The following is a 1153433-nucleotide window of genomic DNA, read 5'->3' as shown; positions in this document are numbered from 1 at the left end:
CGGCCTGGATAAAAGGAAAGGGGTGTACCCACCCCCTTCCTGGGTCCCACCCATAGGAGGGGACCTAGCAGGTAATCCAGCCCCCTAGATTGGTATAAGAATGGGAGCAGTGCCAATGCACTTCAGATTATCCTGATGAAACATAAGAAATGAAACTCTGGACCCTTCGACACCCTACTCAACGTAGAAGACTGAAGAATCTCCCTTGTGGTCAAGGAGTGACCACCCTGTGCAAACAGGCACCATCCAGCACCATGACGTCTGCTTTGTTGCAGTTCCCGCCGGAACTCGAGCAACAGAGATCGACGAGATCAAGCTTGCCTGCCTTCTTACAGCCCGATCCACAGTCCCTGCAGAGCTGAGACCCGTGGAGGCGACCGGAAGCGTGGGGCACGCCATCTTGAAAAGACCACGAGACGCTGACCGTGCAGCCCACGAGTGACCCTTGAAGCTGTACACCGGGGTGTGAGAAGCCCCAACCCTGAGCCACTCTTGCACCGAAGCTCACCCCTCTACACTCGACGAGTGCTGCGTGTGGCCCTTCTGCTTTCTTTGGCTCAACGCGTTGGCCCGGTCACTTGCCAGCTGGCTTGTGGCCCCTGTGCCGGCGAAAACCTAAATACAACTCATGATTCTGGTTGCTCCAGACTTACACCAGCTCCTCTGAAAAGGAGCACCCACTCTGACCCTCCTGGTCCGAATGAGAAGCAATCTTCCAGTTCCGCGTGGATTGCTCTTGCTAAGTGTTCTTTGCTCCAATCTTGAAGCCGACAGTGCCGACGGTGAGAGCCTACGTGGGACAGCTCGTGACCCGCTCCTGGACGTCGCAGATGCCCCAGAGCCCACGTGGCAGTGGAGAGAAGCTCCTCGACAACCACCTGATTGCGCCCGACATTGCCTGGTTCCGTCCTGGTTCCACCCTGGTCACTGCTGAGTGACCCAGACTCTGTCCACTCTGCTTTCAGGTACTTTTCGACTCTGATCCACCCTTGGATCACACCGGACACTTCTCCTTCACATCGCCTGCAGCATCTTCAGCTTCAAGCACCCAGAACCTGCGTGACGAAACCCGACGCCACTACGACCCTATGCACCCGCTTCCTGTGGGTGAGGTAACATTGCAACACCGGTGTTCCCACACTGGTACACACCTCTAGGGTCTGTGTCTAAAGTTTTGTCCTTCTAGGTTCATCGGAAGTATCCTAAAACTCTGTTTGTGTAACTTTTACGCACCATTGACTTACATTGGTGCATGCGTGTGCTTTAAGCACTGCACCCGAATCCCGCGGGCTTTTCCCGACTTCAGCATTGCTTGTCCCGACTGCTCCCAGCGATTCCCTAGGCCCTAGGCCTAACCACTATTCGATTGGTATCTCTTATACCGCTTTCTTAGTATATGGTCTGAGCGGCCCCCGCCCTCTTCCATAATTGTGCAACTTTGTATGTTATACTGTGCTTTTGATTTAACGCTTGTGCCCCTTTGTTCATAAAGAGTACTGGGGATTATTTTAAGAATAAACACATATATTTTTATAATATATACTTGTGTGGTGTCCTTTCATTTGATATTACAGGACTGTGATTGGTAAAACAGTTCGCTTAACACGACCTCTTGAGTTAAGCCTTCAAGGCTGCTTAGTCTATGCTACCATTAAGATAGCTTGTCTACAAGGTTGACTGACAACCAGACACCATAAGGGATAGTTTGGACTGATACAAGGTGGTTCCAGAATTGGAAACATCATATATCAGGCCAACTTCTCACATTGGTGCGCCGCGGTGTGGATTTGAGCTTGCTGTTGTTTTACCATTGCAATCTTTTTATCAAATTGAAAGATCACATCAAGTACCTTAGGTACATATAAATCAAAAGCTTAGCATATTTAAGTTCTACTGAACTTAGTAGTTGTAGATTAAAGGGAGTAGCACACCCTGACTACAACTCACTAGCAAGGTACAGTATGAAAACACTTAGTGTAGGTAAGTGCACCACTTACACCTCACTAGAGTCATGTCTGGCACAGGTGAAGCTCCAAGCTCTCTGCCTGTGACAGTTGACCTTACCAAGGCAACTTCCAGCTATGACAAACTTAGCCACAAAGACTTGTGTGCCTTGTGCATTGCAAGGGGGCTAAAAAGGGGCAGAAGTCCCACCAGTCCTACACTGATAGCCATTCTGGAAAAGGATGACTTAGATAAGGCGAGTGCAGCTCCCTTAGACTTAGGGGATGGAGTGAAACCCCTTGAAAATGAGACCCCCCCAGAGGAGGAAGAAGAAGAGGAGGAAGAAGAGGAGGAGGGCTCATACATAGAGGATCCTGAAGATCAGGATCAGAGGGGTAACCAGGTTGTAGTTGCCAGGCTTAACCAGGCCAACTTAGACCTACATGGGAATGGAGAGGGCCAGCACCTCCCCAGATCCCATAACATCATTCTCTCAGGCAACAGAAGAGTGAGATCCCATAACATCATTCTCTCAGGCAACAGAAGAGTGAGATCTCCATCAGGGGACTCTCATATTTCTAGTGCCTCAAGAGAATCTCATAGCGGAATGACTCCCTCTCAGAGGAAAGAGCATAAGGCAAGGATGAGGGCTGTCTAACTCCAGATAGAGAGGGCGGAGGTAGCCCTGTCTCAAGCTAGACTTTCTTTAGCAAGAGAACAGCAGTTGTGTGGCAGCATAATTCCTAGAGAGAAAGACAGGAGCTATGATAATAGAAACCTGACAAAAATTGTGCCCCCTACAAGGAAGGGGATGACATCCACAAATGGATGACTGCTCTTGAGAGAGCCTGCATGGTACAGCAGGTTCCTCAAGATCAGTGGGCTGCAATTTTATGGTACTCCTTTTCTGAGAAAGGGAGGGATAGGCTCCTCACAGTTAGACCTGAGGATGCCGAAAACTACTCTGTCCTGAAGAGTGCTCTTATTGAAGGGTTTGGCCTAACCACTGAGCAATACAGGTTTTTGTTCAGAGACACCCAAAAAGCACAGACTCAGGACTGGACTGATTTTGTTGATTGTGCCACTAAGGCTCTGGAGGGTTGGCTGCAGGGAAGGAAAGTCTCAGACTATACAGGATTGTACAATCTTATAATGAGAATGCAGATCCTTAATAACTGTCAGAACCAGCTGTTCCAGCTTATTGACTCTGATCTGACCTCTCCCCAAGAATTGGGAAAGAAGGCAGACAAATGGGTCAGAACAAGGATTAAGCAGAAACCCCAGAACCAAGGTGGTGACCAGAAGAAAACAGACCAGAAGGGTGGGAATCAGAAAGATAAAGAAAAGGACCAAAAGTCTTCAGGCCCCCAAACTAGTAATAAGGAGGGTGGTTCCCAAAATGGAAACAAGAAAAAGAAGAATGATGGCCCATAGAAACCTTGGTGTAATACCTGCAAATCAGTTTCACACTGGGGCAGTGAATGCACCAAGAAAAATCCAGTCCCCACCACTGCAGCTCCTAAAGCACCTGCACCCCCTAGTACAGTTAACAGTGGTGGTACACAACCAAAGGGTATAGTAGGGTTAACCTTGGGTACTAGATGGAATCTGGCCTAGTCAGAGTCCCTACTCAGGCAGTTCTCCTATATGATGTGGACTTATCTTTGTCCACTACAGTGAGTCCCAGTAACCTGGGCAAATATAGGCAGACGCCTTTGATAAATGAGAAACTGGCTCAGGCCTACAGGGACACATGTGCCAGTGTCACTATGGTGACACCTGACTTTGTGGACCCTGGACAGATTGTACTAGGTGAAAGTTACCTAGTGACCAATGCAAGCAACTCCACTACTACACATAGTGTGGCTGTTGTGAACTTCTCCTGGGGAGGGGTAGATGGCCTAAAGAAAGTTGTTGTGAGTGCAGACCTCCCAGTAGACTGTCTGTTAGGCAATGATCTTGAAAGCTCAGTTTAGTCAGAAGTGGAGTACAGGACTCATGCAGAAATGCTAGGGATTTCAGCACATGTCCTTGCAGTGACAAGGACTCAGGCTAAGAAGTGCCTTCCTGAACCAGTGGTGGATCTTGGAACAATAGACCAACCACAACCCAAGAGAAGGAGCAAGAGGGTAAAGGCTGTGCCTTCCCCATTGCCCCAGGTTGAGGATCAGATTTCACAGCAAACTGATTCTGCAGTCCAAGAGGAGACTGTCTCTGAGGAACTTGAGCCTGACCAGGTTGAGTTTCTGGGGACAGGGGGATCCTCAAGGGCAGACCTGGGGCAGGCCAATTAGATTGCCCTTCACTTGAACCCCTCAGACAGCAAGCTGCTGTTGAGGCTACAGGGAATGCTCAAGGTGCCCATAAAGTATATTGGGATGATGGACTCCTTTACTCAGAGGCTAGAGACCCCAAGCCTGGCATCACCAGGAGGTTGGTTATACCTTTGAAGTTTAGGGGTTTCATTCTCACCTTGGCCCATGATATTCCCCTTGCATGACACTTAGGCCAGAACAAGACTTGGGACAGGCTTATTCCTCACTTTCACTGGCCTCATATGTCAGAAAATGTTAAGGAGTTATGTTGCTCCTCTGTCACTTGCCAAGCCAGTGGTAAGTCAGGTGGCAAAACAAAGGCCCCCCTCATACCACTACCTGTGGTGGGGGTACCCTTTGAAAGAGTTGGAATAGATATTGTGGGTCCCATGGATCCTCAAACAGCATCTGGGCACAGATTTATACTGGTGGTAGTGGATCATGCCACCAGGTACCCAGAGGCAATTCCCCTGAGGACCACCACAGCCCCTGTGGTGGCAAAAGCCCTCATTGCAGTTTTCTCAAGAGTGGGCTTTCCAAAGGAGGTTCTTTCAGATAGAGGCACCAACTTCATGTCTGGATACCTAAAAGCAATGTGGAAGGAGTGTGGAGTAAACTACAAGTTTACCACACCCTATCACCCACAGTGCAATGGGCTTGTGGAGAGATTCAACAAGACCCTCAAGGGAATGATAAAAGGATTACCAGAGAAGCTTAGGTGGAAATGGGACATCCTTTTACCCTGCTTGCTCTTTGCTTACAGAGAGGTCCCACAGAAGGGGGTTGGCTACAGCCCTTTTGAACTTTTGTTTAGCCACCCTGTGAGGGGTCCACTATGTTTGGTGAAGGAAGGATGGGAGTTACCTCTCAAAAAGCCTAAGCTAGATGTTGTGGACTATGTACTTGGTCTCCGCTCCAGGATGGCTGAGTATATGGAGAGAGCATCCAAAAACCTGGAGGCCAGTCAAGAATTACAGAAAGCTTGGCATGACCAAAAGGCTGTTCTGGTTGAGTTCCAGCCAGGGCAGAAGGTGTGGGTGTTGGAGCCAGTGGCCCCAGCAGCACTCCAGGACAAATGGACTGGACCCTACCCTATTATTGAGAAAAAGGGAGAAGTCACCTACCTGGTTGACTTTGGAACCCCTAGGAGCCCCCACAGGGTGCTCCATGTAAATAGTTTGAAAGCATTTGTGGACAGGGAGGACATGAGCTTGCTCATGGCCACAGATGGGGAACAGGAGGAAGAGAGTGACCCTCTCCCAGACCTGCTTTCCCAGAACCTGATGATGGATCAGTTGATGGAGTAGCCTTGGCAGGCAGCCTCACTGACCAGCAACAGATGGACTGCAGACAGGTTTTGCAAGCCCACAGACACTTGTTTGCACTCACACCCAGTCAAACTACCTGGTGCACCCATGAGGTGGACACTGGTGACAGTCTGCCTGTGAAGAATAAGATCTACAGGCAACCTGACCATGTCAGGGATTGTATAAAGGCTGAGGTGCAAAAGATGTTGGAGCTTGGAGTGATTGAGCCATCAGAGAGCCCCTGAGCTAGCCCAGTGGTCCTTGTGCCAAAACCTCATACCAAAGATGGAAAGAGAGAAATGAGATTTTGTGTGGACTACAGAGGTCTCAATGCTGTCACTAGGACAGATGCACATCCCATTCCAAGAGCAGATGAGCTCATTGATAAATTGGCTTCTGCCAAGTTTCTGAGCACATTTGATTTGACAGCTGGCTACTGGCAGATCACACTAGCTGAAGAGTCAAAAGCCAAGACAGCATTCTCTACCCCTAGTGGACATTATCAGTTTGTGGTAATGCCCTTTGGTTTGAAGAATGCACCTGCCACCTACCAAAGGTTGGTGAATCAAGTCCTTGCTGGGCTGGATGACTTCTGTGCAGCATATCTAGATGATATTGCTGTCTTTAGCTCCACCTAGGAGGATCACCTGATCCACCTGAAGAAGGTTCTGGAGGCCCTGCAAAAGGCAGGCCTGACTATCAAGGCTACCAAGTGCCAGATAGGGCAGAGCAAGGTTGTGTACCTGGGCCACCTAGTAGGTGGGGGTCAGGTACAGCCACTGGAGAGCAAGATCCAGACCATACAGGACTGGGCTCCTCCAACTACCCAGACACAAGTCAGAGCCTTCTTGGGCCTGACTGGGTATTACAGAAAATTTGTAAAGAACTATGGGTCCATTGTGACACCATTGAATGACTTGACATCCAAGAAGATGCCCAAAAAGGTTCAGTGGACAGTTAGCTGTCAAAAGGCATTTGATGACCTGAAGAAGGCCATGTGCTCTGCACCTATCCTGAAGAGTCCTGACTACTCCAAACAGTTAATTGTACAGACAGATGCTTCTGAGTTGGGGGTGGGAGCTGTGCTTTCACAACTTAATCATGATGGTCAAGACCAGCCCATTGCTTTTATTAGCAGAAGGCTGACCCCCAGGGAGAAACGTTGGTGAGCTATTGAGAGGGAGGCCTTTGCTGTGGTTTGGGCCCTGAAGAAGTTGAGGCCATACTTGTTTGGAACTCACTTCCTAATTCAGACAGACCATAAGCCCTTCTTGTGGCTAAATCAGATGAAGGGTGAAAATCCCAAACTGCTCAGGTGGTCCATTTCCCTACAGGGGATGGACTTTACAGTGGAGCACCGCCCAGGGACTGACCATGGTAATGCAGATGGTCTCTCCAGGTACTTCCACTTAGAACATGAAGACTTATCTGGTCAAGGTTAAGTTTAATGTCCCTGCGTTTGGGGGGGGGGGGTTGTGTAGGAGAGTAGGGTCTGCTATCCTATGGTCACCCCAAATTTTTGCTTTTTGCTTCACTGGTTTTCGACTTACTGAGGCTGTGGGCCTGCTAATCAGACCCCCAGCCTGCTGTTCTCTCTCTAAATTAGTAATACATGTGCAATAGGTACATACCACTGTTGGAAATGGACTCCTTGTCAGCCCCTGTACCATGCACTATAGGTGCTCAGGGCATAGGTGCCACCAAGGCCTACCAGGAGCTGCAGCATATTTTTTGCCACCCCTGGCTGGTTCTTAAATTGACACAACTGGCTGATCACTCAGCTGGGGCAAGATGGTGTAATCACCTCTTGCTTAGATATAGTATACCTATATCTAAACCTATATCTGTACACATATAAACCTGTGAGCCACTCCTATGGAAGGCCTTATCAATCCTGGAGGCAGAGTGCATGGTTTAATGTGAGATGGAGCTCTAGCATGAGCTGAGCCTGTCTGCAGCTGTCGGGAACAACTCCCTAAGCTGCTCCGGGATAATGCCATACCATATACTATTAAGTGCATTATAATCCTCGTGGTTATATAGCAACTTTGGTTTGGCTTTATCAAAACATGTCGTGTAAGGTGTCATACGATTTGGAATACTATCCCCTCGCCAGTCCTGGCGACGGGGATAGCATTCCACCCCTCTAGAGGGAGAAGACATGTTACTTTGCTAAAATGCGGTTGATTTTTAAAAGGGCCTCAGATCCACAAAATGGATGCTTCTGACCCCCTGCAGCTGACCGAAACTCAGCCAAGGAGGCCTGGACAAAGGGTTTCCTGTCGCAGGGAGGTGTCACACCCCCCCAGACAGGAGATAGTGGATTGTAGCAGCGAGGTTTGAAAGAAACCAGACACTGCTTGGGGAGCACAAGGCTGCCCCTTGCATAATCCGGCCAAACCGGTTCTGGGGCATACCAGCCCCCGTCCCAGCGCGGCCTGGATCAAAGGAAAGGGGTGTACCCACCCCCTTCCTGGGTCCCACCCATAGGAGGGGACCTAGCAGGTAATCCAGCCCCCTATATTGGTATAAGAATGGGAGCAGTGCCAATGCACTACAGATTATCCTGATGAAACATAAGAAACGAAACTCTGGACCCTTCGACATCCTACTCAACGTAGAAGACTGAAGAATCTCCCTTGTGGTCAAGGAGTGACCACCCTGTGCAAACAGGCACCATCCAGCACCTTGACGTCTGCTATGTTGCAGTTCCCGCCGGAACTCGAGCGACAGAGATCGACGAGATCAAGCTTGCCTGCCTTCTTACAGCCCGATCCACAGTCCCTGCAGAGCTGAGACCCGTGGAGGCGACCGGAAGCGTGGGGCACGCCATCTTGAAAAGACCACGAGACGCTGACCGTGCAGCCCACGATTGACCCTCGAAGCTGTACACCTTGAGAAGCCCTAACCCTGAGCCACTCTTGCACCGAAGCTCACCCCCCTACACTCGACGAGTGCTGCGTGGGGCCCTTCTGCTTTCTTTGGCTCAACGCGTTGGCCCGGTCACTTGCCAGCTGGCTTGTGGCCCCTGTGCCGGCGAAAACCTAAATACGACTTGTGATTCTGGTTGCTCCAGACTTACACCAGCTCCTCTGAAAAGGAGCACCCACTCTGACCCTCTGGTCCGAGTGAGAAGCATTCTTCCAGTTCCGTGTGGATTGCTCTTTCCAAGTGTTGTTTGCTCCAATCTTGAAGCCGACAGCGCCGACGGTGAGAGCCTACGTAGGACAGCTCGTGACCCGCTCCTGGACGTCGCAGATGCCCCAGAGCCCACGTGGCAGCGGAGAGAAGCTCCTCGACAACCACCTGATTGCGCCCGACATTGCCTGGTTCCGTCCTGGTTCCACCCTGGTCACTGCTGAGTGACCCAGACTCTGTACCCTCTGCTCTCAGGTACTTTTCTACTCTGATCCACCCTTGGATCACACCGGACACTTCTCCTTCACATCGCCTGCAGCATCTTCAGCTTCAAGCACCCAGAACCTGCGTGACGAAACCCGACGCCACTTAGACCCTATGCACCCGCTTCCTGTGGGTGAGGTAACATTGCAACACCGGTGTTCCCACACTGGTACACACCTCTAGGGTCTGTGTCTAAAGTTTTGTCCTTCTAGGTTCATCGGAAGTATCCTAAAACTCTGTTTGTGTAACTTTTACGCACCATTGACTTACATTGGTGCATGCGTGTGCTTTAAGCACTGCACCCGAATCCCACGGGCTTTTCCCGACTTCAGCATTGCTTGTCCCGACTGCTCCCAGCGATTCCCTAGGCCCTAGGCCTAACCACTATTCGATTGGTATCTCTTATACCACTTTCTTAGTATATGGTCTGAGTAGCCCCCCGCCCTCTTCCATAATTGTGCAACTTTGTATGTTATACTGTGCTTTTGATTTAACGCTTGTGCCCCTTTGTTCATAAAGAGTACTGGGGATTATTTTAAGAATAAACACATATATTTTTATAATATATACTTGTGTGGTGTCCTTTCATTTGATATTACAGGACTGTGATTGGTAAAACAGTTCGCTTAACACGACCTCTTGAGTTAAGCCTTCAAGGCTGCTTAGTCTATGCTACCATTAAGATAGCTTGTCTACAAGGTTGACTTACAACCAGACACCATAAGGGATAGTTTGGACTGATACAAGGTGGTTCCAGAATTGGAAACATCATATATCAGGCCAACTTCTCACATTTATTAAACAGTATTTCCACATCATGTTTATGTAGCAAGGGAAAGGATAAAGGTCACCCACCCACTTTTTTTTGTTAGCTTGATGTAGCAAGGGAAAGGATAAATTTCACCCACCCATTTTTTTTGTAAGCTTGGTAATATCTGCATCAGTACCGTGTGTTTCCTGCAGTAATGCAAATTCGCATTTTATTCTAGAAAGGCGGGAATAGAACTTTTTAGGCATTTAATGGTATTTTTCAAAACTTTAACATGCCATGTTGGTACTCCGATTGGCATTTGGGAAGTAAGAGATCAATAAACATCAAATGAATAAATAGGAATCATAGTTTTGAACAAACGAAGTATCCAGTTGGCAGAGTGTGGAAGGGAAAACAGAACAGAGGAGAACGTGATGATGAAGAAGAAAGAGTAAAAAACCCTGAAAAGTCAAAAAAACACATAAGCAACACAGGAAGAAAGTTCCATGGCTGCAGTAATATTGTGACTAATAAAAGAGAACATACCGAAGTATAAATAGGGTACGGAGCAATTAAGGTAGGTAGAACCGAACTTGGTCCTGGGAACAGGGAACGAAATGTTCTAGTCTACTCTACAGTTTTTGTATAGTTCATTGCTACCAAGAGGCCTCCTAGCACTGCAACAGATACCGTAGTGCATCAGGGACTGAGGGAGTTATTCTCTGAACAGCCATGTCTTTAACACCTTGAACGCTATGGGGATTTTTCTCCTGTGCTGGGATTCTACAGATACCACTTTACATGACGAGCTGGGCTCGTCATCAGCGTAGCAGGAGGCTACTGCATGACGAGCCCAGCTCGTCATGAGCGTCGAAGGGGTTAAGGCTTTGTGAAAAAGGAGTACTTGCTCCGTAAGGAGCAGTTTGAGAGGCAGAGAATTCCAGAGTTTAGACACCAAAAAATATGTCATAGGGATCTCCAGTAATTGGGAGGAGGCTCATCTAAGAGGTCTCCTAGGCAAGTAAAGGGAGGCTAATGATCATAGCAAGGAGGGGCTTTTATTGTTGATCGACATATGCATGATGCAGAAAGATTTGAACTGGACCAAGCGTTGCACTGGGAGCCACTGAAGGTCTCTAAGAGCCCTAGTGACTGACTATTGTTTGGGTGTGTTTGTAACAAGTCGAGCAGATGCGTTCTGCACCGGTTGCAACCTTTTAACCACATAACATGGTTGGCTAAGGTATAGGGCATTCCCATAGTCCAGGCATGCCAACACCAAAGCCTGCGTAATCACCCTTCCAGCTGTAAGAGGAAGGAGCTAGCTCAAGACTCTTTCTCAATAGTCAAAGATGGATGTATGACATTACAACGCACACCTTTACAACGCATACCTTTACAAAACATTTTTTACAATGCAACATCCATTACAGCGCATTCCATTACAACGCATGCCATTACAACGAAATTTTAAAAACTGCATTTACAACGCATTCCATTACAACGCATAATACCTTTACAACGCATACCATTACAACGCATAACATTACATTGCATGTTTTGGTAAGTATTGGATAGCGTAGGGGTAAAATTACTATTCTAACTCCAGGGGGTGCAACAGTAGGGTAAGTGTTGGATAGTGTAGGGGTAAAAATGACTATTCTAACTCCAGGGGGTGCAACAGTAGGGTAAGTGTTAGATAGTGTAGGGGTAAAATGACTATTCTAACTCCAGGGGGTGCAACAGTAGGGTAAGTGTTGGATTGTAATGTTATGCGTTGTAATGGTATGCGTTGTAATGACTGAGTTGTAATGACATGCGTTGTAGTGGTGTGCGTTGTAGTGTTATGCGTTGTAATGGTTGCGTTGTAATTGCATGCGTTGTAATGGATGTTGCGTTGTAAAAGATTTGTTGTAATGGTAGTGAGTTGTAAAAGTTGCGTTGTAAAGGTTGTTCCGTCAAAGATAAGTGATGGGAGGTATGGTCAGGGGAGATTAACATAACCAACAGGGTATCATCGGCGTAGTAGGTCAATTAAAACTCGAATGATCACACAATATCGGCAAGGGGCGGCATGTTGAAATAAAAAATGGGGAGGGAGCCCTGAGGCACCTCACAACTAAGGTGGAGACTGGTTAAATAATAGGCCTGATTCAGAACCTGAAAGATTCGATTCTCCATAAAAGAGGAGAGCCACTCTAGTGCTCTGCCCCCGACACCGGCCTGAGAAATCCTGTGGATGAGAGTTTGATGGCCCACAGTGTCAAAGGGAGCACTCAGATAAAAAAGGATAATGGCTGCAAATCCTCCCTGGTCCAGGAGTCTCCTTACAAATAATTTGCTATGGACAACAGGGGATAGGAGCCAGTGGGAATGATACCCAACAAAAATAGGGAAGAGAGGACTAAGACAAATAAAATACTCCATATAACAGTCTTTGCTGAAATACAAAGGCAGAGAAACACGAAAGTGAAATGGCGAAGTGATCCGGAGAGAAAGACGATACCTAAATAACAAAGAGGAAAAGGTTAGTCATTGTGACCAGTTGACTTGACAATAACAAATATAATAATATTAAATAATAATAATAAATAACAATCATATTTTGGCAGAGGCTCAAATATCCATATCCTCGTGCCAACGTTGACGAACTAAGTCCTGCAGTTGAGTTGGGCCTTAAAAATGTGAGAATTCGCTTTGTAAGTTTAGTTGAAAAAACAACTATGGACTAAATGGTATTCAATGTTAATGGACTTTAGTTGGGGATGAAATTCAAGGAAGCATTTCCTTCCAGCAGATGTTGCATTATAGACAACCTATGAGAAATATACCTTATGTCAAGATAGAGAGAATATGCATCCAGTCGGTAAATGCAAAAAAATAATAATTATGCCTCTTGGTAAAGTATGTAGAACTGATGAAGAAGGTTTTTGGCCCAGGTAATGATCTCTTTGGACTAAGTGGGATGTCATTGTGGGAAGTTGACCTGGCATATGCTGTCCACTAGTTATAGTGGGCACCTTGCACCAGTCCAAACAACCCTTATTGATGATTAGGTTTAAGACAGCCTTTATTGAAAGCTATCCTAGTGGTAGCTATAGAGAGCAGCCTTCAGGCTAAGTCTTGAAGGAGTGTAAAGCAGCTTGGTTTACCAGATTATAACCTTTTGAATGACCAAATGAAAGGAGACCCACACCAAGTATATATAAAATATATGTATCTATTACTTAACACTCTCTACTAACCTCTTTATGAGGTTAGAGAGCAACACAATATCAGCATACTAGAACGTAAATAGCACAATATACAATGGGCCCCAGGGGGAGACCAAACCATATCTTTAGAAAGTGGTATAAGAACCACAACTTGACTACACACAGTGCCTAGAGCATGTAGAATGGCTGGTACTCCAATGAACCACCCAAGGTAGTGACAAAAGGGACCCACGGGGGATGTGTGCAGTGTGAGAACACAGCCGTGAGCTCCGTACACTCCTATGGGAAAGTCGCTGTTGGTATTTTAAAGATTAGGGACACTTCAGAGAGAACTTGGATCAAACCCTTTTAGAATTAAGGCTAGCACCCACGTGAGCATCGGAGTACTTGTGTTACCTCACCCTAGGAAGCAGGGTGCATAGGTGCCTAATGGTGTCGGGAATCATCACTTTTTTTCAATGGCGAGTTTCTGCAAAGTGCTGCTGCCGTGGAAAGGAAAGGTGCCCGGGGTGATCCAAGTCTGGATCGGAGATGTGAAGAACCTGAAAGCAGAGGGGACAGAGTCTGGCTCACTTAAGGGTGACCAGGGGCACGGCAGTCCAATGTCCACCAATGTTGGGTGTTTCAGGTGCGATGAGGTGAAGCTTGACTCCGCTGCCACGGGGACCAGGAGATGTCGATGTTGACTAGAGTTTGAAGGCAAGCTGTCCCACAAAGGATGTCGAGTGCTGGGGGGTTGGTGTCCGTATCAGAGACCAATAAGCCTTGGCAACAGCAAATCATGCGTTGAGAGTAAAAGGCTTCGGACTGGACCAGCAAGATCCTGGTGACTCCCCAAGCGAGGGAGAGTCAGGGCACATCTGGAGCAACCAGGTAAGCCCACTAAAAGTTACAGTATCCTTCTTAGGGACCCAAAAGTTGATGGACAAGGGATCGCAAAGGGACCTCGAGCGGAAACACTAAATACCAGCACACTGGTCACTCGAGGAGTGTAGACCAGTAATCTTCAGTGGAATTGCTGCTTGGGTCTGGACTACAATTAGCTCAAAGCACAGCCTCAGGGATCACCAAGAAGCATATGCTGCTGCAAATGTGCACGGTATCCAGGGTTTCGGGTTACACGGTCCCCACAAGGGCTTTGGATTTCAGGTTTGCTGAGAGCATGGATCGGCCTTGTGGAAGCTTCGAAACCCACCTCCTGTGTTGCAAAGTCTTCAGAGTCCTTCAGGAGCTGCGGAGTTGCAAACCGGACGGATGCATCTTTTGTGCCTGCCTTGCAGGGGAGTAACTCCTTTACTCCAAGGGAGATTCTTCGGTCATCCAACGAAGTGTAGATAGTTGAAGTTCTGGAATTCTGTAGCAGAGTTTCGTCCAGGTAAATCTAAAGTCCTGTAGTCAGGGGTTCCTACTTTATACCCAAGGAAGGGGTGGGACAAACTCTGGGGACCCACCTATGGGAGGGTCAGGACAGAGGGGTGGCTACACCCATGTCCTTTGTCCAGTTTCATGCCAGAGCAGGGGCTGGAAGCCCCTGCAACCGGTTTGAGCTGGACTCTGCACTGGGACACCAAATGCGCCCCCAGTGCAGACATCAAAGCACTCTTGGAGTGCACCAACCCAGCCCCAATACACTAAAGTCTGTCTGAGATGTGGTTACACCTCCCTGTGACAGGAAACTTATTGTCCAGCCTCCCCTGCCGGAGTTTCATCCAGCAGCAGGAGGGCAGACCATGTCTGTGGCTGGCAGCATCAATTCTGTTAAGCTGGTACCGGGTGTACCGGTGTAGTCATATTTCTCCCTCTAGGAGGGTGGAATCATACCTCCCCTGCCAGGACTGGCGGGGAGGTTCAAGTTCAAGTTCAAGGAAAGCTTTATTCGGCTGCTAATTAAAAACAGTCATAAAAGCACAAAATACAATGTAGAAAATTATATTTCATATTATTTACAGCACAATAGAAAATACAATTAATTTACTGATAAAAACATAGTGCAAATATTACTGTTCCAATAAAATTATTTTCCTTATATGAAGCGCCGCTTTTAAAAACTGAGCTAACTCCCATGTTATATGCTTGTTCTCTAATAGTTGGAGTAAGAGCATGGCTTGACGGCAATGCCTAAGCCCTACATTTTTTAAACATGGAACAATCCAAACTTCCTTTGCTCTAGATAAAATTTGCAAAACAGGACTAGGTGCATGGTAGACTGGTCGTAGATGTTATCACATGAACACAGTATTAGGGTGCGAGACCAGTCATTCAGTTTCAGGAATGACAATAGTCTATGAATGTTACCCAGTCTCAGCCTAGTTAAAAGGAATCTTTCAAAAATTCCTGGTACAAATGATAGATAAGGATCCATTCCCAGGGTGGTGCATATCAGCTAGTGGCGCCTCTCTGTGATTTTTGCGGAGATGTCCCCAACCATTCTATTTTCTTCCAAAAACTGGAGGCCCTCTTTCTTTAAGGCCTTACTAGAGATCTCCATCATTGATGTTGGGTTTAAAAAATATTCTGGGTGACCCAGGTAATTCGTATAATCATGTACGAGCTTAATCCAAGGGATTGCTAAAGCCTGTCTAATTTCAAGGTCTCTTTTAGAATCACCCTGTTTAGCCTTGTCTGGTCCTTGCACCAGACTCTGTGCCACAGAGGTATGGGCTCAAGTTTTACCAGATCTGCTATGTGATGGAGAGCTAACTCCTCGTGGCAGATAAATGTCGAAGTGCAGGGGGGTACAGAGAGAATATGCCTTGTAAACACATTTTCAACTGTTTGTAGCTGGCTGGTATCTACAAAACCCCACACTCCAGCCCCATACATTGCCATGGTGACACATTTTGCTCTGTATATTTGTTACAGTTCTGTGGGGGTTCCTACCTAGTTTATTAGCAAAAGGTACTAGTGTCGCTGTAGATCTAGTAAATGCCATTTTTTTAGCAGATATTGTAGCGGCCAAAGAGTCAAGCTGTTTAAAAAGTACGTCTAGATAGGAGACTTTTTTTTATAGATAATAACTCCTTCCCGTATATAAACATTTCACGGGTCTTATGAGTCCCTTGCTTACACCTCATAACATACGTATAGGTTATGTTAGTTTTAAGACTGAGGTCCCTCATGAATGTACTAAAACTATCCAGGGTACGCTGTAAGGCCATTGTGGATGCGGGCCATCAGAACGGCGTCATCCGCATAAAGAAGTGCGGGAATAGGGCGGCCGCCTGCTTGAGGGAAGTCTTTACCCTGGAGAAACAATGCATCTTCAAGGCCATTTATATAAAGGTTAAAAAGGAAAGGGGCCAGAACACAACCTATTCTGACCCCTCTCCTGATTGGGTAGGCTTCAGTACGTTCACCCTTCTGGCCAAACCGAAAGCTTGCGGACGCACCGCTTTACTGCCGGCGTAAGAGCATAATAATTTGTAGGTCAACCCCTACCCTTTCAAGGACCTCCCACAGCCTATTATGATTAACTGAATCAAAGGCCGCAGTGATGTCACCAAAGGCCAGGTGTAAACTGCCTTTTTTTTGCTCTAATATACTTGCTTATCAATATTGAAAGATTTAAGGACTGTTCAATAGTTCCAAGACCACTGAAACCGTACTGCAGGTCAGATATTATCTGGCTATCCTCTGCCCAGTCTGAAAGGCGCTCCAGAACGACCCTCCCGAGCACTTTAACCATAGAGTCCAGGAGGGAGATAGGTCTGTAACACCCCAGATCTTCACGATTGCCCTTTTTAAAAACTGGAATTATTATTGATTGCATCCAGGTCTGAGGCAGTGTGGACCTTTTGCTAGCATTAAAGACCTGTGTCAATATAGGCCCCCACAGGGAGACATGGTGTTTGAACATATCAACCGGTACCCCATCGAGCACAGGGGTTTTGCACCCAAACTTTGTGCCAAGGCCCTATTCACCGCCTCCAGGGTAAATTCTAGGTCAATTTGTTCTCTAGTGTTTGTATCGCAATCATCCGTCTGCCACCCTAGATTCCCCGGCTCATTATATGGCTTAGAGAAATGGCTAATCAATGTTTCTTCCGTAATTGCTATTTCCACGGAGGGACCATTGTTCGGAGCTAAGAATGGGGTTCTCAGGGCCTTCCAGAACGCTGTACTATCTCTCTGCTGGGCCGCGCTATGTAAAGAATCTCAGGCGTCATTTCGGAGAGTATGTTTTCTTTATTTTAGCGCCCTTCTGTAATCTAATCTGGCTTGACAGATATTAAGTGGTGATCTAGGGTATGTGTGCAGGACCTTTTTTAGGTTAGCATATGCCCTAGTGTATTTTTCAATAAACCAGCCAGGAGATTTGAATTTATCGCTAAATTGTACAGTTAGTAAGTTACTAACCTCCCTGGTAATATCTAAGAAACAGTTGGGTGCCCCCCTCATGAAACAGAGTCTTACTTGGGGACAGTTTATTTGAGATGTAAGTAGAGATGCCATCTTTTGGCCTCTCTCCCAGACCTATCACTGCCGGATTATGAATTGTCTTATAACCATTTATATGTATAGGTTCAATTACCCACGTCTCCTGTAGACAAAAAATATCCGTGCTCTCAATGAGAGCATCCAAGACTAGATTCTGTATCTGAGTATGTAAACCTGAGATATTCCAAAACAACACAGTGCTCAGGTCGGATGTACACAGGGGTTTAATTCTAGTCATCCCAACTTCATTAGGGGTGATCGAATTTGGTATCGTAGAAATCCCTGACATATCCACATATTGCTCCAGAGGGAGCACTGAGGCCCCATGACTTACTTTCCCACTTATATATCCCTCCATACGTTCAGGGGTTAAAGCCCCGATTGGTTCCTCACTCCAATGTGGACCCATTAGCGGGGTGGAGTGCGGAATACTAGTATCTCGATGCTCTCCCCTGCCTCCAAAGGTAACCACAGGTAACGCCAGTCAATCTACCCCGTCCAGGCTATAGAGGGGTTAAAAAAAATTAGATGTTGGAATGCCGTATCTATATTGTGCAGTGCCACTGGTGTTGTCAAATGTGGGGGCCTGCTGGGGAGCTGAGATGGGTTGATAGAAGAGACCTAGAGGGACCACGCCCACCCCCCATTTGCTGACTGGGTAATGCCCGGATGCGTCTAGCATGCTTCCGACCAATTTCAGGGATCTAAATGTAATCACTACACAATCCCCTGCCAATGTTTTGGGTTATGCAGCCTACCCAGGGGATTCGGCGAGCCATATTACATTCTGTGAACAGAACATTTGTGTGACCTGTCTTAAGAGACAATGTATGTAGTGCCTTATTTTTTAGGTAGGACCAGTGCTCGAAATCTCCGTATCGGAGAGTAGATACATTGGTTAAGACAACAGTGTAAGGTGTGGCCTCTGGTGGAAGATGTAAAGACCTCGGCTCTGGTAGAATACTATCATTCTGTCTCCCACTAATACCCCTAGTTGACTCCCTGGCCTGGTTTACCTGTTTTGCCTGTGTTGGGGCACACACAGGGCAAGTCTCACCTCTACTGCCAGTACAACCTTAATCTGAGGGAAGTTGATAAGTCTGTCAGGGGGACCGGGTGCGGGGAACCAATGTCTCTGCATCGCGCTCAGAATTAACTATAGAGTTTGCAGGGGGCCTGATGTTGACTGCGTGCGTGTTATACAAAGGGCCCGGTCCATGTGTGCCCTGGCAGTTGTTAGCCATAGGCCTCCAGGGCCTATCTTTTCCGCCTCTTGACTTTTATGTACAGCGAGAAGCAGGGGAGCTAGGGAGCGTTTTACAGCCGCTTCCAGACCCAGTAGCCTTTCTTTAATGGAGGAGAGCTTGGTTATCATGTGTCTGATTAATGCTAAAAAGGAACCCTCTAGTTTTTCCCAGAAATCCACCTGGTTCATTTTGTTAATCCCCCCCGGTTGCAAGATTATCCACTGTGGACAAAGGGGCCTCCAGTGGTGATGCTATGACTACAATTTCTGCCTCTGTCCCTATTGTGTTATGCCTGTGATGTGATGTTTTGTGGATATTTGCACCGCTTCTTTTTTTATGTGGCGGCGCTGTTCCTTTGTCCTGACTGATCTTCATTTTTTGGCCTCTCGTCTGGACGTTTGGTTTAGTTCTTATTTCTGGATTTAGTGATACCCATGAGTCTGGTGGTAGAACTGATGGCGTCAACCGGGTTTCTCCCCCGTGGGTAATTTGGGCAAAGGGACCTCATCAAGTATGGCAGTATTAGATGTTCCTGCTAAAGTGGTGTTTAATAAATCTGGTGCATGGTTTTGTAACAGCGGTGAGCCGACTTGCAGCTCGAGTGACAATCTACGCTATGTTAGGGCAATTTCATGCATTAGTGCTGACTCTGCCCTCAGTAAGAAGGCGTCCAGAGTCCCGACCACCCCCTGCCCTGTTAGGAATTTTCGCTTATTCATCCAGCCCCCCTTCTGTGATGTATACCAAAAGTCAATAGGATAATTGCCAAGTCTCTGCTAGTCTGTTTACCTAGATGGAAGAAAGGTAGAGGGGACTGACAATTAAATAACAAACCGGGAATTAATATAAAAGGTAGCCGAATATCAGAAGTGTCAATACCGTGGCCCTGCCCAGCCTCCTCCAGTCTCTGATGGGCCCAGACGGGCCCGCCCTTGGTCCGGGCTTCGTCTGGGCATCGTCCCGTGCATCCCGCGCCACGGGGGGAGAGGCAGCGCTATAAGTGTAATGGCCGCCCCTCCCCTCACTCGCGGCAGCTGCGGTAGGAAGTGATGCACTCTGGGGGTTGCAGTCCTCCCAAGAGTCAAGATGGCAGTGCGTGCAAAGCAGCGTGGCCCTGGGACCCTCGTGCCACCAGGGGTTCCTCCGGATTTTAATTAATGGCGACCCGTACAGCCGGCGAGCAACAGGCAGCTAAAGTCTCTCGCGCCGCTGGGGGAGAGGCAGCGCTATAAGTGCGATGGCCATGCCTCCCCCTCAATTGCGGCAGCTGCGGTGGGAAGTGGTGCACTCTGGGGGTTGCAGTCCTCCCCAGAGTGAAGATGACAGTGCAGGCATAGCAACGTAGCCCTGGGAAACTCGTCTTACCAGGAGTACCTCCGGATTTCAATTAATGGTGTCTCGTACAACCAGTGAGCAACAGGCAGCTAAAGCACCTGGACTGGCAAGGAGGTATGATTCCAAGGTGTTTGACACCAATCGCAACATGTTTCCTTGCAGCCATTTCAAAATTAGCATTTACCGCGAGGTTATAATGCACCTAAGAGTATATGGTATGGCTGCATCACAGAACAACTCCGGAGGATAGATTCTGAAGGCTGCAGAGGGGCCCTGCTCATACATGGGCACCCTCTCACACAAAATCCAGCACCCTGCCTTCAGGATTGATAAGGCCTGCCATAGGGGTGACTGATAGGTTTATATGTGCAGTATTATAATGTAGATATTGTGAAACTATATCTAAGTAATGGGTGGATGCAGTAGCAGACCTGTGGTGTCAGTTTGAGTAGCCTCAATACAGGCTGCAGTCCCTGGGAGGCCCCTGTAGTACCTATGCTCTGTGTATATAGGATACCATATACTAGGGAATTATAAGGGTACCCCAGAATCCAATCTGGAGTGTACTTAAAGTACATGCAATCATTTTAGAGAGGAAGCAGCTAGGCTGGGGTCCTGCATAACAGGCCCCCAGCCAGACTAAAGTCGTAAAACAGTGAAACATCAGCAAAAAGTGGGGGTAAATATAAGAAGCAAATCCTACTATCTTACAGTCATCTTGTAGATGTACAACAGAAGTGATGATATTTTGGAGAAAGGAAATTATGTTGAGGCCTACTGAAGTTTCCGGAATACCATAAAGCTCCAAACTATTTTTCTGGTTCCTGTTTTTCAGATCTTCGGTAGTTTGAGTTGCTCGATATACTTTGTCAGCTGTGTTTCATCTCTGATAGAGTACTTCATATCATTGATCCTCTGTTCGATCAATAGCTGAAATACGTTGCTCATGAGTGGACCATTTCTCTCAATGCACTGAAGAGAAACATTAGTTTCCTCAACAAAAGGTTTTAAGGCACTTATTTCTTCCATTATATCCTGTAAGTTAAGAGGAGGCGGTGATTTGGAAGGAGAATTCAAGTGTTTTTTTAAGTCTTCTGATTGAAATAGAGGTGTCTTTTGACCGAGATCCTGAAGCTGATGGAGATCCTCATATCCCAAAATCACTGGTGCCCTCCATAAGGAATGAGATGTTCTCAGGGATGAGGTCTCATTGATGACTTTTATGGCTTATGATGAGCTCAGTAGAGGATGGGAGTGGTGTGGCCTTTTTCATTCTACTTCAGAGACCTACCCATAAAGGAAGATGGATTTGCCAAACAAGGTAAATGTAAGAAACAAATAAGCAAAAAAATGAACTAAGAGCAAGGGAACTGCCACCAAATACGATTAAAGTGTTTTATTGAGGCCATTGAAGAGACCAAGTGTGAGGCTAAAATCAATTATACAACATGACCATCTAGATTAAGAGACAAACCCAGAGCCTGCCTTGAGCCTTAGTAACCAATAGGGCAAAATCACGATTTACTAGCAAGTGGCTGGGAGTGACTGCTAGACACTCCATAACCAATGAGAAAAAGGTTCCCGTGGGCAACCCTTCCTACTTTTGTACCACCTCTTTTTTGTCTTACTGCCAACTATCTCACTGTGCTCTAAGATGAGGTAAATCCGAGATGACAGCATCTTTATGCCATTGGAGGCGGTTGCTGTGATAGTGCTGCTGTGCTAGCCAGGGGTATATTTTTGGATATAGTCAATTCACTCCTCTTCAGCTACAACACACTGGTTCTGTGACCACCTGTTCATTCTACGGTGCCCATTCCAAGACGGCAAGGAGAACCTAGGCTTCTCTTGCCCAAGTACCCCTATACACTTAACTAAGAATAGAAAGGCCTCAATGTGAAAGGGGCCAGGTTGAAGTACCTGAACCTTTTCCAATTACCCTTCCTGAGCTGATAGAAGTCACATACCTCACACGTGGTCCTCCTGACAAAATGCCTAATCCACTATTTTTGCCCTAAGAGCATTTCTCATGCCTAATTAAAGGGTAGCGCTGGCAGGGCCAGCTGTTGGTAAGCAAGCGCTAATTGTAGGGTTAGGCAGACAAAATCTCACTTTTTAAAAGTGACTTTTCCTAAATATGTATAAAAAATATGATTGCACCTCTAAATTGGATTTTTCATAAGCATTAGAAAAAGTGTTGGAATTATTCTGGTAGCTTACCTAAACTAGCTAGCCTGGGAGGAGCCAGTTGTGCTCCCTGGCTATTTTATGCACTCTGCAGCGTGGACATGTGCAGCGGTCACACCACAGGCGCGCCCTTCTGCACCCATCCGCACCTGGACATCACCAGGCACCAGGTACTCTGCTCATTTTCATAGCCAGAGTATAAATTATTCCCGGGAGAAGCCCCTATCAGTTAGGACTTAGTCCAACCCATGTACCAAACGCGCTTGGGTTCCTGCGGAGGGCTTTATTCATTGCAAACAATGAGAGTTTACGATGAGATTGGGCGGTTTGACTTCAGCACCGCCCCCTTACATTTCAGGGTTTAAATTCTTCAGTTTAGACTGCCGGTCTCTGGTCAAGCATCACGCAGAAGTGTACGACATGCTGCAAGAAGAGTACCCGGTAATTCTGTTTTTAACAGAGACCTGGCTGATGCCGGACGATGTAGCCAAGCCAAAGTTGGCGCTGCCTCAAGGCTACACTATGAAGCAATTAAACAGAGTTAGTAACAGTAGGGGGGGCTTTGCACCAATTTTTAAGGAGTACTATTTTCAAAGTTTCACCAGGGAGAAAATTCCTGACTGTGAAAATGCTCTCTTTAAAATTACCCTCAACTGTAATCTCACAGTTTCTGGACTACTAATTTATGGCCCTTCAAGCCTATCCAAAGCATTCAGGGAAACTTTGGGTAACCATGTCGCCATACTGGCTAGTAAATATGCCCATTTTAACATGCGTGGGGATCTTAACCTCCATTTAGAAGACTATCACAACTAGGAGGTTGCTAATCTTTTAGCGGACCTGGCAGCTTGCCATATGTTGCAATGCGCTCCTAGTTCCACGCATTTAGCAGGGCACCTTTTAGACCCAGTAATTTCTAACTTACCCTCAATGAAGGTTCATCCCCCCTTCCCTGTGACCTGGTCTGACCACTACCTTATTTCTTTGTCTCTATGCTGTCAAGAATAAACACAGTGGTTTTGCCCTCATCCTACTGATAATTGCCCGTGGCATAAACTGGACGCGGACTATTTTATCAACCTTTTGTTAGCACAAAAGTCCCAGCTGCCCCCAATGTAAAGGCAGGGAATGATCTCTTCAAGCTTGGCTTATACACGCCCTTGATAGCTGCATCCCCGTTAAGCTTACCCACACGAAAAGAACTGAGACCAAGCCCTGATTTAATGAGTCCCTCACCCTAGCAAGAAATAAAACTGCAATGTGTTAGAACGCGTTTGGTGATGCTCATAAGATCCAGTATTAAGCATCCATCAAAGCTTATCACAAGCTAATAAAGGAGTTCAGGGCTGATTATTTTGCATCTCAAATCAAAGATAGCAGAAACCTCAAGAAGACCATCATCTCCCATCTTAATGACCTGAAGAATCCCAACTCTGTAGCCGAACCTTCCATCATTTAGAATACTCAGTGTGACGAGTCGGCTATCTATTTCATTAATAAGGTAGAGAACATTTATAAAAACTTCTCAACCATGAGGGGCAGCGTGAGTTGTAAGGAAGGGACGAGCACCACGGTTCGCTGATTACTCTCCTTCCCTCATTGTCTTTGGCAGTGGAAAGGAACCCACTGCAATAAAATTAAATCTGGCTTCCCAGCTGACTCTATGAAACCTGAATATTTTTGAAAATTCCAGGAACACCTACTGCTGGTGTGTTGTGAGCTGATTAACCTATCTCTGGCTTCGGCTACAGTTCCTGTCGCAGGGAAGCATGCCAAAGTCACCCGCTGTTGAAGAAACCTTCTCTGGACGTATCTAAACCTAAAAATTATCGCCCCATCTCTCGGCTCCTGTTTCTGGCTAAGGCTACCGAATCCTTTGTGAATTCCATCCTAACAAAATACGTAGAGTTCAATGAGAGGCTTTATAATATCTGTGTACAACCCCTTGCAGTGGTGGCAAAAAACAGTGGCTGATGACACCCAGCTGGTAATCTCCTTCTCCAACAACTCTAACCAGAAATTAATCAATCTTCATGAGGATATATTGGGTGTAGCAGACTGGATATTGGCAAATTGCCTGCAGCTTAACACCAGCAAATCAGAGATTTTGTTGTTAAGAAAAGAAACACATTTAAGGGCCAACCAGTGGTGGCCCCACATGCTTGGATCCGCCCCTTCGCCCAAGGAGGCTGTGAAAAACCAGGGCGTATGGGTTGACAGCGCCTTGTCCTTTGAAGCTCAAACAAAAGCGGTGGCAAGGGTTTGTTTTGGGCTGCTGCGCGGACTTAAGCCTCTGTTAGGTTTCTCTGACCCACATACACACCAGATCATTATCCAATCTACGATTCTGTCTAGATTGGATTTTTGCAATTCCCTGTATCTGGCTGGTAACAGCATTTGTAACTTTTGTTCAGTGTCGAAACTCATTCCCAAATTAAATTGGCTGCCGGTGGACAAGAGAATCCAATTCAAGACCATGTGCATCATCCACACAGACTACACCTACCAAGCACCTCCTATCTAGTCTGATATTCTCTCGCAGTATATACCACGCCCTATGCTGCGCTGCACCTAGCATGTGTCCCCAGAGTCGCAAGAGCTGGGAGGGAGCTCGTTAGGGTGATGGCGTCAGCCCTTTTGAGCAGCCTCCCTGTGACCATCAGGAGCAGTCAGAATCACGAGGCTTTTAGAAAGGCCATAAAAACATGGCTCTTTCTGGTTTAGCCGCTAACCCCGTCTCCACCCTGCAATTTTGTTTTTGGGCCTAGCGCTTGGACATCCCATTGCTGGGGCAGTCATGCGCTTTACAAATCTATTAACATAACATAACATGGAAGCCCCAAAATACTCAGCTAGGAAAGATTGTTTTGATAAAGATGTTGAATGAATGTTTTTAAGGCAACGTTTTAAAGAATGTCTTAAAATTGATAAGTTTTACACACCTGCTGCAGAAAATAGCCCCACCCCCCCAACCCTCCCCTGTGTCATCCTAGTACCAGCCAATAGGAAAGAGTCTGCAGACAGGCATTGACTGTAGGAGGTGCATGTGATCACCAGAGCCTGTTTTAGAAAAACTTTTAATTTATGCACAGTGTGGGAATCCTTGTAGGTAGCTACTGGCTTCGCAGGAAGTGGAAAATTATCCCTGCCTCCTACTAATACGAGGAAGAGGGCACAGAGTACAGGATCTACTTGTAAGTGCCAAAGTACATTCAGTTCCATTGTTTTACCTATGGGATCAGGGCGGCATTAACAAAGGCTGTGTAGGTTTGAACTATGAGCCTGGGCACCTAAGGGCATTAAAAAGATGTTGACAACAGAGCGGCCTTAAGGTGTCGAGTAAATGTTGTAATCTGCGAAAAACAACAGAGTCACTTTCCTTAGAGGTACGACATTGGAACTGAAACCTAAATTTCACAAACCAGTGGCCTTCACAAATACAGACGTCCTTGCAGTGACCATCAGCCCTTTGCTTGTTTCCCAGAAAAAGACATCGGTGACATTGTTCGCGCATTCACAGGGGATCACACCGGCGGGCAGTCCCCCCGCACCTTTGCTGCAGTTCTCTCAGCTTCACAATCTCGCCCTCTCAGAGTTGGCCGATGGTGCGGGCGCTGAGACCCTGGCACGGCGAGCTGGGCACGCACCAAGTGTAAATGAAGCCTCACAAAAGGCTCCCAAGACAGCGGTTTCTGGGAATCCTTGCTGCCTGTGTTTCCAGGCACTATTAGTAGGACGAGCGGTGGGTCTCAGTTCAGCCTCTGTCATCACGTACATGTCGCAGTACCTCCAGGGTGGTCCCGGCACTGTTTACAGCGAGAAGACACGACTGCGAGCTGGAGTAATGTCCATAGAAGCACAACCGGAAGTGCGTCCTGCTTTCAAAGGCATGCGCCTCCTGAGTACCTGTTCAGCATACAATCCCATTGGTAGATTAAGCTAGTCTTGTAATTACTGACTTTCCTCACTGTAACCAGGGATGGTCACATTACACACATGAGCAACACAACAGAATAAATACTCTGCAGGAGTTCATTTTGTGGTGCTACTCCTAGGTCAGAGTATCTGTGAATCTCTGTGTTCTGGTCAAATTGTAAACTTGAATGGAGAGCGACCAAATTTTACTGCGTGCTGGGATCCGCCAAGCACATCTGTGTATTTCAGAAGAAAATCAACCTAAGTCCTGTGTGCTTGTGTGACAACAGGCCGCCCGCAGAGGAAGGCTGGCATCATGGGTACACACCTTTCCCGGTGCATTGCACAGGCTGCCATGCTGCTGAGAGAATTCCATGAGCTTCAACATTTAGGGCCAGATTCACAAACTGCTTTTGTTTGTTTGTAATATTTTGTTAAAGCTTCTCATGGCTACAGTATCACTACTCAAGCACAACAATGCAAGTCACAAAAGGGAAGGTAGGAGCATCAACCTTCTCTGATGGAGATTAAAGAACAGAGGAGAAGTTCCATTGAGAACCATTTAATTGCTACACAGAGACTTGGATACAGCGCTTAATTTTTAAAAGATGAAGTGCAGGTGCTCAAATGTTTGTCGGAGACCACACCTACTATTTCCAGCTCCACCCACTCCCCCTGGCTCCACCCATTTACTCTATTAGCTCCACCCACATCCTCAACTAGGCACTGCTAAAAGTCAGATGTAATACCCGATCTGAATTTCAGCAAGGGAGCTTTCCTCATAGTTAGGTTTTGATAGGAGGTACCCCTGCTCTGTGATAATTTTTAAAAAGATTAAATCAAAAGTGCATTGAAAGCACACTTTTGGAAAAAAATATCTAAAATCACTAATGCATTGAAAAGGGACAATTTCAGTGCCCTATGTGCCCATTTGGCGAAAGGACAATTCTGGGGTATGCCATTTTTAATAAGGTCTACAAGTTCAAAGATACAAATTTGACAAAGCGTATGTGACAAAATAAACCAAAATGTTCTGAAAACACTCTAAACAGATCAACTGATTAAAATCATGCAATACACTCGAATGAGTCAGTCACTGTTGCTTCTAGTGGCCGAAGGGGTATTATTGGGTTAATAAATAGTAGAGTATTCTGTTAAAGAGATTACTTTTAGAGAAACAATACAAAAAGATGATTATCAATTGGGCTAAGGAACCAGTGGCTTCACTTGTTGTGACTTTTTGTCCTCTTATTGAACATTGTTTTTATAAATCATTTTGTTACAATCCTACTTCAAATGGTGTTCTTATCACTCATCAGTCTAAACTTTACTCTCTGTAGGCAGTACCGCTATAGACTCATGTGCAACAGTAATGGCAGTTAATAACTCTCATAAATGAAGTCTTCCACTTACAAAAACAGTTTCTAGGTGTTTTATATAACACAATAGCTTAGAATAAGGTTTAAATGCGTGTTATATAACAGATGCAAAGAGAATTAGCAGTCTTCTTTCCACAATAGAATTTAGGAAAACAACTGTTACCAAAATAACATCTCTATTTGAGTTTAAAGACATTTAAAGATTTTAATAAGCATTTTGTAAACTTTGTTTTTATTCACACCTTAGAGAGTACCTTTAACATGGGAAGGTGACCAAAGCAGATAGCTTGCCAATTACCAGACGGGGTTTCGAACACCAAAAAGCTGTACTTTTTAAACACAATATTTTTCATACGTACAGCCACCAACACATCCCTGGGGCACCACAGTCTTATCACCACCATTGCTTCTCTTGCAAGCTTTCATACTCTATAAGTACTTAGGTGTAGCTTCAGTTTGTGAGAACAAAATGGTATTTCCCTTATAGGTCACTGTCAGTGCTAACCCATATCCTTTCTTTCACTGACTACTAGGGCCCATGACACACTCCCTACATCACTATTGTTTAAACATGCTAGTTTGTGTGTCTTGCCTGTCTATGTTGTGCACAGGTCTCATGCAACATTTTGCTATTTTTTAATCAGTTTTTAAATGCAACTTTATGAATTTCTTAAGCACATCATTCTAGTTTGCATGATTTGGGCCACACCACTCTGGGTACAGGAGCACAGAGTGGATGTGGACCTAAGGGCTAGAGAACTCGACCTCGAAGCTGGGGAACCAGGTTTGTGTCTCAGCAACGACGCTCAACAGCCTGTGATTCTGGGCAGATCACTTAATCTCCCTCGTGCCTAACAAAATGAATGTGTCTGTTTGTAATGCAACTAGTGCTCATGTAAGGTGCTCTGATACCTTGAGGTCAAGAATGCACTATATAAAACAAATAAACAAGATTCTCCAATGCTTTCCTGCGCACACTTTCCACTAGCCGGAAGCAGATGGAAATAAGCTTTACTCGACCTACAGTTATTGGCGGCGGCGCTACACCATCCAGTTCAGCACAAACGCAACTCTGCCACAAATCTTGCCCTTTGGAAAGAAGCAATTAGTTCTAAGTGCTTTTTATATGCCTGCTTGCAGAGGGGCTGCACAATGTGTCTCACGCCCCACGGGGAGGCTGTGACCCTGCCCAATGGTTCTACCCTGATGCTTACATTACAGGTGAATGTGCCCTATGCTAATAGGAATATGCCCTAGGCACTACCTGATGTGACAATGCCTAATGCCAGGCACGCTGTGGCTGATGCCCGTAATGTGATGTGGCCTAATGGTATCACCATGTTGTTTGAGGGTTATGCCCACTGTTCATGTTGGCTATGTCTATTGCAGATGTTCCTGCCGGATGCCATGTTAGGATGCTTCAGGTACCTATCTTATGCCAAATGATAATGCTTTATGTCTATGGCGATGTTGTTAAGGCTAGGCATGATGGACAGTACATTTATTCTCATTTGACTCATTATGTTTTTATTGCAGATGTACCGGCCTAAAACCCTATGTTAATGATAGGGTTTCTTTTCCCCTAGGACTAAAGCTGTTGGACTTTGCATTTATTCTTTACCCTATTCTTGGTATCTAGTGATGGTCTGGGCAGCAGCCTGATTGGCCCTGCCCTGTATATAATCCCCTGTAAATACCGACATGGCGCCAGTTGGCGCAGTGTAGAGAATTCTATGATTATCCTGTGTTCACCTAATACACTAGTTATTTTTCACCCAAACTGGTGTGGTCTCTTTTTGTAGTGTGCCTTGTGTGTCGCCTGTGTGTGCTGCTTGGATGCTTTACACAATGCCTTGGAGCTTGGCCCACCCGCTCTGCACCACGCTACCCCATTTCTAACAACTTATACATGGCTTTTTGTGTGGTGACACCTAATCTACATACATTATACCTGGCACAGGTATAATATGACACAGGGCCCTCCAAACTGATGCAATGGAACTAATGCATCAGTTTGTAGATAAGAGGCAGTGTGGCACACTGATTGTTTCACTGCTGTGTAAAATAAGAGTGACTCGGCAGCAGTGCAAGGGGCTTGTAAATGATGCCCTTTGAATTCTATGTTTCCAAAGTAAAACTCCAGAAGAAATCAATTGAGAGGTAAACAATTTGTAGTGTTGAGGTATTACCATACACTTTTGTTCACTTGGGGTATCTTTCACGATACTCTCCATAGGCTCCTCTGGCTAACTCTCTGGTTCCTATCCAATACTCAGTAAGATGGTATTAGAGATAGTCTAGCTTTTGATCTATCAAAACAGGAGTGATGTGGCTGGTGATCACCTTCACAAACCATTTGAACGACTTCACAATGTGCTTTATGAGCTCGCTTCAGTTAGTATATTAGGCCAATTGGAGAACTTTAAGTTTATGTTCTGTTTGTGGTTTCATTATGAGGCTCTTTTATTCTGTTACAGCTTACCAGTGTGTGGTTATAATTGTGCAGCTTCATGAGAGGTTTGAGTGATGGTAAAGTAACATAACTTGTGAGGAGGAGAACTAGAGATGCCATCAGCAAGATCACACTGGTCCCTCCGATGCTATGTCCATTGGCTTGCTTTCCTCTCCACGTACATTAATTAAACCTTGACAGCCCAGGAGAGGAACATGTCACATTGCATGTGAGATATTAGTTTTGTTTTTGTCAAGCCAAGTATTGTCCATGTGCCAGGAGCTGCTTTAAGATGATCTATTCCATGACCTTAAAAGGGGCTTCAGAGATAAATTCCAATAAGCTCAACACCAGGGGCTATTGTTGCTTGTTGAGCTCTTTGTCCTCTGAGGCTCCCAGCAGCATCTGATAGAATCCCCAGCCTCTCACATTCCAACTTATCCAACTTATTACACACCCTGTTGTGAAACCTCACAATATAACTACTAGACAAACAACAGGACTTAAACATTTTTTGTAAGACAGACTTCTACTTTAACGGTCTGTCTTTGGAAACACCAAAATTGCCAACAGGTCTCTCCCACCAGATACGGTGGACCTGCTGCTGCTGTTTTCCTTCACAGAATTGTCTTCTAATATGTAGTAGGCCTGGGTGAAAGTTGTATAATTTTTCTTGTGGAAATTATGAGAAATGCCCCAAAATTATGCAAATGATATGTTTGTATGAAAGTGGGTTATCCTTGCCAGCTTAGCAAAAGAGCAGTCAGGCTTAACTTAGGAGACAGGTATATGTAAAGCATTTAATACCACTAAAACAGTACTTTTTTAATTTATTTTTTATTTTTGGAGTTTTATATAACTCTGGCCAGACCCGTGGGTATCGGAGCGCTTTACAACATATTTTCAGGATATATAAACATCATTAGAATAGTCCTCAGCAAAGAAGTTAGGTGGTCCAAAGACAGTTGAGGTTTTTAGAGGATGGGTAGAGTCCAGAAGTAGCCTTCATTGAGTGCTAATTGAGGTGGACCGTAGAAGTTCAGCCGTCCCAGCGTGTTGAGTCTACTAGAGGTAGTAGTAGAGTCCTGAGGTAGCCTAGTTGAATGTTGAAATTGAGGTAGACCGAAAGGCGTCATTAATAAAGTGCACAATTAGTCCTGAGGTGGGTTGAGGGGGAAGTGAGCAGTGTATAGTCGGAGAGCACCGGCGACAGGGAAAGTGTGACTATCCATTCGGGACGGCACGGTTCATCAGGAGGGTTTAAAGGTGTTTTTTTAATTTAGTGAAGGAAGGGATAGTTCTGATGTCTGCTAGGATAGAGTTCAAAATTTTGGGGCTGTTCCGGCAAATGATCTTGCAGCTGTTTTGTATTTGCATGTTCTCAAGAGGATGAGAAGGAGGGAGTTTGAGCTCCTGTGGTTTCTCGTCTGACCCCCCCCTTTTAAGTTTGGCAGCTAGATAGTCCGGTTTTCCAGTGTGGAGGGCTTTGTGTGTTAGGCATGCCGTTCTGAAATTGGCTCGTTGTTCAACTGGGAGCCATTTAAGGTCTCTAAGAGCTGGTGAGATGTGGTCATACTTCCTGATTCCAGTGACCATTCTGGCTGCGGCGTTGACGGTTGTTTTGAGGGGAGCCAGGTTGCATTTTGTGGCGCCGGTTAGGGTTGCATTGTCATAGTCAAGCTTGGATAGCACCAGCGATTGTGTGGCTTGTTTGAGGTCTTTAGCAGGCATGAATGGTTTAATTTTGTATAGAAGCTTCAGGTTGAGGAAGGCAGTCTTTGCAGAGTTCTTGATGTGGTTGGTCATGTTCAGTTTGGGGTCTAGGGTGATTCCTAAGGATTTGATTGATTTGGCCAGGGTGAGATTACCGTTTAGTGTCCAAAGCTTTAAGTCATTCTGCATTTTGTGGGTTCACTTCTTTGTTGGAGATGAGGAGGATCTCCGTTTTGTCTTGATTGAGTTTAAGGTGATTTTCGGATAGCCAGCGTTCAATTTCTTTTAGAGTGTTGTTAAGTCTGAGGATGTTGTTTGTGGAGGAGGTTTCAAGATAGATTTGGGTGTCATCTGCGTATAGGGGAAGGGGATCTTTGCCTTTTTAAGAATGGTGGTGAGAGGTTCCATGTATATGTTGAACAGTTGTGGTGAGAACACTGAGCCTTGGGGAACACCCTACTGACAGGGTGGAGGTCAGAGGTAAAGTTTTTGAGTTTTATCCTTTGCGAGCAGTCCTGGTGAACCATCGGAGGACCTTTTCGTCGGCACCAGCCCTTTCATGTAAGGTCTTGATGAGAAGTTGGTGGTCTACCGTGTCAAATGCTGCCGATAGGTTGAGGAGAATGAGAAGGCAGCATTGCCGGAGTCTAGTGACTGGTGGATATCGTCTGTGATGTTGAGGATTGCCGTCTCAGTGCTGTAGCCTTTTCTGAACCCCGATTGGTGTGGGCCAAGAAGGTTGATGTTGTCCATGTGTTGAGTCAGCTGAGAGAGGATGCAATTCTCCAGGATTTTGGATAGAAGAGGGAGATTGGAGACAGGTCTGAAGTTGTAAGTAAAATAAGTTGAAATAAGTAAAATACACAACACAATAAAAATCCAACACTTATTTATAAAAATAGAGAATCATTTTATCTTTAAAACAATACCAAAACTACAAACATCCAATGCAGTGAACCGGTGATATGATTGTAGATTCTAGTGTCAAAAGACATACTGTTCCAGTCGCGGCTATCTGGTTATGCTGGACTGGGACAAAGTAAAACTTTTAGGGCAATAGAGTGCGAGTCAGATAGGTTTAGGTATAGGTATGTATCCCAGTCAAAAGTTTATCTTTAGACAGAGTCTTTTCCTTGGAGCTTTTAACTGTATGATGGGCTCGGCGGCAGGTCCTCAGGTTTCCCATATCCGAAGTCGACAATGGTGGCCTGCTGCAGCTCGGTAAAGAGACATGCGTTGAATCCTCAGCTTCGATGGCAAGAGGGTCTCGTAACGGTCATTGATGACTTTGTTCTTTATGTCGAGTTGAGCTACACCTGGAGCTTTTCAGCAGGACGAACCAGCAAAGTCGATCCTGTCGGATAGTTGATGTTGGCAGCTAGACTCTCAATGTAGAGCCGTTCTCTTCTTGGAGCTTTTCAGCAAAACTCTGCAGAAAGTTTCCAAACTTTTAATTTTTTCAGTTGCTTGGTTTCTTTGGGGAAAACTAGGGTTTGGTAGCATCAACTAAGGGCTCAGAGACCCTGGATTTCCACTTGGCGGCTAGGACTCAATTTTCCACAATGCACCGGCACAATCCAGGAACAATCCAGTTGAAACTGGTCAGTTTGGGTTATCCCCTCTTTGGCTTGGGAGGTGACTTCTCCCAGCTCTATTGTACCCATTACTGAGCAGAAAGTCCACCCCTTTTCCTTTGAGTCAAGCACAGTCCTTTCTTTGTGAAGCCTTGTGAGTGCAGCAGGTACAGTCCTACTGATTGCAAGACCTCGGGGTTCCCGTCTTAGGGTCCAGCAGGACACTCCTTATATTTCTGATGTTCCAGGCAGTGATCTGAGGGGATTCTACAGCTCTGCCATATTTATCCTCCATTCTGGGCTTGCAGGAGGGGAAGGCACCCCAACCAATAGGAATTAAGCTGCCTACCCGTGCTATGACCACTTCCTGGTAAGTGTGGCATATTTGTGACCCAGAATGCATTGTTCTCCCGAAAGTAAAAATTAAGGAATTCTCTCCTTGGTGTGTGTGTCTGTATAACCCAGCCAAGAGTTGTGGCAATCAGCTGACTACACTCCCCTACAGGTCCTCTCCAAATCGAACTAGGGGGGCTCCCATCTGGCTGGTTATCAAGGAAATGGGGGCTGGCTGGGTCTTGTGACATCTGTTCTGCTGCCTTTGAAGTCCATTTTATCACACAACCCCTTCCTCTCCCTGGTTTCTCTAGGAAGCAAATCTCCTCCCATCAATTGATGTATTGTTGGTCTCTCCACACCTACTCAGATAGCAGCTTGGCTCAGGCTATACATGGATGACCTATCAGAAAGGGGGGCTACAGGGCTGACTTAGCTAATGTCTAGATCTGAAGTTCTAAAAATTAGTTTCCTGTACTTGTTATAATAAATCTGACCTTTGTAAGTTGTGTTTTATTTAGACACTATGAATGATATGTATAGCTATCTCCAATCAAATGTTAGACTTTATGAAGTTCAATAAAGTCTTTCAATGTTAGCCTAGGAGACCAACAGCACTGCAATAGGGGAACACAACTTTGGCTGTTTTTCCCTACCAAGTCAGATAAAACATATTTTATATTACCCATGCATTTTATAACGATGCATCCTATCCATGAAGCACCTAGGGCAGATCTTAGTGGTGACTTAAATGTAATAACAAAGTAGTTTTGTGCTTTGGAATTACTTTTAATTCCCAAGTCAAATTTGAACATAGTTTTATTTGAAACCCAACTTTCAAAACAGGCCTGGTTTTAAAATGACACCAGACACCACAGCAGCCACAGCTGTGCACACTCAAGTACATTAGGTTCACTGGGGTTTCTAAGCCTACATGCCCTACCATATACTAGGGTCTATCAGGTAGGTTGACTTTGCGATTTAGAATTATACCAATTACCATAAACCTTCATAGGACCGAGCACTGGTCCTGAGCCTGGTTAATAGAGCCCAGGGCACTTCAGAGTCAGTAAATACCAGCATCAGTCAAACAATGGGGGTGATCAGGGCAAAAGGATAACTTTCCTACAATGTTGACATGCACAATTATGTGTTATCCATGAGAAATGCTGAGCTCGGCCTACTCTCGGCCTACTCTCTTTATGAAGTCTATCTCTGAAAACGCAAAGTACCAACAGGAGGTCTGCCTACCATGCCTTTGTCACTCTTTGCTCTTCATCAAATCTGCTCCTGTTACTGCGCAGAAGTTGATATGAAGTAAAAAAAAATCCACTTACGACCTAGGAAAATTTTGTCAGTATGGTCCAAAAGTGGCTGTGCCAGTGGTGGTGGTTCTTCTGCTCCATTGCATAAGGGCCGTCCTGCCAACACGTGAATGACCACATTAGACCTTTCAACTCTTTGGTCTGTGAATCTCAGGATTGAGTGGGATAAGGTTAATGTAGTTGTTATCACACTATTGGAGGGTCCTCTCTGGTATGATGGTGAGAACCTTAGTCTTAGGTATTTAGCCATAGCAAGGTGTCATTTATCCTGAAAGCAATGTTTAGGTATAACACAGTCACGCATATGAGTAAGGTAAGTCCATTCAAATATATCTGTTATCAGTTGTGCTAACACACATTTCTGTAATCCATCATAGATTAAATGTCCTTTAGAGCGCTCGCGTTAGGGTTGAGTAATATAGGCCTGTATTATGAGTACATTAAAGACTTCAGGGATAGACAGTCATTCAAGAAATTGAAGGGGTTTTGATGTGTTTCTTTGAGCAAATGTGATTTCTGGGTCAAAGAAGAAACTTCCTCTTAATATCGACTCAAGAATATTGTGACCGAAATATCTACAAGGTAAGTATATACAGGTAAGTAGAGGTTTTACTTTACTTAAGTAAAGTAAAACCACATATCTTTAAGGCAGGTAATATGGAGTTCAGAATAGTAGAATTGTTGGCCTTGGCATTTTGATCATACTATATTGGTCCATCCAAATTCGTATTTTTGTAAAGCGCGTACATATTACCCACTTAAGGGTTTCAAGGTGCTGGGGGCCATTGAGGAGGCTAAGTGAGCTATTGCCCAGAGTCACATGATGCTGAGCTGAACTGCCTCTGGCACAATAGTCAGCCGCTCTGCTTGCTGCGCCACACCTCTGGATATTGGTAGCACTATGTTTCTCTAGTCGATAAAATGACATACAACCGTCAAAGAAGGCGCAGACGGCATGATGTCGAGCCCACCCTAAGCTTACTGAAGTAAGATGTTTTCTGAAAACTGATTTTGTGTGCGAAATCTGCTGCCAATCAAACTGACAAAACACATTCATTGAATGCATCAATTGTGCATGTTTCTATTTATGTAAAACTTCGACATCTGCCATTACACCCACCAATTGAATTTGCTGCCAAAAATGGTTCCAAAAGTGGACTATGCATGTATTTATTTGTGTACTATAATTTCAGCAGGCTTTTAATCCCTCTCATCAAATTTTCATGCAGTCATCTCACAAAAAAATTATGCATGAAACACTGCCTTTAAACTTAACTGAGTGAAAAGAACTAGATACCACATAATGGGTGACTTCAGGACACAGCAAGTCACTGAGAACAAGAAAAGAGGATCTGTGTCTTAACACAGAATTTTTAAAGAAACAAGAAGTGTGCCGTCTCTGTACCCCACAGCTCCTGACACTTTAAGGAAAATACATGGAGGCTGAATACAACTATTGCGGTGTGGGAGTGGGGCGACATTCCTCCGCCCTGCTCCGGCACTACCAAAGTCGACCACCGCCTGCCAGATTAGGAGTTTTTTCCTGGTCTGGCAGGCAGTCTTTTGACGTTCCCACCGTGGTGCCTATGAAAAAGGCACCGCAACGGGCAAGCCACGGGTAAGCCAAAGCAAGTTCCTGCATGGAATGAACTGTTTAGTCCATGCTGTGCAGGAACTGGGCATGCATGCACATGTTGTGCCACCCTGTATACACCCCTAAGTATGGGGCATGAGGTTGTGCCCTGTAGGGTCTTCTTTATTTCATGACCGCCAGCAGTTTCATGGATGAAGAACTTCCATGACACTGTTGGTGGTCCTGAAACGCGTACTATGCATGACGGTGCCGATGTGGCACCAACAGCATATTGTAGCATTGCAGCATATTGTGTAAGCCCTTGACCGTCATTGGACCGCCAAGGAAGGTGGTTCTCTGGCGGTAGCAGTGGTGTGATTGTGGTCCGAACACTAAAGTTGTAATAGGTCAGTCAGACCACCAGGGCAGCAGTGGCTGGACCCCCATCGCCGCGCCAGCGTGAGTGTGGCTGTCCTTGGACTGCCAGACTCGTAATCAGGCCCATAATAGGGAAACCCTGGGTCTGATTTTGAGTTTGGCTGACGGAGCTGCCCACCACAAACATGGAACTCCCTGCCAACCAAACTGTTGGTTCACCCATTCTTTTTAGAGTCAGGTGGACTTCAATTAAATTCTCCCCGTGTAGTATCTAGAAACACCACAAAGCGCTTACGTGATGCACACCCCCTCCCCTCCCCGATTTGCTACAGAAGGCATGAACTAAAACAGCAAAATCCACTCTACATTCAGCAGTTCAGCTTAAAACAGTGGCGGCTGCCTGTGAACGGGGTGGTAGGGCGGGGGAGGGATGAACATTTTTTTACTTACCTTCTTTGCCACCGCTGCCTCTGCCACACGCCTCACTCTTGCTTCTCCTTCGTCTTCCTCTCTGCTGGAAGAAGCACCGGAAGCACCCAGCCTTCTGGACTCTGTTGGCCAATCACAAAGGGGCAGCGTCGTGATTGGTCTGAGTGTCCTGTTTGGCTGCTCAGGCTGTGCCTGGGGAGGCAGGGCTTGTTCTCCACAGGGTTGTGCAACACAGCCCAATAGAGAACATTGCAAGTGTGCATGACAGTTTCGCCGTCCTTAGAGGGCCGGTCAAAGAGTCATGCGCACATAGGGGGCGGGGGCGTGCAAACCACTCCTGCTCCCTCTTAGGTGAGCCAGCCCCTTCCTGTTAAGTTCGACCGGGCCGAAGTCACAAAGAAAACCAAAATGATAATACCTCCTTGTTATTATCATTTTATTTTTATTTTTCGCTGCAGAGGGGCATTGCTCCTCCGCCTTAGTGGAGGAACCGCCACTGGCTTGAAAACCCCAGGATGTGAATTGAATAGGCGAACGATAAGTGTTGTCTTTTTACTACATATTAGTAATCTATATGGAAGTTCCTGGTGAGAAAGAGACGTCTGAAGCTCATAGAGGTACCTCTAGACTGCACACTCACTTCATCTGACGTCACTCAGTACTGCCATTCGTCTAAGAAGGCAGAAACATTGGTCTCACGTAGTCTGATGTGTCTGTGAGATGCTCAGCAAGTGGCGCTTGCAAATCGAGGGTCTCACATACAACAGTTCAGAGCTGTGATATAAAAACTAAAAAGCCAAGTCGCCCGCTCCTCTCAGACCTGTGAAGGAATCGCTCCACAGCTCTCCGCATCACAATGACGGCTTTGAATTCAGCAGTGTGCTGCTACAACGCTCCAGCCAGGCCTGGCATCCTACCAGTTTCAGTATTGTGTGTTTATTTATTTAACAGTTTTATATAGTGCAGGGGCAGAAAGTCGCCTAGGTGCACTTTACAAAACAATACCAACAGAATCACGAAGGCCTTACACTGAACTACAAACAAGCAGCAGAGAAGTCAATGTGAAGACTGTACTGGTGGGGAGAGGACTCGTGGGGTGGAGAGCTTACAGAGGGGTGAACAAGAGAGGGGGGAAGAAGGAGCAGGGGGGTCGAAGAGAAGGGCAAGGGAGATGTAGGGGAAAGAGGGAATGAGTGGTAGAGGGAGAAGGAGACAGGAAGCAAGAGGAGAGGCGTCTGGAAGGGAGAGGATGAAGAGATTGGAGAAAAGGAAAAGAAAGAAAAGGAAAGTGCTTAATTTGAGGAGATGGTTTCCGGTGCCCTGCACCAGCACTTAATTGTCAACACCAGCGCTTATGACATTTTTCCTGCAAGATGGTGCTGTCACGATTGCCACAACAACAGTCAAATATTAATTCAATATACATTAAAAATGACTATCACCTGTCGCAAAGCCAGTCTTGTAGATTGTGAGGTCTGAAATAGTCCGAACTGTCACACCTGTCATGGTTGGTAGTTGTGTTGTTACAATCTTTGGCAGCGTGGCAGGGGCAATGTGTGTTGCAAGCTGCAGTGTCCTCCTCATGAGAACCCTGGTACTTATTATTTTTCGAATTAAGCGCTGGGATTCTGCATGCAACGCAGCGGTTTTGATGCAGCATGGGCCCCAAAGTGACTCAGGGAAATCTTGTAGTTTTCACTCAGCCACTTTTAGGAGGCGTTCCTGCACCGGAATGCCCCCCGCCCCCCAGCGCAGGAACGCCTCCTTCTGGCGCAGGGCTTTACAAAGTGACTTATCTCCCAGATGCGCCACGTTGTAAATACCCCGCACCATGGCGCATCTTTTGCGCCACCGCTGTGTCACTAAAGTGATGCAACGGTAGTGTAAAAGAGGCGCAAGGGACTTGTAAATCTGCCCCCAAATGTGTGAGCATGTGTGCGCACTGTCGAAGAGCTGAAGAGGTGGCAAACCAGCAGGCTGCAGGTAAGTTTTGATTTTTTAAAAAAGTTTTTATGTTTTTTGTCCCCCTCGTTGCCCCATCCCTATTCCCTGCTAGCGGACACCACTGGTGGAGAAAGAGAGCGTTCTACAATGTTAATTGCTTCAGCAGGACAAGGTTGAAGGACTTTTGTGTTGAGTATAGATAGTGTAGGATGATTTCGGTCTTTTTCGAATTGGCAGCAGAAATTCTCTTTCATCCAACTGTGAATGTTCAGAAGGACATTCAAAGAGCGAGGCTGTTCGAGGGAGCTGTGGTTTTCGAATAGATTTGTGCGTCTCCTGCATATTAATGAACAGGCACCCATTGCAAGGCAGATGCATGAGAGACATAGCCTTCCATGCTTACAATTTGAGAATGACTGGAGAGAAAAGAGGCAAACAAAATGAGAACAGAGGGGCATATTATCAAGACAGGGGATAAAATTATCGCCGCTTTATCGGCAGAAAACTGCCGATAAAGCGGCGATAATGGGCTTGATAATATGCTCTATGGAATTCCAATCGAAGCCCATGTTAGATGTCTTCACATCTAACATGGGCTACGATTGGAATTCCATAGACCATATTATCAAGCCCTTATGGGAATATGTGATAAAGCGGTGATAATTGTATCGCCTGTTTTGATAATATGCCCCAAAGTCCTAATTCGAAAGCATCATTGAAAGATGAAGGCATTCGAAGGTGGTCAGTTTTTTCATATGCTGCAGTAACACTGAGCAGAGCTAGGAGGCAAGAGTCTCGGCCATGTAGTATTTGGTGGTTTTTGATTCAATGACCCACCCTGAACCCTCATTGGTGAGCTGGGAGTGACTGTTTGTGATTGATATACTCAGTAAGCTGTAGAGAGACACATTTTTCTATGTTCTTGCTTAGCTAGGGACACTACCGTGCTCGCAGGTTTGAATCCAAGATTTTTTTTTTATTTGTCTTTATTGGCATGTCTATTCACATACCTTTATGCATTTCCAAGTTCAATAGTCAAATCAGTAAATGAATAGCTTCTCGCATTTCATTGTTTGTACGCAGTTATGCAACATATATTTATATTATGTTTCCATTGTCGCTCTTCATGTATTTTTGTATTGATGCACTTCGTAACCCCTGAATGTTATACTACAATGTAATATAATATAATATAATATTATATTATACTATAATATTATACCCCACCCAATATGCCACACATAGTCCATGCAGTTTATCTCATTTCTACTTTCCCAGGCTCTCAGCACTTCTGTACACAGTCCCTCCAACGGGCAGCTATGAACCCCTCAAGCATCCTGTCTTAGAAATTCTCTCTCCCCTGCTTTTCCCCATATGACTTCCGTAGCCGCCACTGTAGGGCCATCGCCACCATCCATGTCAGTGATATCTGTCTTTGCGCTGTGACAAGGGCCAGTCCACAAATCTGGATCCCATCTTTCTTGCCTTGGATCTGAGGAAAGGCCCAACAGGCAGACCTCCCCCCAGCAGGGGATTGTGCAAGCCAGTGCCCTGTTGATGGAGGCCATTACCGACTCCCAAAAGTCCCGTAAATCTTGTACATCCCCATATCATGTGGGGAACAGTTGAACATACAAGCACCTCAAGACGAGGATGTAGAAATACATTGGAACTAATACAAAGCCAAATCTACGAGTGAGATTGAGACAGTGCAGTATGCACAAAATAATCAGTTCCAGTACCAGGATACAGAAAAGAAAGGCTCCGCCATCCAAATTTTCCTTCATTGGGGGTTTGTGAGTAAAAAGCATAAGTCTATTCCTACACTACCGCTAACGTGACATCGCTACTTAGCATTCCCCGGCAAGTTCCATAAAAATGTCAGTCCATGAAGGCTTCCTAAGAAGAACTTCCATGTAGAATGGATCAAGAAGCATTGTACATACAGTGCACATTTTTAAATGCTCTCTTTCTTAAGGCAAGGCAGAAGCCCCTATACTTTGTCCCTAACTTCAATACAAGAGCTTCAGGTAGCATCTGAGAATACATTGCGGCATCACCCCATCCAAGGTAGGCACCTCCTTGTAGATATCTTTCCATACAGCAGTGAGGCTACCAGGCCTTGGCTCAGTGACCTTTAGTCCCAGGCTATCTGCAAAAAGAAAAAGAATACTGTCCCTCATTATCAGAACCACTGTTAAATGTATCTTCTCCTCCCTAAGCCTAACTCCTAAAACAAATCCATTATTCTAACTAACAAGGATGGATTTCTCCACCTGCAACAAAAACCTGAGAAAGAACACATTCCAAATGTACATGAAATTCAATAGCGAGAGCTTCCAGGGAGAAACACAATTCAGGCCTGCAGAAATCGCCCAACATACAAAATAGCAAATTATTTTATAAGGCACACGTATAAATGAACGTTACTACTTAACACATTTAAATCAACGCATTACAGAAGTACACTTATGAAAATATTCTTTAGCCATATGAACAATTCTACACATTAAGGTTTTCATCTAGCCAGAAGTAATTGTAATGCTGATTTTTTCAAGTTTAGACTGCAATACCCATAACACTTCACTTTTCAAACCATTACAGTGATCGATATAATGGCCCAATGTTAGCAACGTAAAGGATTATATGTGGGTGCGAACTACCCATGATTATAGTTAACCCCTAAAAAATAAGAGCAAAGTCACGCACAAACAACCCCAGAATCCCCAGGTTCCTCTTGTCCTACCATTAGGCAAGCCACTGTAGTTGGGCGGCCAGATAGAATGCAAAGTCTGGTGAAAAGAGTCCTTCCTCCGGGGACCCCCACAGCACTGCCAAAGAGACCTTGTTCTATCCTCCATCTCAAATCAACTCCGGAACAATGTGTCTAGACTTGTGAATCAAGGGGGTGGAAAGACTGCAGGTAGGTTCACAAAAAAGTACAAAAGTCCAGGGTGCTTAATCATTTTAGACACGCTATGCGGGCCATAACGAGCAATTTCAGTGAGTGCCAGAAGAGGACACTTGTCCTAAGGGAGCCTACCACTAGTTTCAGATTGCCATGTCCTTCAAGGTGTGACATACCTGTACATCCAGAGATTTAATGGATTGGGGAGACCTGGTAAGACCGCCAGATAGGGGATCTGGGCACTGGTGCCCGTTTAGTAATAGGTAGATATGAGTTTTTATTTTGTTTTAGCTTGAGGCCCACCAAGACGGAATAGTTCTCCAGGTGGGCCAAGGCCTGAGTCGCCCTTTAGGCAAACAACATCCAAATGCAGCAGTAAGTCATCGGCATAGAAGGATATGATTTGTTCTTTCCCCTCTATGCACAAGCCATGGCATTGTCCCAGTTGTCTAAAAGATTCTGCCTGAGGCTCAATAGCCAAAGTAAAAAAAAAGTGGAAACAACAGGCACCTCTGTCTAGTACCCCTGTGGATGATATAGGAGTCTGATATCCCTTCACCTGTCCTAACCTGTGCCATTGGATGTGAGTACAAGTCAAGTCAAGTCAAGTCATAAATTTGTATAGCGCGCTATTCACCCAGAGGGTCTCAAGGCGCTTAAGGGAAGAGGGGTTCGCTACTGCTCGAACAGCCAGGTCTTGAGTTGTTTTCTGAAGGAGAGGTGGTTCTGTGTAAGACGGAGGTGGGTGGGGAGGGAGTTCCAGGTCTTGGCCGCCTAGTAGGAGAAGGATCTTCCTCCCATGGTGGCTCTTCGGATGCGTGGAATCGTGGCGAGGGCTTGGTTGGACTATCGTAGTTGGCGGGTGGGGGGGGTAAAAGGTCAGGCGAGTGTTGAGGTATCTGGGTCCTAGGTCGTGAAGGGCCTTGTGTGCGTGGGTGAGGAGTCGGAACGTGATTCTCTTGTTGACGGGGAGCCAGTGCAGGTCTCTCAGATGACCAGATTTGTGGTTGTGCGAGGTATGTCTAGGAGGAGTCTGGCGGAAGCGTTCTGAATTCATTGAAGTCTATTCTGTAATTTGGCTGTGGTTCCGGCGTAGAGGGTGTTTCCGTAGTCCAGACGGCTTGTGACAAGTGCTTGGGTGACCGTCTTCCTTGTTTCGGTGGGGATCCAACGGAAGATCTTTCGGAGCATGCGTAGGATGTTGAAACATGATGATGAGGCGGCGTTGACTTGTCTGGTCATCGAGAGGGAGGAGTCTAGGATGAATCCCAAGTTGCGAGCATGGTCCGTTGGTTTGGGTGTGCTGCCTAGGGCTGAGGGCCACCAAGAGTCATCCCAGGCAGAGGGGGATGATCTAGGATAAGCACTTCCGTCTTGTCTGAGTTCAGTTTTAGGCGGCTGTTCTTCATCCACTCGGCTATGTCTTTCATCCCTTCGTGTAGGTTGTTTTTGGCAGTGGTTGGGTCGTTGGTGAAGGAGAGGATCAGCTGGGTGTCGTCTGCATAGGAGATGGGTTTGAGATTGTGTTGGCGTGCGATAGATGCGAGGGGACTCATGTAGACGTTGAAGAGGGTGGGGCTGAGTGAAGATCCTTGTGGTACACCGCATATGACTTCGGTGTCGTCTGATCTGAAAGGGGGGAGGCAGACTCTCTGGGTTCTTCCAGCTAGGAATGAGATGATTCATTCCAAGGCCTTATCTTGTATTCCGACGTTCCTGAGGCGTTGTACAAGGGTGCGGTGGCAGACTGTGTCGAACGCTGCGGAGAGGTGCAGGAGGATGAGGGCCACTGTTTCCCCGTTGTCGAGCAGTGTCCGGATGTTGTCTGTGGCTGCAATGAGGGCGGTCTCGGTACTGTGGTTGGCTCGGAAACCGGATTGTGAGGGGTCTAGGGCATTGTTAGATTCAAGGAAGGCGGCGAGCTGACTGTTGACGGTCTTCTCTATGACTTTGGCGGGGAATGGGAGGGGCGAGATGGGACGGTAGTTCTCAAGCTTGGTGGGGTCCGCTGTAGGTTTCTTCAGGAGGGCACTAAGTTCGGCATGTTTCCAGCTTTCCAGGAAGGTGGCAGTGTTGAAGGAGCAGTTGATGATGTCCCGGAGTTGGGGGGCGATGATGGAGTCGGCCTTGTTGAAGATGTTATGGGGTGCATGGGACGGTTGGCGATCCGGAGTGGATGGAGTTCATCGTGCGGATGGTATCTTCGGTGCTGATCGGGGTCCAGGCGCGGAGGGTGGTGGTGGGGGGCTTCTGTTCTGTGGTTGGGGGAGTGGTCAGGTCGCCGAAGCTGTTATGTATATCAGCGATCTTGCTGTGGAAGAATGAGGCAAGAGAGTCGCAGAGGTCTTGAGAGGGAGTGATGTCGTTGTTGCCGGCGTTGGGGTTGATGAGCTCTTTGACAAAGCTGAAGAGTTCTTTGCTGTTGTGGGCGTTGTTGTCTAGTCGCTCCTTGAATGCTGATTTTTTGGTGGTGCGGATCAGCTGGTGGTGTTTGCGGGTGGCGATCTTGAGGGCGGTCATGTTGTTTGGGGTTGGGTTTCTCGCCATGCTTTCTCGAGGGTGTGGGAGTTCTTTTTGGAGTTCTTGAGGTCGTTGTTGAACCAAGGGGCTTTTTTGCTTCCTGGCTTGTTGGTAGGGTGCTAGTTCGTCAGCGCAGTGGGTGATCCATTGTGTGAGATTGATGGCTGCTTGGTTTGGGTCCGATGATCTGGCGGGAGGGTTTTGGTTTAGAGATGTGGTGAGCTGGTCGGTGCTAATTTTGTTCCAGTATCTTCGGGGAACTTGTTGCGGGTGGTGGTGGGTCGTGGTCTTTCTGAAGCTGAAGTGGACGCAGCTGTGGTCAGTCCAGTGGAGTCCCGTGGCGTGATTGAAGGAGATGTGCTTGCTGGAGGTGAAGATTGGGTCGAGTGTGTGTCCGGCGTAGTGGGTGGGGGTGTTCACCAATTGATTGAGTCCGAGATTGGTGAGGTTGTCCAGCAGGGTGGTGGTGTTGCTGTCGTTGTTATTCTCCAGATGGAAGTTGAGGTCACCTAGAACAATATAGTCCTCGGAGGGGAGGGTGTGCGGGCTGACGAAGTCAGCGATGTCTTCGCTGAATTGTGTGCGGGGTCCTGGGGGTCTGAAAATGAGGGTGCCTCTGAGTGTGGTCTTGGGGTTGGTTTGTATTTGGAAGTGGAGGTGTTCAGTGGCTAAGAAGGTGTTGGATGGTGTTTTTGTGAACGATGGCGATACCTCCTCCAGTTTTGTTGATGCGGTCTTTTCGGATGATCTTGTATCCGTCCGGGATGGCTATGGCGATGTCGGGCGCTGATCAATCAATCAATCAATCATGCCATTTGTATAGCGCACTACTCACCCGGGAGGGTCTCAAGGCGCTTGGGGGGAGGGGTATGCTACTGCTCGAACAGCCAGGTCTTGAGTTGTTTCCTGAAGGCGAGATGGTCCTGGGTCAGCCGAAGGTGGATGGGGAGGGAGTTCCAAGTCTTGGCAGCCAGGTAAGAGAAGGATCTTCCTCCGGCGGTGGCTCTTCGGATGCGTGGTACGGCTGCGAGGGCGAGGCTGGTGGACCGTAGCTGGCGGGTGGGCGTGTAGAAGGTCAGGCGGTCGCTGAGGTACTTGGGGCCCAGGTCATGGAGAGACTTGTGTGCGTGGGTGAGGAGCCGGAACGTGATCCTCTTGTCGACGGGGAGCCAGTGCAGGTTCCTCAGGTGGCTGGAGATGTGGCTGCATCGGGGGACATCCAGGATGAGTCGGGCGGAGGCGTTCTGATTAAGCGTTCATCCATGTTTCCGTGAGAAAGGCGACGTCCGGAGTTGTGGTATCGAGTAGGTTCCATAGTTCAGTGGTGTGTCTGTGGACCGAGCAGGTGTTGAGCAGGATGCACTTCAGGTGGTTGTTGTTGGAGCTCTGCTTGCCGTTTGTGGATGCAGTGTGGGTTCTGATGCAGCAGAACTTGCAGGTTAGGCAGGTGAAGAGTCCGTGGGTGCGTCCTGGGGCGGCTTGGTGGCAGTCGGAGAGTCGGCCGGTGTTGAGTGCAGTGAGGGACGCGGTGTCGTACGTAAGGCGGGTGGAGTGGTTTCTGCGGGGGCTAGGTGGTATGGCTCTGGGCGCGGTCCAGGCGCGGACGGGCGTAGACGAGCTTACCTTTGGCGCACCTTCGGCGAGCATGGGGTGTGTCCGCTGCGAGTGAACGCTGCGCGTAAGTGCAGTTGTCATAAGTGGAGAGTGGAGGGGGCGGAGCGAGGGAGGAGCAGCTGGGAGGCGGGAGCGGGGTGGCGATGTCCAGGGAAGCTCGAGGGAACTTCGGTGGGGCCGCGGGGGAGCAGCGGCAGGGAGCTAGGACCAAATGGCACAGTACAAAATGCAGTGGGGGGGGGGATCAGGGGCACAACCAGGCGCAAGCAAGGCACAACAGTTGAAAAGCAACAATAATACGATACCAGATACAGCAATACAATCTCAGGCGAGATCCGCGGCACAATCAGAGATCAAGTAGCAGAGCTGAGGGCAATATCAGTCTCCAGATGATACCAGGCGAGATCGGGGGGCACAATCAGGCGCAAGTAGGTCCAGGGAGCGAGTGGAATGACCGTAGCTGACTGTGTCAGGATTATACCCATCACAGGCGAGATCGGGGGCACAATGAGAGATCAAGCAGCAGAGCTGAGGGCAATATCAGTCTCCAGATGATACCAGGCGAGATCGGGGGCACAATCAGGCGCAAGTAGGTCCAGAGAGCGAGTGGAGCGACCGTAGCTGACTGGGTCAGGATGGTCACAGCGCTTCCGCTCGCGGGACTACCTATTTGTTTGTTAGTGGGAGGGAGGAGCAGCTGGGAGGCGGGATCGGGGTGGCGATGTCCCGGGAAGCTCGAGGGAACGGGGGTGGGGCCGCCGGGGAGCAGCGGCAGGGAGCTAGGACCAAATGGCACAGTACAAAATGCAGTGGGGGGATCGGGGGCACAACCAGGCGCAAGCAAGGCACAACAGTTGAAAAGCAACAATAATACGATACCAGATACAGCAATACGATCTCAGGCGAGATCCGGGGCACAATCAGAGATCAAGCAGCAGAGCTGAGGGCAATATCAGTCTCCAGATGATACCAGGCGAGATCGGGGCACAATCAGGCGCAAGTAGGGCCAGGGAGCGAGTGGAGGGACCGTAGCTGACTGTGTCAGGATTATACCCATCTAATACATCCGTCTCCTAATACCTTCCTCTCCCTTACTATGAATAAAAAGTCTCACCTCACAGAGTCGAATGCTTTCTCTAGGTCGACTGACATCATTAGGGCCTCTGGATAGAGGCCATCATCGAGGTGATATATGACATGGAAAAACCTACCTAGGTTGCCGGAGGTGGACCTTGTCAGTATAAATCCATTTTGGCCATGGTGAATGAGGTGTGACATATGAGGTAAGAGTCTCATAGCCAGTATTTTGCTGAGAACCTAAAGAACATGTTTGACACGGAGACTCTGATGTGCGCACCACCGGGGATTTAGTTTACAGGAGAGGGATAACCAGTGCGTCTCTAGTAGAATCCAGCAGCCTTCCCCTGCTCAGCGCCTCCGAATATAGCGCCTCAGATTTAGGGGCTATGGTCTGCATGGAGGCAGAGTAAAACTCTGCTGGTAGACCATCTGGTTCTGGGGTTTCAAAGTTGTCATCTCTTTATTGGCGTCTCTCATCTCCTGTACCATTAACAGCTCCCTGAGTCCCTCCCGCAAATGTGAGGTCTAGTTTCCTCAGTGTTGGGTACCAGGTACTTCTTTATGCCCTCCAGTAATTGCAGCTGTGTTTCATCATATAACATCTCATAATATGTACTAAATGCCGTAATTATGGCCTGAGGTGAGTGAGTCACTGTTCCCTTTACGGTCGTTATCTGAGTGATGGGTGAGCCCCTAGTTTCAGGGTACACCAACCATGACTACCCTATCTGCCCCCTTCTTCATGCACTCTCTCCTGGTATTCACGCAGGTCTAGGCATCTTAGTTGTTCTAGGGCACTATTATATTTACCCCTCATATCTCTGGGTTGTGTTGGACCTGGCCCTCTTGGCAGGGTCATCCCTAAACTTTTTGCCTTCCTCCAATACTCTCTCTGACCTGTTTTTGTTGGTTTAATGACTCTGGGCACATTACCACTGCTGACCAGTGCTAAAGTGCATATGCTCTCCCTGTGCAAAATGTATATGTGATTGATATACCTGATTGGTTCATTGGATTTACTGTCAGTCCCCAGTAAAGTGCACCAAGAGTGCCAGCAGGGCTTGTGAATGCCAACACTGCTAGTGGGCCTGCGGCGCTGGTTGCGCCACCCACATAAGCAGCCTTTTAAAATGTGTCTAGGGTCTGCCATTGCAGAACCTGCGTGCAGTCTGGTACTGTCATGCTGGCTGGGCAAGTGCACACACTTGCCAGCCCCTAAACCTTCCCTTAACTTCATATTAGTCACCCCATGGTAGGTCCAAGGGCAGGGTGCATTGTAAGTGTAAGGTAGGACATGCTCTGATGTGTGTGGCATGTCCTAATAGTGAATTACTGCCAAATTCGTTTTTCACTATTGTAAGGCTATCTGTTCCCTTTAGGCCAGATGGGCTGCTGGAATTATTACCCTCTATAATCCCAGCAGGCTCAGGGAACATGGTAGAAATTAATGTTTGGTATGCCTGAACTCAGAATAATAAAATACTTCTTTTAGTAAAGTTTATTTTAATATCCTGTGTTTGCAAATGCTACTTTTAGAAAGCTAGCATTTGCTTGCCTAACCATTTCAGCCCGCCTCTGCTTGGATGTGGATCTGACTGTCTGGTGTGTGTGAGTGACAGGGCTGGGGAATGACAGGTGGTGAATGGCAGGATTACACCTTAGTGGGAGGTGGGAGTTTCCCTGAACTATGCATCAGGCTGTGCTCTGCCACCACAATGCTGGCTCCGCCCCCCTGGGGAGCGACTGATGACTCAGCCTGCACCTGGCCCAGGAAGGACTGAAGCTTGTCAACAAAGTGCTCCTGGCAGCCCCTGTCCCCACAATGCTGGCTCCGCCCCCCTGGGGAGCGGCTGATGTGCCTGCCCTCACACTGAATGAAGAAACCAGAAGTACCCACAACAATTGCTCAGGGGCTGAGAGCAGTTATACAAAGGCCCCCCTGGCCTGTGAGAACAAAAGAAACTGTGTATAAAAGTAGGAGCCCTACTCCTTGTAAATTAGATCCTGTTTGCGCTAAGAAGAAGCTCTGCCTGAAGAGAAGGACCCTGGAAGCTGCATGGAGAAGTACTGCCTCTGACCCCAAGAGACTGGCCTGTGGTGGGTGCCTTGCTGCTGAAGGAGAGCAGGAGAAGAAAGACTGAAAGACTTTGCTTTTATTCAACTTGTGCCAAACTTTTACCAAGATCTCCAAGGGCTTGCTGTGGAACTTGCCCCCTGAACTGCGCCCCAGGAACAGTGGGCGCTACCCCCCCCCCTGGAAAGAGAAGCTACCGTGAGATCTGCATCTGCCTGGTAAACTCTCCTGTGGAAAAGCGGATTGTGCTGTGAAAGAGTCACTGTGCCCTCTGAGAGGCCCTTGGCACCCCCGTCACGCCGAGCAACGCATCTGCTTCCTGGCAGGCCCCAGCTGACATCGCCAGGACCAGCCTCGCTGGCCCCAGCACCGTGCCTGTCGCGTGCCTAACTGCGGACTGCACCGCAAGACCGTACTCTGCCTTTTGCCCGCCTGTTCCTGAAGGAGAGAGTGCCTTGAAGCCCCAGCCGCCGCCGTTCGTGTGCAGCAGCGGCGTGGGGAGAGAAGGAGCACTCCATGTGCTTTGCCAAGGCTTGTTTTGTGCCTCACTTTGCTGCCCGGGGCGCCGCCCCCTCTTTCCAGGACTCGAGACGCTTTGTCTCTTTGGCCCGGCCCACGCCGCAACGCCAACCTTCAAGCCCGAGCCGAGCCGCCGCTCTGACTGGCACAGGAAGGAAGACACCGCGACGCAGGACACCGAGCCGACCTTGACCTTGCCGCCTCGAACCTCTTCTCATCAATCAAGGTACTGTGTGCCCCAGCGGTGCGAGCATCCTGCCTGCCAAGCTCGCACCGCCCTCTGTGACCTTCTGTGCCCCGGGAGCCCGGCAGCTGCAGTCTGCACCTTGGCACGAGCCTCCCCTCTTCAGAGAGGCTCGCACCGCTCCTGGCCCCCGAGGCCCCCCCTGACATTCCCTGTGGCAGGCGCCCCCTCTACAGCGAGTCCCACACAGCCTGTGACTCATCCTGAGAGCAGACCCGGCCGTGCCCTTCGCCGCTCACGCGAGAAGCGTGAGCTTTGGCAGGCCGGGCCCGATTTTCAAGCAGGAGGTGCACAGAGGCGCTGGGAAGCACACAGAAGCGCACTATACTTGGCAGGAACTGGGCAAAAGGCCCCAAAGAACACCTTTGAAAGACTAGAAGAAGCAGAATAAGAACTGTGGCCTATTAACAAGTAACTGGAACCATTTTTTTGTACCAAGACCGTATTTACAAGCCTGCGTTAAAATATATATAAAGAAGATATTTTTACAAAAATACAGTCTAGTGTCATTGTGTGGTGGGTTGATGATTGTTGTGTGTGATACTGCAAATGTTTAACCCTATGTACTCCAGAGTTTAGCCTAGACTGCTTGCGCCACACTACCTAGAGGGTGAGCAGGGGTTATTTCTGGGAGTAATCCTTTGCCCTGACTTGGAAGAGAGGGTCCCTGCTTGTCGCCAGTGCTGCACTGCGCCAACCAGAGACCCCCAATTCCAACAGGTTGTATAAGTGTAAATGTAGCGGTCCATAATTTGGTACTCTGATCATGTAGGCTGTTCTCCAGTGTGTTGAGTTCCCCAATTAGTTCTCTTCTCACCCCTAAAGTCTGTCCCAAGCAGTGAAAGGCTTTTTCGGTGTCATTGGAAAGCTGGCTGTGCCCTGATTGAGCTGAAAATATTCTGAGTTGGTCAGAATAGTGAGTCCCTAAAGCACACACCTTCAAGGAAGGTAGGGTTAATCGTCATGTGGGGGTCACCGTGGGTTCAACAAGCAGGCAGAGGCGCAACAGAAGTGGTTTGTGGTTAGATAAAGTGCATCCTAGATAGTTAGTGTGCATCACAGGGGGACTCAGGCAGGTAGTACAAACGAACATATCCAGTCTATTGTGCAGACTATGAAGATATGAGTAATAGGAAGAGTTGCTCGATAGACCATGTTGCACTCTCCAAATATCTACTAGTTCTGTCCGTTCCAACCACTCCCAGAACCCCTTTACTGTCTTAGAAGCCAATGTGCCATGGAGCGGGGCATTGACCTATCCAAGTCTATAACAGCAGCAGGTCATATGTACCCATAGACGAGAGGGGTATGGACAGATTCCGAAGATACTTTAGTTGATCCTGGTTCAGGGCACAATGTAATCTCCCTACAGAGTAGCTTACCTTTTACTATCACATTGTGACCCTCTGGGTCAATAATTGAATGCTCCACCTAAAAGGCTGTTCACGATCTGATCCAAAACAGTGCGCCTCTCAAGAATGCATAATTAGAGGTGGCATATAATTGTCCTCACCATCGTCCCCCCAAATGGGCACCTCAAATAGGCTATGAGATGGGTCTCTATTAAAATCACTATATGGGCCCCCCTAATATAGCTATGTATTTTATGGCATTCCCCATCTCTCTCACATTCAAGAACAATAATTTGGGTTTGGGGTTGGGGATTTATAAAGTGCAGGGCTACCCACGGGCATCCTAGAGTTGAAAAGAAACAGGTAAGGAAACTATCTTGTAAAAAGTTAGGGGAACAGCCATGTTTTAAGTTTCCTTTAAAAGGACTGTTCGTCTCCAATTATTCGGGGCTCTGGGTCCATACTGTTCCAGAGTTTGGGCACCAGGTGTGTGAACGACCTTCCACCCCGCCTAGATCTCTTGATTCTACTAGTGTTCATCGGAAAATTAGACCCTGATTTGAGATGGTGACGTGGTGAATAGTGGGAGATCAGAGTTCGTAACAAGGCAGGGCCTCTCCCATACATGGTTCTGTGGGCCAAGCAGAGGGACTTGAATTTAATCCTGGCCTGAACTGGTAGCCCTTGTAGCTCGCTCAAGGAGGCTCTCACTGACTGGTGCCTGGGTATCTTGAGAAGCAGTCTAGCTGCTGCATTCTGTACCACTTGTAACCTGTCTGTGATGTATAGGGGGGAGCCAAGTTATAACAGGTTGCCATAGTCAAGTCTCGAAACTACCAAGGCTTGCACCACCATCCTTCTTGAGTTCTCTGGGAGTACGCTCATAAATTTCCTAATCATCCGAAGTATCCCAAAACAGGTACTTTAAAGTTTTTGTTCTTGCTTCGCCATGGTTAAATTCGGGTCGAGCCGCATCCCAAATTTTTATGGAAGTTTTAGTGATAGAGGGAGAGCCCCAATTTACTGGCTAAGGGATCTCTGAGCGTGGGCTAAAACGGCTTCCCAAGATCATAAACTCAGTTTCATCCCCATTCAACCCTAAGGCTACAGTCTGACATCCATGTTCCTATTTTTCCCAGGCACGGGGTTAGTTGCTTATGGTCGGAATTAAGGATGTCTGCTATAGACACCACTAGTTGTGTGTCATCGGCATATGACACAATGGAGAGTCCGTACTCCTGTACTATGTGAGCCAATGAGCTCAGATAAATGTTAAAAAGGGTCGGACTCAGGGAAGATCCCTGAGGCACTCTCCAAGTGGGGAGAAGGTGTCTGACAGTATGCCAGCCTCCATGCACTGAAAGGATCAATTCCTCAGAAACGAAGCCACCCATTGATTGGCAGTACCTCTAATCCCAATATCTTTGAGACTGTTGACAAGGATTTCATGGTCTACCGCATCGAAGGCCGCACTTAGATCTAGTAACACAATAGCGTCTTCCCTGATATAGTATGCTTTTAAATTTTTCGGTGTCAACAAGTAGTACTGACTCTGTACTATGTACCGTTTAGAATTCAATCTGGATCTGATGTAGGATGCCATTATCTTTCACAAAGCGTGAGATGATACTGTTCACTTGTTTCTCCACAATCTTTTCCAGAAAGGACAGCAGTGAGATCGGATGATAGTTTGCCATGGAGGCGGGATCAAGTTTGTTTTTCTTTTAGCAGCGGTTTTACAATGTCATGCTTCCACTCTTTGGCCACTATACCTTTTTTGAGAGACAGGTAATTGAGGTTAGAGAGTTGGGTTAAGATGCATTTCCCACTTGAGTGTGGATGTGACAGGGAGCCTGGTGTATAGGGGACCCTGTTTAATGTTCTGTAAAAGGTGAGGTTCCGTAAAAATTATTACAACGTGCTGGGCATTACCGAATATGGACGAGTTTAGTATCTATGAACCGTAAATAGCGAGTTCGATAAGTGTATGCATTTTCGCTACACTACCTGTAAGGGTTCGCCTAATATTACGGGTTCTTCATCTAAACCCTCGGGTTCCATTTTAGATACGGCATCCATTTTGTTTCTTGCCCTCACGTAGTCAGCGAGCAGGTAACTGTTCGCTCCCTGACCCTCTAGTTCCCAAGCCTTGCGGAAGACGCATATTCCTTTCATGCGTCTTTATGGCCGGAGGAATGACACAGCAGAGGCAGATGGCTCAGCTTGAGGATAATCTGGCCGTGCCGGCCTATTGTGACAGCCGTGCAGGGGATAGGATCCAACTCTTTGATCCTACGATCATGCTTCCGATATTACCCCCACACTCTTTTCTCTACACGTGTCTGACTTCCTTGCAGCTGCCCTTGTCTCTTCTTCTTTGTCATTTACAACTCTAATGGGTATGCCTAATGGTGGGAAGATGTACTTTTACAGTTGGGAACCGGCATTGCTACTGTAATTATGTTCCGGGATTCTGAACACATGAAAGCGACCCTTTTGAAGTTTACTGTGAGAACTGAATTGTAATCTTTTTTTCGCACGTTGTGCAATGGCAACATTTTTGTATAAAAGAGGGCGACCTACATATGCAATTCGAAGCAGACTCGCAGAACCTACATGCCTATGTACTTCTAATGACTCTTGTTTCCCTGCAGTAATAAATGCTGGTCTTTGACGCCGAAGGAAGTGTCCCGTGTCTCTGTAGTTGTGCGCCGAAACAGGTATCCCATGAAGGTTATAGGTGTTGTTCCCTGGCACCGCTGGTTCTGTTAAAAGTCCAGTCCTTCAGTTGGCGCCCAACGTTGGGCGACTTCAGCGGTACCGGTCCAAAGCCTGATGATCGTGAGGAACTTCGTGTGAAATCTCCGAGGGAAGGTGCACCCCGCTTCATCGATCCTGTTGTCAAAATAAGTGGCCCGAAGATTTTCCCTGCGAAGATTCCCGCCTCCTGACGGCTGCGACGGACCGATGCCCTGACTGTCGACCTGTCTTCGACGCCCGGCGCAGACCTTACGTACAAGCGAGACGATAGACGGGCCTTCCTGGTGACGCCATTGTAGTTCTAAGTTAAGTATTTGTGGGTCGCTCCCAGTCCTTAGTGGTTGTTCTAGCTTCTCGAAAGCTTTGTTGTAGCCTTTTAAGGTTTCGTTGTAATAGCTCACTGAGCTTTGTTGTAGCCTCCTCAGGCTTTGTTGTTAGCTCTCCGAGCTTTGTGGTAGCCTTAAGGCTCTGTTGTATTGCATGGTTCCATTGCATTTGTGGTTCTTAGTATTGGTTCTTAGTATTATTTGACAGTTGCAATTGCCAAAAACCGAGGGTTTTGACTTACACGAGGTTTAACTACTTCGGTAATCCTTGAAGTTTGATACTTGGTTAGTGTGCACGATGCCTAGCCATAGTAGTTTGTTTCGTATTTTCAAATGTTGCGCAATGGATTCCCGGTTGGAGGACTCGTGTCCGATACCTCCAGTTGGAACTCCGATACATGATCTTTATAGTCGACATGGGGTGGGTCCTATAATATATAATGATTACTGGGTCCGCTATACAAAGAAAGACGGTGACCTTAGATGGCCACCACATGGAACTTTTGAACTTTCGATTTTAGACAATCTTGAGGCTAAATTATTTTTAAAGAAAGCTAGGCCAGCTATGTTTGATTCCTTTCGGATATGGCGTAAAGAGGCCAAGCAGAAAGAAATCAAACAACTTAAAAAGGATCAAAAACAAGGGTTCGTTCCGATAATGCAAACTATACGAGAATGTAAACAGGAAAAAGAAGAAAAGGAAATGGAAATTTCTACTAGATTGCATCACATGAAAATAGATAAATGTTATCCGGTTTTACCGACTAGTCTGGATAAGAAAGGAGAAGATTCGAAGGAGGATTCCTTGTTATCGTATTTAATGAAATCACCACCTCCTTATGTACAGGGTGCTACTGCTCCTGTAGCTCCTCCTGTAGCTCCTCTTGTTGCTCCAGCGGCTGCGGGTCAGCCCGTTGTTAACCCTACGTTTGTTCCACCACCTGTCCTTGTTCCTACTGCCCCTGTACCTGTGCCTTCGCAGACTGTTGTTTCTGCTACTCCGACTACCTTGTCCGTTCCTACTATGCCTTCCTTCACCTCCAGTGTTGTTGCCCCTGTTTTTCTTTCTCCTTCTGTTCGTAAGCGTGTTCCTAACTCTGTTGCTACCCTTTATTCACCACTTTCTGGTCCGTTATTCCCGTCTGATTTATCTGAAACTCCTCAGAGGCGGAGTCAGATCCCTAGTGGTAGGGAGAAAGAGACGTTAGTAACCATGGCACATAGGTGGATAAGACATCCTGCTAACTACACTCCTCGTGTGGTCTTTGACACGTTTTCTCAGTTTAATGAGCCTACGCAGAGATTCGTGTTTGAAGAGATGTGTAACTTTTTGAGGGAAGAATGGTATAACGATGATGTAGATAATGTACCGCCCGATATAATTGAACTCCAGAGTCACTTTTCGAATGGTATGATTGTAGGTGGAGATGTACGACGTGCCTTGGAACGTTTGTTAGCAGTCAGATCCACAGCGCATTCTCGGGTGTCATTAGATGATACCACTGAGAATTGGAAAGCGGCTCCTGGTCAGTATCCCATGAGAGAGGTTCCGCCACTTTGGGTGCCTGGTGATCCTAATGCAAACCCTGTGGTTCTACCGCATTTTCAAAGGGTGTGGATACACCTACCATGGAAACGATCGGAAGTTTTGCAAGTGAAGCAATCCTTGCCTGATCCGCGTAAGAATCCGGCTGGTTATTATAAGGAACTGTCCCAATTGGTGGAAGCTTCCGTTATGAACATGGCCGATATCGACATGTTGTTCGGTAATGTTGTACCGCAACCAGTTTGGGCGAAAATTCGTCAAGCCAACCACGCAAATGAGTTAGGTGGTGATTGGGCTGCACTGATAGCGGCTGATGCATTACAAGTTGGAGGGGCTAAGCCTGAACAGCTGATCTTGGATTTGCCTCAGAAAATCATTACGCTCATGAAAACTCTCATGCCAGCGATGAAGGTGTACTGGGATAAGTTATCAGCTTGTAAGCAAAAGAAAGACGAGAGTGTCTCGGATTTCTTCACAAGGTTTGAGGAAGCGTTTGTCGACCACAGCGGCCAGGACATGGGCGCTGAGGGAGGCCAGCGGTTATTTGTTGACAAGTTCGTGTCGAATTTGTTGCCTGAGCTAAGCAACAAATTGAAGAATTCAGAAAGTGCGTGGGCGGTTTCAACCACTGCACAGATATTAGCAACGGCCCAATACTATGAGAATAGGGAAAAGGAAGAAAGTGATTGTGTAGAAAAGAAAACGAAGGAACTCAAAACGAAGGTTTTGTTGCAGCAAGCATATCCTCCACGATCAAACCAAAATGATTCACAACAGCAGTATCGACCACGAGCACAGCCCGATAGGATGCAGCCGCGCTCTGATAACTTTGATTATAGACCTTCACTTGGGTATAATCAGTGCGCATATTGTAGGAGAGAAGGACACATAAAATATGATTGTCCTGCCTTACGGGACCGTTTGAATGGTGTGTCAACACGAGGAAACCGTGGTGGTGGTCCTCAACAGGCATCACGAGGTAGAGGTCGTGGTGCATCCCAAAATCAGATTGATCGCCATCAAAATCAATCGGATGCGAATAATTGCTTTGACCAGCGAAATACGGGGTCAGTTCGATCTGCACAATATAATGTGGACGATTATTACATAGAACATGAGACTGTTGCAAACGACCATTACTAGGACAGCCAACGGCAAAGAGAGGGAGTAGTATCAGTTCCGGTCGATCAGAGTGGGCCTTACGTTGCAGTGGCTACATCGGGTGTAGTTGAGCCTTTTCTGTTAGACACTGGTGCGACGAAAAGTTCCATCATGCATTCGAAACTCCCTGGCGCACCTTTGTCTGGCTTAACAAACGTTTCCGTTGGATTCTCCGGCGCCCCTGTTAGCAACCCAGTCTCTAGTCCTTTGCCCCTTATAATTGGACCTCGTGAGCTAACGGCTCCACTGATTCTATCTACAGGTTGTGGTGAGAATCTTTTGGGCCTGGATTTGTTGAAACGACTGTATGCAACTTTGTATTGTTCCCCCGAAGGAGTAGAGCTTACCTTAGGGCGGAGAGTGATCTCTCCCATGTATTTATCGGTCGATAAATTCCCACCGGAATTAAGTTCCCTCCCTGCGTCCCTATGGGCCACAGGTCCCAATGATGTGGGCCTGTTAGACATTCCACCTTATGTGATTCAATTGAAACCGAACGTGCGATTACCACGTTTACCTCAATATCGTATCTCTCTTGATGGCGAACGAGCGCTGTTAGCGATTGTTCATGATCTAATTGGAAAGGGTGTTGTTGAAGAAACTCGTGGAAACGTGTGTAATAGCCCTGTATTGCCTATTCTGAAACGAACTGACCCAACTAAACCTCCTGTGTATCGTTTCGTAATAGATTTGAGAGAGGTAAATAAAATAGTGGTTCCACAATTTCCTGTGGTTCCCGATATCACGGCCTTACTAACAATGATTCCGGCATCTGCCTCCTGGTTCACGGTGATCGATCTAAAGAATGCTTTCTTTAGCATCCCGATTGCAGAGGAAAGCAGAGACCTATTCGGATTCTCATTAGGTGGTCGCAGTTTTAGGCTACAACGCGCTCCACAGGGCTACTGTGAGAGTCCGTCAATCTACAGCCAAGCACTTAAAGGTCAGCTTGATGCCTTTGTTTTACCGACGAGGGCGGCTTTGATTCAATACGTTGACGATCTTTTAGTGGCAGCTGATACAGAAGCTATTTGCAAAACGGCTACGGTATCATTATTGCACTATCTACATGACTTACACCACAAGGTATCGCCTTCCAAGCTACAGTATTGTTGTCAAGAAGTTACCTATCTAGGTCACTTATTGTCAAAAGAAGGGAGAAGGTTGACCCCAGAGAGAATCGCAGCGATTTCCCGAATGACTGTGCCAAAAACCCAAAGAGATGTTCGCGTCTTTTTAGGTATTACGTCCTATTGCAGACAATGGATTCCAAATTTTTCATTGTTGGCGAAACCATTGATAGCCCTTACGCGCAAGGATGTTTCATCCCCATTGCCTTGGACTGAAGAGTGTCAGAAAGGTTTTTCTGAATTGCGTGATGCGTTGTGTTCGGCTCCTGTGTTGGGTACTCCTGACTACAGTAAGCCGTTTACACTATACGTTCACGAGAGGGATGGTTGTGCGTTGAGTGTGCTGGCACAACCTTTTAGAGGCAAGCAACGCCCATGCGCCTATTTTTCTTCGACTTTAGACCCAGTAGCTAGAGCCTTGCCGAGTTGTTTGAGGGCAACAGCGGCAGCTGCGGCGTCCATTCGACAGTCCGCAGGTCTAGTCATGGATAATATGCTTACGGTAATGGTTCCGCATGCAGTTGACACTCTATTGAATCGAACGAAAACTCAACATTTGACGAGCGCAAGATTGTCTGGATATGAGTTGACGTTACTGGCCAGTCATATACGGATAAAACGGTGTAATGTGTTGAATCCAGCAACATTGCTGCCGATCGCCACGGAGTCAAGTGGTGAAGCACTACATGATTGTTATCTCAGAACTGAAGAGGAAACTAAGGGTCGTATTGACCTAAAAGATACTCCATTGGCAGATCCCGATGGTACTTTATATGTGGATGGTTCCTGTTTTAAGTTACCGAATGGTGATGTGACGACTGCGTATGCTGTAGTAACATTGAGTACGATTGTGGAAAGCGCAAGATTGAGTCAGAATTCGGCTCAGGCTGCTGAGCTGATCGCATTGACGAGAGCGTGTGTATTGTCCAAAGATAAACGGGTGAATGTGTTTACAGATAGCCAGTATGCTTTTGGTGTGGCACATAGTTTTGGGCGACTGTGGAGAGAGAGAGGATTCCTCACGTCGCATGGCACGAAGATTCAGCATGGTCAGCTTGTAAATGACCTTTTGGATGCACTCACATTGCCTAAAAAGGTGGCTGTAGTTAAATGTAGTGCACATCAGAAAGTAACGGATGATGTGGGTCGTGGTAATGCGTTTGCGGATGAGACGGCTAAAGAGACAGCTAAAGATTTGACGAACAGGATGTATGTTACGAGTTCAGTGAGATGGCCAACAGAGACTGGTATGTGTGAAGACACGATTGAGAGTGTGAAGGGAATACAGAATGAAGCCACAGAGACGGAAAGGACTAAATGGAAAGAGAGCACGGGAAGATTGGATGAGAATGGATGTTGGGTTGATTTGTCAGAAAAGCAGAGATGGATGTTACCGGATGCGTATGTGCTCGCTGTCGTTACAATGGCTCATGGTACGGCGCACATCAACACGAAAGGTATATGCAAGTTGTTGTCTCATGTATGGAAGAATGATGGGATCACTAAGTGTGCAGAGAGAGCGGTTAAGAATTGTATGGTGTGTTTAATGCACAATCCTGGTAAGGGCACCGCCACTCCACCTGGCCATTTTGCCCCTCCTACGTACCCTTTCGAAGTTATTCAGTTGGACTTTATCCACATGGAGAGATGTAATAATTTGAAGTTCGTTTTGGTGGTGGTGTGTGCATTCTCTAGATGGATTGAGGCCTACCCCCTTAAGGATAATCCGGCCTTATCCACGGCAAAAATTTTGCTCAAAGAGTATTTTCCCCGCTACGGAATGCCTCGGGTCGTATGGTCGGACAACGGAAGTGAGTTTGTTGGGAGTGTGATGAAGAGTGTGTGTCGTGGCTTAGGGATAATACAAAAATTCCATAGTGCAAACCATCCACAATCAGCAGGCTTGGTGGAAGGATATAATGGCACCCTAAAACTAAAATTGGCCAAAATTCAGGCGACAACTGGTCTATCATGGCCCGACGCTCTGCCTCTAGCTCTCCTGTCGACCAGAGCAACTGTACACTCTCGAGTAGGGCTCAGCCCATACGAGATTGTGTTCGGCCGTCCTGCCAATGTATGGGGAGTCCCAAGGCCTAAGGAGTTTGATAGAGTCGAATATCCTATGTTGGTTGATTATCTCTATGATCTGACTGCTAAATTGAGTTTGATTCATCAACAGGTCTTTGAGGCTTTGCCATCACAAACAGAGGGTCCTGGTCATCGGCTCCAACCCGGAGATTGGCTTCTCGTCCGAAACTTCGGACGAAAACGGAATCTTGAACCGAGATTCGTGGGACCGTTCCAAGTACAGCTAGCTACGAGGACGGCGGTTCGACTGCAGGGACGCAAAAATTGGGTACACGCTACCCACACCAAAAAAGTCCCGCTTCCTTTGCCGTCGGACACCTGGATAAGAATAGGTTTTTCCTCATGTGAAACAGACACTCCACAACACTTTGTTCCATTCAGCGAAGCTCAGTCCATAACTGACACCCCTCGAACAATTTCTTTGTCATCGCCATTGGAGAACTCTGAAAAATTGCCTGAACAATTGAACACTCATTTGCCGCCCAATCCACTGTTTGAAGATCAGACTCGCCTTGGAAGTAGCCGGTACTTTCTTCGTCCACGAACAAGCCACAAATAAAAAGATTTTTTTGTTTTTAGGTTCTACATTTGCCCTGAACGTAGTGGACATTGTATATTGTGTATTTTTTTCCCTTTTTCGTACAGCCAAGAACATTATTTAGCTAGAACCTACCATCCAGGTGGGCCGTAGGGCCGTGCGGGTACTTCCTTCTGTTTAGCAGCTATCGACACAAGGTCGGTTTCTTTTATCGATTTCTGGGAACTCCTGGGAATTGGTAATCGCTACTCAGAACGAAGTGCGTCAAGAACGTCGCGGACGGTCGTTAGGGGATGGAATCATCATTATCTGAACTGTCGAAAAGAGAGGAAATGTTGGCGCAAAGATCTGCATTGCATAAAATGTTTCATACGAAATGGTTTTTCTTACAGGTGGTCATACTGTTCCTGACTATATCTATGTTACTGGTGGGGGGAGTATATTATGGGTCCCAATTCTTATTGTCTTCTGTTACGCCTACTCTCCCATCTCGTGATCTGTATTTCGTTTCAACTGTCTCTCCACATTCCTTTTATCTTCTGCCACAACACGAACAAGTCAGACGTGCGGAATTCAGAAACAACTCTTTTATTCAACTCTTGCATCAGCATCAGTTAGTGGTAAACACTACCAATTGTTGGGTGTGTGGGTTAATGCCACATACCATGGATAAGGGTATTCCGTACTTAGTTCTGCCTTATAGTGCCCAAGGGTCAGCTCGAGCATTGCAAATCATGTTCCGTAGCGCACTAGATTCCTACCCCCATCGAGAACCACGCTCAGCAAACTTTGGTCCTGGCCCGGAGCACAAGACTCTGGCGAGAGCTATTGCAGACTTAGATAGAGATATTTTTGACGCATCGCTCATCCCAGAGGAAGAGGTGCGAGCATATAAAGAACTAAGTGAGGCTGAGTACAGCTTATCAGTGGGTGAGAGGCAGCTTAAAAGCTCGTCACCGATATGGATTGTACCTCACCTAGGTAATTTCTGCTTGAAAGGTCTTGGTCGAAATCCGAGAGCTCAGTTTGGGGAGAGCGCGTGTACTGAGACATATGTCTTACCAACACTCTCCTGCCCTGTCTTCCTGCCTGCCAAGGGTACTTACTTTGTATGTTATGATCGAGCCTATACATGGTTACCTCATGATTTCTCGGGTACCTGCTATATTGCAAATCTTTTGCCCCCGACTTTCACTGTGGCCTCTGATTATCACAAAACTAGAATTGTGAGAGGTTTGGTTAGCAAAGAAGATACTGCCGGACAAGAAGCGGGAGACTTCTTTAAGGGTTTCCTACCGTTCTGGGGACCGATGGTTAATAGCAGGAACCTGAGGCAGTTAACTCGTGTAGTAGAATCAACTGCCAACATAACTGCAAGTGCCCTTGGTAATTTGACAGCCGAACTTCAGGCGGATAGACTAATGACGTTGCAGAACCGTATGGTTCTAGATATCGTTCTAGCAGATAGAGGTGGGGTTTGTAAAGTCATCCATTCGAGCTGCTGCGTATTCATACCTGATAACGCCCCAACGGTTTATCAAGCCATCTCTAAGTTGCACAAAATTTCGGAGTCCATACACGTGGACGAAGGGAATTGGACGCTTCTGGGATGGTTTTGGGGTCTGATATCGACTTGGGGTTGGAAGTTTCTGATGATCATGGGGGTTGTTGTGACGTTTCTTTTCACATGTTGTCTTTGTGTGCAATGTGGTCCTGCCTTATGTAGCCTTTGTGCTACGACGTGTATAAGACAGCCCGTTGTCACCAAAGAGGCATTGAAGGATAGAATAATGTATCAGCAACATCTCAATGATCTGATGAGTATCGAAATCGATTATGATTCCGACTAGTGCTTGCCTACATGAGGGCAAAAGGACCGTCTGAGGTTCCGTAAAAATTATTACAACGTGCTGGGCATTACCGAATATGGACGAGTTTAGTATCTATGAACCGTAAATAGCGAGTTCGATAAGTGTATGCATTTTCGCTACACTACCTGTAAGGGTTCGCCTAATATTACGTGTTCTTCATCTAAACCCTCGGGTTCCATTTTAGATACGGCATCCATTTTGTTTCTTGCCCTCACGTAGTCAGCGAGCAGGTAACTGTTCGCTCCCTGACCCTCTAGTTCCCAAGCCTTGCGGAAGACGCATATTCCTTTCATGCGTCTTTATGGCCGGAGGAATGACACAGCAGAGGCAGATGGCTCAGCTTGAGGATAATCTGGCCGTGCCGGCCTATTGTGACAGCCGTGCAGGGGATAGGATCCAACTCTTTGATCCTACGATCATGCTTCCGATATTACCCCCACACTCTTTTCTCTACACGTGTCTGACTTCCTTGCAGCTGCCCTTGTCTCTTCTTCTTTGTCATTTACAACTCTAATGGGTATGCCTAATGGTGGGAAGATGTACTTTTACAGTTGGGAACCGGCATTGCTACTGTAATTATGTTCCGGGATTCTGAACACATGAAAGCGACCCTTTTGAAGTTTACTGTGAGAACTGAATTGTAATCTTTTTTTCGCACGTTGTGCAATGGCAACATTTTTGTATAAAAGAGGGCGACCTACATATGCAATTCGAAGCAGACTCGCAGAACCTACATGCCTATGTACTTCTAATGACTCTTGTTTCCCTGCAGTAATAAATGCTGGTCTTTGACGCCGAAGGAAGTGTCCCGTGTCTCTGTAGTTGTGCGCCGAAACAGGTATCCCATGAAGGTTATAGGTGTTGTTCTCTGGCACCGCTGGTTCTGTTAAAAGTCCAGTCCTTCAAAGGGAACCAGCCTGTTCTACATTTAATTTGGGAAAAGTGAACAGAGCAGGGGAAAAGGAGGTTACTGACTGCTCTGTGCTGATAGGGAGTTCCAGAGTGCTCATGGAGACTGCAGTTGCTACTGATATCTGGCTAATGTTTGAATGAAGGGAGTTGTAGATGTTTTCCACCTTACTCTTGAAGAATATAGCTAACTAACCCTTTACATCTCTCTTTTGAGCATTGAGAAAGGTTTGTGCCTGATTCAATTGTTGTAAGAGCTTTACAATCATAAACAGCTCCTTTGAAGAGTTAGAGGACGTCTCTATTTTTTCTTCAAAAAAGGCTGCTTGCGCATTCCTAATGTTCTTGTGGTATTGCTGAATAGCAACTTTATATACTATTTTAAGCTCAGGGGCATACGTTTTCCTCCAATTTCTTTCTATCTTTTTACAGCTTTTCTTCTGAGTGTCAAATTGAGGAATGAACCAGGAAGACCTGTTGGAATTTTTGGCTTTATTGGACCTGATTTCCTGAAGTTCCGCTCCACGGATCTATTCATCCATGTTAGCCACTTTTTTTGGGCTTCCTCTAGATCTTTTGTGATTTTGTGGAAAGGTCGCCTCAAGGTCTATGAGCCAGGCTTCAGGGGCCATCTTAGGCCATTTGCGTCCTAGCACTGAGCATCCACCTTTGGGGTTTGCTATGGGGAGGTTCTTGATACCAAATTGGGATAAAGAAATAATCTGTCCAGGGCATCCAGATGGGGGCAAGCAGATCCAATCTGGAATCATTGGAAACAATATGGTCCAATGTGTGGTCCTTTTCATGGGTGGCTTGATCCACCAATTGTATTAGTTGTAAGGCTTAAAGGTCAGCTATACATCTCTTTGTCGATGGATTGGTACAATCGTCCAGATGAATATTAAAGTCGCTAAATACCGTGAAGGTGATTTTCCCTGTTATCATGCTGGCATGGGTGTCCGGGATAGCCTCTAAGAAAGGCGTACAGGTCCCTGGGTGCCTATAAATAAGACTGCTCAAAAAGAAGCATGTCAGGGTAAGGGACAGTCTAAAGGTAAAGGCCTCATAGTTGACAATATTAAGGGGGGTGATGGCACAGGCCAGATGTGATTTGCAAATAATAGCAATACCACCTCCTGTTGTGCCCACTCTATCGAGTCAGAATATTTCAAAGTCCTGAGGAAGGGTGCTTACAATCTCTGGGATGAATCTTTCTCAGAGCCAAGTCTCCAAGACGAATAGTACCTCAAGGTCTTCCTCCTCAATTAGTAACCTGATTTTACCTCATGATGTATTTATCTTGCATGTGTCATCGGTGCGAATAATGTTCACTTCAGCCCCCATCCACCCCTCTCCCATCACAACTTCCCTTATTCATAACAAGACTTTTAGTGACCTCCCAGACAACCACTAGATACTCTGAACAAGTAAATCCCCATCCCAAGGGCAGATTCACAGCTGCTGACTGCCAAAACCTGTAAAAGAAAAACATTAAGAGTGTTGTAGTAGGGACAATCTGGTCAGGGGTAGGCTAAGGGGTGTTGTGCATGTATCCTCCTTCCAGCCCATTACTCAGAAGTGATGCCAGAGTTCCAATGTTCGCCAATGTGTCCTCAGTATCACCACCCTTGTGCACACGAGTCTCTCACTCTAGGAGCAAGCAAAGCCTTGCAGTTCCCACCATACCTGAAGGTGGACCCAAGCCACCAGTACGAGAGATAAATCAGTTTATCCACCATTTCCTGGTCACCACAGGTAGCACCGCATTACTCAAGACTGAACCTCAGAGTCTGAGATTCCTTTTTTATGGACAGAAGACCCGTCCTTGCCCCCCTGCACTGTCTGTGATGAAATAATTTCCGCCACTGGCTGTAGTGCTGCATTTTCTCCCTTTCTGTCTGAGATGAGGTGGTATTTTTTAGCAAAACCTTCCTAGTCGATTGCCTGAACCTATTCTGAGCTGGTCTATTTGTTGCCCTAGGACCTGTACGATTCCACTTCCGCTGAAGCGGTGCTCCAACCCATACTGCCTCTGTGGTGTTGCAGGAATGGGTCTTACCATCCAGGATTGAAGGAAGCTTGGCTGGGAACATTAAGGAGTACTGGATGCCTTTCTCTCACAGGGCTTTTTTGCTTCCAGGATTGATGCCCTTTGGGCAGGAACCTTAGCTGTAAAGTCTGGGACTATTGATACTTTACTGTTCTTGATCGCATATGGGCTGTTAGCTTGGGCATTTCTTAGTAATACATTGGTCCCTGTTCTGTAGGAGCCTCACTACCACTAGGTTGGGGCTTCCCCGGTGTTAGGGGGAGATGTTGTACTCGGTGTGCCTTCTCCAGGGTAAAGAACTGTGTGGGCAGCCCCAGAGCCACCATGGCACAGAGCCAACCCTCAAGGTAACCAAGTTTGTACCTTCCACACCTTCTGTGATTCCCACCACCATGATATTGTTCCGGCCCTCCGCGTCTTCAGCTCTCCATTCAATTGTTCCCACCCTGGTAGTTATTTCATCAATTTTACAGGAAGTGGCTGCCTCTTCCAGTTGCAAATCCTCAATAGCAAGTTCTACATACACAACTCTATCCACCAGTTTTGGTGTTCCACCTGTAGCAGGCACTACCCGATAGACACCACACTGATATCCTGTTGCAGTGTGGCATTTGTGTCTGCAATGGTGCCCAGCATCTTGTCTAGGTGTGTATGTATCAAGAGGTCATCAGTACCCTGCTCTGTTGCCTTGACCTCGTGGAGGCCAGTGAGGGCTCTCCCACTTCTGTCTGCATGGTCCCCTGTTTTGCTTTCAGATTGCACATGGAGACCACTGTCGTCATGCTGACCCCTTGCACTAGGTAGGCCAAGCACAATCCATTTCCACTGGATACCAGCCTCCTCCCTGCTGAGTCAACAGTGTGTTCCTACTTCATCCGAGCACATGCACCCACTGCTCTCCAGCTGGTGTTTACTACTCCATTGAGGACCACAACACCAGAGGCCCCACTCCCAGGCCGCACTCACTTCTACCTCTTCGCATCGGACACTGCTGGCCTAATAGAGGCTCAGCCATGGAGATCTGTGCCAGGGGCCCCCAAATGATATTTACTCACTCAGACACCTCCTGGTAAATGAAATATCCTTCGGGGTCACTCAGTTCAACATGTTCCACTGAGACCCCTCAATTTCTGGCGATCTGTCCCTGTGCAAGGGATCCTTTACAGACTCAATCCCTTCATTACACCTGATACTCCACAGTGTTGCCACTCCATCAGTTCCAGAGCATTCAGTCTCTGGCATACCAGCATGAGGATCTCATTAGTAGTCTGCCATCCAGATTCATGGCTGAATTCCACACCTGCTCGGGGGCGCCGGTGACCGGGTAAAGAATCCCTGTCTCACCGTCCTTCTCTGAGAGCCCCACAACCTAAATATTGTTTCTAGACCTACACTGAAGGCTTGGCTGTCAGACTTAGTTTATTGTAGGGACGCTCTTAATACTTATGCGGAGGAGCTGCGGTAACATCACGACCGAGAGACATCTGGGAATCCCTAAGAGTATATTTGCTCAGTAGAACGGTGTGATGACCTCCATGTATCACTGCTGGGGGGGGCATACACGGCTACAGAGAGATCGAGGAGACGTGCATTTGCACACATTTGGATTGTCTGGAGGGTCAGCCCGTAGTGGAAACTATGCTGTGGTGTTTTTTGAGAACTGCCTATTGTTGATTATGCAATTTTCTTTGTAGTTTTAATTGTTTCATTTTTTTCCCATTTATTTTTCTTTATTTAGACTGTTATCAACCTACAATTTCATTGTGTGGGGCAATGGTTCTTAATGTTGTTATTATTGGCTGAAAGGTTGCAGGCCCGGGTTACAATTTGGTGTCCATGACAAGTGGTTGGGACGTGGCAGAAATATGCGTGATCTCACTCATCCTCTGCTCCTTTCCTTATTTTGATTATTGTTTCATGCGATTTCATTTTGTATGTGATGTCAAGATGGAATGTCATTTTTTCATTTGTTTCTTCTGTGCAAAGACAATAAAAATAATAAAAAATAAAATAAACTAAATATTGTTATGTTCCCCCCATTGGATGTGATGGGCACTAAGCATGAGCGCAAAATCCGCTCCGATCGCGGATTTTGCGGATTTTCGGTAAATTCGCGGTCCGCGAACTCTCGCGAATTTACCGAAAATCCGCAATCCGCGATCGGAGCGGATTTTGCGGTCAAAAGTTCAAGCGAGCCTAATTTACGATGGCGCCGGCAAGCTGCCAGCGCCATCCTCAAATAGTTACTTAATTAGCTTCAACAGGAAGCTCTAATAGATAAGATACAGCAGGGGCTCGAGCGCCTGCTTTATTTTATCAGTTGGAGCTTCCTGTTGAAGCTAATTAAGTAACTTTTGCAGGATGGCGCTGGCAGCTTGCCGGCGCCATCGTAAATTATTTATGGTGGTGAAAAACGGTGGTGTCTTCTTGAATAAATATGAAGGGCAGGGTTCATTCGGGCACGACGGTCCTGGCACAAAAAATAAACCTCAACAGGAAACACTTGCAGATATCAATAAAGCATGTGCCCTAGTTGAAGCTTAAATTCAGTGACTCATTCATCAGCCCAAAAACAATCGTGAGCGTTGTGGGGGCTGGGCAGGTGTGCCTTCTTCCCAAATATACCATCGAAAATGTGATGCTGGCCAGAGGCATTTGCATCTTTGACTTTCACGAGCGCAATCCCCGTGCTGTTCCTGTGACCAGGAGCTTCTGTCTCTTAATCTGCTGCTCTGATCGGTCTCTGACCTTTTATACACACAAGAGGCATGTGCGCTCGCATGGAAGCCCCGTCCGTTTGGCCCCGCCCACACACTCGAGGAAGCCCCGCCCCCAAATCCGCCGATCCGCATAATCCGCGGATTTTGCGGATCCACGATCCGTGAATCCGCAAATTCGTGAATCGTGGATCCGCAAAATCCGCCCATGCTTAATGGGCACCCTCTGCTCCTCCCTCCAGTGGCACCAGGCTCGGTGTGTCCTGTCCTTGTGGTGTGACGCTAGCCCAGTGTCGGCTCTGGAAGGTAACCTCAGCCTTCATTGTTTTTAAAAATCTTTTCATTGCATGTAGCCCGACACAAAATTGATGTCCTTTTTATGCAGGAGAGCCACCTGTTTGGCTCTGATGGCGCCTCTATGGCATCGGGCTGGGGCCCACATAGATTCTATTCTAATTACAGTAGATATGCACGCGGGGTCTCCATATTTATTCACAAAAGAATTCAGTTTGCACATTGCACCACATACCAGGACCCTGATGGATGCTTTTTAATCATCACTGGACTGCTGCTGGGACACAAGCTCACTTTGGTAGGAGTGTACGGTCCGAACACTGACTCCCCTTCCTTTTTCCATTCCTTACAGACTCGCCTACTTTCCATTGACACTGGCCTTCTGATCATGGGCGGAGACTTTAACCTCCTGATGGATCATGGTAGGGACAGCACATCCACCTCCCCTGACACCAAACACCGTACCCGTTCTGCCCTGAGGGAGCTCTGTGCGCAGTATTCTTTAGTTGATGTGGAATCCCATCTGCACCCACAACATCCTGCTTTCACCCATTATTCTGGGTTCCACAATACTTGGACGAGGATTGACTACTGGCTAGTTTCCCCTGGGGTTCTGGGCTGGATTGGGACTATCATAACTCTCCCCTGCACTCTATCGGATCACTCCCCGGTGGTCCTGCAACTGCGCATACCCCGTGCAGGAGGTTTTGAAAGGCAGTGGCGATTCTCTGGCTCGATGGACCCCGTTTTTAACGAAGAAGTCCGTCGGTCAATTGAAGAATATTTCGAATTGAATACTGGTATGGTCGACACTTGGGCGGTCCTGTGGGAGGGCTTTAAGGCATATATCCGCGGGGTTTGCAACTCGTAGCACGCAGGTGTCCTGCGCGATCTGCGCTCTACTTTGGATCGTCTTGAAAGGGATATCGCGGCTGTAGATTGCGAACTGCTCGACGAGCCCAGTGACTCCCTTCAAACGCGCCGCCTTGAGCTGTGCCTGGAGGTCAGAGACGCGGCCGATAGGGAACTATCTTTTCTCAACAAGCACAGCGTGGCGCGTCGATACGGTGAAGGTGAATGCCCGGGTAAACTCCTAGCTAATACTCTGCGCCCCACCCGAGGTCCCACGTACATCACCTCAATGACTGGCCCAGATGGCTCCACGTTGCACTCCACCCCGGATGTGTGCGAGTTGTTCCTCTCCTATTACAGATCCCTTTATACTTCCCGTCTGTCCGGAGATACCAGAAACCAGCAAGCTTATTTATCCGAGGTGGCCTTGGTCTACCTGGAACGATATATGCAGGACTTCCTTATGACTCCCATCACCCCTGAGAGCGTTGTTGAGGCTATTGACTCTCTACGCGCTTCCTCGGCACCCGGTCTTGACAGCTTTTCAGCGGACTTTTATAAGGCTTATAAGGATATATTGGTACCACGTCTAGTTGAGGTTTACGCCGAAGCTCTCGAAACAGGTATCCTCCCCCCGACGTTCCGTGAGGCGGTGATCATCCTCTTGCCTAAACCCGGGAAAGATCCCATGCTCTGTGGCTCTTACAGGCCGCTGTCCCTGTTAAATTTGGATTATAAAATCCTGGCCAAGGTCATAGCCATCAGGCTGTCATTATTAATGGAATTCATTATCTCCCCTGTGCAATCTGGCTTCGTCCCACATCGTTCCACTTCTCTCAATCTTCGGACATTGTTCACAGTTTTACACAGAATCGAGCCATCTACCCCAGCCGCTGCTATTCTGCTAGACACAGAAAAAGCGTTCGATTCTCTTGAATGTCCTTTTTTTCTTTCTGTCATGCGCCGTATGGGCATGCCAGATTGTTTTGTTGCAACGGTGGCACTCTTATATACTAAACCCTTGGCTCGCCTGCGCCTCAACGGCACTTTGTCCGAGTCCTTTCCTTTGTCACGCGGCACTAGACAAGGATGCCCCCATCTCCTCTTCTCTTTATTTTGGCCATGGACCCTTTAGCTAGACAATTCCAGGAAAATCATCTACAGCGCGGGCTACAGTTCCGCACTGGTCCCCTGTTGTTATCTATGTATGCAGACGACACCGTTCTCTATGTTCGAATGCCCCAGGACAATCTGACCCCCTTAATTCGGGAAATCATCCGGTTTGGTGAGTTTTCAGGGCTCCATAATAATTGGCACAAATCAGTTAATTTTCCCCTTACGGCTGGCACTAAGCCCTGGCAATGTGAATTTCCGTTGGAATGGTGCGATGATTCGGTCAGATATTTGGGGGTCCAAATTCACCTGGACACCGCCTCAATGATCCGCCTGAACTACGGCAAAGCAATTAGTGCATTGGAATCGCAGGTCACGAGGTGGCTACGATTGCCCCTGTCCATGGCGGGCAGAGTCGCTATCATTAAAATGGTGGTTCTGCCCCGATTTCTGTATTATTTTAACAATATTCCCATTCCCCTCACCAAAGCCTTTTTTTCGCAACTTCGCTATATTTTGTTACGCCTGGTCTGGGGAGATGGGACGCCTCGGGTCAGCTGGAAGATTCTGACCCTTCCAATGGACAGGGGCGGTCTCGGGGTCCCAGATTTCTACCTGTATTATCTGGTGGCACAGTGCTGTTATGCATACGCCTGGTTCCACCCGGATGCACGCATTCCATATTTGAAATCAGAGGCGGATCTGGTACTCCCGCGGCAACTTATCACACTTCTCCCCACTTGACCCCCAGGATGTTCAGACGGTTTCCACCACGTGTTGGGCCTGGTGCAGGTTACGCAGACTCTTGGGGTTGGACCTATTATATTCCCCCGCATTACCCTTACCCAATTCCTCCCTTCTTTCGCTCACCGGGGAAACGTTGGTACAGCGCGCCCTGGAGAAATTCCATGTGTACACTCTCGGAGACTTGTTTCCAGACGGACATGCATTCACAATCTAAGAGAATGCCCGTTTCAGTGAACGTTCCTTCATGGACACGTTCATTCTGACCCGAGTGCGCTCCGCTCTGAGGGCCAGGTTCCCATCATTTCCTGTGACCCCGGTTGAGGCCTCCCCCCTTACTGTATTCATACAGAGCCCTGATGGTGCACACCTAATTTCCAAAATCTACCGACAGTGTGGCGCTCTTAGGTCAATAGACGACTCCAGGGTCCGGGCTGCTTGGGAGGTTGACTTGGGTGGACCGATTTCAGACGACCAGTGGGAGTATTGTTGTAGAGCCACCAGTGACATCTCCTTGAATAGTCATCACAAATTACTTCATTTCAAATTCCTCCGTCGGATGCACTTTACACCCGCCCATTCTCATAGAATTGACAACTCCAGACCACATCATTGTCAGAAATGTTTGACTCCCCTTGCTGACTTTGCTCATCTCGCATGGACCTGTCCTAAGATACGCCGTTTCTGGTTGAGCATACACTCCACATTAAGGGACATTCTATCTATACAACTTCAACCCACCCCCGAGATTGCTCTTCTCGGTTATGTGGCCAACTTTCCCAGGAAGGTCCGGAGGCTTGCTGCACTGGGATTCCTGCTGGCCAAGCGGGAAATTGCACTGTTGTAGGGTGGCAGGCGTGCCCCCACGATACATTCCTGGTTGAGCAGCATGGCGTTCTGCAACACTAACTGCGAGGAGTTCAGTACCCTGCTTCCCAGCTCGTCCAGACCAATTGATATTTGGGGCCCGTATATAGACTATATTTCCCAGTGTAGGGCAGCACACGCACCTCAAACGCAAGCTGGTTTCACCCCTGAAGGTATAGGCTAGATTTTTGTTACCCTTGACATTTGATGACGAAAGCATTGTGTGCTTTACCCGTGTGGACTATGTTACTTTTATTCATTGATGTATACGGTGTCTTACCCACGCCACGCCATTAGTTAGTGAAACGTCTTGCATCTTTTTGCTTTTTCAGATATGTATTATCTTTTGATGTTCTCTGATCGCTGAAGCATTCCACTGGATTGTATCTATTAAGGGATGTCTTTTTCTCTGCAAAACTGGAAAAATAAAGGTTTAAAAAAATATATATATATTTTCATTGCACTCAAAAACATATGACATAATCACCATCACGTCGTAAAGTACATGAAATTACAAGTGTCAAGACAATCAGGTTACAGTTTGGGGCCAATTACGTTGTTGGATGGAAAGGCTCTGAACGGCATTCGGTATCTCCAAATCCAATTAAAAACCCGCGTTTCCGACTGGCTCAAAAACAAACCCGAATGACCGATTATGATAGTCAGAAACCGTACGATCGTTTTAACTCGCTTCTGATTGGCTTTCGGAGAAAACCGAGTCGGTCTGAGCTGAATTAGAGAGGTCTATGGACCTCGATTCCAACCAACGCATTATGATGTTGCATTCGGACAGCTTTTCCTTAATCGGTTTGTTTGACACGGATCGACTATCAGAATCCAACTTTTGCGGCCCGTAGCAGGCCCCCTTTCACCTGGATACCTCCAGTTGGGGACCATGCATAGTGTGGCAGTCTCCAAGGGGTGCCGGCCACAGTGTGCAATGTTTTCAGTGACCACCCAATTTTTCAATTTAATTGGAGCATGTGTTGTCGGTTGGAACACAGGAAGTCAATGGGAGTCTGACCGAACGGTGTTCGAAAACATCATAATCAGTCTTTCGGACTCCCCGAATCTAATTCTGTCGGAAAGCATTCCAACACAGTCAGTTAGAATGCTTTCCGGCCTACATCGTTATGAGGCCCTATGGAGTGTCTACAATTGTATCTACCTGTCTTCCGAGTACAATGTCATACATATATCACAACATCCATAATCCTCTATCACTCAGGTGCTTCACTAACAGGCTCCCTTCTTACTCGTTGGCCTCCAGGGTGCCGGGCTCAGGCTTCCCCGTGTCATCCATTGGCTGACATCGCCCCAATGCAGGGTCCAGGACCTCGCCTAATCAGCACTCTTTGTTTAACCCATGAGGTCAGGTATTATTGGTCCAGCCTGTGGGGTGTGCTCTCTCCTCCCCTCCGATACTCCACACTCTGGGCCCCGATTTAGGCCCTGAATACTTTTCCTGCCATTGCCCTCTCTTCACAGGAGCTTGCTCGGGTCTGTCCTGGGTGCTGGTGTCTCCATGAGTCCCCTGTCTCCTTGCGTTTGACACCTTTGTCTCCCTGCGCTTCTCTCGCCTCTCTGAGGCTCTCACTATCAAGGTTTGGGGGCACATTCCACCCACTCCCCTAACACTTCACTCACCAGGCCTCGAAGTCGGCTTTGAATATCTTTACCACCATGACCCTCTTACTACCGGAGTCTGCGCAGGGACCACCCTAAGTGCCAGTTGATCTCTCAAGAGGCCCCCGCCTCCTCGCTGGTGGTGCCTTGGCACCTCTTCTCTTCTCCGCGACCCTCCACTAGACCTCAGCATCGCTGGCTCTCCCTTCTCAGTGCGGGACCTCCCACTCAGAGCTGGACCTCCGGGTCTTCAATGTGTGGGCAGCAACTTACCATCACCTCTGGGGGGAGGGCGGGGAAAGCAGGTGGAGCAACTCTAGGCACTCGCTTCCCAGCCAGGCCATCTTCTCTGGGTGAGCCAAGGTGCATCGACAGCCTGCGGCATGGCCCACTAGGCTTCCTCCCAGGCTGTCCGCTATTTTCTTCTAGGGAGGGCCTTTCATCTCTCTACCTCAGCACAGGGGCTCCTAGCTGGCAGTTGTGTGTTCTGGGGTCGTTGAGCGCCCCTTCAGCAAGTAAGATTAGTGTTGAGCCTGAGAGGAGCCGATAGCTCACGCTCCGTCTTCTGTACCATATCCACACCCAGTTTGGATTCAGGTTTGTTGTTTTGAGCAGGATGGGGTATTCTGCTACATTTTAGAGTGTGGGAAACGCTTCTTTTAATGTCAGAAGCCTTTATGTTTTTGCACCAAGCCTTTACAACTGGAAAAAAGATGCCTTTCATGAACGATGCAGCTATGTGGGCATTGTAGTAGGATGTTAGTTTAAGGTTCACCTATACGAGTCCACAATAAATAATGTTGTTGATAGAAAAGGCTGGACATAAAGAAGATGTCACACAGTATGTGCTTACCTCTCAATCTCTCAACCTGTTAGCCTTTACAGTAGGCCTAGGTCCGCTGCCCTTGCAATATAAATGATGGTCACTTCTCAGTGGGACAAACCAGCAAAGTTGACCCTGTCAGAGAGTCGATGTCGGCGGTTTGACTTTCGATGTAGAGGCGTTCTTCTCCTAGAGCTTTTCTGACAAACTCTACAGAAAGTTTCCAAACTTTTAATTTTTGCAGTTTCTTGGTTAGTTTGGGGAAAACTAGGGTATAGTATCGTCAGCTAAGGGCTCAGGGACTCTGAATTTCCTCTTGACAACTAGGACTCAGTTTTATACAATGCAACTGTCCAGTAACAATCCAGTTAGAACTGGTCTGATCAGGTGATCCTTTCCTTGGATTGGGAGGTGATTTCTTCCAGCTCTGTTGTACCCATTGCTGAGAAGAAAGTCCACACCTTTTCCTTTGAGTCATGCACAGTCCTTTCTTTGTGTAACCTTGTGAGTGCAGCAGGTACAGTCCTACGGAATGCCAGCCCTCTGTGGGTATGAGTAAGATTCACGATTCAGTTGGCTGTATCGCCTCGGTCTCAGTGAGATTAAATGGCTGTCGGAAACGGACTTCAGGGGACCTTTGCAGGCCACCTTCACCCAGAGCCCTTCGAATTGATGACGGGGGTGCCCACGGGTCTCCCGATCCATGCATGCACTGTGTGGCGGGTAACATGGGGTGCCCCCCACAGGGTGTACACTTTTTCACACCCACCTTTTTTTGTTGCTATGGAAGCCTTTGTACGCATCGGTACACGGGCTCCCATAGAGTTCAATGGGAGTACAAGCGAACTGAGTCTGTCAGCATACAGTTGCATCGTACGTATTTGGTCGGAGTTGCACAGCCCAAAATTGCTTGGAAAGCCCTCTGGATCAGAGTAGTACCAAGGGCTTTCCAAGTGAGATTGCAATCTGGCCCTTAATAGTTTGGTGATATTTTTTCACCAGATTCCAGAGTTAAGATGGGACGAAAAACCACCACTGGGTCTGGGCTCCCAACAGCAAAGCCAAGCCACTGACAAATATTTAACAAAAGAATGCCAATACTTGTTCAAAGTTGTATATGTTGTGTACAGATGTTTTTTGAAATATAAAATTGGTGAAATTATAACCAAATTAATGAAGTAAACAAAATAAAAATAAGAAAGATTTATTCAGAGAAAAATTCCAACCTAACATATTGTTTAATTCGTATGTGTTGTGCAATTCAAACAAAAATAATGAAAACAGTATTGGCATTCTTTTGTTAAATATAGAGTTAAGATGGGGGCATGAGCATCGATTGTTCCATCATAATCAGATCATCCCATTTGCATTAGCCGCCACTTCTTTTAATTTACCTCCTTATTTCGAGTCAAATACCCGTTATTGACACTGCAACATGCTTACGATGCTTCTCTTGCTTCTCATCCTCCATCAAGTCACGTACCCACCGATACAACCTCATTGAGTTCTTTACTTCTTAAACATTCTAAAGCTTCAAAAATGTGCGCTTTTCTTCAAACTCTGTCTTCACCTCGCACGAAAACCATGACAGAAGAAACCTGGGGAAAGGACCTGGAAGTTTCTTGGCCTATTGAGTTATGGGACAAATTGTGGTTGAAGATTCGTAGATCTTCTAGAGCTGCTAATACAACTCAGACACTATTTTTTATTTATAATTGTTTTTATTTTCACCACTAGTACTTAGTAAACAATACCCAAACACCTCTGACAAGTGTTGGTCCTGCTCCTTACCATGTGCAGATCTATTTCATATGCTTTTCAATTGTCCCCTTGTTCATAGGTTCTGGGTTCAAGTTTGATCTCTCAAATTAACAAGATTTTTTCCTCCACTCACTCCTTTTCTTTATCTCACATTTTCTTAGGTAGCATTTCTCCCATTTGGGATCATTGCACTTTCAGGGTTACAATAATTGACTTACTGTTGGCAGTAGCATTTCAACAAATTACTAAAAATTGGAAGGATTTTACCAAAATATCTTATCAGGCTTGGTGGTATGCTGTTTGCTACAACCACAGGTTAGACACAACTTTTGTTTACCCCTTGACTTTGGCTGCTAGGCGAGGAGAATTGTGGAGTCCAGTTACCTTATTTTTTTATTTGAGTGCTCAAAGTTCTCTGTCTTCATCCCCGTTACAACAAGAAGTTCCTAAACCTCCATGACTTCCTATAATTTATTAACACATTACTTTTATTTTAACTTTTCTTATTGACTACAATGTATATTTAGTATGTCTTTCATTGCCCTATATCATACCAGTTGCCAGTTTTGCCTATAATTATTCTCAATTTTTGGTGTTTCTTTTTATATTTCATATTATTACCATTATTTATCTTGATGTATAATTTTGCTTGTTATTTTCTTTGTCTTATTTTGTAAACTTTGGTTATATTCCTTCACTAAAATGTTTCCGAACTCAAAGATGTTCTCATTAAGCAAAGCAAAACCAAAGGGTATGATGGACGGAGTGTTGAACATTGCAAGCCAGGCTAGCTTGAATCCAGTGGCAAAGTCAGCAAGGGACCAACGTCTGGGCATACCCTGCTAACTTAGGGAGAACAAAGGAAAACCAAAGAGATGATGGGCGGAGTGTTGAACATTGCAAGCACTCACCCCCAGTCAACTGATCTGGGTTTAATCCATCATCATTCTTTAGCTCACTCCGCCACCCCAGTTCAGACATGGCCACATGCAAATTTGTCTGACCCTGTGCCTCAACGGAACAGTCCAGCTCGTACTGCCAAGCCATGCCTTCCCTGGACCGGAAACAAGCATCCTGGGACCGGTTTCTGGCTAATCAGCCGTCATCTTCCAGGCTAGCTTGAATCCAGTGGCAAAGTGAGCAAGGGACCCACGTGTGGGCATACGCTGCCAACTTAGGGCGAGCAAAGCAAAACCAAAGCGGATGATGGACGGAGTGTTGCAGTCCTGCACTGAGAGATTCTGAAATGATTACCTGTCTATGGCCCCCTGTTCAATATCTACCTAGGAACTCTCTGTAACTCAGTAGAAAGGTATTACATGGTTGTGCTGTCAAATGCTGGTGAGATTCAGTTGTTTGACATAATGACTGCAGACTGACTTTCTTTTGGTCTTTCCCATTAGCCCGTCTTCTTTATCTAAGAAGCGGTGTTAGATAACCTTCTAGAATTACATCCCAGCAATATTGAGCTATATATATCTCTTTGCAGCAATGAAATAGTACACAATGGAACTTCTCCTCAGTTCTATAACCTCCATCACAGAAGGTGTACAATCTTGGCCTGGTAGTTGGCGCTCCTGCCTACCCTTTTGTGAATTACAGTGTTGTGCATAAGTAGTGATACTGTAGCCATGAGTAGTACTTACAAAATATTACAAATAAAAAAATCAGTTTTGGAATCTGACCCAAAATATTTAAGCTTATGGAATTCTCTCTGCAGCACTGCAGCCTGTGCAATGCACCGGAAAATGTGTGCACCCATGATGGCAGCAGACACACAGACACACTAAATTAGTAATAGCATGACAAAATGAACTCCTGCAGGGTTTTGGTTTTGTTGTGCTGCTCATGTGAGTAATGTTACCATCCCTGGTTACAGTGAGGAAAGTCAGTAATTACAAGACTAGTTTAATCCACCAATGGGAATGTATGCTGAACATGAACTCAGGAAGCGCATGCCTTTGAAAGCAGGACGCACTTCCGGTTGTGCCTCTATGAACAATACTCCAGCTCGCAGACATTTCTTCCTGCTGTAAACAGTGCCAGGGCCACCCTGGAGGTTCTGCGACATGTACGTGATGTCAGAGGCTAAACTGAGATCCGCCGCTCGTCCTACTAATAGTGCCTGGAAACACAGGCAGCGAGGATTCCCAGAAACCGCTGTCTTGGGACCCTTTTGTGAGGCTTCATTTACACTTGGTGCGTGCCCAGCTCGCCTTGCCAGGGTCTCAGCGCCCGCACCATCGGCCAACTCTGAGAGGGCGAGAATGTGAAGCTGAGAGAGCCGAAGCAAAGGTGCGGGGGGACTGCCCTTGTGAACGCGCTAACAATGTCACTGATTTCTTTTTCTGGGAAACAAGCAAAGGGCTGAATTGCAAGGACGTCTGTATTTGTGAAGGCCACTGGTTTGTGAAAGTTAGGTTTCAGGGCCAAAATCGTACCTTTAAGGAAAGTGGCTCTGTTGTTTTTTGAAGATTACAACATTTACTCGACACCATAAGGCCTCTCTCTTGTCAACATCTTTTTAATGCTCTTAGGGGCAGAACAATGGAACTGAATGACGTCTGGACTGGCACTTACAAGTAGATATTGAAATCTGTGCTCTCTTCCTAGTGGTTAGTAGGAAGCAGGGATAATTTTCTACTTCCTGCAGAGCCAGTAGCTACCTACAAGGATTCCCACACTGTGCATAAAAACAAACAATTGCTTTTCTACAACAGGCTCTGGTTATCACATGCACCTCCCACAGGCGGCCATGCATGTCTGCAGACTCTTGCCTATTGGCTGATACTAGGATGACACAGGGGAGGGGTGCCGGGGTGATATTTTCTGCAGCAAATGCGTAAAACCTACCAATCTCAAGACATTCCTTAAATCGTTGCCTTTAAATGATTCATTCAATATCTTTAGCAAAAAAATCTTTCTTATCTAAGTATTTTGGGGCTTTTGGGCTTTCGTGTTATGTTATGGTAAGTCTTATACAGTGCATGACTGCCCCAGCAATGGGCGTCCCAGCGTTAGGCCCAGAAGCAACATTGCAGGGTGGAGACTGGGGACAGCAGCTAAAGCGGAAAGAGCCAGGTTTTTATGGCCTTTATAAAAGCCACGTGATTCTGAATGCTCCTGATGGTCACAGGGAGGGTGTTCCAAAGGGCTGACCCCATCTCCCTAAAAGAGACCCCCCCCAGCTCTTGCTCTTTTGGCTTGGGGGGACACATGATAGGTGCAGGTCCGCGGAGTGCAGCATATGGCGTGGTATATACGGTGAGAGAAGATCAGACAAAATAGGAGGCGCTTGGCGGGTGAAGTCATTGTGGGCGATGCACAAGGTCTTGATATTGATTCTCTGGTCCACTGGCAGCCAATGTAATTTGGGAATGAGTTTAGAAACTGAACACAATTAAGCGAGAACGAAGGGAGTAAGCGCTGCCACATTTTGAACCCCCTGCAAATGCTGTGTCCCATATTTGTTAGCACCCAGATACAGGGAATACCAATAATCCAAATTTGACAGAATCTTATATTGGATAATAATCTGGCGTGTTTGTGGGTCAAAGAACCCTAACAGAGGCTTTAGTCTGCGCAGAAACCCACAACAAGCCCTGCCACTGCTTTTTTTTAGCTTCAAAGGACAAGGCTCTGTCAAACCATACGCCCAGGTTTTTCATAGTCTCCGAGGGCGAGGGGGCAGAGCCAAGCATGTCGGGCCGCCACTGGTTGGCCCATAAATGATTGTCTTTTTCTAACAACAGCATTTCGAATTTGCTGGCGTTAAGCTGCAGGCAATTAGCTGAAATCCAGTCCGCTACACCTAACATATCCTCATGAAATTTGATTAAGTACTGGTTAGAGTTGTTGGAGAAGGAGATTACCAGCTGATTGTCAGCCTAAGATACTAATGACAGTCCACTTTTTTTGCCACCTTCGCAAGGAGTTGTATATAGATATTAAAAAGCGTCAAGTTCAGTATCGATCCCTATGGTACTCCATTATGTATGGCATATTCCTGAGAGCAGTAAGGGGGTGAAGAAACCTGAAATTAACTGCCATCCCAAAATGATGTGATCCCGGCTAGAACAGCGCCTCCGATACCTACCTCTTGCAAGTGCCGCAGTAGGACCTTGGGAGACACCATGTCAAACTCGGTGCTGAGGTCGAGTAGGATCAGGGCTGAGGTGTTTCCCTCATCTAAAGAGCTCCGTAGGTGTTCCGTAACTGCCAACAGGGTGCATTCAGTGCTATGGTGCAATCTAAAACCATTCTGTGAGGAGTCCACTATCTCATTGGACTCTGTGTATTTTGTTAGGATGGAATTAACATAGGATTCGGTGGCCTTAGCCAGGAATAGGAGCCGAGAGATGGGGCGAAAATTTTCTGGTTTAGATACGTCCAGCGAAGGTTTCTTCAACAGCGGGTGACTTTGGCATGCTTTCATTCAACAGGAACTGTAGCTGAAGCCAGGGATAAGTTATTCGGCACTCAACACACCAGCAGAAAGTGTTCATGGAATTTTCAAAACTGGTTTTGTGTCATAGGTGCAGCTTGGGAGACATATTTAATTTTTTTGCAGAGGGTACGTACCACTGCCAAAGATAATGAAGGGATGGAAAGTAATGAGCGAAGCGTGGTGCTCGTTCCTTCCTTACAACTCACGCAGCCCCTCATGGTTGAGAAGTTTTTATAAATGTTCTCTACCTTGTTAATGAAATAGAAAGCCAACTCATCACACAGAGGGGCAGGATCCGCCAAAGGTCAGGAGGGGTTGACCTCGGGTGTTTCCAGTCGTCAGGGAGTGGTTGATGGTGTGGAGGAACATGGGTGCGATGGTGAAGATGTGGTGGGGGCTTGGGTCCGTGGGAGACCTGGAGTGGGTTGACTTTATTGTCTTCAGTGTGTCTTCGGTGATGAGGGCTGTCCAGTTGTAAATCGCTGGCTACAGGGTGTCGGGTGGTTGGTGAGGGTTCAATGTGTTGGTTGTCTTTGTCGAAGTTGTCGTAGAAGCTCTTGATTTTGTGGTGGAAAAAGGTGTTGAGTTTGTCGCAGAGGTCTTGTGAGGGGGGATGTCAGTAGATTCGCTGGTGGGCTGGGCGAGCTCCTTGATGATGTTGAAGAGTTCTTTGCTGTTGTGTGTGTGTGTGTGTGGAGATTCTGTCTTTGATCGCTTTTTTCCTTGTTTCTCTGATGAGTTGGTGGTGGGCGTTGATGGCAGCTCTGAACCTGTTGTGGGCTTCTGTGGATTTGGTGTTCTTCCATGCCTTTTCGAGGCGGCAGTAAGTGCGTCTGGACTCTCGTAAGTTCAGTGGTAAACCATATGGCTTTCTTGACGTGGGTGTTGTTGTTTTTCTTGCTATGGTGTTGGCGCTGTCGGGGATCGATCTGTGCAGGGTTCGGGCAGCGGTGTTGGGGTCGTCGTTTTCCGCAATGGTTGGAGTGGAGTTGCTGAGTGAGGTGGTCGTCGGTTATTTTGGTCCAGTTTCTTTGTGGGAGCAGGTGCTGGTGTTTGTGGATGGTAGGTGTTCTGAAGGTGAAGTGGACGCATCAATGGTCAGTCCATGGCAGTTCAGGAGTGTGGCTGAAGGTGATGGAGTTGCCTGTAGTGAAGAGGGGGTCGAGCGTGTGTCCTGCTGAGTGCTTGGACTCAGTCACGATCTGGCGGAGTCCAATGTTGTGGAGGTTGTCCAGGAGGGGTATGGTGTTGGGGTCCAGTTGGTTGTCGAGGTGGAAGTTTAGGTCTCCAAGCAGGGTATAGTTGGTGGACAGGTAATTTGTTGGCTAAAGATTGGCAAAATAGACAGTCAAAAGAAGAACAAAGAAATGTCTAATATTTGATTTGTTTCACTGTTGGAACATCGGTAGTGAAAGCACATAATATATCATAAAATGGTGAAAATGAGCAGGGGAAGCGTTAGTTTGTAGTAAACTATGCCATAAAGACACAAAATAGATACCTAACAGTAAACAGTCATAGTATATTAGTAATACATGGCTGTTTTGTTCGTCATGTAACAAAAACTAGAGCTGTCCACTAAACGAAACAGGAGCCAAATGCCCTAAGAATGAGACAATACTAGAGGCTTACAGTAATATTGTTAAAAAAAAATCAACCAAACATAAGAGGTTTTTTCTTAACTCAAGAGAGATTTACTCTGAAAAAAACTAGCATTCCACTGCCTTATCTTAAAGAAAGTTGATTTAATATGTGCATTACTACAAATGATAATGGTAGACAATATTGTACAATATAAATGTAGTCAAGGTGCTCAGTTCTCAAGTGATCATACTGTAATATGAAATGTAATATAAAGTGTTTATATACAAATGGATTAACGGACTAATGTGAGCAGCAAGCAAGAATGACGTAACTCAGTCCTAAAGCATAAATCGTTTGTGACAGTGTATAATCCTATCAACCCTATGTGACAATGATGTTTCAACTTTTAGGGTCATCAACAGGACAGACACACTTATAGAGTCCTAGCAATGAAGCTAAGCCACTGAAAGGGAGTAAATCAACGAATGAGTAAAAAGGAGTTTGCCAACCGGTCGCAATGATACATGCGAAGAAAAATTGCTCAGTTGAGTATATGCTGAAAGGAAGGGTACCAGCTGGTGAGAAAGTAAAACTCTGTCATGGATATGTGGAAAGAGAATGTGTCAGCCAGTCTCCATGTAACATGTGTAGAGTGGTAGTTCTAAATTGCATAAGGGTTCGCTTGCACTTGGCAATTTAAGCAAAGGCTCTATCTAGTCGCTCGTACATAGTATCATAACTGGAAAGAAGTCTTGTCCCCGGACAGAGGAAATCAATTACTCAGGAACATGATTAGATTAAGGAGACACATCAGGGAGGACTGGTAGATGGTCCTCTGCAAGCTTCCTGACAGCACAAGGCAAGCCGTACCATTTGAGCTAGTGTTGTTGCCATAAATGATTCATACTTGAAATATGTCTACTTAGCTCGACCAACACCATCTGTGTACCGTTGAAGATGTTAGTGGTAGTGGTAATAGTTGTGATGGTTGTTAGAAATGTGGTGCCTAGCTGGCAGAGGCATGCACCCTGTCTAAATAGGGACCACAATCCTAGTCAGATACACAACCTCAATTAACCTATGCTTACCCTCTGGTAGCTTGGCACAGAGCAGTCAGGCTTAATTTAAGAGGCAATATGTAATAGTATTTGTGCAATGTGTAAAATACAGTAAGACAGTGAAACCACCCCAAAAAGACTCCATAACAGTTTAGAAAAATAAATACAATTTCTATAGGTTAAACAAGACCAAAATGACAATAATGAAATAAGTAGAACATGAGATATTATTTTTTAAAGATTAAACTGCAATACAGTGCTCAAAAGCATAAAGTGCCAGGGGTGATAGCTGGTTGTACTTGATTGGGGTAAATCTAAAGTTTCAGGCCAACTCTGATAGAGCACATGTTGGATACAGGAGCCATGAGAGTCTGCTGATAACAGTACCTTTTCATGGGATTCTACGACGATAAACACAAGATACATCAATTCCGAGTCTAGCAGTCAGGAGATCCGCTGGCACCAAACTCTTTGGGCCTGATTCACAGAACTAATTTACGACAAAATCCTAAACTTACTACTTTTGGTGTTCACAGAAGGTATTTAGTAGTCCTAAATTATTTTTTTATTTTAAGTTAGGATTTTGCCTTAAGTTAGGATTTTGTCCTAAATTTGGACTTTGTCTCAAGTTAGGATTTTGTCCTAAATTAGGATTTTGTCTCAAATTAGGATTTTGTCTTAAATTAGGATTTTGTCTTAAGGTAGGATTTTGTACTAAATTAGAATTTTATCTTAAGTAAGGATTTCATCCTAAATAAGGATTTTGTCTTAAATTAGGATTTTGTCCTAAATTACGATTTTGTCTTAAATTACGATTTTGTCTTAAATTAAACTTAAGTTTAACTTAAGTTGGCTTAAGTTTTACTTAAGACAAAATCCTTATTTAAGAAAAAATACTAATTTAAGACAAAATCCTAATTTAGGACAAAATCATAATTTAAACAAAACCCTACCTTAGGACAAAATCATAATTTAAAACAAAATCTTAATTTAGGTCAAAAGTCTAACCTAAGACAAAATCCTAATTTAGGAAAAAATCCTAATTTAGGACAAAATGCTAATTTAAGACACAATCCTAATTTAGGACAACATCCTAATTTAAGACAAAATCCTAATTTAGGACGAAATCCTAATTTAAGACAAAATCGTAATTTAAGACTACTAGATGCCTTCTGTGAATACCAAAAGTAGTAAGTTTAGGATGTTGTCATAAGATAGTACTGTAAATCGGCCCCCTTGTGATGAAGGTGATGTGTTCTGGTTGAGCCTTGTAGTCGGATGTGTCGTTGACGTCGAACCTCTCTGCATGAAGGTGAGGCGTTGTCGAGTTGTGTGGTCAGGGGCTCCATCGCCGTCAAGTCACTATGTGGTCTCCTCATACCGGCGTTGGACTGAAGTGGAAGGAGAAGCATGGGATTTTGAAGTAAACAGCTGTAAACTCAATTCCAAGGGCCAGATGTGGGAGAGAACCTATTGGCATAGCAGGACACACAGTTGGCAGAGTCCACTGGCGATAGAAAGGTTCTAGTAAGTCCTTGATGTACCTTAGACTTCAGAACAGGAGGCAAGCGAGCAAAACCTTGGAATCACTTCAGTTCCGGTAGATGTAGAGATGCAGGTACAGTCCTTCTAGCTCCCAGGCAAAAAGCAGCAGCAAGCAGACCAACACAGCAAAGCAGTTCAGGAGAGTGGCAGTCCCTCCTGGCAGCACAGCAGTGCTTCTTCCTGGCAGAATGTCCTCAGGTTTAGAAGTGTATTGAAGTCATGGTGTCAGAGGTCCAGTACCTATATCCATTTTAGCATTTGAAGTGGGGGAGCCTTCAAAGAGAGAGGCCTTTAAAGTGCACAAAATCACTTTCTCTCTTGTACTGCCAATAGAGTATCTACAGGGGGACATGCATCTCTTTGTGTGGGTACAGGCACAGCCCTATGTAGGTGCAACTGTCAGCACTTCCCTCCCATCCTGTCCTGGATGAACTATCAGGATGTTAATAGCCCATCACGTTGTGAATGGTACCTTTTTGGGTGACTGTCTAGAGGGAATTCAGAATGCCTAGTTGCCACCCACTCCAGACGTGTATTCAGAGACAAGCAGAGGCACAGAATGGTTTAAGTTAGAAAATGCCAACTTTTTACAAGTGGCATACGGGATGCAGCGAAATTACACTCCTTTACCAGGCGCACAGCGAGTAATAGAATTATCATTCAAATATATCTTCAGTTTTTCCAATTTCAAAAATAATTGTACCAACTCTTCAAATACATTTCAAGCTTTTGTTCTTATTGTTAAACACGTAGGTTGCTGATATTTTCATTGTTTCTTATGCAACAGATATGCCCATATGGGCCTTTTTCTGGGCACAATAGAATTCACCACACATCCTTAATCATGATAAAATATGTACCCAATACATTTAAAGCCTTTGACGGCTCTTCATCAGGGGTTTACTACGAATAAAAGAACAGTCTATTAGATTAATAATTCAAGCTTTCCTTGCCCTTACAAACAGTGACAAACGCGATACAACACACCATATCGTTCTTTTGCGACTGACCTCGCATGGCGTTTTTACCTCTACAAACGTAACTATACGCTTAAACAATTACTCTGTAGGAGCCTCTACCCCACTCTCTCTCCCTTTCCATAGTTAACTATTCTGCAGTATACCCGACTAAATAACTTTTTATATGTGGCATTTTCAGACTTGTAACTTAAAATTAAAATTTACCAGAGATACCAACCTTCAAGTGTTTACCTTTTCCCAATTGGAAAAGATACATATAAAATGTAATAAGGTAAATCCAATGCTAACCTATGACAGAGATAGGTATTTCAGGTGTGAAAATTGAATTTGAGAGCATTTCACTACAAGGACTTGTAGAACTTAAAAGTACAAATCCAACTTTTTAAACACATTGCACCCTTCCTATAGGGCTGCCTAGACCTACTTTAGGAGTTACTTACATATAATAAAAAGGAAGGTTTGGGCCTATAGTACTGTAACTTGCCAGGTCGAAATGGCAGTTTAAACTTTCACACACAGGCTATGCAGTCGCAGCTTCAGACGTTTAAAGGTATGCTGAAGTGGGCAGTACAATCAGTATTGTAGGCTGCCTAACCATCAAACACTCCCTGGCGACCGCCTCGTTCCCCGACGACTGGAAACATGCCAAAGTCAAACCCCCTCCTGAAGAAATCCTTGGCGGACCCCACCAACCTTAAAAACTACAGACCCATCTCCCTGCTCCCGTTCCCAGTGAAAGTAAATGAGATAGCCATCAACAGCCAACTCGCCACATTCTTCGAAGAGCACAACATCCTTGACTTCTCCCTATCCGGCTTAAAAAAAAAACAAAGTACGGAAACCGCCCTCCTCACCGCTACAGATGAGCTCCACACCCTACTGGACAAAGGAGAAACAGAAGCCCTCATCCTCCTCAACCTGTCAGCGGCATTCAACACAGTCTCTGGCCGCACCCTTTTAAGCAGACTCCACGATGCAGGTATCCAGGACAAGGCCCTTGACTGGATCCGCTCCTTCCTCTCTGACAGAACATAGTGGGTCAGACTCCCCCCTTTCCTCTCGGACCCTACAACTACAACCTGCAGAGTCCCCCAGGGTTCCTCCCTCAGCCCGATGCTCTTCAACGTCCACATGGCTCCGCTCATCCCATCGTTAGAACCTACGGACTCAACATTGTGTTGTACGCAGAAGACAATCAACTCATCCTCTCCCTATCCAATGAACCCAACACCGCCAGACACAACTTTCGAGAAGGCATGGAAGCAGTCGCCAAATAGATGAAAAACAGCTGCCGACAACTAAACACCAACAAAACAGAAGTACTCATCATGGACCCAAACACCGATGCCTGGAATGAGACCTCATGGCCCACTGCCCTCAGAAGCCCGTCCACACCCACGGACCACACACTTACGTGTGCGGTCCGTGGGTGTGGACGGGCTTATTAGGGCATGGTAATCATCCTGGACTTCGAGCTCAAAATGACTGCCAGATCAACTCTGTCTCGTCCTCCTGCTTTGACACCCTCAGCCTCCTACGTAAGACCTTCAAATGGATAGCCCTCAAACACCGAAAGATCATCACGCACAGTCATGCACGCATTGGTGACCAGCACAATTGACTACGGCAACGCACTCTACACCAGAATAAATGAAAAACTTCACCAGCAAGCTGCAGAACATCCAGAATGCCACCGCAAGACTGGTCCTCAACCTGCCAAGACAATGGCACATCTCCCAGCACCTGTGCACACTCCACTGGACCCCATCGAGGCTAGAGTCACCTTCAAGATGCTCTCCCATGCACACAAGGGCCTCCACAACACCAGACCAGCATACCTGAACAGCTGACTCAAATTTCACGTACCCCAAAGGACCCTACGATCAGCCCAGCTCTCCTACGCCATGGTCCACCGCCCTAGAAAGACCAGATTGGGGGGCCACTTCTTCTCCTTCCTCACGGCCAGAGTCTGGAACGCCCTTCCGCTCCACCTCAGACAGACAACATCGCTAACCATCTTCGCAAGAAACCTCAAAACCTTACTCTTCGACAGACCCCCTCCTTGATGTACTGGAGCCAGCATCCTACCCACCCCTGCAGCATGACAACTCACCCTAAAGGGTGAGTAGTCATGCTTAACAAACGCCTGATTGATTGATCGATTCATTGTATATCATAGCATTCTAAACATGGTTTCTAGAAATAAAGCAAAGGCAAGGTGAATTGGCAACATCATAAAAAAACAAAAATATGAAAACCTTTTGTATCCACCTACCCCTTCAACTTAATTTCATCCATCTATACCTGTATCCATAGATGCATGCCCAAATAGGCATCTATGCATGTATGCACCAACACTAATCCATTTACTACTTGTCTACACACATGCAAACACATGCATGTACCTATTAATACACCTCCCCCCATACTCATGCATCCATACATCTGCTTGTGTCTGATTTTATCTATGTCTATTGCCTCTAAATGTGTTTTCTGCTTGTTGCCTTGGAGTATACATTTGTATGTGTGTTATTTGTGTACATGGATGAATGCTTTCAGTCTGCATGTGTTTTATAAGCAAATGTGTAGGCATGAATTGCCAGTCCTTGTGCACAAGCTTGTTTATTTGTGTTGCTTAGTATCCATATGCATCTTTATCAGTGTTGGTTTGTGTATTTATGTGTATCTATAGGTATAATTACCTAATTGCATGTGTACATTAGTGTGTGTCCATGTGCACCTGTAAGCAGATGTTGTGTGCATGCACGAAAATCAAACCTGCTCCCTTTGCCAATGCTTATTGTTTTTAATACTCAGAGGTATACTATTTAAGATCTTATATATTAAAGTCACATGTATTAGTGACTGTGTGCAGGCAGATTTGTTTTGAATCATACATTTTTTTTCTTCTGGTTAGCCCCATAAAAATTCACCATATGTTTATGGTCTGACTTGACAGCACGGGTGTTGCCTGACAATTATGTGAGCATCCCTAGAGAGTGGCTTTGGCTCCATTCACATGTTGGGACCCTAGCGTACATGTTTTGATTGGGTAGAAGTTTTGTAGAGCCACAAAAATGTGCTTGCCCTCCACACAGCTAAGATCATTTTGTTTAGTAAGCCAGCTGCCTGAGCTTGAACTTTTAGGGGCACCAGTATGACTTTGTAATGCTATTAAAGTGTCTTAGATAATATAGTTTATGGTGTTTTTCTCTGGCAGCAGGGCACATGGGAGGAGGTCAGTCATGAACCTACATGGATGTTTAGGCCTGGTTTGACAGAGCAACTATTATCTGAACTTTTAACCTACTCCCATATTATTCTCCAATGTTTTGCTACCAGACAAATACATATCCATTCCCATGCCATTTACATGAAAAGCTTCACATAACCATTCAGAGTTCCTTGAAAGCCAGACCTATTGGCATTGCCAGTGCTTGTTTTTGATGCATGTAAGACAAGCACACATCTTGCTGAAAAAGCCCTGCACTTCTTTTTAAAGTTTAAAAGGTGTTAAGTATATCCTAGGTGATTCTCATCTCTTCTTGTTCTCCTGGCACAGGTCCAATCACAGTATGATCAGTCAGGTGAAGGATGTGGAAGGAATTTAGTTTTGAAATTCAGATGTTTACAGTCTGGTGCTAATGACCCAGACGTCAACACTTATCAGGCTGTCAGACGTTACTGAGGAGGCGTCTGCCCTCGCATGAACTTGCAGTAAATCTTCCAAGAATGGCTTTCAGAACATTAAAGACACATTGACAAAACCAATAACTTTGGCAAGCACGTGGATCCTGAGGACATGTGTTTTTCTGATTGCATGAGGTAGTCACTGTTTAAAGACAACAATGTTAGAGGTGAAGGTGAGGTGGATGACACACTGATGGAAGAGGAGGATGCATTGGTAATCGATTTGGTTGTGATTAATGTATATACGTATTTAGGTGACTTTAGAGTGCAAAATTAACCCTGCATCATCTAGCTCCTAATAGGAATATCCAGAGCTGTGTAGTGTACATGATAGTGTGAATACAGCCATTTTTCAATGTTTCAGCCGACTCCCAATCTCCAGAGTAGGTGTTTTCCACAGCATTGCCTCTGCCATTGAGAGGACTCTGCTCAACCAGGTGTGATAATTTAAAGAACTATGGGTCTGATTTAGATTTTTGCACAAAAAGTACCTATGGCGGGTGGGGGTCATTGTTTTATTTTTACTTTCAAGAAGACAATCCAGCTTTTAGGAATTTGTTTTTGAAAAAAAATATTGAAAGTTTGCTGTACAGCTCCATCATGTTGACAGAGCCATCCATCACATTTTCAATAGAGTGACTTGATGTGCCATAATGGGGGTTCCTGCTAATGCAAGAGATGTTTTCTGGGCCAGTAGACATCTCTAAATTCAGCATGCAGGGTACCCTCGGCATGGCAGAGGTAAATATTTTACCATGTTGATGATACATACTCTGTGTGCCGAACTCTAATGGAGACTCAATATCTTCAGTGTGGGTAAAGTACTAGATCGCAGCTGACGTTAGTGCTCGAATTAATCGTGATGATGACGGCATTGGTGTCTTTTAAAGATAGCAAAAGTTTATAACATTTAAGAGTAAAGATAGAGCTGCGTTGATCCTCAGAAAAGGGATGGGTATATATCAATATAAGAGCAAACGTTCCCTTTTCCCAAATTTGAAGAGAAGACCCTAAAACTAGTGTATAGAAAGTGTATTCTAGCTAATCAATTACAGTGAATTTTGTGGTTTCATTGTATAATCCTTTTAATAAACTCATTTTTATCAGCATTCCTTTTTAATATTGTTTGATATATATTTACATTTGTTTCTCTTCACATATGATTTTGTACTTTAGCAACTTGGAAATTTCTTGTTTTCCTTTCACATTTGGATAAAAAATTTATTTTAACTGATTCACTAGTCTTAGGGTCTTCTCTTCAAACTTGGGAAAGGGAACGTTTGCTCTTATGATGTAAGCTAAACTATGCCATACTGCCTCAGAGTACCATACATATTTGTGACCCTGTTCTCCATGTCTAGCTAGTAGCACCCATCATATCAATAAATACAGACTGATAAGGCCACCTTCAACCTCATAAGGATAATTCATGCCTTTGAATGCCTAGTGCAACTGCACAGGGGAACATCCTTTACCACGAAACTTTTAGAACGTGGTACCATTACCACACAACTTTTACAACGCAATTCGTTACAACGAATTGCGCTGGGGGGCGCTCTAGGATAGGGAATAATTTTATTTACTATCCAACACCTTCCCTACTATCCACGGGGACTGGAGTTGGAATAGTATATTAAACTATTCACTATCCAGCGCCCCCCAACGCAAGTCGTTGTAACGACTTGCGTTGTAAAACCTGCGTTGTAACGGTACGCGTGGTAATACCACGCGTTGTACCGTCATACATCCACTTCACATGTTCAGTGCAGTATTGGATATTGTCCTAGGGTAACCTTTATAATGTTAGTGTACACACATAGGGAAAGCTAATGTGAGTTACCGTTTGGTTTGTAGTGACACTTTCTTATACACTTAGGGCTCAATTATAATGTTGGTCACAGTTGCCTCTGACTGACATCATCGTGGATTTGGGACCAACCAACCTCCGGTCGGTGGTCTGACCGTATAATTAGGATGAGACCGCACATAGTGCGGTAGCATTCTTCGATTTCCCTATTGGAGATTGTGCTGTAGCCGTAAACCGGCCACAGTACAAGCTCCCAAAAGGAATTGGGAGATTCTGATAATCCCTGCACCGCGTGGCAGGCAGCTCAAGGTGCCTGCCATGCGGTGCAGGGATTAAAAGGGGGCACCATAGGTGACTCCTCAACCCCTAATTGGAGGCTGTAAGGTGAAGGGGGCCCTGCTAGAGCCCCCCAAACTCACTTTCTGACAAGCTTTCCATGTTGGAAATCCCGGCATGGAAGGTCTTTCGGAAACCGAGCCCATGGCCCATAATCACATTGGGATTATGGGCCAGTTTCTAACTGGCCGACGAACTACTTGAGGCCATTGGAATCCAGCCTGAATAATCGCTCGGTTTCAATTCCAATGACCTAGATTGTAATTAGGCAGTTGGAATTTAAACCATCCATAATGGTCGGTAAAGCCTCCGACCTGTGGTTAGAGGCTTTCTGGCTGACATCGAAATAGGCCCCTTAGAGGGAAAACTGCCTTAGTGTGCAGTTTCGCTTTCCTTTAGCCTACAAATTCAATGACCTATCAAAATGGGGTGGAACATGTGTGAGAAAACCAAATGTGAGAGTTCCTAATGTGTATCTGTACAATGTTTGGGTCATCCTGGATTGCCATATTTCTCTGGCTTATCTCAGGCTCAGAGCCCAGGCCTTTTGGCAACCTGCAAAGCCAAGTTAATAAAAATGATTTCCAGCTGCAGGAACATAGGCGATCCCACACATAAGCAGCTATTAACAGTGCTTACCAGAGCTCCCTCTCAAGAAAGGGTGGGGATAAAGATCTGCATTTGTTAATTACTTGCCACAAAGCACCAGGGCTAGGAACAGCCTAAGCCCACTGAACAAAGGACATAACCCAGACAACATTTGTTGGAGAAGTGCCTGGCAGTGATGTCAGTGAGGAGCGGAGCTGAGACACCAGGAGCAGATTTGACTAGGGACTCCCAGATGACAACATCTTGAACTGCACCAGCATGTTGTGCAGAAGGGTTGGGACAGGGGTGGAGAGGGGATGAGCCAAGGGTGACTGTCTTCTAGATGCATCCACCCCTTTAAAAACACTTTCACAGGGGTAGAGAGGGCTGCTTTGCTGCTGTACCCTGGGACTGCAATAGCCATTGACAACTGGAAGGCGACACCCTCCAATTCAAAAAGAAGTAAGGATTCTGCCCCCCAGTTGACCCCAAAAAATGTGGGTTTATGCAAGGGCCAGAGAGACTGGCCCACTTACACCCCTGAGGATCAGTTGTGGAAACAATCTGCACTTCTGCATCCAAGAACAAAGACCAGAAGTAGACCTGTGACAGGGAGCCAGTGGAACCAACTCCCTGTAGATTACACCAATCTGGAGCTGAGGAGTTGTGCTAAAACGTCTTCCGGTGGCTAGACCTCAACACCAGGAGTAAAATGAATTCTACATAATGTAAATCGGCTCAACAAGGACTGAGCTATAGCCTTGTTCAGGTCAGCAAATTTTTACCCCTTTCCGAACAGGAGCACATGGGTCTCCACTGCCCGGTTAGAAATTATCCCAAGAGTGGGACAGGGCCAGTGCAAGGATTACTTCTTTATTTTGACTCTGGGGGCACAGGGGGGGGGGTGTAGGCTCTATCCCCAGAGTTGCAAGGGCCTGGAAATTCCAATCTCCATCAACAGGAGCAGGGAAGGCCATTGCGACGCCTCCCCCGAAGATCAGGTGTGGACCCGGGATCCCCAAGTCCAGCCGCAATCAAGAGAAGACTGACGGGGAAGTGCTGCCACACTCTCCCCATTGGTGGCAGGCATGCCCCGCTCCTCATGCTTGTGTCCGGTGGGGTTGGGCAGCTACCCCCTGAGTCACCACCCTGCCCACAGAAGCATGCTTGGAAGCAAGAGCTGCTGACTTCTGCGGGAGAGTAGCTGCCAGGCAGAACTGGTGGGACAGGTAGAAGTGGTCTCCCTGGGCTGCCCTGAATGTTGGGACCACCTGCAGTGCCCAGGTGGGACAGGGCACTCCAAGACTACAAAAAGAAAAAAGACGGCAAATGAGGCACACAACTCCAAGAAGGAGAAGCGACTCTCACTGCAGCAGCAGGAGATTGGTTCATTTGATATTCACTGCTTCGTGGCAGGAATGCCCCATAAGTCCATGCGGGGCATATTTGCATTTGTTTTCTCTTCTTGTGGTGGCACCAGGAGGATGGGGCACCACCATTGAATCCGGATCATGTTTCCAGGGCTGTAGGAATTACAGCAGCCCCCCAGGAGTAATGCTTTATAAAACTAACCATATATTTGGGGGTCAAGCAATCCATGACCCTCAAAGATTTTCTCTGTTTTATATATTTTTTTTATTTAAAGCACTGCCAATACTGGAGCTGGGAGTGCACCACCCTTCAGGGGCTGGGTCTATTGCTGCATTGTATGTGGTCTGAAGGTGTCTAGAGATGGTATATGTAGTGCAGCATTCTCTAGGGGCTGAATCTATAATTGCAATTTATGTTCCACCTTCCAGGGATTGTTTTAATGATTGCATCCTTATGGCTTGAAATGATATAAAAAGCATGTACACATTCGTTTTAAAAAGCTTAATGACAATAATTCAGACATTGATTACTGATCAATTTGAATATGCTTTTTTAATATTAATAAGTCCATTTGCACACACTTATTATTGATTGTTGCAGTTACAACTAATGATGGTGTTTTGAGCATGCGGTTGGTTGATCTTGAGCCTTTAACCAAGCCAATAGACCTACCTTAAATGTTTGTATGACCCTTTAGGAGGTCAATGTTGATTACACAATGCCATCTATTGTATTTTCAACCTGTCTAAAATATATAGTTGTAAAATAATGCGTAGTATTTAGTAGTGTGTGTCTGCAATTAATGTACTTTTCCTTTTTCTAATGAAAAAGCACTCGCGGAACAATCCTTTATTGAGCGCTTTTATAGCGTGCCAGTAACTGGTGATTACTAACTCACACCACCTCCCCTGAGTAGGCCTTGCACTAATCTGCTTCGCTGCACTGAGATAGTCAAGAGTTCCAATGGAGTTCTTGGTTACCCAGAAAGGGGCATTTGTGGACCTATTACTTGTGCGGGCCTCACATCCTCCACAACTAATATCCCAATTTCCTACAGATTTCCTGTGAAGTGCATACACAATTTATTGCCCAAGAGCTGCATGATGGGGTTCATACAGACCATTTCCTGTAGTTTTCCCGTGATCTTAGGTGGTACAGGAAAAACACATCTCCAGTCAGCACCAGGAAAGCAGACATGGTCTGTTCTACAAAACCCTATTGATTTTACCTAGAGGGAATTCAATTTGGGAACCCAAGCTTTCCTGTCTGAGGCAAAGACATTTAGGGGCATATTACCAACAAGTAGCGATAATTATCGCTAAATGGGCTTAGCGACGATTTTTTTTATCGCTGCCTATCGCTGGATATGTTAGGAGAGAAAACATGCTATTAGCAACGTTTTTCTCCATTGTGCTAAAATATCCAGCGATAGCGGCAAAATGCGTGAATATCGTTGAGAATACAGCGATATTCACGCATTAGCGATGAAATGCTCTTAGCCATGTTTTCCACCTCCCATTGGATAACATGGCTAAGAACTGGTCTAAGCAGGCGTTAGTTTTTGGCGATAGCGGGAATATTTCCATCGCTACGCCTGCCTTGCTAATAGGCGATAGCGACGTTAGCGACTGCTTTCAGTCGCTAACAGGTTGGGTACGCCCACTTTGCATGTCATTAGCGATAAATATCGCTGACATGCAAAGCGGGCCCCAAACCGCTCTGTATCGCCTAAAAGCTGTCGCTAGCAACAGTTAGCGACAGCTTGCTAATAGAGCAATAGAATTAACGACGCTTAGCGGCCGAAAACGGCTGCTAAACCAGCGATAATTGCCTAGCGCCACCCTTGGTAATAAGCCCCATTTAATTTCTTTTCGTTTACTCCAAAAAGGAACACCCACGAAAGGTGAGCTAGCATTTTATGTAGTTTAATTAGAAACTCTTCTAGAGTGTAAGCACACATTTTCTTATAGATATTGCAGGAATCACTGCAAATAACATTTTGATAATTACGCTCAAAGCACGCTATCACAACTCTGGAGACAACATATACTGTTGCACAGTAAAAAAGCATAAATGCCGAAAATAACAGATGCAAACTAGCTGAATAAAGTGCACAATAACAAAAACTCGCTACATTGCACCGGGCCTACTTGATAAGGAGCTAACACGAATGCTAACAAATCAAATGACTTTAAAGAAGAAGGTTGACCTAGGGTCGAAACCAGAGCCCTACTCTCTATACTTCTTTTAATATTTAATTTTGTGTTTACATGAGGTCGTGTGTCTATAGTAAAGGTGTTCCTAGCTAGACCTAAAACAGGAGTAATGGAGAACGGAAGAACCAAGCTCTGATTTGGAATTCTAGAGCTCTGTTGCTAATCTGGTCTCGTTTCTTCAGTCCAGGCTGTGTCAGATGATTAAGAGCACACATCGGGTGCTTAATTAAAACTGATCCGAACTGCTTAGCAAGTCACAAAGCACGGCCGATCAGAGTCATTTTCAAATGCCAGAGCCAGGGCGGCGTGTGAAAGTGACGCGGCTGAACCAGTGCTGCGTGCCCGGCTCGCTCCCGCCTCCGCCCGGCCGCGGAAGGATGGATGGCACGCTCGAGCTGTTGTTGCCGCTGCACGCCGCCAGCCGTCCTCCCACACCCGGACGAGACGACTCAGCCCTGCCGCTTGCTCATTTGAACAATAACAACTGATGCGGCAGCGCCAGCAGAGCTTGGCAGAGACGCGTGCATCAGCCCAACATGTTTGTAAACAAAATGAGGGGACACCGCCGGTGCCCCAGGCCAAGACGTGCATCGTTTCCAGCAGAAAATCTGCCGAGTGCCCTATTTACTAGGACGTGCATTGTGTTTAAGGTTGTTGTAAAGGTTGGAAGTGGGGAAGAGACTAGTGCATTCACTGCAGGAATCTGTGTTTCATTGCATGGCTGTGGGTTTAAATCGAGGCCGACTCTGCCTTTCATCCTTCTGAAGTCAACAAAAGAAGTACCTTACAGTCGGTTAACATTATAAATGTGTTATTTACTGGTAAGATGCACTAAGGGATGTATGACCATTTTACAAAATATACATAAGCCTGGATTTACTCAGCTTTCACGCAAAAAAGTGCAGGATCAACATTTGCTGTGCTAGATGCAAGAAGGGGAATACACAGAGGCATATTTACTAGGAAACTGTCAGAGCACGGTGTCAAGAAGGCCAACGCCGCGCTCTGACAGCTTCCAAACGCAGAGGTACGCTGTATTCACAAGAATAAGGGACATCCCTGCCTTTCCCTTAGCGCTGACGCTAAATGTAACTGCCTTGCGCCAACTGTAGGCGCTCTTGCATCATTGTACAAGGGTGCTGGCGTTGCAGGGAAAGATTGTGTATGTGCAGGTAGGTGTTGCTTCCTGCTCATAAACAATCAGTAATGGTGATTTATAACTTCTATGTGTGCTGCAAAATGCAGCACAAATAGAAGTTGCAACTCGTCATTTTTTTTAATGATTGTTTATGTACAGGAAGGGATATTTTCCTGCTCTTAACCCCCCGACGGCACCACTACCTCGCTGGTGCTGCCTTCACCCAATGGCCGATGCGGCCCCGCCCCTTTTGCGGAAGTGCCGCACTTCCGCAAAGTCGCGGCCGCAAGGAAGGTGTTAAACAATCATTCATGGCAGAATGCAGCACACACAGAAACAGCAAAAACAAGGAGAAAGAAATAATTTATAAGTCACGCCCCTCAGACACGCCCCCTGCTTCGCCGGGTCTATGTCTCCGACGGCTAGTGGATGCCGGCGGTAACTCTGGAAACGATAGCCATCATTGACACAGGTACGACGGTGTGAGAGGCTGCACTCGGCATGTCATCGCAGTTTGTGTAAGCGCGAGTGATGCCACGCACACGGGCTATTTTTTCACTTTTGTTAGAAGGGCTCGTTTAAACGTAATAGTGCGCTTTATGCCACACTTCCCATTTGTTAATGGGATTTCATTATTCTAAGCGCGAGTGATGCCACGCACACGGGCTATTTTTTCACTTTTGTTAGAAGGGCTCGTTTAAACGTAATAGTGCGCTTTATGCCACACTTCCCGTTTGTTAATGGGATTTCATTATTCTAAATCACCCCTCCCTCTATTAATAATGACTTATCTGTGGACCGGATGGTTGCTTCAATACCACTGAATGGGTTTGTTTCACACCAAGCCCAGCCCACATAGATCCCTGTATGTCACGGCCCCATAAGCGCCATAGATGCCACACATACGGGCTGTTCCTGCTACATTCCCCCTTACTCCTCTTATCTACTATTAGTCATCTCCCTTTATTGTATAAGCAGACTGGCACAAATCATTGATCGCACTAAATTATATTATTGATCATTACGACGCTGAGTTTGGAGAGTGTCTAGAACACAGAATCTCTCTGTATTTTCAGATGGTGTAAGAAACCTACACCCTACTCTTGATTAACCCTTCCAGTGGATGTAGGACTTTTGCCACACCCACGCACCGACTCATCCGGAAGGCTTGAAAAGTAAGTCTTGTGCATCCCTAGGTGACTTCCCGCCGTGTCGAGTCGCATGAGCTGCAGAATCTTTACAACTGAATACAGAGACATGGTTATTTTTCTATCCACAGATTTTACATACCCCGTCATCTGGGATTCCACTTATTGACTTATGGATCCTTTTGTTTGAAGAACCCAGTAAGTTGGTCCTCTCCCATTTTGGGTTACTCTATCCATACCTGCCACACGCAATCCTTCCTAATTCTAATTTACTTTCCCACAGAATACCCCAAAGGCGCCAGTCTCAACTAAGGTGGGACCTCCGCAAAACGCCTGTATATATATGTAGGTACACCGTGTTTGTGGGACATTAAGTGTTGCCCTCCTGTGATCAATTTATAATTCATCTTACTGAGTGATACACATCTCTGTTTCCTTATGTGCTCACTGTCACTGTTTTTATTGTCCTGATGAAGACCCTAAACTGAGGAATCACCCGCCCTTGCCATAGGGGTCGAAACGTCGACAACACTACCTACACATACACGCCACAGCGAAATTTGCCATATATGTGTATAGTGTGTACAGGGAACCATGTTGATCTATTATGGACTAGAAATGTTCTCAAATTGAGATAGAATTGTTTACAGGACACAATTCCTTTTCTTTGTCCCTCAATCTTTTCCAACCACACCCCAACCTACCTAAAACCCCCCCCTTTTTTTCCTCCTGACAATCACCGAGCACTGTCTTGATTGAAGATTTGAAATTGCATTGTATTGTATGAAATGAAATATAATACTGGTGAAACTACTGAAAATCACTACTCACAGCTGAATTAAATTCAGTTTCAATGCTACTTATTTGGTGTGTGTACCTTTATAATTTTATGATGAAACTTACTTTAGAATATGTTTTGTAATCGACCACCTTTTTGTAACTAAACAATCATTCATGGCAGAATGCAGCACACACAGAAACAGCAAAAACAAGGAGAAAGAAATAATTTTTCCTCATTTCACCATGTTTTACCTGGTCTTAATATTGGTTCTGCCCCATATTTACACCACCCTTGTAAATATGGAGCAGTGTCAAAATCAATGGGACAGAATGCCCCGGCAACACCCATTGCCCATCCCTTTCATGTTAAGTGTAGCGTGAAAGGGTCCTTATTCACAAGGCAAAGCCTCTATCGCCACAGGAACATCGAAAAAAGTAACGTTGATGTGGCAATAAGGGGCTTGTAAATATTCCCCACAATGTGTAAAGATCGACTCCACACACACAGCGTAATTGCATCTCTGTTTTTTTGTAGTCGTATTCACCAACACACTTAAGTGTAGGACAGGGAAGAAACCACAACGAGTCTGCTCCAGGCAGTTGATCTCAGCATCTGGCATTTTAGAATGCCAGCTGATTACATCACAATAACAGAGTTCTACTCTTGGTACGGTGTCCTACGCGGAACACTATAAGGGAAAGTATACCTACCTTCCTAACCCATCTCCTCCCTTTATAAATACAGAAGAAAATATATATACATACTGCCTATGGAGACATGTTGTTAAGCTATATAATTAATTAAAGGTTGCACCTTCATAAGGAAGGATACATCACTTAATATCCCACAAATCATATACAATTGCTATTAAAACAATTTTCCCAACACAAAGATAAAGGGTGCATCTTGCATTAACCAATTAAACACATTCCCAATAGCGGGCTGGAACATTCGGGAATATGAACATTCATATTGAAAACTGTTGGAGATCACCTCTCTGTACAGTGTTAAAAAATAAAGTACACTATGCAGAGAATGTGAGAGGTCCCCAAACGGCTGGTAGAGGTAAAAGTAGATAATACTAACTCTCTTATTATGGCTGTGTGGGCTAGCGGTGAGGCTTAACAGAGGATGGTGTTAAGCATTTGTTGTACTCACAGATGCCATAAATTAGACACATACTCAAGAATAAAACCAATACCAATTTTTAAAAATAATATCAATTTTAAGTACTTTTTAAGACCATAAACACAGTTCTAAGGTTAGGGTTATGATTTTTCAAATTTCACAAAATAAATCACTTCTATGCACAATTAGGCACCAAAGGAAACAATAGGGAAAAGGCTGAAAAATGAATAGAACTTCAGGCAATGCTTTCACAAAGTTCCCTTCTCATTTTAGGTTGATGTTGGACCCTGGTCCAAAGTTTGAGCAGTAGAAATTTGGGAGCGTCCCGGATCGGCCAGGAGGAGTGGTTTTGAGGTCTTGCAAGCTAGTGCATAAATACGATGGGGGCCACTTGAAAAAGCACTGAACAGTGGGACTTACAGGTAAGTCCTGTGGTTCTCTTTAGAGAAAGGAGGTCGTAAGGGGCTGGTACCACAGGAGCAGGGCTTGTTGATTGGTGTTGGGGCTGGTGGGGCCAGGTGCAAAGCGAACAGGTCAGCAGGGCAACGTGCATCTTGAGGTCTTCGTGGTCCGTAGCAGGCAACTTTGAGAGGTGATCTCAGGACTGCTGGACCACTCAGGATGTGGGTTTCCAGTTTCTCAATGTCCCTCGATATCCATTGACGGGTGTGCTTCTGGTGTTACAGGCGTTTGGTGTGGACTCTTCTTGGTCTTTACCGTTGGGCGTCTGTACCCTGGATATTGGTACACCACGGCTCCGGTAGGCCCTGGTGCCTATAAAACTTGGTGGGAAGGCAGCTCTGACCCTCTGGAGCTGTTGTACTTCTTACTTTGGTACTGCGTCTAGGGCGTAAGGAAGCAGCAAGACGACAAACCTGCGGTGCCTACGGTGTGTAGAGGCTGGATACCTTCACTCTGAGGGAGCTTCACAGAAATGTCTTGAAGGCTGGAGGTACTTTGGGGTTCTTGGAGTCATTTCACGTTTCAGGACGACAAAGCATCAGTGATTGTTGAGTCTTAGGAGCAGCAGGGAGGCTTGACACCTTTTTCTTCAGCAGCAGGGCTTCAGTTTGCGAACAGGGGCTCTTATTTGTTCAGCTCTTCTCTTGTCCATCAAATCTGATTTTCAGGTCTTGGGGTTCCACCTGAATACTGAATTCAGGGGTGCTACAAGAGGAGACAGGTAGTAGCGAATGTGCTGCTTACCTTTAGGTTGCCTTCAGCCTCACTTCTTGTAGGAAGGGATACTACCCTCTCCCTGATTGGAGGTTTCGCTACCATTTGAAGATGGTGGAATATCAGGAAAGGGGTTCACATCGCCTGCCCCACCTAAGTGGTGGTGTTGGGTAAGTGGGGACACTCTTCCTCATGTAAGTAATTTTCCTCCCTTTCCTCCCGTCAACAGTGGAGCAGTAAAGGAGGCTTGGCCTCCCCTACTATCTGGAGGTTCCTGGGTTGGATTTCAAAGATGGCATTGCCTTTAAAGTTTCTCACCCAGGAAGGCCTTCCTATCCTGGACGAGGTGTGAAGCACCTCTGACCAGAGTAGGGTTTGTTTCTGTCCTCTGAGAGTGCGGTCTCTCACCCCATGAGGTCAGAAACATGTCTGTTGGTGGCATGTTAGCAAATAACGAGCCAGAAACTTGTGCTTGGTTGGTTTTCAGGGGACCCTCTAAAAGGGTCTTGTGTTTAATTTAGTAATAAATTGTTCACGGACATCAGTGAAGATGTTATGAAGAAATTACGTTGACACGAAGGATGAAGAGAAGAAGTGGCTTTATGGCTTTAATACAAAACAAAGGTAAGAGCGAACTTTCCTGCCTGAGTCACTAACTGCTCCAACCACTCTAGAACCCCGCAATCACAGGGTACTTCTCATACCACAATAATGGACATAGCAAGTTGTGCACTAGACACAAAGAGCGCAAGATCGACATAACACATCGCCTTCCATTCCAGAAAAATACAAGCTTTGAACATAAACAAGAACACTATTTATGATTCGAAATATAGAAAAACCTGAAGAACACGAAAAAGAAAGGAAAAACAAAAAAGAAAACATTTAGAAAGAAAACAAGTAAAGTAATAACAAGCAAGAGATGGATACATTTAGCAAAATACAATGCTGGAAGAAATAAACAATAGCTAAATGAGAATGCTATTCACTCCCAGATGATGAACAAATGACTGACAAAAAAAAATCTATTAAATGTACAGGTGGTTTGCGTTCTCTTACACTCTTCGCACCTTTAGACTAAAAGTGGTGCCTTCCATGGAAACCGAGAATGTTTAAACTTCTCTAACCTTACCTTCTAAAGATCGCAAGTCAGACACATTATCTTTTATCATTATGCAACTTTTACACTTCCCCTCTCTCTTCACTACACACTCTCCACCTTCTATACGTAGCAATTCTACATTAATTCCATTGTTCACCATTCTCTAAAACTACATAAAAAGTACACATGCTTACCCCCTTATACTTTACACTTTGACAGACCTCTCATCACTCGTCCAGTGCAAATCTTCACCAAATCACCTTCATTGAATGCACCATTGGGATTAAAATCCTTACTCAAATCAGTTACCTGTGCACCACCTCTAGCTACCCACTCATTCATTAATAGGGTACCATTTTGGTTCCTGTAACCCTACCACTCATCAGCTTGTTCCGTAGTGCGATAAGCCCAGACCAAATCTTCCACTGCTCTTTTGATATCCTAATGTGCCACATCACCCATTTGAATCACACCTTTCACCATTCTGTTGTCCCTTTTCACCAGACCCGGACTGGCCGGTACGGGCACCGGGCAATTCCCCGGTGGGCCGCATGGATGGGGGCCGGAATGCGCTTTCCCTGCGGATTGTAAAATGCAGTGCAATAAGGTGTAATACTGTTTAGATTGAGTAAAATTCCATGTCCTGAGTAGCCAATTATGTACCATTCCCTGTGATAAATATAGATAGGGTCCTTTCTTCTAAGACCTTTTTTTTGTAGCGCTGCAAATTGCCTTCTGTGGTGATTTCTCTCATGAACACTACACACAACCACCTGATATACACATCTGCATCCACAGAAGCAGACTTGCAATCACTATTTAACTCAGACATGGGTTTGATAAAGTCGATACAAACATTGTGCCAATGCTTGCCTGGATTGGTGATACGTCTCTTGCACACTGCTTATTCAGCCTGAGTCTCTTCTCTCCTTCTTTGCAAACACTACACTTCACCACCCACTCAGTGACCTGATAATCTATTGAACCACAAAAGAGCTGCTCCTAGTGGAAAAAAGGAGGGGGGGATAAGTGTAAATGTTTCTAGTTTAAGAGTGTTGGCATCTCACAAAAAGTGTAAGACTGGTCTCACACACCACCTGGTGTCATGCTTCATCATTGACCAAGTCTTCGCCCTCCAAAAACTCGTTTTGTTGGAGGGCGGGCATGCACCTGATGACAGGTGATGCACTTCTAAACTAAGTGGGGGCCCAAAGAAAAAGTGAGTTAAAAATCCATGACAGGCGTCATATTATTTTTAATGTTACTGGCACCTATATGCTATGCTAAAAACGTGGTCGGTGTATTGGGGTATTAATTGTCCCCACACCGATATCAAGAGGTCAACATGTTTCTGCCAAGTGGCCCAGTTTGAGTATGATTTGTGAACTTATTAAGCTAGCATGCCCAGCTTTTCATCAAAACCTGTCTCATAGAATCTGAAATGTCAGAAACTGACTCTTCCTCCGCCACCATTACTTGTGTGGGTGCCCAGGGTTAAGAAATATGTGTACGTTGTATTGATGTACCCATCCTAAAATCTCGGGACCTTGTTTAGATACATAAATGTTTACTAGAATGGCCCTACCCCAAATTCTATGTTTGATTCCATAAACCCCACAGTGTCATTTGTTTTCCCTTGGTAACCATCAGGTGAAATGTCCTTGGGTTTCAACAATGTTCCACCCCACAATTGTTCAAATAAGGCTTTGGGTACAATGGTGTACATTGATCCCGTATCAACCATAAGTTGCACTGCACAACCATTGACTTTAAACATGTTTTTAAGTCTATTCCTCTTTAGACCATCAGCATTCATGTCATCTCTACTCTCTTTGCTTAATATTCTTTCAGAAATCTCAACGGACTCAGTGGACGCTTCAGTGACGCATGCTATCTTCCCACAACATACCATCCTGCACACCTTTGCAAACTGTTCTAAATGACAACACCTCCTACACTCTCTGGTATGTGCAAAGCTAAACTTAGAATCAGAAGAATGGCTCATACTGCCACAATGATAGCAGCTCTTGGGCTGTGTAGAAGAAGCTAACATTTTCCCTTTGGAGGTTGTAGGTATTACAGCAGGAAAAGTATCATGAGCCAACCTACACACAGCTCCAACTTCAGAAACCTCTGCTCTCTGAAACTTTTTCCTTAGCTCTTTCATACACAAATCTGATTGTTCTAAAACGTTGACATCATTCAAAGTAGGTTTCATGGCTGCCCATAATCCCTCTTGAATTGTTTTATTGTGACACTGAAAAATTAGTCGGTACCTAATGAGCTCATCCATCATCACTCCATAAACAACATTTAGTGGATAACTGACATAGCCTAGCAACAAATTCATCTACACTTTCTTCTGCTTTTGGATGTTGGGTATAGAACTTATATTTAGTCATGACTAAGTTCTCTTCTTTAGCATAATGACCCTTTGTATCTGCGTCTAGCTTCTTTAAACACATCCTAGATGGGCTGACATAAAGCCTTAACTGGTGCAGAAAGATATGCCTTTAAGGTGTGCACATCATTGCTGTGAGTGTTTGCACATTGTTGTTACTTCCTCAAGGTGTGCACATCACCACTGCATTTACCGCTTGTGAAAGTGCAGTGAAATGTGTGCCAGTCGTTGTGCTTCGATGCGGTTGCAGGTAACGAGATGTGAGCTGTGGTAGGGATCAGTATAGCCTTACTTCCAGGCATCTAAAGCGCTGTCACTCCAAGATGGCCACCAGTCATGCACGTCACGCGTTGCACGTCATGTTCACGTTGAAACACTAGACCGCATCTAGCTCCGCATCCTAATTTAGTCATTGCTTTGATGTTGTTCTTCTGGCTGACTCAATAGATTGTAACCGGCTCCTCCTCTGACGATGACATCACTCCTTTCAATGTCAGAGTTGAAGAGAATAAGCTCAGTGATCTTCCTCACGCAGACACAGATTAAATGAATTCCACTCTTTGCAGCAACACACAAATATTACCGTTGCAGGGCTTTCCCAAGTACCGCTCAATGTCTCCTATTACTGCTGTGTCATACAACAATCCACACTCACTGAAAGCATTTCTGAACTCTTCACAGCCCGGTTAGCCAATCGTCGCTAACGTTATGAAGAAATGATGCTGACATGAAGGATGAAGAGAAGAAATGGCTTTAATACAAGCCACAGTTAAGAGCAGACTTCCCCGGGGCGGCCAGTCACCAACTGCCAATCCCAAGACCTCCCGTTCCAACCACTCGGGAACTCCGCATTCACAGGGTTCTTCTTAAGCCACAAAAATGGACGTGGCAAGTTGTGCACTAGGCACAAAGAGAGCAAGCTCTACACAACAGAGGATTTATTAAGACAAGATATATGGTCCCAAACATTTCTGCAATCAGTGAAGCCATCAGGGAGCTAGTAAACTAGTGTTGACAAGTATCCATCACATAAACTCTTTATGACTTCCCTATTCCTGTATTCACTTACTACATCCCAGAATAAAGAGGACATTATAGGAGCATATCTGCTCATGCATGTGTGCCCACACATAGGATATTGCCCACTCTGCCTTAAGGCTAAAGGCCTGCAGTAGGGGCGATTAGCCTATATCTTATGCAGTGAATGGAAGGCATAGTACACAGGGCTGTGTGCCATGTCGACTCTTCGTATTTACCCGCACTAAGGCACAAAGCTTACAATGACATAGTGCCTAGCCTTGGTGATGGGTCCCTGGGGTAGCAAATCAGTGCTGCAGCACCACAGGACCCTCTTCAGCACCCATGCCCTGCGTACTGGAGTACCATTTGTTAGGGACTTACAGGGGCCACTGAAGTTGTGCCGATAAAGTTTAGTGAAAGAGAACTGGCACTGGGGAGCTGGTTATCAGGGGGCCCAGTGCACTTACAGTTCGAAATTACATAACACATCAAGCAAACATTGGTGGCTAACCATGTCAAAAGAGACACTTTCTTACCTGAACCCCTTCCAAACGAAAGAGGATGAGACTAACCTTTTCCCAGAGAGTCTTTATCGTCTAAGTGGAAGAACCTGGAATGGCCATCTGCATTGGTATGGGGATTCCCAGGACTGTGTTTCACTTCTAAGTCCATTCCCTGAATGGATATGGATGACCTGAAGAGTTTGGGCTTTTCATCTTCCATCTGCATTAACCATCTGAGAGGCCTGTGGTCTGTTGGAACAAGGAAGTGAGAGCCAAACAGGTATGGCCTCAGCTTTTTTTAGGGACCAGACCACAGCAAAGACTTCCCTCTGTATGGAACATGCTGGTCCCTTGGGAGTAGCCTTCTACTGATGAAAGCCACAAGCTAGTCTTGACCCTGGTCATTTATTTCGGAAAGGAATTTTCCTATCCCATGTTCAGAGGCATCCGTCTGCACAATAAATAGCTTTGCATAATCTGGAGCTTTCAGGACATGTGTGTTCTCGTAGCCTCCTTAAATTGTTGCCTCATAACTCATGGTGTTTTTAGTTTCTGTCGCTTATAACTTGACATGAAGAGTATGTTATCGTAGCCTTCTCAAATTGTTGCCTCAAGGCAACGATTCGAGGAGGCTACGAGAACACACACCTCATGCCAAGTTATTAGTGGCAGAAAAGAAAAATACTGTGAGTTATTGACAGAGAGAAACAAATAACTAAACCTTGAAATAAAAGCAGACATAAATGCCCTGATGAAGTCCCAGTAAGTGATGAAACACGTTGGCTGGGTTTGACAAAATGATGTTAAGGAATTGGATGTTTAATAAAAAGAACATAATATGAATGCCAATGTTTTAGTACTTATTTGAGAAAGAAAAGAAGTTCACATATAAGAATTGAGTTCAGAAAGAATGATTACAGCTACAAGCACTGCCAGTTGAATGTTCATATATGAGCAAGGAGATATTGTTGCCCTCCTACAAATGAAAAAAGATTTTGCTACGGATTGAGTTCTATCAGCAGTCAGAACTCTAGGAGTTGCCACATGATATAATAACTGTGGGATTCTGACCTGTGTTGTCCAAGGAACACTACTGCTGCTTTTGTTGGATCTAGTTCCTTCAAGGCAGATACTGGTCTGAGGACAACAACTACTCAGACACAATGCTGAGCTGTTTCCGGTGTCTCTCAGGGCTTCCACCCTAACCCCAATAATAATAAGATGGTGTCTGTGTTTGTGCATATTAGTGGGCCAGACAGCTAAGGTTGCTGAGTCCACATCCCCTACAAGAGTTACCTCAATGAGTTCTCTGACATGGTCAGGGCTCACCTGAGATCCCATTTGGAGACTGGCCATTTACTGCAGGTGGACTAGAGGCATTTCATTTGTTTTTACAGGTAGGATCTCCAGTTTGGTGTCCAAGGGCCAGATGTAGGTAAATCGTTTTTACCGATTCCAAAATACCGAATTTTACCGATTCGGCATTTAAGAATCGGAAAATGGGATGTAGGTAAAAATTCGGTAAAAAATACCGAATCGGTAAAATTCGGTATCGGACAATCGGAACTTACCGAATCGGTATTTACCGAATCGGTAAATACCGAATCGGTATTCCCCATTCATTCCTATGGGCCAAAATGCCCATAGGGATGAATAGGGAATACCGAATCGGAAAGCTAACAAAAGTGAAACTCAAGTAGGCAGCCAATCAGGTGCCACCACCATCCCCCTCCCTACCAGGAAGTGGCTACACAGGCAGCTGCAACTAATTAGAAGCTTCTGGAAAGGCAGTTGGAGCTGAGCAGAGTGCAGGAGCAACAGAAAGGGTTTGGAGCACTTTTAAAAGTGAAAAATGACTAGCAGCCAAGAAAAAGAGCAGCCTGAGTCCTCTCAGGCTGCTCTTTTTCTTGGCTGCTAGTCAAGGAAGCTGAAATTCAGCAGCATGGAGCTGCAGGTCCTTGTGGAGGAGGTGGTCAAGGTGCACCACAAATTGTTTGGCAGGCAGTCCCTCACTGTGGCTGAATCAGTCAAAAGAAAAATCTGGCTGGACATCATGGACAAAGTGAATGCCGTGGGGGTAACCACCAGGGACATAGATGACCTTAAAAAACGTTTTTATGACCTAAGGTGCCAAACCAAGAAGAAAATGGCAGAACAACACAAGCAGGCATCAAAAACAGGCGGAGGCAAGAACCCAGCACCCCCCCTGGCTGACCTGGAGGAGATGGTGGCCACAACCCTGGCACCAGAGAGCGTCTGCGGACTGGGAGAAGTAGACAGCTTGGCCAGAGCTTCAAGCAATAAAGGTAAGACAAATGCACTGCATTCCCCCCAACAGCAACACCCTTACCTGTAACCTTGGTGGGCAAGTGAACCCAAGTCCAGTACTGCTAGCAATATACAGGGCGAATGCATGATGAGATATGTAGACAGGAAATGTAATGACATGTCATACAGCAAACCAACCAATTAGTACATGTCATTACATGCAGACCACGGCCAATGTGATAATTATTTAATTGTAGTGACTTTGAGACAGTAGCGCTTAGCTAATGTGCGCTCATATGTCCACAGGTGAAACATCTCGCAGGCGCTCGCAGGAGGCTGAAGGGACACCACCTGAGAGGGAGGAGAGTCAGGATGCAGGACAAAGTACCCCCAACGTACCACAGGAGAAAGCTGCATCAAGTAGCCATCCACCTGCCCAAGACACAGAAATGGGCCAAGAGTTGCAGGCGTCCCCTAGCAGATCACAGTCCCCTCTCCTGCTGTCATCACCAGAAATGCCAGCATCACAGCATGATGTAATACCCCCATCACAACCAGGCAGGAGGCATGTCGTGGCTCCACTCCCCGATTTTGAGTCCGTAGCAGCTGACATGGAGGGTGACGGACAACAGAACTTGCCCGTAGCAGTGAGGCCTGGCACAACACACTCCAGTGAAGGGATGGGCCAAAGTACAGCAAGACGCCGCAGAGTGCAAAAAAGTGCTGCAGATGCACCAGTTGAGGGTGGAAGTGTGTTCCTTGGTCTGGAGGGGAGCATGGTGCAAAGGATGCAGGGAAGAGCCATCCAGGCATGCCAAAGACAGCTGGGGTCCCTGAATAGTAACATGGGAGAGATAGGAAAGGGCATCAGTGAGATGGTACAGGTCAACAAGGAGATGGCACAGGTCAACAAGGAGAAGTCAGCAGGGATGCGGGGAATCAACAACTCGGTGCAGCTACTATGCACCAAAATAGACAATGATTTTGCTGCAAGGCACAGGGATAGGCGTCGTGCACATGTCCAAAGTACAGCCATCAACCGCCTAGCCACAGCCAGATCCCTGTTATGCAGGAGAAGCTCCAACATGCAGGAGGCCATGACACGAAACACAAATGAGGTCACCAGGGGCATGGGCAGGATGACCAGTGCCCTTGAGGCGCTGTTGAATGCACAAACTGCACACACAGCTGCTCTGGATGTGCCTATAAGTGAGGAGATCACGAGCAGGAGCAGCATTGGAAGCACCCCTGTAACTGAAACCGGGAGGAGCAGGCGCCATGCTGAGGCCACAGGCCAGCAAGACAGTGAGCAGGTTGAACAATCTACTAGTGTTACTGGGAAGCGAGCAAGGAAATAACTTTCACAGTGCATGTTGAACTGGTCCAGAACTGTGAGCATTGCAGTTAAATGCTTTCTGGTGCACTTTTGTGCTTTAAAATACCAACGTCATTACAAAATTAAAGTAGTGTTCTAGCATTCTACATATGTCTTTGTCTCATTACTTACTCAGAAATAGTTGCGTGTAATCTCCTCACGTCAGTATCTGCCATCACTTGGTGTTGACACTCCAGCAGGTTGTGGTTCAGGCACAGCAACCTCGTTGTCATGATCCTCAAAGTCTGACAACTCCACCTCTGTGCCCTTCTTCACAGCAAGGTTGTGCAACATGGCACAGGCAGCAATGATTTTACAGCAGGTGATGGGGGTATACTGTCGGGCACCTCCACTCTTACGCAGGCACCTGAACCTGCTCTTCCATATACCAATGGTACACTCCACAATATTTCTTGTGCTCTTGTGGGCCCTGTTATATCTCCTTTGGCTGGGTGTTGAGGGGTTGAGGTAGGGGGTGAGGATGAAGGAGCGGAGGGCATATGCACTGTCTCCTAAAAGGAAATGGGAATACATTACTCACATGCATACATGTACTTCTTTCTGCAATAGGTGTCAATGGGGTCGCACACTGTGTCTTACCTAGCAGGTATCCTTCACCAAATTCCCCTGCTGTCAGCCGTGCATAGATACCACTGTTTTGAAATATGAAGGAGTCGTGGGTACTCCCAGGAAATTTTGCCACAAGGTCAGTGATGGCGCACTTGGCATTGCAGATCACCTGCACATTGATGGTGTGGGTGGACTCTCTATTCCTATATATGTATTCGGTGGCAGCAGGGGGACAAATGGGAATGTGGGTGCCATCAATGCAGCCAATGATATTGGGGAAATGCGACAGCAGATAAAAGTCAGATTTTTTTGGGAGCAGTTTAGCATGGGTTGCAGGGAAAGTTATGTAATGGTCCATCCTCTGTTACATGGCGTCAAGGAATTTGGGGAAAAAGCGTGACAGGCTGCTCTGGGTCACCCCACCTACCGCAGCAACCACACTCTGGTAGCTCCCAGACGCAAGCAGGTGTAGGCTGCACAGCAGCTGCACATGGGGTGGAATGGCGTGCGCCCTTGGGGTAGTGTGCTCCAACAGTGGGTGGAGGTCCCTGATGAGGTCCAAGATGGTGTCTGAGTCCAACCTGTATCTATGGAGAATCTCTGGCTCTGTGAGCATGAACAAGGTGATCCTCTGTCTGTAGACCTGCTCCTGTCTCTGCCATTCCCTCTCTCCTTCCTCCTGTAGCCGTAGCCGCCTCGCAATGACACAGAATGCCGCCATTGTGTAAAAAAGTATTGCATTTTGGGTCCATTTTAATAGGCTGCACCTGGTTACCACCTGATTTCAATCCATGGTAAATACAGACTCTTAAATACCGAATTTCAAGCAAATTTGGTATTTAAGAGCTTACCTACATCTCAATATTCAATTTTACCACTTCTTATTTACCGAATCGGTAAAGTTACCGAATCAGTAAACACTCCGAATCAGTAAATTTACAGAATCGGTAAATTTACCGATTCGGTAAATTTACCGATTCACAAACGGTTGCGATTCGGTAAAATTACCGAATCGGTGAATTTACCGATTCGGAGTGTTTACCGATTCGGTAACTTTGCCGAACTGGTAAATTTACCGATTTCGACGATTTTCAGTCCCCTACATGCCGAAAGCACAATACCGGTCGGAAACGGCCGAAAATACCGATTTTCGGCCGTTTCTGACCGGTATTGGGCTACCTACATCTGGCCCCAAGTGCATTACAGTCATGACACCAAGCCTTTTTGGGATCCCAGTTCTTACCCTGTTACTATCCCTTGGACTGGGATGAGTTCTGGTCACCTTCGTTTGACCCAGTGGTCTGACTCTTCCTCAACTCCACAGAAGAATGTGTACCTAGTTTTACCAGAGGCTGATGTAACTTCTCATTGTAACAATTACTCAAAATGATTAAATTGTAAAGCCCATTGTTTTTACTGAAAAGTCTACAAATTCCACCCAGGACTCTGGGGTTTTCAAGTCTCCCTGAATCTCTTCAGTGGTGAGTCCACCACCCTCAATCAGGCCCTTCTATTTCCTTTGCCTTTCTAGATCCAGGAGCCTCTAAATTCAGTCTCCTGGTCAATCTGTTCAGCATGAGGTCCTCATCTGAGGGGGTACCAGCTATGCTTGACTGGACTGACTCGTGCTTCGTCAATACCATCTTCAGTGGTATTATCTTCATTCTCAGACTGGGCTACCAGTTCTGGGTGATCTCTCTCAAACTGAGCTAGCAGTTGTCTGAGATATTCCTTTTTAGGACTTTTGCCTGGTTTGATTCCATAGCTCTTAAAAAGGCCTATCAGGTCCATGCACGGGTTTAGGATGAGCTCTTGAACCTGGCTATCAGAATCAGGTATTAATTTACTAAAAGTTGGGACCTTTTTAAGAAGCTACAAAAAATAACTATCACTGAATACTTTGTGCTAACTAAAACACAGAGGTTTACGTTTCTTACCACTTGGTTTCAAGGACTTAACTAAGGCCCTAGTAGTTAATTTCTTTGAACAAGCAATGATTCTAACAATTCTAAAAATATCCCCGCACACAGCCATACAAGGCTGTTACTATTATTTTAATCAAAGTATATAGTGGCACCTCCAAAAATATACACTTAGATTATCAGTCTCCCGGTCCCAAGACTGCCGTTCCTGCGTTGGTTGTCCGACTACCGCCTCTTTGTCGGTCTGACCGACTGATTATGAGGTAGGCAGTTGGACCAACGCCAGACTGCCACCACTGCCAGGATCCTGAATCCCAACTGGGCAGCTGTGGGGTAGGCGTCAGGGAATGGATGCGGTGCTGATGCCGGCACCACTGTACCTATACCAACCTGCCTTTCCACCAGCCCTTTAGTGGGGCAGACCCCACCATGAAAAGATAATCAGAAAGCCAGGAAAGGGGCCCCAAACAAAGCCCCAGGGTGAATTTGCCCACGGTGGGATATGGCCTCTGCTTGCACTGTCAGGCTCTTTCTATGAGCCAAAGCATGCCACCGCTGTGGTACCGCCAACACAATACCGCTTGCCTGGCGGTGTTCCCAGAAAACGACAGTTGGGAAGCTGCTAGCTTAGTGGCATTTTCTCAGCCGCCGCAATGGCGGTGCGGTGGTCGGACTGCAAAACTCGTAATCGTACCCTTAGCGCAGAATACTCCAAACACTGTCACAGAGGTAGCCAACCACTTCAACTTACTGATAGAAAACACTTTCTACCTACAGAATGAAGACACACTTAGTTCCCTAATGGACTATTTCAAAGACACTTGGGTTGGCAGACTAGATCGATCAGTAAACAGGCAACAAACTGTATCCCAGATATCATGGTCGAATGTCTATGACAGCACCTTGCACAATGCCTTCCAATCCACACTAAACAGAATTCAACCTACGTTATGCACATTTATCACAGTATAAAAAAGAGCAAAGCTTCCAAGAATTAAAACTGTAGCAATGTGTTACCTAATTTGGCCCTAAACTTAGCAAATAAACTAAAACATGCTACAATTTACAGTGAAACCCTTCATAAATAACAAAGGACTACATTACTTAGAAATGATAGCCAAAAGCAAATTGTAAATTAAATATCAAACTACCAAGAACCTGAAAACTATAACAAACTCTGAACCAAGATACCAAATAGTTTTTATAAATGATAATATAAATATTTTATTACCTCAGTGAAATAATTATATAAAATCACAAAGTTAATAAAAACTGGTAATATATATATATATATACATATATATTCAATAGCAAATGGCACTTGTGCTCTCGAGGGGCACACTCGGTCCTCCTGCCATCCGGCTTATTGGCCTCACTTGGTTCGGCACTCCAACGATAATTACAGCCCTGCTACCCCTGACTCCCTCCTACTTAAGGAGAACACAATATGGACATTATTTGTCAAGAAAGCACGCAAAAACCTACTTAAGGAATAATGAACGCTCACAATAAACGGACTACATTTACCATCATGCCCTGATGGAAACCACGAAGAGCCACGCCCACTTAGAGGCGGTGTCAACCAATAAATTAATTGCTGACAGCTGTGAGTTTGTCGTGCTTCCATACACCCCATGAAGAAGAGGCGTCTTGGCCTCGAAACGCGTCGGGAAATGGATTAACTTGCAGGAGAAGGCATGCAGGGCTACGTGAGGCCAATAAGCCGGATGGCAGGAGGACCGAGTGTGCCCCTCGAGAGCACAAGTGCCATTTGCTATTGAATTTTACTACACGGCTGGTCTTGGCCGTGCGGGGGAGCCCCATCTCCAGATGTCTAGGAAGTTCCAGCATCGGGGAAAGGCCATTGCGATGCACTCGGCATTGCGACTTGGTTCGGCACTCCAACGATAATTACAGCCCTGCTACCCCTGACTCCCTCCTACTTAAGGAGAACACAATATGGACATTATTTGTCAAGAAAGCACGCAAAAACCTACTTAAGGAATAATGAACGCTCACAACAAACGGACTACATTTACCATCATGCCCTGATGGAAACCATGAAAAGCCACGCCCACTTAGAGGCGGTGTCAACCAATAAATTAATTGCTGACAGCTGTGAGTTTGTCGTGCTTCCTTACACCCCATGAAGAAGAGGCGTCTTGGCCTCGAAACGCGTCGGGAAATGGATTAACTTGCAGGAGAAGGCATGCAGGGCTACGTGAGGCCAATAAGCCGGATGGCAGGAGGACCGAGTGTGCCCCTCGAGAGCACAAGTGCCATTTGCTATTGAATTTTACTACACGGCTGGTCTTGGCCGTGCGGGGGAGCCCCATCTCCAGATGTCTAGGAAGTTCCAGCATCGGGGAAAGGCCATTGCGATGCACTCGGCATTGCGACTTGGTTCGGCACTCCAACGATAATTACAGCCCTGCTACCCCTGACTCCCTCCTACTTAAGGAGAACACAATATGGACATTATTTGTCAAGAAAGCACGCAAAAACCTACTTAAGGAATAATGAACGCTCACAACAAACGGACTACATTTACCATCATGCCCTGATGGGAACCACGAAGAGCCACGCCCACTTAGAGGCGGTGTCAACCAATAAATCAATTGCTGACAGCTGTGAGTTTGTCGTGCTTCCTTACACCCCATGAAGAAGAGGCGTCTTGGCCTCGAAACACGTCGGGAAATGGATTAACTTGCAGGAGAAGGCATGCAGGGCTACGTGAGGCCAATAAGCCGGATGGCAGGAGGACTGAGTGTGCCCCTCGAGAGCACAAGTGCCATTTGCTATTGAAATATACATATATATATATATATATATATATATTACCTACTGGCGGTCGCCAGTAGGTAGTTATAGTTAGGACCTAGTTTCCATAGGAAATCTGCAACATTCTATTGGGAATAACTTTGGCGCCGGTGGACGAATTTTCGCGAATTTCTCAAATTAGATGGCCCGCTCCGCTCTGCTCCTTCCCTGAAAGTTTTGGGGGGATTCGTCAAGCGGAGGCCACGATAAAAGGGGGGTCCCAAAACGTGTTTTCTCCATGTTAATTTCCATAGGGCGTTTGGATTCACTTTTAGCCCGAACGGCTGAATGGATTCCCACCAAACTTGGCAAACTTGTAGGGACTGGTAGCCCGATGTGCCTTTGCTATGTCTCAAGATATGTGCTCCAGAGGATTTTGAGTAATTTAGGTTTAAAAAAAAATATATATCTATAAGCGCGCCCCGGTACGCGCACCGGGGAGCGCACCCGGCGCGCTACGCGAGTACGCGAGCGGAAAGCTGATTGGCTCTCGGGTGTCTGTCAACATTCCAAACAGTCCGGAGCGGCCGCCATCTTGTGTCTCGGTAGGATCGAGATACAAGAGGTGGCAAAAACAAAGGGTTATATGACCAAAAGGGGGCAGGGTAGACCCCCCCCTGACCCCTAGGTTTGATAAAAGGGCCCCGCGGGGAAACAAAAAAAAAATTTCGATTTTTGCGGGAGGAGCGCCCGGTACGCGCACCGGGGAGCGTACCATGGAGAAAAAAGAATGACAGAGATTTTCAAAAATGTAGCATTTTTTTATAAATTGGAGGTAGTTCTAAAAAGAACATTTTTTTATTCTTTTTGTTGTTTTATATTTTTTTTATTGTTTTTTTTGAACATTTTTTACTTTTTTTGGTTTTTATGAACAATTTATATTTTTTTTGTAATTTTTATGGGGACAAACAAAAAACAGTGAATTGTAAACGGCTCAACTGGAGCAAAAAAAATCAAGAAAACATTAAGGCTTCTTTTTGCAGCTACTGTAGCCATTTCTGAATGAATGGAAACAGGTCTTCCTCGCTCAAAGAACAAAGTGAGAATGAGGAAAAAAGGTGGGGGCTTTCATCATTTGGAAAACAAAACTGTTCTGAACCAATGAAAAGTGTTATTTTCAGGTCACATGACCCGGGTTTTCATCACATGGAAAACAAAACTGTTCTGAACCAATGAAAAGTGTTATTTTCAGGTCACATGACCCGACGCGCTTACGCTACGCGCCCGGGGGCGCGCCCCGGGGCGCGTAGCGTAAGAGCGTCGCGGCGCTTACTTTGCGCGATCATATGCGCTCGGGCGCTTCCGGGTGCGCTTACGCCGTGCGTCATAAGACGCATTTCGCGGCTACGCGATACGTGTCTTATGACGCACGGCGTCGCGGCTACGCGATACGTCACAATGTTATTTTCATTCGCGGCAATAGCGCTAACGGGACGCTCATCGGTACGCGCACCGTGGCGCGCCGCAAGACTGCGCTTAGCGGTGCGCTCACCGGTACGCGCACCAGGAGCGCTCCAGGGCAAAAAAAAAATAACAAAAAAAGGGAAAAATATACATAAAAAAATAGTATTACAAAAATATACAATATAAAATTCATTATAAAAAATATTATATTTCATAGCTATAGAGATTTGCTATTAAAAAACCTTTGAAATTCCATGAAAAAAACATAGGTTTGAGGCCCTATGTATAGTTAGGAATTAGCATTTAAAAAACCTATGAAATTCACTGAAAAAACCATAGGTTTCACACCAGTTATAGTTAGGAATTAGCATTTAAAAAACCTATGAAATTCACTGAAAAAACCATAGGTTTCACACCAGTTATAGTTAGCTGGAAATTTTACTCGCATAAAACCATTGAAATTCCCACGTTATAGTTAGTTGGACTCACTATAACTTGCGCGTGCAATGCACTGCTGATGACGTTACATATTACATCACTCATGACATGGTCAGTGACATCCCTCATGACATCACTGATGACTCCCTCCTTGTGACAGAGTGACAGACCGTTTTTCACTGTAATGTAACCCTTGAAACACATATTCAAAAATAGAAACAAAAATTTTCAGAAAAATTGAGATACCCATACCAGTTACAACAATCAATTCAGTAATTCCACCATCTATATACACATCCACTCATTCACCAACAGTTCTATATAGTCACTCATACATATACTCACTCATCATATGTAGTGATACACCTATACATCCTGTTACACACCGACAGTCATCCGAAAGTAACTCACACACATACTCACACATGCAAATAAACTATTGAACATCCATTTATTTGCATTTACAGCTATACACACACTACCACCTTACCTCTAAGGAAGCTTACACATATTTACTCTCTTAAACAATCACTTATAGAAACACATACTTACAGGAACTCTTACAATCTCTTACTCTCACATATACTCACTTATATACATCAATATTCACATATACTAGATTAAAACATATGTAGTTACTGATAAAGACCCTAGTGAGACAGTCATTCACTCACTAACATACACATATACAAACTCATTCACCCATACAGTCCTGCACATATGCTGTCTTTAAAACACATACAAACAGAGAGTCATTCACTCATGCATCTATTTGCTAAGTAATACCCCCACTAAACCATACAGACACTCATACTGATACTAAAAAAAACATCTAATAACCCATATACATACACATGTAGCTACTCACCAACCCATGCAGCCACTTATACACAAAGTGAAACACTAATACATATATTTAAATATTTAAACAGTACTCACCCAATATGTATTCACTAAGATACCCTTAATAAGCCAGTTAACCAATCAATTTTTTTTTAAAAACATCCATGTAAACACTTATTTAAACATTTATTCTTCCATCAACTTTTACATATACATATATAACACATATTTATTTTTCAGAAAGACACACATCCACTGGATGGTGTCATCAGTGATGTCATGAGTGATGTCACTGACCATGTCATGAGTGATGTAATATGTGACTCATCAGCAGTGCATTGCACGCGCAAGTTATAGTGAGTCCAACTAACTATAACGTGGGAATTTCAATGGTTTTATGCGAGTAAAATTTCCAGCTAACTATAACTGGTGTGAAACCTATGGTTTTTTCAGTGAATATATATATATATATATATTTTTTGCTCGAGCAGTTACTCAAGTGAAAAAAGATGAATCACAAGTGCCACCCCGTTTTGTGACCACATATAGCAAAGAAAGTGGTATCATAAAAAGCAAGATAAAAAAATATTGGCATCTTATATTAGGGGATCCTGATATAGGCAAAATGGTAGGAGAAGTGCCAATGATGAGTTACAAAAAAACCTCTTCCTTAATGGACCAACTAGTCCACAGCCATTTCAAGACCAATAAACCTGGACCACAAAAGCAGTTGGCTCACTGACCAGAAAAACGGTTTCAGAAAATGTAATGTCTGTAAGGCATGTAAGATCGGCCAAAATAAAAACACTTTTCGAAGAACCTGATGGAAAAAATACTGTCATTGCAGGACAAATAACATGCTCTTTCACATATATGGTATATATTGTACAATGCAAGTGTGGGTCAAGATATATCGGAAGCACGACTTGTGCTTTAAAAAACGAATTTTGGAACATATAAGGGCTGTAAAGAACAATGATATGTCCTATGCCACAGCAAAACATATGGCAAATGTGTCAAAAGAGTGATTTGAGAGCCATGTCCTACTATGGAATACACATGGTCAACATGGATGAACGAGGAGGCAACAGACAACGAAAATTGAGACAAATCGAATCCTGGTTTATAATCAGACTTAAAACAAAAATGCCACGGGGAATGAACTTTGACGAAGAACTTAATGTACACTTAGATTAAAATGTCCAATAACAGGTTGAAAACAGAACATTTGCTTGACTGTATACAATGGGGTATTATACACAGGCATTGGAAACAACGAACACATAAGCATATACTCATGAAAGTACACCAGGTACTATACCGAATAACTGACACGAGTAAAATATATCCTTTCGCGTGTAATATGCAGCGCACGAGCATTAATGCATTATATCATGAAAACAAATGATGTATACAAATGCGTTGGTGAATTGTATGTCAATGAATTTGCATATTTGTATGAAAAACTACTAGTCCCACAATGCACCTTAACTTGCCAGGTGGGATAAATAGTAGACATAGAAAAAAGCTCACTTACCGTGAACAAAGCCTGTGCCAGGCTGAAACGCGTTGGTCCGAGCTGGAGAAGTCAATAAACTTGTATTGTTAAAAACTCAAACCCTGAGTGCCGCATCTTTGGTGGAAAATTGCAGTAACTGGGCCTGGATCCGGCCTCTTTGCAGAGCACCCGCAGTTGAGCGCACAGAGTTATAGGATCACTTTAGAGAGACATATATATATATATAGCTGAGGTCCGGGTGCTCCTTTGTACGTTGGGTACTTTGGAGCTGGAATATATATATATATATTCACTGAAAAAACCATAGGTTATAGACCATATATAGTTAGGAATTAGCATTTACAAAACCTTGAAAATTCACTGAAAAAACCATAGGTTATAGACCATATATAGTTAGGAATTAGCATTTAAAAAACCTTATTTTACTCACACAAAACCATTGAAATTCCATATATAGTTAGTTGCACTAACTATATATCGCGCACCCGCAATCCACTGCTGATGATGTCACATATTACATCATTCATGACATGGTCAGTGACATCACTGATGACATCACTGATGACATCACTGATGACATCACTGATGACAACATCCAGTGACTGTATGTTTCTATAAAGTTAAAATTTGTCTTACATATTGAAGAATGAGTAGATGTATAAGTGTCTGGACGAAGGATTTAGTAGGTGCATGACTGAATGTATGAGTGAGTGATTAAATGTGTCTCACTGAGTGCATGGGTTAGTGACTAAACTGTCTTAATTTGTGCATCATTATGTCTTTTGTTCTGTAAACTGCTGCATGTGTTGATCAGTAGCTATATGAGTAACTATATGGGTTATTGATTGATTGTCCAAGTATTTGTATGGGAGACTGAGTGTATGTGTGGCTGGCTGGGAGATGTGTGACTCTGTGCAGATCAATGTGTTCTTGTATCAATGATTGTATAAGAGAGTAAGTATGTGTTAGTATATGTTTGAAAATGTAAGGTACTCTATGTTTAACTGTATAGATTAGAAAATGGAAGTGTGATTGATTCTTTACAGGACTGACTAGGTGTGTGAGTAACTCCATGGATGAGTGGCAGAGTGTGAGTGTCTGTATAGGTGTATGAGTGCATATGATAGTGTTGTAAAGATGAGTGATTGTATGTATAAATGATTGTATGGGTGAATGAGTGAATGTGTGTGTAGACGTAGGAATCAGTGAGGGCGTATGTAGTAACTAGTATTGGTGTGTCAATGGTTTAAAAAATTATATTCTGTATTTAACACTGGGTGTAACAGAGATTATATTAAAGTGTGAGGAGATGCATTGTATTGTCACATGAATGATATCATCAGTGATGTGACCATTGATGTCAAATGAGATGTCATCAGTGATGTCATCAGTGATGTCATTTGAGATGTCATCAGTGATGTCATCAGTGATGTCATTTGAGATGTTATCAGTGGTCATTTGAGATGTCATCAGTGATGTCATCAGTGATGTCATTTGAGATGTCATCAGTGATGTCATCAGTGATGTCACTGACCATGTCATGAATGATGTAATATGTGACATCATCAGCAGTGGATTGCGGGTGCGCGATATATAGTTAGTGCAACTAACTATATATGGAATTTCAATGGTTTTGTGTGAGTAAAATAAGGTTTTTTAAATGCTAATTCCTAACTATATATGGTCTATAACCTATGGTTTTTTCAGTGAATTTTCAAGGTTTTGTAAATGCTAATTCCTAACTATATATGGTCTATAACCTATGGTTTTTTCAGTGAATTTCATTGGTTTTTTAAAAGCTAATATCTGTAGCTGTAAAATGTATTCTTCTTTAAACCCCAAACTATATTTGATATGTTTATTAATAATTTTTTTTTAAAATATTTTTTTTTCTTCCCTCCCGCTTCGCGAATCGGGAAGTTTCCCGTTAGGTGACCTTGATGCCGCGAAATAGTCTGCGAACCGGTAAACGTTCCTTTAGCGCCACTGCGGCGTTAGAAAACAACATCGTGACGCCTTGCGTCCGCATGACGTTTCGCGTTGTCGCGTGATACGTCATATGACGTGCTACGTTAGCGTACCCGAAAGCGAACCAAGGCGCGAAGCGCAGGTTCACGGAAGCAAACCGGGAGGCGTCGCAAAGCACGTAACGTAAACACAGCAGGTCATGTGACTTGGTAATAACACTTTTCATTGGTTCATTTCACTTTTGGTTTCCTAATGATGTAAGACTAGGTCATGTAATCTAAAATTAACACTTTTCATTGGTTGAGAACTATTGTTTTTCCCAAATGATGAAAACCCCTCCTTCTTTTCTCACTCTGACTTTCATCTTTGTGAGAGAAAGACCCTTTGTTAGCAGTGAGCAATGGCTTCTTTAGTAGCTTCAGCTGGTGCTTCCCCACCACCTCCACCACATCCAAGGAAGAGAGGACCACCTGCTGAAGTTATAATTCAGCAAGAAGAGGAAGAAGAGGAAGAGGAGGAAGAGCAGGAAGAGAGGCAGTTTTTGCCTGAAGAGCCCAGGAGGTCTCACCGGAAAGAAAACTTCATTTGGCAATTTTTTTAAATTCCCAAAGGCCAGAAAAAAGTAAATGCAAGATACGTAACTTGCCTTATATGTCAAGATAGACTGTCCAGAGGGACCGAGAAGAAATACAGTTACGGAAACTACACAATGCATCGCCATATGACAAGGTGGCATCCTAACAACTACAGTGCTGCACAGTATCGTAACGATCTAGATAATCCCCCTATTATGGCCAGAAGATCTGTTGTACCGGAAGTGACGGGACCAGAGGGCAGGGAGATGGTGCCAAATATACAAATGAGATTTGGGGAAGTAAAACAAATCTGCGTACATTGCAATGGATTCATTTGCTACAGAGAAAGTAGCATCACTCTGATCAACAGAGCTATTGACAATCATCTTCCAGTTTGTCCGAAACGCCCCAAATAATAAATTCTTTTTTTTTTGTTGCTTCTGTTGAGCCCTTTACAATGAATCGTTTTCGTTTCCCCCCCCCAAAAAAAACCCAAAAAAATATAAAACCGTTCAGAAAAATTCAAAAAAAGTAAAAAAATGTTCAGAAAAATAATAAAAAAAATATAAAACAACAAAAACAATAAAAAAAAGTTCTTTTCAGAACTACCTCCCCGTTATTACAAAATTGGTAGAATATTTGGAACTCTGCCAACCTCTATTTCTCTTGGTTCGCTTCCCAGTTCGCTCGCCGGTACGCGAACCGGGAGCGAACCCAAAAATTTTTTTTAAAAAAAGAACAGTAAGTATAAGAGAAGGAAACAGACAGTTATGTTAAAAGAAAGACAGCTATAGGGGAGTAAACTAGAGATACTATTACCCGTAATCCACTGCTGATGATGTCACATATTACATCATTCATGACATGGTCAGTGACATCATCAGCAGAGGAATACGGGTAACAGTATCCCTAGTTTACTCCCTATAGCTGTCTTTCTCTTAACATAACTGTCTGTTTCCTTCCCTTATACTTACTGTTCTTTTTAAAAAAAAAATTTTAGATCAGTCAGAAACAGTGAAAGTAATAGAGACAGAGTGAGTGACCAAGAGTGAAGAAGTATGAGAAGAGAGGGACTAAGAAAAATAGTGAAGGAGTAGAGTAATTAAGTAATAGAGAAAGGAATGAGGGAAGTAGCAAAGGCAGGAAAGTGATTCTTAAACAAATGAAGCAGTGGAAGTAATAGAAGTTAAATGTGATAGAAATATAACAAAAAGAGTACAAAACATTTACCTTATAATTGTCGTTAACTTAGTCATTTGTTCTTTTTATACTAAAAAATCTGTGAAAGAGAGAACAAACATTTGAAAAATATTAAAACATGTTTTTAATAAATTAGAAAAAACAAGGGAAAAGATTGAAGGACAAATAGTTTTTCAAGAATTTTGATACTTACAGAAGCCTCTGCTTCTCCATGCCCCTACACAGTCCTAAAAATATACATTTTAAACTAATAGTATCTTGATGCAGATGAAGTGAGTCCTATCTTGCAACATTGTGCATCTTTTGCATGACTGCTGCATCGGTTTCGTGTGGCATTGTTTTTTTACAGCATGACACATCTGCCTAGATTCATCATTTTATAATTTTGTCCCCTCATAGCAAATCTTTTCAACCGCGACTGCGTCACAAAAGTGACGCACAGTGGCGCAAAAGAGGCATACACCTATCATAAATCTGTCCCTAACATGTTAAATAATTGATTCAGGATGACAATAAGGTGTGGCCTATCCAGAGGTTTGTTTAAGGTGAGGCCTACTCAGGGTTGCAGATCAAATTTACACTTATTGAAGAATACAGAGGAGATAATACATGTGAACGCCTACTAATGAAGTAAGTCATGTCCACTTTACTCTTGAACAAAGGCCAGACCTCTTCTGTGTCCGTGGACAGACCTAAACTTCATCTGCACAATGTCATTCGTAAACTTAGGAAACACAGGTGATGTAATTGAAAAATGTGGAGTTTTTTTCCTCATTTCACAATCACATTACCTGTGTTGCCTTTGCTTAGGTATCTCATAGTGGAAATGTAGTCTATCATATGAAAGACTACGTAGAATATGAGCACTGTATGCAACAACTTTGACACTTACAGAAGCCTCACCTTCTCCATGCCTCCTACACAGTTCTACATGTACATCATAAATGCAAACAGAACAGAATTAATTATACATGTTAAATAGTTTATTTTTGCTGTTCTCAGAATGTATCAAATTTCACTAAAAACAGTGACTTGAAGGTATTCATCATATAACAGCGGGGAAAAAAAAACACAATCAAAATGATTGTGTTTAAAAAACCCATACAACATAACAAATCAGAATTCAGAACTCCTTAAAGTTAACTTACTTTCCATGACGGCGAAGGATGTCCTATGAACAGCTTACACTCTGTTGTGCTGTTATTACTTTCAACCCGCCACTTTCTGAAAGAAAACCTCCATCGTTTTCAAAAACATGTTACATACAATAAATTACTTCTCGCTCTCTACCACACGTTTCCATAAGGCCAAATCGTGTCAGAGCCATTTATAACTCTTGGAATTCTTGTAAGCCAATCCCGTCATGTTGTATTTCCGCAACTTTCAGAATTAAAATGTTGAAGATCATTTTCACAATCCTGGATTACTAATATCTTACCTTTCTTGCTCACTCATGTTCTACATTTCCTATGACACTGATACTGCTTACTATAAAGCAGACTTACACTATCTCTATGACTACTACAATTATTAAATTCTCTACATCACTTTTAATCACAAAGCAATATAAAACAGTAGACAGCATTGCAGACTTACATTCCCTCTACTCCATGTTTTGATTGGCTGCTTGAATTTGCTTATAAAAAGAAACAGTTTTTCTGAATTCATTCAAAGTGCAGTTATTTCAACATGACGTCCAGTGTTATGGTAAGAAGTTATGTCTCTGTACTACACTTATCCTCAAGGCCAAATCGTGTAGGAGCCATTAGAACTTCTTGAAATTCCTCAGAGCACATCCCGAGATTCTTTCCCTAAAATTTTGGTTTTAAAAACACCAGGTAAGAGTTTTTAAGGTCATACGGCAATTTTTTTTTGAAAATTAAAACAGAATCATTGCAGAATGACCAGCCGTTTCTAGACTTTAAATAAGCTGTATAATGTCCTGATGTTATTGAAGGACCGTCATGATATATAATTGCTGCAGTTACAAAAGTCCTTCCTGATATTGACAACTGTGAAGCCACAAAATTTTTAATTAAAGTTGTCAATTTTGTTCCATTAGGCCTACATCGTTGGAACATTAAAATAACATACTGGCCATATGTTCATATAAATAATGTGGACATCATTTCAGATTTACATTGGCTACACTCCATGTTGTGATCAGCTGCTTTTACTAGTTTATTAAAAGAGACTGATTTACTGTCTGGCAAAGTTAAATATATAAATCTTTCTGAGTCTACACTAGTACTACTTGATACCCTACAGTTCTCGCAGTCATGCTGCCATTGATAAGAAAACCCAAACAGGTGATCTACATCTACACCTTCAGCATGCAATACATCAAGTATATACATTAAAAACTCCTGACAATCTTGCTGAATATTTTGAGAGAATTGTGTTTGGCCTGAACATCTGTCTAACAGATTTCGAATTTCAGACACAGTTTCTATTTTTGTTCTATCTGTGCTACATTTCTCTAACACAGAATTTAACAAACTGCAAAATCTTTGATCAGAATTGACCACAATCTCTTCTTTTACATTTTCTAGAGAAAACAAAACATTAACCACTACATTAGCATAGCAGTTGACACCAGAACTGTTTTCAAATTGAAAACCAACAACATCTTCAACAGAATCCTTTTTGTTTCTGCTTATAATTTCAGGTTCATCGACTTTTCGTCTTTTTGCTGCAACCTCCCTAGTATTTGTCACATTTCTTCGTTTCCGGCCTACCACACGTTTCTCAAACAAAGGATATTGAGGCAAATGTGGCGCATACTCTCTTCTTAACCTATTGTATTCCTTAACACAATCTAGATCCGCACAAATGTTTGTGACATCACACTCAATCAAGTACAATCCCGATAAAGTTCTAACTCGTGACAATGCCACATATGCCATACCCTCCTTGAACACAGAACTGCCAATATTCACCAATGCACTGTCTACACTTAAACCTTGCGATTTATGGATTGTCACCGCATATGCCAAGCAAACAGGAAACTGCTTACGGCGAACATATAAGTCTTTTACAAGCAAAAATCTAGCAGAGCAACGACCAATTAGCTGTACTTCCTCAATGCCATCAAATTTAATTTTTAAAAATTCAATTCCATCTCTATTTCTGTATTTCACAAAATCAACAACATTACCCATTGATCCATTTACCAGACCTCTTTCAACATGTAAATTCCTTCTTAATATTATACGGCAGTTCAAGCACACATTCAGAGTCTTTTCAAAACCTGCAGTTTTAGATATAGTCTTCTCTAATGAATCCAATTTTGATTTCAAATTCTCAGACAAAATAATTGTTGATCCCATATGCTCTACTCTGTCAATAGCTTCTAGTTTCACAATCTCCTGCTTTTCCAAATGCAACATTTTGTTGTTGAATTTGGCACATTCTGCAAGAGTTGGCATCAAACATATTCCAGATTTCTTCTCAGTAATTTTCTGAAAAATATTCTCAGGCACAACATCTTGTTCTGGATATAAATTTGACAGTAATCGTGCATGTAAAGCTTCTTTCCCATGCTCGGTCACTTTTCCAATTCTAACATCTTGTAGAATACTCTTGTAAACTTCATCCTTCGCCTGACGCATATTTTCATGCAGTTCAGCATAATTGAAGTTTAACCATATATTGACGTTGCCAATGCTCCCTAGGCACTTCCTGGTATCTTCATGCGTGAGCATTTTGAACACAGGTTGCCCTTTCACTGGTGTCAGCTGCAGAAGATCTCCGAAAACAATGATGTGTTTGCCACCAAATAACACATCATACTCTGTTTTGAGAACTTTTGCATTCTCAAATGCACAAACGCAAGCATGACATTGGAAACCATGCTTACTTCGTCAATGATAAGAAGTTTCATTTTCCTCAAGATTCTTGAAACTTCAAAACAAGCATCTCCAGATAGCTTGTGATATTGTAATCTGTTGTCATGCTCCACTGGCAGCATCAGTAAATGATGTAAAGTAATCCCTTTAATGTTATGTGCTGCCAGTCCAGTTGGAGCGGTGACAACACAAGACAGCGATGACTGTCCTTTCCTGCAAATAGCATGAAATTGCTTTAATAAGGAAACTTTTTCCAGTTCCCGCTTCTCCACTCACGTACAGTCGGACAGGCTTCAACGACGTACATGAACACTCTTTCTTCTCATGACTTAATCCATGATCAATTTGCATGGTAACTTCGTCATATATTTTCCTCTGCTCAACGTTGAGTTTTCTTTCCAACTCTTCTAAGTTAACCGCATCCTCCTGAGCATGTGCCATGGCTCTTTCCACTTCATTCATAGCAGTGGCAGCTTCATTTTCGATAACAGGTCCTCCTAGTTGATCCTGACTCAATGAAGCAGAACTCTGACTGTCCTGAGAACTGTCTCTGGCAATCTCGGCTGCAATCGTTGCTTCCTGCTCAATTTCCGCATTCAACATTTCTACATATTTGGGAAAAGCAGGACATTGTATGGTCTCCTTGGCAGCATTGAAAGAGTCTTCGTAACAGAGGAAATCTCCAAGCAGTTCCTCTTCTGCACGCCAAGGCTTGAAAAGTTGCAAAAGTGCTAAATAGAAAAACTCCTTTTTTTCAGGAGATTCGCCACTCAATTTTCGATGGTTTACCAAGTGGCATTTTCTTTGCTTGACCAGACATCCCTCACTTCCTATTACAGCATACACTCCTTTCTCAGTATCTTCTTTGATGTTCATCTTGAATATGTAATTTTGAAGAACCTCATACAGACAAACATTGTCGAGGTGTTTGCTTCGATTTGGATAATATGTATCCAACATGTTGGTCTTCAAAATGTCGGTACTGTTTGGCTCCTTTTCCGCCAAATACTCAATTTCCCGCACAGGTTTCAGAACTCGATTACGCGTTGCAGCAAGACCAAGACTCGCCCAAACGATACTCCTGGACTTGGCATAGAGACTTGCTGAAGACAACCGATCAGAGCATTCGTAAGCTCCGATTTCTCGATGCGACAACATCTTCAGACTGAAACTGTACAACTTCTTGCTGAGGCTCTTTTCATGTGAAATGTCCTCCCACATATCCTTCAATTCTGTCTTCTTTTTTTTTGGTGATGTAAGATGTCACATACCGAGCCACAGCCATACAGTTATCAGCCACAAACTGTATATCCATGTTAGCATTCCACATGGACAAAATCACCGGGTTGTAGTCGTTGATGTACTTGGACTCTTCGTTCCTCTTCAAATTGTATGTGTTTTTAGGTGATTTCTTCATCACATAATGTCGCAGCGAAGACATCAAACTGTTTACTCTTCCTTTAGAAATCACCGGTCGTGGAAAGCCGAAACGACATTTGGTGTAGAACTTGTCCTTGTTTCGGAATTTACGACGACAGTACTTTCCACATCGATGGCTTTGGAAACGTAGAACTTTTTCTCTTAGGCTTTTCTTCTCCTTTGCATTTGGAACAGCACACGTAGAATACTGTTGTATGAAACTCATCACTGACTCTTCTGGATCCGTTCCAAATTTAGGTGCATCCTTGATCCACAGCAGCATATGTATATGAGGAGCACCTCTTGCTTGGTACTCCTTTCTCCAGAAGAAATCCAACACCTCTCCAAGAGGTGGATTCTTCTTATTCATGATGAAAGACATCATAGCTTCAAATCTATGATTGAAGTACCTGCATACATTGACTGGATCCAAAGAGCACAGTTCTCCGGGTGTCTTGAATTCGATGTTTTCGATGTTTGCATTTGCCTCTCGTAGAAATTCAAGTAAGTCTTCCCAGCCATACTCGGCACAACTCAGAGTGAGGAACCATGTGGGAGTTCCTAAGTTCCTCAGCATACATTTTAAATCACCATGACGACGGTACCAGTACTCATTAGTACCACGCTGACACGCCATGAGATTAATCAGGTGAGAATCCAAAATACTGTCTTGGACATTGACTATATCCATAAAGTCACTTGCCGACATGTTTTGCATGTGTATACCACTTTTCAAGATGTGGTTCACTGCATATGACAGTCCAGACAGATCGCTTTCAAACAGGAGATGAAACAAATAGGGAATGCATTGTCAAAACCTAGCATCTCCTGCATACAATCGCAAAGTCCGGTATTCAGAAGCAGGAATTTGATGAGGTCGCTCATCATATCTTCCTCCCTGACCTGTTGGAAAAAGCTGTGGGAAACACCGAGCTTCCAAACTTTCCTCCCAAAAAATAATGGGACTCCCTTTATCTTGTTTCATTTGAAACAACTCAATAGCATTCCCCATGACTTCCTTGGAATGCAAAGGATGAACACTATAATGTTCATATATTTCTTCACTAGTACAGGGTTCTACTTTCTCAATTTGACCAGCACACCAATCGCTATCCTCTTCCTCACTTACTTCCTCTTCTGCAACATATACATTTTTATAGTATTTATTATTTTTTTTCAAATACAATGTTGCCTTTTTGACTTTCCTAACATCCACTAAATCTTGCCATATTTTCTTATTCTTTGTCGGAACCCCATTAACTAAGATAACCAGAGGTTCCTCTTCCACTTTTTCTACTCCAATTGTGTTAATGTTTTTCTTCAAATCTAGAGGCAAATAAACAACTCTTCCCTTTAATCCTCTCTGTAAATCTGATGGAGGCAATTTCCCTGTCTTTGGCTCCATTCTTACAATAGCCTGAAAGGGATGGATACTTTGAATCAAAATAGATTCATAAGTATTTTAATCCTTCAATTCAGAAGGAATCTCAACCAATTCCAGATTATTATGAACTGCTCTAGCAGGCATCTGGTTTTGATTTAATTTGTTACAACAATAAGTACACACACGTTGATCCAATCCCAAATAAAAACAATTTTCTACCATCAAGTATGTTGTAAAATCCTTCCATTCACTATTATTTTCCCTTTCACTTTTTGCATATAAATCCACTAACTTAGTCTGATTCTTATAATAAGTGCGTCGACAACACACACAAGTGAAATTTGGCCTCTCACTTGATTTCACCTCAAAGGTTGCAATTTCCCTCTGGAAATTATCTGTACTGGAAACCTGTACACTATGTTCCACATTACTCTCTTCTTCTTGGTCAATTTCAACATTCTCCTCTTTACTTCCAAAGTAACAAAACTCAATTTCTTCACATATATTCTTCACAACTATTTCAGAACCATGCAAAAGAGCAGCGCATAATTGTTTAAGCATAATTGCTGGACTCTTAGCATAATACAACATTCTAAGTAATTTCCTCACTTTATTATGATGCACTGCTAGCATCCTGAAATGATGAAAAACACTCTGGCATACTCTCCTGGAAAGACAAGCCAGTGAATGCCCATGCAAACCTGTCACTTCTCTCACTCTGCAAGGATCTAATTCTTGCAACAACTTCATTTTCTGCTTCAAACTTTTCTTATTAAATGACCGTATAAAATCACAAAGCAAATTGATGGAATCCTGTCGTACACTGCAAATACTACTACACTTCCAGGTGTACACAGGACCCTTAGGACGTCTTCCTAAAACCTCATTACCTAACACCTCTTCTATCTCTGTTGTCACAAGTTTTTCTTTTTCAACTGGACAACCATCTTTCACTTCATAAGCTCGAGCACTGGTGTCAACTGCATGCACCAAATCATTATCCTGGAAATAACTCTCCTCATTAAAAAATGCCTCAGAGCTTGAACTATGCATCCATTCTCCAGAAAAAACTTCACAAAAATTACTACGATTAACTATTCTCTTCCATCTACTATTTCTTTTGAAATCATAAATTGCCTTGTTTACCTTCCTAATTCTATTGATTATCAAAATAAATAACTTACGTTTAATTTCAAATGCCTGATCAATGACTTTCTCAACTATTTTTTTTCTCTTATAAAAAAACCACTTTCTGTTCACCTTTCTTAATATTTTTTAACAAATTGCCAATTATCCTGTTGCGGAACATTCGTTTACGAATGTCCCTAAACTGTTGTTTCCTTCTACTATCATGCACAGAGTTATATCTTGCTCTAGCAGTAACATTTTTCATTGGCCTTTCCTTTCCGTTTGAATTGCTTCTCCTTTTCTGGACTGAAACATTTTCTGTAGTAATATTTTTTTTACTACAGATATTTCTTATGAATGTTTTTGTACTCTTACCCGGTGCTTTCTTGGTGACTTGACAAATATTTTTGTTAGAGGACTGCTGCTTTTTTTCATTAACCTGCTGTCTTTGACGTTTTGCAGCCTTTCTCAGTCTTTCTTTGGTTGGCATGCTGAAATCTTCAAATGATCTGCACTTGAATCTGTGGTAAAATATAATAAAAAATGTTATTAACCACTATTACCCAACAGTAAATCAATAACAGTCATCAAAAACTTAACACACTACTTAACATTTTTACATAGAAGATTTTTTAGTGCTTGGCAAATTTAGATTACAGAAATAGCAGAAAAGAAATGGAATTTATAATCATTTTACCTGTGCTCTTTTATATGTGAATCTGATCTAATTTTATGAGCATATTTTAATATTTTATTGAAGACACTACACATAACCTGTTTTTGAAGGTGTCTTTATTTTTAAATTAAACGGTTTACATTTTTACTTTTTATTTGTTATACATTTTTTAAATAAATGTTTATAGTTCCATAGGCTCAAGCACGTCAGCTTCCCATCCTATGTCATACAATTCTGACAAATCTGCATCCTCATCACGTTCTTCTTCATCCTCAGGATTTAATTCATCCAAGGGATCAACATCCACGGATGTTTCAATTACGAGTTCAATGATGAGGTCGAAATCAACTGATTGCTGATTGTCGCTCATGTTGATGTTGTCTTTATCTTTAAAGAAAAATAACAACAATGAGATGTTGCAGAGTAAGAGACAAATCTCAGAGATTATAATAGTAAAATTGTTTAACAAGAGTAACATTTTGCAGCTATTATTTAGCCATGTCCAGTGATGCTGAGGAGGTGAAGCCTATGTCCAATTTTTCAGTGAACAGGACTCATCTCTTCTTAACCTTGGATAAGCCTCACCGACTCTATGTCCCCTGCACATACTTAAATGTAAAGGGGCAGATTGATGTTAACTAGCACATCCCCAGGAATGCACCAGTTAACGTGCACCGCTGCTCTGCCACCCATGGTGTGCCGCATTTACAATCAGATAGGACAAAGCTGCGTCAAAACCCTGCGCCTGGTTGAAGCAGGCATACGTCTTGACGCACGTAGGCTGAAATCTAAAGCAACAACTAAGTGTCGTGTGCAGAAGTTGCAAAAAAGGAAAAATGGCGTTTAAACCGGTAATGAGCCCATGCTAACTTAACACGGTGTAAAGATATCCAGGATCTACATCAGTTTGGGGTTCACAAACCTGGCAGGTACAAGGCACTGAGGCTTTGCACCGTGCATGTCTCATCCCGAATCATATGTTGTTTCTGAATGAAACAATTTCCCAGACCACATGCTTTGGATTGGCTACTTCTAAAAACCCCTACTATCCCGGAGTTAGAGGAATATGATGGTTGGAGTAATTTTACTCGGTTGTCCATTAGTGATTTACAGGCCCTACTCCGTAATTCTTCCTTTAACATTTCCAGTATAAATCCAAAAGGTTGGCTGCTTTGGCAACGTAGTTCAGATTTTTGCAATTTGCTTGGACCCTTCAAACTCTGAAAAATGGTAAAGTTCCCTGGGGATACATGAACGTTTCTTCTTTATTTGCCCCATTCAATTTGACTAACAAACAACGCTTGCTGTCAATGCGTGATGCTTCCTTTTCAATGTTACATATTGAAAGGTTAGAATCTTTGCCTTTTTCAGTGGCAGAGGCCAATGCTGCAACGTGCCTTATCCACGGTTTAATAACGCTGCGTTTTGCTTTATATAAGTTTTCAAATTGTATGAAATATGTACCAATAGGTCGTTATGAACCTTTAGGTAGTGGTTTTCTTCATGAGGTCTGGTCGCTTCCATACACATACAGATGTTTCAAAGATGACCAAGAAGTTTATCTGAATGGAGAGGAATGCACTGAGACGCCAGATCATTCACTAATGTGTAGGCACATACAGTTACACGGTTCATACAACAAAGACCGACCAAATATGGCTTGCGTGTTGCAAGGCACGCCAGTTCCTGCTATCATCCCCACGTTCAAGTTGTTGGAAAAGGGTAGTTATTTGATGCTCAATAATGAAGATTGTTGTGGGTTAATTACAAGTATTCCTTTTATCGTAACAGTAAGTGAACGGGTTATTTGCTGCAGAAATGTTCTATTTCCTCCCACACATGAACATAGGGAGTTTTCAATCTGGCCACAAATACCAACCTTGGGTGCAGATTTCAACGGCATGGCAAGAATAAGGGCTCTTTTGTCTCAGAGAGAGGTGGCCTTGAGTTCGGCCCGTGAAACTTTCGTGCTTCACATAGCGAACACCCGTACAGAGGTGCAGGCCCTTTTAAATACTGATTCGCCTTTGCATTTCACCGAGATGGTTCAGACTATCTTTAACGCGTCCTCCACAAAGGACCTGGCACATTTTTTTAAAGTTGTTAGCAGTGGTCTCGTGACTTCATTTGAGAAAATCTTTGGAGTCATCCCTGCTTTCTTTCATTCTATTTTTTCCACTTTGTTTGGTGGATTCCCAGTTTTACTTGCATTAGCAGCGGGCGCTCTTGTGGTTTTTTACATTTTTAAATATGGATGTCCTTCCTGTGCAAGGTCCCGCCCTGCAGCTGCTGACGCTGTTCCGCAATCGCATGCTTGAATATTATGGCACAATGCCGTTGGCGATATTAAGCACGGCATATGGATTATCTTTTCGATTCTCCTACTTCACCTGTGTCCAGCCTGTATTTCACTGCCTAACCTGTGATTTCGATTGGGCCATTGATTTGTGTCTCTGCGGACCGGTTTCTCCTGACGTCGACTTTAATCAGCTGATGAGTCCTATCATTACTCACGAGTTGGTTTGTCCTGGCCAAAGGATTATGGCTGTGGCATTGATGCATGGACTAATTGGTCCCTGGAATTTACTGGCGGCAACACAGTCTTTCTTGGAACAGAGCTTTCTTGAAAACCCACCGACCTGTCCTCTGATGGTGATAGAGGATCCGGTGCTGGGAGAGCACGTATGTTCTTTTCCGCTTTTAAGTTGGATGGCTGAACTGTTTTCGGATGAAGACGGTGACTTCCTATTGGAGGCTGTTGCAGCTTATTTTGCATACACAGTTATGTCATAGACCTTTTTCATGTTTGATATGCTGAGTACTAGCATTTCATTGACAATTCATTTACTTATTTGTCAAGTTTTTATTATTTAGCTTGCCTATTGGCTTAAGCCTCGATAAAGTAGTTGGCTGTTTTATTTTTTTTTAGCATTAAATTTTGCTAGTTTTTAATGTTTTACCTTGTGGACCGTGCACATATAAAGTTGCAATCTGCTCTCATGAAATGGCACTTCTATTATCTTATTCAGTTCGTTTCCGGATCATGGGGGGGTGTCATGTAGATCCTGGATATCTTTACACCGTGTTAAGTTAGCATGGGCTCATTACCGGTTTAAACGCCATTTTTCCTTTTTTGCAACTTCTGCACACGACACTTAGTTGTTGCTTTAGCTTTCAACCTAGTAGTTCATCGTGGTTTACATGACAATAATATGTTATTGCTCTACTATCTGCTTTGCTTGTTAAACTATATCTGTACAGCGAGTGCTGAAGTTTCAAGAACAACACGATACAGAATTGTTATGAGGTTTGATCTCCACGACTTCATAGTCATAACATAAGTGCAGCTTCTGCCAATTCTGGGCATGAGGCGCGTTTTATATTGCTTTGCCGAACACACATACACAACACTTGATGCGGTTCACATGAAGAGAGAGCTGGTGTATGCTGATGTGATTCCTTCAAATCTAGGACACTAAGGTATGGGCCCGCCCTAAACCAACCCAAAGAGACCTTCTTAACAAATAATATAATATGTGTATTAGGGAGGGTGAAATATAAGTGTTGCTAACTCTTATTCATTTACAGCATGTTAACATACTGTCACCATTCGCTTTTGATGTACTAGTAACTATGCTGGTAATTTTGCTACTGATAATATGTGTACTTGTATTATCTAAGATACTACGCCTGAGAAGACGGCATTAGTAAATAAACATTTCAAATGCACATGTGTTCTTCTTAACTCCATGTTCTCGTTTGTAATGAATATATAACGACCGAGTGTTCAAGAGTTCCACGTATCCTGAGGTACTGTAAGTTCATGTTCTGAATTGTCTAAAGATTGGGAGTTTGTTATATCCAATGTGACACTATACCTAGCTTGTTAGGGGGTTTTTGGGTACTAAGGTCAGTTTTGGGGCACCCTAATTCGCCGAGGTTCCAATCCTCTGTGCTTAGTTCTGTGTGAGAACAGAAACCCTACGACAGGGGCACCCCTGAGCCTTGCTGGAGCTTCATCACACTTGCGATACAACTCCAGCAATGCGCCACCTTTACGGCACAGATGCGTCACGCATCTGTGGTGTTTTTGCCCCATGGTGCGCCGCATTGTAAATGCAGCACACCATGGGTGTCGGAACAGCGACGCTGGATGACTGGCGCATCCCTGGCGATGCGCCAGTCATCATAAATCTATCCCTAAGCTTCTTATCTTGTTAGAGATGAACCGCCATATGTATCATCAAAGTTTTTTGCATTTCCTAAATAGCGAACTTTAAGGAATAAATAGCGATTCTTTACCATTCCTAATTTGCGATGAGCAAATTGCTAATTGCAAATTACCCATTCATTTCCATGGAGCAGGAGACCCATAGGAATGAAGGTGCAATTTGCGATTAGCAATTAGCTCATCGCAAATTTGGAATTTTTTCGAGGGTGCAGGGGTCTCTCAAGAACACCCTGCTGCACCCCTGAAAAAGAAATTTGGAGGCATATGGCGCACATAAATTTTAAAAACATTCCTTTACCTCAAAAACGATTTTCAACTCATAATTTGAAAACACTGCCCACGGGGAAATGACTTAAAATGTCCTCAAGACACATGAAAGTGTTTTTGAAAAGCCTTTGCAACTTTTTTGGGTCACTTTTAACATGGCTATGTAACTCAAACAGTCAAAATTTAAATTTACCATGCACAGGTGGGAGCATATTTACAAGGAATTTGCTCCACGGGGAAAGGTCTTTTAATTTAATATTGGAAAAATAACTTCAGAGACACTGAAATGCCTTATAAAGAAGCATACACCATTATGTCCTTGTCATAAATTTTAAAAGCATTCCTTTTCCCCAAAAACGATTTTCAAGTCATAATTTAAAAACACTCCACATGGGGAAATGACTTAAAATGTCCTTAAGACACATGAAAGCGTTTTTTGATTGCCTTTGCAGCATGCTTGGGTCACTTTTAACACGGCTATGTAACGCAAACATTCAAAATCTAAATTTGCCATGCACAGGTGGGAGCATATTTACAAGCAATTTGCTCCACAGGGAAAGATCTTACATTAAAATGGAAAAAATAACATCAGAGACACTCAATTGCCTTATAAAGAAGCATACACCATTATGTCCTTGTCATAAATATTAAAACCATTCCTTTTCCTCAAAAACATTTTACAAGTCATAATTTGAAAACACTCCACAGCTCCTATGCACATAAAAACCCTGTCAGTACTAATACTTCACATTTTCTCCAATTACAATTTCTCAAAGAAACAAAATCTATTTGTAAAACACTTGACACAAAGCAACATTTGAAAAACACAACTTTCTTCATAATTTTCTCCTTAAAGCACACTATTCTGTATCTAAATTAAAGAAATCTTTTCTCACCTAAGCAAATACTTTGAGTTTCAAAACAGTCTCAGAAACACACCAATTTGTCTTCAGCAGAGCAAAAGGTATGCACTCCAGAGTCTGCAGCTATCAAAAGCACAGAAATGCTGTAATTCTTCACACATATCTCTCATGTCACCCAATCAAAACTCTTCCCTCACTTTTTTTCAAATTAAAACCCTTCCCCCCCTCTGCCCTCTCTGCTTTTTTTGCATAGCAACCACCTCTTGGAAGACCTCTGGTGTTTGCAAGTTCACACAACAATGTTGCAATTGAACTCTGAACTCTCAGTGCACCTCCATATCCAGTGCATTCTTTCATTTAATGATTTTTTCTTCACCACTCAAAATACATCTTTCAAAGAACTCATCCATGCACCCTAACTTTCTGTTTTCAGTAATCAAAATCCACCAATCACTCTAACTGCTTCATTAACACAGAAACTCCACAGTTTTTTTCATTTTACACTCTTATTTTTTCAACTGCCATTTCATTGCCACACTTCATCTGACTGCAGGAGAACCTTCTCTCACCATGTTTTCTGTCTGGATTGTTGGACATAGTTACATCTATTGGGCTCAGAGGTATGCTGAGAACAGGAATTTACCTAACCTCAATTTACAAGATGTGGAAATTAAGTGGTTTGGCCACAGAGGATTAAAATGTCACCAATTGATACCATTGGTGAAAACCTTTATGCATTTGCCAAAACCTGACCTGTTAATTGTGCACTGTGGAGGTAATGATTTGGGCACTTTGACTGGGGTAGGTCTGGAAATGCTTTTAAAGGACACCTTTGAGCAATTGATGGCACTTTTTCCTCAGACTGCCTTGGTATATTCAAATATATGCCAAAGACAGAAATGGAGGTGGTCGAACCAATTTTGTCCACAAATTGAGAAGTCGAGGAAGCATGTAAACAAATCTGTTTCAGCTTACATGAGAGACCATGGAATGGGCTCCTTGTACAACAATAACTTGCGTTACTACATGCAAGATATCTACAGAGGAGATGGAGTTCACTTCTCAGATGAGGGCAACAGAATTTTCATTCTGAATTTAAGAATGTGCATTGGTACCTACTTATAAGTACCTAAATGTACCATAAACCCAAAAGCTCTTCTCAGAGCTACCCTACATCTGATCACTCACAATTATTATTTTACTCTAACTTTTTTCACTAATTTTCAACAAAGTGCGCTCCCCAGAACGCTTCCCGGTTCGCGAACCGGACGCTCCCCACGCAAAAAAACTAAAACATTTTTTTTTTTGGCCCTGCGGGGCCCTTTTAAAGCCTCCACATCAAACCTAGGGGCTCAGGGAGGATCTACTATGCCCCCTTATGGTCATTTGCCCCTTCGCTTTGGCCTCCTATTGTCTCTCGATCCTACCGAGAGACAAGATGGCGGCCGCTACGGACTGTTTGGAATGTTTACAGACGCCGGAGAACCAATCAGCTTCGCAAAGCTCCGTAACGCGAAAAGTACGCGAAGCGGAGCGCTGTTACAGATATATATCTTTTTTTGAACGTTAATTTCTCAAAATCCACTGGAGCACATATATTGAGACGTAGCAAAGGCACATCGGGCTACCAGTCCTTACAATTTTGCCAAGTTTCGTACAAATCCATTCAGCCGTTCGATTATTATTATTATTTTTTTTTTTTGCCCCGCGGGGCCCTTTTAAAACCTCCACATCAAACCTAGGGGGTCAGGGAGGATCTACTATGCCCCCTTATGGTCATTTGCCCCTTCACTTTGGCCTCCTCTTGTCTCTCGATCCTACCGAGAGACAAGTTGGCGGCCGCTATGGACTGTTTGGAATGTTTACAGACGCCGGAGAACCAATCAGCTTCGCTTCACAAAGCTCCGTAACGCGAAAAGTACGCGAACTGGAGCGCTGCCCGGTCCGCTGTTACAGATATATATCTTTTTTTGAACGTTAATTTCTCAAAATCCACTGGAGCACATATATTGAGACCTAGCAAAGGCACATCGGGCTACCAGTCCCTACAATTTTGCCAAGTTTCGTGCAAATCCATTCAGCCGTTCGGGCTAAAAGTGAGGCCAACCGCCCTATGGAAAACTCAATGTTAAAAACATGTTTTGGGACCCCCCTTTTTTCTCGGCCCCCCCTTGACGAAACCCCCCCAAATTTTCAGGGGCTGCTCAGAAACAAAATGTTCCATTTTCCTGAAAATTTCAGCCAATTCCGTCCACAAACGCCAAAGTTATTAGACATAGAATTTTCAAAAATCCCATAGAGAAAAAATCCTAACTATATATACCTACTGGCGACCGCCAGTAGGTAATATATATATATATATATATATATATATATATATATATATTACCTACATATATATATATATATATATATATATATATATATATATATTACCTACAGGCGATAGCCAGTAGGTATATATAGTTAGGACCTAGCTACCATAGGAAATCCGCAACATTCTATTGGGAATAACTTTGGCGCCGGTTGAGGAATTTGCGTGTAATTTTCTAAAATTTAGGCCAGCTCTGGTACGCTTCTACCCTGGAAGTTTCGGGGGGATTCCTCATGCTGGGGCCGAGAAAAAGGGGGGGTCCCAAAACGTGTTTTCCCCATATTAATTTCCATAGGACGAATAGACAAGGCTACAGCCCATACCGCTGAATGGAATTACACCAAACTTTGCAAAATTGTAGGGACTGGTACGCAGAAGTGCCTTTTCTATATTTGGTGAAAATTGCTCCAGTGGCTTTTATGAAAATTAACTTCAAAAACACATATATATCTGGGCGGAGCCTAACCACACATCTCATCGTGAGATCTGATTGGCTTGTCAGCACTTCATCCAAGAAGTGTTGGCAGCCATCTTGGGACCAATATACATGATAGCACCTCATTAAAAAGCATTGTAGTTAATAGTTACATTATAAATCATTTGTTGATGGTACCATACTCATTTTAGGAATTGTGGTGTGTTCTAGGGTGATTTTACCATGTGAAAAAGCCTTCTGCTGGGATATCATGAATCATGTTTGAAAGAAAACTATTATCTCATGCTTGTCCCACAGTGGTTTGGAAGGGGATCTATAAGCTAAACGGAAAGCATATTTTCTGTAAATTCACATTATCTTTCTCAGTCATGTGAGAATGAAGTCTGACATTCTCAGTAAAACATGTACATACAACAAAGACAGAGACTGTCAGTTGATTCCTTTGTGTTCTACTGCAGCCTCCTAGAGTGTTCTAAAGAACAACTAGAGCGCTAACAGTCCTACTTATTACAAAGGTATGGCACACCTGAAGCCATCTTGATTGGAATAAAGTGGTCACTCTTAAAACATTTAATTTAAAAAGGAACAAAATGAGGGGGTATATTTTGCCATAGAAAGTATGATTAGTGCTGCAGAAAGAAAAATTAGGGCACATTTTGAGTGACTTCTCAAATCCTCTTCTATTTCATTAAAATATTCTGACATGCAGTCTCCCAAGATGGCCACCAGAGACAAAAGAGCCCAAATGCAGCCCAAATATCACCCAGATGTAGTACAAGTATAGCCCAATGACAGAATGTCCCAGAGTGTACTACAGAACAACTAGAACGTTAACAGTCTTACTTATGACAAAAGTATGGCACACCAGAAGCCATCTTGATTGGAATGGAGTGGTAAGTCTGAAAACATTTAATTTAAAAAGGAACAAAATGAGGGGGTTCATTTTGCCATAGAAAGTTTGATTAGTGCTTCAGAAAGAAAAATTAGGGCACATTTTGAGTGACTTCTCAAATCCTCTTCTATTTCATTAAACAAATTCTGACATGCAGACTGAAACATGCACTTTGAACACCAGCAGCAGACTTCCCTGGTGAGCAGTAGATTTACTACAGTGATCTAATGAGCAACTAGAGTGCTGACATTCAGAATTTATGGCAAATGTGTGACACATCTGAATGCCTTCTTGATGGAACCAAAGTAAACAAGCATTGAAAATGCAATAGATCTCAACCTCGTTTAAGTTAAAGCCATTCTGTTTGTAATGAGGTGGCTTTTTTAGCTTTGCTTTTATTAGTGTTTTTAAAACTTTCATGGAAATAACATGCATATGTATGTATATGTTTGCATGCATTTATATTTGTATTTATATAGATATGCAGATTATATATGTTTATATATGTATGTATATATATATACACATACATATATATATATAAATGCATATGCATATATATGCATATATATATATATGTGTGTATATGTGTGCGTGTAGAAAGAGGTAGAGAGGTAGAGGTGTAGAGTTAGAGAGGTAGAGGTAGAGAGGTAAAGACTAGTAGAGAGAGAAGTAGAGAGAGGTAGAGAGTAGAGAGTGAGTAATAGAGAGTAGAGAGTGAGTAGTAGAGAGTAGTAGAGAGCAGTAGAGAGAGTAGCAGAGAGTGAGTAGTAGAGAGTCGTAGAGTGAATAGTAGAGTGAGTAGTAGAGAGTAGAGAGTGAGTAGTAGAGAGTGAGTAGTAGAGAGTAGTAGAGAGTAAGTAGTAGAGTGAGTAGTAGAGAGCAGTAGGGAGTGAGTAGAAGAGAGTAGTAAAGAGTGAGTAGTAGAGAGTAGTAAAGAATGAGTAGTAGAGAGTGAGTAGTAGAGAGTAGTAGAGAGTGAGTAGCAGAGAGAGAGAATAGTAGAGAGTAGTAGAGAGTGAGTAGTAGAGTGAGTAGTAGAGAGTAGTAGAGAGAGAGTAGTAGAGAGTGAGTAGTAGAGAGTGAGTAGTAGAGAGTATTAGAGAGAGAGTAGTAGAGAGTGAGTAGTAGAGAGTAGTAGAGAGTGAGAAGTAGAGTGAGTAGTAGAGAGTAGTAGAGAGTGAGTAGTAAAGAGTGAGTAGTAGAGAGAGAGTAGTAGAGAGTGAGTAGTAGAGAGTAGAGAGTAGTAGAGAGTGAGTAGTAGAGAGTAGTAGATAGTGAGTAGTAGGGAGTGAGTAGTAGAGAGAGAGTAGTAGAGAGTAGTGGAGTAGTAGAGAGTAGTGGAGAATATTCCAAAGTTTGGCACAGCACCACTTGCACAATAAGTCCAATCAAATCATATCACTTAGAGTCCTTATTGAAGCGCTGAATCTTGGTGTATATTCAAATGCTTTTATTTTCCTTAAGTTTATGTACCACAGCCAGCCGACGCGTTTCGTTCTGTACAACAGAACTACTTCAGGGCATTCTTATTTCCTTCAAGTTATGTCGGTATCCTGTTGTCATATAACTAGATATTTCTTCCAAATGTTAGACGAGACGTAAGTACATTCTTATTCAAAGTGACTAGGTATCAATTTTACCCACACAATTCAGGCAGACTTGAGTAATTTATAGCATCCTCAAAGTCAGTCTTTCAAAAATTCCAAAGTATAGGACATGATAATACAAATCCAAATGTTTCTCAAGAAAAGTCATTTTCAATCGTTCGGAATATCGGCGTTTGGGCAGATATGACCCAGGGACCCCCAGTATGCAAGGGGAATTAGTCCCCCCTCTGCAAACGCGCCAGTGGCCTGCGTTGCAGAGAGGTGTAAAAAGGGGCATAGCCTCATTACACCTCTGTGCATAGCAGCCCCCTGGCGCATACTGGAGGTTCCAGGTGGGCTAGTTGGCCCCCAGGGACAACCAGTATGCAAGGGGAATTAGTTCCCCCTCTTCATACATGCACGGGGGTGGCATTGCAGAGAGGTGTAAAAAAGTGTGGCCTCATTACACCTCTCTGCAATGCAGCCCCCTGGCGCATACTGGAGGCTCCTGGTGGGCTAGTTGGCCCCCAGGGACCCCTAGAATGCAAGGGGAATTAGTTCCCCCTCTGCAAACGCGCCAGGGGGCTACATTGCAGAGAGGTGTAACAAGGGGCATAGCCTCATTACACCTCTGCAATGCAGCCTCCTGGCGCATACTGGAGGTTCCAGGTGGGCTAGTTGGCCCCCAGGGGCCCCCAGTATGCAAGGGGAATTAGTTCCCCCTCTTCAAACATGCACGGGGGCTGCGTTGCAGAGAGGTGTAAAAAGGGGCGTGGCTTCATTACACCTCTCTGCAATGCATACTGGAGATTCCTGGTAGGCTTTCAGGTCTTATATAGTTAGGAATTAGCATTAAAAAAACCTTTGAAATTCACTGAAAAAAACATAGGTTTCAGACCTTACATAGTTAGGAATTAGCATTTAAAAACCTTGCAAATTCACTGGAAAAACCATAGGTTTCAGGCCTTATATAGTTAGGAATTAGCATTTAAAAAACCTTTGAAATTCACCGAAAAAACCATAGGTTTCAGGCCTTATATAGTTAGGAATTAGCATTTAAAAAACCTTTAAAATTCACTCAAAAAACTATAAGTTTTAGGGGTGTTATAGTTAGCTGGACATTTCACTCATACAAAACCATTGAAATTGCTCCTATATAGTTAGTTGTCCTAACTATATTTCGCGCACCCGCAATCCACTGCTGATGATGTCACATATTACATCATTCATGACATGGTCAGTGACATCACTGATGACATCTCAAATGACATAACTTGGAGTTTTGCAGGCATATTAAGACTACTATAACCAGCATGCTTGTGACAACGCCCACATACGCGGGACTCGTGATAGAAATAAATCAGTTCAAAATGTATCGGCTCATTTTCATCATGCTTGCCAGTGATCAAGAGCTCTTAAGCTCGAAACGTGTATGACTATGGCAAGGGACTGTAACTTGGTGAACAGCCTACTGCCTGTGGCATCGAGAGCGGTAACCCTTCCTTGTGTGGTGGCTCTACTTAGGGAAACCTGTGGTGTTAATTTTGAGCGGCTCGTCTGGTCGCGGAGCTGCGCCGCCGCTGCTGGCGGATCCTGGGTGTTTGTTACCATGTACACCAGTTGGAAAGGAGGGGGCCTGAGCCACGGTTCATTATTGGGAAGCTGGTTGCCATGCTACAAGGACCTTTGCCCTAACGGGATATTATTGAATATGATGTGATGAGCGACGCACTTGCTTTTACGAACTTGGAATTTTGCAGGCATATTAAGACTACTATAACCAGCCTGCTTGTGACAACGCCCACATGGGCGGGACTCGTGATAGAAATAAATCAGTTCAAAATGTATCGGCTCATTTTCATCATGCTTGCCAGTGATCAAGAGCTCTTAAGCTCGAAACACGTATGGCTATTGCAAGGGACTGTAACTTGGTGAACAGCCTACTGCCTGTGGCATCGAGAGCGGTAACCCTTCCTTGTGTGGCGGCTCTACTTAGGGCAACCTGTGGTGTTAATATATATATATATATGTATATATATATATATATATTATATATATATATTTCCGACTGGCGGTTGACAATAGGTAGTTATAGTTAGGGCCTATTATCCATAGGAAATTCGTCACATTCTTTTCCCAATAACTTTGAGACCGGTTGACGAATCTTCACGAAATTTTCAAAACTTATGGCCCGCGCCGGTGAGCCCCTACTTTAAAAATTTTGGGTTGATTTGGCAAGCGGGGGCTGAGAAAAAAGTGGGATCCCAAAACGTGTTTTCCCCATGTTAATTTCCATAGGAAATTTTAGAGAGGACTACAGCCGAAACTTCTAAACGGAATTACACCAAATTTGGCAAAAAGGAAGCTCTTGGTTCAGAAAGAGACCTTTTTTTAAATGGTATACATCTGTTCAATAGTTCCTGAGAAATTTAAAAAAAAAGAGGTCAAAAATGCATTTCCCATAGCAAACTTTAGACACGGCTACAGCTTGAACTGCTGAACAGAATTACACCAAATTTGGCATGAAGGTAGCCCTTGCCTGAGAAAGAACTCTTTTTCTTAAATGGTGTAAATCTGTGTAGTAGTTGCTGAGAACCCCCCCCAAATATTGATATATAGAGGCACGGTGGATCCGCGCACCGTCCCGATCACGAGCTTCATGCTAATTGATTGTCAACACTCCAAACCAGGAAGTGTTGGGAGCCGTCTTGTGCCTCTCTAGAACTGAGGTACAAGAAAACACAGAAACGAAGGTGCAAAACAAGAAAAGGGGGCAGGGTAGAAACATCCTGACCTCTTAGGCCTGCTAGGCCCACAAGACCCCAGTGCAAAAAAATGCATTTAAAAAAAGAAATCGCGAGATGCGCGCTGGGTGCGTTGACCCGGCCGCGAAAATGAAAAAACCGAAGACTCCCGCCCTTCTTTTAATTGAAGCCCCCGCTCGGGCCAGATCCCCGGGGCAGTAACAAAATGTGGGGGGGCCCCAATCCCCCTGCACACTGCCCCGTGGACCGCCACCCCCTGGGCTTTGCATCAATATTTGCAGGGGGCATACGGCCCCCTGCAGCAGCCCCTGTGCTTTTTTTCTAAATGTGTGGGGTGCCCTTGGAGGCCCCCAAGCCCCGGGGACCACCACCCCCGGGGCTTTTATTCATTAATTAGCGGGGGCACACAGCCCATGCTGCCTCGGGGACAGCCACCCCTGGGGCTTTAAAAAAATTCAAAATACCTGTGTGGGGCTCGCACCCCCCACATGCCCCAGGGACCGCCACCTACCCGGGGCACTAATATTTAAATGTGGTGGTCCGTAATGGACCACTGATCCCCGGGGATCACCATCCCCGGGGCTTTGTCAATGATGGGAAGGGGGCCGCGCGGCCCCCCTCCTGGAGCCTGTGATGGCTCCTGCAATGTCCCAGAGTGCCCACCCCCAGGACTCTTCTGATTGCTATGGCAGGGCGGGAGCCGTGTGGCTCCCGCCCTGTCATAGCAAGCTCTGGTTTGGTGTTTGGTAGAGAGAGCAGGGAAACCTGCTCTCTCTTCCAAAAACAAAAGCAGATTGCTTTTCCACACCGTAGGAAGCGGGCAGCTGGCGGGACCGTGGTGGAATTGGGGAGCCCCCCACGGTCCCCAAGGAAGTGGCCAGGCCCTGGGGATGGGGTCCCCAGGGCCAGTAGTGGCCAGAGAGGGGGGCCATGCAGTCCCCCTACAAATAATTAAAAAAATAGAAAAAATGGCCATGCCCCGGGGGATGGGATCCCTGGGACCAAATATGGCCTCGGGAGGGGGGCCATGTGGCCCCCTTCCATTTAAAAAAAATGTATTAAAAAGAGGTCAGGCCCTGGGGAATAGGGTCCTCAGGGCCCATAAAATAGAAAAGAAAGGTGGGCCACACAGCCCCCCTTCTTAAAAAAGAAAAAATAAATAAATAAATGCGATCGTGGCGGAGGCCCTGCCCCCTCCCAGCAGCAATCTGCAAACGTACCCCCTGGCGCGTTGTAAGATGTGGAAGTAATTCCCCTTGAATACTGGGGTCCCTGGGGAACAACTAGCTCACCAGGTGCCTCCAGTATGCGCCAGGGATTTGCATTGCAGAGAGGTGTTCAGAGGCCACACCCCTTTTTACACCTCTCTTTTCCTTAAGTTTATGTACCACAGCCAGCCGACGCGTTTCGTTCTGTACAACAGAACTACTTCAGGGCATTCTTATTTCCTTCAAGTTATGTCGGTATCCTGTTGTCATATAACTAGATATTTCTTCCAAATGTTAGACGAGACGTAAGTACATTCTTATTCAAAGTGACTAGGTATCAATTTTACCCACACAATTCAGGCAGACTTGAGTAATTTATAGCATCCTCAAAGTCAGTCTTTCAAAAATTCCAAAGTATAGGACATGATAATACAAATCCAAATGTTTCTCAAGAAAAGTCATTTTCAATCGTTCGGAATATCGGCGTTTGGGCAGATATGACCCAGGGACCCCCAGTATGCAAGGGGAATTAGTCCCCCCTCTGCAAACGCGCCAGTGGCCTGCGTTGCAGAGAGGTGTAAAAAGGGGCATAGCCTCATTACACCTCTGTGCATAGCAGCCCCCTGGCGCATACTGGAGGTTCCAGGTGGGCTAGTTGGCCCCCAGGGACAACCAGTATGCAAGGGGAATTAGTTCCCCCTCTTCATACATGCACGGGGGTGGCATTGCAGAGAGGTGTAAAAAAGTGTGGCCTCATTACACCTCTCTGCAATGCAGCCCCCTGGCGCATACTGGAGGCTCCTGGTGGGCTAGTTGGCCCCCAGGGACCCCTAGAATGCAAGGGGAATTAGTTCCCCCTCTGCAAACGCGCCAGGGGGCTACATTGCAGAGAGGTGTAACAAGGGGCATAGCCTCATTACACCTCTGCAATGCAGCCTCCTGGCGCATACTGGAGGTTCCAGGTGGGCTAGTTGGCCCCCAGGGGCCCCCAGTATGCAAGGGGAATTAGTTCCCCCTCTTCAAACATGCACGGGGGCTGCGTTGCAGAGAGGTGTAAAAAGGGGCGTGGCTTCATTACACCTCTCTGCAATGCATACTGGAGATTCCTGGTAGGCTTTCAGGTCTTATATAGTTAGGAATTAGCATTAAAAAAACCTTTGAAATTCACTGAAAAAAACATAGGTTTCAGACCTTACATAGTTAGGAATTAGCATTTAAAAACCTTGCAAATTCACTGGAAAAACCATAGGTTTCAGGCCTTATATAGTTAGGAATTAGCATTTAAAAAACCTTTGAAATTCACCGAAAAAACCATAGGTTTCAGGCCTTATATAGTTAGGAATTAGCATTTAAAAAACCTTTAAAATTCACTCAAAAAACTATAAGTTTTAGGGGTGTTATAGTTAGCTGGACATTTCACTCATACAAAACCATTGAAATTGCTCCTATATAGTTAGTTGTCCTAACTATATTTCGCGCACCCGCAATCCACTGCTGATGATGTCACATATTACATCATTCATGACATGGTCAGTGACATCACTGATGACATCTCAAATGACATAACTTGGAGTTTTGCAGGCATATTAAGACTACTATAACCAGCATGCTTGTGACAACGCCCATATACGCGGGACTCGTGATAGAAATAAATCAGTTCAAAATGTATCGGCTCATTTTCATCATGCTTGCCAGTGATCAAGAGCTCTTAAGCTCGAAACGCGTATGACTATGGCAAGGGACTGTAACTTGGTGAACAGCCTACTGCCTGTGGCATCGAGAGCGGTAACCCTTCCTTGTGTGGTGGCTCTACTTAGGGAAACCTGTGGTGTTAATTTTGAGCGGCTCGTCTGGTCGCGGAGCTGCGCCGCCGCTGCTGGCGGATCCTGGGTGTTTGTTACCATGTACACCAGTTGGAAAGGAGGGGGCCTGAGCCACGGTTCATTATTGGGAAGCTGGTTGCCATGCTACAAGGACCTTTGCCCTAACGGGATATTATTGAATATGATGTGATGAGCGACGCACTTGCTTTTACGAACTTGGAATTTTGCAGGCATATTAAGACTACTATAACCAGCCTGCTTGTGACAACGCCCACATGGGCGGGACTCGTGATAGAAATAAATCAGTTCAAAATGTATCGGCTCATTTTCATCATGCTTGCCAGTGATCAAGAGCTCTTAAGCTCGAAACACGTATGGCTATTGCAAGGGACTGTAACTTGGTGAACAGCCTACTGCCTGTGGCATCGAGAGCGGTAACCCTTCCTTGTGTGGCGGCTCTACTTAGGGCAACCTGTGGTGTTAATATATATATATATATGTATATATATATATATATATTATATATATATATTTCCGACTGGCGGTTGACAATAGGTAGTTATAGTTAGGGCCTATTATCCATAGGAAATTCGTCACATTCTTTTCCCAATAACTTTGAGACCGGTTGACGAATCTTCACGAAATTTTCAAAACTTATGGCCCGCGCCGGTGAGCCCCTACTTTAAAAATTTTGGGTTGATTTGGCAAGCGGGGGCTGAGAAAAAAGTGGGATCCCAAAACGTGTTTTCCCCATGTTAATTTCCATAGGAAATTTTAGAGAGGACTACAGCCGAAACTTCTAAACGGAATTACACCAAATTTGGCAAAAAGGAAGCTCTTGGTTCAGAAAGAGACCTTTTTTTAAATGGTATACATCTGTTCAATAGTTCCTGAGAAATTTAAAACAAAAGAGGTCAAAAATGCATTTCCCATAGCAAACTTTAGACACGGCTACAGCTTGAACTGCTGAACAGAATTACACCAAATTTGGCATGAAGGTAGCCCTTGCCTGAGAAAGAACTCTTTTTCTTAAATGGTGTAAATCTGTGTAGTAGTTGCTGAGAACCCCCCCCAAATATTGATATATAGAGGCACGGTGGATCCGCGCACCGTCCCGATCACGAGCTTCATGCTAATTGATTGTCAACACTCCAAACCAGGAAGTGTTGGGAGCCGTCTTGTGCCTCCCTAGAACTGAGGTACAAGAAAACACAGAAACGAAGGTGCAAAACAAGAAAAGGGGGCAGGGTAGAAACATCCTGACCTCTTAGGCCTGCTAGGCCCACAAGACCCCAGTGCAAAAAAATGCATTTAAAAAAAGAAATCGCGAGATGCGCGCTGGGTGCGTTGACCTGGCCGCGAAAATGAAAAAACCGAAGACTCCCGCCCTTCTTTTAATTGAAGCCCCCGCTCGGGCCAGATCCCCGGGGCAGTAACAAAATGTGGGGGGGCCCCAATCCCCCTGCACACTGCCCCGTGGACCGCCACCCCCTGGGCTTTACATCAATATTTGCAGGGGGCATACGGCCCCCTGCAGCAGCCCCTGTGCTTTTTTTCTAAATGTGTGGGGTGCCCTTGGAGGCCCCCAAGCCCCGGGGACCACCACCCCCGGGGCTTTTATTCATTAATTAGCGGGGGCACACAGCCCATGCTGCCTCGGGGACAGCCACCCCTGGGGCTTTAAAAAAATTCAAAATACCTGTGTGGGGCTCGCACCCCCCACATGCCCCAGGGACCGCCACCTCCCCGGGGCACTAATATTTAAATGTGGTGGTCCGTAATGGACCACTGATCCCCGGGGATCACCATCCCCGGGGCTTTGTCAATGATGGGAAGGGGGCCGCGCGGCCCCCCTCCTGGAGCCTGTGATGGCTCCTGCAATGTCCCAGAGTGCCCACCCCCGGGACTCTTCTGATTGCTATGGCAGGGCGGGAGCCGTGTGGCTCCCGCCCTGTCATAGCAAGCTCTGGTTTGGTGTTTGGTAGAGAGAGCAGGGAAACCTGCTCTCTCTTCCAAAAACAAAAGCAGATTGCTTTTCCACACCGTAGGAAGCGGGCAGCTGGCGGGACCGTGGTGGAATTGGGGAGCCCCCCACGGTCCCCAAGGAAGTGGCCAGGCCCTGGGGATGGGGTCCCCAGGGCCAGTAGTGGCCAGAGAGGGGGGCCATGCAGTCCCCCTACAAATAATTAAAAAAATAGAAAAAATGGCCATGCCCCGGGGGATGGGATCCCTGGGACCAAATATGGCCTCGGGAGGGGGGCCATGTGGCCCCCTTCCATTTAAAAAAAATGTATTAAAAAGAGGTCAGGCCCTGGGGAATAGGGTCCTCAGGGCCCATAAAATAGAAAAGAAAGGTGGGCCACACAGCCCCCCTTCTTAAAAAAGAAAAAATAAATAAATAAATGCAATCGTGGCGGAGGCCCTGCCCCCTCCCAGCAGCAATCTGCAAACGTACCCCCTGGCGCGTTGTAAGATGTGGAAGTAATTCCCCTTGAATACTGGGGTCCCTGGGGAACAACTAGCTCACCAGGTGCCTCCAGTATGCGCCAGGGATTTGCATTGCAGAGAGGTGTTCAGAGGCCTCTCTTCAACGCAGCTCTGTGGCATTTACTGGAGTTATCTAGTGTGCTAGTTGGACCCCAGGGAACCTCAGGATTCAAGGGAACTTAATCCCCCAACTTAAAATGCGCCAAGGGAGCTTTTTCACAGTGGTGAGGGAAGAGGCGGGGCATGAGATGACATGTGTGCAAACAAGCCCTGTGGCGCGTTATAAGTTGGGGAATTAATTCCCCTACAATCCTGTGGGACCCTGGGGGCCAACTAACCCATCAGGTACCTCCAAAAAGAGTCAGAGGCCTGCGTTGCGGAAGCTTGTTTCCTTTCCAGTGAAGAATTGGCTTGGTAGTTTGGTCTGCCCTGTTCCCATGATGCACTGGGCCAGGGACAGACTAATTTGCATATAGCCAGGTTCTGAACTGGGATGGTGCAGTGAGCTAAAAAACGGTGATGGATCAAGCCCTGATCTGTTGACTGGGTAGGAGTGTTCTGATTAACTCAGATACTCTGTCCATCACCACCCCCTTTTTGAAATTATTGCGTTGCAGAGAGGCAGTCTAGGCCATGCCCCTTTTTACACCTCTCTTCAATGCAGCTCTGTGGCACTTACTGGAGGTACCTGGTGGGCTTGTTGGACCCCAAGGACCCTTAGGATTTAATGGGACTTTATCCCCCAACTTAAAATGAGCCACGAGGCGCGTTTGCACAGTGGTAAAGGGAGGGGGCGGGGCCTGAGGTGACATATGTGCATACACGCCCTGTGGTGCGTTTTAAGTTGGGGAACTAATTCCCCTTCAATACTGAGTTCCCCTGGGGGTCAACTAGCCCATCAGGTACCTCCAAAAAGTACCAGAGGCCTGCGTTGCAGAGAGGCGGTCAAGGCCACGCTCCTTTTTACGCCTCTCTGCAATGCAGCTCTGTGGCTCTTACTGGATGTACCTGGTGGTTTAGTTAGACCCCAGGAACCCTCAGGATTCCAGGGGACGTAATCCCCCAACTTAAAACGCACCATGGGGCGCGTTTGCACAGTGATAAAGGGAGGGGGCGGGGCCTTTCTGCACCTGTGACTAGGAGGTAGTTTTAATCCCCCTCCCTAGTATGTACTAGGGCCTTACAGAGGAGGTCATGCTAATCACAGGGGTACCCCAATGCATAGTGTTCCCTAGTGTATGTAGGTGTATTAACTGTATTCTAAGTGTCTTTTAGCATAGCACTGGCTCTAGGCCTGGTTAGTCACAGTCAGTTACAACCAGTACCGATCTGAAAAAGTTGAGGGCACAGGATGATTTTGCAACAAGGCTTCTTTCTGTTCCTCTGTTTATTGTTTCTGCATGTTTTGCTTCTTCTGCACTTTTCTTCGTTTCTGTTGTATCTTTCTGCATTTCTTTTGCTTCTTTCTATGCGTTTTTTCATCTTTCTTCACATGTCCTTCCTCTGTAGGCATAGTTGGAAACTTGCATTTAAAAAACCTTTGAAATTCACTTAAAAAAACATAGGTTTCAGGCACGTTATAGTTACAAATTAGCATTTAAAAAACCTTAGAAATTCGCAGAAAAAACCATAGGTTTCAGGGGCGTTAAAGTCAGTTGGACAATTCACTCGTACAAAACCATAAAAATTCTCCCGTTATATTCAGTTCAGCTAACTATAACTCACGCGCCCGCAATGCACTGCTGATGACGTCACATATTACATCACTCATGACATAGTCAGTGACATCACTCATGACATCACTGTTGACATCTCAAATGACATCCCTGATGACATCATCCATTTCTTGCCATTCTACCACCCTTTTCATTGCGGGCTCACCTCCATGAAAAGGGCAGTAAAATGGCACCTCACATTTTCTTAGCTGTGCCGGCTGCAGCACCGCCAGCATATTACTGCTGGTGAAAGACCGCTGACCCAGCCGGATCCTGGATTGCGGCGATGCCGGCGGTCTCATGGTGGTTCAACCGCCGTAGTTGTAATACTATGGGCAGGTGTAGGGTGGCAGTAGTCGGATTGCCACCACAGGTTTGGTAGTCCTATGGCCGGCCAAGCTCATAAATAGGCCCTAAATTTGGAGAAAATCTTGGACACTAGATGGGTGGCGTCTATAATTCCCACTCTAACCTAAACCAACTTGGGGAAGGTGTTGGACACTGAAGGTGTTGGACACTAAAATTGTGATATTTACTATTCCCACTCCAATCTAAACCAACTTGTTGTAGGTGTTGGACACTAAAGGGGTGACATTTTCCATATTCACTGCAATCTAAACCAACTTTGGGTAGGTGTTGGACACTAAAGAGGTGACATTTGCTATTCCCACTCCATACTAATCTAATTTGGGGAAGGTGTTGGGCACTAAAGAGGTGACATTGACAATTCCCACTCCAATCTAAACAAACTTGGGATAGGTGTTAGGCATTATAGGGGTGACATTGGTATTCCCACTCCAATCTATAGTAATATGAGGGAAGGTGTTAAACACTAAAGCACTGACATTTACTATTCCCACTCCAATCGAAACCAACTTTGGGAAAGTGTTGGACACTAAAGGGGTGACATTTTCCATTCCCACTCCAATCTGAACCAGCTTTGTGAAGGTGTTGCACACTAAAGAGGGGACATTTGCTATTCCAACTCCAATCTAATCTAACTTGGGTAAGGTGTTGGGCACTAAAGAGGTGACATTGACCATTCCCACCCCAACCTAAACCAACTTGGGGAAGGTGTTGGGCATTATTACTATAGATTGGAGTGGTATTTCCCCTCCAATCTATAGTAATTTGAGGGAAAGTGCTGGACACTTAAGCACTAACATTTACTATTCCCACTCCAATCGAAACCAACTTTGGCAACGGGTTGTACACTAAAGTGGTGACATTTTCCATTCCCACTCCAATCTATACCAACTTTGGGAAGGTGTTGGACACTAAAGGGGTGACAATTACTATTCCTACTCCAATATATACTAATTTGAGAGAAGGTGTTGGATACTAAAGGCTTCAAATTTTATAACTCCCCTTACAATAAATGTACCTAAAATATTCTAAAACGTAACTGCAAAATACACATTTAATACTCAATACATATTCTTTTAAATTAGTATTTCCTCCAGGCTGGTTGATCAAATGGTTTTATGCCCATTGTCTTATATTTACCTATGTTATCATGAAGAGTGAATGTACCATTTTTAACCATTTTTCAATTGTGACATTTTAAACATTTCTTTATCTCTATTTATATAGTGCTATTTTTACTTGTTTGCTTTGATGGTTAAGAAATTGACTGACTGACACCCTTATTTAAACTCCTAATCTTTATATAAAAAATGTAAATTAAAAATTAAAAATAAATATTTAATTATTGATAACATTTAAATATTTTTCAAAGTAGGTCATATTATATATCAATTTCACAAAGGGCAATTACATACATTTCAAATTACAAAATCATCAATAAAATGTTTTAAAAATATTTCTTCTCTTTAATGTAATTATTTTTACACAATTATAAATATTTCACAATAATAATGTAATATATTTTTTGAACATTAAAATATATCCAAAGATGCTACTTAAACAAAAACAACATTTTAAAATAATTTGTTTTTATTTTTTTATAATCCATAAAGATAATATTTCTCATGAAATTTCAAAATATTTCTTGTAAAAATTCAATAATTAAATACATTAATACAATTTACGATACAAATGTATAGAATTACAAAAATTGAAGATGATCAAAAAAGGAAACAAAATAAAAAATTATAGAATAAAAAAACAATGTATTCAATACATACTAACTAACTCTAAAAAACAATATTGTATGCAACGATATTTACTATATCGATAGTTTTGATAACATTTTTAAAAACAACACTTAAAATATATTTTTTTACTTCGATATTTTTGTCAATGATATATTTGAAGTCCCAATACTCTTGACACTATATTCCTGTAGCGGAATATTTTTTGCTGATATTTTTTCATACACCATTTTATAACCATATACAAGGCTCTGCATGGGGAGGGGTTGGCTGCAGGACCTAGCTTGTGGCCATGCCCCTGCTGCCAAATCCCTGCACACAACCACCTGGAGACAGTCACCGCACGGTGGCCAACCTCCCCGCAGGCAGCTGGCCATGCATAGCAGAGGTTTGGCCAACCCACATGGAAGCAGCCAACACTCTATGTTGGCTGCCAACCCCGTGCTGCACTCAGCCTTTGGTGTGTGTGGCGTAGGGTAGGCCTTCAGGCCCCGAGGACCTCATCCCTGGGGGCCAAACATATATATTAAGTGGAAGGGACATGCAGTCCTCCCTAACCCTTAATGGTTCCCTTGGACCCCATCCCGAGGCCAACTTCCATTTAAAAGGGAGGGGGAATTTGGCCCCCTCTAATGGGCCACATCCCACATCTGAGCTGACTTTAATATTTTCTTCCATTTGTTTGGAGATTTAAAAATGCACCATTCAGACAAGAGCAAACATTTTATTTACTGCCATAGGTGGTGTGAGCAAGGAAACTACTGTGTCTCGTAAATGGGCTCAAGGATGGGGACCTCATGGCCCTCTCCTGTCTCATTTACATTTTGCTCCTGGGGATAGGTCCCCAGGGCCTAATTAGGCTGAGGGAACAGAGAGGTGCGCCCCCCTGCTGTCATTAATTATTTGGCCTCAGGTCACTGGGGTCTTTTTTTGGCTCCGAGAGTGGGACCACGGGAAGTATGATGGCTGCTACTGATGAAGCAAAGCTTCGCATATTTTGCGGCTTGCCGAAGTCAAGAACCTCGTTTATGTGTAATACGGTAACAAGTGTATGTTCTACTAACATTTATGTTTAGTTTAGATAAGGATCGTGAAGCTTGCACATGTGTTTTACTAAAATAATTTACTCGAGTCATCTAAAAATGGCCGCCGCTTGTATTTAGTTACTGCGCATGCGTCAGCCACACTCACGTGTCCTGACGCGTCTGCAGAAGTGGAGGGAAAGTTATGCGCATGCGTAATCCATAGCTGTGCTTATCATGTGGTACTGCTCGTGCCACTGCTCTTGTGACTGTGTCAGTGTAGCTAACATTTAAATGCAATAGTTTTATTTCTTGATGATGAGTCAAAAGTACAAATCCTGTGATGTATTTTCATAATGACATTATTATGTATTAATTTGTTTTTCGCTTACTTTTTATGTACCGCGGGGAATGGGGTTTGTCTGTGCCGAGAACCATTTTGGAGGTCCTTCTGCGCCTGCGCGACCTGCCAAGGCAGAGCAGACCTTGAATGATGGAACTCGGCCAGTTGGCAGTGATGAGCAAGATGCTCCTGAGAACGACCCGAAAACTCGGCTGAACCAATCATATGTGCTCACAGAGCAACAATGTTAAAGTTGCCATTGTATTTCTGCACCAGTTCTCATGAGAACCCCAATCTAGTTAGGCGGTACCCTATTATGCAAATGTAGGCTTGAAACTCTATGTCGTGATTGGTGTGTTACCCAAATCCTACCTTAGGACCAATCCAAATTGAAGGATTCTGACACTTTGCAACATTGGGGGGTGGTACACTGACCCCAAACTGTATATCTACCCTGGGTGCACCTAGTGAACCCTCCGACTTGTCTGGTTTAGCTGACCTGTCACTGACCCAACGCACTCAATAGGTGACTGAAGATACAGAGCGCTGCGAAGCACTCTGTCCGAATTTGACCATAGACTGAGGTTCTACTGAACCTTAAAGTGCTGGCAAAGCACTTAGCTGGGAGTTCGCTGACCCAATCGGGGTCTTGATCGATAGCTGCAGAGCGGGTGGAGCGCAGGCGTTGCTTCCGAACTGTGGGTTCCGGTCCTGTCCTGAAGAGGGTCCTGTCCTGAGGGTTTGCTGTCCTGTCCTGAGGGTCCTGTCCTGATTCCTATTCCGAGGGTATCCTGTTCTGTCCTGGGTGTCCTTTCTGCACCTGCTGTCCTTTGAGGGGTATCCTTCCTTGAGGGTTTCCTGTCCTTAACTGACCCGTGGCCAGGGTTTGGTTTCCACACCTTTCTAGGTAAATATTGCTCTGAAACTCTTAAATCTTGCACCTTCTGAATTTCTAACTTTTGCCTTAATAAAGTTCATCATTGCATATGTTATATTTCCATGCCTTTCCGCAACTATTGAAAGTCAATTACATATTTTCAAGAGTTTGTTCCTATGTCTTCTCACTGGTTAGAAATTATATTTTGCATTTCGGTTTGTAATTTTCTGATATGGTCTAGAACTTCATTGCCTAGATTGTTCAAAGGCCCATTCACCTTAAGTGAAGCGTGTTACTCTTTATAGGCCCTCCCATAGTTATTCATGCATAAACTGTCCATGCTTAAACATTTCTGAGATTTTATAGTATTTTCCATCTGCATTTCATATTACATTTGAATGATTACCCTGTCATTATTTCTTTATGCCTATATAATTTACGTTATCTTGGTTATTGATTGCCTTATTTTACTGTACCTCATGCAAGAAAATAATGAACTTTAGATAAACATTTTAAAACTTCCAGTTGTCCGTGGTCATTTCAACAGTATTTTGAATGTTATTGTTTGGGTTTGCATTTTGCTGCCTTTCTTTTACAGCTAGCTCCCTGATTCATTGTGGTCATTAGGTACCCGCATCGGTGGATGGTAAGTCGGGTGCACTGAAAATTATTAGCAGGGAACACACACACATCAACTTGGTAGAGCTCGTGAAGTCACCCGATCGATGTATATGGTGATTTGAAAGTATATGGGCCCTGAAGCCGGAAACGGCGAAAACTATTGTTCGGGTGGCCTCGCGCGCTCTATCAGTTTTCTGGTAGCTAGAGGATGGTTAGGGACTAGTTGAGAGTAAGGCAGGGATTAGTTGGACTAGTTGAGTCGGAAGCTGCTAGTATATTGATGCTGCTAGAAGAGCGGCTGTTCTAAGAGACCTGATCATTCTCTTGTGAATACGCTGCTGAAACTCATGAATTTTTGCATTTTTATTATTCTTGTTCTTATATTGTTATATGTACTAATCCATGCATTTGTAAACCGTATCGTTTCATGTTGTCCGAACTCCCCGGGGAATTGAAAGGGCAAGTGGTGAATAGAATCCATTGTCCTGAGGTCACAGGCTCGAGGAAAGTTAGGTGCAGGTTAGGATAACCGGGAAGCACTAACTAGGGTTTTTCTGAATACATGTGTGAATAAATGACAGTAACGGGGTTCATTGGCAAAATTCCCATAGTGGCGTAACCTAGTAAGGGTCACATCGGAAGAGTAGCAGGTTCCTCGGAGCTAACGTGAAAGCAGAGGGGTCCGCTGAGAAACCTTAAACTCGGAATATATCCCGGAAAGAAGTGAATGAGTTTAGGGGAATAACAGGTTCACCGATGCTAGAGTGAAGGGTAGGCGGAAGAGATCTGCCCGCAGCGAGTGAAAAGTAAATGGAAGTAGTTTACTTGCAGTAAAACAATTCTTTCTCTGTCTAGACACTTGAGCACTGTGGCGAATGTGTATTTGTTGTAAAATAACCAAGCACTGAGCACTTTAAAAGAAAGAAAGTTTCCGTTACCTTGTGAAGGGAGGGAGTCAGTCGCGAAGCGCCTCTGACGTCACTCTGTGCCGCGCTGGGATTGGTAGAAGCAGCGGGCGGGTAGCGGAGCTGGAATTGTAAAGGAGGGGTGAGCGCCGGAGCGTGGGAACTGTCTCACGAAGGGGCCGCGCACCCATTGGCGGAGCTTATTTAGTGTCGCGCACCCATTGGTTGCACGAATTTCTGAAGCGCGTTCTGATTGGAGGTAGTTTGTAAACAAAGTTTAGCGCAGAAGTCGTATGTGGCACTCGCAGACTACAGGAACTCGACCTGATCCAAGGCACCTAGGGTTTGAAAGGGATCAGTGGAAGACTAATAGATACGATATTATGTACGGAACAAAGAGAAAAATGTCCCTTATAAGTAAGGTGAAAAATTATTTTAAAACGGACAAACCGATTAAATCTAGGGAAGGTGTTCTTGTCCCACCACCTAATACTCCTGCCTCATTCATGATGTTTGACCGAGGGTACAATACCTGTGTGTGGCTGGAGAATTGGGTGAAATACACAAAAGATGACGGAGTATTGGCTTTTCCGTTAGATGGTACTTTCAATGGTAGGATCCTATTTAATTTAAGGACTCGGATGAACGAATTGCATCCCAGACCGAGACTAACGCAGTATGAGGCATTAGAGGAATGGGAGATTGAGGCTTTTGAAAGAGAAAGACCCCGAATGGACAAGGGTTTGACCAAGTGGTACCCCAGGCAGAAACAGGAGTCCAGGGATAAAAGGATGAAACAGTGGAGGCAGAGCATGATTGTTGAGGGTCTGTTTCCCATGATGCCGGCATGTCATAACATTGGAGCGGGTGAGAAAAGTACTGAAAAATATAAGCATTGGGGGGCCCTGGGGGAATCAGATGATGAACTAATAGATGACATCTGTACCAGAAGTCCGCCACCTTACAATGAGGGAACCCGACCTTCCAGTGTAGGAGATGCTCCCCAACGCCACTTCCTAAAGGAAGAAGACAGGTCCCTGGGACTGGGAGGGGGTGGTCAAGTATTGCCCTATCCTGAAAAACCCGAACCGGCGGAAACAAGGGATATATATCCCAAAGTGCCCGCGAGCCAGGAAGAAAAATATTCACGTACGAAAATCTTTTTTCCCAGACCCTTGTATGAAAGCAAAGAGAAACCATCGAATTCAGGACTGCCTTTTGTTCAACCTCCATATGGGGAAGAGCGCAGGTCCTTTAATGCTGGAACTTTATTCCCGAAACCAAATTATGGGGGAGGACCAAGTGAAACGCATCCTACTGCCCCGAGTTTTACTCCTCCATTGACCCCACAGATATTACATGACACAACTTTAAGAAGGGTACTAGTGGAAAAGGAGCAAGAGGCTCTAGCTAGACAAAGGACAGAAATAATTCAGAAAATCTCCCAGTTAAATACCAGTCCTGAGGCATTGACTATTCCAGTAACTATTGGACCGGTGGTCCCGTTATACGGAAATGGTCAGGGAAATCCGATTACTCCAGTTATGACCCCAGTCATGGCAACCCCGAGACAGGAACCGATCATCATAGATGATCAGTCCAGTGAGTGCGAGTCTGAAGTTGCGTTCTTGGAATTGCCAAACAAACAGACTGGAAAGGGAATACAGCAGAGGCATAACCCTTTTAATACAAAAGAAATTAAATTAGAGTCAGCAACAGGTACTAGGAATGTCTCCCTGGTAACTCCGGATGAAATTGAGAGTTGGAGTCGTGAATTAGAGAAACAGACTCCGCAAACGAAACCTTTAGACCTCTACAAGCTGAGAGTCGAAATAGAAGAATTAATGGCAGGAAATGTGGGGTTGGATCGATTGAATACCTACTCTGAAGAAGAATTGTCGTTCATATGTAAAAGCTTTACAAGGAACACCAGAGTGCTCCACGAAAAACTGACCGAAACAGCAGTTAGTATGGGGGTAGATATCTCAAAATCCAAGCCCTTACAGAAACCGTACAGAGCAGACTTCTCAGACAAGGATATAGAGCACCTGAATGTGGCGGGAAAAAAGCTGCAGATTAAAGAATTAATGGGGGTACTGCAGAAATGGGGAGATGTGGAAAGATGGAGAAGCAGGTGGGCAAAAAAGAGAGAAGAGGTTCGCTCCCGACAAGTGACTCCTGAATTTGCTTTAAGGGAGGTAGAAAAACCTGAGCAGTTATGCCCCATGCGCGAAGTTCCAGGAGGGAAATATGTGCATGTCCCCTGGTCTAGGCAGGATATTGTGTCCTTCACAAACGATTTTCCAAAATTACGAGAGAAACCAGTTGACTGGTACAGGCAGGTGGAGAGGTTCGTGAAGGTACAGAAATGTCTGTGGAAAGACCTGGATGGGTTTTTCGACATTGTGGTTCCGGTAGATTTGTGGACCCAGTGTAAAATAGCCATAGACTGGCCCAGTGAGGAGTACCCAAGAAATAAGGAAACAGGGGAGCCATCAAAGGATGTCATGCGAAAATATGAGCAGGTAATTCAGCATTTGAAAGAAAAGGTGCCCGCAAAGGAAACTGATTGGACAAAAATAGATAGAACAACACAGGAAAGGGACGAGACAGTGCACTCCTTCTATGAGAGGTTATTGCAGGTATTTAAAACATACAGTGGTATTGATAACATCGATTTGAAGGACATGACGCACTTTATTTACAGGTTTGTAAATGGTTTAAGACCTGAAATTTGTCAGTGGATAAAAGATAATAAAATCTGTTGGCATACTAAGAAAATGGATGAGGTCCTGCGGTACGCTAAGTACTGCGAGGACGAGATGGCAGAAAAGAAAAAGGCCCTTAAGGAAAAGGTGATGTGGGCTCAGGTGAAGCTCGCAGAACAGCAGGAAAAACAATTGAGTAACATGGTTAAGAATGCTGAGAACAAAAGTCCTGGGGGAGGGGGTGGAGGAAAGCCCCGGCCCAAATTTAGCAGGGAAGAGGCTATGAAGAAATTTCCCTGCCATCAGTGCGGCGAAATTGGACACTGGCGAAACGAGTGTCCCCAATTAGTAGATGTTAATGAAAAAACTCCTGATTTAACTCCACAGACGCAGAAAGAAAGACCAAGAAAGACTCAACCCCAGGTAAAAACAGTCCAGGTGCCTCGAGCACCCAAGCAGGTATACAGGGGAAGACAGGCAGAAGATGAAGAGATAGAGGTTTGGGAAAGCGGGGAGAACAGAAATACAGCAACTTCGCAGTATCTGCTAAATGATACCTTCCTCTGTAATGATCAGGACTGACGGGGCCTGAGAGGGGAGGACGAGGAGTGCGTACTTGGCGCTTCCTTGCCGGTAGACCAGTCTGGACCATATATTGAAGGAAAGGTTGACGGAAATGATGTCACCTTTCTGTTGGACACTGGCGCTACCCGTTCTACTGTAAGAACAGTGGACGTTCCAAACCTACCCCTCTCGGGAGAAAATATCCAAGTAGTGGGTGTATCTAATCAATTGATTAGTACTCCTGTTACCGAACCAATGGAGATTTCAATTGGAAATTTTAAACAGATGCATAGATTTGTCGTCTGTGACACCAGTCCAGTGAATCTACTGGGTCGTGATTTGCTGTGCAAAATGAACTGTACCATCTTTTGCACACCAAAAGGTGTTGAAATACATACCCCAGATGAAGATGGCATTTATAAATTATTGTTACTTAGACCTGACTCAGAAATTAAAAGATTGACCCTGCAGGACTTGCCCCAAGAACTCCAGGAAGCCGTAAAGCCAGAGGTGTGGGATTTCACTGGAAAAGATGTGGGGTTGATGAAAGATGTGGACCCCATACAGATAGCCATCAAGGACAATGCAGTATATCCTAACACTAGGCCCTACCGAATGAATGCTGAAGTGAAAGCAGGTGTCACTCGTGAAATACAAAAATTATTAGAAGGAGACATCATACAGGAAGTGATGAGCAGCCCATGCAACTCACCGATTATGGGCATCAAAAAGCCTAGTGGCAAGTATAGGGTAGTGCAAGACCTGAGAAAGGTTAACAAAATTGTAGTTCCTTGCTGCCCTATTGTCCCGAACCCTGCAGTGATATTGTACCAGATTCCTTGGGATGCTGAATGGTTCACTGTGATTGATTTATGTCATGCATTCTTTTCGATACCCCTGCACCCCGACAGCAAATTTCTTTTCTCTTTTGCCTTCGAGGGTCACGTGTATTGTTGGAACCGGGTCCCTCAAGGGTATACAGAGAGCCCCTCTATCTTTAATCAGATCTTGAAAAAATGTCTAGAGACTTTGATCTTACCTGGGAACTCTGTGTTAGTGCAGTACATAGACGACCTTCTACTGGCGTCTAAAAGTCATAGGGACTGTGTAGTTGACACCATTGCCCTCCTAAATCATCTGTGTGAGAAAGGGCATAAAGTGGCCCCTGACAAACTAAAGTTCTGTGCGAAATCAGTGAAATATCTGGGACACCAAATAGAAAAGGGTGTCAGAAAAGTCACATCAGAAAGAGTGAGAATAATTCAAAAGATGCAGTTGCCCCGTACTCAAAAAGATGTCAGAATGTTCCTGGGTGTATTAGGGTACTGCAGGCAGTGGATTCTGGGATTTGCAGCCTTAGCCAGGCCCTTGATAAAGATGACCACGAGAGGAATGCCAGATATTGTAGAGTGGGACGATGAAAGCCTAATGGCTTTCACAAGACTGAAAAACTGTCTGTGTACAGCCCCTGCGTTGGGAATGCCAGATTATTCCAAAGAATTTGCCTTATTCTGTGACACTCGCGATAATTGCGCATTGTCAGTCCTGACTCAAGAACATGGCACGACCAGAAGGCCTGTGGCCTATTTCTCTGCCACTTTGGACCCAGTAGCTGCTGGGTTACCAGGCTGTCTGAAAGCAGTAGCTGCTACCTGTGCAAGTTTGGAACAGAGTGAGTCCATTGTCATGGGACATCCTGTGACCGTGTATGTTTCACATGGAGTGGTAATTCTATTGACCAGAACTAAAACACAGTATCTCACCCCTAGTCGGCTGACTAAATACGAGAGGATTCTTGTGGGTGCAGCAAATGTAAGCATTGTTAGGTGCGGTATTCTGAACCCTGCCACTTTACTCCCCGACCCCTTGGAAATAGAAGGTGGGGATGATGATGAACATGATTGTATTGACCTGACAGAGTTCAGTACTAAACCACGCCCAGACATAAAAGAAGTGCCATTGCCTGAACATGATAAAGAACTATTTGTGGATGGTTCCTGTCTAAGACATGAACTAGGAGGCCTGAGTGCTGCTTATGCAGTAGTCTCTTTCACAAAAATTGAAGAAGCAGGTTACCTATATAACATCAAGTCTGCACAAGTAGCCGAATTGATAGCTATGATAAAAGCTTGCAAAATTGGGAAGGACTTACGCATAACAGTGTATACTGACAGTCAGTACTGTTATGGAGTTGTGCATGACTTTGGCCAATTGTGGCTGCAGAGGGAATTCATGACTTCCTCAGGTACTCCCATTCGGAATGCAAAGGTTGTTCATGACCTTTTAGAGGCCATCCAGTTGCCCAAAGAACTGGCAGTGGTAAAATGTGCTGCTCATAAAAAGAGCATGGACAAAGTATCACTGGGAAACGATTATGCTGATCGAGTGGCCCAATGGTGTGCCAAAGATCGGTATATTGTAAATCCAAAACGAGGGGGGCCAGGAACCAGCTGCCAGCTTCAGGTGTTTGAAGAAGTGCCTACATGGGATGAAGTGAGAGAGTGGCAGGAATCGGCTCCTTGGCAAGAAAGAGAGAAATGGAAGGAGGATGGGTGTAGACCGAGACGTGTGGATGGTGTGATTTTGGGCCCAACTGGTATGCCTGTGTTACCCCGACACTTGCTTGGCACAATGGCAAGATTAATACATGAAGGATCACACATTGGTAGGGATGCCATGATTCTGGTATTTCAACAGACTTGGTACAGTAAGAAGTTCAGGAAGGTAGCAGAGTCCCTCTGCCAGAGGTGCCTGTCATGTCAACAGATGAACCCAGGCAAGAGGACAATGGTTGAACTGAGCAAGATTGGGAGATCAGGGGGTCCCTTTGTAAGGATACAGATTGATTTCATCACCATGCCCCGTTGTGAAGGGAAACGATATGTCCTTGTCATTGTTTGCGTATTTTCAAAATGGGTAGAAGCTTACCCTACTCCCCAAAGTGACGCACTGACAGTAGCGAAGTGTTTACTAAAAGAACTGATACCTAGATTCGGAATACCATACATTATTGAATCAGATAAGGGTGGACATTTCCAGAATGAAATACTGGCTGAACTCTGTAAGGCCTTTGGAATAAGGCAGAAACTCCATTGTGCATACCACCCAGAGGCTTCTGGAATAGTGGAACAAGTAAATGGAACTATAAAAAACAGACTAGCAAAGCTGACAGATGCTACTGGCATGACCTGGGTGAAGGCCCTGCCTCTGGTCCTAATGGGACTGAGAAGTGTTCCTGACCGCAAGACAGGCCTAAGTCCCCATGAAATCATTATGGGAAGAGTGATGAGACAAGCATGGGTGCCAGGAAGCAAACTGTTGAGTATTACTGATGATTTGGTGCTTGAATACTGCAGAAGATTGGGTGACCAAGTGCGTTCTATCTCTCGCCAGATTGGAGACGACGGCATCCTCAATCCAACGACTCCTCTCCACAACTTGGTTCCAGGAGACTGGGTCAAAATAAAGAAGCACACTCGATCTAATTGTCTGGCACCAAGGTGGGGAAAGAAACGCCAAGTAATCCTGGTAACAACCACTGCAGTGAAGGTCGCAGGTGTTCCCCAGTGGATCCACGCTGGACACACCCAGAAGGTATTACCAGACAAAGAATTTGCAGAAGAAGGGCAACCAGCAGAGGACCCTGCAGGAGCCAGTCCAGAAGCAGCTGACAACGAGCAGCCCAGCATCAGTCAGGTTGCAGGAACAGCAGACGTTGGCCCAGGAGTAGTTGACTACGAACTGCCAAGAATCCAGCCTGCTGAAGAGGTCCAGGAAACTGAGCCAGGAGTAGCTGAAGACGAGCTGCCAAGCATATGGCCAGAAGAATGGATACCGATGATTGATCTGACCGAAGATCCTATCAGAACAAGAGAGCGACTGTGTGAAGGTAGAGAGTGGATTAGCCAGGAAAAGCAAGGCACAGGCGAAGAACCTCAGCCGCTTGAGATTCACATCAAAACTGAGGAAGGAGAAGGTCAGACAGGGACAGAGCAGGTGTTCGATACACCACCGCTAACACCTGATGCAGATAAAGGAGAGACTAGAAATAGAGTGATAGTTCGAGCAGAAGAAAATCAAGAGATCGAAGTGCTTGAACAGGATCAGAGAGGGTTAGAAGAACGGGTTCAGGAAACAGAAACAGAAACAAAGACAATCGAAAGCCAAAAACAAAATATTCCTGAACAAGGCCAGATTAGCAACCAGGCAGAAGAATTTGATGCTAGCCCTGGAACTAGCCAGATAGGGGAAGTAGAAGAAGAAAGTGGAGAAGAATTACCACAAGATAAAGAGAACAAGAGAATAAGAGAAGAAAGTGAAGTCCAAGTACCGACTAAGAGACTAAAGAAAAGAAACAACCTTGAGCCTAGGTTTTTAAAAAGATTGAGACTAAGGATAAAGACAGTGGAAGAAAAACGTGCAGAAGCAAGAAGAAGTGCTCGGATAGCAGAGAAAGAAGAAGACTCTTCCAAAAGAAGGAGTGAACGAATAAAAAGACAAAACAAAAAGTACAAGTCTCCTGAATGGACACTGGTTTTGGAAGAACTTGAAGATCTTGATATAACTGACGTGAGCGACGGAGAGCCCGTCCCTGAGTACTCAGCTGAAGAAGAAGACGAACCACCGTGAATTTGCACAAAGTAAGCTAGTTGTGTAAAGCCAAAAAGAGGGGTCGAGAAACTCCTTCTGAGCCAAAATGTCTGATTCAACAGTGAATGGTAGACCTAGTTGCAGCCGTTTTAAGACGTGTTGCAAGGTGTGTATATGTAGTGTAGTAGTACTGATAGTTATCTGGATAGGACTAACAATTTTCATTCCCTTTGCTGTAAGTAAAGATACTAACATTGTCCCTACTGAAGTTGTAAATACTGACAGTGAGGAGCTAACAACACAGAGTGTAGCACGACATGAAAGAGCCCTGAGACAAACAAAACAGAACTTAGAAGCATCAGATGAGGGAGGACTACATTATCATGGAGTTAAGAACAAGACACACTTAAATGTTTTCGCAAACTTGATTAATACACTATGTAGAGACTATGGAAATTGAAGATTGCTATGTCTGCATGAAGCTACCTACTTCTGTGGCGGAAGGCGTGACATACCATCACCTGCCATTGACATATGGAATCTCCTGTAGCATTTTAGCTAGTTTATTTTACAAAAGAGGACCGTTACAGTATTATTACTCTAACAATGACGTGATCTTTTCTGAACTTCCTATACGTGGGAACTTGAATCCTGTACATACCAAAAGTGACACCATAAGATATATGGGAGACTACTTTCTGACTATAGGTAACATTGACATAGCAGACGCACACAGAGATAACTTGACTTGTTCTTTGCGTGAGCAGGAAAAAATGTTCCTGAACATGGCAGAGAAAAGAAGAATTAAAATTCAAAAGAAGGCTAATGACGAAAGTCAGAAAAAGCCAAAGTGGGCAGAGAACATGGAAGGCACCTCATCTGGTGGAGCGGGTCCTGCTCTGTTGCTGGATTTTGAAAAGAAAGGCAAGCTATGTCTTCACCGCGAGAAGACTAGCTATTATAATAATGTTTTCATTGGTTCCAGTGAATGCGAACATAATTACAAGGTAATTGGAGGTTGGGGTTTCAAAAATGGGTCAGAGCCTGTGTTTCCTGGAATTTATTATATTTGTGGGGACAAGGCTTATTTCAAATTGCCGGATCACTGGTATGGAAGCTGCTACTTTGGCATTGTCTTCCCGAAAATATACCATGTGAATGGGAAAGCTGGAAGCAATGAAGATACTAATGGCTTAGTGCGTAGTAAAAGAGAAAGTATAGGTGAAATTATGGGTAGTATTTTCAATGCACTGATACCTGGAGTGGGAGTGGTTCTGAACACTCACAGAATTTGCAAATTGTCTACTATAGTGGATGTGCTGTCTACTGAAACAGCTCATGGATTTCTGCTGGTCAATACTGAAATGGTTGCGATCAGATCAATGGTTTTGCAGAATCGACTTGCTCTTGACACCTTATTATTGAAAGAGGGCGGAGTCTGCCGGATGTTGAAGGCGCAACATTGTTGCACTTATATTCCGGATAAAAGTGTACAGATCAAAAGATATGTGAAAAACATTACTAATTTGGCAAAGGAACTCAAACCACTCGAGGTTGATAGTACCTGGAAGAGACTGGTAGATGGTCTCTCAAATGTAGGTCATTGGCTTGCTAGCATCGTTCAAAATTCTGATGCCAATTGGTATTATAGGTCTTATTATACTTTCCATTTTCTTATGCTGTAAATACCGCAAGCGCACCAAAAAGCACGAGGTAAATGCAAGAGGAGTGAAACGAAGTGTGGATGAGATTGAATTAGAGGAAGTGAATGATCAGATATACAAAAAGGTGAAGACTTCTCACCCTACTAAAACTGAGAGAGAAAAGTTAGAACGGTTGCTGGAAGAAATAGAACTTTATAAAGTGTGAAAGAAAGTTGGCATCTGGTTCCATTATAATTTGTGATGATAGTAAATATCATCAAAGAGGGGATTGATGAAGCAAAGCTTCGCATATTTTGCGGCTTGCCGAAGTCAAGAACCTCGTTTATGTGTAATAAAGTAACAAGTGTATGTTCTACTAACATTTTCGTTTAGTTTGGATAAGGATCGTGAAGCTTGCACATGTGTTTTACTAAAATAATTTACTCGAGTCATCTAAAAATGGCCGCCGCTTGTATTTAGTTACTGCGCATGCGTCAGCCACACTCACGTGTCCTGACGCGTCTGCAGAAGTGGAGGGAAAGTTATGCGCATGCGTAATCCATAGCTGTGCTTATCATGTGGTACTGCTCGTGCCACTGCTCTTGTGACTGTGTCAATGTAGCTAACATTTAAATGCAATAGTTTTATTTCTTGATGATGAGTCAAAAGTACAAATCCTGTGATGTATTTTCATAATGACATTATTATGTATTAATTTGTTTTTCGCTTACTTTTTATGTACCGCGGGGAATGGGGTTTGTCTGTGCCGAGAACCATTTTGGAGGTCCTTCTGCGCCTGCGCGACCTGCCAAGGCAGAGCAGACCTTGAATGATGGAACTCGGCCAGTTGGCAGTGATGAGCAAGATGCTCCTGAGAACGACCCGAAAACTCGGCTGAACCAATCATATGTGCTCACAGAGCAACAATGTTAAAGTTGCCATTGTATTTCTGCACCAGTTCTCATGAGAACCCCAATCTAGTTAGGCGGTACCCTATTATGCAAATGTAGGCTTGAAACTCTATGTCGTGATTGGTGTGTTACCCAAATCCTACCTTAGGGCCAATCCAAATTGAAGGATTCTGACACTTTGCAACATTGGGGGGTGGTACACTGACCCCAAACTGTATATCTACCCTCGGTTCACCTAGTGAACCGTCCGACTTGTCTGGTTTAGCTGACCTGTCACTGACCCAACGCACTCAATAGGTGACTGAAGATACAGAGCGCTGCGAAGCACTCTGTCCGAATTTGACCATAGACTGAGGTTCTACTGAACCTTAAAGTGCTGGCAAAGCACTTAGCTGGGAGTTCGCTGACCCAATCGGGGTCTTGATCGATAGCTGCAGAGCGGGTGGAGCGCAGGCGTTGCTTCCGAACTGTGGGTTCCGGTCCTGTCCTGAAGAGGGTCCTGTCCTGAGGGTTTGCTGTCCTGTCCTGAGGGTCCTGTCCTGATTCCTATTCCGAGGGTATCCTGTTCTGTCCTGGGTGTCCATTCTGCACCTGCTGTCCTTTGAGGGGTATCCTTCCTTGAGGGTTTCCTGTCCTTAACTGACCCGTGGCCAGGGTTTGGTTTCCACACCTTTCTAGGTAAATATTGCTCTGAAACTCTTAAATCTTGCACCTTCTGAATTTCTAACTTTTGCCTTAATAAAGTTCATCATTGCATATGTTATATTTCCATGCCTTTCCGCAACTATTGAAAGTCAATTACATATTTTCAAGAGTTTGTTCCTATGTCTTCTCACTGGTTAGAAATTATATTTTGCATTTCGGTTTGTAATTTTCTGATATGGTCTAGAACTTCATTGCCTAGATTGTTCAAAGGCCCATTCACCTTAAGTGAAGCGTGTTACTCTTTATAGGCCCTCCCATAGTTATTCATGCATAAACTGTCCATGCTTAAACATTTCTGAGATTTTATAGTATTTTCCATCTGCATTTCATATTACATTTGAATGATTACCCTGTCATTATTTCTTTATGCCTATATAATTTACGTTATCTTGGTTATTGATTGCCTTATTTTACTGTACCTCATGCAAGAAAATAATGAACTTTAGATAAACATTTTAAAACTTCCAGTTGTCCGTGGTCATTTCAACAGTATTTTGAATGTTATTGTTTGGGTTTGCATTTTGCTGCCTTTCTTTTACAGCTAGCTCCCTGATTCATTGTGGTCATTAGGTACCCGTATCGGTGGATGGTAAGTCGGGTGCACTGAAAATTATTAGCAGGGAACACACACACATCAACTTGGTAGAGCTCGTGAAGTCACCCGATCGATGTATATGGTGATTTGAAAGTATATGGGCCCTGAAGCCGGAAACGGCGAAAACTATTGTTCGGGTGGCCTCGCGCGCTCTATCACTACCACTTCCTGGTTTATGTGGTGGTAACCAATCAGATCGCAGCAGGAGATCTGTCAGCTCTGTGGATCATCCACAGCATGATGGAAACAATTTTCTTTACACCAAAACACAAAAGGTACTCTTTCTGCACCAAGATCCAGCTTACTGACCCATTTGGTGTAAATCCGTGCAGCGGTTTCGGCTGTAGGTCTGTTTAAAGTTCCTATGAAAAAATTAATAGGTAAGATGAGTTTTGGAACCCTAACTTTTTTGGACCTCGCTTGACAGATCACCCCAAAACTTTCAATGAGCAAACTAGTCAAAAAGTAGCCCTTTTTTGTAACATTTTGTGGAGATTCGTCAAACAGCCTCAAAGATATCAGCAACACAATAAAAGCATTTCCTATGGAAACACGATTCTAACTATAACCAGTGGCAAATATATATATATGTATACACAAACACAAATAACATATATGCACACATACACATAAATCAAAAAACGATAATGCCAATAAGCCCCTATGATTTATGTACAGACATACACAAACATATGTCAAAGGAAGCCCTGGAAGCCAAGTAGTTATTTACTTGTTCTCTGGCTCAGCGACAGGCGCAAACCCTCAATGGCCTTGAAAATGTACCTAGCCAGTGAAGGGACAGTCATTAAATGAACATATTTAGCAGAGGGATAAAATGTGATCTTGAAAGCTCACAATGTTGTGCAATGGAAAATAGTATCTCAATCAATTCACCAGAGAATACCATGAGTTAGGTTGAGGTTAGCCTTCTACAGCTTCAGAGGTTTACACAATCTGAAATGTGTTACATATGAGGTGCAAACAGGCAAGATACTGTGGGGAACAAGCAAGGGCACATGCATCTTTTGTTATTCTCTGCTCAGGATCAGGCAAAAAGCAGCATCAAGGACCAGATGTACAATGCATAGCTGTGCAATGGGGGGTAGTTGCTGCTATGATTAATTATATAGAACAAAGGTTTTTGCACAGCAAGGATACACTTTTCCCAGTGCAAAAAACACCTCGCATCGGTTTGCCTCAAGGTGACATTTTAGGGGGCAGGTCAGCTTTAACAGCCATAGATTTTGGGTCAAAGCCAGAATGGGCTTTGCTTCAAAAACACCTACTGGAAGCAAGTGCAAGCCAAGCACAATGTCATGATGTTTGCCAGAAACTGAAACAAACGTGTGAAACTGCAGTGTGAAACACACATCCACTGCTTCAGAACTGTCTGCGTTCATCTGCACCAAGTAGTTTGTACTGGACAGACATATTTCAAGTACAATTCCTACACTAGAGAGCACAGCCTCTTCTCTGGGCCATGATGTAAGGCTGTGTCATACAAAATAGCCTGTTTGTGTGCCGGTGTATGACATAACAAGAGCAGCAGTACAATCTTTCTAGATATAGGGCCATATGTATCAGAGTGTTGTGTGTGCCCTTGCACCACTAAAGGTAACGCAAGTAATACGCAAAACCTAGATGAGATTTACGAAGGCACACAGAGCTGATTGCATAGCCCTGCGTGGCTTCATAAATCTGGTGCACAATTTGCTACTTTGCGTTACTCTGTTCCCATGCATACACCATGTGTTCTGAAGCAGTGCCATATTTACCAGTACTAGTAGACCTGGGAGTGTGTCAAAATGCTATGCCTACCCAGAACACATAGACACGTAGTCACCCCAACCTTAAATGATTGTTTTTGTGCATAAAGGTGTTCCATTCTGAACAGAAACAATCCTGCCTGTAACGCAGGCACCCTTGCACCATGGTGCAAGGGTGCCTGCATTGGCAATAGGCATCAGGTTGTGTGCCAACGCAGATAGTAAGCAGGATTGTTCTATATTTTGATAGATATGGTGCATTCCTGCCCTACCTCTTTCACGCAGCACAGCTAGGTATCTTGCTGCGGAAAACAACCTTTACTACGCAGTCAAAACACCGCAATACATTCACAACGCAGCTTTTACAACGCAAGTCGTTACGACGACTTGCACTGGAGGGCGCTCTAGACTAAGGAATAGTGTGATTTACTATTCCTACACCTTCCCTACCTTACGTACGCTGGAGTTGGAATAGTAAATCATACTGTTCCTAAGTCCGGCACCCTACAGCGCAAGTCGTGGTAACGACTTGCGTTGTAAAAGCTGCGTTGTGATGTACTGTGATCATTTTGATCACGTGGTAACGTCATACATCCCTTGCTGCATTACGTTCAGTGGCGTTTCCTCCACCTTACCACCCTACAGCTCTTTGAGCAGTGATAAAAATAAAGAATAAAATGCTAATAACACAATGTTATTATTTTATTTTTCCGAGGCGGTTTTATGGGGCCAGGGGAAGGGGGGGAGGGGTGGGCTGTCTTCACAGCCAGCAGGGAAAGAGTGCATGGCGGTTTGGCTGGGTGTCTTGGGCGGGCCAACACTGCTGTCCTGCTGGTGACAGCAGCATAGTAATTGGCTTAGGCAAGCCTCTGTGCTTCCTGCAGCAGCCGGCAACCAGGTAAATAGCATTTTATATTTTTTTCTTTCCCCTTCACCACCCCACCCATACTACTCCGTGGCAGCCGCCACTGATCATGTTGCGTGCAATAATGATAAATATGGCCCATAGTGTGGTGCAGTGTGTTCTCTTCCACACAATACAGAAGAGCACATTCTCACCCAGCACAGTGTAACATTAAATCTTAGTAATTCTGGGCCTAGGATTCCTGAAGAGAGTTAAATAACAGAATGAAAATGTGAATTTCCATATGTATTTACAGATAATCCAGTGACTTTCTACCTGGCAGTCGCACAGAATATATGTAGAATCTAGCTATTAAATCCTCCTATCACCTACAAAGATTTACCAAGATGTTCTCTATGAAATATATACAAGATGTTCCTTTTTGAACAAAAATTGACCTATTTGAAAGGATTTCTGTTACAAAATATTTCAAATCAATTTTATGCAGTACCATCTCTTCCATACAATGACACATCCAGAAATGCTTTATTATCCCAAGAAAGGAGGCACAGCAGAAGATTACAATATGCCATATGAAATAGAAGAGGTGACAAGTCAATCTCTTTCATGATTCACTTTCAACCATTGTGCATCATGAAAGGATCCACAGCAATTCGCTCCATAAGACCCGGCTGACATGAAGGTACTGCAGGCAGAGATTCCCGCCTGCACGCCGGCGTCACTGTCGCGGGCGGTATGGCCACCACCGATCCAGGGTATTAAAGGAAGTGGGAGATGAGAGGCTCTGCCATGGCAGGTTCTTTCCACAGCATTGGAATTGGTCCCATCACTTCAGAGAGTCCTTCATCTCCAGCTCTTTGTGTCCTGTTCAAAGGATGGATGGTTTCACTGGGTAATTGCTGCAGAGTATCCTTGGGAATCTAAAAGCACAGTCAATGCTGTAGGTTCTCAGGGCTGGAGGGAAAGAAAAGAGCAGAAGAGCTCTGAAGCAGGCCTTTGTCTCAAGGTTATAATCATGAGAAAAATGCTAATACATTATTGCAAAGTGTATTCTTTTTCCCTTATGCAATGACACTAGGGGGTATATTCACAACGAAAGTGCGCAGCATTGTGGAATATTTTAGAGCGCAGTGCTGCGCCATAAAAAAAAGCAGAGATACGCTTTTTGACAAGAATACAGCGCACCCCTTTGTTTTCCCTTGCACTAAAAATAGCAGTGTAGCGCCAACACAGACAGCCTTTTTTACATAGTTCATTGGTGCTTACATTGCAGGAAATCTTCCCTGAAAATCAGGAACCCTTGCACTGTGGTGCAAGGATGTCTGTGCTGCAGGGCATGATTGTTTATGTGCAGGAATGGAGACCTTCCTGCACATATATAATCTTTAAAAGATGATTTGCTCTTTTTATGAGTGGTGCAAAATGCAACACACATAGAAAGAGCAAAAACAAAGAGAAATAAAAGTATTTGTCCGGCGTGTTCCAATCTAACACTTGCTTTTGCATGGCAGTCGTTTTGGGAGCTGCCTCAAATTTACACATCCTTGTAAATCTGCAAAACCCATTGCATGCCCCATTCACACCGCTAAGACACTGTCATTCCTTAGCAGTGTCCCGACAGTCAGGAGGCAGCAATATGCTTGGAGAGACCATCGGGGTCCTGCCAAACATATCACGAGTTTCCTCATGGAATTTTTTCCTTCACGAAAACCGTGGTGAAGAGGAAACAAAAGGGGCCCTACAGGGCCCCCCTTTGTGTCTGTGCCGTGGGGTGCGTGCAGGGGGGCGCAACATGTGCTGCCCGGAGTGCATGCACCCATTTCCTACACATAATGGACTTTACAGTCCATGCTGTGAAGGAGCTATTGTGTCATTCTAATTGTAGTGGCAACTTTCAGGGCACCATCGTGAAAAAGTAAAACATGGGAAAAGTAAAAAAAAAGAAAACCCCAAGACACATGAAACATTTGTAAACGGGTAGGCAGCCGTAACCACCAAATTTGTAATCAGGCCCTAAGTGTTGCAATTTTTGCAGAATATGGAAGTAGTTTAGTGCTGGGTAGTAGATTAAAATCCTCAGTTACCAGGAGGAAGTGATAACACTAAAGGAGAATCCACCTGTGGAATATACCACTCCAGACTATCTCCTTGCCCTCAGCTTCAGCACTGCCTTATGAACAAATGTACAAAACAATGCTGCACCAGTTATTAACCAGATATCTCATATTTCTCACCTGTATGCTAAGGCTTCAACTGGCTGCAATTGCCCTTGTAGTTTATTGTGACACACACTAACCCCTAAAATGTGCCAGCTCTCATGGGTTATCATGGATAATAAGTCCTTCTAAGCAACGCAGGGAGTCGTTGAAGTGGTATATTAATCACTAAAATGATCATCACCAATTTGTAGATGAATCCTCAACAGCAGTCAACCATCCAATTTCACAATCAGCCACCAAGTCCTCATCACAAGTCAGGCGTAACAGGGTGTGGTGTGTACCACACATGGTAAATAGCATCACCCCTGGATCAGGTATTCACTAGAAATAGTAAATCTCTTCTTTTCCGATTTATTAAATTGCACACTTTATGGATGCACTACCGTAAATTATAACACTTATAAATTAGTTTTGATACATGGACACATCTCTACTAAAAGCCTTAGCATTGTTGCTCATTGGCACATGTATCAAAATATACTGCCATCTAATTTCTTAATGTAGTAGATTGCATATTAGCGCCCTCATGACATGTTAGGCAGAATAGGTGAGGTATTCACCACTTGTGGTAAATACCATCATCATGGAGTGAGGTATTTACCACGTGTGGTGGACACCTCCTATTCAGACTTTTTAACTTGCAAATGAGGCATAACGTGCAGAGAGGCACAACATGCTGAATTCATTCCACAAGTTTTGCCTTTATTACGGGCCATTTTCCCTGATAAATTTCAGCAGGTTTACACCTGCCAGAATTTATGGGGGGTAATTGTGAGGGTGTCCTAAGTAGCACACAGCCCATAATTATGATCTCTGTGCAAGCACATGTTTGCACAGGGGTCAGAATTTTGCCCAGTGCTTGTAATAAGGGCTTTAGCTTGACTGTTTAAGTAATGCTTATCCTCATTCTGAAGTTGGCATAGTCAAGCAAGAACAGCAGATATAGTGAGGTCAGCTTTTACCATAGAGGACTGTCTCTACATATCATGGTCATCTGATATTCGTCCCACGAGAAGAACTAAGGAAATGTGCTTTAGTGTCTATCTGCAGGAGGGCCGGATTGCCTGCAGCCTGCACCGGGCATTTCCCCGGTGAGCCACCAGGGTGGGGGCTGGTTTTGGACCCCTGGAGTGCCGATTTTGTTACCGAGGGCCGGTATTGCAATATCTACCCCCTGTAACAAAAGTGGCTGGGATAGGCTCTGGCAAACAGCTCGGCCACAGACCCGCCCCCCATGTTTGCCAGGGCCGGTTTTAGTTCACAGTCGGGCCCTGATCTGCAGTTTCAGTTTGACCACATTTTCTGAACTTGCTTACTGCATTGGGAAAAGTTGTATAAAAATGTCATGTAAATGAATAGCAGCCAGCATATTTTTGATGCTTTCTCACTTTTTTTGCTGTACACGTGTTAGATATCTATGAGTTTTCCGTAGTACCAGTTTTCTTTCATGCAAATGAGGCATAACATGCAGAATCTCTAAGCCCGCCAAATTTCACGTTTTGCTTTTAGGTGGACCTTTCCCCACAAAAACTTTGGCAGATCTGACCTGCTTTAATCTACCAACTGTGTGGGTGTATTAATTATCACACAATTTGTAATTCCGATTCATGTGGTAATTCTTGAATTTAACAGTGTAATGAGACCCCAGAATGCCATAGGCTTTGTTTGAATGAAAGTTTCTGGCAGAATGTCCATATGATAACTTGCTCCAAATTATAATGATTCTGGTAGACTTAGGGCCTGATTACGAGTTCTGCGGTCCCAAGACCTCCGAACTCACTGTGACGGTCTGACTGCCACAACCCCAGCGTCCGATTACAAGTGTGGCGGTGGAACCGCAACTAGCCTGACACAAGCCTGCCACCTCAGGAAGGATCATGGAAAGATGCATCGGTCGGGACACTGGCTACTGCCCCTCTTTCCTGCACTGCTGTGCACCCACTATGTGCAATGCATGACATGGTGCATAGTAACAGTTCAAGCATGACAGTGCAGGTGCTGCAGTGTGGTGGAATTGCCTTCAGGCCCACTCAGTGAGCCACACCATGCTGCTACAGCAAGACCACTGCTTTCACACCGCAAGGCTGACGGTTGACTTGGAATATGGCAGTCGGGAAGCTACAGACTTGGCGGCATTCTCCCTCCCGCCACAACTGCGGTCCAGCGGTCGGACCTCCAATCTTCTAATCGGCTCCTGAGTGTGTCTTCTGATGAAAGTGCTGCATGCCACAAGACTCTAATACCCTTTTTCCAATGGGCCTAGCTGTGGATTTTAGACCCTAGCTCAGCCGCCAACTAGGGAAACCTAGAAAACCTGTAAAAAATGTTTAACTAGACATCCAGGGGAATCTAAAATGGGTTGGCTTGTGTGGCTCTTACCAGGTTCGGTTACCCAGAATCCCTTGCAAATCTCAAATTTTGGCCCAAAAACATATTTTCCTCACAATCTGCTTGGAGACACAAACTTCCACCTCCCTGCATTCCCGCAAACCTCCTGATAAAAATGGTACATCACTTGTGTGGGTAGGGCTAGTGCCCAGCACAGAAAATGCCCCAAAATGTACTGTGGAGACTAAAAAATTATTGATCACAAAAAGACTTGGCTGGCAACTAGGGAAACATACCAAACTCAGATATTTCTGAAAACTAGGGACCCAGGAGAGTCCAGTGAGGTGTGGATTGTGTGGATCTCCCAACATTTTCCTACCTAGAATACCCTGAAAACCTCAAATTTAGCTAAAAAATCAAGTTTTCTGCACTTTTCAGTGTGGGAAAGTTGTGGTATCACCGGGCCACCACAAATTTCCTGTTAGACCTGGCACCCTTCCATTTTTCGCTTTTGTCTCCTTCGTGCTTGCTGGTATTAGATGCACTGGGCGCTGTTCCACTGCCATTCAGTGCCACAGAGCGAATGATCGCTATTGTAAATTGACTGTATGAATTAGTAATAATCCTAATTGACCCAAGGAACATGATAGAAAAGTCGAATTTAGTATGCCTGGATCCGAATATTTAAGTGCATCTCTTAGTGACAATTATTTTTATATTCTGTGATTGCAAATAGGTATTATCTTGCCTAAACCTTCCAGCGTGCTCTGCTGTTATGTGTATTGGCTGTCTGGTTTTGGAGGGTTAGGGCAGGCTAAGCCCGACCTGGATTGAATAGAGAGATCTGCAGTGGAGTATGGGGAGGGGTGACCATTTGATCTGAGCAGGGCTGTGCCTGGCAAGGTGAATGATGGCTCCACCTCCCACTCTGCATCTGATGGCAGACCCCCTCTTCCTGAAAGGCAGGATGCAGTTTTGTGAACAGAGTGCTCCAGGATTACACCGAACTGGTTTTGGCTGGGCTCAGTGATTTGTGACTTTTTGAACAAAGACTTTTTGGGTTTAAATATCTGTGCTAAAACCCTACACAATGTGTTACTTCCAGATGTCAAGACGAACCTCTGTACGTGTAACAAGAGGGAAAGGACGTTGAAACTATCATCTATCTTGCTGAATCAACTACCCAAGGGCCTGATTGGAGCTTGCCTCTTGCTGAAGTCTCAGGGATATTACACTTCTCCCATCAGCTGTCTGGATTCCAATTTGAGGGGGATTCTACTCGCAGGTGAGGGCTCTGTTGAGAATTCCAGAGCCTCTGGTTCTACTGCGGAGAACACAGGCTGAAAGTCATTGTATCGCTATTGTGGGCCGCCGTAGCTGAGAAGCTGCTGTCTCTGTGAGCCTGCACTTGCTTGTGTTACCAAAGTCATTGTTAACACTATTGTGGGCTACCGTAGCTGAGAAGCTGTTTCCACTGAAAGCCCGCATTTGCCTGTGTTACCAAAGTCATCATTATCGCTATTGTGGGCCGCTGCAGCTGTGGAGCTGTGCCGCTGAGAGCCCGCATTTGCCTGTGTTACCAAAGGCATCGCTATTGTGGGCCGCTGCAGCTGAGGAACTGTGCCACTGAATGTCCGCATTTGCCTGGGTTACCGAAAACATCGTTATTGCTATTGTGGGCCGCTGCAGCTGAGGAGCTGTGCCGCTGAGTGCCCGCATTTGCCTTCCTACGAGAATCATTGCTATCATTATTGTTGGCAACTTCAGCTGAGGAGCTGTGGAACTGAGTGCCCACATTTTCTGCCCTATGAGAATCATCACTATCGCTATTGTGGGCTGCTGCAGATGAGGAGCTGTGCCGCTGAGTGCCCACACTAGTCACCCCTTCGAGGATCTTGTTATCACTTGCATATGCCGCTGGGTGCCCGCCTTTAAGCCCCGTCCCAGGATTATTGTGAGTGCAGGCCGTGGACCACTACAGCTGGGAGCTAGGCCGCTGCGAATCCGCCTCTTCATCACCACAGCTTCCTTGTGAGACTGCGTGCCATGCCCCTTTAAATCTAAGGTACATTGTGCATCACCGGGTCGCGTAGACCCCGGCCACACCCTTTTTAAGTGCATTTATTGCTTTTAGAAGTTACTCTGTAATTATATGCATTGTTGCTCCTTGAGCGCCTTTAGCCTTGCGTTCAGTCTATATAAAGATAACTATTTTTGTATAACTTCTTGTGGTGTCCGTTTGTAGCATCTTCCCTGCGTTATTGAGTATGGTCATCATTGCTTCACTCGCTCCCTCTGAGAGAGGCCTGTTTACTCGTGCTACTCTACCACAGGGTGAGCAGGGGTTATCAAAGGGTGTAGCCTCCTTACTCTGACTTAGGAAGAAGGATCCCTATTTGGACCTCGTAGCCAGCTGCTGCCAACTAGAGATCCCCAATTCTAACATTTCCTAACAGCCAGCATTTCTCCAAGTCTTCCAATAAAAATGGTGCCTCACTTGTGTGGGTCTGCTTAGTGCCCGTGACAGGAAATGGGCCAAAACATACTGTGGAGACTTCAAAATTATCTTTTTCGAGTGAGTCACCTGCTCACCCGGGCTTTGCGGCCATCTAGGGAAAGCTACCAAAGCTAAACAATTCTGAAAACTAAACACCCAAGGGAGTCCAGGAGGGTGTAGTTTGCATGTAAATTCTAGTATTTTCCTTCCCAGACTCTCCCGCAAACCTCAAATTTAGCTAAAAGAAATGACATATACACTGATTGTCATTTAAGTATATGAATCAGAATAGCCTCTGGAGCTGGGGACGCTCTTACCCAGCTCCCGAGGGTGTTTGGGGGAAAAGGAAATCCCTCTGGGGACCACAGCAGAAGGATTTCCTGTGCCATGTGGTCAGACGTGCAGAAGCCGTTAGACACATATGAGCACTTTTGCATCAGACACCTCCTGCGCGCCCCATACGCATGGATGGAGTTTAATATAATAAGTCTAATTTCTTTTTATAAAAAGAATAAGACTACTTCAACATTTATTTCTGCACGAGGTGCACATGCTGGCATCACTAGATATTTCACACCCATACCAACTTCAGAGAGTAAGCCTTAATTATTTGAATTCACCAGTCCCTGAAAGTCAAAACATAACAGGAGACCATTGGAATTTACATCATTATGCAGTAGCATCCAGATCCTTCATTTCTAGGGATAGTGGCAGTACTTGCTGTAAGGGTTGCCTAACAACCTAACTACCCTTGAGTTGTACAGGTCTCAGAGCTTGAACCTGATAGCAAATGGGAAGAAATCTTGACACATTGGGGCCGATTTGGATGTCGGGCGGAAAACCTCTGACCGCAGGTCGTATGTTTTACGACCGACATCTGCGTCTTGAATTCCGACCACCGTATTATGAATACTTTGGTCAGAATTCAAACCGTCTGGTCAATCCAGTTGGATTCTAATGGGTTCAAGGAGCCCCTCGGACAGTCAGAGACCAGCCCATAATCCCGATGAATGGCGTATCCGCCATAGGGATTATGATGTCAGTGAGCGATAAAGTGTTGTCAATAATAGTTTAATTAACATTTGCCCCTGCGGAAAGGCACGCAAAGGTTTGTTGGATTCCAAACCAGGGGCGTAACACAGGCCCCCGCAGCCCACGTGGTGCGGGGGGCGCCTAGCTCCAAGGGGCCCCATCGGCCCTGCACTCTGGCCTGAGAGCTCCTGATTGAGCCCGGAGGGTGCCCCCCTGAGCACCGTGCAGGGAGGCCCCCTCACTTTTCGTTACGCCAGTGTTCCAAATGTTCATAACATGGATGAATCTCACTTGCAAAACTAAAGAGAATGTGCATCGAATAGAGGCCTTTGATGACTATGCTTGCCAAGGTGCCCTCGCTAATAGCCGAACTCAGGCAGAATAGTTCCCTATGGCTGGGTAAGGCTGCCCGGGCAACTCTTCATTGGATGTGGCACCAGATAGGTTTGTACCATTTACAGAACGGCTGTGTAACTGTATGTTGGTGACTTGAGGTTTTGTTCCGTGAGCTGAGCTGCTTCTCTCGGTCCTCCAACTCTACCCCCGCTGTGATTGTAGCTGTTTGTTTACTTGTTAAATACATTTTTTTTGCCCAACAAGAGAGCTGAAGAGACTGACTGTTTAGAAGTGTCATCACGGAGGGTCGGCAAGATCTTATCTGGAGTGACCGAACGGCTGGTAGTAGTAGTAGTCATCTCAGTGGGCTGAGAGCGGGATAGATGCACAGGACATGTAGAGCTGTCTCTTATGAGCTGCCGCATAGCCGACAAAAGGGGTTCGGCTAGGCTTGTTTCCTGGTTTTTAGCTGCGATCGTTTTGATTGCCTTTAAAAGAATTACAATGTTGGAGGAATACAATGCTTTTAAATGATTTCGTGCCACGTCGATTGTATTGAGATCATAGGCAGTGGCGGTTTCTGAATGAGGGCGCTTGGGCTCCGCCCCTTTTACTTTAACCACCCCAGAGTCAGCAATTGTAAACGTGAAAACAAAGTATTTATCTATCTGATTAAACAAAAAATCCTCGCACCTCTTTCTTCGGGCCGGGGCTTGCTTTCCGTTATGATGAGTCATGTGACGCACTGACAGAGGTGCCTCGGTGTCATGCGGATGAATTAGGTTCCCAATGGACTTGCCCTGAGCCAATAGTATTTGCTTGGCCAAAAAGACATGCACACTTGAAATAGTGCCAAAACATCCCACCTGCCTGCCTGCTGCTGGCACTCAGCAGGCCCTGCCCCACCAGGATGCTCTGTTCGGGATGAAAAATAAAATACCCATTGTATCTCTCATCTCTGGGTCTTGTGGGAAATTTAAGTGGGGCAACACTCCTACGCTCCCACTGAAGTTACGGGCCGAACCCTGCCACCTACGCTTCCGGAAACTCTTAAAAACCCACTTATTTCCTTAAATCTGCTGCTTTTGTTTCTCCGGTTCCCCCCCCTGGTCTTTCTGTTTAGGTTTAGCGCTGGGATGCTTCCGGGTAACTACGCGCTCTATAAACCCTCATTCATTCATTCAAACGGAGGAGGAGCCCCTGCTTGTGAAGCCATGTGGCTCCACAATAAGGTCCTGAAACTACTGAATATAGTTTAAGGGTTTTATTTGGCTTACCAATTTGTCTATATGCAAACCAAAAGTACCAAAACCAAAACGAGTATGTTCAATAAATACTGCAATATGCAGATAAGCTGAAATACCTCAGTAGGTTAATGCATAACATAATGAGATACACAATTGAGATAGTCACAACAAGAAAGAAACAGATGAAAGCAAACAGGTCATCCATAAAGAAACCTCACTTATCTTTTCTAAACATAGGTCAGACATCGGGTCATCAACTAAGGGTCTCTATTTGGAGAGCATAGATAGTGTCAGCATAAACAGACTTTAGTAGAGGTCTTAGAAAAAGAAAAAAGTGTTCAGCATAAAGTTTGACACTTTGCAAGAATATGACAAGCAGAGAGGATTGTGCCTCACGAGTTTAAAGGGAATCTCGCATGTGTGAACACCAACTTAAAATAAACAGGGATTCAGAAATGTACTTAAGTCCTTTCAGACCACCAGAACCCAATCAAATCATTATTTGAGTGCATCTGCAGGTGAACAACCTTTACAACGCAACGTTTACCACGCAGTGCCTTTACGACGCAAACCATTACAACGCATTGCGCTGGGGGGCGCTCTAGGATAGGGAATAGATTTAATTTACTATCCAACACCTTCCCTACTATCTACGGGGACTGGGGTTGGAATAGTAAATTAAATAATTCTCTATCCAACACCCAAAAGCACTATGCGTTGTAATGGTATGCGATGTAAAAAACGCGTTGTAAAGGCATGCTTGGTAAAAGCATGCGTTGTAATGTCATACATCCGCATCTGCAAGGCATCAGCTTCCCAATGCATCGAACTGGGACTGCGGTACTGAACCATGAATGTATGGCCATCCTGGTACATGATAAACACAAGGCATCTTTCGAACATTCTTTCTCCACGTTCACTGCTAGGTTTTCCCTCAAGGACTCACTATCCACAATCTAATAGAGACAATAAGCCTTTCTCTAAAGAAAATCATTATAATAAACCTGAAAAGAAAAAGAGAACATGCAGGCAAAGCAAAATGCATTTCAACTGGGGACTGTAGTTAGGGTAATTTAACTGAGCATTTAATGTGCACTTCAAATACGTGTCCATACATGAGGAGCTAGAGAATAAATGTACAATGTGAGTAAAAGAGTACATGATCACATATGCAAATATAACGTGAAGCGTACTTGTAGAAACGTACATAAAGAATACTTTATTTCTTTAACTGAACATTAGTGCACATGTGAATTCATCTCTAGTCTATACACTGAATAAGTTTCATTAAGACGTTTAAATATTTCACACATGGAAATACAATTAAGGCACACAGTGATTATAATGTCAAACAATCAATCAATCAGGGGGTTATAAAGCGCACTACTCACCCGCGAGGGGGTCAAGGCGCTGGGGGGGAGCAGCTCTTGATCAGTCGTAGCTTCGGATCAGTTGAAGAGCCAGGTATTGATGTCCTTCCTGAAGGTTTGCAGGGTTGGGGAGCATCTGATGTTAACCGGGAGCTCGTTCCAGGTTTTGGCTGCGATGTAGGAGAAGGCTCTCCTGCCTGCTCTACTTCTGCAGTTGCGGGGATCTCTGCCAAGGCGAGGTTGGCGGAGCAGAGGTTCCTCTTGGGTACGTGGAAGGATACTCTCTCGTTGAGGTATTTGGGTCCGATGTTGATGAGGGATTTGTAGGCGTGGGTGAGGAGCTTGAAGGTGACCTTCTTCTTGATGGGGAGCCAGTGGAGGTCTCTCAGGTGTTGGGTCATGTGTATGTGACGCGGAGTCCCTAGGACGAGTCTGGCGGCAGCGTTCTGGATGGTCTGGAGACTGCGTAGTCAAGTTCTGTTGATTCCGGCATATCGGCGTATAGGTCGTTGCCGTAGTCCCATGTCACATTCGTGTATAGTATTGAATTTCTGTGACGTGTAAGGGTGGAGCTTAACCTACACGTCTCCTTGATCATTGCCGTGTATCTGCAATCCAACATTTCAGAGATCTGTGATTGCTCTACCACCCGTTATCCTTCAATGTGAACTCTTCACCTCTGGCCACGGTTACTTGTATTGCTCACTGTCCTCATAGTGAGGTGACCAAGCACTAATCAGCACACCGCTATCAGAAACTTTAAGGTACTGAAGAGCGAAACTGGCACATATTGTGTTAGCATCTAGACAGGCATGCTTTAGCAGTGGGAGTTGCTGTGGAGTACTAGAGCGCCACAGCACGTGCCTTGTTAGTGTCAGTTTTATGCCAGTCATTGAGGAGATGAATCAGTAAGCATTGTTCTTGGTAATAACCGACCTCGGGCGGGGGTTGGCGGCATGTGGTTTTCCTCTGCATTCTCTCCGCGCTGTTTAGTACGGTGTCCCTCACGGCCGGACTCGGAACCCAAAGCAGGCCTGGCAATTTTGAAGGCCCTGTCTGAGGGTGTGGGGGTTGTGGGGGGTTTTGGGAGATGAAAGTGTGTAGCACTACTGCTTTTTTTACTGGGGCAGATATTGCAGCACTGCTGCACAATCATCCCCCAATAATAAAAAAAAGGCCCCCCACTGATGTAAAAGCGTCCCTCCACCTTTTCAGCCTCACGGGAAAATGCCCGATGCCAGCTGCGGCCAGTCCGGCACTGGTGTCCCTCCTCAAATGCTCTGTGTTGTCTGATCCCTGTTTGAAGTAGATTGCTCCCTTGAAATAAGTATACATGTTGTCCTGGTCGAATGTGATGTGGTCCCCCCTAAGTGCCCATTTCTCCAGTTGTCCATTGGTCTTCGGCTTATTGAGAGCCTCTTAATCTTGGGGCTCTTATTGCGCTGCAGGGGCTCTCTGGGTCGGGGTTTGCCCCAGTGCACGTGTTAGTTAGAGCCAACAAAAATACACTGGGGTAGATCTACAAGAAAGTGCCGCAGCACGGCACTGCAAACCATTTGGCTTTGCCACGTAGCGGCACTTTCAGAGCACAGGAATGTGACATATCTACAATGATATGTCGCATTCCTGTGCTCTCCCCTACGCTGGCGCAGAAGCAGCTGCCATGCGCCGGCGCAGGCACCCTTGCACCATGGTGTAAGGATGCCTGCACCATTGGGAGATTGCTTTTGTGAAGGAAGGGGCCCCCTCCTGGACAAAAGCAATCACTGCAGGTATTTTCCTCTTTCAATGCGTGCTGTAGACTGCAGCACGCACTGAAAGAGGAAAAAACAAGGAGAAACGAAAACATGTCTTCTTGTTTCGCTTGGCTACGCCACCCCTATGGTGGCGCAGCAAACTGACGCATTTCCAGGTTTACGATTTCTCATAAATCTGGAAATGCATCAGTGGACATGGGTGTTGCGTGGGAACACCCACAGCAACATCCATTTCCTGCCCCTAATACGCAAAGTGCTGCGTGAACAGGGGCGATATTTACAAGCACAGGTAAATTCACGCAGGGTGACTTTACCTGTGCTTGTAATTACCCCTTAGCACGCTGCGCCACCGGTGCGTCACGCAACGTGATGCACCAGCTGCGCATGGGGCTTGTAAATCGGCCCCACTGTTTTTTGCGTGGGTCAGGTGTTTCCAACATTTTAAAAAGGAACAAGATTTCTATTGCAGCAGGAAAGTCTTGGCAAAGAGATTTAAAAAGAAAAAAAACACATGATTGAGACATCGCCCATTCAGAACTGATAATGCTGCGCTATTCTTTCCCAAGGATCCGACGCTTCCTTCATAAATAGACCCAGAGAAGCCAACTTTCACTGGAGTAATATTCCCATGCACCGGGGGTCAGATGCAATTGCAAATGGGGCTCTTAGGAGGCGAGGGTGTGAAATGAATTTCCCTAAACTCCTGTCAGACGGTCTGCAGCAGGCAGGCCCACCACGGCCGCCGGGCTTTGACCTGTCAATCACGCGCGGAGGCTGAGAGCGCCGCGGCCGTGAACCGCAAAGGACAGTGGAGGGCTGTCTTGCGTGCGTCGCGCTGCGCTCTCGGTTACCTGGCAACGGGCAAGAGGCACGGAGGAGAACAAGGGGTCTCGGATGGATGTGTGGACGCGCAGACAGCTGTGACATCAGTGTAGGTACCGAGGCAAAACAGGCAGCTCCTTTCAGAGCACCCTCATTACCGAAAGGCATCGTCAGGACAGTCCGCAAATATGTACCCTGCAAAAACATTACAAGGGCAGCGGGTTTTGTACTAGGAAAAAATGTGACATTCATATTCTGGCCACTGTTTAAAGGTCCGTGGTATTTAAAATAGCACAAAAGAGAATAAACATGTTTTGATGCAATGGGAACGGTAGTAGCCCGCTCTCGGAGGATGCACACACTCAAAAAAAGCGGCCAATGCCTTTTTTTGTAAAGGGCTGCTCCACAGGCCAAGAAGGGGGTTTGGCCCTGCTCTTTGTGTTGGCATGGACAGGCACAAAGACATGGTGATGGACTACGAAGAGGTCGTGCTGCTCCAGACGCCTTCAGAAGTTGTGAAGTTGCAGGCAAACAGGAAGTGTTATTAGAGCCTCATTTTATCCAGAGATCCCAAATTAGAAAGCGCTACCTCACGTACCGTGGGCCTCATTTATGAATAGTGACGCATCGCTGCGTAAAAACAGCGATGCGTCACTTTTCACTGCGCCCTCCTTGCGACATCAATGATGCGTCATATTTACAGTATGACGCATCATTGCGCAAGGAGTTACAGATACGTCAGTATTTCTGACGTATCTGTATGGCGCAAAAGTGGCGCATTGCTGGAGTGTGTCACAAAAGAGACGCAACTCCAGCAATGTATCCTTTCACATGGGGCAAGCCCCATGTGAAAGGGCCTGCGTCAGTCTTATGCCTGCTGTGAGGCAGGCTTAAGAAAATGACGCATTTGTGTCCTAGAAGTGGCGCAGTGAAATCTTATAGATTTCACTGCGTCACTTCTACGACCCTTTCTTGCGTCAATATGCCCCCCTTGCATACATTATACCTGGCGCAGGTATAATGTGGCGCAGGGGTTTACAAAGTGACGCATCTACCTAGATGTAAATATGGCGCAACAAGGTGCATTTTTTACGCCACCGGTGTGTCACAAAAAGTGACGCACCAGCGGCGTAAAAGTGATGCACAGCCTCATAAATGAGGCCCCGTGTCTCTCACCTGAACTGCTACCCACATGTTGAGAGAGAGAATAATACGGTTGTACGGCTTTACAACGCGTGCTTTTACACCGCGTGCTGTTACAACGCGGTTTTTCCAAAGCAAGTCGTTACCACGACTTGCGTTGGAGGGGTGCGGACTTCGGAATTTTTTTATTTACTATTCTAACACCAACCTACGTACAGTAGGGAAGGTGTTGGATAGTTTCCTTGTCCTGCAGCGCCCTCCAGCGCAAGTCGTGGTAACGACTTGCGTTGGAAAAACCGCATTGTAACGGCACGCGGTGTAACAGCCGCGTCGTAAAGGCTGTTCCCCGAATAATACATATCAGTGTGTTAATGTGAATGTCGACGTATGCAATGATACGTGTATGTACTAACACGATATCGAATCACTTGTCAAAACGCCCCAATATGATCTCTTCATCACCCTGAGTCAGAAATGCGTGTTCAGGCACTGAGGCTACTGATTGACAGATCACAGGTGAAGTGGCACGGAACCAGCAGGATAAACAAGTCAACCAGAGAGACCCAGATTAGTTCCACAGATAGGCAGCAACACCACAATGGTCCTGGGAATCTGACTCCAATAAAACACACATGGCCAAGGGGCATGTGTTCCCAAAACACTATAAAGTAAGATTCCACATGTAGTCAGGAACATTGAGCCAATCAGGACACAGCACACACATCACATGTATTGAATACACGCTCCCCATTGGTACACGTTACCCACTGGCTCTCATTGTGTGGACAAGGTCAGGACCCACCTGCATTTGGCATCAGATGAAAGAAATTTATGACAAGGTCCACATTCCACTTCCGAAACAAGATCTATGAACAGTTTTATGATGCTTCAAGAAATGTATAAAAAACATTGAAAACAAATGTACTTCGTATTAGTTCGCAGACTCGCTTTTTTTCCCAGCAGTAATGTTTGATTAAACCAGATGTTCCTGCCTAATGCCTCTTGTCTTTGTTTTTTCAAGGTAGATTCATATTCAAGCAACAAGTGAATCAACAAGTGGAAAATGGGTGAATGATTGGGCAAATGAGTAAAGTGACCAATGACCTAATGGTTCAGTGAAGCTAAAAGTCAATTTGAAAAGATCAATATTTAAAAGCTTGCTACAGATTTTCTGATGTACCTACAGTGTCTATAAACAGATGATGATGTAGTTATACACAGTCAAGCCCTATCTCTGAATTCTAACTTCTTTTGTGAGTACCACATTTCTTGGTCTCACTTTCTGAATCCAAACACTTATGTCCCTCTATTGACTTCTAGGCGATCAACCTCACTGAAAAACATCCCACTCAAATGTTAGATCTCCAGTAATTTCAATGGGTCACTCTCCTTCAGAAGTCAAACTCACCCAACATGGAGACTCAAAAGGTTGAGATGTAATTGTGACTTACAAAATTCCTGCCTGTTATGCCGGCTAGCATCTAGGGGAGCAAAGAATGACCTCCACTTCTTACATCAGGCCATCCTGAGAAGAATACAAGGCTGATATGTTCTTTCATTGTGCTGACGTATGACTTGGAGATTGTAACAAGATGGCATTGTTGGTGTCAACTCACCAAAATAACAGGAGTAGCAGACGTTTGTTTCACTTAAGGGGAATAGTGGAAGTGGGACTTTTGCTTCCGGTCCCATACCATCTCCTGTCGCCCTTAGCTTCTTTTTTTCAAATGCTCTGCACCCAAGTTTCAAATATATGTGCCTGTGGATAGCTGGACAACACTGTGATGGAGTTGGGTGGGTGGTGCTGAAAAGTGTACCACAAGTGAGGTACTAAGTTAGCCAGCTACCTGGACAGCAACAGAGGAATAATAAGAGAAAGGGTGAAAATAGAGCCCATTACTGTGATTGGCTGCAGCAAACCAGAACCCAGTGTAAATTACTCTAGCTGCAGAGAAATGGATTACCACTGTTGAGACCATGAAGCAGAGAAGTACACAGCCAAATCTATTTGCTTACTAATTGCGTGACAACCTCCAACATGAGCTGTAATGCAGAAATTGTACCAAAATATCAAATTCTAACTCCAGATGTATGACACTTGGCAGATTTTTCTGTAGTGTGTCATACTTAGGACCACTAAAATTATGCAGCAGGAGACCAAATTATGTGGAAAGGTTGACTAAAGTTTGTGGTAAGAAAAGGCATAAAATGCAACGTAATGCTGCAGATTTAGAGATGGTACTGCTAATTAATTTTGCAATTTTTACACATTCTAATTCTGGTTGGGCAAATATTTTACCTCATTAGTACCAGTTTACTATATACCATTGGGGAGAGGTTGTAGCCTTACGGCAAGAGCGGTCTACCTCGAAGCTGGGGAACCGGGTTCATGGCTTGGCAATGATGCTGAACATCCTGTGATTCTGGGCAAATCACTTAATCTCCCCGTGCCTAACAACTATGAATGTGTCCAGCTGTAACGATACTGGTGCTCATGTAAAGCGCTCTGAAATCCAATTTCTTGAATCTAGTACACGCTATATAAAACTCTCAAAATAAAAAAATAAAATACGGTAATAAGCAACTGAAAGGTGACCAGTTAACATTGTATAGGGCTTTCCATGGCGTAGAAATAAGTGTCATTGCAATTTTAGTAACTTTTGATCCAGTTCAGTTACAAATTATTTATTTGTAAAAATCTGTAGATAATGCATCTGATGATGTCAGTAATTATGCAGAAAAAGCCCTGGCCGCATTATTGAATAATCCTAGTGGCCCTCCCCATACTTACTACCTAAAATACACACATCAAACTTGCTCTGCAGCCCCCTCTCTAGTCCTGCTGGTCAGTGACACCAGACTTTCTCTCTCACACAAATGAAAACTGAAAGAAAATGACTGAAACGGGCTGTTAAAAATGTAGTGCTGCAGTAAAAGAAACGTGCAGTGGTGTGTATATAAAAGAGTACAACAAAGCACTCATGACTCTCAAAAATGTAAGGCATCTCAGCAGGACCGGACTGGGAACCACAACCCGCCCTGGCAAAGAGCTCGGCCGGTCTCCCCACTCGGGGGGGACGGAGGTGCCCACCGAGCTCTTTGCTGGGCCGGTTTTCGGTCAATTTTGGTACAGGGCCGATTTTGCAGCTACAAAATCTCGAAAAACAGTCCCACAGAGTCTCTAGAGCATTTTCAACATCAAAATGCCCCTGTTCCTCTGTTCCTTGTGCTGTCTTTGCCCCCCTTTTAGACCAGTGGTTGTAAGAGCAGTGTCTGGGATCACAATGGCACTGCCAGGGATCATAGTTGCAACCCCGACGACACCCTGGGGTGGAACCCTACTCAAGCAGAAACCACAATCCCCATCATGGTGAAACATAAGCAAACCCTAAATTAACCTGTGCTGAACGCTCTTGTAGCTCAGCACAGAGCATTCTGGTTTAACTAAGAGGCAATGTGTTAAGTATAAATGCAGCACACAAACAGTAATAAAGTAAAACACAACACAATTAAAACCTTACTTAAATTTAGAAAAATACAGTAACATTTAATAAATTATTTGAGATCTAGTATACCACCAAACAGTACCCAGGGTACAGGGGAGGGGACAAATTCCGAAAGAAGTATCGCCACCCACCCCGGGCCGCAATTAAGCCGGGCCGCCATACCTGCAAAGGGCAAACAGTTAAGTGCATCGACAGGTGAAGGTAGAAGGACTCCCAAGGTAATGATTCACGATAACCTATTAATAGCTACCTGGAACATCGCAGGGCTAGCGACTAAGTTTACATCTCAGGATTGGCTCAGCTACATTAGGAAATTCCATATCCTATGCCTCCAAGAGACCTGGGTCATCGAACCACACGACTATAGCATGGAGGGCTACAAAAGCTTCTTTGTCCCTGCAAAAAAAGCTACCTCAGGGAGAGCGAGTGGGGGGCTCGCGATTTACGTCCACTTAGATATTAATGGCACCTGGTCCAATACCAAATGGGTCACACGTAACCTTCAGGTACTAAGGTTCACCTCATCAAGCTTTTCATTCCTGCTAATGAACTGGTATAACACACCGGCTATTACGGAGAAGGGCGTAGCTATAAAAGAACTTGAAAATTGTCTGAACTTTTTATCTAAGACACCAAAGCCCATGAATTTAATTCTTATGGGAGATTTTAACTGCCACCTCTGCGAAAATCTGTTACCCTCTAATAATGATTGGTCAAAATGTACGATCATGAAAGGCCCACACTTCACCCACTCATCAGAGGGTTGGGACCTAGAAAGACTAATGAAAAGGCACAACCTCACCCAAACCCTGGACCTTGCCATCTTAAACGAGAGAGGAGAACTAACCCCAACATTTAAAGGCAGAGGCTGTCATTCTTATATTGACTTTGCATTAGTTTCTCCTAATTTAAAAAGCCTTATCAGTACAATCCTCATAGAGGCCAGTAGCTTCAGTGATCACAATCCGGTGATCATTAAAATGGAAGGTTTTGTCTTTTCAGCGGAAAAGAGACCGGTCATATTGGAAAGAGCAGTGGACCAGGGTAGAAGAATTAAATGGGCCAAAATTGATGGGAACTGTTTTTATAAAAAACTCCTATGTGAAGCCTCAGCAGCGATCGATAAATGTCTCGACCCCTGCGTAACTGGAGGTGCGGTGGTGAAGGCATTTGAAGAAATCGCGCAGGTTGTAAATAATTCTCTCCAAACCAAAGGAGCGAATATCAATACTTCTACAAGCCCCCGCTGGTTTGACCGTAAATGCACAAAGGCGCTGAAAAACCTGAAGGTCAGTCTACACGCCCAACCAAGGGACAAAATGAAGTTGGCAAAAAACAGAGCCGAATATAAAAAAGCCGTGAAGGTACGAAAGCAGAGTATACAAAACCAGGCTTGGGAAGATTTAAGGGATGCCGCAGAAAGAAAGGACTCTACCGCCTTCTGGAAAGTGATCAATGCCCCCTGCTTCCAGGACCAAGGGGCCCCAAAAATCTTGAACATCATCTTGCCGGAGCAATGGCAGAAACATTTCCAGAGTTTATACAACCATTCAAACCAAACACCCCAAGAGGAGCTATCGAAGGCCCACCAGCCCGTTAAACTCAACTTCACCTTAAAGGAGGTCGAATTAGGAATAACCGGACTGAGCAAAAATAAGGCGCCGGGCCCGGACGGAATACCACCAGACCTATTCCTAAGCAAACCAGATCTATGGGCTCCGTTACTCACGAGGGTGCTAAATGAGGCAACGGAGGTAGGCCTCCCCCAGTCCTGGTCAACAGCGACCATAGTCCCTATCTACAATAAAGGCAATCGGGACGACCCCCAATGTTATCGACCCATCTCGCTCATCGACGTGACAGCTAAGGTCCTGGGTCGAGTCATCCTATCAAGATTGCAAGATTGGGTAGAGGAGCAACAAATTCTCTCCGAAATCCAATACGGCTTCAGGAAAGGCAGATCCACCACCGACCAGTGCCTAAATTTATACCTCCTGATTGCAAAATACACCATCGCCGGGAGGGGGTCAATACATATGGGGTTTATGGATCTCTCAGCGGCCTTCGACCGCGTAAACAGGAGAAAGCTCTGGGCTATGCTAATGGATCTGGGTGTGGATCATTCATTAGCTGACACCTTACAAAACCTACATAGCAATACCTCAGCAAGTGTAAGATACAGCCAGGAAGGAAAAAAGACCGATCCCTTTTTTTGCAATAGTGGAGTAAGGCAGGGATGCATCCTCGCCCCATTCCTTTTCTCCAGTTACATTAATGCACTGGAACAGGACCTCCTTAAACTAAAAGTTGATTCACCCCAAATCGGTCATCGAGCTGTACCCGTACTACTTTATGCCGATGATGCGGTTTTGCTCTCGAGAACTCCCCTGGGCCTACAAAAACTAATTGACGGGTTTGTCAAATTTATGGACAAATTGGACCTGGCAACAAACCTGGAAAAGTCCTTCATTATGACATCAGGGAAACCAACAAAAGGAACTTTTACCTATAACATCGGGTCACACAAAATAGACCAGGTCAAGTCCTTCACATATCTAGGGGTGTTATTCGATCACGACCTATCGTTTAAACCCCTGATTGAAAAACACTCGACCAAATTGGCGGCCGCAGTAGGAGCCATCATGGGGTATGGGCAGAGACTAGGGAAATGGTCCCCGGAACAAATCCTGACCTTGTACAGATCCATCTGTTGCGCGAAAGTAAGTTATGGAGCGGAAGTGTGGGGCTTTCTGGGTAAAAAAGCTCAGCCACTCCAGACGGAAGAAAACAAATTCCTACGAAGAATACTAAAAGTCCCACAGAGTGTTTTGGCCCACATTATACATGAAGAGCTGGGAGAACCTTTCCTGGAGGACAAAATTAAAATTAAACCTCTTCTAGCATGGGTGAAGGTATGGACCAACCCCGAGGCGGCCCTAACCAGACAAATCATTGAGGATTGCCTCAAAAGAGACAAAGGCCATGTAATCCCCTGGCTGAAATTTGTTAAAGAGTCGCTAACAGAGATTGGCTGTTCTAAATACTTCTCAGCCCCCGACTCTTTAACTCCGGAGTGCAAAACATTGGTCAAAAAACTTTTCCTCACGCAGCTGAAGTTAATAAGGGCAGAAAAAGAGGGGCTTAAACCTACCAATCTCTCTTACAATAATCTCACACCGAAGCAAGGCATGGAACCTTACTTAAGGGTCATGTACAATGCGCAGGATCGCTATCTCATAACCCGATTTAGAATCAACATGTTACACCACATCCTTGCAGTGCCATCTGGATTTACCCACACAGTGGAGGAGAAGGGTACCTGCGGCTGCGATCATAGATCTCCGCAGGATACCCTTCACTTTGTCTTACTGTGTCCATTTTATGCGACACCAAGACGCAAGTTCCTGGTGGGCATCCTGAAAGAGCTAAAATTTAAGCACGCGAAACTGGCGTTGAGATTCCTACAGGAAGCCGAGGACGCTTTTACCCTATTTTGCACGATAAATTTTATTCGGATCGCTACAAGACTGAGGACTACCAGAGACATTGTCCCTTAATGGAATTGGACATTTAAAAAAAACTATCCTGGCCCCCACATCAAGTACAAAAATTTTAAACATTCATACTTTTTTAATTGAATATCATTAATATCGCTTTTTAACTTGTGTATGTATATTGTATCAGTGCTTTTATGGTGTCTTTTTAAGAACCGAATAAAGTTTATAAATTGAAAATTGAATAAATTATTTGAGATCAAGCAAAAAATCCAATCAGTAGAATCACCAGTTCTGAACACTGATTATGTGAATGCGGGATTTGTAGGATAGCACACAAACACATAACGGTACTCTGTTTTCTGCTATACTCGTTTTGGACACTATCAATCTTTTGAGACTTTGGAAAAGTTATGAACTTCATTATCATTTTGAGACTTTTTAGTGTAATTATATAATGGATTGTGAGCACATACATTGAGTCCTAATGAAGTCATGGCAAAGGTAGCCTGACAAAACATGTGTTGGCTGGTAGAAATTGATGAAAATAAAAAAAATAATTTTGGATACTACATGCAAGGCATGATGTGTGATCCTTGACTTACTCACCAGGAATCTACAGTGATTTATTTTAGTATTTGAGAAGTGCTGATGGCTACCCTTTTACCCCAGAAGTATTTAGAATTTGTTTCCTCGCTACCCTGGCCCCAGCTTTTCTGCTGACACAAAAGACTAGTATCGAACCCTTTGTGAGTGTGCAATTGTGGTAGGTGACATCTCTCCCCCTATCACGTCAGAGATGTCCCTTCCTGCCAACACCAATGTCTCACTGTCTGGGAGCAATACAGAAAGACAAACTGCCAGCTAAACCTAGTCATGTGATCCATGATGCAGCCTGCAGGCACCAAATGGTTGGAGCAAGAAAATGGCAACTTTCTAAGAGTGGTATTTTCACAATTGTGACTTGAAATATGACTTTTCCATTAAAGAGATTTTTACATTACAATTCAAGAGACACCAAACTCGATATTCTCGCTTGCTCCCATTTGAAAGTTATTTCTTATTAAATGTTACATCATGGGATAGCCAGGCCTTGCAGTAGTGAAAAATACATTTAAAAGATGTTCACTACAGGACTTGTAAATAGATAAAAGTACATGTCCAACTTTTTAAATATACTGCACCCTGCCTTATGGGCTGTTTAGGACCTAAACTAGTGGTGATATATGTATTAAAAAGGAAGGTTTAGGCCTGCCAAAAGCTTTATTTTCAAACAGAAGGCAGGTGGGAGCATACTGCTGCATATCCCAGCACTCAATCTGCCCTAAGGCATCATGGTAATTGCAGTGCATGATAACCCTTAATTCCGTGAAAGTCTTTTATTGTTCACCCTTGTTGGTGCAGTTTGTGCTGTGGATCTCTAGACGCGTGTTTCTGTATTCATTCCTTAACCTGTGGCGTGCAACACGTCATTTTGTGGGTGCTGGGAATGCTGCCCAAGGTCTTCTCAGGTCTCTATACCACTATTTGGTGCAGGTGCATGCACATAAGCTCATCAGCTCAGTAGCTCAAGGGTGCCTTTTCAAACAGAACGAGGGTGGGAGCACACTGTCTCACATCCCAGTACTCAATTTGCTCGAGCTCACCATGGTCAATGCAGTGCATGATAACACATACTCCGTAGTAGGATTACATTTTTTATCCTTGTTGGTGAAGCCTGAGCTGCGTAACTATAGATATGTGTTTTTGTATTAATTCCTTTACCAGTAGAGAGCAACAAGTCATATTGGGAGTGCTGGAAATGGCCACCTTCTTGCTTCATTCAGTTTCAAGCAGCAGGTCTGGAGGGCTCTGCCCCTCTCAGATACTTATTCAAAATTCTCTGGGTCAAGCACCAGGTCACTGCTGACCAATGAGAGCATGGCAACTCCTCATAGTTATGACCACATCCTGTGGAGTGTGGCATTAGTTTGTCCCAGAGTGCATCATTCTTCCAAATCCATAATGGATGATTTTCCAGCAAGGAGGTAAGAGCTGGCTAAACCCCCCCCCAACTTTGGGATATCTTATTTTCATGGACTTTTCCCCCTAACATCTGCACATACCTTTCTTAAGCCTAGCCCTGACTCTGGGTTACGACTGTCTTAGTGGACTGAAACCCAGGCCTCCCTTCTGCCTTTGAAGAGTGTAGTTTACGACGCCACCTCCTGGCCTGGCATTCCTATAGAACGGCACATTGCCCTCCCGGCAGCCTGGCTAATCCACTTAACTCTGACCAATCAGGGCAGACCACTGAAAGGCTGAATTCGGACTTACAAACAAGAAAGTATCATAACTTACTGTATGTACACTTTAGGAGAAATTCAACAATATAATATTGTTGGATTTCCTCCGACCATTCTAGGAAGTCTTTGAAGGGTCCGGCTAGTCCTCTCCTATCAATATTTATTAATCAATCACTTCCTACCATGTTAACCTATGGGCCATGGGGTTTGCAATGGGGAAAATGACTTGCACCACTTTTGTAGCACCAGGGCTTATAAAACCATATTTTATACGTATTTCCCTAATTTCTACCAACCCCCCACCCCCTGCGCAACTAGGGGAGACTTCAGGGGTTCTGAATCTGCAGACATATTGCAGATCATCCTTACCCAATTCTTCCAGCATCAAAGTCGAATTTGAGCACCTCTTTAATACAATGTGGGGAGTGAAATGTAAAATTTCACTTTACCCAGGCCTATAAAAACTCATTTTTAGATAACTGACCCCCAATGCCTGGGATACCTAGGGTTGACCCTGGGGGTCCCTAATATGTAAAAACATGGTAGGTTTTTCATTTTTAAGGGCCCCTACCCCCAACGTCGAGTATGGGCACAATTTAAGGTTTAAAAGCTGCCCTGGCCACCAGTGCAGCTTTTAAACTGACATCAGGCTTCAGCGCTGCACACATGCTGGTGCAGAGAATCTACTGGCCTCTAAACTGCCATGCCCCAGGATACTAGAGACTTCTAGGTAGTTTTAAGCGCCTTCCCTATTACATACTAGGGGCTTAGGTGGTGGGTCAGGCCAACTACAGGGGTACCCCACCATACTATAGTGTACCCTAGTGTATGTTGGGTGTCTTAACTGTGTTCTATTGTGTTACTTTTAGCTTGGCACTGGCCCTGGGCCTGGTTAAACAGAGCCCAGAGTCAGTCAGAGTCAGTTACCACCAGTTCCAGTCAGCAAAAAGTTGGGGGGTACCCAGGGCACAGGATGACTTTGCAACACCTGGTCCTTTGTTTTATCTCAAAACCTTTTGTCTAAAGGATTCTGGAAATCGAACCTGATCAGGGCTAAAGTGCATATGCTCACTGTATAAATTGTGATTTGATTGGTTATCAGTTGTGGAATATTTGAGTTACTGGTATGTCCCTAGTAAAGTGCACTGTGTGTGCCAGGGCCACCAGTTCCAGTCAGCAAAAAGTTAGGGGGTACCCAGGGCACAGGATGACTTTGCAACACCTGGTCCTTTGTTTTATCTCAAAACCTTTTGTCTAAAGGATTCTGGAAATCGAACCTGATCAGGGCTAAAGTGCATATGCTCACTGTTAAATTGTGATATGATTGGTTATCAGTTGTGGAATATTTGAGTTACTGGTATGTCCCTAGTAAAGTGCACTGTGTGTGCCAGGGCCTATAAATCAAATGAAAAGGGGGGCCCTCATCCCCCCCGCCCGCATGGCGGCGCGGCGACCCCCTCTTCCCTTGACTCCCGGTGGTGGGGGGCGTGACCTCCCGGCGTCCAGTGATGACGCGGGGGTGCGCGCCGCACCACCGGCTGGCTGGCGCCCGACCCCTGACCTGGAAGGCGTTGCGCAGACTTCTGGGTCGGGGGGGCGGACGGCTGGGGGGCGGGGGGAGGGGGCGTGCCACCCCCTCCCCGCGACCCTAGGATAAAGGAGGGGGGAGCGTTCAGGTGGCCCCTTGTTGCCTGGACGCTCCCCCACACTGGTCGTGCCCCGCGCTCGGGGCCTCCTAATTTTCCCCACCCACCATCCCTGGAACATTGCGGTGTTTTGTACATAGTGTATACCTGTCTTATTGTGTTTATTGACGTGTATTAATTACTTATTTCCCGCTTAGGAAGTGGTGTTGAAACATAAATGTCGGTTGCAATGGTGTCTCGTGTATATTGTATACCTGTTTATTGTGTGTATTGACGTGTATTAATTATTTATTTCCCATTTAGGAAGTAGTGTTGAAACATAAAATGTCGGTTGCAATTTTGTTTAGGCCTTTTTTCCCTAGTAGCCTGACGATGGTATGTCATGTCGTGTTTATTTAGTTAGTGTAGTTGTCCTTTAGATCTCTTTCCACAGGTCGTCGTATTTATTAGGGTATGGACATGCGGAGAGGTCATGACCGGTGAGCAGCTATTTTAAGGTCTGAGGGGGCGGCATCATCCTTTGGAGGTGTCCGCCCAGGGGGAGGGGTCACTGGCCCCTCCCAGAACTTCAGGGGCAGGTATAACTGGTGCTGCAAAGGGGCGCGGGTAGGGGAGTCACGCTGTCCTTATGGCTGGTAGCCACCCAGCGCGTACTCATGACGTCAGCGAATGGCGCGAGTAAGGGCCCTCCTTCAGTGGGTAAATGGAGTTCACGGAGTGGACCGAGTAATTAACGGGCTCGGCTGCGCATGCGCACCTGCGGTAAGGGCGCAGCTAGTAGGACCTGACACCGGTTAGGATCTCGCCATATGGCCAGTAATGTTAGTATGCAAAAATTTCAGAGGAGGATGTTAGATTCGGTTAGGAAACAAGCTGTATTAGAATCTTGTTAAGGTTAGCATATCATACTTGTTGATATGATTGTATCAAATGTCCTTGAATATTTTGCATAAAACTGTATCTTTTGTTTAATAATTTTATTATTTTGTATCTTAATAAATACGGCCGGGGGGTCTCGCGATCCCCCGCCTTCCAAAGACAATCATGTTTTGTGTCAGTGTGTCAGGTTGATGTGGGTCCACAGGGAGGGGGGCGGTAGCCGTCGCTGACCATGTGCTCTAATGGGATTGCAGCACTGGTTGTGCCACCCACATAAGGAGCCTTATAGAAGTGCCTCAGCTCTGCCACTGCAGTGTCTGCACACTCAGTTGTAAACTGCCATCTTGCCCTGTCAAGTGCACTCACATGAAAGGCCCTAAACTTCCCTTATCCCACATGTAAGCACCCCTATGGTAGGACGTAGGTACCCACATGGACAGGGTGCAGTGCATGTGAAAGGACGTACATGTACTAGTGTGTGTGTGTGTGTGCATGTCCTGATAGTGTAAAACTGTGTATTTCATTTTTCACTAATGAAAGGCTGTCTGTTCTCTAGGCTAATCATTGGGACTGTGCTGTAAAATTGTACATGTGTATCTTTCAAAAGGGACAAAATAGAATAACTGAGTTTTGGCTCTCAGAATTTATTAACTCACCTTTTGGTAAAGGTGGTTATTAAATTGTATGTTTGACAATACCACTTTTAGAAAGAGGACATTTTCTTGCTTTACCATTCTGTGTGCCTCTGACTGTGTGTATTCAGCGTCTGATGTTGGAGTAACAGGAGCTGGGGATTAAGCATGAGCGCTAAATCCGCTCCGATCGCGGATTTTGCGAATTTTCGGTAAATTCGCGATCCGCGAACTCTCGCGAATTTGCCGAAAATTCGCAATCCGCGAGCGGCGGATTCCGGGGGCAAAAGTTCAACCATACCTGCTCTGTTGTAACTAATTTACGATGGCGCCGGCAAGCTGCCAGCGCCATCCTAAGATAGTTGCTAAATTAGCTTCAACAGGAAGCTCTAATAGATAAGATAAAGCAGGTCATCGAACGCCTGCTTTATTTAATCTATTAGAGCTTCCTGTTGAAGCTAATTTTGTAACTATTTTATGATGGCGCTGGCAGCTTGCCGGCGCCATCGTAAATTAGTTACAACAGACCAGGAATGGAATAATACCGTTTTGGAGGCTTGGCAGGTGTGCCTTCTTCCCAAATATACCGTCGAAAATCAGCTGTGACGCTGGACAAAGGCCTTTGCATCTTTGACCTTCACGAGCGCAATCCCTGTGCTGTTATGTGACCAGGAGCTTCTGTCTCTACATCTGCTGCTCTGATCAGTCTCTGACCTTTTATACACACAAGAGCCATGTGCACTCGCTTGGAAGCGCCGTCCGTTTGGCCCCGCCCACACACTCGCGGTGTGCACCGTCTTCCCGCCATTTACCCACTATGATGGGCAGATCACTCAAGGGACCCCTGCGCCCTTCGGCGCGATTGCATAGTAACACACACCTGGTCGCTGTAGACAACTCTCTGGCACTTTAAGCAGCTGTACTGTAGTAAAAGCACTATACATTTACCCAACGAGGTAGCACTTACTGATTATCCAGTAGAAAGTACTCCAGTTGAGTAGAGGTATGGCACAAAACGGTGGCTTCTTCTTGAATAAATATGAAGGGCAGGGTTCATTCTGGCACGATCGTCCTGGCACAAAAATTAAACCTCAGCAGGAAGCACTTACAGATATCAATACAGCACGTGCCCTAGTTGAAGCTTACATTCAGTGACTCATTCATCAGCCCAAAAACAATCGTGAGCGTTGTGGAGGCTGGGCAGGTGTGCCTTCTTCCCAAATATACCGTCGAAAATCAGCTGTGACGCTGGACAAAGGCCTTTGCATCTTTGACCTTCACGAGCGCAATCCCCGTGCTGTTATGTGACCAGGAGCTTCTGTCTCTACATCTACTGCTCTGATCAGTCTCTGACCTTTTATACACACAAGAGGCATGTGCACTCGCATGGAAGCCCCGTCCGTTTGGCCCCGCCCACACACTCGAGGTGTGCACCGTCTTCCCGCCATTTACCCACTATGATGGGCAGATCACTCAAGGGACCCCTGCGCCCTTCGGCGCGATTGCATAGTAACACACACCTGGTCGCTGTAGACAACTCTCTGGAACTTTAAGCAGCTGTACTGTAGTAAAAGCACTATACATTTACCCAACGAGGTAGCACTTACTGATTATCCAGTAGAAAGTACTCCAGTTGAGTAGAGGTATGGCACAAAACGGTGGCGTCTTCTTGAATAAATACGAAGGGAAGGGTTCAATCTGGCACGATGGTCCTGGCATGGAAGCCCCGCCCCCAAATCCGCCGATCCGCTAAATCCGCGGATTTTGCGGATCCACGATCCGTGAATACGCAAATTCGTGAATCGTGGATCCGCAAAATCCGCCCATGCTTACTGGGGATGTGCATTCACTCTAGAGAGTAATAGGGGCGGTTGAGCTGTGCCCTGCCTTACCTGGATGACTCAACGCTGGACTGAATAGAGCTGGTCTGTGTTTAGAATGGTGGGAGGAGTTTCGCTTGCAACTATATAGACTGTGTCTCATTTTCACAATGCTGTCTCTGCCACCTGTGGCCATGCTGTACCAGGGAGCACAGGACTAGTTCGGACTGGGATCAGAGACCCTTGCCACAATGAAAACAATGACAAAATGGGGTGTCAGTATGGGACCTAAAACCCCAGGGCTTTAGATTAATTCACGTAACAGGACGAACCTGCCAAGAAGAAGAGCGGAAGTGTGTGAGGAGCACTGCCTTTTCTGTGTGGGGGGTGGGTTGGCCTGCAGTTTTTGCTTCTGTCTGTGGTGAAGGAAAAGGAACAACTCTTTTTGTCCTACTGTGGCAAGCTACTTGTGGAGAATCTCTAAGGGCTTGTGTGTGCTGGCCTCCTGTTTTGGGAAGACTCAGGAATATCAAAGTCGTTCTCCCTTGTGGTATCAAGTTATTGTGAACCACTTGTGTTCTCACTTTATTGGGAATTCCTTGTACTTTTGGAATCCCTGGTGCCATTTTGAACTTTCCTGCTCTGTGGAAGAGTTATTGCATTCATCTGTGAACTACCGGGTGCTTTATCTGCTCAAGAACCAGTCCCTGGTTTGTTTAGATGGGATGCTTCTCTGCGCTCCCTTGATTGCACCTCACGAATGCCAGGCATTACAGAGCAACTCGGAATTTAGTGCGGCCTGCCTGGTTCCCTAGAGCACGTGGCCGCGCTTTCCAGGCGGCAAGAGGAAGGCGTGGCCACTCGGTAGTGAAGAGAAGTCGCCTGCATTGCGAGGCAACCAATGAGGCTGCCTGGAGTTCCTGCCATCACAGCTGGAAAAACAGACGGGAACATGTTGGTGTCGTTAGCTACCTCAGCCACAAAGAACCGTAGGTGGCTGCGTACTGCCAAGAGCAGCAGCGCCTCCCCCTCAAGATAGATGGGCTAGAGCTTTTACGTGTGGCCTGGTCGGTTCAAGGTCAAGGCTGGGTTGAGCTACCTCATTCTTTATGTCGCAGCAGCACTGCACTTGCGGGCAGCTACAATTAAGGAGCCATTCTGCCTGCGGGGGACCCAACAACCTCCCGCCGGCAGCAGGGCGTTTCTGCCCCCCCTTCTGGACATATACCATTGAGAACACAAAAGAGATTGCATCTGAGAACAAGGTGGGTTGGAAATCCTTGACGGAGAATACGGAGCATAACGATGACCCGATAGAAATTAGATTGGTCTCCGTAGTACGGAGAGAATATTCACAGTCCAACAAGTAGAATATAAAGAATAGCACAATCGATAAGAATGTACTTAAAAAACAATATGGGTAAAACCGAAGTTGCAGACAGTACATCAGGGTGAACAGGACTAGTCGCCTCAAACTAAACGAATGTATTTAGCACCCTAAAACAATGATTGGGTTCAGATGCACCTCCTAACATTTGGAATAGTCGCCTCATACTAAATGAATATATCAAGCCTCCTAAAAGAATGAATTGGGTTTAGATGTACCCTTCAATATCCAGGATATGTTATAAAGATCCCTTTTAATCCATTGTAGAGACGGTAAATTGAGAGAAACCGCCCACAAGAACAGCTGAGGGACACGTCGCTATCATTGATAATCCAGTCACGTGCAGCCCTCCAAGCCGAATCCCTGTTGTTAAGGGTAAGTGTGGTCCAGTGCTAGAGATCTATTTTGTGTCAATTAAAAATATTAAAATAAGAAAACAAACTAAGGATTCCTTTGTTGTGTTTCTTCTTTTTTATATATAAAAAAGTACTAGCTACAGAGAAAATTGAGACAAAATCCATATTGCGGTGGCTCCCTTGCCCTCTACTCTAAAGGATACACCTAATATTGAAGGTAAATTCAGCGGTCCTTAGATAAATCTAAAAAACATTAAAAGTGCCTATAAAGTTGTTGATTAAATAATCAGTAGAATGATCACTGAAATATTCTCAATGGTCCATTTTATAGAAAGGAACCAGTGTCTGAATATGCTCAACTAAATTAAAAAGAATCATCCTGAAAATTTATGAAAAATCTTGTGAATTGAAAACAGAAGACCATAGTTTAAAGCCAAATGATATGCTTTAACTAAAAAGGTATGTACACTGTAGAAGTACATTTATAAATGTGTCCATGGTTTATGTATTTCTCAGTAAAATCACATATGTATTTGTTGTCGGTGACCCCATATAACTCAAGAATCCAGAAACCACCAAAACAATGTGCCCTTATAAATCGAGTAAATTCAGGTGATACTCTCGCCATTAGAAAATGTTGTTTTCCAACTGTATAGAGACATAGAAACAAACATGTTAAAAAGAGCTAAACTATTATGGATTCTAATTTTATGTTTTCTTTATTGAATAGAACCCTGTCCTGATGAAGGTGTCATTATAAAAAACCGAAACGCTGCGTCGACAACTTGTTTTTAACTGTCTCTAGATAGACAATTTGTTTTTAACTGTCTCTTGAAAAAGTTTTTTAACCAACTGTATTATACTATGAATGATGTATATTTATACAAACTTTTAATCTTTTTGTGTGGCACTATGATTGATTAGTATGATTCTATATGACATGGAATAAACTGTAAAAATGTATAAAATTTCTTTTTGTTTTTTTTAATCATGTGGAATATTGACTGTGGTTTATATTTGTAAGGTTCTCTTGAGTTATGGTGGTATACATACAACAAACCATTGTGTGGTACTATTAGGGTTTCATTTTTTCTACTCGTTCCTGTACCTCCTTCCACAATTACCATGCAGCCAATACGAGATGGGCAGAATTACTGTGCTGCAGAATTAAGGTACAAAGGGCTGATTTGGGCACCATGATTATCTGGTGACCAATGGGTAATCCAACTGCAGCAGATTCCTGCCTTGCAATATCAAAATAACAAATCGTCGTTTTTAGAAACTGCATTATATGTACAATGAGTGTGCACTAAATGTGGTGTTGTATGTTTTCAAAATGGTTGTATCACCACATGTGGACCTTATAGTTAATCACTTTGCCTAGTTGATTTATGAATTATTATGACAAATGCCTAGCGGCAAAGTGATGTATGAACTATGTGATATGACAATTGCCTAGTGGCAAAGAGGTGTATGATCTATGTATTGTAATGACAGTTGCCTAGTTGGCAAAGGGATTTATGTATTTGTGATCTATGTGTTTTATATATAATACATGTTATATTTTTTATAGAACTCTGCGTGGAGTATCCTCCTGTGGTGTGCCTAGTGTGTCACTCTTGTGTGTGTTGTGCAAATGCCTTACCCATTTCCTCTGGGATAAGCCTGACTGCTCTGCCAAGCTACCAAGGGGGTGTGCAAGGGTTATCGTGTGTGTGTTACTGACTTACCCTGACTAGAGTGGTGGGTTCTGCCTGGCTTTGGTGCATACCCTAGCCATCCACAAACTCCATTTCCAACATTTTGTCTCCATCGCAAGACCCATTTATTCAATTTTGTACTCATTTTATATTTTAATTGAAGATTTGTCCCTGCAGTTCTGCCTAGAGGCCCCTTCACCCTCCTGTAATATTTGATACGTTGGGGACATGTTCTCAATTCCTGGGGGAACAGCAGGATTCCCTTTAAATGGTTGGCCTGGAATATCAACTGGTGGAGGGGGAGAAGCGGTCTTGTACAACCCTGTAAAACTAGAAATCTGTGTTTTCCAAGGGTGTACCTTCAGAGGGAGGTGTTTGCGTTTGTAATAACAGTTGGGAACACATGTTTTCAGTGAGGTAAGGTGTCTGTCATATTTCTCCAGGTATTTTTTTACATACACGGAAAAAAAGCACACACACTCTCTTACTCTCCCTGTTTGCAAAGATTAAAAAATTGTTGGTTATTTCACAAAATAATGTGCTTTCTCTAACTTAGTATCCCTACCAATTCGCATTCCACTCCATTTCCGCCGCCCCATAAACGCCTCTCGTGCACCCTCCTTGCCATATAATATAATTTAACATTATGTATTAGCATGATTGTTGAGAAATCTGTAGCTCACCCACAATATTACTTACCATGCTACGCCCCTGGTGTTTTCATTTTTTTTGTTTAAATCTATTTTTATTGATTTTTATTTTTGCATTTTCATGAAAGGCAACACACGATTGGATAGCCATCTATACATACGACCATCTACTAATAATTGGAGTACCTTATTTTTGTGTGGATGTTGAGCATACCACGGTTACCTATGACATCTTTCAGGAGCAAGTCTGGTCTTAGCGCTCAATCCATTGCAAAAAGGGCAGAGGTTACAGTTCAATAATAGCGTGTTTTCAGTAGTATTTTGTACAGAGTCCTACCAGTTCATTCATCACGGGCTGCTGAACAGATGTTATGAGTGAGAACAAAGTAAAAACCCAAGAACAACAACATTGACCAATACTTGTGTGATTATCCCTCCCAGTGTCCCCCACACCCATTATCCCAATGCTTACTACCAACTTGGTGGTTGCCCCCACTCACCAGCAGTGACTACTTCCATGCTGTGTGTCAATCGGCGTATATACGTATTTGAAATATTATGGCAGTTCACTGATGGTACGCATGTCCCTCACTACTTGCTCGCATCTCTCTCTCTCGGGCTGACCCCCAGGGCCGTCCTCCTACGTTTGCTGTAAGGCTCAGAGTAGTCCCTCCCATTGGGCAGGTATGGATTACTTCCCCAGCCCCAGTGTTTCCTCCCTCAGGATGGCGATTTCCTCTGCTTTGGCCCATGCTAAAAGCAAATACCGCCATGCCCGCATGTGTGGTGGGTCTTGTGCCTTCCACCGTTTAGTTAAAAGCTACTTGGTGACCACTAGCCCCAAGTCTCACTTTCGTGGCAGGGGTCCTGCTAAAGTGATGCAGTAGGTATGCAGTCCATTCAAAGGCTATATATTGGCCTGTACATGTGTGTAATAGCCTGCAAAGTGTGTGCCAATATGTGCATATTTTGAACAACTCCACAGCATGTGTATCAACCCAGCCCCTGTTTCGGCGCATCTAGGACATGCTGCATCTGTACGATGAAAGTACCTGTTAATCGTCTCAGGCGTAAGATATGCTCTATGGACAATAAATAATTGAATTTGACGGAATCTCATGTTTCTAGGTATACGTACTGGGCTTTTAAGTATCCTTTCCCACTCCTTGTCTGCCAGTTGCCGCCCTAAGTCCAGCTCCCATTTACAGCGTAGCGAATCTAGGCTTATGGCTACATGTGCTATGAAGTGGTGAGCTGCTGTCTGGGGATTCTGCGCTCTTTGAGGAAGATCTTTCCCCTCCTACCGCATCAAGCCCGTGCCCTAATTGCACGCAGTACCATACTCAGTCGAGTAGACCATTGTAATGCTCTACTCCTGGGATCCCCCAAATTCCTGCTAGACAGGCTCCAGCGGGTTCAATCGGCTGCGGCTAAGTTGGTACTGGGCTGGTCAAGGCGGACCTCTGCCTCTGGAGCACTGTCGGAGCTGCATTGGTTGCCAGTGGCACAGAGAGTTAAATTCAAATCTCTGTGCCTAGTCTTTAATGCCCTTCACGGAAAAGGTCCAATCCCTCTTCAGCAAATGTTTGAGTGGTACGTTCCGGGCAGAGAGCTTCGCTCTTCGACAGGAATGTTAGTAAAAGTACCACGTTTCAACAAAGTCAGGGCAGGGGGTGGAAGATTTGGGGTGGCGGCAGCTAGGCTGTAGAACACTCTACCTCTTTCACTGCGGCAACATGGGGAGTTGCTTGCGTTCAGAAAGAACCTTAAAACCTGGCTATTCCCTATGAGCTAGCCTTGCGCTTCAACTCCCTCCTGGGCTGACATGTTCTCAGAATTACTAGCGCCAAGATGCCTGTTAGGTGGTAGTGCGCTTAAGAAATTGGACAAATAAATAAATAAATAATGTGTTCGGTGTGAGGCTGCAGACAAGCGAACCAGGTGTCTGCCTCGCCCCATGACATGGAGGTACTACTGTATGGTAGGGTGTTGGCTCGGTACTGTGGTCATGTTCCCCCATCTGACAGTCAGTGTTGCTATAAATGAGCGATATATTAGGAATTGCCCGGCGGAAGTCCCTCGTCCGCTACCAAGGACTCATATGGTATAAGTGTGCCATCCTGTATATATCTCCCAGGGTCTGTATATTTGCCTCCTGCCATTCGATGAGTAAAAGAGGTCTGAGTATTCTGGGTCCACTAGGGTATTACCGGCGCGTAAGGGACAAGAGCTCTAGTAAGATATAGACACCTGCAATAATATTTGTACGCCACCGCTAATAGAAGCGACGCTGGCGGTTCGGATTTGGTAGTTAGGTGAAAGAGTCTGATTATTTGGTCTAATGATTGTGGTGGCAGCGTGGTTGCCATATCTTCGCGGCCCCTATCCGCAATCCAGCGGGCTATCCACTGCAACTGTGCTGCCAAATAATAGTGTTCGAAAGAAGACGCGGCAAGACCCTCCTGGTGCCCCTGGTTTTTTCATTATATTTTAGACAGTTGCACCCTGTACTCTTCTGCGCTGCTCCTGCAAAGTGAATTAGAAGTAGAGTCCTTGTTTTATTCAATCCATTCTCCTTGACCAAGACACACTTCTCAATTACACCTGTACCAGTCATTCTGCAATACTTAGCCGGGGAAGTGGCGATGGAGGGTAAAATGATGCGTTGAGAAATGGTACACGCTGTTTGACTCCGTGCAGATCAGTTTTGCAGATTGCCTTGGGAAACACTTGTGAATGTTGCCATGTTTTAATAAAAAGTTAATTTCTCCATTTATAATAACTCATCCAGGTGCTGCAGCAACTTTCAGATTGCTGTTCAGAGACTCCAGAAGAGTCTACTGGCTTTCAAGGGAGTAGGAAGCAGAATCAAGAACATAATAAGTTTGAAATTCTCAGCATGTCTCTTGAATATAAAAATGTGTCTAACAAAGGAACAGGAAACAAAACACAAACCAACTAGAAACATTACAAGTTTTAGCACTTTAGGATACAAAGAGCTTATTTATAAGCCCATTTCGCAGCTGTAGCATCACTTTTTGTAACGGTCATACAGGGCAAACAACCATATTTATGAGCCCCAAGATTTGCCGTAGCCTCACTTTTCATGACCAACCCTATTTATAAGGCCACGCAGAGCCACTTTGCGGGGCTTTGGATGGCCTCATTGATATGGAGTAAGTCAAAGCTGTACAAATCACTACATTGCCTTCCCTTGCACTAGAGAGGTGTTCCATGTGTGTTGTAGTGGGTGTTTCCACATAAAACCCATGGATTTTGACACTTCCCCAGATTTACAAGACAATGTAAACCTGGGACTTCCCCAAGACTTTTCGCCTTCCGAGGTGAGGCATAACAATGGCAAATAACTTTATTTTCCCTCATTTATTACTCTCTCCATGTGTGCTGCATTCTGCACCACACATAGAAAGAAGAACACGCCTCAATGGATTGTTTCTGTCTGGGAAAGTGCCTCTTTCTGAACTTAAACAGTCCTGTTGACAACAAAGGCACCTTGCACCATGGTGCTGGGGTGCCTGCATTGTTGCTAGCGGTACAAAAGGGGGTGGTGATGGACGGATTGTTGCTAGGCTGCCTAAACGGTGCCAGTGCAGGCAAACAGGGCAGGAAACTGTGCCTGTGCAGGCAAACAGGGCAGGAATGCAGCATATTGGATAAATACTGAACATTCTTGCCCTTTCACTTTGATGTAGGGCACTACAGCAGGGAGACATGCTCTGCTGCCCTTCGACCAAATCCTCAAAAATGTGCCTCCAAGTGTGTATGCAATAAATACAGCATGTTAGAAGAAACAACCTATATATGTACAACCAACACAGTTCAGACAAGTAGCACATCCGACACCATATTTCACAGACCAACCAATACCAAACCCTACATCTACGTAGCTCAGAAATGACACTAGAGAGGTAACATCAATCAACACTCTCTAAAAAAACATTATCTTCAGTTAATATACTCACAATACAACAAGCCAGACATTGGCCCTGCCGAGGATGCCTGATATAAACCATTATCAAAGTACTACTATTGAGAAAGACAGTCTGAACAACAAATATACAACAGACTTTGCTCATATGTCCAACTACACTTAAGTCCATGTCTGAATCCTCAAGTCTGCTGTTTCTGTTTGGGTGGATAGCAAAGTGGTCCGACAATACATTACTAGACAAATTAATTGATTTATTATTAGCAATTGCTATACAGGTGGCTGCTTCTAATAGGAAATATTTTGTTTTGCTACCCAATATCGTATGCTGGTACTAAGCAAGTGTGAATCTTTCCAAACCTAGGCGCTTGTGGGGCAACTCAAACACCCAGGTCTGCAGGCTCTTGCAGAATTCAAGAAGTGAGTAAGAAACTCTTTATGCGTATCATCAGGTTGTTCCACTCTTTAGGAGAGACATAGGTTAAGGTTCAACCACCAGATCTGGCTTTCTGTATGCACAGGATGTGTGCACGTAGGAGATCGGATGAGTGAATGTATGAATGAAGCAGTTTTATAGAACGCGCAATAGCCGTAGATGTCTTAGCGCTAAGCGAATTAAGGACTGAGGAAGGAGCATCAAACCGAGTTAGGTCTGGGTGACTTTGTTGTTTGCAGGTGGAAATAGCCAGGTCTTTAGCTGCCTTTTGAATAGCTGCTGGCTGTGTTGGGACCGGAGGGCAAGAGGAAGGAAGTTACATAACTTTCCCTCCCGGAAGGTTAGTGTTCTACCGCCCCAGTCTACTCGTTTAATTCTGGGAATCAGGACCATATGCGTCTAACTAGATCTGCGTGTTCTACTGGGCGCATAATAGGTAAATCCCTCCTGGAAATAGAGGGGGCAGTACTGTGAAGAGCCTTCTACATTAAGTACAGAGGGGCATATTATCAAGTGCATTATCTCCACTTTAGCGGGACTTTTTCCCGCCCTATTAGCTAGCTGTCGCTAACAACAGTTAGCAACTGCTTTTTTATGTTTATCGCTAATGACATGCAAACTGGGCATACCTAACCTGTTAGCGACTATCGCCTATTAGCAAGGAGGGCGAAGCGATAAAAAAATTTGCGCTAGGCGCGAATATCGCCAAAACCTAACACCTGCTCATATCACTGCTTAACCTGTATATCCAATGAGAGGTGGATATTCAGGTTAAGACCCCATTAGCGATAATGCCTGAATATCGCTGGATTTCTAGCGATATCCACGCATTGAGCCGCTATCGCCGGATATTTTATCGCTTTTGAAATAAACGTTGCTAATAGCACGTTATCTCAGTGATAATATCCGTCAATGCACAATGATAAAAAAATGCGCTAAGCTCATTTAGCTATAAATATCGCTATTTGTTGCTAATATGCCCCAGAGTTTTAAATGAGATTCTCTTCGCCACCGGTAGCCAATGAAGCTCGTGTAACAGATAAGATACTGGTTTGAACTTAGGGATTTTCAGAAAGTTTCTGGCTACCGCATTCTGTAGGGACTGCTAATTTCTTTACGAGGTATTTCGAGGTGCCAAGATAAAGGGCATTGCAGTAGTCCAGTTTAGAGGTTATGAGGGCCAGCACTTCGGTCTTTTGAAGGTCCTTTGGGATGAAAGGTAGGATTTCTTTGAGGACCCATAACATAAAGTATCCCCCAGAGGTTACAGCATTGATCTGAGCAGCAAACATAAGGGTGCAATAGGATGGCGGACAGATCGCCACCGCCATGCAGGCAGTGGCGATCCGTCCGCCATCCTTGCCCGTCCGCCACCTTTCTTCCCCCTGCCATATTACAATGGCGGGGGGGGGTGGGGTAGGGATAGACCGTCCGGCGCATTTTGACGGCGGCGGAAAAGGCCTGATATGGTGGCGGTGTCTATCAGACACAGCCAGCCATATTAGGATGGCCTGGTAGGAATGCCTTGCCGTGGCACACGGTTCCTGCTTAGGGGGCCCATTGCGGGCCCCCCGGGTGAAGGGGGGGTGGGGGATGCACATGGGGGGTACCTATGGTACCCCCCTGCATTTCACAGCACAACATGGCAGGCACCGCGCGGTGCCTGTCATGTTGTGCTGTGAAACGCAAAACAGGCATTTTTCACATTGCGGCGGCTGGTGCTTCAAGCACCGTCTGCCGCAATGTTAAAAATGTGGGATGCTCCCGCCACGTTGGCAGGTGCATCCTAATTGGGGGCACGGTTCCTCCGCCCTTGTGGCGGACGGTACCTGCCCCCGACAGGATGGCAGACGGACTTTGTCTGTCCTAATGGACCCCTAAGTTTGGTGTAAAAAATGACTCCTACATTTTTAGCCTTCTGCACTAGCTTGGGCAGGTCACCCAGCTACTGGGGCCACCGGGATACGTTCCAGAAGGAAGTCTCATTCCCAAAGAGCAATACCTCCATTTTATCTAAATTCAATTTAAGACAGTTCTCCTTCATCCAGCTTGCCACTGCAGCCATGCAAATGCAGTAATTATTGGTATCATTTTCAAACTGACATGAGATGGACACCACTATCTGTGTGTCATCTGCATAAGATAGTACGGTCAGGCCAAAGCTGAGAATAAGCCACTCCTGTGGGGGGGTGAAGTACTTGTTGAAAAGAGTGGGGCTAAGCGCCGAACCCTGCGGCACCCCACAAGGGAAGGAAAAGGGGCTGGATTTTACCTCTCCAATCTCGACCCACTGTTGTCTATTTTTGAGAAAAGCGCTAGGTAGAGATAGTGCAGTGCTCCTAAAGCCTAAGGAGTGCAGGGTTTTCCTAAGAAGCATGTGGTGAACCCTATCAAAGGTGGCAGAGAGAACAAGTAGAATGAATGCAGCGCTGTCGTCCTTGTCCACCCTCACTCTATCTTCCTCCGATGCTGCCACCAGTGCAGACTCCGTGGAGTGGTACGCTCTAAACCCGTATTGAGTGGGATCCAGCAGCTGATGGGTGTCCAGAAAAGTTAGAATTTCCACATTCATGGCCTTCCATAATCTGTCTATTACTGTCCACCAACTTAGGGGCTAGGGAGGGTTTCTTCACCAAAGGAAGAATAGAGGCCTTTTTCCAGATGTCAGGATAGTGCCCCGAACTCAGTTCTTGGTTCAATAGATCTTTAAGTGGCCCAACCATCTAACAAGCCAGCTTGTTGATGATCCCTGGAGTACAATGGTCACAGAGGGCACCAGACCTTTTGGAACTCGTGAGGCTGATTGTTTTATCCCACATGAGAAGAGAAAACTTCACAACGTTGAGAGATACCTCGCGACCCATTATTGTGCCTGAATTCGAGGACTCTTCCAAATTAAAGATGAGGTCAGGGCTAGGAGACTGCTGAGAGAATACCTGAAAGATGGAGTTGACCTTGCATTGGAAGAAATCTGCCAGCTTGTTGCAGAAAGATTCGTCCAGAACAAAGGAGTTGCTGTTGCTTCAATTTGACAAATCTTTAACCGTTTTAAAAAGTTCCCTGGAGGAATTTGCTGCTAGTCCGATTTTCCCTGTGAAAAATGTAGGGGCATATTACCAACAAATAGCGATATTTATCGCTAAGTAGGGTTAGCAGCAATTTTTTTATCGCCGCGCATCACCGTTTTTTTTCGCTGAGATAACTTGCTATTAGCAAGGTTTATCTAAAAAGCGATAAAAATCAGGTGAAATACGTGAATATCGCTGAGAATACAGCGATATTCACGCATTAGCGACTAAATGCTCTTAGCCATGTTATCCACCTCCCATTCGATGACATGGCTAAGAACTGGTCTGAGCAGGCGTTGGTTTTTGGTGATAGCGGGAATATTTCCAACGCTACGCCTGCCTTGCTAATAGGCGATAGCGCCATTAGCGACTGCTTTCAGTCGCTAACAGGTTGGGTACGCCCACTTTGCATGTCATTAGCGATAAATATCGCTGACATGCAAAGCGGGCCCCAAACCGCTAGCTATCGACTAAAATCTGTCGCTAACATCAGTTAGCGAAAGCTTGCTAATAGAGCGATCGAATTATCGCCGCTTAATGGCCGAAAACGTCCGCTAAACCGGCGATAATTGCCTATCGCCACCCTTGGTATTATGCCCCCTGGTCTTTTCGGCTTTAATGACCTCTTTATACTCCGCAATCTTTTTTTTGTATGGGAAATAATCTACCCTCCTGAAGCGCTCTACCCGACTGCACCTCAGCTGTGCTGCTTTGCAAAGATGGAGAAAACCAAGAAGCAGATGGATTTTTCCTATGGCTCTTCAGTGTTTTCATAGGCACTACTTTGATGCATGCTGTCTCCGGCCAGCACATATAGCTAGTTGCTACATCATCAATGTACTTAACAGAAACAGGAACAGAGTTGGAGTGAGCCTCCTGTAGAGCATTCACCTTAGTATCCTTCCATGGCCGGTACTTAATAACTCTAGCAGTGCCATTTGATTCCGCTCTATTGCACTGGGCATGATTGAAAAGAAAATGGCCATATGGTCCGACCATGGAAGTGGAAGGATCTTGTCTATGCCTAATTTGGCATTATTTATAAAGATACCATCCAATGTATGGTTGGCTATGTGAATACGTACTTCAGTTTGTTGGAGTAAATTGAAACTAATAACTATGAGTGGAGGTGTCTAGAAGGTTTGTGATGCAGATGCTATTGTTCCAGTATGCTGGGTCAGTATTATGTAGTGCCTTGAATTTGGGGGGGAGGAGTCTGAATTGTGCTCATTTGTGTATGGGAAGCTAGAAGGATGCTTTCAGGTGTTGTGCTGTGAGTGTGGCGCGGGAGGTTGACAGTTATTCTGGGGGCCGCGTTTTAAACAGGAATTCAGATTATCAAAATCATAAACTATGTAGATTTAATCTCAATTCAATGCTTTGGCTGTTAACTGTGACAGACTGTGGTTACCATCATTATTTCCTTTATTAAGGTTGCTGTTAATCGCAACACAGATACTTAATAGTTATTTTTTTAATGTTCTTATTTCTTCAAATGTATGCATATAAAATTTTTATTCATATTTTATATCTAGTCCTAACTGCTTTTGAATTTAGTTTTAATATCTCAGATCTCATTCATATGCAAACCATTTCCAGCTTTTTCTCACCTTTTCTATTCCTAATTTGTATCTTTTCTTTTATCTTTTAGATACACTCCTCCTCGTCATACATTCTCGCTTTTTCCTTTCTTTCTCTTTAATAGTGTACATTATTTTTTTCATTTATATGCCTGCATTGATAGAATATTAGTGTTTTCAAAACTATGGTCTGTTAGATTGGATGCTTGAATTCTTATACAATTATACAAGTACTTTCCATTGTTAATTATATTCTGTATGGTGCTTTATCAAAGACGTTTGTGTGATACTATTTTCAATAAAAATGATAACATAGAGCATCCTCAAAATCATGATGAACTGGAGCCCTGATGGTGCAGGCAATGCCAATCCAATGGCAGAATATACCCCATATCAATACATCTACCAGAACAAAATATTTGTATGTGGTTATTTTCTGTGCTTTCACACCATAATTAATGAGAAAGTTAGGCAGAGCATTGGGATATTGAGGGTGATACAGAGGGATAATTGTCTAGAGCTAGAGGAGCATTTAAAAGCAAAATAACCCCCAAAAAGTTACTTCATATAAAGTTAGGAGGGGAATGGGAACGGACAAAAATCAGTCATACACGTCATTTTTGAACAGACAGTAAAGTAGCCATGGTGTATTTGGGAAAAGCAGGGGCATAGATTTGGGGGGAGGGGATGTTTGGGGTGTTACACCCCCTAATGATTATATTTTCTTGTAAATAGTTGGGTAAATGTGCTTTCAGTCAGGTATGGTGATGTGTCTGTCGTATTTCGCCAGGAATGTATACATAAACACAGATAAAAGCACACACACACACACGCTCTCCCTCTCTTATTTGATGGTCTTCAAAAATGTTCATTATTTTATTGATTATTATTTACTGTATTTTCTCTCACTTAGTACCCCTATCGATCTGCATGTGTCTCCCTTTTCACTGCTCCTCTCATGTGGCCTGCTTGTCAGATGATATATTTTAACATGCTATGCCAGTGTGATTGTTGGAAAATCTGAAATGTACACCCCTCCAATCTTACTGACCAAGCTACGCCTATGAGGAAAAGTAACATGAAGTGAAGAGTTACAATTGAAATAATGGTACCATTGTAAAGAAGAAGTTTCAAAGGTTGGAAATAAAATAAAGACTAAGAGCCAGATGTATCATTGGACTACGTTGACCTTGTGTCACACATGTTGACTTCAGGGCAATGCAATACTTATGTCATATTAAATCAGGCCACTCAAAGCTACCTAGTGCACCCTTGGGTAGCTTGATAAATCTGGATTAACGCAAAGCCCTTGAAGTCGCTATCTTGCGTTACTGTGCACCAGGAAGGCATTACATGGATGGAGTTTCGGGTGTTTCAACACACCCACCCATACATTTTGGTACATTTGCAGATTTAATAAGACTGGTAAATGTAGGAATACATCACAATTGCATGCTTTCCTGATAGAGACACAATGAGGAGTATTATCTTTATTTCTATTTGTTGTTTTCTCTTTCTGGATGCGCTGCATTGTACATACTTGGAAAAAGAAAATGGCTCTTAGAATTGTCATGTGCAGGAAGGTGTTCATTTCTACAGAAACCAATCCTGCCTGCCACGCAGGCCCCTTTGCGCCATGGTGCAAAGGTGTCGGTGTTAGCGCTAGGCAGCCACTAGTGCACCAGTGCAAGGACGGAGCAGGAATATGTCATATCATGGTGCTGCATTGTGATGCGTCAACATTTGATAAATCTTGCCCTGGATCTTATCAGTGATGAATAGATGAAAAATACAGACCTCCCTGGGTGAGACAAATAAAAGACTTTTCAGAGTGGTAACCATGGTGGAATTTCCACTGTTTGCATGTTGTGAAAACTTCCTGTTCCTATCACTATTGTTCCTTTGTATTTTCAGTAGCTGACCAACAATCATTTGAGATGGTGCAGTCCATGGAACCCTCAGAGGATGTTGATGGTCTTGTAGTGCTCACTAGAGGTGCCAAAGGTAGCTGCACAGCACCACTACAAAGTCCTCAGTCACTGTTCATCCTGAATACCAACATCCCTGAACAACAACAACTTTTTCAGCACTTGCTGAGTCCATTCAGCTTTATGAGCTTCTACTTTGCCAGAACACTAATGTAGTAACAAATATAAATCAACCTTGACAACATCCATAACTATTATAACAGGGGGCATACCGACTGTAGTGTCCTGTCTATTTTATGATGGGACCCTTTTGGCTCCGAACAGACTCCGTTGAAATGTGACTTAAGTATCAGAGTGGAATGCAATGCAATGATAGCTAGATTTAGAATGTTGAGGTCATACATAAAGGTACTGTGCCACAAAAGATATAGTTGTACATTATATGGCATGTTAACGCTGAAGGTGGATTCAGCCAGGTGTACGAAGCGTAGTTGCCCGATAATCATACCTTGCAAAATAATGCTGCGAATAGAAGCGCTGCGAGGCAGAGATCTAAAAGGTGTCAGAAAATACAAATTTAGATTTAGAAGACAAGAAATATATTACTTACTGAATTAATTAAAGAGAATCATTGTACCAGAACACTCAGGTAAGTGGCTCAGGGCAAAGTTTTAGTGGTTGTGTGTACTGAGCCATCCATACCTGGAATGGCCAGCCACTAAAACCCCAGAGTTGGTCTCTGAACAGCTTTTCAAGTCTTCAAAGAATAAGGAGCTGAATGTGCCTTTCGGAATAGTGACATTTTTCAGATGGCTTTGAGGAAAGTCAAGTTTCCAGCTATCCTTAAGGATGAATCAGTGGCCAGCATGTCGCAAAGTCTCACAGATGAGTTGCTTACATCAAGTCTGAATGATCCCCTAGCGGGGTCATTATGTTCCACACTGGTCTACAACTCTGCCACCACCACCTTTAATAACAGTCCAAAAGCAAAATATTGGTGTTAGATGAACTTGCTGGATAGAAACATTTGAAGATTTCAGTGAAGCACTTAAAGAGACCCATAACAAATATCGAATATCTCAACAAGCTTACTGGTGATGAATAAAAGAATTGATACAGAAAATTCTGTGAACTGACATAAAAATCATATACCGTCAGATTAAAGAAACATTGGATCTAAAGTTCATTCCATGTCAAATGTTGATTACAAAATATACCATTTTAGTCAATAGTTTGTGAAACTATTGATGAATTTCTGAAGAGACTCAATAAACTCATCAAACACTATAAGTTCATTGAATTTAATGATGATAATGATGAAGAAGCTATACCTCTTAGAGTTGTTGATGGGTGCTTGTCAGATTCATTTAGACAGTGAAGCTGAGAGAAACTCTTAGTCTGGATCGAGTGTTGATGGCTGCCACAGCGAGCTGAAAGACAAGTTGCAGACATGGAGACCGCAGGTGTCCAGAGTGAATCAGTCATGAGTATAAAAAGTAAGCCAAAACAAGAGACTAATTAACACAAAGTGATGTATAAACAAATAGAAGTTATATTTTAGATGTGAATTTTTGTTTCCACACAATGGTAAATGTCCCTCCATTGGACAGATATGTAAAGGCTTTGGGAAAGAGGACCATTTTGTGATGGTGTGTAATGCGAACAAAAAAATAAGTCTATAAAGACTTGAAGATAAAATGGCCACCAGAACATTCCAGAAACAATATTTGATGCACACCCACAAGGTCAAGGCGCGACATCAATTGAGGTAAATTGACACTGCACAAAGTCTATCGTCATCTAATTCATCGTCACACAATTCTTCTATCACGTTATCAATTGAAAGTGAGGAAGATGGTTGTATTATGTTGATGTTAACCTCAGAGAAATGGGTGGATGTTGGACTGGCTGCATGTGAGCAAAAATGTCAGTAAAGTAAAAGTTGACATGCCAAAGCACCAAAGTCATACAAACATTGTCAAAAGCTCGCAATGAAAATAAATGGTTGCCTGATACCTTTTATCATTGACAGTGGTGCATCGATAAACTTAATGCCATAATGACATGGGATGCAGCGATGCCCATAAAAAGTCAAGGTTCATTTGTGGGGGCAATGAAACACAAGACAACGTGGGTGCAAGTACCCCTCCATGTGCTTTAAGGTACATCAACAACTGCCTGTCTGCTCAGTTTCAGTACAGCTGCTGATATGGGACTGATATCGGTGAACTACAACTTCAATGCTCATCACGAAATAGTAAGTCAATTCCCCTGGTTGTTTCACAGTTTAGGAAAACTAAAGACAATAAAAGCAAAGTTGCATATTAATGAAGATGTCCATTCTATTGCTCATAGACATATACAAATTTGTTTTCATTTACAAGACACTGTTGAAAAAGAACTTTAATTGTATCTTAAGCATGGCAATATTGAGTGTTCAACTGTCCCAATGTCATGGGTTTCTCCCATAGTGGTAGTGCCCAAAAAGGACAGTGAAGGAGCTGTACAGATATACGTTGACATGATTTAAGCAAACAAGGCAATTGCACAAGAAGGACATCAAGTGCCACTCATTGCTGTCATGATAACACAATGAAATGGTGCAAATATATTTTCTCACCTTGATTTAAATAAAGGTTATCATCAGGTGAAACTTGAAGATTGCAGGCACGTTAAAACCTTTTCTACACCTGTGGGGCTGGTTCGATACAAGAGACTCCATTTTGGTGTGCCATTGGCTGCAAAACATTTCCAAGTTGTCATTCAACGTGTCATACAGACTATTGTGAATAAATACAAATATAGCAATGACATTGATTTTCTGAGCTACACAGAAGGTGCATTATAATGCTCTCACACAATAATGCCATTTACTTACTGATGCAGGTTTGACTTTGAATGGTGACAAGTATGAGTTACACAAGACAAAGTTAAAGGTATTTGGCCTTGTCTTTTCAGATGGCGTATAAAACCTGATCCTGCAAAAGTACAAACACTCTAGAATGCTGATCCACACAAGATGTTTCTTTGATGCATTCATATCTTGGCATGGCCAGTTACTGTTCAAGATACATAAAAGACTTTGCTACTATAACTGCTTCATTTTGAGAGTTAACGAAGAAATATTTTTCAATGAAGGAGTTACAAGAATATGAGAGAAGAGTTAAGAATACCAAACAAGCCATTAAAACTGCAGCTGAAATGGCCTACTTCAATCCAAAGCTTCATACAGAGGTTGTTGTTGACGGTAGCCCAGTCAGGTTAGGCGCTATCCTTGCACAGCACTGTGTGAACCTAAATGCTGAAAGGCATATTGTGGCATATGCCAGTAGAAGTTTGTCCTAGACAGAGCGTGCTTACTCACAACTTGAGAAAGCAAATTTAGCCGTGGTATTGGCTAGTGAACATTTTCCTTTAGTCCTGTAAGGAAAGCCTTTAATGTTGGTACCTGATCATCAAGGTTTAATGACTATCTTTGGCCACCCAAAGCCAAGATGATGCCTACTCACATTAAACAATGATTCCGAGAGTTCAATTAAGCCAGTGTGCCTCATCCAGGGAAAAATCAAATACCTGTTACTAAATTTCCATAGTGCCTACTGAAGGTCCAGGTACTCCATTCAAGACGATTGATGCTTACACTTATTTTATTGCAAGATCAAATATACCAGCTGCCCTATCATTAGTCCAGTTAATCACTGCCATGATCTTAACAAGGTGAAGTTGATAGATATAATTACACATCAGTCATGGAACTGACGCACCTGACCTCTCACCAATGATGGTGAGTATTAGAACTACAAAAATGTTAAACATGAACTGTTGATAACTCAGAAAGTTATGGATAGTTTGCAACAGAAAATGATGGAAGTAGTTCATGAAGGACATTGTGGTATTGTTGCCACTGAAAGAGCTCTCCCAGATCATGTTTGGTTTCTATACTCAGATGAGAGGATTGAAAAGGAATTTAAGGCCTGTCATCTATGCAACTGTCTTTCTACCAATATTGTCCAATGTACTCTTAACATGTCAGAACTCCCTAAGCATGCATGGGAGAGAATAGCCATTGTTTTATTTGGTCCACTTGATAATGGACATCATCTGATGATTATTAAGAAAGAGTACTCACATTTTCCATTAATAGAAGAACTATCAACCACTACTCCTTTTTAAAAAAAAAAAAAAATTATTGAAGGAAGAAAAAAAAAGGACGCATTTGTTGTACATTTACAGTAAAACAAAGTACATGAATAATTACAACATTGTTTAAATAAACAGTTTATAGACAGAGAGACTTTAGAAACAGAGATCTGACAAATAATAAGGCCTAGATGTATCAAGCCTTTTGCGATTCGTTAAGGCCGAAATTCGCAGAATTTCGGCCTTAACGAATCGCAAACGGACATTTTGCATCTTTTGGGATGTATGTGGAATTAGCAAAATAAGGAATCGCAAAAATTTGCGATTCCTTATTTTGCTTAAGCATTTAAGGAATCGCAATTTTGCGATTCCTTAAATGCCATGTATGAAGCTTTTTTCAATTGCGAATTCAGGTTAAGGAATCGCAAATTAACACCAATTTGAGGTTCGTGTTAATTTGCGAAATCCTTTCACAACCCAACATTTTGCAACTTTGAGGGTGGCATGTGACACACATACATGCCCATAGGGCATGTATGTGCGCCATATGCACACACATGTAAGTTTCAGGGGTGCAGCATGGTGTCCATGAGACACCCCTGCACCCTTGAAATAATTCTCAAATTGCGAATAGCAAATTGCGAATTCGCAATTTGAGAATTACTTCACAATCATTCCTATGGGCCTCCTGGCCCATAGGAATGCTTGGGAAATTAATCCTTATTTGCGAATTCACAAAATGCGAATTCGCAATTAAAGAATAATAAGGAATCGCTAAAAAAAAACGATTTTTTTACATACATTCCATTTTGCTAATTCTAAATAGCGATTCGCTAAAAATCGCTATTTAAGATTCGCAAAATGGAATCTTGATACATCTAGGCCTAAGCCTTGTTAGAAATAATTGTATAAAGAAATAAAGATTTACAAATACATTTTGACAAATAATATACGAATATTAAATATTTGAGCTGGCCTCATTTTCTTGTTAATTCATTTAAATCATGATTCAAAAAAAATTTAACCAGATTTTTTCTTTCTTTTGTAGAGCCATGGGGCCCCTGTGCTTTGCTAATGACAGTTCCATGGAATTAATTTCTTTCATCAGAAGCCACCAATCCAAAACGGTTGGGATATCTTTCGATATCCATAATCTAGCGATGATTAACCTGGCACAAGCAAAGATGATAGTTATTAATTCTTTATAGGGAGAATTCGTTTCCTGGATATCTAGTAAAACCAATTGTGCTGAGAGTGGTGGTATGACAATTTGTTCATTATTTATTACTTCAGACAGTTCTTTCCAGAATAACGAGAGCGCTGGGCATGAATAAAGCATATGTTCTATACCTGCCGCTTCATGGTCACATTTAGGGCACTTAGTTTTATTATTGAGTTGATTACCCCGTGTCCAACTAGCTATCCTCTGTGGTGTATAATAAAGTTGAGTGATGGTTCTGTACGTCTGTAATCTCAAGCTTGTGGACTGCACAATCAAGTTTATATGACGTAGAGAGTATGAAATCTGTAGAGGATTAATATTCATACCCAATCGAAGAGACCATTTAGCGGCTATTTTCGTGTAATCTTCGTTTTTCCCTTGTATCAAATATCCATACCCTAGACTTATAAGTGATTTTAATTTGTTAGAATATAGACATTTAAGTATGTCTGATTCAATCGTTTCAGTGATTTTCATTTTAGAAAGTAAATAGTCCCTTATCTGAATATATTTGAAATACATACTATCACTTAAACTATATATAATTTTAAGTGCTTCAAAATCCAGAAAACCATTCTGACCATAAAAATCCCCTAGTTGGTGGATACCTTTTCTCTTCCAAAGAAAGCCTGCTCCATCAGAGAAGATATCGGGAAGCCCTTGGTTGTCCCATATTCTGAACTCTGTGTTGTAATATGTAATTTCCCCAATAGTCATTATTTGATCCCAAATTTTTTTAATATGCTTGGCTGTCTTAAATTTAACTCGCTTGAAGTAGTTTGGATCTTGCAAGCGGTGCAAGAATTGGTTGCTATCCAGTCCCAACATAAACCGGTGGAAAAATAATGGACTGTCATTTTTTAGCAAACTTCTGATACGACAAAAAAAGTGGCTAAAAAGTAGACCCTAAAGTCAGGAAATGTTAATCCACCCTTTTCAGTTGTCTGTGTTAGTAGTTTCAACGTCCTTCACGCTTTTTTGTATGCCCATATGAAGCTACTAAATATACCCTCCAATTTTTTGAAGAAGATGTTATTGGGTTGCAAAGGAATAGATCTAAATAGATATAGCACCTTTGGCAGAATTTTCATTTTTACTAGATTAATACGTCCCAAAAGACTAATCGGGATCTTGTGCCATTTTTGGAGTGTCTTTGCAGTTTCTTTTAGAAGAGAATCATAATTTAGTGTTATAATTTTATTGATATTAGTTGTTAATTTGATGCCTAGATACTTAGCGCTTGGACATAAGCCTGGGATACATGCCAGAGGTTTATAGTTGGCTATTACCTGTGTTTTACCTACATTTAAATTGTAGCCTGAGACATGGCCATAATTAATATCTTCTTTTATTATTTCGGGTGTAGCTTTTACTAGGTCTGTGGTAAACACAGCTATATCGTCTGCAAACGCGGTGATTTTCAAACTCTCTCCACCATGTGCAAATGGTTGAATATTTCCTTGCTTAGTTAGTGCATTTAAGAATGGCTCCAAGGAAAGAGCAAAAAGCAAGGGGGACAGGGGACACCCTTGTCTGGTTCCCCTCCCTATTACAAACCTCTTTGATTCCCCCCTCATAGCTAATTACAGCCTGCGGGCAGTCATATAATGAACAGACCCACTGTAGGTATTGACCCTGTATGCCTATCCTCTTTAATGCCTCCCACAGATACTCCCACCCCACTCGGTCAAATGCTTTTTCGGCATCTAACATTACCATTCCGAGTGGGGTGAGAGTAGTCGAGGCGACATCAAAGGCTGTGATCGCTGTGTTAACATGGGCAGTTGTGTCTCGCCCTATCACAAAACCATGCTGTTGTGGGTTGACCAAATTCGGCATATTGGGTGCTAAGCGATTTGCTAATATCTTACAAAAGATCTTAGCATCTGCGTTAAGCAGTGAAATCGGCCGATAAGAGCCACAGTCTTCCGGTGGCTTATTTTTTTTAAGAAAGAATACAATTTTAGCTATTTTCCATGATAGAGGTACTTTTCCAAAGTTATCTATAGAATCAATGACATTTTCTAGCAAAGGTAATAGTTCTTCTGTGCATACCTTATATAGCTCCATGGGCAAACTATCCTCCCCAGCTGCTTTTCCCGATGGTAAGGCTAAAATCGCTATTTTTATTTCAGATTGTGTTATTTTTGAATTAAGGAGTTGCAATTTTTCCTTGACTGTGTCTTTAGGTATTGGCATATATTTAACCAGATACTGCGTAATTCTGGTTCTAGAAGGGGTATTATCAGGAGTGTATAGGCTCTGGTAATAATTGACAAACTGACCTAGAATTTGTTCTGGTTGATCATATTCTTGTAGATCAGACCCTCTAATTTTAATGATATTAGTTCTCGCTTTTTTATCCGCAACTTTGTATGCGAGTATTTTTCCTATTCTGTCTCCTCCTTCATATTGGTTTAATTTGTATTTATCTAACTATCAACCACTACTCATGAGCGAGTCAAGATACTAGATGACATCTTTGTGAAATGGGGCATTCCAGCCATTTTAAATTCTAATAATGGCCCACTTTTTAACAGTTGAGAATTTAAGGACTTCCTAGAGCTTTTGAACATAAAGTATCAGAAGAAACCTTTATGGCCGCAGGCTAACAGACTAGTTGAGCATGTTATGTGTACATAAAGAAAGCAGTACAGAATTCCAGTCTTCATAGGCTCAGTTTAAAAACTGTATTGAATTCTACCCTACAGGCCTATCGCTCAACACCTCACTCTACCATAGGTAAAGTTCCTACATCTTTGATGTTCGGGGGAGCAACGGCAACCAAGTAACCTCAAAGGACCAACAAAAGAGAAGGAAATGAGGATACAACTCAAACAAAGGATTAGGTTAACAATCATAAAATGAAAGCCTATGGAAACAAGGGGTGACACGCAAAGAACATCGTGTTTAATAGAAGAGATCTAGTGATCACACGATAAACGTGCAGAAGGAAACCTGATGCTCCATATGATGCTGTACCTTTCCACCTAGCGTCCACCAAGGGACACATATTTACTGCCTAACGTCCTAGAAAGTCTGTCTGTTGTAACTCTCCTCACTTTCGGCATTTAATTTATTGATTCTCTATCGAAATAGTGAAAGAAAGACTGAACCTAAAAACTCAGTAACTGTGTTACCTCTTACCCATCAAAAATCTCTGACACTGAACGTGACAGCTTCCTTAAACAGATCAGGTAAAATGATAAAAGTATCAAGAAGGTTGGTTGAAGAGATGTATTTGTAAATATATATATCGCCTGGCTGCTGTGCCGCTTAGTGCTTTCGCCTGCTTTTTCCTAATTTATTACAGCTTTCTCCTTCCTTTCCCCCTTTTTTCGGAGTCCTTCCTCCTACTTTTGCCTTAATTTTTTTGCCACTTTCTCATTCCTTTCCCTCTATTTTTCTGAGTACTTTCTTGTGCTTTTGCCTAGTTTTTCACTGCTTTCGATGCACAGCAGCTAGCAACCTCAGTACCTTACGATCTTCACAGGTAATTTGCCGCACTTTTTAAATCCTAATTGACATATACTGATTTGTCAATAAATTAAAGTTTTATATAACAGAGGGGGGGGAAGTAGTGCCTTGCAGGTTTTATGATGGAACACTTTTGGCTCTTAACAGACTCTATAGAACTGTGATGTAAGTATCAGAGTGGAACGGGAGGAAGGCTTGTTTTAGAATGTTGAGTTCACAGTTACATGCACATGAATAAAGTCGTGTAATACTAAGCTCCATGTGTGGCGTAGTAATTGGTGGGCACCTAGGCTGGGAAAGATGCTGCACAGGCAGTAGTAATTAGGCTCTCTACCTTCCTTCTATCAGGTCAGTCTGGAGACCTATTATATTAACTCCTAAACTCATTAGTAATTTAGTTATTTTTCTCTATTTTGTAAGTATATCAAATATTAAATGATTTACTTTCTGGTGGTATATGTTCTCCTAAATGTCTCTCTAAAGTATCTGTATTTGTGTGCATGATGATATATGTTATGTTATGTTATGTTATCTTAACTTATACCGCGCTCAGCTGCCCCAGCAAAGGGGCGTCCCGGCGCAATGCAAGGCACCAAAAACACAACACTGTTAAAAAAGCTAAAGAAAATGGATCAACGAAAGAATCTGGTAGAAAAGAACTTAGACAAATAAAATAGTCTTGATAGCCCGTCTAAACAGAAAGAGATCTCCAAGGGCCCGGATGTGAGGGAGGTGAGCATTCCAGTACTTCGCCGCTAATTATATTATATTATTATATTATATTGACTATCAATTGAACATACATCTTATCTGTAGCAGCTGGATCTGGACACACTTTGGAAACACCATATACAAGGACGCAGGCACAACAGGATTTTTAAAAAGTAATCTATGTGGCTGGAGCTGCTCAGTTCACATTGTTGAGATATAATAATTTCATCTATTTATCAAGCCTTAATAGCACATGTTGACTTATGCTCACACAGTACTAACCTTATTCATATTTGCAGAACAATGGTTATTAAAGTACAATGTTCACATTGCTACAAAAAGCCGAATTTGATGTGCTTCATGAGTTGAAATCTCCTTCCAGGTACGTGGAACATTGAGAATGGATGATGTTGCTGACCCATTCACAAGCGGATGGTGGTGGGCATTCAATAAAGAGAATCCGTTCTGCCGCCAAGATACAGTTGCGCAGAATGCGGCGGCCAGGGCCATTTTTGGTCTTAACAGACGCGCCAGCGCCTCCGGGCTAATGCTGACTTTGCACTGGTTACCGATCCGTAAACGGATCGCTTTTAAGGCCATGATATTGGCCTACAAGGCACTCCACGCTGTGGGAGCAAAGCATCTCCAAAAGAGATTGGTCTTTTACCAGCCGGGCCGCTCTCTGCGGTCTGAATCTTTGCTTCTGGCGGCTGTCCCTCGTGTTAAGAGAGCTCGCCTGGGCGGCCGCTCTTTCAGTCTGCTGGCCCCACAGATGTGGAATTTGCTTCCACTTCCACTTCGGGGGGCTACTACTCTTCTGGATTTTAGGAGAGGTCTTAAAACTTGGTTGTTTACCCAGTAGGCCTCCCTAGCAGTCCCTCTTCGTCTTTGTGTGTGTTGTGTTCTCTTTTTTAACTGTGTTATGTTATTCCGAATTAGTTCCCCTTACCTAAAGCGCCGGGACACTCTTTTTGAGTAACCGTTGCGCTATACAAAAGAATAAATAACATAACATAACATAACATACAACATCAGCAGGCAAGACCGCGCACCACAAAAGGAGAAGGAGGAGCAGGAGGTGGTAAAGGAAGAGGACAACGTCACATCTACACAGAACATCAAAAAGGCCACTTCATGCTGGGTAGCATGAAGCCTCCTGAATCTCTGTGAAGGGTTATCCATCTCTAGTCATTGGCTACTATTCCTACCATGTTACTGCATCTCTGGTTTTCTCTACACGAAGGGATGAAAGAAGTAGCCGAATGGATGAAGAACAGCCGTCTAAAACTGATCTCGGACAAAACGGAAGTCCTCATCTTAGGATCATCCTCCTCCGCCAGGGACGAATCTTGGTGGCCACCGGCCAAGGGAAACGCACCCACAGACCATGCACGTAACCTAGGCTTCATCCTGGACTCCTCCCTCTCGATGACCAGACAAGTCAACGCCGTCTCATCATCATGCTTCAACATCCTACGTATGCTCCAAAAAAATCTTCCGTTGGATCCCCACCGAAACAAGAAAGACGGTCACCCAAGCACTGGTCACAAGCCGACTGAATTACGGAAACACCCTTTACGCCGGAACCACAGCCAAACTACAGAAAAAACTCCAACGCATCCAAAACGCCTCAGCCAGACTCATACTAGACATCCCCCGCCAAGCTCACATTTCCGGTCACCTGAAAGACCTCCACTGGCTCCCCGTCAACAAGAGACTAACATTCCGTCTCCTCACCCACGCACACAAAGCCCTCTACGACCTAGGACCCGAATGCCACAACACGCGCCTGTACTTCTAAACCCCACCCGCTAACTACGATCGTCCAAACAAGCCCTCGCCGCAATTCCACGCATCCATAGATCCACCATGGGAGGAAGATCCTTCTCCTACTTAGCGGCCAAAACCTGGAACTCTCTCCCCACCCACCTCCGCCTTACACAGAACCACCTCTCCTTCAGAAAACAACTAAAAACTTGGATCTTCGATAAGTAAAGTACCCCCCCCTCAAGCGATTTGAGACCCTCTGGGTGAGTAGTGCGCTTTACAAATGCTAAACTTGAACTTGAACTCTCAATCAGCTGAGGGAGTACACGCCCTGGTGAAAAGCAGTTTTGCCCCATTCATGAATCTTTCACTAACAACCTCCAAGTGCCACCTCTCTGTGTGCTATCAATCTGTTGACCATGTTAGATGGCCACAAATGGAGGGGGGAGTTTGCATGGCCTAATAATGCTATTTGGGAGGATCAGTGTTTCAAACAACAGACCATTGTACAGCAGGATATTCATGTTATGGGTACCACTCTCCATGAGTTAGCTGACTCCCTTAAGGGACTCCCTCTGATGATTTAATTGCATGCCCATGGCATGAATAATGTTCCAAAATGTTAATGAGACGAACATCTTCAAACCTTTATGGAAGAGAGTGTAAGGCACTACGCCCTGGCCATGTAGAAGATAGAGCCAATAGGCAGGAATTTCTAAAGTCAAATTTCACGGCCAACTGATGGAGGAGATTCTATAGGGGCACCTCGACAAACGAGTGATACCACACCTGTCAAGCTCACACTTCTGCCACCTCCACCTGCACCACCTACACCACCTGCACCACGCCTATCTAAAACACCTCCACAACCTCAACCTCCAACACGGTGAACTAAATTCCAGCCAACTCACCAACCACCATTACAAGCATAGTCTCGACCATGCTCACTACTAGCATTACGTAGGTAAAATAGTAAGAGAAGCCACCCAAAATAACTGTGACATGTAACAGATTTCTATTTTGCCACTAACTTACCCTGAACCACACACAAAGAAGGGGGAGGAGGAGACCTCCTACTTCGACCTCCTCTGAATATAACTAGTCACACACTGATAAGTAGGAGAGTGTAAATCACTTTTTTAAGAGAGATAGAACTGGCAAAATACAAATCTTTGAAAAACTGCCCTCACCCACAAAGATTTGTGGCATGCTTTATCATTGGGATGCTACACACACCTCTGCACAGACCAACGCACTGGGTGGAGCAATAGGGTGGGGGAGACAATACAAACATATAGAAAGGTTGGGATCATAAAAGGAGTAAGTGCAGACAAACTAGTTAAAACTGACTCCGAGTAATATCCCAATGTCTATTTCATTAATGGATTCCCTGGACAGGGCTAAACGGTATCTCAATACCAGTGGATGGCGGTGAAGCGGGTAGATTATGTACCATTTACCCCTCCACTCTGCAGACAAGTATACATGTCTCAGCTGGATCCTGTGTCTTCCCCAGCTTTCTTCAGGACTATTATATCCCTGTAATAATACCCTTCTTGTCTAACTTAATACGTAGTTTTATTACTAAACCTGTAACTTAAGGTAGGTCCTGTAATCACACTCCAAATAGGATTTGTAAGTGAGAAAAAATATATTTACAAGTGAAAAGAAAATTGTAAGCCATCATAAATACACACATTATGTGCCTTAAGGTGAAGAAAATGTATTACTTTGCCCCTCTCAACTCGTTTGGTGCGATGCGACTGGTTGGTGATTCTGTTTTAATTGCCGCTTTTAGCGCAGTGCCCTTCACTGAATGTAAAGTCTACGATTCCCTTTTAGGAATAAAAAAAAAATTATATACTAATATATGTCCAGCTAATCATAACTAGGAGAGACTCCACATACTTGTACCCTTCTAGAAAGTTATGGACATTTATTCTTGAACTTAGTTGATCTTACTGAGTTTCACCGAAGTAGCTGCTTGAACTTTGTATTTGTATTTGTATTTGTATTTGATTTTGTATAGCGCATATATCACCGATAGGTCCCATAGCGCTTGCAGAAATTCCGAGATATAGAGGGGATGTAGTTAGAAGGTCTAGAAGAACCATGTTTTCAGGTTCTTACGGAATGATTTGTGGTTAATATCGGCCCTGATAGATAGAGGTAAGGTGTTCCATGTTGCTGGGACGATTTTTGAAAAACATCTGTCGCCGTTTTGGACCGTTCGAACTTTTGGAACTGTTAGCAGATGTTTGTCCGAGGATCAGAGGATTCTGTTTGGGCAATATTTCTTGAGGTTTTTTTTCAAAACATTTGGTCCCTGGCCATTTATAGATTTATGGACCAAGCAGCAGATTTTGAATTTAATACGTTTCCTTATGGGTAGCCAGTGTAGCTGCTTCAGACAGGGGGCCGAGGGAGTGCAGGGCCGAAGTTCCAGAACTAGTCTGGCTGCAGTGTTTTGAAGAGTCTGGAGTTTGGTCAGGGAGCTCTCATTGATGTCAGCTAATAGTGCGTTTCCGTAATCCAGTCGGCTCACAATTAGGCACTGCACTAGAGGTTTGCGGGATGACTGGGGTATCCATTTAAAAACTTTTCTAAGGCTACGCATCATTCCAACACTGGTGTGGACTATCTTATTTATCTGTGGGGCCATGGATAGTTTATCATCCATGGTAACTCCCAGGTTCCTTACTGATTTCTTTGGTGCCGGGCAGGGGCCTAGTTAAGTTGGCCACCATTCATCTGTCCAATGTTTATTCGCATTGCTGAATAACATTATTTCTGTCTTCCCTGCGTTTAGCATTAAGTAGTTGTTTGACATCCAGTTTTTAATGGAAATCATGCATTGTTGGAATCTGAGCTTTGTTTCGCTAGGGTTTGGTCCTAAGGTGATTAAGAGCTGGGTGTCGTCAGCGTACGACACTGTATCGAACCCATGAGCTCTAATCACCTTGGCCAGAGGGGTTAAATACACATTAAACAGAGTGAGGCTTAATATTGACCCCTGGGGGACACCCTTGTCATTATTTACGCAGGTTGAGATAAAAGTTCCTGTTTTGACCTTAGATTTCCTGCCAGTTAGGTAGCTTTGAATCCATAGCAAGGCGGGGCCCTCGATACCAATATCAGCTAGGCGTTCGAAAAGAATGCTGTGTGAGATGGTGTCGAAGGCTGCCGACAGATCGAATAATACCAGGATGACAGATTGGCTAGTATCTGAAGTCATGCAGATGTTATCTGTTACCTCGAGTAAGGCTGTCTCGGTGCTGTGGGATGCTCTAAAGCCCGACTGAGATGTGTCCAGCAGCCCGTTATCTTCCAGATACTTGATTAACTGCTTGTTTATATGTGATTCCATGATTTTCCCAAAGAAGGATAGGAGAGAGATGGGGTGGTAATTTAGGGGGTGTCTATAGTCAGAGTTGCTTTTTTTTATTATTGGCCTGATCATTGCTTCTTTCCAGATTGTTGGAAAAATGGCTTGGGTTAATGAAAGATTTAGTGTAGCCGTTATTCCTGTGATAATGGTCGGGGCTATTTTGGGAAGAATCTGGGCAGATGCTGGGTCGGCAGGCAAACCTGACTTTGTTTTCTTGATGATTTTAATTACCTCTTCCTCAGAGAAAGTCCGGAATTCTTGTAACACATTTTGCGGGACTGTGTGTTGTTTGTGTGATAGGGTGGTTGGAGCATCACTTAAGTCAGGAGTGATCTGTGTGGGGAAGAGTTTGTGAATATCATCTATTTTGTCCTTAAAATAGGAGGAAAGGATATTTGCCCACTCTTGGGAGTCTAAGCTTGGGGGTTGGCATGAGGAAGGTTTGGTGAATTCCTTTACAATTGAGTAAAGTTCTTGTGTGAGTTCCTAGCCTGGCTTATTCTGGTTCCAAGATAGGCTTTTTTTGCAGATGCTATTTGGTCCATGTAGTCTTTATATAGAGCCTTGTATGTTTGTTTGTCCGATAAGTTTTTAGTTTTTCGCCACTGGCGCTCGGCTGTTCTTGATGCCTTTTTGACTATTTTTAAGTTCGGCGTAAACCAAGGGGATAGTTTATTGGGGCTTTTGGTTGCCTTCTTTGGGGCTATGGAATTTAGGGTATCTAAGATAGCCTGATCTAGATCATTGGCCGCATGGTTTGGGTCCGTGAGTGGGGTCACTTTGGGAGGAATGAAGTGACTAAAAAATGCGTCATGGGTGATTTTATTCTAAGAGCGGCTCATTTTAATTTCCTTTTGTTGAGATAATTGCGTGGGGTTAACGGCGATATGAAATTTAATTATATTATGGTCTGACCATATGATTGGGTAGAGCTCAGTAATCTTAATTTCATGGTTGTTTGTAAAAATGAGGTCCAGAGTATGTCTCGCATTGTGTGTTGGACCGGTCTCTAAAAGATTCAGGCCTAATGAATCTATACTAGTGATTAGTTCGATGGTGTGTGGGTCTTGACTCAATTCTGCATGATGGTTAAAATCTCCCAGTAGGAGGAAGTTTTTACAGGCTAGGACGTGCAGGGCCACGGTTTCTAACAGCTGAGCGGCAAAGTTATTTTTGTTTACAGGGGGTCTATAGACTAAAGCTCCTTTCCAAGAGTCTTTATTATTTAGATCTAAGGAAAAGATGAGAATTTCGCCCCAGCTCGCTGCATGTGAGTCGATCATATGGACTTTCATGGATGAATTATGAACTACTGCAGTGCCTCCGCCCTTCTTGCTCGTCCTATCTAGCCTGCAGTTGTTATACCCGATGGAGAGGGCAGCAGCTATGTCCAGAGTGGATGTTTCTTGGAGCCAAGTTTACGTGATGAAAAGGAGATCAGGTTTTTCTAGATCTAGGAGTGCCCATATTTCAAGGGAATGCTTTGGAAGAGAGCGGACATTGCCATAGAGGCAATTGAGCTGTTTTGGAAGGGATAATGGGGCTTTGGGCCGGATTTGACTAGAAATATTCAGAGGGATAGAGTTAAGCGAGAGGAGCTTCGCTCTGGTGTATCTGAGGGCTCACATTCTAACGGGGCTGGTGGCAGACAGGCAGGGGAGGTGGCGAATGGCGATGGTTTGGCGCGGACGGGCGCAGACAGGCTTGCCTTAGGTGCGCCTTTGGCGCGCCGCTGCGCGCGTCCGCTCGGCACACTCTCTTTTATGTCAGAGTGGGCGGGACCGCTGTCTGCAGTGGATCTGGAGCTGGCACAGGATCGTAGGCGACCCCCTGTAGTTACACAGTGGTTTAAAAACGTGGGTATAGATAATTATAGAGAAAAAACACCCCTTAAACAAGGTTTTCACCTGTTAGTTGTTGACATCTCATGCATGTCAATTCATCTCAGGCACCCCTGTTAATGGGCGTGCCCTTAGTTTTTCATGCATGCTCAAGTCCCTGGTGCCAACTCCCTGACATAAACTAAAGAGCAAAACCCTTCCTTTAAATGTATTTATTCTCTGCCCCCTATTGTGTGCCCCCCTTGCTTCATCAAGGTAGGTCTGCCTCTGGCTCAGTGTCTCTCCCAGCATTGTGTAGGTCCCTAGTGGTTGTGCTGGAGGCCTATTCAAAGAAACAGCACATCCTGCCACGTGATCATGGATGTGTGTCACGTGTGTAGCGGTCGTTGCCTGAACGACTAGACCTTTAACCCCTATTTTATCTATAGCTGGTGCATGTTAGCGGATCACCCAACTGCCTCCATCATCTTCTTTCCTCCATCATTGGTTGATGCGTGTTAGCACATCACCGAACAACCCCATCATAGTTTTTCCCGAGTGTTAATAAAAACACCAGCTCTCTGTGGCAGCCATCGGATCAGAGTCTATACCCACACACAGGTATATAAATTCCTGGGAGTGTTTGTGGCGGCATGGGGTGGATTTCCTAAAAATAAATATTTATATTTTATTGAAACTTCAGTACGTGTTCTCCTTCCCATGTATTAGGGACTGATCATGGGCAAAGATGTGACCAGTGCTTACTACTGTATTGAAGATACGTTTTATTAATAGGATGAGTCTATATTGTGTAACCACACATACTCTAATGATCAGTGGTACACATATCACTGGGAGCAGAGGGATATATTACTCTGTATCTATCCATTCAGATGAATAGGTCATACCAGTGGGTGTAGTTTTCTAGAAACTGATCATAATCCATTCAGAGTGTTCCGAGGGATGTCATTGTTCAGGCCAATTTAATGACTTAGCAACAATATCTCCATTTTTGTTCCATCAGGAATAAGATTCTGTTGGGGTCTCTGCTCTTAGTTGAGATATATGGTTTGTCCAGTACTTTCCAGTGAAGGTTGTCTGCTGAGTGCTTTTTCTCAGCGTAGTGCTGTAGTGTAGCTCCTATTTTCCCAATAGGCTCTGCGCATTGGAATAGTACCTACAGCAGTAAAGGCCTAGGCCAGACGTTAACTAGGTCTACTACTGTCGATACTAGACTTAATTTTTGGGTTTGCCAGCTAAGCTCAGAGTTCGCTAGAAACTTTCTCGAATGTTCAAGGAAGGATTAACTTCCCTGATTAGACAAGAAGGGATTTAGTTTCTGACAACCATAGAACATGACAACTTTGCTCTCCCCTAATCAAGAGTCAATCTCAAGAGTCGTGTGAGCACAAGGCAATTATTTTACTCAGTCAGTACGTGCATTCTTAGTCTCATCAGAATGTAGAGAAAAGGAAGAGACGGGCGTGTTCAATAAAAAGGTGTTATTTATTGATCAGTCTCTTTTCTCGTACAAGAGAAATGGATCGATATTATTGCAATACTTATAGTTAAGTAAAGTGCATACATTAAAAGCAATAGTATAAAATAATACTGTAAAAACATTGATATGGTTTCTGAGCCATATGATGTTTAAAATGATTAAATATATTTACATACACATATACATTTGACTAAACGTACTCAACTGGTGTTTCTAAATACGCCTACCCCGTGTACCTGACCTAAGTCTAATGCGTGGGCGGGAATAGAAAGTTACAGTTTAAGTTAAGTTTGTTTTTGCCAAGTGAATAACTAAAGAATTCTCTGTGAGGGGTTATTCAGTTCTGTACCTGGAAGTTAGGATGAATGAGGAATGGTATCTCTTTCTCTGCTCTCGATATTCCAGGCTGCCTGCGAGGGCTACCCGGAAGCGCCGGTGCTGGTTCTCTCGGCTTGAGATAGCAGCGCGTCTCTCAGCGTGTCAGGAAGGTGGGGCTGCTGCCAGCGGGGTCTGCTTCTGCTCTCGGCTTCGGCAAGTGTGGCTGCTCCGTCTTGTCACCACGCGTGTGTTTGCATAGGGCAAGGTCGGCAATATTTATACCTTAAAGGTGCCGAGATTGACGTAAGGATGGACATAGATACGTCAATAAAGATGTCATATGACTTGCTCGTTAGCACATTCTTTACTAAAGTTCTCTGTGAAATCAAAACAATGGCCGCACGGATTATCCAGGTTGTCATAGGTTTGATTTGTTATGAGAACGTCGTATGCCTTATCAGGGGCTGGAGGAATGTCGCTTGTCTAATTAGATCTCAAGCGTTATGACCTAATCAGATAACACGTTCCTGTGCCGTAGTGTGACTGCGTCAGATAACGGTATCTGCATCATGGGGGCTGTTCTTGCCTCATGGGCTGACTGTTAGTTAACTTGATAGTTAGTTTAACCAGAATAGGGTCAGGAATAGGGGGACTGATTCAGAACCTATAGAAATACACGACACCCACTCCACGCTAACTATGGTCATATCTACTAATCTATGCATAGTATAACATAGTACAACATACTATAGAGTATAGTGTATACCTTACCACCCCAAAATACATAAATGCATTTCGAAATTTTCAAATATACTGAAAAATTGCAGTCATATATATTGTATGCACTTAAGCTATGAATTAAATGCAAAAGTAAACACGCATTTTTATGCATTATTGCTTATTGGTATATGAGAAATACACATGAAATGGCTCTTAATATGGCTATACAGAAAGGAAGTTCGAGACCATTTCATCACATAATAAAATATTTGTGAACATACCAGCGGGCAGCTAAAGTCTATAAAGTATCTAAAAATAGAAATTTTAGTTCTCTAGGAATAGTTTCTTACTTTAAGCAGAAGATCAGTGTCCCGGGAAAAAATATGTAGAAAAATATTTTTAAGGGGCTTGCTGAAAAAAATTGCTGTCCGTGAACTGGAGTGAAATTGTTCATGTGACTTTATTTTTAAAGTTGAAGGCCGAATTCAGGGAACGCCGTGTGCGAGTTTACTCAAAAGTCTCTATTTCTGTTCTGGCGAGAACATCATATCATTCAGGCTTTCGAAAAAACTGTCAACAGCTTCATGGGAAAGTTCCACTAAGTCGGAAATAGGGGTAACCATGCATTCGTGCGCATGATTGTCTCCATTGACATTCTGATTCGCATTGCTGACAGAAGGTCGTACCTGTTCGATGCTGCTTTCATCTTGAACTTCACTACTCTTCAATCGTAGTGGTGAAGATTCCAGGAATGCCGTCATCAGGATTGGCAGCCTTTGAGGGCAGCACAAAGCGTGAACCTTGGTAGGAACCAACAGTGTATCTGCATCCACTGGCGCATCCGATTGTAGCGTCAGACAGGTGTCTAACACGCATTCTTCTCCGCATAGCAGACACCTTAGTACAGGTAAAACACACCTTTGCCACATTGGTCGAAATGATAGAAACCAAGTCATGTTTAGGTCTCTAAGCCGGGAGAGTCCCAGGATTTTTGATATCCGGTCCCGGTATCCAATGGCTAGGATCGTATCTTCTATTGTCGCGAGAGTTTGTTCTGTGACATGGGTTGCCATAACGAAAAATAAGGACTAGGAATAGGATTCCTGCAATTAGTCCCAGGATCAGGGGAAGTCTGCCAAAAATCGAATGGACGAAATCTGGAAAAATACCCAGTATGGCTTTGAATGGTGTTACTGCCATCGAAAATACTGTCTTAAATAACCCTGAGATCCCATTGGTATCAGAAATATTTAAGATTTCGCTCAGGATTTCCGCGAAATGTACGGGGGAATTAGTTGATAATAATGTATGTATCTCTGCAGTCGTCCTTGCGACTTGTAGATCACACGTTTCTTTTGATGACGTGAGCCTTGTAGGCGTCTGAAGAAGCACTGTTTTCATTCTGCTTAAAGTGTCTATTCGAATAGAAGTAATTTTCAAACTGGGCCATGCCCTTGCCTCCCTGTCCGGAAAGGAGCTGGGGAACAAAGAACGTCCACAGCACTTGACCTTCGCCGTTGTAGTTACTAGATAAGGAGTCCCGGGCATAAGACTACAACATCTGCGGTCTACAATAAGAATGTAACTCCCATTATAGAGTCTTTGAAAGAATGGTTCTATTTCAGTTGCAGGTGCGCCTTGCTGGTGACATGAAAGGTTGTATGAATTCCCTTCACAGGCTCCATGCAAACTAATACCGTTACACAGAAGCGTGCCGCTTAGTGACATAGCACAATTGTTGCCACTAAGAAACACTTTCTGTCCTTTATTACTGACACATGCATGTGAATAGGGCAGGTTCCAAGTTGTTTTAAGGTACCCCTTTCCCGATTTCTCGTACATGCCAGCCTGTATATATTTTTGGCAGTATTGAAACCTGAAGGTTGAGATTGGAATATTTATTATTCCGTGGATTATCCATTCACTGACAGGTCGTTCTGACATTGTCATTGGTAATCTTTCTAGTTTTTCAATGCTCAAGATTGTATAATCAGCACCCTTTTGCGCCATACCGATTTGTCTATCAGTAAGGTTAAAGATTTGGAATAGTGACGTTGTGTTGATTAAACGCCAAGGCACATAGCCTGAACGCAGATTTTGTAACGTCCAGCCAAGCTGTACAATAGAACGCAATTGTGACTGACCATGTTGTAATAACAGTAAGTCTTGCGATAATATATCGATTGCTGAAGACACAATGCTGTCCAATGAAAAAATTCTGGAGGACAGAGTCATTAACCCATTGTCCACTACAGACAGTGATTTTTCCAAATTAATACGGTCAATTTCCCGTATTCTTTCTGCTGTTTCAATTTGAGTAACCTTCCAGGCCTCATTGTATGCTGCATATACAGAGGCTGCTATGAAACGCTTTTGACGCTGTTTGCGTGGTCCCATTATGAAATCACGCAAGTCAGCACCATCAGTAAGTAAAGTAAGGTGTTGCTTAATTTCAGGCAGTGTGGAAGTCTGTAGCCATTGAAGGCATAATTTGCCCACACTGTAGGTTGTTATTATCCCTGGGTGATGTCTTTGGGGATATCTAGAGTCTGGCCTGGTCATTTTAAAACCCTGTGTTTTATTCAGGAATCTATCTTGACAGTGATTTGTATCTGTGGGCCAGATCAACCATTGTTTCCAATCAGGATGTGTTCTGTTTTGGTTTAAAATATGGTTTACGTCTATTTCTTCATCTGTTTCAGAGTTATTGCTAAACATTGTTGGCTTTGGAATAGACTGGTTATTTAAATCTTTGATTTTGGCTAATCCAAGACAGGTGGTTTGTTGAACAGTGTCATTTAAAAATATCATTTGTTCTGGGATCATGCAGGCTCTAAACAAAGCTTCTAAACCCTGTACTTGCCATTCTTTTGTACCCCAAACACTTTTCAAATCAACATTTTTGTCCCAATAATCAAATCCAAAAGTATTCATTTTTTCAAAGAATGAATCTGAATATATCAATTTTGTGTTGGTTATCATGGTTTTCATCCCTGTCTTGTTTGACAATTTAAAATAAAACGTTTCAGCATTACTTATGTTAAAACCTGAGAAATATGAATATTTGTCATAAACCGTTCTAGAGCTCCCTTTTGGAGGTGTAGCACAATGTTCCCATTGATTATAATTTAAAACATTTCTAGGTTGTGCAGATTTATGCAAGAAATGGTTACCATAATGGTTATAGCAATACATACTATCATAATTTGTAGAACCTTGCAAATAATCATGTTTTGTAAATTTAGCAGACATTACTAAGTCAGACATCATGTTGTTAATACTTTCGAAGTCCCAATCATCAGCAAATGAGTTTGGTTTTGCAAAGTCACTCAAGGAGATCTTGATTTGGTGTGGATATTTCAGGATCTCGACCGGACCATAAATTTCATAGTCAGTGTTGTCCCAGGCTACCCCACCAGGTATAGGATTGGCTGTGAAGTTGGCTGAAGAAAGTTCTCTTTTCTCGACGTGTGAAGATGTGTGTGGTTTGAGGACCAAGTTGATGTTCTGACTTGCTGTGTCCATTTTAGCATATTTTCCCTCAATGAAGCGTCCCAAAGTAAATACCATGATGAGCCAAAGTATGAGGATAAATGCACCAAAACCCACCCAAAATTCAATCCATGGAGAAACCAGATATGTTTCTTTCAGTTGTTTCAAAAGTTCCTTAGCTTTGTCTTTAAAGGATTTTGATGATGGCTGTGTCTTTGATTCACTGAAGCCGTCAGAGGAATCATCGAAGTTGATGAAGTACCCGGATGCAGTTCTGTCAATTGTTCCAATTGCTTCAGGATTTTTGTTTCTTGCATTGTCACTTGGTACTTCATTGTAGATTGGTGTGTCTCTGCTAAATGTTTTTATTTGGGTTTTCAGAGGTCTTAGTTCTATTGCATTGTTGCATAGTCTTTGTTGTTCTTCTGTAGGCGATTCGAAAGTGATGAGCCTCTTTGTTAAGACCTCTGTACTGGTAGCAAACCTTGGTGTTCTGCTACTTATTGGGAGTCCACTTGGTCGACTGTTTGTTATCGGCCACATGTTGTGGTTTTACCAGGTCGATGGATACAACTCTGTTCTCCTTTTTTCCAGCAAGTGGCGGTAGTACAACTGATCTTGTCCCGTTGACAGACAAGACAGGAACTGCTTTTCTGTAAGAAGGCCCAAATTCCTTCTTTACCGCGATCTTCTCCCTGACTAGATCCCCGACTTTTGGAATCCAGACAGGTCTTGCTGGGACAGATGGTGATTCTTCAGTGGTTGTTGGCTGTTGTTTCAACTGTATGTTGCTCAGGTCTTTTCTTGTTTTGTTTAAGTCCTGCAAAATAGCCAAACGGTCTTTGACATCAAAGGTTTTTTCTATTACCACTGAAGTCTGACTATCAAGGTCAGAGATCAACATCCTAGTTCCGAATAATAATTCGTACGGACTGAATCCCTTCAGAGAATTTCTTGGCAAGTTATTTAGACTACGTTGGACACTTATTAGATGTTTGACCCACCCAGCTCCCGAACCTAATATCCTTTCTATTATAGATTGCTTTCTGCCTTGGTTTTTTCTTTACACCATCCCGTACCCTCAGGAAGGAAGTGATAAGATTCCCGCTGGGCTGTGCTCATTTGGCCATGTTTCCCCCCCAGGCTGGATTGCCTGAGTGAAAACAATGGTCGAACGTAGCATGCTCTTAGCGTATATGCCATTTAGACTCGCGAATCTTTGTATAACAGTCCGGACGTCAGCCGAGTGCTGTGGATCTACATTATAAGTGGAAACTAGCCTGTATATGTTAATCGCAAGCCATTCTTTGTACTGGTGATATTATCTGCAGTCAGATTCCACCGTATTTTATTTTTTCTCTCCCCACTGCGATTTCTGTTGCAGTTTGGGCAGTTTTTTACAAACATGGTATGATGTAGGCTCATGCCTGGCCACCAGTACCGTGATTGTAAATCTTCCAGAGAATCTTTTAGTTTGAGGTGTCCAAGACCCTCACCCATATGTGCGTCTGCGATTAACAAGCTTCTCCTGTCCATGTTTGGAATCACTCTATCCCCCACTCCAGGGATTCGAGCAAAAGGGACGGAGTTTGCATCGATTATGTATGTATAATTGAGTGGATAGTTGATCGGTAACGCTGAGCAGTCGCCTTTTGATGACGTTTTCACTGCCAGCATTGTTTCACCGTCAATGTATTTTAATGTACGCTTTTTTCGATCTACGGGAGCCGGTTTAGTGGCTGCCGCTGCGGCTGCTTCAGCCAATGAATTCCCCACAACGTGAACGCCATCACGCTGATGACTCAGTAAGTGAGTCACGTGAGTCTTTGGTAGTTCTTTTTTCAAAAGAGCTACTTGTTCCCAGAGCAGTTTCTGCTTTATTGGTGCATCTGTGTCATCTTTGTAACCGTTCTGAATCCATGTCTGCAAATCCCTGTTATATGCTTTGACGCAGTAATATGAATCTGACACTATAAGTGTCGGGAATTCGCGATCCGCATTATCTAGCGCCATTTTCAATGCGATTATTTCAGTTTGTTGTTCTGAATTAGTTTCTACTGAGTGTGATTTTGTTAATAGAGGTTTTAATATACCTCCGCGCCACACTTCTTTTGTAATCTCACATGTGGGGTTGTATGCTTGTTCTCCCCAAATGGAGGGTTGAGCAGGTCCGTCTGTATAGATTACACAGGCGTAATGTCGTAGAGGCAGAATGTCGATTGGCAGAGGATACGTCTTTTCATATTTTAGATTTTTAAATTCTTCTAGTTCTGGATCAAAGTAGTAGTATACTTTGTCCGTTGTGATTGAATTCACCCATTGTATCCATTCCGGATTCAATGTTGTTGTTGGTAAATTACACGGTGTTGTTAGTGCCTCAAAGGCTGATTCTGCTGTTCTGACTGTGATATGTCTACCGTCAGCTATGTCTTTTTCTCTAGCTATTGCGGTTTGAACTGCACGAATGATTTTTTCTGTATTACTGAATTTCTGTTCAGCTTCTGTGTACATGTGTGATTTGAATGCAATTGGTACCTTTTCTCCCTCATTAGAGGTCAGGTATGTGAATCTGCATCTTCCTGGGATGACTCGGATCACAAGGTTGCGTGTGTTATCACGTGTTTCTAATTTTGTTTTAATTAGCATGTCTGTTTGTAAGGATCTCAAAATTTCTGTGTGTGTTTGAGTCCAATTGGATCTTTTAAAGTCTGGTTTAATTAGATCATAAAGGGGTTTGACCCTTTCTGCGTAATTTGCAATGTATGTTCTTCCGAAATTTAGGAAGCCTAGAATTGACTGTAGGTTTTTTAGTGTTTTAGGAGCTTGGATTACGGCACATTTCTCTAGGAAATTGTCTGCCAGGCTTTTACCTTCACTTGATAACTCATATCCTAAGAATAGGACTGTCAGATGGGCAATTCTGGACTTTTTTAAGTTGAATTTGTAACCCTCTGCAGCGAACCCAAGTATTATGGTGTTCACCCTTTCCAAGTCATCATCTGTTAAGTAAATGTCATCGACATAAGATAATGCTTCATCATCATATAGTTGTAGTAATTCTGTTACTCTCACTGAGAATACCCCCGGGCTGTTCTTGTACCCCTCGGCTAACCGACAGAATTGTTTTTGAGTGCCATTTACTGAGAATGCAGTTAAATATCTGCTCTCTGGTGCTATATTTTGACAAAAGAATCCATTGGAGATGTCCAAGGTTGTTTTGTATTTTTTGCGCACTATGTTATTCATTAGTGCAGCACTGTGTGAGTTTTGCACTGCAAAAGTTTTGCAACATGTGTTAAGGTGTCGGTAATCCAAAACTAGACGATATGAATTGTCTGGTTTGGAGACCGGAAACAAATGTTTTTGTTCATTTGTGAGGTGCAAGTTTCAATCACCCCCTCGTACTCTAGCTGATCTAGTATTTCATTTACTTGTTTTTTAGCTTCTTGCTTAATTGGGTACTGCCTTTGTGCAGTTGGTTGTGATTTTAACTGGATTTTGTGAGGAGGAGAATCCTCATCCCATCCTACATGATTTTTATATAAAGCAGGTGCTAAGGCCACTGCCCACTTTCTAGCAAGTGTGTATTTTTTATGAATCGGGATTTGATTCGAGAAGGCAGGCATAATTACTTCTTCGCCATGAGGGCACTCCCTGACAAACTCTGGTGGCCAGTCTTTTTTAGCTAGAAGGATGTCATAGCCTTTGGACAGGTTATCCCAAAATAGTCCCCTAATTTTCCTAGTCTTATCTCCCTCTATACGTAATGTTATCTCGTATATCTTGTGGGGCTTGCTAACTCTGGTGTCTGCAGTTTCCACTTGAAGGTATTCATTCGTGTCCACTGTCTCCAGATGATTCATAAGGACTTTGCGAGCTATGCTCACCTCTGCTGCGCTGTCTAGCATTGTCTGAGCCCACTCTCCGTTTTTCAGTTGTGTCCTCAGTATTCTCGGCATTGTTAACTACCTTTATACTGGCTACCTTCTTTTTTGGAAATTGTAATTTCTTTTTTTGTTGAGCAGGTTCCGTGTCTTTGGACTTGGCGTGCTCTTCTGATCGTCCTCTTCTTTCCGATTTCTGCGAGGAATTCTGAAAAGATTGAGAGGGACGTGTATCAATGTCTTGATATCTATCAGGTTTTTTAATATTATCCCTATTTCTAAGGTTATATCTATTCCCAGAGGGGTCACTCTGCGGTGACCTCTGTCTTAGGTTTGGAGATTTCTCTCTTCGCCTAGGAGACCTTCCTCGGGACTGGAATTTCTTTTCTTTAGGATTGGATTGTTTGTTTCCATCCCAGTTCTTTTTTGGTGAATTATTATTATTAAAAAATATTTTTTCTGGACTTGTAGTTAGTTGCGGTTTTACTGGTATTCCACCTAGACTATCTCTGCCTAGTTCTTCATATGATTTTTCTATGATTCTGGCGATTTCAGCTGGTTGGTCTGCTATATCTGTCTCTTTTAACCTCTGGCGGATCGCCACGTTTGCTGCTTCACCTTTTATGTTGGCTAGTAATATAGCCGAGACCTGCTTGAAGTCTTTCAATAATTTCATACCAAGAGTTAACGCAGGTTCTGGACCGTATTCATCTTGAATTTGTTTTAGCACATCTGGTATCACCGAAATGGATGGGACACCGTGCGTTTTTGTGTAGATGGAAGCAAAGACTGTACCCCAAGTGTCACAGTCCTCAATGTGTGGTGCGATTCCCATTGGGAGACATATAGTCAGAATCCTGTGTTTTTCTAATGGGGTGGTGTCAGGAAACACCGCCTCTATTTGGGTGATTTTCTGTGCCAACCAGAATGGTATCTGTTCCCGTTTAGCTGGAACTTTACCTAGGCAGGATTGGATGTTCTGTGGTGTAATTTTATTTGTGTTCCCCTGGTGAGGGGTCAGCTGTGGAAGTTTAATCGCTGGCTGAATTGTTGAAGTCCGCATTACATACTGAACTAATTGTCTATGAATTTTTAGTAGTTGTTTTAGCTGTATTAACAGCTCTGCTGCAGGCATTCTATTGATGTCTGGATGTGGTGTGTATCCGGCTAAGACCGGCCACGTTGCTCCTGGTCTTCCTAAAGGACCGAGCCTTGTAATGTGATTGTTATGTTTTAGGGCGCCATCAAATAAGAGCAAATGCTCTTGGAATTTGAGTGGTACTTCCACCTCCTCGAAAGGAGTGTATGTTTCAGGAGGTTCCTCTACTTTGTAATAGTGGAAGTACTTTGTTACAGCATTTGCTGCTGGAAAATGTATCCATGAATTGTATACCTCTGTCTGCCGATATTCGTGTGCCTCAATTACGAATATGACTGTGCCACCTCTAGGTGTCAGTCCATTTTCTATAAGTTTTAAGGTTATAGATCTCCTTTTAATGACCGGAATGAGTGTTATATTCGGGTCTGCTGCTTGCATGGTAGCATCAGCATCTGCGAGTTCAGTAGCTAATCTAACTGCCTCTCTTTCGTCATCACTCTCTGCCATTTTACAGACAGGATGGTATTATGTTTATTTGCAGATCAGGTTTCTTTATGGAAACAGAGATTAGATGCACAATATTTTGGAACAGTGTATCCTTCAACGTTGATTATACCAAGAACCATACATAGGAGTTCCCTCCTGCGAGGTTTTGGAGGATATAACCTTTCACCCACTCCAGACGTCTTTGGAGTATAATGGAAAAAGGGGTCTGAGTGAGAAAGCACGACTGAGTTACTCTAAATGTCTTACGTTAGTTTTATCGCCCTTTCCAAACGCGTTGGGCGCCATGTAGTGTAGCTCCTATTTTCCTAATAGGCTCTGCGCATTGGAATAGTACCTACAGCAGTAAAGGCCTAGGCCAGACGTTAACTAGGTCTACTACTGTCGATACTAGACTTAATTTTTGGGTTTGCCAGCTAAGCTCAGAGTTCGCTAGAAACTTTCTCGAATGTTCAAGGAAGGATTAACTTCCCTGATTAGACAAGAAGGGATTTAGTTTCTGACAACCATAGAACATGACAACTTTGCTCTCCCCTAATCAAGAGTCAATCTCAAGAGTCGTGTGAGCACAAGGCAATTATTTTACTCAGTCAGTACGTGCATTCTTAGTCTCATCAGAATGTAGAGAAAAGGAAGAGACGGGCGTGTTCAATAAAAAGGTGTTATTTATTTGATCAGTCTCTTTTCTCGTACAAGAGAAATGGATCGATATTATTGCAATACTTATAGTTAAGTAAAGTGCATACATTAAAAGCAATAGTATAAAATAATACTGTAAAAACATTGATATGGTTTCTGAGCCATATGATGTTTAAAATGATTAAAATATATTTACATACACATATACATTTGACTAAACGTACTCAACTGGTGTTTCTAAATACGCCTACCCCGTGTACCTGACCTAAGTCTAATGCGTGGGCGGGAATAGAAAGTTACAGTTTAAGTTAAGTTTGTTTTTGCCAAGTGAATAACTAAAGAATTCTCTGTGAGGGGTTATTCAGTTCTGTACCTGGAAGTTAGGATGAATGAGGAATGGTATCTCTTTCTCTGCTCTCGATATTCCAGGCTGCCTGCGAGGGCTACCCGGAAGCGCCGGTGCTGGGTCTCTCGGCTTGAGATAGCAGCGCGTCTCTCAGCGCGTCAGGAAGGCGGGGCTGCTGCCAGCGGGGTCTGCTTCTGCTCTCGGCTTCGGCAAGTGTGGCTGCTCCGTCTTGTCACCACGCGTGTGTTTGCATAGGGCAAGGTCGGCAATATTTATACCTTAAAGGTGCCGAGATTGACGTAAGGATGGACATAGATACGTCAATAAAGATGTCATACGACTTGCTCGTTAGCACATTCTTTACTAAAGTTCTCTGTGAAATCAAAACAATGGCCGCACGGATTATCCAGGTTGTCATAGGTTTGATTTGTTATGAGAACTTCGTATGCCTTATCAGGGGCTGGAGGAATGTCGCTTGTCTAATTAGATCTCAAGCGTTATGACCTAATCAGATAACACGTTCCTGTGCCGTAGTGTGACTGCGTCAGATAACGGTATCTGCATCATGGGGGCTGTTCTTGCCTCATGGGCTGACTGTTAGTTAACTTGATAGTTAGTTTAACCAGAATAGGGTCATGAATAGGGGGACTGATTCAGAACCTATAGAAATACACGACAGTGCGTGGTAAAACGTGTCATGGTCCTCTCACACCTGATGTTACTTCTGTGCTCCATGATCCTGACTTTCAACTTATGTGTTGTCATCCCCACATATACTAAATTACAACGACATCTGATTATGTAAATAACATTGGTTGAGTAATAATTTTTGTGTCACCGTTGTTACCATGGGTAGCTGAGACCTACATCAATACTTTTTGTATTCACAGTTAGCTTGCACACGTCACACGATCCACATCTCATGTGTCCCGTGACTGGGGGAAGATTCCACAGTCTCTGTTAAACCCTCTGTGTATCTGGACGGGGTCTCTTGTGGACAAAATGTTCCCTTATGTTTGGACTTCTCTTGAAAAAGAAAAGAGATTTCTCCAGGTTTAAGCCATTTGAAATTAGAACCCGCCATTTTCTAAGTCAGAAACTTTTGTTGTGATTAGAGGCGGTGTTAAAGGAAGTGACACAGATGGCGTTCTTGTTTTGCGTTTTTTCTACCTTTTCCAGGATGTCTTCTCTATGGCAGTTTAGTGCTCTCTTCTGTGCCTTCTTGATAACTCTGATAGGGTACTTTCTCCTATTGAGTTTCCCTGGTAGTGTTTCCGACTCTCTCTTGAAGTCCCCTGTATCAGAACAATTCCTACCTGGGCAGAAGAACTACCCTACTGGTAGGTTCTCTCTCAACGCCTGTCAGCATTTTGTCATAGAGACTTTGTTGGATCACAAATTTGTGTCACACTTTAATATGTGTTAAATGTTTGTTGTTGCATTAACTACAAATGAAATTGCTATGTGTGTTCTGTTTTAAAAGCTCTCTTCTGTTATACTAGGCATCTTCTCACTAACTCTACATTTCTTTTGGCTATTTAATATATTATACAGTTATTTTGTAAATACAATGTTTATGTTGTACAATGTTTATACATCTTTCTGAAACATTTTTAAAAACACATGTATTAAGAGGTAATGAACATCTGTTCTGGAAAGGACTTGGGGTGGAATGTTCTTGGCCATCCTCCTTTTCATTGTTCACTACAACAACATTAAAGTCATCCCTAGACACTGGTGTCAAATAAACTGCATGTGGCAGGATCTGACACTCTACAGGAAGAAGGAACCACAAGAGTAGCAGGGCATAGAGGGATCACAGACGGGGAGGTGGGGTAGAGAGAGGCAGACACAACATTAGACCTGCTATCAAGTAGGGCATGAGGCCGCATAATGTTTGGAGCTGCTCAGTAACTGTCTCTAGGTGTATTCAGCCATCAGCAACTAAGTCCAAAATATCTACAGACATTGATCCAATACTTTCTGCTATTGACCTTAGAGCCTCCTTGAGAGTAGCCAAGTACACATATTTAAGGGCAAAGGAATGGGCTGCACAGTTTGGGAGCAGGGGAGTCCTCCAACTCTAGTTGTTTGGGTGGGCACTGGGCAGATGGTGAAGTCTGGGGCCTCCAATTGAATAGGGTCATGGGAGCTACAGAGGGGTAGGGTGCAAGCACAGTTGGTGTGGGGGCTGCTCTTGGGACACAACATATTGCTCTTACTCAAGGCCAGGAAGAGATTCAGGGCCTTATTATGAATTTGGGAGACATCCTGTAGGACTGCCACCGAGGCAACCCCAGGATGACCACCAAGCCTGTGGTGTACCTGCCTGCTGGATTCCGAGTAAAATCCAGGAAAGGCAGGGGGTAGTATGGCAGTGTCATGGTGGCGGGTATGTTAAGCTCATAGGAGAGCCTAAGCACCATATCACCACCATGACAACGCCTACAGCACATTTGTGTACAGCATAACATGCAGCATATGCTGTATGACACACAGTGCATGGACAACAGTGCTATTCCAGGGGGGCATAAGATGCGTCCACTCTGCATGCACACCCATGGGCAGTTTTGCTCAGAGGCACAGTTTCGGCCTCCTTCCCTGCCTTTCAGCCGCACTTTACATGGACGGATCCCTAGCATGAAATGGGCAGTGGAAATACGGGTCCTAATCTGCTTGGCTGTGCCAACATTGGCACACCACCATTTACAGCCACTCTTGACACCGCCACGGGATCCTGGAACCTAGCTGTGGCAGCGGTCTTGTGGCTGTCCCACTGCCACCATTGTAATATGGCAGTCGGGCCACCGGGGCAGTGGTGGTCAGACTACTACCACAGGTACGGTTGTTGTCGTATTAAGGCCCTCAGAGGATTATTTATGAGCCCCTGCGTCACTTTTGCACCGCCGTTGCGTCATATTTACAAAGTGACACATCAAGGCAGATGCATCACTTCGTAAACCCCTGAGCTACATTATACATACGACGCAAGAAAGGGTCGTGGAGTGGCGCAGTGAAATCTATGAGATTTTGCTGCGCCACTTCTAGGGCGCCAATGCGTCAAAACCTTATGCTTGCCTCATGGCAGGCATAAGGGTTAAGCAGGCCCTTTTACATGGGGCTTACCCCATGTGAAGGGAACAATGCTGGAGTTGCGTCATGCTGCCGACACAACTCCAGCAATACGCCACTTCTGCGCCAACAGATACGTCAGTAATACTGATGCATTTGTCATTCCTCGAGAGATGATGCGTCATACTGTAAATATGACGCATGATTGGTGTCGTAAGGAGGGTGCAATGAGTAGTGTCGCATCGCTGCTTTCACGTAGCGATGCGCCACTTCTCATAAATGAGGCCCTCAATATCTTCCCCCAGGCTGGTGGTGTCCATATCACTCACACCAATCAGCTCCTTAGCCTCCACCCAGCATCTCTTGCCGTCGGTTCTTATACTCACCAGGCATACCCCAGGTACTACTGAGACAGTCTGTGGCAAGCAAAGTCTACTGAAAAGTAATATGAACAGAGAAGGCCATTTTAAATTCATAGCGCCAATAATGTTTATGTACCTACCTTTTGTGGAAAGGGAATTGTATTTCCCAATATAGAAGAACTACGTATTAAGATCTGATTTCTGTAAAACATCCACTTTATAATTTTGAAAGTATTAGTTTTCAATATATTGAACACATGGCATCAAAGCATTGCAAAGGGTGTTGACCTTGTCCTTGTCCTTGTCCTTGTCAGTGTGTTTTGAAACACATATTTCACCCAATAGTAATTTAAAGTATGAAATCTGAAGTTAAAAAGTAAAATTTATATGTTGGTTAAGGACTGAGGTAACAGTACACAATGCCAGCATCACATGAATATAATTTGGAAACAAGGAAAATTGTACTGAAATGCATTTCATTTATGACAAGATCAGTTGGTCAGTTAATCTAAACTGTACACAAACTAAATATGCATGTTAGCAAAGTTAAAGTGTCAACATTTTTGTACCTAAAAAAAACTAGTTAACTGTAACATTGAAGATTGCAACAAAGCTTACATTTAAAACATGACATGATATCTCTTTTAAATAAATACATGTGCGCTTAATTGATTATTCCTAACAAACAGGTGCTGTTTCGCTTCTGCTCAAACTCTTCTAGCTGAGCGTGGAGAGCTCAGGTCGAGTGGTGTCATGCAGGGTTACTGAGTTTGTGGCCAGGTTTGTTTTGACAAAGTATCAGATCAGAAATATTGAGTTGCACAAATGTAATGAAAAATAATTGTAATACAAAAATATTGTGAAGCAGAACTATTGTTGCCAAGAATATTGAATTTCCAGGTAAGTAATATTGATTATTGGGAACTGAACCCTGGTCCCGGGCCGACTTCTGCTCCCGGGTCTGCTGCCTCTAACCAGTGAGCCACACCACTCCACTCCGCAAGTGCCGAGCAAATGACACAATGCTCCCAGCCCGTCAATTCTTAGTTGTTTTGGTGAAGTGTCTGGGGCTCTCCAGTTCAAAACACTGCAAGCTTAGTTTTTGTGGAATTACAGGGAAATTGTCTAAGCCAGGCACTGTCGATTTATGGTAAGCTAACTGATTGACTCTTGGAGTCCACTACTTTCCCTTGTGTACAATGTGGAGCAGGTCCAGCCTTCAAGTCTCCCTAGAGGTCTCAACAGCAGGTGCAGTCCTTCTTCTGTCTTTCACAGGTCCAGTAGAGTTCAGAAGAGAATGCCCAGCTGAGCCACATTTAAATCTGGCACTGGTCTGTTGGTGGGAGTAACTTCTGTCCCCTCCCTAACAAAAGAGAAAAGTTCCAAGGATAACTCTACCCAATTATGCAGCACTTATTGTGTGACCTATGGCAAACAATCGAACAGTGTCCTTCTCTACCTACATCCAACATGGTAGAACATTTTTCCCCTATGCAGAGCTCCTTATCCACCCTAAACGTGTGGCCAGGGAAATAATCATCCCATCTTCTATGATCATTCAAAGCCAGTTCTGGGGCAGCACCTCTCCCACTGGGAATGATGCCTGACTGACTAGAGGGCCCAGTGGCTAACTATTTCTGCATATGATAGGGTAGGGCTCTTTGAAGTTAGCTTTGTTCCTGGGCACTGCCCAGATGGTCATCCTGTCAGAGGAACAGAACACCTCCACACTCCCAAGGCCTTTGTCTCAGTCCTAGGAGCAAGTTCGCACCTGATCATAGAAGCTATCCAGCTCTTGGGAGACAGATGGAGGCTCATGAAAATGGGCTTTGAAAGGATTCAAGCAAGAACTTGTTGAAGTTTCAAGAGCACCTTTTGTAAAATATTTAGTAAAAATGCTACTCTTCCAATTTATTGGGCTTGTAATAAATATTTAAAAAAGTCAAACAATCATTTTTGTAGCTATCTCATAAGTGGAGATGACATCATTTAATTTTAATATTGCAATCCAGTGCTTCCCTATAAAACACCTAACCCTGCTAATTAAAAATAGCCTTTGGGTCACTGTCACTTTAAGGGCAAGTTTTAGATGAAACTTTTACATGCCCTACATTTAATTGCCATGTACCCTGTCATATTGACCTTTAGGAATTAATTAGGGGTGACCTATTAATATTTAAAGGACGGCTTAGGCCTGTCAAAAGGGGTTACTTTGGCATGTTGAATGTACAGGGTTAATACTTCAGTCAGGCCAAAGTAGTACGCCTGCAGTCCTATTTGTCACGTCACTCTAGTGGTGTCACATGTGTGCTGCAGTCAACTAGTAACATTTAACTTACGTTAAACTTACAGGATCTAGGCACCATTTGTACCACATACTAGGGCCGTACGGGGTAAGCTAAATATGGCTGTTAGGATTACACCCAATTTTGACATGTTTTAGGGGCAGAGTACATGCACTGGGGCCTGCTCAGCAAACTGTCAGTGCATAGAAACAAATAAAACAGCAGCATCTGCCCCAAAAATTGGGGGTGATATTGCAAAAAGATCTATTTTCCTTCATACCCATAAAGTTTTCATGAGGGATTTGTGGGCATGTGTTCATCATCATCGCTGTCATGGCTTAGTCCTTTACCACCAGAAGACCCTAGAGAACAATATTGAAACACAATGATGTAGACTGTCTTTGTAGTATACATCAGTTCTCCACCACTGATTTGGGACAAATATAGCAGGCTAAGTGCATACTTAGGACCCGTTTACAAGTCTGGTGGACCGTTCCAGCTACCGCCGCAGATGGCGATTGCCCTATTGCAACTAGAGCGGTCAGACCGCCATTGTGCCGCTGCCACCACCAGTGATCAGAGATCCCTGGAGGTGGCGTGGTTTTCTTGAGACCACAATATGCTTGGTGGGATCGCCATGTTCCTGCCAAGCATATAACGAGTTTCCTCTCCGCCACGGTTTTCATGGCTGTTCTACTCGATGAAAGCCCTACAGGTTCCCCCTGCTGCCTCAGGGCTATGGGGTCTATGCAGGGGTCATATGTTGTGCCCTCCTTTGTGCATGCGCTCTAGTACTAGCACAGCACAGACTGCACCAGTCCATGCCTGGCAGGCACTGCCTTTGACATTCCCATTGCGGTGCCTATTTCATAGGTTCCACCGTGGGACTGCCAAAGAACCGCCTAACAATAATAAAAAAAGTAATAATCTGGCCGGGGTTGTGCACACAGATTTGGCACACAGGTTTGGCAGTGCGGGAGTGCGGTGCTGGGGCGGTGGTCCTGCTCCCCCAGCGCCAAAATAGTAATCAGGCCCTTAGTGGTGTTTTCTCAGTTATTTAAACTTATCTTTTTTAACATTCCTCTTATGGTGTTGGAGCACCTATGGGTGTCAACAGTGATCGATGTAAAGGATATTCAGAGTTACCTATGAGGGTGCATTATTGACATGTTCTTCTGTCTTTGCAGTGTGTGCAAAGACAACAATGGCTATTTAGAAAGGCAGTTGCTAGTGTAAATGATCAGGGAAGTGCCTTTTTACAATTTGTCGTTTGGCCAAAAAACGTTTAGGATTACCAAATGCATTATGCCATCTATTTCCTAATGTGTCTGTGTAGGTTATTAAATATTTGTTTCTGAGTGTCACCAGGAGCCAGATCCTCTGGGCATGGTGGAATTGTAGATTGTATGGGGTTTTACTGTTGTAGAGAATCATTGAGTTATGTGCAGATTAATTGAATCTGAATTTTAGGTCTACGTCATAAATCGCATAGACATTTATGGAACTATAGAGCATATTTACAAGCCCCTATCGCCATGTGAACAACACTTTTATTGACGTTCCTGTGGCAATAGGGGCTTCACCTTATTTACAATGCAGTGTTATGCCACTTAACATGGCTTGATGCTGACTTGTAAATAGGCCCCCTTTCATGCTATACTTAGCTTAAAAGGGGAAGGCAATGGCTGCTGCTGTGGCTTTCCACTGCAACACCCATTACTTTCGATGCCGCCCCCTATTTACAAGCGTGATATAAATAGGAATAAATAGGAGGCAGCGCCAGAATTAAGACCAGGGAAAACCTGGTCTTACCCTGGTGTAACAAGCAGAAATGTTAAATTTCTCTTTGTTTTTGCTGTTTTCATGTGTGCTGCGTTGTGCAGCACACATGGAAACAGCAAAACGCCAATTAGTGTTTATGTGCAGGAAGGTCCCCCTTCCTGCACATGAACAATCCTTTATGCAGTTTTGCAGCTTCTATTAATGCAGCACACATAGTTACAAAGCGGCATTTAAAGATTGTTTATGTGCAGGAAGGTCCTTGCACAGAAGGAAACCATCCTGCACATGAACAATCTTCCCCTAAATGCAGACACCCTTGGACTATGGTACAAGGGTGCCTGGGTTAACACTTGACTGCTAAGTTTAGCACCAGCAAAGGGAAAACCGCAGGGCTGCAACATATTCTTGTAAATATGGTGCAGGGTTGCGTTTCTGTAGTGGCCGAATAAGGCGTTAAGCCAGGAAGGCTAATGCCTCACTCTGCCACTTCCCTTGTAAATATACCCCCAGATTTTCCAATTTCCGCACCAGCAAGATTTGTCTACAGTCAAAGGACCCTAAAACACTTGGGAAACATCCAATTGTATAAAACAGGTCTGAGGCATTTTCGCTATCTGTGTGTTAAAAAGTGATCTGAAGTCCCACTTTTTGGCAGTATTTTGAAAAGGTCTCATTGTGCCTTCTGCCAGAGACTGATAGCCTCCAGTAATTCTGAAATACATCACTTCTAGCAGGTGGAGTTATGCCTGTCTGAGGGCACAGGTTACATTGTAGTGTCCTTGAAGAAGAGGGGCAGGATGGACATGGTGTCATTCATGTCTTGTGTGGTACAGCCTCACAGCACTCCTTCTGCTGCACCTGCTGGCATGCAGCAGCTGTGTGATGCTTATTCCTGCTGCGTTGTATGTCCCAGCAGTAGGGATATTTGTTGCAGGTCAGTGATGTTTGCTGCAGTAGGGTCCAGTGTGTGGTCTGCTCATTCAGTTTCCTCATCCTGGGAGACTATTAACAGCTGTGCTAGTTGATGTGCCAGCTGCTTTCAGATGGTGCTTATTTTCATTGTAGAAATCAGTGTTGTGCTGTGAACGCCATTTTTGATAATTACAGCGTTTTTGCATGCGTGGTCTAAACAAGCATGTTTACGGCTAAATGTGTCATTCATTTGCATACCAATTGTGTGTTTTGGTGTTAATTGTATAGTGATAACACCTAAGTCTCATAGGTGTATATTTTCGTGTGGCATTTCGGCTACTGTTGGTTATAATTTTCTGGCAATCTTTAAATGAGGGTCCTGAGTAGGTCAGCAAATTATAGGGAATAGGAGGTGTAGATGCTGTTTTCGTCTTTCCTCCCTTTCTATAATTATATGAATGTGTGAAGGTCTGATTGTTCAGCATTATGACAATTAGAAGTCAGGTCATCCACACCAGGCCCTGTGTAAGCAGCATGGCTAGCACTGTAAGCCCAGGAACATAATATTACAGGGTGCTGTGACCAGGCTCTCCAGCCCTGTCCTCGAGCTCTTCAGATGCCACAGACCTCCAGACTCTGTCTAAGCAGCACAGCTATCACTGTAAGCCCAAGAACATAATGTTACAGGGTGCTGTGACCAGGGTCTCCAACTCTGCCCTCAAGCTCTTCGATCCCATAGAACTCCAGGCCCTGTATAAGCAGCATGGTTAGCAATGTAAGCTCAGGAACGGGAAACAACCTATACAACGCAACTTTTACAATGCACTACCATTACAACGAAACTTTTACAACGCAACATCCATTACATCGCATGCCATTACAACGCAACCATTACAACGCATGATACTACAACGCATACCACTACAACGCATGTCATTACAACGCATAACATTACAACGCATAGTACCCTTACACTATCCAACACTTACCCTACTGTTGCACCCCCTGGAGTTAGAATAGTAATTTTTACCCCTACACTATCCTACACTTACCCTACTGTTGCACCCCTCTGGAGTTAGAATAGTAATTTTTACCCCTACACTATCCAACACTTACACTACTGTTGCATCCCCCTGGAGTTAGAATAGTAATTTTTACCCCTACACTATCTAATGTAAAATCCTGGGCACGTCACTCTCACAATATCACCCACATTCACTCTTAACTCCATAGTACCCAGGGTAGAACGCGTTTCATCAGATTTTTTCTGTGCCTCAACTCGCAACATACCAACATTTTTTATTTTCTTCTCTGGTAACATGAATACACCCTCACCCATCCATCTCAACCACTTGGAAGACGGTACATGCCCCGAAGGAACACAAAAGGCTACACATTTGTATCAGAGTTGCCATAGTGCACACTACCCACAATTTCTTCTTGAGTTCCATTTTATAGTCAAGACCATTGGCATTTTCCATTTTCACATTCTCTTTTATCACTCTCTTAAAATGCTCAACAAGAACATTACTTCTTGGGTGATACAAGGATATTTTGATGTGTTTTATGTCCATGAATAGTAAAAATTCCTCAAATTGTGTGGATGTCAACTGTAAACCTTTGTCGCTAAGTAGCTCATTAGGGACGCCCTGTCTTACAAAAATAGATTCTAGAAACCTAATCACAGACTCAGAATTAGATGTCTTCATGAATTTAGCTTCATCCCAGTGACTAAATTAGGCCATGAGAACTTTGCCATACTCTAGTATTCTGTCTGATAAATTCATGGGACCCACAATGTTTATGGACAATTTAACCTAAGGCTTGCTTGGCACTTCAATTGCCTCTACTAGTTTGAGGACTGTCACCTGCTAATTGTCGCTAACAGCACAGCTCATGCAATCCCTTACAACGTGTTCTACGTGCTTGACTAAAGCAGGGCACCTAACATTTTCTCTCAATCTACTTTTCATAGCCCACATACCTAAGTGACCTTCATGTGCTAATGCTAGTACTATGCTTCTCATGGCATCAGTGACCAACAATAACGACGATCGATGCAACAACCCATCCATAACAGACAACAAATCAAATACATGTTTGTACTTGCTGACAGGAGTTTGGTCACTGTTCATTCATGCCCACCCCTTGCTTATGATTTTAAGGATTTCCTTGATTTCTTGGTCCTTTATCTTGAGCCTCTCTCCACTCCTGCTCTGTTATGGCACCATCAGAATGACTTTCTACACTACATACCATTTTCGGCTCTCTATTTCTGTCTTCCTCCTCAGTACTGAAATAACCACCACTGGTTAATCTAGACAAACAATCTGCCAAAAGATTATTTTTGCCAGGTACATAGTCAACGCCGTGACCATAGTCCATAAGTCTATATTGCCATTTGGCAATCCTGTGCATAGCCTTCTCCTCCTCTTTAGTGGTGAATAATATAACAAGTGGTTTATGATCAACATGCTCAACAAACTTTGATCCTCTTAGATAAGGCTTGAAATGAGTGATGCCCCACCAACATGCAAGAGCTTCCCGTTCAATCTTGGAGTAGGTAGATTCAGCTCTGCGCATGCTCCTGGAAACAAAGGCTATCACTTCATCCTTGCCCTCTCTGTGCTGCATGGGCACAGCTCCTAAACCCCTTTGACTAGCATCTGTCATGATTATAGTTTGATTCTTGGTGTCAAACGCCTTAAGTGACATGGCATTTGCTACCTCATGTTTAATTTGCTCAAATTCCTTGGCAGATTCACTGCCTAAGTAGAATTTGACATTCTTTTTAAGTAAACATCTAATGTTATAGTTCTTGGCTGCGCAATTAGAAAGAAATCTGACATAGATTTCCATAAGTTCCATTAAGGACCTCAATTGAGCCTTGTCTCCCGGGGTGCAAACATCTTCAATTGCATTAACAAGGCTAGTTTTGGATTGTACACCTACAAATTTGATTTATATCCTAAATAATCTACAATGGGCACATTCAATCTGCATTTATCTGTACCTAGAGTCAAACTTTTTTGTTTCAGCATATTTAAAACCTAATGTAATCTTTCATTGTGTTGTTCCTGGTTAGCCCATTACAATAACACGCCATCCTGAATAGCCATTACTCTAGGCATCCCTTTGAACATCATGTCCATGATTCTTTGGAAAACTGCTGACGCTGAAGCTAGTCCAAAGGCCATGCGCTTGAATTTAAAAAGTCCCTTCAAAGTAATGCACGCAGTGAAATGCTTGGACTCAGCATGAAGTTAAACTTGATGATATGCAGGTGACATGTCCAGCAAACTAAACCATTTAGCACCTTTAAGCGTGTAGGTTATTTGTGTAATGTCAGGTAATGGATGTTGGTCTATCCATATGTGCACATGAAATCTCATAGATGCACACATATGCATAAGACCCCATTGGCCTTTTGAGCAAGGACCACAGGAGACACCCAGTCAGAAGAATCGATTGGTTCAACGACTTCACATGCACACAACTTGTCCAGTTCTTGCTTTAGCTTTGACCCTTCTGAATTTGTGCACAATGGCTTGGGTGCCCTACACCAGCTTTATCCTATGTTCAAAACCCTTAAACAGGTCAAATTTCTTCTTGAAAACTTCCAGGTACATGCATTTCCATTTTTTTCCCTAACTACTCTCCCTTGGAAAAATTCCTTTTTGGATATTATCTGTTAGGCAATATTGGTATCTAATATGATACCCAGATTACCTTGGACTTTCCAGCCTAACAGGCAAGAGTCATCCTTTGCTACAAACATGACTCCCTTAGACTTACAGCCTCTGAACTCGAAATCAGCTTCAAAATCATCCATAACGTCAATGACTTTTTCCTCCGTAACCCGCCGGGTGAACAGTAGACTCCCTTAAATTACGACTTCGGAATGATTCCTTCCAAACTTTCTCACTAATTAAAGTGAATGGAGACCCTGAATCAGCCAAAACCCTGACACTGGTAATAGAACATAATGGTCTTCTCATCCCTTGTGAACTTACACCACATGCGTCTTCTGTATGTTCCATGTCCTCTATAGTAAAAATGTGGTCTTCCCCACTAGAGGACGATTCCCCTTAAGTGGTTAATTCTACATTGTACACCCTCCTAGATAAATTCTCCCTACCCGACCTGCTCACCCTTGCAAAATGACCTTTCTTTGAACACTTAGCACATATTTTGTCCGCAGTTGGGCATACCCCGGCATTCCCAAAATGATTAGTAATACCACACCTATATCATTCAAGTGGATCACTGAAAGAATATCGACTACCACAATATCGAGTACCCAAAATATCGAGGTGAAAATATCTACTACAAAAATATCGAGTTTGTATGTACAAACAGGTAAGTACAAAAATATCGACTACAAAATATCGTTTACAAAAATATCGTTGTAAAAAATATCGACTTTACTAAAAACAATGTTTAATTACATTAATATAAAAAATTAATTACTAAAATATAATTAACAATACTTAAAATAACTTTTAATAATTAAATATTTAATGAAAGTAAAAAAAAATATATATTTTTAATCATATTTCTTAAAACATATATATATAGTAACAACATTTAATTAAATAATAGGCAATATTGTATATGTACCCCAAAAACCCAAAACTGACCCTGAACCCTAAAAATACCCCTTTACCCAAAAACTAAAAACTGACCCTGAACCCTAAAAATAACCCTTTACCCAAAAACTGAAAACTGACCCTGAACCCTAAAAATACCCCTTTACCCAAAAACTGAAAACTGACCCTGAACCCTAAAAATACCCCTTGACCCAAAAACTGAAAACTGACCCTGAACCCTAAAAATACCCCTTTACCCAAAAACTGAAAACTGACCCTGAACCCTAAAAATACCCCTTTACCCAAAAACTGAAAACTGACCCTGAACCCTAAAAATACCCCTTTACCCAAAAACTAAAAACTGACCCTGAACCCTAAAAATACCCCTTTACCCAAAAACTGAAAACTGACCCTGAACCCTAAAAATACCCCTTTACCCAAAAACTGAAAACTGACCCTGAACCCTAAAAATACCCCTTTACCCAAAAACTAAAAACTGACCCTGAACCCTAAAAATACCCCTTTACCCAAAAACTGAAAACTGACCCTGAACCCTAAAAATACCCCTTGACCCAAAAACTGAAAACTGACCCTGAACCCTAAAAATACCCCTTTACCCAAAAACTGAAAACTGACCCTGAACCCTAAAAATACCCCTTTACCCAAAAACTGAAAACTGACCCTGAACCCTAAAAATACCCCTTTACCCAAAAACTAAAAACTGACCCTGAACCCTAAAAATACCCCTTTCATTTAACATAATTAGCAATTAATCAATTAAATAAAATTAATTACCAATTAAATTTTAAATAATTTACATATATTATTTAATTACCAATTAATTAATTATTACTACCAATTAATAAATTTACATATTTAATTAATTATAATTAAATTACTTCCCACCCTATTCCCCTATAAACCCACAACCCGCTAGAGAAAATAAATTATTTTAATTGACATAATTAGCAATTAATCAATTAAATAAAATTAATTACCAATTACATTTTAAATAATTAACATATATTATTTAATTACCAATTAATTAATTATTACTACCAATTAATAAATTTACATATTTAATTAATTATAATTAAATTACTTCCCACCCTATTCCCCTATAAACCCACAACCCGCTACAGAATTAAATTACACAATAATTAAAAAAATAATTAATTAAAAAAAATAATAAAATAAATTGACACTTTTCACACATATTATAACATAAACACACTATAAATAATTAAATATTATTTAAAAAACTATATTTTTTACTATCTAGATTATATACTTGGATATTTTCACTGTCTATATTATTTACAGTCGATATTACTTCACTTACCTTAAAAACGATATTTTGGCTGTCGATATTCTGTCTAGTCGATATTTTCTCCAAACGATATTTAAAACTCGATATTCTGTCCAGACGATATTTTGGAGTCGATATTATGTCTGTGCACCCATTCAAGTCTCTGCTTAGTTGTATTATTATTACTATTGTCTCTTTCAGTCTTTTCTTGAATCTCTTTTGCTTTCTTGCATTTGCTATCGACTGCCAAAGTGTTCTGTGCTTGAGTGTTCTCGTCGAACAATGTCGTTTGTTCCATGTATGAACTCGTGCTTTCAATTCTCGTGGCAATGTCTACAGCTTTTTGCAATGTTAAATCTGGTTTGAATAACAGGGCTTCTTGTACCTTCCTACTACTCGTCTTTTCATCTAGTTGGTTCTTATCATTTCTTCTACAAATCCTCTATGTGCACAGGAGGCTGCTAAAACTGGTAACGCACCTACATAGCTTGTGGCAGACTTTCCCGGTAATTGAGTCCATTTATAGAATTTGTGTCTCTCTAACATCACATTTTTGCAAACTTTGAAACATGTGTTTAATGCTTTTTGATAGGAAATAGCATACTCATCCTTCACACCTTCACATTCTGCTGTCAGAACAACTTCTTTTGGAATGTGTTTTTTATAATATTTTGGCCCTCTGATTCCAAACAATGCCTGAGAATAGCATAATTCTTGTGTGTAAAGGAGTCCCCTACAAGAGCATCCAAGTAAGCCTCAAACACTTCTTTCTATCTTTTCCAATCCAGTTCTGGAGACGCTGGTTTAAGAACAAAGGGCGGAAGGTAGCTCCATGGTTTGCTGTATGATGAATTGTGATAAGAAATGTAGCAAAAATAAAAGTATAGTACTTAATACAAGTTTGAAATACAGCTTAATATAAATTGCACTTATTTACTTGCAAGAGTAGTGTGCAAATCACCATAACACTAAGAGGTGTTGTAATTACTGTCAATACCAAAACTGTAGGGATAGCTTTAGAGTTTGGTATGCGTGTCACCGAAACAAGTTCACACTTAGGTACGGATAAAAATACTGTGGTGTGCCAATCACCAAAAATTGGAGTTGTTCCTGGTAAAACAAAGTTTGACACAATTGGCTTGTAGCGTCAATGCAATTTACTTTTGAAAGTGTGGTGTGCGTATTGCCGAAAAGATGTGACAAACATTTGAAATGAAAGTGCTGGCGTTGAACTAACTTTGGTGTGCGTATCACCGAAATAGGTGCACGCTTAGGCAAAAAGAGGGAGGAAAGGTGTGTCTAAATTAGTGGAGCTTGGCTTATGGTAAAGTTTGGTGTGCGTGTCACTGAAACTGTAGCACCCATTGACATCAGTGTGCCGATCACCGGACCCAGCACTTTGCCTGACCTCAAAATGGCCACCACGCTGGAAACACTTGGGTGAAGCTGTAGAGTCTACCAGTATGAGGCTTAAGAGGCATAGGAGGATGCAGGCACAGAACTGTCAAAAACATTAGGCAAGCCTCATACATCTTCAACACACTGAAAAACACATTACCTTTGCACAATAGTACTGCACAGTGGACATGGCAGTAGGAAGAACAACAAGCAGACCTCTTATCATGGCAAAAAAGTAGTAATCCTCCCTCATGGAGGACAGGCTTTCCCCGCTCGATCTAATCGTGGGAGTCCTGCCGACTCGCAACTTATCGCCAGTGTAAGCAAGCAGTAGTCAGTTTCAGAGGCAAGTGAGCATGACAGGAAAGAACCTCTTTCTCCACGACAGAAACATGACAGCAAAGCAACTGTGGAGGAGTGTGGCTCAATGGTTAGAGTGGCAGACCCTGATGCAGAGTTCTGGCCAGGGACCAGGGTTCGATTCCGGCCTCGGTGGGGTCTCGGGCTCAATTTCCTCGGACCTGTTAATTCTCGCCTCGGTGCGTATTCTAATCACGGGCCCCACGCTGCAACTCTGGGCAATAGCTAGCTTAGCCTCCACACCGGCCCCAACAGAGCTAAGGATGCCTGGCTTCACCCTGGGGGTGCCCAGGAGTGGACACGTCACAGGGAAGCCAGGAGGGGTTCCACAGCGGTATGAGTATCAGCGCCAGGAAGCCGAATAGGCGACACCGCAAGGTGACCGTCTGGTGACAGTGCGCTCTATAAATACCATGACATTTACATTTACAGTTATAACTGTCCAATTCACCTTCCAGAATCTCTCCACCACCACATTCTATAAACTTTCCTGGTACACATGTAGCAGCTCTCACCAGAAGAAAGTACGGGACAACCCAACAGGTCTCCAGCCCTTTCCTCGACCTGCCCAGCTGCCGTTGAACTCCACGCAATGAGTTAGCAGCACGGCTGGCACAGTCAGCCCAGGAACATAATATTACAGGGTACTGTGACCAGGGTCTCCTACCCTGTCCTCGAGCCCTCCAGCTGTTGTAGAACTCCAGAGAATGTGCAAACAACATGGCTGGCATTTTCAGCCCATGAACATAATATTACAGGGTGCAATGACCAGGGTCTCCAGCCCTGTCCGCGAGCTCCTCCGCTGCCATTGAACTCAATCGCTCAGACCTAAGACCTTGCTCTCAGGCATCTTTTAAAAGTTGCAAGAGTGACAAGCATTGAAGGCACAATCAACTGATTCAATTTCAGAGCACACTACAACGCGCTGCTCTAATTCAGAGAGGCAGCAGGCAGCAAAAGTGGTGGCAGCCCAGCTCTTCTGTTTTAATGAACTTTTGAGCCTTCTTGATTGATTCCTGGAAACCGACTCTCTTCAGACCCGCACAGTTGCTTAAATGGATTCACCACGTCCCTTGAACAGTCACTTGTTTATGCCAAAAGGGCGCTGTCAATTAAGAGGACGACCCTGTGATTCTCTCTCTGCCTTTTGAGCACTGAGAGTTGCTTCCAGTGATGCTTTTGTTGTGGCACTCTGTGGCAAAGGCAATGCTGGAAATAGAAAAATGTGCTTTGAGAATCCATAAATTAACAGCCAAAGGGTAGCCACAGATAGAAGAAGAGAGGGGGATATTTACAAGAAAATGCTGGAGCGTGGCGTTACGCCAAATTTGACCGCAGCCCGTTTCGACATTTCAAAATGCAGGGATGCGCCGGATTTTAATAAATACGTTGCACCCCTATGTTTTCCCTAGCAGAGGAGCAAAAAAGTCTACCTACCACCAGCGCAGGCACCCTGCCGCCATGTTGCAAGGGTGCCTGCGCCGCAAGGGCAATTGTCTAAGTGCAGGACGGGACACCTTTCTACACATAAACAATAAATAATGGTGATTTGCTCTTTCTATGTGTGTTGAAGAAAAAACGAGGAGAAATAATAGTTTCTCCCTGTATCGCCATTCTAAGACCAGGTATTATCTGGCCTTCACTTTTGGGCTTGCCCCAGCTTTGTAAATCTGGGGCAGCCGCAAAAAGCAATTGGTATTGCAGTGGAATGCCCACAGCAACACCTATTACCTGCCCCTTTCCCACTGCAGACTGCAGCAGAAAGGGGCTTAGCGCCACCTTGTAAATATGTAGAATTTCACAACGCCACTGGAGCGTCAGAAAAAGGGATGCTCTGGTGGTGTTAGGGGCTTGAAAATATGCCCCAGAGTCTGATAATCAGCTGAAAGCCAATCTGTACATTTATTTTTTAAAAGCTCTGCCCCAAATGACGTGGCAACAGGGACAAATATGTTTGTAATCGGTTCCCAGTGACTTAATAAGTCACAAACAATGGAAGCATTTGAAACTATTTTATTGGGTTAAGGCATCTGCAGTTGTTGTGTTAGTGTACTCATCAAGTCTCAGGGTGTAATGGATAACTCTGGTGATTATTTGACTTCCTAGAAACATCTGTAAGCAGTCTAGTTATATGTTTGACTCATTATAAAATAGCAGAAAGGTTTATGTGCCTGCTGCAAGGTACAATGTCTAACAAGCAAGGCACAGATTCTTATTTCATGTAATAGATCAGTTGGTACTGCTTTTGTTACAGATAACTTTGGGGCATATTACCAAGCAATAGCGATAATTATCGCTATTGCTTGGTTAGAGACAACATTTTACCGCTGAGCTGCGGCGATTTTTACCGCAGATAAACCTTGGTATTACCAAGGTTTATCGTAAATTCGATTAAAAACGGCCGCAATGCATGAATATCGCTGAAAAGTCAGCGATATTCATGCATTACCGAGCTAATGCTCTTAGCCATGTTATCCACCTCCCAATGGATAACATGGCTAAGAACTGCTCAGGGCAGGTGTTAGCTTTTGGAGATATTCGCGCTTAGCGCGAATATCTCCAAAAGTTGGTAATAGGAGATAGCGATGTTAGCGACTGTTTCCAGTCGCTAACATCTTGGCACGTCCACTTTGCATATCATTAGTGATAAATATCACTGACATGCAAAGTGGGGCCCAAGATGGTCGCTATCTCCTACTAGCTGTCGCTAACTGGTGTTAGCAACAGCTAGGTAATAGGGAGATCATTTTATCTCCGCTTTCTTGGCTTTTAAAGCCAAAATAGCGGAGCTAAACCCCCTTGATAATATGTCCCTTTGTTACCAGCAGATCACAAGTAACATTTTTAGAGTCAAAACTGTGGGTTATGAACTGCCATCAAGGAGCTCCATGCAAACTGCATTGAAGTTTAGAACTATACTGTTTTTTAAGCATTGATTATTCTAATGTTTTTAAAAATAGTTCACTTGAGTATTAGTGAGGATAATATAAATGGGTATTAGTGTAATTACTATTATAGACAGATACATCTGCCATTCTTATAGTGTATGCACATCTCGTGCATATAGTGTGTGGGAATGCTAAGTACTTGCACCAAAATAATTATTTGTCTATTAAGCACTTGCAAAGTCACAAGCTGAGTTTCTTTGCTGAGTTTCTTTGTTTCCCTAGATGGTGTAGGCATGAGAGAGTTGAACTCTGGTTAGCTCCCAGAAAGAATTGGAGGTGAACAATTTGAGTGCTAGTGGACATTTAAGTGAGGCATTTGTGGTGGGCCCATCCAGAAATGATAGTAAGAGACCTCCCTCACAGCCTGCAGGTTGCGGTTCTGAATGTGGAGCAGACAAAGAATAGGTGCTGCTGATTGTACCAGGCTGTTGGCAAACTTCACCAAGAATATCGTGCGTTTAACTGGGGCCAGCCGATATTCTGCAACTGGCTCACTAATAGATGCTGGATATGGTATCTGTGTGTATCACCATCTTTTCCAGCACTGGGCATATGGCTTTGCTCATAAAAGTGCATTCATCAATTTCAGCAGTCTCCACATACTCGCAATTTTTTTTACAGACGTGCAGGAGATCTGAATGAAAGCAACTCACGGTTTAATACAGGGTTTAGATGCTCACATATGCTTGAAGCAGACGTTAGGAGTGATGCAGCATATTAGGTATAGGGCACCCCTGGGCAGTGCTGGAGTTGTGTCGCGCTTGCGGCACAACTCCAGCACTGCGTCACCCTTACGCCAACAGATGTGTCACGCATCAGTCTATTCTTGCACCATGGTGCTACACAGTGTAAATGCAGCGCTTTCATGGTGGTGCAAAGGGGTTTTTTGAGTCGCGCAAAATAACTGGCGCATCCCTGCTAATATGCACCGATGTGCCAGTTATTGTAAATCTGCCCCTAAGAGTATAACATTTAGGCAGGGTTTATCCATTGGAAGATTTTGTTACATACATGAGAGATCTGGTTTTGATGAATAGTGTTTTTTCTATTCTCCTAGACATTAGATAAGATGTAAACTGGAATGACATGGCAGGAACTTCCTTGCTGAGTGCCTCGTACATGCGAATGTTGGTGTCTGGAAGCCATCTAGATGCCAGTACTGTCAAGAGGATCTTGTAATCGCAGTAACTTAGGCATGCTCTTGAAAAGCTAAAATGTTGAACCCAAGCATATTTGTTTCTAGGGATAAAGTGACATGGTGCTGTGTATCTATTTTCCGAATGTAGGGAGGCATTAAGGGAAAAACAGAACGTTACCCACAGTTTATGCACATTGCTGAATTATAGGAAAAATTCTTCACAATGAGGTTTTTACCACGTGGTCCTTTACCATCCATTTTTTACCACATATGTTTTTACCACACATATATGCCTTTACAACGCATGCCTTTACCACGCTTTTAGAGTAAGTTGGGGATAGTGTGGAATCTCATTCCACAAATACATCATTTTCTATAAAAAAAATTAGTAATTGGGTTTCTGGTGTGCTAAGGTATGCACCTAAGCCAAGCAGAACCCACCACTCTAGTCAGGACAAGGGAGGTACACACATCTGCTCATCCCCTTGGTAGCTTGCCAGAGCCGTCAAGCTTATCCCAGAGGCAATGTGTTAAATGTTTGCACAACACACACACACACAACAGTGATGCACTAGGCACACCACAAAAAGAGACTCCACACAAGTTTATATAAAACATCTCACATATTGTATATAAATATATAAGACCACATTCACATGCATCACCATTACTCTGCCAACTAGGCAACTGTCATGATATATGTTGTGCACTGAAGTAAATAACTATAAGTTGCATATATCCTAAAAACATCGTGAAAACATTTAACACCACATTTAGTGCACCCTCACTGTACATTTGGTGCATTTTCTGATAACAGTACTTGTTAGTGCAACCCTACAGGGCCAAAGCGACATGCATAAACACATCAGGGCACCAAAACACTGCAACAGGTATAGAGATCACTCACACAAATCATCACAATTGACCAAAAAAGACTCAATGGGAATCAGGCCCGTAACGTAGGCCGCAGGATTACCGGTGCGCCCGCTACCAGCGGTGGGGTAATTTCAATTAATGGCCCCAAGGTAAAAGGAATGGGGTATTATACTAAAACAATGATGCCCCCATTGATGGAGAGACCTCACTTGGTCTCTCGCATATGTGAATTGAGAGAAGTACAGCTGCCGTGAAGGTGCTTTGCATTTGCTGTCAGCCGGGGATATTCGATGATCCCAAAGAAATGCCCCAAGGTATGGGCCAGGAAGAGGGGGCGGACATGCCCCACTACCTTCAACGGGAGGACCACCCTAGGTCCCCTGCACACGTAATGCACCCACCAGCAGCCCGTGACTGCACAGTGCAGCTGCAAAGTATGTTGTAAAGCTCAGCCCTATTCCTCAAGCATCGAGGTCTGCGCTGGCTGTGCGTGTATCGTCGTACTTTTCTAACATCAAGTTGTGGCCAAAGTCCAATGGCCCAGATGGAGAACTGCGGCAGTGCTTGGAACCTTCACGTGGTCTCCCTCTTCCCCGGTTGGGACCATCTGCTACCTCACGGTACACCTCCACAGCTGCAGCAGGCAAGGGGGTGCGAGGATCCTTTCTCTCTACTGGATATTGGCCTGGGGCAGGTACGAAGCTCTGGCTTCACTCAGAAAGCTACCTCGCTCCACTCCCCACCCAGGCTCCTCTTCACAGGTTGCAGGGTCTTGGCAGCAGTTGTTCACTTGTGGCACTTGCTCAGCTGATGAGCGGCTATCCGGTAATTTCTCTGGTTATTCTGAACATCATGTGGGGGTGAGCCCAGAGCCAGGGTGGATCTTCTTGCTACCACTATGTGGCAGTGTGGGGCGTGGTGATCCTGGAAGCCAGGGAAGTTTCCCAACAAGCCCAGGCCAGTGAGTCTTTTTGGAGCAAACAAAATAGCCCAGTCGTTCTACAGATCAGTGCACAAATCCCCTAGCAGCACTAATGAGTTCAGAGAGGGGCAAGAAATCTCATGGCGCAACAAGACGCATTTTTTACGCTGCTGGTGCGTCACAAAAAGTGACGCACCGGTGGCGTAAAAGTGACGCAAGAGATCATAAATGAGGCCCCTGGGGTTTTAGGTCTCGTACTAATACTCCATTTTGTCATTGTTCTCTTTGCTGTAAGGGTCTCTGAACCCATGCCAACCCAGTTTCCACAATGCTGTCTCTCCCCACAGGGGGAGAGACAGCATTGTGGAAAGCAGTGGCGGCTGGCATGACATGTGGGTGGTGAGGTGGGGGCAGGTGCGGGGAGGGTGTGGGGATGCAGGGGATACAGGGTTGCACAACTGGGAAAAAAATTATGCACTTAACTTGCCGCCAGTTCCCGCGTCTCTGCTCCTTACTTTTGCACTCTTCATGGGACAGGATCAAGGAAGAATAGCCAGGCTGCCCTGACCAATCACAACGCTGCAATGAAGCATTGTTATTTATTTTGCTCATCCTGGTGCGATGCTCAACCAGGGAATAGGGGCCTGGGCTGGTTCTCCACACAGACTCTAATGCAACCTTCATGGAGTACGGGGAACTGTGCATGACTGGTTTGGGCAATAATACATTCTAAGTTCAGAGAACCTAAACTCCAATTCTTTATCTTGCCACTATGGAAAATTATACTTATTAGATATTGCAAAGCAACTCCCATGTTAGCCTATGCAACAGATAGCCTTTCAATAGTGAAAAACGAGATACACAGTATTTTACTATCAGGACAAGCCATACACAGCAGTATATGTCCTACCTTTCACATACACTGCTCTCTGCCCAAGGAGATACCTTGGGCCTACCTAAGGGTTGGCTTACATGTAAGGAAAAGGAAGGCTTTGGCCTGATAATTGGGTGCACTTGCCATTACAATATGGCAGTTTACAACTGAGCATGCAGACACTGCTGTGGCAGGCATAAGATACATTTTCAGGTATACTCCTGTGGGTGGCACAACAAGTGCTGCAAGCCCACTAGTAGCATTTGATTTACAGATTTACAGGCTGTGGCACACTTGTGCACTATACTAGGGGCTTACTAGTAAATCAAATATGCCAATCATAGATAGCCAATCAGATCACAATTCATACATAGAGCATGTGCCCTTCAGCAATGGTAAAGTGCCCAGAATCCTATAGCCAACAAGAACAGGGTCGGTAAAATAGGAGGCAAAACTCACAAAGTTTGGGGATAAACCTGCAAAAATGGCCTGGGTAAAAATTGCATTGTAAAGGCATGCACAGTTTTTCCCAGCATTGTTCCATCATACATCTCTGCATTACCTGCCAAGACTTTATATAAGTTATAGTTGAAAGATTGCACTAGTTAGTATGACCTTGTATCTTTAGAGTTTATGAATACAAAGATTGAGGCCTGACATGCTAAAAAATAAAACAGGATGTTTATTATTTTTTATTTCGCATAGTGCTGCAACCAAATTTTATGTGCTGCATGGCACAAAGGGAAAACACAAAATAGATCCATGGCACGTACGACAGGCTTGCTGGCACTATCATCCCCTGGGGTGACCTTCTAATTAGCTACCTTGCACATTGCACAGACTAGAACCATGTTGTAGAGGCGACTGTGCTCTTTTCACCACGGGATATGTACAGGATGTATATCTTTCCAGCACACATTTCTATGCCTAGACAACCCAAAAGGCTACCACACATTATATGTTTTTTCTGTGCACTACAGCACACATGCAATGTATTGGTTTTGTTTGAACAATAAAAAACAGTGGGACATATTTACAATAACATGGTGGCCCATGGAGCTGTGGCAATATTTTCAGCAATACGGCGCACTCCTCTGGTTTCATTAGCGCTGGCGCTAAATATAGCTGCCTTGCGCTAGGTTGCCAGCTTTGCAGGGAATGATTGTTTATGTGTAGGAAGGTGCCCCTTTCTGCAGCACACATAGATTTAGCAAATTGTCAGATTTAATCATTGTTTATGTGCAGTAAGGGACATCTTCCTGCACTTAAAAAATCATTGAAGGTGTTTGCTCTTTCTCTGTGTGCTGCAGAATGCACCACACATAGAAAAAGAAATCACAAGGAAAAATTAAAGTATTTCTCCTCATTGCACCATTCTAAAGCCTGCTATTAAATGGCGTTAGTTTTTGGCACTGCCTTAGATTTACAGGTACTTATAAATTGGGGCAGCATCAAAAAGCAATGGGTGTTGTGATGGAATGACCACAGCAACACCCATTGCACGCCCCTTTGACGCAGAAAACTGCGTGAAAGGGTACCATATATACAAAGTGGCATCAAGCCACAAAAAGTAGCTTAATGCCGCTTTGTAAATATGGAGCAGGGCATTGCACCACACAAACATAGGTGAAAGTGACGTTCCTGTGGGGCAATCCCCTTGTAAATATGCCCTGTTGTTTCTTGTCAACATCTGCTACAACGAAGCTTTAGCTTTTGAAGTAAAGCACAGTCTAGAATCTCTAGGGCCTTTTTAATGGGCTTTTGCCGTAGGGCAGCTCTGCACGCGTCCCTGCTATGCTGCCCTACAGCAAAAGTAAAGGGCAGGAATGAGCTGTATCTATATCATACGGCACAGTCCGGTCCCATTCTGTGGCTCCAGCGCACAATGGTCTGCCATGCGCCAATGCAGGCACCTTTGCACCATGGTGCAAGGGTGCCTGCATTGCTGGGTTGATTGATTTTGTGCAGGAAGGGACCCTTCCTGCACAAAATCATCCTTTCAGGAACTTTCCATTTTCAGCACACATAGAAAAATGAAAGCATGAGGAGAAATGTTGTCATTTCTCTTCTTTGCACCGCCTAACCGCCACCCTTGAGCTGGCATTAGGTTCTGACACATTCCTAGGTTTACGATGACTTGTTAATATGGGAATGTATCAGGTTACATGAGAGTTGTGTGGGAGCACCCACAGCAGCACCCATGGAACGCCCCTTCAACACAGTTTCCTGCGTAAAATGGGCGCATATATACAAGGCCATGAAAAGCCACATACAGAGGCTTTTCGTGGCCTTATAAATATGCGGTGGCACATTACGCCACTGGACGGTTAAAAATGTGACTTTTCAGGGCCGCAAAAGTGTCGGTATGGCCTCATAAATGAGGCCCTTCGTATTTCGGGCATTATGCATTTAGGTGTTAACACTTAGCCACCTAAGTAAGGAAGTAATACCCAGTAGTGCCCTCTTGTTGTAAAGTGATACACTGTGACAAGACAAAGTGTTCTTGTGTTCAGAAAAGGCCATCTTTCCCATGCAAAATACCCCTTTTACTAGAAACTAAATTCTAGTGTGAATAACTTTGTCTCACTTTGTGCCACAGGGCGATGGTGCAAAGCCTTAATAAATTTGGACTCAAACTTTGTTTTAGTTTGTTGACTATAGAGGTGAATCAAACCACTTTAGGACGAATTAAAAATGAAGGTACCTGCCCCATATGTGTGAGGAGAGTACCAAGAAGATGTTTTCGGAACTGGTAAAGGTTCTACATACAGATAATTACCATACTGTAAAACTTTGTTTATGTAAGTATTCGCTAGCTAATGTATGATAGTATGAGGAACGGTCTTCTCTTTCTTGAATTACAGGCTGAATTTAGAAATGATTTATTGGGTTCATAAAATATTTGATTTAAACTGATTCTTCTGCTAAAAAAATGTTTAGGGTCTTGCACTTATATTTCCCCATCAGACATTATGCAAGAGCTTCGAGCCCCAGCTCTCGTTCATTTACAAATTAAGCACGGTGTCTAATAATAATAGTGTAGACAAAATATTGTGATTAGAACTATCATGGACCAAATTATCAAAGGTAAGTATATTATTGTAGGCACTTTACTATTTGACCCTGCTTGCAGGTCAAGCTGCCCCATACCGCACAGCTCCGACTGTGTGTGCCCTCCTCTGAGCCAGCTGCTTTTGCCTGGCCGCCGACGCTGGTGCTGGAAACCACGGTTCGAGCCCCAAGGTCGAGTCCACATCCTGTGATTCTGAGCAAATCACTTAATCTCCCCGTGCCTGAATTGGTAATGTAAATACGGTGCTCCTGTAAAGCGCAACAATACCTTTGGGTCGAGTTCGCGCTATATAAAATATGCACAAAAAAAACTCTACTGTACCGTTTTTTCTTGTTTCTATTGTACTGTGCCATTTTATTTTTATCACTGTTAACTGGATCTGTTGCCCTGCAATTGTTGATTGTATAGCGCCCCTGCCCCGCCCCCTTTCGCCTTTTGTATCTCTCTGTCCCTTCCCGCCGCTGCCTCCCTGCGACCCACCCCCGCTCTCCCATGCGCCGCCCCACTCCCACCTCACAGCTGCTCCTCCCTCCCACATCCCCTTATATGGTGGCCGCTGCATGGTAGAGGGAGCGACCCTTGACCCTGCTGCAGGTCAGGCCGCCCCCACACCGCACAGCTCCGCCTGTTTGTGCCCGCCTTTGAGCCAGCTGCTGCCGCCTCGTGAATTCGCTGTTCCCCCCACCCGCTGGTAAAAATGTACTGTGCTGTTTTTTCTTGTTTCTATTGTTTTGCTCTAAACTGTACTGTACCATTTTATTTGTATCACTATTAACTGGTTCTGTTGCCCTGCGTTTGTTGACTGTATAGCGCCCCTGCCTCCACCCCCTTTCGCCTTCTGTATCTCTCCGTCCCTCCCCGCCGCTGCCTCCCTGCGGCCCCGCTCTCCCATTCCCCGCCCCGCTCCCACCACCCAGCTGCTCCTCCCTCCCACATCCCCTTATATGGCGGCCGCTGCGCGGCCGCGCGCAGCAGACGCGCACAGTGGCGAGCCCAAGGCAAGCCCGCCTGCGCACGGACCGGACCCTGCGCCAGAACCCCTGGACCCCGAAGACACCACGACACCCGACTACACTACGACGCCAGCACCATCCATGCACTCAACTCCGGACGAGAACACACCTGCTACCGGGCCACCCCGCAGGGCATCCAAGGGCCCTTTACGTCCTGGAACTGCATCTTCATCAGTATCCGACCTGCAAAACCACCAACCAACGAACCTAACCACCTGAGGTGCATCCGCCTCAATACTTGCTCCGCCCGCAAGCACGCTGTCGAATTCTGGGACCTCCTTGACTCCACCGCCCCAGACGTCGCCTTCCTTACGGAGACCTGGTTGACCCCCACCTCAGCACCTGACATCGCCATAGCCATCCCGGAAGGCTACAAGATCTCCCGCAGAAACCGCACCAATGGAACAGGAGGTGGAATTGCCATCGTCCACAAGAACACCCTCAGTGTCTTGGCCAGCACCGACGACACCCTCAGCACCGCCGAACACCTACACTTCCAGGTTCACACCGAACCCAACACCACCCTCAGAGGAACCCTCATCTACAGACCCCTGGACCACAGTTCAGTGACTCCATCACCAATCACTTCAGCATCCACACCCTCGTCTCCACAGACTACATCCTCCTCGGGGACCTGAAATTCCACCTCGAGAACAACAACGACGCCAACTCCACCACCCTGATCAACAACCTCGCCAACCTCGGACTCAGACAGCTTGTGACAACACCCACCCACGCCGCCGATCACATACTAGACCCCATCTTCTCCGCAAGCCCCCACGTCTTCTTCAACCACACCACTGAACCCCACTGGACCGAGCACCGCTGCGTCCACTTCACCTTCAGGAAGCCCACTGCCCATCGCCGCACCCAACAGATGCCCACGTCACTGCTGGGGAAAAGTCACTGAAGAGCAGCTAGCTACCGCCCTCGCCCAGAGCCCACCAGCCAACCCCACCTAACCCGACAACGCCGCCCTCAACCTCCGACAGTGGATCAATGACTGCGCCAACACCCTCCCCCCGCTCAACACTCCCTCCAACAGCTACACCAGCAAGACAGCTACCTGGTTTACTGAAAACCACCAGGCCTCCAATCATACTTGCCGGAAACTGGAGAAGAACTGGCTCCGCGAACGATCAGCAGACAACTACACGGCCCTCAAGAATGCGACCGCAGACACCATCAACTCACCAGAACCGCCAAGAGGACCGCATTCAAGGACCGCCTGGATAACAACGCTCACAACAGCTAAGAGCCCTTCAGCATTGTGAAGGAGCTCTCCACCCCAGCTCTAACACCAACGACATCCCCCCTTCGCAGGACCTGTGCGACTCACTGGCCACCTACTTCCACCGCAAGAACGCAGACATCCACAACAGCTTCAACGCCACAACCGCCCCACCAACCACCGAGATCCCCACCGCCACGACCACCAGCCGCCTGATCACATGGTCCAATGTCAACGACAATGACACCATCAGACTCCGTCCACTCTGGATCCCCGTCTGACCCATGCCCACACCACGTCTTCAACAAAGCCAGCACAATCATTGCACCCCATCTCCAGAAAGTCATCAATACCTCCTTCGAGACAGCATCCTTCCCTGAGAGCTGGAAGCACGCCGAGATCAACGCACTACTCAAGAAACCCAAGGCAGACCCTAAGGGCCTCAAGAACTTCCGTCCCATCTCCCTACTCTCATTCCCGGTGAAGGTTACCGAGAAAACCGTCAACAAACAACTGACCCGCTACCTCGAGGACAACAACATCCTGGACCCATTCCAGTCCGGTTTCCGCAGCAACCACAGCACTGAAACTGCCCTCATCACTGCCACCGACGACATGAGGACCCTGCTCGACAATGCACAAACAGTAGCCCTCAGAGGAACCTTCATTCTGGACCTGTCAGCCGCCTTCGACACATTCTCCCACCACACACTACAAACATGCCTACATGACGCCGGGATCCAAGAGAAGGCCCTGGACTGTACCACATCCTTCCTCTCTGGCAGAACACAGAGCATCCAACTAACCCTTTCAGCTCCACCACCACCGAAATCATCTGTGGTGTACCCCAGGACTCCTCCCTCAGCCCAACGCTGTTCAACATATACATGGCACCCCTCACCTATGTCGCCCGTCAGCATGACCTGAACATCATCTCCTACGCCAACAACAGCAAGCTGATCATCTCCCTCACCAAAGACCCTCACACCGCCAAAACCAACCTCCATGGGGGAATGGGGGCCATTGCCGAATGGATGAGGAACAGCCGACTGATGCTAAACTCGGACAGGTCGGAGGTCCTCATCCATGGCTCCACCCCTTCAGCCTGGTACAACTCCTGGTGGCCGACATCACTTGGAACAGCCCTGACACCCACTGACCACGCACGCAACCTGGGGATCATCCTCGACTCCACCCTCTCCATGACTAAACAGGTCAACGCCGTCTCCTCATCCTGCTTAAACTTCTACGAATGCTCCGCAGGATCTTCAAGTGGATCCCCACCCAGGCCCTCGTCTCCAGTAGGCTGGACTACGGAAATGTCCTCTACGCAGGAACATCAAACAAGCTCCTGAGACGGCTGCAACGCATCCAGGACGCCTCGGCATGACTGATCCTGGACGTCCCCCACCCCAGCCACATCACACCTCACCAGAGAGACCTACACTGTCTCCCTGTTAACAAGAGGATAACCTTCAAGCTCCTCATCCATGCACACAAGGCCCTCCACAACCACGGCCCAGCGTACCTCAACAAACAACTCAGCTTCTACTCCCCTACCCACAAGCTCTGCTCCGCCAGCTTCGCCCTCACCACAGTGCCACGCAGCTGAAGAATAACTGCCAGCGGCAGATCCATCTCCCACCTCGCCGCCAAGACCTGGAACACCCTCCCAACCAACCTACAACAGACCCAAGACCTCCTGGCCTTCAGGAGGCTTCTCAAGACTTTTCGATCAGTAGCAGCACCCCTCCCACCGCCTTGAGATGCCCAAGGGTATGGAGCGTGCTTAACAAATGTCCTGATTGATTGATTGATTGAAAATTGTTAAGTAATTTAACCTTGTTTTTGTATCATAACTTTTTTTGTATAATATTTGTTTTGTTTTACGCATTGTGGGCCAGATGTATGAATTCCAACAGAGAGCAACAGGTCCTGGGGTCCTGGGTCTAGATATTGGTTCCTAGAAAATTGAAGAAACTGTGCTCGAAGCACTAAACTGTGATTGCTTCGCAGAATCAAGTAGGGTTATATATGTGAGAGCTATGTTCCTTCTTTTCAGACAGATAGTTAATGAGCAGGGATGGATCCTTATTGTCCGAATGTTTTTCTGACAAAGACCGTTATTCCATTTCGTGTTCATTCACCGCTTAATTAATCCATTTCACTCTTGATTTGATAGTAAGATTTTATTGAGAAGAGAGAAGACAGCTGACATGTGTTTCGCCCTATGTGGCAGATGGAACCAGTGCTTTCTCAAGGTTAAACAGATTCATTAATCTTACGCTCAAGTCGCGACGATAAATTTCAATGCATTTCAAAAATGAGCTTCCAAGTTTTTCAAAAGAGATCCTCAGTAGTCCTCAGGTAAATCCGTTTTGGCGTTGGTCCCACGATGTGGGCTAGATGTATGACTGTTTTTTGCGATCGCTAAAGGGAAATCAACCCGTTTGTGCCCGCAAAAAATTGTAGTGGTATGTACAATTGCTATTTTGCAAGTCATTACTTCGCAAAATAGCATTTGCGACTCTCTGTTAGGAAGGGGCGTGCCAAGGGCATCCCTTCCTAATAGCGACTCTAACACCAATGTACTATTGTTTTGCGACCACATGTGCGGTTGCAAAACACTCACAGTTAACCACTTACATCAAGTCGACGGTAAACCACTTGCAAAGAGGAAGGAGACCTCTTCCCCTTGGTAGATGGGTGAGAAAATATTTTTTAAGAGCAGGCAGTGGTCCCAGTAAACACTGCCTGCCCTTAAAAAATGAAACTGAAAAGTTTCATTTTTCTTTTTTAAATACATCCCTTTATCCTTTACGGAAAACAGGATGTTATGTTATGTAATACTCTTTTGTATAGCGCTTGAATCACCATGAGGCATCTCGGCACTTACTCAGAAACATACTCAAGGAAAGAAAAAAACAGAGAGGAGGATACCTTTAGAACAGGAAGGCCTATAGCTGCTTCCTAAAAATTTGATAGGATAAAATTTCTCGCAAGGAGAAAGGAAGGTTGTTCCAGTATTTGGGGGCCAGGTAAGAAAAAGCCATACCTCCTACCCTGTGGCGTCGGATTCGGGGTACATGCAATAGAAGCTGTGAGCTCGATCTCAGAGGTCGACTCGGGGCGTGTTTTACCAGTTCATTTTGTAGATATTTTGGGCCCCGACCCTGAAAGGGCATTAAAAGTCAGAAAGCAAACTTTGAAAACGGATCTTTGTTTTATAGGCAGCCAGTTACATGTTCTCAGCAGAGGCAGCGAAGATGATCTTGCGGGCATATTCAAAACCAACCTGGCCGCTGTATTTTGGATCACCTGTAGCTTATTTAGAGAAGTTGTCCCTGCTTCTGCTAAAAGAGTGTTGCCGTAATCCAGACGGCTGACCACCATAGCTTGAGCCAGGGTTCTACGATGCTCTAACGGAATGAAAGGAAAGATCTTCCTCAGCAATCTTAACCTATAATAACAGGATCCAGCAACAGCCGTTACTTGATCCTGCATAGAAAGAGAATGGTTGATCTTGATACCCAGGTTATTGACACACTCTTTGGGTGTAGGAAATTTACCCAGCTGTACAGGCCATCAATCATTGGACCAGATCGCCGCCGCCTTTCCCAGCAGCATGACTTCCGTCTTCCCAGGGTTCAACTGGAGAAAGTTGTTATTCATCCAATTGGAGATCTCCAAAATACCTGCGGAAAAACGTAGTCTATCCGCCTCCTGATTTGGGCCGATGTTAAACAACAGCTGGGTGTCATCGGCGTATGAGATAGTTTCGAACCCCAGAGCTTCCACAACCTTAGCCAATGGTGCCATATAGATATTAAAGAGGGTGGGGCTAAGGCAGGAGCCCTGGGGGACACCCTTGTCCAATGAAATTTTCTCTGCCTGATAGGGACCCATGATGACCGTTTGGGATCTGTCAGTCAGGAAATTCTGTAGCCATTTGAGGGCCAGCCCCTGGATACCGATATCCATTTACCTCTCCGCCAGTCTAACATGAGAGATGGTATCAAAGGCCGCGGAGAGGTCAAGAAGAATCAGAATTGCTGATCCTCCAGCATCCACTGTCCTCCGCAGGGAGTCAGTGACTGCTAAAAGCACTGTTTCCGTACTGAAACCCTTGCGGAAGCCAGACTACGAGGCATCCAAAATACAATTAGATTCAAGGTAGATGTTCAACTGGTAATCATGCCTTCAAGTGTTTTACCCAGTAGGGGTATCAGTGAGATAGGGTTTGCCGCTGGTTTCTTCAATATAGGGTGAACAAAGGCTTCCTTCCAAGGGACCGGAATTTCGCCCTCTGAGATTGATAAATTAAAGAATTTTTGAATCATGGGCGCCAGTGAATGAGACAAGAGTGCCATGACTTTTGGAGGGATGTACGTCGTTACAACGCATACTTTTACAACGCATGTCTTTACGACGCAAGTTTTACAACGCAAGTCGTTACAACGACTTGCGTTGGGGGGCGCTGGATAGTGAATAGTTTAATTTACTATTCCACTCCAGTCCCCGTGGATAGTAGGGAAGGTGTTGGATAGTAAATTAAAACTATTCCCTATCCTAGAGCGCCCCCCAGCGCAAGTTGTTGTAAAAGTTGCGTTGTAATGGTTGCGTCATAAAGGTACTTCGTTGTAAAAGTTGCGTTGTAAACGCTGTTCCCCCTTTTGGAGAACAATTATCCTCCGGGGAGCCCGATTTCGCAGTCTCAAGGGCTTTGTGAATTTCTACTAGATTAATTGGCCTAAAACATTCAAGTGAACAGTCTATCCGAATGGGTGGGCTATCTGAGCTAGGGAAAATAGGAGCAGAATAAGTCAACTTAGAATAGATAGTTTCAATTTTCTCCTGAAAGAACCTGGCCAATGCATCACACAGGTCCTGGGATTCTATGGACGGTTGCTTACCTGCCACTGGAGATACAAAATCATTCACAATGTCAAACAAAGCCTTAGAGGAGTTGGTAGCGTTTTCAATTTGGTTCGCTATGAACACATATCACGCTGTCCTTAAATTAAAGTTTCTTTGACTGGGAGAATTTCTTCGCCGCCAAAGTCTCTCCAATCTTTTACAGGCGGATTTTTCCTGCTTTAATTCGGAGGTGTACCATTGTGCAGAGCGGCGATTCGAGAGGGGCCTGGACTTCAGTTATGCTGGAACAATTTGTCCAGGGCTCTCCCCAGACTGTCTCATAAGTTGCCGGCACCCTGGGTGGACTCATAAATCATCATGAAGTGGTCTGACCACATAAGAGGCCGTGGTGCGTCATACTCAAGTGAGGAAATGTTCGTAAACAGTCGAGAGAATGCCCCCCATTATGGGTAGGTCCCTGAATTTTTGGGGAGAGTCCTAGGTGCTCCATGTCTGTGAAGAGTTTGTTCACTTCAGGGGACGAGAATAACTCGCCATGAAAATTAAAATCACCCAGTAATAAAAATTTGTTGGAAGCCAGGGCATAAGTAGCTATCCAATCTGTAAGCCTGTCTGTAAAGTCCGCTTTTGGGCCAGGGGGTCGATAAACTAGGGCACCTGTCCAACTTTCCGATGGTGAAAAAGTGATTTTAAAGAGGCCTAGTTCCAGATTTTTATCAGAGACGGTTTTGATCCACACAACTTTAAGATACTTTTTAAACGCAATAGCAATATCCCCCCGCCCCCATTTTCCCCACCCGGTCCAGCTGAATAAAACTATAATTGTCAGGGATGGCCAAATTTATCAACGGCAAATTGGCGGGATTCAGCCAGATTTCCGTCAAGAAACAGAATTCCGGGGCAACGAGTGAATCAGGTCCCAGATTTCCATGGGATGTGCGGCTAAAGATCAAATATTACAGAGAATGTATGATAGGCCCTTCGACGGCAGGGTTCGAAAAGAACAAGTAAGAGGGACATGACTAATGAGCTTGTTTCCATGGAAGGAGCATCTCCAACAGGCTACCGGCCCCTCCAGGGAAACGGGGAATTTGTGTGGACAAACTAGCATGTTACCCTGTAAAGTAGATGCTGACTCCATTATGTTGCGTAGCGCCGTGGCCGAGTACACCACTCTAATCGAGTGGTTGGCCTCTGACTGTGTTCGGGCAGGGGTCATGCCCTTAGGGCTCATCTGGTCGCAGACGGGCTTACCTTTTGGCGCACCTTCGGAGCGGAGGATGCATTTAAAAAAAAACTTTATTGAAAAAGCAGTCACAGACATGGTGGTCTGCTGACCCCAGCATACCACCATCCCTGTGAGTGCTAGCCATTCACAGTGGGGTCGCAAATTGCGCTGGCCTCATGAATATTGATGAGGCATGCAATTTGCGACCCCATTGGGAATCATAAACAGTTTTCTGAGACACTGTTGTACATTCAGTTTAGCAAGTCGCAAATTGCAAGTCGCAATTCAGCACAATTTGAGACTTGCTTAACTAAATGATAATACATATGGCCCTAAATCCCCTCCCAATCACAACATTCTTCTGACTGGAACAAAATCTTCCCTGAATCAGTCCCAAACGTAATTATGGCAAGTTGCAGAGATGGCCTTCACCAGGCCATCTACAAAGATAATCTGTAGTATTGGTCAAAACATCTGTGACTGCTTTTCAACCATGCACTTCATCGTTGAGTGATCGCCAACAGCTTTTGGGGTTTGATCATAATCCCAATTTACACGGCTGGGAGGAAATCTTCACCATCTAACTGCAGGCGGATCATCTAGTTGAATGGTGAGGCAAAATATTTAGCAGTGTTGTTATTATCTGAACTTACCAACTTGGCAGAGAAAAACTCACTAGCCCCTGCTAATCAAACCGGCTTTATCAGTGGCTCAGCGACATCAAACACCATCCTAATGTTCTCCCTAATAATTGATAAAATAAGGAACCAACAGAAACATATGTTTTGTGAACGTTCGGTCTGCTTTTGCTACAATCCAGTGAACTTTACTTTGGCGCCAACTCCAACAATGCAGCAATGCACCAGTCCTCATAAACGCAATACAGTTTTATATTACAATACATGGCTAATGATCAGACTCTGGACTGGAACATCACTTTCGTGGAGAGTATTTAGCAGCAATGGACTGAAACAAGGCTGTTTCCTCGCTCTGTTCCTTTTTAATTTATATTTGACAGAGTGAATGTGGACAACAGCACTTAATAAGGTTAACTCCCACTCTCTAAAGATAGCAGGTTTTGATGCTACAAATATGATGTATGCTGCTGATGTGATCTTGATAAGTCACACAAAAATAGGCCTGAAGAAGTTACTAAATATCACAGCAAAGTATTAAGAAACATACGCCCTGGAAGTCAATCTTAAAAAAATTAAAACAATATCTATCAGCAGATGGAGGTCAACCGCACCAGTATTCAACTTGAATAAAAACACGCTGGATTTAGAACTAGATTATAAATACCTAAGTGTGATATTTGAGGCATATTTTTAGCTCACAAATGGTCCATAATATAAAAGTGCAACACCTTGTTAGCCACGTTTGTGCTTTCAGAATCACCCTAAATGCCTTTGGCGCAAGTCATTGCCACAAAACTGGCTTCAACCCTAGCATATATAACCGTAGCCCTTCAGGAGCAGGCAGTTGGAACCATCAAAAACTCAATCGTTGGCATTTACCGGCAGGTGTTCTGGCTGCGACGACATAATCATCAGTGCAACTAAGGCTAGAATGTGGGGCACGATTTAGATGTTGGCAGATCGAGTCCCACCGTCCCTTTTCCAATGGTTTTCCAACCCGCTCCCTTGGCTGTCGGCCCGCTGCATTTAATTGTTGGTAGGTCCTTGGAGTGAAGAATGTCGGGGTCCCGCAGTCTCCACCAGAATCCACCTCCCACATCGACGGCGTCATTGACAGATGCGGCTGTAGGAGGAAACACCACCAAGAATACCACATATGTATTGATACATGAAAAAATAGTTGGTGGTTATGGGTGTTGTGCTTGTGGTGACTGTGGATCTACAGACAACAGTGTGTGTATGAAGTTGGTTTGCAATTCTATATGCAAAATAAATGCCATTGTGCACTACCTACATGTTCATATTGACAGGTTCACAACATATATGTGTAGGGAGATCATGATAACTAGAACTTATTGGCCTCCACACCACAATGGCTTCACTCCTTCAGAACTCCACCACCAGAACACCATCACAGGGACCACCAAATTACCAGGACCAAAACATAAAAATAAATTGGGGAGCCACGCAGACCCCCCTAGCCCAAGGGACCACCACCTCCTGAGGGCGTAAATATAAATTCAATAGGGTGTCACTCAGGATGCCCAGCCTTGAGGAACACCCTCCCTTGGCTTTCTATTGTTGTTAAGGAGAGGCCTCTTAAGGAGGGCGACTGCGCGACTCCCCATTCTGGGCCATTCTCAGCCCTAGGTACTGCCACCTCCCGGGGCAGGCCCTTTTAAATCAAAGGAGGGGGGCCACACGGCCCCCCTCCTAGAGTCAATAATGGCACTGAGGATCGACATCCCCCAAGGCTGGCTCCTGCTGTATCCCGGACACGTATAAATATATAGATATCTATCTCTCTCTCTATGTATAAATTTATATATATATATATCCAAAAACCTCCTCCAAGAAAGAGTATATATATATATATATATATATATATATATATATATTTCGAGCTCCGTAGTTCCAAGGAAACCAAAGGAAACAGCACTCGCAGCAGGTAAGACTTAATTCCAAGTTTATTGCGCAGATATTCTCCAAACAGACGCGTTTCAGCACTTGCCTTCGTCAGTGTCAGCTGGCGACGGCAAGGCGGAAGTGTAATAAAGCAAAACCATTGAAACAAACAATGGACCATTTTTATCAATGTGTGAGCGCCATCTTTGAATGGTGAATTACTCAAATTAATCAAAGTATAACAATCAAGCAATGTTTAGACTGGTCAACAAAAGACAAATAATGAGCAGACCGACTAAAATAGTTGGTCAATTATTTACATGCTATATACACAATATTCACATTATTAAGCCCTGGATGGGCTAATTCATCGTGCTTGCTGGTATAAACAACCCATTCTCTGGAAGTCAACCAGTCCCGCATTGCACTAAATCTCTATATACTCGTTGGGAAAGGGCGTGCATAGGCTAATTCCATTCATATAAACCTATGGCCAATGATATTTATAATTGCGGCCTGGATGGCCCATTCGGTGTACTGTAAATGACATGCCTCCATAATCCATACACTCTAACATAAATAGACCTTATATCTTAGATTAATTCTAGATTCGAATGCCCACCCACCAACAAAATTAATAATAATTCTTAAAAGCAAAATATTCTCATTTTCTTTCAGCCCACGTGTTATCAGTTACTGTTTCTCAAAGGTGTGATAGAAGTTCCTCCCCTGCATTGAGACCTCCAGGTGACTTGGTTTGGAGATCTACAATGTATCTTGACTCCAAGCGCCTAAGCTTCATTTTCAGATCCCCACCCCTTATGTTTTGTGGGACACAGTCTAAGCTAAAGAAGCTAAGAAGGGTCCTATCACTGTTATGATGTGAGGCGAAATGTCGGGCCATCGGATAGCTCTCATCTTTGTTCGCGATGGCCCTTTGGTGCTCTAGGACCCGTAGTTTTACCGCCTTAGTGGTGCTCCCCACGTACCGAAGTCCGCAGGGGCACGTTAGACAGTAAACCACGAATGTGGTTGAGCAAGTGATGAACTTGCCAATCATAATCTTAGAGTCTTTGTGTGGCACATGGTAGGATAATACTCTCTGACTGTTTTTACATGCCTTGCATTTCCCACATGGGTACGACCCATGCATGGTCTGGAGATCCCCTTTAGGTTTTTCTCTTGCAAGGTGACTTGTAACCAGCCTGTCTTTCAGCGATCTTATTCTTCTGAAGGTGATCATGGGGTGTTTTTGTAAATCCTTTCCTATTACGGGATCAGATTTCAGAATTCCCCAATTTTTGGACATAATGGCTCGGACTCTATTCGCTGCCACCGAATAGTTCGTTATCAATCTGAAAATGCCACTCCCACCTTTAGTTGTTACTGTTCTCTTGTCAGTCAGCAGAGTTTTCCTATCAATAGCTTTCACCTTTTGTTCAGCTTGTTGGAGTGTTGTTCCGGAGTAACTGCGTGCTTTAAAGCGTGTTACGCTTCTGCATGCAGCCTCCGTAAAGTCTTTATCCAGAGAACTGTTGCGCTTTATCCTCAACAGTTCCCCGTAGGGGATACTCTTAACCAGGGAGGCTGGATGGCTACTTCGCCCATGGAGGACAGAATTTCCTGCCGTCTCTTTTCTAAAGAGGGCAGTCTGGATTGTGCCAGAATCAACAAAGACCCTTAGGTCTAGAAAACTCACTTCAGTTTTACTCATATAGTATGTGAATTGCAGATTTAGATCATTCTGATTGAGGATCTGTATATACTCTATAGCTGAAGACTCTGACCCTCTCCAAATAAGGAAAAGGTCGTCAATATACCTTCTCCAGCATATTATCTTGTCAACCCAATCAGTTTTATCATCTGCCCAGGCTACCTGCTTCTCCCACCAGCCCACGAATAGATTCGCGTAGCTGGGGGCAAAGCAGGTACCCATAGCAGTCCCCCTGACTTGTCTATATCGTTGATTCTGAAAGACAAAGATGTTATTCATTAAGCAAAAGGACATAAATTCCAAAATCATTCTGCTATGTTCCAGGTGGCGTGCCGGACGTAAGTTCAGGAAAGTCCTAGTAGCTGCAATCCCGTCATGATGACTGATGCTCGTATAGAGACTGGAGATGTCCATTGTTATCATCACAAAATCATCCTCCCACTCCACATCCTGTATCTGTCTGAGGAAATCCTTAGTGTCTTTGGTATATGAGCTCAACTGAGCTACCCATGGGGCCAAGAAAAAGTCAATACATTTCGACATGTTCTCGGTCAGTCCTCCAATGGATGACACAATCGGTCTCCCTGGTGGTTGTGTGGCATCTTTGTGTATTTTCGGGAGGTGTGTATATATATATATGGCGGACTGGTGCTGGGCTAAAACTCAATAAAAAGATTTGCACCTTCTTCGGGTCTCGCTGTTCCTGTTTGCTGCCTGACAGTTTTGCTGTTTGTCTATTGCGTAGCAGGAGCTTCACGTACCTCATATATATATATATATATATATATATATATATATATATATATGGCGGTCGCCAGTAGGTAGTTATAGTTAGGACCTGTTTCCCATAGGAAATCTGCAACATTCTATTTGGGATAACTTTGGCGCTGGTTGATGAATCTTCACGAAATTTTCAAAACTAATGGGCAACTCCGTTCTGCTCATTTCCTCAAAGTCTCGGGTGATTCGTGAAGCGGGTACAGAGAAAAAAGGGGGGTCCCAAAACGTGTTTTCCCAATGCAATTTCCCATAGGACCTTTAGCCACAGCTACAGCCCGTACTGCTGAACGGAATTATGCTCTCTCTTTCAAAATCCAAACCAACAGTGCTATGGGAGGGTGGGAGCCGCAAGACACCCGCCCTCTCATAGAAAACAGCAGTGTCCCGGATGTAGGCACTCCGGGACAGTGCAGGAGCTGGCCCTGGGGGGAGCTGGCACAGGGCCCTCGAGGGCTCTAGGCAGGGGGGCCACGCAGCCCCCATCCCACAATACAGAAAGTGCCGGGGGTGGAGGTCCCCAGGGCTTCGGGGGGTCATTTAGGGCCCCATCTCTAATTTTGAAGGGGCTTGGAGCCCTCCCAACCATTTATTTCATAGCCCCGGGGGGGTGGCTGTCACTCTTGCATAGCAAACAGCAATGTTGAAAAAATCTTCGGATAAGATAACAAAGGATTTTGAAGACCATTTTCGCTGTGTTTGTTGTAGTTTACTTGCATTAAAGCGACGTCAATTTTAACGCCGTCTTTGTAAATATGTACATAAGTTTTGTAATGTCGACAATTCCGTCTCTGATTTAAATAGGCATGAAGTATTTATTGAAGTGCATTGCGAATCGTGAAGCAACACTGTCTAATTGTGATCGATAAAGAATTGAAAGAGTTGTGTACTACTGTTGCTCGTAATGTGCAAAGGGGCAGATTTACAAGTTCATTGCCTTACAATTGCATCACTTTTAATATGGGAATAGTGACGGGAAAGTGACGGGGCTTGTAAATCTGCTACACAGTGTCATCTGTCTTACTTTGCTTTCTTTTCTGTCATGTAGAGGATCCTGGGTAAATATAACGGTTTCTGTACAGCCAGTACCTTTCAAACCTACCCCCAAACTGCTTACTGCCTGTTACCATAGTGTCAGTTCATGGAACACTTAAGTGAGCACGGAGGTTAGAAGTTCACCACACAATGTTGCTAATTGAAACAGTTACTGTGCTGGAGTTTTAAAGGTTTTCCATAGAAACCGTTAGTCGTAGCTATAGACTGTGGTAAAGAGCTGGTAAAGAGTTAGCGTTAGTATTATACTTCTAGTCATAAATATCATTTCTATTTTTAAATGTTTATAACTATATGATTATCACACTAAATAATAGTGAAATGAGGAGGAGCCAAGACGACATCCAAAATGGCGGCGTAGAATCCCGGCTCCGCCGTTCGCCCTCTCCCTCCCTAGCATCCTGCAGCTGATCCTGTGTCCATTCCATACCCTCACGCGTCTAAGGTGGCGCGGAGCCTGATCGTGCTTGCTATCTCCTCGGATGGCCGAGAAATACCGTCGCTCAGATCCGGGCCTGTGAGGGATGTGAGCCGGGACCTCGGGCTGTGACGTGGCCGGGGTCGAGCTGAACAACAGCGGCAGCGGTCGAGTGGTGAGGACCGGTGGCCCCTCCCCCCTCCGGGGATCGCAACTCGAGTAATTTCGCTGGCTGACGATAACGGAGTGCGGTGCAAGTGCTCGACACCTCGCTGCACACATCTGGCCGCTTTTCTCCTCGCCTACGAGTCCGGGCGTTAATCATACTGCCCGCATTAATCTTTGCAGTGGGATCCCCGGAGTAACCTGACATTCGGTGAGAAAGTCCACCGGCAGAGACTGATGTCGAGTTGTGGGTCACCCTGGTATTGCGGGGTTGAGGTTGGTGCTGCTGCATTTTTGGTCGAGTCTCGATAACTTCACCCCGACCCCTACACAGACTACCTGGTGATACTATACTCCGGATGCCTGATACAATGTTTGTTGACTCGCCTGGGGAGTCCCCGGGGGTGAGACACATAGTGGCCGACGAAGTTGCAGACGAGGCGTACACACTGGGAGATGTCCTCTTGGCTCTCCAGGATTTTCATTCCTCCCTGGGTCGTATGCTGTTGCCCCTCCGCGACTCGTCAGTTTCAATTGCTCCCGATATTGGGCTTGGGGGCACGGGCGAGACTGTGGCAGATCGGACGCTTGTCGCGGCTCGGGTGTTTATTACCACGGACTCCCCTGGGCCTACAGGGTTGCTATTCGAGGAAGATGTGCCCGGCAACCGGATTTGCGTTACTGACACTCACTTTGGGTCTCTTATAGATGTGCTCGTAACCGAGGGACATGGCCGCACCCTTTCACTATTGGACTTTGTCGTAGATCGTCTGCCATCGCTGGACTCCTGGGTTGATCCTGAGAAGAGGTTTTGGTCGCTGAAATCGCCTGCCTGTGGACTCGATGGACTAGATTGTTTGCCTCTTTTTACTCGGACTGGCCAGGGATGAATACCGTATGATTGTTCTCTTGGCCTGTTTACTCTGGTGATGACGCAAGACTTTGCTTATTATTATGGTGGTGGGGGTATGTGATGGACATATGATGATAGTTATCTCCTTTTTCGAGGAGTCTCCATTTTCTCCTGGGATGCAGAGGGGTGGGGGGAGGGGCGACTGGGGCCGGGTGCGGGGGTCCTCCTCCTTCCTTCTTTTCGTAACTGGGGTTTCTTGGGTGGGACGACAGGCATGCCTATAGGGGGGGGTTGGCCGTAGCCTTCTGCTGGTATGCGGGGTGGGGGTTGGGGGATGGGGTCTGTTTTCTTTCTCCTTTGTTCTATGGCCCTTATTCTTTCTCGATTTTCGCTTTTTCTTCTTCTTTTTCTCACTTCTACTTGCATGGGGGGATCTGGCCTTGTTCTTCTCTGGGACTGGGATTTTCCTAGCTATGTTACATTCCTTTTACGATGTTTCTTTACCACGTGAATGGTTATCGAGCTGTCGTGTAGTGATTGTAAGCTGACATCTTCTGAGTAACACGTTTTGGTTTCCTGTTAGTATTGACAGCGACTGTCCCAATCCGCGAATGGCATTAACTGTATTCTGTCTAATCGTATGCTCAGATCCTTCTTCCCTATCATAAAATGGAACCTCTTCTATCCAGATATTGAATGAACGCGCTTCTGGGCTATTTCGAATTTATTGCTTTATTGTGGCTCTAGACCGGGAGGTGCGGAATTGTGATATTTTGCTATGTAATGGTTTTGATCTATCTCGGCCGGCCGGAAGGGTTGTAGGCCCACACCTGTATTGTCTGAAGCGATATGTCTGAGGTTTCCAAATAAAAATTATATAAAAAAAAAATAATAATAGTGAAATGTTGTCAGAAAAAGAAGACGTATATACTTTTTTACATTAACTTTTATTAAAACAACAATACATAACTAGAAACGTATCTTTAAGTTAATATAATAAATAACTAGAAACATAACTTTAACCAAACAATATAATAAACAAAATGTGATATAGACTCCAATAGAAGTAGGGTAGGTAATCTGCAAAACAACAATGAAAATAAGTGTATAAAATTAGATCGATGTGACTGAAGGAGGTCAAAGATTACAAGTTAAGGTAATACTTGACAATATTTGTTAATTTGCACATCTGTAGTGTGCCTGATACATTCTACCTCTCTTATAGGCCCGCGTTCAAGAGGTGTCTGTACGGAACTGTCTGCTGCGCCAGATGCACAGTATGGACCAAGAGGTCTTTAAAACGATTCAGAGATGAGATAGACTTAGGTGAGAGATCACGTCCTTATGCAGGACAATATTCTTTGAGGCTTATTTATAAGCTCCTTGCGCCACTTTTGCGTTACTTTTCCCATGTTAAAAGTGACTCAAAAGTGTCGCAAGGGGTTTGTAAATAAGTGACTCATACAAACATGAGTCTTATGTATACTTATTTAAATACAACAACTTTCACATACACTGCCTTTTATATTTCTAGTTTGTTGGACACGTATCATTGAGAAATATATTTACTCATCACCACACCCATAAAGACATTTACTCACCCAACAACTGTTTCCAGATACAGTCTTAACCTCATATACCTACTAAATTAACTATCTTTGGATAGTCACATACCTCCCGCCCTACCACACACACATTCACTATCCCATACAAATACTCACTTAACTAATTATTAAGTAATATAAACTTTCACACAGCTGGTAACCAACTTATGTAGTAGTTTACGCAACAAAAGATAGAGTGATATAGATATTCACACTGTTTAATCACTATACCATATATTTAGAGAAACACTTTAAATTAGTCACTTAGACTGTCAATCACAGTGCTACTAAATACTCCATCCAGACACTTATACATCCACTCAGTCTACAATACAGCTTGCTATATATATATATAATACTTATTAAAATATCAAACCAAACCACATTCACTGGATGATGTCATCAGTGATCACTGACCATGTCATGAATGATGTAATATGTGACATCATCAGCAGTGGATTGCGGGCGAGCGAGTTATAGTGAGTACAAATAACTATAACGGAGGTATTTCAATGGTTTTGTACGAGTGTAATGTCCAGCTAACTATAACACACCTAAAACCTATGTTTTTTTCCACTAAATATATATATATATATAAATATATATATATATTTATCTATTACCTAATAGCGGTCACCAGTAGATAGTAACAGTTAGAACCTAGTATCCATAGGAAAAACATTTTTGGATATGCGAATAACTTTGTCGTCGTTTGACGAATCTTCCTGAAATTCTCCAAAATAAAAGTCTATCCAGGTAAGGTCCTATGCTCAATGTTTGGGGGTGATTCGTCAAATGGGGGCTGAGAAAAAATGGGGTCCCAAAAGTCTTTTTCTCAATGTTAATTTCCATAGGAAATTTTGCAATGAGCTAGAGCCCGAAATGCTGAATGGAATTACCCAAATTTGGCAGAAAGGTAGAGCTTAGTTCAGAAAGCGACAGTTTTTTTAAATGGTGGCTTTAGGCTATAGAAAAGTGAAAATAATCCGTTCAGTAGTTTCTGAGAAATTCAAAAAGTAAGAGTCAAAAAATTATTTTCCCATATGAAACTTTGAGCAAGGCTACAGCCGAAACTACTGAACGGAATCACCCCAAATATGGGACGCAGGTAGTGCGTGGGTCAGAAAGCGACCTTTTTTAAAATGGTGTAAATTCGTTCAGTAGTTGCTGAGAAATTAGAAAAATAAAACTTTTGATCGCGTGCACGAGCTTCACTGAGATTGGCTGCAAGCACTCCAAACCAGGAAGTGTTGGCAGCCATCTTGTGGCTCAGTAGAAGCGAGTCTCCTGAAAATAGAGAAACAAAGGTATTAAACAAGAGAAGGGGGCAGGTTAGAAACCCTCTGACCTCATAGTCCTGCTGAGGGGGTCCCAAAGGAACCCCCAGGGCCAAAAAAAGTATTTCTTTAAAAGAAAAAGGCACCATTCACCCTGGGGTCGCAGGTTCCTGCGTTTTATTTTATTGAGGTTCCTGGGTGTGCTAGGTAACGGGGGCATTTCTTAAAAAAAAAATAGTGTGGGCTTGTAGGAGTTGCAGGGGCCCGCTGTGATCTCCGCAGTCCCTGGGATTTACTCATTTTGGGAAGGGGGTTGCATGGCCCACTTCCTGGAGCTCTCCATCTGCTTATAACTTTGGCGTAGTTTGACGATTCTTTACAAAATATTCCAAAAAGTTTATTTTTTTTATCAGCTTCTATCTTGAAAGTTTAGGGGTGATTGGTCAAGGGGGGCTGAGAAAAAGGGGTGTGAAAACTTGTTTTCTCAATGAATTTTTCATAGGAAACTTTAGACAAGCCTACAGGTCAAACTGCTGAAAGAAATTAAGCCAAATTTGGCAGAGAGAAAGTTCTTGGTCTAGAAAGCGCGGTTTCGTTGAAACGGTGTAAATCCCTACAGTAGTTTTGGAGATATTAAAGGGGAAAATATCTGGTCGGTGCCTTATTCGCAAGCACGAGCGTGCCTCTGCTTGGCTGTTAACTTTTCAAAGCAGGAAGTGTTCTCTGATTGGCAGATAACACTGAAAACAAGGAAGTGTTAGCAGCCATCTTGTCTCTCGCATTCAGTGAAAATATAAAAGAAAGATCTTGGGGGCAATTTAATATAGTGAAGCTCTGCGTAATGATGATTTGGTTGCAGTGAAGGTTTAAGATTTATTAACAATAAAGGAAAAACAGGCGAACGCCAGGCAGCACGACTTCCACTCCCGGACACTACCAGGAAGATAACGATTTTATGTACCCTCTGCTCAATATCCTTTATTCGGAGGTATGTCTTTAGAAGCCAGTCCGTTGACACGGAGCTCTCTACATTTGCGAGCTAGTACGGTGCTGTGCCTGTATCTCTACGAGCTACTACGCTGCTGTTCCTTTGGGAGCGGACATCTCATATTTCTGACTATGTGAGATGAGGGGACGGGCCGCAGTTGTACCTCTGCGAGCCTGGGTACAAACTGTTCAAATGTCTCACTATATGAGTATTGAAAAGCCATTTTATGACTCAGTCTGTCATCTGTTTGGGGTATTTCTGAAACATACCTGATCTCTGTCTGTGAGAGATACCCCTTTCATGCTGCCTCTCCCCACATCAGCAGGTAGTACACCCTCTTCTCACATCACCAGCATATTGTTAACAACCTTCTTGGGCTCTCAAGTCTCCCTCTGCGAACCACTGGTGGGCTCGCAGCTCTTCCGGTGCGACTTCTCGGGCCTGCATTTGTATGAGCAGCTCACCGGCTTGCAGGTCTCTGAGAAGAGATACAATGGAGGCAACGGTGATGTAGGTCGGACACCCAACACTACTCCGACATCCTCCAGCAGCAACTCCTTGTCTGCCATTCCCACTCACCCCACAAAAACACATGTGACAGGAACGTTTTTAAAGTGGATATTCTTGTGAGGTTCGACAAATAAGAATCTTAGTCATGTTTGGGTTTACATATAAAACATTTTATTAAAACAAAACAACAAGAAATAAAACTATGAGTGTAAAACATTTTATTAAAACAAAACTACAACAAATAAAACTATGTATAGCCCTGCAGTGTCATCCCTCAACAATTTGTGAATCAAAGCCAGCAAGAGAAAAAGAAAAATAAGATGGTGTGTTATGCGTCCAGCAAAGGAGAGAAAAAAAGAGGAAGAGTTAGATACAAGGAAGAGAATAAGAGAAACAGTGTGAGAGAGAGGAAGAGAGAGAAAGAGTGACAGAGAGAGGAAGAGAGAGAGCGAAAGAGAAGGAGAGAGAGGAAGACATAAAGAAAGAGTAAGACTGAGAGGAAGACAGAAAAAGAGAGAGAAAGAGAGAGATAAAAGGCAGAGAGAAAGAGAGAACCAAGGTGAGAGAGAAAGTGAGCAAGACAGGGAAAGAGAGGTAGCTAGAGAGAAAGAGTGAAACAGTGTGCGAGAGAGGAAGAGAGAGAGAGAGAGAGGGAGAAAGAGAGAGAGAGGAAGAGAGAGAGACAAAGAGAGAGAGAGAGAGGAAAAGAGTAAGATTAGGAAAGAGAAAGAAAAAAAGAAAAAAGAAAGAAAGAAAGAGATACAAGTAAGAGAGAAAAAATAGTGTAAGAGAGAGGAAAAAAGAGAGAGAGAGGAAGTGAGTGAAAGAAAAAATGAGGGAGTGAGGAAGAGACAGAAAAGAAAGAAAGTGTGAGAGAGAGAAAGGTAGAGATGGAGAGTGTTGACACTGTAGAAAATCTTCGCAGCTCACCTTTGTGTCACCGGTGTGTCTCCAACCACGTACCGGGACATACTGCACCCTCAAGGTTAGTTATCTGAAAGATAGTATAGAATTAGTAATTGCAGACTATATACAACTGCACACGCGTAGTTCACTGTTTCTGCTTTAGACACCCAGGCTGTTGTATCCCATCTATTTCCACTGCACTGAGGTGTCTAACAGTCTCTGAGCTCCCAGGGCCATATTATCAAGAAGGCTGATAACACTATTGCTGGTTTAGCAGCAGGAAACTGCCGCAAAAGTGGCAATAAGGGGCTTGATAATATACCCTTATGAATTCCCATAGAAGCCCAGGTTTGATATCCTGCACACCAGAACCTGGGCTTCTATGAGAATTCTTATGGGCATATTATCAAGCCCCTTATCACCACGTTTTAAAGCAGCGATAGTGTTATTGCCCTTCTTGATAATATGGTCCCCAGTCCGATGTAGCCCATACACTTACACTGCCGAGAGGTGTATAACATTCGCTGCGCACCCAGTCTGCTGCACCCCATGCACTCTCACTATCCTGAGCTGACTGCCTGCCGCTGCGCATTCAGGCTGTTGCACCCCATCCACTCCCACTGGTCAGAGGTGAGTTCCTGCTGATGCACAAACATGCCTCTCTGCTCACCTTCCGCCACCGGCGTGTGTCGAAGAGAGTCAACCACGTGCAGAAGGAGCCTCCTGAGCCTCAGTACACGTGGTGAACAGAGCTCACAATCCCAGTGTAGGTGTTGATTGCCAGGATGGCCACGCATCATCGCAGGTTCTACACATGTTCAGCTCCGGTGGGGGTTGGGGGGCAACAATTTGTGAATCAGAGCCTGTTAGATAAAAAGCAAGATAAGATTGTGCATCCAAGGAGAGAGGAGAGAGAGAGAGAGAGAGAGAGAGAGAGAGAGAGAGAGAGAGAGAGAGAGAGAGAGAGAAAGAGTGAGAGAGAGAGAGAGAGAGAGAGAGAGAGAGAGAGAGAGAAAGAGTGAGAGAGTGACACTGGAGAAAATCTTCGCAGCTCACCTTTGTGTCACCGGTGTGTCTCCAAACACGTGCCGGGACATAGTGCACCCTCTAGTTCCCCCATGTGAAAGATAGTACAGAATTAGTGATCGTAGGAAAGACCAATATGCAAGAATGATAAGACAGAGACGGTAATTCTCTTGATGTGGTTTAATCCTCAGAACATGTTTTATAATCAGCAAGTATAAAGGAAGAATGACAACCCCTGTAAACTTCTACCTTCCAACCTTTTCACATTCAAAACATAACATTTCTAAAGCGACGCGGGGCACGAGCCAGAAGCTGTGAGAGCCCATAGTTGGAAATCAGGACCGGCTCCTCGGGCTTTGCAGCAGTGCTTGCGTTACTAATACGACGTTGTAGCAGAGTATATACGAGTGTGTATGCCTAAATCACTCTGCCGTCTTTCTGCATTCAGGGTGCTGCACCCCATCCACTCCTGCTGCCCAAAGGTGTCTGCCCGACGCTGTGCACCAAGGCCTCACTGCTCCCCTTTTTGCGGTCAGAGCACCTTCCATATCATGCAGCTCCGTTCTGCAAGCTAACAGGTCTCACATTTGCTATAAGTCTTGATATGGCCATGGCAGAGGACACACTAGTGCACCTTTCATCATCGCTGTACACCGCTCAGTGCTAGCGGTGCTACTAACCAGTAAGTAGTGAATCCACGTACTCTAAACTCTACAATGGTGCAGAGCACATGCACACGGTCTTTTATATTGGCAGGCTCACGTGTCCTGTGTAGCCTGTGGTGAATGGGTGTGATGTGGTTGTACACCAGCCGTGAGTGAGTGGCTGTGGCATCAGTGTTGCCAGATTGGGCTAGATCACGCACAATTGGGCTATATTTTTCCAGTTGTGTTGTAAAATTTTGGTTTGTGCTAGTTGCCAGATTATAAATATATATAGAACGCTCCAGCAAAGTAGTATGTTAAAGTGCTTTGTTAGACAAATATTTACTTGGCATACTGCTGCAACATCAATTCCAATGCATTCAGCGCCTGCTTGTTGCTGTCCCTGAACCTCCTTTCCTAAAGTTGCAATATTGGGCTACTTTAGGCTACTTTTTAGTTGGCTTTGGGCTATAGAAAAGTGAAAATATTCTGACAACACTGGATGAGGGTGTCCGTTTTGGAGTGCTACCGTCACCTGGGTTGCAAAAGCCAAAGTGTCACTCTGTGAGCCAAGTCCCACAACATGGCCAACATGGAAGGTATGGGGAATCGCGGACCCTACATTCATCCACAGTTCCAAAAAAGAAAGATGGTGGACATGAGACATCTGTGTGGGTATGAATGTTTATTGCACATTCAGTGGAGTGTTGCAGCTGTAGCAATACAGGGCCATGGAAAGTTGAAGTTTCAGTTTTTGGCACATGTAGGGCAACCAATTAAAGAGAAGGTCGTTGTCGGAGTTAGGCTGCGCCAACATATGTACTTATACAATCACTGTGACAATCCTCACACAATTATAGATTCAGTATACACTCTCCTTGAAGTGCACTAATGATGCAGTCTCTACGTACGTACTTGTACAATGACCGAGACTAAGTAACATAAATATAGTTTTCCCCCAGTGTCAAAGGTAAGATGGTTGCATTCGCTGTCCAGAGCACTATGTAATGTGGTAGGGCCTAGGGGCAGAATGTTGCATACATAATGAACACACAGACACAGATAGATAGTGGAACTGGGTACAGGCATGTGAGCTCTACTCCTTTTTATTAACAGGGTCACATGCCCAGTTACGTCTGTGGTGGGTGCGTGTGGGGTGATGGTAAGCCAACCCTCTGTGAATGGTTGGTGGAGGCAACAAGTACGACAGTAATCATTGAATCAGACACACTGAAAAAAACATGGGTTTCAGGGACGTTATAGTTCGTTGGACATTTCACTCATATAAAACCATTAAAATTCTGCTGTTATAGTTAGTTAGAGCTAACTATAACTTGCGCCCCCGCAATGCACTGCTGATCACGTCACATATTACATCATTCATGACATGGTCAGTGACATTATTTATTTTGTTTTTAAATATTTTTGTTGTTAATATTTTGTTTGTTTTTAATTTTGAACTGACTGTAGTGAGCATATAAAATAACACTTTCCCTACTGTTGCACTCATTGGCATGGTAATAGTACATTTTATCCCATCACTATCCAACACTTTCCCAACTGTTGCTTTCACTGGAGTGGGAATAGTAATGTTTACCCCTCTGCTATCCAACACTTTCCCTACTGTTACACTCATTGGAGTGTGAATAGTAATTTTTTCGCGTCTGATATCCAACACTTTCCCATCTATTACAATTATTGGGGCGGGATTAGTAATTTTTACCCCTCTGCAATTCAACAATTTCCCTACTGTTGCACTGACTGGAGTGAGAATATTAATTTTTACCCTTCCACTATCCAACACTTTCCCTACTGTTGCACTGATTGTAGTAGGAATAGTCAATTTTATCCCACCACTAACCTACACTTGACCCACTGTTGCCCTAAATAGAGAGGGAAATTTAAGTTTAAAGATTTTTGAATAGTTTAATGTTTTAATTTATAATAAAATGTTTTTTATTAGATTTTATGTTTTTGGTATATATAAATATATATATTTTTACATTTTTAAATAATTTTAAAATGATAAAATAGATTTAAAATAATATTAATTGTTTTAATGTACATATATATATATATATATATATATATATATTAATTATTATGTATGTGTTTAACTTTTTTTAATTACATGTATTTTTTATATTTGTTAAAATTGACATTAATCTACTTTTTTCATATTAATTATACTATTTAACATATTTAATATTTTTGTTTTTATATGTATATATAAAAATCGATATTTTGTACAACGATATTTTTGACATCAATATTTTTTCTTTATATTTTTGTACTTACCATTATAAATATAGGATGTCGATATTTTTGCCATCGATATTTAAAACTCAAAATTGTGGTAGGGGATGTTGTAGGTGTCAATATTCTGTCAGTAAACCATCCCCGCTATAACCTTTCTGAAGATCAGGACTCAGGGTGGGGGGAGGGGTCAAAAACACCCCAGCCAGAAATGGAGTTCCTGTAGGAGTGTTCAGGGTACTGGTTGTAAACTTCACTTGTAAGTGGTGTATGCGTTAAAGTCAGTACCTGTTGTATGACAGTTATTTGCAGATCCATTGCATTGTTTGTCCTGACGAACAGTGCAGTTCTCACCAGTTGTTGATATTTGACCGTCTTGGGGGTCTTCGTTATATCCTTCAATGCCTTCGACATCCGTTTAGCCTTATGGTGGACTTTTCCAGTGGTCTTTTGTACCAACTCCATGACTTAAACATAAAAAATATATTAGACAAAAAAAGAGCTTGTACAACTGTTTACACTCCCCCCTCATGCCTAACTTCTTCATCACATTTTATGACCCATAATATATGTTGGAGGAACATGCTGCTTGAGAGAAAAAGACATTAGGGTTCTTTTGACTCTGCCTTTTGTAAAGGAATACACCTAATATGTTGCTTCGCAGCCTCCCTTTCTTCGTAGCAGGACCTTCCTTACACGCTGAAGATTTCCTTTTTTTGGACCACCTTTTTAGAAAGCTGTCTAAATTTTCAGATTGTATGATGTCCTTGTACACCTTCACTGGAACAGTAAAGAAAAAAAATGTCCTATTTACAGATAATACGAGAACTTGGCCCGCTCTCTGAGGACCCCTCCAACAGGACCTTTATGGGGTGTTTGGGCTATCAGGGAACAATGATTACACAGCTTATACACCAGGGTCCTTTATCTTTTACCTTTAAGAGCTGGATTATGTTGTATGCTGATCACAGCATCTGTAGCCTCTAGGATTTTCTGTAGTGTGTCGACAGCCAATTGAACCTCGACATCATAACCTGTACAACCACACGTATATCAGAATATAATAAGATAAACTGAGGTCGTGAGAAACTACTGTTAGCAAGGGGTTCAGAACTGTAAAACTCAAAATACCTATACCTGGCTGAAAGGCCATTGTCTCCTCATGAATCAAAGATATTTCTGTGAGATCCTGTTGTGGGGTTGAACAGACAGGTTTGCTTTAAAACCAGTTCTAATAAGTAATGCATTACCAATTGTTAAATTTTTCATCCGAAAATGGTAATACACGTTTAGCAAAGCTCAGTTTCAATAAACATATTCACAGTTTGCAAATAATTGTGCCCTGGGGTAACACATGAGAGACATGGCTACAACCATCGAAGGTATCAAGACAATATAAGTAATTTGCCACTCCCCTGGACGTATCGTCATTGGCCGTAGGATATAGGTTTGTACCTGGATCGGTTTCTCCAGTTCCTCTTTGCTCGGTGAGTTGTGATGTCAGGGCCGGGACCGTGCATCATCGATTGGTGTGGGACGTGCGACACACTGTCCTTTGGATGAGCCTCTGTGAGTGACTATGACGTAGCCATTTTCACCAAATCTCAGTGTCCCCTTGGGGACCTCGCTTCCAAGATGGCCGGCAAGCCCGAGGTTGAAAAGCGAAAGACCAAGTCTGTTCACCGTGAGGGCTCCGTACAAACTAACGTTATGGATCGATACACCCATCCTAAGGGATCCCCCGGTGGAGCGGGCAAGCATCCGGCTGACAAGGGAGATGATTCTATAGCGGAAGATGACTTGACGCTCCGCGATGTCATGGGCGCCATTGCGAATATGAAGACCTCCATTGGTTAGCAGTATGAAACCCTGGCACAAAAACTGGATACAGTGGCGATTTAGGTCAACTTGATCAGGGCGGATTTAGCTAAAACAAATGAAAAAGTTAATTCCCTGGACTTTAAGACTTCTAGCCTCACGATGGATGTCTCCGACCTACAGACGGAGGTCTGTAATTTACGGACCTCCAATGATTTCTTTTCCCGTCGTCTGGAGGATTTTGAAAGTCGTTCTCGGCGAAACAACGTTCGTATTGTGGGTGTCGCTGAAAATTCTGACACCTCAAACGTCGACCTTCTTGTGGAGGACCTCATCGTCAACTATCTGGCACCCAAAGGCCTCAGTAAATTCTTTGCGGTGGAGCGGGCCCACAGAGTGCCGGGTGGTAAACCCAAGTTGGGTGCTACCCCGCGGCCCATAATCGCAAGGATATTCAATTTCCGTGAACGGGACGCTATCCTGCAGGTGTCGCGTTTGGGTGGCCCCACGAACTTTGAGAACACGACGGTGAGTTTCTACCCAGACTTCACTCAGTTGGTGCAGAAACAGAGGTTGGGGTTTCTGGGAGTGAAGAGGCGATTGAGAGACAGGGACATGAAATATGCAATGCTATTTCCAGCCCGGCTACGTGTGGTACATGCAGATCGAACTTTCTTCTTCGATCACCCTGAGGCTGCAAGTGACTGGCTCGACTCGCTGCCCGGGCGGCAGGAACATTCTGGACACTTTGGTGGAGCCGAAGGTGGTCCGGTGTAGCAGGAATAGTGATGGGCTCTGATCCGATGGACTTCATATAGACCTTTCAGCTGTGGTTTGCGGATCCTTTCCTCCGCTTAAATTGACTGGGTCTCCGGGGGTGGCGGGGGACGTGGGTCTCTTCCTCCTCGGGGGTTCTTTTCGTAGATTAGTTATTTGCTAGGGCGACAGGCACACTGCAAGTTGGGGGGCCCTTGAGTCTAACGCAGGGGTGCAGGGTGTGGGGTTTTGTTTCTGGGGTTGGCTGGTGGGTGGAGGGAGAAGTTGTTTTTTGTTTGGTTCATTTCAAGGCACTGTATTTATGGACTTTTGGAATTGGCTGTCGCGACTAATGTGGGGTGGATGCTGCTATCATGTTTGGGATGGGGGATAGGGGGCTGAAACTGCTGTGTTGGAATGTTAACGGGCTGGGGGACAGGATAAAACGTGGTGTGGTATTACAGCTCCTGAGACATCTCTCCCCTGATATTGTACTGTTGCAAGAGACACACTTGATTGGGAATACATGTCACGCTATGAATCGTAGGGGCTACCGTCTCATTGCACACTCTGGCTTCACCACTGGCTCTAGGGGGGCAGGAATCCTGGTCAGAGCCTCCCTCCCCCTTGAGATCCATGCCATCATGCTTGACGACAGGGGGCGTTACGCCGCCATTATTGGAAGATGGCAGGGGGAAGTCATCTCTTTGCTTTCCGTTTATGTCCCGCCTGGTCTTCAGGCTACAACTTTTGCTGATTTGGGGAGGGTGGTCTTGGGGCTCCCAGAAGGCATTCTTGTTGTAGGAGGACACTTTAACTCGGTGGTCTCCGGTTGTACCGATCGCTACCCACCCAGGGATCTTGGGAGGTCCCAGTCTTGGTTGGGTGGCTTTCTCGACACTCTGGGATTGATAGACTGCTGGAGGCTGCTACACCCTGAACAATTGCAATATACCTTTCACTCCGGTGCACACGGTAGCCTCTCGAGACTAGACTATATCCTGATGCCCGCGACACAGGCCCCGTTGATTAAAGAAATCAGACACTTGGCTAGGGGCATTTCAGATCATTCCCCTTTATGGCTTGTAATGAAAGCTGGGACGGGGACTGAGGGCCGGGTAGCCCCGATCAACACTTGGTATCTCCGTGACCCTAAGATCCGAACGGAACTGGTCAAATCACTGGACCATTATTTTGTGAATAATGTGGGGTCTGTGTCATCATCTGTCTCGCTATGGGAAGCTTATAAGACCGTCATCTGTGGTCATGCTTTATCGTTCATCAATAGCGCTAAGAGGCGTAGGTGCGAGGCAGTGGTCCGGCTTGAAACTGAGATAGCAGATATAGAAAGAGAATTGGAATCTGATGTTACTCAGGACAGGTTGCACCTTCTCAGCCTCAAGCAAACTGACTACAGGGCATTGGTCACTGATGCTGCGAAGGTGCTGAGCAGGGAGCAGCAAGGCCGTTTGTATGATGTGGGTGACAGGCCGGAAAGTTGATTGCCTGGTTGGATAAGAGGGAGAGGGCTTGCCGTGTGGTTCCCTTGATTGAGAAGGCAGACGGTGTGAGAGTGGCTGACCCAGTTGAGATTGTGGAGTGTTTTTCCGAGTATTATCAAACTGTCTACTCCCCAGTGTCGGATAGGCCGGAGCAGGACTCGCACGTGCTCCTCAGGGATATCGCTTTGCCCCGCTTGTCGGATTTGGATAGGGAGCTGATGGACGCGACGCTCTCCGTTGAGGAAGTCGCAGCCGCGGTTCGCTCTGTGAGGTCCGGGAAGGCCACGGGTCCGAACGGACTTCCCATCGAACTTTATAAGCTACGTCCAGATGCAATAGCACCACATCTTCGCTCTATGTTTTTGGAGTCGCTAGAAGCTAGTACCCTCCCTTATGACCAACGACTTGCATCTATTGTTGTGATCCGTAAGGAGGAGAAGCCTCGGGATCGTTGCGCCTGAACGCCGAGCCTAAGATCCTCGCAAAAGTGCTTGCGAATCGCCTGGTAACTGTTGTCTGCGACCTGATCCATCCGGATCAGTCCGGGTTCATTCCGCACCAAAACACGGCACTTAATCTTCGGCGTCTACATGGCGCCCTTGCGAGACATCCTCACTGCGTGAATCGGCCATTTTGGCCTCTTTGGACGCCACCAAGCCGTTTTATACGTTGGAATGGCCGTATCTTTGGGCCGTCCTCGCCAAGTTCGGTTTTGGCCCAGTTTTTATCAGTTGGGTGAAGCTACTATACCAGGATCCATTGGCCCAGGTGGTAGTTAATGGTCGCGTCTCCGGTTCATTTTCGCTCGGGAGGGGTACTCGCCAGTGGTGCTGCTGTCCCCGCTTCTTTTTGCCCTTGCTTTGGAACCCTTGGCGGCTTGGTTGAGGTGGGAGCCATCAATGAGGTGTATACGTTGGTCCCCCGATTTCGAGGATAGAGTGTCGCTATATGCTGATGACATCCTGCTATACCTCACCTCTCTCCGAAAGTCGCTAATAGTGCTATTCGATGTATTGACCTCCTTCGGTAAAAACTCTGGCCTTGTGATCAACTGGTCCAAGTCCTGCGTGTACGTTCTTTCGGGCGATTCTCCTCTCTTGCTGCGTGGGTGCCCGATACAGGTGGTACAGGCGGATTTAAAATATTTGGGGGTATTTATTACCTTGGATCCCGCTGTCCGTTTTGAACGTGACCTGTTGCCGCCGCTTTGGCGCCTGCAGTCCGCTGTTGAGGCATGGCGTAGACTCCCACTGTCCCCGTTAGGACGGGCGGCATTATTTAAGATTATGTCCTTGCCCCGATTTCTCTATGCCCTCCAGAATACTTTTGATACCATCCCGGCTAGTTACTTCCGAGAGTTCGATAGCTTACAGAGACGGCTGATATGGGGTGGGCGGTCCCGCATAGCCCTTGCCAAGTTAACACTTCCTTGGTACGACGGTGGCATAGCTCTCTCGGATATTAAGCGCTATTACTGGGCCTCCCAGCTGGGGGCGATTAACCACGGCATGTATGACCCTGCGTCTAACCCCGCGTTTGAAATGGACAGATGGTTGCTGCCTGGTGGGGACTTCAATAGGGCGCTTTATACGAAATCCGCTGGGAGGACGCTCACTGGCCCCACCAAGATAGGTGTGCAGGTATGGCATCGCGCCAACGATGCAATGGGATGGAAGGACAGACTCACATGTGCAACCCCTCTCTATGCCTCCGAGAGACTAGGCTCCCTGTGGAAGACGAAAGGTTTTGATAGGTGGGATGTTATTGGTATAGGCAGGGTGAATGATGTATGGACTAAGGATCGGGTCAAAACCTTTGAGGAATTGAGACTGGAGTATGACTTGAGTGACAAGGAGTTTTTTAGGTATGCTCAGATCCGTCATGCGTTGCTGGCGGTTTTCCCCTGGGCACTATTGTTCCGGAGGCTTCGCCGCTTGAGGATCGGGTGCTGGACGGACAAGTTCCCGACAGCTCGATTTCACTTATTTACAAGAAGCTAATAAACAATAGGATCGACCTCTTACAGCGACTCAGGGAGGCTTGGACCGGTGATGGCTTGGAGTTGGATGACGAGGATTGGCAGTCAGCCATATCCTCTCCGAAGGAGGTTGCAATTCCGGCCCGCCTCCGGTTTGTACAGCTTAAGATTCTCCAGAGGATCTATGTTACCGGTCCACGACTGGTCAGTGTGGGTTATGCGTCGGATGGGCTGTGCAGGCGTGGTTGTGGCTTATTGGGCACTTTTCTCCATTTACTCTGGGAATGCCCGGTGGTTGTTCGTTTCTGGAATCGAGTGCATGCAGTGATGTAAGAGGTCACAGGTGTTGCGTTGTTGCCTAAGGCTAGACGATGTTTGCTGAATGTTTGGGAACCCAATGATTATGATTTGGCCCAGACTCAGTGGGTGACCCTAGGTAATATGATCGCAAAGAGGGACATCGCCCAGTTGTGGGGTTCCCAGAGGCCGCCCACAGTCTTGGCCTGGAAGGAAAATATGGACTGGTGCATGTTCAGAGAGAAGACGGTTTATGTTGCGCGTGGAAGGCCCCGTAAATGGGGCAAGATTTGGGGTCGATGGAATTCCTATTGGGGAGACATCTGCACCCCTCCCTTCACGCACTTAGTGGCGGACCCTCCTTCCCCTTGACCCGACATTCCTCCTACTGTGTTGCTTGGATTGTCTCTGGACTTGCTATGTTCCTCTTTCCTCCCATCCCGCAGGGTCACTGTTTGTATTATTTTCTCATGCTTTCCCCCCCGCAGGTCGCTTCGCCATTCGATTGTTTGTACTGCCTTGTGGTTTTTTCTTGTTTATGTTGTTAAAAATTTCAATAAAAAGAAATATTTTTAAAAAAAATGAAGTGAAGACATTTGGATATTTTATCCTTAATATAATTTAAGATATAGTCACAATTCAATGATATTGTTGTTTTCATAGATGAAGAAAACTTAATGCCAAGGTATTTAAATGTATCTCTTTGCCAAATTATTTCTTTCATGGGTAACATATCTGGAGTACAGGAAATATTTAAAAGAAAACTTCAGTTTTATTAGTATTTAACTTGTAACTAGAAACTTTGGAATAAGACAAAATAATTTCAAATAAGGGGGGGAATGTGGATAGAGGATTGCTGATAAATAAAAGTACTTCATCTGCATATGCGAGTGTTTTAATAATAATCTCCTTAATATTGATTCCAGTAATTCTATCACATTTGGAAATAAGCAAAGCTTCAATACGCAGAACAAACAAAAGTGGTAAAGAGGGCATCCTCGTCTTGTACCTCTGAAAAGAGAATATTGATGCAAAATGTGGCCATTAATAAATAAACGAGCAGTAGGAGTTGAATATAGAGCAGATATCATATGAATAAAACATCTCCAAAATTAAACTCTATTAAAGTACAAAATACAATTTGCCAATGAACTTTATGAAAACCTTTTTCAGCATGTAAAGCAAGAACTTCTGATGGGAAAGATAGAATGGGACCTTGTACTATAACATGTAGTAATGTAGTAATGTTCTTGTATTATTGGCAGAATGTCTATTCTTCATAAAACCAGATTGATCTGGATGAATCATAGAATCTAAAATAGAAGTTAATCTATTAGTAACAATTTTTGCATAAAGTTTACAACTATGGTTTATTATGGAGATAGGATGGTAATTTGACACAAGCGTAGGGTCTTTGTTAGGTTTGGGCAGTACCACCATCAAAGCCTCAGTAAAAGAACCCATAGTAATCCCCGCAGAACTCAAAAAGAAGAGAATTTGAAATGAATGAGGGATAAATTGTAACGGAAATTCTTTATAAAATTCTACGGGAATACTATCTGGCCCAGGGGATTGTTTTTTTAAGAGACTTTATGGCTTATAAAATCTTATCTTGCTTAATGGGCAAATATATTTCAGTTTTATTTGATTGGGTAAACCACATTTAGATAAAAAAGAAACAATTAAAGAAGAATCATCAAAGTAAGGTTATAATCCACAAATTCATTAATGATATCATTTTGAGATAAATCAATTTTACCATTAGAGTTATGAAATGAGTTTATTTGTGTCTTATTAAATAATTGTCTAAAAGTCTTCCTGATCTATTAGCATTTAAACAAAATTTGGCTTTAGAGTTCGAAAGTTGATTACTAGCTCTTCTGCTAAGAATTTAATTAAACTCATTTTTACGTTTTTGTAATTTCAATCTACATTGAGGATAATTAGATGTAATAAAAAGTCTCTCATATTTTGCAACTTGTTTATCTAAATCTTTAATATTTTCATGTGCCATAAGAGAAATAGAGGCTCCTCTAATACAAGCTTTAAAAGCATAGCATTTATTCATCTTGGAAGTAGAGCCTTCTGGGTTGAGAAGAAAGTATTCTTGAAGAGCATGTAATAGTTGTGGCTTATTTTTCTCATTAAGAACAATACTAGTATTTATTCGCCACCCAGATTGCTTTTTAAAATTGAATTTAATTTCAAAACAATGGAAATTAAGGCATGATCTGAAATATCAATATTACCTATAGTAGGAGTAACCACAGAATTATTCAGTTGTCCAGAAATTAATAAATGATCAAGCCTTCAGTGAGAGTTATGAGGTTTGGAAAAGAATGTAAACATTTTTCTGTAGGAAGGTGTAATCACCAAATATCTACCAACTTTCCAGTTTGAAGAAAAGATTTAAAAGCAAAAAATGCTTTAGGAGGTCGAAATTTAGTGAGATAAGTTCTAGCCAACAAAGAGTCAGATATAATATTGAAATCCAACTATAAGTGGAACATTACCCAACCTAAGTACTTCAGTAGTGACATCAGACCAAATTATGGGATCATTAACAGTCGAACCATATACATTTAGTAAAAACGTAAGTGAATCATAAAATTTTATTTTAGGTATAACATATCTACCTTCTGTATCTGAAGATTTAGTCAGATTCTGGCAATGTATTCTTTTCGCAAAAAGAATAGCAATACAATTTTTTTTGCCTGTTGCAGGAAAAATTATATTGCTATCAACCTACTTTTTTCGTATAATATAAGACTTTGTCATCAATATGAGTTTCCTGTATAAAACAAATATCTGCTTTACAACTTCCTATATAACCTAAAATGTTTGTACGTTTAATAGGATGACGTAACCACTTCACATTTAAAGAGACTAATTTAACATTATAAACGCTAGCCATAATAAAAACGATAGAAGGAAAAATTTAATAAGAGAGAAAAGTAGACAAAGAATATGAAAGATAGTAATAGTAGCTTCAGAAAAGGGGGAGAAGGAGAGATTAGGACAAAGAAACGACAAACAAACAGTTAAAAGAGGACAACAATTAAACATTCATAACAATAGTGAAAAGCACACACGCTCTACAAGCATGACTTAAACCATTGGAGCCCCTTGTGAAAATAAATAGTAAATTTGTCAGAAATATATATAACAATAATATTAAAGTAGGAGAATCATGTGTATCCATTGAATGCTAAGTATGTTGATCCAGGAACAGTCTTAAATCTTCAGGTTCCTGGATGGACTTTCAAAAATGATCTTACCGAATGTGCATTGTTGAAGGATCAAAAAGACCATATTTAAATCTAAGACTTCTTAACTGAGGCCAAAGGTCATGGAATTCCTTGTGAGTCTTAACAGTATCTTTAGCAAAGTCTTGGTGAATAAAGATTGTATTACCATTGACCATTACAGAGGGAATGTTTTGTGCTGCTTTCCTTATCAAAACCAAATAGTTATAACGTAACACTTTAAAAATCATTTGTCATGGTTTTGTATGATGAGGATTACGATGAGATGGAATACTATGTGCTTTATCTATTTCAAGTTTCTCCAGAAATTTGATTTTTAGAAGGCCAGGAATCAGATTCTCCAAATATAGGGGCCTATTACGATGGAGGATTTTCCGCATCCTCCGGGCCGGCGGAAGCCACCGCCGGCCCGGAGAATGCGGAAAATCCTCTGCGGACCCACCAAAGACCCACCACCACATTAGGATGGCTGGTGAGTCCTGGTTTCCGTCCGCCACTTTTCGGCCGCGGTTGGCTTACAACCGCGGCGGAAAAAGCTCTACCCGTCAGCCATATTAGGATGGCCTGTGAAAAATGCTTTTCTGCGGCGGGTTTTTCGCCGTGGAAAAAAATGTGTAACTTCACTGCGGGGCCCGTTGCGGGCCCCCTGGGTGAAGGGGGGTGGGGGTGCACATAGGGGGTACCTATGGTGCCCCCCTACATTTGTATGCAGAAATCAGCAGGCACCGCACGGTGCCTGCCGCTTTCTGCATACAAATGCAATGTATGCATTTTTACCATTGCGGCGGATGCAGCTTGAAGCCGCACCCGCCGCAATGGTAAAAATAGAGGATGTGACCGCCAGGGTGGCGGTCACATCCTAATTGCACAGGAGGGAACTCTGCAGGCCATGCGGAGGTTCCCTCCTACTCTATGGTGGCGGACGGACTCAGGTCCGTCCGCCATCATAATCGGCCCCATAATGTGCAATTGGAACCTTTGACATCCTCCGGTAAATTAAAATTGCGTAAGTTATATTGCCTGTTGTGATTTTCCATATCTAGAAGGAGGGCCGACATAGGAGAAATGTTGGCCACAAGTGGATCAAATACATCAATTTTAACTTTATCATCTTGTTTTTTAATTGAATTATCTGAAATTTTCATTGACATACTAGCCATGTCTTTATGCAAATTTTTAATCTCTGACGCAATTGTATCTGTGTTAGCATGAAGTGCTTGAATTTCATCCAGAATTAATATCAAAAAAGGTTCACTGGACTCCACCACTTTCGATTTACCCGGAGGTGGAAAAACCTGTTGTGTCCTATTATTATGAGGTAATTGCATATTTTTATTTTCCATTTTCCTTTAATAAAAAAATAAAGGATACAGAGAAATGCAGAATTAAAGTAAAGGAGATTATTGCCGACAAAAATGCTTGAAAAAAGATGCAGCAGCTAAAACAGACTGTGGGAGTGGTTAGGCCAAAGCCAGGCCCTCTCTTAAACATTTACCCCACCACCCTAATAGACAACCAGGGCAATACCTCAAGACAAAGCTGGGTGAAGGAGCAGGAGGGATGGAAACACCACTTCCATTGACACAAATTCCTGGAAAAGCCTCACAGCAACAGGTAAGGACTTCGGAGGACAGCTACATCATTCTAGAAAGAATTCTGACCAAAAATGCGGTATAATTAGTCGCAAAATCGGCTCAGAAAATGAAGCTCAACGGGAGGTGGGCATTTTGTTTTGCGCGCTAACGCGTCTCCCAAAGAAATGGTATTCTGATACACAGATAATACCCAAAATTCATGTTTGCATACCATGACACTAAAAAACAGACAAAGGCCATGAACATAGTAAAGGTTATGCTATATAAAAACTAGTCAACATAAAATACATTAACATAAGAATCTAACATAACACAATAGCCTAATATGCCATAAATCTGTTACAGAATATAGTAAATTCAATAGATCTGCTCACAAATTTGGCATGCATGAATGTGGGAAGTTCCACAGTGCACAGCATTTTTTTAAAGGTTTGCTAAGTGTTTAGCTGGCGAAATGTAACAAAAAAATAAAATATATTTTTTTAATGTTGTAAAAGGTAGGGGGCATGGAGTGCATTTGAAACTTTTTTTTTTGCTGCACAGGACCGCAAGTGAATCAATTTCGAACCTCAGGGTTGATTTGTCACGAGTCAGGTCTTTGCCCTTCCCACAAACAGAATGCCACACGGTAGGATTTCCATCATCAGGGCAGGAGAAAGGCGTGGCTCACTGGACAGAAGTAATTGCTACTGCTAGAAATACGGAGTGACAATGGAGAAATCAATTCCTTGAAATCGAATGTCCAGCAGGAAGACCGCGGTACAAAAGGGGGGGTGAAGGACGGAGCATCCGAACCAATCAAACACTCACACCCAGATCTGGGTTTAATCCATCACCGTTCTTTAGCCCACTCTGCCACCCCAGTACAGACATTGTAAGTGAGGTTTAGTTTGTATTAAGTGAAGTGTCCTGAAGAAAATCAAAGAACACAAATCCATCCTTAAAATAAACAAAAACAATAAACATGGATATGAACTCTTAGGTCAATGTAAAAATACTACATGCACATGTAAGAAAACAAATACATAACACACACTATACAAATACACTTTATGCACACACACTATGAAATAATGAACATGTTTTATAGTAACTAACTTAAAATGTTAAACAATAGTAAACTAAATAAGTTAACCAAACTGACAATTCCACCATCCCCCCAAAGTACTTCAGAAGTTAGATAGAAATGTTCTTACCTGCACCGGAGTACCGCAGTGAAGAAGTACGGGGCATACTATCAAGAAACGGCGTTAAAATTATCGCCAGGAAACTGCCGCTAAAGCGGCGATAATGGGCTTGATAATATTCCCTTGAAAATTCCCATAGACGCCCATGTTCTGGTGTGAACATGGGCTTCTATGGGAATTCTCAAGGGCATATTATCAAGCCCATTATCGCGGCTTGGGCGGCAGTTTTCTGCCGCTAAAGCGGCGATAATTTTAAAACTCCATTCTTGAAAATATGCCCCTAAATGCATAAGAACTGCTGCCAACTGTAGAGAATGAGGTACTCTACAATTGAAATCATTGTCAAAATAAAAAAAATTGTGACATGCAGAAACAAAACTTTTGTTGTACTGGAACTATTAGAAAAAGAAATAATAACATTGTATTATATAATAAAAATTTATCAAATGTTCATAAAATGTAAAACATTTAAAGTAATATGTAAAATCTGACATTAAATATGTGTGTAAACCTACATTAAGTTCTGATAAATAAATCTATCTTCATGTACAATATGTATTAGTATATAAAACAAATAAAAGCAAAATGTTTCGAAAGACCCATAGAAATTGTAAACAAAATATGAATGCAATACAAATAAAAATTGTATAACTATATGAGAAATGTTTTATATAATAATTATCATGTTTTAGTTATTCAAAGTCAAAAAGTAGTTTTCACTAAAATGTTAAACATAATTACATAGATGTATTAAACAATTGTAATTGGATCTAATGTTTGGACTGATAATGCTGTTTCAATCGCTCCAAATAAATTAATGGGTCAATGTAAGGACGAGGACAATAAGGCATGAAGCTAATTAAGGTTCACTGATATTGGCCTTGAGGTAGCGTGTCTGCTGGTCATAACAATTGTTTTCAATGATATTTGATGTCATTTTAACTCAACAGAAATGTACAGGCCATAAAGAAACAAACAGCTGAAAATGCCTGGAGGACCTGGAAGAATTTTAAGAAAACCTTCTAGGTTTGTAAATAAGAGGGACACATTGGGTTTGGTCCTCCATGCACAATAATGGACATGAGACAAGAATAGAGGTGAGGGGTAATGAAACATTACATTAATAAGCTATTTAATGGAAAGGTTATGAAAGGAGTTAGGCAAAGGATAGGAAGCAGATAGAATTGAGAACAGGGACGAGCATTGAAAGGAAATAATAAATAAAATATTTATAAACCCTAGGAAAACAAAGAACCGTTGTGATTGTTTCACAGAGCAAAGAAATGTAATTACAGATAACCATTGAAATTTACAACAAACAGAAAGTGAAAATAGGAAGGCTGCCTAAATTTCAAAATGCTTGCATATGACTATTACAATCTTCTGTTCATTGGAAAGGTTTTAGATATACCAGAATACTGTGTACCTCTCTGCAGCTGTGTCTTTGATCATCTACCTTCTGGAAAATGAATAATGGGCTTTCACTCCATCCATCTAGCACGAAGATGAATCCCTTATCACACATATGCATTATGTTGTGATTTGCTAAACAAAAAGTCACTTTGGTGAAGTTCTTAATCTGCACAAAATCTCATTATGTACTTTCGCAGTTCATATCCTCAACTTTACATATTAATTTCATGGAATGCAGTGCACTTTGAGTCTAAGGGGATGGAGGTACAAATCTCTAAAAACGGATTTTTAAACTAATTATAGCTCCTCTATGGAATAGACTATTTCCAACCCCTGAGGTCGCTGTCAGGATTTCAGTAACTAGATGGACAAATAGTAAGACAAAATACCACAAATAGGGAAGCTCTCAATGCTGTTCAAATTCTTCCACTGAACAGGTAGTCCCTAACTTATATCTTCCAAATAATGTCCTTATTCAAGTTTCATCTACAAAAAAAACAAAAGACTTATATGCTGTTGCTTAAAAAGAAGGTTTACATATTTATTCTTCCTTCATCTTCATTAAAAACAAACAGCAACAGCACAGTCCACATGTTTCATCCACCCATGGGACTTCATCAAAGCTGAAAGAAACACAACTATTATGTTTTATAAAAGAAATCCAGATCTCCCAAGATGTATACACAAAATGTATACATTCAATCAGCACTTCATAATTATTTTAACAACTACAATCACAAAGAGATATCAATATAAAAATCATGTTTATAATGTATAAAAGATTCAGCAAAATGTAATAATATCATGTATATGAAGCGGGGAACCCCATCTAATTATTTCATAGAATAAAGTATACTGTATAATGCATCATACCTTCAACAATCTATATAATATTTTATGTTTATGTTTCAACCTAGCCTCTATTCACTACAAATATACAAGTTGAATTCATAAGAATCCCAAATTATTTAATTATCATAATATTACCTAAATTATATGCAAATAAACACCTTTTTAATGACTTTATCAATCAGTCCCCAAAGTAAAATAACCAATGTGCTCAATTAACATCCTTTCTTTAAGAAACGTGAACTATTACAATTCCCTGCTAATTCAGGGACCCATATGTATTTATAAAATAGTGTAATCAAAATTTTTTTTTATAATACCCAAATTTGTGTTCACTAACATCTACCCAGCACAAACAATCATAAGAAACAACACGGCTATTGTTTGCAGAGAGCTATTTTGGCTCAGGAGTGAGCTGGTTTCATTTCTTACTAGAAAGTTTGGCTATTGTCCAATATTCTTTTCCCCACCCAGTTAAAAACCGATTATATTAATGAATTTAAAAGAAAGTTGGAGTTAATCGAGTTGGTAGTCTTTCGAATCTATTGACAATGTTGATACATGCAAAGTTGCAGGTGAACGATTATCATTTTCACAAATTTTTCTCTACCATGTCTTTCGGCTATCTCCCTGCTATTAACTGACTTCATAATTCACACCTCAAAAGTCATTTTTGAGTTACTACTATCATGCACCGTAATGGACAATGCATCAAAACCAGCCACAAAATGACTCCTAACAGTTTATCAAAATACAGATGTCCCTCCTTTTCAGCTATTAAAGCCTCTTAATCAATGTTATCTGAAAGCTAGGTAGCCTAGGTAACCCTCAACATTCAGGTTATACATATGCAAATGGATATTTCATTGTGCATAAGACATATGCCCTTATAGCAAGTTGGTCCTTAATTCCAAGTGGTAATATTGCAACCAAAGTTACCAGCATTGAGTAGATAGGCTATACCATGGCCATAGATCAAGGGCCAGATGTACGACCCTTTTGTGCTGCCGCAAACGGGAGATCCTCCAGTTTGCGGCTGCAAAAAGGGTAATAGCATGTACAAATGCTATTTGCGAGTCCCTAACTCGCAAAACAGCATTTGTAACTCTCGCTATTAGGAAAGGGCATCCCTTTGTAATAGCGAGACTACATGCTATGTACTAGTGTTTTGCAACCGCATTTGCGGCCCCAAAACACTTGCAGTTTACCACCTACTTCAAGTAGATGGTAATCCACTCGCAAAGGGGAAGGGGTCCCCAGTGGACGACTTCCCCTTTGGAGTATGTTGTAAAATATTTGTTAAGAGCAGGTAGTGGTCCCAGAGACCACTGCCTGCCCTTAAAAAAATGAAACTGAAAAGTTTCATTTTTCTTTTTTAAATGCACCACTTTTTTCTTTAAGAAAAACGGGCTGCATTTAAAAAATAAGCTGCTTTATTAAAGAGCAGTCCCAGACATGGTGGTCTGCTGGGCTCAGCAGGCTTCCATCTCGGGGAGGGCTGCCATTCCCAAAGGGCTCGCATATTGCGAGAGGCTCATTAATATTAATGAACCTCGCAATTTGCGACCCCTTTGAGAATCGCAAACAGTGTGAAATACACTGTTGTACATTGGACATTTTGCCTCGCAAATTGCGACTGACAAAAGTGTCGCAATTTGTGATGTGTATACATCTGGCCACAAATGTTATCCCTATAGATACATATGGAATGGGTAATTACATGTGGAAACCAGTATCAAGATGGAAAAAGAAAGGGGTGCCCCAAAAATGAGCAGCCACAGAAATAAACTCAATTCCTTCTTCCCCCAAAAGTCATGTGTCCTGGTTACACGGGCTAACTACACACACATCTACTGCTGGTATAAATAGTATAAACACACCCTCTACCGCTGCAGAAATGGGTACGTCTGACTTGTGTGCATAAACGTCTCCATTTCCTGGGTTTCAAATTTCCAGAAATAGCACATTGGTTGCAGGTTCTTTTCCCTGCCCACTGACAGTTGGACAGTTACTGCGCATGCGTTACCTTTCTGTGTGTTAGAGGAAGCAAATGCTACCACCACTTGCCTTGTACTTTTCTGTGAGTTAGGAAAGTTTGCACTGCTACTGTTCAGCTGTATTGAAATATACAAAAGCCATACCGATTAACACCATAAAGAGTGGAGCACAGGGTGAGAAAGGATGGGAGGTGAACAGTTACAATTGTGGTCAGAGGGTGCCAGGAGTAGTGCAGAGTCCAGGAAGGTACAAACTTCACAGTGGTTAATTTATAATACAATAAGTAACAGGGCCCTCGTCAGGTGGACATGGCAGCACGTACCATCCATTGTCCCTGTCAGTGCAATGCTTATTAAGTTAATAAACTGCTGTGGTTGTGATCATACCAACAATTAACCAAAATTTAGCAGGAAGCGCCACCATCTGACACACTGACAAAATCGCAGGTGCTAAGAATTAAGTACCAGTTCCAAGCACCCGGAAACCACTGGCTCAAATTAAGGGGTCGATTAGGATGGCGGACGGAAACGGGTTCCGTCCGCAAAGGACGCGGCCAAGATACTCCCGACTGCTCCGCGGATAAACCGCCGTTGCGATTAGGATAATAATGTCATGAAACTCCGTCCGCGGCGGACGGAGTACATCAAACCCCGTTCGCGGCGGACGGAGTACACCTGAGACCGCCGCAAGCGGACGGAACCTAAGAAACACCGTCCGCCGCGGACGAACATGACCACGGGAACAGGCACAGCCACCGCAATGCCTGCCGAGGCTCCGTGCCCGCGATTAGGATAACGCCGCCAGTCCCACGGAACTCACCTCCATCCACGACCGCTGCGGAAACAATGCAACGATAAACCCAGCATCCCAGCGGAAGGACAACACGAACACCATCCCTACCGTCAAACCAATTTCCAAATGGCTGATGGAAGTAAATACAAAACACACTACACAGGACACCCACCCACCTGAAAGACCCACACCAATCACAAGCCACTAGCACCTGACTGGCAACAACCATTGGGACACTACCACGACACCGAGTATAAAAAGATTTCCACCCACTACCACAATCCTTTGCACCACAGCATAGCTGCAAGCAAGAGGCTCAATACAACTAACATCAGACACTAAAGTCCACACATACAACCTGCACACAAACACACCCACCACACAAACACCCACCACACCATTCCTACACACCACACACCTGCACATCCCAACCCACTCCACCCACACCTTGCACATCACACACCATGGCACCAAAGAAAAATCCTAAATTCACTGACACATAGTAGAAGGTCCTGGTGGATGAAATCATCCATGTCGAACCCCACCTATTCGGCACACTAGTCCAGTAGACCACCGTGGCAACCAAAAACCACATGTGGGACAGGATAGTCAGTCGGGCGGGTGGGGTGTGTGAGAGACCAACACTACGACTCCCAACATGCCCTCATGTCCACAGGGAGGGTGTTGGTGTGTGTTGAGAGGTGGGTGGGGTGTGTAGAGAGGTCAGTGATATGTAATGTTGGAAAGATTAAAACATGTCATGTCCACTGCATTGATCATTAAAATCTTGTCTCTCAGGTGATGGCAACCTGACTGGCGAAACCAGCAACCACCTGCAACAGTCGCCACACTCACAGCACGGACTCTCTGGGGACGATCCCACTGTCAGCTCCGGTGCGGAGGACGAAGGGGGCCCAAGCCGACTCCCAGGGCCATCTGGCTCACAGGACATCCCTGCCTCCACAACCTTGGCCTGTGTCACCCCACCAACACCTGCCATAGTGACCTGTGCAGCCACCACCACCACCACCTCCACCACCACCTGTACCACCACTCCTGCCTGTGCCACCCTGCATGACCCATCGCACGACGCAGGCCCATCTACATCCCAGCCAAGCAGGGAGTGTGGACGGCAAAGGACAGACCAGAGGGCACATCTCACCAACAGAAGTGCTTCTCACCGGCAAGGTGTGGAAGGACACCCACCCCATCCTGCTGCAGAAACACTGGAAGCCCTAGCCAGAGTCCAGGCCTCCTATGACCGGGGGCAGGCACAGGCTGACCGTGCCCACCAGGACTCAGTGGAGAACACCAATCAGTTGCGGTCAATTGACAGGCGCATAGGGCAACTAGTGGACATCATGGGCCAGGTAACAGCACTGTGGAGGGACTGGTTATCCCGCAACACCCCCCCACCCCCCTCATCCAAGTGCCCAGCCGCCACGGTCGCCAACACCACCACCACCTGAGCCCATGGACACGGATGTGGCCCCTTACCAACCTGCCCCCCCAGCTGTCTCCGCTCCGGCTACAAGACGGAGGGGCCATCCGAGGTTGGAAGTAGGTGAGAGCTGCGGGGATGCACCATCCACCCGCCCAAAGAGGGGCCGCAAATGACATTAACCTTGCCTGACCCTGCCATTCACCCGCCAACTATCCTGTCCCACAACGCCAAGTAATATTGGCACCGGTCGGCTGGACTAGCTTGACATCACCCAATGTGGTGTCACCACGGTCTTTTCATCTACCATGACCTTCAACTCACACTCCCCCACCCAACACTTACTTGTAAATATCCACCAGCATCAATTCACAACCTGTAAATAAATTTCACTTACACACTCAAATATGTGTTGCCTCCATGTTTTAATCACATGATTGTATCAGAATCAGACATCACCAGGCGCAGGGAACTATGTCGGTGAGAATTATGCCTCAGTGGGAGTGACCTAGGGAAAATGAGAGACAACAAACACACGTCAGGAAACTGATTCACACCCATCACAACACACTGTACTGCAACATACCACAAACCACACTCACCACCAAATCTGTGGATGAGAGGACACACATCATAGAGCCTTGCATGTCCACAATCAATACAACACACACATGCAAACATAACATACCAGAACAGCCAGCTTTCAAACACCACATCCACACACCACCAGCAATCATACATCACACATTGTCAACCTGCACAAGAGGTAGTCACTCACATTCAAGGAAAATAGCGATCAATGAGCTGACGCCTCTGGTCCACACCTTCTTCCTCATCACTATCCTCATCAGTCGACATGGGTGGGATGGGAGGCCGAGGGACTTGTTGGTCTTCAGGGTCCAAGATCAGTTCAATGTCATTGCGCACGCCCAGGTTGTGGAGCATGCAGCAGGCAATCACGATCCTGCATACTTTGCCTGGTGAGTAAGGCAGGGCTCCTCCGGTTTTATCCAGGCAGCGAAACCTAAACTTTCGCAGTCCAAAAGTACGTTCCACCACTCTACGTGTCCTTCCATGGGCATCATTGTACCGCATTTCACCAGCTGTAGTTGGATTACGTATGGGACTCAGCAGCCACGGCCTGTTTGGGTACGCTGAATCACCTATGTGGGGGATGACAGACACAGATATCACTACCAGGATTGGTGGGTACCCCATGCCACACAGAATACACAACTGTCCCCACAGCATACTCACCAACAAGCCACGCACGTTCTGGTCGCAGATTTGCCATCAGTTGGGGGACAATGCTGCTCCGCATGATGTGGGAGTCATGTGCGGACCCTGGAAATCTGGCACACACATGGGATATGAGGTTGTCGGCCAGGCACACCACCTGCATGTTCAGCGAATGAAAGTGTTTCCGATTGCGATATACAGGCTCACGTGCCCGGGTTGGAATGAGACCGATATGGGTGCCATCAATGGAACCCACTAGGTGTGGTATCTGGTCCAGTGCATAGAAGTCTGCTTTGACTGCTGCCAACTCTGCCGCCCGTGGAAAATGGATGAAATCATCCTTGTAAATCATCATGGCCCTGAGAACATCCCACAGTACCATGCTGAACATGAACTGTGACATCCCCCCGGCATGTCCAACTGTGTACTGGAAGGTGCCAGTTGCAAAGAAGTGAAGTGCCGCCATCACCTTTGCTGTGGGTGTAATGGAACCAGGATATGTTCTTCGTGGCTGCAGATGAGGAGACAATTGGTCTACAAGCTCCAGCAATCTACGTCGATCAAGCCGGAATTTCCTGATCACCTCCTCGTCAACCAAGTACTCCAGCACAGTGTATGGGCGATGCACATTTGAAGCCCTCCTGTGTGGGAGTAGATGTAGTAGATGTCAATTTACCAACAACGCATAGCTGTGCAACTCTATCACATGTAGGCCAACACAATCAAAATGAGAAGTGTCATCGACAATTATCATATGTGTGACATGTCTGCAATTACCTACAATACAGAGTAGCATGCAAACAATGTGCAGCCACTAACAACATGAAGTGTGCCAACATGTACAATGTAACATACTCACACGTCAAAAGAACTGCCAACAAGACATGCCTAATGACCCTAATGTGGACAAGCGTCATCACAGACACACATGCAAGTGCACACACAATACAATAATGCTACACACACTCCATATCTTCATGCACCAATTACCACTCCTACAATGGTGAGCATCCTCACATTACATGCAGGGTCACACAAGAGGCAACACACATACGCATACACTGAATCCATGTGTACCCCCACCATTGTTACTTGCACGCACAAACCACACACTCATAACAGATCCTGAATGTGGCCAGACAGCCTTGATGTAGTGTGTAGATGTGTATGAGTTGAAACGTGTGTACGGAAAAACAAGAGGTCGACACGTAGACATGCACATGTGTAGCAAATTGGGTGCACATCAATGGCCATATTGTGAACACACATGACATAGTGCATGACATATGCTGTCTAGCCATCACGTTCACACCCCTCATAACGCATGTGCGGACTACCACGACGGTGCTGCATTTGTAAATATACAATCAGTGGCGTCGACATGGCGGTGCACGACTTCCGCCATTGTTGATGGCGCATACGCGCCCCTCTGTACCTCTTCCCATTGGCTGCCTGTGCACGTGCCGTCACGGACACACATCGGCAACCGCAAGTGCGCACTTCCGCGACGGTTGCATCTCTTGAAACTATGTTCAATCAGTGGCGCCACCATGCCGGTGCACGCCTTCCGTGGGGGTGGTGCAGGCCAACACATACTTGTGATTATGGAAATCAAAATGACCAACGTCTGCTGCCTGTGACCATCACCTCGACCTGCTGCTGCTGAGCTGACCAACGCCTGCTGCCTGTGACCATAACCTCGACCTGCTGCTGCTGAGCTGACCAACGGCTGCTGTGACCATCACCTCGATCTGCTGCTGCTGAGCTGACCAACGGCTGCTGCCTGTGACCATCACCTCGACCTGCTGCTGCTGAGCTGACCAACGGCTGCTGCTGCTGTGCCACAGTCCAGGACCTTGCCATGCAGGGAGTGCGAGATACCCGGTCTCGTCCCTTCACCGCAGCGGAGCTGGATGTCCTTGTGGACGGTGTGCTCAGCCACTACCAAAGGCTCTACGGTGCACCCGAACAGGTGGTAAGTTCAGTGGTGTACATGTTGTTGGCCATGAGGTGTTCAGTGGCTCCTGTCTTCTGCAAGCCTGGCGGTGTGCTGTGGGACCTTCACATGTTTAGTGCTGAGCATGGCTGCATGTAGAAACGTGTTACTACGATGTTTGTGCATGTCATACTGTCCACTTACGTTACCCTTTTGTCTCCCATCAAAGCTGCACCTTCGCAAGGCCGTGTGGAGGACCATAGCACGTGATGTACGGGCAGTGGGGGGGTGCAATAGACGACATACACACTGCCACAAGCACTGGGACGACATTTCCAGGCTTAGCAAGAATGTGGCGGAGATGACACTGGGGATGAGTCCAAGATCTACACGTCTGGCCCGCCGCACCATGACCCCTCTTATGCACCGTATCATTGCTGTGACGCATCCTGACCTGTCTGCCCGGCTGAGTGGGGATCCAGAGCAAACTAGCGGTAAGCAGAATGTATGTGTATGCTACTTGGGCCTGCAATGCATGTATTGGTGCTCAGACACAGTAGTGGCTTCCGTGGTGCGTATGTTTAGCTGAAATACCATGCTGGTGCCATTAGCGGAGTAAGCGTCGGCATCCATGTCCGCCAGGTGGACAGCCCACTTGCTTAGTAGTTGAGGGTTCCAGGACATGCCGTTGAGGTCTGTGGTCCCATGGCATGACATGTGTACAGATCTACAGGCACTTGCCATGTTCGTGTGATGTACATGTTTGACAGCCAACACCGGTTCTTTGATGTGAGGATGACTGGTAGGGGTGGGACGTGTGCAGGATGTGTGCTACATGTACTATGTATGTAATGGAATTCTAGATCTGTTGTCCTTCAGAACGTGAGTGTGGCACTTACTCACACCTCTTTTCTCTCTATTTCAGCTTTGGCAGAGGGCACTGACCCACAGACGACGGAGATGAGTGGTGGCAATGCTTCCGGATCAGAGGTCACACACACGCAGACTGACACTGAAGAGGGCAGCCCGGGAGAGGGGGACAGGACCGTCCCTGAGGACTCACATGTGGAAACACCATCGCCCTCATCCTCAGAAAGTGTTGGTGAGTCCGCACTGTTGGCACAGACAGGGAGTGGGCAATCGACACCTTCAGTCGGGACACAGCACACAGGGCCCACACTGCCACCCACTGCAACATGTACTGCTCGTGCTCGCCAGAGGAGGGGGAGCAGAGTTGCCTTCGGTGCAGGAACCGCCGCCCCTGCCCCAGTGACACAAAGTGCACTTTGTGCAGAGGCTGTTGATCTGCTGCGACAGCTGTGTGTAGGGCAGACCAACATGATCAATGCATTCCAAGACCACGTTAGGAAGTTGGGGCAGGTGGTAGCATTCATGGAGGGTATGCATGGCGATGTTGCTAGTCTACACAGAACAGTTCAGTCATTGGCATACACTGTGTCTTCTGCCATTGTACAGTCGCAAAGACAGGGTGCTACTTCTGTTCCCCCATCCACACCACTTGATGTCTCAGGGGGGAGTGACTTCTCAGAGCAGGACTCTTTTACAGGTTATTGCACTAGGGGCAACCACAGGCAGCAGGGCAGGGCACGGAGAGCACAGACCCCATCCCCTATGACTGGTAAATCTGGCACCAAAGACGACGTGAGCTACACTGGAGTTGACACACAGGCACCTCAAGGGGTGTGGGTGGAAATGGCTTCACATGCTACACAGGCATCCCCCACAAAAGGTAGTCCCAAGGGAAGGGCAACTCCCAAGTCCAGGGACACTACCAAAGACACCACGAAGGAAGGTTCAACTCCTAAGAGCAGGGACACTCCCAGGGACAAGAACACTACAAAGGCAAGGCCACCTCAAAAGAGCAGTGACACTCCCAAGGACAAGGACACTACAAAGAAAGGGGCAACTCCCAAGAGAAGAGACACTCCCAAGGACAAGGACACTACAAAGGAAGGGGCAACTCCCAAGAGCAGGGACACTCCCAAGGTCAAGGACACCACAAAGGAAGGGCAACTCCCAAGAGAAGAGACACTCCCAAGGATAAGGACATTACAAAGGAAGGGGCAACTCCCAAGAGCAGGGACACTCCCAAGGACAAGGACACCACAAAGGAAGGGGCAACTCCCAAGAGAAGAGACACTCCCAAGGACAAGGACACTACAAAGGAAGGGGCAACTCCCAAGAGCAGGGACACTCCCAGGGACAAGGTTGCTTCTAAAGACAGGTACACTACAAGGGAAAAGTCTGCACCCAGGGACAGGGCACTGCCCAGGGATCAGGGAACTTCCAGGGGCAGGACACCTCCTACGGCCAAGGCACATCCAAGGGACAGGGCTTCTCCCATAGACACTAGCTCCATCAAGGACAGGAATACATCACCCCTGGCTGCACTGAGGCTGATGTTGTTGAAGGAACATAGTAAAGATGTGTCCGCTGTGGAGTCCCCCTATACCTCCACTCCCATCCAGGCCCGTCAGAAGCAGAGGAAGGAGTACCCTGTTGTTGTATTCCCCATTAAACATGATGCAGAGGCCAGAAGGCAGGCACACAGCAAACGACAAGCAGGCTCCAGCACGTCCCCAGAGAGCAGACCCCCAGCAGCAGATGCTCCACCTTTGGTGGGTGATAATTCATTTGAGTCCGCACCACTTGCCAGTCCTGTCATGTCCAGGGTGCCCTCACATATCCCTAAGAAACGTGGACACACACCATTGACACCTGAACACCCCGATGTCGCTCCAGTACAGCTATCCCCAGCTCCCAGAGCCACCCTGCCTCCTGGCCCATTCAGCCCTGTGGCTCATCATTTCAGTGGTACCAGTGGCGCAGATGCAGTTGACTCTAATGTGTCAGATAGTGGCACTGTGTCTCTTGTTTGCTGTCATGCATCATGTAGTAGCACTGTCTCAGTTGTGCCCTCTCCTGTTTCTGGTGCTGGCAGTGTTTCTGGGTCTGTGGCTCATGTGTCAGTCACTCGAGCTGTGGCTGTGTCTCACATTCCTGTTTCTGGTGCTGGCAGTGTGTCTGGGTCCGTGGCCCATGTGTGTGTCACTCGGGCTGTGGCTGTGTCTCACACTCCTGTTGCTGGTGCTGACAGTGTGTCTGGGTCCGTGGCCCATGTGTGTGTCACTCGGGCTGTGGCTGTGTCTCACACTCCTGTTGCTGGTGCTGACAGTGTGTCTGGGTCTGTGGCTCATGTGTCAGTCACTACATCTGTGGCTATGTCTCACACTCAGGTTTCTGGTGCTGGCAGTGTGTCTGGGTCTGTGGCCCATGTGTTAGTCACTCGAGCTGTAGCTGTGTCTCACACTCCGGTTTCTGGTGCTGGCAGTGTGTCTGGGTCTGTGGCTCATGTGTCAGTCACTCGAGCTGTGGCTGTGTCTCACACTCCGGTTTCCGGTGCTGGCAGTGTGTCTGGGTCTGTGGCTCATGTGTCAGTCACTCGAGCTGTGGCTGTGTCTCACACTCCTATTTCTGGTGCTGGCAGTGTGTCTGGGTCTGTGGCCCATGTGTCAGTCACTCGAGCTGTGGCTGTGTCTCACACTCCGGTTTCTGTACCTACTCTGTTGTCCACAATGCCCTGTTGCTGTTCTGATACTGCATTGTGCCCTCTCACGTGCTGCCTCTGATGTACCTGCTCTGTTGTCCACAATGCCCTGTTGCTGTTCTGATACTGCATTGTGCCCTCTCATGTGCTGCCTCTGATGTACCTGCTCTGTTGTCCACAATGCCCTGTTGCTGTTCTGATACTGCATTCTGCCCTCTCATATGCTGCCTCTGATGTAGCTGTTCAGTGCAATGGACTGTTGATGCACTTAGCCCCTCTCATGTGCTGCCTCTGATGTACCTGCTCTGTTGTCCACAATGCCCTGTTGCTGTTCTGATACTGCATTCTGCCCTCTCACGTGCTGCCTCTGATGTACCTGCTCAGTTGTCCACAATGTCCTGTTGCTGTTCTGATACTGCATTCTGCCCCCTTATATGCTGCCTCTGATGTAGCTGTTCAGTGCAATGGACTGTTGATGCACTTAGCCCCTCTCACGTGCTGCCTCTGATGTACCTGCTCTGTTGTCCACAATGCCCTGTTGCTGTTCTGATACTGCATTGTGCCCTCTCACGTGCTGCCTCTGATGTACCTGCTCTGTTGTCCACAATGCCCTGTTGCTGTTCTGATACTGCATTGTGCCCTCTCACGTGCTGCCTCTGATGTACCTGCTCTGTTGTCCACAATGCCCTGTTGCTGTTCTGATACTGCATTCTGCCCTCTCACGTGCTGCCTCTGATGTACCTGCTCAGTGCAATGGACTGTTGATGCACTTAGCCCCTCTCATGTGCTGCCTCTGATGTAGCTGTTCAGTGCAATGGACTGTTGATGCACTTAGCCCCTCTCATGTGCTGCCTCTGATGGACCTGTTCAGTGCAATGGACTGTTGATGCACTTAGCCCCTCTCATGTGCTGCCTCTGATGTAGCTGTTCAGTGCAATGGACTGTTGATGCACTTAGCCCCTCTCATGTGCTGCCTCTGATGTAGCTGTTCAGTGCAATGGACTGCATGATGCACTTAGCCCCTCTCATGTGCTGCCTCCGATGGACCTGTTCAGTGCAGTGGACTGTTGCTGCACTTAGCCCCTCTCATGTGCTGCCTCTGATGGACCTGTTGAGTGCAATGGACTGTTGATGCACTTACCCCCTCTCATGTGATGCCAGTGATGTACATGATCTGTTGTACCCAATGCCCATTCTCTTGGATATTCTGATATTATGCACCTATTATGTTGAATAAAGCTAATAAATCATGTTTTGTGGTTTGTCGCTGTCATTCCTGGTTGTGTACTTCAATTGTGTATATTTTTGTGCGTTCGTCAATGTATTTCCTGCGACATGACACTCCCCCTCCCAACGTCACAGCCCTGCCAGGTACTCCCCTTCCGACAGTAAATGGTGTGTAGCGTACCTGCGTCGTCGTCGATGATGGTCCATGACTTCCTGGTGGAGGATCGCGAAGAGTATCGGAAAAGCGTGTAGCGCTGGGCCCATGTGGGCGAGCGGCTTGTGGTGGGTATCTTCGCAATGTATGGTTTGTTATCTGTGGGGAATCTGCCGTGTTCAGGCAGGTTGTTTTTCCGCAGCGGTTTTATGTGTGTTTTCGGCTATCGTGATTTGGGACACGGTCGGAGACGTCATTCCGTACGGCGGTGTCTCTGGATTGGTTACGTCCGCCGCGGGGTCGGGTGTAATTCCGCGGCGGTGCGTTCTCTTCCGCCGCGTACGGAGTTTTGACAGTGTTTCCCATCCTAATATGGCGGTCGGACTGTCCGCGGCAGGGGGAAAGAAAACGGCTTTTTCCGCCTACTCCAGGACGGAGGTCGTCCTTCCGTCCGCCATCCTAATGAGCCCCTAAGTACTGACATTGATTCCTTTGATCACACAAAACAGGTGTAGCACATTCAGCTGCACTGCATTCATCTTTCCCAATCATGAAAGTTGTTTAGCACCAACACTAGTAGCCTTCTTTACTTAACTTGCATACTCAACGCTCTGACATGGTTGTCGGTACATATGTCTTTTGCACTCATGGTATTCTGTTTGTGCCTTGCATTTATGCACATGGAAGTCTGTAACTGTCTTACCATGTCTATTTCTGTACATGCACGTGTGCAACATCTATAAAGTATTCAAACGTGCAGTCCTTGTCAACGAGGTGTGTTTAAATAGCTCAGCAGAAAAGGACAAGCCTCTAACCCCTTCCGCGCTCAAGACGAGCTGAGCTCGTCATGAGTTGCACCGCTCGCACGCTCATGACGAGCTCAGCTCGTCATGTAACGCGGCTTTTTTTAAAACGCAGCGCGCAGCGGGAAAACCGCTAGCGCGCTTGCGGTTAAGGGCATCAAGCAATTTCTTGAGAGCTCTGCTGGCCTTTAATGCAGCCCTGAAATGTGACTGACATTATGTTGGAAGTACACCATAGGTCCTGGACTATCTCAGCCCTGCGGATCTTTCAGAGGCAAGCCCATCATTTGACTGACTGTGGGACAGACATACTGGCCTTTCAGGGGCACCCCATACATGAAGCTGATAGCCCAGCTCTACTGGAATGTCAAATATGTTCCAGGCATGAAACTAACTCTGCCCATGCCATACTGCCCAAACAGAGGTGCCTCTCAAATACCAGTGATCTGCCCTGCAACTACTAGCTCATATAGAAGACAGCCTGCCATGTGAGCGGCTCTAGTACATGCTTATGGGTTGCCCAGAACCGTCACTCGCTCTTTCTGTCTGGAGTTCTCCAACAACCCCGTAGAAAGACTTCCGGGGCATATTACCAACAGTTAGCGATATTTATCGCTAACTGAGCTTAGCGTTAGTTTTTTTAATGCCGCGCTTCGCCCAATATTAACGCTGAGATAACGTCCTATTACCAAAGTTTATCTCAAAAGCGATAATATTGCAAGCGTTAGCGTGAATATCGCTGGAAACCAGCGGTGTTCACGCACTAGCGTGCAAATGCTGTTAGCCACGTTATCCACCTCCCATTGGATAACATGGCTAAGAACTGGTATTTGCAGGCGTTAGCGTTTGGCGATATTTGCGCTTAGCGCGAATATTTCCATCGCATCGCCTTTCTTGTTAATAGACGATAGTGATGTTAGAGACTGCTTTCAGTCACTAACAGGTTGGGTACGCCCACTTTGCATGTCATTAGCGATAAATATCGCTGACATGCAAAGCGGGCCCCAAACCACTTGCTATCGCCTAAAAGCTGTCGCTAACGGGTGTTAGCGACAGCTTGGTAATAGGGCGATGGCATTATCGTCGCTTAGCGGCCAAAAACGGCCGCTAAAGCAGCGATAATTTAATATCGCCACCCTTGGTAATATGCCCCTCCATCCCTTAATATTTACCTCCAGTGATCTTTAAATCCTAGAGTGTGCTGGTGAATGACGCATTGAGCATAGAAAGAACACCGAAGGAACCTTTGGATTCGTTTTAAATAGAATGAGATAACTGATTTTTTCAACAGCACGAGCCGAAGGAAAAATAAACAACAGACTCCTGAAAATGTTCTCTCAGCTCAGCAAAAAACAAGTTGCTCACTACATCCCCCAGAAAAATAATAATAATGGAGCACATGATGGTCAAGGGACTCATTGCGTTGATCCACCAGGGAATGTAATGATGCAATGGCAAAACTCCATGCGCCATGCATGAGCATGCACAATGTCTGGCAAATGTGATGACGTGCGCTACAGCCAGTCAGTGAGCTCAGCGCCATTCCCTGCACAAGTATTAGAGGGCTTATTTTTGATGACTGGCGCATCCCTGCAAATCAGCAGAGATGCGCCAGATAAGATTTGTTTTGCAAGTTTACCCTTGTGCCACCACGGATGCGTCGCATTTACAATGTGGCGCATCATGGCGCAAGGATAAACAAATATGTGACGCATCTCCTGTCGGACGGGTGGCGCATTGCCAGAGTCGTGTCGCAAGCGCAACGCCAATCCAGCAAAGCCCGTGGCCTTCCCGAACACAACATGGTGTTTCTAGCCTTACGCCTGCTTCAAGCAGGTGCAAGGTTGTGACGCAGCAGCGTCGGAAAAGTGACTCAGTGAAATCTTGTACATTTCACTCTGGTACTTTTCCAAGGCGTTCCTGCCCCGGAACGCCCACATGAAACCTGACGCAGGTTGTTGAAAGTTAGTACGTTTTGGTGAACATTATCCGCGCCATCTTGCCTCTTCCCCTGATGCCACACTTTTGTCGTGCGCACCCGCCATTTTAAGACGCCCCGATCAGAACGAACCCTTTTGCATGCCGCTGGCCCCTGACATAGCCCTTCGCCTTCACTAAGCCTGCACGCTGACCACCCCCCCTGCTTGCACCTGCCTTGAATCATAAACCCCTCTTCGGCGCTGCTCTGCCCCAGGCCCTCATCCTGTTCCCAGCGCGACACCTCCCTTCTTCCCTTTCATGATCCCCGGCCCTTAGATGCAAACCCCCTTTTCCCCGTGTGCCCGTTTGTCTTCCCCGTTCCCAGGCCGACACCCAGCTCTGCCGATACTATCCCTTGCCCCTCCCCGTACAATAGAAAGCTTCCCTCCTCAAAGGACCCCCGAGTTGATCAAAGCCCCCCCACCCCATGAGATCCGATCGAACCCCGCATTCCATGAATTGGCGGAATATCCAGCTGCGCGATAGTCATCACCTGCTGTGACCAGGGTGGGGATTTCTACTGTAGATATGTGTGGGAACGGGCCCGAAGGGGGATTCCTGGAATGTCTTTTCGTACATCAAAGCTTTATCATATGTATGTAAACTGTAATAAAAACCACAAACACTGTATATAAGGGGCCATGCCCCAAAACGTAAGTTAGAGCACCTCAGAACGATACCTTCTGTCCGTTTTGCTGTGTTCTCCTCCGGAGAGAATAAAAACCTTGTTTCCTGCTTTCCAGTCTCCAGCGCCTGCCTCTTCATTGATTAAATAACTAGAGGGTCACAGAGGCAATACCGCCGGGCAAATATCGATTGTCCCCGACCCGACTCAGGTTTCAACAATTGGCGTCCCAAGCGTGGGGCCCATCAGCGACTCGTGGATCCAGTGGGAGAGGTCCCGACGACAGAGTGAACGACTGCAACGATCGGGAGAGCTCTTGCCCAATAGACCCTCGTCTGGCAGCCGATCATCCGAACTTGACTAGTTCCGAACAGACCTCTCTCGAGTGATCTACGGTCCTGACTGGGGACCATTAGGAGTGCCGTGAGAATTACGAGAAAAAGAGGACGATCGGGCGCTGGATTCGGAAGACAAGAAACTGTCCACATGGTCCGGGTAAGGTCGTGTAATCACGACAAGGTGCGAAATGATTGCTTGATTGTTTGATTGCTTGATTATTTATAAAATACTAGTATTACTCTTTGTTTGACCTAATTGGAGATTCACTGTCTGCACACGGAGAAACAGTAGGCTCCTTCTCTTTTGCAAACGGTGAAGGATAGGTAACGTAACCGTCGCGCCTATCTTTCTCCCCCACTGACTCTATTATTTCTCAACGGTTTTTGGGAGACTCCCCACTCCCTCACTGATTAACTGGGTTCTTTAACCCCGAACTACTGTTCACAGATTGTCTTCTGGAGATTCTCTGTCTGCAAACCGGAAACAACAGCTTCCTCTTTGCGGTTAGTGAAAGGGTAGAGGACGCAGACTTTTGCTCCCTACTTACTCTCCCCATTGTCCTTTTTCTATCCTATTTATTTATTTATTAATTGCTTGATTGTTCCGCGTTCTTGGTTACTCTTTTTTATTTTTGTTCATGAGGTATTCACTGCCTGCAAACAACGTAGAATAGGAATATTCTGTCTAGTCTTTGCACCTAGTGATAAGATAGGCACTGCTGACTTATTAGTCCCTCGTTACGAGCCGTCATGTCTGTCTTCTCCCCATTGATTGATAATTGGTTCAGCCCGGACCGTGTATTAGAGGTGGACCATATAGCTCCACTAGAAGGCACCCCTAATAAGGACATGTTCATAAACTATGGATTAGTTACCATAGCCTATAATAAATTGTGGCACAGGTATACCAAAGAAAGTCAAGACAAACAGTGGCCACTGGCAGGATCCTTTGACCTTGATAAAATAGAAACGTTAGAAATAGCCCTTCGAAATAATAAGACAACGCCTATTATGCTCGACAGTCTCGGTATGTGGCGCAGAGAGGCTATGCAACGACAGAGAAAAGACGAGGACAAACCAAGTAGAGAAATATACCGACAGGACAACCCCAGGACACCGCTACCCACAACTTATCCCCCGACACTATGCAAAAGACGACCAGACTTAGGGCCAGACCAATGCGCTTTTTGTAGATATGTCGGACACTGGAAAGCCCAATGCCCGACTCTACTGAGCGTGAGTAAAGGCAAAGGGCCGACAGGAACGACAGACCGGCAGTACGAGAAAAAGCGCGAGACAAAGAAGAACCCGACTTACATAGGCAGACCAGATAGAACCACCACGTTTGATTATGCCCGATGGCACAGATTTCGCCAGGACAATTTCAGCGGCATGCTCAAGTTCTCCTAGGTCGGGCAACGTCAAGACGGGAACCCAGCCTCGCTTTAAAATTCACAGACGGAAAGAGATAATCATGACCAATAACTGTTTTATATTCGTCTTGGGTCTTTGTATGTCGTACTTGTACTGTCCCCCGTCTGAGTTTGTGTGTATGTAATGTACGAATCTGCGTCATCCCTCTACACGTGTTTCCGTGTTACTCGACCTCTGTTAGCAGAAACTTAGCATAAAAGCAACCTGGAAAGAAAGAAATGGCAAAACAAAATCCGTAGACCATTGATGAACTTGAACTTTTAATTTAGCACAACAAACAAGGAATAATAACGGTAAAACTGTAGAAAATGAAAGTCAAACAAAACATTCACCCCCCCCATTCTGGAACCTTCCAAGGTAGGGCAGGGTTACGGCTACGCCCAACCAGCGACAACCCATATAAGGCGGACCCCGCTGCCAACTCTTGGTCAGGAAATCTTAACGTATGGGGGAGCCGGAGGAGAGGCAGGAGCCAGCAGCCTGGGCAGTTGTAGGTAGTCCCGCCACATGTCTCCTCAGCCAACCGCAACGGGCCTGGATAGACTTAAGTAGTCCCGCCACATGTCCAGAGAAGAACGAGGCACCTCTTTCTTTTCCCTTCCGTAACAGCCGCAGCAGCTCTGGACGGCGGGATGTCCTGCACGTACCTCCACAACAATTTGTCCAAGTTGGGCTGGGAGGGAGAGGCGACGCGGACGAGCCTCTCCCACCTCCACCGATAGGAGGTCTCCCAGCCCCCGGCCCGACGCCGAACACCCCCAGTCAGGCGATGGTGCCAATACTTCCACAGCACCGAACACACCATGGTGGCACCCCAGTACTTGCGCAGCACCGAACGTGCAATGGTGGCCATATTTTCGGAACACCGAACCAGCAATGACTGCACTGATACTCGTGCCGCGCCGAATGCGCGCCACAGGTGGCCATACTCCCACAGCACTGAGCACAAGACTTGGGGAACACCGGATGTGGAGAGACCTTCATGCGGGGCGATGAAAAAGAACAGCATGGAGTGCACCGGGAGAAGGAGACGGCGCGAACGAGTCTCCCTCGCCCCCCCCAGGTGGGGGCATCACAGCTGCACCCCAGCTGAACGTCCCGCTTTCACACAACAGGGACCTCTTCCTTTCACTCCGAAGGATCTCTCCCACTCTTGCAAAACTCGACGAGAGTGGCCCCTGTAGGGCCTCAAAATGGCGTCTGGGTCCGCTGGAAGGCGGGCCCCGGCCACTAGAGTAACTTTGACCAGCAATATAACTCAAACATTTGCCCGCTGGGGCACGAGCCCCCCATCTCCGACAGCATCTCCGCAGCCTTGAAGATCCTACAAAGGTCCCCGGCGGAACCTTTGGCCTCTGCAGGTTTCCGGTAAGGGACGGCTGCCTTGATCGCCAACGAAATAAACGTGACATTGCCACTCCCTCTGTTAGCATGAATTCTAGAACTGCCGAAAAGGACTCTGGTCCAACTGCCAGTAATGGGAACATTTCCCCCTGATGCTGCCTCCGGACTGAGCCGGCCCCGCCCAAGATGGCGCTGGTATCCATCGGAACTTACGAACACCTCGTGGTGTTCCTTCGCACTAATATAAACTTGATGTTCTGAGACTTTATATGATCCTTTGTACACTTGGCTAGAAAAGACAAGGAGAGCTCACTCGACGAACAGTATGAAAGGATCGCGTTACAAATGCTGATTACAAATGTACAATGTATTATATTTTTTTATAGCTGATGTATAACCTCATCTACGACGCACACATACGGTATACATATAGGAAATCTGATTGCAACTATTATGATTATGCTTCTAAATTATGAAAATAAATGCCCCCCCCCCGAACCCCCAGCCAATTAATAGACGTTTTAGTTTCTTACAAATGAATGAATAAAACTTTCCGATGTTTTTATTGCTGCAAACGACACCCCCCACTGTACGCACTTTAGCCATTGCCACGACCGGCCAAATACAACCGCACCCTCATAATCCACGTGCTGAAATGATTTTGCAAAATAAAGTTTTTTTGAAACTATGGACGGGTATTGCATGCTTTATTTTAAAAATGTGGGATCGGTGGGAAAGTTCTTTTCTGTGCACCCTACTCTGCTCTCTCTTTAAGGTTAAAAGAAGATGGTTGCCCAGCCCTGGAGGACGGGTCGGATCGACAACACGACACCCCGCCTTCAAAAGTACGCGACTGACCCATGAACTCTCGCGTAGAGGAAGGCCTTGACTTCCAAGGATGGGTAAAACGAACGGTGTAAATGAGGGAATGTTAAAGGAGGGTAAAATGAAATGGTGTAAATGTTATAAAGTACAACGTTCCAAGGTATCAGGGAACGGAGCTGACCCAAGAACCGAAGAACCTTAGAACGCCACAGCGTTGAAAGAGGTTTAAGGATCCCGATAGTGAGATACATCCTTTTGACTAGATACCTCGTACTAGGCACCTCTGGTTTCCTTTTTACGTTTTCCCCGCACACGACCTATAAGGGCACACTGCCCCCCCCCCCCCTGACTCCAGAAACCATATCCCCGGGGACTCTGCCCCGAGGAGGGAAGACGAGTAAGAGGTGAGTAAAAAGGACTCTTGAATACATGTATTTAAATATGCGCGAATGCTGTCTCCCCCACCCCCTTTTTCCTTCCCTCTGCAGGTTACATCAGAGATTACAGCCGAGGTGTGGCGAAGATCCGAAGCCTTGCCATGTCTAATACACGGAGCAGACTAGCACCGCAAGGTGGTGCCTAAGCACGCCTGCAAACTACTCACGTATCGAACAAACCCGAAAAATTAGCACAACCTGATAAAAAGTGATCACCCTTAAACCAGACCGGACGAATGAACCCATGTCACATATGATGCGAAACTATGAGAGAATGTGTGTCTGTGACTGAGGCGTTGACCCAACTGGTCGAAGGACCGAGAATGCGAGAAAGTGCGACAAAATGGTACCTCCTTTCTTCTTTCCTTTTTCTCAAGGCGCGTCCCCTCTACCCTGTTTAATGCTCCAACTGCATGATTACAAGATTCTAACGCAGACCCATGAATGCCCTTTACTGTGTAATGCACTAAATAGCCTTTCTTGAATACACTGCCACCCTCTCTGTTGCACGTGTACTATTTAGCCTGCCGTTGCGCTCGCTCTCTCTCTCTCTCTCTCTCTCTCTCTCTCTCTCTCTCTCTCTCTCTCTCTCTCTCTCTCTCTCTCTCTCTCTCTCTCTCTCTCTCTCTCTCTCTCTCTCTCCTCTATTTTTGCACTCCCACTCTTCCGAGTGATTAGCCCCGAAATTGGCAGACTGCCCCCCCCTAGCACACCACCTAATTGGCTTCAAATACCGTCAGTATTTGCACAAAAAATAAAAAAAAATAAAAAATAAAAACTTGTCTTTAATACAATCACCCCGAGACCGCGTCATTACCTCTCCTTTTCCGCTAGAAGTCAATGAACCGAGGTTGGGCCGTAAGGGAAAGGACAGGAAAGACGACAGAGGTTCCCTAATCTGGCCCGTAATAAGGGAACTACATGTCAACGGCTCCTATGGTATAAGAAAGGACCTCAGAATACGCGACCCTCCCCACCCCGACTTGTCGCAATACCCAAACAGGAAAAATGATCACCCCTGTTACATCCCCTGTATCAGCCGCCCAAAAACGGGAGTTATGAAACTACCCCTCATTTCCGGTTGTGAGAGATGGGTCGATTTACGCCCTTACCACAAGTTTCTATGTCCCTAGTCGTCTCCCACAAAACCCCTGTCTTTTCTGATTAAGTACTCAGGCCGTAGGAAGTTACGTAGGACCCAGAATGATGTTTTACAAGGTTAACTGACTAGTCCAAGGTGAATCATCGAAATGAACCCCGTAGTAGTTGAAAAGTAGGATGCATCGATAGAAAAGAAATGTTTAGCCATGTTCGTCTCTCAGCAAAATGCCTGTGTAGTACCATGTTGACAACTCACAGTACCCTTTGTAAATGTAAAACTCTAGAGAACGGCATATCTTTGCCAGGTTCGTCTCACGAAGGTGGGTCACCATCAGATGAACTGTCGTGACTGTAATAAATAATTGTGAAGGAAAGTCATAGTAGATCCAACAGGCCCGTCACCGGTCATTCATATGCCAGTTGTGAACACTAATATAACGGGCATTTTCATTCTTTGCCTGGAGCTGGGAGAGAAATAGACTTTTTGATTATCTTCATCTGCAAATTCTCTAAAGACTGTCTTTTCAAACTTGTTTAAGGGTACTGCTGTTGAAGGAGAGAAGGACCGGATGTGGGAGCACGAGGCCTGACTGCAGACTAAGGAACACCTGCGACATTAGCCAAGGCGAGACCACGACAGAAAAGAGCTGCAGGACGAGGCACTGTTTTCGACAACATGAGAAGAAAGGGCCGACCTGATGCCCCTGCTCGATGTCCAGTGTTTGCCGACAAGTCCCCGCTCTCTGAATTCGGTCACACGCCCGCCTATCTGAAGTCTCTCGTTCCTCTAGTCTGTTCCTAATTTGGCCTTGCTCCATCCCCCTTTTTCTCCGACCTACCCTATGGACTGTTTTGTACGCTCTTCTTCCATCTGAACTTTCTGACAATCACCTCAAAGGACACAGGGCGAAAGGGACCTTTCCGACCAGAAACGCGAGGAAAGGGTCGTGCCCTGCAACGCAGAACTTAGAATAGAGCTGGACCCGTAGCTCCATCGCCGGTGCTCCACAGCGCCAACGAAAGACCACAAAGAATAATGAGAACTCGTTAACTTCGAACATTTGACATCCTCAATCACCGTTTCTGCTATGCCTCATTTCTCTCCCAGCCGCCATTGTATTGATCCTGCTCCAATCCGAATCTGAGATATGTAATAACCTGCCAGTTCACGTTATGATATGTACTTGCTGCTCTCGCTACAGAACCGTTTTTTGTATTACATTCCTATGACTTTCCTGCTGAACAAGTTTATCAAAGTTTATCCAATAGGTCCAGCTCCTAAAAACTAGAAATCTCAAAATGTATTGTTTACAACTCTTTCATCTAGGGTTCCTACCGTTTTCTTTCTCATGCCCACCGCAATAGAACCAAGTAGAAAATGAACCAGCAAGATGTCTTGAATATGTTAAAGGGAGGACTGTTGAAAGTTAGTACGTTTTGGTGAACATTATCCGCGCCATCTTGCCTCTTCCCCTGATGCCACACTTTTGTCGTGCGCACCCGCCATTTTAAGACGCCCCGATCAGAACGAACCCTTTTGCATGCCGCTGGCCCCTGACATAGCCCTTCGCCTTCACTAAGCCTGCACGCTGACCACCCCCCCTGCTTGCACCTGCCTTGAATCATAAACCCCTCTTCGGCGCTGCTCTGCCCCAGGCCCTCATCCTGTTCCCAGCGCGACACCTCCCTTCTTCCCTTTCATGATCCCCGGCCCTTAGATGCAAACCCCCTTTTCCCCGTGTGCCCGTTTGTCTTCCCCGTTCCCAGGCCGACACCCAGCTCTGCCGATACTATCCCTTGCCCCTCCCCGTACAATAGAAAGCTTCCCTCCTCAAAGGACCCCCGAGTTGATCAAAGCCCCCCCACCCCATGAGATCCGATCGAACCCCGCATTCCATGAATTGGCGGAATATCCAGCTGCGCGATAGTCATCACCTGCTGTGACCAGGGTGGGGATTTCTACTGTAGATATGTGTGGGAACGGGCCCGAAGGGGGATTCCTGGAATGTCTTTTCGTACATCAAAGCTTTATCATATGTATGTAAACTGTAATAAAAACCACAAACACTGTATATAAGGGGCCATGCCCCAAAACGTAAGTTAGAGCACCTGTCCGTTTTGCTGTGTTCTCCTCCGGAGAGAATAAAAACCTTGTTTCCTGCTTTCCAGTCTCCAGCGCCTGCCTCTTCATTGATTAAATAACTAGAGGGTCACAGAGGCAATACCGCCGGGCAAATATCGATTGTCCCCGACCCGACTCAGGTTTCAACAAGGTTTCATGTGGTGTCTCCCTAGATGTGTCACGTTGTAAATCCATCGCAGCATGGTGCTAGCTTTACGCCGCAGCTGACGCAACGGCGGCGTAAAAGTGGCGCACGGGACTTGTAAATCTACCTGGAGCTTTGTGTGACAGCTATAGTCGCCTCTGCCAGACCTAAAAAACGTGTGGTCCATGGTTTCAGGTGACGATTCCGTGAATGATATAGGGCACCACAGGGTTCTCATACTCAAGGCAGTTTTTTGCAGGCTGCTGAATTTTATCTAAAAATGTGTCAAAAAGATGTACATTGAACTTCATGAAAAACTCCGATTTTTTTCCCTTTTGGCAAAAGATGCACAAGAGAACTTCCAATGAGGCGGCTTACATACTGTGGTTTGTGAAAAGGGCACAAGGGTTGCCTAGTAGCGGATTGCTCATTGCAGACTTGGAGAAATGTTTGCTTTCACTAAGGTCCTTTTTTGTTTTTGGCAAAACAACTGTTTTGTTTTCCATTTTTTAATTAGCTCGTTTTCCACGAGCAAGGATTTGCCTGTCTGTGAATGCTGGTGGTCAAGGGAGGTGACACAGAAATGTTGCCTAGACTGCCTTTGTTGTCCTGGATACAGGAACCAATCAGGGTCACTGTCTCATCTCCCGCTTAGGAAGAGCCTATCATCTCGGTGACCTCCTTTGTGAAAAGGACAGGAGAGTCCTCAGCAAAATATTGACTCCTCGGAGATCAGGAAGATATGATCGCATCTTGATGCTTTTCTTTAGATGATTAACTCGCTGTTCGACTCGCTGGCAGCAGCGGATCGCCTAATTTGATAGTTCATTGATTAACCCAGCCTGCTAAAGCTGCCTGATGGGTGGCAGGTTCTTTCAGCTTCCAAGAAAATGAAGCTAGGTGCTCCCTGGCTTTAAAATGATGTCAGGTCTCTTCAGAATGGCGCCTGAGATTAGGATCTGCTGTCGTCCATGTCTGTTATGAGCTTATGAGTGGATGGCTTCATATGCTGGGACGCGCGCATCGCCGCGGGGTTGTGCGTCTCAGACTGAATAAAGGATATTGCACCGCAATCTATAACATACATCAGAAAGTCAGCACAATGTTATATTGTGTTTATGTTTTTTATTTTTATATCATTTTATGCAACGCTTGGTTCTCCTGCAAGTGAACTGGGTGGTGGGGGGTGCGAGGAGGGCAGAATAGATAAAAAAGAAGGAACCAGGGCCTAGATGTATCAAGCCTTTTGCGATTCGTTAAGGCCGAAATTCGCAGAATTTCAGCCTTAACGAATCGCAAACAGACATTTTGCATCTTTTGGGATGTATGAGAAATTAGCAAAATAAGGAATCGCAAAAAATTGCGATTCCTTATTTTGCTTAAGCATTTAAGGAATCGCAATTTAGCGATTCCTTAAATGCCATGTATGTAGCTTTTTCAAATTGCGAATTCTGGTTAAGAAATCGCAAATTAATACCAATTTGAGGTTGGTGTTAATTTGCGAATACGCTTCAAAATTCACAATTTAGCAATTTTGAAGGTGGCATGTGACACACATACATGCCCATAGGGCATGTATGTGCGCCATATGCACACCCATGTAAGTTTCAGGGGTGCAGCAGGGTGTCCATGAGACACCCATGCACCCTTGAAATAATTCTCAAATTGCGATTAGCAAATTGCGAATTCGCAATTTGAGTATTATTTTGCAATCATGCCTATGGGCCTCCTGGCCCATAGGAATGAATTGGAAATTATTCCTTATTTGCGAATTCGCAACTTGCGAATTCACAAATAAAGAATAATAAGGAATTGCAAAATAATAGCGATTTTAAACATACATCTCATTTTGCGATTTCTAAATAGCGATTCGGTAAAAATCACTATTAACAAATCACAAATAGGAACGATGATACATCTAGGCCCAGGAGAGGATAAGGAAAGAGCAAGACAGAGAAAAGGAGGTGAAAGCAGAGAGGAGGAAGTTGCCAACTCAAAACTTGATGGTCTTAGCATGTGGACCAATTTACGAGGCCCTTGTGCCAACGGAGCATCACTTTTTGCGATGCTCCGCTAGCTCTGTGCCCTGCTCCATATTTACAAGAAAGCGCTAAGCCACTTTGCATGATTTAATACAGCCTTATAAATATTACTCCCTTTGAGGCAGTATTCCGCAATAAAAGGTGTTGTAATGGGTGTTGCTATAGGCGTTCCCAGCCACACCCATGGCTTTTTGACACTGCCCCAGATTTACAAGGAATCGCACATCTTAGGCAGCACCAACAACGTTTGCCTCCCTTACAGAGGTATAAGGGTGGCACAACCAGGAGAAATACTTATTTATCTCCTCGTTATTTGCTCTTTCTATGGGGTATATTTACAAGACAAAGGCTTGACGCAATGCTGCAAGCAGTTTTGCTACGCCAAGCTGCATCATTGTTTAAGTGCAGGAATGCCCTGTATTTACAAGTATGTAGCGCATTCCAGTACTCATGCCGGTGCACAAACAGCAGCCATGTGTCAATGCAGACAACATGGTGCCTGCGATTGAGGAATGATTGTTGTTTTGCAGGAAGGGGTACCTCCCTGCACATTAGCATTAATTAATGGTGCTTTTTACTTCTTCTATGTGTGCTGCACTTAGACAATGATGCAGCTCAACGCAGCCGAGCATACCGGAATACAGAAGGATCCACAGGTCATTGTACCGGCTCAGGAGTATTCGCTTTACTGTTGCGTTACTCACAGCACCTATTCAAATAATTTCAGAAATTGGATTGCTTGCAGTATTTCTTGCATTTAGGTCACCGTGCCTCTCCATATCGCCAACCCTCAATTGGGATTTGCTTCAATTTTATCATATCACCATGGCTATGCGCCCAGACACTCGTGTAACTTAACGTGCCTCCGTGCACCCATAATATTCCCTCCCTGGAAATATCGTGTTTGCTTCACTACGTGCCCTAGGCTATTACGCTTGGCTTAAACTCCCTCAGGCATGTAATTTTCACGTCCTGATAATAATCCCAATATTGTCTCAACGGGATCAAAATGTTGTCGACCTTATATGCACCGTAAACGCAAATGAAATTATTACTAATGTGTAACAGTGTCTCTACTTATTGTTTGCTCGTTGCATTTTTTTAAACAAGTTGCATGCATTTCTTGTGCTGCCTGGGCCTCGTCTGTAAATTTGTGAATTTCTCTTTATTTTTTTGTCCTTGTTATATGTGTTTCGTTGGACGCAGGATTGTGTCCCACTTTATTCTAATGTTTTCTATGACTCGATACATTATTAAATTCCCTGTCCGGCTGGACAGCTTTAATCTAGCACTGGTCTATATTCATTGATTTCTGTGTGAATTTCCCCTGTCAGGGACTCCTTTGTAATTGTAACATACTACTACCCAAGGTCCCTGACCATTACAATTGGGTTCCCTTGTTCAAGTTCGAAAGACCTTTATTCAAATTTCATGAAATTCATAAAAGTACCACAATAAAAACATACATTTACACAACAAAAATTAAGTTTACAAAATTCATGAATTGTTAAAATCGAATACATTTCTCATAAGACTATTTTCAGGGGTTTTCCATCGTTTTACGTACACGTATTATAAGTCTCAAGAAAGTGCTAGTGCAGTAAATTAATTCAACTGTATCCAGGGAAAGTAACATTGAGTAGGACTCCCCTAACGAAAGGGGTCTATGTTTCCTAAAATACGGAGTTAAAAATCAGTTAATATATTTTAAATAAAATTTACAGAAAAATAGAAAGTGCAACTCATTCTGTTTACTAATACCATCAATACAAGTTCCCTTGTTATTTCAACACTAAGACAATAATGCAGCTCAATTCAGCAAAGTTGTTTGCGGCACCTCGCTGCACCATTGTCTTGTAAATATGCCCCACAGTTCTTTGTGCAGCACAATTAGCAAGCTACAAGGGGTATGCAACGTTTACCACGCAATTTTTACAACGCACTACCATTACAACGAAACTTTTACAACGCAAAAACTTTTACAACGCATACCTTTACAACGCATGTTTTTACAACGCAGATACCGTTACAACGCATACCATTACAACGTACGTATTGGTAAGTATATAATTATTTTTAAAATGTTATATGTTTTGGTATTTGGGTAAAGGGGTATTTTTAGGGTTCAAGGTCAGTTTTCAGTTTTTGGGTAAAGGGGTATTTTTAGGGTTCAGGGTCAGTTTTCAGTTTTTGGGTAAAGGGGTATTTTTAGGGTTCAGGGTCAGTTTTCAGTTTTTGGGTAAAGGGGTATTTTTAGGGTTCAGGGTCAGTTTTCAGTTTTTGGGTAAAGGGGTATTTTTAGGGTTCAGGGTCAGTTTTCAGTTTTTGGGTAAAGGGGTATTTTTAGGGTTCAGGGTCAGTTTTTAGTTTTTTGGTAAAGGGGTATTTTTAGGGTTCGGGGTCAGTTTTCATTTTTGGGTAAAGGGGTATTTTTAGGGTTCAGGGTCAGTTTTTAGTTTTTGGGTAAAGGGGTATTTTTAGGGTTCAGGGTCAGTTTTGGGTTTTTGGGGTAAAGGGGTATTTTTAGGGTTCAGGGTCAGTTTTTAGTTTTTGGGTAAAGGGGTATTTTTAGGGTTCAGGGTCAGTTTTGGGTTTTTGGGGTACAGGGATATTTTTTATAAATAAAATAAAATTACATTTAAATTAAATTAATTAAATAAAATTAAATAAAATGTAATTATATTACAATATTTTTAATTAATTTAAATTAAAAAAATTATTATATACTTACCAATACTTACGTTGTAATGGTATGCGTTGTAAAGGTATAAGCGTTGTAAAATCTTGCGTTGTAAAGGTATGCATTGTAAAAGTTTTTGCGTTGTAAAAGTTTCGTTGTAATGGTATGCGTTGTAAAAGTATGCGTTGTAACGTCATACATCCGCTACAAGGGAATGATAGCACATCAGTTGTCAATCTTACAGTGTATGTTTTCTGGTAATGCTACCTTCTGAGTTGATATACAAGGTCTAGAATCAGTGATGCGCAAAGACACACGTTCACCCGTGAAGATAGGTAAAATTGAAAACTATACAGCAGAGAATCCCGGCAAAGTTTTCTCTCTGCATCTGGCTTTCCGGGGGGGCAAAAGGTTTCCAGTACACGGACCTTCAACCAGGCTTTTTTTCAGCTACGGATCTTTTGTGTAGAGTGGAATATAATGTGAATGACAAACAAATGGGTTTATAGTAGATATTTCAGGGACTGGGAGGAGATGTAGTGAGTGCATGCGAGGAACTGGGAATCCACATGGGATGGTTGGCATACAGGACATTGGTGAGGGTGGAGGCAAAGCTTCCAGAGATGATGTAAGGCACATTCACTGGGACCAGGGACATTCTGGGAGTTAAGGTTGTAACAGTAATTTGCATTAAAAAGGGTGAACAGGTGGGTCTCTTCAACAAATGGATGTATGTCATACAATGTAGTGGTGGATATTGTGTGTTGGCAAGGTTGGGGCAGGGGAATATAGTTCAATCAATATTTCCTAATTCCTAGGAGGCTCGAACAAGATGCTTATGTTAACTGGCAGAGGAGCTACTCTGGTGGGAAAGATTTCCTGATTTGCCCCAGCCAAAGTTCTACCAGCAAAGTTAAACATTTCAGCTGGACAGCAGAAATTAGGTGTCCAACCTTGTTAGGGCCTACCCATCTCTAACTCCCAGTTTTACCTCATTAAAGCATTTAACGCTCTAAAAAGGTGATTAAACCGCAATTGATAGCTTGAAAGTGAGAAATAGAAGTAATTAGCTTCACAGGCAAATGTTATAAATTGGGTTGGTTGTTCACTGGTGTGTGAGCCCTGATCAAGCAGCAACCAAAGTCCTAGCACCAGCAACCCCAAATTAACCTGTGCTCATCCTCTGGTTTCGTGGCACACAGCAGTCAGGTGTGACTTGAAGGCAATGTGTGAAGTATTTGTGCAACACTACAAACAATAAAACAGTGAAACCATAGCACAAAAAAGCCCACACTAGGTATAGAGAAATAGTATATATTATAACAAATAAAACAAGATCAAAACAACAAAAATCCAACAAGTAGAACTTGAGACATCAAATTTCAAAATTTCCAGAAACAAATAGTGCCTAGTAAACTTCTCTCAGTCTGGTCGCGCCAGACTGAGACAAAGTCAAAAGTCAAAGTCAAAAGGTCAGGCTGACCATGATGTAGCACGGACCAGCTACAGGGGCCCAGTTAGACCCACTGAACCAAAGTACCTTAAATCCTGGTTGCGGCGTGTTGTGTGGAACTGAGGCAAGAAGCGTCGCATAGTCGTAGCGATGCGTAGGTTCCGAGATGTGGCATGGCTGTGATGCAAATTCCTGCACATTGTCATTGAGGATCCCATCGATGGGGTTTTTCCATGTAAAGCCTGGGTCTCGAGGATGTGATGTGCAGCTAACGCAGTGCGTGGGTTGCGTAAACCTGCGAGGCTGCATTGCTGATGCTGGTGTCATCAACGAGCTGTTATCGACAAGGTATGGGACAGAGATGCATCACACACTTCTGTGTTGCATCATTTCCAAAGACTGTGAATGTGATGCAGGCCTTTTGCGTCAAGCTCAATTCACACAACAGAAGTGATGCGTCAGTACTGCCCGAAGATGTACCCCTCAGCCAAGGAGATACATTGGTACAGCTGGAGTATGCGCCGCTCATCAGAGAAGATGTGTCGGTTTGGCTGGTAAGCACCTTAGGCCCACTGGGTGGCACCACTTGGCAGGGTAGATTCACAACACCGCAGGGACCAGGTGCAGATCCAAGGTTGTTAGTAGAATGTCATGTCCCTGACGCTTCGGATCAGGAGTCTAGCCAACTAGTCCTTGGAGTCATTCTGGGTTCTAAGTTGAAGTGATGCAGGTCCAGACCTCCTCACCCAGGAAAAAGGGCAGCAGGCAGCATGTCAGCCCAGCAAAGGAATAGTCCAGCAAAGTAGCGATCCAGCAGAGTGGCAGTCCTTTGAGCAGCACAGCAGTCCTTCTTCCTGGCAGAGTATCCACAGGTACAGGAGTATACTATAAGGCTGTAATGTGTGCCCATTATCGTGCAGAGGCAGTTCCCCACTGCCACTTGTGACCCCTCAGACAGGGGGGTTGCCAGCTACTGCATGTGGCTGATGATACATCACTGTTTTTACCGATTTTGAAACACTTTGTGAAAGCTGCAAAACTTTTTGAAAATAAGTCAAACTTACACACCAATGGTTAGTAAATGGGGATGCAATTTGTGATGTGATCTATGTCACAACGCTTATTGTACATTCACAGGGGTCTCAAAAGGAGGTGTCTAGTGAATAATAATTAGGCAAGGCACAATTTGTAATGAAGGCCTACAAGAGACATTAGACCGCCATCCCTGTATTTGCATTCCAAAATGGGAATACATTTTTCAAAAGCAGTCTATCTCCATTAAAGGGATGTATGCTGCTTTTTTTCTACTGTTTTTCATTTGGGCATACATCTGTGGGAGCAGGCAGTTACCCTCTAGACCATTGCTTGCTCCTGACGAGCGTTCCAACATGATTCCCAAAGGGCATCTGTCCTAAGGTGGAAACTTACGCTGTAAGGCTAATCAGTTACAACCTCAATTTGGGGGTCGATAACAATTCAGTAGTTTGTGGCTGCAAATGTGATCACATTTCCACTCCTTTCAGTCCTATTTGTGATTTGGAAAGTAAGGTGCACCCTGAACTCACTGGGACAGTGAGCACGGCCCCTATATCTGGGTTTACCCATCAGATATAACATGTCCCACTATTTAAAATAAAATGGTGGTGGGTGGAAAGTTTGAATTAACTTATGGTAATTACACATAGCTGCAAAAGTATAACAATATGATTTGTGCATATTGCACTAAAAAATGTGTTGCTTTCAGTTATCTGTCTAGCATATGGTTGTTCTCATCCACCAGGATTAAGACTCCACAACTTGTACCAAAACCGACCATCCAAAAGCCTCTTTGAAAAGCACACGCCTAGAATTTAATATTTTAGGATACAACTAATTTCTTCCATCTCCAAATCTACATCAGCTTTACACATAGCCAAGCTTCCATTGGAAGATACCATTCAGATTTAACAGATGAGAATTAAAAATCATTTTCCATATTTAGAGGCAAAAATTTGTTTTTGATTTTTAATTGATAAAAATTAGGTTTTAGCACATTTTTGTGCTTTGTGAACATGGAGGTGGATGTGTCTATCTTGCTAAGCTTTACTGTTGCGGAGTTGAACGTTAAGTGCACTCACAGAGTGGGGCCTACACATGTGCCATAATCTAAAAAGGCCTCAGCCCAGGTTTTCTAAGCACTTGCTTTGTCCTTGCATTATGCACATCAACACAATGCAGGGTAAGTGCTTATATGACATTTATAAAGCCACCAATCGATATGTGCCTGACCTTGTATCACTATTCACCTACAAAGTAACGCAGCGCCTTGTGCTGCTTTGCGTTACTCTGGGTCAAGGAGGTGTTACATGGGTGGAGTGGGGGTGTTCCAGTGCATCTGTTAACAATAAGGGGCATATTTACAAGGAAGTGCCGCAGCATGGCAACGCAAGCCCTTTGGCTGCGGCACTTCCAAAGCACAGGAATGCGACATATTTACAATAATTTGTTGCACTCCTTTGCTCTCCCTTGCTCTGGTGCACAAACAACTGCCATTGCCCGGATCATGCACCCTTGCACCATGGTGCAAGGAGGCCTGCATCATGGGGAGATTGTATTTGTGAAGGAAGGGGTACCTACGTGCACAGAAACAACCACTGCAGGCATTTTCCTCTTATAATGCGTGCTGTAGAAAGCAGCACACATTAAAGGAGGAAGAAACGAGGAGAAATGAAAACAATTCTCCTCGTGGTGCCTCCCTATGCCTTCCCTGGGAGGCTTAGCATTCAGACACATTTCCAGATTCACGATTCCTTGTAAATCTGGAAATGTGTCTTGTTCCATGGGTGTGGGAAACACCACAGCAACACCCATGGAATGCCCCTTTCGCGCAAAGTGCTACGGGTAAAGGGGCGATATTTACTAGGACAGAAAAAGCCATGCTGGGTGGCTTTTCCTGTCCTTGTAAATATGGAGCAGTGAAATGCGCCACCAATATGTCACATAAAGTGACCTACTGGTGGCGCAGGGGGCTTGTAAATCTGCCCCTTAGTGTATATGCGAACCTCAGTTCCGCCCGTTTTACGAGTTCTGCTACTTTGCTTTCGAAACATTAGCTATGTTGTCATTACAGACCTAATTAGGAATATGTAGTCTAAGCATGTGATGAAGCAAGGTTAAATCTTGTCCAGGCTATTGACACAGCTTGTATTGCTTAAATGTAGTATTCATGTTACAAGTATATTTTATTGCCAAGTGTGTCAGAAGCATCAGAAGATATGTATCACCTTTTTTGCTCTTGTGTACTAAATATTGCCAACATTGCAGGTCAAATAAGTATCAGTTGATAGAGTTGGGCAAGAACATAATATTCACACAGGACGGTCTGCCTTGGGAATGCAGGCCAAAGATAAATTATTGGAAACTAGCTTTAGTCAGCTTAACTTTGTGCATTTTAATTTCATATAAGGAAATGTGCAAGTATACATTGTTACTCATGCTTCATCTTAAAATTATGAATCATTGACAACCCATGACTGGAAAATATATGTGTCATCAGTTTCAATGTAATCCTAAAGAGACAAAAATGTAAAAATATGTAATGCTGAGAAGACTTTTTTAAGGGAGCCTTGCAAAGCAGCTTGTTATTGCTCCTCTCCGATGGAGCATATCAAACAATCAATCAACAGCATTTGTAAAGTACCACACTGTGCCCCCAGATACCCCATCTGGGCACTATATCTAATGAAGGCTGGTACAAGTAGCTCACCAGTTTGAAATGCAGGGTGAAATGCAGAAAATAAAAGCATTAGTGAACTCACACTTGAAGCATTGGATCACAAGAATGAAGACTAAGGGGTCTATTAGAATGGTGGGCAGATCGCCAAAACACCCCTACCATATTAGCATGGCGGGGGTACCTCGGCGGACGGAAAACTGTCCGCCGCTTTTCCACCGGTAGGCAATCGTCCCGATTGCCTACCGGGCGGAAAATGCCCATAATATGGTGGTGGTGCCTTGCAGGTATTTGTTGTGGCATTTTCAATGCCTTTCCATGACGGAGACACCGCCATGGAAAGGCACACAAAGTTTTCTTTTGGGGCCTGTTGCGGGCACCCAGGACGGCGAGGGGGTGTGGGGCTGCACTTGGGGGGTACCTGTCACATTGTGCATGCCAATGCACAACATGCATATATTGCATTGTGGCGGGTGCTGCTAACAACACCGCCTGCCACAATGTACTATATGCAGGATGCCACCACCACCTTGGCGGTGGCATCCTAGTTGGCGGAGCGGGACCGCCGCACCACTGGCGGCTGGTCCCAGCACCGCTAGGGTGGCGGGCGGACTAATAGACCCGTGAGGGTCTGATTAAGAGTTTGGCAGTGCGGGAGTGGAGCGACATGCCACCTCCCGACACCACCAAATTCGAATGCCGGCCTCCTGCCAGATCACTAGTTTCCTCATTGGCTAGCTGGCAGTTCTTTGGCATTCCCACGGCAATGCCTTTGGAAAAGGCACTGCAAGGGGAACGGCAAAGCATTTGCCTGCACGGCATGGACTGTTATGGAACCGGGCATGCATGCATACAGAGGTGCCCACTGTGTGCCCCCCTGCATGCATCCCCATGGCCTGAGCTACAGGGGGGGCCCTGTAGGGCCCCCATAGTTTCCCCACCACCACCAGGTTCATGGTGTGAACACTGCTTGGTGGGCCGCAGTGGCCCAGCCAAGCATATTGCGGCCTCACCCTGCCACGCCATCGTCAGGGATCAAGGAACCCTGGCAGTTGTGGCTGTGCCATGAAGGTCCGACCACTGTAGTTGTAATACAGTGGTCCAGCCACTTGTGCGGCGGTCTCCAACCACTACCGCACCTCCACCACAGGTACTCAGGCCTTTATTCACTGACAAAGCACAGAGAAAACCCCACCAAGGCTGAGACCGGAGCCTATTAGAATTCCAGTAGGAGTCAACACTTCAGAAAGACAGCAGGTAAGAGTAGACTACAACAGGGAGATAACTCAAAGCCTAATCACACCAGTGCCCTGAACACACTGGATGAAAGGAAAGTGCCTGAGTGGACAGCGTTGTCAAGCAAGGATTTTTCCACCCAACTGTTGTAAAATATATTCACAGATAGAAATCAGTAAAAAATATGACTAAAGCTAAGTAGTTATAACAGATATTTCAGTCATTGACATCCCTTCTACATCTGCTACTAACTATACTATATCCTGGACATCACATTCTCTGTTTTTTATTTCTTTTGCACATAGTAAAAGCAAAGTCAAGTTTGTTTACTTCCTGGTGAGACTGTTCTCGAAGGAAAATCTGTAACATGGGCTCAGTGTTGTATGTTCTCAAGGTCCTTCTGTTTGTACATTATTTGAGTTCATTCATAATAATATACTATTGTTTTTGTAACTAGTTTGTTCTGACATCTCCAGATGACATTAGGTCAGAAAGGGTCTGAACTATAATATTCAATAGTGAGATAGTGCTTAGGTGGTAAGGCTATGTAACATTGCATGATGCCCAATATTTCCATAATTCAATTTGCTGAAATTGTATTCTGTCGCCCACACCATGATGAATCTGTACTTTCTATGTAATCTTATGATAAGATTTCCTAAATAAGCTCTCAAATTTGAGGGTGAGCCAGATGACTTCCCCATGCTACAAGGGCTCCTGTCTGTTACCCTAGTGAATTGGCTGCACGTTTGGGACTTAGCATTTACCTCTGATTTTGTCATTTTCCTGCATTATTGGCCTTCATGGCAATGATTCCAAGCACCTGCATTTTAACACTTCTGTAGTGAACCCATTGAATTTTTGCAATACATCCTTCACACTTTTCACTATACCCTCCAACTCACCTACTAAAAATATGGTTTAACACAGTCCTCGATCCACCCACCTATGGGCAGACTATTGAGGTGCCTTTTGGGGTGTAAGATTTTAGGGGTACTCTGTGCCTACACTACCATGTATTTCTGTTTTCACACGGTACTTGGTTGGCATCACAAGGCAAGCCGCATGCAAAAATGTGCCTGAAAATTAGTATAAATATCAGTGGATACCTTTATGACTCTGGATTCTCTTCATTTTCCTTGGCTTGCTGCTTCTCTTTCAATGACCACTTAACGTAATGAATTTGTAGCATCAGAGCGGGAAAGCTTTTGTGAGTATCTCGGGAGCCGTGAATTAAAAGCCTGGAGCCATTATGAGCCTTGGTGTTTAGTAGATGCAGAAGCAGAGGAGTGTGTGTGTGTGGAGTCATTCTGAATGAGAAGGGCAATCAATCCCATGATTGTTTTGGCGGGGGGAAAGGGGGAAGGGAGAAAAAGGGTGCATGTTGCTGCTGACATTTCTGGACATTAATGTTTGCAACACAATGCAAAACAGGGTGAAGAGATATCTTCTGTAGAAACAGCTAATGTAGTGCTTGGCAATTAACATGGAAGAACACAGTACATTAAACTCAATGGCAGAAATAATAGTTAACTCTTTGCCTCTGATGTACAGCAAAATCCATTTTTCATTGGAGGGGTGCATAATCACATGTGTAGACTGCATCAGCATATAATCTTTTGTCGTGTGGACCTAAGTGTTAGGATCCTGTAACGTGATAACATGAACACGATATGTTTAGGCAAAAATATAGAACACATGAAGAAATAACTTGGAAAAATGAATGTAACGCAGAAAATATTAACTATAACACTTGTGTTGTACAACTGACAATCATTTGAGTATTGAATGTGCTTATTAATCGTGTTATTTTATATGTAGGTGATATTATTAACTGTGTATGACTAAGGGAAGATTAGGATCGCGGGTGGATCCTGTCACAGACGGGACTGCCCGACAGGCTGTTGGCAGTCCCCCAGTAGGTATTAGGATGAGACCATCACCACAGCGCAAGCAGTGCCGATATTTTGCATTGAGGCGGGTGCCCTCCACCGCACCGGTGGGCTCAATGAGCTCATTGGTTGCGTGGCAGTCCGGACAGAAAACATGCAAACGATGGCTGTGAGACCTCCGCCGACAGGCTTTTGGTGGCAGTCTCACTGTCATCTTAATTGGCCCCTAAGATCCTATATAACTTTGTAAGGTTCATATACCATTTCTATGATATTAGCTGAATTTTATAGGCCTGAAATGCATTTTCCCTGGCAGCTCTAGAAAATTGAATTAATAACTAGAGTCCATGCGCATGTTAAATTCTCAAGTTTATATTGCAGGTGGAAAAAACATTCTTTGTTTTAGGAGTTAGCCAAGGAAAGAAGGGGATACATTAAACGTTGATACTGATATGGAGAACTGTTGTACTTTGTCAAAGGAGAGAGCCTGGTATTCAAGGTCATCTCACCACCTCTCAAGAGTATCGCTGTTCAGTGGAAAAGTACCTATGAGGATGTGGCCTGACCAGATGGCGTTATCCGTAAAGTATCCTGGAAATTCACCTGTAAGATTGATGTGCAGTAACTGGGGAAAGAGCCCCACACTACTTCTCTGCCATGAGAGAACGAGCATCTTAGAACAAGCTTTGTCTCAGTAGCTTCATGCTGTTTCATGCTTCCTGACCCAACTAATGTGGGAAAAAATCGGAAGAAGACTCTACAGGCTAGTGTAGATACAGATTTCTGCTTTATTTCCATGAATATTCAATGCAGGGGAACTCAGATATTTGTTCCTTATTCTTTTGTATTCTGATTCTTGAAATAGTTTTGTTGTGCATGTTGCACTGCCTTAATTTCATTTCTAGATTTAGCTTTGGCTTTGTATTAGTCCCAATGTATTTATACACCCTCAATCTGCGGTTTCTGTATGTTGAGGGATTTTGGCTGTGTAATAAACCACCTAACACCATTTAGTAGTCTGTGATTTTTAAGGGTCGTAGCGAATCGCAATTGAGATGATCGACTCGCAAACGATTTCTCTCCCTTGCATGCTTTCATGCTGAGAAAAAGTACCACCGACTCGTGGTTCTAGATTAAATCTAGAACGTGAAGATTTGACTCCATCACTTCGTAAAGCCTTTTTGTTATTTTACACGCTGCGTAATGTCCATACTCTTCTATCAGCTGTTTTTTTTTTTTTAGAACGGCTGCCCTTGCATTAACATTTGATTTTACCTTGGGTGTTTCTGCTTTCAGTTTTGAGGTATTATTTTATATTCTTAAAGAGCACTTTTTACCAGGAGGTGTCAGCACGCTTCACGTCTTACTAAAACCTGAGGAAGGCAATTATCCTCTTACAAATACCTTTTTTTAAGGGGGGGCAAGATAAAGGGATGAGAGAACATGACACCTGGAATAGCGCTTGACAAACTCGGCTAGCTACAGTTAAGACGGAACTGGAGAGTGTAGGTGTTTTACATGTCTTAGGAACAGAAATATAAAAGAGAATGAAAAAGGTTAGGCATGCTCTTTCTGATTCGGTTGAGTAATATTTCGATTTCTAAAAAACAAAATACAAAGCTTATAAAACACTGCAATCTCATGAAACACTGACATAGGGTAAAAGAAAACACATGCTGTTGTTTCAAACTTGCATAAGGAAGGTATGAACTGAAAGTTCTCCAATTAAGAAAAAGGCAGACATATCACAGTGGGTCTAAATTCCTATTTTGTGAAGACAAAATCTAACATTGCCTTTAATCAATCAACCACATAACAATACCTTACTCAGCAAACTTAGGAGGGCTTTTACTACAATACAATACACATCCAATCCCCTACATCAGAACAAAAGGATGGCCCCGTGCATCATATAAATCAAAAGGGGAGTGTAGGTCCCATGGAAAAAAAAGAAAAAAAATCTGACTGTACTAATATTGACACCCAATGTTCATCCTCTTTGGCACTTTCCCTAATCAAGCGTTTTCTTCATAGTAGCAACCAAACACCCTTGTAGGCACTCTATACACTGGGCAAAACAGCACATACATCAGATCATGGTCGCATTTACATCCACATACATTGACTCTCACATTTCCAAATACGCTGGTCACTATGGGCACCCATCTCCTGATGATAATTCTCTAAGTTCTAAAACATATGCATCTCTGGAACTGGCAAGGTTCTCATACTCCTTTTCTTTTCCGAAATATACAAGAACCCTCTTTGCATTCTGCTTTTAACTACTCTTCTCTAAATTGCTGGCAGTGACCATCCAGGTACTAGAGTCAATATTTCTCCAATAACGCCTTCCAATCAACCAAATTCATGTATTCATTCTTTTATTCCACTCCTCCAATTTACACTGCTAAATATGGCTGTTGTATCCTAGTCCATATTTTGGGTCCGAATGTCCAAGAATAGTAGAAATAATTTTGATGCCTCTAAGGATGGCACCACATGTGAATCCCTGTTAGTGTCTACTAATAAAGACCTTACATCCCAGGTTCCCTCACATCAAGTATTTGATATAATATTAGAGGAAATTAGGGGATTTAAGACATATCAGAACTAGGCATTGCTACAAATATAGAGTAATTTGAGTAATAGCGTTTTCGAACTCTCTCTTTTCACAGAAAACCCAGGTGGACTAGCACAAAGGGTCTCTGATTTAAAAGACCAGATACACTTTTATCACAAACTTTCTCGGAGTAGGAGAAGGAGATAATTAAAGTTAAAAAAACAAACAAGAAGAGCTGAAAAACGTATCCAGTTGCTGCAATCTACGGTTCATAAGTGTTCCTGAAAATAGTAGACAGTGTAATGATCCTGTTAATAGAGACTCATCTAAAAACATATTTTGCCAAATACAGCTTCCACTGGGCCCATCAGGTAAAGGGCTACATTGCAATCCAAAAGCTAAGTTTCGACTTACCAATCTTGTCAATTTTTGTGATTACTACATAAAAGAACAATTATTATCCAAGGTAATACAATAAACATGTTTTGGGTCAGCTGAAGGTATTACGTTGTTTTCTACATAACGACTCTCTCATCCCAGCCTAGGGAAGCTTTAAGAACATGTGAGATCCTTATAGAGCAGAAGGGGCCCACACAACTCTTATTCACCAATTCTAGATAAGAGTACTGCACAAGGGCAAATTTCTCATTTTTTATCTCTGTTGCACCAGCTGAAGATTTCTTGAAAGAACTATAACAGTGATCACATGGATAGAGAACAAGGACTACAACAGGGGTTAATGCTTAAAAACTTTGTACACACCCATTAGTACGACTTTGATGTAACATTTTAAATTCTGGCATATATCTTTAGGGATATTGTGATGTGTGCGATTTCTCGGATATGTGATTTATAATTTCACTTCTAACATCTTGTGTAGGTGGCTGTGGGTACCTACTTCTAAAGGCAAAAGAGTCTTCAACTTTGTGAGTAATTGTGGCTCCATTGAGGACTAGACGCAAGCCTTGCATGAATATTATCTATTAGCAATATATTAAAAAAGGTCCCATCATATTTGGAGGTTGTTAGAAACAGGGTTTCTGGTTGGCCAAGGTATGCACCCAGACCAAGCAGAACCCACCACTCTAGTCATGGTAAGCTCAAAACACAACTAATATAACGTGCTCACCCTCTGGTAGCTTTGAGCAGAGCAGGAAGCAGAGCCGAACTGGAAGTTGCGGGCACCGGGCAATCCCCCCAGTGGGCCGCAAGGGTGGGGGCTGGTTTTGGGCCCCTGGGATTCGTTTTTGTGACAGGGCCATTTTTGCAGCATAGCTGCGAAAATCGTCTCTGTAACAAAATCAGACGAAAACCGTCCCTGGCAAACAGCTCGGTCGCACCCCCAATCTCCCCCGGGGGAGGGGGTGGCGGCCGAGCACTTTGCCAGGGCCGGTTTTGGTTCCCAGTCCGGCCCTGACAGGAAGGCAATCAATAGAGGCAATGTGTCAAGTATTTGTGCACACACACATACACATTAACACAATACATACAGCAGTAAAAGTCTACCCAAATGTTTAAAAAAAAAAAGGATATTATATTTTAACTTCATTAAGGCCAAAACAACAAAACTACAATATATGTTTCTAAAGGTATGAGCTTTTTAAATATAGGTAAGATGCAGTGCTTAAGATTATGTGAGTTACAATGGGCAAGATCCAAGACATGGTACGTCAAATTATGCAACTGTAGTAGTGTCTGTAGGTCAATGAATAATTGTCACTGGAATGGAAGAGCCTTCACAAGTCCCTCAAGAACATTCTGACTGTACTGAGATCGAGTTAGGCATCTGCAAGAGAGCACAGTGTGAGTACAGGGACCACATTGGTCCAATCACACACAGTATCTTGAGCGAGGCTGTGGGGTACAGACGCGCTGCTGGTGGCCTCGGAGATGATCTCCGAATGTTCCGCTGATCTGGTTTAAGGAGGCATTGGGGGGGTCTCACCTCAGAATGGTAGGTGGGGCATGACGTTGCTCTTACAATGCCTTGACACAGAAAGGCAATGATCTAGGTCGATGCTCTGCTGTCAAGTGAAGGTCCTTTGAAGAATATAGCATGGGCCGCTGAGCTCAGCTGATGATGGGGCAAGCACTGCTGTGTTGTACAGCGATAAAGCGTGGGTCTTTTAGGTGGTGAACGGGGTGTGCCAACCCCTGCATGTGGGAATCACTGCCGGTGAAAGATAGCACACTGATAGTGGCAGGGTGCAGCTGATGAACTCACAGATGGTAGAGTCCAGTAGCTGTGTAGAAGTTACTGTAATCTTTGAGTGCCCTGAGACTTTGAGAATAGGGGACACGCCAACTAACCCTTGGAGAGCACTTTGAGTTCAGCACAGCAAGAGGCAGCAGGCCAGCACAACAAAGGCAGGTAGCAAAGTGTCCGTCTCTCCTGCAGCACACCAATCAACTAGCAGCAGGACAACACAGCAGAGCAAATAACAGAGTGGATTCCCTCTTGGCAGCACAGCAGTGTTTCTGGCAATGTGCAGATGTAGATCTACCAGTGTCTGGTTACAGGTCCAGAACGTGCCTGATTTGTGTGCGTCAGAGACCAGGTACCTATATGCAAAAGTGACTTTAATGTACGAGGTGGCTTCAAAGGAACACTAAGGTGCACAAGGTTCCCTTTCAACCCTCTTCTGTCTGCTTAACTAATCATGGAGTGAAAATCAGTGATTTGTGTGTGCCAGTTCCTCACATTCCTCCCTGCCCAGGAAGACCCATCAGAATGCAAATGGATGCAGATGAGTGTTCTGAATGTAGATGTGCTTCACCTTCCAATGTTTCTGGCTGCCTTAACAGAATGCACAAAGTATAGCTGTCACCCAGCCCAGACGTGTATTGGAGACAGGCAGCAAACATATTAAACATGAAAAAGCTACTTGTCTTCAATGAGGAATTACAGCTTAATAGTGTATTAAGGAAGTCCCAATGCTGGGGTAGGCCTTACAGGAGTGAAAATCAAAATAGGCTGTTTGGCACTACCAGAACATGGAAAACACAAAGATACATGTCATACCTTTTACTTACATAGCAACCTGCCCTTAGGGTTACTTAGGGACTACTTTAGGGGTGACATATGTTATAAAAGGGGAGTTTAAGGCTTGGCAAGTAGTTTTAAATGCCAAGTCGATGTGATAGTACACTGCACACATAGGCACTGCAGTGGCAGGTCTGTGACAGGTTAGAAAAGCTTCTAATGTGGTTGGTACAATTAGTGCTGCAGGCTCACTAGTAGCATTTGAAGTACAGGCTCTGTTTATTTGGCACTTACCAGTAAGTCAAATTTGGCAAACAGGTGTAACCCAATTATGCCTTGTTTAGAGGAGAGAGCACTTTAGCACTGGTCAGAAGTAGTAAAGGACCTAGAATCCTTAATCAATAAAAACGAGGTCAGAAACTATAGCATGAGAGGGTAAAAAGTTTGGGGAGGACCATTTTCCAGCAGAAGTTATTTAAATTGTATTCAGGATCCTGAGATAGACACTTTACAAAGGGGTAAAACACAATTAAAACTGAAAACTGCGTATTTAATATCTACTTTGAAATCACTTTATGGTCTAATTGATCAATGAAGAGTAAGGTTCCCTTCTACAAGGCTTAGAAAATTAATTCAGCATGGGAACACCTCAGAACCAGAATGCTGCTCAAATTGGTCCACCTCTTGACATCTCCAACTCTATGGTTATAAACAAATACATAGACTAATGAAGTGGTAAAGCAAGGGATAGGGAATAGGGAAGCAAACTGCAGGGGATTGGAAGCTGTGGAGGAAAGAACACAAAAGTGAGTAAGAGCAAACAACCACAGTCTATTCTCTTTAAGTTTCGCTAAGAACAGGGAGAGATATATACCTTAAAATCTATATACCTTAAAATGTATAATCTCCTATGTGACTGTCCTTCTGGACTATAACCATCAATTTGTTTCTTCCTGTATGTTTCCACTAAGGTAAGAACACAAGGGATTAGCGCTGTTAATCTTGAATCATACATACATACCAAGATACCAAATGTAATGCAAAATAAAAGGAATCATACTTCTTACATACCACATACAGGATATGAAATGATGTAAAAATAATCCAAGTCTTTGACCAAAGAAAGAAAAAATAAACCTCTTCCTGTACTCACTGCAAAGTCAAGAGATATAGGGCCTTAGCACAGTAAAGTACACACGAAGTCCAAAAACTATTCGTGTTCACAATGTATGCCAATCCGATTGTATCAGAGGTAGACACAGAGGGTAGAAAGTACAATGGCCACACGAAAACGAGGTTACGTCATCTTTTTGGAACAAAGTATATTGTATTCCTTCCACTCACAAGCCAAAGTTATTTTCCCAGAGAAGAAACCCCAGAACTCCGCAGGACAGCATACCTGCTGAGGAATATGCACCAGCCCAACAAATTTCTCGTGAGTGGAATCCTCAAGGTGAAAGGGCAGTGAAGGCAGTGAAAATTCTGTGTCTACGCCGCGCACGAGTAAGCAGTGCCATGCTGACACATTTAGAAAACACTCTGCCGGAATACGATGAAAAGACGCCAGTCTCTCTCCATGAACACACAGGGCAAAGCATAGTGAACCCTTATCAGCGAATGCGGGTCTCGAATCCAGAACCGGAACATGAATTATGCACGCCGACTACGTGCGTCCACAGCAATAAATACCCATGGGCCTCTCCAGACATCATGGGAGATGTAGTCTTTGTCCTGTACTTCTGATGTGGTAGGTGACTAAGCCCTGACATTTTCTGCCCTCTGTTTTGCCTTTACCGCTCATTTTTCTGCCGTTGTTTTGCCCTCTTCGGCTCTGTTTTGCCTTTTCTGCTTGTTTGTCTGCCCTCTGTTTTTCCCTGTTCTGCTGGTTTTTCTGCCCTCTGTTTAACCCTTTCCTGCTCTGTTTTGTCTTTCTGCTCGTTTTTATGCCCTGTGTTTTGCCATGTTCTGTTTAATTTCTGCCCTCTGTTTTGCCCTCTACTGCTCTGTTTTGCATTTCCTGCTTGTTTTTTTGTCCTCTGATTTGCTTTTTCTGCTCGTTTTTCTGCCCTTCTCTTTGCCTTTTCTGCTAGCTTTTCTGCCCTCTGTTTTAATCTCTTCTGCTCTGTTTTCCCTTTCATGCTCGTTTGCTGCCCTGTTTTGCCTTTTACTGCTTGTCTTTCTGCCCCATGTTTTGTCCTTTCCATTCCTTTTTCCTCACTCTGTTTTGCCTTTTTCTGTTCCTTTCTTCCCTCTTCCCACCTTTTCACTCCTTCTGCCACCCAGTACCCCACCCTCCCCCCAGGACCCACTTAATGATGGCCACAGTATGACCCCTTTGTGAAAGTGCTCATGCCAGCTGCTCTTGAGACAGTTCCTTTGTTCATCTTACCCGTAGTTCAATTCCCTCTGCTGCCTGTCTAACCGCTGTCCTCTGTTGTGCCTCGCCTGCTCGTTTCTTGCTCTGTTTTGCCTTTTCTACTCATTTTTCTGCCTTCTGTTTTGCCTTTTTTGCTCATTTCTCTGCCCTCTGTTTTGCCTTCTTTCTGCTCATTTTCCTGCTCTCTCTTTTGCTCCCTTCTTCTCTGTTTTTGCTTTTTCTGCCCTCTATGTTGCCTTTTCTGCTAATTTTTCTGCCCTTTGTTTGGCTTTTTCTGCCCTCTGTTTTACCCTCTTCTGCTCTGTTCTGCCTTTTCTGCGAACTTTTCTGCCATCTGTTTTGCCTCTTCTGCTGGTTTTCAGTCCTCTGTTTTGCCTTTTCATTCTCGCTTGTTTTTCTGCCCTCTGTTTTGTCTATTTCTGCTTGTTTAATCCCCTTTCCTGCTATTTCCTCAAAACCTGTTGTAGGTAGAGCTGACACCCAGGTGCTCAGATACCCCCAGGAATCACAGTGCTGCACTCTAAAAAGGCTGATTGATTAATTCATTGCTTCACTCACTATTGTTTAGGCTACCTATAAGGTTGCTTTTAGTAGGCATGCTCTTGCCTAGTCAACAAAACTAATTGAAATGAAAGCTGTGATATTTCCACTTCATTAGGTGGTTCAAAGGGCAACTAGGGCAGGGGAACCCCCCTCCCCCCTAATTCCTATTGAAGATAACCTCGAATTTGGCACGAGAAAAGGGCAACTGAAAAGACCACTACACTGTAGTAGAAAATTTCACTGAGAAAAATATAAATCAAAAATGCTATAAATAGAATGAGCATGTTTATAAATTAGCTAGGAAAAAATAAATCAAATAAAATTACATAAAATACATTTTTGACCCACAAATGAAGCTATTACCTTCAGATCAAAGTTCTTTTCAGCAGGTTTTCATCAAACATTATAAAGCAATTTACCAACATGACAAAGCGATTGGTGCAGACTCAACCACTGAATTTTTGGAGAAAGTACATTTTCCAAGGCTCTCCTCTAATAAAAAATCTATTGTAGATGACCGTGCTAATAGTAAGGCTACAGGTAGCGACTGGGTATCTATAGAGGTATGTAAAATATTTTATAAAATATAGTAACATTATTTATTATATTATTATAAAAAATATATATATAAATAATATATTTATTATAAAAAAAAATGAATCTAATTTTGCAAGGGGAGACATCTCCAGCTTCCTATTTGAGGTGGTAGTAGTCCCTCTCCACAACAGAGTTTCCACCTCTTTTCTTTAATTCCACTAGAAGGTGAAAACCTGACTTTTTCGAATTTACCAACCTACCTTAGGTAGGGCTCGGAACACACACCTACTCAGCACCAAGATACCTTTGTGGGTGATAGTGAGCTTTACAAATGCAAGTAAAATAACATAGGATTCTGAAAAGTGGGAAACCGATATTGATGCTAATACTTCTCCAATCAGTTTTTAAATGCTGATTGTGAGAAGTTACTAAAATTCTTACCACTCATATCATGATGGTCACATCACCTCTGATATATCAGGATGAGAATGGGTTTCTCCCTAATCTACCCTTTTCTCTAAACATTATCTGATCCTAGCTATCAGCTATTTTTCACAAAAGAAGAATTTCATTAATGATGGATATGATAGATGCTGGAAAAGCTTTTGAATTTGTAAACTATGAATATTTATTCCGCATTCTTGAAGCTTTTTCATTCCAGGAAAAATTTCTATTAACTTTGAAAAAAAAACTTCATACAGGGGTTTCAACTTCAGTTACAATAAAATCTCTTGTGGCCGGAAAGATAAACTTTTTCCGTGGGACAATGTCCCCGATTGTATTTGACCTATTCATTAAACCATTAGCACTTGGAATTCGCCACACCATAACATCCACCCACCACCTCCCTGTATGTCAAAACTGAAACTCTATGCTGATGATTTGAATCTACATTCACAAGTGGAGAAATACACCATGCAAAATCTTTTTAATAAAATCTACAATTTCAGTCAAATTGGGGGGGTTTAAAGTAAATTAAGGAAAATCAGAAATTATTTTATGTAATGCTTTATTCAATGTTCTCCCTTTTAGGGCATGTTGCAGGTATAATCCCTTTCTTCTCATCAGGTATTTGGGGATTTTTTATCACTTCTGATTATGCGGCTTTATATAATTGAATATACTGAATTATATGGCCACACTACTAAAGGTGCAAGTACTGTTTAGCAAATGGAAGTGTTTGCCTCGTTCGACTATTGGTGATATGTCCATATCTTTTTTATATTCTTTTTCGCTAATGTTCCTATCAAAGTTCACCAAAAATATTTTACTAAATTTCAATCTTTCATTCGCCATTTCATTTGGAACAATCAACCTCCCTATTTCAAATTAAGGGGCTTATTTACAAAAAACTGATGGATCGGCATAGATGCATACGTTTCCTTACGCCTGCGTGCAAAACCCTTGCACCACATTGGCACAAGGATTGAAAGATGCATCAGAAATTCTGACACTTCTGTCAGAGCTAAAACACATTGCTGGAGTCATGTCGCAAGCACAACGCAACTCTAGCTATGCATGGGGAGGCCTTTTCTCAATACACGACGTCACTCTTTACGCCTGCTCCACGCAGGCGGAAGGTTTTGACGCAGTTGTGTCCTAGAAGTGGCGCTGTGAACTCTTGTAGATTTCACAGCATCAGTTCTACGAGGCATTCCCACGTGGGAGAGCCCACCCTTCATACATTATACCTGACACAGGAATAATGTGGCGCAGGGCTTTATAGTGACGCATCTCCCTAGTAGTATCACGTTGTAAATGGACCATAATGTGGCGCATTGTTTACGCATCCGCTGCGTCACTATCAGGCTGCTCTAGTAGAAGCCATATTCTGATTAAATAACCTAATTTCTGCCACTACATCTGACAAATATCTGTTACATGCAGAGGTTGAAGACTTAGGAATTCAGTTACCATTGTTTGTAAAAATATTCATTCTTCCTGAAAGAACTCATTGCAAATGAGTTATGATTTTGCTTTCCATAAAATGAATCGTCATAGTGTATAATATAGCAGATTAGCATGACGTTTTGGTACTGATAGATTGCAAAGGTTTTGATCTGACACCGACAACGAGAATTTAAAATTTTGGATATCAGATTGTGACAGATTTTAAAGATTAAACCCTACGCAAAACATAGGAGCAGCTAGGTAATTCAGATGCAACAGGAGGAAGGTATTTGATTCAGTTATCTGGAAATCAGTGGCATAACAGAACTTTAAGGGCCCCCCCTGTAAAGTACACGGAGGATGCCGCCTATGCCTACTCAGGAGTTCTCAGGCCAGGGGCCTACCGCTCGTTCACAGTGACCTCAGGGTCCCCCCAAACTGTGGGTGTCACGGGGGTGAATGTTACGCCAGTGCTGAAAACCTCAAATCAAAAACCTACTGTAGTAGTGTTCAGCTTGGACTGGAGAGAAGGCATTCATGATTTTAAAAATGTTTTTTTCAACAATAAGCTTAAAGACTCTCGGCGTTGTTGTAGATGTTTGTGCTAAAATTATCATATCCCCCTTCTCTTTCATAGAGCATAGAGAGGAGACAGCAAAAGACTTCAAAATGACAGCCCAAGTATGGTGAGAATATCTCCATCTAAATGGAGCAGCTAATTTGACAAAGTTGACAAAGTTGGTTTTTTTTGTTAGCTGGTCGTGTTAATATATATCCCAAAGGTGATGAACAAGTATTGTCCATCTTCTTTTTATTGTTGTTTTGGATGCCACCAAGAAGTTGGTGGGATGAAGGCTGGACTGGTATTGGTTTGTATTGTTTTATTCTTGATATTATCCAATACAATTATTTTTACATTAAAAAAGAGGTAAGAGCTGTAAAACACACTTGCTACAGATTGAGGGCCCGATTCACAGAATTAACTTAAGGCAAAATCCTAAACTTACTACTTTTGGTATTCACAGAAGGCATTTAGTAATAGTAAAGTTAGAATTTTGTCTTAAGTTTGACTCAAGACAGACTTAAGACAAACATAATAGAGAATTAAGACAGACTTAAGACAGGATTTTGTCTTAAATTTTTCTTAAGTCTGTCTTAAATCTGTCTTAACTCTGTCTTAAATCTGTCTTACGTCTGTCTTAAGTTTGTCTTAAGTTTGTCTTAAGTTTGTCTTAAGTCAAACTTCAGACAAAATCCTAACTTTACTACGACTAAATGCCTTATATATATCTGCTATATATATATATATATAAAACAAACTGCCCGATAGCTTGAAAAGGCACACTCGTCGCTCCGACCATCCGGTCCTTCCTGCTGACTCCCTTTTAGCACATCAATATATTTCTCTGATGTCTGACGCGTTTCGAGGCTTGGACGCCTCTTACTCATAGACTGGCTCAACAAATGTGGCAGATGACGCTCTCTGTGTTTCCGCATGCTTTATTCATTAATGGCCCCCAGTGGGCTCCGCCCAGTGCGTACAGTTCAGTAGCATGTTGGGACATGTAGTCTACAGGGAGTCAGCAGGAAGGACCGGATGGTCGGAGCGACGAGTGTGCCTTTTCAAGCTTTCGGGCAGTTTGTTTTGCATCTAATGACACGGCGGCCCTGCTGTGGAAAAGAGCACCACCACCGTAACGAAGGAGGGGCTGCGGTAGGAACTGAATCCACACCGGACAGCACGACGTTCCTAGCTTTGAATGGACTCAATGCGGCACATCATCTCCTACGAAAGGACTTTAATTTTGCTTTTAATAATACAAGTGTAGCAGTAACCAACTGTTGGTAATACTTTGCTCGTGTTAAAAAAATGGACTACATGTCCCAACATGCTACTGAACTGTACGCACTGGGCGGAGCCCACTGGGGGCCATTAATGAATAAAGAATGCGGAAACACAGAGAGCGTCATCTGCCACATTTGTTGAGCCAGTCTATGAGTAAGAGGCGTCCAAGCCTCGAAACGCGTCAGACATCAGAGAAATATATTGAAGTGCTAAAAGGGAGTCAGCAGGAAGGACCGGATGGTCGGAGCGACGAGTGTGCCTTTTCAAGCTTTCGGGCAGTTTGTTTTGCATATATATATATATATATATATAGATATTACCTACTGGCGGTCGCCAGTAGGTATATATAGTTAGGATTTTTTCTCTATGGGATTTTTGAAAATTCTATGTCTAATAACTTTGGCGTTTGTGGACGGAATTGGCTGCAATTTTCAGGGAAATGGCACATTTTGTTTCTGAGCAGCCCTTGAAAATTTGGGGGGGGTTCGTCAAGAGGGGGCTGAGAAAAAAGGGGGGTCCCAAAACGTGTTTTTAACATTGAGTTTTCCATAGGGCGGTTGGCCTCACTTTTAGCCCGAACGGCTGAATGGATTTGCACGAAACTTGGCAAAATTGTAGGGACTGGTAGCCCGATGTGCCTTTTGTAGGTCTCAATATATGTGCTACAGTGGATTTTGAGAAATTAACGTTTAAAAAAAGATATATATCTGTAACAGCGGACCGGGCAGCGCTCCAGGACGCGTACTTTTCGCGCAACGGAGCTTTGTGAAGCGAAGCTGATTGGTTCTCCGGCGTCTGTCAACATTCCAAACAGTCCGTAGCGGCCGCCATCTTGTCTCTCGGTAGGATCGAGAGACAAGAGGAGGCCAAAGCGAAGGGGCAAATGACCATAAGGGGGAATAGTAGATCCTCGCTGACCCCCTACGTTTGATGTGGAGGTTTTAAAAGGGCCCCGCGGGGCAAAAAAAAGAAAAAATAATAATAATCGAACGGCTGAATGGATTTGCACGAAACTTGGCAAAATATTAGGGACTGGTAGCCCGATGTGCCTTTGCTAGGTCTCAATATATGTGCTCCAGTGGATTTTGAGAAATTAACGTTCAAAAAAAGATATATATCTGTAACAGCGCTCCGCTTCGCGTACTTTTCGCGTTACGGAGCTTTGCGAAGCTGATTGGTTCTCCGGCGTCTGTCAACATTCCAAACAGTCCGTAGCGGCCGCCATCTTGTCTCTCGGTAGGATTGAGAGACAAGAGGAGGCCAAAGCGAAGGGGGAAATGACCATAAGGGGGCATAGTAGATCCTTCCTGACCTCTTAGGTTTGATGTACCATTTTGCCAAGTTTGGTGTAATTCCGTTCAGCCATTCAGGCTGTAGACGTATGTAAATGTCCTATGGAAAATTGCATGGGGAAAACACATTTGAAAGTGTTGAAATTTAGAACCAATTAAAATGTTAGTTTGGTTTTGTATTTGTGTGTGATGAAAGTTAATTGGTTATGTATATATTTCAAATGAGAGGAAACCACAGCCATTTTGTGATACTACTGTCTGAGGTACATTTGTGAGGAATTTTTGGTGGTGAATTTCTGGTGTTTGATTTACACAGTACTAACACTTCTCCTACTTTTAAAAAGGTGAGTTGTTAATTTGTAAGGGGAACTATGTTGTACACTTGAAGATAATTTGAAAAATGTTTTCTGTTATTTATTTGCAGTCCTTCTGTTATACTAAATACTTGATAAAGTTAGTTTTATATTATGTATTACTAAAAACGATAAATGAAAGTGATTATTTTTTTCTGCAATTTACAGCAAGCAATTTCAAAATAAAATGGCTCACAATGAAGAGACCGTGGCAATTTCTTTTGAATTGTCCACTACATTGATTGAAATGGACAGCACCAATAATGAAATATTGGCACAAGGAGATGACTTGAATGATTCCACTACATTGATTGAAATTGAGAGCACCAATAATGAAATATTGTCACAAGTAGTAGATGACTTGTATGATTCCATTAGATTGATTGAAATGGACAGCACCAATAATGAAATATTGTCACAAGGAGGAGATGACTTGAATGATTCCACTACATTGATTGAAATTGAGAGCACCAATAATGAAATATTGTCACGAGGAGATGACTTGAATGATTCCACTACATTGATTGAAATTGACAGCACCAATAATGAAATATTGTCACAAGGAGGAGATGACTTGAATGATTTTTTTGATCAATCTCTTGATGGCGAATTTATCGAATGTTTGGAGACCATAGAGTTACAAGAATCATCATTGCAGACTTTTCATGAGGACATTTCTGATGAGGACATGTTACTAGTTCTTTCAAATTTAGAAAATTCTGAAGAATAAATTTATATTTAGAAATCAAAAATTGTTTGAGACATTATTCATTTTTATTTTTAATTTATGAGGTTGTAGCGAAGTGATTGTAGTATAAAATGAGACTTATAATATAGAGTGCAACATTTTTATGTTACATGGTAAGTTTACTCATATTTACTTACCTTCTGCCACTATATTATCTCCAATGTGTATTTGACATCTCTTCTTCATCTCCGGCCTCCTTTCTCTCACTGTGTGTCTCCGATGCATCTTATCGCTGCTATTTTGTGTAATTACAGAAGAGAGTAAAATAAAATAGTTCGGAACGTGAAAAGGGAGCAAAGTAGAGTACTCCTCACCCCCTAGGCCTTTTTAGGCGGTCACAAAAGGATCAGTTTCTGCTTTCCTGAGAGATTATGGTATGAGTTCCATATACCACAATAACTTGCATTACAACATGCAAGATATCTATCTCCTTTTGGAGATATTCGCGCTAAGCGCGAATATCTCCAAAAAGTAACACCTGCCCTGAGCAGTTCTTAGCCATGTTATCCAATGGGAGGTGGATAACATGGCTAAGAGCATTAGCTCGGTAATGCATGAATATCGCTGAGTTTTTAGCGATATTGATGCATTGCGGCCGTTTATTATCGCATTTGCGATAAACCTTGATAATAGCAAGGTTTATCTTCGATAATTTCTGACGATGCTTAGCGGTAAAAAATTCGTTGGTAAGCATCGTTAGCGATAAATATCGCTTAACTTTGGTAATATGCCCCAACGTCTGTTAACGTTCGATTCGAAGGAAATGAGGAAGTGTTGAAAAACATTGTTTGCGCCATCTTGCCTTTTTTGAAATGCCACACTTTTGTGGTGCACGGCAGCCATTTTAGATGTCTTGACCAGACCCACTCTCTGCACGCTGTCGATTCGTAGCATGGCTCCTCACCCTCGCAAGCATCTTCCCCAGGCACTGGTCACCCACGCTCTCTGTCTTATGCATGGGCAATAAACCTCCCCCCATCTGCGCTGCTCTTCCCTGAGAATCACACTCTGTGCCCGCCCGACACCTCCCTTTCGCCCTATTCACTACCGCACCCTCTGACACTCCTCTTCCTCTGTGTCTGATTGTCCAGGCTATCAGCTAGCCCTGCAGATGTAGTTTATGGCCCAGCTGTAAAGAATCACCCCTCTTCAAAGGAGTTATAGTAGATCAAGGCCCACACCCGATGAGATCCGTCACACCACACGTGTTCCTACTATCTGAAAACCATCCTGTATTGTAATTGGGGAGGGGACCGAGCCTGAAGCGGAAGATTCCAGGAATGACTCTTGGTACATCAAAGTTTTTACAATTATGTGTCACATTAAAAATATGTAGCACTCCAACAAAGTAGTAGGAATATAAAACTTTAATAACATATAAATATATACAACAAAACAAAAACAGTAAAAACATTTAAACAACGAAGAGACCGTGGCAATTTCTTTTGAATTATCCAATAGATTTATTGAAATTGACAGCACCAATAATGAAATATTCTTGTCAGTAGCGGTCTGTTGTGCGAATAGTTCCAAGGCAGCAGAACGCGCTGAAATCTAGATGGCACGAAAGTGATGTCTAGTAAGTTGCCGCCCAGCAAATAACGGCGTGGGGCGCCGCGGGGGTGAGTGAGTCCAGTAGGCACCACAGCTATTCTTACCGGCATCGCAGAATTACTGCTGGGGACAATGCCTGTGCTGTAGCAGGGTCACAGCAGAAACAAAAAGGATTTTGTTGAAGATGTTGTTGGTTTTAAATTTGAAAACAGTTCTGGTGTCAACTGCTATGCTAATGTAGTGGTTAATGTTTTGTTTTCTCTAGAAAATGTAAAAGAGGGGGAGGCAGTCCAAAGTTCCGTTAAAAGGGCAAAGGAAAGGATCGGTGGTTTGAACTATCAGTGAAAAAGGGGAGGGGGTGCAACAATTTTTCCTACCGGGTCACACTGTGCTTTCACCGGAACTGAGGTCTGCAGGATTCTAGTAATTCAAAGTGAGGCTGGCGCCAGCATGGGAGCGCCGACGTCCCGCGGATACAGTTTCGTCACTCCACGGGCGATCATGGCAGTCATTCCCCATCGGGGGTCGGAGACTCCCGCGGCTCCTCTAGAATCTTCAAGGTCGTGGAGGACTACGGTGGTGGAGTCAAGCAGTGACCGGGCCATTTCTTTATGCTGGGCCCGCTCTTGCCAGGTCGACCGCCATTTTGAGAGTTCGGTAGCTACTGGCGATCGCGGGGTCAAATGAGCGGACGGGCTCCACCCTGCCGGGCGAGACGTTGCAGCATGGCCACAGTGGAAGAACCCTTTTCCGGGCGCCTGGAGCGCTGAGGGTGCAGCTGGGAAGCCTCCACCTGGGGAGGCCGGAGAGGCCTGTTCGCACCGTCTCTCCCTCCCAGTGCACCCCACGGCGTCTCGCTTGAGATTTGTTATGGCCGGACCAGGCGATGAGGACGAGGGGGGGGGGGTCGGAGGCATGTGCAAGACATCCCCCCCAGTGTTGTCGCAGCCATTATTCATGAAAGAAGAAGTGTCCCGTCCGTCTTCGGGCCGGGCTTCCGGTAGATGTCGGCCGGACGCCCCTGGCTCTGGCCCCATGAACGGGTTTCTTGGTTTATCGGCTGCAGCCGGATCCCGTCGTCCTCGGCCCCCCGACCGTTGGTGGCCGGACCGGAAGAGCATGTGGCGGGAGTACCTGCAACTCTCAAGGGCTACCGCGGCCGGACTGGGAGAGAGAGGGGAGGGTCGAGGAGACATTCCCCCCCCTGCAACTGTTCAGCGTTGTAAAGGCAATCCCCTGGCCGGGTCCCGCTGGCCTCGGCCTCTCCTCCGGCTACACCCTACGTTAGGATCTCCTGGCCGAGGCGTGGCCGCAGGACCTGCCTTATATGGGCTGCTCTCGGCTGGGCGTAGCCGCAACCCTGCCCCACCTTGGAAGTTTCCAGAGTGGGGGCGGATGTTCTACTGACTTGCATTTTCCCTAGTCTATCGATTTTTTTGGCGTGGCAGGCGGTGGGACAGTGAGGGGTGATTTGGTTTCTCTTACTGTTTTTCTGGTCTCTCACCACTGGCATATTTTAACGTTTTCTTGTTTCTAGGACATTAATAGGTTTTATCATTACGTTATGTTATCGTTTCTTTGTTCGTTGTTTAATAAAAGTTCATGTTCATCAGTGGCCTACTGATTTTCGTTTTCCTATTCTTTTCTTTCCAGGTTGTTTCATGCTAAAGTTTCTGTTAACAGGATACAGTGATCACTTCGTTATTATTGCATATGTCCTTTTCACTAGGGGTGCTCTCTGGTCGGGCCAGATGACGTATCTCTAGTAAATGGTCCGGGTGAAACAGGTGCATCAATCAGTGGGGAGTAGATAGGCATGACAGATTACAACGGGGGAGAAAGGTCCGCATTACGTACCCTTTCACTACTTGCAAAGATTTTCCTACGTTTATTTGCAAACAGGGAATACCTCCAAAAAGAACTAATTCCCAAACAGTCAATGTTCGGACAATCAATCAATACATGAGGAATGAAATAGGTACGACGTGTTAAAGGCTTGCGTTACCTACCCTTCACTATCTGCAAAGGGAGAGAGAATATTCCTATTCTTCCTCGTTTGCAGGCAGAGAAGATCCTTAAGAGAACCAACTTCGAACAATTCAATGCTCGATTGAAACAATCAACAAAGGGTACTGTGAACATAAATGAACGCCGCTTATGTACATACGCATTGCTATTTTCAACAGGTTGTTCCTAATGTTTCTATTTTAGCGAGGTCAAAAAGAGATCCCATTAGTGGCCTACTGATTTTGTTCGATTCCTTTTGTTTTTTTACACGATTTTTCGCTATCTGCAAAGACTAAACAGAGTATTGCGACTCTGTGCTTGTTTGTAAATAGAGAATGAACCAAAGAGAACAATCAATCAAATGGAGAGAGAAGCAGGCACGACGGATTACAAAGGGGGCAAAGGGCTGCGTTAACTACCCTTCACTATCTGCAAAGAGAGAGTACTCCTAATAGAAATGAGGGGTGGGGGGCAGCATTCAAAGCAGATCAGTGTGCATAAACACGAAAATGTTTTTACTTTCCACGTACTTGACATTCGACAGCTTATGATATTTTCTATTAAAAAACCATTGAAATTCACTGAAAAAACCATAGGTTATAGACCATATATAGTTAGGAATTAGCATTTACAAAACCTTGAAAATTCACTGAAAAAACCATAGGTTATAGACCATATATAGTTAGGAATTAGCATTTACAAAACCTTGAAAATTCACTGCAAAAACCATAGGTTAGAGACCATATATAGTTAGCTGGACATTTTATTGACATAAAACCAATGAAATTCCATATATAGTTAGTTGCACTAACTATATATCGCGCACCCGCAATCCACTGCTGATGATGTCACATATTACATCATTCATGACATGGTCAGTGACATCACTGATGACATCACTGATGACATCTCAAATGACATCACTGATGACATCACTGATGACATCTCATTTGACATCAATGACCACATCACTGATGATATCATTCATGTGACAATACAATGCATCTCCTCACATTTTAATATAACCTCTGTTTCACCCAGTGTTAAAAAGAGTATAATTTTTGAAACCATTGACACACCAATACTAGTTACTACATACGCACTCACTGATTGCTACGTCTACACACACCTTCACTCATTCACCCATACAATCATTCATACATACAATCACTCATCTTTACAACACTATCATATGCACTCATACACCTATACAGACACTCACAGTCTGCCACTCATCCATGGAGTTACTCACACACCTAGTCAGTCCTGTAAAGAATCAATGAGACTTCCATTTTCTTGTCTATACAGTTAAACATAGAGCACCTTACATTTTCAAACATATACTAACACATACTTACCTTCTTATACAATCATTGATACAAGTACAGATTGATCTGCACAGAGTCACACACCTCCCAGCTAGCCACACACACACTCAGTCTCCCATACAAATACTTGGGCAATCAATCAATAACCCATATAGTTAATCATATAGCTACTGATCAACACATGCAGCAGTTTACAGAACAACAGACATAATGATGCACAAATTAAGACAGTTTAGTCACTAACCCATGCACTCAGTGAGACACATTTAATCACTCACTCATACATTCACTCATGCACCTACTAAATCCTTCGTCCAGACACTTATACATCTACTCATTCTTCAATATGTAAAACATATTTAAACTTTACAGAAACATACAGTCACTGGATGTTGTCATCAGTGATGTCATCAGTGATGTCATCAGTGATGTCATTTGAGATGTCATCAGTGATGTCATCAGTGATGTCACTGACCATGTCATGAATGATGTAATATGTGACATCATCAGCAGTGGATTGCGGGTGCGCGATATATAGTTAGTGCAACTGACTATATATGGAATTTCATTGGTTTTATGTCAATAAAATGTCCAGCTAACTATATATGGTCTCTAACCTATGGTTTTTGCAGTGAATTTTCAAGGTTTTGTAAATGCTAATTCCTAACTATATATGGTCTATAACCTATGGTTATTTCAGTGAATTTTCAAGGTTTTGTAAATGCTAATTCCTAACTATATATGGTCTATAACCTATGGTTATATATATATATATATATATACATATATATATATATATTCACTGAAAAAACCATGGGTTATAGACCATATATAGTTAGGAATTAGCATTTAGAAAACCTTATTTTACTCACACAAAACCATTGAAATTCCATATATAGTTAGTTGCACTAACTATATATCGCGCACCCGCAATCCACTGCTGATGATGTCACATATTACATCATTCATGACATGGTCAGTGACATCACTGATGACATCACTGATGACATCTCAAATGACATCACTGATGACATCACTGATGACATCTCAAATGACATCACTGATGACATCACTGTTGACATCTCAAATGACATCACTGATAACATCTCAAATGACATCACTGATGACATCACTCATGACATCTCAAATGACATCACTGATGACATCTCATTTGACATCAATGGTCACATCACTGATGATATCATTCATGTGACAATACAATGCATCTCCTCACACTTTAATATAACCTCTGTTACACCCAGTGTTAAATACAGAATATAATTTTTTAAACCATTGACACGCCAATACTAGTTACTACATACGCACTTACTGATTCCTATGTCTACACACACATTCACTCATTCACCCATACAATCATTCATACATACAATCACTCATCTTTACAACACTATCATATGCACTCATACACCTATACAGACACTCACACTCTGCCACTCATCCATGGAGTTACTCACACACCTAGTCAGTCCTGTAAAGAATCAATCACACTTCCATTTTCTAATCTATACAGTTAAACATAGAGTACCTTACATTTTCAAACATATACTAACACATACTTACTCTCTTATACAATCATTGATACAAGTACACATTGATCTGTACAGAGTCACACATCTCCCAGCCAGCCACACACACACTCAGTCTCCCATACAAATACTTGGACAATCAATCAATAACCCATATAGTTACTCATATAGCTACTGATCAACACATGCAGCAGTTTACAGAACAACAGACGTAATGATGCACAAATTAAGACAGTTTAGTCACTAACCCATGCACTCAGTGAGACACATTTAATCACTCACTCATACAGTCAGTCACGCACCTACTAAATCCTTCATCCAGACACTTATACATCTACTCATTCTTCAATATGTAAAACATATTTAAACTTTACAGAAACACACAGTCACTTGATGATGTCATCAGTGATGTCATCAGTGATGTCATTTGAGATGTCATCAGTGATGTCATCAGTGATGTCACTGTCCATGTCATGAATGATGTAATATGTGACATCATCAGCAGTGGATTGCGGGTGCGCGATATATAGTTAGTGCAACTAACTATATATGGAATTTCAATGGTTTTGTGTGAGTAAAATAAGGTTTTCTAAATGCTAATTCCTAACTATATATGGTCAATAACCCATGGTTTTTTCAGTGAATTTTCAAGGTTTTGTAAATGCTAATTCCTAACTATATATGGTCTCTAACCTATGGTTTTTTCAGTGAATTTCAATGGTTTTTTAATAGCAAATATCATAAGCTGTCGAATGTCAAGTACGTGGTAAGTAAAAACATTTTCGTGTTTATGCACACTGATCTGCTTTGAATGCTGCCCCCCCCCTCATTTCTATTAGGAGTACTCTCTCTTTGCAGATAGTGAAGGGTAGTTAACGCAGGCCTTTGCCCCCGTTGTAATCCGTCGTGCCTGCTTCTCTCTCCATTTGATTGATTGTTATCCAAGCATTTACTGTTTTAGAATTGGTTCTCTTTGGTTCATTCTCTATTTACAAACAAGCACAGAGTCGCAATACTCTGTTTAGTCTTTGCAGATAGCGAAAAATCGTGTAAAAAACAAAAGGAATCGAGCAAAATCAGTAGGCCACTAATGGGATCTCTTTTTGACCTCGCTAAAATAGAAACATTAGGAACAACCCCTCATGAGAAATACGAAACTAGTGAGATGAACTGAGCTCCACACCATGAAGGCTGCAAGACAGCTCGGCTCCGCCACCCACCCCGCCCAAAATAACGATAAACTCTATGCAAATATTACAAATATATACAACACACCAGCAAAGTAACAGGGTAAAACATTTTATTAAATAACTATTTACATAACTATTTTATACTTTTTGTTGCCCGATCCGGCTAGCTCAATCGATCGAGCATGAAACTCATGCACTCTGATAGTTCAAAGTTTTGAGGAGTGCTTGTTAGACTGTCTGAAGCTTATTTGCACCTGCTACAGCTTCACTATTCTCAATGTAAGTGGGGGCTGTTTGAGGACGTGACTGCATTTGAAAACAATGTGATGCGGTGCCTCCCTGAACCGCTTGACGGAGGCCCCCGAGGGACGGTGTGATGGCGCGGACTCGGAGGGGGCGCTTGGCTCCGGCCCCCTCCCCAAGTCGTGTTGCCCTGGTGTGGCCTGAGATCGCCCCCGACATAGGTGGCCGGCTCCCGGGGTCAAGCGGAACTTTTTGCATTTTGGTGACTCTTCCATTCTTGACCTTGTCCCACAATCCGTTTGACCTAAAGACATGCTGTAGTGGGGCGCCCCTTTACCGTTTCAGTTGCCATTCCGCCCGCTTTTGCTACACTGTGCCTCTTCCGCTATTCAGCTGTTTACCGCCCGCTCTTGCGACTACAGCGTCTCGCTCACCATGTAGTTGAGTTGCTCCCGCTCTTGCGGTGCAGCGATAGGCGGCTGCCACAGGACTCTCAAAATGGCGGCCGGCTCTTCAGATTTGGGCGTGGTCCACTAAAATGGCCCTGCGACACCTTGGAACTCGGACGGTTGTCTGCTAGGAGTTGGGCTCCATTCTCGAAAGCGTCCCCTCAGCCTTGAAGATTCTACAAAAGTCTTGGGGGCCCCCGACTCCCGCAGGCTTCTGGTGGGGAGCGGCTGCCATGATTGCTCGTGGAATGGCCACGACGGAGCTACGAGATGGTGGTGCTCTCATGCTGACGCCAGCTTCAGTCTGAAACATCCAGAAACACTGTAGACTTCCAATTCGATCAGTTCCGGTAGCGCCCCAACGTGACCCGGTAGAGAAGAACTTGCCCTCCCCTCTTTGACTGATGGTTCTTGTTGCCTGTCCCTTCTGTTGTCATTTAACAGAACTATTTAGCCTGCTGAAAGGGGTTGTGTTCCGACCGCTGGTTGGTGGAGACATTTTGACTATATTCTGGACCTGCGTTGTCGCGTAATGCGTCATATGACACGCCGTGTTAGCGCATCCGGAAGTGCTCCGGTGCGCGAAGCGCAGCTTCCCGGAAGCGATCCGGGGCACGGCGCGCAGCGCGTAACGTAAGCATAACAGGTCATGTGACTTGTTAATAAAACTTTTCATTGGTTCATTTTACTTTTTTTATTCTAATGATGAAAGGCTTGGTCATATGACCTAAAAAATTACACTTTTTATTACTTTCGAACATTATTTTTTCTTAAACATGAATGTTATAATGTTCCAGGCTAATGTACTTTCCCGGAAAATTTACAACTGTCCTGCAAGTAAAATATATTCCTTTTTCGAGAAAAAGGGCGTTTCTTCGTCCCATGACGGAGCCGTTGAGCAAAAGAGGCTCGGCCTGCTGTCTTAGTCGCCTATACGCCTGAATATCAGATTCTTATCGATCACTTTATGTTGCAGGAGTAGAAAACACAACAGCCCTTGACCATTTATCTTTACTGCGTTCCTGCGTATTATACCTTTTACCCTTTATGTAATTGGACTGCTTTATTTCACTTGCCTTTTACTGATTCGAAAACAGTGACTGTTATTAAAAACTTTACCAATGTAAATACTACTACCATGTTTTCTTTTAAAAACCTTTATTGTGAAAATGTCAGTATACAAATACGGGCCTATAACCACGTGGGCCGGCCACGGAGCAAACTGTAATCGTATATGATGAGGAGACATTTACACTGTAGAGGAACGTAACGGGCGGGCCATTAGGTTGCAAGAACTAAGGTGTCTAACAGTTGCGGAATCGGTGGACGTACATTTTATAATTAAAATACGACAGGGCCAGTTACAATAAAACTATCTAGATATACATTTGCGGGCAAGTACCATGGGTGACGTTAATTCGAACTTTCAATAGTACAGTAATCAATAACACATCAGAACTTAATATCAATAGGGATGTCGAAATATTCAATCAATTCTCGTCCCCGCCCGCCATGTGCTTCAAAACTGCATACGTATCTCGTGATATCAAGGTTGTGCAACCAGTACACAACAAGGAGTTACGAGTCCCATTTATTCCGGCGCCATTTTGGGCGAGGACGGGCAGGTCCAGGATATAGTCAAAATGTCTCCACCAACCATCGACTATGATGATGTTCATATGCTGTATTTATTAGAGTAACACTCATCTGTCCACATGAAATTAATTTGCCACAATCTAAACATGTCATTTTAATCTTTCCAAAGTTCTTCTGAATATTTGGGACCGTTTCCCTTGCCTCTGATGCTGTCAGTGCCACTTCTTTGGTGAATGTACTGGCAGTTCGGGGGTTGTCCTCCAAATCTCTCTTTTGTGCAGCACTATAATTAATCGGTGCCACCTCTCCATATGACGATGCATGGTATAATTACCATAACTATATATTTTTTCGGTTCCTCTGGAGAGTACATCGTGGCAGATGAGGCAGGTAACGTACCGGGCATTTACCTTTTTTGCATGTAGAGGAAAGGAAAAAAAATTCGAGCGTCCGAGTTCTAAGGTGTCCCAGGGCCATTTTAGTGGACCAGGCCCAAATCCAAAGAACAGGCCGCCATTTTGAGAGTCCTGTTGCAGCCGCCTGTCGCTGTAGCAGCAAGAGCGGGCGAAACTCAGCTAGACGGCGCTCCACTGCAGATGAAGTGCCTCAACCTGGAGAGGCGGGAGAGGCTCGTTTGCGCCGCCTCCCCCCCCCTTCGGGCACCCCACGCCGTCTTTCGGCGCAGCATTGTAGGATGGCCACACCAGTGCGGCAACTTGCTAGACACCACCTCGGTGCCATCCGGATCTCGGCGCCCCACTGCAGATGAAGTGCCTCCACATGGAGAAGCGGGAGAGGCTCGTTTGCGCCGCCTCCCCCCCCCTTCGGGCACCCCACGCCGACTTTCGGCGCAGCATTGTAGGATGGCCACACCAGTGCGGCAACTTGCTGGACACCACCTCGGTGCCAACCGAATCTCAGCGCCTTGTGGTGTCTTCCATTCCGAAAATATTGTTGGCAGCATTTTAAAAGGAAAGATAAACAGCCGTTTGTGGCCCTCACTACACCGTTCTCCTAGTGAGTCTCACATTGTTACATTTAGGAAGAATGTTGAAGAGTAGTATGTTGAAAATCTGAAGCCATTGTTCTACAAACTCTCAACCAGCCTTGGATGGAAAAATCCTGAAGAATGTACAAACTGAAAACCAGTTTTTGTCTGTATAGCATCAGCAGCAACGCTTGAGTCAGCTCTGTGTGAAGCCGCCATTTTGATTCAATCAATAGCGTCCCCCTGCACACATTCAGGGACCTGGTCGTGTCTTCAGGTCAAACGGATTGTGGGACAAGATGCACAAAGGAAAAGGAAAAAAGTTCCGCCGAGACCCCGGGAAGCGGCCGCCTATGTCATGGGCGATCTTAGGCCACACCAGGGCAATAGTGAAGCTGCAGCAGGTGCAAATAAGCTTCAGACAGTGTTACAAGCGCTGCTCAGAACTCTCAACTATGACACCACCTCGGTGCCATCCGGATCTTGGCGCCTTGGGCTGGTTCCGGCCTATTCACACATCGGTCCGCTACTGACGCCACCTCACAGGCCAACGGGGCACCCCACACCGACTTTCGGCGCAGCATTGTAGGATGGCCACACCAGTGCGGCAACTTGCTGGACACCACCTCGCTGCCATCCAGATCTCGGCGCGTTGTGCTGCCTTCGGCCTATTCGCCGCAAGTGCGCACGCAACTCAGCTGCATAGCGAGTGAAACAACAAGGGGCGCCCCACTGCAGCCGAGGAACCTCCATCTTGGGGGCGACGCACAGCATCACATTGCTTTCCAATGCAGTCAGATCCTCAAACAGCCCCCACTGACTGACGCGAACTCACAGGCCAACGGGGCGCCCCACGCCGACTTTCGGCGCAGCATTGTAGGATGGCCACACCAGTGCGGCAACTTGCTGGACACCACCTCGGTGCCATCCGGATCTTGGCGCGTTGTGCTGCCTTCGGCCTATTCGCACAGCGGTCCGCTACTGACGCCGCCTCACGTGCCAACGGATTTTCTACGCTTTTTATAGCCCTATGCTGCATAACAGGTCATGTGACTTGTTTATAAAACTTTTCATTGGTTCATTTTACTTTTGGTTTCCTAATGATGGAAGGCTTGATCATATGACCTAAAAATAACACTTTTCATTGGATTAAAACATTTTTTTTTCCCAAACGATGAAAGCCCCACCTTGTTTCTGGATGTTTCAGACTGAAGCTGGCGTCAGCATGAAAGCACCACCATTTCGTGGCTCCGTCGTGGTCATTCCGCGAGCAATCATGGCAGCCGCTCCCCACCGGAAGCCTGCAGGAGTCGGGGCCCCCAAGACTTTTGTAGAATCTTCAAGGCTGAGGGGACGCTTTCGAGAATGGGGTCCAAGACCTAGCAGACAAGCGTCCGAGTTCCAAGGTGTCCCAGGGCCATTTCAGTGGACCAAGCCCAAAAAGGAAAGAGCCTGCCGCCATTTTGAGAGTCCTGTGGCAGCCGCCTATCGCTGCACCGCAAGAGTGGGCGCAACTCAGCTGAATGGCGGATTTTGGCACAGTGTACCAAAAGCGGGCGGAATGGCAACTGAAACGGTAAAGGGGCGCCCCACTACAGCAGACGAGCCTCCACCTGGGGAGGCCCGTTCACGCCGCCTCACCCCCCCCCCTGGGGCGCCCCACGCCGTTATTCGGAGCAGCATTGTAGGATACCAAAACCAGTGCGGCAACTTACTGGACATCACCTGGGTGCCATCCACATCTCAGCGCGTTCTGCTGCCTTGGGACTATTCGCACAACAGACCGCTACTGACGAGGCCTCCCCCCGCACCCCCCGGGACGCCCCACGCCGTTTTTCGGAGCTGTATTGTAGGATACCAAAAACCAGTGCGGCACCCAGGTAACATCACCTGGGTGCCGTCCAGAACTCAGCACGTTGTGCTGCCTTGGGACTATTCGCACAAAACACAGCTACTGACCATTGTTGCTTCTTTTTTCAAAAATTTTTTTAAATGTATTTACTATTTTTGTTGCGTTGTATATATTTATAAGTTATTAAAGTTTTATAATCCTACTACTTTGTTGGAGTGCTATATATTTTTAATGTGACACATAATTGTAAAAACTTTGATGTACAAAGAGGCATCCCTGGAATCTTCCGCTTCAGGCTCGGTCCCCTCCCCAATCACAATACAGGATGGTTTTCAGATAGTAGGAACGCGTCTGGTGTGACGGATCTCATCGGGTGGGGGCCTTGATCTACTGTAACTCCTTTGAAGAGGGGTGATTCTTTACAGCTGGGGCCATGAACTACATCTGCAGGGCTAGGTGATAGCCTGGGACCGGCCTGGACAATCGGACACAGAGGAAGAGGAGTGTCAGAGGGTGCGGTAGTGAATAGGGCGAAAGGGAGGTGTCGGGCGGGCACAGGGTGTGATTCTCAAGGAAGAGCAGCGCAGATGGGGGGAGGTTTATTGCCCATGCATAAGACAGAGAGCGGGGGTGACCAGTGCCTGGGGGAGATGCTTGCGAGGGTGGGGAGCCATGCTAAGGATCGACAGCGTGCAGAGAGTGGGTCTGGTCAAGGCATCTAAAATGGCTGCCGTGCACGACAAAAGTGTGGCATTTGAAAAAAGGCAAGATGGCGCAGACAATGTTTATCAACACTTCCTGATTTCCTTCGAATCGAACGTTAACAGACGTTATCTCTCCCACACTACCGGTCCCCCTGGGCTTAAACGCCGAGATGGTAGGGACTGCATCCCGTGGAGATAGGCCGAGACGTCACTCAGCAGAAAAAAAAAAAAAGTTTATAAACATACAATAAGTTAAAAGTCAATCATTCTTGTTTCCTTGTAGTACGCTCCCCAGTCCGCTTTCCGTTACGCGTACCGGGCGCACCCCACGAAAAAAAACGATTTAAAAAAAAAAAAATGTTTTGCCCCGCGGGGCCCTTTTAAAGCCTCCACATCAAACCTAGGGGGTCAGGGAATATCTACTATGCCCCCTTATGGTCATTTCCCCCTTTGTTTCGGCCTCCTCTTGTCTCTCGATCCTACCGAGAGACAAGATGGCGGCCGCTCCGGACTGTTTAGAATGTTGACAGACACCGGAGAGCCAATCAGCTTCGCTTCGCGAAGTTCCGTTACGCGTCAAGTACGCGAACCGGAGCGCTACCCGGAGCGCTGTTACAGATATATATCTTTTTTTGAACGTTAATTTCTCAAAATCCACTGGAGCATATATATTGAGACCTAGCAAAGGCACATCGGGCTAACAGTCCCTACAATTTTGCCAAGTTTCGTGCAAATCCATTCAGCCGTTCGGGCTAAAAGTGAGGCCAACCGCCCTATGGAAATTAACATGGGAAAAACGCGTTTTGGGACCCCCATTTTTTCTCGGCCCCCCCTTGACGAACCCCCCCCAAATTTTCAGTGGCTGCTCAGAAACAAAATATTCAATTTTCCTGAAAATTCCAGCCAATCCCGCTCACAAACGCCAAAGTTATTAGACATAGAATTTTCAAAAATACCATAGAGAAAAAATCCTAACTATATATACCTACTGGCGACCGCCAGTAGGTAATATATATATATATATATATATAAATATATATATATATATATATATATATATATATATATATATATATATATATATATATAAATATATATATATATATATATATATATATATATATATATTATATATATATATATATTATATATTATATATATGGCAACTGATAGCTAATTTTTAAAATACATCGGTGTGTACAAAATCTTTTGTTTGCTTACCTGATTACCGACTCCCGCCCCGGTCCGCCGCGTCCATTGTGGGCGTTTGTTTGCGGAGGGTGAGGAGGAGCCTAGCACTTCCGGGCTCTGGCGGACAGGTCAGCGCTCTAGTGGCGCTGTAGGCGGCTGTGTATTTAACCCGCTGTTTCTTTCACTCGCGCTGTGGAGAGGAGTCTTGCCGGTGGCAGTGGCAGGCTCCATCCGCTTGCGCTGAGTGTTTTTAACGTTGTCTTACTGTTAGTGCTGATCCATAGTGCTAATTTTATTCTGGCAACTGATAGCTAATTTTTAAAATACATCGGTGTGTACAAAATCTTTTGTTTGCTTACCTGATTACCGACTCCCGCCCCGGTCCGCCGCGTCCATTGTGGGCGTTTGTTTGCGGAGGGTGAGGAGGAGCCTAGCACTTCCGGGCTCTGGCGGACAGGTCAGCGCTCTAGTGGCGCTGTAGGCGGCTGTGTATTTAACCCGCTGTTTCTTTCACTCGCGCTGTGGAGAGGAGTCTTGCCGGTGGCAGTGGCAGGCTCCATCCGCTTGCGCTGAGTGTTTTTAACGTTGTCTTACTGTTAGTGCTGATCCATAGTGCTAATTTTATTCTGGCAACTGATAGCTAATTTTTAAAATACATCGGTGTGTACAAAATCTTTTGTTTGCTTACCTGATTACCGACTCCCGCCCCGGTCCGCCGCGTCCATTGTGGGCGTTTGTTTGCGGAGGGTGAGGAGGAGCCTAGCACTTCCGGGCTCTGGCGGACAGGTCAGCGCTCTAGTGGCGCTGTAGGCGGCTGTGTATTTAACCCGCTGTTTCTTTCACTCGCGCTGTGGAGAGGAGTCTTGCCGGTGGCAGTGGCAGGCTCCATCCGCTTGCGCTGAGTGTTTTTAACGTTGTCTTACTGTTAGTGCTGATCCATAGTGCTAATTTTATTCTGGCAACTGATAGCTAATTTTTAAAATACATCGGTGTGTACAAAATCTTTTGTTTGCTTACCTGATTACCGACTCCCGCCCCGGTCCGCCGCGTCCATTGTGGGCGTTTGTTTGCGGAGGGTGAGGAGGAGCCTAGCACTTCCGGGCTCTGGCGGACAGGTCAGCGCTCTAGTGGCGCTGTAGGCGGCTGTGTATTTAACCCGCTGTTTCTTTCACTCGCGCTGTGGAGAGGAGTCTTGCCGGTGGCAGTGGCAGGCTCCATCCGCTTGCGCTGAGTGTTTTTAACGTTGTCTTACTGTTAGTGCTGATCCATAGTGCTAATTTTATTCTGGCAACTGATAGCTAATTTTTAAAATACATCGGTGTGTACAAAATCTTTTGTTTGCTTACCTGATTACCGACTCCCGCCCCGGTCCGCCGCGTCCATTGTGGGCGTTTGTTTGCGGAGGGTGAGGAGGAGCCTAGCATTTCCGGGCTCTGGCGGACAGGTCAGCGCTCTAGTGGCCCCTACGGCTTATAAATGTGTATGGGCCAGCGACCGCGCAGCGGACGCGTGCAGCGGGCGCGCCGGAAGCGCGCCGAAGTCGAGCCAAAGTCAAGCCCGTCTGCGCCCGTCCGCGACAGGACGGGGCGCGGGGCCACAACCCCCGGCTCAACCATACCGACAATTATAAGGTATGGCAGACAAGACTTGCTGGATATCTGTCCAACCTCTCCGACATGTAATAAACACTCGATGCACGCCCTATCACTAGTAAACTGCCCCACCTGCACTTTTGCCCCTGTCACCAATCAGACCTTGCCCAGTAACACTAATAAACTTAAGGCAGCTCTGCTTAATTGCAGATCTCTTCGCAAACACAGCTTAGAAATTTTCCATCTGCTCGAGGAAGACAATATTCAAATCCTGTTTTTGACTGAAACATGGTTGGATGAACATTCTGAGCCCGATATCGTACAAGCTCTTCCTCCTGGCTTTACTCTCACCAGATTGGACAGGAAAGATGGTAGAGGGGGAGGCATCGCGATAGCCACCAAGACTCCTTTAGAATGCACCCTCTCTTCCATCTTGGTTGATCACAGTGAGGCGGCCACTTTTACAATCACCACTGGTCCGAATCATTCCTTTTCTGGCATCCTGGTGTATCGGCCCCCTGGACAATTGTATAACTTCACCCCTACTCTGGTTGAAGCCATAACTCATCTGGCGATTAAAAAAACACGTATCCTAGTACTCGGTGACCTTAACGTCCATTTTGACGATTCGCTTAATAAAGAGGCGGCGGACATCATATCTGAGCTACGTACCTTAGAACTAGAGTTAAAAAACACTGCCCCTACACATCAACATGGACATTTATTAGATCCTGTTTTTGGAAATTGGAAGGGAATTGAGACCCTAGATCCTCTGCCAATCCCCTGGTCTGATCACCACATAGTGCCGATAGTCATCCAACAAGAAAAGGCGGAGCTTTATAACCAAAGCTCTCAACGCTTCAAGCGTAGAAGTTGGAAAAAATTTTCCATAGATTCCTTCTCTCGCTTAATCCAGACTGCCGGCCCCCCTAAAGGATATGATAGTGAGACGGTATATGCTCAGTTACAAAACAATATCGCTAAAGCACTGGATACGACCGCCCCTAATCGCACTATTACCAATGCCACTAGAACCAAAAAAACTGCTCCTTGGTATAGTCAAGAGCTCCAGATCGCTAAAACAGCATGCAAAAAACTCGAAAGAGATTGGCGTGTAAATTTTTGTCCCGAAACAAAAATCAGATATAAAACAGCTCAAAAAAACTATTACAAATTGGTGCGCACGTCTAAAGCCTCCTACTATAACACACGCATTTCGGAAGCTGAGAATTCATCTAAAGAGCTCTTTCGAATCTATAAAGAGATCTCCACAGTCGAGTCCAACCCCACCTCTCAGAAAGACTCAGTGGATACCTGTAATAAAATTGCAAAATACTTTTCTGACAAAATCACTAACATATACGCTAATTTTTCTGGCAATATAAAATCTGGCAATGATTTCTCTGAGAACGAAGATTACATCAGCACTTCTATCCACTTGTGTGCCTTCTCTGTACCTCCAACTGAAATCTTGAATAAAATCTGTAAGGGGATTAAATCTGGATCACCCCGCGACCCCGCACCCCCGAAAATACTAAATGCTAGTCTCCCGGTCCTGGAGCCGCACTTTAGATTTATGTTGGAAACATCTTTCTCCACAGCCACCCTTCCTGCTGACTGGAAACAAGCTATAGTGTTTCCCATTAAGAAAAAACCGAACCTAAGCCAAGACATACTGGAGAATCTCCGCCCAATTTCCTTACTCCCCTACCTTGCCAAACTGGCCGAGAAAGTGGTCAACGCCCAACTAATGACCCATCTCGAAACCCAAAAAACCTTTCACCCATCTCAATCGGGTTTCAGAACAGGCTTCTCCACAGAGACTGCACTTCTAAGAGCCACTGAAACTCTGCGGGAGGGAGCCGACAAAGGCAAAACTATGGCCTTGATCATGCTGGACCTCAGTGCCGCGTTTGACACTGTAGCTCATTCTATACTGCTACAGTGTCTAAACAGAGCGGGAGTCACTAAAGAGGCTCTAGGCTGGCTGAAGGCTTTTTTAACCAACAGAAGCTTTCAGGTCCAAAGAGGGATCTATCTCTCTGACAGTCTGATCTTAGAACAGGGGGTCCCTCAGGGCTCGGCCCTGAGTCCCACCCTGTTCAACTTATATATGTCTCCTTTGGCAGAGGTGGTCCAATCGTTCGGCGTAGAGCTTGTCTCTTACGCCGACGACACTCAACTCTTGATCTCCTTGTCTCAATCCCCCTCCTCTGAGGCAGATAACTTCAACTCATGTATGTGCAAGTTGGCTACATGGATGAACGAGCATTGCCTCAAATTAAACGGAACAAAAACAGAGGTACTCGTCATAGGTGGGAACAACACCAACTGGACCAAGGATTGGTGGCCCCCATGTCTGGGATCATTACCCATCCCCAGTCAGGAGGCCAAGAACTTGGGTGTCTGGATTGACACCAAACTTTCATTTGACAGTCATGTCCAAAAAACAGTTGGGAAATGCTTCGGAGTGATGAAGACGCTCCGTCGCACCCTGGATCTTCTTCCTCTGAGTTCCAGGCGCACGATGACGCAGGCTCTCATCACATCCCGTATTGATTATGGGAATGTGCTTCTATTGGGCACCTCAGAAAAAAACATTAGGAAGTTACAGGTCCTACAAAATTCAGCAGCACGCCTTGTGCTACGACTCCCGCGAAGAGCTCCTTCTAAACCTTCCTTGGATGCTCTGCATTGGCTACCCATAAAAAAACGAATAATATTCAAGGCCCTTCTCTGGTGCCACAGAATCATTCACCTTAGAGCCCCCTCCTATTTGTCAGACTTAGCCTTACCCTATGAACCTTCCAGATCCCTTCGCTCGAAGGGAACAGGTTTGCTCAAGATAATGCGCCCAAAAAAAGCCAGACTTGGAGGCAGATCTTTCCGCATTCTCGCAGCTAAGGAGTGGAATACCCTTCCTATGAATATCAGACAGGAAAAAAGTGAAACATCCTTTAGGAAACATCTAAAAACATATCTTTTCACCATCTAAACTGTCTGATGTTTCGCTCCATCTAAGCAACACTCTTCTCCATAGCGCGGGGACACGTCGAGAGACGTCACCAGGCGCTCTATAAGCCCCTATAATAATAATAATAATAATATATATATATTATCTACTGGCGGTCGCCAGTAGGTATATATAGTTAGGATTTTTAGGTTTTGACTAGCGATGCATGCGTACGAAGTAAGCATGCGCTAGCAAAATCTAATGATATCCTCTAATCCTCTATGTGGGGTCGGGTATCTGCCCCCTCCTCCCATTGGCTAGCTCCATAAATGGAGGCTAGCCATTGGTAGAGGGCTCTGTCTGTCAATCCCAGACCAGATTCGGGGGCGTTCCCGAGAATTTTTCCCTTTTGGCTACGTCACGCGACGTCAGCCAAAAGCCGGGAACGCCCCCGAATCTGGTCCGGCATTGAGCCGGCACCCGCCTTCCTGCTTGTTTCCCCTTGCACTCGGGAATGTCTTCTCCGCCTGTCACTGCTGTTTGCCTCCATCCCACCCGGCATTGCTCCGTGTATTCACCGCCGCGGCCCCGAGTGAGAGGAGGAAGCAGCGCCCGCCTTCAAGCCCGGGCCGCGCTGGGATTGGCCCAGCCGGCCGAGCCCCCTTCCGCGTCATCGCAGGAGGAGGAGGAGAGAGCCGGAAGGAGGAAGCAGCCTGCATCGACCGTCCCTCTCCCCGTGCAGCAGCCTCAGTTCCAAAAAAAAGTATTTTAAAGCGAACTATCCCGGCCCAGTTTCTTTTTGTCAAATTCAGTAGTTGCAAATTTTCGAGCAGCTTCAAAGCGGAATTGTTAAGATGGCCGCTGCTTCCATATGCAATCGCCAGCGTTGTCCGCTCTTCTATGTCTCTGGTCTAGTGGCTGAGCCTTTGTGTTTGCGGAAACCTCTGCTTCTGCCAATAGAGAGAGTGTAACGGCCGGCCCGCGGTACTGGCTGTAGCGACCCCCAGTGGCAGCGCCGCTTGACAGCAGCCCGAGAGAAAGAGGAATGGCGCTGAGAGAGCCCGGGCAGTGAGAGGCCCCGGCATTTAGCGCAACCCGTGCCGGCAGTATGGTGAACACCCGGCGCTCCCTTCGCAGCAACACCGCAACCCCGGCCGCAGTGCCCGCTCACTTTATCTCCTCTAGGACTCGCTCCGGCATGGGGTCCCGCAGTGAGGCCGCTGCAGAGCAGGTCAGCCGGGGACAGGGGTTCTGTTGGGCTAGGAGTAGTGGGAAGGGAGGCGCCTGGACTCTGCAACAGCAGCACGCACAAGTTCTAGGTTGTCATCTGTCTGTGTGTGTACACACTGCCCCGTGCAGTCAGAGGGCGGCGGGCCAGCGCCAACTGTGGCTGTGTCTGGGACTGCACCCCACTGGACCCTGCACCCACCGGTAACCGGTCTTTGCAAACCCGACCGGCAGCGGAGTCTTGCATCTTTACCAATTCCCGCACACCCAGAGGAATGGAATAATCCATAATAAAAAACAAAAAAAATCCTATGAAAACGGGCTTAATCCCGACATTGTCCTACAAAATATCTGAACCAAAATAAACTTTGAAAAACATATCACATGCCCAAAAAACTTCCTGCCAATAAAAGAGGCCAAGCCTTTAGCAGCCCCACTCTAACCAAGAGCCAGAATTTCTAGGAGACCCCATCCCAAATGTGTCTCATCGTCATTAACGACCTACCCCAAACAAAACTGCCACCCAACTTCTTTGCTATAACTATCGACTCGACCTCATAATTTGTGTACCCCGTTCACTTAGAATTGTTTTTCTTACCCTCCAACTTAAAAACCTCCATACATAAAGGAATCACCGTAATAGCAGAACTCCAAACATTGACATCTATGGGATAATTGTAATCAACTTGCTCAATCCTTCTCGGATACTCAACAGGTTTAGAATTGTGAATACAGCAACATTTCCAACCAAGCCCATATGCGGTATGCCTATGCTAGGTTAACCATATAGAACATTAACCTTAAACAAGCTTTTACTGTAACCATTACCCTACTTCTCTAAAGTCAAACAATCCCCACTTAGTCATGACATAGGGGGACCCCAGCCACAAAGTCTTTACTGGCTTTTCAGGATAAACACTGTGTATGTATGTGTATTTATATCGGTCGATCTTTCTTTTTTTTTTTTATGTCACCTAATCCTAAACCCACCCATTTGCACCCTTGCGTATTTATGTACTGTTTTCTATAGCTCATACTCAAACCGCTTGGGGTTCAATGCATTGTACAATGTATTGCGGTACTATAGTGAGCGATGTGTTGACTAATAATAAAAAAAAAGGATATAACTAATGTACAGAGAGAGGTGATTATCTTATGCATACATTTTCATAATATGTACAGCAAATCCGAAAGATTGGAACATAAAGGAATTAGTTAACATTGGTAGATAAGTTCAAATTTACATCAAACAGTGGGGTATGTGGATAAGTACAAGGAGTGCAAACATTGGTAGTTCATTGAAGTAGGACCAGCTATGATTAAACATCGTGTTATATATATATATATGGTTTAACAAAGAGTTGATGTGTTACACTTGAACCAGAATAAATAAATACATAATATACAGACTGTGATTACAGATGGAAGTCACGTTAAACATTGTGGTAATGTATAGAGTGCAAAGAGAGTATATTAAACTATCAGGTCAAAAAGAGAGTAGATCTAGAGGATGTGTGAATAAGTTAATTACTGTAAGATCTCCTATCTAGCAAGTCCGTAACAATGTTAAGAATAATTATCCATAACATCAGCCGTAAACTGAGTGCACTGAAAAGCATCAGATATGCCATATTTAATATAGATGCACTTGAAAAGCATCAGATATGCCCTATTTAAGATAGAACTCTAACTTTAACAAAGGCAAAACCATTGCATTGTAAATGCTTGTTTCTCTATGGGATTTTTGAAAATTCTATGTCTAATAACTTTGGCGTTTGTGGACGGAATTGGCTGAAATGTTCATATATATATATATATTTATATATATATATATATATATATATATATATATATATATATATATATATATTTATATATATATATATATATATATGTTACCTACTGGCGGTCGCCAGTAGGTATATATAGTTAGGATTTTTTCTCTATGGGATTTTTGATTTTTGAAAATTCTATGTCTAATAACTTTGGCGCTTGTGGACGGAATTGGCTGAAATTTTCAGGAACATGGAACATTTTGTTTCTGAGCAGCCACTGAAAATTTGGGGGGGGTTCGTCAAGGGGGGGCCGAGAAAAAAGGGGGGTCCCAAAACGTGTTTTTAACATTGAGTTTTCCATAGGGCGGTTGGCCTCACTTTTAGCCCGAACGGCTGAATGGATTTGCACGAAACTTGGCAAAATTGTAGGGACTGGTAGCCCGATGTGCCTTTGCTAGGTCTCAATATATGTGCTCCAGTGGATTTTGAGAAATTAACGTTCAAAAAAAGATATATATCTGTAACAGCGGACCGGGCAGCGCTCCAGTTCGCGTACTTTTCGCGTTACGGAGCTTTGTGAAGCGAAGCTGATTGGTTCTCCGGCGTCTGTAAACATTCCAAACAGTCCGTAGCGGCCGCCATCTTGTCTCTCGGTAGGATCGAGAGACAAGAGGAGGCCAAAGCGAAGGGGCAAATGACCATAAGGGGGCATAGTAGATCCTCCCTGACCCCCTAGGTTTGATGTGGAGGTTTTAAAAGGGCCCCGCGGGGCAAAAAAAAATAAAAATAATAATAATCGAACGGCTGAATGGATTTGCACGAAACTTGGCAAAATATTAGGGACTGGTAGCCCGATGTGCCTTTGCTAGGTCTCAATATATGTGCTCCAGTGGATTTTGAGAAATTAACGTTCAAAAAAAGATATATATCTGTAACAGCGCTCCGCTTCGCGTACTTTTCGCGTAACGGAGCTTTGCGAAGCTGATTGGTTCTCCGGCGTCTGTAAACATTGCAAACAGTCCGTAGCGGCCGCCATCTTGTCTCTCGGTAGAATCGAGAGACAACAGGAGGCCAAAGCGAAGGGGCAAATGACCATAAGGGGGCATAGTAGATCCTCCTTGACCTCTTAGGTTTGATGTGGAGGTTTTAAAAGGGCCCCGCGGGGCAAAAAAAAAAAATATATAATAATCGAACGGCTGAATGGATTTGCACGAAACTTGGCAAAATTGTAAGGACTGGTAGCCCGATGTGCCTTTGCTAGGTCTCAATATATGTGCTTCAGTGCATTTTGAGAAATTAACGTTCAAAAAAAGATATATATCTGTAACAGCGCTCCGCTTCGCGGAGATAAAATTATCTCTGTATTACCTAGCTGTTGCTAACACCAGTTAGCGACCGCTAGTAGGAGATAGCGACCATCTTAGGCCCCACTTTGCATGTCAGTGATATTTATCACTAATGACATGCAAAGTGGGCATGCCAAGATGTTAGCGACTGGAAACAGTCGCTAACATCGCTATCTCCTATTACCAACTTTTGGAGATATTCGCGCTAAGCGCGAATATCTCCAAAAGCTACCACCTGCCCTGAGCAGTTCTTAGCCATGTTATCCAATGGGAGGTGGATAACATGGCTAAGAGCATTAGCTCGGTAATGCATGAATATCGCTGACTTTTCAGCGATATTAATGCATTGCGGTCGTTTTTTATCGCATTTGCGATAAACCTTGATAATAGCAAGGTTTATCTGCGATAATTTCTGACGATGCTTAGCGGTAAAAAATTCGTTGCTAAGCATCGTTAGGGATAAATATCGCTTAACTTTGGTAATATGCCCCAACGTCTGTTAACGTTCGATTCGAAGGAAATCAGGAAGTGTTGAAAAACATTGTCTGCGCCATCTTGCCTTTTTTCAAATGCAACACTTTTGTCGTGCACGGCAGTCATTTTAGATGCCTTGACCAGACCCACTCTCTGCACGCTGTCGATCCTTAGCATGGCTCCCCACCCTTGCAAGCATCTCCCCCAGGCACTGGTCACCCCCGCTCTCTGTCTTATGCATGGGTAATAAACCTCCCCCCATCTGCGCTGCTCTTCCCTGAGAATCACACCCTGTGCCCGCCCGACACCTCCCTTTCGCCCTATTCACTACCGCACCCTCTGACACTCCTTTTCCTCTGTGTCCGATTGTCCAGGCCGGTCCTAGGCTATCAGCTAGCCCTGCAGATGTAGTTTATGGCCCCAGCTGTAAAGAATCACCCCTCTTCAAAGGAGTTATAGTAGATCAAGACCCACACTCGATGAGATCCGTCACAGCACACGCGTTCCTACTATCTGAAAACCATCCTGTATTGTGATTGGGGAGGGGACTGAGCCTGAAGCGGAAGATTCCAGGGATGACTCTTTGTACATCAAAGTTTTTACAATTATGTGTCACATTAAAAATATATAGCACTCCAACAAAGTAGTAGGATTATAAAACTTTAATAACTTATAAATATATACAACGAAACAAAAACAATAAAAACATTTAAACATTTTTAGGGAAAAAGAAGGAAGTAGCCGTCGGTTGTGCGAATAGTCCCAACGCAGCACAACGTCCAGATTTCTGGACGGCACCCAGGTGATGTTGCCTGGGTGGCGCATTGATTTCGGTATCCGGCGTGGGGCGTCGCGGGGGGTGGGTCATCAGTAGCGGTCTGTTGTGCGAATAGTTCCAAGGCAGCAGAACGATGGCACCAAGGTGATGTCCAGTAAGTTGCCGCCCTCCGAATAACGGCGTGGGGCGCCCCGGGGGGGGGGGGGGAGGCGGCATGAACGGGCCTCTCCAGGTGGAGTCTCGTCTGTTGTAGTGGGGCGCCCCTTTACCGTTTCAGTTGCCATTCCGTCCGCTTTTGGTCCACTGTGTCAAAAGCCGCAATTCAGCTGAGTTGCGCCCACTCTTGCGGTGCAGCGATAGGCGGCTGTCACAGGACTCTCAAAATGGCGGCAGGCTCTTTCCTTTTTGGGCCTGGTCCACTGAAATGGCCCTGGGACACCTTGGAAATCGGACGCTTGTCTGCTAGGTCTTGGACCCCATTCTCGAAAGCGTCCCCTCCGCCTTGAGGATTCAACAAAAGTTTTGGGGGCCCCCGACTCCTGCAGGCTTCTGGTGGGGAGCGGCTGCCATGATTGCTCGCGGAATGACCACGACGGAGCCATGAGATGGTGGTGCTTTCATGCTGACGCCAGCTTCAGTCTGAAACATCCAGAAACAAGGTGGGGCTTTCATCGTTTGGGAAAAAAAAAAGTTTTCATCCAATGAAAAGTGTTATTTTTAGGTCATATGATCAAGCCTTCCATCATTAGGAAACCAAAAGTAAAATGAACCAATGAAAAGTTTTATAAACAAGTCACATGACCTGTTATGCGGCATAGGGTATAAAATGCGGAGAAAATACGTTGGCACGTGAGGCGGCGTCAGTAGCGGCCCGATGTGCGAATAGGCTGAAGGCAACACAACGCGCCAAGATCCGGATGGCACCGAGGTGGTGTCCAGCAAGTTGCAGCACTGGTGTGGCCATCCTACAATGCTGAAAGTCGGCGTGGGGCGCCCCGTTGGCCTGTGAGTTCGCGTCAGTAGCGGACCGATGTGCGAATAGGCCGAAGGCAGCACAACGCGCCAAGATCCGGATGGCACCGAGGTGGTGTCTAGTAAGTTGCCGCACTGGTGTGGCCATCCTACAATGTTGAAAGTCGGCGTGGGGCGCCCCGTTGGCCTGTGAGATGGCGTCAGTAGCGGACCGATGTGCGAATGGGGCCAAAGGCAGCGCAACAATATTTTCCGAATAGAAGACACCACTGGGCGCTGAGATGCCAAGATCCGGATGGCACCGAGGTGGTGTCTAGCAAGTTGTCGCACTGGTGTGGCCATCCTACAATGTTGAAAGTTGGCGTGGAGCGCCCCGTTGGCCTGTGAGATGGCGTCAGTAGCGGACCGATGTGCGAATGGGGCCAAAGGCAGCGCAACAATATTTTCTGAATAGAAGACACCACAAGGCGCTGAGATGCCAAGATCCGGATGGCACCGAGGTGGTGTCCAGCAAGTTGCAGCACTGGTGTGGCCATCCTACAATGCTGAAAGTCGGCGTGGGGCGCCCCGTTGGCCTGTGAGTTCGCGTCAGTAGCGGACCGATGTGCGAATAGGCCGAAGGCAGCACAACGCGCCAAGATCCGGATGGCACCGAGGTGGTGTCTAGTAAGTTGCCGCACTGGTGTGGCCATCCTACAATGTTGAAAGTCGGCGTGGGGCGCCCCGTTGGCCTGTGAGATGGCATCAGTAGCGGACCGATGTGCGAATGGGGCCAAAGGCAGCGCAACAATATTTTCCGAATAGAAGACACCACTGGGCGCTGAGATGCCAAGATCCGGATGGCACCGAGGTGGTGTCTAGCAAGTTGTCGCACTGGTGTGGCCATCCTACAATGTTGAAAGTCGGCGTGGGGCGCCCCGTTGGCCTGTGAGATGGCGTCAGTAGCGGACCGATGTGCGAATGGGGCCAAAGGCAGCGCAACAATATTTTCTGAATAGAAGACACCACAAGGCGCTGAGATGCCAAGATCCGGATGGCACCGAGGTGGTGTCTAGCAAGTTGCCGCACTGGTGTGGCCATCCTACAATGGTAAAAGTCGGCATGGGGCGCCCTGTTGGCCTGTGAGATGGTGTCAGTAGCGGACCGATGTGCGAATGGGGCCAAAGGCAGCGCAACAATATTTTCTGAATAGAAGACACCACTAGGCGCTGAGATGCCAAGATCCGGATGGCACCGAGGTGGTGTCTAGCAAGTTGCTGTACTGGTGTGGCCATCCTACAATGCTGAAAGTCGGCGTGGGGCGCCCCATTAGCCTGTGAGATGGCGTCAGTAGCGGACCGATGTGCGAATGGGGCCAAAGGCAGCGCAACAATATTTTCTGAATAGAAGACACCACAAGGCGCTGAGATTCGGTTACCACCGAGGTGATGTCTAGCAAGTTGCCGCACTGGTGTGGCCATCCTACAATACTGCTCCGAATAACGGCGTGGGGTGCCCGAAGGGGGGGGGAGGCGGCGTGAACGGGCCTTCCTAGGTGGAGGCTCGTCTGCTGTAGTGGGGCGCCCCTTTACCGTTTCAGTTGCCATTTAGCTGAGTTTCGGCCGCTCTTGATGCTACAGCGACAGGCGGCTGCAACAGGACTCTCAAAATGGCGGCCTGTTCTTTGGATTTGGGCCTGGTCCACTAAAATGGCCCTGGGACACCTTAGAACTCGGACGCTCGAATTTTTTTTCCTTTCCTCTACATGCAAAAAAAGGTAAATGCCCGGTACGTTACACGCTTCATCTGCCACGATGTACTCTCCAGAGGAACCGAAAAAAAATATAGTTATGGTAACTATACCATGCATCGTCATATGGAGAGGTGGCACCAATTAATTATAGTGCTGCATAAAAGAGAGATTTGGAGGAGAACCCCCGACCTGCCAGTACATTCATCAAAGAAGTGGCACTGACAGCATCAGAGGCAAGGGAAACGGTCCCAAATATTTAGAAGAACTTTGGAAAGATTAAAATGACATGTTTAGATTGTGGCAAATTAATTTCAGGTGGACAGATGAGTGTTACTCTAATAAATACAGCATATGAACATCATCATAGTCGATGGTTGGTAGAGACATTTTGACTATATCCTGGACCTGCCCGTCCTCGCCCAAAATAGCGCCGGAATAAATGGGACTCGTAACTCCTTGTTGTGTACTGGTTGCACAACCTTGATATCACGAGATACGTATGCAGTTTTGAAGCACATGGCGGGCGGGGAGGAGAATAGATTGAATATTTCGACATCTCTATTGATATTAAGTTCTGATGTGTTATTGATTACTGTACTATTGAAAGTTCGAATTAACGTCACCCATGGTACTTGCCCGCAAATGTATATCTAGATAATTTTATTGTAACTGTCCCTGTCGTATTTTAATTATAAAATGTACGTCCACCGATTCCGCAACTGTTAGACACCTTAGTTCTTGCAACCTAATGGCCCGCCCGTTACGTTCCTCTACAGTGTAAATGTCTACTCATCATATACGATTACAGTTTGCTCCGTGGCCGGCCCACGTGGTTATAGGCTCGTATTTGTATAATGAAATTTTCACAATAAAGGTTTTTAAAAGAAAACATGGTAGTAGTATATACATTGGTAAAGTTTTTAATAATAGTCACTGTTTTAGAATCATTAAAAGGCAAGTGAAATAAAGCAGACCAATTACATGAAGGGTAAAAGGTATAATACGCAGGAACGCAGTAAAGATAAATGGTCAAGGGCTGTTGTGTTTTCTACTCCTGCAACATAAAGTGATCGATAAGAATCTCATATTCAGGCGTATCGGCGACTAAGACAGCAGGTCGACCCTCTTTTGCTCAACGGCTCCGTCATGGGACGAAGAAACGCCCTTTTTCTCGAAAAAAGAATATATTTTACTTGCAGGACAGTTGTAAATTTTCCGGGAAAGTACATTAGCCTGGAACATTATAACATATATTTAAGAAAAAATAATGTTTGGAAGTAATAAAAAGCGTAATTTTTAGGTCATATGACCAAGCCTTTCATCATTAGAATAAGAAAAGTAAAATTAACCAATGAAAAGTTTTATTAACAAGTCACATGACCTGTTATGCTTACGTTACGCGCTGCGCGTCGCGCCCCGGATGACTTCCGGATGCGCTAACGCGGCGCGTCATATGACGCATTACGCGACAACGCAGGTCCAGAATATAGTCAAAATGTCTCCACCAACCAGCGGTCGGAACACAACCCCTTTCAGCAGGCTAAATAGTTCTGTTAAATGACAACAGAAGGGACAGGCAACAAGAACCATCAGTCAAAGAGGGGAGGGCTAGTTCTTCTCTACCGGGTTACGTTGGGGCGCTACCGGAACTGATCGAATTGGTAGTCTACAGTATTTCTGGATGTTTCAGACTGAAGCTGGGGTTAGCATGAGAGCACCACCATTTCGTAGCTCCGTCGTGGCCATTCCGCGAGCAATCATGGCAGCCGCTCTTTATCGTTATTTTGGGCGGGGTGGGTGGCGGAGCCGAGCTGTATTGCAGCCATCATGGTGTGGAGTTCAGTTCATCTCACTAGTTTCGTATTTGTCATGAGGGGTTGTTCCTAATGTTTCTATTTTAGCGAGGTCAAAAAGAGATCCCATTAGTGGCCTACTGATTTTGCTCGATTCCTTTTGTTTTTTTACACGATTTTTCGTTATCTGCAAAGACTAAACAGAGTATTGCGACTCTGTGTTTGTTTGTAAATAGAGAATGAACCAAAGAGAACCAATTCTAAAACAGTAAATGCTTGGATAACAATCAATCAAATGGAGAGAGAAGCAGGCACGACGTATTACAACGGGGGCAAAGGCCTGCGTTAACTACCTTTCACTATCTGCAAAGAGAGAGTACTCCTAATAGAAATGAGGGGGGGGGCAGCATTCAAAGCAGATCAGTGTGCATAAACACGAAAATGTTTTTACTTACCACGTACTTGACATTCGACAGCTTATGATATTTGCTATTAAAAAACCATTGAAATTCACTGAAAAAACCATAGGTTATAGACCATATATAGTTAGGAATTAGCATTTACAAAACCTTGAAAATTCACTGAAAAAACCATAGGTTATAGACCATATATAGTTAGGAATTAGCATTTACAAAACCTTGAAAATTCACTGAAAAAGCCATAGGTTATAGACCATATATCGTTAGGAATTAGCATTTAAAAAACCTTATTTTACTCACACAAAACCATTGAAATTCCATATATAGTTAGTTGCACTAACTATATATCGCGCACCCGCAATCCACTGCTGATGATGTCACATATTACATCATTCATGACATGGTCAGTGACATCACTGATGACATCTCAAATGACATCACTAACTATATATGGTCTAAAACCTATGGTTTTTTCAGTGAATTTTCAAGGTTTTGTAAATGCTAATTCCTAACTATATATGGTCTATAACCTATGGTTTTTTCAGTGAATATATATATATATATATATATATATATATATATATATATATATATATATATATATATATATATATATATATATATATATATATATATATATATATATATATCCTGTGTTCTCTAGTGGGAGCAGAAGATATATAGAGTGTGATCTGTATGAATAATTTATATAGTGTGATCTTTCTTTACAAAATAAAGAGTGCATACATATTTTTATAGAATGTATTATTGAGTGTGTGTTTTTGCCAACCAGCATCCTGTCCTCTTCCATTGTTTCTCTAAATGGAGGAGATATACTATATCCTGTGGTTTCCCAGTTCCTTGCTGCTCAAACCTTGTGTATGTGATGTAACAGAATGTTCATGAGAGCCTGGTTTATTTGAGTGGTCAGTTGCAACCAGTGGGACTGAGCAGCAGGACGCTTCTCCTGATGGGGCATACTAATCATCTTACTAGTTACCTGGAACTGATGCAGCTGAGACTGAGCACACATGTTCTTGGTATCTATACTACTGGCTACTGGACTGATTACCTACAAAGACCTTACTTCATTTATAAAACCTATTAACCTTTTGCGCAACACATCCCTGAACCCTAAAACTATGAACCACACATTAATGCTATCGATTCCTGAACCCTAATAGCCACTAGCTACCCATTAACACTACAAATCTGTGAACACAACCAGACACTTATGACCTCTTAACGCAACCTTTCTCTCATTGCTAACAAACTCCTTAGTACCCGCCTCTTCCCCATATCACTGTAAGTACTCCTCTCTACATTAGTCAAAGGATGCCCTCTTTGACCATACTCCGGGTACACTTATCTTTGTCCAATATAGCACAAAAATGGTTCTTTTTTTTGTAGTAACCCTTTTTATTCTATATTGTCTGTACACAATATTGTTCACACAATTTTATTTTCATTCTCTTTTCTTTCCCACAATAGTTGTACTGGGAAGAGAGAATCACAAATTGGGTTCTGCTGCATTGATAGTACAGGAAAATGGTTTACTGATTGGGGGGGTGAAACCCTACTCAAGCAGCAACCACAATTCTTGTCAAGGTCTAGCAAAAGCAAGAACCCTATTGACCTGTGCTTAACCCACTTGTACCTTGGCAAAAAAGTAATCAGACTTAACTTCAAGGTAGTTTGCAAAGTATTTTTGCTGCACTACACACAGTAATAAAGGTAAAAACACAACACAAGAACATTTCCACACCCATTTAGAAAAATTGAGTACAAGTATTCAACATGAAAAGAAAAAAAAACAATCAGTAGAACCGGAGATATGCAATTTTAAAGATTTAGGTAAAAATAGTGCTTAAAAGCATAAAGCGCCACCTGTGGTTATCTGGTCATGCCGGACCGGGGCAAGGTCACAAGTTCAGGCCAACCGCGATGTAGCCTGGCTGAATACAGGGACCAAGTTAGGCCTACTGAACAAAGTACCTTAAATCCTAGTTGCGGAGAGTTGTGAGATCCTGCATTGAGGATGCGTCAAGAAGCGCCGGTTCTGAGGAGCTGCTGGGCTGGGCTGTGTGGTCCTGTGTCAAGGATGTGTTGAGCAGCAGTGGTTCAGAGGAGCTGCAGGCCTACAATGAGATGTCCTCCATTAAGGATGCATCAGGCAGTGGCAGTTTCGCGGAGCTGAAGGCCTGTGATGCGTGGTGTTGCATCGAGGATCCTCGCGCAGAAGAAGTTCTGATGCAGAGCAGCAAGCCGATGCGTTGCTCTCTGTCTGTTCTGCTAGGACCACATCTGGGCTGGAAGAGTTACCTTCAGGTCCACTTCCAAACGCCCAGAACAGAGGAGGCACCAGTTGGTGTGCAGAACTCGCAGCAGGCAGAGTCCAGGTGCAGGTTTCAAGGTGGTTGTAGCCTTTTCTGTGGCTGAGACACTGATCACAAGACCAGTCAAATAGCCTTCTGAGTCACTCTGGTGGTCCTGGAATCAAGATGCAGGTCCAGTCTTTACACCCAGGCAGCAAGGGCAACAGAGTAGCAGTCCTTCTTGCAGAAGAGCAGCACAGCAGACCTTTTGAGTCTTCCACAGGTCTAGAGGTGTACTGGAGAGTTGGATCTGAGGGTACAATATCTATACTTGATGCCAGCTTTGAAGTAGGAGAAGGTTGGGAAGGTGTCCACACCTAGAGTAGTCTGGAATTTCCTGCCTCCCTGTCCTAGACCCAGCTTTCTTGGGGATACAAAAGAGTAGTATCAAACCCTTTGTGAGTGTGCTCAGGCAGAGCTTTTGTTATGTTGAAGCTCCTTAGGTGACAACACCGCACCCTATCAAGTCAGAGACGGCCCACCCTGCCAACACCTAGCCCCTCTTTGTCTCACTGTCAGGGAACATAAACAAAAACTAACTGCCAGCTACACCTAGTAATGTGACCCAGAAGGATGTATGACGTTACAACGCATGCTATTACAACGCATGCCTTTACGACGCAAGTTTTACAATGCAAGTCGTTACAACGACTTGCGTTGGGGGGCGCTGGATAGTGAATAGTTTAATTTACTATTCCAACTCCAGTCCCCGTGGATGGTAGGGAAGGTGTTGGAAACTATTCCCTATCCTAGAGCGCCCCCCAGCGCAAGTCGTTGTAAAAGTTGCGTGTAATGGTTGCGTCGTAAAGGCACTTCGTTGTAAAAGTTGCGTTGTAAAGGATGTTCCCCGACCCAGAATAATGGCTGCAGGAAACAAATGGTTGGGACCCAAAAATGCAATTTTTCTAAAAGCGGCATTTTCAGAATTGTGACTTAAAATCTCAACATTCCTACCAGCTCCCAAGTAAAAGTCATCACCCTGAAGTAGTGAAAACCGAATTTAAGAGATTTTCACAACCAGGACATGTAAAAGTTAAAAGTACATGTCCAACCGTATAAATACACGTAACCCTACCCTAGGGGTGACATCTGTATTTTAAAAAGGAAGATTTGACAGACAACAATGAGGGAAAAATAAATAAATAATTAATTTTCCCTCGTAGTTGTATGTCGAAATCCCCCCCTACATGGCCCTATCGCCCCAACGCTCCTACCTGTGTTGGCCGCGGCTAGGGTTAGGCCTGGCTATGGCATTTTAAACTGCACACACATGTTGCAATGACAGGTCTGAGTCATGTTTAAGAGCTACTTAAGTGGGTAGCCCAATGGGTACTGCAGGCCCACTTGTGGCTTTTAATTTGAGGCCCCGGCTACATGTAGTGCCACTATAGTATGGACTTCTAAGTAAATTAAAAGTGCCAACTGGGTGGAAGCCAATGTTACCATGTTCTAGGTAGAGAGCAGAAGAACTTTAGCAGTGGTTAGCAGTGGTAAAGTATGCAGAGTCCTGAGGCCAGCAAAAACGATGTTAGAAAAAATGAGAGGATGGAAGGTGTAGAGTTGGGGGAAAACCATACGAAGGATCCAACCAGGAGAGAGGAGTTGGCCTAAATGCTAGGGTGGTCGACCTCGAATCTGGGGAACTGGGTCCGAGTCTCGGCAGTAACGCTGAACATCCTGTTATTCTGGCAAATCACTTAATTTCCCTGTGCCTAACAAAAAATGATTGTGTCCTCATGTAATGCAAATGGTGCTATGAAAAGCGCTGGGATACCCGATTTGGGTCAAGTTTGCGCTATATAAAACTCTATAAAAAAAAAACAATTACACAAGTGTGATGTGCTGCTTGAAAAAGAAGCACATTAAAATGTGAGCCTACTCCAAAAACCTAATTTTTGTGCTAAGGAATATGAATTTGAAAAATGTCAATGCAAAGTTTCTAAACATACTTATTAGTGTCCTTCATGTAGGCATGCAAAATTGAATAGTGTTGTTGATGTTCTGCCTCCCAGATGGGTTTTGTTAAAAGGAAGGTTCATGGAGTGCTGCAGTGTGTCTCCAGTTTGCCTTGTACACAATTTGATACTCTACTTAAGGTCATTCCTCTTAAGAGTATATGGCTGGCCTCAACATTGTTGTCTCTGAATGAATCGCATTATTAGCGAAACATTAACTTCAAATTGTGTCCAAGAACAAGAAAGAGCAACATCTCTCTCAGGAGTGACAATATCTCTCAAGTAATTCAACACCTAAATCACGCTACCTTGGGATCTGGTTTACATACCCCAACAATACAAGCATTCACCGAGAAGCATCTGAAAAAGAGTTTACTACCAATAATATTTTCCAATCTACAATCATGGCATGTGTTTTGTTAGTAAAAGAGAATGTCAATTGATTTCTGAGGATGCCACTTAAAGAATAACTTGTTTATAGAAAACAACATAGGACACGTAAACAAGCTGAATGACTTTTTTGGACTTTTTGTTTATTCTGTCTGAATTCTTCAAAGTGGCCTCAACATCTGCAATGCCAACTGAATAAAAAACAGCTATTACAACGCAGCAATAACCACGCAGTACCTTTACCATGCATGCATTACAACGCATGCACTGTTACCACGCATGCGCATGTTACCTTTGCCACACATTTTCTAACAACACATGTCCTTTTACCATGCATGCCTTTACAACGAATTAATGTTGTCATGTTATGAATCGTATAGGCATATACGTTGTACTGGTGAAAGGGACATTTGCTGGTAACGTTGGTAAAAGGCTCTGGTGTGGTCAAGGCTATCAGCGTCGTTAGAGGAAACGGAGGGACCCTTCCACTTTCTCTTGATGACCTTTTGCCTCACCACACCTCAGAAGAGCTGCCCCTGTCATCCTGTAGAGATAAGGGGGATTGGAACTGGGGCAGGAGAGGTAAGGATTCAGGCCTGTAGACTCGGGTGGGTTTTTAAAAAAGAATTCCTGGGTGTTTTGCGTTTTAGGGCTCATGGCAGGAGTAGGGTATTTTAAGAAAGGCCTAGGGGCTGTGGATTTTTCTCAGTTTAGGAGTAGTAAAGTTAGGAGTCCTAACTTAGGACTCCTAAATGCCTTCTGTGAATATTGAAAGTCTTAGGGTCACATGCATCATCAGAAATTGCATTCGCAAACAGTGCGAATCGCTAAAATTGGCCGTTTGTGAATGCAATTTCTGTTTTTGGAATGCATCATTTTTTTTCCAAAGTAGGAATCGCAATTGGCTTAGCGATTCCTTATTTTTTCGCAAACGGGATTGCGAGTTCTTTAAAAATCGCAGATTTAAGGAATCCTTAAAAAAATTGCAAAAACTGGAATGCATGAAAAATCGCTATTAGCGATTTTCATAGAAATCGCAATTAAGAATTCCTAAAATTAGAAGAAGTGTGAGCAGGTGGTAATTTTTTTTTTCTCACAAAACATGTGCAAATGATTGGCCAACTATAAAAGGGGTTCTACAGTCCCTCAGGAACTCTTCCAGGAAGGCAGCAGTCATTGTGCTGGCACGTAGGTGCCGTTTGAGAGCAGCAGGGAGGAGGAGAAGAATACTCAATGAGAGAATATTTAGATTGCGCATCACTTTGTTTGGGCAGACACAGGCAGACATATATGATAAGTATAGGCTTAATGCAGACTCAATTTTAGAGCTGCTAGAAGAATTAGACCCCATATTGCATAGGCAAACAAGTAGGACTCAAGCCATACCCACACATGTACAGGTGTTATGTTGTCTTCATCTTCTAGCCTCTGGCTCCTTTCAAGGTGTCATTGCTGTTGCGGGGGGTTTCACAGAGTGTATTGTCTAGATTTTTTAAATACTTTCTCAATGCAATGCTCCATAGGATAAACAAGCACATAAAGTTCCCTACCACTCAGCAGGAGTTGCTGCAGACAAAATTAGACTTTTACAACATGGCACATTTCCCACATGTAATTGGATGTGTTGATGGAACACATGTTCCCATTTGTCCCCCTTCTGCAAATGAGTATATTTTTTGAAATAGGAAAAATTACCATTCTTTAAATATTCAAGCAATCTGCAATGCAAAAGGAATCATCACTGACTTAGTTGCCAGTTATCCAGGGAGTACCCATGACTCGTACATTTTTAAACATAGTGCCATCCATGCTCGCCTGCTTTCTGGAGAATTTGGAGATGGATATTTACTAGGTAAATGTAATTAATCATTGTTAAATTTAGTTTAATGTTATGCTCTTGCATTGAATTGGTACTCATTTCCAACTTTTACCTTAAATCTTAGATGATAGTGCATATGGTGTGAGGTCATACATACTCACACCTTTCCTGACTCCAACAACCCACAAAGAACAGCAGTACAACCATTCCCATATCTCAAACCGCAGTATCATAGAGAGGACTTTTGGTGTTATGAAGTCGAGGTTCCGCATACTGCATAAGACTGGTGGAGCATTGCAATATCGTCCGGATGTTTGCTGTAAAATAGTTGCAGTATGTGCTATCCTGCACAACATAGCTACTAGGAGAGGCCTTGAACTTGATATGGAGGATATGCTTCCAAATAATGACAACCAGCCTCAACAACCCAATGCAAGATTACATGGTCCTGACGCAGCAGAAGGGAGGAGAAGAAGGGCAGAAACTATTCAACACTATTTTTAAGAAAAGGTGAGTTTAATATAATTGTTATTATAATTTTCTTTTTGTAAATTATTGTGCAAATGAAGGAAGAGCTTGGTACTTCAAAAACAATACTGCTTGTAATTTGAAGAAAAATATAAACTTTTAACAAACTTTAATCAGTCAAGGTCTACTTTTAAGCATTGTAAGAAATCATGACAATACTAACAAATTATTACTGGAAATCATTTCTTCCTTCCGCGCAAACCTAAAGCTTTTGTTTTCACATTCTCTGAAATTTTAGGTTTTCTTGTGCTTATGTCTTGGCCTCTTGCACTACGGCGTTCAGACAATTCTTTAGATTTAATTTTGACACTGCTTCCATCATATCCAATATTTAAACCCCCTTCATCAGATTTATTAAGGTTTTCTTTAGGTTCCATCTCAGTAGCAGCACTTTTCATAGACAGCATACCTTCACAAAGTTCCCCACAACATCGTCTAATATCCTTCTGAATAGAAATTGTATGTTTCATAAGTCGTGCATTGCTGGTAGTCACTCTATTTAATGCCCTGGCATATGTGTGCATGCTCATCATTGTTCTCATATGTCTATTGCAATTTGCAATCTTCTGACCTTCCATGCCATGACAGATAGTCTCCAATGCATTTGGTATGCGGTCAAAATTGTCACATGGCGCCTTATGTGCACCTTCAATCACTTTTGTTAATGTAGTCAAACTTTTACTCATTGCACTAATGTCATCACTGATATGACTCAGTTTGCCCTTCATAATCCTCATATCCTTCCCTTGCAGACGCTGCACTTTCAATAACTTTAATTCAACATCACTTGCATGGGTGTTATCTTCCATGGAGTTACTTTGTTTTGAAGACCTTGGCCTTGTTCTGAAGAACTTTTGAAGCTTTCTGCGACGACTTGACTGTTTATTAGCAGTGCCAGTGATTCCAGCATTTTGCTTTTCAAGTTCTGGGACATTATGTACTTCTTCAGTGTCTGAATTCAGAAGCTGACGCACTCTCTTTCTACCTTGCAATGTGGGCACAGTTGGTGAAGATGTATCTGAGTTTTGATTTAATGTGTTCTGTAAATCCATGTTGGTTTCTTCAGAAACATTTATTTGTGTTTCCTTATCAACATCTATAAATGATAAAGTGCATTCAGTTTATCAATGATTTGCAATGACATGTTTGAAAAAGCACTGAAATGCACATTTGTTTATTAATAAACATGCTAACTGCAAGCATTAGAACTATCTCATTAGGGATGTTTAATTTTTCTAATCAAAAAATGAAATATGGTATACATTTTACTAATCATGTTAAAAAATCTACAATTCCCATGATGCACTGCTTCCTTCAAGAAGATGCCTTTTAAACCACCATATGCCAAAGCAAAGTGTCCTTTTTTTTTTTTTTTTTTTTTTAAAGACCTTTATTAGCATCAAAATCAGCATCAGTACAAATGCACTAGTAAGCATACATTTCGTGGCCACCAGGGCACAACAAGTCCTCAAGCAAAGATGTTACACAGCCCTGTTTGCCGGCATCCCGGGGGCCCGGCGGCGATATGTAGAGGACTCAACCCAGCTGCATTGAGAATAGCTTCCCCACAAAGGCAGCACACAGCGCAGCGCGACAACTGATCACACATTAATGTCAACTCGAAGGGAAGGTCTCGTGCGTATGAGGTCAATAGTAGAACAGGAACTCCCAGAAACCCTACCCTAACTCCAACCCCCAACTCTACCCACCCACCCCTGTGTGTTCCGTGGAATGCCCAGTCAGACTGATGTGAATGTATCGTGTCGTGTGAACACCATGTCCCGCGCTACACCCCATCCCTTATCCCAATTGTCTAACCCCGTGGGGCCCCACCCTCTGAGCCCTCCCATGTAGGGATCCACATGTGCGTCCCAGCACCCCCCCCGAGAGCCTTTTCACTCTCCCACTCGTAGAGGAACCCCCGCCTGACCCGCCCATTATTCTGAAACTTGGTCCTGAAGATCCACCTCCTCAGACGTGTCTGAAGTACCTTCCTCCCCCTTCCGTAAGTACTCCTTATAGAGGTCCCAGAAGTTTTTCGGCCTACTCCTAGGAGGCAGCAGTTCACTGTACAGCTCAGTTTGGGTACAGCAAAACCGCAGATCCCTCTTCCATCTGGCCACAGTAGGCAGCGGACCGCGCATCCAGCAGGATGCCACCACTCTCCTGGCTATCAACATCGCCATATCAGCCAGTCGGCGAAGTGATGGCGTGAGTGGCTTAGAAAAGCCCAGCAATGCCAGCGCTGGTGTCTTGGGTAGCGTTTCTTCTAGCATCTGGTCAAGCTCCGCAAACACCTCATGCCAGAACGCTTGCACACCAGGGCAGAGCCACGCCATGTGGAAAAAGTCAGCAACTTGGGTGCGGCAGCGCTCACATTCCGCCGAAGGACGTAGGCCATAGCGGTGTAATCGCTCTGGAGTATAGTACACCCTTTGGAGAAACTTAAAGTGCACCAGCCTGTGCCTACCATTGAGTGAGATCTTACGGGTGCTGGAGCAGCAGTATCTCCACATGGCATCATCTATGGGCGACTGCAGATCCTCCTGCCATGCCTCTCTGGCTTTAGATGGCGGTAGAGTCTGGTGTGCAACACCTAACCAGTTGACCGACGAGAGGAGCTTGGCCGGGGACTTAGTTTTAATAATATAGGTCAGCTCCGGGATCTCCTCAGGCTATTCCATAGCCGGGCCCATCTCGTCTCGGTAAGCCGATCGCAGTCTGTGAAACTGAAATCGTTGGAGCAGCGTGGGGCTCGCAATTTGCATAGGTAGCTGACCCCAAGTTTTAAGCGTGCCCTCTTCGAATAGATCCTCCATTCTCTCCAGACCCAAAGCGCGAAGGGATTCCACAACGCCTTTCTCTCTCAGGGGGCCCAACCATAGCGCCCATTCTATCGGCATCAGGGGTGAATATAATCGATCACAAGCGCGGGCGCGCACCAGAGCATGCCATGCGTGGTTAGTCGCCCTAAGGGAGTCAAGGCGCCCGACCGAACGATCCAATGGAAGGCTTATCGTAGCTGGAAGAGGGAGCGGGTCTGCGAACAGTCGCTCCAGGAGCAAGTGCGGTGTACGCGCGTCTCCGTGAATCCATGAGTGCAAGTGGCTAGCCTGCGCCACACGATAGTAACGTTCCATGTCAGGGGCACCCAGGCCCCCCAGTTCGCAAGGGAGAATCAGTGTCGCCCATCGTATCCTGGGTTGTTTGCCAGCCCATGCCAGCCGAATGAGTACCTGCGTGAGCTGGTTAAAGAAGGCCCTCGAGAGTACCACTGGTAGATTCGTGAACAAGAACAGAAACCGGGGCAGAACAATCATCTTCATAATGGCTATTCTGCCCAGTAGGGACAGTGGGAGCGTGCACCAAGCGTCCACATCCTCCACCAGTTTGGCGAAGGCCACACCGTAGTTATCACGGACAAGAATGTCCGGGTCAGTGTGTAAGTGAATGCCCAGGTATCGTACCGAGTCCGTCGTCCACCGTAGCGGGTACTCCATAGTGAAGGGCTGCGTCACAGGAGTGAGAGGGAACGCGATAGACTTGTCCCAATTCACACGCAAGCCTGAGAGGGAGCCGAAGCGGACCACCTCTCTGAGGACGGAGGCCAGGTTAGTCTCTGGGTCGCGGACGTACAGCAAGGTGTCATCAGCGTACGTGGATATGCCTATCTTATAACAGGGGAAGCTGATCCCCTCCAAACTGTGGTACTCCCTGATGGCACAAGCAAGTGGTTCCGCCACCAGCGCATAAAGCAGCGGCGATAGTGGGCAACCTTGCCGCGTCCCTCTGCTGATATGTATCGGTGCCGACACTCTATCCCCCAATTTCAATCTAGCCGACGGTCGGTGATACAAAGCGCCAACCATTTGCAGAAATGGTTCACCTAGACCCAGCTTCCGAAGCACCCTGACCAGAAACGGCCATTCGACTGAGTCGAAAGCCTTTTCCATATCCAGGAAAATCGCCAGAGCGCCATTCTCCTGCCGCACATGTTGCATCGTACCCAGGACCGCGCATATATTGTACGTCAGGTTTCTACAAGGGACGAACCCAGACTGTTCAGGAGCAACCAGTTCCGGGACCAGGAGGGCTAGCCGATTGGCCAGTACTTTCGCGTAGATTTTAGCATCCACATTGAGCAGGCTAAGGGGTCTGTAGGAGCTGCACCTGTTCAGCGGCTTCCCTGGCTTCGGGATCGTGACTAGCAGTGCCTCCCGCATGGTGGGGGGCATTTCCCCATCCTCACAAATCTCTTCAAAGAGAGTGATCAAATGAGGAAGGAGGATCCCAGCATAGGTTTTATAGAAGCCCACCGTGAGCCCATCAGAACCCGGTGCACTACCCGCTCTCATGCCCGCCAAGGCTTCCAGTATTTCGTCCCCATGAAAGGGGGCCATCAGGAATTCCCTGTCAGAGTTCCGTAAAAATGGCATATTGATATGTCCCAAATAGTCGTCCATGGCTTCATCCACGCCCAGGGATCTGGATTGGTAGAGGTCCGCGTAATATTGACGGAAAGTTGTTAGGATTTGCTCCTCATCAGTGACCACGTCACCTTCCGGGGTGGTCAGTTCTTCTACGACTAGGGGTTTGCGTGAACTCCGCACCATGCGGGCCAGAAGGGCGCCAGGCCTGTCCCCTTCTCCATAAGCGCGGGCCGTAGCATATTTCCCCATGAAGAGGACCTCCCTATCCGCCAGCTCCTGGTATTCTGATAACAGAGGAGCGAACCTCGAGTCGATGTCGGGACCCGGGTCTCTGAGCTGTGTATTCTCCAGGTCCGCTAGCGAGGCCTCCAGCGCGGTCAACTCTCTTCTAATAGTGCGTAGCGTACTGGAGTGTTTGGACATGGCCATGCCTCTAGTGAAGACCTTAAACGAGTCCCAGATCGTAGAAAAGTGATCTACTGAGCCCAGATTTGTAGCAAAGAATCCCTCAATATCCTCCGCCAGTTCGCCCCGAAACACCTCGTCTAGTAGGGCAAAGGGGGGGAACCTCCAGGTAAAAGCTGGGATACCTCTCCTGGCCGTGGTGAGATGTAACACCACGGGAGAGTGGTCGGATAGGGTGCGCGGCAGCACCTCGCACCTGTCAATGCTTCGTTGGACCGAAGTCGACGCCAACCAATAATCTATACGAGTGTGGACATTATGGAAGGCCGAGTAGTGGGTGAAGCCACCGAGCGTAGGGTGCCTCTCCCTCCAGACATCGACCAAGTCAAGTTTGAGTAATTCAGCTCTCATATAAGCTGCAGAAGCCACCGGCCTCCGGGCTGGTCCTGAGGAACGGTCCATCTCGGGGTCAAAGACAAAGTTAAAATCGCCCGCCCATAACACCCCAGGTTGAGTGTGCTTCCTGCATAGTGCGGACAGAGCTACATAGAAGTCTGAGTTGTCATAATTAGGGCCGTAAACATTAACAATCAGGAGGTCTAGCCCCTTACCCACACATCTGGCCAGGACATACCGCCCCTCAGTATCTATCTCCACCGGGATCAACCTCAGTTGCGAGGACGGGCTAACCCAGGTCAGTACCCCTCTAGAGTGTGTCGTAAAGCCAGACACCACTATGTGTCCCGCCAACCCTCGCGTCTGTAGCATCCTGCTGTGAGTGGGCAAATGCGTTTCCTGCAGAAGGGCTATGTCCACCTTATGACGGTGTAGGTAACTAAGGACCTTCCTCAGTTTGCGGTGATCATTTAGCCCCCGTACATTCCACGTCATCAGTTTGAGAGTGTGCGGAGTGTGCGTGCGATCAGTCACGGCGGCATTCGACATTTCAATTTCAACTGTCCCATCATCAGTCTACAGGTAGCACGAGTAGTCTTCCCCATCACAGGGCCACACACCAAGAGCAACTGGTAAGCAGCGAAACACAGCATTACACATGGAGTCCCCTCAAGCCATATATACCTTCTTGCATGAGCATCTCCACTACCCCGAACACACAAAACCCCCCCTGGCACCACCCATAAACATCCCGCACAACAGTCCCAACAAGTAAATCAGAGAACAGCCTCCCACCCACCCACAGCCGACCAATCCCAACCCGGTCAGACAGGACCCATCACCACCCACCATCCCCCCCTTTATGCAACAAGAAACACTACAGAACCTCAAGTAGCCCCCGAAGGGGCCAAAAGCCAAAAGCGCAGGGGCAGAGAAGTCCAGCCAGCTAACGGCTCAGCAGGGAGACCAGAGCTAGTAACCACTCGCGCGCTCCCGACCCGCCCCCCGCCCCGTAGCATTGAGCCCTGCCAGCTCCAGTCTTCGTAGTCTGTTTAGGACAGACCCTCATGTGGAGGGGTCCAGCCCGTTATCGCCCCCAACCAGTTAAGCGGCCCCCCACCCAAACCACAGCGCAGACAAACCATTCCGATAGAATCAGTTAGATCTCACCCCAAAGTCATATCTCGACAGACCACACCGACTGTGTGGCAGTCCGAGCGCCGCCCAGCGCCATCAGATCAGCAGCGTCGCTCTAGTGTCCGGTTACTCCTGATCATCCAAGTGGGATGAGGCCTCCAGGTCCTCCTGCCCGCTCCTCCGACCATTGCGGTTGTCCTTCTCCCAGTCCTTTAAGGATTTCTTAAGCTCTGCAGGGTCGGTGAAGAAGTGGGAGTGACCCTGCCTGTTGATGCGAAGCCTCGCAGGGTACAGCATGGCGTAGTCGAGCCCCAGGTCTCTCAGCTGCTTCTTGTAGGGGGCAAATCGCTTCCTTTCCTCCTGCACTTTCGCCGTGAAGTCCGGGAAGAGGGAGATGTCCATGCCCTCGTACTGTAGCTTTCCCTTTTCTCTGGCCAGACGCAATGCCAAGTCCCTGTCCCGGTAATTTAGTAGCTTCGCAATAATCGGACGTGGCGGGAGGCCCGGTTGTGGTTTCGGCCCCAGAGTGCGATGGGCCCTCTCGATAATAAACATAGGGGAGAAGACATCTTTCCCCAACAGGGTCCGAAGGAGTTTCTCCACAAACAGCTCCATCTTACCGGTGCTTGTGGATTCTGCTACTCCCGTAATGCGTAGATTGGAGCGCCTGGAGCGCGCCTCCAAATCCTCCGTCTTATCTTGTATTACCTGGAGCAGCCGGCCAAACTGTCTGCGGTCCTTGTCCCACTCTGTTTGAGCCTCTTCCGCCTCTGCAAGCCGTCTCTCCGCCATGTCCAGCCTCTCCGCATGTTTGTCCACCCTCTCGGACATGCGGTCCATCCTGTACGTCAGCGCGTCAATTTTGGTGCTGATCTCCGACATGCTGTCCTGCAGGCCCCTTTCCATGTTCCCCAGCATGCCCCGTATCTCTGAGCACAGGGAGTTCTCGGACGTCGTTGGGCGTGGAGGGGTAATTGGCGCTGCCCCCTCGGCCCCTTCGCCTTCCTCTGGTCAAAAGATAGCTTGGGCTGCGTCCTGTCCCCTTTCCCCATGGTAGTCCTGGTGGACACACAGCCGGCCGGTGCAGGGGTGTGGGGTCCACAAGTAGTGAGCCGTGGTCAGGCACAGTAGTGAGCGAAGCGGCGGAGGTCCCCCCCGGTGGTATGCAGCCGGATCGTTGCCCAAGATGGTGGCCGCCCGCACTGGATTGCGGATGTTCGGCCGGGTCGCAGGTCACACCCTTGGTCAGTGCCCCTTGCAGTTTATCCGTCCAGAGGGCGGCCGACTTGGACCTGTGCTTGGGGGTAAGCCTCACACCGCCCCTCCGGTGTCACTTCGCTGCGCGGTTGCGGGGAACAGCACGCCTCGCCTTCAGGGCTGCAAGTCTTTTTTGGGCTCCCCACCCAGTCTATGTGGGCGCTGTACTCACTGTGGGAACCCCCACAAGTTGTCAACGCCGGACGGGGGCCGGTCCTCACTGCCGCCGCCAGCTCCGGCCGCGAGCGTGCCAACCGACCAGGTGTCCCTGCTGGCAGCCGGGACCGCCCGATTTCCCACGCCGCACGCACTGCGACGTAACCCGGGCAGTTCTCCAGTTCAGGTCGGGGATCGCGGCCTGGGATGTCGTTGCTCCGATCGCTTCGGCGCCAAGTCGCACCGCGCCTGTTTTCCGCCGGGTAAAGGGGCCACTGTCCTACCGGGGTGTCGTGCGGTGTACCGCTACAGTTTTGGACGTTGGCAGGGCTGTTGTAGGATGGGTTTGTAGGAGTTTGGCGGGTTATCGGGAAGGAGCTCCGCGCTCGCACGTCTTACATGGACGCCGGCTAGCTCCGCCCCTCCGCCAAAGCAAAGTGTCCTATTCTTAAGGGTTTTGAACATGAGCATTAATACAATGTGTAAATGCATCCTGCAACCAGAGGTATTTACAATGTTAATTATTTTACAGACAATACACTTACCTTGTGAAGTGCCAGCATGCTCAGAGGTGTCTATTTCAATCACTCTAATGACTGCTTCTGTCACAAGGGTCCCCTCAATCAAATCCTCAAGGGGGGTAGTTGGTGTGTCCCTGGGAGTGCCTCCACCAGTTTTCTTGGCACTTTTGACCCTTGTCGCAATTCTTTCTTTTGCACGAGAGCGTAAGTCATACCACTGTTTTTGCAGGTTGGTGATATCTCGTGGCCAACCCTGACAGCATTTACTTTTGCTTGAATGTCCAGCCAAAGTTTTCTTTTGACTGCTTCTGGGAGCTTCAATGACTGCTTTCCAAACAGCTGTTCCATCCTCTGAGTGACCTCCTCAATTAAAATCTGCAACTCCTGCTCACTGAACTTTATTTTCCTTTTTCTGGCATGAAGCTCTTGACTAGCACTTTCTGGCTCCATTTGTCCCTCTGCAGCTCTCCAAAAACACTCCTCCTGGTGCAGCAAACAAGGCTGAACTGACCAACTGCCACTCTCTAGTTCAAACTAGGTCTCAGGTGTGTTCAATGAGTGTGTAGGCTTCCTGGGTGTGTCCTCAATCCAATGCATGAAATTGCGAATTCGCGATTTTGCGATTTTTTTTGCGAATTCGCAAAATGCGAAATCGCAATAAATTCGCAATTATTTTGCGATTCGCAAAAAATAGCGATTTTTACCGATTCTGTAAAAACACTTACAAAAATTGATGCATACAGTTTTGCGATTCGCAAGTTGCGATTCCTTAAATTTTGCAAATTACGAATCACAAAACGATACAATGATGCATGTGCCCCTTAAAGTTAGGATTTCTCTCAGTTTAGGAGTAGTAAAGTTAGGAGTCCTAACTTTAGGACTCCTAAATAACTTCTGTGAATACCGAAAGTCTTATAGTTAGGATTTTTTTCAGTTTAGGAGTATTAAAGTTAGGAGTCCTAACTTTACTACTCCTAAACTGAAAAAAATCCTAACTTTAAGACTTTCGGTTTCACAGAAGGCATTTAGGAGTCCTAAAGTTAGGACTCCTAACTTCTGTGAATATCAAAATGAGTAGGTGCCTTCTGTGAATACAAAAATGGTAGTAAGTTTAGGATTTTGTCTTAAGTTAGTTCTGTGATTCGGGCCAATATACTTGCAATTAAGGAATCGTGGGTAAAATGAGCACAAGGATGCTTCTCACTCTGATAGGTTGATGAGTTTGATTTTGTAGAAGGTGCCTGTGGAACCAGCATTTGCTACTGATTTATATTTGATGAAGCTCTGAAGCACTATAGCAAGGCAAAGTGCCAGGAAGCGGAGATGCTGGTGCTTTGTGTTCCATTCTTTGCAGGATAAAGGGTCCTTGATTGTTATGAGCAGCCTGAATTTTTACTAGCTGTTGAGTGACTGGCCCCGGAAACTGTGTGGGTGACCTCCTTCAATGTCAATGGAGACATGAACCTCCAGAATTGCATCAACCGGTGGCTTTTTCATGTCCTTTATGCCAAGCGCCTGCTGTTCTTTAGTGGTTTTAGATTCCACCAAGTCCTTGTGCGTGAGATTGTGGTTGCACCAAAGTTAACCTCCGATTCACTGAGCTGTCTTCATTGATACTTGAAGAAACAGGACTATGGACTATTATTAACCAGTCCAGCACACATTCTGTTCGGTCTATACATCATATGCTGGATTCAGCAAAGATGAACATAAACCACTCTTTTACTCTTATTCTATAAGGTAAAATATACTCGAATATTTTTTATTAAAAGTATCATTTTTATCACATTTTTCACAACAAGCTTTGCTCTAAACAAATCAACACTGTGATTACATAATCCTCTTTGATGGCCCTCCAACATGGCCCAACACACAGTTACAGTGTCCAGCCTGTCCCCTAGCACTCTATTCCTCCATGCTCTCCAAACCCATAGTAGACCCACCAAGTACCCCAAACTCTTTCATACTTGCAGGGACTGAGACGTGCCACATGAATCATCCCTCCCAGCTTTGCGCACCTGTCCATGCCTTTCCTCTGAGCTGCCAGAGGGGGTGCAGTGGGGTATCTCCAATGTTTAGCCATGCCTCACTTGGGCAATATTGTCTCCAGCCCACAAATGTCCTGTGTCCTCATGGGCCACACATATTGTCAAGGATACCCAGAAAGGCAATCCTAGTAGTAGACTGCCCCGCCACCCTAGACATTGTGGAGTAGATGCGCGACAAGACGTGTTGGATGATTTGGCAGTACAATACCACATGGTAGAAATCCCCTTGGGTCTGGGAAACTGAGGCATGCAAGAAATGGGCACACCTAGGCTTACAAAAGGTGATAAGTTGTGAGATATGTCTGATGTAAATATTTTAATTGGATGAGGAGGAGCCACGTTGGAATTGTCAGAGTATGAGGAGCCATGGATGCGTCTCATCAATCTTCCTCTAAGGGGCAAACCAACTCCTCCCATCAGTCCCTCAAAGTAACAAACTGGTGGTCCGTGATTAGCGTCCAATACATATGAGAGATCCCTCCTTTATCCAAGTGACCCATCATCGCCCATGCTTCAAGAGGACTATACTCAAGGACTTTCCCAAGGGTCTCCTGATAAGTATCAAGGGCCTTCTTGAGCTGAAAAGAGTAAAATAATTTGGATTTGTGCATAAGAAACTCAGTCTTCAGTTCTTGGAAGGAGCAGATACCGGTCTTGGCACAAATAACGTCCAAGTGTGAAATATAATCACAATGGATTTGCACAAAAAACTCTCTATTAATATTTGTAAATACTTTTTAAGTGCTCGGGGTTCCTCCTCTGGTTCACTGTAATAATAACAATTATTGCACTATTGTTATTTGTTTGACAGCGTTAGGTGGTCGCTGTCTTTGGTTCCCCTTGATGCAACCTATGAATAATTCGTCCTAAATATTTGCTGCTTGGGCTATGCGCTGAGTATACCTTATTACCTGATTGTGCAAAGTGTCAAATCTGGGAACCTTTTTATGTTTTACATCACAGCTTTTATGTGATCAGATCCGTTTGTTGGAGACAATTGTGGCAAGGCCTTTACTGGAAAGAATGATATGAGTCAACCTCAAATTTATCCTGAATTAGATATAACACAAAAAAGCCTTCATTTTAAAAGTACAAGTATGACTTGGAAGCCAGTGCCGGGAGTTCAAGAAAGGGGATTGTACTGCAGTTCCGCAGATAAAAATACAGCATTAGAGCGGTCTCTCTGCAATATTCGCACAGCTAAACTGCTGAGAAGAGGGGGAGTCAGGAGTGTTGACCAGCTATTTCAGGATTAGTGGCTGTTACTCCCGCAAATTTGCCAATTAACATGCAAGTCAAACAGAGCAAGGGTAAAGAAGCACCCCTGCCTGACACCATTATTACTAATAATTGCCAGTAAGTGGCTGTTTGTGGAGGCGTAACATGCCATGTGCCTATTTCAGCCTCTAACTATGTGATTGTTCTTGTATTTTAGCCTCTTACTCCACCAGCGTGGGCAGATTTATCCATCCCTGTAACACTCCAGGCTGCACACAAAGGCGCCTAAAATATAAACCTCAATGTTTTGCAGTCACGGAATAGCACATTTTGTGTAGCAGAATATGGATTCTGTGGCCATGCTTCTTCTTAATATTATGTTTGTTACTACCATTAATGTGGTCTAGCAGGGCGGTTTCGGATTAGTTGAAATCGGGAGCAAGCAGGTTTATCTGACTGGCTGTATCCAGTAGTTGATTGGTTGGCAGGAGGCTGCGGTCATGGCCGGAAGAGTGTGAGACTGGATTAGGGCCTCTTGAGAGCCTCTGAGAGGTGCTATGAATATGTAAATTAAAGCAGGGCTTAGACATGTGGGTGTCAAGAAGAGGATACAGGTGTGCACAGTTACTGATGATAACACAATTGGTTAAAATGTAGTTTTCAGGCATGCATGCATGACCTGCACTGGCTGACAATGATTGACGCTAAGCAGCAGCGGCCCGTTCCTAAGGGCAGATGGGCTTAAAGTGTGTCCTTCAGGCTGAGCAAAGGTCAGTGACTGGCACTCTTTATTTTCAGGTGAGGTAGTCAGGAGCTAGACATGCACTAAATGCGCAGGATCCTTGCTGCCTGAGCCGAACATTGCTAGGCTGAGAATGCCACAGCTCCACCGGGCGTGACCTGCTCACTTCGGCAGAGGTACACGAGGCCATGCCCCTCTGGACGTGGGGGAGTGCCAGTGATAGGGGGCACGTCAGTGATAGCCTCGCAACTCCAGTTTTAAGCCCTGAAGTGCCCAGGGACTAGTGTCTAATACACCTTGTGTCAGTACACCTTGTCTCAAAGTAAGTGTGGTTAGCAGTCTTTCTGACCTATCCTAGTCTGTGACAAAATAGGGACTGCTGCCTCCCCTTATTGGTTTATCTGAGGTCCTAATGGCACTTCTGAGGCTTCCCTCCCCAAGAGCTGCAGCAGGTAAGTGTTGTGTTTTTATAGATTATTTGGTGCGACGTGTATGCATGAATGTAAATGTTTTTATGATTAAGTGTTGTGACTGGGTGTGTGTGCGCATGTCCACATATGAATGCATGGGTATATGTGAGTGTGCATGTGTATGTATGTGGGGACCCCAGCACCCTCTAAGTTGTACTTACCAGCTTCCACTGGTGCTAAATTAGACACAGATTGGTCAGAAAGCATATGCTCAGTTACCACCATTTCCCTTGGTCTTCCATGATCATGAGGCTGAAGTTAAGTTTTGCACAGTTTTCGAACAATATCATAATATTTGCGCGGTTGCAGTTGGGCACTATGCATCCGTACTTGCATATGAAGGAGAGGGTTGCGGGGGTTATCACTGACTCTATATCTCAACCTTTGAAACAAAATCACAAATTCCTTATCTATAAAGCTATACCCAAGTAAGTATTTATTTACAATGTGTTGTAAACATATTTGCTGTCTCTGTACAACCTGTAACTTCATTACCATCATTATCTATCATTTATTGCACCCTTCTTGCACACTCATCTCTTTTGTCTAACATCCCAATACTTTAGATGCACTATTAGCAGCTGTGTGTAGATGTCCTTTGCTACATACGTATATCTTCATATCTTTGTCCTCCTACAATATATTTAAGTCTGCCTGCTTGGCTGTCAAATGTCGTAACACTCCTGGTGATGAGTGTAACGTATATTCTCCCTCTAGTTTCAGAATTTCCTCTTGCACTTTATCTATTTGTTGGCTTCTGGTTCTGAAGTGCTGAAAATTACTTGCCCTCTTATTACTGTTTTAAATTCCTCCCAAAGAACAATCTTGGAGTCTACTGACTCCCTATTTTCTTTACAAAAAGCATCTGTCATCTCCAACATATGTTGTTTCACTGTTCTTTTAGGTTTTACATTTCTATAAGTTATCCCCTTGGGTTGTACCATTGTCTCTGCTTTATAGTGACTATCGCAAAAACAACAGTTGATGGACAGAATGCAGAACAATGTCATACATTCAACCCAGTATAGAGAGCTGGGCCTAAATCCATTGTTTCTTTGCTCACCATGCCATTCCAGTTTGTACCTAGCCATATGCAAATCAATCTTGACCCTGTGCCCCATGGGAACAGTCCAGCCCGCACTGCCAAGCCAGGTCCTCCCTAGAATGGAAACAAGCATTCTATGACCGGTTTCGGGCTTGCAGCCCTCATCATCCAGGATAGCTTCATTCCAGTGGCATGGAGAGCACAGGACTCAAGTCTGAGCATACCTGTCCCACTCAAGTTGACAAATGCAAAAATAACAGTTGATGGACCGAATGCAGGACAATGTCATACATTCACCCCAGCACAGAGATATGGGCCTAATCCATCGTGTTTTTTTGCTCACCAAACCATTCCAGTTTGAACCTAGCCATATGCAAATCAGTCTTGACCCTGTGCCCCATGGGAACAGTCCAGCCCGAACTGCCAAGCCAGGTCCTCCCTGGACTACAAACAAGCATCTTACGACCAGTTTCGGGCTTTTAGCCATCATCAGCCAGGATAGCTTGATTCCAGTGGCATGGAGAGCATGGGACTGAGGTCTGAGCATACACGTCCCACTCGGGGTGACAAATGGAAAAACAGCCTTTAATGGACAGAATGCAGAACAATGTCATACATTCGCCCCAGTACAGAGATCGGGCCTAAATCCATTGTTTTTTTGCTCACCATGCCATTCCAGTTTGAACCTAGCCATATGCAAATCAGTCTTGACCCTGTGCCCCATGGGTACAGTCCAGCCCGAACTGCCAAGCTAGGACCTCCCTGGACTAGAAACAAGCATCCCAGGACAGGTTTCAGTCTTTCTGCCCTCATCAGCGAGGATAGGGATGATGGATTAAACCCAGATCAGTTGACTGGGGGTGAGTGTTTGATTTGCTCAAATGCTCCGTCCATCATCCCCTTTGGTATCGCTTTGTTCGCCCTAAGTTGGCAGGGTATACCCAGAAGTGGGTCCCTCGCTCACTTTGCCACTGGATTCAAGATAGCCTGACTGATGAGGGCTATGAACCCAAAACCAGTCGCGTGATGCTTGTTTCCGGTCCAGGGAAGTCATGGCTTGGCAGTTCGGGCTGGACTGTTCCCATGAGGCACAGGGTCAGACTGATTTGCATATGGCCATGTCTGAACTGGGGTGGTGGAGTGAGCTAAAGAATGATGATGGATTAAACCCAGAACAGTTGACTGGGGGTGAGTGTTTGATTTACTCAAACGCTCTGTCCATCATCCCCTTTTGTATTGCTTTATTGTGACTATCAGCAGGGTATCTGATATTCTCATAGGAAGTATTTACGCATCTGTGAATCTATCCATGCCCCTACCTAATGTGAACATTTAATGCAGCCATGCTACTATACCATGTTGTTGTGTTAATTTCTCTCTAAATATTCCTCAGACCCAGTGTGTTCACATAATCTGTTTGTTAGGACTCTTTCTATTTATGGTGGGCCAGTGTCTCTCTAAATGTTCATCAAGTATAATGTTAAGTAACCTGTTATGTTGAAGTCCCCCTCTGGTGACACTTTGTGGAGCTGCATTCTTGACCTGTTTAATGTTATGGTGTTAGGGGACAAGTAGACCAAACTAACCACTATCATCTCTACTTTCCAGTCACCCTTAATTGCCACAACACACCCCATGTGGATTTGTCCGCGATTCCCACAAAATGAAGAGTGTTGACCTATTTGCCAATATGTCCACCCTTCTCACACTGGAGCAAAAACCTTCATTAGCTAGTAATTTATATTTAACTCTAGATATTGAATAATAAATATTACTATATAGATGTGTCTCTTGCAAGAGTATCAGGTCAGGCCCTGTTCAACTGAGAATTAGGTCAATTGCACCCCTTTTTTATCTTAATGTTCATACCATTTACATCCCATGACACACCCATTTAGCCATCACCACTACCCCACCATAACTCCTCCCTTCCTACCCCATCTCGCAATGGGTTCTGATTTACCCATCTCCCCATTACTGGATGTGTCGGATGCCCCTCCTTCATAAACATTTACAGAACTCTCAAAATGCCTAAGGCTGAGTTGTTATTTATCACAAGTAAGGGTTGCTTCTGATGTTCCCCCATCATCCATCCCTGCAACGATCACAGCATCAATGATATGCCATTGAAGTGAGTGTATCTAAAGTACAACTGTGGTAGCATACTTCCCGGTGCTACCGCATGTTGTGTCGCAAAGTATCACAGACCAATCATATACATTACCTTGCCCCTTAAAGGTCATATACATTACCTTGCCCCTCAAAGGTCTATAAATATGTCCTCTAGGGGTGGATCCCACTTATTTTATCCAGTGTCAAGTCTATTCCATACCTGAAAGGAGTGAATGTGCAAGTACAAAGCTCTACCCATCCTAGTCACTTGGGCTCCAGGGGAATGACTGGAGAGGTGCTATTAGGATTGGTAGTCTATTGTTGCTCCCACTCGCAGCTGCTGCTTGTTTTTTCTTTAGTGTAACACTGTTTCGTTGAGATGAGTTGCAATATTATTTCCTGTCAAGATACAGTGATAAACTGATGCTGCTTTTATGTGTATTGGAAGTCATATGTTCCGCTACTACGCAGACTTTAATTGTATCTTATTGCAATGCCTTGTTTATTGCTTTAATCTCAATAAACACAATTTTAGTTTTTTTAAAAGGTGTTACACATTGGTTCAACATATTCACCTTATCTGTCATATCTTGTTTATGCCCTGCTCTTTCAAAGTAATCCGTCGCATCATGGTCAGTTTCTTTTGATTGACTTATTGAGTTGTTTGCCTAGGACCTACTGTTTTCTCTGAGTCCCTCTTGTGATTCCGCGATGCATGGATTCCTATCGTGGCACCTCATGTCACCACTCTTCCACCCACTTCTAGGCTTTATCTGAAGGAAAAGAAATACACTGCTATAACTTTCCTGCACGGAGGAAAGAACAGCATATATTTGAGTTAATTGTCTCTGAGGGCTTTGCTTCTCTCACACAAGAGTGAATTCTGTAAAAAAGGGATCGTCTTGACCCCTCATGCCCTATTGTGCTTTGTTTGCTCACTTCCTGGGAAAACAAAGTACAGTGGCATCCTCATTATGATAGTTCAGAAGGCGGGCCATTAGAACTCAGGGACAGGGGGAACACAGTGGTGGTAGGAGCCCAGAACTATGTATGTCCCTTTTACTGTGAATAAAGTAGACAATTGTTTGAGGTTTCACAAATTTAGAATCCAATGTTCTATATAGAGCTTTGTACTTTCACCTTCACTCCTATCAGGTATTCCAAGGATTAGTGTGTTATTCCTCCAGTACCTGCCTTAGGCATCTTCTGATCAAGCTAGCAGGTCAGTGTCCTTCTGAAACTGTTTTGCAATTTTCTACAATTTTCCGTGGATGTTTATTCAACCAAGACCACTCTAATACATATTTTCTTCAGGTCTTCTCTCAATAAATTTACTTCAATTGGATATTGATTCTATCTTTTGGACCTTAGTATGAATCTGGAGTCTTTAACGATATCTAACACTTCTGCCAGTGTTGACTGTTAAGGCCCCCCCCCAATCGTACCCTCATATTTTTTTTTTAGGTGGTTGGGTCGTGTTGTTCCCTAGAAATGCATATTTCTTCACCCTACTTTGCTAGGACTGCTTAATCAGTCTGTCACACCCTATTTGTATTGCTTATATAGCACCCAACTGGCACTTCTTAGCACTATGGTCACCACTGACAATCTCTCTTTGTCTCTTGGTTAAAGGATTCTAGTCTATTCCTCCTTCTTAAGGGTAGCAGAAGAAGACCTCCGGCCCATTACTTTGCTTTTGTTGGTCGGTCACTTCAGACGGCACTGGCCAATTGCCATATTGTAGTGTAGTTCCTATTATCCCAATAGGCTCTGCGCATTGGAATAATATCTTCAATAGTATAGACGTAGGACAGAGGTTAACTAGGTCTTCTACTGTCGATATTAGACTTAAAGTTATGTGTGTGCCAGCTAGCTCAGAGTTCACTAGAAACTTTCTCGAATAGACAAGGAGGAGTTTAACCTCCCTGGATAGACAAGAAGGGATTTAGTTTCTGACAATCATAGAACATGACAACTTTGCTCTCCCCTAATCAAGAGTGTATCTCTAGAGTCGTGTGAAAACAAAAGACAACTTATTTTACTCAGTCAGTTCAGTGCATTCTTAGTTTCACCAGATTGTAGAGAAAAGGAAGAGACGGGCGTGTTCAATAAAAAGATGTTATTTGTTGATCAGTCTCTTTTCTCATACAAGAGAAATGAATCGCTATTATTGCAATACTTATTGTTAAGTAGAGTGCATACAGTAATAACAGAATTATAAAATAATACTGTAAAAGCATTGATATGGTTTCTTAGCCATATGATACTTAAAATGGATAAAATAGATACATACATATATACATTGACTAATCGTACTCAACTGGTGCTTCTAACTACGCCTACCCCAATGTACCTGACCTAAGCCTAATACGTGGGCGGGAGTAGATAAGTAGCAGTTTAAGTTAAGTTTGCTTTGCCAAGAGTCTGCTTCAAGAATTCTCTACAAAGGGTTATTCAGTTCAGTACCTGGGATTTAGAAGGCTGGAGGGCTGGTATCTCTATCTCAGGTCTTGATATTCCAGCTGCCTGCGAGGGCTGCTTGGAAGCACCGGAGCTGGATTTCTCGGCAGGAGAAAAGGCAGCGTCTCTCTCTCAGCGCGTCAGAAAGGAGGGGCAGCGTCTGTGGGCTTCGCTGTCATCTGGGCTCCTCGGCAAGTCTCGCTACTCCAATCTTGTCACCACCTCGTGTGTTTTCTTAAGGCAATGTCGGTATTATTTATACCTGAAAGGTGCCGGGATTGACGTAAGGATGGACATAAATACGTCAATAAGGATGTCATACGAACTGGTCGTTCGCACATTCTTTACTGAAGTTCTCGGCTAAATCAAAACAATGGCTGTGGGGATTTCCCAGGTCGTGGTAGGTTTGATTTGTTTTGAGAACACCGTATGCCTATTAGGGGGCTGGAGAAATAGTGCTTGCCTAATGAGATGGCATGCGCTATGACCTAATCAGATAACGGGCTTCTGTGCCGTTGTGTGGCTAATCAGATAACGGGTTTCTGTGCAGTTGAATGGCTGCTAGTTAATTATTAACCAGACAAGGGTCAGAAATAGGGGGATCGATACAGTACCCATAGTAAATACACCACACCCACTCCACGTAATCTATGTCCATATTTACAAGTCTAGGCATAGTAAACATACTAGCAGTGCATGTGTATACCGAACCACCCCAAAATACAATCAAATGCATTCAGAAAATTGGAAATGCAAATATAGTTACTATATGCACGTCAAGCAGTATAATAATGCTAAATCCAATACGCACATTTTTAAATCAGTATGAACGAAATGCGGAAATTACACATGAAATGGCTCTTAATACAGAAAAAAAGTCGAGACCATCTCATCACAAAATCATGAATACTTGTGAACATGCTAGAGGGTAGCTAATGTCTCTAGAGTAGCTAAATATAGAAATTTTGTTCTCTAAGAATAGTCTTACTTTAAGCAGAAGATAAGTGTCCCAAAAAAATCATAAATGTTTTTGGAATGGAAGGGAAAAAAAATGTCTCGCTCTCTGTAAAAACTGGTGAGAACATTTCTTATTGCTTTATTTTCAAAGTTGAAGGCCAAATTCAGGGTGTAGGGAACGCCGTGTGCTAGTTTGCTTAAAGTCATTCTTTCTGCTCTGGTGAAAACATCATAATATTGAGACTGTCGAAAAAACTATCAACAGCTTCTTGCGAAAGTTCCACTAACTCGGAAAAAGTTGTTACCATGCATTCATGAGCATGATTGCCTTCATTGATGTTTCGATCAGCATAGCTGACAGAAGGTTGTACCTGATCGATGCTGCTTTCATCTCGTACTTCACTACTCCTCAATCGTAGTGGTGAAGTCTCCACGAATGCCGTCATCAGGATTGGTAGCCGCTGGGGACAGTACAATGCATGAGCCGTTACCGGACCCAACAGAGTCTCTGCGTCCACTGGCATATCCGATTGTAGTGTCAGACAGGTGTCCAACACGCATTCTTCGCCGCATAGCAAGCACCTTAATACAGGCATAACACAACTCTGCCACATCGGTCTGAATGAAAGAAACCAAGTCATGTTTAAATCTCGTAGCCGTGCTAGTCCAAGGACTTTAGTTATGCGGTCCCGGTAGCCAATAGCTCGGATTGTTTCTTCCATTGTCGCTGGTGTCTTGTCTGTGACGTGGTTTGCCATAGTGAAGTAACAGGATCAAAAATAGGATTCCTGCCACTAGTCCCAAAAGGAGAGGAAGTCCGCCAAAGATGGAATGGACAAAATCAGGAAAAATACCCATGATGGCTTTGAATGGGGTTAAAGCTCCCGAAAACACTGTCTAAAATACACTCGCGATTCCACTTGTATCAGAAATGTTTAAGATTTCGCTCAGTATTTCTGCGAAATGTATGGGGGAATTGGTTGATAACAGTGAATGAATCTCAGCAGTTGTCCTTGCAGCTTGGAGATCATACGTTTCTTTTGATGACGTTAACACGGTTGGCGTCTGTAGGAGCACTGTCTTCATTCTGCTTAAAGTATCAATTCGAATAGAAGAAATTTTCAAACTGGGCCATAACCTTGCCTCCCTGTCTCGGGCATCGTTTGGGAACAATACTCGTTCACAGCACATGACCTTCGTAGTCACGGTTATGAGATAAGGTTTTCCGGGCAGCAGACTGCAACATCTGCGATCTACAATTAGAATGTAACTCCCGTTCGAGAGTCTCCTAAAGAATGGTTCTATTTGTGTTGCAGGTGTGCCTAGCTGGTGACATGAAAGGTTATTTGAAGTCCCTTCACATGCTCCATGCAAACTAATACCCTGACACAGAAGTGTACCGCTTAGTGACCTTTCACAATTATTGCCACTAAGGAATACACTTTGTCCTTTATTACTAACACATGCGTGTGTATAGGGCAAGTTCCATGTTGACTTAATGTATCCTTTACCCAACCTTTCATACTGGCCTGCCTGTATATATTTTTGACAGTATTGAAACTGGAAAGTTGTTATCGGAATATTTATTATCCCATGTATTATCCATTCAATGACAGGTCGTTCTGACATTGTCCATGGTAATCTCTCTAGTTTTTCAATGCTCAGAATTGTATAGTCAGCACCCTTCTGTGCCAAACTGATTTGTTTATCAGTAAGGTTAAAGATATTAAATAGTGACGTTGTGTTGATTAAACGCCAAGGCACATAGCCTGAACGCAGATTCTGTAACGTCCAGCCAAGTTTTACAATAGAACGCAATTGGGACTGACCGTGTTGTAACATCAGTAAGTCTTGCGATATTATATCGATTGCTGAAGACACAATACTGTCCAGTGAATATATTCTGGAGGACAGAGTCATTAACCCATTGTCCACAACAGAAAGTGATTTTTCCAAATTAATACGGTCAATTTCCCGTATTTTTTCTGCTGTCTCAATTTGAGTTACTTTCCAAACTTCATTGTAAGCTGCATATATAGAGGCCGCTATGAAACGTTTTTGACGCTGTTTGCGTGGTCCCATAATGAAATCACGCAAGTCAGCACCCTCTTGAAGTAAAGTTAGGTGTTGCTTCATTTCTGCCAGTGTGGATGTTTGTAGCCATTGAAGGCAGAGCTTGCCCACACTGTAAGTAGTTACTATCCCTGGATGTTGTCTTTGGGAATATCTATCCTGGTCGATTTGAACCCCTGTATTTTGTTCAGGAATCTGTCTTGACAGTTATTAGTGTCTGTGGGCCAGATCAACCATTGTTTCCAATCAGGATGTGTTCTGTTTTGGTTTAAAATATGGTTCACGTCTATCTCAACATCTATAGAGCTATTACTGTTCGTTGTTGGCTTTGGAATAGACGGTTTGTTTAAGTCTTTGATTTTGGCTAAGCCAAGACAGGTAGTTTGTTGAATAGTGTCATTCAAAAATATAATTTGTTCTGGGATCATGCAGGCTCTGAAGAATGATTCTATACCTTGTACTTGCCAATCTTTTGTACCCCAAACTGTTTTTGTTTCAATGTTATTGTTCCAGAAATCAAAACCAAATGTATTCATTTGCTCAAAAAATGAATCTGAATATATCAATTTTGTGTTTGTAAGCATGGTCTTCATACCTGTCTTATTCGACAATTTGAAAAAAAATGTTTCTGCATTACTTGTGTTAAACCCTGAAAAGTATGAATATTTATCATAAAATGTTTTAGAACTACCCTTTGGAGGAGTAGCACAATGTTCCCATTGGTTATAATTTAAAACATTTCTAGGTTGTGCAGATTTATGGAGATAATGGTTACCATAGTGGTTATAGCAGAACATTTGATCATAATTAGACGAACCCTGCAAATAATCATGTTCTGTAAATTTAGCAGACATTACTAGGTCAGACTTCATATCATTAATACTTTCAAAGTCCCAATCATCAGCAAATGTGCTAGATTTTACAAAGTCACTTAACGAGATCTTAAATTGGTGTGGATACTTCAGGATTTCAACCGGGCCATAGATTTCATAATCAGTATTGTCCCATGCTACACCGCCTGGTATAGGATTGGCTGTGAAGTTCACTGAAGAAAGTTCTCTTTTCTTGACGTGTGAAGATGTGTGTGGTTTAAGGACCAAGTTGATTTTCTGGCTTGCTGTGCCCATTGTAGCATATTTTCCCTCAATGAAATGTCCCAAGCATAGTACCATGATGAGCCAAAGTATGAGGATAAAAGCACCTAATGTCACCCAAATTTGAATCCATGGAGAAGTCAGATAGGTTCTCTTTAGTTGATGAAAAAGTTCCCTTGCTTTGTCTTTAAAAGTTTTTGTTGATGGCTGTACTTCTGGTTCGCTTTGTCCTTCTGAAGAATCATCGAAGTTGATGAAGTAGCCGGATGCTGTTCTGTCAATTGTTCCAATTGCTTCTGGATTACTTTTTGCTTTTGGCTTTTGCTTTGTTTCATTAGAAAACTCTGTAGTTACATCATCGTAGGTTGTTGTTTCTTGATGAAAAGCTTTGATTTGGGTTTTAAGAGGTTTAAGTTCCATTGCTCTGTTGCATAGTCCTTGTTGTTTCACTGTAGATTTTCCAAATGTGATCAGTCTTTCAGTTTGAACCTCTGTGGATGTAGCAAACTTTGGTGTTCTGCTACTTCTTGGGAGTCCACTTGGCCTACTATTTGTTATCGGCCACATGATTGTGGTTTAACCAGGTCGATGGATATGACTCGGTTCTCCTTTTTACCAGCAAGGGGCGGTAGCACTACTGATCTTGTCCCGTTGACAGACAAGACAGGAACTGCTTTTCTGTAAGAAGGCCCAAATTCCTTCTTTACCGCGATCTTCTCTCTGACCAGATCCCCGACTTTTGGAATCCAGACAGGCCTTGCTGGGACAGGTGGTTTTTCTTCAGTGGTTGTTGGCTGCTGTTTCAACTTTATGTTGCTCAGGCCTTTTCTTGTTTCATTAAAGTCCTGTAAAATAGCCAAGCGATCTTTGATATCAAAGCATTTTTCTTTAACCACTGAAGTCTGACTATCTAAGTCCTGGATTAACATTCTAGTCCCAAACAATAGTTCGTACGGACTGAGTCCTTTCAGAGAATTTCTTGGCAGGTTATTTAGACTACGTTGGACACTTATTAAATGTTTGACCCACCTAGCTCCTGAACCTAATATCTTTGCTGTTATAGATTGCTTTATGCCTTGGTTTTTTTCTTTACACCATCCTGTTTCCCTCAGGAAGGAAGTGAGAAGAGTCCCGCAATGCTATGTTCATTCTGGCCAGGCACCCCCCATAAGCTGTTTAGAGCTAAAGGAAAGATTTTGATCAGAACGTAACATGCTTCTAGCGTAAATGCCATTCTAGACTCGCAAATCTTTTATAACAGTTCCACGTCAGCCGAAAGTTGGGGTCTACTATATAAGTGAAAGTAGTCTTTACATGTTAATGTGACGCATTATTCATACTGGGTTTTTATTCTTTTTGTCAATTTGATACTTTCTGGAGTGAAACGCCATGATATTAAACCGTTTCTCTCGCCACTGCGATCTCTATTGCAGTCTGGGCAGTTTTTTACAAAAATGTGATGATGCAGGCTCAGGCCACCAGTACACTGATTGTAATTCTTCCAGAGAATCTTTTACCTTAAGGTGTCTGAGACCCTCACCCATATGTGCGTCTGCTATTAACAAGCCTCTCCTGTCCGTGTTTGGAATTACTCTATCCCCCACTCCAGGGATTTGAGCAAAAGGGACTGAGTTTGCATCGAATATGTATGTATAATTGAGTGGATAGTTGATCGGTAATGCTGAGCAGTCGCCTTTTGATGACGTTTTTACTGCCATCACAGTTTCACCGTCAATGTATTTTACTGCACGCTTTTTTGTAGCTACGGAAGCCGATTTAGTTGCTACCGCTGTGGCTGTCTCAGCCAATGAATTCCCTGCAACGTGAACGCCATCACGCTGATGACTCAGTGAATGTATCACGTGAGTTTTTGGTAGTTCTTTCTGTAAAAGAACTACTTGTTCCCAAAGCAGTTTTTGCTTTATTGTTGCACCTGTGTCATCTTTGTAACCGTTTTGAGTCCATTTCTGTAAGTCGTTATTGTATGATCTGACGCAGTAATACGAATCGCACACAATAAGTGTCGGGAATTCGCGATCGGCATTATCTAGCGCCATTTTTAACGCTATTATTTCAGTTTGTTGTTCTGAATTATTTTCCACTGAGTGTGTTTTTGTAAGTAGAGGTCTTAATTTACCTCCGCGCCACACTTCTTTTACAATTTCGCATGTGGCGTTGTAAGCCAGCTCTCCCCAAACTGAGGGTTGAGCATGACCGTCTGTATATATTACACGGGCGTACTGTCGTAAAGGCAGAATGTCGATTGGCAGAGGGTATTCTCTCTCATATTCTAGATATTTTAATTCATTTCCGGGTCAAAATAGTATTTTACTTTGTCTGTAGCAACAGAATTTACCTATTGTATCCATTCTGGATTCAGTGCCGTTGTCGGTAGATTACATGGTGTTGTTAATAACTCAAAAGCTGATTCTGCTGTTCTGACTGTAACCTGTCTACCGTCGGCTTGGTATTTTTCTTTTGCTACAGCTGTTTGAACCGCATGAACAATGTTTTCCTTAATGCTGAACCTTTTTTCAGCTTCTGTGTACAAATGTGATTTGTATGCTATTGGTACCTTCTCTCCCTCATTAGAGGTCAGGTATGTGAATCCGCATCTTCCTGGAATGACTCGAATCACAAGGTTGCGTGTGTTGTCACGTGTTTGTAATTTTGTTTTAACTAACATATCTGTTTGTAAAGATCTCAACATTTCTGTGTGTTTTTGAGTCCAATTGATTCTTTTAAAATCTGGGTTTATAAGATCATAGAGAGGTTTAACTCTCTCTGCATATTTTATAATGTAAGTTCTTCCGAAATTTATGAAACCAAGAATTGATTGTAAGTTTTTTAGTGTTCTGGGTGCTTGGATTACAGCACATTTCTCTAGGAAATTGTCAGCCAGGCTTTTGCCTTCACTTGATAGTTCATATCCTAAAAACAGGACAGTTAGATGGGCAATTCTTGACTTTTTAAAGTTGAATTTGTAACCCTCTGCTGCGAACCCAAGTATTATGGTGTTCACTCTCTTCAAGTGAGTATCCAAGTCATCATCTGTTAGATAGGTGTCATCGACATAAGATAATGCCTCATCATCATATATTTGTAGTAACTCTGTTACTCTTGCTGAGAATATCCTGGGCTGTTTTTAAACCCCTGGGGCAAACGACAGACATTTTCTGCATGCCATTTATTGAGAACGCGGTCAAATATCTGCTCTCTGGTGCTATGTTTTGACAGAAGAATCCATTAGAGATGTCTAATGTTGTTTTGTATTTTTTGTGCACTATGTTATTTATTAGTGCAGCACTACGCGAGTTTTGTACTGCAAAGGTTTTGCAACATGAGTTAAGGTGTCTGTAGTCCAAAACAAGACGATATGAATTGTCTGGTTTGGAGACAGGAAACAAAGGATTATTCATTTGTGAGGTGCAGGTTTCAATCACCCCCTGGTATTCAAGTTGATCTAGGATCTATTTTACCCGTTTTTTAGCTTCTTGCTTAATTGGGTACTGGCTCCTGAGCAGTAGGTTGTGATTTTAACTGGATTTTGTGAGGAGGAGAGTCCTCATCCCATCCCACATGGTTTTTATATAATGCAGGAGCTTGGGCTACTGCCCACTTTCTTGCAAGTGTATATTTTTTATGAATTGGAATATGATTTGAGAAGGCAGGCATAATTATTTCTTCGCCATGAGGGCACTCCCTGACAAACTCTGGTGGCCAGTCTCTTTCAGCTAGAAGGATATCATAGCCCTTGGAGAGATTATCCCAAAAGAGACCCCTTATTTTCCTAGTCTTATCCCCCTCTATACGCAATGTTATTTCATATATTTTATGAGGTTTGCTAACTCTGGTATCTGCAGTTTCCACCTGAATGTATTCATTCGTGTCCACTGTCTCCAGATGATTCATAAGGATCTTGCGAACTATGCTCACTTCTGCTGCGCTGTCTAGCATTGTCTGAGCCCATTCTCCGTTTTTCAGCTGTGTCCTCAGTATTCTCGGCATGGTTGATTACTTTAATACTGGCTACCTTCTTTTTTGGAAACTGTAATTTTTTATTTTGATGAGCAGGTTCCTTGTCTTTCGACTTGACGTGCTCTTCCCTGTGCTCTGATCGTCCTCTTCTTTCCGATTTCTGCGAGGAAGTCTGAAAAGATTGAGAGGGACGTGTATCAATATCTTGATATCTATCAGGTTTCTTCAGATTATCCCTATTTCTAAGGTTGTATTTTTTCTCAGAGGGCTCCCTTTGGGGAGACTTGTGTCCTTGGTCCGGAGATCTTTCTCTCCGCCAAGGAGACCTTCCTCTGGACTGGAATCTTTTTTCTTTAGGAGTGGATTGTTTATTTCCATCCCAGCTCTTTTTTTGAGTGTTTAGATTATTTTTAATAAATATTTTTTCAGGTTTTTCAATGAGTTGGGGTTTCACCGGTTTTCCACCCAAACTATCTCTTCCTAGTTCTTCATAGGATTTTTCTATGATTCTGGCAATTTAAAATGGTTGGTCTGCTATATCTGTCTCTTTCAACCTCTGGCGGATAGCCACATTTGCTGCTTCTCCCTTTATATTTGCTAATAATATTGCCGAGACCTGCTTGAAGTCTTTTAGTAATTTCATAGCAAGAGTTAACGCAGGTTCTGGACCGTATTCATCTTGAATTTGTTTTAGCACATCTGGTATTACTGACATGGATGGAACACCATGTGTTTTTGTGTAAATGGAAGCAAAGACTGTACCCCAAGTGTCACAGTCCTCCACATGTGGTGCGATTCCCATTGGAAGACAGATAGTCAGAATCCTGTGTTTCTCAACCGGGGTGGTATCTGGAAATACCGCCTCTATTTGAGTGATTTTTTGTGCTAACCAGAATGGAATTTGTTCCCGTTTTGCGGGTACTTTACCTAGACATGACTGTATGTTCTGTGGTGTCATTTTATTTGTGTTCCCCTGGTGAGGGATCAGCTGTGGAATTTTAATAGCTGGTTGGACTGTTGAAGTCCACATTACATATTGGACTAATTGTCTGTGTATTTTAATTAGTTGTTTTAGCTGTACTAAAAGATCGGGTGCAGACATTTCTTCAATGTCTGGATGTGGCGTGTATCCGGATAGGACCGGCCACGTTGCTCCTGGTCTTCCTAGTGGACCGAGCCTGGTGATGTGATTATTATGTTTTAGGGCGCCATTAAACCAGAGCAGGTGCTCTTGGTATTTGAGTGGTATTTCCACCTCCTCGAAAGGAGTGTACTCATTAGGAGGTTCCTCTATTTTGTAATAGTGGAAGTCCTTTGTTACAGCGTTTGCTGCTGGAAAGTTTATCCATGAATAGAATACGTCTGTCTGCCGATATTCGTGTGCCTCAATTACGAATATGACTGTACCACCTCTCGGTGTCAGCCCATTTTCTATAAGTTTTAAAGTTATAGATTTTCTTATGTTGACCGGGATGAGTATTGCCTCCGAGTCTTGCTGTAGGAGACTATTGTCAGCAGCTATGAGTTGAGCTGCTATTCTAACTGTCTCCCTTTCTTCTTCTTCAGCTTGTGACATTCTAATGTCAAGAAAGTTATTTTATTTATTTGCAGATCAGGTTTCTATGGAAACAAAGATTAGATGCACAATATTTTGGAACAGTGTATCCTTCAACGTTGAATAAACCAAGAACCATACATAATGTCTCCTCCTACTAAGTTTGGCGGATTTAACCTTCCACCCACTCCAGACGTCTTTGGAGCATTATGGGGAAAAGGGGTCTGTGTGAAAAAGCACCACTGAGTTACTCTAATGTCTTACGTTAGATTTATCGCCTATCCAAACCGTTGGGCGCCATGTAGTGTAGTTCCTATTATACCAATAGGCTCTGCGCATAGGACAGAGGTTAACTAGGTCTTCTACTGTCGATATTAGACTTAAAGTTATGTGTGTGCCAGCTAGCTCAGAGTTCACTAGAAACTTTCTCGAATAGACAAGGAGGAGTTTAACCTCCCTGGATAGACAAGAAGGGATTTAGTTTCTGACAACCATAGAACATGACAACTTTGCTCTCCCCTAATCAAAAGTGTATCTCTAGAGTCGTGTGAAAACAAAAGACAACTTATTTTACTCAGTCAGTTCAGTGCATTCTTAGTTTCACCAGATTGTAGAGAAAAGGAAGAGACGGGCGTGTTCAATAAAAAGATGTTATAAATTGATCAGTCTCTTTTCTCATACAAGAGAAATGAATTTCTATTATTGCAATACTTCTTGTTAAGTAAAGTGCATACAGTAATAACAGAATTATAAAATAATACTGTAAAAGCATTGATATGGTTTCTTAGCCATATGATACTTAAAATGGATAAAATAGATACATACATATATACATTGACTAATCGTACTCAACTGGTGCTTCTAACTACGCCTACCCCAATGTACCTGACCTAAGCCTAATACGTGGGCGGGAGTAGATAAGTAGCAGTTTAAGTTAAGTTTGCTTTGCCAAGAGTCTGCTTCAAGAATTCTCTACAAAGGGTTATTCAGTTCAGTACCTGGGATTTAGAAGGCTGGAGGGCTGGTATCTCTATCTCAGGTCTTGATATTCCAGCTGCCTGCGAGGGCTGCTTGGAAGCACCGGAGCTGGATTTCTCGGCAGGAGAAAAGGCAGCGTCTCTCTCTCAGCGCGTCAGAAAGGAGGGGCAGCGTCTGTGGGCTTCGCTGTCAGCTGGGCTCCTCGGCAAGTCTCGCTGCTCCAATCTTGTCACTACCTCGTGTGTTTGCTTAAGGCAATGTCGGTATTATTTATACCTGAAAGGTGCCGGGATTGACGTAAGGATGGACATAAATACGTCAATAAGGATGTCATACGACTGGTCGTTCGCACATTCTTTACTGAAGTTCTCGGCTAAATCAAAACAATGGCTGTGGGGATTTCCCAGGTCGTGGTAGGTTTGATTTGTTTTGAGAACACCGTATGCCTATTAGGGGGCTGGAGAAATAGTGCTTGCCTAATGAGATGGCATGCGCTATGACCTAATCAGATAACGGGCTTCTGTGCCGTTGTATGGCTAATCAGATAACGGGTTTCTGTGCAGTTGAATGGCTGCTAGTTAATTATTAACCAGACAAGGGTCAGAAATAGGGGGATCGATACAGTACCCATAGTAAATACACCACAATATATCATCGAGTTTCACTGGATTTTGTTCCAATCACCACATCAGTCAGTCTCAAGATCACCCCGGCTCCACGATATGCTAGTATTATTACGTCCTGTTTGTTACAACCCCACATACTGTCCCAAGTGTGCACTTGGTTGAGCTGCTCGGTGCAGACCTTATTCTTTATTCTGCCTGTATCTGTTGTAGCCTAAGGTGGGTGGGTCCAGTATTCTTTTGGGAGGAGCCTTGATTTACCCATTATCTATTGTTGCAGCCACTTATGCCGCTTTATGTCTTCCTTTGAATTAGCCAGCAACACAGAGTTAGGTCAGCGGGAGATGCCAGCGATTGCTCACCTATTCCCTTGGAGGTGAAATTGAAATTTGCAGCCCCATACCTGCTTGTATACAGAATTCCCATTGCAAGGTGGATATCAGGGTATTTATAAGGATGATGGGGCATGCTCGGTTAACTTGTGGTTATCTTTATTTGTGTGTAGCCACACTTCCTTTGGACATTTCTAATGTGTAAAATATCACAACACTTCAGCAACGCTCCTACATAAACCAACATCATGCCATAGAGAAACAAAGGGAAATTTCGACTTTCAAAAATAGAGCACTGTAAGAAATTAGATTTCTGATTGGCAGAGCTATGCATTCTGTCCTAGCAGGACCTACAATCCCAGTCAGGGTAAGTCAAAACACACCCTAAATTATCCTGTCCTCACCCTCTGGTAGCTTGGCAAAGAGCAGCCAGTCTTAACTTAATCAATCAATCAATCAATCATGCCATTTGTATAGCGCACTACTCACCCGGGAGGGTCTCAAGGCGCTTGGGGGGAGGGGTATGCTACTGCTCGAACAGCCAGGTCTTGAGTTGTTTCCTGAAGGCGAGATGGTCCTGGGTCAGCCGAAGGTGGATGGGGAGGGAGTACCAAGTCTTGGCAGCCAGGTAACAGAAGGATCTTCCTCCGGCGGTGGCTCTTCGGATGCGTGGTACGGCTGCGAGGGCGAGGCTGGTGGACCGTAGCTGGCGGGTGGGCGTGTAGAAGGTCAGGCAGTCATTGAGGTACTTGGGGCCCAGGTCGTGGAGAGACTTGTGTGCATGGGTGAGGAGCCGGAACATGATCCTCTTGTCGACGGGGAGCCAGTGCAGGTTCCTCAGGTGGCTGGAGATGTGGCTGCATCGGGGGACATCCAGGATGAGTCAGGCGGAGGCGTTCTGGATGCGCTGGAGTCTTTTCTGTAGCTTGGCTGTGGTTCCGGCGTAGAGGGCGTTTCCGTAGTCCAGTCGGCTGGTGACGAGTGCCTGGGTGACAGTCTTCCTGGTCTCGGTCGGGATCCAGCGGAAGATCTTGCGAAGCATACGCAGGGTGTTGAAGCACGATGAGGAGACGGCGTTGACTTGTCTGGTCATCGAGAGGGAGGGGTCAAGGATGAAGCCCAGGTTGCGTGCGTGGTCGGTTGGCTTGGGTGCGGTGCCCAGGGCTGGGGGCCACCAGGAGTCGTCCCAGGCGGAGGGTGAAGATCCCAGGATGAAGACTTCCGTCTTGTCCGAGTTCAGTTTCAGGTAGCCATCCACTCGGCGACGTCTTTCATCCCTTCGTGTAGGCTGGTTCTGGCGGTATCGGGGTCTCTGGTGAGGGAGAGGATCAGCTGGGTGTCGTCGGCGTAAGAGATGATGTTGAGGTTGTGCTGGCGTGCGATGGCTGCGAGAGGTTTCATGTAGATGTTGAAGAGGGTGGGGCTGAGTGAAGATCCTTGCGGGACGCTGCAGATGACTTCGGTGGCCTCGGAGCGAAACGGGGGGAGGCGGACTCTTTGTGTTCTTCCGGCGAGGAACGAGATGATCCACTCCAGTGCCTTCTCTTGGATACCGATGTTGCTGAGGCGCTGGACTAGGGTGCGGTGGCAGACCGTGTCGAACGCAGCGGAGAGGTCCAGGAGGATGAGGGCCACTGTTTCCCCCTTGTCGAGCAGGGTCCGGATGTCGTCGGTGGCTGCGATGAGGGCGGTCTCGGTGCTGTGGTTGGCTCTGAAGCCGGACTGCGAGGGGTCGAGGGATCCGTTCGTCTCAAGGAAGGCGGTCAGCTGTCTGTTGACGATCTTCTCGATGACTTTAGCAGGAAAAGGGAGGAGCGAGATGGGGCGGACGTTTTTGAGATCGGTGGGGTCCGCTGTAGGTTTCTTCAGGAGGGCGCTGATCTCGGCGTGCTTCCAGCTCTCCGGGAAGGTGGCGGTGTTGAAGGAGGCGTTGATGATGTTCCGGAGTTGGGGTGCAATGGTGGAGTCGGCCTTGTTGAAGACGTGGTGTGGGCAGGGGTCGGTCGGTGATCCGGAGTGGATGGTGTTCATCGTGCGGGCTGTGTCTTCGGTGGTCACCGTGGTCCAGGTGCGAAGGGTGGCGGTGGGGGGCGTTGGTTCGACGGTTGGGTGCGTGGGTGGGGCGCCGAAGCTGTTGTGGATGTCGGCGATCTTGCGGTGGAAGAACGAGGCGAGGGAGTCGCAGAGGTCTTGTGACAGAGTGATGTCGTTGGTGCCGGTGCTGGGGTTGGAGAACTCCTTGACGATAGTGAAGAGCTCTTTGCTGTCGTGGGCGTTGTTGTCCAGTCGTTCCTTCAGGGATTTCTTCTTGGTGGTGCGGATGAGCTGGTGGTGCTTGCGGGTAGCGTGTTTGAGGGCGGTCATGTTGTCGGTGGTCCGGTTGAGGAGCCAGGCTTTCTCGAGGGTGCGGCAGGTCTTCTTGGAGTCCTTGAGGTTGTCGGTGAACCAGGATACCTTCTTGCTTCTGAGTCTGCTGGGAGGGTTCTTTAGTGGCGCGAGGTCATCGGCGCAGGCGGTCAGCCACTGTGTGAAGTTGCGGGCTGCTTCGTTGGGGTCCGTTGTGTTGTCGGGTGGGCTCTGGCTGAGGGAGGTGGTGAGCTGGTCTGCGGTGATCTTGCTCCAATTCCTGTGAGGTACCTGTTGCGGGTGGTGGTGGGTCGTGGATCTTTTGAAGCTGAAGTGGACGCAGCTGTGGTCGGTCCAGTGGAGTCCGGTGGCGTGGCTGAAGGTGATGTACTTGCTGGAAGAGAAGACGGGATCAAGCATGTGGCCGGCGTAGTGGGTGGGGGTGTTGACCAGTTGCTTGAGTCCGAGGTTGGCGAGGTTTTCCAGCAGGGCGGTGGTGTTGCGGTCCTTGTTGTTCTCCAGGTGGAAGTTGAGGTCCCCGAGGAGGATGTAGTCGGTGGAGGGGAGGGCGTGCGGGCTGATGAAGTCTGTGATGTCTTCGCTGAATTGTGTGCATGGTCCCGGGGGTCTGTAGACGAGGGTGCCTCTGAGGGTCGTCTTAGGGTCGGTGTGAATCTGGAAGTGGAGATGTTCGGCTGCGGCGAAGGAGTCGTTGGCGTCGGTCGTGATGCGGATGGTGTTCCTGTGGACGATGGCGATGCCACCTCCGTTCTGGTTGATGCGGTCCCTCCTGATGATCTTGTACCCGTCCGGGATGGCGATGGCGATGTCGGGTGCAGAGGAGGCGTTCATCCAGGTTTCCGTGAGGAAGGCGACGTCCGGTGATGTAGCGTCGAGGAGGTTCCAGAGTTCCACGGCGTGTCTGTGGACGGAGCGGGTGTTGATCAGGATGCACTTGAGATGGTTGCTGCTGGTGTTTGTCTTGGCGGGTGCGGGGCAGGTTCGGAGGCAGGTGAACTTGCAGGTGCAGCAGGTGAAGGGTCCGTGGGTGCGTCTTGGGGTGGCTCGGCAGCAGGCGTGGGTCCGGCCGGCATTGAGTGCGTTGAGAGTGGCAGCGTCGTAGGTCAGTCGGGTCGTCTTGCCTCGGCGGGGAGGGCCAGGGGTCCTGGCGCTGGGCGCGGGCCAGGCGCGTACCAGCGCAGACGGGCTTACCTTTGGCGCACCTTCGGCGCTCAATCGGTGCTCCCGCTGCGCGCGTCTGCTGCGCGGTCGCTCTGGGGGCGTCATAAGTAAGGAGCCGGGAGGGAGGAGCAGCTGGGTGGCGGGAGTGGGGCGGCGAATGGAATCACAGGGGAGCGGGACCGCAGGGAGGCAGCGGCGGGAAATTCCAAGAAGCAGCGGGCAGCGGGAAATTCCCAGGAGCAGCGGGAAATTCCCAGGAGCAGCGGGAAATTCCCAGGAGCAGCGGGAAATTCCCAGGAGCAGCGGGCAGCGAGCGAAGGAATCTACAGGCAGGAGGCGGCAAAGGCAGGCAGGAGTGGCAGCAGTGAGTGGGGCGACCAAGCCCTGTGGAGGGCTGAGCGGTCACACTTAAGAGGCAATGTGTATAGTATTTGTGTAACAATTCAAACAGTAAAACAGTGACAACAGCACGCAAAAAGTATCCACACTCTACACCAGTTTAATAAAGTAGAAATTAATTTAATAAATATAACAAGAACAAAACTACCACAATCTAATCAGTAGAAGTCTAAATATATGTTTTTAAAGATTAAATGCTTAGAAGCAGTAAGTGCCTAAAGAGTTATTACATTGCCCCGAACTAGGACAAAGTCAAGAGTTCAGGCCAATTGTGATGGAGAGTGGGCCGGGTACAGGGACCTACTTAGGCCCCCTGAACAAAAGTATCTTGATCCTTGGTTTGCATCTATAAAGCTGCGGAGTGCAGCTGAGTGATGCGTCAGAGATTTCCATGCAGTTGGGGTGATGCCTTGGATTTCTCCACACAGTGGAGGCGATGCAATGGTTACATGAGAAATTCACCCGTTCTGAGATGTGGAGGTTCTGAATGCGATGCGTCGGGCTGTCCAAGCTGCAGAAGCGATGTGTCAATCTTTTCCACAATGTGGTGGTGATGCGTTGGTTCCAAAGAGGTAGATCCGGAGGGGTAGCAGCAGTTCTGAGTGTGATGCTCTGATACTATGCCCGCAGCAGCAGCGATGCGGCGATTCTGCTTTCACAGTAGAGTATGTATTAGTTCTACTAGAGCACACACTTAGGTTTACTTTCAGGGATCCAGGACTGGGGTGACACCACTTGGCAGGGCAGACTCACAAGCAGTAGAATGTCCAAATGTTGAATCAGAAGGGTTGTAAGTCTTTTGTGTCCCTGAAATTTAAAAACAGGAGGCAAGCCAGCAAGCACTTGGAGTCACTCTGGGTACAAGTGATGCAGTTCCAGTCCTTCTCACCTAGGCAAGAGAGAGCAGCAGAGGGTATCAGGTTAACACAATAAGGTCGTAGTCCAGCAATTGGCAGTCCAGCAGATTGGCAATCCTTGAGCAGCAGAGCAGTTTCTCTTTTTCCTAGGAAAGTGGTCAGAGTTCCAAAAGTGTACTGAAGTCATGGTGTCATAGGTCCAGTACTTTTACCAAATTGTTTTCTCTGAAGTGGAGGAGACTTCAAATGAAGCTTTGAAGGGCAAAGTGTGTCACGAAACCCAAACCTCTCTCACCCCAAACATTTCTCTCATGCTAAAACTTCGTAAGCATTACTGCACTACTGCACCTGTGACAAAACACTTTTGGCACCAAACTGGTAAATTATTATTTCCCTCGTACCATTGTGATGATGATCATTATTTTAAATGTGGCCCAATGAAAGCACTGTTGTGTAATGCTTGCCACGTGTAGTTTGTAAACATGTTTTTACTGTATGACACCTAAGACTGAACATGCACATGATTGCTTCAGAACAGGTGTATATTACTGATTCCACGTGTTAACGGTGGAACATGCTAAAGCGCTTCAGTTAAAGAGTGCGAGTTCTTGGAGACCTGCGCGAGCGCCAGGAAGGTATTTATACCCCCTGCGCATTCTGAAACACGCTTAGTCTCATTATTTGGATTCAGCGCCTACCTGTTTCTTCCTCCGGTTCGGTTCCTGATTCCTTGATGGCTGCCCTTCACCTCCTGCACCACTTCTTCCTTGAATCCTCACTTCCAGGCCGCCATGATCGTGACGGCAGTATCATCTTTCGTCGGTGACACCGGATCTCCGCAGCCCTTCTTCCGGTCCTGGAGATCTGCAAAACAAAGAAAAAGGATAAAGGTTAAGTACTCATCCTGGTACGATAGAAGGCATCAATCGGTGAATACTTTGCTGTTTATACCTTCATGATTGGCGCACTTAGGGTGAGAAAGCAAAAGACACACAATTGATGGATGGAATGCAGAATGACTCAAAATATTCACCCCCAGTCAAGAGATCTGGGTTAAATCCATCATTCTTTTGCTCACCATGCCACCCCTGTTTAGACCTGGCCATATGCAAATTAGTCTTGACCCTGTGCCTCATGGTAACAGTCCAGCCCGAACTGCCAAGCCAGGTCCTCCCTGGACCGGAAACAAGCATCCTAGGACCGGTTTCTGGGTTTCACCCCTCTTCAGCCAGGATAGCTTTACTCTAGTGGCACAGTGAGTCCAGGACCCACGTCTGGGTATACCTGGTGCATTTAGGGCGAGAAAGCAAAAGACACACAACTGATGGACGGAATGCAGAACGAATCAAAACATTCACCCTCAGTCAAGAGATCTGGGTTAAATCCATCATTCTTTTGCTCACCATGCCTCCCCAGTTTAGATCTGGCAATATAGTCTTGACCCTCTGCCTCATGGGAACATTCCAGCCCCAACTGCCTAGCCAGGTCCTCCCTTGACCAGAAACAAGCATCCTAGGACCGGTTTTGGGGTGTCACCCCTCTTCAGCCAGGATGCTTGATTCCAGTGGCACAGTGAGCCCAGGACCCACGTCTGGGCATACATGGCGCACTTGGTATCCCTTTGTTCGCCCTAAGTTGGTAGGGTATGCCTAGACGTGGGTTGCTTGCTCACTCTGCCATTGGATTAAAGATAGCCTGGCTTATGAGGGTTATGAACCCGAAACCGGTCCAAGGATGCTTGTTTCCAGTCCAGGGAAGACATGGCTTGGCAGCTCGCACTGGACTGTTCCCATGAGGCACAGGGTCAGACTGATTTGCATATGGCCATGTCTGCACTGGGGTGGTGGGGTGAGCTAAAGAATGATGATGGATTAAACCCAGATCAGTTGAATGGGGGTGAGTGTTTGATTTGCTCAAACGCTCCGTCCATCATCCCCTTTTGTATTGTTTTGTTTGCCCTAAGATGGCAGGGTACATCGAGACATGGGTCCCTTGCTCACTCTGCCACTGGATTCAAGATAGCCTGGCTGATGAGGGTTATGAACCCGAAACCGGTCCAAGGATGCTTGTTTCTGGTACAGGGAAGACATGGCTTGGCAGTTTGGACTGGACTGTTCCCATGAGGCACAGGGTCAGACTGATTTGCATATGGCCATGTCTGAACTGGGGTGGTGGAGTTAGCTAAAGAATGATGATTCTTTCAGGAAGAACAGTTCCTAAGTCACAAGAACAGGGAATAAGATTACGAAGCCAATTTATTTTACCAAGAGGACTTTGAATAATCGAAAGAGTCTGTTTAACAAAGAAAGACATTTTACTGGAACATTACTTCCTGTATGCAATATTATTTTAGGTATAACATTTCTTACCTACAGCAGTCACAATTCCTATTGGAATCTTGCTCACAATCTTAGTCAGTAGTCAGTACATTATTATCTGAACAATGTGGATGTCACGTCATTTGTGTTTATTTTACAAAGGTAAACGGCAGAAAAGAACACATGTGAATAAGAAATCAAAAGTCACTGAGAGAAAGTCTACCAGCCATTCAGATGTTTAATTAGGTATTAAGTAAGACAATCTTGTGCCATTTATTTGAGAATTATTTAATGTAAAAGATCCTGTTAGTTCTCTGATATTGCTGTATATTTCATTTAAAAAGCCAGTTAAATCCTTCCAAGGTTACACAAGGCGAACTTCAGTCGCAAGATATATTTGAAGAAATTAGCTAGTGAAGAAAGCAGCAATATTACATTCGCACTGAAGGAACAACATGTCGTTCTCTCTCATTCCCTTTCCCCCTTTCCCCCTGGAGTCTTTCTGAGTAACAGAGATTATATAAGCTTCTGTGGCTTGGGAAGGGTCCGGGGAGATTGGGGTTTGTGCGTCACCATCAGAGAGCCCGAAGAATTCTGACAAAGTGGTCCACCTGACCTGGCTCCAGACTCACTACAGGGGGGTATGCAGCCATTAGTCTGTGGACAGGACATAGCCTTTTCAGGTGTAAGTGCGAGACTGTGCCCATCTCCTCCCTCTTGTTGGACCTGGCCCTTTTTGCAAGGTTATCCCCAAACGTTTTGCCTTCTTCCTCCTATTTTTTATGACCTCTTTTTGTAGGCTTTTTGACCCTGGGCACTTTGCTACTACTAACAAGTGCTAAAGTGCATATGCTCTCTGTCTATCATATATTGTTGATTGGTTTATCCATGATTGGCATATTTGATTTACTAGTAAAGTGCACCTGGTGTACCCTGGCCCTGTTATTCAAATGCTACTACTGGGCCTGCAGCACTGGTTGTGCCACTCACGAGTAGCCTTGAAGACAGGTCTCAGACCTCCTACTGCAGTGTCTGAGAGTGCAGTTTTAAACTGCCATTTCCACTTGGTAAGTTGATCCCCGTGCCAGGCCTAAACCTTTCCTTTTACTACATGTAAGTCACCGCTAAGGTAGGCCCAAGTCAGCGGTGCTGTGTATTTAAAAGATAGGACATGTACTGGTGTATTTTACATGTCTTAATATTGAAATACTGCTAATTTCATTTGTCACTACTGCAAGGACAATCTCTCCTATAGGGTTACATGAGGATTGCCTTGAAATATCGTTAAAGTGCAATTTTTCATTGGGAGCAGATAGAGATTTGGACTTTGTGTCTCTGAACTCACAATTTGAAAATACATGGTTTGGTTACGCTGGTTTTTAAATTGCGTTTTTGAAAATGTCCCTTTTAGAAAGTGAATATTTTTCTTACTTAACCATTCTGTGCCCCTGCCTGTCTGTGAATTCCACGTCTGGGATGTAAGACAGTTGGACTCTTGTGCTACACTCTAGACAGTCACATAAAGGGAGCTGAAGTGTGCATTGCATATCCTGATCAACCATCACCAGGCTGATGGGCCTTCCTTAGCTAGTATGGTGGGAGGAGTTGTCACTGACACCTGAATAGGGCTGTGCCTGTCTTCACACAAATCTGTCTCCACACCCCTGTAGTATGTCTGGAGCCAGATCAGGGAAAGGCAGGGTCTTGTGTCCTGCACAGACTTTCCTATGAAGTTTGCCTACTTCAAATACAGAAAGGGGTATAAGTATTGGACCTCTGGCACTCTCAACTCAGAACAGTTCTGGACTGAGGACATTCTGCCAGGAGGAAGAGCTGGGTGCTGTAGGAGGGTCTGCCACTCTGCATGTTGCTTTGTAGTGCTGGCCTGCTGCTTGCTGCCTCTGTCCGGGGAGTGAATAGACTAGACTTTGCTTTTTGTACTCTGCTAACAAGGTTCTCCAAGGCCTCGTGTGTGCTAGCCTCATGCTAAAAAGTCTTGGACAATTAACGACTTCACTTACCAGTGACTGGGATCTTCTTCTGAGAGTCGTGACTTGCAGAATGGTAGCAAATCCAGCCCTGGGCCCTTGGTAGTGGAATCTGGCAAACTGAAGGAGAGAATCTATGCATCGTCTCCCAGCATCTGTTTTTTCGACACCTCACTACAAACTTTGATGCATCACCACTGCCAGCATTTGAGCGTGGTTCCTGTTTGGCGCATTGACCATAGCTTTCACCCCAGGCCACAACTTTTCATCACAGCACTTCAGCAGAAACACGCAGCATGGAGTTTCGAGCCCCTCATCACCATAGTCTGTGATGCATCACTCCAACTCTGATGCAGCGTCCGCTTTATCATTGTGGGATCTACCCAGCGCTGCAGGAAATTTGACGCATCGTCTCTGGGCACCAACTTCTTCATCAACGTTTCCCACCAGTAAGGAATGAAGACTGCTTGTCCGGAGATAGATGCATCACCTCCCCTGACAGTGTGTAACCAACGCATCTCCGCCCTTGGGTAGAAGTAAGGAACTGACGCATCACCTGCCCTGGCAGTAAGGAACCAACGCATCAGCTCTCCTGAGAGTAAGGAACTGATACATCGCTTTGCTTTTCCAGTGCCTCTCCTCCCTGCGCCAGTTCTGTCTTTGAATTATGACAAATCCATGGTACTTTGTTGTAAAAGTGATGCATCCATAGATTTCTATAGACTGAAATGATTTAACCTTTTTTGTAGTTTTGGTCATTTTATTCAGATAGATATTGGCTATATTTCTAACCTGGTGTGGAGTCATTTTGTGGTGTTTTTCACTGTGCTACTGTGTGTGTATGTACACATACTCTACACATTGTCTTGTAGCACGAGTTCTGCTCAGGTACAGAACTATGCTTGTGACCATAGAACATTAGTAGATAGGGACTGAGTTGCCATACCACCTCAGTACCCTGAGCCTGAGGCAGACCAGCTGTGTTGTCTCACTTGCATTCCTACTCATACCCTGAGAGACCAATGATTTGACTCCCCAGTACACAACACTCCCCACCCTCTCAGGGATCGTGGTGACAGGACGCTCCCTTTCATATTGGTGTTTATTGATTTAACCCCCCTCTTAAATAACTGTTTTTAATGTTTGTGAATCAAGTTTGCTTTGTGTAATAAAACATATTTAAAAGTCTGTGTTTTCTAAATATGAGAATGTCATACCACAAAAGTATTTTTGATTAAAATGAGTAAATAAATGGTGATCATTTTTATTGAGATATATGATCACGAATTTGTTGAATGTGTCAAGTGATATCAGTATTGGCAAGCATGCTGTTTTGTGAATTTAATTAGAACCTAGCCTTACTGATTAAAAACCGAATCCAGTGAGTTTATACAACTTTCTAAAAGTGGCCCTTGCTAAATTCTAATTTAAAAACCAACTTCACTATCATTTGAGATTTTAAATTGTGAGCCCAGTGATACCAAACTTGAAAAGTCTAGCTCTCCACAATTGGGAATTACACTTAAAAGATGCAATAAGGCCATCCCAACGGTATTCCATGGGAGAGATAGTCCCTGTAGCAGTGAAAAACTAAATTCGGAGGTTTTCACTACCAGAACATGTAAAACTTAACAGAACATATCCTGCCTTTTTAATACATTTCACCCTGCCCTGTTGGTTAGACAGGACCTATCTTAGATGTAGTTATATGTATAAAAAGAGAAGGCCTAGGCCTGGCAAGAGGTTTATCGTACCAGCTTGAAGTGGCTGAATAAAATTATACATACAGGCCCTGCAATGCAAGGCCTACGCCATGGTTAGAGGGCTACTTAGGTGGGCGGCACAATGAGTGCTGCAGGTCCAATAGTAGCATTACATTTACAGGCCCTGGGCACAAGTAGCACACTTAACTAGGGACTAATAAGTACATTAAATATGCCATTTGAGGTTAAGCCAGTGTTACCATGTTTAGCACTATAGCACCGATTATCATTAGTAATGTGGAGAGTGCTTATACTAGCAAAAAGGAAGTCAAAAAATGGAGGGAGACAGGCAAAAGGTTGGGGGAAGTCCACCCTCAGGCTGGAAGATCTAACAGGGACCAGTTATGCACCTGCTCTCAATTTGTGTAAATTCATTCCTAACTGCTACGTTTCAGCCAGGGGCATGTTTGCTATAAGTGGGGGGGCTGTAGTGAGAGGTCATGCTGTTCTAACTATCCAATTAATGTACACACTGTTCATACAGTGTGTTGTGGAGGCAATATTAAAATGAAATAATGCCACTCTTTTTAATAGGAGTTCTGCATCAAGCTGTGTAGCTAAATGCCATCAATATCTCTATCGAAGGAGATAATATTTCATGGCCTAGTATCATCTCGTTGCTATCACCCAACGTCTTCTCTTCTTGTCGACTGTACTCTTTAATTCAGATTCATAACAAATGAAAAAAAAAGATTGAATAGCTTCTTGTCCCCATTTTTGCTTTTCATTTTTTCGAAGAGCGATCTTTGTCTAATAATTGCATCTTGCTGCTAGGTACATCGAATTTGCTTTCATGCGTTTCCAAGCAACTGGCACAGACAGACTTATAATGGGAATATTTGATAATTCATGAAAAAAGGCATTTACTGCCAGTGAAATGAACACTCACCTGTTATTCTAATGATGGTGCTATTAAATATTAGAGAATGTTTTCAGTGCTTTTTGGGTTATTTTGTAAATACTTTGACCTAAAATTCCCTAGTGCTTATACAATGCCAGGCACACACATGTTGATGAATTTTCCCATCACAATGCTTTTAGTTTTACAGGCTTGATTGTGTTTTATAAAGAACATCAATTCTCCTTCATATATTTAAATGTTGTGTTTTATATAGCACATCTATTCTCCTCAGTGCTAGCAAAACATGTAGTCGACAGCGCACTGCAGACCACTCCTTGTAGTATTGTGACTACTTCTTCCAGGTCACACGCTTTCCATAGGTGAACATTAGTCTGATCACATTCTGAGTGATATAGTCTTAATTAACTTTCATCAAACTAATTTGAAGGAAACACTTGAAAACAATGACTGGAGGCAGAGTCTGTAATGACCTGGAGGGAGGTGGACATTCTAAATAAGGGTGCCACCAATAGAGGGCGCTAGGTTAGAACCATTGGCCTTGAACACAGCCTCATTGCTTGAGGAAGAGAGTGGCTAAATAAAAAAATCTCATTTTGCGTGGAACTCTGTGAGCAACTGCAGTTACCCCCCTGTAAGACTTTTTTTAGGTCAAGCGTCAGCGTGCATGTGCTATTGCAAGACTTGTTGTGTTCACTATAGGACTGTAACCCCGCCTGCTGCTTACCATAGGTTGACCCCTGCAAACCTCTCCTTTACTGGCTCTTAATTGGTTGGTGCTTACAATACATCACTTCCGTTTTTAGGTCTTGAGTACCGGCCAATTACAGTTTCCTTACACTGTAGGTATTTATGTGTTCTTTTGGAAACTACTGCTTTCATTTCCTGCTTGTGTAACAATGTGAGGTTCTGTTCCAAATACTATGCCTTGTTTATTTGATCACCACAATGCCCTCTACACTGGCCATCATACTCATAACTTTCTCTTCTATTCATAACTTTCTATCTATAACTTTTCTATCTACACAGTCGCCGTGCTTCATATTTCAGCAGGGTGCCTGCTTTCATGTCAGTTTAGTGCTTGTACGTTTTGTTGCTGTTCTTTTGCTCAGAAGCGTACGAGATGCTGGGCACCAGATCCAGTTTGTTTTACTCTTGTATTGCATGGATATTTTCACGGGTGGCTGATTCAATAATGCAAAACAGTTACAAGTATTTACTAGAGTTTCATTTGAATAAAGGCAGTTACCAGTTTCTAGCAACCTTTACTACAGACCGTGTTACCCCATTCCACCAGAGTGCAGTGCCTTGACCATTATCTGCTCAAACCACGGAGTCCGGGCCCAGTGGCCACCATTCCTCCGCAGGCAGCTGAGCTCCCACTGAGTGAGCACTGTCACCAGATAAATCATGCATGCGGTGGTTGCGCTGGTTGCTGTGCCGGCCCGGTAGCCCAAGTCGTTGCGGGCAAGCCGCGCAGAGTGACTACTGGTTGCCGTGCCGGTGGCTCCAGTCTGCTCGATAACTAAAGCAAGTGCCACCGAATGCTTCTTCGTAACAAATTTAAATACAATAAAATATGTGTTGTTTGTTGCTTTTCTTGGTGCCTGGGTACGTCGTTTTTGTCTTACTTCCAGGCTAGGGAAGACTATACAACTGAAGGATGAAAGATGATGGGGTATGTTTTTCTCAAATGCCCACCTCTTCAAGCAAACGTGATTACCTTATGTCTTTATACTAGCAGGTAGAAATGCTGACTAACCCAGGTTTCCTGGTTCAACACCTTAACCCCTTCACTGCTAGGCCTTTTCCCCTCCTGTGCTAACCCTTTTTTTGGCGATTTGGGGTAGTCCGCGCTTAGGCCCCTGTAACTTTTTGACCACATAAGGTATCCATGCCAAAAAATTAGGAAAATCGGGCTGCAAATGAAAGCCGCTGGGTTTTGCTCTCAAATGTTATCAAAAAAGGGTTTGTGGGGCTGAAATCTCCATTTTCTCAGCTTTTTGGGAATGACAGTCTTTTGTCAGAGAACCAACATTTTTCACACAGTTTTGGCATTTTTCTTGGACATAGCCTATTTTTGCTATTTTTAGAGCTTTCAACCTCCTTCCAGTTAATGGTAGAAATGAGATTGAAAGAAATAATGGATCCTGGAAAGCTATACATTTTCGTAAAGTAGACAAAATTCTGAATTCAGAAAGGGGTCATTTGTCTAAATCCATGAAGGTTTCTTCATAGAAACTAACAGTTAGATATTGGAATAATTGAAAATTAGTTGAAAAAAACTGCATTTTGTCTCAACGTTTTCACCTGTAACTTCTTGTAATTTTGTAATTTTGACAGCTGTTTGAAAGCAATATACCGTTACATCCGTTAGACTTTCCTGGTTGTGGGGATATATAGGACTTGTAGTTTCACCAAGAACCCGACGAACCCAGAGCCAAAAACTGAGCAGCAACTTGCAACGGTATTTTATTATTTACTGGGTACAGAGCACTTATTCTTGGACAATGTATACATGGTAAAATTGGTATGAAAGTCACCTATGTTTTTCTGAATTGGGTACAAATTATAGAGTTTAGAAACAGTATATATTTGCACATTTTCAAAATTGGGAATACTCATACTAGCATGAGAATTATTGGTCATTTTTCAAAAAGATTTTTTTTTTACACAATGTCTTTCATTGGGAAGGGAGAAATGCATGAAAACTCAATAGGTAATAACAGTTGATTTACAAATCTGAATTACCCTAAGTCTCCCGATAAAAACGGTACCTCACTTATGGGGGTCGGCCTTGTGCCTGCGACAGGAAACGGCGCAAAATGCAACGTGGTCAGTTAAAAATTGACCCTTTTATGGCAAAGTGCCTAGCTGTAGGTTTTGCACCCTAGCTCTGCGGGCACCTAGGGAAACCTAGCAACCTATACATTTTTGAAAACTAGACACCCAGGGGAATTCAGGATGGGGTGGCTCGACTGCCTCCCACCAGGTTATGTTACTCAGAATCCCTTGCAAACCTAAACAATTAGGGAAAAACGTATTTTCCTCACATTTCTGTGGTGGAAAGTTCTGGAATCTGCGTGGATGAACAGATTTCCACCCACCCCGCGTTCTCCAAAGTCTTATGAGAAAAATGGTACCTCACTTGCCTGGGTCTGCTTGGTGCCTGCGACAGGAAACAGCGCAAAACGCAACGTGGTAGCACCGAAATTTCGCAGTGAAAACGGGCCCTTTTTTGGCAAAGTGCCTACCTTTCGTTTTTGAACCCTAGCTCTGCCAGCACCTAGGGAAACCTAGCAAACCTATACATTTTTAAAAACTAGACACCCAGGGAATTTCAGGATGGGGTGACTCGACTGCCTCCTACCAGGTTATGTTAACCAGAATCCCTTGCAAACCAAAACAATTAGGGAAAAAACACATTTTCCTCACATTTCTGTGGTGGAAAGTTCTGGAATCTGCGTGGATCAACAGATTTCCACCCACCCCGCATTCCCCAACGTCTTATGAGAAAAATGGTACTTCACTTGCCTGGGTCTGCCTAGTGCCTGTGACAGAAAACGGCGCAAAACCCAACGTGGTCGCACCTCAATTTCGCAGTCAATCCTGGCCCTTTTTTGGCAAAGTGCCTACCTGTAGTTTTTTAACCCTAGCTCTGCCGGCACCCAGGGAAACCTAGCAAACCTATACATTTTTGAAAACTAGACACCCAGGGGAATTCAAGATGGGGTGACTCGACCGCCTCCCACCAGGTTCTGATAACCAGAATCCCTTGCAAACCTAAAACATTGGGGAAAAAATACGCATTTTCCTCACATTTCTGTTGTGGATGAGGAATAGGAATTTAATTAGGCCATTCACGGGGACATAGATCGAAGTCTCTTAGCTAGTGTACAGCGTGATGCAACTAATTAACATGCTACGTACGCCTCTATGGCGAAAGACACCCTTTTACGTTACACTCTGTCATCCTTTATGAAAATCATATTCTAACCCCGCCTTGTAAATAGGTTAGCACCGCTTAGCAGGGCCGGCGCCATTTTAGTTAGTCAGCCTGTAATGCTGTTTGAAATCCACCATGGCTCTGCGTTTTCACGTCTCTTTGTTCTCATGAGAAATAGCTTAACATATGTAGCAAGCAGCTGCTTCTGCTTTTGGGCCTGTCAAGGTTATAGGAGGGGGCCGGCCAGATAAGCACATTCTTGCAAGCACTGTGCGGACTCTCACCGAAACTACCAGAAGGGAGTCGACCAGCGTGACCTTGCTATACTGAGCTCAGATAGAAGCCTTGTGTTCCATATATGGTCATATCCCTTGCCACCTCCTGTACCAACCTGTACTTTTCCATCTTAAGTAACGGTTGCAAAATGTGATAGTATATATGTGTTGTCCTGACAATGTGCCAGCAGTCTTCTCGGCAGTCCTCGGGGTGTGAGGTCGCTGGGAGCTCCTCTGGCAGAGTAATTATTGCTAATAAACTATTGAACTTTCTACACTGCCAATCGACTGATTATTGATGAGTGGTATTTGGTTATTGTAAGTATAATCCTTTGGGGGTTAGCGAAATTTAGGTACTTCAGTTGGCGACTCCGCCGGGACTCCGCGTTGGAGTCGTCCCTCCGTATCTGTAAAATAACGGGACATTAAGAGGGGTATTCTCTGTCAGGGGGTGGACTGACCAAAGGAAAAGGGTTGCTCCGCTTTTCCGACCGGGAGAAGCCTTGGCCGCTAGTGGCCCCACGCCGGAGTCCTACGGGTGAAACCCGGAAGAGCAGATCGATTGGCAGTGGAGAAATTTGCAATCGGACCTGAGTGCACCAGGTGAGTGTTTTGTCTTGTTTCGTGTCGGATATCCCTTTGCATTTGGGTTTGGAATTTGATGGTCATAGACCACGGAGATCTCGGTATTTTGGAAGGGGGTCTCTAGGTGCATTGCTAAGATCATGTAACATGCCAAACCCTACTACGTAATCTGGACAATCAGCGCTTAGAGACCCCTGTGGTTATAATGCGCTATACAAATTAAATAAATAAATAAATAAATAGTGAGACTGCACGGGCAGGAAACCCCTATTTTGGTATTTGATAGAGATATGACTAAGATGCCTAAGTGTGACTTGTGAAGAGTTCACACTTGGCCGGACTGCCCTCCGAAATGCTGATGGTCAGGCTTGGGTAGCACTCGGACAAATCTGGAGCGGTGCTTGAAAAAGCGGGCTAAGCCAGCATAGTCCGGGAGGTGAACCAAGAAGGCCATTGGATGGTCGGTAGGTCAGTCTGTGGTTTTGAGAAACCTGTATGGCTATCTCTAGGCAGCCCTTATGGTGAGGCTGTGTTGATCTTTGGTTCTTTGCTTTGAAACTTTGGAATATACCGGTTCTCCATAGACGAGAGTCGACGGACTCCGTTTGTTCGGATTTGGGCTAGCATTGGTTCGTATTGGTTCGCTCTGTCTGTATTTTGTCTGTGTTCTGTCTGTGTTTGCCTGTGTTCAGGACTATCATTTGTCTCTTAGTGTATGAATGAGTGTTTGAGTGAATATTGGACATGGCCATGTGTGTGAGAGTATTGTAAATAATAACTTGCCTTTTTCCTTCCACAGCTACAATTAGAACACAGCAAAGCAATGCCGCGCTTCAGTAAACTATGTTTTGGCTGTACCAGCCGAAATAGCACTAGATTAGTTGAAAGTCAGCCAGCCCCTCCGGAAGGTAATCCCAGTCATGACATGTACTGTAAGCACGGGATTGGACCCTTGGTGTTTAATGGTATATGGCACAAGTACACCAAGGATAATGTAGAATTGCAGTGGCCATTAACAGGGTCTTTCGATGGGAAAAAGATCAGTTATTTGCAGGAACGTCTGTTTGCGAAACTCAGCAGGCAGTCCAAGTTCGATACCCTGAGGACATGGCAAAAAGAGGCCACTTGCAGGAGAATGAGGGCCGAAAAATTAGTAAAAATGAAGCAAGGGCAGACCATTACTCAGAAAGCAATTGAGCATGACAAAAACGAGACTGAGAAGAACATTGAGTATCTAGATAGACAATTTCGGTTACAGGTAGACAAGAGTAATGTTGCCCGTAAGGAAGCCGACGACGAGATAGAAGACCTGTTGGATGTTCGCCCCCCTCCGCCATATGCCCCAAAGCGTATATATCCGGCGGTGCCGCTCTTGGCACCCACAGCCCCTGTAGCGCCGGCCAGGGGGGAGCCCTGCCCCTGGCTCCCGCAGATGTGCCAGGCACCGTTGCTTCCTCTGTTAGGAACTTAGCCACTCTGATCCCGGACACACGGCAGCTCCTTGGGGCAGCGGGTGTCTCCCCGATGGTATTAACAATGCCTAGCCCCATAGGGACTTCCCAGTCAGCCAGCACGACCCCCGAAAGCAGGAGTCGAGCTCCGATCGGGGATCCAGAGGGCTCACACATCAGACGGTTATTTACGAGAGGGTCTGTGGGCTATGGAGAGAAAGAAGCAATAGCAGACCAAGCAGTTAGATGGATGTACAGGGATATATATACATTACCCGATATATGGAGTACTATGAAAGATTTTGAGCCAGTAATGCAACAGACTGCCCTGCGACACATGTCCCGATTTCTTATTAAAATCTGGGAACAGTGTTTTGGGGAAACAGGATTGGTCCCGTAGATCCTGTATGACATTAAGGACCGTGTCCATAGATTCGAACTAAGCCCAGAAGAAGTGTACAAGAATGTTGACACTCTGGTGACTATTCTCAAGGTTCCCTGAGTTGGGTTCTCAGCACCCCATGAGGGAGGTGCACCCCATTTATCATCCCGAGATACCTGAGCTGCGCAATGATCAAAATATAATAACCCGGGACAGAGTAGAAGCCAGGTTTCAAGAACAATGGGTGTACACACCATGGAAACGAAGTGAAGTGTTGGCTTTGAAAGCACAACTCCCTGACCCCCGCAAGAATCCCACTGCCTACTATAAGGAATTAACAGAGGCAGCGTCTTCCGCTGTCATGACTTTAGCAGATATTGAGCTGTTTTTCGGACTGTTGGTTCCCGTAGATATCTGGCGGCAAGTCCACGATACTCCCCACTGGGATGAATTGGGGGTACCTGGGATGAGCTTAAGGCCTGGGATCAAGACCGTAAGCCGGGGGATAAGCTGAAGGCTGAAATAATTGCCCTACCAGCAAAGATTATAGCTTATATGCATACCTTGATTCCTACGCGAAAGGTTGATTGGGATAAACTGACTGCTTGTCGGCAAAAGAAAGATGAAAGTGTCTCCGATTTCTTTACTAGATTCAAGGGAACTTTCATTGATTTCAGTGGTCAGGACCTCGCTAGCGAGGGAGGAATACGATTGTTTTTAAATAGATTTGTAACTAATCTGACTCCTGAGATTTCAGCCCGACTGCAAGCTGCCGAAAGTACGTGGACTACGTCCTCCCCTTCCATCATATTAAGCATGGCTCAGTACTATGAACACAGGGAAAACGAGGGTAAGGATAAAGTTGAAAAGAAAGCTAAGGACCTTAACACTCGAGTGCTGTTACAGCAAGTCATGAGGGGTCGAGGGGCAGGGAGAGGCGCCAGAGGGCCCGTGGCCAGCGGGCCGGTCTCCAGAGGAGGAGGAGGAGGGGGGTCAGACCTCCCGATGGGGACCCAATCAGTGTGCGTATTGTAGACAGGAGGGCCATTGGAGAGATCAGTATCCGTTGCTGTTAGCACAGAACGGAGCTGTCCGAGGAAGGGGTCGAGGACGAGGCGGCCCGGACCGTAGTGATATGCGCAGAAAAGAAGCAGTGCAGGGAGACCACGGGCGAAATCATTTCGATAAACCCCAAGGTAGGCAATACTACAATGAATATTATGGTTACGAAGATCAGGGTAGATTTGGAGATGTATAGGACAGCCAAGGACAGAGTGGGGGCCAAGTGTCGATACCGGTCAATCAGCAAAGACCCTATGTGACAGGGGAGTTGATGGGGACCACCGATAAGTTCTTAATTGACACAGGAGCAATGAATAGTTTGGTTGCTCGCTCGTTGGTCCCAGGGGCCGCTCTGTCTGGGCAGAATAACGTTACGGTGGGATTTTCAGGAGTTCCCGTAATAAGCCCCATCTCTCAGCCCCTCCCCTTTACGATTGGTACATTTACCATGGACTCTCCCTTCCTTTTAACTTCCAGTTGTGGGGAGAACCTTTTGGGTTTGGATATGCTAAAAAGACTAAACACTAAAATACATTACTCTCCAGATGGTGTTTATTTGACAATTCAGAATCCCGATTAGGCACAAAGCAGTGTTTTGCTAAAAATGACCCATTGCCACCTGAATTTGCGGGCATGCCACCCAGTTTGTGGGCAACAGGAGATGCGGATGTCGGTAAATTGGATATCCCTCCTGTCTGTATTACACTAAAGCCCGGTGCTAGACTACCTCGCATACCCCAATACAAGATCTCCCCAGCGGGAGAGCGAGCTTCGCTTTCTACTATACAGGATCTAATTGATAAAGGGGTGGTGGAAGAAACGGCATTGAATATTTGTAATAGCCCTATCCTGCCTATTTTGAAAAAAGCTCCTGAGACAGGGACATCTGAAAATGTTGATGTCTATCGTTTTGTAACTGATTTACGAGAGGTTAAAAAGATAGCGGTGCCCCAATTCCCAGTGGTGTCTGACATCACTACCATCCTCACTATAATACCTCCCACTGCTAAGTATTTCTCTGTTATCGATCTGAAGAATGCTTTCTTTAGTATCCCTATTCATCCTGATAGCAGGCAGATCTTCGGCTACTCATTATCTGGCCGAAGCTTCAGATTCTGTCGCGCTCCTCAAGGCTATACCGAAAGCCCTAGCATCTATAGCCAAGCCCTTAAGGCGGTCCTGGATGACCTGTCCTTGCCAGATGGTAGCGTGCTCTTGCAATACGTTGATGATTTATTGATAGCATCTGACACTGAAGAGGGTTGTAAAGAGGCCACAGTTAAACTATTGCACCATCTGGTGGATCGGGGTAATAAAGTTTCCTTGTCCAAGTTCCAATATTGTCCACAGGAAGTGACCTACCTAGGCCACTTACTGTCGAAGGAGGGTAGGCGTCTGTCGCCTGAACGAATTACTACCATCACTAATATGCCTGTGCCTTGTACTCAATGTGAAGTCTGTGCTTTTCTTAGCATCACCTCTTATTGTCGTCAATGGATTCCTAATTTTTCTCTTCTTGCTAAACCTTTGCTACACTTAACCACTAAAGATGTGCATTAACCCCTCCCTTGGACTGATGAATGTCAGTCTGCCTTTGCTTCTCTGAAATCTGCTCTGTGTTCTGCCCCTGTCTTAGGTACTCCTGACTACCGTAAACCTTTTGTACTATATGTGCACGAGGTCGACGGTTGTTCGCTTTCAGTGTTGACACAGGGTTTTGGTGGTAAGCAAAGACCGTGTGCTTATTTTTCGGCCACATTGGATAATGTGGCCAGAGCACTTCCCAGTTGCCTGTGGGCCACTGCGGCTGTGGCGGCGGCCATCAGACAATCAGAAGGGCTTGTTTTAAATTCTAATTTGACCGTGATGGTACCGCATGCTGTGGATGCATTGTTAAATAAAACTAAGACACAGCATCTGACGAGCGCGCGCCTCACGGGTTATGAATTGACTTTGTTTGCTCCACATGTGACCATTAAGCGTTGTGCCACGTTGAATCCGGCTACACTGTTGCCCCTCCCTTCGGGGGAACAGGCGAATGATGTCCATGATTGTATTTTTAGGACGGAGGAGGAAACGAAGGGAAGAATCGATCTCACAGACATTCCCTTATCTGACCCCCAAGGGGAATTGTATGTGGATGGTTCTTGTTTCAAATTAGCAGATGGCACAACGACAGCTGCATATGCAATTACCACTCTAAAAACAGTAGTTGAAACATTCCGAATACCCCATCGATCAGCCCAAGCTGCTGAGTTGATGGCTTTACTACGAGCCTATGAGTTAAGTGAGGGATTAGAGATCAACATTTTCACAGACAGCCAGTACGCCTTTGGCGTGGTCCATAGTTTTGGGAGGCTGTGGAGGGAACGAGGGTTTCTCACCTCACATGGTCAGAAGATACAGAATGGCCCCTTGGTGTTACGATTACTTGCAGCTTTGACTCTCCCCAAGAAAGTAGCAATAATAAAATGTAGTGCACATAAGACAGTGGTGGATAAAGTAGGTGAGGGTAATGCTTTTGCAGACCAGGTAGCTAAACAAACAGCCCAGTCCATGGTGTCTACTATGTATGTGAACTCCTCTGCCAGGTGGGTGGAAGAGTCCGACTTGTTCGATAATACTATTGAAAGTGTGCGAGAAATTCAGAAAGAAGCAACTCCAGTGGAGTTGGACAGATGGGAACAGGAAGTAGGAAGATAGGATGAGAATAACTGTTGGGTGGATCTGACAGACAAACAGCGATGGCTGCTGCCCAATGCTATGGTGCAGGCTGTTGTTACTATGGCCCATGGACCAGCCCACGTTGGAGCTAAAGGCATTTGTGCCTTGCTGGATCCAGTTTGGAATAACCCCAATATACAGAGAACCGCTGTACGTCTTGTTCAATATTGCATGGTTTGCCTGCAACATAACCCGGGGAAAGGAGAACCTGTTTTAAGTGGGAATTTTGCACCCCTCACATTGCCGTTTGTGGTGCTCCAGATGGACTACATCCATATGGAGCGCGTCAATAACTTGAAATATGTATTGGTGGTGGTATGTGCCTTCAGCAAGTGGGTTGAGGCGTACCCCATGAAAGAAAATACTGCCCTAGCCACCGCAAAAGCCCTTATAAAAGAGTTTATCCCGCGCTTCGGATTGCCTCGCTTGATTTGGTCTGATAACGGCGGGCATTTCCATGGGGCCCTTGTGCAATGTATATGCAATGGGCTCCAGATAAAACAAAAGTTTCATGCAGCTAGACACCCCCAGTCAGCAGGACTAGTCGAGAAATATAATGGAATACTGAAACTAAAAATGGCAAAAATCCAAGAGAGCACTGGTTTAAAATGGCCTGACACCCTCCCATTAGCTCTTATGTCTCTACGGGTGACCCCTCATTCACGCTCTGGCTTGTCTCCCTATGAGATAGTGTATGGGCGACCCGCTAATGTATGGGGTGTGCCTAGACCAAGATCATTTACTGATGTTGAATAGCCTCTGTTGATTGATTACCTGTATACTTTGACTAAAGACCTTCGTTCTATCCATCAGCAGGTAGCGTCAGTACTGCAACCCCTGCCAGAGGGCCCCGGACATCGCCTCGAACCCGGCCAGTGGGTGCTACAATCGAGACACCAGCTTGGCTCCGAGGTGGTCTGAGCCACATCAGGTATGACAAGAAAAACCCATATCTGGCACCCCCAAAAATAAGATCCACAGATAACTATCTTACCTTCAGAAGACTACACAAGAGTTGACTCTTCCTTATATAAAAACCATACTCAAACATAAATGAACAGCAAATCCCTTTAAATATATACATTTATATGGATTATATGTATGTATTCAGATAAGTCTATTCCTTTTTTATGAATGTGTATAACAATTATGTTTATAAATATAAGGATATTAATTCACTCTGCTTAACAAAAATATTACTCATGTTTATCTTATTCTATATTTAACTAAATAAATAAGTACATTTTTATCATAACTATTTATGTACAATTGCTTAACTATTGAATTATTGAAAGGAAAAAAAATAGCTTAAAGTACAGTAACACATGAAAGTCTGGGTATATTAAGTATGACTTAACCCCATGGGTGGGAGGAAATAGGAAAAGTCTGCAAGGGGACTGCGTGGTGGTTACCTTCTAGAACACACAGGTGGTAGATTTAATATGTAGAGGGTCCCCTAGATACCAAGCCAGTACTGTTACTGCCAGGCCCCTCTCTTACTTCTACCTACCGGGTAACCAAACAGATAATAGATGGAGTTGGTTAAGGGGCCCACAGGAGTCAAAAACAATTCAGAGGCAAAACCCCCCTTGGGAGGCATACCCTACAGGCTGGGACGAAGGTGTTAATGCGGGTTGGAACCAGGCCAGATCAAGAAGAGGAAGACCGCCTTATGGGGGCTTTGCGGCAGGGCCCTATAACAGCCACCCATTTAATTATCAACAGTTTGCTCAGGGATATGACAACCTTTCTAACTTTCCCACTTCCAACCGATATGATTACTTGTCAACCTTAGATGGGAACGACTGACAAATACAGGTCTCTCCATGTACACAAAGGCCTGAAAACAACCCTACACTCTTTCTGCAAACGGATAAGAGCACCCTGGACGGGCAGATGTCCTGTTCAACTACCACTAATTGTGAGGGTGGGGAAGGAGGGGAGCCCTTTAATTTAAAAATGGTTGGGCCCCGGGGGGGCGAGGATTTCTCAATGGCAACCTGGAACATTGCGGGACTTAAAAACAAAGTGGATAACCCAATCTGGCGGGACTTAATAGGCTCTATGGACCTAATAGCCTTGCAGGAGACCTGGGACACTGAAAATCTACTGACCCTGGACGGGTTTACCACCTTTTCAACTCCCGCAGTTGGATCCTCGAGGGGGCGTGCCAGAGGGGGTTTGGTCACTCTGATTTCTGCCAAAATTCCTGGGACATACACGCAAGTAGCCACTGGCTGCCCTTATTGTGTTGCTGTTTTAATTTCCTATAGGAATCATCATAATGTCTTGGTCATAAATTTTTATAACTCATTTGACAGGGACAGTCCAGTAAGTAATTTGATGATGTTAAGTACCTTTCTGGCCGACTTTAAAGAGTCGGCAGAGCATGACTGTACCATTTTGTTGATGGGAGATTTCAATATTCATGGATGTAAGGATAATTGCCCCCCCAATGTGTTATTTGGCACCCCGGACGAAGAAAATACCCACTTTGAACATTCAGAGCAGGGCACTTTCTTGGAAATAATGTTGGCTGAACATGGGCTCATCTTACCAAAGGTGGATGATGGGGATATCCCTACCTTCACGGGCCATGGCAGTGGCTCTGTGATTGATTACATCTTCCTCAACAGTACCAATGGAGCCCAAATTAGTAGCTACTCAGTCTTAAGGTCCCATTTTAGTGATCACAATCTTGTGGTTTTAAAAGTAAAGAACATATTTGTCATCAAGGATAGCTGTAAAAACCTGACAAACAAGCATGATCTGCGGTTAACGGATCAAGCACGCAGAATCAAATGGTGTAGAGTAATCCCAGAAGAGTTTTTTTGTAACCTGTGCGAGAGTAGCAGGGATGACTTGATGTTGTGCATGGATCACCGGGCTGGGGATGGTGAAGTTATGGAGGCATATAAAATGGTCTGCACTGATATTCTCTCCAAATTGACTGCTCATGGTAAAGGCAGAACACAAGGGAATGACGGCTGGTTCGACAAAAAATGTTCAGCGGCAAACCGTAAACTCAAGGCCGCCCTTAAGTCAGAACCAGTTGATAGACGGCTAGTAGCTACCCTTAGGAGAGATTATAAGACCACAATCGAAAAAAGGCGGCGTGAGATTAGGGAGGACGCCTGGGCCGATTTAACCTCTACAGATGTACTAATAAGCAGCGCCAAGTTCTGGGCGGTGGTAAACCAACCTTACTTCTCGGATTCCAACAACAATGAACTGGATTGTGGTATTCAGGAAGAACGATGGCACACGCACTTTAGTTCAGTTTATGAAGACGAGACCCATGCGGTAGAACGCCCGACCGCATTTCCTCAATCACCATACACCTTATCTATGAATGAGGAGGAGGTGGCAGTGGCTATTGGCCTGATGACCAGTAACAAAGCTCCTGGGCCGGATGGCGTCCCCTCTGACCTTTTTAAAGCCGAGACTCTATTCTGGTCCAAAGTTTTAACTAATGTTTTTAATAGAGTTCCTAAGACAGGCATTCCTGAGTCATGGACACAGTCGGTAATTGTACCAATTTATAAAAAAGGGGATAGGGGGGACCCTGGTAATTACCGACCTATATCCCTCATTGACTCTGCAGTCAAGGTCTTGGGGAGGGTGGTTTTAGGCAAATTGACCACCTGGTTAGAGGAAACCAACACACTTTCACCTCTACAGTATGGTTTCCGAAAGGGACGCAGTACAATTGACCAAAGCCTAAATCTACAGTTGCTCATTGGGAAGTACACCTTAGCTAAGCCAGGATCATTGTTTATTGCTTTTATGGATCTGTCCTCGGCTTTCGACCGGGTAAACAGATCCAAACTGTGGGCCCAGCTCCTTAATATCGGGACAGACCCCAACATAGTATATTTCCTAGCAGACCTCCATAGGGATCTTACTGCAACGGTCCGCTATGATAGAAAGGGGAACTGCACGGAAAAAATTAGCATTATTAATGGTGTAAGACAGGGGTGCATTCTTGCTCCCCTGCTCTTTACACTATATATCAACGACCTTGGCAAAGCTTTGAGTGGAGTCTGTAAGGATATCCCGAAGGCTGGGAAATATTTACTGCCTGCCTTATTGTATGCAGATGACGCTGCCCTCCTAGCTAGAACCGCAGTAGGACTCCAACGCCTACTGAACTCTTTCTATGTTTTTATGGATAACCTTGACCTGAGCGTTAACTTTGGGAAGTCTCATGTCATGGTCGTAGGTCACAAAGCCAAGTCTAGGAATAATGTGATGTCACTATTCTGTAATAAACACAAGCTGTCACGAGTTTCTAGATTTCCTTATTTGGGGGTGGTCTTCGATGAGGGCTCCACGTGGAACCCCCAACTGGTGGAGAAAAAAACCTCCCTGGCACGTTCAATTTCGGCAGTACTAAGATTCTCCCGTAAACTAGGAGTGAAACCCATTGAGGCAGTACTAAAAGTATATGCTTCTAAATGTACTGCAATCGCCACGTATGGGGCCGATTTATGGGGCTTTAAACAGGTTTCATCGCTCCAGGTCTCAGAGGATAATTTTTTAAAAACTCTTCTTTCCCTGCCAAATTCCACTGCAAACTACATAGTTCACCAGGAGTGCGGCGTAGGTTATTTGGAAGACAAAATCGCCCTGGCCCCCTTATTAAAATGGTTGGCAGTTTGGCTAAACCCAGAGCTTGATGTAAATCATGAAATCTTAAAAGATTGTTTAAGTCTGGACCACTGGGACAAGATCACCTGGTTGAAGTATGTGCAACAAATGTGCGCAAAACTGGGACGACCAGAATTGTTTGGTCAACCCTCAAGTTTGGTGAAAGGGGACATGAAATGGGTCAAAAATACCTTCTTGTTGAATAGAGGAATGGACAGAGAGGGCAGGGAGCCGCTTAAATCCTCTGTCAGGTCCCATCAGCTGATTGTTTCACCTGACCCTGAACCGGAACTGTACCTTAAAGTCGTGAATAATGCCAATCACAGGTACCTGTTAACAAGGTTCCGTTTGAACAAAATACATCTTTTAATTTCTGGCCGCCCTGTTTGGACTAGGAGTAAGGACCTAGTATTATGCAATTGTGATGGCTGCTCAATCATGGACACGGCTCACTTTCTGTTTTTTTGTGACCACTTCAAAGGTATTAGACTTAAATTCATTATACCGTTATTAAAAGGAAAGGGTTTTAGGCAAGTGAAGCCAGCCTTGCTGTACCTCCAACTGTTGGCAGAGATTTGGGTTATTTTCAATGTGGCTAAATTTTTAACCATTGCAATGAGACTTGGCAAAAAGATCGCTTGGCCTTAGAGGACTTTTTATAAATATAAACTACTGTTTGAAATCCCAAATAAGGTCACTAACGTGTACACTGTTGTTTTTAAAATGAAAAAACACCCTGCCATCATGTTTTGTATATTTCTGCTTTTTATCTATGTTATATGTTATATTTTATCTTGGGCGGGTTGTGGATTGTTTTAATGCCTGTACACTTTTATGGTTTTTGTGACTTAAACCGAATAAAGTATCTTTTGAACTTTGAAGTATGACTTAAATCTAGATATATTTGCATATGCCTATACCTATACCTTCCATGTACCTATATATCTTTATATTTATTACTTTACGCCTAATTCAGTATCTTAAATGCACTATCCTATATCTCACCCTATACCTCTAGGTTGTGGCCTAACTGACTAAAGCGGTCAGCCACGAAGCTGTGGGAAAAAGGTTTGAGCTCCGGCAGGGACATTCAAAATTTTTGATTTTGGGCAAATATCTTTCCCATGCTTATCAAAATGAATGTGTCCATCTGTAATGCAACTGCTTTGCATGTAAAGTGCTCTGATACATATGAGTCTAGTTTGTGCTATTTACTACTAAAAATATCAGTACCCTATTTCTCGACCTATATCCCTCTCAAAATATCCTCTACCTCCACTCTCTGACTCATCCCAAACCCATTCTACTACTATGATCTCCAAAATAACCCTTTCTCTTCCCCTCATTGCTTCATCTCAAACCTCTTTTACTATCCAGATCTCCTAAACAGGCCTTTCTAAACCTTTCCCTCATGTATCCCTCTTAGGCTCATCCGATACCTCAGCTCTCTTCCTAATCTACTTCTAGAGACTCTTCCCTCTTCCATCTCTCCTTTACTCATCCCAATTCTCCTCCTACTGCTAAGATCTCCAAATAAACCCTTTCTACACCCTTCCCTCAACTATCCTTTTCAATTCAACTAACAGACTCACATATCCACCACTTAAATACATTTCATATTTCCCTATACTAATTCACCATTAACATGTTTTGGGTTCCGGAGTAGAGTGACACCTCTGCAGGGACTGTAAGCGCTATATAAATGCAGTTACAATTAGAATTACAATTCAGTTTTTCGCCATAGTAGTGAATCGCTCCATTCGCTAACACTGAGATATTTTATTTGAGTATATTGATATGAGCGGCTTGAAAATATACTTCAATGTATCAAGGTAATGGTGAAGCTAAATCCAACAACCTGCCACTGTTATATTTATAATAACTATTACAGAAAATAAGCTATTAGCCTTCCTTTTCTGTGAGCCAAAATCCAGCTTTCCAGCTGCTCCTCCTGACTAGCCAAAGACACACAATTGATGGACGGAATGCAGAACAAATCAAAACATTCCCCCCCAGTCAAGAGATCTTTATTAAATCCATTATTGTTTTGCTCATCATGCCAATCCAGTTTATACCTGGCCATGTGCAAATCAATCTTGACCCTGCGCCTTATGGGAACAGTACAGCCAACACTGCCAAGCCAGGTCCTCCCTGGATCGGAAACAGGCATCCTAGGACTGGTTTCGGGGTTTTACCACTCATCAGCCAGGACCCGGGACCCTTGTATTGGCATACCTGGCACACTTAGAGTGAGAAAGCAAAAGACACACAATTGATAGACGGAATGCAGAACACATCAAAACATTCACCACCAGTCAAGAGACCTCGGTAAATCCATAATTTCTTTTGCTATCATGCCACCCCGGTTTAGACATGGCCATATGCAAATCAGTCTTGACCCTGTGCCTCATGGGAACAGTCAGCCGGTACTGCCAAGCCAGGTCCTCCCTAGCACCCTAGGACTGGTTTAGTTGTTTAGTAGTTTAGTTGTTTCACCCCTCATCAGCCAGGATAGCTTGAATACAGCAGCACAGTGAGCCCGGGACCCACGTCTGGGCATAACCGGCGCATTTAGGGTGAGAAAGCAAAAGATACACAATTGATAGACAGATGCAGAATAAATCATAACATTCACCCCACAGTCAAAATATCTAAGTGAAATCCATAATTATTTTTCTCACTATGCCACCGCAGTTTAGACCTGGCCATATACAAATCAGTCTCAATCCTGTGCCTCACGTCTACACTTAGGGCGTGAACGCAAAAGTCTCTTGACCGGCCAGTGTTCTCCCAGGCTGAGCCAGAACTGCTTATTGAGGTGTGAAATGCCCTCTCGGAGTAAATAATGGTTTTCCTGTGGGTGGAGTACTTTAGCTGCAGAAGCCAAAAAGTGGGTAGAGGGTGGGGGAGCCAAACTGGTCTTCAAAAGATGATTGACATCTTAGGACCAGCACAGGCTAAACCCCATACCCTGCACCCCAAGCCACAGTACTTAGATTAGTCCGGGAGATAAAAGGGGAGTTTTAGTAAAACTTAGCCACACTAGTGGGTTGGCCAGCCTCAAATCACTCTTATGGAGAGACTTTCCCAATTTTGGATCTTGTTAAGGATACTGCTTTCTGGGACAAGAATATGCCACACTTTAGAGGAAGTGGTCATACATCTGGGTGGCATGTTGCATCCCATTGGTCAGGGGGCCCCACTTGCTTGACACCTAGTAACAGTTAATAAATATGGGAAGGCTGCACAGCTCCTAAGATCTGCTGCCAGAAACTACAAGGAGAAGATGGATTACCCTGCTGGAATATGGTTCTGCACTTAAAAGACTGCACTCTGAAGGATTGCTTCTGCTGCACAATCTACAGCCCTAAGGACTTTGCCTTGCTAAGCTACAGGACAGAGCCCGCCTACATCATCTCCAACAAGAGTCTCCATACTGGAGGGCATCCAGTGGACTTTTATGGATTAGACCAGGTGTATTATGGGAATTGTGGTACAGACATCCCAAGGACCATCTAGGGGACTCCAGACTGTTGGATGTGTGTTTTGGGCACTTTGAACCCTCAAAAGGGGCTTCACAAAGAAGTACCAAAGGTTTATACAAAGCTCCATAAGCTGATCAGGCACATGGTTGGAGTTGTTGTCCCAGATCTAAAGTAGCAACAAAAGTATCTGAACCATTGGCTGGTGCTGTGGACTACTTTTCTGCCTCAAAAAATACTTGTGGAAGGTAATGGAAAGAACTCTTGACTTTGTCCGGTTCTAACATAAGATCTTTAACGCTTTGATCGCCATTTACTTCTAAGGGCTAGTTTTACTTGTATTCTTTCACAATTTATATCTCTGTTTCCCTACATTGGATTATTGTTGTTTAGGTGTCTTTTTGTTCATAAAAATATAATCTAGTGTTATAAATGTAAGTTGGATTTTTATTATGTGTTTGGTCTTACTTGTTGAATGTTATGGTGTTTTTAAATGCCTTACACACCTGTCTCCTAAGTTAAGCTTGTTGTCAGCTGCCAACGGATGAGCAAGGGATCAATTTATTGAGACCCTAACTGAACCCTTTATTGTGTTTGTAGCCATAATACTGGTGGTAAGTCACTACTTATCATTACTTATAATCCACCTTCCAGCACCACCTATCAGGCTGAAGGCTGTCCGCACAAAATGCCACCTTGTACTAATGTTCTACAGAATAGACTGGTGTTTACAAGAACACTGAAATACTCAGGGCCTGATCACAAATATAACTTACATATTTGATTAAGTTTACACATCAGAGTAGGGACACTTTCGGTATTCACAAATGCTGATCCTGTTTCACAAAGATAAAGCTTAACTTTTTTTTAAAATTTGCTATTTTTTGCTATTCACAAACTATGAGTTAATAGTAAGTTTACAACTGTGGAAACAGGACTATCTTTTCATGTGCATATATCTGCTGAGTCTCTAGAGTCATAAACATATCATTAACTCATAGTTTGTAAATCTGAAAGAAAATAACAAACTCACACAAAAGTGTAAGTTTACTTTTTAGAATTAGGCCCTCAGATTGTAAACTTGCTACAAAGTGTAACTGCCATATCTCCACCACAAAGTATGGAGTTGGCGTGTTCCTGTTTGGGTGGGTGACATCCCTCCCTAAACCCCTCTGTCACCCCTTTCACTTCTCCCTAATCCCACCCCCTTTTGTAGTGAGAGTGCTCCTTTTTCCACCCTCTTCTTCCAGTTCCACCAACACTTACCAAAACTAAAACGTATAGTTGAGTGTGTGGAGACTCTGCAGTTGGGGAGGAAAACTCAGTATGGGTAATTCAGTGGCATAAAACTAGACAAGTAGTTTGTGAACTGCAATCTGTAATCCGTTTTGTAGGACAAAATGTTCTACAAGGTGCAGTTTGTGAATCATGCCCTTCAGAATTTGGCAGCATTGCTGTGCTTTTCATTTCATGTAATTCACACTGTGTGTCTTGTTCCTTTTCTGAAAATGCAAAATAAAACTGTTAAAGAATTTGGCAGCAGTTTTAAGGTCAAACCATGGAAGACATCCCTCATAGAGGGACCAAAAATCAAAATATTCTTTGTGTTGAGCTGAAATATCATCTTCTGCTTTCAGTAATAGCTGCCGTTGATTCACTTTGAGGGGCTTATTTATGGGCCCTTGTGTCACTTTTTCACAGCCGGTGCTTCACTTTTTGTGACGCACCAGCGGTGTAAAAAATGCGCCATGTTGCGTCAAAGTTACAAAGTGACGCATCTTGGTTGATGCGTCCCTTTGTAAATCCCTGCACCATATTATATCTGCGCCGGGGGAGTGCTCCGACGCAGGAAAGGGCCGTAGAAGTGACGACGTGAAATCCATGAGATTTCACTGCGCCACTTCTAGGACACAAATGCATCATTATCTTATGTCTGCTTCATGGCAGGCGTAAGACTGACGTAGACCCATTTAACATGGAACTTGCCTATGTGTAATGACCCATTGCTGAAGTTGTGTAACTTTTGTGACACACTCCGGCAATGCGTCATTTTTGCGCCTACAGGTACGTCAGAAATTCTGACTTATTTGTAACTCCTTGCGACATGATGCATCATACTGTAAATATGACGCATCATTGGTGTCGCAGGGAGGGCGCAATGAAAAGTGACGTATTGCTGTTTTCTCGCAACGATGCGTCACTTTTCAATTCTGAGGGCCTGAGTCTTCAGGGGCATAGGGAAAAGTTGACACCTGTCTGCACTTTCAGAAAAATGACCTCCTAGTTAAACACCTTAATGTGAATATCCCTTAAATTTACAGCCTCTTTACCTGCTTTCTCTTTAGCTCATGAGTTCACTCCACGAGAGATTTCCAGAGATGTAGACTATCTGCCCTTGTTGCTGAAGTGCCGTCATCTTTTTAAAAAATATTTTCTGTTTTATATATTGTTCTATGAATTATGTGTTTCGTTTTGCATATCAATTGTGTCTTTTCTAACAAAAATAACTTTTACTCTCGTGTGTCTCTCCTCACCTCCGGCTGAATAAATGGTTTGTACACTGCAAAACTACCGCCATCCTCTGACGCTGAAGCCACACTTTACAAAACAGCATGGGGCAGATTAAAATGAAACTGACGCATATGTAGACATGTGTCAGTTTCCCAGCGCCAGCCTGTGATACCCTTACACCACCATGGGACCAATTGTGCTTCCGCTGCGGTTTGGGAGGAGGCGGGCGTGACTGTGGAGATGTCGATAAGGCGGTGGAGGAAGGAGGACGGGTCCATAGTTGACCTTCTTCCATGAGCCAGGTCCAGGCCGCCTGTTGGGTCTCAAAGAAAGTTGTTTTGCCTTGGAAGACTACTCGGAGACGGGCCGTAAAGAGGATAACATAGCGCAGTCCCAAGTTGCATAGCTTTTGTTTGGCATCCATGTAAGTGCTGTGTTGGGCCTGTACTTCTTTCTTGTAGTCTGGAAAAACCATTATAGTATTATTTTTGTGTTTCAGGGGGCCATGGGCCCGTGCCTCCCAAAGGATCACATCCCTGTCTCGGAAATTAAGGATCCGAATGATGAGGGGCGAGATGGCACCCCGTGAGGAGGCCTGTACGCCAAGGAGCGTTGGGTGCATTCAATTGTAAACCACGCAGAGAAGTGTCTTTGGGTATCCATGACTTCACCCAAGTCTCCACAAAGGTGTCCGCCCCTCCCTGCTCAACTCCCTTAGGGAAACCTACGAGGCGTAAATTATTGCATCGGGAGCGGTTTTCTGCGTCGTCAGCCGGCTGATGTAGTTCCTTGGTTTGAGTCTGTAGGTGGGCCACCTGGGTTTTCAGCTGACCCAGGTCGTCCTCAGCCGTGGAGAGGCACGACTGAGCCGTGATTCTCGCTGTCGCGTTGCGCGGGTCCTGGCGGATAAGTCCATGTCCACCTGAACCTCGCCAATCTTACCCTTCACCGACGGCTGAGAGGTGCTAATAACCTGTAGGATGGTTGAAAGGTCTCCCTGGCCAGGGTGAGGCCACCAGTAGCCCACTCCACCAGATGCCGATCAGCGGTGGTGTATCGGTCCATTTGGTTTGGGTCTGTTGGGCGGGTGTCCTCGGTGCGCGATCTCGCCCCATCTCTGCTGTGGGGGGGGCAGGCCCAGGCCGATGATCCACAGTGGGAGGAATGCAATACCCAAGCCGTCAATGCTCAGGCCCGGCACCACATCCATCTGGGCAACAGTCCCCAGGCCTGAGGGACTAGTCAGGGCAATGCGGAGACTCCGTTCCCCCACCACCCAAAACGACGCCCAAATCAGGGAGGAGCACCGCCCCCTTAACCTCTGAGCGGACACCGTCAGGCCAAGGGGAGGCGGGGCCGGGGGGAGGGAACGCCCACCCTGCATACATTATACTTGACACAGATATAATGTGACCCAGGGCTATACAACGTAACGCATCTCCCTAGATGCGTCACGCTATAAATTGGCCGCATTGTTCACACTGCTGCTGCTTCACAAAAGTGACACAACAGCGGCGAAAAATGTTGCAAGTGGCTTGTAAATCTGTCCCCAAATAAATAAAAATAAGGCTTGTGTCTAGCAATACCCAGTGAATCCCTGTTATTATGAATGCGTTGAGCGGCAGAATCTACATGTGTGGTTAATATATCACAAAGGAGCTTTATTTGAAGTCATATTCTTTGAAGCAAGATCTTCAAGCTCTTTCCTTGACGTGCCTTTTCCAGAGGCCACTTCCAATGCACACTCCTTACAGAAACACCAAATTATGCGATCAGGAATGTTGTTTGCACTTTTCAGAAAAAGAAGAAAAAAAAAGCAAAAGCGCCTCTGTATTGTCAGGGCAGAGCAAGAAACAGAACTTCTTTTGCCTGTCTCATTACATTTAAAGGATTGTTTGAAAGAAAATGACCAAATATGCTTAAAACCAAATCCATCTCTGACTTTTATTGGCGAAGAATGGGCCGGCTAATAGCAAATCCCATTAACTGCACTATTAACCCTGGACTGCGGAGGGAGACGCTTGGCGAGGCGGTGGCATTTCCCTGACAATGTGTATATCACTTCCTACTGCATCAGGGAAGGAAGAAAGCTTCTCTTCTGCCCACACACTCCAGCAATCCGACAGGAGGCCGCCAGCGGGTATGGTGATGTGGCTCTTTACATCTTGGGGTGAGAAGATGCTGATGGGAGAGGGGGTTTCAAAGATGCTGCAAGCGCAGAACAATCAGTGAGGGTGACACCAATTAGGGCCAATAAGGATCAGAACCATCGCTACACAGGGCCTCTCCAGTAAGGCTTAATGATGCGCTGTGGCACTGCACACCCTGGCGCACACAGAGAGCAATGCCATTATGCACTATTTGCTGTGTGCATTCCTAATTCCTAAAGTTCATATTACAGAAAATATTTTTTTGATCAGAGCAAAAATTGAACAAAAAAAAATCACATAGCATATGCAGCACATCTATCAAATAACATTTTTTAAAACAAGGTAATAGTACTGACGAGTTTTTGCTATTTATGCATTAAAACTGGGACAAAGTTAGTTTGTCTCAAACGTAACCCTGGGTATTTTTACAATTTCTGATCATGTATCCTATCAAATGTTTATTGCACAAGCAGGAACAGTGCCAAAACTCCTTTCACTGCCTCATTCCCTGAAATCCTCATATTGAGAGAAATACTATTTTAAATGGCTTCCAGAGGAAGCCTTTAGACTGAACAACCAGATCTATATCCGATTGTTTACTGGCGTGTCATCACAACAGGGATTAGCCACAGTGGTTACCACTTTTGTGACGCACAATACCACTTCATTCCTCTCCTTGGGCGAGGTCTTCAGAAACCTGAGCGCAGTAGTCAAGTCGTAGTCAAGGAAAGCTTTATTCAGCTGCTTTTTTAAAACAGGCATAAAAGCACATAAATATAAAAATAAGTTTTCGTTCATAATATATACACAAAATTATAACAATAAAGGAAAGCTCAAATGATATAATACAAGATACTCCAACTACAGCTCAGTATTGTAAAACATTTCCTGTATTGAAGCACCTTCTTTAACTCCTTCGCTGCGGCGGCAATTCCGCCGCAGTGCTAGGGGGAGGGGGGGCCGAGCGGCGCTCGCATGCTCGTGACGGAGCCGCTCCGTCACGAGCCGCGGTTGCGCTCTGCTCATGATGGAGCGGCTCTGTCATGGCCCCGCCGGCTCAATGGAACGTCCAGCGCAGGCGCGGAATTCGCGCCGCACAGGCGCGCCAAGCGGGCCATGACGGAACCGCTCCATCATGAGCACAGCTCAACCGAGGCTCATGACGGAGCGGCTCCGTCAAGAGCACGGAAGGAGTTAAAAACATAGCTATTCTCCACGCTTCATGCTTATTTTCCAATAGCGGGAGTAAATACATAGCGGGGCGACACTGCCTAAGTCCCTGTTTTTAATAAAAAGGAATAATCCAAACTTTCCTTGGCTCAGCGTAAAATTAACAAATCAGGACTAAGTGAGTTAAGTAGTAGAAAAGAGGTTGGCTATCTCACCCACCTTCTTCCACAATTCCCTGGTTCCTACAGATACAAGGGAGATGGGAGAACTTAGGACGCATTGTGCATCTGTCAACCCCCTTCTCCTCCACTCAAGATATGAAACATCTCTAACGCTGACTGCACTCATAGAGACACGGGTGTCAAGTACCTATCTGTAGCTCAACCCCCCAAGGCAGAATTTTCCCTGTTAGCCAAGAATGACAAGCAACAACTAATCCAAACCTAGCTCAGCAACAAGAATTTGAACTGAATCCATCCCCAACTTTATGCAATGCCAGCTCATTAGGATTCACCCTGGACACCTGACTCAAACTTACAGTGAACTTTGCGAAGACAACCAAGAAGGCCTGGTACTGCAAATGAAACAACTCCATCTAGAAAGGATCCAATCGAAACCAAGAATGATAAAATATGGTCCACACCCAATGTGATTTATATAACCAAAATCAGCCAGGAAAATAGAAAGTGCTGAACTATAGAAAAGCAGCTCCCCATTTTGGAGAATGTGATGTCCATCACGGTGCTACTACATAAAAACGGATGTATGTCGTTACAACGCATGCTTTTTCCACGCATGCCTTTACAACGCAGGTTTTTACAACGCAAGTCGTTCCAACAACTTGCGTTGGGGGGCGCTGGATAGTGGATAGTTTAATTTACTATTCCAACTCTAGTCCCCATGGATAGTAGGGAACGTTTTGGATAGCAAATTAAACTATTCCCTATCCTACAGCACCCTCCAGCGCAACTTGCGTTGTAATACCTGCGTTGTAAAGGTACTGCGTGGTAAAAGTTTCGTTGTAAAGGATGTTTCCCCATAAAAACAATGAATAAAAACACGTTAAAAAGTCAAATTACAAAACAGACAGTTCTATGGGTCAAAAGAGAGGACAGCTGTTTATAGGCAGGTTCCAATGGGAAATGTGCTGTCTGCAAATAACAGTGCGCTGCCACATGATGCTTTAGTTACATTAAAAATTCACCCACCTCATGTCCATTAAATACAGGTGGGACCCGAACATTTGTTGTGATATAAAGTGGGTTGCGGTTCTAAAAAGTTGAGAAGCAGTGCCTTAAGAGCAAAAAGAGAGGACAAGACATCAGCTGTATATAGGCAGGTATATTAACCCAAATGTACAAACAAATTCAGACCATTCAGAACAAAGGCATCAAAATTGATAATATATTTAAGTTTCAGTCTCCACAATTCTCAGACTCTAGTACCACCTCTAATGTTACAACAACACACCCTGCCAATATAAACAAACTGTAGTAGACCACTATTTTGAAAGTGTGTGTCAAATATGTTCTAATACACCATTTTGACTGGATGGATACATAGAGATTCTTACAAAGACAAATAAGGCCATACACCCAATAATCAGAGTTGTAAATGAGTAGCTTGTTAGTGGTAAATTCTCTGATGTTATTATGAATATTAAATATTGATATATTCTGGCTATTCCTGCAATCCTTACACTTTTTGCAGCAAAAGAAACCCACACAATCTATGTGTATCCTACTTATATTGGGACTTCACTTAAACATTACATTGAGTAACACTCACATATCAATAGCCAATATTTAATTACAACATTATTATTGAAAAATAGGAGTAAATTGTTGCCATCCACACACAGTTCTAAACTTAACACACACAATAGCACATATCCACCAAGATATCGTACATTTACCAGTCTTCACCCCATAGAGATTTATCACGATGGATGATAGCCTTTAACAGTTCTCAGGTGAATAGTGCTAACTGAAGTTTCACACACTTACCTGCACTGGACCACTAAGTTTCTCATGGATTTCTGAAAAGAGTTGTAAAATCTGAGCAGATGCAACGTTTTACACACCATTGAGATCAAATTAACTTAAGATAGATAGGGATTCTACGAAAAGTTTATATAGTTGAGGTAAAAAGAGAGGCCATGTTCCCCCGCCGACCATCTCTGTAAATAGCATAACATTTTAATCATAAACATGTCAACCATTATGTTTATTTTTAAAAATACATCCATACTCGTGGCATTTTGGACATGCGATGCATATGTAGGTACTGAAGTATTCTGTTAATGCCTAAGGGCCAGATGTACAACCGTTTTTTGCAGTTGCAAATGGGAAATTGGCCCATTTGAGACCACAAAATAGGTGTGTGCAATGTTCATACCCTATTTTGGGAGTTGGTAACCTATTACCGACTCGCAAAATAGAGGTTGCGGCTCACTTTTAGGGAAGGGTTGTTCCAAAGGCGTCCGTCCCTTGCTAATAGCGAGTCGCACTTCTCTGTACGATTGTTTTGCGACTGCAATTGCAGTAGCAAAACCTATTTCAAAAGGGTAGTTAGCCAATCCCAAATGGGAAAGGGTCCCATTTGTGATTGGCAGCAAAAATGCTTTTTAAGAGCAGGTAATGGCCTCACAGACCACTGCCTACTCTTAAGAAATGAAACAGAAAAGTAGCATTTTTCTTTTTCAAATGCATCCCATTTTCCTCTAAGGAAAACGGGCTGCATTTTAAAAAAAAGAACTGCTTTATTTACAAACATTCACAGACATAGTGGTGTGCTGACCCCAGCACGCCACCATCCCTGTGAGTGCTGGCCAGCCATTCCAATGACGTCTCAAATTATAAACTGCCTTATGAATATTAATGAGGCAGTTCATTTGCGACCCCATTGGGAATTGCAAACAGTGTCTGAGACACTGTTGTAATTTTTGTTTTGCGAGTCGTAAATTGTGAATCACAAAGGGACACAATATTCGACTTGCAAAATGGAAGGGTCGTACATCTGGTCCTAAGTACAGCCAACTCCTGGATCTTGGCATCATGACCTCTGTGTCTGTTATAGACATTTGGCAGTTTAGATGGTATTACACTATCCTGCACAAAGATATAATTCTGCAATGCTGATCCTATGCAATTTGTTTGTGGTAAGTAAGTTGTGTCACTAGGCAGCATACAATGCTCAACAAGTAACTCGTATATGGACTCTGGCCCTGTGTCATTGATTTTTATGTGGTACTATATACTCAGTGCCACATTTATCAAAGACTTTCATTGCCCTCGGATCAAGCATGGTGACACCAGGACAACACAATCCCTTAGGTGAGATTTACTGAGCCAGACCATGCCACATTGTTTGGTTCTGCATGACATAGTAAAAACAGAGTGATGCAGGCAGCACAATTCAATGCCTTCCCTTACTGTGCCCTCTGAAGGTGTCTCATGAGTGGAGCAAGAGGTTTCCCACACATCCACCCGTGGGCCCTCATCTATGGGGATTTAGCGTAGAACAGTGCAGTAAGTCAGCATGCTGCACTGCCATATTCCAAAGTGAAACGGCTGTAATGCACCATATTTATGCAATATAGTTCATTGCTGTCCTTTTGCCCCCTGCGATGGTGCCATTTCAGCAGCCTAGCGCCAAAGCTGGCACCCATGCACCATCGTGCAAGGCTGCCTGTGTTGTCAGCAGGATTTTGTGTGCAGGAAGGTGCACCTTCCCGAACAGAAACAACCCCATGGTGTGTTTTTCTCTTTCCATGTGTGCTGCAGGATGCACACATAGAGAAAAAAATAAGGATACATAAAAATGTATTTCTCCTTGTTTCACCACATAAACACCTTTTTGAAACCCGTTAGTTTTTGGCGCTGTCTCAGATTTACAGATCCTTGTATATCTAGCGCAGTGTGAAACGTATGGGGGTGGCTGGGAATGCCCATAGCAACACTCATTGCACACCCCTTTATTTCAGAAAACTAGGTTAGTGCCATATTTACAAGGCTGTGGTAAGCCATACAAAGTGGCTTAGTGCAGCCATGTAAATATTGGCCAGCACACAGCTCCACAGGAGCGTCAAAAAAAGGGACGCTCTGGTGCAGCTATGGGCTTGTAAATATGCCCCTGGATGTCTGCATCAGAGGAGACTTTTAAGTAGAGTTGTGTATCATTGGCATATTGGTGAATCCTAATACTGGCATCTGTGAGTAGTCTGCCGATCGCCTGCATGTAAAGGTTGAGGATGACAGAAGACAGCATGGAACCCTGGCAGACTCCACATGTCATTGGGATCATTTGTGACCTGGAGGCACCATGTGGACAAACCCATGTTGATTGGAGAGGTAGGAGGAGTGGTGTGTATGTCTGGAGAGGTGATTGTAGCTAATGGAAGTAAAATCTTGCAGGCAGTACAAGCGCAGGAGTAATGGCAATGGCTAGTAGGGAAACCTAGTATTACATTGAAAAACAGGGGGACTCATTTATAAGGCCGTGCGTCACTTTTACGCCGCTAGTGCGTCACTTTTTGTGATGCACCAGCAGCGTAAAAAATGTGCCTTGTTGCACCAAATTTACAAAGTGACGCATCTAGGTAGATGCGTCACTTTGTAAACCCCTGCGCTACATTATACCTGCTCCAGGTATAATGTATGCAAGAGGGGCGTTTTGACGCAAGAAAGGGTCATGGAAGTGATGCAGTGAAATCTTACGATTCAAATGCGTCAATTTCTTACGCCCGCCTCACAGCAGGCGTAAGACTGATGCAGCCCCTTTCACATGGGGACACATTGCTGGTGTTGCGTCACTTTTGTGACACACTCCAGCAATGCGTCACTTTTACACCATACAGATACGTCAGAAATAATGACGTATCTGTAACTCCTTGCGCCATGAGTAAATATGACGCATCATTGGTGTAGCTAGGAGGGCGCAGTGAAAAGTGACGCATCGCTGTTTTCACGCAGCGATGCATCACTTTTCATAAATGAGGCCCAGGGATAATTTCAAATGCACAATCCCACATTAAAAAAGAAGCTAAGAAATAAAAGCCCACACAGCAATAAAAGTCAGTATAAACAAACAAAATATAATATATTTCAAACAGCATCACACATTACAAATACATGCTATAAAAGCACACACAGCCTCAGGCGTGATGGTGGGATTCGTCAGGTGTAAAGAAAAACTGCTGGTAAGGGCTAATTTGCAGCCGAAACATGTCCTCGTTTTTTCTGATCTCAAACACAAAAGTGGCTTTTAAACTACTGGGTTCAAGTCTTTTCAATTCATCTGATATGAAATATGCTTTTACGCCAGTAGCAGAGCGCAGTTTGAAAGGTCTGAAGCCCTTTCCTAATAGAATATATTTTAAGGTACTACTTCACTTGTGTGTCATCTTTCTTACTGGAAATGTTTTTTTAATGCTCCCCGCCATTCAAAACAGTTCGCCACTAACAGCAGCTCATGAGACTTTACTAACTGTGTTTTCCTGGTCTGAGAGGGCGCACAGCAGGACTCTTTTAGGCACACGAGTGATCTAATCGCTCAGCGTTTTAATGCATCTGCTTCAGAATTGCATGTGTACATTTTAGCCTCGTATTCAAACACTAAAAGGTAGACCACAGGGCAGTCTATTCCTGATACTGGTGGCATGAAAGCCCTTGAGAACATCTGACATTTTTACGGCAACAAAAAATAGTGGAGTGGGAACAAACTTTTATAAAGGGTTTTTGGCGAAAAATAATTAAATAATAAGGATTTTTTGTGCAGGAAGGTAAAATGTAGCATTCTACAGACCTTCTACACAAAACAAAACAACGCAACTCAAGTTTGTGATAAAATGTATTTGGGGCAAATTTAACCCCTCCCCTGCTGGTGACGGAACCACTCCATCATCAGCTGCGGTCGCGCTGTGCTGATGACGGAGCGGTTCCGTCACGGCCCGCTCGGCGCGAATTCCGCGCCTGTGCTGGACGTTCCATTAAGCGGGCGGGGCCGTGACGGAACCGCTCCGTCATGAGCACAGCTCAACCGCGACTGGTGACGGAGCGGTTCCGTCACCAGAATGCGCCCGCCGCGCGGCCGCCCCGCCCCTTTAGCACTGCGGCGGAATAGCCGCCGCAGTGAAGGGGTTAAAAGGCCCTAACACCATCGGAGTGTCACTTTTTGTGATGCTCTGGTGGCGTTGCTCCATACTCCATATTTACAAGGTGGCGTCAAGCCACTTAACGTGGCTTAACTCCATCTTGTAAATATGCCCCTGGATTCTGCTACGGCAAAAGGGCGGGTAATAGGTGTTGCAGTGGGTGCTCTACCGCAACACCCATTGCAGGTAAATCCTATTCTTTGGATAGCGATACTAGGAGAAATTATTTATTTTCTCCCCACATTTTGTTCTCTCCATGTGTGCCGTATTCTGCAGCACACAAAGAACAGCAAATCGCCTTTAAAGATTGTTTATATGCAACATGGAGCAAGGGTGCCTATGCTGGCGTTAGGCAGCTTTATTGGCATCAGCGCTAGGGAAAGCACGGGGATTTGCCATACGGCACATTCCTGCGTTTAAAAAATGTCAGAGCACTGGCATATCACTTCACTCTGACATTTTAATGTAAGTATCTCCCTTTGTTTCTTTATGTAATGCCCATTTTTTGTTTTATAATTCTAGTGATAAAATATAAAAGCCCAGGGAGGGTTTATACACTGTTTTTAGGTCTGGCCTGAAACTGCTTTAGCTTGCTACCAGCCTCATGTTTTCCAAAAACGTCATAAAGAATGCATACATTTATTTGTAGCTGACGCAGGATTCTCCAAGGAGCTTTTGCTATCTGTGAGGAACTCTTCATTGTATAGCCCTGCCTATTAAACTATAAGCTTTTCCTTTGTTAATTCATATATCTATACCAGAAGTGACAATGAGTGCATTGAAGACAAAAATGCACGTATTTTCAGTACTCGTAAGCTAATATTTGGAGAAAAATGGTTGAAATTCCAAACTACATTTGAAGCTGATATCTGAGTGATAAATCATGCTGCTCTGGGAAGAATTATTGCTGATGTTATTACCTGGGTGCCAGGGGCATTGCTGCTATGGCTGTTATGTATTACCTATGCAAAAGCATTCTAAATTGATAACGCGTTTTTGTCATTACTTCTAGCAACTGTGCCTGATGCACTGAGGGGATCACTGCTGGTAATCCTCCATATGGCGGTCACTAATCTAATCTGGACTAATGTGGTCACTATTACAACATGTATACTACTTGTTGGCAGGATGGAATGATTTTCCTGGAAGATAAGTAGATCTTAATATAGAAAAGGTTGGAGACCCCTAATATAGGGCACTACGTTTTTCAGCAACAAAGAAGATTATTAGTATTAATACAGTATGTTTGTTCAAGGTTTGAATAAACGATTACAATTTTTTCTTACAAGCGCATATATTTGCAAAATCATGGAACACATGTTTTCATATATTTGCTACATGTGCCACTGCAAGAAAACATAATCTAAACAAGGGTTTATACATTTGAACCATAATACCGGCATTGTTTCTTACACATATGCATCTTCAGTCCTCTGCGCATTACATTTTAAAAACTGGGAAAATTGTAACAAGATTAATGGCCCGATTTGGAGACTGGCACGATGGGAGACCAACCATACGTTGGCGAGTCTACCGCCCTGACCACCCCATTTACAGGCGGGGAGAGCACCAAGGGGCATATTAGCAAGGGTGAAATCTCCGCTTTAGCGAGACTTTTACCCGCTGAAGCGGCGATATTTTTATCACCCTATTAGCAAGCTGTCGCTAACAGCAGTTAGCAACAGCTTATAGGCGATAGCTACAGGTTTTGGGCCCGCTTTGCATGTCAGCGATATTTATCGCTAATGACATGCAAAGTGGACGTACCCAACCTGTTAGCGACTGAACGCAGTCACTAACACAGCTATCGCCTATTAGCAAGGCAGGCGAAGCGATTAAAAGATTCGCGCTAAGCGTGAATATCGCCAGAACCTAATGCCTGCTCGAACCATGACTTAACCTGTTTATCCAATGGGAGGTGGATATTCAGTTTAAGTCCCTATTAGCGATAATGCCTGAATATCCCAGGATTTCCAGCGATATTCAGGAATTGAGCCACTATCGCCGGATATTTTATCGCTTTAGAGATAAACGTTGCTAATAGCACGTTATCTCTGCGATAATGTCCGGCGATAAAAAAAAAGCGTTTGGCGCATTTAGCGATAATTGTCGCTATTTGTTGCTAATAGGCCCCCAGGTTCCCTACAACCGATGTCTTTTTGAGACAAAGCATGCTATCCACACAGCAATCACCTTTGCCTTTTGCAGATCCACTGCTCTGATGGTTGCAGACAAAGCAATGAGATCTCTGATTGGCAGATGCGGATCACATCATATGGTGGTTGATTCTCCTGCATAGCAGCCATAGCTATGGCCTTCACTGACCTGGAGGACTTGAGGGTGTAGATCAGGGTCTGAATGATGCTGTAAAGGTGATATGCATCAGGATTTCATAACACTTTAGGACCCAGAATTACAAAGATTTTGCATCATGGTTGTGTCATATTTGTGGCACAGCCCAGAGACAAAGTAAATTTTAGCATCTACTAAGCCACACAAATTCGATTGTGTATCTTCACTTAGTTTAGTAAATACAAATATATATTTAAACATTTTCCCTTCACTCCTTCTTTTTTCCTGAATTAATTTTCGGTATTTGGACTCTGCACTTTACCACTGCTGAACAATGCTAAAGTGTTTGTGCTCTCTCCTTTAAACATGGTGAAATGGCTTTACAGCGAAGTGGCATATTTCATTTTTTTATGGGTCTCAAGAAAAGTGATACCCCATGGTCCGTGGGTTTGTACATTAAATGCTACTAGTTCGCCTGCAGCACTCATTGTGCCACCCCCTAATGCAGCCTTTTAAATCATGTCTGAGGCATGACCTGCAGCTTGTAGTGCAGTTTTAAATTGTCATTTCGACGTGGCAAATTAAATCGCTGTCCAGGTCTAAACCATCCTTTTTTAATATATGCAAGTCACCCCCATCCGTGGCCAAAAGGCTCAGAGGTCTGGGTGCATTATTTTTAAAAAGTAGGAGATGTGGGTTTACATTTTACATGTCCAAACAGTGTAAAAGCCATTATCCACTATTGACAAACCTAGCAACCGGCAACATGAGATATGCCCTGTGCGCTTCAGCAACAACAGCCCATGGTGTCAGCCGATGTGAAGCACCACCAGTGAAAGTCTGTGACACCTGATCAGATCTTTGCACTACAGTGATGATAATCCACAACGTCCGGCGTTTTCTTTGCACTACAGTGACGACTACCCGTGATGCTTTCCCTGCACCTCACCACCTCCTCCACTGTGAACTGGAAACTTTAAGAAGGTAACTTTCTCAGCGGAACTAACCTGGTCCCTGTACTTGTTCAACTCTGCATCACAGTTGCCCGGACCTTGTGTTTTTCCCCGGTTTAGCATGACCAGATGACCGCCTGTATGACGCTTTGTGTTTTTAGGCTCTATACTTACCAAAAACTATGAAATTGCATTTGTACGGGTCATTATGGTATAATTTTATGTATCAAAATGTACTCTATTTTTCTAAATTGGTGTGTTTTTTTATGTGTAGCGTTTTCCCTTTATTACTGTTTGTGAGCTGCATACACATTTTACACAATGATTTTAAGTTAATGTTGACTACATTTGTACTAAGCTACCAGAGGATTAAGCATAGGTTAACTTTTGTGGATCACTCTGACAGGGATAGTGTTTGTTACTTGAGAAGTGGCGGTCATCCCTCTGTGCTTATACTTAGGATCATGTTTGCTTTGGAAATGTTTTTTCTGCTTTGGCAGGCTCTGTAAACTACCCACTGCAATGCACGCCAGTGTACGTCTTACTTTACGTTAAATAAAATCAACTTCACTGAAAACAACAAAAGTTAAAGTGATGTTATAACTAGGAATTGTAATAATATCTTACTTTACATTGAAAAATGTAGAAATTCACCCCAAAAAAACCCAAAGGTTAAAGGGATGTTATAGTAAGGTGAAAATGTTAGTTAAACAAACCACTTTAAGCAAACAAAATCACTGAATGGCAAAGAATGGCTTGAGTGTAGTATAGTGTTGTAGAGTGGAGTTGCATAGAGTGGAGGAGTGTGTTGCTGGGTGGAGCAGTGTAGAGTGCAGTGTGGAACAGTGGCGAAGAGTGGTATGATGTGCCATAGAGTCTTTGTAGAGCAGAGTGTACTGCCACAGAATGGATTACAGTGTTATACAGTGGAGTGGTGTGGATTAAAGTACGGTATTGTGTGGTAGAACAGAATGGCATATAGTGGAGTAAAGTTGAGTGGCATAGAGTAGCACCGAGTAGAGTGGTGTAGAATGGATTAGAACAGTATAACAGAGTGTAGTAGTGTGCCATAGAGTTGAGTGCCATAAACTGGGTTGGAGTAGCATAGAGGGAGTTGTGTAAAGTGTTGTACAGTTCAATAAAGTGTCATACAGTGCCATACATTATACTAAAGTGCCATATTCTTCCATAGACTAGAGTACACAGTAGATCAGTGAAGGGCAATATGTGGTAGAGTAGAGTGGCGTAGAGTGTCATTGAGTGGGGAAGCGTGTCCTAGAGCTGTACAGTAGAGTGGCATAGAGCGCAGCGACGTACAGTGGAGTACAGGAGTATTGTGTAGTAAAGTGCAATATTGTGTGTCATAGAGTAGAGTGGAGTAAAATGGGGTGTAGTCGCGTAGAGGGAGCTGCATAGTGTGTTCCAGAGTGTAGTATAGGGTAGTAGAGTAGCATACAGTGGAGTAGACTGTGATAAAGTGAAGTAGTGTTTTGTGCATTAGAGTGTAGGGGTCACAGAGTGCAATAACGTGTTGTATTTATTTTATTTTATTTATAAAGTTTTGTATAGCGTGTACATGACCATTACGGGTATCAGAGCGCTTCACAATTTTAGGTGAGAGGGATACAGTATTAGGAAGCAAAAACATGTGTACATTACATGATTATACAAGACACGTGCAATAATTTAGTAGGTGTCCGAAACCTTCACAGAAAGTTAGGGCGTATACAGCAATGGGTGAGAAACATTCAAACATGTATAAGTACAATTCATTCTAAATAATGGTATTAATCATGTCCAAAGTCAATCAAGATGAGCAAATAGAGGACAGCAATGTAGTCTTCTAGTCAAGGCCTATTCGGACAGGAACTTGAGCATTCAGATTGTTTTTACTTCTTTTTTGAAGGAAGTGGTCAAGGAGATTGTACAGATTTCTGGAGGAAGAGAGTTCCAAATCTTTGGGGCAATGCCAGAGAAGGCTCTGTTACTCAATCCCTTTTGGTGGAAAAGCGGTGGTTTCAGGAGCATTGTACTTGCACTTCATGATGCTCGGCAGCCCCCTGATAGTTCTGTATTTTGAGCCAGATAGATGGGTGTCTTGAAGTGGAGGGCTTTGTGCGTCATGCAGACAATTTTTAGGTGAATTCTTGCCTCGTATGGTAACCAGTTTAGAGACTTTAGGGCTGGGGAAATGTGTTCTTTTATTTTTGTCCCAGTAATCAGTCTCGCTGCGGCATTAAGGGAAGCCCTTAACGGGGCCAAGCTCAGTTTAGGGAGACCACACATTGTGGAACTGCTATAGTTTATTCTTGGCAAAACTAAAGCTTGTACCGCCAATTTGAAATATTTCTGTGGAAGGAATGGTTTGAGATTCCTTAGTATACTCATCTGATGCATTGCTGATATGGTTCTTCATATTCAGCTGCACGTCTAGTGTGATTCCAAGCGATTTAGCTGACTCAATGATGTGGGGGGAACAGTTGAAGGTTGAGAGGTGTTTCATCCAAACTCAGTCTTAGTAATGTGACTAGGTGGAGCGATGAGAAGGAATTCCGTTTTGGATGTGTTGAGCATGAAGTAGTTGTCCGTGAGCCAGTTTTGAGTGTTCATCAGGATTGAGTTGAGTGAGATGGTGTCTTGTATAGTGGCAATGAGTGTAGTAGAGTATTGTAGAGTGGAGTTGGGTAAAGTGGAGTGGGTGTCATAGACTGGAGTGGTGATAGAGTAAAGTGTCATAGAGTGTGGTACATTGGGGTAAAGTGTTGTAGAATGGAATCAAGTGGAGTACAGTGGTATTTAGTAAAGTAGAGTGCCGTAGAGTTAAATTGACAGAAGTAAATTGTTATATAATAGAGTGCTATGAAGTGGAGCACTGTGTGGTAGAGTGGAGGGCAGTAAAATGGTGTTGAGTGGAGTACAGTGTTGTTGAGCTGAGTTTGGTGGAGTGAAGTTGAGTTGGGTACAGTGGAGTGGCATACCCTAGAATAGCATAGAGCGGAGTGGCATAAAGTGGAGTAGCATACTATGGAGTGACATAAAGTAGAACAGCATACTGTAGAGTGGTGTAAAGTGGAGTGGCGCACAGTGGAATATTGCAGATTGGAGTGGCATAGAATATAGTGGAATAGAGTGGAGTGGCATATACAGGTACATGCATCATTGAAATCTTTAGCGATTCCTTAATAGCGATTTTTAAGGAATCGCTAATAAGGAATCGCTAAACAGAATGCATTAAAAAAATAGCGAATTTTTAAGGAATCGGTAAAACTCGCAGAATAAATAGCGATTTCCTTATTAGCGAACTCGCAAATAGCGAATTCGCTATTACCGAATTTGCAAATTGCGAGGTCGCATGTTGATGCATGTTGATGACATCACAACCAGGAAATGTGCTGTCCAAGCCTCATTTTCATTGCTGAGGCTCAGGGGGAGGAGGGAGCTTGTTCTGGGAGCAGAGGAGAGTGAGAGGGAGAGACACCGTGTTCACCTGGAGAGAACTGCAAAATGAAAGCTGACAATCAAGCACAGGACAGCCAAAGTTCAAGGAAGAGAAAACTTAAATTAAGCCTCACTGAAGGTTCCAGAGCAGGAAAAACACAAAATATGGATCCGGATTCAAAACCAAGTAAATGCCATTGGGGTCACACACCGTTCAACAGAGGAACTTAAAAAGAGATGGTACGATTTACGCAGTCGTGCCAAGTCGCGCATTGCAGACCGTATGAAGGAGGCACAGAAGACAGGAGGGGGCACACCACCAGACACAGGAAACACCCCCATGGAGGACTTGGTGGATTCAACCATCCAGCCTGAAGCAGTTGTTGGAGTCACGCAGCTGGACACCTCTGGAGCTGCACACACCTCTGAAGGTAAGAGAAATGCATGCTTAAATTGCCCCAAGTACATAAGTAAGGATGTCAGCAGAGCACAGCATAAGCACACACTGTAAAGCCTGTATACTGTTACATTACTGAGGAAAGTGCATCATGGGAGTTGTAGTGAGGCTAAGTACTGACATTGACACACACAGATTCAGGAAGAAATGTCAGAAATAGTGTAGCAGATGTCTTAAAATAAAGTAATTTATTAATCGTGAACTGTCACATGACCTCACAAGCATACATTGATGTAGTTTTGCACTGTTTAACCTCACAGATGCAGAACTCAATGAGGCCCTGGACATTGAAGTTCCGGAAATGCAACACAGCAGCGCATCCAAACATGAGGACACTCCAGCTCTGCCAACTCCCCAGTCACGTGTGCCTCATTCACGTAGGTCACCTGTCCCAACACTGCGTCCCATGGCATCCGATGATGATGGCAATGCTGCACCTTCAGTCAGTGTAAGGCAAACAGTCATCGCAACACCCACACCAACACAGACCCGGAGAGGGCATAGTAAATTGCAAAGGAAAAGACGCGGGAGTGGTGTGGCTCACTGGTTAGAGGTGGCAGACCCGGAAGCAGAGGACGGCCCGGGACCAGGGTTCAATTCACGACACGGCAGGGTCGTGGACCAGGGTCAGCGGACTTGATAATTCTCGCCTCGGTGCCTACTCTAACCAGGGATCACACTCGGCAACTCTGGGCATTAGCTTGCCTCATCTCCACAACGACCCCCACATACGCCAGAGATGCCTGGTTTCACCTTGGAGATACCCAGTAGGGACCATCTCACAGGGAAATCCAGGACGGGTTCCCCAGCGGTCTACAGCGCGGAGATACCCCATGTGGGGTGATTCAGGCGCTTTACAAGACACCATTACATTACATTACAGAGCACGCAGACCACAGCAGGTGGAGGCAAGAAATCCAGTATGGGGTGGCTTGGAGGGACAGATGCTCCGTTCACATCGCCTGCAGAGCAAGAACACTTGGTTAGTAAAGGATGAAATTTCCAAGATGTCAGGCAACATTGCATTACTTGCCAGTAGTGTACAGGAACTCACAAGGGTCATGCAGGAGGGGCAAGCAACGCGCAACAGACAGCACCGCCAACTGATGCAGCAACTGAAACACCAAGGAAACACGAACAATAGGCTGGCCACATCCACGACACTGCTGGCGTGTAGATCAGTGACTTTGCAGACGGAAATGTGTCATTGTAGTGGAGATGTTGCCAAAGCACTACATCAAGTGACCAATGCAGTAGACATGATGAATGCATCCGGTGGTCAAGTGCACATGACTGCACAGGATGACAGCAGTGAGTGTGCCTCAAGCATGAGCAGCACCACAGTGCCTGTTGCAAGTGCAGTGAGACGCACTACTAGCAGCGCTACCCCATCCACTACCAACGAAAGGCAAGAAGATGCTGCGGCAGACAGACATCTGGGTGTGCGAGGGAGAAAACGCTAGTCTCCCAATCAGGCATTTTGATTGAAATGGTGATTTCACCATTGACACGCTGTGACCTAATCACTGACTCTCAAGTACATTTGATTTCATTTTGATTATTTTTTTTACATTCCAATGAGTATTGTGACATTAGTCACTTTGCCTGTTATTCATTTCCCTAGTCACAAAAAATTTACATAAAGTATACTTTGCATTACATTTAATGTGTTAGTGTCATCATTACTCACCTCAGTAGTAATTCTGTGTAATCTCCAATCTGCGCCTGCGGCCTTCTGCTGCGCCTGTGCCTTGCTGGGCAGGGTGGCGTGGCACTTGTTGGTTTCCATCCTCAGAGTCATTGTCGGACAGCTCCAGTTCCAAACCTCCCTTTGTCGCTATGTTGTGCAGCATGGCACCTCCTGCTACTGCTATGACTCCCTGAAAAGTGCCTGACGCCAGTAGTTGTAGGCAACATAATACCTGCACATGCGTTGGGATTGCATTGGTCCTATGAGTCTGTCGTTGCAGGATAGGGTCCAATTCATGGATTAAATCATGTATCATTTGGCCATTGAGCCTATACTTATCATATATTTCAACATCCTCCTGACCAAGCAAAGTTACGCGGATTCTGAAGATGCGCTCATTTATTTGCCTCCCTCTCTGCTGAGCAGCTTGCAGCCTCATCCTCCTCGCCATCAGGTACAGAGCAGCCATTTTGGAAACTGGGGCCTCATTGTGGGTGTGTTTATATATGTTTCTGTTGGTCTTCAGCTGTTTCTGATTTGGACTCATTTTTACCACCTGGTTGTGTCCCTTCTTAAATTGCGTTTGCAATTTTGCGATTTTTCAGTAAATCGCTAATTGCGATTTTTCATGCATTTGTATTGCGATTCCATATTTGCGATTCTTTACTTGTGAATCACAAACGAGAAATCGCAATGATTTTCGCAGATTATTTTAGCGATTCCCTAATTTAGCGAAAATTTACAGATTTTCGCTAAATTAAGGTTCATACATATTAACACTTTTTTTTTTTTTGCGATTCGCAATTTTACCGACTTCCTAAACGCTTGATGCATGTGCCTGATAGTGGACTAATGTACAGTGGAGTGAAGCAGAGCGGAGTAGCATACAGTGTAGTGGTGTTGACTGGAGTAGCAGGAGGTTGAGTGGTGTACAGCAGTACAGCAGTATAGCATAGTGGAGCAGAGTGGAGTGGTGTTGAGAGGAGTTTAGGAGCATGCAGCGGTGCAAAGTAGAATAGCGCACAGTGAAATGACATACAGGGGAGTGGTGTAGAGTGCAGTGGCATACAGTAGTATAGTGCACAGTAGTGTAGCGTAAACTGAAATAGCAGAGAGCGGAGTGGTGTGCAGTGGAGTGGCATTGAGTTAAGTGGCATGCAGTGGCGTGGCATGCAGTCGAGTGGCATAGACTAGAGTGTTGTACACTGATAGAGTATACTGGAGTGCTATGGGGTAAGCAGTGTATAGAGGAGTGGTGTAGAGTAGAGTGGCATACAGTGGAGTAGCATACAGTGTAAAAGCATACAGTGGAGTGGTGTACAGTATAGTAGGATAGAATGGAGTGGCATAGACCAGAGTGGCATACATTGGAGTGAGGTAGAGTGTAGTGGCATACAGTGGAATAAAGTAGAATAGGCTGGTGTATAGTGATTATTAGAATTAGCTTGACTGGGGTTTGAACCTTAGTCAAACAACAAGCACAATCCTAGGCAAGGCAATGGTCAAGCAAACCCTAAATTAATCTTTGCTCACCCACTGGTAGCTAAGCACAGAGTAGTCACGCTTAACTTACAGGCAGCGTGTAAACTATTTATGCAATACTTCAAACAGTAAAACCGCGAAAACACCACACAAAAATGATACCATGCTAGGTTAGAAAAATAGAACTTAATTTCATAAATAAGACAAGACCAAAAGGACAAACTTCCAATAAGCACAACTTGAGATATGAGTTTTTAAAGAATGAAATGTGAAATAGAACTTAGTAACAATAAGCATTTCTGTTTGCACCGGACCGGCACAAAGTAAATATTTCAGGCAGATTGCAATGGAATGCGGACCCGATACAAGGACCCAGTGAGGCCCGCTGAACAAAAGTACCTTATTTCTGGTTGCTTCATAGAAGATGCAGAGGGCAGCTGAAGCGATGCGTCGGTGTCGGTCCCGTGGTAGAGGGGATGCATCTATTTTCTCCACGCAGTCAAGATTATGCATCGGTCTTCTCCATGCAGCAGTGGTGTTGTGCCGGTTTTGAAGATGATGCGGCGGTTCAGAGATGCGACAGGTCCGAAGGTGATACATCAGTACCGAAGGTGATTCACCGGTTCTGTTCCTGCAACATCTGCGATGTGTCAATTCTGCTCCTACAGCAGAGGATGCATTGGTTCTGTTGGAGGCCTACTGCCAAGGATACAGGACTGGGGTGGCACCACTTGGGGGAAAAGACTCACAGATTGCAGAGTCCAGGTGCAGGAGTAGGATGGTTGGAAGCCCGTCCTTGAGACTTCCACTCAGGAGGCCAGCCAGCTAGCCCTTGGAGTTACTATGGGCTCTTGTAGTGCAGGTACAGTCCTTCTCACACAGGTAAGAAAGAGCAGCATGCAGTAGCGCAACACGGTAAGGCAGGAGTCCAGGAAACAGCAGGTCAGCATAGTAGCAGTCCTTTCAGTAGCAAAGCAGTTGTTCTCCCTGGCCACAGGTTTGTTTGCTCACCACGCTACCACAGTTTGGACCCAGCCATATTCAAATTAGCCTTGACCCTGCTCCTTAAGGGAAATTTTCAGCCTAAACTGCCAGGCAAGGTCTTGCCTGGACTGGAAACAAGCATCGTGGGACCAGTTACAGAATATCACCCCATATAAGCCAGGCTAGCCTGAACCCAGTGGCACAGTGAGAAAGGGACCCTAGTCTGGGCATACCCTTCCCACTTAGGGTGACAAAAGCAAAAAAGAACAGAAGATGGATGGAAAGCTGAACAATGCAAGCATTCACTCCCGTCACGGATCTTGGTTTAATCAATTCTTTTTTTGCTCAACATAGTTTGGACCTATCCTTATCCAAATCAGTCTTGACCTTACTCCTCACAGGAACTGGCCAGTCTTAAACTTTCCAAAAGTGGCATTATTACAGTTTAAAATCCGACTTCACCATGAGTTGGTATTTTAAATTGTGATTCCAGAGACACCAGACTTCGAGGTGCGACCTCTTCTCAATTGGAAATTGCGCTTAAAAAATGTAATTAGTTATTCGCAATGTCATCCTATGAAAGAGATAAGCATTGCAATATTGAAGAACAACTTTGGAAGCTTTTCACTACCAAGACATGTTACACCTAAAAGTACATGCTCTGCCCTCTAAATACATTGCACCCTGCCCTCTGGGTTATCCAGTACCTACCTTATGGGTGACTAATTTCTATACAAAGTAAAGTGTAAACTGCACAAACAGGCTCTTTAATGGCAGGCCTGAGACATGGTTAAAGGTTTAGTTAAGTGGGTGGCACAATCAGTGCTGCATGACCACTAGTAGCATTTAATTTACAGTCTATAGCTACTAGGGGTACTCCTTCACTAGGGACATATAAGTAAATTAAATATGCGGATGTGGGTTAACCAATATTGCCATATTTAGGGGAGAGAGCACAAGCACTTTAGCAATGGTCCTAATAAGAGAAAAAATTTGATCAGAAAAATGGCGGGAGGCAGGCATAATGTTGGGTTAAAGACCAGCGTAAGGCTGTCAGACCTGACAAATAGAATCTAGTGGAGAGGAGTGAAGTTCAGTGGACTAGAGTGGAGTGGCATTGAGTGGAATAGCATAGAGTGGAGTGGGTCAGAGTGGAAGAGTGTATTGGGTATTGGGTAGAGTAAAGTGGAATAGAGTGAAGTGGCATAGAGTGGAATGGAGTGAAGTGGATCTCAGTGGAGTTACGTACAGTGGAAAACATTAGAGTTGACTGGTGTAGAATAGAGTGGCATACTATGGTGTAGCCCTGACTGGAGTGGTGGGTTATGAAGTGTCTCACAGTGGCATAGCATACAGTGCAATGGTGCAGTGTGAAGTGGTGTAGAGTGGAGTTGAGTAAAGTGGAGTAACACACAGTGGAATAGTGAACAGTGAATTGATGTACAGTGGACTGGCGTAGCGTGGAAATGTGTAGACTGGAGTGGTATATAGTTAAGTGACATACACAGGAGTGGTGTAGACTGGCATACACTGGAATAGCATATACTTGATTGGCATAGAGTGGAGGGAAGTAGAGTGTATTGGCGTACAGTGGAGGAGCATGCAATTTCCCCAGTTGTGTACTATTGAACAAACACAAGATAAAAAAATCACATAGATGACAAAAATATAAATATTATCTTGAGACCACAAAAGTAAACATAAATCCTCGCATTGATGACATAACTTATCTGTATACATACTGATACTTTTTTTTGGATTATTTCACAAAAATAACATACATAAGTCTCCAACATTTACAGTGCTCTTTTGTTAATGGTTAAGGAAAAAACAGCTAATATAAAGTGTCCCATATGTAGTGGAGTTTATTGGATTAATTTTATATGGGGTATTTCTTATTACCCTCCAATGTATAGTCCTGCGGTACCATCTGGCCCTATGGGATCGGGGGATGACATGTTTTAAATATCTATAGGTTTAGGAGATTTAGATCCTCTAAATCTGATCTGGTGGTCTATGTCCTCCTACATGAAGGTCACCCCCAGGTGGGAGTACCATGGGGTGGGACTCAATCGGCATCTGATGGTGATATACTTCTTAAATAATTATTCATCTGCAGGCCGGGTGCTGGGTAGCTCACTGCAAGGGCCATTCCTTGGTGTTAGTCTATAATCTCTCCCATGGCTGCTTCTGCTAGTCTATCGACCTCTGTCCCGGTTCGGCTGTTCTTCATGAGAATAAACAGGCCACAGGGTAGGGTGCACTGTGCTTAAAATTTTAGACATATACTTTGAGGATTTACCGGTCCTGGTAGTGAATAACTCCTAAATTCATGTTTCACTAATGCAGGGCCTTCCTCTCCCATGGGATAACATTAAGTTACCTTAGTACATTTAATAAGTGATAACATTTGATTGGGAGCAGGTAGGAAAGTCATGTTCGGTGTCTGAATAATTCTAATTTAAAACCCTATTTAATGGTAAAGTCGGATTTTAAGTTGAAATTCTGAAAGTGCTACTTTTAGAAAGTTAGAATTTTCTTGCCCTAACCAATTGGTATCTGCAGTCCATTCATTGGTCATATGATTAGGTGTACTTGCCAATTGGCCTTTGTGTATTCCTCCTACACTGCCAAAAATAGAGAGTGTGGGTGTTGGCAGGATGGACTACATCTGGCAGACAGAGGGGTGGAGTTGTCACCTGCCATACTAGCAATTCAATAGTAATGCCTCGGCACACACACAAAGGACTACATACTAGCCTTTTAGGCCAAACAGGCAGACTGGGACCAGGACGGGAAGAATATGAATTTTTGACACCTCTGTAGGGTGTAACTCCAGTAGCTTCTCCCATTTCAAAGTAGCTACCAGGAATAAATACTGGGGCCCACTCTTCAGTTTACTTCTGTACCTGTGAATACTACAGAAGGAGGATGCACTTCTGCTCTGCTTCTTGAGACCTGCACTGCTTGCTGATAAGAAACTTGATCTGTGAAGGAGCTAGGTTTTATACGTAAAGAGACTTGCCCGGATTCAATCCTCTTGAAATACCCTATAATGTATTAATCAGCATGTTTGTCCTACTAATAATTGCACCACACAACATTTATAGTATCTAGGGGAAGCTTTTCTATGTGCTATTACTAACAGTAACTCGAACACATTAAAATGGCTACGCAACGTGGGAATTTCACTGCGCATGCGTTTGCCACACTCACGTGGGTGACGTACTCTCTGCTATGGTGGGAAATCTTTGGGCTGTGCAATAGTATTAAAGATGGCTGCTTCATGTGTTACATACTAATGCATCTGCTGCTGCTTTCACTAAATTGTGTTTGTTCTGCTAAACTGTTAATGCTATAGTTAAAATAAAGTAATAGGAATAGTGTAGAGATTATTATTATACAGTCCATTCATTAATTCTTTGTTCTAAAACTGTTTCTCTTTGACTTTGCTGCTAGCTCGTATTTGGGCCTGATGTAACCTTGCTGTACTCCATTTTGAAAAGCTGTGTCTGCGTAGAAGAACTCAGAATCTCTGTAGCACTGTCATTGAACCCCAGCCAAACCTTGACTTACCAGCGATGTTCATGGGAATCTTACCTCCTGACCTCTCAAAAAGAAGCCAAATTGAATTTTTATACATTCTATTTACAAATTAAACAGTATTACTGTGGTGTAAGAGGATGGTTAGGGTTTATTTATGATAGGTAGTTAGTTGTATATTGATTATTGATTTTGTATTGATTTTTATGTATTAACCAAAACCTGTTTGTAGAATAGCAGGTGGTAAATTGAAGCCACACTGCAGTGAGGTCACTTGCCTGAGAAAGTAAGTGCGTAAAGTTAGGTAGAACTTGAGGCACTAATTAGGGATTTCTGTATCAATGTGTGAATAAGTGATAGCAGAGGAGTTCGCTGGTGAAACTTTGGCTTTATATCACCTAGAAAGGTTAAGCCTGAAGGAGTGACAGGTTCTTTAATACTTGTGTGAAGAGTAAGCGGAAGGGATTTACTCGCAGTGAGTGAAGGGTAAATGTAAGGGATTTACTCGTAGTAAGTGAACATTATCTTTCCTTTGAAATTAGTCACTCAGGCACAGTGGCAAATGTTTCTATGTTGCTAATTAATGAATTTTGCATTTAAAAGTGAAAAGAAATACGTTTTTGTAATACCTTGCAAAGGAGGGAGTCAGTCGCGGTGCTGCACTGACGTCACCTAGGGCCGCGGTGGTATTAGTTGAAACAGCGGGTGTGTAGCTGAGGTAATATTGTAAAGGAGGGGTGAGGGCAGGACGGAAAAAGTTGTGCAACCATTGGTTGAATTTTATTTGAAACCTAATTGTTGATTGGCTATAGAAAATAAGAAACATGCTGGTATTTGAAAAGCATTTAAGTAAACAATTGAGTATAACTGCAAATTAAATTGTTAGTACAAATTACATGTGGCATTTAGATCCAACGGTTATAGGAAATAGACCAGATAGGAGGTATTTTGGTTTCGCTCAAGAACAGTACATAAGAGGAAGACCTTATATCATGTACGGAGAAAAGAGAAAGATGTTGTTTTTCAAGAGAGTAAAGAATTTTTTCAAAAAGGATAAAATGATTAAGATAGGAGAAGGGATTATTATTCCACCACCGAATACTCCTGCATCATATATGATGGTAGAAAGGGGCTACCACACCTGTGTGTGGTTAGAGAACTAGATGGAATACACTAAAGGTGATGGAGTTTTGCCATTTACAGAAAATTGTACCTTTAGTGGCAGGATTTTGTATAACTTGAGAACTCGCATGAATGAGTTAGATCCCAGACCTAGATTAACACAGTACGAGGCATTAGAGGAATGGGAAACTGAGGCTTTTGAGCGAGCTAGACCCAGAAGTAACAGAAATTAGAGTTAGTTATAGCCTAGATTTCCCCGAGAGACAAGAGATAAGCAAATGAAACAATGGAGACAATCCATGTTAGTGGAAGGATCGTATCCTGTTATAACTTTAGAAGAACCATCAGGAAGTAAGAGTACAGAGAAATTTAAAATTTGATGACTAGTGGTGATTCAGACGATGATTATCTGGAGGGTTTATTAATGAAAAATCTGCCACCTTATCATGAGGAAACAAGTAGAGTTAACCGTAGTGCCCCATTCTTAAAACCACCTTTGGTTCCGCAAGTTATGCATGCGACCACATTAAAAAAGGTATTACAGGAAAAAGAAAGAAAAGCATTATTAAACAGAGAAGTGAGTTAGTTCAGAAAATTTCCCAGAATACGAATCCTGAAGCCCTAACAATTCCGTTAACTATAGGTCCTGTTGTTCCCTTATAAGGAGATAAACAGCCCAGTCCTAAAACCCCTGTTCTGACCACATCTGTAGTGCAGCCGAGAAAAGAAACATTATTAGTTGATGACCAGGCAAGTGAGTGTGAGTCAGTAATTTCCCTAATGGATTTGCCTATAAGGGAACCTGAGAGTGGTTAGATCAGGAAAAACACTCCTGGTAGCTCTAGAGAAGTGAGGATAGAAACATCCTCACAAATGATAAGTGCCACAGTAGTATCTCCAGAAGAAATAGAGAGATGGTCCAGAGAAATAGAAATGCCAAATCACAGCTAAAAGTATTAGACATATTTAAATTAAGATTTGAATTAGAAGAAATGATTGCTAGGAATGTGGGATTGGAAAGGTTGAATACATTCAGTGAAGATGAATTGTTATTCAAATGCAAAAGTATTACTCAAAATACAAAAACGTTTCATGAGAAATTAATGAGTTTGGCTTCTGACATGGGAATTGACATAGGTATATCAACAGTGTTACAGAAACCTTAGCGAGCTGAGTTTTCTGACAAAGATTTAGAAAACATGAATGTGTCAGGACAAAAACTGCAAATAAAGGAATTATTGTCATTGTTACAAAAATGGGGTGATTTAGACAGTTGGAAAGCTAGATGGACAAAGAAGAAGGAGGAAGCTCAGGTAAATGACTTCAAGGATCCGCTCACTGACCTCCGTTAGAGCTACAGGGCCATAACAACCGCCAGAGGTGCCCTGAATCTACCCAGCTGACTTGCAACTGGACCTGCAACAGGACCTGCAAAAGGACAAAAAACTGGACCTGCCTAAGTCCTGCTGTCCTCTGCTGGAGTGAATTCCTGATTCCCAAGAGGTGCACATCAGGTCTTGGACCCTTGGTGTGGCATCAGTTGGACTCCTCAAAGAACTAAAGAAATCCTTAGGTTTTGGGCTCTTCACAACCGCAAATGAATGTTTGTGCACCAAGACCTTGCCACCTGCATCCACCACCAACACAAACTTCCGGTGAACTGCACTCTACGCACTACGATGAACACCAGAGATGACCGACAAAGCGCGATCTCCAGCAACAACCATCTGTGAAAAGGATCTTCGCGCTACAGTAACAGCCATCTTCAACACCCAAGACATCCACAAAACTCTGCCATCTCCTTACTGCCTCCTCCACCACAAACTATGCTATGCGTGCTGGAGTATAGCAGGTAATTCTTTCAGCGGGACTAACCTGGCCCCGGTATCCGGCCCACAATCAATCACTGTCAGTCTGCCCTTGTGACTTTAACCCTGTCTCACCTGAACAGATAGCCACAAGTGGCGCTTTGTGCTTTAAGGCGCTGTACTAACCTTAAATCTTAAAAAATGCATATCCTCAGTGTTACGAACTGGATTTTTGTAGTCAAACATTCTAAATTTGTGTGAAAGTATTCTTGTGTGGTATTTTTCCTTAATTACTCTCTGTGTGCTACACAAATACTTTCCCCATTGCCTCTTAGTTAAGACTGATTGCTTTTCTACAAGCTACCAGAGGGTTTAGCACAGGTTAATTTAGTGATTGTTTTAGGGTTACTCTGACAAGGACTGTAGCTGTTGCTCAGGTAGGGTGTCACTACCCTCAACCAGCAACCGAGTTTCTCACAGTCAGGTCTCTGGGGTTACTAAAATTGGATCATCTGTACGATAGGATATATGGTATTCATTTCTTAGTGTAGCTATGATATCCCCTAGATTCCAAGCCACACCATTCCAAGATTGAGGTTTTATATTTAGACCTTTATATCTTCATCCACATCTTCCATATTTGTTTACCAAGTATGAGTGGTAAAATTGCTATAATAGTTATTATATTTCTCATATTACAGTACAAAATATTCATTGTAATATTCAATTCATTTTCTGTTGTCAATAGATTCAACCAAAATTGACTAACACTTGAATTTTATTTTGGGCGTGGTGAGGAACAACCTTCCAAGATCTGATTAAATAACTTTTTGGACTTTAAACTAAGCTTAGATTTCCTGCCATTTTTTTCAATCCTTGCTCCTGTTTTCCAGCAAAGTTCTTATGTTGCTCATTAATCTAATGGTTGTTATTGGGCAGGCTGATAAAAGGTGTTGGGCAATGACTTAGCACTGCTTGATATGTTGATATGTAATGGCTGTCATGAGCCAGTGGGATGATATAATACTTTAATTCTTACTCTTTTAATACTCTTACTTTTAATACTTGTACTCTTTTTACCAATCAGTCAACCTTGTAAGATTAATTTATTTCTTCCTGCATACAGCCTTCAAACATACCCTGTCATGCACCAAAAGGGCTTTGTTGCCTCATGAATGACTGTTGAGCAAGAGAGGGACCAAACATTATTACATTATAAAGGGCTTCCCAGACATGCCCTCAGCCTCCTGCTGCAGGACCAGTGACCCAGAAAAGGAGGACTCTGCGTGATGAAGATTCTCGTTAATTAATATATGCACTTTTTAATTTTAGATACTAAAATTACTCCGTTTTCATATTTAAATTTCATAATGACATTTTGAGAATGATCAGGTATCTGCATCTGCATTAAAGGTGTGTTTAATTCAGAATAACTTTTTTTTATATTTTTAGTTCAGTGAAATGGCTCCATATGATAAACTTGCTAACAGCCCTTATGTCAAAGTACTGGCTGAGCAGATGTGTTATCCGAACCATAATATTTTATCTTTTCCAAAATGTCAGTGTTAGAGAAAAACACACAGCTTTTCCGAATCTAATTATTTTAAAAAGGATGCTGACATTTGAGCAGCATCACTTGAAGGTAGGGGTTGCACTTTATCTGATATGGAAAATGAAGAAGAGGAATGGTAAACACGCTCCAGGGATTACATTTAAACACCACAAAATATTTTTCAAAGCCCTTAGTACTTAAACAGGATACATCTTGTAGGCAATACATTTAGGCCTTAGGAGGTTTAAAATGAGTAGGAACATCTCCATGTTTAATCCATCTCTAACTACATCAACATCCCGCCCAACTCACTGGTACTGCCCTCAGCAAACCCCAGTGCTTAATTTGAGCCAGTGGTTTCCGGTGCTCAGCAACAGCACTTAATTAGGGCACTTAGGACAGTCTGCCACATGGTGCCGCTGATCATTTAATTTAAAGATGAGCAGAACAACGGTTGTTTATGAATACAGTATATAGTATATATCAATAATACCTGCCTTCCGCGCCATTTCTTTAGCTTTGGGGACCTGGAATAATGTGAACTGCAGCACTTGCAGCGCTTGTGGAGAAGGGTGTTCCCTGGGGAATAGAAAGATGGTGCCAAAAGCTCACATGCCTTCGAATACTCGCAAGTATAGGCAGTGTATCCAGACAACGGTGAGTCACTGCCCAGTGGCTCTGGATGCCCTTCAGTGGGGGAGTCTCAGGTTCTCTAAAAGTAGCTTTGAGCCCTGCCACGCCAGTAGATTGTCTTTTAGCATTGACCTAGAACACTATGTCTAGAAGGAAGTAAAGCTCAGGTCACACCTGGAGATATTATGAATGCCTGAGTGGGGCTGTACGACAACTAAGTCCTTGGCTGCCCAAGAGGAGTGTAAAGGAACCCTGTTGCTTAGAAGAATGTCCCAGACAGCTGCCAAGAAGGCAAGGGCAGGGGGCGTGGGAAACCCACCCCTGAAACTCCTGTGATAATGGTTGATGGGATGCCTGAGGCACCTACCCTAGAGCCTTCTGGGTTGACATTGCTTCCCTGACATGTCTGTGCTTGCAAGATGAGGATGGGCCCACCAGGGAGGAATTCTGTAAGGCACAGAAGGTGTGACCCACTCTTGAGGGCTGGGTGTGGCAACCTAAGGTTCAAGCAACAGGTGATACCTCAAGAGATCACCTTATCTATTGAGAGAATCACTTCTGATACATTAAGCCTATGACCTTGGGGCAACCCGTGTTTTGGTTGTCCTCCAGTGTTACTATGCCTTCCTACTGGGGCTGTTTCATGGCATACCTGTGGCAGGACATCTGGGGCAGGACAAGACCTTTGGTATTTGTCCCCCACCCCTATTGGCCCAGGATAAGGACAACCTCAGATACATTTTGTAGGTCGTATCCACCTGCCTGACATGTGGGAAAACAGGGGAAAAGCTGAAAGCTCCCCTGGATTCCTAGTTTGTTACTGGCACACCTATTGAGAGGGTAGGCATTGACATTGTTGGATCTTTGGATCAGAAAACTGCCAGGCAACAAGCTCATCCTTGTTTTGGTTAACCACAGCAATAGATACCAAGAGGCCATCCCTCTGAGGTCAGTATTGTACCAGCAGTTGCCAGACCCCTGATGGAGATTTTTACCTGAGTATGTTTCCCTAAATATGTGGTGCTGGACAGAGGCACCAACTACATGTCTGCATACATGAAGTCCATGTGGGATTCAACAAGACCTTCGAGGGCATGATAATTGACCTGTCTGAGCCCATGAGGCAGATGTGGGACGTCCACTGATTAGGCCTGATATTTGCCTACAGGGTGGTACCTCAGAAGGTTGTTGGGTTCACACATTTTAGCTCCTATATGGTCACCCTGTAAGGGGACCTCTCAGGCTATTGAGAGAGGGGTGGGAGCAAGCTCCCCGCAATCCTCTTAAGGATATAGTCAGCTAGTTGCACATAGCCAGCATCTGCTGGGTATGTGCAACCAGGTTTAGCACTTCTGGAAGAAGGCTAAGGAGAATCTTGAGGCCAGCCAAGAGGTAATAAACTCTGGTACAACCAGAAGGCCACTTCGGAAGAGTTTCAGCATGGCCAGAAGGTGTGGGTCATGGAGCCTGTGAAGCCTGGAGTTCTCCAAGATTACTGGACAGATCCATATGCGGTGAAGGATCAGAAGGGGGAGACCTGGTGGTCCACAAAACTTCTTAGAACCCCCTCAGTAAGGTCCATATCAATCACATCAAGCCACACTTTGAGATGTCTGAGGTCACCATGCTGTTGGTGAAAAGATGAAGGGTACAAGAAGAGAGTGAACCTCCTCCTGACCTCATATCCTCCAAGGAGCACAATGGGTCAGTAGAGGGTGTCAACCTCTACCCTACTCTAACTCTAGACCAGCAGAGGGAATGTCACCAATAATTGGATCAGTTTGCCTCTCTGTTCTCCCTCACACCTGGGCTTACATACATGTGTACCAACGGCACAGATATTAGCGACAATATGTCTGTTAAAAATAGAATCTGTTTTTAACCTTAATTCTATGTATTTGTTTTATGAACAAGTGTCTTAAAAGACATATTTTTTCTCTCTCTCTTTCTCACACACTCTAAAGGTTGTCAGACAAGGTGAGAGCTAGTATCAAGGAGGAAGTCTCAAAATTTCTAGCGCTGAGGGTGCCTGCACTCTCCAACAGTCACTGGTCTAGCACAGACCTTCTGTGTGGACTACAAAAGGCTTAATTCCATCACTAAAACTGATGTTCACCCCATCCTACAAGCTGATTATTTCATAGACAGTCTGAGCACTCCTAATTTCCTCAGGACTGTTGATACTGGCAGATTTCTCTGATTGAGGAGGCAAAATAGAAGTCTGCATTCTCAACCCAAGAGTGCCACTTCCAAATTCAGGTGATGCCCTTTAGGTTAAAGAATGCATCTGCCACCTTCCAGAGGTTGATAACAGGGTCCTGGCTGGGAAGGAAGCTTTCCTTGCCGCCTACGTAGATGGCATAGCTGTCTTCAATTTAAGCAGGTGGCACTTGTACCACATCCAGAGGTAGTACAGGCACTGCAGCAGGCAGACCCGTCTATAAAGGCCAGTAAGTGACAGACAGTGCATGGTACTGTGATATATCTGTACCACATAGTGAGTTGGGGCAAGGTGCAGCTCCTTCAGGCCACGATCGAGATTATCCTGGCCTGGCAACACCCCAAAACTCCGACTGAGGTTATGGCCTTCCTGGATCTCACTGTATATTACAGGAGGTTTGTTGAGCGATTTGACAAAATTGTCACCCCCTTAACTGAGAGGTCTTACAAGAAGCAGCCCAAAAATTTGATCTGGACAGATGTCTGTCTGAAAGCCTTTGAACCCCTCAAGGACACAATGTGTATATAGAAGGCTTCTGATTTCTCCAAGGAATTTATTGTGCAGACAGATGCTTCAGAGCATGGCATAGGGGCTGTCTTAGCACAGCAAAATGAGAAGGGCCTAGACCAACTAGTAGCTTTTATCAGAAGAAGTTTATTACCCGGGAACAGAGGTGGAGTGCTATTGAAGGGGAGACATTTTCTGGGCATTGAAGAAGTTGAGACCATAGTTGTTTGGGACTCACTTCTGGATTTAGGGCCCTCAGATGGCTGAAGAAAAGGTGGGGTGATTAGCCCATAACTAGGGTGAAATAGGTTCTAGGTTGCATGTGTTCCAGTTCGGGGAGGACCTGGCCTTGCAGTTTGGGCTGAACTGTTTCCATGACGAGCATGGTTAAGATGATTTGCATATGGCTGGGTCCAACCTGAGGTGGCATGGTGAGCAAAAGAATGATGGGTTGGACTGCTACCCGTGCAATTGCCAGTGGTTAAAAACATTGCAATCATTCCTCCAATCACATTTTATGTGTTTCATATTACTTCTCTATGTGGTATAGGTATGCCCAGCGAGGATACCGTATTCACTATATCACTGGAATCAAGCTGTACTCTACTAATAAGCCCATAACTAGGGTGATTGTGTTCTGGTTCTTGGAGGACCTGACCTCGTAGTTCAGACTGGACTGTACCCATGAGGAGCAGGATGAAGACTGATTTGCATTTGACCTGGGTCCAAACGTATATGGCATGTTGAGCAAAAGAATGATTGGTTGCATTGCCAATGGTTAGACAAACTGCAAGCATTCCTATCATCATCTTTTGTGTGCTTCATGGGTATCCATAATGTGGGCCCCATGCTCACCTTGTCACTGGAACCAAGCTGTACCCAGATGATGAGGCCACAAGTAAGGGGAACTGGTCCCGGTCTGCTTGTGCTCCAGTTCAGGGAGGACTTGGCCTGGTCATTCAGGCTGGACTGTTAACATAAGGAGCAAGGCCACAACTTATTTACATTTGGCTGGGTTCAAACTAAGGTGGCATAGTGAGCAAAAGAATGATGGTTAGGGCTGCTACTTCCAGTGATTGGCAGTGGTTAGACAGATTGCAAGCTACCTGCCATAACCTTTTAATGATTTTTATAAATATTTGACCCTCAGATCCAACCAACTCTTCAGTACACTTCTGGACCTGTGGAAGACTCAAAAGAAGGACTGCTGTGCTGCTCTGCTGCAAGGACGGTGTGTGTTAAAAGGTGAAATCTTCCAAAATGAATCAGAACTATAGGAAGGAGTTCCAAAGGATTTATTCAGTAAAAGCTATAGGGAAGTCATTCAAGCCAACTTCTCCAGTGTAAGAGCCCGTTAAAAGTCGGTAACACATTCCATCAGATTCTACATATCCTCCAGTTCCACTGGAATGTGACTCTGTCACATTCCACTCCTCCCCAGAGCAGACATGAGGGACCGCACACTGCTCTGCTGCCCTGCCACCCTGCTTCAAGCATAAGAAGGACTGGACCTGCATCTTGAACCCACGACCACCAGAGTGACTCCAAGGGTTAGTTGGCTGACCTCCTGGTCAGAGAAATTAGGGCTAAAATATACTGGTATCTGAACGGTTGAGTTTGTAAGACTGTTTCAGGAGTCCTCGGCAAGCAACTTAAAATAACAGAGCAATACGATAGGCAATGGGTACTTGCACTCTGTTGACTGTCCACATAAAGAAGAGTAATGTTAAAGTCCCAATTATAGGACACTAGTACTCGACTCACATGTCCTAAAATCTAAATAAACATAAAGTATAAAGGGGCAGGCCAGAGGTACTATGTTACCCTGGACCCTGTGGGTTAAAATTAATAGTTTTAAATAATTTTGTTTGCAATGCTGTGATCCCACAGGACTCTCACTGGACCCAGTGCCGGCCCCTGTACTCCAGAGAGAGTTTTGCTGACGCACAGCAGCACTAGCTTCAATGAGAGTCCCACGGGATTGTAAAACCATTAAAAAAATGTGTATGGGTTCTCTAGTGGGTTGACTGTGTATGGGTAGTTGAGTGAAAGGCAGGCCACAAGTCAGGCATTGGAATCAACCCTACGCCTTGCAAGGCTGAAGGCCATGCACAGCAATGGTGGGTGGCCACCCACAGGGTTTGGTTGCAGGACTTTGGCACAGTTACTGATGTTAATGAAATATAACTTCACATTCGAAGAACCCTCAAAATTCCATAACTAAAAGAAAGGATAAATTGATGTTATAGTTAGTGTAAGAAATTGGGTTATTAATAGAGGTGGGTTGTAGCCCCACTCAAATGAGAAACTCAATTCTTGTCAGAGTGAAACATAAACAGTCACAGAATTAACCCGTGCTTAACACCCAGGTAGATTGGCTCAAAAGCAGTCAGGTTCAACTTAGAGGCAATATATTAAGTTATAATGCAGCAGACAAACACTAAAACAGGGATAACACAACTCAAGGAAAATCCCAAACACATCTCGCAAAATAGAGTGTATTTTAATAAATACTTGTTTATGGAGAAAAATAGCACCAAAAAGAACAAAGTGACTGAACAAACTGTGGTTATCTGGTCACACAAGACCTGGCCACAGTTATTTGTTCAGGCTGTCCACGATGAAGCGAGGGCCATGTACAGGCCCTCTGGGAATTGTACCTTTGTGCCTTTTGTGTTGAGATACAAGGACCTGTGTTGGTCTGCAATGTGCTGCATGATGTAAGGTGCTGCGATGTAAGATCCTGTGCCAGATTGCATTGGTTTCATTGAAGCCGCCAATCAGTAGCTGTGAGGCTGTGTGATGCAAGGACTTGTGTCACGTTGTGTTGCATTGTGTAGGGTCAGATGAAGCCATCGATCAGGAGGTGTGAGATGCTTGGTGTGAGGGCCTGCATCAGGCTGTGTTGTGCTGCATTGGTTACAACAAATCCATAAGTTGCACCAGGAGGAGTGCACTCTGACTCCAGTCAAGGTGCAGGGTCTGGTGGGTCCTGAAAGCAATGGGACAGTAGAGAGATTTTATCAAGTATTGAAGGAGTCTATACAGATTGTCAAAACACAAAACAGGGATTGAAAAAGTCAGGTCCTTGAGAGGTGAAGATATTTCGTCTAATGCCGCAATCAATCTTGGGTAAAGTACCTTTTGACCTGGTTAGTTGTCGGAGACCCAATCTATTAATGTGCCTAGCTTGGATGATCAGTAAGAAAGTAGGTGGCAGATCAGACAGTGTGGTTGTCAGTGAGTTGTGGAAGAAAACACATGGAAATAGAAGGAATATTTTGATGTGAGGCAATCCACCCCTAAGACTGAAGTAAAAGAGGCTTCAGTAGAGCCCAGGAGCGGGGCTCATGCAGGTACAGTTGGTGCTGGTAAGCTGGAAAGTTGCATTCCAGGTTCCTTTCTGGGGCTTGTCTTATTCTGTATCTCAAAGAGGATACCATACTAGCCCTTGGAGTCCCTCTGATGGTCCTGGAAGCAAGAGAGCAGGTCCAGTCTTCCGTCCTTAGGCAGCAAAGCAGTCCTCCTTACAGCAGGTCAGGTCTTCTTCCAGAAGTGATCTGATGTGGGGTCTGAGAGGCCACCTTCTATCTTCAGTGTTAGCTTGTCTTTATTTTCACCATACTGAGTTTTTCTATAAATTGTCTTGCGTGACAAAACGGCAAAGGGAGGCCTGGTGTTAGGTTACTTTGTGTGCATGTTAGGCAAAGCCCATTTAAATGTAGGTGGGGCAGGGTATAGCCCTCCATAGTCATACTCAGAGAATTCCCCCTCCTGTCCACACCAAGGCCCCTTTGGCCCCATGTCTGGAAAGAACACACAACCCATCATGTAGGAGAAAAACACTGTCATCTGACACTGGCTACTTGGCGATGGGTACAGTTTGTTTGGGCATAGTAAGGCAATTTTCTAAATGTGGCATTATTAGAATTTTCACTTAAAATCTGACAGTGCCTTTATAAAGAGTCTTAAATTACAAGTCAAAACATTCTACGATGTATTTCTCTATTTGCACCCTATTTAAAGTTAGCACGTATTTGTTGCATTAAGGACACCCAGTGTCAGTCCATGGGAGAGATAAGCCTTCCATCAGTGAAAAAAAGACTTAAGGAGTTTTTCACTGCCATGACATGTAAATCATGAATCCACATGTCTTCCATTTTAAGTACCATGTACCCTGTCTTATGAGCTTCTAGGGCCTGCCTTAAGGAGACTTATATGTATTAAGAAGAAATATTTAGCCCTAGTAAACATTTTATTTTAAAACTGCACTACAGGCTGCAGTGGCAGGCCTGGGACAAATTTAAAGTGCTACGTTAGTGGGTGGCACAATGAGTGCTGAAGGGCTACTAGTAGCATTTAATTTAAAGGCCCGTGGTACAGGTAGAACCATTTACTAGGAACTCACAAATAACTTCTATGTGCCAATGAGGTATAGGTCAATTGTACCATGTTTTAGGGAGCAAGCACATTAGCACTGGTTATCAGCGGTAAAGTGCAAAGAGCCCTACAGCCTACAAAAGCAAATTCAGCACAATAAGATGGGTGAAGGCAAAATGTTTGGAGGACTACCACCCAATGGTTTCAGGCCGAAATAGTTAGATAGTGAAATAATATCTTACTTTAGATTAAAAATAACCATAGATATATACTGAAAAAACCAAAGGTTAAAATAACTATAATTAGTTGAAAATGTCAGTTTAATGTAACATTTTAGCCCCCAAAAAAACTGAAAATCACCAGTTCTTATTTAACTGTAGTAACTATAAATCACACCCATGCTATGCACCACTTGTTTCCTCACATATTACATCATTCATGTGTTTTGTGAGAGAATATTAATGATGACATCTGGTATTACACAGTTGATGTCAACACTGTACATGAGGAGGTTGGTTTTATTTCTCTTACATTTGAACCACTGCATGTGTCCAGCACTATACAACGCACATGCAATGAGTGAAATATTTTTAAAAAATATCTAGCCATAGGAATTTGCTCCAGCTTCCAGAACGAAACTTATGCTAAATAGCACATTCATCAATAGGAGTATGGTGCAAAGGTGTGTGCATGGTGCTAGGCTACCTTAAAGAGTACCAGTGCAATGAAAGAGAGTAGAAGCAGGCCATGCTTAATGAATGTGGCTCTGCGCTGCTCTCCACCAATAGCACAATGCAGCGCTATTCTTTTCTAAATCTACTCCTTCATCTAGTATAGTAATATAGTTAATCGGCAAATTATATTACCATACTAGATGGGCCTGCCAGTCCTTACAGCTCCTCATTATATAATTCAGGATAGGGATAACACAATTGGTGCAAATTTTGCACCTGGATGTTCTTTAACTTGCATATATATTGGCAGGTACGATGAGGCAAACCATTCACAGCTTTCTAATCTGTGAGGCTAATAATGTGCATACGGAATGTGAAATCTGCTATAATAGGATTTCCCTAGGTGTAGCGTTAGCTGCACAAAATACTAGTATTAGCAGATGATGCAAGATCATGTACTTCAAGAGGGGACTAACATGTATTCAATAACAGGATGACTTTTCTCAAATTTGTGATTAAAGTTCACCTTATCTGGCGCTTTCTACCTGTTCTGATGTTAGCACCTAGATGCCTCTGTGGCATTTGTCGCGCTTAATAAGACTATCATGTCATACAATATATCATATCATATCACATCATATTGTACACTATCATATCAGATCAGATCAGACCATATCATACAATATCATATCAGAAAAGATCAATTCTTATCATATAATGTTACATCATATCATATCATACAATATCATATCATATCATACAATATCATACCAGTTCATAGCATATCATACAATATCATATCATATCATACAATATCATACCAGTTCATAGCATATCATACATTATCATATCAGATCAGATCAGATCACACAATATCTTATCATATTATGTTATACAATATCATATCAGATCATACCACACAATATCATACCATATCATATCATTTCATATCATACAATATCATATCATATCATTTCATACACATTTTCAGGCAGAGTGTAATAAAATAACCACACAAATATCAGTCATATGCTGGAGCCAAGATACAACCTAGGTCCCCTGGTTCCAAAGTCAGTAGTTTATCCATTAGACCACTTGGCTGATATAATACTCCTTTGGTTGAAGAGAATACAAATATATACATTTCTTAGGTTGATTTAGAGGATGATATCTGAAGGATATAGGGCAAGGACTGATTCACCCAACGCACAAAGGGGCTCTTGAGAAGAAGCGCTGCCACTGAGTTACTCCTAGACTTGAGGCACATTTTGGGGCATATTTACAGGGGTATTGCACCACAGGAATTTCAGTTTTTCTGACATTCTGGTGGTACAATGCCCTGCTCCATATTTATAAAGTGGCATTAAATTTGTGTGGCCTACCGCCGCCTTGTTAATACGGCCCGCCCTAAACACATCACTTAGCGTGAAAGGGGCGTGTAATGGATGTTGCTGTGGGTGTTCCACCACAACACCCATTGCTTTTTGACACTGCCCCAGATTTACAAGGATGTATTCTTTTTGCATAAACCTGAGGCAGTGACAAAATCTAATGGCATACACGAGCAGGCGTTAGAATGGTGAAACGAGGAGAAATACTTGTATTTCTCCTTTTTCTTGCTTTTTCTCTATGCTGCATTCTGCTGCACATTAGCAAATGCAAAAAGCAATTAATGATTGTTTGTGTGCAGGAAGGTCCCTTCCTGCACATAAACAATCATTAAATGACGACGATTTGCTACTTCTATCACATAAAGTAACAAATCTCCAATATTGATTGTGACACCTTCCTGCACTTGAACATTTATTCCCTGCAGTGCAGGCAGACTTGCACTATGATGCATAGGTGCCTTTGTTGGCCCTGGGCAGCTAATTTTAGTGCCAGCGCTAGAGAAAACACAGGGGTGCAGTATTGTTGTTAAAAATGCACAACTCTATGTTTTGGAAATGTCGGTACACGGCGCTGCCATATTTAGTGCAGTTCCGTGCTCTGAAATTTCCGACATTTGCCCCTTAGACTTTTGAGTGAAGAATCCGAGAGTAGTCCGGACACTCTGACACAGTCGCAGGGTTCCATAAATGCATATGTAAAAGCATTATGCATCTGTAATAGTAATGCAGCTGTACCTGTAAAGCTTACATGCATTTCCTCTTTTTAATGTTTCTCAATGGAGATTTTTTTTCCAATGGAGAAACCCATTCCTCCACTCCTCTCCTATTTTGGGGTGCCTCTTCCCCTTTCCCAAGATTTACAGAATGAGAAACAACCTGTGAAAGACTCGTGAGTCCTGCAAGCGGGCAGTTAGTGGATGTTTACCACGGTTTGCATGCCCTGGAATGCCTACTGTCCAAAGAATCGACCATGTTTAGTCACACATACGCTTCTACACTACTAGCCTAATTTTAAACATAAACATCCCCATTTAAGAGAGTAGCGGCCACATGCATCAATGTTCCCGTTTGCGAATTCTTAATTGCGAAAATTAAGGAATCGCAATTAAGAATTCGCAAACGGCTATGCATCAAGAAATCGCAATTTCTTTAGCGATTTCTTAATTTTCCTTAATTGCGATTCACAATTTGCGAATCACAATTAAGGAATCCCTTTTCATTGATTCCTATGGGCCTAGAGGCCCATAGGAATGAATGTGAAGGCATTCTCATTTTGCGATTCGCAATTAAGGAATCGCAAAATGAGAATGCAATTTCAAGGGTGCAGGGGGGGTCCAAAGGACCCCCCCTGCCCCCTGAAATGTACCTTTAAGTACTTTTTTCACACACACATGCCCAAAGTTAGTTTTCGCAAATTACCATGAAAGTTAACTTCATGGTAATTTACTACTACCTATTTCCGATTTAACAATTTAAAAAAAATCATGCATTGCATTTAAGAAATCACAAAATTGTGATTTCTTAAATGCAATCGCAATTTAAGAAATCGCAAATAAATTGTGATTTCTTAAATTGCGAAAAAAGCAAAAAGATTAATGCATCCCAAAAAAGGGATTTGCATTCGCAAACGGCCGAATTTTGTGATACGCACCGTTTGCGAATGCAAAAACCCTTGATGCATATGGGCATAGATTCCCACAATTGCTGGCTCTGTTAATCTGAAATGTGATTTTGCCCCTGTAATTGCTGTTGGAGGCGCACCTAAGGCTTTTTATGTGCACAAATGGCTTTGTGGGTTGAGCCCTACAAATGAGTTCTCAACTCTATCAAGGGAGGTACTTACAACTTAATTGTTTACCCACTTCATATACCTGGCTCATCATCTAGTCAACACTTGTGTAACACCTACCACCATTACCAGTTAATGGATGCATCACCCCTAATCACAGTAAGCAGTAAATAGGTACACAATTGACAACAATAGTAAGGACTGTAGGACCTACCAACACAAAGGCGTGACGACAGGAGGCTTTGCAATGGAGTTCAGCCATGAGAACAAAGCTGGGAGCTTGGGTCTGATAAATACTTCTCGTGAGAGGATGAAAAGCGAAGCAGAGAACATGAATGAAACATTCCCGCGAGCTTTTCTTCCATCCGCAGACCAGAGATCCGTGGTGTGCGCTTCATTAAAAAAGTAAGCAGGAAGCTATTGTAACTTTATAAGCGAATGACATGATCAGGGCTGCTTTCAGGTTTTTAATGGAAAAAGACAGCAGGACAGTAAGCCAGTCCTACCTGCATGCTTTGAAAAACTCAGAAGAAGCTGGTGGTGGTGCCAGCAGGGGACACCAATCCTCCGTCCTGAATAGACAATAAACCCAAAGAGGGTTTAGTGTGGACTATGCGGGGACCAGCACAATGCCTTTGCATTTTGCTGAATGGAAGGCTCATAGGAACATTTTTTTCTAAGATGGAAACCAGCAACAAAGAGCTTTATAAACCATTTTGAAAAGTTGAGAAACAGGGCAGTGCATCTGCAAATTTAGACGTAAATCTTCCATAGAAACAGAATGCCTTCCTCGCTTTTGGTATTCCTCTCTAGATTTGAATCTTGTACAGAAGTCAAATTTATTCCTGAATGTGTGGTCCATTGCACATTAGGTTGCCACCTCTGCTTCACAAATCATCATTTTTAAACTCTTCAAAAGAGATTCAAGAAAAAAGAAACCTCTAACAAAGAAAATACTGACCTTATTATCAGCACATTAAAAATTGTTAACCAGTAGCAACAAACTCAGGGATTTTAACCTACCTGGAAAACCCACGGCCAAGGAAATAACAACTACACCCCTTGATTTCCTGGGCACATTCAGAATCACTAAAAATATGCACGACCCAACAAACAAATCACTCAACCCCATCACCACCCTGATGTTCACTCTGGATTGTCCCCCTAAAACCTTCTTGCCAGGACAGATCTATAAACCCTAACATTCTTCATTAAAGCACCACAATCATAAACCATAGGCAAACTTAACTACAGGTGACGGTAATTACTTTCCAATATATTAAAAATACTCCCACTTGCCAGTTCCCAGAATACCACGTAAAAATATTGTGCTCCAAAAACATGACAGCCACAATTTTGAATACAAAATATTGTGAACGTTAGTATGCATAACTTATGTATACATGTATAATTGTAACTCACAGTTACACATACGTAATGTGTGTGTGGACCTATGTATATTAAAAAGTAGACCAGACACAGACTAGGGGTTAAAAATATTAAATGTATCCTTTAGTTATTCATACTTACTTTCACAATATTTTTGTATTCAAAATTGTGGCTATCATATTTTTGTAGCACAATATTTTGATAGATTTACATATATATATATCTATATACATTTATATCTATATAAGAGAAAGCGAGAGAAAGAGAGAGAGAGAGAGAGAGAGAGAGAGACCTGTCATCTGTTGGCGTGGTCACTCCAGATCTTTTTGGCTGCCGACCTCATGTTTTGACCTTGCTTTGCAGTGCCAAAGCCCTGGGCTCTTCATATACATACTAGCGATTGGTGTATATATGATTGATTAATTCAAGTTAGCTATAAGTCCCATTTCAAGGGGTAAGAGCTATACCCAATGCATGTATCTTGAATGCACCTTCGTGGGCTTGCCACACTGGTGGTGCCATCCACAGAGGTAACTAGATTGTGCCACATGTTTGCCCTGGTGGGGCCTGTGGTTACAAGTTACTGTCACTCTGCTTGACATTTAAAAAGCTTTCTTGCCAAGGTTCTGCATGTTTCTTGCTATATTAGAGTTCGTTGGGAAGAGGCAGAGTGTGTGTGCGTTACATGCAAGCGTCATGAATGGCACCGAATGCTGTGTTCGGTAGACAGGGCCTGCTACTCTCTAATGGGATTATCATGTGGGGGTGTAGGGAAAGGCTATCGAGTAGTATTTCCTACAAGCAGAATTGTTGCACCAGAGTAGAGGACTCCGCATATTATGTGAATGCTCCTAATTTTCTCACACCCTCAACCTTGTTTGTACCGGAGAGGTTGGGGATGTTGGATAAGAGAAAGAGAGGAAACAGGTGTAGAGTATCCAGAGAAAATAGTGTTGGACCAGCAGCTGGGATAAATAAGTCAATAGTACACTACTTCCTGTATAGTAAGGAATTCATTACTACTACATTAATAGCTTCACAGTAGACAAGTCCCCACCAGGCCTACTCTAAACTGTTTTGCTCATCAAATTAGAATCTGTTAATTCGTCCTTCTATCTATCTTGCTAGCAGAGGTAAATGTTTTGCACAAGTTCACCAGTTGAGAGTTCTCTATTTCTTGCAGCTATTGTCATGTTGTGGATTGAGATGTTGCTATCTTCACGAGAGTTTCTGAGGCTTGTGTACACCTTATTTGACCTCATCTTCATGGTCAAGATGATGCAGTGAATGGCACCTGGAGCGCTTGCAGAGGACTACAAAGATTATTATATTTTAAAGAACACTTTTAGAATAAAGTGAGCAGACCAACTTATCTATGGTTTTCAGTAGTTTTACTTCCCCTCCACCACCAATGTGGTTCTGTCGCCAGCCACATTGGTGCAAGTATTAGCACATCATTTTTCCATGCACCCTCCACCCCAAATGAGAGAGTAAACCACTTTCCTAGGGGTAAGTAAAAGTATACCTTACTTATTCTCATTTTTATGACGTTATTTTCCAAGCAGCATTTGGGTAATCTAGGTTGAATCTTTGGTAAAGTCTCTCTCCCACAAATGCTGCTGGGTTTTAAATAAATATTAAGCATGAGAGAAGTGGAAAGAACCTCAAAGTACAAAGTAGTTGAAATAGTGTATGGCAGTAGATAGGCCTATCACATATTGATCATTTCTAACAACCAAAGCTTTAAATGTTTATTTGGAAACACTTCCTGTGTGACAAAGCATTTATGCCATAAGGGGCTTCTACATTGGGGAAAATATTATCAACGAGACTTTAAATTCCTGCAAGAGTAGGCCTTGCTCTAGTGCATTTTTAAACATAAATAGGGAAGATGCTCAAGTGGCAGCGAGAACAAAGGGCAAGTGCCTGGACCGTTAAGAGCGAGCAAGGTAATGATGGGGCGAGGCATTCTTGGTACTTAAATCTAAGACTCAAAAATAATGACAGGATGGTGCAGGTGACCTCATTGGAAAACCAACATAAGGAACGTGCGAACTTTTCAGCTTGATTCTGTTGGAAGAAGTATGGTTATGGGAGTGTGGGTAAATGATGGATGAGCAATGGGCAACGTGTAGAAGTATGACAAAACAAATGTGTGTATGTTTCATGATGAGGCACTTAGGAACATATTGTAGGGTAATGGAATATTGATACATTTCCCAGCTAAGGGGGATGAAAGATGATTGGAATCCTCTTATACTAAGGAAGTGCAGTTAGGCAACGGTGGTAGTTTCACCTCCTTTGTTGGCTTCAACGAAGCCCAACCCTCCATGATATCCTCAAACCATAACTTCCTCTGTGGAGTTCCTGGAAACGAAAATCTACACTTTTGTGGCTGATATGTGGATCTTTGAATATGATCATAGATGGCTGGTGGAACGGGCTACGAGAGCGAAGGGATAACTGGAAGAGAGACCCCCCCGACTTTGATGACCATGAAGAAGAAACTCTCGGTACGGAGGACAGAGTCCGGACATTAGAGGTCAGAGCGGAATATGCGGAGAGCAGGTCATGTCGTAATAACGTTCAAGTGAATGGCCTACGTGAACTGGTGGTAGGGGACCACATACTGAATTACCGAGAATGCTGACTGCAAGAGGAGGTGGCGCCGGAGGCACTCCCCCCATTTTTTGAACTAAAACAAGCACATCGGGTCCGAGCATGGCTACCGCCTCCTGGGGCTTGGCCCCGGCCAGTGGTAGCCAGACCACTGGCCTCAACTAGGATCGGGATCACATCCTGACTCAAGTCAGGTCAAAGGGGTACCTCAAAGTATACAATAGCAAAGTCATGGTTTTCCCGGAACTAACCAACAAGGTTCACAAAAACAACAATCTACCTTCTTAGAGGTAAAGCAATGCCTCTGCCAACTGGGGATTACGTGATCTTTGGTGTTTCCTGCCAGATGGAGTGAGTTTACCCTTTGGGAGTTTACCAATTAGCATCCACAGCCCAATTCACATCAGTGATCACCTTCAGGAGACTTCTCAAGACCTGGTTGTTTGAGCAGTAGCAGCTTTAACCCCCCAACCCCTGCCTCCGCACCTTGAGACCCTCACAGGTGAGTAGTGTGCTCTACAAATGTCTGATTGATTAAACGGAAGCCTATGAGAGTCAGGTCATAGCGAAGAGCCAACATCGGTTGCATAGTGGTCCTCTCCAGGGCAGGGACCCAGCAAGAATGACAACAAGCAGTGAAGGTGGTGTCCCCAATGAGTAGTAGTGTATACAACAAGTGGTGATAGCACCCATGCCTAAGACTCAGATCACAGATCCACTTTACCCAAAGCCTCTGGAGCGAAATTTGGATAAATACAGATGCAAATGTTGAAAAAATAAGTATCTTAAAATCGGGAGCCCTAATTATAATGCTCTTTATTTGGGGGAGGCTTTTCCGGGGGGAGGTGGTTTGAAGACCATTGAGAACACACCCTGAACTCCCTGGCCACAGATCTCTATTTTCTATACATTGCTCTGTGGTGGGGAGCCGGACATAGTGCACCCAAACAACCACACTCCCTCTAGAGAGATAATATGCGTTGGCTTGCCTGCACGTGTTAAAGATTTAAATGCATGTTTGGATGCAGAGTTGTTGCCTACTTGTCCTAGGGTGTAGGAGTTGGGCTGACAGTTGTTTGTCTGATTGTGTGGGTTTTGTGCAAAATGCTGTCCTGACCTTATTGTTCCTGTCCTGTCTTGGGTGGGGGAATTAGGCGACACTGCCTGGGCTAGGTGGGGGGGTTCACAGTATATTCCTAGATACACCCTATGGCAAGCACCATAAAATACAACCTCGAATGTTGGAAAATTAAGGGGTATGCATACGATGACCAAGCAATATAAAATGTACTCCTATCTCAACAGACAAGAGGCCCACATAGCACTATTGCAGGAAAGTTGCTAAAGAAATGGCAGCATTGCAGAGAGGGTGGCGGGGACAGGACTACTACACTACATACTCTGTATATGTGAGGGGAGTACTAATCTGGGTACGCCCGGGGTTCCCTTCCAACACACTGGAGCACTGATTGATCCAGCAGGCAGGATTGTAGTGGTGACAGAACAACTAGCTGGCTGTGACATAGCACTAATTATTATTTATGGTCCGAATATAGATTAAGGGGTGTTTCTGCAAGATATGTCTAGGGACCTGAACAATATTGCACATCATACAGGCCACTATCAATGCTTAACTATGATTATAAAATTCTTAGCAGGGTCCTAGCAACCATACTCCTCCCCTACGTGAGGGATTGGTACATCCAGATCAGGCAGGGTTTATACCTAGCTGCAACATGGCAATAAACATCAGGAGACTTCTGTCCCTATTAGAAGCATCGACTCATGACTGTGACAAATTGGTGGTCTTTTGCTGAAGACTAAGCAAAAACCTTTGACAGCTTAGAATGGGACATCCTATATGAAGTGATGGAATGCCGGGCGTTGGGATGGAGTTTCATTGCCAGGACACACATACTGTGTACGGATCCCATAATCACAATCAATCAATCAATCATAAAATTTGTAAGGGTCTCAAGGCGCTGAGGGGGATGGGGGGGGTCTCTACTGCTCGAACAGCCAGATCTTGAGTAATTTCCTGAAGGAGAGGTGATCCTGGGTCAGCCGTAGGTGAGTGGGGAGGGAGTTCCATGTCTTGGCTGCCAGGTAGGAGAAGGATCTTCCTCCGACGGTGAATTTCCGAATTCTTGGGACGGAGGCGAGGGTGAGGCTGGCGGATCGGAGCTGGTGGGTGGGTGTGTAGAAAGTGAGGCGGCTGTTGAGGTACTTCGGGGCCAAGTCGTGGAGAGCCTTGTGTGCGTCGGCGAGGAGTCTGAACGTGATCCTCTTGTTGACGGGGAGCCAGTGCAGGTCTTTCAGGTGGGCGGAGATGTGGCTACAGCGCAGGATGTCCAGGATGAGTCGTGCTGAGGCCTTCTGGATGCGCTGGAGTCTTTTCTGGAGTTTGGCTGTGGTTCCAGCGTAGAGGGTGTTCCCATAGTCCAGACGGCTGGTGACGAGGGCCCGGGTGACCGTCTTCCTGGTTTCGGTGGGGATCAATCGGAAGATCTTTCAGAGCGTGCACTGGGTGTTGAAGCAGGAAGATGAGACTACGTTCACTTGCTTGGTCATCGTGAGGGAAGAGTCCAGGATGACGCCCAGGTTGCGTGCGTGGTCCGTTGGTTTGGGTGCACTGCAGGCAGGCGGCCACCAGGAGTCGTCACAGGCGGAGGGCGATGATCCCAGGATGAGGACTTCCGTCTTGTCTGAGTTCAGTTTAACAACAACAAGGGGTGGTGATGGACAGAGTCTCTGAATTAAGCAGAGTACTCTCACCCAGTCAAGAGATCAGGGCTAGATCCAACACCGTTTTTTAGCTCATTGCACCATCCCAGTTTCAGAACCCGGCTGTATGCAAATTAGTCTGTCCCTGGCCCAGTGCATCATGGGAACAGGGCAGACCAGACTACAAAAGCCAATTCTTACACTGGGAAGGAAACAAGCTTCCGGGGACCGGTTTCTGCCATTTCAGGCGTCTTCGGCCCGGCTTGCTTGAATCCTGATGGTGCAATGAGCAAGGGACTCACATCTGAGTATACCCTTCCACGCTTAGAGGCTGAAATGCCAGAAACCGGTCCCCGGTAGCTTGTCTCCTTTCTGGTGAAGAATTGGCTTGGTAGTTTGGTCTGCCCTGTTCCCATGATGCACTGGGCCAGGGACAGACTAATTTGCATATAGCCAGGTTCTGAGCTGGGATGGGGCAGTGAGATAAATAACGGTGATGGATCAAACCCTGATCTTTGGACTGGGTAAGAGTGGCCTGCTTAATTCAGACACTCTGTTCATCACCACCCCCTTTTCTGTATCGTTTTTGGCCACTATAGGTGTGGCAGGGTATACTCAGACATGAGTCCCTTTCTCACTGCTCCATCAGGATTCAAGCAAGCCGGGCCGAAGAGGCTGAAATGCCAGAAACCGGTCCCCGGTAGCTTGTCTCCTTTCTGGTGAAGAATTGGCTTGGTAGTTTGGTCTGCCCTGTTCCCATGATGCACTGGGCCAGGGACAGACTAATTTGCATATAGCCAGGTTCTGAGCTGGGATGGGGCAGTGAGATAAATAACGGTGATGGATCAAGCCCTGATCTTTGGACTGGGTAAGAGTGGTCTGCTTAATTCAGACACTCTGTTCATCACCACCCCCTTTTCTGTATCGTTTTTGGCCACTATAGGTGTGGCAGGGTATACTCAGACATGAGTCCCTTTCTCACTGCTCCATCAGGATTCAAGCAAGCCGGGCCGAAGAGGCTGAAATGCCAGAAACCGGTCCCCGGTAGCTTGTCTCCTTTCTGGTGAAGAATTGGCTTGGTAGTTTGGTCTGCCCTGTTCCCATGATGCACTGGGCCAGGGACAGACTAATTTGCATATAGCCAGGTTCTGAGCTGGGATGGGGCAGTGAGATAAATAACGGTGATGGATCAAGCCCTGATCTTTGGACTGGGTAAGAGTGGTCTGCTTAATTCAGACACTCTGTTCATCACCACCCCCTTTTCTGTATCGTTTTTGGCCACTATAGGTGTGGCAGGGTATACTCAGACATGAGTCCCTTTCTCACTGCTCCATCAGGATTCAAGCAAGCCGGGCCGAAGAGGCTGAAATGCCAGAAACCGGTCCCCGGTAGCTTGTCTCCTTTCTGGTGAAGAATTGGCTTGGTAGTTTGGTCTGCCCTGTTCCCATGATGCACTGGGCCAGGGACAGACTAATTTGCATATAGCCAGGTTCTGAGCTGGGATGGGGCAGTGAGATAAATAACGGTGATGGATCAAGCCCTGATCTTTGGACTGGGTAAGAGTGGTCTGCTTAATTCAGACACTCTGTTCATCACCACCCCCTTTTCTGTATCGTTTTTGGCCACTATAGGTGTGGCAGGGTATACTCAGACATGAGTCCCTTTCTCACTGCTACATCAGGATTCAAGCAAGCCGGGCCGAAGAGGCTGAAATGCCAGAAACCGGTCCCCGGTAGCTTGTCTCCTTTCTGGTGAAGAATTGGCTTGGTAGTTTGGTCTGCCCTGTTCCCATGATGCACTGGGCCAGGGACAGACTAATTTGCATATAGCCAGGTTCTGAGCTGGGATGGGGCAGTGAGATAAATAACGGTGATGGATCAAGCCCTGATCTTTGGACTGGGTAAGAGTGGTCTGCTTAATTCAGACACTCTGTTCATCACCACCCCCTTTTCTGTATCGTTTTTGGCCACTATAGGTGTGGCAGGGTATACTCAGACATGAGTCCCTTTCTCACTGCTCCATCAGGATTTAAGCAAGCCGGGCCGAAGAGGCTGAAATGCCAGAAACCGGTCCCCGGTAGCTTGTCTCCTTTCTGGTGAAGAATTGGCTTGGTAGTTTGGTCTGCCCTGTTCCCATGATGCACTGGGCCAGGGACAGACTAATTTGCATATAGCCAGGTTCTGAGCTGGGATGGGGCAGTGAGATAAATAACGGTGATGGATCAAGCCCTGATCTTTGGACTGGGTAAGAGTGGTCTGCTTAATTCAGACACTCTGTTCATCACCACCCCCTTTTCTGTATCGTTTTTGGCCACTATAGGTGTGGCAGGGTATACTCAGACATGAGTCCCTTTCTCACTGCTCCATCAGGATTCAAGCAAGCCGGGCCGAAGAGGCTGAAATGCCAGAAACCGGTCCCCGGTAGCTTGTCTCCTTTCTGGTGAAGAATTGGCTTGGTAGTTTGGTCTGCCCTGTTCCCATGATGCACTGGGCCAGGGACAGACTAATTTGCATATAGCCAGGTTCTGAGCTGGGATGGGGCAGTGAGATAAATAACGGTGATGGATCAAGCCCTGATCTTTGGACTGGGTAAGAGTGGTCTGCTTAATTCAGACACTCTGTTCATCACCACCCCCTTTTCTGTATCGTTTTTGGCCACTATAGGTGTGGCAGGGTATACTCAGACATGAGTCCCTTTCTCACTGCTCCATCAGGATTCAAGCAAGCCGGGCCGAAGAGGCTGAAATGCCAGAAACCGGTCCCCGGTAGCTTGTCTCCTTTCTGGTGAAGAATTGGCTTGGTAGTTTGGTCTGCCCTGTTCCCATGATGCACTGGGCCAGGGACAGACTAATTTGCATATAGCCAGGTTCTGAGCTGGGATGGGGCAGTGAGATAAATAACGGTGATGGATCAAGCCCTGATCTTTGGACTGGGTAAGAGTGGTCTGCTTAATTCAGACACTCTGTTCATCACCACCCCCTTTTCTGTATCGTTTTTGGCCACTATAGGTGTGGCAGGGTATACTCAGACATGAGTCCCTTTCTCACTGCTCCATCAGGATTCAAGCAAGCCGGGCCGAAGAGGCTGAAATGCCAGAAACCGGTCCCCGGTAGCTTGTCTCCTTTCTGGTGAAGAATTGGCTTGGTAGTTTGGTCTGCCCTGTTCCCATGATGCACTGGGCCAGGGACAGACTAATTTGCATATAGCCAGGTTCTGAGCTGGGATGGGGCAGTGAGATAAATAACGGTGATGGATCAAGCCCTGATCTTTGGACTGGGTAAGAGTGGTCTGCTTAATTCAGACACTCTGTTCATCACCACCCCCTTTTCTGTATCGTTTTTGGCCACTATAGGTGTGGCAGGGTATACTCAGACATGAGTCCCTTTCTCACTGCTCCATCAGGATTCAAGCAAGCCGGGCCGAAGAGGCTGAAATGCCAGAAACCGGTCCCCGGTAGCTTGTCTCCTTTCTGGTGAAGAATTGGCTTGGTAGTTTGGTCTGCCCTGTTCCCATGATGCACTGGGCCAGGGACAGACTAATTTGCATATAGCCAGGTTCTGAGCTGGGATGGGGCAGTGAGATAAATAACGGTGATGGATCAAGCCCTGATCTTTGGACTGGGTAAGAGTGGTCTGCTTAATTCAGACACTCTGTTCATCACCACCCCCTTTTCTGTATCGTTTTTGGCCACTATAGGTGTGGCAGGGTATACTCAGACATGAGTCCCTTTCTCACTGCTCCATCAGGATTCAAGCAAGCCGGGCCGAAGAGGCTGAAATGCCAGAAACCGGTCCCCGGTAGCTTGTCTCCTTTCTGGTGAAGAATTGGCTTGGTAGTTTGGTCTGCCCTGTTCCCATGATGCACTGGGCCAGGGACAGACTAATTTGCATATAGCCAGGTTCTGAGCTGGGATGGGGCAGTGAGATAAATAACGGTGATGGATCAAGCCCTGATCTTTGGACTGGGTAAGAGTGGTCTGAATAATTCAGACACTCTGTTCATCACCACCCCCTTTTCTGTATCGTTTTTGGCCACTATAGGTGTGGCAGGGTATACTCAGACATGAGTCCCTTTCTCACTGCTCCATCAGGATTCAAGCAAGCCGGGCCGAAGAGGCTGAAATGCCAGAAACCGGTCCCCGGTAGCTTGTCTCCTTTCTGGTGAAGAATTGGCTTGGTAGTTTGGTCTGCCCTGTTCCCATGATGCACTGGGCCAGGGACAGACTAATTTGCATATAGCCAGGTTCTGAGCTGGGATGGGGCAGTGAGATAAATAACGGTGATGGATCAAGCCCTGATCTTTGGACTGGGTAAGAGTGGTCTGCTTAATTCAGACACTCTGTTCATCACCACCCCCTTTTCTGTATCGTTTTTGGCCACTATAGGTGTGGCAGGGTATACTCAGACATGAGTCCCTTTCTCACTGCTCCATCAGGATTCAAGCAAGCCGGGCCGAAGAGGCTGAAATGCCAGAAACCGGTCCCCGGTAGCTTGTCTCCTTTCTGGTGAAGAATTGGCTTGGTAGTTTGGTCTGCCCTGTTCCCATGATGCACTGGGCCAGGGACAGACTAATTTGCATATAGCCAGGTTCTGAGCTGGGATGGGGCAGTGAGATAAATAACGGTGATGGATCAAGCCCTGATCTTTGGACTGGGTAAGAGTGGTCTGCTTAATTCAGACACTCTGTTCATCACCACCCCCTTTTCTGTATCGTTTTTGGCCACTATAGGTGTGGCAGGGTATACTCAGACATGAGTCCCTTTCTCACTGCTCCATCAGGATTCAAGCAAGCCGGGCCGAAGAGGCTGAAATGCCAGAAACCGGTCCCCGGTAGCTTGTCTCCTTTCTGGTGAAGAATTGGCTTGGTAGTTTGGTCTGCCCTGTTCCCATGATGCACTGGGCCAGGGACAGACTAATTTGCATATAGCCAGGTTCTGAGCTGGGATGGGGCAGTGAGATAAATAACGGTGATGGATCAAGCCCTGATCTTTGGACTGGGTAAGAGTGGTCTGCTTAATTCAGACACTCTGTTCATCACCACCCCCTTTTCTGTATCGTTTTTGGCCACTATAGGTGTGGCAGGGTATACTCAGACATGAGTCCCTTTCTCACTGCTCCATCAGGATTCAAGCAAGCCGGGCCGAAGAGGCTGAAATGCCAGAAACCGGTCCCCGGTAGCTTGTCTCCTTTCTGGTGAAGAATTGGCTTGGTAGTTTGGTCTGCCCTGTTCCCATGATGCACTGGGCCAGGGACAGACTAATTTGCATATAGCCAGGTTCTGAGCTGGGATGGGGCAGTGAGATAAATAACGGTGATGGATCAAGCCCTGATCTTTGGACTGGGTAAGAGTGGTCTGCTTAATTCAGACACTCTGTTCATCACCACCCCCTTTTCTGTATCGTTTTTGGCCACTATAGGTGTGGCAGGGTATACTCAGACATGAGTCCCTTTCTCACTGCTCCATCAGGATTCAAGCAAGCCGGGCCGAAGAGGCTGAAATGCCAGAAACCGGTCCCCGGTAGCTTGTCTCCTTTCTGGTGAAGAATTGGCTTGGTAGTTTGGTCTGCCCTGTTCCCATGATGCACTGGGCCAGGGACAGACTAATTTGCATATAGCCAGGTTCTGAGCTGGGATGGGGCAGTGAGATAAATAACGGTGATGGATCAAGCCCTGATCTTTGGACTGGGTAAGAGTGGTCTGCTTAATTCAGACACTCTGTTCATCACCACCCCCTTTTCTGTATCGTTTTTGGCCACTATAGGTGTGGCAGGGTATACTCAGACATGAGTCCCTTTCTCACTGCTCCATCAGGATTCAAGCAAGCCGGGCCGAAGAGGCTGAAATGCCAGAAACCGGTCCCCGGTAGCTTGTCTCCTTTCTGGTGAAGAATTGGCTTGGTAGTTTGGTCTGCCCTGTTCCCATGATGCACTGGGCCAGGGACAGACTAATTTGCATATAGCCAGGTTCTGAGCTGGGATGGGGCAGTGAGATAAATAACGGTGATGGATCAAGCCCTGATCTTTGGACTGGGTAAGAGTGGTCTGCTTAATTCAGACACTCTGTTCATCACCACCCCCTTTTCTGTATCGTTTTTGGCCACTATAGGTGTGGCAGGGTATACTCAGACATGAGTCCCTTTCTCACTGCTACATCAGGATTCAAGCAAGCCGGGCCGAAGAGGCTGAAATGCCAGAAACCGGTCCCCGGTAGCTTGTCTCCTTTCTGGTGAAGAATTGGCTTGGTAGTTTGGTCTGCCCTGTTCCCATGATGCACTGGGCCAGGGACAGACTAATTTGCATATAGCCAGGTTCTGAGCTGGGATGGGGCAGTGAGATAAATAACGGTGATGGATCAAGCCCTGATCTTTGGACTGGGTAAGAGTGGTCTGCTTAATTCAGACACTCTGTTCATCACCACCCCCTTTTCTGTATCGTTTTTGGCCACTATAGGTGTGGCAGGGTATACTCAGACATGAGTCCCTTTCTCACTGCTCCATCAGGATTCAAGCAAGCCGGGCCGAAGAGGCTGAAATGCCAGAAACCGGTCCCCGGTAGCTTGTCTCCTTTCTGGTGAAGAATTGGCTTGGTAGTTTGGTCTGCCCTGTTCCCATGATGCACTGGGCCAGGGACAGACTAATTTGCATATAGCCAGGTTCTGAGCTGGGATGGGGCAGTGAGATAAATAACGGTGATGGATCAAGCCCTGATCTTTGGACTGGGTAAGAGTGGTCTGCTTAATTCAGACACTCTGTTCATCACCACCCCCTTTTCTGTATCGTTTTTGGCCACTATAGGTGTGGCAGGGTATACTCAGACATGAGTCCCTTTCTCACTGCTCCATCAGGATTCAAGCAAGCCGGGCCGAAGAGGCTGAAATGCCAGAAACCGGTCCCCGGTAGCTTGTCTCCTTTCTGGTGAAGAATTGGCTTGGTAGTTTGGTCTGCCCTGTTCCCATGATGCACTGGGCCAGGGACAGACTAATTTGCATATAGCCAGGTTCTGAGCTGGGATGGGGCAGTGAGATAAATAACGGTGATGGATCAAGCCCTGATCTTTGGACTGGGTAAGAGTGGTCTGCTTAATTCAGACACTCTGTTCATCACCACCCCCTTTTCTGTATCGTTTTTGGCCACTATAGGTGTGGCAGGGTATACTCAGACATGAGTCCCTTTCTCACTGCTCCATCAGGATTCAAGCAAGCCGGGCCGAAGAGGCTGAAATGCCAGAAACCGGTCCCCGGTAGCTTGTCTCCTTTCTGGTGAAGAATTGGCTTGGTAGTTTGGTCTGCCCTGTTCCCATGATGCACTGGGCCAGGGACAGACTAATTTGCATATAGCCAGGTTCTGAGCTGGGATGGGGCAGTGAGATAAATAACGGTGATGGATCAAGCCCTGATCTTTGGACTGGGTAAGAGTGGTCTGAATAATTCAGACACTCTGTTCATCACCACCCCCTTTTCTGTATCGTTTTTGGCCACTATAGGTGTGGCAGGGTATACTCAGACATGAGTCCCTTTCTCACTGCTCCATCAGGATTCAAGCAAGCCGGGCCGAAGAGGCTGAAATGCCAGAAACCGGTCCCCGGTAGCTTGTCTCCTTTCTGGTGAAGAATTGGCTTGGTAGTTTGGTCTGCCCTGTTCCCATGATGCACTGGGCCAGGGACAGACTAATTTGCATATAGCCAGGTTCTGAGCTGGGATGGGGCAGTGAGATAAATAACGGTGATGGATCAAGCCCTGATCTTTGGACTGGGTAAGAGTGGTCTGCTTAATTCAGACACTCTGTTCATCACCACCCCCTTTTCTGTATCGTTTTTGGCCACTATAGGTGTGGCAGGGTATACTCAGACATGAGTCCCTTTCTCACTGCTCCATCAGGATTCAAGCAAGCCGGGCCGAAGAGGCTGAAATGCCAGAAACCGGTCCCCGGTAGCTTGTCTCCTTTCTGGTGAAGAATTGGCTTGGTAGTTTGGTCTGCCCTGTTCCCATGATGCACTGGGCCAGGGACAGACTAATTTGCATATAGCCAGGTTCTGAGCTGGGATGGGGCAGTGAGATAAATAACGGTGATGGATCAAGCCCTGATCTTTGGACTGGGTAAGAGTGGTCTGCTTAATTCAGACACTCTGTTCATCACCACCCCCTTTTCTGTATCGTTTTTGGCCACTATAGGTGTGGCAGGGTATACTCAGACATGAGTCCCTTTCTCACTGCTCCATCAGGATTCAAGCAAGCCGGGCCGAAGAGGCTGAAATGCCAGAAACCGGTCCCCGGTAGCTTGTCTCCTTTCTGGTGAAGAATTGGCTTGGTAGTTTGGTCTGCCCTGTTCCCATGATGCACTGGGCCAGGGACAGACTAATTTGCATATAGCCAGGTTCTGAGCTGGGATGGGGCAGTGAGATAAATAACGGTGATGGATCAAGCCCTGATCTTTGGACTGGGTAAGAGTGGTCTGCTTAATTCAGACACTCTGTTCATCACCACCCCCTTTTCTGTATCGTTTTTGGCCACTATAGGTGTGGCAGGGTATACTCAGACATGAGTCCCTTTCTCACTGCTCCATCAGGATTCAAGCAAGCCGGGCCGAAGAGGCTGAAATGCCAGAAACCGGTCCCCGGTAGCTTGTCTCCTTTCTGGTGAAGAATTGGCTTGGTAGTTTGGTCTGCCCTGTTCCCATGATGCACTGGGCCAGGGACAGACTAATTTGCATATAGCCAGGTTCTGAGCTGGGATGGGGCAGTGAGATAAATAACGGTGATGGATCAAGCCCTGATCTTTGGACTGGGTAAGAGTGGTCTGCTTAATTCAGACACTCTGTTCATCACCACCCCCTTTTCTGTATCGTTTTTGGCCACTATAGGTGTGGCAGGGTATACTCAGACATGAGTCCCTTTCTCACTGCTCCATCAGGATTCAAGCAAGCCGGGCCGAAGAGGCTGAAATGCCAGAAACCGGTCCCCGGTAGCTTGTCTCCTTTCTGGTGAAGAATTGGCTTGGTAGTTTGGTCTGCCCTGTTCCCATGATGCACTGGGCCAGGGACAGACTAATTTGCATATAGCCAGGTTCTGAGCTGGGATGGGGCAGTGAGATAAATAACGGTGATGGATCAAGCCCTGATCTTTGGACTGGGTAAGAGTGGTCTGCTTAATTCAGACACTCTGTTCATCACCACCCCCTTTTCTGTATCGTTTTTGGCCACTATAGGTGTGGCAGGGTATACTCAGACATGAGTCCCTTTCTCACTGCTCCATCAGGATTCAAGCAAGCCGGGCCGAAGAGGCTGAAATGCCAGAAACCGGTCCCCGGTAGCTTGTCTCCTTTCTGGTGAAGAATTGGCTTGGTAGTTTGGTCTGCCCTGTTCCCATGATGCACTGGGCCAGGGACAGACTAATTTGCATATAGCCAGGTTCTGAGCTGGGATGGGGCAGTGAGATAAATAACGGTGATGGATCAAGCCCTGATCTTTGGACTGGGTAAGAGTGGTCTGCTTAATTCAGACACTCTGTCCATCACCACCCCCTTTTCTGTATCGTTTTTGGCCACTATAGGTGTGGCAGGGTATACTCAGACATGAGTCCCTTTCTCACTGCTCCATCAGGATTCAAGCAAGCCGGGCCGAAGAGGCTGAAATGCCAGAAACCGGTCCCCGGTAGCTTGTCTCCTTTCTGGTGAAGAATTGGCTTGGTAGTTTGGTCTGCCCTGTTCCCATGATGCACTGGGCCAGGGACAGACTAATTTGCATATAGCCAGGTTCTGAGCTGGGATGGGGCAGTGAGATAAATAACGGTGATGGATCAAGCCCTGATCTTTGGACTGGGTAAGAGTGGTCTGCTTAATTCAGACACTCTGTTCATCACCACCCCCTTTTCTGTATCGTTTTTGGCCACTATAGGTGTGGCAGGGTATACTCAGACATGAGTCCCTTTCTCACTGCTCCATCAGGATTCAAGCAAGCCGGGCCGAAGAGGCCGAAATGCCAGAAACCGGTCCCCGGTAGCTTGTCTCCTTTCTGGTGAAGAATTGGCTTGGTAGTTTGGTCTGCCCTGTTCCCATGATGCACTGGGCCAGGGACAGACTAATTTGCATATAGCCAGGTTCTGAGCTGGGATGGGGCAGTGAGATAAATAACGGTGATGGATCAAGCCCTGATCTTTGGACTGGGTAAGAGTGGTCTGCTTAATTCAGACACTCTGTTCATCACCACCCCCTTTTCTGTATCGTTTTTGGCCACTATAGGTGTGGCAGGGTATACTCAGACATGAGTCCCTTTCTCACTGCTCCATCAGGATTCAAGCAAGCCGGGCCGAAGAGGCTGAAATGCCAGAAACCGGTCCCCGGTAGCTTGTCTCCTTTCTGGTGAAGAATTGGCTTGGTAGTTTGGTCTGCCCTGTTCCCATGATGCACTGGGCCAGGGACAGACTAATTTGCATATAGCCAGGTTCTGAGCTGGGATGGGGCAGTGAGATAAATAACGGTGATGGATCAAGCCCTGATCTTTGGACTGGGTAAGAGTGGTCTGCTTAATTCAGACACTCTGTTCATCACCACCCCCTTTTCTGTATCGTTTTTGGCCACTATAGGTGTGGCAGGGTATACTCAGACATGAGTCCCTTTCTCACTGCTCCATCAGGATTCAAGCAAGCCGGGCCGAAGAGGCTGAAATGCCAGAAACCGGTCCCCGGTAGCTTGTCTCCTTTCTGGTGAAGAATTGGCTTGGTAGTTTGGTCTGCCCTGTTCCCATGATGCACTGGGCCAGGGACAGACTAATTTGCATATAGCCAGGTTCTGAGCTGGGATGGGGCAGTGAGATAAATAACGGTGATGGATCAAGCCCTGATCTTTGGACTGGGTAAGAGTGGTCTGCTTAATTCAGACACTCTGTTCATCACCACCCCCTTTTCTGTATCGTTTTTGGCCACTATAGGTGTGGCAGGGTATACTCAGACATGAGTCCCTTTCTCACTGCTCCATCAGGATTCAAGCAAGCCGGGCCGAAGAGGCTGAAATGCCAGAAACCGGTCCCCGGTAGCTTGTCTCCTTTCTGGTGAAGAATTGGCTTGGTAGTTTGGTCTGCCCTGTTCCCATGATGCACTGGGCCAGGAACAGACTAATTTGCATATAGCCAGGTTCTGAGCTGGGATGGGGCAGTGAGATAAATAACGGTGATGGATCAAGCCCTGATCTTTGAACTGGGTAAGAGTGGTCTGCTTAATTCAGACACTCTGTTCATCACCACCCCCTTTTCTGTATCGTTTTTGGCCACTATAGGTGTGGCAGGGTATACTTAGACATGAGTCCCTTTCTCACTGCTCCATCAGGATTCAAGCAAGCCGGGCCGAAGAAGCTGAAATGCCAGAAACCGGTCCCCGGTAGCTTGTCTCCTTTCTGGTGAAGAATTGGCTTGGTAGTTTGGTCTGCCCTGTTCCCATGATGCACTGGGCCAGGGACAGACTAATTTGCATATAGCCAGGTTCTGAGCTGGGATGGGGCAGTGAGATAAATAACGGTGATGGATCAAGCCCTGATCTTTGGACTGGGTAAGAGTGGTCTGCTTAATTCAGACACTCTGTTCATCACCACCCCCTTTTCTGTATCGTTTTTGGCCACTATAGGTGTGGCAGGGTATACTCAGACATGAGTCCCTTTCTCACTGCTCCATCAGGATTCAAGCAAGCCGGGCCGAAGAGGCTGAAATGCCAGAAACCGGTCCCCGATAGCTTGTCTCCTTTCTGGTGAAGAATTGGCTTGGTAGTTTGGTCTGCCCTGTTCCCATGATGCACTGGGCCAGGGACAGACTAATTTGCATATAGCCAGGTTCTGAGCTGGGATGGGGCAGTGAGATAAATAACGGTGATGGATCAAGCCCTGATCTTTGGACTGGGTAAGAGTGGTCTGCTTAATTCAGACACTCTGTTCATCACCACCCCCTTTTCTGTATCGTTTTTGGCCACTATAGGTGTGGCAGGGTATACTCAGACATGAGTCCCTTTCTCACTGCTCCATCAGGATTCAAGCAAGCCGGGCCGAAGAGGCTGAAATGCCAGAAACCGGTCCCCGGTAGCTTGTCTCCTTTCTGGTGAAGAATTGGCTTGGTAGTTTGGTCTGCCCTGTTCCCATGATGCACTGGGCCAGGAACAGACTAATTTGCATATAGCCAGGTTCTGAGCTGGGATGGGGCAGTGAGATAAATAACGGTGATGGATCAAGCCCTGATCTTTGAACTGGGTAAGAGTGGTCTGCTTAATTCAGACACTCTGTTCATCACCACCCCCTTTTCTGTATCGTTTTTGGCCACTATAGGTGTGGCAGGGTATACTCAGACATGAGTCCCTTTCTCACTGCTCCATCAGGATTCAAGCAAGCCGGGCCGAAGAGGCTGAAATGCCAGAAACCGGTCCCCGGTAGCTTGTCTCCTTTCTGGTGAAGAATTGGCTTGGTAGTTTGGTCTGCCCTGTTCCCATGATGCACTGGGCCAGGGACAGACTAATTTGCATATAGCCAGGTTCTGAGCTGGGATGGGGCAGTGAGATAAATAACGGTGATGGATCAAGCCCTGATCTTTGGACTGGGTAAGAGTGGTCTGCTTAATTCAGACACTCTGTTCATCACCACCCCCTTTTCTGTATCGTTTTTGGCCACTATAGGTGTGGCAGGGTATACTCAGACATGAGTCCCTTTCTCACTGCTCCATCAGGATTCAAGCAAGCCGGGCCGAAGAGGCTGAAATGCCAGAAACCGGTCCCCGATAGCTTGTCTCCTTTCTGGTGAAGAATTGGCTTGGTAGTTTGGTCTGCCCTGTTCCCATGATGCACTGGGCCAGGGACAGACTAATTTGCATATAGCCAGGTTCTGAGCTGGGATGGGGCAGTGAGATAAATAACGGTGATGGATCAAGCCCTGATCTTTGGACTGGGTAAGAGTGGTCTGCTTAATTCAGACACTCTGTTCATCACCACCCCCTTTTCTGTATCGTTTTTGGCCACTATAGGTGTGGCAGGGTATACTCAGACATGAGTCCCTTTCTCACTGCTCCATCAGGATTCAAGCAAGCCGGGCCGAAGAGGCTGAAATGCCAGAAACCGGTCCCCGGTAGCTTGTCTCCTTTCTGGTGAAGAATTGGCTTGGTAGTTTGGTCTGCCCTGTTCCCATGATGCACTGGGCCAGGGACAGACTAATTTGCATATAGCCAGGTTCTGAGCTGGGATGGGGCAGTGAGATAAATAACGGTGATGGATCAAGCCCTGATCTTTGGACTGGGTAAGAGTGGTCTGCTTAATTCAGACACTCTGTTCATCACCACCCCCTTTTCTGTATCGTTTTTGGACACTATAGGTGTGGCAGGGTATACTCAGACATGAGTCCCTTTCTCACTGCTCCATCAGGATTCAAGCAAGCCGGGCCGAAGAGGCTGAAATGCCAGAAACCGGTCCCCGGTAGCTTGTCTCCTTTCTGGTGAAGAATTGGCTTGGTAGTTTGGTCTGCCCTGTTCCCATGATGCACTGGGCCAGGGACAGACTAATTTGCATATAGCCAGGTTCTGAGCTGGGATGGGGCAGTGAGATAAATAACGGTGATGGATCAAGCCCTGATCTTTGGACTGGGTAAGAGTGGTCTGCTTAATTCAGACACTCTGTTCATCACCACCCCCTTTTCTGTATCGTTTTTGGCCACTATAGGTGTGGCAGGGTATACTCAGACATGAGTCCCTTTCTCACTGCTCCATCAGGATTCAAGCAAGCCGGGCCGAAGAGGCTGAAATGCCAGAAACCGGTCCCCGGTAGCTTGTCTCCTTTCTGGTGAAGAATTGGCTTGGTAGTTTGGTCTGCCCTGTTCCCATGATGCACTGGGCCAGGAACAGACTAATTTGCATATAGCCAGGTTCTGAGCTGGGATGGGGCAGTGAGATAAATAACGGTGATGGATCAAGCCCTGATCTTTGAACTGGGTAAGAGTGGTCTGCTTAATTCAGACACTCTGTTCATCACCACCCCCTTTTCTGTATCGTTTTTGGCCACTATAGGTGTGGCAGGGTATACTCAGACATGAGTCCCTTTCTCACTGCTCCATCAGGATTCAAGCAAGCCGGGCCGAAGAGGCTGAAATGCCAGAAACCGGTCCCCGGTAGCTTGTCTCCTTTCTGGTGAAGAATTGGCTTGGTAGTTTGGTCTGCCCTGTTCCCATGATGCACTGGGCCAGGGACAGACTAATTTGCATATAGCCAGGTTCTGAGCTGGGATGGGGCAGTGAGATAAATAACGGTGATGGATCAAGCCCTGATCTTTGGACTGGGTAAGAGTGGTCTGCTTAATTCAGACACTCTGTTCATCACCACCCCCTTTTCTGTATCGTTTTTGGCCACTATAGGTGTGGCAGGGTATACTCAGACATGAGTCCCTTTCTCACTGCTCCATCAGGATTCAAGCAAGCCGGGCCGAAGAGGCTGAAATGCCAGAAACCGGTCCCCGATAGCTTGTCTCCTTTCTGGTGAAGAATTGGCTTGGTAGTTTGGTCTGCCCTGTTCCCATGATGCACTGGGCCAGGGACAGACTAATTTGCATATAGCCAGGTTCTGAGCTGGGATGGGGCAGTGAGATAAATAACGGTGATGGATCAAGCCCTGATCTTTGGACTGGGTAAGAGTGGTCTGCTTAATTCAGACACTCTGTTCATCACCACCCCCTTTTCTGTATCGTTTTTGGCCACTATAGGTGTGGCAGGGTATACTCAGACATGAGTCCCTTTCTCACTGCTCCATCAGGATTCAAGCAAGCCGGGCCGAAGAGGCTGAAATGCCAGAAACCGGTCCCCGGTAGCTTGTCTCCTTTCTGGTGAAGAATTGGCTTGGTAGTTTGGTCTGCCCTGTTCCCATGATGCACTGGGCCAGGGACAGACTAATTTGCATATAGCCAGGTTCTGAGCTGGGATGGGGCAGTGAGATAAATAACGGTGATGGATCAAGCCCTGATCTTTGGACTGGGTAAGAGTGGTCTGCTTAATTCAGACACTCTGTTCATCACCACCCCCTTTTCTGTATGAGTTCAGTTTAAGGCGGCTGTTCTTCATCCACTCGGTGACGTCTTACATCCCTTCATGCAGGCTGGTTCAGGCGGTGACGGGGTCGCTGGTGAGGGAGAGGATCAGCTGGGGGTCGTCGGCGTAGGAGATGATGTTGAGGTTGTGTTTGCGTGCGATGGCTGCGAGAGGGCTCATGTAGACATTGAAGAGGGTTGGGCAGAGTGATGATCCGTGTGGTACGCCGCAGATGACTTTGGTGGCCTCGGATCTGAATGGGGGGAGGCGGACTCTCTGGGTTCTTCTGGCGAGGTGATCTACTCCAGTGCCTTCTCTTGGACTCCGATGTTGCTGAGGCGCTGCACTAGGGTTCGGTGGCAGACAGTGTCGAACGCTGCAGAGAGGTCCAGGAGGATGAGGGCCGCTGTTTCCCCGTTGTCGAGCAGGGATCTGATGTCGTCTGTGGCTGCGATGAGGGCGGTCTCAGTGCTGTGTTTGGCTCGGAAACCAGACTGCGAGGGGTCGAGGCATCCGTTCGTCTCGAGGAAGGCGGCAAGCTGTCTGTTGACGGTCTTCTCGATGACTTTGGCGGGAAAGGGGAGGAGCGAGATGGGGCAGTAGTTCTTGAGGTCGGTGGGGTCTGCTGTTGGTTTCTTCGGCAATCACACCATCTCTGAAAGCTATAAGGTTGGCAGGAGGACCAGACAAGTTTCCCTCTGTGGCCTTGTCTCTTTGTGCAGGCAATAGAGCCATTGGCCCGCTGTGCAACACCTGGGGGTTGCTACTGAACCATTGCTGCTGGCGGGGAACAACAACACATGCTTTATATGCAGATGACCTTCTAAGATTCCTCAAAGACAACGCGGTGTAGCTAGCGGGAGCCAGATGACTACTGGAAGACTTTGGGTCACTGTCAGAGATAAGAAGCAACTGGCAGAAGTCAAGACTGAACCAGACGCTAGCGAATCGAGTCTTACCTGAGGGCTAGAACTGTTACAATAGATACTCCCATGACCCTTGCTTGATGAGAATGTTGGGAGGGTGGTACATGTGCTCCTAGCGTCTACTGACTCCTTGGGACACTTCCCCTATAAGTATCAGGACATATTGCACTTCTTAAAATGATAAAGCTCCTTTGACTACACTATTTATTTGTGACTTTATCTGTATGGACATCTCGGGCAATATTCTGGGCATAAGACTCAATCATGGTGGCCTCTCTTTGGGGAACGGGTCGAATCGAACTTGCTCTGGCGATACCCAGTGGGTGAGGGAGGCTTAGCTTTTCTCGAGTGTAAGTCCTGTTACCTGCAGTGCGGCTTCAATGGCTCACCCGGTGGTTGGCAGGTAGGTTACCCTGACAATGCAAGATGGGACAATTAGTTCCCGAACTCCCACAACTGTTTTGGGTGCTGCTAAAGGCTGGTCGCCCCCCTGCTGGGCATACCACCAAAATTCCAGGTGTTTTGGGCCTGTTGGAGTAGGTGCTTACAGAAGACCCATACAAGAGTCCCATACTCGCCAGACATGCCCTTGGGTATGCTGCACATACTGCCACATGGGGGTAGTGGTGGACCTGGATGACTGAGTAACCGCAGGTGCGATGTGAGTGAGGGGCTTATTTTGAACCAAGGAAATTCTCCCCTCTGAGGATTTTTGCTCGGAATTTGAATTACCCTAAGGGCATGTTTTGCTACACAGGGCATTGTTGGTGGTGATTAGGAAACATTTGGAGGTAGGATTGTCACAACCATCTCACCATAAGCATTGCCAATACATAGTCACATACTCTGGAACATTTAAAGCAGTTTCCTGTATATAAAGGGCAATAGGGGTAGATTACTACAGCCACTGGACACATTACGGACTCACTGGGAGGAAAACTTGGGGAATCCAATACCCGAGGGCGACTGGAAGACTAAGCTACACCAGGTACCCAAGATATTGTGAAATGCATGCTTCAAATTTAGATGAATTATTACATTTTCCACAGGAATGCAGCTGGAATGACATGCCCAAGATGTGGGGTGATTGGGCCTGAATTGTTACATATGTTCTACGAAACCCCATTGATAGAGGCCTTCTGGGAGGAAGTCATGGCCTTAGTCATGGCCATTACACAGAAGGAGGTCTCCCGCTTTCCCGGGCAGTGCCTAATGAGCTGGTTTATGTTGTATTTTATTAATGTTACCTGTTCCTTTAAATGCTAATGTCTCATAGCCTGCTTACTGGATTCTGGAATGTAGAATCCAGGTGGCAGACAGATCTTACTTGGTTGCTGGAGGAGTTGGTCCTTGATGCCTGAAGGGGTTGATTATACCAATAAACCTACTTCTTCTCCACACTTTGTGTACCTCCAGTCTTTTCAGTGGCGACAAGGATGGGATGGAGTACTAAAGATTCTACATTGAACTCAGCTGGAGATGAATGAATTTATGGAGAATCATTGAAGAAACGTTTTTCAACATACTGAAAATTTATCAGCCCCCAGGCTAAAATCTTCAACTACAAGGTACCTTTAAATACTTAAATGAACTCCTTATTTTTTTAACCTTCACTAAATATCCAACTAACTATCTTCAACTGGATATCGTTCGTCCACAACCTCTGAATAATTGAGCATTGCGTTTTAAGCATGGAGCGTTTTTTTTTTCCTTTCCTTCGCTCTTTTCTCTGCTTGTAATTGAACTGTGATGTTCCCGTGTAAAACAGCAAGTCAAGAACGGAATTATCACTAAGAAACGCCGATATTTACTTACAGTTCATAACACGTTATTTTTCAAGTGTGCTGCGCGCCCGTCTTGGCATTCTGTTTCACCCGTCGCCTCCTTCCAAGTCATCGCGCATCATCCTACATCGCGTAACAACGCATTCCTGACGCACGGCGGCCATCTTTGATCACCACAGCAACCATACACAAACAGTCTACCACGGAGACATCGTTTCCAGATATATCGAAGCTGCAAAAAGCGGTACTTTATTTTTGGCATTTTTACTACACAAAGTTGGATTATAAACAAAAGGGATGAAACATTGAAACTTTGCATTTTTATTTAACATTTGGGAGTTATTTGAACTGTTTTTCATCAATCAGCAACCTGACATTTTTAAATTTCTTTTGCACAATTCTGAGAAAGTTCTTTATTTTCCCTGAATGTATTGATATCAACGAAATTTGGCAACAATGGATGTCAACTCTTCTGTCACTGCTCCTCCCAAATTTCTTCAAAATCCTGGTTCACCTTCCATGAATTGGGAGGATTGGTCTGAATCGTTTGAAACTTATTTAGAAGCTATTGGGGGAGATGTGTTTTTACCCTCTAGGAAGTTAGCCTTACTTAAACACAATTTAGGTGTGGAAGGAAGAAAAGTCCTAAAAACCTTACCTGTAATTAATCGTGTAGTAGCCACTGTTGTTGACACTGTAGATGAAAGTAGCGAAACCAGTGAAACTAGTTCCAACGAGACATCCATAGATGTTTATTCTGAAGCTTTAAAAGCTTTGGAAGAAAACTATGAAAAAAAACCCAGCATAGTGGTAGAAAGACACAAGTTTTTCTCCAGAACACAATTACAAGGAGAAAATGTCCAACAATATGTAGCTTGTTTAAGATCTTTAGCTATAACCTGCAAATTCAAAGATTTACACGAAGAAATAATTCGAGATCAATTTATCAATAGAATTAGAAACATAAAAATTCAAGAGCGTTTACTTGAACTTAAAAATCCTTCATTACAGAAAACCTTAGATACTGCTAGAAAAATGGAAAACACATCTCATTATGTCAAGGAATTAAATTCCTCACAATAGAAAGATATTAATGAATCCAGTAGTGTTAGTGTTATAAGCAACAGCAAAATAAAAAACGATTTCAGATCTGATAACAAAGATACAAAAGTTAGTTTCTCAAAAAATAAGGGTAGTTTTAGCAAACACATTTGTTTCAGATGTGGCAGTCAAAAACATACTGCTGACTTCAACAAATGTCCTGCTGTTAAAGTTACTTGCAGCAAATGCAAGAAGATTGGTCATTTTGCCAAGTGGTGCCGCACTGGTGATGATAGTAATTGGAAACGTTCAGTTAATTTTATCGAACGGCAAGACGAAAGTGAAGATGATGATAATGTAAATAGTGAAATTGAAGTGATGGTTGTACAAGATGATTCTGTGTGTGAAATTTCAGATGACTATCAACCTCCCAAGTGTATTGTGAGGATAAATAATGATGACATGGCACTGTGGGCAGATTCATGTTCACCATATACCATCATAGATAAATATATGTTGGAAAATGGTAGTAAGCCAGCTTTAATTTACTCGAAGGCGTCTCTTAAAGGGTATTGTGGAGTAAAGCTACCTATGATGGGGTATTATGATGCACGGTTAACATTCAAGGGAAGATCTTGTTTAAGTCCTGTATATGTAGTTGAGCAAGGACGTGCCTTATTGGGGTGGAAGGATGCAAAGAAAATGGGTTTGATATTAGACCCCAACCATCCTGATCAAGTGTTATTATCCCAAGATTATGTAGTTCAAGTCCTGTTAACTGAGGACAAGCACTTCTCAAAATGGGAATCTGTATTTCCAAAACTGTTCAGCAAAAATCTTGGGTGTTTAGTAAAGTTTGAACACAAAATCATCCTTAAGTCAGACAACAATCCCATTGTTCATAAGGTGAGGAATGTACCATTTGCTTTGCGAGGTCCATTAAAAGAGGAATTAAATAGATTGTGTGAGGCCAAGATAATTGAGCCTATCGAGGCCTCTAATTGGCTTAGTCCTATAGTTTTGGCTCGAAAACCCAATGGAAAAATTAGGATGTGTGTGGACCTGAGAGATTTGAACAACAATATCTGGGTTGACCGTTATCCTCTTCCGCACATCAATGAAATGATATCTAGTATAAAGGATGCTATGTATTTTTCTTCTATCGATTTGTCTAACGCATATCATCAGATTAAGTTATACGAGGAATCCAAACATCTAACATCTTTCATTACTCCCGAAGGTGCTTTCCAGTATCTGAGGATGCCGTTTGGTTTAGCTTCAGCATCTTCTGTGTTTCAAAGGGTTATGTGCAACATCTTAAAAAATGAGAAACATGTGAGAATTTTTCAAGATGACGTTTTGATTTGGGGTAATGATTCATGCTCTCATAATAAGAATTTGCATAGTGTTCTTAGTAAACTTCAGGATGCTGGGTTAACAGTGTGTGGTGAAAAATGTAAGTTTGGGGTAAAACAAATCGACTATTTGGGTCATACTATATCTAATGAGGGAGTCAAGCCAAAATTGAAGTTGTTGGATGCCATAGAAAAAGCTCCGCTCCCAGTTAATAAAGATCAGCTACGGTCCTTTTTGTGACTTGCGGAATATTATTCCAAGTTTGTCCCTAATTTTACTGACAAAGTACATGAATTGAGATTGCTAATGAAAAAGGGTGTGTCATTTAATTGGTCTACGTTATGTCAACTAGCTTTTGATAACATCAAAAAAGATATTACCAAGGCAGTTGCTTTGAAGCCATATGATCCTTGTCATACTTCAATTATTGTGGTCGATTCAAGTGCGTATGGTTTAGGTACTGTTCTTATGCAAAGAGATAGTGAGAGTACTGAGAGAATCATCGCTTTTGCTTCTCGCACCCTTAAAGGTGCTGAACCATCTTATTCAGTGATTGAAAAAGAAGCACTAGCGTGTTGGTGGGGAGTAGATCATTTTAAGACGTTTATATGGGGTACAGCATTTGAGTTATGGACTGATCATAAACCCCTAATTGATATTTTTACAACCAAGGGTGCTTCAAAAGCCACACCCAGAATAGCGAAATGGTCTTACAGACTGCAAGAATATAATTTCAAGCTAAAGTATGTACCAGGTCACAAGAACATCAATGCTGACTGTCTATCGCGTCTTCCATTGGATAGTGATGCTGACAGTGTAGATGATAACAAGGATGAGTGGTTAATTGCCAACATTGAGGATTCATGCAACAATGCTGTGAAAGAGCAGGAGTGGATAGAAGCTGTCGCTAGGGATGACATTTTACAGCATATTATCAAAAAGTTACAGGAAGGTGTAGATCCATCCACTTTAAACAAGACGGATTTGGCTGATTACAAGATGGTATGGGGAGAGTTATCAATGGTTGGAGGTATTCTTAGGAGAGGTGACAGATTGGTAGTGCCTTCTTCCCTTAAGGAGAAGATGTTACATTTATTACATGAAGGGCATAGTGGCATGACTAGCATGAAAAGGAGGGCTAGGAATGATTTTTGGTGGATAGGCATGGACAAGGATATAGAAAGATGTGTTAGGAATTGTGTGGCATGCATGTGTAGTGATAAGTCTCACAAATCACAAGAAACCACTATTTCTGCAACATCTTTTCCTGACAAACCGTGGGACAAGGTTGCCATGGACATATGTGGTCCTTTTCATGTGAAGGGGATTGAAGACAGATATGCCATAGTTTTGGTGGATTTCCATTCCAAATGGCCTGAAGTAGCTTTTGTAAAAGACATTAAGACTTCCAACATTATTGATTTTTGTGAAGAAATTTTTCGTAGAGAAGGATATCCTAGTATAATTCTGTCTGATAATGGTCCGCAATTTGTGGCAGGTGAATTTGCTGGTTATCACAAAATGGTTGGCATTAAACATAACACTACTTCAGTCTATAACCCAAGGGAAAATGGATTAGTAGAAAGGTTTAATCGTGTTTTGAAGGAATGTATTCAACTTGCTAACAACAATGGTGACAACTGCAAAGAAGCCATCAAAAACATGTTATGGTCTTATAGGAACACTCCACACACTGCTACTGGAATATCTCCTTTTGTCCTTTTAAAAGGACGTGAGGCAGGTTCCAAAGTCAAACCCAATTGGATGTTTAAGAAAGATAACGTAACTCTCAAGGATGACACAAAGTTATCAGATAAAGTGCAAGGGTATCAAGAAAAGTATGTTCGTGAACACAATGTTAGAGTGAAGACGTCATTGAAACCTTTTAAATGTGGTGATTGGGTACGCACGCAACGTATGGAGAACAGGAAACCTGGTTCTTCCAAGTGGTCCAAACCTAAACAGATTATTTATACTATTGGAAATATAGTCAAACTTGATGATGGGAAAAAATGGAACATAAGGAGTGTAACGAAATGCAATGAATTGGAGTGTAAGCTCCTTGCTAGTCAAGAATGTATCAATTTAGCAATTGATTCTGCAAAATCTTCGGATTCAATTTCAGGTGTGAAGAGGAGATGTGTTCGTCCTAAATCTAAGCCGGTTTGGATGAAGGATTATGAGTGCATATAAACTATAAATGTATTTAACCTTTTGATATGTATTTTATCAGAAGTATATTCAAATTTATTGTCACCTTAAATTCATTTCCATCTTATTTTGTTTTTACTAGCTTGAGTTTTTAGTCATTTGGGATTCTTTCTTTTTTTTTGTTTACCTTTTGTTTTTAGTCATTTAGGAAGGGAGATATGTTGTATTTTATTAATGTTACCTGTTCCTTTAAATGCTAATGTCTCATAGCCTGCTTACTGGATTCTGGAATGTAGAATCCAGGTGGCAGACAGATCTTACTTGGTTGCTGGAGGAGTTGGTCCTTGATGCCAGAAGGGGTTGATTATACCAATAAACCTACTTCTTCTCCACACTTTGTGTACCTCCAGTCTTTTCAGTTTCTGCACACCATTAAGACCAAAGTAAATAGAAGGTTTCAAGACTTTGCCTTCATCCTAGCAAAGAGAGAAATCACAAGGATTTTGAAAGCTACAAGGGCACCCCAGGCCACATTTTAGCGTAGGGAACTTTAGAAGTGGGCAAGCTATGAGGGAAAGGTCCTGCTCCTAGAAGACAGATGAGGGCAGGGCTCACTTGTACTGGGCAGGGTCTGGGAGGAACTGGTGGATTGTTTGAAGGACCCGGATCCCACGTCCCGAGTGGCATCCCCTGACAGCTTGAAAGCTCTGACCCCCTGATAAGAGGAAATTTGTGTGCGATCCTTCTTACTAAATTATGCCCCATACAGTTAACCCCATGGCATAATCTGCCACCATCTCCTCCCTATACCTTGTTACATAGGATACTTCTCACTCAAAGAATCGGCTTATTGTGCCAATGTGAGTGCATGACTTGAGAAAGGAGGGGGAGACCAGGGTATTTAGGGGGGATTTGTGAGAGGCAAAGCAGGTATGTACTGATCCTTTTAAGTGTGCAATTTGATATGGCCCAAAGGTGCCGATGGTTTTGTAAATCAGTAAAAAATGTTTTTAAAAAATGTGGGCTCACCGGGAAAGGCCGAGAATGTGTCTGGCTGATGTGTTCTCTATGGTGTAAGTTCTCTGTAGGAGGTGGGCATCGATTCCTACCTAGAGGGTGTTACCATAGTCCATTTGGGTGGTGATGCGGGTCTGTGTCACGGTGCGTCTCATCTGTGGGGGGCACTTGCAGAATTTATATGGAATGCACAGTGACAAAGCAGGTGGAGGGGATGGGGTTGTTCTGTGATTTCATGGTGAGCTTCTTCTCAATGAAAATTCTGAGGTTTCTGGCATTGTCGGCGGAAGTGGGTGTAAATCCTAGCGCTGATGTCCCCCAGGAGTTGTTCTATGTATTGCGCTGTTGCAGAAGATCAGTGCTTCTCTCTTGTCTGTGTTCAGCTGCTGGCAGTTGTTCTTCTTCCAGTTGGTGACACTTCTCATGTATCTGTAGGAGTTAGTTCTGGTGGTGGTGGGTCTTCGCTGAGTGAGATGATGAGTTGGGTGTTGTCTGCGTATGAAATTGTGTTGAGACCGTGGTATCTGATGTTGCTAGCTAGAGGTGTCATATATGCGTTGAAGATCTTTGGGCTGGGGTATGAGCCTGGTGACACCGCAAATTACCTCCTGGGTTCAGAGGTGAAAGGTGGGAATTCGATCCTCTGGGTTCTCCCATTTAGGAAGCATGTGATCTATCTCAGTGCGTCCCTTTGGATGCCGATGTGGTAGAATCTTTCGATCAGTGTGTGGTGGGATACAGTGTCAAAGGCTGGCGAGAGGTCGAGGAGGCTCAGAGCTGATGTTTCTCCTTGGTTGAGGAGGGTTCAGATCAGTGCTTAATTTGAGCCAATGATTTCCGGTGCTCAGCACTGGCACTTAATTATCAACACCGGCGCTTATACTGATCACCAGTTAAGAACACATACATTTTTGGTAGGCATGGTGAGATTAAGTGATTCACAGAGAATCACAGGATGTTGAGCCAATGCTGAGATTCGAGCCTAATTCCCCAGCTCTGAAGTCCGCAACTTTGGCTATTACGCCATATCCTCTCCTCTCGTTCAAGGTTAGTAATTGGCTCTATTTTAGGCAGCTCTAACAGGAGAAATGGGCTGGTGCAAGCTGCCTCCGGGCGAAAGCTCCGGTACTTGTTTTTTTTTTCAAATTAACCACTAGTTCAGATGTCTTTGGTTTCTGAGATCACAGTGGTTTTGGTCTGTGATTGCTGCAGAAGCCGAATTTGGAGGTGCCTAGTTGCTGGTTCTGCTCCAGCTGAGTCACGAGTTGCTTGTTGATGATCATTTCAAAATATCAGCAATGGGAGATGGACCAGGTGAATGTATTGCCAGGGATGGCTGAGCAGCCAGGCGATAGTGTTTTAGGCAACATGTGGAAAGCAGAAGAGAAGCCAACATGGATACCAATAAAAATAGGATTCGGCTCCTATTAGGAAATGTAATGCAATAGTTTTTGATGTATTGCCCTTTACAGCACCCAAAAGGAATTCACATTTCATCAATCATAAATTGCTAGTCACCCCGAAACCATCTTGTGCAACGCCGGATTCCAATCCCTGTTCCTTTTAGGCCCACTGACCAATGAGATTCGTGTCTGGCTCACACTCTGAGTCAAAAACTGCCTTAATGAGACTGGAACAACCCAGCAATAATTGACGGTCACTGTATACCAGTATAGCAATTATCTATTGTATGATTAACTCTTTTGGTTTAAAAATACTTTACATTATGCCTCGAAGAGGTCAGATAAAATCCGTTTTTCTGCTACGCTGGCCGTTTAGAGTAAGCAAACATTTTGTTTTAATACCATGCTTCAGTAATTGCATTAATGCATCTGGCATCTACAATATTACCGCAAATTTAGCATTAAATGTGGTTTAGCATGGAGAATATTTCCTGCATTTAAAGGTGCGAATTTAATACCAGAGTTTTTGCAGTTCAAACTGGCTGGTATTCCCTATGAAATTAAATTATTTTATCACATTTACAACGCGCTAATTGCAGTTTACTCTAAATGGCAAGATTGTGTTAAATGCACAGGAATATTTTACAGCATATTTAAGTCGAATGTTACCACCTTACGCCCTCACTAGATGACGCCCTTATTGTAAGCAGTCATTTTACAAGCACTGCTTCTTCTACAGTGCAAAACAACAAAAATATAAATTAATCAAAATACATTTGTTGGAAACCATATTTAAAAAAGCAAACCGGTTGAAGAAAAAAAGTGCACACACCCTATAATTTCCACTAAATTGCCTAGCTAGAGTTGCGAGTATTGAATATGAAAAAAATGGAAAGTGACTTACATTAACATCAGACGGGGATGCATCGACCCCAAAAACAGGCAATTTACAATTTTCAATTTGCATTGTCCTGATGCTTTAAAAACAATTTACTTTTGCAAAAATCAATATCAATTAAAGAAATAGATTAGTAGAAGCAAAAAGAACAGGTCCCAAAATCCTATAATTGCACAGGCTGCTGAAAAGGAAAGCAAGAAACGCAGCCAAAAAGCAATAGTTGCCGTGAAGCACATCACCTGACCCACTAGAAATCAGTAATCATTGAATATGAGATTTGATTGTCCCACACAGTTTATTTAAACATCATTTGTTTTCCTGACTTCCTCTGCAGGGCCAGCAGTAAGTAAATGGAAGTGTTGTAATTATGACTGTAAATAAATGCAAAGGAAACAATTTCCTTTTGCAATAGGGACGGGCCGGGCCTAATAACTGCATTCGATACAGAGGAGAAAGGCTTCGGACCATAGGAACCATGGGGCGGATTTACAAACCCCTTGCGCCCCTTTTACGCTGCCTTTGCATCACTTTTGTGATGCAGCGGCGGCACAAAAGATGCGCCATGGAGCGGGGTACTTACAACGTGCCACATCTGGGAGATGCGTCACGTTGTAAAGCCCTGCGCCAGAAGGAGGCTTTCCTGCGCAGGGGGGGTGGGCGTTCCGGCGCAGGAACGCTTCCTAAAAGTGGCTGAGTGAAATCTTCAAGATTTCACTTAGTCATTTTTGTGCCCATGCTGCGTCAAAACCCTGCGCCTGCTTGTAGGAGGCGTAAGGATTGACGCAGCATTGTAACAATAGGGCCCCCAGAGCATTGCTGTAGCTGCGTCGCAACTCAAGCAATGTGCCGCTTTTACGGTACAGATGCATCACGCATCTGTGCCGTTTTTTCCCCATGGTGCGCCGTATTGTAAATGCGGCGCCTCCATGGTGGCAGAGCCATGGCGTACATTAACTGGCGCATCCCTGCTGATATGCAGGGATACGCCAGTTATTGTAAATCTGTCCCCCCAGTACGCACCATTATGGTACGTCACACGCTGCATTGCCTTGTATGTTTTTATCACGTCAGTCTAACCCCGACTGCAAGTAATATCGCCTTACTATGTACGTAGGGGAGACGGGGTGAAAACCCCTGCAGATGCGAGTCTGCCTGGTCTCTCCCACTCATGCAGCACTAAATAAAAGGCCAAGGGCAGGGCTGTTATGGCCGTCACCCATCGTATGCCGCAAACGGAACACCTGTGCCTCCGGCCATCATTTATACAGAACAAGCTGCACGCAACCCGGTCACGTACACACGACGGCCGGTACTTGGCAGCCACCCAGTTTTCACCGGCGACGATGTGGAGACTGCGCAGCTAGGGTGTCCAACTAGCATGGGTGCAAATTCAGGATGGTGAGTGTAAAAATTCAGGACAAAGGGTCAATGTGCAGAAAAAAAATTAGGGACAAAAGGTATGCTATGCAGACACATCAGTGGATGTCATTCACTAGTGTTTAAATAAATTTGCAAGGAACATACGTACAAGTCACTTCTCCTGCCCTGTCACTTTCACCTGCCCGGGCACTTCTCCTACCATGTTGCCGCTCCATCCCTGTCATGTCCTTGCCCCGTCACTGCTCCTGACCATTCACTGTTCCTGCCAGTTCACTGCTCCTACCCGTTCAGTTCAATGCTCCTACTCGTTCAGTTCACTGCTCCTACCCGTTCACCAATCCTGTGCATGCCTAATCACTTCTCCTGCCCCATCACTTCTCCTGTTCCATCACTTCTCCTGCCCCGTCACTGCTCCTGGCTGTTCACTGCTCCTGCCCGTTCACTCCTCTTGTCCAGTCAGCACTCCTGCTCATGCTCGATCACCGCTCATACCTCGTCACTTCCCCTGCCCCTCACTCCTGCCCCCTCACTTCTCCTGCCCTGTCACTTCTCCTGCCCATCACTTCTGATGGTTCGTCACTTCTCCTGCCCCATTCACTGCTCCTGTCCATTCAACGCTCCTGTCCGTTCACCACTCCTGTCCGTTCACTGCTCCTGCTCATGTGTAATCACTGCTCCTGCCGTCACTTCTCCTACCCTGTCACTTCTCCTGCCCCATCACCACTCCTGCCCTTTCACTTCTCCTACCCGTCACTTATAATGCCCGCTGATTCTCCTGCCTGGTCACCTCTCCTGCCCCATCACCTCTCCATCCGTGTCACCTCTTCTTCTCTGTCACCTCTCCTGTCCCATCACTTCGCTTGCCCCATCACTTCTCCTGCCCCGTCATTTCTCCTGGGCTCTCACTTCTCCTGCCCTGTAACTTCTCCTGTCCCGTCACTTCTCCTGCCCCATCACTTCTCCTGCTCCGTTCACTGCTCCTGTTCATTCACCTCTCCTGTCCAGTTACCGCTCCCGCTCATACCTAATCAGTGCTCCTACCCTGTCACTTTTCCTGCTTCGTCACTTCTCCTGCCCGTTACCTCTCCTGCCCCCTACCTCTCTTGCCCCATCACCTCTTCTGCCCATCACATCTCCTGAATGTCACTTCTCCTGCCTGTCACCTCTCCTACCTGTCACTACTCCTGCCTGTCACTTCTCCCGCTGGGGCACCTCTCCTGCCTAGTCACCTCTCCTTTCCTGTTGCCTCTCCTGTCTCGTCACTGCTCCTGCCCAATCACTTTTTCTGCCCCATCACTACTCCTGCCTGTTCACTTCTCCTGTCCGTTCACTGTTCCCGTCCGGTCAGCACTCCTTCTCATGCCCGATCACCACTCCTGCCCCATCACCTCTCCTGTCCCATCACTTCTCCTGCCCCATTTACTGCTCCTATCCGTTCACTGCTACTGTCCGTTCACTGCTCCTGACCGGTTACCACTCCTGCTCATGCCTAATCACCGCTCCTGGCTAGTCACTTCTTCTGCCCCATCACTTCTCCTGCCCGGCCACCTCTCCTGCCCCAACACCTTTCCTTTCCTTTCGCCTCTCCTTGTGGCACAATGTTCAGCCCTACAGCTTCACATAAGGGGTAAGGAAATAAATAGAGTATACAAGAACCTCATGGAGGCCACAACAAGAACATATGTCACACTTGTCACAGCCCTAAATGCACACTTTGAGCCAATGGGCAACAGGGATAATGAGCAATTCACATTCAGGCAAGCCCACCAAGAGTCTGAAGAGTTGCGTGATGGCTTCAATGGCAGACTCAAAGAGCCCACTAGTACTGCGGCTTTCATGATGAACAACTCGTGATCAGAGGCAAGATAAAAAAGGGCTGCATCTCCTCCAAGCTGCAAGAAACCATATTGCAGGAGTCAGGAAATTCCCTTTGAGAAATGCTCACAATTGGCAGGTCAAAGGAGCTGCTGAAAGTTTGTGTGTCACATATGAAAGCTGTACTACATAGGGCAATCAATGTAGAACCAGTCAATGCCATGCAACTGCAGCGTGGCATTGTCACAAAGTGACTGACCAATGCCAAAAGAACATGTGGATATTGTGCAGAACCGTTGCACAGGCTGTGAGACTGCCCAGCCAGGGGACAGTAGTGCACCACATGTGGCACATTTAATCACTTTGCGAAGGTGTGTAGGTCATTGAAACACAGGACTGGGAAAGAAACCATCCACGCCATTCCGGAAGCGGAAGGAGTGGTGGAAGGCATGGATGACGTCGACATCAACGAATATGCTGTGCACTCAGTATTTACTGTTGGCAATAACACTGCCACCCACAGGCCGCTTCCCCAATGTCAGCTCTGTGTTGGCCAACACACGATTACTGCAACCAATCGACCACTGCAAGCATAGACACAGGAGCATCCATAAACATGATGTCGGAAGACATATATCAGGTCATGGGGAGACCCCATGCTATTCAAAGTGAAGGTCAGAGTTTTTGCATATGGACAAGCACAATGGGAATACGTGTGTTGACACCAACATTTATGTGGCAATAGTGGGCCAAGAGATGCTCATCCGTTGCTACACAGCAGAGACCCTATGTTTTATCAAGTTTTCCTTCCGAGTACAAGCTGGCGAACTCTCACCCATCCTTGCTGAATTTTAAGATCTGTACAATGGCATTAGCTGCTTGAAGGACTAGGTCGTGCAGCTGCACATCAACAAACCGATTCAACCGGTGCATAATGTTTCATCTGAGACCCAAAGTTCAGATGGAACTTGACAAGCCCGAACACACTTGAGGCATTGAGTAGGTCATGGGCCCACCACCATGGGTGTCACCCAACGTAGTTGCAAAAAAACAAAAGCAGCCTGGAGAGATCTGCATCTGCGTGCACATGAGGCTCCCTAACATTGCAATATAGAGAGAGAGCGTCACCTGACCCCCCACCATCGATGACCTCACAGGAGACTCAGTAGAGCACAATGGACCTCTTTGGGTATGAGGGGGGTTTATATAGTGTGAACTAGACCAGAATGTATCAGAGCGCTTTACATGTGGACCAGTTGCGTAACAGTTGAACACACAGGGAGGTTAAGTGATATGCCCAGAATCAAAGGATGTTGATTCGAACCTGGCTCCCAAACTTCGAGAATATCGACTTGAAGGTAAGAAACAACGTTTTTGTTAATATCGAAGTTAGTAATATCGATAGCAAAAATATCAATGTTACTAACATCGATATTTATTTTAGTGTTATGTATTTTATTATGTATTTTATATGTTTGTGTTTATATTTTTTGTTAATTATTGTACTAGTTTTAGAATATATGTATACATTTTTTGAAGTGAGCAATTTAAAAAAAAGTAAATTATGCATTTTAGTACTGTAGCAGGTTGTGGGTTTATAGGTAATAGGGTGGTTAGTTATTTACTTATAGTAAAATAGAGGAATTAGTCATTATTTTTTAGTACATTTTGCGTTTTAGTTCTGTAGCAGATTGTGGGTTTATAGGGGAATAGGGTGGGAAGTAATTTAACTGTAACTAAGTAATTATTTATTTTTATTTATTGGTATTGATAATTAATTTTATGTTAAATAATTATTAATTGGTAATTTATTTTTATTAATTGATTAATTGTAATTATATTAAGTGTATTCATTTATTATTGAAGGGTGTTGTGAGTTTATAGGGGAATAGGGTGGGAAGTAATTTACTTCTAATTAAGTAATTATTTATTTTATTGTTGGGTTTTGATAATTAATTTATTGTTAAGTAATTATTAATTGGTAAAACATTTTTAATAATTAATATTGTTATGCTCGGAAACTTGATTTATTGTTCATTAATTAATAATTGGTAATTCATTTTTATGAATTGGTATTTATTGGTATTGATCAATAATGTATTGGTAATTAATTATTAATTGCAAAATACTTTTTAATAATTTTTGTTTTTTGGTATTGAGAATGAATTATTTGTTATTTAATTATAAGATGGTAATTACTTTTTAATAATTCATATTTATTAGTATTTATCATACATTTAATTGTTAAATAACTTAATTGGTAAATATTTGTATTCATTATTTATTGGTATTGTTAATTAATTTATTGCTATTTAATAATTAAATTATTATTTATTTAAAAACATTATTTTAATAATTTGTAAGTTATTTTTACCCCTATGCTATCCAACACTTTCCCTACTGTTGCACTCTGTGGAGTGGGAATAGTAATTTCTATCTCTACGTTATCCAAAAATGTCCCTACTGTTGCACTCTCTGGACTGGGAATAGTAATTTTTACCCCTACGCTATCCAACACTTTCCCTACTGTTACACTCTCTGGAGTTGGCATAGTATTTTTTACCCCTATGCTATCCAACACTTTCCCTTCTGTTGCACTCTCTGGAGTAAGTTTTACCCCTACGCTAACCAACACTTTCCCTACTGTTGCACTCTCTGGAGTTGGAATAGTAATTTTCACCCCTACGTTATCCAACACTTTCCCTACTGTTGCACTCTCTGGAGTTGGAATAGTAATTTTTACCCCTACGCTATTCAACACATTTTTACTGACTGTTGCACTCTCTGGAGTGGGAATAGTAATTTTTACCCCTACGCTATCCAACACTTTCCCTACTGTTCCACTCTCCGGAGTTGGAATAGTAATTTTTACGCCTATGCTATCCAACACTTTCCCTACTGTAGTAGCCCTCTCTGGAGTTGGAATAGTAATTTCTACCCCTACGTTATCCAACGCTTTCCCTACCGTTGCACTCTCTGGAATTGGAATAATAATTTTGACCCTACGCTATCCAACACTTTCCCGACTTTTGCACTCTCTGGAGTGGGAATAGTACTTTTTACCCCTATGCTATCCAATATTTACTGTTTTAGTTAATGTAGAATTTGTACCCCTATGCTAACCAACACTTTCCCTACTGTTGCACTCTCTGGAGTTGGAATAGTAATTTTTACCCCTACGCTATACAACACTTACCCGACTGTTGCACTCTCTGGAGTGGGAATAGTAATTTTTACCCCTACGCTATCCAACACTTTCCCTACTGTTACTCTCTTTGGAGTTGGAATAGTAATTTTTACCCTTATGCTATCCAACACTTCCCTACTGTAGTAGCACTCTCTGGAGTTGAAATAGTAATTTTCACCCCTACGTTATCCAACACTTTCCCTACTGTTGCACTCTCTGGAGTTGGAATAGTAATTTTTACCCCTACGGTATCCGTCACTTTCCCGATTGTTGCACTCTCTGGAGTGGGAATAGTAATTATTACCCCTACGCTATCCAACACTTTCCCTGCTGTTGCACTCTCTGGAGTTGGAATAGTAATTTTTACCCCTATGCTATCCAACACTTTCCCTACTGTAGTAGCACTCTCTGGAGTTGGAATAGTCATTTTCACCTCTACATTTTCCAACACATTCCCTACTGTTGCACTCTCTGGAGTTGGAATAGTAATTTTGACCCCTACGCTATCCAACACTTTCCTGACTTTTGCACTCTCTGGAGTGGGAATAGTACTTTTTACCCCTATGCTATCCAATATTTACTGTTTTAGTTAATGTAGAATGCTTACCCCTAAGCTAACCAACAATTTCCCTACTGTTGCTCTCTCTGGAGTTGGAATACTAATTTTTACCCCTATGCTATCCGACACTTTCCCTACAGTTACACTCTTTGGAGTTGGAATAGTAATGTTTACCCCTATGTTATCCAACACTTTCCCTACTGTAGTAGCACTCTCTGGAGTTGGAATAGTAATTTTCACCCCTACGTTATACAACAGTTTCCCTACTGTTGCACTCTCTGGAGTTGGAATAGTAATTTTTACCCCTATGCTATTCACCACTTTCCCGACTTTTGCACTCTCTGGAGTGGGAATAGTACTTTTTACCTCTATGTTATACAATGTTAACTGTTCTAGTTAATGTAGAATATATATATATATATATATATATATATTTTTTTTAATTAATTTGTTATATATATTTCTATATGTGTATTTTTGTTATTGTTGTATGTGTATGTATGTATTTATAATTTATAAAATGTTTTTCAACAATTTATAAGTTATTACAATAATTATTTGTAAATATTATTAAGTGAGTATATATATATTATATTTTGTATGTATATGTTTACATATTTTTTACATTGATGTAGTACTTATAATTTTAAACACATTTTTAACTATGTTTATTTTAAATATATGAGTTATTATTTACTTTATTTTACATTATTTTTAAACTCTTAAAAAAAAGATATTTTTAACGATATTTATAGCGATATTTTTTTTCCAATATTTTTGTACTTACCATATTGTAGATAGGACTTCGATGTTCTCGACAACGATATTTCACCTCCGATATTTTTGACATCAATATTTTTGATGTTGATATTCTGTCAGTGATTCTCCAAACCAACTACCATTGCAGTTGACCCATTCCTCAAAGAGCAGGGGGTCGTACTCACCCAGGAACAAGCTGAAGAGGACTGGGTGCCAGAAGCTTATGCCAGTCCATCACTCACCCCTACGGAGCAGAGTACCTCACAGATAGAAAGGGACGCCATTTCCTTTCACTAGGCATTCAGACACTTTTATCTATGGGCACCTCTTCATGTTGACCACAGATCACAAGCAACTTATCCCATTATTTATGGGTTCAGCATCCAAACCACTGCCCAGAATTGAGAAGAGCATGCTCAACTGCAAGATTATGACTGCCAAGTGGAATACTGGCGGGGTGCCAACAAGACAGCCGACTAGATGCACACCACCCCAAGAGGCAATACAAATAGAAAGAGAGGACGTGGAAAACGTGGAGGAGTACTTAAAACCCATAATGGAAAAGTTCAAGCCACAGGCTTTGTCTCTGGACACCATCCACAGTCAAACGGAACAGTGCAAGTGTCTACAACTAGCTTTAGTGGCAATTCAGTCAGGGAAGTGGAGCTCTCTCAAAATGTGATGGTCAATACCACAGTCTGGTCCTGTCACGGGCCCGCCAGATGCACTACCTCCAGTGATCACGGAGTAAGGCAACCATGGGTGTGTGCAAGTCTGGACTATGAGTTCCTTCCTGATCAGCGATATACTCTAGTCTTGATCGATGGCTATACTAAAAAACAGAGGTAGAGTTGGTAACATCTCATGTGGCAATGGAGGTGATTCCAAAGCGTGAAAAGATGATCGTCATGCAATGGCTCCTGCAAGAGCTGCGGACTGGCAAGGATCAGCCCTACCAACATACATTCAGTCGTTAGGCATCAGACACAAACAAGTGCCCTCAAGCTAATGAGAAGACTGAGTGCTTCAGGTGCACACGTAACAGAGTGATCAGCATTGCACATGCCAAACAGCAACAACTGGAATGGGCGGTCTATGCGTTACTGTGGGTATATTGCAAACCTCACATTCCACCACAGCGCCGACCCCAGAGCACAACAGCATAAAGCAGATAATATCTGACACCACCCCACACCACCTGCAGTGGAAGCTACCCCCCCATTAACAATGCTCTTACACTAAAAAGGAGAAGAAACACCAACTACAAGGCAACCATTCAAAGTGGAGCCTGGCAGTCGAATCTCTGCCACAGTGTTCTGGTGTTACTGAAAGGCAGGCCCCTGGGCAGCAAAGTCCGACCCCCCTTTGAGCAACAACCGTGGGTCATAACACATAGTCCGACAGGATGATGAAAAAGTCATCCGCGACATCTCATTTTTTAAACTCACCAGGGTGCACAGTTAGGTGGGCCCGGAAAACCCCAAAGCCGAAACGCCGAACAACTGTATGGATGAGACCCCACCAGCAACAAACGTAGGACCACCAGGGGTTAGTGTTGATTCGAGCCCTACAGACACGTTACAGGTACTATCACTTGTGTCCCCCACAAGGCAACCAGAGACCTTCACAAGCATTCATAGCCGTCGAGACCCCAGTGGCAGGAGTGACTTTACATAGTACCATCTGTGGCACAACCCAGAGCCGTCTGTCTGGCTGAAAGACAAGTCAATAAGTTATTGTTTTGAAAACAGAAAAGTTTGTCTTTCAGTTGAAGGTAAGGAGGGATGTAATATCGACCAAACTAGGGGGCTGATTAGGATCGCGGACGGACTTGGGTCCGTCCGCGACCCCTGAGGAGGAGGGAACGTCCACAGGGGGTGCGGCGTTCCCTCCGAGCAGATTAGGATGTGACCGCCAGGGTGGCGGTCACATCCTCTATCTTTAACATTGCGGCGGATGCAGCTTCAAGCTGCACCCGCCGCAAGGTTAAAAATGCATGCATCGCATTTGCATGCACAAAGCAGCAGGCACTATGGTACCCCCCATGTGCACCCCCCACCCCTCTTTCACCCAGGGGGCCCGCAACGGGCCCTCAAAGTGAAAGTCCGTATGCTTTTCCACGGCGGAAAAGCCGCCGCGGAAAAACATGTACTCACCACCATCCTAATATGTCTGGCGATGTCTGATAGACACCGCCAGCCATGTTAGAGCTTTTCCGCCGCGGTCGGAAGGCGACCGCGGCGGAAAAGTTGCGGACGGAATTCCAGACCCACCAGCCATCCTAATTTGGCGGTGGGTCTTTGGAGGCTCCGCAGCGGTTTTTACCCATCCTCCGGGCCGGCGGTGGCTTCCGCTGGCCCGGAGGATGCGGAAAAACCACAATCATAATCGGCCCCTAGGTACGGAAGGGAGGTGATGTGAAACTTCCTGCAGGCGTGAGTCTGCGTAGTCTCCTCCGTGCACAGCTTGCAACGCTACATGAAAGGCTGAGGGCGGGGCTGTTAGGGCAGTTACCTGTCGGACACCGCAATATGAACACCTGTGCCTCCATCCATCATTTATGCATTGCACTCTGCACGTAACTAGGCTGCGTGCACTCGACAGGCGGTGTTAGGCACCTCTTGAGTTTTAAACGGAATGGATGGATTTTTGGCTGCATGGATGGATGAGTAAATAGAAAGGATCACCTCACTTGTTACGCTTGCAATGTGCTATCAGAGCTTGGGTTGAAAGTGGGGAGAATTTGAATTTTCTGGCTACTCCATTTCTGTGTGTTTCGTATCTGCCAGTCTCAATACCACATCCCCTTCTCTCACCTTTTCTCCTCTTCACCTGTCCCTCAGTTGTTTTCAATAGCACTTGGGCCTGATTACGAGTACGGCTATCCATAGGACTGTCTTGCTCATGGTGGCTGTCCGACATCAGTCACACTGGGGGTCTGCCTGATGTATTTTGAGTGTGGCGGTCAGACCTCCACAGGACTGCTGCCTCTGCCAGGATCAGGCAGCTGTGGCACATCAGTTAGAGTCAGGAATATGCTGGCGGCACTGCATCCGCACCGCTGAGCATATTCCATATTGCCTTTCCCCAGCCCATTTTAATTGCTGGTGAACCCACCATGAAATGTGTGATTGAGAGCCAGAATATGGGGGCACCAACACGGCCCCTGCTAGCTCTGGGTGTGTGTGAGACCTGGCATCCTAGACGTGGTTTCCCCAGTCTTTTTGCTTGAACCTCCTGTATTTTGGACTGTGCGCTGGATTTCGTTTATGCTGGTTTTGGTGCACTGCTGATCAGTGCCAAAGTGCAAGTGCTCCCTGTGTCCATGTGATTATGATTGGTTATCCATGATTGGCATATTTGATATACTAGTATGTTCCTAGTAACGTGCACAGGACCTGTAAATCAAATGCTACAAGTGGGCCTGCAGCACTGATTGCGCCACCACATAAGTAGCCTTTCAAATGTGTCTTAGACGTGCCACTGCAGTGTCTGTGTGCGCAGCGTTTACTGTCATGTCGACCTGGCAAGTGCACTTACCAGGCCCTAACCTTCTCTTTTCTTAAATGACCGTCACCCCTAAGGTAGGTCCAAGGTACCCCCATGTGCGTGGTGCAGTGTATGTGAAAGGTCTGACGTGTGCTGGTGTGTTTTACATGTCCTGAAATACTGCCAATTTCGTTTTTCACCATTGCAAGGAATAGCTCTCCTATAGGTTATCATTGGAGCTGCGTCACATTATTTTGCAAGTGTAACCTTCAATTGGGCACAGCTTGATATTTGGATTTTGGGCTCTCTGCACTCAAAATCTAAGAAAACACCTATGTGTGTTTTAAAATATCACTTTTAGAAAGTGAACAATATGCAGCTGTAATGCACTCAGTGATCTAGTTTCAATATAATTCACAATTCAACCTTTATAAGTACCAAAATTATTACAATTGTGTGTGCACCAGGCTAAATGCCCTGCAAGCCTTTGTTTCAAACTAAGAAAAAGGGATCCCAGATCTCTCTCTGGGAATGCCCAATGCACTACAAGGGTGTCACTTGAAACAAGTGTACAAAATCTAAACACATCAAAGGAAAAATCTGATTACTCATTGACAAGTTATTCAATAGTCCACAAGTGAATACACAAATGAATCATAAGAAAAGTAATCCTCCAGTCTTCAAATCATAGATAGCAGTAAGTCGTTTATTCTTGAAAAACTGATGGAGCAGATTACAAAATCAAGATGGTGTGCTTAGCGTCAGCATCAGATGAATGATTAATAGTCCCAATGCATTTATGGCTAACAACAATGCCCTTCGTCAGGGGAATCTGCAGAACATTAATATATGTAGTGAGAATCTGACAAGTGTACTAAATATAAGGCTAACTCAAAGAGGGGAAAACAGAAAGTACGACACTCCAAACCAGACATCACCGCTCCGCCCAACTGGCCCTGGCCACCACCCCACCAATCTGCAAGACCACAGCTTAAGGAAGATCCTTCTCCTACTTCACTGCAAAGACATGAAACTCCCTGCTTCTGCACCTCAGGCATTCACCATCGCTGCTGCAATTCAGGAAGGACCTAAAGACGTCTATCTTTGACTGTACCGCATACACTCAGTGCCTTGAGATCCTCACGGGGGAGTAGTTGCGCTTAATAAGATTAATGATTGATTGATTGATTGAAACACTACTGCAATATCACTGTAAATGTTAGCCTGTAGTAGGTACATTTGCTTGTCTGTTACTATCAAACGATGTAATTTTTCTATCACCCTTCCTGCACTTACTAAAGACTCAAATTTAAGGTTTTACTTGTTGTCCAGTGTACTCAAATGCACAACAAACCTGACATCTTGCTCTAGTGATGGATAAGAAATCAAACATGCCTTCATTATGATACTTTCTCTATAATGACGGTCGATATCCACTGTTCACATGTTATGCAGGTACTTTTTAATAATACCAGGAGCTGAATGCCTTTCTGTGGGTCTCACTGCCTATCTGAAGTTTCACAGTGAGATATTTCTGCAGAAGCAAGGGAGAATGTTTAGATTGTATATCCAAGCTGAAAACAGTAATTATAAGTTGCATTTTCTGATGTGGCTGGCTGCACAAGGGGTTATTGTTTCCATGAAGTGGACACTCCTGAGTATAGGATCCCAGCTACACACACTGAATTTAATGAGGGCTAAAGCCCAGATTTAGGGATTGAGTGTCTCTTTTGGGAGGTGAATTTAGCAGTGATCCTCATGCTTACCTATAGTGCTTAGACATCCTCCTCCTCTCCGCGGGCTGCCCATACCCAGAGGGGACTATTAAGGAGCCCTTCGGCTTTCTCCAGCTAGGAGGTAATGGCATCTCGTCAATAATGGCTGAGGCAGGACAGAAAGAAGCAATTAAAACACAACATGGCTGCCACACCTCTGCCATCTCTCTCCATTCAATGCATCTTGGCTTACCTACCTTGCTGTGCTGTTTTCTAACTCTGTTAGCCTAGCCTAGCCTAGCAGCGCCTAGCCACGCCTCGCCAGACCAAGCCCATCGATCGACGAGCGAGAGTCGAACGGGAGTCGGAGAGTGAGCGGAGTAGAGCAGGAGCGTGAAGAGGACCGTGAGAACGTCCGGGGTAAGTCCACGTCCGAGGACCCGAGGTTGAGGTCTGCTACGGACGTGGCAGCGCGGCGCTCAAGACATCCTCCTCTGCCTCGAGATTACGCGGCGCCCGTGGGGCAAGACGAGGTAGGGAGACGGGGGGAGCGGTGGGCGGTGCGAGCCGGAGGGTTTCCCGGCTGGACTAGACGAGTGACGGGTAACTGGAACCGGCCCGCAGGGGAGCAAGCAACGTATGAGTCCGGCAGACCAGGGCGGACCCGTGCAGAGACCCGTGCAGGTGCAAAATAAGGGCAAAATAAGTGGAAATATCTGACGAAATACTAGTGGCACCCCCAAGGAATGTCATCTATAGGGGGGGGCACTGATACCACCGACTGGGCACTTAGTAAAAGTGTAATCCAGCAGCGTCAGCAGAGGAGATACTTCAGCACAAAATTTGGCGGCCCCTGATGAAACAAGGGGCCTAGAAGAGCTAAGAAGGGCACCAAATTTCCCAGCATAAGAAGACCAAGTTCAACGGAAAAGTTTGGAGAATCAACACGACTGAGTTCTTCAAAGCGTGGCAAGGCAAGCAGGCTGTAGGCAATAGGCGAAACAGAGGTAAGTGAAAAATTGTCCATTCTTTTCTCTGAATTAAGAGTAAAAAAACATAGTAATTAATAAGAGATTCCACCCGCAGTAGTACATCAGCCTTTTTGGCTAAAAATCTAGAAATGGCACCCAAAAGAGGGCCAAAATTACGTTCTGTGGAGGACCCGGGGAGGAGTAAATCATTGGAGGGCTCAAAATCCTTGGAAGAGAGCCAGGAAAGCCATGCATCCTCTATGGATAATAGCAAGGGGAAACGCAAGAAAAGGAAAGTTAAAAGGGCAACGAAGAACGCCCAAAAGGCAAAAAGAGGCTGTATTCAAATGACGACGAAACAGAAAGAGTCCCTGGCCGAGTCAAAATCCATAAAGGAGTTTGTAGGGAAACACTATAAATCAGTAAATCCAGCGATAACATCGGATATCGACGGAGAAATAGTGGAAATTGATGGAGAGACTGGCGAAAATCCAGGCATGTCAGTAGGAATTGAAAGACGGCCAGATAAGGGAGGTCCCCAAGAAGAAGAGAATCTCGAAACAGAAGAAGAAGGGGTCAATCCCAAGGCTACAAACCAGACTCTGCAGAGCCAAAACCACCAGATCCCTGCGCCCCGACTGTCATCCTCGCCTAAAATGTTTTCATTGGTGTCACCAGAGAATGATGGGCATAGGGGAAATGAAGGACAGAATCAGAGTTATGTCTGGGGAGGCGCGCCAGATCAATTCCCGCAACACTTTACAATGCAAAAATCACCACTACTTCAAGAGAGTATAAGGACTGGCCACCAGATAAATACAGTCAGAAACAAAAGACAGGAGTCGGTGATATCTGAAACCCCTACATCTTCACTGATAGAACTAATCTTGCTACTCCAGAAGGCACTTCAAGGAATCCTGGAAGTAACACTCTCGAACAACGGAGTGATGAAAGCACAGAAACAGCACCTAAAGAAAATAGAAGAAGAACTAGGGGAGATAAAGAGCCAAATGCCAAATAGATTAAGATTATCTGACATTGCCCCACCGTAGAGGAAAGTGCCTCGATAGTACTTGAAGAAGAAAGCATGACAACCCCAGTAAGTTCCCCTCACCCTTCAGAGCAAATTGTAAAGGACGCCGCAGAGTCTTTTGATAACGTTTATATCTCAAGAAGACCCATGCTGATAAAAAGGCGAGGGGGATATGTTGCCCTTGGAGTCAGGAACAGGGCAGAAAAACTCAGGAAACCGAAACCGGCAGGAAAGAGAAAAGGGAAGAAAATAACGGTGGAGGGGGTGCAGTCAGAATTAAATGCCGCAGCGTCGTCTCTCATATCACGTAATCATACGCAGGGAGAGGTAAAACCACCAAAGACCGCGAGAGAATTAAGGAACAAGCTGACATGCAAGGAGGTAACCGAGAACTCCCACCCTTCCCGCAATACAAAGCAGAAAGTTCGGATAATGGCGGAACAGTCCATCGAGCAAAGGTCAGTAAGACACCAAGCTCAAGAAATGCCCGGCGTGGGAAAGAAAGGATGGCATGCAGGGAGAACAACTGCTAGCCAACAGGTCCACGAAACAAAGTTGAACTTACAGGAGAAAGACAATAATAAATGGCTATTTCTGGACCTGGTACCAGCCGGAAAGAAGCAAAAAATGGCAAGAAAAACAAGCCCCTTGAATAGGGCACTGATCCTGAGCGCTTTTGCAAAATGCGGTAGCTTGAGGGGGCTAAGTACAAAAGACCTGCAACAGGTAGGCTTTGTAGAGAATAGGAATGGAAAGGAAATAACAAAGGTCACCCTATACTCGGACCTGGTAAAAAGGGCGATCCAAAAAGCCTCAAACGAGATAAATCGACAGGGAATAAGGGTGATCCCCGAGCATGAAATAAAAATAACCCCTAGAGACAAGTCATTCCTAAAACAGCATGCCGGGCTACAGAAGAGACAAGTGATCCTCTACAGAGAAACAGAAGGCGACTGGGGCGGCCTGAATGTTATGATAGAAAACTCAGGGAATGAATCCTCATGGGACAATTGGTCCTTACAGAGCAACACCATGGAAGAATCCAACGACAATAATACGCTGGATTCGGAAGAAGATGGTGGGCTGAATGATGTAGAATAGGATGGGGGGGGGTCGCAAGAACTAGGTCTCTTAACTTGGAATGTGAATGGGCTAGGCAATGAGAAAAAACAGGAATATATTAAGGAAATCATAAATAAAATGGACATTGCCTGCCTCCAAGAGACCTGGCTATGCGACGAAACCCCAACCTTTGAAGGATATTTACAGTTACATCATCCCGCCACGAAGAAAAACTATGGGCGGCCCTCGGGGGGCCTGTTGACTTTGATATCAACAAAAGTAATGAGGGAAGTCAAACTGTTGAAAATAAAATGTAAATGGATTCAAGTAAGTAGAATAGAACTCCTGACGGGGGATTTGAACTGTAAAATGCTGATTTTAATGAATGTATATATGCAGTGGGATAATGTGGAGGAGTACAAAAGGGAGATGAGTTGTTTTAAAGAGGACGTAGATAGTACCTTAGAAAAATACCCCGTAGATATAATAATATTAGCGGGGGATTTCAACCATAAATTGAACCCAAAAATGGCAGACTTGTGGAACAAGGAACAGATAGAGGTGTACGGAATAAACCCGACTAGGTTTCCAAAGGGGGTGATCTTGAAACAGGACTCAGAACTAGTACACGTACTAGGAGGTAGGGGCTTTCATTGTGTAAATGGGAGAATAGAGACAGATTCCCCAGCAGGAAAGACGTTTAATCTTGGGGAACAGAACTGCCCTATTGACTATATATTCTTGCAAGCCTGGAACTTCCCACAGATCAGGGACTTTAAGATAGAACAAAAAGAGGTGAGTGATCACAAACGTCTCCACCTAACAATAGCAGGGGGTAGGAAATCGCAGAGAGATACTGTGATTAACCAGGAAGTCGAGTACCCCAAAAGGGTGACGACACGACTAACAGACGAATATATGGAAAAATTGAAGGCCATGCAAATAAAAACAGCACCTGAAAATTTTGAGAACAAAAACTTGGAATGGTTTATAGGGAAATTAGAAGAAGTGGTACACTGTCTAAGAATACATTTAAATAGGGAGAAACCTAATAGGGTAAAAAAGACAAACAGAGGGAAAGGGTTCTCTGTGGCTTGTCAAACTAAGAAAAAAGAGATACGTGCAGTACATAGAAGGCAAAAAAAGAACTACACACAAGAGAGGCAGGAGCAGTTAATTAAGCTGAAAAAAGAATTTAATGTAATGATAATGAATGCCAAAAGGATACACAAAGAGAAATGTTGGTTAGATTTGTTAGAAGCCATAGAGGATAAAAATTTAAGGCAATTTTGGAAATTAGTAAAGGAAGCAGCCGGAACTGCAGATGGGGAATTAAACTGTGTGGTGAGTGAGGCCGCGCGGGAGGAGTACATAAGGGAACTGTACGGAGCGAGAACACACAGAGAGGATGTGGAGGCTAAAACTTGGCAAGAAATTTCAGAAGATCTATTAGCCAAGTTTAACGAAGAACAAGTAGAGCTCACAATAAAAGAACTAAAGCTAACCCGTGCAGCAGGTCCAGACAATCTCCCCGCAGTAATACTGAAGTCGGAGGTTAATTGGTGGGCGAGATTGCTTGCAAAGATGTTTTATGTAGTACTAAAAGAAGGCGTAATGCCCCCCACCTGGAAGGGTGCTATAATTAGACCAATCCACAAGAAAGGGAGCAAAGAGGTGCCTCAAAATTACCGGCTGATCAACCTCCTAGATATAGGAGAGAAAGTATTCTCTAAAATTGTACTTAAACAAGTGAATGAATGGGTTGAAGAGTTCCATATAGTACCCACAGAACAGGGTGGTTTTAGAGCGGGCCACTCCACTATAGACCATGGCTTCGCGCTATGGGCTATGGCTAAGAAGTCGACGGAACAAAACGGCAAGTTATGCTGTTGTTTCGACGACTTTAGAGCGGCATTTGATTCAGTAGATCGGGCCTGCCTGTGGGACACCCTAAAGAGGTTAAAGATCCCTAAAGATCTCTTCACAATAATAAAGGAATTACATAGAGAAAATTGGGGGCAAGTTATCAAGGATACCATGGGGGCTTTGACCCCAAAAATACCCATTGCAAATGGATTAAGACAGGGCTGTGTATTGGCCCCCCAGCTTTTCTCTATTTTTCTGTCAGATCTTCCGGCATACCGTGAGGTAGAGGGTAGTGCTAGCCCTAAAATGGATGGGAACAAGGTATCCTGTCTATTGTATGCGGACGATCTGGTAATAGTCGACCAGACAGAGAGAGGTCTCCAAAGAAAACTGAATGCTTTTAACACATATTGTGCTAGCAAATCCCTAACTATCAATCTTGATAAAACTAAAACCCTATGCTTCGGGAAAAAGATAAGCAGGTTTAGTTGGTATATTGGCAATCTCAAACTGGAGACAGTAAATGAGTACCGATACCTGGGTATATGGTTTGACAGGACTTTAAATTGGAATACCCATCTGGAAACACAAAAAGCAAAGGCAATCTCTTCCATAAGTGGTATAAAAAGGTTTAATGGGGATTATGGAGAGATGTCACATCGACCAATGCTTAGAGCCTTTGAGGCAATGATCCCCGCCCAAGTCCTGTACGGAGCCGATATCCTTTATTTGAGCGGTAAGGGATCCTGGGACGTGATAGAGGGGAAATGCTTAAAAAAGCTCCTATCACTTCCTCAATCTTCCATGATACATGCCATAAGAACAGAAATAGGCACAAAGTCCTGGGTGATACAAACCCAGATGGCTGTAGTCAGATTTTGGAAGAGACTGGAAGACCCTGAAAGGCAAAAAGTAGCACACTGGTGTCGTAATGAAATCCAGAAAAGTGAGTTAAAATGGGCTAAGGCCAGTAGGGAAAAATTGATGGGAATTTGCAAAGTATTGAAGATTGAGGTAGACCAGTTAACATACCAAGTCCTCACTACCAAAGGAGAGCTGAAGCAAAGGGGGAAAGAAGTTTCCAAACTAAGAGATATAGAATATTTAGCAAAGAAAAAATCAGTAGCACATATGCTAAATGCTTGGTCCAACGAAAATTGGTTCCCCTATCTTGACATTTTACCAAACCGAGGGTACAGGCAAGAGATCCTTAGGTTACGGATCGGGATCAACCCATGGTTAGTAAACAGAGACCTCAAAACAAAAATGTTAGACCAGCAAGGCCTCTGTAGGTGTGAGTTGGGAACCAAAGGAGACCTGTTACATATCTTGCTAGATTGCCGGACACTTTTAGAGCAGAGAAAATTGTGGCTGCGTCCTGTATTTCTAAACCATGATATAAAAACAAGGACACAGGCAGTCAGCCTCTTAGCAGAAATCCCTTCCATTGATATTGTAATTGCCCTGGGGAAATTTATAAAGGGGGCCCTGAGAGCACTGAGAAGTCAAGAATAATAGGTAATACTGTAGTACAGCACGGCTGAATGAAAGTGGCTGTAGGGGTAAGAAAACGAAAAGGTTTTTAACATGTAAATATAGGTTTTAAGAAATGTAACTTTTAGTCGAACTTTATATCTTTGATAATGGGTTGAGATTATTTTTAACAGATTACCTTTTAAAAAAAGTTTTATGAATTTATCGTGAATACTCCTTCCAGAATTATGTTCATTGCATTGTTTAAAGACCATGGTCATAATAAACTTATATTTGACTATTTGACTAATGCATCTTTGCAGTTACCAGATAAGGGGGGGCTTAGTTAATTCTAACCTCCAAAGACACTCATAAAATCATCTTGAAACTTGAAAAGACTGTTGGGATGGCACGTGGTGATGCCGGGTGCCCACATCATGCCACTCTATGAACACTCACATCATGGGCTGGTATAGAAAATGTTTTCTGTAATTAGAAAACAGGTCAGGTGGGTTTGGAGGGCAATGCTGCAGGGTCAAGCTGGATAGAACACATGGACACATCTACAGCCATGTTATGCAGACAGGCTAGCTCGTGCAGCGGAGAGGAAGTGTGTCTAAGACACATCCGCTGAGACCTGGCGTGCATAGTCCTGCTGTAATATTATCCGGCACTGCCTCTGTCCTTTGGGTCCCTTGATGTCCGCTTTGGTAAATGCACAGATTACAATACTAAAGGAGGGATCGATCAAAGCTATAAGTCCTCTAGAGGGAGTCCATTATGCAAGTTATAGACAGACAGATAATGTGCCGTGCCTTGGTGACGTGGCATGCTTGCACACAGGTGCCCAATGAGGGAGTGGACCATACCAGGCAGTGGTTGTTCTGCCTGGAGTTGGACGTGTGCCTAGAATATTCCCAGACAGTGCAGGGCCCACGCCAGCACTCATCCTCCACGCCCAGGAGCCAAGAGCCTAGAGCCTGGTGCAAGAGAAGGTTAATTTAAAATAAAATTTAGAGAGGAGAAACTATAGCGAGATACAAAGAGTAGGTACCGCGCGCGCCGGAGTAGAAGCACAACTTGTTTATGTTCGATATCGATTTATGTAGGCCTTGCTCCGCCGGTGCGTCATTTTTAACATGAGAAAAAGTGACGCACCGGCGCAAAGCCTTCATAAATCTGCCCCCATGTGCCTATCCGCCGCCATTCTTTTCATCACTCTGAGCATGATGTAAGCTTTTTTCTGAAGTCTTTGCTGTAATGTCGCACACCCCTGCATAAGGACATTCCGAGTTAGCAGTAAATGAGCAAACACGGAGGGAGGGACACGATTGTGGGAGCTCAGAAGGTGTTAGGCTGCGCCGCAGTTTCTGTTTTTGAGTTTTGACTTCAGAAATAAATGACTGACTGTCTGCAAATGTAGTTTTTCTTGTTTTTGCCAAGACCTGGTGCTATGGAGCCAGAGGCCAGGTCTGCTACTAATAGACACAGAGCAAAAGATACCATGAGTATTTGTAAAGCGCACGTTCACCACTACGGGTATCTTGGCGCTGAATAACAGTTGTTTGTTGTTACCCAACTCAATGGTACTCATTTTATCGACCTCAGATGGATAAAAGGCTGAGTGGACCTGTCAGGATTTGAACCTGTGACCATGAAGTCGAGCACAGACCCCTGCAGTAGACACATTAGTCCACTGAGCCACCAGAACAAGCAATAGACATGGCACCAGTCCAAGCGTCTGTCGCGGAGAGAGAGTAGGACCTGGCCTGCAGTACAATTGGGTCTCTCACCCATACAATGAGTATGTTTATTTATACTAGTGAGGGTATTTAAATAGCATGAGGTATCCCAAGATTGTAACAAAGCGCCTTCCAGAGAAAGGGGGACTTTAGAGCCTGGAGGTGGGTAGTTGCAGATGATGCAATTACATATTCATAGATAATGTCTCGCCGTGAGAAGAGGGCGACCAGGATCCTGATCATCCCGCCTCTCTAACACGACAGAGACTCCAGAGACCAGATTTGGACATGTGAGCATAATCCGGGAAAAGAAGGGGCTTCATTGGGTTAAGGTGAGAAGCTTGATTATAGGCTCCACACCTTGTCTGCAATGTGAAACAAAAGTGAATGTGCTGCTGAAACTGGAGACAGCTGTAACTGTCCTAGAGAAATGACGTTCACAAGTCACCTCAAGGTTATTAGGGGTAGGCGGTGGGACAAAATCCACCATGTGGTGTAATCAAATTTTTTTGCCAAAGTTTGCACTCCCAGCAGAGCGCAGAGATGGAAAAACTGCAAATTTCCTTGGTGGAGCAGAATTTACCGTCCATCCCAAGTTGGTGGATTCCATGAGTGTGCTATGAGAAGCCTTTCCAGTGGTTCTGTGGGATCAACCAGAGGCATTGAGCTGGAGTGAAAACGGAGCACAGGCTAACTTGATATGCTATCGAGGAGGAGATTACTTGATTGGGGGCAAGGGTGACTTGAGGGGAGTCAGGATTAAAGCATCTGTTGCGTCTACGACAGCATGATCTAAGAGTGCAGACAGAGCAGGCAGCCGGAATCACACACTGGCAATGCAGCTTCGCCAATATGATATTGGGGACATGGCAAATAAGCTATTAGCTTAGTTCAAGAAAAGAGAAAAAGATCACTCTTGGGTTCTAGAAAAAAAGGATCAGGAAGGTAAACTCCAGACTGCTAGTTCTGAAATCACAGTCTTGTTCGCCGAATATTAGGAGGAGCTCTATAGCTTCACTGGATCCAGGTCTCATGCCGATTGCGCAGACCTCCTTTGGGACTTGCCATTGACTACGCCCACTTAGGAAGATAAACAGGCGTTGGAGGCTGACCACACTGAGGAGGAGCTCTTGACAGCAGTAAGGGACCTCCAATCTGGTTAGGCAGCAGGGCCTACCGGACTCTTAGTAGACTTGTTTAATGGGATGGTAGACAAGATGGCATCACATATGATGGCCATGTATAATGGTAAAACACACAAGGCGATGAACGGAATGTTGCACATTGGCAAAACATTCACCCCCAATCACAGATCTGGGTATAATCCATCATTATTTTGCTCACCACGCCACCCCAGTTCAGAAATGGCCATATGCAAATCAGTCTTGACCCTGTGCCTCATGGGAACAGTCCAGACCGAGCTGCCAAGCCATGTCTTCCCTGGACCGGAATCAAGCATCTTAGGACCGGTTTCTGCCTATCAATCGTCTTCAGCCAGGATAGCTTGACTCCAGTGGCACAGTGAGCACGGGACCCACGTCTAGGCATACCCTTCCCACATAGGGTGAACAGCAAAACACACAAGGTGATGGGCGGTATGTTGCACATTGGCAAAACATTCACCCCCAGTCACAGATCTGGGTTTAATCCATCGTTATTTTGCTCACCACGCCACCCCAGTTCAAACATGGCCATATGCAAATCAATCTTGACCCTGTGCCTCATGGGGCACAGGAGGAGGGGTGTCTGCCACCAGGACAGAGGACAGCCTTGGTAGTAGTCATTCATAAAAAGGACAAGCCGCCAACGGAATGTGGGTCATACAGGCCCATATCCCTGCTCAATGTAGAAGTTAAGATACTGGCAAAAATGTTGCCATCCAGGTTAACCACCATAATATCATCTATTAAACATACGGACCAATCATGCTTTATGCCCCACAGGAGTCCTTGCATAAATTTACATCACCTATTTGGGGTGATGCATGTGACCGGGCACCAAGAAACAGGCACAGCTGTGTGAACCTCATTAGACACAAGGCTGCCTATCAACAGTATTGATTGGAGTTATCTGTTTGCCACCCTGACATGGTTTAGCTTTGGGCTGAGGTTTTGTTGCTGGGTCTGACTCCTGTATCAAAAACCACTGGTGAGGGTGGGAGCCAATGGAACGGTTTTCTGCATTTTCCGTCTACAGAAGGTTACTAGGCAGGGCCGCCGATTCTCCCCCATGATTTTTGGCTTCGCCTTCGAACAAATGCGGCCTGGCTTTGGCAGGACCCGCTACTGCAGGGAATGAGGTGTGCTGGGGTTGGGAGAAACGTATATCAATATAAGCTGATGATCTTATACTGTATTTTACCAACCCGATTTTCTCCATTGACAGGGTGCTACATATTTTGGCCCACTTTGGCCGATATTCGGGTATAGCATTACCTGGTCAAAGTCATTGGTCTTCCCGCTTCCGGGAGACAATATGAGACTCCCCTGATTCTGTATGGTGCCTCTGAATGTGGGCAGTTTTCAATATCTGGGGACCGATATCACTAGAGACCCCTGGGAATTTTTTAATAAAATTCACTCTCCAAAGCTGGAAAGATAGAAGGTGGCTGTCCAACCAAGGGTTACACTTCCGCTCTCTCTCATGAGCAAAGTGGCATTATACAAGAAGATACCGCTCCAACGGTTGATATATGCGTTCCAAAACACGGCGTATAGGGTTCTAAAGGAGTTTTTTAGAAGATTGAGAGTGCAGTCTGTACACTAATGTTGCAGGGAGGAACACTGCGAATAGCGCTCACTAAACTTCAAGGGGGGGCTATGAGGGTGGTTTGCCGGTGGGAGCTGCTGGGCATAGAGAAAATGGGGGATATTTTGGCATGATCAGGCCTACATAACATTTGAACGCCTAAGCCAAGAATTTCTGCTGCACGAAACAGAAAGGTACAGATACCTTCAGTTGGGGCATGCCCTAAAATGACATGTATAGAGGGGTAGCAATTGCCTGGGGCTTCTCCTCTGGCAGAAAGCCTCCTAATCAAACATATCCACTATAAGGCAATATCTTTAATATTTAAGATATTGGTATATAACTCACCTGATCCGTTGTTGGTGCTGCAGTTAGTCTGGGTGGGGTATCTCACTGACATAGAAGGTGATAGCTGGCAGGCGGCCATTCAAAGCCCTGTGTAGTGGCAGTAGGAGCCAGATTTCGCCTCGTCCAGCTGCGTAGTCTTCATCGTTCCTATTATTCAAGGACCAGACTAGTGAAAATTAGGATGTTACCCATGTCGATGTGTTTGCAGGAATGTGGTGAGGAGGGTGTGTTTTTTCAAAATCTCTGGGAGTGCCCATAAATACAGACATACTGGAGAGGAGTCACACAGGTTATGTCTCTGGTGCTGGCCTTGGTGATGCAAAGTGGCTCTTACTAGTGATATTGGGGGAGGAAAAGTGGCCCAAATTTCAGAGTATCTGGTTAAAGCTGGCAGCAGGGGTAGCCAAGTAACACACAGCAAGAGCATGGGGCTCGGTTGATCCACCCGGATTTGACAACTGGAAAACAGACATAGATAGGTGCCTGAGGGCTGAAAAGTTGGCCTCTCAATATGGGGCTGTGTTTGGAAGTCGGAGAAAAATATGGAGATCCTTGCCGGCCTACAGCAGTACTGATAGGGATGGTTTGTGTGATGGTGGTTTGAATGCGGGGCGGTAGGTGTGGAATGGATCTGATCTCATTGGTGGCCGTAGTAGGACCCCTACTGGCTTGATTTATGTCCTGCTTTGTAATATTGTTTTATATGTCATATATGTACTACACTATTCAGAATGTCCTGATGTAAGTTCTTCTGCAATGGACAAGTTTGAAATAAAAAGAATTAGAAATAAACATAGATGTCACAGATATCATAAATATCACAGAAGATTCCACAAAAGAAGTAGTGGAAGTAATAGATGACGAGCTCCCATCTGCCATGCAGGAAATATCTGAACCCATGAACAAAGGACACACGTACCCATGAACAAAGGACGTCCCTCATTCTTAGGTGTTGGGGGAGCGCCTGCCCAGTCACTTTCCCGTGTCCCACCATCAGCTGACTCTGATTTTCCTAGGGGTAGAATAAAGCTCTTTACTGAAGGCTTCAGAGCAGCTAGTAGCGCCCAGTGCTCTTCCAGTAAACAAAATCACGAATTACTTTACACGTGCATTGAACAATGAGCAGCCATTAATGGAGATAAACATAGAGATGTCCTCATTTGAGCCTAAAAATAAAGGCCGTCAGGACAAGAGTACCAGCGTTTGTGGGCGATCTCTCCACCTAAGAGTCTGGAAGCAGTGTTTCAAAGATGTCTACGAGTGAACGTGATCTTTACATATACAAATGTTATATTATGGAAGCCATGCTGGAAAATGCAAGTGCCCACATGAAGAACCCAGAAGCTGAGGCAAATGTCTCCTAATCCTTTAAGGAAGTGTGCGTAGGATATGCACCAAATCATATTGGTAGGAAAAATTCACAAAGAATGGTGACAATCACATAGAGATGCTGCAACATGCACCTCCAGACAACAAATGGCATCAGATTTAACGCGAAACATACAGACCAGGTCAGCCTTGGAGTGGAACAGCCACAACCATCACACGCCTTTTGCCTTCTGCGGATGGTTCAGATTTTGGTGAGGTTTATTATTAAAATTGTAAATCTGCATGGTCTGCTAGTAACCAGACCATGTAACAGTCGTCCCACGGTAGAGAACGGTGCAGTCAATAGCGGTAGACAAAGCCCATCTACCCCTTGTACTGGCTTATCCAAATCAATCATTCTGTCAGCAGCGGGGAGTCTACTATCTCAGTTGAGTTTGGCGCTGAAGTCCTAGGCCTAGTAGATAGATGTTATGGAGCAACTGGCTACAGCAGTTTGTACCCTCATAGTACCATCAAACCAGCGTCCCTGGACTGTCAGTCGTCAAATCTTATAGGCACTGATGATGCAGACTATCCTTCCCTGGAGCCATATTCAGAGCAACCAATTCTCACCATTCTGTACATTATATGCAGGACTCTGGATCTCATGGCGAATAATTTATAAGCACACAGTATGAAATTGGACAACTAAACTAAAATTCTTAGTGAAATATAATCTCCATGGTTGTGGTCCTCTTTACTTGCAGAGGCGTCTCCCCTTCTATGTTCCCGCGTGCTTCCTGTGATCCTCGTCTTTATGTTATGCTCAGGTCCCTTGTTTCAAGTTTCAGAGGATAGGGGGTAGCTCATTTACAGTGAAAGCGGCGGTTGCTTGGAATGTTCTACCTCTACATCCAGGTCCCAATCACATTCAAGAAGAAATTTGAATCACATCTATTTTACTGAAGCTCACTGTCCATACCCCGCTAGGCACCTCGCCGGGACACTTATGAGTAGCTGTGCGCGTTACAAACTTATATAACTTATATAACATATAACACCTAGTCTAACCGCGATTGACTCTCACATGCAAGTAATGGAGAGTGCAGTGAAAAAATCCCTCAAGAATAATGCATTCTCAAAAGAGATAAGGATGCAGAAATCCCGAAGTTATCAGTTAATTCTAGATGATTGTAAGCGGACAATGAGAAGAGGTTTCATCAATGTAGCATTGTACTTAATGTGCTTCAGTTCCTCTTAGGTATGTTTCTTAAGTTTTCTAGTCTGCAGCCAATATACCCTAAATCCCTCCGATAAAACTGTGTCATGTGAATTCCATGGATCATGGGGATAAGGCAGATTTCTACTCTAAACATTAGGGGCCATATTCACAGATGTAAATTTAGACTTATGTATAAGTTTACAATTGTTTGTTATTCACAAAGATATTTTACAAGAAATATTTCTACGACTGTGGAGTCTATGCTCATAAAAAGATAGGACAGTCCTTGTGCAGTGCTTGTGCCACGGACTCACCACCAACTACCTTTCCATAGCACCTCCATAGCCCCTCATCAATAAACATTCTGCAAGCATTGTAATGGCTCTGAGCCAGGACCGTCAAGGCTCAGCTAGACCGCTGACCTCAGATTCCACACAATGCTGTACAAAAGCAGAAATGCATCTGTCCATTATATGTTGTATATTTTCTATATTGCATGCTTTTCAAATGAGAAAACTGTCCTCTGAAAGTAGTACTGTACAACATTTCATTGTTTTAGGGCCTTATTATGAGTTCTGCTGTCCAATCTCCGAAGGACTATATCGCGACTGCCAGTAGACTACTGCGCCTTTGGCTTCCAACTGCTGTATTGCAAGTTTGCCCAGGGGCTGGTGCTGTGGCTGCGGTGTTCTTGCAGCAGTGGGCAATGCATTTCTATATATATATCAATGCCTTTATATATATTCCGACTGCATATGAGTCGAAAGTCTGGATATGCATGATATATGTAGAAAAAAACACCTACCCATTGCATCAGTCCGACCCATATGTTTGCAGTCTTGGTACCAAAGTACTTACCTGTATTTCACTGTGGATGGAGTTGTATTGCTCAGAGTGAAGATGCTACTGTTTAGGGGGGGGGGGGGCAGAGGAAGGGATTCACCTCTAAATCTTCTGCACAGAGCTGAAAAGTGGTGAGTATTCACCCCAAATCCTTAGTCTCCACTGACATTTGGACGGCGGTGCGACTGCTGCAGCCAGCTTGTGGGAAAGCTAACTAATAATACGGACGGTGGTGTTGAGCCTCTGTACCACACTGTGGAGGATGCCTTCCACTGATAGCGACCCCGGCGGTCGGTGGTCTGCTGGTGGAGCTGGCGGCTCAGCAGCGGTCTTCTTCGCAAAGCCAATGCATCCAACTCATAATACGGTGGACGGACCTCCATCGTCAGACCGTCATCGCCGGGGCGCGGTCAACGGACCACCAAACTCGTAATTAGCCCCTTAGTTCATATCTTTCTCACTGATTGAAATTGGCAGTGACATGCATAACGTAAACTTAGTGATTTAGGAAAAGTAAATCATGAATTAGATTGACATCATTCCTGTTATATCCAGAAAATCACAGCTATCCAGAAAACGTTCAACTCTCGGACTGCCCCAGAATTTTGTCAGTGACTAAATCTGATGCACAACACCCTTTGCTGATTTCTAACCCACTTCCAACAATGCCCACTCGTGACTACTCACAGCTCTGGTAGATCTTAAATCCTGGAGCCTGAATTCACAATGAAACCCCCAGGACTGCAAGTACCAGAAGGTATCTGTGCAATAGTGGCTTTCCGTGGCGCGAGCTAAACCTAAAAGGCGACAGAGCGTTTTACAGAAGCCGGTTGATTATTTATTTATTTTTGCAGTTTTCATAGGCACCAGTTTCTTTCCACAAGGACACAGGTTTCACTGTTTGTAGCGAGGAGAGATTAGGTGATTTGCTCAAATTCACGGACAGATTTACAAGCCCCGTGCGCCACTTTTGCGCTGCCGTTGTGCCACTTCTGTGACGCAGCGGCAGTGTAAAGCTAGCGCCGTGCTGCAAGGGCATTACAACGTGACGCATCTAGGGAGCTGTGTCACGTTGTAAAGCCCTGCGCCATATGAAACCTGCGTTAGGTTTCATGTGGGTGTTCTGGCGCAGGGTGGACATTCCGTTGCAGGAATGCCTCGGAAAATTGCTTTTCCGACGCGCTGTGTCAAAACCTTACGCATGCTTGAAGCAGGCGTAAGGCTTGACGCACCATGTTGCAGATTGGCTGGGTTGGAACAGTGCTGGAGTTGCTTCGCGCCCGCGACATGACTCCAGCACTGAGCCAACCTTACGCCGGCAGATGCGACACGCATCTGCATTTCCTTGCGCCATGGCACGCATCCGTGGTGGCGCAAGGATTGTAATGCAATTCAGATGCCTGCCATGGCGCAAGTTTCCTGGTGCAATGCCTACTGATTTGCAGGGATGTGCCAGGAATTGTCAATTTACCTCACAGGATGTTGAGCGGACTTCGGGAATTAAACCTGGTTTGCGAGTTCGGCAGCACCGGCTGTTAGGCCACATCATTCCCCCTCCTCCTCGTTGTTAAATCGTATGAACATTAAAGTTAGAGTATTAAAGCAGTGAATAAATCTGGTGATCCAGATATGCTGATTACTTCATACTGCAGTGTTGCTGTAAAGAGGGGAGGCTGGCTTGTTGGTTTCAGCTGCCCTTGTCTTTTGCTCGTTAGTGAATTAAGAAGAGTTTGATTAAAATCAATTAATTTGTTTATGAATGATTCTGACATAAAACTCCTTCTTGCTTCCACCCTTTTTTCCACCCTTTTTATACTGTTTAATTGGTTTTTTTTAAAAAACGCAGACAGGCGCATTCAACATAATAGAAATAATTCGGATTGCTAGCCGTCCTCGGCACCTTGCCTTCGTTTTCCTGACGCAAGCGGCAGTCACTTGACACATTAATGTCTACTTACGAGCTAAATGTGGCTGTGTGAACTCACCTTTAACTGTGTATCTTTCACTCTGGCAGCGTTCTGCCTATGAGCACAGTAAACGCTCGAAGTTTAACAGCCGCTGCCACAAATAAACGTACCTGTACAACTGTCTATTAGGTCAAATTACGTTTTAATTGAGAATCACACATTGAGTATATCAAGGTAATTAATTAGCAAACTGGTAGGTAATTGTGAGCTGCACTCCAGCCTTGAGCTAGACCGAAAACATTATTTGATCGGTGTATTTTTGAAAAACAATGGAGGTTTGTGGTAAACACATTCTGTTCTGCGTTACCTAGGGGGAGCGCGGAAATATTCAAAACACTCGAGGAAACCTGCATTCTGACTGTGGGGTTCCACATTGTTGCATATTAGTCACGCGCGTGCCGCTTGTTCTCCCTTTTAAGAAGACGTCATGGGGCATAATTATGCATTATTGCCCCAGGAGTGATAGTCTCCTGCAGAGTTATTGATCGGAACGCTGCATTGGGAGGCTGGGGGTCGAAGAAGGTCAAAGATCAAAAGCGAATTGCAAGATATGTGTATTTTTCTCGTGTTATAATTGGTGGCTCTCACGGGGAGTCTCGACGTATTAGGTTGTTTTATAACTTGTAAAGCGCTACGCGTGTCTTCCAGTCACTTCAGTGAGCTTAGGTGAGGGCAAAAATCTAGGGGCATATTATTAGGGCGGGCGATATGAGATTATCGCCGCTTTAGCCCCCGTTTTCGGCCGCAAAAACGGCGATAATTTTGTCGCCCCATTAACAAGCTGTCGCTAACAGCAGTTAGCGACAGCTTGTAGGCGATAGCGAGCGCTTTGGGGCCCGCTTTGCATGTCAGCGATATTTATCGCTAATGACATGCAAAGTGGGCGTACCCAACCTGTTAGCGATTGAAAGCAGTCGCTAACACAGCTATCGCCTATTAGCAAGGCAGGCGAAGCGATAAAAAAGTTTGCCCTGAGCGCAAATATCGCCAAAACCTAATGCCTGCTCAGACAACTTCTTAGCCGGTATATCCAATGGGAGATGGATATTCAGGTTAAGACCCTATTAGCGATAATATTGCCTGAATATTGTTGGATTTCCAGTGATATTCACGCATTTCGCACCCATCGCCGTATATTTTATCGCTTTGGAGATAAACGTTGCTAATAGCACGTTATCTCTGCGATAAAATCCGGCGATGCGCGGCGATAAAAAAAAATCGCTAAGCTCATTTAGCGATAATTATCGCTACTTGTTGATAATATGACCCCTACTGCGGGGAAAAATGGGGTAAGTTTCAGTCTGATTACATGAAATGGGAACTTAATTAAAAAATCCTCTATCGAGGCTCCTATCCCAGTGCAGCAGGTGCAGTGGCATCGAGACTCCTGGGTGTTGCAGTGGGACCACTGCATGCAATTGGTGCTATTTTTTAGTTTCTTACCAGGTCTAGGGGATACATTTTTCTTGCATACATTAGGGCCTGTGGTGCCTTGCTACACCATTGCTCCACCTTATTCCGGACTGAAGTTTAGTTTGAAATGTTCAGTTTCTAGGTGCGTCCTGAGATACATATAACTGGATTCAACAATCAGGTGTAGGCTAAGGAAGGTGCACTGGGGCCCTAGTCTTTCTTGGATCTAGCCCCTTCAGCACTTCCTATAAGAACACTGACTGCTAAATGGGGTTCAGGTGGTAGTAACATCTGCCCAGCTTGTGGGATAGGGAATGAGACATTGGGCCATTTTTTGTTTTCTTGCAGGACTTACGCCGCACCAAGACGCGTCTGGTTAGCACCTATGTGCAGGAACCTTGGGACATCATGTAGTTCTGTAGCTATGCGAATCATATGTACGAGTCCAGTTTCTTGGATTTTGATAGCTACAGCGAAATAAATGGGCTGGGCGTGGGCGATCAGACAGAGACTGCTAGTTAAATAACTATTCTCTGTCTGACAAATTGGTCCCCATGAATTTGATATTATTGCTTTTCTAATCATCAATGACCTTGTATTAAGATAGAGACTGCTAGTTAGTTAACTAGCGAAGCGCTGCGAGTCCTCCGGGTAGTTATGCGCTATAGAAGTGTAATTTTTCATTTCATTTCATTTCTCTGTCTGAAATGATTGACTTTTTGTATTTGTATTACTGTTTTTAGATCCCGGCGTTCTACATCTTGAAAATTATTTTTATCAAATGTATTAATCTCTTTTTAATCGAATTTATTTTTATGTGTAACCTATAGTGCTGTGTCATTGTGTTTGACAGCAAAATGTAATTCTCTTTTTAAAATTTTTGTGTATACCATGCTTTTATGAGTAACAACTCGAATAAAGCACTTTTGACTTGACTTGACTTGAGTTCACGTTTACTTTTACATGAGGTGTGTAACTGCTGAGGGAAGGTTACAAACCTGTGTAGAATTGTGGATGGTTATGAAGGTATTCAGGACCTTTGACCCAGAAGACATTGACAGCTTAACCCTTTTACCATGTAAACTAAGGGTCTCATTTAGGCGAATTTGGCGTAGGGCAGCGCTGCAAGTGTACGCCAATGTGAAAGGGCAGGACTGCACCCTATTTATGGAATATGGTGTATTTCTGTCCTTTACCCTGAGCTGGCGCACAATTTACTGCCTAGTACCAACCTGGGCATCCTTACAAGGGTGTCTACATTACATGCAGGATTGGTTTTGTGCAGGAAGGTACACCAGAGAGGCGTTTTCTTCCTACTATGTCTGCTGCAGAATACATCACACATGGATAGAAGTAAAAAAACGAGGAGAAAAACATTTACGCCTGCTCTGGGTGTAAGATTTTGGTGCTACCCCAGGTTTAAGTAAATCTGGAGCAGCGGCATAAATGATGGCTGTTGCGTGGGAAAACCTACCGCAACGCCCATGAAACGCCTCCTTGGGGCAGAGTAGGCAACGCAGCGACTTGCGCTGCCTCACCTCACTCCATATCTACGAGGGCATGCAAAGCTACACATAGTGGCTTCGCATGGCCTCATAGATGGTTGAGAGCAGCAAACAAAACGACACTCCTGCGGTGCAAACCTCTTGTAAATAAGCCCAAACGTGTTCTTTTGCACAAGTTAAGGGCTTTGTGCTGGTGCAAACCCCTCATCAATTTCTCATTAAGGGCTGCAGACATAATGAGAAACGTGATGAGTGTTTTCTTTTTCCAACAAATTTGCTGAATACTTATATTAACTAACATCAAAACTGGAACAGTAAGCAAGCAAATGTTGCTCTGAAGGTCTGTAGTCCGAAAATACCAAATATTTGTACGTTTTCCTAAGGTCCTTTGTGAATTTTCAATGGGTGTAGGGTGCACACAGCTAATAAAATAGGTGCAGTGCCTTTTTTGTAACTTTGAAAAGCAACTGCAAGTGCAATGTTTGTTTAGGCGACTGGTATTTTGGTTGCAGGTATCATTCTTGGGATATTTGGAAACATGCCACAATCTTATATGTTTAAAATCAATACATATCAAGGCTAAACCCCTCTCCCCCTAATTGGCAGGCTAAAAGATCATGCATTACATAACATTTGTCAGACTTGTAGCATTTATTTCCAAAAATGGGCATTCCCTCTAAGTTGCCTCTCTCCAGAACAGATCCCCGCCAAGGGTTTGACGCTCAGCTTTGTTCATCTGGGTCTTCTGCGTGAAGTGGTACCAGATATGAGGTCAAAGTGATCACACACAATAAACTGGGCTCTGTGTGTGTTTTGGGCATTTGGAACTTAGCACAAGCAGAATGATAGTTTAAGCTACCTGCCTTTAGGATGCAGGTATCACCCGGGGGATGTACTGAAACCTATCACAACCATATTGTTTTAAAATCTACATATCCCAAGGTTTATTACAGTAAGTGCCAACACTCTCTCAGCCTGATTAGCTGGCAGGGTGATCGTGCTGAAAATGACATCACTCAGCTTTTTAGCATCTTTTCAAAAACATTGTAAATTGCTCCAGTCCCGCTCACTCAAAAACATATCCTTGCCAAGGCTTGATCCCCAGCTTTGTTCCTCTGGCTGTTCTCAATGTTGGGGTACTAGTCATCAATGGGTTTTCTGTGGCATCTGGGTAGTTAAGTGAAAAATATAAACAGTATATATGTTCTAATGGTGTCTAACGTAAGAGATCTGTTGGTGAAGGCCAGACTTTGCTATTTCTGGCTGGCTGGTAGAATATTATGAATTTGATATTTGCAGACTTTCAGTAATCCTTTCACAAAAATATGGTTATTCTCTCCAGTCTCCCCCACCCAGATCTTTGTTCCTCTGGGTCTCCTGAAAATGAGGGTAAAAGACATGTTTAGATCTTCTGTGGGTTTAGGGTTATCATAGATGATAAGTGGGTGCAATAGTTTTAGGAGGTATAGAAAGCAACTGCAAGCAAAATGACTGGTTTAGCTTCCTGTCATTTGGTCACTTGTATCACCCCTGGGTAGTAGGGAAATATTGTACTTGCCCCCTCTGCAAGGTCTTCACGAGCTTTTTGTCTTCACTCGTTCATTTGTGCCGAATTCATTTTTTTTTGTCTTAGGACACGGTGCACCTTATCACTGCTAACTATAGCTAAACCACTTGTGCTCTTGCCTTAAGACAAGGCAGAGTAGCTTACGCTCCATTGGCATATTTAATTTACCTGTAGGTCCTGTAAATTAAATGCTACTAGGGTGCCTTCAGCACTGTTTATACCACCCAGTTAAGTAGCACTGTAAACATGTCTTAGACCTACAATTGCAGTTTGTGTGTGGGCTGTTTTAAACAACCATTTTAAACCTAGCAAAATACACCATTTGTCAGGCCCAAATCTTCCTTCTTCCTTCTTAATACATATAAGGCACCCACTAGGGTAGGCCCTAGACAGTTGAGAGGCTGGCATGCATTAAATGCATTAAAATAGTAGAAGATGTACTTTTAAGTTTTACATGCTCTGGTAGTGAAAAACCTTTACATTTGTTTTTCACCACTGCATGGCCTACCTAGCCCATCGGATAACATTTGATTTACATTTGTTAAGTGTAATTTGCAAATGGGCACAGGAAAGCTCTTCACGGTTGCTGTCTATTGAATCACAATTTAAAATCCTAACTTAGGGGAAAGCCACATTTTAAATAGAGATTCTGAAAATGCCACTTTTAGAAAGTTGGCATTTTCATACATTAGCCATTATTTGCCTGCAGCCTGCCTCTGGTCACATGACTGGATCTACAGTAGAGCTTTGTGCAGTCCTCCTAGACAGCCACACACATTGGGGAGCTTAAGTATGACTGGATGGGCATCATTGGCAGGATGGGAGAGAGGAGCTGGGCCCCGGACCCTCTTAAACCTGAATAGGATGTGTCCTGTCTCCACACTAAGGACTGCATACCTCCTGTAGTTAATTTGGAACCAGGCCCAGGAATGCAGGACATCAGTGCAATTCAAAGGCACACCTCTAGAAGTGTCTCCTCACTTCAAAGGCACAAGTTCTGCTGAAAAGACTGCAACCCTACTGAACTGTTGCTGTGGAGGAACTGCTGCCTGGCTGTTCTGACCTGCTACCAGATGCCCTCTTGTCTAGGGAGAAGTGCTGGACCTGAAACTTCATCTTTAACCCAGGACCACAGAGGAGCTCCAAGGGCTAGTCTGCTGGCCTTGTGATTTGAGCCTCAGGGGCATACAAGGCTCCCCAGCATCCTTCACCAGAACCTCAACCCAATTGCAGCGAGTTAATGACCCCCAAGTGGTGCCTCTCAGGTCGTGGACTCTTTGTGTGGCTCACAGGAGCTGAAACCAAGCTTTTAGGATCTTCTTGACCGCGAGGGGACCAGTTGCACCAGGATCTCATAACTCCACCTGGTGGAGCAAGGATTCGCACGTAGAGCGACTTGCTTGTACTCAACCCTCTCAAATAACTCATAACGTACTAATTAATATGTTTTGTCTAATTAATATCGCATTACATGACATATCTAGCATCTAAGGGAAGCTTTTCAATGTGCCTTTGCTAACTATAATCCGCTTGCACTAAAATGGCTGCTGCTATGCGGGATTTCCTACTGCGCATGCATCTGTCATACTCACATGACATGACGTACTACCTTGCTTGGAGGAAAACTTTTGCTTCTGGGCACTAGAACTAAGATGGCTGCTTTGTGTTACAGCATGCATGAAGCTTGCACTCCTGCTTTTGCTAAGCTGTTTGTCTTGCCTAAACACTAAACGCAATAGTTAAAATAAAAGAATGGGAGCAGAATAGAGATAAGTGGTATACAGTACATTTATTTATTCTGTGTTCTAAAACTGTTTCTTTTCCATTTTTTCATGTAACGTAATCTTGGGCCTGGGAGATGCTATTACTCCATCTTGAAAACCCACACTGCGCATGTCAAACTACAGAAGGAGCTTAAGTAATTCGTCATTGAACCAAAGCCAAGCTTTCATCACACTAGAAGATGCGCCTGGGAACCTTACTTGATGACCCCAAGCGGAAGACAAACTGTTAACATTGTATTTCTATAAGAACATTCAATTGTTGGGTGGAATAAAACGCATGGGAAAATAAATTGATAGGCGGGAACGCTAATTTAAATTTCAGGAGAAAAGTTTAATTTTGGTATGGTGTGATGACCTCTCCTCATCCTTTTGTCCAATCAGAAATTGGGTATCCTTACACTTGCAACATTGGGGGGTGGTACACTGCCCTGGAAAGTAGTATAACTAGAGTAGACTTAGCTAGTTAATTTGTCCGACTTGTCCGTATAGCTGACCTGTCACTGACCCAACGCACTCAATAGGTGATCGAGAGCAGAGGTGCTGGCGGAATACTCTGTCAGAAGATTCGATAACCCAATCGGGGTGAAGGAATTAGGGTACTGGCGAAGCACTTTGTCTGAGAATTCGCAGACCCAATCGGGGTTCAACTGTTAACTGCAGACAGGGTCCAACGCAGGCTTTTGTCCTTTAGCTGCGGGTGCCGGTTTTAGCCTGAGGTGGTCCTGTCCTGATCCAAATTGGTCCGTACTGTCCTGATTCTAGTCTGCATCTGTGCTTACCTGCTGGCAACTACATCTTGGGTTCTATCATTTGTCCCAGCCCGTGGCCAAGGTTGGTCTTGACACCATTCTAGGTAAATATAATGTGGGTACGTCATTGTACTGTTTTCCCTTTTCTACCCTTCCTATGTTTCACTGCTTAATGAAAGTTTCTCATTTCATCTTACATTGATCATATTTCTTGTTGATTGATCAAGTTTCAATTATTGTAGTATGGACATTGATTTTAAAAGAGTTACATAGATAAAGAGTTTAAACCATTCCAGAGTCTGTGGTTATTATATGAGTGCAAATGTTATATTTCTACCAATTATGCTAACACCCTGATCCATTAGGTTTTCAGGTACCGGTGACTAAGATTGGTAAGTCAAATGGTATAGGTCCTGAATAGTTAAACAGTATTTGATATGAGTGTAGGTTTTACCTGTTCTTTTACGTAAGTAATTTTTATATATATGCCCAGGTGAGTATGGTAAATAACGGGCAGGTGAACCTGCGCTCTATCAGTTTCTTTTGGTAGCATAGTTAAGATTAGGATTTAGATAAGATAGGTAGTTAGTTATAGTTAGCTGGTTAATGAAAAATATTGTTTTGCATTTAAATTTGTATTATTGATTGTATTGATTTTATGTATTAACCAAAATTGTTCGTACCTGTTTTATGTTTTGTCTGGAAACCCCGGGGGCAGAATAGCAGGTGGTAAATAGTAGCCACTCTGTAGTTGAGGTCACTTGCCTAAGGAAGTAAGTGCATGGCTAGGTACAACCGAACCAGTACAAAATAGAGTTGGTCCGAGTTACAAGTTTTGTGATGGCATACAGTTCAAATGTTGTATTTAGTTGAACACACAATCATCAACTTGAAAATGATTAAATAGGAATAGGATATTTACAAAATTAAATTATTCAATTCAGTTTCATTGGCATTTATTCATGCAAAGTCAAGGTTTGATCAAATTGCAGCCAAATGGTTCATCGTATAAAACTTGAAAATTACAATGTAATTGTGAAGTCATTACATTCGATTATCAAATCAAGTGCTCTCGGTGAAGGAGGGAGGGGTAAGTGAAAAGTGAAGGGGACAGGGTAAAGGTGTAGTGACATCTTCATAACATCGTGTTACAGTTGAAAAAGACCTTTACAGTCAAATTAATGAGCAAAGGTTCCCACAATACATCACACATAGATAGCGAGAGTCAATCTCCTATTTGAATCCTATCGTGTGTGGAGAAAAGGCGTAGTTCTACGTTTCGACCCCTGATTACGCTAAAGGGTTGGTTCAAGCCTCATGTTTGGGTCTTCATCAGGAAGGTAGGGAGAGCCTGAGGGATAACGTAAAAACTAAATTTAGTAACTATAGGTGATTGTGCATAATGTGATAATGGGAAAAAAGGTGTCGTTGTACCTACATCAAAGAACGGTCGACATCTGTACCGTCTGTGAAGGGGCCTTGTCAAAGCTCCAGAAGTTTCTGAAAATAAAGTAGGACTAAACATCAGGGCGCTAGTTAAGAGTGACTGCCCGGGGTAAGGAGACTCAAAGGGAGGGACTTACTTGTGCGATGTGCTCGCAGGCATTAAACCGGATTATGCTGTGAGATCATTCCTCACGCCCGGGACCATGAATGGCTTCTTGCTGTAAATAAAAAGGAAGAAGCGCGCTATAAGACAAGATTGCGGGCGTGGGTTGGTAACGATTTATGAGAAGATCAGAAAGTACCATTTAGTACTCTGTCAACCTAAGAAGGAGACTTCAAAAGGGGTTGGGATTGCATTTACCTTTTCAATGGGACCTCCTTAACGGGTTACCGCTCCGCCGGCGAACTGCATCCGTGTGAGCTCGCGGTGCAGTCGCTGGATGCTAGTAAACGAAAAAGGGCTCGTCTCAGGGGGCCAATCAGGAAGTCAGAATGACGTGTGCGCTCCAAGGCTAAGGGAGCGTGTGTCAAGATTCGAAATGTTGACTGTGGGCAAAACGAAGGGTGGTGCCTATAGGTTCACCTATTAAGTGTGAAAGCCGGAGAGGCTGACACTGACTGAAAATCGCTTTACTGGGACCCGTGGTGGTGTGAGATAGGATGTTATTCTAACTCAAAAGTACATTTGAAAACATACTAAATCAACACATTGTTACCAATAGCCGGTAAGTCCATGATCAAGAGTTAAAAGCAGCAAACATATTACAACAGTGAATAGGACAGGTGATCATGCCCATAGGGTGGTCTGTACATGGAAAAGGGAGCATGTCCAAAAACCCCATTCCGAATGTATATTGTCTACTCTGGATTAAGACCAGCCATTTGAGAGAAATTTGCATCGAGTTCATTTAATCCCCTACTTATGGTCTGGAGTTTCTGCATCCATTTACATTCTCTAGTATTGAGGATGGAGTTCAAATTACTCCCCCGTGGGCCAAGGGAGATTTTTTCAATTACTAGCCATCGTAGAGACTCAGGTGTATGGTTTTTGTCTTTGAAATGGTCAACAAGGGGTGCCCCCGCTGTGGAGCAGCGAATCCTGCTGCAGTGTTGGAATATGCGGTTTTTGACTTTTTGTTTAGTTTGTCCAACATACATGAGGCCACACGGGCACAAAATCGCATAGATAACACCACAGGAGTTACAATTTGTCAGAGATTTGAGATCAATTGTGAGGTTGTTATACTGTATTTGTTTAGTCTCCCAACACATAGAACATGCTTTGCAACTAGTACATTTGAAATGACCAACAATTTCCGGTAATTTCCATAGGCTCTGAATCGTTGGTGCCTGTGGGGCATCTAACAGTGATCGTACCACAAAGTCTCTGACATTTCTGGCCTTTTTGAAGGCGTGCATGGGGGGTTCAGGGACCTCAAGGATGTCTACTACTAGTCCCCAATGTTTGTTCACAATTCTCCGTATTGTATTACTTTCAGTACAGAATGTGGTAACGCATATCATGCGTTCCTGTGATGTTGTTCGTTTCTTGGGTTCGAGTAGGGTTGATCTATCCTGGAACCATGCTCTCTTTCGGGATCTCTTAACTAAACGCTTGGGATAGCCTCTGTCTATCAGACGATTAATAAGTTCATCCGATTCCTTAAAGAAATCTTCTTTGAGAGAGCAATTTCTTCGGAGGCGCAGAAATTGCCCGAAAGGCAAGTTGTCCCTCAATCCTCTTGTGTGGTGGCTTGTGTAGCGTAGGAGGGAGTTTCTTTCTGAAGATTTCCTGAAGAGAGTGGTGTATAGGTATCCATCCTTCTCCTTAATGCTGATGTCAAGGAAATCGATCGACTCTCTGTTCAGATGCATCGTGAACTGGATGTCTTGTGACTGGTTATTTAGCCAACTTAAAAAAGCATGTAGGATGTCCTCATCTCCTGTCCATACCATGAGGACATCGTCGATGTAGCGATGCCATGTTGTGATCATCTCCCTGTATGGATTGTGTTCCGAGAGGATACAGTCTTGTTCAAATTCCGACATATAAAGAATAGCCAGGTCTGGGGCGAAGGCCGCGCCCATGGCTACTCCTTTACTCTGTATGAAAAAATTGTTCTGGAAGATGAAAAAGTTCTTGGTCATTGCAATATCCAGCAATTCAATCAGGAACTCTGTTGGTACCGACATTGGCTGTTCCCGTTTGTTGAGTACTCTCCTCATACACTCTAAAGCCGGTCTCTGGGGGATGCTGGTATATAGTGAGACGATGTCCATGGTTACCAGGATCTGATTGTGTTTGTTGAATGCTTTCTGATCGATGAGATTGATGACCTGCATGGTGTCTCTTAAGTACGTCGGAGTGGCTTCTGCTATTGGCTTCAAGAATATATCAATATACTTGCAGAGTGGTTCTAGCAGTGAACCACATCCGGATATAATGGGTCGACCCGGTGGCTTGCTTGGGTTCTTGTGTACTTTGGGTAAGACATATATGGTAGGAGTCCTTGGTTGTTCCACGTTGAGGTACTGGAATTCTTTTTTGGACAGAAATCCCATCTCCAAGGCTTTAGTTGTGATAGCTAAAATGTCTGTTCGTGTTTCTCTAGTAGGATCTCGCATTATTGGTCTGTAGCTGACGCCATCAGTAAGTTGGGATTGAATCTCTGTTTTATAATCATCCACATCCAGCATAACTATTGACCCGCCCTTGTCAGCTGGCTTTATCAATACTGACTTGTTGTTTTTCAAGGATTCCAGTGCACTCCTCTCGCCTCTACTGATGTTATGTCTCACATAGTGTTTTTTACTGATGGTTTTAAGGACATCTCTCATGACTACACTTTCATATGTTAGTATTTCATGGGATACTGATGACATTGTAGGCATAAAGGTGGACGGTGGTCGTAAGTTTGTGAAAGCCGTCAAGGCTGTTGTAGGTTTATTCCTGAAGAAAAATTTCAACCTTAGTTTTCTGAAAAACCTGGTGAGTTCAGTTTGTATATTGAACTTATTGGGGTAGGAGGTCGGTACAAAAGAGAGGCCTTTACACAGTATACTCCTCTCATCTTGCGTGAGTGTGTGTTTAGATAAATTTATTATGGGATCGCTCCTGTCAAGTACATTGGTTACCATCTGTAGGTCTTCCTCCTCTTGCTCCTCTCCCCGTGGTCTTCTGGTTGGAAATGTACTTGTTTGGGAGTGTTGCCCTGCTGTCTCCCGCTGTCCCAATTCTGTTGATTGTGGCCTCGATTGGGGCGGTTGTTCCATGATCCTCCTCGACCTCTCCCTCTCGGTGGCCTCCACTGGCTGTCCCCTAAAAAAGCCGGTTGTTGTTCGTGCAGTGGTTGCTGAGGTGATTGGTACCATTGGTCCTGTTGGTGATAGTTAGCACTGGATGCGCTCTGGTCGTTCTCGCTGTCCCCACTGTAGGATGAATCCGAAAAATTTGTGTACCTTCTTGTACCTCTGTATCCTCCTCTGCCTCTGTTGGAGAAACGGCCTTGGTTGTCTTGCCTATAGTAGTCTGGCTGTAGGTAAGGGTAGGTCTTTTTGCGGTCGTAATATTGGATGTCCTTGGCTAGTTTGTCTAATTTTTTGGTTTGGGTATCAACATCAAAGTCTTTCAAGGTCTTTTTCAGTCTTTCTAGCGTTTCTTTGGCATCCGCAAAGGCCGAGTGGTTTGCAATTTCCGCCTTGAGGTCGTCAAGGCGGAAATTGCAAACCACTCGGCCTTTGATGTTGATACCCAAACCAAAAAATTAGACAAACTAGCCAAGGACATCCAATATTACGACCGCAAAAAGACCTACCCTTACCTACAACCAGACTACTATAGGCAAGACAACCGGCTTTTTTAGGGGACAGCCAGTGGAGGCCACCGAGAGGGAGAGGTCGAGGTCGAGGAGGATCATGGAACAACCGCCCCAATCGAGGCCACAATCAACAGAATTGGGACAGCGGGAGACAGCAGGGCAACACTCCCAAACAAGTACGTTTCCAACCAGAAGACCACGGGGAGAGGAGCACGAGGAGGAGGAAGACCTACAGATGGTAACCAATGTACTTGACAGGAGCGATCCCATAATAAATTTATCTAAACACACACTCACGCAAGATGAGAGGAGTATACTGTGTAAAGGCCTCTCTTTTGTACCGACCTCCTACCCCAATAAGTTCAATATACAAACTGAACTCACCAGGTTTTTCAGAAAACTAAGGTTGAAATTTTTCTTCAGGAATAAACCTACAACAGCCTTGACGGCTTTCACAAACTTACGACCACCGTCCACCTTTATGCCTACAATGTCATCAGTATCCCATGAAATACTAACATATGAAAGTGTAGTCATGAGAGATGTCCTTAAAACCATCAGTAAAAAACACTATGTGAGACATAACATCAGTAGAGGCGAGAGGAGTGCACTGGAATCCTTGAAAAACAACAAGTCAGTAGTGATAAAGCCAGCTGACAAGGGCGGGTCAATAGTTATGCTGGATGTGGATGATTATAAAACAGAGATTCAATCCCAACTTACTGATGGCGTCAGCTACAGACCAATAATGCGAGATCCTACTAGAGAAACACGAACAGACATTTTAGCTATCACAACTAAAGCCTTGGAAATGGGATTTCTGTCCAAAAAAGAATTCGAGTACCTCAACGTGGAACAACCAAGGACTCCTACCATATATGTCTTACCCAAAGTACACAAGAACCCAAGCAAGCCACCGGGTCGACCCATTATATCCGGATGTGGTTCACTGCTAGAACCACTCTGCAAGTATATTGATATATTCTTGAAGCCAATAGCAGAAGCCACTCCGACGTACTTAAGAGACACCATGCAGGTCTTCAATCTCATCGATCAGAAAGCATTCAACAAACACAATCAGATCCTGGTAACCATGGACATTGTCTCACTATATACCAGCATCCCCCAGAGACCGGCTTTAGAGTGTATGAGGAGAGTACTCAACAAACGGGAACAGCCAATGTCGGTACCAACAGAGTTCCTGATTGAATTGCTGGATATTGCAATGACCAAGAACTTTTTCATCTTCCAGAACAATTTTTTCATACAGAGTAAAGGAGTAGCCATGGGCGCGGCCTTCGCCCCAGACCTGGCTATTCTTTATATGTCGGAATTGGAACAAGACTGTATCCTCTCGGAACACAATCCATACAGGGAGATGATCACAACATGGCATCGCTACATCGACGATGTCCTCATGGTATGGACAGGAGATGAGGACACCCTACATGCTTTTTTAAGTTGGCTAAATAACCAGTCACAAGACATCCAGTTCACGATGCATCTGAACAGAGAGTCGATCGATTTCCTTGACATCAGCATTAAGGAGAAGGATGGATACCTATACACCACTCTCTTCAGGAAATCTTCAGAAAGAAACTCCCTCCTACGCTACACAAGCCACCACACAAGAGGATTGAGGGACAACTTGCCTTTCGGGCAATTTCTGCGCCTCCGAAGAAATTGCTCTCTAAAAGAAGATTTCTTTAAGGAATCGGATGAACTTATTAATCGTCTGATAGACAGAGGCTATCCCAAGCGTTTAGTTAAGAGATCCCGAAAGAGAGCATGGTTCCAGGATAGATCAACCCTACTCGAACCCAAGAAACGAACAACATCACAGGAACGCATGATATGCGTTACCACATTCTGTACTGAAAGTAATACAATACGGAGAATTGTCAACAAACATTGGGGACTAGTAGCAGACATCCTTGAGGTCCCTGAACCCCCCATGCACGCCTTCAAAAAGGCCAGAAATGTCAGAGACTTTGTGGTACGATCACTGTTGGATGCCCCACAGGCACCAACGATTCAGAGCCTATGGAAATTACCGGAAATTGTTGGTCATTTCAAATGTACTAGTTGCAAAGCATGTTCCATGTGTTGGGAGACTAAACAAATACAGTATAACAACCTCACAATTGAATCTCAAATCTCTGACAAATTGTAACTCCTGTGGTGTTATCTATGCGATTTTGTGCCCGTGTGGCCTCATGTATGTTGGACAAACTAAACAAAAAGTCAAAAACCGCATATTCCAACACTGCAGCAGGATTCGCTTCTCTACAGCGGGGGCACCCCTTGTTGACCATTTCAAAGACAAAAACCATACACCTGAGTCTCTACGATGGCTAGTAATTGAAAAAATCTCCCTTGGCCCACGGGGGGGTAATTTGAACTCCATCCTCAATACTAGAGAATGTAAATGGATGCAGAAACTCCAGACCATAAGTAGGGGATTAAATGAACTTGATGCAAATTTCTCTCAAATGGCTGGTCTTAATCCAGAGTAGACAATATACATTCGGAATGGGGTTTTTGGACATGCTCCCTTTTCCATGTACAGACCACCCTATGGGCATGATCACCTGTCCTATTCACTGTTGTAATATGTTTGCTGCTTTTAACTCTTGATCATGGACTTACCGGCTATTGGTAACAATGTGTTGATTTAGTATGTTTTCAAATGTACTTTTGAGTTAGAATAACATCCTATCTCACACCACACGGGTCCCAGTAAAGCGATTTTCAGTCAGTGTCAGCCTCTCCGGCTTTCACACTTAATAGGTGAACCTATAGGCACCACCCTTCGTTTTGCCCACAGTCAACATTTCGAATCTTGACACACGCTCCCTTAGCCTTGGAGCGCACACGTCATTCTGACTTCCTGATTGACCCCCTGAGACGAGCCCTTTTTCGTTTACTAGCATCCAGCGACTGCACCGCGAGCTCACACGGATGCAGTTCGCCGGCGGAGCGGTAACCCGTTAAGGAGGTCCCATTGGAAAGGTAAATGCAATCCCAACCCCTTTTGAAGTCTCCTTCTTAGGTTGACAGAGTACTAAACGGTACTTTCTGATCTTCTCATAAATCGTTACCAACCCACGCCCGCAATCTTGTCTTATAGCGCGCTTCTTCCTTTTTATTTACAGCAAGAAGCCATTCATGGTCCCGGGCGTGAGGAATGATCTCACAGCATAATCCGGTTTAATGCCTGCGAGCACATCACACAAGTAAGTCCCTCCCTTTGAGTCTCCTTACCCCGGGCAGTCACTCTTAACTAGCGCCCTGATGTTTAGTCCTACTTTATTTTCAGAAACTTCTGGAGCTTTGACAAGGCCCCTTCACAGACGGTACAGATGTCGACCGTTCTTTGATGTAGGTACAACGACACCTTTTTTCCCATTATCACATTATGCACAATCACCTATAGTTACTAAATTTAGTTTTTACGTCATCCCTTAGGCTCTCCCTACCTTCCTGATGAAGACCCCAACATGAGGCTTGAACCAACCCTTTAGCGTAATCAGGGGTCGAAACGTAGAACTACGCCTTTTCTCCACACACCATAGGATTCAAATAGGAGATTGACTCTCGCTATCTATGTGTGATGTATTGTGGGAACCTTTGCTCATTAATTTGACTGTAAAGGTCTTTTTCAACTGTAACACGATGTTATGAAGATGTCACTACACCTTTACCCTGTCCCCTTCACTTTTCACTTACCCCTCCCTCCTTCACCGAGAGCACTTGATTTGATAATCGAATGTAATGACTTCACAATTACATTGTAATTTTCAAGTTTTATACGATGAACCATTTGGCTGCAATTTGATCAAACCTTGACTTTGCATGAATAAATGCCAATGAAACTGAATTGAATAATTTAATTTTGTAAATATCCTATTCCTATTTAATCATTTTCAAGTTGATGATTGTGTGTTCAACTAAATACAACATTTGAACTGTATGCCATCACAAAACTTGTAACTCGGACCAACTCTATTTTGTACTGTTTCATGGACCCAGGTCCTGAGTTCCTAAGGGCCTACCCCTTTAATACTCGTAGGTACAACCGAAAGCACTGTTTTGGGAATTTCTGAATAAATGTGTGAATAATTGATAGCAAAGAGTTCACTGGCAAAACTCTAGTGCAATATCACCAAATTGATTAACATGTTGTAAAAAGTGCTCACAGTTTAAGGCCAATACAATTTTGCTAAATGTTTTAGTGCTATTTTATTTCAAGAGCTTAATTGCTGATACTTGCCCAATATCACAACTACTGATCTAACTGGCTTCACCTTGAGATGATTTCGTTTGTCACAGTAACCGCATCCTGTAAAACATTTCCATACTTGATAATCACAGCTCATGAATCTTTTCATCAAAACAATTCCTTCAAGGGTCTTGGCAGTACACCTGGAACCTGAAAGAATGTTAGGGGTGTAAACATGGTATTCTTTATTGTACCAATCAAAAAACACAAAGCAACATACAAGAAATGACTGACCATGGCTGTACACACGTTGCTATTAGCACTAAACTACTACAATATTACAGTGATAGGACAGACATTTCTCTGATTGCCGTCAACTATCTGCCAAATATTTAAAGAATCTTGGCCGGATAAATAATGTGCTGAAATTATTTCCCCAAGTTCATGTAGATTGGGCTTCTGCTGCTCTAAACTGAGACTTAGGCATCGCAGATGGAGTGTCTGCACAGCTGTAATGTGAAGCAGGTGGACTCTCAGGGCTGTTTTGTTATGAGAGCACTTCTCAGCCAATCACCATTGAGAGGTTCACTTCCCATGAGTACTGTGTTCCATCCTGCAGCTCTTCCTCCAACCAAATCAACATTTCTGTAGATGGTCTAGCAGATTACCGTGGAATTGCGTTGATAGCTGAGACGGCAGAGTCCTTACACAGTCATTGCACAGGACGAGGTTTATGCTGGTACAGAAGAAGTAGCATGGGTCAGACAAGTCCAAACACTTGTCACCACTGCTAAATGACAGCTGTAATTCAGTGGTATGTTTTGCAGTAGTTTACTTTAAACTAACCAGACTGAACGCACTCAATTTCATATTCCCAGCCAGCTTCCATCCATACATACTAACCACTCACATGTCATTCCAAAGTGAACATATTCAGCACAACACATGAGACAACTATACAAGATACAGGCACACTATAAGACAATGCACACGCGCACACACACAACAGCTTATACAATGTACACAGACACACATATTACACACATTCAAGATATTTATTGATTTATTTAACTTATAAAGCGCACTATCACCAAAAAGGCATCCTGGCGCTGTTGACTCGAAATAAGGAGGGACACGAAAATGAGCAGGGACCAAACAGCCGACTAAGTTTTAGGAAACAACCAGGTTTTGAGTCTCCAAAGAGAGTTGGTGCCAGAGTTTGGCAGTAGCGTACCCAAAGGTTCGACCACCTACCCTGACTTTCCCAAATCTCGGCATTATCACAAGTTTTGCTGCAGAGGAGCGGAGGCATCTCACAGGCGCATACCACTCGAACTTTCTCTGCATAGATATAATAACACCCAGGCCAGGAGATGTGTCTCTGTAGCCCTGAAAGTTTCCAGACACGATTTGAAGTTTTTCTTAACTTTAGGACAAATCCAAACAATTCTTGGCTCCTCGCTGGGACACATGTATATTTGTGTGCCCAAGCAAACAGCTAGATGCTGACTCTATTTTTTTACTAGATTTTTAAAAGTTTTAAAGGGCATCTGGCTTACTTCTGGGGCACATCTGCCCTAGCAAGAACTCGGGTACTGTTTGGATTTTCTTTTAGACTTAGAAAAAACCCTAAACAACATCTGGCACCTAGCTGTGGCATATATTTGTTTTGCCCAAGAAGAAATCCAAACCAAACTAACTCATCATGTGTCAGTACCTCATCAAGGAGTTGAATGCTGTCTGGATTTTTATTTAGCTTTTGAAAAAAATACAAAGAGCATCTAGCTCCTTTCTGGCCCACTTGTATGGGGAGGCGGTCTAAACTACGTTGGTCCAGATAGCTGTCCAATTGGGCGGTGTGACTGAGAGGACGCTTCGAGAGAGAGAGAAAGGAGAAACGGGAAGTAAACAGAAACGCGAACAGTTAAGTGGGGCTTGTGGCTGGGTAATTTGTACAGGGTTGGGTGTCGGTTTTAGGGCTGGGGCTAGGTTTGTGGGGATTTCGGGGGAGTGTAGGTTTTAGGCCTCAATGTAAAGAGGGCATCAGGTAGTTTTAGAGCTGGGGCGGGAAGGGTTTTAGGCCTCAAATTGGGGGAAGTGGTAGGGGTAGTTTTGAAAGCAGTGCAAGGTACGTTTTAGGACTGAGGTAGTAGGGGGAGTCGGGTAGATATTTTGAAAAAGGGGGTAATGTTTTAGGCCCCATGGGAGGGGTAGTGATAGTTTAAAGGACAGGAAGGGATAGGTGTAGGCCTCAGGGCGAGGGAAGAGGTTGGGGGGATAGAAGCTTAGGCCGGGGGTATCGGGGTAGTGCATATCGCCTTACCCAAAATACCTTTACAATGAAAATGCGTGAAAAAAGGCATGTGTGCCTAAGACGCATTCCTGGTTCAGGCACGCACAGCGGGGCGGCTTCTCCACGTGGTCGGAGGAGCATCGCCACACTGCTTTCTCGCAGTGCGAGAAGCATAAACATAAAATGGTATAAATACCATTTTATGTTTCTGCTACTCGCACTGTGAGAAAGCAGAAGAAAGGTTTGGCGGGGTGGCGGGCTTGGCAGGAGTGGCGCTAGCCCAGTGTTATAGGTATTGACTGTTTGGTCGTTGCCAGGGTCGACCATACCAGTCATGAGCACTCTCCCATTTTCTCTATGTAGGCTACATGGAGAAAACGCCCTCCACATAGTTGCCTGTACGGACGGCGTCCCAGCCAATCACAACACTGCAATTGCAGCATTGTGATTGGCTTAGGGGAGGGGAAGAAGGCTGCCTGGGCTGCTTCCGGTTGCAGAGACGACGCGGGACCGGGCTGGGCCAGTGAAGGAGAGTTTAGTTTTTGTTTTTAAATTACCCCCCCGTAGGACCCGCTCCTCACGCACCCCCGTCCCCTCCCGCATGTCCTGCCAACTGCGAATAACACACAGTTTAGTCATACGTTCGTCTGTCGTACAACCAGGTGTCTGCCCTAATAAGAAATCAAATGTTATTTGCATTTTTTTAGATAAAATTCACACAACATCTAGCACCTAGCTGGGGCTCAGAACTTCGGTGCCTTACTCTGCATCTAGGATGCAACCCATAGGCATTGCCGTGGGTGTTCTGACTCAACACCCATGGATTTTGACACTACCCCAGATTTACAACATCACGTAAACCTGGGGCAGCACCAAAAATATATCCCTCCCCAGAGCAGGTATGTACATTTCTCCTTGTTTTATCTTTTTTACACATGTGCTGCAGCACACATAGAATAAGGAAAACGCCTCTTATGATTTTTTTTGTGTAGAAAGTTGGCCCTTTCTGCAAAAAATCAACCATGCCAAAAACACAGACATCCTTGCACCATGGTACAAGGGTGCCTGCGTTGGAGCTTGGATGCAAATTATGCAACAGCACTGGCTGAAAGGACAGGAATGCACCGTTTCTTGTAAATATGGTGCATTCATGTCCTTTTGTATTGACGTAGGGCAGCACACAAAATGACTTGCGGTGCTGCCCTTTGCCAAGTCTTTGCAAATGAGACACAGTGTTTGGTTCTTTGCTGGGAGCAGACCCATAGCTCATTATAAAATGCTGGAGTTTCTGAAATTAAATCTGGAAGATGGTGAGGCAGGGTAGGAATTAAGACTAATCCTAGTTCCTCTCATTCCACCTCCTTGTTAGTATTTATTTTTTTATGTGATTCAGTATGAGGTGGCTGACAGGAAGGGTGTAAGGAGCTTGGCCGCTCCTCGTGCTTTCCTCCACTTCAGAAAAGTTTGGCTGGATCAGGGTAGTGTTACTGGGGCTAGCACTTCACCCCTCCTGTAGCCCATCCAGCTGTACGATTCTTTACTGAGTGTTGGGTTGAGACAAACCTTCCCAGGACCATCCACAAATGTGCAACATCACCATTGGTGTGACATGCTTATTAATGAGACAGCCCTGAAGTGAGCACCAGATCTCCTCAGTCAGTAGCTTGAGGGTGCCCAAGAAAGGATGGGGCATTTCTACTAAAGAAAGTTATTTGTTCCATACTTGGGGACTTGGAGGAAAAAATAGAAAACGTGGCTGTAAGACATGAAAACATGTTGGCGGCCATGATGTGTCTGTACCTAATAAAAACTTCATAGAGACACCATTTTGTAATATCTAAATACATCAATGTGATAATGTATAGCTCAGGATCTGGGATAGTTTTTAATCAGACATATATTAAATAGCCAATCCACAGACTCTACGAGTTACCTCTAAAATCCTTGAAAAAAATGACATTTCTGACCATAACATTTAGAGTATGGTATGAACAGTCAATCTGGTAAACTTTAAAAAAGGAAAAGAAAAGGGGCAATTTATCAACCACATGAAAAATAAAAAAAATCCCTGCTGTTGCTCTGTTGTATAGCATTTTAGGACCCTAGTGTAATTTTCCCGATTCATGCCCTTACATAGGTATAAAGTACCATATCCTTATGTAGGCATAGAAATCACCACCATTTTAAGACATAGCTCATGCAGTCCTAATACGGCATGGCTACTTCCACTAGTTCCGAAAATTGACAACGATTTCTTGGAAAGACCCACCTTCAGCAGTCAGGGACTTCCCCCTGCTTGAATATTGATTTATCCAAGAACTCATGAAGTTTTCAAAGAACTAGGACCCTTTGATGACGTTCTTATGTCCAATCTTACGTCAAACTCGGCACCTTCAAGGTATAAATATGCCCACACTTGCCCAAGCAAACACACGGTGGTTTGAAGCAGTTCGACTATCTACTTGCCTGACGTTACTCGCTGCAGCAAGTCCCGAAGGAAGCAGACCCTCCAGCAGACGTACTGAGAGAGACGCAGTCTTTTCTCCTGCCGAGAAATCTAGCTCCAGTGTTTCCAAGCTACCCTTGCGGGTTGCTGGAAAATCGAGTCCTGAGACAGAGAGATACTAGACTTCTGCATCACCACCACCCACCTCCTCCCGACCGGTCGACAAAGGAATGGGAGATGAAGAACAACCAGAAGACAATAAATAACCATTACAACCGTCCCCTTTAGCAGGAGAGGGGTCAACAGAAGAGGAGTCTTTACATTTCTGGTAGAGAGCTACCCTCCGGTAATTCCAACTCTCACCATTGGCCAGTAAGATGAAGTGGGGAAAAACTTTCTTGACTTTGTAGGGACCTCTAAATTTGCCAAGGCCCTTGGTAAATCTACCAGGTTTAACCTTGACTAAGTCACCCACAGAGATGGGCAAGGAAGCACTGTCCTGAATAGAGGGAACGTCACTACCAGAATTCAGCCAAGAAGGGGTCAATTTACTCACTGGTGTGCGACCACGCATAAGCTCAAAGGGAGATTTCTCACCAGACTTGTGGGGTGTGGAGCGATAAGCCCAGACCAGATCCTGGACACGCTCATCAGAGAAACAGCCAGACTCCACAAACATTTGAATCACGCCCTTAACAAGGCGATTCACCCTCTCACAGAGTCCATTGCCTTGAGGATTATAAAGACTCGTCTTCTGATGTTTGATACCACAATCATTAATAAAGGAAACCATCTTTGAGGAGGTGAGCTGAGTACCATTGTCTGAAATGAGAACAGAGGGGTACCCTTCATTAATAAAAATGCCCTTCAAAAACTTAATGGTAGCATCAGTGGTAATCTCCTTTACAAACTGTACACACAACCACTTTGAAAAACAGTCAACAAGAACAATTGCGAAGCGGTGATCATTGGGAAGTTCGTTCATAGGGCCTATGAAATCAATGCAGACACTATGCCAGGGAGTATTCTCAAAGAGGATCTTGTGAGTGGACTGGGAGCCCAAAATCTTGAGCCGCTTCTCACCTTCCTTGCAGAAGCTGCACTTTAACACGCAATCTACAGCCTCATTATCGATAGAGGGCCACCAGAAGTTCTGTTTGACACGGCGTTGTGTAAGACTTTGACCTAGATGACCCTCGTGTGCCAAGTCCAGAATTCTCTTTCTTAACGAACTAGGGGGAACAAAGCGATCACCCCGCATTAGAACATCCTTTCCCTCTAAGGAAAGTTCATCCAATATTTTCAGGAAGGGTCTAACGGAAGGACTGACAGTACTTTCCCTCCTAGAACCACTTGATACTAGACTGATAACAGTCTTCAGAGTCAGATCCTCCTCCATGCCCTTGGACCATTCATCACGGGAAAAAGTACCACCACTAACTGACAAGACATCTTCCATAACAGCAACTGCGAGGTCATCTGACTTGATGTCAGAACTGCGATCAGTGCAAGGCATGGGTAGCCTGGATAGACAATCCGCTTGGATGTTTTTCCACCCATGAATAAATTCAATCTCGCACTGAAAGTCTTGCAAACGAGAAGCTAGTCTCGCTAACCTCGGAGAACCCTTACCAGCACCACCAGGGGCTAGAACGTTTACGAGGGGTTTGTGATCGGTACGTAAAACAAACTTGTAGCCCCACAAATAGGTCCGGAAGTAGCTCGTACCCCAGACCGCAGCGAGAGCCTCACGTTCTATCACTGAGTAGTATGACTCAGAAGAGGACAAGGGTCTAGATGCGAATGCAATTGTTTTTTCAACACCACCATGTTTCTGTAAAAGAACTGCGCCCAGACCAATGGCACTTGCGTCCACCATCAAGATGGAGGACTGAGTAGTGTCAAAAGGGGTGAGAACATTTGCGGATTTGAGCTCTTTTTTGATCAGTTGGAAACAGGACTCATGTTCTGTGGTCCAGCTGAACTTGACACCTTTTTTAAGTAGAGATCTAAGGGAAGCCGTCTTGGAAGAAAAATCCCTTACAAATTTCGAGTAGAACTCGATCAAGCCCATAAAGGATCGAAGTTGATCCTTATCAACTGGGGAGGGCGCTAGTTCAATGGCTTCAATAAGATTCTTTTTGGGTTTAATGCCCTCTTCAGACAAACAAAAACCTAAATATTCTATCTCTTTCAATAGGAAGGCACACTTCTCTTTTCTTAAGGTCAAACCAGCCTCATCTACCCTGAATAACACATCGTGTAAAATTTTGTTGTGTTCCTGTAATGAACTACCATAAATCAAGATGTCGTCTTGAAAAAACAATACTTTGTCAAGACCCTTAAAAACTTCAGAAACAAGCCTTTGGAACACGCTAGCGGCTGAGACTAATCCAAACGGTAGTCTGGTGAATTGGAATGTGCCTTCGCTGGTAATAAAAGCGGTTAGGTGTTTTGAGCTATCATCAAGACATATTTGATGGTAGGCGTGTTTAAGGTCCAACTTACTAAAAAACCTTGCTCCTCTAAGAGTTGACACTAGTTCGCCTATGTTAGGGAGGGGAAACACATCAGCCACAACGCACTTGTTAAGGGAGCGAAGATCCACACAGAACCTGATCTTGTTGTCTGGTTTCTGCGAGATCACAACAGGCGAAATCCACGGAGACGCCTCTATGGGCTCGATGATGCCTCCTTGGAGCATCTCCTCAAGAGTAGCCTTAACTTCGTTGCGTAGGGCAAAGGGCACTCTTCTTACCTTGTGTTGTACAGGTGAGCTGCCTTCCTTAAGAATTATGCGATGAGTGTATCCAATAAGCTCACCTAGTTGGTCCCTAAACACATTTTTAAATCTGACCAAAATATCCTCCACAGATGAGTTCTCAACAATTGAAACAGGGTTATTGGACCTGGGATCAACTACTATGTGCAGATCGTATTGGTGATGACGGCCTAGGATAGCAGGACCATCTGTTGATATATATATCTTCCCATAAGCCGATCTGCCTTTGAAAGCAATTTCTGCTTCGAAGAAACCCAGCATGTTAATTCTCTCACCTTGATAGCCTGACGGGAAAATATCACACGCTTTCAGAGATCTTTTTCCCCATACATTTTCCATCAACGAAGTGGGAATTATGGTCCACTTCGAACCGGTATCAACCATGAGTGTGACAATTTCTCCGTCAATAACAAAATCATCTTTAAAAGGATTACCTCTCCGGTTGTCACATGCACACACTGTGTCAGTTAAGATTAAGATTTTGTTAATATCACGTCTCAGAGAATCACACTCATCAACAACCGTAACCTTAGAGTTATTCTTATTCCTACACATTTTAGCAAAATGTCCTGTTTTGCCACACCGTAGGCACTCTTTGTTGTTAGCAAAACAAAATTTCCCATCTGAAGGATGAGAAAAGCTACCACATCTTGAACATGTTTTTTGATTGTTCTTGATAAATGGTGTCTGTGGCATATTCTTTTTCTGAAGAATGTAGCCTTTCTTCCTGACAATTGCAATGGCAGCAGATTCATCATCGCTATTACAACTTCCTTCATTCTAAACCAAGGTACGGAGCTGATTAGGCCCTAAGAGAAATCTTGGATAGATTCTTGGCAAAAAATACTAAACTTAAGCTACACCGGGGAACATCCTTTACAACGCAACTTTTACTCCACACTACCATTACGACATAGCTATTACAACGCAAGTTGTTACAATGACTTGCACTGGAGGGCTCTGTAGGATAGGGAATAGTTTAATTTTCTATCCAACACCTTCCCTACTATCCACGGGGACTGGAGTTGGAATAGAAAATGAAACTATTCCACTATCTAGGACCCCCCAATGCAAGTCGTTGTAACGACTTGCGTTGTAAAAACTGCGTTGTAATGGCTTGCGGAGTAAAAGCATGCGTTGTGATGTCATACATCCACTACACCTCACTTACTTCTTCCCTTGTACTAGACTCAGGTTAGGTACATCGGTGTGGGCGTATTTTAGAAGCACCAGTTGAGTACTTTTAGTCTTTATTTATTAATGTATGTATTCTATGTATTTTATGGCTTAGAAACCGTATCATGCTTTTACAGTATTATTTTATAATACTCTTCATACTGTACGCATTGTTCTTTGCAACCAGTATATTTGCAACCAGTATTATGATTGTAGCAGTTCATTTCTTCTGTATGAGAAAGAAGACTGTTCAATAAATACCTTTTATTGAAAACGCCCGTCTTTCTATTTCTCTACAAACTCTGGTGAAAGGAAGCATGCATGAGTGACTGAGTGAAATACCTATCTATTGTTTCCGCGACTCTAGAGATACATTTGTTATTCTTGGGAAAAAAAGTTATCATGTTTATGCGGTTGTCAGAAACTAATCCCTTCTTGTGAATTCGAGAAAATTTCTAGTGACCTCTGAGCTAGCTGACACTCACAATTAAGTCTAATATGTTCAATAGAGACCTAGTTGACCTAAGCCCTACATAACATCTATACGATATATTATTCCAATGCGCAGAGCCTATTGGGGATATAGTAACTACAGTACATGGCGCCCAATGTGGGGCAAGGCACTAATTTAACGCTAGATACTAGAGTAACTCAGTCGTGCTTTTCACACAGACCCATTTTTCCCGTAAAAACTCCAAAAGACGTCTGGAGTGGGTAAAAGCATATAATATCCGCCAATAAACTGAGCAGGATGAAAATCCTGTGTATTAGTTCTTGGTTTATTCAACGTTGAAGGATACTGTGTTCCAAAATATTGTGCGCCTTATCTTTTGTTTCCTTGAAACTTGCTCTGCAGACCTTCATAAAAAATGACGGATAGTGACGAAGAAAGAGCTGCTGCAGCAGCAGCAGCAGCAGCAATTGAAAAAAACCTAGACACTACAGGTTTTAATGAGAATGACCGAGGTGCTATACACATCCCGGCAAATGTAAGGAAAATTAGAACTTACAAACTTATAAATAATGGAGTATCATCGAGAGGTGGTAAAGTAATCTATGTTATAGAGGCACATGAATATCGGCAGACAGACCAGTTCATTGATTCTGTTTCCTACAGCAAATCCATCAACACATTAGTTCCACTATAAAATCGAGGAACCTCAAGCGGAATACATTCCTTTCGAGGATATTGAAATTCCATTAGCATACCAAGAGCATCAGCTCTGGTTTAAAGGCACCCTCCAACATCAAAATCACATTACCAGGCTCGGTACACTAGGTAGACCAGGAGCAACATGGCCGGTGCTAGCCAGCTATACACCACATCCTGACATTGAAAAAATGACAGGTCCAGAACTATTAGCTCAACTGAAACAGTTAATTAAAATACATAGACAGTTGGTTTAATATGTCATGCGGACTTTAACAGTCCAACCTGCTGTAAGAATTCCACTGCACATCCCTCACCAGGGAAACACAAACAAAATTACACCACAGACTATACAGTCAGTCATTGGTAAATTGACCAAAAAACAGGAACAAATTCTGTTCTGGTTAGCTCAAAAAATCACTCAAATAGAGGCAGTATTTCCCGATAGTACACCTCATAAAAACACAGGATTCTAACAATCTGTTTACCAATGGGGATTGCACCAAACGTTGAGGACTGTGACACTTGGGGTACAGTCTTTGCTTCAATCTACACAAAAACACATTGTGTCCCGTCTTTGGCGGTAATACCAGACGTTCTGAGACAGATTCAAAATGAATACGGTCCATAACCGGCCTTGAATCTGGGTATGAAATTACTGAAAGATTTCAAACAGGTCTCAGCTATCTTGTTAGCTAACATTAAAGGAGAAGTAGCATCTGTGGCGATCCGCCAGAAAACTGAAAGAAATAGATGTAAATGAGCAACCATATGAGCTTGCCAGAATTATTGAAAACTCATATGTAAAACTAGGTAGAGATAGTTTGGGTGGGAAACTAGTAAAGCCCCAACTAACTGAAAATCCTGAAAAAGTTTTTATTAAAAATAATCTCACCACTCCTAAAAAGAAGTGGGAGAACACTAAAAAGACACTTTCTAAATAAAAGCGTTCTCAGTCCAGAAGAAGGTCTCCTCCAGAGGAGCCCTCTGAAAAGACATATATCCTCAGAAATAGGGATAATTTGAAAAAACCTGATAGATATCAAGATACTGATTCACGTTCCTCTCGTACCTTTCAGACTTCCTCGCAGAAATCAGAAAGAAGAGGACGGTCAGAACAAAGGGAAGCTCAGCACATCCAAAAAATAAGAAAAAGCAATTCACCAAGTAGAAGGTAGCAAGGATCTTGAGGAGACAGCTCAAGAACGGAGAGTGGGCCCAGACAATGCTGGACAGTGCAGCAGGAGTTACCATAGCTCGCAGGATCTTGAAGGATCTTCTGGAGACAGTGGACTTGAATGAATGCATTCAAGTTGAAACTGCCGACACCAGGGATAGTGTACCTCATAAGTTATATGAAGTAACACTCCGGATGGAGAGGGACATGCCCAGGAAAATAAAAGCACTCTTTTGGGAGAAGCTATCTAAGGGTTATGACATTCTTCTAGCTGAAAAAGACTGGCCACCTTTATTTGTCAGGGAGTGCCCACATGGCGCAGAGATCATTATGCAAGCCTTCTCTAATCATATGCCTATTCATAAAAAATACACATATGCCAGAAAATGGGCTCTAGCCAGGCTCCAGCATTATATAAAAATCATGTGGGATGGGATGAGGATTCTCCTCACCACAAAATCCAGTTAAAAAATCAACCTACTGCTCACAGGCAGTATCCAGTAAAGCAGGAAGCTAAAAAGCAATTCAGGGAGAACTTAGATCAACTTGAATACCAAGGGGTGATTGAAACATGCACCTAGTGAATGAATAATCCTTTTTTCCTGTCTCTAAACCAGACAATATCTATCGTCTAGTTTTGGACTACAGACATCTAATTTCTTGTTGCTAAACTTTTGCAGTACAAAATGCACACAGTGAAGCGCTGATGAATAACATCGTCCACAAAAAATACAAAACGACATTAGACATCTCAAACGGTTTCTTCTGTCAAAATATTGCACCAGAAAGTGGGTACTTGACCGCTTTCTCAATAATGGGGACACAGTGACAATGTTGCCGTCCCCCCCAGGGATTCAAGAATAGTCCATGGTTATTTTCAGCCAGGGTAACAGAGTTACTACAAACGTATGAGGATGAGGCATTATCTTATGTCGATAACATCTATCTTACAGACGATGATTTGGACGTACACTTGAAAAGAGTAAACACCATAATACTTGGGTTTGCTTCTGAAGGGTACAAATTCAAATTTAAGAAATCACGAATTGCCCACCTCAATGTCCTATTCTTGGGATACAAACTTTCAAGTGAAGTGAAGGCAAAATCCTGGCAGCAAACCTTTTAGAAAAGTGTGCGCTGCTCCAACCTCCAAAAACGCTGAAAACTTACAGTCAATTCTAGGTTTCCTGAATTTTGGAAGAACTTACATTCTAAATTACGTAGAAAGGGTTAAACAGTCTCTACGAATTAATCAAACCTGATTTCAAACCAACTGATTGGACTCAAAATCACACAGACATTTTGTGTTCAGTTCCAACAGACATGTTAGCAAAAATACAGTTACAAACACGCGACAACGTACGCAATCTTGTAATCCGAATCATCCCAGAGAGATGCGGTTTCACATACCTAACCTTTAACGAAGGTGAAAAGGTACCAATAGGTTACAAATGATACTTGTACACACAAGCTTAAATGAAATTCACTTCGACAGAAAAAATTCTGACAGCGGTTTAAACTGCAGTAGCAAAACAGAGAGCTCTTGCACAGGAAAAACGCATAATGGTTGTTACACCTGTACCTGCCTTGGAGGCAGTGACTAAAGCGAGCATTCCAAATGCTAAAGCTTTACATCCGAGATGGATACAATGGGTTAATTCTCTTGCTGCAACAGATGTTGAATACGTTTTTGATCACTACTTGAGGACACAAGAATTTCTCCAATACGAACAAGAATGTCCTCTGCCCGCTGAAATTTTGCCTCTAGAACATTATAGTTGTATAATTTATACAGACGGATCAGCACAACCCGCGATTGGGGGTAAGCAAGCTTATAGTGCTGCATGCGCAATTGTTAAAGGTTGCTGGCATGATGGTAAATTCCGCCCTATGGTTACAAAAACTCAGTCACTGGGAGACTGTACAGCTCAGGGAGCTGAACTACAGGCTTTCAAGATGGCGCGATTCGTATTTCTGCGTTCAGTCTTACAACGAACACTGGCAGAGCTGGGTCCAAAACAGTTTCAAAAACACAAAAGGTGGCACAATCAAGCATAAAATGCTTTGGGAACAAGTAGTTCTATTACAGAAAGAACTATAAAAGACCCCTCGTGGTACATACACTGCGTCATCACCATGATGGCGTTCACGTTGAAGGGAATTCTTTGGCTGATGAAGCCGCGAAGGCAGCTGTGCAAACGGCTTCCGTAGCTGCAATCACTCGTTCAAAAACAAAAATAGACAGCAAAATGATGCAAGCTGTCACTGCCTCAATGAAAGATAGTGGTAAAACACTACCAAAGGCTTTCCACTCAAGTACTCATATATAACTGATGCAAATAATGTTCTTTTTGCTCGAATCCCTGAAGTGGGGGATAGATCGATTCCAAATATGGAACACGGATTTGGACTAATTTTAGCAGCACATGAAGGGCTTGCATCTGCACATGCAGGTGTTTCCGCCACAGTGTCATTGTTAAAGCAAAGATAGTGGTGGTCACGCATGAGGAAACAGACCCAAAACTATGTTTTGGAATGTGAAATATGCCAGAAGATGAAAGTCTCTAGAGTAAAACGTCCTGCACAGACGCCCCTTCTATTATCGGATAAACCACTAGCGTGCGTCTATCTGGACCACTGTGGTACCTACAGAGGGATGGCAACTATAAATATATCATGGTCACAGTAGATTCATGCACAAGATTCATTTGGATGTGGCCTCAGCGCTCAGCTGCCGCCCAAACTGTTATAAAAGATTTGCGAGTCTTTATCGGCACAAACGTAATCGGCACGCTACATTCTGACCAGGGTCCTGCGTTTAGCTCTTGAGCTTACAAGGAGGCCATGGCTAGTTTGGGCGTTGCATTGCAGTACTCTAGTCTATTCCATCCTGAGGGAAATGCGGTATTGGAAAGAAAAAAACGTGACATAAAGCAATCTATAACAGCAAGGGTATTAGGCTTGGGTGACGGGTGGGTCAAACATCTAATAAGTGTCCTAAGTAGTCTTAATAAACTGCCAACGACCTTTGAAGAAAGACCACCTGTCCCAGCAAGACATGTCTGGATTCCAAAGTTTGGGGATCTGGTCAGTGAAAAGATTGCGGTGAAGAAGGAATTTGGGCCTTCTTACAGAAAACCAATACCTGTCTTAGCAATCCAAGGAACAAGATCAGTGTTACTGCCGCCCCTTGCTGGCAGAAAGGAGAACAGAGTTGTATCCATCTACCTGGTCAAACCACATCATGTGGCCGATAATAATATTTTACCTATAATCAATGGGAACATTGTCCAATGCCTCCAAAAGGCAGTTCGAAAACATTTTCCGCAAAATTTCCATACTTTTAAGGCTTCAATGTCACAGATCCAGAAACGTTTTACTTTAAAAATGTTAATCAGACGGAAATGAAAAGTATATTGACCAATACTAAGCAAATTTGTTCTGCGACCTTTTATGCTAAACTGTCTACATTAGGCTTTGACTTTTGGAAAGACAACATTGAGATAAAAACTGTCTGGGGCACAAAAGACTGGCAGGTGCAAGGTTTAGAAAACTTATTCAGAGCCTGCAACATCCCAGAACAAATAATATTTTTAAATTATACTTTTCAACAGGTATCTTGTCTTGGCATAGCTAAGATAAAAGACTTAAACAAACCGTCCATACCTAAACCCACAACTGATAGTAATAGAACTACAGATGAGGAAGTAGACGTAAACTACATTATACAACAGAACAGAACTAATCCTGATTGGAAAAAATGGTTAATCTCACCAACGGACACGAATAACTGTCAAGATAGATTCCTGAACATAACACAAGGATTTACAGTAACCAGGCCAGACCCAAGGTATATCCAGAGACAACATCCAGGGATAGTAACAACATACAGTGTAGGAAAACTATGCCTAGAATGGCTACAGAATTCCACACTTCCAGAAATGAACCAACACTTATCTTCACTTAAAGATGGCGTAGATTTAAGAGAAAACCTATTGGGACCTCGTAAACTACGTCATAAACGTTTCATATACGCCGGTATGTACGCTGCCTATAATGAAGCTTGGAAAATCACACAAATAGAAACTGCAGAAAGATTACGAGAAATTGATCGTATTAACTTGGAGAAAGCTTTCGCTGTAGTGGACAATGGGTTAACGACTCTGTCCTCCAGAATTTATTCTTTGGACAGCATAGTATCCTCTGCCATATACATCATGGAACAAGGCTTGCTAATGTTACAACATGGTCAGTCCCAAATACGTTCTATAATGCTGCTAGGCTGGACGTTACAAAATCTCCGTTCAGGCTAAGTGCCATGGCGTCTAATCAATACCACGTCATTGTTTTATGCATTTAACCTTACAGATAAACAAATCTCTTTGGCACAGAGGGGAGCAGACTATACGGTGCAGAGCATTGAAAAGCTGGAAAGATTAGCATGAACATTTTCTGAGAAACCAGCCATAGAATGGATAATACATGGCACCATCACGATACCACTGACGATTTTCCAGTTTCAGTATTGCTTGAAACATATACCAGCAGGCCTGTATAAAAGGTTGGGTAAAGAATACATTAAGTCGACCTGGGAATTACCATACACTCACACATGTTGGAGTGAGGGAAAAGAAATATTTCTTAGTGGGAACAATTGCAAACATTGACTAAGCGGTACACTTTTGTGTCAAGGTATTGATTTACATGGAGCCTGTGAGGGTTCTTCAAACAACCTTTCTTGCCACATGCACGGTTCCCCGGCAGCAGTGATAAATCCAGTTTTTAGGTAGCTATCCAATGGTAGCTACATAATGTTGATGATCACACCTGTTGTGGAATGATGCCAGGTATAGCCTATCTCGTTAGTGTGTCAGCCAGGGTCACTTGTTGTATGCAAGTATTGTTTCCTAAAACGAAGACAGGCGGGGAGTCGCCGCTCTGTCCTTCACTGAACATCTCTTCTATTCGAATTGATACTTTAAGCAGAATGAAAGCCATTCTTTTACAAACAACTGTGCCACTGACCTCGTCCAAAGAGACGTATGATCTGCAAGTTGCAAGGTCCTCTGCGGAGATACTTGCCCTATTATCAACAAACTACCCAATACATTTCACAGAAATGTCAGGTCGTATCTTAAACATGTCTGATACCGGTGGTATGGCAAATGTATATAAGCCGATTTTTTTGGGACTATTAACACCCTTTGAAGCAGTCCTAGGCATTTTTCCAAATTTCGTGCACTCTGTTTACGGTGGTCTGCCTCTCATTTTGGTTAATCTGGCCAACGGACACGAATAACTGTCAAGATGGATTCCTGTTTTTTTTTTCTCGTTTTTTTTAAACAACAGAAGAGTGCCGTGAAGGAAAAATATTGTGAGCACAGAACACAGAGAAGAAAAAATCAACCTAAATGAGTCACATTGAAGACCCGTAGGGATTTTTATAGGAAGCCCTCACTCACCACCCTGGGTGGTGACATGCTTCATCATCGGGCCCACCAGGAGAAGCTGAATGCTTCCCTGGTGTGCTGCAACTCCAGGTTACTGCGGAGCTGGTTTTTGTGGCAAGAGTGTCAAAAAGAAGTGTGATTTAAAAATGTCAAAGACTGTACCATGCAAAAAGTTGTATTCAATGGTCAGTATGACATGGATAAAATATATGTGTGGGAAATCTACCAAATAATGGTTTGGTTGTTTCCACTTAAAGTGGGGTCGACATGTTTCTGCCCATCTATGTGTGATTTACTGGGCTTTCATCAGGACCGTCAGTTGTGTACCTCGGCGGTATGGGCACGCTAAGGTCCACCCTAACCAGAGGACGTGAAAGTTAAAATCTGGTGTGAAAAAATATTATTAAGGTGCAAAAAACAAACCATCAAGTTGTGAGATTCCCTCACTTTCGAGGTACCTGTATAGTTTGTTATTTAAAAGATCCACACCCCATAGGTCTCGGGAGGGGGTGGAGGCGACAATGGCACACCACCCGCAGCGCCTGGCACCCGCTCAGCACCTAGCGTCTCCTACTACCGGACCTCGTGGATCCACAAGGTCCGGTAGTAGGAGACGCTAGGTGCTGAGCGGGTGCCAGGCGCTGCGGGCGGTGTGCCAGGGTGGTGAGTGAGGGCTTCCTATAAAAATCCCTACGGGTCTCCAATGTGACTCATTTAGGATGATTTTTTCTTCTCTGTGTTCTGTGCTCACAATTTTTTCCTTCACAGCACTCTTCTATTGTTTAAAAAGATTGACCAGGGGGACCAAGAGTGTCCTTTGCAAGACCCTCTCTCTCAATTTGTTGTTACTAAGAAAGATTCCTGAACAAAACACAAGGATTTACAGTAACCAGGCCAGACCCCTAGCAGATCGTAGCAGGGATACTATTTTTATTTCTTCTGCTCCGATATGGCAAGTCCAGTCACCAGCGATACCCAGATTACCATGGAAAGTGCTCTTCTGGTGATGCAGTATCGTGACCGAATAACACAGATTCTTGGCTTGGCTCGTTTAAGAGATCTGAATACCACATGGTTCCTTCCCAATCAGACCATTCTGGCAAGATTGCATCTTACCTGTTCTACGATGCCTACTTTGTGGAGAGGAATACATGTTAGACGTTTGTTTGACACTTCCATCAGCACAGCCAACGGATGTTGACGCTTTGCTAGGCCCGGTAACGGCTCACGCATTTTGTTGTCCACAACGGCTAGCAATCCTGATGACGGCATTCATTGAAGTCTCACAGACGCAAGTTCCTGCTAGTGAGATTCATGTACCAACAGACACGTAGGTACCATCTACTGTGAACCATTCTAATGCGGTTGACACTGACGGCGATGATTCTCATCTGTGTAGAATTGATCTACTTAATGAAGTGGTTCAACTTTCACCTACTGTGGTAGACGACTTCTTTGCCAGCTTGGACAATTTGATGTTTTCTCCTGACACCGGGCATAACTTTTGAATATTAGCACACAGTGTTCCATGAACTCTGAATTCATCCTTCGCTTTTCAAAACAAAAATTCTAACTTTGGAACTCTATTTTTCTACTATTTTTTATTTGACTTTTTCCAAAATGTAACTTTTTTTTGGGCACTAAGTAATCTGCCTAAAGTAGAACTATTCTTAGATAATGAGAAATTCCTTTTGAAACGCTTCCTAGAGAAAATATTTGGCCTTGGCCTTTTAAAATAATAACAGTTTATATATTCTGCTATGGAATGGTCTCGACTTTTTCTTCTGTAAACTTAGAGCCATTTCATAAATGTCATTTCATGATTCTTTCAGATAGCATTTTTAATGTAGTTAGATATGCTTTGAATGACAACTACTGCTTTTAAAATGCGTACAGTACAAATACTCATTTATGCATTTTTATGTATTTTTGGGTGGGATTGTGAACACATGCGTTAGTTATGTTTCAGATGCTTACAGATTTAGTAATATCGGACATAATACGTGGAGTGGGTGTTGTATAGCATTTTCGGACCCTAGTGTAATTTTCCCGATTCATGCCCTTATATAGGTATAAAGTACCATATCCTTATATAGGCATAGAAATCATAACCATATTAAGACATAGCTTATGCAGTCCTAATATGGCATGGCTACTACCACTAGTTCTGAAAATCTACAACGATTTCTTGGAAAAACCCGCCTTCAGCAGTCAGGGACTTCCCCCTGCTTCAATATTGATTTATCCAAGAACTCATGGAGTTTTCAAAGAACTGGGACCCTTTGATGATGTTCTTATGTCTAACCTTATGTCAAACTCGGCACCTTCAAGGTATAAATATGCCCACACTTGCCCAAGCAAACACACAGTGGTTTGGAGCAGTTCGACTATCTACCTGCCCGACGCTACTCACTGCAAGTACCAAAGGAAGCCGACCTTCCAGCAGATGCACTGAGAGAGACGCTGTCTTTTCTCCTGCCGAGAAATCCAGCTCCAGTGTTTCCAAGCTTCCCTTGCGGCTTGTTGGGAAATCGAGTCCTGAGACAAAGAGATACCAGACCTCCTTCATTCTAAACCAAGGTACGGAGCTGATTAGGCCCTAAGAGACATCTTGGATAGATTCTTGGCAAAGAATACTAAACTTAAGCTACACCTCACTTACTTCTTCCCTCGTACTAGACTTAGGTTAGGTACATCGGGGTAGGTGTATTTTAGAAGCACCAGTTGAGTACTTTTAGTCTTTATTCATTAATGTATGTATTCTTTTTGTTTTATGGCTTCGAAACCATTTCATGCTTTTACAGTATTATTTTATTATACTCTTCATACTGTACGCATTGTACTTTGCAACCAGTATTACGATTGTAGCAGTTCATTTCCTCTGTATGAGAAAGAAGACTGTTCAATAAATACCTTTTATTGATAACGCCCGTCTTTCTATTTCTCTACAAACTCAGGTGAAAGAAAGCATGCACGAGTGACTGAGTGAAATATCTATCTTTTGTTTCCGCGACTCTGGAGAAAAATTTCTTATTCTTGGGAAACAAAGTTGTCATGTTTATGCGGTTGTCAGAAACTCATCCCTTCTTGTGAATTCGAGAAAGTTTCTTCTGAGCTAGCTGGCACTCCCAATTAAGTCCAGTATGTTCAATAGAGACCTAGTCGATCTAAGTCCTATGTCACACCAATAGGATATATTATTCCAATGCACAGAGCCTATTGAGAATATAGGAACTACACTACAGCTCTGCCCTGAATGCAAAAAGAACAGATGATGGACTGAATTGAACAAATCAAACATACAACCCAGTTACAGATCCGAGTTAAACACATGGGTTGTTTGCTCACCATGCCTTTCCAGTTTGGAAATCAGTCGTGACCCTTCTCCTCATGGGAAAAGTAAGTCTGAACTGCCACGCCAGGTCCTCCATGGACCTGAAACAAGCGTCTCGGGCCCAGTTCTGGGGTATCACCGCAAATCAGCCAGGTTAGCTTGACTCTGGTGGTGGAAACATCCTTAGCCCTGCAGTGTTTATAATGAACAGTCTTTACAACAAACTCAGTACTCTGTATGCAATAGTACCACATGTTCCTTTACAACAACTTGCTGTAGGGGGCGCATTGTGGACTGGTGTTAGATTTTTAAGTCCAACAACAACTACTACTGTTATGTAGACTCAAGTTGGAATAGTAATTTATACTAGTCCAAAGTCCAATGCCCCTAAGGCACGTTGTTGTAACAACTTGTGTGCTAAAGTAATGTGTGGTAACGTCACACATGGGGTGCTGATTGCTTTAAGGCATGCAGGGTAAATGCCTGTCATACAACCATCTGGTTATATAGCATGCAGGGGACTCATGGCATACCTTTCTCACTTAGTGCAGCAAAATGAACAGATGATGGGCAGAAGGCTGTACACTATGCCACCAGAATCAGTGAAGCTGGCAACTCCACGAGGGAGCTTTTTCTGCTTTATAAATCTCTCTCGTGTGGGAAACCAGCTACTGCCCCAGATGAGTGTTCGGTGGAATCTTGTGATAAGATCGCGAACTTTTTCGCCGAGAAGGTAACTAAAATCTACTCGTCATTTCCTAGTCACCCCATGGCAAGAACTGAGTTCGTGGAAATCCCGAGGGATTGGGGCAATAGACACAGATTGACCAACTTCGTTACCCCGCCCCCGGAGGACCTCCTAAAGATATGTCAATCTATCAAGTCCGGATCCCCTCGGGACCCCACCACGCCTAAACGGCTAGCCGATAGCTTGCCAGTGTTGGCACCTTACATCAGGCACCTGCTAGACTTGTCATTTGAGACTGGGACAGTGCCTAGAGACTGGAATCAGGCGGTGGTTCTACCCCTGAGGAAAAAATCAAACATCAGTTTTGAAAAATTAGAGAACCTCCGACCTATCTCCCTTCTGCCCTACCTGGCTAAAGTGGCAGAAAAAGCGATTAACGTACAACTGATGGATTTCGTGGAGGAGGCTGTCCTCTTGCATGACACCCAGTTTGGTTTCCGTCCCCGCCACTCAACTGAATCGGCGCTGCTGATGGCAGTGGAGACCCTACGCCAGGGGGTGGATGAAGGGCAGACCATGGCCCTCATCCTACTGGACCTAAGTGCGGCATTCGACACTGTAGCACATACCACCTTGCTACAGTGTCTGAATAATGGAGGAATATCGGGTACTGCACTTAGATGGTTCCAGTCCTTCCTGACGGGGAGAGGCTTCCAGGTCCGCCAGGGTGAATGCTATTCAGGGGAGATCTGTTTGGGACAGGGCGTGCCCCAGGGCTCGTCCCTGAGCCCCACCCTGTTTAATTTATATGTCTCCCCAGTGGCCTCTATTGTGGAGGGTCATGGCCTGCACATAGTATCCTACGCCGACGATACGCAGCTGGCTATCTCCCTATCGCGTGCACCCGGTCTTGCGGTGGACCAATTCAGAACCTGTATGTAGGAGTTGGCAACCTGGATGTCCACCAATTGCCTCAAATTAAATGACAATAAGACTGAGGTGCTCGTGGTGGGGGGGGTGCCCATCTGTGTGGTCGTCGGCGTGGTGGCCCTCTTGCCTAGGCGAGGTTCCAACCCCCTGTCGGGAAGCCAAGAATCTTGGAGTTTGGCTTGATGCTGATTTGTTCTTTGGACCTCAGATAGGCCGTGTGGTGGGTGTCTGTTTCAGCGTCCTAAAAAGTCTGCGGAAGGTCTTAGATCTACTTCCCATGTCTGCCCGTAGGACGCTGGTACATGCCCTCGTCACATCGCGCCTGGACTACGGCAACCTACTGTACCTAGGAGCAACCAGTAAGGTATTAAATCGTCTCAAGGTACTGCAGAATGCGGCAGCTCGCCTCATTCTGAAGCTTCCTAAGCGATCGGCCTCCAAAGTAGCCCTTCAGGCTCTTCACTGGCTTCCAGTGAAGAGCAGGGTCGAGTTTAAGGCCCTCTGTACCTGCCATCGTATCCTTAATGGGAGGGCACCAGCACCACTCCAGAGTCTGGTCTCCAGATACGAACCTACGCGAGCGCTGCGCTCCTCCCATGGTGGCCTACTAAAGGTCCTTAGGACAAGAAAGGTTCGCATGGGAGGCAGATCTTTCGCTACTTGGTGGCGAAGGGCTGGAACGCCCTACCCTTGGACCGTCGCCTAGAATCGTCTGAAGCCGGCTTCAGGAAGAAGCTAAAAACACATCTCTACACACGGTAACTCTAGCGGCCTGCTTGCATGAGTTTTTCTGTCTTAGCGCAGGGACACGCTAGTTGAGCGTAACCGCGCGCTCTATAAAACTCCCTTATTATTATTATTAAATGAAGCATTAATCCCCAGTCACAGATCTGGGTTAAATCTATTGTTTTATTGCTCACCATGCCATTCCAGTTTGGAAACTGCCATATGTAGATCAGCCTTAAACCTACTTTCCATGGGAACAGTACAGCCAGAACTGCCAGGCCATGTACTCCCTGTACCAGTAACAAACATCCTGGGATCGGTTCCGAGGTTCCCACCTCATCAGCCAGGCTAGCTTGAATCCAGTAACTGAACAACAAAACCCAATTGAGACCTGGGTAACAAGCATATGCAACATTTAACAATGTCTCAGCAGGTATCAATTCAAGGCAAGTTTAGGTTTGCACACAATATTTGTAAGAGAGCAAGTGGCTAAAAGAATGGAGGGAGACATCAATGTATTTGCAAAATAGCTAAGAGCGGTTTTATATTCAGAATTGGATAAAACAAAGAAAAAAAGCACTGTTATATTTAATGCCATGTAACCTGTACCACTTGTGTAAGCTCAGGAAAACAGTGAACAGCGCAAAGTGACAAGTGTAAACCAGCGATGGACGGCGCAAAGGAACAGTGATATATTATTTTCAAAACATTAGTGAGTTAACAATCACTAGGAAACCATTTACAGGATTGAAAGACTAAAACACAGATGAGCCAGGTGAAATGCGCTAGAGAGTCATTGATGTTTCGACCTGATAAAAATGCAGGTCATCATCAGGACCAGGTTCCATTTATTTGAAGGGATGCATAGGGCTCACCGGGAGGGCACGAGAGGAAAGTGCTGATATCAGCATCCGTATCAAACCGGAGGGGAAGGTTACTCAAAAGAGTGTCCACCAGAAATGGCTGGGTCCTCAAGGTGAACAAATTCAATCTGAGTCATCAAGGGTTGCTGATAATAAATCAACCACCATCCTTGGAGTGGGGCAAGCAGGGGAATCGTGAGAACAAAGTATCACTGGTCCCGGAGTTAGTGCTGAGTAAAATGATGAAGGTCAGCCCTGGACTGGCCGTTGAAAACTGGCCCTGGCAAAGAGCGCGGTCGCAACCCCCCCCACACCTCCCCCCAAGAGGGGTTTGAGGGGGGGCCGAGCACTTTGCCAGGGCCGGTTTTGATTCCCAGTCAGGCCCTGATGAAGGCTACAGAAAGAGCGGGGTCAGCGTCCAGGGCAGCAGGCGTCCGGTAGTGTCCAACAGTTCAAGACGCAGAAGTGTTCTGCTAAATGCGACTGGAAGTGCAGAACACGTGGCATATGGAGCAAGGAAGCCCAAGGAAGCCTCGTCTGGGCATCTCCTTCTCACTTAGGGCAATAAATGCCAAAAGAACGGATGATGAACAAATCAAACATTCAGCCCCAGTCACAGATATGGCGTTAAATCCATAATTTGTTTGCTTGCCTGCAATTCCATTTTGGACCCAGCCACATGTAAATCTGTCTTGATACTGCTCCCCATTGGGCCAGTCCTGCCCGAACTTCCAGATCATGTCCTACCTGGAACGAAAACAAGCATCTATTTAAACATCATGAGACTGGAATTTCCCTACTAGGACAAACACAATCAAAAGAAGAAAATCTATCAAATTAAGCGCGCACAACTGAAATAAACAATAATGGTATCCCAGCATGCGCAAGGAGTTGACCCAAACCACACTCTCTGGCTCTGATTACGAGTATAGGTGCTATTTATTGCAACTGATTATTAACGATACTGCCGGGTACGTTATTTCTGTAGAATAACCTGTAGATTTGGGGGAATATTATGAATCACGGCATTAACATTATCACTGCTTTAGCGGCAGAAAACTGCCGCTAAAGCAGCAATAATGGGCTTGATAACATGCCGTAGAGAATTCCCATAGAAGCCCAGGATCACACCAGAACATGGGCTTCTATGGGAATTCACAAGGGCGTATTTTCAAGCCAATTATCGCCGCTTTAGCAGCAGTTTTCTGCCGCTAAAGCAGTGATAATGTTAACGCTGTTTCTTGATAATATGCCCCCAGGTGTTCAATCTACCAAAATCTGAATGCTATGGTATGGTATGGTATATTTAGCAGGTTAGACCAGCAAAAATTTAAGGGAGGTTGAGGTATTTAACACATCTGATAACTATCAGATGAATTAAATTCAACCAAACCTGCAAATCCAATCCTTCGTTAACAGGGGTTTATGCAGGGGTTAGGAAACAACGACCAACTTGTATCAAGCTGTCTGTAGCTGTGATTTGGGAAAAATCTGAGCACACTCAACAAATGTATTTTGCATCAGTGAGCTTTTGTGCCTAATTTTATTGTGTTACTGTAGCATGTACTGTGACAACATGGACTGATACATTCAATCAGATCTGCATCATGGACACCTAAAGTATAACATTAGAGGAGAAGAACATACCAGCAGCTATGCGCCTGATTGACCAAGATTTAGCTGTTAGTAGATATCACTTAACCTTGGAATACCGCAAGCTAACTATTGAAAAACAGGAATAAGTGAAAAGTACTAGAAGGGTTAGTCATACCTACTTCAAGTAAAATCTTTGTGAATAGGGCTCTATGGGGCATATTTACAAGGGCATTATCGTCGCTTTAGCGGCACTGTTTGCAGCTAAAGTGGCAATAATTTCATTGCCCTATTAACAAGGCGGCGCCAACATGCATTAGCGCATTTTAGCTGCCGTTTTTGTAACACCATGCAACTTAGCGATATACATCGCTAATAAGATGCAAAGTAGGTTTACCTTCCTATAACACCATGACAAAAGGTCCGAACAAGACACCGCGTTATTTACAAAGCGGCCCACTGAACCACGAAGCAATGATGAAAGCGGTTTATGCCGGATCCTTACGCCTGGTCAAAACTTGACTTTGGCATGTTTTGAATGGGAGGTGGATTTTTTGGTTACGTCCACACTCCCCTATTATCTAGCTTTTCATAAGCGTGTAAAATCATTGCTTGATGTCACGTGCTAATAATGATGAATATCGCCGTCTATCGCTGGTTTGTACATTGCCTGTGAGCAAGACATTGTAAATACGCCGCTAACACGGCGATGTAAACCAGCGATAGGCGGCGATATTCATAATCGCGCTAAGTGTGATTTGCAATGTTTAACGCAAAGCGTTGATAATATCCCCTATGTTTTTAGAAAAACATGAGGAATTTTTTATTTTAAAATATACACATCATTAAGGCTGGGGATCCTTAACCAATAAATATGAATTAAAAAGTAGTTCAATTGGCTTCAGTCTGCCAAGGACAGCATATCAACATGTTCAGTTACTATCAATGCAGTGATTTAAAATCCACTGCCTGCAATCACAGTAACTGGACTGAAAACTATAAATTATGAAACAAGATGTGCTGCTCTTTTAAATCCAACTGCTCCTTGATAGTGAAAGTGGTAGGAAGCTGGTTTTACTCTGGGCCTGTTTAACAAGTCTGGAAACATCTAGGACATTTCCTAGGGAGCATTTAAACTTTTTGAGAATTCTCAAATAATATCACAAGTAGTCAAGGAAATGTACAACAAACGCATGTGTATTTGAGTCCTCAGATGTGTGAATTCATGATACATGTTGATTTCTCCAGTAGCCTTTTTTGACTTTGAGCACTCTTCGTCCACAGTCTCTTGAGGAGAGTTGTTACAGCCTCTTACACGATTCACAGAATAATGGTTGTGAACAGTCATACACAAAACAACAGCTCTCAGCCAGCTCATGGAACACAACTCTAAAAAAAAAAACCACATCATGCTAGATTTGAAGGTAATGCTTTGAGACAAGACAATAATGCTTAGTAAAGGGACACGTGCTTTAATTAGAACACAAATAGGTAACCTCATAACCTTAACCCAAGTTAATCACAGCAATCTCAGCCATCTTCAGGGAAAATGCTCGGGCAAATATTACCAATTAACTCCTGGCCCCCAAAAGATGACAAATTACACAATAAACAGAACACTCTTCGAGATCATTAGCATTTCATAACACAGTCCTCCTCTCGGGAAAACAGTCTTATTAAGAAAAGTTTCCAGACCAAATGGGAGGTGAGAAGTTGTGTGCAAATACTGCTAGGTGATGGCAGAAAAAGCAGAGTACATCTCTGAAGCAAAGAAGTGTTCTAAGGGGGAAGAAGGCTGGTGCTGAGTCAAAGGCATAAAGGAACCTCAATAAAAGGTGTTAAAGTGAAGTCAATCTTGAAGCATGCTACTCTTCAGTAATGTATTCTGTAACTGATGCAAACATACAGTCCGATATCGTAGTGCTCCTTTAGGGTTCTGCGGAAATGCACCAATAATTACCATAATCAATAAATACTGATTCATCAGGTTGCAGTAGTCACCTGATCAGGAAATACATCCAATTGCCTCTGGTCAGAATGAGGACCAACTAGCAGGAATGTTTTTGGCAGACTGATTTCTGCTTGGTTTGCTTTTTTACCCATGTTTCCAGGCAAGTTTTGCCAACTTTCTCCCGTTGAAATTAGGAGTGAAGTACCACACAATTCGGAATTCCAATTCATGCACCCACTCCCATTTATGCACAGTCAACTCTTCTGCACTACATCAAATTAGCACCTATGTAATGTTAGGTGTATTTGTAAAGCACACTATCCCCCGTGAGGATATCCTGGGCCTGTGCAAGTGTGTGTGTCTAGCCCTGCCTATGGTAGATTGGTTAATTGAAAAACCAGATCCATAGCTTCTTGCAGAATTCAAGAAGAGAGGAGGTGGCTATGATGTAGAGTGGAAGGGTGATCCACACTTTAGGAGTGATGTAATTATTCTGTTCTGGTGCTGTGTATGCATGGGATGTGTGTGAGTAGCAGAGGTGTCTGGGAGGTTGGTGGGTGGAGATTCAACTGTTCAGGCCTAAATTCTATTGTGCCTTGAATGTGTGTGAGAGCTCCCTAAGGCGTGGTGTAATGTGAGTTTTGTGTGGGAGGCTGAGGATCAATCAAGCAATCAATTAATCAATCAATCAATCGAGCATTTGTTAGGCACGCTACTCACCCGTGAGGGTCTCAAGGCCCTTAGGGGGGTGAGGGGGAACTGCTACTGTTGGAACAGCCTGTTCTTGAGGAGTCCCCTGAAGGTCAGCAGGTCCTGGGTCTGTCACAGGTGGATGGGGAGGGTGTTCCATGTCTTTGCGGCGAGGTGGGAGAAGTATTTGCCACCAGTGGTCGTTTGGTGTATGCGTGGAACGGTGGCGAGGGCGATGTCAGTGATCGTTGGGAGTCTAGAAGGTGAGTCGCTTGTTGAGGTATCTGGGTCCAGCGTCGTGGAATGCTTTGTGAGCGCGGGTGAGGCGATTGAAGGTGCTCCTCTTGTTGACGGGGAGTCAGTGTAAGTCTCTCTGGTGGACAGTGATGTGGCTGTGGTGGGGGATGTCGAGGATGAGGCATGCGGAGGCGTTCTGTATGCATTGGAGGCTTTTCTGGAGTTTGACTGTGGTTTCCGCGTAGAGGGCGTTGCCGTAGTACAGCCTGCTGGTGACTAGGGCCTGGATAACCGTCCTTCTGGTTCCTGTGGGGATCCATCTGTAGATCTGGCGAAGCATGCGGAGGGTGTTAAAGCAGGAGGAGTAGACGGCGTTGACTTGCTGGGTCATTGACAGTGATGAGTCCAGGATGAACCCCAGGTTACGTGCGTGGTCGCTGGGTGTCGGCGCAGCTCCCAGTATGGCTGGCCACCAGGAGTCGTCCAAGACGGAGGGGGTGGGGCCGAGGATGAGGACCTCTGTTTTGTCCGAGTTCAGTTTTAGGCAACTGCTCCTCATCCATTCGGCGACGGCCTTCCTTCCTTCGTGGAAGTTGGTTTTGGCGGTGGCGGGGTCCTTGGTGAGGGAGAGGATCAGCTGGGTGTCGTTGGCTTATGAGACGATGTTGAGGTCATGCGATCGGACGATGTTGGCGGGCGGGCCATGTAGATGTTGAAAAGGGTAGGGCTGAGGGATGATCCTTGGGGTACGCCACAGGTGATGTTGGTGGCTTCGGATTGGAATGGAGGGAGGCGGACTCTCTAGGTTATTTCGGTGAAGAAGGAGGTGATCCAGTCCAGAGCTTTGTGGTGGAGTCCTGCATTGTGTAAGACGTGTGGGTAGTGTGTGGTGGCAGACGGTGTCGAAGGTGGCCAAGAGATCTAGGAGGATGAGGGCTGCTGTTTTGCCGTGGTCCAGCAGGGCCCTGATGTCATCGGTGGTGGTGATGAAGGCTGTTTCAGTGCTATGGTTGCTGCGGAATCCATATTGGGATGAGTCCAGGGTACTGGAGCAGGGAGATGGGCCGGAAATTCTTGAGGTCCTTTCGGTCTGCCTTTGGTTTCTTCAGTAGGGCATTGATTTTGGCATGTTTCCAGCTCTCTGGGAATGTGGCGGTGTCGAAGGAGCTGTTGAAGATCTTCTGGAGTTGGGGTGCAAGGATGGAGCTTGCTTTGTTGAAGAGTGGTGAGGACAGGGGTCTGACAGGTGAGCAAGAGTGGATGGTGTTCATAGTTTTGATGGTGTCGTTGACATGGTTCCAGGAGAGCTGGGGTCCGGTGTGACTGGGCGACGGTGGGTCAGGGCTGTCGACGGTTGTCGGGGGGTCTGGGTGTTGAAGCTGTTGTGGATGTCCTTGATCTTGTGGTGGAAGAAGGTGGCTAGAAAGTCGCACAGGTCTTGTGACGGCGGGATGTCGTTAGTGCTGGAGCTGGGTTTGGCGAGTTCCTTTATGATGTTGAAGAGCTTTTTTCTGTTGTTTATGTTGTTGTCGATATGTTCCTTGTAGGAGGTTTTTTTGGCGGTTCGAATGAGTTGGTGGTGCCTGCAACTGGTGTTCTTGAGGGCTGTGTGGTTCCCTGGTGTCTGTTTGTGGCGCCACTTCTTCTCGAGTCTTCAGCAGGTCTGCTTTGATGGCCGGAGTTCGGTGGTGAACCAGATGGCCCTTCTGTCAGTGCGTCTGTTTGAGGGTTTCTCGATTGGGGGGAGCGTGTTGGCGCAGTCATTGATCCATTGCCTGAGGATACGGGTGGCTGAGCCAGCGTCGGTGTGGTCGGTGGGTGGGTCTCAGGCGAGGGTGGTGATTAGCTGATCTTCAGTGACCTTGTTTCAGCTGCAATGGGAAATTTGATGCAGGTGGTTGTGTGCGGTGTTCTTCTTGAAGGAGAAGTGGATGCAGCGGTGGTCAGTCCAGTGGAGTTCAGTGGTGTGGTTGAAGATGACATGGTTGCTGGCGGAAAATATGGGGTCGAATGTGTGTCCGGCGGAATGGGTGGGTGTTGTGACAAGCTGTTTGAGCCCAAGGTTGGTGTAGTTGTCGAGGAGGGTGGTGGAGTTGCTGTTCTTGGCGTTCTCAAGGTGGAAGTTCAGGTCTCCGAAGAGGTTGTAGTCTGTGGAGGCCAAGGCGTGCGAGCTGTTGATGTTGGGAGTCGCTTTACTGTGGGTGGTACTGCAGGTGTTCTGCGGCGCTGGAGGTATGTTCAAGCAGGTCGCTCCCCACACCGCACAGCTAGCTCCACCTGACTGTGCCCACGCCCTTCTTCCCACTGCTGCCGCAAGTTCAAGCCACCGGTGGCCGCTCTCGTTCCTGCTGGACTTTTGCATTTTGCTCGCACTTCTGGGCAACTGCCATGCCACTGCGCAACTTTTGAATGGTTTTTAGTTTTCTAGTACCATAGTATAACTTCCTAATGACTAGGGCATGAGTGGCAATTTTCCTAGAGTTGCTTGGGAGCCATTTGAATTTATTTTTCACCGTCTTCAGGGTGTGGAAGCAAGATGCAGTGATGGATGTGTGCTGTGAGGTCAGTTTACTGTTCCTGAAGTTCCTGGCGTAGGTTGCTTTATGTGGGTTTGAGTTCATCCAACGACCAGCTGGAGTCCCATCTTGAGGTATTCTTGCTGAAGATCACTACTTCTGCCTTGTCTGTGCTCAGCTTGAGACAGTAGGATTTCATTCAGTTAGTGACTTTGGTCATACAGGCAGTGAACATGTTTCTAAGTGCTGCTGGTCTTGTCTGAGAGGGATGGTATGAATTCTGTTATTTATCGTTGCTGTTGGTGATGGTGTTGATGTGTTCTGCAAGAGCTGTGCTCTTGGTGCTGCATATTTGCAGGTGGTAGCTTCTTAGGGCTGATTTGAAGATGTCTTTATCTATGGTGTATTGACTTGTTCTCTATTTATGCTACAGTTGTTTGCAGTGGCGATTTGTCAGCCTGAGTTCCTCTGTGTACCACAGAGGAACTCAGGTCAGTAGTCAGGCTCTTGCCATTGGGTTGCACTTGAGGGGAACGAGGGTGTTGGCACGTGCGGTGGTCTGGCTATTGATATTCTTGATCATTTTCAGCATTTTGCTGGTGTGGTTGGGCCGATGTGCAGAGAGGAAAGTAGCCCACTCGTGTTCTGTGATTTTGTTGATAGTAGGTCTGTGGTGGTGCGGGACGGGTATGCTGAAACTAACGAGTGTGTGGTCTGTCTAGGTCATAGGGATTGGTTTGTCAATTGTGATGTTGCTGATTGAGGGGAAAATTGGGTCTACTAGGTGTCAAGCAGTGCTGGAAGGTTTCAATAACATGCTAGGTCAGGCAAAGGTTTCAGAGGTTTTCTAAAAGGGCCATAGAGTTTGCAATCTCCTAGGTGTAAGTTAAGGCCTCCATGGCGGGTGAAGGTGCTGGCATTGACGATGAGCGGTGAGACAAAGTCTTTGAGGTCGCTGGTGAAATTGATACGGGGTCCTGGTGGTCTGTATATAGGGGTTCTGCCCAGGGAGAAGTTTGCCGCGAAGTGTGAGTCGCTCTATGTAGCTGGTGGGGTTGTCTGTGTAGACTGTGCTGCTGATGGTGTCTTTGAATATAATGACGATTCCACTTCCAGGCTTGTGCTGACAATCCCACCTGGTGATCTTGTAGCTAGCGGGGATGACTGTAGTGTTGTCAGGTGCAGAGGCTGGGTTCAGCCATGTTTCTATGAGTAAGAGCAGGTCTGGAGCATAGTTGTTCAGTAACACCCAGATATCTCTGGCACACTTGGTGATCGAGTGAGTGTTGAGGAGAAGACCTGATTGAGGCTTGGTGTGTGATTAGTGTTTGGTTTGTGTGCTCATGAGCTGGTGGTTGGTTGGTGTGAGTGTGAGCTAGTGGAGTACTCAGTTTTGTTGGTGCGTGAGTGGTCGGTGTAGGGTGTGGGAAAGTGCATGTGAACTTGCAGTAGGCACATGTGAATGCTCCTTCCATGTTGTGTGGTGTGGTGTGCGGCGGTCTGGCAAATGATTGCCGGGGTTGAAAGCATGCAGAGGAGCTGAAGGGTAGCAGTTGCTTGAGAGAGAATCTGGGTTCTTGGCACTATGCATGGTCCATACGCTGGTGGGCAGTGATAGGTTTGCCTTTGGCAGCTGCGTCTACAGCACGAGTATAATTGCATCCATGCTGCAGCTGCCATTACGTAAGAGAGGGGCGGAGTGCATGTTGCAGTTTGCGGAAAAATTGTGATGTCACTTCCTTTGCAAATGGATGATGGGAAATCCAATAATGTCACTTCCTGTGCAGGATGTCAATTCCTATGCAGATGGATGATGGGAGTTCCCGGGAAGTCACTTACATAATATGTGTATTTGTAAAGCGAACGTTCACCCAAATGTATCTTGGCACTAAATAACAGATGTGTATTCACTTCCTGTGAAGATGGGTGATCGGAAAACTATTGAATTGTAGGTGTAATTATATCTATTTTAATGTGGAGTTGAAATGGTTAAAGTAAAAATGGTATGTCCTTCGTTATTACCTACGGCAACTCAAAACATGTTGAGTTTTGAAAGTTGTTTTTTTAATCTGCATTCTTTAATTTAGATACCTGCATTCTTGTACCCCCATAAGAGCCTTTAGTGCTTCCGCTTTCCGCCCCTGCCTACATCTCGGTAAAACATCATGGCCTGCTGCATAGGTTCAGGGAGTTGTCTGGATGCTTCTCCATAACCTTATGAGCAGGCTCCGAAAATACACACCCTTGTGTCTGCACACTGGATTTGCCTTTCATGGTTCCAGGGAGAGGCAGAACAGCCTTTGCATGTTTTCAAAAGAGTAAGATCACCGAGTTAATTGATTCATCCTTTCAACGTTTTAGCGTTAATAAGGTTTCGCTTCCCAGGGCGCCTATTTTATTAACCCTTTCAAATGTGCCTTTGATTTGGAAATGACACAAATATTGCCTTATTATTTGCTGTTCTTTTCATTCTTCAGATGTTGAAGTCTATGACTGCTTTAAGTGCCTTTGAAAAGCAAGAGAGCCTGCTTTTATCAGCAGCAGAGAATCAGTGCGGCTACACTGCAAAGAGCCATAATAGACATAATCCATTTTAGTTTAGCCTTCACAATACTTTTTTTTCCATTCAGCTAGTGTATCTAATTTTTTTCTCTCCTGCTATCAGGACACTAATTCTGTTTCTTAGCAAAGCTTATTAGGAGGAATGTATTGTGTAACATAGAATCATGTGATTGACTAACAAGTTACTAATAACTAGCAATGGTGGTTTATTTATCCAATAGGCTGCTGCATAAAATACATTTCTATATTGCACACCCTACATTCTGTATTGTACAAACATTGAATTTACTGAGTATATATTGACGTTCCAATAAACAACCACAATCACATATTTTGTGTTCATGTGAAGTGTCTCAGGCCTGACTCCCAGAAGCAGACAGTTGTTCTACACTGAGCATAATTACAGTGAGAGGATGAACTGAAGCTCAAGTGTCTGACATTGAATCAAGAGTGTGATTATTTTGTGGCTGTCTATTTTTCCAACTTACGAAATACTCATCTTCAGGGAAGGCAAGGACACCCTATGGAACAGCGAATGGTGGCCACCGGAGCATGGCCCTAACCTCAAACCACTGAGCACACCCACAACCTCGGCATTGTCCTCGAGAGCCAGCTATCCTTGAAGAAGCAGGCTCTGCTCCGCTGCTTTCTTCCTCAACATCCGATTGCCCAGGAAGGTCTTGAGATGGCTCCCACCCTACACCGGGCGAAATGTCATGCAAGCTCTTGTCACCAGCAGACTAGACTACGGCAACTTTCTCTATGTAAGAATCACTGCCTAACTCGTAAGGAAACTCCAGACCATCTACAATGGATGTATGACATTATAACGCATGCTTTTACAACGCATGCTTTTACAACGCAGTTTTTACAACGCATACCATTACAACGCATAGTGCTTTTAGGCGCTGGATAGTGAATTGTTTAATTTACTATTCCAACTCCAGTCCCCGTGGATAGTATGGAAGGTGTTGGATAGTACATTAAACCTATTCCCTATCCTAGAGTGCCCCCCAGCGCAATGCGTTGTAATGGTTTGCGTTGTAAAAGTTGCATTGTAAAGGCACTGCGTGGTAAAAGTTGCGTTGTAAAGGTTGTTTACCATCTACAATACATCAGTCAGACTCCTCCTTGACGTCCATAGACAGATGTACATCACCTCTCACCTCAGGAAACTCCTTTGGCTACCAGTTGCAAAGAGATGCCAGTTCAAGCTGCTCACCCACACTTACAAGGCACTACACAATGAAGTACTGGTGTACCTCTACAAATGAGTGAATTTCCACCAACCCACAAGGGAACTCCGTTCCAGATCACTCTTCCTAGCAGTTACCCAGCGCATCTGCCGGGCTAACAGAAGAAGCCGCTCCTTCTCCCACTTGGCGGCTAAGACGTTGAACCCCCTCAGACCGCAATCATGGCTCCAAAAATTCTGGAAGGACCTCAAGACATGGATGTTCAACCAATAAAAACAGATGATGTGATCCTGCTGCATAACCCCACAGCGCCTTGAGACCCTCACAGGTGATGCAGCTGCACAATACAAATCCTGATTGATTGAACTGTGGAAAAGTATTTAGAGTGCACTTTAGATCAGCCCCTGCTCATGATCACTCGATGGCTTGTTGTCTGCTTTTAATTTGATGGCTTTCCATCTTCTTGTGTTTATTCCACCCATGAGCATTGAGTATCAAAGCTTTCTGATTGGATAAGTGGTATCCTTCCAATGCATACTTGAGAGGACTCTTTGATATTCAGCACCCTGTGAAACCACATTTGTTTTCTCGACCTCTCCCCATTTTTCTTCTTTATCTTCTAGCACTCCCATTGTTGTCTCCGATGATCCTGGCCCTCTCCCTGCCTATTTCGTAAGCAGTGATATATTTTATTTTATTTCATTTTAGTGGAGCTGACAACTTCAGAGTGCTGCTGGGCAACTTGCTTTGTTTGACACTTACCCAGCGCACTCTCTTTAACGTCCGGTCTCCCAAATGATCCAGGCCACAGTTTGCATCCCATTGGCGATGTGTTTTTTTTTGTTTGATTATATTTTTAGCTTGCATAGTGCTGCTGGGCTGCTCACTTACTTTATCGAACACAAGGTGATGGATGGGTTGCTTGATTTAATCTCAGCTACATGCAATCGCACTGGCCACATCCTGATCCATTGTTATTTTACACACCATGCCACCTCACTTTGGACCCAGACGTATGGTAGTCAGTCTTGACCCTGCTCCAATGGGAAAATCCAGCTCGTATGCAAGCAACCCAGAGCTGGGTTCACTTTTATTAGAGCTTATTCGCCAGGCATACTTGGTACCAGTAGCAGAGTATACACAGGGCCTATTTATGGGCATAACCACCCACTTAGGGCGATGTACTAAAGTATACATAAAAGTAATATATGCTTGAACTGATCTCAGCCACTGCCAATTGCTCACTTTTCTTTGTTTTTATATTCTAATTTTCCATTCTAACTTGGCCATGCCATGTTAAAACAGTAAATCAAAAAATATCTAATATACCTAATGAGATATGTGCATGAACATTGCACGCATTCCCAGGCAAACCTTAAGATTCAACTGTCATCGTGCACGATGCATATCCACCACACCACAATTTATGTCTTAATAGCTATTTTGGAGTGGGTTTAATTTTACAGAAAACACAATGCATATGCATTTACATGCCCCTGCAAACAAGCATTTGCAAAGGCAATAGCCCGGAATTTAATAGTGGAAACCTACTGGCTCTGATAGTGCTTGTTTTAATCATGTAAGCATTGTCGTACAGATTACCAATCATTGCTCTTTCCACAGGTAGCATGGTTTTTCACTTTTCTGTGCAATTGCATCTCTCTCTCTCTCGAATGTGAGTTGACAACAGTCACTCCTGCACATTTGATACAAGAGTGCACAGCTAGGCATGGTGTACCTCCGAAGCTGCTCAACATTCATTTGCACTAAAAAAGCAAAATACTTGCTATTCGTTGGAAGAAACAACTTGCAATGAGCTCCATGAACATAGTGTATTTTTAATGGTGTTTCAACAAATACTCAAATATTGTAACAAATAACACTCGTGGATTACTAATGGATGACTGCGTTAAAGTTTAATGCAAGTTTGAGTCACTGGGAAATAACACCCAAAGAACCAAGGTTTCATTGATAAAAGTTGCATTACTTGCCCTTTATAAAGATATTTCAAGGGAAGGAAAACAATATTTGCTCAATTTTTTTTTTTTATGTTATTTAAAAAGTTTTGTGTAGTGCAAACATGACACTAGTGGGTATATAAGTCCTTTACAAGAAGGGCATGTAGAGTATATTTGAACTATCTAACGAGATCACATATATGATTGAAGTAAAGAGCCCGGAGAATACACACATTATTGTGCTTATTCTCAAAGGTTGTCCGCAGAGAAAAGGTCGTGCATCATAAAAAGATTCACTTCACAGGTATGATTCCAATTAATACACACATAGTTGTTTGCACTCAATATACTCAATAGTCCAATGTAATCCAAGCCATGGTTCTGAATGTTAATCTTGAAAAGGAACCTATGAGGTTTGAAGACATCGTATTTTTCTAGTCTGCCTCCATGGTGCTCCAGTACAAGTTGAATGATGACGTGGCTGGTAACAAGTCTACTTTACTTCGAAAGTCCTCCCGGTATTTAAGCATCCAAAAAATAATCTGTTAACACCCATTAGGAAATTGCATTAAATGAGAGTGTTCTGCTATCATTTTTCCAGTATTATATTTCAAAGGAACCCTAAATAGACTTTACTTTCAATGGTCTATTGCATCTTCCTTATTTAGTATTTATTTAATACACAATGTATTAACACACATAGCAGGTTGATGACCTGTTTAAAAGGAGTAAAACTGCAAGTTAGGAGGGCAAATAATTGTTATTAATGGAGGTGAAATATACATGTCCAATGAAGTGGATGTTGTGTTTCACTAGTGTTTAAGAAATCACTGCATCTTAGAACATGACACCACGATCCACCATATCTCAAAACACACAATATCACACCCCACCAGGCCACTGCTCACTGTGCCATTCCATACAAGTTCATGCTAAGTTGTGCTCTACTGTGTTATTACACATCTGGCCACACATTGTACTGCCACTCCATGCTGTATTTGGTGCTAATAATCCAATGTTGCCGAACAAGCAGTCAGGTCCCACAAAGTAATGTATTGTAGAGAAGCCTGAATTAAGCCAGAGAGACGTATACACAGAAAAGAAGAGACATCTTAACGTATATCTGTATAAGGATGATTGCATAGATGACTGCTTGTCACTAAGTGGCCTCCATCATTGGACAATAAAGTGTGAAGAGTAACATAGTGCAAACAAACAATTTGTCTCATTTACCATTCTTGTTTACTCTAAACTTCTTTGTCATACCTAAACAATGTCAAGGGTTGACAGAAAGGTGACCGGGCATTAGCAGCAGGCACAGAGGGCTCCTGCAGTTACACACACACAGAAGGTCAGCACCAATGCCCTCCCACACAACCAGGTAGTTGAACACCAAGTTCTCGGAGTTAAAGGATAGTCATGGCCTTGCCGGGCAGCTAAACACAGCTTTATTGTTACCTCACTACTGCAAAAATGGTTACCAAAAGATCTGCTCGTGTGTTGACACATCCTATTCTATTCACGGATACTCCTGTGCATGTCATGCTTCCTTGTGGTCACATCCAGTCTGGTGGACTTTATGCAGGATCTCCCCCAAATGTGTGCCTTCTGTTGCTAAATCCATTTGCGTTGGCATTAGGACTCTGCAGGGCTGTACGGGGAACCGAAACCTGGCCCTGGGGAGCAGCAGAGCAGTTTGCATGGCCCGGTTTCTGACGATTTTGCTAAAGGGGGCCAATATTGCCGACCCCCAGTAACAAAGACGGCCCCCCAGGGGCCCAAAACCGCCCCCACCCTAGCGGCCCTTAGGGAAAATGCCCAGTGCCCGCTACGGCCAGTCCAGCCATGGGACTCTGTGCACTTTACTAGTGCTAAATTGCTTGTGCTATCTCCCTAAAACATAGTAAAATTGCCTACACATGATTGGTCTATTTTAGTTACTTATAAGTCCCTAGTATATAGAATTACATGTATCCACGGCCTGTAAATTAAATGCTATTAGTGGGCTTGGAGCTCTCATTGCGCCACCCACTAAAGTTGCAATTTAAAATATGTCTTTGGCTCCAATACAGCGTGTGGTGCTGTTTCTTTTTTATACATATAGGTCAACCCTAGAGTAGGCCCTAAAAGTTCATAAGGTTGGGTGCATTGTATTTAAATAATAGGACATGCAAATGTACATGTCCTCACGGGAAAACCTCCTAAATTCGTTTTTCACTGTTGTGAGGCCAGTCTCTTCCATTGACTAATACAGGGTTACCTTATTACAGTTAATAAGTGATAACTTTGCAGTGGAAGCAAACATAAAAATGGGTGTTCACTCTCAATTGGACTGTAATTTAGAACTCCCTTTAGTGGTAAAGCAGAATTTTAAGTCACAATTTTCAAAATGCTAGTATTAGAAAGTTGGCCTTTTCTTGTTCTAACTAATTGTGCCTTCTGCTAGTGTCCTGGGTCAAATGACTTTGAATGGCACAGAGGGGAGCGTAAAACATGGTGTGTCCACCCCACACAATGCCTGGCACCAGGTATAAATATGGGACCTCCAGAGCCATTCATTAGTAAACTCCTGGACTTGTGGAAGACTAAGAAAGGACTGCTTGGACCTCCAGAGGACTGCTCTGCTGATTGAAGGCCGTGCTTGCTTCTTGAAGTAAGACTGAACCATGTACTTGAACCCTGAACCATGAGAACTGCCCTGCTGCTTGACAGCCGGCCTTGCTGCTTGAGGTAGAACTGGACCATCTACTTGTACCGAGGACCTTGAGAAGTCGGCTAGGTGACTGTCCTCCTGTGTGGGCTACATTTTATTTTATTTATTTATTTTTTGACATTTAATAAAGCGCACACAATTGCCCGTGGGCGTCTCGGCGCTAGTACTACTACAGAATTCTCCATGGGTGAGGTTCTGGCGATTACTGATTAAACAGCCAGGTTTTCAGTTTTTTCCGGAATGACATGAGAGTGGGGCTAGTCCTGATAAACTGGGGGAGGGTATTCCATAATTTTGGGGCGGCAACCAAAAAACGGCGATCTCCCCAAGTGACCAGCTTTGTACGAGGCACGACCAATTCGTTGAGATTGGCGGAGCGGAGTGGTCTCGAGGGGCGGTATGGAATTAACTGGTCTGTCAGAAATTGGGGTGCTTGTTGATGCAGTGATTTATAGACTATGCATAAGGTCTTAAATTTAATGCGGTTTCCAATGGTGAGCCAATGATAGCTTCTAATGGTGGCAGCTATGGGTTTATACCTAGGCGTTCCCGAGAGAAGTCTGGCCGCCGCATTCTGTACCGTCTGCATTTTTTTGATGACCCTAACCTGAGCATTGACAAGGACATAACAAGCTCCTGAGGCTTTGAACCATGGGCTTGACCCCTGCTAGAGTGAGTACTAGCCCCCAAGTGGTTGCCTGAAGGTCCTGTATCCATGGAAGTGGTGTTACAAGTGCTGTTCCCACAGTAAAACTTGCCACCAAAAAGTGCCCTGAGAACCAACAAAGACCAACACCTACCTGCCAGCTATTCCACCAAGATGCAATGCCGGTCAGCCTGAATTCGTGGTAGCTCCTGTTACGTTCCTATCTGCAGCAGAAAATCCTATTCAGTGACACCTCTTGGTGTAGGTATCTCACCTCATGAAGCCCTTGTTCACTACAGCCTGCAGCCTTGTCCTGCTGGAGATTTTGATCTGCCATACAAGTGACAAAGTTTAAAGGGATTTTATTTTATTTCTGACTCATCCAGTGGCTCGCCGACAATAGAGTCTTCTCCACGGACACCACCTGCTGCATTGCCCTACTGAATTCTACCTTCTGAGGAACATTTTTTTAACAGCCGAGTACTAGCCCAATCTACTTCATGTATCCAACCCATGCTCCATCACGATCAGCCTCAAGTTTTGACTATGCCAAAAGCCTGACATGACCAGAAACTCATAGTTGGCGCTTTGATCTTTTAGGCACTATATTGCACTAACATATTTTGGAATTCATAACTACGGTCCTACAGATTCGCTTTAATTCGTTTTGGTGTCATTGTATTCATTAAAACTTACTTCATTTTTCTAAATTGGCTTGGGATTTTTCATGTGTTGTGTTTTCACTTTATTACTGTCTGTGTGTTTCAAAAATGCTTTACATATTGCATTTCAGTTAAGCATGACTGCTTTGTGCTAAGCTACCAGAGGGTGGAGCACAGGTTGGTTTAGTGACTTTTGTAGTTGACAGTGACATAAATTGTCTTTGTTGTCTGAGTGGGGTTTCCACCCACCTCAACCAATAACCTGATTTCTTACACTGTGGTATACCTTTAGGAGATTTAGTCCTGTTGTTTTGATTTCACTGGTTTGTATCAACATGTTGCTGAATGTTTGTTGCTTTGTAAGACTACGATGCATGTCTGTTGTTCACATTTCTGTGAGTGGTTCTGTTTCATTAGGGCCTGGACTCCTAGAGGTGAAAGATTACTTTTTCAAAGTGCTTTTGGAATGGTGAAGAGATTTATCCTGCAACAACAATTCCACATGTCTTATAGGGCAGTGTTGTTTTATGGGTACCATGTTGTTAGGCTGTACATGTTGGTGCATATGGTGATCCATGAGGTCCTGAACAAATAATGTACTCAGGAGGAGTCTTTCCTACATGAAAGCATGAAGGTGTAAGTGGTGTTTCAGCAATTGCTTTTCCATGCATCATTTCATCCTATGTCATTGGGATGAGCTTCATGTCTTAAGACAAACTCATGCCAAAATCCTAACTTCTGTGACTAAAAGTAGTACGTTTAGGATTTTGTCTTAAGTTAGTTCTGTGAATCGGCCCCAGCTTTCATACCAGGCACTCACACTTTCTCTGTACAACAGACATTTCATCACTAACACAGCAGTAGTCTTTTTTTGGAGACCATACAAGTCATATTCCTTGTGTTCTGGGAGTTTTCACCAGTGTGGGAGACACTTCTATATTTTCTCAAAACAGTACAGACACCTATGAGAGCTACGCGCGAATATCTCCAAAAGCTAACACCTGCCCTGAGCAGTTTTTAGCCATGTTATCCAATGGGAGGTGAATAACATGGCTAAGAGCATTAGCTCGGTAATGCATGAATATCGCTGACTTTACAGCGACATTCATGCATTTCGGACGATTTTTATCGCTTAGGAGATAAACCTTGATAATAGCAAGGATCCTAAGCGATAAAAATCGCCGCTACACGGCGATAAAATTATTGCCGCTAAGCCAACATAGCGATAATTATCGCTAGTTGTTGGTAATATGCCCCCATATTCGCCCAACCTCTAATTGAAGTGGTGAACAGAGAGGAGATGGAATGTGACGCAAGTTAAATTTTGGTGGATGTACTGCTTCTGCACTCCTCTAAGTGAGCCACTGTGCATAATTGTCTTCCATGTAGATTTCAGATCATCGTAGCTCAGACGTTACTGCTTGAGACCCAATCAGGCTTCCGTCCACAGTGCAGCACCATATCTGCACTGTTACTGGCTTCTGCATGTTTCAAAATAATTGTCGACGGTAATAATACTGCTGCCCTGATCTTGTTAGACTTTAGTGCAATATTTGACACCGTGACTCTCGGCCTTCCTTTTGAACGGTTGTGAAATTGTGGTATTGTTGAGCTAGCTTTATGCTGACTAGCCTCTTTCCTCCAGAACCACTCCTTTCAGGTGGTTCAAAAACCCTTTACTTGGGAGATCTTCCTACTGTAGCAGAGGGTGATACAGGGTTCTGCCTTGAGCCCTACCTTGTTCAATCTTATATGCGCCCCTTAGCAGATGCAATTGAGCGTCATGGTTTTTGCATTGTATCATATGCCGATGACACACAGCCTAACTTTACTCTGGCGCAGAATGAGGGTGCCACTGCAGCTTGACTCGGATCCTGTCTGGTTGAGTTAGTTGAGTAGCAGGAAAATAGCTTCCTAAAATGTAATGCTGTAAAAAAAGAGAAACTGGTCCTAGAAAAACAACCTAGTAGCTGGTCCACTGCTTGGTTGCAAGATGTCCTTAGACCAGTACCATACCCTAAGACAAACGTTAAAATCTCGGCTTTTGGTTTAACGCCAACCTCTCTTTTGATAGCCAGGTGTCATGCCTGGCTGGAAAATGCTTTGGTATTTTGAAAACACTGAGAAAAATCAGTCTCCTTCCAGTAGCAGCTAGGAATTCTATAGTCCAGGCACTGGCAATAGCCAGGCTGGACTATCGTAATGTACTTGACTTCGTTATTTCTCAAAGTAGAATCTGAAAACTTCACAGAGAGTGCTTAATCTTTCCAGGAACTCTTCCAAGGCCTCGACCCTTAGCAAACTCGACTGGGGTCCTGTTCACAAATGAACTGCTATCAAAGCTATGTGCTTTTGACATAAAATCCTTCCCGGGATTGTCCCCCAATACCAGACTCCGTTATTGAAACCTTACCATCCTGGAAGCAGTTTCAGTGTTACAGGAGCTGAGATCCCCTGGTTCAAGAGAGCTTGAGTAGGAGGATGCTCTTTTAGTGTTCTCACCTCTGAAATGTGGAACTCCCTGCCCCCATCTCTAAGACTGGAGAGCTCAGAACCTATCTTCCAGAAAAAACTCAAAAGACGCTTCTTTAGATAAACATAGGGCCATATTATCAAGAAAGGGTGACATTATCGCCGCTTTTATTGGCAGGAAACTTCCATTTAAACAGCGATAATGAACTTGATAATATGCCCTTGTTAATTCCCATAGCAGCCCAGGTTTTGGTGTTAACCTGGGCTTCTACGGGAATTCACAAGGGCATATTATCAAGCACATTATCGCTGCTTTAGCGGCAGTTTCTTGCCGGAAAAAGCGGCGATAATGTATCACCCTTTCTTGATAATATGGCCCTAAATTCTCTAGTAGTGGGTTCACCTTTGACCACCTCATCCAGTACATTATCTTCACCGCGGGGACACTCCCAATGGAGTAACTATGCGCTTTATTAATATTTTATTTATTATTATCAATCAAATTATTTGTAGAGCGCACTAATCACCCGTGAGGGTCTCAAGGCGATGATTATGATAATTAGATGATAAATCTGTGCTTCTTCTGACACAAAATTCTCCAAACACTGACAGAAGTTATTGAAGAGCCTTATCATATCACACTTTGAACGAACACAAATGAGCAGTTGCCCTGAAAGTACAGGCACCATGAGCATCTTTCTGAATCACTGCTTTGTGATGGACAGAGTTCATTTTTCATTGTTACTGTACCAGGGCTGTGAGCAGCTGAAAAGGTTATATCGGTAAGAGTTACCCTTGGCTTCTGAGTGTAATAAGGAGCTGATATTAAATGGATGCACTTTTATTACCTAACCCAAATTTTGCATACAATCTTCAACACGGTGGGCAAATTCATCATTTTTATAAACTAGGAACATATATTGGAAATGTATAGTTTATGAAACAAATAGAGTGAGGACGAAGCAATGCTGTGTGACCACTATGGTAAGCAGAAGTATCTTGTAGCTATGACAATAATCACGTTATCGTGAAAAGCCTAAACTCAGAAACTATAGAAATGATCTGTAAATTGAATATGTACAGAGAGGCGTGCTGCACTGGTGGACATGCTGATTAGTGCGCGCGCAGGTGGAGTGGGTTAAGAAAGGCTTTACCAACAAGTTGCAGCTAACAAACTAGGACTTATTCAATCAGTGACGAGTTCACCCGAACGCCGATTATCCATGACAACGTCATTCCTACAATTGATTCATGCGCTCACTCAAAAATAGCAAATTAGTGAAGGCATCATTAAATGCACCCTTTCAGATACTATCCGCCTTTTTTTCACTCGATCGCCACTTATCTGTTCACAGCTTTCTGTCTCCTTGCCTCTCTTACTCTTCTTATCTCTGGCTCCCTCCTGCCCTGTCAGCAAGAAAAACACAAGGACTTTCGGTGTTGTTTAAAGAAAAAAAAAGAGAAGAGGCTACCAGGTTGATAGCATTGATTCAGGACTATACAAACCTTTTCCTACAAATATGAATGAACTGAGAGATGAGGAGGATGAATGAGGAGAAATGGTTCATTAGTCATTTGTAAAGTTTACTTCTAAACATCAGACATAACTAGTTAAGAAGTACTAGTCTAATGGCATTGTGTGTCTGCTAGTGTGGCAGTCTATCATTACAACATGGCTGATACCCGACAGTCCTTATAAATTTATTAAAAACTCATTATCTCATGTAAGAATAACATTCCATGAAGGTGGCGTCAATTGGTTAATTTTATTCTCTTTGCCCCATGTGCCTCATTCCCATGTTCTTTTGTAATTACCGCAAGGACCAAGACATGTAAATTCTTTAAATGGAGACGCCCACAGCTCCCCCATATATTAGAAGGTATCAAACATCTAGATGCCCTTAATTACAAACTCCTCATCATCGTGTCAGCAAATTCCTGGGGATAACCCGTACAAAAACCTTAACATGGAAGAACACATCAGCTCAACTACTGGCAGTGCAGTTCTACAACTTAAACTCCTGAAGATGGTAAAACCTCTCACCCCCCCTCCAGACTTTAACAACGCACTTCAGTCCATATTCGTATCCAGACTTGACTATGGCAGTGCGATCTTAATGGGATTACAAAAAACACGAACGACACCACTCAAGGTGACCCTAAAGGCGGCAGCAAGACTGACTACAGGAATGATACTTTTCAGCCATATCACACCTTCCCCCAAGTCTCTCCACTGGCTACCATTTGAAGCCAGGTTCCGCCTGAAGATAGCGTGCCTGCCGCACAAAGCCATACACTATGACTGACCGGGATATCTTAGTAAATAACTCATGGCCTCAGGAGGCAACCACTCGCTATGGAGTGCCAACACCCTCCTGGTGGAACCTCCCAGAAAAAGACGACCTACACTTTAACTTTGTTGGGAGATCCCCCGGGAATCTGGAACTCTCTACCATTGGAAATTCAAACAAGCCAATCGACTAAAACTTCAAGAAAGAGGTGAAAAGAATTTACGAAACAGATTCCTTCCATAACAAGAGTCAAGAACAACTCCAGGATTCCTTGACACACTCGCTGTGAGGTATAGTTACCACTGCTACCATAGGCTGTGCCAAACTGTTGAACTCCCTGAAGTGTAATGATGGACAAAAAACCTTTTAGGAATGAAGTTTCCTCCCTTGCCATGCTATAATATAGGTCAGGGAATTGGTTATGGCGTTCTCTGGTCAGACCCTCTAGTTTTTTTTAATCCTTGTTTTTGCTGTAACCAGATATTATATGTTTTTACAACATTCATGGCTTTTCTCAGTCCAGTGCAGGCATCCTTTTTGCCCTAATACACCCATTTCCGACTGATGATCTTGGTTACTGATTCTGAAATTGCCCTGGACTCTGGTAATCAGGCTGAGGGCCTGTGTTCTGTCCTCTGAAGGTGTATGGTAATGCAAATACATTTGATGTTGAGCTTACCGTTGAATCGCAGAAAAAAATCTTGGTCTATTTCCTGTTTCCTGACACTCAGATCTCTGAGTCATATGTTGCATGCTATTCCAGTGGAACAGCAGAAAACCATTGTACATGCCTTGATCAACTCAAAACTAGACGAATAGTATGTATCTCAATCTCCCTTCCTTTCTCATTCAGCCTCTTCATTTTATTCAAAACTCTGCTGTCCGACTGATCCTGAAACCTCCTCCCTGGAGCCCTATCTTTAATCATTTGCGCCAGCTTCACAGGTTTCCAATTAGCAAAAGGATCCCTCACTTTTGCCTTCAAGATTTTTAACTCCAGGGGTCCTCTATATCTTAGATACCACATCAAGCTTTGGTCCCAGGTGCAATCCCTTTGTTCTAATAATCTGAAACTGTTCCAAACCCCTCATATTGCTAAATCCAGAAGAGGTGGCTTCTCTTTTGCGTATCTGACAGACAGACTGCAGAATGCCTTACCGTTGGTCTTGAGAAGCGGCCCATCTGAAACGGTTTTCAGGAAAAAGATTAAAACGCTTCTATTTGATTCTGTAATAACCTCTTCCTACGCTGGTTTCAGCCCTCAAACTTAGTGGATACTCTAAACACTAGCGCAGGGACATCTTTTTTGGTAGCTGTGCTCTCTGTAAGTGTGTTGTATTGTATTGTAACCTACCTGTAGGTCCCAAGTATAAGGTAGGGTATGTAGGTTTGGAGACCCCAGTGGACTTAATGCACCTGCGTGTGCACTGCTGTGGTGTTTGGTGTAATTTCAAAGCCAGGCCTGCCTTGAGACACAGTTACATAGAACTTTAGAAGTTGAGAAAGATCATGTTATCAAACACTGAACCAATAAACTGTAAAGACACTATTTTGTTGGCGTGAGCCCACCTCTGAAGTTGTGTGGAGAAAGTGTCATGCACATTGTAGATAAGGCAGCAGAGTATTTCAATCTCAGTGTTTACAGTTCCCATATGGAAAACTCCTATGTAGTGCTGGTTCATTTTAAGGAACACGGGCTGATTATAAAAAACATATCTCATTTGAGAATGCACACACAGGAATGGTAGTATTCTGTTCTTTGCAGGCCTCCATCTGTGAGTTCATAGACAACCACAGATGGTCATACATAGCACCCTCCTGAATTAATATTCACTTAACAGGTCATTCTACAACACCCTGTGACTGGATATTTTGCAATCAAACCTATTAGTGCATTGGTCACATCATAAAATCTTAGACCGAGTGCAAAATGTTGGTGGACTATTTGCGACCGCATTTTTCAACCCATATTCAAGTGCAACTGCCGCAGTCACATGACCAGAAGTTATGTCAGTGATTTAGTGACTTGTGCACACAGCCGCCTTGCAAGCGAATCACATTATTTGAGGCACAAACACATCACAGGTCCCACAACACCTCCTATCGCTACAGTCCCTACACAAAGATCAAGCCCCATCAATTTTGGAAGACTAATATTCTTTCAATCCAGTTACTAATCTCTGTCATATCACATCAGAGCTTCCCTAATGATCAGTAGGTATGAGTTCTGCATTGTACTTTCCTCTTCTGCCCTTGTTGAAGACTGTACCAATGGTGCTACTGCAGTCATGAAAACTTGGCACTGCTCATCCTTCATACGAATAGTTCACCTCTGAGATACTGCATCCTCCACTTCAAAGTACGAGTATTATATGCCAACAACCTCCACAAGCATGGTAATTCAGTTTGCCAAAGATTCCTACAGAAAAGGGAAGATATTGCTGCAGTCCATGTATTCTGATCTCAAGCACAAATTCATTTTGAGGCAATAAAACTAGACTTGTGTGTAGCCGCTAAGTATATTGACTAATAAGGGTGCTGTTCCACAACACTTAAGTCACAATATCAACCTGCAAACATATTGAGTCTTGTAAAGATTCACACGCCAATCTACACAAGGAGGTTTTATTCTAGTCAGCAGGACAGTACATCTTCACGTATATCTTCCCCTCATGATCGAAAAAAAAGCCCAACCCCTCATTCCAGTAATCCTCCCATCACCACCTTCTGTGCATTCTCCTGGTGCGCGAGGGTAGCTGCTGACTTCAGAAGAATGTGCAGAACAACCAAACACACCATTACACAAGACGTAAATAATATCCAAAAATTACAAAAAATATGTGACAAGTACATGAAATGGAGAAACACATATAAAACATTAAATGCATAAAAAAACTAATGTCACCACAGGTGATGTATTAGTAGTTAAAAATATAATCCTAAAGCCTAGAGGGCTATCTGGTAGACCAAGAAGGCAGGGAATGACCCATGGCATTTGTTTCCCCATGACCTTCCACCCGTACCTAGTTCTTAATTCCGTCATCCAGGCTCGACCTTGACACAGATATTTTTCCCTTGTTCCACCATTTGCCATCATCCAATTTTATAGCACTTTTGTGGACTCTCACCACTTCTTAATATTGGAGCACTTAGACTCTCCATTGGGGAAAATCTTGGAACACTTCACTCTCACCATATCACCCACATCCACTTTTAACTGCCTGGAACCCTGTTCGAGATGCCTGGAACCCGAACCATGCTTGGGATACATTTGATCATAATTGTTCTGTGCCTCAACCCGTTTTCTACGAACATCTTCTAATTTCCCCTTTAGCAACACAAACTCACTCTCACCCATCCATCTCCTCAACAACTTGGAGGTAGGTACACTCCCTCTTAGTAAAACTCATGATGGCACAACAGTGTCAGAGTTGACAGTTGTGCGCACTGCCCACACCAGTTTTCCTAGTTCCACTTTACCGTTGAGACCATTGGCTTTCAACATTATCTCTTATCACTCTGTTAAATTGCTCAACCAGACCATTACTTCTTGGGTGGTATAGGGACATCTTGACATGCTTGATATTCATGGATAGTAAGAATTCCTCAAATTGTGTAGACATAAATTGACAAACATTATCACTAAGTAGTTCATCAGACACCCTTTCCCTAGCAAACACACAGACTTCAAGAAACTTAATTACACACGTTCATAAATTTGACTACAGGCCAGCGACTATGGTTGTCCATGAGGACTATGCCATACTCAGGTACTTTCAGAACACAGTCCTGGGCACAAGTGATGAGGATATGAGGTATTAATGTCTCGTATAGTTCAAATATGAGGTATTAATGTCTCATATAGTTCAAATTTCTGCGGTCGTCACTAGTGTATTGCTCAAAAGTTTTTGATGATGCAACAACAAAAGTACAACCATATATGTTCATATTTGCTGACAGGTCCTTTGTCACTATTTCAAACTGACTACCCTTTGCTTATGACCTTTAGGACTTTCTTGATTTTTTGTTCCATCTCATAGGCCTCTCTCCACTCCTGCTCTGTTATGGCCCCTTCAGAATGACCATCTACACTATAAACTATCTCAGGCTCCTCACTAGCATCTCCCTCTCCTACACTATCATCACAATAGCTGGTTAACCTAGATAGGCAATTCGCCAAAAGATTTGTTTTTCTTGGCACATACTCAACACTAAAATTGTGCTCCATAAGTCTATATTGCCATTTGGCAATTTAGGGGATTGCCTTTTCCCCACCTCTAGTGGTGAATAATTGTATCAGTGGTTTATGATCAACACATACTACAAACCTTGAGCCATACAAATATTGCTTGAAATTAGTGATGCCCCACCAGCATGCAAGAGCTTCCCACTCAATTACAGAATAGTTGTACTAAGCTCCTTGCAGACTGCTAGAAGCAAAAGCTATTACTCCGTCCTTGCCTTCTCTTTGCTGCATGAGTATATCACCCAATCCCCTTTGACTAGCATCAGTTATGATTATAGTTTGATCCTTGGTATCAAACACCTTGAGAAGAATGGCATACTCTACCTCCTGCTAAATCGGCTCAAACTCTTTGGTGCATTTGTCATCCCAACCTGAAATTTTTGTAAGGGGACATCTCATGTTATAGGTCTTGGCTGCACAATTGGGAACAAACGTGGCGTAAAATCCCATGAGTCCCATAAAAGACCTCATTTGATCCTTTTTCACCCGGAGTGCAAAAATCTTCAATTGCTTCAACTAAGCGAGACTTAGGCTGTACCTCTTTTGATGGCAACTTATACCCCAAATAGTACACAGTGGGTATTTTCAACCTGCGCCTATCCACCACTAGTGTCATACCTCTTTGTTTTAACAATGTCAAAACTAGAACCTGATGTAGTCTTTCATTGTGTTGATTCTGGTCAGCTCCGTACACTAACACGCCATCCTGAAAAGCCATTACTCCGGGAATCCCTTTGAACATGCTCTCCACTACTCTCTGGAAAACTGTTGGAGCGAAAGCAATACCAAAGGGCTTGCACTTGCATTGGAAAAGACCCTTCAGAGTAATGAAAGCAGTGAAATGTCTGGATTTGGCATGCAGAGAGAACTCTCTCTGGTGATATGCAGATGAAATATCCGACAAACTAAACCATTCGGCACCCTTGAGTGTGGATTTCATTGTGTGATATTGGGTAACGGATATTGGTTTACCCATATATGCTCGTTGAGATCGCGCAAATCCACATAAAATGCATAAGGCACTATTCGCCTTTATAGCAAGAACCACAGGATATACCCAGTCAGGGGACTCGATAGGTACTATGACATCACATTAACACAATTTATCTAATGTGTGCTTTAACTCTGTCAGTAAGGTCATAGGTACTCTCCTGACCTTGTGCTCAACAGGTTGGACTCCTACCACCAATCATATCTTATGTTTAAGACTTTAAATACCCTTAACTCCTTCTTGAAAACTTCTATGTACATGAAATCCCATGATTCTTTCTTGACTACCTGAACTTGGAGAAATTCCTTCTTCAGTATAACCTGATGGGCATTATTGGGATGAAGTATGATGCCTAGATTACCCTGGTTCTTTCCACCCTAAAATGCTTGAATCATACCTTACGACAAATGTAATACCTCTACACTTGCTACCCCTGAACTGAAAACCAGCATCGAATTCACCTATAACATCAATAACGTTTCCACCGTAATCCACCGGGTGTATAGAAGACTGTCTTAAATCATGGTTTATGAATGATTCCTTCCAAACTTTCTCATTATTTAAGGTGAAAGGGGACCCAGAATCTGCTAGAACTCTAATATCTACACCATTTACGTTGATAGAACACAATGGTCTCCTCATTCCATGTAAATTACCATCGCATATGTCCTCTGTATTTTCCATATCCCGGATGGTGAAGATGTGGTCTTCTTCACTGGATGAAGACTCTCCTTCAGTGGTTAATTCCACATTGTGCTACTTTCTAGATGTACTTTTTTCACCTTACCTACACACTCTTACAGAGTGACCTTTCTATGAACATTTGGTACAGACTTTGTCCACCGCTGGTCATGTTCTAGCATTACCAAGATGATCGGTACTGCCACACATATAGCATACACATATTTTCCTAGCTGCATTATTACTACTGTCACTCTTATCAGTCCTTCCTAGGAGCTCCTACGCTGTGTTGTAGTTGCTTTTGACCGCTAGGACATTCTGTGCTTTACCATCCCACAATGTCATACGTTCCATATATGAGTTTGTGCTTTCTATTCTCCTTGGGATGTCTAAAGCCTTTTGCAATGTCTGGTCTGGTTTGGATAAGAGGGCTTCCTGTACTTTTCTATTGCTTGTCTTTTCAACTAGTTAGTCCTTTATCATTTCTTCTTAAAATACATTATATTCACAAAAGGCCGTTAAAATGCGTAACACACCAACATAACTTGAAGCGGACTCGCCAGGTAATTGAGTTGTTTTGTAGAGTTTATGTCTCTCCAACTTTATGTTTTTGTAAGAATGAAATGTGTATCCAGAGCTTTGATGGCTGTGGCATACTCGTCTTCCACCCCATCACCCTCATCTTCAGCTACAAGAAAGACATTGTTTGGAATATGTTTCAGAATGTTGCAGCCTTCCGAACCTAAACAATGCCTGGGAATGTATTATTATTTCTTGTGTGTAAATCTAAGTATGCTCAAAACCCTTCTTTCCACCTTTCCCAATGTAATCCAGGAGATGCAGGTTTGGGCAGAAAAGCTGTTAGTGATGCTATTTCTTGTTGTGTGACGCTTTGTTCTTCAAATTGTAACTATGATAAAATAACTATGACTATATCACACGAATATGTAATACTAGAGGATGGTACACACAGGAGCAAAATAACGCTTTAAATAATGTGAGATGAATGAATTTAGTATATGACACACACGAAGATGGTGTGCGAATCACCGAAAAGGTGTGATTAGTACCAAAAATAGCAAAAGATGAATCAACACTTGCATAACATAGTGTATATGTGTGGCGCTGAATTCAGAATATTACTCAAGTGTAAAGCTTGATAATTTAATAATTGTTCCTATTAATTAGGCTTGTTTAATGTGAAGTGTCTGATGCGTGTGTTACCGAACAGATGCACGCATAGATGGTGGTGAGCCAAACTAATATTTATTCAACAACTCTGGTGTGTGTGTGTCACCGAGACAGATGCAGGCATTCACAGTGGTGTGGTGATCACTGAAACCACCACTATTCCTGATTTAACATGGCTGACACACATATTGGCGTAATTGTAGGCCTAGAAAATCAATATCTGCTCAGAAACCTTGGTGTGTCACTGATCAAATGCACGCATTCAGAGATCATCAAAATCAGCACTTCCTGATTTAAAATGGCCACCACTCAGTTGACTCTTGCGTGGCAATGTAGGATCCACAGAAGACAGAGGCAGGAGATGTGCTCGGGAGTGGCTTGCACGCACCAATCGCCTAAATAGCCATGCGACTTGAAACTCCCTGTTTAATAAATATAGGGCCATATGTATGAAAATGTCCATTTGCGATTCTCAAATAGTGATTTTTTGCAAATCGCTATTTGAGAATCGCAAAACGCTATGTATGTAGGATTTGCAATACATTTTGCGAATCCTACTTATTCCTTAATAGTAAATCGCAAATTGCGATTCAAAATAAAGAAATACCTCCACAGGCCCATAGGAATGAATGGGAAGACATTATCAATTTGCGATTCTCAATTAGAAAATCGCAAATTGCGAATGCAATTGCAAGGGTGCCAGGGTGTTAAAAGAACACCTTGTTGCACCCCTGAAATGAGCATGGGTGCAGATGTGGGACGCATACATGCATGTATGTGAGTCACATGGCACTTTGAAAAATGCAAAAAAAGCATTTTTCAAACAAATCGCAAATTACCACCAACTTGAAATTGGTGGTAATTTGCGATTTCTTTATTCCAAATTGCATTTTTCTGTGCTTCTTACATTGCTTTTAATGAATCACAATTTGTGATTCCTTAAATGCAATCGCAAAATAGGGAATCGCAAAATTTGTGATTCCTTAATTTGCGAGGGGTGTTTTGTGTCATACATTGGACACTGCTGATTTGAGATCGCAAATGCCGAAATTCTGCGCATTTTGGCCTTTGCGATTGCAAAATTTCCTTCATACATATGGCCCATATTCCACAGTACCTTAAGATGACACACTAATTGTGGGAGACGTAGTACTTGGATACCTGACCTGTCGTCCTGACTTCTGCTTCAAGCCACCTGTATTGAAGCTGGCAGACGATACCGACACTTCCTAAGTGTGGGAGTACTGCTGACTGGCAACTCATCGCCAGTTTATAGATTCACATGCCAATCTTCTCAAGTAAGGTTATTCAAGTCAGCAGGACATTTACATCTTCATGTACTTCTTCCCCTCACTATTGAAAATCAACCGCCAAACCCCTCATTCCAGAATCCTCCCACCATCTGTGCATTCTCCTGGCAACGGGGGAACCTGCTGACACCAGAAGAATGTTCAGTACAAATTAACAAGTCTATAATATAATCTTCTGAAGTATCCTCATGGTGAATAGTAAACCTATTCTTGCCTTGGTAACGTTTTGAATGCTGAAAATAGGGCTACGTTTATCAGCTGGTCAAAATGTTGGTGGTCAATGTAGTAGCATACAACCCTAACAAAATCATTTGTTTTGCCACTCAAGCTTTATGAAAATAATAGCGTGTGAAGAATTATTTTTAAAGGAGAGAACTTAGTGGCTCTTCATTGGTCCTGCTTCCACTCAGTCGCACAAGTGGTAATACATGGACTGCACCATTATTCAGAAGGCATGGTCATCTATTTGTGCAATGGGGAATTACAGAGTATGCCTACCAAGTTGGGTCTATGTTTGCCAACTGCCACTCAGGATTAGAGGTAGCCCTAAAGAACAATGGTAAATACAATACTTTAACTGAATACTCCCAGCCAGGCTTCCTTTGAAGCACTACTTCCTGGCCAAAATTTGCTACGGGACATACTTTAACAACCAACATCAACATCAAACCTCACCTTCAGAGGGCCAAGCAAATATGATCTTCACCTCAGAATGTTTTCAAAATTGGGTCTCCTTTGCAAGGAAAAGATCAAAGGGTTTACATGACTCCAATGACAAAGGATTGAGCTCTCTACACAACTAACAACACTTTGGTTCGCCATGATGACCACCTTACGATGGTTTGTCCTTTAGCAAACATTTTCATAACTGCCTTGAAACAAAAACATATTCCTGAACCAATAACAATACAATCAACTGGCTTACAATAATCAACTATATGTTATATGTATCTTCTTCCACACATTAGTCAGTAATGAATGATTGTTCAATGAATGCCACCCTTTCACAAAACTCACCTTTGAAAATACTACCCATACAGACAAATACTTAGACTCTATTTACAACGAGAAAGAGTATGGAGGCATCTCCCATTATAACAGATCCTCAGACTGTGACAGGAAGAAGAACATCAACGGATTTCATGTCACTCACCTTCATCTTCAGCTAAGCAATTACACAACACAGACTCTGTTCTCAAAGAAACAACAGCGAAGAGCAGCTAACATGCTGCTCCCCCATGCTGCTCCCCCTGTGGAAAAGCAATCTGCTTTGCTATTTGGAAGAGAGAGCAGGTTCTCTCTTCCAAATAGCAAAGCAGTTTGCAATGACAGGGTGGGAGCCGCACGGCTCCCGCCCTGTCTTTGCAAACTACAATGTCCCAGGGGTGGGGACTCAGGGACACTGCAGGAGCCGGCCCTGGGGGGTGGCTGTCCCCAGGGCCTCCACAAGGCTCCAGGAGGGGGGTCGCGTGGCTCCCCTCCGACATATTACAGAGCCTCTGGAGGTGGTGGTCCCCGGGGCCCATTTTGAATATTTTGTGCCCCGGGGAGGTGGCAGTCCCTGGGGTATGAGGGGGGCTTGAGCCCCACCACACAGGTTATTTTAAAAAAAATAGAGCCCCAGGCGGGGGCGGTCGCCGGGGCTGTGGGGGGCCATGAGCCCCCCTGCCATTCATGTTTTTAAGCCCCGGGGGTGGTGGTCCCCGGGGTTGGGGGACCTGAGAGTCCCCCACCTTATGTTAAGAAGCCACGGTGGGTGGCAGTCCACAGGGCTAGGGGGGTCCTGAGAGCCCCCCACACCTAATTTTAAGAAGCCCACAGGGCTGAGAGCCCCCCAACTAATTTCCAGAAAACCCGGGGGTGGCGGTCCCCCGGGGCTGGGGGACCTGAGAGTCCCCCACCTAATGTTAAGAAGCCCCGGGGGTGGCAGTCCACAGGGCTGGGGGGGTCCTGAGAGCCCCCCACACCTTATTTTAAGAAGCCCCCAGGGGTGGCGGTCCCCAGGGCTGGGGGGGCCATGAGCCCCCGCCTATACTATTATAAAGCCCAGGAGGTGGCGGTCCCCGGGGCAGTGTGGGGGGATTGAGGCCCACACTTTTTTTCATCATGCCCCTGGGATTTGGCCCCCGGGGGCTAATTAGCATTGAAGAGCTTTGTTTTTTTTTTGATTGGTAGGATCCGCGCACCCTGTGTAGATTTTGCCGATTTATAAAAAAGAAAAAAAAATGTTTGTGCTTTGGGGGTCCTTGTGGGACCCCCTGAGCAGGCCTAGGGCGTCAGGGTGTTTCTACCCTGCCCCCTTTTTGCGTTTTGCGTGTTTTTTTTATTAGGTTTCTTTTGCCTCGGTTCTACCAAGGCACAAGATGGCTGCAACACTTCCTGATTTGGAGTGTTGACAGCCAAATATAATACAGCTCGTGTACAGCATGGTGCTCTTAGGATGCGTGGATCAACCCCGGCCATAGATATATATGTATATTTAATTGTGATTTTCTCAGGAACTACTGAACGGATTTACACCATTTAAGCAAAAGGCACGTGTCTGAACTGAGGACTACCTCTTTGCCAAATTTGGTGTATTTCTGTTCAGCAGTTCGGGCTGTAGCCGTAATGAACGGTTCCTATGGAAAATTGCATGGGAAAACACGTTTTCGGCCCTCGCTTCACAAATCACCCCGAGACATTTCCAGGAAAGGAGCGGACCAGAGCGCCCCACTAGTTTTGAAAATTTCGCAAAGATTAGTAAACCGGCACCAAAGTTATTCCAAATAGAATGTTGCGGATTTCCTATGGAAAATAGGTCCTAACTATAACTGCCTACTGGTAACCGCCAGTAAGTAATATATGCGCATATATATATATATGTAGACATATATATAGATAGATAGATAGATAGATAGATAGATAGATAGATAGATAGATAGATAGATAGATAGATAGATAGATAGATAGATAGATAGATAGATAGATAGATAGATAGATAGATAGATAGATAGATAGATACCTTGACAATATATATCTTCAAGATGCAAGGATATGTAGTAAACCAGTACTTACCTGCATATACTTTCTTGTACACTATTTTACTACTCTTTATTCTAGCACTGACATATTTGTAGTACAATATTTTTGGGTTCGATATTCTGAAATACAACCATTGCAAAAAAGGGAGCGAAATGTAATTGCTCATGTGTGTATACTAATTAGATACTATTCAGAAGTAGAATGCTCAAAAATAACACCAAACATCTACTACCCTTGTTAAAGCATGATGAGTAAAACTGTTTACCTGCCACCCATAACTGCATGCAGACAGGCAATACTCTAAACACCACTAACTTTTATCAATAAAAGAAATATTAAAACATGACAACTGTAATATTCATCACAGTAAAAATAAGAATGTAATTATCCAGTATATAAGATTTTTAACTGAAAGTCTGCAAACACTGCACACCGTATCCCATACAAGTGAAGGCCTTGTGTGAAACATGCTGGTGAGACCAAACAATCTTTGCAAATAGGCATCAAAGGCAATGTTTTGAACGAGAGGATCTTACACAACTTACATGGATATACATTAATTTATTTATTTGTTGATTTAGATACTTTTATTAAGTGCGAACATGACCCAAGTGTAGGAAAGTAGATTATTAGTAGGTGGGGGAGTCACCTTCAGCTAGTAATAATACCACAATCACTAATAGGTCAAGTCAAGCCTCCTTAACCCCTTCGCTGCTAGGCCTTTTCCCCTCCTGTGCTAAGGCTTTTTTTGGCGTTTTGGGGTAGTGCGCGCTTAGGCCCTTGTGATTTTTTGACCACATAAGGTATCCACGCCAAATTTGCGTCCTTTTCTTCCAACATCATGTGGATTCTAAAGGCGCCCAGGGTTTGTGGATTCCCTTGGAGGGGTCCCAAAAATTAACCAAAATATAGTGATTTTTTTGTTTTTTTCAGAAAAATGGGAAAAACGGCCTTTTGTCTCAACGTTTTCACCTATAACTTTTTCTAATTTTGACAACTCTTGGAAAGTAATATACCGTTACATCCGTTAGACCTTCCTGGTTGTTGGGATATATAGGACTTGTAGTTTCACCAAGAACCCGACGAACGCAGATCCAAAAACTGAGCAGCAACTTGCAATGGTATTTTTTCATTTACTGGGTATAGAGCATTTTGTCCTGGAAAATGTATACATGGAAAAATCTGTATGAAATACACCTATGTATTTCTGAATTGGGTACAAATGATAGAGTTCAGAAACAGTATATAATTGCACATTTTCAAAATTGGGAATACTCATACTATCATGAGAATTATTGGTCATTTTTCAAATAGATTTTTTTTTTACACAATGTCTTTCATTGAAAGGGAGAAATGCATGAAAGCTCAATTGGTAATTACAGTTGATTTACAAATCTGAATTAACCCAAGTCTCCCGATAAAAACGGTACCTCACTTGTGTGGGTCGGCCTTGTGCCTGCGACAGGAAACGGCGCAAAATGCAACGTGGTCACACCTAAATTTTGCAGTTACAAATTGACCCTTTTTTGGCCAAGTGCCTACCTGTAGTTTTTGCACCCTAGCTCTGCCGGCACCTAGGGAAACCTAGCAAACCTATACATTTTTGAAAAGTATACACCCAGGGGAATTTAGAATGGGGTGACTCGACTGCCTACCACCAGGTTTTGTTACCCAGAATCCCTTGCAAACCTAAGTTTTTGTAAAAAAACAAAACACATTTTCCTCATATTTCTGTGGTGGAAAGTTCTGGAATCTGCGTGGATCAGCAAATTTCCACCCACCCAGCGTTCCCCCAGGTCTCCCGATAAAAACGTTACCTCACTTGTGTGGGTCGGCCTTGTGCCTGAGACAGGAAACGGCGCAAAATGCAACGTGGTCGCACCACAATTTCCCAGTGAAATCTTGCGCTCTTTGGACAAAGAGACTACCTTTTGTTTTTGAGCCCTAGCTCTGCCAGCACCTAGGGAAACCTAGCAAACCTATATATTTTTGAAGAGTAGACACCCAGGGAAATTCCGGATGGGGTGACTCGACTGCCTACCACCAGGTTTTGTTACCCAGAATCCCTTGCAAAGCTAAGAATTTGACAAAAAAAACACATTTTCCTCACATTTCTGTGGTGGAAAGTTCTGGAATCTGCGTGGATCAACCAATTTCCACCCACCCATCGCTCCCCCAGGTCTCCCAATAAAAACGGTACCTCACTTGCGTGGGTAGGGATAGTGGCTGCGATACGAAACAGCGCAAAACTTAGCTTGGTCGCACCTCAATTTCCCAGTGAAATCTAGCACGTTTTGGACAAAAAGACTACCTTTTGTTTTTGCACCGTAGCTCTGCCAGCACCTAGGGAAACTTAGCAAACCTATACATTTTTGAAAACTAGACACCCAGGGGAATACAGGATGGGGTAACTCGTCTGCCTACCCCCAGGTGTTGTTACCCAGAATCCCTTGCAAACCTAAAAATTTGACAAAAAAAAATATTTTCCTCACATTTCTGTGGTGGAAAGTTCTGGAATCTGCGTGGATCAACAAATTTCCACCCACCCAGCGTGCCCCCAGGTCTCCTGAAAAAATGGTACCTCACTTGCGTGGGTAGGCATAGTGGCTGAGACATTAAACAGCGCAAAACGCAACATGGTCGCACCTCAATTTCCCAGTGAAATCTAGCACTTTTTGGACAAAAAGACTACCTTTGGTTTTTGCGCCGTAGCTCTGCCAGCACCTAGGGTAACCTAGCAAACCTATACATTTTTGAAAACTAGACACCCAGGGGAATTCAGGATGGGGTGACTCGTCTGCCTACCCCCAGGTTTTGTTACCCAGAATCCCTTGCAAACCTAAACATTTGACAAAACAAAACACATTTTCCTCACATTTCTGTGGTGGAAAGTTCTGGAATCTGCGTGGATCAACAAATTTCCACCCACCCAGCGTGCCCCCAGGTCTCCCTAAAAAAATGGTACCTCACTTGCGTGGGTAGGCATAGTGGCTGCGACATGAAACAGCGCAAAACGCAACATGGTCGCACCTCAATTTCCCAGTGAAATCATGCCCTTTTCGGACAAAAAGACTACCTTTTGTTTTTGCGCTCTAGCTCTGCCAGCATCTAGGGAAACCTAGAAAACCTATACATTTTTGAAGACTAGACACCCAGGGAAATTCAGGATGGGGTGACTCGTCTGCCTACCCCCAGGTTTTGTTACCCAGAATCCCTTGCAAACCTAAAATTTGACAAAAAAGACACATTTTCCTCACATTTCTGTGGTGGAAAGTTCTGGAATCTGCGTGGATCAACAAATTTCCACCCACCCAGCGTTCCCCCCAGGTCTCCCGAAAAAAATGGTACCTCACTTGCGTGGGTAGGCATAGTGGCAGCGACTTGAAACAGCGCAAAACGCAACATGGTCGCACCTCAATTTCCCAGTGAAATCTAGCACTTTTTGGACAAAAAGACTACCTTTTGTTTTTGCGCCGTAGCTCTGCCAGCACCTAGGGTAACCTAGCAAACCTATACATTTTTGAAAACTAGACACCCAGGGGAATTCAGGATGGGGTGACTCGTCTGACTACTCCTAGGTTTTGTTACCCAGAATCCCTTGCAAACCTAAACATTTGACAAAGAAAACACATTTTCCTCACATTTCTGTGGTGGAAAGTTCTGGAATCTGCGTGGATCAACAAATTTCCACCCACCCAGCGTGCCCCCAGGTCTCCCTAAAAAAATGGTACCTCACTTGCGTGGGTAGGCATAGTGGCTGCGACATGAAACAGCGCAAAACGCAACATGGTTGCACCTCAATTTCCCAGTGAAATCATGCACTTTTCGGACAAAAAGACTACCTTTTGTTTTTGCGCCCTAGCTCTGCCAGCACCTAGGGAAACCTAGAAAACCTATACATTTTTGAAGACTAAACACCCAGGAAAATTCAGGATGGGGTGACTCGTCTGCCTACCCCCAGGTTTTGTTACCCAGAATCCCTTGCAAACCTAAAAATGTGACAAAAAAGACACATTTTCCTCACATTTCTGTGGTGGAAAGTTCTGGAATCTGCGTGGATCAACAAATTTCCACCCACCCAGCGTTCCCCCAGGTCTCCCGAAAAAAATGGTACCTCACTTGCGTGGGTAGGCATAGTGGCTGCGACTTGAAACAGCGCAAAACGCAACATGGTCGCACCTCAATTTCCCAGTGAAATCTAGCACGTTTTGGCCAAAAAGACTACCTTTTGTTTTTGCGCCGTAGCTCTGCCAGCACCTAGGGAAACCTAGCAAACCTATACATTTTTGAAAACTAGACACCCAGGGAAATTCAGGATGGGGTGACTCGTCTGCCTACCCCCAGGTTTTGTTACCCAGAATCCCTTGCAAACCTAAACATTTGACAAAAAAAACACATTTTCCTCACATTTCTGTGGTGGAAAGTTCTGGAATCTGCGTGGATCAACAAATTTCCACCCACCCAGCGTTCTCCCAGGTCTCCCGAAAAAAATGGTACCTCACTTGCGTGGGTAAGCATAGTGGCTGCGACTTGAAACAGCGCAAAACGCAACATGGTCGCACCTCAATTTCCCAGTGAAATCTAGCACGTTTTGGCAAAAAAACTACCTTTTATTTTTGCGCCGTAGCTCTGCCAGCACCTAGGGAATCCTAGCAAACCTATACATTTTTTAAAACTAGACACGCAGGGAAATTCAGGATGGGGTGACTCGTCTGCCTACGCCCAGGTTTTGTTACCAAGAATCCTTTGCAAACCTAAAAATTTGACAAAAAAACACATTTTCCTCACATTTCTGTGGTGGAAAGTTCTGGAATCTGCGTGGATCAACAAATTTCCAACTACCCAGCGTTCCCCCAGGTCTCCCGAAAAAAATGGTACCTCACTTGCGTGGGTAGGCATAGTGGCTGCGACATGAAACAGCGCAAAACGCAACATGGTCGCACCTCAATTTCCCAGTGAAATCTAGCACGTTTTGGCCAAAAAGACTACCTTTTGTTTTTGCGCCGCAGCTCTGCCAGCACCTAGGGAAACCTAGCAAACCTATACATTTTTGAAAACTAGACTCCCAGTGGAATGCAGGATGGGGTGACTCGTGTGCCTACCTCCAGGTTTTGTTACCCAGAATCCCTTGCAAACATAAAAATTTGACTAAAAAAAATCATTTTCCTCACATTTCTGTGGTGGAAAGTTCTGGAATCTGCGTGGATCAACAAATTTCCACCCACCCAGCGTTCCCCCGGGTCTCCCGAAAAAAATGGTACCTCACTTGCGTGGGTAGGCATAGTGGCTGCGACTTGAAACAGCGCAAAACGCAACATGGTCGCACCTCAATTTCCCAGTGAAATCTAGCACGTTTTGGCCAAAAAGACTCCCTTTTGTTTTTACGCCGTAGCTCTGCCAGCACCTAGGGATTCCTAGCAAACCTATACATTTTTAAAAACTAGACACCCAGGGGAATTCAGGATGGGGTGACTCGTCTGCCTACCCCTAGGTTTTGTTATCCAGAATCCCTTGCAAACCTAAAAATGTGACAAAAAAAACACATTTTCCGCACATTTCTGTGGTGGAAAGTTCTGGAATCTGCGTTGATCAACAAATTTCCACCCACCCAGCGTTCCCCTAGGACTTCCGAAAAAAATGGTACCTCACTTGCGTGGATAGACATAGTGGCTACAACAGGAAACGGTTCAAATCGTACGGTGGTGAATTTACAATACCCTATTGCAAAACTACCTTGATTTTGGGGGGGTAGCATTTTACTCGGGAGAACAAGGGAAACGCTGGGTGGTAGGACATTTGTGCCGGCAGCGAGATCCCACCCAAAAAAGTACGGAAAAGTGGGGTTTTTGACCTAAATTTAAGGTTTGCAGGGGTTTCTGGGTAGGAAAACATTGGAGGACCCACGCATGCCATACCTCCCTGGACTCCCCCGGGTGTCTAGTTCTCAGAACTGTTTGGGTTTGGTAGTTTCCAAAAATGCCCGCCAAGCCGCAGGCCAAAAGCTCAGGTGACCCCCTCAAAAAATAACATTGTTTGGCTAAAGGTAATTTTTTGGTCTCCACAGTAAGAATTGGGCCTTTTCCTATAGCAGCCACTATGCCTACCCACGCAAGTGAGGTACCGTTTTTATCGGGAGACCTTGGGGAACGCTTCATCAGCACTAGAAGAAGATTCATCATCCGATGATGATGATTCCATGCGAAGAGAAAACTCACTGCCTGAGTCTTCTGCCCCTACCTGGGAGTCCGAATCGGACTCAGACTCTGAACCATGGTCAGAGGAAGACTCAAAAAGCAAACCAAGAACCTGCTGAGCAGTAATCCTGCGACTAGCCATTATCCTTACAAAGCAAAAACACTGCACACACAAATGAACAACAACCTACACTGTGCAAAGTAAGAAGTAAACAAGGTAAGGCTTTCACAAAAAGATAAATACAATCCAAAACAATTTCACTCTTACCAAATATAGCTACACTCACCAGCACCTACTCTGTTGAGACACAGCAAAAAGAAATAATATCCCACTAGAAAGAAAGAAAAAAATGACAGATTAGAAAACAAAGTGCACATCAAACACTAATGCCGAAAAAAAAACAAAAAAAAACACAGAGCCACACAAACTGCTAGAAGTACAACCTTTTTCAATAAGACAAACATCAAGGGAAAGTAGTACAAAATACATTCACTTACCAAGCACAAGCAACTACACAAGCTGCAAACAGACACGCAACCTACATCAATCAAAACAGCAAAAGCCTGGAACAAGACAAAACTAGAGAAGAAAAAAACATTACTACCACATTTCACAAGCAATATAACAATTAAAACAACAACACACAAATTTTCCCCCCAAATTTAAATTCGGCCAGATGGGTCATCAAATAGGGCTTAGACCAATTGGGATTAGATGAGGTTTAACATCAAGGCACTGGTTAATTTTTTGAATTTTTTTTACTGCCAGACCCCTTTGGTGCCAGTCAGTCTTTTGCTCCTACCAGTACCCCCATCACACAGGGACAGTAAGGACATTCATACGCCTTTTGTACGTGTGACACATACACACACACCGCCAGCCAAGCACCACTCCGTGCACAGACAGCCAAGTACCACTCCATGCACACCACCAGCCAAGCGCCACTCCATGCACACCGCCAGCCAAGCACCACTCCGTGCACAGACAGCAAAGTAGCACTCCACGCACACCACCAGCCAAGCGCCACTCCACACACACCGCCAGCCAAGCAGCACTCCGTGCACAGATAGCAGAGTACCACTCCACACACACCACCAGCCAAGCGCCACTCCACACACACCGCCAGCCAAGCACCACTCCGTGCATAGATAGCCAAGTACCCCTCCACGCACACCGCCAGCCAAACACCACTCAGCGCACACCGACAGCCAAGTACCACTCCACACACACCGCCAGCCAAGCACCACTCCATGCACACCGCAAGCCAAGCGCCACTCACCGCCAGCCAAGCACCGCTCCACGCACACCACCCAGCCAAGTACCACTCCCCACACACCGCCAGCCAAACACCACTCCACACACACCACCAGCCAAACACCACTCCGTGCACAGACAATCAAGTAGCACTCCACGCACACCACCAGCCAAGCGCCACTCCACACACACCGCCAGCCAAGCAGCACTTCGCGCACAGACAGCAAAGTAGCACTCCACGCACACCACCAGCCAAGCGCCACTCCACAAGCACCACCAGCCAAGCACCACTCCATGCACAGCCAGCCAAGTACCACTCCACACACACCACCAGCCAAGCGCCACTCCACACACACAGCCAGCCAAGCACCACTCCGTGCATAGATAGCAAAGTACCCCTCCACACACACTGCCAGCCAAACACCACTCAGCGCACACCGACAGCCAAGTACAACTCCACGCACACCGCAAGCCAAGCGCCACTCACCGCCAGCCAAGCACCGCTCCACGCACACCATCCAGCCAAGTACCACTCCCCACACACCGCCAGCCAAACACCACTCCACACACACCACCAGCCAAACACCACTCCGTGCACAGACAACCAAGTAGCACTCCATGCACACCACCAGCCAAGCGCCACTCCACACACACCGCCAGCCAAGCAGCACACCGTGCACAGACAGCAAAGTAGCACGCCACACACACCACCAGCCAAGCGCCACTCCACACACACCGCCAGCCAAGCAGCACTCCGTGCACAGACAGCAAAGTAGCACTCCACGCACACCACCAGCCAAGCGCCACTCCACACACACCGCCAGCCAAGCACCACTCCCTGCACAGACAGCAAAGTAGCACTCCACGCACACCACCAGCCAAGCGCCACTCCACAAGCACCACCAGCCAAGCACCACTCCGTGCACAGACAGCCAAGTACCACTCCACACACACCACCAGCCAAGCGCCACCCCACACACACCGCCAGCCAAGCACCACTCCGTGCATAGAAAGACAAGTACCCCTCCACGCACACCGCCAGACAAACACCACTCAGCGCACACCGACAGCCAAGTACCACTCCACACACACCGCCAGCCAAGCACCACTCCACGCACACCGCAAGCCAAGCGCCACTCACCGCCAGCCAAGCACCGCTCCACGCACACCATCCAGCCAAGTATCACTACCCACACACCGCCAGCCAAACACCACTCCACACACACCACCAGCAAACACCACTCCGTGCACAGACAACCAAGTACCACTCCACGTAAACCACCAGCCAAGCGCCACTCCACACACACCGCCAGCCAAGCAGCACACCGTGCACAGACAGCAAAGTAGCACGCCACACACACCACCAGCCAAGCGCCACTCCACACACACCGCCAGCCAAGCAGCACTCCGTGCAAAGACAGCAAAGTAGCACTCCACGCACACCACCAGCCAAGCGCCACTCCACACACACCGCCAGCCAAGCACCACTCCCTGCACAGACAGCAAAGTAGCACTCCACGCACACCACCAGCCAAGCGCCACTCCACAAGCACCACCAGCCAAGCACCACTCCGTGCACAGACAGCCAAGTACCACTCCACACACACCACCAGCCAAGCGCCACCCCACACACACCGCCAGCCAAGCACCACTCCGTGCATAGAAAGACAAGTACCCCTCCACGCACACCACCAGACAAACACCACTCAGCACACACCGACAGCCAAGTACTACTCCACACACACCGCCAGCCAAGCACCACTCCATGCACACCGCAAGCCAAGCGCCACTCACCGCCAGCCAAGCACCGCTCCACGCACACCATCCAGCCAAGTACCACTACCCACACACCGCCAGCCAAACACCACTCCACACACACCACCAGCAAACACCACTCCGTGCACAGACAACCAAGTACCACTCCACGTACACCACCAGCCAAGCGCCACTCCACACACACCGCCAGCCAAGCAGCACTCCGTGCACAGACAGCAAAGTAGCACTCCACGCACACCACCAGCCAAGCGCCACTCCACACACACCGCCAGCCAAGCACTACTCCTAGCTCAAGGGGTCGCATCCTAAAAACTAAATATTCCCTGGTGCTAGTGGGCAATTTCTGCCCCCCCCCCTGGGGGCAAAACGGCAAAAAAGACGGGCCGATTTGCCCCCAGGGTGGACAGAAAAACAAAAACACAATCATGGCCACCTGGAAGCGACCCTTACCCAAGGGGTCGCTTCCCAAAACAAACACATTGCCCCAACAAAAATCCCTGGTGCTAGTGGATAATTTCTGCCCCCCCACCTCTCCCCCTGGGGGCAAAACAGCCGAAAAACGGGCCGATTTGCCCCCAGGGGGGCAGAAAAACGAAAAGTTAATTTGAGGCCACCTGGAAGCGACCCTTGCCCAAGGGATCGCTTCCAAAAAGCTAAAAACAAAATCCCTGGTGCTAGTGGGCATTTTCTGTCCCCCCTGGGGGCAAAACGGCAAAAAATAACGTGCCGACTTTCCCCCAGGGGGGACAGAAAAACGTAAACAGAAAAGATGGCCGCCATCTTGGCTCCAAAACACAACCCTGGTGCTAGTGGCGAATTTCTGCCCCCCCTGGGGGCAAAACGGACGAAAAAATGGGCCGATTTCCACCCAGGGGGGGCAGAAAAACGAAAACATATTTACTGCCCGCCTGGAAGCGACCCTTGCCCAAAGGGTCGCTTCCTAAAAACTAAAATGAAATCCCTGGTGCTAGTGGGGGCATTTCCACCGCACGATCGCGACGCTGTGCGCGATCGTGAGGCAGAAATGCCCTGCAAAGAGACATCAGGGGAGAGGAAAATCTCTTTCCTCTCCCCTGATGCCTCTTCGCTGCCCCAAACCCCCGTCGGAGTCCAGCAAACCTACCTAGCTGCTGCTGTGCGCGCTGACGTCATCAGGGATTCCCATGGGGGGGGGGGGGCGGGGGCAGCAGCGGAAGCTCTTCCGCTGCCGCCCCCAGCAACACAACGAAGATCAGAGACCCACGGGGGGAGCGCCAGCGCTTCCCCCGAGGGTGGGGCTGATGACGAGCTGGCCTTGTCATCAGCGCACGACAGGTAAGCGCGATGACGAGCCCATCTCGTCATTAGCCCCGAAGGGGTTAAATTCATCCTTAACCCTTCGTAGTTTAGCAAATGAGCAGTCAGGCTTAATTTAGGAGACAGGCAGGTGTAGAGCATTTAATGCCACCCAAACAGTAAAAAGGTAAAAAAACTATAAAAATCCAACAAAAAATATATAAAAATAGAAAATATTTTTATCTCTAAAACACCACCAGAACGACAAAACTCCAATGCTGTGCCTAAAATTATATAATAATACTTAAAAAATATAGCTTTGGTTCAAAAACAAATAACCGAAGGAAATAGAAGATTTTTGTGTAGAATGTATTCTAGAAAATACAACATTAGTGACAAAAATGAATGGATTCAAGATAAAAAAAACTGTTTTGTAATTAAAACATAAAATTCATGACATATGCTCTCCTAATTAAGGATCTGATTCACAAAAGTAAACAAAGGCAGATGCCAGCGAGAGCGTGCAAGATAAGCAGCAGGGGCCTAATTTATGAGGCCTTGAGTCAGTTTTGCGCTTCCGATGCGTCACTTTTTGTGATGCATCGGTGGCGTAAAACATGCCTTCTGTTGCGCACTATTTACAAAGTGACGCATCTAAGCAGACACTTTGCTACATTATACCTGCGTCAGGTATAATGTATGCAGAGGGGGCGTTACCTCGCAAAAAGCATCGTAATAGTGACGCAGTGAAATCTATGAGATTTCACTGCATCACTTTTAGGACGCTGTTGCGTCAAAATCTTGCGCCTGCCTCACAGCAGGCGTAAGACTGACGCAAGCCCTTTCACATGGGGCTTGCCCCATGTGAAAGGACGCATTGCTGGTGTTGCGTCACTTTTGTGACACACTCCAGCAATGCGTCACTATTGCGCTTACAGATACGTCAGAAATACTGACGTATCTGTAAGTCCTTGCGCAATGATGCGTCATATTGTTAATATGACGCATCATTGGGGTCGCAAGGAGGGCGCAATGAAAAGTGACGCATCGCTGTTTTCTCTCAGCGATGCGTCACTTTTCATAAATGAGGCCCCAGGTAATGTAATCTGCGGACATCATAACAGCAACTGTGGTAATCAGTTCAGTATTTTTCTAAATTGTTTTAAATTGTGCTAACAACGCCAGATTGAATTATATGCAATTTTAAAAATCTATGCTTTTAGATTGCAATTGAGGCTTCCCGAGGAGGCTCTGAACACTGCACCAAAGATATAGCTCCATCCTGGTCGGCGCAGCTGAAAGTGCCGATTGAGCGGAGTGCAGGGGCTGATGCTTTCAAACTCACTTTCGCTTAGGTAGCGGTCTAGTGTTCACGAGGACCGAACCTACAAAGGCAGATGCCAGCGAGAATGCGCAGAGGGTGCGCCGCTAGCGCGCCAAAGTCTAACCCGTCTGCGCCCATCTGCGCCCAACCGGGGCTAGGGGCTGGAAATGCTGTGCAAATCTGCTTAAATAAGCCTATACGTTACTCCAGTAAACACTTAGACAGCTTGAGCCAAAAATATCACCCCAATGTAGACACAGAGTATCTATTATTCAGGGAATGAAGAAATTCATGTACGACCCGTTCAAGCTAAGTACAACAATGTAGAAGGATATAAAACAAGTGGCCCATGAATTGAAATGCCTACTTATTAATTGTAGTTCTTTGAATTAGCATAAAATAGAAATTCATAACTGCATTTTACAGTAGGATCCCGATATCCTGTTTCTAACAGAAACATGGTTACATGAATCTTTATCACCGGATATCTTACAGGCACTCCCATCTGAATATGGGATCCATTTAGTTGATCGTAGTAAGAAGAAGGGAGGAGGTATGGCGATGATTTACAAACTTTTACGAAGTTGTACAATCCAGGAGGCAGATATAGATCACTGTGAAGCAGCCGCATTTACAATAAAGGTGAATGAGAAACAGATGATAAATTGCTTCTTGATATACAGACCTCTGGGGGCAGTGGCAGGTTTTAGTGAGAACCTTGTGGAAAGATTCATCCAACCAGCCCTACACCATAGCAACCTGGTAGTTCTGGGAGACCTAAATCTACACTTTGACAACAAAGTGTGTGAGGAAGCACAAGCAGTATGTCAGGAGCTTGGGGGGCTACCATTAGAACTCAAGTCTACATATCCAACACACCAACTAGGACACCTATTAGACCCAATTTTTTCAGATTGCGAAGGGTTGTTAGTTAAACATCCAATGGCGGTCCCATGATCAGATCACAATCTAGTAGATGTTTCCATCCCTATAGTAAGACCACTTACAAAAATGGACCTACCCCCGAAAAACAGGCATAGGAAATAGGCAAAATTCAATTAGTGCAACTTTACCCAGGCTCTACTAGCGACCCATCCCACCCCAGGCAAGGATATTGAAGAAGCAAGTCAAGGAGTAAATAAATGGATTACAGATGCAATCAATGTGGTTGCCCCAAGGGCCACTAGCACTCCGCATAGACGCACAAAGAGTGCGTCATGGTTTGACGAGGCATTACAGATGGCTAGAAGGACATGTAAACAGTTGGAACGAAAATGGAGGGAGGGATTTTTAGACTCAGATAAAATGGCATACAGGCTGAAGCTAAGGCATTACCACTCACTCATAAAGAAAGAACGAGCTACCTATTACTCGGAGAGGATTGAGACAGCAGACAACTCATCTAGGGAACTATTTAGTATATTCAAAGAGATATCCGCGTGAGAGAGAACAGTAGCACCAACTTCAAGCTCAGAGGAGTCATGCAATCAGATTGCGGACTTCTTTGCAGGGAAAGTAGATACAATTTATGATACCTTTTCCGTGGATGCGCAAAACGGCTGCATCAAGCAAAATTAACAAATACAGGAATGTGGTGAAAACAGTATTTCACAGTTTTCTTGTCCTTCCTTAGTAGAATTCAAAGAGGTAGCATTAAGTATAAGATCAGGCTCCCCAAAAGATCCAGCTACACATAAAGTGATCTGTACAGGACTAGAGGTCATACTTCCCTATATTCAAAAATTGCTGGAAACCTTCTTCCAGGAAGAGCGGTTACCTGGGATGTGGAAACAAGCAATTGTCCGACCACTGGAAAAAAAAACAACAGCTGATGAGAGCCTATTATAGAACTTGCGGCAAGTGTCATTACTCCCCTATTTTTCGAAAATGGCGGAAAAAGTGGTCAATAGACAGCTGGGGGCACATATAAAGAAAAACAACTTGCTACATCCCACTCAACCAGGCTTCAGACCAACTTACTCAACGGAGATGGCACTGCTATATGCTACTGAGTTGGTATGGAAGAGAGTGAATGAAGGATTGACAACGATGCTGGTCTTATTAAACCTTAGCACAGCTTTTGATACGGTGTCACATAAGTTGCTGTTGCACCGAATCAGAAGAGGGGGTGTAGAGGGGGTGACCCTGGACTGGATGGTATCCTATCTACAATACCGCAGTTTCCAAGTGGCACAATCTGTGTATACCTCTATACCCATCTCTCTAGCACAGGGGGTGCCGCAGGGCTCAATTTTGAGCCCAACTCTTTTCAATCTATATGTCGCCCCCTTAGCTGCAGTTGTAGAAAAACATGGTGTTACAATTGTGTCATACGCAGATGACTCACATCTCGGAACAAACAGCCGCCAATTTCGCCGACTGCATGAAAGATCTGGCAGGATGGATGGCAGGTAATTGCCTGAGCTTAAACAGCAATAAGACAGATATATTAATAATTGAAAATACCCCATCCATCTGGTCTTTGGCCTGGTGGCCAACAATCCAGTTCCGATCCCGAAGACTGAGGTTAAACATGTGGGAGTATGGATAGATTCCAAACTGATTTTCGAGACTCAGATTAAGAAGTTGTCAGGAAGGTGTTTTGGAATCCTGAAGATACTCAGAAAAACCCTGGACATTCTACCAATGTCTGCGAGGAAAACTCTGATCCATGCTCTGGTCACAGCGAGAGTAGATTATGGAAATGTGTTGCTCCTGCGTGCAACCAAAAAGGGATTGCAAAAGTTGCAATCTATCCAGAATGCAGCAGCTCGACTAGCGCTGAACTTGCTGAGTCGAGCGTCTTCCAAGAACGCAAAGGAGACACTGCACTGGTTGTCTGTTCAGAAACGCATCACGTTTAAGGCACTGTGGGGCATATTCCCAAGCAATAGTGATAATTATCGCTATTGCTTGGTTAGCGATAATAATTTATCGCCGAGCTGCGACGATTTTTATCGCAGATAAACCTTGCTATTAGCAAGGTTTATCTCTGAAACAATAAAAATCGGCCGAAATGCATGAATATCGCTGTAAAGTCAGCGATATTCATGCATTATCGAGCGAATGCTCTTAGCCATGTTATCCACCTCCCATTGGATAACATGGCTAAGAACTTCTCAGGGCAGGTGTAAGCTTTTGGAGATAATCGCGCTTAGCGCGAATATCTCCAAAAGTTGGTAATAGGAGATAGCGATGTTAGCGACTGTTTCCGGTCGCTAACATCTAGGCACGCCCACTTTGCATGTCATTAGTGATAAATTTCTCTGACATGCAAAGCGGGGCCCAAGATGGTCGCTATCTTCTACTAGCTGTTGCTAACTGGTGTTAGCGACAGCTAGGTATCCGCTTTCTTGGCTTTTAAAGCCAAAAAAGCGGAGATAAATCCCTTGATAATATGCCCCTATGTTTCAGCCACCGCATCCTGCAAGGTAAAGGCCCCACATACCTACAGAACTTATTGTCACCTTATAAGACCAAACGCCATTTAAGATCCACTGGGAACCATCTGGTTAAAGTCCCAAAGATCAAAAAAGCACGTATGGGAGCAAGATCTTTCAGCTACTTGGCAGCAGAAAGCTGGAATGCCTTACCCTTGTCCCTCAGGGAGGAGCCATCTGAGAGCAGTTTTCGTAGAAAAATAAAAACCTGGCTCTTGAAACAATAGACTGGAATTTGGCGAAGATAGACAAAGCACTGTTTATTGGAGTTGTCAGTTGCAAGTAACATAGCGCGCGCACACACCAGTAGGTGTAACCAGGCGCTCTACAAACTTATAAATAAATAAATAAATTACACTTTTGTGCAAGTAGACTATTTTTTTGGGTAATCATAACCTGCAAGTTTAGTTTCAATAATAATACAAAACAAACTTATACTTTTGTGCAAGTGGGCTTTTTTTTTGGTAATCACAACCTGCAAGTTTAGTTTCAATAATAATATTATAACTGATACATCTCCTAAAAAATGATAGGAAAAGGCTAAAAAGAATAAACTTCTACAACAGTGTACGTTATCCTATTTGAATCAGGCACTAGCTGTTCAGTAAACGAGTACATTTTTTTTTAATTCAATTTGTTTTTAGAGGCTGAAAAAATTTCACCCAGCCTTCATTTCTTATTTCACCATGATGGTTGTCTGTAGAGTCACAGGCTCCATTGTGAGGACTTTGATGAATGGAACTCAGCTTCTTTCAGATGTAATAGCGCCCATGCAATTAGTGTGCTGTATATAGACGTTTCCAATTCAGAGGAGGTGTCACTGCCATTGATAGGATTTGACAATGCCAAGCTGTACAACTATTACAGTATCATTTCCATTGGAAAACAGTTACAGCAGCGCCATTGGGCCTGCGGTAGTCTTTTGTTTCCTAAGAGGTGACCCACAGGGACTATTGAGTTTCATTGTAAGGACACACAATGCTAGTGAATAAGAATGAATTTATAATGGAGAATAGCAATGATCCAATAGTCCTATTACAATTCTGTAAGACATTACATAAAGCTCACATCACACGCCTTTCGCTCGTGGCACATTAGTCACCCACATACCCTCCTGGGATGTGACTATGAGTCAGTAGTACTAAAATACTGGTCACAAACTGCACACTGAATACTTGTGACGTTTTGGGTGGCAGCCTATGTACGAATAGGTCTCTTCACAAAATCTCCTATTGTTGGGGGTATAAGAACGACCTAATTAATATATATTAATTAGGCAGATGGCTATTTGCGACCCCCTGTGAATGGCTAAAAACATGTGATGGTGACCTGAATAGGAAAAACAGATATCCACCATTGTGTTCAAATTCCCATATGAAAACCTTTTTTTTTTTTAAAACAGCCCTTGTTGCTTAATAGACCCAGGGGCATATTATCAAGGGTGGCGATAGTGAATTTTCGCCGCTTTAGCGGCTGTTTTCGGTAGCTAAGCGGCGATAATTCTATCGCCCAATTAGCAAGCTGACCCTAACAGCAGTTAGCTACAGCTTTTAGGTGATAGCGAACGGTTTGGGGCCCGCTTTGCATGTTAGCGATATTTATCGCTAATGACATGCAGAGTGGGCGTACCCAAACTGTTAGTGACTAGAAACAGTCGCTAACATCGCTATCGCCTATTAGCAAGGCAGGCGCAGCTATGGAAATATTCGCGCTAAGCGCAAATATCTCCAAATACTAACACCTGCCCAGACCAGTCCTTAGCCATGTTATCCAATGGGAGGTGGATAACATGGCTAAGAGCATTTTGTCGCTAATGCGTAAATATCGCAGTATTCTCAGCGATATTCACGCATTTTGTCGCTATCGCCGGAAAATGTTTCGCTTTGGAGATAAACGTTACTAATAACACGTTATCTCAGCGATAAATTCCGGCGATGCTCAGCGATAAAAAAATCGTTGCTAAGGCTATTTAGCGATAAATATCGCTACTTGTTGGTCATATGCCCCCCAATACTGCATTATCAAATAGAAGTTTCTCATTTGGGAAATTTTAGGGCAGGACAATGCCTGCAAACCCTGGAGTCGCTTGAGAAAAATCCTGAGAGTCTACCGAGGTGACATCCTCACTTTTGCAAATCTGTTACCATTTCCTTTTGGGTTTTGGGAACTGATCACTGGCTAGCGATTGCAATTGTGGTCACAAACCATTGATGCATTTCATACTGCATCGCAATTAGGAGAGGATGCCCCTTTCACACCCCTCACCAATTGCAATTCGGTATGAGTCGCTAAACCCTATTAGTGAGTCACAAGAGCTTTCCTGAACTTGGTTTAATATTTACCGTAAACCCATGTTGAAGTCACAAACCCTCTGATTTTGAGAATTGCAGGATTGCAATAACATAATTTGTATATGTGACCAACAGCCTTTACCTGGTAGTACAAGAAATATAGACTTCCTTTGAGGGCCTGTATCATGATGATATATTTTGACGAAATACCATAAATATCTTGGTTAGAGAAAGAGACTTTGGCCACTGTGTTCTTTTGTATCTTTTACACCCTTCATTCTATTCCTGCAGTCATACATTCCACCTAGCTGCAATTTCATCTTGCAGGTTCAGCAGAAGATACACGATCAGAAAGATGCAGTCTAAGGAAATTCAGGGGCATATTACCAACAAGTAGCGATATTTTTCGCTAAATAGGCTTAGCGGCGATATTTTTATCGCTGCCTATCGCTGGATATGTTAGTGGAGAAAACATGCTATTAGCAACGTTTTTCTCCATTGTGCTAAAATATCCAGCGATAGCGGCGAAATGCATGAGTATCGCTGAGAATACAGCGATATTCACGCATTAGCGACGAAATGCTCTTAGCCATGTTATCCACCTCCCATTGGATAAAATGGCTAAGAACTGGTCTGAGCAGGCGTTAGTTTTTGGCGATATCGGGAATATTTCCATAGCTACGCCTGCCTTGCTAATATGCGATAGCGACGTTAGCGACTGCTTTCAGTCGCTAACAGGTTGGGAACGCCCACTTTGCATGTCATTAGTGATAAATATTGCTGACATGCAAAGCGGGCCCCAAACCGCTCGCTATCACCTAAAAGCTGTCGCTAACATCAGTTAGCGGCAGCTTGCTAATAGAGCGATAGAATTATCGCCGCTTAGCGGCCGAAAACGGCCGCTAAACCGGCGATAATTGCCTATCGCCCCCCTTGGTAATATGCCCCTCAGTTTTTGTTTCCATGTTAGCTAACAGCCCTGCTAAGCTCTTGCTTTGCTGAATGGCAAGAAGAAGTTTGTGAAGGAACTTTCCCAGAATGTTACCGGCATTTCATATGTTCTTACTGTGATGACTAGATTCATCCCTGAATAAGCCTTTGTTAGGACAACATACACCACTTTGTCTATTTGGTTGGTTGGGGAGTATGCTTTTCTTCACTTATATCTTCCGAGCCACAAATGTCACCATTGAGTCTACCTGAACAGCTTGCGACATCTTTTTATGCATCTATATAAGAACTACATTAATCTTGGCATTGGCTCCAATGCAACTAAAGAAAATGGTTCCTCGGTCCCACAGTTCAACCAGAAGTTAAACGCATACAAAACTGTGGTGCAGAGGGAGCTGTTGTTAATGCACATGTTGCTGTAATGATAGTGGGCTCCTGTCCGTGCAGGCTCAATTAAGGGGTTCTGCCACATACTGGTTTCTGGTTCTTAAAAACAGAACTTGGACCCACACCAGTCTGAGACTTTCTGTCGAAAGAGTCCTTTAGCCCTACAGGATCCAAATACTCGACACAAAACTCTTGTTACCATAAGACAGTGGCTATTAAAAAGGAGAGTAGGGGATTTATATAGGTTCCTCCAAATGTGACAGTGGCACGAGCCTCCTCATTGGGCTACACTTGGCCTAAGAAGGGCGTACAGCTCTTTTAACACTGTTCTGCTTTCAGTGACAGGATATCCTTAATCACTTTCTGCAGTCCTACAAAATTGATAGGAACAATATTTCTTTTGTCCATTAAGGACACATTGACTTATTGATTTATTGAGTTTTATCTTGCATGTGAGTAACACGTAACATACAAGTAAGTCATGGGAATGTTGCAGCTTCTGCAAAGTACGTCTGAAATTTTCTTGAAATTCCAAAAAGTCCGAAAATTACTTGAAATGCAGGTGTTAGACATTGGGTTTCTAGTTGGCTGCAGTTTGCATCCTGTCCAAATAGGGACTACAATCCTAGTCAGGGTAAGCTAGATACACAATAAAATATAACCTGTGCTCACTCTCTGGTAGCTTGGCATAGAGCAGTCATGCAAGTATTTGTGCAACACACACACAGTTACACAATGAAAACACTACAAGAAGACTCTACACAGGATTACAAAAATAGAGAATATTTATCTGAGTAAAAAAACTAAAATCCAATAAGTAGAACCATTCAATCAATCAATCAGTGTTTGTACAACGCACTACTCACCCATGAGGGTCTCAAAGCACTGGGGAAGGGTGTGAGCATCTCCGTTGGGGGTCATTCGAAGAGCCAGGTCTTGTGGTCCTTCCTGTATTGGTGCAGTGTCTTGCTCCATCGAACGTTCCAGGTCTTGGCTGCAAGATAGGAGAAGGATCTTCCACCTGCTCTGGTGCAAGGAAAACGTGGGACAGTGGCTAGGGTGAGGTCGGCTGAGCAGAGGTTTCTTTTGGGGGCTTGGACTGGGATTTGGTCGTTGAGGTATTTGGGGCCGGTGCTGTGGAGGGCTTTGTAGGTGTGTGTGAGCAACTTGAAGGTTTTTCTTATTTTGACGCAGAGCCAGTGGAGCTCACTGAGGTGTTGGATGATGTAGTTGTGTGGTGGGATATTGAGGATAAGTCTAGCTGCGGCTTTCTGGATGGTCTGGAGTTTTCAGAGGAGTTTTGGTTGATTTTGGCGTAGAGTTTCTTACCGGAGTCGGGGGATCCACTAGAAGATCTTGTGAAGGATGCTTCGTGGTTGATGATGAGATTGTGTGCATGGTCCTTCGGGGTGGGTGGGTTTCTGAGGGCGGGAGGCACCAGGAGTCATCCCTTGTTGAGGAGGAGGAGCCCTGGATGAGAATTTCTATTTTCTCCCAGTTGAGCTTCAGGCAGCTGTTCCTCATCCAGTTCTCGACAGCTTTCATCCCTTGCTGTGGGTGTCATTAGCATAGGAGACGTTGTTGAGCCCGTGGTTTCTGACGATAGTTGCGAGGGGGACCATGTAGATGTTGGAGAGTGAGGGAGGATCCTTGGGGTTCTCCGCCTCTGATCTCTGTCTGTTCTGAGAGTAAGGGTGGGAGTCTTATTCTCTGTGTTCTGCCTGTGAGTAAAGATCGTATCCAGTCTGAGGCCTTTCCTTAGATGCCGGCGTCGTGGAGCCTGGTGGCTAGTGTGTGGTGGAAGACGGTTTCGAAGACTACTGAAAGGTCCAGGAGGATGAGGGCTGCCGTATGGCCTTGGTCGAGGAGGGCACAGTTGTCGTTGGTGGCGGCGAGGAGGGTGGTCTCGGCACTGTAGTTGCTGCGGAATCCCGGTTGAGAGGTGTGTAGGATCTTTTTGGGTTTCTATGAAGTGTGCAAGCTGGGTGTTGATGGCCTTTTAGATGACTTTGGCAGCAAAAGGAAGCAGTGAGATGGGCCTGAAGTTCTTGAGATCCGTTGGGTCTATAGAGGGCTGCTTTAGGTGGGGGTTGACCTAGGCGCTCTTCCAGTTGTCTGGAAATGTGACAGTCTCGAGAGACCAGTTAATAGTTCGGCGTAGCTCGGGTGCGATGGCAGTGGCAGTGGCAGTTCTGTGTAAGATGTCTGGTGGGCAGGGGTCAGAATGTGCTCTGAAGTGGTTGCTCTTCAATGTCTTTAAGGTGTCTTCTGTGGTGAGGAGGTTACAGACGAGAAGGGTCTGTTGGGTGAGATCATTGGAGGGGGGTTGGGGTGGTGCAGTGGTCTTAGTATCAAAGATGTCATAAAGTGTCTTGATCTTGAGGTGAAAGAAGGAGCTGAGTTTGTTGCAGAAGTCTTGGGAGGGAGGGATGTCAGTTGTTTCGCTTTTGGGTTTCGCAAATTCCTGTATAATGGCAAAGAGTTACTTGGAGTTGTGGACATAAGAGCCAATTCTGTCTCGGATGAAGTATTTCTTTGTTGATTTGATGAGTTGGTGGTGTGCTGTGATTGCTGTTTTGTAGGCAGAGCGTGCTTCTGGGGATTTGCTGTTTCTCCACACCTTCACCAGTTGTCGACAGGAGTGCTTGATTCTCGGAGATCTTTGGTGAACCAGTCAGCTTTCTTGTTGTGTCATCTCGTGGTGTTCTGGAGGGGGGGGCGAGAGTGTTGGTGCAGTTGGTGATCTATTGGTGAGGTTGCTTGCCGCTTTGTTGGCGTCTGTCGTAATAGGGGGTGGAGTGTATTGTGAGGTGTTCTTCAGAGACTTTGCTCCAGCTTCTGCGTTGGTGGTGGCACGTGTGCTTGTGTGTGGTGGGTTTCATTAAGGAGAAATTGATGTGGTGATGGTCGCCCCAGGGCACTGCCATGGTGTGGCTGAAGTGAATGTTGTTTCCTCTGGCTAAGTTGGGGTTGAGTGTCCTGCTGTGTGAGTTGGGGTAGAGAGTAGTTGCTTCAGTCCTATGTTGGTGAGGTACATCAGGAGGGCGGTGGTGTTGAGGTCGCTGTGGTTGTGGGGGTGTAAATTCAGGTGTCTAGTATGTAGTCTGTAGTGGCAAGGGCGTGGGGTGCGATGTGGTCAGCGATGATGTTGCTGAAGGGGGCATGGTTTACAGGTGGTCTGTAGGTGAGTACTCCACATAGTGTCAGGCGTGTGAGTGTTGAGGAGTTCCCAGATTTCTACGGCGTATTTATGCAGGGAGCGTATGTTGAGGAGTATGCAGCTCAGAGGTTTGTGTGCAGTGGCATCCAGTGTGCTGGGGGTTGCTGCTGAGGTCCAGATGTGGGTAAAGGTGCGGTGGCAGTGTAGGCAGGAGATCAGAACTTGGGTGTTGCTCGGCATTGAGAACTGGCAGTTGTTGTTGCGTATGGGGTTGAGTGCGTGGAGAGCACTGCAGTCGTAGCTACAGGATGCCAGGGTCCCTGCTGCTGGTCGCTTCTGGGTCGTGGATGCGCACAGACGGGCTTGCCTTTGGTGTACTTTTGGTGCATTAGGGGTGCGACTGCGCAGTGTACGCCATTAAGTAGTGGTCGGGGGAGAACGATCAGCAAGGAGGCAGGAGGCAGAACTGGGTGTGACATGCTGGAGGGATGGGCTGCTGGGGCAGCAGTGGCAGGGAGCGCAGGGAGCGCGGGGAGCACGGGGAGCGCGGGGAGCATGGAGAGCGCAGGAAGAGGGACCGGGGACGGAAATAAGTGAAAGGTGAGTAGAAAGAGATGCTAAAAAACATTAATAAGACATAAAAAAGAGCCAAGATAGAAAGAAATGTAAAGAGGCATAAAGACAATAGAAGAAAAATAAGGCAAAGAGATAAAAGACACAGAAGAGAGCGGAATAGCAGAAGAGCACAGTGATCTTCCACTAGACCACCAGGGATGAGGCACAGGCAGGAGCCTGTAGGTGGAGGAGGGCCTCGAACACCTACCTGCCAAAGAGCTCATGCGGCGCTAAGGGCAGAATCTTTACAGTGGAGCTGCGCAGAGGAGAGCAGTGACTCTGACCAGGTCTTGTTCTTCTTGCAGCGCAGCAGGTGCCATTAAGTAGGGGTTGGCGGGAGGCGATCAGCTGGGAGGTGGATGGCGGGAGTGGGAGCAACACGCTGGGGGGGAGGGCACAGGGGCAACAGCGGCAGGGAGTGTGAGAAGAGGGAGCGGGGAGGGAAAAAAGTGCTGCCACAAAGCTTAGTGCCTGTGCAATATATATCATTGACCTCCTGATTGGCTCAGAGATAGAGGACGCTTGTAGGGATGTAACCATTGCTATACTGATCCACTTGGCAGAAAATGGACACTAGGTGTCTCTGAGCAAACTACAGTACTGATTGGCTGAAATTCAATATTTGGGTCATCGTATTGAGAAAGGCAAAAGAAAGGTGTCACCAGACCGCATTGAGGCGATCATGAAATTAATCTGCCGACCACGCAAAACGAAGTCATGATGTTTCTGGGAATGGTAGTCTACTGCCTACAATGGATTCAAACTCCTCACTGAAGGCAAAGCCTTTACAGAAATTGGCACTCCAGGATGTGAGCAATTCGGCACCCTGGGATAAAGATTGGTTGGTTGTCTTCTTAAAGCTGAGAGAAAGCCAGTGTCGCACTCCAGCTCTAGGGATACCTGATTACAACAAAGCACTTTCATTATTTTGGTATGAGATGAAGATATGTGATCTTTCTATACTCACCTATTGACATGGAGGTCTCCGTAGAAAGGTGGCCTTCTTTTCAGCTACATAAGCTCCTGTAGCTTAAGCGTTGCCCGGATGTCTCAGATCCGTTGATGCAACTGGTGTCAGCATTGAAAGATGTGGAAATATTGTGTTGGGTCATCCTCTTATTGTTTATGTTCCATACTCAGTTGAACTCCTGATGACGAGACCAAACCTCAGCACTTGACGAACAAAAAGCTCACAAGATATGAGCAAATCTTTTTGGCCTCTGAAAATGTCACCTTGAAGAGATGTTCTGTGCTAAATCATGCTACCTTGATGCCTATGTCAAATATTGAGGGAGATGATTGTAAGGACCATGACTGTCTGGATGTGACTGAAATGTGTACTAATCAGACACCCAACATTGTTGAGGGACTTCTACCTGAATCTTACAAAGTCCTTTTTGTTGAGGGTTACTTGAGAGCGGCTTTTGCTGTTTTTACCATTTTGGAATTCTGGAAGCTGATTGTTTACAGGGAGTATACGCCGCACAAGTAGCTGAGATATTTACTTTGACCCGTGCATGCCTTGTTTCTGATCAAATCAGAGTCACCATCTATACCGATAGCCAGGGCGGTTTCGTGGTGGTTCATGGCTATGGACGCTATCGTCACAGAGAGGGCTCTTAACGTCATCAGGTTCTCCCATTACGAATGGAGAATATGTGAGACAACTGTTGGAAGCATTCTAGTGGCCTAAGGAAGTGGAAGTAGTGAAGCGCTCTGCTTGTGGGAAGGACGAGAATTTTGTGACAGTTGGGTACAGGTATGCAGATGTAGTGCTTACTTCTGTGCTATTCATATATGCATTTCTAATGGGGAACTTTCAGGCGAGAGCACAGAAAGAACCGAGCTCAGCATGATGTTAGCAATGGCAGATACCTGGGATGAGGTCAGGCATCTGCAGGGAGAAGTGTCAGATCAAGAACAAGCTGGTTGGATTAAAGCAGGTTGTGAGAAGAGAGATGATGGCATTTGGGTCTCAACAATGGCAAAGCAGTGTTACCAGATTGTTTACTGAATCCTATGGCAAGACAGATTCATGGAGCACTTCACATTGAAGAGATGCAATGGTGCGAGTATTCAGTCAAACGTGGTATAATGCAAGGTTTCGTGCGCAGGGCCGGACTGGGAACCAACACTGGCCCTGGCAAACACCTCGTCCGGCACCCAGGAGCGGAGGGGGGGTGCGGCCGAGCTGTTTGCTATTGCCGGTTTTGGACGATTTTGTTACAGGGGGCAGTATTGAAGGCTCCTGGTAACAAAACGGCCCTCAGGGGGCCCAAAACGGGCCCTCACCCTAGCGGCCTACCAGGGAAATGCCCGGACCCACTACAGCCAGTCTGGCCCTGTTTGTGTGTTTGCTGATGCAGTGTGTCATCGTTGCGTTATAGGTCAACAAATGAATGCTGGAAAGAAAACTGCGGTTGCCTTGAGTCACAGTGGACGGTCAGGGGGGGTCATTTTTACCGAATTCAACTGGATTTTATCGAGATGCCTATGTGCAATGGGCTGAGAAACATTCTAGTTGTAGTGTCCATCTTTTCATAGTGGGTGGAAGCTTATCCTACTAGAAGGCATGATAGCCTTACAGTATCCAAGTTATTGCTGGGAGAGCTGATTCTACGGTTCGGATTTCCTACTTCATTGGAGTAGGATAGAGGAACTCACTTTTATAATGAGATCATGAATTTGTTGTGTACTATCTTAAATATTGATCAGAGATTAAACGGTAGCTACACACCGGAGGTGTCAGGCATTGTGGAGCAGATTAATGGGACTCTAAAGAGGAGAATGGCAAAGATGTGCACTTCAACGTCTCTAAATTCGCCTGATTCATTGCTTTTGGTGGTCATGAATTTGCACAGTATTCCAGATAGGAGAACTGGACTATCCCCACAAGAAATTCTGACGGGGAGGGCGATGCGCTTACCAGCAGTGCCAGCCACAGCTTTGATAAACATCACAGATGATCTGGTCCTTGACTATTGCAAAGGATTGACTGATGTGGTTCGTTCTGTGTCTCACCAGGTTGAAGCTGCGACTGCACCAACCACGAAAGACCTCTGTCATGACCTGTGTCCAGGTCCGGAAGGATGTGAGGAAGAACTGTCTTGATGCACATTGGCAATGTACTTACCAGGTGATCTTGGTGACGAACAGGACCCTTGGAAGAAACAGCTCCTCTCCCTGCAGTGACTCCAGCCGTGGTTGCAAGATCACTGGAGAGGGAAAACCAAGCTGTGGGGTTTACTGAAGAGGCTGGATACCCACCAGGTTTGGCTGAGGGGGGTCACGCTACACAAGGCCCAGGTACAGACTCTGAGGGAGATGGTAACGTTGCGAGCAGCATAGAGTCAGACTCAGCTGAAGAGACTGGTATGAAAAGTGGTCGGGTGCTGCAGATGGAAATTGAGGTAGCAAAAGAATTGTGGCCTGTGAAACAGAAAAGGCAGAACTTGAGGCTTGCACCGGAAAGAGATCTTGCTCCTATGTATGAATCATCTGAGTTGGATCAACGTGACACAGAACAAGCACAGGGGAGCTTGACGAGATTAAGGAGAGTGAGACTACTGTGCCAGAGATACAATTCCCCGGAGTGAACTTGTCTAGTTGCAGATGCCGAGAACAGTGCAGTCTGGGAGAGTTAGGTCCAGACGAGTTAGTCGTGGAACATCTGTGTTGATAATTGACATTTTGGAATGATGTGTCCTGTGGGGGATAGTACTATGGCTATTCATTTATAATTTTACTTAGTTGTTAGTACTAACTCACAATATACAGTTTACCTGACAGGGTTTCAATTAGGCACAGTGCACTTTTTGGCAGCATTTCCACATCATGGAGGGTGGTCAAATCAACTCATCCCATGTCCCTGTGACAACGTGTCCAAACAAATCACTTTGCACTTTACACTATTTGTGCACTTTAACAAACAAAAACAGCAAGGTTTTTGCTGCCACTGATAAAAAAGCAACGTCCCTGTACATATAAAAAAAGGCATGCAATATTTGCATTCATTGGCCCCCATTGACATATGCACTGCTCTTGTGAATTTAATTATGGAACCCTCGTCATTAGAAAATGCTATGGGCAAGATTGTTAGGGCAATTATGATCTGGCCCACTGTTGCACAATGTATGAACAAGGGTTGTATTTTCCGTTCTATTCCTGTGTACATGAATGGTTTGAATGCTGGGTTTAAATCTCTGGTACGAGGACCCTCATTGTCAGAAGATTTTACGAAAACATTTTCATGGTGATTGGAGACTATGGGAGATATTCAATAGTCTAAAGTTCCATAGTACAAAAAATGCATCTGTTCTGTATAAAGACCGAAGAAGCATAATTTTGTTTTTAGACATCCCAAGGAGTTGCTGAGCTACCCTCATTAGAAAATAATATAGAAAGTCAGGGTGACAGCTGATTCCTCGGGAGCACCTCTTCAAGGTTTCTCTTGTCCAGCTGGTCCAGCTGGTTCTGATCTTAGGTTTTGGGGCAGCATATCCTTAATTGATGTGGTATATCTAGAGTTTTCCTTTCAATTTGTGATACTACCATTGGGATGCGTTGTATATCTATGAATTTTTACATATTTAACATATCTTTGTACTGTACACTTTTGTGGTTCGCCGAACCGAAATAAAGTTGACTGACTGGTGTTCACTCCTGTTCTTGTAGGTACCGCAATCAATCAATGAAAATGTGATTAGTCCATGCTCCTGGACGCTGTTTCCGGTTGAAAGGTTGAGTTACTGCAGGGAGAAGCAATGCTCTCTTGTTTGCTGTGAGAAGCTGTGGATTCACAAAGGAAAGGTAATTAAAAACCCATATAGAGGTGGGGGCGTGGCTTAGTTGCAGCGCAAGATGGACGGCTAGGCGAGGAGCTCCTCAGCGCCGGATCACCTCCGTATGGTTTTCCCGATGTGAAGGGGACCGTTTTTGCTGCAAAACACCGGATTCCGGAACCGGAGCATGCCGTGAGCAGAGGGTGCGTCTTTACGGCTTTTATTTAACATCTTCGGAGACTTTACCACGGCTCTAACAATCGAGCTGCCGGGACCCGCCATCTTGGGACTCTCCTCAGCGCTAGCGGTTTCTTCACGGAATTGTTGCCCTTCCGCTTCTTGGTGACATCTCCCTCACACCATCACCTATCCTTCGCCCTCGGACCTTGGAGGTGAGCTTTTGGGGCTATTTCAAGACTATTTATGCTCTACTTTCACCTCAGGTCATATTTCTGACAGACTATTATGCAGCCGCCATTTTACGATCACCGCGGCTGATTTGCGAGCCGCGGTTTCTGTTTTTCACAATTTACTGCCTTCTGCATTGTCCCTATGCTGCCTAACGCCTCCTGCCCTACTCTGCTATCTACCTTTGACATGCAGGATTGCCACATGTTACTCTTTATGGTGTATGCTTCTACAGCGTGATCACGTTATTTCTGCGGCATAGCTGTGGTGCTGTCACTTCAGGATATGACACTTTTTCTTCTTCAAGGGCCATATTTTTCAATTTTCAAGTATAGTGAATGTATGCTCGTCTGTGGGCTCTGACATAGACTTGTCAGCATGGTAGCACTGTCGTAGCCATCGACTTGGCCCTATTCCTGGTATTAATGTGGGGTATTGCTGTTTTAGTAGCATGGTAAAGCAATTCTCCATCGGATATTTCTGGAATGTTAGTTTAGTCCAAACAGACACAACAGACTACAGTGCTCACGCAACCGTGATACCGTCCTTCCAAGTATCAGTTACAATTGCAGTGACTTTGTAGTGACTTCTCAAAAGTAAATTGCAGAACATTCTAGGTAGATCACTCAGCGTCACCAGACCACTCTCATTGCCAGTGGCTCGAGCTCTCTAATCTTCACTGCACACAATCCTCCACATGTACCTCTGCCAACAGCACTATTATTGACCTACTTTCTCCTATGGTGAAATTGCGCAAGGCCAAATTTGTGTTCACAGCCTCTACTGATATTCCTGTGAGTTCCTCGAACTTGGGTGCTTCCTCACAGTCCGTCGAGATGGCGACCTCCTCTTCTCAACGCTCCTCTTCAGGTCACCCGCCATCAAATAAAACCTCACCTTCTGCATCGACTCCCAAAAGGCTGAAGCAGAACTCTCCTACACCAGACTCTACTCCTTCGCCTTCCATTGATTTAATTCTAGAAGAAATCCGTGCGTTGCGCCCATTCATTGAGGAAACAAGCAGGGATATGCAACTCTTGAAGGACAAGTGGGAGGTCATGGATACTCGCATCTTCTCCATAGAACAGCAGATTCCTGAGGTTCATTCCAACTCAAGACGCATTGAATCTTTAGAAAAGACTGTTCTTTCTTTACAGCGCCACACAGAGGACTTGGAAAATCGAAATAGACGGAACTACGTGTTTATGGTTTGCCGGAAACTCTTGAGGGGGATGACCAAGTCACTTTCTTTTCCTCTTTCCTTCCGAAACTATTGGACATGCCACCTTCCACATCCATCAGCATTCAAAGGGCACATAGACTTGGGTCACGCTCGTCAACTTCTACAAAACCTCGTGGTGTTATCATCCTTTTTTTGAGATTCACGGATCTGTTGTCCATTCTTTCTGCAGCTAGAGCCAAACGACAACTATCTTGGCACGGTCAACGTGTTTATATCTCCCAGGATGTTTCTAATGTCACTGCCTCTAGACGTAAGGAATTCCTGGCTCTTCGCCCCTCTCTGCGCTCTCTTGGAGCCCGATATGGCTTGTTCCATCCATGTACCTTCAGAATCACTCACCAAAACAAGTCTTGGTCTTTTCAAGAACCTAGCGAACTCCGTAATTTCCTTCTTCTGCACAACAACGATGGAATGGATTCTTCGCCTTCACATAGTGGCTGATAAATACTGTTATATCTCTTGAGTAACTGTTCTTGTTTCCTCTAGAAACGATCTTTCGATGTTTTTCCTTTATTTTCTTTCCGGTATGCATTGTTGTATTTTGTTCTTATTCTTTCTTGTTCCTTGTCACTGCTTCCCATTGTTAACTCGGCTTTTTTCTCTCTTTCTTTGTTCCCTCTATGTTGTTGAAACAGGTTCTCAATTGACTTTTCGGTATTTGATTCTTGCACTACTTATGTCCTGTTTTATAGTAAATTGCAGGCATGTCATGTACTCCTAATTAACTGTTTTCTTTCTTCCCTTATACAGATGTGTCTTGGTTAACCCCCTCACCATGTTTCATCCTTTGTAATCCTGTGAGGTTTCGGTGCGCTTGTGCTTCTGATCCTAGTCTACCCGTCTTGTTACGCATCACCACTTCCCCATCTCCCTTTGTGTATCTTCCCCTTCAGGTATGTTTTTTGCAGTCATCCTTTTGGATTTGTACTGTCTTCTATGTATTCTCTCTTTTCTTCCTTCTCTTCCCTTTGCAGAACCTTTTCCTTTTCCTTTATTCTCTCTCCTTCCCTTTTTCCTATTCCTTTTCCTTTCTCCTTTTTTTCTTCTTCTCTTTCCCACTATTCTTCCTTCTATTCTTTTCATGGTTGGCTTTTTTTCTAATTCTTTAATGTTTGGCTTATTGCTTGTACAGTATGTTTTTGCACTTTTCAGTTTTGAACTGTTTAATATGTTTTGATTTTCAAAGTTGTTTCATGGAATGTGAAAGGATTTAATCATCCGATTAAGCGGCAGAGAGTACTCTCTCACCTCTCCTCTTATAATCCTGATATTGTTCTCATTCAGGAAACCCATCTTTCAGATGTTGAATCTTTGAAACTAAAAAGATTATGGGTTGGCACTGTCTTGTTTTCTCCGGCCTCTCATAAAAAGAATGGTGTTGCCATTTTGATCCACAAACGCCTCAAATGTAAGGTAATTCTTGAGGAAAAGGATGATGAAGGTCGTTGGATTCTTGCCAAGTTACTTATTAATGCCATCCCTTACCTTGTTCAATGTTTATGGTCCTACATGTTTTGACTCCTCTTTTTGGCCCTCGATTACTGCAAAATGTATTCAACATAAAGATGATTCCTTCCTTTTAGGTGGAGATTGTAATCAGATCATTGATCCCTTTTAGATCGTAAATCCTCTGTTCGTTTTACCCCTCACAAACCACACAAACAGTTTCTTGATACCATTACACAGGCTCAACTTGTGGATTCATGGAGGCTTACCCACCCAGACACTGTAGATTTTTCTTTTTTCTCTCCTCCCCATGCTTCTTTTTCTCGTTTAGACTATATCTTTCTTTCTCCCTCTTTATCTCAAACCCTTATATCTTCTTCTATTGAACCCATTGACATCTCTGATCATGCCCCTATCATCACTGATTTTGATCTTTTTCCCCCTCTTCCTAAATCCTCTCGCTGGCGCTTTAATTCTTCTCTTCTCACAGATCCTCTCTTCTCTTCCTCTTTTCGCTCTTTCACCTCTGAATTCTTCCAAATTAACTCTGATCCTGATACTCCCCCCCATGTTCTTTGGGATTCTTTCAAAGCCACAGCTCGCGGTTTTATTATTGACTTTGTCTCAAAAAAAAGAAAAAATTTATCCACAAACATAAGGTTGCTCTTGCACATATTAAGTCATTAGAACACCAATTTTATACCTCTTCTCCAAACCATATGTCCCCTGAACTTCTTCAAGCGAAAATTGCATTTAACAAACTTTCTACGGATTCCGCCTCTTCCTTCCTTCTTCGAGGTAGTGCACGGTACTATGGAGGCCGTAACAAATCGGGTAAATTACTTGCTAACTATCTAAAATCGCGTAAAGAGCGAACTCTCATTGACTCTATCTATTCACCGACTAATGTCCTCTTACATACAGATAGAGAAATTTTGGAGCAATTTCAATCCTTTTATGAGTCTTTGTACTCCCCTGAGAACCCCCCTACCTCAGAACTCCTCCAAACATATTTTGAGAATTTGCCCAAGCCAGACACATCCCAACTTAATTTCTCGAACATTGATTCAGACCTTACCCTTTCTGAGTTATCCACTGCCCTATCTTCTCTAACCAAGGGTAAGACTCCAGGACCTGACGGATTTCCAGTTGAATTTTACTTACACTTTTCCGATCTTCTCTTACCTAAACTTCTCTTCCTTTTTCAATTTTTCTGTTCCGCTGGTCTAGCTCAAGGCTCATTTCAAGACGCTACCATATGCCTCATCCCTAAAGAGGGACGGGATCCCAAATTCTGTAAGAATTACCGGCCAATATCTTTAGTTAACGTGGATTATAAATTTTTTGCGAAATTGTTGGCTCTTCGTCTTGATCCATTCATGCCCCATCTCATTGGGAAAGAACTATGCGGTTTTGTTAAAGGCCGTCTTACCTCAGATAATTCCAGACTCCTTCTCAATGTCCTAAATGAAGCCCCCTCTCTTTCTATTCCCCTTGCAGCTATCTCGGTTGATGCTGAAAAAGCCTTTGATCGGGTTGATTGGTCCTTTCTGATAGCTTCTTTGAAATGGCAAGGCTTTGGTCCGAAATTTATTTCTTACATTTCTTTAATTAACTCTATGCCCAAAGCATCAGTTCTCGTCAACGGTCAACTTACCTCCCCTTTCACACTTAAACGTGGAGTGCGTCAAGGCTGCCCTCTTTCCCCCATTCTTTTTATTTTAGCACTTGAACCCTTCATATCCTCTATTCGTAACAATTCTTCCATTTCTGGTTTTCCGTACGGTACTCATCAGCTGAAACTATTTGCCTATGCAGATGACATACTTTTATTCATTTCAGATCCAGTTACCTCTGTTCCTTCCTTATTAGATGAATTTGAGAAATTTTCCCTGGTTTCCGGATATAAAATAAATACGGATAAGACGGAGATTCTTCCTTTAACTAAGTTTTGCCTTCCACACTTCTTTGCCTCCACTGGCTTTGCTTGGAACAGTAAGAAAATAAAATATCTTGGCGTTCTCTTCTCTAACTCTCTGTCATCCTCTATCCAACTTAACATGTCTGCAGTCGTCTCTAGAATTGATTCTTTGCTCTCTTCTTGGAACCCCCTATACCTCTCCTGGTGGGGTCGTCTTGACTCGATCAAGATGATGATTGCTCCGATCCTGATTTATTTACTCTTCATGCTTCCAATCCATATCCCGGCTCTCTACTTCCGTCGTATTGACTCAGTTTTGTCTAAGTTTCTCTGGAAGCAGAAGAAAGCTCGTATCTCTCTCTCAGTCCTTCGTCAATCAAAATCTAATGGTGGTGTTAATTTTCCAGATCTCCGACTTTACCATAAGTCTTTCTCTCTTCGTCAGGCTTCTCGCTGGCTATCGCACGACATAGGCCCTTTTTCTCCCCTTTGGCTCTCTGTTGAACGTGACTTATTGTTTCCTTACTCTTTTCAAGATGCAATTCGCTTCACTGCTAAGGCTCCGTGTCTTAATCCCCCATTATTCAAACACACTTTTTCCCTTTTGCGGCCCTTGGTATCCACAGTCTCGGTCTCTCGCGAATCCTTTTTATTATCACCCATTTGGTATAACTCACTCATCCTCATACGAAATAGACCTATTGCTTGGACTTCATGGAGATCGAAAGGTATCATCTGGGTTCACCATCTTTTTGACGGGTCCACTCCTTGTTCCTTTCCTCAATTTCAATCCCTATTTCGATGCCCTTCCTCGTTTGCACAAAAATACTATATCCTTATGGAAACCGTTCTTGATAGATACTATTCTCTAACTTCGGATGTGATACCCACTTCACCTTCCTCTCTACTTACCATTCTTTCTACTATTCCTAAGGCTTCTCTTATTTATCGATATTTCTCAGCTCCTGATCCTCTTCGTCCCAAATCTAAATTGGAACTCTCCTGGGAAAAGGACTTTGGTTGCTCTTGGCCGACCTCTCTTTGGGACAAACTTTGGGCTAAATCCTTGAAGACCTCCCGTACTGCATCTCTCACTCAATCCTTATTTTTCTTCTATCACAGATTATACCTTTCTCCCCTCTCTCTTTCTCGTTTTCTCTCTTCTTCTACTGCTAACTGCTGGACCTGTAATGCTCCCAACGCTGATCTTTTTCATCTTTTCTTTCTCTGTCCTTCAGTCTGACTTTTCTGGACGCAGGTCTGGTCTCGCATTTCCCGTATTTTTTATCTTTCTATTTCTTTTTCTACTTCTTTGATGTTTTTGGGTAGCCTTTCAGAGTCTTTTGACCTCCCCCCACATTCACATGGTCTTCTTGACCTTATGCTAGCTCTTGCAATCCAACATATCGCTTCCAGTTGGAAATCATTGACCAAACTCTCCATAATTTGCTGGTGGAACCTCCTATGTCACTCACATAGATTGGATGTTGCATTCGCATCCAGCTGCAAACCTTCTCGCAATGTTGAACTCTATTGGTTGCCTCTCACCCTATATTTCGATCAATTCGCCAAAAAGTCATACACCCCGCTCTCCTGTGACAATTTTAGGCCTCCTTGAGCAGTTGTACTCCTGCTTGTAGTTTCATGTTTTAGATTTCACTAATGTAGTTTCTTTTCTTTACTTGTGTTTTTTGATAAGGTTCTTCTCCCACATATTTTCTAGGTATTTGTGCATCTACTGTACTTTATTGCCACCAATTAACATGCGTATCTTTATTTTATTCTTAAATGTATTAGCATTGTTTCTCATCCCCTTCCCTCCCTCTCCTCCCCCCCCTAAAAATTTCCTCTAAAAATGCTTTGATTTATTTCAGTGTGCCACCAGCTGCCTATGTTTTATTTCTCCCATGAATGCCCCTTTTGCATTTTGTTTTGCTGATGTCACCTTACTGTATTAACAATTTTATCTCAATAAAGCTTTCAAACATAAAAAAAAAACATACACACTTGACAGTAACATTAATATAAAATTAAGATTACTTTACCCTGAGGCACTGGCTCCATATATATTCAGAAATCTTTTGCAAGTACCATTGTATTATTTAGGAACCACGAAGCTCTAAACAAATATTGAGACAGCTACTATGGCTACTATGAAAAATAAGTACTTTCTATGTTTTAAAAGTAACAGGTAATATATGTCTGAAGTCAATAGAATCAGAAGAATTTTATTCCATGATTCCGGGCAGCATATTGATTGTTGAGAAACTGGACCGGTAAAACAATGCATTTGACAGTGGTGTACCAGTGAGGTGTATGGACGGCGAGCCATCAAAATCAGCGGAAGTGACGTTGCATTCCTTTGACCCCCCCAGTGCCATCACTGATGTCTCATATTCTCTCACTCTACCTCGTTCTGTTTGCACTTATGAACAGGATGTAGAAATGAAACAGAGTCCTAAATATTTAAGGTTCCCGCCTCAGTTTATGGCCACTGGAAACCGAAGCAACGAAGGCAGGGATAGGGGTGAAGGAGAGGACAGATTAGAAGAGGATGAGCCAGTAGTGGAAACCACTGGGGTGGGGAAGTGATCACTGTTACTAAAAGGAAATTTTTTTAATTCTGCAGTACCTGAGATATATATGACCCTGATTATAAAGCAAAATACGGAACTTGTTGCAGTAATTACGTTTTGGACACCAACAAACTCATCTGCAATGTAGGAGCAAAATGCCAGGTGGTAAGACTTCGTAATTACTAAGTGCTGCACATTATTGCCAAAATACCACCCAGTTTCAGTAAACTGCCCTACCGTATTATTGGTGGGTTTCTAGTGACGCCTGTAATGTTGCACCCATGACGTAATGGGTGCGCCCCTCGGGGTGCAGAGATCCCGCCCCGGTAAGAGGGTGTTGCAAGTGTTCCCCTACAGGCAATTAGCCAGTTGGAGCTACCCACGGTCATGTGACCTTATTGTTAATAAACAGGCCCCGCGGACATGACATGACAACACCAAGGTCCTAGTATCCTGCTGAGGACATAACAACTGGCGATGAGGGTGGGCGTGCCCCGCTTTCCTGCGCTGTGGCAACCGTGCTCATGGGCCCTGCGCCACATGGTGCTTGTGCCGCAGCTGCACGTGGCACACTACATGCAACCAGAGGTGCGGCCTGGCCTGGACGGTGGGAATGAAGATCGGTGGCAACAATCCGGCCGAGGGCTGTGTAACGGGCAGCCGTAGCACACATGGTGATACCTGTCCTGGCCCCTCATAGTCCCACTGCTACCTGCGGACACGCAGCTGTGTCTGGCCTCCGCTACGTTCAACACTCCTTTGGCCTCTCAGAGGCCCGTACAGACTGGTGCCTGGCTCCCGACTGGTGCAGGAGGAAGTGCGAAGGTGCACCGCTTGCATTGCACAGTGCAACACCCTGCCATTGGGGACTGAAGAAGGGACTGGCCATTTCTCCTGCACACTGTAATCGAGCCTACAGTCATCCAACATCCCTCCCATTGAGCCCTTTGTGGTGGAGGGACCACCGTCGGCACATGCACCCAAATGGAAGGAGTGGGTGGAATGCATGTTATTATTCTTTTAAGCCACTAACTTCTACAAAGATCAATAGAGGGCATTGATTCTTCACTTGGGAGGGAAAGATGTCCATAAAATCACCAAGACGTTGGTGGAGAGAACCCCTAAGACACACAACACCCTCATTAATGCTCTCACAGGTTAATCAGCTAGTGCTAGACCAAGCGTCCTGAAACATAACAACATTCTCCACCCATGTCGGCCACAGAAGATACACTAGGCTAAGCTTTGGTATATCCAGTGCCGCTGATGTCTTTCAAAACGTTATTCATGAACTGATCATGGACATCCCTAGGGTAATAAATGTCAGACGACATCATGATCCACTCCAAAACCATTGCCGAGCACAATGCCCGTTTGTCCCAGGTATTGCAGCTGCACCGGGAGAAGTGCAAATTCCTCCAGACGTAGTTACAATTCTTTGGATATGTCTTCTCAGCAGCAGGAGTAAATCCCAACCTGGATAAGGTCAAAGACATCAAGAATGCCCCAGCTCCCACCAATGTAACAAAATCCAGAGCTTTCTGGGCATGGTCAATTATTGTGGCCGCTTTATCCATGACCTTATGACCCTCACTCAACCGTTAAGAGAGCTTACAAAAGACTCCGTCGCATGGGTACGGAACAAGGAACATGCCAAGGCATTCCAGAACATCAATGTAGCCCTTTCTGTGGCCACAACGCTAGCATTTTTTGATCCGCGGAAGTAAACTATGGTCGCCGTGGATGCTGGCCCTAAAGGGATAGGAGCCGTGTTGATGCAACACCATCACGCTGAAGAAGACTGGCCCCCGGTGGCCTTCGCCAGTCGCTCCCTCCCCGACACGGAACAACGGTACTCTCAGATAGAGAAGGAAACCATCACGATACAATGGGGGTGCCGCCATTTCCATCTTTATGTCTACAGAAAGGTCTTTGTAGTAGCGACGGATCACAAACCACTTCTGTCTGTGTTCTCAGGAACCTCGTCAAAGCCACCCCAGGATAGAAAAATGGATGTTACAACTACAAGACTACAATTAACGGGTGGAATATCAACCAGGCACCAGGAATCTGGCTGATTACTTGTCTCGTCATCCGAGGGCAGCGACAACCCAAGAAGAGGAAGACGCCTCAAATACGGTGGAATACATCCGCTGCATCATGGAACAATCGTGTCCCCTGCCACTTTCAATGGATGTCTTAAGAGAGGAGACAAACAAGGACAAGTGTTTGCAGCAACTAAAGCAAGTCCTGCAACACAGGAATTGACACAGAGCGAGGGTAGGATAGAAGATACTTACCCCCGAATCATGACGTGACCTGGAGAGTATATATATCAGGTCCGGGAGGAACTCACAGAAGATGCCACATGATGCCTGCTGTGAGGACACCGGTTGGTCATCCCATCACCGTGACCGACTGAGTAGTACAACTTACTCACGTTGGCCACCAAGGAATGGTCAAGACAAAGTCCCGGCTGCGGACCAAGGTATGGTTTCCGCTGATGGATGAACAGGTGGAGGCCGTCGTCCGGTCATGTCTGTGGTGCCAGGCCACTAGTGAAGCTCCTCATCCTACTCCAATACTAATAGAACAAAGGCCCAGGTATCCATGGATGTGCGTCAGTCTGGACTTTGGCAGTCTCCCGGATGGAAGACTCACCTTCCTAGCCATCGATGTTCATTCAAATATCCAGAGGTGAAGATAACCAACACGCTAAGTGCCACCTAGGTAATCCCGAAGATAGAGAAAGTGACGGCGACTCAGGGTATGTTTCAGGTATTAAAGACAGACTATGGTCCCCCATTCCAGGGGCAGGAAATGGCCACATATTTTATATCTCTAGGCATCAAGCACAGGAGAATCACTCCTTGGGGGCCGCAAGCCAACGGGGAGGAAGAAAGGTTCATGAGAACATTGAACACAGTGATACGCATAGCCCATGATCACCATCAGTCAATGGAACTCGCCATCTTCACATTCCTGAGAAGCTATCGACAATCACCTCACTTCACCAAGGGGGTCGCCCTGGGCATCTGTCCATGGGCCGAGTGGTCAATGATGACACAATTCCACATCATCCGCCATGGTGCCCCAGTCGTCAGAAACGATGATAAGGTAGATGCTCACAGGCAAAAATGTCACGCTAAAATCAGCCGCCGCCGGAGGGCTCGGCCAGCGAAGTTCAAAGTGAGTGACGTAGTCCTGCTAAGGAACCGAGTGACAAACAGCAAGGTCAACCTCCCAGACTAAAAGACTCCGTGGGTGATAGTTCATCTGAGAGGCACCCGTGTCATGGCCAGAATAGGCGGCGAAACGGTGACCAGGAACAATGCACACTTCAAGAGGTTTCACTCACCTCCTGCTACTCTTTTGGAGCTGAGCCTGCCCCAACCGGAAACAGGGCAAGGTTCTGACATGTAAGATTAAGCAGCTAACTCCAGCAGCCCTGGCATGGCCCCTGGCATGGAACTGGCAGCGGGGGTGTACCTGGTGCGAAGGGAGGCTCTGAATCCCCAGGATCCACTCCAGAAAGTGGGAGCACTTCTCAGGCCAGCAATATGGAGGGAGAGCTGAGTGCATGCGGAATATCACAGTACAGCCTCCAACAGAATCCTGAACCAACTCATAAGCTGAAGGACTACTTCATGTAACACTGTTCCACATTGTTCCCATGAGCTTGGGGTTATTTGAAATCACTGTAATGAACATTGTTGGGTGTCAGTTTGTGTGTTGTTTATTTTTGGGGAGAAATGTAATGTCACACCCATTAGGTAATGGGTTTCCCCCTCGGGGTGCAGAGATCCCGCCCGGTAAGAGGGGTGTTGCGAGTGTTCCCATACAGGTAAATAGCCAGTTGGAGCTACCCAAGGTCATGTGACCTTATTGTTAAAAAGCAGGCCCGAGGACGTGACGTCAGTAAGCGCACATACAAGGGAGCCATTAGACCTTAGACAAGGATCCGGGTGATTATTGCCCCATCGGCCCCACGTGCACACTCGGGGCCTCAGCAACACCAAGGTCCTAATGTCCAACCGAGGACACAACTACGCCTATAACTTGAGTGGAAAGAGATTTCTGATGGATCAAGTCTTGAATAATGTTCATACCACATTAAATGGTACCTGCAAAGGTCTTGAAATATTTATTTTACCTACCTACTTGTTTCACAGCATTGATACCAGGGGCTCAATTCACAAGGAATTCAGGCAACGACTCCACTGAATGCAAAATGTAAAGCCTACTCTCTGTACACAGAGGGCTAACATTGCAAAGACTTGTCCTGGAGCACATTAGAGAATTCTCAAGTGCAGCTCATATTTACATCAACTGCCTTATTCTATTAACATAAGAAGTTAACTGGAGCAAATCTAGAGAGGATAGAAGCATTGTTGAAAGGCTACCTTGCAAACAGAATTCACAAAGGAAAAACCTCAGAGATGCTCCAGGATTTTTCAGACTGGATCCTGCGTGCATCATTATAACGACAGTGTCTGAGGGTAGCTTGAGCTCATGACACACCCGGGCTTGACACAGGTAACTCCGACCATGGGATTAGCATCAGTTTTAATAACCTCCTTTGCCGTTGCAAAGGTCAGCTGCGGGTGTTAGGGTGGTGCCCTACCACCAGTGAGAAACCACATGACGCCCCTGGCCTCTGCCCACATTGCTCTGCATTTCAGTTGGCAGTATTCATGAAAACACAATATTCATGTTCGGCTCGGTAGACGCTTATTTTATGTCTATCGGGCGAGTCGATTCCGCTATTATGTCAATTGATAAAGTTTCTTGCTGCTGTTGATAAATGTTTGGTATTGATTGTCTAAGTTATGCTATGATCAAATCAAATGGTTCTCAGAGAAATTTTGAATACATGGATGCATGTTAATTGCTAATTTGCACATTATGACCCCCTGACAGATTTCGTGTCTATGCTTCTTTGGTAATCATTATAATTGTGAACAACAAAGATACTGTTGCTCCTTTACAGCTTGTTTGCATAGTGAAAGATACTGATGTATCTTTATAGCTTGCAAAAATAAAACATTATGGACAGAATGCAAAACAATGTCACACATTCACCCCAGTACAGAGATCTGGGCCTAAATCCATCGTTTTCTTGCTACCCATGCCATTCCAGTTTGTTCCCAGTCATATGCAAATCATCCTTGACCTTTCGTCCAATGGGAACAGTCCAGCCCGTACTGCCAGGCCTTCCCTGGACTGGAAACAAGCATCCTAGGACCAGTTTTGGGGTTTTACCCCACATCAGCCAGGAAGGCTTGAGTCCAGTGGCATGGTGAACATGGGACCCAGGTCTAGGCATACCTGTCCCACTCGGGGTGACAAATGCAAAAAGAATAATTGATGGACAGAATGTAGTACAATGTCGTACATTCACCTCAGTACAGAGATATGGGCCTAAATCCATCGTTTATTTACTGGCCATGCCATTCCAGTCTGAACCCAGCCATATGCAAATCAGTCTTGACCCTGCGCCCAATGTTAACAGTCCAGTGTGAATTGCCAGGCCGGGTCCTCCCTGGACTGGAAACAAGCATCCTAGGACCGGTATCGGCAATTCACCCCTCATCAGCCAGGATAGCTAGACTCCAGTGGTATGGAGAGCACAGACGTTGCCCTAAGTGGGAAGGGTATGCCCAAACATGGGTCCCATGCTCACTACACCACTGGATTCAAGCTGGCTTGGCTTATGAAGGGTGATGCCCTGAAACCGGTCTCAGGATGTGCTCTCCATGCTACTGGATTCAAGCTAGCTTCGCTGATGAAGGGCGATGATGTGAAAACCGGTTAGAGGATGCTTGTTTCCTGTCAAGGGAGGACCTGGCTTGGCAGTTCGGGCTGGACAATTCCCACAAGGAACAGGATCAAGATTGATTTGCATATGGCTGTGTACAAACTGGGGTGGTGTGGTGAGCAAAAGAATGATGGATTATACCCAGATCCTTGTGACTGGAGGTGAATGATTGCATTGTCCAGCATTCCGTCCATCAATTGTTTCTGTTGTATCTTTATAGCTTGTCTGCACTATGGAATTATTGTTTTGAGTACGTTTGCACTTTAACATTTTATGATCCAGTTTATCCCTTAAAGGATTTTATGGTTGATTTGCCCAATGATTTAGAAGGACAATTGGATTTTCATATGTAACTATGAATGTAACTACAAATTGTTAAGGATATTTGTGTGGCTGTTTTAAATAGAAGCTCACAAATGGTTTTATAGTCATGGTATGTCTCGTAACTACAGACTAGTCTTTTTATATAGGTGTAGAGTATTTATAGGAATGTGATGAAATTTTTATATTCAGTCGTGTTTCTAAGAGAAGTGTGGAGAAGTGTGGCTCACTGGTTAGGGAGAAGTGTGGCTCACTGGTTAGAGGAGGCAGACCTGGAAGCAGAGGTCAGCCCGGGACCAGGGTTCAATTCCCAGCTCGGCGGGGTCTTGAGTCCTAAAATGTCCATGGACTCGACAATTCTCGCTCCGGTGCCTACTCAATTTACGGGTTCACACTCTGCGACTCTGGGCAATAGCTTGCTTAATCTCCACAACGGCCCCTCGCGGCGGGATGCCTGGCTTTCACCTTGTGGATACCCTGCCGGGGTTATCTCACAGGGGAATACCAGGACGGGTTCCCTAAGCAAGCGCTTAGAAACCGCTCGGTGATTTGCGCTATATAAATTCCTGTACATTTACATTCTAAGATGTTTTAATGCAATGGTTTTTGTTAATCAAGCAATGAAGAATGTATTCATTCAATGTTCATGTTCAGTGTACACTGATGACAAAAGAAGGAGGGGGCTGAGGAAGCTATGCCACAAGCCGGATGCAGGGTTGGACACAGCACTATGCAGATGGATGTCTGGATTGCACGTGTAAGGGTGAACTAAAGCAACATCTCTTAAGAAATACACAATCCGTTTTATTTAGCACACAATCTGTGCATGCCTCAAGCAGCACCCTAGATCTGTCAAAATGTGGTGCTTTCAGGGGGTGTATAGGTGCATCCCTGTGTACAGTGAACATCTTGTTAGAGCTGCAGTGGCAGGGTCTAAATCCATCTCCCAGCTTCTGATAGGGTTAGAGCTTCCAGCTCTGTCTGAAGCCGGAAGAGGTCTTGAATCAGGCCTTTCCCATCTTAAGCCTGCTTATGTTGCCCTGTCTTGTTCCTCATTTGCAGCAAAGTAACCCTGCTGGTTTCTCATTTCAGCAACACCAGATTGCTGCCATGATGCAGATATACATTAGTGAGCTCCCCCAACATAAGTAGCTGCATTTAAACCTAGCTTTAGGACATGAAACTGAATGGTTTTGAATCCCAGTGTTCACCCAATGCTATAACAGCCATCAAGAAACACACTGCAAGGAAACCAAGACAGCCCCTTAACAGCTTTCTCATTTGAAGAAAGTACAACTGTTCCTCCCAGAAAGTGGCTTTTGAACTGCTGTTAAAGCCCTCATACGTTCGCTTCTGAGTGGCAGTAATCAGGGCTGACTTTAGTGCTGGTGGAGCCCTATGCAACAATCCTGTTGCTGCCCCCCCATAATCCCCTTCTCCACATAGTTCCTCCATACCATTGTTGGGACGAGCACTTACTGGTTGGCTGAAGGGAGCGTCCAGCCAGGCACAACTTACCGCTCCCATCAAGGGTGGATGATTACATGGGCTATATAATCTGTGCTCACCCTTGGGTAGCTTGCGCTGAGCAGTCAGGCTTAATTCAGAGGCAATATGTAAAGCACAGGGAAAGTAGTCACTTGCAAAAAATACACTGAGCTTCACAAAGGAGACTTTACACAAAATTTATGTAAAAACATTTTTATTCAACACACATATTCAGTCTTTATAACTTGAACGTCAGGTACTTTGGGGATAAAACATTTAGTAATATTACTAGCAGTACTAGGCCCACTAGTATTGTCATGATATCAGTAGTATGGACATTGTGGATAATTTCTAATGTAACCCCCTGCCCCTGGCCACCCCGGGTAATCTGGATAAAACAGTCCTACACAATTATTTGGGACACCCCGAGTCACAATGATATAAAAAATATGCATATTCACAAAACAAGAAGATGTTTTAGCTGCACCATGAGCCTGAGCAATGCAGGTAACCCCAATGTTAAATGAATTGCGCTTTTGGCATGAAATCCTCATATAAAGTTGCTCCGCCAGCCAGTGCTGTGACTCACAGGCGGTCTGATGGAAGGTAACCAACCCCACCTTCCAGAAACTAGGCTGCATGTGACCGAAGTCACTTAGAGGTAGACTTAAACAAGGGGTGTTTAGCAGCCACTCGGGAAGTTCACCCACAGGTCTCAAAACACAATGGAATCACGCAGTCTCTTGACCCACTTCTGACTGGTGCTGAAGCATTCCTTCAATCCAAACAAGCTCTCTTGCTACTACCTGGCGCCAAGATGTCTTCAAGAGGGTCCAGGTGTGGAGAGGGCTGTTGATCTGCTGCGATAAGGGTAAGAAAGGGAATACATGATGAATGGGGAGTAACACAGGGAGCCTCTCAATAGGAATTTGGCACCCCGACAAGTACATGATGATCAGAGTCATGCCCGGGAAATCCGGGCATTGTGTCTGGTAGTCGTTGGTAGGAGTTGCACCAGCCACTTCAGGTCTCAAAGAAGATGAGTTGCAAATTCCCTACCTCCATGGTATGGGTTGCACAATGCAATTCTAGTCAACCACAATAAAGAGTTGCAATTTCCGTATCTCACAGGAAAGGAGGCACCACGTCCGGTGCATGATGTTCAGGTGGCACCAGACCAGTCCAGTCACACACACAGAGGTGCAAGTTCAGCAGAGCCACATTAGGTATAACGAGGCAGTACTACATGTACACTCCCACCTTTGAGGGCTGCACCCTGTGAATTGAACACTGCATGCAATGGGCATGCAGTCGGCATGTCACATGAGAGAGATGCAGCATGACCGATGAAGCAAGTCCTCTTGGATCCAGCAACCGGTAAATTCACTCACTTCCAACTAGACGCTTTTGAGTGTCTTGGTACTTGCTGTACGGGAACCAAAAGCCTTACATGCGGTCAAGATTTATGGGGCTCCGCAGTAGACAATCCTATCTCAAGGCACAAGTCTTAGTTTCATGCTCACACCGCACTACCCATTGGGATTTAGATTTCAATGTGGGCACTCCAGAGGGCTCTACTCTGCAGTTGTCAGGTGGATGGTGTATGTCCCTCATGGGAGATCGTTGATGTCCCTGTATCCCTAAGCGGACAGGAGGCCCACATATGGGCCCTTGAAGAGCATACTTCAGGGCGACATTCTGTAGTAGGTCTTCAGCCCCAGGCCAGTCCCTATTCAGAAAGGGCACACTGTCTCCTTCAATGGCATTAATCCTCCATATGCACAACAGAGTCCTCGGGCAATGTGCACCAGACATTCTGGTTCTCGAGTACCATGTCACCACAATCGTATCTCACTCTTTGCTAAAGGAAGGCAACCATAGTTATACTACTGTGTGTCTTTGAATTTGGTGGCTGTTTAGGGTTTTTCCCCTGAACCACAGATCTCTCCCCTAAATTATAAGCCTGTCTGCAATGGGGTCGTGGAATGTAGATCTTAATCTTTAGTGGGGCCATGATCTGGCCTGAAAGGCTAAGGGTAAAAACATCTCTCTCCTAACTTTTCCATTCGACCCTCAATTGGCAGAGGTCTGTCATTCCCATTGTATGCCCTTGGTTTTTGGCTGTTGCTGGGGAATTCACGGATGTGCTCCCCTGATGTACAATGGAGCCAGACACCATGGCTCATGAGACTAATAGAGCACAGCAATGCTCTGTATTCAATATTTGGCATTTCTAAGTGAGTTATGTCAAAGCCAACTTTACCACTGAAAAGGGTATGACCTGGTGAATCCCTTGATAGGAGACATCATGAGGCTACTTCACTGTAATCCACTATTGCACCCTGAAGTAGTGTCAAATACTTCACTATGTTAACTTAAGGGAAGAGTAAGCCTGATAGGTAGTGAAAACACACACAGGTATTCCTCACTACCCGGTGGCCTTCGCCGGTCCCTCCCTCCACGACACGGAACAACGATACTCTCAGATAGAGAAGGAAGCCATCGCAATACAATGGAGGTGCCGCCATTTCCATCTTTATGTCTACGGAAAGCCCTTTGTAGTAGCGACGGATCACAAACCACTTCTGTCTCTGTTCTCAGGAACCTCGTCAATGCTACCCCCCAGGATAGAAAAATGGATGTTACAACTACAAGACTACAATTACTGGTTGGAATATCAACCAGGCACCAGGAATCCGGCTGATTACTTGTCTCGCCATCCGAGGGCAGCGATAGCCCATGAAGAGGAAGATGCCTCAAATACGGTGGAATACATCCGCTGCATCGATGCACAATCGTGTCCCCTGCCACTTTCCATGGATGTCTTAAGAGAGGAGACGAAAAAGGACAAGTGTTTGCAGCGAATAAAGCAAGTCTTGCAGCACGGGAATTGGCACAGAGCGAGGGAAGGATGGAAGATACTTACCCCCGTAGCATGATGTGTCCTGGAGAGTATATATCAGGTCCGGGAGGAACTCACAGTAGGGATCACTGACATAATATCGACCTCACAAAAATCGAGATACAAAAATATTGAGTCAAAAATATCGAGAGACAAAATATCGACTCCCTATCTTCAAACAGGTAAGTACCAAAATATCGACTCCAAAATATCGACTTACAAAAATATAGACAGTCAAAATATCGATTTTTTTAAATGTTTTAAAATTAAGTTAAAACTAATATAGTAATAAATATATTTAATATAAACTTAGAAATAAATATTAAATAAATGTAGTATTAATAAATAATTAATATATTAAAAATATTATATCACCAAAAAGAAAACATATATATATATATATAAAAACATATTATTAAATAAACATATATAACATTTTTAGCGTATACCTTTACAATGCATACCATTACAACGTAAGTATTGGTAAGTATATAATAATTTTTTTAATATAAATTCATGAAAATTATTATAATATAATTTAATTTTATTTAATTTAATTTAATTAATTTAATTTAAATGTAATTTTACTTTATTTTACTTTATTTTTACAAAGTACCCCTGTACCCCAAAAACCCAAAACTGACCCTGAACCCTAAAAATACCCCTTTACCCAAAAACTGAAAACTGACCCTGAACCCTAAAAATACCCCTTTACCCAAAAACTGAAAACTGACCCTGAACCCTAAAAATACCCCTTTACCCCAAAAACTGAAAACTGACCCTGAACCCTAAAAATACCCCTTTACCCAAAAACTGAAAACTGACCCTGAACCCTAAAAATACCCCTTTACTCAAAAACTGAAAACTGACCCTGAACCCTAAAAATACCCCTTTACCCCAAAAACTGAAAACTGACCCTGAACCCTAAAAATACCCCTTTACCCAAAAACTGAAAAATGACCCTGAACCCTAAAAATACCCCACTACCCAAAAACTGAAAACTGACCCTGAACCCTAAAAATACCCCTTTACCCAAAAACTGAAAACTGACCCTGAACCCTAAAAATACCCCTTTACTCAAAAACTGAAAACTGACCCTGAACCCTAAAAATACCCCTTTACCCCAAAACTGAAAACTGACCCTGAACCCTAAAAATACCCCTTTACCCAAAAACTGAAAACTGACCCTGAACCCTAAAAATACCCCTTTACCCCAAAAACTGAAAACTGACCCTGAACCCTAAAAATACCCCTTTACCCAAAAACCCCAAACTGACCCTGAACCCTAAAAATACCCCTTTACCCAAAAACCCAAAACTTAAATTTAATTTCCAAAACCAATTACTTTTATTTACAAAGTAAATTTTATTTAATGGTTAATTATTAATCAATTAACAAATTTAATTAATTAACATATTTAATTAGTTATTATTAAATTACTCCCCACCCTATCCCCCTATAAACTCACAACCCACTACTGAAATTCATTTACTAATTATTATTTATTTATTCTTTAAATATTTATAATTACCAATTATATTTTAATTATTTACCAAATAATAATTAATTAACAATTATTATTAATTTACATATTTAATTAATTAAATTTAAATTACTTCCCACCCTATTCCCCTATAAACCCACAACCCGCTACAGAAAATATTTTACGAAAATGTAATTATTGATCAATTAATAAATTATTATTAATTACCAATTATATTTTAATTAATTAACAATTAATAATTAAATAACAATTACTATTATATTACAGATTTAATTAATTATATTTAAATTACTTCCCACCCTATTCCCCTATAAACCCACAACCCGCTACAGAAAATATTTTACGAAAATGTAATTATTGATCAATTAATCAATTATTATTAATTACCAATTATATTTTAATAAATTAACAATTAATAATTAATTAATAATTACTATTATATTACAGATTTAATTAATTATATTTAAATTACTTCCCACCCTATTCCCCTATAAACCCACAACCCGCTACAGAAAATATTTTACGAAAATGTAATTATTGATCAATTAATCAATTATTATTAATTACCAATTATATTTTAATTAATTAACAATAATAATTAATTAACAATTACTATTATATTACAGATTTAAATAATTATATTTAAATTACTTCCCACCCTATTCCCCTATAAACCCACAACCCGCTACAGATTTATATTACACAATTATTACAAATTATAAAACACTTACCTTATTTTCGATATTTTTGTTGTCTATATTCTATCTAGTCGATATTATGTCTAGTCTATATTTTTACCTCGATATTATGTCCAGTCGATATTTTTGAGGTCGATATTATGTCTGTTCACCCACAGTAGATGCCACAGGATATCTGCTGCGAGGACACCGGTTGGTCATCCCGTCACCCTGACCAACTGAGTAGTACAACTTACTCACATTGGCCACCAAGGAATGGTCAAGACAAAGTCAGGCTGCGGACCAAGGTATGGTTTCCGCTGATGGATGAACAGGTGGAGGCCGTCATCCAGTCATGTGTGTGGTGCCAGGCCACTGGTGAAGACCCTCACCCTGCTCCAATAATAATGGAACCAAGGTCCAGGCATCCATGGATGTGCGTCAGTCTGGACTTTGGCAGTCTCCCGAATGGAAGACACACCTTAGTAGCCATCGACTTTCATTCAAATATCCAGAGGTGGAGGTAACCAACACGCTAACGGCCACATGCATCAAACGATTTTGGAGTCGCAAACGGTGCGAATCGGAAAATTAGTCCGTTTGCGTTTCCAAAATCACTTTTTGGTATGCATTAAAAAATTTTCTAAAATCGCATTTTTTTGCATTTCCTAAAAATGCGATTACATTTAAGGAATCGTTTTTGTGCGATTCCTTAAATGCAATGCAGGAATGTTTTCAAAATTGCGAATTCTGAAATAGGAGGTGCAAATTAACACGAGGTTGACCCTCGTGTTAATTTGCGAAATCTTTCAAAAATGCTCAAATAAGCATTTTTGAAAGTGTCATGTTACACACACACATGTCCTTTGGACATGTGTGTGAAACTTGCACTTAAAAAAACATTTCAAGGGTGCAGGGGGGGGTCCTTTGGACCCCCCCAGCACCCTTGAAATGCATCAACAAATTGCGATTCGCAAAAAAAACAATTGCAAAAAGGCAATGATTCCTATGGGGCCTAGGCCCATATTAATCAATGTAATGCCATTCCTTAATTGCGATTCGCAATTAAGGAATCGCAAATACAGAAAATTAAGAAATCCCCAAAGATTTTAGGATTTGTTGATGCATAGGATTTTGCAATTCCTAAATTGCGATTCCTTAATTTTCGCAATTTAGGAATTGCAAAATCCTACAATGATGCATGTGGCCGATAGTGCCACAGAGGTAATCCCGAAGATAGAGAAAGTGACGGCGACTCATGGTATGTTTCAGGAATTAAAGACAGACTATGGTACCCCATTCTAGGGGCAGGAAATGGCCACATATTTTATATCTTTAGGCATCAAGCACAGGAGAATCACGCCTCGGTGGCCGCAAGCCAATGGGGAGGATGAAAGTTTCATAAGAACATTGAACACAGTGATACGCATAGCCCATGATCACCATCAGTAAATGGAACTCGCCATCTTCACATTCCTGAGAAGCTATCAACAATCACCTCACTTCACCACGGGGGTCGCCCCGGGCATCTGTCCATGGCCGAGTGGTCGATGATGACACGATTCCACATCACCTGCCGTCGTGCCCCAGTCGTCAGAAACGATGATCAGGTAGATGCTCACAGGCAAAAATGTCACGCTCAAATCAGCCGCTGCCGGAGAGCTCGGCCAGCGAAGTTCAAAGTGGGTGACCTAGTCCTGCTAAGGAACCTAGTGACAAACAGCAAGTTCAACCTCCCAGACCAAAAGAATCCGTGGGTGATAGTTTATCTGAGAGGCACCCATGTCATGGCCAGAATAGGCGGAGAAACGGTGACCAGGAACATAGCACACTTCAAGAGGTTTCACTCACCACCTGCTACTCCTGTGGAGCTGAGCCCACCCCAACCGGAAACCGGATGAGGTTCTGACAAGTAAGATTAAGCAGCTGACTCAGGCATGGCCCCTGGCATGGAACTGGCAGCGGGGGTGTACCCGGTGCGATGGGAGGCTCCGAATCCCCAGGATCCACTCCAGAAAGTGGAGCACTTCTCAGGCCAGCAATATGGAGGGAGAGCTGAGTGCATGAGGAATATCACAGTACAGCCTCCAACAGAATCCTGAGCCAACTCATAAGCTGAAGGACTACTTCATGTAACACTGTTCCACATTGTTCCCATGAGCTTGGGGTTATTTGAAATCACTGTAATGAACATTGTTGGGTGTTAGTTTTTGTGTTGTTTTTTTGGGGGGAAAAATGTAATGTCGCACCCTTGGGATAATGGGTGACCCCTTCGGGGTGCAGAGATCCCGCCCCGGTAAGAGGGGTGTGGCGAGTGTTCAACTACAGGTAAATAGCCAGTTGGAGCTACCCAAGGTCATGTGACCTTATTGTTAAAAAGCAGGCCCCGAGGACGTGACGTCAGTCAGCGCACATACAAGGGAGCCATAAGACCTCACACAAGGATCCGGGTGATTATTGCCCCCATCGGCCCCACTTGCACACTCGGGGCCTCACCAATACCAAGGTCCTAATGTCCAACCTGAGTGGAGAGAGATTTCTGATGGATCAAGTCTTGAATAATATTCATACCACATTAAATGGTACCTGCAAAGGTCTTGAAATATTTTTTTTACCTACCTATTTGTTTCACAGCATTGAGACCAGGGGCTCAATTCACAAGGTATTCAGGCAACGACTCCATCGAATGCAAAATGCAAAGCCTCTGTTCACAGAGGGCTAACATTGCAAAGACTTGTCCTGGAGCACATTGGAGAATTCTCAAGTGCAGCTCATATTTACATCAACTGCCTTACTCTATTTATATAAGAAGTTAACTGGAGCAAATCTAGAGAGGATGGAAGCATCGTTGAAAGGATACCTTGCAAACAGAATTCACAAAGGAAAAACCTCAGAGATGCTCCAGGAATCTTCAGACTGGATCCTGTGTGCATAATTATTACAACAGTGTCTGAGGGTAGCTTGATCTCAAGACACACCTGAACTTCACACAGATAGCTCCGACCATGGGATTAGCATCAGTTTTAATAACCTCCTCTGCTGTTGTGATGGTCAGCTGCGGGTGTTAGGGTGGTGCCCTGCCACCAGTGAGAAAATCACATGACGCCCCTGGCCTCTGCCCACATTGTTCTGCATTTCAGTTCGCAGTATTCATGAAAACACAATATTCATGTTCGGCTCGTCAGACGCTTTTTTTATGTCTATCAGGCGAGTCGATTCCGCTATTATGTCAATTGTTAAAGTATCTTGCTGCTGTGGATAAATGTTTGGTATTGATTGTCTAAGTTATGCTATAATCAAATCAAATGGTTCTAAGAGACTTTTTGAATACATGGATGCATGTTAAAGGCTAATTTGCACATTATAGCCACCTGAAAGATTTAGTGTCCATGTTTCAATGGTAATCATTATAATTCTAAACAACAAAGATACTTTTGCTCCTTTACGGCTTGTTTGCACAATTGAACAATGTCACACATTCGCCCCAGTACAGAGATCTGGGCCTAAATCCAACGTTTTCTTGCTCCTCATGTCATGTCAGTTTGAACCCAATCATATGCAAATCAGCCTTGACATTTCGCCCAATGGGAACAGTCCAACCCGAACTGCAAGCCAGGTCCTCCCTGGACTGGAAACAAGCATCCTAGGACCAGTTTTGGGGTTTCACCCCTCATCAGCCAGGAAAGCTTGACTCTAGTGGCATGGTGAATACGGGTCCCATGTCTAGGCATACCCGTCCCACTCGGGGTGACAAATTTAAAAAGAAAAATTGATGGACAGAATGTAGAACAATGTCATACATTCACCCCAGTACAGAGGTATGGGCCTAAATACATTGTTTTTTTGCTGGCCATACCATTCCATTTGGAACCCAGCCAAATGAAAATCAGTCTTGACCCTGCGCCCAATGGGAACAGTCCAGTGCGAAATGCCAGGCCGGGTCCTCCCAGGACTGGAAACAAGCATCCTTGGACCGGTTTCGGCGATTCACCCCTTATCAGCCAGGATAGCTTGACTCCAGTGGCATGGAGAGCACATACAATGCCCTAAGTGGGAAGGGTATGCCCAGACGTGGGTCCCGTGCTCACTACACCACTGGATTCATGCTGGCATGGCTGATGAAGGGTGATGTCCTGAAACCGGTCCTAGGTTGTGCTCTCCATGCCTCTGGATTCAAGCTAGCCTCGCTGATGAAGGGCGATGCACTTAAACCGGTCCGAGGATGCTTGTTCTCTGTCCAGGGAGGACCTGGCTTGGCAGTTCGGGCTGGACTATTCCCACAAGGAACAGGATCAAGACTGATTTGCATATGGCTGAGTTCAAACTGGGGTGGTGTGATGAGCAAAAGAATGATGGATTTAACCCAGATCCTTACGACTGGAGGTGAATGATTGCATTGTCCAGCATTCCGTCCATCAATTGTTTCTTTTGTATCTTTATAGCTTGTCTGCACTATGGGATTATTGATTAGCATATGTTTGCACTTTAATATGTTATGATACAGTTTATCCCTTAAAGGATTTTATGGTTGATTTTCCCAATGATTGATAAGGACAATTGGATTTTAATATTTAACTATGACTGTAACTACAAATTGTTAATGATATTTGTGTGGCTGTTTTAAATAGAAGCTCACAAATGGTTTTATAGTTATGGTATGGCTTGTAACTACAGACTTGTCTATTTATAGAGGTGTTTAGTATTTATAGGAATGTGATAACGTTTTTATATTCAGTCTTGTTTCTAAGATGTTTTAATTGCCATGGTTTTTGTTAATCAAGCAATGAAGAATGTTTTCACTCAATGTTCATTTCAGTGTGCACTGATGACGAAATAAGGAGGGGGCTGAGTAAGCTATGCCACAAGCCGAATGCAGGGTTGGACACAGCACTATGCAGTTGGATGTCTGGATTGAACGTGTGAGGGTGAACTACAGCTACATCTCTTAAGAAATAAACAATCCGTTTTATTTAGCACACAATATGTGCATGCCTCAAGTAGCACCTTCAATCTGTCAAAATGTGGGGCTTTCAGGGGGTGTATAGGTGCATCCTTGTGTCCAGTGACATCTTGTTAGAGCTGTAGTGGCAAGGTCTACATCCATCTCCCAGCTTCTGATAGGGTTAGAGCTTCCAGCTCTGTCTGAAGCCAGAAGTGGTTTTGAATCAGGCCTTTCCCTTCTTAAGCCTGCTTATGTTGCCCTGTCTTGTTCCTCATTTGCAGCAAGGTAACCCTGCTGGTTTCTCATTTCAGCACCACCAGATTGTTGCCATGATGCAGATATACATAAGTGACCCCCCCACCCCCAACAGAAGTAGCTGGATGCAAACCTAGCATTATGACATGAAACTGAATGGTTTTGAGCCCCAATGTTCACCCAATGCTATGAAATCATCATGTAAAGTTGCTCCGCCAGCCAGTGCTGTGACTCACAGGCGGTCTGATGGAAGATAACCAACCCCACCTTCCAGACACTAGGCTGCATGTGACCGAAGTCACTTAGAGGTAGACTTAAACAAGGGGTGTTTAGCAGCCACTCGGGAAGTTCACCCACAGGTCTCAAAACACAATGGAATCACGCAGTCTTGTGACCCACTTCTGAACTGTTTTTGAAGCGTTCCTTCAATCCAGACATGCTCTCTTCCTACTACCTGGCGCCAAGATGTCTTCAAGAGGGTACAGGTGTGGAGAGGGCTGTTGATCTGCTGTGGTAAGGGTCAAAAAGGAATAACTGATGAATGGGGAATAACACGGGGAGCCTCTCAATAGGAATTTGGCACCCGACAAGTACACGCTGATCAGAGTCATGCCAAGGAAATCCGGATATAGTGTCTGGTTTGCATTGGTATGAGTTGCACCAGCCACTTCAGGTCTCAAAAAAGATGAGTTGCAAATTCCCTACCTTCATGGATATGAGGCACTATAACCAGTGCACATTGGTATGGGTTGCACCATGCAATTCTAGTCACACACAATGAAGAGCTGCAATTCCCATATCTCGCAGGAAAGGAGGCACCACATCTGGTGCATGATGTTCAGGTTGCACCAGACCAGTCCGGTCACACACACAGATGCACAAGTTCAGCAGAGCCGCATTAGGTATAACGAGGCACTACTACATGTACACTCCCACCTTCGAGGGCCGCACCCTGTGAATTGAACACTGCATGCAATGGGCATTCAGTCGGCAAGTCACATGAGAGAGATACATCATGATTGACGAAGCAGGTCCTCGATCCAGCAACCGGTAAATTCACTCACTTCCAACTAGACGCTTATGAGTGTCAGGGTTCTTGCTGTACGGGAAGCAAAAGTCTTTGATGTGGTCAAGATTTCTGGGGCTCCGCACTAGACAATCCTATCTCAAGGCACAAGTCTTAGTGCCATGCTCACACCGCACTACCCATGGGGATTTAGTATTCAATGTGGGCACTTGAGAGGGCACTACTCTCCAGATGTCAGGTAGATGTTGTATGTCCCTCACAGGAGGTGTTTGATGTCCCTGACATCCCTAAGCGGACAGGAGGTGCACATATGGGCCCTTGTAGAGCACACTTCAGGGCGACATTCTGCAGTAGGTCTTCAGGCCCAGTCCCTATTCAGAAACGGCACACTGTCTCCTTCAATGGCATTAATCCTCCATGTGCACAACAGAGTCCTGGGGCATCGTGCACCAGACAGTCAGGTTCTCAAGTCCCATGTCACCACAATCTTATCTCACTCTTTTCTAAAGGAAGACAACCATAGTTATACTATTGTGTGTCTTTGAATTTGGTGGATGTTTAGGGGTTTTCCTCTGAACCACAGATCTCTCCCCTAAATTATAGGCCTGTCTGCAATGAGGTCATGGAATGTAGATCTTAATCTTTAGTGGGGCCATGATCTGGCCCGAAAGGTCAAGAGTAAAAACATCTCTCTCCTAACTTTTCCATTCGATCCTCAATTGGCAGAGGTCTGTCATTCCCATTGTGTGCCCTTGATTTATGGCTGTTGCTGGGGTTTGCACAGATGTGCTCCCATGATGTCCACTGGAGCCAGACACCACGGCTCATGAGACTAATAGAGCACAGAAATGCCCTGTATTCAATTAATGGCATTTCTAAGTGAGTTATGCCAAAGCCAACTTTACTAGTGAAAAGGGTTTGACCAGGCGAATCCATTGATAGGAGACATCATGAGGCTACTACACTGTCATCCACTATTGCAGCCTGAAATAGTGCCCACTACTTCACTATGTTAACTAGAGCAAGCCTCATAGGTAGTGAAAACACACACAGTTATTCCTCACTACCTGGGCCAACGTATGTAAGATCGCACACCGAGCTGCAGTGGCAGGATCGATACATAGTCTATAGTACCAGGGTTGCAAGTGCACCCACACCAGGCTGCAACAGCAGCCTGGACACTGATTTTACTAATAAGGGTGTCAGTGCATACGCACCGGCATCTAATGGTAGGCTGCACCCGCAATCACGGGCACCATAGGGAGAGGTGCAGACACACAGTGACTTGCACTGGAAGGCTGCTCATGAGTTTAATCATTATAAATGTCAGTGAGCACACACCGGTCTGCGATGGCGACTGGACCAGTTCGCCCAGGCCCTATGACCTTAGATGCGAGTGCACGCACAAACCCTGCCTGGGCCAGCCGGACATGGGTTAACCCCTTATAGGTGCGACACCCCACCTGCGACAGCAGACAGGGCACCTTGGCCCAAGCACCGTGGGTACACGTTTACCGACACATGCCTGCAATGGCAGGCCTGATCAAAGTATTAGAACACAGAGGAAGAAGGTATGTACTCACTGACCGACGATGGCAGGTGAGGCACCTATCCAAAATGCCATAGGTGCCAGAGCAAAACTCCAAGGCAGGGGAATCCCCCCGGGAACAGGGAAGCCCACTGGAAACAACCATATGTACCTGCCTAGCCTTCATCCTACCACTCTGCCCCCTTCAGGGCTTCCCTGGGATGTCGCCCTGATGGTTCATCACGACCCACTCAGGGTTGGCTCAGGCATACGTGATGCCAGCTTACGGAGTGACGCAATGGCACATCCCCAGACATTCCATGGCAGGCCTGATATATGGTTGACAGGCTATTCTGTGGGTCGCACCCTTAGTGCGATGTCCACTACTAGCCAGTGCCACACCCACCACGGGTATGTGAAGTACTGGTTTTCAGGATGCACACATCCAGATAGATTTTTCCATCTTTAGTATATGCACCCCTGCCTCGTGAGAGTGAAGCACACGTGCACACCTACCCTCTGCAGTACAGGGGGAAGGTGCCCAGATTCCTAAGGTCAAAGAGAGAGAGTCAGGAAAAGCTAGGACGAAAAAGCTAAAAGTTGTTTGATGTTTCTCCTAAGAAGGGCCATGCCCAACATCCACGATCCAATAGTGCCCCTCATCTCTCCACAGTCATTTTCTCACAAACATTTAATTAGTATATAGTACTACTCATGCCAATGTAGGATGTTAGAGCACTTTACATCACACACAATACACAGAGCCAATGAATCATATGTGTGTAAATCAGTCCATAGGAAATGTTACATAAAACAATGAGGATCACAATGTGTAGGAATCACATTTAATTAATCCTTGTAGGTAGTCTATTTTATTAGAGTTATTCTGCAGTAGCACAAATTTAGGATTTAAAACATACTGCAGTGGTTGGAGTTGGCATTACAAACAAGAATGCATTTCTACGCAGCAAGACTTTTTAGTAAAATTAGAGGTTACTAATAAGAATGTATTCCGACCCAATCAAACTTTTTTAGCAACATTAGGATATAAAAGACGGGGAAAAACCTACCGTTCCTACCTATATCATGCAGTTTGCAAGCAGCTCTTTGATGAGTTCATAGTTCACTGTGCAATATTAGGACTGCAATTAATGAAGTACAATTAACTAAAGGGCCCCTGTGAAAAAAGGAGTAACCAACTGTGGTAGCCACATATAATGCAGTTCTGTGTGCTGCATAGTGCATGTTTTTTGCAACAGGCATAGTAAACCTCAGCGCTACAAGTTGTTGAGTCAGAACTGTTCTAGACAAAACTTGATCTTTCTCCAGCAGGATCATTAATCATAATGTTATCTTGATATTTTGATTGCTGCCTGAAAACGTCTGGACACATAAGCAACTCTGCAGCATGTGTTTAGGTTTCGCCTAGGCAGCGCATGCGCTGTCTTGAGGAAAGATGCTATATACACTATAATGGGGGAAGCTCCGCCCAATTTTCGCCTATCATTCTCATTGGCTGTCATTCTAAATGCTGCATTTTGATTGGCTTTCATGATTTTATTCCTGCCTCCTGACGGCCATGTTGTCATTTTCCTCCTTCCGAGGCCATCAGCCCCTTTACTTCCAAAACAGTTTTGGTCCCCTGCCTTTCCCCGTTCCCTCCCATAGTCCATAACTTCTTTGACTATCACCACCCACACCACCCCCTCCTGTCCATGCCTACTTTCACGCACGCACTTCTGTTGAAAATGCAATAGGTCTCGCGTAAATACGAGTCCTATTGCATTTTCAATGCTTGTTTATCATGTAATTGGTTGATGGATTCTCACTCTTTTGTCCCGCATGCGCGCGATGGCTTACATTGTGCGCATGCGGGACAAAACAGTGGCGTTGCCCGCCGCTGCTGCACCCGCCCCTCAGTCATAATTAATCATTTTTCTTTTAATAAAACCAATCATTTTTGATAATTCCACTTATAAAAGCAAGCTGCATCCCTTGCCTATCATATTTAGATGCATTTATTCATAAGCCTAAGCACAGAAGCCTAACTTGAAACATGACAAATTTTTGCGCTACTTTTTTTTAAAAAAAAAGAAAAATTATTATTTTGCAACAGAACTAAGAATATGCTTATAAAAACAACTTTTAAGAATGGAAATCCTTACCTTAAACCTCATATCTAAAATAATGAACCTGATTTTTGTAACCTTTTTAAAACAGCATTCTGAAACGGTGTCCTGCTGCTATGCCCTTATCAGGTCTCTTCGATAGATCTTACTGCTACTTCCCTCGCAGGCCCGGGCTTTAGTGGTCAGGTGTACTATCTTGAGTAGACTCGATTATTGTAACGCCCTACTGCTTGAGTCTCCGAGTCTGCTGATAGACAGACTTCAAAGAATACAGTTTGCCGCTGCCAAGCTGGTCCTTGGCAGGCCTAGTAGATCTTCTGCCTCAGCGGCGCTGGCTGAACTCCATTGGCTCACTGTTAGGCAGAGAGTATTTTTCAAATCCCTCTGCCTTGTTTTTAAAGCCCTTCATGGGCTTGGTCCTAGTTCACTGAAAGCTAAATTCGTCTGGTACACCCCAACCAGAGCACTCCCCTCAGCAACTGCGCACCTGGTGAGAGTACCCAGATTTAAGAAAGCTAGGGCAGGGGGTAGATCCTTTGGAGTTGCTGCTGCTAAACTATGGAACAGTCTGTTCTTGGAGATTCGTCAAACTGAGGAACTACTCCCCTTTAGGAAACGTGTTAAAACCTGGTTGTTTCCCAAGGTTTAACCTGATGGGACTTTTGCCACTTCCCTCTGTTTGCCACTTCTGTGGAGCCTCAGCGCCAGGATGCCTGTAAGGTGACAGTGCGCTTTATAAATCTCCAAAATAAATAAATAAATAAATCCAAAATGTTGCCCCGTGTTTAACTGAGAAAGTCCTGGCCGAGTGTACATTCCTGTCTATTCGTGGCCTACCAAAAACGACAGCTGTTTGCTTAGCGGCAGTAAAAGCACTTCTCAGTGTGGAAACGTGAGCACAGTGACAGTCCTATTTAAAACTTAGACACTTCTAGTTTTAAAATGTGTGTGCAGTACAGCAAAGTCCAATTTATTCAGATGATGTGTTTGCCTGTTAATATCTAATACAATGTATGTAAGTAAAGTGCTATAAGTTTAATTTTTTTACAAAATACACAATTTCGTTTATGAGGCCTTTTTATTCCTAGTGAATGTGAATTCTAATTTTATCTTTTAAGCATTTAACAGTTCGTACATGTGGATAACTGCTTACTCTATAAATTAAATAGCAACATATAGCTATTTTAGCATATCATACGGTTCATTTCTGGACTTTGATTTAATTTGTATTTAATATTAACTAAATGACATTTTGAATAACAGACTGAAAACAACAAGAAAAACAACAAACACACATTGAACTCATTTTAGACATATACAGAAAGGGGTCAAACACTCAGGACACACAATACAGCGAGCTTTATAGCCATTATTTCATAAATAGCGCAATCGCTATGTACTTACAGAAGTTGTAATGTAAAACCACAAACCACATAGACATTTAAACACACATTTAACCCACAGATCAACACTTAGGACAGAAACAAAGGACAGCCCACAGACTGTACCTAAACCAAACCATTTGTAAACACTAGTTGTAAGTCATATTTACAAGAAACGCTACTCAATAGTATTCCAAAAGACTGCAAAAATAGCCCAACAGACTGTTTTATTTCCAAGAATCCAAAATACACTCAATTGACTAGCTTTGTCTGGCAGAACCCCTAAAGAAATCGCTCTGCCTATCTCCATTCATAAAATTGCGCAGAAAAAGGATCCTTGTATGTATTTTGTCATATTTTAATTCCCTGGGGAGATTCACCAAGGAAGAAATATGTTTTTATACCTAAACCTATTTATATATTCCCTCAGGGGAACCGGGCTAATTTAATTCACAACTCTCTATGGTACCTTCAAAAAGCAACACATTCTTCGATGTGTGCTTGAAACAGGCATGCCAAAAATAGTGCAAAATATGCAGTATTATAATCAAAGTAGTTCTTAAAGTACTCTCCGTACTTTGAACCGTTCAAATTTCATAGGAGTAGAGAAAAATCTCCTATTTACCTGCTTATGTGTGTTGCATCACATACATTTACATATTCATAGGACTAACTCAATATTTGACCAATAACTATAAAAAATGCTGTGGTAAGCGTTTCTAAACCACCTTACTAAATACAAGGCGTCACACTTACAGCAAGTGCCGTAAAACGGCTCTTACCAGTGAAATGGTTGTCCAAATTCTAACTGCCAAGTTCTAAATGACCTAACGGTCCTTTTTTTTTTAATACTCACGCCAAAAAGGTTCTCAGTGAGGGGTGACATCATGTGGAGGATCAAAATCAGGAAGATAAGAAATATACGTGGCTGCAGAGACAGAGAATCCCCAGAATCTCTGTGCACAGAGTACCTCCTTAGTAGAATCCTGTCCTGTCCTCCTCAGTAGATTTCTGTCTCCTGACAAGATCACTCCCTCGGATAGCCACTTTTTTGATGAGCCCCACATTGGGCGCCAAACTGAAGTATTCAAAATCCTTCTCAGGGGTCTCACTGATACTTAGTCCTTTTAAACCAACAAAGAAAAAATTGGCACAGAAGCTGAAAAATAATAGATCATTTTTATTAAACTGAAATGAGTTGAGACTACGTCACACAGAAGCCTTAGCAACTGAATGAGGCAGTCTAAAGAGTACAGAAAACTGGGGCTTCATATATGCTTCAAAGTTACATAGTAAGCATAAATGCAAGGGGCAGTCCTGGCTCATGTAAGCATGCAAAATGACTAAGATGGGCATACAAGACCTACTTGCTCAACAAAGTGGGAGGAGAGTTACTTCTCCATACAGCAGCAAAAATAGCCTGACAGTTATAATAGAGAAGCAGGTGCATTCTACTAGCTAGGCCCTTCTGTGCATGTGGGAAGTGGAAGATGCTGAATATAGTTTGGGGCAGATTTATGTCGGACTTGCGCCACGTTTACGCCGCCGTTGCGTGACAAAACGGCGCGGAAACGTGGCGCATCCCTGCGACCTATTTACAACGTGACGCATCTAGGCAGATGCGTCACGTTGTAAAGCCCTGCGCCCCATGAAACCTGCGTCAGGTTTCATGAGGGCGTTCTGTTGCAGGGTGGGCGTTCCCTCGTAAAACTGACGCAGTGAAATCTACAAGATTTCACTGAGTCAGTTTTATGACGATGCTGCGTCAAATCCTTACGCCTGCTTGAAGCAGGCGTAAGGAGTGACGCACCACGTTATGTATGGGTGGCCTCTGTACATTGCAGGAGTTGCGTCACACTTGCGACGCTACTGCAGCAATGCCCCGCCCGTACACCACAAGATGCGTCACGCATCTGTCCTTCCTTGCACCATGGTGCGCCGCATTGTAAATGCGGCGCATCTGTGGTGCCGCAAGGATGGAATTGCGTGACGCATCAGTTCCGGCGCATCCATGCTGATTTGCAGAGATGCGCCAGAACTCATAAATACGCCCCTTTGTCTCTAGGAAGACTACAAGAGCAGTTAACAGAAAGGTAGTACAGAGCACATGGCAAACAAAATGGCTGCTAGAATGCAAAATGGCTTTCACAAAGCGGATAAGATAACTTCTAAATACAAGATGTCTTCAGCTAAATGCTAACCCATTGCGTCAATTTATGACACCTCAGCCACAGCTGGCCCATCCCAGCTCTCCATCGGCTGTGGCAGACCCTGCCAGCCTGTGCACCTGCGGCCACTGCTCCACGTTGGACATACTAAACAGCGTCAAGAGACAAGATGTCATCGGGCCCTGCTGATTCCTCATCGGCCCGGAGTCTTATCCCGGAAGTTTCCCCGTCCTCCCACCTCACTGTCCCCGGCTGGTGGGCCTCCTCATCCACCCCTCCGCCCACAGTCTGCTTTCTGGAATAATACACAGCCCGGCTCACTCAGAGAGAGACAATGCAGGCAGCAGCGGCCAGGTAGGTGACCACTTGGCAGGTTCAGTTACAGATCACTCACTGGCAGTGATTTAAAGGCCCATCCGAGCCCGAGGCTGTCCCCACCATGCGCCACAGTAGCGTCTGGGGCCTGCTAGTCTGGGAGGGGTCTACTGTGTGTCTCTTGGTGCAGCGCTGCATTGCTGTATGTAGCCAAGGGCGGAGAAGAGAAGGTTCAAGGGCGCACTATCACCCCACAGGTAGTACAGGAGGAGTAGAGTTGCTGCTAGACTGCGCACCGCAATGCCCTGATCACCTGCAGTGTGGCAGCAGTCTCCGCTGTCCAGTGAGGACCGGGGACAGGGACCACCTCAGGTGCTAGGTAAAGCTGACCCAAACCTTAAGCTCTCGCTAGAAACTCCGGGTGCCACCACCTCAGTGCGATCACAAGCAGTGGTATGATCTAGCAGTCACGGGCGCCTGTGCCAGCAGGACAAGCCATAGGTGTGGTGATGTGCAGTGCAAGCCCACCAACAGGACCTGTGGGCCAGCGCCAGTAGTGTTCTGGAGGTGCTCCGGCCATGGCTGGAGTATCACCCCGGAACCCAGAAGTTTCCCCGGCCTCCCACCTCACTGTCCCCAGCTGGCGGGCCTCTGTCCCCATCCACCCCTCCGCCCACAGTCTTCTTGCTGGAATAATACAGAAACAGTATCCGTTGGGCAGACTGTCACCATGCGTTACCTGGGAACTACAAAAAGCCACTTGCTGACTTCCGCAAACATCTTGGTAAAAAAGTAAGTAAACTTTTATTACTTTGCTTTTGGGAACGAAAGAATCTTTCAGCAGATGTAGCTCGCTGCTCCATTAGTAAGAGTACTTGTTCGCTGTCATTTTTAACAGGGGCCGGCACCGTTGGGCTGGATAGGGGTTTGCCTTTTAAAAGTTACTGTGCTATATTTGGGAATGTACTCTTTAAAATATGGTGTCAGGATGTACCTTGAAATATAGCTGTTTCTGTTACCTGCCAAATGCGAACAAAAGTCCCTTTTTACATCACCAGGTCACAACAATTTTCATGTATTCCGTTATGCCTGTATAAAATGAACTGCTTATCTATTCAATCTCCTGTCTATCCCTCACCTCAGGGAACCTTATTTTTTGCTTAAGGGCATCTACTTCCCACTCAGGAACGCCTTCCCTCCTCCCGGGAGCACGTATCCAGTCTCCCCCCTCTCAAAACCGCACCCCCTTTGCTACAGCGCGGCTCCAGAAATCATTTCTAATTAACACTCACCATTACCCCGAAACCTTAAAACACCCAAATCATGCATCAGTGGGGCCCATAGCACTGCGCATTTACCCTGTTCACTTACACTCAGCTTCAAGGCTCTGGTGAATCGCTGCAGAGAAACGCTGTAACACTTAGGTGGAGCGTCTAAACTTATTTAACTTATTATTTACAACTGTAGATTTAAACAATTTACCCTGGTTTATTCAGACTAAAATTATTCAGACACACCACCATAATGGCAATGGACCTGCAAGAATGAAAATTAGGCGTAGGAAGAATTCAAAGACCAGCTCTTACTTCTTCATTTATCTAGTTTTTATTCAAAGCAAACTCTATCATGTCTGACATTTAGGCATTAGTAAATCTTTATTCAGTAAAATCTTAAACTGTATTTCCAAATGATCATTTTATTTAGAGCTCAAGGAAAGACTCGTTTTATTTTAGAAAACAGTTAAAGATCGGCAAAGAACAGATAGTTCTAAAGTCATTCTCTCCTAACATCCCTAACTAACGCCCTCATCTTATCCTTCAATCCTGCAAAGCAAACAAGGAAGAAAAACAATTAGAAATCTTACATCCAGGAATTGGTCAGCAATCGGGCAGCATCTCCGAAGGAGATTGAAAAAGCGACCCCGACTAGACAAAACCAGGGGTTTTATACCCTAAATCCCTAACTTAATCTATCTAAAATGTTACTAACATTCCTTATTCAATATTTCATTGGACAATTTCGGGGTGGGTGAGCATCATCTCACCCTTACGACATCATTTTCTCGACATTTCTGTGAGGAATAAAGGGTCTTTGTTTAGGACGGTCTTTGGCCTAGCCGTTTCCTTGAGTGGCAACATCAGGCAATATTCCCATGTTCTCAACGTTCAGTCACCCAGGTTTGGCCCCCATCCTAGGTTCCGGGCCACATCAGCCTTGAACCTCCTCGAGCACAAGCAGTTCACTCTGACTTGCAGGTTTTGGCGCGCCTACGAAGTCCAGCTCTTGCTCACAGTTTACCCCAGCGTCCATCTTTGCACAGGCCTCAGAGGCCACTTTTGGAACTATCATGAAAACAAACACAGATTTATAATAATTATTGAATTTTAAACCCATTCTGTTTACCTCCCACCTAACTAATGTTTCCCAGTTAGTTCTTACCTAGCAAATAGGCCACATAAATACATTTTATACTTACATTTCGACCTCTCCATCACATAAATGAATACAATAAGCACATTTAAATTGTGTTTTGTTTATTTCCAAGCTGTGCATTAATTCACAACACACTAACAATACATATTAGCTCAGTTTATTTGCAACATATAAGCAAAGTTAGTTCTCCCCATGTGTAATAATAAAAAATAATGTGTGCACTTTATTCTATGGTTGGTTAATTTCGCAAAACATGCAATCAGTGAACGTTACTGTTATGGGACATTAACTTTACGAGGGGAACACAACATTTAGTGTTTGCCACCTCGCTGCATCAATTCCCTCATCTGGTGATTTCATCACCAAATAACTCTCAAAATTTTGGAAAATTTAGCAGAACATGTTTCAACTTCTATTTGTTAATGTCATTTATAATTTTGGCTCTTGTTCTTTCGAATTTTTGAAAACCTTTTCTTTTACTTCCTCCATTTCTATCTCATTGTTTTCATATCATCCTTGCTAATCGTTCTTCATTCCTTTTCTTCATCAAATTTCTGAAATCTCATATATACAGCATAACCTTATCATAAGGATTACTACCTCTAAGACTGTTATTGGTATTAGTTTTTTACCTATAATTGAACTACCTATTTCTTGAAACCATTGCTTAATTTCTGAAAAACCTTTACCCAATTTATCAAGGATACCTACAGCTTCCAGTGGTTCAATTTCTTTATGCAAATCTGTAATATTTATAATATAATGTTCAATATTCTGACTTGTATCTGGAATGTAAGTGCAACAATGTTGAACTTTCAAAATTCCACAGACTCCTCAATCTTTTGCTAAAATTATATCAAGGGCAAGTCTGTTTTGCATAACCATAGCTGTCATAGCAACCCTTTCAGTATCTACCATCAGGAATCCTCCTGCTGTATCTGTTGATAATTTATCAACTATTTTGGACAATTTTCTGATTCTATTTGCATTAAACAAAATTCCCACTGCTGGTATCAGTGCTCCAGATACATCTCCTATTATTTCTAAGGCACTCTCTCTTCTTTTTCTACTTACAACTTTACCTATCTCATGCTTTCCATTAGTACCTCTATCTACATGGAAAAGTTTTCGGAAAGACCAAACCCACATAACATGTCCCATACCAGTGGTCAGGCAGTCTATAATAGGCTTTATTTCCACATATAAAATAAATTCCAGGGAAAACAGGATCATTTCCTCCTTTAAATCCCCAACCTCCTATAATTCTATTGGTGTCTTACAATTTTCCCAACATTGGTGCATCTATATTGATTGCTACATTCACATTTTTATCCTCAATATTCTCATCGTCAAATGTGTAATATTTCGACTTTGCATGCTTCATTTTTTCTTTTTGTTTATAAGCAATCCTCCTTTCTTCAACCATGTTTAGGAAAGCTTTCTCTTCAATTGTCATTTTACATGTTAAATTAATATTAAACGCATACTCATTTGTTAACTCATATACTTCTAAGAAATATTCTCCCATCACTTCCGCATGTTTTCTTCTATTTAGTGTATTATCAATCTTTAATTTTGCAAATATCTCATCTACATTGGAATAATGATACTCCAATTTCCCAGTCTTATAAAACAAACTCGCAATTACACTACAAGTTACTCCATAAGTAAGAGGAAGGTGGTGATATGTCACCCCTTCTGACACTGATGCTGGCAACTTTACGCAAACATAACAGTCATCAACAATCATTGTTTTAATGTACTCCAATAATAACTTTGAACAGGTATTTTTAGTGTAGTCACTAATAGACCTATCTTGATGTTACTCTGGCTTGTACACATAACTCTCATGCACCTTTTTCTTTCTCAATTGGCTTGCTTGAACTGACATTCTGTTTTAATTTCGTTAAATTAGTTTGAAAAGGAATCACAATAGCTAAAATTATCCATAGTATAGTCATCAACTCCATACATATGGAAAAACACCTGCACCATTTTCTAAAAATAGAACATTTCGTACTGTGATTATTCATTGACATTTTCACTAACACCGTTTCTTCGACCTTTTTGCACCTATAAATTTCACACCACTTAGCACTCTAACAAGTTTTCTTCGACCTTGTGTCAATTTTCCATTCTAAATATTGCTATTATTAGATTTTCTAACAAGTTTTCTTCGACCTTGTGTCAACTCCGACTTCTTTTATATGTACAAAACTGTCTCACAGGACTTCAGACTTTTTACTTTAATATCATATACTTTGAGCACCTAACTTTCCATTGCTTAATTGACTACTTTTACTCACTTTTCACAATTGGCTTTGGGTCATACAGGTTTTCTTGACTACTATTAACTTCAACAATGGGTGGCAGTACAATGTATGTCCACTCAGGTGATTTGTACCTCTGATGGAGTGGTGTGGCTCACTGGTTAGAGGCGGTAGACTCGGGAGCAGAAGTCGGCCCGGGACCAGGGTTCAATTCCCGACGCGGCAGGGTCGTGGACCAGGGTCAGCGAACTCAACAATTCTCACCTCGGTGCCTACTCTAACCTGGGGTCCCACTCGGCAACTCTGGGCATTAGCTTGCCTAATCTCCACAACGGCCCCATCAACGCCGGGGATGCCTGGCTCCACCTTGGGGATTCCCAGTAGGGACCATCCCACAGGCAAAGCCAGGACGGGTTCCCCAGCGGTATACAGCGCCGGGATGCCCCTTTGCTGGGGCAGCTGTGCGCTTTACAAGTATACAACATTTAACATTAACATTTAATATTTGGACATCTTACTCTTTTAGGCCTTTGAATAGTCTCTATTTTCTTTCCCAATGTTTCTTTCTGGCTAGAGATCTCATTCACTTGGTCTTCTTGCTCTTTTGTTTTGTTCACTATTTTGAATTTTAATCCTCCAGCACCTTTAGGCCAATTATCTCCTTTACAAACTCTCTTAGTCTTCGGCTCTTTGTATTATGCTTCACTCTACAAGCTCTTTTTCTTGTGCTTTTTCTTAATTGAGTTACATATGCACTGTCATCTGTTTCACTTTCAGTGTCTTCCACTGTATCATTGATTATGATCTTTAAATGTCTTTGTCTTTATCAGTTTCAGTTCTCTCTACTGTTATTCTGTTAGGAACACCTTCATAACTGATATTTGGAATCTCATCCTTGTCGTGAGTTACTTCCTTTTCTCCAGTTTCAGGATTTCCGTTCCTGCTTTCAGAGTCTTCAGTTTGCTTTACAATTTTCTTCTTTTCAACAACTTTTCCTTCACTTTCTTTTGCGTCTTTACTGGTGCTTGTCTTTACCGATTCTCGACCTTCAAGTTGATCTTCTGAATCTGGTATTTCAACAATTTCCCTTTCACCTTCACCTTCAGACGCAGAACTGGCTTCTGATACTTCCAAATGTCGACGTTCCTGTCGATCTTCAATATCTGGATCCTTCTCTGGTTCACCTTCAGAATCATAGTCAGTTGTACTTTCACCGTCGTATGGGTATTCAGGTTCAGGCACACGGATGGTGTGACTAGCATGAACCCACCTTTTCAGTCCAGCACACTTATCTGCAGTAGTGCTGACCAAGATCACTTGACGTGGTTTTTGCCACCTTGGTACAAAACAATTCCTTCTGCGATGAACTTTCACTTGTATCCAGTCCCCAGGGACTAGATCATGAACTGGAGTTTTCTCTTTGGTATTTGATTCAGATCCCACCTGGTGGAGCACAGATGTTACCACATCAGATAGATTCTTGCAGTAATCCAGAATGATGTCATCATTTATAGCTAGTATTAACTGGTACATAAGCCTGCCTCATCACCCTTCCCATCAAAATTTCATGAGGGCTTAATCCAGTTTTTCTGTCAGGTATGCTTCTCAATGTCATTAATACAAGTGGCAAAGCATCTGGCCACTTCATTCCAGTTGCCAAACACATTTTTGCATTTCTATTTTTAATAGTTCCATTTACCTGTTCAACTACTCCTGAAGCCTCAGGTCTATATGCACAATGTAGTCTCTGTCGAATGTCCAAAGCTTCACAAATCATCTGCAATAAATCATTTTGGAAATGTGGGCCTCTGTCCGATTCAATCGTGACCGGAAATCCGAACCTTGGTATTATCTCACGTAGAAACAATTTGTCAACAGTTATTCCATCATTTCCTCTCGTGGGGAAAGCTTCTACCCATCGAGAGAACAAACAGATTATCACAAGCACATATCTGAGCCTGTTACATGGAGGTAATTCAATAAAATCCATCTGAACTCTTGTAAATGGGCCACCCTCCCGTCCTATGATTCCCAAACTTACAACAGTTTTTCTGTTTGGATTGAATTGCTGGAAGACCAAGCTTCTTTGACATAAACTTTCAGCAATCATTCTAAACTTTGGATTATACCAAGTCTGCCTAAAGAGATGGATCATAGCGTCTCTGCCAATGTGTGCTTGACCATGGTACATTCGGGCCATATCTGAAATCATGTTATCAGGCATTACTGGTCTTTCATCTTTGTAAACCCAAATTTCATCTTCCTCTCTTTGTCTGCAACCTGATTTTAACCAAATATCTTTTTCCTCTGTTTCTGCCTCTTCCTGCATCTGTTTCACTTCCTGCCAAGTTTCCATTACAGTGGTTAGCATTAAAGGACTTGGAACATGTTCTACATTTTTCTCTCGATTGATTGAAATTAGTTTTTTGGCACACTGTTTTGCAATTGCATCAGCATAATTGTTTCCTCTGGTGATATAATCTTCACCTTTCTTGTGGGCTGAACATTTTACCACAGCCAATTTTTCAGGCAGCTGTATCACTTTAATCAATGTTTTAATAAACTCTGCATTCCGAATAGGTGTTCCTGCAGAGGTCAAATAGCCTCTTTGGAACCAAAGCTGTCCATAATCATGAACAACTCCCTAACCATATTGACTATCGGCACTATGATTACTTTCACCTCTTTTCCCAACTCACATGCTCGTATCAAAGCAATCAACTCCGCTATTTGAGCAGAATGAATTCCTTTCAGACAAGATGCTTCCAACACTTCTGCCACTGTACAAACAGCATATGCAGCACTTAGAACACCACTCTCTGTTCTCAAGCATGATCCATCCACAAACATCACAAAATCTGATTCGAGCAAAGGTTCACCTTTAATGTCTGGACGAGGCTTTGCGCAATATTCAAGAAAATCCAAACACTTGTGATCAAGCTCACCTTTCACTTCTGCTCCAACTTTATCAGGTAACAGTGTTGATGGGTTGACATTCACACATCTTGCAATTGTCACATTCTCAGCTCCCAAAATATTTCTCATAACGTGTCATTCTGGTATTAGTCATGTACTGGGTCTTTGCTCTTGTGAAAAGAATCTCCACTGAATGAGGTACATAGACTCTCACTGGGAATCTCATCACAACTCCTTCACTTTGCTCCAGACTTACACTAGTTGCTGCTACTGCTTTCAGACAACCTGGCAAAGCCTTTGCAACAGGGTCTAAAACAGCTGAGAAATATGCAATTGGTTTTCTCATTTTTCCATGCCCCTGAATTAATACTGACAAAGCACATCCTTCACGCTTACTGCAGTACAGTTCAAATTCTTTTTCATAATCAGGCAATCTTCAAAGCTGGTGCTACACACAATTTAGTTTTGAGCTGTTCAAATGCTTCCATCTCTGTTTTGGTCAAAACAATAGGGTCTCTGATGTCTGCCTTTGTCAATCTCTGTAATGGTTTTGCAATCAATGAAAATCCACTCATCCACTGTCTACAGTAACCCACCATTCCTAGGAACATTCTTACTTGTCTTTGAGTTTTAGGAGGCTGCATTCCTTGTATCATTTTAATTCTCTCAATTGTGACCTGTCTGATTCCTTTTGCAATCTTGTGGCCTAAATACTATACTTCTTTCTGGTAAAACTGAAATTTTGATGGACACACTTTATGTCCCTCCTCTGCCAAATTATTCAACAATGCCACTGTGTCAGTCACACAGGCATCCTTTGTTTTCGATGCAACTAAAAGATCATCAATATACTGTACTAACATAGATTCTCCAGGCATGCTCAAATTTTCCAATGATTTCTTTAGCAGCTGATTAAAAATCGATGGACTCTCAGTGTACCCTTGTGGAATTCTACACCATGCTAAGATATGATTTTGGAACCGAAACGCAAAAATTGGTTGGCTTTCTGGATGCAATGGAACAGTAAAGAACGCATTGCATAGATCGATCACTGTATACCACTCTGCATCATGTGGTATTTGGTAAAAAATCACTGCTGGATTCGGGACAATTGGACAACATGGGACAACAATTTTATTAACTTTTCTGAGATCCTGCACAATTCTAAATGTCCCATTTGGCTTCTTCAATCCCATAATTGGCGAATTACAAGGACTACTCTGCTCAATCATTTTATTAATCACTGGAGTAATTCCTTCAATTACCTCGGCAGTCATTTTATACTGCGGTATATTCGGATAACTCCCACCCTCTTTTATGGACACTTTCACAGGATCAACTCCTTTCATTAAACCTATATCCTTTCCAGTGAAATCCCACACACTTTCTCTCACTACGTCTTTTAGTTCAACAGGAATTTTCTCTTTATCAAATACAGGAAACAGTTTGTCTTATTCTGCCTCAATCATAAGCATTGTCAGTTTGTACAAACTATCTTCAACTGGAGTCTGCAATTCTATGCCATCTTGTGGGCAGTATATGGCACAGTTCATTTTACACAATATATCCCTGGCTAACAAATTAACAGGACTGCTGTCACATATCACACAACGATGCATATCTTTATACGTTCCAATCTCTATTTCAACTGGTTTTGTCAAAGAAGTATTTATCTGTCTGTTAGCTACACCTACAACCTGGATTGTTTCACCCGAGAGAGGAAGATTTTGAACTTCCACTAACCTAACAGTAGAACGGGTAGCACCAGTGTCCACTAGAAAAGTTATTTCCACATCATTCACCTTTACGCTCACAAATGGACCTGACTGATCTACCTCAAGAGTGGCTCCAAGCACACACTCTTCTTCCTCCCTCAGGCAACGTCAGAAACTTTCATCCGGCTCACTGCCATTCTCCTCTTGCAACCAATATTGAGGACACGCATTTGCTCTTTGTGGTCTTTTTACCTGCTCACCACCGCTGAATCCTGTCTCTGCACTGTATCTCTGCTGATTCCCACTGCATGGCAGTGGTGGTTGGGGCACCTGACTTTGCTGATTTGCTATCTTCTGTTGCTGCGGTTGCTGCTGATTTACCTCAAACTGCACCTGCGTATTCAATGATGTATGTTCCCCATTAACTCTAGGCGGACATTTACATTCTCGTTTCCAATGCCCTATCGGGCCGCAGTTGAAACATGGCATTTTCTTTTTCAATTCATCAATATTCACCACTAATTTAGGTTTACCTTTAATCCCACCTTGATTCCCTGCATTCTTATTCTCCATCTGTGCTACTTGTTGTTCAGCAACTTTTACTTGTGCCCACATGATTTTCTCTTTCAGCTTCTTTTGTTTTGCATCAATCTCCTCACTACAATAATTTGATTGTCTCAGAACCTTGTCTACTGAACTCGACTGCCAATCCATCATGCTATGTCTATTCATATTTGAGATTTCTGGTCTTAATCCATATACGAATCTATAAACAAAGTGACTCATGTCCTTCTCATTTAATTCCTCATAACCACTGTACTGTTTGAAAACTAACAACAACCTTTCATAAAATGAATGCACAGTTTCTTTCGGCTCTTGTGTTGTTCTGTCTATCTTTACCCAATCAGTTTCTTTTGGAGGTATTTTGTTTTTCAACCATACTATCACTTGCTCATACTTCCTTATCACGTCTGGTGAAGGAGCTCCTGTTTACTCATCTCTGGGATACTCCTCCCTAGGCCAATCCACAGATATTTTACATTCTGTCCATAAATCTGCTGGCACCACTATGTCAAATAATCCATCTAAATCAATCCACAGTACTTTTGACACCTTTACAAATCTGTCCACTTGTCGATACCATTCTACTGGCTTCTCTCTCAATCAGGGGAAATCATTTGTAAATGACTATATATCTTGTCTGCTCCAGGGCACATGTACATATCCTCCTCCAGGAATTTCTCTCATAGGGAATTCAGTTGCCACTTTTTCCTTCTCTCTAATGGGGAAAGCTAAAGTAGACTTGTCACTATTTTCTTCTTTCTTCTTTGCCCATTTGACTCTCCATTTTCCTACATCACTCCATTTGCGCAACAACAATACACTCAAATCTTTTATCTGTACTGCTCTTCCTGCAGTATTCATGTTTTCAATGTCTCTTTCTGCAAAATTTACTCGATAAGATTTCTGCAATGACTTTATTTTGGAAAAATGTATTTCATATTCACTTGCCACTTCTTCTAAATGATCATACATTGTCTTTGTTCTCCATGTTATGCTTTTACATAAAAACATGAGCTCATCATCCTGATAAGTTTTCAATCTGTCTGTCCCAATTGTTCCAATTATTAATTCTTCCATATCTATTTTTAATTTAGCCACATCCAACACTTTTAATTCCCGCTCTTTTAATTTCAACAATTTTATCAGTTCACTTAACTCCTTTTCTGATGGTCCCAGGGGGGTTTGCGTTAAATCTATTTTATCTGCACTTTTCTCTGGAGTAGCAGAGTCAGATTCTGCTCCTGTTGGGTATCTGCATGACAAATTTTGATTAAAAGTTAACTCTGGTAGATTTACACTTATATTTTGCCTTATTTCTGATAGATCAGGACAAGTACTATCCTTTGCTCTTTGTAACCTTTGTTGTAACGGAATTGTTAATCTAGGCTCTTTTATTTTCTGATCTTCGAATACCGATATCACAGGTCCTATGATTACTGGTACAGTTACAGCTTCCATATTCCTGGTAAGATTCTGAATCAATTCATGTGCAGAACGCTCATAATCAGACATATTTGGCTGTTCATTACTACGTATTTCTACACTTTGCACAATTCTGTGTGAATCATTATTTTGTACAGGTGTTCCTGTAATTCTAGCTTCTCCTATCGGTGTACTCGGGACATATCTTGTTTCTACTCTTTCAGGAAAATCTCTAACATTTGATGGTTGTCTTGGTGATTCATTTACTCTTTCTTCTGACATCGGGGCATTTGGAGTAGTCCATAAAGAACTTGGCTGATACGGGGGTGGTCTTCTATTTAATATTTCTTCTAAAACAGCATCCTCTGATTCACTTTCACCATAGCTTTGATTTCCCACTTCTGCATTCTTTTTTTTTTCCGTACTCTTTCGTCCCTCATATTCTTCAACCAATCTGGCGGGATACATGCCATCGCACATATTTCCATCTCTCCATCTTCGCATTCTAGTCTCATGTGTTTCTCCCCACAAATCTCTGCCTCTACCTCTCGGTCTAAGATGCCTACTCAACCTCTCACTTTCCATTTGATGCATCTCATCTTCCCATTCAACACCTCAAATTGAGTTGGTCTGGGTCTCGGGTTCAAGTTTCATCATTTTGTCTCTCAAATTTCTCAGAACAGCTATATCAAATGATCCTCCTTCCGGAAAGGCTAACACACCATCATCCTTAGTATACTGTACCCAATTTTCCAACCAAACACACGTATGGTAACCATATTTTGTCAACATATAGGAAGCAGGCGTTTTCGGTGAAGGAAGTATTTTTCCCTCTCTCGTAACTACCTCTTTGCCTTTTACAAACATATTTAACAGCTTTTTAAACCATGAAGATTTCTTTCTGTCATTATCATAATAGTAGTATGACATCTTTGGTAAACTTTTCCTGCTTTCAAAAGATCGCGTACAATTCTGTTGTTGATTCCGTAACACCAACCTATCCAAGCGCGGATCGCACTAATGCACCAGTTATAATACGATACATCACTATAGTGCTTAACCAATAGCCTTTGCTGCTTTCTGTGATGAACTAATCAACTCCTACTCTGTCTCGGTCACGTGGACCAATCCCAGCACGACACTTTTGACGTCACCAGCGCTCCGGCTTCTGCAGCGCCGACTGATCCCTCCCTTACAGGGTTTTCTCAAGAAGCCGTATTTACACGATATTTTACAAAAACAGTTAGGAACTTTACACAAAACAAATCCACTAATCTGTTTTGCTAATAAAGTGATAGAATTCTCAATCGCACAAGTATTCTGTTACCGGAGTAGACGTTGCTTATCTCCTCAGAATTTTTAGACTCGCCGATAAAGCAACACTACTGGCTTTACCCTTCTATCAGGCAATAACGATCTCGCTTCTCTAGGAAAGCACATACAATAGTGTCAGTCCCAGAGTTTCGCTTGAACGCATATTGCAATATCATTTACACGCGTTCATACGGAAAACTCTATTCATATATACATGAACTCTGTGTTACCAGTAGGCAGCGCGTCCACTAACCCACCACAGAATTCCTCTTTTGTTAGCAAAAGAGAGACGCCACTCCCTTTACCCTTCAAGCAAGCTCGGGTTAAGAACTATTACTCTCCCAGCAGAAAGTTTTAGTCGGGAAGCACGGAATGATCCCTATACTTGAAGCATGAAATTTCATAGACTGTCCTCACTATACATTTATCCTTTCACACCTAAGGTCCCTAAACAGTGAAATGCGCCGATACCACCACAGTATTTGGCAATACTCCTTTTTTTAAAGAGACTAATTCACTGTGCGACTACCTTGCCACACTTCCTCCACCTGCAGATGGGGGCACTGGCTTCACCCTACTCTATGAAGCCTTTCCAGGACTACATGTAACATAATACAAACTCAACAGATGTTAGTCATAATTCTGTACATCAAAACTCTATATAGTACTTTACCATAACCGTAGCTAATTTCCTTAGCAACCACTACTCTGATACCAAGTTTATTACTATTACAGCGCGGCTCCAGAAATCATTTCTAATTAACACTCACCATTACCCCGAAACCTTAAAACACCCAAATCATGCATCAGTGGGGCTCATAGCACTGTGCATTTACCCTGTTCACTTACACTCGGCTTCAAGGCTCTGGTGAATCGCTGCAGGAGAAACGCTTTAACATTTAGGTGGAGCGTCTAAACCGATTTAACTTATTATTTACACCTGTAGATTTAAACAATTTACCATGGTTTATTCAGACACACCACCATAATGGCAATGGATCTGCTAGAATGAAAATTAGGCGTAGGAAGAATTCAAAGACCAGCTCTTACTTCTTCATATATCTAATTTTTATTCAAAGCAAACTGTATCATGTCTGACATTTAGGCATTAGTAAATCTTTATTCAGTAAAATCTTAAACTTTATTTCAAAATGATCTTTTTATTTAGAGCTCAAGGAAAGAATCGCTTTATTTTAGAAAACAGTTAAAGATCAGCAAAGAACAGATAGTTCTAAAGTCATTCTCTCCTAACATCCCTAACTAACGTCCTCATCTTATCCTTCAATCCTGCAAAGCAAACAAGGAAGAAAAACAATTAGAAATCTTACATCCAGGAATCGGTCAGCAATCGGGCAGCATCTCTGATGGAAATTGAAAAAGCGACCCCATCTAGACAAAACCAGGGGTTTTTATACCCTAAATCCCTAACTTAATCTATCTAAAATGTAACTAACATTCCTTATTCAAAATTTCATTGGACAATTTCGGGGTGAGTGAGCATCATCTCACCCCTACGACATCATTTTCTCGACATTTCTGTGAGGAATAAAGGGTCTTTGTTTAGGATAGTCTTTGGCCTAGCCATTTCCTTGAGTGGCAACATCAGGCAATATTCCCATGTTCTCAACGTTCAGTCACCCAGGTTTGGCACCCATCCTAGGTTCCGGGCCACATCAGCCTTGAACCTCCTCGAGCACAAGCAGTTCACTCATACTTGCAGGTTTTGGCGCGCCTGCGCAGTTCAGCTCTTGCTCATAGTTTACCCCAGCGTCCATCTTTGCACAGGCCTCAGAGGCCACTTTTGGAACTATCATGAAAACAAACACAGCTTTATATTAATTATTGAATTTTAAACCCATTCTGTTTACCTCCCACCTAACTAATGTTTCCCACTTAGTTGTTACCTAGCTAATAAGCCACAAAAATGCATTTTATACTTACATTTCGACCTCTCCATCACATAAATGAATACAATAAGCACATTTAAATTGCGTTTTGATTATTTCCAAGCTGTGCATTAATTCACAACACACTAACAATACATATTAGCTCAGTTTATTTGCAACATATAAGCAAAGTTAGTTCCCCCCATGTGTAATAATAAAAAATAATGCGTGCACTTAATTCTATGGTTGGTTAATTTTGCAAAACATGCAATCAGTGAACGTTACTGTTATGGGACATTAGCTTTACGAGGGGTACACAAAATTTTGTGTTTGCCACCTCACTCCAACACCTTCACCTCTGGGACATTTTTCTTTCCCACTTGCAGACAACTCACCTCAGTCACCCAGAGCTGCTCTACCCCGCCATGTGCACATTCTGCTAGCCAGACTCACTCTTTACCCTGAATCTTCCCCATCCCCTCACAGTTTAAGGCATCCGTGTGCCTGTTAAAGTTACAACCTTTTTTTATAAACTCTAAATAAAACTCGAGGACGGACCTGTCTGTCCTCTGCTTATCTAGGGAGTCACTTTCTGGTCAGCCCTCTTAATTTATCTCTCTTACATTTAATCAGCATTAAGGTATTACTTGTCTTTAAGAGCTAAGTCTAATGGGGTTACTGGATGCTTTTGTCGGTCTAACCTTTCTTTTTTTATCATATACTTAACTTTCAAAAGCACAATTGGGACAGGCAGCGCATAAGGTACGGCATAGCTCAATACATATCAGGTCCCAAAGCAGAGACCTGTTGCATTGTGCTGATAACTAAACAATTATCAGGCCCCAAAGGGGAGACCTATTGGCTATGCCAATGCTTTTTTTACTAGTTTTAAACCTGTGAGTGGTTTCTAAACACATCACTCCATGAACTCAAAGCCAGGTGCAGATGCACAGATCGCAATACTCTAAAGCCATCTGTGGCAGTAATGCCCTGCTACATGTGCTCTCAGAATCCACATAGGCCCATGACAAGGCACCCTATATTCTTTTATCACACTTTAATAAGGTCTGAAGAAATAGGACAACATCACACCAACCGTGATGGAACTCCAGTGCTTCCCCTTGCCAACACGTATCATTTTTAGAGCCAGATGCATCATTTAAAAATGCGTTCATAAAAGCGTTTATAAAAGATCTAGGGACTGTATTCTGCAACTCTGTAACTTGGAGCACTAATATAGTAAAGTTCTTTGGGTATTACTTTCAGAGGCCCTTGTATACATAAAAGGTGGGAAAATTGTATCTATCAAGGCTATAAAGGTAAACGAGATCCTAGTCTTTAGATAGAAATCCTACTAAATAATGCCTGAGGATCTGCTAATATTGCTCCCATTCCTTTTTTTAATACAGTACGTGTATATTCCAGCACTGCAAACAGTAGATGTTTTGGAACTCCAGTCACTATACATCATACTTTGGTTGATAAATAAGAAATCCCTTAAAAGATTCTTTTAAATTCGTAACGTAAGGCTATTATTCAGGGTATATGACTTTCTTTTCCATTTTTCCAACGGTGGCTTCCAACGTGCAGTATATTCTCGTGCCACCAGTTGACAGAATGTATTTTAGTATATACAGATTGTGATAAGAAGGGAGGGGTGGTAATTTGGTATTTACCCTCTCTCGTTATTATCTTGTTTTTGTGTTCGATAGTAATTTTTGAGCCTGTAAATAATGCATTGTTCTGTTATATAGAAAACTGTCCTGAAGAAGGTGACATATCGAATACTCACCGAAACGCCGCGTCGACCTTCTGTTTTCTCAATATGTATTGTATATTGTTTTTAATCTGTGGAGGTTAATCCCTCTTTTTACAATTGTTAAAATAAAAGAGTACTTTTTTTTAATATAAAATTGTTTTTGGGTTGTTTTACTGTGCTCCACTAACATACTGTTACTGCTGTATATTGTGTTGCAGGTTTTTGTCTGACAATAGCTGTCTGAGAACACCATTATAACGCTGAATTATAACACGTCTAGGGACATTTTATGCTCTTGTATCATTTATAAAAGCATCATGACCAGCTTTCCCACCAAAAGGGCTTACAAACCACCACATCTGGTGTTTCTCAGCACACCCGCAGCCAGGACCTTATCTGATAGGAGTCAGAGAAGTGTAAAAACTGAAAAACAATGTAAAAGGCCTTCTCCCTTTAAATGTTTTGCTCTGTCATTACACGTAGGCCAAGGCTTTTTCAAGGCTTTTTAGGTTTGGTCTGAAAAGTTGGCCTTTTACCCAAAACCGCCATCATGACAGTTTGTCCAGACCTCTAATACCGAAGACAGTTACATGAACAAATTCCCCTTATATTGTAGTCCACATAGTGGGTAAAAGACTGACATTTCAGACCAAATCTAACCAGCCCTGAAAAAGCCCCCTGCTTGTGTGCCATGACAGGGTAAAACACATGTTGGCTGTGGCTCTCTAATACAGAGGAACAAGAAGAAAAGATTATCATCAAATATCTCTGCTAATTATTCATTAATATATGACAAATTATCTCTAAGTAACTCTGTAACAAAATAATCACATGACACAGTAATAATAAAATGCATTACAAGTTTCAAGTACAAACAACCCCAAAAACGTGAAAATCCTTTGAGAGTTTTTCGTGTGAGGCGGAAAGTCGTACCCACAAGGGGATACATAGATTAATTTAATCCTACATTAAACAGCTATATCAGAATACATGGGTCTGCAGACCCCTCCTCTCTCAGATGAATTCTCTCTTCATGCACCCGGGATGTGGAATAACATACGTGTACCCATCCATAGTACCCCAAACTCAATCTATTGCAGGAAAGAGCGGAAAACATACTTTTTTCACCACTTTATGTTCATTTTAAAACGAAGACACAAATATAAACAACAGTGCATAACAATAGAGTGAAAGTCCACATCCACTATCAAAACCCACACTTCCCTTCAATCATGAATTGGCTATTAATGCCTCTGACCCTATTCCGCACTCTGCTGCTTTTTGGTGAGGTCTGTTTATACAAATACCACATGGATACATGCAGAGACAGCAAGGGAATGAAATCCCTAAATTGCTCTGTCTGTATGTAAATGAGTGTGAGAGAGTGTGTCAGTGTGTGTGAGAGAGTGATTTAGTGTGATGAAGGGTGATTGGATGTTTATGAGATTGAGTCTTAGGGCCCGACTTTTGGCTGTGTCGGCGTCACGCCAACGCCACACCCCTGCACTGCCAAGAGTCGCTGTTGCCTGGTTGTCTGATTACAACTTAAAAGTGGTCTAGTGGGCTGGAAGCATGACAGATTCCGTGGCGGTGCCTCTTTGTAAAAGGCACCACAATGGGAACACCACACAAGGTTCCTGCACGGCGTTGCCTGTAACGTTCATGCCGTGAAGGAACTGGTGTGCCTGCACATGGGGGGCACATGTTGTGAGGCACCAGAGGTCCTGTAAGGCCCCATTTGTTTCCTTTCCGCCACGGTTTTCATGTCTGTGGAACTGACATGAAAAACGCAGCGGAGAGGAAATTCCTTATACGCTTGGCTGAACCATGGCGAATGAGAAAGGGATGTACGTCGTTACAACGCATGCTTTTACAATGCATGCCTTTACGACACAAGTTTTACAACGCAAGTCGTTACAACGACTTGCGTAGGGGGGCGCTGGATTGTGAATAGTTTAATTTACTATTCCAACTCCAGTCCCCGTGGATAGTAGGGAAGGTGTTGGATAGTAAATTAAAACTCTTCCCTATCCTAGAGCGCCCCCCTGCGCTAGTCGTTGTAAAAGTTGTGTTGTAATGGTTGTGTCGTAAAGGTACTTCGTTGTAAAAGTTGCGTTGTAAACGCTGTTCCCCCTGAGAAAGTGAGTGTGAGTCAGTGAGTGACTGAGTGGGTGAGAACAAAATCTCCAGACCTAATACACATTATACAGGGGTGTCCTCTGCTGCAGCCTGCAGGTCTTTCTGGAACTGATGTAGTCATTCAGTGCTTGGCACAAACTGTACCAATATCCCTTGCATATTATATTGTTTGATCATTATAAGTAAACTTGCTGCCTGGAAAAATCTATCCTTCTTCAGATCTTTCAGGTAATTCAGAGGTTGAATGTCAGTCATGGTTTGAGATTAGTTTATTTTTTGTCTCTGTGCTGCAGTGTATTCTTTGTTTATGGAGTGTGCGCCTTCCTATGCATTGTTGAAGCTTTACTATTCAAAAACCATGAACTCTAAAAGGAACTGAAAATCAAATTTATAGAGTCTTATGAAATCACCATTTCAAGCATCGTGGGATGAAAGAAATCATTTCCGCCTTGCAGGCGCGCTTCGGGGAGAGCGCACAGCCATTACAATCCTTTCATTAAATGGCGTCCTTGTCCTTCAGTCTGTTTCATCTGTTATTCTCTTTAGAAAACATCATTTCATTTTGAATGCCTCTGTCATCCTGAAATAAAAAATATATGGTCACATCAGCTAATGCGTGAATGCAGATTACCGAGAATGACAGCAGGGTCACGAAGAAGCCGGAGAACTTGAGTCAAGTTTTGTTGGAGCGGTGGGTTGTTGTTGTTGTTGATGATGTTGATGATTGCATTTTATAACACACACAGCTACTCCATAGAGAGTAGTAGGAGGAAGAGGGGGTGTTAAAGAGGGGTCTGACTCTGGGGTAATTTCAACTCCACTTTTATATTTCATGCATTTAGCAGTCTAATATTCTAATAATATTTATAGTGCTTTGCAGAAATTAATTTATTAACTGTGGCGCAAATTCCGCCGCGGTGCGGGAGTTCTATTGAGTGTGCGGGGCCGCGTTGGCCAAATGGACATGCGTAGCACTACCGAGGTACTGCTCACTAAGAATGTTGGCCGTCACACGCACGCAAGGGGTTAATCAAAACAGCTCACAGTTAGTGAAAGATGAATGACTGCACCAGCATGGCACACGTCTCTGACCCAAAATCGTCCTGTTAGGATGACTTTGAGCATTTGTGTGTCTGGATTAATTTTTTTTCTGATGTCTTGATAGGGCCGTAACTTGCTGATTGCAAGTGGGATTGCATTGCACACAAGAAGAGCCACTAAAGTTCAAGGCCTGGATTTACAAGAATTTTGCATCTGATTATATCACTTCTTTAACGTGCCCTGACACAAAATAATTGCTTTTTTATTTGTTTGGATTGTGTGACTTGGTAAAAAAAGAACACAAGTGATGGGCAATGGCTCTCTCTGAACAGTCATCCAAAACGTTTTGCCTTCCTCCTCTTTTTCTGACCTAGTTTATGTTGTCTTTAGGAGTCTGAGAACGTTGTCACTGCTAACCAGTGCTAAAGTGCATGTGCATCTTCTCTGAAAAATGGTATATAACTGTTTGGCGCCTTTAATGTACTTGTAGGTCCCTTGAAGAATGGCATACATTAGAAACAGGGCCTGTAAATTGAACGCTACTTGTGAACCTGCAGCACTTATTGTGACACCCACAATAATAGCCTTTCAAATATGTCTCTGGCCTGCCGTTTCCAGTTTGACTCCCCCTTTATTACACATAGGTCACTCTTACAGTAGGCCCTAGGTATCTCATAAGGTAGGGTGTTGCGTAAAAGGTAGGACACATACCTTTAAGTTTGCTTGTCCTGGTAGTGACAACCACCTAAAGTCGTTTTTCATTACTGTGAGGCGTACTCCTCTCACAGGCTAGCATTGGGAATTCCTTATACACTTTCAACCAGTAATTCTTGTTTAGAAATGAGTAGCTGTGTCATGTTTCACATCTTTGGAATGGTAATGATAAATAATTTCTACTGGTAAAGTTGGATTTAACATTACTATTTTAGAAATGCCACTTTTAGAAAGTGCACATTTCTCTGCTCTTAGGGCCAGATGTATGAACAGGTTTTACCCATTCTGTGTTTATGGGCAAATGTGTTCATACATATGGCTCTTAGTGCTCTGTGTGCCTGTAGTCTATCTCCAATACACATCTGGGGTGAGTGACAGCTTCACTTTGTACATTACCTAGTACAACCACAAACACAGGATGGTTAGTGTGTCTGAACACTCATTTGTATTCTGATGGCTCTTCCTGGGCAGGAGGGAGGGAGGAGCTGACACTTGCAACTGAATAGGTAGTGTCCTGTCCCGACACAAACGGCTGATTGCCCCTACTGACAGTCTGGGACCATGACTGGGAAGAAAGGGCCTATTCAAAATTTCAAAAACTCATTCTTTGTAGTCACCCCTCCACTTCAAAGGCACATATGGTTATAAGTACTGAGGGGCACATTATCAAAAACGGCGTTAAAAATATCGCTGCTTTAGCGGCAGGAAACTGCAGCTAAAGCAGCGATTATGGGCTTGATAATATGCCCTTGTGATTTCCCATAAAAGCCCAGGTTCACACCAGAACCTGGGCTTCTATGGGAATTCACAAGGGCATATTATCAAGTCCATTATTGCCGCTTTAGCAGCAGTTTCCTGCCGCTAAAGCGTTGATAATTTTAACGCCGTTCTTGATAATATACCCCTGGGTTTCTGACCCTACCGAGTCAGTACACTACTTGACTTGTTAAGACCTCTGCCAGAAATAAGGAGAGCTGTGCTGCTACAAGGACTGTGACTATGTGGGACTGCTACTCTGGAAGAACTGCTTTTCTGCATTGATGTGCTGACTGTTGAAAGCTGCTGTCTACCCTCTGCCTCAGCTGAGGAAAAGGACTAAACCCATCTCACATGAACGCAGTGACCTCTAGGGCTTGCTAGCTCCCACCTGTTCTCTAGTCTCAGGGCCATCAAATACTTACTTCAACCCTGCAACAGAATCTGGACTCTGGCATCTGTGAATCCTGTCATGCCAAGTGGTGCCAATGCAGTCCTGGGTCCTTGGAAGTGCTGTTTTCCGTACTTACCCAGTAGAACCCATGCATCAACGACTTTGCAATGATCAGAACCATAGCATTTCCTTCAATGCCAATGCAGCAGCTGTCCGACAACATCGCTTTGAAGGACTGTGTGACTCAACGATCATGGACTGCACGGCTCGATGACGGTGCATCACCTTCATAGGCAAGGGGTTCATCTACGTAGTCCCATTTACTGTGCCATTCAGAATTAACGCATCGACTCCATCCACGGTATTGACATCGATGTGGCATCTCGTCGACTCCTCTCATCGAGCCTTTGGCATTAACAACTCCTCCATCAAAGGCACTTTTTCAGCAGGACCTGCAAGTATCCTGTAGCTGGCCTACGCTCCATCATGGTTGCCCTGAAATTTGGACTTATCCTAATCTAGCGTGAGCAGAAGTCCCCGGTTGGCGCTTTATGACTCTAAGCACTATGATTTGAATTATTCTTTAAAAATGTATAACTTCAGGTCTACTTAATGGTTATTTGTAGATTTGATCTCGCTTTACTCATACAATTATTCTACATTTTCTGCACCCTGTGTGGAGTATTTCTGTGGTATTTTCATTGTGTTATTGTGTGTGTGTGTTGCATAAATACTTTATGCATTGCCTCCTGACATAAGCCAGTATGTTCTATGCCAAGCTACCAGAGGCTGAGCACAGGTTGTCTTTTGGTGTGTATTTATCTTACCTTGACTAAAGCTGTAGTTCCTTCTTGGGCAAGGTGCATACCTCTGTCAACCAGACAAGTCATACATACATACAATAAGGCAAGTCATAGCTCTCCCATTTGTTACCTTACGTCAGACAGGCATTACATGGGTGGAGCACAGGCGTTCTAATGCATTCACCCATGCATCTTAATGCAAACCCATATTTACAAAGAGGTGCAAACATGAGCTCATTCCAAAATGGTGCATATTCCAGAGGATGGCATAACAGAGAGAAATATATTTATTTCTCCTCATTTTTTACTCCTTGTATGAGTGCGGAAATGAGAAGCGAGAAGGGTGCCTTTTTTAGGGTAAGGATTGTTTTCATGCTAGGAAAAAACATGCGTGTAAATATGCTGCAGTTCTGCTCTCTCTCATTCATTCAGCCTAGCCACCTCTCTTACTGCACTGCGTTGCATGAACTTTGAGTAAATTTGGGACCCCGATGTTTTCATCATTTGTGGAGTAGGTTTCTGTTGCATTGGGTGTGGGATGCCCTAGGATAAAACACTGTAGTTTTCTGATCCGGTGTGTAGGGACCTTTGCCTTTATCTGTAATACCTGCATTTGTGTGGTGCTTCAGAACAACGTCCTGTGTAGTAGTTAACTCTTATCTCATGTTACTCTCTGCCAGAGAAATCTCTGAAGATTGTGATTTCCTGCTCTGTGTGCTCTAGAATGACAGAGCACCCTGAAAACAGATTGGAAAGACTCCTTTTGCAGGTGAACATTCAGAATCAGTACATGTCTGAAAGTCGAAGAGCAAAACATGTGATTGATGAAATCCTTGAATTACTCATGTTTTCTTTATTTGTAAGGCACATTATCCCCCGCCAGGGTATTCTGCCTTACTTCCAATTTATCAGTGGACTCCATAATGGGGAATAACTCAAGCAACTGTAAAAGGACAAACAGACTTCCCCAGTGAGTTACCTCCAGAGGAAGACTGCAGAGGGAAGTGGAGAGGAGCCAGTCAATCACAGCCAGAGGGATGATGATGAAGCATATTTTTGCCTAAAAAAGTTTGAATAATGCTGTGTGCCTGCTCTATTCGAGATTTTAACACCCACATTTCAAGTCTCCTGCTAATTTGACCTAATTCTACATGTCTTTTTTAGCGCATGTGACATTACCTTGGATGAATTCTCCAGGTCAAACCTTGAGGAATTTGCCAGAGGAAAAATGACTGGAGTTTCAGGATAACATCCAGAAATCAATGATGTCTAATGGGGGATAGGTTATAATACCTTGGTAATTTTTCCTCATGGCCGGACTGGTTACCTGGCAGTTGTGTGTGCTGCCGAGCAGGGGGAGGATTTCTCCGTGGTGTGAGCTCATTTCGTTGATGGGGACCTGCATGCGTTTTGTAATAAAAAAAGCAAAACGAATTTCGTTTTGCACACACAGGTCCCCATCAACGAAATAACCCCCCTGCTCGGCAGCACACTCAACTGCCCGGAAGCCAGTCCGGCCCTGTTTTTCCTCCTGGAATTACCAGTGCCCTCAGTCTTGGTAACACAAAGTGCAAACACAACACTGCAATTAAGGTGTTGTCATTAACGGATCCCTCTGAATTAGGCTTCTATGGTAGATATACAGCAGCCGCAGATCTGATGAGCTCATTGAGAATGGTAATGGATGCTAAGCATCTAAAAACATATCTAGGAAGCATCCATTTTGATCAAAAAATATACAAAGCAGGGTTGGGTTTGATGTCAAAAAGCATTTATTGTTCTGGAAAGTCCTGGATCACCTTGTCACCTCGGAGTTCATAGTAAAGATATGGAACAGACTTGGGGGCATATTTACAAGAGAATATCACCACCAGAAAGTCACTTTTAGCTACATTCTGGTGGAGATATGCCCTTCTCCATATTTACAAAGCAGCAGTAAGCTACTTTTTGTAGCTTAACGCCGCCTTGTAAATCAGGCACCTGTACATGCATCACTTATTGCAAAAAGGGCATCTAATTGGTGTTGCTGTGGGGTTCCACCGCAACCCCCATTCTTTTGACACGGCCGCAGATTTGCAAGGTTCAAGGAGGTGTAAATCTGAGACAGCACCAAAAGCTAACTCCAGACCAGAGCAGGCGTTAGAATGGCAAAACAAGCAGAAATACTTTTATTTCTCCTCGTTTTTGGGTTTTCTCACATAGAAAGAGCAACATGCCATTAATGATTGTTTATGTGCAGGAAGGGACACTTTTTTTTTTTTTAATTATTTTTATTATTGCAGGAAGAACATCTTCATTGAATTTACATAGTATATCAAATACAAACAAGAAAAACAAATGTAGACTAACAAAATAATATCTGAGACAGAGAGCGACCTTATTAAGTTTCAAGAGTATACTTTAGAAAATACGAACAAAATGTTTTAGCTGGTTTCTTCTAACATTTATATCCTGAATTTCACAGTTCAAAGAAAGTACCCCACATTTTTTCCTTCTTTATCAAATCCTTAGGACCTCGAGTCTTTCTAACGAGAGTTCCATTACATTTATTACATTTATCAGAATCCACCATTCTATTACTTTCGGTGAGCTCCTTGATATCCAGGATCTAGCTATGACTAGCCTAGCGCAGGCATATACTATAGTTATTAAATCTTTATGTTGACTATGGACATCTTGAATGTCTAATAAGATCAGGTGTGCTGATAATGGTGGAGTAAAAATGTGATTCCTAGTTAAAACATCCGTTACCCCCTTCCGAGGAAGGGACACCTTCATGCACATAAACAATCATTCCCTGCAATGCAGGCATCATTGCGCTATTGTGCAGGGGGGCCTGGATTAGCTCTAAGCAGCTAAATTTAGCGCCAGCGCTAGGGAAATCACAGAGGTGTCCTGTAATCTTGTGAGTACAGCATATGCCTGCGTTATGAAAATGTCAGAGCGTAGTGCTACCAAATATGGCGCAGCTCTGCGCTCCGACATTTTTTCATAAATATGATCCCAGTTTTCTTGATCTGAATTAATATCAAATCGTGGCATGTCTTATTGATTTAAAAAAATCTTAAAAACAAATTTTAATAAGAATTTATTTATGACTTCTTACATTTTAGCAAGTACGGTTACAGCTTTCACTCCATTTATACTTGGGGTTCACCCATAGTTCCAATGCCTTCATGAGGCTAATTGTTGTATAGTGAGTCGGGAACAAAGTGGCACATTGTAGTTCCTTTGAATATTATAATTAGGTGAGCAACTCTCCGCTAATCTATGTCCAGAAGAGATGTGTGTCATATAACAAAAAACGTTAACCACAGAGTCCATCATATACATTGAATCTGTAAAGTATGCCAGTATTTACATAAAAAAGCACACACCAGATTAGCAGAATGCTTCACACTTGTCCATTCGTAAATAGGACAGTTAATACCATACGTTTTCATTAATGCTACAATAATCTACTCCTTGAACAGGTATATTTTGAGTAGAAGTACATGGGGTGGATCTTGGTTGCTATGTAATCAGCAGTTGCATTTGCTGTCACTATAATCGTTGTGTTACAAGTATCTGCAAAAAAATCATTTCACCCAACCTAATTCCTCTATACTTATTACTCCATGCAACTACCTTTAAATAACTTAGGGCCTTATTATGCTGTCAGTCGGATTGCAACCCTCAAGCTGCCGGTTACTGTCTGACCCAGATCTAGTGCCACGGGCCACCGCCTTATTACGATGCACAGCCAAGCTGACCATTGGTCGAAATATAATACTCTACAATAGGGCGTTGCCTTCTCATGTACCACCGAAGAGATTATAATGTCCCTTTCAGACAGCCTTTCAATGGCGGTCCTGGCATGGTATCAAATATTAAGGGATCTGAAGAAGGAGCAGGACACTGGGACCCAAGAGTCCACGCATGGGACCGAGGCCTCGCCACAAAGGGGAAGTTAGGCTGAGGATACAGCATGATACAAGCCTGACACTAAGGATTAGTGCATAACAACGATGCAAACGCCCAGTATAGCCGGGATTATAGTTGGGATTGGAGGGGAGAGGATGGGAGGGGAGAGAGGGCTAGGGAGGGATATACCCAAGTTAAGATTGGCATAATATCTGTGAGCGTGTATCAGAGGTACACATAACATCAATGGAGGAGATGCGGGTGGGAATGTCAACTCCCCCTATTCAGAACTCATGATTTGTACAGATAATGTATTGTAAGGTTGAAGATGATGAGACTAAACCCAATGAGATGATGGATAAAGGGGAATAGGGTACCACTTTGTTGTCTCAACATCTGGCTGTTACACTGTCTCTATGAAATTTAAATGCCAATAAAGTTAACTTTTAAAAAAACAGGAAGTTAAATGATCCTATTTTTTTTTTAAAGATGAGGCTTCCAGGTCCACAACTTGACCCCTCATGTTGCTAAATTCACCCTTTATACATTAAGGCTCATTGATTAGTAGTGCAGATTTTTTTTATGTGGTCTGTATCCTCATCAGGACATCTTGCAAAATTGATTAAAGGCACCCCTCCCAGCGCAGGTAGAAGATATGAGGAAATTACGTACATGTATCTACCATGAAAAGAATATATGAGAGCATTCTTCATGATCAAAAGTTATGCAACATATTCGAAGGGGAGTCGAAAATATCCCCAGGCTGTAGTTTTGCTATTCTTCTAAGACAATTTCAGTTTACACCAGTATCCCATTTGCCAACATTCACACAACATTTATCACCTATGAAATCTCACAAAGTTTATGAATGTTGCTGGCATTCATTTTTTTATGGGACTTGTTGGCAGTGAACAGTGGGTAGGATGGTAGCAGCCGCACAGGGGACTGCTGCAGTGGTTGTAGCAATGTATGATGCTGGGAAAGGAATGGTGCAAGTGGTGTGAGTGGCACAAAGTGGACTGATCGAGTGAGGAGAGGATAGCAATGTTCAAGAAGGGAACGTTTGGGATAAGCTGCTGGCAAGTTGTTGGGACAGGTGAGTGGTTGCCAGTGAATAATAGTTGTGGTTCCCATCTGGTCTTTTTTAGATTTTTATTGTGTTGTTATTTAGCTGATTATATTAGGAAATAAAGTCAATGTTATCTAGATCAAGATCTGGCTTTTGGGCAGACAGATATTTTGTTTGCTTCTTGAGTTTTTTCCAGAACCATCTCCAACTGTCACGTCAATACTCATTTTTGAGAAATTGGGTTGATTGTTGAGGGGGCAAATCCCTACTCAGTCAGTCAGTCAGTAAGTCAAAAATAACTTTGTTTGGTTTTCACAAACCATAAAGCATATAAAACATATTTCATATAAAAAAACTTTTTCAGTTCATAATTTTTTTTTACTTATTTCCTTTGTGGCACCGGGCCTTCAGTCTTTGCCCATTTTTATAAGTAAGCTTTCTACCACTATCATACATTTTATCCCCCTACATATTAAAATGTTTGATGCGGCACCCATCCAACTTGTCTCCGCCTGTCTGTAGGTGTGGATATTTAAATCGTTAAAAACCCTTCTCAGCAGTTTCCTTCTTTCTGATTTCACAGATTCGCAAACACACAGCAGGTGGGTCAGAGTTTCAATGTGATATCCGCATAATTGACATGCCTTTGTTTGATGCTTATTTCCCTACTCAATCAACAGCCCCAATTCCTACAAGGGTGAACTATAAAAAATTGCCAAATTAACTTGTGCTAGCCCTCTTGTAGCTTGGCACAAAAGCAGCAGGCTTAACTTAGAGACAATATATAAAGTATTTGTGCAGCACACAAAGAGAATTAAAGTGAAAACACCACGCAAGAAAAAATCCAAACCAATTTAGAAAAGTAGAGTAGGTTTTAATAAATTATTTGGATCCAAAGCAATAAAAAATCCAATCAGTAGAACTGAAGACATGCAATTTTATAGGTTTGAAGAAAAGTATCGCTTAGAAGCAAGAGTCACTGGTTGTGCTGGACAGGGTCCAAGTCTCAATTTCAGGCTGACTGAGATGGAGCATGGGATAGATACAGAAATCAGTTTAGTCCTCTGTAAAAGGATGCAGTGAGATGCAAAGCCCTTGTATTGGCCTACACAGCATGAGCATGGAAGAGCTGTTGGTAGGAGGTGTGATGCGAGGTTCTGTCTCAAGATGCATTGCGGTCAGTCGAGGTTGCTGTAGCCGTTAATGGGAGCTTACAATGAGGGGCGCAGAGGTCAGATGCGCAGCATCGAGGTCGATGAGGGCACTGGTCCTGCTAGGTCTTTCGTCAACATGTGTCCGTGCCAAATCTAGAGGTGCCAATTTGGGCTTGTTGTCAGAGTCAAGATGCATCACACTGGGTGAGTGCTTGCAAAGCCTGTGATCAGAGGCTGTGATGTGAGTCAGCATCATGGTGCATTGAGATGTGTCGTACTGGGTCAGTTGTTGGCCTCGAGAGGCATAAAGCTGGGTTGTTGCTGTTCATTGAGCTTGAGTTGCGATGCACGGTCCTGTGGTGAGCTGCAACAGGTTGCATCGGCGCATTAGAGCCAGTTATGTCCCTGTAACTCAGAACAAGAGGACATCTAACTAACCCTTGGAGACACTCTGGTGGTCCTGGGGTCTAGTTATAGCTTCAGCCCTTCTTCCTCAGGAAGTAGTATAGCAGAGCAGTCCTTCTTGCAGCAAAGCAGCAGAGCAGCTGGGCCGTCCTTCTTGCAACAGGGCAGCATAGCAGCAGAGCAGTCCTTCTACTGAGTCTTCCAAAGCTCCAGAAATGGCAGAATAGTTGGTCTAAAAGTGTCCCATTCTTATGCTTTGTTCCAACTATGAAGTGGGAGAAGCTTCTTGGGTTTCTACCATCAGAGGTGTCTGGAATGTACTGCCTCTCTGTGCTGGTTCCAGTCTGTCTGGGGGAACAATGGGCTTGTTTGAAGCCCTTTGTGTGTGAGTTCAGTCAGTGTCTTTGAAGTGCAAGTGCGGTAGCTGACAGGTTCTTCCCCTAACAAGTCACAGATTTCCCAACCTGCAGACTCTATATTGTAATGCTGTCAGGAGGCGAAGTACGTGAAGGCCAACTGTCAACTACACCTTGTCATGTGACTCAGGAATCGGGCTGCAAATGGCTAGGACAAGAAAATGGCAACTTTCTAAAACTGGCACTTTCAGACTATTACATAAAATCCAACTTTGCTATAAAAAGAGGGTCTTAAATGACAACTCCTCAGACACCAACATTACTTGACTACCAGTTCCCAATCAAAAGTTATCACTTATTAAATGTAGTAAGGTAGTTCACGTTCAAGAAAAGCTTTATTCGGCTGCTATTTAAAACAGACATAAAAGCACAGCACAATTATATACAAAATTCATTACAGATTCAATACAAAAAATTTAAAGAAATACAATTCATTTACCGTTAAAAAAAAGGAAACCAATTGCAGCCATTAGCATTCTGGAATATTTCTATTCCTGATATAAAACACAGCTTTTTAAAATTGTGCTAGTCTCCACTCTATGTGTTCATTATCTAATAGCTGTAGTACGTACATGGCTTGGCGGCATTGTCTGAGACCCAAGTTTTTTAAAAATTGAATCATCCAGACTTTCCGCTGTTCCAGGTAGAATTTACAAAACAGGATTACATGCATAGTAGATTGGACAGACATTTTATCACAGGGGCACAGTATTAATTCACGTGACCAATCATTTAGTTTAGGAAATGACACGTCTATGTATGATTCCCAGTCTGAACCTAGTTAAAAGAAATCTATCAAAAGTGCCCAGTACAAATAATAAATAAGGCTCCATCTCCATAGTGGTTCGTAATAACAGGTGATGTTGTTTTTTCTGAAATTTCCCCCACCAATCAATTTGCTTCCAGAAGCTGGAGACCATCTTTCGTTAAAGTCTTTCTTGGGATCTCCGTCATAGATATACGGTTTAGGAAATATTCTGGGTGTCCCAGATCATTCATAAAATCATGAACAAATTTGAGCCAAGGTATTGTAAGTGCCCTCTCTGATTTAAGAATATCTTTTAAAGTTGCCCTATTTTACTTTGTCTGGTACTTGCACCAAACTCTATGCCACAACAATATAGGCTCAATTTTTAAAAGATCCACTTTGTAATGTTGTGCTAGCTCATCATGGCAAATAAAGGAAGAGGTACTAGGTGGTACAGAGAGAATGTGCCTTAAAAAATTATTTTCGACTGTTTGTATGGAAATAGAATTTGCGAAGCCCCACACCCCAGCCCCGTAAATTGCCATAGTCACGCATTTTACTTTATATATATATATATATATATATATATATATATATATATATATATATATATATATATATATATATATATATATATATATATAGCAATTCTGGGGGAGGTTTCCTACCTAAATTTTTAGCAAACGATAGCAACGCTGTTGTGGATCTAGAGAATGCCAATTTTTTGGCAAATACAGCTGCTGCCCATGATTAAAAAGTATGCCTACATAGGAAAAACATTTTATAGATGATAGCTTTTCGCCATCAATATACATTTCACGGGTCCTCTGGGTCCCTTGACTGCATCTCATGACATAGGTGTTAGCTATATTAGTTTTGAGACCTAGATCCCTCATAAACATACTAAACCGTCCAGGGCACGTTGAAGGCAGTTTTGAGTGCGTGCCATCAAAACGGCATCATCCACATACAATAATGCAGGAATAGGGCGGCCCCCTATCTGGGGGTAATCTTTGCCCTGGAGGAGGAGTGCAGCTACGAGGCCATTAATGCAAAGATTAAAAAGGTAAACCAATGTTGTCCTATGACAGAGGAAGGCCTTGCAATAGTGGAAAAAACAAATGTGAGGGCTTTTCACTACCAGGACATGTAAAACATAAAAGTACATGTCGTACTTTTGAAATACACCACACTCTGCCCTATGGAGTATTTAGGGCCTATTCTAGGGGTGACCTATATGTATTAAAAGGGAAGGTTTAGGTCTGTCAAAAGGTTTATTTGCCAGTTTGAATTGTCAGTTTAAATCTACACACACAGGCTACAATAGCAGGCCTGGGACATGTTTGTAAGGCTACTGAAGTGGGTTGCTCCATCAGTGCTGCAAACCCATGAGTAGCAATTCATTTTCAGGCACTGGGTACTTGTAGTACCACTTTATTAAAATACGTACAATAAATTACATATGCTAATTGGGTGTCTGCCAATTTTATCATGTTTAAAGGAGAGAGCACAAACACTTTAGGCCTGGTTAGTAGTGGTAAAATGTGCAGGGTACTAAAGCCAACAAAAACGGGCTCAGAACACAGGAGAATGCATGGTCTTGGCTAATGTGAGCCAAAATCTTGTCTCCTATTGATTTTTAAAAAGAATACACATCAAATGTTGGATAAAAATTATTTTCTAAAAGTTCAATTGTTTTGATATCCCTGGGGAAGCCAAGCAAACTACTCATAGTCTATGCAATGAATACGGTAGGAAGGCACTATTTAACACAATAAACAATAATATGTGTTTAAATTCAACTGCAAGGTTATTTTAGACAACATTGCATGCAGTCACAGCTACATTTCATGCAATTTGTAAATTAAATACAGATCCAAGCCTTGATGCGCATCAACGGACAAAGTAGGATTTGTTTCCTTGGTTATGTGTTACATATATACAAAGCTATAAGGTATTTGTATAGTACAAATATAGCATAAAGACAGCAGTGCACCACACAGGGTCAAAGGAAAATACATAATCAGTATGTGTTTAGAGGGGTCACTGTTTTTTAAGCACACAAATGAACTGTTACCACATCATGATGTAGTGTAGTGTTTAAAAAATATTATGTAAACGCCTGGTCTTATATATATATAGGATGGACCTGTTCAATCCCAAAAAATTTGAATTGTTTGTAAGGACCTTCGGCCTTGCACTTCATGGCATGTACTGCCATTGGATACTTTTCATTGTGCTGTTTGAGTGCCCTGATGTAATCACTTATTCGTTGTTCCTGCATCCTAAAGGTGCTGCCTATGTATAGTGGAGTAGTGTGGCTCACTTGTTAGAGGCGGCAGACCCAGGAGCAGAAGTCGGCCCGGGACCAGGGTTCAATTCCTGATGCGGCAGGGTTGTGGACTTGGGTCAGCGGACTCGATAATTCCCCGCTTCGGTGCTTACTCTAATCAGGGGTTCAACTCGGCAACTCTGGGCATTAGCTTGCCTAATCTCCACAACAGCCCCGGGGATACCTGGCTCCACCTTTGGGACTCCCAGCAGGGACCATCCCACAGGGAAAGCCAGGACGGGTTCCCCAGAGTTATACAGCGACAGGAAACCTACGGACGGGTAGCAGTGCGCTTTACAAGCTCAAATACATTTACATTTGTTGCATTTGTGTACGATTATGTAAACAACGTATTTGGAAACAGTTTATGTTCTCTCTGATTTTATACTCCCGCCCATCAGGTCCGATGAAAATTTGTTTGCAAGTGGCTCACCTGCAAACTCCACCGCAACCACATTTGTGAAAACCCTGGCAGTGGGTTGTGAGCCAGTCCCTGATTTTGATGACTAGGGGAACCATTGGACTGCAAATAGATTTTAATGTTTTCCCTCTTCTGTATGTAATTTTGGGTCTCTTTGTGGTGAAGCTTTTTAATAATTTGTCAACTAAAAGGATATTCCAATGTTTCCTCATGCTATGCAATAGTTTGAGAGTTAGCTCATTGTGGTTGGTGATGAGTCTGACTGGTTGGTTGGATAGTGTATTGCTCTTTCTGTCTTTAAGGGTCTCCCTTATTGGAATTTTCAGAACTCGTTCTGCCTTCGTGAGGGTAGATGAATTGTAACCTCTGGCTCTGAATCTGCTTTTCATGGAGTTAAAGGCAAGAGAGCAACTCAGTCTCCTCGCTGTAGTTCCTCCTGGCTCTGGTGAACTCACTGAAGGGGATGGCCCTGATTTGGTGAGAGGGGTGAGCACCAGTGGCATGAAGGACATAATTGCATGCCGTGGGTTTCCGGTGCAATTTGCTGTGCAGAGTACCATTGCTGATGTATAGTTCCACAGCTAGGAAGATGATGTGTGTACTGCTATGTTGGTGTGTGAACTGGACACCCAGTGTGTTGGAGTTCATGTATTTTTAAAATTCTTGCAATTTTTCTTCAATCCCTGACCAAAGCAGGAGGCAGTCATTAATATAGTGGACAAGTGTGGCTCAATGGTTAGAAGAGGCAGACCATGAAGCAGAGGTCACACCCGGGACCAGGGTTCAATTCCCGACGCGGCAGGGTCTTGAGCCCAAATGTCCATGGACTCGATAATTCTCGCTTCGGTGCCTGCTCGAATCACGGGTTCACACTCTGCAACTCTGGGCAATAGCTTGCTTAATCTCCACTATGGCTCCCCGCGGCTGGATACCTGGCTTTCACCTTGGGGGTGCCCAGTACGGGTTATCTCACAGGGAAAAACCAGGACGGGTTCCCAAAGCAAGCGCCTAGTGACCGTTGGTGATAATGCGCTATATAAATATAAATTACAATTACAATATATCTGCCCCAGTAGACTATGTGTTGGTTGCATTCTTTGCCACCGCAATTCCATATCCATTGTATTTTAAGAAAAAACATAAAAAGGTTGGTGAAGGATGGTGAGAACTTGGAACTCATGCCCACACCTTGAGTCTGTTTGTACCACTGACTCTCAAATATAAAACAATTGTTGTATAGAATAAGCTATTCTATACATGGTCAGAAGCATTTTTGTGTGTTGCCATTGGGTAGCCGGGGCCTTACTCACGTTCCAGTCCATGGCCCACATACCAAAAGATGGTTTGATGTTCGTGTAAATTGAGATGACATCTAGAGTTGCTAGGGTGATCTCCTCCTGCATTGTATATAATAACCCCCAAGACACTTGGTGGGATACTTGTTGGTTGATTTGAATTATCTTGGGAGGACTTATCCCTCCACCCCCTTTGCATACGAAGGACCTTCTCAACCCTCCAGATCCAGCTGGTTTTCCTTGTTTGGATCTTTAGTTTTTTGTTATGGGATATGGACTCTTCTTATATCATTCACATAAGGTCCAGCCCGTAAGTATAGCCACAATATTCCATTAAATGAGATGTTAAAGTACCCGTTAAAGCAATATTCCTACAGTTGGAGTACCAGGGAGGAATTGAACCTGTATCTCTCAGATGAATACTGGCCTTTTTCCTGTTTTGAACCTGGATCATTCATATCAAATAGTCTTAGACTACAGACATTTAACCAGTCATACACACACTTTTGCTATACAAAATGCACACAGTACGACAATAATTAACCATATAGTTTGTAGAAAATTCAAAACGACCTTGGATATTTCCAACGTTTTTTTCAGTCACAAGCTAGCCCCTGAAAGCAGAGATTGCACAGCCTTCTCTGCTCTTGGCTTTCAAAAAAACTATGCAATGCTCCCTATGGGCTATAAGAATAGCCCAGGATTATTTGCTGCCTGCATTGTGTCAATTCTACATGATATTGACCCTGACACATTGTCTTATGTAGATGATATCTAGCTGAAGGACAATGAGTAAAACCCCCACTTGCAGGAGGTGATCACAACATTTTAGAATTCACTTCATATGGCTTTTTGTGTCATTTTCTTAGGATATGAATTTTCACATTCAGGTTAGAGCCTTGCCCCTCATAGTTTGGAGAAGTATGCACAATTGCAACTTCAAAATATGTTATGGAAATTACAACCCTCATTTAGGATTTCTTAGTTTTGGCCGAACATACATTCCTGACTATGCCCAACACATTAAATCACTATAAGAATTAATTTGTCCTGATTTTTCCAGTACTCTTTGGATCTCAGAACACACAGATGCTCTCAAATCTTTACAATCTGATTTGCTAGCCCCATGTCACTTACATACGCGTGCAAATAACAAAAACCTAGTCTGTGTTTTACCGGATGCACTAGGATTCACTTATATCACTTTTAACTTAGGTGGACCAGTACGGATGGCATATAAATTGCATTTATCTTCCAATGCAGCAATGCATTTTGCTTCCACTGAAAAAATAACGACTGTATTGCAGATGGCTACTCTTAAGAAATGGCCACAGGGAAACACATTATTGTCATTACTCCCATGCCAACCTTGGAGAGTGTCACAAAAGCTAGCATGTCAAAAGCTAAAGCCCTGAAACCTTGATGGATACAATGAGCAACATCCTTAACAGCTGTCGATGTGGACTGTGTCTTTGACCCGTCTTTACAGACACAAGAATTCTTGCAGTATGAGCATGTTTATCCCATGCCCAATTCGGCTCACCTGTATGCAGTACATTACACTCTGACCAGGTCATGGCTGTCGCTTCTAAAGCATACCAGGACACTATGGCATCCCTGGGTGTACAAGTGCATTATTCTTCTCCATATAGGGCAGAGTGCAATTCTGTTTTGCAGAGGATGAACCATGACTTCAATCAGTCCTTTATAGCTAGAATATTAGGCACAGGTCATAGTAGGTTCCACCACCTATATGAGGTTCAGCAGGCTCTCAACAATTTCCCAAAAACATCTCTGGGTGGCCGGACCCCATATGAGGCCCTCATTGGTATCAAAATGTTCATTCTGTACCTTGATGTTCCAGACATTGTGGTTTCAGCCACACCCTTTGATGTAAATAAATGTTGTGCTGTCTTACAGGACCTACAAAAGTTCTGTGACACCCAATCCAATGAGCAGTGGAAGGCGTCTGCCTCTGTGAGGATCAAGGAGAAACCAGACTCTTCCGGCAGGATTCCACGAGTTGGGGATCTCGTGCAAGAGAAGGTGGTGGTATAGAAGGAGTTTGGTCCATCATACCAAGCACTGGTCCCAGTCTTTGTGGCATTAAATGTACAAGAATTACAATCTTGCCTCAGCTTACTTGTTCTAAAGACAATTTTTTTGTCTCCATTGATAACATCAAGTTACAACATGTGGCTGATTCTCAACAGTAGGCCAGCCACAAGGAGACCTTGGGGGTTCCTAACTACTCTTGTTACCATAGAGAAAACTCCTCTGCAGCTAGTGAGCACCACCAAAGCTGTTTCTCCACGGCTGAAGGGGAAGAGACATGCACTACAGTCCATACCTGCATCCACCTTAACTGCTAGCAACTCGACTGAAGTGAGTACTGAACTGACTACTTCATCTTATGCAGGTGAAGGCATTTTTAGAGATCCACCACTCTTGGATTTAACCCGTTCTTTAAAAGTACCGTCACCACCAGTTGTTCAGCATACTGCTTCTGGGTATTATGTGGGCCCAGAGGATTTTTCTTTAGATTCATTTGATGATTCTTCCATTTTAGACACTCCTCCTGCATGGATATGTGATTGCTTTTCATAGCTGTGACACACTTATCTGCTCCTACCTTGGATATATATTTGGATATCTGTTTCCTTGGTTTTTCTATTACTGTGGATTGGATATGTGATAGTTTTTTTCTTGCTGATTAATGCTGATTAATGGCCAGTACCTACAAATACGCTCTGATACAGAACTGATGGATGAGATGGTGGCGCCCCATTCTTCTTCACATAAGCTAAAAAGAGACACAAGGGAGTTCCAAGACATGCAAAGATACAGATAAGACAAGTCTGATCTAAGTATGGGCTAAAAATTTGTTCCGCTCGCAAAATTTGCGGATTTTACGCAATTTCGCGATCCGCGAATCTCGCAAAATTGCGTAAAAATCCGCGAATCCGCGAGCGGGACTCATTTTTTCCAGGAAGCACTTACAGGGTTACAGCAGGTGCCCAAGTAGAAGCTAATTTCTTTGTAACCATTTACAAAATGGTTACAAAGAAATTAACTTCAACTTGGGCACCTGCTGTAATCCTGTAAGTGCTTCCTGAGTGGCGCCTCCAGAGTTCGTAGCCTACTTGCAACTATTATCTGACCCTGCTCTGACCCTCGAAGCAGGGTCAGAGAATAGTTACAAGTATGGCACAATGCTCCTGTCACAAAAATTAAACCGCAACAGCAACCACTTACAGATAAGGAAACAGGTGCCGGACTTGAAGCTCAAATTCAGCAACACATAAACCAGCCTCGAATTAATTTGTCTCTGTTGAGGCTGACTGGGCAGGTGTGCTTTCACCCCATAATCTACCAGAGGGTGCTGTGATGAACCAGAAAGTGCAGTGGTGAACCAGAGGGTGGCAGTTGTGTACTAGAGGGTGGCAGTGATGAAGCAGTTGTGAACCAGAGGGTGGCAGTGGTGAACCAGAGGGTGGCATTGATGAACCAGAGGGTGGCAGTGGTGAACCAGAGGGTGGCAGTGGTGAACCAGAGGGTGGCAGTGATGAACCAGAGGGTGGCAGTGGTGAACCACAGGGTGCTGAGATGAACCAGAGGGTGGCAGTGATGAACAGGAGGGTGACAGTGATGAACCAGAGGGTGGCAGTGGTGAACCAGAGGGTGTCAGTGGTGAACCAAAGGGTGGCAGTGGTGAACCAGAGGGTGCTATGATGAACCAGAGGGTGGCAGTGATGAACCAGAGGGTGACAGTGATGAACCAAAGGGTGGCAGTTATGAATCAGAGGGTAGCAGTGATGAACCAGAGGGTGGCAGTGGTGAACAAGGGGGTGACAGTAGTGACCCAGAGGGTGGCAGTGGTGTACCAGAGGGTGGCAGTGATGAACCAGAAGGTGGCAGTGGTGAACAAGGGGGTTACAGTGGTGACCCAGAGGGTGGCAGTTGTGAACCAGAGGGTGGCACTGGTGAACCAGAGGCAGGCAGTGATGAACCAGAGGGGGACAGTAATGAACCAGAGGGTGGCAGTGGTGAACCAGAGAGTGGCAGTGGTGAACCAGAGGATGGCAGTGATCAACCAGAGGGTGACAGTGATGAATCAGAGGGTGGCAGTGGCGAACCAGAGGGTGCTGTGATGAACCAAATGGTGGGAGTGATGAACCAGAGGGTGACAGTGATTAGCCAGAGGGTGGCAGTGGTGAACCAGAGGGTGGCAGTGATGAACCAGAGGGTGGCAGTGGTGAACCAGAGGGTGGCAGTGGCGAACCAGAGGGTGGCAGTGAAGAACCAGAGGGTGCTGTGATGAATCAGAGGGTGGCATTGATTAACCAGAGGGTGACAGTGATGAACCAGATGGTGGCAGTGGTGAAGCAGTGGTGAACCAGAGGGTGCTGTGATGTACCAGAGAGTGGCAGTGATGAACCAGAGGGTGACAGTGATGAATCAGAGGGTGGCAGTGGTGAACCAGAGGGTGCTGTGATGTACCAGGGGGTGGCAGTGATGAACCAGAGGGTGACAGTGATGAACCAGAGGGTGCCAGTGGTGAACCAGAGGGTGCTGTGATGAACTTGAGGGTGGCAGTGGTGAACCAGAGGGTGGCAGTAATGCATCAGAGGGTGGCAGTGATGAACCAGAGGGTGGCAGTGCTGAACCAGGGGGTGACAGTGGTGACCCAGAGGGTGGCAGTGGTGAACCAGAGGGTGGCAGTGATGAACCAGAAGGTGGCTGTGATGAACCAGAGGGTGGCAGTGGTGAACCAGAGGGTGGCAGTGATGAACCAGAGGGTGGCAGTGGTGAACCAGAGGGTGCTGTGATGAACTAGAGGGTGGCAGTGATGAGTAGGAGGGTGACAGTGATGAACCAGAAGGTGACAGTGATTAGCCAGAGGGTGGCAGTGGTGAACCAGAGGGTGGCAGTGATGAAGCAGAGGGTGTCAGTGATGAAGCAGAGTGTGTCAGTGATGAGCCAGAGGGTGGCAGTGGTGTACCAGAGAGTGCTGTGATGAACCAGTGGGTAGCAGTGATGAACCAGAGGGTGGGAGGGGTGAACCAGAGGGTGAGAGTGGTGAACCAGAGGGTGGCAGTGGTGAACCAGAGGGTGGCAGTGACGAACCAGAGGGTGGCAGTGATGAACCAGAGGGTGCTGTGATGAACCAGAGGGTGGCAGTGATGAACCAGAGGGTGGCAGTGGTGAACCAGAGGGTGCTGTGATGAACCAGTGGGTGGCAGTGATGAGTAGGAGGGTGCAGTGATTAACCAGAGGGTGGCAGTGATGAACCTGAAGGTGACAGTGATTAGCCAGAGGGTGGCAGTGGTGAACCAGAGGGTGGCAGTGATGAAGCAGAGGGTGTCAGTAATGAGCCAGAGGTTGGCAGTGGTGAACCAGAGAGTGCTGTGATGAACCAGTGGGTAGCAGTGATGAACCAGAGGGTGGGAGTGGTGAACCAGAGGGTGAGAGTGGTGAACCAGAGGGTGGGAGTGGTGAAACAGAGGGTGGAAGTGGTGAGCCAGAGGGTGGCTGTGATGAACCAGAGGGTGGCAGTGATGAACCAGAGGGTGGCAGTGGTGAACCAGAGGGTGGCAGTGGCGAACCAGAGGTTGGCAGTGATGAACCAGAGGGTGCTGTGATGAACCAGAGGGTGGCAGTGATGAACCAGAGGGTGACAGTGATGAACCAGATGGTGGCAGTGGTGAAGCAGTGGTGAACCAGAGGGTGCTGTGATGTACCAGAGAGTGGTAGTGATGAACCAGAGGGTGACAGTGATGAACCAGAGGGTGGCAGTGGTGAACCAGAGGGTGCTGTGATGTACCAGAGGGTGGCAGTGATGAACCAGAGGGTGACAGTGATGAACCAGAGGGTGGCAGTGGTGAACCAGAGGGTGCTGTGATGAACCTGAGGGTGGCAGTGGTGAACCAGAGGGTGGCAGTATGCATCAGAGGGTGGCAGTGATGAACCAGAGGGCGGCAGTGCTGAACCAGGGGGTGACAGTGGTGACCCAGAGGGTGGCAGTGGTGAACCAGAGGGTGGCAGTGATGAACCAGAAGGTGGCTGTGATGAACCAGAGGGTGGCAGTGGTGAACCAGAGGGTGGCAGTGATGAACCAGAGGGTGGCAGTGGTGAACCAGAGGGTGCTGTGAGGAACCAGAGGGTGGCAGTGATGAACCAGAAGGTGGCTGTGATGAACCAGAGGGTGGCAGTGGTGAACCAGAGGGTGACAGTGATGAACCAGAGGGTGGCAGTGGTAAACCAGAGGGTGTCAGTGGTGAACCAGAGGGTGGCAGTGGTGAACCAGAGGGTGCTATGATGAACCAGAGGGTGCTGTGATGAACCTGAGGGTGACAGTGGAGAAGCGTGGCTCAGTGGTTAGAGGCGGCAGACCCGGAAGCTGAGATCGGCGGTGGACCAGGGTTCGATTCCCCGCCTCGGCGGGACTCGGGCTCAAAAGTACCACGGACTCGACAATTCTCGCTCCGGTGCCTACTCGACTCACGGGGTCACACTCTGCGACTCTGGGCAATAGCTTGCTTAATCTCCACTACGGCCCCTCACGGCGGGATGCCTGGCTTTCACCTTGTGGATACCCTGTATCTCACAGGGGAATACCAGGACGGGTTCCCTAAGCAAGCGCCTTGATGCCTTCGGGTGATACATGCGCTATATAAGTCGCAATACATTTACATTTACATTTACAGTGATGAACAAGAGGGTGGCAGTGGTGAACCATGGGGTGACAGTGGTGACCCAGAGGGTGGCAGTGGTGAACCAGAGGGTGGCAGTGATGAACCAGAAGGTGGCAGTGATGAACCAGAGGGTGGCAGTGGTGAACCAGAGGGTGGGAGTGATGAACCAGAGGGTGACAGTGATGAACCAGAGGGTGGCAGTGGTGAACCAGAGTGTGGAAGCGGTGAACCAGAGGGTGGCAGTGGTGAACCAGAGGATGGCAATGGTGAACCAGAGGGTGCTGTGATGAACCAGAGGATGGCAGTAATGAACCACAGGGTGACAGTGATGAACCAGAGGGTGGCAGTGGTGAACCAGAGGGTGCTGTGATGAACCAAAGGGTGGCAGTGATGAACCAGAGGGTGACAGTGATGAGCCAGAGGGTGGCAGTGGTGAACCAGAGGGTGGCAGTGATGAACCAGAGGGTGCCAGTGATGAGCCAGAGGGTGGCAGTGGTGAAACAGAGGGTGGCAGTGAAGAGCCAGAGGGTCGCAGTGGTGAACCAGAGGGTGCTGTGATGAACCAGAGGGTGGAAGTGATGAACCAGAGGGTGGGAGTGGTGAACCAGAGGGTGGCAGTGGCGAACCAGGGGGTGACAGTGGTGACCCAGAGGGTGGCAGCAGTGAACCAGAGGGTGGCAGTGATGAACCAGGGGGTGGCAGTGATGAACCAGAGGGTGGCAGTGGTGAACCAGAGGCTGGCAGTGATGAACCAGAGGGTGACAGTGATGAACCAGAGGGTGGCAGTAGTGAACCAGAGGGTGGCAGTGGTGAACCAGAGGATGGCAGTGGTGAACCAGAGGATGGCAGTGGTGAACCAGAGGATGCTGTGATGAACCAGAGGATGGCAGTGATGAACCAGGAGGTGGCAGTGATGAACCAGAGGGTGGTAGTGGTGAACCAGAGGGTGGCAGTGATGAACCAGAGGGTGACAGTGATGAACCAGAGGGTGGCAGTGGTGAACCAAAGGGTGGCAGTGGTGAACCAGAGGATGGCAGTGGTGAACCAGAGGCAGTGGTGAACCAGAGGGTGCTGTGATGAACCAGAGGATGGCAGTGATGAACCAGAGGGTGACAGTGATGAACCAGAGGGTGGCAGTGGTGAACCAGAGGGTGATGTGATGAACCAAAGGGTGGCAGTGATGAACCAGAGGATGGCAGTGATGAACCAGGAGGTGGCAGTGATGAACCAGAGGGTGGTAGTGGTGAACCAGAGGGTGGCAGTGATGAACCAGAGGGTGACAGTGATGAACCAGAGGGTGGCAGTGGTGAACCAAAGGGTGGCAGTGGTGAACCAGAGGATGGCAGTGGTGAACCAGAGGCAGTGGTGAACCAGAGGGTGCTGTGATGAACCAGAGGATGGCAGTGATGAACCAGAGGGTGACAGTGATGAACCAGAGGGTGGCAGTGGTGAACCAGAGGGTGATGTGATGAACCAAAGGGTGGCAGTGATGAACCAGAGGGTGCTGTGATGAACCAGAGGGTGGCAGTGATGAACCAGAGGGTGGGAGTGGTGAACCAGAGGGTGAGAGTGGTGTACCAGAGGGTGGGAGTGGTGAAACAGAGGGTGGAAGTGGTGAGCCAGAGGGTGGCTGTGATGAACCAGAGAGTGGCAGTGATGAACCAGAGGGTGGCAGTGGCGAACCAGAGGGTGGCAGTGATGAACCAGAGGGTGACAGTGATGAACCAGACGGTGGCAATGGTGAAGCAGTGGTGAACCAGAGGGTATTGTGATGAACCAGAGGGTGGCAGTGATGAACCAGAGGGTGACAGTGATGAACCAGAGGGTGGCAGTGATGAACCAGAGGGTGGCAGTGGTGAACCAGAGGGTGCTGTGATGAACCAAAGGGTGGCAGTGATGAACCAGAGGGTGACAGTGATGAGCCAGAGGGTGGCAGTGGTGTACCAGAGGGTGGCAGTGATGAACCAGAGGGTGCCAGTGATGAGCCAGAGGGTGGCAGTGGTAAAACAGAGGGTGGCAGTGATGAAGCAGAGGGTGGCAGTGATGAGTCAGAGGGTGGCAGTGGTGAACCAGAGGGTGCTGTGATGAACCAGAGGGTGGAAGTGATGAACCAGAGGGTGGGAGTGGTGAACCAGAGGGTGGCAGTGGTGAACCAGGGGGTGACAGTGGTGACCCAGAGGGTTGCAGCGGTGAACCAGAGGGTGGCAGTGATGAACCAGGAGGTGGCAGTGATGAACCAGAGGGTGGTAGTGGTGAACCAGAGGGTGGCAGTGATGAACCAGAGGGTGACAGTGATGAACCAGAGGGTGGCAGTGGTGAACCAAAGGGTGGCAGTGGTGAACCAGAGGATGGCAGTGGTGAACCAGAGGCAGTGGTGAACCAGAGGGTGCTGTGATGAACCAGAGGATGGCAGTGATGAACCAGAGGGTGACAGTGATGAACCAGAGGGTGGCAGTGGTGAACCAGAGGGTGATGTGATGAACCAAAGGGTGGCAGTGATGAACCAGAGGGTGCTGTGATGAACCAGAGGGTGGCAGTGATGAACCAGAGGGTGGGAGTGGTGAACCAGAGGGTGAGAGTGGTGTACCAGAGGGTGGGAGTGGTGAAACAGAGGGTGGAAGTGGTGAGCCAGAGGGTGGCTGTGATGAACCAGAGAGTGGCAGTGATGAACCAGAGGGTGGCAGTGGCGAACCAGAGGGTGGCAGTGGCGAACCAGAGTGTGGCAGTGGTGAGCCAGAGGGTGGCAGTGGTGTACCAGAGGGTGGCAGTGATGAACCAAAGGGTGGCAGTGATGAACCAGAGGGTGACAGTGATGAGCCAGAGGGTGGCAGTGGTGTACCAGAGGGTGGCAGTGATGAACCAGAGGGTGCCAGTGATGAGCCAGAGGGTGGCAGTGGTGAAACAGAGGGTGGCAGTGATGAAGCAGAGGGTGGCAGTGATGAGCCAGAGGGTGGCAGTGGTGAACCAGAGGGTGCTGTGATGAACCAGAGGGTGGAAGTGATGTACCAGAGGGTGGGAGTGGTGAACCAGAGGGTGGCAGTGGTGAACCAGGGGGTGACAGTGGTGACCCAGAGGGTGGCAGCGGTGAACCAGAGGGTGGCAGTGATGAACCAGGAGGTGGCAGTGATGAACCAGAGGGTGGTAGTGGTGAACCAGAGGGTGGCAGTGATGAACCAGAGGGTGACAGTGATGAACCAGTGGGTGGCAGTGGTGAACCAGAGGGTGGCAGTGGTGAACCAGAGGATGGCAGTGGTGAACCAGAGGCAGTGGTGAACCAGAGGGTGCTGTGATGAACCAGAGGATGGCAGTGATGAACCAGAGGGTGACAGTGATGAACCAGAGGGTGGCAGTGGTGAACCAGAGGGTGCTGTGATGAACCAAAGGGTGGCAGTGATGAACCAGAGGGTGCTGTGATGAACCAGAGGGTGGCAGTGATGAACCAGAGGGTGGGAGTGGTGAACCAGAGGGTGAGAGTGGTGTACCAGAGGGTGGGAGTGGTGAAACAGAGGGTGGAAGTGGTGAGCCAGAGGGTGGCTGTGATGAACCAGAGAGTGGCAGTGATGAACCAGAGGGTGGCAGTGGCGAACCAGAGGGTGGCAGTGGCGAACCAGAGTGTGGCAGTGGTGAACCAGAGGGTGCTGTGATGAACCAGAGGATGGCAGTGATGAACCAGAGGGTGACAGTGATGAACCAGAGGGTGGCAGTGATGGACCAGAGTGTGGCAGTGGTGAACCAGAGGGTGCTGTGATGAACCAGAGGATGGCAGTGATGAAAAAGAGGGTGACAGTGATGAACCAGAGGGTGGCAGTGATGAACCAGAGGTTGGCAGTGGTGAACCAGAGGGTGCTGTGATGAACCAGAGGGTGGCAGTGATGAACCAGAGGGTGACAGTGATGAACCAGACGGTGGCAGTGGTGAAGCAGTGGTGAACCAGAGGGTGCTGTGATGAACCAGAGGGTGGCAGTGATGAACCAGAGGGTGACAGTGATGAACCAGAGGGTGGCAGTGATAAACCAGAGGGTGGCAGTGGTGAACCAGAGGGTGCTGTGATGTACCAGAGGGTGGCAGTGAAGATCCAGAGGGTGACAGTGATGAACCAGAGGGTGGCAGTGGTGAACCAGAGGGTGCTGTGATGAACCTGAGGGTGGCAGTGGTAAACCAGAGGGGGACAGTGATGTACCAGAGGGTGACAGTGGTGAACCAGAGGGTGGCAGTGGTGAACCAGAGGGTGGCAGTGGTGAACCAGAGGGTGGCAGCGGTAAACCAGAGGGTGGCAGCGATGAACCAGAAGGTGGTGCTGCTAAACTGCCCGGGAGCCCTGTGGGTGTGAGCACCCGCGCTGCTGAGCTGGCCAGGGGTTGTGAGCCCCCGCGCTACTGAACTGCCCCGGGGACCAGTGGGTGTGAGCCCCCGTGCTTCTGAACTGCCCCGGAGTCCTCTCAGTGTGAAATTCATTCATGCTCAATTGCCTGGGAGCCCCCTGGGTGTGAGCACACGTTGTGTTATGTGCCTCCCCGCCACCAGTACATATATACCCGTACCGCACAGCACCATTATGCTCTTGCACCATGAAGTCTGTTGCCTGGAAGCTCCTTATCCGTGTAGGTGGTACCACCATCTGGTGCAGTCAAAATGTAAAGCCATAACTTGCTACACAGCATCAATAAACATGTGTCCCCCCTGGCACCAGTATGCGCATGTACCCGGCATTCAGCACCCGCATGCCACTGCACCCTACTGCCCAGCGCCAGCATATGCCTGTATGGGGCAGTTTAGTATGAGATGGGACATTGTCCAGCAGCAGCAGCTGCTTGTGCCTGAACCCACTGAGCAGGATCAGAATGGCTTTGTATCAACACACGCAGCAGAGCTGTCTTGGACATCTGAAGGATTCTGGGGTCCTGTGCCAAACATATGTTTGCACCCATGAGTTTCCCGAGCGCCATCCCCGTGTAGCTCCTGTGAGCAGGAGGCTGCTTTCTGACCCTTTATAAACAAGAGGCATGTGAACTCGAGTAGAAGCCCCGCCCGTTTGGCCCCGTCCACCACACACTAGCGGTATGAAATATCTTCCCGCCCGTCCCCTCTATAATGGCCAGCTCTCTCAAGGGACCTCGGCGCCTTTTTAGCACGCTGGCAAAAGTTACAGGCGCACGTGGTCACATATTTATGCAAATGGCAAAAAAATCCGGATACTTTATTTCGAGCCTGTTTATTTCCAACTCAAGTGATTTTTTCTGAATGACACAGCTCAGAAGACTACATGTCTAGAAATGAATTCACCAACCATTTCTTCCTTCGCACGGTTCTAAAATTGGCAACATTTAACAAATTTTACTGGTTACCAACTCAATAGTATGTCACAAAATGGTACATTTAACACCATATTTTTAGGTCCTCGTAGGTGGTGATTGTGGCCAGTTGACACAAATGGATGTCGTGCCTGTTTCTTTGAATTTCACACCAGGGTTTAAAACTGGCCGACCTGATCCTCGATCTTCCCAATCACAGCACTTAGTTACTTTTATTACCTATACAGTGGTAAAATGATGTCAATAATGGTTAAAACACTCTACACTATATGCAATGAAATGACATCCTTCTCTTCTATCAGAGGACATGGGCCTATCTGATTTCCTTTAGGTTCCTAAATCTTCGCATATTAAAAGATTTATTTATTTGTACAACATATAATGACATTTGGAAATTGTCACAAATGAAAACTGTTGCATGTTTAAGATAAATTGATCAATATAATTTATAGAAAGTGCTTACTGTAATTGATAATAGTATTAATACGTTGTCTTCTCGCATTTACTGTTTGAATAATATTGTGTCATCTCTTATTGATATTATACAGAGTGACTTGTCTTAATTGTACCATGGGAAAAGTCAGCTTAGCTCCATCATGCAGTTTAGTGGATCCTTCAAACCCTCACAAATGACTTAATTCATTGGCATTACTTTAGTTCCAGCTCATGACAAGTTACATCTCAAGAAGTAAGAATAGCTCCCTTTCACTATACACTCAGTGCCTCCAAGTGATATTGTACTTGTGGTGAGTTTGTATTTCCTTCCTGTTTTCCGGTGATCAAAGACACAGATGTATATTATTTTTTTAAGTGGACATTGTATTATGAAACACATTATTTTTGTATTCTTTTGCATTTGTAGTGTAAAAAAAAAAACTGATAAATGTGAGAAGTTTCTTGAGGAGATAAAACCATCTTCGCCGCTAGAAAGCCCAACCCTTGAAATTATTACGCTTGGAATGCACACGTTTGTGGTTGAAGCAATGGAACAAGTCACAGAGACTGACGCAACGTCACATCTGATTTGCAAAAATAGTTTTTAAGAGATATTGTACGTTTGATATGAAACCTCTGTTTAGGCCTGAAGTTTGAAGCGTTAAATGAAGGGTACACTGTAGTGATGCAATATCTCTGCCAATTTCAACATTTCAATTTACAGCTTGCATGAAAAATGTCCTTGTTGGTAAATACTAGCTATATTCATAAATGATGGTCCCTTCCATTTTCTTATCACTATGCACGTGCAAATAAGGAGGTCTTCCTGACTGGAAAGGAAAGTGACTCTTCTGTCAGCCATATACCTATTTGTTAACACGTTAACATTTATGGCGCATGTAATGCTTCAGTAGAGAATTTGGCCTGTTTTCTAAAAGGAATCCCAGCCCTATCCATAATTTCCCTCATTCAAGTTCTTTCAAAGGGTAGCTATTTAATGTCAAATAATCACAAATGTTGTCGAATGAAAGCTGGTATCCTATAAATGTTGTCAGTTTCCCACATTGCCACCTGCTCAATAATGTGCTCCTCCCACTTCCACAAGAAGGATACAATAGCTAGTTGTGGCCTTTCATTACAACTTTGAAGAAAGATATTAACGAGCTAAGTAGACTCAGAGCACTACTGTTTGAAAAAAAGTAGCACTGACATTTGCTCGACAAACGTTTGAATTACAAGTTGCAAGGACATCCAGAGAAATACAGTCCTTTTAAAACACCAACCTCCGAATACATTTTGGCGAATTAGTTCTGCATTTTGGCGAATTAGTTCTGCATTTTGGCAAATTAGTTCTGCATTTTGGTAAATTAGTTTTTCACATTTTTAATGCAACGAATACTGCCGGTCTTGCTTATTTTTGTTGGTTCAGGCATAGTCAGTTCCTTTCAAAAAATCTTTGGAGTAATACCAGCTTTTATTCATTCCCATGTTTCTAGTGTGTTCAGAGGCATTTCATTGGTGTTTTTTCTTTAGTTGTGCCTTTTTTTTATTCTAGTTTTGCTCCTGTGCAATCTCAAAACTCTCTGGAGCTACCACCGATCCAGTTGGGAAACAACCTTTACAACGCAACTTTTACAACGAACTACCATTACAACGCAGGATTTTACAACGCAAGTACCTTTACAACGCATACCATAATAATCCACATTTGTAAAGCGCACAATCACCCGTAAGGGTCTCTAGGCGCTGGGGGCCGTCGGGAAGATTAAGCAAGCTATTGCCCAGAGTCACATGGTGCTGGTCTAATCTGCTGCCGGTGCCGGGGATCGAACCGTGATCCCCAGATTCCGGAGTCAGTCGCCCTGGCCGCGGCGCCACACCTCTTCCACATACCATTACAACGTAAGTATTGGTAAGTATATAAATATTTTTAAAATATTATATGTTTGGGTTTTTTGGAAAAGGGGTATTTTTAGGGTTCAGGGTCAGTTTTCAGTTTTTGGGTAAAGGGGTATTTTTAGGGTTCAGGGTCAGTTTTCAGTTTTTGAGTAAAGGGGTATTTTTAGGGTTCAGGGTCAGTTTTCAGTTTTTGGGTAAAGGGGTATTTTTAGGGTTCAGGGTCAGTTTTCAGTTTTTGAGTAAAGGGGTATTTTTAGGGTTCAGGGTCAGTTTTCAGTTTTTGGGTAAAGGGGTATTTTTAGGGTTCAGGGTCAGTTTTCAGTTTTTGGGTAAAGGGGTATTTTTAGGGTTCAGGGTCAGTTTTCAGTTTTTGGGTAAAGGGGTATTTTTAGGGTTCAGGGTCAGTTTTGGGTTTTTGGGCAAAGGGGTATTTTTAGGGTTCAGGGACAGTTTGGGGTTTTTGGGGTACAGAGTTAATTTGTAAAAATAAAATTAAATTATATTTAAATTAAATTAATTAAATGTAATTAAATAAAAATTAATTATATTTTAATAATTTAAATTAATTTAAATTAAAAAAAATATTTTTAGGGTTCAGGGTCAGTTTTGGGTTTTTGGGGTACAGGGTTAATTTATAAAAATAAATTAAATTTTTATTTAAACTAAATTAATTAAATAAAATTAAATAAAATTTAATTATATTTTAATAATTTAAAATAATTTATATAAAAAAAATTATATACTTACCAATATTTACGTTGTAATGGTATGCGTTGTAAAGGTACTTGCGTTTTAAAATCCTGCGTTGTAATGGTATGCGTTGTAAACGTTTATGTGTTGTAAAAAATTCGTTGTAATGGTAGTCGTTGTAAAAGTATGCGTTGTAACGTCATACATCCATCCAGTTATGTAGTGAACGCATGGTCTTCAGAATCCTACTGCTCCAGGAACTGGATCTTAACAAGTCATTGACATTCCAACCTGTCCGGTGTGCCAACTCATGTTTCTTTTCCTATGGCGCCCCTCTGAATGGGTACTGGATATTTTCCAGGTCCTGCAAACACCAGGGGGCATAATATCAAGGGGGTTTATCTCCGCTTTTTTGGCTCTAAAAGCCAAGAAATAGGAGATAAAATTATCTCCCTATTACCTAGCTGTCGCTAACACCAGTTAGCGACAGCTAGTAGGAGATAGCGACCATCTTGGGCCCCACTTTGCATGTCAGTGATATTTATCACTAATGACATGCAAAGTGGGCGTGCCAAGATGTTAGCGACTGGAAACAGTCGCTAACATCGCTATCTCCTATTACCAACTTTTGGAGATATTCGCGCTAAGCGCGAATATCTCCAAAAGCTAACACCTGCCCTGAGCAGTTCTTAGCCATGTTATCCAATGGGAGGTGGATAACATGGCTAAGAGCATTAGCTCGGTAATGCATGAATATCGCTGACTTTTCAGCGATATTCATGCATTGCGGCCGTTTTTTATAGCATTTGCGATAAACCTTGGTAATACCAAGGTTTATTTGCGGTAAAAATCGCCGCAGCTCAGCGGTAAAAAATTGTCTCTAACCAAGCAATAGCGATAATTATCGCTATTGCTTGGTAATATGCCCCCAGTTTCCTTAGACATGAACATGTTGATATGTCCTTTAATGACCAGTTTTTGGAGTTGTCCCATTATCTTGCGGCTGCTGCACGATGCCAGGTATGAGACCCTCCCTTCAGAGAAAATGAGAGCTTTGGCACATGACACATTTAACTTTGTCTCTAATAATACGGATGAATGTTGCCCGGATACTTCTTCAGTATCAGCTGATATCAAGGATCATTTCTATTCTCTGGATGATTTGAACTTGGCTATGGCAGATTCATCGTCTGTGGAGATGGAGTCCATCCTGTATTCACTTTCTCTCATTGTAGATGTCATAGACACCTCCTACATACCGTAATATGACCACGTTTCCAAATTGACATGCTATGCCTTTTATTAATATTGTTGTAATTTGTTTATATATCAATCAATCAATCAATCAATGACATTTATATAGCGCGCTACATACCCGTAGGGTCTCAAGGCGCTGGGGGAGGGGGGGGGCCGCTACTGCTCGAACAGCCAGGTCTTCAGCTTCTTCCTGAAGGAGAGGTGGTCTCGGGTCAGGCGCAGGTCGGTCGGGAGGGAGTTCCAGGTCTTGGCGGCCAGGTAGGAGAAGGACCTTCCTCCTGTAGTCGCTCTTCGGATGCGGGGGACGGCGGCGAGGGCGTGGTTGGCTGATCGGAGGTGGCGTTTGGGAGCGTAGAAGTTGATCCGGCTGTTGAGGTAGCTCGGGCCTTGGTCGTGTAGGGCTTTGTGTGCGTGGGCGAGGAGGCGGAAGGTGATTCTTTTGTTGACGGGGAGCCAGTGAAGGTCTCTCAGATGGTCGGAGATGTGGCTGGTTCGTGGGATGTCGAGGATGAGTCTGGCTGAGGCGTTCTGGATCCGCTGGAGTCTCTTCTGGAGCTTGGCGGTGGTACCGGCGTAGAGGGCGTTGCCGTAGTCCAGTCGGCTGGTGACGAGAGCCTGGGTGACGGTCTTCCTGGTCTCGGTGGGGATCCACCAGAAGATCTTCCGTAGCATGCGCAGGATGTTGAAGCATGACGAGGAGACGGCGTTGACTTGTCTGGTCATGGAGAGGGAGGAGTCCAGGATGAAGCCCAGGTTGCATGCATGGTCTGTCGGTTTGGGTGCGGTGCCCAGGGCGGGAGGCCACCAGGAGTCGTCCCAGGCGGAGGGTGAAGAGCCCAGGATGAGGACCTCCGTCTTGTCAGAGTTCAGTTTCAGGCGGCTGGTCGACATCCACTCGGCTACTTCTTTCATCCCTTCGTGCAGGTTGGCTCTGGCGGCGGCGGGGTCGTTGGTCAGGGAGAGGATCCGCTGGGTGTCGTCGGCGTAGGAGATTATGCTGAGGTTGTGTTGGCGTGCGATGGCCGTGAGGGGGCTCATGTAGACGTTGAAGAGGGTGGGGCTCAGCGAGGATCCTTGAGGGACGCCGCAGATGACTTCGGAGGCCTCTGACTTGTACGGTGGTAGGCGGACTCTCTGTGTTCTGCCGTCGAGGAAGGAGATGATCTACTCCAGCGCCTTGTCCTGGATTCCGACGTTGCTGAGGCGCTGTACTAGGGTGCGGTGGCAGACAGTGTCGAATGCCGCGGAGAGGTCTAGGAGTGTGGAAAAGTAAATTTTGCCATGTTCTGTGTCCCTACGCCCCATCCATCATATGTTATGTGTGCATGACCAATATGCATATGTTATTCCCCATGTCTGATTAAAGACGCAATTATAGTTGTGTCCACCTCTAGTATGCCAGTTTCCAGTCCTCGTGAATAATACGAATATCAGGCCTATGTAAAGCTACGTTGCCACGTTTCTCAGTGTGCACGTTATTCCATTATAAAGTCCCCGTTTCTAGGCCTCAAAAGGGCCTGGACATCAGATTCAGCTCCTGTCTCCTGAAGCCTCGCTGAGGAGCGATACAGCCCCCACCTGTATCCTCGACCTTTCACTTACTTCCTGCCTCGCAGTGCCCGGTGCAGCTTGGCTCTGCCTCTGAGTCTGCCAAGACTATGTTATAGTTCCAGTTATCAGTTCAGTCCTCCTTCTCTGCATTCCTAAGCTACTGAACTGCATCAATAGTTTCCGTCATTGTCTAGCCTTCTCGTCTCCACGTTAGAGAAATACTGTATTCAATGGTCATTTAATATTCTTCATCACGCACTACATGTAGAATAAATGCATGGTCCAGTCTTAGAATCAAGTTAGCCTTTCCCCTCCTGACTTCTAGTTTATATCAACACGTTCCCTAAACATCAGATACTAGATAGGGTTTAGGTACATGTCGCTCCGACCCTCCAGACTTTGGTCTCTGCTCCTAGCACAGAGTTCATAGCCCCCAGCTTCTCCTAGTAACACGTCATTGCCAGTTTGCGCGCACTACCAGGTTAGAGGTCCCGGCTCCTTAGGTAGCCCCCTCCTATGTTTCCGCCCCATTCATGACATATTCTGTTACGTCTGCACCACATGTCTATGTATACGCCCAGTTACACCTACTTTTACTCTTATCTTTCGCGACTGCTACGCGTCACGCCTTCTGCTCCACCCACTGTTACGCCTACTGCAATGTAATGCTATGTGTTTGCGTTATGTATATAAGTTCATGTATTGTTATTAAACGTTAGCGCGCTCATCCCAGACCCAGCCCCGGCAGCTGCCGGGCCCTGTCATCCTGTTCCTATGCAGGTTGTCCTGTTCCTGTCCTTATACTGTATTAAAACCTGCAAAAACTCCTACTACCTCGAATCTTGACTCTTATTTATTGAGCTATCTGTTATGATACATGCCTAGTCAAAAATAGGGTATTATTTATTTATTTACCACATAATGGCGCCCGAATAGGGACTTGCCCTTTCCCCACGCGTCGGTGAAGCCACGCCGACCCCCTGACCCTCTGCAGCCGTGACGGAACTCTTCCGTGCACCGGCAGATATTTCTGCTTCAAGTATCCCTCAGGCCCACGGAGGAGACGGAGGAGGCGGTCCAGCATCCGAACGAGACGGTGGAGGAACGCGGCGAGTCCCGACCAGAGCCCAAGCCAAGAGTCCAAGGTCCGAGGTATCCGGAGGCCCACCCGTAACTGAAGTCCGAAGTTCGTCGTCCGTCGTCGTAGCAGTCCAGTCCAGTCCAAGGCCTTCCGTTCTTGCTGCCCGGTGAGTACCATTACTGGGGTAGTATCTAGACAGGGTCAGTCTAAATTTACTCCTGGTCCGTGGGTTGGTGGTACCCAGGCCCACTAACGAAGTGTTCACCTAGGTGGATACGGGTCTTGATGCGTCCCTTTATGGGACCGGTATGTTCCGTACTGTTTCAGCAGTGCATCCAGTAACTCTAGTCTGTTCCGTTCTCGAGAAATTCTGTTCTGTTTCTGTTCTTAGTATTCCAGGTAATATTCTGTCCGAACTGTTATGTTCTGATGTTGTTCAATGTATTTCCAATGTCGTGGTATGCCTGAATTGTTTTCCCAATTGTTATTGTTTTTCGTGTATTGTATTGTGTTCCGATTTAAGTTTACAATGTCTCTCTTTTCGAGATTACGTCAGTTAAAAACTAGAAAGGGTTTGTTAGAAGAAGCAGTTCCTGTTCCGCCTAGGGACAGTCCAGGTCATTTTATGTATCAGAAACATGGCATAAGCGCCATATTATATCTAGATTTATGGGTAGATTATACCAAACAGTTAGAAGAAAAGTATAGATGGCCCGTATCGGGTACATGGGATGCCGAATGCATCATGCGAGTAGAAGAAGTATTATGGAAAAAGAAAGCCAGACAGTCACAGAAAGACGCCATCGAGTTATGGCGCAAAGAAGCTCATAAAAGAACCGAAAAAGAAATCAGAAAGTCAGAGTTAAGTAGAGAATCCCAAGAACGAGCCCAAGAAAGAGAATTAATCGAGATAGGTGAACGAGTCAAAGCCGAACAGTCAGATAGACAGAGGCATGCCCTCATTAAGGGTATGTATCCTCTTCTTGCCGAAGGCTTGCCAAAAGCGACCCCAGAGGCATCCAGTAATTTCCCGCCACCGTTAGTTCCGACCAAGCTACGTCACAAACCGACCGCAGCTGATATTTTCATTTCGTCCTATTTGGACGACACAGTCCCCGAATATGCAAATCCTGTTCACGCTCCGCCCGTCCCTGTAAATCAGGTAATTCCTGCTCCTCCAGACACCGGGGTGCCCTTAACAGCTCCCCCGGGTCAGCCCGCCATACAAGTCCAGCCCACGTTACAATTACCGACCCTGCCAGGTCGGAAAGCATCAGTTGATGATTCTAGTTTAGGGGCCGCAGGAGGAGGTCTTCCTCAAACCCCGCCGCCACACAAGCGTTTATCAGCACTCGAATTACATGCTCAAGCATCACAGCGTACTCCTAAAAGTAATAAGTCTGTTACAGAAATCAGGCAAACCCTTGGCGAATGTGCCTATGACCCAGTTCCAGGCGAGTTTAATATGGTTTTATACTCAGTACGCGTAAGGAGGGTGACCGAGTATCTAGTCACCCTACCCAATATGAAGGAAGATCTAGACAGAATATATCGTTTCATCCGTACAGGGGATGATCCAGAAAGTATTAGTGATGCCATGTCTCAAAGGAAAGCCGAGATTCAGCGCATGATATTAAAGTTCTTAATTAACTGTCTAATAAGAGAACAAGATAACCCGTCTAAAGATCCAGCCGAAATGAAAACCCTGACAAAGTGGAGTGATAATATAGCCGAAGGAAAGCACAATACCATTAGTGCCATGGAAAGTATGTACAAGAAAATCCGTAGAGAAATAATAAAGATACACGAACAGCGTAAAGCAGCACAAGTAAGCGAGAAAGAAAGTATCTCTGATCCTGAAAAGGAAGACGACGAGAATACTGCCAGAATAGCGTATGTAGGAAAACCTAGATTTCCAGATCGCCATTTACGTCTAGAACCCAAGTCTACTTTCCATCATCCAGCACCAGAACAAGGTCCCCTAGAACAAGTATTTCAAGCTACCGATCACATTCTGAAATCACGAATCGGTTACAGTGAATTAAGTACCATGCACGAACAAGAACTAGTCCGATCAGCAGTCCGATGGATTACTGATTCTACCACTTTTCCAGACGAAATAGTGGCACAAATGTTTCTGAAATTGCCCCCAGCCGAGCAGCGACTGGTGGGTATGTATATGATTCAGCACCTCATTACTCTGTATAAGGGTCAGCACTCTGATCCAGGTCCGTTACATGATATCCTGAACGAGTTACTCCAGTACAAATGGAGAGGTCTAGGTACCGATTTAATTAGTGTCATTCTAGAACAGCGTCACAAATATAGAACATTCTTGAACCCGCATTTTGTTCATGTCTCACCCCCAGAAAGTAAATCATTCTACATAGACAGACAGAATCCGTTACGAGAAGTCCACCCAGTTAAAGGAACGGGTGGCGAAATGCAGCGAGTGTTTGTATACACTCCAATCACAAAGATGGAACTCCTTGAAATGAAGAAATTAATTCCCTGTCATGACAAAGATCCAGCAGGGTTCCATAGAGAATTAAAAGACATGCTCCGTATGGGAGAATACACTTACCCAGATATCATTAAAATGTTAAAGGTCCTGCTACCCGCAGGGGTGTATGAAAAGCTAAAGGAAAAAGAATGGGAGGTGGGAGAGAAAAAGATCGATTGGACAGCTCTAGAAGCTGAAGACAAGGCACGAGTACCAGGTACCGGTCTTGGAGATAAATGTAAAGAATTACCAGAATTATTGATTCAAGTTTTACCCAGATTATTAACAACGAGAAAAGAAGACTGGGATGCAATCTCAGCCTGTAAACAGAAACAAGACGAAGATATTAGTGATTTTTATTCTAGATTTGAAAAATGTTTCAGTATCAACAGTGGTCTCAAGACAAGTAGTGAGTCATACCCTCACCTTTTTGTTACTAAATTAGTCGAGAATTCAAGTCCACCAATTAAAAATCGAGTTTTGAAAGTCGAAAGCACCTGGCAAGCTAATACTCCGTCCCAGATGCTCCAGATGCTCCAGTACCACCAGAATAGAATCAGGGAAGAGCAAGAACACGAAAGAAAACGTATGAAAGACACGAAAATGAAAGTGCTAGTTGCACAATCTGTTCCTCAAGACAGTCAGAAGAGGGGTCCGAATCAAGCCAGTCATCCTGCAGCTCCCGTTAAAGGGAATTGCAATTATTGTAAACAGCCAGGTCATTTTATAAATGAGTGTGCAGTTCTGAAACATAACATAGCTACTGGTAAGACTAAGGAAAGACCACGTCCGCCTAGACAAGAACAAGTTTCACCGACTTCTCAGTCACAGAATGCACCACAGACAGTTACAGTACCGCAGCCTATTGCTGCAACACAGCATGTTACATCGCAGATGTACCAGTATGCACAGTCTGAGTATCCAGATTACCAGCCATATTCATGAAACAGCCTAGAGAGGGAGGTAGGCTTGCCTCTCATCGAGATACCTGTAGATCAAGAAGGTCCCTATGTTCACAGTCAAGTACTAGGGAAAGACAGAAAGTTTTTGATTGATACAGGGGCAAGTAGGACCACAATTAGTCATGCCGAAGTTCCAGGGGCTCCGCTCTCAGGCTCAAGAAATGTTTCCCTTGGATTTTCAGGAAAGCCTATCGTTAACGAGATATAAAAGCCAGTTACTCTAGAAGTAGGTCCATTGTCCCGCACTACTGATCTGTTACTTACTAAGTCATGTCCAGAAAACCTATTAGGCATTAAAACACTGAAAGAATTAGGTGCAGTTATATGTTGTTCCCCAGAGGGAATACGTCTGTTCCTACGTGACTTTAAGGGTCACTATGTATTACGAGATTTTGATTCAAGATTGTCTCAAGTCCCGCAGCATTTATGGGCGCAAGGTCCAACTGATGTAGGTTACATGCAAATCACACCCTATCGTGTGACTCTCAAACCAGGTGTAGTGTTACCACGAATCAGGCAGTATAGATTGCCACCCGAGGCTGTAGCAGCCTTATCCAAAATTATTGACGAGCTCATCGCTCAAGGAGTAGTTGTAGAAACTGACTCCAATGTATGCAATTCTCCGATTATTCCGGTCATGAAACGTACTGATCCTAATGCACCCCCAGTATATCGATTAGTGATTGATTTACGAGAACTTAATAAATGTATTATTCCGCAGTACCCAGTTGTCCCAGACATCTCTTCTCTATTGACAGCCATTGATTCCGAAGCCACGTTCTTCACTGTCATAGACCTCAAGAATGCATTTTTCAGTGTTCCTATTCATCCAGACAGCCAGTTTCTTTTCGGATTTTGTTTAAATGGAAGGAGCTATATGTTCACACGCGCTCCTCAAGGTTTCACAGAAAGCCCTAGTATTTACAGTCAAGCACTTAAGAGACAACTAGACAACATTCATATGCCAACTGACACTGCCCTGCTCCAGTATGTCGATGATCTACTGATCACAGCCCGTTCTGAACGTGATTGCGAGCGAGCGTCACTCACGGTTCTGTATTTCCTAGCCGAGATGGGGCACAAGGTGTCCCCTTCGAAGCTTCAATTCTGTGTCCAGCAAGTGGTATACTTAGGACACTTGCTGTCCAAGAGGGGTAGGCAGTTGACACCAGACCGTATCCAGTTAATAGCGAGTCTTCCCCAGCCCAGAACCCAGAAGGAGGTACGTGCCTTTATTGGCCTTACTTCTTATTGTAGACAATGGATTCCCCAGTATGCATTTCTAGCCAAGCCACTGATACAGTTAACGACACAGGAGGCAGCCGTATCGACTGTTCTCCCTTGGACATCTGAACATACACTTAGTTTCAACGAGTTAAAGAAAGCTTTATGCCAAGCTCCAGTTCTAGCTACACCGAACTACAGTAAGCCTTTTACACTTTTCGTTACTGAACGTGAAGGTACAGCATTATCTGTTCTTACACAAGATCAAGCAGGACAATACAAGCCCTGTGCTTATTTTTCGAGCACATTAGATCCAGTCGCCCAGGCGTTGCCTGCGTGCCTCAAGTCAGTTGCAGCCACAGCCCTAGCTATCAGACAAAGTGATTCCATAGTTTTAGGACACTCCTTGACAGTACAAGTCCCACACTCCGTGGAAGTTCTTTTAAACCGAACACAAACTCAGCACTTGACAATTGCACGTTTAACAGGTTATGAATTGACACTGTTCCAGCCACACATAGAAATTAGACGCTGCAACGTCCTGAATCCTGCTACACTGTTACCATCAGTTAGTTCAAATTCTGCCACACATGACTGTGTGGAAGTAGTTAACATCACGACAAAGCCAAGACAAGACCTGACAGACATTCCGTTACCAGATCCTGACCTGACACTTTATGTGGATGGTTCATGTATGAGAACTAGTACAGGAGAACTAGTCGCCGCGTATGCAGTGACTACTGACACCGAAGTTATTGAAACACACCGTATTGACACCCTGTCCGCTCAAGCAGCAGAGCTAGTTGCTCTGACACAAGCCTGCATACACGCCAAGAACCTGAAAGTTAATGTTTATACAGATTCACGTTACGCATTTGGAGTTGTACACGACTTCGGAGTGCTCTGGCAGGAGAGAGGTTTTATGACTTCTCATGGAACCAAGATTCAGCATGGTCTCCTTATTCAAGCTCTGTTAGATGCCATACATTTACCGACATCTATTGCTATCATGAAGTGCAAAGCACATACGAAAGTTACTGACATTATTTCCCAAGGTAACGATCTAGCAGATCGCACAGCCAAGCTTACAGCACAGACTCCAGACATTCCAGTTAACATGACACACACTCCAGATCCGATTACATGTATGACAGTTAAGGACCCTACACAAGATGTCATAGATATCCAGTTACATGCTACTCCCGATGAAATCAAGAAATGGTCTGAACAAGGAGGGGTCCAGACAGATCAAGGATGGTTAACAAAGGGTAGAGCCACATGGTTTCTCCCCGACTCTATGGTTCAAGTCATCATTAATACCGTACATAGTCCAGCACATTTAGGAGAAAAAGCTATGTTAGACAGTATCCAGAACATTTGGTTCAACAAGCATTTACGAGCTGCAGCCAAGCAGAAAGTCCGTACCTGTATGATATGTTGTCAGTTTAATCCAGGTAAAAGTGTCCCGGTGGAACAAGGTGGTTTCCAGCCCCCTGACCACCCTTTTGAAGTCCTCCAGATGGATTATATTCAGATGGAGCGATGTCGAGGTTTCAAGTATGTCCTCGTAGTTGTATGCGCTTTGTCCAGATGGACAGAAGCATATCCAGTCCCAGATTACACAGCTGCGACCACTGCCAAGCAGCTGGTTCGTGAATTCTTCCCTCGATATGGACTCCCTAGAGTCGTATATTCTGATAACGGTCAGCCATTCTCCTCAGAACTCATGAAGCACGTTTCCCTGTTGTTAGGGTACCAGTGGAAGTTCCATTGTGTACGCCATCCTGAAGCAGCCGGTCTAGTCGAGAGACATAATCAGACTCTGAAAATCCGTATTGCAAAAGTCTGTAAGGAAAAAGGTGTGGACTGGCTAGTAGCTCTGCCAGTTGCTTTGTTTTATATGCGCATGGTCGCACATTCCAGATCAGGTCTGTCCCCGTATGAGGTCGTTTTCGGCCGCCCCCCAAACATGTGGGGTACTCCTAGACCCCGAAGTATTACTGATGTTTCATGTAATATGCTGACAGATTACCTAGCTTCCTTGATGTCTGCCCTCAACTCATGTCGTTCACAGGTTGCTGCCGCATTTCCAGACAATACCGAGGTGGCACCGCATGAAATCGTTCCAGGTTCCATGGTGATGGTCCGGAATTTTGACAGATCAAGTCCGCTGGAGCCACGTTGGAAGGAGCCCCGTCAGGTCCTCCTCACCACCCGTACAGCCGTGAAGTTGGAAGGCCGAAAAGGATGGATACACCTTTCTCACGTTAAACTTTTTAGTGGACTGAAACCCGTCTTTAAGAACATTTCCCAGGATTTTAAGGACTGCCAAAATATTGCTCTTAAGGACTGTCCCGCAAATGACATTGATACAACCCCTCCCTTGGTAGAGAAAACTCCGCAGCAGGAGTATAAGTTAAAGCTCCGGTCTAGTAAAATAAGTCAGTCAGTTTGATTGTCTAAGTCCTCCCCTAGGTGAAACGGTTAGACTGTTTCTGACATGTATAAAATAGACCCCCATAGTGAGAGAGTTAGTAAAAACTCAATTCAATGTATCGTTTTTCTAAGTTTCATATTGTTTCTCAGCATTATGATTTCCTGCACTAGTTACGCATTTTTCCTGTGTTTTCCAGTTCTTCATGTAAATAAGTCTGCTAATGTTACAGTAGAGCACACGTTTAGTGATCTGCCTCCTCACGAATATTCATATCGCCTCGCTATGCGTAACAATTCATTTATCCGCATGTTACATTACTCACACCAGACCAGCAATGCCACTAATTGTTGGGTGTGTGGTCGACTCCCCCCTTTCCAGACACCGAAGGGAGTTCTGCCACTCTTTCCTTATCCATTTTCACATAATGGTTCGTGTGGAGCATGGTCCACGTTAACGTCATCCTCAACAGATATGTCTTTTTTTAACAGTACATGTTTCCCAGACAAGCAAGGTCTCCCTCACAGAACAGGTTTAGATCTAGAAAATGAAGTATATAATTTAGGTAATTATTCGTCGAATTTTATGGTCCTGAATGTTCAGTCTGATACTACTCCAGACTTACCTGCTATTTCAGTACTACCAGTCAAAGGCGAATTATGTGTCCGAAATAAGGGTTCCGTACACGTAGGACATAGTGAATGTACTACTATTGTCAAGTATAGTGACAGTGGGAAATCTATTTTCAAAGCCTCACGTCATTCTTATTTTGTTTGTGGTCAAACTGCATATGTTCGTCTGCCCCTCGATTGGGAGGGAACCTGTTACATTGCTTTCCTACTGCCACCTGTTTTCCTAGCCCCACCTGACTACCATAGGAATTCCTTCCTAGTACATACTAGACACAAGAGAAATCTTCCGATTGTCGATTATACTGAAACTGCCGCAGAACAATTCATTGATATTGATAAAGGTGTGTTCCCTTATTTAGGTACAGTTGTAAATAGTAAGTTAATTCGTAGGTTAACAAGAACCCTTGAAGCTGTAGTAGATGAGACTGCCTCTGCTCTAGGTAACTTAACCGAAGAGCAATCCTTTATGAGAATTGTCGTTTTACAGAATCGTCTCGTCCTTGACGTCATACTGGCCGATAGGGGCGGGGCCTGTAGAGTCATCGGATCTAGTTGCTGCATTTTCATTCCAAATAACGCGCCGTCTGTTTATTCAGCTATAACCAGACTCCATAAAATTGCCCATCTGTTACACCAAGATCCAGGCACCTGGACATGGTCCGGTTGGTTCTGGAATATAATTTCCGCATGGGGATGGAAAGTCCTGACCTTTCTAGGTATTGCAGTAGCGATCATATTCAGCTGCTGCCTCTGTATACAATGTGGCCCTGCGATTTGCGGCATTTGTGCTACCTCTTGTATTCCTAGTCTCAAGCCCCGTTCTAAATCCCGTTCTGAGAAAATTCGAGACGAGCAAATGATACTTTATGAAATGATAGATGGTATCATGAATATTGATGTTTCCTGATGGAAACGTAGTGACAAGGAGGGAATGTGGAAAAGTAAATTTTGCCATGTTCTGTGTCCCTACGCCCCATCCATCATATGTTATGTGTGCATGACCAATATGCATATGTTATTCCCCATGTCTGATTAAAGACGCAATTATAGTTGTGTCCACCTCTAGTATGCCAGTTTCCAGTCCTCGTGAATAATACGAATATCAGGCCTATGTAAAGCTACGTTGCCACGTTTCTCAGTGTGCACGTTATTCCATTATAAAGTCCCCGTTTCTAGGCCTCAAAAGGGCCTGGACATCAGATTCAGCTCCTGTCTCCTGAAGCCTCGCTGAGGAGCGATACAGCCCCCACCTGTATCCTCGACCTTTCACTTACTTCCTGCCTCGCAGTGCCCGGTGCAGCTTGGCTCTGCCTCTGAGTCTGCCAAGACTATGTTATAGTTCCAGTTATCAGTTCAGTCCTCCTTCTCTGCATTCCTAAGCTACTGAACTGCATCAATAGTTTCCGTCATTGTCTAGCCTTCTCGTCTCCACGTTAGAGAAATACTGTATTCAATGGTCATTTAATATTCTTCATCACGCACTACATGTAGAATAAATGCATGGTCCAGTCTTAGAATCAAGTTAGCCTTTCCCCTCCTGACTTCTAGTTTATATCAACACGTTCCCTAAACATCAGATACTAGATAGGGTTTAGGTACATGTCGCTCCGACCCTCCAGACTTTGGTCTCTGCTCCTAGCACAGAGTTCATAGCCCCCAGCTTCTCCTAGTAACACGTCATTGCCAGTTTGCGCGCACTACCAGGTTAGAGGTCCCGGCTCCTTAGGTAGCCCCCTCCTATGTTTCCGCCCCATTCATGACATATTCTGTTACGTCTGCACCACATGTCTATGTATACGCCCAGTTACACCTACTTTTACTCTTATCTTTCGCGACTGCTACGCGTCACGCCTTCTGCTCCACCCACTGTTACGCCTACTGCAATGTAATGCTATGTGTTTGCGTTATGTATATAAGTTCATGTATTGTTATTAAACGTTAGCGCGCTCATCCCAGACCCAGCCCCGGCAGCTGCCGGGCCCTGTCATCCTGTTCCTATGCAGGTTGTCCTGTTCCTGTCCTTATACTGTATTAAAACCTGCAAAAACTCCTACTACCTCGAATCTTGACTCTTATTTATTGAGCTATCTGTTATGATATATGCCTAGTCAAAAATAGGGTATTATTTATTTATTTACCACAGGAGGATGAGGGCCGCTGTTTCTCCGTTGTCCATCAGGGCTCGGATGTCATCGGTGGCAGCGATGAGGGCGGTCTCGGTGCTGTGGTTGGCTCGGAAGCCGGACTGTGAGGGGTCGAGGGATCCATTCGTCTCGAGGAAGGCGGCCATCTGCTTGTTGACGGTCTTCTCGATGACTTTGGCGGGAAACGGGAGGAGCGAGATGGGGCGGTAATTCTTGAGTTCGGTGGGGTCCGCTGTGGGTTTCTTGAGTAGAGCGCTGAGTTCGGCGTGCTTCCAGCTCTCAGGGAAGGTGGCGGTGTCGAAGGATGTGTTGATGATGTCTCGCAGGTGGGGTGCGTTGACGGCGTCGGCCTTGTTGAAGACGTGGTGAGGGCAGGGGTCGGTCGGTGATCCGGAGTGGATGGAGTTCATCGTGCGGATGGTGTCTTCGGTGCTGATCGGGGTCCAGGCGTGGAGGGTGGTGGTGGGGGGTGGTTGTTCGGTCTTGGTGTGCGTTGGTTGGTTGTTGAAGCTGTTGTGTATGTCCGTGATCTTGTTGTGGAAGTATGAAGCGAGGGCGTTGCAGAGGTCTTGCGATGGGGTGATGTCGTTGTTTCCTGCGCTGGGGTTGGATAGCTCTTTCACGATGTTGAAGAGTTCCTTGCAGTTGTGTGCGTTGTTGTCCAGCCGGTCCTTGAATGCAGTTTTCTTGGCGGCGCGGATCAGCTGGTGGTGCTTCCGGGTGGCCATCTTGAAGGTGGTCCTGTTGTCCGGTGTAGGATCCCTTCTCCAGACTTTCTCGAGGGCTCGGCAGTTCTTCTTGGAGCTCTTGAGTTCGTCGGTGAACCACGGGGCTTTCTTGCTGCCGGGTCTGCTGGGCGGGGTCCTCATCGGGGCGGGCTCGTCCGCGCAGATGCTGATCCACTTCGTGAGGTTGTCGGCGGCCTGGCTGGGGTTTGCTGAGCTGGCAGGAGGGTGCTGGCTCAGGGAGGTGGCGAGCTGGTCTGCTGTGATCTTGTTCCAGCTTCTGCGGGCGGCCTGTTGCTGGTGGTGGTGGGTCGTCGTTCTCTTGAAGGTGAAGTGGACGCAGCTGTGGTCCGTCCATTGCAGCTCTGTGGCGTGGCTGAAGTCGATGTCTGTGCTGGAGGAGAAGACTGCGTCGAGTGTGTGTCCGGCGAGGTGGGTGGGGGTGGAGACCAGCTGCTTGAGTCCAAGATTGGCGAGGTTGTCGAGCAGGGTGGTGGTGTTGCGGTCGTTGTTGTTCTCCAGGTGGAAGTTGAGGTCCCCCAGGAGGATGTAGTCGGCGGAGGGGAGGGCATGCGGGCTGACGAAGTCGGCGATGTCCTCGCTGAATTGTGTGCGTGGTCCCGGGGGTCGGTAGATCAGGGTGCCTCTGAGGGTGGTGTTCGGGTCGGTGTGGACCTGGAAATGTAGGTGCCTATTAGCAAAATATTGAATATGATTTGCTTCTGTTCTCCTATTTTAGCCTGCAAGTTGTAGGCCACTTTGCTTTGCACACGTTGTGCTCAGCATGTTTATTTTTGTGCCGCAATATTATTTTAGCAATACACTGTACATGATTTTGAAGCTGGTTCTTGTCTCTGGGACTTTCTCTGAGCATCTCGTAAAAGATCAAAAAACACTGTGCCCTGTTCTCTGTGCTGGGTTAGCAACGTAACTTGGCATTTAGTCCCAAAATACATTAACAACTGCTGTTTTCAAAGAGAAACCTTGTATCAAATACACCAAGATGTGCAATTGCAAAACAGAGAGGTTTGTTCTTGCTGAGCAGAGGTCGTGTGAGAAACGCGACAGCCTTACGCAACCTGAGATCAGATTACCTAACAAAATTACAGGTATGGGGCTCAATTCTAATTCCAGAGATCTATGATATATCACTGTGCCCTGGTTGTGAGTCCCTTGCTCACTTTGCCACTGGATTCAAGCAAGACGGCTGGAATGCCAAAAACCGGTCCTCGGAAGCTACTTTCCAGTCCAGTTCGGGCTGGACTGTTCCCATGAGGCCAGAATGATTTGCATATAGCCATGTCTGAACTGGGGTGGCAGAGTGGGCTAAAGAACGTTGATGGATCAGACCCAGATCTTTTGACTGGGTGTGAGTGTTTGATTGGTTCTGATGCTCCATCCATCACCACCCCCTTTTGTACTGGTTTTGAGGATAGGCCGAGGTGAATATACCAGTAAACATAGAAGAGCTTCTCATTGTATATAGTTACTTGTGATGCTAATTGCGTTGCTGGCATGCATATGTTTTCTAGTTACAGCACAGTTTTTTGATAATGCAGAATGATCAATCACACTTTTTTTTCTTTTTTTTTTAAACTTTATTTTTGAGATTTTCAACATGAACCAAAACAGCGGTTGGCAATGTGACACAGATGTGCAGTAACCTGATTCGTACAACTTCATACAGTTATCAGCAAGGCAGTAGCATTACATATCGGAGTAGTGGCATCAGTATAAATACATTGCATGTCAGGCTAGAGCAACGGCACAGATTCAGCTTATATCTTAGAAGTAGCACAGTCCAGTTAATTACAGGGAGGTAGAGAAGGGCGGTCGGTGTTCTCTTTGCGATAAGCAACAGACATCAGCGAGAGGTTTGCCAGACAAGCAGACATACAGTAAGACATGCAATAGTTGGATACAGCTATAGTGTGTGTACAAGTATTACCACCCAGCACGTCAGACAGTACCCGCATCTGCATCCCCCCCATTGCTAGCCCCGTCTCTACCCGACTCCTCATCCTCAACTGCTTGGGCTAGTGTGTAAGTGACAAGAGGACCTCATATGTCTTTAGGTCTGCTGGAGAGTGGGAGTGTCTCAGCAAAAATCATGTATTGGTCTTGACAATGGGTCATGTCTGAAAGCCAATCTTTGAATTTCGGCGCCCTGCCACGACCCCATCTACATGCAACACGCCGTTTGGCAAGAAGCAGAGCGACATTCAGGAATTTCCTGTAAGTCTTGGTAATATGTGGTGTGTGTCCTAGTAGCATCAGCAACGGGTCTGGGTGTAGAGTAGTACCAACCATAGTTTCAAGGGCAGCATGTACCTGTTGCCAGTAGTCCTGAATGGGGGGCATTCCCAGGCCAAGTGGAGAAATCCGGCATGTTCTGCATGACAACGCTCACATCTGTCATCACTGGACAGATGAAACTTGTGCTTCTTGACAGGCGTATAGTACAACCGGTGCAAGAATTTGTAGTGGATCATCTTGAGCCTACTGCTGGCAGATATCCTGCCCGTAAGGTTACAACAATAGAGCCATTGTTCGTCAGTGATCTCTGCTGTTAGATCGGAAGACCAGTGTGCCCTGGCCGGGCTTTCCGGACTCAGGCCAGACGCCCTAACATGGCGATACATGCCTGACACTAAATGAGAACCGTCCTTGGAACATAGCATGAAGTGTAATGGAGGGACGACCTCAGGTTCGCCGGGGAATCCAGGCAGGATGTCTCTCATTCCCTGGCGGAGTCGTGTGTAGTAAAACGAGTCAAGGGGAGTAGGTGTGAGCATTAAAAAACAAATCCGCAGGTCGGAACTGACCATTGGAGAAGAGGTTGCCCCAACAAGTAATTCCTATGCGCTGGCAGAGCAGCTGAAAGCCGCGTTCCTGCAGAAGTTCGAGCCAGGGGTGGTATGTCAGTGGCAGCTTAGGCGAGTATGGCAGGGAGCATCCCAACTTCTTGGCTAGGCGACTCCAAGCATCGATAGTGCATGTAACAGTAGTGTACGGGGTATCTATGGGTGCCGCTGGGCAATGTAGAAGCCCATTGATAGGTAGGGGGTTCGCTATCCAGTCCTCAACTGCCAGTTGAGGCATGCAGGGAGTGGGGAGCATCCAGTGATAGGCGTAGTGCGCCTGTGCACATAGATAATAAGCTTTGAAATCTGGTACGTCAAAACCCCCTTATCATATGGCAGAATCAGTGTAGACCACCGTAACCATGGGTGTTTACCCCCCCAAAATAGGCGACACAATTCCGTCTTTAATGTCTTAAAAAAAATACGCACTTGGATAGTAAGGGATATGAAGAAATAGGTACAGAAAGCGGGGTAATATTACCATTTTGATAAGCGAGGCTCTCCCCGCCATAGATAGAGGTAGGGAGACCCAGTGATCGACCGACGCGGTCAGTTTCGTGATTGCTACGCCGTAATTAAGACGTATCGTCTCATCTTTATCGCGAGAAATTTGAATACCGAGTTAGCGCAGGTCCGAATGGCACCACTCCAAAGGAAAGTCAAGCGGGAAGTCAGATACCGCATCCGTAAGGGGGAAGATCTGAGACTTTGCCCAGTTGACATGGACTCCAGAGAGTCTACCAAATACAACGAACTCCCTCAGCACGGGATTTAACAAATTTTGACAAATAGCGTCATATCGTCCGCATATAGAGACACATCTATCTGACGCTGAAAACAGCGAACCACACTCTCACGGTGCAGCTGGCGCAGCCTACAGGCCAGCGGCTCAACTGCTATCGCAAAAAGGAGGGGGGATAAGGGGCAGCCTTGACGGGTACCCCTCGTGATGGCAATGGAGGGAGAGAGGTGCCCATTAATCAAGATCTTCGCTGATGGGTGCGTATACAACAACTTGACCCAGGAAATAAACATCTTAGGGAACCCCATGCGTTCCAAGATAGCAAATAAATACGGCCATTCAACGGAATCGAACTACTTGGTGGCATCTAGAAAAACTGCTGCGACAGGTAGATCGGGGTGTAACATGCGAATTACGGAGAACAGTGTACGGAGATTATGGGAGGTATCTCGACCAGGGACGAACCCGGACTGATCAGGTAATACAATACGGGTCATCAGAAGTGACAATCTGGTGGCCAGGACCTTCGCCAGTATTTTAACATCGCAGTTTAAGAGCGATAGCGGACGTTATGAGTCACGGGCAGTGGGGCTCTTGCCAGGCTTCAGGAGAGATGTAATCACGACCTCACGCATGGAAAGGGGAAGGATCCCATCAGCCAAGGATTCCTCGAAAATTTCTCGAAGGACAGGAGCCATGATGTCTATGTACGCTTTGTAGAACTCAGCCGGGAGGCCATCCAGGCCGGGCGCTTTGCCATTTTGAAGAGACATAATGGCGTCCCTGATTTGGTCTAGATCAAAGGGAGCAGCAAGAAAGGCCCTATTAGCGTCACTAAGCCAGCATAGAGCCACGTCGCCAAGGAAGTTATCGTACGACACATCTGCAGTAGTGGCCGTGGTGTAAAGTGCGTGGTAGTGAGTCATGAAGGCAGTCAAAATGTCATCCGTGTCTCTGACCGTATGTCCTAGGTCGTTCACGATTTCCAGTATTGTGCTCTGCGAGTGTGGTGTACGTGTCAACACAGCCAGAGCTTTGCCAGGACGGTCCCCTTCACAGTATCTCCTAGCCTGCCAATATTTCCCCCTAAACTTGACTTCTCTGGCCGCTTCTTCCTCATAGCTTTACAATTTAACCCTAAACTTCGCGTGTATGTCAGGTGTTCCCTCCGCTACCATTCGGGGTTCCAAGTCTTTCAGCTCACCGTCCAGTGTATTGATTGTGCGCTGTATGTCGCGAAGCACTCCGAAGCTTTTCGATATGCAGTAGCCCCTGACTGTAAAATGAACGCCTCCCAGATATGTTCAACCAAGTCAACAGACCCCTTGTTCGAGGGAAGAAAGCTGTAATCTCTTCGCCAAGCTTGGTACGGAACACCATGTCCAACAGGGCCGCAGGCAGTAATCGCCAGTGTGGTCGGGGGTTGTCCCAGCCAGGAACCCGCAGGTGCAATAAAATCGGGCAATGGTCAGAGTATGTTCTCGGCAAATGCTCTACCCTGGACACCCCAGCACCAATCTCCGCAGTTGTGAAAAATAATCTAATCTCGCCCATGTGCCTGTTAAAGAGGTAAAGTGTGTGCCTTCTTTCCGGGAAGAGTTTAGAGAACGGCAGCTGTCAATTAAGCCGCCTTCCGAGAGCACACCCAGTAAAGCTTCTCTCGATCTGGGCTTGTAATGTGTCACTCCATCCGCTCTGTCCAGGGGAGGAGCCAGCGCCTAGTTAAGGTCTCCTACCCAAATGACATGTCTGGAGCCGACATCCAGAATCTTGCCCCATAATGTGGTGAAAAAAACTGGCATATCTATATTAGGGGCATAACAGTTCACTAATGTAATGGTATCTCGGCCTAGGCGGCCCCACATCATAGCAAAGCGGCCTTTCACATCTGACAATTCCCCACATAGCTGGAAAGGGACTGTACGCTCACTTAGGATGGCCACCCCCGCGCATAAGTGGAATAGGATGAAAAGACTCGGGCGCTTGCCGATTTACTAGCGAATGTGGCGCGTGTTTGCGGTGACAGGCGCGTTTCCTGCAACATAGCAATCTGAACTCTATGACGTTCCAAATATGCAATCACATTGCCACATTTTTTGGCATCGTTAAGACCCCTGACATTCCAAGACATGCAATTCAGTTGTGCATTAAGGTTTGTTCCCGCCATCAACTAACAAGCCAAACAGAGGTATAACATGCCATAACAATGTGTGTAGTATCATATCCGCTCAGGTGCACAACCGGACCACATATGCCAAACGACAGTACCCACCTCTGTGGAACAAAAACTCTCGCTGTAACGGCCCTCCACCCCCCACCCACTACCGCATCCCAATCATGCCAGTAGCCACCCATTCCCTCCCTGGCCCTCCCCCCTGCCCCCTTCAACACCCGTAACTTGTACCCATGAATGAGGTATACCCGTAGGGGACTCAACATCAAGAGCGCACAACCACTTCTCCCACTGTTAGCCTCTCATACTGTACCACCCTCGGTGGAGGCAAAGGCGGGATAGTGGTCCCTGGAATACATTACCACTGGGAGAGTTCAAGTGTCCCCATGTTCAGTGCGGCGCCTGAGCCATCAGCCACCACGAGTTCAAGTGCTGAACAGCTAGGACAGCAAGCAATTAGTTCAATCCGGAAGAGGCTTCCTAGATCAGTCACCGTCATCCGGCGCCGGAAGGTCATCCTCATGTTCAACCTTCCTGTCCCGACCACCCCTCTGCGCCTTCCGGATGGCTTTCAAGTAATCTTCCACCTTCTGCAGATCCGTGAAAAAACTCTACTTTCCTTGGTGTGAGGAAAATTGAATTTTGCCTTGTCATGTGTCCCTACGTGTTCCCCATTATATGTTATATGTGCATGATTAATATGCATATTTCCCCCTGACCGAATAAAGACGCATTTATAGTTGTGTCCAACGTTAGTATGCCAGTTATCCAGTCCCTCCTGAAAGCAACGTGAATTAGGCTTCTAGGCCTATGTTGCCAACGTCTTTACATTGTGCACGTTAAATCATCGAGTTGCACCCGTTTCTAGGCCTCACAGGGCCCGGACACCAGATTCAAGCCTCAAGTCTCCTGAACCACTCCGAGGAGAAATGCAGCCCCGCCCGCATCCCTGACCCTTCACTTACTTCCTGCCAAGCAGCGCGGTGCCCGGCCTGGCCTGCCTGCCTGTCTGCCAAGAATATGTTATGCTTACAGTTATCAGTTCAGCTCTCTGGTTTCACATTCCTAGCTAACGAACCGCATAAACATCTTCATCTATAGTCTAGTCTTCCTGTCTCTATGCAAGAGAATTACTGAATTAGTACCCATAGAAGATTCATAGCACACGTAATACACTAAGAAATATATGCATGCACTAGCCTTAGTGACAAGTAGCCTTTGCCCTGATGACTTTTAGATTCAAGCAACATGTACTCCAAACACGAGATATCAGATATGCTATAGGTACAGGTCGTTCTGACATCCCAGACTTTAGTCTCCTCTTCTAGTGCTAGAAGTCAGAGCCCCCAGCTCTCCCCAGTTACACGTCATTACCCGTTTGCGCGCACCAGTAGGTTAAAGGTTCCAGCTGCCCATGAAGCCCCCTCCATGTATCCACCCATTTATGACACTTCTGTGACGTTTACATCACATGTCTCCGTGCACGCCCTGTGCACGCCTTCTTTTTACGCCCATATGTTCTTATCTTCCGTTTGTCACTTGTTACGCCTACTGTATTCAATGCAATTGTACTGTTTTACTATATATACTGTATGATGTTAATATGATGTGCTGCGCGACTTCCCTTTTGTCCTGTGTCTGTCCCTTCCTGAACCTTAGCAGGTGATGGAACCCGATGGTCCATTGGCTCGAGCCATCTGATTAAAGCCCGTATGACTCAGATACCACGGATTCTGCCTCTTATTTATTGAGCTATCCTTTCCAGTTAATGCATAGAAAAATAGTACCGGTAATTAATTATTTATTTACCACATAAATGGCGCCCGAACAGGCACGAGCCCCTTCCCCAGGCGCCGGCGATGTAACGCAGGCCCCCTGACCCTTCTACAGCCGTGACGGACCCCTACTGTGCACGTGCAGATATTTCTGCTTCAAGTTTCCCTCAGGCCCACGGAGGAGACGGAGACTGCGGTCCGGCATCCAGACGAGGCGGTGAGGAAGGCGGATCGTCCCGACCAGAGCCCAAGCCGAGAGAGCAAGGTCCGAGGTATCCGGATGCCCACATGTTTCCGAAGCCCGAGGCGCATGCGTAGTGCGTAGCAGTAACCAGACGTCGTAGCAGTCCAGTCCAGTCCGATTCCTTCAGTTTTGCTTCCCGGTGAGTACCGTTGCTGGGAACGTATCTAGACGGGTTCATTAATTTGTGCCCGGTCCGACGGGTTTGGGTACACAGATCCGGTCCGACGTGTTCACCTAGGTGGATACGGTATGACGTGTCTCTTTAGGAGACCGGTATGTTCTGTACTGTTTTAGCAGTGCATCCAGTAATTCTAGTAAGTCTGTTCTCTGGTATAGTTTCTCGAGAAAGTTCCAGTATTATGTTTTCGAAGTATTGTGTTTTCAATGTATTCTGTTCGAACTGTTATTAATGTGTTTTTGATGTCGTGGTATGAGTGATTGTTTTGCTATTCATTACTGTGTTCATTGTGTATTGTGTTCAAGTTCAAGTACGGTTCAAATATGCCTCTGTTTTCAAAGTTACATCAGATAGGAACCAGAAAAGCATTACTCGAAGAATCAGTTCCTGTCCCTCCTAGGGACAGTCCTGGACATTTCATGTATCATAAGCATGGCTTAGATGCCATACTGTATCTAGATTTATGGGTGGACTACACCAAGGATCTCGAAGAGAAATATAGATGGCCTGTTTCAGGAACATGGGATGCCGAGTGCATCATGAGAATAGAAGAAGCATTATGGAAAAAGAAAGCCAGACAGTCCCAGAAAGATGCCATAGAATTATGGCGTAAAGAATCGCATAAAAGAACCGAGAAGGAATTCAGAAAAGCAGAACTAAGTAGGGAATCCTCAGAAAAAGCCCAAGAAAGGGAATTACTAGAAGAAGGTGAACGAGTTAGAGCAGAACAGTCAGACAGACAAAGAAATGCCCTTATTAAAGGTATGTATCCCCTTCTCGCCGAGGGTTTGCCTAAGGCGACCCCGGAAACACCCCGTAATTTACCGCCACCATTGGTCCAGACTAAGCTTCGTCATAAACCGACTGCAGCCGAAATCTTTCTTTCTTCCTATTTAGACGACACTGTCCCAGAATATGCTAATACGAATCCTACCCCGCCTGTTCAACCTCAGCACCCTGTTAATAATGTAATTACTGTGCCTCCAGCTGTTGGTCCCGGGAATCCTGTTAATGTGCCAGTACCCCAGGACCAACCCACATTACGTACTCCTACTTTACCAGTCACATTACCAGCAGCTGCACATTCAGTATTAATTGACGATTCTAGTTCAGGAGGAGCAGGGGGAGGTATTCCTATCACCCCGCCTCAAACAAAACGGCTGACGCTGAGAGACGCAGCGTTACAGCGCACGCCAAAGGTGGCTACGTACGAAGCCCTCAAAAAGTACCTTACTGATTGTAGATATGACCCAGTGCCAGGCGAAGATCACATGATATTATATTCCGTACGTTTACGACGAGTTGCAAACTTTTTGATTACCATATCAGATATGAAAGAACATTTAGACAGAATATATCATTTCATCCGAACAGGGGAGAAACCAGAAAGTATTCACGAAGCTATGGCACACAGGAAAGTCGAGATTCAAGGCATGATTTTGCAATTTTTAATAAATTGTTTAATAAGAGAACAGGATCGTCCTGATAAAGATCCAGAAGAGATGAAGGTCCTGATAAGATGGAGCGACAATATAGCGGACGGAAAACACAAGACACAAAATAGTATAGAAACCATGTACAGAAAGATTTGTAAAGAAATTATAAGTATACACGAGAAGGAGAAAGCGAGCAGAGTAGCCGAGAAAGAGAATGACTCTTCAGACGAAGATGTAGACAACGAGAATCCCACTAGAATAGCGTATGTAGGTAGGACGAGACCTTCCGATAGACACACACGCCTAGACTACAAGAAAGTTTTTCCTCCTCCCGTACCAGAACAGTGTTCTCTTGAACAATTATTCCAGGCTACCGATAAAGTTCTGAAACTACGAATAGGTTATAGTGAGCTTAGTACCATGCATGAACAAGAACTAGCCCGATCAGCAGTTCGATGGACTAGTGATTCTACCACGTTTTCAGACGAAATAGTGGCTCAAATGTTTCTGAAGCTTCCGCCAGGCGAACAGCGACTGGTGGGTATGTACATGATCCAGCATCTTATTACACTGTACGAGGATCAGCATTCTGATCCAGGTCCTTTATATAATGTATTGAACGAGTTACTCCTAAACCGATGGAAAGGTCTAGGTACCGATTTGATTAACGTCATTTTAGAACAGCGCCACAAATACAGAACGTTCCTGACTCCACATTTTGTTCCTGTTCCACCCCCATTCTACATAGATAGACAGAATCCGTTGCGAGAAGTGCATCCTGTTAAAGGAACGGGGGGTGAGCTCGAACGAGTATTTGTTTACACCCCTATAACGAAAATAGAACTACTAGAAATGAAAAAGTTAGTGCCCTGTCACGATAAAGATCCAGCAGGGTTCCACCGTGAATTAAAGGACATGCTCTGTATGGGAGAATACACGTATCCTGATATCATCAAAATGTTAAAGGTCCTGCTGCCTGCGGGCATATATGAAAAACTGAAAGAAAAAGAATGGGAGGTGGGAGAGAAAAAGATTGACTGGACAGCGTTAGAGAATGAAGATAATACACGAGTTCCAGGTACTGGTCTCGGGGATAAAGCCAAAGAGTTGCCCGAACTGTTAATTCAGGTCTTGCCAAGATTACTAGCCACGAAAAAGGAAGACTGGGATGCCTTCTCAGCCTGTAAACAGAAACAAGACGAAGACACTAGTGATTTTTATTCCAGATTTGAGAAATGTTTCATTATTAATAGCGGTTTGAAAACAAGTAGTGAATCGTATCCACATCTCTTTGTTACCAAACTAGTTGAGAATTCTTTACCAAAAGTTAAAAATCGAGTATTAAAAGTCGAGAGTACATGGCAAGCTAATACCCCGTCCCAAATGCTACAGATGCTACAGTATCACCAGAATCGAATCAGGGAAGAGCAAGAACACGAAAGGAGACGTATGAAAGATACAAAAATGAAAGTACTAGTGGCACAGTCTGTTCCAGCAGATAGTCAAAAGAGGGGTACGAATCAGACTAGTCATTCTGCGGCTCCCGTTAAAGGGACATGCAATTACTGTAAACAGCCAGGTCATTATATAAACGAATGTGCAGTTCTGAAACACAACATAGCTACAGGTAAGACGAAAGAGAGACCGCGTCCTCCTAGACAGGAACATGTTCCGCAGAATTCGCAACCACCGCAGAACGCACAACAGACAGTTACAGTACCGCAGCCTATAGCTGCCACACAACACGTTACACAACAGATGTACCAGTACGCACAGTCAGATTATCCAGAATATCAGCAGTATTCATGAAACAGCCTAGAGAGGGAGGTTGGCTTGCCTCTCATCGAGGTTCCTGTAGATCAAGAGGGTCCCTATGTACACAGTCAAGTATTAGGGAAAGACAGAAAGTTTCTGATTGATACAGGGGCAAGTAGGACTACCATCAGTCATGACGAGGTTCCAGGGGCTCCACTCTCAGGCTCAAGAAATGTTTCCCTGGGATTTTCAGGAAAGCCAATTGTTAATGAAATATCGAAACCAGTTTCCCTAGAAGTTGGTCCATTGTCCCGAACCACAGACTTGTTACTTACGAAATCATGTCCTGAAAATTTACTTGGTATTAAAACATTGAAAGAATTAGGTGCTGTTATATGCTGTTCTCCGGAAGGAGTGAGATTGTTTTTACGTGATTTTAAAGGTCATTATGTGTTACGAGATTTTGATCCAAGATTACTGAATGTACCACAGCATTTATGGGCGCAAGGTCCAACTGATGTAGGTTGTATGCATATTACACCATATCGTGTCACTCTGAAACAAGGTGTTGTATTACCACGAATCCGACAGTACAAATTGCCACCCGAGGCTGTAGCAGCCCTATCGAAAATCATTGACGAGCTCATCGCTCAAGGAGTAGTTGTAGAAACTGACTCCAATGTATGTAATTCTCCTATCATTCCGATTCTTAAACGTACGGACCCAAATGCACCTCCAGTTTATCGATTAGTGATTGACCTTCGAGAACTTAATAAATGTATCATACCCCAGTACCCAGTGGTTCCAGATATCTCTTCCCTATTGACTCCAATTGATTCTGAAGCTACGTTCTTTACTGTTATTGATCTCAAGAACGCATTTTTTAGTGTCCCCATTCATCCAGACAGCCAGTTCCTTTTCGGATTCTGTTTAAATGGAAGAAGCTATAAATTCACACGTGCACCTCAAGGTTTTACAGAAAGTCCTAGTATTTACAGTCAAGCGCTTAAACGTCAACTAGATAGACACTGCCCTGCTCCAGTATGTTGATGATCTATTGATCACAGCCCGTACAGAACGTGACTGCGAACGTGCGTCACTGACCGTCTTGTATTTTCTGGCAGAAATGGGGCACAAGGTGTCCCCTTCGAAACTACAATTCTGTGTCCAGCAAGTGGTATACCTTGGACACTTGCTGTCCAAGAGGGGTAGACAGTTGACACCTGACCGTATCCAGTTAATTGCACATCTTCCACAGCCCAAGACACAGAAGGAGGTACAAGCTTTTATCGGCCTCACTTCTTACTGCAGACAATGGATTCCTCAGTATGCATATCTAGCCAAACCACTGATACAGTTGACAACACAGGAGGCAGCGACATCGACTGTCCTCCCTTGGATCCAGGAACATACACTTGTTTTCAATGAGTTAAAGAAAGCTTTATGTAACGCACCTGTGTTAGCGACACCAAACTACAGTAAGCCTTTTACACTTTTTGTTTCTGAACGTGATGGTACAGCATTATCTGTTCTCGCACAAGATCAAGCAGGACAACACAAGCCTTGTGCTTATTTTTCTAGCACATTAGATCCAGTAGCCCAGGCTTTGCCTGCGTGCCTCAAATCAGTTGCAGCCACAGCTCTAGCTATCAGACAAAGTGATTCCATAGTGTTAGGACACTCCCTGACAGTACAAGTTCCACACTCAGTGGAAGTTCTTTTAAACCGAACACAGACTCAGCACTTGACAATTGCACGATTGACAGGATATGAACTGACATTCTTTCAGCCACACATAGAAATCAGACGCTGCAACATATTAAATCCTGCTACACTGTTACCCTCGATTGCATCAAATCTTGCCACACATGACTGTGTGGAAGTTATTAACACCATGACAAAGCCAAGACAAGACTTGATGGACATTGCATTACCTGATCCAGACCTGACACTTTACGTGGATGGTTCATGTATGAGAACGAATACAGGAGAGTTAGTAGCCGCGTATGCAGTGACTACTGAAACTGAAGTTATAGAAACACATCGCATTGACACCTTGTCTGCTCAAGCAGCAGAGCTCATTGCTCTGACCCAAGCCTGCATACGAGCTAAGAACCTGAAAGTAAACATATATACAGATTCACGTTATGCATTCGGAGTCGTTCACGACTTTGGAGTCCTCTGGCAAGAAAGAGGTTTCCTGACCTCTCATGGAGCCAAGATTCAGCATGGCCCCCTCATTCAAGCTCTTTTAGAAGCCATACATTTACCGACAGCCATTGCCATTATGAAGTGCAAAGCACATACGACAGCCACTGACACCATTTCCCAAGGTAACGATCTAGCAGATCGAACAGCCACGCTTACAGCTCAGACTCCAGACATTCCAGTTAACACGACAAAGACAGATGTTCCAGTTCAGACGACTTGTATGACAGTTAAGGACCCTACACAAGACGTACTAGACATACAGACACATGCTACCCCAGACGAAATCAAGAAATGGTCTGAATAAGGAGGGGTCCAGACAGATCAGGGATGGTTGACGAAGGGAAAAGCCACATGGTTCCTCCCCGACTCTATGGTTCAAGTCATTATTAATACCGCACATACTCCAGCACATTTAGGAGAAAAAGCTATGTTAGACATCATCCAGAACCTTTGGTTTAACAAGCATTTACGAGCAGCCGCGAAGCAGAAAGTGCGTACCTGCATGATCTGTTGTCAGTTCAATCCAGGAAAAGGTGTTCCGGTGGAACAAGGTGGATTCTATCCTCCTGACCACCCTTTTGAAGTCCTCCAGATGGATTATATTCAGATGGATCGATGCCGAGGTTTCAAGTATGTCCTCGTAGTTGTATGCGCTTTGTCCAGATGGACAGAAGCATATCCAGTCCCAGATTACACTGCCGCGACCACTGCCAGGCAGTTGGTTCGTGAGTTTTTCCCACGCTATGGTTTGCCCAGGGTCGTGTATTCAGACAACGGACAGCCATTCTCATCCGAACTCATGAAACAAGTATCACTTCTGTTAGGGTACCAGTGGAAGTTCCACTGCGTACGACACCCCGAGGCAGCTGGCCTCGTCGAGAGACACAATCAAACTCTGAAAATACGTATTGCGAAGGTCTGTGCAGAGAAAGGTGTAGATTGGATGGTAGCCCTGCCGGTTGCCCTTTTCTACATGAGAATGGTCGCTCACTCCCGTTCTGGTCTGTCACCGTTTGAAGTAGTGTTTGGTCGTCCCCCAAACCTGTGGGGTACACCTATGCCACGTAAAATCACCGATGTTGACAGTAATATGCTGACAGATTACCTAGCTTCCTTGATGTCTGCACTACTCTCTTGTCGTTCACAGGTCGCGGCTGCCTTTTCAGACAACACCCAGGTGAAACCGCACGAGGTCGTTCCAGGCGACCTGGTCCTCGTCAGGAATTTCGATCGTTCAAGCCCTCTGGAGCCCCGCTGGAAAGAGCCGAAACTTGTTCTGATGACCACAAGGACTGCCGTGAAGCTGGAAGGCAGAAAGGGCTGGCTACACTCCAGCCACATCAAGCGTTTCCATGGACTGCGTCCAAAGACTTTTTTCAAGGACTGCCCCGATACTGACTCTAAACTTCCCCTGTTAGAGAAAACTCCGCAGCAGGAGTATAAACTCAAGTTAAGGTCTAGCAAGTCAGACAGTTTAATTGTTTAAGTCCCTCTCGGGTGAAGCGGTTAGACAGGTTCCTGACATGTATGAGATAGACCCACATAGTGAGAGAGATAGATGAAACTCCAAGAAAATACGTTACTCTAAGAATCTGCGAAGCAGATGTGTTGTTACATTATTGTTTATGTTATTTCTGAGTCTTACGATCACATGTATAAGTTACGTTTTACATGTATTTTTTCCGCCTCTTGATTCACATGTACATCTTTCTTCTAATTAAACAGTAGAGCACACTTTTAGTGAACTACCCCCTCACGAGTTATCCTACCGACTTGCAATGCGCAACAATACTTTTATTCGCATGTTACACTATTCACACCAGACCAGCAATGCCACTAATTGTTGGGTGTGTGGTCGACTCCCCCCTTTTCAGACACCGAAGGGAGTCCTGCCACTCTTTCCCTATCCGTTTTCACACAATGGTTCGTGTGGAGCATGGTTTACGTTAACATCATCCTTAGACGATAAGTCCCTTCTTAATAGAACATGTTTCCCAGACAAGGAAGGTCTTTCCCATAGGACAGGGTTAGATCTAGAAAATGAAGTATATGATCTAGGTAATTTCTCCTCCAATTTTATGGTTTTGAATGTTCAGTCCGAGACTACTCCAGACTTGCCTGCTATTACAGTTCTACCAGTGAAAGGCGAATTATGTGTTAGAAGGAATGGTTCAGTACATTTAGGACACAGTGATTGTAATACTGTGGTCGAGTATAGTGACAGTGGGAAATCTACTTTCAAAGCCTCACGTCATTCATATTTTATATGTGGTCAGACCGCATATGTACGTCTGACCCTAGGTTGGGATGGAACATGTTACATTGCCTTCCTACTGCCACCAGTTTTCCTAGCCCCATCCGATTATCACCAAGATACACATCTAGTACACGTCAGACATAGAAGGGAGATCGAGTCCCCAATTGTCGATCAAACTGAAACTGCATTAGAACAGTATACAGATTTCAATAAAGGTTTCTTTTTCTTCATAGGACCTATCCAGAATAGTAAATTAATACGCAGGTTAACCAGAACCCTTGAAGCAGTAGTGAATGAGACTACTTCCGCTCTAGGTAACTTAACAGAAGAGCAATCTGCTATGAGATTTGTTGTTCTTCAGAACCGCCTTGTTCTTGACGTCATACTGGCCGATAGGGGCGGAGCTTGTAGAGTCATCGGATCTAGTTGTTGCGTTTTCATTCCTAATAACGCACCGTCTGTATATTCAGCAATAACAAGACTTCATAAAATAGCCCATCAGCTACACCAGAATCCAGGCTCCTGGACATGGTCCGGTTGGCTCTGGAGTATTATATCTGCCTGGGGATGGAAAGTACTGTCATTCCTGGGAGTAGTAGTAATGATCATATTCAGTTGTTGTCTCTGTTTACAATGTGGCCGTGCGATTTGCGGCTTGTGTGCTACCTCTTGTATTCCACGTCCAAAGTCCTATTCCCAAAAGATAAGAGACGAGCAAATGATGCTGTATGAACAGATAGATGGTATCATGAATATTGATGTTTCCTGAAGGAAACGTAGGGAACAAGGAGGGAATGGGGAAAATTGAATTTTGCCTTGTCATGTGTCCCTACGTGTTCCCCATTATATGTTATATGTGCATGATTAATATGCATATTTCCCCCTGACCGAATAAAGACGCATTTATAGTTGTGTCCAACGTTAGTATGCCAGTTATCCAGTCCCTCCTGAAAGCAACGTGAATTAGGCTTCTAGGCCTATGTTGCCAACGTCTTTACATTGTGCACGTTAAATCATCGAGTTGCACCCGTTTCTAGGCCTCACAGGGCCCGGACACCAGATTCAAGCCTCAAGTTTCCTGAACCACTCCGAGGAGAGATGCAGCCCCGCCAGCATCCCTGACCCTTCACTTACTTCCTGCCAAGCAGCGCGGTGCCCGGCCTGGCCTGCCTGCCTGTCTGCCAAGAATATGTTATGCTTACAGTTATCAGTTCAGCTCCCTGGTTTCACATTCCTAGCTAACGAACCGCATAAACATCTTCATCTATAGTCTAGTCTTCCTGTCTCCATGCAAGAGAATTACTGAATTAGTACCCATAGAAGATTCATAGCACACGTAATACACTAAAAAATATATGCATGCACTAGCCTTAGTGACAAGTAGCCTTTGCCCTGATGACTTTTAGATTCAAGCAACATGTACTCCAAACACGAGATATCAGATATGCTATAGGTACAGGTCGTTCTGACATCCCAGACTTTAGTCTCCTCTTCTAGTGCTAGAAGTCAGAGCCCCCAGCTCTCCCCAGTTACACGTCATGACCCGTTTGCGCGCACCAGTAGGTTAAAGGTTCCAGCTGCCCATGAAGCCCCCTCCATGTATCCACCCATTTATGGCACTTCTGTGACGTTTACATCACATGTCTCCGTGCACGCCCTGTGCACGCCTTCTTTTTACGCCCATATGTTCCTATCTTCCGTTTGTCACTTGTTACGCCTACTGTATTCAATGCAATTGTACTGTTTTACTATATATACTGTATGATGTTAATATGATGCGCTGCGCGACTTCCCTTTTGTCCTGTGTCTGTCCCTTCCTGAACCTTAGCAGGTGATGGAACCCGATGGTCCATTGGCTCGAGCCATCTGATTAAAGCCCGTATGACTCAGATACCACGGATTCTGCCTCTTATTTATTGAGCTATCCTTTCCAGTTAATGCATAGAAAAATAGTACAGGTAATTAATTATTTATTTACTACAGGTGTGTAATTCGCAGCCTCGCCGGGTAGAGCAAGGCATAGTCTATCTGGGCATCTCGCAGTTTCTTTTTGACGTGCAGGAATTTACGCCTCTCCTCCTGTACCATAGGAGTGAAATCAGGATAAATTGAAAAAGTGATGCCATTGTAAGTTAGGGACTGGTTGGTGCAGGCCGCCCTCAGAGCGACGTCACGGTCTCGATAGTTCAATAGGCGAGCAATGATGGGACGCGGCGGGGCTCCGGGCTTGGGGACAGGGGCCAGCGACCTGTGTGCCCTTTCAGCGATAAACTGAGGCGAGAAAGCATCTTCTCCCACCGATGTTCTGAGGAGGTTCTCCACGTAGAGTTCCATCTTGCCCTTGTCCGTGGACTCTGGAATGCCCGTGAAGCGGATGTTGTTGCGTCGGCTACGGGCTTCCAAATCCTCGTTTTTGGCAGCTATGACCCTCAGCAGGTTATCCATGCGGGCAAGTTGAGTTGTATGTGAGGCAGTGATGTCTTCATTGTCCGAGATACGTTGCTCCGTTGACGTGATTCGCTCCTCATGTTGATCCACCTTGTGCACCAGAGCGTCCATCCTGGACGACATCCTGTCCACCTTCTCTACTACCGTGGCAAACCCCTGGCGCATCTCCTGCAATAGTTTGTGCATGTCAAGTTCCGCAGCTGGAGATTCAGTGGCGGGCGTGCTCGCTCCGCAGGCCCTCGCGTCTTCCGGCGTAGTTTTCGACCCTTTCTTTGCGGCGTCAAAGGTCAGATTTGGTTGGCGGTTATCCTGTCGCACCATCGTGTCTCTGCTCTTCCCTCTGCTCGCCAGCACAGGGGTCAGTAATTCAGGAGTGTTCCCCCTCCAGCTGCTGGGGGGTGTCTACCGCTTGAGACCGGACACGTTGAGAATAGAACAGAGTGTCGGTGCCAGCACTCGGACGGTAGTGATCTGCTACTACCAGGCAGGCCACACAAAGTGCAGGTCAGTCAGGGAGTGCGCACTGCAGACACCACGTGCACTCAGGGCGTCCCACAGGCGTCCTTCAAAAAGACAAGGTAGTTATGCACCTGACTCCAAGTAGAAGGGTGTGTTCAGGTCTCAGACCGTAAACGTAGAGCCATGCATAGGAGAGAGCTGGGCCACAACGCGTAAGCAGCAGGGGAGCTGCAACGCCACTCACAGGTGCCGGGAACAGGTGCTGCAGGCCTGTGCATAAGTCAGCGTGCAGTCATCTATACAGGCCAGCAGCGCTAACCACTACACAAGACAGTCTCGGTCTCCAGCCGCACACGCAATGCCACTTACTCTCCCTCAGGTGACAGATAATGTAAGGCGAAACAGAGCACTGCAGACGCAACATGCAAACCCCCAGGGAGGGAGTATACACACACGATGTCTTCACAAATCTCCGGTGGGCTCCGGAAGCGCCCCGAAATATCTCCTCCCTGCTGGGCACAGAAATGGCAGGCAACTATGGCGGGCTTCAGGACGTGCACCGGCCCGACACACAGTATTGCGGTCCAGTTCGAAAACAGCGGGCCGTTCTGCAATTTGTTCCGCCCTCCCCCACAGTGAGGACTTAGCCCGGTTCCCTCGCGGTCAGGGCCAGCACACTCACCGGGCGCTCGTCGGAAATCCTCCAGAGAGAGGGGGAGGCGCGTGAGGGGCCGGCATGGAACCCAGCAAGTCCAGCAGCCCTACGCCGTCAAACAGTCAGGCAATACAGCAATCCTTCAATAAACAGGGGAGATGAGTTGCAGGCGGCGAGTCGGCGTTGTCCGAGTGTGCAGACCTTCCGGCAGGCGCCAACGGTCGGGGCCTGTCACCTCGTGTAGATCCCCGGACCTTCCTGGCAGCAGGCGTCCGTTATGCCCGACACACCAGCTCCAGAGACACCACCGGGGAATCCCAACAGGATCGCTGTCTCGGCTCCAGAGAATGCTCGTACCCCAGAAATCAAACCGAGTGCAGGAGGCAGCTCTGGACACAGATTGTGCTGTTTTCGGGGACCTTCAATCACCAATGGGGTAGGATTAAGGCAGGATAAGTGTTCCAGGGAACGGGAGCCTCCCTGTTAGGCGGCCAAAAATGTTAGTACTCTCAGACCCGAAATCAGATCACTTCTGGACCTGGGGAAAACTCAGAAGAAGTACTGCCCTTCTGCCGTGGTGCTCAAAAGACTGGACCTACTCCTTGAACCCACGACCACCAGAGTGAATCCAAAGGCAAGCATGCTGGCCTCCTGTGGGCGCTACAGGATACAACAAGCTCCAGCTACACATTCAACTTATTTGCCTACTGCTACTGGTCCCTTCTGGAGTGAGTCCTAGCCCCCAAGTGGTGCCCTCACATCTAAGTCCTAGACCCGTGGTGTGGTTCTAAAATACCATCCTCCTAACAAAATCCCAAACCTCAGACTTATACATTTTTCATTCCAAATCTGCCCTGATAACTGTCCGACCAGCAAGCCAATCAGATGAAGGTGCATTGCCAGTAGGATTTACTTAATCTCAGCTCCCGTTTTGTTGTTCTCGCAGAAGGAAATCCTTTTCAATGGGCCCTCTCAGCGACAGTATACAGCCTTGTGGAGCCCTAATCGGCTACAGCTCGCAGGCTCAACCCACTAGGTTATTTCGAGCTCTAGAAATAATTCTAAGTTCACAGAAAGAATTCATCACGAGCTTGGTGACAAAAAGCATCCCATCGACGTTGAGAAACACTACGGCCTGAAGATCTGTTTTTTCAGCTCTAAGCTTTCATTTGCCATTCCCGATTGCTACACTGAGACTTCATTCAGTGCCTCCCGATTGTCAAAGACTCATTGTTGGATACAGGCCTTGCCCCCCTTAGATTCTACCTTCTCAAGAACCTTTTCTGAAATTTCTTCTAAGTTTGATAGTAAGCCAAGACTGCACCTAATCCACTCCCAACATTTGACTTTGGGCCAATGTTATGTGATCAGATGTACGTCGATGGCGTTTCTTCTTTTTCGCACTAGATTTCACAAAAAATAAAAAAATAATATCATAAGTCCATTTCTACTAATTGGATTTTGATAGTTTTGGTGTAATTTTGTTAATTAAAATGTACTCTAGTGTTCTAAATTGGTTTAGGATTGTTCTTGTCTTGTATTTTTCCTTTATTACTGTTTGTGTGCTTTACAAATACTTTAAACATTGCTTCTAAGCTATGCCTGACTGATTTTATGCCAAGCTACCAGAGGGTTAAGGAGAGGACAATTTAGTGGCTTTTGTGATTTACCCTCAAAGGGATTGGGTATAATATGTGAGTGGGGCCTCCATCCCTAACAACTAATAACACCCAAGGGCATATTATCAAGGCAGGCGATATGAAGTTATCTCTGCTTTAGCAGCCGTTTTCAGCCACAAAGCGGCAATAATTTCAATGCCCTATTATCAAGCTGTCGCTAACAGCAGTTAGCGACAGTTTGAAAGCGATAGCGAGTGGTTTGGGTCCCGCTTTGCATGTAAGCGATATTTATTGCTAATGACATGCAAAGTGGGCATACCCAACCTGTTTGCGACTGAAAGCAGTCGCTAACATCGCTATCACCTATTATCAACGCAGGCGTAGCAAAATAAAAAATTTGCGCTAAGCGTGAATATCACTGAAAACGAACGCCTGCTCAGACCAGTTCTTAGCCATTATATCCAATGGGAGGTGGATATTCCGGCTAAGTCCCCATTGGCGACAATGCCTGAATATCGCTGGATTACCAGCGATATTCACGCATTTCGCCGCTATCGCTGGAAATGTTATCGCATTTGAGATAAACGTTGCTAAAAGCACGTTATCTCTAACATAAAATCCGGCGATGCACGGCGATAGAAAAAATGACGCTAAGCTTATTTAGTGATAAATATCGCTAGTTGTTGATAATATGCCCCTATATTATTCTACTCCATCATCAAAGAAGACCCCAAATCATTATGTTAACTGAAAACTCAAAGCTGAATTGGGACTGATGATGACGGGTCATGGTGACTTCCTATTTTCAGCTGTGACATTATGATGACAGAGAACCAGTTGAGATACAGTTTATTTTCATCAAGTTGAGAAAGCATCCACTCGCACCTGAGGCACGGATCAAAGTCCTCCAATGCTCTAAATATTCAGAATATACTTTCATATGCTAACAAAGATAGAAAGTCCCAACACACATGAAGTAACCTTACACCCTTTATACTATAAAAGAACCCAAAAAAACATATCGGAAATCTGTCCAACAAAAAACAAAATTACATTCGCAGGAAAAAAACATGGTTTATTCAATGTTTTCACACCTTCTAAGAGGACCATGCTTTTTCTGTGATTTTCTTATTCCCAATGCATTTGGATCATCAGGATGTGCAATACACGTGCCTTTCCTTGGTGCAACATTAGTTTTCACATTCGTTTCTGAAGAAATTAGATTACAGGCCCTTGTAGCACGCACGCCCTCTTTCACCACATCTTCAAAATGACAGCAAATGTCGTCCCTTAATAGTGACAGTCTTTCTTTGTTCCACCACCCAACATCATAAACCAATTATATCATACAGGGCCTCACGTCTATGAGTCTCTTAAGAGTCATAAAATTACTGCCAACTTTCAACTGAATGTATGGTGCTTTCTGTGACCTGCAATGGCAATTTCGTTAAACATACCGCTGTGATGTTACTTATGCCTGGAATGCACTCTGACCCGTAACAAAATTCTTGCAATTTATTTTGCCAATTTGCTATTCCAGGATAAGCCTTTCCTGCACCCTATGTAGAAAACAAATCCCTTAATGGCTTATGAGCCACTAGTACTTTGAATTCAGTTCTTCACAAAGAGGAGAGGAGTTGGCCTAACGGCTAGTGCAGTCTACCTCGAATCTAGAGATCCCAGGGGCATATTACCAAGGAATAGCGATATTTATCGCAAAATGCACTTAGCGCATTTTTTTTCATTGCTGCATATCGCTGGATATGTTAGCAGAGAAAACATGCTATTAGCAACGTTTTTCTCCATTGTGCTAAAATATCCAGCGATAGCGGCGAAATGCGTGAATTACGCTGAGAACACAGCTTGCTTGCTAATAGGGCGATAGAATTATCGCCGCTGAGCAGCCGAAAACGGCAGCTAAAGCGGCGATAATTGCCTATCGCCCTGCTTGATAATATGCCCCCAGAGTCTCGACAATGACGCTAAACATTCTGTGATTCTGGGTAAATCACTTATTCTCCCTGTCATCATTAATATGTCCTCATGTAATGCAACTTGTCCTATGTAAGCATGGGCGTAAAATCCGTTCAGCTCGCGGATTTTGCGGATTTTCGGCAAATTCGCAATCCGCGAACTCTCGCGAACTTGCCGAAAATTTGTAAAATCCGTGCGAAGCGGATTTTTTGCTTTGGCGCACTTGCCAACTAGAATACTATACAATTTCCCGGGAGTAAACACTTGCGAACACGTAGATGCGGCGGGCAGCGACAATCTCGCAATTGCGAGATTGCAAAATTTGCAATTTCGCACAAAAAATCCACCAGCAGGCAGCATAAACCTTGAAAATTATGATTTTTATCAGATTAACTCCTCAGGTTGACATTTGCCTGCACTTTTTCTTTGCAAGGAGTCCATTTTGGGGGGGGGAGGAAGGAAGTGCCCCACAGTCTCCAACTTCCTGTTCCTGTCCAGCAGGCTCCTCCCAGTGCTTTCTTCATGTGCTGGTCACTTTGATTTGGATCTTGACCTGGAAGGATTACTTTTTGTGGATGCTGCTGGATATTTGGATTTTTAAAAAACTAAAAGCACTCAGCAGGTGCAAAAGTTCAATCTTATCATTAGTAACCATTCCCCGTAGTGCTTCCTGAGGGCCCCCTTCAGAGTTCATTTGCCAACTTGCTACTATTCTATGACCCTGCTCTGACCCTCACAGCAGGCTCAGAGAATAGCTACAATTATACAACAAAGGTCCTGTTAAAAAAATTACACTGCAACAGAAAGCAATTACAGACAAAACTGAAAGCACTCAGCAGGTGCAAAAGTTCAATCTTATCATTAGTAACCATTCCCTGTAGTGCTTCCTGAGGGGCCCCTTCAGAGTTCAGTTGCCTACTTGCAACTATTCTATGACCCTGCTCTGACCCTCACAGCAGGCTCAGAGAATAGCTACAAGTAGGACACAAAGGTCCTGTGAAAAAAAATTGCACTGCAACAGAAAGCAAATTACAGATAAGGAAGCAGGTGCCAGCCAGACTTGAAGTTTAAATTCAGTGACACATTAATCAACCCCAAATGAAGGTGTGCTTGCTTTTTTTCACCCCCATAATCTACTGTGATAAACCAACCAGAGGGTGGCAGTGATGTACCAGAGGGTGGCATGGGTGTACCAGAGGGTGGCAGTGGTGAAACAGAGGGTGCTGTGAACCTGGGATGATGAACCAGACGTAGAAACAACATAGTCGCGGCCGTTGCGAGCCGACAAGTAAGTTCGCAATTGCGAACTGGTACACAACCCTCGCGAACTGGCAGAAACCCCTTGCGAACACAAAAACAAAATCCGCAAATTCGCGAGAGTTCGCGGATTTTGCAGAGTGCGAATCCGTAAATACGCAAGTTCGCGGATTGCGAATTCGCAAAATCCGCCCATGCTTAGTCCTATGTAAAGCACTCTGATACCCGACGTAGGTTTATATTGTGCTCTTAAAATAAAAAAATAAGTACAAAAATGATTTATGCCCCACCAACATTTCAAAGACTCATGCTCAATCACAGAGTAAGCCTCTTCTGCATTTTAATTGGTATGCGTAGCAAGAGTAATTACTACTTCCCTCCCCTCCTGTATCAAGGAGCAAAGTTCTTGATACAGTTGTCACCCCAATAAACATTTCTCATTTTTAGCTTAAAAGCGTATGGGTGTTCTCCCTGCAGTTAGGGAAGAATCAAGGCTCCAATAAGCCTTAACAAAGCACCTAACCTATTCCCAGTTGCAAGGAGATATGACAAGCACCAAACTTTTTTTGAGTTCCATCCCATTGGCTGGAAGAGGTGTCCTAAACAGTCAATACACTATCAACCATAATTTACAGTTCTCAGCTCTTACAGTGATGTACTTCTTTTCCAACAAACTCAGCACTTGTGCCACCCTTCTATAATGTTCATCCAAATTACTAGCATATGAAAACATTGTCCTGGAAACACACAAACCCTGGAATACCAATGAATATGGTTTCCATCAATCTATGGAAAACCCCAGAGGATGACACATGTCCAAAAAGCATCCGTTCGTAACGAAATGCCTATTCTGTCTTCATGCAGAATGTTAAAGGATGAACTCCCTTATACAAAACTATTTGATGGCATGGAGACATCATATTAAGGGTGGTGAAAATCTTTGCACCCTTCAAGCAAGTCAACAACTCATTCATGTTGGGCAGGGGAAGTCTTTCCATCCACATCCTAATCTTCAAGCCCCGGAGCCAACACTCTACCTTATTGAACCATTTGCTTTGTGAGCCAACACCACCAGAGACAGCCACTCTTATCCTCCAATTAGTTAAATCGCTTATTGCTTACACAAAGTCTGAATTTCTTTTCACAGTTTGGCACCCACAGACCAAGTACCTTATGCACCCCACCTACAATGAGCTGAGCATCTGATTTTGGTTGAATACAATCAAAAAGGTGGTTAGGTTGTCCTTGCTGATGGGAAACTCTTGTTCCCAATCATGGCATTTATGCAAGTGCATTCATCCTTTATCAATGCACTCCATAATTGGACCTGTTGATGACCATTTGGATCTAAAGTGATTTGTAATGTTTGTTGTTCTAGGCGTCCTAGAACACATGGTCCGTCCATCCCAATCTGGAGTGGAATTGCAGTCGAACAAAACCTCCATTTTGAATTTTCCTATGACATCTGTTGGTTTGCAGCTATATGTTACTAGTCTTACAATGGTAGGTACCACCATTTTGAAATGTCCCATAACATCTATTGGTTTACTACCTTATGTTACTGTCCTTGCAGCGTTAGGTTCTAAGACCACTTGAGGTAACGTCTTCTACTCATTTACTCCAATTAGTGAAAATGGTGAGCCAGAGTCAGCCATCATTCTCTCTTCAACCTTGCTTACACCTACTTGGCAATAAGGGCGTTCATTTAATGCACCATCTAATCACTAGATTCTATCTTTTTAGAAAACATTTCAGTGTTACTTAAAAAGCTAAATGGCTTTGTTAGAAGAAGAACATAATGGTGCTATGCAAACTTGTACAAAATGTCCTTTTTTATACATTTGCAGCATGTTGTTTTTTTGGGGGTTTTTTTTATGCCAGGACATGATGACGAGTTTTTTAAATGATTATTATTCCCACTGCAATAACATTCAATATTCTGGTTTTCTTGCGTTCAGATTGTAGTCAGGCTTAGGGAAAGAAACCAAATTGTGAACAGAGTGCGCTTCTGTAGATAAAGGCATTTGCTTTATGAAACTAGAGGTGCTTTGTATGTAGGCATTCTATTCACAAGATGCAGCTAATGTGGAAAGCTTCAACAAAACTTTCTGTAGACACTCCAGGTAATTGATGCCTCCTGTAAAATGTATGCTGTTCCATGATGACATTTTTCCTAATTTTAAAACGTGTCTCGAGTATGTTAATGGAAGATGCATAGTCTCTACTGTGTCACTGTCACCCAAAATCGTTTCTCAAGGTACTGTGGTAGATGTTTTAACACCGTCCATCCATTAGGGGTAAGAACATGTCCTAGTAATGCATGCCTTTTAAATTTGTTTTGGTTGAAAGCAACCCCATCTACGGCATCAAAATAAGTTTTAAAACCTTTTTTTTCACTGCTCCCGCTGTAGAGGGGATATTTACAAGAAACTGCTGGAGCCAAAATTGTTAACGTCACACTCTGACAATTTTAAAACACAGGTATATTTATAAAAATGAGGCGCACCTCAGGGTGTTGAAATCTAGTTTGTGAGCTGAACATCATCTGCGCCATCTTGTCCATTTCCCCAGACACACACACAAATATGCACAGCAACCATTTTTGGTGCCATGGCCTCTCTGCCTACTGCCGATAGCCAGCGCGTCTCACCCCCTCACTCCCCGGCCTCGCAAGCACACACACCCCCCCCTTTTTTGACAGCCCCCGGTCTCTCTTGCTTGGGCCCTAAACACACCTCCAGCGCGACTCTGCCTCCGAGCCACGTCCCGTGCAGAACCCCCACACCCTTTCATCTCATTCATAAAACAGGCCCTTTGACAACCTCTCCCCCCTTGCCCGATTGTTCGGCCTGATCCCAGACCATCGCTTAGCCCAGCAGATGCAGTTTATCACCCCTACATTAGGACCTCGCCTCACTTCAAAGGAGCGGGGATTAATCAATGCCCTCACACCCCAGATCCGATCGATTACCCACATTTCTGTTCCCAGCGGAATGTCCAGCTGCGCGATAGCCATCATGCTGAGATTAGGGGTGGGGACTCCTACTGTAGATATGTGTGGGAACGGGCTTGAACCGGGGATTCCAAAGATGCCTTTTCCGTACTTCAAAGCAATACCACGGATGTCACAAATGTAATAAAGCCATAAAGAGATGCGGGTAGAGCACCTCGAAACGATACCTCGTTGTCTGATCTGATGTGTTCTGCTCCGTCGGAAATAAACTCCTGATTCCTGCCTTCCAGTCTCCAGCGCCTGCCACTTTATTTGATAATTCGTGAATTGGGTGAGAAGCGGCTGACGCCGGGCAAGTCTGAAAAGGGGTAATCGACCCGATCTGCCTGAACCCTTTTGTTTAACAATTGGCGTCCCAAACGTGGGGCCCATCAGCGACACGTGGATCCAGTGGGAGATGTCCTGACGACGGAGTGAACGACTGCAACGATCGGGAAGTGCACCTGCCCGATAGACCCTCGTCTCGCAGCCGATCATCCGAACTTCACTGGTTCCGAACAGACCTCTCTCGAGTGATCTACGGTCCTGACTGGGAACCATCAGGAGTGCCGCGACAGAAGATAGAGGACGATCGGGCGCTGGAATCGGAAGACAGGAAACTGTCCATGCGGTCCGGGTAAGGTCGTGTAACACGACAAACTGTGAAATATTTGATTGGTTGATTGGAAAATACTAGTATTACTCTCCGAATTGTTGGTTCTCTTGGAGATTCTCTCTCTGCAAACGGAGAGGAATAGAAAGTATTCCCTCTTCCTTTGCAGGTAGTGAAGGGTAGGTAATGCAGGCTTTTGCCCCCGTTGTAACCCGTCGTGCCTATCTTTCTCCCCCACTGATTGATTGCTTGCTCGAACATTGTTTGTTCGAGGATTGTTTTCTCGAGAATTCTCTGTCTACAAACGGGGAAGGATAAAAGTATTCTGTCCTCCTTTGCAGATAGTGAAGAATAGGTAACGCAGGCCTTTGCCCACGTTGTAACCCGTCGTGCCTATTTCTTTCTCGCCACTGATTGTTTGATTGAACGGACATTAATTGTTCGATATTGGTTCTTTGGAGGTATTCTCTGCGTACAAATAACGTGGAATAGAGATATTCTGTCTAGTCTTTGTAAGCAGTGAAAGGATAGGTAGTGCAGACTTTTGTCCCCATTGTAACCCGTCATGCCTATCTTCTCCCCATTGTTCAGTAGTTGGTTCAGCCCGGACCGCTTATTAGAGGTGGATCATCCTGCTCCTCTGGAGGGCACCCCTAATGACATGTTTTTAAAGTATGGACTAGTCGCCGTAGCTTATAGTAAGTTATGGCATAAATATACTAAAAAGGATCAGGAAAGTCAGTGGCCACTGATAGGATCCTTCAATGAAGCAAAAATAAGCGTGCTGGAAACAGCCCTTTGTAACAATAAAACAACGCCCACTATGCTTAATAGTTTCGGCATGTGGCGCAAAGAAGCAGAGCAACGAAAGAAAAGAGAAGAAGCAAGAATAGGAAAAGAGTTACGAAAGGCAGCCCATCTGACCGCTAAGAAACTAGAAGAAGAAATAAAAGAAAGACAGGAAAGCAGACGAAGGCAGGAATCTGAGTCGGCAGGTCAATGCCCTGTTAGGACCCCCTCTACGCTCTACCCTGAGCTGCCCTCCAAACAACGGGCGAACGATGAGTTACTGCTAGGTCCTCCGATCATCTACATGCCCCCCCCATACGCCCCCTCCCAACGGTGCACAGACATAATATCGACTCCAAAATATCGACTGGACAGAATATCGAGTTTTAAATATCGTTTGGAGAAAATATCGACTAGACAGAATATCGACAGCCAAAATATCGTTTTTAAGGTAAGTGAAGTAATATCGACTGTAAATAATATAGACAGTGAAAATATCCAAGTATATAATCTAGATAGTAAAAAATATAGTTTTTTAAATAATATTTAATTATTTATAGTGTTTTTATGTTATAATATATGTGAAAAGTGTCATTTTTTTTAATAATTATTTTTAATTAATAATTTTTTTAAATTATTGTGTAATTTTATTCTGTAGCGGGTTGTGGGTTTATAGGGGAATAGGGTGGGAAGTAATTTAATTATAATAAATTAAATATGTAAATTTATTAATTGGTAGTAATAATTAATTAATTGGTAATTACATAATATATGTTAATTATTTACAATTTAATTGGTAATTAATTTAATTTAATTGATTAATTGCTAATTATGTAAATTAAAATAATGTATTTTCTGTAGCGGGTTGTGGGTTTATAGGGGAATAGGGTGGGAAGTAATTTAATTATAATTAATTAAATATGTAAATTTAATAATTGGTAGTAATATTTAATTAATTGTTAATTAAAAAATATTTTTTAATTAATTAAAATGTAATTGGTAATTAATTTAATTTAATTGATTAATTGCCAATTATGTTAAATTAAAGGGGTATTTTTAGGGTTCAGGGTCAGTTTTCAGTTTTTGGGCAAAGGGGTATTTTTAGGGTTCAGGGTCAGTTTTCAGTTTTTGGGTAAAGGGGTATTTTTAGGGTTCAGGGTCAGTTTTCAGTTTTTGGGTAAAGGGGTATTTTTAGGGTTCAGGGTCAGTTTTCAGTTTTTGGGCAAAGGGGTATTTTTAGTGTTCAGGGTCAGTTTTCAGTTTTTGGGCAAAGGGGTATTTTTAGGGTTCAGGGTCAGTTTTCAGTTTTTGGGTAAAGGGGTATTTTTAGGGTTCAGGGTCAGTTTTCAGTTTTTGGGTAAAGGGGTATTTTTAGGGTTCAGGGTCAGTTTTCAGTTTTTGGGCAAAGGGGTATTTTTAGGGTTCAGGGTCAGTTTTTAGTTTTTGGGTAAAGGGGTATTTTTAGGGTTCAGGGTCAGTTTTCAGTTTTTGGGTAAAGGGGTATTTTTAGGGTTCAGGGTCAGTTTTCAGTTTTTGGGTAAAGGGGTATTTTTAGGGTTCAGGGTCAGTTTTCAGTTTTTGGGTAAAGGGGTATTTTTAGGGTTTAGGGTCAGTTTTCAGTTTTTGGGTAAAGGGGTATTTTTAGGGTTCAGGGTCAGTTTTTAGATTTTGGGTAAAGGGGTATTTTTAGGGTTCAGGGTCATTTTTGGGTTTTTGGGGTACATATACAATATTGCCTATTATTTAATTAAATGTTGTTACTATATATATATGTTTTAAGAAATATGATAAAAAAAAATAATATTTTTTTACTTTCATTAATTATTTAATTATTAAAAGTTATTTTAAGTATTGTTAATTATATTTTAGTAATTAATTTTTTATATTAATGTAATTAAACATTGTTTTTAGTAAAGTCGATATTTTTTACAACGATATTTTTGTAAACGATATTTTGTAGTCGATATTTTTGTACTTACCTGTTTGTACATACAAACTCGATATTTTTGTTGTAGATATTTTTTCCTCGATATTTTGGGTAGTCGATATTTTGGTAGTCGATATTATTTCAGTGATCCCCTCCCAACCTCTAGTACAGCACCTGCCAGCTCCGAGTGCAAATGAGAATAACCTTGGAGCTAGTACCCCAGCCCTCACGGCCTCAGCACCGACCGCATTAGTAGCGACATCAGATGAACTCGAGACTAGCAAGCAGCCAGCAGCCAGACTGAATAGATTGAGCAAAGATGAGCGGGAGGGAATTGACAAGATAGCAAAAACACTGGTAGAACGGAAGGAGAGCGAAGAATACATGATAGATATGCACAATTCACATGCCGGTAGTCACAGACGGCATTTCGTTTTACGGTTTAGCTACCACACTCTGAACGCATATGAGGATAGGTATCAGAATCAGGGTCCTGCTAAGCTGACAGCTTTATATAGAAAAGTCAATGTTGGAGACGAGGCTGAGCATGACGTGACGGACCTCTTCATGCAAACGCTTGAGGTCTTCCGCCACCTCACGGAACAGAAACCAGAAGTTAAGATTGCAGTCCCTGACCCGACTGGGCCCACAACAGAAGTGGCCACCACTATGATGCCTATCAGAGAAGCCGCCCCCTACTGGATTCCCCCGCGAGGCCAGGGAACCAACGACGATATCAACCACGCAGATGCAAAGGGGAGGGTTGTGTACAACTGGGTTTATCAAGCATGGGATCGACAAGATATTTTTACTTTTAGACAAACCCTGCCCGATTTAAGAAAGAACCCGACAGCATTTTATACCGAACTAGGTACAGCCTTGGGTTCAACGATAATGACTCTAGCGGACATTGACTTGTTTTTTGGGTTATGTCTGCCGGCTGACGTGTGGAAGCAAATCCGGAAACCCGACCACACAGATCTGTTCGGACATACCTGGAACCAACTCAGTGAGCTAGATAGACAGCGAGAGCCCGGGAAGAAACCGGTAAAAGACATACTGGAACTCCCGGACAAAATAGTTCAGAAGCGAAAGACATTGATCCCAGAGAAGAAGGTAGACTGGTCAATAGTCACGGCTTGCCGTCAGAAGCCCCAGGAAGACGTAACAGAATACTTCTCCCAATTTGAGACGGTGTTCTCCGACTACAGTGGCCAAGACATGACCACTGCAACCGGACAACACCTATTCGTGCAAAACTACGTAAAGGGTCTATCGCAAGAAGTCTCCCAGAAATTACAGACGAGCGAAAGTAGTTGGGGGGCCTCCAAACCTGCAGCTATCCTTCACATGGCTCAGTACTATGAACACCAAAAGAACGAGAACGATAGGGCGACTGAGAAAAAGAAAAAGGACTTGAAAGAACGAGTGATGATTGTTCAATTGCAAGGAGTGACGACAGGAAGGGAACAGTATAGAGGAAATTACCAGTCGAACGCCCCTAGAAATCCACCCCCTAGAGACCGCACACCCGCACCCGGCGCTCCACGAACTGACCTCGATGAGAACCAGTGTGCGTTTTGCAAAGGATTTGGCCATTGGAAGTCTCAATGTCCGGTTCTTCTGGAAATTATCAAAAATAAAGAGACGAGGGATACGACGAATGGTCCCAAGACTAGAGAGCAGGGACGGGGGCACACCCATAACACCAACAATGACAGAACTGGCAGACCGAACACATTTGACCGCCCCCGGCAGAATCAGTGCCAACAGACTGACTGCGACAATTCCCGCGACTTCGCATAGGACTGCCAAGGGCAAGGAAGGGATCCAGTCGAGCTCTATGTTGACCAGCAAGGTCCTTATGTCACCGCTAAGGTCCTAGGTACGAAATCTCCATTCCTGGTAGACACTGGCGCAACACGTAGTGCGTTATCTAAACGACTGATTCCAAGGGCACCCTTGTCTGGCTCACACATAACATCAATAGTCTTTGATGGAACGCCCTCCACTAACCCCTTATCCGCACCGGTCTCCTTCGACTTAGACAGTAACCCCACTGACACGACGTTTCTGCTTTCCTCCAATACCCCCGATGCCATTATGGGACTTGACTTACTGAAACATTTCCGAGCTACTATCAGGTGTTCACAAGACGGAGTTCGAGTCATTCTGTACGATAACCCGACTCTGCTCAGACCTCATCCCGCACGACACATGTTCTCCATCTCTGACACTGACGCATCCTTACTTGACTCTCTACCTCTGTATCTGTGGGCTAAAACTGACGCTGATGTAGGACGAATGATGATCGACCCCGTGCGCATAACTGTTCGCCAAGATGCGATACTCCCAAAACTCCCACAGTATCGGATATCGCCCGAAGGTGAGAAGGCATTGGTAATGATAATCCAGTCCCTGGTAGAGGCAGGAGTGGTAGAGGAAGTAGTCAGCAATATTTGCAACAGCCCTATCCTACCCATTGTGAAGAAGCAGGGCGAGGGAGATGAGAAAGCGTACCGCTTCATCATCGACCTTCGAGAGGTCAACAAGGTAGTTGTACCTCAGTACCCCGTAGTCTCAGATATCGCCGCCATTCTGACCCTGATTCCTTCCACAGCCACCACCTTCACTGTAATAGACCTCAAGAACGCTTTCTTCTCCATTCCCATCCACCCAGACAGCCGCTACCTTTTCGGCTTCACGTTAAAATCCCGCTCATATAGATTTTGTAGAGCTCCCCAAGGTTACACTGAAAGTCCCAGCATCTATAGCCAGGCCCTCAAGAGACAGCTGGACGCCGTTCAGCTACCGGAGGGAGTGGTGTTGATACAGTACGTCGTTGACATCCTTTTGGCAGCCAACACCACTCCCCTTGCAGTCACAGCCACCATCCAACTCCTGCACTTCCTCGCGGAAAATGGCCACAAGGTTTCCAAAAAGAAGTTGCAATTCCCTACCTAGGCCACCTCCTGTCCAAAGACGGGAGAAAGCTTACACCCGATCGAATTCAGGCCATTCTAGAAACCCCTGTCCAAAGACCCAGAAACAAGTCCGCTCCCTGGTAGGCCTCACCTCCTTCTGCCGGCAGTGGTTGCCAAATTTCAGCCTCATTGTAAAGCCACTACTTTCCCTACTAGCCAAAGATGTCCCCTTCCCACTCCCTTGGACCCCCGAATGCCAATCCTCCTTCAAAGAACTTCGAGACGCCCTTTGTTCTGCGCCAGTCCTAGGAACCCCCGATTACACCAAGCCCTTCTCTCTCTACACTCACGAAAGGGAGGGGTGCGCTTTGTCTGTCCTCACTCAAACTATTGGCCCCAAACAACGACCATGTGCCTATTTCTCTGCCACCCTTGACCCCATAGCGAGAGCCTTGCCTGCCTGCCTTCGAGCCGTAGCTGCCGCTGCTGTCTCTATCCGACAAAGTGAGGGGATCGTACTCTCGAATTCCCTCACGGTATTAGTGCCCCATGCTGTTGACACCCTCCTAAACCAGACTAAGACGCAACACCTGACTAGCGCACGACTGACCGGATACGAACTGACTCTGCTTGCACCCCACATCACGCTGAAAAGATGCACCACACTGAACCCAGCCACCTTGCTGCCCCTGCCCGAAAACGACCCAAATGTCCCCCCATACATGACTTTGTGACCCTCACAGACGAACAGACTAGGAGTAGAGTTGACCTCCGAGACACCGCCTTCACAGACCACGACGGAGAGCTATGGGTAGACGGCTCTTGCATAAAACTCCCCGACGGCACCACCTCAGCTGCCTATGCAGTTACCACAGCCCGAACTATAGTTGAACCCGCCCGCATCACGCAACGATCCACACAGGCGGCAGAACTGATTGCCCTCACACGAGCATGCATTATAGCGACAGGGACTACGGCAAACATTTACACGGACAGCCAGTACGCCTTCGGAGTGGTGCACCATTTTGGACTCTTGTGGAGAGAAAAGGGATTCCTGACGTCCCACGGCACGCCCATCCTCCACGGAGATCTAGTCTCCGCCCTGATTGAAGCAGTTCTCCTCCCCAAACGATTAGCTGTAATCAAATGCCAGGCACACAGGAAGGTGACAGATTTAGTCGGACAGGGAAACGCACTGGCCGACATCACCGCCCGAACCACAGCTGAGAATAGGACGACGACACGCATGTATGTGACCAGGTCACAAGCAGAAAAATGGACTGACGCTAGGGAAACGATTAGGGACATCCAGATGGCCAGCTCACCACACGAATTGACTGAATGGGCACGGGTGGGAATGAAAGACGATGAAGGCTGCTGGCGGACAAAGGACACTAACAAATGGTTGTTACCCAATTCATAACTCTTATGTAAATTCTTTACTCGGACTGCCCTGAACTCCTACGCCCGCTCCTTGTTCCCTATACCCCTCAGCGTACTCTACGCTCTTTAGGACAACACCTTGTGACAGTCCCCCGTTCCAAGCTGTGTAGAATGGGTGGACGTTCCTTCAAGGTCTTGGGGGCAAGACTGTGGAACTCCCTGCCTCTACACATCCCCACCCTAACCAACTTAACTGCCTTTCGGAAAGAATTAAAAACGCATCTCTTTTCCCTTATCTAGTCCTCTGTTGGTTATCCTCCTTCACCCCTCAGGTACTGGTTGGGTTAGCGCCGGGACGCCCCGTTGCTGGGGCAGCTGTTTGCGCTTTAAAAACTGGATAACATAACAAAAACTGGATACCTGATCCCCATACTGACTATGGCTCACTCCCCTGCACACATAGGATCTGCCCCCATGACTGAACTCGTCTCCAAGGTCTGGCACAACGACAAAATCCCCGACTCAGCCAGGCGCCTGGTCCAGCAATGCCTTATCTGCCTGCAACATAACCCTGGGAAGGGAGCTGTGGTACCCCAGGGAGGGTTTGGGGTCCCCGACCATCCTTTTGAGGTCCTCCAGATGGACTACATCCAACTAGAAAGATGCCAGAGCCTGAAGTATGTATTAGTCATTGTGTGTGCTTTCAGCAAATGGGTAGAAGCCTATCCGACCCGTGATAACACTGCCATGACCACGGCCAAGGTACTGCTGAAAGAGTTTTTCCCTCGCTACGGTCTTTGTCGAATTCTATGGAGCGACAACGGCCCCCACTTCATCGCTGAAGTTATCCAACTAATCTTGAAAGGGTTGGGTGTAAAACAGAGGTTTCATGCAGTCTTTCACCCCCAATCTGCTGGCTTAGTTGAGCGACACAACGCCACTCTGAAACTAAAACTGTCGAAGATAGTGGCCACCACAGGACTTAAATGGCCAGATGCCCTCCCACTGGCATTGCTATCGATGCGCTCCACTCCCACTAAGCACCATTTGACCCCCTACGAGGTTGTATTTGGGCGACCGATGAACCTCTGGACTGCCCCTAAACCGACCTCCATTCACGACGTCCCGGACGTCCTACTGTCTGATTACTTGTGCAAATTGACTAAAACATTGTCTGTCATTCATCAGCAGGTGCAGCAGGCCATCCCCGATGCTTCCAGGGGTCCGGGTCACGATATCCAACCGGGGGATTATGTGCTGATCCGAAATTTCCAACGGTCAAAGAGTCTGGAACCCCGGTGGACGGGCCCCTGGCAAGTACTGATCACCACCCGGACGGCTCTTCGAGTGGAGGGAAAACGGCACTGGCTGCATGCACACCACTGCAAGAAGGTCTCCTCGACCCTGGCCACGACAGAAAACGTCAGCACCCAAGAAGAACTCCTGAACAAAGACCGGCCATCACTGAACTGTTATCCTGATACCGAGGCACTTGAACTGGCAAAAATCTCTGATCCCACTGTGCCATCCAGGGAAGGGTATTTCCTGCATCGAAAGGAGGGAGCTTCGGCTAAGTAGACCACAGACTAAGTTGAATCTCAGAACGGTAGCCTAAACGCAACCAAGGGTTACCCGGAGAGAAGCTAAACAGCGTCTGCGGTTCTGCCCACTACCGAGCACCTCGAAGATGATGGAAGCGCCAGATAAGAAGATGATGGAAGCAACCAGAAATACCTACCACCGAAACCCAAAGACTGACAGTATACACAAATCGAAGACAATTGCCCTTTTCATTGTCCTCCTCTTTTGCCTCCTCCTCATGACTTCCTTCTGGATCGTGGAAGAGAGCGCACCTGCTCATCAGATGTTGCTGACCACTGCACAGCCAACCACTATGAAAGAGCATCACCTGATCTCCCTTTCGCCTCAGCTCCGAGAAAGGCGTAAGGAGTTCTGGAACAATTCCTTCATGCAACTGCTGCACCAACACAACCTTGCCGCCAACGCCACCAACTGCTGGATCTGCGGGTTGCTCCCGCATGCCACCGGACACTCCCTCCCTTTCATCCCTTCCCCTTTCTCAGTTCACGGCTCCTGCCTTGCCTGGTTAATTCTCTTGCAAGAGAGCTACAAGGACAACGCCACTTCAGGTCAAACAGTGTCACACTTCTACCATGCGTTCTGGCTGAACAAAACCGGAAGAACATCTGCTCCCTTCTGTCCTTTGACCTCTGGTCCCTCCTTCCAGATGGACATCCCTGCCAAAGAACGAGTCGAAATGCAGGTGTTCCATAATCCAGCCAGACCCACCTTCTCCTACCTACGGAAACGAACTGCTGCCACACTGACTGTGGCCCTGTCTGTTATCAACGTCACGGGCCTCGTGTGCCCTCGAAGGCCTGGGAACACAGCTGGTGGGCCACAGTTCCTGCCGCATCACCAGAACATTGGACTCGATTGATCCCCCCTCCTTTGTTGCTTCCCCGAATATGTACTTTGTTTGTGGCACCAAAGCTTACACTTGGCTTCCAAAAGGTTGGGGGGGTACTTGCTACATCGCCTTCGTTCTCCCTCCAACGTACGTGGCCCCAGCAAACCATCACCGGCAGAAGCGCGCAAGAGACATTGAACAAGCCGACTCCACTGGAGCACAGTTCCTGGATGCAGTGAAGGGACTTGTCCCTCTGTGGGGCCCAATGGCAAATAGCCGCGCCATCCGACACTTGACTCAGGCAGTAGAAACGACCATGAACATCACGGCTGGCATCCTCACTAACAATACGGCCGAGCTTCAGGCGGTCCGCCTGGTGGCTCTTCAGAACCGCCTTGTTCTGGACGTGGTTCTAGCCGACCGTGGAGGAGCATGCCGCATCATCGGGTCTAGCTGTTGCACCTACGTGCCAGATAACTCGCCCTCAGTCTACAAAGCAATCAAGCACCTCCACAGACTTTCCTCAGAGGTTCACCAGGAGCAGGAAGGATGGTCGCTTGGGAGCTGGTTCTGGGGTACTTTGAAGGACTGGGGATGGAGGTTGTTTACATTTATCTTGATGCCGATCGTGGTACTGTGTGGGTGTTGCTTAGGTATTCAATGCTTGCCACCTTTGTGTTCACTCATTGCCAACTGCATGTGCCCTAAGACTTTGGACTTTGGAACTGAACATATGAGGCCCCTCTATGAAGTAGAAATACGTGGCCTTATGGGGATAGATCTGAATTGACAAGTTGGCGAGACATGTTAAAAGGGAGGACTGTTGAAATCTAGTTTGTGAGATGAACATCATCTGCGCCATCTTGTCCATTTCCCCAGACACACACACAAATATGCACAGCAACCATTTTTGGTGCCATGGCCTCTCTGCCTACTGCCGATAGCCAGCGCGTCTCACCCCCTCACTCCCGGCCACGCAAGCACACCCCCCCCTTTTTTGACAGCCCCCGGTCTCTCCTGCTTGGGCCCTAAACACACCTCCAGCGCGACTCTGCCTCCGAGCCACGTCCCGTGCTGAACCCCCACACCCGTTCATCTCATTCATAAAACAGGCCCTTTGACAACCTCTTCCCCCTTGCCCGATTGTTCGGCCTGATCCCAGACCATCGCTTAGCCCAGCAGATGCAGTTTATCACCCCTACAGTAGGACCTCGCCTCACTTCAAAGGAGCGGGGATTAATCAATGCCCTCACACCCCAGATCCGATCGATTACCCACATTTCTGTTCCCAGCGGAATGTCCAGTGGCGCGATAGCCATCATGCTGAGATTAGGGGTGGGGACTCCTACTGTAGATATGTGTGGGAACGGGCTTGAACCGGGGATTCCAAAGATGCCTTTTCCGTACTTCAAAGCAATACCACGGATGTCACAAATGTAATAAAGCCATAAAACTGTGTATAAGAGGCCAGGCCTCAGAGATGCGGGTAGAGCACCTCGAAACGATACCTCGTTGTCTGATCTGATGTGTTCTGCTCCATCGGAAATTAACTCCTGATTCCTGCCTTCCAGTCTCCAGCGCCTGCCTCTTTATTTGATAATTCGTGAGTCGGGTGAGAAGCGGCTGATGCCGGGCAAGCCTGAAAAGGGGTAATCGACCCGATCTGCCTGAACCCTTTTGTTTAACAAGGGTTTCCCCTAGCGATGCCGCTAAATTTAGCGAACGCAAGCACCCTGACACCATGGGGGAAGGGTGCCTCTGTTGCAGGGATTGATTGTTCATGTGCAGGAAGGTGTCCTTTCCTACACATAAACAGTCACTAATGGCGATTTGCTGTTTCTATGTGTGCTGCAGAAAATAGCAGACATAGAAACAGTGAAAATAAGGAGAGATTAATAATTTCTCCTTGTTGCTCCTGTTTAAGCCCAGGTTTTACCTGGTCATATTTTTGGTGCTGCCCATAGTTACGACACCCTTGTTAATAGGGGGCAGAATCAAAAACCAATGGATGTTGCATGGGAACGTACACAGCACCACCCATTGCCCCCCCCCTTTGTTGCTGCTGCATTCTGCGGTAAGGGGCAAGGTGGCGTGAAAGCCACGTAAAGTTGCTACACGCCACTCGTAAATATGGAGCAGGGCATTGCGCCACAGGAATGCCATTTAAAGTGACGTTTATGTGGGCTAATTTTTCTTCAGATTCATTTGATGATTCTTCCATTTTAGAGACTCCTCCTGCATAGATATGTGTTTGCTTTTCATAGCTGTGACACACTTATCTGCTCCTACCTTGGATATATATTTGGATATCTCTTTCCTTGGTTTTTTTATTACTGTGGATTGGATTTGTGATAGTTAATGGCCAGTACCTTCCAAAACGCTCTGCTACAGAACTGATCGATGAGATGGTGGCCCCTCACTCTTCTTTACATAAGCTAAAAAGAGACACAAGGGAGTTGCAAAACATGCAAAGATACATTTACATATTTTTCAGGATAAAACAAGTCACATCCAACTTCCTTTTATTTTACACTTGTCCGTATACCATCGAACAAATATATGCTATTGCAAACTAAATTTATCTGTATTGATTCATTTGTTACAAGATTAGCTGTGAAAGGCTATGATAAATGGAAGAACAACATTGATTTGAAATCCATTTGGGGAACCAAAGCCTGGCAGGTCCAGGGTACGGATACTTTATTTCGAGCCTGCTTATTTCCAACTCAAGTGATTTTTTTTGAATGACACAGTTCAGCAAACTACATGTCTAGAAATGAATACACCAACCATTCCTTCCTTCCCACAGTTAGAAAATTGGCAACATTTAACAAATGTCCAGGGTTTAAAGCTAGCCAACCTGATCTTCGATCTTCCCAATCACAGCACTCAGTTACTTTTACTACCTATTCAGTGGGAAAATTATGTCAACAATGGTTAAAACACTCTACACTATATGCAATGAAATTATATCTTTCTCTTCTATCAGAGTACATGGACCTATCAGATTTTCTGTTGGCTCCTAAATCTCCACATATTAAAATATTTATTTATACTATATATATTGACATTTGGAAATTGTCACAAATGAAAACTGTTGCATGTTTAAGATAAATTGACCAATATAATTTAGAGAAAGTACTTACTGTTATTGATAATAGTATTAAGACGTTGTCTTCTTGCATTTAAAGTTTAAATAACGTTGTGTCATCTCATATTGATATTATACAGAGTGACTTGTCTTCATAGTACCATGGGAAAAGTCAGCTTAGCCCCATCATGCAGTTTGGCTGGATCCTTCAAACCCTTACAAATGACTTAATTCTTTGGAATACCCTAGTTCCATCTCATGGCAAAAAAAGACACAAGTTACATCTCAAGAAGTTACAACAGCTCCCTTTCACCATAGCAGAAATACCTTCTGCTGTATGGTAAATCAATGGTGCAGTATCTCTGCCAATTTCAACATTTCAATTTACAGCGTGCATGAAAAATGTCCTTGTTGGTAAATACAAGCTATATTAATAAATTATGGTCTCTTCCATTTTCTCATCACTATGAACGTGCAAATAAGGAGGTCTTCCTGACTGGAAAGGAAAGTGACTTTTCTGTCAGCCATATACTTATTTGTCAACACGTGAACATTTATGTCCCATGTAATACTTCAGTAGAGAATTTGGCCTGTTTTCTAAAATGATTCCCAATCCCATCCATAATTTCCCTTATTAAAGTTAGTTCAAAGGGTAGCTATTTAATGTTAAATAATCACAAATGTTGTCGAATGAAAGCTGGTATCCTATAAATGTTGTCAGTTTCCTGCATTGTCACCTGCTCAATAATGTGCTCCTCCCACTTCCACAAGAAGGATACAATAGCTAGTTGTGGCCTTCCATTACAACTTTGAAGGAAGATGTTAACGAGCTCAGTAGACTCAAAGCACTACTGTTTGAAAAAAAGTAGCACTGACATTTGCTCGACAAACGTTTGAATTACAAGTTGCAAGGACATCCAGAGAAATACAGTCCTTGTTTAACACCAACCTCCCAATGCATTTTGGCGAATTAGTTCTGCATTTTGGCGAATTAGTTCATCACATTTTTAATGCATCGAATCCTGCCGGTCTTGCTGACTTTTTTGAAGTTCTGGGGTTAGGCATAGTTAGTTCCTTCCAAAAAATCTTTGGAGTAATACCAGCTTTTATTCATTCCCTTGTTTCTAGTGTGTTCAGAGGCATTTCATTGGTGTTATTTCTTTATTTCTGCTTTTTTTTAATTCTAGTTTTGCTCCTGTGCAATGTACGTACAGTTTCAAAGCTCTCTGGAACTACCACTGATCGAGTTATGTAGTGAACGCATGGTCTTCAGAATCCTACTGCTCCAGGAACTGGAAATTAACTGGTCATTGACATTCTGACCTGTCCGGTGTGCCTGCATCCAATTTGTGTTTCTTTGCCTATGTTGCCCCTTTGAATGGGTACTAGCTATTTTCCAGGTTCTACAAACGCCAGTTTCCTTAGACATGATCATTTTGATAATTCCTCTAATGACCAGTTTTTGGAGTTGTCCCATTATCTTGCAGCTGCTGCACTATGCCAGGTATGTGACCCTCCCTTCAGAGAAAATGAGAGCTTTGGCACATGACACAATTAACTTTGTCTCTAATAATACGGATGAATGTTGCCCGGATACTTCTTCAGTATCAGCTGATATCAAAGATCATTTCTGTTCTCTGATGATTTGAACTTGGCTATGGCAGATTCATCATCTGTGGAGATGGAGTCCATCCTGTATTCACTTTCTCTCATTGTAGATATCATAGACACCTCATTCATACCGTAATCTGACCGCGTGTTCATATTGACATGCTATGCCTTTTATTATTATTGTTGTAATTTGTTTATATACCTGCCTATTAGCAAAACATAGAAAATGCTTTGCTTCTGCTCTCCTATTTTAGCCTAACTGCAAGTTGTAGGCCACTTTGCTTTGCACACGTTGCGCTCAGCATGTTTATATTTGTGCCGCAAAATTATTATAGCAATACACTGCACATGATTTTGTACCTGGTTCTTGTCGTGTGAGAAACGCGACAGCCTTGCGCAACCTGAGATCAGATTACCTAACAAAAATGCTAGGTTTGGGGTTCAATTCTAATTCCAGAGATCTATGATATATCACTGTGTCCAAGTATCGAGGATAGGCCGAGGTGGATATACCAGTAAGCATGGTAGGGCTTCTCATTGTATACAGTTTACTTGTGATGCTAATTGCGTTGCTGGCATGCATATGTTTTCTAGTAACAGCACAGTTTTTTGATAATACAGAATGATCAATCACACCTTGATCCCATCTTAATCTATTACATGATTTGCAGCTCATCGACAAAGCTGTGGTCAAGCACAAGAAGCTGCAGCCCCATCTACAATGTCTACTGTCATTGGCTGGCTATCCAAGATGTAAGAACTTGCAGCTGAAAAGCTGGGTGATGGAGAAAAATTTGGAGCTGTCTAAATAGAGCTACAATGGTTCAGGGAAAGTAATTTATGTCAACAATAGAAAGAAAACATGAATTGTACTATAACAAATCTCACAAAAAAATGTGGCTCAGTGCAACAACAGAAAAAAACAGAAAGTAAGATACCCACAGAAAAATACCGTACTTTCTGTTTGCTGTTTTTTCTATTGTTGCACGGAGCCACATATTTTTTGTGATTTTGTTATACTACCATTCATGTTTTGTTTTTCTTGTTGACATAAAATACATTCCCTGAACCATTTTCACTTTTAAATTGTTCATTGGCCCGAGGTTCTGTGAATACGGCTGCCCCTGCTTGATGTAATCATTTTCTAAGCAGAGCCAGCACCATCCGTAGCATTGAAAGGACCAAGAGTGTGTTCTTACCACCATTACCAGGAACAAAAAAGACACAAGTGCTCAAGGACTTAGTGAAACCACACCAAAAGGCCTATTCTATAATGCCGATCAGTGAGACTGTTGAGAAATACCAAGAACTGTGCAACCAAAATGAGTGTGTTGCAGTTGGAACAGCCTACGAGTGAATAAAAAGATTCAGATTGAGAAGAAAGTCTACTGAAAGAAACACCAGAAGAACACCAGACATTAAATTAGATTAGCTTAAATAACTGAAAACATAAATAAATATAAATTTATGTTAGCAGATATAAAAATATAATATATTATGTAATTATACCATATTTAACACCCTATTTTAAATGCAAACTTTTTTTTTAAATTCTTCCTATATTTAACCAAATTGAGACTCTACAGTTGGGGTGGAGACTGCTTATTTGGTAAAGTATTTGGAATATTTTAAAATATAATTTAACTTGAAAATAAATATTAAAATATGTTTAAGACAAATAATAATTTATGTTCATTTTATATATTTACTCTAAATGCAGAACAAAATAGGAAAAAATGCTACAGCACTATTTAAATTAATTTTGAATTAAAACTTTAGTTCATGGAAATATATTAAAACATTTTTTTTTAAGTTTAAATTAAAATAATTAATTCCCTCCAGAACAAAACACAAAGGGGGACATTAGGATGACGGGCAGAATTTGTCCGCCTGCCATCCTATAGGACAACAGGACTGTCCGCAATAAGGGCGGGGTCCCGTGAGGGGGATTAGGGTGCGCCCGCCACTGTGGTGGGCGCATCCTGCATTTTTAACATTGTGGCCGGCGGTGCTCTCAGCACCGCCCGCCGCAATGCTAAAAATGCACATTGGGCGTTTCAATGCACAACATGACAGGCGCTGGGGATACCATAGGTACCCCCCATGTGCAGCCCCCCGGAGTCCCTGGGGGCCCGCAACGGGCCCCCGCAGAGAGACTCTGCATGCCCCCCACGGAAAGGCATTGTTTACAGCCCATTGTAATATGGCTGACGGTGTCTGATAGACACCGCCACCATAACCAACCCTTTTCTGCCCCGGTGGCAAGGCGAACGGGGCGGAATAGCAGCGACGGTCTTTCCATCTGCCACGGACCCCCCAGCCATCTTAATATGGTGGGGGGTCTTTGCAGCAAGGATGGCGGGCGGATCCCCCGCCAGGCCGGCGGTGGCTACCACCAGCCTGGTGGGGGGATCCACCCCCATCCTAATGGGCCCCAAAGTTTTTACTGTGCATTAGTAATTGATCATGTTACAATATAATGTAGTGGATTGTCATAATTTACAAATAAATACAAATGTGTACTATATTTATATTTTTTTCACTTTCTTTCATATGTATATATATTTTTAACTAATTAAATTATCAAATCTAATGTATAATTTCCTATGGAGTCTAATTTCAAGTCCCTACAGCCAATATTTTCAGTGCAAGTGTGTAACAGTGCTAGTGGTTGACCATGGGCAGTGCTGCACTTACTACAAACGTGTAAATTGTTGTCGGGCCTTGAATAAATATAATGGTTCCTTAGCAACCTGCCATATAGTCCAGCTGTTCAATTCATCAGTCAAATAGGGAACGAAAATATCAGATTGATAAGCTACACTTTGTGTAAACTTCCATATTTTAAGAAGTATACATTATTGGTTTGAAATTGCTTTGAGTGAATATTGATGTATTTCTTAAGCCCTTAGAAATCCTGGATGAATAATAGAAGGCGTATTATAAGTTTTGTGTACACCGTCTCTTTGACTTATACTAGTAGTTAATATAAGAAAAGTGTACCAAGATGTGCCATCAACCATTGGGAAACTTCAAGGTGATCAGTGGATTTAGAATAGTGCCCTGTGGCAAACTAATATGTGAAAATCCTCTGGCGTTCATTTTAGATTTTCTCATTCCCTGTGCAAAAAATATAGAGTTTTCTGTAAATGTCACATTGATCAATACAAACTTAAGGGAACAGAAGCAGGTCTGTACTCATTTTGAAGACCGCATATGTATTGTTATATCCAAGGCTTATGTTTTTCTGACAGCTATGCTGTCTTTCACAAACATAAAAAGAAAATAGGTAGAAAATATAATACGAGTATTACATAATCACCTTGATCTCTGATGGAGAATGAAACATACCCAAAGAACATAAAGCTCTATACAAACATGTGTGCATGCCAGCCTTGACACCCTTGAGTGCCTTGAGTAGCTGTCTCCCAAACATTTTTCCTTCACCCCACGTTTGCTGAATTTTATTTAATTCTTCTTAGGACTCTTTCTACTTTACCACTGCTAACCAAGTGCTAAAGTGCTTGTACTCGCTCCCTAAAACAAATAACAGTTTTAAAATACCTAGGGCCTCATTTATGAAAAGTGACGCATCGCTGCGTGACAACAGCGATGCGTCACTTTTCATTGCGCCCTCCTTGCAACACCAATGATGCGTCATATTTACAGTATGATGCATATTGTCGCAAGGAGTTACATATACGTCATATTTCTGACGTATCAGTAGGCGCAAAAGTGGCGCATGGATGGAGTGTGTCACAAAAGTGACGCAACTCCAGCAATGTGTCCTTTTACATGGGGCAAAAGTGACACACAGCCTCATAAATGAAGCCCCTAGTTGCCACATTTAATTTACTTACTCATAGCAGGCGTAAGACTGACGCAGGCCCTTTCACATAGGGCTTGCCCCATGTGAAAGGATGCATTGCTGGAGTTGCGTCACTTTTGTTACACACTCCAGCAATACGTCACTTTTGCGCTTACAGATACGTCAGAAAAACTGACGTATATGTAAATCCTTGCGACATGATGCATCATACTGTAAATATGACGCATCGTTAGTGTCGCAGGGAGAGATCAGTGAAAAGTGACGCATTGCCGTGTTCACGCACCGATGCGTAACTTTTCATAAATAAGGCCCTTGGTGTGGTTCTAAATACCATCCTCCTAACAAAATCCCAAACCTCAGACTTATAAATTTTTCATTCTAAATCTGCCCTGATAACTGTCAGGAGATTGGGACCGACCAGCAAGCCAATCAGATGAAGGTGCACTGCCAGTGGGATTAACTTCACCACAGTTCCCGTTTTGTGTCGCAGAAGCAAATCCTTTTCAATGGGCCCTCTCGGCGACAGTATCGAGCCATATGGAGCCCTAATCGGCTACAGCTGGCAGGCTCAACTCACTAGGGTATTTCGAGCTCTAGAAGTAATTCTAAGTTCGAAGGAAGAATTCTTCACGAGCTTATTGACAAAAAGCACTCCATCGACGTTAACAAACACTACGGCCTGAAGATCTGGCTTTTCCACTCAGAGCTTTCGTTTGCCATTCCCGATGGCTACACTGAGACTTCATTCAGTGCCTCCCGATTGTCAAAGACTCATCGTTGGATGCAGCCTGGTGCCTTGCCCCCTTAGATTCTACCTTCTGAAGAACCTTTTCTGAAATTTCTTCTAAGTCTGAAAGTAAGCCAAGACTGCACCTAATCCACTCCCAACTTTTGACTTTGGCCCAATGTCATGTGATCAGATGTACGTCGATGGTGTTTCTTCTTTTTCGTGCTGGATTTCACACAAAAAAAAAAAAATCATAAGTTAATTTCTACTAATTGGATTTTGATTGCTTTGGTGTAATTTTGATAATTAAAATGTACTCTAATTTTCTAAATTGGTTTAGGATTTTTCTTGTCTTGTATTTTTCCTTTATTACTGTTCGTGTGCTTTAGAAATACTTTAAAGAGTGCTTCTAAGTTATGCCTGACTGATTCTCTGCCAAGCTACCAGAGGGTTAAGGAGAGGTTAATTTAGTGGCTTTTGTGATTTACCCTCACAAGGATTGGGTATAATATGTGAGTGGGGCCTCCATCCCTCACAACTAATAATCCGAAGGGGCATATAATCAAGGCAGGTGATATGAAATTATCGCCGCTTTTGCGGCCGTTTTCTACCGTGAAGCGGCAATAATTTCATCACCCTATTAGCAAGCTGTCGCTAACAGCAGTTAGCGACAGTTTGTAGGCGATAGCGAGTGGTTTGGGTCCCGCTTTGCATGTCAGCGATATTTATCGCTAATGACATGCAAAGTGAGGCTTTGCATGTCATTAACCAACCAACCTGTTAGCGACTGAAAGCAGTCGCTAACATCGCTATCGCCTATTATCAACGCAGGCGTAGTGCTTAAAAAATTTGCACTCGGCATGAATATCGCTGAAAACGAACGCCTACTCAGACAAGTTCTTAGCCATTATATCCAATAGCAGCCCGTCCCGACGTTGTCCGGGTATGAAATGTGTGTAATGTGTGTATTTGGCAAGGGCAATTTATTTTAAAATCTCGCGGTAGACAATATTTTTTGTTTCATTAGAATAGGGACGGAGAAGGACCAGCTGCAGCCCTGGTTGATGTTAGCAGGCGCGTGTAATTGGTGTAGTGATCCGCCGCCTGAGCCCGGCTACAGCTCTGGTTTATGTTAGCAGGCGCGTGTAATGTCGTTGAATGAGAGAGTTATCAGCAGCGGGTAAATCTGTTTAATGAGAGAGTTGAGTGACAGCGAGTAGTAGAGGCTGCAGTAATTGTCCCCGCAGACACGCTCATTTGCGTGTTACCCCGCTTGAGGCCCAGATGCAGGCCTGTTTGATGTTAGCAGGCACGTGTTCCCCCGCTTGAGGCCCAGCTGCAGCCCTGGTTGATGTTTTCAGGCGCGTGTCATTAGTGTACTGATCCACCGCCTGAGCCCGGCTAGAGCCCTGGTTGATGGTAGCAGGCGCGTGTAATTTCGTTGAATGAGAGAGTTCAGTAACAGCGCTCAGGAGAGGCTGCAGTAATGTTACTTACCACGCCCCCAGCACACGACCACAGCAGACGGCCTTCTGATTAATGTACGACTCACATGGCATGAAGGGTGGAATTAGCACACGCACCCAGCGTTTCTCACGCCCCCAGCGTGCCCCTTGATGCAGCGCAATTGCGTTCACATGGCATGAAGGCTGGACACATGCCCCCAGCGTTTCTCACGCCCCCAGCCTGCCCCTTGATGCTGCGCAGCAACGTAATTGGCGCGTGTATGTACGACTCACATGGCAGGAAGGGCGGATACACGCCCCCAGTGTTTGTCACGCCTCCAGCACACGCCCACAGCCCACGATGTGATGGCCGTACCACACGCCCCCAGCATTAGTCACGTCCCCAGCCCACACCCACAGCACAACGCAGACACGCCCACAAGGGACTACTGTGCTGGCACGGTTCTTTTACATTTTAAATGTATAGAGGAGTTGTCCTAACGGCTAAGGCGCTCGACCTTGGACCTGGGTTCGAGTCTTGGTAACAACGCCAAACATCCTGTGATTCTGGGCAAATCACTTAATCTCCCCATGCCTAACAAAAATGAATGTGTGTCCTCATGTAACGTAACTGGTGCTATGTAAAGCGCTCTGATACCTAATTCAGTTCGGGTCAAGTTCGCGCTGTATAAAACTCTGCAAAAAATATATATATAATGTGCCTGTCTGCATAGTCTATGTCCTACTGCTGAAACTGCCCTTTCCAACGCTGTATTGGGTGTTGTGATTGGTGCTGTGGTTACTGAGATTACCCGCCTCAAAGGTTTGTGCTTTCTCTTTATAATATTAGTATGGATGGCTGGGAGGTGGATATTCCGGCTAAGTCCCCATTGGCGATAATGCCTGAATATCGCTGGATTACCAGCGATATTCACGCATTTCGCCGCTATTGCCGGAAATGTTATCACATTTGAGATAAACGTTACTAATAGCACGTTATCTCTGCGTTAAAATACGGCGATGCAGGGTGATAGAAAACATATCGCTAGTTGTTGATAAAATGCCCCTATATTATTCTACACCATCATCAAAGAAGAGCCCAAATCATTATGTTAACTGAAAACTCTAAGCTGAATTGGGACTGATGATGACAGGTCATGGTGACTTCCTATTTTCAGATGTGACATTATGATGACAGAGAACCAGTTGAGATAAAGTTTATTTTCATCAAGTTGAGAAAGCATCCACTAGCACCTGAGGCACAGATCAAAGTCCTCCAATGCTCCAACAATTCAGAATATGCTTTCATATGCTAACACAGATAGAAAGTCCCAACACACATGAAGTTACCTTACACCCTTTATACTATAAAAGAACCAAAAAAAACATATTGGAACTTTGTCCAACAAAAAACACCATTGCATTCGCAGGAACAAAACATGGTTTATTCAATGTTTTCGGGGAACATCCATTACTACGCGGTCTTTACACCACACTACCATTACAACACTGCTTTTACAACGCAAGTCGTTACCACGACTTGCGCTGGAGGGCGCTCTAGGCTAAGGAATAGTAGATTTACTATTCCAACACCGTCCCTACTGTACGTAGGCTGGTGTTAGAATAGTAAATCTTACTATTCCTAAGTCCAGCGCCTCCAGCGCAAGTCGTGGTAACGACTTGCGTTGTAAAACCAGTGTTATAATGGTGGTACGGTGTAAAGACCGCGTTGTAACGTCATACATCCATGTTTTCACACCTTCTAAGAGGAACATGCTTTTTCTGTGATTTTCTTATTCCCAATGCATTTGGATCAACAGGATGTGCGATACACGCGCCTTTCCTTGGTGCAACATTAGTTTTCACATTAGTTTCTGAAGAAATTAGATTACTGGCCCTTGTAGTGCGCACGCGCTCTTTCACCACATCTTCAAAATGGCAGCAAATGTCGTCCCTTAACAGTGACAGTATCTCTTTGTTCCACCACCCAACCTCATATACCAATTATATCATACAGGGCCTCACGTCTATGATTCTCTTAAGAGTCATAAAATTACTGCCAACTTTCAACTGAATGTCCAGTGCTTTCTGTGAACTGCAATGGCAATTTCGTTAAACATTCCGCTGTGATGTAACTTATACCTGGAATGCACTCTGACCCATAACAAAATTCTTGTAATTTATGTTGCCAATTTGCTATTCCAGGATAAGCCATTCCTGCACCCTATGTAGAAAATACATCCATCAATGGCTTATGAGCCACTAGTGCTTTGAATTCAGTTCCTCACAAAGAAATCCAAAAAGTGATTCATACCCCACCAACATTTCAAAGACTCATGCTCAATCACATAGTAAAACTCTTCTGCATTTTTATTAATATGTGTAGCAAAAGTAATTACTTCTTCCCTCCCCTCCCTACCCTCCTGATTCAAGGAGCAAAGTTCTTGATACAGTTGTCACCCGAATAAATATTCAAATTTTTCTTCATAGCTTTAAAATAGTATGGATGTTCTCCCTGCAGTTAGGGAAGAATCAAGACTCCAATAAGCCTTAACAAAGCACCTAACCTATTCCCTGTTGCAAGGAGATATGGCAAGCACCAAACTTTTTTTGAGTTCCATACCATTGGCTGGAAGAGGTGTCCTAAACAGTCAATACACTATCAACCATAATTTACAGTTCTCAGCTCTTACAGTGATGTCCTTCTTTTCCAACAAACTCAGCACTTGTGCCACCCTTCTATTATGTTCATCCAAATTACTAGCATATGAAAACATTGTCCTGGAAACACACAAACCCTGGAATACCAATGAATATGGTTTCCATCAATCCATGGAAAACCCCAGAGGATGACATGTCAAAAAGCATCCGTTCGTAACAGAATGCCTATTCTGTCTTCATGCAGGATGTTAAAGGACAACATTCCTTATACAAAACTATTTGATGGCATAGAGACATCATATTAAGGGTGGTGAAAATCTTTGCACCCTTCAAGCAAGTCAACAACTCACTCATGTTGGGCAGGGGAAGTCTTTCCATCCACATCCTAATCTTCAAGCCCCGGAGCCAACACTATACCTTTTTGAACCATTTGCTTTGTGAGCCAACACCACCAGAGACAGCCACTCTAATCCTTCAATCAGTTAAATCGCTTATTGCTCACACAAATTCTGCATTTCTTTTCTCAGTTTGGAACACACAGACAAGAGTACTTAAAATAGGCTGAGCATCTGATTTAGGTTGAATACAATGAAAAAAGTGGCTAGGTTTTCTTTGTTGATGGGAAACTCTTGTTCCCAATCGTGGCATTGATGCAAGTGCATTCATCCTGTATCAATTCACTCCATGATTGGACCGTATTTGGACCTGTTGATGACCATTTGGATCTAAAGTGATTTGTAATTTTTGTTGTTATAGCCATCCTAGAACACATGATCTGTCCATCCCATTCTGGAGTGGAATTGCTATCAAACAAAACCTCCATTTAGAATTTTCCTATGACATGTACTGGTTTCCTGTTATATGTTACTGTTCTTACAATGGTAGGTTCCACCATTTTGAAATGTCCCAAGACATCTATTGGTTTACTACCTTATGTTACTGTCCTTGCAGCGTTAGGTTCCAAGACCATTTCAGGTAACGTCTTCCACTCATGTACTCCAATTAGTGAAAATGGTGAGCCAGAGTCAGCCATCGTTCTCACTTCAACCTTGCTTAAACCTATCTGACAATAGAGGCGTTCATTTAATTCACCACCTACACATAAAATTATATTTTCCATCTCATTTATGGAATTCGAACAAAGACCTCATCACTAGAATCTGTCTTTTTAGAAAACATTTCAGTGTTACCTAAAAAGAGTGCGCTTCTGTAGATAAAGACATTTGCTTTATGAAACTAGAGGTGCTTCGTATGTAGGCATTCTATTCACAAGATGCAGCTAATGTGGAAAGTTTCAACAAAACTTTCTGTAGACGCTCCAGGTAATTGATGCCTCCTGTAAAATGTATGCTGTTCCATGATGACATTCTTCCTAATTTTAAAACGCGTCTCGAGTATGTTAATGGAAGATGCATAGTCTCTACTGTGTCACTGTCACCCAAAATCGTTTCACAAGGTACTGTGGTAGATGTTTTAACACCGTCCATCCATTAGGAGTAAGAACATGTCCTAGTAATGCATGTTTTTTTACATTTCTTTTGGTGAAAGCAACCCCATCTATGGCATCAACATAAGTTTTAAAGCTTTTGTTTCCACTGCTCCCACTCTAGAGGGGATATTAACAAGAAACTGCTGGAGCCAAAATTGTTAATGTCACACTCTGACAGTTTTAAAACACAGGGATATTTAAAAAAAATTGAGGCGCACCTCAGGGTTTCCCCTAGCGATGCTGCTAAATGTAGCGAGCGCCGGTACCCTTACACCATGGTGGAAGTGTGTCTCTGTTGCAGGGATTGTTCATGTGCAGGAAGGTGCCCCTTCCTGCACATAAACAGTCACTAATGGCGATTTGCTGTTTCTATGTGTGCTGCAGAAAATAGCAGACATAGAAACAGTGAAAATAAGGAGAGATTAATAATTTCTCCTTGTTGCTCCTGTTTAAGCCCAGGCTTTACCTGGTCTTATTTTTGGTGCTGTCCATAGTTACGACACCCTTGTACATAGGGGGCAGAATCAAAAAGCAATAGGTGTTGCATGGGAACGCACACAGCACCACCCATTGCCGCCCCCCCCTTTGTTGCAGCTAAATTCTGCGGTGAGGGGCATATTTACAAGGTGGCATGAAAGCCACGTAAAGTTGCTTCACGCCACTCGTAAATATGGAGCAGGGCATTGCGCCACAGGAAAGCCATTTAAAGTGACGTGTAAATATGTCCGGAAGGCCTGGATAAAAACAACGGGAGAAGAACTAGGGGGAATATTAACAAGGGCTTTATCTCTGCTTTTTTGACTTTCAAAAGCCAAAAAGGAAGAGATAAAACTATAGCCCTATTTACAAGAGGGTGCTAACATGCGTAATCGCATGTTAGCCCCCTTTTTCCCGACGCCTCCCTTAGCATCTCTAATGAGATGCAAAGTGGGTGTCACTGGGCACTATAGCCTTGCAAATATCGCTGATGTGCACATCCTGATATTTACAAGGCTGCCCCAGCATTTTAGCAGACCTTAGTTTTTGGAGAAAACTTGTCTTTATTTTTTTTAACCTAGTCATTTTCTTTTTGTTTACTTACATTTTTAGGTGGGTCATTAAGGCAGCTCTAGAGTGTTTTTTTCTTAAATTATTTGTTTAAAGTATGTTCTAATATGTGCACATCGCGATATTTACAAGGCTGCCCCGGCATTTTAGCAGACCTTGTTTTTGGAAAAAACTTGTATTTATTTTTTTGAACCTGGCCATTTTCTTTTTGTTTACTTACATTTTTAGGTGGCTCATTAAGGCAGCTCTAGAGTGTTTTTTCTTAAATTATTTGTTTAAAGTATGTTCTGATAAGAGGAAAATACACTTTAGGAGATTTATCTAATATCACTGGGACAATAAATTACCAATCTTACCATTATCTATCTATCTATCTATGTATCTATCTATCTATCTATCTATCTATCTACGCATCTCCACTCTATGCGACTCTATGCCACTCCACAACACTCCACTCGGTGCCATTTCACTCTGCTCTATGACACTCTACTCCATTCTATGCCACTCCTCTCTTTGACACTCCAAGCCACTCCATGACACTCTACTTCACTCTACGCCACTCTACACCACTCCACGACACTTTATGCCACTCCATAACACTCCATTCTACTCCACTCCATGACACTCCATGCTGCTCCATTCTATGACAGTCTATTCAACTCTATAAAAATCTACTACATTCTGCGCCATAACACTCTACTTCACTGTACGCAATTCCATCTATGCAACTCCACACCACTTTACTCCACTCTACACCACTCCACTCTAATCCAGGACACTCTACCCCACACTACGCCACTCCACACTATGACACACTTTGCCACTCTACTCTAGACACACTACTCCACTCTGCATTACTTTATAGCATTCCACTTTATGACACTTTATTCCACTCTACACCTTTCCATTCTACTCCACTCCACTCCACTCTACTCCCTCCACCACACTCTATGCCATTCCACCCTATGCCACTTCATGACACTCTACACCATTCTACTCTATGCCACTTCACAACACCCCATACCACACCAGAACACTCTATGCCACTCCATGACACTCCACTCTACGCCACTCTGGTCTAAAACACTCCATTCCTCTCCAAGTCACTCTCCTCTACACCGCGAACAATTAGCCATGCTGCGCAGCCGCCACCCTTGTGTACAACATGGCAAAACACATTTGTAAATCCAAAAGCTCTTGCATAGGTACAGCTAAATGTACCATGGAAACTACTGCTAATTCCCTGTGAATGCAGGCATCAAGGGTAGAGTACTTCTACAGAGTGGTTGGTGAGTGAGAAGGTCCAGGCATTATGGGGGTCCACTCTCCATTTCTTGCAGGAGGCTCTCAAAAGGTCTGTTTCGCCACTGGATTTAAATATGGCAATATGCAACCGTCCAGACTTGCGTGCTGCTGTGCATGTCAGAAAAACTTTACTGTGTGCGTCAACAACGCAGAGTATCCCATTAACATGGCGTGCTGCGTAATCTAAATGTTGAGGTAGTCCATTGGAACTCTGGCACCAAGCAACCTCTCTCGTCAAGACCTCTGCCGTGCAAATCCTGTAAAAAGTCCACAACTGGAAAAGAGAACAAGAAGAGAAGTCAGAGAAAGCTCTGGATAACGATGTCCACTGTCAATAACATCTATTTTCATCAAGTTGAAGATCACAAAAAAAACACAAAACTGATGAAACTGTTTTGAAACTGAAGGAAATCATACCAAAAACAAACATAACTTCAAATCAGGTTAGATGATGTTTATTTCCATCAAGTCTAAACCACAGAGCTCGAAGCAGACTGTCCCAGTGCTCCAATACATCATAGTGCACCTTAAAATACTGAAACACATAGACTGTTCCAAAACAGATGAAGTGACACCCCAGCAAGCAGCTAGACTCTAAGAATCCTATTTCAGTTTGCCTGCTTTACCGCATGATCAAATTATGCCTTCCTGTGTGCATGATTTGGCATTGGCCTTCCTGTGTGCATGATGTTTCTGGCTGCAGGTTGGAATTCAGGGGATGCCTCTCAGTTAGACAGGTAGTTTCCAGAAGATGTAGAATATGAATGGGCTTATCTGTATGATCAATTATAAATTGTGTTGGCCTCTAAAGGGGGAATGTACACAGGTTGATTCTGTTTCCTCATAATAATCAGGGTTTCAAATTATGATTGATCAGCAACTGGATTCAACTTTTACTTGCTTTTTCTATGATTCGTTTTGGTGGAACAGGGAGTGTTAATGGCCCAAACCGTCCACCTTTAAAAGGTCATAAATTAAAATAGTACTCAAATTACCGTAAAGAGCATGTCATTCTCTATTTCTCTGATCATGTTACGAGAATAGCACTGTGCAAGTTCTCAGTGGACCTGCTTCAAATCCATGACCATATACTTCAGCCCAGCAACTTCTTATGTTTATATCTGTTGTGCCACCTGAACGTCACTTTTTTCATGCTCCAGTGGCGCAATGTGCCGCGTCATATTTACAAGGCTATTTTACGTGGCTTTTCATGGCCTTGTAAATATGCCCCTTTCAAGCAGAGCACTGTCTGAAAGATGCGTTCCATGGGTGTAGCTGTGGGTGTTTCACACAACACCCATGGAATCTGAAGCATTCCCAGATTTTTGAGAAATCTGAAACCTGGGAATGCGTCAGAGTCTAACACCACTCCAGGGTGGTGTTAGGGAGGTGCAACAAAGCAAAATGATTTCATTTCTCCACGTGTTTTCCCTTTTCTATATGTGCAGCATTCTGCATTACACATAGAAACAGAAAATCAACTAGATTGATTGTTTTTGTGCAGGAAGGTGCCCATTCATACACAAAATTAATCATACCTGCAACGCAGGCTTCCTAACCCCATGTTGCAATGGTGCCTTCGTTGGCACATGGAGGCCCATTGTACGCCGGGGAACATGACAAGAGATCACCAAATCTCATAGGAACAGCGCATTCCTGCCCTTTTATTCAGCCCAATGTTCACTCGAGGCATTTTGGCGTCAAGTCGGTGCGCTAACATGACATCATTGAAAAAACTTTTTCCCTTCTAACACTTTTAACTGAACACATTGGAAGATGATCCAACTAAGGCAATTGTCATCCATGTACAAGCATAAATTCTTACAGGGATTTCTAGCACCTACTGCATTAGAGTCTGGACATCTTGGCTTCCTTTATCCCTGAGGTTTACATCCCAAGCTATCAGCCTCTTTCCTGGTTGGATCAGTCTTTCATCACTCTCCAGGGCATCACAATAGACATGGGGTCAGAGTTACTAATCGTGCGTGCTTTGCTGCGTAGCGTGAAAGGGAGAGAGCAGAAATGCGCCATATCTACCAATCAGAATCTGATGCAGTTCATGCAGGCACCTTTTCACCATGGTGGAAGGGTACCTGCATGACAAGAAGAATTGTTTTTGTGCAGGACGGGTACCACCTGCACAAAAATGATTTACAAAGCATTTTCCTCTTTCCATGTGATCTGCAGAATGAAGCATACATGTAAAGAGGAAATAACGAGGAGAAAATACAATTTTTCTCCTTGTTATGCAATCCTCTGGAAGGCGTAGTGAATTCATGCAATCTCTGGTTTACAAGGCTTTGTAAATCCAGGATTGTGTGAAACCCATGGGCGGATACATGGGAACGCCTAGGTTCCACCCATGGTATTCCTCCCAGAATGAAATCTGGGAGCGACCTTTGACCCTGTATCAAGGCTGGTGGCCCCCCCGCGACAACAAACAGCTCTCCTGTGTGCCCGGAACCGCTGCTGCCTCTTGAACTGGTCTGTGCCCGCGTCTTTTGCATTCTTTGTGCCCCTCTGTGCCTCACTTTTGCCTTGTGTGTCTCCCACTCGCTCCCACCTGCTCAGTCAGCATTGTTGTTGGTTTTTCTATACCCTTTATGCCCTCTGTGCCCCTTGTTGCTTTCTGTATCCCCCGATCGCCCCGTCCACACTCTTCTCCCGCCGCTGCGTCCCCTGCGTCCCCGCCCCCCTGCGCTACCATTCGCTGCCCCGCTCACGCCTCCCGGCTGTCCCCCCTCCCACTCCCCCTCATATGGAGGCCACGCAGTGGGCACGCCACTGGCGCGCCGAAGGCATGCCTAAGGCAAGCCCGTCTGCGCCCATCCGTGCCTGGACTGCGCCAAGCACCAGGACCCCTGGATACCGCCCCCAGCATGACGCACACGACCGCTACAACTCCAGCACCTTCCATGCACTCAACACCGGACGGACTCGCACCTGCTGCCTGGCCACCCCGAAGCGCTCCCAAGGACCCTGCTCCTGCCAGAGCTGCCGCTTCACCAGCATCCAGCCGCCAACCCACCCACCTTCCACAGATGAATCCTGTTCAACACCCGCTCCGCCCACAAACACGCATCAAAATCTGGGACCTACTTGACACCAAAGCCCCAGACGTCGCCTTCCTGACAGAGATCTGGCTGACCCTCACCTCGGCGCTCGACATCGCCATAGCCATCCCAGAAGGCTACAAGATCACCCGCAAAGACCGCACCAACGGAGCTGGCGGAGGAATCACCATCATCCACAGAAACACCCTCAAAAACTCGACATACGCAGATGACTTCCTGAACACTGCCAAACACCTGCACTTCAAGATCCACACTGACCCCAATACTACCCTCAGAGGCACTCTCCAACACCTCCACCCTGATTTACAACCTTTAGCAACCTCGGACTCAGACAACTCGTCACAAAACCCACTCACTCCGCCGGCCACACGCTTGACCCCATCTTCTCAGCAAGCACCCACGTCTCCTTCGACCGCACCACCAAACTCCACTGGACCGACCACCACTGCATCCACTTCACCTTCCGGAAACCCACCTCCCACCACCGCACCCAGCTGTTACCTCGCTGCAGCTGGGGCAAGATTACCGAGAATCAGCTAACCACCTCCCTTGCCCAGAGCCCACCCCCAGACCCCACCGACCCCGACACTGCAGCCTGCAACCTCAGACAACAGATCGACTGCGCCAACACCCTCGCCCCGCTCAAGAAACCCCCCAACACCCAGACCAGCAAGAGTGCCTGCTGGTTCACCGAAGACCTCCAGGCCTCCAAGCGTGCCTGCCGAAAACTGGAAAAAAACTGGACCCGCGAAAGAACACCGGAAAGCTACACAGCCCACAGGAATGCCATCCGCCGACACCACCAACTCATCAGATCAACCAAAAGGACCACCTTCAGAGTCCGAAAAGACAACAGTGCACACAACAGCAAAGAGCTCTATAGCATCTTGAAGGAACTCTCCAACCCCAGTTCCAACACCAACGACATCCCACCGTCACAAGACCTGTGCGACTCACTGGCCACTTTCTTCTATCGCAAGATTGCAGACATCCACAACAGCTTCGACGCCGTCATCACCCCGGCATCCGTCGGCACCTCCGCTCCCACTACCACCACCCGCACCAACCGCCTGCTCGTCTGGATCAACATCAATGACGACGACACCATCAAGATCATGAACACCATCCAGTCCGGATCCCCAGAAGACCCGTGCCCACACCACATCTTCAACAAAGCCAGCACCACCATCGCACCCCATCTCCAGAAAGCCATCAATATCTCATTCTAGACAGCGTCCTTCCCAGAGAGCTGGAAACAAGCCGAGATCAACGCCTCACTCAAAAAACCCAAGGCGGACCCCAAGGACCTAAAGAACTGCCGACCCATCTTCCTGCTCCCGATCCCGGCGAAGGTCATTGAAAAGGCCGTCAACAAACAACTGACCAGCTTCCTCGAAGAGAACAACATCCTGGACCCGTCCCAGTCCGGATTCCGTAGCAACCAAAGCACCGAAACTGCCCTCATCACCGCCACAGATGACATCGGGCACCTGCTCGACAACGGAGAAACCGCGGCCCTCATCCTCCTCGACCTGTCAGCCGATTTCGACACAGTCTGCCACCACACACTTAAAGCACACCTCCACGGCGCCGGAATCCAAGAGAAGGCCCTTGACTGCACCACCTCCTTCCTCTCCGGGAGAACCCAGAGCGTCCGCCTCCCCCCCCTTTTGCTCCAAAGCCACCGAGAACAGTTTCGGAGTATCCCAAGGATCATCCCTCAGCCCAACGTTGTTCAACGTATACATGGCACCGCCCGTCCACGTCGCCCAACGGTACAGCCTAAACATCTCCTAGGCTGATGACACGTAGTTGATCCTCTCGATCACCAAGGACCCCCACACCGCCAAAAGCAACCTCCACAAAGGAATGAAGGCCATTGCCGACTGGTTGAGGAACAGTTGTCTGAAGCTGAACTTGGACAAGACAGAGGTCCTCATCCTTGGTTCCACCCCCTCAGCCTGGGACGACTCCTGGTGGCCAACGGCACTAGGAGCACCCCCTACACCCACAGACCACGCATGAAACCTGGGGGTCATCCTCGACTCCACACTCTCCATGACAAAACAGGTCTACGCCGTCTCCTCCTCCTGCTACAACACCCTCCGCATGCTTCGCAGGAACTTCAAGTGGATCCCACAACTAGATGAACGGTCACCCAGACCCTCATCATTAGCAGACTGGACTACGGCAACGCACTCTATGCAGGAGCCCCAGTCAAACTCCTGAAATGGCTCCAACGCATCCAGAACGCCTCCACACGCCTGTTCCTCGACATCCCGCGCCACAGCCACACCACACCCCACCTGAGAGAGCTACACTGGCTGCCCATCAACAAGAGGAAAAGTCTAAGCTCCTCACCCACACACACAAGGCACTCCACGACACCGGACCAGCGTACCTCAACAGCCGACTCAGCCTCTACTCCCCATTCCGCCAGCTCCGCTCTGCAGACCGCGCCCTCGCCACTGTCCCCCTCATCCGAAGAGCGACCGCTGGTGGCAGAACATTCTCCCATCTCGCCGCCAAGACGTGGAACACCCTCCCCATTCGCCTACGGCAGACCGAAGACTCCTACCCTTCAGAAGACTCCTCAAGACTTGTCACTTCGAGCAGTAGCAGCGTTCCCCCCCTAGCTCCTTGAGACGCTCGCGGGTATGTAGTGCGCTTTACAAATGCTGTGATTGATTGATTGAAATCTAATGCACTGTAGCGAAAGTCGCTGCATTGCTTTATCTTTTTCTTTCAAAAGCCATGCAATAGGGCGCAAATCGGCTCTTGAGTGGCTTTGTTAATATCAACAAGAAATTTGCATCGTGGATGCGGCCAAAAAATGGTGCAACCATGACACAAAATGTTAGTAACACAAAATGTTAGTAAATGCACTTCTTACAGTCACTGCACTACCTTTGGGTTGACAGACAACCGCCATCGGTTACATAGTGAAAGAGGGCGCTGCTGGTGGCACCTCTCTAAATGCAGAAACCGTTGTCAGTTAAAACAATATGGTATGGCACCTTGGACAAAATGCTATGCCTGCTGCTGTTTAATAAGTATACGTTTTTAAATTGAGATGGACTCCCCATTTGCACCCTGTACGTTTGAGAAATTATGCCTAGGCACGCCATTTATACGGTGTTAACTATAGTACAGATTGGCTAACCTCTGTAAATTGCAGTGTCTCTTCCTGAGGCCTGGTAAGCACTTAAGAACACTAAAGTAGCATAAATGCATTTACTTGGAGGGAATGATGGATGCATTTTGGAGCATAAAATAAAAAAATGTGGATACCATTTTGAAAAATTGCTAGGACAATTGCAGAGGCATCAGAAATAAATATGAATTCAAAAAACACCTAAAGAGCTTTGGCTCAATAGAATTCTCGAGCCCTCTTTTTGATTGGTTCATATGTCATTCAGCTGTGAAAGTGAGACTGTTGTATTTACATGATTATTCTGCCTTCCTCGAGTCTCATTTCACTCATCCCTGTATTAGGAGGATGCACCGCCGCAGCGGGCATCATGCAGAGGAATCTCAAGCTCGCTCATGGTTAATCAAGAGTACCAAGCATTGAGCCCCTTGCAGCACAGCCAGAACAAAGACAACTGCTGGTGCCTGCCACCCTGTGGATCAACAATCAAACATCTCTTCCACTCAATAGCATCCGAGTGTTCACATTTACAGCTCACGCATCATTATTTAGCAAATGAGCGCGTGTACTTGGAGTTAGTTCTGCAAAGATGCAGCCTGTGGGCGCAATGTCATTGGCTGTGGATGTGTACTGACTGCTAAGCACATCTCAAGGTTTCATCTGTTTAAGGAATGCTGGGATTGGACCAGGAGCCTAGCTGATGGATGTGCAGGGCCCCACCGTTATTTAACCTGTTGTCCACAGGCACATGGCCCAAAGAGAAGCTTGTCTGAATAAAAACCCAGAGTTTATGCAGAAGACACTAATGCTGGACACAGGTTTTGCAATAGAATGTCCATGACATTGCATTTTGTATGCAATTTCACTTAGAAAATGTGACTAGAGAAAATGATAAAATGACAAAATGAATCCACTTGTTTAGCAAACAAATTTATTGGCTAACTATTTCTTCACAGTATGAAAGCTAAATAAAACACATGCATGGACAAGTTTATCAACACTTTGTATTTGTGCAAAGTCACCAGACATGACAAAAATCGCCTCATTGTTGATTTGGAAACTACTTTTGAATGCATTTTTTTGCGTTGGAAAGTTTCCTAAAGTTAGACAAAGTAGTGCTTTGTGGTACTTTGCATCAAAAGCGGGTACCAGGCAGTACATGGACATTCCCATGCAACCCTTAATGGTTCTTAATGCATATTCTATACCTACTAACATTTGTAGACAGGGTATTGCGCCACAAATTAAGGGGCATATTACCAACAACTAGCGATAATTATCGCTATGTTGGTTTAGCTGCGATATTTTTATCGCCGAGCTGCGGCGATTTTTATCGCTTAGGAGCCTTGCTATTATCAAGGTATATCTCCTAAGCGATAAAAATCGGCCGAAATGCATGAATATCGCTGAAAAGTCAGCGATATTCATGCATTACCGGGCTAATGCTCTTAGCCATTTTATCCACCTCCCATTGGATAACATGGCTAAGAACTGCTCAGGGCAGGTGTTAGCTTTTGGAGATATTCGCGCTTAGTGCGAATATCTCCAAAAGTTGGTAATAGGAGATAGCGATGTTAGCGACTGTTTCCAGTCGCTAACATCTTGGCACACCCACTTTGCATGTCATTAGTGATAAATATCTCTGACATGAAATGCGGGGCCCAAGATGGTCGCTATCTCCTACTAGCTGTCGCTAACTGGTGTTAGCGACAGCTAGGTAATGGGGAGATAATTTTATCTCCGCTTTCTTGGCTTTTAAAGCCAAAAAAGCAGAGATAAACCCCCTTGATAATATGCCCCTATGTCTCTTTCAGGTAGTGCAACGTTTTCTTTTCTACAAACGTTTATTAATTTGCATATAATGTACAACACACTTATAAAGTAGGAAAAGTTTTAAAAGTAAGTACTAGCGTAGTAATTTATACTGAATGGGTCCACCTCCAGTAAAAAATCTATGCTGAAATCACACAAACACCTAGGCATTATGGTGCAAAGGTGTTTTCTTACTTTGCATATAATGTAGAATACATATGTAATGAAATGAATTGAAACACATTTGTAAAAGCGCAAATTTACCCAAAGGAGTCAAGGGACAGAACAACCACCCTGGAGTCCCAAACAAAAAGGCTGTGAGCACTAAAGAGTAAAAATCAGGTTTTAAGAGCTTTACTGAAGGCCATATGATGTTTCTGGCTTGTAAGGTGATGGAGAAGGGGATGCCAGAACTTAGCAGTAGCCACTGAGAAGTATCTACCTCCATGCATTCCAAAATGTAGGCATCACCACTAAATTGTGTTCAGCTTAGCAAGAGGCCAGGTAAGGAGATAACAGTGGAACAATGTTCTGATGGCTTTAGATAATGAGTTGTGTAAAGCCTTATGTGCAAAACACACAGCTGTGAAAATAAAGCGCCTCCTAACTGGAATCCAGCGAAGTTTCGCTGCCATTGGATGATAGTTTGGAATATCCAGTATCAATCTCGCTGCCATATTCTGGATAGTTAGAGCTTATCAAGAGAGTTATTGATGTTTAGGTAGAGCGCATTACAATAATCAATTCTTGAAAAAATCAGGGCCAACACAACTGATTTTCAAGGTGCCACCGGAATATAAGGAAAGACCTTCTGGAGTATCCTAATGATGTTAAAGGAGGTCGATACCGCTCGGTTCACCTGCAGATCAAAGCGAGGTCCGGGCCCACAATGACACCCAGATTTTCCGAGAGGCAGGGTTCCAAGAACATCCGTCCACCCATTACTGTTCCATATTGAAGGATGACCTCCACAAATAATGGGGCATATTATCAACAAGTTGCGATATTTTTAGCTAAATAGGCTTAACGACAAATTTTTTATCGCTGAGCATCGCCGGAATTTATTGCTGAGATAACTTGCTATTAGCCACGTTTATCTCCAAAGCTATACACTTTCCGGCGATAGCAGCGAAATGTGTGAATATCGCGGAGAATACAGCAATATTCACGCATTCGCGACAAAATGCTCTTAGCCATGTTATCCAATGCGAGGTGAATTTAGTTTTTGGAGATATTCGCGCTTATCGCGAATATTTCCATCGCTACACAAGCCTTGCTGATAGGCGATAGCGACATTAGCAATTGCTTTCAGTCGCTAACAGATTGGGTACGCCCACTTTGCATGTCATTAGCAATAAATATCGCTGACATGCAAAGCGGGCCCCAGACCGCTCGCTATCGCCCACAAGCTGTCGCTAACTGCTGTTAGCGACAGCTTGCTAATAGGGGGATAGAATTATCGCCGCTTAGCGGCCGAAAACGGTGACTAAATCAGCAATAATTGCCTATCGTCCCCCCTTGGTAATATGCCCCAATGACCTTAGTCTGGTCTGCATTTAATTTCAGGCAGTTAGCCCTCATCCAAGTAGCACAAGCCTTCACACAGCGGAGGCTTTAGAATGTGCATCAATAGTATTAGACACAATTAACCAGTATAAAGTATGGAAAGTTTAAAGTGAGTACTAATGTTCTATTTTGTATTGAAAGGGTACACTTAGAGTACAAAACCTATGATAAACTCGCACAGACACCTAAGCATTATGGTGTGTGGAGCCAGGCAGTGTACAGAGCTCCAGTACTGGGAAGAGAGGAGCAGTGCCACACCTTTGCAGGTATTGCACTTTACAAAATAGTACATTTGGCCCATAATTCTTGACAGACAATTATATTTTTATTTACAGATTGATACCAGTTATTAGAAAACGATCTTTGTGATTCTAAATCTGGTGGGAAACACATTGCATAATTTCTAATACCTCATTTTTTTCAGCTGTTTAAACATGGATTCTTGTCCAGCCTGAGTTTGCATGATGCAAAACAGTGGCTACTGGTTCCCAAGTCAACCTTGTAAATGTAGGGTAACCTGGCTTATCATACAGTTGCCAGATTCTTGCATTGGATTCCTGCTCAATTCACTCATCTAAGACATTTGCCAAGAATGAAAACTCCATTCTCTTCAGCTACTTACAGTATCTGCTAATCAATATGTGGTGGAATCCACTTGTTCCCTGCTCTCTTCTGGTTAAAGACTTCCGGAATTCTAATGCAATCTTTAATGACCCTTTTCACAGAGGTTTTTTGTGTGCATTAAATTGTAAATTACATAAGAACAAAAATGATCTGCATTTGGAGGTTTTGTTATTCAGATCCGTAGAGTCTACCCACATGGTTGCACCCACAGACTAGTTTTAATTAAAACAATCTGGTGCTGATCTTGTAATTTTATGACTGTAATGTTTTATTTACAATAGATATTTCAATATATTAGAGTGTGTTGCTTAATGCTTTTTAGAAACTATATTTATCAGGCTTTAGTTTAAAATATACTATATAGCTCTTAAAATGAAAGAAAGAGAAAATAAAAGAAAGCACATACCTAAAAATATTTTTTGAGAAAGCGAATGACTATTTAAAATACATAAATGGAAGCAAAAGAGAGACTCAAAGAAGACAATCCTTGAAAAATAAAGATACACTTACAAGCAGGAAATAAATGTAGAAAGAAAAAAGAGAAATTCAATTATGGAACTGAAAGAGATAAAGATGGAAAAGCAGTGAAATTAGAGAGAGATAGATCAGAGGGCCTCACTACGATGCCGGTCGGACCAAATATCTGACCACCGCGGCTCCTATCTGATTGCGACTGGCGAGGCCGGGAAAATCCCCTCCCCCCCCGTATTACTATGCAACCGTTGCTACCACGGCCGTGCACATACCCATGAATATGTTACTGCAAGTGTGTACAAACAGGAAACATGTGAAATTTGCACACATGCATGACATATGAGGGGATATGCCTTGTGCGGCATGTACCCCATTGCTGAAGTGGGGCGATCTGTGCAGAGTCCAGTCAATGGGGATACATGCCACTTACGGACTTACCTGCATTCTGGCGCCCGCAGAGTCATAGTATTCGGGGTACAGCTGCTGTGGAGTAGGGGGTATCTGGAGAAAGGGAGACTGTCAGGTAGAAGCTGATTTGTGAGGTATGCCCCTTAGACCCTGTGACGGAGGGGCCGGGGAAGGAAGGACTCAACCCAAAACGTGTAGTCCACAAGCTCTTTATTGATATCAGAAGGGGCTTGGCCCGGGGCAATGTCTCTTTCCACTCAAGGGTTCCTTATATCCTGTAAGACGTCTTCTCCAGACAAGATGCACAGCAGGGTCCCTTTGTCTCTCTTCCTGAGGCTCCACGGCTCCGGATATAGACAGGGAGGAAAGAGACACAGGAGAGTCTCGTTAGTGGCGTGGCCAGGGGACACGTATGAAAGAGGGGAAGGGAAAGTGAGGGTTCACCAGGTTCCACCACCGTGTGTACAGCTTCGCTACTAGCAGTGCGTGCAGGGCCCCGTGGCTATCCTCGTTCTATCCTGTCCCACCCCGTGCAGTGAACAACCCCTGTAGACGCCCTCGTACCTTGGTCAGCCACACTTCTTATTTCCTGGAAGCGTGGCAGGGCGGCTCGTGGGTCCGGTGGCCTCCTGGCTTGTCGCGTCTCTCCTTCGGTGTAACCGGCGATGGTTCTTCACTCCGTCCGTTTTCTTCTATGTCGGCGTCCTCCTCGCGGGTCGGCGTCTTCCCGTCAGGCAGCGCGCCAGGGTACATGTCCAGCACTTCCTTATTCTCCGCATGCCCTGCTGATTGGTCCGTGGGTGATGACGATGATGCACCGGATAGGCTGACCGGTGGGAGAGACAGGGGACTCCCCCCTGACGTCAGAGCGGGGAGGGCCAACAGCGTAGGCAGCGAAGGAAACTCGGAGCCGCTCCAAGCCACATCAAGGGGATCCTGCGGACGGGGCGGAAACGGACACAAGTTAGAAGGTACGTCCCGCCCGTCCAAGTCAGGGGACACGTCCTCATGACACATCCCACCCCCAGGATTGACCCGATCGGGGGAAATAGGATAGCGGGACAGAAAGTCAACGTTCCCCTGCAGAGAACCCTTACGATGCCGGACATCAATCTGGAAAGGCTGCAGAGCGAGGAACCAGCGAAGAATCCGATCGTTGGAACCCCTGTTACGCTGGAGCCAAGTCAAGGGGGCATGATCCGTATACAAAACAAAGGGCCTCCCCTCGAGATAGTACTTCAATTTGTCGACCCCCCACCTGACAGCCAGGCATTCCTTCTCGATGGTGGAATATGCCTGTTCCCGAGGAAATAGCTTGCGACTGATGAATAGGACAGGCCTTCTACACCCTGCTCATCCTCCTGGGAAAGGACGGCCCCTATGCCAACCCCAGAGGCATCGGTTTGAAGAATGAAGGGTTTGCTGAAGTCAGGAGACACAAGGACAGAGGAGGAAGTCAGAGCGTCCTTCAAAGCCTGGAAGGCGGACAAGTGGGCGGAAGAGGGAGGAGGCAAAGAGGAGGATCTGACAGTTTTACCGAGGAGATCAGTGAGGGGACCGGCCATGTGGGCAAACTGGGAAATGAAGCGGCGGTAATACCCCACCAACCCTAGGAAGGCCCTGAGTTCCTTTTTCGTGGATGGGTAAGGCAATGCCCTAATGGCTTCGAGTTTTTCGGTCTGAGGCATGATACGGCCATCCCCAAGAAGATAGCCCAGGTACTTGACTTGCTGGAAAGCTACTCTGGACTTCTTCGCATTTATATGGAGATTAGCCGCTTTTAGGCTAGACAGAATGTTTCCTAGATGGGTGATGTGTTCATCCCATGACTTACTGAACACAACAATGTCGTCCAAGTAGGCAGAAGCATAAGACAAGTGCGGGGCCTGTAGGGTGTCCATAGCCCTTTGGAATGTGGCAGGCGCCCCATGCAACCCGAAAGGCAGAACCGTGAAGTGATAGTGTCCCGAAGGGGTAGAGAAGGCTGTTTTTTCCCTGGCCCTTTCCCTTTTTCCCTGTCCTGTTCTGCCAATGGTATCTGCCAATAGCCCTTGGTGAGGTCTATGGTGGTGATGTAACGAGCCTCACCAAGGCGCTCCAGCAGTTCGTCAACCCGGGGTAATGGGTACGCGTCCTGTTTGGAAACCCTGTTCACTGCCCTAAAATCAATGCAAAAACGGATGCTCCCGTCCGGTTTTGGGACTATTACCACCGGGGAGCACCAGTTGCTATGGGAGGGCACGATTATTCCTGCGTTCAGCATGTCCTGCACTTCTTTCTGGAAGGCAAGTCGTCTCGCTTCGGGGATTCGATAGGGTTATTGTTTTACGACCACATTAGGGAGAGTGTCAATGTGATGTTCAGCCAGGTGCGTATGTCCCGGTCGATCAGAGAAGATACCTGAAAAGGACATTAGAAGAGAACTGATTTCTTCCCGTTGTTCAGTGGACAGGTTTGGGTTAACAGGGGTATCTCCAACCGTATGGGTGTTATCTAGGATCGGAGACACAACATTGACGTCCTGGGGAGGCTTGCCCAACCACTTCTTAAGGATGTTAATGTGGTACATTTGAGTCTTTCCTCTTCCCAATTGAACGAGGTACGTTGTTCGCCCTATTTTTCGGATGACTTTAAAGGGTCCTTGCCATTCCTTTCTCATTTTGTGTGACAAGGAGGGTAATAAGATAAGAACCCATTCGCCAACGTCAAGTATCCTCCACTTCTTACCTCTATCATAAAAGGCCTTCTGTTTGGTTTGGGCTATGGCCAGGTGTTCATGTGCTAGCGTTCTGAGCTTGTGTAACCTGGTCTGTAGCTGGCGGGTATAATCCAGCAGAGCCTCAGCTTCCTGGGCGCCCTTGGCTTCCCAGCTATCTTTCGTTATTTCCAAGAGAGTCCTAGGGGCTCTTCCAAACAACATCTCGAATGGGGAAGTCCCTAGGCTAGACTGTTTCTGGCTACGGAGGACAAAGAGGGCAAGGGGTAGCAACTGATCCCAGTTCTTCCCGTCCCCAGACAGAAGTTTCTTTAGGGTGAGTTTTAGGGAGCCGTTGTATCGCTCGACCAATCCGTCTGTCTGGGGATGGTACACGGATGTTTTTATATGGGTGATGTTTAGCTGTCCACATACTTGTTGCATCAGACGGGAAACAAAAGGGGTGCCCTGGTCCGTAACGATTTCCCGGGGAAAACCCATTCGGGAGAACACTTCCACGAGCCTCTGGGCTATGGCGGCTGAAGTGGCTGCCTTAAGAGGAAAGGCCTCTGGATAACGGGTTGCGTAATCAACAAGGACAAGGGCATATTGATGACCTCGGGATGATTTGGGCAAAGGGCCGATAAGGTCCATTCCTATGCGATCGAACGGAACCCCTATGATGGGCATGGGGACCAGGGGTACAGGAGGAGGGGTGTAAGGATTACGTTTTTGGCAAATCCTGCACTCCTGACAATATTTCTGGACTTGGGCGTATACACCGGGCCAAAAGAAATGGCGTAAGATGGCCTGACTCGTCTTTTCAGCACCTGAGTGACCTGCCAATAGATGGGCATGGCCGAAGAACAATATTTGATCGCGAAAGTCGCTCGGAACCAACAGTTGTAGTTCCGCACCCGCTTTGGCGATTCGATACAGTAACCCGTTTTTCTCCACAAACGTATGAAAACTTTTGGTGGATGGATCTTTCCCGTCACGTGCTACCTGCCACGCGTTGGTGAGACTGGCATCATTCAACTGGGCTGTCCGGAAATGTGTATCCCTAGCCCAGGGCTCGGATGCTAGGAGTGTATCTTGGGGAAGAGACAAGTGTTGGAGGACCTCAAGTAACAGAACAGGAAAGGAGGGGTTGTCTGTTCCTATGATGATGGACTCAGGTAATCTGGACATAACCCCTAAGGTAACTTGTTGTCCCTTTCCAGAGGGAGAGTATAAAGTGACTGCTGCTATTGGGTATGCCTTCACGTCGCCATGTACGCAACGGATATGGACCTGTTTCCCCGGGATGAGGTCTGACGGTTCTACCAACTCTTCTCGTATCACTGACTGCTTGCACCCCGAATCCAACAAAGCCCTTATTTCTTTGCCGTTAAGGGAAACCCTTACATAGTACGTAGTGCCGGTTTCTTGTGCGTAAAGGATGGATCTGGGGGCGTAGCTCACGTCCATTGGTTCGTCTTCTTTGTCTTTCTTTCTCCTACAATACCGGGCTATATGTCCCCACTCCCCACAGTCATAACATTGAGGCCCTGTGTTTAGCTGTTCTGGCCTTTGGATTCGCACTCTAGGTGGTTCAGGTAGGGGTTTTAGTGGTTTCTTTTCTGGTTTACTGGGAGGCATGGTTTTAGGTGGTCTCTCGGGTTCCCTCACATATGGTCTCCCTTGAGCCCTGGCATAACAGGTGGCCATCTCTATGGCATGGTCCAAAGTTAGTCCTGCATGTTGTTTGAGCCACCTCTGGGTGCTGTACGGGAGCGCTTCAATGAACTGTTCGAGATATATCTTGTTCATAATGGCTTCTATGTTCCCATCCTGTGGCTTGAGCCACAGATCGGCGGCCTCTTTTAACTTGAAGAACAGCGTCTTGGGCAAATCCCCTGGGGCCCCTTTCTCTTGCCGAAACCGAGTGCGATGGGTTTCCTCGTCCACGCCCAACCGGTCAAGGATATACTGCTTGACTACAGCATAGACAGCGGTGCCATCTCTGTTCACCGTTTGATAGGCCGCCTGTGCTTCCCCTATCAACAGGGGTGCTAAGTAGAACGGCCACCTCTCCCCCGGCCATGCACTGGCTCTTGCTGCCCTTTCAAAGTTCAAGAAAAAAGCCAGGGGGTCTTCCCCCGGGGTGAATTTTTGCAATGGAACCACCGTGCCTGGGGGTGGTGCGGTGGCCCTTCCTTGTCCAATGACAGTCATTAGCTGGGTTTGACCCTCAGCCAGTTTCAGAATATTCTCAGACTGGTTTTGGATGGCCATTGTGAAAGCGTTCCGGTCGGCTTCCATTTGGGTCAATATGTTCTCCATTCTGTATCGAATGGGAGGTTCTTCTACAGCTCCTATCTGGCTCGCCAATTGTGACGGAGGGGCCGGGGAAGGAAGGACTCAACCAAAACGTGTAGTCCACAAGCTCTTTATTGATATCAGAAGGGGCTTGGCCCGGGGCAATGTCTCTTTCCACTCAAGGGTTCCTTATATCCTGTAAGACGTCTTCTCCAGACAAGATGCACAGCAGGGTCCCTTTGTCTCTCTTCCTGAGGCTCCACGGCTCCGGATATAGACAGGGAGGAAAGAGACACAGGAGAGTCTCGTTAGTGGCGTGGCCAGGGGACACGTATGAAAGAGGGGAAGGGAAAGTGAGGGTTCACCAGGTTCCACCACCGTGTGTACAGCTTCGCTACTAGCAGTGCGTGCAGGGCCCCGTGGCTATCCTCGTTCTATCCTGTCCCACCCCGTGCAGTGAACAACCCCTGTAGACGCCCTCGTACCTTGGTCAGCCACACTTCTCCCCTGGAAGCGTGGCAGGGCGGCTCGTGGGTCCGGTGGCCTCCTGGCTTGTCGCGTCTCTCCTTCGGTGTAACCGGCGATGGTTCTTCACTCCGTCCGTTTTCTTCTATGTCGGCGTCCTCCTCGCGGGTCGGCGTCTTCCCGTCAGGCAGCGCGCCAGGGTACATGTCCAGCACTTCCTTATTCTCTGCATGCCCTGCTGATTGGTCCGTGGGTGATGACGATGATGCACCGGATAGGCTGACCGGTGGGAGAGACAGGGGACTCCCCCCTGACGTCAGAGCGGGGAGGGCCAACAGCGTAGGCAGCGAAGGAAACTCGGAGCCGCTCCAAGCCACATCAAGGGGATCCTGTGGACGGGGCGGAAACGGACACAAGTTAGAAGGTACGTCCCGCCCGTCCAAGTCAGGGGACACGTCCTCGTGACAGACCCGTTGTGTCCGACGAATCGAGGCAGCCGGATGGCCCGCCACGGTCGGCTCTTTAGAAATGCGGATAGTAATCCAGACGGCGGTCGGAGCTATCTGCACAGCTCTATGGCTGTTGCTTTCCTCCAACCGCCATCTCAGCGGTCGGAAAAAGGCTGTTAGAGTCAGCAGTCCGTCAGCGGTCGGTCGGAGTACACGATGCATGCATCTTAATCAGGTGGTCGGACTGATTGCTTTCCACGTGACCAAGGGGTCCAAATGCCTCCGACAGGACTGCAGTAAGCCGGTCTGACCAACATCATATGAGCCCCAAAGAAAGTAATGTGCAAAGATAGAAAAATAATGTGTAAAATATGTGCATAAATGAGAGAAAGAATTTGAAGAAAGGAGGAAACAAATACCAAAAGAAAATAAATGTTGGTGCTAGGGAGTCTAAATGGCGCCAGTGCAGGGAGAAAGGACAGGAATGCACCATATTGCACAAACCATTCCTGCACTTTCACTTTGGTATAGGGCAGCACAGCAAGATGAGTTGTTGCGCTGCCCTACACCAAATCTCCGAAAATAAGGACCAAACAATTTATGGATAGGGTACAAGTTGTAGGGGATAGATGAGAAAATGGCGCTAAACAACTCTACATAACAAACTGTAACCTGAAAACGCTGACACAAGATGTCACCTGAAGCCAGTAGCAAATAGAGAATGGCAGGTGAGAGAGCTGAGAGGGTCCACGCTATGATTGGGGAGAAAGGATGTGGCCCAGGGACCGTAAACCAGACGTAGATGTGAAGAGGGTCACACTATTCCTGGTGCCTATGGAAAACTGGTAGGAGGGGCCTCTGTGAGCACAGACAGTTGGGACCTACAGGCTGCAGTGCAAGAGGGTAAGTATATTGTTGCTGGGGCTACTGTTAGCTGGCTTAGCATTCTGTTAACATAAATAAGTAAATTGGTGGCACCACCTTAACTAACAAGAAGTAGGAACTATTTAGCAGAGTCAGTGTCAAAGGATGAGGTTCCCTGATTGAAGTGAGTGGTCTGCTGGAAGAAAAGGAAACATTATGAAGGGGTAAAGCATATGGTTGATACTTTTAAAAAAAGGGATGGACTGAGGGAGAACTTATGAAGATAGGGAGTGAAGAAGAAAGGAAGAAAGGAGGGAGGATAGAGGGGAAAAAGGAGAGAATAATGGAAGGAAGAAGGGAGGGTAGACATGAAAAAATAAAAGATATGAAAGAAGGACAAAAGTAAGGACGACAGATGCAAGGGTAGAAGAAGAGAGAAAATAAGGAAGGATGAAAGCAGGGACAGTAGAGGTAAGTAATGATGACTGGGAGATCCAGAAGGAGAGTGCGTAAGAGGGCCAAAAGAAAGAAGGAAAGGTACCTGATGGACTGGGCGAGCAATAGAGAAAATACTGTTTCATGTAAGAGAGGAAAGACACTGAAAATATTCATGCAGATTGCTGCAGTGCATCGAGAGACCGTGAAATAGATGCTAAGGCCCACAGAAAATTGTTATTTTTGAAATATTATTTCTTCTCGATGCCTCGAGTCCTATATTGATTATGTAATTCGGTTTAACTGCACCAACACATTGTTAGCTGCTAATGGCAGTAGTCTGGGGCCTTAACCTTGGTGACTCCAAGCAATTGTAGAGGAATTCGCACAGAGCCCATTTGTGCACATCACCAGTGCTGCAGCTTGACTGATAAGCAGCTCGACTCACTACAGACACGTCGCCATGCTGCTATATATATTGCAGACAAGCATGATGTCCAGGCATTGCAGGGTTCTCTCTGATTCTCCTATCTATGCTTTTCAGGGAAACCAGCAGGCTTCAAGACTTTTATTGAAAACTATTACTTTAGCCCTTCTAAAAAACAGGCCATAGCAAAAGTAGTGACGGTGGCTAACATATTGCGTATGCTCGGAATTTTTTTTAATTCGTTAATTTCACAATACATGATATTCAAAGTCAAAAGTACTTTGGGGCATATTATCAAGGGTGGCGATAGGGAATTTTCGCCGCCGTTTTTGGCCGCTATGCGGCGATAATTCTATCACACTATTAGCAAGCTGTCGCGAAAAGTACTTAGCAACAGATTTTAGTTGATAGCGAGCGGTTTGGGGCCTGCTTGGCATGTTAGCGATATTTATCGCTAATGACATGCAGAGTAGGCGTACCCAAACTGTTACCGACTGAAAACAGTTGCTAACATCGCTATCGCCTATTAGCAAGGCAGGCTTAGTGATTTAAATATTCGTGCTAAGTGCGAATATCTCTAAATACTAACACCTGCTCCGACCAGTTCTTAGCCATGTTATCCAATGGGAGGTGGATAACATGGCTAAGAGCACTTTGTCGCTAATGCATGAATATCACTGTATTCTCTGCGATATTCACGCATTTCGCTGCTATTGCCGGAAAATATATCGCTTTGGAGATAAACGTTGCTAATAGCACGTTATCTCAGCGATAAATTCGGGCGATGCTCTGTGATAAAAAAATCATCGCTAAGCCTATTTAGCGATAAATATCGCTACTTGTTGGTAATATGCCCCTTTATTTCCAAGTCGCATATTCATATAGAAATATTACACACAATACACACAATTCAAAATCATAACAGAAATAAGCATACAAAAGAATACAATTTGAGTACTGAATTCAATTCAAAACAAGCTTTATTCGATTTTTGTGATAAAATCATAAAAGCATACCTTTAAAACACATCTATAATACATGGTTTAAAAAGAAATTTAAAATGATATTTGTGTGCTGTTTACACGACACAAGATGCAATTTATGCAGTTGCTACAGTTTCGTTTCAACATCTCACTGTACATTTAAAAAAAGATGAAATTGACTTTATGAAATGTTCATTTTCTAGAATTTGCAGTGCTAACAACGCTGGTCCACATTGTCTCATACCAAATAGTCCTAAAATTGGTCAATTCCATCTCCTTCTTTGCATTGCATAGAACTTCCAAAATAAAAACACATGAATTGTCCATTGCTGGGATAATTCATCGTAAGGGCAACTACTCAGTACTGTGGCCCAATCATTTACTACAGTGAAGCTTATCAAATGATGGAAGATTCCGATTCTAAAACGTGTTAATACGAATCTGTCATAGCCACTTTAGGTCAGTTCAAGATATAACTGAATTGACAGGATCAATTGTTTGACTGTACCGAAGATTTCATTGCCTCAACCTCAAATCTGTTTGCCTCCACATGCGTCAATTTTAGTAATCTAATACAACTTTGCATGATTGTAACCTTCTACACGACTACTTGTAGATTACACAATTTCAACCATAAACTTCAACTTTAAAATTTTCCCTACACCCAACCCAATACAATCTACAGTCCAAGTCTCACATATATTTAATACCTTTCACTAAAATTATAGAAAAATAGTCAATATAAGAACAATTGATTCTGTCCCAATATCATTCTAAAGTGCAATGTGCATTTAGCCATTATCAAGCAGTACTTTTACCCCGACCAGGATTCTAAAGTGCAATATGCACAGCAGTTTTGCACAACCTTACTGTTTGTGATCAACTAATTTATTTAAATCACCTTGCCGAGTGTAATTACACCCAGACAGACCAAGATCTTAAAACCTATGGGGAAGATAATGTCAGTTGAGACTTTATGATTTTACACAAATATTGATAAATGACCATAGATGCATCTCAGAATCTAAAACCATAAATCCGCTCTAACACTGCATCCCCAATTTCCCTTGCCTCAATGAAGAATACACAATCCAACAATAAATGGATCACTGAATATTTCCTCCCTCTCTTACCGGGGCACTGGCTATTGTACTTAACAACCTATTTTTTAATCCTTTAATGCGCTGCCCAGGGTCAATTGCCACCCTCAAGCTTAAGACTTCATCCCACTAGAAAAGAAAAGCTCAACATTTGTATTACTCAATTTTGCATCATTTGTGGTCATGGTAGAACTGTTTTGCAAAAACAAAAAATATTCCAGAAAAAAAAGTCATGCAGTGCTGCATTGCATGTAAAAAATAATTGTGATGAATTCCACAATTTATTTTTACATGGCCAGTACAATATTTACTAAGCATCACACGACAGCACAATGCTAGGCATCATATCGCAACACAGCAGAATGCGATTCTACACTGCATGTAGAAATGCGATTTTGCAGCATTACATTGCTTGAAAAAAGGTGTACCCGCATCATAGTACACTATAGAAAGTGACACAGATGTAATCAGATATTTTGTTTGTGATGGCCCATTACAAGGTGGCTAACTGCTGCTCATGTTTTTAACACTTAAAATGAAAAATTGTGCTTGGCTTGGCCAGAGACTGGCATTTCCCCCTTTGAGATCACTTAAGGCACCTCCAGGGGGGCCCGCCCCCCAGTTTGAAGACCTCTGCTTTAGTACCTTATCCAAAGATGGGCCAGTGGCTGGGATGAGAAGGATGCTCCACAGGCTTCAACACAGGTGATCCTATCAAATATTGGGAGCTGCTGTACTTCTAACTGGAGGGGCTGCCATTCACTGGCGGGGTGCCCATACCTCTGACATCCCTCCCCCAAAACCAACCCCCAGTTGCCAACCATCCCCTCTAGCTAGAGCCAGGCCGGGCCATTGGATTGTTATTCTACTGACGTAATAGAGCTATTAACCCTAGCAAAGCCTTTCCCCAAAATTAATCTAGTACAAATAGGTAATATAGGTCAGTGAGAATTAAAAGGCTTATTTGGATCTCTTAGTACTTGAGCCAAAGAGGTGTTAAACTATTCATAAACATATCTGTTCAGCGCATACATGAGTGACTACTATAAAAGGCGAGTCTACCTAGAATGGAGCACAGTGGGTCACATTTTGCATCCTTTTCATTTATAATTCAAAAGCATTATGTTGCTAAGTCAGCAACGTTCTAATTTGCATATATTGATTGGAAATTCGATTTTCCACTTGGTAAATAGGATCTTTACTCTGGCAGAAAATGAAAGGCCACAATATGTATTGCTGCCCATTAAACATCACAAATGTTCTACAGAGGACATGAAAGATTGGGTAAGGCTGGGAGCAGACGGAGCGTTCACTGTATCAGGAGAGAATCAAAAGAAAGACAAGCATTGGCTTGCACTGGCAGGGTACGAGGAAGCCTCAGTGCTGGTACAGCCACATTACAGAAATGCTGCTGCTTCTGTAATAAAGACAAGGGAGACAGATTTAATCTAGTGCATGTCACACAAGCATTCTTCAATACGACATTGGAGGAAAGGTACTTAGAAACAATATGTTGCACAATTATCTCTTATAAGTCATTTTAAATGAGAAATTGAAATGTTAACAAATATCTTTCACTCAGGAAGACCCTTATGAAATAAAACATCTGAAAAATCATTGTACAATATTTGTGCTAATTATGTAATACAAAATAGGAAAAATATTTTTTACTGCAAAATTGGTGCAAAGTTCGTTATCTTGAAATATTACCTAGATGCGTTGCTCAGAGTTTGTATTTTGTTTGTGACATGGTTACCCTAGTACTAAACTACGGTTAGCTGCACATGTTCTTGGAGTCATTTCCTACTATACAAGCAGCATACATGTTGTGTATCAGTTGCTGTGTTTTTTGCAATTTGACAATTTCTATTGCCAGAAAATATTCGTTTTAATGGCGCTCGCTGCTCAGGAGCAGTTCATCCTCAGAGCGCTTTAAGAGTACAACAGAATAGGGGGGCATATTATCAAGAGAGACGATAAAATTATCGCCGCTTTAGCGGCAGAAAACTGCCGCTAAAACGGCGATAATGGGCTTGATAATATGCTCTATGGAATTCCAATTGAAGCCCATGTTAGATGTCCTTCACATTTAATAAAAAAAGCTGCGATAATTTTATCGCCTGTCTTGATAATTTCACCAGAAGTAAGGTCTCTCCTCTACAGCGCCCTTACAAAAAAGAAGCAAACTCGGGGAAAAAGGTTGTGACGTGCACAGCTCTTTGGCTTTACCATAAAAACCGAGGGATAATGAAATAAATATACAGCCTAGGCTCCAAGCCTCCATCTTGTTTCCAGGAGGCTGCTGCACGTATATTTCCGGTGGGTCAGTAAGCACTTAAGGACCCAAATTTACAAAAGGTTTGCCCTGGGGTGCAGTCACGCAAAGTAACACAAAGCTGTGCAAACGTATTTACGTTCCAGTGCACACATCGCGTTTGCACTATATTGCAGTTATTTGATATTTGATATTTATTGGTTTATAAAGCGCCTCAATCACCCCCAAGGGGTATCTCCACACTAATGAACTGCTTTCGTCGGCCAGAGAGGATGAACAGATCATAACAAAGCACTGCTTTATCCTACTTTGCATCAGGGAGCCGTTACTTGGAAGTAACCTGGGTGGATCAACGCAAGCACTCGGGGGCACATTTATCGCCCTCCAGCCTAACAACTGACCATGAGGCCTATTACCTAAGCGGTCAGGAATCTGCAAAAGAGAGATAAGACTCCCTCCCAGTAAGCTAGGAATTGGGCTGGCTCATACAGGAAATGAAACCACCCTCCCCTGCTCTAAAAGGAACAACAACAAAAGAGGACTACCGTCTCGATCTCCCCTATTTGGTGGCCATCTTGGTCCAGTCTCTCCCTCGCTCTGGCGGCCATCATGGACTAGTCTTTCCCACCAGTTGTACATAACCTAAGAACAGGCCATTCATACCAATCCCACCCATCACAGACTGTACAGAGCGCCGCATCTAATTATCATGTGACTTAGTGTCTACCTTTTATTGCAGTATCATATATTTAATGGTATTTTATACATTTTGTGCAACCTGCTCTCACAACTTTTCTTCGGTTGAGCACTAGAGTCATATATTTGTCTATTGTAGCCTACGTTTGCACCTATATTGGTTCCGGTATATCTTTGTATTTATTCTAGTATGTATGTACTGTTCTATCCTTATTTGCACATTGTTTACTTTTTGTAAACTGATCCCACCTCACTTTTATCCCTATTATGCACTGATTGTCACCTCATATACTTTATTAACCTGTAAGCTGCACCCATTCACTTTCTACTACTAGACTACACGATGCTACCTCTAATACTTTTGGTACTTTGGGCCTCTCACTAGTGTCACTGTGGTTCCATTTATCTGATTGCTACCTTATTTATCTGATTGCTACCTCATATATCCAGTTCATTTCTGTAAGTTGCCTCTACTCACTGTTTATTGCACATGTGTATCCCTATTGTGCCTTCTCGAACTCATTAATTCTTTAGTAGTTTAGCCCTACCCTTATACTGTACATGCGGTAAGCTGCACCTATCTCACCCTTATCCCTATCATTCAATGTTTGCTACCTCATTTATTTGTTAGTTCCTCGATGTAAGCTACTTCACGATGCTGTATTGATTATTAATACCTCATTCACTGCGCTTAGGCATGTAAGCTGCACACAGCCACTGTCTACATCTAGACTTCACTGCTGTTACCTAGTACACTCTGATGTGTATAGTTGATTACACCTAACCGGTCCTACCCCTCACATTTTGTACATGGTGTAAGCTGACTGCTACCTCGAATATAGGATACATTAGGAAGGCCGCACCTACGCACTATTGGTTCTTGGATTGCTTTGATTCCTACCTCTTACACTTCTGATCACTCACTAGTGTCATTCCTTTGCCCTGTAACTAGCGTCTGACAGCTTCTATTGTCCTCCTATCTCCTACACCCAACAGCCCTACTATAATGGAACTCAACGGTAAGCACACTTTTAGAATTAACTACCCTCCCACTCTCACCAAAAAAGCCACTAAACGTTTTAAACATAACTTCCTGAGATCGCACCCTGAAACACCCTTTGCCGACACCTACTTCTCACCGGGCAACGGAGCCCTGAATACCGATATCATCTTCCACACCTCACGCAGAGCCCAATGGAGAAAAGTGTTCCTAACCCTACTCACCGTCTCCTCCACCAGGAAAACTACTCATGGCCTAACTCTCTCTATCACACCTTCCCACCTCTTCCCTGGCAGGACTACCATTACCATCTATAATAACGGGATTGTCCTAATTCAATCCACGGACAAGAACCTGGAACTACTAGACAACCTGTTCCCTCAGTGCAAAGAGCACCTCTCCAAGCTGCGGACCCCCACCCAGATCTCCACCAACACTTTCACCCCTGACGTCGCAGCCCCCACCTACAACACCTCTACCCCCAGCACCCCAGTAAATGGCCCACCTGCTGTTAACACCCCTCACTCCCCAAGGACAGACACCCCCAGCACCCCAGGAAATGGCCCACCTGCTGTCAACGCCCCACTCTCCCCAAGGACAGACACAAATGTCGCCACCTCCTATACTAACCGCCCCTCTAACATGTCCCCTTTTACCCCCACCCATATCCCCCCTATCCCTCTCCTCCCTGACATAACAACACCCACCCACAACACGCCACCTGAATTCACCACCGCTCGGAGCTTATCCACCCCCTCCCATCCCCCCCACGACAGACGCCTCTCCCTCCCCAGTTCCCTCCCCACTCTCACACACGACACCCTCACACCTGACAGAACAACTCTCACCCACAACACGCCACCATCTGATAACATCACCATTCGGAGTTTATCCACCCCCCCTCCCAAACGCCCCACGGCGGACACCTCTCCCCCCCCAGCTCCCTCCCCACTCCCGCCCACGACACTCACACCCTCCCAACAAAACACATAAAACATACCACCTCCCCTACCTTAGCATCCCCTTCTCTCCCACCCCCTATTCTCAGCCCTCACTACCCTCCGGTCTCCCCCACTGTCTTCAGCCTTCACTCACTCTTCCACTCACCGGCACCGTTTCCCACTGACGGCACCACCTATGCCTCCCACCCACCGCCTTCATCGCCTACTTCACCCACACCCCCCGCCCACAAACACGCCCACTCTTTGAATGCCATCCCACCCGCCTGCACCGCAGAACATTCCAACAACGCTAGTATATCCCCCCCTTCGATACCCTGCCCGCTTGCCAGCTCACTACACAACCATTCACCAATGGCTCTCACCACTTACGCCATCCCCAATACACCTACTGACCTGACTTCACCCACCCTCCAACAAGTCAAAGAGGATATTCTACAAATCAAAAAAGATGTCCGCGCAATCAAAGACCTTCTCTCAGCACAGCCCAGTCTACCTCCCATCATCCCTCTACCCTACAAAGGACGCACCCGCCCTTCATACCCTCGCCTCCAACGACATCCGCGCTGACCGACTACCCCCGTTCGCAACAACTCCCACCGCCCCCGCCGTGTCCTCAACCCATTGTCGGACCGCGACCTATGCTCTCTCCTACGCTCTTATGGCCCAGGTCCGGTAAAACAAATAACCAGCACACACATCCCCATACCCACAATTCTTACAAAGCCTCTGAGGCTCCCAACACTCAATAACAGAGGTTCCGTCCCTAACAACCTCAGAAAAGTACCCCTCACTCTAGAAAGCTCGACCACCCTTCTCTCCCCCAAACTCAAATGCATCCTCCTCAACTGCAGATCGGCCCAGAGACACTCCTCCGACATCGCTGATCTCGTTTCAACTAGGGATCTGGACCTAGCCATTCTAACAGAAACTTGGCTCACTGAAGCCTCTACCCCGATAATGGACATACTAGTCCCCCCCAACTATCACATCATTAGGCTAGACAGGTCCTCAGACAAGACGGGCGGGGGAATTGCATGCATCTTTAGGAGCAACCTCTCCGTTACTAAAGTCACCTCCCCCTCCCTCTCCTCCTGTGAACTCCTCTGCCTTGACATCACCAGCGAGGGCAAACAAGTCTGTGCTTTACATCTCATTTATCACCCGCCTGGTGACAATCTCATATTCACCCAACAACTCATGGACATGATCACTTCCAATGCCGGTCGGCAGACCACCCAAATCTACCTGGGTGACTTCAATCTCCACTGGAACGATCAGAAAGACACAGTGGTGAACAGTCTCAAAACTTTCCTTAATGCGCTTGAGCTTACCCAAATATGCGATAGACCAACACCCGACAAAGGCTCGATACTTGATCTTATCATTGCCAAAGAGAACTCTACACAACTAGAGACGATTCTACCCTGCGACTGGTCAGATCACCACATTATCACCTTCTTTATCAATGAAAAAGTTAAACCTAACCCGGCTCAACCAATCAAATCCAAAACATGGAAAAGGGACATGAAGAATCTCAACCCCTCCACTCTGCCTCCCCACATCGGCAATCTCCTCCTTCCCCCTTCAGGTGCCTCGGATGTCCAGTCACTGACTGACCACTACCTTGAATCTATGAATACATTAGTCAATGAAGTCGCCCCACTGCAACTGAAGAGAGTCTCCACCAAAACTTCTAACCCCTGGTATGACGACAGACTCAATGACGACAGGCGTTCGATGCGAATGGCAGAGCGCACCTGGAGATCGGACCCTTCAGCACTGCACCTCAAAAGGCTTAAAAACAAGAGAAATGCCTACTTCAGGAAAATAAAGCGCACAAAGTTGGACTTCTTCAGCCGCCAGTTGGACCAAGCAAAAAACAGGCCAAGAAAACTGTTCGAACTAATCAAGACCCAAACAAAGGCACAACCCTTACAATCAAATAGCACAACAAGCGACACCCCACACTGTGAGGACTTCTGCTTTCTTTAAGCTAAAGACTGACAACATAAGAAATGACCTCATCTTGGATGTAAGCCGATTCCCGAACCACACCAGAATGGCTAACACTCAACCTAAAAACATGGCATCTTGGCTGTACTTCGATACCTACTTGGAAGAAACAATACACAAACTGCTCTGCACCTTGAAGCCCTCTAATCACCACACAGACCCACTACCTGCGAATGCTGTAAAAGACTTCATCCCCTTGCTCCTCCCTCTCTGGACCAAAATCATCAACAGCTCCCTGCAACAAGGCCTCATTCCAGACTCCCTCAAGGTGGGACAAGTCACGCCTATACTCAAGAAACCCACAGCTGATCCGTCTGACCTAAACAATTACCGGCCCATCACCAATATCCCCACCCTGGCCAAACTGCTGGAGAAATGTGTCCAAATCCAACTAACAAGATACATTGACCAATTTGACCTCCTCAACTCTCATCAATCAGGCTTCCGAGCGAAACATAGCACGGAAACAGCTATGACACACATAATTGATGATGCCCTCCAAATTCTTGATCGCAATGAGTCCTGCCTCCTCATCCTTCTTGACCTCTCGTCAGCATTTGACACGGTCAAACATGAGAACTTGCTGGAGCTGCTAAGCACTAGAATGGGTCTATCAGGTACTGTTCTCAAATGGTTCTCGTCCTTCCTTCACAACCGGTCCCAGAAGTTCAAAATCGACAATGTGCTATCTTCACCTGTGCCTGCAGATCTAGGTGTTCCACAAGGATCCTCCCTCTCCCCCACATTGTTCAACCTCGTCATGGAACCGCTCGCCACCTTGCTCCAAGCTTCCAATATCCAATTCCATATGTACGCCGACGACACACAACTGTACCTAAAGCTTCAATCTCCGGATGATATCAAACATCTGAATTCCACACTTATCAACACTCAATCTTGGCTAGCCGATAATCACCTCAAACTAAATGCTCTGAAAACTGAGTTCCTTCTCATCTCACCCCCGGCAAAAATCTCCACCACCCAAACATGGCTCAACAACCTAACAGCATTCAATGTCCAACCCACCATCGTGGACTCAGCGAAATCCCTAGGCATCACACTGGACGCCAAGCTCAACATGCAGCAGCACGTCAGCAAAGCCACAAAAGCAGCTAATTTCCAAATCAACACTCTGAGGAAAATTAAACCCTTCCTCCCTGCTGAAGACTTCCAAACAGCTGTACAAGCGTTAGTCATCCCTCGAATAGACTACGGAATTGTGGCCCTCAGCGGCCTCCCGCTATCCACAACAGCACCCTTAAGAGGCTCTCTGAACGCTGCCGCAAGACTCATTACTGGCTCAAGAAAACATTTGCATATTTCCCCAGACTTAAAGTCCCTAAAATGGCTGCCTTTTGAAGCCAAAATACAACTAAAAATTGCAGTTATGACACACGCGGCCGTGCACCACAATGCACCCAACTACCTCGCTCAAAAGTTGTCTATATCAGGAGGTTCGAGATCCAATAGAAGCTCAAAAAATCTTCTCCTGAAACCCCACAGATTCCGGAAAGAGAAAACTTATAAGCGCTCCTTCTCAGGAATGGCACCCAGGATACGGAATGCGCTCCCTCCTGAAACCAGGCGTATCTCCTCCACTGCACTCTTCAAGAAAGAGGTGAAATCCATCCTTCTGGCCAAGATCCCCTGAACTTCATAGGTGCTGGATCAGAGACTCTGCATTGCCTTGTGTCAATGCTCACCTTGTCCTTTGGCACTATACCTCTACCTGATGGAGACACTACTGCGCTACTTTCTTACTACTGACCAATATATGATACACGCTGGGTCACTGATTCACCCTCTCGATGCCCCCACTCAGTGCTCTCTCTATACTAAAACACTGGTATAAGCCTTCCATTCACCCAAGGTGTATCTGAACACCTCTGTAAGGGGATCAATGTCTTGTGCCGTCTTATATGACTTGTTTACCGTACTGTATATTGATATGTTTTATGTATGTTTTTATTTTTCTCTCATGTTAGTGACTACCACATTACTCCCATTACCTCTGTTCATTCTACTGCCCCTACCCTTTCATTGTGAAGTGCTCTGATATCTGTAAGGATCTTGTTCGCGCTATATAAAACTTTGAATAAATAAATGAATAAATAAATGTATGAGAGGGTTTGAGTAGCGTTTGCACCAGGCAGAGGTATAACGCGGAGAAATATCTCTATTTATCCTTGTTACTTCCTCATTCGGCAGCACACATAGATAGAGAAAGATGCTTTTTCCTGCACAAAAACCAACCCTGCATGCAAAGCAGGAACCCTTGCACAATAATCCAAGGGTGCCTGCATTGGCAGTAGGCAGTACATTGTGCTCCAGGGCACAGGGAAAAGTCAATAATGCACTGTATGCTTTTATTACGGCGCATTCCTGCCCTTTTCCAGTGATGCAGCACCGCGTTGCGCTGCAAGGTGACTCGCTAAAGTACGCCTCTTTTTCATGAATTTGCCTCTCAATGTTTTTGATGGAAAGGCTAATCTACTAAGCAAGCTGGGCGTTGCCAAAAAAATAACAGCTCCTACTTGAAACAGGCGTTCCACACATTAGATTGTTCTGCGTTGTAGCGCACACAATCAATGTGTGCAATGTTAAAAAAAATGTAGGCATGGGGTTTTGTACTGGATGAGTATGCTTTGGGTGCCAATTCCATGCTAGACAGTATGCACACACCTCTGCACAATGATTGAAGTGGCGCTAGACAGCCTGTTTGTGTGCCACCGCAGGGGTAGTGAGCAGCAACTTTTGTTGTTGTGCTGCATTGCACTAAAATAGTAAATATCCATAAAGGTCCATGAATAGGAAAGGCCTACAACCAGTGGGGTAAGACTAGACAGCGTTTCAAACTGTTCTTCCTGTCAAATTACCTCTTTATCAAAGGAAGATTGTCTGTACCTTATGCCAGTAAGTTATTCAACCCAGACATGCCACAGATTGGGGGCAATTTGCTACAACTGCTGGAAAATGAGAAAAAAAGATGTAGAGAGACAAAAAGAAGCTCCAAATGCTTTCAGGACTGATGACTGATTGCTGTGCTTCTTTGGTGCAGGCACAAATTTAGTTTCCAATTCAAGACTTGCTATTGGTACAAAAACAAACGTTGGCTTACAAAGAAATTAGGTGATTGTCAGAAGAAGAGCCATCACAACATTCCCTCTCCATCCTTGGATATTAGAAAGAATCCTTGTTGCTGGTAAAAGAAAGAAAATAAACGTTTTGTCATTTGAAACCTTGTGCTGTATTTCTGCTGTGTAAACAAGCAGGTGAATTCTGGATGTCAACGTGTCTTTCTTTCAAGCTGTCCTTGGATTCTTGGGGTTGCACTATTTTTGTATATGCATTAGCCCTCATTCTCTAGGTCAAAGGGTAAACGTAATCTTTCAAATGTGATTTTGTTCAGAGGTGAATGAAAAACTTGGGGTAGTGAAGTCCTCCAAGCAAACATGTGGACATATTGACTTAGATGTACTGGCATGGATGTGATGGAATATTTTTGTAACATGACATTGTATAAAGTGGCTGGTGTTCCAAAGAACTGAGGGCCTCATTTACAATGATTTGGCGTAAAGCAGCGGCACAAGTGTTTTTGCCCTATGCCACATCAAAAGTGCATTAATCCACCATATTTACGAGATACACTGCTTTCCTGTCCATTCAGCCAGCCAGGCGCACAATATGGTGCCTAGCACTAACGCAGGTACCCATGTGCCGTGGTGCAAGTGTGTCTGCATTGTTGGAAGTATTGTTTTGTGCAGGAAGGTACTCCTTCAAGCACAAAAACAATCCATGAAGGCGTTTTCCTTTTTCTATGCGTGTTGTAGAATGCAGCTCACATTGAAAGAAGAAAAAACGAAGCGAAACTAACATATTTTTCCTCATTACACCTGTCCTGGAGAGGTGTACAGTTTTGACACAGTCCCAGGTTTATAGATCCTTGTAAATTTAGGAATACATCAAAACCCATGGGTGCTGCATGGCAGAAAGTCCCTGGAACACCTCCCTGGTGCAGTGTAAGGCAACGCAGCAACTTGCGCTGTGACACCTTACACCATAGTTAAGAAGCCATGAAAAAAAACTAAAAATGGCTTTGCCTGGTCTCGTAGATATGGGTCTGCACTCTGCGGGTAAACATCGTTTACAACACGGTGTTTACACCGCACAACCTTTACCACGCTGCCATTACAACGCAAGTCGTTACTACGACTTGCGCTGGATGGCGCTGTTGGTTAAGGAATATTGTAATTTTATATTCCAACACCTTCCCTACTGTTACGTGGACTGGTGTTGGAATATAAAATGATAAGATTCCTTAATCCGCGCCCTCCAACGCAAGTCGTTGTAACGACTTGCGTTCTAATAACCGTGTTGTAAAGTACCGCGATCTAAAAGATCGCGTTGTACTGACATACATCTCACTCTGCGCCACCCGAGTACCAAAAAAGGTGAATGACCGGTGGCACAAGTGGCTAGTCAATAAACCCCTGAGTTTTTTGTCTTTTCACACAGTAGTGACTTCCGAGTTTTTTTTTTAATGTAACCTGGCTCTTTAAAGGCTAATGCTATGGCAATGTTGATTAGAATTGGCAAAGCCAGTAGGTCTGGCCTTGGAAAGATCGTAAGGAGGCTAATTGTTTTTATTATTTTTATTGCCAGTACACGGGGCAAAAAAGAAAATCTGCTGCCATTTAAATGTGGCTACCTCATGCTTGCTGTAGAAAGTCTCAATTTAAACGAAATTCACTGATGTGGCTGTTTCACTAGTGATTTTTTTAAACAGAATTCCTCTCAATTGTGCCATGCATTTTTTTAAAAATATTATATGGCACGTATACAATAATAAATCACCCCCTAACAAAGCATTTAAATTTCAGGCAGCTACAACATTACTTTACTTAAACATTTATATCTTACAGTTCGAAAAAAGGGGTGCAGGCAAAATAAAGAGTCAGTATTTAATGTTAATAAAAATATAAAGAAAATAAAAAAGCGTACTTTAGACATCTTTGTGACCGAAGGAAAAAACATTATTTTAAGGCAGACTCTATGCAGTCACTCAAAGTGAAGGGAGCCAATGGGTAAAGTGGGATGACATATTGCTCGATGGTGTATACTATGACTGTCGGAAGCCAAGTGTGAAACTCAATTTAACAGATCAGTGGATGAGGCCGATCAACCAAAAGCCCCTTTATGTATGCATCGTATTATGATTTTTTTGGATAACAGCAGTCTGCTGGGTCAGATAAAAGGTGTCTCAAAGCTCAGACCTAAGCCTTTGACCCTGTACACTTGAGAGTGCTGTAATGCCTTTTCACTCAGTTCATATTTCTGAGCTGAAGTGCAGAGGGATGAAGACAGGGCTGTCTTTAGAAATTCTATGGTAACTTTTTTAGCAGGAAATTGCAGATAAGTCCTTCCAGAGCCTTCCCATTTGGTTGTTTGCGGGGTATTTGGAGACAGTCAGCATAATAATTTATTAGAGGGAGAGAAGCTGCTGGACAAGGCCTGGACCTTTTATCTCGCCTTGTGTGGCCCATCCAGGAAAGCTTATGTACTCCCAGCGGGAGGTAGTGGGTTAGGTATCCCAGCATGCTCCTGTTCTTTTTTTCTGTCGCAGATATAGAGATCTCCACTATGTTTAGGAATGTGACGAGGACAGGAGGGACCTAGGGGTAATGACTCGTGTCAGAAATTGGAATGTGAAAGAAACTGCCCCAAATTAGTTTCTGAACTTTAGACATTGCATCTACACCTCAACCTTTTCTATACTAACCACCTGGAAATCATGCTTTTAAGTGGGACCCACACTTTCCCCCTTACTTTCAGCTCCAAGCTCCTTCACTGAGCCAACAGTGGCGATGCTCTGTAGCCTACTCAGAGAGGTACTGCAATCAAGGACTGGTAATTCTGATTTCCAGTCTCCAAGAGGTGAAGGGACAACACTTTAAGTTGAACCCATTTCTGGAGAGATGTGGGTTTATCTGAAACCTGGGAGCCTACCTTCTGAGAGGGGAGTAATAGTGAATGTTCTACAGGAGCTGCCTGCCCAGGTAGAGAAGCCAAATTACCAAGTCCAGAGTAAGGAGAGACTCAGGAGAACCAGTCTGCAGTGGGCGTGTGCAAGGAATTGCCCAGATTGTGTCTGAGGGTCTCCTGGCCTCCCTGCATGCCCAAGTTAAACAATCATGAACATGCAACTCTCTAGTATGTCTGCCCCAGGATCCACCACAGAAGAAGACCAGAGAACCAATGCTGACTCTGCCTGTGCTGCATAAACTGGGAGAAGGAATCCCCCAGCTTTGAGTGCTAGACCTGCCTGATTGGAGTGCCGGCTTCTGTGCTGCTGTGACTACCATCAGTCTGAAGCGAGGAGAAGGAGGCGAGATCATCCCAGCCAGCACCTGTGTCATGAGTGTGATTGCTTGCATCGTGATGTTGATCCCAGTGTGCTAGAAATCAGGTAATATTTACATCTGAATAAACATTGACTGAGAACTTGAGTAACAGATATTGATGGAACATTGTAGAGATTATTGCAACCTGCCTAAAAAACATGCAGAGTTACAATATATGGTCTGACCTCCAGGTCACAGAACTTAGGAAAGCTCCTCCATTTCAACATAGTGAGCCTTCAGCTGTGTGTCAGGTTATGTAAATAGAAAACTTGCTGAGGGCCGGAAAGGGGGGACTCAAACACACTGGGTTGGATCTTACTTGAGAAAGACATTCAGCACTATTTGTTAATAGTACAGTAGATCTTGCTGGTGGGTGTTTGGTAAAGCTCTAGTTCTATGGAAGTGGAAGATCATAGATGAATCTGAGGTGCAGACTGGGGCATATGACCATTTCACACCAGAAACTCTGGCTTACTGGTTTCATCAGTGGCTGTTGTGGTGACAAAGCTCCTGTAGACCAGATGTAGACGAGAAGGAGAGAAACAACACTGCCACAAACAAGACCGGGCCGGAGTTGAGGGGTCAAAGTAGAGACAGAGGAGGTATTGCACATATAGCAATAGGGAAACAGAATGTGAGAGAGCCAGGAAGGAGGAAAACAACATGAATGTTGCTTAATCAGGTATGAAGTGTAGAGCTACTGCAACTAATGACTTTTTGGCAGGTACTGCCACATCTGCACACAAGCACGATTCAGGGGTGCAACAGGGTGTTAGAGTGACACCATGGCGCCCTTTGAATGTGTCCCCCATTTTACCGAATCGGTATTTACCGATTCGGTAATTGCCATTCATTCCAATGGGCCTCCAGGCCCATAGGAATAAATGGCAATTACCGAAGCGGTAAATACCGAATCTTAACGATTCGGTAATGTTTACTGATTTTTTTGCTACATAGCATTTACCGATTCTAAAATACCGAATCGGTAAAATTCGGTATTTTAGAATCGGTAAATGTACTTAACCTACATTTGGCCCCAAGTAACTGTTTTCAGGAGCAAAACATCCCCAGCAGGGCAAGAAGTTGATGCAGGTCACTATACCACAGGCTGCCAAATTCACTGGATTGAGTGGTGATACCGCTTTATTAAGTCTATTTCGGGGAGAGAATTCATTTAGAATATATGAGGAGCTTCGAAGGTATTTCCTCATAAGGTGCTGGGGGGATTCACTTAAACTCTTCCTCATGAAATTTAGAACTTTGATTAAATTGAGATTGTATAGTGTTTCTCACAGATACCACTCCTACTGACTATGTAAAACAAACCTTGTTTTCAGGATAACTAAATCCCACGAAGATTTGATTAGGCGTCCTTTCACTAATGAGCATGAAAGAAAGACAGAAGAAGGAAGGAAGAAAGACAGAACGAAATAAAGAGTGAAAGGAAGGAAAGAAGAAGAATCTTTGCCTTTCAAAGGGGTCGAGACAGAGCTCCAATGCTGTCTTGGCATAATGGAAGCTAGGAATGGCAGATAATTGTAGGCGAGTCACTGGCTCTGTTGCTGAAACACTGTCAAATTCTTTCATTTGTTTGTATTTCACTCTTGGGTTCATAAGCTGAAATAAACAAGTTCCTCTAACACCCTACATCAGGTGGCAGTAAAGATCACCTTGTATCAGCAGGAAGCTTTAAATACAGCTCGTTTTGTGATGAAGGGGTACACACAGGCAAAAATGAGTGTTAAAATGTAGACTAAAGACAACTTTAGCTGCCCTGGAGGCCTCATTTTGTCAAAAATATATCATAAAAAATACATACATACCAAAGGACGCCCAGCAACGCTGGTCTGCCGTTGGTCTGTTCAAATTTCACTCAAAGACGCTCCCTCCGCTACAGAAATCAGTGGAACAGCCCACTTAAGCCATTGCATTCCTCCACTCTGATTGACAACATTATTCTATTGCACATTTAAAAATAGTTCGCCAAAAACAGAGCTCTTTGGACACTTGTACTTCCCAATGACTGCTAGTTCCTCTATATAGTCGGATGTCATCAACTATTCTAATAACACGGTTGACATTTATTGTAATTTGAGTGTTGATTCGTCACTACGAACCAGCTTTTGTATATTTAATAATCCTTTAGAAAAAGTAGCATGTATATGTTCATTTCTAGGTTGAAGTCACACCTTTCAGATTTGTGATTGACATTTCAAGTAATTGTGTCTGACATGAGAGGGACGTCTAGTATCAACTGGCAGAAATACTACAGCTTTGCAGTCTCTAAACTTCTTTACATAGGTTGTGCAGTTACATGAATTTATTGTGTGCAAAAATTCCAGGATGTTAGATTCATCCTGGAATAGTTCTGCAGTTCTATTCTCAATTGGGGTGCACATCCTAATTCCTCAAATGATAGAAAAAAGTTAATAGTGGAAGTTAGTCCATGGCCAAAGTGATCTTTCAGAAGTTAATATGTTTGTTTATTGCACTTGTTTAAGGAAAACATGGGGCTGGGTGCAAAGCAGTGGTGTATGCATTTTCTCAATGTGTCAGTCTTGTGAACCAAAACACCCTAAATTAACTTTTGCTAACCCTCTGATAGCGTGGCACAGAGCAAGCAGGCTATAGTTAAGAAGCAATGTTTAAAGTATGTGATCAACACTTCAAACAGTAATACAGTGAAAACACCACAAAAGACTCCACACCAGTTGAGACAAATAGATTATGATTATATAAATAAAACTAGTCCAAAACGGCAAACATCCAATAAGTAGAAGTCAAGAAAGCACATGTGGGTTTATCAGGTCATGCTGGACTGAGTCAAAGTCAATACTTCAGGCCTACTGCGATAGAGCGTGGGCTGGATAAAGGTGTTACGCAAGGCCAGCTGAACAAAGTACCTTGATCCTGGTTGCAAAAGCAAGATATGGAGCTACGCTGTCTCCCTATTTATTCCATTAGATCTTGTGTCTCTCTTGTGCCGTTCACCCTTTAATGAGCACCTTTTGTACACCAAAACTTTGGATTACACTTGCATATGATATAATACAGCTGACATAACTTAAAGTACTGTATTAAGAGTGTCAATACAGATGGCAATATCCAACCTTGGTGTCTTTTACTGTTTCTGTTTGTTTGCAATTCATTTTGCACCCTATTTAACTGTCTTTTGAAGTACTACCTGATTAGACAGTGTTGTTTGCTACCAGCACATCTATTTTAGGCATCTTTCACTTTCAATTTACTTTTCAAAAATGAAATATAAAACAAGTATTAAATAAATGGTGTTCAAATCCCAGGCTAAGCCAATCACCTGATGATTTGTATTGAATTTTGAAAATTAAGTTGAGGGTTACACTTACCCCTCAGGGACCTTTTTGCCTCTAATAATAGTTCCAAAGACAAAGAGCCGTAGCCCAGATCGGTTGGTTTCGAAGCAGATGTGCCAATTTTCTCCATGCAGTCAAGGGGATGCATCAATCGTCTTTCACTGCAAAGGCAGCGATACACTGGTTCCAATGCTTTGCTTTCTGGAGGTGATGCTCTGGTTCAGAGTGTGATGCACAAGTTTTGTTCCTGGAACAGCGGCAATGCGGCGATTCAGCTTCACGGCACAATGGACAAGGCACAGGAGCAGGAGTGAGACATTGATATCCCTGAGTCTCAAAACAGGAGGCAAGCCAGTGTGCCCTTGGAGATTACTCTGGGCTAAAGCAAGAGTCCAGTTCTTTGTCAGCAGGGGCAGAGGGTAGCAGGCAGCAGCGCAGCAGTGGCAGTCCTTGTAGCAGTCCAGCCATCCTACTCCCTGGCAGAATCTGTTTACAAGTCCAGAAGTGTCTAATTTGGTGGGGTCATAGACCCCATACTTATTCTCAGTTGTAACTTTGAAGTGGGGGTGACTTCAAAGAGGGGCTTAGAAGTGCACAGAGGTCCCCCTTCCCAGCCATGGCTCCATACACGCTACAGGCAGTTAATCAAATCTTTGTATGGGCACAATACACTGCGTGTGTCAGCTCCTCCCTCACATCCTGCCCAGGATGAGCCACTCAGCCACACATACCATTCCTAGGTGTGTGACAGTCTAGACGGAATGCACAAAGTCCAGCTGTGACCCACCCCTGATGTGCATTGGGGACAGGTTGCAGGCACACAGAGCTTTAACAGCAGAGAAATGCCATAGTAATGTTAAATCCAACTCTGCCAGAGAAAAGTAGAATGATATTAAATATGACTGACTACTACTTCTCAATCAGGAATTACAGCTCAAAACTGTAAAAAAGAATTCCCTATGTTAACCTGTGAGAGGGTCGGCATACAGTAGCTGCACACAGGCTCTGCATTGGCAGGCCTGAGACCTGATTAAAGGGCTACTTGTGTGGGTGGCACAGTCAGAGCTGCAGATCCACTACTAGCAATTAATTTACAGGCCCTGGGCCCAGGTTGTGCACTCTACTAGGGACATACAGATAAATTAAATATACCAATTGTCGATAAGTAAATGAGACAATGTTTAGGCAAGAAGCACATGCACTTTAGTGCTGGGCAACAGTGGGAAAGTGCTCAGAGTCCTATGGTCAACAAAAAGAATACAGCAAAAAGTGAAGTCAAGCAGGTAAACATTTGCGAAAGACGACCTTAAGGCTATCAGGTCAAATACATGCCCCCCGAGCTGAAAGTGGGGAGAGCAACCCAACCTCAAGTGTTTTCTCATGACTAAGGCGGAAATACTTGGAAAGACCAGAAGAACTGGAGTGGTCTACCCCTACAGTCCATACCTTCTAGGGAGATGGACCCCCTTTACAATTTTAGATTCTCACCTGCATTTGCATTATCCACCTGCGGGACCTGTAGTCAGTGTAAATCAGGTAGTGAGACTCAAACAGATCTGCTCTCAACTTCTTCATTGCCCAGCCCACAGCAAAGGCTTCCCTTTCTATAACACTAGACACCCTGTTCCTTGCAAGTTCCTTGATCACAGGGGCTACGCACATGGCCTGCTTTAGGAAGTCAATTTATGCTTTTTGTGATGCCTCGATCCAAATCACGGGCCTTATTTACAAGCTCCTTGCACCTCCTGTGCGTCACTGTTTGTGATGCAGCGGCAGCGCATTTTGCTGTCCCATATTTATAAGGACAGAAAAAGCCACCCTTGCATGGCTGTTACTGTTCTTGTAAATACATCCCATTCGCGTGAAAGGGGCGGAACGTGGGTGTTCCCACGCAACACCCATGGAACCTGACACCTTTCCAGATTTACGAGAAACTGTAAATCTGGAAATGCATCTGAATGCTACGCCTCCCTAGGGGAGGCGTAGGGAGGAGCAACGAGAAGATGTATTCATTTCTCCTCGTTTTGTCCTCTTTCTGCAGCACACATAGAACGAGGAAATCACCTCTGATGATTGTTTATGTGCAGTAAGGTGTCCCTTCCTGCACATAAACAATCATTTTAAAAAATGACGTTTTGCAAGTTTAACATGTGCTAATGTAGCACACACAGAAGTTTAAAAACGCCATTTCAGACTGTTTATGTGCAGCAAGAGAAACCTTCCGGCATATAACTAAACATCCCTGTGATGCAGGCATCATTGTACCATGGTGCCTGCGTCGGCGCATGGCAGCCTATTGTGGGCCATCGCAGGGGGAAGCACAAGAATGTGACATATTATTGTAAATATGTTGCATCCCTGTGCTTTAAAAGTGCTACAGCGTGGTGCTGCCAAAGAGCTTGCGGTGCTATGCTACGGCTTCTCCAAAGTCAGATCTGTCAAGTGGTCAACAATGGTGCCATATCCATTGACAAGCATCCTATACTACCCAGTGAGGCCTAAGAAGGCTCTCACTTTGGTTTGGGTTTTGTGGAACTCCCACGCCATGACAAGTCCTGTACTGCCTGCACCTTACCCCTGCCCACCAGGGAACCTAAGTACACCACAGACCCCTGCCCTATCTGGCACTTACTGGACTTGATAGCATGCCTGTTACAAGTGAATAGAGTGGCCCTTTCAGCTGCTACTGAAGACTGCAATGTCTTCCAAGTGAGAACCACGGAAGGCTTCCATTCCAGCCAAAGCCTGGTTCACCAACATCTAGAAGATAGCAGGACCATGCTTGAGTACAAAGGGCATCACTATAAACTGATAGCAGCCCTCTGGAGTGGAGAAGGCTGATCTCTCCTTGACTCCTTCAGTTAGGGCAATCTGTCAGTACACAGATGTAAGATCAAAAGTGCTCCTAACCTATCAATCAGCTCATCAGCCCAGGGGATGGGATGAGCGTAAGTCCTGGTCACTGAATTGAGCCCCCTGTAATCCACAGAGAACCTGAACTCTAGTGTGATGCCTGGTGGGGAAACTTTTTGTACCAGCACTACAGGTCTGGACATGGGGCTACTGGGGGGGAGGGGGGAGTCAATCACCCCCAACTCCTGCATGTTATTTATTTATTTTATTTATGGGTTTTGTATAGCGCCTGAATGACACCCTGAAGGGTTTCTCTGCGCTTTGAACTGCGCTGCTTAGTGGGCTACCGTGCAATGTTAAAATAAGTTGGTCTTAAGAAGTTTCCTGAAATGCGAATAATAAGGGCATTGTCTCAGGTGAATGGGTAGCTTGTTCCAGTAAAGGGGAGAAACGTATGAAAGGATTTCCCACCTAATCTTGTTTTCCTGACCCTGGTGACTAAAAGAAGTGATTTCCTTCCTCACCTAAGGGTCCAGTAGGAGTCTAATGCTTAAAATTCCTAGAGATGTAAGGAGGACCTCTGTTATGCAAGGCCTTATGGACGATACAGCAGACTTTGAATTTAACACACTTGAGGATTGGAAGCCAATGGAGCTGTTGTGGAAGGGGAAGGGATGCAGTTTTGAATGGAGCGTTCATGACAAGGCGCGAATCGGTGTTCTGGACCACCTGCAGCCTACTGAGTGAAGACTCATTAGCAGAGACCAGGAGAGCGCTGCAGTAGTCAATACGGCTCATATCCATGGACTGAGGAAGGTTTTTCTGGGTGTGATCTGGAAGGAATGGAAAGACTTGTCGTAGCAAGCCCAACACGTGGAAGCAGGCACCAGCCGTGTAAGTAGCAGGCTCCTTTAAGGTTAAGGCACGATCTAAACAGATGCCCAAGTTTTTGACTAGGGCCTTAGGGCCAGGGGGGGTGCCAAGGGCTGCCGGCCACCAGTCTGTGGTCCACAAAAGAAGGGCCTTTCCGAAGAGCATAATCTTCGTCTTTCCTGCATTTAGTTGGAAATTTTTTTTTTTATCCAATGAGCGATTGCTGTCATTCCTGTCGAAAAAGTGGACTGAGCCGTTGTGGAGGATTTGATGAAGGAAAAGAGAAGCTGGGTGTCATCAGCATAAGAAATGGTCAGAAAGCTGCTGGACCTGAGGAGGTTGGGCAAGGGGGCAATGTAGATGTTAAATAATGTGGGGCTTAAACATGAGCCCTGAGGAACAACCTTGGTCAGTTCCATCTTCTTCGAACAAAAAGAACCTAGATTGACAGTCTGGGTACGGGAGGACAGGAAGCTCGTCGTCCACTGAAAGTGAGGTCCTCTAAGTCCAATCTCCTGAGCAAGATCTGGTGTGAAACTGTGTCGAACTCGGCAGAGAGGTCCAACAGCACGAGAATCATAGAGTGGCCGCTGTCTAAGGTCATCCTGAAGTTATCCGTGACCTCCAACAGGGCAGACTTCATACTGTATTTGGGCGTGAAACACAATTGAGAAGGGTCCAGGCTGCCAGTATTTTCGACATGGGTAGATGGATGTTGATTGATGTGTTTATCCAGGACGTTGCTCAGGAGAGGTAGTAGGGAAATGGGATAGAGATTGGAGAGCTCTTCCATAGGGACTTTGGGATATTAACGGATAGGGATGACCTGTGCCGCCTTCCATTCTGTGGAAGATTAACTTCTCTCATAAAGAGGTTGAGAATTGTGCCTCTGGGTGAATACAGGTGGTTGGAAAGGGAGGTGGCTACTTTTGCCGGGATAACATCCACGGGGAGCCTAATTTAATAGAATGAAGTGAGGCTGCCACCACCTCGGTAGACATAGGAGAGAAGCTCTCCAGCAGTTGTAGAGTTGCAGAGGCTGGAAGGTCAGGAGGAAAAGCAATCAGTTGCTGGCTACGAGGGGAAGAAATCTGCGAGAAATACTGGGCGAAGTCATCACAGAGAGCTTGGGAGGGAATCTCAGGATTATCCTAGGCTTTGGGACTGGTGAAATATTTCAATATCTGGATAGGGTTTTTGTAGCATTCTCTGCATTGGCTAACTGTAGGACTTCTTTTATGTGTTCATGGTAGGCGGAAAGGGCATTCTTGAAGTTGTCTTTGTCCCTTGCTTCCTAGGACCAACGCCAACGTCTCTCCAATTTTTTACACTGCCATTTTTCGGCACGGAGCTCGGGAGAGTACCATGATGATTTTCGGCCACCTCGCTGCATTTGAATATGATTTGAGAGGTGCAAGCATGTCAATTGTACTAGTAACAGCAAGGCCATCCTCAGTGTTGGAGGGTTCAACTTGCCAGGGTGGCGGGTAGGCTGCCAGAAAAGTGTCTGGGGAGGTCTTATGCCATAGTCTGCGGACGCTGTGGGAGGCAGTGGGGGGAACAGCAGTCATGCTGGGACCGAGAATAGTAAATTTAATAGATTCATGTTCTGATAAAGTCAATAGCTGTGGAAGTTCACACGTGATATAAGGGGCGTTGAAAAAAATTATATTAACTGTATGACCCGCAGAGTGGGTTGGGCACTCGTTGCGCTTAGTTTAGCCAAGGAGCCCTAGATCTGCAAGGAGCAGCGACGTGTCGGGGAGGGTGGCACATTCACTGCGGACCTTGAAGTCGCCCAACAGTAGAAATGTATTAGCCGAGATTACATAGAGAGCAATTATTTCTGTAAGCTGATGTTACCAGTCTGCCAAAAGGCCAGGAGGCTGGAACACTAAGGCACCTTTCCATCAAAGTTACGGAAGGAAATCAATGCGAAAGACAAAGATTTGAATGTTAGTGTTGCAAATTTGCTTTAGTAAAGAGATTTAGGTACCGTCTTTATAAATGATAGCAAGACGGCCCGCCTATTAGATTGTCTATCCATCCTTAGGAGCCAATAGCCAGCTGGTAGCGCTAAGATAATGGCAGGAATAGAGTGAGGCTTGAGCCATGTCTCGGTCAGGAACCCTAAATCAGGGTTAACCGAGGTCAGAAGGTCCCACACTTCTGTAGCATGTTTAGGGAGGGATCTAACACTACATATGACACCTTTCCAGCCTTTGTTGGGCTCTTGGGCAACCTTTATGATTCCGGAGAGGGAGGAGAAGCGTCCTTGCTAGAGTATGGATGCTGGAAAGAACTACAACGCCCAGGGGTATCTGATGTTGGCGTGCTATTAATAGTGTAACACTGGAACTGACAGAATATACATGAAAAAGGGCCTTCCGGTGTTGGCCAGGACCGCACAGCGTCCCAGGCGAGATGCCCACAGGGGGCGATAAAGCATTCCTTAGTTCATTTAGAGCCTTGCGGAAATAGGATATATCTGGGGTCAAAGTGGAATCTGGAGCGGGACAGGCAGGGTTCCTGCTCCTGGTGATGTCTTGGCACGGACGGGTGCAGACGTTCTTGCCTTTGGCATGCCTCCCGCACACCGCCAGCGTGCCCACTGCCCGCGTCCGCTGCACGTCGTGCAGAGCATCCTGTTTTAAGGAGCGGGTAGTGGCCACCAGACCGCCAGACCGCCAACCTCCGCCAACCTCCCTCTATCCGGAAGTCGCCTTTTCCTCCCTCCACTCAAGCGGGATGTGACCCGTGGTGGACCATGGAGAGGCAACCTGGCGAGAGAGCCTCAGGAGAAGAGGACAAGATGAGGTTTCAGTGCACAAGAACCAAGTAAGAACAATTAAAAACTGTGCAAATTCAAAAGTGATGTGGCAGAGTGAAAACAAGTTTACAATAAAATAGTTTAAAAGCAATGCGATCGTAATTAAAATATATACATGGTTTAGCAGCAAATAGACAAGCTATATCTCACCATCTGCGCTGCAGGAGCGTATCCGCTGCGCGTCGTACAGAGTATCCGGTTTTATGGAGGGGGTTGCGGGCACTAGACTGCCAACCTCCCTCAGACCGGAACTCGCCTTTTCCTCCCTCCACTCAATCAGAATGTGACCCTTGGTGGACCGGGGAGAGGCAACCAGGCAAGAGCACATGAGGAGTAGAGTACAAGAGGAGAAACCTCCTTTTTGATGCTGGCCTTCACCTTGTCAAACCGCTTGAAAGTCTCATTCTTGGCAGGGAGGGTGTTTCCTGTGTCCACATCATAGATACACAGGTAAGTTGTCCCAGGGATGAGGGAAACAGAGAAGAGTAGTGCCGCAGCAACTGTGGCAGACCATCTGCTGTTCAGAAGTCAGAGAAGGGAAAAGGTTAGTGCCTTCCACTGACCCACCCTACTTACAAAAAGATAAAAAGGTCAGGCAGACATTTGCTCTTCTGTTCCTCCCTTTCATCTGTCATAAACAGCATGGTGAGCTCAGACCTCTCAAAGTTTATTTTGAGGTGGTTGCTATGGAGCATACTGTGGGGGTCTGGCGCTCTTGAGGTGTATCCCTTTTTTCAAACTGTCTGATAAGGCCCTGGGCTCCACGGGTTCCATCAGAAGTTTGCTTCCACTATTTGGCCATTTGGTTTCGGAAGGTCAGCAAGCAGCTAACTTCATGCTAAGAAGTTTTTCTAGAAGCTTGCTCCCTTCCTTCCTTCGCCAAACTGAGAGGTCCCCTTACAGAGTGAACTACGGAAGCTCAAAGGGGCTAAACTAAAGCACTTCTATGGCAACTCTCTGTAAGAAAAAAGTAGGCATGGCAAGAAGATATTCCACTTACACTTCTAGGTCTCAGGCACACCTTTGAGCAGACCCTTCAGGGTCTAGTTAAACCTTTCAACAAGCCCATTGGTTCGTGGATGGTAGTAGGTTGAGGTTGAGAGATAATGAGTCACTCCACACTCCTTCCACATTGAATGCATATAAACTGACATGAAGTTAGTTGCCATGTCAGACACCTTGGGGGAACATCTGAGGTATGGCCCCAGACATATTGTGGCATGGTCTACCATTACCAGGATAAGCCTATTGCCGGAGACTGTTAGGGGATCCATAGCCTATTCAATGTAGATATCCACCCTCTCATATGGGGTACCAATGACAGGCAAGGGTTTAAGGGGGGTTTTCAACCTCTGCCCTGTCTTCCCACTGGCCTGCAAGATTAAGCAAGTCCTACAGAACGCATTTGAGGAAATCTTCATCTAGGACCAATAAAACTGTGGTACAAGCCTTGTTACGGTCTTTTCCTACCCCAGATGTCCTGTCAGGTAGGCCCTGTAGCATTGGGGAACAACCAGTGCCCCTATTGCCTTATACACAGATGCCTTAGGCTCACTATATAGGAGGTTTCTCTCTAAGTGATTGTGGTGATTACCCAATTCATCACCTGATGCTTGCACTACGACCTGTAGCCTCATGCCCTCCTGGCTTGGGGTCTCTCTCTGTGCCTTGAAGAACTCCTCCCTAGTGGGTCCCTCATCTACTTGCCATCCAGCAAGTTCAGGCAGGTCATCAAGAGAGGCAATGTCCGCCTCAGTGGGCTCCGGGACGGCCTTCTCTGGCAAGCCATTCACCTCAGCTGGGAGACCTTCAGGCACTGGTTTCCCATGCCCCTAGCCCTTCCTTCTTTTTACAGCTGCCTCGAACATTCTACCAGGCTGCAGCCCACCTTGACTCCCGTCCTGGGCTGCCAAGGACCTGATGGTAGCACATATCCACTCAGGCTGCCCTAACATTTCCAAGCTTGTCTTAACCTACCTACCAGGTAGTGTTCTCAAGTTCGTTCCTTAACAAACATTTCATAGCCATGGTAGAGCTTACTCCAATTTCCCGAAGACCTGAACCCCCCCCCTCGAATTGGCTAGTGATCCTCCCGGTTGTCATCCATCACCACCTGGTGGAATGCATTGGGTATAACTTGCTCTTGGGCCACCAGCTGACTCCTTATCATAGTCATGCTGGCAACTTTGTCCCTCAGAGCCTCAACACTTTGCCATTGATGGTAACCAATTGCCTATACTTTACAGTATTCGAGGGCACATGATTCATTCAATCAATCAATCAATCAATCAATCAGTATCTAGTATAGCACAGTTACTCACCTGGGAGGGTTTCAAGGTGCTGGGGTAGGAGGGCTGTTGGTCACACTGGGTGGAGGATCATTCAAAGAGCCAGGTCTTGAGGTCCTTCCTGAATTGGGTCAGCAATGGATTTTTCCTGAGGTGGAGGTGTAGGGGATACTAGGATTTGGCGGTGAGGTAGGAGTATGACCTTCCTCCTGTTCAGGTCTTGAGGATCCCAGTGACGGAAGCAGGGGCGGGTTGGGAGGATCAGAGTTGTCTGGCTGGTATGTGGAATGCGAGGTGGTGGCTCGGGTATGCTGGTCCGTCGTCGTGTAGAGCTTTGTAGGTGTGATTGAGGAGCTTGAAGGTGATTCTTTTGTTGACTCTGAGCTAGTGGAGTGGTCAGAGGTGTTGCGTGATGTGGCTGCAACAGGAGATGTCAAGGACCAGTCTGTCTGTGGCAATTTGAACGTTCTGTAGTTTCTTGAGCTGTTTCTGGGTGACGCAGGTGCAGACTCCATTGATGTAGTTGAGTCTGCTGGTGATGAGTGCGTGGCTGACCGTCTTTCTGAATTCTGTGGGATCCATCTGAATGTCTTTCCAAGCATGCACAGCATTTGGAAGCAGGCTGAGAAACCTGCGTTGATTTGGCAGTTCATAGTGAACGATGAGTCCAGTATGATGCAGAGGTTACATGCGTGGTTCTACGGAGTTGGGGATCTCAAAGCAGCTGGCCACGTGGACTCATCCCAAGCTGTAGGGGTGGGGCCCCAGGATGAGTACTTTGTTCTTGTCCGAGTTGAGCTTGAGGCATCTGTCTTTCATCCAGGTGGCAACGGCCTTCATTCTACTGTGGAAGTTGAATCTGGAGGTTGTGGGTTCGTTGGTGAGGGAGAGGATCAGCTGGGTGTCATCAGTGTAGGAGACAATGTTGAGTCCGTGGTTTCTAATGATGACTGTGAGTGGGGCCATGTAGATGTTGAAGAGGAAGGGTCTCAGGGAGGAACGATGGGGCATTCCACAGCTGTTCTCTGTGTGTTTTGAGAGAAATGGTGGTAATCTGACTTCCTGAATCCAGCCGGTGAGGAAGTAGTGGATCCAGTCCAGAGCCTTGTTGTGCATGCCGGTGTCATGGAGTCTCCTGATTGAAGTGCAGTTGGAGACGGTGTCTAGTAGCATGAGGGTCGAGGAGGGAGAGAATGGGAGGGAGCAAGCTACTAGGGAAACTCACCAGAAAGGTGGCAGTTTAAATGGAACAGTTGATGGTGCAGCGAAGCTGGGGGATGATGGTGGCTGCCGCTCTGTGGAAGATGCATCAGATGAGCTCCTCCTGTGAAGAAAGGAGAAATCCTGACATTTTGTTCTCTTTGTGACCACAAACGGAAATATTTGCACCAAGACTCAGACCCCTGCAAAGTGCCCCAATGCAAAGCTCTGGTGCAACAGTCTTTTCATGGCACAACAAGTGTCAGCAACGACCGAATATGCAAGATCTGCATTTCATGCTACAGCAATGACAGCCCGCCGTGACTGCCAAAGCAAAGCTCCAGCTATGGCTATCTGGGACATCCAACCAGATTTTTGCGCTATCCACGGAGACAGAGCTGCTCTTTGTGATCATCCTCGAAGCCCCTCCGACACAAACGGAACTCTTTATACTAGAAATGTAAATGTTTCACAGCTACTTAATTAATCTTTTAAAAATTCATAATGCTGGTTCTGATTGAGTCTTTGTCATTTTGTTTCGAATAATTTATTAAAATTGACTCTATTTTTTTTAATTGGTGTCTGAGTCTTGGTGCAAATGTTCCCGTGGGTGGTTACAGAGAGCACAAACTGTCAGGTTTCCTCCTTTCTTCAAAGGACAAGCTCACCTGATGCTACCAACAGAGTCAGGATTAGGGTATGCATTTCTTGGGTATCAGGAACTCTCTCCTGTTGAGGCCAGCAGGGCGTTGGCAGGTTCAGGGACAGGCAGGTCCAGTGCAGTAGGTCAGCTAGACAGTAACATGGAGTCCTTTATAGCTTGTTGCTTTCCTGTAGCTCAGACAGGAGGTCAGTCATCTCAATCAATCAATCAATCAATCATTTGTAAAGTGCACTACATACCCGCAAGGGTCTCAAGGCGCTGGGAAGGGCACTACTGATCGAACAGCCAGGTCTTGAGTATCCTCCTGAAGGTCAGCAGGTCTTGGGTCTGTCGTAGGCTCAGTGGGAGGGTGTTCCATGTCTTGGCGGCGAGGTGGGAGAAGGATCTCCCACCGGTGGTTGTGCTTAGGATACACGAGACGGTGGCGAGTGAGAGGTCGGTAGAGCGTAGTTGGCTGTTGGGGATGTAGAAGGAGAGCCGTCTGTTAAGGTAGGCTGGGCCAGTCTTGTGGAGTGCCTTGTATGTGTGGGTGAGGAGCTTGAGTAATATCTCTTGTTGACGGGGAACTAGTGCAGGTTTCTCAGGTGGGGGGTGATGTGGCCTTGGCATGGTACGTCCAGGATCAGTCGTGCCGAGGCGTTTTGGATACGCTGTAGTCATTTGATGAGCTTGGTTGGGGCTCCCGCGTAGAGGGTGTTTCCGTAGTCGAGTCTGCTGATGACGAGGGCCTGGGTGACTGTCCTTCTAGTATCTGTCGGGATCCATCTGTAGATCTTGCGGAGTATGTGGAGGGTGTTGAAGTAGGAGGAGGAGGCGGTGTTGACTTGCTTGGTCATTGAGAGCGTTGAGTCGAGGATGATTCTCAGTTTGCGTGCGTGGTCGGGGCTGCCCCCATTGCCGTCGGCCACCAGGAGTCGCTGAGAGCGCAATTTGCGTGTAGTTGGTATTCGGTAATTTTGCTCCAGCAGCGGCAGGGGATGTGTTGGGTGTGGTGGTGTGTGGTGGGTTTATGGAAGGCGAAGTGGATGTAGCGGTGGCCGGTCCAGAGGAGTTCAGTGGTGTGGCTGATGGAGATGTACAGGCTTTAGGAGTAGACTGGGTCGAGCATGTGGTCGGTGGAGTGGGTGTGCCTTGTGACGAGTTGCTTCAGTCCAAGCTTGGTGAGGTTATCGATCAGGGTTGTGGAGTTGTTGTCATTGTTGTTCTCAAGGTGAAAGTCCCAGGATGAAGGGTTGGTGCCGAGGATGAGGACCTCCTTCTTGTCCGAGTTCAGCTTCAGACTGCTGGTCTTCATCCAGTCGGCGACGGCCTTAATTCCTTCGTGGAGGTTGGCTTTGGCTGTGATGGAGTCCTTGGTGGGTGAGAGGAAGAGTTGAGTGTCATCGGCGTAGGAGATTATGTTGAGAATGTGCTGTTGGGCTACGTGTGCGGGTGGGACCATGTAAATGTTGAACAGCGTCAGGCTGAGGGAGGATCCTTGGGGTCCGCCGCAGATGATCTCAGAGGCTTTGGAACGGTATTGGGGGAGGCGGACACTCTGGGTTCTGCCGGAGAGGAAGGAGGTGGTCCAATCCAGAGCCTTGTCTCGGATCCCTGTGGCATGGAGGCGTGTGCATAGTGTGCTGCGGCAGATCGTGTCGAAGGCGGCAGAGGGGTCTAGGAGGATGAGTGCTGCAGTCTCGCAGTTGTCCATCAGGGTCCTGATGTCGTTGGTGGCAGCGATGAGGGCAGTCTCGGTGCTGTGGTTGCTACGGAACCCTGACTGGGAAGGGTCCAAGATTCGGTTTTCTTCGAGGTATCGGGTTAGCTGTCTATTGACGGTTTTCTCAATGACCTTGGCCGGGAAGGGGAGCAGAGACATGGGCCGGAAGTTCTTGAGGTCTCTTGGGTCTGCCTTAGGTTTTTTGAGTAGGGCGTTGATCTCGGCATGTTTCCAGATCTCTGGGAAGGTCGCGGTCTCGATGGAAAGATTGATGACGTTGCACAGGTGGGGTGCAATGGTGCTGCTTGCTCTGTTGAAGACGTGGTACGAGAATGGGTCAGACGGAGAGCCGGAGTAGATTGAGCGCATGGTCTTGATGGTGTCATCGATGCTCATGCTGGCCCAGGCTAGCAGGGGGTCGTGGTCGATGGTGTACGATTGGTCTGTTGTGTTGCTGTCTGTTGGGGCTGTCTGTGTGTTGAAGCTGTCGTGGATGTCTGCTATCTTGCGGTGGTAGAAGATGGCAAGGGAGTCCGACAGGGCTTGCGACGGCGGGATGTCGTTGGTGTTGGAGCTGGGGTTGGAGGGTTCGGTGGGTGGGCTGAGAGCGCGATTTGCGTGTAGTTGGTATTCGGTAATTTTGCTCCAGCAGCGGCAGGGGATCTGTCGGGTGTGGTGGTGTGTGGTGGGTTTATGGAAGGCGAAGTGGATGTAGCGGTGGCCGGTCCAGAGGAGTTCAGTGGTGTGGCTGATGGAGATGTACAGGCTTGAGGAGAAGACTGGGTCGAGCATGTGGTCGGTGGAGTGGGTGTGCGTTGTGACGAGTTGCTTCAGTCCAAGCTTGGTGAGGTTATCGATCAGGGTTGTGGAGTTGTTGTCATTGTTGTTCTGAAGGTGAAAGTTCAGGTCTCCGAGGAGGATGTAGTCGGCGGAGGTCAGGGCATGCGTGCTGATCCAGTCAGCGATAGAGTCACTGAAATGGGGGTGGGGTCTCGGGGGTCGGTAGACGAGGGTACCTCTGAGGGTGGAATTAGGGTCTGTGTGGATCTGGAAATGCATGTGTACGGTGGTGCTGAGCGCATTGTCGGTGCTAGTCGAGACCCTGATGCTGTTCTTGTGGACGATGGCGATTCCTCCTCCAACTCCGTTGGCGCGGTCTCTGTGGGTGATCTTGTAGCCGTCTGGGATGGCTATGGAGATGTCGGGTGTGGAGGAGTCATTAAACCAGGTCCCTGTCAGGAAGGCGACATACGGGGATGTTGTGTCGAGCAGGTCCCAGAGCTCAACGGCATGCTTGCGTGCGGAGCGGGTGTTCAGGAATATGCATCGGAGGTGGTTGGGGTATTTCTTGGCTGGTGGTTCGTCCGATCTGAGGCTGGTGTAGCTGCAGTTCTGGCAGGTGAAGGGGCCATGTGTGCATTTCAGGGCGGCCTTGAAACAGGTGTGGCTCCGTCCTGAGTTGAGAGCGTGCAGAGTGCTGGCGTCGTAGTGGCGGCGGTCGTCGTGGCGGGGCGGTGGCCAGGGGTTCTGGCGCTGGACGTTGCCCAGGCATGGACTGGCGCAGACAGGCTCGCCTTAGGCGCACCTTCTGCACGCCAGTGGCACGCTGCGCAGCGGCTGGCATATATGGGGAGGTGGGAGGGAGGAGCAGCTGGGAGGCGGGAGCGGCGAATGGGCAGTGGGCAGTCTGGGGGGGCGGAGCTGCAGAGTACACAGCGGCGAGGGCGGTGAGGGACAACGAAGGTAACACGAGGAAAAAGGGGCACAAAATCGAGTGTAAAACGAGTGGCACAGAAGGCAAAAGGGGCACAGAAATGAGGGAAAAACGAGTGGCACAGAGGGCAGTAGGGGACAAAAAACAAGTGGAACAGAGAGCAGAAGGGCACAAAAACGAGGGGAAAACGAATGGAATAGAGGGCAGAAAGACACAAAAAACTAGGGGAAAACGAGTGGATCAGAGGGCAGAAAGGCACAAAAAACTAGGGAAAAACGAGAGGCACAGAGGACAGAAGGGGACAAAAAAACGAGTGGAAAAGAGGGCAGAAGGGCACCAAAATGAGGGGAAACTAATGGAATAGAGGCAGAAAGACACAAAAAACTAGGGAAAACGAGTGGATCAGAGGGCAGAAAGGCACAAAAAACTAGGGAAAAATGAGAGGCACAGAGGGCAGAAGGGGACAAAAAACCGAGTGGAAAAGAGGGCAGAAGGGCACCAAAATGAGGGAAAAACGAATGGAACAGAGGGCAGAAAGACAATAAAAACAAGGGGAAAACGAGTGGCACAGAGGGAAGGAAGGCACAAAAAACGAGGGAAAAACGAGTGGAACAGAGGGCAGAATGGGCAGAGAGGCACGGGGGCAGCGAGGGGAACAGAAGGGAAAGCCATCTGACCCTTGGACTCACTCGGGTAAGCCAGGGAAGAAGGGAGCAGGTCACGTCTTCCTTCTAAGAGAGCAGGGCAGTCCTCAGGTAGCAGCAGGCATTAATTCTTCTGTGATGCCCACAGGTCCAGCAACATACTGAAGAGTAGCTCTGGAGATCCAGCATTATAGGCATTATTCTTATGCCCACCCTTTGTATCTTGTCTAGGCAGTTCCTCCCTTCCCCTGTCAAGGTCCCTAAAAATGTGGGGTGACAAACAACAAGTTTCAGGTCTCTTTGTGTGCTGGACGCAAGCCCTTAGTGTATGTGGGGCAATGCATAGCACTGCACAACGACATCCTGACAGAATGGCCCAACAAGCCCACAGCTATTCCCTTTTGTGTCACTGTCTGGGAGCAATTTACAAATCCAAATAGCAGCGCCATTCCCAGTCACGTGACCTAAGGCACTGGCAGAAGGCACAAATAGTTAGGAAAAAAGTAGCTTCCTAAGAGTGTCATTTTCAGAATTGTGACTTTTCCATTAAAGATGATTGGAAATTGCAATTATTTTGAGTCTAAACTGCATATACCTTTGAGTGGGGAATTTCCTGTCCCACTGCCCAAAATTGGTTCTGACCAGCTCTTCAGCTTCCCTTGGCCCTGTCTCCAAACTATCTAGGGTGATAAAGGTCAGGGTAGGCTTGGTGTCAGGTTCTTTTGTGTGCTGTAAGCAGAGTTCTTTGAAATCTAATCAGGGTATGGGACAGCTCTTCCTGAGCCATCTTGTCTGGAAGACCCACTCCACTCACACCAAGGCCTTCTTAGTTCCCATGTCTGGAAGCAATACACAATCCACAACAGGAGAGTCATCTACAATCATGTGACCCAGAACAGTAGCAGAAAGGCACAGTTGATTTGGTCAAGAAAATATCAGCGTCCTAAAAGTGACATTTTCACAGTTCTGACTAAAGATCAGACTTTACCATTAAAAATAATTTTAAATTACAAATCATTTGAGTCTATGCCTATCTGCTCCCGCCCTAAAGTTAACACTTATTAAATGTAATAATGTAATCCAGTGTTAGTCAATAATCCGAAACAGCAGTGAAAAATATAAGGTGTTTTTCACTGTAGGTCATGTAAAACTTAAACCCACATGTCCTACTCTTTAAATTCAACGCGCGTGCCCTATGAGCTTTTAAGGACTATCTTGAGGCTGGCTTACATGTTTTCAAATGGAAGTTTTAGGCTGGCCAAAGGTTTATTTTGTCAGGTGGAAATAGTAGTTTAGAACCGCATTACAGGCTGCAGTGGCAGGCCTGAGTCCTATTTTAAAGGGCTACTTCAGTGGGTGGCACAATGAGTGGTGCAGGCCCACAGGTTGCATTCAATTTACAGGACCTGGGTACATGAGGTAACATTTACTAGGGACCTACAAGTAAATTAAATCTTGCAATGAGGTATAAGCCAACTCTACCATGTTTTGGGGAGCGACCACAAGCATTTTAGCACTGGTTAGCAGTGGTAGAGTTCACAGAGACATCTAGCAAAAAAAACAACAAATCTGCAATCAGGGTTGCCAAATATGTCAGGCCTAACACCTGTGTACAGTTAGCAATAGAAAAGGACAAATAACAGAATATAGGGGAAGAATTGAACTGGATGATCCTTTGTATGGGGATGTATGACGGTACAACGCGTACCGTTACAACGCGTCCCTTTACGACACAGTTTTAACCACGCAAGTCGTTACAACGACTTGCGTTGGGGGGCGCTGATAGTGAATAGTTTAATTTACTATTCCAACACCAGTCCCCGTGGATAGTAGGGAAGGTGTTGGATAGTAATGTAATGTAAATGTAATGTAATGTAAGCACACATTTATATAGCGCTACTATCGCTCCAAGGAGCATCTTGGCGCTCAACACCCAACCCCGCTGGAATAGGTTGGTGGACAGAAGGCAATTTCACGCATTACAAGCTTTACACTAATGCTCTGCAAGCCGCGTCGGAGAGTGAGAAGATCCATGTCTTCAGACACTTCCTAAATTAGCTCTCCTTGATTATACGCCGAAGCTGAGCTGGCAATTTATTCCAAGCTCTTGAGCCGAGTACAAAAAGAGATTTCCCCCCTTTGGTGGCCAATCTGAATCTGGGAATCACCAAAAGATTTTGATTGACAGACCTCAAGCAGCGTACTGGCACATAGCGTTTAAAGCCATTCAACAGATATCTCGTGCCTTGTGACTGAAAGGCTCTAGAGGTGATAACAAGGACCTTACATAGGACACGCTTGTGGATGGGCAGCCAGTGTAAAATCTTAAGCGCCGCCGAGGCAGATGACCGTCTCGGCCAGCGAAGTACCAGGCAAGCAGCAGCATGCTGGACCATCTGCAGCCTGTGTAGCACTGCTTTATTGGTGCCTGCATAAAGACTATTGCAGTAGTCCAATCTAGATGGTATAAGTGCTACTGCTACCGTCTTCCTGGCTGCCAGAGGAAGAAGATCAAAACATTTCCTCAATGATTTGATGATCTGGAAACACGAACTAGCTACGCCTACCGCTTGCTGCTTGAATGAAAGTTGGTCATCAAATTTAATACCCATATTTCGCGCAGAAGAAATAGTTTTAGGAGGAGCTTCTGCATCCTCAGGCCACCATTGTTTGGGGGAAAACAGATTTTGGGGTCCAAAGGGCAATATTTCTGTCTTCCCTGAGTTACATTTGAGTTGATTGTTATTCATCCACTCAAATGTAGCCGTGAGACAGTTCATCAAATTTTCTTCAGCCCCAGGCAGCTCCCTATCCAGCACTAGGATCAGCTGCGTATCGTCAGCGTACGATATGACTTCAATCTGGTAGGATGCAATCAGCTCAATCAGGGGAACCATGTAAAGATTAAAAAGAACAGGACTCAAACTAGCGCCCTGTGGGACCCCTGAGCTGATGACCTTTTCTTCAGATTTGTGGTCACCTAGTACTATTACCTGACGTCTCTGAGAAAGGAAATTAGTAAGCCATGCCAGCACCATTCCTCCTATACCTGCGTTTTCCAAACGGTCAATCGAGATGGAGTGTGAGACCGTATCGAAGGCCGCCGATAGATCGAGTAAAATCAGGACGGCCTTCTTCCCTTGGTCCAATGCCATTCGTAAAGTCTCTGCTGTAAACAAAAGAGCAGACTAAGTCGAGTGTTTGGACCGAAACCCTGATTGATTGGAGTGCAGGATGTTATTCTCCTCCAGAAAACTCGTAAGTTGATAATTAACGAATTTCTCCGTCAATTTAAACACCGCAGGGGGTAGGGAAATGGGATGCAGGTTAGACAGAGTAGTTGGATCTGGCAGGGCTTTTTTCTGTAGTGGCATAACCGCTGCACATTTCCAATCACCTGGAATTACTGCTGTAGCCAATGAGGAATTGATGATACTGTTAATAGTTGGGTTTAACTCCTCAACCAAGGTTCGCAGGGCCATGGGCGGGCAGGGATCAAATGGGGACCCAGATTTTATGGCTAAAATAGCCTGATGTGAATCCTCCAGGGAGATATGCGTGAATGAGTCAAAGCGAGGAGCGTTAGTTGTCGTAACGCCTATACTCATTGTTTCCGAATTTGTCGAAATAGATGGCACGGATGGAAAATCCTTAACAATATCAGAGATTTTCTTTTCAAAATAGTTAGCTCTTGCATTGCAAAGCGGGAGGGAAGGTGGAATCTACTGAGAGAGTGCAATGGGATTAGTAAAACTCTTGACTATCTTAAAGATCTCTTTCTGTCCCTTATCAGAAGAAGAGATAACCTCTAAGTAGTATGCTTTTTTTGCCAGCTTAATTGCGGCATGGTAATTCCTACGTGCAGATTTATATAAATCACGGGCAGACAGCTCATAATTCCTTCGCCACCTATGCTCCAAAGATCTTAATGCGCCCAATTCGGTTTTTAAAGCTAATGAAAACCATGGGGCACTCTTTTTATTTGTATAACAGTGTAAATTTCTTTGCTACTTCCTTATGTCCAAGGATGACCCAAATGTTGCCAGCCACTCACAGTATTGGTAATTATCCGTTAGAGTGCGACCTGTTAGAACAGGTTTACTAGCTCTCAACTTCTCCAGAAGAACAGGCCATGAGAAGGCAGTTATCCTGTCCGGCTTACGACTGACAGAGTTTAAATTTGCGTTTATCACCGGAGCCTTCTGTTTCACCAAAAGATGAAATGGAATAAGTTTATGGTCTGACCAGGTTAAAATGTGTGGAGATTTAACTAACAGGCCATCAACATTAGAACAAATACAATCCAAAACATGGCCTGCTATGTGAGTGGGTTATAGCGTTAACAGAGTAAGGCCAAGTATATTGATAATATCCATAAACCCACTAGTGCCTGGTTCCTTGGGGGAATCTAAATGGAGATTGAGATCTCCCATCACCGTGCAATGTGCGAACCTGAGAGTAAGCACGCTCAGCACATCTCCAATGCTTTCCAAAAAATCAGCCGATGGGCCAGGTGGACGGTAAATCAAAGCACCAGAGAAGGAGAAGGAATCATGGATGGCAAGGCAGAAGGCCATAGCCTCCGCTCCTTTGATGTCTGGCAACTCAAACATAGTGCATTTGATAGCGCTACGATGAATAATTGCCAGCCCACCTCCCCGCTGTAAAGGTCTATCTAAGCGCTGAATTGAGAAAGCATGCGGAAGAGCCACAGCTAGGTCCGGGTTGCACCATGGACGAAGCCAGGTTTCCGTGACAAATAACCAATCTAGGTCCATTTCAATAATCAGGTCGTGAATATGCTGTGCATTTTTGCACAACGACCTGGCATTAATAAGTCCCTCCCGGAGTACAACTGAATGAGAATTGACATGGGGGCCCAGCACAGGAGCGAACTTCATCTTGCAATGCAGGCATGAAACTAAGCCATCCCATGTATCTGGGGATAAAGAATTGTGGCAGGAAGGGGAGCATTTGTTGAAGGAGCCTAACCACTCCCTGGAATTGACTAAAGTTGTAACCCTGGGGACGACATCCCTTACCTCCTCCGCAGCCTCGACGCGGACGAGCGCAGACGGGCAGGACTCTGGCTGGACTCCGGCATGAGTCTGGCGCTTCCACTGCGCGTTGCCGCTGCGCGTCATCAAGGCAGGTTTAAGTAGAGCCGTGGTCAGCCCGACAGAAAACTAGGGCGCTCACCAAAATGGCGCTGCGTTTCGTCCCTGCCTACCACCAAGATGGCTGGAGGCGTTAGTGTGTGGCAATAAGTGACCCGCCAAACAGCGGTGAAATAACAGATTAAGATGTGGGTAAGCGCTATGTGTTGCTTATTAAAATATCAGGCGGTTCCGATTTATTTAAATGCAAAACGACGATTTTTAAAATATGCGTGCTAGCGCTATGTAATTAGGCTGAGAAGCGCGTCATGTAAAGCCCAGCGCTGCGTTACTAAATACCTTTGTCCAGGGCCGAGCGAACGAAGACTACTGTCTTAAGTAGAGCCGTGGTCAGCCCGACAGAAGACTAGGGCGCTCACCAAAATGGCACCGCGTTTCGTCCCTGCCTACCACCAAGATGGCTGGAGGCGTAAGAGTGTGTGGCAATCAGTGACCCGCCAAACAGCGGTGAAATAACAGATTAAGATGAGGGTAAGCGCTATGTGTGCTTATTAAAATATCAGGCGGTTCCGATTTATTTAAATGCAAATCGACGATTTTTAAAATACGCGTGCTAGCGCTATGTAATTAGGCTGAGAAGGGCGTCATGTAAAGCCCAGCACTGCGTTACTAAATAACTTTGTAGTGAATTAAACTATCCCCTATCCTAGAGTGCCCTCCAGCGAAAGTCGTTGTAACGACTTTCGTTGTTAAAACTGCGTCATAACGGTACCGCGTTGTAGCGGTTCCGTTGTAAAGGATGTTTCCCTTTGCATGGTCTCCCAGGAAAAGTTATGATATTCAGAAAGTGCTGTCATTCTTTGGATTTTAGGTGCCCTCCTGTTATGTTTCTGCATTATTCTTTGGTAAGGGATTGTTTAGCGCATTTAAAGTTTTCTCTCCCCCACTAAATTAGAATTTTATGTGAGTATACTTATCTTCCCTTCAGTACAACTACAGCCCTCCATCTTCTGTGATGACAGTTGTACGGTTGGGATGCAGGGGGGGGGGGACCCTGAAAAACGTATTATCATTACCTATGTCATCAATGGTCTATGCTGTGAGACTAGAAATAGGAATCACCTCTTGGGGTATAACGGCTTGCATGGCTCTATTAAGATTCTGGTAGCACCTGGGAACGGGAGAAGAATAAAAAATCTCTCAATTGTGCAGAATGGTGCAGAAATGAGATATTGAAGAGCGAGCTAACACAGGCAAAAGAGATAAGAGAGACTACTATTAAAGCATGTAGAATGATTTGGTTCAAGCTGTGCCCCCTGACTTTACAAATCGAGTCTGACAAGAGGGAAATTAGGGCCCTAGGGAAAGCAATCTCTCAAGCCCAGGACCAAGATTACCTCTTGGGGAAAAAATCTGTACTTTTTATGGCTACCTCGTGGCAAAATGAACAACACTTCCCGTATATCGATAGGTTACCCTGTTGTTAGTTAAGAAGAGAATTACTAAGGCTAAGAATTGGTGTCGACTCTTGCTATGCTAACAATGGGGTAAAAAGAGCAATGATCAACAGTAAGGGGAATTGTGCCTGTGCCCTTGGAACAACGTGTGATACTTTAGATATTATTATTTTTACTTTAGATACATTATCTGATTGTCAGAAGATTTTACATATATGTAAAGAGATCTTACGTCCATGTCCCGTTTGTGCGGATCAGTCAAGTTATGTCTGTCTCCAGATGGGTGGAGGGAGCCAGTCGAATGAAGTGCGATCTGTATTTATATCAGCCCTTCCTAACCAAGGAGGAAGTGGAAACTGCATTCGACCTGGGTAGGGGGTCATTATCTTCAGTATGCAAAAGTTGCTGCGGTAGCACAGGGGATATGGCTGATGGTCCATGAAGAACCTCCTATAGCTGCCACCCTTCAGGCCCTTTTGAGTCTTACCGAAGGCCGTAAACTGGTCTCTCATATTTATCGAGCATTGAGGGCGGATCTCACTGCACACCAGCTTCCGATCCAGTCTCGATGGGATGAAGAACTGGAGACACCCTTTACAGGTTCTGCATAGAAGAGGGTACAGGAAGGAGTAAAACAAATTAGTTCCAATACCAGATTTAAACTTATCAAATTTAATGTTGTTCATCAAATCTATTTAGCCCGCAAGTGCTTTATAAAATATATCCAGATCATTCCTCCCGTTGCCCCAGATGTGGTTGTGGTGATGCCTCATTTTTACATCATATGTTAATGGAGTGCCTGGGACAACACTCTTTTTGGGATTCCATACTAGAGCACTTACCACGGGTCACGGGATGGATGCAGCCACAGTCTATTAAAGACATACTGTTGGGTTTACTCCCCTGTCCCCAGGGGAAAAAGCTTGCTCGTAGATTTCTCCAACTGGAGCTAGTGCTGGCCAAGAGACGGATATCGATCCACTGGATGAGTTCCCAACCCCCCAAAGTGGATACTTGGGCCAAGGACATGAGGGAATGGGCGTCAGCGGAATCGATCTGAAAGAAGAGAGTTAGGAGGGATGAAAAGTTGGAAGAAGATGCTAGGGCCTGGTATACTTTGATATCGGAGGTCCCATAAGAGGTGGCCTCTGAAATGCAGATATCTTAGGAAACACTCGTAGACTGCGCTGCTGGCGCAACTGAGGTGCAGCGTTCGGACACTCTCAGGTTGAGTGCAGAGTAATCACACTCCCAGTGATTAGATGCAGTGTCATACTTTCGTGGCCAGAGAATTTCCATGTACGTGACCGGGGTGGGAGTGGGGTTGTTTATAGATTTCTGGTCTTGTAACTGGTTCATTGGGAAACCTACATTTGTTACATGCACTGTAAAGAGTGGAGGTGCAGTTATTTACAGTCAGTGTACTCTTCCTAGTCCAGGAGGTATTATTTTCTTCTTGAATATTTTTCCATTACAATCTTAGCTAAATGTCGAAAATGTTGGCTACGTCGAGACTCTGCTGTGAGGACCTCTTTTTCAAACCCTAAATGCAAAGAGGGGGAATAATAGGACGAGAGATCCATTAGCCCGGTCCAAGTCTTCCAAGGAATAATCACGCCCAGTAAAAGAAGCCTGGCAATTTACATATCACTTCTAGTTATATCTTGCATAGTTTGAAGAATAACCTAGAAGATTTTCCGGCCACGAGGTATACATTTTAAAGAGTAACGGGCCGCCCACCTCTGCGTTCACTACTCCTTCACCAAACCCATCTTACACCAGCATGCCCACCACTATGCTTGAAAAAGCAGGAACAAGGTCACCAAAGAGCAGCTCACCACCTCCCTCAGCAAAACCCCCCCACAGATATCCATGGATACTAAGTCCTCATCAGGCAACCTCCACCGATTGATCTCTAACTGCGTCCACACTCTGGCTCCCCTGAAGAAGCCCCAAGTAAGCAACACTCCAAGAAAGCCAGCTGGTTCTCTCCCACCCTTTATGAGTAGAAGAGCACCTGTAGACAGTTCGACAAGAGATGGAGGAGCAATAAGATACCGGAAGAACACAGCCTTCTAGACTGCCATCACTGCACACCACTACCTAATTAGAAAAACAAAGAAAACAGTTCTACAAGAAAGGATTAACACGCACGCACTAAATAGCGAAGCACTTTTCACCGTGGTAAAAGAATTCGCCAGACCCAGCTCAGAGACATCAGACATCCCACCCTCCCAAGACTCCTGCAAAAAATTTGAGCAACCTTCTTACACTACAAAATTAAGGAGATATACAACAGCTTAGACAGCCTTGACACCCAAGACCCTTGCACCCTACCCACAACTACCACACCCAGTGCCACTGGACCCCAGCAGACCCTACGCAGCTGGTCTCCCCTCACTGCTGAAAACACCCTCAAAATCATGAAGAGCATCCTCTCTTTTCAACATCTACCTGGCTCCACTCAAAGCCATTGTCAGGAACCACAAACTCAACATTGTCTTCTATGTCGATTACACCCAGCTGATTCCCTCCCTCACCAATGAACCCAAAATCACCAAGAACACCCTACACGACGGATGAAGGCTATCACCACCTGGAGGAAGAACAGCTGCCTGAAGCTTGACTCAGAGAAGACCGTTGTACTCATCATGTGCTCTACCCCTTTTGCCTGGGATGACTCCTGGTGGCCTGCAGCAATTGAAACCCTCCCACACACACAGACCACGCATGACACCCTGCATCATCCTGGACTCCTCGCTTACCATGAGCCACCAAATCAATGCCGTATCGTCATCCTGCTTCCACATGCTATGCTAGCTCCAAAAGATCTTCTAGTAGATCCCCATCAGGTCAAGAAAGACAGTCACCCAAGCACTGATCAGCAGCAGAATCAACTAAGGCACTGCACTCAACGACAACATCACCCAGAAACTCATCGAGAAATGTTTCCTCCATACAGCGGGGCCATTACCAGGCGCCATCATACTTGGGTCAGCGGTCTAGGAGTTAGAACAGCTCCGAAGCTCCAATTTAATGAGAGTCATTTTGCAAACCCGCAGCGGACTCTTGTTTAGTAAGCCTCTGATCCTGCGCTTGTTTTAAACTGCCCAATTATTGTAAATGTGCTTGTGTGTACGTAGTGAGTGCACTTCTGCATGTTGCAGGGTGCACTGTAGGGGGGATTTGTTTTTAATTGTTTTTATGCTTGGACCAAAATTGCACTTGCCACAGTTGAGAGAGATTATGCCTTGAGCAGTTCCTAAGCCTTTTTGGTCCCAAGCGGAGCACAATATTACCTTTGCATGGCAGGGACATTACCAGGCTCCGTATTGCTTTGGTCTGCAGTCTAGTAGCTATACCAGATCCCTAGCTCCTATTTATTGAGAGCCACGATGTGGACACACGCATTGGGCATGCCGCTGGGGCACCGAAGGCATGCCAAAGAAAAACCCATCTGCGCCCAATGAGTCTGGACCGCAGCCAGCGCCAGCCATGCTGCTCGAATTTAAAATGTCCAGGCTGGTAAGAGTTCTAGAGAATCACTCTTGGCCTTGAAAGGCGACCTTAGTCCTAGTATTACCCGCCTAGAAGCTCTTATTGCTGCAGTAATAAGCCAGGAAGCCGCTCGGCCGCAGTGCGCTTTAGCAAGTTCCTTTTTCATTTCATTTCAATGGCTGTGATTTAAAATTTGATGTGCCCTTAGGGCCGAAGGGGAGAAATGTGCTGACCGTAGAATCCACTTGTGAAAGTGTCAGAGCCTGCCTTATTCATTTCAGGTTCTCTTCCTAAACAAATAGAAGACATCTGGCTCTCTTTATCGGCTAATAACTGAGAGCTTATATTTCTAACAGAAACCTGGGTAAAGAATCCTCTTACCCTGACCTGGCTTTGGCTATCTCTCCTGGATTTCGGAATGTGGGGGCTGATTGGGGTGGAGATAGGGTGGTGGGAGGCATTGTCATCTTTCTAAAAAACACATGGGGGGTTGCTACCTCCAGGCTGGGCCAAATTGGTTACATTGATTGCTTGATTTTCTGCATCAAACTCCCACCATCAATCTCCTTTCTTGGTTTGCTGCTCTATAGGCCACCTGATTGCCCAAACAGCTGTTAGTTAGAACTATGTAACGCTATTGCCCAGTTGACCTTCCGTTATGCCAGTTTTAGGGTCTTGGAAGATGTTAACTTGCATGTCAATGATCCAATTTGCACCCAGGCGTCTCAGCTAACGCTGACATTAGACGGCCTTAACCTCACTCAGCTACCCATAGTGTAGAGCCTCATGCGGGATTACATTTCCTCAAATATGCAAAATCTGAGAGCTGAGGACCCTATTCCCCTGCCATGGATGGACCAGTTCCTTGCCCCTATCAGTTTTAGCTTTGAGGCTAAATTACCAATAAGCAGAAAAAACGCAGAAATAAGAAGGAACTGGAAGAAAGTCACAAAAGAGACCTTGAGGCCGGACCTTCAAGTAGCTGCGCCACTGCTGACGGGCAACCCCAATAGAGACTCATCCAGTTTCAATTTGTGGATCACGAATGCCTTAGATACAGTTGCTCCTTGAAAGTCATTCATAGCTAACTGCTCAAAACCTTTGGCCCCTTGGTTTTCTGTAGAACTTAGAGACAAGAATCTCCTCTGTAGGAGATTGGAGCACTGCTGGAGAAAGTCTTACAAACCTGCCGCAAAAAGAACCTACAAGGAGGCTCTGAAAAAGAAATCTGCAAACTGATGTGGTTTAAAATGAGGGAAAGTTTTGCAATATGTTTTGAGAGTTCAATGAACTCTGTTAAAGACATTTTCAACATTGTAAAATCTTTTACAACTCAGGCAGCGATAGACAATGCTCTCCACCCCTCTTCTTCTCTCTGCATGAGCCTGTCGGATTTCTTTGAGGAAAAAAATCAAAAACTTTACTCTTTGTAAGGTATTATCGTGGCTGCGGTCCTTCTTAGAAGACTGCACTCAACAGGTCTTTCATCCAACCCACTGTTGTGCTGAGAGCCACAAGGTATGGCCCTGAGCCCGTTGCTTTTCAATCTATAGCTTGTCCCTTTGACCACCCTCATTGAATCCTGGAGCACGAAGGTAGTTTCCTGTGCGGATGACATGCGGCTGGTGTTTTCTTTTAGAGAACACTCCATTGCGGACTTCCATAACTTTCATGGAGTGCCTGAAAGATATTTCTAACTGAATTAATGGTAATTATCTGAAATGTAATGCAGATAAGACTGAGGTCTTGTTCTTTAGTCAGGCGTCACCTCCCCCATCCCACCTTTGGTGGCCTGCTGAGATGCATCCGCCGTCAATCCCGGCTGCCTGAGCGAGAAATCTAGGAATCAGGCTCGATACTGATCTCTCTTTTACTGCACTAATTTGACGCAAATCTGGCAGATATGTTCATCCTGTTTCTTGAAGTTAAGACCTATTAGGAAACTCATACATTTTCTGCTGGAGGAGAACTACAAGATCACTGTCCACGTTCTGGTGACCTCTCAGTCTTTACTTAGGGCTTCCAGGTTCACAGATTGCAGATAATTCAGAATGCGGCGGCAAGGATTATTCAACAGGTGCCCCTCTAGCACCATATTTCTCCACAATTGAGTTAGCTAAACTAACTCCCTGTGGCCAGGAGGATAGAGTTTTGGCTCTGACTTTATCCCTTGGAGCCTTAAGGGGCAATGGTCCATGTTATCTCAAACAGAAGCTCAGTTTATACCAATAGGTACGGACCCTGATATCAAATCATCTGTTACTCCTCCATGTCCCAAGATATGTCAAACCCCAACAAGGTGGCAGGTCCTTCTCGGTAAGATGACTAAACTTTAGAACGCACTGCCTATCCATGTGCGCCTGACAGAGACAAAACAGGGTTTTAGGAAAGACTTAAAAATTTGCCTCTTTAGTCAGGCATATTCTAACTGGTTGGCTTTTTAGTTAGTCTCGCTTCCAGTGCCGAGACAGCTCTATTGAGGTAGCTGTGCACTACCTACACATTGCATTCCATGCACCCACCAGATACCTCCACTTTGCCTATCTGGCCCTGGCTATCATTTCACGTATCTGCAAGACCACGGCCAGAAGAAGATACTTCTCCTACCTCGTAGCAAAGACCTGGAACACCCTACCTTTCCACCTCAGGCAATCCCTGGCACTGCCTTAGTTCATGTAGGACCTTCAGACCTAACTCTACGACTGAACCACAACACCTTAAATGGACCAGTAGTCTCCATGCCCCCCCACCTCTGCCTCGAGACCCATACGGGTGAGTAGTGGCGCTCAGTAGGCCTCCTGATTGATTTATTGAGTCTACTGATGAAAAAAGCGAATACAAAATTCCTCGTGCAGTGCAAAACCAAAAATATCCTTTATATAAAAAAGAATCTATTAATAGATTAATAAGTATATGTGTGATGACTTAGACTGCTTTTCGGGTAGAAAATAGTTCATCATGCTTTCTACAAAAAGGAAATTGACAAATCTAAGCTGATTGAACGACATGAGGAACACAATTGTAAATTGGGAAGATCTAAGATGTGTTTAACAATGTCTAAAGACAAATATGGAAGAAGACTAATCTCATAATTTAATTTGTTAATAATAAAGGGCCCTCGTTAAGGGATCACTGCAGCTTGCACTACTCATTGTCCCTGAAAGAGCTGCCAATGGGAGTACCAACACAACTAACCATCACACTCCTACAAATGTGACAATTCAGACTATTTCAGGCCCCCAAAGCAATAAGAATGGCTCACGTGGCAGCTATTAGTCAGATTATTATATATTGAATCAATAAACAATTTTTGTTGTGCTCATCTTTAAATTAGACTGACAGCGCCACCATATGGCAGACCGTTGTAGTGTCCGTGTTGATAATTATGTGATGGTGCGGAGCACCAGAAACCACTGGCTCAAATTTAGGCACTAGACCTGGAGCCCATTTCAAAATGGACACCAGGATATATTTTTGTGCTACAAAATAGCACTAAATGCAGCAGCTAAATGTGCTCTTGCAGTAGGATTTTCCCCCAAATTATGCAAGTAGGAGTAATCACATATCTGTAGGTAATTCTGTAACAAAGGATTACTAAAATTACTCTGTTTTTTGGGTGTAATTGAAATCCCACCTAGGCCTAATTTAATCCCTAAAATTACATGAATAGGTCTAACCACAACATTTTTTGTAATTCCGTGTCTAAAGCTCACACGGAATTGAAATTCTGTCTAGGGCTAGTTGTAAATAGTGTGGGAAATACATTTATTAGTACCTGCTGAGTTAAATTGAGTGGATGCATGTCACTTTTGCACAGGACTCATGGACTACTTTTACGGCATGCTAGTCGGAGCGCCCATAAATGTCACAAATATTGAAAATCACTAGTAAGTCATTGTAACAAATTTGTTCTGCTGACTTGTGTAAGCACATACACCTTTGTAACCCAGGTTTAATTAAGCAGGATGTTACACTTTATCTAGGTGTAAGTGATGTATGTTCCTTGTAAACAGGTCCTCTATAATGCTGTTGAGAGCCAACCTAGGGTGTGATTATAAAACGTCTTTCCAATCCCATTGCAGACATGGAAACACATTTCTGGTCTGTAGAGCACTGTGGTAACAGCAGCTCTTAATTTGAACCAGTAGTTTCAAGTGCTCAACGCTGGAGTCAAGCTAGCCTGGCTGTTGAGGGTTGCCACCTCAAAACCGGTCCTTGGATGCTTGTTTCCAGTGAAGACCTGGCCTGGCAGTTTGGTTGGACTGTTCCCATAGGGAGCAGGTTCAAGGCTGCTTTGCTCTTGGCTGGGTTCAAACTACAATGCCATGGGGAACAATAAAATGATAGAGTTATGCCCAGATATCTGTACTAGGGTGAATGTATGACATTGTTCTGCAATCTGTCCATCAATTGTTCATTTTTAATTTAGAAATGAGCACAATAACAGTCATGTATTGATTAAATATACATGAAAAGGACTCACACCAGCCACCCACGCCATTCTTATAGTGTTGAGCGCCTGGGACTTGTAGCAGTGTGGTGGTTAGTAGTTCTGTAGGCATTGTTATTGTCAGTCTTGACAGGAGCAATGGGTGATGAAAGCTGCAGTAGTCTCCTGAAGAGTACCCTGGCACCTATTTTTTTTTTATTTCAACAAATTAAGCACTATAGGACCTCATGCTAAATATCTGCTTTTTCTAAAAGGATTCAGCGCAATTCCTTGAGTTGGAAGCACAGTATTTGACGAGATTTCTGCAAAGCTGCAACCCATTTTAAAATTAAAACAGCAAAAGGACTGAAATATGCTGCCTAAGTTAGAAACACCCATCAAGTCCTGCTCTCCCAGAACAGCCTCCTAAATACATTCCTACATACATTATGTATGATATCATTAGCTCATCCCTGACACATGCATTAGTTTGAATCGCTGTAAAGAGATGGCACGGCATGGAACTCCCCTGCTGTGCTCTGTTTCATATGTTCTGTGGCTGCTGCTGTTCAAACAACCACCGATGAAAGCTTTAGGGCCCCAAAGTTCAGGCAAGACAGACATGGGTCGTGTTCTGATGACTTCAGTTACTGTCCACAGAGATATGAGCTAGAAGAGAGAGAGATTTTGGTGTAGATAACATGGGCTGGGCAAATAGGAGGGAAGGCTGGAGGCCTGATGTATTAAAGGATTGCAGGAGGTCGGGGGTGTTTGGGCAGCTAAATTCTTGATGATTTATTTTATTTTATTATTTTATTTGAAAAAGTTTTATACAGCGCCAACAAGACAATTGCGGGTATCAGAGTGCTTTACAAGGTAAGTGTCTTAGTTACATAGTACCGGATAAATGACACAGGGTTCAATGGAAATCGATGATATTATACAAATCATAAAGAAGCTACATAGTTAGATGGGACATAACAAAAGGTTCCCAATATATCAAGCATAATCTAGATATACTGGCTAGGATATCTGGGTGGACAGTAGGCATTATAAGGTACCATATCAGAGATACATTGGGTCGTCTAATATTAGTAAGCCATGCTCAAATGAATTTAGCCATAAGAAGCGATTTCACTTCTTTATTGAAGGGTACAGTAGAGGGGTTAAGTCTGTGTGGTGCGGTGGAGAAGCAGACCAGGACTATTGGGCTATTTGCGCTAGTTAGGGTTTATTGGCAGTCTCATTGACAGTCTCAAACAAAACATAGAAGCTAATGGCTCAGTGCGATATAGTAACTTGAGTTCAAAAATAACATAAGCAAAGGATTAGGGTTGATGTAGTTGTCCCTCTCTCGTCTTCTCTCTTGGGGGTCCAAACAGTGTATTCTTCTGGCCTGGAGGACTGGTAGGCTTGTACGGGGATTGGAAGGGGAAGAAAAGAACAAGAACAACCGTCAGGTGGGGGATGTTATGGGATAAGACGCGGGAAGCCAGGAATGTGAGGGGGAACAGGCAACACCGAACCTTCACCAGTGTGCGTGCTGTTGCTCCTACGCGTCCTTCTGCACGCCGTTATGCCACAGTCTACTCGGTTCCTCCCTCGCTACCCCGTCCTTTCCCCTCCTCTGTTCTGCTACCCCAAGGAAGGTGCAAGCGACCCCGTACCTTGTGCAGCCACGACCCCAGGTGGCCGTGGCTGGCGTGCTCGTGTTTCCAGGTGGGGTCTGGCTGTCCATCTGTACCGGTCCTCGCTCGTCCAGCGTCTTTGGCTTCCTCGGCTTCCTCCGTCGACGTCGAGCCCTTCAGGTCGTCGGAGTCCATCCTGCTTCTCTCCCACGGCGTTATCAGGAAGGTTTGCACCGGCGTCTCCTCCCTCCTCGCGTTGTGGTCTGGTCCCAAAGAACGCCGGATAGCCCTCGCGTCTTCCGTGAAGTAGCTGCCCTCCGCGCCACGTGACTCTGTCACCTGGTATGCCGAGGTGAATTCCTTAAAGGGCCAGCTGTCTCCAGGCCCGGTCTGTGAATACAGAAGGGGAGACGGGGATAGAAAGGGAGGAAACTGTTCCAAAACATCGTCCATGGAATGCACTTCCTCACACACCCCCACACCAGATTGTTCACGATTGGGGAACAAAGGAAGGCGAGATAAAAAATCGGCATTCCCATTATCCTCACCCTTCCGATGATGGACTGTGAAAAAATAAGGTTGAAGGGAAAGGAACCACCTAAGGACTCGGGGATTGTACCCCTTGTTGCGACCCATCCAGAGAAGGGGTGCATGGTCAGTGAACAGTCTGAAATGAGCACCCTCCAAATAGTATCCCAGCTTCTCAACTGCCCACTTGATTGCAAGACATTCTTTCTCAATGATAGGGTAGCGTTGTTCCCGAGGAAACAGTTTACGACTTATGAAGATCACGGGATGTTCTATGCCCTCTGGGGAAGATTGGGACAGAACAGCACCCAACCCGCTTTCTGATGCGTCTGTATGTAACAAAAAGGGTTTAGAGAAATCAGGAGAGCGGAGAACTGGTGCTGAGGTTATCGCTTTTTTGAGTTCCTCAAAAGCTTGTCGTGCCTTGTGGTTGGGTTGTTGGAGGTCCTTATTTCTCACATGTTTCTGTAGTAAGTCTGTTAGAGGGGTAGCCAATTCGGAATATTGAGGTATGAAGCGCCTATAGTAGCCAAGAAGCCCCAAGAACGCCCTCACTTCCTTTTTTGTGGATGGAAAGGGGGCTTCTACTATAGCTTTTACTTTCTCTGATTGGGGCTCAATGCAACCGTTTCCTAACAGATAACCCAGGTACTTCACTTTCCTAAAGCCTGCTCTTGATTTTTTTGCATTAATATGAAACCCTGCTTCCTGAAGGGACGTCAACACCTGAGTGACATGTTGAAGATGGGTTTTCCAATCAGGGCTGAATACAACAATGTCGTCAAGGTAGGCTGAGGAATATGATTGATGGTGTCGCAATACCTGATTCATCAGCCTTTGAAACGTGGCTGGTGCCCCATGTAAGCCAAATGGTAAGACCGTGAACTCGTATAGACCACTAGGTGTAACAAAGGCGGTCTTTTCCTGATCTTCCTTCTTGAGTGGCACCTGCCAATACCCTTTTATAAGGTCAATGGTTGTAATGTACTGGGCTTCTCCTAACTTTTCGATGAGTTCATCAACTCGCGGTATGGGATATGCATCGCACTTTGAGATGGAATTGACAGCTCGAAAGTCAATGCAAAAACGGACCGACCCGTCCGGTTTTGGCACAAGCACTATAGGGAAAGACCGCTCACTTGTTGACGGTTTTATGACACCTAGCTGTAACATGCTTTCGACTTCTTGTACAATGGCCTGTCTCCTTGCAGCTGGGATTCGATAAGGCTTTTGCTTTACTATTCTCCCTGGTTCTGTATGTATAGCATGTTCTGCCAATCCGGTTTTTCTGGGCAGATCAGAGAAGGTTGGTTCAAAAGGGGTCAGCGTGTCATGAAGTTCCCTTTCTTGTTCTATAGTCAAATCTGGGTTTATGACCAACTGTTGTACGGTGGTTGTAGATTGAGAAGGTGTATCTACTTTCTGTACGTCCTTGGGAGGGGGACCCAGACATTTTTTTAGAAGGTTTATGTGATACAGTTGGTCCCTCCTGGGTGCTACCCTTACCTTATAAGATGTTAGGCCTACTTTGTCTACCACTCTGTATGGTCCTTGCCAGTTTGCCTTGGTTTTTCCTATGGCTGATGGTAAGAGCACTAAAACCCAGTCGTTAACAGAGAGGTCACGCCACTTCTTGCCCTTGTTGTACACTAACTGTTGTTTTACCTGGGCTTTTTCCATATTAGAGTCTGCAAACTCTCTCAGTTTGTGTAAGCGGGACCTTAGTCCTTTGGTGTATTCCAGAAAGGACTTTGTTTCCTCTTCCTTCTCTTGTTCCCAGACCTCCTTGGTGATCTCTAGAATACTGCGGGGTTCTCTCCCATACAGGAGCTGAAATGGGGAGCAGCCCAAACTGGTTTTAACTTGGCTTATCACGACATACAAGGCCAACGGAAGCAGCATGTCCCACTCCGTACGTTCCACGGTCAGCAGTTTCTTTAACGTGAGCTTTAGTGTGGCGTTGTATCTTGTTTTTTTTTTATTTTTTTGTTCCAAGACCTTTATTGTTGATGTATGACAAGGGATACACAGCGAAATGCCCACAACCCTAAATAGGCTGGCAGCGTGTTGTTACGTTCGAGGAAGAATGCATAAATATTACGAACAACAGTTGATGAAGTACACAGCAAGTCGCCTACAACCACTGTGGGCCGGCCGCGTTCATAATATCAGTTGGTCTTAGTTTTTACAAGTGTATTTAAATAACAATTACATAACATAACCATATCAGTCCACTACCGCATTCCACACCCAAACCACCAGCTTAGTGCGTTGGCATAGATAGTACCTCTGCATATCGATAACCATGTTAACTTCTTATTAGGTCACCCAAACTTTGTGTCTCTTAATCTTCTACTTGTGCGTTTAAATAAGTTGTGAAATATGTCCAGTAATCCCTGGGTCTGGATCTAGGGGGCAGTGATTTCTCATACGTCCTGAGTGGGTCGTGGCAATATGTCATGTCAGCTAGCCATTGCTTGATTAGGGGTGTGTTTGGGCTGTCCCAGCACATAGAAACCCTGCGTTTGGCTAATAATAGCGCTTTGATACAGAATTTACGTTTCATCGCCTTCACATTACTCAGTAATCCCAAAAGACAGCATCGAATCGTGCATACAATCGTTACACCCACCATTTTGGTTAACCTGTCCACTACCTCCAACCAATAGGCTTGTATCCTCGTACAGCTCCAAGCCAGGTGTATAAAATCTGCTTGGTCGTGACCACATCTTTTGCATCTTGCCTCTTCACGTAAGCCATATCTATGTAGTTGGGTTGGTGTGTAATACACCTGATGTAAGTATTTGGAGTGGATTATGCGCAGGTTGCCATTTGGCGTGAGCAGTTTCGTGAGTGTGCATGTTGTTTCCCATTCTTTTTCTGTAAGAGGGACTTCTAGTACTTCATTCCACCTGTCTTGTGCCCTGGTTTCCCTATGGTCTAATTCAGCCTGTGCCTGAGTATACAGCTGTGAGACCAGATGTCATGTGGTAGGGGAGGTAATCAACAATTGCAGAGTGTCCATTATTCGTGGTTCGTCTGGGAAGGTCGGGTAATGTTGTTTCAACGCCCCCTTCAGTCTATGGAATGTGAAGCGGAAAAGCAGTGTTTGGTTTTGTATAAATGCCAAGTCTTGTTCTGTGAGAATGGCACCGTCTTTATAGATGTCACCCATGGTGCACAGTCCCACCTGTTTTAAAATGTTCATGCCCACCTCCTCGCTTGTGACAGATAAATTCGGGTGGTGATGAAGGGGTAGTGCCGGAGCATAGAGTGGCAATTTGTGCATCATTTGGCCCAGAGTTCTCCAAGCTGTGTTCGTAGAGTCGATTGTGTTTATGTCGTTATTATGAAGTGGAGGCCTGATGTGTGTAATTATGGCATCTAATGGAATCGGTGCAGCGTCACCCTCCCCCACCACCACATGAGTCAGATATGGAGTTCTGTGATACCAGTGTGTTGCATATTGGGCCTGAGCGCATAAGGATTATAACCAAAAGTCTGGCACGCCCCAACCTCCTTTGTGAATGGGCAATGTTAGTGTATCTTGTTTTATGCGCGCCTTTTTGCCTGCCCATATCAGCGTCAGCACCATTGTGGTTATACGTTTGAATACCTCTCTCGGGGGCTGGATCGGAATATTATTAAAAAGATAGAGGAGCTTAGGGAGCACCACCATCTTCACGATCGCCATCCTGTCTGCTAGCGACAGTGGATTGTTGGATCCATCTCTTGACCCTGTCTTCGAGCGCATCTATTGTCCTGCCGTAGTTGGTTCTGATAACCACCTCAGGGTCACAGTGAAACCATATGCCCAGATATCTGATAGGGTCAGTCTGCCATTCTAGCGGGTATTCAGTCGTGTGTTGTCGTGTAGAGTCTGTCAATGGAAATATAGATGACTTGTCCCAATTGATTTGTAGCCCCGAATATCCCCCAAATTTGATGTACACTCGTAAGAGTGGGTCTAGGTTAATAGCCGGGTCTTTGACGTATAGCAGCATGTCATCTGCATATAATGAGATGTGCAAAGGTCTGCTTGGAAATTGAATTGCCAAGTGGTGATGTTTCTGTCTCACTATGCAGGCCAGGGGTTCCAGTGCAGTGCGAACAGCAGAGGGGACAGAGGACAGCCCTGCCTCGTCCCTCTCTCTATGTTGATGGGCTCTGACACATAACCGTTGATTTTAATCCTAGCTGAGGGCCTGGTGTAGAGTAACTGTACCCATTGAATAAATATGCGAGGAAAGCCCATTCTGTGAAGAATCGTTATTAAATAGGACCATTCAATGGAATCGAAAGCTTTCGCAGCGTCCAACATAATCGCTGCTGCTTTTGTGGTCGGTGTAAGATAATGTGCTGTGGCAAATAGCGTTCTCGTGTTATGTGCGGTGTTTCTAGAGGGGATAAATCCCGATTGGTCTGGGAGGACTAGTGTAGGCATAAGCGGTTGCAAACGTGTGGCAAGGATTTTAGCTAGTATTTTTGAATCTATATTTATCAGAGATAAGGGGCGATAGGAGTTACAAGTGGCAGGATCTTTGCCCGGTTTTAGTAATGCTATTATCATTGCTTCGCGCAGTGTGGCCGGAAGAATCTGAGCCTCGAGCGCTTCTCCAAACATGTCTACTAAACGTGGTGCCAGTGAATCGCTGAATGTTTTGTAGAACTCACACGTGAATCCATCAGGCCCTGGCGCCTTTCCGTTTGGCAGGGATTGTATTGCTTCTGTTACTTCCTCTACAGTTAATGGCTGGGCCAAGTATTGCCGTTGATTGTCAGACAGCCAAGCGATAGCAATATCATCCAGATATTTTAGTGTTTCTTGTTGTGTGGCCACTGGGTGTGATGTGTATAAGTCCTGGTAGGTGTGTACGAAGCTTTGTAAAATTCCTGTCTGATCAGTGTGTGTAACTCCGTCTGCCCCAACAGTCTGTGTGATTATGTGTTGTTTGTGTCCAGTGCATATTTTAGATTCTAGTGCTCTGCCAGGTCGACCACCCTCACCGTATGTCCTAGCTACATGTCTCTTACTTAAATATTTGAGTTTGTCTGCTGCAAAGTTTTGATGTTCAGTTAGTGCGTTTCTAATGTCGCTCAGTATGGAGGGAGTTGGCGTCAATTCATATTGACGTTCTAATGCACGAAGGGAGGATTCGCAACGTGATAGTTGTGTCCTGATGTCTTTTAAAATCCCAGCTGTTGTGCCTATACATATCCATTGAATTCGTCAATTGGCTCAATAACCAAAACAGATATCTGAAATTCACTAGCACCATCTCCAATACATCCATGGTGTTTCTAGATCTGAATATATATGCTGATGGGAACAGACTCAAAAGTACCACGCATTTTAAACCTACAGCCAGAAATTGCTTATTGAGGTATGATAGCTTTCATCCCCGGCACCTCAGAGAAAATCTCCCTTATGGACAATTCTTAAGGTTAAGACGCAACTGCACAGAACTGACCAACTTCAAGTCACAAGCCGGGGACCTAAAAACAAAACTGTTACAGCGAAAATACCCACCCAAAATCATTGAGAAGGCCATGAAAAGGCAATCACAGGGAAGCGCTCTTGGAGGAAAAAGTACCGTTACCTGATGAGAAAAAAAAACCTATATGTGTAACCACGTACTCCACAATGTCAAACGAAATCTCCAAAATTGTAAATAAACACTGGAGGATATTGAACTGTGGCGACCTCAATCTGGAAAAACCAATGCATGCACATCGCCGGGGTAGGAATCTGAGAGACCTACTGGTACATACCAGACCCAAGCCTAATACCACTACCAGACAAACCACCATTGGAATACAGGAACACTTTCCCTGTGGGAACTGTAGCAGCTGTCACCTCACGAAGAGAAGTAATAACTTAACATTCAGGAATGGCACTAATTGGGAACAGAGACAATTCACAAATTGTAACACCAACAATGTAGTCTACATGATCACCTGTCCATGCGGTCTGGAATATGTGGGCATGACCACGAGACCTGTGAAAACTAGGATAGGCGAACATAAAAGCAACGTCCGCTGCAAAAAATCAACGACAAAAATGGCAACACACTATCTGACAAAACAACATGGTGTGAATGACTTGAAATGGACAGTAATCGAACACCTACCAACAGAAACGGGTCTTTTTCAAAAGGAACAACGTTGGGTGTTCCGTCTAGGGACACATATCGAGGGACTAAATGATGATGTGCCATGGGGGCAACTAACCAGTTGATATCTGCACCCCTGGCCATTTATTATGACTATGGCACTTGTATAACAACCCTAGAATCTAACCTGCTTTTCCATCCTACTGTGGGAATAACTCAAGTGACCAACCTTAGTTGCTTCATATCAGTATGCAGTGTATAAAGAGACCGCTCGCCACTATTTATTGCAACGCCACCGTCATGTTGGTGATTGCATAGTCTCCTATTGTGGTACATAACTGTGAATAATCCAATTATCTAAAATAATGCTAGCCACATTCACCGATTGGGTCATACTATACCGAGGTACAGCTCCTTTGCCAGATACCGAACTACACGCATGCGCATTTTCATCATCTTGACCTTGGGTGCGCATGCGCCTAGCACTACCCGCTAATCCCGAACACTCGCTGGTGTGCACATCCGCGCATCACTACTCCACGGCGCATGCGTGCGCCCAACAATCCTTAGCACACGCAGGTGTATCCCATCGAGTTTACTCCAACCGGCGAAAACCACACCTGGCACCATATGTGTAACCGGACATACCATACATGGTGTGACGGTAACAAGAATCGGATTTGCCATACATGGGCATTAGCGATATCCGACAATAAGCCAATAGTAAGAGAGTAGTCCTGGGGAATTCACAGTATATATAGCGCCCAGCTCCCGTTCCGAGCAAAAACCAGCGGAGCAGCGTGAGGGGAACACGGAGACACATTCTGTCCTGAGGTAGTGAGTATGAGTCTGCAGAAAACACCTTTTTCCTAACAAAAAAAGTGAGTAAACAAACTGAAAACCCCCTTTTGTTCCTGGAGACTGCATATTTAGCAATCATCCCCTGACGTCCAGAAATGCTCATGAAGCAAGCCATCACCACAAAATGAGTATGATCAAATATTTCGAACCTACTATCTGTGTGTCCATCTATGTGATCTGTGTTGTTTGTCCATTTCTTTTACAGGGCGACTATGCCAAGTGGTGCTCCAGGTGACTGCACCATGTTGAGCTACCCTAACAGGCCCACCACATTTATTTATTTTTCTTTTTCTTTTTCTTTGTAGGTCATGCAAGTGCATGGTCACATAAAATCCGCTGTAGGCACACTATAGCCTGTATTTAGTATTAATTCACTGTACATAGTCCTGCACTTTTTTGTAAAATACACATTTGTTAGAAAAACGTGAGTAAGGTGGGAAGTTGTGCCCCCGTCCTGAAGAAGGAGCACCAGCTCCGAAACATGTTGACGCACACTAGAGGTACTGTTCATAGTGACAACAGTTAATTACCTCACCCTGCACCTTTTTAATAGTGCCAGCCCGGGGTTATGAATAAAGTTTTTTCTTAATACCCACGAGCCAGGTACTTTTTAACCTTCACCAACCCCACCACTCACATTTACTACCCCTTCACTAGCATCACACACACCACACATAGTCCAACTGAAAGTGCTCCCGCGTAGTCGTAGGTCGCAGCACGCCGCATCCCGTTAGAGGGGTGCGAAGACCCCAATGATGAAGCATGACACCAAGGGGCCTGTTGGTGTGTGAGGGGTATTTAACACAACACTGAGTGTCCCCACACTTGTGGTACACTCACCGTCCCTTTCACTGCGAGTAGGATTCTCTTTGTTTATGAAACAGTGCCCGTGGAGTAAGAATCCTACTTCTATACTCTACCTCCCTCTTATTGTTTTTTTCGTGCCTAGACATACCCCACGTATTGTTGCCTTGAACACTTCCCATAAGAGGCCAGTGTCTTCTGAGGTTTCACCATTTATTTGGAAGTATTCCTTAATCGCTTTTCCGATGGTGTCGACATATAGGTGGTCGGTAAGTACACTGGTATTAAATCGCCAACTGTATGGTGGAGGTATGTAATCCGGGATGTTCAATGATATTTTTACTGGGTTGTGGTCCGATAGAGTTTTGGGCATGTGTGTGATTGCACGTTTCCATAGAAATATGTCATCTGATCCTAACCAGTAGTCTATTCTCGACCAGCTACCATGCGTCACTGATGTGTGTGTCGCTTCACTAACCCCTGGGTAGCGTTCTCTCCAGATGTATTTCATGGATAGATCGTACATGATATCCAATAATTGGGTTCTGGCACGTGTGTGATGTTCTGTCGTGTTTCCCGATCTGTCTAGTTTGTCATCTAGTGCAATATTAAAGTCGCCACCCTACAGTATTATTTGATCAGTACCCGCATTTAGGTGTTGCCAGATTTCCTGGAAGAACTCCGGTGCATCTGTGTTCGGTCCGTATGTGTTTACCAGTGTTATTTGCCTACCTCGCAGTCTGCCTTTCACTATTACATACCGTCCATTAGCATCCAGTGTTGTCGTGTCTATTTTGAAATTTGTGCCTTTTTTAATCAATATAGAGACTCCTCTGGCATAGGATGAGTATCTGGAACAATGCATTGATTCAGCCCACCGTCTTCCCTCCTGTGCATGCGAATGCGGAGCCTAATGCGTTTATTGAAACATGACACCATCGATTCGCCATCTATCTAAACATGCAAATATGTGACACATTTTTGGGGTGTTTGTGTAACCCCTAATATTCCATGATAGGAAAGTTAACGCTGGATTTGGCAGTTCAGGTCTGGCCATGGAAGTCGCCACAGGCAGTTACATCCTTCCCCTTATCCAGACAGGGAAGAGTCCATGGGGCATTACAGGAACCTCGCACTAGGTTTTTGTGTACATAATAACAGTCGTGTTTCGGTTGGATGTAGGCAATGCATCTCAAGTAGTCTGATCTATAAATAACAGTAACAATCCCCCCTTGCCCCCCCACCCCACAACAGCAGCCCAATCCTGCTGATGCCATACCCTCAATGAACATCCCAAATGCATTGAAACTGTGTCGGGGAACACCCATTCGGGGGTCCGCCAGGACTACACATCTCCATCCGAGCTAGCGGATGTGGACGGACATATTATCTTATACAGCTACTAAAATCACTGTTGAGCAGATTTCACCGGTATGTATCATTAGCATAACACATGAAGTCTAATTGTGTCGTAGGACAAAGTGCCTTTTTCTGCCTCCATCTGTGGCTGTGTTCATACCCTTTGTCCCGATACCTTAGCCACCTGCCTGTGCAGATAATTATACTGAAATAACAGTACGGTGTAGTGTATTAAAATTACCCTACGTGATAAACATAGTAACCTTAACGTAGCCTCATTTCATGAGTTCAACATGAGTATGTTCTCTGGAAAACATAAATTGGTAGATTCCATTACACATGTGACATGACTACAAAAACAGGACAAGGTGCCGCTAGCAAGAACAGGCGTATGGGCACATATTACCACACATCCTGCAATGTCTGGGCGATGTCCACCACATTAAATCAGTGTTAAACCCACCCTCCCCATTGTCAAACCGAGAGCATTAAGTCTTAACTGTGTACAGTGAGGCAGGTGAGTCCCATTGTCCTTGACAAATTCAGTGTGCATCTCATGGTACAACAGTTGTTTTTGATAAAGCACCTGGACAGCATTTCCCCACAGCGCAAAAGTTCTGATGAAGCGGTTATATCTTAATACGCGTTTTGTCCATACTATGGCTCGTGTATTAACTAGTTCAAACACCCCATGTGTCGCAATAGTAGGGTTGTCTTATTTCCTGATAGACAGTAATTAAGTACAGCCAAAAACTTACCCACAGGTATTTCGACAGTACCTTTCCAGCAAATTTGGGAAGGGTCGTCGATGCTTTCTAGTCAGTCTTCTCTTACCGCAAAGGATACCAGAGGTAGGACAGCCACACTATCTGCCTTCAGTCGTCATCCTGGGCCTGTTGTTGTCGCTGGCCGTCTCTTCGATGGTTAATAATTTTCTTTATGGAGTCGTTCGCTTCTTTAGGAGTGGTGAGCAGTGTGGATTTACCTTCCCAGGACACTTTCAGTCTTGCCGGGTAGAGCATTGCGTATTGCACTTGTAGTTCTCATAGTTTCGTCTTGGCTCCGTTGAATTCTCTCCGAGCTTGTTGTAATGCTTGCGTGTAGTCAGGATAGAATTCGCGTTTGTTGTTTTGGAATTGAAGATCTTTCTGCTCCCGTGCCATCCGCAATATTGCGTCTCTGTCCCAGTAGTCCACTATTGGTCTTGGTGGCGTACCTGGTGGCGGCTTTGGCACCAATGTTCTATGTGCCCGTTCCACAATGAATACGTGGGACAGTTTTTCTTTGCCAAACAGGGTGAGGCACATTTCCTCCATATAGGTCTCCATGTTGCCTATGTTAGTCGATTCCGGCACGCCTGCTATGCGCACGTTGTTGCGGCGCGATCTCGCTTCCAAATCTTCAGACTTTGATCGTATCACCTCTAGTATCTTCTCGAAACCCGTGCACTTAGAGGTGCTTGCACGCGATTCATCTTCAACCGCAGAGATTCGGGTCTCTGCTTCATCTAGTCGTTCACCATGTCGATCTACCTTTGCTGCCATGGTGTCCATGCGGGTTGTTAAATGGTCCAGCTTGCCGTGCATATCTTGTAGGCTACTCTGTATTGCCTTTAGCATAGCCTCCATGCCCTTGGGTGGTGAGTTTTCTGTTTCTGCTACAGTATCTGAATGCACCCCTCTGGTCGGCCGTCGTTGTTCAAAGTTAAGTTTGGGTTGCTGCTTGTCAGGTTTCCCCATTTTGATGGTTCACTACCACGCTAATTGTTGTTTCGGTGGTGCTTGTGGGGACTTCCGAACTCCAGTCACGGTATAGAGCTTGTGCCTCTCGGGGTTGCAGCGAAATGTAGAGCAGTGACTGGTATCGTGATATCCACAGGGTCTGTGGAGTCTGTAATTGCGGTCGTCCCGCTTAGTGCAGGACTTGACGACGTGGTGCAATTTTGACCGTTAATTTACGCCACTAATAAGCCGGTCATGTGATGATGGGGATTGGGTGCTTATTGCGCGAAGTTCTACCTCAACATATGCTTCTGCAATGACCAGGATGTGCAGTCGATAGGTGTTGGCATCTATATGTGTTGCGTCTTCTCCTCGACACGTTAACGGCATATGTATTTCCAAATGTCCGCCACTGACCGTTGATCGTGCACGTCTGGAGCCCCAACAGTGCCGTGTGCGCTAGTGGTAACACCTATAGCTACAGATTATCACGCTATTTACAATCCACGGCGTTACTGCAGTTGTGGAGTGCGCTTAACTTGAGTTGTAGCGTTACTGATGATTTTCCTGCGCCAAGCAAGCATTGCCGCCAAGTTCACACGCGTTGTGTGCTTCGACACTGGGCTGACTGAACAACAAAGATGGTAAGAGCTTTATAGCAATTCTCTGAGCCTGGTGCGATATAGCCACAGGCAGTAGTAACCCTTTGCGAAGTTTCCTGTAGCGTAGCTAGTTCTTGTTCACGCGACCATTCCGGTTCGTAGCGCACACCAGACAAGCGGGGGAGATTGACCGTATGCAACACTACAGTCACAAATAGTAGACAGATCTTAGGTGCGCTGTTATGCCTCCAATGCGGTCCGATCTTTAGTTACAGACACAGCGCCGGTAAACAATTATGCAGGTCTGGGCGTTGCCATCTCTCCGAACGTTTTTCGCGCCTTTATTTGTATGCAATTACTTTTGTCCGTATCCGTTCTTCGTTAGCGCTGCCGCCGTTACACCCGCATCAGCAATTGTAGCCCCTCTTACCCTAGTCATTCAACGCCCGTTTCTCCGCTGTCGAGGTGTTCACGCAGAGTCGGGTCGGGGACAGACAATCCGATCGGGAGCCGCCATTACAAGTCAGCGCATACGAAAGTACTTGGGACGTTGTTGTTCGGTCCGCACCTCATGACGTGTGTTGTGCACATACGTCTTGTCTCTGCATTGTCGTGCGAGTCGGCTGTCAGTCAACGGTGTGTCCTTGCATGCGTGCACTCGGGGGTTCTGGATGCCGGTTACACCGTTAGATCCCAGGTAGCCGCCATCTTGCCTGCTCCGATCACGGTCATCGGCGATTCTTCTAGGTCAGATTTCTCCCATTCCGCTTTGAGGTCGGGTTAGAAATCTACACCAGTTCGTGCCGCTTTCCCTCCGCCGATCGAATTTTCTATTTTGGCATTGGTATCTTTAGCTGTATTTAACTTAAGTGCAGTTATGCATGAGCCGTCCGGCGGAGCTGCCGAGTTAGCCAGCCATCCCGCAGTGCGCCCTCTAGCGCCCCCCCCCCCAGTGGCGTTGTATCTTTCACATAATCCATCCGTCTGGGGGTGGTACACAGACGTCTTAATGTGAGACACATCCAGAGATTTGCATATTTGTTTCATTAACCTTGAAACAAAGGGGGTCCCTTGGTCTGTTAAAATTTCACGAGGGAACCCCACTCTGGAAAACAGTTCCAGCAATTTCTCTGATATGTTTGAGTTGTGGGGGTACGTAAAGGAAAGGCTTCTGGATATCTTGTGGCGTAATCCACCACAACCAGCGCATAAATGTGACCTATCTTTGTGCGTGGAAGTGGTCCAATGAGGTCCATCCCCACCCTTTCGAATGGGTTGCCTACAATTGGGAGAGGCTGTAAAGGAACCGGAGGTGGTCTGTACGGGTTCTTACGTTGACAAACCTCACACTCCTTACAGAACCGGGTGACATGTGCGAAAATGCCAGGCCAATAAAAATGTTGTAGTAACATCTGGATTGTCTTCTGGGCGCCTCTATGACCTGCCAGTAAATGCGAGTGTGCAAAGAAAAGGACCTGCTCTCGAAAAGCCTGGGGATCAACCAACTGTGCGGAGTCCCCTTGTTTCCCTATTCTATAAAGCAGTTCATTTTGTATGGAAAAGCAGGGATAAGAAGCTGGTCCTACCTGTGGGCTTTGTTGTGCTTGTTCCCAGGCAGATGCCAGTGTTGGGTCATTTTTTTGGGCATATCTAAAACTTTTATCGATCAACCAAGGGGCTTGCGTTAACAAGGAGGGTTGGGAGGAGTCAATGGGACTGGCTATGTGTAGTTTTTCTTCCAGTAGGGTCAAGAAGGAAAGGTTGTCCTGTCCTATGATCATTTGTTCTGGTAAGGTAGGAACAACCCCAACGCGTATCTCTAGGGTTTGACCGGTATGAAGGGTTACAGGGAGGTTAATTAGGGGGTACACCTTGACATCCCCATGAACACACCTTATGGGTACTGTCTCTCCGGACTTGTTGTTATAGGGCTGTAATAAGATGATCTGTAGCGCTACTATCGATTGAAGTACTACTGATTGTTTACACCCTGAATCAAGTAAGGCTTTTACCGACACCCCCCTTACTCTGACACTTACGTGAAAGCTAGGTCCTAATTCAGCCGAATATAGGATGGAACGTGGGATACAACCAATGTCCATAGGTTCCTCCTGGGGCTTTTTCCTAGGACAGTTCCTGGCAATGTGTCCCCAGTCTCCGCATTTGAAGCACTGCGGGTTGCGTAAGGGAGGAGGGTCCACCCTGAGTGGTCTCGGCTTTATGGCTTCCATGGAGGGCTTCGCAGGATTTTTTTCTGGTTTCCCAGGGACAGGTGTAGGTTTTGTTGGCTTGTCTGTGTCCCATGATAATGCTCGGGGTTGGGCCCTGTAGAAAGTAGTGGCCATCTCTACTGCCTGTTCTGGACTGAGATGTTTATGTTGTTTGAGCCACCTCTGGATTGGAAAGGGAAGAGCCTCCAAGAACAGTTCGAGGTAAATCATGGCCATTATGTCCTCTTTGGAATTCGCTTGGGGCTACAGCCTCTTGACAGCAGCAGCCTTCAATTTGAACCTCGTTCTTTTCTGAATCTTACCCTATAGGCCTCTGCATCCATCCCCATATGGTCTAGTATCGGTATACAACCTTTACCACGCATTTTTTACCACGCAATACCATTACAACGCTGGCATTACAACGCAAACCATTACAACGCTTTGCGCTGGGGGGCGCTCTAGGATAGGGAATACGTTTAATTTTCTATCCAACACCTTCCCTAGTGTCCACGGGGACTGGAGTTGGAATAGAAAATTATACTTACCACTATCCAGCACCTCTAAGCGCTATGCGTTGTAAAGGTATGCGTGGTAAAAACCGCATTGTAAAGGTATGCGTGGTAAAAGTATGCGTTGTAACGTCATACATCCCTAGTATCAGCTCTCTTATTTCTGAGTATGGGGTGTTACCATTCGGGTTATAGCAATTCTCTGAGCCTGGTGCGATATAGCCACAGGCAGTAGTAACCCTTTGCGAAGTTTCCTGTAGCGTAGCTAGTTCTTGTTCACGCGACCATTCCGGTTCGTAGCGCACACCAGACAAGCGGCGAGCAACCGGGGAAGATTGACCGTATGCAACACTACAGTCACAAATAGTAGACAGATCTTAGGTGCGCTGTTATGCCTCCAATGCGGTCCGATCTTTAGTTACAGACACGGCGCCGGTAAACAATTATGCAGGTCTGGGCGTTGCCATCTCTCCGAACGTTTTTCGCGCCTTTATTTGTATGCAATTACTTTTGTCCGTATCCGTTCTTCGTTAGCACTGCCGCCGTTACACCCGCATCAGCAATTGTAGCCCCTCTTACCCTAGTCATTCAACGCCCGTTTCTCCGCTGTCGAGGTGTTCACGCAGAGTCGGGTCGGGGACAGACAATCCGATCGGGAGCCGCCATTACAAGTCAGCGCATACGAAAGTACTTGGCACGTTGTTGTTCGGTCCGCACCTCATGACGTGTGTTGTGCACATACGTCTTGTCTCTGCATTGTCGTGCGAGTCGGCTGTCAGTCAACGGTGTGTCCTTGCATGCGTGCACTCGGGGGTTCTGGATGCCGGTTACACCGTTAGATCCCAGGTAGCCGCCATCTTGCCTGCTCCGATCACGGTCATCGGCGATTCTTCTAGGTCAGATTTCTCCCATTCCGCTTTGAGGTCGGGTTAGAAATCTACACCAGTTCGTGCCGCTTTCCCTCCGCCGATCGAATTTTCTATTTTGGCATTGGTATCTTTAGCTGTATTTAACTTAAGTGCAGTTATGCATGAGCCGTCCGGCGGAGCTGCAGAGTTAGCCAGCCATCCCGCAGTGCGCCCTCTAGCGCCCCCCCCCCAGTGGCGTTGTATCTTTCACATAATCCATCCGTCTGGGGGTGGTACACAGACGTCTTAATGTGAGACACATCCAGAGATTTGCATATTTGTTTCATTAACCTCGAAACAAAGGGGGTCCCTTGGTCTGTTAAAATTTCACGAGGGAACCCCACTCTGGAAAACAGTTCCAGCAATTTCTCTGATATGTTTGAGTTGTGGGGGTACGTAAAGGAAAGGCTTCTGGATATCTTGTGGCGTAATCCACCACAACCAGCGCATAAATGTGACCTATCTTTGTGCGTGGAAGTGGTCCAATGAGGTCCATCCCCACCCTTTCGAATGGGTTGCCTACAATTGGGAGAGGCTGTAAAGGAACCGGAGGTGGTCTGTACGGGTTCTTACGTTGACAAACCTCACACTCCTTACAGAACCGGGTGACATGTGCGAAAATGCCAGGCCAATAAAAATGTTGTAGTAACATCTGGATTGTCTTCTGGGCGCCTCTATGACCTGCCAGTAAATGCGAGTGTGCAAAGCAAAGGACCTGCTCTCGAAAAGCCTGGGGAACAACCAACTGTGCGGAGTCCCCTTGTTTCCCTATTCTATAAAGCAGTTCATTTTGTATGGAAAAGCAGGGATAAGAAGCTGGTCCTACCTGTGGGCTTTGTTGTGCTTGTTCCCAGGCAGATGCCAGTGTTGGGTCATTTTTTTGGGCATATCTAAAACTTTTATCGATCAACCAAGGGGCTTGCGTTAACAAGGAGGGTTGGGAGGAGTCAATGGGACTGGCTATGTGTAGTTTTTCTTCCAGTAGGGTCAAGAAGGAAAGGTTGTCCTGTCCTATGATCATTTGTTCTGGTAAGGTAGGAACAACCCCAACGCGTATCTCTAGGGTTTGACCGGTATGAAGGGTTACAGGGAGGTTAATTAGGGGGTACACCTTGACATCCCCATGAACACACCTTATGGGTACTGTCTCTCCGGACTTGTTGTTATAGGGCTGTAATAAGATGATCTGTAGCGCTACTATCGATTGAAGTACTACTGATTGTTTACACCCTGAATCAAGTAAGGCTTTTACCGACACCCCCCTTACTCTGACACTTACGTGAAAGCTAGGTCCTAATTCAGCCGAATATAGGATGGAACGTGGGATACAACCAATGTCCATAGGTTCCTCCTGGGGCTTTTTCCTAGGACAGTTCCTGGCAATGTGTCCCCAGTCTCCGCATTTGAAGCACTGCGGGTTGCGTAAGGGAGGAGGGTACACTCTGAGTGGTCTCGGCTTTATGGCTTCCATGGAGGGCTTCGCAGGATTTTTTTCTGGTTTCCCAGGGACAGGTGTAGGTTTTGTTGGCTTGTCTGTGTCCCATGGTAATGCTCGGGGTTGGGCCCTGTAGAAAGTAGTGGCCATCTCTACTGCCTGTTCTGGACTGAGATGTTTATGTTGTTTGAGCCACCTCTGGATGGGAAAGGGAAGAGCCTCCAAGAACAGTTCGAGGTAAATCATGGCCATTATGTCCTCTTTGGAATTCGCTTGGGGCTACAGCCTCTTGACAGCAGCAGCCTTCAATTTGAACCTCGTTCTTTTCTGAATCTTACCCTATAGGCCTCTGCATCCATCCCCATATGGTCTAGTATCGGTATATAACCTTTACCACGCATTTTTTACCACGCAATACCATTACAACGCTGGCATTACAACGCAAACCATTACAACGCTTTGCGCTGGGGGGCGCTCTAGGATAGGGAATACGTTTAATTTTCTATCCAACAATTTCCCTAGTGTCCACGGGGACTGGAGTTGGAATAGAAAATTATACTTACCACTATCCAGCACCTCTAAGCGCTATGCGTTGTAAAGGTATGCGTGGTAAAAACCGCATTGTAAAGGTATGCGTGGTAAAAGTATGCGTTGTAACGTCATACATCCCTAGTATCAGCTCTTTTATTTCTGAGTATGGGGTGTTACCATTCGGGTTGGCCACTTGGTACGCAGCCTGTGCTTCCCCTGTAAGTAGAGGGGCTAGAAAGAAAGGCCACTTTGCTTCCGGCCATCCTGACGCTCTGGCCGCTCTCTCGAAGTTGAGAAGAAATGCATCGGCGTCTTCTCCTGTTACATATTTTTGTAAGGAGACGTTCGGTCCGGTTCCTGCCCGTATTTGTAATTGGGTTGTCAATTCTCTACAATCGTCTGCGACCTGCAACATTTGTTCAGCGTGATTAGTTAGACTGTCTTTCATGAGCTCCCGGTCGGCCTGAGCTGAAGTCATTTGTTTTTCTACAGCCCGTTCTAGCTTCTCCTGGCCCCGTATCAATTGTTGTATCAGATTCTCCATGATGAGGCGACCTATCCGACTCCTGACACCACGTGTGGCGCGGTGGAGAAGCAGACCAGGACTATTGGGCTATTTGCGCTAGTTAGGGTTTATTGGCAGTCTCATTGACAGTCTCAAACAAAACAAAGAAGCCAATGTGTGGAAAAGTAAATTTTGCCATGTTCTGTGTCCCTACGCCTCATCCATCATATGTTATGTGTGCATGATCAATATGCATATGTTATTCCCCATGTCCGATTAAAGACGCAATTACAGTTGTGTCCACCTCTAGTGTGCTATTTTCCAGTCCTCGTGAATACTACGAATATCAGGCCTATGTAAAGTAATGTTGCCACGTTTCTCAGTGTACACGTTATTCCATTATAAAATCCCCGTTTCTAGGCCTCAAAAGGGCCCGGACCCTGGATTCAGCTCCTGTCTCCTGAAAGCCTCGCTGAGGAGCGATACAGCCCCCACCTGTATCCTCGACCCTTCACTTACTTCCTGCCTTGCAGTGCCCGGTGCACCCCGGCTCTGCCTCTGAGTCTGCCAAAAGTATGTTATAGTTCCAGCTATCAGTTCAGTCCTCCTCCTCTGCATTCCTAAGCTACTGAACTGCATCAATAGTTTCCGTCATTGTCTAGCCTTCTCGTCTCCATGTTAGAGAAATACTGTATTTAATGGTCATTTGATATTCTCCATCACGCACTACATATAGAATAAAGCATGGTCCAGTCTTAGAATCAGGTTAGCCTCTCCCCTCATGACTTCTAGTTTATATCGACATGTTCCCTAAACATTAGATATCAGATAGGGTTTAGGTACATGTCGCTCCGACCCTCCAGACTCTAGTCTCTGCTCCTAGCACAGAGTTCGTAGCCCCCAGCTTCTCCTAGTAACACGTCATTGCTAGTTCCCGCGCACCATTAGATTAGAGGTCCCGGCTCCTTAGGTAGCCCCCTCCTATGTGTCCGCCCATTCATGACATATTCTGTTACGTTTTACATCACATGTCTAGGTAAACTTCCAGTTACACCTCTTATTACTGTTATCTCTCGCGACTACTACGCGTCACGCCTTCTGCTCCACCCACTGCTACGCCTACTGCAATGTAATGCTATGTGTTCGCGCTATGTATATATGCCTGTGTTTTGTTATTGAATGTTAGCGCGCTCATCCCAGACCCAGCCCCAGCAGCTGCTGGGCCCCAGTTGTCCTGCTGGGCCTCTTTTTCCCCTGCCAGGCCTTATTGTCCTATTCCCATGCAGGTTGTCCTGATCCTGTCCTTATGCTGTAATAAACCTGCAGAAACTCCTACTACCTCGAATCTTGACTCTTATTTATTGAGCTATCTGTTATTCATTCATTCATCCAAAAATAGGGTATTATTTATTTATTTACCACATAATGGCGCCCGAACAGGGACTTGCCCTTTCCCCACGCGTCGGTGAAGCCACGCCGACCCCCTGACCCTCTGCAGTCGTGACGGAACCATACCGTGCACTGGCAGATATTTCTGCTTCAAGTATCCCTCAGGCCCACGGAGGAGACGGAGGAGGCGGTCCAGCATCCGAACGAGACGGTGGAGGAACGCGGCGAGTCCCGACCAGAGCCCAAGCCGAGAGTCCGAGGTCCGAGGTATCCGGAGGTCCACCCGTAACTGAAGTCCGAAGTCCGAAGTTCGTCGTCGTAGTCCAGTCCCGTCCGAGGCCTTCCGTTCCGTGCTGCCCGGTGAGTACCATTGCTGGGGTAGTGTCTAGACAGGGTCAGTCTAAATTGACTCCTGGTCCGTGGGTTGGTGGTACCCAAGCCCACAAACGAAGTGTTCACCTAGGTGGATACGGGTCTTGATGTGTTCCTTTATGGGACCGGTATGTTCCGTACTGTTATAGCAGTGCATCCAGTAACTCTAGTCTGTTCCGTTCTCGAGAATTCTGTTCTGTTTCTGTTTTCAGTATTATTCAGGTAGTATTCTGTTCGAACTGTTATTTATAATGTTGTTCAATGTATTTCCAATGTCGTGGTATGCCTGAATTGTTTTCCCAATTGTTATTGTTTTTCGTGTATTGTATTGTGTTCCGATTCAAGGTTAGAATGCCGCTCTTTTCCAAGTTACGTCAGTTAAAGACTAGAAAGGGTCTGCTGGAAGCAGCAGTTCCTGTTCCGCCTAGGGACAGTCCAGGTCACTTTATGTATCAGAAACATGGCATAAGCGCCATATTGTATCTAGATTTATGGGTAGAATATACCAAACAGTTAGAGGAAAAGTATAGATGGCCCGTATCGGGTACATGGGATGCCGAATGTATCATGCGAGTAGAAGAAGCATTATGGAAAAAGAAAGCCAGACAGTCACAGAAAGATGCCATCGAGTTATGGCGTAAGGAAGCGCATAGAAGAACGGAAAAGGAAGTCAGAAGGTCAGAGTTAAGTAGAGAATCCCAAGAACGAGCCCAAGAAAGAGAATTAATCGAGATAGGTGAACAAGTCAAAGCCGAACAGTCAGATAGACAGAGGCATGCCCTTATTAAGGGTATGTATCCTCTCCTTGCCGAAGGCTTGCCAAAAGCGACCCCAGAGGCATCCAGTAATTTCCTGCCACCATTAGTTCCGACCAAGCTACGTCACAAACCGACCGCAGCTGATATTTTTATTTCGTCCTATTTGGACGACACAGTTCCAGAATATGCAAATCCAGTTCGCGCTCCACCTGTCCCTGTAAATCAGGCACTTCCCGTTCCTCCAGACACCGGAGTACCTGTTGCGGTACCCCCGGGTCAGCCTGCCATACAAGTTCAGCCCACGTTACAATTACCGACCCTGCAAGCACGAAGAATGTCAGTCGACGATTCTAGTTTAGGGGCCGCAGGAGGAGGTCCTCCTCAAACCCCGCCGCCACACAAGCGTTTATCAGCACTCGAATTACATGCTCAAGCATCACAGCGTACTCCTAAAAGTAATAAGTCTGTTACAGAAATCAGACAAGCCCTTGCCGAATGTGTTTATGATCCAGTTCCAGGCGAATATAGTATGGTTTTATATTCCGTACGCGTAAGAAGGGTGACCGAGTATCTAGTCACCTTACCGAATATGAAAGAAGATCTAGACAGAATATATCGTTTCATCCGTACAGGGGATGATCCAGAAAGTATTGGCGAGATTATGTCTCAAAGGAAAGCCGAGATTCAGCTCATGATATTAAAGTTCCTGATCAATTGTCTAATAAGAGAACAAGATTACCCGTCTAAAGATCCCGCCGAAATGAGAATCTTAACAAGGTGGAGTGATAATATAGCCGAGGGTAAGCACAAGACCATTAGTGCCATGGAAAGTATGTACAAGAAAATTCGTAAAGAAATAGTAAGGTTACACGAACAGCGTAAAGCAGCACAAGTAAGCGAGAAAGAAAGTATCTCTGATCCTGAAGAGGAAGAGAACGAGAATCCCGCCAGAATAGCGTATGTAGGAAAATCCAGATTTCCAGATCGCCATTTACGCCTAGAACCCAAGTCTGTTTTTCATCATCTAGCACCAGAACAAGGTTCCCTAGACCAAGTATTTCAAGCTACCGATCACATTCTGAAATCACGAGTCGGTTATAGCGAATTAAGTACCATGCATGAACAAGAACTAGCCCGATCAGCAGTCCGATGGATTACTGATTCTACCACTTTTCCAGACGAAATAGTGGCACAAATGTTTCTGAAACTGCCCCCAGCCGAGCAACGACTGGTGGGTATGTATATGATCCAGTACCTCATTACCCTGTATGAGGGTCAACATTCTGATCCAGGCCCGTTACACGATGTCTTGAACGAGTTACTCCAGTATAAATGGAGAGGTCTAGGTACCGATTTGATAAGTGTCATTCTAGAACAGCGCCACAAGTATAGAACGTTTCTGAACCCGCATTTTGTTCATGTCTCACCCCCAGAAAGTAAACCATTTTACATAGACAGACAGAATCCGTTACGAGAAGTCCACCCAGTCCAAGGGGCGGGTGGCGTAATGCAACGAGTGTTTGTATACACTCCAATTTCAAAGATGGAACTTCTGGAAATGAAGAAATTAATTCCCTGTCATGACAAAGATCCAGCAGGGTTCCATAGAGAATTAAAAGACATGCTCCGTATGGGAGAATACACTTACCCAGATATCATTAAAATGTTAAAGGTTCTGCTACCCGCAGGGGTGTATGAAAAGTTAAAAGAAAAAGAATGGGAGGTGGGAGAGAAAAAGATCGATTGGGCAGCTCTAGAAGCTGAAGACAAGGCACGAGTACCAGGTACCGGTCTTGGAGATAAATGTAAAGAGTTACCAGAATTATTGATTCAAGTTTTACCCAGATTATTGACAACTAGGAAAGAAGACTGGGATGCAATCTCAGCCTGTAAACAGAAACAAGATGAAGACATTAGTGATTTTTATTCTAGATTTGAGAAATGTTTCAGCATTAATAGTGGTCTCAAGACAAGTAGTGAGTCATACCCTCATCTTTTCGTTACCAAATTAGTCGAGAATTCAAGTCCACAAATTAAAAACCGAGTTTTGAAAGTCGAAAGCACCTGGCAAGCAAATACTCCGTCCCAGATGCTCCAGATGCTTCAGTATCACCAGAATAGAATCAGAGAAGAGCAAGAACACGAAAGAAAACGTATGAAAGACACGAAAATGAAAGTGCTAGTTGCACAATCTATTCCTCAAGACAGTCAGAAGAGGGGTCCGAATCAAGCCAGTCATCCTGCAGCTCCCGTTAAAGGGAACTGCAATTATTGTAAATAGCCAGGTCATTTTATAAACGAGTGTGCAGTTCTGAAACACAACATAGCTACTGGTAAGACTAAAGAAAGACCACGTCCGCCGAGACAAGAACAAGTTTCACAGATTCCTCAGTCACAGAATGCACCACAGACAGTTACAGTACCGCAGCCTATTGCTGCAACACAGCACGTTACATCGCAGATGTACCAGTATGCACAGTCCGAGTATCCAGAGTACCAGTCATATTCATGAAACAGCCTAGAGAGGGAGGTAGGCTTGCCTCTCATCGAGATACCTGTAGACCAAGAAGGTCCCTATGTTCATAGTCAAGTGTTAGGGAAAGACAGAAAATTTTTGATCGATACAGGGGCAAGTAGGACCACAATTAGTCACGCCGAAGTTCCAGGGGCTCCGCTCTCAGGCTCAAGAAATGTTTCCCTTGGATTTTCAGGAAAACCCATAGTTAATGAGATTTCAAAGCCAGTTACTCTAGAAGTAGGTCCATTGTCCCGTACTACTGATCTGTTACTTACTAAGTCATGTCCAGAAAATCTGTTAGGTATTAAGACATTGAAAGAATTAGGTGCAGTTATTTGCTGTTCCCCAGAGGGAATACGATTGTTCCTACGTGACTTTAAGGGTCACTATGTATTACGAGATTTTGATTCAAGATTGTCTAATGTTCCGCAGCATTTATGGGCACAAGGTCCAACTGATGTAGGTTACATGCAAATCACACCCTATCGTGTGACTCTCAAGCCAGGTGTAGTGTTACCACGAATCAGACAGTACAGATTGCCACCTGAGGCTGTAGCAGCCTTATCCAAAATTATTGACGAGCTCATGGCTCAAGGAGTAGTTGTAGAAACTGACTCCAATGTATGCAATTCTCCGATCATTCCAGTCATGAAACGTACTGATCCAAATGCACCCCCAGTATATCGATTAGTGATTGATTTACGAGAGCTTAATAAATGTATTATTCCTCAGTACCCAGTTGTCCCAGACATTTCTTCCCTGTTAACTGCCATTGATTCCGAAGCCACGTTTTTTACTGTTATTGACCTCAAGAATGCATTTTTTAGTGTTCCAATTCATCCAGACAGCCAGTTTCTTTTCGGATTTTGTTTAAATGGAAGGAGCTATATGTTTACACGCGCTCCTCAAGGTTTCACAGAAAGCCCTAGTATTTACAGTCAAGCACTCAAGAGACAACTAGACAACATTCACATGCCAACTGACACTGCCCTGCTCCAGTATGTCGATGATCTACTGATCACAGCCCGTTCTGAACGTGACTGCGAGCGTGCATCACTTACAGTTTTGTATTTCCTTGCCGAGATGGGGCACAAGGTGTCACCTTCGAAGCTTCAATTCTGTGTCCAGCAAGTGGTATACTTAGGACACTTGCTGTCCAAGAGGGGTAGGCAGTTGACACCCGACCGTATCCAGTTAATAGCGAGTCTTCCCCAGCCCAGAACCCGGAAGGAGGTACGTGCCTTTATCGGCCTTACTTCTTATTGTAGACAATGGATTCCCCAGTATGCATTCCTAGCCAAGCCACTGATACAGTTAACGACACAGGAGGCAGCCGTATCGACTGTCCTCCCTTGGACATCTGACCATACACTTAGTTTTAACGAGTTAAAGAAAGCCCTATGCCAAGCTCCAGTTCTAGCTACACCGAACTACAGTAAGCCTTTTACACTTTTTGTTACTGAACGTGAAGGTACAGCATTATCTGTTCTTACACAAGATCAAGCAGGTCAATACAAGCCCTGTGCTTATTTTTCGAGCACATTAGATCCAGTCGCCCAGGCGTTGCCTGCGTGCCTCAAGTCAGTTGCAGCCACAGCACTAGCTATCAGACAAAGTGATTCCATAGTTTTAGGACATTCCCTGACAGTACAAGTTCCACATTCAGTAGAAGTTCTTTTAAACCGAACACAAACTCAGCACTTGACAATTGCACGTTTAACAGGTTATGAATTGACACTGTTCCAGCCACACATAGAAATTAGACGCTGCAACGTTCTGAATCCTGCTACACTGTTACCGTCAGTTACTTCAAATCCAGACCCACATGATTGTGTGGAAGTAGTTAACATTACGACAAAGCCAAGACAAGACCTGACAGACATTCCGTTACCAGATCCTGACCTGACACTTTATGTGGATGGTTCATGTATGAGAACTAGTACAGGAGAACTAGTCGCCGCGTATGCAGTGACTACTGACACTGAAGTTATTGAAACACACCGTATTGATACCCTGTCCGCTCAAGCAGCAGAGCTAGTTGCTCTGACACAAGCCTGTATACACGCCAAGAACCTGAAAGTTAATGTTTACACAGATTCACGTTACGCATTCGGAGTTGTACACGACTTCGGAGTGCTCTGGCAGGAGAGAGGTTTCATGACTTCTCATGGAACCAAGATTCAGCATGGTCTCCTTATTCAAGCCCTGTTAGATGCCATACATTTACCGACATCTATTGCTATCATGAAGTGCAAAGCACATACGAAAGTCACTGACATTATTTCCCAAGGTAATGACCTAGCAGACCGCACAGCCAAGCTTACAGCACAGACTCCAGACATTCCAGTAAACATGACACATATTCCAGATCTGATTACATGCATGACAGTTAAGGACCCTACTCAAGATGTCATAGATATTCAGTCACATGCTACTCCCGATGAAATCAAGAAATGGTCTGTACAAGGAGGGGTCCAGACAGATCAAGGATGGTTAACGAAGGGTAGAGCCACATGGTTTCTCCCCGATTCTATGGTTCAAGTCATTATCAATACCGCACATAGTCCAGCACATTTAGGAGAAAAAGCTATGTTAGACAGTATCCAGAACATTTGGTTCAACAAGCATTTACGAGCTGCATCCAAGCAGAAAGTCCGTACCTGTATGATATGTTGTCAGTTTAATCCAGGTAAAAGTGTCCCGGTGGAACAAGGTGGTTTCCAGCCCCCTGACCACCCTTTTGAGGCCCTCCAGATGGATTATATTCAGATGGAGCGATGTCGAGGTTTCAAGTATGTCCTTGTAGTAGTATGCGCTTTGTCCAGGTGGACAGAAGCATATCCAGTCCCAGATTACACAGCCGCGACCACAGCCAAGCAGCTGGTTCGTGAATTTTTCCCTAGATACGGACTCCCTAGAGTCGTATATTCTGATAACGGTCAGCCATTCTCATCCGAACTTATGAAACACGTTTCCCTGTTGTTAGGGTACCAGTGGAAGTTCCATTGTGTACGCCATCCAGAAGCAGCTGGACTAGTCGAAAGACATAATCAGACTCTGAAAATCCGTATAGCAAAAGTCTGTAAAGACAAGGGTGTGGACTGGTTAGTAGCTTTGCCAGTCGCTCTGTTTTACATGCGTATGGTCGCACATTCCAGATCAGGTCTGTCCCCGTATGAGGTCGTTTTCGGCCGCCCCCCTAACATGTGGGGTACTCCTAGACCCCGAAGTATTACCGATGTTTCATGTAATATGCTGACAGATTACCTAGCTTCCTTGATGTCTGCCCTCAACTCATGTCGTTCACAGGTTGCCGCCGCATTTCCAGACAATACCGAGGTGGCACCGCACGAGATCGTTCCAGGTTCCTTGGTGATGATCAGAAATTTTGACAGATCAAGTCCGCTGGAACCACGTTGGAAGGAGCCACGTCAGGTCCTCTTGACCACCCGAACTGCCGTCAAGTTGGAAGGCAGGAAGGGGTGGGTTCACCTTTCTCATGTAAAACTTTTCAAAGGACCGAAGCCAGACTTCAAAGACATCGCCAAAAACATTTCCCAGGATTCGAAGGATTGCCAGAACATTGTTTTAAAGGACTGTCCCGCACCAGACTTTATTACAACCCCTCCCTTGTTAGAGAAAACTCCGCAACAGGAGTATAAGTTAAAGCTCAGGTCTAATAAGTCAGCCAGTTTGATTGTATAAGTCCTCCCCTAGGTGAAACGGTTAGACTGTTTCTGACATGTATAAAATAGACCCCCATAGTGAGAGAGTCAGTCGAAGTTCACTTCAATGCATCGTTTTTCTAAGTTTCATATTGTTTCTCAGCATAATGATTTCCTGCACCAGTTATGCTTTCTATCTGTGTTTTCCAGTTCCTCATGTAAATATGTCTGCTCATGCTACAGTAGAGCACACGTTTAGTGATCTGCCTCCTCACGAATATTCATACCGCCTCGCAATGCGTAATAACACATTCATCCGTATGTTACATTATTCACACCAGACCAGCAATGCCACTAATTGTTGGGTGTGTGGTCGACTCCCCCCTTTCCAGACACCGAAGGGAGTTCTGCCACTCTTTCCTTATCCATTCTCACACAATGGTTCGTGTGGAGCATGGTCCACGCTAACGTCATCCTCAACAGATATGTTTTTTCTTAACAGTACATGTTTCCCAGACAAGCAAGGTTTCCCCCACAGAACAGGTTTAGATTTAGAAAATGAAGTATATAATTTAGGAAATTATTCGTCGAATTTCATGGTTCTGAATGTTCAGTCTGATACTACTCCAGACTCACCCGCTATTTCAGTACTACCAGTCAAAGGCGAATTATGTGTCCGTAGTTATGGTTCTGTACATATAGGTCATAGTGAATGTACTACTGTTATCCAGTATAGTGACAGTAGGAAAACTATTTTTAGAGCTTCACGTCATTCTTATTTTGTTTGTGGTCAAACTGCATATGTCCGTCTGCCCCTCGATTGGGAGGGAACCTGTTACATTGCTTTCCTACTGCCACCTGTTTTTTTAGCCCCACCTGATTATCATAGGAATTCTTTCTTAGTACACACTAGACACAAGAGAAATCTCCCGATTGTCGATTATACTGAAACCGCCGCAGAGCAATTCATTGATATAGATAAAGGTGTTTTCCCTTATTTAGGTACAGTTGTAAATAGTAAGCTAATTCGTAGGTTAACAAGAACCCTTGAAGCTGTAGTAGATGAGACTGCCTCTGCTCTAGGTAACTTAACTGAAGAACAATCCTTTATGAGAATTGTCGTTTTACAGAATCGTCTCGTCCTTGACGTCATACTGGCCGATAGGGGCGGGGCCTGTAGAATTCTCGGATCTAGTTGTTGCATTTTCATTCCAAATAACGCGCCGTCTGTTTATTCAGCTATAACCAGACTCCATAAAATTGCCCATCTGTTACACCAAGATCCAGGCACCTGGACATGGTCCGGTTGGTTCTGGAATGTAATTTCCGCATGGGGATGGAAAGTCCTGTCCTTTTTAGGTATTGCAGTAGCGATCATATTTAGCTGCTGCCTCTGTATACAATGTGGCCCTGCGATTTGCAGCATGTGTGCTACCTCTTGTATTCCTAGTCCCAAGCCCTGTTCTAAATCCCGTTCCAAGACAATTCGAGACGAGCAAATGGTACTGTATGAAATGATAGATGGTATCATGAATATTGATGTTTCCTGATGGAAACGTAGTGACAAGGAGGGAATGTGGAAAAGTAAATTTTGCCATGTTCTGTGTCCCTACGCCTCATCCATCATATGTTATGTGTGCATGATCAATATGCATATGTTATTCCCCATGTCCGATTAAAGACGCAATTACAGTTGTGTCCACCTCTAGTGTGCTATTTTCCAGTCCTCGTGAATACTACGAATATCAGGCCTATGTAAAGTAATGTTGCCACGTTTCTCAGTGTACACGTTATTCCATTATAAAATCCCCGTTTCTAGGCCTCAAAAGGGCCCGGACCCTGGATTCAGCTCCTGTCTCCTGAAAGCCTCGCTGAGGAGCGATACAGCCCCCACCTGTATCCTCGACCCTTCACTTACTTCCTGCCTTGCAGTGCCCGGTGCACCCCGGCTCTGCCTCTGAGTCTGCCAAAAGTATGTTATAGTTCCAGCTATCAGTTCAGTCCTCCTCCTCTGCATTCCTAAGCTACTGAACTGCATCAATAGTTTCCGTCATTGTCTAGCCTTCTCGTCTCCATGTTAGAGAAATACTGTATTTAATGGTCATTTGATATTCTCCATCACGCACTACATATAGAATAAAGCATGGTCCAGTCTTAGAATCAGGTTAGCCTCTCCCCTCATGACTTCTAGTTTATATCGACATGTTCCCTAAACATTAGATATCAGATAGGGTTTAGGTACATGTCGCTCCGACCCTCCAGACTCTAGTCTCTGCTCCTAGCACAGAGTTCGTAGCCCCCAGCTTCTCCTAGTAACACGTCATTGCTAGTTCCCGCGCACCATTAGATTAGAGGTCCCGGCTCCTTAGGTAGCCCCCTCCTATGTGTCCGCCCATTCATGACATATTCTGTTACGTTTTACATCACATGTCTAGGTAAACTTCCAGTTACACCTCTTATTACTGTTATCTCTCGCGACTACTACGCGTCACGCCTTCTGCTCCACCCACTGCTACGCCTACTGCAATGTAATGCTATGTGTTCGCGCTATGTATATATGCCTGTGTTTTGTTATTGAATGTTAGCGCGCTCATCCCAGACCCAGCCCCAGCAGCTGCTGGGCCCCAGTTGTCCTGCTGGGCCTCTTTTTCCCCTGCCAGGCCTTATTGTCCTATTCCCATGCAGGTTGTCCTGATCCTGTCCTTATGCTGTAATAAACCTGCAGAAACTCCTACTACCTCGAATCTTGACTCTTATTTATTGAGCTATCTGTTATTCATTCATTCATCCAAAAATAGGGTATTATTTATTTATTTACCACAAATGGCTCAGTGCGATATAGTAACTTGAGTTCAAAAATAACATAAGCAAAGGATTAGGGTTGATGTAGTTGTCCCTCTCTCGTCTTCTCTCTTGGGGGTCCAAACAGTGTATTCTTCCGGCCTGGAGGACTGGAGGCTTGTACGGGGATTGGAAGGGGAAGAAAAGAACAAGAACAACCGTCAGGTGGGGGATGATATGGGATAAGACGCGGGTAGCCAGGAATGTGAGGGGGAACAGGCAACACCGAACCTTCACCAGTGAGCGTGCTGTTTCTCCTACACGTCCTTCTGCGCGCCGTTATGCCACAGTCTACTCGGTTCCTCCCTCGCTACCCCGTCCTTTCCCCTCCTCTGTCCCGCTACCCCAAGGAAGGTGCAAGCGACCCCGTACCTTGTGCAGCCACGACCCCAGGTGGCCACGACCCCAGGTGGCCGTGGCTGGCGTGCTCGTGTTGCCAGGTGGGGTCTGGCTGCCCGTCTGTACCGGTCCTCGCTCGTCCAGCGTCTTTGGCTTCCTCGGCTTCCTCCGTCAACGTCGAGCCCTTCAGGTCCTCGGAGTCCGTCCTGCTTCTCTCCTACGGCATTATCAGGAAGGTTTGCACCGGCGTCTCCTCCCTCCTCGCGTTGTGGTCGGGTCCCAAAGAACGCCGGATAGCCCTCGCGTCTAACGTGAAGTAGCTGCTCTCCGCGCCACGTGACTCCGTCACCTGGTATGCCGAGGTGAATTCCTTAAAGGGACAGCTGTCTCCAGGCCCAGTCTGTGAATACAGAAGGGGAGACGGGGATAGAAAGGGAGGAAACTGTTCCGGAACATCGTCCATGGAATGCACTTCCTCACAGTCTGGTTTCTGGGGATAGAGCATTCCAGATTGTGGGAGCTATCCCTGAAAATATTTGGTTATATATTTTCTTCTTGTTGAATCTTTGCGGTTTCAGTAGCAGGTTTTTAGCACTTCTTGAAGATCTGACCCCACAAGAGGGCACCAGTGTATTGTGATGAATGGCTTTGTGTGTCATACATGCTATTTTCAAATGAATTCTGGCTTCAAAAGGTAGCCAATTAAGGGATTTTTGGTCAGGGGATATGTGGGAGCTTCTTTTTGCGCAAGTGATGAGTCTCGCTGCGGCGTTGATTGATGCTCTTAGAGGGGTCGTTTAAGCTTTGGGCAGGCCGCAGAGAGAGACACTCCCATAATCCACTCTTGGGATGACTAGAACGTGTACTGCCAGCTTGAAGTCCTTCTCCGGCAGGAAAGGCTTCTGCTTTCTCAACGTATTTATCTGAAAGTTTGCTCCTTTTGTTGCATTGCTGATGTATTTTTGCATATTGAGGTTTCTGTCAAGTGTTATTCCCAGCAATTTCGCTGAGTCCACGATGATAGGTTGGCAGATGAGTGCAGTAATGTGTTTGATCCATTTTTTGCTTTATGGGTACTTGGGCAGGAGGAGTAATTAGGAGGAATTCGGTTTTGAGGGGGATTCAACTTTCGATGGTTTTCTGCCAGCCAAATCTGAGTTTTTCCAAGAGTTATGTTGAGCGATTTTAGGTCTTCTAGGGTATAGATCTTAACCCCTTGCATGCTGATGACGGCCCCCATCCGTCATGCACTACAGTGCTCATGTGCTGATGACGGCTGGGGGCCGCCATAAACCCATCCACTCGCGATATAGCAGCACAGGGGGAAAATCGCTGCAGCATGGAAGGGGTTTAGGTATAGTTGTGTGTCATCAGTGTACATGCAATTTTGCAAGTTAGAAGCGTCTGAATTTCGGTGAGTGGTTCCATGAAAAGATTGAACAGTGTCGGAGATAGTGAAGTCCCTTGTGGGACTCCTAAAGTGACCGGGACGGGACGGGTTTGGACAGGGAGTGGTTTACCTTGAATTGTTGTGATTTGTTTTGGAGGAACGAAGGAAACCAATTTAGAACAGATCCCGATAACCCCATTCTTTGTTTCAGAAGATCTATCAGGTTGCCATTTTTTACCGTATTTAATGCTGAGGAAAGATCAAGCAAGATGAGTAAGCAAGCTCCATTCGGATCTAGGATTTGTAGAGCATCGTCAATTATATGGGTCATGGCTGATTCTGTGCTGTAACCAGTACGGAAACCTGATTGGTATTTATTCAGTAGGTCAAAATGATCAATATGTCTTATCAGTTGGAGCTGCACACATTTTTCTAAGAGCTTGGCCAAGGTAGGGATGCTGGATATAGGGTGGTAATTGTTTAAGTCTGCAGGGTCAGCTGTAGGTTTCTTTAGAATGGGGGATACCTACCCGGCTTTCAGGGTGTTCGGGATGCAACCTTGTCGTAAAGAGTTATTTATGATCTTGGTCCAGAGAGGTAGCAGCAGTGGGGGGGGAAGTCTTTTACGGCATTTGCTGGGAGAGGGTCTCTGAAGTCATTGGCAGGGTTCAAGGCAGTAAGCATTTTGCTAATAGATTCTTCATCGTAGGTATTAAAGGATGACCAAGAGGCATTATTTTTTAGGACGAACTTTGACGAGATTTGATGTGGTGCAATTGGAAGGGATGGTGAGAGGTTTGTATGTGAGACACAGTGTGCAATTAGATCGTTGAGAAGTTCCTTACTTAATGTTGTCGGAGTGAAAAAGGAAGCAAATTCTTCACAGTTGGGTCGTGGGTATAAATTATCTTGGGGGCGGAGAGGTGCATCCTTAGATTGAGTTTTGAATAACTCGAAAAGTTTTTGGGGACAATTTTTTGCCCGGTCTAATTGGTGGCTAAAGAATGCTGCTTTAGTGCGCTTAATCTTTCTGTAGTATGCATTTCTCTTCTTTCTTAGTGTCTTGAGGTGATTGGCATATGGGGCTGATCTCTATGTGCATTCAGTTGTTCTTAGGGATCGTCTGTCATAATTGAGTCTTCCATTGTACCGAGGCTTAGAATATTTTGTGGAGACTCTCTTTAGTTGAATGGGAGCTACCACATTTAATATCAAGTTTATGGAATTGAAGTAGTGATTGGTGAGATCATGAACTTCGGATATCCCTTCAGGAGGAAGAAGTAGGTTATAGCTGGAAGTTGTGATTATGTTAGGGTCAATGATGGGTGTGGGTAAAATTAACAAGTCCGGTTCTTGTGTGAGAATGAGGTCAGCTATGTCGGCTGCATGTCTTGAGGCCGATCTACTGTTTAGGAGTCTACAATTCAGACGGGGCGTGATGTGTGATGTATTGGGTTCCTGAATGAGGGGAACTTGTCTAAGGTTATTTTCGATAATGCCTCTCGGGTTGCATTTAGTGGGCCTGTACGTGCTAGGGGGAATCGTTGGGATTGGTGCCATATTGGGCGGGTGATCTGGAGACATAGTGTTGTGATTCCGGTGAGAGGGTTCATAGGATTGGAGTAGAGAGAGTAACTCTTTCTCTGATAGCGGATTAGTACTGAGGATTGGGTGGGTTGATTTATTGTGAGAATGAACTGATTCCTACCTGTGGGCTGAAAATTTTGAAGTGACTACTGAGTGGGTAAGGTGCCAGTTTGATTTAGTCTGTCGTGTAGATCTGGTGTACCAAGACTGGCTCAGAAGAAGCTCCGATAGAATTTTTAATTCTTCTTTGACTTGCCATAATGAGAGTATGATCTCGTCAAGTCTAGAGCCTGGTGAAGGTGGGAGCCAAATTGGAGGATGTATTATGGGCCTGGGAGGTATGTTTAAGTTATGTGGGTCGGAAGAGGGAGGCGCATCTTCTAAGTTGTTGTGAGGCGTCATATCTGGTTCCCTCTCCAGATTGGTGAGGGGTGAACTGGAATGGGGAGAGGACGTGTGAGACATAGAGGGGTGCGGTGGGGATGTGGTTGCGGAAGTGTTGGTTTTGCAAGGGGTGGTGTTGATAAGGGGGGGAGATATGTTTGTTACCGGGGAGGATGCTGAGTCTGTTAAGGGTGTATATGGTGGTGCAGTAGTGAGGGGGGAGTGTCTTATCGGTGAATGTAATCGGGCGGGGAGCTTGATTGTAGCTAATGGGCGTGATATCGATGTGGTGGTGTGTGAGTCTGTGATGGGTGTACATACTGGTGCAGTAGGGAGGGGGGAGTGTCTTATGGGTGAGTGGAGCAGGGAGGGGAGGATACGTAGATATTGGATGTAGATAATGGTCGGGAAAAGAGAAGAGCGTGGGTAGAGGTAGGATTTGATGGTCTGACAGGTGTGTTGTAGTGGTGGGAGTTCCCTGGGAAGGGGTTTGGGGTTTTATCACTTGTCCTTTGATAATAGGGGAGATGTTATCCAGCAGGTTTAGGCTGCGGTCTGGGGATTGCATGAGAATGGTTCCGTTATTATAGATGGTGATGGTTGCTGTTGCTTTGAAAATTTGGGAGGGGGAGATAGAGATAATGAGACCATGAGCGGTTTTCATAGTGGAGGAGATCGCAAATATAACTAGCAATGCTTTCCTCCATTGTGCTCTGCGTTTAGTGTAAAATATGATATCCGTAGTTATGATTGAAAATCATGCAGAGAATATAGATTTGATCATTTTTGACCAGGTCTCATTAGTTGGGCATAGTGAGACAATCTCCTCCTATATGTATAAGGACAAAGTATGTCTTCCTGCCCCACCCAGCCGGACCGAATATATGACGTTACAATGCAAACAATTACAACACATGCCTTTACAACGTGGTTTTTACATCGCAAATACCATTACAACGCATGATTTTACAACGCATGCCATTACAACACATTTTTAGAAACTACCATTACAACAAATAATACTTCTGGAGAAACAGTGTGGTAAGTGTTGGATAGTGTAGGAGTAGAAATTACTATTCCCACGCCAGTGAGTGCAACAGTAGGGTAAATATTGGATAGTGTAGCATTGTAATGGCATGCATTGTAGTGACATGTGATGCAAAGGCAGTTAAGTTGTAGCAGCTGCGTTGTAAAGGTAGTGCGTTGTAATGACTGCATTGTAATGGTTATTTCCCACCAGAACCCCCCCCGGAACATTGAAGATAGAATATTGAGGTATATAAATATCGAGGACAGAATATCGAATCCAAAATATCGAAAGGTAATAAGTAAAGATTTTCTATCTCTACATATAAGCGCCTTGATAATATGTATATCTTCAAAATATGTACATTTGCAGTTAGGAACAGTGAATCTGTGCTTCTTCTAAATACAATTTGGTCTTTGATATTTAGTCCCTGATATACTTGAATCTCGATATTGGTGGCCTCGTTAGTCAGTAGTACAATTCTCCCCATCATAACAATGGGATAGGGTAACACAGGGCATCTAAGAGATGATGGCTTCCACCTTACCATCCGTGTCTTTCCTCTTCTCTACTGCAGCAAGTCTTGGCCAAGATTGTTTGGCATAGGGAGGACACAGCTCCTCAGAACATGCTAAAGTCCAGAGAGGGTCGCTCAAGGCCCTGAATGGCAGTGGGAGTATTCCCTTTGCTGTGCAGGATCCTTGTTTGCTGGTGATGTGTTTGTTTTTTTAAAACTGTCAGGTCATAATGAACCTTTTGAAGTATTTTTTTTTCAATGTATGCAAAGTTGCAAAATTCCAGTCATTGCAACGTCGTTAATATTGGAATTGCTTTCAAAATACAAGGAGCGGGAACCCTTCCTTATTATTTCGAAGAAAATGCATATATGATTTGCAATCACTCATGCAGTTGTAAAACATTGAAGGCCAGATTAATCAATCTTTCATGTAACGTAAAACATCTACACTGCACTGCAGGAAAAGGAGAAGACAGGAAGGTGTCATATTTACTAACATATAGCGCATTCCTGCTCTCTGCCGTCGCTGGCACACAATCTGCTGCCTGGCACCAATGCAGACAACAATACGCCATGGTGCCAGGGTACCTGCGCAGCCGTGGTCCGTGCAGGTGACAGCGGTGGGGCCGGGTAATGGGAGATTTCGAGGGACGATGCAGAGTGGAAATTAAATAAATAACTAATTTTTTCTCAGCATCGTCCCTCGAAATCCCCCCTTACACGCCCCCGCCACCCCTCCGCCGTTGCCTGAAAGGACCGCCACAGTACCTGCATTGTAAGCAGGATGATTTTAGTGCAGGAAGGGACGCCTTCCTGCACTAAAACAATCCTCTGAGGCTTTTTCCTCTTCCTCATTGTGCTGCATAATTCAGTACACCTAGAAAGAGGACTGTTGTGCCTCCACTAGAAAGGTGTAGCATTTTGATGCATTCCCAGGTTTAACAGTCTTGGATCAAGAGTGGATTAATGAGAACACCCACTCTCCACCCATGGAACACCTTGAGGGCAGGTTAACGCAAGGCAGCAAGTTGCACTGCCTTGTGTTACTTCAGACTTACCTAGCAATGCAGGGCCACTGACTTAAGTGTTGCCCTGGGAGTGTAAGGACTTGTTAATCAAAAGTAGATATAAAATCAAAGTCCATCAGTGTTGTAAAAGATTCTACTCTGCGAGTAATAGCTGGTGACATCCGAGGCAGCAAGCAGTGGATGTTGGGAAGCAGCAACCACCCTCCCATATCCCTTTCACAGTGTTCCAATTTTATTAGGTACTGCAACCTGTCCCTTTTAAAAAATGAGAGTTATAAGAATAGGGGGTTGCTCTCTCTTGGGGGCTCAATGTCAACCTACAAAGAAGGTTGCTAGCCAAGGGAGTTTCAAAGAACTCCACATTGGGATTGCCTAACCATGATAACCTGCTGGGTGCCTTCCACATAGATTAGAATGATTTTGAGAACATTTCCATGCCTAGGATCATGGCAATAGTGTATACAATATCGAAAATGGATGAAAAATGTCCAGATGTGGGGCATTTGAGCTCAGTGGCAGCACGCCTAGTTGAACGAAATTCTATAGAAGAGGAGCCCATCCTGAAATATCCAAATGAAAAAAAGATAAATTATGGTGGGTGGAATCGGACGAATAGAACTGGAATATATTGTGCAACTGCAACCCATTTGCTAATTTTAGATATCAAAGAAACATTTAGAGCCATATGGAAAAACATAAATCAGAATGTTTTTCTCTGCTTGAGATGATGGAGAAACAGATTGAATCCCCATAGGTATTGATGCTGTTAGAGCATCATCACTTGACACTGTAGCAATAAGAAGAAACCTGTTGCTGTAAGAATTGCACACAAATTCCACACAGAAGGCTACATCTCTAAGAATGTGTTTCATGCAAACAAGAGTATTTGGTTGAGAGTGAGAAGTAAAGTTTGTTAAAATATTCAAAGAAAAGTTGCACTCATTCTTTCTAAAGCAAGAGTTGCCAGTCTTTGAAAAGAAACCCTTTTGTCAGTCACCAGAAAGATAAACTTCATCACTAACCAAACATTCCAAAGGAAGATCTTTTTCAGACAAGCGTGTCTAATATTTTTGATTAGTCAGGAGAGATTTCTGGCAAATCAATTCAATTCAATTCAATTCAAAATATCTTTATTTCGGACAATCTGGCCATAAAAGTACATTAAAAATGCAACACATTTCATACAGTTTTGTTATACAGAATGAAACAAAGTGCTAGACAGTGCAATATTAAAAGGTCTCAAACAAAGCATTAAAAACTGCTCATTTTATATAATAAAAAAGGATAAAAATTGCTTAAAAGTTAAAAAGAATCCGATTAAGCCAGACTAGATTTTAATAAAGTTGAACGAACGCACCACATAGAGAATAAGTATCGGAAAACTGAATACACAATAGGGAGGCTGGTATCATATTTTAATATCCTAAATGCCTTTCCACAGTGAGTTGTCCCGAGATTCCGGCAGACCTGTTGAAGCCATTGGTGCCTAATCTTCTTGTATACCGGACAAACAAACTGTACATGTAGGTCCATTTTGGAGATGCTCTCACAAACCGGACACCCCTTGGACTGTGCAACCCCCAGTTATTTGTAAAGGCACGGAATGGTAGTACCCCATGCCTAAATTGCAAATAAAGTTTTTGGGCTATTGGTGGCTGAATAACTTCAAGAACAGGTTTTAACCTGTATTGGTCCTTGACTTTTAAAAATTGTGCAGTCAGTATACCAGTGGTGGTATTCCCTTTGATCTGGTTTATATCAAATTCTCTAAAAAGGTTTGAAAGAGCCTTCCTAGAAATTATCGGGCAAGATACTTCAGCGTTTGCCCATAGGTCACCCATCCTTAGAGCAACTAAGGTGTTTTTGATATAGGCTGATTTTGCCCGCCCCTTGCAAATTCATAACTTCCTTCATCTCATCCTTAAAAGCCACTAGTTTGGGTGTGCACCATAAACGTCTCCAGTGGAGAAGGGGCCTAAGGGCAACTTCCTCAGCAATTGGAATGACCTCAAGGTCCATACGGAATGGCGTCAGTGGTGTAATTTTCGGGAGGCCTACGATTTCTCTAATAAAGAAGTTTTCATTCCTAGAAAGGGAATCAGATGATAGATGGCCCCAGATTTCTGACCCATATAGGGACGCCCCCCCTTGCTTGTGTCTTATAAATTTCCATAACCATTTTAATCATAGTTTTCTTGAACGACTTAGCCAGTTCCCCCGTGGTTTGGGTTAATCTTAACGTAGCCTTCCTAATTTGTGCGTGCCACTGCATATCATCAGTGAGGATTCCTCCTAGATAATATAAACTGTAACTTTTTCCAGTGTTTTCCCATCTAAGCAGAGATTAGGACGTGTGGAGTCGCCTGCATTAAAAAGCATGTATTTGGTCTTTAAAGAGTTTATCTCCAAGCCCCTGCCTTTTCAAAATGACTTGAAAATATCTAGGGCCCGCTGAATTCCCATCGGGGATTTGGATAGTAGGAAAATGTCATTGGCGAACATCAGGGTCGGAACACTGCGTTTCACCAACCTGGGGGCATCTACATCCCTCCCACCAGTCAAGTCTTCCACAAGACTGTTAATGAATAGACAGAGAAGGGTTGGGGTCAGAACACACCCCTGCCTTATCCCTCTAGCTATAACTATAGGATCTGTGAGCACACTATTTTTCCCATATCTGACTTGTGCATAGTTAGATTCGTGGAGCCGCTTCATCTGATGACAGAGGTACGGAGGGCCCCCGAAACTTATTAAAATGGACCATAATTTATCACTGGGGACCACAAGGATAAGATAAAGGCTGCCGCCCTCCAGAAGCACTGTCTTCCAATAGAGTATTTGCAGCCTTAAAATATGAACTATTGTGGACATCCTTGCTCTAAAGCCAGCCTGATAGGGACTAAGTATGGAATGCTCCTCCATCCATCTCTCTAATCGATCCACAAGTACTCGTACATTTATTTTTTTGTGAAACATCTATGAGACTAATTGGACGATAGTTAGCGGAAAGAAATGGAGTGACCTTCTTGTAAATCGGAATAATGTCAGCCTCAACTAGGTCGTTGGAATTGGCATCCCTTGAGGAATAGCATAAAATAGCCTCCAGAAGTATGGAGCCCAAATAATAGGTTTGTTCCTAAAAACATCGCCTGGGATCTTATCTAAGCTTGGCGCTTTAGCAGGAGCCCCTCTGTTGAATGCGGCCTTTATCTCATTTAAAGAGATTTCTGGGGCATTGGGGGAAGAATGCTGAAAGCAGGTTGGTGTGCCCATAGCTTGGCCTACTTCTTAGTCTTCCCTTGCATAAAGCGATTTGAAGTGGGTCCTCCAGATTTCTGCCCCAAGATTTGCTCTATTGCCGATTTGCCCTCTTTGCAGCCGGCGTTAACTAGGTTCCAAAAGGTTCGTATGTCCCCTGAACATAAAGCAGCTCTCATGCTTTCCCATTTGCCACCCTCCCACTGTTTTTTTGCAGCATGGTATAGGCTATTCGCTTACCTTTTAACATTAGTTTGTCCTTTTCTTTAATTGCTAGGATCAGTGATTGATTGGCCCTTCGACAGTACCCGATATACCAGGAGTGGCCCGTAGAAACCTTTTGTTTGGATTTTACAACAGGAAAAAAGACGCTTACCAGGTAACACACTAGGTCTTTTTGATTTCTCCTGATGTCTTCTATAACTGTATTAGAGACTGTTGCATGAATAAATTGATTGGCAACCTCAAGGTATGGATTGACAATTTTATAAAGGGAGGCCAACTTATCCTGGGAATTACAGATGGCCCCCCATTTCACTCACCTCGTACAACCAGTCACGGTTAACCTGCGACCATTTCAATGATGATTACCTACTTGGACACCCTTAGAGCACGGTGATACCATCTCTAAGAACAGGGCATTGTGGTCACTATCATGTCTAGGTAGGACCTTGAAATCGATCACCCAACACCAGGATTTAGTATCCATCAGGATATAATCTAAAATGGAAGAACTTCTGGGTCTATTATAAGTGTGGTTTGCTGGGAAATCGAATTTAATATGACCATAACAACCCCTAAAAGAATGGGTCAAATGTGAGAATGTTCATTTGTAGCCCCAAGGAGTCCAGCCTTGAGTTGGCAGGGCATTCAATTCTGGAATTGTCCAGTGCTGGTCTTCCTTATCAATGTCGCCCCCAATTAAGTCCTTCAGTTGCTCATACTGGCAATTAAAATTGCTGGCAGGAACCACCAGGATGCCATCGGTTTGTAAGAAGCTTGACAAATGCTCAAGAGTTGATGACTCCTGGTCATAGGTAACAGGATGGGAGTAAACATTGATTAAGGCTATTCTAATCTAGGTGTGAAAACTCAGGATGACACAAAGTATGTCACGTGAGGATGTGTCAATCTGTTTTGCAGTGCATCCCAAGTGCACAGCAACCCAGACACAAAGCCCTCCTGCAGGTCTTCCCCTTCCCCCACTCGTGGCTTCCAAACCAAAAGTTGCGTAACCCAGTATATGGGTGTCCTCTCAAGCCCATGTCTCCTGGACCATGCAGATGTTGTGTGCATCAATAAGGGACCCCCACTACGGGTTGCCCTGTTTGGAAATAAAACCAGCAATTATCCAGGATAAAACATGGAACTTGGGTTTGTTGTCAGGGTTAATAGTTGTAAATACTGGAGTCATTTGCTGGTGGCCTATGGAGGTTTGTGCTATCGTTGAAAGTGTGTACCTGATACAATGTAATTTAGGGAGGGGCTCTCCATTTCCTCACTATAGACAGCTTCTACTCCATCAGCCCTACTTGCTATCTGTTCTATTTCCCTTTATTATGAGTTTAATTGCTGTATTGGTTTTAGTCAGTCATTGGAATCCAACGGTGCGTATCTATTTGCAAGTGAAAGGTTAAAAAGTGGTTGATTCATGTGCTCTTGCCTCCTGGTACAAATATGCTCATATTGGCGTCTGGACCCTACTCCACAGACTGTCCATGGGTTATTGTCTGAAGCCAATCTCGGGGGTAAAAGTACCCCAATGGAAGGGGCCTCATGTCCCCTTCGTGCCTGTAATGAGTTTGGATTAGGAGTGTCCTAACAAACTTTGGCTTTTTTTAAATTGATCACAATGGTATCATCATCTAAATCTTTTGCTCTTTGGCCCACCCACCTCACCCTGCGCGTGAATAAAATCTCACTCACATGCTTATAGGAAAATTGAAGTTGTTTAGATAGACAAAAAATACATTTATTTTTTAGCTCATAATGCGATTCCCTTTGCCCCTTTTTGAGTTCTGGCATATTTGTTAGAATTAAAACATGGTGTAGAGTCGTGGGGAGGTTGATGCTTATTGCTTGGTAAGTCTGGACTTCACTTTGAAGACACATTTCGCGGATCTTGCTCCTTTCTAGTTCTGCACTTTGACCCCAAGTTTAGCATATTTGTTCCCGCTTTGGATTCTTCTGCTGGGGATCTTTGCTGTCTACCAGTCTCCAACCTTCGACTTGGTTCCTGACTTTCCAGGCTAGTGATGCTATTAGTTGGTTTATTAGATGTATTTAAATGAACCACCACATCTTCCCTATTGCTCTGGGCTTGTGGAGTCGAATTACGAGTGGTTACTAGAGCATGGCCATTTCTTAGATGGGCTGGGTGGGCTAGGGGCTTGGTCTGTTGGTGGGAGTCTTTCTCCTTAGGACCTGCCTTACTAATAAAGTCATCTAGTAAGGATGCAACATTATCTACCCTAGTGGTCAGAGTGGTCAACTCCTCCTTAATTATATTTCTTTTTTCCAAATGCAAATCCAACTCCGCCACCCTGATCGACAATCTCGCCAATCTCGGCCTGAGAGAACTCATCACTGCACCCACCCACGCCGCCGGCCACACGCTGGATCCCGTCTTCTCCACAGGCTCCCACGTCGCCTTCGACCACACCACCGCTCCATCCATTTCACCTTCAAGAAACCAACCACGCACCACCGCACCCAACAGCTGCCTCGCCGCTGCTGGAGCCAAGTCACTGTAGACCAGCTGATCACCTCCCTCGCCAAGAACCCACCGACCAACCCCACCAACCTAGATGCCGCAGCTCGAAGCCTCAGACAGTGGATCGACGACTGCGCCAACACCCTCGCCCCGCTCAAGAAACCCTCCAACAGCCACGCCAACAATAGAGCCACCTGGTTCACCAACAAGCTCCAGACCTCTAAACATGCATGCCGGAAACTGGAGAAGATATGGCTCCACGAACGCACACCGGACAACCACGCAGCCCACAAGGACGCCACCCACAGACACCACCACCTCATCAGATTAGCCAAGAGATCATCCTACAAAGACCGCTTGGATAACAATGCACACAACAGCAAAGAGCTCTTCAGCATCGTAAAGGAACTCTCCAACCCTAGCGCCAACGCAAATGACATCCCGCCTTCACAAGAACTATGCGACTCACTAGCCATATTTTCCACCGCAAGATCGCTGACATCCACAACAGCTTCAACACCATGACCGCCCCTGACTACGCCAGACTCCACCTCCCCTGTGAACACCACCAGCGCCAACCGCCTGACCTCCTGGTCCAACATCAACGAGGACGAGACACGCAATGTCATGAACTCCATCCACTCAGGATCTCCGTCTGACCCGTGCCCACACCACGTATTCAACAAAGCAGACGCAGCCATCGCACCCCAACTACGGAAGGTCATCAACATCTCCTTCAAAACAGCGACATTCCCGGAAAGCTGGAAGCACGCCAAAATCAATGCCCTCCTCAAGAAGCCCAAAGCGGATCCCAAGGACCTCAAGAACTTCCGGCCCATCTCCCTGGTCCCGTTCCCGGCAAAGGTCATTGAGAAAATCGTCAACATGCAACTGGCCCACCACCTGGAAGACAACAACATCTTGGACCCGTCCCAGTCCGGATTCAGACGAAACCACAGCACCGAGACAGCCCTCATCGCCGCCACAGACGACATCAGGTGCCAACTAGACAACGGCCAAACATCAGCCCTCATCCTTCTGGACCTGTCAGTCACCTTTGACACGGTCTGCCGTCGCACTCTAAAGACACGCCTCCTAGAAGTTGGAATCTAACAGAAGGCTCTTGACTGTATCACGTCCTTCCTTTCCGACAGAACCCAGAGCGTCCGCCTCCCACCCTTCCAATCAGAAGCCACCGACATCATCTGCGGCGTCCCCCAGGGCTCATCCCTCAGCCCAACGCTGTTCAATGTCTACATGGCCCCCCTCGCACAAGTGGCTCGCCATCATGACCTCACATCATCTCCTACGCTGACGACACCCAACTCATCCTCTCGCTCACCAATGATCCACACACCGCCAAAATAAACCTCCATGAGGGAATGAAGGCCGTCGCCGACTGGATAAGGAGCAGCCGTCTGAAGCTGAACTCAGACAAGACGGAGGTCCTCATCCTCGGACCCACTCCCTCAGCCTGGGACGACTCCTGGTGGCTGACCACACTGGGAACAGCACCCACACCCACTGACCATGCACGCAATCTAGGATTCATCATCGACTCCTCCCTCTCCATGTCTAAGCAGGTCAAAGCCATCTCCTCCTCCTGCTACAACACCCTCCGCGTGCTCTGCTGGATCTACAAGTAGATCCCAACCGAAACAAGAACAACAGTGACACAGGCCCTCGTCAGCAGCAGACTGGACTACAGCAATGCACTCTACGCAGGAATCCCAGCCAAACACCTACGACGACTACAATGCATCCAAAACGCCTCCGTCTGACTGATCGTTAACGTCCCCCGCCGCAGCCACATCACCCCCCACCTGAGAGACCTACACTGGCTCCCCCTCGACAAGAGGAACACCTTCAGGCTCCTCACCCATGCACACAAAGAACTCCACAACGCTGGACCACCCTACCTGAACAGCAGACTCAGCTTCCACACCCCCACACGCCAGCTCCGCTCCGCCAGCCTCGCCCTCGCCACTGTCCCCCGCATCCAACGAACGACCTACAGTGGCAGATCCTTCTCCTACCTCGCCACCAAGACCTGGAACACCCTCCCTACCCATATACGGCAGACCCAAGACCTACTCGCCTTCAGAAGACTCCCCAAGACATGGCTCTTCGAGCAGTAGCAGCACCCCCCTCTCCCCTCAGCGCCTTGGGGCCCTCACGGTTAAGTAGCATGCTTTACAAGTACTGTGATTGATTGATCCCTGACCAAATTTTACACCCACTGTGGTTTTTCTGTGCCTTCACTCACATGCCCCCCCAGCCCTACATTTCCTGGAATACCATCTTCTGCAGGATCCTTGGCCCCCTTCTTCCGAGTTTTTCCAGCTTTTGCGGCAGTGTTGGCATTCTCTCTTTTTCAAGAGTCCAGAGAGGTATCCCCAGTGAACAAGTCCAGGTTTGGCACATGATGTACTACGGCACGTGTTCTAACTTGGGCCCCTGGGGGGTCTGGATTGATGATTGGCAGAGCAGATTGCAATTCAGTGTTAAAAGTGGGCTGGTCTAAATCTGGTGTTATTGATAAACGTCTTTCAGTCAGTTCAATCTCATTTGAAACCACCCCTATGGCCCTCTGAAGCATCTTGTCGATCGAGGTAGGCTGGTGGCTTATTCGTGATTACACAGATACTGCAGCTTTTTTCCCTGAGCAGATATGCCTCCCCATTTTAGTTGGCCAGCGGGGACTCCTTATGGATCAGTTTGGTTAGTCAGTTTGCAGAGGGAACAAGAATTCAGTCACAATATAATATATTCTGCTTTGAGGATCTCACAAGAGGCGAAATGAAAACAAATTGTAAAACTCTATGTCATTGAGTGGTTTGTTCTGGCAATATGTGGAACAATTGTACGATGAAGACACCCACCGTATAAAACAATTCCTACACGAGTCCAGAAACAGCAGGGTGATCTTCCAACAAGACCAATGGGAATGGCCCAGCCTGGTCTCCTTCGGGCTCTGACGGGCTCAGACGGACCCGCACATGTCCCGCTGGAGGCCTGCTCGCTCTTTGAATCGCCTCCTGGTGCCGCAATGACACGTTCTACAGGCATCGCTCAGCGCCCGCTGGAAAATGTAGTCCTAAGAGCCATTCTCCTCACGGCGTGGCCCGATGGCAAATGAGCATGTAAACCGTTCCCCTCAGGGCTGGAGTGGAGGCAGGAATGGTAAATGAAGAAGCCGTTTCCCTCACGGCTGTGGCTACATGCTAGTGAGCGCAAATCATAAAACCTGCTTATTGCAGGAAGGATGGTGGATTCCTGGTAGCAGGCCAAATTCCCTAATTTGTGGATCTACCACAGACGATTTGGTGCTTCATATAGCAATGAAAAGTCATATGATCGAGTTCCAGGATCTCCAGGAGTTAGACCAGCATCAGGGCCACAGCTTCCAATGAAGAGACAGGCACTGTCAGAGGCCATTCACACAACGCTCTTGAAAGAAACCCTAAACTTGTACCAGAAATGAAGAAAGGGCGGGTTTCTGCCCAATCTCTTTGGTACCAAAGGTATCTGGTGGGTTCAAGGCAGGAATAGATCTCAAGATGCTCAACCATTGTACTCTGTCCAAGATATTCAAGGTGTAAACACAGTGAAAGAATATTTTATTGATTCATCCAGGTGTTGGAGAAGTGTGGCCCACTGGTTAGAAGCGGCAGTCCCTGATGCAGAGGTCTGGCCCGGGACCAGGGTTCAATTCCCGACGAGGCAGGGTCTTGGGCTCAATGTCCGCGGACTCGATAATTCTCGCCTCGTTGCCTACTCTAATCATGGTTCCCACTCTGCAACTCTGGGCAACAGCTTGCTTAATCTCCACAACTGCCCCAAAAGCGCTGGGATGCCTGGCTTCACCTTGGGGGTGCCCAGTAGGGAGCATCTCACAGGGAAAGCCAGGAAGGGTTCCACAGCGGTATACAGCGCCAGGATGCCCGTGGATGGGGCGGCAGTGCGCTTTACAAGGATACACACATTTACATTTACATTTCAATGATAACAATAGACTTACATGATGATTACATTTATATTTCTGTAGTAAGACACCATCAGCGATTTCTCCAGCTTTGCATTCAGAACGTTCATTATCAGCCTTAGGTCCTGCTGTTTGGATTGAAGTCAGCTCCCAAAGTATTCAAGGATTGCCAGTGTTTCCCTATCATGACCAAAGGCGACTCCATGCTGCATCAGTTCAGGAGACATTGAAAGTTCTGAAAAAGATGAAAGTGTGCTTGATGCAGCATGGGGTCTCGCTGAACCTCAAGAATTGTCACAAAATACCCTAAAAGACCTAACATTTATTGGAGCTCCTTTCAGAATTGATCTTCAGAAGAATTCCCTGGAAAGATGTTGGTTGAAGGTGAAGAGTCATATAGCATGGTGCACATTTACAATTCTTTGTGCATGCTTTCACTATTACTCTTTACTGATTCGTCTTCAAACTGTATTGAGATCGAAGTCTCAGGGTTTTGAAACGGAAGCGATTCAACATTCCCTGAAGTGGTGGATGAATCTGTATCTCTTGGGAGGGAAATTTATTTTCAGACAGCATGTAATCAGATGTCTGCTCTCTAGCTGGGGTCTGTGATGGAGGCTTTATTAACCCAAGCCTCATGGTATGTCATTGAGAGCCATACATCTTCAGGCTAGAGAAAATTTGTATTCCAGGGCTTGCAATATTTACTCTGTAGATCCACAATCATCATGTGCTAATCAGACAAGACAGTATGGTCAATGTCACCTATATTGATCATTGAGGGGAACAAAGTCATGATCCCTGAGAGCATTAGCAGCTCACTTGCTATCTCTAGGATGGGAAAAAAGAGGTTCATGTGGACTCTTTGATCTAAATTTTTCTGTCCCAAACTCTTTCTTTGATTCTATTTGTATTCCAGGAGGCATGTCAGAGATTCAGATGTGGTAATATTTAGAGGCTGAATAGGCAAAAGATATACCCCCATTATATTTCTTCTAACTATTAGTACAAATCAGATTCACATTGGAGGATTTAAAAGCGTCAGCTTGACTAGTAGGTAAGTATTAGTTTTGAACGTAAAAGGGATATGTTTGCCAGCAAGACCCCTGAAATTACACAAAAAGCTTCAATAACATAGTGTTTGCGTATTGGGAGCCATTGCAGCTTCCTGAGGAGAAATGATACCAATTTATTTTCTACACTGAAGATTAATAATAAATGTGCTGGGGTATTTTGTACAGTTTGGAGACGCTACAAAAAATAACCCGGCAGCCCCAGGTAAAGGGTGCTACCATAATCCAACTGTGAAGTGATTGATTAAGATTAACTGTTTAATGTTTTGATTGTGGAAGGAGGGGAAGATCCTTTCTGAGAGCTCTGATCATAGAACAACATGTGGCAGAAACTGTTGATACCTGAGAGCTAAATGACAGGTTGTGATCGAACCTGAGTCCAAATTTCTCACAGAAGACGTGGCTGACAGAGATGCACTGGTTGTTTAATTTGGGTAAGCTTTTCTTTACCTACCTGGCAACAACTGACAAGAAGACTCTGAATTTATTCTCTTGAGCAGAGCACAGATTTTCAGAGCTGATATTATTAGCTGATTATCACTGAGTTAGAATATAATGTTAAAGCGAAAGGACTTTCAGAGGGGCCAAGCACACATTGAAAAAGGTGTTGCTTAAGGAGTAGCCTTGGAAAATGTTCTGCAAAATGGATAGTGGTGTTGTGTGTTTCCAGCAGGGCCCCTTGCAGTTTTCCCTTAGATAGTCTAATTGTGCCCGTTTTGGGCCGCATTTTCTTTTGCACATTTTACTATATAAACACGCTTGCTTTTGTGCCACATTGTATTTTCACACAAAACCTACATATGTTTTTGTGTTCTTTTTTTTCCTGGGATTTAGTCTGAACACCACAGACAAGGTCAAACAACAATGCTCCTTGTTATTCTCTCTGGTCAGGCACTAGCAACTAGACATAACACGAGAACTCAGCTGCTGTTTGTGAGCACACATGTCTTGTCATATAAATGAGGACAAACTTCGAAAAATACAGGGGCTGAATTACAAGAAAACAACGCATCGGTAGAGATGCAACACTTTCCCTGCTCCACCATGCGAAACCCTTGCGTCACCATGGATGCACCGTATTTACAATATGGTGCACCATGGTGCAAAGGAAAGACTGATGCGTTAGAAATTATGACGCATCTGTTGACCCAAAAGTGACGCATTGCTGGAGCTGCTTATGAAAGTGATGCAACTCCAGCAATACGTCACAACAGAGAGGTGGGTCCCGTTTAAAAAGCCTTGCATCATTCCTTACGCCTGGTCTGAGCAAACGTAGGGATTTTGACACAGTGAATGCAGAGTTACAAGAGAAATGTTAAAAATGTGACTGCGTCAGTTCTACATAGCTTTTTGTGTGGGAACGCCCACCCTGCATACATTATACCTGACGCAACATTTATGCCGCCGATGCTTCACAAAAAGTGGCGCAACGGCGGCGCAAAAGTGGCGCAAGGGCTTGTAAATCTGCCCCACAGAGTGTAGGACCTGAGGCAAAATTACCGTGTCAGTTGAGAAGTAGAACATCCATCTGTGTATGCTAAGGTACGGGGTCCGCTGCTAATCTCAGAGATCTTCGATATATATTAATTCAGCTTCACTAGGAGGTTTGGGGGGTTTAGGCTAATCTGTTTTATAACATGGAAAATGCTGCATCTTAGAGCATAATAGTTTGTACAAATATCCTAAACTTCCTTTGTGTCTCTTTTTTATTATATTGTGGATGAGTGCAAGTGAGAGAGAGAAAGGGTATATTCTGTTACCGCAATCCCTGAGAGGGTCGAGAGTGTTGTGTTCTGGGGTGCCAATTCACGTGTCTCTCTGGAAGGTTAGGAGGGCAAGTGAGGCACTATAGCTCGTCGGACTCACCCTCATAGATAGTGAGGTACTATGGAGACTCCATCTCTACATACTAATATTCTATGGTTCCAAGCATAGTTCTGTTCTGGAGCAGAGTCCTTGCAGGAGTGGGTGGAGTTGTGGGTGGAGTGTTAGACTTGAAACCCTTTGGTGTTAGCCTCTCAAACCTTTTGCCTCCCCATCCCATCTTACTGAATTCGTTTTGTTGGCTTTAGGACTCTTTACCACTCTAACCGGTGCTAAAATGCTTGTGCTTTCTCCCTAAAACATAATAAAATTTGCCCACACCCAGTTGGCACACCTAACTTATTTGCACGTCCCTAGTAAACTAGTGCTGCATGTACCCATGCCTGTAAATTAATTGTTACTAGTGGACCTGCAGCACGTATTGTGCCACTCACTAAAGTAGCCAGTTTTAAACTGCTATTTCTACCTGACAAACTCAACCTTTTGCCAGCAATGAACCTTCCATTTTTGTGCAATTTCACATAATCTGGTACAAACTTTTGCTATGGCCATAATTTAGTCCTTCATTGATTCCACTGAAAGACACCTGGATTAACCCTGGGTGTAGTCTGCGTAGTAGCACTACGCGTAGCTACGCAAAGTGCACTTTGCACTACGCGAGATAACCGTAGCGCTACTCGAACTGCGTAGTGCACTGTTTGAGATGATTGCACAGTGCCAGATGCTTGTCCGCACTGTGCAATAATTGAAAATGGATTCTTGCACAGTGCGAGCTGTCATTTTCTGCCGCTCAAGTAGATTTTACTCGAGCAGCAGCTTTCTCAATGCGGATTGGTAGTTTCTCATCACGAGCGGTCGAGAGCATACCTACCACTCGCAATAAGAAACCTGACCTCCCAATGTTGAGAATCTCGTCAGGAGGTTTATTGTTCACGCTCGCGATCACCAACTTGAGTTTGCTGATAACGAATGAGGAAAAAGTCTCGCCGGGATGTCATTTTGCTCGCTCGTGGTCGCCAACTTGACGTTGAGAACGGCAAGCGAGCAAAAAATGCCAACTACATTACGCTACGTGTTTTTGCACTGTGCTACATGCAAGTCGCGTAGCGCGTGAAGTAGCACAAACTAGGCAAACTACGCGAGTGTAGCATAGTTGGCCGCCGAGGGTTAACCTGGATGCGCTTGAAATTGTACAAATGGTGTTGCTATCTGAAATAGACCCTCACATAAGTGTGTACTTCCTGCAATAAAGTCTCTTAAGGTACTGAGTGAATTGAAAATCCTTCAAGCCAGTCCACAAAGACTATACACAAATTGCATATGTTAAATTTCTCGTATTTTCAAATTTGCCACAACCATGCATAACAAAATGGTCAAACACTTTTTTTACAGACCACAGGAGTCACTAACTCAGTTGAGGCTGCAAGAATATCTCTGACCCGTAAAGTTGGAAAACTATCCAGGGCTAATTGCCTTTTATAGGCCAACAGCTCTTTTTCTGGACTTTATCCAAGTTTACCCATTCGGTTTTATCAAACATAAACAGACCCACAACAACATCTTCCAACTAGTCCAAATGACCGAAAGAAGGTAGAAGAAAGTCTATATTGTCAGTTTTAGTCACGCTTGACATGAAATAAGCTTTTGATGAGGTAAATTTGTGATATTTAGTAAAAGTGATGTCCTGTGTGAGGTGTTGAGCGAATGACTGAAGAGTTGGCCAGATGTAACGCACCAATATCATGGGTGATGGCTTATGGAGAGACCTCTTAAGAGTTTATAGTAGAAAGGGGAATGTGAGGAGGTGCTTTCTCTCACCAGTACTGTTGACTATCAATATGGAGCCATTTGCAAGTATATTGAGGTAGGCTGTAGGGCTGAAAGGCTTGAAGTTGGGACCACAAAGGCATTAGGCCCCATTAGGGCAGAGGAGCGTCGCCCCCCTGCTGCCAGTGCAGTAAAAGTGAAAAATAAAACAGTAATAAAATGAATTACCATTTTATTTTTCACTGCTACCAGCCCGAGAAATGTGTGGGGGCAGGGTATTGCTGCTGACTGGCAGCAGGATAGTGGTGTTCACTCCAACAATTTACACTGCACAAGTCACTTTGGTCGGCCTTCATGCAACTGCCAGCCTGACATGCCTAGTATAAACTTCTCCACCTAGCTGTCGCAAACAGGTGGGTGTAGAGCAGGCACAGGCCTCCTGTGCCTACTAGAGTGTTGAGGCAGTCCGCTTCAGCCAATCCTGGCACTGCTCTCATGCTGCTCATCTGCAGCATGACAGCAGCATCGGAATTTGCAGAAGAGGGTGGCCTGAGGCTTCATGATGTGCTCTAGCTCGTGCTGATTCCAGAAGAATTAATACAACTTGGCAAGGTTAAGTGCTTTTCATGTTTTTTTTTGCTGCCCCCCTCTTGGTTTGTCGTTTTGTCTCCCCGATGCCCCCTCCAGTTTTGAGGGTCACCGCCCACCACTGAAAATGATGCTATTTGCAGACAATTACCTCCTGATGTTGATCTCCAGCTGAATCCCTTACTTGGTTGCAGATAATTTTAAGTGATTATGAAAAGATAGCAGGGTTTAAAACTCATGCCTCTAACTCATAGAGGTACGAAGACAAAACTACTTTTCGATGTGTTGTAGAGAAACACTTAGGGGCGGATGTATCAGCATCCATATTTGCGATTCTCAAATAGCGATTTTTTGAGAATCGCTGTTTGAGAATTGCAAAATGCGATGTATGTAGAATATCACCATTTTTTAGTAATTTAATATTCCTTAATTGCGATTAGCAAATTGTGAATCACAATTAAGGAATACTTTCCCATTCATTTCTATGGGCCTGGAGGCCCATAGGAATGAATGGGAAGTTATTCTCAATTTGCGATTCGCAATTTGCGAAACACAAATTGAGAATTATTTCAAGGGTGCAAGGGTGTCATAAGGACACCCTGATGCACCCCTCAAATTTACATGTGTGCGCATATGGCACACATACATGCCTTTAGGGCATATATGTGCGCCACATGGCACCTTCACAAATGGCAAAAAGTGCATTTGTGAAAGAAATCGCAAATTACCACCAACTTCGAATTGACCCCTCGTAGACCCCTATAAAATAAGTTTTATATGCCCTGGATTAAGTGGAATTTCACATTTCACTCCCCACATTGTGATAAAGTGCTACCCAAATTCGACTTTGATGATTGGAGCCCCGTGAAGGGAGGGTCGGCAATATTTCTACAGATTCAGAACCCCTAAAGTCTCCCCTATTTGTTACATGGGGTGGGGGTCCTGTAGAAGTAAGCAAAGTACTTATGACATATGTTTTTGTAAGTCCTGGTGCTAGAAAATGGCCCCAGTCATTTTTCCCATTGCAAATCCCGTGCTACATAGGTTAACATAATAGGAAGTTAATAATTAATAACTCTTGATAGGAGAGAGCTAGTGGTGCCATTCAAAGACTTCCCGAATGGTATTAATAAACCCAAGAATATGATATGGTTGAATTTCTCCTAAAGTGTACATACGAGAAGTTATAAGACTTTTTTGTTTGTAAGTCCAGATTCAGCCTTCCAGTGGTCTGTCCTGATTGGTCAGAGTTAAGTGGATTAGCCAAGCTGCCTTGAAGAGGTGATAAAGAGTCCCTGGGGTAACCAGCTGTGCTGGGAGGGTAATGTGCTGCTACACTGGAATGCCAGAGCAGGGGTAGGAGTTGTAAACCATGGTCTTCAAAGCGAAGAGGACACCTTAGTGTCATTTACAACTCTTAACTTTTCACCTCAGCCAGTGCTAGACTTATTGAAGGAATGCAAAGATACAAAAGGGAGTGTTTATGGAAAGTTAGCCATCCTAGGTGTGTGTTTAGCCAGCTCTTACCTCCCTGCTGGAAAATCACCCATTATGAATTTGGAGGATTTGCTGCACTCTGGCACACAATAATGCCACACTCTACAAGATGTGGTCATATTCTTGGTGAGTTGCCCTGCTTCCATTGGTCAGCAGTAACCTCCTGATTGACCCAGAGAACTTGATTAAGTATCTGAGAGGGACAGAGCCTCTCAGATCTGCTGCTTGAAACTTAAGGAAGCAAGACGTTGCCATGCTGAGATGTGGGGATGCAAAGTTCTAAGGCCTGTCTTCTGAAACTACAGCCTTGTGGATTACCTTGCTTCAAAAGAACTAAAGAGTGGACTCCCTGCAGGCTACAGGTTAACAGAGCCCAACTGGACCATCACCACCAAGGATCCTAAACCTGGAGAACACCAGTGGATTTGTAACGGTTTTGTCCAAGTGGATTGTGGGAACTGAAGTCTTCAACTTTCAAGGACCATCTTGGAGCTTACAGACCCTTGGCGTGAGTTTGAGACACGTTGGGACCCCTTGAGGAACTTTTGGACGAAGTTCAAGAAGTTTGGAGAACTTTAGAGCAACTTTGAAAAAAAGCTTCGTAGGGGGACCGACTCAACCTGGCCAGCCAAGCCGCGAGCCGGCCAAGCCATCCAGGTATATCCTGCTAATAGCTCTGTATGTCCAACTTCCAGAGTTTGATCATGAGTAGAAGAAATCCAAGGCCAGCGAACCCTCACTGAATCCGGCCTGGTGAAGAGCATCGAGGGACCCCGCGAGAAAAAGCTCTGTAAAAAGTTCTAAGTCCGAAAATAGATAAAGTTACCGGGAGCAACCACGAAAGCCAAGCTGCCTGCCTTCAACTGTGTGTCGGCCTGGATCCTGGGTTTGCCCCGCTGGAATGCTCTGGAGGTCGGACTTACATAAGTTTGACAGGAGGCTCATCGCAAGGCTATCCGCAAATCTTTACCAAATCCAGACTGGCTGAGAGCTATGACGGAAACCGGGAAGAAAAGCTCCAGAAAAGTTTCTAAGTCTGAAGGTAAAAACTGTGACCGGGATCTACCGGGATTGGTAGCCGCTCACGGCTCCATCGCGGTCGGCCAGAAACTTTGACTTTGAGCGGTCTGTCGCGACCAGATATCCCATTAAGGTGCTATATGTTTCAGAGTGCTATAAAATGGTAAATCTTTGAAAATTCATATCTCCTTTTCCCTACATTGGATTTTTGTCATTTTGGTGTCATTTTAAAGATAGAAATATTTCCCATTTTCATAAGTTGGTGTTGGATTTTTATAAAGTGTTGTGTCTTAGTTATTTACTGAATTGGGGTTTTTAAATGCTTTACATACCTGTCTTTGTAGTTAGGCCAGCCTGCTCGCAGCCAAGCTACCAAGGGTTGACATAGGAATAATCTTCTAAGGCCTATGCTGAGTCCTATCATGTGTTAGTGGCCTTATTGCCACTGGCAGGCCTACATTTGTCCCTACTAATAATCCACTTTTCAACACTTACCTCCTAGTTTAGCTGATTCTTTCAGTTGGCCTTAGTACTCTGAGCTATTTACCACTGCTGACCAGTGCTAAAATGCATGTGCTTCTCCCCTAAACAAAGTAAAACTGGCATGTACACAACTGGCATATTTATTTTACCTGTAAGTCCTTTGTAAAATGGTGTACAAAATATTAAGGGCCTGTAATCTAAATGTAATTAGTGGGCCCCCAGCCCTGATTTTGTCAGCCACATAAGTAGCCTTTCAAGCCTGTCTCAGGCCTGACATATCAGAGCCTGTGTGTGCAGGTAACCCGCACTTTGACTTGGCATTTATAACCACCTGCCATGCCTTAAATTATTCTTTTATTACCAATAAGTTATCCCTTAGTCAGTCCCTAGATAGCCCTAAGGGCAGGGTGTTGTGTAGGCAAAAGGCCAAGAAACCAATCGGTGTTAGCGCGCTTAATAAATACCTTAATAACATAACATAACATAACATAACAAAAGGTAGGAAATGTACTATTATGTTTTGCATGCCCTGGTCGAGATAAAGAGCTAAATATGTTTTTTACTACTGTGAAGCCTATTTCTCACATAGGTAAATTTTGGAGATTCCTTGATACACTTTTAAATTGTAATTTCTGATCAGAAATGAGTAGCTGTTTTATGTTTGATATCTTTGGAAGGTTATTAATAAATCCGTATTACAGCTGAAGGTGGATTTACCATTACTGTTTTAGAAATGCCACTTTTAGAATGTGAACATTTCTCCAATACATGTCTGGGTTGGGTGACAGTTACACTTTGTGCATTCATTCTAGACAGCCACAAGCACAGGATGGCTTGGTGTGCCTGAGTACCCATCTACTTTCATCTGCATTCTGTAGGCGCTTCCTGGGCAGGAATGGATGAAGGGGTTGACACTTACACTTCAATAGGTAGTGCCTGACCCCACACAAATGGCTGATTACCCCTAGGTAGTCTGGGACCAGGGCTGAGTTGAAGGGATACTTGTGCACTTCAAAGACTCTTCTATGGAAGTCACCTTCACTTCAAAGACACATTTGGGTATGAGTACTGGGACTCTGACCCACAGAAATCAGACACTTCTGGATATACAACTAAAACTCTGCAAGAAGAACTTCTGTGCTGCTTAAAGGACTCATCTCTGGACTAATGACCTGGAAGCCCTGATTGTCTCTTGTGTTGCCCTGCTGCCTGCTGCTCTCTGACTTTGCAGAAGGAGACCTAGACTCTACCTTTTCCTCCATATGTGCTTTAACTGCTATTTGGCTTGCTTACTGATACTTGAGACGCAGGGAAATCAAAGTCACTAACCCTGCTCCTGTACCTGGTTCACATGAAGTGGCCCCTGATACTTACAATGCAGAAATTGTCGCATCTCCTGTCTGCATGTAGCAGAACCGGCTTATCGACCAGGTTGCGGGAGTAGAAGCGGCACAGGTTGCAGGAGTAGAAGCGGCGCATGGGTCTCGGAACCATCGCAGCGCCATGAAAGACCAATGCATCGGAACCGCATATCACTGCGGCAGTAGTTTTGGGAGATCGATGCATCCCCTCTACTGGGTGGAGACAACCGGCACATTGCACTTTGGAACCAAGGCATCTCTGCTTGACGTCTCAAATGCGGTACAAACGCATTGCCATTACTGTGGGATTGACATCAACACATCGCTCGACTGCACCCCGCAACTCGCTGTTGCTACTATGATGTGGTACTCTGTTCACTGGAGCCTGCTCCGGTCCTGTTACCATTCTGCACTACATCGCGGTCAGCCCGAATTATTGACTTTACCCCAGTTCAGCGAGACCTCAGGTAATACCTAAAGTGCTATTTTTTCTTAGTGCTAGTTTTACACTTATTCTTTTAAAACCCACATCGCGACTTGTACTTTTGGATTTTTGTTCTTTTGGCCTTTTAAAAAAAATATATATTAACCTATTTTTCAAAAACTGTCTGGAGTCTTTTAGTGGTGTTTTCATTGTGGTACTGTGTGTGTGTGTTACACAAATACTGTAAACATAGCCTCTTTAGATAAGCTTGACAGCTCTCAGCCAAGCTACCAAAAGCAATCCCAATCCTTGTCAGAGTGCCCCTCAAAAGTCACTTAACTATCTTGTGCTCAATCCTCTGGTATCTTTCACAAAGGCAGTCTGGCTTAATGTAGAGGCAATGTGTAAAGTATTCATACAGCACACGAAGAGTAATACAGTGAAAAAACACAACGAGAGAAAACTCCGAATTTGGGAACATCCAATTAGTGGAATACAGCAATTGAATTTCAAAGGTTTCAATAAAAGTGGCACTAAAAGGTGCAAAGCGTCAATTGAGGGTATCTGATTGCATGGACCGACCGCAATGGAGTGCAGGGCCACGTTTGGCCTGCAGAGGATTTTACCTTATGTTCTTGGTTTGGTGTCTGTGCAGCATTGTTGTGCAGAGTGGGCGACACAATGAGTGCTGCAGGTCCACTAATAGCATTTAATTTACAGGCCCTGGGTATATGAAGTGCCACTCTACTGAGGACTTATAAGTAAATTAAATGTGCTAATTTGGTGTAAGCAAATTTTAACCTGTTTAGAGGAGGGTCCACAGGCACTTTAGTGCTTGTTAGCAGTGGTAAAGTGCACAGCGCCCTAAGAGATAACAAAAATGTGTTCAGAAAACAGGAAGGGTGAAGGCAAAGAGTTTTGGTGTGACCCTTGCAGAGAGGACAAAACCCAAAGGCTACTTACATAAATCTGAAATATCAGATAAAATTTGAGTGAATAATAATTTGGACATGCCTAGATGCAGCAAAGGTGACACTAGCAAAACATTGGCGCGAAACGGAGCCACCTTCTATCAAAATCTAGCAGGCCTGTATATAGAAAAGTAAGTTGATGAAGTAGCTCTCCTATTTGATGAGTGAATGAGTGAAAGATTTCTGTACCTTCTTGGAGTCCCTGATAGAATGATTCTGGATGGCATTCAATCATGTCATTTTTAGAGCGCACTACTCACCCGTAGGGTCTCAAGGCGCTGGGATGGGGGGGGGTGCCGTTACTGCTCGAACAGCCAGGTCTTGAGCTTCTTCCTGAAGGAGAGGTGGTCTTGGGTCAGGCGCAGGTCGGTTGGGAGTGAGTTCCAGGTCTTGGCGGCCAGGTAGGAGAAGGACCTTCCTCCTGTTGTCGCTCTTCGGATGCGGGGGACGGCGGCGAGGGCGTGGCTGGTTGATCTGAGGAGGCGCTTGGGGGTGTAGAAGTTGATCCGGTTGTTGAGGTAGCTCGGGCCTTGGTCGTGTAGGGCTTTGTGTGCGTGGGTGAGGAGACGGAAGGTGATTCTCTTGTTGACCGGGAGCCAGTGCAGATCTCTCAGGTGTCCGGAGATGTGGCTGCGTCGGGGGATGTCGAGGATGAGTCTGGCCGAGGCGTTCTGGATCCGCTGGAGTCTCTTCTGGAGCTTGGCGGTGGTTCCGGCGTAGAGGGCGTTGCCGTAGTCCAGTCGGCTGGTGACGAGGGCCTGGGTGACCGTCTTCCTCGTCTCGGTGGGGATCCACCGGAAGATCTTGCGTAGCATGCGCAGGATGTTGAAGCAAGACGAGGAGACGGCGTTTACTTGTCTGGTCATGGAGAGGGAGGAGTCCAGGATGAAGCCCAGGTTGCGTGCGTGGTCCGTCGGTTTGGGTGCGGTGCCCAGGGCGGGGGGCCACCAGGAGTCGTCCCAGGCGGAGGGCGAGGAGCCCAGGATGAGGACCTCCGTCTTGTCCGAGTTCAGTTTCAGGCGGCTGGTCGTCATCCATTCGGCTACCTCTCTCATCCCTTCGTGCAGGTTGGCTCTGGCGGTGGCGGGGTTGTTGGTCAGGGAGAGGATCAGCTGGGTGTCGTCGGCGTAGGAGATTATGTTGAGGTTGTGTTGGCGTGCGATGGCCGCGAGGGGGCTCATGTAGACGTTGAAGAGGGTGGGGCTCAGTGAGGATCCTTGAGGGACGCCGCAGATGACTTTGGTGGCCTCTGACTTGTACGGTGGTAGGCGGACTCTCTGTGTTCTTCCGTCGAGGAAGGAGGTGATCCATTCCAGTGCCTTGTCCTGGATTCCGATGTTGCCGAGGCGCTGTACTAGGGTGCGGTGGCAGACAGTGTCGAAAGCTGCGGAGAGGTCCAGGAGGATGAGGGCCGCTGTTTCTCCGTTGTCCATCAGAGTTCGTATGTCATCGGTGGCAGCGATGAGGGCGGTCTCGGTGCTGTGGTTCGCTCGGAAGCCAGACTGTGAGGGGTCGAGGGATCCATTCGTCTCGAGGAAGGCGGCCAGCTGTTTGTTGACGGTCTTCTCGATGACTTTGGCCGGGAACGGGAGGAGCGAGATGGGACGGTAGTTCTTGAGGTCGGTGGGGTCTGCTGTGGGTTTCTTGAGAAGAGCGCTGAGTTCGGCGTGCTTCCAGCTCTCAGGGAAGGTGGCGGTGTCGAAGGAGGTGTTGATGATGTCCCGCAGGTGGGGTGCGATGACAGCGTCGGCCTTGTTGAAGACGTGGTGAGGGCAGGGGTCAGTCGGAGATCCGGAATGGATGGAGTTCATTGTGCGGATGGTGTCTTCGGTGCTGATCGGAGTCCAGGTGCGGAGGGTGGTGGTGGGTGGCGTTGTTGCGGTTGTGGCTTGCGTTGGTTGGTTGCTGAAGCTGTTGTGTATGTCCGCGATCTTGTTGTGGAAGTAGGATGCGAGGGAGTTGCAGAGGTCTTGCGACGGGGTGATGTCATTGTTTCCGGCGTTGGGGTTGGAGAGCTCTTTCACGATGTTGAAGAGTTCCTTGCAGTTGTGTGCGTTGTTGTCCAGCCGGTCCTTGTATGTATTTTTCTTGGTGGCGCGGATCAGTTGGTGGTGTTTCCGGGTGGCGAGCTTGAGGGTGGTCATGTTGTCCGTCGTTGGTTCCCTTCTCCAGACTTTCTCGAGGGCTCTACAGTTCTTCTTGGAGCTCTTGAGTTCGTCGGTGAACCATGGTGTTTTTCTGCTGCAGGGTCTGCTGGGCGGGGTTCTCAGAGGGGCGAGTTCGTCCGCGCCGTTGTTGATCCACTTCGTGAGGTTGACGGCGGCCTGGCTGGGGTTCGCTGAGCTGGCGGGGGGGTGCTGGCTCAGGGAAGCGGTGAGCTGGTCGGCTGTGATCTTGTTCCAGCTTCTTCGGGCAACCTGTTGCTGGTGGTGGTGGATCGTCGTTCTTTTGAAGCTGAAGTGGACGCAGCTGTGGTCCGTCCAGTGGAGTCCTGTTGCGTGGCTGAAGGTGACGTCTTTGCTGGATGAGAAGATGGCGTCGAGTGTGTGTCCGGCGAGGTGGGTGGGGGTGGTCACCAGTTGCTTGAGTCCGAGGTTGGCGAGGTTGTCGAGCAGGCTGATGGTGTTGCGGTCGCTGTTGTTCTCCAGGTGGAAGTTGAGGTCCCCCAGGAGGATGTAGTCGGCGGAGGGGAGGGCATGCGGGCTGACGAAGTCGGCGATGTCCTCGCTGAATCGTGTGCGTGGACCCGGGGGTCGGTAGATCAGGGTGCCTCTGAGGGTGGTCTTCGGGTTGGTGTGGATCTGGAAGTGCAGGTGTTCAGCGGTGTTTAGGGTGTCGTCGGTGTTGGTCGTGATGCGGATGGTGTCTCTGTGGATGATGGCAATGCCTCCTCCCGTCAGGTTGGCGGTGCGGTCCCTCCGGATGATCTTGTAGCCCTCCGGGATGGCGATGGCGATGTCTGGGGCTGAGGAGGCGTTCATCCAGGTCTCGGTGAGGAAGGCAACGTCAGGGGCGGTGGTGTCGAGGAGGTTCCAGAGTTCTACGGCATTTCGGTGGACGGAGCGGGTGTTGAGCAGGATGCACTTGAGGTGGTTGATGCTGATGTTCGGCTTGGCGAGTGCTGGTGCAGGATGAGTCCGGATGCAGGTGAACTTGCAGGCGTGGCAGCTGAAGGGTCCGTGGGTGTGCTTCGGGGCGGCTCGATGACATCCTGGGATGCGGCCGGTGTTGGGTGCGATGAGATCGGCGGCGTTGTAGGTTCGTCGGGTCGGCTTCCGTCGGTGGGGGCCAGGGGTCCTGGCGCTGGTCGCGATCCGGTCGCGGACGGGCGCAGACGGGCTTACCTTTGGCGCGCCTTCGGCGCACAATCGGCGCGCCCGCTGCTCGTCAACGCTGCGCGTTCGCATGGTCGCCATTTAAGGCGAAGTGCGCGGGTGGGCGGAGCAGCTGGGAGGCGGGAGCGGGGAGGGAACAGAAGGAAAAAAAAGGGGCGGGGGCGGCGGTGGTGGCGGGAAGCGGGGGGCGGCGAGGAGGGCGGGAACACGAGGGAGAGCGGGCGGCGACTACGAGGGAAACACGCACAGATGATGGTCAAGACAACACTTAATACGGGCAAAACAACGAGGGGAAAAACAAGCACAAATGATGGTCAAAACAGCCCTTAATACGAGCAAACACAACGAGGGGAAAAACAAGCACAAATGATGGTCAAAACAACCCTTAATACGAGCAAACACAACGAGGGGAAAAACAAGCACAAATGATGGTCAAAACAACCCTTAATACGAGCAGACACAACGAGGGGAAAAACAAGCACAAATGATGGTCAAGACAGAGCAGAGCAACGATAGCAGGGTCAGCCGGCAGCGCGGCTGGCAGCGAGGCAGAGGGCACAGCAGGGGGGCACACGCAGCAGCTGGTGGCCGTGCGGCGCGGGGGTGTCCCACAAGTGGGTCACACTCACCTGTGTCGCACGGTCGCCTTTTAAGGCCAAGTGCGCGGGTGGGCGGAGCAGCTGGGAGGCGGGAGCGGGGAGGGAACAGAAGGAAAAAAAGGGGCGGGGTCGGCGGTGGTGGCGGGAAGCGGGGGGGCGGCGAGGAGGGCGGGAACACGAGGGAGAGCGGGCGGCGACTACGAGTGAAACACGCACAGATGATGGTCAAGACAACACTTAATACGGGCAAAACAACGAGGGGAAAAACAAGCACAAATGATGGTCAAAACAGCCCTTAATACGAGCAAACACAACGAGGGGAAAAACAAGCACAAATGATGGTCAAAACAACCCTTAATACGAGCAGACACAACGAGGGGAAAAACAAGCACAAATGATGGTCAAGACAGAGCAGAGCAACGATAGCAGGGTCAGCCGGCAGCGCGGCTGGCAGCGAGGCAGAGGGCACAGCAGGGGGGCACACGCAGCAGCTGGTGGCCGTGCGGCACATTGCATTCTGTGTTGTGCCCACACAGACTAAAGGCCTTTTTTTTCTTTCCTATTAATTAGAGAGAGAGTCACTGGTTTGAATTGTGAATTAAGGAATGGTCACTCTATGAAATACATGCATATTTGGAGATGCCAGACTCTGACAGAAACTAGAGGCCATATTAATAAAAATGTAATGCAATTCCTTCATATTAATCAATCAGGATATGTAAGCACAACTAATCACCCAATTGCCAAGCTGTTCGGGTGGTGTCAGTTGAATAGCAAGGTCTTGAGTCCCTTTCTGAATTCCTAAAGAGAGGATGAGGTCTGGAGATGGAGTGGGGAGGCCGTTCCAGGACTTTGTGGAGAGTTAGGAGAAGGAATGTCCTCCACTGTTACTTTAGCAGATGCAGGGATGTGAGCAAGGAAGAGGGAGGTGGAGTCCAGAGGTCTGGTGGGTTGGTGGTAGTGCAGGTGATGGTTGATGTATGCTGGTCCTTGGTTGTGCATGGCTTTGTAGGAGTGAGTCAGCATCTGAAATCAGCATCTCTAATGGATGGGGAGCAAGTGGAATTTCTTCATGTGCGGGGTCATATGGGTCCATCTGGGGAGGATGAGGTTGAGTCTAGAAGCTGACTTAATGCCACATGGTTATGCATTTGTGTCAGTACTATCCAGCAGTTGATGGATAACTTCTTTGCTGGTGTGAAAGTCCTAACATTTTGTGGAATGCTGATATCGAATTGCCCAATTTTGAGGTGTTACATCATGTGTGGTGCAGTTCGAAAAGAGGGGGGGGCAGGTGGCGCAAAGGTCAAAGAGTCAGTGTAGATCAGAGAGAGCTATGCAGCATATGTGGGTCAATCTGAGTCCTCATATGGAATCAGACCAACACCACTAGCAATCGAAGAGGAACTAAGATAGTTTTTAGGGTTTATTGATTGTTATATAAAGTGCGTAGCCCCCTAAAAATGCGCGAATTGCTAAAAAAAAGAGAATGCATGGGTTGGGACACCGGATGTCACAAACTCCCTATATACTATGAACATGTGGCATTTCGTAGGGTAGATAGTAGCCAATCGTGCTTTAACAATACTAGAACAAACATATTCTTTAGTGGAAAAAGAAGCATTATTTTGTATATGAGGCTCAAATCTTTTAAGGACATTTTTGTGGGGCATTCTATGTGCAATAACTGGGGCCTCTCATGTATTAGTTGCCCACAGCATTAGCATTTGGAGGAATGACCACAATTAGTTGTAATAATTTCAGGTAGACTATTTTGTTGGTTGTCAGAGTGAGGTTGCAGACTTCTTCCAGTGAAGTAGTGGTTTCAGGGGGAAGCGGGTTGAGGAAGTACACTTTGGTGTAGTTTGGGCATTAGTAACGAGGCAGTAAGACGGATATGTGCTGTTTTAGGCGGATGAAGGGGACCCTGTGCCCTAAACTGCATTCATATTTGTCACTTACCTATGTAATGCTGCAAAGTCTATGATATGTCACTTGATCTGCACAGCTCTCTGCTGAAAGTCTCCTGTGCGGTGTGTCCTGAAATAAATATCTCCTACTTGTTCTTGAGTATTCTTTTCGTAACAAAATACTACTTTCAAAAGTCCTACATTTACTCTTACACGTTAACGTTTTTCGGTATTCATTAGCATTTTGCATAGTTTAGGGCAGGGGTCTTCAAACTGTGGGGCGCGACCCCCAGGGCGAGCGTTGAGTAATACAAAGGGGGTCGCGCACTCCCAGTCACACTTCTGCCCAGGCCCATCGAACTTTAATGGCTTCAGCCCCCCTGCTCCCTCCGTGTGTCTCAGCCGGGCTGCTGCAGCTGTGGGCTTGGCTGGGCAGTGTCTGGAGTCTTATCTCCGACACTCCCGAGTTTTTGACAGGTCGTTAAAGACCATTTGCATATTTACTTGCCTTTCTAATGCTTACGAAGGCTTAGTTGTTTTTTTCCGGTTCCAACACTCCCTGAGCCCCCACTCTGTCTATTCCATACATTCCAACAGTTCAATGAAACGCAGATGTGAATAAAACTCCAGGAATTTAAGAATGTCACACTGCAACAACAAATTAAATTAAGAACAAAAAAATCGTTTAAAGCCCAAGCGCTTAGAAGTGACAGAAGGGTGGAATAGCGCTGTACAAATAAGTGAATAAATGTTCATACAGACTTCAAGTCTTGTGAGCAAATCACGGAGGGATTGCACAACCTTTCCTTCATCTGAGGTCATTAAAGAGAGAGCCATTTAGCAGGGATCGTATGCAGTAACACTTATTTTACATGGTGTTTATTGATAGTGCTTGTCTGAAAACAGCACATAAGCAAGTTGTCCCTTAATGAAACAATTTATCTGTGTATTTGTAAAGCACCAATATCCCACCTTTCATCTAATTCCCAGGGCTTCATATATCTTAAAAGGTTTTTTTTCTGTACACAAAGTGTTTTCCACTTTTGCCAATTTCTATTATAAGAATAATTTCTCTTATAAAAACATTATATGCAAGTCCCATTGCATCTCGGCACTCCAACTTGTGAGAATTTGGTCCGGTGGATGTGCTGGGATTGAAAAATTTTAAAGCACTAAGTTTGTAGGCTTAGGCAAACCGTTTGTTAACCTGCCGCATTGGCAGAGCCATGAATCCATGCTTTTTGACCACTCCTGCTCTGGGACCAAAACTTGTTGTGCTGCCTGGACCAGAGCTGGAGTTTGATGAATATGCAGATTTAGTTATATATTCTTGGTGGAGCGAAGCAAAGGAGGGTGCAAGTTCCATAACTGCGCGGCCTGCACCAAAGCAGTGAGACAGACTATTCATGCCATCCTGAACTAGGGAACAATAAGCAGAGTGGCACTGGCCGGGAGCAGCATACCGGTCCAACCCGTAAGCTCCGTGAGGAGAGATGAGAGGATGAGAGGATGAGAGAGGACGGCAAAGGAGAGTATTCGATTGAAGAGGTCAGGGATGAGGAGAAATGTGAAGTGCTGAAGGGAAGTACGGACACGCAAGAAGTGAGTGTGAGCGAAAGGTGAGGGCGACTGTTAAAGCGTGAGAGAAGATAACTGAGAGATGATCTGTGACCTTAATAGATAATTTGATGCAACATGGGTGAGAGACAGCAGTGATAGGGGATGAGAGGGATTACTGGGTTGGGTGCTCAGCAGTGATTATTTTGCAATAAAAAATGTGCCAGGGTCCTCACCAGTAGGTCACTGCAACTTTAACCACCAACCCATTGCCTGGCCTGCGTGGCCACTGACCATACCTATGCAACTACCAACCATAACACTTGTACAAGAGTGACTATTCCGACTATTGCAAGCCACCAAAGCTATAAGAATGGCATGGGTGTCAGGAGTTTATTGGTTTTAATGTATATTGAATTAATAAACAGCTGTTCTGCTCATCTCTATATTATACAGACAGAGCAGAGCCACCATGTGGAAGTCTGTCATAGTGCCAGTGCGCACAGTTAGGTGCCAGTACAGAGCACCGGAAACCACCTGCTCAAATTAGGCACTGGTGCTGAGGTAACAGGGGAGAGGGACGTTGGTTCAAGAAGGTGTGGAAGAACAAAGGGGAGATGGGAAAGAAGAATGGGGGACTGGAGAGTTGTAAGATACAAACAGACAAAAATTTGAATTAAGAGACTTGTGGTGAATGGGAAGTGCTGAGGAGCACAAGAGGTGACGTGGCCAGAGAGGCGATGAGATAAATGCGATAAATGCGAGAGTCTGTTAGAGATGAGGGCAGTGAAAATACAGAATGGGAAGGGGTGATTAAAAGTGAAGTGAGAGGTTGAATGGGGAGAGTTCAGAAGTTGTAAAAAGGGGTGAAAGAAAATGGCCTGCTAAGTGAGAGAGGGATCCAGGGTTGGGAGACGAGAGAAGAGAGGGATGGAAGGGAGGGGGTGAGAGGAAAGCAGCATTAGTAAACCGCTTAACTCTGCACAAGACCGCCAGGGTTTTTAGTTACCCCTGCTGCTCATGGCCAGGGCCAGGTGAGCTTCTAATGTAGCAGCATGTATTCCTGCAGAGTGGAGTGGCCTTCACAAAGTCTGACTAGACCTCAAGCTAATGTTAATTGCTGTATTTTGGTTATAAACTGGTACTGATGTGGTGAAATCATTCCTCGGTGTTACTGTGTGTAAAAAATGTCAAAATAATGAAGCAATGCAATCCCAAAATACGAAGAATAACATAATATTATTTACGTTTTCTTCCCACACAATTTAGTCAAATCTGTCGCGTAATTTGATCCTCACCTGCCTAATAATTCCAGTAGCCCGGCCTACAGGTTTAAACATTTTTGACAGGGGTCCTCACACCTGAAAATGTTGAAAGGGGGGTCTCGGTACCCAAAAGTTTGAAGACCTCTGAGATAGGGTAATGTGTAAAACCAATAAAAAAATTAACTGAGGAACCTCAAAATATATTTTCATAGAAGTTCATAGGAAAATGTTTCTTGAAGGTGCTAACGCGGGATTACTGGTTACTAATTATCTTACCAAATCCCATTTCCTGTCGACTGAATCGTTGGTACCTGTCTTGAGTAAAAGGTAATCTCGCAGTAAACAATCAATTTAAGAACTTACACCACTCTAAATGACCACTGACCAAAATTAAGTTTTAAAGATTTAATATAAAGTCAAAGATAACTGAAGATACAAACTTCTCAAAATGAGATTAAGAAGATAAATCGGTATCACTATGAACATGAACTTTTTGAATAATCTGAGTCTGAAAAACAGAATAATAAGTACAAGCTCGAAAACCATCAGGTTTGCCAAAATGGATACAAGTTGCAACCTCAAAGTCATTACAGAAAAGAAAATTAAGGTTAGTCTGTCCCTACACTACACTAAATGACATCCCTACTTAACAAGATCTTTACCCTCTAGGTGTCAGCCGTGGTGATTTCCTAAGAAGATCACGCACTTCTCTTTGTCTCTTCTCTGATAATGGGTCTCTCCTGATCAGCCTATCTGCCTACCCATCCGCTTCCTTAGGCTCCCAAAATCATCTGCTCTGCTCTCCTCCCGGGTCACTTTCCCTAATACCAAATCACATTTCCAATAGAAACGCCCCTTGGGACGCCCCTCACGTGGTACATCTTTGCGCGGTAAACTCCATGATGGTACTCTTGAAGACCCTCGTTATAGTTGACCTTGGTTCCCAGGCGGCTTCTTCAGTGCGCTGATACCCCCTGAAATTCCTGGAAACTCCTACAGGCCTGCGCAAGGCGCCACTGAACAAAGGGGTATATTATCAAGGGGTTTTATCTCCGCTTTTTTGGCTTTAAAAGCCAAGAAAGCGGAGATAAAATTATCTCCCTATTACCAAGCTGTTGCTAACACCAGTTAGCGACAGCTAATAGGAGATAGCGACCATCATGGGCCCCACTTTGCATGTCAGTGATATTTATCACTAATGATATGCAAAGTGGGCGTGCCAAGATGTTAGCGACTGGAAACAGTCGCTAACATCGCTATCTCCTATTACCAACTTTTGGAGATATTTGCGCTAAGGGCGAATATCTCCAAAAGCTAACACCTGCCCTGAGCAGTTCTTAGCCATGTTATCCAATGGGAGGTGGATAACATGGCTAAGAGCATTTGCTCGATAATGCATGAATATCGCTGACTTTTCAGCGATATTCATGCATTGCGGGCGTTTTTTATCGCATTTGCGATAAAACTTGCTAATAGCAAGGTTTATCTGCGATAAAAATCGCCGATGTGCGGCGATAATTTTTGTCTCTAAACAAGTTAGAGACAAAAATTATCGCTAGTTGTTGATAATATACCCCAAAGTCCCTTTCATTCGAGCTGATTAGGACCCTCGCACCTGCATACAGCTCGTCCTGCAGTGGGCCTCAAATTCCAGACTTCACCATATCTTAGGCCATAAAACACTCTCAGAGCTCCATACTGGACACCTCACGACCTCTCCTCTAACGAGCACATGACGATTTAAACTACATGACATTATCTGTTCTGGCCTACTTGATTTACATGCAGCAGGTTCCTGCACTCTTAAAACGTTAACTTGATTTAAACAGCAAACATTCTTAACTAGCATACGTTTCTAAAATAACACATCTATAAAGCATATACTTTTAACCCTAAGTTCAATAGTACATTTTGAAAGAACCATGTCAACTTTATCTCACATTACTTTAGCAGCACGTTCAGGTTTGCTGTGAATTGCCCTAAGGCCTACACAAAATACTGGAATCCAAAGTTACATTTAATTCGGACATGACTCTTTTAACATGAGAGAACCATGAGGTTTTCACATATACTCCAACATTTCTACATTTAATCTCACACCGTTATAATTATGGTTACTCTACTTAACATTCTATACATTTCGCTATTGAATATAAAACACTCGTGTGCAAAACATGTTTAAACTAACTACGTGCTTGTAAATATGGCGTGCTTATACATTTTTTTCAAACTTGTGCTCTCTCAGTCCCCCCTTTGATGACCTTTAGGGGTCATCATTACCATGACACTAAAATGTAGAACCTTTAAAGTGAAGACAGGGTAGTACCACTTCTTTTCATACTCTCTAATGCTTTCAGACTCTTATATTGAGTGTCCTGCATCGCTGTCAACTCTTCTTCCTGTTTCTTCATAGCTCTCTGTAACCTATTTGCTCTATACCATTGATACAAACGCACCAATCCCCACAAAGTGATTACACAAATCATTACTATGATGATGGGCTTCAATATGTACCAAACGATACCCTTTCCTAAGTTGGCAAACCAACTTCCAACTTTACCCATTCCATGACCTACTTTTTCCCACACATTTACCTTTGCCAGGTCCTCAATTTCGTAGTGTATGGCAGTGATGTTTTGTATATACTTCTCTAGAGGCTTTGAATTGTCTGGAATGTAAGTACAGCATTCCTGTACCTTCAAGGCCCTACAGACTCCTCCCTCTTTTGCTAACAGAACATCTAAAGCAAGTCGGTTCTGAAGAACCATTGCCCTAATCGATTGCATCTCCCCCTCTATCAGCATCAAGGATCTTGCAGTACTGGCAGACAGTCTATCTACGACTGTAGCTAACCTCCTGATCTTAATGTCATTCATTATCAATCCTAAGAAAGGGAATGCAGCACCTATTACATCTCCAACTACTTCTGCTGCACCCAGCCCTCGCTTCCATCTAGTTGATACTTCTTTCTTAGGCGTGTCTAAATTCTCAACATGATATATTTTAGGAAAGACAACAGCCAGATAGCATGATCCGTACCAATTATCTGGTAACTTCACATAGGCATATCTTCCACATACAAAATATACATTTGGTATTGCTTGCATCCCTTTCATGAAGTTCTTAGAGTAGTACTCCAATTGAAAGGCATGTTCACAATTTACTTGTCCTACATAAACGTTTTCATAATAGGAGTAACTCCTGTGAATGCACAGTTTCCCCCGTTTCTCCTTATCCAAAGCAATTGGACCAATACTACCTTTTCGTTGTTGTGCCCTTTCCTCCTTGGTCCAATCTGTTTCCCCTTGTCCTGATGCCTTCAATATCTTCTGCCTCCTGTATCTAGTATCTACCTGAGCTATAAACTTTTTCTCAACTTCTGATATTTGACAAGTCAGATTGTTGATTCGAGCATGTGAAGTATCTAACGTTCTCCATGGAATAAACCATTTGTGTAACCTGTCTTCGCTTTTGTAGTAGTCCCATTTGTTCAAATGCTTGAAATTCGGAACCTCTGGCAATGTCGAGTCGAAATTCGAGAAGTAATACTCAAATCCGTCTCGTCCATAAAACATACTTAACAATAAACTGCACGTTATCCCATAGGTCAACGGGAGATGATGGTATTTGATACCCTCCTCCACCGAAATTGGTAATTGCATACAGACATAGCAATCCTTTACCTCCATGGCATCAACATATTCATAAAGCAACTTAGCATAAGCATTTGACTTGTAATTCCCCTGTGACTCATCCATGTGTAACCTTTTTACTTCTGCATCTAACAACGCTTTGTCTTTCTCATTGATGTTTCCCTTCTCCTTAATAATGGTAGTTCTCGGTGTTGACACTCCCTTATCCTCCTTAACTGTGGTTCCATCCCCTTCGTGTCCCGCTAGGAATGAAACAGTTACCACTAAAATTATAAGAGAAACCACTACTCCTAAAAATGTAACAGCTATACATTTTGCCCTGCGGTTCGGGTTGCCAGCCTCCATGTTCTCAAACAGTGTAGTTTTCGACTATCTTCCAGCATTCACTTCCTCTTCTTTTCAAACAAAGTCTTTCTCTCTTGCAATGTCTTTCTTGGAACACTTGGAAGCTTGACAATTTATTTCCGCAAAACAATTCAAAGTCCAGTAAAATAGACAACCCTAGCCCTTCTCCATCCGCTAAAAGGAAACCCCTACCATTTTTTTTTTCTTCTTCCACTCGGCGCTAGGTTATCTTGCAACAATTTACAATTTCTTTTCAAAAGTCTTATTTTCGTCTGAAGTTATGTATGACTCAAGGAGTGACACTACTTCTTCATAAACGTCCATCCGAAGTATCATTCCCTCAGGTTCTGGACAGTTCGTACCACACCATGGAAAGTCAACTTTTTCTAGGATTATTCTCCTTATTTCGCTCAAGACAAGTGGACGGACGAAATTGAGAGTTAGCGTTTTTTCAATTTCCAATCCTGGTACTATCAGTTCTATATCCACAATTACAAAGGGGTCCGTTCTAATCAAGATCACTTTCTTCACTTTTCCAGATCTGCACCCCCTTAAAGCCATTCGCAATATGATATTAGTCCACAACAATAAGTGCTCCTAACATTTCTACTACTCGCTCAAGCATTTCCAAACGAAGAAGAGTTCCCTCCAATATTGGATATCGTGAACAGCAAACTGGAAACTCAACTGTTTCTAAAATCAACTTTCTTATTCCACTCAGGAGAGCAGGATGAACGATGTTGAGTGTCAGCAACCTTTCGGTCTCCGCTCCTGGCAGTAGAAACTTTATTTGCACTGTGATGATCGGGTCAGTTCTGATCAGTTCCACCTCCCTGATCCTCCCTGTTCTGTGTCTCCCAGACATCTGCCACGAGGTAGGTCCAGTCGGGAGTAGAGTATCTTCTGCTAGGCACTCGCACCCTACTTGATCTTCTAAGACCCTCCTCGGCTTGATCCTGGATATCTTCTTCTGGATCTGAGTCTTCGGATATAGGAGTGAGCGTTTCTTCCTGGGCCGACCTCAAACTTAGCCTTCTTCTCCTTGTTGGCCAAGTGGCAGCTCCAAGCCTTATTCTCCTATTCCTTGTCCTCCCACTTGGTTCTTGGTCGCTCCGATACGGATCTGAGTCTGAGTCGTATTCACTTCTGCTCTCTCCTTCAGTTGCGTCTTCTGTCTCACTGCCGTCCTGCCTTCGCTCTTCTTCTGAATCCGATGCGTTCCCAACTTCCTCCGACACCTCCTCAGCTGCCTCAATCCCTTCTTGCGACTCTTCTTCCACTTCCGGGCTTTCGTCTGGGATGGGAGCTGTTCCTTCTAGAGGTGCTGGAACTCTTCGAGTATGGGATGCATGAATCCAATTTGGCAGCCCCCCGCACTTCACCGCGGTGTTCGTTATCAGGATTACCTGAAAGGGCCCACGCCAGCGAACATCTAGGCAGTTCTTCCGGACGTGCTTTTTAACCAGGACCCAGTCCCCTGGGTTCAGGTCATGACACAGGTTCCTCGCTGCTGGAACTTCAGCCGCATGCACCTGAAGGGACACAGAATGGATGGCGTCAGACAGTCCTTTACAATAATCCAAGATCAGATCATCTGTAATATTCAATAGAGCAGTAGTTGGAACTGTAGGAAGTCTCATGGCCCTCCCCATCAGGATCTCGTGGGGAGAGAGACCTGTCCTCCTATCAGGTGTGCTGCGCATGCTCATGAGCACCAATGGAAGAGCATCTGGCCAACTCAAGGATGTGGATGCCACTACTTTAGCCAATCTATTCTTCAAAGTGCCATTCACTTGTTCCACAATTCCTGAAGCTTCTGGTCGATAACTACAATGCAGCTTTTGATCGATATTCAGTGTGGAGCACAACATCTTCACTATTTCGCTGTTAAAATGTTTTCCTCTGTCCGATTCCAAAGAGGCAGGCACCCCGAAGCGCGGTATCAACTCCCTGAGCAACAATTTAGCCACTGTGAGTGTATCGCACCTACGTGTAGGGTACGCTTCAACCCATCTGGAAAATACGCATACAATCACCAACACATACCGAAGGCGATTGACTCTTGGCATCTCGATGAAGTCTAGTTGCATTCTATTGAAAGGCCCCCCCGACCTCCCAATGTGACTCAGTGTGACTGGTGTTCGTTTGCCTACGTTCAGTTGTTGGCAGGTAACACATCGCTTACATACTGATTCTGCTGCTATTCTGAATTTCGGGCAATACCAAGTCTGCCTAAAAACTCTCATCATAGCATCCCTTCCTAGATGTACTGGACCATGTATTTCTCTCGCCATGGGATTAGCTAATTCTTCAGGTAACACAGCTCTCCCATCTGCTGAAACCCAGAAATCCATTTCACTTCGCACACAACCTGCTATTTCCCATGCCTTTTTCTCTGTTTCAGGTGCGTTCTCCTGCATTATTCTTAAATCCTCCCAAGTGTCTACAGTTTCTAACATCATACTTAATTCAGTCTTTTCTTCTGCACCTTCTATTTCCACCTTTGAGAAAGAATAACTTTGTTCCGCACAATAGCGTGCGACTTCATCAGCATATCTATTACCTTGTGACACAAAATCTGTATTCTTAGTATGAGCTACACACTTCACTACTGCAATGTCAACAGGACCTTGTAATGCTTCTATCAGCAATCGCACAAATTCTCCATTTCGAATGGGCGAACCAGAGGAGGTCATGTAACCCCTCTGAGACCACAACTGCCCGAAATCATGAACCACACCGAAACCATATTGGCTGTCCGTGTAGATGGTGACTCTCTTTCCATTTCCTGCTATGCAGGCACGAGTTAGGGCAATAATCTCTGCTACCTGTGCGGAATGTACTCCTTCCAGGCAAGCGGCTTCTACAACTCCAGTAATGGTACAAACAGCATAAGCTGCTCTCAACCGACCAGTATCGTCTCTTAAACATGAGCCATCAACAAAGTAAATTTCATCGGGGTCAGACAATGGCTCATCCACTATATCTGGTCTGGGTTTCGTGCATAGTTCAGTCACATCAAGGCAATCGTGGTCTTCACATCCTTCGCCTTCTATAACCGAAGGTAATGGCATCAAAGTAGCAGGATTCAAGACAGAGCATCTCCTGAGAGTCACGTTTTCTGCGGCAAGTATAACTTGCTCATAACGCGTGAGCCTGCTATTGGTCAGATGCTGCGTCTTCGTCCTGGTCATTAACAATTCAACTGAATGCGGTACATACACTACCACTGGATGTCCCATTACAATACTTTCGCTCCTTTCAATGCTGACACCCGTTGCGGCAACGGATTTGAGACATCCGGGCAACGCTGCGGCTACTGGATCTAATGTAGCCGAAAAATATGCAACTGGTCTACGGGCATTACCGTGGGTCTGTGCCAAGACTGACAAAGCACATCCCTCTCTCTCACAGCAATAGAGTGAAAATGACTTTTCGTAATCTGGCATTCCCAGAGCCGGAGCACGACATAAATCGTCTCTCAGCTGTAAAAACGCCACCAGACATTCTTCATCCCATGGTACCGGATCACTCACCTCCTTGTGCGTCAGTTTCTGTAAGGGCTTTGCTTTCAGTGAAAAGTTAACTATCCACTGTCGGCAGTAACCCACCATTCCTAAGAACATTCTAACTTCTCTCTGTGTTGTAGGCGCATTCATTTTCATTATCGCCTCAATCCTCTCTGGGGACACCTTACGTTTCCCTTTTTCTAACCTGTGCCCTAGATACTGTACTTCTGTCAGACAATACTGTAACTTGCTCGGAGATACCTTATGTCCATTTTCAGCTAAATGATTCAGTAAGGCAATTGAATCTACTTTACAAGCTTCCTCTGTTTCTGACGCAACAAGTAGGTCATCTATGTACTGTACCAGAACCGAGTTCTGTGGCAGTACTAGATTCTCAAGATTCTTTTTCAACAACTGATTAAAGATGGATGGACTGTCTGTGAATCCTTGTGGGATTCGACACCATGTTAAAACGCGATCTTCCATTTTAAACGCAAAAAGGTACCTGCTCTCTTCATCCAATGGGATTGAAAAGAAAGCCTGACAAAGATCTATCACTGTGAACCATTCTGCTTGACATGGTATTTGAAACAATATTACTGATGGATTCGGTACCACGGGACAACATGAAACGACTATGTTGTTAATTTTTCGTAAATCCTGAACTATCCTAAACTTCCCGCTAGGTTTCTGCAAACCCATAATCGGGGAGTTACAAGGACTGCCCACGATTTCCTTCAGTATTCCCTGCTGTATCATTGACTCGATCACAGGCTTTATTCCCGCAATCGTTTCCTGGGACAATTTGTATTGAGGCGTTCTTGGAAACTCAACATTTGGTTTTACCAGAATTTTTACCGGTTCCACCCCTTTAATCAATCCTATATCTTCTCCTGTGAAATCCCACACCTCTGACGCCACTGCATCTCTTAAGTCTTGTGGAAGATCTTCTACAGTCAGAGTAGGATATAGTTCTACACAGAATTTTGAATTGGCCACCTTAAAGGTAGCATCATCGTCGGTAGTCTGTACCTCCACTCCTTGTGGGGTGCAGTATATGGTGCAATTCAATTTGCATAACAAATCCCTACCTAACAGACATACCGGACTCGAGTCACAAACCACAAACTGATGTTCGTTCATGTGGTTTCCAATTTTCACAGACACTGGTTCTGTCAAGGGACTAGTCATTCTTTTATTTGCGACTCCTACCACTTGAATTGTTTCCCCTGACATTGGCAAGTCTGGAACTACCGCTGATCTCAGAGTCGAACGAGTAGCCCCAGTGTCCACTAAGAACGTAGTGGGACACCCTGCCACTTCTGCCTCAACAAATGGCCCTCTCTGATCCACTTCTAGAACTGCCCCGAGGGTACAGTCTTCTTCACTGCTCACCCGTTGTCCTGTCAATGGATCAATGTAATAACATTTTTCTTCCTCGATAAACAGAGGCATTTGTTTAAAGACCTTTCCTCCAGCTGCTATCTTCGGTGGCTGTGGGAATTGGGCCCGTGGAGCCGAAGTCCCCCCTTTGGCCACCTTACTGCTTGGGACTGTCACTTTTTGCACTGGGTCTTCTTGGACCTGCTCTTCTACTTCTAGCTCTCCGTTTTCAGGGTTAAAGGTTCACTCGCGTCGCCAATGCCCCACCTGATGACACAGATGACACTTTGTCGTTTTCTTTAAAGTGGCAAAGTCTATCCTAGGTCTCTGCCCTTCTTCATTATCTTTGTTCTGACCATTTGGTTTTCGTCCCATCCCCTGCTTCTGCTGGCCACCCTTCCCAGCGGACTGCATTTGCACCACCATCAATTTCTCCTTTAGATTCTTGGCTTTAGAATCTATCTCGTCACTGCAGTACCTCGCATATCGTAAAATCTCATCTAGTGGTTTGTTCTGCCAACAGATTAAATGTTGCTGTATCATCAAACAAATATCAGGTCTCAACCCCAAGACAAACTTTGACACGAACTGCCCTATGTCTTTGGGATCCATTACATCTAGTCCACTGTATTGCTTGAATGTTTTCAACAATCTTTCATAAAACTCGTGAACTGTCTCCTTGGGTTCCTGCCTTGTTCGGTCTATTTTTACCCAATCTATATCCTGTGGTGGTACCTTATCTTTCAGCCATGCTAATACCCTTTCATACTTTCGCATGACAATCTCAGATGGTCCATTTGTTCGAGCATCCCTCAATGGTTCAGCATTTGGCCATTCGACACTAGTCTTACAAGGGGTCCACAAATCAGATGGGACCACGATGTCAAACAACGTGTTCAAGTCTATCCACAGTACTTTCGAGATTTTAACGAACCTCTCTACCTGCTTATACCATTCGACTGGATTGTCCCGCAACTTCGGAAATGAGTTGGTAAATGCGGCTAAGTCTCCTCTACTCCAGGGCACATGTACATAATTTCCATTTGATATTTCTCGCAAAGGGAATGCCTCCATCTGCATTACCCTTCCCTCAGGGGTCATCACATTTGTACTTCGCCTAACTGTGCCCTTTTTCGACCACCTTTCTTCCCATTTATCCAGTTCTCTCCACACTCTTATCCCTGTTACCAACTCTCTTATGTGTGTTTTTAATCCAGTAGTTCTCTTCTCATCTAGATCTTGGTCTGCGTACTGTAATCTGTGGTTGCTCTGCAATGCCCTTGTCCTAGACAAATCCACGGCATACTTGTCTGCCAAATCAGTCAGTTTTTCATGAAACGCTCTAGCTTTCCTAGTAATATCCTTTGCCATGAACAATAACTCATCCTGTTCATACAATTCTATCCTTTCCAAAGGCAATGTTCCATCTATTATCTCATCAACATCTGATTTTAAACTGGTAACATCAAGCCTTTTTGCCTTTATTTCAGCTTTCAAGACACTCAATTTAGCTCCTCCATCCGCATCTCTCCCATCCCAGCTCCGAGATCTACGTTTAGGTATTGGTGAATTATAGGGAGTCCTCCCCTGTTCCCATCTCTCTAAGTCCCATGCCTTTCCATCTTCTCGGGGTGGGTGGTGAAACACTCCTTCATGCCTCCCAGCCTCTCTCTCTCCATCCTGGCTAGTTTCACGGGATAGAGGGTAAGAGGTTCTATTACTCCCTCTTTCTTCCCTACTTCCCTGTGATTCCTGATTATTCGAGGCGTGGCGGGACCTATCGCTGTTCTCCTTTCTCCAATGTTGAACGTCTTCCCCAAGTGTATGATGAAGGCACCTAAACCTATTCTGAAAAGCCCGTACCGCCTCATCTCCTCCGTTCCCCCAGAGACGGGACATTTCCTCACATTCTACAATCTTAGTATTTTGTTCCGGCTGTTCTCTCTGATTTGTAGGACATGCATCCCCTCTATTCTCTTGACTTTGGCCTTCCCGGCTCTGACTACTCTCGCTGGCCCCACAATGAGATACTGTCCCGTTTCCCCTGCTTTCCCACTCTGGTTCCGTTCTTGTCCTGTTACTCGGAGATACTATGGACCCGTCCCATTCCCTCAAATCAGCTCTTAACTCTGAAAAAGATCTTGGCCGCGGTCCCCTTAGATCCATTGGTCCTCTCGGACCTCCCTGTTCTGAATTGGGACCGACAGTTGTGTCTAATGGGGTGTTCCACGTTACCGAACCTGGTAATTGTTTCCATGCATTCGTCACATTATTCCTCCTTTCCATCTCAATCCTTTCCCTATCCAATTGCCTTTGTTGTTCCCCTCTATCTCTCTCAGAATTATAGATCGAAACTATGGGTCCTATGGTAACAGGCACTTGAAGAGCGTCTGGCAATCCCACAGACTCAACCCTTTCTGTGGTTGGCGTTTTCTGCACCACAAACCTTCCCACTACACTCTGTACAGTGTTGTTTGGAGGTGTTTCTCCGCCTTTGCTAGGTGTCCATTCCGATATAGGGAGTGGTGTATATCCCTCTATCTCATTCCCATCTTCCCTTGCGAGCCCTCTATCTTCTATCAATCCCACTCTCGGAGGTGGTCTATCCATTAACAATCTGTTTATCAGATTGTCCTCCGACTCGCTTTCCTCGTCTTCTTCCATGAGGTTTCCTCCTCCTGACACCTCCCTCATCGGATACATTTTCTCCACCTCAATAGTCTGTACCCTCCAACGCTTTTCCTCCTCATCCCATTTGGAATCTCGCACTGCCCTTACCGATCGCGTCAGCCTTTGTTGACGCCTGTTCAAATTTCGGTCGTGTGCAGCCTTAATCCATGCATTAAAAACCTCAAACTGTGTTGGTCTAGGTGAGGGTTTCAATGAGGACATGGTTGCTTTTAGCCGATGTAACACCTCTAACTTAAACGTTCCATACTTCGGGAACTGCATTTCCTCATTTCCTTCCGTAAGCTTATTCCAAGCCCCAATCCACAATATCGTATGCAGCCCCACATTCGTTGCCATATAATGAGCTGGCGTACCCTCTGGGGGAGCCTCTTCCCCGTAATAATGTTCACTTCGTTTACGTTTAAAAATCCCTTTCAAACACTTAAAACACTTCATGATTTCTCTTTTCTCCGCGTTTGTTTACTTCCTGATGATATTCCACCAATCTCAGCGCCGTTCTCACTAACTGGCCTATCCGTACGCGGCTTTCCTCCGACGTCACTCTAGCCGCCCAACCAGAGCGCGGCTCTAGCTAACGTCACACCAACCGCTCAATCAGAGCGCGGCTCTAGCCGACGTCACCCGTCCCCCTTCGCAGCAGTTCCCCTCCTTTCTCAGCTCGTCTCCTCGGTCATGCACGCATCCCATTCATACTCTGAAAAATGATTACTTCCGTCCAAGCGATCACCTTTCTTTGACTGTACGCCCACAGTCTTTCTGTAGTTGTCACCCTAACTTGGCGAAATGTCTTTCCGTTTACTTCCAGACAATCGCCTTCTCCGATAGGTTACTCACACGCAGTAACTTTCGACCAGCGTCCGTTACTCATACACTCACTCTTACACTCCCCCTATCTTGGATCCACGGCGGTCAATGGTACCTCGTGACCTCCGTACTATGGTCGACAACTACCCTGGATGTTCGATACACCCAAAACCACTTAAGCTCTGGCCTGAACTTAAGATTTCACCAGTTCACCCGTTTACCAGGTTACCAGTTTACCAGGTTGCGCGCGCTCACAACCTTCTCTCTTTCACACTACAGGCATTCAACTCCGCAAGACATTACAATACAAATACAACACAAAACACCGCAATCTGTTCACGCATGACCCTTTTTATACTCACTCTCCGATACTGCTGCTTTTCTCGCACCGTCTGCACCTTTCGGTACACGATTCTTCCGCTGCTCGTCTCTCGACGTCTCGGGCCTTGGGGTAAACTAACCTCTCTAGATTACCTTCCTCAAGAAGATAACCATCCTCACTCTGCTACCAACTGCTAACGCGGGATTACTGGTTACTAATTATCTTACCAAATCCCATTTCCTGTCGACTGAATCGTTGGTACCTGTCTTGAGTAAAAGGTAATCTCGCAGTAAACAATCAATTTAAGAACTTACACCACTCTAAATGACCACTGACCAAAATTAAGTTTTAAAGATTTAATATAAAGTCAAAGATAACTGAAGATACAAACTTCTCAAAATGAGATTAAGAAGATAAATCGATATCACTATGAACATGAACTTTTTGAATAATCTGAGTCTGAAAAACAGAATAATAAGTACAAGCTCGAAAACCATCAGGTTTGCCAAAATGGATACAAGTTGCAACCTCAAAGTCATTACAGAAAAGAAAATTAAGGTTAGTCTGTCCCTACACTACACTAAATGACATCCCTACTTAACAAGATCTTTACCCTCTAGGTGTCAGCCGTGGTGATTTCCTAAGAAGATCACGCACTTCTCTTTGTCTCTTCTCTGATAATGGGTCTCTCCTGATCAGCCTATCTGCCTACCCATCCGCTTCCTTAGGCTCCCAAAATCATCTGCTCTGCTCTCCTCCCGGGTCACTTTCCCTAATACCAAATCACATTTCCAATAGAAACGCCCCTTGGGACGCCCCTCACGTGGTACATCTTTGCGCGGTAAACTCCATGATGGTACTCTTGAAGACCCTCGTTATAGTTGACCTTGGTTCCCAGGCGGCTTCTTCAGTGCGCTGATACCCCCTGAAATTCCTGGAAACTCCTACAGGCCTGCGCAAGGCGCCACTGAACAAAGTCCCTTTCATTCGAGCTGATTAGGACCCTCGCACCTGCATACAGCTCGTCCTGCAGTGGGCCTCAAATTCCAGACTTCACCATATCTTAGGCCATAAAACACTCTCAGAGCTCCATACTGGACACCTCACGACCTCTCCTCTAACGAGCACATGACGATTTAAACTACATGACATTATCTGTTCTGGCCTACTTGATTTACATGCAGCAGGTTCCTGCACTCTTAAAACGTTAACTTGATTTAAACAGCAAACATTCTTAACTAGCATACGTTTCTAAAATAACACATCTATAAAGCATATACTTTTAACCCTAAGTTCAATAGTACATTTTGAAAGAACCATGTCAACTTTATCTCACATTACTTTAGCAGCACGTTCAGGTTTGCTGTGAATTGCCCTAAGGCCTACACAAAATACTGGAATCCAAAGTTACATTTAATTCGGACATGACTCTTTTAACATGAGAGAACCATGAGGTTTTCACATATACTCCAACATTTCTACATTTAATCTCACACCGTTATAATTATGGTTACTCTACTTAACATTCTATACATTTCGCTATTGAATATAAAACACTCGTGTGCAAAACATGTTTAAACTAACTACGTGCTTGTAAATATGGCGTGCTTATACATTTTTTTCAAACTTGTGCTCTCTCAAAGGGAATCGTGTACAATAAGATGTCAAAAAAGGTTCCAAGTACGTATTCATGTTAAATACACTGACGTGGAACATATCTGTGAGACACACAACCCACAAATACAGGAAAATATATAGGGAGATATTAATAATTTCAGCATACATTTTTGTTTCTCTTTTTAGGATGCATCGGAGAAATGTTGATGAGATGCAGGCTGCAGAAACTTGGAGAAATTTAGAATTACATGAATGCGATTCAGCCAGTGATATCACAAAAAAACAGGCGAGTGCCCCTGTTCCTGGCTCAGTCCCAAATCTGTTAAAAATCTTCTATCTTAGCTCATCCTGGGGTGTGTATATATCTGCAGCAGTATAATTTGCGCTGTTCCTCTTCGATCTCCAGAGTTTATTTACAATGCCGCCTTGTTCGTTTTTCAGATTAGATCTAAACAAACCCTATCTTTAAGTTCTGCTGCTTAAATGTCAGCAGCCATTTTAAAAGAATTATATTCCCAAATGCTGCTTTTCCCCACACTCTGATAGTTCAACAAAGATTAAGCATTATAGTTGATGATAGGGCTCTGCAGTTAGTGCCTTCAATAAGGGATGTTAGCGATGGGACTTCATGCTGCCCATTCCATGAACTATATAAAATGTCAAAAGTAGTTCTCGTTCAAAAGCACCACAAATGCTGAAACGTGATCTTTGAACTGTAAAGTATTGTATTGTATTGTAATTGCATTTATATAGTGCTTACTACCCCTGACGCGGCGTTGAAGCGCTTTTTCGGCGAGTAGCACCCTACCCATAGAGGATTAGTGTTGAGTCAGTATAGTGAAACATGCCAGTACATTTTAAGTGGTGGATAGGTTAGTCAGTTATTTGGATTTGGAATGATAGCAGAAGGATAGAAGAGGAAAAAGGTTTGCATTTATATAGCGCTCATCACACCTGATGGGGTGTTGACTCACGCTATTCAGGAAGCCCATAAAGGTTTAGTGGTGAATTAATATGGTGAAATATGAAGTGATTTCAGTGGTGGATATTAGTCAGTTATTCGGAGAGAGAAGGATAGCGGAGGGATAAAAGGGGAAGAAAGGTTTGCATTCAAATAGCACTTGTTACCCCTGATGGGTGTTGAAGCGCTTTTCTGGCAAGTAGCACGGCACTCCGGAACCCATAAAGAATTAGTGGTGAATTAGTATAGATGAATATGGAATTTGAGAAGTGACCGTGTTAGTCTGTTAATTTTTATTGAAATGGATAGTGGAGGGATGAAAGAGTGAAAGATGTATTCATTTTTGGTTTTTAGCAGTAGGAAGATGCTTTTGGATGAGTAAAAAGCAGTTTTGGAGGATAGGAGTCAGAGGGAAGAGTTTAGAAAGGTTTGCTTTAGGGTATCGGCTATAGTAAAAGAGGTGTCAGATGATGCAAGGAGGAGTAGAGTAGGAGAGAGTCTAGAAACTGTTATTTTGTGGATCATAGTAGTGGTATAGGGTTTGAGATAAATGAGTGTGGATGTAGAGTATATATTGATAGTTGTATAGGATGAAAGATAGGATAGTGCATTGGAAAGAGTAGTAGAAAGATGTTTGAGATGAGTCAGAAGGTTGGGCCAATGCAACCTTAAGAAATCCATATATTGTTTAATTAAGTGTTTAGAAGTACAATTAACAAAAAATCACATAACAAATTCCAAAATGTGACATATAAACCGCCTAGATAAATTACAGAAAAATATACAATGTTTTTGTCTCCATTAAGAATTGCAAAGAGGAGCTATTAAATAGAAGCATACTCTCTATGCGCCTTTAATAACCATCCAAAACCAAAGTTAAAAAGCTCTAAATACGGGATTCTTTAAATTGTGTACTCTGTGTATAATCAGTCGGATCCAAAGCAATATATGCAATTCATGGAATTAATGATGCTTTGCAAAGTGATCACGTGACTTAGAGGATTGTGAGGTCAACAAATCTGCAATGATATTTTATTCTAGTACTTAAGAAGATCGTGTTACTATGGATCCTCCAAACACTCAAATATTATTTTAATCTCATGTGTATCAGATCCTGTAGGACATCAGAGCGCTATACAAGTTGAAGAAGAAGTTACCTGGAAAGGGTAACATGTATAAATAGAAGAGAACATTTTAGTAAATAAGTATACAAATATATTGAGGGGTGTGAGAAATTGTTCTGTTGGTTGACAGGGTTATTAGCATTCGTCGAGTAACAGCGGCCAGCCCTGGCAGGGTGAACCACAAAAGTCACTAAATTACCTTTGCTTAACCCTGGACAGCTTGTCACAAAAAGCAGTCAGGATAAACTTAGCGGAAATGTGTAAAGTATTTTTGCAGCACACAAACACCAAATTAGCAGCAAAATGAAGAAAAAGTTAACAAATAATTTGACACCAAAACAACGAAAAAATCCAATCAATAGAACCAGACTTATGATTTTTTTACGTTTTTAGAAGAAAGTAGTCCCTATAACATCAAAGCGCCAACTGTGGACATCTAGACACACAAGACTATGACATATTAAAAAAATCTGGCCAACTGCAATGCCATTAAACAAGATTTTTAATTACAATTTTATAGATACCAAGCAAGAAATGCTTACCTATCCCCAGTCAAACATTAGCAATTATTAGATGTAAAAAGGCAGCAAAATGTTATTCTTTCGGACAAGTAGACCTCACGGTAGTGTCAAACAACTTCAGGAGGTTTTCACTACAAGGAAACATACAAATTAAAGTTACATCTCCAACCTTGTAGTTACAATGCACCCTGCCATATGGGCTACTTAGGACCTTCCTTTGGGGTGACATATGCAATGAAAATGGGAGATTAATGCTTTGCAAGGGGGTTATATTGCCAAGTCGAATTGGCAGTTTAAACCTGCATTCAGGTTGCAATGGCAGTCCTGGGACATGTTTGAAGGGGCTACTAAAGTGGGTGGCACAATAAGTGCTGAATGCCCTACTAGTGGCATTTATTTAAAGGCCCTGGGTATATGAAATACCATTCTACAAGGGACGTATAAGTAAATTAAATAGACCTGAAAAGTGTAAGCCAATTTTGCCATGTTTAAAGGGGTAAGCACAGGCACATTAGCACTTCTTAGTGGTGGTAAAGTGCACAGAGTACTAGGGCCAACAAAAACAATTTCAGCAGAAAATTGAGGGAATAAGGCAAATAGTTTGGGGGTGTCCTTGTAGAGAGGAACAGTCCCAACAAAGGGTGTTAGACAGATGTCAGAACAATAAAAGTATAACTATTTAGGACATGGAAACGTGTGAGATACAATTCAATTCAACGCGATAGATGTAAAATGTGTTAATATACATAGATATGGTTTGAAGGTGACCAAGTTAGTACATTTACAGGAACAATTATGAGAATATCTACAATACTTTGGAGGATATTACAACGGTACTAGAACTGTATTTACAATCAATGTGCATATGTTTAGGAATTTATATCAGGGTAGGATGAAGAGGTGTTAATATACCTAGTGAAAAGTGTATGCGGTAGTATCGGAATTTTAAAGGACAGAAGGAGGGGTCAAAAACATTTTGAATAGTGCAATTGTATCCCATATGTAAGCAATATCATTACATAAAGAGTACCTTTAATTTTGAATTGTATCTTTTTGATATCTGCAACCTTTGAGTCATGCTTTAATCTGAAGGCTTGGTTGTAATTTTGCTGTCGATTTGAAGTCTTCCTTTCAAAATAGTAAGGTTATTTTTCAACCAATTAGGGTTGGAATTCCTTGCTTGAGCTAATACCACTTTAAATGTCTTTGCAGGAATTTCTACGGCGGAAAACCTCGAGATACGTGTTAGAGTTCAAAATAAAAGTGGTTCCAGATTGGGCTCAAGTGAGTCTCCTTTAATAATCTGGGATAATGCATCTGCCTTCCTAATTTGTAGCCTGGTCTTTAAGTAATGGTGAAGTCATAGTCTGATGAAAAAAAGTCCCCACTGTAAATGCCAGAGCTTTTGCAGATTCAAGAAAATTGAAGTTTTCAATGGTCTGTTTCGATTTCCAAAGTGTTATTGCTAGCAATTCCACATCAGTAATGCTGTTATTCAGCTTACTTGGAGAGAGCTTTTGTGAGAAATATGCCACAGGATGAATCTGCTCTGTTCTATGATGCCTTTGTGAAGAGACTCCCATCATGGAAAAAAGTGAAGTGTTAACTTTAAAAAGAAATGAATCAACCACATCTGGATATCTGAGATTGATCTTTTAATTTTGTAAATCGTGTATTAGGTTCAGTGGTCCAAATCATGTTATGGGTTGAACAATGGCTAAACTATTCTGAACAAAATGAGCTGAAAACTGGATAAGCGTCGGAAACTTTGCAAGACCTTTATGTTTTTTTGAGGTGACCATAGTTGTTACCTTTTTGTCATTCATTGTCATTCCATAACTATCAAGGACAAACCCCAAAATCTCTATTGACTTGAAATGAATTAGGCATTTTTCCTGTTTGGCGTAAGGAGGGTGCTCTCTTAATATAGAAAAAACAGCCTAGAGTGCCCTTCCAGTCATTTCTTCTGAGCTAAGGATTCTCAGTATGCCATCAACGCAGACTATGGAAAAGAGGCCCAAATAACCATTAAAAACCTATCTAATGAAATAGTAGAATGCCGCCAAGCTATTGCGGAGTCTGGAGGGCATGACATGATATTCATAAAGACAGAATTTAACTACTGTATTCCATTCGTCATCCAGCCTGACTCTGAATAGGTTATAAACACTCCAGAGGTCTGACTTAATGAATGTAATCATATCCTTAATCTAATCAAGTAAGACAAGTATTAAATGTAGGGAATGCCTATTCTTATTGTTACTTCGGGGCATATTACCAAGGGTGGCGATAGGCAATTAGCGGCGATAATTCTATCGCTCTATTAGCAAGCAACTGATGTTAGAGACAGCTTGTAGGTGATAGCAAGCGGTTTGGGGCCCGCTATGCATGTCAGCGATATTTATCGCTAATGACATGCAAAGTGGGCGTCCCCAACCTGTTAGCGACTGAAAGCAGTCACTAACGTTGCTATCGCCTATTAGCAAGGCAGACGTAGCGATGAAAATATTCCCGCTATCGCCCTAAACTAACGCCTGCTCAGACCAGTTCTTAGCCAGGTTATCCAATGGGAGGTGGATAACACGCCTGCTCAGACCAGTTCTTAGCCAGGTTATCCAATGGGAGGTGGATAACATGGCTAAGAGCCAATTTCGTCGCTAATGCGTGAATATCGCTGTATTCTCAGCGATATTCACGCATTTCGCCGCTATCGCTGGATATTTTAGCACAATGGAGAAAAACGTTGCTAATAGCATGTTTTCTCCGCTAACATATCCAGCGATAGGCAGCGATAAAAAAATTGTCGCTAAGCCTATTTAGCGATAAATATCGCTACTTGTTGGTAATATGCCCCTTAGTTCATTGTTCCATAGTCTATACGAGTCTGCAATTCTCCTCTCTTCTACAAAGAAGAGAAGAGGCAACCTGGGGATTTGGATGATCTAATAAAGCTCCGAACCATGGTGCTCAGACTAATCACAATGCTGCATTGCAATTGGTTTAGGGGAGCCAATCCCACCACTGCATTGCAGCATTGTGATTGGCTTTGGGGAGCCTGGCTGCTTCCTGGTCGGCGGAGGAAAGACGTGGGATAAAGGCGCAAGGAGGTAAGTGAATTTTTCTTTTTTCCACAATTATACCTCCCTACCCCCTCACCTCTCACCTGACCACCCCAGATCCATGCTAACCGCCACTGGTTAATGGTTGAGGGTGCATAGTGTGCAATCTTGTCCTCCACCTATACATCCGAGTACCAGCCTTGAACCAGTGTACCACAGCAGATGAGCCATGCCAGGGTTACGATAGCTAGAGCTAAAAGGAGTGGGGATAGAGGGCATCCATGACTGGTATCCCTACATATAGGAAAGGATTTTGAAATCACAATGTTTACCTGTATATAGCCGGTGGGAATGACGTACCACAGCCGGACGTATTTTCCAAATTGCGGCCAAAAGCACATTTGATTTAAGTCTTTTTGCAAAAATGACTAAACAACTGATTGTACGCAGCAGATCCAATACCAGGAGGTACCAGGAGTAAGCATAAAACCGCACTGGCTGAGTGGCTCAACGAAGCAGGTTTGCAGGTATTTTTGGATATATTTTGTTCTCCACATGCATCAGGGAGGGAGATTGATAAGATGAGCATTGCGTAGGTTTTTGTCCATGCTTTAGGAGGACACCAATGATGGCCACATCAAGCTCAGCAGAACATGTTCCCTTGGTAGTCACCTCCAAGTGCAGGTCAAGGAGATGGGGTACAAGAAGCGTATAAAATAAATATCCGATAATGGGTGGGTCCAGGAGTTTTCACATGCTACATATTGGTTAGTGTGTCATTGATTTTCTATGTGCGCAAAGGGACTGTCAAATCTTCATTCAGTGATGATGGGAATCATGGCAGAGTGAGATCATTTAGTTTTGGGTGGTCATTTCCTTTTTGAGGTTGAGGATGGAGGGTGTATAGTTTCTGATAGTAGTCTACGAATACCATTATAACATCCGCCGTAGTACTTGTGCAGCTACCGGAGGGTTTAATTTCTTTTGTGGCCAGCCAGTACTGCAGTTTTCTGCTTTTATCATCATATTCATATACCCATTGCATGGATGCCCTCAAGTAATGTCAGGCTTCTTCAAGTGAAATTTGTTTCAGCAAGGCCTTAGACAGCTGAATTTGGCAATCCAGAGCCAACAAGGGGTCAGTGAGAAGTTACTTTTCCATGTCTAGTAATTGTGTTTCAATCACTTTTATCTGGTGGAGCATTTCATTCTCATTATGCCTGAAAACCCGTATGCTATGCCTGTCATGGTGGCTTTTTCAGCTGCCCATTGTGCCCATTGAAAAAAGACTGTGCCCTTGTTCATCTCAAAATATGCCTAAAGCTCAGTATTCGGAGCACTAAACATCAACTAGGCACCATGTGTTGAGTCACCAGATAGGATGCCAGATGATATTGGTCCTCCCAAACTGGGTTGGAAAGGATGGGTGGTCTGAGATCCTCCGAGGAAGGATTATGACACCTGTCACGTGTAGGATATCTGTTGCTTCATGGAGTAGGTCTATATGTGTGCTGCAAATATGTATGTGAATTTCCTGTCTCTGGAGTTTCATATCCTCCTATCACATGACCCCAAGGAGTCAATCCAAGACGAAAGGTGTTTGGCCTGGGATAACCAACTCACTGTGGATTAAGGCAGCCATTGAAGTCTCCCTCTATTACAGAGGTACTGCAGCGGAATGTAAAGAGGGCTCCTCTGTTGCCTTCAAAGCTTGAAAAAGTAATTGTGGTGGTAATTGGGGTGGTATGCAGGTGCTTAGAAGTTGAACTACTGCCCTTCGAGGAGGTACCCCACTCCCACAAATGGCTCTGGGCGTTGAGACTGTGGAGGTCACCACCATCAAACATTTCTTGTGTAAAGGGAGTGCCATCCCTTGGGATCCTGTGTAAACACCTGCATGAACTATTCTGTTGTATTTAAAGCATTTCAGGAAGGGGCACACTATTCTCAATAAGTGGGTATTTTGTAATATCAGTACGGCACACATGAATTGCTTTGCATGACGTTGGACGGCAATCTGCTTGATGTGCTCTATGAGGCTGTTAACATTAAAGCAATTTTCTCCAAGCACACAGAGAGTAGACTGAGGTTGCGGTATCCGATGTACTTTATTCTGATATATTTATTGCTGCACATATGCCACACGTGTTTCGTCTACAACTGCTTGAGTCACAGCAGACTTCATCAGGGCACAAGCATTAGGTCTATCTGGAATAATAATACATAATCTAAGTAAGGCTTGACATTATTTGATGGAAAATCTTAAATCAGAAAACTTTATTCCTGGTATCCAGGTAAGAAGTATTTTAAAGTTTGCCTATGTGTAGAGCAAAGAATCGAGCCGCTGAGTACGCGTGGCCCAAAATCAGCGATTTGCTTGTGCCCTGATGAAGTCTGCTGTGACTCAAACAGTTGTAGACGAAATATGTGTTGGCATATGGGCAGCAACAAAGATATCAGAATAAAGAACATCTGAAACACGACCTCAGTCTACTCTCTGGGTGCTTGGAAAAATTGCTTTATATGTTTTGTACTCTGTCCTTATACGGAGGGATGGCTGGCTACCTCTCCTCCTGAAGCACAAGATGGACTATATGCTTAACTGAACTGTTCATTTATCAATAATTTTGTAATGAGGAGTAGAGTGCACCTTGCAAACCCAGTCAGTGTTCCTTTATCAGTGTTGGGCTGTTAACATTCCATCACATGATCTTAAAGTCGGACCCCCAGGATTCTGTGGCTTTGGGTAGCTAATTTTGTATCCCAAAAGTGCAACATTTGAGGCTCAAAACTTGTGGTATTTTCACAGTTGCCCAAAAATGTGCCTGCCACAAAAATACAGACAATTCACGATCTGCAGCACGCTCTGATCTCGAAATTGCTAATTAAATACTGTGTAATTCTTGAATCTTAAATATGTATTTTATGTCTACTTTTTTCCTTTCCCCAGGTAATTAGGGGCTAATTAACCTAAAGGCAATTATTGTATGTCCTGATGATTGTCCCCATGATTTAAATGGGGGGACCGAAACGCCGTCGACCTGTCTAGCACCCTATACAAAACTTGATTTCTATGTAATGTAATGGTGCACTGATGACACTTCTGTACAATTGGATTAATAACAGAAAACGTTTGATTGCCTTGAAAAGCCCTTCTATGTTCTTAAACTTACCTTCTGTATCTGATCCGTGAGTGCTGGGCACAGGCTTGTGTACCACACTGGTGTAATTGTGGAAGGTATTCTCTCTACATGGATCATTTGTTTATAGAATAAACCTGAAAGATCTCTGGACATGTCATTTCAAATATAGATCAGATTCCATCTATATTTATTGCTTTATGTATTCCTGAATGCATGGGACCACTGTTCTTCTAAAAAGTATGTTCCCCGAGGTCCCCTGCTGACTGAATTGGGGCCCCTTGTTGTTACTAATACAACTGTGCGCAATCTACGGGTTGCAAGGGCATTGCTCTCCTTCCACTTCTCCTAAGTGGTCCCTCGCCTCCCTACCTTGGCACGAGCATTTCTGTACACTTTATCACCCTTTTCTCCCTCTCACGGTAATGTCTGACTCGGCACCCCTATATTCTCTTGAATATATTAATAAGATTTGCGCAGGTCCTTCTCTATTTACTGACCAAGAAGAACCCAACATCACTGGCAGTTCCAATCTATCTGAGGATTTAGAAAAACAAAAGAAGAAACATGTTCGACTCGAATTAATGATTCTCATGCTAACCCAATATTTGAAATCCAATACTATTCCACTTGGTCTACAAGTCAGGAATATCCCCGGTGTCTTTACGGACAATCCCAAATATATAACAGGCTTTAGTAGTATTGGTACCACCTGCTCTAGGCACTGGTTGGTCCTAGGAATAGAAATTGCAAGTGAGGAACTGAAAAAATTGGATAACATCATTATAGACCTCGAGAAGCAAATAATTGATGACAAAACGGATACTGACACTAAGGCCCTACTTGAAAAAATTGACAAAACAGTTTTGGAATTTCACCGTATTGAACAAAATAAGAAATCCAATAAGGTTAAGAAAGATATTAAAACCTTCACCCTTGAGCGAGCTTATCCCTATTTACAGAAAGATTTTGATACGAATCGTAATTTCAATCCACATCAACAAACCCCAAGACCTTGGGGTCGCTTCAACAGAAGAAATACTGTAGTAGGATTCACCGATTCATCTGCTGAATCATATGACAGCTCAGATCCTGGTGAGGGACCTAGTGGCCCTGCACGCCACCAGACTCCTTTTTTATCCAGAGGCAACCCCGAACCCCAAAAGAAAGGGAGGGTAAAACAGCAGCAGAGATGGCACAATCCCCAAGGGGAACGGCAGACCAGACACAAATTTTACCAATGGTAATGAATAACACCGATTCTGACACCATCCCCATTTTTAATATATCGAATCACACACTCTCCAGACAGGAGTCCTCCATCCTAAGTAAAGGCTTGTCGTTCGTCCCAACCACCTACCCATACTTCTTGGATCTCCAGTCCGAATGGGCTTTTTCCGCAAGCTTAGACTCCGTTCCTATTTCGAACTTAACCCCTCTGAGCCTAAAATGGTGGTAACACCGTTTAGACCCCCGTCTACCTTTTCACCCTCATCCAACATGATTCCGAAAGAGATTGTCACTTTTGAAAAGGTTATTCTCAAGGAGATATCTGATTTAGAGAAGACCCACCTTTTTATACCTTACAATATCTCTCTAAAAAGCCAAAACAGCAGGGATAAAACCATCGCCCTAATTACAAGAGGGTGCAAACATGCATAATTGCATGTTAGCACCCTTTTTTCTGACGCCTCTAATTTGCATCTCTAATGAGAGGCAAAGTGGGCGTCACTGGGCGTACCCCGGATGGACTACCTTGTAAAATATCGCTGATGTTCACATAGCGATATTTACAAGGCAGCCCACAGGATTTTAGCACACAGAATTTAACGAAAACTGCGGTTTTCGCCAAAAAACTAACTAGTTTAGATAATAGCTAAAATCCTGACTTATCTATGCTTAACATAGGGGGTGGAATATGCTGATACGACCACGGGGTCGTATCAGCAAGGTTGTCATCGTTTCACAGGGAACATCGCTGACAAACCAGCAATGTTCCCTGCAAAAGGGCGATTTCCGCGCTATCGCTTATCCCCGTTGTGAAAAGCGTTGTTGATACAGTGCTATCACGGCAATGAAATCCAGCGATAGGATAAACATCGCTAAACGCGCTTAGTGATGTTTATCTCTATTTGTTGTTGATATGCCCCACTGTTTTCATCACTTCAAGTGCTGCTCGAGTTACGAGTTAAATCCGTGTTTGGTTAACTCATAGCAGAGGCATATAAAAACCACCCTAGGCAGGGGGTACACAAACGTGTGAGGGGGAAGGGGCTGCAGGATATTTCCACATTAGGAGGAGGCTGTGTGCATTTGAAAGGTAGGCAACAGAGACAGTTAACACCTCTGCTACCTGCTAGCCTGTTGCTCACGCCTTCTTTTCCTAGTGCAGCACAGAGCTAGTAAGAAGAGTGGTTATTTTGCACAAATTTTATAGGCACTTTTGTAAGTGTTGATATCCAGATTTTTATGCAAATCACGAAATTGTGATATCATGGGAGGTCTGTAAAGTGCACCATTTGGGTTAAGTGTGGTTGTAGTATAGAGAGTCAACGGACATAAATGTTTGGAGTGTTGAATGGGTAAGAGGCAATCCCAAGGTCTATCAATTTGTGGTATCCTACATATTAATTGTTATTGTTATTGTTAATGTCGGTTTATATAGCGCCAAATCACCGACAGGTCTCAGGGCGCTTTTGACCGCAATGACATAACAGCCCGGGCAGCAACAGGAGGCGCGTTGGATCTATACTGAGCTCAACGCTGTTCTAAATAGAGTTGTCTTTAGGGCTTTCCAAAAGCGAAGTAGGTTTCCTTCCTTGCGAAGGGCTTCAGGCAGCTCATTCCACATTTTGGGCAGTAGGACCGAAAAAGATCTCCCTCCTTTTGTGGCTAGCCTGTACCGAGGACATACAAGCAACTGAGCCTCGGAGGACCTTAGGCTTCTTTCGGGCCTGTAGATGACTAGTCTTTCCTTGATATAGGAAGGGGCTTGCCCGTAGATAGCCTTGTGGGCTATACAGAGACTTTTAAAAGCCGACCTTTGCGTCACTGGTAACCAGTGAAGACTCAGCAACAGCGGGGATGCATGTGATCTCCTTGGGAGTCTGAAGATTAGTCTTGCCGCATCATTTAAGACTACCTGCAGTCTGTTTGTTAAGGCTTTAGGTAAGCCCAGGTAGAGCGCATTTCCGTAGTCCAGCCTCGACTGTATGGTGGCAGAAACTATCGCACGGAGCGTGGACTGGGAAAGAAGTGGAACAAGTTTGCGCAGTTGTCTTATGATGCCGTTGCAGGTACCCACTACCGCAGAGATTTGATTGGTCATTGAGAGGGCGCCGTCTATCTTAATGCCAAGACTTTTGACCGCGATTGCTGGCTTAGGGGTGGGCCCTAATTCCTGTAGCCAGTAAAGGTCATGCAGAACGAAGCAAGACTGAAATAGGAAATAGCAATTTCATACCTCTGAAAAACAACATGTCCCCCCGATACTGCTCTCCCAAAGCTTGATTTGCCTGTAAAACCCCTGAAAACAAACCAATAAACGAAATTTGGGCAAAATATTAACATGAGTCCTCTTCCAATACACAATCTTTCTACCATGTTTATCATCAGGTGCATTACTTGTAATGACTTATTACCAGATTAGCACCAGTGCATGCCCCTTGAGCCTTAGGCCATCCCCCACAATGGTTACGAGGCAGCAGGGCAGATTACAGGTTACTGGCACATTAGTGGATCTTGAGTCAAGGTACAGGCTTTATGATGCCCAAATCTTCAGGCGCCTCTCGCCACTGTGGAAGTGGGCTCTATAAAGGTCTGAAGATTCTTAAGGGCTCCAGGTACATCTCCTGTGCTTCTACGACCTCATTCTCCGTGGGGCCTAAACAATTGCTACCTTATTGTGGTAGTTTTCTTTAGAGCAAACCGGTGGTGTCTTTCTCCGGAGAGACAATCGTCAAATATACTATTCCCAGGCTTCCCCCAGAGTTTCAGAGTAGTAAATTTTAGGATCATGTGTCATGTTATGTTTAGCAGGAAGTACTGTATGTTCATGACAAGCACCTTCGGCTTTACCTAATTGTATGATTTCCTCTGCTGTTAGGGAGTCCTAGTTTTGTTGGGAAAAATCTTAATGCGAGTGGATTCAAAAGTCAGATACACTACCTGGAAGGCCTCTCAGAGGATAACACCCCTGTCCCTATAGGAACGGAGAGTGGATTAGGAGGGGCTGGAGGAAGGTGCTGGTTCAAGGAGCAATGTGCTTGTTTGATCACAAACCAGGGCAAGAGCTTACCTTCCTTGACCCGAGGAATTTCTCTTGGTGTGGGATTTCAGCTTCTTCAGGAAGGCCTACACATAATAGATTATTTTGTCTGGATCTGTTCTCTGCGATTTTTCAGGATTACAGTTTAAATACAGTGCACTTGAGCTTGGCCACCTCATCTTCCAATACTGAGACACATTGATTCTCACTTCCCTAATCTTTAATTCATCCACCTCCTTGGATATTCATCCAAGGAGGTGGTTGAATCCAAGATTAGGGAAGATAAACTGTAAAAGGATAACCAGATCACTGGAGATGGGTTGCTGCTCTGTCTGAGGGGCATCTGTTGGGAGTCCGCCTCCTTCGGCAGTTGTACCGTAAACCTCTCCATCTTCATTTGAGCATGTGTGCCGTGCCCTTTATTTTTCCCCATCTTTGGGGGCACAGCTGGTAGATAAATGTGCTGGGATGGAGGTAAAGCGGTGCAAAAGGGGGTGGTGATGGACGGAGCATCTGAACCAATCAAACACTCACACCCAGTCAACAGATCTGGGTTTAATCCATCACCGTTATTTAGCCCACTCTGCCACCCCAGTTCAGACATGGCCATATGCAAATCAGTCTGACCCTGTGCCTCATGGGAACAGTCCAGCCCGAACTGCCAAGCCATGCCTTCCCTGGAACAGAATCAAGCTTCCTAGGACCGGTTTCTGGCATTTCAGCCGTCTTCAGCCAGGTTTGCTTGAATCCAGTGGCAGAGTGAGCAAGGTACTCACGTCTGAGCATACCCTGTCAACTTATGGCGAACAAACCGGTACAAGTGATTTTACAATAAATACACAATACAGAATTTCATATGGCACCCCCACCTAAGCATTCCATAATAAAAGTAAAGCTAAATGAAACAGCTTTATTCATTCATCCATGTCAGTCTCACCAATCATACTACTCATACATACTACGCACAAGGGATCTAGAAAAACAGAAAAACAACTGAATTTGCAAAGGCCCACAATGGGGATATTATTTAGATATTATACATAGATGCCAACCCCAATTTAGCATTTGCTATCCTTCTTTTGCGGATCCTTCTCAGTTGGATTTTCAGTTGCCTGTCAGCGGCCACGTACGTTTCGGTGCAAAAATAAAACTATGCCACCTTCATCAGGGCCAATAAATAGACGATATCCTTGGAGGTAGAGGTATCTTCACATCTGTAATTAATACAATGGTGGTACATACGTAAGTGCTGAGTCCTTGATACTTATGTTACTTAGTAGGTTAAGTTCTATTAGTGGTTAACGTTACAAGTGCTCTCAGGGGAAATAGTGTAGAAAAAAGAAGAAAGAGGGATGGTCTCAATAACTTTGTTATTTAGATTGAGAGTCTCTTAAAAGATTTTCAAAAGATTTTCCAATAGTCAGAAAGGAGACTATATCAGTTGTGCATGAAACATAGAGTGCAGATTTACATAGGAAATTGTGTGTCCATAGAGTCCCCAGAAGATGAAAGGATTCAAGATTTTGTAGTGAGCTACCACCAAGAACAAAAGAAGATGAATATACTATCATTACCTACTTATCTTGTAATAGCTGCACTGTTGCTGGTTACATATTAGAATCTCCATTTTTTATTTTTCTTGTAGAGACATATATGGGGAACAAAATAGTAGAGATATGGTATGAACCTATAGATCAAACTACTCTAATATTTGTCTATTGGCTTAGATACCTGCAAATATATAAGTACCCAAGCCAGGAAAATGCTATTTTCTGCTTTCCACAGAACTGCAATATCTTGTTCCGTGTTAAACGTGCCTTCGTCTTGTATAGAATGTGAAGACACCAATCGCGTCTCTTTTCTTCTTCTTTGTGTACAGATAAAAAGATTCTGCAATTTTAGGAGTATATAGGTTTAGAGCATTGGCATGTGACGAAGCTTATTACCGTTTGTTAATACTGTTATTATCCTCACTGTAGTCTCACCTTATTAGTTTATGGTCTGTCTCTGGAGGAGGGAGGTCCTGTTGATAGATTTCATTGGAGTGTTTTTCTATCTCATTATTACCAGTAATAACTCCAGCTCCACCCAGAGCGAGTTCTCAATAGAGGACAAACATTAAAGCAAAAGACGGAACTATGTGGATTGGGGAGATGCCAAAATGGCCAGCCCCCAGGGAGAAGTTACCAGCAGCAGGCACACCAATGCATCTGCGGGTCAGGAGCCATCGGCATCTGAGTCCAGAAGGGAAGCATACTGAATCTGAGACTGTGCCCATGACACAGCCCATGAAGAGCTCACCCATGGAACTACCCAACTGCTCACATTTTGAGCTGTCATTCAGCGCCAATCAGGGTCCAACTCATATGTTGCTTAGTCAGCAACTTCAGCTCAGTGTGGCTGCAGTGAATTGATGATCCCCTGATGCCACAGCAGCTTTGCAGGTTGCTCATTTCAGACTGCCAGCAGTGTGGCCATGAGGGTTATGTGGCAACCGGTTTGGAAGGATTTGCAGTGTCCAAGCAAACAGGTTGATAATGGATGGCAGAGGAGGACATGGTGATGAGGTGAGGGGAAGCTAAGTGGTTTTATTAATTATTTTACCTATCCCGTCATCAGTCGACTTCCCCCTGCACCACCACTCCCCGCCCCACCGCTCTTACCTGTATGGGCCATGCCTAGTGGGCATCGAACTTGTTTGAGTCGGAGATTTTCACATTGGGGCAGAGGAAGAAACCAAGCCTCTGGGTGTACTCAACTCCAACCTCAAACTCCTGAACCGCCCCCTTGTGACTATCGTATTGGACATGCTGGTCAGACATTCCATCATTCAACTCTATGGATGGGAGAAGACGCATGCTACCATTGGCAGCACATCCACCCTTGACCATCAACTGCTGTAGGCACATCTACAGATGAACATGACAGTTTTTAATGGATAGTCCAAGGACTGAAAGGTGCAATAACACTGAAGCTCACTCGGGGGGGGGGTGAATACCTACATGGGCAGATACATGCTAAATTGTGAGTGAGTCAAACTGCATTACCTGATCCAATAGACGCACTAGGAATCCCTCATGGGGACAAGGGCCAATGTATTGTACCATTATATACTGTCTGTGATATCACCACTGATCCTCTGCCCATTAGCACTCTCTGAGAAAATGTCTTTGTTTACTATGTGCAGTGAAGTACTGGCAGTACAGCATTTTATTGATTGTTAATTAATATCTGTTGAGTTCTGACTCTCTACTCCCATTCTGTGTCCCCGAGCAAGTCTTGTGCTGCTTGTCTTCACTACCGTGAGAGTCAGGTGCTAAAGGTGTGCTCTTGGTGATCAGTAGTGGCGCAACAGTAAGGTGAAGCCCCGGGACACCAGTGGTAAATCATGATCATTCATTTGAACTGAGCCCAGTCATTGCTAATTGCTTTGAGTCTCCTGACAAATTCCAACAATGCCAAAATACCACCTGACAAAAAGAAACACAAATAAAACCACTTCCTCCAGTTCAGTGTCTTCTCTTCATGCCTAGATACTCATCAATTCACCTTTAATATTCCCTCTTCAAGAACCTGGATCAGAACAGTGCCAAGATACTCTCATGCATGATTAGCTGCTCTTTATCAGAATGATTGATTGATTGATTGAACAATGCAGCGAACACCAGGTCAATGTTAACATCCCTTTATAGGAGCCCAATGAGGAAGCTTAGTGTTGCTCACTCCAGGTTAGTGTTAATGTGCTATCCAATGGAGCGCAGTGCATTGCTCTATTTCTGCATTTCATAACCAAGCGAAGGTTAATATCACCTCCATAGGAACCTAGATCAGGACAATTTGTGCAGCTCACAGCAGCTGAGAGTGAACATCCTCTCTGAGGGAGCCCTGGACAAGGAACCTGCTCCCGGTAAGTGAATGTTAAATATCCCTCACTCGGGTGCAGATCAGGACAAATAATTGATGCTGACTACAGGTCAATGTTATTACCCGCTCTACATTCACTCAGATCAGGTTCTCTCAGAAGATCACAGCAGGACAAGGTGAACAAGTCATTCCTAAGCACTGAAGGTGCCTGTGATAAAAGCTGATCTGCAGACCCTGTTCATCAAACCTACTTCACACAGTAAGAAGCATGACCACCCACAGTAAACATCTGTCAGTAAATACCTCCATTTTAATAAATTAGGAAACATCTGGATAGAGAGGAATGGATAGGGACCACCAGCCCCAGAAAAGGCACGTGGTACTATAGCCTGACTGTGTCGCTGCCAGGAGCTCTGTAGAGAGGACAGAATATGTGACTCGGTCAATAAGAACTTTACATTTCAGGTCTAGAAGTTCAATCAATCCTAAAGTTAGGTGAGATGTCATGTTCAAGTCAGCTCTGCACATTTTTGTCATCATTTTCTTAAAACAGTTTCCTATAAGATGAATAGCGGGGGTTGAAATCCACATTTTACATTGTAAATTTTACATTATACAGACATTTGCAAAGATATAAGAGGCAGATGAAATAATCTTAAATATGTTTGCAATATTTGTTCTCGCATTGCAAATGTTCTAGCACTCTTTTCCCTTAAGCAGGACCCCATTCACATGTCTTCTATGTACAGGGTGAGGGCTGACCTGCGAATGCAAGCGCGATGCAGAGAAGACCTTCCTGTCGCTGCTAGGAGTCCTGTATAGGGGACATAATGTGCGACTCGCTAGAAATAAGAACTTTACCGTGTAAATATGGACAACATGGCATGTCTAGAAGGTAAACAAATTTAAAATTAGAAGATGAAATGTCATTTTCAAGTCAGCTCTTGGTTATTTAATATTACTCATTGCACATGTTTCTCATCTTTTCTTTGAATAATTTCTTATTAGATGAATAGCGGGGGTTGAGAGCCACTTTTTAAATTGTAAATTTACCTTATACAGACATTTGCAAAAAGATATAGGAGGCACATGAAATAATCTTAAATATGTTTGCAATATTTGTACTCGCATTGTAAATGTTGTAGCACTCTTTACTCTTAAGCTGGACCCCATTCACATGTCTTCTAGGTAAAGGGTGAGGGCTGACCTGCTAATGCAAGCGCGATGCAGAACAGACCTTCCTTAGCAAAAGCCCGGGACGTTGTCTTCACCTTGATGGCCGGGTAAAGGGGCAGCACAGCACTAAGGGGTAGATGTATCATGCGTTTTTTTTGTCGCAAATGCAGCGAATCGCAAAATAGCAGCGTTTGCGACAAAAAACCGGGAAATGCGTTGTATGAAAAAAATTCCCCTGCAAAATTAATGAATCGCAAAATTTGCGATTCCTTAATTTTGCGCTACCATTTAAGGAATCGCAAAAAGCAATTCCTTAAATGGTATGTAAGAAACAAGAAAGTTTTGCGATTTCACACTAAGAATTCGCAAATTACCACCAACTTTTAGTTGGTGGTATTTTGCGAATTATTTTACAAATGCACTTTAAGCAATTTGTAAAGGTGGCATGTGACGCAAATACATGCCCTTAGGGCATGTATGTACGCCATATGCGCACACATGTTAATTTCAGGGGTGCAACAGGGTGTCCTTAAGACACCCTTGCACCCTTGAAATTATTCTCAATTCATTCCTATGGGCCCCCTGGCCCACTGAAATGAATGGGAAATTATTCCTTAATTGCGATTAGCAATTTGCTAATCACAATTAAGGAATTTTAAGAAATAGCTAAAAATAGCGAATTTCTACATACATACCATTTTGCAATTCTCAAATAGCGATTCCTTAAAAATCGCTATTTGAGAATCGCAAAAGAGTATCTTGATACATCTGGCACTAAGTGAGAAAGAGTTTCATGTAGACCTCCACTACACATGTCAGATCCTGTCTGTTATCTCAGCAACGTTGTTCCCCCGCCTGTAGAGGGTGCAGTGACCCTGCGTTAGCAGGAAGGGTTAAAGGTGTGGTGAGGACCTGAGCATGCCTGTCCATTCCCTGAAAGGCCAACGGCAGGATTGTAGTTATCTTGATTATTATAAGAACCATGATTTTTTTTCTGTCACCCCTTGTTTTCGCTTCCTGGGGTTACTATCCATACCAATGCTTGTTGCTTCTGTTCTGCAGCTGTGTGTAAGTCTTGGCGGTACATCCGTGCCGCCTGCTCACTGCAGGTCCGTCCTGGCCACTGCTTTGAGGCAGAGATGAATGTTTAGCAGCACATTTAAAAGGAGCTTCTGCATCCGGCCTGGATGGAGTTAAAACTCGAGCCAACCTCCAAGGCTTTAGTTGGAATATTTTATGTAGACGGAGCAGGTTTACAATCACCTTTCATGCAGGTTGTTTTTTTTCCACTCTATTATCCAGAACCCAGATCGTTGTGCCTTCACACTCTGACTTCACACCTTGGCCTCACACACCTTTTCAGTAAGTGGCAAAAAAGTGTTTCCAAGCTCCCTGGAGAAGAGGACAGCGCGGCCAACGTGTTCCTTACAACCCAGATTAGTGGCTAAAGTTGGGCCCAAGCAATGAGAGAAGCGTCCTTAATACAGTATTGCACCTTCTAAGAGAAATTGTCATCATTGTTTCCAATACCTTTCTTTTCTCTCTTGCCTGGGTATTCTGCCAGGTCAGAAACGGTGCATGGAAAGGAAGCCACAGAGATTATTGCGCCTAGAGCATTCCTTTGTTAATGAGGACACAAGTAACTCAACGTGCCACCAGTTCTGTTCCGTCACATGCTCAGATTTTGCTGTTGCTCTTCTGTTTAAATACGAATGAAAGAATTTTCACAAATGTATCACCTTGAGTTTTATGAATGACCAAATGAGCTTTTAGTTGCAGTCTGCATGTGTAGAGATCGAAAAAAGCATTACCTTTTCATTCGCGTTTTTTCTGTACTTCTAAATGATTGAGAATTAATTTTACAAAATATATTTATTCATGTAAGTAGTGAATTTTCATTAATCCGTCGGTTTTTGATTAGTAAGCAAAGAGAGTGGTTAGAGTGAAATCGAATTTTCTTGTTTTATACATTTTTCAATTTAATAACACATGACAATCTTTTTGATGCTCAAAAAACATGGAAAATGCCCCGTGGGCGTGGAACACGTGCTGGCTGATTTTGGACAGTACATAAACCAGCAGAAACCAAAGAACCAAAGTTGGTCTGTGCTCAGAATTTCTTTTTATTATGGCCAATCTCGTGCCGGACCCCTAATTATATGGGGTGCAGCCATCGCTCATGTGCTACCAGAGTTGTCTATTAGTTCCATGTCACCAGTATAACTTACAGCTACTCCTGTTCCTCAGCAGATAGTATTAAGCATGCTGGGACATGTAGTTATTTACAGGGCACGAGTCAGGGTACCACGTGGGTGGACGGCGTCCCCCACTTATTTTAACGGGAGCTCGATAAGTGGAGCAAATGGAGCAACACATTCACTCTTTGGCCTCTCTGGGGCGAGATCAGAGCTCATTCAGAACGCTGCTCACGCGCTGGCTTTTCTGATGCAATCACATCTAAGGGGTGAGCAAGGGGAGGCAATGAGTCTGATGGTGCAAGACACCTTTCATGACTTCCTGTCGTGACGTCAGCATCCCCTGTGAGAAGTTGGCCTGGCATGTGATGTCCACTATTCTAGTGGGCACCTTGCACCAGTCCAAAGGACCCTTACTGATGGTAGGTAAGACAACCTTTAGAGACAGCTATCCTAGTGGTAGCTGTGAAGGAATGTAAGCAGCTTGTTTTACCAGTCTATAATCTTTTGAATGATCAAATGAAAGTGCACCACACAAGGTATATATCAAATATATATGTATTTATTCTAAACACAACCCCCCTAGTCTCTTTATGAGGCTAGAGGCAAAAGTACAATACAAGAACTTTAAATAGCACACAGTAAATAGCACAGTATACATTTTGCCCTAGGGGCCTCACAAACCATATACTAAAATAGTGGTATAAGAACCACGTGAGGGATAGAAGTGAGGCCTAGGCCCAGTAGAACCACGGGGGCAACCAGGAACCACCCAAGGTAGGGATGCAGGAGACCCACGTGGGACGCATGCAGTGTCCAAACACAGCCGCAAATTATAATTGACTTCTATGGAGAAAGTTTAAGTTAGATTTTTAAAGATTAAGGACACTTAGAAGTGGACTGCGGTGAAACCATTTAAGACTAGGACACTTCGAGAGTCAAGACCCACAGGAGCACCGGAGTACTCGTTTTACCTCACCCGGGCAAGCCAAGTGCTTAGTTGTCTTTTCGTGTCGGGTTTTGTCATCGATTCCAATGGAGAGCTGCAAAGAAGTCCTGCAGGCGGCCAGAGGAAAAGTGTCTGGGTGGATCCAAGGGTGAATTGGAGATCTGAAGAATCTGAAAGCAGAGGGGACAGAGTCTGGGTCACTAGCCAGTGACCAGGATGGCGACAAGAAGATGCCAGCCGATGTCGTGTGCTTTAAGGTGAAGTAGGTGAAGCTTGAATCTTTATCCACGAGGACCAGGAGGTGTCAAAGATGACCAGGAGCTGGTTTCGAGCTATTCCACAAAGGATGTCGAGTGCTGCAGTGTTGGAATCCAGATTGGACCCAACAAGACTTGGCAACAGCAACCCACATAAGATGACAAGATTGGCTTCAGTGCAGACCAGCAATGTCTGAGAGACTCACCCTTTGGAGGGGAGTCAGGGCACGTCTGGAGCAACCAGAAAAGCCCAAGAAGTAGAAGAGTTACCTTCGTGGGGACTCACCAGACGATGGACCAGGGATCGCAAAGGTGCCTCAAGCAGAAATGTTAGAAGTGGGCCCACGGAACACTCGTGGAGTGTAGGCTCGTGATCTTCATTGTAACAGATGCTCATGCATTGGACTACAAGTAGTTCAATGCACAACTTCGGGAAAGCTCTGGCAGTAGATGCACTAGCAAATGTGCTGGATGTCCAGGAGTTCCAGTCCCACGTCTCTCGTGATAGCTACAGGTCTCAGCTTTCCTGGGGACCCGTGTCAGCCTCGGAGATGTCTGGGAGTCTGTGTCCTGTGTTGCAGATTCATTAGGGTCCGGCGGGAGCCTCGAAAATGCAGACCAGCAAGATGCTTCTTTGGTGCCTGTTTGAACAGGAGGGTCAGTCCTTGACCCCAAGGGAGATTTCTTCCATCTTCCAGTCGATATGGAATGTCAAAGGTCAAAGATTTCTTCTTTAGAGTTTCATGCAGGGTAATCTAAAGTCCTAAGGACTGGGTTCCTATACTTATACTTAGTTTAGGGGTTGGACTAACTCTAGGGTCCCACCTATGGGAAGACCTGGGGAGGGAGTGGTTACACCCCTTTCCCTTTGTCCAGTTTCGTGCCAGAGCTGGGGCTGAGTGCCCCAGCAACTGGTTTGAACTGGGAAATGCATGGAGCACCTTGTGTGCCCCAGGCAGTTTCTAAAAAGCATTCACTGAATGCAACCCACCCTGCCCCAATACACTAAAGCTTGTCTGGGGAGGTGCTAGCACCTCCCTGGACCGGAAACCTATTTTCCAGGCCTCCCTTACCGGAGCTTCATCCAGCAGCAGGAGGTCAGACTTGTGTCTGTGGCAGCAGCATCCATTTTGTGATGCTGGGGCTCTTTTAAACTATTACCGGGTAAGTAAGTGTGTACATGTCTTCTTCCTCTAGAAGGGTGGAATGCTACCCGTGCCGTCAGAACTGGTGTGTGGGGGGGAGGGGGGGGGGTAGTATTCCAAAGTGTTTGACACCAAAACCGACATGTTTTGGTAAAGCCAAACCAAAGTTAGCATTAACCGCGAGGATTATAATGCACTTAAGAGTATGTGGTATGGCCATATCACAGAACAGCTATGAGGACGGGTTTCCGAAAGCTGCAGAGGGGCTCAGCTCATGCTAGTGCACCCTCTCACACAAAACCAAGCACTCTGCATTCAGGATTGTCTAGGCCTGCCATAGGAGTGACTTATAGGTTAATATGTGTCTGTTTTAAATGGTGGATATAGGTATACTATATCCCAGTAAGGGGTGCTTACACCACCTTACCCAGGCTGCAAGAGCAGACCTGTGGTGACATTTTGGAAGGCTTCCCGTGGGTGGCATAATACATGCTTTAGCCCCTGGTAAGCCTCTGGGGTACCTATGCCCTTGGTACCTAAGGTACCATATACTAGGGACTCACAGGGGTAACCAAGTAACCATTCTGGCGTGTACCTAATGTACAGGATATCAATTTAGAGAGAGAACAGTTAGGCTGAGGTCCTGATTAGCAGGGCCACAGGCAAACTAAAGTTGATAAACTAGTGAAACACAGCAAAAAGTGGGGGTAACCATAGTAAGCAGATCCTACTCTCCTACACCCCCCACTTCTTTTTTTAGGACTTCTGCCCTGGTTATTTAGTTCCCAATTTAGCTTGAGCCCACAAGCCCCCAGTAGCGGATGGAGGTGTGTGGATTAAGTGGAGAGATGGGGTGGGCTGGGGGGGGGGGGGCATGGGAGGGTGGACAGACGTTTAACAAAAAACAGATAGAATACATTTAAAAAAAGACTTACCTGCCATCCCGCTGCATCACCGCATCGCGTCCCTCTCCATGGCACACACAGGTTCCCAGAGTGCACTGCAGCGAATCCTGATGCTGCTTTCATGCTGCTAAAAATTGTGTCAGGATTGGCCTGAGCACCAATAATTTGTGCTCCCTGTAGCGGCCGGTGTGGGGATTGAGAGGAGTGGTGGGAGTGGTCAGAGGTGCCCGGACACAAGGATGACAGAAACACATAAAATACATTTTCAAAAACTTACCAGCTGCATCACCTCATCGCAGCATCACGCCCCTCTCCACTTCAGGCACATTCTCCCAGAGTCCATTCCGCTGAAAGCAGCATCGAGATTGGCTTGAGCGCTGATGATTTGCACTGCCACTTAGGCTGGGAGCCTGTGCTTGCTCTCTCCAACACGGCAACGCAGCCCGGGTTGGGGCAAGCTTTAGTGTGCATGATGGTTTCGCAAGCCTGAGACGGCCAGCCAGATCATTGTGTGCACTGAATAGCAGTGCAAATCACTCCTCCACCAACCTGTTATCTCACTTACCCCGCCCCCAAGCCTTGCCTCCGAGATAAAAAATAAAACGATAATAAAGAGGGGCTTATTATTGTTTTTTATTTTTCATTTTTGGGCTGCCGGCGTAGTGGAGGAGCCGCGGCTGTAAGTCCCAGCATGCTGAGCGCTGATGGCTGAAACGTCAATGCTGACTGATAGATAGATAACTTTATAGTAGGTTTTTGCTGGAGTAAAGTTACTTCTGTGTTTTTTGGTGTATCTATCAAAGAGACCAGAGCAATGTCATGCTCTAAATGTAATATCACTTCATGTGGAGCTTTGTAATGGAATTTGTGTAGCACTTACTACTGATGAGGTGTTGAAGCACTTTACGATAAGTAGCACACTAATCGGGAACCCAAGGCTACTAGATAATCAAGTGGTTATTGGGATTAGTCATGTTGCCTCAAGAATACAAAATACTCCGGTAACTTTGTTATAAATTATATTATTACCAGTTAGGTGCCTGGTGGTGACATAGGCTAGCTGCTATTAGGTGATGTTATTTTACAGGAATAGGGGGGCATATTATCAAGGGGGTTTATCTCCGCTTTTTTGGCTTTAAAAGCCAAGAAAGCGGAGATAAAATTATCTCCCTATTACCAAGCTGTCGCTAACACCAGTTAGCGACAGCTAATAGGAGATAGCGACCATCTTGGGCCCCGCTTTGCATGTCAGTGATATTTATCACTAATGACATGCAAAGTGGGCGTGCCAAGATGTTAGCGACTGGAAACAGTTGCTAACATCGCTATCTCCTATTACCAACTTTTGGAGATATTCGCGCTAAGCGCGAATATCTCCAAAAGCTAACACCTGCCCTGAGCAGTTCTTAGCCATGTTAACCAATGGGAGGTGGATAACATGGCTAAGAGCATTTGCTCGATAATGCATGAATATCGCTGACTTTTCAGCGATATTCATGCATTGCGGCCGTTTTTTATCGCATTTGCGATAAACCTTGCTAATAGCAAGGTTTATCTGCGATAAAAATCGCCGATTTGTGGCGATAATTTTTGTCTCTAAACAAGTTAGAGACAAAAATTATCTCTATTGGTTGGTAATATGCCCCAGGGTTTTAAAATCGGGGGGTGGGGGTGGTTGTAGTCTATGAAAGGAGGTGTCAGTCCATTGCAGATATACAATAGGAGAGATAAAGGCAGACAGATGTGAGATTGGGAGGTGGCTATACTCATCAATCGAACGCGTGCAGAGGATGGGAGATGAGAAGAGGGTCATTCTGAAGAAAGAAAAAGGAATCATGCTGGAGTTACTCAAAGGCAGTTTTTCATGTAGCGGTAAGGAGAAGATTTTCTGAGACAGCATTCAAAGATTGCCATCTGAAATGTATCACTGATGTGTTTGTACTGGGCTCCTCGTTGTCATGCAATTTAATTCACTGGTATGATGAATGAAAGCAGAAACCACGTGCTGCAGTGCACACAGCAAGCATCAAACACAACCACAGCCCCTTGCATACAAAATCCTGGTTATGAAAGTGCACGACGCACTCCTCGGCCCCCTTAGTCCACAAATTATGAACGACAAGCCTCAGTGAAAGGTCCAGAGAGTGCAATCAGCAGGGCAATGGGAGGGGCCGATCAATGGCTGAGCACATTTATAGAAAGACCTTGAGCTCTTAGGTCGCCTGTTCCAATCCACTCAGGTCAGCAGGGTTCAAAGGTCAATATCATTTTCTTGCTTGCATTTGGCCTTTGTAAAATGAGACAGAGCAGTCTGGGTCAATGTCTCACATATCCACTTCACTAAAAAACGCTACTCTTATTGGCAGGCATCGACCCCCTTGTCAGCGGGGGCAGGCGCGGGGTCAAGCAATGATGCACTCATGACGCGAGCTGCCCTGGCCGCCATGGCGGTCCCTGCAGTGAAGCAACTGGCCCTGCAGTACTGCAGATAAGGCAGCTCATGCTATGATTTATTAATAGATGTAGGACTCTGGCATTAAGTAAACAGTCACTCCTCCGCGGAGTGGAACAGGTGCAACTTGTGTTGGGTGGTGCTGTGTGTAAAGTAGTTGGGCTCCAGGTCCACATACTTAGAAAATGATGGACACTGATACTGTGATATAGTACTTAATTCTGGCCCTGGGCACGTGTCCCCGCCCCTTTCATTAGCAGGGTCACCTGACCGGTGAGGCCTGTGATGATCAGTGTGGTAGCCAGCCCTCAAGGAGTGGCTGGTGGAAACACTACGGGGCAGATTTACAAGCCCCCTGCGCCTCTTTTACGCCACTGTTGCGTCACTTTTGTGGTGCAGCGGCGGCTGAAAGATGTGCCATGGTGAGGGGTGTTTACAATGTGACACATCTCCTAGATGCGTCACGTTGTAAAGTCCTGCGCCAGAAGGAGGCGTTACATCGCAGGGGGGGTCATTCCAGCGCAGGAACGCCTCCCAAAAGTGGCTGAGTAAAATCTACAAGATTTCACTCAGTCACTTTTGGACCCATGCTGCGTCAAATCCATGCGCCTGCTTGTAGCAGGCATAAGGATTGACGCAGCATTGTGGAGATAGGGCCCCCCAGAGCACTGCTGGAGCTGCGTCGCGCCTGCGACGCAACTCCAGCAATGTGCCTCTTTTACGGCACAGATGCGTGACACATCTGTGCCGTTTTTGCCCCATGGTGCACCGCATTATAAATGCGGCGCATCCAGGGTGGCGTAGATGCGGCACACAATAACTGGCGCATCCCTGCTGATATGCAGGGATGCGCCAGTTATTGCAAATCTGCCCCTACATGTACATCCACTAGAACCTGTCCTGCAGGATACTACACTGTGTACATGGGCAGCCCTTGTGGTATGCAGACTGAGGTTGGACTCCAGGCTTCTGCACCCTGAATACCCTGCGTGCCAAGGTCTCCAATATAAAATGTATCTACTTCTTTGAAGCTCTAAGACACTAATTCAAAACATTTGACGTTGTACACTCTTAGCCTTTTTGTACTAAAAGTAAATTTCCCGGTTCCTAAATAGAAAATAGCTACCAGTACAGATTCACTATTTAAAAATTGAAAAATGTTACATGCTGTCAGTCCTGTGTCTTAAAAAGTGAGATCTTAGGATTCGCCATGTAATAATACCATGCCTCATATATGAATAAATTCAATTGGTAAAAGGGGTCCTATTTGCAAATCAACTTTTTAACCATTGTTACTATATATTATTATTTACTCCATATGTAACTTGTGTAATTGCTACCGTGCCAAATCTGTAAAGCGCTCTGTTACCTTCCGGCCAAGTTTGTGCTAAACAAAACTCATTAAATAAATACACTTTTGCCAAATTCACTTGTTTTTTGGAAACCAATGTAGTGGCCACATGTACTAAACACTTGTCGCACAATAATGATCGCAATTTGAGGCCATTGTTTTTGTGACCAATTTGGTAATTTTCAAGCCAACCTATGTTCTAAGAGATAAGTTTGCAAACTACTAACTGTAGTGGGTCGCAAGCCGCAATTCTACCTTCTTAATATATATTAATTGAGTCGCAAATTGAGACCCACCATGATTCGCTACAATCACAGGGATGGTGGCTTGCTAGGTTAAGCAGAGCATCCTGTCTGTGTTTGCCATTAACCCCTTGGCTGCGGCGGTAATTCCGCCGCAGCGCTAGGGGGCGTGGGGGGACCGCGCGGCGCCGCCATGCTCGTGACGGAACCACTCCGTCACAAGCCTCGGGCGCGCTGTGCTTGTGACGGAGTGGTTCCCTCATGGCCCGCCCACTCAGTAGAACACGCCGCGCAGGCGCGGCGGCCGGGCCGTGACGGAACCACTCCGTCACCAGCACAGCGTGTCCGTGGCTGGTATCGGAGTGGTTCCATCACCAGCATCGATGAGGCTAAATAAGGCAATCATTTCTTTAAAATTAAATTTTGACTATTTTCTTCAACAGCCGAAGGCCCATACAGGTAAGAGCGTGGGGCGATAGGGCCTGGTGAGGGTGGATTTCGATGGGCGATGTCCTGGGAAAATTAGATAAATAAAAAAGCCTTAGTACATATGGCCCAAAATACAGAATCATAGTAGGTCACTGTTGGATCTAGAACTTTCTGCAGGGTCAACCCCAAAGTTTTTGCTTTCCTCCTCCCCTTTTTGCTGAATTTCATTTTTGTTGGCCTTAGGACTCAGTGCACTTTCCCACTGCTAACCAGTTCTAAAAAACTTGTGCACTTTCCTTAAAACATGGTAACAATGGCTTGTCACCAATTAGCATATTTCATTTACTTATAGGTCCCTATTATGGAGCACTACATGTGCCTCGGGCCAGTAAATTAAATGCTACTAGTGGATCTGCCACACTGATTGTGCCACCACATAAGAAGGCCGTTAAACATGTCTCGGGCTCATCTTTGCAGAGCCCATGTGTGCGGTTTTCACTTGAGTGCAGCAACTGTGGCAGTGCGATCCGTCTCCTTTGCAGCTTTATCAGCCAATGAATTCCCTGCAATGTTGATGACTCGATGAATGAATGACATGAGCCATGGCAAGCATTCTTTCAGCTACGCCACAGCAATGTGTGCTTCACTGTGCAGCCTTTCGAATCTCTGAATCCATTCTGACTCCAATAATGAAGATATTCATTATATGACCCCATCCTGGTTTCCCTGGGTTTATAGTTTTAAAAAATGTATAGGCTTGCTAGGTTTCCCTAGGTGCCGGCAGGGCTAGGGTTCAAAATCTACAACTATGCGCCCTTTGCAAAAAAAGGGTCTGTTTTCACTGTGAAAATGTGTTGTGTCCCTGTTGCGCTTTGGACTGTTTCCTGTTGCAGGCACTAGGCCTACCCACACAAGTGGGGTACATTTTTTCTTGGAAGACTTTGGGGAATGTGGGGTGGGTGGAATTTTGTGGGTACCACACAGATTCCAGAACTTTCCACCACAGAAATGTGAGGAAAAAGTGTTTTATTTTACTAAGTTTGAGGTTTGGAAGGGATTCTGGGTAACAGAACCTGGTGCGAGGCACACAAGTCACCCCATTCTGGATTTCCCTTGGTGTCTAGTATAAAAAAATCTACAGGTTTGCTAGGTTTCCCTATGTGCCGACTGCACTAGGGCCCAAAAGCCACAGGTAGGCACATTGCAAAAAATAGTTTGTGCCTAGTGGGATTTCTGATGTCCTGGGGGGAATCAGACGGTGTTACCCAATATTTCCCCAAGGAGGGCAAAAAGACTGTGGCTATGTTTTTTGGCAGTGGGGGCATTGGTATGCCCATTCTGTGCAGCCCCCACCCCATGCATAAAAAAACCAGTGTAATTGATGGCACCTAGTGGGCTTTCTGCCACCTCCCGGGGCAGACCAGGGGCCACTGCCCCCATCCGCTCCTCAGGGGAGGGGGCAGAAAGACTATGGCATTTTTGTGTGCAGGTGCGGGCATTGGCATGCCCATTCCAAGCAACCCTGATTAAAAAAAAATCCTAAGGCCTAGAGAGCTGTCTGCCCCCCCGGGGGGGCACATAAGGAGCTATTGCTCCAATATGCCTCTGGAGAGGGGCAGAAAGACTGTGGTAATGGTTTTGGGTTGGGGCATTATCATGCCCATTCTGGGCAACCCCCCCCACATTATAGAAAAAATTAACCTCTGGTGCCTAGTGCCCCCATCTGCCCCTGGGGGGAGCAGAAAGACTGTTGCAATTTTTTTGGGGGGGCGTGGGGGCACTGGCCTGCCCATGATGGGCAGCTCCCACCCCTACATCAATAAAAATAAAATCCCTGATTTCTAACGGGCTGTTGGTTGAGGGTGCTCAATCCCTACTCAAGCAACAGCCATCATTCTTGTCAGGATGAACTACAAAAAAGTCACTACATTAACTTGTGTTTAACTCTGGTAGCTTGGCAAAAAACAGGTAATGTATCTATGCAGCATTTAAAGAGTAATAACGTGAAAACACAATCCAAGAAAAATCCTACACTAATTTGAACAAATAGAGTATCTAAATAATTTATTGTTTTCAGCCAAACTGACCATAACAATTTATATAACATTGTGCAATTTGAGACATAAAATCACAATGAATTCTTAATTGTCCCTCAATAAAAAGTATGATACAACCAATTATCTGTAAAACAATTACATTTTGATCGCCTAACCAAAATACAACATAACATTAAAAAGGTAATTAATCTCAAGTCAAACAAATACTTCTTGGCTAATGCAATCTCTGTGTTCATAGAAAGTATTATAGCTAAGTCAGGTGGCTAAGATGTATAACTAACAAACAGAGGTAAGCTAGGCGTAAAGTGCAAGGCTACCTGTTCCCATAGGATAGAATTGGAAGTGTGTTTATAACATCTTATAAGCATAACTACCCTTGGGAACAAGGTAGGAAAATAACGTTTGGAATGCCTGAACTCGGAATGTTAACATGCATCTTTATTGTTACATTCTGTGTTTGAAAATGCCACTTTTAGAAAGTGGGTATTTTCTTGTTTAGCCATCCAGTGTGCCTCTGCTAGGTTTGTGTATTGCGTGGCTTTTGGATGACAGGGGCTGGGGAGGAGGAGTGGCTCCAGAGAGCCTGATGAGTTCGGGCTGGGCTGAATAGACCTGGGCTGCATTTGCAGTAGGGGAGATTTCCTTTCACTTGAATGGGCCTAGTCTGCCAAGGACCATGCTGTCTCCACCTCTTGCCAGGAAGCTACACCAGAGAGGACAGAACCGGTTTTGACCAGGCACAAGGCTTCTCTGCTACCAAAGAACAAATGATTTTGCAGCCTAAATATTGGGGTTCAGACCCCTGCACTTTAGATCATTTATGGCAATCAAGAGGAACCTTTGCCAACAAAATTGTAATGAATACAAAAATCATCAATTAGGGAATCCTTGAAGGGAGCTCCAAGAATTCTGCTGAAAAGTCGACGGCGTTTAGCCCTGTAGAGGTATTTTGGCCATCATCAGGACCAGGTTACTGTTATTTATATGCAGTGGCGCGAGGGTGCACTTTCAAATATCTAGGTAGGGCACTGTAAAAAATCCAGGCGGGGCAAGGTCCCAAGGCAATAAAGCCTGGTCCTGATGATGTTGTATTCATTACCATTTATTGTGTGGTTATCCTAACTATGCTAATTTTACTTTCATTTGCTCCTTGTTGTGCCCCCTTCTATTGCTGTACTTACTATCTCACTGTCTGTTGCGCCGTCACAATCCTTCACAAGCACTTGTGCACAGTATCCTACAGGTTACATGTCATTCAATGAAACGCAGTGTCACGCTCCCATAAGTTTTATTATATAAAATTAAGATGGCAAATATGTATATTCACTAAAATACAATTTATGTTTCAAAAGAAATTTGTCTCCCTGGTTTTCTCCCCTTTTGATCCCATTCTTAGCAAACAATTGTGCTACATGTGCTACATGACCTTCAATTAACACTTTTTTTAGGCATTGTTGTAGGATATAGAAGAAACTATCACAGCTACTGCTGCGACTTGAGAAATCGCTGCACAACGTATCTGGTGCAAAGATCTGCGAAGTCCGAGATTACCGCACCGATTCTGATGCCAACCTGCTGTGCGGCTGCAAGAAACCATGCATCGTCCCGAATTGTTGCATCGCATCGATGAGCCAAGTCTGTCGCATCGTTGGGGGACGCAGTAAGAAACAGACTTGTAAACTCCCCATGCAGCAAGAAACCAAAACAGTATCTCCTCTCCGGTAAGTAACAGACTCCTCAACTCCCCTGCGCCGTACTAAGGCACTGAGATCTCACCTCCCCCAGAGCAAGGAACCGATGCATCACCTTCACTGAGTGTAAGGAACCGACGCATCACCTTCTCTGCGGCCTGTTTTGTTTGTTTGCGTAACTCATCCAAGGTACTTTGTGTGAAAAGTGTTGCATCTGCAATTTGCTTTGAACTGAACTATTTCTACCATCTGAAAGTCATATTATTATTACTGTATTGTGTTTTTTTGTCGGATGGTCTTGTTTTGGTTTATATAAAGATTATGTTTTTTTCTAAACTGGTGTGAAGTCCATTTGTAGTGTTTTCACTGTATTACTGTATGCGTTCACTAATCCTTTGCACACCTCCTCTGAGATAAGTCTGACTGCTCGTCCTAAGCTACTAAGGGGGTGAGCAGGGGTTATTTTAGAAGTGTATCCCCCTAACCCTGACTAGAAGCAATGGTCCCTCTTTGAACAAGGCTACCTACCTCTGCCAACTAGAGACCCCCCTTTCTAACAAAGTGCTAGTGCATTTCACCCATCCAATGATCGGCCCAGTATCTACTATGTCAAGGCATAGGTTTAAAATCTTGTTGTTCTTAGAATGGAAGTATCTCTATTCGCCCTCCAACACAAGAGCAAACAGCAGCCACGTATAACAAATTGCCAACCCACCTTTAAATAAAAAAGCACGAGTAGGCGGGGTATTAATAAGTAGTCAGGTGGATGAGGAATATAACTAACATTCAGAAGTATGCTAAGCATAGACTGCGAGGAATATTGTAACTAGAGTACATTTTATTAAATTACTTTAGACCAATTACAAAAATCCAATCAGTATAAAAGGAGCTATCAATTGTTAAAGTTTAGAGTGAAAAGTAGCATGTAAAAGATCAACACGCCAACCACAAACATCTGGTTTCCCGACACCGGAGCAAAGTTGAAAGTCATGGCTGATCTCGATGGAGCGCTGAGCGGATTCACGAAGTTGATTGGGCCCAGTCTCCACTTAGCTTCAAACTTAGAAGAATTCTTTTGAAAAAAATGTATGAGAAGGTAAAGTTCAGTGAAGCAAGGCAACCGTCCCGTCATTGGGAGCCACTAGATGATGTCGCGGTGAACAATTCTTTGTTTGGACCTAGTCTCTTTTATGGAAATTGATCATCTCCAGGGGGATGAAGCTGCAGGCTTAGCTGATGAGGGCTCCACAAGGCCGGATACTTCTTTGTGAGAAGCTGCCGAACAGGATTTGCCGCTGCTGATAAGAACATAGTCCCACGGATTGGATTTGGGTTATATGGGAGCTTTTAGTAACACTTCCAGAGGTCCATGACTGGAGGTACCCCACTTGGAGGTTCAGGGTTGACTTGGACATGGTCCAGGTGTAGATTCAAGATGGTTGTAGCTTTTTCTGTACTTGAGGCTCTGAAAATGCCAGCAAACTAGCCCATGGAGTTACTCTGAAAGTCTTAGGTTCAAACAGGTAAGCAGGTCTAAAGCAGCAGGGCAGTCCTCTGAGGGCACAGAGCAAGCTTCAGGCAGCATGGCTGTCTTCTAGGTGCCTCAGAAGTGCACAGCATGCCACAGGTGGCAAGGCAGTCCTCTGTGATCTGAAGAGTGGGTCTGATGGTCTTAGTTTTATACATGAGCCGGCTTTGAAGTTGAAGTAACGTCTGGAGTTTCCTTCCCCACAGAGGTGTCTTTCACACTTACCTGGTTCCCTGATGTCAGCAGTCACATAGGCTAGTGTGTAGTTCTTTGTTTTTGAGCTGAGGCAGTGTCTATGGAGTGCAAGTGGGGCTGTGCACAGCTCTGTCCCTTCATCAAGCCTGGATGGCCCATCCTGTGTACACCCAGTCCCTCCATAGTGTGGCTGTCTGGGAGGAATACACAAAGGCCAACTGCTAACTGCACCTGGTCATGTGACCCAGGAAACAGACTGCAAGCACAAACTGGCTAGGACACTCTAAAAGTAGTATTTTTCAGAATTGTGACTTCAAATCCAACTTTATCATTAAACAGGATTTTAAATTACAATTTATATGAAAGAGGTAGGCCTCACATTAGTGAAAAACAAAATTGTGAGAATTTTGACTACTACTTAAAATGAAAGATGCATATCCAACTTTTAAATGCAATGTACCCTACCCTATGGGTTCTATAGGCATACCTTAGAGGTGACTTTGATGTCCTAAAAATAGGGAGTTTTAGGCCTGCCAAGGGGTTTACTTTGACAGGTTATATTTGCAGTTTCAAACTGTTCACAGGGTGCATTGGCTGACCTGACACATGTTTCAAAGGGATACTTAACTGGATTGATCAATGAGTGCTGCAAGGTAGCATTTAACTTACTAGTCCCTGGTATATGGTATACCTCTTCACTACAGATTTATAAGTACATTAAATATACCAATCAGGTGTAAGCCTGTTTTACCTTGTTTTAGGGAGTGAGCACAAGCACTTTAGCACAGGTTAGCAGTGGTAAAGTTCACGTAGTCCTAAAGCCAACAACAACAACAACAAATTCAGCAAAACAGGAGGGGAGAAGGTGACCGCGCAGAGAGGACCTAGTCGATCATACAGGTTCCTACACTCCAAACACCACTTTGGCAGAATGTGGGGCTGAAAATAGATCAATGTATTATATACTGTATGGCATGGGATGCGATGGAGATCAACTGCTTGCGTGTGTACACAAGGAAGGCTTTTGATAAACTCTTTTAATGCTTGGAGGGTAGAGAGGAAATTGGATTGGAGTAACTCCTCCCACACGAAATCACTAAACCACAAAAATTGTATGGAAAAATGGGTAACTTCACAATAGTTGAGGAAGGAAAAGATTCCCTTTTGTTTAGTTACCCACACACACCCTAATGGTATCTTGCTTCATCATCGGGTCACCCCAAAGCCTATACGTCGAGGTGGGCTCAACCACAGTGTTGGGAGCTCTTTGAAGTTTGTAGAAGACCAAGGGGACTAAAGATGTAAAAAACCTCCGACAGAACCCCAGTTTCCCTTTATTTTTGGGTCTGTCAGTGTTATTAAAATAAACTAAAAATGGGTCAATATAGGAGTTATATGGTCCATAGACATCATATTTCAGTCCATTTGTGGCCATAAAGGTCCTGGACTTTCTTCAGGGCACGGGTTGGCCTCCCTGGGGTACAGAGAGGGGGATTCCCTATCCTGTCAGTGAAAAAAGGGCAGAGTAGCTGCTCCTTATGTGTGTGATAATGAATGTGTCTACCACATGTGGGTCTCCATCTGGAAGAAATCAACAAAAGGAAGAGGGAAAAAACATACAGCAATGTATGAGTATACATGTAATTTTACACATTCGTGTTTCCCAAATACGTGCTTAGTTGAAAGAGCGAGTCCACCGGTGCCAAAAGATGTGCAACTTAGTAGTATCCAAACTCTTTCAATCTTGTGCCAACCACATCAAGGTCGGTACACTATCAAGATTTGTGACAGAATATAGTGGAGTGGCGAGCTTTGCTCGCAAACTGACAGTATCAACATGCCAGCCATGGCGTATTGCCCTTTTTTCACTGACAGGATAGGGAATCCCCCTTTCTGTACCCCAGGGAGGCCTGTCCGAGCCCTGAAGAAAGTCCAGAACCTTTATGGCCGCAAATGGACTGAAACATGTTGACACTAGGGTCTTAGGACCATAATACTCCTATATTAACCCGTTTTTTAGTTTATTTTAATAACCCTGACAGACCCAAAAATAAAGGGAAACTGGGTTTTTTACATCTTTAGTCCCCCTGGTCTTCTACAAACTTCAAACAGCTCCCAACACTGTGGTTGAGCACACCCCGACTTATAGGCTTTGGGGTGACCCGATGATGAAGCATGACACCACTAGAGTGTGTGAGCTAACTAAACAAAAAGGAATCTTTTCCTTCCTCGCCTATTGGTGAAGTTACACATTTTTCCATACACTGTATGCTTCAGGTCCTCCCATTTAAGTGCATTTCAGATTGACCATCGCGCGGTCAGTTGGAATAATTTTTGTGGTTTAGTGATCAACTGCTTGCACCATGTCTTGGCAATAGGCAGAAGTAAGACCTTTGAAGAAATCCAGAATGAAATTCATCTGGATGGACAGAAAAAATGGCGATACCTGCAGTTAAAACATTGCATTTGCTCGAGTTTCCACTCACTCCCAGACTCCTTGCTCCACTCTCGTATTTTACTGTATCTCTGCAGATGAAGCAGCTTTAGAGTAGCGCGTTCGGTCTGTCCGCTGTGTCACTTGAAGAAACCCACTGTAAGCATTTACGTTGTCACTTTAAGGAAGAGTGGTGCATAAAGCTTGACAGAAAATCTACAAAAATAGATTGGATGCTTTTTTGGAGACAGATGATCAGGAGCTCCAAGAGACAAAGTTGCAATTCAGGTATTTCAAATTGCTACATGACTGACATTGGTCCCCGCAATTACTGAGACTTGTGAACCTCTCTCAGCCTGAGAATTGTTGAGACTACTGAGACACAGGTGCGGCATGGTGGATTTACAATGGTCTTGCGGTTCCTTATAATCCTTTTGGAGAGAAGTGCCTAACACCATGTATGTAGCAAGTTACACCAGATTGGATTTTTTCCCGGCATTGGTTATTCCCGGCATTTTCCTGTGTTGACCTAAGTCAACAAAGGAAAAGGTGGTAGATACCACGCTAGCAGTGGGCAAAATGTGTATCCTGATGAGGTGGAAACCATGCCATGCTCGTACTCACTCTGAATGACTGCAACCTAAGGCCACGGTACATGAATAATTTTTTGTCTATCAGATCAGATCCTGATATATGAATCAATATGGTCCTCCTTTTTCTCTGTCATATTCAGATTACTCTTTGTTATTGTGATCTGGGTACACCTTTTGCAGTTACTCTGTATATTGTATACTTTAATTAATTTCTATACATTACACTAGTTTAATTATAGCTAAGTAGCAGTGGTTCAGGAACAATTTCCAGAGTGGGGGTGTGACCATTAATGGTAAATCACTGAAGTCCCAGGGACTGTGGAAAGTCAATGTGTCTCACCCAAAAATAAGTGTAGAAAATATATTTAGCTGGAGTGTGTCATGGGGTTAGTTGTCGCTCAAGGTGCAGTTTTGAGACCACTGTTGCAAATATATTACTAAACCATGTTTTTGTAGTGCTCTGTCATTTAGACATCACATTTTCCATTAAAATAGTCACTACATTTGCACACACATACAGTTTTACAGATGAGAATGTACACAAACGTGAATGCCTGGACATCTGGTTTCAGCGTATATTCATTTTGCACATCATCCAGCGTATTGGTTGGTTTCGGGAAACATCCTTTACAACGCAACTTTTACCACACAGTGCTTTCACATCGCAACTTTTACACCGCAAACCATTACAACGCATTGCGCTGGGGGGCGCACTAGGATAGGGAATAGATTTAATTTACTATCCAACACCAACACCTTCCCTACTATCCACGGGGACTGGAGTTGGAATAGTAAATTAATCTATTCACTATCCAGCACCCCTCAACACTATGCTTTGTAAAGGCATGCGTTGTAAAAGTTGCGATGTAAAAGCATGCGTGGTAAAAGCATGCGTTGTAATGTCATACATCCGTTAGTTTCGATCCTAATAAAATCTTTCTTTACATCACACTTCACAATTGCAGAAAATATGCTACATTTGTGCTCTACCTGCTGCTATATTTTGCAAACATTTGTACAGTTCCTTTACAAGTTTTTTAATGTTGCTGTGTCTTAGAATAATGACATCCTGCAGCCTTTGCTTTCACATTCTCCTTACTCCAGAAAAATTGTTACATAGTTTACTTTACAAAACCCTCCAATTTTGTAGTCAGAAAAACAAAAGTAAACACCAATCTCCATGTTCAAAGGATAAGCAGCAATTTGTCAGAAGACATTGCGTGAGATTTTTTCTATCTTTGAAGAACAGAAATAGTGACAAGTAAAGAACATATATAAAGTCATTTGTATTGTTTCTTCACCTTCTGAACTCCAGCATGGTTATTTTGGGGCAGCGAATAGAAAACAGGGCCATTTGCTGCCACTAAAAAGGGTTGTATCATGCACAAACCTTATTTTGTGAGTCGGTAACCTATCACCGGCTCGCAAAATAGGATTTGTGAGTCACTATTAGGGAGGGGCATTCCAAGGGCATCTCTTCCTAATAGTGAGTTGCAGGGGGATGTAAAATTGTTTTGCGACCACAAATATGGTTGCAAAACAATCGCAGTTACCACAAACTTTAAATTGGCGGTAAGCCAGTCACAAACAGGAAGGGATCTCCCGGGGAACCTTTTCCCTTTGTGTTTGGCAGCAAAAATATTGCCTGCCCAGAAAAAAATGAAAAGAAAACTTTTCATTTTTTTCTTATAAACACAACCCGTTTTCCTTTGAGGAAAATGGGCTGCGTCTGAAAAAAAATGTTTTTATTTAATAAGCAAACACAGACATGTTGGTCTGCTGTCCCCACTATGCCATCATCTCTGTGATTGTAGCACATTCCCAATAGGTCGCACATTGCGACCTGCCTCATGAATACTGATGAGGCAGGTCATGTGTGACCCCCATTGGGAATCGATATATGTGTCTGAGACGCATTAGTACATCCTATTTCGAGAGTGGCAGAAAATCGCAATTCGCGATCTGCAAAACGGGATGGTCGTACATCTGGCCCTAGATTTTTGGTCAGATCTCGGTCTATGAATGAGTTTTCTTGCATCAAGTTCTGGCCCTCATGTGCTAATTACCTTTTTTATGTTTTTCCTTTCTCTCTTTTTTTGATTGGGATGTACAGGTGATGTATAGGTAAGGGCACTGAAATATTAATTAAGATATAAGGAAAAACTTCAAAATAGGGGAGAAAGAATTGATACAGAGATACCCCATACTGCTTAGTTTGAGTCCCTGGGTTCCACTGGAACTTATTTTTGGGGACGGCCATTTATTTATTTTTTCATCAGGCATTTACAGCAAGAAAGAGAGAAAATCACTCAATTGGGAAAGAAAGTGGTAGAGAAAGACGGAAAAACCAGGCACAAAGGGAGAAAGCAGTTGATGGCAAAAGTGAGCTAAAGGGGCAGGGTGAGGGTCAGGTAGTCGATTAATAGGACATGAGGTGAATACAACACTACCCAGCCTTGAGATTCTGACTTTTAGCAGCACCGCTGTTCATTCTTTTAAAAAATAAGCACCGGGACCCCATATGGGCGGCCTCATTTATGAGGCCGTGCGTGAGTTTTGCGCTTCCGATGCGTCACTTTTTGTGACGCATCGGCGGCGTAAAACATGCAGATGCGTCACTTTGTAAACCCCTGCCCTACATTTTACCTGCGTCAGGTATAATGTATGCAAAGGGGGCGTTCACACGCAAAAAGCCTCGTAATAGTGGCGCAGTGAAATCTATGAGATTTCACTGCATCACTTTTAGGACGCTGATGCGTCAACATCTTGCGCCTGCCTCACAGCAGGCGTAAGACTGACGCAAGCCCTTTCACATGGGGCTTCCCCATGTGAAAGGACGCATTGCTGGAGTTGCGGCCCTTTTTTGACACACCCCAGCAATGCGTGACTTTTGCGCTTACAGATACGTCAGAAATACTGACGTATCTGTAACTCCTTGCGACATGATGTGTCATATTATAAATATGACGCATCAATCATGTCGCAGGGAGAGCGCAGTGAAAAGTGACGCATCGCTGTTTTCACACAGCGATGCGTCACTTTTCATAAATAAGGCCCCTGATTTCCTCTCAGAGTTGACGCAAACAGAGGTAGTGAAAACACTTGGGCCCTTATTTATAAGCCCATTGCGCCACTTTTACGTCACTATTCCCATGTTAAAAGTGACACAAAAGTTCAAGTTCAAGTTCAAGAATTTATATAGCGCACTACTCACCCAGAGGGTCTCATGGCGCTTGAGGGAAGGAGGGCGAATTACTTATCGAAAAGCCAGGTTTTTAGCTGCTTTCTGAAGGAGAGGTGGTTCTATGTAAGGCGGAGGTGAGTGGGGAGAGGATTCCAGGCTTTGGCCGCTAAGTAGGAGAAGGATCTTGCTCCCATGGTGGATCTGTGGATGCGCGGAATTGCGGCGAGGGCTTGATTGGAGGATCGTAGTTGGCGGGTGGGTGTGTAGAAGGACAGTCTTGTGTTGAGGCATTCGTGTCATAGTGCCTCAAGGGGCTTGTAAATAAGCCTCTTGTTTCTCTTATCTTAGAAACAACTTAAAAAAACAGTTTAGGACGGTGTCTCTAAATTCCTGCCTCATATATTCTTGTTAGTAAAAGTTGCGGGTCTGTTGTCGCGACTGCAGCGGAGAGACTAGCATGGACCAGCTAGTAAACGTGAGTTCCAGGTTCGCCATGAACACGGCCCATTGGATCATGGATCTGTTGTCTGTGGTTCTCGAGTTCACAGTTCCTGCTTTACGGATTCCCACAGAGAAGCAATGGGCCTGGCTGGAGACACATTCGTGCAGGTGCAAAGGATGGGTAATTGTGATATTATTATTAGTACAATTAAATATCATTAAACCCTACACAGCCCTATGGGCGTGTATATCTATCACCCTAGGATAATAGGTAGGGGTTAACTTGTCTAATGCTTTTTTCAGGCAGGTAGAGAGCACTTCCGACCACTTTTCATACCACTTTTGAATAATATCATCTAGCTGCTAAGGGGTCAAATATAAGCGGAAACGACTGCTAAGATGATCCAGAACCGTGAAGACTGCGTGAATGTGTGGCTAACAGTATTACAGTATCCCACTTCACTTTGTAAACCTCACTGCGAGAGAAGGAACCTGCCCCGCACCGGCCTGACCAAGATGCAGAAGTAGAACAGCTTTCTGGGTAATGAGATGCATGAAGCAGATAGAGGGGGCGGGGTGTGATAATTCCAGGGCACTAGGGGCCTCAATTATGAGGCTATGCATCACTTTTACACCGCTGGTGCGTTACTTTTTGTGACGCACCAGTGGCGTAAAAAATGCGCCTTGTTGCGCCATATTTACAAAGTGACGCATCTAGGTAGGTGCGTCACTTTGTAAACCCCTGCGCCACATTATACCTGCGCCAGGTATAATGCATGCAAGGGGGCGAATTGACGCAAGAAAGGGTCGTAGAAGTGATGCAGGCCCTTTCACATGGGGCTTGTCCCATGTGAAAGGATACATTGCTGGAGTTGCGTCACTTTTGTGACACACTCCAGCAATGCGTCACTTTTGCGCCGTACAGATACGTCAGAAATACTGACGTATCTGTAACTCCTTGCGCAATGATGTGTCATACTGTAAATATGACGCATCATTGGTGGTGCAAGGGGGCGCAGTGAATAGTGACACATCGCTGTTTTCACGCAGTGATGCGTCACTTTTCATAAAAGAGGCCCCAGGATTTAGTCAAACTCTGGAGGCAGTCATGGGTTCTCGGTGAAGTCGACTGCATAATTAAAAGTTTAGTGGCAAATAAAGAAAAGCAAAACATTAAAACTAGCTTTTTATGGCAGTTCATTCACATCCCATAACACTTTCCCTCGCAGCTGTCACGCCAGATCGCTTAAACATTTGCTATGATTTTGATTTGATATTGTTCTATTATTTCTCCTTGACATTAACAGGGCCGGGATTTACATCCTGGGGTGGGAGGTTGCTGCGTGGCAGGAAACGTTGCAGTGAGACAGGAACAAATGCTCCCTACGCCACAGCAGGGTACTCACGAGGGCGCGGTTCTCTAAAGATTGATTAAATTTGGGCTGTTACGGCTTCCGTTGAGTTCAAGCAAGGCTGAACTGGCCATACGTGTGGCTGGTGGGAGGCTTCAGGGGTGGAGGACACTTGTGTGCGATGCTTGTGACTCCCAGTTCACAATGAGTCACCAGGTACTAAGGGGCATATTAACAAGGTGGGCGATATGAAATTATTGCCACTTTTTCGTCCGGTTTCGGCCACAAAGCGACGATAATTTCATTGCCGTATTAGCAAGTTGTCGCTAACATCAGTTAGCGACAGCTTTGAGGCAATAGAGAGCCGTTTGGGGCCCGCTTTGCATGTCAGCAATATTTATCGCTAATGACATGCAAAGTGGGCGTACCCAACCTGTTAGCGACTGGATTTCCAGCGATATTCACAAATTTAGCCGCTATCGCTGGAAATGTTATCGCATTTGAGATAAATGTTGCTAATAGCACGTTATCTCTGCGATAAAGTCCGGCGAAAGAAAAAATTTCGTTAAGCTTATTTAGCGATAAATATCGCTAGTTGTTGGTAATATGCCCCTAAGTTCTATGATGTACTGCATTTTAGTCAGACATGTTAGAAAATTTTCTGTAAAATCTACATATTTGCCTTAGTAAAAAAAAAATGGTGTAGTGCCGAGGTGATGTAGGGCTGATAACTCCTTGCTAGGTGGAGACCTTCAGGACAATACTTGCCAGGGCTGCTTTTGACTCCTGAAATGATCCGCTTCTGTCTCCTGGTATTTCATAACAAGGTTGGCACCCTGTTGCCTGAAAGAAAATTTATAAAAGAGGTGTACACATCTCAGTGCCTAGGAGAGGTTGAGGAGGATCAGGGCCATGGTTTCTCCCTGGTCGAGGATTGTTCTGAGGTCGTCTGTGGTGGCGAACAGCGGGGTCTCAGTGCTGTGGATGTTATGGAATCCTGATTGAGAGGCGTCCAGTGGGTGGTTTTGTTCCAGGAATTCGGTGAGCTGCTAGTTGATAGCTTTCTCGAGACCTTTGGCTGGGTAGGGGAGCAGGGAGAATGGACATTAAGTTTTGGGTTCTTGTGGGTCAGCGGAGGCTTTTTTTAGGTGAGGTCTGGCAGCTGCGTGTTTCCATCCGTCTCAGAAGGATGCTGTGGAGATGGAGGTGTTGAGGATGCAAGTGAGTTGCATGCTGATAGTGTTCATTGCGAGGTTGTAGATTGGTGGGGGTAGGGGTTGTGGGCGCCCCAGAGTGGATAGAAGACATGATGACTGAGGTGGTAAGGGCAATGAGCAGTGACGAGGTGGTGATGGTTTAGCCCGTGTTACCTGGTTGGTGAGGTCATAGGAATGAGGCTGGCGGGTTGGCTTTGAAATTGTTGTAGATACTGGTGATCTTGCTGAGAAGTAGTTTGAGAAGGTGTCACAGAGATCTTGGGAGTTGTGGCTGGTGTTCTCTATTGCTGTCAGGTTGGGGAATTTTTTTACTATTTTTAACAGTTCCTTTGTGTGGTTGGCCGCAGAGTTGATGTGGGTGGTGATGGCTGCTCTCTCGGCTTCTTTGATGTGCCAATGATAGTTGCTAGGGCTGTTTTGTGAGCTGCACTGTCAGCTGGGTTTCTCTAGTTGGTGGCAGTTGCGCTTGGTGGTCCTGAGTGTTGATGTGTACCAGCTGGCATGTTTGGGGCTCTTTATTGATATTCTAGGTGGCAGTGGGACAACTCTGTCGGCGATGTTGGTGATCAAGAGTGATCTGCATGCATGATTGTGGTCTGTTGAAGCCTCAGGTTGGAAGGTGGTGAGGCCCTGTGACCACAGGGTTTTGGTGACCTTGCTCCCACTGTGGTGGGAGGAGATCTGACGCCTGGTGATGGTGTGCTGGGTGTCGGTAAAGTGTATGCTGGTGTGGTCAGTCCAGGTGAGTCCTGCTGTATGGCTGAATTTGATTCTGTTGCAGGAGGTACAAATGGGGTCGAGTGTGTGTCTGGCTTTGGGCGTTGGTTAGGTGACCAGTTGGGTGAGGCCGATGTTATTCAGGTTTTCCAGGAGTGTGATGGAGTTGGTGTCATTGGGATCATCGATGTGAAAGTTGAGGTGGTCAAGTAGGACACAGTGGTGAGAGTCGATTGCTAGAGGGGCAATGAGGTTGGGGATGGAGTCGCAGAATGTTGTGTGGGTGCTAGTGGTCTATAGGCGAGGGTGACTCTTCTCGTGGTCTTCGCGTCAGTTTATAGTAGGAAGTTGAGGGGTTCCATGAGTGGTGTGGGGTCCTCATTGGTGATGGTGCATCTAATGGTTTTCTTGAAGATGATGGAGGTGCCTCTTTCCTCTTTCTCGGGGGGTCAAGGGTTATCATCTAGTAGCCTACGGGAGTGGTGGTGGTGACGTTGGGGTGCGACAAGGGGTTGTGCCAGGTTTTGGGGACGAAGGTAAAGTCTGTAGAGAGGGTGGTGATGGTGTTCTAGATTTCCGTGACTTGTTTGCAGAGTGAGCAGCTTTGACCAGAATACAATGGAGCGGTGGCGAGGTGTTCTTGATGTTCTTTTTAAAAAAAACTAGTTTCTAGAAGATTCATAGATTTGAAAATACTGTATCAATATCACTCTACCATGCCTTGGCGTAAGCTTTCTCTATGTACTATCACTACCTTGGGAGAGTCAAGTGTAAAAAAAAGAAGTAACTTCATTACTGAGTTGGAATGAGGTAGAATTGCAGAATGTGAAACCAGAAGACTTATGATCAGTTCCGGTTTCTCCACTTAACCAAATTGTGTGATCCTAAGCAGTTGTTTTATTTCACTTTGCATCCCCTTTCTTTATGATCCCATGTAACAGCGACTTGATATATATGTGTTCAGGATACACGCTTTACAAAACCTTCTCTCATGTTTGATTTAATAAACTATAATGTTGCCCATATATAATAGCAACCCAGGCCACCTAGAAGGCATCACACGACAACTGACTCAGCCCATAGCTCACTATTGCCATTGTTGTCATGGTTGGAGTATTTATTTATTTAGTGTATTTTGTATAGCGCGCAGCTACCCCAACGGGGTGTCCCGGCGCTCCTGTGTGAGTGTAAACTGGATCTGACTCAGATGGAACTAGCAGAATAGGAATGTTTTCAGGGCTTTTCGGAATGGTAGCTCTTCCTGAATCATCCGGATGGGGATAGGGAGCTTGTTCCAGTGGGAGGCAGCCCCACAGCGTACTTTTTTTAATCTGGGGGTGATAAGAAGATTTTTTGAACTGGATCAGGGGAGTCTGGCATTGCTGTAGGAACGGAGGCAGGAGGAGAGGTATGCAGAGCCCTTTCCCTTAACTACACGGTGGGTCAGAATTAGGGCTTTGAATTCTGTCCTTTTATGAATTGGTAACCAGTGGAGTCTTCGCCGATATGGCGAGATGTGCTCAAGAAGGGAAATGCCACAGACTGTCTGAAGTCGATGGCAGAGTCCAGAGGCAAGTCCTATGTAGAGGCCATTGGCGTAATCTAGGTGGGACGTGATCAATGCCTGGACGATTGTTTTCCTGGTGTTACAAGGTAGGAAATTGATTAATTTTTTAACCATCATGATTTTAGAAAAACACGTAGCGGACACGGTCTGGACTTGTTTATGGAATGAAAGACTGGGATCCCATCTAACCCCTTGGTTTTTTACTAATTCCTTGGGTGAGGGGGGCATGCTCAGGTCAAGGGGCCACCAGAGATTGGAGTCTAATGGAGAAGACTGATGGAAGAAAAGGACCTCGGTTTTTCCGGCATTGAGCCGAAGGAAGTTGTTGTCCATCCATTGGGCGATGTTACGGAGGCAATTTTTTAATGGATCAAAGGTGGACTGAGCGGGTTGTCATAGGAAAACAAAAGCTGAATGTCGTCAGCATACGAGGTGGCCTTTATTCCTGATTGAGCAATAATCTCGGCCAGGGGGGAGAAGTAGACATTGAATAGGAGGGGGCTTAGTGAGGAACCCTGCGGGACTCCCCACCTAAGCGGGCGGCTGTCCGAGGTGTAGGGCGGGGTGAATGCCGCCTGTGTCCGATTCTTTAAGAAGGAGGCAAGCCATTTCAATGCCTTACCTTGAATGCCTTTATGCCGGAGACGGTCAAGAAGGACAGGGTGGGAAACAGTGTCGAACGCTGCCGACAAGTCGAGCAGCACCAACACCGCTCTTGACCCATCATCCAGCTTCCATCTCACCGAGTCGGCCATCTCTATTAGCGCCGACTCGGTACTGTATCCTGGTCTGAACCCATTTTGTGAGTCATGAAAAGCACCGTGGGTTTTGAGGAAGCCAGCTAGTTGCTGGTGAACTAGCTTTTCAAGTACCCTAGCAGGGGCGGGTAATAGAGAGATTGGTCTATAGTTGGCTGGTTCGTTAGGGTCAGCATTAGGTTTTTTGAGAATGGGAACCAATCGGGCGTGCTGCCAGGAGTCTGGGAAAATGCCTGTCCGAAGGGAGTCGTTCCATATACCATTCAAAATGGGGTTGAGAAGAGGGGCCTAGGTTTTATATTGTTAGGCCGGCCAGGGGTCAGTGGGTGAGCCTGATCTACATTTTAATAATTCTGCCAGAGAGCGGTCTAAGGTAATCTCTTCAAAATTTGTGAAGACAGGGTCAGAGTCTGGATGGACTGTACATTTATCGATAGAGCCCGGGCTGTTGTTACATGGGAAGGAGTCAAAGATAGTGGCGATTTTTTCCTCAAAATAGTCCGAGAGGCGATTGCAAAGAGACTGTGACACTGGGGATTGCCGTTTGAGGGCCATAGGATCGGTAAAAGATCTAACGGTGTTGAAAATTTCCCTAGTGGAGCCTTGTGCCCGGTTAATTTTTTCCTCCAGGTATTGTATTGTATTGTATTATATTTATTTCTTATACCGCACAACTGTCACCCTACGGGTATCCTGGCGCCTGATTAGGATGTCGTTCGATGAAGCAACAATACAGGGGTAATTATGTCAGATGAAAAGGACAACCTAACACTATTTGATGGAGCCTGGGAATTAAACTTTGGCGAAGAGCCATGTTTTTAGACTCTATCTGAATCCTAGCAAGGTGTCGATTTGCCTAATATTCTGGGGTAGTTCATTCCACAGCCTTGATGCCGAAGTACAGAAGGCTCTACCTCCCATCCTTGACCTCCTAATCCTGGTGGTTGCTACCAGCCCCAGGCTGGAGGAGAGCAGGGACCTATTAGGTTTATACCAAGTGAGCCTTTCCTGCAGTGGGATGGGTCCTATACTGTGTAATGGTCTATAGACGATACATAGAGACTTGAATACCACTCTGCTACCAATTGGCAGCCAGTGTAAGTCTCTAAGCGCCAGCGTGGTAGAGGAGCTACGGGGTCTGTTAAGAGCCAACTTGGCTGCTATAGACTGGACTCTCTGGAGCCCCTGTAAGATGTAAAGGGGGGCTCCGAAGGTATAAGGAATTACAATAGTCCAGTCTAGCCAGGATCACACTTCTGACCACTAGCGGTCTAGTCTCATCTGGCAGAAGGGGCAGGATCTGTCTGAGCGCTTTCAACAAACCGTAGCAGACACCGATGGTTTTATTGGTCTGCGAGGTCATTTGGAGATCGGCATCAAACATTACTCCTAAATTGCGCACGGTCTTAACTGGGATGCAGGGCTCAGCTCCCGGCGCAAGCCTGATCTCACAGGACGGTTGCTGGCTCAGTTTGACTGACGGGCAGTAAACTACTTCCGTCTTCCCCTCATTGAATTGGAGGGAATTTATTTTCAGCCATCTAGAGACCTTACTCATGCAATTCTGGAAGGTCTCCATGTTTACTGCCTGCTTTCCTTCTAAGGAGAACACCAATTGGGTATCGTCTGCATAGTTTATTAAATCGATCCCATATGATTTTATCATAGGGATCAAGGGCTGCAGATATAAATTAAAAAGAATCGGGCTAATCGAAGAACCTTGCGGTACTCCATGACAGACCAAAGACTTTGCAGAAGTAAAGGGGGCCAGGGTCACGGCCTGCTGTCTACCCATCAGGTAGGATTGTAGCCACTTTAAAGCCTTGCCTTTCACGCCCAGTTTCTCCAGCCTGCTTAACAGAACTGCATGGCTAACCGTGTCGAATGCGGCCGACATATCCAACAGCACAAGTACTGAGGAGTTGCCACTGTCGGCTCGCATTCGAAGAGTGTCCAACATGGCTGCCAGGTAGATTCTCTTATGATCGGTTATCATCTTCCTATAGTCTTTAAGGGCTGATTTATATTTAAGTTTACTCTCTGGGAGTAGGCTTGAATGTTTCTATGTTCATTTTCGAAAACTATCACTTTTAAAAATAAATGCACCTCAATGCACTGATGTAATTTGATATACTAAAGTGAAATGCTTGTTCATCTCAATGAAATAAATGTGTTATGCATTTTGAAGAAACTTTGTCACTTTTATACACATTTGTTACAAAAGGTCTTTCTGAAAGTGAGTGCTCTCATAACTAAGCAGCAGCCTAGTACATAGGAACTCTGAAGAAGGCCTCATATGGAATGCGTTCTACCAATACTTGTCAAGGCAAGTTATTTAATGCTCTCAACTCCATAAAGATTATAGTACCAACTACGACCTGTACTTAGCACCCTTGCAGTCAAAGCTTGATTAATCGTGCCACTGACCCTCGGTACAATGTTGTTTGATACAGCTTGGAACAGGTTTCTGGATTGCAGAAAAACTACCCAGACATTGAAACCATGTAAGTCTTAGAGGCGGACGTAGGGGCGTTATATGAATAAAATGGATAAACTGCCCCCATTGACACTAGGCACTACAAATCCTTTACTTCTGCTGTAGTGCTTAGATTTCACTGGGGACAAACCCATTGGAATTGAGAACGTGAATCAATAATTACCACTATGTACTTACATTGGTTAGCGGTATTCAGTGGACTGATGTGGTCCGATGAAATCACCTAGAGGGAGATATTTGAAATCATGAGGAAAGTCGGCGAGGGTCTTTTGACAATGGAGGGTTTAATCTGCTGACAGGTGTTACACTGCCTGATAGAATCCCTACTATGTTTATATAAACTAAGCCATCAGTAGCATTGCTGGTGCATTGCTAAGGTATTTAATTCCTGCATTTGTAGAGGCCAACCCATTATGGGCTTCTTTGATTAATTTTAATCTAGACTGACCATTAGGAGTTAATCTGTCTCTCACTCATGGTATCATGACTACAGGAATGTTTTCTGTATTAAGTGTGTAGGAGTATTAAGGAGGAAATCTTGCTGGAGGTTTCCCAGCTTGCTTGGTTGTATTTATGGCTACTAAGATATCTGTGTCTATCTTTGCTTGAGATCGGGTAAGGACTGCTACTCTGAAAGTCTGAATTGCAGCCTTTACCGCAAAGTCTGCTGCAAAGTTCCCTTTAGCATGAATACAGTCATGCTGAGGGCCGAAAGTGTGCCTCACTTGGACAAATGGAAGCTCGTCGTGTAAGACAGGTACCTTTCCCCAGTGCTGTATATAAAGACTTTCCATTTGAATCCTTAGCTATATTACACTTCTGGTGTTGCAAATAAACATTTGAGATTTGAACCTGACACACAGAAGGCTGAGTCAAACACAATGAGTTTTGGAAGTGATGAGTCTAGCTTTTCTAATACAAGTAGAAGGGCATGTAATTCTGCATGTTGCCCAGTACTATCACATAGGAGTTTAGTGTGGGTGCGATGTGAGATGAATTCGCCATCCTTCACTACACCTTGTACTGCAGCGCATACTGTGAAGTAATTGCATTTTGTTCCTACCGCAGGTTGGGCAGAGCCATCTGAATAAAAGATGCTCTAATAAGACTCAATGCGTAATGTACCTGGAGTTGGCACAACATCCTGTTCTTGTGTATGAAGAGAGGGCTCATACTAAAAGTTTAAATCCACTACACTTAACGAAGCGGCCCACTGTACCAATCTTGGGTGTTGGGCACATGCATTAGGAATTCTGGCTGTTGTGGCCCCTTCTGATGCTGGTGTGGGAGAAACAATGATGATCTGTTTTCCCTGCGCCAAAGGGCACTCCTTCAAAGTAGATGTTTACACAAACTTTAGGAGGTTTTCAATGGAAGCAAATTGTGCATCAACCTGGGAATACAGGTGAGACTTGTAAGCAATAGGAGCAGTCTGCCCTTGCTTGTAGGTAATGCAGTTGTGACCATAGTGACTGGGTATGACTCTGATAAATAGGTTTTATTGTTCCTAGTTTGTAAATATTAGTCGCAAGCATGTCTGCTTGCAGAGCACATAAGATATCAATAAGCGTGATAAACCGCTGTTTAGGTAAAAACGTGGAAGAAATCAGGTTATACAAGTGCTTCACTCTTTCAGTATAGTGAGGCAAGTTAGTTTGTCCAAAATTAAGAATTCCCAACAGGGATCCTAGATCCTATACGGTGGCACATTTCTGGAGGAAGCCCACGCTAGACCTTTGCCCTCACTGGATAACTCATATCCTAAGATGATCACTGTCAGGTAGGCCATTTAAAATTTTTTAAATGTTGTTTTGATTTACTTAGTTACCATATTCTGTTACTTTGGTCCCCACTCTGTCAACCCTAGTTAGGTGTAGATTTAAATATTCAACAGTAAGATAGATATCAACATATAACAATACATCAGGATCTGGTTGTACGATCTCCATGATTAATGCGAGAACAAGCCAAAATAATTCATATAGCCCAGTGGCAAAAGTCAAAATGAAAATTGCCCTCCTTTGAAATTGAAGGCAGTTAGATACTCCCTTTTAGGTGCTATGTTTTGACAAACAAAACCATTGGAGATATCCAGGGTTGTTTTGTATATTTTAAGCAACAGGTTGGTCATTAAACCTGTGCTATGCCTGTTCTGTACTGCAAATGTTCGAGTATGTGCGTTTAAATGCCCATTGTATAAAACTATTCTATAGGAGCCATCTGGCTTTGAGATAGGAAAAAAGGGTGTGTTCACTGGTGAAAGACAAGGAGCTATTATGCCCTAGTACTGCAATTGATCTAAAAATTGCTTTGATGCCACGTTTTGCTTGTGGTTTCAAAGGGTATTATGCTTGTGGACGTGGTTCACTGTGTAATGGAATAACATGTGGACTAAAGTGTTCGTCCCAACTAACTTGAATTCTATATAAGGTGGAGCTTGTCTCACATCTGATTAGCTGGCATAAATTACCCTGATATTGCCAGGTACTATGGGAGGGAAGGCTACCCTTATGACTTTTCCCCTCCCCCCTATTGGGGTGCTTCCCTAATAAAAGCTGGAAGCCAGTTTTCTTCTGCTAGGATGATGTCATAATCATCAGACCGCTGTGTCCAAAAGACTGCTTTAATAATACGCGGTATGTCCCGCTCAGTTACTTTTTTGAAATTATAAACCTTATCAGGAGGATTTAAGTGTTGATCTGGAGTCTCAATCTGTATAAAATCATCAGTTAGACTCACATCTAGAAATCTCTGTAGCGTCTGATGTACGCTCATAATTTCTGTGGCATTATCTAGAAGCGCCCTCACCTGGATCCTGCTGCTCAGGAGGACTTGTAGCTGGATCAGAATGTTTTATTGAACGTTCTGCTACTTTTTTCTTCTTCTTTACTGGAGTCTTAGAGTCCAATTATTTTACTTCTATCTTTACGCTGATGTCAGTCTTGCATCCTGCTTCATGTTTCCAACCCTACTCTTCTTGTCTTCGGTACTTGGATCAGCCTTGTTAATTTTCTTGCAGTGTCTTAAGTTATACCCACCCTTGCTGGATTCCCCTGAGGACAGTGATCCAGTCTGTCTTTTATTTTTGTCTTTCTGTTTTCTCTACTCTTCTGTTGAAGATTCCTCTTTAAAGGAGCCCTCAGTGTCGTTTGGTGGTTTTAAGTGCGCCTTAATGGGTCAAGTACCAAAGGAATCTTTACCTAATAAGGTATAAACTTACACAATTATTATTATGATCTTGAACTGGAATTGCTTGAAGGCTCTGAAGTATAGCTAGAACTGTAGCCCTCCTCTTAATGTGCTTAGGAGGATAGCGGACACTGTAGAGAAGTTGCCCATTAACTTCATTCGTAAATCCAGAGCTTGTGCAGCCCTGTGCTATGTTTGTACTTGTCAACGTAACTCAGGCGGACTGCCTATGAAGGAATACCATGTGTACTGGTGTAGATGCAGGCAATGATGCTTCTCAAAGTATTGCACTCCTCAACAGGAGGCACGATTCCAAGAGGGAAACACATAGTCAATATTCTATGTTTGTCTTGGGGGCTAGTGTACAGATACACTGCTTCCAATTGATTAGTCTTAAGAGCAATCCAGAAAGCCATTTCATCACACTTCGTGGGTGCTTTCCCCATGATAGCATGAATGGTTTGCGGGCTAACAGTCTGTACCTGTGTCAGAGTGTTATGTCCTGCTATGACAGCTCTGGAGCCCAGAATTAGTTGTATAAACTGTACCATTCTCCTTGATAAGGTGACTGTAATGTTACACATTTGGCAAGCTGTCAGTGCAAGGAACAGGAGTGTAGCCAGCCCAAACTGGCAGCGTAGCCCCTTCAATGCTAAGATGAGCCAAGTGGACATTTCTTTGCAAGTGTGGCAATTGACAACCAGACCAAGTTTGGTGTTATTATTATTATTATTATTAAAATTTTTTATAGAGCGCGTAGTCACCCTGGGGTATCCCAGCGCTGAAGAACCCTACACCAGTGGAGGCTTGGGGGAGGAAGGGGGCAAGAGTGATTTTAAACATAATCAGTAATAAACAAAGGCGATTTTGAGTCGGGGTGGTTATAGTTTAAGGAAACAGGTGAGTTTTGAGTCGTTTCCTGAATCTCAGGTAGTTCGGTTCTTTCCGCAGGTCTCGAGGAAGGGCATTCCATAGACGCGCTGTGTGGATCGAGAAACGTCTACCACCCGTGCGGGCTTTCTTGAATCTAGGCACGGTGATGAAGGACTCCTCGTCTGATCGAAGAGATCTAGGGGCTTTGTAAGGTTGTATAAATTTCCTCAAAATGGGGGGGCCCTGATTCTGCAGTAGCCTATGGGCCAGGCTTAGGGCTTTGAATGTTACTCGTTCCCTCACTGGGAGCCAGTGAAGGAGTTTCAGGGCAGGTTTGGCCGAGGCTCTGACAGGAGTATGCGTGAGAATCCGGGCGGCCGCGTTTTGAATTTTCTGCAATTTGTTTAGGGTTGCTTCGGGGGCGCCCAGGTATATAGCATTGCTATAGTCAAGCCTGGACAGTATGAGGCCTTGGATGAGAAGTCTTTGCGAAGTGGATGGAAGGAGGGGCAGGATCTTTCTCATCGATTTGAGTAGCCCGAAGCAGGTGCCTGCTACTTTTTTAGCCTGCGTGGTGAATGTAAGGTCCGTTTCGATCCATACTCCCAGACTTTTTACTTCCTGTTTAGGGACAGGAGGGGGTCCTAGACAGGGTGGCCGGATGTTCACAGGGAAGGTGGGTCCTTTCTGGCCCAGAAGAAGAATGTCGGTTTTAGAACCATTCAGCTTTAAGGCTGAGTAGTTCATCCACCCTTGGATTTCCTTCAAGCAATTGAATAGGTCCACTGGCTGTTGGCTAGGGTGGGAAAGGGAGACAACTAGTTGTGTGTCATCCGCATAACTGACAATGCTCACTCCGAACGGGGTGACGATCTCCTCCAATGGGGACATATAGATGTTAAACAATGTGGGGCTCAGGGAGGAGCCCTGAGGCACACCACATTGGAGGGGAGTGTCGGAGGAGCAGGTGTTATTTTCCCAGATCTGGAAGGAACGATGGGCCAGAAAGGAGGAAAGCCAGGACAGAGCGGTACCTTCTACTCCTACCTTTTTGAGCCGTTTGACCAGCAATTGATGGTTGACAGTGTCGAAGGCCGCGCTCAGGTCGAGGAGGATCACTGCCACTGATCCTCCTTCGTCTAAGAGCGTTCTGGCCTCCTCCACTGCAGCCAGGAGGGCGATGTCGGTGCCCTGTCCAGGGCGGAAGCCTGTCTGCGAGTTTTTTAGCAGGTTGTTGGATTCGAGAAACTGGGAGAGTTTCTTATTCACCAGTTTCTCGGCAACCTTACTGGTCCCGGGGAGGAGGGATATTGGTCGGTAGTTGGCCAGTTCAGCTGGGTCTAGGGAGGGTTTTTTTAGCAACGCCTTAACGACGGCCGCTTTCCAACTAGGGGGGACGACTCCCTGTTGAAAAGAGGCATTAATGAGCGTAGTGAGGGGGGGGGATGATAGTGGGAGCGACTTCCTTAAGGGTCCGTAGCGGTGCGGGGTCCCTAGGAGATCCGCTTTTGATGGATGCGAGCGTGATCTCTACTTCTTCGTGGGTTATTTGTCCCCACGAGGTTAGACGAGGGGCGATCGAGGTGTCGGAGGGCTCGTCGGTCTCGCCAGGATTAGTCGGGGGGATGGAGTCAAGAATTTTTTGAATTTTTTCTTGGAAGAAGCTCGCTAGCTGAATACATTTTTCCTGGTCCGCCTTTGGATCTGGTGGGTTTCTGGGGGCGGGGTCAGGGACCTTAAGCAGTTCTTTCAAGATGGTGTAGGTTTCTTTGCTTGAGCAGGCAGCTTTTTCAATTCGTTCCTGGAAAAACCGACTTTTTGTCTTGTCGATCGCAGCTTTGTATGCTGATAGGGCGGTGGAATAGGCGTCCTTGTTAACATTGGATTTTTCCTTCCTCCATGACCGCTCCGCTCTTTTGCAGTCCTGCCGCAGCGACTTGAGCTCTGGCGTATACCATGGGGCTGAGGGTACACGTTTATTGTGTCTGAGGGTGGTGGTCTTGGGACTAAGGATATCCAGGGAGGACGTAATCCAGGAGCAAAACTGTTCGTCGGCCGTTATGGCGTCGGAGGACAGCACTGGGGTAGTCTTAGAGAGGATGTCCGTCCATTCTGATGGTATGAGTTTATGCCATCGTCTGTCATTGGTTTTAACTTTTGCAGGCTGGATAGGCACAGAAGGGGCTTCCCATGAGAAGGGGACTAGGAGATGATCAGTCCATGGCAGTGGCAAAGGTGGACTGGTGGTAATATTGGCATTAGTGAGAACGGGGTCTAGTAGGTGTCCCTTGTCATGGGTGGGTTCATTATTGGCCAACCTGATATTCAGTGATAACAGGTCCACTAGTAGGTCCGAGGCGGAACGGTCAGTGGGATCTGTGAAGTGAAGGTTCAAGTCGCCAACAATGAGAAAGTTGGAAACAGAAGCGGCTAGTTGGGAGGCCATTTCGGTGACTGCATTGAGAAATTTCCCGAGCGTAGCTGGGGGCCGATAGATTAGGAGACCCGAAAGGGAATGCCTTGGGGAAGATTGGAGGGAGAAGTGGCAGCGTTCGGAGTTGTCAATTTGGGCGTCACTAGTTCTACAGGTAAGCTGTTCCCGGTAGATTATGGCCAACCCCCCTCCTCTTCCTTTTGGTCTGTGGAGAGTTTGGATGAGGTAGCCTGGGGGAAGGGCGGATACCGCGTCCGCATCGGTACTGTCAGAAAGCCAAGTTTCTGTAAGAAATAAAGCGTCCAAGCCTTGATCTTCGATCAACTCATTGATTTCGAGTGTGTGCTTGGGGAGAGAACGACAGTTGAGAAGACCCAGTTGTAGACTGGGATTGGCTGTGGTATGAGTGGTTGGGTGGCAACGCGGGCAGCTTGTGAAGGGTTTACCTGTGTCGTGAATGTAACTACATCCTTGGTTTTTTCCAGGTCGGAGTTCCAGGAGCCTGTCTGCTGAATATGTCAGACGGCTGGGGGGTGGATCTGGCAGGGTTCCTGAGCCTGGGTCCGTTCGGGTCCGGACGGGCCCAGACGGGCTTGCCTTTGGCGCGCCTTTGGCACGCTGACGGCGCGCCCGCTGCGCCCGTCCGCTGCGCGTACGGAAATGACACATATTTTTATACAGTGAGGGGGTGTGGCCTCCAAGGGGGCGTGGCCTAGTCGCACGCCGGCAATGGCGCCGTGAATGTTTGGGCGGGACCCGCTGTCAGCGCTGGGCAGCTGAGCGGTGGGCTGAGAAGCGGTTCTTGTACAGCCAGGTAAGGCAAGATATTTCAGCAGAAGAGGGCCAAATTACACATAAATCACAAAAGCAGCAAAATTTTTAAAATGGTTAAAATCTTGGTCTCCCGGCTATTTTGCCTCAGGAGGTTTCTGGGTTCTGGCAGGTATCGCTAGTGCGTCAGCTTTTATACCTACTCGGAAGGGGGCGTGGCCTCCAAGGGAGCGTGGCCTAGTCGCACGCCGGCAATGGCGCCGTGAATGTTTGGGCGGGACCCGCTGTCAGCGCTGGGCAGCTGAGCGGTGGGCTGAGAAGCGGTTCTTGTACAGCCAGGTAAGGCAAGATATTTCAGCAGAAGAGGGCCAAATTACACATAAATCACAATAGCAGCAACATTTTTAAAATGGTTAAAATCTTGGTCTCCCGGCTATTTTGCCTCAGGAGGTTTCTGGGTTCTGGTGTTCTAGGTAGGATAAAGGGATTTCCAAATCTTGGTAAGCCCTGTAATATGCATGCCACTGTGTATTCATGAAATTGCCCTGAGGCGGCATCAAAAGGCTCACCCATAAGTAAAAAGTCTCAAATGCATACACTGGAAGTGCAGCTATTAAGAAAATAACTGCCACCCCCATCCACCATCAGCAACACCTCAAGCTTTGGGCTGTTGAGTCACTGCTGCCTTGCAATTAACGCCTAGCACAATAGGTGCTGCCACATTGACTGGGATCTATTTGGAATTTAGAATCAAAGAGTAAGAAAACCCACAGAAAGGGGAATTGACCTGTAATGAGTCTAGCTTGACAAACCTACATGAATAGGTGCTCCCTTATCCCCAGTAGTAGGCAACCATGACTACTCTGAACATCTCTATAATGACGAAATAATGGTTCAAATGTGTGTGAATAGTGAAAAAATAATAAAGGCATTGCTCTCTGATACGGGGCCCGCATGCGGTGCCAACTGTTGCCCAAGTTATGGCTTTGTCATAACTCTAAAAGAGGTGCCTTCCCACCAATGGATTACCAAGGTGAACTTGGTTCAATGCACAACGATGAATGTGAAAGACAGATAAATGTAGCCCCATAGCATCCTAGTTATTACATGGTAATATTAACCTCCACTTACATCGCTGAGGCCGAACTTTGCTTGTAGACACCTCCAACCGTCCACTCACTCTCACCATTCCAACCGAATGTCCGAGTGACGCTGGTTAGAGGTGCCACGAGCTGTACCGTCCACGAGACGAATCCCCAACACATTGTAAGTAATGCATTACAAATACATTGGATATAACACTATTTAGTGTGTAATTGACATAGAAAAATTGATTTTGGTGGACTTACAATCCAGTGAAGGGATATGGGGAACCGCAGTAACAGTCACAAACCATATTTCGTTATTCACAGTATTACACACACACACTGTGAAGAATGAATACTTTTAAGTAAAGGAATAATCTGTTTCTCAGTACATCTAAAACAACTACATAGAATATTATAAAAACAGCAAACAGGAACTTTATTAATGACGACAAAAAAAGAAAACATTTTAACAGTGTTAAAATGTCATCTAACACCCTCACATCGACTTCTATGCGCTATACTAAGGGAGCATGAAATGTAGAGTAACTTGCACTTTAGAGTTTCTTAGGGAGATGAGACACACTTGTTGACCTTGACAGCAAAGCCTGTCTTATTTTCAGTGGAGGGGTTCTGCCAGCGAAGGTCAAACACCAGCTGTGTTACCAGTCGGTGGATCTTTCTCTGGGACGTGCTTTATCAGCTGCAGGCTTCAGGTGCGATGTAGGATCTGCGAAGCGTGGCAGTAATAGGGGAGCAGAATCTCAAGCGATAATCTGGGTAAAGGATCTCACCTGACAAGGGGTCAAATGGACATCCTTTTATATTAAATCTTATCATTATTTGGAGTTTTTGACATAAGTTTGGGAATGTCTAGCATAGATTATGTGCATAAAGGTATGCACTCTCAGCCTTTTCCTTATGAACATATAAGGTAAAAGGATGTAAAAATTCAAACAAAATTATTTGGGTTATATGTCTGCACTTCACCTTAACTTGGTGAAGGGTAGGCATTTTGATTCAGACAAATGTCGCATTAGCTGGTGCATCTATGTCATTATTTAAATTACTTGACCCTATCACAGTTCATAGAAAGATAAGGCCGGTCAACATCTTTGTCTAATTGTAGATATGAAATTGATTCTGCATAAATTGGGGAATTTGGCGCTGTTCATTGTCTAAGTAAAGGAATATGGTGATCTTCATGGACCAAGATGAAGTCAGGGCCCACATAAGGTGGAGTCTGACCTTAGGGACTTTACATCACCAGAAGGGATTTTGTATTCTTTATTTTAATGTACTCATGTTTCCTGTCTTTTAAAAAATATATTAATTTTAAAGAATATATCTCTGCCTATACATTGACTGTACTGTGTGATATTACTTTGCCCTACCGTATTTGAGTTCCAAACCTACCCTAAATACCTGAAATTAGCCTTGACCAAGGTAACATTGGAAAGTCCAATTATGAAGGCAGTCATTTGTATTTCAACAAAACTGTTATAGTGCCCCATATCATAATACACCAGTGTTAAATTACATTAAACAGCATCTACATTGCCCTATAACCCATGGCTGCATCAGAAACTTAGGGGAAAGTCTAACAATAGTGGGTAACTGTTAAATATATGGTTGTTGATCTCAGGAAAAATTAACATTACTGAGTAAAGTCCAGCACATTTTAGTCCAACTAATGAACTATCGTTACTTACCTGTAAACAGGTGGTTCTCCAGTATTGGTGTCTTTCATAGATTCACATGCTTGAATATTCCCCGTCGTCGAAGTGGGAGTCCCACGGTACATAAAAATAGCAATATTGCTAATATAACATAAATGATAATATCATAGAATAATAAAAATAGAGATAATACACTGTAAAATCTCTAAATGGTAACTTCCATAGGAAGACATTACAAGAGAAAAAACTCATTTGTAACATATCAGTGTCATTATGTTGGTCCAAACTGCAGCCAATCAGGCTCAAGCACCCTCTAGAACCTTCTCCTCAGAAGCTCAAGCCCTCAGATTTTCGTAGCACTAGTAATAATAGCGTATGAGGAGAAGAGAGCCTCTGAGGGGAGGAAGGGTGGGTCGCATGTGAATCTATGAAAGACACCAATACTGGAGAACCACCTGTTTACAGGTAAGTAACGATAGTTCTTCTCCAGTATTAGGGGTGTCTTTCATAGATTCACATGCTTGAATAGAATAGATAGCAGTAACTCCTTAGCACTGGGATTGCAAGCATCTTCACAAGAAGTAAACACATAGCTTAAAAGCATATAGCAATCACAGAAGAAAAAGGAGGAGGGAACAGAGGCTCACCTTATTTAAAGAGATGGCGAAGCACTGCTTGCCCCACTGCGGTATCCGCCTCGTTGATGGAATCCAAACAGTAATGTCTGGTAAAGGTGTGCCTATTCGACCACGTTGCCGCCCGGCAAATCTGGTGTAGAGGCACTCCGGCAAACAAGGCGGTGGAAGACGCCATCGCTCTCGTCGAATGTGCCTTCACAGGACACTGTAAAGGCTTGCCAGCTTGTTGGTGACAGTAGGATATGGCTGCTGAGAGCCATCTTGCAAGTGTTTGTTTTGTCACTGAATGTCCCCTTCGCATTCTTCCATATGCTACAAAAAGTTGATCTGATTTGCGGAAGGGGGCAGTTCTTGAAATGTAAAACTTTAGACAACGGCTGATGTCTAAGGAATGAAGGCGTTGTTCTGCCGGTGACTGTGGATTCGGGAAGAAAGTCTTCAAGAAGACAGGTTCGTTCAGATGGAAATCTGTAGGCACTTTTGGCAAAAAAGAGGGATTGGTACGAAGAGATACTCCATCGGCTTTGAATTGCAAATAAGGAGGCTTGATTGTGAAAGCATGAAGATCGCTCACACGGCGAGAAGATGTTAGGGCCAAAAGCAAAACGACCTTCCAGGAAAGAAATTTGTTGTCTGCTCTGTGGATTGGCTCAAAAGGAGGCTTCATGAGCTGTGACAATACCACGTTGAGCTGCCATGCCGGAGGCGGGCGTCTGATAGGAGGAAACTTCCTGAAGAGACCTTTAAAGAATTGTCGGATAATTCTGGATGAGCAAAGAGAGGTTGAGCCATCATGTCTGAAACGTGAAATAGCTGCCAGAAAGACCCTCAAGGTGGCATGAGAGAGGCCAGACTGAGCAAGGCTTAGAAAGAAAGGCAACAGCTGTTCCGGGGCAGAAGTGAGTGGATGGACATTTGCTTCTGCGCACCAATGGCAAAACCGTTTCCACTTTAGTTTGTACGTTTGAACAGTTGAGGAAGCTCTAGCAGAAGCCAGAATCTCTCTGCATTCCTGGGGCATATCTAAGTTCGCGAATTCGAGGTATTCAGGTTCCATGCCCATAACTGAAGAGTGGTCGGGTCTGGATGGCAGACTTGGCCCTCGTCCATTGACAGAAGATCTGGACGTGGATGTAGACGAATGGGCGTGCATTGGGACAACAGAAGAAGTTCTGAGAACCAAGCCTGTCTGGGCCAACGAGGTGCGATCAGTATCAAGTGGCAGGGTTGCCTGCGCATCTTCCACAACGTCCTCGGCACCAATGGTATGGGAGGAAATGCATAGGCGAACAGGCCGCTCCAGTCCATGAGAAGGGCGTTGCCGCTGGACCCCGGATGAGGATGCCAGCTCGCAAAGGCGGGGCACTTCCGATTCAGTGGAGTGGCAAAAAGGTCCATCAGGGGACGACCCCATCGGCGGAACACCATGTCCAGAGTTTGTTGATGAAGCTCCCACTTGTGGGTCGATGATGTGGACCTGCTCAACGAATCCGCTAGGATGTTTGAAACCCCCGGCAGATGGACCGCCGTCAGGGAGATTCGATGACGAAGAGCCCAGTTCCAGATCTTCTGAGCTAGCCGAGACAAGGGCTGAGATCTTGTGCCGCCCTGTTTGTTCATGTAGTGCATGCTGGTTGTGTTGTCCGTTTGAACCAGCACGGACTCTCCTTGCACTACTGGCAGAAAAGATCTGAGAGCAAGGAAGATCGCCAGCAGCTCCAATCTGTTGATATGCCATGTTCGTTGTGACGGAGTCCACTTTCCTTTGATTGAAAGGTCTAGGAGATGAGCTCCCCAACCCTCCATGGATGCATCTGTGGTCAGTGTTAGATCCGGAGGAAGGGCCAGAAAGGAAACTCCTTCGTTTAGGTTGGATGGTTCTCTCCACCAAAGGAGACTGTCTTTCATGCGAGACGAGACTCTCACTAGATCGTTGAAGGATCCCGACACTTGGCGCCATTGCAGGTCTAGTTCCTCCTGAATAGGGCGAGTGCGGAGCCTGCAGTTCGGGAGTAGAGCGATGCAGGACGACGCCATCCCCAGAAAGGACTTCAACATGCGCACAGAAACTGACTGTTTTGAACGGATGAGGGTGACCAGACGTACTATTTTCACCTGTCGTTCTTGGGAAACGAAGGCTTTTGATAATTCCGTGTCGAGAATGGCACCCAGGAAGTTCCTCCTTTGTGATGGTGTTAAGTGTGACTTGTCCACGTTGATGGTCAACCCCAGTGACTCGAAAGTCCGCAGGCAGAGACTTGTGTCGTGAGCCAGCTGAAGAGGAGACGGAGATTTCAGGAGGCAATCGTCCAGATAAGGAAAAATCTGCACTCCTTGAAGACGTAGATAAGCCATGACTGGGGCCAGGACCTTCGTGAAAACACGAGGCGCCGAACGCAGGCCGAAAGGCAGCACCTTGAATTGGTAATGGACAGTGCCCACCTTGAACCTCAGAAATTGGCGATGTTGTTGCAGAATCGGCACATGAAAATAGGCGTCTTGCAGATCTATCGTGGACAGAAAATCTCCGCTGCAGAGAAGCCGCAAGACTTCTGACAATGTGAGCATGCGGAAAGACTGCTGTTTCAGAAAGAAATTGAGCGCCCTCAAATCCAGTATAGGCCGCCACTCTCCCGTCTTCTTGGCAATGAGGAAAAAACGTGAGTAGAAACCTGTCCCTTGTTGTGATATAGGAACCACTTCGACTGCACCTTTTAGTATGAGAAGACGAACTTGATGTTGCAATTCTAGAAAATGGGGAGGTGGCGGGCCTGATGGCGGAGAATGAGGAGGAATCTCTGTGAACTCCAAGGCATGACCCTTGCGAACAATGTCCAATACCCATTGGTCCGATGTTATCAGAGACCATTGGGAATAAAACTGCGAGATTCTCCCTCCAACTCCTTGTGTGACATGAGAGTCACTGGCGTTTGTTGTTGGCACCCCTATAAGTAGGTTTTCCTTTATAGGGTCTTGACTGATTTTGGCGAGTAGACTGCTGGGAGGAGTAACGTTGATTGCCTTGGTTGAATTGGCGGTACTGAGTGTGTCCTCCTCGAAAAGTTGTGGAAGACGAACCTCTTCCACGGGCGCCACGAAAGGGCTGCTTCTTAAATTGTAAAGAGACTAGCGATTTTGCTGTATCGGTGTCCTTTTTAATTGACTCAAGCGCCTCGTCAATGTGAGCGCCAAAAAGAGATTCACCGTCATAGGGCATGTCGAGTATCTTCGACTGGACTTCTTGCCGGAAAGAAGTGGATTTAAGCCAGCCTTGGCGGCGGAGAGCCGCAGCACTGGCGAGGATGCGAAATCCCGTACTCGCCACATCAATCGCACAGTCAATCATTTCCTCTGACGCCCTCATGCCATCCTGGAGAACTTGCTGGGCTTCCGCTCTGGACGCTTCTGGAATTAGTGAAACGAATGCGGAAATGTCAGACCACATTTGCCTGTCGAAACGACCTAGAATGGCCAATGCATTTGCAGCGCAGACAGACGTAGAGGACATGGTGGAAAATTTCTTCCCAATGGCGTCCAAACGTCGACCCTCTCTATCAGGTGGAGTAGTGAGAGGAGTCGCCGGATTACGGGATCGTCGCTGTGCCGCCTGTGTGACAACTGAGTCTGGTTTGGGATGCGACAGCAAGCACGCAGGTGAACCTGCAGGAGCCTTGTACTTCCTTTCCAGGCGAGGGACTTGTGCCGGCAAGGAGTTAGGAGAATGCATAATTCTCATCCCTTCTTTCCATACAAATTCTATGATTGGTATGGTGTGAATTTGTTTGTATGGTTTGTTTTTGAAATCGTAGAGAAAGCAATCTTCTTGCCGCTGTTCTCTCAGCAATTTAAAGCGGTCCGCCGCTTTATTCATCAGCACATGGAAGCTTGCTGTATCAATGGAAGGCGAATCACCTGCCTCTGGCTGTTGCGGAGAAGGTGTCTGTATCCGATAGTCGTCGTAATCCGCCATATCTGGATCCTGCTCATCGTCAGTATCCTGGTGTAATTCCCCTTCTTCACTGTCCGACTCATCCACCCCGTGCGCACCAGGTTGCGGAATAAGAGGGGGGTGAGGGCGGGGAAGCTCTGGTAAAACAGGCTGCTCCAAAGACTGCGGATGGGTGGCAGGGCCGGAGTCCTCCGCAGGAGCGTGGCTTGGAGTACCCTGAGGGGTAGGCGGAAACCTTCGGTTGTAGTCATCCAGCATATGCTGGAGGTTTGAAAACAAAGAAACTGGGAAAGATGCAATAGGAAACTGGACAAATTGGTCATCCGGTTGGACCACTTCCTCCACCTCCTCCTGGTCAGAACTGGAGTCTTGACATTTTATGATTAACTCCGATGGACTGTGAGCTTCATCGTCATCATCGTCCCCTATAGATCCAGTCTCGTGATCAGTTGCCATCAAAGGTGAGGGTAATTGGAGATCAGGAGGTGGCAACTGCAGAGAAGAATCCCTGCCAGAGGTCAAGGAAGGCAGTGGTACCAGAGGCATGGTGGCAAAAGAACCCAATCCTGACGAGGATCCTGAACATGCCGCTGAGGAAATCGCCATCGTCGACGAGGTAGGGCCCACTGAGGGATTCGTCGTCGACGGTATCGTCGTCGACGGAACGTGCGTCGACGGAGCCTTCTTTGCTGGGATCTGAGGAGACGGCAGCCTCGTCGACGGTGTCTTCGTCGACGGTATCTTCGTCGACGATACTTTCGTCGACGGCATCGTCGTCGACGGTACCTTCGTCGACGGTACCTTCGTCGATGGAACCGGCGTCGCCTTCTTCGACGACGACGCCGTCATCGTGGAGCTGGTCGACGGAGCACTCGACGTCGACGGGGCTCTCGTCGTCGGAACCATCGTTGCCTTCTTCGTCGACGATGCCGACGTCGACGAGGTGGTCGACGGAGAGGCTGACGTCGACGGGACCTTCGTCGACGATGAATCCTTCGACGTCGAAGAGGTTTTCTTCGTCGACGGCAACTTCGTCGCCGACGAGACAATAGGGATCGTCGACGGGATCGTAGGAGCTCTCGTCGACGTCGAGGACGTCGACATCACCGTCGTCGACGACGAGGAAGCAGACGTCGTCGTCACAGAGGTCGTCGACGAAGACAGCAAAGCCAATCTTGTGGACGGAACGGTCGTCGACGAGCCCGTCGACGACCTGGGAGTCAAGACTGTCAGAATACTGATAGAGCCTGGACAAGACGCCTGACAGCCAGGTCTCGTGGGCGTTGACACAGAAGGCATAGAACTTGAAGATTGTGCCACAGGCAAAGCCAGCTTTTTCTTTTTCTGAAGAAAAGGAGAAGGCAAGTCTTGAACACTCCCACGCTTGGAAGGAACAGTGGAACAGCCTGACTGAAGACTTACTGCGTCTGACAGAACATCTTCTTTATCTTGGAGGCGCTTCAACCATATAAGAAGACGACCTTCCCTGTCTCTGAGAGTCTTAGAAGGAAGAGCTCTACAGAATTTACATTCATCCACCTTGTGGTCAGGGTACAGGCAGTAAATACACTTTTGGTGGGGGTCCTTCTCAAACAACCGTAGTTTCCCACATGAAGAGCAAGCTCTAAACAAAGACTTCTTACTTGACATTCCGGAAGAAATAAGTTGAAGAGACAAACTTTGAAGAAAACTGAGCAGAGCTCAGGGAGACTCCCTTCACACGATGTGCGGTAGAAAATCTGAGGGCTTGAGCTTCTGAGGAGAAGGTTCTAGAGGGTGCTTGAGCCTGATTGGCTGCAGTTTGGACCAACATAATGACACTGATATGTTACAAATGAGTTTTTTCTCTTGTAATGTCTTCCTATGGAAGTTACCATTTAGAGGTTTTACAGTGTATTATCTCTATTTTTATTATTCTATGATATTATCATTTATGTTATATTAGCAATATTGCTATCTTTATGTACCGTGGGACTCCCACTTCGACGACGGGGAATATTCAAGCATGTGAATCTATGAAAGACACCCCTAATACTGGAGAAATAGATTACTGCTCTCACTCATGAATTGTTATGCCTAGCTTCACAAACATAGTTGATCCTTTCCATCACACACTCGGATACCCATTGACCTTTTCACATTTCCATGTGCCCATTTTAGCTAACTATGCTCTCTGTACCCTTTTTCCTTGTGGCTTTCAGCTTTAAGGCAAGCCATTCTTGTCCTTATTCTGTAGACCTCAATATTTCTGTTCTCAGTTTCCTTAACCCAGAAATCCAAAATAGTTTGGAATCAAACTCCTGGAGAAGGAGATAATTAGGGAGAAGAAGTTTAATGAGGTTTAGTGGGGAAGTTTAGAATACAGCTGAAGAATGTGTTGAATCAATGGAATGAAATGTATGTGGTTTTCTGGTTAATTTTCTTTATACATTTGTATTGTCACCATTGAGAAGATAACTTGGCAGAAAAAGATAGCCCTACTGGGTCATTTGCCTCTGAATGGCGCACAGCAGTATGGTCTACACATTGCTTGTGATGAGGTGTAGGTAGATGTTTGATGATGGTGCACTTGTTGATGCTCAATCTTTCAATCTCTTTGTAGTCAGCGCAGTAATGGACTTGGGTGCTAGACTCACCATTTCTAGTGTACTCTTTTCTACCTTTTGAGGATTAGCATAAACATTCACGCCAGGTATATCAGCACTTATGTGAGGTTGGAATCTCCTTATCTGGCCTCAACTTGGTGTAAGTTATGCTCAGTGTTTTTGTATGTGCTGTTTGTTGGTGCTATATTGGTGGTGGTGTTGGTGATGTTAGAGGTGCTCATGAATGACCTGTTATCTCTTAGCACTGGGTCTTGTGTGTTCAACCTTGCTTTCTACGTATATTTATAACATGCTGTTGGTTTCTACGTCGCATTCCATCAGAATTAGGTAGATTTTTAACACTGTTATTGTTTGTGTTGTGATGGTCTAATTGTGAATCACTTTGAGTCTAGTTTTTGCAGAATATTACTAGTGTGACTCATAAGGCGCCCGAATCACCCCTAAAGGGGTATGTATGCACTATGGAGGTGCTACAGTTAGGAAGGGGAAGAGATTATCAGAAAAGCTCAGTTTTTAGGTGCCTTCAGAATAGTAAACAGTCTGGGCATTTCCGAATGGGGCTAGGAAATTGGTACCAATAGGATGGGGCTAGGTAATAAAAGGCTTTCCCACCTGTGCGCTATTTCTTAAAACAAGGTACCCAAAGTAGCGACTTATAGAGTGAAAGGAATGTTCTGGAAGGCAGTAGCGGTCGGTGGTGGGAGTAGCTCCCGGGCAGTGATGTGGGGAGGGGGAGGGGCAGGGTGGGGGTAGTAATCTATGGATTACAGAAGATTACAGGTAAGTAAACATATGAATGAATAAAATTAAGTTTGTTGTGCTCACTGCATCCCCAAATGCGATGCAGTGCATGCAACAAAATTCGTTTTATTTATTTATATGTTTATTTACCTGTAATCCTCCGTAATCCATAGATTACTACCCCCCACCCTGCCCCTCCCCCTCCCCACGTCACCCCGGCAGCTACTCCCACCACCGACCGCTACTGCTGGAAGGCTGGTAATGGGTAAGTGTATCTGCTAAGTAGCTAGGGCCATTGCCATTCAATGCATTGTGCACAATGCAGCAAATTTTAAATCTGATGCGCTTGCGGATTGGTAACCAGTGTAATCCTTGAAACAGGAGGGAAGAGGCGGCCCTAGCGGGAGAGTTGAACCACCTGAAGTCTATCAAGGAAAGACTTGTTAGCTGAAATCTGATGAGCATTACAATAGTCTAAGTGTCTAATTACTAATGCCTGGAGGAGTGATTTATGCACACTCAGACGGATAAAAGGAAAAACCATCCATAAAAGGCTTATAGTATGGAAGCGTGAGCCTATGGTGGTCGAGACGTGCTCCTTCATTGTAAGTTTTTGTTCCAGAAGTACGCCTACGTTTTTTACCACGGTTTTAGGAACTGGGGCGGCACACAGTTCGGTGGCCCAGCTTTCTGGGGACCAAAGCAGAGGAGTTTCTCCGAATAACATAATCTCTGTTTTCCCTGCATTTGTGAATAGGTGGGTAAAATGCACTTTTTGTGCATTTGTGTATTCGACACTTTTGCCAGTGGTAACATGTGGTTATACAACCCAGTTGTTTGCGGGTAAAAAACGAGACTTAGGGGTTTCAAACCGACAGCCTGTTGTTCAAGTACTCACTCTACAGTAACATATTACCTGTGGTCTCCTGAAAGCAAACTGTGCTCCCCAATTAACCCTCTGAAAATGGAAACCACTAACACTGTTTTTATTCCTTCTTCGGGCCACCAAACCATCTGAATTAAAGTAAAGTGTTTTTAAGTTATTAGGCATATCATACAGTTAGAACATATAATCATACTGTTGTATCTTATAAAGTGTGCGTACGCTGGGGGTTCACATATACAACTGGAACAACCCATAACAGGTAAGGATGTAGGGGTTGGAGTAACTTGCTTCTTCCCCCCATCCCCAAGTCCAAAATTAGAAGGTCATAAATTAACTATAGCAGAGGGGTGCATGGCCCGTCCCTCAGCCTTAAGAGGCCCCAAGGACTCCATCAACTGAAACAAAAAAATAATAAGGGAGGAAAGGGAGGAGGCACATGACCCCCTTCCAAAGGCTTAAGAGGCCCCAGGGACACTATCCACTGATGCCAAAACTAGGTATTTGGGGGGGGCCAGGTGCCCCCCTTCGACTAGCGTTAAGAGACCCCAGAGACCCCATCACTTAAGGCCAACCACTAACATTAGGTGAAGGGGTGCACAGCCCCACCGCCAAGAGTTATTAGGCCCAAGGGCACCATCTCCTAGGGTCATTAAAAAATGGAGGAGGGCAGTGTGACGGTCCTTCCCAAGCCTTGTTAGGCCCTAGGAACCCAATTCCTCAGGGCTGAGTACTGTTATTCCCAGGGCTTATAGGCCCGGAGCCCCATCACCTGGGGCCAGCTGCAATAACAAAGGGGAGGGGAGGCCTCACGACTTCCCCCACGAGCCTTATTGGGCCCTGGGGACCACCTCCCCAGGGCATATCGAATGACTAAAGGAAGAGGGTGTGCAGCCCTCCACTAAAATGTTCTGGGGCCACAGGTAACCTATTCCCTAGAGCCAGAGGTAGGTGCCCTCCTGGGCACCCACAAACCACAAGTTGGGGGTCCATGTAGGAGCCCTAGGGACTCCCCGCATAATGCGGGAGCTGGCATTGCTCCCACTTGTTGTTCACTGTACTAGGAGATTTAAATTTCCATTTAGAAAAACAAACCGACTCTGATTCTCAAATAATCAATAGACACTTTGGACTCCTTTGGACTCACACTGATCAATCAGGGTGCAACACACAAAGCGGGACATATGTTAGATGGCATCTTCTCCACAGATGAGGCCATTAAACTTTCGCCATCCTTCCCTGTGACATGGTCTGACCACTGGGTGATTAAATGGCGGATGGAAATACAAACAAATACCCAACATAGGCCTCTCACTCAACAAGTAAATAGCAGAGCCTGGCACAAAATACAACCATCAGAGTCAGGAGAGGCAACTACCTTAACTCCTTGTCAACTAGGTGATAACATGGAGGAGAATGTGGGGCTCTTCTCGCTCTGGCTAAAAACTGTGTTAGACACTGTAGCACCTATTGCCTATAAAAACCCACAAGGAAAAAAGAAATCACAACCATGGTATAACGAGATGCTCAGACTATCTAGGCAGGATTGCCGTAGACAAGAGCAAAGATGGAGAAAAAACTATTAGGTAGATGAAAGAACTATTTATAAAGCTAAACTAGCCAAGCATAAAGAGAACATCATAATAGCCAAAACCACTTACTTCACAGAGCACATTAAAGCTGCATGTGACTCTAATAAAACCCTCTTTTCTGTTATTAAGAAACTGGTAACACCTACCAAGGTCAATCAGGTAGGGTTAAACCAAGCCTTTTGCGATACACTTGCCAGTTTCTTTCAGGAAAAGGTTGTCAACATCTACAATAAATTCACTACAGATCTAACAGATAACCTTCAAGTGGAACAGATGATAACTAACCAAGAGGACAGAAGGAGTTTCTCCAATTTTCTAGACCCCTCGGAGGAACAACTTAGAGATCTAATTATGACCATCAAATCTGGTTGGCCATATGACCCCTGCCCCCTAGCATATTGCATATGGTGCCTGCCCAAGTGGACCAAAAACTTGGGATTTATTCTGAACCAGATGTTCACAAGTGGGTTCTTCCCAGACCAGTCGAAATGTGCCTCTATCCTTCCACTTCTGAAGAAAGACAACCTGGACTCTGCTGTTCCGGGTAACTATCGCCCCAAGACTTCCTTTTGCTGCTAAATTGGCAGAGAAAGTTGAATCATCCTACATAGAAGAAAATTCTTTCTTAGAAACACACAACACGGATTCAGGAAACATCATAGCACTGAATCCGCTCTAATTGTAGCTATGGAAGACATACGTAAAATTGTTGATGGCGGCGGGACGGCGGCATTGGTGCTGCTCGATCTCTCCATGGCCTTTGATACGGTCAGCCATGAGATACTGGTCGTCCGACTCCAAGATCTAGGGTTAAAAGGAACAGCTATGGATCTCATAAAATCATTCTTATCTAACCGACAACAAAACGTAGCTTTGGGCAAGTATGCCTCCATCTTCCTGAGCTGGGTCCAGGAGAGGTGAGGTCTAATCCCCGGTTAATCTGGGTGAGTGCATACTTGCAATTGTTATCATAAAAATAATTGTAGAGCAAGCATAGTGAATGTATAATTCAGACTCTATTGTGTTTGTTTTTGTAGATGTGAGACCGGGTTGATACGGAGGAATATGAATATTGACTAATATGTCCATCCATATCCTTTTCATTATTTGTTTAATATATTATTTGTTTGTATTTACATTAGCGGTAGCAATTTAGTAGAACAGAGGCCCTGAAGAAAGCCGTGGGACCCTTTTCCCTACTGGCTGAAACATGTCGGCCCCTCATGGCAGTTAATTATTTGTTTTACACTGCCTTATTGCACTGTTCTTGATTTCAATTAGGGGAAGAGACAGTATTCTGAATAAAACGTTCTTTTTTGGTGTCTCTTCACTCTATTTTACTTCAACACTTTTTTCCGTTTTTGCACTGCACTGATTCCCATATGACTCTATCTTCCTCATGGTCAGCTAAGTGATTGTGGGCTGGACCCATTGAATATCTTACAGATTGGGTGTGGAAATGGTCGCCATGATCAAGAGACAGACCGCCCCAAGACTTTGGATGACCAAATGAGAATATTGATCATCGCATGACATTTGATGGGAATCCATTATTCACACAGATATCTCTTTTGAGTCTCACCAACAATCACTTGTGGTTCTGATTGTTATTCACTGTTATGTTCTACGTTTACAGGCTTCATAGGAATTGTGTATCCTTGACTGATTTGGTAACAGTTGCGCCTGTCTTATAGCCTATTAAAATTGGCTTTTGAATAAGACCCCCGGTTTTCTATAAGTGTGGCAACTATGTCTTGAGGCAATTCTCCCTGCCATGTAGAGTTCCACAGGGATCTGCATTAAGCCAGACACTTTTTAATCTATATGTCACGCCATTGGCATCGATTATCAAAAACGCGGCCTTTTCCCTGGCCTCTTACGCTGACGACACCCAAATTGTAGTGCCTCTGACCAACAGGGGATATAGAAGTGATATGGCATGGAAAGAGTGAGCAAGTGGATGGATAGTAATTGTCTAAAGTTGAATGCCTCAAAGACAGAGGTGATCATCTTCGGCAACAAACCCTCTCTTTGGACACCAGATTGGTGGCCACATGAGCTTGACACATTGCCTGCGTCATCGACCATGATACCTGGAAGTTGTGCTGGACAGTGAGTTAAAATTTAAAGAGCAAGTCAATAAAATAACATCAGTTTCTTTTTGCTACATAAGAATGTTAAGAAAGATTAAAAAGTATCTACCCCCTGAGCTTTTAAAAACATCAAATATGGCATTGGTACTCACACGGATAGATTATTGTAATGGTCTCTATCTTCCCCTGGCATCGGGCCTCCTGAACAGACTCCAGATTCTGCGGAATGCAGCAGCCCGCTTCATTTTTAAAATACCTAAACCTGAATCAGCAAAAGAAGGCATCAGAAAACTACATTGGCTGCCAGTCAGACAAAGGTGTACTTTTAAGGCGCTTTGCCTGGCATTTAAGTCCCTGCACGGCCTTGGGCCAGATCGGCTCATGAAAAACTTCAAATGGTATATTCCAGCAAGAACACTACGCTCATTCGAAGCAGGGAATATGGTGGTCCACCCATTTAAAAAAAGCACATGGGGGGGGAAGTATTTGCAGGGTAACAGCAATGCTCTGGAATCGCCTGCCACTCTCTCTAAAAACAACCACCACCCTTTTCAGCTGCTGACCTTTCTGATCAGAATTCTATAGCGCCAAGGCGCCTCTGGGCATTTGTTTGCGCTTTATAAATTTGGTTTACATTACATTACATTATATGCTTGTTCCTTCCGGGAGGGAACAATATCTGTTTCGCTCCCCACTGGTGTCCGAGCAGGGAAACAGAAGTCTTTGCCTGCCCGGCAGGAGCATAAATCTCCAATCGGATGTCAGCGGATATGCCTTCCCTGTCACCGCTGCTTGATGTAGAGTTGGTATGTTAGCTGCTGCCTGATGGGAGTAAACATGTTTTACTGCCCACAATGATGCAGGTAGGAAAACTACTCTGTTCCAGTGCTGGTCTCCCTAGGAGAGAGTACTTGAGCCAGCTTTGGGAATTTGGGGTCCTGAGGCCTTAAGAGGCTCGTGGAGGTAAGCAATGTAGCCCTCACCCCATTTTATGAATTTGGCCCTGGTGCATGGGTTAACGGGGCATTTTAATGCTAGGACACAGGAACCACAGAGACCCCCTCTCCTTTATTTAGCATTTCGACTCCTAGGGATTCCGGGCGAATATTTAAAAAAAGGCAATGGCGGTCCAGCATTTTCTTGCTTTTTTGTCGCATCCCCATGGGAGTCCAGCGGTACTACGCCACAAACTCACACTTTTATGTTTTTATTCTTTTTTTGGGGTACAGGGCCTAGGGGAGAAGGGTATCCCTACCTTGTACTATAAAAGGTTCGCAAGCTGGCAGCCAGAGCACTCGCTCCTGTGGGAGCCTGGTCCCAATGGGGAAAAAAAGTCCTGGGCCTTTCAGAACACTCTAGTTTTTTAACTTTGGGTCTGAGGGGTTCTTTCAAGAGTCCCTTGAACCCAGGCATCCAGATATACAAATATTTTTACACCTTAAATTCCAAAAAACACTTGACGGATTTACCCCAAATCACAAAAAATACGCTTTTTGGAGCAAGATCTTGCTGCCTGCCAAATTTGGTGAAATTCCGTTGAGTAGTTTTTGCAGTAGTGCTGTCTAAAAAGAGTCTATGGAAAATGAATGGGGATTTTTCATTTTAAGGCCCACCCCCCTTTTTCTCACCACGCTTGAGACTTTCCAGGAAGGTGCTGCAGTGCTAGAACTTTGTTTTGGAAAGTTTGTGACGATTCGGAAAACTGCAGCAAAGCTATTAGTAAACTAAAGGAGAGAAATAAAACAAATGCATTTATACAAATCTCTTACTGTCGTTTCGTTAGCTCTTAAGACAAGGCTTTCAGTCAAAGAGTACAATTATGGCCTCCTGATGGCAGAGTGCATAAATGCACAGTTCATTTCAGGGGCGTTTCCTCCATGTGGGCGGAGGAGCGTCGCCCCACTGCTTTCTCGCCGTGCAAGAAGCAGTAACATAAAATGATATAAATACCATTTCATGATACTGCTTCTCGCACTGAGAGAAGGCAGAAGGATTTGGTTGGGAGCGGGCGGGTGGGAGGTCCTGCACCATGGCAAGGGAGGAGTGGCTAGTCCAATGTTGTGGGCCCTGACTGTTTGGTCCCGACCATACCAGTCATGCTCACTCTGCCATTTTCTCCACGTAGGCTGCCTGCAGCTTACATGGAGAAAATGGCCTCCTTATAGGCGCCTGGATAGGCGCCATCCCCACCAATCACAGCACTGCCACAGCAGCATTGTGATTGGCTTAGGGAAGGGGAGGGAGGCTGCCTGCTTCCTGCAATGTGTAAAAACAACAGTTGATGGACAGAATGCAGAACAATGTCATACATTCACCCCAGTACAGAGATCTGGGCCTAAATCCATCATTTTTTTGCTCACCATGCCATTCCAGTTTGAACCCAGCCGTATGCAAATCAGTCTTGACCCTGTGTCACATGGGAACAGTCCAGCCTGAACTGCCAAGCCAGGTCCTCCCTTGACTGGACACAAGCATCCTAGGACCGGTTTTGGGGTTTCACCCCTCTTCAGCCAGGATAGCTTGATTCCAGTGCACAGAGAGAACGGGACTCACGTCTGAGCATACCCGGGTGAAACCCCGAAACGTGTCCTAGAATGCTTGTTTCCAAACCAGGGAGGACCTGGCCTGGCAGTTTGAGCTGGACTGTTCCCATTGGGCGCAGGGTCAAGGCTGATTTGCATATGGCTGGGTCCAAACTGGAATGGCATGGTGAGCAAAAAACACGATGGATTCAGGCCCAGATCCCTGTACCGGGGTGAATGTATGACAATGTTTTGCATTCTGTCCATCAATAGTTCTTTTTGGATACTTCTTGCAAGGAGCAGAGCAGCAGAGACGGCACAGAACCTGATCGGGCCGGCTAAGGTAAGTTATATATTTTTTTAATATTTAAAATTAAACCTGCTCCTCCCTAACCCCCTCCCCCCCATCTCACGACTCATGCCGCCGCGACTGGCTTATTTCATAACTTGCAAGTAGCAATGAATTCAACACTCGCACGTAAACTCATGAACCCGGAACCGTTAGAGGCTATTTACCATCTACCTAATTTCTTTACACCCATCAATATGCCTGCCAGAAGGTGACCCACATGATTACATTCAGCACAGACAGAAAGCTCACTTGGTTAATGAACCTAGTGCAGGGACGTGTAACTAGACCCTAACACAGGCCTGGGTTCCGAATGGATCTTTTGTGGGTATCAAGTCTTTGGGGAGGGTGGCATTCTAGTTTTTGGTAACTTTGTAAAGTACCTTGACGCTCCAGAGGAAGTGCTGTGCTCTTGAGGAAGGACAGACATTTATAGTTCACTGAAGTTAGACAATAACAGGTTGCACTTATGTTGGAATAGGGCCTCTTCTTTGCTGATTCAATTCAATCTAATTTAGAATGTGTTTTTTGCTTTCCTGGAAAGGACTAAATGGCCTCTGAGAGGACCAGCAAGCAGAGTGTAATTGAGACCTATAAATAGCACGGTTGTTTTGATCAATTTGGCTACCACAGCTGAGCAGCTGAGGGTGATGGTACACAGCTTGGCTCTGATGAAAGAGCATTTTTTTGTCAGTTCTTGTTAATCGAATGGATTCAGAGTTTGCGCTAGTCCAATGTGAAGCAGCAGCATCTATAGCTCAGACGTTTTGGACTGAAAGTTAAAAGTTAGTTCTCTTTTTTTATTGCAGGTAACGCCAAACCCAGTTAATGATGTCACAGTAGGTCTTAAAAACCCAGCTGACATCAGCAAACAGGCAAACTTCTATTGTTGGCGATGGGTAGATTCTTTCAGAGGGCCCTGATAGAGCTGGCCCTGCTCTCCACACAATCCTGCCCTAATAACCTTGAATAATGCTTAAACATAGATTATTTTGAATACCATTTCCATTTATTTATTTTTTTCAATATACATAATATGTGGGAGTTTGTTACAGACATTTTGTAGCAAAATGTTGTGTTTATGTTTTTCAGTACTATGCAACAGACATAAAGCAATTCCCTTTTAGGTCAAAACAGACCCTCACATATGAAAAATGGCAGTGGGTCGCAGAGATTATTTGCAATAATATTAGTGAGCTGCTGCTATGTTACAATATTGAAAAGACAAATCACCATCTGTGAATATTAGATGGAAACACAGTTAGAATTTGGACCGATGTGACTCTGCAGTGTCAGCGACCTGGCCAAGGAGGGTATGAAAAAGCTGGAATTGGATCATAAATTAAGAACTGTTCTGAGCAGGGGACCCCAAAATATGTTTGGACCAGGGCCCCCAACATTATTAAGATGTCCCTGCCCTCAAGACCGGTTCACGAAATTTAAAATCCACACGTGCCAGGGCTCAAAGTACTTTTCAGAATATGACTGCCGGTTACACCTCCGCGCCACTGAGAGCACCGCCAAAGTAGTACCAACACAAGCACCAAACAGAACATTATTCCTACAAGTCTAACAATTTCAGATCATGCCTAGCTGTAGAATCCCTATTTTAAATCTATATTTAACTGTTAAAAACTCTGTTAAAGAGCCACAGTTGAGAATTGAGTTCTGGAACACCGGTTCAAATTAAGCCTGGTACACTGCCCCGTTCCAATACATCCCGCAGATTCACTGGATAATTTCACATGGATTTGTCGGAAAAAGAGTCGCTTCCCTTAGTGTGAAAATATAGAACTGGCTCACTGGTAGAAAGTGTGTGCACATTTTGTCCTCCTTAAAAACAGAGGGAACATTTTACAATCCCTTGAGGTCTAATCACCAATGGTAATATTTCCAGTCTCGTTTAAAGGTACTCTTTCTCATCAGTCTTTTGCCTAATTTTTAGACAAAGTTGACTATCCACATGCCAGTTATTTGTTTTATCTCAAGATGAGAGGGGTGAAAATAGTGGGTGCAAGGTTCATACCCTTCCTTCCCTGAGAGCATCAGGAGCTCTCACATGCCCATCTCCGCAGCCCCAGCCCACACTCTTTCTATACGACCTGGCCTTGGCAGGCTTCACAGATCTCTGAGGAAAGAAGGGGGTTCCCCGGTGGGTTTTAATGATGTGGGCAGGCAGATGGGGAGAAACAACTAGTATGAGAACAAAAGAACAACCCTGCCCTTGATATATTAAGGTCCCAAGAGGGATCCAACTAATACTGAAGGAGTAATGTACCTAGGAACCAGAGCTGCACAACATATAAGGCAAGTCAATGTACATATACATAAGGCGAGTTTGAACTTTTTTGTATGAATATTATTTATTAATTTATTTTGATTTTATGTATTGAAAAACCAAATACAAAAGGTGATTTACATTTTTTTGGGATACACATAGTATATACATCATCAGATATACATGATAAAAATAGAAAAGATAAAATAGAAAAAGAAAATTCTAAACCTGTAACAAGTCCTACCCAGCAAAGTGTTATACAACATTCATTCTTTCATATTCATTCATTCCGTTATGCTCATTCTCAAATTCTTACGCACAGCTTCCATACCCGAATACAGTTCTAATATTTACAATGTAGCAAGGTTCCCAATATTTACAACATAAAGATGTTAGGTTTGTTCCAAGGGCATACGACAGTTAGGGAGATCCTGGTGGATATAGGGAAATCCTGGTGTATACAGATCTGTCGTTTTCCGGGATGCGCAGGCCACAAAAGCCGACGCGCGTTTCGGTGTCAGGCCAGATGGCCACACCTTCGTCAGGGCTGAGGGACTTTTTTTTGCTGGGAGGGGGACAGGTATAGGATCTATTGTTGTGGGTACATGGTCATTTCCAAGCTAATCCACGTGGTAGATTAAAAAGCAACATCCGGTTTTATCTGTTGTATATATGGATTTCCAATGGTGCTGTTTCCAATAATCTTCTATCGGAGGTGATGGCGTACTGGGTTTTAATGCTAGGTTTTTTTACGAAAATAGTCTAGGTATCGGGAGAGGGTAGTGTTTCATTCCCAAGACACTGTAGGTTAGATATGGTGGCTTCCGAGCATAGTTTTGAAGAAGGTCGGAAAAGGAACCTAAGCAGATTTCTGGCCTTCATAGATAGGAATCTCCCAGCATGCTTCACAGATCTCGGGCCTTGGGAGACAGGAATCTCCCAGCATGCCTCACAGGTCTCTGGCCTTGGGAGACAGGAATCACCCAGCATGTTTCAGAGATCTCTGGCCTTGGAGTTAGGAATCTCCCAATATTCTTCACAGATCCCTGGCCTTGGGGCATAGGAATCTCCCAGCAGGCTTCACAGATCTCGGGCCTTGGGAGACAGAAATCTCCCAGCATGCTTCACAGTTCTCTGGCCTTGGGAGACAGGAATCACATAGGGTGATCTATCTTTGACAATGCTCCTTAGAGACCTCACGAGCTGATGTGTGTAGACACAGATGGAATTGCACTCCACATGCACTACCTGGGCATGCACCCCACGCAAACTCTGTGTTTATGCACGGCATGCACACCCTCACAGAGCGCTAAAATCACCGACAACTTTCCTAAATTTTGGGCTAAGATTCTAACTAATGTTTATAATGCCTCAAGTTTAAATGGGTTCCCTGCATCATGGGCTACTTCCATTATAATCCCGGTTTTTAAAAACAGGCAGAGAGGGGACCCTTCTTGTTATAGACCAATCTCTTTCATAGACTCAGCGGTAAAAATCTTGGGTAGAGTCATCTTGTATAAACTTAGGGATTGGTTAGATAGCAGAGGGGTGCTCTCTAACCTACAATATGGCTTCAGGGAGAAGAGAAGCACCCTAGATCAATGCCTGAATCTACATCTCCTGATAAGTAAATAGACACTGGCCAAAGAAGGGTCTCTTTATATGGGTTTTATGGACCTTTCTTCGGCCTTTGATTTGGTTAATCGGCCAAAACGTTGGTCAATCCTGTTGGACATAGGCATCGACCCACCTTTGGTTAATTTTTTAGCTGTTTTACATCAGGGTCTTTTAGCGTCAGTCAGGGTTACACGGGATGGTAGATGTACCAGTCACTTTAGTTCGAAGAGGGGCGTCAGGCAGGGATGTATCCTGGCACCCCTCCTCCTCTCTTTATATATTAGTGCCCTGGAGAAGTCCGTAGGGGGGGCTTCCCTGGATGTACCGCCTATAGGGGACTCAGTAATCCCGGTTCTCCTATATGCGGATGACACTATTCTATTGGCCTGTACATGGCCTTGGTCTACAGAGGCTGTTGGACTCCTTTGGGGATTTTATGGGGTCTCTGGACCTGAACGTTAATAGCAAAAAGTCATATGTCATGGTGGTTGGTAAACGCTGTAGGAATTCGCAGTTAAAATCTTTTTTTTGTAATGGTGCTGAGGTTACTAAGGTGCCTGTTTTTACATATCTTGGCGTCCTCTTCGACTAAAGAGGTACCTGGGGTCCTCAACAGAAGCTTGAAAGTAACACCGTAGCCAGGTCTACCTCAGCACTCATGGGTTTTGCTAAGCGGCTGGGGGCAAGACCGATGGAGGCACTCCTGAAAATTTATACATCTAAATGCTTGGCTATAGCCACGTATGGCGCCTCTCTATGGGGTTACACTTCCCAGGAGAAGATCCAAGTCGCGGAAAATACCTTTTTAAGATCTCTTCTGGCAGTACCCTAATCTGCCCCAACATTTTCATTACATAAGGAACTAGGGTTAGGATGTGTAATGGATCAGTTGAAAGTCGCCCCACTGATTTGCTGGATAAAGATTTTTAGTTAAATCAAGAGATTACACTGAACCATCTGATTATAGGTGATTGTATTTCTATGGATAAGGTTAACAGGGTCCCCTGGCTTGTGTACGTTAGATCAATGTTCACAAAACTCGGGCGCCCCGAGATTTACACATCACCGGACTCTATCAAAAGGGCGGATGTAAGCTGGACAAAGAATAGTATTTTAAATATGCTATCATTGGAACGTCAGGAGCAGGATGTTAAAGAAACCATGTGTAAAAGCCAATTATGTGTTATTAACTATACCCTCACTTGAGCCGTATTTAAAAACTGTAACTAGACCTTTCCATCGCCAGCTTCTAATCAGATTTCGCTTTATCTTAATTCATTAAACCCTTGGCGTTTTCCCTACTTGGGGCAAACCTGAAAATTCCACCCATGCAGTTGTGATAATTTTTCCGTACAAGACACAATGCACTTTGTTATGTTTTGTGAGTACTACTCAGACATACGGAAAAAGTTTTTAGTACTGATTTTAAGAGAGGCGGGTTTTTTATAAGTTAGGTCCGCTCTTACTTACCTTCAGATGTTAAGTAGTACTCGCAACATTTTTTGTGTTGCTAGCTTTCTGGTGGCTGCTGTTCGGATTAATACTAAAACTAATACTGTCTGATTTTTATCTGTTTTTTTATTTTAAAAAAATGTTATCATGGGATTGCATTGTATATAGCATAATGATCTTAATTATTGATTGATTGTATATATATGATATCAAATGTTTTTTATACTGTCTTTTATGATTTTAAGTAATCGAATAAAGTGTTTTGACTGACTGACACAAGCCACACTTTGGTGTAAATGTGCCAATATATTTTGCACCTGACAAATAACGATAACCTGGAATTCGTTATGTATCTCATGCAATAAATGATGGCAAGTTTTGCTCTGAAAATAGGGCATAATACATGGAACTTGATGCTTACCATCCCGAAATCCACATGCCTCTTAATTACTGCCCCTTTTTCATCCTGTAAATTTAGGGAGGTGTGAGCCACCGAATGTTATTGGAGACTGCCTGTCCAAAAAATCCAACATACACATAACTCCGATATCTTTGGCGTGCATGGGTGTTGTAATTTTAGAGGACTAAGTATGCGTCACAGATCTCTGGCCTTGGGGGACAGGAATCTCCCAGATCTCTGACGGAGCACGGCGTTAGCCTTCTTGGCTTAATGTCTCGCTCTGCCACTTCTGCCACGGCTGCACCGTATTTACAACAAAAAACACCAGTAAAGTGGTACCACATGTAAAGACCAGTAAATTAAATGCTAATAGTGGGTCTGCACCACTGATTGTATCATCCACTTAAGTAGCCCTTCAAACATGTCTCATATTTGCTATTGCAGCCTGTGTGTACAGTTTTATAACTACCATTTGAACCTGCCCAAAGCTTCTTTTTTAATACATTGCTCACACCCTATGGTAGACTCTGGACAGCCCAGAGGGCAGGGTGCAGTGTATTTAAAAATCTGCATGTGTACGTTTAAGTTTTTCATGTGCTGGTAGTGAAAAACTCTAAAACTCATTTTTCACTAATGTAAAGCCCGCCTTTCCTGTAGTATAACATTGAAGTTACCTCATATTTATTAAGCTGTAACTTCCAAATGGAAACAATTTTGCAGTTAATGTTTGGTGTCTGGAATTGTAATGAAAAATCCTCTTTTATGGGAAAGTCAAATGTTAAACTACAGTTCTAAAAATTCCTCATTTAGAAAGTTGCCATTTTCCTACGTTAGCCATTTAGTGACGATAGCCTGTCTCTGGGTAACATGACTGGGTATGGCTGACATTTGGGCTATGTGTATTCCTCCTAGACATCCACACAAAATAGAGCCTCCACGGCAAGATGGGAAGGCAGAGCTGTGCACAGCTCTACTAATACTTGAATAGACTTTGTCCTGCCGCCACACAAAGGGCTGCGTACCCCCTGTAATCAGTCTGGAGGCAGGACAGGGGAGTTCAGAAACCTGTGCACTTTAAAGGGAAACTTTTAGAACCTTTTCCCACTTAAAACGAGGTTCCTCAGTACACCTCAGTACACCTCTGGACGAGTGGAGACTGTTCAAGGAACAAAGACTTATGATGCTGAAAGGACTACCACTCTGCTTGACTGTTGCTCTACTGGACTGCTGCCTTGCGGACTGCTACCTTGTGGACTGCTGCCTTGCTGGACTGCTACCTTGCTTGATTCCTGTACTCCTGACCTGCTACCCTCTTCTTTGAGTCAGAGTGAATTGGGCCTGCCCCTGAACCCAGGACTCCCAGAGTGACTCCAAGGGCTGGTCTGCTGGCCTCCTGTTCAAAGCCAAAGGCTCCCAACCACCTGTACCAACACCCAGATTCAATTGGAGTCAGCTCTGGACCCCAAGTGGTGCCCCTTGGATCCTGGACCCCTTGGTGTGGCCTCAGTGTAGCTGAATTTAAGTTGTTGGGCTGTTTGCGACTGCAAACAGGCCATTGGTGCCAATCCCTCGATGCTCGCATGGCCGGGCAATTTGGAGCTCTGTCAAACTAACCCTTCATTGTGCAGCATCGACTGTGTGCAGGGAGCACTGCCACGAATCCCCGGCCCAACAGTTCATGATGACAATAGAATCTTCACGCTACTGAATGATCCATCCGTAACACCAGGCCTGCTCTACGTGCTACATCGAAGACTATCCGTTACGTTTCCTTGCTCCTTGTAGGGCACTCCACCATGACCAGGAGTCTTTGCGTTGAACTGAGAAAGTACGTTTTCGGTAGGGCTTACCTAGCCCTTGTATCTCCATTGCGTTCTGCTGAAGTTGTGACTTTCTCCCGGTCCCACACGACCAAATAGCTGCGAAATGGGCTTAGGGATTTTGGTGCTACTTTCTCTTAAATCTTTAAAATTGTATATCTCCAGTTCTAGTGATTGGATTTTTGTTGTTTTGGTGTTGATTTATTTGTTATATTTTGATTTATATTTCTAAATTGGTGTGAGATTTGCCTTTGTTCTGTTTTCACTTTATTACTGTTTGAAATGCTGCATAGATACATTACATATTGCCTCTAAATTAATCCTAACTGCTCTGTGCCAATATGCCAGTTAGTTTGAGAACAGGTTAATTTGGTGTTTGTTTGTGCCGCACCCTGACAAGGATTGTGGTTAGTGCTTCAGTAGGGTTTCACCACACGCGACCAGGAATCCTATGTCTCACAGTCTAGTTAACAGAGTCAAAAGCATAATCCAAGATCAGGGAGGCCAGTGCATAATTGATGTCTGAATCTGCTAAGGCATGCCCTTAAAATGCACTGAATGACAAATATTATATAAGGTGCTTCCACTGGGGATGAACTACACTTATTCCTCGAGTACAAATGAATAGCCGACTCTCAGAAGTCAGTTAAATAGCACTTTACTCAGTAGCCTAACATCTGTATTAGTAAGGACACGCAGTAGTTCTGCAGAAGTCATTAATGTTTTCCCTGAACCGTACCTCACTGCCATCGCTGTATTGTAAGGATAATATATGAGTGTTGGGCTTCACTCAATTTAATAGCCATGCAAAAAAGCTGTTAAACTTGTACACCTCTCAAAGCAGTCTGTGTCTTTGGTACCTTTGAGTGTACCATTGAAGCTGGGACCCGGTTACTACCATTTTGGTATTCACAGAAGGCACTTACTCATTTTGGTATTCACAGACGGCACTTACTCATTTTGGTATTCACAGAAGGCACTTACTAATCAATGAGTAAGTGCCTTCTGTGAATACCAAAATGAGTAGGTGGCTTCTGTGAATACCAACATGAGTAAATGGTAGTAAGTTTAGGATTTTGTCTTAAGTTACTTCTGTGAATTGGGCCCTTATTGTGCACAGAACCTATTATGTTATGGGTACCGTGCAACAGAAAATGAAACAAATAGATCCTGTCAGCAGGGTGTCGATGTCTCCAAATATTCATCCAATCAAATTTTGTGGTTGTTTTCAAGAAGTCTATTTCCATTCAAGGTTTCAGTCCTGGTCTGGGGGATGAATATCCAACATCCAGTCCTGTGAACAATTAAAATTACCTGCCTAAATAAATTGTGCGTCAATGTACCAGGAGGTAATCTACATAAGAGGAGGAAAAAATTATGTATTACCTGTGTTAGGGGCATAGCTGCTCACCAAGCAGGTCTCCCTCCCACCTCGTATCCAACACTATGATTACCACCACAAACTGCGTGCCATGATTACCACCACAAACTGCGCAGCATGAATGCCACCACATACTATTTTTGCTGATTTTGTACTTCTACCCTCAAGTTAAATAGGACCCCCTTTGCTACCCAGAACAGGACTCCTTTAGTGTATTTAGATTAGCTTACAGCATATACATGGCCCCACCAGTTCTTCCACAGGCTGGTTGCTTCCTCTCTTAATAAGAGTGTTACCTTTATCACTATGAAGTTATAGAAAAGTATAGACCCTGTGGGACTACTTTACAAGCCCATTAAGCCGCCTGTGCATCACTTTTGTTGACGCACTGGTGGAGAAGTGTGCCTGCCCATATTTATAAGACCATGTAATGCCATCCTGAATAGTTTTTCATGACCTTGTAAATCTGGCCTCCTTTCACTCATTACTCTGTGTGAATAGGTGTTCTCACGCAACATCCATGGAACCTGACTCATACCCAGATTTACAAAGTGTTGTAAACCAGGGAATGCGTCAGCATCCTCCGCCTTCCCGGAGTAGGGGTAAGAGTAGTGCAACATAGATAAATGCTTTTATTTTGTTTCATTTTTTAATCTTTCTATGTGTGCTGCATTGTGCATCACACAGAAAGATCAAAACACCATTACTGACTGTTTGTGTGCAGGAGGTGTCCCTACCTGCACAACAACAATCTTCCCCACAATGCAGGCACCCTTGCACCATGGCGCAAGGGTGTCGTCACTGGAGTACAGCTGCTGTTTGTGCGCCGGCGCAGGGGTGGACAGGATTGCAGCATATCTTGTAGATACGGCGCATTCCTGCCCTTTTATGGGAGCACAGCAGGAAGGCTTGCTGCGCTGCTGTGCATCAAAATATAGTAAATGAGGCCCTGTAACTTTTGGCAAAGGCAATCAGCCAATGGACATTCCAGGAGGCAGCCTTCCAAGTTAATGCTGCCATTGGGGAGAGGGGTTGGCCTAACGGCTAAGGCGCTCGACCTCGGACCTGGGGATCTGGGTTCGAGTCTCGGTAACGATGCCAAAAACCCCCTGTGATTCTGGGCAAATCACTTAATCTCCCCGTGCCTAAAAAATGAGTGTGTCCTCATGTAACGTAACTGGTGCTATGTAAAGTGCTCTGATACCTGATTCGGTTCGGGTCTAGTTTGCGCTATATTAAACTCTGCAAAAAAAAAAAAAAACAATTGTGTATGCAAGCAAAAGTCTGCATCAATTCAAATGCAGGCATCACCTACTTAGGTATTGTTCCTCCCTCCCCTAATAGGGGGCCCACTAAACCCACCCTAACTTTGCAAACAAAAAGAATGAAAAACTGGTTGTAGCCCCTTGCAGCGCCCCAACCCTGTGCAGGCGCCATGACCCCAACTTTTGCTCAACTTCTAAATATGATTTCCACTGGATTTGGACCTTCCAGGTATTATCTGGATGAATGGCAATGGTTTGGTTCTCAAACTGCCAGTGCACTGACTCTCTCACCATACAGAGGATACAATCCCGGTCTCTATCATTGAGAATGCAAGGGTGCAGCACAGGGCGGCAGGGCTGGTACCAATGGCCGGCATCCACTCTTCCAGAAATGGTTCAGCGGCCGTACCTTCTGCTCATTTTTTGAAGCAATCCTCTGCATCCTCTGCTCTGTTTTCCAGATATGCACCTTGGGTGTCATCTGTGCCATATAGTATTTCAAAGTAGCCATCTCAGATTTTAGTTCAGCTATGGAGCCTACCGTCACAAGCATGCACTCTGCCGCCTAACGTAGATGCACTCTAAGCAAGTTGACATCGATGAACACAGTATCAACATTTCCCTCCAGCTCAATGCAGGAGCCCCTATAATGTCATGTAATGTCTGATTGTGAAGGCTCCAGTTCTGCAGATCTACAAGAGTCCATCAGCCTGGTCGGCCACTGCCAGGCAGCCTGAGGGGTTGTATCATGGTGTTTCCCTGACACAGCTTTGGGACTCTGCCCTTGCTCATGGCCCTCAAATCAGGCTGCAGTGGACACCAGAAAGTCTTACTAGTCTTGTATCAGTGCAGTCTCACGCTGAGTCCAGGGTTGGAAAAGTGCCACCATTTGTGCACTCACTACCACCAGCTAGACATGCAGGATCAGCACAAAGAAAGGCCCATCAGGAGAAGATGTAGGGCATACTCCATCCGGTCTTCAACCATGGGCCTTGCCTCACCTGCCAATGGTTAAACCCCCAGAGCAGAGCAAGAGTCACAGACTCCATGTGCTAAGGAAAGAAAAAGAGGGTGCCACTCAGGGGGAAAGAGGCCATAACTAGCGCCAAGATCACCAAAATCCGGTCTGATCTTTAGAAAGTCTCTACGTCAGTCAGCAGTACTAGAAGCTGATAAGACTTTAGGGAGGTCTGTATATTCCAAAAAGTACAAAATGACTCCTCTTGGAGGATTAGAAGCAGAAGTATCAGCATCTTGACGAACGAACCGGTGTGCACGTTGTATGTTTAGAAATGTTTCCACAGGCAAACCCAACACTTTAGGCAGAAAAGATTTAAAGAAGAAGAAAGGGTCTGCACATTCCATGTTCTCTGGCAGGCCATAGTTGCGTAGGTTGTTCCTTCGATTTCTATTTTCTAAATCTTCAACATGTTTCTGGGGTGCACAGACATAATATCGACTCCAAAATATCGTTTGGACAGAATATCGAGTTTTAAATATCGTTTGGACAAAATATCGACAAGACAGAATATCGACTGCCAAAATATCGTTTTTAATGTAAGTGAAGTAATATCGACTGTAAATAATATAGAAAGTGAAAATATCCAAGTATATAATCTAGATAGTAAAAAATATCGTTTTTTAAATAATATTTAATTATTTATAGTGTTTTTATGTTATAATATGTGTGAAAGTGTCATTTTATGTTATAATTATTTTTAATTAATGATTTTTTTTAAATTATTGTGTAATTTTATTCTGTAGCGGGTTGTGGGTTTATAGGGGAATAGGGTGGGAAGTAATTTAATTATAATTAATTAAATATGTAAATTTATTAATTGGTAGTAATAATTAATTAATTGGTAATTAAATAAAATGTGTTAATTATTTAAAATGTAATTGGTAATTAATTTAATTTAATTGATTAATTGCTAATTATGTAAATTAAAATAATTTATTTCCTGTAGCGGGTTGTGGGTTTATAGGGGAATAGGGTGGGAAGTAATTTAATTATAATTAATTAAATATGTAAATTTAATAATTGGTAGTAATATTTAATTAATTGTTAATTAAAAAATATTTGTTAATTAATTAAAATGTAATTGGTAATTAATTTATTTTAATTGATTTATTGCTAATTATGTTAAATTAAAGGGGAATTTTTAGGGTTCAGGGTCAGTTTTTGGTTTTTGGGTAAAGGGGTATTTTTAGTGTTCAGGGTCAGTTTTTAGTTTTTGGGTAAAGGGGTATTTTTAGGGTTCAGGGTCAGTTTTTAGTTTTTGGGTAAAGGGGTATTTTTAGGGTTCAGGGTCATTTTTTAGTTTTTGGGTAAAGGGGTATTTTTAGGGTTCAGGGTCAGTTTTTAGTTTTTGGGTAAAGGGGTATTTTTAGGGTTCAGGGTCAGTTTTTAGTTTTTGGGTAAAGGGGTATTTTTAGGGTTCAGGGTCAGTTTTGGGTTTTTGGGTAAAGGGTTTATTTGTAGGGTTCAGGGTCAGTTTGGGGTTTTTGGGGTACAGGGGTACAGTGTAAAAATAAAGTAAAATTAAATTTACATTAATTTAATTTAATGAAATGAAATTAAATTAAATTATATTAAATTAATTTTAAATAAATTAAATTATAAAAATTATTATATACTTACCAATACTTACGTTGTAATGGTAGTGCGTTGTAACGTCATATATCCACTGTTGCACTCTTTGGAGTGGGAATAGTAATTTTAACCCCTACGCTATCCAACGCTTTCCCTACTGTTGCACCCAATGGAGTGGGAATAGTAATTTTTACTGTTTTGTATTTGTACGTTAATAATATTGGCTATTATTTAATAAAATTTTGTTACTATATATATATATTTTTTAAGAAATATGATTAAAAAAATATTATTTTTTTACTTTCATTAATTATTTAATTATTAAAAGTTATTTTAAGTATTGTTAAGTATATTTTAGTAATTAATTTTTTATATTAATGTAATTAAACATTGTTTTTATTAAAGTCGATATTTTTTACAACTATATTTTTGTAAACGATATTTTTTACTCGATATTTTTGTACTTACCTGTTTGCAGATAGAAACTCGATATTTTGTCTCTCGATATTTTCTCAACGATATTTTTGTTGGTCGATATTCTTTCCCTCGATATTATTTCAGTGATCCGTTTCTGTAGAAGAGATACTTGTGATTGAAGAGCATGTACTCTAGATTCAGTCACGTTGTAAGAAGAAACACTCTGTCCCATCACAATAAGTCTCTCATCAAGTTGCAGGAGATGGAGGGTCTTTTTTGAGCCTTTTAGAGTTAGCTTTGACTGAGTTTGATTGTGTGGGTTCTATCGACTGCGTCTGTGTCTGTGAGGATGCACCAGGCTTTAGAGAAGAAGCAGAAGCAGGCTCCATCATGGTAAACTTTGTGAAAACTGTAGAGTTTTTGATAAGTTTGTTAGACAGAGAGGAAATAGAGGAAGAGAGTCTCCACAATTTTCCCATAAATTGAGCAAGAATAATCCAAGAAAAATGTAAGACAGTTGATGGCACAAAAACAGTTGCAGGAGAAGGACAAATAGCAAAAGAAAGCCAAAACAAAACAAGGAACAAACCAATTGGTTTGACAAAAGGGTCAATTATATTTGAGAATAAAAATGACACATATTGTTGAAAATAGTGATTTCTAGCAGACAGGACAATGTCAAGGGATGAAGAATATCAAGTTAAAACAACGAGCGTAGCCTCAACACTTCACGAAAATAATCAACTTTGCAACCTTATTTGTGAGGAGAGATCCACGGTCGGTTCAAAAAAGAGATATGCGGCATAACAACAGCTTAGAGCCCAGCCAAAAAAAATTCAAAAGATAGGAAATGACATATTAAGTGGGGCTCAAAACATTAATATACGAGAAGCGTGCATTGTTGCAGCTTACAATGATTCATTGTAAGCAGAATAATGCTGTATGAGGAAAAATATCGAATTCAACGACTTGTACGGCCTTAATGTCTCAAGAGTGACCTCTTTCGTGAGGAGAGAAAGACAGTCAATATAAACAGAATTGAACGGTGCCTCATTAGCAGCATGCTATACAGTTCAAGCAAAATTCAGCCATGAGGTGCAAGAAGCCAAGAAATAGCAAGTTGGATGGTAATTCTAAGCGATAACAGGCGTGGCGCTGCAGCTTGAGTAGGCGGTGACTACAACACGCAAACCACAAAATGACGGCCGCGTCTGTGATGACAGCAAGGGTATAAAAATACATACTAAATTCAATGTTGGAATGCCTCCTGCTCAGCCAGTATGTTGTCAAGTGTTTCCAAAAGTAGTAGCTGTACCTCAGCCAGCTAACGGGTCACAGGGCTCGCACACATAGGGCATTCTCTATGCCAGTCTGCCGGAGCTCACGGAGTGTCTGCCATCTTCTGTTGGCGTCAAGTCACGCCTCCTGCCACTCAAACTCTTAATCAGGCTCTTCTGTAGGAAAAGGGAGGGAATGGCTCAAGATCACATACAAAACTCTGGAGATGAGTGTGAGGGTGAGCCCTATGTTTTCTGTTAGAAATGTGTCCCAGTTGTCACTCCATAACATGAATATGCTCTAAGGGCATCAACAGTGAATGTATCACCATGATGCCTAATACTGAGGCTGAGGTAAAAAGATCTAGAGACTGATGCACAGAAACATGTATTAGTACAAGTAGTAGTGCTACAGGAGTACTCTTTTACATACTCTTCATAAATTTGTGAATCGGCTCTCAAACACTAAAACTCTCTATTAGTAAAAGCAGAAAGAGGGCACAGTACTTTGTGTGTAAAAAAAATTGTATATTAATGTACTCTGAATATTCCCATTGTATTTCTATTTTGGATACTAAGGTCCATTTCACAAGGGCTTGTAGGCTTATGACAACACGAGTACCACTTTATGCTCTCCAAAATGCCTCTGTGAACAAGGCACCTCGAGAGCTGCTCCCCCAGCCAGAGTTGTATTCCCTCGGTTAACACCTGCTGGTAACACTGCATGCCTTGAAATGATTTAAGGTGTTGGTACAGAACTCTAAATGATGGGTCAACAACTGCCATTGTCTCCTCCACCTCCCCCACCTTTATACATCAATACAAAACAAATACATAGTTAATAAGTGTGTTTAGCCCAGTCCTCTTTGTGCAATTTCTGTTGCCTACATGGGTAATGGAAAGTCCGCACATAACCCCAGGCTCACCTGCCACATTCACAGCTGGACCCCAGAGCTCTCGATAAACAAAATAGTTCACTTTGCTTGCAAAGACCGTGGTAAGTGATAATGGTGAGTCTTTAAAGTGTATGTCTGACCTGCCACACCACACTGTTCATCGTCTGTAGACAAATAGCTGCAGAACAATTAACCTCCGCTATTCTGTAGTTGCTAGTTTTGAGAATATAGTTGGTTCTCCCAGACCATTTTGTTTCAATATCTTGACATGCCAAGCATTTTTATAAGACTCGTGTTGTGATGACACCTGTATTTGTAATTAAAATATTCCTATAAGTGTGTATGTAATAGTTGCAAAGGTCTCTCCTCGACATATACACGCAGTCTTTTTTCCATTTGCAATTTTCATTAACTTAAAACAAGCATTGGCATAGTCCATAGGTCTCGCCTTTGGGACCGTATAAGTATTTATTTATGCAGTACAATATCCTTGGTACAACAACATCAAGTGTTGCATGGCTAAACACTTATACGGTCCCAAAGGCGAGACCTATTGGCTATGCCAATGCTTGTTTTGGAAGGGACCGGGAGATTAAGTGATTTGCCCAGAATCACAGGATGTGAACTCGACCACGAGGCTGAAACCTTTGTTTCCCAGCTCCAAAGTTGGCAACTCTAGCCGCAAGACCACATCCTCTCCCCCTACTACCACAAGAACTGGCAAAGCCCACCCCAACAGAACGAAAGACACTTATCGAAAGAGCATGTGCGTTTGCAGACCCATAGTAAATGTTCAGCTGATAATACGATGGTGCACTGCACCAGCAAGCCCTACACTTTGGACTCATCCTTACTACATTTCCCTGCACACGCATTTACACTGGCAGGCGGACCAAACTCCTGTTTCCAGTTCTAACATAGACAGTCTTTCTGGCCGTGTATTTAGAAGCGCTAATAATTGGTACATTTTGGACGCGGACAATTGAAATGTGTGCTTCCAGTGTGCTGAGGACGAGCGCAGGCTCCGCCATGGACTGTATAAACATTACGCGTGCACGCCTCCAAAGATTAAATACATCTCACGGCAGACAGCGGTACCAGCACTTCCTGTCAGAGCCACAGACTCCTTAAAGCACGCACATGAAACAAGGAAAAAAGCATCACACGTATCGATACCTTAACATGCTGCCCCAGGCACTATGGACCGACTGCAATATTTTGCAGCTCGAATATCAACCACTCGTGATCTGTCAGAAGGGCAGGTTGCAGAATCATAATGTTGGAAAGGTGAGCACCTGCAAACATCAGTGCGCCTGTGCTGCAAGCTGCGGGTTGATTCAGCCATTCATCCTTCTAAGGTCAAAGTAACATGCAGCGCGCTGCTTCTGACTCAGTATAGCGGTATTTTATTTAGGGAAGAAAGAGGCGCATGCTGTCAGGACGCAGGACGAGGTGTGCCTCCTGCCCAGCGTCCTCAGTGCCTGTGCTCGCCATGCCCTGATGACCCCTCATTCGCTGGGCTTCTAGAACCAGGGCACACACCACACAGGGAGCATGAAAGAAGAAAGCCCTCGTGGTCCAGGACAGCAGGCTGATCTGAGAGGGTGAGGGGTGTACAGAAGCAGTGAGACGAATGTGGATAGAAAAAGGGCAGAGAAAGTTGAGTACAAAATAAAGGGAAAAGAACGAATAAGGAGGAAAGACAATGGCATAGGTAATGGAAAACAGTAGACTGTAGCCATCTTGTGTTAGCCTTATTTTAACAATAAACTACTTTTTCATTTTAATTTAAAAAAAGAATCAAACACTTGAGCATTAGCCTAAGGTAAAACATGACCCCTCCCCAGCAAACACAACAATGTTAAAACATAGCATATTACCAATACCAACATTTAATCAGATTGTGGAACATTAGTCTACTAAGTACTTTTGCTCCATTAGCTCAGCTACCTGCTTTGTTTTGTGGGGGCTGTATCCAGAGGAACCGAAGGATGAAAAAAAACGTGTAAAAACAGAAGTCATTTTAGTACGATTATATGTCATGTTCAGAAAACGGGGAGGTACCAAGAGCGCAGAACCTTGGACACCGAGAATGCTTGCAACTATTTTAAGCGTGGAAAGTACTTTTAGAAATAATAAATGCATACCTTTTTGGTGCCCTACGAATAAAATGTACCTAAGATAATTAATTAAAACATATCAGTGCCATTAAAAACAAGATTTACAGGCATGTTAACACTCGAGCAGCTGGGAGTGAGGAGAGCCTTCCCACGCCACTTTATAAACAAAAAAGTGCGGCCACATGAAATAAAAACAGATGGCCCCTGCGCGCCGCTGCTGGCTCCCGAGAGCAAAACGCTCTGGGAGTAAACATTTCCCAAAAAGCTGGGACATCCACACGCCTTTGGCCAATTGCGTGCTAGAGCCAGACGCAAAGGCCAATAGCGTGTGAGCACCACACACATTATCTTGTACAAAAGCTGAAGTGATTCCAAGGGGCCGATTCTAATGCAGCGCATGCGCGCTGTGCTAGGCTCGACCTGAAAAGTAGTTGAGATACAAAACTTTTTTACAATAGTTGCATGAGGAACACGCAGTCAAAAGCTGTTTTGGCTGAAGAATGGCAAATAAAAAAACTCAGAGAGAATTTTCATTCAGAAGGTTTTTTGTGTATGGACAACTTTTTGTATAAGCAGCGTGTGAACTGGTAGACTTTGAACTTTGAGAACCTTCCAAATGAGGGAGATCGGATTGCTCCATGTCACTGGGAGACTGCTCCTCCATTCTAGGACTTTGCTTTTACATACCCCTCCATCTTCTGGACAGCCTGCCAACAAGAGCCTCTACACCAGTAATAGCACTCGCCAGAGGACCCTCGTGTAAAAGAAGGAGGTGGAATTTGATAACAGCAGTGCACAGGTCCTCTCCAAGCAGCAGGAGTTCAGAGAGCACATGAGAATAGTAGCACCATCAAAATTTGAACTGGTTAAAAGACAGAAGGTTGTAAGTAGGTGCTTGTAAGTATGAAACAAATTTTACAACAGACGGTTTACCAAAAGCATGTTTCAGAAAACGCCACAGAACTATCAATCCTACTAATTTTCTTCTATGTAATGTTATTTTTAAAAATCTTGTTGATGCAGTTTTTATTCTTGATATCACCATTTTTAAATATGATACACTCTGCAAGAGTACATGCAATTAAATGTTGATGAAGTGTGAACACAAAAAATAGTTACATTGTGTGGAGGGTAGTAGAAGTACTCACCAAAATCCCTGGGATTTGTGAGTCCAATACAAGCAGCGGCGATTCATCCACAATGGCAGTAGAGCATCACCGCCCTGCCACTGCAACAGCTGCAAAACTTGAAGAACAAAATGATAATAAAACAGATTCAGGAGAGCAGCATAAGGATTGGCCGCAGGGGAGTCTGGAAGCCAGTGCTTAATTTGTACAAATATAAGTGCCAGGGCCCTTGTCAAGATGCCATTGCAGCTGGCATCACCCATTGCCCCAACAGCACTGCCAAAGACAGAACCAAAACAATTACCAACCGTCACACCCCTACAATTCTGAGAAGCCAGACGATTCTAGACTCTCAAAGCTATAAGAATGTCTTGAGTTGCAGGTATTAGTTATTTTTAAAACATATTGAACTATTATAAAAAAACTGATGTTGTGCTGTTCTATAAATTAGACAAACAGCGCCACCATGTGACAGACTGTCATAGGTGCCGGTGTTGACAATTAAGTGCTGGTGCTGAGCACCAGAAACCACCTGCTCAAATTAAGCACTGCTGGAAGCCTTTGCTGCAATGGAGCCAGAAAAGCGGCTTTGCAGCTGGGATTCAGGTAAGATTTTTGTTTCTATTTTTGGTGTTGTTATGGTTGTCCCCCCCACCTTCCCCTGCCCTGCCACTTTGCTCTGACACCAGCCACATCTGAATACAAGTTGAAAATCCACTACACAAGTGAAGGAAATTGTTTGAGTACACATTTTCAAGTTTTAATTACATTTATTACAAAGAAGACCTAACAAACCAATAAAAGGTGTGAACAAAATGAAAGGTAAATGGGAGAAGATTTTATCAAAACAGTTCCAAACCGAATAGAGTGAAATGAAAACTGTACCCAAAATTAGTATTGAGTAGAAGCATTGCTGATCATTAGAGATGTACGTTTCTGCGGTAAATCCTCTGTTTTGAGTCAACGTATATTGAAATTATGGATGCAGAAGTCTAGGTAAATACAAGACAGGGCATCCATATTTAATTGAATTGGCTATTTGTATTTCACACAGCTGCTTGGAGCGCTAGCCAGCAGGGTAAATCAAGGAGTGTTACTTATCAGTTAAGAGAAAGGTCTTTAATCTGTTTTTAACAGCAGCTGGCAGCTAAAAGCACAAAGGAGAGTCTGCCCACCCTATCTTTGTTAAATGTTGGTACTTGGCAAAATCCTAGATTGGATGAACAAAGGGCTCTTATTGGTTGGCATTCCCAGAACTTACTTCTGAGATATTTCAGTCTTTTTTCACAGTCACCTGGAACATAATTAGCAAAACTATGAATTTGATTTGCTCAGTAACAGGCAGCCAATAAAGTAACTTTAGGTGAACACTGATAGATTGTATCTTAGGGCAGCTTAGGATTGACCACACTGCTGCATTTTGGACCATGTGTAGTTTATTGATTAAATATGAGGAAGCTCCTCGGTAAAGGGGTTTGGCATTTTCTAGTCTACAAGTAATAGGTATGAACTGATAAAATATTCAGAATCTTTTTAAAGATTTTAATATACCAAACAGTCCCCTGTCACTGCTCTAAATTGCGTTTTGAAAGATAGCTCTTGATCGAACATCCACACCTGGGGCCTCATTTTTGAGAAATGACGCATCGCTGCTTTCACGCAGCGATGCGTCATTTCTCAGCGCGCCCTCCTTACGACATGATTGATGCATCATATTTATAAAATGATGCATCATGGCGCAAGGAGTTACATATACATCAGTATTTCTGACGTATCTGTAGGCGCAAAAGTGACGCATTGCTGGAGTGTGTCACAAAAGTGACGCAACTCCAGCAATGTGTACTTTCACATGGGCAAGTCCCATGTTGTTAGCGCCTGCGTCAGTCTTACGCCTGCCATGAAGCAGGCATAAGATTTTGACGCATTAGCGGCCAAGAAATGGCGCAGTAAAATCTTATAGATTTTACTGTGTCACTTCTATGACCCTTTCTTGCCTCAAAACGCCCCCTTGCATATATTATACCAGGCCCAGGTATAATGTGGCGCAAGGGTTTAAAAAGTGACGCATCTACCTAGATGCGTCACTTTTTTAAATATGGCGCAACAAGGTGCATTTTTTACGCCACTTGTGTGTCACAAAAAGTGACGCACCGGCGGCGTAAAAGTGACGCACAGCCTCATAAATGAGGCCCCAGGTGTCTTACTTCTTTGGACGGTGCTGAAAGTGCACCAAGATGAACCGGCCACTATCGCAAAAGCTCAAAAGGGTCATAACTCCTGAAAAAAAAAGCTCTAATTTAATGGAGTTAAGCTTTAAGCAGAGCTGCAACCTGTCATCGAGGGCCACGTCAATCTGCTCAAAGGAAAGCATTAATTGGGTGTCATCTGCATAAGACACAAAATTAAATCTCCCTATTCTCAACTACTTTGGCCCATGGGGCCAAGTAGATGCTCAATAGTATTAGGCTAAGGGCTGAGCCTTGAAGTACCCCGTGTTAAAGTTATTTGACAAATTGAAGTGAAAAGGAAAGAAAGACAGCCTGCACTCAAGTAGAATTGAAGGCAGTGATTGGATTTGCCAGCTATATCTGATAACTCAGGATGTACTAGCGGGATGTCATGGGAGTCACTGGCAAATACTGTAAAGAAATCTAAAAGTATCACAACAGCTTTCTACCCATGATCAAGGTTAACGTTTGTGAATTCTGAAACCTCCAAAAAAGGCTGTCTCCATACTGTAAAAAAAGTGAAAACCTGATTAAATGGCATGAAAAATTTTATTATTTTCAGTAAACTCTGAGAGCTGCTTGTTGTGATGATAAATCCAATGAAACGGTTGTAGTAATTAAAGGATTTTATTCCAGAGTACATAAAGCAAACTCCACCCGATGCGCAATGCCTCCGCTCATGTCCAGGTACCAACGAAGATCCTAACGGAGAGTCAGTCTTCCGTTAGGTGAACTCATTGAACGGTGGCATCGCGTGAGGATGGTACATTTAAATATAACATATTTAAAACACAACACAATGCTCGTGTCATTCGCGTGACACACCACGCGAACGACACGAGCTACTTAAAGTGACCATTACATCACCTTCCCCCTTATAATAATGAACAGAAGTAATAAAATTAGATTAGTATGAAATCAGTATCTTACAAAATCGTTGAACTTCTTAGGTGCTTTGATAACTCTCCCACGTGAAGACATTGCCTGTGAAGAAGAAACATCTCTTGAGTATGGAACAGAGGGTAAAACAATGCTGGAGCTTGTCTGTGCCTGGTTTGTATGTAACAGGACTGGTTGTGTCTGATCATTGACATGATTACCAGTACTGACTGGATAGTCTAACCAATGGCTCCATTCAGAACAATCAACAGCCTCCTTCTTAAATTTTTTTATAATGTCAGCTTGTTGAGGTGAAACTTTCACTAAATGACGTTTGTTCCACCAACCTTTGTTATCTACAAAGGCTGCGCCTCTGCTGACCCTGATTACCCTTAAAGGTCGTAGGAATTTAGACTCCCCTTTCTTTCCTTTTACAGGATTTTTGATTAAAGCCCAGTCACCAGTACAAATATCCACTGATGAAACGGAACATTTATGCCCAAATTTTTCCTTCATAATCCTTTGTCTCTCAATAACCTTATTACGAACAGCATCCACATCCACACCTTTCTTCCCAGACAACTTTTCAAGCCATGAAGGAAACAATTTGGAGTGTGAACCTCTATTTCTAAGTAAAACAAAAGGAGACACTCCCGTGGTGCAATGAGGGGAAGTATTGTAATGCCAAACTTTGTTTTTAACAAATTGAATAGCATTTGTCCCACAAGCGCAGTCTGAATTCCCTCTTTGATCACTTTATTTCCCCTTTCCACTAACCCATTGGAGGATGGGGAATACAATGCGACCTTAAGTTGTTTAATATCCAGGTCACTGAGGAAATTTCTCATTTTCTCTGACACAAAATGTGTCCCATTATCACTGACCAGTACTTTAGGAGCTCCTTCAATACTAAAAATTCTCTTCAAAAATGAGATGGTCGAATCAGAATCAGGGGCCTCCACGAAATCGTGGTACATCCACTTAGAATAATAATCTACCAAAAGTATGACATATTTACAATCTTGTTCAAGAAGTGAATAAGGTCCTGAAAAATCGATACCTACTTTCTCCCAAGCAGTATGTGGAAATTCTGTAGGGGACAATGGAACCTTTGTCATATGCCAATGTTTATCAGACACCAAACATTCAGGGCATGAGTCAATTAAGCTCTTAACTTGTGAGTCTAAAGATGGCCACCAATAATGTTCCTTTATCGTCATTATTGTTTTAGTGGAACCTAAATGGCCTTTATGTGCTTCGTTAATGATCAAAGGTCTAAGTTTAAAGGGAGGTATAAATTTATCCCCCCGTCGGGCAATGTTATTCTCCACCGAAATTTCATCAGCCACCTGTGAAAACCTTCTCAAATCCCCTTCTAGATTCCTAGATTCAGGCCAGTTGTGGGTTGCATAATGAATAACCTGTAAAAGAACAGGGTCACTGTCACTTGTCTCTTTCCAGCCTTCCTCAGACAATATGGGAGACAGGTTTTCAACAGCGTCCACTAGAGTACCACACTCAATATCTTCCTGACAAGTATCTTCCTCATCATCCTTAATCATAGACAACCTGGAAAGGCAGTCCGCCCTAAAAAAAATTCCCCCGCTAATATGTCTAACTTCGAAGTTAAATTCCTGTAACTTACTGACTAGTCTCATGAGTCTAGCTGACATACTAGAAGAATTCACTTTCTCAAAGATGAAAACCAGGGGTTTATGATCTGTGATGAGTGCAAACTTTCTACCCCAGATGTACGTCCTGAACTTATGTACAGCCCACACGCACGCCAACGTCTCTCTCTCAATTGTGCTGTATCTGGTCTCAAATGGTTTCAATGATCGTGATGCAAAAGCCACAGTCTGTTCATTCGTCCCCACTCTCTGTGTCAAAACTGCTCCTAACCCGGTCATACTTGCATCCACTGTTATGGATGAGAAACAATCATCTCTAAATGCGTGGAGGGCTTTGGCAGATACAATTAACTTTTTCACATCTTTGAAAACTCTGTCTAACTCAGTGGTCCATACAAAACTATTCCCTTTTTTTAACAATTTACGTAAAGGCTCAACTACATTTGAATAAGCAGGAACAAATCTAGCGTAATATTCATCCAGACCAAGAAAAGATCTGAGGGAATCCTTGTTTGATGGAGGTTTAGCGTCTTCAATAGCTCTTACTACAGAAAATTTTGGCTTGATCCCCTCCTTGGAAATTGTATGACCCAAATAATCCAACTCATTTACTGCAAATTTACATTTGTCACCACGGACAGTCATTTTTCTAGCCATTAAAATAGTGAGGACACGTTTTAATATGACATTATGTTCTTCTAATGATTTGGCGTATATTAAAATGTCGTCTAGATAGGCTTGTACCCCTGTTACCTCCCGAAAGAGAGTGTCCATTAGTTTCTGGAACACACTTCCAGCAGAAGCTAGGCCAAAAGGAAGGCGCAAAAACTTAAATGCGCCGAAGGGTGTGATGAAAGTGGTTAACTCTTGTGATTCTTTTGCTAGAGCGACTTGGTGATAGGCCGATTTCAGATCTATCAAAGAAAACCACTTAGCACCACCTAGGTTGGCCAAAAGTTCGTGGATCTTAGGCAGGGGGTGGCAATCTATAATTATATTTTTATTTAATCCGCGTAAGTCCGCACAGAGCCTAATCTCGCCAGTCTTTTTACGGGCTACGACAACAGGGGCGACCCATTGGAAAGAATCTACAGGTTGGATTATCCCCTCTTCACATAGGTTCTTCAAAGACTTCTCCAATTCAGCCTGAACGCTAAGGGGAACTGATCTAACTCTATGAGCTATGGGTTGTGCTCCTGGTATCAACCTTATTTTATGCTCAAATCCCTCCACAGTTCCCACTGTATCTTTAAACACAGGTTTAAACTCCTCCATGATTTGTTTTGTGTCTAAAGGTTGTTCTATTGACATACATTCAGTTTTCTTCTTTGGTAAATCACCCACTTTAACTGGATTTTCGTCTCCTGGAACCAAATATAAACCCATGCGAGCTAGGTCCATCCATCCTACAATGTTCTTGCCCTTTTCCGCTACATAAATTTTGGTAATTGTTTCTCTCCCTAAGCATTGTACTAAGCCTTCAAAATATCCAATCATATTAATATTCTTTTCCCCAAATGCTTTCGGGTTTACATCCGACTCCAGTAATTCAACTTTCTTCTTCCATAAATCATAGAAAGTTGAATCTCTGAGGATGGTATATGGAGACCCGGAGTCTGCCATTACTTGTAAAGGTACATTATCAATTATGGCAGAGCACAGGGGACCTTTAATATCATTTACTTTTCCCTCATCATCCAGAGTTACAACTATATTGTTAAAAGAATTTGTGTATTCATCTAACATTTCGGATTCAACATAGTTGACGGAAACTGTCTTCTTAGCATTCCTACAAACGCCCTGAAAATGGCCTATTTTCTTGCAAATGACACAACGTTTACCCATAGCTGGACATCTTTGGAAGTTACCTAAATGGTTTTTGGACCCACATCTATAACAGGAAGAAGACGGTCTCCTTTGGGTAAATCTTGTGTTCTTGTTCTTAAAATTTACAGTGCAGACAGCATTATCAAAACTAGACTCAGAAGAATCCACTAAATTAACACTACATTTGGATGATTCATCCATGACCTTGTTTGTGATTGCTGATCGTTCAATGCTTAAAGAAAGTTCAATAACTTCACTTAGAGTTGGGTTTTTACAACCTAGAATTCTTTCTTTAATCTTTCTAGAAGCACAACTAAATACGAATTGATCTCTGATATAATTATCACACAGAGGGCCAAAATCGCAAGTAGTTGCCAACACTCTTAGTGTAGAAATGTATTCCTCTACCTTTTCCCCCTCTTTGTGTTTTCTGGCGTAAAAATTATGTCTTTCTAACATAATATTTGGTTCTTCTGAGAACTGTTTTTTTAAACGTGCGTTAGCCTCCAAATAAACATTCCAGTTACGGTCACCACTTTGGTCAGCAGGGGGTGGAATCGGAGGAATACTTTTGAAAATGCGTTGAGCTGCTTGTCCCAGGCAACCGAAAAGTAAAGTGAATTTTCGTTCAGCAGAAAATCCCACAGCGTCTATAGCGACAAGGTGATTTTCAAATAAAGAATACCATTCTTTCCAAATTATTTCTGGGCTGCCTGGTTTGCTCAAAAAATGGGGTGGTTGTGTAATGTGTTGTAGTTGTAAATTTGCCATTCTTGTAATTAATTTGAAAGTTCACAATATACTAGAATAAAATTTAAAATGGCCTAGGCATGTATGTTACTAAACTAATCTTAATATGTATGACAAACTAATAAACTTATTATTGAATAAGCTGGAACGATCATAGAGGCAAAGTCTAATAAAACCCTCTTATTCTTGTAGTTACTATAAGTGTGCACGTCACTGGAGTAATGCGCTGACAAATGTAGTAGTTCACCGTCTGACAAATGCAGTAGTTCACAGGTAATTTCAATTATTTCACTGCAGCGGTGTGTTGTTTGACAGCGAGTTAATTATCAAGCGTGCGTATCGCTGAAGTGATGCGCTGACAAATATCAAGCGTGCGCATCGCTGAAGTGATGCGCTGACAAAGAGTTAATTACCTAGCGTGCGCATCGCTGAGGCGGTGCGCTGTTTAATCCGGTTTAAATAACTGTGTGATGTAAGTTATTTTAAAGCGTGCGCATCGCTGTGTAGAATGCGCATAGATATTTCTTACCGCTTCGTCTCTTCCTGAAACTTCACATCAATCAGTCTTCCCCGGTTGAACTGCGCAGCAGTGACAATTTCTGGTTCGGCGTTTGAAGTAATAATTTGCCGATGTTGAGTGCCTCTCTGATTCGTCAGGCGTGATAGCAAATAGGAAGCAGTCTTTGTCCTATAGTTGAAGCGCGGTGACAAATGGGAAGCGGTCTTTGTCTTGTGATGAAGTAAACCAATCCTGGGTTTTATTTTTAATGAAGATTAAGGACTACGGCCAATCACAATTGATTAAAACCTTTGACGTGTCCTAGTATTTCTTCAATTTAATGCGCATGAGCCAGAGTACCTCGAGAAAATGTTGATGAAGATTCGGTTTCTCGATGAAAGGTACGTTTGTCCAAAGTTTCAAATCTGGTTTTTGATGCAAAATTTTTTGCGTGGGTGTTGGGTGGAGTAATCCCATCCTCGTCGCCAAATGTTGTGATGATAAATCCAATGAAACGGTTGTAGTAATTAAAGGATTTTATTCCAGAGTACATAAAGCAAACTCCACCCGATGCGCGATGCCTCCGCTCATGTCCAGGTACCAACGAAGATCCTAACGGAGAGTCAGTCTTCCGTTAGGTGAACTCATTGAACGGTGGCATCGCGTGAGGATGGTACATTTAAATATAACATATTTAAAACACAACACAATGCTCGTGTCATTCGCGTGACACACCACGCGAACGACACGAGCTACTTAAAGTGACCATTACACTGCTTCTTTACCAGTTTTTCCAGCATTTCCCTAATACGGATGCAGTGAAGTCAGTCCGAAACTAACTCAGAGTGGCTGGATCAGTACTCAGTTACTTCAGGAGGGGTGAGATTTGTGCTTTTTCCCAGTATGAGGGAAAGATGCCTTTTCGTAAGGACTTATTAAACAACTTGTTAGTTACCAGGTTCAGAGTTGAAACCACTAGTTTTAAAATATGTCGTGGGCAGGGGGTCCAACGTAGAACCAGCAGTAGATTTCTAAATAGAAATTAATTTTGCAATGGACCAAAAAGGGTCATACAGCTTCCTATGATTACTGGATTCAAATTCAGAAGTGACAGCCTTCCTCTGGTTATCAAAGTGAGTATTGAGGTTGGTCACCTCCTTAATAATCAGAGAGGTTAACAAACAAGGCTTGAGAAGTAAGAGTTTTCCATGCATGGCTGTGGGGGATAAGAAAAATTGCATATTCTTAAATATCTGACAAGTTAAAGTCGTGGCCTGAGCAAACCTTGTTTAAAACTTTTAGTGCTGCTTTATATTTTTCGTTGTTGTATAAGCTTTATTTCCACAGCTCACGTCATAAAAGCTATAAAAATTGTTTAAAAATATAAAATAGTTGAATAATCAGAACCGTGATACAGCAAGTGTATCCATCAATTAATCCATTCAAATATAAGGCTAAATCCAGAGAGCATCGGGCTAATCAATACAACAAAAAGTATAGCTGTCATTAATACAACACAGTAAAGTTAAAATATCCATAAATCGCATATTTTTTTTAAAGAGAATAGTTCCAAGCACCAAACATTTCCTATTTACATTGCGATTTCAATGAAACCCAACTTACAAACCCCCCTCAAGGAAACATTATCAGAAAGCTAAAAACTGTAAAGTGCACGTGCAAAGTGTATAGTTAGGCCTTAAGTTGATATCTTGGAGGCCCAACAACAGCTACACATAGACCACAAGCTACTAGGGGCTGCTGCATTCCTGTCCGGACTTACCTTCTTATTAGCCATGCATAGCCTAGGAACTTGGCCACAGTGCAGGCAAAGAGCGGCCTTGAGTCCGATCTAAAGATACGCAGGGTGGTGGGTGTGATAGAGCGCGCAGGTCACCCAACCAACAAATTTACAATACATGTATCGGGCCCATAAAATTCAATTTATCATATACATTAATCAGGTGACCTTACACTCTACTACCAGTAACCCAGTTACTTCCTATACATTTTCTGTTGTACCCGACTTACCAATCCACCGTTACGGGTACCTAATGACCACGATGAATCAGGGAGCTAGCTGTGAAGAAAACGGCAAACAAACACAGATACCAACTTTATATTCTTTTATATTTTCATAAGAAACCACAGACTACGGGGAAGTTTTTAAAACCTTTATCTAGATTTCAGATTCAGATAACATGAGATTTATTACACCTAGGCAGTCAATAACCAAGAAAATGAAGAGCACATATCCATAGAGGAAATAAATCAAACTAACCATTTGGGAACAAGAAACAATGCTAATCAGTAAGTTCAGAGTTTAGACTTAAATGAAGTGACTAAATTACGGGAAATTTTAAGGACACACTAGAAAGTCGCTATGGGAAAAAAACCCTGATATACCGGTAAGGAGAAGAACTTTAGTTTATATTGCGAGACTCTGGAATACTATACACCTATAGGGAAGGTAAAAAAAGGAACACACTATAATTCTAGAAACATCAATTCAGCTAGCAAAAAGAGAAATTATAAACACTTTTATATTTCATAAACGAGTCTGGAGAAATGTGGTAACATAGGAACATGCTAGAAACAGCAATAACGTATGAGCTTTTCATTCAGTAACTTTTGCGACAAGCAAGGAAAATCAACTATGCGCAAAGGTATGTCTTTATTAAAGCAAAAGACAGAAAAATAGAAGGAGCAGTATAGAGTTTTCAACACTATATTTACCTAGAATGGTGTGAAGACCAACCCTGGCCACGGATCAGTCAAGGACCGGAAAACCCCCAAGAAAGGACAGTCATCAGTGGGACAGCAGGTGCAGAATGGACACCCCAGGACAGGACAGGAAACCCAGATTAGGATCAGGACAGGACCACCAAGGCACGACCAGCACCCGCAGTTTGGAAGAAACGCCTGCGCTCCACCCTCTCTGAAGCTATCAGCCAGAACCCCGATTGGGTTATCGATTTCGCCAGCAAAGTGGTCCGCCAGCACTTTAAGGTTTTATATGAAAAACCCCGTGAGTCTATGGAAATTATGGACAGAGTGCTCCGCAGCCCTCTGTATCAGTCACCTATTGAGTGCATTGGGTCAGTGACAGGTCAGCTATTCGGACAAGTCGGACAATTTCTCTAGCTGAACCTAGGCTAGTTATACTGTTTTGGGGTCAGTGTACCACCCCCCAAATGTGGCAAGTGTCAGAATCCCCAATTTCGATTGGTCCTCAAGTAGGATAGGTCAACACACCAATCATTTTTCACTTCTACAAGCTCCTATTTACATATTCTGGGACCGCCTATTGATTTTGGGGTTCCCATGACATGTTCTACAGAATACAATGGATTAATTACAAATGTATCCTATGCAGTACAGTTCGGATCAATCCTGCTGGGTCGCAGGTCACTTTCTCAGGAGCATCTTGGCTGTGGCTGCCAGCTGGCTGAGTTCCACTGTTCAAGGTTGTCTTCCCTCTGCCAGGGTGACATGCGCAGTAGAGATTTTCAAGATGGATTCACGAGTGTCTCTCAAACCCTCAAGAACGCGGTACATGAAAAGTAAGCGAAAACAAATTAAAACACAGAAATAAATGAATACACTGTATACCATGAATAGCTACTCTATACCCCTTACTTTATAATATCTATATCGTTAGGGTAAATGCGGAACAAACAACTTTGCAAAAGCAGCTTTGCAAGCACGGAGCATATGAGGAGACAAAGCGGCCATTTTAGCTGTATTGTGCATGAGCAAACATTTCCCACTAGAACTGAGAGTACGTCACGTCACGTGAGTGTGACTAACGCATGCGCAGAAAGAAACCCAGCCAAGCAGCGGCCATTTTCAGTAGCAAGCGTATTAATGTTAGTAAACACATAGGCAAGCTTCACTGGGACACCCAAAATGTCGAATAATAGGGAAATTAGTAAGACACACAGGTTGGATTACGCTGTTACATGTTATTCGAGGTTCATGAATTCAAGCAAGTCGTGTAATGTGCGAATACTTGTTCCATCAATCCCCTCTTTGATGATATTTACTATCATCACAAAACCAATGGAACCAGATGCCAACTTTTCTCTCACACCTTGTTCATTTCAATTTCTTCTAACATTCTATTCAGCTTTTCTTTTGTTTCTTTGTTAGGGTGTGAATTCTTCACCCTTTTATAAATTTGATTATTCAGTTCCTCCAATTCAAGTTCATCCACACTCCGTTTCACACCTCTTTTATTCACAGTATATTTCTTTTGGTGTTTGCGACATTTGCAACAGACAAATATGAAGAATATAATAACACCTATTATGGCAATTGGCATCAGTACCTTAAACAACAAACCTCTACCTAATTGTGCAAACCAATGACCTACACCAGAGAGACCATCAGTAAGTCTTTTCCAGGCACTGTCAACCTCCAGTGGTTTAAGTTCTTTTTCCAAATTTGTAATGTTCCTTACATACCTTTGAATTCCCACACTTTTATCAGGTATGTAAGTGCAACAATGTTGCGATTTCAAATTCGGCAGACTCCGCCCTCTTTTGCCAATAGGGTGTCAAGAGCTAGTCTGTTCTGTGAAACCATTGATCTGATCGCAACGATTTCGGTATTGACCATCAGGAAACCTCCAGCAGTGTCGGTAGATAACCGATCTACTACTGTTGACAATTAGCAAATTTTGTTTATGTTCAGATCCACTCCCACTGCAGGTATTATTGCGCTAAAAATATCTCCTACAATCTCACCAACAGATTCTCTTCTATTGCGTACTAATTTGTTAGTTTCTTCATAGCTTCCAGTGATTTTTCCCACATGGTATATCTTCGGGAATACAATACCAAAATAGCAACTCCCGTACCAATGGTCGGGAAATTTGAAGTAAGCCTTGGTCCCACAAATAAAATAAATTCCAGGAAACGCAGGCTCTGTCCCATCTTTGAAACCCCAACCTCCAATTACCTTGTAATTATGCTCACATTCACTGAAACTGATGAAAACATTGTTATAATAACTAGTCATTTCCCTTTTAAGACAGAGCTTCCCCTTCTTTTCGAAATCAAGGAGCATAGCAGCAGTAGCTCCACCATTTGAGGTGCTGCCTATATTTTCTGCCCATTTAGGAACTTTATGGTTTCTGTCTTTTGCTTTCTTTTGGAAACTCTCTCATCTTTTCTCTACCATGTCTAGAAACTCCTTTTCCTTTTCATGTAAAGAACAGGTCAGGTTATTTTTATGTGCATCATCTATATTAATTTTTCCTACAGTTTGAAAATAATCACTCATGAACTTAGCTACATCTCTAGTCGTCTGTACAGGGTTTAGGTTTCTTCGAACAGGAAGTTCAGAAAATGTCACGTCATAGTTTGAATAGTAATACTGTAAAGGTCCTCTTTTGTAAAATAAGCTAGTCAGTACACTACAGGAAATTTCATAGGTTAAGGGCAAGTGATGATAAGTCATGCCTTCAGCTACAGAAGTAGGTAGCTTCATGCAGACATAACAGTCGTCTATTTCCATAGTTTCTACATAATGCAATAACAGGTTTGCAAAAACGTTTAAATGAGTCTTGTTTTTAATCTTGTTAAAGTGTAATGCTTCCTCATCTGGTGCTTCTAAATTTAACTGCCTCCGTTTCAGGCTCAGTGGTTTGTCCAATGTGTCTACTCTTTGTGGTGTAATCCTAGTGTGCGTTTCTACAGTGTCGTCAGGTAAGTTATTATTCGGGTACAGGCTTGGATTCTTACTCATCAGAGAAGGAAGGGTTACAGTCAGTCCTATCCAAAGGATCAGTACTATTGCTACACTGCATGAACATACTTGGCAGCATGTTTTACAACAACTACGTCTAGGTCTTCCATTCACACTTGAATCAGACATTTCTGTTTAACAGAAGTTTTCCAACCCCTCTTTGTAACTTTGCACAGATAGTTTACACTGGGCAATTTCAGGTTGGTTCGTCTTCTTCAGCAGACTGGTCAGTTGTCTGTTCTTTGTCACTCTCGTCAGTTATATCAAGATCCTCAAATTCCTCCAACACCAAGTAAGTCCATTCAGGATCTTGATACTTTTCGTTCAGTCTTTTTATTCGGTCACTCCTTCGTTTGGAGCTCTCTCCAGTTTGCCCTGCTATACGGGAACTTTGTCTTCTTTGCTCAAGTTTTTCTTCTACTGTTTTTAGTCTCAGTCTCAGTCTTTTAATAAACCTTGGTTCGTTATTTTTCTTTTTCTTGAGTCTTTTCGCTGGCACTGTCGTTCGGCTTTCTTCTAAGGCTCTTTTACTTTCATTTGGTTGTGGCACTTCTGCTTCTTCTTTTTCCCTTCCTGTCTGACTAGTCCCAGGTCTTGTATCTGTTTCTTCTGCCTAGTTACTAAGCTGGCCTTGTTCAGGTGTAAACTGGATTTGACTTTTGGGCGTTTCAATTTCTGTGTCCTGAACACATTCGTCTAGTTCTATCTGATCCTGTTCAAGCACTTTGAACCTTTGATTTTCTTCCGCTTGAACTTTCGCCCTAATTTCTGTCTGTCCCTTTTCCACTTCAGGAGTTCTTGGAGGTGTGTCGATCACTTGTTCTGTCCCTATTTGATTTTCTTCTTCATCAGATTTGACATGGATTTCGATAATCTGATTGTCTCCTCCTATTCCTGTCTCTTCCTCACTATTCCACTCTCTGTCTGCGTAGGTTTGACTTCTTGTTCTGATTGGGTCATCAGTCAGGTCGAATATGGGTATCCACTCATCTTGACTGGTGCTCGGTTGTTCATCATCAGCTACTTCAGGACCAATGTCTGGAGACCCCTCAGCTGGACAACCTTCAGCTTCCTCGTCTTCGATCACCCTCTTAGTATGGCTGGCATGGATCCACTTTGGAACGCCGGCACACTTCACCGCTGTTGTGGTCACCAGTATCACTTGACGTGGTTTTCCCCACTTCGGTGCAAGGCAATTTGAACGAGTGTGTTTCTTGAGTACCACCCAATCACCTGGAACCAATTTATGGACTGGAGTTGCTGGACTGGCGCCGGCGTCTTCCCCAATCTGGCGAGAGATAGAACGCACTTGGTCACCTAGTTGCTTGCAGTATTCAAGTACCAAATCATCAGAAATGCTTATCAGTTTGTGTCCTGGTACCCATGCCTGTCTCATCACTCTTCCCATCAGGATTTCATGGGGACTCAGGCCTGTTTTTCGGACTGGAATACTTCGGATTCCCATCAGAACAAGAGGTAAAGCCTCTATCCAGTTCATGTTAGTAGACTCACACATCTTTCCTAGTCTCCACTTGATAGTGCCATTCATCTGTTCCACCACTCCAGAAGCCTCTGGACGATATGCACAGTGCAGCTTTTGTGTAATTTTGAAAGCTTTACAGAGCTGACCAATTACTTCATTCTGGAAATGCCCACTTCTATCTGATTCAATTGAAACTGGAACCCCGAACCTGGGTATTAGTTCTGGCAGTAACAACTTGGCTACAGTGATGGCATCATTCTTTTTGGCCGGGTAAGCTTCTACCCATTTTGAAAATAGGCAGACAATGACAAGGACGTATCTCATTCCTTTACAAAGGGGCAACTGAATGAAGTCAATCTGCAATCTTACAAAAGGACCTCCTGACTTCCCAATTTTACCCATTTCAACTACTGTTCTCTTTCCAGCGTTGAACTGCTGACAAGTCAAGCACCTCTGGCAGAGTGACTCTGCTACTTTCCTGAACTTCGAACTGTACCATGTCTGTTGGAAAACACGAACCATGGCATCCCTACCAACTTGTGCATCTCCGTGTATAAGTCTGGCCATAGAAGCAAGCAAGCGATTAGGCAACACAGGCATACCATCAAGGCCAACAATGACACCATCCTCGCTTCTCTGAAGACAACCAAGCTTTCTCCATTTTCCCTTTTCCTTTGGTGTCGCAGCATGCTGCCAATCTCTCAATTCTTCCCAAGTAGGCACCTCTTCAAACACCATAAGTTGGCAGCTGTTTCCGTATCCCCCCAATTTGATATTGACAGACATTCGATGTCTGGCACAATGTTGGGCTACTTGGTCAGCATATTTATTTCCTACTGTCACATTGTCGTTTCTAGATTTGTGAGCAGTACATTTTACCACTGCCAATTCTTTTGGTAACTGGATTGCATCCAGTAATTCTTGTACAACTTTTCCATTTCTGATAGGAGTACCTGAAGAAGTCAGAAATTCCCTTTGCAGCCACAATTGGCCAAAGTCATGCACAACTCCATAACCGTACTGACTGTCAGTATATACGGTTATTCTTTTGTTTTTCCCAATTTTACATGCTCTTGTCAATGCAATCAATTCGGCTACCTGTGCAGACTTTACTCCAAATAGACAGGAGGCTGCTATAGTGCGTTTTAATGTGACTACAGCATAAGCGGCACTTAGACCTACAAGTTCGTGTCTCAGACATGAGCCATCCACGAACAATTCGTAATCTTCTACAGGCAGGGGCATTTCCTTGATATCTGGGCGTGTTTTAGTTCTGAACTCTGTCAGGTCAATGCAGTCATGCTCGACCTCTCCCTTTGCTTCTGCAATTAGTGAGTCTGGTAATAGGGTAGCTGGATTTAATATGTTACACCTAGTAATGACTACATTTGCAGCACCTACAAGAATCCTCTCATATTTAGTCAGTCGACTAGGGGTGAGGTACTGAGTTTTAGTTCTTGTCAGTAAAATTACAACTGCATGTGGAACATACACGGTTACATGATGTCCCATAACAATGGATTCACTCTGCTCTAGACTCATGCAAGTTGCAGCTACAGCTTTCAGACATCCGGGTAGTCCAGCAGCCACTGGATCTAAAGTAGCAGAAAAATATGCTACTGGACGTCTAGTCAAACCATGGGCTTGGGTTAGGACTGACAGTGCGCAATTGTCTCGTGTATCACAAAACAGTGCAAATTCTTTAGAATAATCAGGCATGCCTAAAGCAGGGGCTGTACACAGACATTCTCGTAATTTAGTAAATGCTGTCAGGCTCTCCTCATTCCATTCCACTGGGCCTTTTGCTCCTTTCTTTGTCATTTTTATCAAAGGCTTTGCAAGAACTGCAAATCCCACAATCCATTGCCTGCAGTAACCTACGACTCCAAGGAACATTCTGACTTCTTTCTGAGTATTGGGTAACTGCATGTTTCGAATTATTCTGATTCTTTCTGAAGTAACTTTCCTGATACCCTTCTCTATCTGGTGTCCCAGATATTTTACTGATTTGGTACAGAACTGTAGTTTGTCAGGTGATACTTTATGTCCTCCTTTACCTAGATGGTTCAGTAGGGCAATGGTGTCAACAACACAGTCTTTCTGACTCTTAGACGCCACCAAGAGGTCGTCTATATATTGCACTAAAACTGAGTTCCCAGGTAAGGTTAAAGATTCAAGGCACTTTTTCAGAATTTGATTAAAGATTGAGGGGCTTTCTGTGTACCCCTGGGGGACGCGATTCCAGACGAACATGTGACTGTCAAAAGCAAATGAGAAAATAAATTTGCTGTCTGGATGCAATGGGATCGAAAAGAATGCATGACATAGGTCAATCACAGTGAACCATTCAGCATCCCAGGGGATTTGATACAGGATCATTGCTGGGTTCGGAACTATAGGGCAGCAGGAAACAACGATTTTGTTTACCTTTCTCAGGTCCTGTACTACCCTGTACTTGCCACTAGGTTTCTTAATTCCAATTATGGGTGAGTTACATGGACTACTCAACACTTCTTGTATGATATTGGCTTCTAGCAATCTTTTTATTTCAATGGCAACTCCTGCTCTCACTTCTGCACTCATTTTGTAAGGCTTGGTATTGGGGTAAACCGCATTTTCTTTCATGGCTATTTTGATTGGGTCAACGTTTGCCATCAAGCCTACATCTTTTCCAGTAAAGTCCCATACTTCTGGTTTTACTGTCTGTTGGAGTTCTTCAGGTAAGTCTTGTATAGTCAGTGGTTTAATTTCTGAGTCAGGTCTGATTAACATTAATTTGTATATACCATCTTCGTCTAGGGTCTGAATTTCGACGCCCTTTGGTGTGCAAAAGATGGTGCAATTCATTTTGCACAGCAAATCACGTCCCGGTAAGTTCACTGGACTGGTATCACAAACCACAAATCTATGCATTTCTTTGAAGTTCCCTATTGTAATCTCCATGGGCTCAGTAACTGGGGTACTAATCAATTGATTGGATACACCCACTACTTGGATTGCTTCTCCCGAGAGGGGTAGGTTTGGAACGTCTTCTGTTCTCACAGTAGAACGGGTAGCACCAGTGTCCAACAGAAAGGTGACTTCATTGCCTTCAACCTTTCCTTCAATGTATGGCCCTGACTGGTCTACCGGCAAGGAGGCGCCAAGTACGCACTCCTTGTCCTCCTCCCTCAGGCCCCGTCAGTAAGGTTCATCACAGAGAAAAGTGTCATTCAACAGAAATTGTGAAGTTGCTGCATTTCTATCCTCCTTGCCTCCCCAAATTTCTATGTCTTCACCTTGTGGTGTCTTTCCCTTATAGTTCGGTCTAGGTGCACGAGGCAACTGACTCGCCTTTACCTGTTGCTGGGTCTTTCTTGGTTTTTCATTCTGCGTCTGTGGATTTAAATCAGGTGTTTGGGGGTTATTATCCTGTGCATATGGACACTCGTCTCTCCAGTGCCCTATTTCACCGCACTGGTGACAGGGGAACTTCTTTTTGGCTTCTTCTCGACTCATTTTCACTCTGGGCTTCCCTCCACCCCCTGAACCTTGATTTTGGAAATTCTTATTAATTTTACCCAATTTCTTTTCCTGCTGTTCCGCTAGTTTTACTTGTGCCCACATGACCTTTTCTTTCAGAGCTTTTCGCTTATCAGCCATCTCGTCTTCACAGTACTTTGCGTACCGTAAGACCTCATCAATCTTCTTTGACTGCCAACAGATTTTATTGTCTATGATCCACTGACAAATTTCAGGTCTTAAACCGTTTACAAACCTGTAAATGAAGTGGGTCATATCCTTCATCTCGATGTTATCTATACCGCTGTACGTTTTAAACACCTGTAACAGTCTCTCATAAAAGGAATGCACAGTCTCATCTCTTTCCTGTGTAGTTCTATCTATTTTGGTCCAATCAGTTTCCTTTGCAGGCACCTTTCCCTTCAGGTGTAACATCACTTGCTGGTATTTTTTCATTACCTCATCGGAAGGTGCTCCTGAAATTGGATCCCTCGGGTATTCCTCACTAGGTAAACCAATTGCAATTTTACAATCTGTCCACAAATGTACGGGAACAACTATGTCGAAAAACCCATCCAGATCTTTCCAAAGGCATTTTTGTACTTTCACAAACCTTTCCACCTGCCTGTACCATTCCACGGGTTTCTCTCGCAGTTTTTGAAAGTCATTAGTAAAAGATACAATATCCAGTCTGGACCATGGAACGTGCACATACTTCCCACCTGGCACTTCTCGCATGGGGTATAACTGTTCTGGCTTGTCTGCTTCCCTTAAAGCAAACTCAGAATTCGTCTGTTTAGACCTAACCTCTTCCTTTTTCTTTGCCCACCTGGCTTTCCATTTGTGTACATTTCCCCATTTTTGCAACACGGTCAACAATTCTTTGATCTGAACCTTCTTTCCTGACACATTCATATTCTCTAGATCTTTATCTGAGAAATCTGCTCTGTAGGGTTTTTGTAATGGCTTTGATTTTGAAATATCTATTCCCATACTAGCTGCAGTGTCTGTTAATTTCTCATGGAGTACTTTGGTATTACGGGTAAGACTCTTGCAGATCAACAGCAGCTCTTCCTCGGAATAGGTATTTAATCTGTCTAACCCCACGTTTCCGGCTGTCAATTCTTCCATTTCAATTCTTAATTTGTAAATATCTAATGGTTTTGTCCGGGGAGTTTGTCTCTCTAGTTCTCGACTCCATCTTTCAATCTCTTCAGGAGTCACCAATGTGATACTCTTGGTACCTGAAGTCGATTCCATTTAAATCTCTCTCGTATTAAAAGGATTATGTCTTTTCTGCAAACTCCTCCCTGAGTTCCTAATCGGTAAATCCATTAAAGAAGCTTCAGATTCACATTCACTCGTCTGATCATCCACAATTAAGGGCTCTTTTCTTGGCTGCACTACAGTTGGGGTAATAATTGGGGCTTTTGGACTCCCTTGTCTATCCCCATATAAAGGAACAACTGGTCCGATAGTTACTGGGATTGTCAACGCTTCCGGGCTTGTATTTAACTGGGAGACTTTCTGAATTATTTCGGTTCTTTGTTTGGCTAGAGCCTCTCGCTCTTTTTCCTGCAGCATTCTTTCCAGGCTTATTTCAGGTACTATTTGTGGAGTTAATGTTGGGGCAGTTGGATGTGTCATACTTGGTCCTTCACCATAATTAGGTTTCGGAAACAGGCTTCCCGTGTTTAAGGATCTCGGTTCTTCCTCATAAGGAGGTCTTGGAAAAAAGTCTCTTTCACCTGAGTATCTTGATTCTCCACTAAATGGAGGTCTTAAACAGGTGTCTCTGGCACCTAGGGGTCCTAGGCCCTCATTACAGGAAGGTATTTGACAGCTGTCTCTTGCATTTACAGATCTATTCCCTTCCTGACACGGGGGTCGTTGGGATGAATCCCCTACACTAGAGGATCTGGATCCTTCATTATAAGGAGGCAGATTTTTCATAAAAATGTCATCCAACAAATCATCATCTGAATCCCCACTGGACACCCAATGCTTGGTCTTTTCTGTCTTTTTCTCCCCCGCAGGACCACCCATTGTCATCATTGGATACAGTGAAAATTCTGCGAGTCGGTTTTTAGAGTGTTCAGAAGAGTGGCGTACAACTTGTTACGGTAGGGTAATAGTCAATGAGTTTTTAAAAGGATATTTTGGTTGGTGCTTCTTGGCCAGAGGAAAAACCTTAACCTCTGTAAAGAAAGAAGGACAGGGACCTCCTTTTCCGTGAATTTAGGCAAGAGTCCAGAGCACACAATAAGCATAAACAGACTAGGTTGTCTGAAAGTAGTGATAGTAGGGATAGATCGGACAAAGCGTATAGTTTTCAAAGGTTTTATTCACCCACAGTGTTCCCAACCTGGGAATCACTCTTAAACACAAATCCAGCCGACACGTGTTTCGTCACAACATATGGTTGTGACTCTTCAGGGCTATATTTTGCCAAAGTAGTTGCATCGACCTCAAACGGTTTCCGCACTCGGAACCCGTTTGAGGTCGATGCAACTACTTTGTCGAAATACGGCCACAGTTCTCCAGAACTTGTGGATACAACAAGTCCTGTTATTTACAGAACGGCACCGGCAACCCGATTGGTGCCGCCCGTTTAAATTATAGACCACCCGATTAGGACCGGGTTGGAATTATCACCGGTTCCCCGACCACGTCCTCGATCATTCATATCAGCCCTGATCTCTGGTTTTGATAGGCTTGTCCTTTTTGAAATAATTCTTTACTTTGTCTACTAAAGTCATTTTTCTCTTGTTTCCGTACATAATGTCGTATCTACGACCTTTCCACTTCTCTTTTCCAAACCCTAAATACTTTGGATCAGGTCTAGTCTCTGGGTTAGTTATATGCCACATATACTTTTCCCGCAAGCGACTTTGTTTACAAGTCACTTCCAATCCGGTTGCGTCTTTTATTTCCGTGCAACCAATCAAATGCACGATTTCAAAAATTTCGACCAATGGGTGCGCGGCCTTTTTGCGAGACAGATTCTCACGCTTTTCGGCGCTCACCCCTCCTTTACAATTCCAGCTCCGCTACACACCCGCTGTTTCGACCAATACCAGCGCGGCACAGAGTGACGTCAGAGCAGCTCCGCAACTGACTCCCTCCTTTACAAGGTAACAGAAACTTTATTTATTTCTTAAAGTCGAGTGTCTAGAAAGAAAAGATACTTTTACTGCAAGTAAACTACTTCCATTTACTTTTCAATTACTACGAGTAGAACCCTTCTGCCTACCCTTCACTCAAGCATTAGAGAACCTGCTACTTCTTTGACTCATCCACTTCTTTTCGGGATATATACTGAGTCTAAAGTTTCACCAGCGAACCCCTTTGCTATCACCTAAGCTCCGACGAACCTACTACTCCTTTCTCGTGTGACCCTTACTAGGTTATATCACAACTGAAGTTTCATCAGCGAACTCGTTGCTATCATTTATTCAAACATACATTCAGAAAAAACCCTAATTAGTGCTTCCAGTTCTGCCTAACCTGCACCAATTTTCCTTGAGCCAGTGACCTCAAAGCGAAGTGGATTCTCTTCACCACTCGCTATTCAATTCCCCGGGGATTCCAGACAAACACGTAACATTGACTAACGAGTTTTTGTTAGAACATAAATGAATATAACAGTAAGAAAAACAATTTAAAACATTTCATAATTTTCAAAGCAATAACATTTGTAAATACGTTCGAACGTTTAGCAGCAAAATGTTCACAATTAGCAGCAATAACTTTTTAGCAGCATCCGACCTACCTAGCTATCTTAACTAATCCTGCCTAACTTTTTAACTAGTCCTTAACCATTTCTTCAACTAGTCCCTAACCATTTTCTTTAAGTAGTCCCTAACCATTTTCTTTAACTAGTCCCTAACCATCCTCTGGCTACCAGAAAATTACTGATAGAGCGCGCAGGTCACCCAACCAACAAATTTACAATACACGTATCGGGTCCATAAAATTCAATTTATCATATACATTAATCAGGTGACCTTACACTCTACTATATTTTCTGTTGTACCCGACTTACCAATCCACCGTTACGGGTACCTAATGACCACGATGAATCAGGGCGCTAGCTGTGAAGAAAACGGCAAACAAACACAAATACCAACTTTATATTCTTTTATATTTTCATAAGAAATCACAGACTACGGGGAAGTTTTTAAAACTTCAGATTCAGATAACATGAGATTTATTACACCTAGGCAGTCAATAACCAAGAAAATGAAGAGCACATATCCATAGAGGAAATAAATCAAACTAACCATTTGGGAACAAGAAACAATGCTAATCAGTAAGTACAGAGTTTAGACTTAAATGAAGTGACTATATTACGGGAAATTTTAAGGACACACTAGAAAGTCGCTATGGGAAAAAAACCCTGATATACGGGTAAGGAGAAGAACTTTAGTTTATATTGCGAGACTCTGGAATACTACACACCTATAGGGAAGGTAAAAAAAGGAACACACTATAATTCTAGAAACATCAATTCAGCTATCAAAAGGAGAAATTATAAACACTTCTATATTTCATAAACGAGTCTGGAGAAATGTGGTAACATAGAAACATGCTAGAAACAGCAATAACGTATCAGCTTTTCATTCAGTAACTTTTGCGAAAAGCATGGAAAATCAACTATGCGCAAAGGTATGTCTTTATTAAAGCAAAAGACAGAAAAATAGAAGGAGCAGTATAGAGTTTTCAACAATATATTTACCTAGAATGGTGTGAAGACCAACCCTGGCCACGGATCAGTCAAGGACCGGAAAAACCCCAAGAAAGGACAGTCATCAGTGGGACAGCAGGTGCAGAATGGACACCCCAGGACAGGACAGGAAACCCAGATTAGTATCAGGACAGGACCACCAAGGCACGACCAGCACCCGCAGTTTGGAAGAAACGCCTGCGCTCTACCCTCTCTGCAGCTATCAGCCAGAACCCCGATTGGGTTATCGATTTCCCCAGCAAAGTGCTCCGCCAGCACTTTAAGGTTTTATATGAAAAACCCAGTGAGTCTATGGAAATTACGGACAGAGTGCTCCGCAGCCCTCTGTATCAGTCACCTATTGAGTGTGTTGGGTCAGTGACAGGTCAGCTATTCGTACAAGTCGGACAATTTCTCTAGCTAAACCTAGTCTAGTTATACTGTTTTTGGGTCAGTGTACCACCCCCCAAATGTTGCAAGTGTCAGATTCCCCAATTTCGATTGGTCCTCAAGTAGGATAGGTCAACACACCAATCATTTTTCACTTATACAAGCTCCTATTTACATATTCTGGGACCGCCTATTGATTTTGGGGTTCCCATGACATGTTCTACAGAATACAATGGATTAATAACAAATGTATCCTATGCAGTACAGTTCGGCTCAATCCTGCTGGGTCGCAGGTCACTTTCTCAGAAGCATCTTGACTGTGACTGCCAGCTGGCTGAGTTCCACTGTTCAAGGTTGTCTTCCCTCTGCCAGGGTGACATGCGCAGTAGAGATTTTCAAGTTGGATTCACGAGTGTCTCTCAAACCCTCAAGAACGCGGTACATGAAAAGTAAGCGAAAACAAATTAAAACACAGAAATAAATGAATACACTGTATACCATGAATAGCTACTCTATACCCCTTACTTTATAATATCTATAGCGTTAGGGTAAATGCGGAACAAACAACTTTGCAAAAGCAGCTTTGCAAGCACGGAGCATATGAGGAGACAAAGCGGCCATTTTAGCTGTATTGCGCATGAGCAAACATTTCCCACCAGAACTGCGAGTACGTCACGTCACGTGAGTGTGACTAACGCATGCGCAGAAAGAAACCCCGCCAAGCAGCGGCCATTTTCAGTAGCAAGCGTATTAATGTTAGTAAACACATAGGCAAGCTTCACTGGGACACCCAAAATGTCGAATAATAGGGAAATTAGTAAGACAAACAGGTTGGATTACGCTGTTACATGTTATTCGAGGTTCATGAATTCAAGCAAGTCGCGTAATGTGCGAATTCTTGCTCCATCAGGTGCTCCTGGGTGCTGCTTTATATGCTGGTTGGTTTCACATCATAAAACTTCCTCCATTCCAGTTGTTTACTTTCCAGTTGTTCCTTTCCAGTTGTTTACAAAATCTCGTGTCTCCCAAAGAGTGGGATGATGGCTTTTAGTTGAAGTCTTTCTTAAAGTGGCCAACTTCTCTTTGGCATGTATCAGGGAAGCATTAAAAGATGAAACATCGGATTTCAAATTCCCAAAGTCCATCTCAGAGCGATCCATAGCCTGAACTCGATTTTTTCTGTAATTATATGCCAAGGAGATGTTAGAATTGATGACTAGCATTCACACAATATGGTTTCAGAGACCACCCTCAAAAAAGGTGCCACAGAATGATCAAAACCAAGTCATTAGTAGTGGTTCAATGGCTACTAAATTGGAGCAATTAGAAAAGATCAGCTCTCAACTATGTCTCCTCTTTGAGTAGGGCCAACCACCATTGTTGGAGGTTAAGCTCATCCATTGTCTCAGTCAGCTTAACACGCCAGCTTGTTAACATGCACAATAGAATCATCTAAGATCTTGAAATTAGAAAACTGTTGCCGAAAAGGAGCAACTGCATTAGCTGGCGCCTCACCAAACTTGACTCCATATCCGAGAGGATGGTAGGTTAAAGCTCCAGTGAATGAGAAATGATGGGACTACTTAATAGAAAATAAAACCCCCTCCACATAATCCAGCCCCCAAGTTTCTGAGTAGTACAGATAGTTGACGACTGATGAATGATAGCGACACCTCCACTCTTTTGAGAGTCCCTATCATGGTGAGAAATTGAATAGCCATCTAGAATAGTTTAAGAAATGTCTGTGCCGTAGGACGCACCCAGTCAAGTTTGGGTAAGATATAAAAGAGCCACTTTCCTCTACCATGAAACTCCACATTTTGCACTAGATTTTACCAAAGCACACATTTGTAAATAGTCCAATCACTATATGTAGAGTCCAAGAATTCTCAGTAGAAGTGAAGTGATACAAAACAAAATCTTTTAATGAATGAACTCTTCCTAATGTCCATCAAATCCTTACAATGTAGGTTGAATGGTGCATACAAAAGATCACAGGCAGCCGACACTTATTTCTTCTACTCAACTTTTTCAAGGCTTCAAATAGTAGATATGAATGAATTGTCATATGAAAAGGAAAGATGACCATAGGATGGTTAAGGATAGGACACCAGTGTATAAGAACACCTGTGGTGGTCGAGCACCTAAGTCACTTAAGACCTAACCCACCTTACACAGTTCATTCAAGAAAATGAACTACTGGACACCTCCCAGTTTGGTTTCCGTCCAGGGTATAGCACAGAGACAGCTCCAAGGAGATCAGAGCAGTGATGGACAAGGGCGGTGCCGCTGTTCTGATTCTCCTCGATTTGTCAGAAGCCTTTGATACCGTGCACCATGATAGATTGTTTCAACGTCTTGTACACAGAGGGGTCAAGGACCATGCTCTTTACTTGATATCATCGTTCTTGAAGAACAGAAAACAGACACTCTCCCTCGATCAGTTTCAGGCAACTCCATACGTATTGCCATGCGGGATCACTTTGGGCTCTTCGCTAAGCCCATCTTTGTTTAATGTTTACGTATCAGAACTAGCACCCTTAATACAACAGTTCGGTTTCAAATTGACAACATATGCCGATGTCACCCAGATTGTGGTTGCGGCATACAAAAACACATTATCCCCGGCAATGCAGTTTCAAAAATACATGAGGGTAATCAACTACTGGATGGGAAGACATTGTCTAAAGCTGAACTCGGACAAAACTGAAGTGGTGATCTTTGGTAATCTTCAACCTAAATGGGATGGACTATGGTGGCTGGCCGAAATTGGACATCCCCAAATCCAGTAGAGAAGGCCAAAAATCTTGAAGTGCTGATAGACAACAAACTCACCTACTCCCAAAAAACTAACGCCACAGTTTCAGCATCTTTCTATCTCTTGAGGAAACTTAAGAAGGTAATGCCCTACATTCCCAATGATCTTAGGAAAACAGTTGTAACAACCATGGTGCTGTCAAAATTAGATTATTGTAATGGCCTATACCTTGGGATACAGAAACAACATCTGAAAAACTTCAGATGGTGCAGACTGCTGGAGCCACACTTTTAGTGAAAATGCCTGCCAATCAATCAAAGAGGCCATCCAGAAGCACCATAGGTTGCCTGTGGTGCAACGTATAAAGTTTAAGGTACTTTGCCTTGCCTATAAAGCAGTGAATAGGATAGGACAGGTACCCTTGAGAAGCCTCTTCCCATGGTACAACCCAGGCAGGCAGTTAAGATCTACTAATGCCAGATTAATGTTGGTGCCAAGGATCCGAACTGCGAGTTGGGGAGGCTGTAGTATTGCCTACTGCAGGGCCAAGTTATGGAATACACTCCCTGCACACATGAGAGAGGCCAACTCTCTCCTCTCCTTCAGAAAAGAATTTAAAACTTTGTTATTTTTGAACTAACCCCCACCCCCTTCCAACTCTACTCAGCGTTTGCGTATCAGTTCAGCGCCAAGACACCCCAGGGTATTCACACGCTTTAGAAATCTCACTAACATTAACATTAACAAGAGACCATGGGCCAGATGTAGCAAATTCAGAAATACCGACTTTTAATTACCGGATTTTACCGATTCGGTAATTAAGAGTAGGTATTTCTAATGTAGGTACCAATTCAGTAAATGTTACCGAATCGGTAAAATTCGGTATTTACCGATTCGGTAAATACCGAATCGGTATTTGATATTGAATCCTATGGGCTTCAAGGCCCATAGGATTCAATGTCAAATACCGATTCGGTATTTACCGAATCGGTAAATACCGAATTTTACAAGGGTGCAGGGGGTGTCACTTTGACACCCTCTGGCACCCCTGTTTTAGGCTTGTGTGCCATGTGGCACACATACATGCCCTTAGGCATGTATGTTTGCCACATGGCACAGGTGTACATGCACAGATGCGCATGTACACCTGAATCGGTATTTTACCATGCAATTGTATTGCATGGTAAAATACCGATTTTCAAAGCCCTGTGTCAATGTTAAAATTGGCACCTACATACCAAACATGCATTTTCGGTAATTTTACCGACAGGTATATTTACCGATTCGGTAAAATATACAGAATCGGTAATTTTACCGATTCTGTAATTTTACCGAATCGGTAAAATTACCGATTTGGCAAAATTACCGAAAATGCATCTTTTTTATCCCCCTACATCTCCATGGCCATTTACCGGTCGGTAACGGCCGAATTCGGCCGTTACCGGCCGGTAAATGGCCAAAATCTCCCACCTACATCTGGCCCCATATGTTTGAAAGGATAAAACCAATATCCGTGTAAATGAATCAAATTTAGTGATGTAAAGATGGCAAAACATAAGCAGATCATGGAAACCAATTGCCTGAAACACATTCTCCCAGCAGCTCATGTACCAAAACCAAATGTGGGGTGATGAGGCCAAAGTGAATATATCCAAAGAAAGTGAATAACTATAAGTGTCTGATCTATTGGTGTGTATCCACAATAAAGTAAAAGCACTGAATCTCCTTTATGTAAAAAAACTATAGTAAGTATAAGGCTACCATGATGTACACCCATAAGTACTGTGCGTTGTAGGAAAGAAAAGTGTAATAGATCATGTCCCATACCTGCTGATACGGTATGTGCTGTGCTAGAGAAGTCTGAGACATACTGTGTCCAGCATAACTCAAGATTGTAAATGCTAAGGAGGGTCGTGATAGGCCTGTAACAAAGTGAATAGCATTTTTAGATGCTCAATGAATACATTTGATCCACAGCCATTTAAGAATACATAGAATAAAATGTATAGTTACTGAAGGAAAGCATATGGTCCATAGCCACTGAAGGAAATAGTTATCAATTGAGAATGAATATTGAATTAACAGTGTAGTCCTATTACATCTATTCATGTCATATGAGAAATGTGTTGTACAATAGATGCATATGTTTTCATAAGAATGAGAGGATACAGTGAACCTGGATAAGAGGGAACCCACTGATTTGGGGACTATGATGGTCTTAAGGGTGGAAAGACAACATCTACTCATTTGCATACAATGTGCTCCTCTATGTCCCATTGTCATGGTCTTCCATTAATAGGATATTTCAGACCTGCACTATTTTTGGAAAATACTCAGGGTATACCATAAGCTGGTCCAAGTCAACAATATGTATTCTATATGGCTCTGTCCAAATTGTGCCATCGACTTGCGGGCTGGCGATAATGTAGGTGGGTCTTTGGTATTTACAGATATTTGTCACAGCGGACCCTGACCTTTTTTCTGCACACAATCTACTGGGCCCACTGGCTTCTCTACAGAGTGATGTGCAACACTAAAGATCACTACTGCTGTCCTTACTTGACCTAGCGGCTCTTTTTAAAATGATGGCAATGCCACACTTCCTCTATGCCCTGAAAAACACACCATACAAGGTCCTCAACGCTTATTTCAACACCATAGAGGGTGAAGTTAGAGCCTTAATTTGGGATGGGGTGCACCCATGCATTGCGACACATAAACTCAAGAGGGGGTGGTACGACAGCAGAATAGTATTACCCAACATTCAAGCATAATCAGGCAGCCCCACTGTTGGTTATAAACCAATGGGTTCATGGATCACATGACAAACACGCGTATCAGATAGATAGATAGCTCATGGGCTCCGGGGCTACAGAAGAGCCCTGTAAAAAAACCCTAGGTGTCAACACCTCATGGGCCCAACAGCCCAAATGGTCAACCTTTGGCATCAAGTAACAAAGAGATTAGGATGGCACAATAAAGTGATGCTGGCTAGGTTGGACAGACTCAGCTCCTACCTGGGTTTTGAGAAATGGGACACCATAGGTAACTCGAGAGAGGGATACCTGTGGGCAAGTGGCAGAATAATCCCATTCTCTGATTTACAGAAAGAGTATGAAATGTCAAACGTGCAAGCATTCAGATACTTGCAAATCCTGCACGTCCTTATGGCGGTCATTCCATCTGACGAGGACCTGTAAGAGGCCTCCACACTTGAAGATAGACTCCTGACAGACTACATGGACAGAAGGGCAATCTCCATGACATAGCATTCGCAAACTTTGCAGAAGGACCATGGGAATTTAGAAGATGAGGACTCATAGGAAGAGCTTTCCTCCCCGTGGGAAGTAGCTATAACATCATGATTTAGGCTAATCCACCTTAAAATACTTCATAGATCCTATTTTTCCTGTGTTACTCTGACAAAAAAGGGAAGGAAGGAAGACACTAGGTATAGGAGGCCCTGCATGCATGAGGGTACATTCTACCATATATTATGGGACTGCTCTGTTATCAAACTCTATTAAAAGGCTGTGGAGTCTCAGAGGTGGGAATTATGGGGTGGGGACTTCATCCTAAGCCCAAACTATGCCTCGTCAACGTGTGGGAAGCAACCGACATGAATCACTTGGAACAGCTCTGGGTCACCCTGGGAATAACAATTGCGAAATACAACATTGCCAGGAGATGGGGGGCGTGAGATGGAGGGGCGGTTGAGATGTCATTGATAGGGGAATGAGAACAAGACATGCATGGACTGGTAAGGTTAGCAGAAAGGGTCACCTACGAAAGCAGGGGGTGTGTGAGAAGTTGGCCTGATATATGATGTTTCCAATTCTAGGACCACCTTGTATCAGTCCAAGCTATCCCTTATGGTGTCTGGTTGTAAGTCAACCTTGTAGACAAGCTATCTTAATGGTAGCATCGACTAAGCAGCCTTGAAGGCTTAACTCAAGAGGTCGTGTTAAGCGAGCTGTTTTACCAATCACAGTCCTGTAATATCAAATAAAAGGACACCACACAAGTATATATTATAAAAATATATGTGTTTATTTCTACAAATAATCCCCAGTACTCTTTATGAACAAAGGGGCACAAGCGTTAAATCAAAAGCACAGTATAACATACAAAGTTTCACAATTATGGATGAGGGCGAGTGGCCACTCAGACCATATACTAAGAAAGTGGTATAAGAGATACCAATCGAACAGTGGTGAGGCCCAGGGCCTAGGGAATTGCTGGGAGCAGTCGGGACAAGCAATGCTGAAGTCGGGAAAAGCCCGCGGGATTCGGGTGCAGTGCTTAAAGCACACGCATGCACCAATGCAAGTCAATGGTGCATAAAAGTTACACAAATAGAGTTTTAGGACACTTCCGCTGAACCTAGAAGGACAAAACTTTACACACAGACCCTAGAGGTGTGTACCAGTGTGGAAACACCGGCGTTGCAATGTTACCTCACCCACAGGAAGCGGGTGCATAGGGTCGTAGTGGCGTCGGGTTTCGTTGTGAAGGTTCTGGGTGCTTGAAGCTGAAGATGCTGCAGGCGATGTGAAGGAGAAGTGTCCGGTGGGATCCAAGGGTGGATCCGGATAGAAAAGTACCTGAAAGCAGAGGGGACAGAGTCTGGGTCACTCAGCAGTGACCAGGGTGGAACCAGGACGGAACCAGGCAATGTTGGGCGCAATCAGGTGGTTGTCGAGGAGCTTCTCTCCGCTGTCACGTGGGCTCTGGGGCATCTGCGACATCCAGGAGCGGGTCACGATCTGTCCCACAAAGGCTCTCGCCGTCGGCGCTGTCGGCTTCAAGATTGGAGCAAAAAACACTTGGCAAAAGCAATCCACGCGGAACTGGAAGATTGCTTCTCACTCTGACCAGCAGGGTCAGAGTGGGTACTCCTTTTCAGGGGAGTGTGTGCAAATCTGGAGCAACCAGAATCACAAGTCGTATTTCGGTTTTCGTCGGCACAGGGGCCACAACCCAGCTGGCAAGGGACCGGGCCAACACGTTGAGTCAAAAGAAGCAGAAGGGCCCCACGCAGCACTCGTCGAGTGTGGAGGGCTGAACTTCGGTGCAAGAGTGGCTCAGGGTTGGGGCTTCTCAAACCCCGGTGTACAGCTTTGATGGTCACTCGTGGGCTGCACGGTCAGCATCTCGTGGTCTTTCCAAGATGGCGTGCCCCACGCTTCCAGTCGCCTCCACGGGTCTCAGCTCTGCAGGGACTGTGGATCGGGCTGTTAGAAGGCAGGCAAGCTAGATCTTGTCAATATCTGTCGCTCGAGTTCCGGCAGGAACTGCAACAAAGCAGACATTGAGGTGCTGGATGGTGCCTGTTTGCACAGGGTGGTCACTCCTTGACCACAAGGGAGATTCTTCAGTCTTCTACGTTGAGTAGGATGACGAAGGGTCCAGAGTTTCATTTCTTATGTTTCATCAGGATAATCTGAAGTGCATTGGCACTGCTCCCACTCTTATTCGAATCTGGGGGGCTGGATTACCTGCTAGGTCCCCTCCTATGGGTGGGACCCAGGAAGGGGGTGGTTACACCCCTTTCCTTTGATCCAGGCCGCGCTGGGACAGAACCGGTGTGGCCGGATTATGCAAGGGGCAGCCTTGTGCTCCCCATGCAGTGTCTGGTTTCTTTCAAACCTCCCTGCTACAATCCACTATCTCCTGTCTGGGGTGGTGTGACACCTCCCTGCGACAGGAAACCCTTTGTCCAGGCCCCCTTGGCTGAGTTTCGGTCAGCTTCAGGGGGTCAGACTTGTGTCTGTGGCAGAAGCATCCATTTTGGGGATCTGAGGCCTTTTTAGAAATTAACTGCATTTCAGTAAAGTAACATGTCTTCTCCCTCTAGAGGGGTGGAATGCTATCCCCGTCGCCAGAACTGGCGAGGGGATAGTATTCCAAATCGTATGACACCTTACACGACATGTTTTGATAAAGCCAAACCAAAGTTGCTACATAACTGCGAGGATTATAATGCACTTAATAGTATATGGTATGGCATTATCCTGAAACAGCTTAGGGAGTTGTTCCTGACAGCTGCAGACAGGCTCAGCTCATGCTAGAGCTCCATCTCACATTAAACCACGCACTCTGCCTCCAGAATTGATAAGGCCTTCTATAGGAGTGGCTCACAGGTTTATATGTGTCCAGATATAGGTTTAGACATAGGTATACTATATCTAAGCAAGAGGTGATTACACCATCTTGCCCCAGCTGAGTGATCAGCCAGTTGTGTCAATTTAAGAACCAGCCAGGGGTGGCAAGAGATATGCTGCAGCCCCTGGTAGGCCTTGGTGGCACCTATGCCCTGAGCACCTATAGTGCATGGTACAGGGGCTGACAAGGAGTCCATTTTCAATTGGGGTATGTACCTATAGCACATGTATTATAATTTAGAGAGAGAACAGCAGGCTGGGGGTCTGATTAGCAGGCCCACAGCCTCAGTAAGTCGAAAACCAGTGAAGCAAATAGCAAAAATTTGGGGTGACCATAGGATAGCAGACCCTACTCTCCTACACAACCCCCCCCCCCAAACGCAGGGACATTAAACTAACCTTGACCAGATAAGTCTTCATGTTCTAAGTAGAAGTACCTGGAGAGACCATCTGCATTACCATGTTCAGTCTCTGGGCGGTGCTTCACTGTAAAGTCTATCCCCTGTAGGGAAATGGACCACCTGAGCAGTTTGGGATTTTCACCCTTCGTCTTATTTAGCCACAAGAGGGGCTTATGGTCTGTCTGAACTAGGAAGTGAGTTCCAAACAAGTATGGCCTCAACTTCTTCAGGGCCCAAACCACAGCAAAGGCCTCCCTCTCAATAGCTGACCAACGTTTCTCCCTGGGGGTCAGCCTTCTGCTAATAAAAGCAATGGGCTGGTCTTGACCATCTTGATTAAGTTGTGAAAGCACAGCTCCCACCCCCTACTCAGAAGCATCTGTCTGTACAATGAACTGTTTGGAGTAGTCAGGACTCTTCAGGATAGGTGCAGAGCACATGGCCTTCTTCAGGTCATCAAATGCCTTTTGACAGCTAACTGTCCACTGAACCTTTTTTGGCATCTTCTTAGATGTCAAATCATTTAATGGTGTCACAATAGACCCATAGTTTTTCACAAACTTTCTGTAATACCCAGTCAGGCCCAAGAAGGCTCTGACTTGTGTCTGGGTAGTTGGAGGAGCCCAGTCCTGTATGGTCTGGATCTTGCTCTCCAGTGGCTGAACCTGACCTCCACCTACTAGGTGGCCCAGGTATACAACCTTGCTCTGCCCTATCTGGCACTTGGTAGCCTTGATAGTCAGGCCTGCCTTTTGCAGGACCTCCAGAACTTTCTTCAGGTGGATCAGGTGATCCTCCCAGGTGGAGCTAAAGACAGCAATATCATCTAGATATGCTGCACAAAAGTCATCCAACCCAGCAAGGACTTGGTTCACCAACCTTTGGAAAGTGGCAGGTGCATTCTTCAAACCAAATGGCATTACCACAAACTGATAATGTCCACTAGGGGTAGAGAATGCTGTCTTGGCTTTTGACTCTGCAGCTAGTCTGATCTGCCAGTAGCCAGCTGTCAAATCAAATGTGCTCAGAAACTTGGCTGAAGCCAATTTATCAATGAGCTCATCTGCTCTTGGAATGGGATGTGCATCTGTCCTAGTGACAGCATTGAGACCTCTGTAGTCCACACAAAATCTCATTTTTCTCTTTCCATCTTGGGTATGAGGTTTTGGCACAAGGACCACTGGGCTAGCCCATGGGCTCTCTGATGGCTCAATCACTCCAAGCTCCAACAACTTTTGCACCTCAGCCTTTATACAATCCCTGGCATGGTCAGGTTGCCTGTAGATCTTATTCTTCACAGGCAGACTGTCACCAGTGTCCACTTCATGGGTGCACCAGTTAGTTTGACTGGGTGTGAGTGAAAACAAGTGTCTGTGGGCTTGCAAAACTTGTCTGCAGCCCATCTGCTGCTGGTCAGTGAGGCTGCCTGCCAAGGCTACTCCATCAACTGAACCATCATCAGGGCTCTGGGAAAGCAGGTCTGGGAGAGGGTCACTCTCTTCCTCCTGTTCGCCATCTGTGGCCATGAGCAAGCTCATGTCCTCCCTGTCCACAAATGCTTTCAAACGATTTACATGAAGCACCCTGTGGGGGCTCCTAGGGGTTCCAAAGTCAACCAAGTAGGTGACTTCTCCCTTTTTCTCAATGATAGGGTAGGGTCCAGTCCATTTGTCCTGGAGTGCTGCTGGGGCCACTGGCTCCAACACCCACACCTTCTGCCCTGGCTGGAACTCAACCAGAACAGCCTTTTGGTCATGCCAAGCTTTCTGCAGTTCTTGACTTGCCGCCAGGTTTTTGGATGCTCTCTCCATATACTCAGCCATCCTGGAGCGGAGACCAAGTACATAGTCCACAACATCTAGCTTAGGCTTTTTGAGAAGTAACTCCCATCCTTCCTTCACCAAACATAGTGGACCCCTCACAGGGTGGCCAAACAAAAGTTCCAAAGGGCTGTAGCCAACCCCCTTCTGTGGGACCTCTCTGTAAGCAAAGAGCAAGCAGGGTAAAAGGATGTCCCATTTCCGCCTGAGCTTCTCTGGTAAACCTTTTATCATTCCCTTGAGGGTCTTGTTGAATCTCTCCACAAGCCCATTGCACTGTGGGTGATAGGGTGTGGTAAACTTGTAGTTTACTCCACACTCCTGCCACATTGCTTTTAAATATCCAGACATGAAGTTTGTACCTCTGTCGGATAGTACCTCCTTTGGGAAGCCCACTCTTGAGAAAACTGCAATGAGGGCTTTTGCCACCACATGTGCTGTGGTGGTCCTTAGGGGAATTGCCTCTGGGTACCTGGTGGCATGATCCACTACCACCAGTATAAATCTGTGCCCAGATGCTGTTTGAGGATCCATGGGACCCACAATATTTATTCCAACTCTTTCAAAGGGTACCCCCACCACAGGTAGTGGTATGAGGGGGGCCTTTGTTGTGCCACCTGACTAACCACTGGTTTGGCAAGTGACACAGGAGCGACAAAACTCCTTGACATTTTCTGACATATGAGGCCAGTGAAAGTGTGGAACAAGCCTGTCCCAAGTCTTGTTCTGGCCTAAGTGTCCTGCAATGGGCCAAGGTGAGAAGGAAACCTCTAAACTTCAAAGGTATAACCAACCTCCCGGTTGTACCAGGCTTGGGGTATCTAGCCTCTGAGTAAAGGAGTCCATCATCCCAATAAACTTTATGGGCACCTTGAGCATTCCCTGCAGCCTCAGCAGCAGCTTGCTGTCTGAGGGGTTCAAGTGAAGGGCAATCTAATTGGGCCTGCCCCAGGTCTGCCCTTGAGGGTCCCCCTGTCCCCAGAAACTCAACCTGATCAGGCTCAAGTTCCTCTGAGACAGTCTCCTCTTGGACTGCAGAATCAGTTTCCTCTGAAATCTGATCCTTAACCTGGGGCAAGGGGGAAGACATAGCCTTAACCCTCTTGCTCCTCCTCTTGGGTTGTGGTTGGTCTATTGTTCCAAGATCCACCACTGGTTCAGGAAGGCACTTCTTAGCCTGAGTCCTTGTCACTGCAAGGGCATATGCTGAAATCCCTAGCATTTCTGCATGAGTCCTGTACTCCACTTCTGACCAAACTGAGCTTTCAAGATCATTGCCTAACAGACAGTCTACTGGGAGGTCTGCACTCACAACAACTTTCTTTAGGCCATCTACCCCTCCCCAGGAGAAGTTCACAACAGCCACACTATGTGAAGTAGTGGAGTTGCTTGCATTGGTCACTAGGTAACTTTCACCTAGTACAATCTGTCCAGGGTCCACAAAGTCAGGTGTCACCATAGTGACACAGGCACATGTGTCCCTGTAGGCCTGAGCCAGTTTCTCATTTATCAAAGGCGTCAGCCTATATTTGCCCAGGTTAATGGGACTCACGGTAGTGGACAAAGCTAAGTCCACATCATATAGGAGAACTGCCTGAGTAGGGATCTGACTAGGCCAGATTCCGTCTCAGTACCCAAGGTTAACCCCACTATACCCTTAGGTTGTGTACCACCACTGTTAACTGTACTAGGGGGTGCATGTGCTTTAGGAGCTACAGTGGCGGGGACTGGATTTTTCTTGGTGCATTCACTGCCCCAGTGTGAAACTGATTTGCAGGTATTACACCAAGTTTTCTTTGGGCCATCATTCTTCTTTTTCTTGTTTCCATTTTGGGAACCACCCTCCTTATTATTAGTTTGGGGGCCTGAAAACTTCTGGTCCTTTTCTTTATCTTTCTGATTCCCACCCTTCTGGTCTGTTTTCTTCTGGTCACCACCTTGGTTCTGGGGTTTCTGCTTAATCCTTGTTCTGACCCATTTGTCTGCCTTCTTTCCCAATTCTTGGGGAGAGGTCAGATCAGAGTCAATAAGGTATTGATGCAACAGCTGGTTCTGACAGTTATTAAGGATCTGCTCTCTCATTATAAGATTGTACAATCCTGTATAGTCTGAGACTTTAATTCCCTGCAGCCAACCCTCCAGAGCCTTAGTGACACAATCAACACAATCAGTCCAGTCCTGAGTCTGTGCTTTTTGGGTGTCTCTGAACAACAACCTGTATTGCTCAGTGGTTAGGCCAAACCCTTCAATAATAGCACTCTTCAGGACAGAGTAGTTTTTGGCATCCTCTGGTCTAACTGTGAGGAGCCTATCTCTCCCTTTCTCAGAAAAGGAGTACCATAAAATTGCAGCCCACTGATCCTGAGGAACCTGCTGTACCATGCAGGCTCTCTCCAGAGCAGTCATCCATTTGTGGATGTCATCCCCTTCCTTGTAGGGGGGCACAATTTGTGTCAGGTTTCTATTATCATAGCTCCTGTCTTTCTCTCTAGGAATTATGCTGCCACCAGTGGCATCTAAGCCACACAATTTCTGCTCTCTTGCCAAGGCAAGTCTAGCTTGAGCCAGGGCTACCTCCTCCCTCTCTATCTGGAGTTTGACAGCCCTCATCCTGGCCCTATGCTCTATCTTCTGAGAGGAAGTCATTCCTCTCTGTGATACTCTTGAGGCACTAGAAATATGAGGGTCCCCTGATGGAGATCTCACTCTTCTGTTACCTGGGAGAATGATATTTTGGGATCTGGGGAGGTGCTGGCCCTCTCCATTCCCAAGTAGGTTTAAGTTGGCCTGGTTAAGCCTGGCAACTATAACCTGGCAACCCCTTTGATCCTGATTTTCAGGGTCCTCTACATCTGAGTCCTCCTCATCCTCTTTCTCCTCTTCTTCTTCCTCCTCTGGAGTGGTATCAGTTACAGGGGGGTTCACTCCATCTCCTGAATCTAGGGGAGCTGCACTCGCCTTAGCTAAGTCATCCTGTTCTAGAATGGCTATCAGGGTAGGAATGGTGGGACCTCTGCCCCTTTTTAGCCCTCTTGATATGCACAAGGCACACAAGTCTTTGTGTCTAAGTTTGTCATAGCTGGAAGTTGCCTGGGTAAGGTCAACTGTCACAGGCAGAGAGCTTGGAGCTTCACCTGTGCCAGACATGACTGCTAGTGAGGTGTAAGTGGTGCACTTACCTACACTAAGTGTTTTCCTACTGTACCTTGCTAGTGAGTTGTAGTCAGGGTGTGCTACTCCCTTTAATCTACAACTACTAAGTTCAGTAGAACTTAATATGCTAAGCTTTTGATTTATATGTACCTAAGGTACTTGATGTGATCTTTCAATTTGATAAAAAGATTGCAATGGTAAAACAACAGCAAGCTCAAATCCGCACCGCTGCGCACCAATGTGAGAAGTTGGCCTGATATATGATGTTTCCAATTCTGGAACCACCTTGTATCAGTCCAAGCTATCCCTTATGGTGTCTGGTTGTAAGTCAACCTTGTAGACAAGCTATCTTAATGGTAGCATAGACTAAGCAGCCTTGAAGGCTTAACCCAAGAGGTCGTGTTAAGCGAGCTGTTTTACCAGTCACAGTCCTGTAATATTAAATGAAAGGACACCACACAAGTATATATTATAAAAATATATGTATTTATTTCTACAAATAATCCCCAGTACTCTTTATGAACAAAGGGGCACAAGCGTTAAATCAAAAGCACAGTATAACATACAAAGTTGCACAATTATGGATGAGGGCGAGGGGCCACTCAGACCATATACTAAGAAAGTGGTATAAGAGATACCAATCGAACAGTGGTTAGGCCCAGCGCCTAGGGAATCGCTGGGAGCAGTCGGGACAAGCAATGCTGAAGTCGGGAAAAGCCTGCGGGATTCGGGTGCAGTGCTTAAAGCACACGCATGCACCAATAAAAGTCAATGGTGCATAAAAGTTACACAAATAGAGTTTTAGGACACTTCCGCTGAACCTAGAAGTACAAAACTTTAGACACAGACCCTAGAGGTGTGTACCAGTGTGGGAACACCGGCGTTGCAATGTTACCTCACCCACAGGAAGCGGGTGCATAGGGTCGAAGTGGCATCGGGTTTCGTCGTGAAGGTTCTGGGTGCTTGAAGCTGAAGATGCTGCAGGCGATGTGAAGGAGAAGTGTCCGGTGGGACCCAAGGGTGGATCTGGATAGAAAAGTACCTGAAAGCAGAGGGGACAGAGTCTGGGTCACTCAGCAGTGACCAGGGTGGAACCAGGACGGAACCAGGCAATGTCGGGGGCAATCAGGTGGTTGTTGAGGAGCTTCTCTCCGCTGTCACGTGGGCTCTGGGGCATCTGCGATGTCCAGGAGCGGGTCACGATCTGTCCCACAAAGGCTCTCGCCGTCGGCGCTGTCGGCTTCAAGATTGGAGCAAACAACACTTGGCAAAAGCAATCCATGCAGAACTGGAACATTGCTTCTCACTCGGACCAGGAGGGTCAGAGTGGGTACTCCTTTTCAGGGGAGTGGGTGCAAATCTGGAGCAACCAGAATCACAAGTTGTATTTTGGTTTTCGTCGGCACAGGGGCCACAAGCCAGCTGGCAAGGGACCGGGCCAACACGTTGAGCCAAAAGAAGCAGAAGGGCCCCACGCAGCACTCGTCAAGTGTGGAGGGCTGAACTTCGGTGCAAGAGTGACTCAGGGTTGGGGCTTCTCAAACCCCAGTGTACAGCTTCAAGGGTCACTCGTGGGTTGCATGGTCAGCGTCTCGTGGTCTTTCCAAGATGGCGTGCCCCATGCTTCCGGTCGCCTCCACGGGTCTCAGCTCTGCAGGGACTGTGGATCGGGCTGTTATAAGGCAGGGAAGCTTGATCTCGTTGATCTCTGTCACTCGAGTTCCGGCGGGAAATGCAACAAAGCAGATGTCGAGGTGCTCGATGGTGCCTGTTTGCACAGGGTGGTCACTCCTTGACCACAAGGGAGATTCTTCAGTCTTCTACGTTGAGTAGGATGTCGAAGGGTCCAGAGTTTCATTTCTTATGTTTCATCAGGATAATCTGAAGTGCATTGGCACTGCTCTCACTCCTATTCGAATCTGGGGGGCTGGATTACCTGCTAGGTCCCCTCCTATGGGTGGGACCCAGGAAGGGGGTGATTACACCCCTTTCCTTTGATCCAGGCCGCGCTGGGACAGGGGCTGGTGTGCCCCAGAACCAGTTTGGCCGGATTATGCAAGGGGCAGCCTTGTGCTCCCCATGCAGTGTCTGGTTTCTTTCAAACCTCCCTGCTACAATCCACTATCTCCTGTCTGGGGTGGTATGATACCTCCCTGCGACAGGAAACCCTTTGTCCAGGCCCCCTTGGCTGAGTTTCGGTCAGCTTCAGGGGGTCAGACTTGTGTCTGTGGCAGAAGCATCCATTTTGTGGATCTGAGGCCCTTTTAGAAATTAACCGCATTTCAGTAAAGTAACATGTCTTCTCCCTCTAGAGGGGTGGAATGCTATCCCCGTCGCCAGAACTGGCGAGGGGATAGTATTCCAAATCGTATGACACCTTACACGACATGTTTTGATAAAGCCAAACCAAAGTTGCTACATAACCGCGAGGATTATAATGCACTTAATAGTATATGGTATGGCATTATCCTGAAACAGCTTAGGGAGTTGTTCCCGACAGCTGCAGACAGGCTCAGCTCATGCTAGAGCTCCATCTCACATTAAACCACGCACTCTGCCTCCAGAATTGATAAGGCCTTCTATAGGAGTGGCTCCAAGAAATGGGACCTGGTGTGGGGCAAATGGAATGTGCACAGAGGTAGTATATGTGTCTCGCCCTCAAGCCGGATGGCAGATTGCTCTGGGAAGGGAACACTAAGGTGGCTACTGGCTAAGAATTGGAATGGGTCACTGGTGGTTTAAATTGTAAACTGTGAGGTAAATCCTATCCAGATTATTTGTCATAAATGTCATTAGAACATTGGAATGTTGGGAGCTCCATTGAAAACAATGGAGTGCTCCGGGCTTATAATGACTGGTATAAGCCAGAAGCTCCAACATTCCAATGTTTCTTTGTTCACAGCTCTAGTGCCAGAATGTTCTAATAGCCTTATAGCACTTCGTAGCTGGGCTATACCGGCTATTAGAGTCCCTCTCCCTTGTTAAAGGCCCACGTCTTCGGCTCGGGCCTTGAACGCTGGAGAGGGCCTTAATAGCCGGTAGAGCCCTCTAGGGCAGGCTATAGGGCTATATTATATTTACCACCCTGAATATGACTGACAGTGTTCAATAAACAGAGTTGAAAAAAATAAACATGGGGCCATAGTTACCAAAATGTCATGCAGCGCAGCGTGCAAGTCACCTTGCTGCGTTGCATGACAGGGAAAGGGCAGGAATGAGCTGCCTTTACCAAAATATGGCTCAATTCTGTCTTTTCTCAGTGGTGGCGCACAATGTGCTGCCTAGCGCCAGCGCAGCACCCTTGCACCATGGTGCAAAGAGGCCTGCGTTGTAAGCAGGATTGTTTTTGTGCAGAAAGGGACTTTCCTGCACAAAAACTATTTCTTGAGGCATTTTCCTCTTATTATGTGTGCTGTAGAATGTACCACACATAGAAAGAGGAAGTAACGAGGAGAAATAAAGATAGTTCTCCTTGTTACACCTCACCGGGGAAGGCGTGCATGCTGACGCATTCCCAGGTCTTACCAGTACTAGTAAATCTAGGAATGCTTCAGAAACCATAGATAGATGCTTGGGAACACCCATGCTCCATCTATGGGACGCCTTCACAGGGCAGAGTAACTCAACACAGCGATTTGCTCTGCATTGCATTACTCTGGACTCAGGGTCACGCAAGGTGGGCTTGCATGGCATGATAAATCAAACTTAAGGGTAGCGTCTCTTTTGCACACCATTACACAGGGCAAAAGTAATGCAAAAGTAATGCAACCCTATGATAAATAAGCCCTATAATGTGCGCCACAAAGCCCTTCAATAGTGCTATTGTCTAAAGAAATGAAAACAATGAAATGATTCCTTATGAAGTTTATAGGCATAAAGGGGTGAATAAGGACTAGGAGGAAAGCAGTGTGAAAGACACTGGAAAGCAGAGGCAGAGAAAGTTTGCGTTTCTGAAGCAGCAGAGCTCAGGACTGCACGGGAGGCTTTGGCGGGATGCACTTAGATGTATGAGGCCTAAGATGAGAACTGGAGATATGTTAAAATTAACAATAGAACCTGATTTCATTTAAAAACTCTTTGAACAGAGAAAATATTCATTCAATTAACTCTAAAGGTAAAACTAAATTAGATTTGATATGATGAGTTTTTAGAGTGCTTCTGTACTCGCAGAGAGATTAAGGACGGCAAAATGATAATGTATGTTTAGCATAGAACTTGTAGAGTGTGTGAAAGTATAACTTTGCCTGCAAAATTAAAAAGTGTATCTCTTTTGTAATTATTGAGATGCATGTACTCTGCAAAACTCCTGTTATGTTGATGCTGTTAAAGTAAGGTTTGCTGAGTTTGTCCTAAAAAAACATAGGGTGCGTGAAATTTGTCTTCTTCGCTTTGAGTAATTGCCTAAAATTTCTCAAAATGATACATAATCACACAAAATGCAAATTCATCATTTTACAGTATAGTGTAGCACAAAATATATCCTCTTGAGCATTTTGGATCCAAGGTAACATTGTATGTTGAGAAAGAGCAACAAAACAAAACTATCACAAACAAACGCCACTTGCATTCTACTGTTCCCATTAATTCGTGTTACATTTTTATTGCGAAAAGCGTATTTGCAGTAATATTTTACAGTGAATGGCATGTAATTTAGTGAAGTGGTGTAATGGCAAAATAATTAACGTAACCAATACAACATGAAATTCCTAACCTATACTAAGACGCATGCTATAACCCGGCATGAATCCACACTGATCCAGATGTGTCAGGTGTGTCAATGCCCGACCAAACCGCATCATCTACATTTTTGCATAGACCTTAATGTCAACATTAATAAGGAAGATCAGGTGGTGCGTTAAACACTAGTCTCTAGGGAGAGCCTCCTTGGGCAGAACTACAATTCTGGCATATTCTAATTCAGGTGGAAACACCTGCTGAGTGCGATTCATAGAGCTTCAGAAGTTGGGGACATATAGGGGTCGATTCCCATCCGGTAAAATTCCCGTCTGTACGATTCGCATCCGGAGCCGTTTCCGTACGACTCGTACACACACCGTATGACTCGCCAAGTACGATCCGGACCGGGGTATCAGGACGCGATTCGTACGGTCCACGTCAGGTAAGGGCGATTCGTACAGAAAAGCGCACATTCACATACACACCGAACTGTGCGTACCCCTCCATGATCACAGGGGTATGCCCCGTACCCCTGCGATCATGGGGGGTACGCACCGTACACCCAGCGGACATGGGGTACGCACCATACACCCAGCGTACATGGGGTACGGTGCGTACACCCCAAGATCGCGGGGTACGATGCATACACCCAGTGATGGCAGGGGTACGGGGCGTACCCCTGCGATCGTGGGGGGTATGCACAGTACCCGGGAGGGGCCGTTCCGTACCTGTTTTGGGGCGAACTCTGCTTTTACGGCTGTTTTCAGCTCCCGTAGAAAAAGGGTCCTACCCAACACGAATCGTACTTGCCGGTTCGGAAAAAGCAGCCGGGAACCATACAGAAGTCGCGTACAGCGGGTTCCTGTACGATTCGTACGGAGTCCAGCTCCCGGTACGGATCGTACTTCGTCGTACTTACGAGGGACGTTGCAGTGTACGATTCGTACTGGAAAAACGCTCCGAACGCAATTCGGAGCGCTTTTTACCGGATCAGAATCGACCCCATAATGTTGCAGAAGCACTTGAAGTATTCAATAGGATAACCATCAGGCCGGCCGCCTTCCAAGCTTGTATTCCCTATTCCACAGAGCTCACCTCTTCCAATGCGATGTCCTGGTCCAATTCTTGGGCTAGAGCATTGGCTATGGATGGCAACGGTATGCTATTCAGAAGAGGGTTCGCAACCGGCGGGGGCGGTGGGGGATGTCATGAATACAATCGCCGGTAGAAATCAGCAAATGTCTGAGCAATAGCTGGAAGAACCTCTAGGAAGCCTACATTGGAATCCCAAATCACCATCCACTGCTCATTGCAATCTATTGCGCATTGCTCGCACTGCTTGAATATTCTGTTTATTGCCGATTATTCTGTCATCGTAGCGCTATACTGCTAGACCGTTCTTTGATATTTACTGTTCCATTGTGTATTTCTCTTGTTGCCTGCTCAGATTATTGTCGCCTGATTGTGCTGCCCAGTTCATAGCGTTTAATAAGGTCGTGCCCCAATCTCGTCCTGTTTCGCTTTTGGCTTGCTGCCATTTTGTTGTTTGTTGTTGTGCCTCCCAGCCCGGCTCTCCACCCCGCTCCCGCCTCCCAGCTGCTCCTCCCTCCCACAGAAAGTTTAGGCTCTACCCTCCAGAGCAAGCGCTGTGACAGTCCTGAGTTCCTCAGAAGCGGTCGCTCCCCACGCTGTTCCCTGCTCATTCATCTGGTATCGTAGCGCTTACTGCCAGACTGCTCATTGCCATCTATTGCGCATTGCTCACACTGCTTGAATATTCTGATTATTGCTGATTATTCTGTCATCGTAGCGCTATACTGCTAGACCGTTCTTTGATATTTACTGTTCCATTGTGTATTGCTCGTGTTGCCTGCTCAGATTATTGTCGCCTGATTGTGCTGCCCAGTTCATAGCGTTTAATAAGGTCGTGCCCCAATCTCGTCCTGTTTCGCTTTTGGCTTGCTGCCATTTTGTTGCTTGCTGTTGTGCCTCCCAGCCCGGCTCTCCACCCCGCTCCCGCCTCCCAGCTGCTCCTCCCTCCCACAGAAAGTTTAGGCTCTACCCACCAGAGCAAGCGATGTGACCGTCCTGAGTTCCTCAGATGCGGTCGCTCCCCACGCTGCTCCCTGCTCATTCATCTGGTATCGTAGCGCTTACTACCAGACTGCTCATTGCCATCTATTGCGCATTGCTCGCACTGTTTGAACATTCTGTTTATTGCCGATTATTCTGTCATCGTAGCGCTATACTGCTAGACCGTTCTTTGATATTTACTGTTCCATTGTGTATTGCTCGTGTTGCCTGCTCAGAATATTGTCGCCTGATTGTGCTGCCCAGTTCATAGCGTTTAATAAGGTCGTGCCCCAAATCTCGTCCTGTTTCGCTTTTGGCTTGCTGCCATTTTGTTGTTTGTTGTTGTGCCTCCCAGCCCGGCTCTCCACCCCGCTCCCGCCTCCCAGCTGCTCCTCCCTCGCTCCACCCCCCTCCACTATCCACATATGACAGATGCATTTGCGCGCAGCGTTCACGCGTAGCCGACGGGCCCTATGCGTGCCGAAGGTGCGCCAAAGGTAAGCCCGTCTACGCCCGTCCGTGCCTGGACCGCGCCCAGCGCCTGACCCCCTGCCCCCCGCAAAATATACCCCACCCGCCTAACGACGCCGCAACCCTCTCTGCACTCAACACCAGCCGTCTCCCCGACTGCCACCAAGCCACCCCAGGACGCACCCATGTGTTCCGATGCCGACCGGCCCAACACCGCAGGAGTGAAGAACGTCCCAATCCTCTACTCTCACCGTGACCCCCAACACCCGCAATCAAAACGGATGGTGGAGAACACGACACCGGGAGAAGGTGGGTAACAAAACAAGGGAACCCAAGGTCTTGGGGAACACAACTCATATCCTCTGGCTTCTTGGCAGCTGACAGCTTGACACAGACGAGACCGCTAAAATGAAAGAAGGGGACAAGATTAGACACACCCCTACTACTATTACCAGTGCCAAGTACACACACGAACCACCGACCTCGAATTAGCTCCCCTGAAAAAGCAACACAACAAGCCAGGTAGCAAAAAAGCCTCTTGGTTCAATGACGACCTCAAGAACTCCAAAAAGAACTGCTGCACCCTCGAGAAAGCCTGGCGAAGAAACCCAACCACAGACAACATGACCGCCCTCAAGGAGGCCACCCGCAAACACCACCAGCTGATCAGATCCACCAAGAAATCAGCATTCAAGGAGCGACTCGACAACAACGCCCACAACAGCAAGGAACTCTTCAGCATAGTCAAAGAGCTTACCAATCCCAGCACCGGCACCAACGACATGACTCCCTCTCAAGGCCTCTGCGACTCTCTAGCCTCGTTCTTCCATAGTAAAATCGCTAACATACATAACGGCTTCGGCGACCAGCCCACCCCCCTTACCACCAAACTGAAGCCCCCCACCACCACCCTGGACGCCTGGAACCCGATCAGCACCGAAGGCACCATCCGCTTGATGAACTCCATTCACTCCGGATCACCAACCGACCCATGCCCCCACCACATCTTCAACAAGGCTGACTCAATCATCGCACCCCACTTCCGGAACATCATCAACTGCTCCCTCAACACCGCTACCTTCCCGGAAAGCTGGAAACATGCCAAACTCAATGCCCTCCTGAAGAAACCTACAGCAGACCCCACTGAACTTAAGAACTACCGCCCCATCTCGCTCCTCCCTTTCCCTGCCAAAGTCATAGAGAATGCCGTCAACAATCAGCTCGCCGCCTTCCTCGAGTCTAACGGCTCCCTCGACCCCTCACAGTCCGGTTTCCGAGCCAAACACAGCACCGAGACCGCCCTCATCGCAGCCACAGACGACATCCGATCACTACTCGACAACGGGGAAACAGCTGCCCTCATCCTCCTGGACCTTTCCGCAGCGTTTGACACGGTCTGTCATAGCACCCTTGTACAACGCCTCAACAACATCGGAATACAAGGAAAAGCATTGGATTGGATCATATCGTTCCTCGCCGGAAGAACCCAGAGAGTTCGCCTCCCCCCTTTCAGATCAGAGGCCACCGAAGTAATCTGCAGCGTTCCCCAAGGCTCCTCGCTCAGCCCCACTCTATTCAACGTCTACATGAGCCCCCTTGCATCCATCGCACGCCAACACAACCTCAACATCATCTCCTACGCCGACGACACACAGCTAATCCTCTCCCTCACCAAAGACCCAAACACCGCCAAAACCAACCTACACGAAGGGATGAAAGACATAGCCGAATGGATGAAGAACGGCCGCTTAAAACTAAATTCAGACAAGACGGAAGTCCTCATCCTAGGATCATCACCCACCGCTTGGGACGACTCATGGTGGCCACCAGCCCTAGGCAGCGCGCCCAAACCAACGGACCATGCTCGCAACCTGGGATTCATTCTAGACTCCTCCCTCTCGATGACCAGACAAGTCAACGCCATCTCATCTTCATGCTTTAACATCCTACGCATGCTCAAAAAGATCTTCCGATGGATCCCTACCGAAACAAGAAAGACGGTCACTCAAGCACTTGTCACAAGCCGACTGGACTGCGGAAACACCCTGTACGCTGGAACCACAGCCAAATTACAGAAAAAACTCCAACGCATTCAGAACGCCTCTGCCAGACTCATCCTAGACATACCCCGCCACGACCACATTTCCGATCACCTGAGAGACCTTCATTGGCTCCCCATCAACAAGAGAATAACGCTCCGTCTTCTCACCCACGCACACAAAGCCCTCTACGACCTAGGACCCAAATACCTCAACACGTGCCTTACCTTTTACACCCCCACCCGCCAACTACGATCGTCCAATCAAGCCCCCGCCACGATTCCACGTATCCGTAAAACCACCATGGGAGGAAGATCTTTCTCCTACCTGGCGGTCAAAACCTGGAACTCCCTCCCCACCCACCTCCGCTTACACAGAACCACCTCTCCTTCAGAACACAACTCAAAACTTGGCTATTTGATAAGTAACAACCCCCCCCCTCAAGCGCCTTGAGACCCTCCGGGTGAGTAGTGCGCTATACAAATCTTTACTTGACTTGACTTGACCATCCAAGAGAAGTCAGGCCAGCCAATGCCAGTCTCAGCCCTCCACAGTTGTCTCCTCTGCAGCGGGCAGTCGCTGACCTGAAGGGATCCAATTGCATGTCGACTAGAGACTTGTTGAAGTCTGGAAGAAGGAACCCCAGTCTGCCTCCACCGACTATGGAGACATGCAAAAAAGTAAGCATTAGAGGCAGCTACCAGAGACAGCAGCAGATTATGGACCAAGCGCCCCATCTGGGATCAAGACGGAGCCGCCACCCAGCCCAGCCATCCCCCTACACGTAGAGAAGAGAAAGAGAGAAAAGCAAAGTCAGAGAGATGCTGGAATCAGAAAGTCAAACTGATTATGGAAGAGCTCCAACCAGCCTCAGTCAACTGAAAGATCACAGGGTTATCTAACAAGTGTCCGCCTGATGTTGGTGAGACAGGAGGTGAGGCAGCCTCCTCTGGAGCCGATCCAGGACCCTCCTCAATGTCCGGTTGCTCTACCTGGGTCCTCCTGGACTGGGAGCGGGTTACCCCACACCCTCCGACTGGACTGTGTCCCGGTGCGCTCCACTGGATCTTTGGGCTGTAACAGGTCAGGCGACAGCCATCTCAGCAGCCTCTGCTCCATTGCCCACTCCCAGACCTGATCCGGAGAATCAAAGAAGAGAGTTTTTGACTGAAAAAGAACCTTGAGGCAGGCTGGGAACAGAGGTATGTGCAGAAGATCCAAGGCACTTAGCTTTTGTTTCACCTCAGCAAAGGAGCGTCTTCGCTGCTGCACTGCCTTGGTGGAATCCAGAAAAATGAGAATCTTGGTGTTTCAGAGTCTTAAGTCTAGCTTGGTGCGGGTCTTCTGCTGGATCACATCCCTGTCTTTGTAGTAATGCAGCAGCAGGGTCACCGGCCGAGAGGGAACTCAAGGTGGGGGCTTCAGTGTCAGGGAGCGATAGGCCCTTTCTATAACGAAGAAGGTCAACAGTCTGTTTTCAGGGACCCATGATCTAAACCAGTACTCCAGTATGTCTGGGAGACCCCCGTTGCTCAATGGATTCACGAAAACCAATGAGCTGAAGATTGCTGCGCCTCAACCTGTATTCCACAGCCTCAGCCCTGTCATTGAGGGTAGACACTGCAGCAGTCAACCTAGACATCTGACTCTTGAGTGAAGCGCTGTCATCTTCTACGCTGGAGACCCGTGCCTCTACTTTAATCGACCTGTCCACCACATTTTGCAGGTCTTGGCACAGCACTTAGAGATCCACCTGAAGGCCATCCACCTTGGATTCCATGGTGGCCCTAGAGTCACAGATGTCCTTATGGATTGTCTCCAGATCAGCCGGCCCACCAGTGTCCCATCCCCCTCCCAGTGTTCCCCTGATGGTACCGTGTATTGGTACATTTCAGTTTGGGCTGATGCCAGCGAGGGATTTTTCCCACGTCCCATCTTCCAGGAGCAAGTGGCCCATCCGGCCCCCTGCAGGGAAGGCCTGAGAGGGTCGTGAGGCATCAGACCAGACACAGCCACCAGAGGTCTCATCTGCTGAGGTCCCTCTGCCAAGTGTATCTCCAGATGCAGAGAGTGAGTGTAGGAGTGGATGGGCCCACATCATTCAGGGGCAGAGAGCCACAGGGGCAGCCACCAATCCAACAACCAAACAGCACCAGGAAAGAGAGAGAGGTGTCCCACATGGAGGTCATGGTGCAATAGTTTGCTCACGCGAGCACCACATTGGCACACAGGCCAGATGAAATGTCTGCTCGTGTCGGCCCCTGATCCGTCCAATGACAAAGTCCCACGGCTCAATTCCTGCGTGTCCTGTGGATCCTCAACAATACAGAAGGGAGAGGGAGGGCAGTATTCCCTTTCAGAGCCCGCTTCTGGGCCCATTGCACCAGGCCCGGCCCTTGCCACCACCCAGAGCAACAACCGGGGGTCCCACTAGTCCTTGCGCAGGCCTCAGTAGACTCACCGCTGTGGCCCCTGGGCTTCGCCCAAGCCAGTCGCTGTTGTCTCCACACATCATGCGTCACCAAGCAGGCAGCATGCCGGGACAAACCTGTTGGGCAGGTGCTCCACGTTACCCCTCCGGAATGCAAGGGAGCCATTCCGACTCCCAGGCCCCGCTGCAGCCACTGCTCGGCCCCACCCACGACCGGGAGGTCGCGCCATTCACCTAGGTGGGTCACCACTACTGTAGCCGTCAGGTTGGGCCAGGTCCAAGACACCCCAGCTAATAAGGAGAAGAGAGGCGGGCGTCCTCAGCTGAGGCAGAGCCGCTTGGATGCTGCACCACCACCGCTACGCCGCGTGGCTCAGCCAAACTCCAGGGCACAAGATACACAATAAGTAGACCCCCTCAAGGTGCAGATCAAGCCTGGAGGTACAGTGGGCACAGATTGTTGCCCCCCGGGGCACAGCACCTACAGAGGGTGTCACTGTCAGGCAGGATGGCAGAGGATTGCAGTAGGCGACGGGATCTTCACAAAAGCTAAACCGCCATCTTTGCAGTGCCTAATAGATCTATTTTTTAATGAACACATAAGGATGAAAGGCTGAGTAGACCCACCAGGATTTGAACCTCTGACCCGGAGGTCAAACACAGGGCCCTACAGTGGATGCATTAGTCTACTAAGCCATAAGTCCTGGCAGCCAGATAAGATAAGTCTACTAGTTTGGTCAAAGGTTCAAGAGCAGCAAACCAAATGTTAAATACATAATTTTGTAGGTTAACATAATCATCAATAATAATAATAATCAGGTAGACATACACCTATTACTTTTAATACAACATATACACAGTGATCCGAAATCATTGTGATCATTATTATATCAATATGGCATTTAAAATGAGCAAAATGTGTGTGCGTATTCTTCTATACAATTTTAAACCATAAGAATGAAATCATAAGAGCAGCACCTCGAGGATATCAATTTTTTTATTACACCACATTCAACCACAGACGGAGCAACGGTTCCAGGTTACCATGAATGCAACCATACAATAGGCCCCTACAGGACACTGCACTCCCAATTGTGGATACAAAGCTCCAGTGACTTTGAACTTTACTTCTGAGTAGGGGCTGCCCCCAAAACACTTTCTGAAATCATTGGTGGTGCCCCTGTCCTTCTGGGTCCACCACAAGGCAAGAAAAATATGAAAATAAGGAAGCCCTGCAGGGAATTAAGGGGCACCAGTAATGAATAGTGAATATCTTATAAGCAGCTCTCCTGCTGTGTTGGGGAGAGTCGCATTACTTTTTCAATGAATGTGGACTTGGCATATTCTTTCTTTTGTTTTGATGGGGCCCCAGATGCTCCCAATGTTGGGGACAGTCCAGGGAGCTGCCCCCCCCCCCCTCCACCGGCTGCAATTCCGGCTCCCGCATGTTAGCCTCTCTTCCTGCTGCCGCAGGGAGCCAGCATCTCTGTTCTCCCCTGCCTGCTCTGTGCGGGCAAGGTGTTGTTCTTTGGTTGCTTTCATACCCTAACCACGATACCATTCATCCACCCGGTGCAAACAGTGATAATGAGTAATACGGCCCGGGTGAATTCATTGCAAAGTACTACTACACTCATTCATCACAAAGGACAGAGGTCTACTCAAAGTTGTCAGTATGTCGTAAAGCACAACTATACTCCACTATGACTGTGGATTGAAGTCTCAATGAACAACTTAGACTGTCACAACCATACGCATACATCAGCAGGGGGAAATGTGTCAGTGTAGAGGCTAGTTAACTCATTAAAGATATATCTGCTTTAAAAATGTATTTATAGTTCAGATGATATGTTAGAAATACTAAAACTCAGTATTAGAGAACAAATAGTGATTTTACCTATGCAGTACCTCCGTATATATCTTTCGGTGTCAGAAACTTACGAAACACGCACACTAACGGGATGATGTCATTTGAGATAGCATCAGTGATGTCACTGACCATGTTATGTAGTATTATGAGAGGTCATAAGCAGTGTATTGGCAGGGGCATAATTTTGTAAGCTCAGGTAATTATAACTGCTGAATGTCTATGGTTTTGTGTGTGTAAAATCTAAATCTTGTTATAACTGTAACCTGTGCCTTACAGAGTCTACAGGTGGTGCCCGTTTAATAACTAGTGCCTCCTACCGCGCCCCTACTCTTCCTCTCCTACGTAAACTCCACTGGCTACCAATCCGTAAAAGAATTCATTTCAAAGTCTGCTACATAGTATTCAAAGGCCTAAACCAGCTTGGTCCGGCTTATTTGGCCGACAAACTGATTAAGTACACACCTTGGCGCACCCTTCGTTCAGAAGGGAAAGGCCTTCTTGTCATCCCTCGCATCAGACAAACCAGACTTGGAGGAAAATCATTCTCCTATCTTGCTCCCAAACTCTGGAATCAATTACCCCTGGATATCCACTTTTCGACCAACTACCTAGGCTTCAGGAAAAAACTAAAAACTCTGTTGTTCTAATAACACTGTCTGCACTTCCTCTTCATGTCCGCAGCGTGGAGATACCCCATCTGGGGGGATTCAGGTGGTCTACAAATGATACAAATAAATAAAATAAATAAACAAAGTCCCTATAACCTTTGTTTTTTCAGTGGATTTCTATACATTTTTATGCTATTTCCAACTATAACTTTTTTGTAACCTTTGTTTTGTTTTATTGAAGTTCACTGTTTTAAAAAAAATATCAATTGTACTACAATTTGACCCGTCAGTTAAATGTACTAATATACATTTTCACAAGTCTATAAATACATTTTATTCACGCATTCATTCGTATTATATATTTTAAAACTAAAAATTAAAACTTTAATGTAAATGAGGCTTATGTAGTCTTTCTATAAATACAATGCACCAAATCTTTCTTTTTGTAAATTCATTATATGGATCCACATCCATTGGTAATCCTCAGACAAAAAATGGGTCTGATGTTTTATTGTACACATTCAATTCTAAAACAGCACTGTTAAAAGAGACATATGCTATCGCAATATCTGTAAGTGTATCACTGTCTGTGTGTGAGTGGATGTGTTAGTAGCTGTGTTGGTATGGGACTGGCTGTCTCATTGTGTGAGTAACTGTGTAGGTGTGTGAGGGGTTTAGTGGGTGTGTGAGTGGGTGTATGGGTCTGTGAGTGGATGTGTGAGTGATTTTATGGGTCTGTCAGCAGGATGTGTGACTGGCTGTATGGGTGTAAGTAGTTGTGTGGGTATGTAGGTGTGTGTGTGAGTGTGTGTATGAATACTTGTGTCAGTACCTGTGTGGGTCTGTGTGGGTGTGTGCGACTGTGAGCGGGTGTGTGAGTGGCTATATGGATGTTTGAGTGGTAGTGTGGGCCTATAAGCGGATGTGTGAATGGGTGTGTAAGTGTGTGTGTGTGTGAGTGGCTGTGTGGGTCTGTACGTTGCTGTGTTAGTGGTTTTCTAGGTGGATGAGTGAGTGTGTGAGTGGTTGTATGAGTGTGTGAGTGGTTGATGGGTATGTAAGTAGATATATGGGTCTGTGAGTAGTTTTGTAGGTATATGAGTAGGTGTGTTAGTGACTATGGGTGTGATAGTGGTTGTGTGGGTGTATGACTGTGTGAGTGGGTGTGTGAGTGACTGCGTGGGTCTGTGAGTGGGTGTGAGTGATTTTGTAGGTATGTGAGTGGCTGTGTGAGTGGCTGTTTGGGTGTGTGTGTGGATGTGTTAGTGGTGTCTGTGGGTGTGTGATTGTGTGAGTAAGTGTGTGGTTCCTTGAGTGGGTGTATGTGTTTTTTAGATGGGGTCTGGAAGTGATGCGGAGCACACATGGGGTTACGCTGAGTGCTGCAGTGGTTCAGCAGACCCTTGCGCTCTAAAGAAAAGTTTTGGACAATTTCTTGACCATAAGGAGTCCCTTATTGACTTCTCCATCAGTTCAATGGGGTTAAGTACCTCTACCCTAACCCCTTCTATCACTTTTAAATTGTATTTTCCCCCAGGAAATAAGTTTCGATACACAAATTGGCAACTACAACTTTCCACTCAGGTTGTCGCCAGACAAACATGCATTGCTGTTGGTGTGTGGATCTGCGGATATAGATATACAAAATTCTCACACATGTCATCAGTCATAACATGCTCTATGACATCTTTTATTACATCACTGACGACATCTCAAATTACATCACTGATGATGGTTCAGGGAGGGGGTCTATATTGCCCCCTCTCCATTTTCTTAAAAGTTGGCCCCAGGGGTGGGTTGCCCTGAGGCCTTTTTAGGCTCAAGGAGGAAGGTTGCACAGCCCGCCTCCCTATTTTCTTAAATTTCAACCACAAAGGTGTGCTCCCCGAGGCCCCTGGCATATCAAGGATGGGGCCACTTCACCATATAAACAATTTTTGACCTAAGGGTGTGGTCACCTGGCCCTTTGAAGGCTCTGGAAGGGGCCCATGCAGCCTCTATATCAAATCAGCCTTGGGGGTAGGCTCCCAGGGGCATAAGGTTATTAAATGCAGCCTGGCCGTCAATATGTTTTTTTTTCGGTCCTGCAATAGTGTCGTGGGATTGCAGCATTTTTCTGGTGGAGGGGGGGTTGTCCTTCTGGGTCCCCCCACCATATAGGGCCATGAGGGTCACTACTCTGCCCCATATTTCTTTCTTTTTTTTACAACTATAGGACAGGGGACATCGGGCGATATGTATGAAGGCAATTTTGCAATCACAAACGCCCAAATTTGCAAAAATACAGCGTTTGCGATAGCAAATCAGCAGTGTCCAATGTATGACACAAAACACCCCTCGCAAAATAAGGAATCGCAAATTTAGCGATTCCCTATTTTACGATTGCATTTAAGGAATTGCAAATTGCGATTCCTTGAATGTAATGTAAGAGGCACAGAAAAAGTGCAATTTGGCCATAAGGAATATCAAATTACCACCAACTTCAAGTTGGTGGTAATTTGCAATATCTTTGAAAAATTCACTTTTTTGCATTTTCAATGTGCCATGTCGCATACATAAATGCCCTTAGGGCATGTTTGTGTGCCACATGTGCACACATGCACATTTCAGGGGTGCAACCAGGTGTCCTTTTGGCACCCTGGCACCCTTGAAATTGCATTCTCAATGTGCGATTCTCTAATTGAGAATCACATATTGAGAATGTCTTCCCATTCATTCCTTTGGGCCTCTAGGCCCATAGGAATCTACTCGAACTGCAGCCCTCAGACCGGAACCGCTCTCGAACGCCGGTGTGCGGCCATTTTAGAAAATCGCACTAGTGGTGCGAAATCTTGATTGTCAACTCATATATTCTGGAACCTTGCAGGAGGAAAAATATGTAATTGGCGGGATTCGGTTAGTATCCCACCTATTCCTCAGGTGGAACGGAACAGTTGCCCACCCCTATTAGGGCATGTTTGTGTGCAACATGTGCACACATGCACCTTTCAGGGGTGCAACAGGATGTCCTTTTGGCACCCTGGCACCCTTAAAATTGCATTCTCAATTTGCGATTCTCTAATTGAGAATCGCATATTGAGAATGTCTTCCCATTCATTCCTATGGGCCTCTAGGCTCATAGGAATCTACTCGAACTGCAGCCCTCAGACCGCAACCGCTCTCGAATGCCGGCGTGTAGCCTTTTTAGAAAATCGCACTAGTGGTGCCAAATCTTGCTTGTCAACTCATATATTCTGAAACATTGCAGGAGGAAAAATATGTAATTGGCGGGATTCGGTCAGTATCCCACCTATTCCTCAGGTGGAACGGAACAGTTGCCCACCCCTATTAATATTACAGCTGTTCCTTTGGGCTTATGGGTGACCTCTGTAGTTTATATCAACTTTTGATTGGGAGCAGATAGAGATAAACCCTCTTTAATAGTGAATTTGGATTTAAAGTCACAATTCTGAAAATGTCACGTTTAGAATGTTGGTATTTTCTTGTCCTAACCATTTGTGCCTTCAGCCAATGCCCTGGGTCACATGACTATCAATTGCTCTGCTGTTGGGGTTTGTGTATTCCTTCCAGACAGTGACATAAAATAAGACTAGTGTGAGCATGATGGGCCATCCTGCCAGGTGGAGGTGCTGGTGTGGAGCTGTGCCTTGCCCCACTTACACTTCAAAGGTCTTGCCTGTAGCACACATCATAGAACATGACAATAGTCATTTCTCACCCCAGACTTCTTGGAGTCTTGATAGGGGAACAGAAGACTTTTTCAGAATCAGCTGTGGGGGTAGCATGGGGCATCCTCCCACTTCAAAGTTTGGCACCAGGTATAAATACTGGACCTCTAGAACCACTCATCATTACAGTGCTGGACCTTCGAACATTACAGAAGAACAGAAGAAGGACCTCCCTGCTTCCCAAACGACTGCCCTGCTGATACAAGAGGACTACCCTGCTGCTTGAGAACTACATTGCTCTCTGAGATGGAAAACTGGACCTGCTCCCTTCATCACAGTCTAACCTAAGTGACTCCAAGGGTCAGTTGTCCACCCTCCCATATGAGCTACAGGGACACAACAAGCTGTAGAGTCCTCACTAAAACTGCTCAACTAACCTGCAGCACTGGACCTCGTTAGACCTGCCTGAGCCCTGAGATCATCTGGTAAAGTGAGGTCCTGATCCCCAAGATGTGCCACCCGGATGTATGATATTACAACGCATGCTTTTACATCGCATGCTTTTACAACACGGTTTTTACAACGCATACCATTACAACGCATAGTGCTTTTAGGCGCTGGATAGTGAATTGTTTAATTTACTATTCCAACTCCAGTCCCCGTGGATAGTAGGGAAGGTGTTGGATAGTACATTAAACCCATTCCCTATCCTAGAGCGCCCACCAGCGCAATGCGTTGTAATGGTTTGCGTTGTAAAAGTTGCGTTGTAAAGGCACTGCGTGGTAAACGTTGCGTTGTAAAGGTTGTTTACCGTGCCACCCAGGCAGGTCCTGAACCCTTGACTAGCAGCATTTGAGCTCCTCCTGTGAAGAAAGTAGAAATCCTGAAGTTTTAGACTCTTTGTAACTGCAAACGGTCCTGTTCATGACGCAAATCGGCCATCCACGACAATTGCCAATGTGAAGCTCCAATGAACCCGTAATACTACAGCAACCACCAGCCACGACCAGCTAAATGAGATCTGCACTTCTGGTACAGCAAAAACAATTTGCAGTGGCCAGCCTTCTCTTCGGGCTACAGTAGCAACCATCTACACCGCTCTCTCTGATACTCAGGTTCTCGTCCACCACAAACAAAACTCTTTGAGCTAGACTTTGAAACAGTACCTTTTTTCAGGAGGACTAGCCTAGTCTTGTGTCTGGCTCATGCTCCATTGACGTCAGCCTGAGCTTGTGACTTCTCCGGTCTACCACAACCAGAAGACCACACGTGGCCCTTTGTGCTTTTAGGGGCCACATCTAAATAAAACTTTAAAACTGCATATCTCTGGTCCTACTGATTTTGAATTTTTGTTGTTATGGTATTATTTTATTTATTTAAATGTACTCTATTTTTCTAAATTGGTTTGGGGGTTTTCTAGTATTATGTTACCACTTCTTACTGTTCGTGTGCTGCACAAATAACTTACACATTGCAAGTGTGGCTCACTGGTTAGAAGCGGCAGACCCTGAAGCAGAGGTCGGCCCAGGAACAGGGTTCAATTCCCGACGCGGCAGGGTCTTGGGTCAATGTCCGCGGACTCGATAATTCTCGCCTAGGTGCCTACGCTAACCATGGGTCCCACTCTGCAACTCTGGGCAATAGCTTGCTTAATCTCCACAGCGGCCCTAGCAGCGCCGGGGATGCCTGGCTTCACCTTGGGGTGCCCTCTCACAGGGAAAGCCAGGACGGGTCCCCGAGCGGTATACAGCGCCAGGACACCACGTAACGAGGTAACAGTGCGCTTTACAAGTATACATACATTACATTACATTACATTGCCTCTAACTTAAACCTGACTGCTTTGTGCCAAGCTACCAGAGGGTTAAGCACAGGTTAATTTAGTGATTTTTGTGATTCACCCTGACAAGAATTGTGGTTGTTGTGTCAGTGAGGTTTCCATCCCCTTTAATCAATTACCCAATTGCTTACACTTGTGAAAGTGGGTAATCAATGAGGGGCTGATTACCATTGCAATATGTAAATATCAGACAAATCCACTTTTGAAATGAGAAACCTGGGACTAAGGTTGGGCAAAATCAATATCAACGTGCCCCATGCGGATGACGGATACAATAGTGCAAATCAACTTGTTCTATTAAGAAAAATGTTTATTCAAATTACCAGAATGTCTTTTTTTAAGAACTCCGGCGCACTCATAAAATAATTATTAAAAAGTCAATGGGTTTTTCATGTGTCACAATGGTCCTGAATGAATCATACTGTAAATCACAATTTCCCTATTTTTCTACCATTGCAAAGTTTCTTTCATCTTGTACCCATGCTGCGCTAGCAGCTGCCAACAATAAGGACTCCAACATATGCTTTTTGTGATCATGCCTGGTTGGATGTTGAGATCTTATCTATTGTGGCAGCAGTAAGAGATTTCATAGAGAATTATACTATAATTAGGGACAGGCCTATAGCAGTTTAGTTGCCAGCTGGGAGATAACTTAAAACTTAAAATCCACATATTTTTGGGGACCTGTAAAATGCAGAGGATAATTCACCATAGGTAAAATGATGATTGAAAGTTTCTTATCCTTCTAGACTCTCTGATATTCCTATCCATCCTGGAATGCTCCATTCTTCCTCACACTGTGTGTATGTTACTAAATCTGGCATACACCCAATTTGTCCTGCTTTATCTTTTTCTTTTTTGTGCATTTTCATACCTTCTTCCATTCTTGGGCTTCAGATCTGAGCTGCTGTAAAGGACTTCCCCTTTCCTGTTGGGGTGCAGGGTAGCTTGTAGTTGATTGCTGTTTTTTGTTTGCAAGAATGCATCAGGTCTCTGTTGGCTTGTTGTGTACTCTCATTGCTTTGCCTCTCTCTCTAGTACTTGGGTGTCTCTTCTTTCCAATTCATTCTTGTATAGGCATGGCTTCTGCAATCTGTAATCTGTACCTGCCCAGGGCATTTAGTACTGATTCTAGGTCTTGGTGTGGATATTTTGGTATTTATATATTTTGACGATGCCAGGTTGCTGTGATGGAGATTCCACACCTGTACTTCTTCGTGTGGTCCCATCTTTGTACCTTGTCTTGAAGTTATTCTTCTGCAGCCTTGCCCTGGGCACAGGCTCCAACATAAGAATGTTCCTTTTAGCTTGCAGGAGCTAGGATCTACTGTCTGGCTTTGTTTCTTTAGCTGTTGGTGCTTTGTTCTCACTTTGTGCTCAGTTTGTTTATGTTAAGTGTTATTTATATTTGTATTCCTCTTGCCTGGTCCCCCTATAGGAGGAGGTCCTTGTGGTCCAGTGTTGGTATCCTTCTGGTCTGTTCTTATTGGTTGTTCCAGTGTTGTAGTTGTGATGCTTGTTGTGACATTGGCAACTCTGTTTGGTATGCTGTGCTTTTGCACTTACTGGGGAGCAAGCTGCCTCCCTGTCATTTTGTGCTCTCTTCCGTTCCCAGGATGCTTGTTTCCAGTCCAGGGAAGACATGGCTTGGCACTCCGATCCTGTTCCCATGAGGCACAGGATCAGAATGATTTGCATATGGCCATGTCTGAACTGGGGTGGTGGAGTGAGCAAAAGAATGATGATGGTTTAAACCCAGATCAGTTGACTGCAATGTTCAACACTCCATCCATCATCCCCTTTGGTTTTCCTTTGACACAGGAGTTGGTGAGGGGGGTCAGGAGCACACAAAGGGTGCAGGAATTAAATGTAACACAAGTGGCGTTAGTAACGATAGAGAGGTGTGTATCTATGTAAGGGGTATTTATATTGCACAAACCTAGCCAAAAAGCAGTGGAGCACTGTACAGTGTAAAGAAGAAGCATGCAGGCAATGAGTCATCAGAGGTAACTAGATCCTGTGCACAGGAGTTCACTGTTACTGCATTGTCATGAAGTGTTCTCCCAAGGTGTGCTTTCAAATCTTTCCTAAAATGGAGAAGAAGGATGTTGTTTGAGATTCTGGGTACATAAATGGAAAAGGCCTGCTGTCTTGTTTTTTCTTTTTCACGCTTCTTAGTCTCCAGTCTCATGGTATCCTGACTGTGAGTACACTTAAACCAACCAGAGATGGTAAAAGTGTCTGCAAGATAAGCAAGGTGCTGATCATATTGGCTTTGTAAGAGCTACGTAAAAGGAATGAAAAACAGGTGCAGGAGACAAGCAAAGAAGACTAGGTAGTAAAAGTGGAGTGGCAGATTGCAAACAAGACCACAAGATGAGCCAGATGAAAGAGAAGACATGTGGGGACAGACATAATGCCAGGAAAAGAATGGAAACTAAATGATGAAGGGAACACAAGAAAGAAAGTCAAAACAGGCAGGTTGGAATGGAGGAGGTAGGAAATAGTGGAAAGAAGTGGACAAGATGGTAGACAAAGTTGGGCTAATGTAAGAAGTAGTGTAAAACATAGTTGGGAACAAAACAGTCAAGGATCTTGAAAACATTCAAAAAATAAAAATATTCAGTTCACACTCAGTGTGAAACGCATAAAAACTTGTGAACAGTGGGAGCATTTCTAGAATTAAACACAAAATAAAGGGGGTTCGGGAGATATAGGTCAGATGGAGCACGTTAGTAAAGAAAAGTGAGTTAGAAGAAGGAAGCAGCAAAAGGTGGGGAGGAGTGGAGTGGAATGATATGGTAAATAAACCAGCGAAAAGATGGATTGCACGTGATGCAACGCACACAAGGACGTGCAAGAGAAATGCTGTAAAGGAAACATGATGACAGAGCAGAAGACCTCTGTCATTTGTCACACACAGGAGACTAAAGCGAGGAAATGCACTTTGAAGGCGACTGATTACATTTGGGGACATGATGCAAAGGCGTTGACATTGGCTGTGACAGGAATAGTCTGTCATGAAACAAAGTTATGGCGGATTTCATAATATTAAATTTGGGACAGAATATGTTAGATCTGGAATTGCAGTGGCAGGCCCTCAATCGGAAGTTTCCAGAAGAATCTTTACGTTTAAGCGTAAATGAGTGTATTTAATTAAACGATGAGGTGTTACTTGTGTTTGCTGATTTAGAGAGTTCCAGCCTCGGCCTTAATTCAAAAACATCTTTAGTGAATTCAGTTACACCTCAAAGGCACATCTGCACACCCAGTAGCATGGCCTACCCACACACCCTGCGTCGCTATAGTCAAAAACTTAAAAAGAAATAGATTAAAAAATGCCACCCGTGGAAAAGAAGAAATCAAAGGGCCAAGTTAAAGAGAATGTGAACCATGGTGAATCGTACGGCCATTTTGCTACTTGTGCAATATGGAAGGATGCAAGCTGTATTTCACCGAAAGTTCATTTACACGTAGGCACAGAAAAGGCGCTCGAAATTATACACTATTGAAATGTGTAAACATCACACAAACACAGGACATATATTTTATCCACTTTGCAAATGAGAAACCTAGGACTAAGGTTGTGCAAGATCAAAATCAATGTGCCCCATTCTTTAGTGCGGATGACAGATACAATTGTGCAAATCAATTTTCTCTATTTATTTATCTTTTTATTCATATACTAGAATGTCTTTTATAAGAACTCGACCCGACTCATAAACTGATTAATAAAAAAAGAAATTGATGGGCTTTATATGTGTCGCAGTAGTGCAAAATCAATCATAGTGTAAATTTGATTTTCCGTAATTTTGTTTACCATTGCGAAGTGTCTTCAATATTGTGCGCGTGCTGCAAGAATAAGGACTCCAACATATGCTTTTTCTGATCGTCTAGTGGGATATTGAGAACTTCTCGAACGGGAGGATGAGAATTGAACTTTATTAACTGCCCCCTCAATCTGAATAAAATCTTTGTATTTCCCCAACCCCTCATTAGAAATTAATACAGTTATTTGTAACCAAAATACGTTGAAGAAGCACTTTTCCTCCTGGACAAGCATGCCTTTTGGTAATTCTTAGCTCTCCCAGAGCACTTTGCATCCATTAAATTACAATCTATGTTTAGGTCCCAAACGTCCCTTTAAATTAAAAAAGGAATAAGATAGTGTGGAAAAAAAATCAATGCAACATATTGGGCCGGATCAGTAAATGTCTATCCCCTCGGTCGGCCTAGCACAAATCTGTTATTTTTTAAATTAGTTACCTTTGGAAAAAGAAAGGGCAGGCGGCCCATGAGTTATTCAAGAAAACATTAGCAGGCTGAAGATTCTATGAAAAATCACTTCCTTTCAGCCCACGAACACAACGTAAATTGTATTACAGCACAAGTGTTATTGCTTCCATTGTCTTTATTTTTCTTGCGGATCATTGTTCATCCGCTGAACAACATCTGGCGTGTACTCGCAAGGGGGGCGCGCGCCGCGCTCCAGGCCATTCATCACATCAGCCGGCTGTACGTTCAAGGTAGCCTGGCTGCACGCGGCGCCTTTTGTCCCTGATAATTGGCCATGGAAGAGCTAGCCTCACAGCTATGCTTGCAATATGGCTGCATCAATGCTTCAAAATGGAGGCTACCCAAAATAGACTCCACCGTCAACTTTGGACAAGGGTCGACAGTCGAAGCGTATCTCCAAGTCATGGATTGTTCAAACTGGTTGACAGACATGGGAGAATAAATGTATCTCCTGACAAAAGGGATCTCAATTTAAAATCTACTGTCATAAATCCATAGATTTATTAGAAGAGCATACTATGTATCCATTCCCTATGTATATAGAGATAACTCTAATCACTGGCATATGCAATAGACCTTTCTAGTCTCTACCATTCCTATGTGACTCTTAGAGTATTTCCATTCATATCTTTTCTTTCTGTTTGTGTCTCTGCCTTGTGTAACTCTACATCTTGTACATTTGCAATTTTTTCCTGTATGTATCTTTTATGTAACAAATGTAATCCTTAGTCCTTATGTTTTGCACCTGGTTCTTATGAAAAGCGCTTTGACACCTTCGGGTAAAGTTCGCGCCATATAAAATTGCATTAAATAAAAATATGTATGTACGTGGTATTTCTGTGGGGCGGACCTAGGTAAAGGGCAGAATAGCAATGCATAGGGTCAAAGACAAGCATACATTCACTGAGTGTTATGAGAGTTAGCTGGTTTATGAAATGTTAATGCATTTTAATGGTATTCTTTAAAAAGGTGTGTCTTTAACTCTTTCCTAAAATGAAGCAGCGTTGTGGTGGTCCTGCTGGATACAGGGAGATTGTTCCACCTTCAGAGCATTGAGAGAGCCCTGCTAGGGCTACACACCCAAAGTCAGGCTTCAAACAGGTCATATTGCGTTGCTGCTGGCTGTCAGCAGACTGACATCTCTTCCTGGACATTCTCATACTAGGAACATTTAGAACATCCCTCTGATGCATGTGACCCTTCACAAGAAACTTCAAAGTACATTTGAATGAAGGCCTCTACTTTTATAAAACATACAGCTATACAATATCTTTAGTCTGTGTTCTATAACTCTGCTATATATCCATCAATGGGACCAACTAGGGGTTCTTGTATAAGATACTCAGGGGAATATTTACAAGCCTTTCACAACAGGAACACAACTTTTTATGACGTTTCTGTGGCGATAAACCCTTCATTCCATCGCCGCATCCATTGAGTTTGACACTGCCACCTATTCACAAGGGTGGCGTAAATAGGAGGCAACGCCAACATTAAGACCAGGGAACTTGGTCTTAACATGGCGAAAAGAGGAGAAATGCTTAATTTCTGCTCGTTTTTGCTGTTTCTATGTGTGCTGCATTTTACAATGCAAAAAACACAGTTGATGGACAGAATGTAGAACAATGTCATACATTCACCCCAGTACAAGGATCTGGGCCTAAATCCATCTGTTTTTTGCACTCCACACCACCCTGGGTTAGACACTGGCTATATGCAAATCAGCTCTGACCCTGTGCCTCATGGGAACAGTCCATTCCGAACTACCAAGCCATGTCTTTCCCAGACCGGAATCAAGCATCCAAGGACCGGTTTCTGGCTATCAGCCTTCATCAGCCTGGATAGCTTGACTCCAGTGGTGTGGAGAGCCTGGGACTCACGTCTGAGCATACCCAGCCCACTCGGGGTGAAAATTGCAAAAAACACAGTTGATGGACAGAATGTAGAACAATGTCATACATTCACCCCAGTACAAGGATCTGGGCCTAAATCCATCGTTTTTTTGCATTCCACACCACCCTGGGTAGACACTGGCTATATGCAAATCAGCTCTGACCCTGTGCCTCATGGGAACAGTCCAGTCCGAACTACCAAGCCATGTCTTTCCCAGACCGGAATCAAGCATCCAAGGACCGGTTTCTGGCTATCAGCCTTCATTCAGCCTGGATAGCTTGACTCCAGTGGTGTGGAGAGCCTGGGACTCACGTCTGAGCATACTCAGCCCACTCGGGGTGAAAATTGCAAAAAAACACAGTTGATGGACAGAATGTAGAACAATGTCATACATTCACCCCAGTACAAGGATCTGGGCCTAAATCCATCTTTTTTTTGCACTCCACACCACCCTGGGTTAGACACTGGCTATATGCAAATCAGCTCTGACCCTGTGCCTCATGGGAACAGTCCAGTCTGAACTACCAAGCCATGTCTTTCCCAGACCGGAAACAAGCATCCAAGGACCGGTTTCTGGCTATCAGCCTTCATTCAGCCTGGATAGCTTGACTCCAGTGGTGTGGAGAGCCTGGTACTCACGTCTGAGCATACCCAGCGCACTCGGGGTGAAAATTGCAAAAAACACAGTTGATGGACAGAATGTAGAACAATGTCATACTCACCCCAGTACAAGGATCTGGGCCTAAATGCATCGTTTTTTTGCACTCCACACCACCCTGGGTTAGACACTGGCTATATGCAAATCAGCTCTGACCCTGTGCCTCATGGGAACAGTCCAGTCCGAACTACCAAGCCATGTCTTTCCCAGACCGGAATCAAGCATCCAAGGACCGGTTTCTGGCTATCAGCCTTCATTCAGCCTGGATAGCTTGACTCCAGTGGTGTGGAGAGCCTGGGACTCACGTCTGAGCATACCCAGCCCACTCGGGGTGAAAATTGCAAAAAACACAGTTGATGGACAGAATGTAGAACAATGGGCTGGGGATGCTCAGACGTGAGTCCCAGGCTCTCCACACCACTGGGAAAGACATGGCTTGGGAAAGACATGGCTTGGTATGACTGTTCCCATGAGGCACAGGGTCAGAGCTGATTTGCATATAGCCAGTGTCTAACCCAGGGTGGTGTGGAGTGCAAAAAAACGATGGATTTAGGCCCAGATCCTTGTACTGGGGTGAATGTATGACATTGTTCTACATTCTGTCCATCAACTGTGTTTTTTGCAATTTCACCCCGAGTGGGCTGGGGATGCTCAGACGTGAGTCCCAGGCTCTCCACACCACTGGAGTCAAGCTATCCAGGCTGATGAAGGTTGATAGCCAGAAACCCGTCCTTGGATGCTTGATTTCGTTCTGGGAAAGACATGGCTTGGTAGTTCGGACTGGACTGTTCCCATGAGGCACAGGGTCAGAGCTGATTTGCATATAGCCAGTGTCTAACCCAGGTTGGTGTGGAGTGCAAAAAAACGATGGATTTAGGCCCAGATCCTTGTACTGGGGTGAATGTATGACATTGTTCTTCATTCTGTCCATCAACTATGTTTTTTTGCAGTTTCACCCCGAGTGGGCTGGGGATGCTCAGACGTGAGTCCCAGGCTCTCCACACCACTAGAGTCAAGCTATCCAGGCTGATGAAGGCTGATAGCCAGAAACCGGTCCTTGGATGCTTGATTCCGGTCTGGGAAAGACATGGCTTGGTAGTTCGGACTGGACTGTTCCCATGAGGCACAGGGTCAGAGCTGATTTGCATATAGCCAGTGTCTAACCCAGGGTGGTGTGGAGTGCAAAAAAACGATGGATTTAGGCCCAGATCCTTGTACTGGGGTGAATGTATGACATTGTTCTACATTCTGTCCATCAACTGTGTTTTTTGCAATTTCACCCCGAGTGGGCTGGGGATGCTCAGACGTGAGTCCCAGGCTCTCCACACCACTGGAGTCAAGCTATCCAGGCTGATGAAGACTGATAGCGAGAAACCGGTCCTTGGATGCTTGATTCCGGTCTGGGAAAGACATGGCTTGGTAGTTCAGACTGGACTGTTCCCATGAGGCACAGGGTCAGAGCTGATTTGCATATAGCCAGTGTCTAACCCAGGGTGGTGTGGAGTGCAAAAAACGATGGATTTAGGCCCAGATCCTTGTACTGGGGTGAATGTATGACATTGTTCTACATTCTGTCCATCAACTGTGTTTTTTGCAATTTCACCCCGAGTGGGCTGGGGATGCTCAGACGTGAGTCCCAGGCTCTCCACACCACTTGAGTCAAGCTATCCAGGCTGATAGCCAGAAACCGGTCCTTGGATGCTTGATTCCGGTCTGGGAAAGACATGGCTTGGTAGTTCGGACTGGACTGTTCCCATGAGGCACAGGGTCAGAGCTGATTTGCATATAGCCAGTGTCTAACCCAGGGTGGTGTGGAGTGCAAAAAAACGATGGATTTAGGCCCAGATCCTTGTACTGGGGTGAATGTATGACATTGTTCTACATTCTGTCCATCAACTGTGTTTTTTGCAATTTCACCCCGAGTGGGCTGGGGATGCTCAGACGTGAGTCCCAGGCTCTCCACACCACTGGAGTCAAGCTATCCAGGCTGATGAAGGCTGGTAGCCAGAAACTGGTCCTTGGATGCTTGATTCCGGTCTGGGAAAGACATGGCTTGGTAGTTCCGACTGGACTGTTCCCATGAGGCACAGGGTCAGAGCTGATTTGCATATAGCCAGTGTCTAACCCAGGGTGGTGTGGAGTGCAAAAAAACGATGGATTTAGGCCCAGATCCTTGTACTGGGGTGAATGTATGACATTGTTCTACATTCTGTCCATCAACTGTGTTTTTTGCATTTTACAATGCAGCACACAGAAGTTGCAATTCGCCATTCCTGCATCTACCTGCACATAAACAACCATTCCCTCCAACTCAGACAGACACCCTTGCAATATGGTGCAAGGGGGCCTGCGTTGACGCTAGGCAGTTAGATTTATCGACATCGCTATGGGAAACGCAGGGGTACAGCGCATTCTTGTGAATACGGCGCGTCCCTGCGTTTCTCAGAATAGTGGAGTGTGGCATTAGCAATGTTTGCCTAATGCCACTCTTTGCCTTTCCCTTGTAAATATGCCCCTCCAACTTTTAAAACAGATTCACCTCTGACCTGCCGCAGCACATGCACACTTATTTCACATTCACAACAGTGTCTTAGCAAGAGGAATGTATTTCTTCAGAACAGTAAAATTAATTGCAAAAAATATGTCATTTATAAGAATGTTGGACTGGGTGGTATCGGTGTTGTTTTTCAACACTATCAAATATACAAAAAGATGGTTCCCTATATGCCCACCATGGAGGCCATGAAGACAGGCATGTGCCACATCAATAAGATGGGAAGGGCAAAGGACCTGATAAAAATGCACTTAAATGTCATGCATAGAAGCGAATTTAAACACTACCTGAACCTTGCTGTGGATTTTGTTGCTGGCGGATTCAGCGCTCACCTTTACTCCTCGCGGAACCCGCTTCGCGGGTCCCGCAGCGCCTGACAGCCTTTCCTGGTTCTGACTTTGGGATTGTTCCTGTGGGGGTGTGTGTGCGTGCGCAGGGCTGCGAGCGTGGGACCCGGACTCCATATCCCAGGAGTCCTGGTAACCCGAGCCGCTTGCTACCTGGCCGCTCTCCCTGCTAGCCACGCCCCCCATTAGCTTGAAAAGATCCAGCGGACAAACGGAGGTTGGGACACTACCTGGACCTTGCTGTGGATTTTGTTGCTGGCGGATTCAGCGCTCACCTTTACTCCTCGCGGAACCCGCTTCGCGGGTCCCGCAGCGCCTGACAGCCTTTCCTGGTTCTGACTTTGGGATTGTTCCTGTGGGGGTGTGTGTGCGTGCGCAGGGCTGCGAGCGTGGGACCCGGACTCCATATCCCAGGAGTCCTGGTAACCCGAGCCGCTTGCTACCTGGCCGCTCTCCCTGCTAGCCACGCCCCCCATTAGCTTGAAAAGATCCAGCGGACAAACGGAGGTTGGGACACTACCTGGACCTTGCTGTGGATTTTGTTGCTGGCGGATTCAGCGCTCACCTTTACTCCTCGCGGAACCCGCTTCGCGGGTCCCGCAGCGCCTGACAGCCTTTCCTGGTTCTGACTTTGGGATTGTTCCTGTGGGGGTGGGGGTGCGTGCGCAGGGCTGCGAGCGTGGGACCCGGACTCCATATCCGAGGAGTCCTGGTAACCCGAGCCGCTTGCCACCTGGTTGCTCTCCCTGCTAGCCACGCCCCCTCCTCAGCCTAGCTGCCTGACCATAATTACAAGCATCACTCCCCGCGGCGCGGGAGCGTCCCGGGAGAAGCCCGGGACAAGGGCGGGACTGTCTGTGGCCGTCAGGGGCTGAAGGTGGCTGGGCTGGGCCTGCCCTCTGACATCGTGCTATTGACGACTTGATACAGTACGTTCTTTGTCTTGTGAGATCCCTGGTGTTCGCTCATACACTATTGTTTATTGTTTGCTGGTTGTAAAGTATGTCCTCTCCTTTAAATACCACCGCTCAGATCCCTACCCAGGCGGAAGTGGGGGTTAGCTACTCTGGGTCCTCTAGACAAATACTTCAGTCGGGTAACCCAAGATATTGATAAAGAAATCGCTTTGGCGGAAAGGCGCGCCGAGCGTAGGTTATCTATTGAACTCTTAAAAATTCCCTTGGAGAAACAGCCACCCCAGGGTTTCCCGGCACTAGCATTGGTTCCTCCCTTGTCATCCTTAACCCTCCCAGTTGTACTGGAATCGCCCTATGCCTTTCCCCCTTCATCAGAGCTGTTGGCCGGTTCGCTTGTGGGTCCTGATGTGTCCTCTCTGTCTTGCACCTTGCCCCCAAAACCAACCGGCTTACTTACAGGGCAGATGACCACTGTCGAACCGAGCATGTCAATTCACGTAGTCAAAGTAAAAACAAGTACCAAAAGGAAAAGTAGTGCTGCCACGAAGAAGTGCAATCTTCCCAAACATCCGAGAAAAATAAGGAAGGTTGGAATTTCCCAGCCCCCTTCTTGCAAGCCCATTGAGCTTGGCTCTGGTGGGCTTGAGATTATTAAGGAGGGAGTTGTTCCGGCTTGTGCTGTATCTAACGCGAACGACCATTCAGCGATGGGATCGGCTGAGACATTATCTTCTGCTCCAGCCCTGCTCCTCGAGTTGGAGAGGCTGATGAGGTCGCTCCTGATTCCTATCGAGGAGCGAGTTACAAAATTAGCTGATCGGTTAGATCATTTTGAGCAGGCTACTTTAGATAACTTTTTTTCCACCAAAGCCTTAATTAAGTCCCACCCAGGGACGGGGGATAGCATTAATTTTTTTAAACCAAAAGGCCAGGCAAATGGCGTGTCCATCGCTGCGCCCCCTCCCCCCATAGCCAGCATTGCAAGTAAACCCCAGACGAAGGGACAAATCCCCAAGACCAACTTAGATTTGTCGGACCGCCTAAGTACTAATACCATCAAACAAACCAAGCTGCCTGGTACTATGACGAAGGGTAACAAAGAGAGTTCCAAAAGTGGCAACCCTGTACCTAATGGTTCCCAACCCTCACCAAGCAGTTTAAAAGCATGTCTTGGCGCTCCTGCTAGGGGTAACAAAGACAGCTCCAAAACTAACAACACTGCATTGAATAGTTCCCAACCACTACCAAGTATTCCACCTTCCTGCCCTGCTGCTACTGCCATTGGCCTGCCCAACACCCTCCCAATGAAGGCACCCCGTAGGATACCTCCAATGAATCGCACCCCAGATTCTTACCCTTTCGTGGCTGTCCTCACTAATGTACCTCCTTTGTTAGCCGGGCAAAGAGAATCATTCCAGATGCTAAAAAACAAGGTAATGCACTGGTTGAAGGCAAATAGACCACTGCCCGGGGAAGTAGATGGGCTGATCATTGGAGTGAGAAGGACAGATTGGATAGGTTGTACTCCTAAGAACTTGGGGGGAGAGTGTATAGTTGTTAATTTTCAAAATCCCAGGGTGGCACGTATAATTACGAATCAAAATTGGGGCACAAGCAGCGGTGGGATTGGTGTGGTTGATCTTACATTTTTTTATCCAAGACCAACAGGTGTTCAATCTGGTATGACCAGTGAATTGGGTTACTGTAACAATTCCCCCTCCCGAGGGTTTGTTCCTTTCCCTGTACCATTACAACGGAGCAACTTTTATAATGAACTAATGTATAATCGTTTCGATGTAATGAAAGATCAAGGGTGGGTCTATTGACAACATTTTGATTACTGCCTGAACAATAGGGAAGGTATGACCCGTTGGGATATACGTGAGTAGTTTGTGTTAACTTATCTGTCTAAAAATGTGGAAACTAACGAATTGAGAACTGGTTGGGCGACTGTGATTTTGGAGGAAACTTGTGGGGAGTGCATCCCAATTTTTGGTGCTTCTGAAAACGAGGAACTAATTATACTTAGCACTATTGGTATCCAGGAGGCTGACCATAACACAGAGGATACCACTCGAGAGAGGGAGGGGCATGATGGATTTTTAGCAAACTCTGGGATGTCCTGTCTAGGAGCTGTACCCAAGGACGGCCCCAGTTTGGGGAAGTTCTTCTCATGGAACATCGCGGGGTTGAGTAGCAAGCTGACTTCCCCAAACTGGATAGATTTTGTTAACGGCTTTGAAGTATGCTTATTCCAGGAGACATGGGCTTGTGACCCTATATTTCTTCCTGGCTACTTAAATTTTTCAATTCCGGCCAGTAGAGGTTCCAGGGGTCGACCGATGGGAGGCCTAACTATTTGGGTAAGACAATGTCTTCAGATAACAACTAAAGTGGTGGATTTGGGTCGTAAAGACATCCAAATGCTAAGAATAACCTCTGAAAAGTGGGGAGGGATAGACATATACAATATCTATGCCAGGGGTAGCTCCACTGGGAGTTCACCCATCATAGAGGCCTTGTCCACCTTTTTGGAATCACAGTCCAAGGGTAATAAAATTGTAGTAGCTGTTGACCTAAATAGGACATTTGAACCATTGGATAGTTCGGACGATCCCCTAGGGCAAGAGGAGGATACACAATGGGGTGTACCAACTCTACATCTGGCTCCTGTTAAGCGGTGGACGAAAGATATATTACAACTGAACGCCATCTGCTTGGAACATGGGTTGAGAGCCCTAAATGGGATGACGAAGGGCGATAGGGAAGGTGCCTGCACATTCAACAATGGTTATAACCAAAGTCGGATAGACTATGTCCTTTGCAGCCTTAATCTCTGGCAGTTGGTATGTGACATGAAAATCGAGGGCAGACTGGAAAGTAACCATAATCCTCTCTGTGTGACCCATGATTGGTGGATGGTCATATCAGGGAACCCTCAATCAAGCGATGGTTCAATGCCTAGCATGGCCAATGACATGCGCAGACTCAACTGGCCGAGTGTACTGGCGAATGCAGAGTCTATGGACTTTATAAGTTCTGAGGTGGACACTGCAATCGCTGCTATGGAGGCTGTAAATTCTGTAATTCCAGGCTCAAGAGAAATAACAGACATACACAACAACCTCTTTTCCCTTTTAAAACCGCATTTTTTAAGGTCCAGCAATACAAATAGGAAAAAACCACCCAAACCAGAAAGGTGGTTTAACCATCAGTGCAGGGAAGTCAGGCTAAGCTTGGGAAGAGCAATCAGAAATAGGGATCAAGCAGCGATTGGCGAGAGCTAGGAAGCACTACAAGGTCAGCGTATCACTAGCAAAAAAAACATGGGATGAAAAGTATTGGGCAGAACTAAAGGAGGCTTCAGGGGCTAAGGACTCCAGGTTATTCTGGAACATTGTCAAGTGGGGCAGAGGTGGATCTCCAAATAAACCCGACAATAATGTCGCTGAGGGTGCCTGGGTGGAGTATTTCAAACCCCAATATGCTGAGACTACCGAGTTTAATGATGTGGAGGTAATTTCAGCTGTATTCCCCACTGGGAATTTATTCTCCCCTAAAGAAACTGAAGTTGCAATATGCGCTGCCAAAGGGGGAAGGGCCCCGGGTTTAGATGGGATACCCTCTGATGTTTTTATAAACGATAAGGCGAGGTGGGTTAGGTATGTTTTCCTTCTAGGGAATGCAATTGCAAAGGGAACGGCAGTCCCAGAGTTATGGAAGGGAGCAACTATTATACCTATATATAAAAAAGGGGATCGGTCCCTCCCGGCCAATTATAGGCCAATAAGTTTGATTGCCACTATCCAAAAAGTGGTGGGGAGGATGGTGGTAAACAAGCTAATGGATTGGGTAGATGAGAACAACGCCCTGTCCCCATATCAGGCTGGATTCCGGCGGGCTACAAGCACAGTCGATCAGGTGTTTCGCTTTGCCCTGCTGCAGTGGGGGACGGGGGTGCTTGGCGCGGGCAGCCTGTATGTTGCCTTTGTCGACTTGCGGGCTGCCTTCGACTTGGTCCCAAGGAGAAAGCTCTGGGCAGTTCTGAGCGAAATAGGCCTTCCGGCTGAGTTACTTACTCTGATAATGAGGTTGCACAAGTGTAACTTTGCCAAAGTCCAGTGGGGTACGACTGGTGAATCATCTGCCGACTTTCCAATTGGACGTGGAGTACGACAGGGGTGTGCTATGGCCCCCCTGCTTTTTTCCCTATTCATTAATGGAATTGTGGCGCGGATGCTGGATGCCAGTGTCGATGCACCTTTGTTGGCGGGCCTCAGGGTTCCGATCCTGATGTTCGCTGACGATACTCTGATTTTATCTAAAACACCGGCCGGCCTACAGCGAGCCTTAAACATCTTTGACCTCTTCAGTGGGGAACATGGCCTGGAAGTTAACGTGGGTAAGACCAAGTTGATGGCCTTCTCACCAAAACGTAGACCCCGGCCTAAAATACTTTTGAACAATTGTGTGCTAGAGGTTGTTACTGTATTTACCTATCTTGGTGTGCAGATAGCAAATAATCTAAAATGGTCCCAACATATAGAAAAGGCAGTTTTGAGGCACCATCAGATTTCGGGGGCACTCCGGGTGGAACACAAAAAATCAAAATCAAAGCCTATAAAACCAGTCAGTTTATGATGCCAAGGCTATTGGGTCCGCCCTATATGGGGCTGAGCTGTGGGGCTTCGATAGGCTTTTCCCCTTGCAAGTTTCGGAGAATAGGTTCCTTAGGGGAATCACGGGTCTCCCCCAGAGTACACCACTAATCCCGCTTGGCCTTGATCTAGGGAGAAGATCAGTTAGTGACCGAGCGCGATTGCGCCCGATTCTCTATTGGAGACGCCTCTGGACTACCCCAGAGATACGGCACTATACAGAGGGGTTCCTTGCCATAATTAAAGCTGACACCTTTCATAAAATAGTATGGTTAAAAAATCTTAGGACTGCTCTAGGTGACCTCGGCCTCGCCCACCTATGGGATAATCCATCCGGGGAACTCTTTCCAAGTAAAAACATAATTAAAAGTTTATATTGGGATTGGATGGATGGCAGACTCTGGAAAAGAACGAGACCAGATACAATGGCGGGGCGCTTCCTAGAAATTAAATTGTGTCCTATATTGGAACAATACTGGGATAGCATCACTAACCCAGGAGATAGGAAGCTTTTCTTCCAGTTAAGATCAGGTGCCCTTCCTCTGAGATCACTGACGGGTAGGTGGAGGAGTACAACTACCTCGTGCTGCCCGGTTTGTGGTGCAACCGAGGAAAGTATAGGTCACTTTTTATTCTTGTGCAAAGCTTACGCCACCCCGAGAAGAGTTTGGCTAGCTCCCGTTTGTAGAAACCTAGGGACATCCAGGGGTGTTGAGGCGTTACGAATTATTTGCACAGTCACTGATATGCCTATTGTTCTAGGAACAGCAAAGTATTTGGGATGGGAATGGTCCATTAGACGGAGGTCAATTTCTATTAATGTAATTTAATTAGGGTCTAAGTGATTTCTGTGCAAATGTACATGAAAGATTTCTTTTTTATTGCTAATGTCTCAAAAGTATGTAAAACAAAAATTTTTATAATGGGATATATTTAATGGGATATATTTTAAATGTATGTTTGTGCTTTTATGAGTTAATCCCTCGAATAAAGCTTTTGAATCCGAATTTAAACAACAGAGGAGAACGTGGTGAGATCACGAGGGCGAGAACACAGAATTCAACTCGAGTTATATCCAGTTACATTCAGTAGTGAAATAGTGCTTATTTGCAGCACTAACCACTTTCAGATAGAACCTGAGACAAGGGTAGACCTGGGGTTCCTATCAATAAAAGTTTTCTTGGAATATGTAAAGTAGTACTCCTGCAGTAATCTAAGGTATCTTTGTGAATTTACCCCAAAACATCTTAAATGGGAATAAAATGGACATATTCTGGGAATATTCATATACTATTAGTAAAAATATAAATGACTCTGCCCCTTTTTGCAGTAAGAGAGTTGGGCATTTCATGGCTGATTCTCCTTAGCACAAATAGAAGCTCTGTGCACTTTTACTAATACAGAGTTGGACGTTTCAAAGTGATGCGCCAAGGAATGCAAGTATATGCACGATAGTGCTCATGTAGTACGACTTCCCATACACATGTTATTTTTTGTACTGGCTCCTATATATTTTCCTCCAGAATAAACAACATGGTGAAGAGGGACAGCAGAATTGGAACATGGGTCTCCCTCCTAGATCCATGCCGGTGCAGTCTTCCTCTGGTGCACAATCCATTTCTTACTTTAAAAAGAAAACAACCCAGGGGCCTATTCACACACATATGTGAAGTGTCACTTCAGAAGCCATGTTTCACGTACCTCTAAATGCAACTCAATAAGCTGCAGGCAACGATTTCCACCCATGACTGTCCCATTTTCTTGGGCCCATTTACAAATGTTTACTCTGGTAAATCCCTTAAAATCTGAGACTGGGTCAAGAGTACTATAAACGCAAGCCATACTTTCTCATAGCAACATCTTTGTACTTAGGGGCAATCACAAAGCCATTTTTCAGTATGGGAAGTATTATACTTCTGTAGTACTATTTAATGTACTATCAACTGCAATTCACTAAGTTGCAGAGAGATACTCCATATGCACCAGCTCTAAACCTTGGGCCAAATTCACATTGCACTCCCAAACCTGAACAGTCTGGGAGTACAATGCAATTCTCCCATAGTGACAGTTCTGTACACACTGTAACCTGTGAGTGATGTATAGCTTTTCTCCATTGACTAACTCTTTCCACACAGACTGTGCAACCCAGTTCTCCCCCGAGAAACTTGTCTATGCAGACTAGAGTCTGTGAGAGAGCAACAGACAGCTGTGTAGACAGGTCCTGTCCGGGGAGGGATGTGAAACAGAACTGTCCAGGGGACAAGTTGTTCAGTAGACAGCAGTGTGCATGGGAGCTCTGCAGTTAGCAGCAGAGTTCACAAGACCCGACCTGGATGAGAAGTGTGCAGCAAGCTGCACTGTGCATATGAGCTATCCCGGTGGAAAGCTGTTTAGTAGGCATCAGCGTGCTTTGGACCGATCCTGGGGAAGAGCTGTGCAGCAAACAACAGTGTCACAGGAGCAGTCCCAGCGGAGAGCTGTACAGCAAAGCACTCAGCCTGCTGCTGCCCATGAATCTCGCAGAGTTTTTATGTAACTCTGTGGAGTAAAACTCCAAGAGTTCTTCCCACTCCTACTTGTGCCCCATCAATTAAAGGAATGCACTACAACGCCGCCACAATACTGGTCCTCAACATGCTAAGACACTGCCACATCTCAGAGCACCTATGCACACTCCACTGGCTCCCCATTGAGACTAGAATCACCTTCAAGATCCTCACCCACACACAAAAAGACCTCCACAACACTGTACCAGCATACCTGAACAGCCGACTCAAATTCCATGCACCCCAAAGGACCCTACGATCAGCCCAGTTCTCCTACACTGTGGTCCGCGTGCCAGGAACACCATATCAGGAGGCCACTCCTTCATCCTCGCGGCCAGAGCCTGGAACGCCCTACTACTCCACCTCAGACAGACAACATCCACCTCAGACAGACAATATCACTCCCCATCTTCATGAGAAACCTTAAAACCTAGCTCTTCGACAGACCCTCTCCTTGATGGACTGGAACCTGCACCTCCCCTCCTCCCCAGTGTCTTGAGACCCTTGCGGGTGAGTAGTTGCGCTTAACAAACACATGATTGATTGATTGACTACGTGGGCCCCCAGAACCACAGGGGAAAGCACGCAGGATGTTAGGCGAAGGCCAAGAAAAAAGTCTTTTGCATGCCCAGTTGCCACTGGTCTGCTGGGCAATTCATGGAAAAGGACTCTCATGCTTTTTGTGTCCCTGCAGCCACGCCTTTGGCTAGCAAACTGACCCTTGGAGTCCACTTCTTTGTCCTGGGTATAAGGGTGAGCAGGTCCAGTCGTTCGGGGCTGCTCTCAGATCACAGAAAGTAGGTCCAGTCCTTTTCTGATCTTCCTCCAGTCCAGAAACAGTTCTATGGATGGTGCCTGTGGATGACACATTAATGCCTGGCACTAGCCGGTGGGTGGGAATGGCTCATGGTCACACTCTTATCAACGGGGTAAAGGTTCTCAGAGGCAGCCCAACCCTCTATTTCGCAGTTCTTGTGTGCGCTACTGCGAACACTCTCAAAATACAAAATGTCAACCTTGTCAGAATTCGATTGGACAGAAAATTGTCTTACAATGCAGTAAAAAATAACGGAATGCACAGAGAAACTTTGTACAGGGAAAGGAGAATTTAAAAGGAAAATGTCACAAAGTAAATGAATAGCAAACATGGACATTTTGAAAAAACTTTGCTGGTTTAAGAAAAATCTTTGGTCTGGTGTGCTGAAAAATTGCACCAGCATCTGTGCTGTGCCATATAATTCAGGTCATGTGATGTTCACGGGGTGATTTCTGTAGTTCTCAAATCCTGGAAATATGTTAATCACGTAATTTGGCACTATGAGAGGGGCTTGCGGACCTATCTGAGTCACTGCGGTTCAAACTCATTATAAGAAGACGTCCCAGACAATGGCTCTAAAACATTTATTTAAATTCACTTCACCTTCATTTCAATAAGATTAGAATACATTATACATACCATATAAATAGTAAAACAAAGTTCAACTGCATTACTCCACCTCTTTTACATTTTCCTGATATTCCACTAAAATCAAATGCATTATTCAAAAAGGTTATCTAGCATTTGTTGTAAGTGGATAAAATGCTCTACACCTTTTGAATAATGCACATGCGTTTCAGTGCAATCTCAAGATAATTTCAGAGAGGTGGGATAAACGGGCTGGAATATGTTTGCATATGACTAGACGATTGGGTAGCTCGTAATTTAACCATTTCTGTAGAATGGATATACATAGATCACGAATAAATGTTTTAGTGCAATCTGCTTACATGCTTTTCAGTGACAGCACAAATGTAACCGTCGGGGTTCTGTGTGACTGAATATAAGATTGGGGTCAATCTGTCACAACATCTGTTTTTCTCGTTTCCTTAATTGCAAAACAACTTCAGAATCTATCTGTGTATTTTTTTTATCTCTGCACGATATACCTCTGTATTTTGTGAGGTAATCAACAGTAACGTGGTAAGGATGCAAGGGGCCCTGGTGTAAGCAAGTAAAGTGAGGTGTCAATTCTGGTGCAGGACATCTGTATTAGAATGTTATCATTCATCAGGAATCTATAATTCCTGGGTGCATAATTGAAGCAAGAGTGACTTGGTAAACGCCAAAACTGACTACACTACTATCTATCTTATTAGGTTAAATGGCAATTGTGTCTTTTGCAGCTCTTTATCTGACTCCTGATAAGCTCACACAATCTTCAAAAGGGAGCTACTACTCACCCTGGTACACTAATAAACTCAAACTGAAACTTCACCATACAAGACAAACAGAGAGAAAATGGGGGAAATACTACTTTGAGGCTGCTCGCACCCTCTCCAGATGCCAGTTAAGAACTTATCAAAGGATGCTACATAATACAAAGGGCTTCTTTCTCAACCTGCACATTAATGAATTCAAAATTGTCTCCCAAGATTGTTTCTGAGTACTCCACTTCTTTCTGTCTCCATCTTGCTGCTCACATATTATTACACCCAAGCAGGATTTTCATGAAAAGTTGGTTCCTGTTTTCAGAATAAAGATTCCTACATTTACACATCGTTTAGACGAGATCATGCGAACACCTCACTTTCCCTCTAACCAAGAGATCTACCTCACCAGAGGTGGCTGGTTGTTAGATTTGGGGGTCTCTAGTTCTCACAGGTAGGTACTTGTGACAAATAGGGACTCTTGCCTCTAGTCAGGGTAAGGAGTTACACTCCTAAAATAACCCCTGCTCATCCCCTTGGTAGCTTGACACAAGCAGACAGGCTTAACTCAGAGGCAGTGTGTAAAGCATGTGTGACCATATACAGTAATCAAGTGACAAGCATACAGATGGACACCACACAGGTTTTATATCAAAAATAGACCATGAACGACAAAAATCCACAAAACTGTACTTAAAATGGTAGTTTTAGCTTAGTTCTGTTCAGTTCTTAAAATGGCACATTTTGAGTCAATGTACTTTTCGTTGCATTTCACTTCCACAACAAAAGTGTTGCAGCGATGGAAGTGTGGCAAAGTTCCGGTGCAAAGAAATAAAGACGTGAAGATCTTCCAGATGTGGCACGCTTCTCCGTCTCGATTCGATGCGTCAGCTGCAGCGGCGACACCCTTGTACCGCGATGCGCCGAAAACAGCTACGGCTCGAATACTCCTCTCCGACGTTTTGAGACGATTCCGCACAGTGCGGAAATTACAGTGGCGACATTCAAGATGCGATGGCAGCAGCTCTGACAGCGGCACACTTCTCCGTGGATGTGAGGCGCTATTCTTGATGCGGTGCACTACGACAGCTACAGCGGCGACATCCACAATGCGACGGCAGCAGAAGCGATGGCGACACGATTCTGCCTAGTTGCGAGACACTTCTCTCGATGCGGGGCAATACAAGAGCTACAGCGCCGACATATTTATTTAATTATTTATTTGTATGCTTGTATAGCGCAGGACTCGACCTCCGAAGGGGTATCTCTGCGCTTGTGTTCATGTAGGGTGCCCAAAACATAGCCAGGCGGTGCACAAAATTATGATGCCAGGAACAAGTGTGTTTTAAGAGATTTCCAAAAGGCCTGAAGGTTGGTGTTTTGCCTCAGTGTGAGGTGGAGCGTGTTCCAAAGGGTGGGATCCTTATGTGACAGTGCTCGGCCTCCCTGTCTTGCCCTCCTAACATGAGGGATCTGAAGCACTAGTTGGTTACTAGAACGCAGAAGACGTCCGTGCTTGTAGAGGTTGAATTTTTCTGCCAGGTATTTAGGGCCCGAGCCAAAGAGGCTTTTGTGTATTTTACAACAGATTTTAAATTGGACCCGTTGCCGAATGGGCAGCCAGTGAAGTTTCTCAAGGAGGGGGCGTGAGGGTGACCTAGCTGGGGCATTAAGGACCAGTCTTGCCGCAGTATTTTGTGCCACTTGTAGTCTGCTAAGCTGTTCCTCATTGGCAGATATAAAGAGGCCGTTACAATAGTCCAGCCTGCTGACCACTAGGGTCTGGACAAGGGTCTTTCTGTAACTGTCAGGCAGAACACGCCTCAAGAGTCCGATGACCCGAAAACAGGACCCGGTTACCTGGTTTGCGTGCTCTTTCAACAACAGTGCCTGATCTAACCGCACCCCTAGATTCTTCACTGCCTGCTTAGGACTTGGGACCGGTCCTAAGTCCAGTGGCCACCATTCTGGTGACCACAGATGGGGCCTCCCCAAAGAGCATGACCTCAGTTTTTCCCACATTACATTGAAGGCAATTAGAGGCTATCCAATCAGACACCGCTCTCATACCTTCGGCAAAGGATTGTTTAATTGCAGGTGTGAGGGTCTGGAATGGAAACAAAAGCTGAGTGTCGTCAGCATACGACACTGGGGTGAACCCATATGCTCTCACTATGTCAGCCAGGGGGGTCACATACACATTAAAAAGTGTAGGGCTTAGACACGAGCCTTGTGGGACCCCCTTAGTGAGCTCCCTAGAGATGGAATAATGGGAGCCCAATCTGACACCTTGTGAGCGGCCCGAGAGAAAACTCTCAAGCCAGGACTGAGCCAAACCTCCTATCCCCACCTTCCGCAGACGACCGAGAAGAATATCATGTGATACCATGTCAAAGGCAGCGGACAAGTCTAACAGCACCAGAATCATAGAGCCCCCTCTATCCTGTGCCATCCTGATGTTATCGGTCACGGAGAGGAGGGCTGATTCCCATACATGGGACGGCAGCAGCAGCAAAGGCGACATACTTCCTCTTTGTTGCGGGATACTTCTCTCGATGCGGTGCAATATGACAGCTACAGCGCCGACATTCAAGATGCGATAGCAGCAGCAGCGACGGCGACATGCTTCTTCCTCTTGAGTCATGCTACCTGCTTCTTGTGACAGGCAGTCCCTCAGAAGGCTCAAAACAGCAGCAGGCACTTCCCAAGGAACTATGGGGAGCTGGGGGTTGAAGTCTGTTGTCCCTGAGACTTCAGCAGGAGGCAAGCTCTGTTCCAAGCCCTTGGCGATCCTTACAAGTTGAAAATAAAGTACGCAAAGTACCTTTCTCCTTCCTTTGGCAGTCAGGCAACCACTGCAGGCTAATCCCCCAAGCAGCACTTCAGCTTAGGGATAGTCTCTCCTCAGGTTATTCAGGTTCCTCTCCTCAACAAAGGTTTATTCTTGTTTGTCCAAAAATGATCTAATCTTTTGGGATCAGGGTCCCAATATGTATACCCCCAAATCCTTTGTCCTCAGAAGTCAGAGGGGCCTTTGCCCAGTCCAGACTAGATCTGGAGCACTCTGTTTACATGACTCCTTTTTTCCTATGACAGTACTGGGCAGAAACATCAGATGCCCCACAGGAGGTGGAGCCAGCACTGTGGAGGGAAATCACAGCCTTGGAGCACTTTGTTGACATGATTCCTTCTCTCCTTTCACAGTGCAGGGCAGAGACATCAGACGCACCACAGGGGGTGGAGACAGCACTGTGGGGGGTAGGCACAGTCCTATTCAGGTCCCAGATGCAACTCCTCCCACCCATCTAGATGCAGATCTCTCTATTTACCACTGGTCTGACTCATTCTGTCACCTGGAATCCTCAGCCCTGTCACTCAAACTCCAGACAAGAAATACACAACCTAGCACAGGCAGGTTTGGATAGTTAGTCAAGAAAATACCTACTTTCTAAAAGTGGTATTTTCAAACACAGAATGTTAAAACCAACTTCACTAAAAGATGTATTTTATCATTTTGAGTTCAGGCATACTAAACTCGAATTTCTACCATGTTCCCTGAGTCAGTTAGGATTATAAGATGTAATTATATAACTGCACATTCTGTCCTATGGAGAACAGGTAGCCTTGCAATAGTGAAAAATGAAAATGGCTGTAATTCACTCTTAGGACATGTCACACACATCAGGGCTTGTCCTACCTTATACTTACAATGCACCCTGCACTTGGGTCTACCATAGGGTTATCTGACATTAAGAAAAGGGAAGGTTTAGGTACTGGCAAGTGGGTGCACTTGCCCAGTCAGCATGGCAGTACCAGGCTGCACACAGGCTCTGCACTGGCAGACCTGAGACACACTTTAACAGACTGCTTCTGTAGGTGGTAAAATCAGTGCTGCAAGCCCACCAGCAGCATTTGATTCACACGCCCTGGGCACACGCAGTGCACTGTACTAGGGTCTGACAAGTAAACCAAATAAGCCAATCATGGAGTCACTAATCCATACATCAATTTACAATAGGGAGAGCATATGTACTTTAGCACTGATCAGCAGTGGTAAAGTGCCCAGAGTCATAACACAAACAAAAACATGTCAGACAACATAGAGGAGGAAGGCAAAACGTTCAGGGATGACCCTGCAAAAAGGGCCTAGTCCAACATTATCCACTTCCAGCCAAAATGCAGGGTAGACCAATCACTACCTTGATGGGCTTCCCTGCTTTGGGCGATAGAACATGGACCTGGCCCGCAACAGCAGGGACATATTCCAGTTCTACACCAATCTGAACCCATTTCAATTCCTCTGTCCATACTCTTAGGGTCCACCAAGCTAATCCATGGGGAACCCTTCTCTTCACGTGTGGACGGCACCTGTGCAGCATCTAACCTTAACTTGCTCACAGGGGTGTCCCAACAGACAGACAGCAAGTCACAGTGGCCACTGACAGTAGTCAGAATGAAACCCAGGCCTTCTGCCGCTCAGGGCTCTCAAACCTCTGTGGCGTCAGAGAGCGGGGGCAGTAGCCCCAGGTGCTTGGCACCCTTTGTCCACTCTCCCTCCTGTGAGGTCAGGTATGACATCATGGCACTGACCCACCAGCCCTAGGCCTGTACCCGGTGGCTGGACCAGAGACTGGGGTGGGCTCTCCCACACCCGGTCCTCCTCCTTGGGGCTCTGTACTCTCCCACCTGGAGTGGTACCTCCTTCAAGAATTGTCAGGGTACCTGTAGCAGGTGTTCTACACAACTCACCCATCAGTTCAGAGGTTCTATCCTGAAACTGGGCTACTAGGTTAGAGGGTACACCCTGAACCTGGCCCTCCAACCTTGGGTCTAACCCCTCAGGCTGGGGTCAGAGGCGAGGACTCCCTCCCTCTGCACCCCCTTCCAGAGCACTGCACCCTCCCAACTGGAGGGGTACCCCTAGAAGCTACCTCGGTCAGGACACTGATAATAGTTGCCCCTTCCTCCAGGTCATATAACATCTGAACATGGCTTCCCACTCCAGGGACCAAACCCTGCGGTTGAACACTTGCCAGGCAAGGACTTCCTTGGGAGCACATATGCTCCCCCGAGGGTGACACAAAACTCAGGTGTCGTGTGACAATCTGCCTGGCGCAGATCTCCCAACCCCCGTCCATCTGACAGTGCGCGAAGATCCCCCAGGACAGAAGTGGTGTCACCATGGCCATAGGGGTGTCTGACATGAAGAAAAGGGAAGGTTTAGGGACTGGTAAGTGGGTGTACTTGCCTAGTCAGCCTGGCAGTACCAGACTGCACAGGGCTCTGCAGTGGCTGACCTGAGACACACGTTTACATGCTGCTTCTGTGGGTGGCACAACCAGTGCTGCAAGCCCACCAGCAGCATCTGATTCACACGCCCTGGGCACACGCAGTGCACTGTACTAGTGATGATAAGTAAACCAAATAAGCTAAAGTTCAGAGATGACCCTGTAAAGAGGGCCAAGTCCAACACTGATCCTTGCTATTATCTGCCTATTTTGAGTGGGCGATCAACGCTTCTTTCACAGACAACCTCACACCTTTCTTATGTGATGAAGTCACATTTAACACATCTTGAAATAAAAACTGAACCATAATCTTCACAATTGGTCGGTTCTAAAAATTCAAATCGTAGTGGGTCGGAATCCAACCTCCTTCATGTAAAATAGGAAGGTTGCAAATTGTGACATACTATGATTAGAGGAAATCACAGAGATGGTGGCCTGCTCTCAACAAGAGACCACTACATCTTTAATTACTTGTTAATAAAAAACATGAAAAAATACAAAAATTATCAAAACAGCATTCGTTTCCGAAACATATATAATATATGGCAAACAGGATACAGGTCGCCAAACAATTCAATAGGTGATGTTCTACTGGCCTAGCCAGTCCCCAATGGCAACAAGTTACTAAACACATAACAATTTACAGCAATATCATTTGAAGGTAAAATATTGAGACACTCACTCTTAGTTAAAAGATCAGTGGATATAAGAATGCCCTCCGTATAAATCCATGGATAGGAAGGAAACAAGAAATAATATGGTCCTGGGTCTATAGCAACGAATATAATGCTACAGTTAGGTATGCTCTATCCTCACAGCCATTCATCACGAGTTAAAAAATAATAAACAAATTAAACATCATACCCAATGAGTGCCCCAGTAAATGTAGACATCCAAGTAGACTTTCTGTAAAGCTACTATCTATATGCTGCACACAATGTGTCAGCAACTGCAGGATCGAACCGGACTACTGATTGCATCTGTGGCCGGATCCTATTATTAGATAATACGATGCTATGTGTTCACCTTAGAATTTAATCGAAATATGGCGAAAACGTAAGGATACCTAATAACTCGGTATAGATGACTATTCAAACATATTATAGTGTGCTCACTGTAGCACGCCAAGCTGTAAGGTGCACCATAGAAATGAGCTGTTGCCAAAGGCTAGCGGATACTTCATCATGGCCTGAGAGAAACAGAGACATAATAATAATAAAAGACAATCATGCAAAACTCATGCACCTTAGAGATACGGTTGGGGCGCAAACATTCAATTTGTTGTCATCACCACCGAACAGAGCGATGTACCTCCTGCATAGCGAGAGAAAGGATGTGTGTCAAAACCAATTACACACATCTGATTGTTAACCTAAATATTGCCCAAAGAATATACAGGGCAAAAGCGAGAAAAAATAGCAATATTCAAGAAATATCCCACCTTAAGAATGTCCGTAATCAGGTATGTCTCTTGGTGGATAAAGACAAATACTTGGGTCGCTAGGTATCGGGTGCGAAGCTCTACAAAGAATAACGTACCAATTCCTGAAAAGAGATATTATAATTAAAGGCAAATCATTACATCCCTGATAGATTTGACAAATGGTTCAATTAACAATTAGTAAAAGTTATTACCTTAAAAACAAAGGTCTCTATCTTTCTAAACGACGCGATGCAACCGATACTTGTACTGATAAAATGGATACGGTGAGTGTACAGAATATCCCGCTGTTATTCGGAAATCTGTTAATAAAAGAAAGAAATATCTAAATTTATTTGTTAAGCACCTCTTATTAGCAAAAACTTATAAAAATAAGTAATAGGTGCTCCCATAGTTTGGATCTCTTATGACAAGAGATTCCATATATTTTGGGTCTGACAAACAGACTAATTGGAGATTTCTAGAGTAGAGTTACTGTTTAAAAGGACGATTACCGTCTAAAGATGAGACGTGATGATTCTCTACGGTTTCGAGGCCACCAGCGTCACATGTGGCCCAGGATAAAAACAGATGAACAACCTGCCCATTAGGCGGTGCAGTTCAAATAGCCCGCCATTCTAACATTCTCCACCCTCGGTGGAGCTATCATGGTAATAAAAAGGGGACTGATTCTACCTGTAACTAACAATGAACGATGGACTCTAAGAAATTACAAAAAAGATGGTGTCTGCCATTTGAAATAAGAAAAGGGACTAAAAATAAATAAGATGTTCGAGACAATACAAAATTTCCGTTGCGCAGAAAGTTACTCGTATAACGAGTATGTATAACGTATTCCCTACTCGTAATATCGGGCTTATCCCATCATAAAATGCCAACTGTGCCGTGCAATTAATCACTTAAAAAGACGAATAACGGCCAAATAAATGCCGTTATTTGCAATATGGGCATGCCGGCAAGTCCCTCGTACGTGGCAATATAGCTATGAGTGGTCCAATAAACCACATCATCACAATATTACATCACTGAAAAATGACGGATGGCCGCTCTAATTAATAGATGTTAAGTCAAACGAAACGTAGTCTGGGTTGGTTCAAACTAAAATATTAAAATATATGAAATAATAATAATACCCTCACTTGTTTCAAAGGAAACTAGCGTAATTCCTTAATCTAAGGGTTTACATGTTCAGTACCTTGGATAAATAAATAAGAAAAAAGGAGGAATGCTATCCCTGAATGCACATTAAAGCTGGAAGGAGCTGCTGATCACAATATAAAGAAAAGGAAAAAGGGGAGTAATACTCATATAATAGCATTCTCCCACGGGATATCGCTGTTAAGTCCGTTCTTAAATGTCCCCCAAAAAATCCAGAAGACTTCCCTTTTCTTTCGCACTTTGCTGCCTCCTTTACTATCGGCTAACCTGATCTTTTCTATGATCCGCCACTTGTAGTCTTCGGGTTTATGTTTTTTCTCCTGGAAGTGTTTTACTAATGGCGCCACGATCTTGTTCGTGCGTATTGCTGAGCGGTCCTCAGTTAGTCTAACCTGAATAGGTCTAGATGTCTCGCCAACATAACCCAGTGGGCAAGGGCACAGGATAAAGTAAATACAGTTAGCCATCTTGCAATTCCACATCCCGGTAGCACTCATAAGACATCCATTATGTTCAAAAGACTCGCCATTCAGAATGTTGTCACAGGATTTACAAGCTGAGCATTTAAATGTACCTCTGACTGGAAGATTGTCTGCTACGGATCTTTGGACAAATTCAGGCTGTACATGATTGTTGGTAAACCGTGAGTGCACAATAAGATCTATCAAGTTTTTGTTTCTTTTATGGGCAAAAAGAGGTTTAGCTAGTTTGACATTGGCCGTCGGGTTTGAGTTCAAAATATGCCAATTGGCATTGACAATTTGCCTCACTGTATTGTCCAAGGTGGAATGCTTTGTAATACACACTAACCGGGGGTTATCCTTCAGTGGCTTGGTCCTTAAAAGATGGTCGCGATCATAAAATCTGGCTCTCTTGTACGAATCAAGTACTAATCTATGAGGGTATCCTCTATTAAGAAATTTCTGTCTCATCAAAGCTGCCTGTAGATCATAGTCCGCCAGGTTGGTACAATTCCTCCGTACTCTGAGGAATTGTGAAAAGGTGATACTCTGACGTTGGCTACGAGGGTGGAAGCTATTGAAATGGAGCAAGGTATTGCGTGCAGAGGGCTTCACAAACAGGTCTACTATTAATTTATTGTTCTGATGCTTGATCATTAAATCAAGAAATTCAACTTGCTCTGTGTTTAATTGAGCTGTGAACTTCAGGTGAACATCTGCCATATTAATCCAAGTCAAAAACTCCCTTAATGCCTCCTCCCAACTGGTCCAGATAAAGAAAATATCATCTATGTACCTGGACCAGTGGGAGACGGACTCAAAAAACGGAGCTACTCCGTTGTAAATATACTTGGTTTCAAAGGCCGCCATGTATATATTCGCAATAGTGGGCGCCACTGATGCGCCCATGCTTACCCCTTTTACTTGTTGGTAAAGGGTACTCCCGAACTCAAAGATGTTCTCAGTAAGCACAATATTCAATAGATCTAAAATAAAATCTTTAGGGCAGACTATCCCATACTCGTCAATGAACCAGCTTGTCGCATCTATAGCTTCTTTTAAGGGGATATTGCTGTAAAGCGATTCAATGTCCATAGTCACTAAGATGTTGTTCAGTGGGCTAAAATTTAAATCTTCCACTCTTTTTATCATTTCGCCTGTATCCTTGATATAGGATTTGTGGTACATATGGCGTATTTGTGGTACATACGCCAGACTCTATGGAGCCAGAGGTCAAAAAGTTTACCACACAGAGAGAGGACAGTGCGTTAAGCTGCCAAAAAGAGATTGGAGATCCCGTTGCTGGCAGTTGAATTGAGAGGTTAGAAAGACTCCAACTTCCCACCATGTATAGCTAGCCCGGATATTTTATCGAGGATCTGACCTTGGATCTGGGAGATGGCATCAAATGTTATATCCCAAACTTCTTCCTACAGAGAGCAAGCCCACATGTTATGCGAAAAGGTACCTGAATCTCCGTAGGCCAACCAGAATCAATCTGGACTAGAGAAGTCAATGGCATGGAGCCCTGGCTGGGGTGAGGTACCAGCAGATTGTACAGTATCTCCCTTCCCTAGGCAAGGCAAGCAAAATTATTAGTTCGAAGAAAGATTTTCTGCCATTGCCTGCAGTCTAGAGAGATATTAAGTTCTATTTCCCACGACTTTTGAAAAAAAATGCCTTACATGTTGTTATTAAAGAGTGCTGTATGTTTGGGAGACCGAGCGTTTGGTCGAGGTGAGGCACAAAATGTGTAATGTCCATAGTAGCACCAGCCCTATTATGGTATTGCACAACCCAATGTCTAATTTGGAGATAACCACAGCGCTCAGACTCAGATATCCCATATTTGAGTTTGAGTTCCTCAAAGGGCATTAAAATACAGTAAGTTTAAAAGTCTCAAAAGCAACAGCAGTCACTGAATCAAAGTAGAAATACCAGGTATGAAGTCAGCATTGCCCACAATTGGTATGTGTGGGGAAGGGAAGGAAGTGAGACCTTTTTGTCATGCAATGGATTCATATACAGCAAAGGTAGTCGGAGTACAGCAGCAAACCTCCTATAATCTTAGTGACCCACGTCACTTTGCCAACAAGTCTATCAGCTGAATTTTGGTCGACATAGCACCTTAGTTTATCTGCTTCCCCTTCATCAATTCGACCATATTTCATAGTTGTGAGCCATTCAAGATGGCTCCCGAGCTGGAGCCTCAAAGGGAAGCTCACATGGTTTGTATTATGAATCTATAGTTATCCTGCCTTATACCCTGCCACCCTCCTATGAAAGGATTATCAGTGTAGCAAGAAAAACACGCTAAACGATAACTCATCCGGAAAAACCTTTTCTACTCACCGCATTGAGACTCCATAGAGTTTCCTTTGTAGGACTGCTACGCCCCTCTTGTCAATGTCATCCTCGTAGCCTGGAAAGTCTCAACCACCGATCTCAAAGGACTGGTTTTGCACTGCTCTACCCTGACCTTCATCAACATAAGGAGGTTCAGGTACTGTCACATTTGGGGCAGCTTGTCGGGGTTTCCCAGGAACTTGTGGTGCTGCTCTGACACGACAACCGCCACTGCTTTGGCACTCCTGCCATCCACTCCATTTGTCATGTTCCTCTGGGGATTCCGACAACCTAGGAGAGAGGATGCTGGTGACTTCTAGAGGTAGTCTTGTGAAGCTCTGCTGGAATCACTGTTGTTCACTTGCTGCAGTGGACTAGATCCCCCTCACAGAATTGTTGGAGGCTTCAGTAGCTGGGGTGGCCCTTGAGAAGCCTTAGATCCCCTGGTATTGCACTTGGTGGCTCGGGTCTTTCTGGTCGGGCAGAGAGACGGAATATCAAAGGGATATGAAAGTGGTAGGTGATGGCATCTGGAGGCAGTTTTGTGCAGCTATGCAGGGATCACTGTTATTTACTTGCTGCAGTAGGCTGTTTCCACCTCCTTGACTTTCTGGAGGTCTCATTATCTGGGGTGGCACCTGTCAAGCCTGCGATCTGCTGGCCCTGCACTTGGAGCCTTGCTGCCTTGGGTTGGTTGCAGAGACGGGACCTCTGTGAGCCTCCTTGGAGCTAGGATTTCGCTCCCTTGACTGGTCTCCCCAGATGTTCTGCTGTGGGGCAGTGAGCCTGTGGGCTGGTCTGGTTGCTGGGCTTCTTGAGGTTGATGCTGCTGCTCATGGGCCTTTGGGTAACCTGCCTTGCATCGCCATAACTTGTGGTACCCATGATTGGCCCCCAAGTGTTCCGAATGGACAGTAGCACAACTGGACATGCTTGGAGGGGGTCACTACTCCTAAGTGCTGCTGAACTCAACCTGTGGCTCGAGACTTGGTGCGAACAAGGTTTGTGCTTCAGGGGGTTTGCTTATATTCTGTAATATCTTTTGTTTTTTCCCCTTTGGAATACAGTCTAATCGCCCCAATTCAATGTAATTCAATTCACAAAATGGCAGCAGTTCTCCTCAATTGATTAAATAAATAAAATACTCCAACTACACTGTCACAAAGACAGTAAAGAAGGACTTATCATTCTCCTGCAGGCTTCCATGCTAGAGGAATAGTACCCTTGAAGTTCATAAGAACTAACAAAGGACTCCACCTAGACTGTCGAGTAGTCAGCAAAGTAGGACTTAATTTAACAACTGTCCTGCTGAGCTGTCATGGATGATGGACTATTCAACTCATCTCATCCCACGGTGGCCATCTCAGAGCGGCCTTTGTTCTTATTTGCGCTTAATAACTTTCTGCTTTTCCTAACCCAAAATCCCATAAAACAGTGTTCTACCCCTATGAATTCACTTAATCTCTGCTCACCCAATGTGATATACCACTTGTATCCATATAACTCATGGCACTCTCAGCTTAAACAACCTGTCTCCTTCAATCACTTGCATAGAAAGGATAGCTTATTAATCTCTTGCCTACATAACATAATGTAAGAAATATACTGACATCTCAAAACTGCTATTCAGCCACATTTTTCACTGAAATAATTATAGCTAGAACAAATCACTTGCGCACCTCACAAGCCCTTTACCTGCTTGCACCAATCAACCCTTTTTAGTCCTTAACATTCCAAAACCTCATGTTAAAACCTCATGTTTTATAATCTGGTTTCTACCAGGTTACAACTCTCGTTAGAAAATTTCCCTACCCTTACCCCATGCACACTGGTGTGACCATCCTGACTCCTGCAGAGGTGGTCGCTCCCCACGCTCCCTGATATCGTAGCGCTGGACTGCTACATTGCCTGCTTTTAAATTGTGCCAGATTGGTATCGTAGCGCAGCGCTGGACTGCTACATTGCCTGCATTTTCAATTGTGCCACACTGGTATCGTAGCGCTATATCGCATTGCCTGAGTGTGTGCTTCGCCTTGTTTCGCTTTTGTTTCTGCTGCCATTTTGTTGTTTGTTTGCCTCCCAGCCCGTACCTCCACCGCACTCCCGCCTCCCAGCTGCTCCTCCCTCGCTCCACCCCCCTCCACTATCCACTTATGACAGATGATTTTGCGCGCAGCGGTCGCGCCCCATGCGCGCCGAAGGCGCGCCAAAGGTAAGCCCATCTACGCCCGTCCGCGCCTGGACGGCGACCAGCGCCAGACCCCCTGGCCCCCGCAAAATCCACTCCACCTGCGTAACGTACGACGCCGCTACCCTCTCAGCACTTAACCCCGGCCGACTCCCAAACTGCTACCAAGCCACCCCAGGACACACCCATGGACCCTTCACCTGCCACTCCTGCAAGCTCGACTGCATCAGGACCCACACCAATTCCACAAACTCCAAGCAGAGCTCTGAAACTAACCACCTGAAGTGCATTCTGCTCAACACCCGCTCGGTCCACTGACACGCCATTGAACTTTGGAACCTACTCGACACCATATGGCAGGCCGTCGCCTTTCTTACAGAAACCTGGATGAACGTCTTCATCTGCGCCCGACATCGCCATAGCCGTCCTGGATGGCTACAAGATTATCCGAAAGGACCGCATCAACCAAATAGGAGGAGGAATCGCCATCATTCATAAGAACACCATCCGCAACATGACCAATTCCGATGACAACCTCAGAACCGCCGAACACCTTCACTTCCAGATTCACATCGACCCTAAGACCACACTCAGAGGCACCCTCATCTATAGACCACCCGGACCCCGCACACAATTCAGCGAAGACATCACTGACTTCATCAGCCCTCACGCCCACCCCTCCGAGGACTACATTCTACTGGGAGACCTCAACTTCCACCTGGAAAAGAACAACGACAGCAACACCACCACCCTTTTGGACAACCTCACTAATCTCGGCCTCAAACAACTTGTTGACACCCCCACCCACTTTGCCGGGCATACGCTCGACCCAATCTTCACTTCCAGCAAGCACATCTCCTTTAATCACACCACAGCTCTCCATTGGACGGACCACAGCTGCGTTCACTTCAACTACAAAAAGACTACGACCCACAACCACCCACAACCAATTCCTCGGAGAAACTGGAATAAAATTACCACCGACCAGCTCTTCACATCGCTTCACCAAAACCCTCCTGCAAAATCATCGTACCCAAACCAAGCAGCCACCAACCTCACACAATGGATCACTCACAGCACTGACGAATTAGCACCCTTGAAAAACCATCAAATCAAGCAAGGCAGCAAAAAAGCCCCCTGGTTTAATGATGACCTTAAGAAATCCAAGAAGATCTGTCGCACCCTCGAGAAAGCCTGGCGAAAAAACCCAACCACTGACAACCTGGCCACCTACAAGAACGCCACCCGCAAACACCACCAACTGATCCGATCCACCAAGAAATCTTCTTCATTCAAGGATCGACTCGACAACAACGCCCACAACAGCAAAGAACTATTCAACATCGTCAAAGAGTTTACCAACCCCACCGCCGGCACCAACGACATCGCTCCCTCCCTAGTCCTCTGCGACTCTCTAGCCTCGTTCTTCCACAACAAAATTGCTGACATACATAACAGCTTTGGAGACCAGCCCACCCCACCCACTTCCGAACTAAAACCCCCCTCCAACAATATTTGCGCCTGGAACCCAATCACCACTGAAGACACCATCCGCCTGATGAACACTATTCACTCAGGATCGCCAACCGACCCATGTCCCCACCACATTTTCAACAAAGCAGATTCCATTATCGCACCCCATCTCCGAGACGTCATCAACTGCTCCCTCAACTGAGCCACCTTCCCGGATAGCTGGAAAAAATGCCGAACTCTGCGCCCTCTTGAAGAAACCCACAGCAGACCCCACTGAACTTAAGAACTACCGCCCCATTTCGCTCCTCCCATTCCCTGCCAAAGTCATTGAGAAAGCCGTCAACAGTCAACTCGCCGCCTTCCTTGAATCCAACAAATCCCTCGACCCTTCACAGTCCGGCTCCCGAGCCAAACACAGCACCGAGACCGCCCTCATCGCAGCAACACATTCGAACTCTACTGGACAACGGAGAAACTGCTGCCCTCATCCTACTCGACCTCTCCGCAGCCTTCGACACAGTCTGTCATAGCACCCTCATACAACGCCTCAGCAACATCTGGAGTTCTGGACTTTTTGGTTCCGTCCAGAGGTGTCAGGGACAACACCCGAAGACCCCGGAGTTCAACCTGTCTTGGTACACAAATAAACAGAAACACGGGCTTCTCGATGGTGGCGTCAAAGACCAAAGGTTTATTACTGCAGGGACACAGAAGTCACAGAAACTACACATGGGCAGTATCTAGGAGCCTGTTCGATTTGTACAAAGAGGGTTGTTCCTTATATACTAAATATTGGGCTTCAGGCAAATTCTTTACATGTTACCACAGTTCTAAACATTCGTGTCTTATACAATAAATATTTGGCGTTGCACAGGAATCGTCAACAGTATCTGATGTCAAAACATTACAAATGAGGGGTTCCCACTAGTCCATCATAATCCCATGTCAATTCTTCATTCAAGACCCGGACCGCCTCATCGTAAATTTCGTTACCACCCCCTACTAAAGGCCCAGAAGGAAAGGAGCAGAGCCAGGTGTGGAAGATAGAAAGACAGGATAAGAAATGTTTGTGGGTCGTAAATGGGCACGGTTACCAGCTTCGGCCGCCTAATCATGATCAGGCCAACGAACACAAGAACCAGTATAGCAGGACTGGCCTCAGGCTGGGGAGGCAGCTCTTGCCGAGTCATGCTGCCACAGCGTTGCTGGCCTAAGGTGCACGTGTCACTTGCAAGGTGAATCGCCGGCCAAAGCCTACGTGTCCTTTAATGAAAAGAGGTCATTGCGTGTCCATTGACTATGTGAGGGCAAGGAATACAAAATGGCTTCCGTGTTCTAAGATGGATGCCATGGGTAGATCACAAATGTGTTGGTAACAGGAGTGCTCTTGCTCGTAGCATAGCGAAAACACCAGGATATACTAAATGGATCATTTGCGGTTCACCGATACCAAAATTATGTATTTACGACAATGTTACAAACACGAGTAAAATCGTCACGGAACCTCAGACCCTCCTTTTGCCCTTACATAGGCAATTACTCAGTCTATATCAGAGTCAGAGTCCATTTCTATGCTCATTAGGTCAGCGACATGTCGTTGTATCATCATCCTGCCTCGTGCCTTTTCTCCTAATGCAGGTGGTTTCCTGAAACAGGTTACAGCGCAGAGACTACACAGAGCGGGACCACACTGGATAATAAGACAGCACGAGAACAGAAATACTAGGATGACACCAATAACCATCAGAACCTTCCATCCCCACGCTGATACCAGAGTCCAAAACCACTCCATGAAGGACCAGTTTCCCTTATCTACGTGTATAGAGTCGGAAATCTTGTGTAGCTTAGAGATTGCTTCATAGACTGTTGGAGCATTATTAGGAATAAAGACACAGCAGCTCGATTGGATCATTCTGCATACCCCACCTCGATCTGCAAGTATTACGTCTAGAACCATACGATTCTGCAACGTCATGAGACGATCCGCCTGAAGCTCAGCTGTTAAGTTACTAAGGGCACCTGCAGTTTCTGTAATAGTAGATTCAACTACCCGTGTTAGTTGGCGAAGATTTCTACTATTGGCCATAGGCCCCCAAAACGGAAGGAAACCTTTGAAGAAGTCTCCAGCTTCTTGACCAGCGGTATCTTCCTTGCTGAAGACACCTCTTGCTAATCTGGGTTTATGATAGTCTGAAGAAGCAGTGTATGTCGGGGGTAACAATCGAGCAATATAACATGAACCTGAAAAGTCAGCAGGCAGCCATGTATATGCTCTGTCCTGACAAATGAAGTAGGTACCCCTAGCAGTCAGAAAGGCAGGGGAGGAGTTAGACGGAAATACGTAAGTCTCAACGCACTCACTCTTCCCTAGCTGAGCTCTCGGATTTCTCCCATTTCCTTGCAAACAGACCTGACCTCGGTGAGGCACGACCCAAACTGAAGTGGAGCTTTTACGCTTGCTTTCTCCCAAACTAAGGCGATACTCTGTAGAGTTCCAACTCAGATACACCAGTAATTCATCTCTAGGATAAGATGGAGTATTATTGACGTCTTTAATCATATCAATAATTCCCTGGACTAAAGCTTTGTTGGCTGAGTTGTATTTAGTGGACCGTGGTGGACGCGGAGGATAGGTCTCAAGGGCATATGAAAAAATGGTCTGAAAGGCCTGAAATGATCCATTATAGCTAAAAGGCAAGACTAGATAGGGAATGCCTTTATCCATAGTGTGAAGTATCAAGCCACACACCCAGCAGTTTGTAGTATTAACTATCAGTTGGTGTTGATGCAAGAGCTGTACAAATGTATTATTAATAAATTCTGAGCGTCGAGCTTGTTCGTGTTCAGGAAATGAGTGAAAAGAATGCATAGAAGAAACCGTAGAAGTAGTAGGATCAAGGGGAGGTACTGTAGCTACTGGCACAAAAATCAAATGTACGCCAAAGACGATTCCACCCACCAGCGTCACCAAAACAATTAAAAATGTAACTGCACATTGCATTAGAAAGCATTTGCTGTGTAGTATTCTGTACAGTCTATTTCTGCGAACATAAATTACATTTTCTCGTTGTAGCTCAGGAAGCTCCATCTTCTACGACCGTTCGCGACCACTGATGATGTGTACGTAGATGAAAATGCCTCTATCAGCCCTGGGAGTTCCCAGAACTAACAGAAAGATCGACCTTGTGTCAGACCCCTGCAGATTCAACTAGGCACACAGCCACGACCCTACGGCTACCCAGACGGCAAGGCAATTTTAAAACAAAAAGAAACAATACAAAGTATTAGCAAACTTCCTGGCTGGAGGCAATGTATAGAAAATGCAAATCTGAAAATAGGCAGTTTTCTGCTTTATTTGTCCATATCGCGAGAACGTAAGTTGTATCTCAGTTTTGCAGGAGCTGTCTGATCTGGAAACAATGTATTTTCAGCTGGCGTTGCAATGTTCACGTTCGCAGATGGCAAATGTTCTTTTGGTGCAGAAGGCAAATGTTCAGGGTTCAAAAGAGCAGTTTCAGGAGGAGAGTCAGAATTTGGTGAATCCGTGATCAGTTCTGCATCGCTGAAAGGTATGAACCTGGGGACTCGTTCCGTTTCAGAGGCACCGATTCCTTTCTTTACCCAGTTGTCGTAAGGAAGTGGCAGAGGCACACGTTTAGCATGTGTCGTGTGGATCCAATGTTTCCTTCCGGCCACACGAATAGCAGTTCTCGTTGCTAACAGGACCTGGAAAGGGCCAGTAAATCTGGGCTGAAGATTTTTCGTTCTTGCAAAATTTCGGATGACCACCTGATCACCCGGTTTCAGCTGATGGCCTGGACTCTCCGGTGGCTTTGGCAATGCGTCGAAAACCTGTTGGTGAATAAGACTCAATTTAGCAGTCAAGTCGAAAAGGTAATCAATTAACATTGGGTATTCCAGCTGCTTAAATTCTTTCGGTCTAGGTACCCCCCAAACATTTGCAGGACGACCGAAAACTATTTCGTAAGGACTAAGCCCTACTCTAGAATGTACAGTTGCTCTTGTTGATAGCAAAGCCAAAGGCAATGCGTCTGGCCAGGACAAACCCGTGGATGCTTGTATCTTAGCGAGTT

General features: G+C 44.8%; 1 long non-coding RNA gene across 2 annotated transcripts; it reads right to left on the bottom strand.

Annotated features, from left to right (window-relative positions):
- Positions 1-1140952: 1140952 nt before the first annotated feature.
- On the bottom strand, positions 1140953-1142011 carry LOC144826349 (uncharacterized). 2 transcript variants are annotated; one of them, XR_013609799.1, is made up of 4 exons: positions 1141908-1142011; positions 1141714-1141817; positions 1141518-1141586; positions 1140953-1141041 (listed from the first exon to the last, which is right to left on the bottom strand). It is a non-coding gene; the product is annotated as an uncharacterized LOC144826349 (long non-coding RNA). The 2 variants fall into 2 exon arrangements; XR_013609800.1 differs by lacking the exon at positions 1141518-1141586.
- Positions 1142012-1153433: the final 11422 nt, after the last annotated feature.

This window comes from Lissotriton helveticus, chromosome 3_2, assembly GCF_964261635.1.
Source record: "Lissotriton helveticus chromosome 3_2, aLisHel1.1, whole genome shotgun sequence".
Classification (NCBI taxonomy): domain Eukaryota; kingdom Metazoa; phylum Chordata; class Amphibia; order Caudata; family Salamandridae; genus Lissotriton; species Lissotriton helveticus.
This window is presented reverse-complemented; position numbering and strand designations above follow the sequence as displayed.